Source organism: Cydia splendana, chromosome 1 (assembly GCF_910591565.1).
Source record: "Cydia splendana chromosome 1, ilCydSple1.2, whole genome shotgun sequence".
Lineage (NCBI taxonomy): Eukaryota > Metazoa > Arthropoda > Insecta > Lepidoptera > Tortricidae > Cydia > Cydia splendana.
Genome location: NC_085960.1, coordinates 5,833,632 through 6,933,905, shown reverse-complemented (window position 1 = coordinate 6,933,905; position 1,100,274 = coordinate 5,833,632). Strand labels below are relative to the sequence as shown.

Here is a 1,100,274-nt window from a genome sequence, read left to right as displayed (position 1 = left end):
ACGAAACACTGACAAACATTCAAACAACCTGACAACTTGACCAATTGCATTTTCCCATTCCGTATTCTGACACAGCTGCTAAAGTCAACGCGGCTAGCGAGCGGCTCCGCTGTTTGACTATTCCGCTCTTTGATTGAACCGGGCGCCATTTTGACTGAATGAATGACTTGTTGACATGGTTCTGTTCATTCAGTAGGCCGCATGACACCAAAGAGGGTTAGGTATTGAATTGGTTACGTTTTCTTTTGACTACTAGAACTCCATCTCCACGATGGCTAATATATAGGGTCAGTTGTTCTACATTGAAACAATCGGACACAGTGTAACTTTGCGATATCTCGGAAACTAGGTGTTACCAGCTAGTGCCGTCTGTCAAGCAAGGACAGGCTCAGGGACCCCCAGCACCTCCCCAAAACACGAGCGCGCCTCGGAGAAGGAGCACGCTGCTACGAGCATTATTGTGAATTCGTGCAACAAAAGTAAATTTTTTCATTTAAGTTTCGCAATTTTTTACCAAGATATAGACTCGAGTTTGGCGTTTTTTAAGTTTTTGTTATGTTCTATGTGTATTAAAGTTTATTTGGAGCTAGATATTTTTATATTTCTTTCACTCTTTGGTGCAGTTTTTATTAATTGATTAAAAAAACACCCCCTAGTCTCACAATGAAACATTTTTATGTAGTATACAATGAAACATGATGTTCACTGAACACCAGTACCAGCACACAATGAAACAAACTCATTATTTTTTTAAATAATTAAAACCTATGTGCTAAATTTGTGAAACTAAAATACCATGAAAATTGGTAATAATTTGTCTATCATATGACAAAATATAAGATACTTAACTTTAGGAATGGCTGAGATAGGATGGCTTATATGTTGAATGTTTCATTGATGGCAAGGTTAAGGACACATGTCTTACATTGAAACAGTCGTATATAAACACTATGTTGCAAGAAAGTGTATGAAATCAAGCATGGAGATGCTCAAAACCCTCCCGCGTCTACCTAGTTGGCAATCATGCTCCGTGGACATAAAAGGCGCCTTTTTCGCAGCATGCCGTACATGCCGACCAGATTTTCGATTCACAATGAAACTCAGGTGTGTGTACAATGAAACAAGTCTTTCGCTTTTAGATATTTCAGCAATCTTATAATGATTCCATATGTCGAAAACCTTTTAAATAACTAATTTCAGCCTACCACTAATTTCTCCTTTCCTTTCTCATTAATTGAGTGAAAGCATATATGTATTAATGTCACTTATTTATTACACCGTTTCAATGTTTATTAACGATGTTTCATGGTAGACTATAATTATTACATTTGTTTCACTGTAAAAATCAGAGTGTTTCATTGAAAACATGCACAAGTACACAATGAAACAAAACTCATTTTTCAAAAAAAGGCTTATAACACAGGAACTGTTACAGATAAGTAGAAACCAAGAATGCCATATGATAGCCAACGAAATTGTTTATCTTCATACGAAATGTCATACTCATAACTTTAAAAACACCAGAGATAGAAAGGCTTGAACTTTTAGTGTTTCATTGATCAACAAGTTACCCTAACCTTATTAAGGTGCTGTGGATTCAGCCAGCATACTTAGTTTTTGTGATCTAAGTAGTACTTAGGGCTTTTTTAGATCACAATGTGGTTGCAAAAAATATGAAGCCATTCTCTAGTAACTTCATCGATTCGAAACCTGATTAAAAAACTTTCGCTCGATTAAAAAAAAATAACGAAGATAAGTCTTTTAAAAATTAACACTTTGTAACCATTTTAGCTATTAACATGAAAATAGTTTCTAAAAATGCGTAATTTTATTTTCGATCGAATTCGTCGTTTATTTGTTAAAACTAACTTACAATGATTATGATAACCGCGATCCCAAGCACGCACGGCCGTCCGCACAGCGCTCAGTGAGCTGCGTTCGGAGGACCTGAACTCACGGTGCCTTAATAAGAATTCAGATAAAGAAGAACAAATTAGGTAAGTTCTAAAACAAAACATAATTTTACGCAATATAGTGTGGAAAGATATGTCGGGCCCTGGAGCGAAACTACCTTAAAAATCCTTAAGTTGGCTCATTTTACTTAAAGGAGACATTCCTTTATTTTTAAAAAGAAACAAAACTGCATTCAAAGATTTTTTTAAATTCGCTTGTCTCGACCGGAAATCGAACCGAGTAAAACATCCAAAAAGTAAACACTAGCAATTTTTTTCTACTGATACAGTTAATGTTAATGATAACATTTCTCCAAGAAACATTAGGTCTTACACTCGTCTATCGTAAAAAATATCCATAAAACCGAATATTTAGTACTCAAGAATATTTGTAGACAAGCAAAATTGAAGAAAAAAAAGGAAAATCTTTGAATGCAGTTTTATTTCTTTAAAAAAAAAGGAATGTCTCCTTTAAGTAAAATGAGCTAACTTAAGGATTTAAGGTAGTTTCCCTCCAGGGCCCGACTTATTTTTCCACCCTGTATTTATTTTATCAGTACTAGGGAGAGTACAGCGATATTGGCGATATTGGTGACATCGAAAACCAACGCTTGAAACGTGTTACATTTTGCTGAGCCCCATCCGCAGTATAATAGTCGATTGTCCTGGTAAATCCAATACGTGGCTGACGTTGTCGTTCCTAGCGGATACCAGCGTGAAATATCATTACATAAAGTTATATATTACCAGTCGAACCGGAAGATGACTTCAATTTCCGCATCGGGATAGATTTGTACATGAAATTGGCTCCGTATAAACTTGACGTTCTGTTTATTCTGAATATGCATATATGTACCTACTACATAGTAGTAGATGTAGTAGCATGAGTTTGTTTTGTTGTTCACTCAAATCAGAAAGAGGTTTTCCTGGAATTTGACAACAGTTAATTTTCTTTTTTAAGGTCTTTTATTTTTGTCCGGTGCTTTCAAACCAGGAAAGGGTGTCCGCCAGGGATGCATTCTATCACCGCTTCTTTTCAACATCTACGGCGAATATATAATGCGAAGAGCCCTAGAGGACTGGGAGGGAGGCATCTCAATAGGTGGTCACAAGATCAGCAACCTTCGCTATGCAGACGACACAACATTGTTTGCTTCTTCAGAACAGGAACTAGCCGAATTGTTTAGGAGGGTAGAGCGTGAAAGCAAAATGGTAGGGCTCTCGGTTAACAAATCGAAGACCAAAATCATGGTCATTGATCGAGCTGGATTGCTTGTACGGACTGGTGAACTGTCAGACCTCGAATGTGTACAAGAGTTTGTCTACCTGGGCTCACTCATCAGCAATGAGGGCGGCTGTGAGAAAGAAATTCGAAGACGCGCACAGATGGCAAAAGGCGCCATGAGCAAATTGAACAAAATTTGGCGGAACAGAAAAGTCTCCAATGACACCAAGATGAGACTTGTGCGGTCTTTAGTGTTTTCAATTTTTCTCTACGGCTCGGAGTCATGGTCAATACGGGCAATAGACAGGAAAAGAATTGAGGCATTTGAGATGTGGTGTTGGAGGAGAATGTTGCGCATACCGTGGACAGCAAAACGAACCAACAAATCCATTCTCAACCAACTCAGGATCAAATCCAGACTATCCACAATCTGTTACCAACGAGTCCTGGGCTATTTTGGACATATTGCTCGAAGGCAGCCAGATAACCTGGAGAAACTGGTTGTTTGTGGAAAAGTGGATGGCAAGAGGCCGAGAGGACGGTCACCCACCCGTTGGTCCGATCAAGTAAGGAACATTACAGGACTTACTGTCACTACTGCCCTTAGACAAGCCGAAGACAGGGTGAAATGGAAGCAGCTCGTCGAGGCCTCGGTGAAGGCATTTCAAGACAGGCACGACCTTCAGTAATGAAGAATACGAAGAAGAAGAAGATTTTTATTTTATTCGCATTTAAAATAATTATGAAACAATGTCTGACGAACATTTTTTTTCATTATATTTATTATGAATTCTATTACTTAATGCAATATTCGTACCTACTTACCCTCGTACGTACTGGTCATTGTTCACTGTCGCTTAGGTTGGCAGAAGGGCACCCGATATCATAAATATAGATGGGATGGCATCAGTTGAATTGATGCATCAAAAACTCAAAATGTAAGGTCTTCAGGGATCCTTGACACCAATTTATTATCCCGCATTGTAAGGTTCAAATGGTTAAGAGGATTTCTTCGGGGGACGTTTCAAATGTAGAATGAGGTCCCTGCCAAAGTTTTCTGATTTCTTCTGACAGGTTAGGTGCGCTAACTTTCAGGAAAGCTGTACGCTCATTATAGTACCAACGTGTTACAAAAAAAAATTAAAGGAACCTATTCTAAAATCTGACATGGCATTCACAAGTGTTTACATTGTGTGAAGGTTGAGGGATATCAAGATCAACGAAGGAACTAAATATCTGTTGGCTGAATTCCTAGGAGTTAGCACAATGGTCACGGAGCGAGTGTTGAGCGCAAAGAGCACTAATTAAATAGCAACGACATGACGGCTGGAGGCGACAGCTGGGAACCGGGAGCTGTTACTTCTTGGTTTAGCAAAATGTACCTACTATTTTTATTCACCTTATAGAGTTAGCAGCGATTTTGATAGCCCACGCCGTGCAAGTTATGACGTTTAAAATAACACTTGCACTGCGTGGGCTATCAAAATCGCGGCAGACTTTTCTTGGTCTAACTCTACCTCATTATTGAACTATCATCATTATACAGGATATGTGTGATGTGTGTGTGTGAGTAAATGAGGGACTTACCTAAAGATAGCGTTTACTATGGTGTCGAGACTAAGAGCTACGTACCTAGCTAATTTGACTATTATGGCGCCTACTGATTCATCCTTCTCCTAGTGATAAATGTTACATTTTACCCGATCTCCATAGCCAAATAGTTACTAGATATAAAAAAAAATCCTCAGTCAGGTCGTCGATTTTTATGTTTTACTTATAATTACAACCTTAACGAGAAATCACCATTTAAATTACCTATGGCTAGATATTAATAACATGTTTTAGTTATACTAGGGTTTTGTTTCTTGGAAATATTATCATAAAATATGTCTGCGGTCTAATTGCCGCGACCCATACAAAATGTATGAAAGGAGTCCTGGCAATTAGACGAAACCGCAGACATCTTCTCTCAGAGAATAACCCAAATAAGTTCGATCGACGTCTATGGCACATAGCACGTTTGGAGAACGTAAATTTGAAGAAATTATAATGAATACAGCTCCTGTACCTAACTTAAGCCAGTTGTGTGCAAGTTCGAGCAAGTCGCAGCCGGAAATATGCTTACTTGAACACTACGCTTGATTCAGCTTTCAATTCGATCTTATATTGGATAAATTGGTTCATTTTAGGTCTCAGAAATCACTTATTATATTGCATGGCACAGCTCCAAAATTGCATGGCCACTTTACAAATGAATTTATTCATATTGTGTCAATGCAATTTTGCATCCAGCTGTACTTACCTATATATGATGTACATCCAAACATTGTAATCATACATAACTGTGGGAGTAGGTAAATGTGTATCATGTAGGGTAACTTGTTGATCAATGAAACACCAAAAGTTCAAACCTTCCTATCTCTGGTGTTTTTAAAGTTATAAGTGTGATATTTCGTATGAAGATAAACAATTTAGTTGACTATCGTATGGCATTCTTGGTTTCTACTTATCTTTAACAGTTTTTGTATTATGAACCTTTTTAGGGTTCCGTACCCAAAGGGTAAAACGGGACCCTATTACTAAGACTCCGCTGTCCGTCCGTCCGTCCGTCCGTCCGTCTGTCACCAGGCTGTATCTCACGAACCGTGATAGCTAGACAGTTGAAATTTTCATAGATGATGTATTTCTGTTGCCGTTATAACAACAAATACTAAAAACTGAATAAAACAAAGATTTAAGTGGGGCTCCCATACAACAAACGTGATTTTTGACCGAAGTTAAGCAACGTCGGGCGGGGTCAGTACTTGGATGGGTGACCGTTTTTATAGATAATGGTACGGACCCTTCGTGTGCGAGTCCGACTCGCACTTGGCCGCTTTTTTTTTAATGAGTTTTGTTTCTTTGTGTAATTGTGCATGTTTTCAATGAAACACTCTAATTTTTACAGTGAAACAGATGTAATAATTTTAGTCTACCATGAAACATCGTTAATAAACATTGAAACGGTGTTATAAATAAGTGACATTAATACATATATGCTTTCAATCAATTAATGAGAAAGGAAAGGAGAAAATAGTGGTAGGCTGAAATTGGTTATTTAAAAGGTTTAAATTACTATAAGATTGCTGAAATATTATAAAAGCGAAAGATTTGTTTCATTGTACACAACTTGAGTTTCATTGTGAATCGAAAATCTGGTCGGCACGTACGGCATGCTGCGAGAAAGGCACACCTTTTATGTCCACGGAGCATGATTGCCAACTAGGTGGACGCGGGAGGGTTTTGAGCATCTCCATGCTTGATATCATACACTTTCTGGCAACATAGTGTTTTATAAACGACTGTTTCAATGTTAGACAAGTGACCTATAAACTTGCCATCAATGAAACATTCAACATATAAACCATCCTATCTCAGCCGTTTCTAAAGTTAAGTATCTTATATTTTGCCATATGATAGACAAATTAATATCATTTTTCATGGTGTTTTACTTTCACAATTTTCGCACATATTCTTTAATTATTAAAAAAATAATGAGTTTGTTTCATTGTGTACTGGTAAATGGTGTTCAGTTAACATCATGTTTCATTAAAAATGAGACCTGTTTCATTGTATACTACATACAAATGTTTCATTGTGAGACAAGGGGGTGTTCTTTTACAACAATTTAAAAAAACTGCACCAAAGAGTTAAGGAAATTTAAAAATATTTAGTTCCATATAAATTTAATACACATAGAGCACAACAAAAAATCTAATAACGCCAAACTCGATTCTATATCTAGGTTAAAAATTGCGAAACATAAATGAAAAAATTAACTTTTGCTGCACGAAGTCACAATAACGCTCGTAGCAACGTGCTCCTTCTCCTCGCGTATTGGTGAGGTGCTGGGGCTCCCTGAGCCTGCCCTTGCTTGACAGACGGCACTAGCTGGTAACACCTAGTTTCCTAGATATCGCAAAGTTACACTGTGTCCGATTGTTTCAATGTAGAACAACTGACCCTATATGTGTATAATAATGATACAGTGTAGGTACCTATTGATGAATATTGGAGCGAATGACCACATGCAATTTTTTAAAATTAATAATATGGTAAATGATACCTAATGTAATAGGGTAGAGAGGTAGCAAAATAGTATTACGAGGGGTTACACACCAACGTTGCTCAACTCAACTTGTGAATCAAATAACTATCGTATTTACGTGCCGGACATCTTGTCTCTAAATTAAGCTGACATCTATGGTTTAATTTCGAGACACATAAATACAAATAAAGACCTATCTAGAAAAATATTTACGTGTGTAATGGTGTGCACAACGAACGTGTGTAAGTTAATAGTAACAAAAAACCTACACTAGCCTGCAATGTAATACGAGCCCCGATGCAAATTAGTTCGTCTAGTTCCACACAACAATTTTGTTTATTCTAATAAATTTTACACATGAACATAAAATGACCCAGTAATGGGAACCATAATTAAATAGTAGGTAATGTTTACTTAATCTAGTTTATATTGATCGTATAATAAAATTGCATGAGACTTTTATTGCTGAAAAAAAAAACTTTTCAAAACGTTGTCCAAATCAAATTGTCCTCTCCTACGGCACAGCTGCATGTATGGGCTCGAAACAAAATTGACAGTACATTGTCAGAGCCGTCTTGCTTTCCCTAGTAATAGCCCTTTTCATATCTGTTATATTCCTACCCGTAAAATAAAAAATCGATATTTTTTTTCTTTCTATACAAACGGTATTTCTTGTAAGTATTTGGATTTAGTTATAGTAGAATATTACCATATACAATTAAAACACATTGTATAAGCATTAAATATTAGTGATTTTTAAACTAGAACATTATTTTTGTACAAACGCGAGAACCTCAAAAAATGGTCTGACTAGACGAAAACATATGCATCGGAGCTCGTATGCTATGGTGTTAAATAATTCAACAATCCTTTTCTGTATTATTACCTAAAAAACCTAAGTAACCTTAGTCGAAGGCTCTGAAATGGCTCCGAAAAAAGCACAGTAGGTACCTATTTCCACGTTACTTTCGTACTCACCCACGCAAGTATTATTCAACCTCCATTTCTCCCCTCCTTTCCATTTTACTACGGCGAATCCAAAAGAATAAAGTTGTTATTTACCTACGCCCGTTGTACTGGATGTAAATAAAAGCAGCTGGATACTCTAAGGAGTACTACTACAGTCGGAAACTGTATGTTTATAGATTTACGTGATTTGCATTTAGATTTAAAGAGGGCGTGCGTAAAAATGTACCTAAGATTTAGGTTAGTGTGGACTGTGGATGTATACCCAGCTGCATGTGCTTACCCACTTTATGAATGAATTCCTTTCATAGTGTGTCCATGCAGTTTTGTAGCTCGCTGTACTTTGTCCGGACAGTGACTAGATGATAGTAAAGTACATGTGGTAAATTCGTTTCGACATATACAGTCATTGTCTGAGTTACATAACCTCTAGCGTCTCACCATAGGTACAGCAAAAATTGGCAGTCAAAATTAAATCGATGATATTAGAAAATAGAATAGACTTTGTTTTGTTTTAAATCAAACAAATTAAAGTAAAAGCAACTTTGTTCCATTAACAGTGATTTATATTTCATTGCAAGCAATTAGGACTAAGTAGAAAGGTAGGACACTAGAGAATACCGAGAATTCGTTCAAAGTAAGTAATTATCACGTCACGTTATGTTCTAACACGTCAAAGGATGAATTCGTTTAAAATTTAGATTTTACATAACATTATGTCCCATCAAAAATTCTACTTATATTAAATGAGTTTATTAAAACACCATGCTTATAACGAACACCTCCAAAATTTAGGCACTTTATAACTTTTACAAGTGTTCGATGTAATGACTACTCCCGTATGCATAGTGTAAGCGTGTTGAAGTTTGCGGCCGAAAAAATAACTAGTTTCAAAGTTATTTTTCATATTTTAGGTACCAACTTAAAATATTAAGAAGTTTGTAAAGTGGTATCCAGAATATTTATTCGGAATTAATTTTTATAGCGCTCCTGATGATTTTATGTCGCAGTCTTACACATTGTAGACAAAAGTGTCATTCAGCGCAGACGTCGTAGTACTAGGACAATTTTTAGGGTTCCGTACCCAAAGGGTAAAACGGGACCCTATTACTAAGACTCCGCTGTCCGTCCGTCCGTCCGTCTGTCACCAGGCTGTATCTCGTGATCTGTGATAGCTAGACAGCTGAAATTTTCACAGATGATGTATTTCTGTTGCCGCTATAACAACAAATAAAATAAAGATTTAAGTGGGGCTCCCATACAACAAACGTGATTTTTGACCGAAGTTAAGCAACGTCGGGCGGGGTCAGTATTTGGATGGGTGACCGTTTTTATAGATACTGGTACGGAACCCTTCGTGTGCGAGTCCGACTCGCACTTGGCCGGTTTTTTTTATTTTTGTCTTAATCCCAATGGGACAGAAAATATACCTATGTAATTTTTCGGTAAGTTACGATAATATCTATCCAGTCTATCCACCAAATTTAGTCACAATCTGACGAAAAAGGAAATCGCCAATAAGTAAATAAAAAAAATACCCACGAATGTACGAACATTCACACGTTGCGGCAACTATAATCGCGGGCCCTGAATGCCCTGATAAGAAATGTCTACGTGACGCCTGGATAATATGTTTATGCCACAAATTAGTTTGCCAGTGATAGATTCAAATAATTATACTTTGAAGTTTATAGGTATCGGTCTCTCTGATGTTAATATGTTAGTTCGCTTAATTAACTTACTTTGTAAGTCAATTTGGTAATCATGTCTAACGGAGCGTTATAATGTGGTTAACTTAACAAATTCTGCGTAATGGATATTACATGTCTCCTTAAGGCTAAAATGTGTAAGACGACAGGTCGTGTATTTTCAATGGTGGAGCGAGTACGGTCGAGTCGAAACCGAGAGATTTTAGTGAATATATGTACGTGTACGAGTAGCTTATCGGCTGGCCAACGGTAAACTTTTGCTGTACAGTTTATAATACAAACATTTATACATAGACATGTTAATAAGTAGGTACCTATACCTACTTATCAGTGGCGGCGCGTCAAACATTATTCATAGGCAAGCCGGGGCTAATTTGGTTTACATATTTCCTTTACAACTCTGCTCAAACGTCCAAAAACAGGCAAGCCGGTGGGAATCGGCTTTTATGGACGCGCCGCCACTGCTACTTATTAACATGTTACACATTCACAGTGTAGAACTGAGAAAAATCTATACTTAGGGGAGAGTGGCGTAATCACGGACATTGGTTAATTCCGGACTAGTGTCCGGGGTATCTAACGTCGCACACTCCTCCGCACCTCGCTAATCGACGGAGGGCCTATCGCGAACCACGTTGGACGTGTTGCCCCTTTGTCGCACTTGTAAATTGGTACGTAAGTGTGACAGGGAGGCAACACGTCGAACGTGGTTCGCGGTAGGCCCTCTGGTTCGGACGCTTCGGACATATTTATTCTTTAGTGAGTGGACAGTTGTTTAGTCGGCAGGCCGCGCAGGCGTGCGAAGTGAAGATTTTTAAAGATTTTGGTGCTGGGCCAGTAAATAAGCCATGAGACGTTCAATGTTTGCCGTAAAGATATTGTCGCCACACACGGTCTGTCACTTTCTCGAGTCGTATTGGGACTAGGTAGCATAAATAGTATAGGTACAACATTGCATTCGCTACGAATCTGTGCAAGAAATGCAATGTTTTCGCACTCACAGCTAAGGAAGCAATGCTCAGAAGCCAACCAACCCAGCAATCCTTTATACAACGTGTGTGAAATAAAATTCTGTTTATATTTCGCTGCAGTCAAGACGTTTGCGTCCTCGATACACACACACGTCCCACGAGGGAACAAAACAATCTCACTGAATTTAAGGAGGTTTCTTCACTGAGATGTCGAAGACAGTTAAAATTGGGGGACATAAATTGTTTCATAGAAAGCCATTATTATTGTTTTGTTTTTACAGCCGTCATTAGAAATTTTGGGTTTTGAGTAGTTAAAAGGTTATGGTTAAAAAGTCTCAAATGGTCGTTTGAGATTGAATTCTTTATAAGGACTTCGCAATATTTGTAGCTATACTTATACAAAAGTCTTTTTAATTTAGTAATTTTTTTAACTAACCTACGGTTAATGTTGTTGGTTTTTTTACGCCACTACATGACTACCTATCGTATACGAGCCCTAGATATACTGATATTATCATTACAAAGATGCCAGCATAAGTTTCAGTTTAATCTCAAGTTACAAACGGTACAAGAATACGGTCGGTAATAATTTGCAAATCAAAATGAATGTAGTAGTTACATATGCATGTGCTGTTAGCCACTGTATTCTTATAGAAATAGCGTCGACAAAAGCGTAGCGACTACGGCTTTTAAGTTCTTTTTGATTTGAAGTATCTCTAAATGTTTAAGCAAACACTAAACTAGTGCCAGCTCAGCCATAATATGATCTAGGTTCTAATAAGGGGCGGGCATTAAAAGTTATTACGGGTTTGCTGGGCTTTGTATAGGGTTATAAGGAAACTTAGTCCGGGGAGAAATTATTCGACAATTGCTTTATAAACTTTTGAGCAAAGTCTACACTAGTGCGTATTTACTATCCTCTCAACTTGCATATTTTTTTAACGCAGTTGAGATTATTTATAAACGTGTAGGTACCTACAGAGACAAAATTACAATTTATCAAAGGTATTTTAAGCCTAAGTCTGTCCGTATAAAATATTTGTTCGCGTGATGGTTTGCATGGCTGGTCTGAACAATAGAACGAGTTTTACCTATTGTTAGAATAAAATAGCTTTCTTTCACATTTTGTTTGCGAGGACACGTATAGTCACTAAGTACATTACATTCAGGGTGTTAAAATATGTTTTTACTCAGTAGTTATAATTATGAGGGACCTGCAAACCGCCATTCGTAGTCTACTTATACAGGAAAATTTCATTCACATTGAGATTGTTATTGTGGAAAAGATAGTGTTATTGTTTCTAGTAGCAGTGCATTCCGCTCTGCTTATTGTGCGCTGGCATAAACGTGCGGACATGTTATGTACCTATATCATAATTTTGAATAACATATTAACTCATATTTATAGACGGGTCTAACGCGAAATTTATTCAATTACCTTTATTTACCGACGTTTCGACACAGGTTTCACTGGTCGTGGTCGCGGCTAACTGATGTCCCAGCAAAATGTCAAAACAGAAGAGAGAGACAGAAACGGACGAAAATGCAAATGAAAAGCAATGTGTATAAAAAATGTCTTGACCAAGTTACCACACGTAACTTCCGTAATCGAATATAACACGTGTTTCAACCATTATTCCTCGAAAATTAACTTAATATAATTTTACGCTTGCCAGCACGAACATCCTTCGAATACCTACTAGTAAAAGTTTCATCAGCAGTTTTCTGACTTTACGATAACGTACTTAATAAATGTACTTACCTTTGCCATTACCATGAGATTAAACGATTTGTATAGATAAATTGTACAGGGCCCCTGCCCCTAGCTTAGCGGTCACCTAAGAAACTAAAATTTTACATTCGTACCTACCATGAGTCACATACGATACGTTTTTACTATACATGCTAACGTTAACTCGATTACCATAAAGATCTACCGTAAAGACCCAGTAAGCAAGTTAGTACCCATCTAAATTGAGATAACTAAAAGTATGAATTCATTACTTCAATCGAGTTTGAGTCCTACTTATATAATACGAGTATAAACGTAAAAAGAAATAGAACTTTGTAAAAAGCCGGACATTTTTATGAACATATTTGTGAAGTCAGACTCAAAGTACAGTCCCAACCAGAAGAAAGCATACAACTTAGCACAACTTACATGTAGCATGTGTCCCTAGATAATAGGAAAACTTGTCAAGTGGGTATTTTCATTATCAAGATTAACATTTTCAGACTATTTCAATGCCATGAATGTTCTTAGGTCGCAAACCATGGCTTTTCTTGACTTAAAATACGTATTTAGCTGAAAGATGCAAGGAAACTATACCATAGAGAAATATAGTAATGCTCAACAACATAGACTTTCCGGTCGGTGCTAGATCTATGGTCACTTGACAGTACTACTACTGCTACTTAGCAGTCCTGATAATTCCGCTACTCGATCCTAGATGTCGACTATGAAATAATTAGTCTTTTTGGTACCAAAACCGATGTATGGAGTGAGCAATCTATGTATTTTTTTCTCTATGACTATAGTGATTATTAATCGTTGCGGTACTGTAATAATTCTACCGTGACAAATTAAGGATCTTGGAAACTATTTCAAATTTATAACAAGGTTAGAGAAACTTCAACAATATAATGGGTTTTCCATTGAATTGGAACATTGTTGAGAAATAATGCAATAAGCTAATTCAATGTTAGAACGTCGAGGGAAAATAATCATTGCAATCAGAACGTAATTTCACATAAATCTAATTATGTTAGTTGCTTTGTTTGAAGTTTTGTTATATTGCATTAAATTATCCTTTAGTAACTGCAATTGCCCGTGTATCTCTCCTAGTACACGATTTGCGGCGTTTGAGGTGAGGACCCTATTTAGTGACTAATTCTTGATATATGGGCCCCATTTTACAAAAAGGTCTACTTTGCGGGGACGTGACACGTATGTCAGCTACCTTAATGACCTGGCGAAATCTGTATTATATAGGTACCATTGAATTTAAATATCGGCTTCTTAGTTTATCAGAAGTGTTAACCCTTATCTTGGCATTGTAACACCCGTGATACATGGAACTTTAAAAAATCTAGCAGGTTCACTTTATTACCAAACAAAATAATTCTTTCATCAATATGTCGAGCTACCCTCCTTTTTTATAGAAAAAAATAAGAGACATAGAGAGTGTTGTTGTAAATTAATTAGTAATAATCAACATGGAGCCACGGAAACAACAGATTTCGGTTCGCACTGGAAGTTTTGCATTTATTTCTTAGATTAGTATATATTTTTCCATAATCTACATTTTGATGCATTTACTATCTGTTAGTGCATAAATATTTACAATGCATTCGAATTTAAAAACATTTAATACACAGAATTTTACATGAAACTGTTATGTATTATATTTGATACATTGCCAAGAACTCAGAAATGTACATATTGAAAGGATTGTATTACATTTAATACATTGCCAAGTTGTCGTCAAAATAGTTTTACATGTTTTTATATTTTTTTTTATATTTGTGGGGTTACAAAACATGTTTCAAGTATTTTATATTAGTTGTCGTATTATTTAGTTATTGAACTTTGTTTTTTTAAAGTACTAGATGTTATTTAAGTGTATATTCGCACGCCGTAGCATTATTGCTACGCCGTAGCCCGTAGCACGGAAAAATATGTGTATGGCAAAAAATGCCCCCAAAGTAAAAAAAAATATTTATTTTGACTTTTAATTATTTGTTTACTTTTCATATTTTACTCAACTTTTTGCTGACAACTTTTTTGAAACTTTACGGGATCAAATTTCCCGGCCATGTGATCAGGTATTCGTAGATATAATTTATTTTTACAGGTGTAATAGTCATCTGATGCTTTAGATTGCGTTTAATTAGCAATAAATGATAATTTCAGTTGCATTACATGTTTTATTTTTATTAAAATCCACATTTTTCTTCTAAAAAGTAGGTAACTATTTTGTCGAGGGATTGGCATTGTATCAAATATGATACATATGATTTTCCGAAACTGGAAAATCCTGGATTTTTTCCCTTATTTTTTAACAGTCCAGTATGCTCAATAGGTGACGAATAACTAAAAAACTGTTTATATTTAACATATTTTGAGCCTTGCCAAGATAAGGGTTAACCGCTAACCCGCTAACCCCCCTTCCACTCCTTATTAATTTCTCCAAGATCAAATTCTACATAGTTAAATAAACAATGAATAAGAATAAAATGAAGAAAAAATATTTCAAATCAGTAAGGAATGTAAGGATAAGATTAATAGTGTACTAACTCTAAAAACCCGGGTCCTTGATACCTAAACTTTTAAGTGTCTTTACAAATCAAACCTAAAAATGCTTTAGGTACCTACTACAAATAATGTTAGATTAGATCTTGGATCCAATTCAACTTTAACAGAAGGCGAGACGATCAATGTTACGGTAAAACATTAGATCATATGTACCACACCTCGAATTTCAGAATATTACGGTATGTTTAAACATTATAAAAGTCCTTGTAGGTTTATTTTCGTAATCAGAGCCGCAAACATTTTATTCAAATTGTCACCGAAACGTTCATTAACGCGCGACGCAATGACTGACATGTGTTGATTTAAAATATGGTAAACACAATTTAATTAAAACTTTTCAGTTGGTTCATTTCCAAAATGAATGGAGTGCAATTGGTTTGAGCTCTTAACTCTGTAATTGAACGTAAAGTGATTAGAAACGGTTTTTGTTTATTGGTGCGTTCGAGCTTCTTGTTAATTTTGTTTGTTTAAATTCAATTTGATCTCGAATTTCGTGCTGTTGGTAGATCAGGAATAACGTCATTCCGGAAAACAATTAGAGAGTTGCTTGTTGCTTGAATACGATCTCTCCTCAAACCCTCGCGATGGTCTAGATATTTATTTATACGATCTCTGGTCATTGGGTCGTGTTTTAGCAGAGCACTACCGAATGTCGTGTTGTGTATTTTCCACCACTTAACTTCAAAATAATTTTATTTTTCAATATTTTAATTGATGAAATTGTTAAGAGAATAAAAAAGGCGTAATATACTAAGTAACGGTTTAAGATGAAGCCGAAGGCGAAAATTAAAAGAAGACGCCTCTAGCATTTTTTGATTAATTTTATTGCATATAGAGTTAGACCAACAAAAGTCTGCAGCGATTTTGATAGCCCGCGCAGTGCAAATGTTTTTGTTTGACGTTTAAAATAACACTTGCACTGTGTGGACTATCAAAATCGCTGCAGACTTTTCTTGATCTAACTCTACTATACTTTTTCTATGAATTCAAAATGAAAGCAAGAATGAATTGTAGAACATCTTTAAAATGAATAAGTAGGCGGAGCTCAAGACAAAGTAGGAGAATAAAGTTTACTGACAACTTCGTGCACGAGTTACTCTCCGAATGAAGATGGATGGGGCACGAATGCTAAGTAATCTACGAAAGTATTTCTTTTAGTTAAATTATGTATAGATTCACAAGGCAATCAATTAGGCGAATGAACCACGTTACTACTTAATGAGGAAGTGATTGACAACAAATTAAATTGATTAAATTTGATTGTGTCAGTGCCGCGGTGTCACTGGTAGCAGTGCGCCGAACGACATATCAATCGTTCCACACACCGACAGCTCCGGCCCGATTCGAATATTAAGATACTTTAATTAATAGATCTAGAAACGATATGGATTAGATGTGTCAGTGTCAAAAGTGACGTTTTTGTTTGAATAAACGTCACATTTGACACTGACATATCTAGTCCATATTGATTCTAGATCTATTAATTGACGTATCTTAAAGTTCGAATCGGATCGCTCCTCTTTGTTTTGTATTGAACGTGTTTTTAACAAACTGATGAGCATGCGTTGTTAAATTTGTCTCTCTGCTCGGAGCAGATCGCAGGGTCAGTGCGTAGATGGCCTCACTGGGTGCGTAGCCAACATGCAATCGTTATCGCTCCGTAGCGAACGGACCGCAACGTCACTGTCGCACTATAGTATTTTCCAAACAGGAAACGCTGATAGAGTCGGACCAAGAAAAGTCTGCAGCGGATTTGATAACCCACACAGTGCAAGTGTTATTTATACGTCATAATTTCATTGAAGTTTGACGTTTAAAATAACACTTGCACTGCGTCTGCGTGGGCTATTAAATCCGCTGCAGACTTTTCTTGGTCTGACTCTAGCTGTCATGTGAATACAATTTTGCGAGATTTGGCGTTTGTAGGTTATAAACTGTATGGAGATGACATCTAGCAGCGTACCCTTCCTGTTTGAAAAATACTATAGTGGGGAAGATTGGCACGAGGGCTACACGCAGTTAAAAGTTATTGATCACTTAGGTACGATGCGGAATTCCAAAATGTCAATAGCAAAAGTGAGAATAGTGACGATGTCTGCTTCGTATTTATGACACTATTTATCGACACCCATTCTACACTCTACACCCATTCTACACTCTGTACCAAACTACATACAAGTAAAAATGGAGTGTACGAAGTGATGCACTAAATTGAATCTTTCGTTCAGTAATATGCCAGAGGCATGTCGTTAACGCCAGCAGCCCGATAAACTCCTCCAGGATATTGAACAAACAGAGAGTATGCAGAGCGTTTATAGACAATTTACTGGGTGTCTTTGACAACTTAGCTAACAGACAATATCACACAAATAGCTCACCGGTAAAGTAGTTTTACTATTTTAGTCTTGTTGCAGCCAAATATAAGCACTATCGTTTTTTGTAGTGAGTGATGTGTTAAGATTGGTGGCGAGTAAAATCGACAGCTCACGTGGATGTGTTTACTTTATTCCATGAGCTGTAATTGACAACATTTCATTTTTTCACGTATTTTTTTTTCACTTATCGCGATTTTCTAAGAAATAAAGGAGAGTAAAAAATTACATTTGTTTTTCTCATTTCTATCTATCTTATTATTCTTATTACACCCAGGAAGCCCATTTACTGAAATAGTTTTGGATTTAGCCCACTTTACAAATGTTGACTGTATGTAAAATAAATTATTTCACACCATGCATGAAATAAAGCACCAAAACATTAATTGAGAAACGTAGGCAGCAGTTATTAGAACAATTTCTATTTTATAAATAATCTAGAATTAATGAGTAAGTAGGTAACTTGACCGTTATTTGCTAGTTGTTCATATAAATTCCATTGGGAAATTGTTTTGAGAGTTCGAAAAAAAAAGCTGATTTGACTAGTAGTCAAATATTATATTATCTTCAAAATTATTAGTATTACATTCATGGAGTGCATATTTGTCATTCCTTTCTGTATTGTGTATATCAATATATTACGGGTAATGTTAGAAGGTTGATTAAACTTAAGTTTACCCGGATATAACTAGTATTACCCAAGCCTTTTGGGTAAAGTCCGAAAATTTAATTAAATAGTAATACTGTTCGCTAAGTAGGCTATGTCAAACGAGTTGGGAACGCTGCTGGTATATGCGTAATTTCTCGTTTGCGAACAGTTTGAAAACGTAAACACGCTTTATTATTCATTCCAAATGAGCGTCGTTAATTCAGAATTGTGAACAGATATATCATTTTACATGTATTTCGTACCTACTAAGTAGTTAAACGCGTGATTTCGTACTGGATTTTTATATAATTATTATTTTTGTATATACAACACTGAACCATGTGCAGCATAAGATAGCAGTAGGGTGAAAAATTAGTTAATATTTTGACATTAGTCTGTCAAAATGTTGGAAGTTCCTCACTCCAAAAAAGTATTCTTGAATTAGACCCTGTGAACCCGACCAATTTCTTAAAACGCTGAAATAAACTTTTGTATTCTACCTCTAATATGATATATAATTACTTTTTACGAAGTTTAAACTATCTCGTTAGAAAAAAAATATTTTAACTCCATTTTAACTCCCTTAAGGGATGTTTTCTCAGAGACGCTGAAATAGTTTTTCTTCTTTTCAAATTATGATCTGCAAAGAAGTTTCAAGTCCCTCGCTTTAAAATAAATATTCGGTCCTGATACAAATCTTCAACCCCTTTTCCCCACCTAAGGGAATGAATTTTCAAAAATACTAAAATCACTTTTCTTTTATTTTAGTAAAATATTTATTTATACCTATAACAAATATAAAAAGTAATATTATAGAAATTTACAGACTAGGGTCGATTGGTACTTTTTAGTAAAATACCATTTTACGAAGTTTCAAGTTCCTAGCTTAAAATAAAACTTATTATCCATACAAAAAATCACATTTTAACCTCCTTAGGTGTGTTTTTTTTTTCTAAATGGCTTCTTATTTCTTGTACACATTATAAACGTAACCAGATGTGTAAATTTCATCTATTAAGCTTTTGTATTTTCAGTTTTGCTTTTAGTCAGAATATAGGTACGCATTTATAATATATTTATATGTTTATCGATGTATGTAATAATATTGTATCAGTGTGTGTGTGTAGGTATAATATTGTACACTTTATTGTTGAAATTCATTGTCGAAACAAGTTTTTACTTCTGACTGTGTGTTTATTTGTTCTATCAACAATTGCTAACTGTCAATATGGGGATGATTCTAACGAACCCGAAACCGATTTATTTAGTTGCGTTGTTTTATTTACTACAGGATCCCTTCCGCCTACATGATTACACCATGTTGATACCATAACCAAAGATAATTTGAAATAGAGAAATATTGTCAAAGTGAATTATGTAGCCAGTACATTTACTGCCATCTTTCGACACAAATGATTAACACTTTTAGAATGCTATTTGACTTGGATCCTTATTTTTTCACTGATATGTGTTAAATTTGTTAAATGTCATAAAGTATCGCCATCTACTCGAGGGTACGCCAAAGATATAGCGCCAACGCTCAAAAAGATGACATTTAACAAATTGAACACATATCAATGCAAAAAATAGGATCCAAGTCAAATGGCACTCTAAAAGTGTTAATCATTTGTGTCGAAAGATGGCAGTAAATGTACTGGCTACATAATTTACTTTGACATTATATTCCTCTAGTCTAAATTCTCTTTGACATAACAAAGGTAGGTAATAGGTAGGTACCGTTATAACGCACGTATTCTTATAGGTTACATGTTATAAAATTACTTAGGTTACTTAGATTTCCTCATATACTTATAAGTACCTCATATTGTAAGATTTAGAAAAAACTAAATTAATTTAATTCAGTTAATATTACACGGAAAAGTTCTGGTTAATATAATAAACTGCCGTATTCGAACTTCAAGATATTCACAAGAGACGACACGTACTAGATCCATTCTACATACGTTATAGTTTAGATAAATATTAGTCCTCTTTTGCACCGCAATTCGGGCAACCAATGTCACTTTTACGTTAGATAGAGTAAGATATCTATTAGATGTGAATTGGATCTCTAAGTCATATCCTGTGGAAATCGTTCAAGAGTATCTACAGAATCGCGCAAATATCAAATTTGACAGGTTAGATCTTAAACATATCGTTATCGTATCTTGGTGATGTCTAAAAAATGTCTATTTCAAAATCCGAATCGGGCCCAATGTCAAAAATATAGTCGCATAATTTTCTATTAAATATTAGGTCGAATACCTTTTTCTCATAGAAGTCTGTTCAAAAGTAACATATCGGTTACAAGATACGTATTTATGTAAATTCTGTCGTTCCTGAGCCCGCCCTCAAGTACCTAGACCTCAATAAAATGGCCGCACCCTACTAACGTCGAGGCAGAACGAATGGGTTTTTTCGTTGGTCAGTGTGCTTTTTGTAGCCACGAAGAAAATGTTCAGGGTTCATTTACCACCGGTTCGGTCATAAATGCCGTACACAGCACACATGGAACATCGTTTGAACACAACAGCGTTTGGGGTAAAACTAAGAACGATTTTTGTTTTAAGTTTAAGATAAATAGTTTTTTTTTATGTGATAGTCAGCAAACGAGCAGACGAGCCGCCTGATGGGAGGCGGTCATCGTCACCCATGGACATAAGCAACATCGCAGGAGCCACTTAACTTGTACTTCGGCGTTTCTCTTAAAATATTATTAGTTGGTCGTTTATGACTTTCCATATTATTAGAAACATCAGCAGATGAATGCTAAGTAACATTAGTCTTTTTTTAACCTTTGAATAAGTTGTATTTCTAGCTACTATAATAAAGATTTATACATATATAATAATAATAAATAAATAATTAGGATACTTCAGAGCGAGCCGTAGGTACTAAATGGTCAGTTAATATTGATTTTTGAAGATATTTTATAAATTTAATTGCTCCAATAATTACATTTCTTGGCGCAACTTGCCCACGACAAGCCTACCTACATAATTGCAAAAATATGTAATGTTGTCAATAAGTTTTTATGTACCTACTTATAACTACCCTGTATATATTTTAACCATCAATTGCCGAGTAATTGAATGGAAGGCATCATTTCTAGTAGCTAATAATGGTATACCTACTAAACTTTGTTACCCCTGGTCCCATCTGCCCCAGAACCCTGTTTAATACACTTATATTATGTAATATTGTGATTAGGGCTTGCAAATATTCGAAACTTTCAGGTATTCGAATATTCGACTTTTTCTGACGACATATTCGAATATTCGAATAATTATTCGAATATTATAAAAAATAAGAAAAAGAACGAGAAATCGGTTTATTATCGTTTTATTCAAAAGCTTATTTCACATATTGCTAAAACTAATGATATTTTGCAGAAATCCACTTAATTGACTAGATTTTATCATCCTACTATGAGATGCCCACATTTATAAAAACAAGTAAAACGCCAAAATAAGACGTATTCAATATTTCTAGATAAAACTTTTATTATAAATGCGCCGTTGAGTGAAATAATATAACTTGAATCATCTAAACCAAACCTAGGTATGTAAGAAATTTTTTTTAGTAGGTAATTATTTTCTGATTTAAATTAACTTGTAGTCACTCAGAGGCCTTAATTAATGGTCGGCTTAATTATATCATATTGGAATATTTAAGGGAAAAAGTTAGTTGACTACTGGATTATTTGTCAGCTAAAGGTGCATAGTTAGATTACCTAGTTGGGCACTTGGGCAGGTTTGGTATGATCAAATTTGAGAATTGCGATAAGTGCGGGCAAGGTTTAGTCTTAATAAACAGAATGACCCTTTAACTTAAAACTTATGCACCGTAATAGTTGGGCACTTGGGCAGGTTTGGTATGATCAAATTTGAGAATTGCGATAAGTGCGGGCAAGGTTTAGTCTTAATAAACAGAATGACCCTTTAACTTAAAACTTATGCACCGTAAAAATAACATACTTTTTGATTTCGTTTTCTTTCAAATTGAGTTAGGTTTCACTGTATTCACGAAGTCTATCGAGAGGAATACAGTAAAAATATTATTTCCTTCGTATTTGGGTACCTATACCATTACTCATTCACTGTAAATACCCGGAAAACACACAGAAACTGTAACTGCAGCGGATTAAATAGATTTTTTATAGTAATAAAAAATATTCGAATATTCGAAACCTGAGCGGCCGAATATTCGAATATCAAAACAGGCCGAATATTCGACAAATTCGAATATTCGAATATTCGAATTGCAAGCCCTAATTGTGATATTAGTTAGGCCCGTGTCTAATATCACGATAACTTGCATAATGTGCTGATAAGGCCTCAATCGTGCCTTAATTGCCAATAACTGGTTCACCCCCGTGTACATATGTCCCCTTTTAGTCAAAGAGATCGCTTCAAAAAAATAATATTTGTAAATAATTACGAGTTTTACCAGAATCTAGGTCTAAATTATAGCTACCTATGTATAAGAGCTGTGCAATAAAATCACACATTTTACACAACTCTTATTTTGTGACTACCTACCTAAACAATACTTATAAACTAAATAAAGATTAAATAACAGGCTTGAAAAGTATACTTTCATTCTTCATTCTTTTCCATTTATTTTCTTCTTCATTTATTCCACTAGAGCGTCGCTTTTCTCGCTATTCTTATTTTTATACATAAATATTCTGCGATTTTTTAAATATTATTACTTATTCGTTGTCATGTCATGTCAGACACCGATAACAATTTTTTAATATTTTCTCACGTACTTACTTATTCAAATATCATTAGGTAAGCGACGACTACTGCAACATGTTTGTCATTCATTATCACTCATGGTGTACAGTGTACACTGTACACTATAGGTATGTACCTATAATAGATGGACACGTGTTTTGAATCAATCCACAAAATATTGTAAATAGTGCAAATACCTAAAAATAAGTAGTAGAACTTAAGTAAGTAATTGAGTTAATTAATTCTAAACTCTGAAAATATCTAGGATCAATGAAACACTAAAAGTTCAAACCTTCCTATCTCTGGTGTTTTTAAAGTTATGCATGTAATATTTCGTATGAAGATAAACAATTTAGTTGGCTATCGTATGGCCTTCTTGGTTTCTACTTATCTTTAACAGTTTTTGTATTATGAAAAAAAAAAATCAAAATTACACAAGCACAAGCACAAGTACACAATGAAACAAAACCCTTTTTAAAAAAAATGGGTTTTGTTTCATTATGTACTTGTGCATGTTTTCAGTGAAACACTCTAATTTTTACAGTGAAACAGATGTAGTAATTTTAGTCTACCATGAAACATCGTTAATAAACATTGAAGCGGTGTTATAAATAAGTGACATTAATACATATATGCTTCAATCAATTAATGAGAAAGGAAAGGAGAAAACAGTGGTAGGCTGAAATTGGTTATTTAAAAGGTTTCCGACATATGAAATGATAATAAGATTGCTGATATATATAAAAGCGAAAGACTTGTTTCATTGTATACAACTTGAGTTTCATTGTGAATCGAGAATATGGTCGACACGAACGGCATGCTGCGAGAAAGGCACGCCTTTTATGTCCACGAGCATGATTGCCAACTAGGTGGACGCGGGAGGGTTTTGAGCACATGCATGCTTGATATCATACGCTTTTTGGCAACATCGTGTTTTATGAACGACTGTTTCAGTGTTCGACAAGTGACCTATAACCTTGTCATCAATGAAACATTCAACATATAAACCATCCTATCTCAGCCGTTTCTAAATTTAAGTATCTTATATTTTGCCATATGATATGTAGACAAATTACTATCAATTTTCACGGTGTTTTACTTTCACAAATTTCGCACATATTCTTTAATTATTTAAAAAAATAATGAGTTTGTTTCATTGTGTACTGGTAAATGGTGTTCAGTTAACATCATGTTTCATTAAAAATGAGACCTGTTTCATTGTATACTACATACAAATGTTTCATTGTGAGACAAGGGGGTGTTTTTAAAACAATTTAAAAAAACTGCACCAGAGAGTGAACCAAATTTAAAAATAATTAGCTCCAAATAAACTTTAATACACATAGAACACCATAAAAAAATTAAATATCGCCAAAGTCGATTCTATATCTTGGTTAAAAATTTGCGAAACATAAATGAAAAAAAAAAAATACTTTTGCCGCACGAATTCACAATAACACTCGTAGCAACGTACCTACTCCTTCTCCGAGGCGCGCTCGAGTAGTGGTGAGGTGCTGGGGGTCCCTAAGCCTGCCCTTGCTTGACAGACGGCACTAGTTGGTAACTCTTAGTTTCCGAGATACCGCAAAGTTTCACTGTGTCCGTTTGTTTCAATGTAGAACAACTGACCCTACATAGTTATGTCATAGTTATGAATTATGATTTTTACGTAGTCTTATTTATGATACTAGCTCTTGGAGTATACTTAGCAGCCTTACGGCACTACAGGCCATTATCACGTATTATTAATTGACATTGGTTGCCGCCGCATGCATTATGTTGTCGAATGATGCACTAACCAATGTTAACGGCGACTTGGAAGCTATTACCAAGGAAATACACAGTGTGACGAAATTTGCGATGAGCGAATACTAAAACTAAGAATCCGATTCTGGTAATTATTTCTTATTCTGAAACTGTTATGAATTCGATTTTTTAGCTGTTAACGGTGACGTTTCTGAATGATGTTGACAGCTAAAAGATCAATTTCATAACAAGGAATTACGAAATCGGGCTACAGGATACATTTTTGTTACGCCGTAACGCATGTCAAGTGTATTATTATCACCGTGCCGAAGACAACGGTGTGTCAATGCACTGAAACGGTTAACACGATTAATGCTCAAAGCGGATGGTTAAATAAACGAATATTTATTTTAGTAATTTTGCTAATAAGAATAAAGAAAATTGTTATAATTGACGCCACCAATCCCACCATTCATCCGCATTCCATTTACAGATAAGGTAAACGTAGGTACTGGTACTTGACGCGGTCCCAGTACATAGTCATCTTGAAACTTAAGTCATTGTCAATAGAGGTGACAGCAAGGTGTCATCTATTGGGCATTAGCATGTCGAGCACTAGTACGTTTACCTTACTGTAATGAAATAAATTTGATGAGGCCAACAAAATCTCACTATCAAGCGCTGGAACATTGAATTTTTAAAGTCTAAATTAATAATAGTGTAATTGGCCTGAATTAGCATCAGCTTATCGTTAGGAATATTAATAATGTTAATGACTAATTAGTGGTATACATGAACGAACTAACTGCATTTAATAGTGTTCCCAATGTACCGTAAATGTAATGTAAATGTGTTTTGAGGTTTGTTATTTACCATCGTGGCATTGTTAGATTGACAAAGTGACGATAATCACATTGAAATGTTCGCCGACAGTCAAAAGTTTTGGGGTTAGTCTTGACTACAAATTAACCCCTTATCCATAAAACTTAGAAACCTTTTGTTAAATTGTCTTGTTTTGTTTCGTTTCTTAATCACAAATACAAATGTCAAAATGACAGATAGATACAGGGGCAAACGATTATCAACGGCTTGAAACGTGTATGAATAAAGACAACCAATGGCTAAGATTTCGCTGATAGGATATCCTACTGATCAAAACCTAAATGGCAGTTTCGGCACTTAGTTTTGAATGATGCCCTCCTTAACCTGCTTTTAGATAATGCATGTAGCTAGTTTTTGGGGAAGTAGAATACGGATATCAAGTTATTAGCTATGCTTATACTTTAACTAAAGTTGAAAATGTACCAGCTACAGTCATGTGTATACAACTTGGAAGTACATGCATGCAAAGACGCAAATTGCATGCAAATTTAACACGCAAATGTATTCACTGCATGTCAGTCACTTCTACATAACGTTTACTTAGTATTGAAGCTATTTATCTCTTTCAATTTAAATTTTCATTTAATTTCAATTGTATAGCGTTACCCTGCATACCACAGCAATATAATACTCGTTGATTCGGTCATTGTCAGCCGTATATTTCATGCTAGGGATGCATCAGGGGGAGGGGATACTCGTAGGACGCTAGTGTGCATAAAGCACCATACTCAAAGGTATTATAAGGTATACTCTATACTATATTCATTTTATGCTGGCTATAATTTGTTTGTGTTCCCCATACATTAAAACATAACTTGACAGAATCACGTAGTAGTATAAAATAGCTTAAATAAAATATATCACTAGCCAAAGCATTTGACAAGCAAAACTTTAAACAGAAGAGTTATTGAGGTAAAACATTATTAAAACCAGCAACCGTAATTAACACATAAGTTCGTCATTTAAGGGTATTCTCATTCAAACCAATGAATCTGTTCCATTATAAATTTACAACAATGTCGTTTCACTTTCAATGTCGGCGACCCGAGGTAAAACTTCTGTTCCCGGGAGTAATGTCTTATAAGAGATTAACAAAGTTTCCTAGCGTAGGTAACTTAGTTTTAGTTTAGAGTCAATAAAACTCTGATTGTTAATAACCTTTATTTAACTTGGGTCTTAGGTTAGGGTTTTACAATGTGAGTATAAAAGTACAATATAAAAACACAAAATATTACAAAAATTTATAAACACATTATAAAAAACCTAACCTATTAGGGTGCCGCCGGCAGCGGGGCAAGGCTTAAGTACTTACAAGAACTTTTATTTCAGTAGTTATTTAGCGAGTTACTGCCGTATTCGAACTTCAAGATATTCACAAGAGACGACACGTACTAGATCCATTCTAGATTTCTAGATACGTTATAGTTTAGATATCAACTAGTTCTCTTTTGCAGCGCAATTCGGGCAACCAATGTCACTTTTACGTTAGATAGAGTAAGATATCTATTAGATGTGAATTGGATCTCTAAGTCATATCCTGTGGAAATCGTTCAACCGTATCTCCAGAATCGCGCAAATGTCAAATTTGACAGGTTAGATCTTAAACATATCGTTATCGTATCTTGGTGATGTCTATTTCAAAATCCGAATCGGGCCCTTAGTAACGGTTTGTATTTGTACATGGTTCGACTAGTTAGTGGGCGATTATCGTCAAAATGTTCTGGGGTCCTAGCCAAGATGACAATCGAATGCGCTACGACAACGTAACGCTTTCTCTTTCTCTATCACTTTTCTATATTGGTGCGATAGAGAGACAGCATTTCGGTGCCGTAGCTTCTTCGTTGGACTCTATCGCTTTTTTGATTATTATTAAAGTTAGGAGCGAAAAACGAAGGCTACGAAACCTAAAATCTCCTAACTCTAGTAATAATGAAAAAAGCAGGGAAAAAATCAACTAAGGGGCATCTATGGGTAATATACATCAAATTGCCTAAAAATAATTCCTACAAATGTAATTATACTCGTATCTAGAGAGGAAAATGGGGACTAAATATGCTACGTTCGTATGGAGAAGCGGTATCGGTAGTCCCCTTTCGTCTTAACCCCTTGGGGTTCAATGTCCTACTACTAGTAGAAATCACCTCAAATGAATTTAAATCTGAATTAAATGGAACAGAGTTGCTTTTGTTTTGTTTCGTTCGATTTTAAAACAAAACAAATTATGCTCTATTTTCTAATACCATTGGTTCAAATTCCTTGCCAATTTTCCTTGTACGGTGGGCCGCTATAGGTTAACTAAGTAAAGAGACTGAAAACTCATTTCAAAGTGAATAAAGTTATTTGCTAAGGTGAAAACTCCTTATTCCATTCGAGTTCTATAAAACATCTTTTATATTTTTCTTAGTAGAAACAAAAACCTTTTAAAGCGAGTTTCTCCAGATTAAATGCAAAGCTAAAACGTTTTGTCGTGTGTGTGTGTGTGTGTGTGTGTGTCGAATTTATTTTTACTTTGACTTCAGCCGATTTTTAGGGTTCCGTACCTCAAAAGGAAAAAATGGAACCCTTATAGGATCACTCGTGCGTCTGTCTGTCTGTCTGTCCGTCTGTCACAGCCTATTTTCTCCGGAACTACTGGACCAATTAAGTTGAAATTTGGTACACATATGTAAGTTTGTGACCCAAAGACGGACATGTAACGTAAACAAATGAATTTTAACCATGGGGGCCACTTTTGGGGGTAAATGAGAAAATTAAAAAATAAAGTTTTTCAAACTATATCATGTTACATATCAAATGAAAGAGCTCAATGTGAGAATCTCAAATATATTTTTTTTATAATTTTATAATAAACAGTTTAGAAGTAATTCAAGAAAATAGGCAAAAAATGACCATTCCCCCCCCTTATCTCCGAAACTAATGGGTCTAAAATTTTGAAAAAAATACATAAAATAGATCTTTACCTATAGATGACAGGAAAACCTATTAGAAATATGTAGTCAAGCGTGAGTCGGACTAATTGCTTAGTTTTTGATCCGACCCCTACGGGTTTTTTATTTAGCATTAGAAATAAGATAAACAATCTTGGTGTGTCTTTTAATTGAAAAACACATTTTAAAAATAAGTTACGGCAAATATGTAACAATTACGAATCTAATACGATCATTTACATTCTTATACTTTCATGAGTAATAGTTACTCATTTAAAAAAAAAAACGTTTTTTAATTAAAAGACATGTCAAGATCCCTTATCTTCTTTCAAGTTCTTTCTAATGCTAACTGTCAGTTCCTTATTATTGTTTACGATGCTACGAACTGATAGATACAGAGGCACGCCGGCGGGGCGAGGGGAGGGGGTATCGATGTCACAAAACCAGTCTCCGCGCGGCTCAATCGCGCGGTCGGCTCCCTTCGTTGCATACGTCTCCCGTACGCCATTTAATTGTCATTGTTTTCGCAATTTCTTTCGTTGAACTCGTGCCGTCGTTCCTCGTTCGTTTCGTTTCGTTTTCGTACAAAAAAAAAGGAATAGATAATCGTCGTCGAAAATGTCGTCTGTTCAGGGATTGTATGATTATTATACCTTTTATCGCTCGGTTTCAGCCCACAAATTCAAGAATATACTACAAGGCAGAACACCACAATAGATAACATATTTTGTAATTTCCCACTACAATCCGGTACTATACATACTTTTTTCAGTTACCATAATCAAATTTGGGTTATATTCAAAAAACCTTTGTAACTTAGTTATAAATATTTACAAAATTCATTAATAAAAATTCAAAATTCGAATTTCATAAAATATTTTTCAAGGCAAGTTATGCTTGTAAAAACGAGGTGGTACTCAATTCTTCTAATCGTTTTTTTTGCGTAATGGTACGGAACCCTTCGTGCGCGAGTCCGACTCGCACTTGGCCGGTTTTTTTTTACTATTAGAGTGCGTACCTATAACATCATTTACCTACTTATAGATAAACATGTCTTAAAAAAATATCTCGAGGTAGGGGATAAAATATTCAAGCAATCCAAGTGTCGGTATTGACATACCTACTTACGAGTAGGTATAACTAGTATGTAATAAGATGTATGAACAGTCCGCTGCAGAGATAACTTACCCCCCTCCCCCTTGAATAGACATTTATTTGCAGACTGTATATTATACTTTTACTTACGTAAATCCCTTTTGATTTATTGGTACTTAGTTAGGTACCTCAACACGGTACGCATGAGGATTTTGTTGATTTTATTTTTAACCCTTCAATGAGGTATCCACTACGGATACGTTGTATGCTAATATTTTGTTTGTAAACAAAGTAGGTACCTAGGTAATTTACATTGAACTAATTACTGTGAGAGAAACCCCTAGATTGCTTTTGCTAATAAAGTAACCCGATAGTTTAGATCACAGAATAAGGATACAAAGAATATATGTTTACTACTCGACTATTTCTAGTATGTACCTAAGTAATATCTACATGTTTAGCTAAGTATCTATAGTTTTAAAATTGCTCTCTGCATTATATTTAGTGAAATGTGAGTCATATATGATTTTGGAGATTTCTGTCAGTTTTTCTAAACAGCTTAATTATAAAAATAACTATTTTACGGGTTTAAATTCCATGAAAGTAGCCCATTTTCTTTAATGTAATGTTTTTTTTTCAAATATATTTTCCCCGCTGCGCGAAATATCGAGTTGCTGACGCGTACGTAGGTACAGTCGCCAGCGCTCGCGGTGTTCCAACTAAGAAAAAATTGCCTTACTACCTGCAAGGCGTTCAAACGAGTATCGCCCTAATGATGGAACACCGCGATGTACGCGGGCGATTGTACCTACCTAAATCCATCTGTGACGTATCCTTGATTATTGGAATCTTCAAATGTACTGGAAGGATTTTAATGATTTAGGCAGCAGTCGATTTATCAGAACCATAATAGTATAATACTCGTAAAAATGAAACATCTCATACAAAAATTTTTTTTCATAAATATCCCAAATTAAAGTTTAGTCGAATAACTTTTGGGAACAAAAGTAACTTTCAAATTATTAAATTACATGTAAGTAGCCGTATAGGTACCAATAGAAAAAAGTGAGGGAGTCTCAATTTATAAACGTTATAAATTTGACATAAACATTAACATTGCCATACTTTTTCATTGCAAATGACACGCAGAGTTAGCTTGGTCCAACTCTAAAGGGTGTTATTGTACAATGGCGTGCGGCGGTAGCATGGTCGCATTTTTATCGCTTATCACCATGCCTGTCACTTTCTAACTAGTATATAAGTGCGAAAGTGACGGGCATAGTGACAGGCGATAACAATGGAACCATGCTGCGCCCGCTGGTAGCTGCCTAAAGTTGCAAACTATGTCAGAGACTGAGTGAACCTTCTGTAGTTATCTGTTCTACTGTTGTGGTTTCATAAAGTGGCCAGCGCAGGAAAAATGAGGCTGGCGTAAATAAAGAGAAAACTTCAGGTTAAACTGCGGCTTAAACAGATTAAATAATTACAATTTCTTAGCAAAATAAAGTACTTATTGTTGAACTTGCCAAGACAAACCTGAATACTTATAAAATATAGAAAATTAAATTGAAATATTAATTAATTGAAAATGGAGGGAGAAAAAAGTTCATTTTTTCGTTGAATTAAGTAAGTACCAACTATATTTAATAATGGCTTTTAGTCATGCGAAATCCGTTTGTTAAAGAAAAATGTTTTTTTTTTTCGTTTCGTTTTGGGTAAACTGCTACATTGTATTGTACTTCACCTCAATCAAAGACATATGTAACTTCGTATAAGATGAATAAAGTCTAAGGAAAAAACGTGCCTCGGAAATCAAGAAAAAGTCATTCTCGGATAGATGGCGCACCTTTAGCCTATGCTCGGCTAGATGGCGTGACGACACCGTTTCATAATTAACAATTTTAACACATAGATATCAGTGAATGAACATGGGTCAAAATGATATAAAAATAATAAAATTATTTATCCATATATATACATTTTTTTGATAATTTTATACGTTTTCATTTTGAGTTTTAGTCGTATGTCGATAGATGGCAGTAAATTTACTGTGACTACAAAATTTACTTTGACAGGACCCCTCTATACTATCTATTCTCTTCGCCTCAATCAATACCTCAATGTGCGTCAATGTCAACGCGCATATTATCTTATTTTAAGGCAAAAGTGATGAATATTCCACAAAAATAGATACAAAAGATTTGTACTTATCAGTGCCGATTGGGTACATTATTCTAACAACCTTTTGCTTTATTATTTATTACCACTTCGCTTATCTAAACCACTTTATACAACAAGTCTATTTTATAGAAATAATATTCAATGCCTCTTCAAGGTGGCCTCGTTAACTATCGAGGTCGACCTGGATTTTACTAACCAGTGAACTGTAATGCAATTAGGTGTCCGATAATTACTTTATTGGCGGAACTCGGATTCCGGTCACGTGCTGAGGAATGGCGAAATTACTCGCGGGAATCCGGGGAATTCCCGCCGAAGGTTCTGAGGTAACAGGGCGAAAGGGGCAGAAGTTAAAGTTTGAGAATCTTCTCTGCGTAGTAGTTGATTAGTAGTTTAACCGCTCATGTGACAATTTCATTAAAATAAATGTTATGATTTAAAAAGCGCTACGATTTTTCAGAATCTCCACTGCACCACCAAATGGCTAACCTGTACATCGATTTGCGGTTCTTCTATGAAATTGGGGTCGTACGGCTACCGCTAGTATATTAATGACGATATTTTGTCCTAATTTTAGGCAACGCAGTATGAATGAACGCTTGCAACCCCAGTGGTAGTTAAAGATCACAAGCGCGCCCTTTATCGGTCACCACATTTAAAAAAAGTCTCCCACCAGGTGAACCTCAATACCGTGTCTACTGTTGCCCTTTGTACTGTATTAGGTACGTCGTCCTAGCAGCACTTATTACAGCCTCATTGTGATCTTTATTTCGCGCTACGGCGGGCAACTTCGCTGCCAGGAACGCTAGGCGGCTGGGTAATGACCTTTTTGTTACAAATTAATGCCCTGAAAGTGCTGTAGTGGATATAATTGAGGTGTGCCCTTGAGACAAGGAGAGGGATATACCTTTAATTATATTTTATGAAAACTTTGTCAGTTATTTGAGTTAAGGTCAACCAAGCCTGGAATTAATCCTGTTTACTGAGATGTATCTTATGCGTTGCGTTAGTTGTAGGTATAGTGAAGTCTTGTGATATACATTTGACGGTGTTAAGTCTCTTAACACTTACCTAAGTTATACACTGAAATTTCGCGATTTCGGGTTTGGTCCCATAGTAAAAGTTGCTCAGTATAATCCCAAAACCTCCCTGGCAACGGGAATGCAGTTATTTTTTGGCCAACGTGTATATCTTACGAGTTAACTTAACCCTAAGCTGGCGCTTTTGAGTATCCCCGCGCCCCGTATTTGCGACCCCAAAAGCCATTTGCACGTAGCATCATATCTTCGAGGTGCTCTAATGTTCGCACATGCGTTAGTATACATATATAATAAATATGTTGATATTTATCGGCACGTCTCTTACTACGGTATAAGCTATAGACAATGATGGCGATAAACCTGTTGTACATTAATTACAGTTTCAATCTTACAGGAAGAATAAATTAATTATATATGCAGTGAATGAAAATGAACAATTTCAATATAAATCGTTTCGTTATACTGAAGTAGGTATCCTAATTGACAAACCTCCTAAGACCTTGCATACATTGTACATATTTCGAACTGTTATTGTGTAACTAAGGGTTCCAATATTTAATTACACAAACGGGTCTACCGCGATATAATTTCATTGTTTTTACCTTTAATTCCGACGTTTCAGCTGAGTTGCACCAGCTGTGGTCACGGAAAGACTGACGTCCCAACAAATGTCAACGGAGATATTAATAAAACACCACTAAACTACCCGAAATTAGTTTATAAAAATGTTCGGGGTAGACAAAGAAATTGCAGCTACCCGTTAAAGTTTAATGTTTATTGTCCACGGCACGACACGCAACACTCACAGTATCCGTACACTGGTCCGAAGATATATCCGCTGGTTTCAACATTTGAATCACTGGTCCCCAAGTAGACGATAATTTGTACCCGTCCTCACGATTGAAATTTTTAGGGTGTTTTTTAATTTCAATCGCCTCTCTCACGATCCCCCGTTTGTGTAATTAAATATGTGTACAAAACGCGAGAGTTTAAAGTGTTATAAGGGTTCCAAATTGAAAAACAAAACAATTGTTTCTGGGTCTCAGTATTATTAACAAGTCGTAGATAGGTAACCTAAAATAGTGCCGGGCTGGGGAACCATTAAGTCTGACAAAGCTGCTATTGTACCGATATAGATCTTAGCCTCCTTCGATTTAGATAGACAGGTGCTTCTGGAAATAGTTTCCGTCCTCAAATGAAAATCTGCCTTATTGACACACATTAAAATTAAATAAACATCAATTTATCTATACACATTACATATATCATAGCGTAAAGATAAACTGTTTTGTTACAACACATTTCTTATATGTGAAAAAGCGTATTTATATAAGTGTAGTATATTGCGTAATAATAACGTCGATATTTAAAAAAACAAAAAAAAAGATTTGTCCTCATTTCTTGTATCAGTCGAGATAAAGTTTATTGAGTGTGTGATCAAAATGCAGGAATGGCGGTCGTAACATGTGGTTCCCGAACAGATCATAGAGAGCTTATTATGTGAGTGTAGATAAAGTAGTATATTATGTAACTGTACACAATTAGACATTAAAACACTCGTGTGATGTTTTATGAAACTCGCTTTTCGGTATAAACCCAGACTCGTTTTTAATGCCTTTCATTATGTAACAGTCATATAAACTACCTACTAGTAAATAAATACAGCAGACCTGCAAGAAACCCTCTCCTCACTTCGGTAGTAAAAAGTTGTTTCAATTTTAAACTTCCAACGAGATGTTTAAGAAACAAGTAGTACCTTCGTGGGGTTTACGTTTACTGGCTTGATAACGAGCCGAGCCACTCTTCTTTACAGCCCCGCGCTTTCAACTTAACACCGAATTACTCAAAACACACAAGGTTTAATGAAAGGTGAGGGAGGAATAGATCTAGGAGCTTTCTTCAACATTTTGCTGCGGGTTTTGTTGTATATTATTTATGTGGCTTATAACAATGTAGACGAATTTTCACCCAGCTATAATCTCTTCTAACCAAATATGGTACCTATTTAGGGTGAAATTTTATTCACCAACCATACTCTGCGTAGTGAATTTATATCTATATCGCGAAAATAAAATCTAATACCTTTAACCGAGCAATTGTTGTTTATCTATACATATAATAAAGCTGAAGACGGTCGAAAGTCTGTACATGGAAGATATTTGAAAAAAAGTTGGCTGGGGATACTTAGAATCGATAACAGAACACGTTCCAAAAGTTTTTAGAATTTTTGTCTGTTTGTCTGTTTATCTGTTTATCTGTTTGTCTGTTTATTTGAACGCGCATCACGTGAAAACGGCTGAACGGATTTTGATGAAAACTTTACTAATCTGTCGAGAAAATCCCCGGACAGGTTATAGGCTATAAAAATTCAACCCCTAAAAGGGGGGGTAGCCACAACACTCGATTGACTTAAGTTTGCCGCTGAATCTTATGGCGCTACTTAGGAAGGAGGGGCAAACTTTTTTCAAATATGTGCTACCACTATTGAGTACCCTGGTAAACTAACAGATGGAGCTGAATTTAATACGTTGTGACATGAATAAGCCACCATTGAAAGATTTTGCCAAATTAACTCTAAGTTTAGAAGACACGGATATCAACAAAAATAATTGAATAATTATGTTGATTTAATAAATTAATAATATATCGAAAAATGTTCGCGCTCGCTTCGCTCGCGTTTTCAATAACTTTCTAAGATATGGCCACTGCAGCAGCATTACTCTGTTGCAACGTTGCTGCTGCAGCACTGTCAATTTTCGTGATAAAATGATGTGACTGACTTCCATACTAAAAGTAAAAATGTACAACTGTCTAACTGTCTATCAAATTGGGTTTTTATTTCGAAAAATTTTCGCGCTCGCTTCGCTCGCGTTTTCTATTACTTTCTAAGATATGGCGACTGCAGCAGCATTACTCTGTTGCAACGTAACTGCTGTAGCACTGTCAATTTTCGTGATAAAATGATGTGACTGATTTCCATACTAAAAGTAAAATGTACAACTGTCTATCAAATTGCGTTTTTATATCGAAAAAATTTCGCGCTCGCTTCGCTCGCGTTTGTAATCACTTTCTAATATATGGCGACTGCAGCAGCATTACTCTGTTGCAACGTTACTGCTGCAGCACTGTTAATTTCCGGATAAAATGATGTGACTGATTTCCATACTAAAAGTAAAAATGTACAACTGTCTATCAAATTGCGTTTTTATATCTAAAAATTTTCGCGCTCGCTTCGCTTACTTTTTCAATAACTTTCTAAGATATGGCGACTGCAGCAGCATTACTCTGTTGCAACGTTATTGCTGTAGTACTGTCAATTTTCGTGATAAAATAATGTGACTGATTTCCATACTAAAAGTAAAAATGTACAACTGTCTATCAAATTGCGTTTTTATATCGAAAAATTTTGCGCTCGCTACGCTCGCGTTTTTAATCACTTTCTAATATATAGCGACTGCAGCAGCATTACTCTGTTGCAACGTTACTGCTGCAGCACTGTCAATTTTCGTGATAAAATGATGTGACTGATTTCTATACTAAAAAAATGTACAACTGTCTATCAAATTGCCTATTTATACTGAAAAAATTGCGTTTTTATATCGAAAAATTTTCGCGCTCGTTTCGCTCGCGTTTTCAATTACATTTTAAGATGTGATAAAGGTGACATTCGGGTGGCGACTGCAGCAGCATTAGGTACTCTGTTGCAACGTTCCTGCTGCGGCACTGTCAATTGTCGTGATAAAATGATGTGATTAATTTCCATTCTCAGCTGTAATGCGGCAATGAACGTCACTCAATTTACCAAAAAAATTCAATGTGATCTTGATGACCCTAGGGAGAGGGGGCATGGTCTAGAAATGCTTAGGGCATCAAAATATCTTAATCCGGCACTGGTCGTTTGCGGAGTCAAATGATTTGGGACTCGCATTTTATACGCATTACCATGCATTCCCGAAAACAATCGAATCATTCCCGAAAGTCTCGCAACGCATTGAGGTTACAAGGGGCACGTGTCTTCCTCAGGAGTCTGAAGAAGACCACGGTGAGTGGCGGTCTAGCCACAGGCAGCCCGCTTCGCTTTCGCTCGCGCGCGTATACCTTACGGCTTACTGTATCGTCCGATATACACCTACTACCTACTCTGTCGTTTAAATCACGTGTAAAATTTGAATAAGGGCGAAAAAACTATTGACTTTGGAGTGTAGGTAGTTTTATTTAGTGGTGAATATTTTATCTGGACTACAGTCCTCTAGCATATCCATCTGTCAACTTTACCTCCTTCAAGTTCCGCCTCCAGGGGAGAGGGAGAGAAATTAGGATTAGAAATTAGCCGCTTACTGACACAGACCGAATTCCACGCGGGCGGAGCCGCGGGCACAGCTAGTTATATATATTTCAGGCATCTCACGGAAACGGCTCTAACGATTTCGATGAAATTTGCTATATGGAGGTTTTCGGGGGCGATAAATCGATCGAGCTAGGTCTTATCTCTAGGAAAAGGCGCATTTTTGAGTTTTTATATGTTTTCCGAGCAAAGCTCGGTCTCCCAGATAACAGCGATTTCCGGCTGATGTGATGCCGCTGGTTTCTATTGGACAGTCAATCTGAAACTCTTTGAAACATTTTATTATGTAGGTAATAAATCTACTCTTATAGTTTGTTGATTTAATACAAATTCAGTCAAACCAATTGTGAGTCCTAAAACTTGAGACTTACCTGCTCGTTGAGTACCTTTTTCCCCTCATTTTTCTAGCCCATTTGTTTCTTTAATAAATTGGAATTCTCCGAGACTTTTAAGCTGATAAAATCTGAAGAGCTAAAATGTTTCTCGGAAGATAACGATCATTAAACTAACATTTATCTTCTCGGCTATGACTTGAAGTAGACTTGGTGCCTAATTTGTAGCTCTTTGGCACGAAAATCGCATTTGATATAATTTGCGCAACGTCGTGGAAAGACCAGCTGATGGGTACATTCTGCTTGTTCATATTTGCATGATTATACCAATATATATATGTAATATATATCGCTTAGTGGTAGTACTTGCATTCTTATCCCCAGTTAAGTATAATTCATATTTGAAAAGCAACTTTTAGAAACACCTTCATGTGCTTCTTTGTTCGATATGTTAACGTTGCAATATAAAACCGAAATCAATTCCTCTATATAAGCTGTTTACAATATTTAAACAAACCCCTGCTCAACTTTAAATTCTTTTAAACTAGGAGTGATCTCGTACCGCTACGCTAAGTATGTATTTAACCTACATATTTACAAAGGTGCTGTTGCAATGCTTGCTTCCACTAGGTAAACATAAAAGGAAAAGGAACACCTTTTTATTCTAAGTGACTGTATGGTTGCTGATTGTGTTTAGTCTGTAAAAAATATGTATGGGTTTTGTGTTTGACTACGAGATATAAATACTACGCAAAGTAATCTATAACGAAGTATTAGTTAGGTTATTCAAGATTTTCACATTAGGGTGGTATTCCACCTATCCAATTTCTTTGTCCAATGTGTATTGCGTCTCACATTTTGCTTAATGAGAGAGTGAGTCGCAATGCCATTGAACATAGAAATTGGACAGGTGGTATACTACCCTAAGCTGCGTCGTTTTCATTAGATTCTTCAAGATAAATCGTTAATGGCATTTTAAGCTTAGTTTTTGTCGCCCCTGCCTATGAAGATGGTGGTGCTTGGTTCTAATCCCGGCTTAACGGCTAACGGCTTTTATAATCTCAGGTACGGTTGTTTAACGTATTTAACTATTTTAAATACATTAAACAAACTGTAATAGCGGCGCCTGGTACCTATCACCAGCAAATGCCTTTTTTGATCTTAGTTACTCGTAGCTTAGATTTAGCTTTATATCCCGGTTATATTAAATTGTTTTATAAAACTGTTGTCGTTGTGTCATAACGATATAACAAAGTCTTACTCATACTTATTAACAGACAAACCAACAAACTCATTTTAAACTTCATTACTACAGCATCTACAAAGTAACGGCGCTTAATCTTTTATAACGGAGGAGATAAATCCCCCACCGTTACTAGGCGTGAGAAAAACCCATTTCTATAAGAGCTGTAATTAACGAAACTTTGTTAGGGTAATGCGAGCTTCCACTTAATAAGCGTATACTTAATTGAATTTTAGGGGTATAGCATAAGTTAATTCATTTGGAAATGTAAAGGTGCGTTCAGATATGGTTCAGATTTAAGGAATACGCCACGCGCGCGTTGCGTACTCACCGTGTGCGTGCAATACGTGGTAACTTCGATCATAAATTTGCGTGCGCAGTTCTTGCAACGTTCCAAAGTATTCGTATAGAAACAAAGATTGCCAAATACCTACCTACTATTAATTTTCTGATTTCACTGTGTTACTATTTTTCGACTATTAGGTATGATTGTTATTAGTCTTATTACCCACATAGTAGCTGGATCAATGTAGTAATTATACAACGTACTTATAGTATGTATACTGGGATGCAATTGTTCTCGAGAAATAGACAGGCTGTGACGTACTTAGCAGGTATAGTACGACAAAAAATTGTATAAATATTATTGGGGGAGCCATTTCCTATGTAACTGTTACATTTTTGACGCAAAATGCTTAAACATGGTAACAATTTAGTATGGCAATTTTTTAGTTCCATTTTATTTATTTTCTACTAATTTATGTTGCACGATGAACCGTATTTCATATTTTGTAACACCATAAGATAAAGGTGTCTATAAGTCAAGTAACTACTTTGCCACTTATCTTATTACAAACGTTGGGCAACCAAGGGTCACGTCACCTGTCATTTTCCTGAGTCAAATTGGGCTCCTGTTCTGTTTCCTAGTGACATTGCCTGTTTTCCCTAATACGTACATTTCTCTAACGTTGTAATCTGATAATCCATCAGTCCCACGTGGAAACGTTGAAGTTAATTTTGGGTAAGCTTTTACTAAAACGTTCGCATAATATTACGTACATTACGTAGGTACATACCTGCTAAAAGAATCAATTTAATTTGCTTTGAGCTACTAGCTTGGAGGGTTAAGTAATGTTGTGGCGAAATTTGCAATTTACAAATAGATGCCTAGGAGCGAAGCTAAATATGAAATTAACAGACCGCAATCACATTTCCAGTTTAATTTAATTGAATGGGTAGGTACTGTAATTATGATAGTTTGTCACTAGATATTACGGCATTGTAGTAAGTACTATGTAAAAAGTGGATTTACATTATACAAATAAAATTATGTGGTTTAGAAAATTAATTGAAAATATTATAGAACTATATATTCAAGTAATTTTCTGTGTCTACACACACACACGTATTGAGTCTCAAAAGATGAGTGAATTCGAAGATTCATTAACAAAATCTACGATTACATACTATTTATACCAAGTGCGAGCGGAAAGTACCAAAATTGAAATAACATAATTATTCCTTCTCAATAAATACCAACTAAAAAATCTATAAAGACTTGTAAAATTGGTAACCCTTGATATCATGTAGTTATCATTGTGCTTGACGACAGTTTCATATCATTGGAAACTCTTCTTTTCACAGCCCATTTAACAAGACCTTTCAACATGAAGGAACTCTCGATTTTGCGCTTTTTTGGTCGATTAGGCTGAAAACAAGTGAACATTTGTCATTTTTTCCGGCACAAAAGAAACTCTAAATCACCCTATTCACAAATGATTTGGCAACTCCAGATATAATACGTAACTGGTTTACATTTTTTTTTATTTTATTTTGTTTATTCCTCTTCTAGGATTCTCCATAGGCCCTTGAGACGTAACCCTTTTAAGTACCTAAGTATTTTGTAGTTCTTTGTGTTTTGTAGTACTTTTTTATGTGTATGTATTATTATATTGCTACGACGGATTATTTGTACAATTACTTCATCTGCCCAAATACAAGTTAATACGACGAAACATTTTTCCTGTTTCCATATTAGAAAAATTGGTGTAATATGGAATTAAGTAGGTAAAACTAAAAAGTATAGTTATAGGTACCCACTCTACCACCATAGTTACTGCCAGTATTTGTATCATAAACACAATAACACGGTATAGATACCTACTGTTAGTAGCTTTTAAACCCGTACCCTATGTCCGATTTGTGAGGATGGGAATGATTATTCCACACGGATACCTAATACCTAACGGGATTGAAAGGTTCCATTATCGTTGGTGATTGTGTTAGATGGAGCGGTGGACCACGCTCGATGCACTAATGAGCAGTGTTTGATGATCTTTTTATGTATTCTGAATTAGGAAAAACACTTCTTATTGTTGAATAACTATTACTTATTTCGCTATTGAGTGACTGAGAAAACTACTTATTTTAATGAGGTATGTGTTTTTTTTTCAATAATTTAGACTACATTTGTATTTTTAAACTTTAAAACATGCTTAGTATTATCATCGCGGAGGTGACGTGAAAAATAGTATATTACTCCTAACAGGAAAACTATTTTGTATCTCCAGCAAGGAGTATTCGCAACGCGAAGAATTCTGGTTTTTGAACTTTTACTCTACGGATCTTTTACTGGAATTTAAATGAAAGCAAACAACAACTACGCCTTGCATATCAAATAGCCACTATAGCTTTAGTACATAATAATAAATAATATTATTATAGAGAGAACCGAATAAACAAAAACTATAGGAGTGTTGGTTGTGTAAAATTTTGTATAAAACAGTGTTACCACAACACATATTAGTCGACTTTATGAAGACCCGTATAAGACTTTACTATCTGGTTTACGAGTAATAGCGAAGGTCTTTGACCAGAACACATTTACCCCCCGCGGAACTCAAACTCGTGACCGTGAGTAACGCCGTCGTTCTCCGTTTTACGCCAAAGTTCTGAACTATAACCCCGTCTGCCCCACTTTGGTTAAATTAAACTTGCTTGGCCAGTGATGAGAGAAGTGTTGTACTTATTTTACTGTGAAGCTTGACTGTTTTTTTAATAAGCTGAATGTTCTGTTTAACTAGTAGAGATTTAAAACACGATTAACTGTGCTATCTTCATGCTTACAGAAAATCCACGATGTAAGATTTGATTCAATTAATTATTATTGATTCTTCAATCACAGACTGGTGAAACATAACCGAAATAATTATTTGGATGTTGGTTGGATATATTAATTGGATTGTAGGTATTTGTGAGTCATTGTTTTCGTCAGATTTCGATAAAATTTGGTGGATATATATGTATAGAGTTCCCTATTCTGTACATAATAAGCGCATTTTCAACGTAATACCTTTTTTTGGGACATACTATGTCACAAAAAATCATCCACTGAGTTACGGAAACGTGGCGTATCGGAAAATTACATAGATATTTTTTGCCCCAAAATGGGAATTCGGATTTAGTCCACCCATTCAAATCAAACCAGCCAAATTTTATCCTAATCTATATAACGAAAAAGAATAATAATCATCATCATAACTTAAGAGCTTTGCTCTTGTCGGTGGAGTAATCGCTAATCATTTCTTTTTTTGTGCCAGTCTTTTAATTTCCTCATACGACGCATTGTTTTTTATTTGGCTGAGATAAGTAATTCTAGGTCTCCCTTCTTCTCTTATCTTTTCAATCCTGCCTTCCAGGATGTTTAGGAAAAAGTTATCATGCCGTATTAAGGTGTCCTAACATCATGCCTCTCCTATTTCTTATTGCATTTAAAAAGCATCGCTTTTCTCCTATCATACTCAGGACCTCTTCATTCGTCTACCTTTCAGAAAAAAAAATCGACAGCAAAATAAAAGTCGGCTCAAATATAAAATATACTACGAAATAAAAAATAACCAGAAAAAGAGATCTCGTTAGTGTTGTTTTCCCAGCTCTGCCTCCAACCGAGTTGGAAACTCGGCGCTAACTGACACCTCTGTCATATTGAATTAACGCGACTTTACTTTTCGTTACGGTTGTAAAATTTAATAACAAACTTGGTTTACAGTTCTCGAAACTGTGTTAACATAACTGTAAGTTCCTTATCGTTCGCAAAAAAGTTAAAATGTGGGACCAGTACTCTCAACTTTCTTTAATGAAATGGAAAGTAATAAATAGCTACTTAACTGTCAATCTAACTCAACATACCTAATATACCTATATAATATTTATATACATATTTGTATACATTTATGCATGAGAAATTGTAATTTGAACTCGTACATGTGGTTATATAATTATTCTAAGTATGTTATCATCTTCCTGGACTTGACTTGGTTTTTATCAACTAATTCTAAGAATTGGCGTAGGCACTAGTTTTTACGAAAGCGCCTGCCATCTGACCCAACGCGAGGCAAAACTAGGGATTAGTCCGGTTTCCACACGATGTTTTCCTTCACCGTAAAGCGACTGGTCAATATCATATGATATCGTACATACCCAAGTAACACACAAGCAGGATAATAGAGTAAAATTATCATCTTATTCAAATTAAGATTGCATAAATTTTGTGTATAAGCGGTGGAAATTACTAAATTCGGAATAAGAAAATATGTGGGCCTAGTGGGGCCTAAACGCTGAATAAATTTTGCATAGTATCGGTTTTGCATATTAAAGCTAATACTTATTTCTTACACAGTTAGTCAGACATTATTCAGCTTAAATCATTTGTGGTTACTAAAAGCTGCATAATAGCAGCATTAGCAGCAATTAGCTGTATATATTTTGTGTCGTGAGATATTAAGCAGACAATATTAAGAAAAATGTGATAGTGGCTACTAAATGTTGAAAAGAAGCGTCGGTGAAGACTTTCAACTGTATAAAAGCGGTTGCAGTTTCTGTTTTAATGCTAGTTTTTGAATAAAGGTGGACGCTATTACTGGAAGCTGTAATGAAATCCACATATTATTTGTTATTCAGTAGCTGCATATATGGGTTAGTTATGGCTTTTATAGACATAACGTCTGAATAATAAATACTAAAACAACACTTATACTTAAGTTATAGCGATTTTAGTACACATATACTATCTTTTCTTGCTAAAAGCTGCAAAATGAACGCAATGAGCAGCGCTATTCAAACTACTGCTTAGTATCAACAAATGCGCGGTGGAGAGGGTTCCGTAGCTTTATAAGTTTATACACGGTCAACAGTGCTACTTGAGCCTGTTTGCTTTGAGCTTGAGCGTGTTTTTATTTTATTTTGAACGCATTTTGCGTATTTATTCTTTAATCCAACCATTATTTAAAAAATCGAGGTTTAGTTTTCTTAACAATTCCCTTCGATTGGTTATTTTACACAAGATGCATTGTCGTTTTAATGACGTAAAACAATTGCTAGCTACCATCGTAAACACTGTTAACTGACCATTTGCATACCTTACTGCAACGAGATAAAGTTTACCAATGGCCATTTAAGGTTGTTGCTAGTTTGCAAACAAGGTGGCAAATGCTAGTTATTGATATTGTTGCATTAAAAACTTGTAGACTGGACTGGGTATGTGAAAAATAAAATAATCACCCCCATTAAAATATTGCGAAATCGGTTCTCCTGTCGATTTTGAACGGACTGTTTTTAGGTTTCAAGTGGGTCTACTCATACCCATCCAACACTATATTCGTACTCATACCTAAACAATACTGCCCATACCAAACTATACTTGTACCCGTGATACCCGCTACTAATATACCCGCACCTTCGCACCTATACCATATTCATATTCATACCATACTCGTAACCACACCATACTCATACTATACACATCTTCGTACTCACTTCGTACATCTTTGCGTATACCTTTACCTACTACATATTTCTCGGAACTGATAACGGAAAAAATAACTGTGTAGTCTGCCGTGCCCCCAGATTTATCATATAACTTAAATATTATATCGCGTTTATAATATTAGTAGGAAGTAGGATTGAATATTGCCCGTGTTACATACCTATAATGTTTCTCATCAAACTAGTGAGGATCTATGTGGTTTTTACCATTTGTGTATAGAACCCTAATATGCTTTAATATTGCGAAAACAATTACTATTATACTGATGTTATTCAAAACTTGTTGTTCTAAAACCATTATTATCTAACATGTAGCTTAGTAACGCGAATAATGTGAATGCCTATTCAGAAATTTAGCACATAATAGCTGTGGCAGCAGCTTATATTCAGCACAGTCGGACGCCATTACGGTTGCTCATATTCTAACCTCTAAAATTAAATAGAAATTTAAAATGAACTGAAAAACCCATTTATATTCATTTATAACACTAGTTTTATCGTAGAATAACTTGTTAAAGTACATTTTCTATCACTAAAACATCTAAACACCGCAAAAAAATTACAAATTTAAAAGTGGAGTACTACATTTTCTATATTTACTTTCTAAACAGTGCATTATTTACGCGGCGCTTTAAAATTTTAAATAAAATGTATATATATATTAACAGTAAAGGCGCATGCGCAATGAAATTGATGTTATGTAAACATCAAATCAATATATGGGTAATGTCCTCCTTATTTTGTATTCACTTCAGACACTACACTTTGACACGAGTTCACAAATTAAAATGGAAGACAAATCATACACAAATAGCTGAATATATTTTCTGTAACAATGCACTTTTGAACCAAAAGCTGCATAACGTGTGACTAACTGAGTCATTCTATACAAAGCTGGATAACTTTGGTTTAAAAGCGGTATAGAAGCTTTTGACAGCCTCTATACAAGTGTTATTCAGCGATTCAATGTGTGGGCACACACTTATACAGCTACTAGCTGTGCCCGCGGCTCCGCCCGCGTGGAATTCGGTCTGTGTCAGTAAGCAGCTAATTTCTAATCCTAATTTCTCTCCCTCCCCTGGAGGCGGAACTTGAAGTAAAGTTGACAGATGGATATGCTGGAGGATTGTAGTCTAGATAAAATATTTTACAGTTACCACTAAATAAAACTACACTCCAAAATCAATAGTTTTTTTCGCCCTTATTAAAATTTTACACGTGATTTAAACGACAGAGTAGTAGGTCTACCTATATCGGACGATACAGTAAAGTCGCGCGAGCGAAAGCGAAGCGGCCTGCCTGGCTAGAGCGCCACTCACCGTGGTCTTCTTCAGACTCCTGAGGAAGACCACGTGCCCCTTGTAACCTCAATGCGTTGCGAGACTTTCGCGAATGCGTATAAAATGCGAGTCCCAAATCGTTTGACTCCGCAAACGACCAGTGCCAGATTAAGATATTTTGATGCCCTAAGCATTTCTAGACCATGGTGCCCCCTCTCCCTAGGGTCATCAAGATTACATTGAATTTTTTTGGTAAATTGACGTTCATTGCCGCATTACAGCTGAGAATGGAAATCAGTCACATCATTTTATCACGAAAATTGACAATGCCGCAGCAGTAACTTTGCAACAGAGTACCTCTAATGCTGCTGCAGTCACCACCCGAATGTTACCTTTATCATATCGTAGAATGTTATAGAAAACGCGAGCGAAGCGAGCGCGAAAATTTTTCGATAAAAAAACGAAATTTGATAGACAGTTGTACATTTTTACTTTTAGTATGGAAATCAGTTACATAATTTTATCACGAAAATTGACAGTGCTGCAGCAGTAACGTAGCAACGGAGTAATGCTGCTGCAGTCGCCACCCGAATGTCACCTTTGTCATATAATAGAAAGTTATTGAAAACGCGAGCGAAGCGAGCGCGAAAATTTTTCGATATAAAAAAACGCAATTTGATAGACAGTTTTACATTTTTACTTTTAGTATGGAAATCAGTCACATCATTTTATCACGAAAATTGACAGTGCTGCAGCAGTAACGTTGCAACAGAATAATGCTGCTGCAGTCGCCACCCGAAAGTCACCTTTATCATATCTTAGGAAGTTATTGAAAACGCGGGCGAAGCGAGCGCGAAAATTTTTCGATATAAAAAACGCATTTTGATAGACAGTTGTACATTTTTACTTTTAGTATGGAAATCAGTCACAACATTTTATCACGAAAATTGACAGTGCTGCAGCAGTAACGTTGCAACAGAATAATGCTGCTGCAGTCGCCACCTGAATGTCACCTTTATCATATCTTAGGAAGTTATTGAAAACGCGAGCGAAGCGAGCGCGATAATTTTTCGATATAAAAAACGCAATTTGATAGACAGTTGTACATTTTTACTTTTAGTATGGAAATCAGTTACATAATTTTATCACGAAAATTGACAGTGCTGTAGGAGTAACGTAGTGAAACGTAAGGCTGCTGCAGTCGCCACCCGAATGTCACCTTTGTCATACAATAGAAAGTTATTGAAAACGCGAGCGAAGCGAGCGCGAAATTTTTCGATATAAAAACGCAATTTCATAGACAGTTGTACATTTTTGCTTTTAGTATGGAAATCAGTTACATCATTTTATCACGAAAATTGACAGTGCTGCAGCAGTAACGTTGCAACAGAATAATGCTGCTGCAGTCGCCACCTGAATGTCACCTTTATCATATGTTAGGAAGTTATTAAAACGCGAGCGAAGCGAGCGCGAAAATAGTTCGATATAAAAAACGCAAAGACAGTTGTACATTTTTACTTTTAGTATGGAAATCAGTCACACCATTTTATCACGAAAATTGACAGTGCTGCAGCAGTAAATTTTCAACAGAGTAATGCTGCTGCAGTCGCCACCCGAATTTCACCTTTATCATACCTTAGAAAGCTACTGAAAACGCGAGCGAAGCGAGCGCGAAAATTTTTCGATATAATAACCACGCTTTGATAGACAGTTGTACATTTTTACTTTTAGTCCCATCCAGGCGCGAATCCAGGATTTCATACAGAGAAGGGATGGGACAGTTTTTTATCAGCCTAGCTTCGCATAGGGCTCGATATTTAAGGGTCTTTTTTTGCCTACGGTTTTGGTGCTCCCTAGACGTGGTGCCGTAAGCAAGTGCTTATTTTGCTTAAAAGGGTTAATGACAAAGGTCAATGTTTTTTTTTTTAAGTACCCACCTTCGTGGCCGGCGATACGTATGAATATGGATTTGATATGGATGCGATATAATTACGATTAGGTATATTCATGACGGAGAAAATTAATAATTTTAAATAATTATGCAATTATACGCGTGTTGATATGTGTGTTTATTTTACCACTACGTAACTATGTAAACTCATTTTTAGTTTTCTTGATTACTTAATGTTTACTCATTTCCCCAAAAGATGGCACTGTGCAATGAGTGGCAATTAATTTACTGTCGTTTAATTTTGTTGTATTATTAAATCAACATAATTATTCAATTAAATTTGCTGATATCCATACCCCCTCTTCTAAACTTAGAGTTAATTTGGCAAAATCCTTCCTCGGTGGCTTATTCATGTCAACACGTATTAAATTCAGCGCCATCTGTTAGCTTACCAGGGTACTCTGTAGTGGTAGCACATATTTGAAAAAAGTTTGCCCCTCCTTCCTAAGTAGCGCCATAAGATTCAGGGGCAAACTTAAGTCAATCGAGTTTTGTGGCTACCCCCCCCTTTTAGGGGTTGAATTTTTATAGCCTATAACCTGGCCGGGGATGTTCTTGACAGATTAGTAAAGTTTGCATCAAAATCCGTTCAGCCGTTTTCACGTGATGCGCGTTCAAATAAACAGACAAACAGATAAACAGATAAACAGATAAACAGACAAACAGACAAAAATTCTAAAAACTGTTGGAACGTGTTCTGTTATCGATTCTAAGTATTCCCAGACAACTTTTTTTCGAATATCTTCCATGTACAGACTTTCGACCGTCTTCAGCTTTATTATATGTATAGATTACATTACTGTTATTCAGTAATAAGCGGCGTGGGCTAGCCCACTTTGCGCCCAAACCTTCTGTATAACGTCTGTATAAGCGCTTATACAGACGTTATACAGCTACCTTATTCAGCATACAGTACGGAATGCTCTATTATTCAAACAATATTCAGCTACTTTTGTGTTACTTGGGTAAGTTCCGAAAACTTACGGACTCACTCATTTCTACGGACATCCTCACCACTAGGCTACCAACACTCAATTGTTATTCTATGCATAGATACCAATTTATCAATATCAGCCTAAAGGGGAAAAGTCTATTTTTTTCCACAACGACCGGTTGCACGCTGCCCACATGTAAAGGTTAAAATTCGCAATACGCCAAGATAAATGAAGGACCAAAGAATACCCTAGCTAGACTAAACAGTATATAAATAAAGGCCAGTTTGTTAATTACGAAATTAAATCTTCGACTCATTCTCCAAAAAATAATTTATGTAAGGGGTGTTATAAACGATTCCACTAAATTAACTCTATTCATTTTACGAAGTCGGTTATATTTTCATAAGGCAGTTGCGAATTATTCATAGTCTATGTTAATGAGTGAATACAGTAAAACAAATACCTATCTGAAAGGTAAACGTAGAAAATTCAACACTGTGTTTGATGAATTTTTGGGGAACACATCCGTAACGAAAGTACCAAAAAAAGAATTTATATATGTACAAATAAAACAGACGCATCTGCGGCATATATTGACTCCTACTGTTATTTTTGCTAAAAGCCGAGGCAAAAATATGTACCTATCCGTAGTTACACGCTACATTTTATACGAGAAATAATAAAGTAGGCATTTAAGAATATTGTGTATCGTATAAGGTAACTCACTAGCTCTGCAGGATTCAAGAATTGGGTAGGTTCTTAAGCTCAACGACAAATTAATTTTAGCAATTTTAGGTAGGTATTATACAATTTTCCATTTAATGTTAGGTATTACGAGGCAAACCTAAATTGTTTTCTAATAACGTCAGAACATCACTTGAATTGTTCATCAGAACAGGCCTTAGAGCATTTAGTAACTGGAGACGCCTTGGCTGTCATTTTCTGTACAAAACAGTCTGCCGATTTTTGCGGAGGAGGGGCACGTCAAATGTATGGCTATTTGTACATGATTTGTACGTAACGTACAAATAGCCATGTCAGATAAACGTCAGTCCATACAAAAGTTTGCGCAACTGTGCAAGGTTATTGGCAGAGGGGTAAGCTCTTAATGGCGACTCCGGTTATTAAATGCTCTAAGGAATAGGCTGACATTTATAATACGGGAGGCTCCTCGGGGAGGATTCATATAATTGCGTGAGGGATTAGATTCATCTCAAAAGCGCCGCCTTTCTCACCGATATCTGATCAAATTACTCATCCTGAGTTAAGAATAATTTTACATGAAAAGGAAAGCGGTTACTTAGCTAGTATTACAAAAGGCATAATTCACCGATGTACAGTTGACATTGTGGGCGATGGTACCTTGAATTATAGAAACATGAAGAAATAAATAAGAATAGATAAATTAGGTGTCTGTAGACCCTTAGTAGGTCCTAAACGAATAAAAATATTAACTAATATTTTTATGGGATTAAAGAAACAAAAATTGCATGTTAAAGTGCATGTTCAAATATTTTGGAGCACCTTAGCCGCTTCGACATATCTGATGATAACTGTAAGCCAAGTGTACTCTCAAAGATATCCTCATAGCCACCCAACGCCCTCTCTATTGGAATGGATCTGTCATCAACTCATCACGAGCAGGATTATTGTAGCCAATAAGCTTGACATCGTGCTGACAGACCGATTGCAAGCAAAAAAATGTCGACTGAAATGCTAATAACATTCGATACATTTTTGCGATTTTTTCATTTCACAAATTGTGGACTAAAGTGCTTTTAAGATAAATTGCGATCAATATGACATGGCAATTACGAAGCAGATGACAAAACAAAATTGATGGATTGTGATAGATGCGGCCAATTGAAACCATAAACTGTCCTGCCACGTGGCTACTTGCCAACAAAAGTATTACGAATGTTTAAGGCATAATTAATCGGCTTCGAAAAAAAGGATGAAGTTTTCAATTTAGTTAAAATATCTGGGAGACCGAGCTTTGCTCGGAAAACATAAAATAACTCAAAAATGCGCGTTTTCCCAGAGATAAGACCTAGCTAGATCGATTTATCGTCCCCAAAAACCCCCATATAGCAAATTTCATCGAAAACGTTAGAGCCGTTTCCGAGATCCCCGAAATATATATACATATAAATAAATAAATAAACAGGAATTGCTCGTTTATAGTATTAGATAGATTAGATAGATAGATAGATATTTTAATATTTGACGTATCTTAAAGTTCGAATCGGGCTGTATATATCCAGTTTTGACGAAGAAATCTATAAAAACATATGTATAATAATTACCTACTATAACAGTACATTCCGCAGCTAGAAATGTCTCAGATCACACATTAGTCGCACGAGCCGAAATTGAATCAATAAATCAAACAGTTAGTAAGAGAGCACATTAGATTTTCTTTTCTGCCTCTCTTGTACAATATTTTTCACATGCAACCACAGACAAGACATCCTCCAGACTGAGCATAGTAACTCTACCCCCTCTGCCACAATATACGGTAGTTTTACTACATTTTCGAGTCGAAAGTGTCTTTGTGTGACGTCCGTGTCTTTGAACGGACCAATCACGGCACGGGACCTCGCTCACCTCGTCCCCCGCACCCCCGTATTTTTGACAGCATCGGTATCATGAAATAAATTGCTCTAAACTCCGTCTAGACGATTCCTAGTCTATGCATGCAACCTACGGCTTATCTTGGTCGCTGCAAGACAAATGGTGAATGTAAAAGATAAGTTAGTGAAGGTACTAAGGAACATAATATAATACCTACAGCTTGAGGTTGATGATTTCAAATGTCATCGAATTAAGGATGACTCACGTTAGACCGGGCCGTGTCCGGGCCGGAGCTTCCGGCGCTTACTTTTCAACGACCTGACAGGCCATCACGTGATGCTTTCCATAGAAAACGATGCGCCGGAAGCTCCGGTCCGGATACGGCCCGGTCTAATGTGAGTCATCCTTTAGGTCGAAGTTGAGGTACTGAAATTTCAGTTCTTTACTTGTACCATATGTACTTTTCCTTATTTGTCAATATAGTGTACCCTTTTCCATTGAATCTGTTGAACAACAAGCCTTTTGTCATGCATATCAGAAACTGTCGGGCTGTTGGCTAAACTATAAAATGTGTCAGGGCGCCGTCCCTTGTCCGACAGTTTGTAACAGTGCTGCGAGATCATAAATCACTTGTAGGGTTTTACAGTTGTTGTGTTATATCAACGTGCTTCTGTAAGAGAGCGTGAAACTGTAAATTTTCATGAAAAAAAGGCTTTTCAAATCATACACACATGGTTCTCTATTGTTTACCATAAAGTTTTAATGTTTTAAAGTCATAATGTATTGTTTGTCCGCATTTTCGTTAGTTATAATTTGGTTTTTCTCAGAAACGCGTAACTTTTCAGGATTGCCATAAAACAAACCTGACCTTACCTATCTATAGGATAACCTTACGAAAATCCTGAAAAGTTAACGATTTCAGAATTATCACTAACTGAATTCACTGTCTAAATTATAAACTGACAATCATTACATTATGACTTTCAATAATTATGTCAAACAAAGGGATATATTCAGTTATTTTTAATTTCTTTTTTTGCTTTGTGAATTTAAAATAGTTAATTTGCTGCACACAGTGCTAGCGAATTCCACGAAAGGCTAGAGTTGCGTACTCACCGTGTGCGTGCAATACGTGGTAACTTCGATCATCAATTTTCGCATAGAAACAAAGATTGCCAAATACCTACCTACTATTAATTTTCTGATTTCACTGTGTTACTATTTTTCGACTATTAGGTATGATTGTTATTAGTCTTATTACCCACATAGTAGCTGGATCAATGTAGTATTTAATTATACAACGTACTTATAGTATGTATACTGGGATGCAATTGTTCTCGAGAAATAGACAGACTGTGACGTAGCTATAGTGCGACAAGAACTTAGTAGAAAATTATTAAGGGCGCCACATTCCTACGTAACTGTCACATTTTGACGTAAAATGCTTAAAAACATGGCCACAATTTAGTATGGTAATTTGTTAGTTCCATTTTATTTAATTTCTACTATGTTTTGTTGTACTATACACCATATTTCATATTTTGTAACACCATAAAGGTCTCTAAGTCAAGTAACTACTTTGCCACTTATCTTATTACAAACGTTGGGCTACCAAGGCCACCAAGGGTCACGTCACCTGTCATTTTCCCGAGTCGAATTGGGCTCCTGTTCTATTTCCTAGTGACATTGCCTGTTTTCCCTAATACGTACATTTCTCTAGCGTTGTAATCTGATAATCCATCAGTTCCACGTGGAAACGTTGAAGTTAATTTTGGGTAAGCTTTTACTAAAACTTACTCATAATAATATTACATACATTACGTAGGTACATACTAAAAGAATCAATTTAATTTGCTTTGAGCTACTAGCTTGGAGGGTTAAGTGATGTTGTGGCGAAATTTGCAATGTACAAATAGATGCCTAGGAGCGAAGCTAAATATGAAATTAACAGACCGTAATCAGTAATCACATTTCCAGTTTAATTGAATAGGTAGGTACTGTAATTAAGATAATTTGTCATTAGATATTACGGCATTGTAGTAAGTAGGTACTATGTAAAAAGTGGATTTACATTATACAAATAAAATTATGTGGTTTACAATCTTAATTGAAAATATTATAGAACTATATATTCAAGTAATTTACTGTGTCTACACACACACACACACACACACACACACACACACACACACACACACAAGTATTGAGTCTCAAAAGATGAGTGAATTCGAAGATTTACTAACAAAATCTACTATTACATACTACATATTTATAGGTACCAAGTGTGAGCGGAAAGTACCAAAATTGAAATAAAATATTCCTTCTCAATAAATACCAACTAAAAAAATCAAAAAGACTTTGTAAAATTGGTAACCCTTGATATCATGTCGTTATCATTGTGCTTGACGACAGTTTCATATCATTGAAAACTCTTCTTCTCACAGCCCATTTAAGAGCGCTCTTACAAGAAAAGTCGAAATAATGCAAAATTGATGATACTAGTCGACGAAATTCAGGACTTTGCGCTCATTATTAGAAACAATGAGTACTTGTTCCAGTAAAAGCGTCTTCTTATCTTTATAAATATCGTTGTAAATATTAGAAAAAGGACTTATTAAATTAGTAATGATTTTTTTTCTGATGGTCGTTTCCGAAAAACCCCGTGAAGCACTGAATGGCGAGCTCTTATTTGGAAATGTTGAGAATTTTACTCTGCTAAACCTGGCTATTTTGTATTACTAATACCCTGTACTTTAGGCATATCAAACTATATTTTTCCTACATACCTTTGAGAAAGAGAAAATCAAAGTAAAACGAACTCGATTTTCTCTCCGAAACAAGTGTCAATTCCTACGAAAATCTACTTAATATCGAAGTCATTTTCATACTCAAGCAATCTGCAACGTTTGCTTATACTGTTGGTATACATTAGTGTTTATGAAATTCTACTATAATTTTTTGGCAATTTTTTGAAAACTACTCTATATTACCGATGACGCGCGCTGCGCCAGCTCAGTGCCGCGGCAGAGCTTGTAGAGGCAGGACGTGTGTCGGTCGGCTCCGCACATTTTCAACGGCGACGACGAGGTTTTTTATCATTGTGTGCGGCGGGCGCCGTGTAAAACGCTATACTGTGTGCGTGTAAACCGCAACGAGAGACTTTGATCCTAGCACCGTTTTTATAGTATTATAATTTATAATGGTACAGTTTAATAAACTACCGGACAGGATTAAAAATATTTGAAACGACCTGACATTCTATATGTATTTATTTGACTCAAGATAGTACTCAGGGTCTGATGATGGAGCCGGAAGGTGGTCACCGGTACCAATCAACCATGCAACTAAACCACTTCGTGTTTAGGCTCGTTTTATTCATCTCAACAAGATCTTTGACACAAGATAGTACTCAGGGTCTGATGATGGAGCCGGAAGGTGGTCACCGGTACCAATCAACCATGCAACTAAACCACTTCGTGTTTGGGCTCGTTTGATTCGGCTCAACAAGATCTTTGACTTAAGATAGTACTCAGGGTCTGATGATGGAGCCGGAAGGTGGTCACCAGTACCAATCAACAATGCAACTAAACCACTTCGTGTTTAGGCTCGTTTTATTCGTCTCAACAAGATCTTTGACTTAAGATAGTACTCAGGGTCTGATGATGGAGCCGGAAGGTGGTCACCGGTACCAATCAACCATGCAACTAAACCACTTCGTGTTTGGGCTCGTTTGATTCGTCTCAACAAGATCTTTGGCACAAGATAATACTCAGGGTCTGATGATGGAGCCGGAAGGTGGTCCCCGGTACCAATCAACCATGCAACTAAACCACTTCGTGTTTAGGCTCATTTGATTCGTCTCAACAAGATCTTTGACACAAGATAGTACTCAGGGTCTGATGATGGAGCCGGCAGGTGGTCACCGGTACCAATCAACCATGCCACTAAACCACTTCGTGTTTAGGCTCGTTTTATTCGTTTCTACAAGATCTTTGACACAAGATAGTACTCAGGGTCTGATGTTGGAGCCGGAAGGTGGTCACCGGTACCAATCAACCATGCAACTAAACCACTTCGTGTTTAGGCTCGTTTGATTCGTCTCAACAAGACCTTGGACACAAGATAGTACTCAGGATCTGATGATGGAGCTGGAAGGTGGCCACGGGTACCACTCTACCGTGTAACTGAACCACTTCGTGTTTGGGCTCGTTTGATTTGTCGCAACAAGATCTTTGACACAAGGTAGTACTGAGGGTCTGATGATGGATCCGGAAGGTGGTGACCGGTACCAATCAACCATGCAACTAAACCACTTCGTGTTTGGCTTCGTTCGATTCGTCGCAACAAGATCTTTGACACAAGTTAGTACTCAGGGTCTGATGATGGAGCTGGAAGGTGGTCACCGGTACCAATCAACCATGCAACTAAACCATTTCGTGTTTAGGCTCGTTTTATTCGTTTCAACAAGATCTTTGACACAAGGTAGTACTGAGGGTCTGATGATGGATCCGGAAGGTGGTCACCGGTACCAATCAACCATGCAACTAAACCACTTCGTGTTTGGCTTCGTTCGATTCGTCGCAACAAGATCTTTGACACAAGTTAGTACTCAGGGTCTGATGATGGAGCTGGACTGTGGCCACGGGTACCAGTCTACCATGTAACTGAACCACTTCGTGTTTGGGCTCGTTTGATTCGTCGCAATAAGATGTTTGACACAAGATACTACTCAGGGTCTGATGATGGAGCTGATGATGACAGACAGGTACCCGTCGCCACCTTCGCGCTCCATCATCAGACCCTGAGTACTACCTTGTGTCAAAGATCTTGTTGAGATGAATAAAACGTGCCTAAACACGAAATGGTTTAGTTGCATGGTTGATTGGTACCGGTGACCACCTTCCGGCTCCAACATCAGACCCTGAGTACTATCTTGTGTCAAAGATCTTGTTGAAACGAATAAAACGAGCCTAAACACGAAATGGTTTAGTTGCATGGTTGATTGGTACCGGTGACCACCTTCCAGCTCCATCATCAGACTCTGAGTATCACCTAGTGTCAAAGATCTTGTTGAGACGAATCAAACGATCCTAAACACGATGTGGTTTAGTTGCATGGTTGATTGGTAATGGTACCTTCCAGCTCCATCATCAGACCCTGAGTACTGTCTTGTGTCAAAGATCTTGTTGAGACGAATCAAACGAGCCCAAACACGAAGTTGTTTAGTTACATGATAGACTGGTACCCGTGGCCACCTTCAAGCTCCATCATCAGACCCTGTGTATCTTCAGTGTCAAAGATCTTGTTGAGACGAATCAAACGAGCCTAATCATGTTACTACATGGTTGATTGGTATCCGTGACCACCTTAATCATCATCAGATCCTCAGTACCAGTTCGTTTTTAAACCCTCGTTGATACAAACTTTACAACCTATAGGTACCAAATGCAATGACGAAACATGTAAATAAGCGAGTAGGTACCTATAATTTCTTTCGAGTAATATACCTTCATAAGTACAAGTATGGGGCTATTCATAAATTACGTCGTTTCAAATGGGAGGAGTGGGGGGGTCTGGACATCGGATGATGGTAACATGACGTAGGAGGAAACAGATTCATCCGAAGCTTGATTTTTGGATGATTTGAGGGGTGGGGGGGGTCAAAAATCGTCAAAAATAGATGACGTAATTTATGAACAGCCCCTATGTACATTTGCACTGCATTTAGTATTTTCGTTCTTACCAAATAACAGTTTTAGAACTTTAAAAGTTAAGTACAGTTAGTGTTGTTATGGTTGATTTCAATATGCTTCGCGAAGGATCAAGAATGTTTAATCCATCATCGTAGTGCGAGTGTGGTAGAAGGGATCGGCGTACTGAGCTCGCACGGCCTGCCGCAGCGCGTAAAATACCTAAACTCGCTCAACGCCGAAATGTAATAGCGCTCTTAACAAGACCTTTCAACATGAAGGAACTCTCGATTTTGCGCTTTTTTGGTCGATTAGGCTGAAAACAAGTGAACATTTGTCATTTTTCCGGCACAAAAGAAACTCTAAATCACCCTATTCACAAATGATTTGCCAACTCCAGATATAATACGTAACTGGTTTACATTTTTTTGGATTTTATTTTGTTTATTCCTCTTCTAGGATTCTCCATAGGCCCTTGAGACGTAACCCTTTTAAGTAAGTACCTAAGCATTTTGTAGTTCTTTGTGTTTTGTAGTACTTTTTTATGTGTATGTATTATTATATTGCTACGACGGATTATTTGTACAATTACTTCATCTGCCCAAATACAAGTTAATACGACGAAACATTTTTCCTGTTTCCATATTAGAAAAATTGGTGTAATATGGAATTAAGTAGGTAAAACTAAAAAGTATAGTTATAGGTACCCACTCTACCACCATAGTTACTGCCAGTATTTGTATCATAAACACAATAACACGGTATAGCTACCTACTGTTAGTAGCTTTTAAACCCGTACCCTATGTCCGGTTTGTGAGGACGGGAATGATTATTCCACACGGATACCTAATACCTAACGGGATTGAAAGGTTCCATTATCGTTGGTGATTGTGTTAGATGGAGCGGTGGACCACGCTCGATGCACTAATGAGCAGTGTTTGATGATCTTTTTATGTATTCTGAATTAGGAAAAACACTTCTTATTGTTGAATAACTATTACTTATTTCGCTATTGAGTGACTGAGAAAACTACTTATTGTAATGAGGTATGTGTTTTTTTTTTCCAATAATTTAGACTACATTTGTATTTTTAAACTTTAAAACATGCTTAGTATTATCATCGCGGAGGTGACGTGAAAAATTGTATATTACTCCTAACAGGAAAACTATTTTGTGTCTCCAGCAAGGAGTATTCGCAACGCGAAGAATTCTGGTTTTTGAACTTTTACTCTACGGATCTTTTACTGGAATTTAAATGAAAGCAAACAACAACTACGCCTTGCATATCAAATAGCCACTATAGCTTTAGTACATAATAATAAATAATATTATTATAGAGAGAACCGAATAAACAAAAACTATAGGAGTGTTGGTTGTGTAAAATTTTGTATAAAACAGTGTTACCACAACACATATTAGTCGACTTTATGAAGACCCGTATAAGACTTTACTATCTGGTTTACGAGTAATAGCGAAGGTCTTTGACCAGAACACATTTACCCCCCGCGGGACTCAAACTCGTGACCGTGAGTAACGCCGTCGTTCTCCGTTTTACGCCAAAGTTCTGAACTATAACCCCGTCTGCCCCACTTTGGTTAAATTAAACTTGCTTGGCCAGTGATGAGAGAAGTGTTGTACTTATTTTACTGTGAAGCTTGACTGTTTTTTTAACAAGCTGAATGTTCTGTTTAACTAGTAGAGATTTAAAACACAATTAACTGTGTTAACTGTGCTAACTGTGCTAACTGTGCTATCTTCATGCTTACAGAAAATCCACGATGTAAGATTTGATTCAATTAATTATTACGGATTCTTCAATCACAGACTGATGAAACCTAACCTATATAATTATTTGGATGTTTTATGAGCTATCTAAGTTCTTCAGTGAATAAATTTCACACCTTTTTAAATGAACATATGCTGAAGCTATACATACATACAATTTTATTATAATAGTCACTATCCTGTTACTGAAGTCTAAACGGGCCGATTTTTGTTTTGTTTTCGATTGTTTTCGTCAGATTTCGATAAAATTTGGTAGATATATCTATAGTTCCCTATTCTGTACATAAATAAGCGCAAATCCAACATAGTTATGTCCTAAAAATCATCCGCTGAGTTACGAAAACGTGTAATATTTCGTTACTCAAGGGAAAATTACATAGATTATTTTTGTCCCAAATAGGGATTTTGGGTTTATTTCACTCAGAATCAGCTCATCAAATCAGCCAAATTTTATCCAAATCTATATAACGAAAAAAAATAAAAGTCGGCTCAAATATACATAGGTATTGTACCTACTACGGAATAAAAAATAACCAGAAAAAGAGATCTCGTTAGTGTTGTTTTCCCAGCTCTGCCTCCAACCGAGTTGGAAACTCGGCGCTAACTGACACCTCTGTCATATTGAATTAACGCGACTTTACTTTTCGTTACGGTTGTAAAATTTAATAACAAACTTGGTTTACAGTTCTCGAAACTGTGTTAACATAACTGTAAGTTCCTTATCGTTCGCAAAAAAGTTAAAATGTGGGACCTCAACTTTCTTTAATGAAATGGAAAGTAATAAATAGCTACTTAACTGTCAATCTAACTCAACATACCTAATATACCTATATAATATTTATATACATATTTGTATACATTTATGTATGAGAAATTGTAATTTGAACACGTACAGTGTGGTTGTATAATTATTCTAAGTATGTTATCATCTTCCTGGAGTTGACTCGGTTTTTATCAACTAATTTTAAGAATCGGCGTAGGCACTAGTATTTACGAAAGCGCCTGCCATCTGACCTCCCAACGCGAGGCAAAACTAGGGATTAGTCCGGTTACCACACTATGTTTTCCTTCACCGTAAAGCGACTGGTCAATATCATATGATATCGTACATAAGTTCCGAAAGCCTACGGACTCACTCATTTCTACGGACATCCTCACCACTAGGCTACCAACACTCAATTGTTATTCTATGCATAGATACCAATTTATCAATATCAGCCTAAAGGGGAAAAGTCTATTTTTTTCCACAACGACCGGTTGCACGCTGCCCACATGCAAAGGTTAAAACTCGCAATACGCCAAGATAAATGAAGGACCAAAGAATACCCTAGCTAGACTAAACAGTACATAATAAAGGCCAGTTTGTTAATTACGAAATTAAATCTTCGACTCATTCTCCAAAAAATAATTTATGTAAGGGGTGTTATAAACGTTTCCACTAAATTAACTCTTTATTCATTTTACGAAGTCGGTTATATTTTCATAAGGCAGTTGCGAATTATTCATAGTCTATGTTAATGAGTGAATACAGTAAAACAAATACCTATGTATCTGAAAGGTAAACGTAGAAAATTCAACACTGTGTTTGATGCATTTTTGGGGAACACATCCGGAACAAAAGTACCAAAAAAAGAATTTATATACCTATGTACAAATAAAACAGACGCATCTGCGGCATATATTGACTCCTACTGTTATTTTTGGTAAAAGCCGAGGCAAAAATATGTACCTATCCGTAGTTACACGCTACATTTTATACGAGAAATAATAAAGTAGGCATTTAAGAATATTGTGTATCGTATAAGGCAAGTACCTAACTCACTAGCTCTGCAGGATTTCAAAAATTGGGTAGGTTCCTAAGCTCAACGACAAATTAATTTTAGCAATTTTAGGTAGGTATTACACAATTTTCCATTTAATGTTAGGTATTACGAGGCAAACCTAAATTGTTTTCTAATAACGTCAGGAACATCACTTGAATTGTTCATCAGAATAGGCCTTAGAGCATTTAGTAACTGGAGACGCCTTGGCTGTGACGCTAACAGTCTGCCGGTTTTTGCGTCAAATGTATGGCTATTTGTACATGATTTGTACGTAACGTACAAATAGCCATATCAAATAAACGTCAGTACATACAAAAGTTTGCACAATTGTGCAAGGTTTTTGGCAGAGTGGTAAGCTCTTAATGGCGACTCTGGTTATTAAATGCTCTAAGGAATAGGCTGACATTTATAATAAGGGAGGCTCCTTGGGGAGGATTCATATAATTGCGTGAGGGATTAGATTCATCTCAAAAGCGCCGCCTTTCTTACCGATATCTGATCAAATTAATCATCCCGAGTTAAGGATAATTTTACATGAAAAGGAAAGCGGTTACTTAGCTAGTATTACAAAAGGCATAAGGTTAACCGATGTACAGTTGACAGTGTGGGTGATGGTACCTTAATTTATAGAAACATGAAGAAATAAATAAGAATAGAAAATAAGGTTTGTGTTATGGGTCCTAGACAACGAATAAAAATATTAACTAATATTTTTATGGGATTAAAGAAACAAAAAGTGCATGTTCAAATATTTTTGAGCACCTTGGCCGCGTCGACATATCTGATAGTCATCATCATAGTAAGTCGAGTGTACTCTCAAAGATATTCTCATAGCCACCCAAGGCCCTCTCTATTGGAATCGATCTGTCATCAACTCATCACGAGCAGGATTATTGTAGCCAATAAGCTTGACATCGTGCTGACAGACCGATTGCACGCACAAAAATGTCGACTGAATTGCTAATAAAATTTGATCAATTTTTGCGAATTTTTCATTTCACAAATTGTGGATTAAAGTGCTTTTAAGATAAATTGCGATCAATATGACATGGCAATTACGTAGCAGATGACAAAACAAAATTGATGGATTGTGATGGATGGGGCCAATTGAAACCATAAACTGTCCTGATGCCACTTGGCTACTTGCCAAAAAAGTATTACTACAACTACAAAAAAAAAGATGTTCTAAATTTAGTTAAATTTTTATAATAATTGATTGCATATCTTAATCAAAATTCAGTTTTGACGAAGGAATCTATAAGAATTACCTACCCATACCTTAAATTACAACAGTACATTCCGCAGCACTATATAGTAAGGAAAAGTACATACCATAGGTACTTTTCCTTATTTGTCAATATAGTGTACCCTTTTCCATTGAATCTGTTGAACAACAACCCTTTTGTCATGCATATCAGAAACTGTCGGGCTGTTGGCTAAACTATAAAATGTGTCAGGGCGCCGTCCCTTGTCCGACAGTTTGTAACAGTGCTGCGAGATCATAAATCACTTGTAGGGTTTTACAATTGTTGTGTTATATCAACGTGCTTCTGTAAGAGAGCGTGAAACTGTAAATATTCATGAAAAAAAGGCTTTTCAAATCATACACTTCCACATGGGTCTCTATTGTTTACCATAAAGTTTTAATGTTTTAAAGTCATAATGTATTGTTTGTCCGTATTTTCGTTAGTTATAATTTGGTTTTTCTCAGAAACGCGTAACTTTTCAGGATTGCCATAAAACAAACCTGACCTAACCTATCTATAGGATCGTCGTCGTAAATTTAAGAGTTACGGCGCGATTCGGGAAATGAATTAGAGATTAACTAGATACGATATAGTAAAGATATGAGACGTCCCACGGGAAAAGGTACCTTATGGCGGTTGGCGCTTACACTATTATTAACGCCGCTCCAATATTATTGCGGCGCTATGCGACGTAAGCGCCAGCCGCCATAAGGTACCTTTTTCCGTGGAACGTCACATATCTTCACTATTTCATATCTAATGAATCTCTAATTCATTTCCCGAATCGCGGCACCGGCCGCCATAAGGTACCTTTTGCAGTGGAACGTCACATATCTTTACTATTTCATATCTAGTGAGTCTCTAATTCATTTCCCGAATCGAGCCGTTAGACTCTTGTCGGTGTAGCTCTCTCCATTTGACTCTGTCTATAGGATAACCTTACGAAAATCATGAAAAGTTAACGGTTTCGGAATTATGACTAATGATAAACTGACAATCATTACATTATGACTTTCAATAATTATGTCATTTATGTCAAACAAAGGGATCCGCTTCCACATACATATATGTACCTAATCGCTTATTTTTAATTTATTTTTTGCTTTGTGAATTTAAAATAGTTAATTTGCTGCACACAGTGCTAGCGAATTCCACGAAAGGCTAGAGTTAAAAGCCAAATCAAACTAATACTACGTTTGAAACACGACCCTCACCTTCTTACCCCTGGGAAACAAACATGTTCACGCGTTAGTTACTAGAATTAACCGTCGAACCCCTAATTACGTCACATTTGAAACGTTGTAGTAATACGTGTCACCTAATAACAGGGTTTCATTATCTTTAACGAGTCGTGGCCAGCCAGCGGCGGCAGGCTTATTCCCTCATCAACGCTTTTATTGTCGCCATGCCCTTACGAAGGGCTAGCATGTGTGGAAATGTGAGAAATTACGTAGAATTATATAATTTCTACACGTTTTTACTGTATGGTTAGGGAATTTCATGTCTGTATAATTTCGTATCCTGTCACAGTGTCGGCTATAGGTATCTGTCTCATTATATCTAATATGAGATCTCTATCGGCCTTCATATTGATTTTACAGCTGCAGCGTTGACGAGGGCGGTGTCATTGTCAATCTCCTAGGGGTATAATGAAAATGAAACGAAAAGTTTATTAGGTTTAATAGGTTAAACATTATAACTACAATTTTAAAGCAATTGTATTTAGATCCTCTTTGTTAGTCAGACCTGTAATCAGGAGTAGGTACCGTATTTCTTAATGTAGGTACATTATATATTTTTATTTAATCATAATGGTATGGCATATTCATTCTGATCGCGACTGTAATGGTACAATTACATCAACGCAATTTAATATCGGTTCTTTTACTCACAACTATGTATATAATTATGTACCTATTTCCGCCTAGTTACAATGTTTTACAAGAGGAGACGCAGTGAGCCATGCTAGCCGGTCTAATATAATTTTTCGCAATGTTCCCGCCAGATGTTATTGGCCATGAAAGAATCATGCGGTTATGTTATTCGTTGTTTAATACGTGCAAGTGCTTTATTAAACCAGTGTTTATGGACTCTGCCGGTTATTTGATCATCTACCTTTGTTTACTTAACCACAGGTATAATAAATGTATTTAATATACGTGTTCTCAAATAAAAATATAATGTATAAGGGATTATGACACATCGCGCAGCCTATACCCCATAACCTGTAACGGTTGTAACCCGTATTTATATATGTCCTCTGGTGGCTGGTAGCAGCAGCAGGCAGCAATATAGAGTAGAGACCCTACGCATAGCCCCTATAGAAGCCCTACGGTTGCCGTAAATTTAGGTTACTTATCTCGCTGAACGACAATGTCTATGTTCTGAGCCAGAACTGTACTTAAAGTAACTGCGCCAAAGAAGGCCCATCGTTATTTTAATTTTTAATTTTTCTTAGCTTTAAATTAACTTGCAGTTTTATCTATGACACTAGCGAACATGGACGTAAAATTTGAACCCATACACACTTGTATAAAGTACGAAATTTTGAAAGTAGGCAAGCTTAAGAACCGGGCCTTGTTTTGGCGCAGGTACCTTAGCCTTAAGCCGCAAACTACTTCGATCCTTGCATTTAAGTACCCACATATATTATGGTTGCGCCATTTGCGTGTGTGATATTAAGGAAAGAATTGCGAAAACGGCAATTTGTCTTACCAGCTATTAAGTAACCGGGAGATCATTAGATTACTTAATGTATTGTTAGGTTTACGCGCGCGTTTTAAAATATATTATTTTTACAGCTTAGAAAAAAATAAGTGGAAAAAAATCACTCCTGTCAATTAATTTAGTATGGCTTGGCACATCGTTACTAGTGAATTTCCAATATGACTTAGAATAGAACTTAGAACTCACTGAAGTTCCGCTATCGCTACCGAGAGTTCGGCTACCGACCCGTTTAAGAAGTGTAAAACTCTTACAGTCGAATCGCTAAGCGCCTCCCTAAGGCGTATATGGTGGAAATATTCGCTGTCCTCGGGTGAAGTCTCAGTAGCTCAGTTGGCAGCGCGATGAGTGATCCACTGCCCGATTCGAAATTTATGATAGGTACGTCAATTAATAGATCTAGAAACGATATAGATTAGATGTGTCAGTGTCAAAAGTGACGTTTTTGTTTGAAGAAACGTCACATTTGACACTGACATCTAAACCATATCGTTTCTAGATCTATGAATTGACGTATCTTAAAGTTCGAATCGGGGCGCCAGTGTGTTCAAGCCTCTCCTGAGACAATAAATTTTTCCATTACATTGCATTACATATACAAAATTAATATTGTTTTTCGAATTAAAGTCAAAAATACCTATAAGATAAATTAGTATAAATCTAAACCCCAGATACTGAAATTACAGTGAGAGTGCGGCGATTTCACTACCCAATTTGCCTGGTTTTAAAAATTTAAAATAGGTACGGTACTAAAGTGATAGTAAAATCAGGTAGTAAATTGACCAACTGGACTGTCATTTTAGTATTTTAAATATGAGAAACCGAGCTTATATCATAAAAATATTTCGACGCAAACGTTTCAAGCGTATTACCTATATCGTAAAACTTTTATGCATTTTTATGTAATATGTAATACAATTCTGAGTATTTTGAAAACATGGCCGTTACTTGATATTTACAATTTGCAATAAAATAGGTAGTTGTCTATTTTTCTATTAAAAAAAAATGTTTTTTTTGGATTTATTATGAATAATTATGTTTAGTCCCATTTGCAGGTTTTTGTACATACCATTATTTTTGTTTATTTGTTAGTTTTATTTATAGTGCTCTTTAAAAACGAATAATAACCTGTTGACAAGCACAGTGCGTTGGTAGGGAGGTACCTAAAGTTATATACGGAAACAGCAGTTATAATGTTTGTCAGATTCCAGCACGGAGTCAAAGAGCAAATTGATTTATTCCCCCCGAATTAGGGTTACCAGACGTCAGGAATTTTAGCCGTTTGTCAGGAATGCGGCCGGAATACGAAAATGTCAGGAATGTTAGTCAATTAACAGACTTTTTTTTATTATGTACCTAGAAAGGTACATTATTCAAATTTTTATATAAACTATTTATATTTTATAAAGAAGAGGCTAAACAACCCCCCCCCCCCCCAACCTCCCCCCACCCCGTCGCTGATATGAGCGCCAGGAAAAAAAATCGCAAATCACAAATTCCAACGAATCTTACTCCGAATACTCTTCGCGACATTATTCCACACATCTCAGTCAATTGATCTGGTATATATTCCTAAGAAGTGAAGACGTCCGACCATTTGCTTTTTAATTAATTATTTGATTGATTTGAGCGCTCCTCAAACTCCCCATTATTTGTTGGTTGTGCTTTATTTCCGTTAATTTGTGTGTACTGTTTTACAAAATGTTATGTTTCAATTTGTCGTTATGGTTACTATTGAAGTGGCGATCCTTTGTCGAGTGAAATAATTATTATTGGTAATGAAATGAGTTAAATGAAATGATTAATAAAGTATAAATTTTCGCTTAATCACCAACTTTGTTTGGGCTCTGCACGTGCTGAGTTGTGGGAAGAATAAAAACGTACTAAAATTACTGAGTTTATTTCAAGTCTTAAGGGAATAAAGACTGGGCTTATGTTGGCTTTACATTATTAACTAGTGTCACACACAACACATCTTTTTCGCTATCTGGACATATATGGCACTTTAGTTTATTAACTAACATTATTATGTAAAACATGGAAGATATTTCGATTAGTTTAAATTATCCCACAGTCTAAATTGCCCCCTGCACTCGTACTCTCAGTTACTTAAACCATCATATTTTTGTTTGATTTTGCACAGAAAGTAATTTCACCTATTAACAAAAAAACAATCTTGTTTTAAAAAACGACTGGATAATATTACTTATATCAGAAACAAGTGAACTGATATCAAACTATTCCGCCATTCTGCTTTGTTGCGATACTTATTTTATTTTCATACCGGGAAGTTATGCTTCCCTTAAAAGCTTTTCTGAAGTATCCGGCAGCATACAGTAGTAAAAGTTATTTGAAATGGTAAATTGTTGGGGTTGCAGGTTGGAAACGAGCGCGGCGTTCAGATTTATAACACGTTATAGTTTTGATATTGATATGATACGATCGATTGCGCTTAAACAGGTAGATATTGGTGCGCTATGATACCTACGAACGCTCGCGCTTCAATATTGGTGCGCCTGAAATGCGTTGAGATGAGAGTCGTGTCATAAGTTGTCGCGCCAGGAATTACCTACTGCAAGTCTTTCAAGGTTGTGTCATAACAATAGCAAAACATTACCAAAATCCAAAATATAAATACGCTTTGGAGGCTACCACCCCACACTTCATTCTGGGATAAAAAAAGTATCATACATCTTATTGTCTTTTATCTAAATCCGATCATCCGTTTTTGCGTGATAGAGAATCAATGATTTATTCTTTCGTATCATTAATGGGATTAAACCAATATAATTTTTTCATTCAAATATTTATTACAGTTACCTACTGATTTTTATTTAGTTTTTGTCTTCTCCTGATTTCTATAAAAACAAATAACCAATGCTACATAATACTATAAGCATATCTAGGTATCTGGCTTTGAAAGAAGTTCACATCGTAAAAAACCAATACCTACGAAAATATACTCCATCAATCTTGTGTCGTTCCAGAAAAAAATACACACACAAAAATACCTGTGATTCGATTAGGCGTTCGTAAAACGTGACGTAAAAAGCTAGCTTTCTTTTGGCACAGTAAAAGTTTCCGTCGTTAAATTCTTTTACCACAGAACTTGGCGGATTTTTCCGACGAACGTAATGATACCTACTTCAGCCGTCTTAATCACGCATTTGGTTGACGGCTCTAGAGGGCCTTAATTTCTTGTTGCTATTTACAAACAACATTGGAGTCCCTAAAGGACTGTAAGTAGGTATATCTTGATGACGCCATCGTAATAACGCCATCGTAATAACGCCTTTAGATGTAAGGTAAAAATAAATTAGGTAATTGAACTAAGTTACCTATATTGACTTTTTTTTTACTATTAGCACGGTTTCTCTTAAGACTTGATATGTGTAGTTACTTATATAAATAGCCCTAAACTCGACATAAACAAAAGTTTTCTTTATCATGCTAATATGACAAAAACACATACGAGATCACCCGACTGCGGCCACGAAAAATAGGAGGGTTATATGAGTTTGACCTCTATGTATTTATTCTCCTTTAGGGTCCGCTGCACTTAGGGAAGGTTGGCAAGAAGCTCCGCAATTTCTTGTATATTCTCGACAAGGTGATCATCAACGATCTCTTTCGCTTTTTCTATACAACATTCATAAATACAAAAATGTTAATTTTACAATATCTAACAGTGAAATCTACTGTAGATGTTTAGTTTAGATTGCGGGATTTAGTTTTTCCATCCACCGCGACCATCTCCGCAATCTAGGCACCCGATAGAAAATTTAATTGCTATTGCAAAAAGTAAAACGGTCCATAAATAAAATAGTGCCTCCATCGTTAAGTCAGGTTAATACTTATGTTCCGACTTTCGAGCCAATACAGATAGCGAGCCCTAGGGACGTGTTGTTAATATGTCATGATTATCTTCACGGTTCATTAAGCTTAATACTCGCATAAAGTGTTTCCGTACAGTAATGGGCATGAAAAACGTCCACCTTAACGAGGAAATACATGCAACAAGAAGAGGCTTCAATTATTTTAGCTGATACATGCTACTTATGCATAGTAACAACTAGCGACCCGCCCCGGCTTCGCACGGGTTAACAAATTATAAACCATCCTCAAGAATCACTCTATTGATAGATGAAAACCGCATGAAAATCCGTTCCGTTTTGAGCTTATCGCGACATTCAAACAAACACACAAACAAACAGACGCGGCGGCGGAGTTTGTTTTATAAGGTGTAGTGATATTAAATTGATTTTTTACAGAATTTGTTTAAATAACCGCGACCAGTTTAATATTGGCACGCGTTGTGCATATAAAATAAATAAATTCCAAATGTGTAGCTACTTTGTAACGGTAAACTAAAGTAGTTTAAATAGCTTAATTTACCTCTAGTAATAAATATATTTATATACCTAAGTAAGTACATATCTAATTAATTATTTTTGTTATATACATAGGTTCTGTTATTATAAAACTTTTAATGAAAGTAAAGAAATATATTGATTCTTTCAGTTTATTATATAAGTAGGGCTAACATAATCTATTTAGCAAATAATATATCCGCGCTGGCCAAAAAGCCAGCATCATGCTGTGGCTGGGACCATATCGTGACTTCGTTCATGTCTTGTTTTTAGTTGTGTTTTGTTTAGTGGCTATTAAACTGCGCTTCCTACTGTCATTTCCAGCGTAGGTATTATCAACCGCCAACGCATGTTGCATTAGAGTTAACTGCCTTACTAAACGGCTTTTAATTATTACGATAAGCTCCCGTTAATTAACTGAAGCTATAATTCACTAAAGGGTCCGGTGTTTATCATCACATTTTTAGGTAATTCTGCGGTGTAATCTTCTTTCAAGAGGGTTAAAACATGGTAATGAGAACGTTTTGCGAGTTTCTGTGTTAATTATAAAGAATTAGGTGTTAAATTGCATCTGTGGCTTAAGGCAGATTTAAAGTAATTACCTACTGTTTCTATTTACTTATGTACGAATATTTTCAATAAATTAAAACCAGTAAATTAAAGCGTATTTATTCCCAGATGTTACTAACAACCACCAAGCCGTTTTTTTAATGTTTGAACTGTTACCTAATGATCTATGTTGAAATTCGCATTGGTAATGGTCTGTCGTTGGCAAAAATAAGCCAGACATATTTTTAAATACTTACCAATTTTCGTGTTAATTTGTATACTTATACAAATTATTTCAGTTCTTTGGAATCAAATAAAATATCTTATTTACGAAAACTGTGGAAATGTAACCAAATAGTGTGCCGAAATAAATAATAACACAAATTAAAATATTTTCATAGAAAGTAATTTAATTTGTTCTTAATCAACCTTGTCGTTAAACAATAAATATTTAACACAATTATATCGAATTTTCAAATTCATAAACGGTACGAAATAGGCATGGCAAGCATGTGCACAGTATTGGACTCTTTTTAGTGTTCCGTGCAAAACTTTGTTCACGGAACACTATAAATTGTTTATTCTTGACTTGCCGCAAAATGTCGTATTTTATGTGTTCTCAGCTTTAACGTAATACCTACTGTTTCGATAGAAATAGCCTTTCTAGAAAAGTTTCTTGTTTAAAACGTTCGCGGACAAACACTGGTACATTAAAATAAAAATTGCATTGTAATTGTAACTACTTACTTACGGCGGATAGTATAACTCTTATGAAACTCTTAATTACTTATCCCACCTTGAAATATAAGGTACAGGAATATTAAAATATTACTACCTAATGTTTTAACATGTTTTATTGGCATTTAGATCGATGCATTGCAACATCACCCTGTTTTGGTATTTTATGGTACCTAATTGTTGTCTAACCCCCTTATTTATAAAACTTTACGGGCCTGATTTAGTTAAATTATGTTTTATCCCTTTCTTATAAGTACATAAGTCAAAATGACAGATAAAGACAAACGATTATTAGCTAATTGAGGGGGCAAACGGCGCCAAACGCAATCTTGACTTGAGCCCTGCCATACAGGATACCGATTTGTCAAGCAGGACAAATGTATGTTTATTATTTTACTATACATTCCAGTGCCTTAGTGGTTTAGAGGTGACAAGGTGGCATTCATTGAATTCGCGCCAGACAGAAGGTCAGAGAACTACTCATGCAAATTCAAATAGCCCTTAGGGAAATTTATCGACTGAGTCGGTCTTTCAGTTAGGTTAAATGAGTTTTATGTTCCAAAATGTAGTTAAGTACCTAATATCAAAATTTGAAACCGTGGCAATACTTATAAAAGCTTAAATTGTCAAAAGTTTCAGTGTCAATGTTAGAGTCTGTGCGGAAAGAGAAGAGTTGTAGAACGTATTGGATCCCATACATTTCACGACCCTTAATTCTCTTTCCGCACGGACTTTATATTCCTAGCAACATTGATGACAATGATGACCGTCGCCTAAAATAGGGATGAATATTTCCATAATAAAAATAGATATTTTTTTACACGAAAAATGTCACAATCATTCATTATTCATTTGTATGGCTCATTTACTAGAGTTTATAACGTTTATCAGGAAAAAAAAACTCTCATTGCTATCTATTGTAGTTACAAAAAATACCTAGTAGGTGTTAGTTGATATCATGTAAACAACCCTTATTTTCGAGTGTAGTTATTTTTGGTAAGTAGGGAGAAGTGATCATTCACATTTTTATCTCGACGGCTCAGCTTTCCTTCCGTGATATCTTTGAAGAGGTTTTGGTTCAGAGTTATCGCCATTAGGAGTTTATAAAAACGGAGAATTAAAATCTTTTGTTTACAAAGTAAAATATTTCAGGCGTATGAGGCGTATGAAATGTGTATGACGTATTAATTTGTAGCTTAGTTATAATTTTGGGTAACGTAAGTCAATAAAGAAAATCCATCATTACCGATCTTTTTACCCGACTTCTCTAATACTTGTTGTTAATACCTAATATTCAAATTTACAAATATCATTCTGTTGTCTGTATGTGTTCAAATTGGCGTGTTACTCGTACGTGAAATGATTCGTCTAGACCTAGACCATAAATATGAATAATGCCTCGGACTGAATCGAAAGTATGAACCTCATACGTAACTGGTGACCGGAGAGCTGGCGGCTGCCTCGCACAACGTATCAGCATTGCGACACAGCGAGGAAATGCAGCCAGCATCCTTGGTACAATGCCTCAAGACAAGAACCTATTTTAGATTTAAGCTAGTTATTAATTTCATTCATTCATATCTTGTATGTAAATAAATGACTTTATACTATCTGGTTATACGTTATACAATAATATCTATAAATGCATTTGCAACATTTTCGAACGAAAAAATTACAGACGACGAGTTTACTAAGCTCTTTATTATTATTTCAGCATTTTCATTTCGTTCTAAGCCACGTGGCTGTAGTGTCTCGTTTCAAATCGGTTTGAAAAAGGGTTGTAATTACGTTGGGCTGGGATTGTTTCTCTTTTGTGCCCGTTCTAATCTAACTGTGTAATTGTTTCAATAAAACAGAACGCCTGAAACGATTATTCTTTTAGCATTGCAAAAGTAAATTGTAAATGATTTAATAAAAAAATTACGATTTTAACTGTAACGAGAATACTTCACGTAAAATATTTGATTCAATCGTACGCTTTGTTATTTTTAAGTACTAGGACGGTGGTAAAAGCAAGTGTAAGTGGATACCGTAGCATTTGGACATTTGCAACACTGATTAAAGTTATAAGAGGTTTCACTCCGTTCAAAGGTTAAACTAAAGGACCAACGCAGGGCGCTTACTGGCAATCCAGTGAATCCTTGAGAGCTCATACTCATACCTACTCATCATACTCCTCGCGTTGTCCTGCTTATTTCCACGGCTAATGGGAGACAATTCCAAGCATACTATAATAGGCGTGGCTTCTGAAGGTAAGGTTAGGATAGTTCCGTACTACTATTTAATTTACGGGCAGTTTACGCGGCCCCTTCTGCCCTAATCATATTTGACGTTTAGAGACATTTGCACATTTAGTTTAAATGTTTATATAAGTAAGTAGAATAGTAGATGTGTATTGTTAATTTTAGTGTTATTTTCGTTTTTGTATTTTAATTTTATTAATTACTTTCAGTAATGATTGTAATTTTTATCATAGTCTGTTCGGAAAGAGAAGAGTCGTGGAATGTATCGGCCCATACATTCCACGACTCTTCTCTTTCCGCACAGACTCTTTACATAATAATGAAAGAAGTGTGCCTTACGAATTTTATAGTATGAAATTTGACGACACTGACAAGGGTTTTGTCATGTTAATAAGCTATTAAAAACAGTGTTGAATCATCTACTGAAAATTCACCATCTCGCTTGTCTCACCTTCATACTTTTAGTTGGAAATTCGTAACGGGCCACGTCGCACATTTTAATTATTTCCCTACTCGGCACCTCACAAGCTTCTTTTTTGCAAACTACTTCTTTTAGTACAGTCTCATCCAAAAAAAGAAATAATATACGTACAAGAATTTGAGATAAATTTAAAATTATCTCAAATCAAAAAGGTCCATATGTTTATTATAAGGCAAGTTCTTGTACGTATTTTACTATTTATTTACTCAGTTTTATTGAAAACGATCGTAAATGTCAATGTCAAGTATTTCGACTGGACACATAATGTGCAGTACATTGCTAGCTCCATTAATTTTGTTAGGAAATAACAGAAAATTTATTTTTCATTTTCATTAATTGAAAGTATTTGGACTGAATACCTGATTAGTTAAAGGGTGTAGGTATATTTTAATTTTTTGCTCTTATTAGGGGCCACAGCCTGTATACATCATACTAGCACAAGCTTTAATCATGTAAACAGAAGTGAGTGCATCTTGAAATATTGAGTTTTTTTTTACACTTCGTTTCGGCAATCTGAGATTGTGGTTCAATAACATAAACTCATTCCACAGTCAGTGTTTGCGGAATGAAATCCTTTTGAAAAGGAACCCTGCGCGATCACTATGGTCAATACAATAAAGTATGAATTGAAAACTGACGGAAACTAGTATTTTTGTGTTGGCTACTTACTGATACGGTTTACCTTATGAATCTTATGATATAAGAAAATGAGCGTGGTGAAAACTTCAATATTATGTTTTGATTTGGCTTCAACTGTACTTCTAGAACATTTTTGCCACTTCAATTAAGCAGCCCGTAAAATGTTGGTTTCCGGGCCCGGAGCCGGTCTGCGTGCTTGCTAATGTTGTTTGTTTGCTTGCCGGCCGTTAATTAACTCCGAGCGGAAGCCATCCAGTAGTCCCCGCAAACTAATTTTGGAACGATAGAACAGACGACCAAAAACTCTTTGATTTCCTATTTCCTTTATATTTATTGGTAAAAAGCTGGAAACATACACGTGTCGATAATTGACTGCGTAGCCAACATGACGATCGTTAACATTAATTCATTCTTTTAAAATTATGGCTTCAGTCCAGTATCAAGATATTAGGAGCAAAGTCATACGACTAAAATTGTTCGGTTAGTACAAGACAGTGTACGGTGGTTTTATTAGCTCTTGTAAAGCGATAGCTGGACTTTACAAGTAGCACGTGGACTACCGGCCCTTGACTCCAAAATGGTGGTTAAACGCGTTTCAAGATTAATTCTCCAAACAGCTATCGATAATATATTACACTTTAAACAATATTAATGAGCAAAAACAAAGGAATTAATCACGACGCGTGACTATTAAGATGGCGCTCGAACCGGAAGCGCCAATCGTTAACGCTCCGTAGCGAATGGGACGCAACTGTCACTGTCGCACTAATAAGGAAAAGTGATAGAGAGATATACTACGCAATGCCACGGAGCGTTAACGATTCGCTCGTTGGCTAAGCACCATAAGATAGGAAATTTCTGAAGTGTTCTCGGATGCCGCAGCGTGGGATGACAAACAACAAGAAGATGCCTTATGATAATATATTATTAAGTTTAGCTTTATTTTACAAGTTTCTAATATTAGGGTCAAACAGATCACTGTGTTATGTCTTTCCTGTAGACATACACAAGAGTTAAGTGCTATAAAGGTTAATTTTCTTATTTAACCCTTATCCACGTGAAAAGGTCCTCCTTTTATTTAAAGAACTATGATAAAATCATTACTTACATGCCCACAAGCTGTTAACTATTGCCCACAGGAGAGAAAACTAGCGTGTTATCGCGAACAGTACATTTTTCTCTCCTGTGGGCAATAGTTAACAGCTTGTGGGCATGTAAGTAATGATTTTATCATAGTTCTCTAAATAAAAGGAGGACCTTTTCACGTGGATAAGGGTTAAATAAGAAAATTAACCTTTATAGCCCTTAACTCTTGTGTATGTCTACAGGAAAGACATAACACACTGATCTGTTTGACCCATTAACAGCCTCCAGAGTTTTGTTGGTAATAACCCTTTCTTATAAAGTATAAAAAATAGTAAATCAGGATATTAAATGTACCTACTAATATTGTACACTTACTGATCATACTAAATAAGTATTGTGTAAGTTTTCTGTATCTACCTACAGTCCTACACCTATCATTAAACAATTGTACTTTAATATTATTTACCTTGGGCTAAGGTTTCGTATTTATCATAACAAAATCTAAGTGTATCAAACATCCATAAAAAATGGCACGCCTACATGATTTTTCAATGCGTTTTTACTTAGCAGAAAATTGGAGAATCTGTGGGAATGGTTTTGGATTAGTTAACAAATATTATAATGTAACAAAAACAACTGACTTTTAGGTCGTAAATCACCTCTCTGCTATTATACTCAGGCTGCTATTTGATCTCCCCCACATCAGCATCACCACTGATGCCGTATATGTACATATACCTACCTCTATTATATTACGTGCGAAACATGCCAGAATATTTGAAAACGTAACTCCTATCAGACCCGTATACCTATACAACAGAAGTTTTAAGGACTACGCATTGCTGCGTTTCGTACTTTTTTATTGACTCTGCGCCGTGTTTCGTGGTTTCCCTTTTTTGTTCCGACAACCTGTTAGGATTTCGAGTACAAACTGCTGTTGACTTTTGTTTTGTGCCATTAGCAGTGTTTGCTCTCGGGTGCCACAGAACTTTGTATGGTAATCGTTATCAGGCCGCATAGGTATACATGGGTCTTAAACCTAATTAACCTTCTGAATAAACCCAACCAGACGTTGCAATAGAGACGAGTATTATTTACGTCTTATATTATATACATGTCTGATCAGGTATTCTGTAATAAATTCCTAAAATACAGTTTCAGTTCCTACTAATCTCTTGCGGCTATTCAGTTTTCCGTAAAATATAAATGTCAGTTAGGTGAGAAAATTTCAGTTAGGACCTGAATTTCTAAAAAATGGGGTACTTAAATGATTAGGCGGCAACTCCATGCCCTTACGCTGAAGTTCGCAACTATTTACGCCTAATTTTTGACACATCGCTCTCAGCATAGGCCGTTCACTATAAATATTAGGTCCATTACTCACGTCACATGCTCCTATGACGTGCTATGAATTTATATAAGAGCCAACAGATGGCCCTGTTACACTGATTTATGCGGCAGTTTTGTTTTTGTAAATAGAAAGCAAACAAAGGTTTATGGGGAGAAAGTTTATTTGAAGGGTTGGCTTAAGTTACTTGATTTGGGAGATAATAAATCTCTGAGTAGGTCCGTTTTCCACCTATTTTGTATATGGTACTTTTTTAACTGGAGTGTGTAGAATTTAATACAACTGTTATTTGAATGAAAAATAAGTAAATGACTACTTCGGTAAAATATTTTAGGTCTACAAAGACAGTAGCATTGAGAAGCAAAAGAGACTGCATCAGCGCTTACGAAGTACTTTCAATATTTTTTGTTCGGCAATTTAATCAATTTTTCATACGTAGCCAGCCACCCTTTTCAATCTCATGTCTCCGTTGTGACTCTTCGAATACCCTTTCGCACGCTCCTCAACTGAAAATAGTTATTCCAGTTCGGAAACTAGATTCAATCGAGCGGTAAATCGATACTCCCAACTCTAGCCTGCCTCGATTAAAGACGACACACTGTCAGCCCTTGTGTCCAGTGATAATGAAAACAAGTGAAGATGCAACAACGATAAAATTATATATCACTTTTTAAATTTATTGCATTGTTTCTTACAATGTATTCTTCTTCCAGTGCCATCTCCTACCGGAGGTCGGCTATCATGAGGGCTACATGGACTTTAGACACAACCGCGCGGAATAATTATATTGTCAGGTATCATGAAATATTAGAAACAAATTAAATTAATTTCTTGAGATTATATTAATTTGTGGTATTTCAAGTAGAACACTACTATATAAATTACAAACCGAAATGTAAATAAATATGTCATATACGAAGAAAAAATTACCAAAGCCTTCAGTGCCCAGGGCTGGAACCTAAGCACCTGCCGCGATAGTAGAGGACGCTGGTTAATTTCCAGCCCCAGCCATTCATATAACAATAAAATACAACTATCATTGTACAATACAGTACTAGTTAGTCGCATTGTGTTGTGGCATGGCATTGTCGTTTCAACTTAACAACATGTTCAGTACCAGTGCGAGCTACGCGCTATACGAGCGTAGCGGATAACATTGGAAAATCCGTAGGTATCCATCGGTGTCAGTGACACCGCTGTGCTGGCACCATTCCTGGTCTTTACGAAAAAATATATAATTCAATGCGTGTAACTTAATAATTTACATGTAATTATAAAATCCGCAAAACTTCCCAGCAATATGTCAGCGTAAGTCAAAGGCTCGCAAATTAGCGTCACGTGTGCACGGCAATTTTGCTCCGTGTTATTTATCGGAGCAGCCTGTAGATGAGGGACAGGTTATATAAGTACGTAAAACTACGGATTGGAATGGTAACCAAGGGGGGCTTAATGGATAGTGAACGGATTATCGAGGTTTAACAACTTCAAATTGAAATTGTCCTCGGGTTAGGTAATGGCGGTTGGTAATCTCACTAATCTCTAAGGCTTAACTGGAATTATGGGCAATTACCTATCATCAGCTATGGTCGTAATGATACGATAGTTTGGAGGTCCTGAAGAATCAATCAGTACGGTTACCATCAGTTTGTCACTGACATAAACGCCGTCGAGAACGTAATTTACTTTCTATACATCTCGCTCGCACTCGCATATTAGTGCAAACGGGATGTATAGAAAGTAAATTACGTTCTCGACGGCGTTTATGTCAGTGACAAACTGATGGTAACCGTACAGGAGTACGGGTCGGTTTCGTTATGCTATGGTTAAATACTATAGCTTAGGCAAATAGATTAACGGCCAGGTACTAATATAGCGTTAAGGGGCCCACAGATTACCAGTTCGCCGGACGATATAAGCCTGTCAGTTGTTCGGAGCTGTCAAATTTTGCGTTTAACTGATGACAGGCTGATGTCGTCCGGTGAACTATCACTATCAGTGGGCCCTGGCTACGCCATTGTGATTATTTCATACATTTTTATAATTAATTATAAGCTTATTCTTAATTTATCATACACACCACTCGAACGCACCTTTTATATATTTCATACCTGGCAATATCCTTTCCTAACCCCCCCGCTCCCCTCACCTCCAACCGCCAGTGCAAAATAAAATCTCATCGCGGGCGCGTCCAAAAAGTTTGCATTCATCTAATTAAACTCAAAATCAAGTAGAAAGTACTTTAAAGAAGATCAGTGACGTCACGTGTAATCCTGTGCTTGTGAACTCATCGAAGTATCGTGTTTGTGCCGAAATACGAACTCAAAATTGGAGTTGGCGGTCTACGTGCTATCGAGGTTTGTCCCTGCTACTCCAAGTGTTGGTCCTTATCGATCCTGATCCTTCCTATATATATAAATATTTCATTATTTCATACATATTTACAGTAATCATACACTCAAAAATAAAATTTATACGTATATTTGTTAAAATCACTCAACGTGCTACCATACTTTAATTGGTGCGCATCACGCTTATTTCATCTTATTTCGCAACTAGTTATCATTAAATACCAGTTATTTCACTCATTCTTTAAGATTCAAAGCATATTTTTGGTAAATCGCGCATATTTCACGTAGTCAATTGTAAAATTTGTTCGCCGCTTGCACCATTTATACTTACCTACCTACCCGCCATCTTACATTTTATACTCACCGCGCACAAAATATTTTATAACTTCACGCAAATTACGCATACGCATATTATTAATTGACTTATTACCAATATGGGGGGAGGCAATAAATCAAAAGATGGTTCAAGCGACGATGACGTTATGATTACTTTTTTGGAACACAAAAAACAATTTCTGTTTCAAATAATTCAAGAGGTCTATAACTTAAGCTTGAAGGTTTCCGACGATGTCACACGCACACAATTCTTAGCTAGGGCTCAATCCGCTGATAAAACGCGTTCAGATTATATGGAAACAGTAGATAAACTTATGATTGAACAACTCAAAGAAAATCCTGAGGCTCAGCCGAGTTATAGTATTTTAAATACATTTGACGAGTTATATTGTTACATTAAACAAAAGGAAATTACACTGAGGCAAGAGCTTGAGGACCAAAAGAAAAATAATAATTTTAACACTAAGTTGCCCCCGCTTCAACTCATAGGTTTTGATGGTAATCCTACTAAGTGGCCAGTATTCTATGAAAATTTCCGCAGTGTCATACACACTAATACTCGCTTAACCAATGCTGAAAAGGTCCAGTACCTAATAGGATGTCTCTCCGGCAAAGCACTTAATGTTTGTTCCGGAATAACCGCTACCTCTGAAAACTATGACATCATATGGCAAGCTCTTCTAGCAAAATACCATGATACTAGGGTACAGGCTTCCGTCTATCTAGACCAGATGTTACAACAAAAGACTGGACAGTCAGTCGATAATATACTCGATAACTTTTGTTCCGCTGAAGCAGCATTGCAGCGCTTGAAAATTGATAACTTATCAGATTTTATGATAACTCATATTGCCCTAAGCAAATTGGACAAAACTATGATCGACCTGTTCGAACAGGCTCATAGACACATAGAAATTCCTAAATTTTGTGATTTAAAGAAATTTCTAACTGAACAAAGTAAACTCCAAGTACTCCACACGCCATCTCGCTCTCAAACTCAAACTTATAATAATAATACTCGCGCTCAGATCACTAACAAAGCCGCACCGCAAATTAATAAAATAAAAACATTCTGTACTCAAGTAACCGTTCCACAACCTCAGACTTCCAGCAAGTCTAACAGCTCTGACAGTGTCACTCAACCGCGATCATGCAAAGTGTGCAATTCTCAACTCTCTCACCCTCTATTCAAATGCGAATATTTCCTAAAACAAAATACTCAAACGCGCAACGACATAGTTCGTCAACACACATTTTGCATAAACTGTTTAGGTTTTCATCATATTAATACATGTAAATCAACAAACCGGTGTTCGATTTGCAATAAGAAACATCATTCTTTATTACACTACGAAACCCATTCGAATACAACGCATTCCCCGCGATCAGCTGATTCAGCAAATGATAATAATAACAACAACTCAGCTGGCGCGCGCGCTTCCACAGCGCCGCTCCCAAGCACTAGCTCCTCGAATATTCCGTCTCTGTCTCACCCGCCGCGTCAGCCGCGCTCGCCTACGACGAGTGCCGCTCGCACGCACGGCGGTCAGACAAGCGCTCAGGTGAATAACGACAACATCGCGTTATCAGTTACCATTCCTGCTCGAAATTTAAACAGTGACACGTTAGTTCTATGCCCGACCGCGTCTGTTAACGTTTATAATAACAATGAAACGCATCGCCTACGCGTATTTTTGGATTCTGGGGCGGCTACTAATTTCATAACGAAGGCTTGTTGTGAACGCTTAAATTTAAAAATTATTCCCGCACCCGCTATTATTAATGGCATAGGAAAAATTAAAGACCGCACGTTTGGAATAACGCAACTTACAATACACTCTCGATTCGACTCACGCTGTTCCTATACCGTTTGCTGCCGCGTTATGGATGAGATTACGGACATTTTACCTAGCGCCGAGCTAGAAACCACGCAATTAGATCACCTTCAAGGTTTGCCGATGGCCGATGACGAATATTACTTACCGGGTGAAATAGATTGTCTGATAGGTAATGAATTGTTCCCCACGTTACTCGGACCAGGTAAAGTGACCTCGCCGACCTCCTCGGTTGTAAGTATCGAAACTACGCTCGGATACATCGCCGGAGGAAGGGCGCAATGTTTTCCTAATTCGCTCAAAAATGAAACTCGCTCATTAAACGCTCATAATTTGGAAAAGACTTTCTTTTGCCAAACTGAAGACTTCTGTCTCGATCAGTTAACGCAACGCTTTTGGGAAATTGAAAATGTCCCAGAAAAAACCCATTTTAGTCCAGATGACGAAGCATGTGAAAAACAATTTCAGTCAACTTACACGCGCGATGACGACGGTACCTACACCGTTGCTCTTCCTTTCAAACACTCGCCTACTGAATTAGGATCCTCTTATTCCGCAGCGAAGCACCGCTTATTAAATTTAGAAAAGAAACTCGACTCAACTGGATTACGGTCAGATTATAACGCAACTATTCAAACTTACATAGATCAAGGTTATTTAACAAAGGTCCCAAATGATTTTCAAACCACTGATTCTTATTACATACCGCATAGAGCCGTTTACCGTCCAGACAAAGAAACTTCAAAGACGCGTATCGTACTGAACGCTGGTTGTAAAACCACCTCAGGAAAATCCCTTAATGATTTACTATATGTAGGCCCAGTCCTACAGAATAATATTTTCGAATTGCTGTTAAATCTCCGCATGTTTTCAATCGCAATATCCGCAGATATCGAGAAAATGTATTTTCAAGTGAAACTTTCTCCTGATCATCACTCATTCCAAAGAATTTTATTCAGATTTGACACTAACTCACCGATTGAAATATATCAATTTAATAGGGTCTGTTTCGGTGTTTCCAGTTCACCCTATTTAGCATTGCGTGTCGTGCGACAACTTGCCGCAGATAGCCGCGATTCGTACCCGCTCGCCGCTTACGAAGCCGAAAATCATATGTACGTTGACGATTATGTTAGTTCCGTTGATAACGTAGATACGGCAGAAAAAATATATAAGGAGATGACCGCTATGTTCAAATCGGGAGGTTTCAATTTAGTTAAATGGATTTCAAATGATAATCAACTCATGTCGCGCGTCCCATCCGCACTAAAAAGCCCTCTCGCTGTCAAATTTGATGACGATCCCAACGCTGACACTAAAATCGTAGGTATGCAGTGGCAGCCTACTGACGATAACTTTCATTTCAAAACAAACATAGATTTTCCAGAGACTTGTACTAAACGCTCGATTCTATCTGTCACCGCGCGCTTGTTCGACCCGCTAGGTTTAATTAGCCCGGTTGTAGCTTACATGAAACTACTCATTCAAGAATGTTTTAAACTTCAACTTGATTGGGATGATGAAGTGCCCGACTTCATTGTCTCCAAATGGAAACAATTCCACCAGGAACTTCCGCACTTATCACAAATTAAAATACCGCGCCATATTGGCATCACATCCACAAACAGAATCACTTTAATAGGGTTCGCCGACGCTAGTCAGCAGTGCTATGGAGCTGCGATCTATATACGCGTAGACTCAGATGAAAATTCAACCGCGCATTCAGTAGAATTACTCACCGCTAAATCCAAAGTTTCCAATCCTAATAAAACCCTCGCTCGCTTAGAACTCTGCGCCGCCGTGTTACTCGCAAAATTAATAAATTCAGTTCGCGACGTCCTAAGTAAACGATGCACTATAAATAAGGTATACGCTTTTTCAGACGCCACTGTAACGCTCACATGGATTCATTCACCCGCTTATAAATTTTACACATTTGTAGCTAATCGTATAGCTCAAATAAATGAGTACTTACCCGCTTCCCACTGGTTCCACGTTCGTGGTGTAGAGAACCCGGCAGATATTGTTTCGCGGCCTGTAACGCCAACAGGATTAGTAAATAACTCACTCTGGTTCCACGGCCCGCAATGGCTGTCCGCTCCGATTAGTACCTGGCCTGTAAAGGAATTTAAAATAAATAATAATACACAGGAAGATTTACAAGAAATTAAAATTACATCGCTTCCCGCGCAAACTGTATGTACGGATGTACCTACTCACCCAATTCACGACCTCGCTGTAAGATGTTCGACGTGGACTAAATTAATTCGCTCACTCGTATACGCATTTCGTTTTTCAAAATTACTTAACTCTCAAGGTTCCATAACTCCAAATGACTTAGAATATGCAGAATACCGCGTACTACGCTACGAACAAGCAACACATTTCTCTCGCGAGTTTGATGCTATTAAAAATAACAAACTAATTCCTAGTAAATCAGTTCTTAAACTGCACCCATTTATTGACGACCAAGGTCTCCTAAGAGTAGGAGGTAGACTCACTCATTCTCAGTTAGGTTTTGATCAAAAACATCAAATACTATTGTCCGCAAAAAGTAGAATAGTATCGCTTTTAGTAGATTATTATCACTCGTCGAACCTGCATACCGGTCCCGCTTTAGTACTAGCATTAATTAGACAAAAATATTGGATTTTATCTGCTCGAAATTTAATTCGTCAAAGAGTACACAAATGCAACTCCTGTTTCAAACTTAAACCGTTGTCTACACAACCACCGATGGGTGACCTCCCCGCCATCCGCGTCTCTCAAGTAAAAGCATTTGTACACACGGCTGTCGATTACGGCGGACCGTTTTATATTACTCATATACGCCGTCGCGGAGTTAAAAGCCACAAGGCTTATATCTGTCTGTTTGTTTGTTTAACAACCAAAGCCATCCATTTGGAATTGGTCTCCGATCTGAGCACGGACTTATTTCTTGCCGCTTTTAAACGTTTCATTTCACGCAGAGGTCCTGTTTCAATTTTATATAGTGACGGAGGTACAAATTTCATTGGTGCGAAAAATAAATTAAACGAAATTTATCCACTTATACAGTCCACTGATTATAATAACTATTTGAGCAGTTATCTTGCTCAACATAAAATTCAATTTCAACACAGTCCACCTTATGGTCCGAACTTTAACGGTTTGAGCGAAACTAATGTCAAGTCAGTCAAAACTCACTTATATAAAGTTATAGGTAATCAAATTTTAACCTATGAAGAATTTAATTCAGTTTTGGTCCAAATTGAAGGGCTACTAAACAGTCGTCCGATTTGCGTCCTATCATCGGATCCTTCTGATCCGACCGCGTTATCTCCAAGTCATTTCTTAAATATTACTCCACTTAAATTTTTACCCGCGGAAAAAGTTGATATTAATATTCCAAATCACATGTTAACTCGCTATCAGCTTCTAAATAGAATTGTTCAGAGTTATTGGAACCGTTTCAGCATGGAATATCTCACTTCCCTTCAACAACGCGATAAATGGAATTCACCTTCCAAACCTGTGAGTGTGGGAACAGTTGTTGTCATTAAAGATGATAACGCTCATCCTATGTTCTGGCCTCTCGCCGTTGTCTCAGAGGTTTTCCCAGGAAAAGATAATGTAATTCGCGTCGCTAAAGTAACTACTTCGTCAGGAACTTATGTCCGTCCTGTAACTCGGCTCTGCCCGTTACCTACGCAATAATTAAATTTAACATAGTATTAAAAAAAAAAAAAAAAAAAAACTTAGTATTCGTTTCTATATTAACATTCATTTACTCTTAACGCAATGTAGAGGAAACCTCTAGGCGCCCCGAAGTTGGCTACGCCATTGTGATTATTTCATACATTTTTATAATTAATTATAAGCTTATTCTTAATTTATCATACACACCACTCGAACGCACCTTTTATATATTTCATACCTGGCAATATCCTTTCCTAACCCCCCCGCTCCCCTCACCTCCAACCGCCAGTGCAAAATAAAATCTCATCGCGGGCGCGTCCAAAAAGTTTGCATTCATCTAATTAAACTCAAAATCAAGTAGAAAGTACTTTAAAGAAGATCAGTGACGTCACGTGTAATCCTGTGCTTGTGAACTCATCGAAGTATCGTGTTTGTGCCGAAATACGAACTCAAAATTGGAGTTGGCGGTCTACGTGCTATCGAGGTTTGTCCCTGCTACTCCAGGCCCCTTTAGTAATTTTTGTTTACAAAAAAAATATTTTTGTTTTTCTTGCTAACTTTATAGTAATAATGTACATATATCGAATAGACTACTCAATAGGATGATTTATTGAGGTAATTATCATTAAGATGAGCGGTCGGTTCGATGTATTAGTACCTACAAACTTAGCAAGAAAAACAGCAAATATCTAAGTGCTTTAAAAAAATGTAGTCCTTAAGGTAGTTTACCGTTTTTTTGGTTTAACAATTATTAATGAAAACAATTTTAACGTTTCCGACACTACATTTGCAACCAATTCCATATTACATTGGCCAGGTGGTCTCAAGTTACATTGTTTGGGGTTGTCATAGAAACGCCAACCACAATTCCCCTGACCGGCATTCGCCTCACCTACACAGACAACACATAACACGACAGTTCTGCGACCTTATTCGCTAACCTGCAATTAAAACGACATTGAAAATGTGTTGCGTGTAGGTACTTGTTTTGAACGCGCTATGTCGCCGGTCGTCCTGAATCCTGCAGGCATATTATGGATGGCTTTATCCACGTGATAAAATAACTGTGACTTTTTAACACCGCGGGGTAGAAAGTGACGGACACCGTTTTATCACGCTGTCATGTAGACAAAAACGACCATCATATCCGTACTGATAACAGTGATAACCTGCCGGCCTAGCCAAGTGACAATCACTTGCGCTTCGCCATCGAATCGCTTTGTGTCTCTCTATCACTCTTCCATATTAGTGTGACAGACGGCGCGATTCGGGAAATGAATAAGAGATTAACTAGATACGATATAGTAAAGATATGTGACGTCCCAGGGGTAAAGATACCTTATGGGGGTTGGCGCTTACGGTATTATTAACGCCGCTCCAATATTATTGCGGCGCTATGCGACGTAAGCACCAGCCGCCTTAAGGTACCTTTTTCCGTGGAACGTCACATATCTTCACTATTTCATATCTAGTGAGTCTCTAATTCATTTCCCGAATCGAGCCGAGAGTCAGTTGCGTTTCGTTCGCTACGTACCGTTAGCGATTGGCATGATGTCTACGGGCTACGGGGCCTGATCACCTTGCCATAAAGGCGCTGGCTAGTTTTTGTATTTACTAGTATACTGTTTCTATTTGCAAATGTGTACATATTATACACGTATTTTAATATGATTGCAATACGAATTAACAAATACAATTCTAGTATTTCCTTAGATGTGTGCAACTGTGCCCTACGTGATATAAACGTCAAATAATTACTATGAATCTATGACGTTTATAATGGCACGTACACACTTTGTCACGTCAAAGTCGAGTTAAAGTCCATTCCAATAGAACTTGCTAACTTTGTCAACAAAGCACGTAACTTTGTTTTGTCACTGTTTCTCCTTGAATTTTCACATAATCTCATCAAACACCATTGAAACACATACACTATACACTATTAAAGCGGTCGTTACCGTAAAATACAACAATATATAACTGTATCTTGGATATTTCATTAAAAGTTTAAAATGGTTTCATAAGTTAGGTTATTAGGCCCTGATGTAATGACGTTTTTGTTTCTTTTACATTCTACAATTGTCTATGATGGGTAGTGTTGTGACTAAAGTTGGTGATATACTCGTAAAGCCGCTACACACTACGCGACTCACGGTCTGTACCTGCCAACGCGGTTATATACACTACGCGGTAGTTTGACAATTTTAAATTTCAATAAATATGTAAACTCAGATTAATTGTTTTAATTCCTTTTTTTTAAATAACCTTTTCCATTCTTTCGCACCATTTTTAAACTACGGAAAATTATAACTGGTTGTTTTGGACTGTTCATAAATAAAAATCTACCCTACATTTGACAAAATAATGACTGTTGAATGATTGACGGTTTCAATATTATTTTACTCGTTCACTGTTTTTCTTGGCATGTACGCGTATCTTACTTCTTTGTTATTCAATTTTCTAACGACTTGGCCTGATTTACGGATTTTGTTTTGCATTAATGTGATCTGGATATTATTTAACTTTGAAACGACGACTTATTGCTACCTTACACGGATTCTGATATTGCTTATTATTGCCGGCAACGAAAAAATGAGTGGATTATGGATGCGACGCACCAAGTTCGTGATGCAGTGCAATAGTGTGTTACGGCCTTAAGTAAAGGACTAAGTAAGACTCTTGCCCATCACTAGCAAATTCATCATTCAGAGACAATTTCAATATGGCGGTTTGTTTACATACTTTGCAAGTTCTATTGGAATGGACTTTAGCTAAGATGGACATTATAGTAAAATAAATAAATATTTAAGAAGGGATTAGGTATTTTACACATTTCAGCTTAGCCCCAAACTAAGCACAGCTTTATACTGTACTGCTTGTTATTTCTTTCAGCGGCCAGGGGCCCGTTTCACAAAAGCTTATAACTTGTAATACAAGTAGAAGTCCCTGTCTAACAAAAGCTGTCAAAAAGTGACATCCGCTTGTATTACAAGCATTTGAGAAACGGTCCCCAGATCCAAACATTTTAGCTATGTCAGAATAAGGCCTCTACTACAACAGATGCCTAAGCTAAAAGGAAAGCGGCAGAGCTACACCCATAACCGCATGAGCGATTCAAACATCGACCAATCATTACTGTTAAGCCCCAGGTGCCGTAAGTGCACTTTCTCGTATGGCCTCAGCTCGTCCCAGGGAGTGCACGTAGCGCCTCGTTGGTATAAAAATGGGGGCGGTCCGCATAGAATTGGATCTGGTGCGGCTATAAAGAGGGCTCAGCTTAGGGATGCCTCATTTGGTTTAAGGGTGTTTGCTCCGTGGAGAGTTAAAACTAGATATACACCTACGTTTTATAGAAGATAAGAGTTAGACCAAGATAACTCTGCAGCGATTTTGATAGCACAGACAGCACAAGTGCTATTATAAACGTAATGACGTGTAAATTAACAGTTGTACAGTCTGTGCTATCAAAATCGCTGCAGAGTTATCTTGGTCTATTATTATTATTGGGGGTGTTGTGGGCTTTTGAGTGCCACGTCGACCAAGCAGTGATCTTTTAAAGCCTTTTAAACGGCATTTTAAAGTTCATCACTAATGCCCGTTGAATCCAGGAAATTCCAGATTCTTTGGGCCGTAATGCTCTGTACCTCATCATAGGGTTGCAATACGTGGTCTAACTCTAGTAACCACTTATCAATTCACCGATCTGTCATGCGATATATATAAGGTGGAATACATTTTATTGTGGTATTTTTTTTAATTTAAACGAGAATAAAGTAGGACGTAAAAATCCATGATGCCTATATCTATACATATAATCCCCTTCCACTCTCCCCATCATTTCATAAATTTCTTCGACGTGTTCATTTAACTACTTTTTATTCACTATTGACAGGCTAGAACTTTACAACTGACGTCATCGCGATGTTTTCCTTCAGGCAATAAAAAGAAAACGTAAATCGTAACGTAAACTAAACGTTAAACCGGTCTTCGATCCTTGATGACCCTATAAGCCGAATTGAGATGTTAAAAGCGGATTTTTACGAAGCGTGAGTGACAGCCCTAGCTAATGGCCGGTGAACGCAGGCCCACGTCTGGCTCGTTATGGCCGCGTCTGCCGGACTCGCTACGTGCTCCATACTGCACGTACCACCATTTTGATACTCTACGTGTGTCTCCGGTTTGTTTTGATGACCCTATTGTGGTTTACACTGTAGGGGTGAGAGATTTTAAAGGCATATGAGACGTGAAGGCCAAGGGATCACATTAAGATGTACCGTAGTCTGGGGTCACTGGAAGAAAAAATAAATTGCTTTATAAGACTGTACTTTGTTGTAAATATTACTGACGTATATTACCTAGGTACAAGGATTATTTCTAAGTAAAACTGATCCTTCTTAACCCTTTACCTACGGGTGTCAACCAGAGTTGCCAGTAAGGCAACACCGCTGCAGTACGGGTGTCAACTATAGTTGATCGAAGTAATGGTCGTGTTCAACATTTTTTTAAAACAAAACGAGACCTTGTGACTTGGTAATAGCGGTCACATTATGCACTGTGATTAGTATAGATACAAAGAAAAAAATATCATAATATTTCGGTAGATGGCTCTGACATAAACATAATTTTAAAATTACCGCTTTTTTGCTGGCAACTGGAGTTGACACCCGTACTGCAGAGGTGCTAATAATTGAATTCAATATGGCGGACAATAGTGTTGTTTTCAAATTTCATCGACTTGTTGTCGATATGAGAGTACGGCGTGGGAGTGTTTGGAGTGTTATTTTCAGTGTTTTTCTACCGTTTTTGGTTAAAATATTGGTATTTAACATGTTATGAAATCATTATTAGGTACTATTGTACCTAATAATAATTTCACCACAATCATAAGTTGTTAAATTTCAGTTTTACATTTACTAGGTTATCGATATATCGACAAATGCGTCGATAGACGCACATCACTATTTTCCATAAGTGGCAAATTGTTTTAGTGCAACGTTTTTTGTGATTGATTTTTATGCATTATTTTCATAATTATCGTTATTTAAGTGTTTATTTGTGTTAAGTATACTATAAACTAATGTTCTTAAACGTAAACTTGTGAAATCCGCGAGTAGTAACTTAAAAATCTTCAATCTCTTAGTGACCGGTATATTGCCTGATAGCAGAAAAAATAGTGAATATTATTACTCCAAGTGATTATTTATTGATTAAACATATTATACTTATTGTGTGTGTGAAGTTTCAAGTGTGTAGCTGTAATACTTCAAAAGTTACAAGTAAGTGAAATTATGCCTAACCGCTGACTCTCGCCAAAACATGCCCGTATTGGGCGGTGACGGAGCGATTCAATAGCCCGTAGGTAAAGGGTTAAGCAGAGAAAATTATTCATTTTTTTCCTCCAATGGTATCTAAGTAAGATTTTTCCTGTCTGTAACTTTCTTGTAAAAGGGTTTTACATATTATAATATAGTATATATAATAATAATATAGCCTTTATTTCTCTTTTAAGTACATATTCGAACGAGCGAGCGAAGCGAAGTGAAGTTCTTACATTCGACTTTGAACACACGGCTGGCTAGGGGCATGTCCCGGCATTTCGATGTTTTTAACCTGAACTATCAGAGGATATAGTTTGATACTCGATAATTTAAGTAAAAATGTTCTAATTTAAATGAAATTGGGTGAACGTATAGTTGAGGGCATTATATTTTAGTCATTAAATTTTGAGCTGGCTCGAACAAGAGGTTATTGAGCTAGAAGAGCTGAAAGTGCTAAAAAGCTATTTGTGAGGGGTCTTGCTATTCTGGTCATTTTAATTGCAAGAAAGTATGATCGAGTTTGGTATCAAATGAAAGTGCTCGGTTTACACATTTATTATTTTAGGTTGTATTGTAGGAACAATTGCGTCATAAGTCAGAAACGCGCATGTGACACCCTTAATATATAAACATCCTTAGACTACGAAAACAGCTTAGCGTTACTTGTTAGTCCCCATAGACTACGGTAGCTAAAATCGAGAAAAAACTGTTTAAAAATTGACTTTAGCAAGGAGCAAGTACCAGGGCCTCATGAGTTTCGAGAAGGTGTCGTTGACCAACCCGCCGTGGGGCGCAGGGCGCGGCGGCCGGGGCGCGTAACAGTATGAAAGGTATCACGGCTATATACTCGCGTATCTTAGCTGTATACTTTTGGTTTGGTTTGTTCTACTAGTTTAAAGACTTTAAAGTATTATTTTTGTTGACTTGTAGAAAAAGTATTGTATCCAATAGTGATGTAGACAAGCTTTTTAGTCTCGTGACTACTTGGGCAACTCAGCAAGCTTCGTCGCCTGAACACGGTGCTCGACTGAAGAGCTCACTATTGTATCGCGATTGTATGAAATACTATTTTTTATATGAAGATTTTTTTTAAATGATGAAAATTTTGGAATCCATGATGGCGGCCATGCAGTATGTCATAAAAGTCATCATGGATGTCGGCTTATAGGTTTTAGGGGACCCCGATTTCGAAAATGATGACCATGTTGGAATCCAAAATGGCGGCCATGCAGTATGTCATAAAAGTCGTCATGGATGTCGGCTTATAGGTTTTGGGAGGTACAGATTTCGAAAATGATGACCATTTTGGATTCCAAGATGGCGGCCATGCACTATGTCATAAAAGTCGTCATGGATGTCGTTTTATAGGTTTTAGGGGGCGCAGATTTCGAAAATGACGACCATTTTAGAATCCAAAATGGCGGCCATGCAGTATGTCTTAATAGTCGTCATGGATGTCGTTTTACAGGTTTTAGGGGGCGCAGATTTCGAAAATGATGACCATTTTGGAATCCAAGATGGCGGCCACGCAAAATGTCATAAAATTCGTCATTGATGTCGTTTTATAGGTTTTAGTGGGCGCAGATTTCGAAAATGATGACCATTTTGGAATCCAAAATGGCGGCCATGCTGTATGTCATAAAATTCGTCATGCAATCGTTTTATAGGTCATCGTCCTCGTTTTCGAAATCTGCACACCTGTTTCAAATAAGGTATAGATGCATCCTAGTAAGTCAACAACATCTATATCTACTATCGAAATGTACTTTTGATAGTAGTAGTACGAAATGTAATCTGAAAGGAATCAAGTAATGCATTCCTGTAATGAGGAATCGACATTGATTCCAATTACTAGTAATTGTAATATTTGAAAAAAATATTCCTGATTCCTCAAATGGAATTGCACTTAGTAATTCGGTATTGTTAGATTACAAAGTAATCTGGGAATCGGTAATCAGATTGCAAAGTAATTTCAAGTAATCGTGGAATTAGGAATCAATTACGAAATGACCATCTCTAAGACTAAGTAGCACTGCATTCAATTGATCTGGCGAACCGCGAGTTCTCAGTTCGGGGCGAACTACTAGTTACATTAAAAATATATTTAATCATTTTAATTTTATTTGTTATATTTTTATTGAGGTGCCCAGTGTCGGGCAAAGGCCTCCTCCAGCTCCTTCCAGACTGTCTTGTCCTTAGCTTTGCGGGTCCAAGCATGTTCAGCCACTTTGACAATATCGTCGACCCACCTTTGCTTCGGGCGGTGAGCTGCTCGCTTGTTTTCAAGTGGGCGCCAATGTAAAATCTTCTCACTCCATCTATTGTCGGTTGTTCTTACTATATGGCCCGCCCATCTCCATTTTAGCCTACATGCAAGTTCGGCAGCATCTGTTACTTTTGTTATTTTTCTAATATCACAGTTTCTTTTTCTGTCACGTTTTTTAATATTAAGCATACTTCTTTCTGTTGCTTTTACATATTATATGCACGTGCAAGTTATGTGTGCACGCGTGCAATCCAAAATAACAACCTTATAAATATTTACGCCTTAACAAATCAAAGTAACTTTAATTACAGACGAAAGTCGCTATCAGAATACCAAGTTTACAGACTAGTTGTGCAACGTGGGGGGTAAGTGAAATATTGTACAAGAGTCTATATATTCACGACAGCCGCAGCTGCGGCTATAGAATATTGTTACTCGGGTCTTTAAGCCTGCGCGTAACAATATTCTTACCCCCGGAGTTACACACAATGTTTTTCATCACACTTGCGAAGAAAAAACTAAATTTTAAGGGAAATTTGTAAGTTAATCAAATTAAATATGTTTTAAGCATAAACAATAAAACAAAATTATACCGTCAGTATTTTCAAAGTAAAAGTCATTTATACCTACTTAGTTCGTATAAATTAGTGACACATTAAAAACAGCTATAACTCACGAGTAAGTTATAGATTTTTTTTCAGAAAACTATAACTCCCGCGTGAACAATATAGGCCTTTGTCCTTCAGTACACCTGCATGAAATAAGATCTTTTTCAAACAAAAATGATGAATGATGAAGTAATTAAATTCTTAAGATTCACCTTCAGTATAATCTAAAGTCGTCGCTACACATTGTTTAGCTTCCACGTTACTTCCATTAAAGTCCTGCCTCAAGTTAGTACGTGGTACCAAATGTACCAACTCGTACAAACTTATCTAGTTTTACTTAGTGTAGATAAATAGCGGCTCCCAGGTATGCCAAGTCATAGACTAGGAATTCTCTAGACGGAGCTTAGAGCAATTATTTCATGAAATCGATGCTGCCAAAAATACAGGGGTGCGGGGGACGAGGTGAGCGAGTCCCGTGCCGTGATTGGTCCGTTCAAAGACACTTGGGCGTCACACAAAGACACTTGACTCGAAAATGGAGTAAAACTACCGTATATTTGTGGCAGACGGGGTAGCGCTACTATGCTCAGTCTGGAGGATTCCTAGTCTATGTGCCAAGTTAAAATAGGTTAGTAGTTTGCTTTGACAAAAGATCCTAGGTAGGGAAGATAGAAAATAATGGGTGCGTTTGCTGTTACTCGTAGTTGAAATAATGATCAAACTGTAAATTGTACATACAATCTCGACGGATCGATTGAATAACTTCAGCGCCACATTTAACATACGTAATACTAATAGCTATAGTAGAAAGTTTTCTCTTGCTGTGCCTTATCATCGTTTGTATGTTGTAGACCCTATTTTTCTGGACATAAATGTTTAGAAGTTTTGTTTTTATTTCAAACTTAACTAACTCTGGATGCACATATCGGACCCTTCCCCCTTCCCCTACCCTATATAAAGATTGAATTGAAGGTCGTATAGATCCGGAAATATCGCAAGCGACAGTTCATTCCAAAGTTTAGTTTGATAACTTTGATAAGTCAACGTAGATACTAAATTCGTCCTGTTTCACAATATATTGTAAGTAAACTCGTAGTTTAATAGTCACATGGTTATATTTAACCCTTATCTTGGCATTGTAACACCCGTGATACATGGAACTTTAAAAAATCTAACAGGTTCACTTTATTACCTAACAAAATAATTCTGCCATCAATATGTCGAGCTACCCTCCTTTCTTATAGAAAAAAATAATGGACACAAGTGTCATTGTAAATTAATTAGTAATAATCAACATGGCGCCACGGAAACAACAGATTTCAGTTCGCACTGAAAGTTTTGCATTTATTTCTTAGTTTAGTATATATTTTTCCATAATCTATATTCTGATGCATTTACTATCTGTTAGTGCATAAATATTTACAATGCGTTCGAATTAGTGATGTACCGACTATTGATTTGGCCGACTAGTCGGCTAGTCGGCCAGATCATTAGTTTCGTATAAGTTCAGGTGAAAAACAATAGTTTTGCTCCTTTGGTTGCGCTAGTCATCATATTAGCTTGGCTAAAAGGTGTTCTCTACAGGTTCAAGACCTATCACAAGAATCCTCCTTCAATTTCTGTCTTTAGTTCTTTGATTTTACGATCCTGAGCAGACCATCAGTACAGCTTGTAGGAGGTATTTCCAAGGCTCTATTTCCCGTACGTAGTGGCCAGTTAAGAACCTATCCCCTGTGGTCAGCACGAGCAACGTGCCCTGTCTAAATCTCTAAATTTTGCAATAACATTAATAGTTCCTCATGGCTCTACCATAAAAAAGAAACAAAAACTGAATAATAATTTAAAAAATAACTGTCAAACTTGCACATGAAATTACACCAGAATCAGTTGAGATCGACCTGTAGAGGAAAACACCAGCCCACCAACATACGATAACGATCAAACGGTCAATTATTTATATGAACAAAAGTTTTCGTATGCATCCTGAATAGGTATTTTAGTAAAATAAACATAAAACATATGTGAAAGAATCACTAATAAAGTGCCGACTAATCGGCCTTTTTTGCCGACTAGTCGCCGACTAATCTCCGACTACAAATGTGGCCGGATAGTCAGCTTTCCCGACTAGTCGGCGACTAGTCGGTACATCCCTAGTTCGAATTTAAAAACATTTAATACACAGAACCTTACATGAAACTGTTATGTATTATATTTGATACATTGCCAAGAACTCAGAAATGTACATATCGAAAGGATTGTATTACATTTAATAAATTGCTAAGTTGTCGTCAAAATAGTTTTAAATGTTTAAAAAAAATATATTTGTGGGGTTACAAAACATGTTTCAAGTATTTAATATTAGTTGTCGTATTATTTAGTTATTGAACTTTGTTTTTTTTTTAAGTACTAGATGTTATTTAATTGTATATTCGTACGCTGTGGCATTATTGCTACGCCGTAGCCCGTAGCACAGAAAAATGTGTGTGGCAAAAAATGCCCCCAAAGTAAAAAAAAAGTATTTTTTTTTTACTTTTAATTATTTGTTTACTTTTCATATTTTACTCAACTTTTTGCTGACGACTTTTTTGAAACTTTACGGGATCAAGTTTTCCGCCCTTATTGACTTAGCAATAAAGTCCAAATTCTGCCATACAAACTGCCAGCCTTGCCGGTGCGCCCCCGACTGGCACTCTCCCGATCGGCGTGCCCCGCACCTCCGACCGGCTCAAGAACAATTTTCTTTAGTCTTGAATAAATACGTTAAAATAACCTAAAATATTTGATTTTTTGTATATTTTCCTCGCAATCGAAGTGAAAAGCAGAGTGTACAACAAGGGCATAAATGTCCATTTTTACCCTCGTCTACTATTTTGGTCTTCGCTTCGCTCAGACCAAAAAATTGCCTCGGGTAGAAGTGGGTCACTTTATGCCCTTGTTGTACAATCTACTATTATACAGGTGTAATAGTCATCTGATGCTTTAGATTGCATTTTATTAGCAATTAATGATGATTTCTGTCGCATTACATGTTTTATTTTTATTAAAATCCACATTTTTCTTCTAAAAAGTAGGTAACTATTTTGTCGAGGGATTGGCATTGTATCAAATATGATACATATGATTTTCCGAAACTGGAAGATTTTTTCACTTATTTTTTAATAGTCTAGTATGCTCAATAGGTGACGAAAACCTAAAAAAAAAATTATATTTAACATATTTTGAGCCTTGCCAAGATAAGGGTTAACCAGCGAACCAGAGGGTCTACCGCGAACAAAGTTCGACGTGTTACATCTCTCGTACATTGTCGCGCTTGTACATTTGTACGTAAGTGTGACAGGGAGGCAACGCTTCGAACGCGTGGTTCGCGGTAGGCCCTACTCAGGTCAAGCAGCGAAGAATTTTCGACAAAGTTGTGACACAAAAAAATTGGAACGTGCGGAAAACGTAGGTTCCGTTCATTATGTCAAACAGGCTCGATTTTATCATGTGCTGGGAACTTTGAGCCAGACTTTTTTATTACATTGGCAACACTGACCTAGTTACTATAAATCAGCACTTTCTTCCGTTTCCGCAGGATATCCGGCTATCAGAACGAAGGCCGCCGGTAATCCCTGCTTGTATAGTAGGTATCCAATATGGTTACATAGATACGGACTATATGTATAGACTTAGGACATTTTTAGGAATCCTAGGAGTCTGAATTTGAAAATATCAAATCTTAGCACTTAAAAGCACCTAAATAACAATATACCCCCTTATTCATAAACGTCTGCTAAAGTTGACAAGCCGATAATAATCGTTTGTCCCTTTCCATCATACATATACGTCGGAAAGGGACAAACGATTATTATCGGCTTGTCAACTTTAGTAGACGTTTATGAATAAGGGGGATAATGTTTTGTTGAATTTAATATTTTTTTCCTTATTGACAGCCGCCTAAAGTGGTTCAGCCAACAGAGTTTAAAAAAAATACTAGCACTTTTTTAAAAATCATAATACTGTTGGCATAAAAAATTAATAGCAATAGGTATTAGCAATCTTCAGGCCTTTCTCTAGAAACTTCGTCGATTCGAAACCTGATTTCATGACTTTCACTCGATAGAAAACAATCACAAACATAGGTATACAGGATGGAAAAATCGAGTGTCACATGGATGGCAACTACCTTAAATATTGTAAATAGCACATTTTGTGTAAAGGAGACTTTCCTTTGTTTTTAAAAACAATAAATTCTGTATTTAAGGATTTATGAAAAATCGCTTGCCTCAGTCGGGACCCGAACCGGTCAAATGTGACAAAAAATAACGTGCCGTATTTTATGATGCAGATTGAAAGGGTTACTGATAAGTTTCATTTTTCTCTAAATAACATATACAATCAGAATAACGGTAGGCCATGAAAACTAACAATTACCTTTTAAATTTGATTTTTTGTCACATTTGACCGGTTCGAGTCCCGACTGAGGCAAGCGATTTTTCATAAATCCTTAAATGTGAATTTATTGTTTTTAAAAACAAAGGAAAGTCTCCAAAATGTGGTATTTACAATATTTAAGGTAGTTGCCATCCATGTGGCACTCGATTTTTCCACCCTGTATAACGCGCCGGTTTTAAAATTTGTAACAGTTTTTGCGCAAGAGCTAAAAATATGAAATAGCTTCTAAAATTGCGCATTTTTATTTTTCATAGAATCATTGATTACTTTCATTCGTAACCTCGATAAAATCGTCGACGTTTTGTTAATCAGTTACTAATGACACTTTTAATTGGTTACCTTTGTAAAAAGTATTTCCTTATTTTGTAATAAAAAAGTCAGCAGTCATAAAGTCATAAGGAGAATAATTAATTATGTGACTATCATTCTTTTGAATAATTTATGTTTTGCACGTTTTAAGTTTCCTATTGATACTATTTTCTGGTTATCTTTTTTATTGTAAAAAAAATCCAAGTGCTTTCTAAAATATAAAAGTAATTTCTTAATAATAGTACAAATAAATGTAACTAACTACACAGGCAAGTAATTTTCCAAAGTACATATAATAAATATTTCTGTAATTTTTTGGGCTTTAGATGTAGATTTTTTAAAACACAATTATATTGCACACTTGTATTTTAATTCGTTTTAATAAAAGGCTCAAATATATATCTTTAAATTGTAAATTAATTGTAAATAGGCATGATTTATTCAGATAATAATGTAACATTCAGTCACAATTGCATTATTATTTATAAATAAATGAAAATGAAATGAAATGCAACTTCCATGAACAAGTCCAGTCTGAGCGCTTTTAAATATAGCTAGGGCATTTTACTCCCTACTTAACTCCTGTCTTGCGCTAATTTAAAGCCTTTCATTACCACGTTTAATGGTGAAGAGCTAAAGTTTAATTTGAACTAACGGCAACGATGAAACCGAAATGGAAGCCCCCGACTTACCAATTTTCTTGGCCAACGCCTGAACTTTACTTCCCACCAGCTGATACAAATTTTGCAAATGTTTCCCTCAGGTACACTTGCCTCCGTTGCTCATATTGCTGCAGATTAAAATTATAATAAAATGTTGTAGCCCATTTCAAGAACGTAGGAAACTAAGTTTACGATGACCTGGATTTTTTGTGGGGTTTGTGTATGTGAAATAGTTGGAAGTTCAATTTTCAGAAAGTTTTCCAGTTTCAAATCTCTAGTAATCAGAAGCCCTATTTGACCAGAACTTTGACCGAAGGTTACGTAGCTACAATATTGCTACTTATGCAACAAATAACCACCTAAGGGAAAACCCTATCCTTATTAAATTCTTAAAGTCTTATAATATCGCGAATTTATTTTATTACCTTTATTTACCGACGTTTCGACACGTTTCACTGGTCGTAGTCGCGGCTAACTGATGTCCTAGCAAAATACCCTTCATATAAATTTCATGCACTTTTCGTCGGTTAGTTGCACAAATTTCTGTTTTGACATTTCTTAGAAAATTGTGCTACAATTCCTAATGCATTCTTATAGCAAATAAACCAAATCGAATAAATATAATTATGTAGTGTTGATATTCTAGGCACTGAATAATAGGAGTCAGTAGTCGTAATGTAGGGTAAGATAGATCGGTGAATTAATAAGTTGTTACTAGAGTTACATGGTCGTATTGCAACCCTACGAGACAGAGCATTACGGCCCAAGGAATCTGGAATTTCCTGGCATTAGTAGTGAACTTTAAAGGGCCGTCACAATAGATCACCGCTTGGTCGACGTGGCACTCAAAGATCCACAACACCCCAATTATAATAAAAATTATAATAATGTAGGCTAACAGAAGTGATCGTATAAATAGCAACTGATTGATTGTGTAGATGTTTACGCGTCTTTATTGTTACTTCTTCGAGTTGCAACAACCATGCACGGAGTACAGCAAAAGCCATTGTACAGGTGAACGGAGAGTGCGTTACCGCATTGCAGTTTCCGATACATCGCCATTGGGAATACGGGGCATTAAATCAGCTCGGACTTAACACGGTCGCCGTTAATGCGATGGGCATGCAAATGAAAGTTCAATCCTCATTCGGAGGCGATTTCGGGGACAATGGAAAACAAACACAAATGTGGGGTATTGTCTGGAATGACCGTTAAAATCGTGCTGCTACATAAAAAGCTTTGATCAAAATATTTTTTTCATAATACTTTATTTTTACAGTTCCCATATTTTTAAGTCACTTATCACACGCTTAATATATTTAATGCAACACCTAAAAATATAAATAAAAATTAGACTCAGACGTTGTCAGAAAGAGAAACTTGTAAGAAATAATTCAAATAAGTCAGTTGGCTAATTAAGGATATTCATATTCTAGCTAAGAACTTTTAGCCCTGCCTACGTAGATGCTAAAATTTTCCGAATAAGGCTCATGTTAGGGACATGAATGTGTGAGTCTCTAGCGAAATGATTCAAAATGTTTCGCTATCTAATATTGGAAGCTTGTCATAACCGTCTGAGTCGGTGACAAATTACGTGGCCGGATAAAGCTGCAACCACACTGTCGCGGTTAAAATATTTTAACAGTATTTTACTTTATTTTTGTAGACATCAACATCTGTGGGGAATATGCTATTGCTTCAGCGGTATTAGGCAGCAGTATGCATGGTATGTATGTTAGAGCTAGGATTCCTTAGGAGCACTACTCGTTGTAACAGGAGGGCTGAGGTCTTCGGTGTCGAAAGGAAACTACGTTGTAAATCAGTAATATTTATCGTTTATTTATTACTTTATGCAGTACACTCTTTAATCTATCAACACTTCACTATTTTGGTAATATTAGTAGCACAATCGCACAGGTAATAAGAATAATACGCTTTTTAGAACACTTTTGTTAGCATGGACTCTTAAGGTCTTACTAAGGCTGCTCAGATAATAATCGTCACTTTAATGAGGTGCAAGGCCTTTTATTAGACCATCGCCCGTCCAATCTCGACCACTTCCACCTGTTCGTCAGGTGAGGTGGGCTGACCGGTAGTGACGTCACAATTGTTTAATCATTTTAACTAAAGTCAAATTGGCAAGTTCAATCACACTACTTTTTATAAATGAACACAAGTAAATAAAAAAACCGGGCAAGTGCGAGTCGGACTCGCGCACGAAGGGTTCCGTACCATAATGCAAAAAAAAAAAACGAAAAAAAGAAGCAAAAAAAAAGACGGTCACCCATCCAAGTACTGACCACTCCCGACGTTGCTTAACTTTGGTCAAAAATCACGTTTGTTGTATGCGAGCCCCAATTAAATCTTTATTTTATTCTGTTTTTAGTATTTGTTGTTATAGCGGCAACAGAAATACATCATCTGTGAAAATTTCAACTGTCTAGCTATCACGGTTCGTGAGATACAGCCTGGTGACAGACGGACGGACGGACGGACGGACGGACAGCGAAGTCTTAGTAATAGGGTCCCGTTTTACCCTTTGGGTACGGAACCCTAAAAATGCGGTATTATTACTCTTATTTTTGGAAAGCCGCTAACATGTATATACATATTTTTATTTAGTAAAAATGTGTATGTAAGGGTTCAACTTTGCAACTCTAAAGAGTAGAGTTATATTTAGTACCTACCTATTGAGATAATATTTGTGCTGCAAATATCACAATATTTGTTTAAATATTATGTCTGTTGTTTGTTATATTTTCGTATCCTATGAGAATCTTAAGTCTTCAATTGTTAATTAATTATGTTTAGGGATATGTTTCAGATTAAAGTATTGTTTGTAATTTTGCATTTATCATTATTTTAATGGTTTGGTTTTAAATATCATAGATGCAAAAACGAAAGAAGCGTAGGTAATAACAAATGAAAAAAAAAAAAATAGGTTGGCATTTCGATGACACTGCCCATTCCATAATTATTATGATTGCACTATGACTAAGCATCTATAGTCGTTATTTAGAATCGTGTTTGTACCTTTCGCTCGTTGAAATAAGGTACAGAAATTGACAGAAATGACAACTTGACTTTCCAGTCACTTAAACAATGAATCAGAATTAAATGATTACAAAACATTTAATGTAAACTTGGCGGCAATGAGTCACTAGACTTTACCCAAGCCAAGCCAAGCTCCTAAGCTCTGACTTAACCAACCCCGTCGGTTTAAAAACTATGACTTGGCCGTTTTTAGGGTTCCGTACCCAAAGGGTAAAACGGGACCCTATTACTAAGACTTCGCTGTCCGTCCGTCCGTCCGTCCGTCCGTCCGTCCGTCCGTCCGTCTGTCACCAGGCTGTATCTCACGAACCGTGATAGCTAGACAGTTGAAATTTTCACAGATGATGTATTTCTGTTGCCGCTATAACAACAAATACTAAAAACAGAATAAAATAAAGATTTAAATGGGGCTCCCATACAACAAACGTGATTTTTGACCAAAGTTAAGCAACGTCGGGAGTGGTCAGTACTTGGATGGGTTACCGTTTTTTTTTTTGCTTTTTTTTGTTTTTTTTTTATATGGTACGGAACCCTTCGTGCGCGAGTCCGACTCGCACTTGCCCGATTTTTTTTATTTGCCAATAAACTACTTTTTAAATAAAGCTACACAAGTGCCTCAAAATTACATATATTGAATGTTATTACTATTTAATGACCTATATTTAGGGACCGTGCGCGTTGGAGGGTCTGCCATCTTGTGGCCTGAATCGGAAACATATGTGCACATGTACATTGCCAAAGCACGTGCTACCATCTACCGTTCTCGTCGGTACGTTTCCTTGTACATAGTAGGTTCTGCCATCTTGTGGGCTACATCGGAAGCATAAACGACACATTTACGCCTCGCGCCAAAACTCTGGCGGTCTCCTATGCTGCCCCCTAATAGTTCATGCAAGGGGCCTATAGTGAATTTTGCAACATTCTGTATTGTACCTAATCTAACTTAACCTTTCAAACCAGTATTTAGGTTAAACGATTTCTTTACAACGTTGCAAAAAGTTAGGTCCATACGTGACAAACATACGTAGAAGTTAATCCTGGAATGGCACAGGCCGGCACTTTATAGCTAAGCGCGGGGTCGTAACTTGAAATCAGACTCCAATACAATATGCATAGCATCCTCGCTTGAACAGATTTACTCTTCGATTTATGCTACCCTAGTCTCGCGCTAGAAGAAATCCCTAAGGGTTTTAAAAACGTAAGGTTACAGACGAGATAACACATATACGCCTGGGTATAATTATTTGTTATTATGCACTTTATACAAAAAAAACATTTTGTTTCGTCAATCGCAAGTTTTATTGGAAAAAAATACTTTTTTATGATTCTTGCTAACAATTAACGTAAGAAACGAAAACATTTCTCATTACACATAAACATTTTATTTCATTGTTTTACAATACGAGTACCTATCGCCACATTGCCGAGAAGAACCTTTATTCCATCCAGGGAAATATACCTACATTACAGTGATGACTCTTTCTTTAAATTTTAAATTTAAAGCCAACCTGAAGTCGTCAAATGGAAAATCCGACATACTACGATTCAAGATCCCATATTTATGCAAACTAAGAAGCTTTTCTGCCACCTACTGCGATGCAATATTGAAATATCGGAACTATGCGAGGCGGGAAGTTTTATTTTTCAGTGGAATTCGGCAATTTTAACGTACATTGGAAACAGATTTGCCATCTATGTTTCATACTTTTTTGTTAGCTTTCTACTCGCCGTGGCTTGTCGAATGCCAGCACAATTGTAGTAGGTTTTGTTTTTGACTTTTTGTCTTGAAATCACGTCTGTTGTTTATTTCAAAGGGAAATTCTGTTACAAGTCTATTGTTCAATAACAAAGTTCTGTGGAATGTTTGCTGCGGTTGGCTGTGTTGATAAGCTGCCGTTTATTTTTAACTTCATCAAAAAAGCATAAGGTTAACGTACTGGTGCTCGACGCGGTCCCAGTACATGTCATTTTGAAACTTAAGTCATTGTCAATAGAGGTGACAGCAAGGTGTCATCTATTGGGTATTAGCATGTCGAGCACTAGTACGTTTACCTTATTTTTGTATTTAAAATAATTATAGGTAATGTAATTTCTCTTACAAAGCATGTGACTAACGTTCAAAAATATCACCCTTTTTTGACAACTGAGTACCTAAGCGGATTGTATATTCCTAGCACATTTACAGAAACAGGTAGTCCAGTTGGGAAAATTATCTACTTTTTTCTGGTTTTTATGACTTAAATCATAAATGGGACAAACTTTCGACAACTTATATTGAAATTATAGTTAGAACACCTCAGTCAGTAGGTACTTTCTTTATATTTTATTTTTTACTTTCTGACAAAATCTACTAGTTAGTGATAATTAGAGTAGGTATTTATGTAGGCTGTAGGATTGTAGACCGTAACATAATTTACCTTATCTAATTATTGCGAAAATATAATATTATACTTATTAGCAACCAACAAGTTTATTTTAGATAAGTAGTCACATAACTTCCTAGTTTGAGAGACGCAAAAACGGTTAATTCGTTTCTAACGAGAGTTGGTACAAGTATCATTTGCGCGGTTCAATGAACAAGATCTGGGAGAATGCTCCTTATTGCTACGAGTGATAAACACTCCTAATGTTTGATAAATTTAAGCAGAGATAATAATATAGCCCGGTATCCAGTCCATCCAACATTTACATCAATAGCCTATGACCTTAGTTCCCATCGCAGCACAAAAATGCTGCACTGCAATAGTCTTTGCACCTGACGGGGACCATCTCCCATATCGTAGTTTCGCTCGGGGATGGTTGCTTTTAGATTAAATTGTCTTAAAGGGCTTCGGCCCCACGCACGCCTCCCAAAAGTCCGGGTCCCGAGATGTGGAAAGAACAAATAATAATAATAATAATATTTCTTTACGGAGTAATGTTTACTTAAATAGAAGAAGATACTCTGTGTCTGATATTATGTAATATTACCTATTTTTAAATCCGGTGCTACGTGCTACGAACGAGCCGCTCGAGGAAAGTACGAACTAAGCCGATTGTAGTTTCTACAGATATACGAGTAGGTTGCAGGTAGTTTGCACCGTGAGCGAGAGTGTGTCGAATTGATAACCTTCACTTTTTATTAGTCGGGTAAAAATAAAAAAGCCACGTGAGGTCTGCATACCTACCTACTTTTATTGAAACATACATAAATTGGAATCTTCAGTATGGTAGAGAAACGACAGTCATGTGTTGTATGTGTTCACTATACTTACCACATATTTGTACCTATTTTAAAAATTAAATATAATATAAATATTCCACTATTTATTTATTATTATTTATTAAGTTACTAGTAAAGAATGCATGCAGTACAAAAACCCTAAGATGTACAAAATGTATATTGGATTTGTTACGTCTACGTGATTTAGAGTTAAAGCTTATAAAAATGAAATGGGGTGAATATAGTCTCCAAACCAATCTAGCGAAAACATTGGGCGTGAAATAAAGTGCATGAATAAAAGTAAAATGTAACGCACACAAAATATATCCCCACAGATAAAGACATTGTGTCGTACTCGTCACCGTTCCGAAATATTTCAAAACTAAATGTAAGTATAATAAATAATGTTACCGTAAAAAATAGTTTTTAGTGAAAACGTGTTTTACCTAGAACACCTATGTACCTACATAGTTTAGTTTTCCTGATCGCCTCAGTGAATAAGTGTGTACTGTTACTACTACTACTCAAATTGTAAGAACAAAAGTTTAGTGTTTTTTTTTGTATTATTCACTCAAAATCCCTAGGTCCTAAAAACGAAGGCTCTACAACGATATACGCCGTAAAACCGATATCCGTAATTCGACCGCAAGCAGCAGCGATTGCAAAAAGCTAAAAGTCGATTAAACTCATTTAAACTATTCTAGTGAAAAAGAATTCAAAGTTGGCAGAAACAAAGAATTTGCAAAGTGAAATAAAACTAGCCTGTGCAGGAAGTTGCCCTGATTATCGACTGACTGCAATAAGGAAATAAAGTATATTAGGTTATTATATTAGTATACTATGTTTATTTGTTTAAAGTACGTATATTTTTGTCAATTTAGAATATTTTTGAATGCCTCTGTTTATAGTTTTAGGTTTCAGTACCTATCTCAAGTATCTGACTGCTGTACGTACAGTGCCATTTACTTCAGATTCATTACTATTGCAATTTTTATTACGTTATAGCTGCTCTATGTGAGTACCTTCATGTTGTTATAATGAATTTAAATCTTTCTGTTTGTCCTGATGTTTTACTGATAAGTAGAGAATGCCTTCTGTCATTTTTTTTTTAATAAATGGAAAATCATATATTTATTTACATACAATATATATACAGTGGTACTACTAAACGAAATTAATAACTAGCTTAAATCTAAAATAGGCCCTTGAGGCATTGTACCAAGGATGCTGGCTGCATTTCCTCGCTGTATCGCAATGCTGATACGTTGTGCGAGGTAGCCGCCAGCTCTTCGGTCACCAGTTACGTCAACCAGACGCTTCGCGATTTCTGCGAACAACTTATGCGCGCTGGGACCCCATGGACCTAGAGTTTCAACACCAAATGGTACAAAATGGTACTCTCTACCGAGGCTCTTATATTTGTTACGTTTTAGAATTTCGGCGCTTTCCGCCGCTCCGCCCGCTTCTGTCATTACATTAAATACACCTTTTTCATATCTAGTACCTAATATTTCGTACTATTCATTGGCCTTGATAAACATCAATAAATATTTACACAGATATAAACAGTTATTTTTTGGTTTAGTACGGTTCTCTGTTAAATTGAGTGACCGTCTGTCATTTGCAATTATTCTAAAACTTAGTGGTCATTAACAGGTGTTCCCCTCTGTCGAAAATAGGCGGCCAATGGTCAACCACATGTATGGACTGACGTTTATCTGACATGGCTATGTTTACGTTACGTATACATTTGATGTGCCCCTCCCCCGCAAAAAACGGCAGACTATTTTGTACCGAAAATTATAGACATGGCGTCTCCGTTGGTTATATCCTCTAAGTTCTAAACACAAAAAATATGAGTCGCTTGCTCAACTCATACAAATCCTTGATCGGTATTCCGCGCACGAGTCCCGTAACTCGAGTCAGCATGAAAGCAATTAGCCCGGGAAATAGTTTTTCCTGCCCAAGAACTGATTCCACTCACGACCCACCTTAGGGAAATAACAAAGTTTAGCCGTGCTTGTTATGGGAACTTGTATTAACCACTTATTGCATGACATTACGTGTAGTATACAGGGTGGCTAAAAAAGGGTAAGTAATATAAGACATAAGAAGTATAAGAACTTATACTATAATATTCATATTGTATACGCTCATATTGTATACGTTTGTTTTGTATACCGTTCAAGGTGTATAACGAACGTTAGATATAACATCAAAATATATATTTTTGTTAAGTATAACGTTATTTAAGTATAATATCATTGTATATAACGATCATTATGTATAACGATCATAATATCTCAGATTTATAATGTATATTACTCAATACATCTAAAAAGAAAATGCATAATGCTCGTATAGAATAACCTAACCCAACCTACTATTCTGGAAGCCATTTGTTTTCTGTAGGGGTCGCAGTTCTAACCTAACCTAACCTATTTTTCTGGCAACAGTTTGTTTTTTGTAGGGGTCGCAGTTCTAACCTAACCTAACCTATTTTTCTGGCAACAGTTTGTTTTCTGTAGGGGTCGCGGTTCTAACCTAACCTAACCTATTTTTCTGGCAGCAGTTTGTTTTCTGTAGGGGTCGCAGTTCTAACCTAACTTAACCTACTTTTCTGGCAGCAGTTTGTTTTCTGTAGGGGTCGCAGTTCTAACCTAACCTAACCTACTTTTCTGGCAGCAGTTTGTTTTCTGTAGGGGTCGCAGTTCAAACCTAACCTAACCTATTTTTCTCGCAACAGTTTGTTTTATGTAGGGGTCGCAGTTCGAACCTAACCTAACCTACTTTTCTGGAAGCAGTTTGTTTTCTGTAGGGGTCGCAGTTCTAACCTAACCTAACCTACTTTTCTGGCAGCAGTTTGTTTTCTGTAGAGGTCGCTGTTCTAACCTAACCTAACCTACTTTTCTGGCAACAGCTTGTTTTGGTATAGGGGTAGCAGTTATAACCTATTTAGTATATCATACGCTATTATATTTTATAATCATTATACTAAAAGATAGTATATACTATGATCTATATACGTAATGTATGTTATATAAACTGAATTTATAGTATTTGAGTGTTATATAACAAAGCATTATACAAAATGAGTATTATGTTAATTCACCGTTATTCCTTATAAAAATATTGATTTTAATGTTATAGCAAACGTTCATTATATCTTGTGAACTTTATATATGAAATTATATATTATGTAGTTATATCTCGTGGGACGCACCCGCTAAAAAATAACTGCATTCCCGTTGCCAGGGAGGTTTTGGGATTATACTGAGCAAACCTCTAATGTTTGAATAAGTATCTCCGAATCGAGTCAGTCAGCCCAGCCCATGACAATCGACACAAGCGCTTAATTTCAGAATTAACCGCATCAAAAACCCTATCAAAACTGTTAATTCATCTGGTGATTTTCTATAACCATAAGCTTAATTTAGTAATGAGATTAACTTCATTCAAAATAAACAGAATCAGATGTCAACCCAAACAAACGATTAATTGGCGATGGGATTAATCCACATGAATGACTTACTTAATTTTAAACAGGGGGTTTCCGGTCCCTAGCCCATGCCCATTTAGTAACTGGCTCTGGGAATTGGGTACAGCTCAGTGAACAACATCATTTCGGCATGACCCAATCAATTCTGGCGTTGACTGACCTACAAAAAGGTTCGTTACGGATATTATTAACTGCGATATTTTCACAGTGTGACTGAATCCGATAAGTTTGATTTATCCATTTTTGTGCTCTCTTATTGTAGTGAAAAGAACAATTATGACTTGAAAAAAAAAATTACTGATTTTCATTTTCAGTTGACGATGATTGTCTTTTGAGTTATCGTTTATGCTATTGGCATTTAATGATATACCTCTTAGTAAGATCATTTTTAAGGCAAAATACTTAGGAACTGAATATCATTATAAAAAACTTTTTTTAGGCGTCTGTTTGCTTCTAAAAAAATATTGCAGGTTAAATTTGACATAACTCTTGTGACAACGCATTATGCATCAAGCTATTTAAAATGAAGACAAAGGGGTATCAGAAACTGCAATAAATCATCATAAATTCATCGAGTAACGCGTATAATGACGACGACCGGTCTGGCCTAGTGGGTAGTGACCCTGCCTGTGAAGCCGATGGTCCTGGGTTCGAATCCCAGTAAGGGCATCTATTTGTGTGATGACACAGATATTTGTTCCTGAGTCATGGTTGTTTTCTATGTATTTAAGTATTTATATATTATATATATCGTTGTCTGAGTACCCACAACACAAGCCTTCTTGAGCTTACTGGGGGATTTGGTCAATCTGTGTAAGAATGTCCTATAATATTTATTTATTTATTTAATGGGGTGTGAAAGTGTACTACAAAAAGATAATATACTTGTTCTGTCTTTCATTTATTGTCTACGTTTTTATTTGTCTCCGGCAGCACTATTTTCTTTCTTTGGGTTCGGAAAAAAATAAACCAATCCGGCAACACCTGCAATAATACAATAAAATTACAGTTGGTTCCCAAAGGTTTTAGATTAAATGTAACAGCGTATATATTCGGGCAGTGGTGTCACGAGGAAAACAAATAACGTAAAATAGATAACTGAACTTTCAGTATTAAACAGGGCGTTTTTTGAACAACTAGCCATATTTGGCCTAGAAAACGTCGACATCCACTCGACCAAAATGTATGAAACGGCCAACAATTTTTTTGTGATTTCAGAGTTGGTCTCATAGAAAAAGTTGTTCAGTATGGCCTATATAATCACCTCGCACAATATGGCTAGTTGTCCAAAAAACACCCTGTATCATATCATATCATATTTATTTATTGCAACCATGGTATTTCTATAGATATTACAATGTCTGGGTAGTTCCACATGGACCCTGTGAGGGCATAGCAATATTACATGCTTAGGATCTAATCTTAAATCTATGTGTATAATATGAAAGTAAGTCAAGTTTTTATATGAAAGTCGAATTGAATCAGTTAATTGTCAGTATGTGTATTCAATACAAATAGGCAACGAATTAATTATTAAGTGATGTCAAGTTAATGAGTATAAAAATAATGAGAATGTAGATTTAATGCAGTAAAAGTGGATTAATATTTAAATGCAATATGTCAACAAATTGATTCAATTTAAACTAGTAAGGTTTGTAAGTATACAGATAATGTCCGAATTTAAAATTAGTGCACAAAATTAGTGGTGTTGCTAAAGAGACTGGTCAGTAAAAAAATCTTCTAAATTGTAGTAGCATTTGTCAATCAAATAAGTTTTAAGTCTAGTCAAAAAGGTTTTGTTACATTTTTCTGCTTTTATACTGTCATCTATTCTGTTGTACACTTTTATGGCCATGGCGTACGGGCTTGAGCTGTATAATTTTAATTTAAAGCCTGTTATTGCTACCAGGTTATTATTAAATCGGGATTCATATCGTCGCGGTTGATCTTCGATACAGGTAAATAGGTTTGCATATAGCTGATTTAAGTACCTACATATACAGTGGAACCTGGATAATTGCAATCTCAAGGGACCGGCCATTTTTTGTCAATTAACCAGGTATTTCATTTAAGCAGGTCGTGTCAATTAACGAGGTTCAAAACATCGTTGTGTCAATTATAGAGGTTTTCATTAATACAGGTTGCGTTCTGACAAATTTCTTTTATGGAGGTGCAAATAACCATTGAAAGTAGATTTACACGCTTACGTTCTGGGTTTCTGGTCTATATATTGCTTCTGTCTATACTTGCACTTTTAAACTACATTAATTACTACTTTATTTTCTTATTATTTCGGTTTAAAAAATTCCCTTGAATTGTAGAAGAAAGTTTTATTAATAGAATGTAAAAAGCATACTTTGTTTTTGATTTAATCAAAACTATTTCACCTACTACAGGCTGTGATAGATACCCAATAAATACATTGAATTCTGGATGAAGATATAAATAAAATTATCATTGCTATTAAAATATTGTTTCTGCTGTCTACAACTACCTTATTTCAATTACAGAGGTAGGTAATAAGTAAGACTCGTTTCAATAATAGAGGCAAAAATAAGAGCAATAATAACGGTTTTTTTAGCACAGTGTCAATTATAGAGGTCTTAGTTGCGATGTGGTCAATTACAGAGGCAAAATTACGAAAAGCACTAAAATCCAAATTGCAATTATAGAGGTTCCAAATTTTCAATTATAGAGGCCTTTTGGTCTCAAGGGACCGGGACCGGACTTTTGGTTGCAATTATTGAGGTTTTCCATTTATCCAGGTGCCAATTAACCAGGTTTCACTGTATATAATTATAATTAACATTTATAATGAATTAGTAGGTAAAAACATATAAAAAATTATAGAGAACAATAAGCTGAATTCTATTAGTAAAATATTGAATTATTTTAAATAATAGAAAGATCAATTTAATTAATAAAATTATTTTTAATAAAACATTTCAATAAATAATAACGGATGTCTATAAAAATGGACCCTCTGTAACTTAGTTAATTGTCTATATTCTGTATTTTTTAAGGAAGTTACAAAGGGGACAACCCGCTTTTTTAACACATTGAGTGACGGGAACCCACTTTGTTCGTAGTCGCTTTCCACTACAAAGCGGGAAAATGCGCGAATCGGCTACACGTGTAGCGCTACGAAAACGTTGACAGTGAATGGGTTGGTTTGGATTGTTTCCCGTTCGCTAATGAAGTGAAAATGAAATGGTTTTAATTTTCATTAAAGGTCAAATATTATTTGTAATTCTGTACGAGTAACTCAGAAAACTAGAGTTATTTAATGTGAAATTAAATGTGGTAATTAAAAATATTGAAATTTTATTTAATTACATATCAAAGGTTGAAATTTATGTAGCGTAGGAAATTTTATAGTTCTTTTATATAATGAACATGTTAAAAAGAGTACTTACATAGTGTTATAATGGATAACATCATGAACGGAAACATACAGCCTTCTTCTAACATCACAGGGAATAAAACGCTTCCCACTAGAGATCCTACTCTTCCCAACATTATTATCAATGCCAACGCCAGTGCCCTGTGAATACAAAACAATATGAGACAATGAGTCATGGTCCTATAAAAGGTCAGTTTTATATTAGAGTAATTGTTTTTATGTATCGTGTGTTCGTGTCATCCACGATGACGCGCGGATTTGTCAAATCTAACCTTTAATGACATGACAATACGAGTCAAGGCACGCGGCTTACACACACGGCTTACGGCACACGATCTAAATATACGATTCTAACCAATCCGCTGGAACCAAAGCGCACCTTACTACAACCAAAAGAAGAAGCTTGTATAGTGATTCCGATGCATGTCTATAATTTGGCTTATACGTACCTTACAGTAGTAGGAACCGATCTCATAAGCACAGAATTTTGTAGACTCAATGCACATTGCATCAATGCACACGCGGCAGCTAGCAGTATGCCAATTGATATTGAGGAACTCGTCCAGTATAGTGCAGATGAGCACGTAGCACAGGCTATGAATAACACGAACATTAGGAGCTTCTGGCCAATGAAATCCACCAGAGCTGTGCTGATGAGGATTAGAGCCAGAGATAGAATTCCAAGGATTATCCCGTTGATGTACGTATCAGCACCTGCGGGGTGCTGTGGAAAAAAAGATGACAATTCTTAAACAAATATTTAACAAAAGTAGACGCCACGTCAAATTTATGAAAACTTTATTTATTAAATGACCAAAAGAAAACCTTAAAAACAATCCAATTTTTATGTAAGATATTCGAAACGCATGCTTCGTCCCAGACAAACCAATGATTATATCCACCACGCTGCCCTCCTAACGAAAAGTGCAATAACTCGAGTTTTGGGTCAAGTTGAGTTATATACATATTCGCGTTGAGCATAACGAGTTCTATATTTTCTTCTTAGACAGTTTTAAGGTATCTGTAACGTAAACATGATTTTTATTAATCAAAACTGCAATATCTGAGGCAATGACTTGTGATTTACTTATAAAGAACGACATAACTGTAGTTATCGCTCTTATGCTTAGTAAAATTGTGATAACAAATGTTAGTCCAATAACTAATCAATAATCATAAACGCAATAAGTGAAGTTGTTACACTTATGTTTAGCATTGTCGAAATTTTAAAGATAAGTTTATTTAATAACAAGGCAATACAACTAAGTTATTGCATTTATGTTTAGGACGATGGGGCACAGACAGTATAGTTTTACCAATAAAGGTGCAATATGATGGCAAGTTGTCGCATTTATGAGTAGTAAAATGTTCACTGCGGGCGAAGGGTACGGAATAAATTTCCATTTTGTGCCATGAGCATCCATCAGTCGCCATTTTTTGTTAGATTTTTTTACCGAATAATATAATTGCAATAGTGAGACATGAAAAACTAGTATTATTTACCAGAAGTAATAGAAAAAATAAATGTTTATTTTTTTATTACTTGTGTTATTGTAATGTTATGTCATATAATCTTTAATAGAAAAAAACCGACTTCTCAAAATAGTTTGAAATGCCATATATACATTATTGGCTGGTATTTAACTGATATAGTAATCCACTTCGTCACCTTTTTCTCGTAGCATGTTTCGTTTCTGTAAGGGTCGCAGTTCTAACCTAACCTTACCCACTTTTCTAGTAGCACTTCGTTTCTCTAAGGGTCGCAGTTCTATCTTAACCTAACCCACAAAATCGAAATCGCCAAACTATGCATCGTTGAAGAGTTCTGTTCTAATCATCATCAGCAGTTCCACTTCATCAAATGCGACAGTTTTTAATGTAAACACTTGATTTTCTGTTGAAAATACAAAAATCTCTATACGTATGCCTTTAAGATTTGGGGAGTTCCCTCGACCTCATGGATCCCATGTTCAGAACTCGAGCTTGACATAAATGTGGCTTAAAAACTTAACTTGCTTAATAAACATAACGAAGAGGATAAATCACCACACGTGAACTATGCGTCGTTGAAGAGTTCTGTTCTGATCATCATCAGCAGTTCCACTTCATCAAATGCGACAGTTTTCAAATGAAAATACTTGATTTTCTGATGAAAATACAAAAAATCTCTATACGCATGCCTTTAAGATTTGAGGAGTTCCCTCGATTCCTCGTGGAACCCATCATCAGAACTCGAGCCTGACAAAAATATGGCTTAAAAACTTAACTTGCTTAACAAACATAACGAAGAGGACCAATCGTCAAACGTGAACTATGCGTCGTTGAGGAGTTCTGATCTGTATGTAGTTTTGTGTTTTACCCAACTTTCTTTTCTATCAATATACCATCTATCCCATCCTCGTCGCCAGATGATACATATGGAACCGGGAGCGATAGCAAGTAAAACGACCGTTTGCATTGACGACTGATTTATTACTGACTTGTAGGTACATCACAAAACTACATACAGATCAAGTTCCCTTCTGATCATCATCAGCAGTTCCACTTCATCAAATGTCACTTTTCTTAATGTATATGCTTGATTTGAGGAGTTCCCTCAATTCCTCATGGATCCCATCATCAGAACTGGGGTTTGACAAACACGGGACCAATCTGTACGCATATACATCCAATTAAAAAAAGAATTTTCAAAATCGGTCCTGTAATAACGGAGGTATGGAGTAAAAAACATAAAAAATAAAAATAAAAAAACATACAACCGAATTGATAACCTCCTCCTTTTAGATTTGGAAGTCGGTTAAAAATACACTTTTGCAACAACCATAATAGAAAAAAAAATTAAACACATCGTCTTACTAATTAAAACTGCAATAAGTAAACTACTTATTGTACTTAAGATTCAAGCATACAGTACAGCAGCATACTATAATTGCTTAAAATAATCGTAATATCTTGATTTACTTACGATAAGTGCGATAAGTAGACTACTTATTGCAGTTATGGCTTGTAATTATATCATGTCTGTATTGGACCATCCTAAGCATAAGTGCGTTTGCTCATTTTTTATAGTATAAATAAATAAATAAATAATTATTAGGTACGTACAAATAAACTCAAAAATATTATCTATTTTTTGGTCAAAGTTTCAAGTCAATAGGATGTGTAATATTGGAGATATCAACTAAACAAATTTAAAATCTTTTACCGCGTTTTTCTCGAAAGTAGCTTGACTCTAGTTATTGCACTTTTCGTTAGGAGGGCAGCACGGGCTTCGTCATTTTCAAATAATAATTTAAGATAAATAAAATAACCGTCACGAATCGTAACTGGCTCAAATGTCGCCATCACACTTGCAGCGTTACCGCGCTGAATGGCTAATGAGATCTGTTGGACCCGAACCGAAGGTCGTAACCCCTATATATATCATTTATGTGATAATTATTATTTATTAATGTGCAATTTTACAAAAATCTACTTACAGGTACACAGATATCTGATATGCTATTGTTCGCCGCAGCCAGCGACACATTGGTAGCCAGCTCGCTCGTGTAGCCGTCGATCATGACGCAGAAACGGTCAGTTTCGCCGCCATGTTTGCTCTGGTGATTTTCTATAATTGTGGAAATTTGAGGGAACCAAAGCCTTAGCGCGGAATACCTGTACACGAAAAATTTAAGGTGTAAAAACTGAAGTCTTTAATAAATTCCGGGCGTAATTTTATGATAGTTTTTAAACTTACGCAAATAAATTTACAAATGTCGAGGTCGCAAATAACATAAGTATATAGATTAACGGTCTCATGAATAACTCCTTTGATTGAAATAACGCGTTGGTCAGTTGTTTCTTTATGCTGATGTTTTCTGGAGTATAGTGTACGCCAGAAGCGTTAAACGATGTTATCTGTAAAACGCGAATATTTATTTTTATGGGTACAAATAGGCAGACAGAAATAGAAGGCTTGAAAGGGTTCCGTTATTAGGATTCCGTCATTAACCAGTGCTCATTTTATATTTTTCCTATATTTTTGATTGTTTTTATACGTACGGCAGTAATCTATAAGACTCGAGTAAAATCCAGTGTTATATCTACTATATCAACGATATCAACTGATATCGTTGATTTATACGTGTTGCTAAAATTCTGATAGTTATCATTCAAAAGCAAAAATGTAGTACCTAAATACTGCTGAGTGCGGATCTAAATAGGTTTTCTTATGGGACTGTATAATTTGTCACTTAATAACAATTGAAGGGATGTTTACAAAAACAACATAACTGACTACACTGGTTGACACCTGAAACGGTTAACAATGTTCTTAAAAAAGTGTCAACCGCTCTAAGCAGTTATGTTGTTTTTTGTAAACATCCCTTCAATTATTACGTATTTCATAAAACGCGTAAGAAGTGTAAAAATACTTACGGGAAAAGAGTCTTTTGGCTGTCCACTATTTTCGTGATATATTCTTTTGATGACTTCCAGAGCTTCTGACTCTTTACCTAGTGTAAGAAGAAATTTGGGGCTTTCTGGCAAATGAATATAGAATAACATTGCTATTAAACTCGTGATAGCGGTTGAGTAAAGATACATATTCCATGGGTGGAATTCTGAAAAAAAAACATAAAAATGTGAGTACAAAGTACATTTGTTTACTATTTGAGATTTTCAATTCACCACCCATTTTTGCCTTGGAAAAGTGTGTGTGTATGTGTGCCTGCTTACGAGAGTGCGCGTGGAGTGCGTGCGTGCGTGCATTAATGCGTGCGTGCATTAATGCGTGCGTGCGTGTATGCGTGCGTCCGTGCATGTGTGTTTGTGTTTGTTACAAAATCATTGAACATGTCTTACCAAGGTATCCTTTAATGATGATAAAGTCCCATGGTTTCGTTAGTATTCCCCAGGCTACTAATGCGCAAAGGATGAGCGATGAGGACATAAAAGAAGAGTACACCAATAATACTCTGTCTCTTACGCCTTTGTGGGTGAACTCTGTCACCATGACGGCTGTTGCGCTGAATGTGAAGCTTAAACTAGAAGATTATAAAGAATAGTGAGAAACAGTCGAACACGAAAAAACAAACGGCCCACCGCGAAAAACAAAAATCTAAATTTAGTTTTTCCCGGTAGGCCCTCTGAGAACACAAGGACGGACGTACGTAAACCTGCAATAATATGTTACTCTTCGAAGGCCGCAAGAATATGTGCCACATCTTATTAAAATTTGTAGAGCCATAAGAGTTTGTCACATATTTTTACAGCCTTCGGAGAGTGACATATTATTGCAGGTGACTGTACCTATTCAGAACTCTATAATTATTTTATCAAATTGTCTTACGTAAGTACCTACAAGGAGTGGTATTTGAAAATCAGAAATTAGTCTTCATTTTATTTTATTTTAACATTCCTCGCAATGCATCTCGTGCACACCAATAGGTACCTTTATGTTGCATACTTGCGTACCTATGTATACTTTCAACATGTGCACGTTTTTAGGGTTCCGTACCCAAAGGGTAAAACGGGACCCTATTACTAAGACTTCGCTGTCCGTCCGTCCGTCCGTCCGTCCGTCCGTCCGTCCGTCCGTCCGTCCGTCCGTCCGTCTGTCACCAGGCTGTATCTCACGAACCGTGATAGCTAGACAGTTGAAATTTTCACAGATGATGTATTTCTGTTGCCGCTATAACAACAAATACTAAAAACACAATAAAATAAAGATTTAAATGGGGCTCCCATACAACAAACGTGATTTTTGACCAAAGTTAAGCAACGTCGGGAGTGGTCAGTATTTGGATGGGTGACCGTTTTTTTTTTTGCTTCTTTTTTTGTTTTTTTTTTTGCATTATGGTACGGAACCCTTCGTGCGCGAGTCCGACTCGCACTTGCCCGATTTTTAACTATACTAACTATATACTAATTTATTTAATGATGAGTATCTGTCTTTTATTTAAACAATTATTATGAATAACTGCCAGTTAACGTCAAAACTAGAGATAAGCTAAACTATCATTACTTTTGCACCGTTATTGCGGTCATTAGTCTAATGAGATATTTAGATAAAAGACGTAGTTATACCAAAGCAGTAGAATCCTTTGGAAGCGATCTGATTTATAACTAATAAATATTTAATATCTGGGAGACCGAGCTTTGCTCGGAAAACATATAATTACACAAAAATGCGCATTTTCCCAGAAATAAGACCTAGGCCCCGAAAACCCCTATATAGTTTTCGGGGCCGATAAATCGATCTAGCTAGGTTTGAAGGTTGAAGTTTGAAGAGTAAAATCGATGCTTGAATTCTTAAGCACTAAGTCACAGGGACATATTTTAAAGCTATATTAGTATTATTAAAGACACTAAAATAGACGGTCAGTACTCACAATATGCCATCCAGAAGTTTCCCAAGCAATAACATCCAGTATGATTGACTCGTGCCCTCGAGAAGCGCGCATGCCAAAATCCCGGCGTGCCCCCAAACTAGAAACATCTTTCGTCCGAGTGCGTCCGTTACAAACCCGGTAAACGGGCCTGCCACTACTTGCCCTGGAAATAGTACACGTATATAATATAAATACAAATCTCCTTTATCATAAGAGTATGTAAAATTAGTAATATTTATTATGTAAGGACTCCTTAATAAATTAGAGTCACAAAAACTCGCCGCGAAAAGTCACCTCCATGAGATCAAGTTAGGCTCTCAATTTAAAAAGACATTTTTAAATAACACAAAATTTGGAATTAACATTTAAAAGATCTTATGATTGGTATTACTTTTGCTGCTAATTCGATTTGTACTTACAAAGAGTAGCAAGAGAAGCGAGAAGAACATATATTTGTGATAAAAACACAAATAAATTCCCTAACTGCGATTCGAACCAGCAGGTGTCCGGTGTTTTAATCTTCATGGATAACAAAAAAGGAGCATATTTATTATTACAAGGCACTTACCAAAAAATGGCATGGCATTCAATAACCCCTTCTGCATTATACTCATATTAAGATCACATTCTGCACTGGAGAGGATATAAGAAGATGTCGTGGTCACACTTGTGTAGGAGAACACAGCCATGAGAGTCGCGAACATTAGTTTGTAGTTGAAATAGCCAAATTTGCTATACTCCAGGGCTTCTTCCAATATCTGCATGGGCGTTTTCGTGGCTTCATTTTCTGGAATTAAATATCATAAATATATAAGTACCTAGACTCACTCACCGAATGAAAAGTCAAATTGTCTTGTAAAATTAGTCTTCCTACAATCCTTATTATTATTTTGTCAAGGGCCAACTATGTGTCGTGCTAAATTGCGGGGAGGGCAATGAAATGGTCTATTCGCATCTTGGAAACTACAAAAAAAATTTAGGCTGTATCAGGGACACAGCCGCAATTGTTTATGTAAAACGTGTCCTGGGCAGCCACGGAGAAGACCGAAGTTGCGTGCTTCCTGTCAATTCCCTAAGTATATATTATCTTAAATGCGAAGGACGAGCTCCTCGTAGGTCCAAAGGGACGAAGCGTCCAGGAGAGGCGCCCCTACACTCGAGCTGTGGTAGCTTATTGCTCAAACACCGAACAATAGTACAAGTGACTAAATGCGAAGGCCGAAGGCCAAGCTCCGCGTAGAGCCGAAGGCCTGGAGCGTCTGACAAGTGCGCGTTTCCCGCAACTTCCCCAAGTATCTTAATTGTGAAGGCCAAAGGCCGAGCTACGGAAGGTTAGCGATCAAACACAGAATAATAGTAGGTACAATTTTAGCTCTAAATGTCGATTTTAGCGCAAAATTAGCCCCATTTATACTCATTCGTTCATTGAATATTAAATCATAATATACGTAATCAAATGTATGTACACATACGTTTTGTTAACTATATGCGATCCTTATCAACATTAAAACCAACACGTATTACCTACCTAAGACAATGCATGCAATCACTGTACTAAGTGTACTGCCTAGGTGAGATATTGCACCGTGAATACTGTTATGTCAGCTTCTAAGACTTCTGCAAAATCATAGATACTTAGTAGGTAGGTACAGTCAGCAGCAGAAGTTGCTAGGCGGGCTAGGTGTTCAAAATGATCTTGACGTGACTTTATTGTTAAGAGAATAAGAGGGTGTCAAGGTAATTTTGAACACCTCGCCCGCTTAGCAACTTCTGCTGCTGACTGTACGAGTCAAGTACCAAGGTATTTTGGTCCAATAGAAATGTGTTACGACACATCAGATCTCTATTGGACCCAAAACAGCCCCTCAAATAATCATTATTGATAACCGTGTCCCTTAATTTTTGTGATAGGTAGTTAAATAGTGTAGGTGTTATTTTCATTTAATTGAGATATTTAAAGTTTCATTGCTTTCATGGGCCATGATTAAACATGTTCGTAAATATGGCTTTATTGTAATAGGTAATTTAACACAAAAACTACAAAAAATTACAAAAAATCGAATCTCTAGGTTTTTATAATTGAATATCCTGTGCTAGTGTAGGCACATGTCACTCACCTTTATTATTAATCTCAATGTCTCCTTTCATAATTTACCAATGCAAATTTATAACTGCAATCACAAACTTAAGCACTAGTTACACTGAGTAAACAAAGTTATTTTATTAAATTCTAGTTCTCGAAGTTCGCTTATTAGTCTTATTACGCTAAATATTATTTCACACATTACTTCGTTAGTAAACGGAAAAAGTGTCTTCCGTACGGTTCTCGTCGTGTAGTTTTGTATCATTTTATCACAACACCTTAATTACAATTAAATCATATGTAAACACAGTTGTATGTTTCTACAAATATTGTTCCCGTGATAATAAGTATAGTTCGTCATAGATATACATACCTACTATACATATAAATAGGTTACCCTATTGTTAAAGATGTAACATTTAATTATTTAATATAGTCCGTTTCGATAATGGAACTTATATTTTCGATTTTACTTTGTCAAAGTTTATACGTATTTTTTATACCATATTTTATATTTAGGTAGGTACCTACCTAAATATAAAATATGCTCATAAAATACCAAAATCATATATGGCACTTTTTTATATGAATCTGCAACTCATAAAGAACTTCATCTAGAGTTAGACCAAGAAAAGTCTGCAGCGATTTTGATAGCATACGCAGTGCAAGTGTTATTTAATACGTCATAATTTCATAAAATAACACTTGCACTGCGTATGCTGTCAAAATCGCTGCAGACTTTTCTTGGTCTAGCTCTACATATATTATACTTAGTGATAATTAAACATGTACATATAACATTATTTACCGATTTCCAAACTAATAACGATAAAAGGTGACGTTTAAACGGCGCAGCACTAGTGAAGTGATACGTCAACAATCTTGACGAAATTACGATAGGCGTGCCCGAAAAAGTTTACACGTTACAAGGAATTGCGCAATCCATACTAATCCCTTACTAATATTAATTAGTAATGCGAAAGTACCTCTGTCTGTCCGTCTGTTACTTCTCCATGCTTAAATCACTGAAATGATTTTGTATGGAGATAGTTTGAGGACCCGGAAAGGACATAAGTACGACATTTTTTAGGGTTCCGTACCCAAAGGGTAAAACGGGACCCTATTACTAAGACTTCGCTGTCCGTCCGTCTGTCTGTCACCAGGCTGTATCTCACGAACCGTGATAGCTAGACAGTTGAAATTTTCACAGATGATGTATTTCTGTTGCCGCTATAACAACAAATACTAAAAACAGAATAAAATAAAGATTTAAATGGGGCTCCCATACAACAAACGTGATTTTTGACCAAAGTTAAGCAACGTCGGGAGTGGTCAGTACTTGGATGGGTGACCGTTTTTTTTTTGCTTTTTTTTTCGTTTTTTTTTTGCATTATGGTACGGAACCCTTCGTGCGCGAGTCCGACTCGCACTTGCCCGGTTTTTTATTAATCAACATATAAACATCATCCTTCCATGCTGTCGAAATCGCGGACAGATAGCTAGTTTAATTATAACTCGTACTGTACCCCGTGTATTTTATATATGTGTGTATTTAGGTACTACTTACCCTAAAACCGCAAAAGTACACAGTCATCCAAACATAACACGTTATCGTTATGAGAGGAAACTTGTCTTCTTGAGAATCAGAGTATCACAGTGATAGTGACTATAGGCACAAAATCAAGAGATAAGTGACGTCTTTATGCATAGTCATGCTCATTTACAAAAGTCCTTCTTTCTTATTTGTCAAATATTTATAAACGGAAAAGTATTAATGTATACAACTCCCATACACTCAGAAATCCGACCATAATTTATAAATATTTGGTCTAATGTAAATTTAACGAAAGTAACTAAATATTTTTATAAACTGGCTTTTGATTTTTTTATTTGGAATTATAAAATGATAATTTATGATTAGGTACTAAGTCTAAAGGTTACATTTTAATTGTGACAGCAACGGCGTTACTATACTGCGACGGTGTGGGTGCAACGTCGTAGCTGCGGCGAATGGGCATATTATTAGGTATCATAGTCAATTTTCTTGATAACCTCGTAAGGCCCACGGTCCTACCGATAGTACTAATTGCTTCAATGTAGTTTATACAATTTTCAATTGAAACAGAGTTGCATTTATTTTGTTTCGATGGATTTTAAACAAAATAAATTCAACCATATTTCCTTCGCTATTGATTTCAAATTCAAAGAGCATTTTTTTGTTTGGTGGAGCTTTAGAGGAAAAATGAGCTGTTGTTACCGCATTGCTGTCGCAATTGGAACGTTCAACTCCTCCGCTCATTGACATAGACTGTTTCCTGCGGGCTCAGCACGGTTCCATTTTTATCGACTATCACTATGCGCGTCCCTTTCGCACTTACATACTTGTTAGAACGTGACAGGCATGGTGACAAGGGATAAAAACGCGACCGTGCTAAGCCGCCTGATCGTGCAATGCTGTTGTATAGCTATGCATGTATTAACAACCCGAATATGCTTAATTATATCTATTTTGTATTGTATTGTTATCTTTACGACTACTTTACAACGCACTGTTACGCTAAACGAGTAACATACAGTTTTTATCGGTTATTTACATTATTTATTTTTATAATAATGACTACTTTCGCTTGTTGTTAGAGTCCCTACAACGTAGAACATGCGCAGGTAAATATAATATTTGGTCCATGATATACTCGTAGTTACAATACAAACATCAGCTGCTAGTGTATAGAATATTATGCTTATTAGTCTACCTATAATAAGATTTTTTTTACCAAGAAAAAATAATGAGCACATGTTTTTTTTCATATCGGCGATAGCAAAACATGTGCTTATTTATTTTATGTTCTCAAATATACTAAATAGCAATTTACAGAAATTAGAGGCTTGTCACTTTTCAGTAAGTACTTTAGAGGACGATTCCTCCCAAGAGGTTGACATTGGCATATAATAAATAATAGTACTAGGTACAGAAGGCTCACTCTCTAACAAAACGCGTCTGTTACGATCAGGACAGATATGGCCGCTAGGCGCCGCGGCTTATGGCTAGGCACCAAAATTGGTGTGGAACGGATGTACTTTTAGCTACCTGTAGCAAAGCGACGAAATCACGGAGTGAGCCACGCCTGACATTGGGCAGCTAAAAAAATAGGTGTCTGATATTTTAGACTACTCGCTTATAGGTATATGAAAATAATTCAAATCAGAGCCGGACCTTTCCTTGTAAGTGGCTATGTGAACAAAATAATATGTAATTAGATTTAGGGTAGGTACTAATGGTCAGTTATACTTGGTCAAGCAAATCTTGTCAGTAGAAAAAGGCGCGAAATTCAAATTTTCTATGGGACGATAACCCTTCGCGCCTACATTTTTTTAAATTTGCCGCCTTTTTCTACTGACAAGATTTGCTTGACCATCTATATATTATATGTGATAACGAGTTGAAGCAATCTAAAAATAGTTTGGGTGACCCAATATGTCACTAAAACAAGTTTTTAAATATCATAGTTCTGAACCCAGCACTTAGCATAGGTATAATATTACTTACTAGCTGAGGTACCCGGCTTCGCTCAGGGAGCTGACATGAGAATTGTGTGATGGTTGTAATAAAAGGATAAACTTCAAAATATATTTAGGTTTTTTTTTCTAAGTGCAATACTTATACCTACTTCTATGTACATTTTTTTATTTCCAACTCGAGAGCAACCTACGCATAGTTGACCGTGAGAAAAGCATAGGGAATATTATAATAACTGGAAGTGTTTGTCGAAAATCTCCTGAGAGTATGATGAAGGCTTCGAATAGTCTACAATGTTCTAGAATATTCCACAACATTTGAGTGTGTTCTGGAACACTCCACAATGATCTGGAATACTCCACAATGATCTGGAATACTCCACAATGATCTGGGATCCTGGATTCTAGGCTATATTTACGAATATTTGATAACATTCCGGAATATTCTGGAATGTTTATCCGGAATATTCTCGAACATTCGAACAGCACAACTGTCTTGCTTTAAATATATACCCTTACCAATAGGTAGCTCCAACCTTATAAAAAAGGTTTCGAATGGTCCAGAATATTCCACATTTGAAAGTGTCCCGGAATGTTCCACAATGATCTAGAAAGTTCTCGAATACTCGAAAACATTCCAGAATGTTCTGTAGCTCCACCCATATAAAAAAGGCTTCGATGGGCCACAATATTCCAGAATATTCCAGAACATTCGGGAGTGTTCTGGAATATTCCACAATGATCTGGGACGTTCTCAAATATTCCACAACATTCCAGAATGTTCTAATATGTTGTGGAATGCTCTAGAATACTCTCAAATGGTCTGGACTGTTCCAAAAATGTCTAGCCTCCGAGACGGCATCGAATGTTCCAGAATATTCCACAATATTCGAAAGTGTTCTGATATGCTGTGGAATGCTCTCGAATACTCTCGAATGTTCTAGAAATATCTAGCCTCCGAGACCCGAGACACCTCACCAGGTACAAATTTTTGTAGGTATATATTTCACGATCTATTCTGAACTTTCCTTCATTAAGTTAAGGTTAAAAATTCAAAAACAAAAACAACTGCTTCTGGGTCTCACAGGGCGAAACTTTCAGCCCTTATATCTTCAAAAGCACACCCTTCAGGTAAAAACGGTAAACTTCTTCATGGACGGGAGATAGAGGGCTACCACCCCAAATAGCTTCCTTGATCGTATCGGAACTCATTTCTGAGTTTTAGCGGCACGCACATGGTACACTTTCTTTTATTATATATATTGATATTGATTTAGGTACCTATTAGTTTAACTTTCTTATTTCTGGTGAAGTATAAGTCAAACCTATTGTAAGTCTTATTAATTTTACCTATTAAATCATTATTGTAATTGTACAATAATGATTAATTAATACTTTGATATTGATCTAAGATAAATAATTTGATAAATATAAAAATGAGAGTTCGGGAAAACAGTTTGATATAGTATACATACACTCGTAGGTACAATACATAAATCAGATTTTTTAAAATTTAAAATACATAATAAACCTGTGGAATAAAGAAATGAAAAAATAATAAAATATTGCAATTATAAATGATTACTGTTTTTCACTTAAACTTTCTTAGAATAATGTGTTAATTAATCTTAGTTATAATTTACCTGGCATCCTTTTATTCCATCTAAAATATACACAAACAATCTTAAAAACGTCTTTGAACTATAACTATCGTATTATGTTTATCTATAGTAAAATAAGTATTTCTTTTCCAATAATAGTAAGTTTTGCACTGTTTATTTTATAAAAACATAGTTCAATAGATTAATAAGGAGCTTTAAACGGTTTGAACGATATAACTATAGCAAAGCTGAGAGAGGACTGAAGATGCGTACGATTCGTAAACATTCTTGCGTGCATAGTTTCAATTGAGAATGTTCATTAATAGTAATAATTGAAACGTTCTTGACATTGGTTCAAATGAGGGTTCTGCGTCCTTACAAACTATTAGTTCTAATGTTTTTGTTTTTAAACAAGTTTTTTATGCAAGTAGTAGGATAACCCTGAGGTTTGAGATATTTTTAAATTTAAGAATATTGTGCCTTCGCCCACACTGTTAACTGTACATCGGTGGACCATATGCCCTTTGTAATAAGGTCCACCGATGTACAGTTAGAAGTGTTACTGTTTGTGCGTTGATTACGTCAAAGCTTGCATTTGTCTTCTAAATCAGACTGGACTGGCACCTAATATTAATATTTAGTTCTCTTGCTTGACAATCTTTACTTACCAATTTTCTCTGTCAATCGGTGTAAATAATACCAAAAAAAGTTACATATGTCTTTGATAATACGTTGTTATAAAGGAAATCCGTCCGTCACCGAAAATTTGCAAATATGAAGCTCCTCATAAACAGCTTTCTCGCATCGATGTAGACAAAAAGGGATTTAAAGTTGTACCCCCAACTTGCATTTTAGATTTTGGAATTTCTATATTTTTTCCACTCATAATCACGAGCTCTTTCGATCCTAATACGAGAAAAAAAGTGTCCCCAAAATTTCATACAATTTTTTTTTGTCCGTTTTGTTACGGTCATAGAAGTTTGTATTACAAACTGTAACCGTAACGGACCAATAATTGTGAAGACACTTTTTTTTCTCAATAAAAATGGAAAAAGCTCGTGATTCTGAGTAGAAATAATATAAAAATTCCCAATTCCAACACAAACATTTTTGGCACAACTTTAAATAGAAATACCCATTTGCATGAGTCTGCGTGAAACTGTCGACCCCGTTAATCCTGTTTTGCGGATATCCACACTGAATAAGGCATTTCACGTGTCATTAGGAAACAAATCAAATTATACACTCGAGAAAACTAGACCCATACCGCCATAGGGTGGCCGTCGGCCACTGGCCGAATGGCTGAGGCATCTGCCGCGAACGCAGAGGGCACTGATTTGATCCCAGGCCTTTGCACTTTTCATTTATAGTTCATTGGACGTGTCGTTTGATTTACCCCACCATGGTCAAGAATATGGTGGAGTATGATCGCCAGAAAACTTCCTGAATACACGCTAAAAATGCACTGTATTAGCTGTGGTTGCCATGTCCTTGTCTCCGCGAAAGTTTGAGAAAAATATTTATGTGATGAGCAACCCTACCAAGGGCGCAAAATTTTGATAGGTATTTTTTTTGAAGTGAAAACTTCTTTAGCGGCGCTGAGCACTTTTTGAGGTGGGGAAAAAATGATAAACTCGGGATAGCGTAACGCGTCACGCGTAAGGCGTCTCTCCTCTCTTTCTACCGCACGGCGAAAATGTATGCCTGAGCCTGCTGTTTCATGTAGGCGGCGCAGGGCGCTTGCGTGACTTATGTCATGTGTGACGGACAATGTTATTCACCAAAGAACTTTGTCATAACGTATCTTAGTGTCAAGTATTTAAAACTGGACTTTTATATTAAGCAATAAAGCTCAATGTTCTAATCTTGTACGGGCTGAAATACGAGGATCTCACAGTTACATTCTAACTTTATATCACTCCAATATAATTCAATAATTCAATAAAGTCTCATCTTGATGAAATCGCTAATAAAAGTGAACTCTAGTACTGGTGAATAAAACTCAAAATATCATGACCAAATATATTTAGATGCGAGGTCTGCAAGGTAACCTTACAATTTCTATTCGAATTTTAAACAATTAACGCTACAAATTTAAGCTCACTGGCCAGCAATTTCGGAACTAAAGTTTTTCAATAGAAAGGAGGATGGGTCAATTATACACAGTGCTGCAAACATTTTGGACTAGTTATTGAGTTTTCACTTCTGTCGGCACTCCCGGAGTGCAACCCGTTGTTTTTTTAGCTTTAGTTATCTTAATTGTAGTTAATTTTAGTTTTATATTCATTGTGTATTATAGATAGATGCCTACATTCTTTGTGTATAATAATATTCCTAATGTGGCATAAACAGGATCCGAAGGCGAAACGTGCCAAAACCAGCTGTACGACCCCAGAACCGCCTGCTCTGATGATGTATTTGTAATTAGTAGATACCAAACCGACTCACCATGTGATAGACGTACTTACAATCAGTAGCAATCAGGTTGCAATATCGTATAGTAACGGGTAAAAATATCACCACATATTTTTACAAATAAGAGATCAATATCATACGAGCATTGCGTTCAAAATTATCTGCTAGCTTTACAGAGAGGTTAAATGCTCATAACTTAAAGCAGATGGCGCTGACATAAAAATCTAAATGGAAGAAAAAACTTGGCTTCTACTGCAATTTATCTTTATGACTTTTTCGAAATCGGTGTAAAGTTGTAAACAATGATGAACTATATAATTAGTTCGACCTGGTTGTTGATTGATAGATAACTTCTTCTTCTTTAATTAAGAACAACTCTTGTTATTTGTTTTACTGTGAAATACAAATTAATTAAATAAATAATCGTATTTTTTGCAACCTGCTCTTAATTAAAATACCTTGAAAAATTATGTCAGTGTTTGTTCAGTCTCTCGTATAATTAAGTACCTATCAAACATTTATTTCAATTCACGCATGAATATTTTTCATGAATAAAGTCAGCACCGTTGATTACTTTACATTGAAATCTGATTGGCATAGTGTTTGCCGACGTGGGGTAAAATTACCGTAGCTGGTGAATCAACAACTCGTTGATTAGCCAAATACTCGTCTAATTGGGCACGGGTTTACACAGACATATAAATAAATAGTTTCCATTTGATTTTTTTTACTCTGCGGATTTAGGCTACGTATAATGCAATAGCATACAAGAAGTAAATATAGGGACGAGGTGTTCAAAATTGTATTAAGAGAACAAGAGCGTGTAATCAGGTTTTATTAGTGTCGTCTAGTACCCACAACACATTCAACACAAGCCTTATTGAGCTTACTGTGGGACTAGGTCGATCTGTGTAAAATTGGCCTATAATATATAAAAAAAAATAAAAAAAATAAAATATCTTTATTTCAGAACATTAAAAAAAAATTCCATACAATATTGTTAGTATCATATCATTACAGCTACATGTTAGTAAGTACATTAAAATTAATCATTAACATTATAGGTACATACAGGCAAAGATACAGGTAAATAATTGACACAATGTTTTGACAATTGACAATGAGATCAAGATTTATAAATACATTAAAATTAATTGAAATCATTAATATATAATAAAATAAATAAGTAAAATAAAATTGACTAGAATTGAAAGGATGTCACAATATTGTTATTCAAATAAATATATATATATTTTATTAGTGTAGGTAAAACCAGTCCCAGGTATATATGATAATGTTTCTAATAGCTTCATGTAATTTAAGGTTTATTTTAGAATATCGCGCGTCGTTGTATTGGATTAAGTATCTAGTTTTATTTATCTCAATACTTTACCATTCATTGTACCATTTTCGGTATTTAAGTAAGTATTCAATAAAGAGGCAGTCGTGCGACCTTTAAGAAAATGGTTTCTGAGAGAGAGTGTATAGCCCAAAAGTAATAACCACCGTGCATAAAACGAATCGGAAAGGGGCTGATAGTTATGATTTGTATGTGTGTCATTACATTGACATAACTCCAATACCGACGGAAATTATTTAAATAATCTTCATTACTTGCCATCATTCTTCATGACGATCCCTACACTATCACTAAAAATGTCATTCCTTCAAAGTAGGTCATGCCATTCCTTCAAAGTAGGTAATGTCATTCATTATTCATGATAGTGTCCGGCCCATATATGTGTAGGTACCATAATTGAAACTCACAGTTTATCAGCAGTCACTACATTAAGATGGCGTTTGCAATAGAAATATCGAGAATTAAAAAAAAAAAAACAAAAAAAAACAAGGTAAGTAAATACCTATTTTTCTTAGTACAGTCGCCATTAGATAGTTCAGATATCGGATATTTGTGAACACTGTAACTTTTTTAAATGTTTTTCGATTTAATATTTCACGTTATTCACATGACCATGTTACCTAAAGCACTACCACCAGTTTTAACATTGACATATTCACTCACGTTTAAGTAACTTACTTTCTATGCATCTCGCTCGTACTCGCATATTAGTGCAAGCGAGATGTATAGAAAGTAATTTACGTAGACGCGAGTTAATCTGTCAATGTCAAAACTGGTGGTAGCCGTACTAGATATAACAAAAAAATAGTAAGTACCTACTACCACAGAATAAATAATAGTACTAGGTACAGAAGGTTCACTACGCAAAACTACTACTACAAAACGCATCTATTACGACCAATATGACCGCTAGGTGGCGCAAGCGCGAGCAGACGTCCGTTCCGTAGCGGTGCGCGGCAACTACTACTGCTAGACACCAAAACTGGGGTGGGCCGCATGTACTATGTACTTGTAGCGAAACGACGAAATCGCGGAGTGAGCCACGCCTGGAACTACCACTACACTACATTCAATACCACTAATAGGTAGGTACACGAAAACAAAACTAACGAGACAGAATAGAGGGCTTGAAAGGGTTCTGTTATTAGGGTTCCGTCATTAACCAGGGCTCGTTATATGTTTTCCCAATTTCGGGCCGTATTCGGAGCTAACGGAGCGAGTTTCGATTTGTTCGACAACTATATTTTACAAAACGGATTGAGAGGCTCTGAAAGGAAGTGTTTCCATTTACAGGGGGAAATTACGAAAACGTGACATAACTTTTGGGTCACAGAAAAAGGTAACATGTAGTTGCCAATAACTGTTGGAAGTTGGACTTTGAAGATAATGGGTGATAGAATTATGATATTTGTTTATATAGACAAGTTATCATTAGTCTAGAGTCAAATTTGGGACCTGTATACCTAATCCTCAATAATTTCAACCAAAATGCCACTATAATTGAAATTACGGAACATCTTTCAATCAAATTCAGATTTGGGATTTCAATCATCCAGGTTTCAATTTAGTTATACTATATAGAAATACTTTTATAATAGACATCGAATACATCCATAACTATTTGTGTTAAACATTCAAATAAATGCCCTTACCAGGATTCGATCATGGGACCTCCTGCTTCGCAGTTCACTACGGACTTTCCCTTTAGCACTAGGTGGATTTAAGTAGGCAATCACGATGCAAATTATCCATATGGCGTATATTATCTGACATAAGTATAATACCTACTGGTCGGAGTCAAATTAGGTTAAGAATTACCTTAAAACAAGTAGGTACTCTTGAAACCAGAGTTGTCGAATGCAAATTTAAAGTTATGCTTTAGCATTATCAAAGCCCTGCTTTCATTGCGCTTGCAGAATTCTATTATCCAAACTTAATAAAAGCACAGCGCCTAAAATTGGTTTAGATTTTGCACGACGCTTTCAATGATAATATGGAAGTGCTAGCACGGATTATATAATAGAATAGTGGAAATAAATAGAGTGAATGGAAAAAAACAGTTTAAATTTTAAAATTATCCTATTAAACCTTTATTAACTCGTATAATATGGCAAGAGAAAGGTAGATTAAAAGCTCAAACACTGGTGCATGTATCTTAGTTTTACTTTGCGCATGTTGCGTGAGCTACTTGCTCGAATAGCATGCTCAAGCCGTATGCACCAATAATGCATACTCTTCAAGATACATTAAATTCTTGTACTTACATCGTGAATTTAACTAGCGTTTCCAACTCAATTAAATTAGTTTGCTCATTTTGACTATAGTCTGTCAAGCAATGTCCGTCAATAGAATAGCGGCAAATTTAAAAATGTAGGCGCGCAAAGGATACTTAATTGATCCATAGAAAATTTGAATGGCTATTTATTTATTTAAACTTGTTTGCACAAAATATGTACAACAATGTACAAATGGCGGACTTAATGCCAAATGGCATTCTCTACCATTCAACCATAGGGCCAAACAGAGACCTACAATTGGTGCAGAAAGAGTAATATATTGAGTGAATTAAAAAAAAAGCAAACTATACTTATAAACTACGTAAGCAGTGGCTTTACAGTTGTTATAAAATAATTATGTAATTCCTATATTTAGTATAAAATGATTTTTCAGCTATTTTTAATGTTATGTCGTCTCGTTTTACTTGAGATCGACAATGTTTTGATGTTGTTGTTGCAACTAACTACCAATCTATGTTACACCTGCATTCAAATATTCGTTAACGTGTTTAAGGATGATGTTCCGCTCCCATACAAGTTTGGCCCAACACTCGCTAAATATGGGTGGTATATTGTTAGGCTCCAAACATGAAATGAAAGTCCCGATAGTTATTAGAAATTCACGGACACTTCAGAGAACATTATAAAAGCGGAATTTCTCTACAATTTTGAGGTTAGGAATTCTGCCTTGTATCGGGCCATGTTAAATATTATTATGCCTTATTACAAGGAAATAAGGTGCCGTAAATAGTGTAAACATATCAATGATATTGGACGTTTAAAGGCTGTCAAGGAACAAAAATCGAATGAGTTGTTGGTATTTGGTTAATATATTTTTTTTAAATAAAATAATATATTTAATACGACTTCCTTAAATTAATGAGACATAGCATGGGAACCGGAATAGACTATAACAGCTAGAGCTGTTTTATAGTAAAAATTGTTATAGCATCAAATGTAAAACCAATCACTTAAGTAAACAAGACCCGAGAGAGTGGGTATATTAAGTAAGAGTTGAGGGCGGCGCGCCAACAAACTGGTTACTCCAGTTTGGCGCATTTATTGTATATATGTATCATTGTAATTGTTTATATGAATAAATGAATTAATAATTAATAATTAATAAACATATTTACTTCAATTCCAGAGAGAGAAGAAATACAGTAACAATCGCAGGATTGTTATAATAAATTCGATAAGTAACTCATTCCAAAAAAGAATGTTTCGAAACCAAGTGTTTGCCTAAAAGGCGCATAATAATAAACTTAATTTATTTCAAAGAAGTTAGAATCCCTATTTTGTAGGTTTATCATATAGGTAATTTGTAAAAAAAAGATAGATATATATTATTTTTCCCTTTATTTTAATGTATTTTTAAGTTTTAACCTATTTCCGTGTTATTCATGCCCTGATATCAAATATGGTTTTATTAAAAAAGTTAATCAATTTTAAAGAAGTAAAAAACGACTTCAATGGGGAATGCCGGTGAAAGCTAATTGTAAATTGGTGCTCTTATAGAATTCATACAATACCTACAGTATTATCAAAATAAATAAATATGTAATAATTAATATGAAAACACAATCCATAGCGACTATTCCTTCCATATTCGTTCGCTATTCACTTTTGACGTAAGTCATTTGGGTATGTTACAATTAAAGTCATAGGAATAAAAAGTTTTTACTGTATCGCAGTTCTTTTTGCAATTTTGATACTTAGTGCTTAAAACAGTATGTCGTTATTGGTATGAATGTGTTTCTTCGAAGTGAGCGTTATTAGCATCAACAGAAACATCGTAGAAAAGTATTTTGCTGCCATACTTTTTTGTTTGGCTCTGGACGTCCATTTATGAAATGTCATTGATTCTATGTAATGGCGTGGGATATGTTGATTTGGTTTAATTACTCTTTATTTTATTTTCTTTACTAAGAAGTGTCCGTTGGAATCTAATATACAGGGTGATTCATGAGACGTGAGCACGACTAATCCTGCACACTCAGTAACTGATAATTGATCGATCACCGTCGTATTTAGGGGAAACAACCACACTTTTTCCTATTTTTTAACATTTTGGTGAGGGCAAATTTAATCCTCTACAATCATGGTCACCCTACAAGACCTAATTAATAAGCATAAAACCTCTTTAATTTTTGATTACGAAGAAAATAAACTGTCAAACTTGAGTGAGATACGAGTTTTCAAAAGTAACCAGACCGCGATGACAGTGACATTCAATTTGACACAGAATATCGGTAGTTTAGTATTCTAATTTTAGGGTGACCACGCATGTCGTAAATAAATTAATAACTTTTTTTTTTCAACGTGACTAGAAAATTAACGTTAACCTCACTAATACTGATACGAAAGTGTTGCTTATAATCTACGAAATGCGCAGTATTAGTCCTGCTCACGTCTCCTGAATCACCCTGTATGTATGAGATTGTAAGAAATATGATTAAATTTATCGTATATATAGCATATCGACTCGTAGGCCAAATTCGGCATGATCCTTTAGCATAGGTATTTGTTCTAAAAACCATATGTCTGCAGTAGTCACGGCAAATAAGGTGTTGTAGTATACAGATCCTTATGAGAGACAGCACACCGCTTGCGTGACGTGTGCGTGTGCGGCTCCAATATTTTAGTGCACTCGCACGTGCACGTCACGCACACGCAGCCGGGGTGCTCTGGCTTTAAATGTTGAAATCTCAAACATATGCGCCTGCAGAGTTAATCTGAGCAACACGACGAAGCGCACGAGTACGTAGGTACAGTCGACGTCAAAGATATGTTTACATATTTTGCCTTATTACAAAGGAAGTAAGGTTCAAAAGTGTATGTTTACACTTCTAAAATGTATCTTTGACGTCAGCTGTACCTACTATTCATTCCTTGTGAAGTTGCCATATTATACGAGTTAATAACTAAATAATTTGTACCTATACTGGCATTGAATAGCTAACGTACCGTTTGTGTGTTGTATCTGCGACATTGAAACGTCTTATCTTTGGAAGATTGCCAGGCCAGCTTGTTTAGGAAAAGATGAGCAAACAAAACGATTGCGATGTTAGAATTGACATTTAAATTGCTACTTAAGAATATACTAAAGCGGTCTGAAAAACATTAAGCAGGATGGGTATTCCACAACCGAAAACGTCTAAAATCCGGCAAAAACCTAGGAAATATATTCTCGCAATAAACTATTGAGGAAAAAATACTTATTAAGTTACACATTAGGTACTTTAATATATAAAATTACCGTTTAAGAGACCCTGTCAACATCAAAAATATATATGCTAAAATGCCAAATGTAAATGTGAAGTAAAGTTTTTGACTGATTTGTTGGCACATTAACCGCAATCGGCCGTAGCGCTACATCGAAGCCAATTCGTCTTGGGTTTCCCGATATGTAGCGGAAACTCTTCGTAGAGGTAAAACGACGTCTCGTGATTAGCTCTGAATGGGTTAACTTATATTTGTTTGCCTACAGTGTATAAGTATTGTACACATCAGCAATAACGCTATATCCGAGCACCACTATGTCACTCCCTGGCCCATAAATCTTTAATAAATAAATACTCCAATTCGTTTATCTGTCGTTGAAGCATAAAAATGGTAAACGTAACTATTTATAAGAAACTATTACAGTTTTAGTTGTGGGGTATACCTAATACTAATTAGCAGTGATGTGTAGTGCAAATAAACCAGGCAAATGGCAGATTTTATTTAAGTTTATATGACAATTTTTAATGTCCGACTAACATACATACCTTTAAAGTACATGAACAACTCATTAAACGATTGCAATACAAATATAAAGGTTTCATCTACTGCCAGCACTTGATTGTGGTCCCTCAAAATAGGCGCAACCAGGCAATTATTAGTTAGTTTGTATTCTAGAATTTCTACATCCATATTTCACAATGTATGAAAGGTATACTAGGGGTTTTATATTTTGTTTTCAGGCAAATAAACAGGCGCATAATTGGCTTGTCGTAATTAGATAATTATTTGAGCCTAATATAGAATTTCAGAGTGTTGAGTCGTCTTGAAATAATTAAATTTTCCATCTTTTTAAAAACCACTTACGCACATTATCTGTATTACCAACCGGCATTAAATACTCGTACAATAATTAAGTAAGGAAAAAGAAAATAGGTACACAACCTATACCTACTATAATAAAGGTTAAAGAATAATAGTGTTATTTTTTAATTAGAAAGGCAAAATTACGAAAACAATTTCAACATCGCTACTGATCCTTAAGGAAACACTCTAGGGATTGCTAAAAAAGTTAAAATTTAATGGAAATTTCTAAATTGATTCTCCGGAACAACAAGTCTCGCATAATTTGCTTCGAGAGTAAAAGAAAACGTGTAATCACATTTATTTACTATAAAAAAAGCTGCCTTTTTTTGGGGCGGTAATAAAAACAATTGTTTAAAACCGAATGGCGGCAGAAAAGTTAGATTTACATTTTACTCTAATAGCGAATTCCAAAGAAATTAGAGTTAAACGAGTTTTTGTTTCGAAGTCGAAACTGCGTAACGTACGTAACAAATGGAATAGAATGATTCAAGATGGCATCTGGCTTGTTTCGAAGCAAATTGACTCTGCACTCGCGGCGTCAGATATGTATAATAAATCGTAAAAGGATCTCAAAAGAAGGGTATTTTGTAATATGAACATCTCTGAGTAGGTAAGTTTAGCTGCTACTGAAATACATTTCTGTTATGGCTCCAGTTTTATTTTATTTTTTCGCTCCGTTCGCTTCTTTGCCGAGATTATTTATTCTATAGTAATCTATCTATACATATAATAAAGCTGAAGACGGTCGAAAGTCTGTACATGGAAGATATTTGAAAAAAAGAACACGTTCCAAAAGTTTTTAGAATTTTTGTCTGTTTATCTGTTTATTTGAACGCGCATCACGTGAAAACGGCTGAACGGATTTTGATGAAAACTTTACTAATCTGTCGAGAAAATCCCCGGCCAGGTTATAGGCTATAAAAATTCAACCCCTAAAAGGGGGGGTAGCCACAACACACGATTAACTTAAGTTTGCCCCTGAATCTTATGGCGCTACTTAGGAAGGAGGGGCAAAGTTTTTTCAAATATGTACTACCACTATTGAGTACCCTGGTAAACTAACCGATGGCGCTGAATTTAATGCTTTGTGACATGAATAAACCACCGAGGAAAGATTTTGCCAAATTAACTCTGTTTAGAACAGGGGGTACGGATATCAACAAAAATAATAATAATACAACAAAATTAAACGACAGTAAATTAATTGCCCCTCATTGTACAGTCTTTTGGGGAACTGAGTAAACATTAATTAATAAAGAAAACTAAAAATGAGTTTACATAGTTACATAGTGGTAAAATAATCACACATAATTATCAACACGCGTATAATTGCATAATTATTTAAAATTATTAATTTTCTCCATCATGAATTAGGTATACCTAATCGTAATCATATTGCACCCATATCAAATCCATATTCATACAAGGTGGGTACTTTGAAAAAAAAAACATTGACCTCTATCATTTGCAGCGCCGGATTAACCATTTTAGGCAAAATAAGCACTTGCTTAGGGCACCAAGTCTAGGTGGCACCAAAACCGTAGGCAAAAAAAACGCAGAGGCTGCATCAGCATTGCAGTCGTCGTGGTGTAGGTACCTACATGAAACTTTTATACGTGTACAGAACCCATCTAATAACGTCCCATCCCTTCTCTGTATGAAATCCTGGATTCGCGCCTGGTTGGGACTAAAAGTAAAAATGTACAACTGTCTATCAAACTGCGTTTATTATATCGAAAAATTTTCGCGCTCGCTTCGCTCGCGTTTACAATAACATTATTAAATATGATAAAAGTGACATTCGGGTGGCGACTGCAGCAGAATTACTCTGTTGTAACGTTACTGCTGCAGTACTGTCAATTTTCGTGATAAAATGATGTGACTGATTTCCATACTATAAGTAGAAATGTATAACTGTCTATCAAATTGCGTTTTTATATCGAAAAATTTTCACGCTCGCTTCGCTCGCGTTTTCAATAACTTTCTAAAATATGGCGACTGCAGCAGCATTACTCTGTTGCAACGTTACTGCTGCAGTACTGTCAATTTTCGTGATAAAATGATGTGACTGATTTCCATACTAAAAGTAGAAATGTACAACTGTCTATGAAATTGCGTTTTTATATCGAAATATTTTCGCGCTCGCTTCGCTCGCATTTTCAATCACTTTCTAAGGTATGGCTACTGTAGCAGCATTACTCTGTTGCAACGTTACTGCTGCAGCACTGTCAATTTTCGTGATAAAATGATGTTACTGATTTCTATACTAAAAGTAAAAAAGTACAACTGTCTATCAAATTGCGTTATTATATCGAAAAATTTTCGCGCTCGCTTCGCTCGCGTTTTCAATAACTTTCTAAGGTATGGCGACTGCAGCCGCATTACTCTGTTGCAACGTTACTGCTGCAGCACTGTCAATTTTCGTGATAAAATGATGTGACTAATATCCATTCTCAGCTGTAATGCGGCAATTAACGTCACTCAACTAACCAAAAAAATTCAATGTAATCTCGATGACCCTAGGGAGAGGGGGCACCATGGTCTAGAAATGCTTAGGGCATCAAAACGGCACTGGTCGTTTGCGGAGTCAAACGATTTGGGACTCGCATTTAATACGCATTACCATGCCTTCCAGAAAAAAATCCAATCATTCGCGAAAGTCTCGCAACGCATTGAGGTTACAAGGGGGACGTGGTCTTCCTCAGGAGTCTGAAGAAGACCACAGTGAGTGGCGCTCTAGCCAGGCAGGCCGCTTCGCTTTCGCTCGCGCGCGTATACCTTACTGTATCGTCCGATATACATCTACTACTCTGTCGTTTAAATCACGTGTAAAATTTGAATAAGGGCGAAAAAAAACTATTGATTTTGGAGTGTAGTTTTATTTAGTGGTACCTAATTGTAAAATATTTTATCTGGACTGCAGTCCTCTAGCATATCCATCTGTCAACTTTACTTCAAGTTCCGCCTCCAGGGGAGAGGGAGAGAAATTAGGATTAGTAATTAGCCGCTTTCTGACACAGACCGAATTCCACGCGAGCGGAGCCGCGGGCACAGCTAGTTATACATACATACTTACGATGATGTAGTTCAGGTAAAACAAAAATAAATTGAATATTAACCCGGTGCCATGTGTAATTTCAGCGTGACGTACCTATAGGTATGTACATACAATACAGTGGCGACATATGGATGTCACGTAAACGTCGGGAGCGTGTTAGGTATATTAAGGCCACGAGGGAAATACTATGAGCAAACCAGAGTCATTGCGCTGGCTGATTAGCATCCTGCCTGTGATGACAGCACCGTTGCAACGTTGTATCATGAATACGATACGGAGGCTTTGCTTTATGCATTTGCTACTACAGTAATTATAAACCCCTAAAATATTACGAGTGCCTGTTGTGGAATTAATTGGAAAAAAAAAATACAAATATAAGAGTACCAGTGGTGGGAAACTGCCCGGCTTTGAAAAAGACTTGCTTTTTTGAAAAATGTATTGACTTGTTTACACGTAAAAATTCTGACTTTTCACGTAAAATAAATAAATGTACTGAACTCGTTTATAATTTTCCGTAAATATCAGGTGTCTGTTTAAAAACCTAGCCATTTCTTCATAAAAGCTAATACTTATCCCCTGCATCTACCTAAAAGTTTTGTTTCCACTCCTACAATTCGAATTAGTAATAGCTAACGATAGAGGACCTTAAGAGCTACCGATTTGACTCCCATGTATGTTCAGCGATGTATATCGTTAGAGCCTACCCCAAGTACTTCTGCGGGCTCAGCACGGTTCCATTTTTATCGACTATCACTAAGCGCGTCCCTTTCGCACTTACATACTTGTTAGAACGTGACAGGCATGGTGACAAGAGATAAAAACGCGACCGTGCTAAGCCGCCTGTTCATATAAAATTTACACGCTGTAGGTACTTAAATATGTTTTCCTAAGACACGAAAGTAAGGATGCCATTTGCTTTGTACAAACGTATATTTTTAATATATAAGTAGTGTAAGAGGTGAGCCACATCACTCTAATGCGTATGAAACGAACCTAAATTAGTCTTTTTGCCATATTAAATGAGCAGTAAAGCACTTAAATATTACACATTTTTTTTAATAACGGTGCTCAGAATTTTTAAATTACTTTGAGACATAATGACAAAAATTCTCATCAAGATGGAATTACTCCGGTCAAGTGCCATTAGAATATTAAAGCGTCCCTAAAAAATCTGGTCTGGTTTTATGACCACTACGTTATCGATGGGAGTGGACTTTCCTTCATTTCTCTCTAGAGGGTTTTAAAAACATCAGGAAAGATTTGGTGTGTGTCGTTATCGGCGTTATAACCGGCGCATTTGGGGTTTCGTACCCACAAAGGATGCCAATATGAAACTATTAGTATACAGGGTGATTCAGGAGTCGTGAGCAAGACTAACACTGCGCATTTCGTAAATTATAAGCTACTCCTTCGTATCAGTATTAGTGCGGTTAACGTTAATTTTCTAGTCTTGTTAAAAAAAAAGTTATTAATTTATTTACGACATGCATGGTCACCCTAAAATTAGAATACTGAACTAGGTACCTGTGTCAAATTGAATGTCATCAGCATCACTGTCATCACGGTCTGGTTACTTTTGAAAACTCGTATCTCACTCAAGTTTGACAGTTTATTTTCTTCGTAATCAAAATGCTGTCATTACGGCTAAAGAGGTTTTATGTTTATTAATTAGGTCTTGTAGGGTGACCATGATTGTAGAGAATTAAACTTGCCCTCACCAAAAAGTTAAAAAATAGGAAAATGTGTGGTTGTTTCACCTAAATACGACGGTGATCGATCAATTATCAGTCACTGATGTGCAGGATTAGTCCTGCTCAGGTCTCATGAATCAGCCTGTCGGCTCGATTCGGGAAATGCATTAGAGACTCACTAGATATGAAATAGTGAAGATTATCTTTACTATATCGCATCTAGTTAATCTCTAATTCATTTCCCGAATCGCGCCGTGTATATTATGTTGATTGGAAATGGGGTTGATTGAAATTCTTCCAGTATCTAATAACTAGGTTAGTCTTACAGTGCTAAAATAGTAAAAGATCAAATGCCCTGTACATTAAAAAAAATCGTAGCTGCAGTAGTAATGGGCAACTTACTTATCTGGCTCCTACCATTCGTTAAGGAGCCTTATTTCTCATTCAGTCCAAGCGGGGTCTTGTGAAAGTTAGAGCCACGGCTGAATTTCAAGTAGTCCGTTATTGCCGAGGTCAAAAATTATGATAATATCAGCGCTAGCTTGTTTGAAAAGAATTTTTTTTTGTCGCGAGTTCGTAGGTAGGTACTTATTTTTTTGGGGTAAATTAAATCCTATTGTGGTACGAGGAAGACGTGCTCGCGATGGGAAATAGCTATGAATTCTCATGGTAGTGATTTTTTTAGAATTTTTCCCCAGCAAATGTTCAATGGCATATACAGGATGAAATTTTAATCACCAGCCATACTCTGGGTATAGTGACTTTAAAGGTCATACTGAACAAGTTTTATTATGGGATCAATGCCGAAACCGCAAAAAATTGGGCTGTTTCATATATTCCGGCTGTGCCGCTGATTTCTATATAATAGGCCATAGGATTAAAATTTCATTGGTAGTTCTTTGTCAAGCTATATCTCTCATAAAGCCATGCTCATCGTTCCAAAGAGATTACTTATGACATGAATGGATGTTTCTCCTTTTTATCAGGTTACATATAAATAATTAGAACATTTTAATATTTATAGACATACATAGGTAAATTATATTTATGTACTATAGATATAGTTGTCAAGCGGACCCCAGGCTCTCATGAGCCGTGGCAAAATGCCGGGATAACGCAAGGAAGAAGAAGAAGAAGATACTTTCACTAACAGAAACAAACTCATCTCACCAGTCATAAACATACACATATAGTTAAAATTTATGACGTTTTACAAATCGTCAGTTAACAGTAAATTAAAAAAAAAACTGACATTGTATAGTATTTAAAATAAATACACACTGAAATTCACGCGATCACCCTTAAAAGGGTTTCAGACAAAGAGCTTGTAAAATAAACTATAAAAGCTTATAACATGTTACAAACAAATTCAATACAGCATAATGATGAATGACAGTGCCGAAACGGCTGAGTTGAATGGATAAAATGTAACAAAGAACCAGCATAATGGGTCAAAAGGCTTCGTTAAAAGGCTTTCGGGGCCTTTTTGTTGCAGAGGTACCCGTTTTTAGGTTCAATAAAATAAGATTACTAAGAGTCAAAGTAATCGCAAAGCAGCAGGAAAATAGATGAAAAATGAAAGAACAACAAAGGACGGTATGGAACAAAAGTATGAATGGTTGCTATGGGTACGTTTGTATTTATTAAATTCAATATTTTTTTAATTGATTTTCTCGCACAACCGTAAACGAGTTACAATTAATCATTTCTCGCTTCAGTCCTGAAGCTTTGCAACGCGAAACGAATTTTAAATTCCAATTTGAATCATACCGTATGGGTTTAAAGAAAAACTTAAATTGGTATTGTAATAGAATTGTGTAGCAACTATAAAATTATTATAAACGCTTTGAATCGAAAAATATATTTAAGGCTTGTAAAATATTTGATTGGAAAATAAAATTCAAGCCTTTTAAATCTTTTTTTATTAATAAATAAGAGAGTCCCCTTTACTCAAAAAGTATGTAGGTACCTACATTTGATTCAAACTAAACTTTGCTATGAATAGCAGGTACTTATACGTGAATTGGCACATTGGTTTCATAAGATATGATGCTCTCGAAAACTGTGCGAAGTAGAAGAAGAACATGTACAGGCGTATTCGAATTTTAGTTATTCGAACTGTTTCCGATATGATACTGATCTATCAAGTATCAAAAGTGACGTTTTTGGTAATAAAAAAATCATTTTTGACACTGGCATATCAAATCCATAATCGTATCTAGACGTAGTATTTGACGTATCTTAAAGTTCAAATCGGGCCGATAGCATCCTTCTGCACGAATTCACTGCTCGAGCCTGCACTTACCCATCTGTAAATGCCCTAGGGTTTGATTTACCGGCGTCTAGTCACTATATACCGGCAAATTAACTAGGAGCTTTGGCCGGCAATTATTATGATATATTTTTATTTATTTAAGGTTACTCTTTAGTTAATATAAGAATTGCAAAAAAAGAGGCATTCTGTATTTTCTATAGGTAGCTTTAATTATGACATTATTGAAATACATTTCATTAAACTGCGATAACCACTATGTTACAGGAGGTCTTGCTTGGTGGCCGTGCGATAAGTGGCGTGGCTCTCATAAATTGTAGCCGAGTCTCGTAATGGTCTGTGGTGAGGACATTATTGATGCTGATAATATATAAATTAATGGTGTGTATATGCGTAGAACTATGTAATATTTTTTTATATAACATGAATTTGATCGTAAATGAAATATAATTTTAACTTATCAGCGAAATTTGTCATGAGAAAGTATTGCTTACTACATTTTCATTTAATGCTATTTATGCCTATTTCTTTTGTTAAGAGTATCATCAATCGTTCTTGTATAGGTAGGTAGTGTAGGTACTCATTTACTACAGTAATTTTCTCAGTCCAGATTTGTCTTAAGGCTTTTTGTCACCCGTAATGTGCTTGGGGGCATCCACAATTCCACACAAGTCATGAAGATAACAATTTAGCATATTACTTTGGTACCCAATCCAAAGAAATCGATCGACGCATCGAAAACGCCTGGAAGAGCTTCTGGGCGCATAGCCAACTGTACCCTCCCCACTTATATATATATAAATACCCCCTTAATAAATACATATAATAAACCCCCCCTTAATAATTACCCCTATAATTTGGCCTTGTCGTGATCGTCTAGCTAGCAGTTAGGACCCCCTCGAAGTGAACCGCGGAAACCTAGATTCTTTAATGAGTAAAGCTAAATTTTGGACTCTGTTTTTAGATATTATTACCTACCTAGATTTTAATTAAAGAATATTTAATATACTTACTAAAATAATTTATGACGTAGCTAAGAAATAGAATGAAACCTTTTTATTTAATTATAAGAATAGAAAATACTACTAGTTTTATGGCGTAATGTAAGTGTCATCAAAAGAACCAAAACAAGAATGATATTGAAGATATGCAGCGTATATATGATAATTGATAATATAAATATAAAAATATTTGTTGATAAAATCCTGCTACGCCTATTAAGTCCCCGGGATAACATAGAAGTAGCACTCCTGAGGTAAGCTCATTTACTCCCTAGGATTTTAAGGATAATTACAGTTAACTATCAACTTCTAAGCGATGAGTGACTTATTCACACGTGCTACTCCGTATGCCCGATGCAAGTCTGGGAACTCTTAGTCCGATTACAAAATCAATCGAAACACCTAGCCTACCATTTTAGCCGGAAGGGCTATGACCAACACTTCGTAAGATAAGCGCACCTAGATGATGATGAAAAGAAGTGTCAAAGTATCCATCAGTCATCAAAATTACTAATCTTTTTTACATTCAAAAGCTAAGGATACGAATCCTTTCATCCCATTTCCCAGAACTAAGAGTATAAACAGTAAATCTGATTTTTAGAGGTATAAACGAAGTACTAAGTTTATTTGTTAAAAATTAAACTTTATAAGACTAAGAATATCAAGACGAGTAGATATATTTAGCTCGAAACATCCTCTGGATTACTTCTGCCTGCCAAAGGGTCCCTAAAACAATCCTTTCTTCGATTTTCTATCTCAGAAAAGTCTGTGTTCCTAAACCCAGCTTGATATTAAAGAATTTGTTTTGTAAATACCTTAGAAACCTGATTACAATACCCAGTACTTCATTTCTACTCCAGAAGACCAGAATTGTGATAGATAAAATTGAAATATTACCTTTTTACCCAGATAAATTAAAATATTAGGAGATTTTGACGATTAACCACCTTACCGCATGAATTAAAATAATGATACCATATATGAAGTCCTTAAAAGGAGAAATATATACCAACCTAACAGAAACCCCATATTTAGTGTGTGATTCTACCCTATTCCTAAACGTAGGCCCTAATCTAGTATATTCAAAGCATAGTTCGTTCTTACCATCGACCTAATGCTTTGTAATATACACAAGTGTTGTCCCTACAAGAAGCTGTAATCGTTCGGCAGGCGAAACCGATAAGGCAACCTACAGACCGGTGTTTTTGACCCCCCTTCCTACGCCCGCGGGCTAAGAGGTAGGAACTAGGCCGCCCTATTCCGTGTATATAATCGCTCGATACCCTTAGCACACACCCGCACCAATCACAAGAGAAACTCTGCCACGACCTAAACTGTGAGATATGATATCAATCACGACAGAGTCCCGCCCTGCAACCAGCACAAGCACGTACCAATGCACCGAAATAGATAAATATATTTAAGCGGGGACCTAGCCTCAATTACTGCCGACTTCAGTGGGCCCAGATTACTCCGGATGACGCACACGTGACGTCCCCACATCCATCTAAACAGCTGGACTTTGAGACCAGTGAGATGCTCATCCCTTGTGCAAGTATAAAAGGGAATGCCAAGCTCTCTCACACTTGGAGCAAAAGACTCCTAACCATCCAATCCTTTGACACCGTTAGGCGGAGTGAATGCTTAGCTGGACAAACTGTCAGTCCAAACAATGATCTGGCTTTAAAAATAGCAAAAAGACTCTTTAGGAAGGTATGAGAATATCTAAGTTTACTTTTACAAAAAGAACCCCACGCAAAATAAAACAAACCATGAAATTCCCTTAAACACTGTCACTCTGAATCCACGCTTTGTAACGGTATCGTTCCCCAAAGCTGAATCCAGAAACACAATGTAGAAAACTTCACGACAAAAGAAACACAGGTACAGGCAAGCAAAGAATCTCCACTTAGTCTAAGTTCAGCGTTACGACAATATTGTCCCCGTAAAACCAAACACAGACACAAATTCCAAGTTTAAATTCACTAGGATAATTCCAGGTAAACCCAAACACAGAAAAAGTAGCAGAGAAACTCCACCCACCAGCGCTATGTACGCCCAAAGCCAGGGACATTGCTAGCCAAAGATTAGAGAATGAAGCAGTCCGTAAGCCATGGTATAATAATATACTCCGCCTGGTACTCCATTCCCGTCTTTTCTAGGTCACCTAACTGACACGGGCCTACGTCATCATGCGACAGCGCTATATGATAATATGCGATAGCGCTATATATAGCGGCCATGTTGTTGTGACGTAGGCCCGTGTCACTCTGGGAATGGAAGACCATGTTTTATTAGACTATGTCCGTAAGCAAGGCCCGCTCAGCCTTATATAATATCCAAATGGCGACAAACGTTTCAACGCTTCAAGAAGAAGAGTCATATATCCCCGTTTGTTTACTATTCGAAAGTGCTTATTCCCTGCATATTAATACTCATAATCGTTTAATGTTAGCAAGGTGGAGGCTATCAATGCAGTCATAATAAAAATAGCGACATGATCCTCTTAGAAGTAAAGATCTTAAATCCTTGTTTGTTTACTAAGTCATATGTCCCACTCATTAAGGCTCATAATCTGCCGAACCCAACGGAACCATACCCGAACAATACGATCATAAAACTGGCGACAGTATTCGAAATTCAAATATTTAAATCCTATTCTGTTTACATAAGCCTTATGTCCTACACTTTAACGTTCATAATCTATTAATGCTGATGAAGCTATTTTTCAACGATACCTACGCACACTAAAGCAACCAAAAGTATGTTTGAGTTAACATCTTTCCCTTTATGATTCCAAATATTGCGTCCGTATTTCATGTTTATTTTTATAATAATGTATTAAACATATAATAGAAGTTAATTATTTAATCATTGTAACCTTTTATCTACCTCACGCTTTTTGAATTTTGCGGTTTAAAACGATATCAGAACGTCACCGCGCTAACACCTGTCAATGTCAACGACCTCTCCTACTGTCAAATGTTTTCGTAAACAAATCCTTGTTATTATTTTGTTTTTACTAAGTTAATTAGCAATTAATTTAATCGTGGATACATATGATAAAGACTAGACTATGAAATCAAGTGCTTCGAGGTACCATTATCAGAAATTCAATGAAAATCAAGAACGTAAACACATGCCTGGCAAGGAAGCTCCCGGAAGCTTTCCTTCACCGCTAAAATGTAAGTTTTATATTGATAAATGAGCTTAATATTACGTAATAGGCATATGGCCAGTTACACAACCTGCTAATCGTTAACACGCCGTAGCGTATCATAGTCATCTCACTCTATCACTCTTCCCCACCAGTGCGACAGTGACAGTAGCATTTCGTTTGCCACGGAACATTAACGATTGCACGCTGGCTACGCACCCTGGTCCGTTAAGGCGCTAATGAAGGGTGACCTTCCACTGGCACTAACTCATTCTCGTCGTCACAAACTCGTCGACACAAATGTGTCGTGCGTATACTAACCTGCGGCGCCTAAACTTCATCAACGTCATTAACGGGAGCCCAGAATTCCAGACTCAAAAATATACTAGGTACATACTTGGAGTCCGCAGAACCGATCGGGTTAGAAACATCGAACTGCGCTCCGAAACTGGTATTGTAGATGTGGAGGCCGCCAAGCTCAAGTGGGATTGGGCGGGACATCAGACAAGACGCTCCATCTGGCTTGTTTAGACGTGACTGGCTTTCAATCTGGCTTGTTTAGACCGTCCAAATAACGTGCAGTGTTAAGTCAGACCTATTTGATATTTGATTTGATATTTATTGAAATCAAATTTTACAGCATTACAGTTAACACCAATGCACTGTAAAATTAAGTATTAAGTAATAATAAAGCGATTAATAAGCTACCTATTGCATGTTTGATTCGCAAAAACGTAAAAAATCTTTAATAAGTTTATGAGTTTGGTCGGCAAACAAGTCGCAGTCAGGTGCAAACGATAAAAGCGGCCATGCTTGCGGTTCTCACATATAATTGACAACCGATGCTTCGGGGGTAACTTGTTGTATAATAGATAGGGGGCGTGCATGAACTATAGGGGGTAGCATAGGAGCCGTCAGGTTTTTGGCGCGAGGCGTAAATGTGACGTTTATGCTTCCGATGTAGCCCACAAGATGGCAGAACCTGCTATGCACAAGGAAACGTACCTACGAGAACGGTAGATGGTAGCACTTGCTTTGGCAATGTACATGTGCACATATGTTTCCGGTTCAGGCCACAAGATGGCAGGCCATACGCGCACGGTCCTTATAAATTTGTAAGAATTGCAGTCAATATCCATATGATAGTCCAATGACTATCGTATGCCGTGCGCGTTGGAGGGCCAGGCCATCTTGACAACAATTTGTCAACATCATAATAATTATAAAATATTTTGATTACATTTTAATAAGAGGACATGCAAAATTATTCTTTTTACCTAACTAAAGCTGTATTTAGTTAGCATAGGTATAAATGTATTTTTGAATTACTTTTATCTTTTCAAGGACATATTTAATGTTGTTTGGTAAATTAGGTTATTTATATTTCAGAAATGCATCAATTTAATAATAATGTGCTGATTAAATAGCATTTGCTTGCACATTAATATCACACATGCTTTTAATAGTGAAACATTAACCACACGTACAATGAAATTTATCGTATCGATAGCCACAATTTGTTCAGTATACTATTACCTGCTATTACTAATAGCACTTATAAATAATTTCAATAATTTTATTCAAATGACAAAATTAAATTTTTGAATGGCTATTCCAATTTATTCGCTGAAAGTGGCTTCGGTAAAAAATGGTGTAGCTACGAACGCTAAAACATTATTTTCAAATTGAGATGAAGTTTTTATGCAGTTAAAAGTAAATCAATAAGTGTGCATAATTATACATATACAAAATTGACAAAGTAAGTAGGTATTTATTTATTTGATTCCATTTAAAATAATTATGTAAATTAGAAAAATGGTGGTTGCTATGTTAGATCTCTTAGGTCCCTGGGATGTTTAAAACTATGTCTTTATATATTATATTGCCAATAATTTTGATAAGATTTTTACCATGTTTCATTGTACTTTAAACTTTAATTTTGTTAATAAATCTTTTTTACTCTACACTTCGTTTTTTTGCATAAGAAGGCTAAACAAACTTGACGTGTCTTCAATATAAAGATACAAAAAAGGGAAAGATCAAATATATTTGTAACATTTTAATAAAGACGAAATCAATTTGACTTTTTCATTCTCGAACATAATAAAGTAAGAATTAAAATTTTATAACAGACCCTGTTCGCAAACAACAAACACATGTGATATTAATAAAGACAGTCCACATTCATTTCTTCAGTGAAATGCAATAAAGCGGCTAGGTACTTTGCATTCACAGACCTCTTCAAGTTGGGCACAAAGCATGACTTGGATGAGAAATGGGGAAACAACATTAAATTTTCATAACGAGCGTTTTGTGACTTGTTTGTTTAATGTTTACTCTTCAGGCCGTTTTATTCACCTATTCTTTTATTAATGGACTTAAAGCTTACCTAAAATTCTCGGCAACATAATAATATGTTATTAGTTAATAGCAGTAATATTGTACTCGAATAAATAAAACTTCTTAATTCATATTTTTAACTAGGCTTTAAGCAATTATGATCAACGACGCAGCAGCAGGTAAGGTTTGTTTCAAGCTTTCAAATTATGTACAAGTAGACCATAGGTATATTGTGTATATATATACAGGGTGTAATCGTTTATATGCGATTATTCCGTAAATATATCAAATGTCAAAAAAATATTGTTTAAGCGAGTTCCGAACGCGCCGAGTTCTTCAAATTTAGGCTCAAAAGACTCGAGTTCGTAACACTATTAAAAGCGGTCATGTTCTCGTAAATATGTAGCAAATAAACGTCATACTATATTTTATGCGCAGCAGCTGAACCAATCTTTTACCTGAATCAACAACCGCGGAGCCGCGGGAAAATCCTTCTGTTATCATAACCTAGATCTGAATAAGTTTCGGGTTTGTAATAATATTGGCTTTACTGTTCCGTTCGACAGTTGTTATGGTAATCAGGACTCCAACGTTGTTAGCTTGTCTCGGTACTGCACAAAATACATGGTACATCATCACAGTCAATACAGTCGTTCGACGAAAGGTGGGGGGGGGGGGGGGGGTCGCGTGCACCCGAGCTGCATACATCGCTGTCATCGCATTGTTAGTAGCTCGGTACACGTCAAAGGCCGTCGGACCACTGATACTTTTTACACTGGGACATCATGAGGAGGGTAAAACTGCGAGCGAGTGTTTAGGCACCTTAGATTTGACATAATTTCTAAAATATTAGGTAAGGTACTTCGTTCTCACATTTTTATGATTTTTAGAAATGTAGGTATTGGTTGTGTTCGCTTTCAACCTCTAGGTACAAATGTACTGTGTCGTATTTACGAATCGCTAAGTTTCCAATTTCCATAGGACCTCTATGAAAATAGAGTAGAGGACAAGTTAAAAAGTCAGATGAAAAAACCGTGCGCTAGAAAATCATTCCCCGAAATGTTTGGAATATCGCCAGTCGCTTTTCCGACGGTCTGTTCATCAAATTATGAGTTTCCGCAACTACCTACGTAGACCTTTATAAAACAAACTAGATCGGGGAACGTTGTTGAAATATTTACCTCAGTTTCAGTTTATTCACTTGGTTTTGCTTAGAAAGTTGTAAAAATGTAAACGTCGTATCTAATTTAATTTATGATTTTAATTATAGCGTTTATTATCAGTACTTGCGAGTCTGAATGATTTTATTGATAAAATAAAAAAAGAAAAACTAACTGGCCCTTGAGGCGTATTCTGATTCAGTAAGAGGTTATGAATGATATTACAATCATAATTTGCCCCCGGGTGTCTTCAATCAGAAACGTCACTTGTCACACTAGCCACTAGCTGATCATATCAAAATCAAATTCATAACCTTTTTTTAGAATCAAATGAAAATACGCCTCCTACACATTGAGTTTAAGGCTCATTATAAAGGTTTCGAGAGGTTTCTGTGTGGGGTGGCAATTCTAACCTAACCTAAACCTACTTTAAAAGCCGTTCGTTTCTGTGTGGGGTCGCAGTTCTAACCTAACCGAAACCTACTTTGAAAGCCGTTTGTTTCTGTGTGGGGTCACAGTTCTAACCTAACCTAAACCTACTTTGAAAGCCGCTTGTTTCTGTGTGGGGTCGCAGTTCTAACCTAACCTAAACCTACTTTGAAAGCCGTTCGTTTCTGTGTGGGGTCTCAATTCTAACCTAACCTAAACTTACTTTAAAAGCCGTTCGTTTCTGTGTGGGGTCGCAGTTCTAACCTAACATAAACCTACTTTGAAAGCCGTTCGTTTCTGTATGGGGTTCTAACTTAACCTAAACCTACTTTAAAAGCCGTTCGTTTCTGTGTGGGGTCGCAGTTATAACCTAACCTAAACCGACTTTAATAGCCGTTCGTTTCTGTGTGGGGTCGCAGTTATAACCTAACCTAAACCGACTTTGATAGCCGTTCGTTTCTGTGTGGGGTCGCAGTTCTAACCTAACCTAAATCTAAAATTCTTACAACAGAAAAATGTATAAATGTGTAGTACGACATATAACGTAGAACAAATGAATTGCAATGTTTAGTAGTTGTGCCAATTAAAATAATTTAAAAACGAATTAGCGATCAAGTAATATTCGTTGAATAGTATTTCTACGCAGTAAGACAAATTGAAATAAATAGTATATGAAACAAATTAACGCCAAACAATATTACTAGTACTAACGTTTCGATGAATCGTTGTCGATGAAATAATATTCGATGAAAAGTTTGTCGGCAAAACAAGGGTACACCGTTTCGAGAAGTATTTGATAGACATGCAAAAGAGAGAAAGTACAATCGGCAATAAAAGTGTGTATCAAAAATATTTTAGACGGTTACTTTTTTTATTTATGAAGCCGTCAACAAAGAAAATCACATACACTTTTTGCAACAACATAGTACGAGTTGATACGTAACGTATTCGAGCTCATGTATTTTTTTTGTTCGTGTTGTTGATTGCACGGCTGTAATCTACAATATTGCACTTGTTTAAAAAAACAATATCCATCCCAAATTGGTTAACGCGGCTTCTGATTAGAATCGAATTGCTATCCAGAAGCGAGTATAGATCGGCGCTTGCGGTTTTCGGATAAATTATGGGTGTAATTGCCAAGGAAATGGCTAACAGTCTGTGCTAATTGGCCCATTAACACTTTGGGCCAAATTACGATCTCCTTGAGTGTTGTAATGTGGCCTAGTTTACGCTCAAGTCCCAACGACGTGGTTGTCAGGGCTTAGCCAAGTGATCTATCATTCTTCAGAATGTAAAACCTATAATACCTATTTGTAGATAGTTTATTCACGTACCTAATTGTAAATTACTAGGAAATTTTTCTTATTAAAATCGATTATATCATAAAAAATAATAATAATTCATGTCTGGCTTTTGGCACCATATATATCTAAGGAAGCAAATTAGAAAAGTAAGAAAAAGGATATAAGATTTATTTATTTATTTAGAATTACAATAACTGTTTTTTGCACCTCAAACAATAAAAAACACTGGTACGAAAAATAGCTGGGTTAAGGATGACTCACACTAGACCGGGCCGGGGCCGGGCCGGAGCTCCCGGCGCTTCGTCTTCTATGGAAAGCACCACATGATCACCGATCAGCTGTCATAGAAAATGACATGTTGGATGCCTCGGCCCGGGCACGGCCCGGTGTAGCGTGAGTCATCCTTTACACATAAGTAGGTACATGTTTTAAACATTATAAACTATTGTGACTGCAAATATCTTTAAAGCAATTTATTATACTAATAATCCAGTAACTTTGTCGAATTTTGTAACCTGGCTCTTTTGCGTCAAATCCGGTAGTTCTGATTTTTTGCAGACTTATTTATGATGTTGGCCCAATGAATAATACAAGTTTGTGACTTCGAGCGCCGAACGCAACTTTGTCAAATATCGAAAAACCCGCGTAAATTTCGGTTTTCTTTTAGATTTGGGCGATTATAACCCTAAAGGATTAGTCCACTTTAAAAACGTCCTGAGAAGGCACTATCAAAAACTAGGCACTATCAAAAACCAGAACTACCGGATTTAACGCAAACGCGAAATGTATAAAATGACTGTATTAAAAGTCAATTGCATTATTTTTAGGATTTTCAGCCTTCAAGTTTGCTACAAGCACTAGCGGAAAGCGCTTAAAGTTATGGTCGGGCTTACTCTCGGCTTGGAATGCTTTATGTAATGACCTTTGACCAATGTCTTGTTTATGGTCACGCATTCATGTTTAATGGTCTGTAATAATAAATGATAAGCAGTGAACCAGGGTTTCCAGTACAATATATACTGTCACTTTGTAATATATTTTGAGCGTACTTAAACCTACAACACACTGTTAAATAATTTAGGCATACCGTAAAGTGAAACTGCTCCAAAATACGATATTTAATTTAAATTTTAAAATTATTATATAGTGATAAGTATGTTGATAAGATAATACTTGATATATATGCCGATTTTAAGGAGACCATTACTACTATCATAATATATCGTGTTGTAACACTTAAATGAGATTGTGATATACCTATGTAGTTTTCACGTGTAGGTAAATACCTACTGTTGGAGCCCAATTACAAAGTGGAGATCAAAATGCGCACATTTTACAATAGAGATAATTAACGTCACAGCGATAAAGGTGACATTCGGAACTACACAGCAGAATTACTATTGAAACACAACTAATGCAGAGTTGACGCCGGCGTCTCTGTCAATCCCCTTGATAAAAGGAGTGACGGATTGAACGTTTAGCAGCGGTAAACGTAACACAGCAACGCAATGTATCAACGAAATCGACAGTGACATCGCTCGCTTCAACGCTGCAGCAGTAGGTAACGTTGCAACAGTAAATCAGCTGCAGGTGTAAATTGTGTATACACCATGTTTTATCTGAACTCCGTTAATTTCAAGTCTAGGTACATTCTTGAGCGCAAATTGAGTTAGATTCTCAAAGACACAGGTAAATATTCTAATTAACTTCGTCTAGAAGATTAGCGATAGTTATTTTTATCTAAAAAGGCCTTTCCGAAAGTGTACACATAGGTAGGTACCTTAGATTGTCCGTATCGTCTAACATACCACAATTAATTTTTGCACCTATCGGTGCCTAGCTATGCGCCGAATTTAAAAGGTAAAAAACGCAACATGTATAGGAATAGACTTTGAATAAAGAAATCAGAATTTTCTTCGTTTAAACTCTATCACACACATGCCTACCTACATACACACACAGCCTACTTATAGACCATCCAAATAACAATAAAATGACAAACCTAATCAAAGTTCTAGAAAACCAGTACAGAAAGGTAAGGTAATCTACTTATTACGTGCCTCGCATTCCGAAAGCTAAAGTGATACACAATACCTACAATGAATAATTATTCAGTTTGTGTCACGTCAAGCGGCCTTTCAAAAAATTATAATCACACCGTTAATATGTCGGGTGTACGGTACAGGCCTTCTTTTACACAGAAGGTAATTTCACACCCACATTCATTCATAAAAAAATTGTCATTACTTGTACCTACCTATGTACGTAAATATTATGCCTAAATGATTCGCGCGATAGTCTACATATATTTTTTCAATTTGAAAAAGTTTTATTGAAAACTCCTATCACCATTCAGGCTGCCGCGGTTAACCCCAATTTGATAAGCGAAACGGTATGCATATATGCGCCTCTGACGTTATTAGCATTTAGATTATTTCATCAAGGAAACAACAGCTTAGACCGGTCGATGAGCGGTTATGATCGGTCCCTCACAGGGCCTTCTATTTGGCAGGCGTAGGCATTTACCTACCCATACATATCGCACGATATCGCTTTCAGCGCTGTAGTCTGCCCACTGTTCAGTGACCTGGTGGATCATAGATGGAAGGATGAAGTGAAGCCTTTGCCCTGTAGGTACTGGCACACTTAACTAGACATAGGTATTTAAGAGTCACAGGAACCTAGCCGCCGCCATACAATCGTAGTTACGCTCTCATTTTAAAATGACATTTTGGCGTTGCATGAAATTTGACATGACATTCAAGTAACATTATACCGGGTGTGGCCTATAATACGAGCAAAAAATTTAACTGTAGGCTGTACTCCTCATACTGACCAACATTTGTTCAGCAACTTTTAAAAATAACTTGTGGTTTGATTTTTAATACACTTTAAAGTTTATTCTAAGACGCAATGTATTGCGAATTTTGTTATGTTTAAGGCGTGACAAGCAACGTCAATCATAATGATATGGCGTGGCGATGGCGTCCATTGAAGATAATATGTATTTATTTTATATGAAAAATAGGGAGTCTAAATACTTCATTATTTTTAAAAGTTGTTGAACAAAAGTGTCACCGTTAGAGGAGTACAATCTATGTTTTAATTATTTGCCCGGTATAAGTATCCATGTCTGTTACCGTGCCGCAAATACGCATTTCTGAAAAACAAGTTACAAATTTGTGGCACTGGCGATCGAGACTTTTGGGCCTTGGTCGTCAGACACCAAAACCTTAATAAAGGATATTTCCCGAAAATTTGTTGGGGTGTCTGGCGACCTACGAGCAGGGTCATATTTTGCCCGAAGGTTCAGCTTAACTATACATCGGGGAAATGCGGCCAGTGTCCTGAGGACCAGGGATGTTGCGGATGCAGATTTTTTGACATCCGCGGATGCGGATGCGGATATTTAAAGCCTCACATCCGCGGATGCGCATGCGGATGCGGATGTCAAGATTTGGTATACTTAAAAAACGCCAAATATTACATTTTTAGTAATTTTTATTTAAAAAAAAACGAAACGTTTAGTATTTGAGCAAGAATATAGATGCGTTTAATTTAATAAACAGTAACTTTGCCGACTTTTCGGGATCTAGCCGATTTCGTTATATATAATGACGAAATTACCTAGCACTTATGGCGCCGCTAAGACGTTCCTGTTACCGACTTGGTCGACATCCGCATCCGCATGAGCTCCGTATCAGATGCGGATGTTGAAAATAATGCGGATGTTCCGCGGATGCGGATGCGAATATTCGCAATATCCCTGCTGGGGAATATGCCCCAGGCGACATTATACCTAGGGTTCGTCGAAAATTGATTAAGTACCTATGTAAATACTGTAAATATATATTGTAAGTAGAAAATTAAATAACATCAATTTACTGTCTGTTATCTAGTAGTTTTCATTGCTAGAAATTGTAATATTAAAGAAATTAAAACGAGTAGAAGTTTTAAATACAAAACTTGTCGGGATCCGTTAGAGTGACTCCTAATAGTCAATTGTACCAGCCAACATGAAGAAGTAACGCAAAGCCTCTCACCATGCTAAGAAAGACTTCCGAAACTTTTGGAAACAGACCAACAAACTTAACCCCAGACCGTGTATCCCTCTCAATGTCGATGGTCTTAGTGAGCCCACTGACGTGGCTAATATGTTTAGGGACAGTTTTTTAGCTAAGCCGCTAAATTGTGTTTCTAATGTTCCTCAGGCAAGGGCAAGTGTCGCCGGTGGGGCAGGGACACCCATGAAGTTTGAAGCGTCAGAGATCGCTTCAGTCATACGAAATATGACTAGAGGTAAATCTCCTGGCCATGACGGTATTAGTGTGGAGCATTTTAAGCATGCCGGGGTGCACCTGCCGCGCGTATTGGCGATGTTTTACACCCTGGCTCTGCGTCACTCGTATTTGCCTGAGGAGTGTATGAAAACAGTGGTTGTACCAATAATCAAGAACAAAACAGGGGACCCGTCTGACAAGGCTAATTATAGACCCATATCATTAGCGACTACGGTAGCCAAGGTGTTGGACAGTTTGCTTGATCGACAATTGTGTAAATACCTTAAGCTGCACGATGCCCAGTTTGGTTTCCGAGCAGGGTTATCGACTGAAACAGCAATTCTTTGTCTCAAGCACACTGTCCGATACTACACCGATAGGAAAACGCCAGTTTACGCTTGTTTTCTTGACCTATCAAAAGCTTTTGATATGGTGTCTTACGACCTTCTTTGGCATAAGCTTCGTACAGAGACAGACGTACCGGAGGATGTAATAGGTGTTTTTGATTATTGGTATAACAACCAAACAAATGTTGTCAAGTGGGGCAATGCCTTTTCTGATGAGTACAGGTTGAGGTGCGGGGTGAGGCAGGGGGGGTTAACCTCGCCGCGTCTCTTCAACTTGTACATCAATGCGCTCATAGAGGATCTCAGCAGTACCAGAGTTGGTTGTGCAATTGCCGGGGAAATGGTTAACAATATTAGTTACGCGGATGACATGGTGCTGCTGGTGCCCTCTGTATGTGCAATCAGAAAACTTTTAAGTAAGTGCGAGAGGTATGCTGTGACTCACGGACTTAGGTACAATGTGGCTAAAAGTGAGGTTGTTGTTTTCCAGCCACGTGAGCACAAGGTGGATAGGGTACCGGAAATCTCGCTGTACGGAATACCTCTGAATAGGACCAAGAATTTTAAGTACCTGGGTCATTGGGTCACGGAGTACCTCTCGGATGATCTAGACGTTGAGAGGGAGCGCAGGGCGTTGGCTGTCCGGGGTAACATGGTGGCTCGCAGGTTTGCTCGGTGTACAAGGGAAGTTAAGATAACTCTGTTTAAGGCATATTGCCAATCCTTTTACACTTGCAGCCTGTGGGTCAACTATACTCAGAGGGCAGTCAGCGCCTTGCGCGTTCAATACAATAACATATTTAGGATGCTGTTGGGTCTTCCTAAGTTCTGTAGTGCTTCGGGTATGTTTGCGGATACGCGAGTAGATGGTTTTCATGCCATAATGCGAAAACGAACCGCCTCCCTTATGCGCCGCGTACGTGAGAGCTCCAACAGCATCCTAAGCCTGGTGGCTAATAGGCTAGATTGTCCTATAGCAAGGCACTGGGATAGTCTCCATGTTCCCACATTATCCTAACTTAAGAATATATATTTTTTTTTTTGTGTCTTGACATTTTAATTAAACTTGACTGCGCATGACTTTATTTTTTTTTAAATTAAATCTCATATTTAAATTTTATTATTTTATTATATTTTATTATTGCTTATCAATTTTATTTATTTTTTATCAATTATCAAATGCTCAGTTAATTTATTTTTAATGTCTAGTCATTGATCTCTATATTATATACCAATTTTTATTGATTTTAGTTTTTTAAGTTTTGACATTTTAATTGAATTGGACTGCGCATATATTTACAGTGTTTAACCTTAATTTTTAATTTTTATTTTATAGTTTTAAATTTTAATCTTTTAATAATCAATGAATTTTATTATTACCTATCAATTAATGCCAAGTTATTTTATCAGTTATCATATGCTAAGTTTAATTTGATTGTAATGTCTAGTCATGAATCTTTAATGTTATACCTATACCTAATTTTTATATTTTTAATTTTATCTTAAATGTATACTATGGATCGATGTTGTCTGGAATAAATGATTTATTATTATTATTATTATTAAAGCAAAAGCATTAAATTACTTTCCACTCCTCCTCCTCCTGTGGATAAAATACAACATCATTGTTTTAGGGCTCTGTATACCAAAAGGATATGTAGGTACAAAAGGAACCCTTATGGTGCGACTCTGTCTATCCGTCTGTCACATTGCTAAATATCTCGTTTATTTCTATATCATTGTTTACATGATATTTGGTTGAATAATAAAACAAATTGTTACAAAAAAATATAGAACTGAAAGAAGTATATTTTTGTCGCATGATTCCCAAGTAAATTAAATAGGTACTGAGAAATAAATAAAAACCCTTAAAATTAAAAGTGATACTGATACATGTAATTTTTTTTTACTTACATTATAAAATTGTACAACGGAACTTAATCGAGACTAACTAAACTTAAATACGTGTAAAAATCGTGAAAGCTTAAATATATTTTTTTTAGTTTAGCCATTCAAATTTTTGCTCCAGTCAGGCACCTGCATCAACAAAGAATGGCAGTTTCGGCAGAAAAATGCAGGGCAGTAAAACACTCGGGCGACAGTGATTTACAGTGCTTTGATAGTCAACGAAAATACAAACGGGCCGGCAAAAGTGCAAATTTACACAAACCTGGATTAAAAACAAATTGAAATCTTTAGAAAACCTCCTGATCACTTATGTACTAATACAATTCATCTATCTATACATATAATAAAGCTGAAGACGGTCGAAAGTCTGTACATGGAAGATATTTGAAAAAATGTTGGCTGGGGATACTTAGAATGGATAACAGAACACGTTCCAAAAGTTTTTAGAATTTTTGTCTGTTTGTCTGTTTATCTGTTTATCTGTTTGTCTGTTTATTTGAACGCGCATCACGTGAAAACGGCTGAACGGATTTTGATGAAAACTTTACTAATCTGTCGAGAAAATTCCCGGCCAGGTTATAGCCACAACACTCGGTTGACTTAAGTTTGCCCCTGAATCTTATGGCGCTACTTAGGAAGGAGGGGCAAACTTTTTTCAAATATGTGCTATCACTCTTGAGTACCCTGGTAAACTAACAGATGGCGCTGAATTTAATACGTTGTGACATGAATAAGCCACCGAGGAAAGATTTTGCCAAATTAACTCTAAGTTTAGAAAAGGGGGTACGGATATCAACAAAAATAATTGAACAAGTATTTTGATTTAATAAATTAATAATACAAGAAAATTAAACGACAGTAAATTAATTGCCCCTCATTGCACAGTGCCATCTTTTGGGGAACTGAGTAAACATAATCAAGAAAACTAAAAATGAGTTTACATAATTACGTACTGGTAAAATAAACACACATATCAACACGCGTATAATTGCATAATTATTTAAAATTATCTCCGTCATGAATTATACCTAATCGTAATTATATCCCACCCATATCAAATCCATATTCATACGTAGGTATCGCCTCCTTTATGCACTTAATAATGGCCACGAAGGTGGGTACTTTAAAAAAAAAACATTGACCTCTGTCATTTGCAGTGCCGGATTAACCCTTTTAGAGTTTTAAGCAAAATAAGCACTTGCTTGGGGCACCACGTCTAGGGGGCACCGAAACCGTAGGCAAAAAAACGCGCAGGCTGCATCAGTATTGCAGTCGTCGTGGAGTAGGTACCTACATGAAACTTTTATACGTGTAAAAGTACCCATCTAATCACGAAGGGTCGTAGGGATCAAGTAAGAGAGTGAGGGTACGTAAGAACATCTCCAACGTAAGCTTTCGATTTGACCATACGCGGAGGCCCTTAAAGTCATGGAAAAAAATTATGCTTTCGGGCTTGCGGCCAGCCGATTTTTTCGACATAGGGTACCGATTTTATAGCGAATTTTGCTCTCTTGCACGCCAGATTTGTCGGCCAAGCCGAGTTGCTCCTTAGCCGCGATCCTGAGACCTAACTGTCAAAGTGTTATAAGGGGCCCCGTGAAAGCCGAAAACTAAAAGCATCCAATCAAGTAGCGCTTTCGAGAGAAGCCAAAGAGCGAGCAGTAGAAGAGTCGTGATTACATGCATCTTAGATTCGACTTCAAGCCACTCTTGCAGTTCGGCGTAAGGTCTTATGCGAGGTCTTCTGCCTTATGGAAAAGTTGATCTTCTGCCTTAATTACACTTGGGCGTGGATCCAAATCCAAGCTTTCCTCTTTCGCAGCTGGGCCTTTTGCCTTGCTCACACTTCACATTCACTTGGTCAATTCCAAGCTCTGCTTTCTTGCATCTTTTCTGTATGAGAACAACCTCGCTGAGACCCTTAAATATCGAGCCCTATGCGAAGCTAGGCTGATAGAAAACCGTCCCATCCCTTCTCTGTATGAAATCCTGGATTCGCGCCTGGTTGGGACTAAAAGTAAAAATGTACAACTGTGTATTAAATTGCGTTTTTTATATCGAAAAATTTTCGCGCTCGCTTCGCTCGCGTTTACAATCACGTTATAACTTATGATAAAGGTGACATTCGGTTGGCGACTGCGGCAGCATTTCTCCGTTGTAACGTTACTGATGCAGCACTGTCAATTTTCGTGATAAAATTATGTGACTGATTTCCATACTAAAAGTAGAAATGTAAAACTGTCTATCAAATTGCGTTATTATATCGAAAAATTTTCGCGCTCGCTTCGCTAGCGTTTTCAATAACTTTCTAAGATGTGGCGACTGCAGCAGCATTACTCTGTTGCAACGTTACTGCTGCAGCACTGTCAATTTTCCTGTTAAAATTATGTGACTGATTTCCATACAAAAAGAATAAATGTACAACTGTCTATCAAATTGCGTTTTTATATCGAACAATTTTCGCGCTCGCTTCGCTCGCGTTTTCAATCACTTTCTCAGATATGGCGACTGCAGCAGCATTACTCTGTTGCAACGTTATTGCTGCAGCACTGTCAATTTTCGTGATAAAATTATGTGACAAATTTCCATACTAAAAGAAAAAATTTACAACTGTCTATCAAATTGCGTTTTTATATCGAAAATTTTTCGCGCTCGCTTCGCTCGCGTTTTCAATAACTTTTTAAGATATGGCGACTGCAGCAGTATTACTCTGTTGCAACGTTACTGCTGCAGCACTGTCAACTTTCGTGATAAAATTATGTGACTGATTTCCATTCTCAGCTGTAATGCGGCAATGCGTTCGTCACTCAACTTACCAAAATCAATGTAATCTCGATGACCCTAGGGAGAGGGGATACCATGGTCTAGAAATGCTTAGGGCATCAAAATATCTTAATCCGGCACTGGTCGTTTGCGGAGTCAAACGATTTGGGACTCGCATTTACCATGCCTTCCCGAAAAAAATCGAATCATTCACGAAAGTCTCTCAACGCATTGAGGTTACAAGGGGCACGTAGTCTTCCTTCAGGAGTCTGAAGAAGACCACGGTGAGTGGGTGGCGCTCTAGCCAGGCAGGCCGCTTCGCTTTCGCTCGCGCGCATATACCTTACTACTCTGTCGTTTAAATCACGTGTAAAATTTGAATAAAGGCGAAAAAACTATTGATTTTGGAGTGTAGTTTTATTTATTGGTACCTAATTGTAAAATATTTTATCTGGACTACAGTCCTACAGCATATCCATCTGTCAACTTTACTTCAAGTTCCGCCTCTATGGGTGAGGGGAGAAATTAGGATTAGAAATTAGCCGCTTACTGACACAGACCGAATTCCACGCGGGCGGAGCCGCGGGCACAGCTAGTAAGGTATAAAGTGACGGCACCCAATAAGGTCTGGATTCCCCTCTGGGTTGGAAGGTCAGATGGTAGCTTTCGTAAAAATTAGTGCCTACGCCAATTCTTAAAGCCGGGACAAAGCGAGGAAGATGATGATTACGTTTTGCTATTCATACTTAAATAATGTAGGCGTAATAATTAACTATTTCACCTGCTAATCAAACTGGTCCATTGCCCTGCGTACCGGGGTTAACCGGTTAAACCTAGAGTTACCATGGTTACCAATACAATTTGACACTGGGTTAACGGTTTAACCCCGGGTTAGAGGGATGGTGCAAGTCGCGCTATAAGTATAGGTATACAAAACTTACGTAATTTTTTTTCATAATATATTTCAAGTAAACTAACTGATCTAGCTTTTTAATCTAATTAGGAAATTCAGGGGATTTTGAATCATGAATAACGGGCACCTTGAAGTACTTTTGGGTTTTTTATTTTATTTTCTTTATTGGGGAAAAAAACAGATACAGGCCAAATAATATTTACAGGCAAATTCAAAAAATTAGGTATAGCCTACATCCTAAGACAATTCCCACTAGGAGGTACGACAATAGTTTTTTGGGTACAACAATAGGGTTTTTGACAAAGTACAGTACCTACCTACCTGAGTATTAGGTACCCAGGTAGGTACTGTACTAACGTAGGTACCTAAATACTTATTATGAAACTTAAGTAGAATTAAAGGCGTTGCACATTTTTGACAAGCCTCAGAGGACAGGCAATGAAGAGGATAACATCGTTATTTTTCTCTTAAACATATAAACAAATCGTGCGTAACGCGTCGCATCGCATCGTGTCATCTTACTCACCATCTACCAAGTAAATACGACCATGACACGGTGTATGAGAAATAAGGCTCAAAATAGCATCAGCAAAACGAATCTTATCTAAATCGCTTTAAGGAACCATAATTTACGTGGTAGATCTTCCTTAGCAAAATATATATCTTTGGCTTAAGTATCAAACTGTCGTATAGCGTATTGAGCCCTTTATTTACACACGTAAATAATACTATTTGAATAACGAATTTACGATTTGACATCATAATTTATGGGTTTATTTAATCAAGGGATTTAATACCTTCTGTTTTGTTTTAACTTAAGCTGCAGCCTTTACTTGCTTCACTTTACAATTTGGTATCTAATTCCTTATTTTTGAATTTGTATTATTATCATTGAGTTGAGAAATTCTTTAACAACTGGTTGAGTAAAACACAAAACTGGAAGGTTAAAGAGAGGGACGTCTTTTTCTCTGTAGTGAAATAAGTACCTCCTTAATTTTAGGCATCACCAAAATCATGTATACACCTAGATTTGACTGTAGAAAGACAGTTAAAACTATATTACACCAAAGCACTAATTGAAAGCTGGTATTTACTGATAAATTCCAGTTAAACATTAATAAACCTAATTTTAGCTTTTAAAAACGCGTTTTCACTGATCCGATCGGAATACTTAGTTGTATTACATTTTCACAGTAAGTAACATAAAATATATAAAGAATAGATTTAGATATTTATTCTCATTATATAAAATTACAATATAAATTATCCTAAACTATAAAATACTATATTTTACGTATTAAGCAAAATAAATAATTCTACTTTTAAGAATCTCTACTATAGTTGACAAATAGGATACGTACTATTCGGACCGTATCTTACAAAGTTTTGTTTTTACAGAAAAAAGTTGTCGATTGAAGTGTCAGTTGATGTTCGTTATTTCCATATTATTTTACTGAAATTTATTACGTTTTGATTTTGTTTCTGATTGCTGTAATTAAACTTAATTGTTAGTATATCTTAAGAAAACATGAGTGAATAGGTAAGTCACGAAGAAGGATGACATTTTTCAGATTGTCTAAGAGCGCTCTTACAAGAAAAGTCGAAATAATGCAAAATTGATGATACTAGTCGACGAAATTCAGGACTTTGCGCTCATTATTAGAAACAATGAGTACTTGTTCCAGTAAAAGCGTCTTCTTATCTTTATAAATATCGTTGTAAATATTAGAAAAAGGACTTATTAAATTAGTAATGATTTCTTTTCTGATGGTCGTTTCCGAAAAACCCCGTGAAGCACTGAATGGCGAGCTCTTATTTGGAAATGTTGAGAATTTTACTCTGCTAAACCTGGCTATTTTGTATTACTAATACCCTGTACTTTAGGCATATCAAACTATATTTTTCCTACATACCTTTGAGAAAGAGAAAATCAAAATAAAACGAACTCGATTTTCTCTCCGAAACAAGTGTCAATTCCTACGAAAATCTACTTAATATCGAAGTCATTTTCATACTCAAGCAATCTGCAACGTTTGCTTATACTGTTGGTATACATTAGTGTTTATGAAATTCTACTATAATTTTTTGGCAATTTTTTGAAAACTACTCTATATTACCGATGACGCGCGCTGCGCCAGCTCAGTGCCGCGGCAGAGCTTGTAGAGGCAGGACGTGTGTCGGTCGGCTCCGCACATTTTCAACGGCGACGACGAGGTTTTTTATCATTGTGTGCGGCGGGCGCCGTGTAAAACGCTATACTGTGTGCGTGTAAACCGCAACGAGAGACTTTGATCCTAGCACTGTTTTTATAGTATTATAATTTATAATGGTACAGTTTAATAAACTACCGGACAGGATCAAAAATATTTGAAACGACCTGACATTCTATATATATTTATTTGACTCAAGATAGTACTCAGGGTCTGATGATGGAGCCGGAAGGTGGTCACCGGTACCAATCAACCATGCAACTAAACCACTTCGTGTTTAGGCTCGTTTTATTCATCTCAACAAGATCTTTGACACAAGATAGTACTCAGGGTCTGATGATGGAGCCGGAAGGTGGTCACCGGTACCAATCAACCATGCAACTAAACCACTTCGTGTTTGGGCTTGTTTGATTCGGCTCAACAAGATCTTTGACTTAAGATAGTACTCAGGGTCTGATGATGGAGCCGGAAGGTGGTCACCAGTACCAATCAACAATGCAACTAAATCACTTCGTGTTTAGGCTCGTTTTATTCGTCTCAACAAGATCTTTGACTTAAGATAGTACTCAGGGTCTGATGATGGAGCTGGAAGGTGGTCACCGGTACCAATCAACAATGCAACTAAACCACTTCGTGTTTGGGCTCGTTTGATTCGTCTCAACAAGATCTTTGGCACAAGATAATACTCAGGGTCTGATGATGGAGCCGGAAGGTGGTCACCGGTACCAATCAACCATGCAACTAAACCACTTCGTGTTTCGGCTCGTTTGATTCGTCTCAACAAGATCTTTGACACAAGATAGTACTCAGGGTCTGATGATGGAGCCGGCAGGTGGTCACCGGTACCAATCAACCATGCCACTAAACCACTTCGTGTTTAGGCTCGTTTTATTCGTTTCTATAAGATCTTTGACACAAGATAGTACTCAGGGTCTGATGTTGGAGCCGGAAGGTGGTCACCGGTACTAATCAACCATGCAACTAAACCACTTCGTGTTTAGGCTCGTTTGATTCGTCTCAACAAGACCTTGGACACAAGATAGTACTCAGGGTCTGATGATGGAGCTGGACTGTGGCCACGGGTACCAGTCTACCATGTAACTGAACCACTTCGTGTTTGGGCTCGTTTAATTTGTCGCAACAAGATCTTTGACACAAGGTAGTACTGAGGGTATGATGATGGATCCGGAAGGTGGTCACCGGTACCAATCAACCATGCAACTACACCACTTCGTGTTTGGCTTCGTTCGATTCGTCGCAACAAGATCTTTGACACAAGTTAGTACTCAGGGTCTGGTGATGGAGCTGGACTGTGGCCACGGGTACCAGTCTACCATGTAACTGAACCACTTCGTGTTTGGGCTCGTTTGATTCGTCGCAATAAGATGTTTGACACAAGATACTACTCAGGGTCTGATGATGGAGCTGATGATGATAGACAGGTACCCGTCGCCACCTTCGCGCTCCATCATCAGACCCTGAGTACTACCTTGTGTCAAAGATCTTGTTGAGTTGAATAAAACGTGCCTAAACACGAAGTGGTTTAGTTGCATGGTTGATTGGTACCGGTGACCACCTTCCGGCTCCAACATCAGACCCTGAGTACTATCTTGTGTCAAAGATCTTATAGAAACGAATAAAACGAGCCTAAACACGAAGTGGTTTAGTGGCATGGTTGATCGGTACCGGTGACCACCTACCGGCTCCATCATCAGACCCTGAGTACTATCTTGTGTCAAAGATCTTGTTGAGACGAATCAAACGAGCCTAAACACGAAGTGGTTTAGTTGCATGGTTGATTGGTACCGGTGACCACCTTCCGGCTCCATCATCAGACCCTGAGTATTATCTTGTGCCAAAGATCTTGTTGAGACGAATCAAACGAGCCCAAACACGAAGTTGTTTAGTTACATGATAGACTGGTACCCGTGGCCACCTTCCAGCTCCATCATCAGACCCTGTGTATCTTCAGTGTCAAAGATCTTGTTGAGACGAATCAAACGAGCCTAATCATGTTACTACATGGTTGATTGGTATCCGTGACCACCTTAATCATCATCAGATCCTCAGTACCAGTTCGTTTTTAAACCCTCGTTGATACAAACTTTACAACCTATAGGTACCAAATGCAATGACGAAACATGTAAATAAGCGAGTAGGTACCTATAATTTCTTTCGAGTAATATACCTTCATAAGTACGAGTATGGGGCTATTCATAAATTACGTCGTTTCAAATGGGAGGAGTGGGGGGGGGGGTCTGGACATCGGATGATGGTAACATGACGTAGGAGGAAACAGATTCATCCGAAGCTTGATTTTTGGATGATTTGAGGGGTGGGGGGGGTCAAAAATCGACGTAATTTATGAACAGCCCCTATGTACATTTGCACTGCATTTAGTATTTTCGTACTTACCAAATAACAGTTTTAGAACTTTAAAAGTTAAGTACAGTTAGTGTTGTTATGGTTGATTTCAATATGCTTCGCGAAGGATCAAGAATGTTTAATCCATCATTGTAGTGCGAGTGTGGTAGAAGGGATCGGCATACTGAGCTCGCACGGCCTGCCGCAGCGCGTAAAATACCTAAACTCGCTCAACGCCGAAATGTAATAGCGCTCTAATATGTTCTCACTGCTGCGGTGAACGGTTGTGTGTACTACACGAGATCAAAGTTATTTACATCTCCTGCGCTTTTGAGTCCCTTACTACGCTCAAGATTATAAATTAGATACACACATATAATATAAAATTCATAGTCATATCAGGATTATGAAGCGATATAGAACCGAATCCGAAGGTGCGTGAACAGCTGGCTTTAGTTAACTTAATTTTATGCGGTACCCTAAAAAGCCATCGCAAGTCGATTTACATAACAAACCAGCGGTAACTATCAGGATCGCATAACAAAGGGAGAGGATCGAACAGCTTTGCGTACCGATATTATTGTGGAAATTGTTCAGAGCCATGAGTTTTGCCTGCGCGTACCCTATTAGAGAGTTTCGGGGGCGTTTGCTCACAGATTTATTGTGAAACTCTATCTCAAACTTGCTCAGGCGACAATAATTTATCTGATTTTTCATGTCGCGTGGGCAGCCATGTGCCCTAAAAGCAAATGCCAAATAAATAATATAGATCACTGAGATCAGAATTGATGTTTTTTTATAAACTAATCTTTTGAAATAAGCGGTAATGTATTACGCTCGCTCAACGAAAGACGGTAAGCGAAATGTAGCTGCGTGCTTTTAAGAGAACCTAGCAAATCTAGTGAAATCAAAATTGCGCTCTCATCTTAAATAAATTTGACATATATCTATGTCTGATAAGGTAAACGTACTGGTGCTCGACGCGGTGCCAGTACATGTCATTTTGAAACTTAAGTCATTGTCAATAGAAGTGACAGCAAGGTGTCATCTATTGGGCATTACCATGTCGAGCACTAGTACGTTTACCTTACTAAATAGTTTTCGTAGCTACAATTTGTAATCATCATCATCATCATCATCATTTCAGCCTATACTGCCGTCCTAGTCTAAAAGGCAGTTTTTCGACAAAAGCTAGTTTCGAGATAATCGCAAAAAACCAACCCAAACATCTTTCTTGAATTTCTACGAAACGGAAAAACTTTTTCCATTTTTTCTTTTTGTATGTGGTAGGTATATATATGTACTTATTTTAGGTATTTATAGTATGTTTCTAAACAGCTCAGTTTTTTTTAATTTTATCAAAAACACTTTAGATTAGTATTAAGCTTAAAAATGTGTAGGTCGTACTAGTCAAGAAGGCGGTAAACATGCGTTATACGGCGTTCTAACTTAGTTACGAAGTAGAAACTAGGTAAAAACGCCGTATATGTCACATGCTGCCTTTTTGCTTAGTAACAATGAATAATTCCCAATTGAAATCCTAAGTTAAAAGACCTTATAGCAGCTATATATATTCGGCCTTTTTGGTTAGTATACTAGGAAAAATTAAGATGTTGTCCAGATTTTCGACTAGCGTGCTAGTGTAAAAAAACGTATACCACCAAAAACACCGAATATACGGTTTTATAGATTAGTATTTATGGAAGAAATGGGAATAAAAAATAGACACGTAGTTTAAATGTTTATTTATATACGAACAAAAAACGCCATACTACTAGGCTATTATTAAAAAAACGAGATCCAGCGATTACTTTTTGGATTATAATCTTAATTACCATACAAAATTAACACATAACTTGGGTTATTCCCACTAGTTACCATCAAGTTGTTACCAGTGGTAACTAATGGGATTTGTTTCCCAGTAGTTACCACTGGTAAATGGTGGGATTTTTTCCCCAGTAGTTACTACAATTTTGTTAGGGTTCAATAAAGCCTCTATTTTTATAGTATTCTACTTATACTGTTTTTATTACTATTTAACTATAACAACTTGATGGTAACTAGTGGGAATAACCCGATTTATATGTTAATTTTGTATGGTAATTAAGATTATAATCCAAAAAGTAATCGCTGGACCTCGTTTTTTTAATAAAAGCTTAGTAGTATAGTGTTTTTGTTCATATAATAAAAGACATTTAAATTGTACTGTAAAAAAATGTTGGTGGTAACTACTAGGGAAAAAATCCCACCATTTACCAGTGGTAACTACTGGAAAAAAACTTCCCAGTAATTACCACAAAACTGAGTTGGTGGTAGCTACTGGGAAGAAAGGTGGGAAATAAATTCCCTGTAGTTACCACTGGTAACAACTTGGTGGTAGATACCTAACTGGTGGGAATAACCCCATAATATGTACAAATTTTTAATGTGTACAGTCTTTCTGATTCTATTTGTATCACAGGCTAGATTTACTCGACTCTACTAATGACTTCTAATGAGCATGAGCAAAGAAACTTAAAAGAGTCCGCAATAAGCTCAGCCGAATTATTACTTCCCATAAAAACGGAGATTCGTACTCATTTTAAAACAACGTGTTGGATTGTAATAAATTGCACATACAATAACATAAGGTATATCTATACCAGTTCCTAATTAGTTTATATTCCAACAAAACTAATGAAATAGAGGAAAAATAAGTTTTGTATGAAAAACTTATATTCGCTGTATTTTTTTTATTATGGTATCTGAAGCTACACATTAATTACAGCCATAGATATACCTTATCCTTTAGTGAGTACAAAGTTTTAGAGAAATCTACCTAATCGTTTTAAAATGAGAGCGTAACTACGTTTGTATGGAGATCCCAGCTTGCTGCTGACTTAAATCTTAGCAACCATCTATCTTTGTAGGTGACCAGTTTTCGCATACACGTAACTCACAATAATACATAATGTTTTACCGAATTCGTGGCATCTCTAATAGTTATTTTAGTTTGTTATCAATAGGCATCGAATCATCGAGAGTTTCATCGCACGGTAAGACGTTAGCGAGTTGTGTAGTCTACATTAGCAATAAAATTAAACTCGTATTAATTCCTGCACATACTCTGTCATTTATTTAATTCTAAAACGCATTTTAGCGGTTGTACCTAATTAAAAATCAGATCCAAATTTTAATAAAATTATTTTTTTAGATTACAAACTCATAGATTTTACTATTTTAACATACAACTATTACCTAATACACAAACATACCAACTTATTTTAAGATACATATTGTTTTTTTATAAAACCCACTTAGGTATTTAATGGCCTAATATATATATAACTCTCAGTTGGTTTTTGGATGGACCCAGGTTCCATACAAAGATGCCCATGGTCCTTTGTCCTGGTTATCTAAATACTTAGGCGGAAAATGTTATTTTGTCCATAAGAATTCTCATTAAATTTCCCTTTAAAACATTTTTCAATAAGATTTAAACTCTTCGTAATGTCAAATACCTACTTGGCTTATAGGGAATTAAACCCGATACAATTAGCTCTAATATAAATTTGATTTTATTTCAATAAAAGCAGTCAAACCGTCGAATGAAAAAATAAAACATAAACAACGTTTGTTGTAGAAAAGTACGTATGAACAATTTCATCATCACAAACTACGCTAGAAAGACGTATTTGCTGTCGAGCGTAAGTATTTACGAGGCAATTTTAAAGTATATACCTTGATAAAAATGATAATACTCGAAGGTACTGATTGTAAACACTACATATTATTGATAACATATGATGGTAATGCAATAATAAAGTATTTTTCTTACTTTGGCGTTCGGTCAATATTTCGCGCGCAAAATGCCACCTCCGCTCGCATACCGGCAGCCACAAGCCTGCGCTTGCGGCTGACGGCTTTTACTTAGCATAAGGGTGTCTTTCGGCGCGCGGGGAGCATGACGAAGGTTGGAGCATATACTGCGTTATAGACTAGTTAGACGCACTTTCAACCATTATAAAAGTTTGTTTGCGTTTAATACGACGTCCATACAAAATAAGAAGAACGTATAACATTTGTACGTTTCTAAGGACTATTATGGTGACGTAAAAAGGTTAAGTGATACTAGGCTTAAATGACGTATGAGACATTGAAACAAAAAAAAAATACTATACGATTTTTTAGACTAGTATCAGATCTAAAATTTTGCTAAAGATCCTAATCTTAAAGCGCGTATAGCATCTTTTACGTATTTTTAGCCTAGTTTTTGGCTTATACGTTATTTTAGGCTAGACGTGGTGGATAAGATTTTACGCAAACCAGAGCGTAAAAAAACGTATAGCTGCATATACGTTGTTTTAGCCTGGCTTTGTCAAATAGTCGCTTTTTAGACTAGGAACGCTTAGACAATTAGTGCAAATACGGTCTTTTTACGATATTTTTCTCGAAAACTAAGCCACTTATCGGAAAACGGGCCAAAGTGGTTGATGCATCTCAATCTCTACATTACGAATATCACAAAAAGTCAATTTTGGCAAAATGTCGAAAAACTGCCTTTTAGCTTAGGAGGGCAGTATATACGTCCCACTGCTGGGCACAGGCCTCCTCTCATGCGCGAGAGGGCTTGGGCTATAGTCCCCACGCTAGCCCAATGCGGATTGGGGACTTCACATACACCTTTGAATTTCTTCGCAGATGTATGCAGGTTTCCTCACGATGTTTTCCTTCACCGAAAAGCTAGTGGTAAATATTAAATGATATTTCGTACATAAGTTCCGAAAAACTCATTGGTACGAGCCAGGATTTGAACCCGCGACCTCCGGATTGAAAGTCGGACGTCATATCCACTCGGCCACCACCGCTCCATTGTAATACAAAGAAATTACTATTGTACTATTCCGCAGGGGCCTTTTTTTAGATTTAATATAGATTTATGTAGTCTTATTAAAATTTTAGTTTAGTTTTTAATTATAGTATTATTAATGACGTACCTTTACTTAATAAAAATGCATTCAAATTTAAAGTAGAAGTTGTACATACAAAACGTCTAATCGCTCTATTTTCTTTACCGGACTGTCCTTAGGTAATATTGTAGGTAAGTATGTACCTAGTTTTCGTTTAAAAGGTTTCCTTGCAACTAAGTTCAGGTTTCCTATTTCAAATCTTGCGTCTTGGGGATAGTCGATAACAATGTAGGTCAGTTGAAATCTTTTAACCGGGTATTTTCAAAATGGTGTTCGATTACAGTAGTTCAGAAAGGCTCAGAAGAAAAGACAGAGGGTTTATTTTACTGGAAGAACGAGTTTTAAAGTGGACAATGTACGTGTATTTTATATTTTATATTTAAAACTACGAGGCACCTTTCCAGAATATTGGTAGGTATTGTACGTTTATGAAGATAAAGAAGACAAAAGAGTACGATATTCATCGCCCAACATTGTAATATATTGTTATGCATCCAGCTATCATTCATTTATTATTTTATTTATTTATTAATAGCTCTGGTGGTTCACAATAGGTTTTTTATTATTAATAATACAGCACGTCCACCGTTAACACTGTAAGGGCACTGCATTGTATGTACTACCTACAATATTTTTAACTACCTACTTATCCATGCATCAGACTGTATGTGTGTGGCACAGTTAAATTAAGTAAGTAACTTATATTTCAATAAACACTAGATATTTAGTACTGTAACATAATTCAATGACAAACTGTTTTGAGTAACGTATTTCAAATAAAAAAAAATCTTCTTTGTGCTGATATGTACTATTTGTTATTTTTTTTATTCTAGCAACTAAGTATACATCAGTCGTGTGGTTTGCTTTAAAAAATCGCCTTCACCAATACGATTAAGTCTTCTTCTGAGTTGAAAATAAATAAAACATTAAAAAGAGGGAACAAACGACACAGCATTTCCCCTGACACTTGACGGGACCGTATTAGAGTGAAATGAAACCGGGAGAGTAAAAAAATAAATTTGAAACAGTAAACTGAGCAGTTACTGCCGACATTAAAAGAAAGTGGGACGAAAAATATTATTTCAAGGCTACAAAGTATTTTCTTACTTTTCTCATAAAGACAATTTTTAATGATGTTGAATAATGTCAGTTTAATAATTTTTCCTATACCTACACATAATATCGAATTGAGTGGAGTAATGCGTATATTAAAATACAGAGAAAATTAGTTGTAAAATAATTGGTAAATTGAATCTCTTTCCCATAAATTTTCCTACGATCGACACAAAACTTGTGATTCCTCCCTCATATACTTATTACAACTTTTTTATTAATTTTTTCTTTTGATTTGATTTTTAATTCCCCGCACATTTCCTCGCTATAATCTTACCCATTTGAATACCTAATTAAGGTAGTTAATAATTAAGTAGTAGATGTAATGTTTGAAGATTATAGCATCATAGGAGATCAAACGTTAACGCCAAGGAAAAAAAAAATCAAAACAGCAATGGAAAAGTTGTATACATTTTACAACTTATTTTCTGGCGTTAACACAATTAGAAGATATCACTAGGCTAGGTAGCTTGTTCCTACAAAATTTTGGTCAAGCTTCACTAATCATAATATTATTATTTTAATTATATCAATAAGCTTTATAACTTTCACCTTTTGTAGTTCATAATTAATTTTGTCTAAGTTTAGTCATCAATTGCTCACTATCTCATTCAATTTCTCTTTCGCTTTCTAAAATCAAGCTACTCTTTTTAATGAATATTGCTCGAATTTCAAATACTTTTTAAAAGGTCCGCACTCTAATTATTTCTGAAGAGAAAATCTCTAGTGTCGTTTTAGTTTTTACAGTACTCGTAGAAAAATCTAGATATTGGCGTTGGTAATAGAAAAGTTCTGCTTCGCACAGATTTGTAATAGTTATTATGGCGCGTCTTTGGGGCTCTACCTATTCATTAACGAAAGAAAAGAACAATTACATTTAAGTGTTCCTAGAAAATTTGTTCGAATGTTTTTCTTGCTGGTTCTATCTATTTAATTTATAGGTTCTATGCTACCTACGTTACTGACGAGTACCTAATATTTTGGGTTATTATGTTGAATATAAGCTGTCGGTGTTTGCAGACAACTTTGAAGAAGCCGATAAAGCTGCATAGACAGAATTGAGTTAGTGAACTTCCCTATAGCTTACGAGAAGCTGTGCCCTAACAGGTCCGGAGGCTAACAGAGCGTTGCCCGTGTTCGTATCCTATATATTGTTCGCGAGTTTTGTTTGGGGATAAATTGATATGTTCTTTAAGACGCTGTGAATAGACAATTAGGTACCTTAAAAAAGAGAATTACTTAAATGGTTTGATAATACAAGAAAAGTCTAGTCGTTGTCTCTGTATTCAATACACGATTAGGTGAAAAATTGTTCGTTAGAAAATAGTAGCGAAGATACGTCTTAGTACAATATTTTTAAACAGTTTTATGACTTGAACTAAAACCCGTCATAGGTGGACGAACCCATATCGAAGCTGCGATTGTTGAATAGTACACATTAATATGCATTTTGGTATTCATTGTACAAAGTGCATGCCCTTCACTCCAGTACAAAAAAGTCTGTGCAGAGGCTCGCATCGTATATCTGTCCCAATTTAATTTCTATACTGATGAAATCAACCAAACTTGTACCTACCTAATAAAATAAATATCTTATTTTTCAAAAGCGTAAAAATTACTCTGCATCAAAATACATGCGAGAACAAAAATGAAACAGGAAGAATCGTCGGAAATTGTTATCTATCGTTCGAATGGAATTTTATAACTCAATCAGGGAGATAAAGAAACAATCACCCGTTTTTCAAACATTCATTCGTTTCTTTTCTTCATTCTTAACGAGGAAAAAAGTTTTTATGGGCAAAATTGTTTGCGGATCGCATACAATAACAACTAACTCGACTTCTGGTTTATACTTTTCTTTTGTATAACAAGTTGAAAATCATTTGAGAAATGAGCTATGATTTGACGAATCAAATAATAATATATTTGTGTACCTAAGTAATAATTAGGAAATGTATGTTTTCTGTTACTAGTCTACTAACTACTATTTACGTGAACCTTTGCTTAAACCGCTGTGAAAATAGCCCTTATTAACTATTTACACCTCTAACCTCTGTGTAAGAGGAGGTACAAACCAGCGATTAATAAAGTACCTAAGAAAATATCCTATCGTATCCTACCCTATGCCTGCTGCTGCTACTATGTCTTAATGTTGAAAATTCAATTTACATACTTATGAATGAAAACAACTCTTTGAAAAAAAAGAACCTTAATACCGACTTTCTAAATATTACTTTTACTCCTGCAAAAAGCGTTCCGTTTTTTCACTTTCTCTGCGACGCTAAAATATTTAACCCTCCCGAGGTTTACCCTCGTCCAAATGTCTCGGGATTTCACGCTTTGGTTTTTTCATGCCCAGGGCTAAGCTGGGTACACGGAACTATTAGTAGTAGTTGAAAGATGTTTAAAAAGATAATGGTCTAGTTAATCTGATTTTTGTTATTTATTTATTTAGTCACTAACCTAAAAATGCTATTATTACGAATAACAGCAAAATTATGCGATAGTGTTGCTATAGCTCACTATAGTGTTGAGTAGATATTTAACTTTGTTCCTTAGAGAAGTTTGCCTGCTATGGGGCGACATATTCGTTCAATCGAAAAAGCCCCTTAATAAAGAAAAAAAAAGTTTGCCTTCATGGAAATACTGTATTTTGACATTTTGAATACTTTTTTAATATCCAATGTCTCTTGTTTCATTGACCATTCTCATGTTCTTTGTGTCATTGATTTCTAAAGCATAAACGGAATACACCCGAAGGGTGACAAACAGAGTCGTCTAAATCTGCCTTACTATAAAATAATGTTGGATCGTGTAAGATTATTTGACAGAATCATATTCATTTTCTCGTAGTATAATGTTTGTGACACTTAGTAAGTTTAGATATTTGGTAAAATGTGATGTATCGATAGCGTGTATCCTGCATTAACCTTTTAACTGCCATATAATTTTTCACCAAGCGTGCTCGTGTCGCCGGCGGTACGAAGTTACACGAAGTTTTGTCTTATTTATCAGACCGCGGCGAAATGAGCCCGATTTTGTTTGTCTTTTAAATTATATCAGTCTACGGCGGTTAAAAGGTTAATACATAAGTGTAATAACGGGGACGTTCTTCCAGGAGCACTACCTGGGTCAGAACGGAACGGTTTATGAAATTACTGGTTCTAGAAGAATTCGCGAACAGAAGCTAGTACTTTATTACAATAAACTAATATTATTCTTACATTACTTAATTGGTTCTGTTCCTCAATTCAGGTCGGTTAATCTTGTAGGCTTAGATGGATCTTAGTAAGGTATTCATTACTTATAGTGAAAGGCTAAGGCAGAACGATCAAGATTAATAGAGATAAAGGATTCTGGGTACGATAATTGACAATAATATTATTATACAACTGAATTACCTACAGAATAACGTACGTATTCAAACGTTGGTAAATGAACCATCGAATAACTGGGAAGTGATAAATTGAAAAAAAATTAATTAATTAAAAATTAAAAAACACGACTGCGAAAAAGCGAACTGAAAAGACAAAAATAATTTTTAGTTGTGTTAGTTACTCAACTTAATGAATGTAAAAAAATATTAGAATATGAGTGTTTAGTGAAGGTTATAAACAACAAACGCAAAAATTTTATGCTCATTTAGGATCGTGACTGTGCCTGTGTATTTTATTTCAATTGCAGTCGGGGACCTTTTAAATGGGAAAATGTCAATACATCAAGGTCCCCGACTGCAATTGAAATAAAATACACAGGCACAGTCACGATCCTAAATGAGCATAAAACTTTTGCGTTTGTTTTTTATAACCTTCACTAAACACTCATATTCTAATAATTTTTTACATTCATTAAGTTGAGTAACTAACACAACTAAAAATTATTTTTGTCTTTTCAGTTCGCTTTTTCGCAGTCGTGTTTTTTAATTTTTAATTAATTAATTTTATTTTATACTTTTTAGATTTTTTTTATTTTATACTTTTTAGAATTTTTTTATTTTATACTTTTTAGAATTTTTTTATTTTATACTTTTTAGAATTTTTACATTCATTAAGTTGAGTAACTAACACAACTAAAAAATATTTTTATCTTTTCAGTTCGCTTTTTTGGCAGTCGTGTTTTTTATTTTTTTATTTATTTAATTAATTTTGGGGTCATGATTTCTTTACTAACCATTTGAAGTCACTTTATATTACTTTTGGGAGGGCGTCCTCAGTACAGAAAGGCACGCAGAGCGCCGCATATATCGGGCTACGCCCGACTCCTTTGGAACGCGTACAGTGCGTCACGAACGTCGGGCTACGCCCGACGCTTTCAGTAAGAGGGCACTGAAGGCGTCTTGGTAAGCGTACAGCGTGTCACGTACGTGGGCCTACGCCCGACACTTAGTATGAGAGAGTCGAAGGTGCCTGGCTTTGGACCGAGTGCAGCGCGCCACGTATGTCGGGCTACATCCGACTCTTTTACTATTAGGGCGCCGAAGGCGCCCGGCTTTAGAACGCGTACAACGTGCCTCGTACACGCCCGACGCTTTGAGTAAGAGGGCGCCGAAGGCGCCCGGCTTTGGTAAGTGTACACCGTGTCACGTAAGTCGGGCAAGCCCGACACTTTTAGTATGAGAATGTTGAAGGCGACTGGCTTTGGACCGCGTGCAGCGCGCCACGGCCGGCTTTGGTAATCATACAGCGTGTCACGCTACGCCCGATACTTTTAATATGAGAGAGTCGAAGGCGCCTGGCCTACGCCCGACACTTTTAGTATGAGAAAGTAGAAGTCGCCTGGCTTTGGACCGCGCACAGCGCGCCACGTACGTCGGGCTACGCCCGACTCTTTTAGTATGAGGGCGCCGAAGGCGCCCGGCTTTGGAACGCGTACAACGCGCCACGTACGTCGGGCTACGGTCGACGCTTTGAGTATGAGGGCACCGAAGGCGCCCGGCTTTGGTAAGTGGTGTCACGTACGTGTGGCTACGCCTGACCCTTTTAGTGTGGGGGCGCCTTTGGCGCCTGGCTTTGGACCAAGTGCATATACTTGGACAAGTTGCAGGAAGCGCACATCTTCCTTAAACTCTGATCCGTAGGCCCTACGTGGAGCTCACCCTTCGGCTTTAAAAAAATGTCATCATCATAAATGTTAAAATTAAATCAAACCTCCTTCTTTCTTTCCCCTGCCCTTATCCCACGTTATGTGGGGTCGGCACAACATGTTTTTCTCTTCCATTCTCCTCTGTCTTTCGTCTCCTCAGCACTCACTCCTTTCTTTCTCATATCCTCTTTCACACAATCCATCTATCGTTTTTTGGGTCTACCGTACGCTCTCCGTCCATCAACATTCATCCCTAACATTATTTTGCCTATATGGCATTCATCCCTCCTCATTACATGCCCATACCACGCTAACCTAGTACTCCTCATTTTCTCCGTTACTGGAGCTACTTTCAAACTTCCTCTTATATAGGTCATGAAATTTTGAAATTGAACAACATTTGAAAATTAAATCAAACCATACGGTTATAATGATACTTTCACGATTTGTTCTGCCAAAGTCGGTGCAGAGTTAGCTTAGACGGACTCTGCGTCGTATCGATTAATAAATAGAAGTTATATTTTAAACTTTTCGATTCCATAAGCGCAATTACGAACATGTTTTAAAAACTGTGAGTAGTATGTACCTAATATACATAAAATAATTATATTTTTTTATGATCAGCGGTCAAACCCTTTCCTTTTATTTTAATAAGTACCTATCCCATTCAATAATAATATTTGGTTTTATGAGATTAGCTTCTCTTAACATATTTTGTCAATTCTTACTTTCTCAAAATGAAACTTAAACCCACATGTTGCATATATATTATCAATCGGCTTTCAAAGCCCTTCATTTTGATACCCTACTCAATAGGTTTGCACGATATTTTTTTCTAAAGGTTGCGTAATATGACGTATTAAGTCCGCCATATTGTTTTTATAATGACGTCACATAGCCTATGTTACCCGGGATGACGTAAGGATTCTAATGATGTATCATACGTCTAAATCGGTTAAGGCATTCAGAAGTTAAGGTGGAATAAAGAAACTCACATACATACAAACATGAACGCTGAAAACAATACACTCTTTTTGTTTGGGCAGTCGTGTAATAAAAGAAATATACGCTAGTACGGGACTGTCCTTATGACGGAATGGGCCACATTTACCTTATAGGGCAATTTTACACAGATGGACCTTAGTCCTACAGTAAGCTCCATAAGGCTTGCGTTGTGGATATACTCTTTATTGGAATGATTGATATCCATGCCAAATTGCAGCTTTCTAGCACTACCACGGAGCAAAGCCGAGGACGGACAAACAGATAGCCGGACATGATAACACTATAAGGGTTCCTAGTTGACTACGGAACCCTAAAAATGAAACATAAAATCACCGTCTCGTGGTCGGAACTTTACTCTGTGGACTACCTATATACACTTTACATCTACAGTAAATAATTTCTTCACTTAGCGAGTACAGTCACCAATAAGATCGAGTCAGATATTTTTGCGGCCTTCGTTGTGTACCATATTATTGCAGATGACTGTACATATGTACATATACGAGTATAAGATTTCATTCTTCAGTTTAACTCTTTTTATATAGTCTCATATACTCTATTGACACGTATGTCAATAGGTATTTTCAATGATTAGACAAGTTACATAGGTAAAGTAAGCCTAGGTCTACGACGTACATGATCATGATTTCATAACAATCACACTTTGATTGGAATAAAACACCCCGCAACATTTACACGGATTTAAACTTCCCATATAAATGGAACCGCAATTGAGGCTGGGTTATTAAGCTGAACTTACACCGTGCGCAATCATTTCCGAATTTCCTGGCTCGTCCTGCGTGCCAATTACGGCTTTGCTAATTCAGTTACTATTCCGAGAACCTATCTGATTGAACCTACCAGACACAGACACTTGTTGGATAGATAAAGTACAAAGGTAAAGATTTATGTTAGGTACAGAATAAACCAACAACTGATCTACATTAGATCTAGATCTGATAACTTTCTTGGCTACAACAATTGAATTTTTTTGTGATTTACTTTTTTGACGGGATCGGATATAAAATTAGTAACAACTTACTTAAAGACATTAGTTTAATTAAAACGATATTACGGTTTTAACTTTTTAGTAAGGAACTCTTACCTTGTCTATTTAATAAAACGTGAAGAAAAATAATAAAGGATTCAAATACCTCGTATTGGTATATTTGGTTGGTATACAATATACAGGGTGACCTTAGCCAATGGACAAATCCCACGTAGGGTTACTTCTCAGAAATGCTCTTACGGTAATATTTTTTTAATTATAACAAAAGATAAAAAAGTAAATTATCAAACAAAAGTTATTTCCAATAATCGACAACAAAAAGAAACACACTGTATACATTGGCAGTGCTTTTGACAATTTGTTTGAAAAAGTGCGGCAATGATGACATTTGTCACAAGTCAGAATGTTATTAATGTCATAAATAAAAAAGATAATCAAAAAGGTCGAAGAAGGTTTCATACTATTTATAAAAAATCGTAATTTGTGAATTTCTTCGTAACCGCTACAGCGATTGTTATGCTACTTTGTATACTGATTCTAAATACCCTAATGCATGTGTACATTTCGGCTTTGTCCAATGGCTAGGGACACCCTGTATATAATTAGTACATTACTTTTTAGAACAAAATGGCTATTTTCATAGGTTTTACAACGAACTTTTTTTTTTAATGAAATGGTTTTGAGCTTATTCTACGATTTAACTCACGTATTTTTATTCATTCGCGACATGGTTATAAGTATTAAAACAGCCATTACTTTCTAAAAATAACAAACGACTTTCTGTTAACGAGTGAACACTTAAAAGTATAAAAATACATGGTATTAAGTATACTTACCCTTTAAAAATGTTTATTTCAGCGTGACTCGACGTGAGCTACATGGCAACACAAATTGCTAATGTCATTCGTTACGCAACACGGGATTCTTTTTGAGAGTGTAATAAAGTTGTTCTGGCAACGAGAACGTGCTTAACGATACTGCCAGTAAACGAATTAAGTACTATAGTTTGTATCCTTACGTATTTAAAAAGAGTAAACAAAATCTACCCTCAAATGCCTTCAAGCCAGTTGAGGTTAGATGAATACTGTACACGATTAAATAATGTAGGTTAAAGTCAGGTCGTTCAGTGACAGATCCAGGTGGTTTTGTATTTGGTTGGTTAATCAATAAATGTTATAACACTTATAACTACCCGAAACTGTACAAATTATTTGATTACTTTCATTTAAGTACCTAAAGATACAGAGTATAGCTAAAATAATTCTAATACATTTTATTGTTTTCTTCACTCAGGCGTCAATTGTTCATTGAGAGTAATTTTAAAGAATATATACTGTGTGTTTGCGTTATTTATGAAAGGCCCACCTCGTGAGCCTTTCCCGGAGATTCGTGAGATGCTTGAAATATGAACACGTAGTACTTCTCGACAGGTTTTTAATCAGTGTTATCACTATTATCAGTAACGTTTACAAAATGCTTCTCTCTTAGCGATACAAGATGCTTGACAGACAAAAATATAATTGCCACAGATAACATATATACGTTTTACGCGCCAAAAGTGATGTTTCGGCGGCCTTAAGCGAACTGTCATTATTAATATAACCTAATGTTGGTACACCGTATTAATCATACAATTTATTAACAAATAGAAGAAATAATATCAAGGTGTTTCATTGTCAAGTCTGGAATAATACAGAATGAAATGAGTCCAGGAAATATAAACGCTAACATTTATCAAATACATATTAGATTTCAGGTCCAGCTATTAGCATTACCAGGCTAGCTTACTGACGCCATAATTTTATAATTATAGTAATTGTCAGCAAAGTAATGTCTTTACCTATACATAAAAATGCTATGTAGCTATGTATGTAGGTAGGTACTTCAACTTGGTATTATACAGCTTTGGAAAATGGATCAAATTTTACTGATATTATTTGATTCCGATTTGATTACAGACAAGGAGACAACTCATGGGTGATGCTGAATAAAAGCTTGGGGAAATCATAATTTCCATTGAAACGTTATGTACCTATCATCGAAATATTATGTCACCAGAATAAAACGAAATATAAATCAATATATTCTTGTAACGGGGAACCGGTGGACGAGGGTAGAGGTCGTGGGCTCTGGGGTGACACAATCGGGCTTGCATATCGGACGCGGTAAATAAGTTTTAAATGTACATAGTTTTAATAAAGCAAGGTCTTTGCTTCTTAAATGAATATGCACGTTTTTTATGCAAATGTTTTCGTTAATAAAATGAACAGTCCATAATAACTTAATTTACTTAGATTATTTTGAATTTTCTGTGTTTTATGTTTTTAATTTTATTAATGTAAATCACTTACCTAATTTCGATATCATAAAAGTGGAGCTATACAATATTATTTAATTACTTGACAAATCATAGTAAATTGATTGTATTTTGAAACTATTTATGGAAATAATTATAAGTCTGTTTAGGATTACTTCTTGTGAACATACAGGAATATCTGACGCTTTACTAGTACGTTTGACGAGCGAGTAAGGAAAATCTATTGGAGTTCGCTAAGGCACACTTGCACCATCCCACTAACACAACGTTAAGCGGTTAAACCGTCAACCCATTGTGAAATTGTACTGGTAACCATGGCAACTCCAGGTTTAATCGGTTAACTCCGGGTTAGTGGAATGGTGCAAGAATCCCTAAGATGTACTCGTCCAGAGGAATAAAATGGATGTACCTAGGAGGTTTTACGAGTTAGGCCCAGCTTAAAACGATCCTAAATTTCTACAATTTTATAAACGTTTTTTTGATGTAACGTGGCAACCCTATAAATAAGCCAGAGCGGATGTTTGAAGAAGACTCGAGATGAATACGAATGATGTGCTTACAGCGGTGTCACAGAATAGTAACGAAAGGGCTAGTTGTTTCGTTACGACACTCAGCGCCACTTGCACCATCCCACTAACCCGGGGTTAGCCGGTTAAACCGTTAACCTAGTATCAAATTGTACTGGTAACCATGGTAAATCCAGGTTCAACCGGTTAACCGGGTTAGTGGGATGGTGCAAGTGGCCCTCAAGGTTGCATTTTGATAGGGTGTAGACATAAATAAAACACGAAATTTGATTTAAATTTTGATTCCGAAGGCACTGTATACGAATCACGTTAATGACTATCAAATTAATTCTTATTTCTATTTTTAGGGCTCTGTATCCGCAGACAGACAAAACGAAACCCTATTACTCCTATCATTCTGTACTGGCCGGTTTCGACCACTCTCTCTGTACTAAGCCTCGGTTGTTCATCTCTAAATATGATACATTATATCTGCGTCTCTTTACAAGACTTGTATTCGTCCAATAATGACATACTCAAGTGTGGTATTCTCACACGTGGGTAGATATATCAAGTCCCAAGCCGCTTCCGGTCGTTTAAAGTCGTTTACTCCGTAGGGCGACTCTGGTGCCCCGTGGTACAGTCGAGTCAAAGATTATGTTTACACTTTTGCACCTTACACCTTCGCAATAAGGCGAAAAATGTAAAGATATCTTTGACGTCGACTGTTCGAACCTCAGTTTGCACCGTGACTCGAGGCTTAACTCCTTGTACGGTTACTTTAAACTTGATAACGCGCGGCGTTACTTTGATAACGCTCCCCACCATAGAAATCCGTTAGTAAGGAAGGCTGCGAACTATGTTAAAAACGGTTAAGCACATAAACATCACACACTCAGTAGTAGTAGCAGTAAAACATTTTATTGTTAAAAAAATACATATCATTAGTACAAAGGCGAACTCAGCGTGATATTAAAGAAAAAAATATTGCATAACAATACCCAAAAAACGTCACAAAATTATTAAATAAATATTATAGGACAATTTTACGCATATCCTAGTCCCATAGTAAGCTCAATAAGGCTTATTACATTACATAAATATCACTATATACTACTTACATTAACATGTAATGAGTTACCTCCATAAATCCCTTTGATCAACATCTCTGCTTAATTAGTAGATTGTTAACCAAGGTATGAAATGATGCGAGATAAACACTCTACTTTTCATTTCAAATAAGTACGAGGAAAGTAAAATGCATGTGTTTTTTAAAAACATGACTAAGTATAAATTTTTATAGTATTTTTTTTGGTACTTTCAATTAACAATTTAGGCAAAAGTATCGTTATTTATGGAATGGGGAGTCAAATTCATTTATACCCAAATTTCAATTGCTTATCGTAAAAATAATAATAAAATCGTACTTGGAACCTAAAATGCTCTAGTGCAGAAACGTATCATTTTCTGCACACCTTTTAGAACAACAATGACCCCCTTTCAGAGCATAAGAAATGAAAAAAATATTTTATGGGCGTTTTTATTCAGTGTCTCTTCTGTTTCTTTATCTTTGATAGGCTACAACTGACTGATATTAGGGTTATAAATCTTACAACATTATTTTTCAGTGCACACGAAGCTTCATTACATTTTTATTATTAGGGATGAAGTAAAATGAAAATCTAGTACCCATGTTCGTAATACGTATGTGCTGGATTAGGTATATGTTTTATATGGTAAAATGAATTTCAGGCCTATTCGGATTTCGAGATAATCACAAGATCTAGAGACGATTTAGAGATCAACTAGATCTACATTAGATATCGACTAGATGTGACTTGGATATCTAAGTCATAACTTGTCGAAATTGCCGTTTATCACTTACAAACCCATGTTGAGTGTTAACTTGTAACTACGTTGTAGAAACATAGGGACCTAATTACTTTTTTCTTTTTTTTATAATGACTAGGTACCTATGTTTTACCTTTTCGACGCCGTCACGCTGTCACTCAGACGCCACGTCACTGAAGTGTCAAAACTGAAGTTGAACTTTATCCATATTTACGTAAGTCTATGTTGCTCTGTGGTCTGTGACGGATTAATCCGTCTTCGGCGTTGGACCGGCGGTTCGCATATATCCGTATATCCTCAGGAGGTAGTACTATTTTTTTCTCCGACATTTAATGACCATTTCTGTGTAGGCCCATAATAGTTAGGTACGTCTGAGTGTGTAGTATATAAGCTACTGTAGAAACCCGCTTTAACCGACTTTATATATTTTATAAGGTTAACTAAAAAAAAGCTTTTTTGTGTTATGTGTATCGTCTAGTCAAAACTAGTTTTCCCCGAGGCACTTTGCGAAAACTTGGTTTGACTAAAAAAACCCACTAAAGCTAACTAAACTATGTAGTTATCACTGAGATCTTACGGAAAACTAGTTTTAACTAGCGAAAACGTCTTTTCACGAAATATTAAGGGTTTTTACGGTAGGTAACATGTATAACAATTTTATCAAGTAGTAATCCATAATATGATACAACATTTTAATATGATTGTTAGGTCAGCGTTCATTGTTTAAAATCAATAACAATAACAAATATGCATCAACATATTTGATATTCGCAGTCACGCGTGTTGCGGTGGCCAAATTTTACGTAAGAGTTATTTCAAACGCATTCATGCGAAAAATTTAATATGTGAAATCGCACGGAAACAAATTGGAGTTCCGGTGGGTAAACTTTTGATATTAGATTTAATTTTAGGAGATCAAAATGTAAACACTAATATCTGGCCCAACGCTCCAGTTATGAAAATAGCGCTGCCGAGATTAGGTTATCCATTTGAGACAAGCTATCCCACCATTTACCGTGGATGGATGCATTCCGAACTTCTCTTATTAAACGTCGGACAGTATAAATGACTTCTTCATGGATCTACTCGTAGTCTACTGTAGTAGTTATGCCGTACATAATTATGCTCTTTTCACTTACAGTTCTGTGTCTTAGTCTTGTTATTTGTTGTTATATAAATATTTGTATCCATCCCTCATTTTCGTTTGACCATGGATTACCATCTTTATGTAATGAACTTATCTCTATTATTTTTTTATTTAATAATTATGTACATAGTATTTTCTTTCCATTCTTTATCTTTAATGAAAATAATTTTACTTATTTATGTAAATTAAATTGAAACTTAATTAACTTTAAAGCAATTTGTGTTTATTAAAAGTCGTTAGATTATCGGCAGAGTTCCCTATTACGTCTTAGTAAATATTTCAAAAAATACTTATCACATTTCGGGCCTCTTTGTTTTAGCTCTGAAAGAAAATCTGTTCAATAAAATGTGTTACTGCATTGCAACTGTTTGCAATGATTTTAACCCAAATACAATAATCTCTCTTTAAAACAATACCACTGTGAATATTACTGATATTCAGACGGTAACTTTATTCCTGTTGGGTTGTACCTATAATTAACGTTGCACGTTTATCATTTGTTTTAAAATATTACATCGAATATATTATCAAAAGATAATGAAGCCCCAATAGTCACATCATTAATAACGTAAACAGGACGTTAATATAGTTGTTGTGTTTACTGAATCTGGTAGATTAACTTTGGCATAAATAATTATGACTTACAGTGTTCATATTATGAAATTGTAAGTATGATATTCATAATAAAATATGGACGAAACGAGATTATATTTAAAAAAAAGTAAACGAGTTAAGTACATAAAAGTTATTCATTTTTTCCTCATTTGTTTAAGTAAAAAGTAAGTCATATTTGATTTCAGTAAAGTTTTATTTTCACTTTTGTTTGTAAAACAATCGTTTTGTTTTCTAATGGACGTGTACAGTCCAGCGAACTGCAGAGAAAACTGACTCGTGAATATAATCTTGTTTGCAGGGGGGGTCAGTTATCCTGCAGAATACTGTACTAGAAAATAGACGGGTACTGGTCCTCTGTCGGTCACTGGCGCCACTATTTTATTATGTTTTCTTTTAAGTTGTGAAGTTGTAAAATATGTTTGATATCAATATTTAATAACCATTAATCCAAAAAACTACGTACCCACAAATAGTTTTTTGTGGGTTTAGCATTGGACTCGATAAAATGTAGGTAAATATGCGTAAATGATGTATGTACTTATCGCTTTCCCCTCGAACGTGCTGATTCTCCCGCGTTTCCGTCGATAAGCGAGTGATAAATGTACGCCAGTTCCGAACTTGTACAAGCCGACACCCACGGCTTACTTCTGATGATGCGATAAGCGATAAGTTGCCAACTTAGTTGCTAACCTTCGAAGCACGGGGATTAAAGGTGAGATTAGTCTTTTATTTAAAACGCAAGTTTGAGAAATTTGCTTTGGGTATATTAAGGACCGTATCGTTTATTATGGATACAGATAAAACCTGGTCTAACTGTTGACGTGTGTACTATTTTGTATTACTATGTTCTTAAGGTATAATCTGGGCATATTTTTAAGCCATATCTGATATAAGAAGGTTTTACATTTATTTTATTTTAGGGACTTTATGATGATTTTAATACAGTCTAGCAAATATAATTTGAACAAGCCTATCGAGCTTAATTTGAGACTATTTCACCGATTCCTTGGTACGATTTAAAGAAACAAAAGGTTAATATGCTGCCAAAATATGCCATCTAAGTGTCCTTTTCATGATTGCTCAATTGAACATCCACAGAATAAATGTGGTGAATTTTTATTTTTACATGAAAACGACTTTTTATGCAACATTTTTATTCCCGTCAATTTCTGACGCAAGCGAAATGAGGAAAACAGCTAAAAGAATCTACCGAAATCCAAAGCCTAACGGACATTCATGGCATTGAACCATGGCTAGAGCAGGTCGATAGAAACGCTCCATGATGGTTATATTGTATACCAAAGTCGGGGTTTTCGTAAGTAACATGCCATATTGTCTAAAAGGCCACCATGCACAGATCCAAAACTTTTTTTCCAACTAGTTAAAAGAAATGATTAGACTATGCTCAGATGTTTCGCGTTACGAATTATATGTAATTGCTGTTTACATAGTAGAATTTTATTGTGTAATATCTCGTCTTGTTCGCAAACCGCAAATTTTCTTCTAGTATTTGTCCAAAATCGTTGTAGGTACTCGGGAGGATTAGGTAAATATTGTCCAAACCATATGCTTTACGTGATCTCCCAGGACGAAATGTTACTTATTATTAAAGCACTAATTTAACTATATGTGTAATTTTTAAATAAAAATATAATACCAGAAAAAACGGCTAAGTAAAGTTGTACCCATAATAAACGATACGGTCGTTACTATTGCTTTCACCACTTTGCGACACACAGATATATCTCTCTATTCATCTTACTCGAAACGCGCTTGCACGTCATTAGTCTACAAAGTCATTTATTTCAGGCATTCATTCTGTACGTGTAATTACTCTAGTACGTGTTTGTGAGATATTTTCCAAAATAAGTTTAACATACTTGCCAGGATTTGGTTAGCGGAAATCAAAGAAATAATAATCATAGTGCATGAAGGATTCAATTTTTTCTTGCGCTGGTATCTTCCTGGGGCTGAGATATAGATCAGACAGAACCGTGGTTTTAGACATTCATAAGTGCATTGGTATTACCTATGCTTTCTTTCACTTACAATTATCATTTTCTGATGTCAGATTTCGTATTATGCATGTACTTACACTCAAAAGCGCGATTAATGAGATGAGAGTATGGTGCAATATTCCAAAGAGTATGAAAAATGATAATTGGCTTGGCCAATGTAATACCCAAACTGTCTGTTGTTGTTTTGTACTAAAATGACAGTGGGATTAGACAGATTGGCCAATCGAATCGAAGTGTCATATTAGTGTTAAGTATATAAAACACAGTTAATGTACTTATATTGTAACATTTTTATTTCTAGTCACTGCAAGGGTTGGATATTTCTACACGACCGTCGACGTCCTTGAAAATCGGCGACTGGTGCCTTATGTAATCTTGCAACAGATCGTAGTCCACTCCTATTACTTCAACGTCAAAGCGGTTCTCAGAAATCATCTGAAAGTTACAAACAATATTAGTCATTTTGGTGGCCGGAATGTTAAAATTTCCTTTGATAAGATAATAACTAATAAATACAAGCACAATTATTTATACTGGAATATCTTCGTATCTTCATACTTTACTAATACTGAAGTCATTTTAGTACTCAAATCATCATGATTTAAAAACTGCAAAAAAGAAGACTTTCTATTCTAAGTTGCGGTAGTAAGACAAATAGGTACATAAAACATAAAAAAGACTAAGCACGCTAAGATACGAAATCATATCTGACTAGAAATATTTTATGCCACACAATAACAAAAACAATATATACAGTGTAACATAGATACAGAGCGAAATCTGCGTATAGCCTATTTACAGCACAAAACTTACTGTGAAATTCCCTCCACCTGCCCCTATAAAGTCGGAGGTGATAACCCTGTAATAGTTTCCCGGGACTAAAGGCTCATATCTAGGGACGGCACAATCTATACAGCGGACGGACGCGCTGACAAGTCGACTGCCCTTGGGCCGGGACCCATCAAACACTGTTTGAATGCCTGCGGAATAATTGTCGGATAACAGACAAAATATAGAAGAATCTGTTTATGGAACTACACAAATATGCCATAATTATTTAGTTTCATCTATTTTTATTTATCATAGGTACCTATTATGTGCATTCGTTTTATCTAGCGAATGTAAAAATCATGGAAAACTAGCGTCAAACAAAATATCCGCTTGAAACTGAGAAATACCTAATTTAAATAGGTACACATGGTTTTCTTTGTCGGTTACTGATGCCACGTTAAGATTTTTTACACGACTGCCCAAACAAAAAGAGTGTATTGTTTTCAGCGTTCATGTTTGTATGTATGTGAGTTTCTTTATTCCACGTTAACTTCTGAATGCCTTAACCGATTTAGACGTATGATACATCATTAGAATCCTTACGTCATCCCGGGTAACATAGGCTATGTGACGTCATTATAAAAACAATATGGCGGACTTAATACGTCATATTACGCAACCTTTAGAAAAAAATATCGTGCAAACCTATTGAGTAGGGTATCAAAATGAAGGGCTTTGAAAGCCGATTGATAATATATATGCAACATGTGGGTTTAAGTTTCATTTTGAGAAAGTAAGAATTGACAAAATATGTTAAGAGAAGCTAATCTCATAAAACCAAATATTATTATTGAATGGGATAGGTACTTATTAAAATAAAAGGAAAGGGTTTGACCGCTGATCATAAAAAAATATAATTATATTATGTATATTAGCTACATACTACTCACAGTTTTTAAAACATGTTCGTAATTGCGCTTATGGAATCGAAAAGTTTAAAATATAACTTCTATTTATTAATCGATACGATGCAGAGTCCGTCTAAGCTAACTCTGCACCGACTTTGGCAGAACAAATCGTGAAAGTATCATTATAACCGTATGGTTTGATTTAATTTTCAAATGTTGTTCAATTTCAAAATTTCATGAGTACCTATATAAGAGGAAGTTTGAAAGTAGCTCCAGTAACGGAGAAAATGAGGAGTACTAGGTTAGCGTGGTATGGGCATGTAATGAGGAGGGATGAATGCCATATAGGCAAAATAATGTTAGGGATGAATGTTGATGGACGGAGAGCGTATGATAGACCCAAAAAACGATAGATGGATTGTGTGAAAGAGGATATGAGAAAGAAAGGAGTGAGTGCTGAGGAGACGAAAGACAGAGGAGAATGGAAGAGAAAAACATGTTGTGCCGACCCCACATAACGTGGGATAAGGGCAGGGGAAAGAAAGAAGGAGGTTTGATTTAATTTTAACATTTATGATGATGACATTTTTTTAAAGCCGAAGGGTGAGCTCCACGTACGTGGCGCGCTGTGCGCGGTCCAAAGCCAGGCGACTTCTACTTTCTCATACTAAAAGTGTCGGGCGTAGGCCAGGCGCCTTCGACTCTCTCATATTAAAAGTATCGGGCGTAGCGTGACACGCTGTATGATTACCAAAGCCGGCCTCATACTCAAAGCGTCGGGCGTAGCCCGACGTACGTGGCGCGCTGCACGCGGTCCAAAGCCAGTCGCCTTCAACATTCTCATACTAAAAGTGTCGGGCTTGCCCGACTTACGTGACACGGTGTACACTTACCAAAGCCGGGCGCCTTCGGCGCCCTCTTACTCAAAGCGTCGGGCGTGTACGAGGCACGTTGTACGCGTTCTAAAGCCGGGCGCCTTCGGCGCCCTAATAGTAAAAGAGTCGGATGTAGCCCGACGTACGTGACGCGCTGCACTCGGTCCAAAGCCAGGCACCTTCGACTCTCTCATACTAAATGTCGGGCATAGCCCGACGTACGTGACACGCTGTACGCTTACCAAAGCCGGGCGCCTTCAGCGCCCTCTTACTCAAAGCGTCGGGCGTGTACGAGGCGCGTTGTACGCGTTCTAAAGCCGGGCGCCTTCGACGCCCTAATAGTAAAAGAGTCGGATGTAGCCCGACGTACGTGGCGCGCTGCACTCGATCCAAAGCCAGGCGCCTTCGACTCTCTCATACTAAGTGTCGGGCGTAGGCCCACGTACGTGACACGCTGTACGCTTACCAAGACGCCTTCAGTGCCCTCTTACTGAAAGCGTCGGGCGTAGCCCGACGTTCGTGACGCACTGTACGCGTTCCAAAGGAGTCGGGCGTAGCCCGATATATGCGGCGCTCTGCGTGCCTTTCTGTACTGAGGACGCCCTCCCAAAAGTAATATAAAGTGACTTCAAATGACCCCAAAATTAATTAAATAAATTAAAAATTAAAAAACACGACTGCGAAAAAGCGAACTGAAAAGATAAAAATATTTTTTAGTTGTGTTAGTTACTTACTCAACTTAATGAATGTAAAAATTCTAAAAAGTATAAAATAAAAAAATTCTAAAAAGTATAAAATAAAATAAATTAATTAAAAATTAAAAAACACGACTGCGAAAAAGTGAACTGAAAAGACAAAAATAATTTTTAGTTGTGTTAGTTACTTAACTTAATGAATGTAAAAAATTATTAGAATATGAGTGTTTAGTGAAGGTTATAAACAACAAACGCAAAAGTTTTATGCTCATTTAGGATCGTGACTGTGCCTGTGTATTTTATTTCAATTGCAGTCGGGGACCTTGATGTATTGACATTTTCCCATTTAAAAGGTCCCCGACTGCAATTGAAATAAAATACACAGGCACAGTCACGATCCTAAATGAGCATAAAACTTTTGCGTTTGTTGTTTATAACCTTCACTAAACACTCATATTATAATAATTTTTTACATTCATTAAGTTAAGTAACTAACACAACTAAAAATTATTTTTGTCTTTTCAGTTCACTTTTTCGCAGTCGTGTTTTTTAATTTTTAATTAATTTATTTTATTTTATTTGTTTCAAAAGTTAAGTTTATTTTGGTTACCTACCTCATCTCCGAAAATTATAAACCCGATTATTAAAATACCGAAATTTTCATTTGACTGAACGCGTTTTTCCTATAAACCGTTGAATTTTTAGATGGGTCACCAATCTAACCTAACCTAACACAATGGTTTCTACACGATGCATCTTTCAAAAGTTTGGAAAATTTTGCGGTTTTTGTAAAAAATGCGTTCAGTCAAATGAAACATCGAGCAAACATATTTCGAAGTTGAGATATGTTACCGTTTATTTTCATGTTAATAATGGGATACCAAGTTACTAAAGTTGACCAAGTCCGTTTGTCGCAACAGTATTTTATGTAATCAAGCCTCCGAATGAAATAATTCCATTGTATCGTTCGTTCAATAAGGCACCTAATGGTTATTTAACACATTCAATGCAAGCGATTCGCTAAGCGGTTCTATGGTCGTAGACGCATTTTCCCGTGTTATCGGCAGTGGCACAGAAAAAAAAGTATAAAAAGAATTCATTACATATAATAAAATCGTTCTGATCAAAAGAAATCAAAATAATAGGTACTATGACGTGAAAATTAATCCCATATTTTTTTCAAAGTTCGTTGATGAATGATTTCAAATGATAAATCATCAAATATGAAAATACGCTATATAAAGTCACATATACTAAAATATGTGTTTCATAATGCGACGACTCTGTTGAACTGTCTTTATATTTTCGTAAGTAGGGCAAAGTACTCTACTTATTGGGTATGGCGTTCCATATTAGGAAAACAATTTTATGCAAAGCGTTCCAGACACAGTATTAGAAATATATTAAAGAACGAATATTGGAAATGATGCTGAAGGTAGAATATTATATTATTTATTATAAACCGGTAGGAGAACTTCTTTATCTAAAATTCATTATTTGTTTTATGAGGAGGACGATTATGACTTTGCTCATATATTTAGGGTAGTTTGATACTCTTCTCAAATAAACGCATATCTGTATGTTAATACCATTATTTATCTCATAATCCATTGAATGCAGATACCTTTAGTATTAATATGAATATTGTTAAAATGTGGAATCGCTTATTGTTGTATATATTGTTTTCTATGTTAATACCAATATTTACCTCTTAATACATTGCACAGAACATACATTTAGTATTAATTTGAATATTGTTAAAATGTGGAATCGCTTATTTTTGTATATATTTTTTCAGTTTAGCGTAAAGAAGGCGAAAAAATTCACGATAAATAGGTAAAGCAACTAATATATTTATTGTTTGTTTGAAACAGGTTTCACTACTTTTGCATTAACGATCTTCATACAAATTTACCCGATTTTATTGTACGCGAGTGTATACATACATATAAAGACGTAACGATCGTTTCGCCCGAGCGTTAGTAGTAGGTTGTTGTTATATCCACCGCAATATACTGATATCAATTATTTGCACCTGTCAGTTTAAGCCAAAGCTTGTAAACTGCTTAATAACATAATCCTACGCTAATAAAAGCCAATATCAATAACACTATTAAACCCAAATCAACACCACAAAGCCAAGCAATATACATGCACAATAACACTCAATAGGGCTGTCACTCACAGAGAATCCATCGCCTCCATCACCAATGAAGCTTTGAGAGATAATTGTGTAATTCTTGTCTAATCTTAGAGGCTCGTAGATTGGGACGCTGCAGTCTATGCAACGAACGCTCGCTGTGACAACCCTGCTGCCAACCGGCTTGGAACCGTCGAAGACTGTACGGAGCCCTGAAGATAGTTTAATAGCAAGCTATTAGCAGTATTTCGTTAAGACGAAAGACAGTTATACATACTTATGCTCCAAAAATCCCTAGGTTTCTAAATAGGCTAAAAACAGCGATTATGCGTAGGATTAGGTTTTGGCAGTAGAATAGAGGTGAATGATTAAATACAAATATACCTAGTATTAAGTATTAACATAGTGAATGAAATGCGTGAAAGTGACTATACACGTTAGTGGATAGCGTTGGTTGCCTACATATTTAGAGATAAGTAACTTAACTGACAAACTTAACTTATCTTACAAACAAAGAAAACGCGAGCTAACTAATCTCCGGCTTGCCTACTTAATAGGTATGTTCGACGCGCCGCCATTAAAATTTAGTAAGCTTTATCGAATTATGACATGTAAAAAAACTGGCATTTTTTTGTGTAGTTCCATGACAGAATTCACAATATAATATTTATTTGTAAGGTAAACGTACTAGTGCTCGACATGCTAATGCCCAGTAGATGACACCTTGCTGTCACCTCTATTGACAATGACTTAAGTTTCAAGATGACATGTCTGGGACCGCGTCGAGCACCAGTACTTTTACCTTATAGTAATCTCCTTGCTACAACAAAAATTATTTCTAATGTACATTGTATCTATGTATATGCTTTATTGTGCGGTATCAAAAATGGGAGGGTTGGCTCATCATGTCGCCATCACGCCCCATATGCCAGCCAAAATATATTCCTAGTATTTGATACGCATTAGGCACATTTATATAAAGTGGTACCTGAAACTTGAAGCATCCTTGCCCCATTATAAGGATCATTGGCGACTGAAAACTCTAGCATTTCCATAATATGATCGCCTCTTAACTGGAAAACTTCCACGTTGTTCTCAAACGGAGTCGATAGAAGCATAGCTTCGAATGTTATTGCTGTAATAAGAAAATATTAATAAATTATTTGAAAATATCATCATTGGCCTTTGCGTCTATTGAAGACGATTTTCGGTGTAACATAAATTACACCGCCTGGGGCAGAATTAACCCAGCACCTACATTACCCTCTCGGCTTCACTGTCTTATCCCACAGGAAAGGCGAGACGATACGTGTGGAGACAGGTCTGCTGCAGGAATCTGCCGCTTATTTGCCGTGTGGTGGCCGGCTTTAGAAAAAAGAAGCTGATTTGACTAGTAGGAAAGTAGCCAATTCTTAAACATAAAATAAGTAAAATAACTTATTTTGTGCTGCTCTCGTTGTCGTCGGTTGAGAATACGTTTGTGCCATATCCATTTTTGCCAAAATCATTTTTTTAATGATTCCTAAAATAACAAAAAATTTGCTATTAATTGTCAGTAATCGGTTTTTGAAAAAAACTATTTTTGGAAAATGTTGTGCCATATCCGCATTTTGCTATTGGATAATTACACTCTTTTAACAGAAAATTATCCAAAACGTTTGTGTCATAATATATCATACATTGTACGTTTAACATTTACTCATCAAAGACGGATATGGCAATATTATAAATGCTTATATTTTATGATTACCACTATATTTACAATATTTGTATGGTACTATAAATAGTAAACATATGTGCCTAAATGATAAATAAGTTTAATATTTCCTAAATGTAAAACTTTTAGAAAAATATTTTTTTTTTGCTTCTTTTCGCTCTCCTGTAAACCAATGTAAGTGGCGGATGGCACAAACGTATTCTCACCCGACGTTGTACAATCTGATACCTATTTGATGTTTATTCAGCCCACACTCATCGTTATACTCGTACAATATTTTGTAAAACACTTACTTCCTGGCTCAATGTCCACTCGTATGCCGCCTTGGTTGATGACGCAGAAATGTGCGTAATTCCAGTTACCCGTGTTGGCTAATGGCAAGGCCTGAAATACAAGCATTACGATAATGAAATAATAATACATTTAAAATAAAATTAAATAAAAGACAACGGTAATAAGAAAGGATTTTCTTTAAATTGTACACGTTCCTAAAGTATAAGATGGCAAGTAATTTTTGTCTTTGTTCTACTTTAAAAAATTCAAGAAACCCGCTGCCTGTAAAACAACAGATTTTGCCCCTGAATTATTTAAAGTACTCACAGCATGCATAAAGGCGTCACAGATAAAACTGCCCAGGTTGCACTCGCCGCAAGCACAGCTGGCACCAAGATGGACCATGGATGATCCCACTTCTTGTCGGGCCAACTCATCTACCTGGGGGAGATAATATGCTATTTTTTCCAAAACATCCGGTGCTGAAAATAAAACATTATAGTTATTAAAGCTTTGTATTTTGAGCCATTTGAAACAAAAATCAGTAGGTACCATTCCCACAAAATGTGACGATGTGTATTTTTTTCTGTGTGGTGGATTGGTGCTTATTTTGTTTTAAAGCTAAAAACAACGAGTGGTAAGGACCTACCTTGCACTATTTCATTTCCCAGGTAGTGCGGATTGCCTTCCCAATTGAGAAGATTCCCAGCGTCGTCAAAGAACAATTTGATTTCTCCCAAATACTGAGTGTGCGCCGCTGCTTGTACTATCAACACCTTTAAAACAAAAAAAAAACTACGGGTTGAACTCCGGGAGTGCCGACCGAAGTGAAAACTCAATAACTAGTCCAAAATGTTTGCAGCATTATGTATAATTGACCCATCCTCCTTTCTATTGAAAAACTTTAGTTCCGAAATTGCTGGCCAGTGAACTTAAATTTGTAGCGTTATAATTGTTTCAAATTCGAATAGAAATTGTAAAGTTACCTTGCAGACCTCGCATCTAAATATATTTGGTCATGATATTTTGAGTTTTATTCACCAGTACTAGAGTTCACTTTTATTAGCGATTTCATCAAGATGAGACATTATTGAATTATATTGGAGTGATATAAAGTTAGAATGTAACTGTCAGATCCTCGTATTTCAGCCCGTACAAGATTAGAACATTGAGCTTTATTGCTTAATATAAAAGTCCAGTTTTAAATAATTGACCTGATTATGATACCTTATGACTAAAGTTCTTTGGTGAATAACATTGTCCGTCACACATGACATAAGTCACGCAAGCGCCCTGTGCCGCCTACATGAAACAGCAGGCTCAGGCATACATTTTCGCCGTGCGGTAGAAAGAGAGGAGAGACGCCTTACGCGTTACCTACGCGTTACGCTGTCTCGAGTTTATCATTTTTTCCCCACCTCAAAAAGTGCTCAGCGCCGCTAAAGAAGCTTCACTTCAAAAAAAAACGTTATTCAAACAAAAAAATAGATGGCGACAAGTAGTAATTTTTTCTATTTTGTCTAACGTAGTATCCTCAACGCGTAATATATCCTTAGTTTGGCACAACTATTAGACGATGTTATGCAATAGTACTTTTTTACAATATACCAGATATTGTTTTGGGTACGTGACGCCTGCTTGCCATATTGATTATTTTATTAAACCATTATGATACTACTACACATACAAAAAGATACGATTAAGTACATTTTTCTAAAGCTGGCTAATTAATAAAGTTTTTACAGTGCCAAGGTCTTTGCCCGTTTTTCTATACGAACCTGCCTGGTCCCCTGTTCGACCACCACAGGATAAGGTCCTTCGGGGACGAAGGCGCTATTTTCCGGAGGATCTTCGTTGTACAATAACGTGTGACTGTGGCCACCAACGATGATGTCTATGTATGGACCACCGTGGAGTGCTATTTCTCTGAAACCAATTGTAATTTTATTTGATTTCACTTCATCTTTTTTTTTCGCCTATTAGCGTGTCCCACTGCTGGGCAAAGGTCCCTCTTTCCCGCCACTTGGCTCTGTCTAATGCACACTACATGTATAGCTGGTCAAGCAGATCTTGTCAGTAGAAAAACGCGGCAAATTTGAAAAATGTAGGCGCGAAAGGATATCGTCCCATAGAAAATTTGAATTTCGCGCCTTTTTTTACTGACAGGATTTGCTTGACCAGCTATATTTCATACTTCACTCCATCTATTTAATAATAATTACAATGTAAATTAGGCTTTGTCAATGTACAGGATTTATAATGATCGTCAATATTTTAATAATTATTTCTATAACTATCCGAATTTACAAATAAACTTATTCTCTAAACCACAATGCTATTATCCGGAACACATAGTGCTCTAGAAAAATAATGACAAACCAATATAACATAAACTCTCGCGTTTTGTACACATATTTAATTACACAAACGGGTCTACCGCGATATAATTTCATTGTTTTGTGTTGTTTTTGTTTTAAAACAATGAAATTATATCGCGGTAGACCTGTTTGTGTAGTTAAATAATGATAAACCAAGTCAAATCTTTTAAGTTTAAGCTATTATTAATTATGGTTATCACAGTATGGTAACCGCCTCAGTTTAGGCACGGCATTTAAGCACAATGAACGTATAATGTTCTTGACATATAATATATCAACCGAGTTTAATAAATTGAATCTACATTATGACACAAGGGGATAAAACTATGATACATGCTACGGGACATTCACAATAGTAAATCCACTAAAGCTTCTTTGTTATTAACTTAGGTGTTAAGGGGATTTAGACCGCTGAGCCTCTATCTAGGGTTTTGCAGCCGTAACCTGTTTTTGTTCTCTCCACTAATTCCTCGCATTTCCATCCTGCTGCAAGCTGGATGAAATAGCTGTACTCGTAGCGTGTGGACATAATTTCCATTTTTATCAATGGTCGTAGTAGTAATACGTAGGTAACTCATACTCATATATTTTATTGCGTTTCATGTGTACAGAGTTAATTACCAGTATAGTTAATTAAAATTTCTTAAGTTATCCGAATTGTAGGAAGCGCTCTTTAGTAACATTTGTACATTTTTGAAAAATTAACTTAGGTACCTAAATAGCGTGCAGAAAGTTAGTGTTATTTTTTCTGCTCAGCACAATCACTATTACAATTCAGCTATGACATTGCTACTTATCACAAAAGTAGCCAACTGTGACTTTCACAAGCGTAATGACGCCCTTTAAAAGACAAATAGGTCTAACATGCTCTTGATGATAGCTATATATTTGCGGATATGTTATATGTGCTCGTACATAGTCGCCTACTTTTCACTAACACGTAATGTTTTTGTCTCGTTGTTCAAAGTTTTAAATAGTTTGTTTAAATGCATCTTGTTTGTTAAATTGGTCAGAGGGAAACATAATTATTTATAGGTAGATGTTGTCAAATAAATATGACAAAAAATCTTTATGTGATCTGAGACCAAGACTCGTTCAAATAATAAACAAACGGGTATTAGTTACTTCGTTGCCTTAAATGAGCCGCCCAAAACACGGCCTAAACAAACGATCCTGGCCTCTTCAACATTACGGATTCGGAGCCTGTTGTATTTTACAATGGAGCGAAAAGGCTCCGGTAAATTAAAACAAAACACAAATAGGTCTAACTGAGGTTTATGTTCTAAATTGATGTTAAAGTATAATTAACTCATAATACTTTTGGGTTCATTTCTGAGTAACCAAAATTTCGTCATTAAGTAGGTATCTACGCAAAAGGGTTTTGAGATAAGGTTTTGTAAAATATAAATATAGACACTTGAAGTCTTGTATTACATACTACAACAAAATTAAGATGCCCAAATGCAAAAACTCTCAGCTGGTCCCGGGCCGATATTATTAGGTAGGTATTTACATATTTAAAAAAATCCAATTATAGTATTTTTCAAATTGGAAGGGTATATTAAGTGGTATGGAGACGACATCTATCATCGTAGAGTACCTTCCAGTTTGAAAAATACTATAATTGGATTTTTTTAACGATGATGCATGTCATCTCCATACAACTTATAACCTAAAAATGCCAAATGTCGCAAAATTGTAATGAGCTGACATCTATCATAGTACATTTCCAGTTTGAAAAATACTAAAACATTACTTACCTGTCAATTTCTATGCCACAATGCGACAGCACTACGATAATGTCAATGCCCTGTTCGTGCAGATTCTCAGCCTCTTGTCTGACTACCTCGACTTCGTCTGTAAAACGCAGCCTTCCGGTAGAAGCAAGAACCTAAGAAAAGTAAAGTTATGAAAGAGGCACTAGTTATTGATGTTACTTGATAAACACACGGAGGCGGCGATATTTGTAGCTAGCCGTAATTTGGAAGTGCGAACATAAAGTGTGAAACATAGACATAACGTAGGTAATGGTAGATTTAGGTAAACATACTGTCATAAATCCTTTTTACAAGCTTTTAAATATTTAACTTGCCCTATTAGTACCAAATTTTTTTATTTTTTTTATATACAAATATCATTTATTTACATACAATATATATACAGTGGTACTACTAAACGAAATTAATAACAAGCTTAAATCTAAAATAGGCCCTTGAGGCATTGTACCAAGGATGCTGGCGGCATTTCCTCGCTGTATCGCAATGCTGATACGTTGTGCGAGGTAGCCGCCAGCTCTTCGGTCACCAGTTACGTCAACCAGACGCTTCGCGATTTCTGCGTACAACTTATGCGTGCTGGGACCCCATGGACCTAGAGTTTCAACTCCAAATGGTACAAAATGGTACTCTCTACCGAGGCTCTTATATTTGTTACGTTTTAGAATTTCGGCGCTTTCCGCCGCTCCGCCCGCTTTTACAGTAGTCCGTTGGAGGTGGGACGGTGCCAGTGTGTCTACGCAGGTAGCATCCCACACCAACATTCGTCCCAAGCTCCAAGGAACTAAGGACACTCCATCGGGCCTCTTGCCATCATCTCTGATAATGCCAGTCGGCTCAAGAAGAGCAGGCACATTGATGGTGGCAAGAGACCGACGGACTATGTCATTAAGCGACGCATGTCTCGAAAAACGGCCTGCACTTTTTTGACAAGATAATCCGTGGTGTCCCAGTCGGTCCACGTCCGTGCCACAAGAGCATATGTGTGGCGTACACACCGAAACCCCGAGTCGCAAACCAGTCGCCAGTCTATAAGGGAGGCCGGATCCAAGAAAGACCTAATTGTGTTTGGAGTTTTTAGAATTGTCTCGATGAGTAGGTATCGTCTTGGGTCGTCCCATTCGTTTTTCGTCAAGTTCTTAAATTAGTCCTATTCTGCTTTCATCACACATTCTACATTGAAAGCCACCGACGATTGTGACGAATAGTTTAGTACCTACAAAAAGTACCTAAAAGTAGTAAAAGTACCTACAGTCAGCGATAAATGCTTGTACCTAAAAATGACATTTCTGCCAAAATCTTATTACGTATTAGCTTCGAAATATGTACAGACCGTATTCATTATTAACCGCCTGCATCTGATTCATTAACACGATCCACCATACGTAAACAGATTTACCCGTTTTAAACATGAATTTTACTTAATGTGTATACACTGTTTAATTTTATTATGTTTGGCGAACTTGATAAGAAACGGGTCGTCTGTTCACATCATTTATAAACAGCGTAGCTACCCATGTAGTTATAATGAACGTGAAGTATAAAATGTCAGTGAAATTACAGTGCAGTTTTAATAAAAAATAACTGGTTATTTTAAGCATATTATTTAAATAATATTATAAGCCAAATGTTCGAGAATCAGGATTATTAAGCATTTGGCTTGATGTTTTTGTTGCACAAGTTTTTTTTTTCGATATTTTTTTAAGTAGGTATAGAGTAATGTTTGTTTTGGGAAAGCGCATTTTTTTGACCATACAAGACAACAGTGTCGACCCAAGGTACTAGTAGATAGGTATATATGTTTATGTATTAGGTAGGTATATTTCGTGTTGAAACCATATCTAAGCCTGTTGTTACCTAGTCTTAAGCTTGTATTTCGCTTTTTGTATTTTTTTAACTTTATGGTGCAATAATAGTACATTACTACAGAGGCTGGGAAGTAAGGGGTTGCCGGCCGAATGCATATAGACGGATAGTTATGAGGCCAACAACCCCTTTTCACGCCGAGGTATGTATAGTGCTTTTCTTAAACATGCAATGAAATAATAATAAAAATTGATGATGATGATAAATAATCTATTCAATAATGAAATGTAAATAGGTACAGAAATTAACAAACTTATAACTAGGTAAATATAAAAATTAAGGGTATTATATCGATACCTTTAGGCGTTTATAATGTATATATATGGTATATAATTAATTTTCGCCAAAATGTCCTTTACGCCAATTGAACCCAAAGGTATCGAAACTATCGAATGCTATTAGGCCATAGGTACCCGGCTAAATGTACCTAGCACGCTGCTGGCGTTTCCTCTTTGCACGGCTAGCGAAATACGCTGGATTTAAAATGCGCCGGACCTGGGGTCGCCGCTTTTCTCTCGTAGGCGTTGACCTAACTTTCTAATGAATTTTTTAGCATCAGCACACCAAGGCCCGCTGGTTTCAATAGCTACTGGTACGAAATCAAAGGTCATGATGATTGTTTCACGTCCTAATGTGATAGGTTATTCAGTGCGTGGGGTTCATAAGGGGAACGAAAATTTTATTATTTTTGCGCTACGACGCACGGTTTAAGAGTGTATGCATTATAAAGTTTTTTTAGTTTTTTTTTAGTTTTTATATTTATTATTAATTAGGGGTTTCTTACAGAGGAACGAACAATTTATTATTTTTGCGCTACGACGCATGGTTTAGGAGATACAGCCCTATAAATTTATTTTTTGCTTTTTTTTCTTTTTTTCTTTTCTTGTGTTTTTTTTTAATTTAGTAAGGGATTTCCTAAAGGGGAACGAAAATTTGATTATTTTTGCGCTACGAGGTACGGTTTAGGAGATACAGCATTATAAAGTTTTTTTTGTAATTTTTTTTCATTTTTGTATTTTTTTTTTAATTTTAATTAGGGGTTTCTTACAGAGGAACGAACATTTTATTATTTTGCGCTGCGACGCACGGTTTATGAGATACAGCCCTATAAATATTTTTCGTGTTTTTTTTCTTTTTTTGTGTTTTAAATATTACTTAGGGGTTTCATGAAAGGGAACGACTATTTTGCGCTACGACGTACGGTTTAGGAGATACAGCCCTATAAAGCTATAAACCATAAAGCATAAACTGCCTATAGTTTTTTAATAAAGGTATTAGTAAGGTAAGTTAAAAGCGGTGCGATAGTGTGTTACCACTTTAATGGCTGAATGCCACGATGGTGTGTCACAAATATCTGTGATGTGGAAATTAAAAAAAAATTACTTCCCGGCCTAGGCCTTTAATTTTGTATGAAATTCCTTTACAGTTCTCTGGAGTTGCTTCGCCCTAAACGTGATACTTCGAAGCCTTTCATTGCATGTTTGAGAAAAGGATATTTACTTACTTACTAAGATATCTGATGAGATTTAATTAAAAGTTTTAATAATTCATTGTTTTTGAATTAATTAAACTTTTAATTTATGCTAACAATAATGAATCAACGATCACTGAAAATATATTTCGTAATGTTTGTCTTTTATTAAACTTAAATCCTCCCAACTATGTTCCAAAAACTCTGAACAATCATCATCATCATCATCATTAACTTAAGAGTTATTCTCTTGTCGGTGGAGCATCTTTTGGCTAGGTAACATATGAAATTAATTTATCTTATACGATTACAACTACTTACATTAGTAGAAGCTATTATGACGCCAATGATCCCAATTCTTCTTCCATTCTTTTCCACAATTATACTGGGCTGGTACAAACCCTGTATTGAAGGCTCATCGTCATCAATGATATTAGCGGTAACCATCGGTGCTTCTAAATGTTGCAAGTAGGGCACTACTCCTTCTATGCCATTGTCAAATTCATGGTTACCTAGTACCTAGAAATAACAATTCATCGTATTCAGAGCTTTGAAATAATTGGTTTGTTTATTTGTTTGATAAATATGAGGAGAAACCCTATGATAACTGGAATTACTTAAAACAATACGGTTATTGCACAACGACAGTTATTTGATAACGAAAATTCATGTGCATTCAGGGATCGGATAGGTAGGTACCGGTATTTTTTGTACGGAACGGGAACGAATTCTTTGTTAATTACTTATTCCATTTCTAATTGGGCAAACTATAATACGAAGTCGTTACCTAAAAATAAAAACATAACTCTGTCCTACATTTGGAGTATATAATTCGAATTATATGGTTATTTCGATGTTTTTGCAAAAAACCGGTTCCGATCCCTGCGTGCATTAATTATTGTTTTATTGTGTTGTAAATGTTGCAAGAGATACTTACATGCGCGTCATGATGGAACATATTCATAAAATCTTGTGTTACATTCCATCTCAATATATTGTACCAAATAGTACCCTGGAAGCTGTCACCAGCGTTCAGGACCAGGGAATGAGGTTCCCTTTCCAAGCCATCGCGTACTGCCGTTGTAAGGCGCGCGAAACCTCCAATGCATGGAGCTGCTTCCGAGTTACAGACTGTCCCCCACGGACTTGTTTCTACAAATCTGGTTAAAAAGTTTTGTTTTATGATTAGCATATACATTGTCTAACTTATTTATCAACTGCAACTATGTACGGTTGTAATGTCGGTTTATTCACTATATAATATGTTTCTGTAAGGCTAAGATGGTCGGCTCTTTATCATTTGTCACCATGGCTGTCACGTTCTAACAAATATGTAAGTGCGAAAGTGGCGCATGGCATGACAGGTGATAAAAATGCGACCATGATACCGCTTCTGTACGGATATGATGGTCGTTCTTGTCTACGTGACAGCGTGATAAAACGGTGTCCGTCACTTTCTATCCCATGGTGTTAAAAAGTGACAGTTATTTTATCACGTGGATAAAGATGGATAAAGCCATCCATAATACGCAGGCTGGCATGGTAATGTAGTTATTGACTGTCTTTATTAAATCCAAAATTGCAAAAATGCGTTTTACTATGCATTTTATATAATTATATTATGCTACCTGAGCTCACCACATTAAATTTGAAGCAAACTCACCTTGCATGGAAGTCATTGTAATGTAATATGTTTAGCTCGTAAGTCCCCTGTCCACTGACCAGTAAATAACACGCACTTAAAATTAATAAATACATTTTAAAATAATACTATGAGGTTTTAGACAGGCACACGCATTGCAGCAACCACGACAAATATAAAGATTATTAAACAATATATATTACAATATTCTGATTAGATATTACGTTTTAAAGATAATTTTCACCGAGATAACACATTATAATAGTGCTAAATAAGGTAGATAAAACAGATATAATTTAAGTGCTTACGTTCTGGTTAATCACGCTCTGACTCGCTGCCATCCCAAGAGCAGCGAGACCTTTTGACTTGGCTCCAAAAAACCGACCGCAACCGGGGAACATCGAGACAAGACAAAGTAAGTTTTCATATAATTTGTAAAATGCATTTGCAATTTTGGATTTAATAAAGACAATAAATACCTACATTACCATGCCAGGTAATATATGGGGCATTATCTATGAAAAGGGACCTTATTTTCGATGGCGCTTACGCCGCACAACGTCGCGCGGCATTGTATTTATATCGGAGCATCGTTAATAATGGCGTAAGCGCCATCGACAATAAGGTCCCTTTTCAAATATAACGTCACATATTATATCTATACATATACCTACATATATAATAAAGCTGAAGAGGGTCGAAAGTCTGTATATGGAAGATATTTGAAAAAAAGTGGCTGGGGATACTTAGAATCGATAACAGAACACGTTCCAACAGTTTTTAGAATTTTGTCTGTTTGTCTGTTTATCTGTTTATCTGTTTGTCTGTTTATTTGACCGCGCATCACGTGAAAACGGCTGAACGGATTTTGATGAAATCTTTACCAATCTGGCGAGAAAATCCCCCGCCAGGTTATAGGCTATAAACCTATATTCAACCCCTAAAAGGGGGGGGGGGGTAGCCACAACACTCGATTGACTTAAGTTTGCCCCTGAATCTTATGGCGCTACTTAGGAAAGAGGGGCAAACTTTTTTCAAATATGTGCTGCCACTATAGAGTACCGTGGTAAACTAACCGATGGCGCTGAATTTGATACATTGTGACATGAATTAGCCACTTAGGAAGGATTTTGTCAAATTAACTCTAAGTTTAGAAGAGAGGGTACGGATATCAACAAATTTCATTGAATAATTGCGTTGATTTAATAATACAACAAAATTAAACGACAATAAATTAATTGCCACACATTGCACAGTGCCATCTTTTGGGGAACTGAGTAAACATTAAGTAGGTAATCAAGAAAACTAGAAATGAGTTTACATATATACGTAGTGGTAAAATAAACACACATAATTATCAACACGAGTATAATTGCATTATTAATTTTCTCCGTCATGAATTATACCTAATCGTAATTATTATATCGCATCCATATCAAATCCATATTTATACGTATATTAAGCACTTAATAATGGCCTCGAAAATGGGTACTTTGAAAACAAAACATTGACCTCTGTCATTTGCAGTGCCGGATTAACCCTTTTAAGCAAAATAATCACTTGCTTTGGGCATCACGTCTAGGGGGCGCCAAAACCGTAGGCAAAAAAACGCGCAGGCTGCATCACCATTGCAGTCGTCGTGAAGTACCTAATTATTTTACCAATAAAGATCTGTATCTGTATCTGTATCTGTAGTAGGTACCTACATGAAACTTTTATACGTGTACAAGTACCCATCTAATAACGAAGGGTCGTAGGGATCAAGTAAGAGAGTGAGGGTACGTAAAGAACATCTCCAACGTAGGCTTTCGATTTGACCTTACGCGGAGGCCCTTAAAGTCATGGAAAAAAAATCTTGCTTTCGGGCTTGCGGCCAGTCGATTTTTTCGACCTATAACCTATACCTATAACCTATACCTATACCTATACCTATATCGGTAACCTATGTTACCGATTTTATAGCGAATTTTGCTCTCTTACACGCCAGATTTGTCGGCCAAGCCGAGTTGCTCCTTAGCCGCGATCCTGAGACCTAACTGTCTAGGTGTTAATTGTGTTATAAGGGGCCCCGTGAAAGCCGAAAACTAAAAGCATCCTATCAAGTAGCGCTTTTGATTGAAGCCAAAGAACGAGCAGTAGAAGAGTCGTGATTACATGCATAGATTCGATTTCAAGCCACTCTTTTGCAGTTCGGCGTTAGGTCTTATGCGAGGCCTTCTGCCTTACGGCAAAGTTGATCTTCTGCCTTAATTACACTTGGGCGTGGATCCAAATCCAAGCTTTCCTCTTTCGCAGCTGGGCCTTCTGCCTTGCTCACACTTCGCCAATTCAATTCACTTGGTCAATTCCAAGCTCTGCTTTCTTGCATCTTTTCTGTATGAAAACAACCTCGCTGAGACCCTTAAATAACGAGCCCTATGCGAAGCTAGGCTGTTAAAAAACTGTCCCATCCCTTCTCTGTATGAAATCCAGGATTCGCGCCTGATTGGGACTAAAAGTAAAAATGTACAACTGTCTATCAATTTGCGTTTTATATATCGAAAAATTTTCGCGCTCGCTTCGCTCGCGTTTTCAATTACTTTCTAAGGTATGATAAAGGTGACTTTCGGGTGGTGACTGCAGTAGCATTACTCTGTTGCAACGTTACTGCTGCAGCACTGTCAATTTTCATGATAAACTGATGTGACTGATTTCCATACTAAAAGTTAAAATGTACAACTGTCTATCAAATTGCATTTTTATATCGAAAAGTCTGTAACCCGGAAGCAGCTCCATGTATTGGAGGTTTCGCGCGCCTTACAACGGCGGTACGCGATCGCTTGGAAAGGGAACCTCATTCCCTGGTCCTGAACGCTGGTGACAGCTTTCAGGGTACTATTTGGTACAAGAGCTGTCTGAGGGCCTACCGCGAACCACGTTCGACTTGTTGCCTCTCTGTTGCACTTGTAAATTTGTACGTAAGTGTGGCAGGGAGGCAACACGTCGTAGCTGGTGGCTGCGTCGAATCAATTCGTGTATACCTAAACACTTTAGCAATTGATTTGATGTGTATAAAACTACACAGATAAAGTTAACGATAAAATAATAGGTGGGTTTAATTAAATAATTTATTACAATGTAATTTCGTATGCTATGTTGTGACTTTTATTATATTTATAAACAGATACTTTATAATACCTATTAGTAGATATTTACCCTTTAGAATGAACAAAAAAGTCATACCTATAAATTTATACAGTTTGCTATACATTGTAAAGTGATAGTTCAGTTAAAAGTTGTTTTCATCAAACGAGCGTAAAGCCCTTTTGTCATCGCCGTTAGACTTCCATTCGTTTTGTTTGAATCAGGGAAATGAATTGCAAGTATAAAGCGACCTGGGTCTTCTGTTTCAATAAGGCTAAATTGGATTGACATCGTACCCTGTATACGAGTTCAATCCCATTGAGCCTATCTTTGAATATTATATATAGGACAACCTTAGTCAAATCAATTTAACCCCGCAGTAAACTCAATAAGGCTGGTGTTGTAATACTTACATAGAAAACATCCATAATTCAGGAACAAATATTTGTGATGAACACGCAAATAAATGCCCTTTCCAGGATTCGAATCCGTTTCAGAATTCGAAAGATTCGAGAAGGATTCGAAGAATTCGAATCAGGGTTATACAACGCACATATTAATAGTTATACATGTGTCGATTTAAAAAAATCCCTTCGGTCGTGTTTTAAAAGTCGCCACTCGTTGCAGGTTTCCTATTAATCGCACTTGTATCGTACAACGTTTTACAGTACAAATGGCCCTTTAAATTTTCGACGTAGTTACGTAATGTGCTTATTATAGCACAGGGTGTCGTAATGGAGCACCAGATGTACTGTAAAGTAGGTATACTTATTGAACGGCCTCCTGGCCATTAAATAAATGTACCTACTATATCGAATAATGATAAATGAATAATAATGTTTCTAATAAGCTTTATATTTACCAGTCACTTTCGTTAATAACTCCCAGGCCATTTTAGAGTTAGGGCCAATACAGATGGACTGCAACCCGACTGCAATTTGTATGGGAACTGCACGCCGACTGCACGCCAACCGCAACGTCGGCGTGCAGTTCCCATACAAGTTGCAGTCCGTCTGTACCGCCTCTTACACAATAGCAAGTATGTATGTTTGATTTAACAATTCGTTGTTCAGCAAGTTTGTGATGTGATTGATTGAATTTGATTGCTAAGTTGCTTTGCCTAGTGTTGAATTACATTAGCATAAGCTTCGTACGAGCATTACAATGATTGATTGCTTCATGTGGAAGCTAACTAAAGTCAGAATAATTTTAATTAACACTTTTGTGTAGGTAATAAAGTTAAAGATCAATTATTAAATGTAGTCACATTACTGATTACGAGACTATTTTTAAGTGAGCAGGTAAAGGAAATAAGTAGCTGTGAGTCATGGGTGTTTTATTATGCATTTAAGTATTTGTATATTAAATAATATATATCGTTGTCTGAGTAACCTAAATATACCAAACGAGTTTACTTTCGAGCTTAGTCAATTTGTGTAAGGATTTTGTATAATTTTATTATTTTCTAGAAAGTGGTCCACTGCTGGGTAAGTGGGTAGGCTCCCACTTAGACTTCCAATCTTCCGATTAAGTGCAGTATCCGCCCAGTTCCTGATAATTGCGTCCAGGTCGACCCGCCATCTCATCTTAGGCCGACCACCCCTGCGTTTGCGTTGTGCCACCCACTGGCTAGTTTAGCCCACCTCTGTGGGTGCATACGTCGTACATGGCCAAGTATTTATTTGTTTAAAATTTATTTTATTTATTTGACTTTTTAGCTAAAGATGTCAATACTGACATAAAAGGACGAGCATGAATACGAATTGTTGTAAGTAGAATTGAAGGAAAGGTAAACTAAAATAAGTTATTAGTAATCGGTACGTATTTGAATCGTAGCGCGTAAAAGTGACGCGATATCATGTCTATGTACCTATTAGGTATCTTTTTAAGTCGGTACCTAGTAATTACTTAATTCATTATTTACGTTCATTTTCTGAATTGTTTCTAGCTGTACTGCATCACCGCCAACGTAACTTTATTGTTGAACAATTAATGCAAAATGGCAGTAGGATGGTTAAAAACGTGTAACCAGGCAAGAAATAGTAGTTATATGAAAGCTAATTAAAACCAAAATATTACTTTGCTAATCCGCGAAAAGATAACGTGCTAGTCAATCAGTGCTAACCCGTTATACTTACTTGCGTATTTTTACATGCAATTAATATTCCCACCCTCCCACCGCAAAAATAAATACCCAAATAAATATAACAAACCACCACCAAAAGAATAATCCTCGACACGTGTTTCGTCTCTCTACGAGGCATCCTCAGGAGTTGTTGACGGTCTGACGCCCGGCAACGGAATAACCTGTCTAGAATGGTCGGCCATATTTATACCTTGACCGCTCCCCCTACTGTGCAAGTGTGAGTGAGATGGAAAAATTCGTAATAACGGCGATGACGCAACATTCACACATTCATTCATTTACGAATTTTTCCATCTCACTCACACTTGCACAGTTGACTACACGTGTATACGTGTAGTCAACTTACCTATTTAATCTACGTACATGTAATACAATAATATATATCCTAATTTCAACAAATACATTTTAACTTCTTTCAAAACAACTCAAAGATGTTACTTTCAAAACAACTCAAAGACTTTTAAAGGGAGCTATGATCTTTGAAATCTAAATGGGACTTTTCTCGCTCAATTTTCGTTCGGTAGGTATAAAAGTAAACGAAGACAAACTGCATACATTACTCTGTATCCATGAATGGATAAAAGCCATTTTCTATTGTGTCACAGTGGGCTGTTAAGGTACAAAGGCAAAACCGGAATCGTTGTTACTGGAAACGGCTGAATACAAAACACTTCCGAGTTGTAAAACGTCTGGTAACTGGGTGGTTCTTTTTACCCGTTTGATAGAGTATATTTTTAGTGCGCCAGCGATTAATAAAATTGTCAATTATTTAAAAAATCTGTTCGAGTACAAACAATGAATGCATTTGTTATATGAAAATGAAAATGAAAATGAAAATATTTATTTCAGACACCAAGTATCCATATTTTTGTCTACAAAACGAAGTATTAGTAGTATTAGTAGGTAACAAAGAAATATAAAAACTATACAGATAAACTCTAATGTTAGTGTTAGTAAAACATATAATGCTCATTGGACCGAACATGCATTGTCATCCAGTGAGTTATAAGAGGGCTGTCGACCCTTTCCGCAATCACCTTCAGGAGTGTGTTGGTGCTGCCCCGCACGCGTTGCCACAGGGACGCCACCCTTTTGCGCAGCACTGCGTGGAAGCCGTCTGTGCTCCACTCGGCGAACATCCCCGACGCGCTGCATCGCCAGGGCAGCCCCAACAAACCCCTGAAGGCGTTGTTGTACTGGACACGCAGAGCACTAAACGTTTTTTTGGTGTAGTTGCTCCACAGGTTGCACGTGTACAGGTTTTGGCAGTATGTTTTGAATAGTGTAATTTTGACCTCACGGGAACAACGTGCAAACCTGCGTGACAACATGTTACCCCTAACCGATAGTGCTCTGCGTTCCCTTTCAACGTCTTCATCATCTTTGAGAGTGTCTGTGACCCAATGGCCCAAATATTTAAATTTTGTAACAGTCTGAAGAGGAGAACCGTCTAGACTAATAGGTGGTATGGAATATGTTTTAGTACCAGATTTAAAGACTAAGATCTCACTCTTCTTGACATTATATTTGAGCCCGTGGGCCACAACATATCTCTCACATATATCCAACAGTATTTTTAAAGCGTTTATTGAGGGGCTCAGCAGCACCATATCGTCGGCATAGCTAATATTATTAACAAAACAGCCGTCCACCGAACAACCTACACCAGCACTGCTGAGCTCCTCAATCAACCCATTAACATAGAGATTAAAAAGTGTGGGTGACGTTAACCCTCCCTGTCTCACACCACACTTCATTTTATAAGGGTCTGAGTATCCCCCCGCCCATCTCACAATATTTATTTGATGGTCATACCAAAACTCAAACATATTTATTACCTCATCTGGTAAACTAGTCCCATTGCGTAACTTGTGCCATAACAACTTGTAAGATACTAGGTCAAATGCCTTCGACAAGTCCAAAAAACATGCAAAAACTGGCGTGTTCCGCTTAGTGTAATATTGAACAGTATGCTTAAGACATAGTATAGCCGATTCAGTTGAAAGTCCGGGTCGAAAACCGAACTGGGCGTCATGTAGGTTAATATGTCTATTCAGATACGTGTTAAGCACACTGTCCAATACCTTCGCCAGTATAGTTGCCAACGAGATTGGTCTATAGTTGGACCTGTCGGAGGCATCACCAGTCTTATTTTTTATAACGGGGACCACAATGGTCTTCATGAGGTCTTCAGGTAAATAGTTATGGCGAATACAAAATGTGTAGAACATCGCAAGAACCCTGGGAAGATGAGCACCCGCATGTTGCAGATGCTCGATGCTAAGACCATCGTGTCCGGGTGACTTACCTTTCGTCATTTGTCGTACAACCTTGGATATTTCCGCTGGTGTAATTCTGATTAAGGTACCATCCACACTAGTCCCAGCACCGAGCACCGGCAGCCGCCCATCCACCTTCAGAGGTTCCACTTTGAACTGATTCCTAAAGAGATCTGCGATATCACTCGGCGCACTAACATTGTCAACACTTACTGGAAGGCTCACTTTAGGGTTCATCCTGTTTGTCGATTTCCAAAACTGTACAAAGTTTTTAGATTTATGATGTGAGGCAATAATATCCATCTTAATCTGGTCTTTCTTATTTTGACAAAACTTAAGTTTAGCTTTGAAAAGTTTTCTAGAACGGCACATCTCTTCATACAGCCGGCCTGACTTAGGCTTACCGGACCTGCACCATTCCTGAAAACATACTCTCGCCCTCTGGTGAGCCCCCCTGACATGTTTATTCCAGCCTGTGATACGACCTGCTCTGTGATGTCTTTTATTATAACTGGCAGCTGAAGCCTCTTTAAGTATCACTATAATAGACTCATACATGTTATTTATTATTATCCTATGATCAGCATTATTACAAACATTATCACAACATTGTTCTAGCTCCTTAGGAAAATCAATATATTTTAATTTACCGTTACACATGTTTCGATACTCGTTTATCTGAGGCAGGCTAAAAGGGTCGCAATTATAAAAGTTTGTTGAATAGATTTGTGCATTTTGTACTTAGCATCCATATGCTGGACATTTGGATGTTTGTTACTTACGTTACTATACCGTGAACCATCTCGTCAAGAGGTGAAAAGGGTAAAGTAGTAAGTCCGGAAGAAGCTACTAAGAGTAAGGGAAAGATAGCCCATTTCATGGTTTCAACGTGGATATAGTCACGGAACGGACATATATTATTATCATTATTTGTAAAGCAGGCAGGCAGTTGAAACAACTGACAAAGCCTGTATCCAGAGTCATCAACGGAGTTTACAGTGTTGGGTAGAATTTGCATTGTGCTTGTCTAATTTATTCTTAAACTCATTGACACTTTGGGCCGTTAGTACGTCCTCTGGGAGTTTGTTCCAAGCTTTGACCACTCTGTTGTTAAAGAAGTGTCTATGAGGATTATTGTAGGACCTGCGAGATACCAGCTTAATACTGATGACCTCTCAGACGGTTGTTATTGTTGCGTTCTAGCATCTTATGGAAATCTTTGAGATCATAGTGTTGGGTTAGTATTTTGTATGTCTCGATCAAATCTCCACGTTCTCTGCCCTCCTTCAAGGTTGTGAGCTTTAGGAAGTGTAGTCTTTCTTCATAGGACATGGTTTTGAGTTTCTTCGGTATTTTGGTGAAACTACGTTGAACCTTCTCCAACATGTCAATATCCTTGATATAGAAAAATTTCTTGTCGTTAAAATTCATATTCTCATTTCCGAATTCATGTCCCCTGTACATTCAAATAATGATAAGCATCCGTATTTCCAGCACAAATATTTTCCGCGGCCCGCGAATAATCCCACTCGGAGAAGTTGAGAGCCGTTCTTAAGATTCTTCAGCCGTGTTCACACAGTCAATAGAGGTTCAACTTTTCCTGTTATCGGCTCCTTGCGCCCTCGCGCTGTTAGTGGGAAACTTGGCATTTTACATTAGTTTACATTGTTCTTGTTTAAAATTAGTGGAGCTGACATAGATCGGAGGTAGGAAAGTACTATAAAACTGCTAGAATAAGACTTTTGATTTCTTGTGATTAATAACTACAGAACAGGGGTCCGTTTCTCAAAAGCTTGTAACTTGTAATACAAGTGGAAGTTCCTTTCTAACAAAAGTTACTTATCAAAAAGTGACATCCGCTTTTGAGAAACGGGCCCCAGAACTAGTATGATTCTTCCTGTGTCGTAATAGTTCGTTTATGACGTCAAGTGTCTGTTGAACATATATTTATTTGCGAAACAATTTTCTACTTATTTGTAAAATCTTTCTAAAATATTCAACCTGCACTACAGAGATTCCCACGTGAATATTCGATGTGAAGATTCCCACGTATTCGATTTGATAAGTAAATAAGAGTAAAATATTATCGCCAGATGCTAGGAAAAGAAAATGCGATTAATATTTATAACGAAGGTACAAGGAAGATAAACAACGTAACGGACGTATACTATACATTGTAACTTAAAATGGAAGTATGTTAAAAAAGCATGCTGGTGATAATAAAAAACAGAGTGTGCACTAAATATATCCCGGCACAAATAAACATTAATAATGGTTTGAAAGGTGTGCACTTACTGCTCCGCTGCAATCTTTTACGAGTAGTTTCCGGAAAATGTGTTAAGGCTCTGGTGCTTACTTTGCTTTTATTACTACCTTTTTATAAACTTGACATGATGTCTATATGGTCATTTCTCAAAAAGTTGGCACCGCCAGGTTAAAATTTATGTTTTTCAAAAATTTTGCAGTTTCGCATTTTTTTTTATTGGGATCGTTAAAAGGCAACTTAAACTATTAGAAAATGTGGAAGGGAAGCAATTCCTTCAATTAGTTTAGAAGATATAGGCGTTTGAAATTCAGGTGAATGATATCAAGGACAGGTGAAAGATATTTTGTCTCCAGGTTATCGATAGTAGAAGCAGGTTATCGAGAAATAAGTACAAATTCCAATGAAAATATTGACAGGTTATTGAGAGGCGTCATTAACCTGTGTCCGTTGCCGTTAACCTGGTTTCTTGTCATCATTCACCTGAAATGAGTGTCATCCACCTGTTCACCACATCATTTTCAATGCCTTCTAAAAATAATCGAAAAATGTGTCATTTTCTATAAAAAGGACCTTATTGTCCACTTGGAAGAGCAGTAACCAAGATAAAGCTGATGCTGAATCCTCGCAGTACCTAGTGGAACTCAGGTTTAGGGCAACACAGACACACGCTGTTTTGGTCATCCAACACGTCTTGATGAGCACTTGGAAGAGCAGTACCCAAGATAGAGCTGATGCTGAACCCTCGCAGTACCTACTGGAACTCAGGTTTGATGCAACATAGACACACGCTGTTCTGGTCATTCGACACGTTTTGATGAGGATTTGGGAGGGCAGTACCCAAGATAGAGCTGATGCTGTACCCTCGCAGCACCTAGTGGAACTCAGCTTTGGTGCAACATAGACACACGCTGTTTTGGTCATCCAACACGTCTTGATGAGCACTTGGAAAAGTGGTACCCAAGATAGAGCTGATGCTGAACCCTCGCAGTACCTACTGGAACTCATGAGTCAGGTTTGATGCAACATAGACACACGCTGTTTTGGTCATTCGACACGTCTTGATAAGGACTTGGGAGGGCAGTACCCAAGATAGAGCTGATGCTGAACCCTCGCAGCACCTAGTGGAACTCAGGTTTGGTGCAACATAGACACACGCTGTTTTGGTCATCCAACACGTCTTGATGAGCACTTGGAAGAGCAGTACCCAAGATAGAGCTGATGCTGAACCCTCGCAGTACCTACTGGAACTCAGGTTTGATGCAACATAGACATACGCTGTTTTGGTCATTCGACACGTCTTGATGAGGACTTGGGAGGGCAGTACCCAAGATAGAGCTGATGCTGAACCCTCGCAGCACCTAGTGGAACTCAGGTTTGGTGCAACATAGACACACACTGTTTTGGTCATCCAACACGTCTTGATGAGCACTTGGAAAAGTGGTACCCAAGATAGAGCTGATGCTGAACCCTCGCAGTACCTAGTGGAACTCAGGTTTGGTGCAACATATAGACACACGCTGTTTTGGTCATTCGACACGTCTTGATGAGCACTTGGGAGGGCAGTACCCAAGATAGAGCTGATGCTGAACCCTCGCAGCACCTAGTGGAACTCAGGTTTGGTGCAACATAGACACACGCTCTTTTGGTCATCCAACACGTCTTGATGAGCACTTGGAAGAGCAGTACCCAAGATAGAGCTGATGCTGAACCCTCGCAGTACCTACTGGAACTCAGGTTTGATGCAACATAGACATACGCTGTTTTGGTCATTCGACACGTCTTGATGAGGACTTGGGAGGGCAGTACCCAAGATAGAGCTGATGCTGAACCCTCGCAGCACCTAGTGGAACTCAGGTTTGGTGCAACATAGACACACACTGTTTTGGTCATCCAACACATCTTGATGAGCACTTGGAAAAGTGGTACCCAAGATAGAGCTGATGCTGAACCCTCGCAGTACCTACTGGAACTCAGGTTTGATGCAACATAGACACACGCTGTTTTGGTCATTCGACACGTTTTGATGAGGATTTGGGAGGGCAGTACCCAAGATAGAGCTGATGCTGAACCCTCGCAGCACCTAGTGGAACTCAGCTTTGGTGCAACATAGACACACGCTGGTTTGGTCATCCAACACGTCTTGATGAGCACTTGGAAAAGTGGTACCCAAGATAGAGCTGATGCTGAACCCTCGCAGTACCTACTGGAACTCAGGTTTGATGCAACATAGACACACGCTGTTTTGCCATTCGACACGTCTTGATGAAGACTTGGGAGGGCAGTACCCAAGATAGAAAAAATAACAATAATTAACAATAATTTGTATGTAAAGAAAGGTACCTTGTGGTTAAGTTATGATGTATCAGGATGATCAGTATGCTATACAATTCTCTACCAATCTTTAGCTCTTTTTGGGAATTTTCCATCACTCCGCCATAAGGTACCTTTTCTGATAAACTTTGAGACGTCATTACTAGGCTTATATAACTCATAATTATAATCTTTAATAGAAAAAAACCGATTTCTCAACCGAACCGGGTCAAGGTCCCGGTCCGGGTCCGAGTCAGAGTCCGAGTCCGGATCCGGGTCCAACACCAGGTCCAGGATCAGGTCCAGGTCTAGGTCCTGATCCAAGTCCAGGTCCGGGTTCAGGTTCAGATAAGAGCCGGGATCCAGGTCCAGGTCCGACTCCGGGTTTGAGTCTAGGTCCGGGTCCGAGTCACAGTCCGGGTCCGAGTCCGGGCCAGAGTCTGGGTCCGGATCCCAGCCCCAGTCCCAATCCAAGTCGAAATCTAAATCACCAAACGTGTACTATGCGTCGTTGAAGAGTTCTGTTCTGATCATCATCAGCAGTTCCACTTCATCAAATGCGACAGTTTTTAATGAAAATGCTTGATTTTCTGATAAAAATCCAAAAGTCATTATACGCATGCCTTTAAGATTTGAGGAGTTCCCTCGATTCCTCATGGATCCCATCATCAGAACTCGAGATTGACAAAAATATGGCTTAAAAACTTATCTTGCTTAACAAACATAACGAAGAGGACAAATCGCCATACGTGAACTATGCGTCGTTGAAGAGTTCCGTTCTGATCTTCATCAGCAGTTCCACTTCATCAAATGTCACTTTTGTGAATGTATATGCTTGATTTGTAAATAAAAACACAAAAATCACTATATGTATGCCTTTAAGATTTGAGGAGTTCCCTCAATTCTTCATGGATCCCATCATCAGAACTGGATTTTGACAAAACCGGGACCAATCTGTATGCATATACATACAATCAAAAAAAGAATTTTCAAAATCGGTCAGGTAAAGAAACGTTAAGCATTGAGGTTTCAGATTATCATCATCATTCGCTTGCCCTTGCCCCATTCATTTGGGGTCGACGCAGCATGTCTTTTTCTTTTCATCCATACCTCTCTCTCTCGCCCGTCATCTCATCACACAATAAACAAAATGACCTTTTTACAAAACATTTTAATAAATGTCTAAAACTAAAAACCCTCATAAGGTACATTTTCCCGTGGGGCGTCACAAATCTACTTACTACATTAGTGTAACAAATTTTTTTTCATAAAAAGCCCCAGGGAGGAAAATGGGGTCTACGTTTGTATGGAGAAACAGTTGTCCACTAACGACTTAATAAACATAATCACTGTTTGAGTATATGTAACGCAAATTTTAAATAGTTATCGTTCACCTGTCATATGGCAGGTGAATGACGCTTCATTCACCTGCCAGTGCATCATTCACCTGACTTTTTTGGGCAGGTTAACGAGACTTAAGACAAAAGTACACAAATTTGAATAATATGCAGCTTTAACCGACAGGATAGTTTTGATTCCTAAATTAACACACAAAAGCGATATAACCGCTATATAATTATATAGTTACGAGTATTAGTTGTGGTATCAGTGACATTAACCTGCCGCAAAATCTCATCCACCTGGCAGTTTTAGCCAGGTGGACGATATGCAGTTGATGGGGAAAATGGCAGTTATATCGTGAATACACAAAATGTATTAGCTTGATGAACTCCATACTTAGGAATATAAAACTAAACTATTGATTACGTTACATATCTTAATAGTAATGCGATAGGTTACACAATTAGCAAGATATCGACGCCAGGATAAAGAGTACTTACCCATTACAAACTCCAATTTCCGATACTTTGTCGTTTGTGTTTTATTTGCGAAGCACAATAACCACGTCTTCGTCCTACCAGATGATAGCTGATGAGTGACGGCTTCGGCTCGTGCGGAGTGAGACGGGATAGGTACGGTGGGGGGTATACAATCGTCGTGAACGTGACGCGCCAGGTGAATGTTAAGAATTGCCTTGGACAAACTTTGAAGCGGAATAACTTAAAATATAAGTATAATATTGTTATGCGATAGTAATACTTTAGTAGTTAAGGATATATGTCAATAAAATACGGTAATGACGTTAAATTAAGTTAATAATTTGTGTGGTTTTCATAGCTCGGAACATCAGTACCTCGCGTTGGGACACGGCAGGTTAACGGATAAACGTAGTTACAATATTTTTTTTCGTAATCAATTTTTATTAAATTTTTTTCAAAGTATTAGGCCTCTGTGTAAAAAGTCTCTCTAAATATGGGTTAAAATTGTATATATAAAAATTATACATAATTAAAAAAAAGTTCTAACATAAACCTATTTACAGGTGGCGGTGCCAACTTTTTGAGAAATGACCATATCTCTTATGACAAGCACTTTGTCAGTAGAAAAAGGCGACAAATTATAAACATGGGCGCGCATCGATCCCCCAAACAAATTTTTAAATATCGCCTCTTTGTATACTGACAAAGCTGGCTTGGCAGAGTACATTGTGAATATGTTATTTTCCACTACTGAATTTAAATTTAATAACAAACATCGAGGTAATGCGTTTATAATGGTCTGATAAGATATATATTAATTTTAAATCAAATTTTTATCAACCCAAACTCGTCAAGTTATTCAGCAACAACAATAAGTACCACCTCTACAACTTTTAATAATTTGGTGGCAACTAATTAAACAAATCTAAATGTAGAAAGCTAATTTACAAATCAACAGCGGGTACATTAAAATGCTCCTATTATTCCAAAGTAACTATCCGACATTAATTTAGTTTAAGAGGAGCTGCCTCTTAACTCAGTGGAAGCTCATTGAATTTCATTGTGATTTGTGGTCAATATCAGTAACCGACAGTAACCGCGCAACGTGGCGTCAGACATCCCGTAAACTGCTACAGAGTTGAGCAATCTAAGAGATTGCACTGTTCTTACTATGTAATAATAAATGAAAAAACTTTTATGAAAACAGCCGTATCTGCTATGACCTGTGAGTAATTATTTCTTAAGAAAACTTAGGTCCTAACTCCTAACTAGAACTCAGTTACGAAACGTTAATTCAATTAAAGGTAGGGTAAAAAATGGTGCGAACTTTCTTTCATCCTTCCGGTTGCTCCTTTCGTTTTATCTAGAAATAGTTTTTAAGTTAACAGTCGGGCATAAAATGGGATTTTTAGTGCGCATATTTTTTCTTAGATCTATTTTATCGTATGAAATCCTTGTAGAAACTTTAATTCAAGATTTTTTTTAATGTAATAAACATAAACATTTTTACTCGTAAATGAGGTTCACAATTGTATTTGTGTACATGTCTGTGTAGGTAACTTTTCAATCAACATTTAAATCTCTGGGGATTTCGCCGTTCCGCCAGAAAAGTTCCAAACAGAAAGCCATTCTTAAAATAAATCGCATACCTAGTACCTAGGCACGGTTAAGAATTCACCACCAAGCTTTGTTAGCACAATACGAAACAATTTAGATTCTTACTCATAGGAAACTAGTCTATTGCAGAAAACATAGGTGCCTCTGTCCGAAAATGTTCGAAACTGTTATGCATTGTTATGGATACTTAAACGAGTAGGTACCATATACATACATACAATTGTAACTTTTTAATAACGGTTCAAACGACGAAATTTGTTTCCACGTTTCTCGAGTGCAACAATATATATTATTATGTTGGCTCCAGTTTCATCTTGTTTATCTGTTTTAATGTTAATTAATTAAATTATACACCTTGTAGCTGGGATCATTTATCTCTTGATTGTTGAGTGTCTTAAAAACTCATTTCCATTCGAGTCCGTGTCAACAGTCCTCGTGTTTAACAAGATAAGAAACAAATTGTATCGAACTGAAACGAAACTGTAATACAATATGCTCGCAAACTCGAACAAAACTACTTCGAGACAGTCGACTTGAAAGAAAGTCTTCAATTGGCACAAAATAAAATTGTCTTCGTTTGAAACGAAATGGTCATAAAAAGGGAAGTCAATCGGTTGTAAGAGGTTTGTTCAAGGAGTATGTTGATGTAGGTGTTAATAAATGTATTAACATATATACTATATTTATATAGGGTAAGGGTAAATGAAAACTATGTACTTAGAAGTATAAAACAGTTCCTTTTTATATCTCGATAAGCAAAGCAGAGCCTTAACTATTAATTGACGATAGGACCTGGAATTCTTAAACAATAAATACCTATGCTATATTTTAAGTAAGTACTTAGTCGCGAGCGGGAGCTAGTACCTATTTATAATGATTGATTCAGATTATGCAGACGTGTCCTCAAATATTATAGGGACTAAAATACCTTGGTTGACATGACGTATCACAAATTATACACCTGCTTGCTCGAAAGTTACAATTATCTAACAGTTAAAGTAACACCTCTGAAGTTGCAGGTGCCCATAGGCTACGGAGACTGCTTACCATCAGTCGGACCGTACGCTTTTATGCCACCGACGTAGTATAAAAAAATGGATGCCAATTTGTATTGAATTAATGTTTCTGAATAAGCCCGTTCTGCCATACCACCTGCATAATTCATGGCGCGACAATACCGCGTTAAATAATTCACGCGGCTTGACCGCTTCCGATCCAGTATTCAGCCCTAACAGCTTTCAAATTGTTTTGGTTCGTTATATTTGATTGCATTTGAATTGTGAAATACAACAATAGAACGTTCACAAATAAAATAGGTTTTCATGTATTTGCGTCAAACTGAAAAATAAATTTGGAAATTTCTGGCTCCTCAATTAGCAGGCCAATATTAACATACACTGACATCAGAACGATATCTGAATGATGTCATTTAGTTATCGTGCGTTTTGCTCGCACTAATACGTGTATCACTATCGGCCTCATCTCAAAACTCAAAGTCGCTCAACGAGTTATGGAGAGGGCTATGCTCGGAGTTTCTCTACGTGATCGAATCAGAAATGAGGAGATCCGTAGACGAACTAAAGTCACCGACATAGCCCACCGGATTAGCAAGCTGAAGTGGCAATGGGCAGGCCACATTGCACGCAGAGAAGATGGCCGATGGGGTGGAAAAGTGCTCGAGTACAGTCCACCCACAAGATGGACAGACGATCTTGTTAAGGTCGCCGGAAGACGCTGGATGCGGGTCGCTTCCAACCGGCACGTATGGAGGTCCAAGGGGGAGGCCTATGTTCAGCAGTGGACGTCTTATGGCTGAGATGATGATGATGATGAATACGTGTACGGACAAGTACGAGCAAAATGCACGGAAACTGAATTATCATTTTAAGGCCTGAGTCTGTGCGGAAACGGAAGAGTCGTGGAAATTATGGGGCCCAATACATTCCACGACTCTTCTCTTTCCGCACAGACTCTAAAGCCGACCACTGACTAACAGTCCGCCGGACGATATTGGCCGGTCAGTTGTTCGGAACTGTCAAATTTTTGTGCTAACTGACAGGCCGATATCGTCCGGCGGCCTGTTAGTCAGTGGTCGGCTTAAGGTTACGAGTACTCATTTAGCACATTTCATTATATTATTCAAGATAATCATAATGTACAAGATTTACAATATGATTGTACTTACATAAATGTTACTCTGTTATCAATTTTCTCTAACATAAATATGATATGTATATGTATAAAGTTAGAATATTATCATGTACTCTTATGTTGTACTGTGGTTTCAGTATTACATTGAATGGTTTCAAGACATGTTTACTTTTAAAACCAGATTCGTTATATTTGATGTCGATGCACGAATACGAATATTATAAAAAAAATAATGAAGATCAAGCAGCGTATGTTTTAACCACTATCTATGGTTGTAACCTTTTGTATACAAGATACTCGTATCCTTATAAAAAAATATATAATTTGGGCTTTTTCAGAAATAGTTATTAAAAACCTGATTCTTTCACATCTGGACGTTCTTGGGCTCATTCTACTCAGAATCGACAGCATTCTCCATCCCACCATTAAAAAAAGATGTCCCAAAATGTCCATTCCATTACGTCACGTTTTAGTATGAAAAAATGTGTCACTTGTATGTGCGTGACGTAGTGGAATGTACTATTTTCATACAAATTTTTAGGACATTTTATTTTATCATCAGAATTGAATATGCTAGTGATTCTGAGTTGAAAGAACCCAAAAACACCGGGATCTGTGAGAATCGGGTTTTCCATATTTATTTCTGAAAACGCCCATTTACACATAATTTTCGCAATAGGTATTTAAGGCCTTTTAAGTTGAACTGAACGTGAACGGATGTTGAAATTTCATTTGAAGTCATCTTAACAACATTAAATTGGCGAAGCGTGGCTTTTCTATTACGCAATATGTTTGAAGGTTTTTTTTAGAACATTACTTATTTTATTTTTAGGTATATAAAGTACATTAATTTTTTTTTGGTTTAAAATAGGTACTCCGAAATGATGACAGGCTTATTTTACAGTAGGTACCTATGTATTACGATGTACCTCCTGGAGCTATTGCCTATAGTTTATTACTAGTTGGTTGGACTTACGTACAAAAAAATTACTTATTAAAAAAAAGTTATGAGCCAGACCGCGTGTCTACGACGCGACGCCGCAGAACGGCGCCAGACCATGGAAAATCACGGTGCCGCATACTCACGGATGTTGCTACCCGGCGTGGTAAATATGATTTTCAGTATAATCCTAAGAGTCTATACCCATTTTCCCGCAGAACTGTAAAAACATAACAACCAATAAAAACGTCTTCCATATCTTTACGTTCGTTGTAAACCGAACTCGTAAATACTGCAGTGAAAATAAAAACCGATTGCTCTCGGTGTGAAACTGACTATTCTATGGAGGTTACTAAATAAAAAAATGTCGTAAGCGCCATTCTCTGTACAGTTAGCGATTGTAGTAAAGATCGGGGCCTGTACAGTGGGACACGGCGTGTCAATGGCGGCAAGGAGTTGGCGTGGAAATAATAATAAACACTCACGGTTCTGCATATGAAGCTGTGTATTTCTCAGAATACCATACATTCATGTTTGTCAGGCAGGTTAGACGACACACGATAACTATTTAACTATTAATTAGAATTTAAAATACGAGGATAGCAAAAACACAGCAGCCATTACGTTAGCCGTCAAGGAAAGAGAACGGAACAGTATTCGGTGTTGCCAGAGTTGAGAATATAATTTCCAACACTTCCCCTTATTCTCAACAATAGCAACATTCATATACATAAAATAACTATGTTTTAACACATATATATGAAGTTACATGCCATAAAAAATTCTACAATACATATTTCTAACACAATATGTATCTATTCTTATATTCACAGAAACATTTTACATGTCAAATATAAAAATAATTAAAATATTGTTTGCAGGCAAAACTAACCATTAACATTATCATTTCAATAAAATATTACAATAACTCATGCTTATCATTTAAATTTAAACCTTTCATAAACGTGTAATGTTTAGTTGTACATAATGGTTTAGTAAATATGTCGGCTGTCATGTTGTTTGTAGGCAGATATTTTACAGTTATACAATGCTTTAGAATCAGATCTTTTACGAAATGATATCGAATATCGATATGCTTAGTGCGTTTATGTGAATACTCCTTTGCCAACAACAATTTTTGAGCGCTTTGATTATCATTAAAGATAACTGGATCATAATGTTTATCAATAATTACACACAGGAAATTCTTAATAAAACACAACTCTTTCGCTACATCACTAATGGCTAAGTATTCAGCCTCTGTACTGCTTAAGGCCACACAACGCTGCTTCCTAGATTCCCAGCTTACACAATTCATGCCTAACTTTACTACAAAGCCTGTGTATGATTTTCTATCACATAAGTCGTTAGCCCAGTCAGCGTCAGTATAGGCTGTTATATCTAAGCCCTTACTTTTATAAAAACATAGACCTACATCTATAGTTCCTGCCAGGTATCTTAGAACACGCTTTGCAGCCATCCAGTGACTTTTATCAAAGTTACATAAAAATTGACTTAGCTGACTACAGCTGAATGTAATATCAGGCCTTGTACACACTGAAAGATACATAAGGCAGCCGACCAATTGCCTGTATTTGTAAACATCATCATCTAGTGGTTCCGTGTCTGATTTTAATTTACAGTTTGGTACTAAAGGTGTGGAAACAGTTTTACATTGCAACATATTAAATTTATTAAGCAATTTGCGAATATATTCCTTTTGATCTAATATTAATACATTTTTATCTCTAGTGACTCGCATTCCCAAACAGCTGGTTAATGAACCTAAATGTTTTACATTAAAATTTTGCTGTAACAAATTATATAATGCTTTTGTATCACATGTAGAAAAAATGTAAAAATCATCCACATAGAGAGCTATGATGGTAAGATCCCTATCACACTTTCGCACGTAAACACAAGGTTCATTTTTGCTCTGTATGTAACCATTTTTAGAGAGCAAATCATGCACTTTCAGGTTCCACATGCGACTGGCTTGTTTTAGCCCATATATGCTCTTTCGCAATAAACAAACCTTTTGTTCATCAGACACAAAACCCTTTGGTTGCTCCATATAGATCCTCTCATTCAGGTCGCCATTCAGAAATGCCGTGGTGACATCGATATGCTCTATGGACATATCATATTCATGAGCCAATGAGAATAGAATACGCATCGTTGAATGACGCACTACGGGAGAGAATGTATCTATATAATCTATACCTTCTTTTTGTGTAAAGCCGCGAGCAACTAAGCGCGCTTTATATCTATCAAAATTACCTGATGTGTCATGTTTAAGTTTATAAACCCACTTGCACTTAATGACATTTGCGTCAGTGGGTCTATCTACTAATTGCCACACATTGTTCTCAATCAATGAATTATATTCAATTTCCATTGACTTTTTCCATTCGTGAGCGTTACATGATGCTACCGCCTCTTCGTAGGTTTGAGGTTCATCTAATATAGAGCTGGCAAACATACCCATTTCGTAGTCACCATACCTAGTTGGTGGTTTACCACGAGTGGCACGAACGGGGCGGCTGCTGACAGTTACAGGTTCCGCTGAACTAGTCGCGCCTTCCCCTTGAACTGCAGTGTCTCCTGCGGGCATAGGCTCCGAAAGCAGCTCCGCATTGGGTGACCACTGCTCAGCAGAGGAGTCTTCCTCGCCGTTGCTCTCCTTGCCAGACTCAGCATCTGTAAATTCATACGAAAAATTATGAGGATTGTTCTGTGCATCATCATTTGTATCAGACAATTCATTTATGTTTTGACTAGAATTTTCATTTAATTGACTAGAATCTAAATCATTATTTGAATATTGTTCAATGTTTATTTCATTATTAGTTCCATTCAATTCATCATAATATTGCACGGAAGGAATTATCAAGTAATCATTAACATTATTATTATTTTGTTCATTTTTAAAATTCTTATAAAACTTATTTTCTAAAAAGTCTACATTCCTTGACAAAATAGCCTTAGTGGGATTTGATGGCTCAATAAGTCTGTATCCCTTTGTAGTCTCTGAATAGCCAACAAAAATACACATTTTTGACTTAGCTGACAACTTACTAGTGCGAGTAGGCTCCGGCATCAAAGAAAATGCTATGCAACCAAACACTCGAAGGTGTCCAAGATCAACGCTGTGTCCGGACCAGACCTCCTCCGGCAACTGTCCTGCCAACGCCCTAGTAGGGCTGCGATTCTTGAGGTAAATTGCTGTCATAACAGCCTCACCCCAAAATCGATTGCAGAGACCTGCCTGTAAAAGCATGCACCTTGCCTTCTCCAAAATCACCCTATTCTGGCGTTCAGATACACCATTCTGGGGAGCACAGTAAGGTACTGTCAGTTGGTGAAGTATGCCCTCCTTTGCTAAGAACTCCTTAAAAGCTGCATTGCAATACTCACCACCATTATCAGAGCGCAAACACTTAATCTGCAAACCAGTCTGCTTTTCAACTACATTTTTAAAATTAACAAAACAAGACATTACCTCAGATTTCCTTTTCATTAAGTATCCAAAGGTTTTTCTCGAGTAGTCATCAGTAAGTGTCAAGAGGTAACGCGCACCACCCCAGCTGTCGTCACTCATCGGGCCGCAGACGTCTGAATGCACCAGCTCGAGAAGCTTGCTTGCACGCCTCGCTCCATCCTTAGGGTAAGCCTTGGCCACCGGCTTCCCCTTAAGACACGCGACGCACTGCTGTATGCTGTCATCGCTCATCTGAAAAGAGACACCACGTGCAGCACTCTCTCTCACCATACGCATTCCATTCAAACCAAGATGTCCTAAACGCGAATGCCACAAAGATGCTTTCTTTGCATCTGACACAGCTAACTTTGCAGTCTGTGATCCCTGCACTTCATGCAGAGTAGCCATCGACTGCTCCTTTGCACAAATACCTCGTAACCGGTACACACCCTTACACAAATCAGCTGACATAACAGGTTTGCCCTCTAAAGTGCATTTATCATAAATAAAACAGCCATCACTTTTAAACACCACTACCAAACCCTTTTCACACATCTTACTTACAGACAGCAAATTTTGAGATAGATGAGGCACATACATTACATTCTTAATAACTCTATCAGAATTTTCAAGTCTTACATGTACATCTCCGATACCACAGCTCTCTAATTTTGAAGACCTGTCAGCACAGTTAATATTTGTTTTAGAGTCCTTTAAATTATCAAAAAAATTATTATTATTAACCATGTGAGATGTTGTACCACTGTCCACAATAAAGTCCACTGAAGCCGCTTCCGCTGAAGCCATGAATGCAGAAACCTCTTCTTGAAGATAGAGAGTCTTTTCTTCTTTTTCCTTCTTATTTTGCCTTTTTAGTTTGAAGCATTTTGACTTAGTGTGTCCTGGTCTGTGGCAATAGTGGCACACAATCTTCCTTTTATAATTGCTGACAGCAAAAGCGCTATTCCCATTTCCATTAATGTCAGCGCTAACTCGCCGGAAGTCCTCTTGTAGTAGCCTGGTTCGAACTATTTCTGATGTTAAAGAGTTTGAGATTGAAGCAGTTCCTAAGGCGGAAACTAGAGTATCGTAATCCTGCGGGAGCCCTGCAAGGAGAATCTCCGCTATCTCCCCGTCTTCAATCGTTTTTCCAATGTCTGCCAATTGGGAAACCAATGTAAATACAGTATCTATATAAGCTGTCATGCTGGAGCACTGTCCCAATTCTATTCTATGTAACCGGCGAAGCAAGCTCACACGCCTGAACAAGCCTTTATCTTCAAAGACAGAACTGAGCTTCTCCCAAGCTTCTTTTGCTGTGTTAATTCCATGCAGTAATTGAAAGAGTGTGGGTTTTAGGCTTAAAGATATTCTAGCTAAGGCACGCTGTATTTTAACTGGATCGTTGTCATCACCCGTGACAGATGGCCAAAGTCCTTCCAAAATTAAAGCATTTTTGCACATAAATTTCCATGACGAGAAATTTCCAAGGCCATTCAATTTCTCAATTAGTATTCCGCCGCTGAAGCTCGAAGTCGAAGGGTTAGCAAGAGCGTTCTCCATTTTATGCGGCGACAAACACGATTGAGGTTATGCCAAGCACGTTGCAGTAAGGTTATGTAAATGAATGTTAGTGTCAAATTTCAAGTTATTTTCCAGCCAACCGCTTATAGCTTTCTGCTTTCAAGTCTACGCCAATAATCTGAGCCCATAAACTGTAGTAAAGATCGGGGCCTGTACAGTGGGACACGGCGTGTCAATGGCGGCAAGGAGTTGGCGTGGAAATAATAATAAACACTCACGGTTCTGCATATGAAGCTGTGTATTTCTCAGAATACCATACATTCATGTTTGTCAGGCAGGTTAGACGACACACGATAACTATTTAACTATTAATTAGAATTTAAAATACGAGGATAGCAAAAACACAGCAGCCATTACGTTAGCCGTCAAGGAAAGAGAACGGAACAGTATTCGGTGTTGCCAGAGTTGAGAATATAATTTCCAACAGCGATAGCTCGGTAGTCGGTAGTAGAGAAAAACTTATCAAAAGTATCAGCCTCCGTTTAATAGTTTCATCATAATAATGCTAAAATTCGCGCAAAAGTGTCTGCCACAATCTTGTTTTACAAAATGTATCTCTTTTTGTAAACCCAAAAAAGAATGGTATACACGTCAACCGTGTAATAGTCTTATCCATTACTATATGTATAATGTGTACTCAGATTCGTATGTTTGATTCTTAACCTTATTTAGTTTAAAGTCATGCATCTTATTCCTTTTCAGAATGGATAATGCTGATAATGCAATTGCAAATCCTCAAATTCTTTGGACACATCACTCGTAACGAGGACTCCATGGAACGCTTGGTGGTGCAAGGGAGAGTCGAAGGCAAAAGATCTCGTGGCACGATGGACAGACCTCATTAAGTCCATCACAGGAAATTCAGTCAACGATTGCTCCTACTCCACCGAAAACAGAGCCACATGGCGACGGATATGTCTAAATATTATAAAATTATACAAAGCCGAATCGCATTACGACCTTTCATCCTTCGTGCCCACTTTCGTGCCTCAATGAGAGGTTTAAAGCTCTTAATGGGTCGTAAAGTTGCCATTTGAAATTATAGGCTCGTACGGTGCAATAAAAGTATTCAATGGATCCTACAACAAATGCAGCTGTTACAAGTAAACGATGGCAATAGTCTGCAATAGTAAACTGTGATAAAGTCAAGTTTAAAGCCAACAGTTTATTAAAGTAATGTAGCAGTGCTAAAAGCCACACCACAAATAAATTGAATATGGGTATCATCATCATCATAATCATAGGCCTTTCAGTCTATTGGTGACTATACAAACAGTGTCAGGCAGGGCGACAACGTTTTTCATGGCTGTATAAGCCAATACGGGAGCGGCAACCACGACCGCAAAACTGGCAGGTGTAGTGTGCCCGTGGCGAACAGATGTCGGGCTGATGACGCTTCGCTCGCTTACTTGCGAGTGCTTAATATGGGTATAAAACTGGAAAAATAAAAGACTTGGTAGCGTAGTGGTAAGGCGTGCAAACCGTAGATCGTTGATTCGAATCCTATCCCTTTGCGAACGCACTGCCAGAAGGCAATCGTTTTCGTACAAGCTGTCATAAACATACTTGGAATTAGGTTGCCAAAGGATAACTGAGCTCCCTTTTAAAGTCGCGGTAAAAAAGCGAGACGATGACAAAAGCGAGACAACGCGAGAAAGGTGACATCAGGGGTATTCGGTTTAAAGATCTTTATTTTCTCAAAAGAATAACAATAATTCACTTACTTGAGAAAAGAAAACAACATGCATAATTTAGCTATGATACTTAATCTATGCTTAATCTAAGCTAGTGAGCGTAAACATTAATGCAATCACAAAACCATAAAAGTTACAATTTGCCGGTAGGATTATAAAAGCATACAAAACAAGTATAAAGGTAAACACGATCGCTGCACTGTGTGATGCGTCATGCGAGCGTAGTAGATAAGTTTTACACGGATATAAAGAGTTTGGAAGTGTCTTAATAAGTGCGTACGTACATTGACTTTTGCAGAGTTAAATTAACTAGTAAGTTGAGTAGTTTTATATTGTATGTGTATTTTATTGAACAGTTAATGAATGGTACATGATTATTGTGAACAGTTATATGATGGTTTATGTCAAATATTTGTTACCCGTAATTTTATTTTATAGTGTTTTTATTTTATTTTATTTGTTTTTAATTTTTATACGTATACTGATTTTTTTTTTGTTTGTTATTTACTTTATTTATACGTAGGTAATCTAATGTAAGTGTATAGGTATATATATATATACTGGGTGTGGCCTGTAACATGAGCAAATAATTAAAACATAGACTCTACTCCTCAAACGGTGACACTTTTGTTCAACAACTTTTAAAAATTATGAAGTATTTTGACTCCCTATTTTTCATACAAAATAAATATTATCTTCAATGGACGCCATCGCCGCGCCATATCATTGTGATTGACGTTGCTTGTCACGCCTTAAACATAACAAAATTCGCAATACATTGCGTCTTAGAATAAACTTTAAAGTGTATTAAAAATCAAACCACAAGTTATTTTTAAAAGTCGCTGAACAAATGTTGGTCAGTATGAGGAGTACAGCCTACAGTTTAATTTTTTGCTCATATTACAGGCCACACCCGGTATATATATATATAATTATATAAGTTAAAAGTATATTCATGGACGGCTTGAGAGATATTGTTTTAATAATCTTTTAAATGTGCGCAACGATTTGGCGTCTTTGATGTCATTTGGGAGTTTATTGTATAAGTTGGCTCCCTCGTATAATATGCATTTTTTGCCATAATTGGTACGCGGGGGGCGTAAAATAAGGTTATTAGCGTTCCTGAGTTTAATTCTTTGAATTTGTTGCTTTTTCGTAAAAGAGATTTGTATATGAAGGTCATTTGATAGTATTTTTCTTATAAGAATGCAAGTGTAATATACGTAGGCATGGTTAATGGTCATTATTTTGGTGTCTTTGTAAATTTTAACTGTTGGCGTACGGAAGTTGTAGTTAAATAAGACTTTGATCAGTTTATTTTGAGCTCGCTGTAGACAGTACAAGTTAGTGGGAGGGGCGGTGCCCCATATCTCAATTAGATATTCAATATGTGGCTTCACGAGTGTGTTATATATTGTGTATCGGACACGCTTTGGAAGGCATCGTACTATACCCTTGAGTGAACCAGTTAAGGAAGTTATTTTATTTTTTATTTTGTCAATTTGCGGTTACCACGTTAATTTTTTGTCCAGTATGAGACCCAGGTACTTTTCCTGGTCAACTTTATTAATAGGCTGATTGTTTACTATTAGGGGCGAGTTACTCGGAAGTTTTTTGTTTTTTGGCGCAAATATTATGTAATTCGTTTTGCTAATATTGATGGTTAAGAGATTATTTTGAAACCACTTATTGAGTAGATTTAGGTCACTTTGAGCATCGGCTATTATGTCATGAATAGAGTGGCCGTAGTAAAACAGGCTAGTGTCGTCTGCATACAGGGTAGTGTCGCCTTTTAGACCTATTTTGCTGATGTTATTAATATATACTAAGAAGAGCAAAGGACCCAAAATAGAGCCTTGAGGGACACCAAAAGTGACATTGCGCGGACTACTTTTATGTTCACCTATTTTGACTATTTGCTTGCGATTTTCAAGGTAAGACTCAAACATTCTAAGAACTTACCGCCCAAACCAGCTTCCCTTAACTTATCCAGAAGGACCTGATGGCTGATAGTGTCGAAAGCCTTCTTTAGGTCGATAAACACCCCCACCGCAATCTTTTTTTGGTCAATACTGACTTTTATTTTGGTCACAAGATCTATGGTGGCGGTTAAGGTGTTTGATTGTGCCCTAAAACCATATTGCTTCGGGTAAAGGAAGTTTATCGACCCAAGATGACCTTCGAGACGTTTGTGTAACAAAGTTTCAAGGATCTTTGAGAGTACCGGTAGAACTGATATTGGGCGGTAGTTTCCCGGATCTGATTTTGTGGAAGATTTGTAAATTGGAGTTACTTTTGCGAGCTTTAGACTATCAGGGAAGTAACCTTGTTTCAAACATTCATTTAAACACTCAGTTAATTTTCCAACTATAAGGGACTTAACACATTTTATAGATTTCACTGTTATTCCATCTAAGCCGGAGCTGGTATTTGAGTCTAAATTGTTTATGATAGTTGTGATTTCTTGATCTGTGGCAGGCATGAATTCTGTAAACTTGGCATGTGACCCTATTGTAGAATTTTTAAAGTGTGATGTAGAAGGGATTTTGCTGGCTAATGTGGCACCAATATTAGAAAAGTATTCATTAAAGCATTCGCAGATCTTTTTTGGGTCAGTTATAGTTCCAGTCTCAGTTACTAATTTAGGAGGTATTCGCATTTCTTCAGTTTTATTCCTGGCCAGGGCGTTTATAAGTTTCCACATTTTGTTCGGATTTGTGCTGCAGTCGGCGAATGCTTTCTGGTAGTAGCTGCTTTTTGTTCTTTGTATATGTTCGGTAACTTGATTTCGATGTTTTATAAACAATCCTTTTTTTTCTTCGTTTCCTGGATGTTTCTTGAGGTCGTGCCATAGGATGTTTCGTTTGTTTATTATATCAATTATCTCTTTGTTTATCCAGTCTTGCTTTGGTGGATTTTGGTATTTGAATTTAGTGACTTTACTGCTGTTGATGCATGATATCAGCTTTTCTTCTAGGAGTCGATATTCTGAGTCTGCGTCGAAATTGATGTTTTGTGCTAATTGATAGAGTGTTTCATAATTTATTGCCTCATATTTGGTTTTTTCAATTAGCGGGGGTTGATATTTTTTTATTTCCAGATAAATTTGCTTGTGATCTGCCATTGCTGAGTCTACTAGTGCTAGATGAAAGAAGTTTTCTGTTAGATTTGTGCATACGTGGTCTATAATTGTTTTTGTATTAGCAGTTTCTCGCGTGGAGTACTCTTCGTCTACTCGATTTAGTATTTTGTAGCCATTTTCACTGATAATCTGCTTGTAGTCGCCAGTTACTCGATCACTGCTAAGGATGTTAATATTAAAACCTCCGAATATGATGGCTCTTCTTGACTTGCTTAGCTGCTCCGAGTACGTATCTAGGAATGCTTTCAGATGTACGTTCTCGGGTTTCCTGTAAATAGCACCGACGTCCAGTGCATACTTGTCAAGGTGTATATATAAGTAGTGAGTACCATTCATATTGAGACTTCTGATTTGACTATGTTTCAGACTGTTATGAGCCAGTATGGAAACACCACCACCTCGCATGTCTGTTCTATAATTACTGTAGTGCGTGTATCCTGGTATTTGAATTCTGTCTAATTCGTCATCTGATTTTATCCACGTTTCAGTTAAAATAATGACATGAATGGTGCTCTGGATGGCCTTGATAGTACACTTAAGTTCATCTAGTTTCCCAGGTTTAATTATGCTTCTTACGTTAGCATATAGGAAGTTTAGTGTTTTTTTGCCCGTTGTTAAATTTTGGTAGGTATTGGTAAGTTGATACGTGTCTTCTCTGAGATTGTCTGGGCTTTCTAGTTTTTTGCCGGTAATTCAACTATTTTGGGAGTGCCTTTAAAATATTTTATAGTAAGGTTCAACTCACCGTTTGCGGTCCTAACTTCTATTTCTTTTTTCAGGTTGCTTATATAGTTCTGCTGCTGAGGAGTTCTATCGGTGTATATGCTGATTGTTTCATCTACTTTATTTTTCTGATTGCTAAGAATAATTTTGGCATGCTCTTTAGAACAGAGACGTACTTTTAACATTCTGCTTTTATCGGCTTTTGGTTTTCCCAACCGCTGGGTTTGTAGAGGGGCAGGGCATGAAGGTGATATATTCCTTAATATTTTTAGAGCTTCGTCCAAGTCGTGCGCCAGTCTCTCTTCATATGTAAGGTGATCTGATTCTGGGATTCCTTGTATTATAATGTTGCATGCTCTTACTTCACGTTCTTGTATTTCTGCTATTAGGTGCTCAGATGAGATATTGCTAGAAGCCCCGTTGTTGTTTGATGCTTTCTTAAGTTCACATACTTCAGTCTCTATTGTGTTAATACTTATCTCTGTCTCCGTACTTTTTTGAATCATATTATTTATTTGGAGTTTGATTCCGTCCTATTCTAATTTAAGTTTATCCATCGTGGACTTGATATTTTTGACCTCCCCTTTAATAGTGGTTATGTCATCGGAAATTTTTTTGATAGATTCTCCTTGTCTTTCGCCCATCGTTGTTGAATTCTTCATAAGCACCATCATTTCAGACATCTGTTTCCGGAGCTCAGACATTTCAGTTAATATTTCATTGCTATTATCACAATATTTTCTTTTATTGTTGCGAAATGTTATCCTTTGGTTTTCAGTCTCTGGAGATAGGTCCGATGCGATAGTTAGAATCGGTTGCGAGCCACCGAGGCCACTTCTAGTAGGCGAGTGCTCATTAGACATTGTTGATCTTTGTAAATTGCTCGAGTGCGTACGTAATTGTTTCTATGCAATGGAAGTAATTGCAATGAGCGAGACCAAAATTATGTATCCGTCTCGTTTACCCGAGGGGGTGAAGAGCCGTTACCGCAGCACCGAAAAAACCGCTTCGGAAGTATTTGGCGTAAGAACTCTCACGTTGTTCACTCAAATTTAACACTTATTATAACAAGTGATACTGATTACAGTTCTATAATAATGATTTAAAATTTTAAATATGATTTTGCGACACGTCCGTTCTTATTGCTCGCTAGTCGCGGAATCTTATTAATTAATTAAAATAGCGCCTTATTACTTTTTAACACTAATCGAGACACACGGCATTGTTTACGCGAAAGCCCGAACAAAAAGCCGTGAGATACAGCAGTGTCTATATTTACACAAACCCTTTAGAGGCACTTTTTTGACCACCGTAACTTTTTTCAATATAGCTATAATAATTTTGCTAAAAGGACATCTGGGTAACACTGATATAAACTATCACGATTGTTACACATTATTTACGAAAACATAACTTAATCGAAACGTCGGCAATAATTTTAAAATCATACCCCATTAGGTCCCGTTTTCGTAAATATCATTTCTGGAGTCTAACCTTCTGCTTCACGCCCGAAATGCTGAGCCTAGCAATAGCACCCTTTAAGACCGGATTCATTAAGCCACACGTCTGAGACAGTCCGTGACGTAAATCCGATTATGTTCACGTTTGCTACGGGGTTAACGTGTTGATGGCACAGATAACATAGCATAACAGAATATACAACACTGAACTCCTCCCCGAATCGTCAACTTTCCGTTTTCCAAGACCGATTCTTGTCTCATTATTAATTACGAACACGGGACTTATTTTGTGTAAGTATAATTAAGTTTTAAAATTGCCTTCGTCCTAATTACCTTCCTCCTCCGAGAGTCTTTTTCAGAGACTACGGGAACAATGCCGTCCTCGAAACGTCGGAGGTAATTATAAAACTTAATTATTTATGCTCAATTATGTCATATATTCGGAATTAATAATGTGTAAAAATCGTATAAGTTCGATTTAGAACACTCCTTTCGGTCGTGTTTTAAAATTCGCCACTCGTTGCAAATTACCTATATTTCGCACTTGTATCGTAAATAACTATTTTAATTTACTTGTGTATTATATAGAATAGTGTTTCAGGATAATATGATATTGGTGATTAAATATGACTTTATTTAAATGATTGTACTCAATTGTTATAGTTGTCGCATGTATATTTCAGATTTAATTAATCCAGATTAAGACTGTATACCAAATAATCAAACAAGAAGAGGTGAACGGCTGAGTGGAACTCACTTCCTGCAAATCTATTCCTACCCCACTAAAGTAAGGACGCAAAAGAATTTCGTACATTGACCGGCGTGTTCCTGTCTCTGTCGCACGCTGGCATCATGGGCGAGACAGCAAAATAATTACGCGAGTAAGATCGCGATAGGACCAGACGGGTCAATGCACAAATTTCTACGTGCCTGTCGTCCTTGCTTTTTAACTTGGATCTTTTTAAATCGAGAGTGAATTAGCTCTCACCTAAAAGCGCTCCTTCTAATAATCATAAAAAAGTATTTATCCTAAGAATAAGCTTAATGTGTTCATTGTACCCAATAAACCGGTCAGCCGGGAGTGAAGCATTAAATTGCAAAAAGGGTCGGCCTCTAGTTATTGTGGTGCAAATCACCTGCGGACGGGCATCGCGTTACGCGTCCCGTGTTAGAATATTGTTTGCTATATATTAAATCAGCTGGTTTGCTTGCTGAATAGGAATGATATTGTTTTGTTTGTTCGAAATTAATAGTCGATCAATGAACCTATATTGTCAGGGTTAAACACATAAAATAGCTGTCATAGACTTTTTCTAGAAAAATAGTTTTTTGCAGAAAATGGTTCCAAAAGAAAATATTAAATAGGTACTAACCGTCAACGAGTTTTTTTATTTATGCGTAACATTTACATTCTTGAAACATTCTTAATAAGAAGAAGAAATATATTCTGTAAAATGAAGCGACATAATTTATCCATATAGGAACACTATATGACTGAAATGACCCGATTTGCAGTAAGTTGAAATTTGAGCATTTCTCTCTAGGGTAGTTACTATATGCCCCAATGCAATCACCGTAATTCTAGTCCCCGTCAGCTGAGCGGCGAGCGTCCCTCAACCTGATTTATGATCTTGGGCCTCATTCCCCTGACCTTTATTTACCCGAGGATTTTGCTCCCCAACGAGCCCTCAAATTTGACTGAGTGCATATTTCAGTAAGTGATACTTCTGAGGCGCCTAAGATTCATTTACATATGTTAAAGCCTGATGAGTCTTATATATAATACAGAGTTAATGAGAGGATTACTAAAATCAAAGTAAGATTGGGCTAGTTTAATGTTTAATTAAAACTTATTGAAGATAATTACATGAAATAAAGCCCGAATTACCTAAACATGCACTAAACGTTTAGCCATACAATTTAGAGTGACATTGACAAGAAAATTGTAATAATCATAACCAAATTTAAAGTTTAATATCTAACACTGATGATCACGAGGAGTTTGTGACACTTTATACTTTACTTATATTTATCAGTTCTAGAGTCTGTTCGGAAAGAGAAGAGTCGTGAAATGTATTGGAGCCCCATAGGGAGACAGAGGTGAGTTGTGACAGATGAGAGTTGTGACATTGTCGATTTTTTGGAATCTAATAACTGTTAGCGAGCTCGCAACAGTGTGCGTTTGTTAGCTCGTAACTTGAACTAACAAACGCGCGCTATTGCGACCTAGTTTTTAGTTAATGGATTCCAAAAGATCGACTATGTCACAACTCACCTCTGTCAAAACTCACCTCGGTCTCCCTACATTCCACGACTCTTCTCTTTCCGCACGGACTCTAAATTAAGGTGGCTGCACCTTTAATTAATCAATAATGTGAGTCGCTAGTTCACATTTTCTAAAAATAGAATGTTTGAGCTACCGTGATATTATAATCTTAAAATAAATGGTGAAATAAATGAAATACTATTGAATTGAAATTGAGCATGAATAATTCAAAAGCATTATATGTATCAACTGAAAAAATCAGCATGCACCAATTACCCTTTCACGCCCGGTAAACAATACATTGTAAAAAGTCATATCATCCTCATTAATATATTTGGACTTAAGGGCCCGATTCGGATTTTGAAATAGACATCGATTAGACATCTTGTAGACATCACCAAGATACGATAACGATATGTTTAATCTAACCTGTCAAATTTGACATTTGCGCGATTCTGGAGATACTGCTGAACGATTTCCACAGGATATGACTTAGAGATCCAATTCACATCTAATAGATATCTTACTCTATCTAACGTAAAAGTGACATTGGTTGCCCGAATTGCGCTGCAAAAGAGAACTAGTTGATATCTAAACTATAACGTATCTAGTACGTGTCATCTCGTGTGAATATCTTGAAGTTCGAATACGGCAGTATGTCTCATTTCTCATAAGTAACGGGATCAAGCGGGCTTGAACCTGACCTGCTTACGCGCATACCTACATGTAGGTAATTGTATACAGTACTTCTCGGTATACAGCGCGGAAAAAAAACGCTAAGTGAATTTTAAAATATGAGTTTTCGTTTCCATTTTAAAGTTAAAACTAGTTAAATAATTTTTCTGTTCTTTATTATTATGAAAGATACGCACTTGGCAGGTTTTTATGAAAATCTGAATTTTTATTCTTAAAAAGAAAAGCATTTAGTAAAAATGATTTTACCTTTACCGAGAGCATTTTTTTTAAACATGCAATAGTAAACTTTTCAGGATTTAGGCTCATTTCGTACTGTAACTTTTGTTATTTATAGTAGACGCAAATCAAACTGACTATAGTTCGTTTTTTTAGCAGTAGTAAAAGGCAAACAATCTTGATGTGCCTTTTAATTGAAAAATACGTTTTAAAACTAAGTCACAGCAAATATGTAACAATTATATAATGAATCTAATACAATAATTTTATATTCTTCTGCTTTCATAAGTAATAGTAACTGATTTTAAAAAGCGTTTTTCAATTAATAGACCGCTCCGGGTTTTTCCTGATGCAAAGGTTGTCCATCGCAGTCCAACGCGGCAACGCAGCGAGCGTGATGGGCACCTTTGCGCCGGGAGCAGCCCGGGACGGGCTTCAGTAGGCAATTTATTTTATACTTATTTAGTTTATATTTATATTTAAGTTTAGTTTTTAATTAGTTTTATGTTTAGTGTATGTATTATTTATTATTAAATTATTTTTCGTTCTATTTAATAATTAATAGGTAGGTACACCGTGATAAAAATCTAAAGTGGTTAAAATATTGGTTTCCCTAAAAAGAAGAATTAATAGACATGTAAAGATCGCATACCTTCTTTCTAATGCTAAAAAAAAACGTACTATAATAAACTGATCACTCACACTCGCGGGGTCGTAGGTAGGGTGGGTACAGTCAACGGTAAAAAAATGGGTGTAGACAACTTACTCAAAAATATGTCCCATAGTTCTTAATTCACTGACATAAGAGTTATGGGACATATTTTTGAAATGATTTGTACACCCATACTTTTACCGTTGACTGTACAAGGTTTTATAATTATTGTTGACGTTATTTTTCTTTGTACAATCATAAGTTTTTAACTTACTTACAAATTCTAAGGAGCTCAAACTCAAGTTATTGTTGATTTCGAAGGAAGTTAGGTACTTTGGCCACCCTCGGTCTCCATTATGAAGTTACGTGGGTATGTTAAATTTGTGCTCAATTGGAAACTGGAATGTGGGTCAAATTAAATTGAACTTACGAGTATATATTAGATTTGATTACAAACACAAATAGACACCGACAGATGAAAATAATAACAAGCATGTTTAATAAACGATAATCCAGCGGCGGTATCATGGTCGCATTTTTATCACTTGTCATGTCATGCGTCACCTTCGCACTTACATACTTGTTAGAACGTGACAGGCATGACGACAGATGATAAAAAATCGACCATCTTACCCCTACTGACTGAAATCCTTCTATTTTATGTAGGTCAATAATTCCAGCTGCAATAGGGTAGGTACCTAATAATGGTCTTGCTCCTGATTTTACCTATCCTAACGGGATCGTGAACATTTTGTATTGGACAGATTAGTACTAGTTGAAACAAAATCAGCATCATAAGAAGCAAAATGTACCTCCGTAAATCACGCTGGTTAAGAAAGTTAACGATGTTTAAATGGGCACGTACAGATCTACGACAAAATACGAAAAAAAAAATGGACTCTAAATAGGTACCTTTATTGTAAAAATGTACATAATGCTTGTAATTTTAGCTCAGTCCAGGCGTAATCACGCCAATTTAGTCAGCCTGTATAGTTATACAGGCTTGCATGTAAAGTTTTACATGCATTTAAAAGCAATACAAATGACAAAAGTCAACTCATTCTGATTGCGCCTGGCATTTATTAAAGTACGATATTTTTCACCTCACTGATTCTGCTCTACTAAGGTGAGTTCGGAAAAAATTTGGACGTTTTTAGGTGAGTTGAGATGATGTTGGTTTTTCTTTTCTCAGCTTGTGGATAAGGTACGAATATGATTCAAGTACAGAATTGATAATAATGAAATTCTCTATATAATTAAATTTTATTATCTTTTTAGACGTCATAGTAACCGTGTAATGAGTGTTTAAATATAGGAAACAAAATAAAATGACTGCATTATTTTTTTACCTGGTGGTGTAAGAACGGACGGGCCTATAATTTCGGCCCTATTGCCGGTACCAGCAGAGAGTTTACTATTGCAAAATAACCGGTTTTACCCACTGATTAATATAATATATAGAAGAATTGGCCTAGCAGTGTCTAATTCGGGCTATCATATCCGACCCGATTTTTATTTTTTTTTGCATTTTTTGCACCATGCGCTCAATATTCAAGAAATTATGATTCTCAAACTTTAGATGTGGGGTCAATGAACCCGTGTAGGGTCAATGAACCACGTGGGTTCATTGACACCATAAGCGCGGTAGGTGGAAAAAAGGTGATAAAAGAGGATTTAAGGATAAAATAATCTGAAAGTGGAGGAATGAATACGACCATTTTTAATCAGTTTGCGTTTTTATTATTTATAAAGATAGAAACATATATATTTGTTTAAGTATCATAAGATCAATTAAGTATGTGGCGTTACTTAGTTAAGTGTAGCGATCAATACAAGATGATTTGGGAGCTTTATTGTGATTTAATATCTACTATTAATCACATTTACCTAATACCTAATTTAATCAGAAATAGTGGTAGCACGAATAAAGTTTGAGCATCCCTGAAAGTTTAAGATCGGATAATTAACATCCGATCTTTAACCACTTCGAATAAGACCGGATCTCGGCCTACAGGCATCGTATCAAAATTCCAAATATACAGATTTGTCACAAATTTGATAAAAAGAACATGCAATCTGCAAAAGAAAGAAATAACGCTTCAACTTGCCAGTTATTCAAGAAAATCTGGGGAAGGATATTTAGGGACAAAAAATTAAATCTCATTTTTTGGACGTTTGCACTTAACCGCATATATCTCGCGACTTGCTAGTCGGAGCGACAAGTGCAGCCTTAGGGGGGTGCGGGACAAAATAGCGCATTGCATCACCTTGCCAGCCCAGCATTAAAAAAAAGCCCCGCAACAGGCGGAAATTTGAATCATACGATCTTACCCGATGTCCGATCGTAGTCGAACTCACCTTACTCTCATACTAAAATAATTCGTCAAAGTAATAACTAATAATTCAAATTAGTGATTAACGTGAAACAGTAATCAAACATTTTGTTCCTTTGCTCTATCAACTGTGTGTTCTAATTGAAGTGATGGCTCCGACACCACAAGAACTCCCGAACGATCTCGGTGAGGCGCCGCGCGAGCGCAGCGAGGGCCTAGATGGAAACCGAGTAGTGATCTCCGGCGTGTCGGGTACCTATCCGCAATCACATCACATCATGGAGCTCTCCGATATTCTCTACAACAAGGTAAGTCCCTTTTCTTTATCATAAACGAACACTACCTCAACGTCCATAGCAAAACAAAAATGGACGATCATTTTATGGCTCCTCTACACCATTGGCAATGCTGGGCAATTATTACAGTTGATCCCGATCGTGTGGTGGACTTAATGGCGTACAGTGGCCCATGATTGGCGATGATGGAGAATAATCGCCATTCTGTCGGTTTTTTGGGCAAACATCACATGACTCATGGGCCACTGTAGACCATTAAGCCCTCCACACGATCGGGATAACCTGCAATTGCCCATCATGACCAAAGGCGTAGAGGAGCCTGTATGGATCTTCTTCTAAATAAGTTTAGCCACTTTTTTTTTGTTAGATTCAGAAATAAAATATTTAATAATATTAAATTTAACATTACTTAGAATAGTCTGTATGTCAGCAGCCTGAAGAAATATTATTGAAATCTGATTCTTATTTAGGTGAACCCTGCCGAGGAAAAGAAACCTCGATGGAACTACAACCACCCAGAAGTTCCACAGCACGTGGGCTTGATCCCCGATCTGGACACGTTCGACGCTCAGTTTTTCAGAGTACATTATCACCTCGGGGTAAACTTGGATCCGATGTGCCGAAAAATTCTTGAACATGCTTACCAAGCTATTTACGATGCAGGTAGGTTTTGAAACTAAGAGAGGATGGAATGGATGAACAAAATCATACACACAAGTATAGTCTAACTACAGTATTGCCACTTTTTAATTTCTACTCGTTTTTGTCAAACTGTAGTTATGGAGATAACAATTTTTTGTTGTAGTAGATATATAATTATTTTCCATCGTATTTTCTCGGAAACTTTCGTTTTTATCATGCTACTTCAGTCAACCTACGTCTTATTACGTGAGCGATTTAGACGCGAAGCGGCGCGGCGCGGCGCGATGCGACGGCCTTGTCCGACTAGGGAGCGTCAGAATGCACTCCACGATCGCCATGGCCGCACGCAGACACGATTTATTAGAAAATTCGTATTTAAATTATGAGTTATGTTATGAGTATTATCAAACTGCACTCGGGACTTAATCGCGTATTTAAGTTTTAAAATTTACCTCCGACGTTTCGAGGACGGCGTAGTCCCCGTGGTCTCGGAGAATATCGTTAGTGTTGTGTGTCGGCAGAGTAACATCCCTAGTGCGCAAAACGTTCAAACTGATAAACAAGACCAAGTGCGGGTAGTTCGAAAAACCGCGCGGCTAGAAGATGTTGATGTCAACTTGAGCCAGTCTTCTCCGAGACCACGGGGACAACGCCGTCCTCGAAACGTCGGAGGTAAATTTTAAAACTTAAATACGCGATTAAGTCCCGAGTGCAGTTTGATAATGTTTAATAATCGTGAAAGTTTAAATCAATGTTATGAGTAAACTATGTCTTTTTTATGCAAGTAAATGCAGCGTTCTTCGTTGTCTACTCCCACTGCCACTGCCACTGCCCCTGCCCATGCCCCTGCCCCTGCCACTGCCACTGCCACTGCCACTGCCACATCCCCTGCCCCTGCCCCTGCCCCTGCCCCTGCCCCTGCCCCTGCCCCTGCCCCTGCCCCTGCCCCTGCCCCTGCCCCTGCCCCTGCCCCTGCCCCTGGCAGGGGCCGCCATAAGGTACCTTTCGCAGTGGAACGTCACATATCTTTACTATTTCATATCTAGTGAGTCTCTAATTCATTTCCCGAATCGAGCCGTAAGACGCTGCCTTTTTGAACCGAGACTAACTGAAATAGCAAAACACGTTCGCGAATACGGTTCCGGAAAAATACGATGGAAAATAATTATGCACTGCAACTGTATGTAGATCCACAACTGAATATCTAAACAGAGTTGGTAATCAATTACTTTGTGTTTAATTAATTCGAAGAGAAGGCATGCACTTCATTAATAGTAGGTACTTTACCTAAACTGAAATCAATACAGTTATTGCTGATACTGAATAAGTTTGAAACTATTTTCCTTAAATTATATTTGTCATTGTGTCTGAATACTGATGACGATAATTAAGCCAAACTTCCGAGTATTATTAGTTGAAATTAATATTCAGTATTATTTTAACAGGAGTAAACCCCAGTCAGTTGTCCGGGAAGAAAGTTGGTGTTTATATCGGAAGTTGCTTATCTGAAACTGAGAAAGCTTTGTTTTATAATATAGTTTTTGCAGGCAGGACTGGCTTTAGTATAGCAGGGTAAGTTTACTATGTTTTGTACTATGAACGATATGAACAATAAAACTACGAGACACACTGTCCGATTTGAACTCTAAGATACGTCAAATATTACGGCTAGATACGATATGTGTTAAAGAGTGGTTCTCAAAATAGTGGCTTAACCTGTCATCGAGTTTTTGAATTGAATGTATGTTTATTTGCTCTTTTTCATATGAAACAAAAATGTATCTAGATAAACTAAAACAATGTTTATCGAGGCCAAGACATTATTTTTATTTAAATTTAATACTTATAATTATAAAAAATAAAGAGTAGCACTTTTCACTGTAACCTGTCTTGTCCAAAAGCATCGCTCTTCCAGTTTTAGTTGTTTAGATTTTATAAGCACCAATTTATGTAAATAAAATTCATGCTATATAATAACATAAACAATACCTTTTAAAATGTGCATTGCACAGGCCTTATATATATTTTTTTACAACAATATTCACGCACGAAGTTTGTCCAAGGATATTTTCACTGTAACCTGTACATGCACGGTATTGCATCTGACTCATACACAGAAAAAAATATTTAGGTCATAACTATGCCAAAATATTAGGTAGGTATCAAGCTAACCACCGTAGGGTACCATCATGACCCAAGTGTCGTAGTTTCGTAGAGACAAGTGGTTAAAGGCAGGAATCTGGGGTTTGTAACGGAAAGTTAACTTTAACTTGTCTCGATTATTTTACGAATTTGGTATGGGGCCTAATGTAATAATATCATTTTAATATTGTATAAAGGTTTATTCATCTATGCTAAAGGTGAGACATTCGTATTATTATCCGTTCAAGAGAAAAAATAAAAAAGAATGTATTTTTCACTGTAACCTGCTTAACTTTAACCTGTGTTCAATGTATAGGTTATTGTAAGTCTTGAAAATAACTTCTTCATTTTCCGTTTCCTTTTGAAAATTTGGGGTACTTGAAGTAGTAAAACATATTTTTCATTCTTAAAAGTAAAAAAAATAGGTACTTACAAAATTTTTATGTTTCATGAACTTTAACCTGTCGATGCCACTTTCTTGAGAATCACTCTAAAAGTAACGTATCATCAAACAAAAACATCACTTTTCACACTGACATACCTATCTACTCCATAACGTATCTAGCCGGTAATATGTGACGTATCTTAAAGTTCGAATCGGGCCGCCAATGTCCTATCGTACCTACTATTATATTGTATGTAATCTTTCAAAAAACGACGAACTGAAATCCGTAGGTGCACGTAAAGGCATACCCACTAAAGACTTGTAAAAAGCCACCAGTGGCCACAACACTGGATTCTTCTTAGTCCGGCTGGTTCGAAGTTTTGACACGTTAGCCGTCGAGTAAAAACTGTGTAAACAGAAACAAGAGGTATTTATTACCTGTTTACAATATTCATAAATCCAAATTCAGATGCAGCAAGACAATGTTCGCCAACCGGGTGTCGTACTGGCTGAACGCAAAGGGGCCCTCGCTGGCTATCGACGGCGGGTGCTGTAGCTCAGCAGTGGCTCTAGAGCAAGCTTACCAGGCGTTGACGCGAGGCGATTGCGAAGCAGCCGTCGTTGGAGGCTGCAACTTGTGCATGCACCCGCAGACTTCCATACACTTCAGCAGGTAAAATATAATTACGGATCTGCTACATATTATTAACCTCTCGTGTGCCGTGATTATTTTTTTCTAATATTTTCCTCGTACGCGGATCCGCGCTCCCGGCATACGACAGCTTAATGCTCTCTGGCTTAATAAAACAATAGGTATGTGGAAAGAAATTATGAAAAGGCGGATCATAGAATCACATATTCAATATGAACAAGATACGTTTTTATTGTAAATGTAATACTTTTTTAAATACCGTAAAATGGGGTGAGTAGGGATAACGAGGGCAGTTGGGTTATGAATGGGGTGAGGAGGGATAGTAGGGGGGTGAGATGGTATTTTTAGACCAAAGTTCACATTCTTACGTAAATACTTTATTCTCTTGAGGAGTTCAGCTGTTGTAATATTGACTTGTGTCAATTCTAGCAAATTGTCCCATCTCACTCAATTCCTATCCCCCTAACCCCGACTACGGGGTGAGCTAGGATTTCCTACTATTTTGTGTTCATCGTTGAATCTATGAAATCAAACGACAGATTATCATTGAAAAACTAAACTTCATACTACCGGAACACTTTTCAAATAATTGTATATAAATCAACGTGCCACATATAAAAATAAACTATTATTGAGGTTTGAACTTCGGATTTGTCTCAACTCACCCCATTATACGGGACCTACTTATAAATATTACAGAAATATAACATTATGTAAGGATGGACGAACAAAATCCTACGATCAAGCAGCTGATGGATGCGTGAAATCTGAAGCTATTTGCGTGCTTTTCTTACAAAAAGCTAAGGATGCTTTCAGGTAAACCATATCGATTTACGATGCTTTTGTTATATGGTAGGTACCTACGTTACATTACGCTCGATGTCAAACCAAAACATTTGTATTTTAGAATTTATGCCGATGTTGTTTTTGTAAAAACAGCGTATGCATCTGTTGAAAGCACTGGCAGTTTTAAGCGGAAACCTGAAGAAATGACGACATTTCTAGATAAGTTCTATGAAGAAATAAAAGTGTCGCCAAGGGATGTAGAATTTGTTGAAGGTTTTGGAGCAGGTAATGTAGCACTTGTCCGGGACTTTTTATGTAACGTATACATAATTATATAATTATGTCTTTTAAGTCAAACTAATAGGATATTGTGCAATAAGGGAGGTATGGATAAAATTGTTAACGAATTTACGTTTCGAATTCCCGTGTTTTGCTGTTGCAACTTTAACTTTTTAAATCATAAGCATAAGAAGTTATAAGCAGTGTGATGAAAAATGATTTCTTTGTGTTTTAGCCGATTTTGAAACTGACAAGACAGAACTGGATGCGATAGATAAAGTTTTTTGTCGAAGTCGCCGCGAGCCGCTGTACGTTGGCAGTATCATGTCCAATGTGGGCTATTGCGACTCCGCCACGGGTATAATGGGAGTAACCAAGGTTTCGGTTTCTTTTATTTTGTTGATATCTAAATAATTTAAATAGAGATTCAAGTACAGAATAACCTATTTTTTTTTCAATAAATTTCATAGTATTACAATAGTAGTACCTACTTTTTCGTACGACAGTTTTCGAGTCGGAAAAAGCGAATGGTAAATAAAAAATTACTTTTCAAGAAAGTCCTCGGCACTAATAGGTGGGGTTCAAAATAAAAATAGTTGAATGCTTTACTGATTTAGGCTAGTTACCAGCGGTTGATACCCATCGCCATGTTTAATGTATTTTCCACAATGTACTTAGGTAGGTACTGATACTTCGTTAGCAAAGCAGCTTATTCCTGGATTGAATAAGTATCATTAGGTGATCTTGCTGACCCTCAGGTGCTTCTGGGGTACCACACGGGACGGTTGGCGGGTAACCTGCACTGCGAGCGACCCCGCGATGACGTGGAGGCGTTGCGAGAAGGCCGCATCAAAATCTTGACCGACCATAAGCCGACTGCAAGGACCTATGTTGCAATCAACGGTTTGTCTTTGACCGGTGTCAATTCTCACATACTTTTACATGGATATTCCAAGCCTAAGGTACTTGTACTGTACAAATGATTTCTTATGCATTTATTGGTCATGTTTGCAAAATTGGTTACTTAATCTTGTGCAATAATTCGGTTTTGTTTTATTTAGGATTTGACAAAATATCACAGCGATATTCCACGATTGGTCTTAATTTCGGGTCGAACGGATTCAGCTGTGCAAAATATGATCAATAATTTAAAATCAAGACCTATAGACGCTGAGGAGTTAGCTTTGATTCAAAATATCCACTCTTACAAAATAAATGGCCATCTTGGTAGAGGATATACCATTTTAGGCAAGTGTATACTTTTCTTTTAGACTGTTAATAATGGTGGAAGAACGAGGCAATAATAGGGATAAGGAGGATAACGTATTTCAAATTGTTAGAAAATCCTCAAACCAAACATAAATAAATAATCATTTTGTAGGAACAGACAATGAATCGAAAACCACGAGCCTGGTTGAAAAGGCAGAGTATTTCGACGGCGCTGAACGGCCGCTATGGTTCGTGTACAGCGGCATGGGCTCACAGTGGGCTGGCATGGGAACACAACTAATGCGCTTACCAATATTTGCTGCTGCCATAGAACGGTATTTGATATTTTATTATGAAATAAGTATGTATTATGCAATCAACTCACAGTTATTAGTCGTCGAAGTTTCAAATGTTTTTCACACTTATTTTTATCTTTCTACAAGAAGACCCTACTCCTAGATAAAATTTGAATTTGCTACTTACAGTTGCAATAAATATCACAGCACCTATTTCCTATAGTTAGAGTACCTTTATACTGACGCAATCTGCGGGACTATGATGAACATTTAAAAATATCATTTTTAAGGTTTAACCACCTGTTGGATGTGTTTAGGTACTAATATACCTATAATAATAAAAGTCCTGTTTGCCGTGTCCGACTATGGCGACTCCTCCAAATGTTTTTAATTAGGAACACTATATAAGTACTTAAGTATAACCAGTAAGTAAAAGCAGGGATCACGTCAACTAAACTTTAAGAATTTAAAACCTAATATTTATGATTCGTTTATCAAATAGTTGTCGACGAGTATTGGAACCAAGAGGCATCGATATTATCCATATCATAACGTCGCCCGACAAAACGATTTACGACAATATTCTACATTCGTTCGTTGGAATTGCTGCTGTCCAGATTGGTTTGACCGATATCCTCTTACAAATGGGTTTGGTCCCGGATAAAATTATAGGTAACGTGTCAGTATAATTTATAATTTCGTCATTAATTTACGACTGCTCATGATTGATGACATGACAGATTTATTTTTTGCAACTTACACCTAGGAACTTAAAGTGATTGAATTTTTATCAAATTGTTTTTAACTATTCCCCAGGACACAGCGTAGGTGAGCTGGGGTGCGCGTACGCTGATGGCTGCCTTACGGCCGAGGAGATGATCTTGTCAGCGTACAGCCGCGGGCTTGTCTCTGTGGAAACCCCCTTTATATACGGCTCCATGGCTGCCGTTGGCATAGGGTTTACAGAAGTGCGTATATTATTATGACAACAAATGTATTTGGCTATACGTCCTTAACGTGTAATCACCTGCACGTTTTGACTTTGAGTACCTAAATATTATGATAGAAAACTTAAATTTTTGCCACTACCATTGCATTTCTGGTAAATATAAAAACTACATGTCCTCATCAGGTGTCTAAGATGTGTCCACCGGAGATAGAAGTAGCCTGCCACAATGCGGCTGATTCCAGTACCATTTCAGGCCCGGCAGAAATTATGGGTCAATTTGTTGCTCAGTTGACCACTAACGGGATTTTCGCAAAGGAAGTTCCATGCTCTAATATAGCATACCATTCACGATATATCGCCGAAGCAGGTGACTAATAATATTTTTTTCTGAAAATTAATCAAATGAACGTAACTGAGTTAGAGTCTGAACCCCACTTTGCACGGTCTGAACCCTGGGCGGTTTGTTCTGAACTTACGCTAGATCCAAAGTCGTCCTAAATTTTTGTTTCTACAAACTTGCCATTAATATTTAAGGCAACGTCAGGGCAACCGACGGGACGTCGATCATTAATGCTTATTAGAAAACATCAATTTAATTAGATTATTAACTATTTGTTGTTTCAGGGCCTGGACTCCTAAAATACTTGAAAGAAGTAATTAAAACTCCCAAACTTCGCAGTGAGCGTTGGGTATCAACTTCTGTACCACAGGACAGATGGAACGAAGAGACGGCCAAGTATTCTTCGGCCGAGTACCATACTAATAATCTTCTGGTAATTTGGATTAATTATGCCAAAATATAATTTGCCAAATCTGTAATTATAGAATTATCATCAAATCAGTTGAAAAAAGGGTAATTGATGGATATTGGGCCTCTGGATCTCAAGAAAGTAAGATACATTTTGTGTTTTGATGTTGCAGAATTCAGTGCTTTTTGAGGAAACTGCGCGACTGATTCCAAAGAACGCGGTGCTGGTGGAAGTGGCACCACACGGACTACTGCAGGCTATTCTTAAGCGCGCGATGCCCACCTGTGCGCATGTGCCGTTAACGCGCCGTGGGCACCCTGATAATTCTCGCTTCCTACTTGAAGCTATTGGACAGTGAGTGTGACACAACACACAAAGTTATTTTTTAATTTAATTCTATAGGTTATGTTATTTAACTGTTTTGTTTTGCAGGTTGTTCATGGAAGGATATTATCCAGATATACGTCCTTTATACCCAAAAGTCGAATTTCCTGTCTCAACTGGGACCCCTCATCTGTCACACTTAGTGGAATGGGCTCATCAACAAAAATGGTAAATATTTAAAATATAAAATAGTTATAACAAAACCAGTAAGTAGTTTGTAATCACATTGTCATTCTGATGCTACCACATATACCTATATAAAACTGTAACCGGGAGGTATGAAAAGCCGTTGCACACAATAACTTTTGGCAGCAATAAATACTTACAGCAACGCGTTTCGAGAATTATACAAATGGATTACTTTTAGAGACATCGGAATGGAACTGCGCTTTATAAAGCGCTGCAGTAAGACTAAAACCACGTATTTAAACGCGGATCATGAGTAGGTACATGCTGTGTTGCTACATAAAGTGACAATTTACGGTGTTCACAAAATTAACCATTTTCAACTTACATTCGACAGGCATTTGGCGTTATATGCAAATCCCGAAAGAAAATCTGCTTCAACATGCACTTTCAAGATAACTCTACACGATGCTGAATATGCTTACTTACGAGGTCACCAAATAGGAGGTAGGTATGCCTAAAAAATCTAAGTAGGTACATAACGTGATCGGTGCGAGCATGCTGGAGTGTTAGTGGATAAGTAACACGACAGCACCAGTAACCGTTGGAACAGATTTGTTATTAAATGGAAACTATTTCGGCCGATTAATCCAGGTCATAGTGAAGATCAAGAACAATGGCGTGCTGTGGGAAATGTAGATTATTGGTTGTAATATCTAACTATGTTTCTAGGTAAGACGTTGTTCCCATTTTCTTCCGCATTGGTGTGCGCATGGGACACGGTCGCAATGGTTGCGCGAGCGCCGCGGCGGGGAAATCCTGTGGAGTTCCGAGACGTGGAGTTGTATTCGCAGCCAACTCTGCATGACTTGCGCCTGCTACGGCTTACTGTGGCATTGCACCGCGGGAATGGACGGTTTGAGGTTATTTTTCATATTTCTTTTAATCCTATTACTTGTAGGAGTCATAAAGATTTATAGTTTCCTTTGACTACTTTCGCTGTATTGTTCTGCTTGCCTGTAACAAAAAAATCCACATTCAAGGGTCAAAGTTGGGCTCCACCATAAAATTACCACCTTTTATTTGGAATTCTGGTCCAAAATATAGTTCAGAACGAGTAAGTACGTGCCTACCTATTCAATTATGGCTTATAAAATAGGTACTAACATACAAATCGATCTTTTTAGATCGATGATGGAATCACAAAAGTAGCTTCAGGTTTTATAGTTTTGAAGAACACTGTTACGTCAGAGAGTACTGAATACGAAGAATTAAAGGAAGACGTGTTAAAGACGGAGGAAATATATCAAATTTTAAATGAAAGGGGCTACATGTACCGGTATGTATCATAAAATTTCACCAACAAAATATCATTCAACTTCTATTTAATACTTAGTTGAAGGTAGGTACCTCTCTGACTCACCTAACGACAATCAGTTCGAAAATTCGATTTTTGAGTGACTTGATAAAAATCGGTGTGTTTGATGTAGAGTTATTCGACCGCCCTGCAAACAAATTTCTGTGCAGGGGGGTCTGTTACTTCTGCAGTGACTGTACTTGCATGTAAAAATAGCAGTATCTTCATCGGCATAATGCCAACCAACAGGGATGAATTCCAAGCCATACGTGAAGTGAACGGGTCATATTCTGCGGGTCGCGTATCATGGACTGGTCGCTGGGAGCCATTATTAGATGCTCTGCTGCAGATCAACATAATCCGTCAGCCATACGACTACGTCTCGCGGCCTGCTTTCATCAGAGCCATCACAATCAACACAGATTTGCACACGAAATTAATACAAATGAATAAGGATTTGAAATTCAAAGTGTGCGCGGTACAGGACCATACCAGGTAAAACATAACAAACAAATATATAAAAATACACAAAAATGTATAGATTAACCTATTTACGTCTTAGAAGCGTTAAAATGCACGATGAAAAACGTAAGATTGGTATGCTTTAATAATGGAAGCCAATTTCAGAAAAATAATCCACTGACGATAATTCTGTTTTACTTCTTTCGTTTCTCTAAAGCACTTACTCTAAAAAAATATCTAGGGGCTGATAAATATACTTACAGGTGCGGTGGTGTTACATTGAAAGGTATCAAATTTCGTCATATTGCTAAACCAGACGCCGGTTCTTTTGTGTTCGACACATCCAAGTTTGACAATAGATATCAAGCTCAAAATGTTTTCAATGTAAGTTATTTAATATAAGTAGGTAAGTACATACTTATAAAAAAATAGTTTTTAAATAACACATCGTTTTATATTATATTTTTATTTATTCAGGATAAAAGTGGATATAACAGTCAAGATGAGAAAATGTTACAGAGCATGAGAGTTGGTGACCTAAACTCTTTACACTGGGTGACAGCCCCGGCATCCGAAAGTAATGGGATCTCGGTAAAGGTAGGGTTTGGTACCCAATGTTGGGCGTTGGCTTTGATTTTTTTTCCTTTATGCTTGAATTCATACCTTATTCATTACGGTACGGATAATTATTATCTGACATCAAAATATATTAATGTATTCGGATACATTAATATATTTAAGCGACTTTTTCAAAACAGAATTTTTATGAAAATTTCTTACACATTACCTACAGGTGCATTTCGCTGGACTGAACGTTTGCGACATATTGATAGCGAATGAACCATTTGTTAATAAACAAACAAATTGCGAAGGTTATTATGGAATGGATTTTAGTGGAATATTACAAAAGTAAGTTTTAATCATGGATCCGCTGGATGTAAATTTTCAATACGAGTATGTCTTATCTTTTAAGTTTGTTTCCATATTATCTCTAATTTTCACTAGATTTCTCTTAATATTAATTTTTCTGAGGATATATATTTACCTCTATTTAGATAATATAAAACTTATATTTTAAAATAATTTCTTTTGAATTAAACCCTTGATTGATTACCAGTTTTTGTTGCAAATACTTTGAGCAATTAGTTCTTTAACTGACAAAGTGTAGTGTGTGACAAGTTTTATATTTTTACGTAAGTACCTACTTGCGCCGTCGAGATATTTCTAGCTGACCTGATCTTGGACTTGTAGCGGGTCTCGTGTGATGGGCCTTTTGCGCGGTGGCTCGGCTCGCTCGCATGTGCGCGCGCGCCCCGAGTTGTTGTGGCCGGTGCCTGCGCATTGGACACTCGAGGACGCTGCCACTGTACCGTTACCCTTCGCGCACGCACTTTACTGCCTTGTGAGTCTCCTCATATTCGTTAGTGACTACTTAATCCCAATGCCCAAAAAATGGCTCAAAGACACTCTGGTTTTTATGATAGCGACTACCATCTGATATCAAGTTCAGAGGAGAATCTACGCCTTGTTAGTGTTAGTTCGGTGTACCTACTCACGATGTTTTCACGACAAATTTATACTTATTTGGTATGTACTTATATCCATTCCAAGAAACTTATTAACCTGAGCCAGTAGTTGAAGCTACGAGGCTAACTGCTTTACCACCCGTTCAAACGCTTTACAGTTGTAGTGTATAGTGTATAATTGTTTTTCATCGTATTTTCTCGGAAACGTTTGTATTTATTTGTCATGCTACTTCAGTCAACCGTACTTTTTGTACCGAGAGTGACTGAAATATCAAGACACGTTCGTACGTTTCCGTGAAAATATGATGGAAAATTATTATGCGCTACTTCTGTATCCTATTATTACTATTGTATTAATGTTGGAGTTAATTGAAAAATTGTGCACTGGGAATCGTACCTAAGGCCGGTAATTAGTGTTTTTTTTTTCATCCAAATATGGCTTACGAGTCGGCGTGTGAACCCTGAGCTATAGACATTATGCCTTAGTCGTTGACTTTAATATTTCGTTTCTAAACAGTCTGCTTAACAATTCAGGCCATCAAAACGGAGCTGCTGCCCCGCATGAAGGTCCTTGTGAGCGGTGGCGCTGGCGCAACAGGACAGGCCATTATTGCAATGGCGCTTTATTTGGACTGTCGCGTATTTGTGGTCGTTGGTGATGCTGCTAAGAAAACATTCTTAATGAAAATGTTTCCTAAATTGGATGGTGGGTATAAAGTTGTTTCATTAAGTTTTTAAATTTCTGATAACTTGACATAATAAAAAACCGGACAAGTACGAGTCGGATTCGCCCACCAAGGGTTCCGTACTTTTTAGTATTTGTTGTCGTAGCGGCAACAGAAATACATCATCTGTGAAAATTTCAACTGTCTAGCTATCACGGTTCGTGAGATACAGCCCGGTGAGTTGGTGACAGACAGACAGAAGGACAGTGGAGTCTTAGTAATGGGGTCCCGTTTTTATAAATAGACCATTTTGATTTTTAGCTGAAGATATAATCTGTTGTCGAGACGATGCGTTCATGAATCGTGTGCTAGCTGCCACTGACGGACGGGGCTGCGAATATGCTATATGCGGTAGAGGTGATCACAAAGATGTGAGTTTGTCTTAAATACCTATAGTAATTTTAAACTGCCCGCAAAATAAGCACGTAAAAGTGTGTAAATAAATGAATTTTCGTTTACATAATAAACTATCGCCGTAGCTAGTTATTGAGCAAATAAAATGTATTAAATAATATAATAATAATGTAATTTATTTTCTTTATTCATTTCTCATCTTATGTAATTTATTTAATTAATAGGACTTCGTATTCTTACGCATTGTTTTTCCTTCAGGCCTATCTTCGATGCTGTACTGATTTTGGGTACACATTGGATATTCATCAACTAAAAAATAATGAAATGTATTCGTTCAAAATGGGTGCATTGACCAAAGAAAGATCTTACATTCGTATAGACTTTTCCAGTCTTTTTCTGCATAACGACATCGAAACTTTCAAGGTACCTACTATATAATACATATTTACTATGTACAAATACATATTTCAGTACATCATACGGTTCATAAACATCTATACAAGCCAAAGTTTCAAAAATATATTTACACTACCTTATTGTCAGTGGCTTAGAGGCGTGTTAATATATTGGAACGTTGGCTTCAAAACATGTCTGTAAACTAGACTGTGCATATTAATTAGATCAATACTAATTTAAACGATTAATTTTGTTTTAGGAAGTTTAGTGAAATCCTAATTTAAATTTCAACACAGAAGCTGCAACAGTTGATGGCGGAGGGTATCAGCGGAGGCTGGGTGCGTCCGCTGTCACGTGTTGTGTACGCGCCCTCCGACGCTACGCGCGCTTTTCGCTTGCTCGCGCGGAGCGGACACCGCGGTCGCGTTATGCTGCGCGTCCACGACTCGCCGACATCACTCGCGGAGCCCAGGTTCATAAATACGAAATTAATGGTTAATCTATATTATCTTTAGTCAACACAAGTTTGTGTATTACTACATAGACAATAATAAAATCATTTGTAGTTTTGTTAACTAAATTTGGTTATCGGGAGTTAACATACAAAACAAGGTTTTAAAGGGTCGGCATCGTGCACATAGTAACACCCCCTGGAGTTGCAGGCGTCCATAGCTTTACCCTTACCATCAAGCGGGCCGGGACGTATATAGGCACTAAACGACGCGGATTTTCCGAGCAGAAAAACGTTTTTTTACTGGAAAAATGTTACATCTCTCTATTTGGCTGGTCTACGTAACTTTGAAACCGGCCAAGCACCGAATATTTTTATATAATTGGCTAAAATTAATTCATTATCGATAAACTTACTTTAGTTATAGTTTAATGGTCTTTAATTGCAAATCGTCAATAAATGTTTTGCAGACTAACATGCTCAAAAGCACACTGCCAGCTGGTGATAGGCGACTCGCCGGGGCTCACCATGTGCCTTGCCTCGCGGCTGGTGCAACGAGGCGCACGCACGCTCCATCTGCAGCTCGCCCATACTGGACCACGTCTCAGTAGACAACTGCTGTACGTATTACCGACACAAGCTCTGGTACAAATTATTCTAGCAGCACTTAATCCAAGGAAATTCATAACTGTTATAAATTTGAAGTATCATTGAAGATATTCAATAATAAATCCATGACAATGTAAGGGCACACATACGAGTGATTCACTAGTCGGTCCATAAGAACTGACCAGTTACTAAGGATCCAAGGTTCCAAATAATTACATTACCGTAAAATGGGGGTGAGTAGGGATTACGGGGGCAGTTGAATGAAACGACAGCTTATCATAGAAAAACTAAAGTTCAGTATGAACACTCACCGGAACACTTTTCAAGTAAGTACATTATATAAATCAACGTGCCACATATAAAAATAAACTTTTATTGAGGTTTGAACTTCGGATTTGTCCCAACTCATCCCATTTTACGGTACTAAACTATCTTAGAAAGCTTGGTAGTAACTAATACCATTATTTTGTTGACAGATCCTGGCAAAAATTGGGCGTAAATGCTATAACGACCTCGTTAGACCTCGCGCAGAACGACTGCGCGTCAAACCTGCTGAAACTAAGTTCAGGCCTGGGTCCAGTTGAGGGCATATTTGTAGTGATGGCGGAACAACAGACTGGTCAGACACAAGCCCTCTATAAGTCCCTTTTGGCTAATTTGGATGCAGAGACTAGAAAAGTGTGCCCCTCTATCAAGTAAGGTTTTTAAATATAAAATTTACAATATAGGTGCCTCTTATAATACCTATATAAGAGTGTGAATTTCATTAAATATTTCACAACTGTGCAGGTACTTCGCAGTGATTGGTGTCAATACCTCTGTAGGAGAAAGTATTTGTGTCTCAAGGGCAGCATATCAGTTACCGGCAATGATGCTTTCCATATCATTGGATGATACAAAGGTACAATCGGATTAAAAATATATACTTTTACTTTTTTATTTCATTATAGAAAATAAATACTTTGTTCATTAAATCTATTAACTTAAGAACGGGTCACTCATGTATTTTAAGTCGATAAACGCTCATTAAATCTATTAATAACGGGTCACTCACGTATTTTAAGTCGATAAACTCACGTCTGTCTCACGGAAGACCTGACGGAACTCAACGACCTGACGGGACGGAAGATCTATCTGTGTCTCACGGAAGTTTTGTTATTAAAAAGACTTTGTTATACTTATCACATTACGTCTTGCAGGTTGAAGGTATTTTGCCAACGAGTTACGGTGTCATTGTTAATGCAATAGAGGAGGGTTTGCAGACAATGCAACCTGTGATCTTTGCTCAGCATCCCTCTGATAGCAAAGGTTCTCTTACATACCAAATAGAAAAAATAGCTGGTGAGTTTGAAACAAAGCAATCTACTATAACATCAATATTCAATATTCTACACCAAATAAAACAAATTTGCAATTTGAATTACGCTGTCAGATTTTAATAACCACTTTTATCGTTGTTGATATATTGACGATAAGCTGACTTCTGTCACTTGCTTTTATTCGACATCTTAAAATAGAAACACCAACTTACATTTAATCTTTTTTTATTACAATATTTAACTTAGTTACTAGGTACACAACTTACTTCAATCTGCACAATCGCCAGCCAAAAGAGGCCATCTCATCGTAATCCAGGCTATTTATGCCTTTATCCCTACCACCTCCGGAAATATCAGTGTTACCAGAATGCATGCAAAGTACCCTAATACTTACAGAGATGTGAGAGATGCCTTAAAAATGTCAATGATATTTCCGAAAATGTTGGGATAATGCTTAATTTAAAGATACTTAAACCAATAAACCTAACACTCGTCCATTCTGACAACGTGTACGACTCGGACACGCATCAGGTGATAACCTAACACTCGGTTTTAACCCTCTAGTGCATAGCAAAAAAAAAACGTATATGTGTATATTTAGACTTTAATAACTTTCAATAAAACTAAGCATATGGCCTTGTATGCACTAGAGGCTTAAGTACAATATGTCTGTTTAGAAACGTAATAAAGTAAATAATAAATGCAACACTTCTGGACCCAATATTATTACGATAAATACAGACTGTCGGTTATTTGCTTAGTTATAACAAATAAAGTCAATGAGATACGGAAAAAAAATACAAAAACTAAGTCGATGGGTACCTAGGTACAGTGCTATTAATCAATTAAGGTATTATGACACTAACAAACAAAGGTTGAATTTACTTTTATATGCTCTTCTTGAGTACTTATATGAAATAAAAATAAAAGTTATTTTGCGTGGGTACTTTTGTGCTCTAAAGTAATGGTCTTATCATTCGATAGAATTTACAGAAAGAGTAACCTTGAAAAATATAATTATGAAACTAACCTTTTACACCATACAGGTCAATAGTATTAGTTAATTTTCCATTTATATTTTAGGGGAATAACTTCAAAATTCTAATTGTATAAGTACTGTACACTCTGTTATAATATAATTAGAACCCTTCTTAACCCAAATAGAATAGCATTTTTTTATGTAAACTAAATTCATCCAAATCCAATAAGTATATAAGAAAATGTAATAAAGTAATAATAATAATTCATATTTGAAATAACTTAATGAGGGGAAAAACATAATTAAAACTCCTCAATTAATACCCCAGCGGGTTTAAAATTTATTAATCTTGCAGAATTAATATGAATTATTGACAATATCATATCTCTAGTTAATACTTAACGATCAAGACGCGAACCAATCGATTCTCGCTCCTGACGCTTGTAGTCTCTGCCAAAACGTGAACCAATCATCTTCTCACGCCTGGCATCGGTTGTTAATTGTCAAGCGACGAACCCAATCAATTGTCGTGCTTGACCTGAAATGTAAAACAAGGTATTTCTGTAGTGAATGAAGCTAAATCGGTCTAGAAGAATTTAATTAATTATGTCATCTAAACAACCTACGGATCATAATCAATTTCATGAGTACTATCACTTGTGTCTTCCTCACCATCGCTTCCATTAAGATTTAATGCAGCAATGTGAATCCAGGGCTGCATTCGATTGGTGTCAACCTATACCGATCATTGCCTAACACTTTAGCAACACGTAAAGGACCGATATATGAGGGCAGGAGTTTTTTGCTTTTTCCGTCATTTTGAAAAGAGGTTTTGGTAATTTTTACTAAATCACCTTCTCTATAAACGCGTGCAGGCATTTTATTTGCATCGTAATACTTTTTTTGTTTCTCCTGCTCCTCATCTATCTTGTCCTTGACTTCATCCCTTAATGAGGCTAGATCCACAAGTTCACGAGTGTTGTTAGTAATTTCATTAAGACTGGGATTTATTTCGCTATTCATGGACGTACCGAACATAACTTCAGCGGGTGTCCTACCAGTAGTCTTCTGTACGGTATTGTTAAGACCCCACTGAATTTTCCCTAGCTGATTATCCCATTCCCTCTCGTGTTGCTGTAGATTCTGCGCTGTCAAGGAATTCAGAATAGTACGATTATATCTTTCTACTTGCCCATTTGATCTTGGGCTAGCAACAGCGTTTAAAATGTGATTTATACCTTTGGCAGCGCAAAATCTTTTGAACACGTGTGAAGTGAAACAACTGCCACGATCACTAATTAGGCGGTCAGGTATTCGAAAAGTAGTAAAAATGTCCTCTAAAACTCGAATCACGTTTATTGTCTTTGTGTTCCTAACGGGCCTGATGAATACAAATTTAGTAAAGGAGTCTACTACCACTAACAAATATGCATTGCCCCTTTTAGATTTCACGAAAGGCCCAAGGTGGTCGATGTGAAGAGTGTGAAAGGGAACTTCTACTTTGGGTATGGGGTGTAAAAGACCTTCGCGCGAAGTGGAAGTTTTTTTTGCATACGCGCACTCGAGGCAAGCATTTACATATTTTTTTACAAATCTTGACATTTTGGCGAACCAATAATTTTTTTTGATCCGCTCGAGAGTCTTTTCCACCCCAAAATGACCAATGTTGTCGTGGTTTAGTCTACATATCTGCCACCTTGCGCCCTTCGGAACCACCCATCGAATATCGTTCTTGTCACCACCTAAACATCTATATAGCTTATTATCGCGTAATACGTAATTGTCCTTAATATACTGTAGACCATCTGCGTCCAAGTCCTTACTCAAAATGTCACGAATCCTACACAATTCAGAGTCTCCTAACTGCAAAGTGAGCAGCCAATCCTCGTTACTTATGGACAAAACTGAAGATGCTTCAACAAGATTTTGCTCAACTGGCGTATCAACCTCTGCCGGATTCCGAGATAAAGCGTCAACATGTGCCATTTTAGTTCCTGGCCTGTACTCAATAGAACAGTTATACTCCTGCAAGGATAACCACCATCGAGCTATACGTGGTATAAGATCACGTTTTAAAAACGTCGAACGCAAAGCGCTGCAATCGGTAACGATTTTGAAATTTAAGCCCAAACAAATAAACCCTAAACTTTTGCAAACTTGAGATGACAGCCAACGTTTCTAATTCGTACGAATGAAAATTCTTTTCCTCCGGAGAAGTCTGTCTACTATAATAAGCCACAGGGCGGAAAGATTCATTATCTGATGAACGTTGCAACAAGATTCCTCCTATTCCTATTTTGCTAGCGTCCGTATGTAGTTCAGTCTCAGCTGTTGGATTGTAAATTCCTAATATCGGCCTAGCTTCCAAGTAAGTTTTTAACTTAACAAACGCTTCTTCTTGAGCATCGGACCACTCCCAAGGAATATCTTTTTTTAACAATTTATTAAGGGGATGAGCAATTGTAGCAAAACCTTGAATGAATTTTCTGAAATAGCTAACTAGCCCGAGAAACTGGCGCATGCCGTGAATATTTGAGGGCCGAGGGAAATTACGCACACTTAATATTTTATTCTGACCTGGTCTAAAACCTGCCCCGCTAATCTCATAACCGAGGTAATCAATCTTATCTTGCAGAAAGACACATTTTGCCAAGTTTAAAGTTAAATTAGCCTTCTGGAACATACACAAAACTTCTTCTAACCTGGAGAGACATTCATCAGAGTCCTTTCCGAAAATCAAAACATCATCTAGATATACGGTAGCTTTGCTGAACCGAGCTGATCCAAGAATTTTATTCATCATGCGCTGAAATACGGCCGGCGCATTGGCCAGGCCAAAAGCCATACGATTAAATTCGTATTTTCCATCTGGAGTTACGAATGACGTAAGATGTTTACTCGGTTCAGCAATTGGCACCTGATAGTATCCAGATGCTAGATCTAAAGTGATGAAACAAGTTTGACCCGACAACCTAGCGATCTCGTCCTCAATAACTGGCATGGGGCATCTTTCCTTAACGGTTATTGCATTTAGCATTCTATAGTCAATACATAACCTGAGATTACCATCTTTTTTTTTTACTAGTATAATTGGGCTGGAATATTCTGACACCGACTCCCTAACGATTCCTGCTTCCAACATTTCATCAACCATTTGACGTACAGTTTCACGTTCATGATGTGACAAACGATACGGGCGATATACAACAGGTTTTTGACTATTTAATTCTATATTCATATGTGTCACGTTAGTGCAACCAATTTCTTTAAGTGTAGAAGCGAAACAGTGCTTAAACCGATCAAGCAAGCTATATAGTTTTTGTTTGTCACCTTCAGGAACATGTTCGCCTATGTTAACTTTGCTTCTATCTATGGAGTTAAAACGAGCAAGATCACTTTCATCCAAGCCTTCGACAACTCTATTGACAACGCTAACCCGTTCGCCTCTGCTAATGATTGTACCCTCTAATATAAGAACGGGGTCCGTAATACATGGCGTCAAAGTCACACTAAGCTGCCCTTTCTTGACTGTGTACACGCCGCCACAGGTCAAGTACTGTTGATTCGGCCTTCCAATAACCTTACTGTTTAACAAGAGTCTACCGCTAAAATTTGGATCAGTCTGTGCTTTTACTGTTGCAGCACCAAACAACTGCACTGTGGTACGTAGTTTGACCTTCAACAAGTTATCGTCATCTATTTCCGAACTAGCAAATGGAATTTCATTACTAATATCGACAAATTGCAGATTATGAGAGTCCTTTACTGCAAGAATGTGTGGCTGCTCAGTGTATGTATGACCAACTAACAGCGCCTTATCCAAAAAGTTATCTCCAACTACCTTACACTTGACCTCAGCCTCATCTCAACTACCAAATTTCCTATAGATGTAACACAACCTTCACCATACCCTATCATCATAGAAGGGACACCATCATGTGACAAGCCAAGATTTGACGCGATAGATTCCTTGATGAGAGTTACCTCACTACCAAAATCTACAAAAGCAGGGAGAAGCGCTCCGGCGACTATAACGTCCTTACAAAATTTAGCATTTAAATTAGTATTTTTAATTAATCGTACCTTCTTAGAATCTTCACCTTTAACAACCACGTTATCTGAAACGGTTTTGCAATCTTCAGTCTTGTGACCCAATTTATAACATTTATTACATTTAAGGATTGGTTTTGGACATTGCATGTAGGGATGGCCCTTTTCCTTGCAATTGAAACATGTAACGCCTGTTCCCGAAGCCGGTTTTGTGTTTACCTTGGAATTATTAAACGTATTACCGACATTTACATGTTTCTGTCTTCCAAAACCAATCTTATCAAAATGTCCCGAATTCTTGTGGCTCATTAAGAATTGTAACAACTGGTCGGGGTGAGAACAGCGCAACGCCAGCGCACTGGATCTAGTCGTCCTATCACTGATCCCATGTATGATGCAATCTACAGCATGCTTCCCGCTAATATCACATTGGTTAAGTAAAGCTAATTTCTCATAATAGTACACTTCAATCTCTTCATTAAATTTACTCTTCCTTTTAAGCATATCATCTAACATTTGGCCATAGTTCTGTTCGAAGGGAAATGCTTCAATTAATTTAGTCTGCCACTCTTTCCAAGTAAACAATATTGAATTCAGTCCTTCGTACCAAACTTTGGCCAATCCCTTTAATTTCTGCATTGCAAAATGAATCGTCATCCTTTCGTTCCAACCATAAACATCAGCACACTCGTTAACCTTTTTAATCCAAGTGTCAATTCTTTGTGTTTTAGATGAGGGATCAAAATCAGGAATAATATTCTTATGATCTATTGTTTTATAACTGGAGTCAGTAGATGCTGATGGCTGGCTCTGAGGTTGTTGACGTTTCAAGTTATTAATAATATTAATGACGTTATCAAGAGTAAAAGTAGGGCTACGTGACCTTGGGTTTCGGATGTCCGGGGTGTCCTCTCGTCGTCGTCGGCTGCAGTGGCTGCCCTCAGGACTGCGGTGGCTGCCTTCAGGACTGCGGTGGCTGCGCTTCCTGCTGTGGCGACTGCTCTCGTGTGAGCGGCGGTTGCGCTCCCTGCTGTGGCGGCCGCTATCAGGTGCGCAAGGACTGCGCTCCCTGCTTCGGTGTCCGCTCTCGGGTGCGCAACGATTGCGCTCGCGGCTTCGGTGGCTGCCCTCGGGTGCGCAACGACTGCGCCCCCTACTCGGACGGCTGCTGTCAGGAGCGCGATGTCTTCGCCCCCTGCTCCAACGGCTACCATCGGGCGCGCAACGACTGCGCTCCCTACCGCGGCGGCGACAGCCCGTCGGTGTGCGGCAGCTGTGTCCCCTGCTGCGGCGGCCGTTTTCGTGAGCGTCGCGGTTGCGCTCTCGGCTGTGGCGCCCAGCCACTGGATTCAGACATGGACTCCGGCTTCGACTTCTTGCTTGCTCCACGTCATCACGAGTAGGCGTTACAAGCCTGCGATGATTATCGTCAAGACTTTCGCTTTCTCTTGGTTTGCTCATTGTAGATACCTCGGGGACACACAATAATAAAAAATGTTAAGCAAACTTCAAATTAATTAATCATAATTAATAAGGGAAAGTAAAAACAAGCACCTATATCATAAATGATTCAAGAGTAGAAAATATTTCGAAAAGAAGGTAGTCAAACAAAACCTTTATCAGTTAAATATTAAAATGATAATATATGCGTAAGTATGCGTTGCCTACTTAACGATTATTGATATAGTAGACAGACACACTCTCTAATTCTTTGTTACTAATATTGCAACTTGAATCTCGTTTGCCATAAGATTTCATAAATAACGATTATTCAGATGCCGGTTACGTAACGAAAGGGTTTAAATGATCATAACGGTTTAATAAAAGAAAAAGAAAAATAACACAAAGGTTCATATAAAAAGTAACAAAGGACTGAGAGGGTATGAACACAAAAATTCCTTTGTGATCACGCTAGTAGCTACTTCAAATAGCAACCGATGTCAACATCACTATTCTTTTTCAATAATTCTTAGGCTATTAGCTGCATTATCTTAACCAGCTCGTTAGGAATTATATGGTGCAGTCAACCCACAACGTCATTGCACAGCAACAAAAAGAATGTGTCAATAGATGAAATAAGTAGAATAATTTGGCGTTTACTTACGTTCGTGTGCCACTTCTGAGATAAAATAGAAACACCAACTTACATTTAATCTTTTTTTATTACAATATTTAACTTAGTTACTAGGTACACAACTTACTTCAATCTGCACAATCGCCAGCCAAAAGAGGCCATCTCATCGTAATCCAGGCTATTTATGCCTTTATCCCTACCACCTCCGGAAATATCAGTGTTACCAGAATGCATGCAAAGTACCCTAATACTTACAGAGATGTGAGAGATGCCTTAAAAATGTCAATGATATTTCCGAAAATGTTGGGATAATGCTTAATTTAAAGATACTTAAACCAATAAACCTAACAATCTAATTATATAGATAACCCAACGGATTTGCTCACTGAATTGCCAAGACTTTTATTTTATGCCAGCTAATAGTATACAAGTAATAGGTACATAAACATTTAATTTAATCTTACTTCGTTCAAAACTTTTAAATTACCTACACTATTGTTCCTAACTAAATATCTAAACACACCCTATGATTTCCAGGTATCACCATATCAGAAAATACTCCAAATAGCCAAACGTTGCAAGATTTTGGCTTAACTGCAGATAAAATTCAAGCCCTTAGGGTATTTTTAGACAACCAGAATATAACAATCACTGAAAATGAAGTGCAAATGTTAACTATAGAACAGTATGTACAACACATGAAATTTTCATTTTATAATTCATTTATTACCTATTCAATAAAATGTTGATTTTCTGTTTTAAGATTACGGGAAATTGATGCCATGTCACAAGAAACAGATTACGCGCCTGTCCGCGGCTTAAGTGCTTTCTTTCCCTTCGCTGATTCTGATGAACTCTTAGCCACGATTGACACAGTGGTAATGCCCACACTTACACAAGGAAGCGATATGGTTTGTAGATAAACTATTAACATACTAGTAGCAATCATAAATTTCCTTTTAAGACTTTCGCTTTTTGTTTCTTAGTACATCTTAGTAAAAAAAAAAAACAAATCAACACTAAATTTACGGCCCAAATCAACTGGAAGTGTCTACTTTCAAAATAAAATAATTTTCAGAGAGATGACGAGTTCAACGCTTCCGAAGCGTGCCTGTACATAGTGCCGGGACTGCTAGGTCTACACCAGCGGTACCGCGAGCTATGTGAACGCTTGCAGCTAGCCGCGGTCGTGCTGCAACCCGGACTTGACCATCCCGATGAAACTCTCCAGGAGATGACGGCTAGATATGTCACGGTATGTGGTTACCGTACCGTGGTTACCAGTTACGTGCAGATTAACATCATAATTAAGCAAAGTTATTATTATAGAACATAAGTTTTTATTATTCTTAATTATCTACAAAATTAGATGACACATAAACACGGGAGTAAGGTAAACGTACTAGTGCTCGATATGCTAATGCCCAATAGATGACACCTTGCTGTCACCTCTATTGAGAATGACTTAAGTTTCAAGACGACATGTACTGACCCGCGTCGAGCACTAGTACATTTACCTTATCACTTGCTAATGTAGCGTGGGTATTTTACAGATGTTTCTAAAGAAAAGAGGTGGGACCAATAAATTCTACTTATTGGGTCACGAGATAGGTGTACTGTCAGTTCTCGAGATGGCCGCCAAATTGGAAGATCACGGTAATTTCTTTTTTTCCTGTAGTCTACGTTAGTTACTCTAGGGTTCAAACCATAAATGTTAGTATCAAACAATAGTAGATTGTTAACCAAGGGATGGAATGATGCCTTTCACCCGAGTTAAACACTCTACTTTTCATTTCGAATACGAGGAAAGTAAAATGCATGTGTTTTTTTTTAAACATGACTAAGTATACATTTTTATAGTATTTTTTGAGGGTACTTTCAATTAACAATTTAGGCAAAAGTATCGTTATTTATGGAATGGGAGTCAAATATCACAATGGAAATTGCATAACAAATCCATTTATACCCAAATTTCAATTGCTTATCTTAATGAAAATAATTAAATCGTACTTGGAAGTTGGAACCTAAAATGCTCTAGTGCAGAAACGTATCATTTTCTGCACACCTTTTAGAACAACAATGACCCTCTTTCAGAGCATGAGAAATGAAAAACATTTTGTATGTATCACAGGTATGACGGGCACGGTGTTCTGCCTGGGCGGCGGGCCGGAGCAATTTTTAGACGAGCTGGAGCGGCAGCTACTTGTGGCGTGTGCTGGCGCAATCGACTCGCAGTCGGTTCTCCAACAAGCAGTTGCCCGTCACATGTGTGCGCTCATGGGCGTCGCGTCAGCTCAGTTGGATGCCGCGCTACGTGAAGCGCCAACATGGCAACAGAAGGTAGACGTGAGCGTGCGCGCGTTACGAGGGCACGTAGCTCACTCAACGCAGTATGCGCGCTTGCTTATAGAGGCAGCGTATGCACGAGTGATGCAGGCGTTGCGGTACAAACGGCCATCACCACGCGCACTTGAATCCCGCATTGTAGTCCTGCGCTCACCCACGCCTGTTGTCAGCCCGCTCGAACTTCAGCGCTACTCGCGCATGCCTCTCATTGTGCACGACCTGCGCTCGCCGCCCGCACATGCAACCAACGACTTACGTGCCGCTGCCATCATCAACCGCTATCTCGACGAGGAAACAAAGCAATGCTTTGCTAGCAAAACGCTCTGCCATACCTACTTGATGAATCCTGAATCGTTTATTGGTATTGGTGACTTTGAGGAAGATAGCGAGATAAACATCTAGAAATACTTAGTATTTTGAACGTAACTTAGGATCTTGATATATTTATCCATTTTATCTAGGATCCATTTTACGTTAGGTACGTACATTACAATTAGTATTTACCCAACGAAATAAGGTGATTAGATTGCATTAACCTTAACAGTGCCTACAATATACTTATAATATTTGGTATCATTGAATATTATTATTATGTGTGTTTTTGTTCTTGTTGTCTATAATAAATAGTTTTATTTGCATTCCTTTGAATAAAACTAAAAAAAAAACCTTATAGTTATTTTAGCCATTTTTTAACCTAATATACCTACTGACGGTATTCAGACGTGTCTTGACTAGGTACAATATAAGATTTATAAGCTAGTCGCCTAATCACATCTACAACCCTGGAAAAATATCCTTTTGACACAAGTTAAAAGATGAAATGAAATGCCCGTATATACGTACCTATTAAAACTCTATAGGTACGCTACAAATTTACCGTTTACATAAGCAGCAAAAATAAACAAAACAAAATAAAACCCGTCTTCGTACATTCATAATATTACCCACAATAATTTATACCTCAAAACCCCTGACAAATGTCTCACACGGAATGCTAAGCCGCCGAAACAACTGCTCGCAAAATACACATATGACACCAAATGTTACATCTACATCCGAAATTCCTTTCATAAATCTGGACTCCAGAGTGCATTTGGCAAAAGTAGTAACAATTAATCTGGTCAAAATTGCCGTGTGGGCTATCCTCTTGGATAGGCGCCAATATAAGCCGCTGCAGCATTTTCTAAACTCGGCAAGGTTGCTGCATACATATGGGACGATATAGTGGAATAGCACCACTTAACGAGTACGAGGATTCCCGGAAACTATAAATACTGGATGCCACATGTTTGTAAGTATGCATAAGTGTAAAGGGTTCTTTCCGTGATGTTGCTCCTATAACAAATGTTTTATTACTTTACTATGATATTTAACTTTTATACTTTCGGAAATATTAACTTCGCGCTTTGTTTATTCACCTAGTATACATTGTATAAGTACAACTGTTGAAATGAAAACTTCTACACAAATGTAGTAGCTAAGATGGCTTACAGCTATTAGTTATCTGCTATAGACAGGTTATAGAAACTTATCACTTCGCCTTCCTGAGCAAATAGTAAGTACCAAATATTTTGGTTAATTATCAGCTGCGAGTACCTAAATGAGTGAATTACAAACAATTTGTACATAGTTAAGCACCTGTAATTAGTCTAAAGTTAATTGATTCCATTTTAAGTTAAGACTAATCACAGCTTCTTAACTGTGCTTAATTACGTAATTTTTTTTTGCAATTCACTCAAATGTTAATTTGCTATCATAAAAGAACATCCAATTAAATTAACCAAATGGTTGCCACAACAAAATAAAGTTTTCTTCACACGCTACATAGTAGAACTGATTCATTAGAAAACGGGACCATTCCCAAACCTCACAAAGTTGCCTAAAACCTACTAACAACTTTAACCCCGGATAGTTAAAGCCGTAATTAATTAAATTTATTACTAGTGCTTCGATTACATCCAAATGATATTGTTCTCCAGTTGTGACAAGTTAATTCTAACCGCACGCAGACCCTTGTCCGGGAGACAAACTGCGGGTTCCGTACTGACCCTCCTAAATCTCCATGTTCGTTCGAGAACTACCGTTCTGATTGTAAAGGTAGGTACATTTTGAATAGTAATTTTCAAAACTTACTATTATGCCTGCGTTTGAATTTCGACGTTAGCTACACGGAATAAGGTGTCTTTTTTGGATTTGCTAAGAAGAAAGATGTGAGGTAAAGAAACCTAATACTCAATTTCAATATGAACAGATTGCTTTGCTTTCATGGGTATAACTATAAAGAAAGGGACAAACACATTAGAGATGTGATATATCGTTATGTCCTCAGATAAAGTAGGCTTGTTTTTTTAAATTATATAAACCTAAATACACCGAATTCGAAAAAGTCACAATATAAGAATCTAAATATATACCATATGTAAATATATCGAGAAAATCCTGCTCCCACAGTTAGGTACGTCGAGTATAAATGTCTAAACTAGGTTTTCCAGCATCTTGCATCTGGGCTCGGCGACGAAACGCTGAGATACATGACTAGACTTCGAGACAGTGTACATATGAGGCTAGCACGTGAGCACGTGACTCGTACGGGAGACAGCCTGCCGTATTCGAACTTCAAGATGTTCACAAGAGACGACACGTACTAGATCCATTCTAGATACGTTATAGTATAGATATCAACAAGGTCTCTTTTGCAGCGCAATTCGGGCAACCAATGTCACTTTTACGTTAGATAGAGTAAGATATCTATTTGATGTGAATTGGATCTCTAAGTCATATCCTGTGGAAATCGTTCAACAGTATCTCCAGAATCGCGCAAATGTCAAATTTGACTGGTTAGATCTTAAACATATCGTTATCGTATCTTGGTGATGTCTAAAAGATGTCTAATAGATGTCTATTTCAAAATCCGAATCGGGCCCAGCGTTCACCTTCACAGGCACAGTTAAACGGAATCCAAAGGACAATCTTGATACGGTTTTCACAAAAAAAACTTTTTCCTTTTGCGTAAGTTGGCTATAAATTAAAATATCTATGTAGTATGTACATAGTATTTTATTACCGTGAATATAACGGAAACTGGAAAGACTAGTTGACAACATTATAAATTCAATACCTACTGGTGTAGATAAGTATATTTGTAAATGTTATTGCGGGCGTAAATATATATTTTTAGCCCTAAATAGGATATAACATTGCCGAGTTCATTCAAATAAACAAAAATAATGACCAACAATTTAACAAAAGTGTAAATTTAGTCAAATAAATGCGATAGGTGAACATTTGAACAATGTATTTGTGACTACAGTTTCAATAATTGCAGCATCTTTGTTGGCAGTTACATATATGTATTAGGTATGTTAATTCAGCCTTATCCCAAAAAAGCCAGCGGGCTACCCAATTTCGCAACAAAAGGCAATCGCAAAAAGTTAACTAGAATCTTCCATAAATGACTTCAAACCTTTGTATGTAACACATGTTTTCAATTGCGCTCCGCAAAACCCAGATATAAAGTGGCTCATACTTGCCTTATCCCAGACTCGGCAAAACAGAACAACCTCAAGTACGCTCATAACTAATAGTTTGTTACTTGCACACTGCTTACGATTCAAGCTATGTCCGCCCCTTTTTGCTGTTTTAAGCATTTTTACGGACTCTCCTCTCTCCTCACATTCCCACGTATTGTGTTTATCTTTTATATTGCTTGAGCTTGAAACTAGAACGATGACAAGTTGACAACGAAGGTTTTAAATACTGTTTAGGTCATTTTCGGATACAAATGAAACATTTTAAAAGATTATATTAGTCACTGTGGAATAAATACCTTTGTGTTATACAATACATAAGTACCTATTTTATAAGGACTATAAGTATACTATTCAAATGATAACACTGATTAAAATTATTATAAATAATTTAGTTGGCTTAAAAATATTTTATATCTAGTAATGTAAACATTTTAATTTCACTCTTATATGCCATATCTATTTTATATTTGCTTCACGAACATTTATATTGCAAAATAATTAGTTAATTATTGGTTAAAAGAAAATAAAATGTTATGTGTGTGCGTGTATGTGCGCTGGCTGGCCTTAACTAACATTATTTTGGCAGACCAAATTTATGTATCGCTTACCAAGATTAGAATAGGTACGATTGATTAATCCGTAATAGGTACTAAATACTATATTTTCTAAAATGCCTCACCTGAATTGATCATGTCTCAGTTATGTAGTAATGAATAGATAATAAAGGTAGGTATATAAGCCAGTTTTAAATATTGATGTTGTTCATTCTTCACTCACTGAGTTTAACCTATAATTAACAGGCCTCGATTAAACCGCCTGCGAGTGAATTGCAAAAAATTTGTACATAGTTAAGCAGCTGTAATTCGTCTAAAGTTAATTGATTCCATTGTGTTAGTTAAGCCATTTCTATTTAAGTTAGTTGCATGTAGGGTTTGCAATCCGGATCCGAAATGTATGAAATTATCCGGATCTGGATCCGGATCCGCGGATCTTCCCATACATTTCGGATCCGTCGTGCAAACCCTAGTTGCATGAAAGTGTGTTAGCGTATGCTATAGACTTTTATGTGTACGAATTAAGTACAAAAAAAATACAATACAATACAATTTACATAGTTAATTTTCGTAACACAAATGAATCAATTAAGTTAAGACTAATCACAGCTTCTTAACTGCGCTTAATTACGTACAATTTTTTTGCAATTCATTTAAAATGAAGAATAAGTTACTCGGTGGCTATGTAATCTGCGAAAATCCGGCATATTTCCTGACGCCAAACCGGAACTATCTGGGTTAAACCGGCGAATAAAAGTCACAGCCAGAAAGCGTTTTGCAGCGGTAAGCTTAGAAGTGAGCTTTTGACGTTCCGTCGCAATGTTATCAATTGATTATTATATTTATTTATCTAAACAAAAGTACCTATCTGGAAATATTTTTATTGACATAGGTAAAATACCAGTACTCGAGGTACTGGCTGGTACTACGGTTGGCTCGGGTACCAATACCCGAGCCAACCGCTTGAGGACATTCCAAAAATAGCTGGGCCCTTACACAAGATCAGTATAGATGAGGTTACGTTAGCGGTTAGCAGGATGAAGAACCATAAGGCAGTGGGCCCTGACAGCATTCCCGCAGATCTCTGGAAAATGCTGGGACCTGTTGCAATAGAATGGCTAACAAAACTCTTTAATGCAATCCTAATCTCCAATAAAATCCCCGAGTCATGGCGATGTAGCTATATAGTACCATGTACCATACTATAAAAACAAAGGCAACGTTAGTGACTGCGAAAATTACAGGGGTATCAAGCTCACATCCCATACACTCAAAATCTGGGAACGCATCCTCAATAATCGCCTTAGCCGACTGATATCCATATCTGAAAATCAATACGGTTTCACTCCAGGAAGATCCACGACTGATGCGATACAATCTGTAAGAATTCTCATGGAAAAGCAGCGTGCTAGCAAACAGGACCTTCACATCGTGTTCATAGACCTCGAGAAGGCTTTTGACAGAATACCGCGTAGATTAGTATGGCAAGCTATGAGGGCACAAGAAATACCAGAATACTACATCTGTCTGGTAAAAGATATGTACGACCGCATCAGTACACAAGTGAGAAGTGTGGATAGTGTTAGTAAGCCATTTGAGGTCAGAGTTGGAGTGCATCAGGGCTCGGCTCTAAGTCCACTCCTATTCAACCTGTCAATGGACTACCTCACCAAGCACGTCCAATCAGCCCTCCCATGGTGCTTATTATATGCTGACGATATAGTTATAGCCGATAAATGCGGAAAGAACCTGCAGAACACCTTGAAGGACTGGAAACAAGCGCTAGAGAATAATGGTCTCCGCATTAGCAGAAACAAAACAGAGTACCTGGATTGCAAATTCCAAAATGGACCATCATCTGATATAGCCATTTCAATTGACGGACAGCCATTACCGAAAGTACATCAATTTAAGTATCTGGGATCGATGCTAAGCTCTGATGCCAACATCGATGCGGACGCTACCCCTAGAACAAATGCAGCCTGGCTAAAATGGAGAACCCTTACAGGTGTGTTGTGTGATGCCAAAATGCCGATCCGGCTGAAGGCCAAAGTCTACAAAACGGCAGTAAGACTAGCCATGATGTATGGTAGCGAGTGCTGGGCCGTCAAAAAGCAGCATGAACAAAAGATGCACACGACTGAAATGAGAATGCTAAGGTGGGCAGCCGGAGTAACAAGATTGGACAGAGTGCGGAATGAATATATCCGAGGTTCTTTTAAAGTTGCTCCCATAGTGGATAAGATGGTGGAAAGTCGCATGCGATGGTACGGTCATGTAATGCGACAGGACGAAAACAACGCTGTAAAGAAGGCCCTGGCTATCCCGGATAAAAAGAGAGGTAGAGGGCGACCGCCCGCCACGTGGTGGACAACCGTTGCTAACGATCTAAAACGAGCTCAACTGGACAAGCAGACAACCCAAGACCGACTGTCTTGGCGCCGTAAAACGAGGAGGGCCGACCGCAAATAAAGGGATAGGGCATGGCAGAAGAAGAAGAAGAAGAAGGCATAGGTAAAATACCTACCTTAAAAATATTTTATCTTTTAATGAAATGAAATGAAATGAAAATCTTTATTTCAGGCAACTAATGGCCCATACATAAATACCTTAAAACTAGCATACATATTATATAAAAATATATTTTATAACTAAACTTTAAAAAACTAAACACCACATATCACATTATGGCTGCGATGCATTACGCAACCCCGCAGTGTCAGGGAGCCGGCCGCGGAACCGCCGAAACTTGACACCCTTCGGCCAAAACTCCTCCTTGGTGAAGGTCGCTAGATGGTCAGTCGGAACGCTCACCACAAACGAATTAAAATTCGCATTGTGTCGAGATTCCAACTTTGCGACCCTCAGGATGAATCCGGTCTTCGTTTTCACATACTTTACGATGTCATCGACCTTCGTAAGGTAATGTAGACGGGACACATATAGCAGCGTCGACGGTGTTGCAGGACGCAGCATATGGTTCGCTCCAGTCGGTGCGGTACCACACTGATTCTGACGAGCCGGTTTTCTTCTCTTCTCCACCTTCTTGAAACCGTCCTCGTCACATCGCGACTCCCTTAGAGTCGGCTGTGATTGGTCCTTGTGAACAGGATCACGAAGGCTCTGCACCCCTTTCTTCGGCCGCTGCTTAGGCTTGGACACAGCAGGCGGCTTAGCGGCAGTACTAGCGTAGGAACGTTTCGGGGTTAACGTACTCTCGCGTGACGTGCGCGTCTCCGGTGACATAGACGGGCGGGCGGCGGGGCGCGGGTCGGCTGTCGCCTGCTCAGCAATTGCCGACGCATCCAAATTCGCGGGTTCAAAACCGCCGATGGACACATTCTGCGCAACGTGACACACGGATATGTTAGAGGTATCTGACCTACATTCCGAATGTGCGCTACGTAATAACGCCAATTCGGAACGTAGCTCACTGATGGTATTATTAGATACCTCTAACTTAGCCTGTACTTCTGCCAGACTCGTCTTCAGGAATGTTATGTCCTTCAGCAGCCTGGTGACGTCGACGTGATCAAAGGTAACCGGCGGTAACCGGTCTAGCCGCTTCGCAACGAAGGCAGGCACGTCGTCTGGATCGGTCTCCTTGAACAGTTTTATTATGTCCTGGAGACTCTTCACGCCACCATCCCTCCGACGGGATGGCATCTGGTCAGTTTTGCCGAGCGTCTGGAAGAGCAGCGCCTTGCCACTGCAAATGTCGTCTTCACTGAAACTTGATTTGCAGATCTGCCTGATGCTGACTTCATCCATGGTGTCTACGGCGTTCTGTACAAACGCCAGTAATTCATTCGCTATGAGTTGTTGCGAACTCATCGCGAAAAGTACGGGGCAGCGACTTAAGTCACGCCGATCACGAATAAATATTTTATTCGATATTATGCAGTGAAGCGCGTCCGATTCCAAGCGCGCATCACACTTTTAATGTAAACAATAACGTAAACATTTTAATTTAACACTTAAATGCCATACCTATTTTATATTTGCTTCACGAACATGTGAATTGCAAAATAATTAGGTAATTATTGGTTTCAGGAAATAAAATGTTATGTGATTGGACTGATAGGTAATAATAAAGGGCGTGCATCTGCGCCGGTCATAAAATTATTTTGGCTGACCAAATGTTAACGCTTACCAAAATTAGAATACGATTGATATATTCTGATTTCTGACCCGTAGCCAACGTGCCAATCGTTAACGCTCCGTAGCGTATCATAGTCATCTCTCTCTATAACTCTTCCACACTAGTGTAGGTAATGTATTAACTTGATAAGTTGATATTATAAAGAAAAAAATGTATAACTGCAAATAGATTATAAAGAAAAAAACCGGCCAAGTACGAGTTGGACTCGCGTTCCAAGGGTTCCGTACATTACACTATTTTTAACATTTTATTTTTTATGTGAAGCGTGAGTGAAATATAGACCTGCGCAAACCGGTGGAGCGCAGCGCAGATCACCGAGGAGGATTTAAACCGCGCAGCGCACACCGACGAGGTAAAATCCCCCGCGATACCGCGAGCGCCCGCCAATCCGTCGCTGGCGGCCGGCGCACCAAGGAGCACTTCGGCGCAGGCCGGGGGATGCCGCGACATGTACTCTATCAAAAGGGATTAGTGACTAGTGTGCACAAGTTCTCCCCCGTCGTCCCGGCGCTACCCCGGCGCACTCGGGAGGCCTCGGCGCATACCGGGGGATGCCGCCGCCTACCGTCGCAGTATCCTCTAACATGCTCCTCGATGCCGCGGAGTAAATAGATTCTTAAAATATAAAATGAGCTCTTTAATTTGATATGTATGTAACACGATATAGTTAGAGAAACTTTATTTAAAAAAAATCATTTACGCCACAAATGTGCTTAAAATTGCTTAAAATTGGCACTTGCTTGAAATTTATTTGTTTACGTTAACATAAAACGCGGTTATGAAAACGTAACAATGTCAAATATTGTTACAATAATGATAACAATTACTACGTTTACATTATGAACATCCTTTACACACAAAGCTTCGTAACTGGTCTGTGGTGCATACTAATTTCTTGAATAGTGCTCTGATTAACTCTGTGGTCTAAACTATGAGCGGTTGTAAATATTTACCACTTAATATTTGCACTACATTAAGCTAGGCGGAAACATAAAATTGTGCGCCCTAACTGTAGCTTCCTGGTTTTTATTAAAGAAACAAAATGCAACCTTTTGATTAAGGCCTGCTTGATCACACGCCTCCCGCGGCCGGCGCGGGCGACTTTAAAGGGATCCCCCACGCCAATGACGCAGCAACGCAGGACGCGTTGCGCCGCTTCCCTTTGCAAGTGTGACCTCAGATTACCCCATATTCTCTTTACTTACAATACAATGAAATCTCGCGTAAAAACGTTAGGGTTTTCCGTCAAGACAAACATCTGACGAAGCTAATAAATACGTAAACAACTAGACACTTTAGCACCTGGATTATGTGGGTTTTAGCTCGTAAATAACAAGTTCTTATTATTATTCGATTCTTAGTATTTCTATTCAGTGCTACGTCAAGTCAAACTATGAGTGTTAATTTTTAAGTCAATGACAAACGTGAGAGTTGAATGAATTCCTTCAATCTGAATGTTTTCTAATGTTTTTTGTAGCTTATCATATTAACAGCAACAACGGCTTTAAGCAATATAGTATCCCATATTTACTTCAAAGTTCATTGTCTTCGAGATATTTGGCATCAAAGTTGAACAATTTTAGGCCAAAAAACTGGTTTTCTGGCCATAACTTTTGTGTTAATTAGTTTTAAATTAAAACCCTAGACGAGTTTTCAGAGAAGTCAAAGACGAACCCAAATATGTAGATTTCGATCCTTCAGATGCTTCACAGCAATCTACTTATGAAAATAGTGTTTTTCTAGACAATGTTTAAAAAAAAATCTAAAAATATATAAGTACCTATTCATTTCATTCAAAATCCGGTAGACAAAAATGGAGATAAAAGATTGAAGAATCGATAGCCGTTTGACTTAATATATGCAGGGATCGTTAATTTTCCAGCAATTATGGTGCAGCATAGTAAAAATAAAGGATCTTCTTCAATTTTTTTCTAGGGAGAGGATTGGTTAAGGTTAATATTACGGTTATTAACCCTAATTATTTATTTCCACCTAGAGTAGGGCATACAGATGCTTTTAACCAACAATGCTGCACCAAAATTGCTGGAAAATTAACGATCACTGCTTATTTATATGTCCTCAAGCATTTTTTTACAAGCTTTTATTTAACTTGCCGTTAGTATGTATGCTAATTTGTTAGTGTGGGTCAAATCTTGGAAGCTAAATTTGACCCACTTCCCGATTTCCGATTGAACTGAAATTTTGCATACATATGTAAATCGGATGATAATGCAATATTATGATGGAGCTGATCTGATGATGGAGACAGAAGGTGGCCATGGTAACTCTGTGATAAAACAACGCGAACTTATTGTGTACGGGGTGGTTAGAATTGTCTTGATGAGTATTAGTTGCCTGTGGTAAGAAAAATACAGTCAGCGATAAAATCAAATAACTTATTTTGAAATCCTTCGTTTTTACTTAATAAACCTGCCCATTTACCTCATTCGCTTACATCTTATAACCTTTTATAAGTATTATCCTAGAACCACGAACGAAGATGTTACACGGCAGCCGAAGAACAATTTTGCTCTAGTATAAAGTTAAGAATTGTACTTTTCTTTGCAGAAAAGCAAGTAGAGAGGTGTGATACTGATAAAGAATTCAGCGCTAAAATTTTTATTACATTAAATATTGTACTTATTTTATGTTTTGTTATGTTTATTGCTATCCGGCCTAGCCAAGGTTACAATCGCTATCGCTTCGACAACGAAACGCTTTGTGTCTCTCTATCACTCTTCCATATTAGTACGACAGTGACAGTTGCGTTTCGATCGCTATGGAGCGTAAGCGATTGGCATTTTGGCTATGCGGCCAGGTGTACTTATTACTGATGATGTACCTACGATGTTCATTGTTCAGACTAAGCGTTCTTTTGGTTTGGTTTTCCATTATATTAGAAAATGTAGAAATATGACAAAATAAGATCAACTAATTTTACTAATTGATAAAAACATTTTCAAAAATCTAACGAATTCCAGGCGTCAAATGGTTACATTTCTTCTCGAGCGTATAGCGTTAATTTAGCGAGCGACCTTTTGTACTAAACGTGCTACGTTCTACATATAAGTGCAAAGTGTAAAGGGTTTACACAAACAAATAACCCTTTATTTAGGGCGACTTGTTAAGCCCAAACACATGTCAGCCCTTAAGTACCTGTCAGCAATGTTTTTGTTGTACTCGCATCACTGCACAACTCTTAAAGATAGACACCGTAGCGTCGTTACATCTCTCGCATCGAGTAATGATCCCTATGACATTTCCTTCACGTTTCATTTGGTTGGTCTTAATTTTAAAAAACAATGTTTGTTTATTTGTAAAAAAACTAATAACAAATGCTCTCGTCTCTGCCTCGTAAAATAAGCATTGTTCATAGGTTTTATTACTTTTTAAATCTAGTTAGGCATCGAAATCTGTGGTTGTTCGGGCCCACCGTACCGTAGGTATACGTTCCTTGCCGCATGGTGTTGGAAAGTAATTAAATGTTCTCGGGTGAGCCAGTGTACTAAGACCTCGAGACATGGGATATATAATTACTATGCTGTATTAAACATACTGGTTCAACTAAGCCTTCGACCAGGCTGTGTTTGAGGAACGGTTGGAATTACACCCACAATGGGTACATAGTTGAATAGGAAATTTAACAGGACAATTCCGACGTGCATCTCTGGAAACGACGCTGCTACCTTAGTCAGTCCAGTGTTGGCCGAAAGTTAATGCGAATTGAAAATGTTGGCCATTAACCATTATAAATTGAACCTTAAACCGTAACGAACGATTACAGTTTACGATTCAATTTATAATGGTTAATGGCCAGCATTTTCAATTTGCATTAACTTTCGGCCAACACTGAGTCAGTCTTAGTTGGCTCATGTCTATATTATACATCTATAATGCTATTCTAGCGTATATCCGCGGAACAACACCGACTTAATGACGTAGTCAGTTAATACCTATAGTTTGCAGTGTTCCAAACACACTAATGAACCCGCTGCCAAAAAGCCGCTCCCATACAATAGAAGTTACCCTCTCATTTTAAAACGACGTAACTACTGAAATTACAGGAAAACTTTGCATTTAACATTTATGTAACGTATATCTATGCTTGGTATTAATTTTCGTTGCTAGAAATTGTAATAAAACAAGTGCGAGTCGGACTCGCCCATGAAGGGTTCCGTAGCAGCAAGTAACATAATAAAATTGCGGTTTACGATTTATGACGTATTAAAAATAATACTACTTACTAGATCTCGTTCAAACCAATTTTCGGTGGAAGTTTGCATGGTAATGTACATCATAATATTATATTTTTTAATCATTTATTTACATACAATATATATACAGTGGTACTACTAAACTAAATTAATAACTAGCTTAAATCTAAAATAGGCCCTTGAGGCATTGTACTTTGGATAATATTATATTAAAAATTTTACTTAATTAAAAATCTTCATAGAGACGTTAAAAAGGTTTTTTTTTTTAATGAATGATGATGATAACACATTTATTACGTTAAATAATACAATTTTAAGCTTATTTCAATACAGTTGTGTGGTAGCAAGAAGAGAAATCTAATCTTCAAGGATGGGTATTCCACAGCCGTCTTCAGATCCAAATCTTTCTATCCTTCTTCTCGTTCCTCTAATTCTTAGAGAGACAGCTCTGATGATTGATATTTGTATTTTGACTTTGATCCAGTTGATTATTTGTGAGTATGGTTTCGACCATTTTTCATGGAGCTTAAGGGATGTTCTTTTTATGAAGGATTCATATTCCGTTCCAACAGCGCCATCACAGGAGACCACAAGAGGAGTGAATGAGGCTCTGAAATCTTCTGCAGCCAGGTCGTATTTGCGATGTTTTTCGCGAGCGTGTATTTGGGCAATCGTGGGCCATGTGAGTAGATACTTGTACATATTTTATTTAGTTTTATCATTCTCTTATTTTAGAAGTTACAGGAGGGGACACACATTTTACCACTTTGGAAGTGTCTCTCGCGCAAACTATTCAGTTTAGAAAAAAATGATATTAGAAACCTCAATATCATTTTTAAAGACCTATCCATAGATACCCCACACGTATGGGTTTGATGAAAAAAAAAATTGTTGAGTTTCAGTTCTAAATATGTATTGTTTTTTTTCTATTTTTGTGTGAAAATCTTAATGCTGTTCAAAGCATATTATACATCTACTTACCAAGTTTCAACAGTATAGTTCTTGTAGTTTCGGAAAAAAGTGGCTGTGACATACACGGACAGACAGACAGACAGACAGACAGACACGACGAATCCATAAGGGTTCCGTTTTTTGCCATTTGGCTACGGAATCCTAAAAACCGCCCACGTGCGAATCGGACTCGAGCAGGAAGGGTTCCGTACCATAACCCAAAAAACGACATAAAATCACGTTTGTTGTATGGGAGACCCACTAAAATATTTATTTTAATTTGTTTTTAGTATTTGTTGTTATAGCGGGAACAGAAATACATCATCTGTGAAAATTTCAACTGTCTAGCTATCACGGCTCATGAGTTACAGCCTGGTGACAGACATACAGACGGACGGACCGACGGACAGCGGAGTCTTAGTAATAGGGTCCCGTTTTTACACTTTGGGTACGGAACCCTAAAAATAAATAAATGTTACCACAGAATAAATAATAGTATTACATAGGTACAGAAGACTCACTCTCTAACAAAACGCGTCTGTTACGATCAGCACAGATATGGCCGCTAGGTGGCGACAGCGCCACGCGCGGCTTATGGCTTTCCCCAAAATTAGGGCGGAACGGATGTACTTTTAGCTACCTGTAGCAAAGCGACGAAATCGCGGAGTGAGCCACGCCTGATGTTACTTGAATGTTTATGTCAAATTTCATGTTATTTCAAAATGTCGTTTTAGTATGAGAGCGTAACTTAAATGTATGGCGGCGGCTAAGTTCGTGTGCCTCTTAAAATATAGGGTACCTTACCTACTGATAAATGCAACGAAAGCGGCTCCTACTATTCTTTATCCAAATTGATTAGGAAAGTGTAGTTACATTACCTAATTATACTGCTCTTTATATATTTTTCTTCTCAAGTTAGGTATTTTATACTATGAATATAAAAGTAAAATATTAAAACACAAAACAATAAAAAAAAAAACATATAAGTAAACACATTATAAAACCCTAACCTAGAGTGCCGCCAGCAGCGGGACAAGGCCCAAGCTGCCGGTGGTCAGGGCTGCAGAGAGGGGAACCGGCGGACTATCCGCGCCGTGTCTAAGATCACCGCCTTCTGCATCTGACCCTTGATCCAACCACCTAGCGAGAGTTAGGTATACTGTATTATTATTATCACAATTTTATCTCTGTCGTTGCTTGGGAGCTAAAAGTTTATGAATATGTACTCTCGTTGGACCAAAACAAATTCCGGCTCTTAATTTTATGCATTAATATTTTTACGTAGGTATAAGTATTTTTATTTCTTTCCCAAAATTATAGAAGTAAGGTTGGAGCCAATACATATCTGTATACTAAGTAGGTACGTGGAACCAATTAGTATTTGGTTCTGAACTCACATGTCTGAACCAAAATAATTTTTCAAATTGTCTGCATTACAAAATGTAGGACCTGGCGGCCGGTTTTTTGAATTATGAGCGCTCGATTTCGTCACTCGAAAAAATGTGGAAAACGGCAAATCTTGTGGTATTGATCACTCGGTATCAATTCTATTAGTAGAATTCAAATCCCTAGTAGAGCGCTCAAAATTCAAAAGTCGGGCCCCTACTAGTAAATCTAATGAACTTTTCTACAACTAAGCGTGAAAGATAAGATAAGCTTTCCTAGGATAACATAAAGAGTTCTGATAACTCCGAGCATATTTCCCTGGCCGTCTTAATTTCCTCGAGGGACGCTCGTGAAGCGACGGAAGCATATTTTTCATTTAACTGCTAAGCCCGCATCTTATTTTTACTGCTCCATATGTAGCATGGCGAGTAAAAAGTTTACCGTGGAATAAATTATACAATTTTTTGGTTTGCTGAAAAATGCGGTGGTATAAAAGAGTATAATATTATACATTTTTTTGGTTTGCAGAAAAATGCGGTGGTATAAAAGAGTGTAACGCAATATGTAGAGATAAGCAAAAATTCACAGATTTCGTGCCTCACATGACTATCGAGCACATTGGAAATGAATCTACGGAATTCGAAAAAATATTGTCGCTGAGCGACGAGAAAGTCTGGATAAGGAAAAAGTTACAAAATAAAACTACAACGTTGAATGATAATTATTTTATTCTTAGATTAACACAAGTATCCTGGACATAACGCATGTGAACAAACAAATTGCAAAATTTCCACACGCGTATCAAAGTTTGAATAATTGTCGCCGTGGCGCATAAGTATAGGTACATATTTCATTTTTCGATTAATAAGCAGGATATATTAATGTTCAAAGTACAAGAAAATTATTACACGGCAAATCCGTAGTCAACTCGAGAAGTGGTAGCCACATCGCCGTTATCGTCACTCGAGTCTTGATCGGCAGCGGCCCATTTGCTGCAAGATATGAAATTTTCTTGACAGCAGTTTGACGCGACGAGAGATGACCATAACAGCGTTTGTCTATGTTGCACCAAACCTGAGTTCCAATAGGTACTACCAGGGTTCAGCATCAGCTATCTTCGGTAATGCTCTACCATGTGATCATCATGACGAATCGGATGTCCAAAACAGCGCGTGCCTACGTTGCACCAAACCTGAGTTCCGCTAGGTACAACCAGGGTTCAGCATCAGCTCTATCTTGGGTACTACTCTCCTAAGTGCTCATCAAGACGAGTCGGATGACCAAAACAGCGTGTGCCTATGTTGCAACAAACCTGAGTTCCTTTAGGTACAGCCAGGGTTCAGCATCAGCTCTATCTTGGGTACTACTCTCCTAAGTGCTCATCGAGACGAGTCCGATGACCAAAACAGCATGTGCTTATGTTGTATTAAACCCGAGCTCCACTAGGTACTGCCAGGGTTCAGCATCAGCTATCTGCTAGCAGCCGCCAGCAACATGCTGTGGAAAGACCATTTCGTGGCACTTTTTCTTTTTTATGTTTCTCTGTATAAGTTTTTATTTTGTGTTTGTGCTCACGAATAAAATTATTTCTATTTCTACCTCTACCTCTACCTCTACCTCTACCTCTACCTCTACCTCTACCTCTACCTCTACCTCTACCTCTACCTCTACCTCTACCTCTACCTCTACCTCTACCTCTACCTCTACCTCTACCTCTACCTCTACCTCTACCTCTACCTCTACCTCTACCTCTACCTCTACCTCTACCTCTACCTCTACCTCTACCTCTACCTCTACCTCTACCTCTACCTCTACCTCTACCTCTACCTCTACCTCTACCTCTACCTCTACCTCTACCTCTACCTCTACCTCTACCTCTACCTCTACCTCTACCTCTACCTCTACCTCTACCTCTACCTCTACCTCTACCTCTACCTCTACCTCTACCTCTACCTCTACCTCTACCTCTACCTCTACCTCTACCTCTACCTCTACCTCTACCTCTACCTCTACCTCTACCTCTACCTCTACCTCTACCTCTACCTCTACCTCTACCTCTACCTCTACCTCTACCTCTACCTCTACCTCTACCTCTACCTCTACCTCTACCTCTACCTCTACCTCTACCTCTACCTCTACCTCTACCTCTACCTCTACCTCTACCTCTACCTCTACCTCTACCTCTACCTCTACCTCTACCTCTACCTCTACCTCTACCTCTACCTCTACCTCTACCTCTACCTCTACCTCTACCTCTACCTCTACCTCTACCTCTACCTCTACCTCTACCTCTACCTCTACCTCTACCTCTACCTCTACCTCTACCTCTACCTCTACCTCTACCTCTACCTCTACCTCTACCTCTACCTCTACCTCTACCTCTACCTCTACCTCTACCTCTACCTCTACCTCTACCTCTACCTCTACCTCTACCTCTACCTCTACCTCTACCTCTACCTCTACCTCTACCTCTACCTCTACCTCTACCTCTACCTCTACCTCTACCTCTACCTCTACCTCTACCTCTACCTCTACCTCTACCTCTACCTCTACCTCTACCTCTACCTCTACCTCTACCTCTACCTCTACCTCTACCTCTACCTCTACCTCTACCTCTACCTCTACCTCTACCTCTACCTCTACCTCTACCTCTACCTCTACCTCTACCTCTACCTCTACCTCTACCTCTACCTCTACCTCTACCTCTACCTCTACCTCTACCTCTACCTCTACCTCTACCTCTACCTCTACCTCTACCTCTACCTCTACCTCTACCTCTACCTCTACCTCTACCTCTACCTCTACCTCTACCTCTACCTCTACCTCTACCTCTACCTCTACCTCTACCTCTACCTCTACCTCTACCTCTACCTCTACCTCTACCTCTACCTCTACCTCTACCTCTACCTCTACCTCTACCTCTACCTCTACCTCTACCTCTACCTCTACCTCTACCTCTACCTCTACCTCTACCTCTACCTCTACCTCTACCTCTACCTCTACCTCTACCTCTACCTCTACCTCTACCTCTACCTCTACCTCTACCTCTACCTCTACCTCTACCTCTACCTCTACCTCTACCTCTACCTCTACCTCTACCTCTACCTCTACCTCTACCTCTACCTCTACCTCTACCTCTACCTCTACCTCTACCTCTACCTCTACCTCTACCTCTACCTCTACCTCTACCTCTACCTCTACCTCTACCTCTACCTCACCCATGTAGGCCTAGCAACAAGCTCTTATGAATCGTAATTAATCTTAATCTAATTATCAGAGCAATTTATTGATGTTAGTATTATTCCATAATAAAATTGGATTATTATACATATCAAATTTAACACTAAAAATTTCACAAAAGGATCGTCAAACATTAAAAAGATTGTATAAAAAAATACTAGTCTAGAATTTCATCGGAATATCCATTTCCTCATCAATAATCAAATATACCTAATAAATAAATAATCATTTCGAATAACAATTAATCCCACGTTGTAATATCATTCATGTAGTCTTGTGTGGTATAATAAGCTTTAGAAATAAGTTTACGCTTTACAGAATTCTTAAATTTATTAATAGATAATTCAGTAATATGGTTTGGAAGTTTATTATAAAATCTTACACAATTACCCATGAATGATTTTTTAATTTTATGGAGCCGAGTGAAGGGCACTGCGAGCTTATGTTTATTTCTAGTATTAATATTATGAATTTCACAATTTTTCCTAAAATTTACAATATTTTTATGTACATACAGAATATTCTCATAAATGTATTGACAGTGCACTGTCATTATGTCAATTTCCTTAAATTTATCTCTAAGTGAGTCTCTATGGTTCATTTTGTATATTGCTCGAATAGCCCTCTTCTGCAGAACAAAAATGGTATTTATCTCTGAAGCACCGCCCCACAGTAAAATACCATATGCCATAATGCTATGGAAGTAACTAAAATATACTAATCGAGCTGTTTTCACATCAGTTAACTGACGGATTTTGCTCACTGCAAAAGCTGCAGAGCTCAGTCTATTCGAAAGAGTAGCAATATGGGGACCCCACTGGAGTTTAGAATCTAAAGTTATACCAAGAAAAACTGTACTATCAACTAATTCCAATTCCTCATCCTTCACAATGACACTTGTTTGCACATGCCTTACGTTACTACTAGTGACAAACTTAATACATTTAGTCTTTTTCTCATTTAACAGTAAATTATTAACATTGAACCAATTTACTACTTTTGAAATAGCATTGTTTACATCATTGTTTGTTTGTTTGTTTGTTTGTTTGAAATAACCAAGTTTCCAATACATGTTAAAAATACCGTTATTTTTAGGTTTTCATCAATAGATTCACTCCACCATGGCAACTTGTTAAGACCAAGAGCATATTTCAGCTTACAAGAGAAAATTCATAAGTTTCTATGAAAAATACCGACGATTTTCTTCAGGATGTCATCATCAGATTATGAAAATTAAATGATGTCAATGAGTCTGAAATCTGAATGTGAATTCTTTAAACAAAAATAATAATTTTCAAATTAATCCACCGGCTACCATCCATCGGCTAGCCTTCGTGAAATTAAGATTTCCATAGTTAAAAAAATACTTTGACAAAATATCCTTCAGAGCTTTAAGTCGTTTAATTAAAGAAGCAATGAAATCTATTAAAAGAAATTAAATCCTATCAACTCCAGACATTCTATTCAATAAAAAAGAGAATAACACTATTCAGGACTCCAAATAGGCAGAATCAGAATAAATTTTATTCAACACCATGCTAGGCTCGCTCACAGTCTTCCTTACTATTTATAAACGTCCACAAATCCCCGGCTAAGTCGGCATAAACTTTTTACAGCAGCTTAAATAATAGTGGGTTTGGGCACAGAATAAATAATGGTACTAGGTTCCTAGTTTGGGCTGAATACTGCTTTTTTGCTATTAGGTTAAATTACACGAAAGGGGCATATTAAACCTAAGCTAATTTATTGCGTGCAAAACATGTCTAGGGCAAAAAATGGTCGGCTCCTTATCATTTGTCACCATGCCTGTCACGTTCTAACAAATATGTAAGTGTGAAAGTGACGCATGACATAACAGGTGATAAAAATGCGACCATGATATCGATTCTGAAAGTAATTTTTTGTCATATCATTCATGCAACTGACGACAGGGGAAACCAAATGAAGCAAGTCATATTTGTAATGCATTTCCGCAATGAAATTATTTCCAAGAAGCAATTTAAGATCGTATTTCGTTAGATTTATGAAATTTCATTTGATTTAAAGTAAGCATGGCATCGGAATCCTAGAGCAGCTGTAGCTGTAGCTGACTGCTGACAGCTATTTCGATTCCTACTAAATAAAATGGTAAATTTTGTTAAATATCAAATGGTGAATATGGAATAAGAAAATCTTGTTTGAAATGTATTTTAATAGTATATCGTAATTGACTAATATGAAATCTTTTTAACAGTATGTTTTACTAACTACACAACTTCGATGTTAACATCATTTTCTATAATCATCCGTAAAAGAAATACGAAACCAATTAAATTTGTAATAGGTACCAGTTGCAGACAGTCGAATAAGAATTTAACGTACCTCATTAAAAAAATAATTGAAGCCTATTATAGCTCTATTGTAAATGAAATCGTGTGAATACTTAAAGAGATTTTGTTATTAAAATTGTAACAGAGCCGAATAATTTTCAAATAGCAATCTCTGAAAGTAAATAACAATCAAATAAAATTTACCTCTTATAATGTATTAAAAGTTTTTAAATTTTATGTGGAATTATTGAAGAACTATTGAGGTTACATATGTAATAAATGTAATTTATGTTAAGCGTTACTATTTTTACCATTTTTACATTTAAGTGAATGTTTAAGTTAAACGGCTATCTAGTCAAGTCGGTTATAAGTTATAACTCTGGCTATACAAGTGGAGCTACTGAGTTAGAATCCAGGGTTCATAGTCAACATGCCAATCTTTTATGCTCCGTAGCGAACAAAATGCAACTGTCACTGTCGCACTAATATGGAAGAGTGATAGAGAAACACAAAGCGTTTCGTTATCGTAGCGCAAACGATTGTCACCATGGCTAGGCACCCTGGTAAGAAAATATGTATTTATTGGTATTACTACCCTAAGTACTAGTACTAGGACTAGGTCGACTTCTGTGTTTAACATTATAGTAAAGTTAAGTGTTTAAAAAAATACAAAAGTTAATAGTTATCTATTGCTTGTTTTCACACACCTAAAATTCATTTGTGGATTTTTGCCTCTATATAATTGCGCTTTATGGACAAATCAACAAACATAAATCAAACCCCAAAAAATAATTTACCCTGCAATTTGTAAACCGTCGAAACCTAACCTCTATTCAAAATCCCTCTTTTCCAATCCTGATTATTTATATGCAAAGAAGGGCTGGAACGATACGGGGTAAATCCATGATATTATCTTCTCTTTTAACCTCTGGCAAAAGGGCTATAACTTATACGCACCGGACGGGTTGCTCCGACATTTAACTGTTTTGGTTCGGCCAAAGCGTAACATAATAAATTATTTGACCAATTGCCCATATGAAGATTGGGTATCTTTTTCATCTTAAATATATATTATGTTATGTTATTGCGAGCTCTAAGGTTCACTCGCCTCGTTTTGATATTGTTTTGTTTAAGATTTCAGCCATAATTTTATTGAATGCAAATGCTCCTCTGTGCTGTGCAAATAACCAAAGCTGCGTAGGTACCTATGTGGTTTGCTGTATCATGACATGAGTACCTTTTTGCGACGCGAAGTGTATAGTCGTATAGTTTAAAATGTCGGGATCCACTTGAGAGATTACCTGCCGATGAATGGCACTGTTATCTTTTGTTAGACCAAACCACTAATTACCTGTGCAAATTGAAATGCAATAACAACAAAAGATTTTAAACAGATAACATATTTACTGCTTGAAGAATAGAGTTAAATTACAATAGTAGGTGCTCGATAAAGGACCACAAAAGCCTTATTGAACTTTTAGTTAAAACTGGGTTAATAAAATAATATAAAATAATACAAAAATAATGTATGATCAATTTTTCACAAAATATTTACCAAATGTTTTTTCATGTAAATATGTGCCTAACTTAAAACATCTACTTACATATTTAGTTCAGACTATCCTTCATTCAAACGCCTTCGCCTTAGAAACTCATGTCGGCGGAAGAATTGCACCTTTTCAATCAATTCAAGCCTAATCCACAGATGACGTATTGAGATCATCTGTACGGTCAAGAATACGAGTATCAAGGAAAAAGGAAAAAATATAATAAAAGGATAGTAACGAAATAAATGATGAATCGTATCTGTGTTAGTAAGCAAAGGTTTATTTGGTAACCCATTATATACCTAAGGTAGTTCAATACATATTAGGTATTAAGCATATAAACCCAATTCCCGTATATTACACTACTTTAAGGGTTCCGTACCTTATAAGGATAAAATAGAAACCCTCATAGGATCACTTGTGTGTCTTACTTATTTTGTAAATGTCTCAATTACAAAATAATATAGTCAAAATCTAATTTTATTGTAGAGCTAGGACCTAACCAACATATAACAAAATGAATTAAGTGTCCCTAGGTGTACCGGAGTAATATGCATAAACGCCAAGGCCACTCCTGACTAACAAAGTTTAAACATTAATCTATTAACAACAATCATTATACCACAACTGAGCTTATTAAATTACTCCCCTAATATCGTAATAGCAGCGGGTTAAGTTAGGAATTGCTGCGTCACATCAACATAGTTTGGAGTTGATTATATTTCGGAGGTTCGGTGCTGGCCTGGCCTGAATCTCGTGTACAACGTTCCAGTAATGGGCCAGCTACTGGCTCGGAATATTAATTCAGGCGTTTGGGGAGTTCGGCTCTTATTTTATTATTTATACAGGTCAATGGCTAGCAATACGGGTAGATAAAATATTTTAAGATTTAGTTAACATTCTTTATTCACGTTTTGTTATTTTGTCTTGTTTATTTAATCTAGAGATCATCAAAACTATCCAGAACGTTATCTAGTCACACCTTATAAAACAAACAGCCGTATTCGAACAATGAGATACGTCAAATACTAGATATTGAAACGATATGGATTGGATATGTCAGTGTCAAACAAGTGTCAAAATTGTCGTTTCTTCAAACAAAAACGTCACTTTTACACTAGTTTGACACTGACATATCTAATCCATATCGTTTCAATATCTAGTATTTGACGTATCTCATTGTTCGAATACGGCTGCAAGTCCCCGCCGCGTCTGTATGTGTGCAGGTATGTTTGCGATAAATGCGGATTTTCATGCGGTTTTCACGTATCAATATATTAATTTTTGAGAAAGGTAAGGTGTATAATTTTTCGAGGTTTTGTGTAACTCGTACGAAGCCGGAGCGGGTCGCTAGTGAACGATAATATACATCAGCAATAACAAAAACTACGTAGGTTTGCAACCTTTATAGTCTTCTTTGACGATAGAGTGACTGGCAATATATTTATTTTGAATTTAGAACAGGCTTTCGCTGCCAGATGGAAAGGATATGTGGGTCGGCATTCTAGAAGAGGCAGCCATCTGTAGGGGATAGTGAGGTAATCATGGACAATAAGTAATTCCAGACGCTAGAATATCTGACGTCGTACACCCCTCCGCGCCCCGCTAATTGACTGGTTCTGATGCTTCGGGCATCTCTAGTGAGTGGACATTAAATTTGTTTTGTCGGCAGGCCGCGCTGGTGTACGAAGTTTAGATTTTTTAAAGATTTTTATGGTTGTTCTTATTTTTTTGCACTAAATATTTATTTATATAGACAATAACGGTAATGTTGATTTGGCTAAGGATTGTTACAATATTGGTACTGCCGACTTTATGACGTCACAGTACTCACAGTTACTACCCCCACCATTTTCGCGCTTGCATCTTAGGTATATTTATGTTCAGGATATTATACTGAATGCATTGCTACAAAATAATTTGAACTTACTCAAAATGCTTAATTTGTATTTATTTTATCTTCAAAAGTCTGCAAAATGAAGTCTTTTTCAGATAAGATCGTTCGCCGAGGCATTTCGCCGCCCGCGCCCAGCCCAGGCACTAATCTCCAGACAACATCTATCAACCTCGAATTGAGGTTGTAATCCTCAGATACGGGTTGTATTTTGGTGATATTCAAAATGACACTCGGATTTAGATCTAAATCTATATAAATACCTATTTTATTTCTTGTTGTTTGTTTATTTTGCTAATTAAATAAATAACTTATCAAATTAAGTACGTAATTTAATGGTATTTTGGCATATGTTTAATCTTTATTGTGTTAATTAGCTAAGTGCACAAATGAAACTCCCCGTAGGTACCTGTCGGTTTTGGCTCACAAATAGTCATACGACAATTAATATTAATTATTATTCCATGACAGACGTATATAATAATATTAATGAAATTCGGCCTTACTAATCTCATATATACAGCAAAGCAAAAAAACTTCGATGGTATATTACTTATAGAATACATTTTTTTTAATGAAAGTGTCTTTAAAGCTTAATATAAATTTAGCTTGTATTTATTTCATTTTATCGTATGGCATACTTTACATGTCACTGCAGTATAAAATTAAAATAATAATCTTGTATATTGACTCGTTTAGTGTAGCAATCACTTTTAAACGTTGTGTATATCATAGACAAAAATATATTTATGTATCGCCGATATTTTTTTTACTGTGCTTTTATCATGACGAAGACATTAGATTAGACGTCCAGCAATTACTATCTATGCAAAATTAAAATGAATGAAATATGATTCAATAGGTACTTAAGACTTCGTTTGAGCGATGTTTTATTTTAAGATTTCTTGTTCAGTATCAGAAAAAAGTGAAATCTTTTCATCCAGAAGGCTTCAAATTTATCTAAAAAGATATTATCCTAAAAATGTTGTCTGAAGAAAAAGAAATGAATAAAAGTGTCGAGTTTTGCCTTCTTACATAATTCAATTGGACCCTCTTCAAGCTGGGAACTTGTTATGTCTTGTTTTAAGCACTTTTAGTAGGTTTTTAGGAAACCTATGTGTGCTAATGACACGTTGAAAGTGGTCATATGTTCGTTAGGATTGAGACTTGAATAGAATTTTAAATTATTTAGGTAGTTTATTCCGCCGCCGCTACTTTTTTCTACACCACGCAACAACATTTATTTAATTTTGAGTGAAATGCTGAAAACTGTTGAATTCTACTTTTCACCATTGCAGCAATATTACTTCAACCTTATTTTAACAAAGTTTTATACATAAATACTTAATGGTTAATTTGTAATATCGATCAACCAATCTTTGTTGTGTGATCTATTTATAATATTAACAATAATTAAATTATCGAATTAAACTTTCGTCTTGTTTGTTAGTCCTTTGCTTTCACCCAATACCCTAGTTCATTTTAGATTCAATGAACTCTCAATAGTTCTTACACCTTGGCGGGTGCTGATGCCTCTGCGTCACAGAAAACCGCCTTAGTCTGTGCTCTGCGTGCATCCCATGACACGGGCAGGCCAGGATCCTCTCGGTGTCCCCTTACCTTTTATTAAAGTATCAAAAGGGCTTCTACTTATTTTATATTAAAGGAAAAATAGAAAAAATCGACGCTTACGGCAGGACTTGCATCCGCGACCGATTGCAGAGGTGCACCATCTGACACTAACTTTTCTAGTACGCTCGCAGACGTATCTGCTTGATCAAAAAATTGGGGCTTCTACTTGTTGGCTTCAGCTCCGCTCACGCCTCCCATGCCGGTTAAAGGATGACTCACGTTAGACCCGGCCGACGCCGGCCGTGTCCGAGCCGGAGCTTCCGGCGCTTACTTTTCTATGACATGACAGGCGATCACGTGATGCTTTCCATAGAAAACGATGCGCCGGAAGCTCCGGTCCGGACACGGCCCGGTCTAACGTGAGTCATCCTTAAGGCATACAATAAAATAGTATGTACTATAATACACAGACTTCACAAAAAATCGAATAAAATTGTTTTAAAAACTGTTGTGTTGGAAATCATATCTTTTTCAATTCCCAGACGTAATATCCATGAATGCCATGTTTTTCGAAAGTACTTTTCATGTCCTCTATATGGGTAACTTTTGTCTGTTCATACATAATCATAAACTCTTGTCGTGTATCAATTGTAGACGTTATTGGTAGAAAATTTATTTTTGTTCTAAAAATAAAATACCGTTTCAAATGTTGATTTAAAAGATTTAACGGCGCGTAAGTTAGGTTTCTGTGAAAATTTCACAGAATGATCAAATAAATTTAATCAAACACGTCCTAATTGAATCTGACATATGCTTCCGAGATTGAAACAGTGTTGGATTAATGGGCTTAAATTAAAACATCGATGTAGCATTAGGCAAATTGATGGCTCGTGCGATAAGCCCTGACGTTTTGACGGCCTATTCCTGGATTAGTTATGTCGTAATGTGATTAGGTTGCTATAAACTGGAATATATATATTATATGCGTAATAAATAGAATTAACTTAAACGATCAAGATAAAATGGATAGCCTTGACCGTGGTCGTAATTACCTACTTAAATTTTACATTCAAAATCAAAGATGATGTTAGGTAACATTGCGCATAAAATGATATTTTGTGAAATTACTCTTATGATAAATACAATAATTACATAACAGATATAATATAGTAAAAATGTGTTAAAAGGCTAACTTATTAAGGGATCTCTTCCAGCTAACCAAATAATTTTAGCATTACTTGCATTGTTAACCACAAAGTTCTTTAATGAATCTCAATTTTAAAACAGCAACTGAAGCATTTTACGATGCACTCCTCACAAGCCACTTGCACACGGCGCTCTTCCATAACACCGTGTTTCTTTGAGCTATGAAACCAGAATGTAACAGCTGCTAGCGTGCTATCCAATTTCATACGACATTGCTTCCGATGTGCAGCTTTAAAATTTAAAATGAACGGTCAAGTATAATAATGTTTAGAAGTATGAAACAGAAGCAAATTCTATAACAAAATTCCCTTGCTTCTTAAATATTTCTTATATTTTAAAGAAAATTACAAAAACTTATTAAATAATAAGAATTCTTTCCATGGTATAACAACAATGTAGTTGTGTGGGCGACAACGCGTATTGCTGCCTTCGTGTTAGGTACCTAAGGTTCCTTAATCTACCAATGGAGCGTCCGCTGAAGTTCGAGAAGTTTCATGATACATCCTCCGACTTGACCAGCTGTGAAGAACGTAGTCACCATGGTCATAAAATACTCATGCTAGCTCTCGGTCAATTCTAGTTAGCTAGTTGTCTAATTTATACGTAATCCTAATATAACCACCATAAGCCGATTCCGGGTTTAATAATGTCATACGAATTTCAATGAGTATCGGCTTATTAACTCGATACAAATGGCAACTGCGATAATTTAACACTGGTTTTAACATTGAAGCTGGGGTTTAATTGGCATTTAGGCGACATGTGACCGCTACGTTCCACACGACCTTTTTATAATTTATCCGAACTAAGAAAAGCGAAAATAAATATTTGATTGGCTCGAGACGAAATTGAATTGACTTAAAAAATAAATCTTGGACTATGTTTAAAGATTACCTAGTTTCAAAAACCTCAAAATTTTAGGTAGTTAAGAAATCATAGTTTTTTGCACATACCTACTTACTTTATCTGTTGGTAAAAAACTAATGAAACCAACTACATATACCTACGTATAGACCCAAAATAGTCTTCTATTTATCCGAATAGGTCCCGTTCAATTTTCCAGCAATATATATCCTCGAATAAAAACAACACTGTTTTTCAAATAGCCGGAACACTTTTGCAGTTCCCATTTTTCACTTTCATGTGACGAGATTTACCATCGACGTGGTCTAAAATAAGAAAAAAAATATTCAAATGTCCGAATTCTCGAAAAGGGTTTGTCCCTAACAAACTCTAGTTCTGGCCGGCTGGGCAACAGTTGCGGAGTGGCTGCAATGTTGCGTAAAATTGCGCTGTGTCATTCACAACGTCTATCAAATGCATCGCATCAAGCCAACCACTATAAAATGTGATTCAGTTCCTTGTTGCTGTTATGAACCTCGAGGTCAAATAATACCAGGAACTCTAAGGAAGAGACAAATAGTATTTTTGAGTAACGCAGTTGCACTCGACCTCGATCTATGTATAAACTGGATAAAACTGTCAGCCGGGTTCGATAAAGCTTTTATTACGTTTTTATAGAAATAGAAAGTATCAGAAAATATAAAAGTAAAAGAGTAATTTACGGCACAAATAATACCATTGAGAAAAAAATACACAAAACAACTTATTTCCAGAAGAAGTTTAAAATGTTGTAAGTACTACTGGAATCAAAGTAGAATAGAATAGAACATCTGCCTGCTGCTGTCTAATACGTTCGATTAACTAGCGCACCGCACACGTACAAACATTAAATTATTTCATGCAACTAAAAAGACCAAAGATTTTTGACCAGAAGTATACCATGTTTACAGTGTATACTTTGTTTATTTGTTTATTTTATTTTACAATTAGCACTAACAGTTAAACCTTACGTACTAATCGGTGTTGTGTTACTTATGTCTAGCATGCAGACAGGTACTTACTTAATTAAGATGGATTAAATTACAATATATTACATGGGAGATAAAATTATTTAGGTACAATTGCAATAAAAAAATTACCATAAATTAAATAAATTACTAATACTAGTGTAGGTACAGCGCTATTTGCGCGATTTAACCTTTGTCAGACCGACGAACAGTGTCGCACCATAAGGGTTCCTTTTACCTTTTTGGTACGGAACCCTAAAAACAACAATAACGGCACCTACATAATATCGAACAAAGTTATATAAATAAATAATCCTTATTTTCAAAACTAGCAGATATTCTTCATTAGTAGTTGTGTAATATTTTCTACCTTTCAGCGCTTTTATTTCTAAGAAAGCTCATCGCGTGGGTCTCTTAGGTACTTTGTCCATCTTTCTTATTAACGTCAGTTGCATGAAAGAAAGTTTCTTTAGCTCGTATACCGTTAGTTTGTAATTTTCTTCGTAAAGAAGGTTTTTCTATTACCACAACATGTACTATGGAGTCGAAGTTAATAAGCTATGTAGTTGTTCCTTTGTGCCTGGATATTCTTAGAAAATTGTAATAGCATGTACACATTGCACACGGTAGAAGAGATGGATAAGGTTTTTGTGGGTTTTTGTTTTTGACGTTATTTATTTATTCGGTTTGTATAGCATGTGCATGGGTACATACTTGAGATCCGTCTTACAGTATCGTGTAAATGACAATGTAATGTGGAAATAGATGCTGTAATTTACTGAACAAAAAATGATTAGGCCCTCCTGTGGCTGAGGCCGGAATCGAACCGGCGTCATCAGCTTACGCGGCTAACGCCCTGGACCTCTAGGCCACCCGGCAACGGCGGCACCCGGGCCAAATTAGGCGCCTTTAACCAACTTTTAAGGATAGGAAATACGTGCTTGCACCTAGTATATGAATCTATATAAAATGCTACTAAATGTATTGTATTGTTTTGTTTTGTATTATATAATCATGAACAACGCAAAAAATATATCTTTTCATGACAATAGAATCACAATTGGACATGAAAAATCAAACTTGAAAGAAAAGCAAATAATGAGTTTGCCAAATTGAAAATATGGAATGTCTACTTATTCGAATTTACTCACACATGCAGGAGGGGCTTTAGAAAAGCTTTTACCAATAAATAGGTGTACCATTTTCTTCTCTATCTAAAAATAAGGCATCACAACATAGGTAATAGGTATGTGTTTTTTACCATTTTATATACTTAAGTTTTACTACTTAGAAACCAATAAAACTTCCTCTTACATAATGCTGCAAAGCAATCGCTCAGCATGAATACAAGTCCATTACTGGTCTTAACTGCCTGTCGACAGGCTTTAGCTATTAGCAAAAATAATTCCAAGAAAAAATAAGGCTAATAAATTGGCAACGTCGGGAATGAAATGAAATCTATTTTAAATATAAATAAGTAGATATTTACAGCCAGTACAACATCGTAACATTGCGAAGTCCGTTTAAGTACCATAAAGATTCGATACGGTAGGTGTCGCTAGGGCCTCCCTGAGGCTCATATGGTGGAAATATTCGCTATTCTCGGGTTTGGTCTAGCTTAGTTTGCAGAGTATGGTGATGACTAGTGATCCAGTGTCGCGGGTTCTAGCCCCGCCTAAGACGTTGAATTGTTCCACTTTTAATTTATTTCTAAGCTTAATATCATCGTTTGCAGACGTATCTGATTAATACAAGAACATTATTTATCTCTCCCCAAGTGTTTGTATAGTACATACATAGTTATTGTTACTCTGTGGCTGACATGTTGCTGTCATATTTTTAGTTATATCCCGGTTTATTTTATGTATGTTTATGTATGTCTATTTGTAGTACGTATATGTGTATGTTTATTCAATGTGTGATTGTGTGTGTGAACGTAGGCTCCATAATGTTTTTGCAACACCTACTTTTTCGATTATTTCTCTGTTTCAACTACCCAAAGGTTGTCTGGAAGAGATCGCGCTTTAGCGATAAGACCGCCTGTTGTCTGCCTCTACATTTAACCAATTGTTCTTTTCTTTTGTATCTTTTTACTGAGGTGTGCCAATAAAGAGTATTCTATCTATCTATCTAATACAAAATTAATAAATATTCTGTTACTTTCCAGTTTCCTAGGAACATAACATGCCTCTGTTTTTGTCCATATAAAAATTGCTGAACTGACTCAATCCCCTATTTCTGTATATGAATTCCGGGATAAAATGTAAAGTTTATAAACTGTCAGTTGCCAAATAACATTCAAATCCGTTCAACCTCTAATGCTTAAAATAAACTATTCCAGTAAATAATCAAATCATTATTACTCTGAATTAACTTAAATAAAATTTAAAAATATGGAAATCAAAATTAAGTTATTATAAAATGAGAATATTTGAATAATTATATTTAAAATCCATCAGCAACAAATACACAGCATCATTTGGTTAAAAGCTATCTAAGAATCGTCGCTTGTTTTTATTTCATGTACTTTACAGAAAACCTAAATTGAGTCGATGTACTCTTAATTAGGAACCAAATGGGAACATCCATTGTATGAGCACAAAGTAGGTAACAAGCGCACAAACAACCTTGCATCCTAAATTTCAACATATGAATATAACATTGAGCAGTGGATTTATATCTACTAATATCACTCGATCACAAACCAAGTGGTAAGTGTATTTTACTGTTTGCATTCCAAAAAAAATGGTCAATAATAATTTTCTGTCAGCAGAACCCTAAAACTCCAAATTTTGCACTAAATTCCCAAAGTACAAAGTAGAAAGCCCTTCTTGTTCAGTGCTTTTCATTTTAAAATGTTCTGGGCACGCTTTTACGCTAAAAGTCTGAAAGGTTTCGATCGAGCCAAACGTTTCACGAACAGTCAAAACCAGTCTTAGAAACAAGTAAACTGGAAAATGTTGTAGGTAATGTACTTCGTTGTCTTTCGAAAAAAAAAAACATTACTTAGCAATCATCATTCAACCAGTTTGTCGAAGACATAAGTTCCAGAATAAGGCTTAATTTATCTTTTAGCCCCTCCCTGCCTACTAATATGCCCTATATCCATGTCAGGCCATTTGTTAACTGCCGTCAACAGCCACAGAAAGGAAAAGTCTTTGCTTTAATCATTCAGATGCGGTATTTTTGAAATAGTACATTATACAAAATTGTTAACGAGCGTATAATTGAAACCAACGCCGCAATTTATGGAACTTAAGCACACCTACAACCTCATTTGTAGTTAATACAATTGAACTTTGTGTAATTAAAGAATTATTGGGATTATTTATTTTACATGTGGACCACGGTAAGTACATTTATTTTTTTTAAACTTACATTGGTAGTTACTACTACAAAATACAAATCTAGGTAAGCAAAATATGTGTCATAATAGATATTCCACTCAGAGTAAGTGATCAGCCTTTTACAAATTTACAATAAAAAAACACACTTTTACAAATCTACAATAGTAAATCCCATTTCAAATCAATCAACAGAAGAACGTTGCCCCATTTGCCAATATCCGACTCAATTTCCTAGCGACGCAGTGCAGCGTCGTCTTACGCACGAGTCTCAGAAGGTATCATTCATTCTGACAGATCTCGGGTTCAATCTAAACGTAAGATATTTTTCAAGTGGCACCTTTGGTGTACAGCTCCGCTGCCTTCATAACAAGGTTGTCAATTCGTGTCACGACCTTCTTTTTCCCTTATCAAAAAAGTCTGCCATTTCTAACTTTGAACAATGTTGGATGCCAAAACTGCGATACGCGCCGTACAGAAGAAAAGATCCAAGTATAAGGTAATAAACAACGTAATTAACGAACTAATGTGCCATTGAATAATTTTACGGTTTAGACTCACTTGTTTTTAGTCACTCGCGCGACATGTTTCGGAGAGCCTATAGGTCTCCCGGTCCGGGTCCGGGTCTAGGTAGGCCGTCGTGAACGCTGCTCGCACTGTTAGTGCTTGAGAAAGGAGACCTAGGCTCTCCGAAACATGTCGCGCGAGTGACTAAAAACAAGTGAGTCTAAACCGCAAAATTATTCAATGTTAGTATGTCTCACAACAGTTTAAATTTGAACTAATGTGGCAGTGAAATGCACCGAGAGATAGTGAGGCCCGGCCTGTTGTAAGGTAAGTGGGTGGCGCTTACGAGTTACGAGGGACAACTCACATGACCCTTGCCTCGGTTCATGTTTTTTATTAGTTATTTGTAGTTTTAATGTAGGTATACATATTTTACATTAATATATATCTATACACTTACTGGAATTTCTTAACAAAAGTTAAAAGTTTAAAAATTCATAACTCAAAAAATCTACGAAAAATCGGCTAACATACACATGGTATATTCTAATAGCTCACGACGTGAGGAATGTACAAAAAAAATTTGGACGTCGAGGTTTGGACCAACCTGGCCCTGTAGGTATATCAATGCGTAGGTACCACTACTGACTGATTATTGATTTCAGTTTTATTTACATGCCAGATTTTAGAGGAAAACTGCATTTATTTTACGGAATAGTTTAATACTTTTTCCAGATTCATGTTTTCACTGCAGGAAAAGTTCCCGTTTTATTTCGTGATTCTGTTTATGCCATCGTAATCTAGAGATTATTATGATTAATAAGACGCGTTTCAATCCAAAACGCCCTACTTTGTTCTGAATCGACGATCTCCTTTTGAGCAAATAAAGCAATGGCCTAATATTTGAACTATAAGCCTGGTAATGCTGCAATAAACACATTGAAAGCTGCATGTGTTTATGCAGTGTAGAATGCAAACAGGGAGTGCAGAATCGTGGTTCTAGCTGTGGCTTAATTAGTGCCAGCCTCGTATATACAGAGCTGCCAACTTAATTGTCACATCTAACATGCAATACTAGGCTTAAAGTCAAAGGCGTAAGAACTTTAAATTATAAACGATAAGTTGGCGGACTTCACAGGTCTACCTATAACGTTTAATACGATATGTGCAGGACAGCCTTACCATTTCAGCACTGGAGTCGTGCGGTGGGAACGACGAATAGGAGTTGTGCCCGACACTTGGTTTGGTCAAGATGAGTTATCTTGCTCTCCTTAGATTTCAACGTCGTAAATGTACAAAAGTTGCAACTGAACAGAAATGTTATCCAAACTAAATATTTTTTCGAATAGAAAGTACAAAATACAATTCAAATATACCTTGAATTTTCGAATATTGAAGTGCTGCGTTATATCTACTTTATTATTTTGTGTGTACCTACAGCACTGTATTTATGTTCAAATGGATTCGTAACAAATTCCTTTGAACGGAAATTAAACTGTGACACACCATGACGCTGCCGATCAACCGCCTTTATTTTCGTTAAAATGGATATATATATTTCAGTATAAATTGTAGTACTTTTTATTATTTCTATATATTTAAAAGTAGGTACTCCCATTAGAGTGAATTAGAATGCAGTAGAGTGACTAAATTTAAAGGTGAAGGTGGTAATGCCTATTTAAGGCGACGGTAGCGGTGGGTAAAATTTCAGATTCTGTCAATTTACCCCATTTCACACACAAGCGCACTTCACGCACACTACCTCACTTTACTGGGACAGGTCAGTGACCCATCATGTTTTTTTTAAGATTGGACTTTTAGTTTAGTATTGACCACTAGCCTCCTTGAGGGTAAAAGCGTTCCATTGAAAGACGAAAGAGAAACAATGCATTTAATCTTGCTTTCCTTGTCTGTTCATGTCACACGTGACGTACTTACCTATTTAATTAATTTGATTGTTGACTGTTTTACTACCTAATATTGCTTTGTCGAGATACGCGTTTTGTACAATTAAAGCGAATAAAACTAGATGTCATTATTCAGATGTAAAATGTTATTTACTACTCTATACGGTTTTTCATAAGGTGCAAAATCCATTCAATAGGAATTTAAATAAATAAAGTTTCAGCAGGGTGGCAATTCCATTTTGGCGGATAAAGCGAAACAGAATAGTTCTATCGAACCTGCTTACAAATTTTCACGAGAATCAGTTGAGAAATGTGATCTGCAAAGGAGAACATACGAAAGCATTTTTGCCCAAGCTGAAACGGAGACCTTTGCTAATGCTCGGCCAATGATGGTTTAGGTACACCTATAAAAAATGGTTGTCCCTGCTGTAATTTTAATATCTTTATATTTCAACGGTATAGTTTTGCCTTCAAAGATAATCGGTATCGCTAAACAATAGCGGTACCTTACTACTTATACGTTCACGAAATCGGTATCTGCATAACTTGATTGTTAGTAAACTAACCTGAAAAATAATCTCAAAATCACCGAAACATTTATGTACAGTCACCTGCAATAATATGTTACGTCATTAGCGCCAACTTTGCCTCCAGGGAAACTTTGCCCAAAACGACAATTTTAAACAAATTCGTTAATGTAGAAAAAATTATAATAGTTATGGCCACCCTGCTATTTTTAGTAGAAAATAGGTTATATTTCTGACAAAACTATATACCAAACTTGTGCATAACTTGACTTGGGAATTTAGAGTTTGAGCGAGTTGTCTAATATAGGGTATATTTCGGCGGGCAAAAAATTGATAAATAATGAATGCAAGTAGAAAAAATTGAGAACCCTTTGACAAATATTTCCGGGTTTGAGTTATAACACATGAAGCATAGATTATGTCTATTGAGATTTAAACTAAAAAGGCCTAAATACACAAAAGTTTTAGCGGTGGGCAAAGTAATCCGGTAATTTGGCATCTATACCAACATTGCCCACCACCAAAAACGGATTAGGGTTGTCACTTTCATCTAATTTACCCAACTTCGCAAGTAAAAGAAGGTTATGTTTGTACACTAAAATAAGTTTTAAATATATACTGTATTTAATTTGTCTTATTATCCTTTATTTAGATGTTTTATCCCGTTAACGAATGAAAAACACAACAAAAATCATATTTTTGGCCATTAAACTATGGTAACAGATTTTCTCAAAAGTGACAACCCTAGCCTTTGTAAAATGCTTAGGCGAGCATTATTTGGAAATGGGCAAAAACGGGTAGGCAACATTGCCCAGCAAATTTATTTTAAAGTTTTTACACTTATCGCTAAGTTATTAACAGGGAATGGTAGGATTGCCCAAAACCTTTAAGTGATCCTTAGACATCATCATCATACGAGCTGTATTTGAATACCAAATTGACGTGGGCAATGTTGGCGAAAACCCCGGATATCTTTGCCCGCCCTCTAAAACGCAAAAAAATGAGTAAAAAGACGATAAAAAATATTTTTTCTTTCAAATAAACTGATGCGTTTGATCACAATGGACGTGCTGAGCAAAAAAAGTCATATGATGTGATGTTTTTTGAGAAATTCGTTTTAAAAAATAAGCGGGCAAAGTTGGTGATAATGACGGTACCTACTCTTCGAAGGCCGCAAAAATATGTGACATGGTCTTATGGTTCTACAAATAAGATCGTGTCAGATATTTTTGCGGCCTTCGTTGTGTAACATAAATTGCAGGCGACTGTACATTTGGAATAATTATTTTATTTAGTTTCAACAAAAGTTTCAAGTTTAGTACGAAAATACTTCAGATATGCAATATGCACAAAATGTAGACCTAATCGAAATAAAACATTGCTTTTTATAGGTAATTTATAAAACATTCGATACATAGGTATACATAACAATAACTAGAACGCTATTGGCCTGTAAGCTTCATCTCGGTCTCCAAAGCCGCAAAAACTCGCTAGTACTTAGTGCTGGTCTAGCCGTTATTTTTTCTTGAAGATTTTCAGAGAACAGCACGTACACGCATTATACATATAGACGGAACGAACCGCATAATCATTATCATTTATTCGTCGCAATCCATGGTATTACAGATCTAGGTACAAGACTTTCAGGTATTACTTATACGAATTACATAACTCTTTCTGTTAATAGGCATTATTTTAAGATAAAAGTTCTATAATATAATACAAGATTACAATAGGCCTGTTGCAAGTAACAAAGAATCATGGAAATAATGGTTTCAACGAAACATATATGTTAATATGATTCTAAAAAATGGCCCAATCTCAGTATAAACTGAAGGATTATTAAAATATTCAATAAAATAAAAGTGCAAAATTCTCCAATCGGCCATTTTTACTGAAACGCCAATCAGAAACGTTCCAAACAGTGACGTCATCAATCCATAACATATTTCTTAGAGCAACATAGACAACCTCATTGACCGAAATCTATACGTGGGCACCAAAGAGTTCGAAAGGTGCAAAAAAAATGTTATTTCGCCACTAAACATTTATTACGTCAAAAAAATATTATTACACGATATAAAGTAGATATCTATTTGTTATTATTTAAATAAAATGCTAAATAATACGATATTTCAACAACAAACTTTTTTAATTATTTGGCTGAATGGAACTATCATTGCCATGTTGGCTGTCGTAACTAGAAAAAATGAAAAATGAAAAAGTAAAACCGGCGTTCGGTGATTTTCACTCAAAATTTACATGTATCTAAATAATTCATCTTAAACTGCAACCGTGTGAGAGTTTTTGTGTAAAATGAGTTATTGTGATAAATTTTTGTAATGTATTTATTATCCCTAATCGTAATATATGGTGCTGAATTAACAATATCATTCGGATTCAAGGGAAATTCGTAACTGTAAGTATGTAAACAATATCTACCACCCTACCACCAACTAAATGATGACGTCACAAATGGCATGCGAGGCGTTTTCGCGCGAAGTTTAAACTAGCTATAATAAAATGCAATTATCTATGTTAAATCTTATGAGTATAACTGAAATATAGTGTTTTTCGGAACTAATACAAGTGTACCGACGATAATAAAAGGGTTTTCAAAATTTGTCATCAGGCCTATTGTCATCAAAATTCATTGACGTACATAAGTCAAATACGTTTTTAAACTGACGCAAAATGATACCAGCATAATAAAAATTGATCCCAATCAGTAAAGATGAGTCTTTAAACTTTTTTCATTTTAAGCGAGTTTTGAAGGAACATAATACTTAAATTCGACTGTAATCGTATTGTTTTAAGATAGTTTACTGCGGTTTTCAACCATTATAACAGCAAATCAAATTTAAATGAGACGCGAGCTGATATTTATGTACCCTATTTTTTGAAATACAATTTATCTACTGGTATACTTTCTCGTGTGCGTATATGATTACATGATCAAACGAACTTACCTGAAGTGAAGTTCGATCATAATTATCCTGTCTTCGCCGAAGAGATTTAATCATTTACTATGTAGTAGCCTATGCTACGCGCAAACCCAATCGCACAAGTTTTAGCGTAGAGAGAGAGAAAAAACACGTTCCTTTCTCCCTCTACTATTCCACCCGGCGAATCCAACTGTCAACGTCATTCTTTTTAGAGCACGAAGAAGTAACAAGATATAACAACATTGATAATCAGGGAAAAAATGTACGGATTGCGACCGTCCTGGGTAGGGTGGGTAGTTAAATCTCTTCGGCGAAGACAGGATAATTATGATCGAACTTCACTTCAGGTAAGTTCGTTTGATCATGTAATTATCCTGTCTTCGTCCTTCGAGATTTAATCATTTACTATGTAGATGTTTAGAGAAAAATCAATGTTGTTAAATTAAATAAATAAATAAAAATTAACAATTATCATTTATTTATTTGTTCGTAAAGACCAACTTATAACAAATCAACATATTATATTATTCCACAATAATAATTATCAACTTATGATATTCTGACAAATAAACTTCTACTACATTAATTATGGCTCTACTGTAATAATGAAGGATCAAGTAGGCTTGTTTCTGAATTAATTATAGGCCTATTATAAAAATTCGCAAAGACAGATGATCGCTCAGTCCAACCAGCTGACTTTCGAATGACATCGACACTTAGACCAGCGCGCGAGGCAGCCGAGGTTGATGCGTGCCTCGTGCTGTGAGCGGTAAAAATGGAAGTGTCGATACCACTCTCTGTGAGGGTCTGCTTTATCCAACGCCCTAGACTTTGCGATGAAGCTGACCTGTATGGTTTCTTATAGGTTAGAATAAGGTGCTCCTCGGTATTTGATCGTAAAGATGATGTTACTAAGGCGTACTTTTGTAAAGTCGAAGCTGGGCAAATACCAGGTCGAGAGTGGAAAAAAGGTAAATTTAAAATTGGCTGAGCTCTGCCAATTGATGAGGTTTTAATTAAGTTAGTAATAGTAATAACGATTCGATCTTCAAAGACTTTTATATTTGACATTTTTATAAAGGATAACGTTTGCATTCTCTGCCCCGTTGCGAGAGCTAGCAACATGACTAACTTTTTAGACAATTGCTCTAAATTAATTGCATCGTTATCCATGTTTTCTAAGTAATTCAGAACCACGTTAACATCCCATGTACAAGCATACCGTGGAAATGATGGTTTTAACCGAACGATCCCTTTGAAAAAACGTTTTAAACTTAAATCATCACTTATCTTATTTGAAGATATTAAAGAAATAGCCGACCGATGATTGTTTAGCATGCCATACGACGACCCCCTTTGAAAACAATTCGTAAGAAATTCTAATAGAGATGATATTTTGAAATCATAAAAATCTACATTACTCTGAGAACAGAATTCCCACCACAACTTAAGGCTCGTCGTATACTGAATTCTAGTCTTCTTTGAAATTGAATTAATCATGACCTCTAATGCCGTTTCAGGTACACATTGTCTACGGAACCCTTCCCGGATAACACACACGCTACCAGGGAAAGATGACGGTGTAGCGGGTGTGTTGATCTGAAAGGAGAAGAAAGGAGATATTTACTAGGTGGAAATATTATAGTTTCTTTGATACATAGAGACATGTAGAATGGGTACCACGGCTGAGATGGCCATTGTGGGACAACCACAATACCTGTTGCCTTGTCTGAAACGAGCTTTTTCAAGGTTTTTTAAAATCAAGGCAAATGGAGGGAATGCGTAAAAATAAAATTGGGACCAATCAATTGTAAAAGCATCTATGTTATATGTCTGTTGTCCATCATATAATATAGCCTCATTCTGCTCGGTATGTTCTGAAATCCGGGCGAAAAAGTAAATAAATAAATACTCGTAGGCCGAATGAATACATTGGCCTTTATTCGAAGAATATCACAAATATATAGCGTATTTCCAATGAATGCAATGAAAATACTGAAATTTTATAAAACATGTAGCGACATGTAACGGTTTTTTGGAAAAAAAATGGGAAATGTCATCCGAAGAATACAACGGACGTAAATAGCGTATTTCCGATGAATACAACGGGAATACTTGGTTTTTATGAAATACTCGCCCGATGAATGAAACGGGTTTTAAAGAAACAAAAGATATCAGCTATAAATTGCGTATTTCCGATGAATGCAACGAAAATACTTTACTATGGAAAATTCAAATCACCTTCGTTTTGTACATCTTGTTGATTTGGAGGTACATTTTCTGATTCTTCAACGCGTCGCTTACGCTTTGCTTCAAGTTTTTGTTCATACATTTTTAGTTTTCTCATCCATCTTTCTTCTTGAGACTCACCATGAGGTCGCTTCGACATGATTTCCTAGATTTTATTCTATGATTTTTTTGCACTTGTGCGAAAGCCGCGCGCGCACGGACAAGAATGACGTTGACAGTTGGATTCGCCGGGTGGAATAGTAGAGGGAGAAAGGAACGTGTTTTTTCTCTCTCTCTACGCTAAAACTTGTGCGATTGGGTTTGCGCGTAGCATAGGCTACTACATAGTAAATGATTAAATCTCGAAGGACGAAGACAGGATAATTTAATGTCAATATAATTGTCAAAAGCAAGAAAATCAAGCTGTCATTTTAATTTGAAGAAGTACACGTGTGCTCCGGTGTAGCCCCAACGGGCATCTGACTTGAAGAAGAATTTTGAGTGATGTCGTCAATGTATGGAAATTGTTCGAAAGTTTACATTTGAGATTGAATTTCTGTGTTGTCTTTGTGAGTAAAAATATAAATCGATAATAAATTGGTAGCTGAATTATCTAGCTTTCAGAATCATACAATAATTCAATTAATGTCAAAGACAAAATTGTTTTGCTTCTGTCTCAAACGGAACTCCATATTTTGATTTTTTGATACTTTTAGTGTCGATTTGTAGAGAATAACAGCAAATTAAAAATACAATGGCATGAAGAATCGGTACACGGTTTCTTCGTGAACAAATTTACGTGTAATTTAATGCAATTATTAAACATTTATTGAACAAATTATGGTTACAAAGTGAGGTCTAAATCGAAAACGTCATATACCGGCCCCTTAAGTAGTTTACGAATGGGATAAATAGTAAATAAGGCAAAACATGCATAAACATTGCAAAATTGAATCGATAAAAACGGTCTCTAGAAATACTCCAGTAATTTGGTAGTTCGTCCTGTCAATATAACTTTCAAAGTCAAAGACTAGCAAAACTCACGCTATTCAGTACTTTCAAGACTTAAATATCAAGATCCAATTAAGGGTTAATTAGAAAATATTGGAGTTCCCGCCGCTAGCTAATTTACTGCGTCAAACGTGGCGGTGACTCGATCGAGGGGATCGGGGAGCTTATAGATTTCTAAATGTAGTCTAAAGTTCAACGGCTAATTGCCTACAATGTAAACAGAACTTTTTTAAATTAACTAGCGATCCGCCCTGGCTTCGCACGAGTTAACAAATAAGACACCTTAACCTTCCTCAAGTATCACTCTATTGATAGGTGAAAACCGCATGAAAATCCGTTCAATAGTTTTTGAGTTTATCGCAAACATACAAACAAACAAACACACAAACAGACAGACGCAGCGGGGGACTGTTTTATAAGTGTAGTGATTATGGGATATAACAATTGAATTGGAGTATATAGGTAACTTCACTTGTAAGTAAATAAGTAAGCTGATCGGTCACAGAACTAGAATGTGGGAATGAGAATGATGAGATAGGAACTGTTCGAGGGCTACTACTAGACACCCCGAGTTTGGATTCAAATGATTAGTACCTATTACGAGTTCAAAGATCTTTGGCGGTGTTCTTACAGTAACAATACTTATTTTTAAAATGCCATTTTTGGCAAAAACTTAATTATAACAAGTTATCTATGAAATATACTTACTTACTTACTTACTGCCGTGGCGCAGCGACCCGAAGTGGATCTTGGCCTCTGACACTAAGGAACGCCATGCTTTTCTGTCTAGCGCCGTTTCTGTCCAATCGAAAGCACCGAGCTCGTTCAGATCTTTCACGACCTCATCGCTCCAGCGATACCCAGGACGCCCAACTGGAACTGCATCTATGAAATATAATTTATTTTTATTTATACAGGAACAAATATTCACTATAAACAAAGAAATAAATGGCCTTACCGGGATTCGAATTCAGGACCTCTAGCTTTCCCAGGCAGACTACCCAGGAGGTCTTCTAACTACAGTTAATTACGGGATACTTACCTGCATTTCAATACCTACTTTAATGATTGTATTAAAGTATTCACGCAACACGCACATATTATTATTTCTTAGTATACGAATAATAAATATTATTGGAGGCTACTGTAACGTTTAAATTTATACCAGTTAAAACAGAAATACCATGAATCAGCGGACAATACGTTTTGGTCGTTTTGAACAAAGTTTTCCAAATGATGTCGCCTGAGGCCCGGTTCATGCATAACAGAGCAGTGCATTATCATACAAACCATTCGGATAGTAAACTATCATTGTCGCATGTACGAAAACGAACAATATTTCACCGAGACCTGGTTAATTCATATTACCCACCTGGTAAGAGGTAGCGGCGCGGCGGATAACAAACTTTGTTTTACACTGATTTAAACTTTCACGATTATTACTCATTATTATTTACTGAAACGGGTAGGTATAATTGAGTTTTTAAATTCCCTCCGATGTTTCTGGTCTCGTAGAAGACTGGCTAACGGCTCGGCCACGACATTGAGCGACTTGCGACGGCGGCAGCGACAACCATAGGTGGGAACAAAAGGTCCGATCGCTGTGTCTCGCTCAAACCTATGGTTATCGCTGCCGCTGTCGCAAGTCGCTCAATGTCGTGGCCGAGCCGTATGTCGACGTCAACATCTTCTAGCGGCGCAAGTTTTTTTCGAATTACCTACCAAAAAGGTTTCTAGATTCCGCGTAATTTCTTCGTGAACTTTTTTTTCGTCATGATTTAAAACGCATAGTCGATTATGATGTCATTGCCACTAGTAATTAACAGATATGACAAAACAAACATTTCCGTTATTGACATAAATTCATATAATGTGATTCGTAAGTGATTAATTTAATATTCGTTACTATAAGGAATTACATTAACTATAAGGAATTTATTGAATAATGAATGGAATTTGCAATTCATGATTAAATGGTTTTATGCAATTAAATACATGTTTAATGTTAACTGCAATTTGCGCCTTTTGAAGGTATCTGCCGTGCAATACTTAAACAACAGTAAGTGCAAAAAGTGAGTTTCGAGAAAAACGCAAAAAACCCTTTCAAACCGTTTTTTTTTGGTGGTCTGGATGATTATTTACAAATGCTTGAATGTCAAAATATAGCATGGAATACATGAAATACGAATACGTGAACACTTTTTTATTTTAACAATTATTGAATAAATTATTGCTATTTTTTAAAATTTTACAGTTTTACTGTACCCTCGGAAAGAAGTAAAAACACAATAAATGCAGAATAAAGTGCAGTAAAAAAGCGGATTACTGTAAACAACCCTCGTACACTAATAGCTACTTGAATAAATTGCAAGCTAAAGTACAGTATTCATAACTATTTACTGTATTTTACTTAGTATATATATTGATTTAGTTCTTCGAGATACCAACACGTCGTGGTACAAATAAGGTATGTTTATAAAAATACACGAATGTATATTTAATAAAATCACATCAATCATAAAAAAAATAAGTATCTCTTACTATGAAGTTGGAATTAGTAGTAGTAACCCGTAGAGTACCTATCATAAAAATCAGACTTTTTCTACGGCACTCAATCTTTATAACCAATTCCTAAAGATTAAATATAATCTAACTTGTGACTATGTCACATACAAATTCAATAAAAATGAGATCTTTATCTTCTCGTCTACATGCTGTAGTCTTACCACGAAGTTGACACTGACGTGATACTGACATATTCGCTAGCCTGTGCATAACTTTCTAACAATACATCTCGTTCATACCTGCGATGTTGTATAGAAAGTAAGTTACGCAGACGTTAGCGAATATGTCAGTGTCAAAGTCGTGGTAAGGCTACTGAATAAAAATACTAGTAATAAAAAGCTTTCAGATACATTTATACAAGAATATCCATTATTACAAAAAAAAAATTGAACGACTCTGTTCCAATTGAATATGATTTAAATTTCATCGAGCTGAATAAGTGTTATAGGTAGGGCCTTGGGCCTTAAGAGGATAGGGGATTATTAAGGACCGTGTTTGACAACTTGTAGGACGATCGACAGCACCGCATTTTATCAATGGTATCGATATTATTTAACTTTTGTCTTACAATGTGGTTAATCTATCTAAATGAAACGACACTTGAAAGCTAGTTAAATCTCTTAGGTCTCAGGCAGTAAATACATTTGAAAATAGCGAAACGACAGTTTAAATCACAGTAAGTGAACTTAGTTTACTGCATTTTAATTAGTAATTATGCTGCAAAATCAATAACATTTCAAACACAGTACAAATATTTTAGAACATTTATATTGTACTGCATTTTAAACAGTTTTTGGATTTTAAACACCACCTGGTGGAACGATGATGTCAAACAAATAATATCAGCAAAACGCCGAAGAACGCGGAAGACCGAACGCGGAAGGAAGACCGCGATAAATACAAAGTTTTTTAGCCAGTATTACTGAAAACCAGTTTGGTTTCACAGCTGGGAGGTCTACGACGGAAGCCATACAAACCATTAGAATCCTGATGGAGAAATGCCGGACTAACAGAGAGAACCTATACCTCACTTTCATAGACCTGGAAAAGGCATTTGACAGAGTCCCTCGGAAACTGGTGTGGCAGGCAAGCTATGCGAGCTCAAAACATACCTGAAACCTATGTCTCGCTAGTACGAGACATGTACCACAGCGTAACCACACAGATTAAGAGTCCAGCTGGTATAACCGCCCCATTCCAGGTTAAAGTTGGCGTCCATCAGGGTTCGGCATTGAGTCCTTTGCTATTCAATTTGAGCATGGATTACATCACCAGAAGCCTTCAAGCACAAATACCTTGGTGTATGCTGTATGCGGACGATATCGTGCTTATAGCGAAAACGGCGGCTGAACTACAGAAAACTTTGGACATTTGGCTCAGGGAACTGGAGAGGCACGGGTTGCGAATCAGCCGTACAAAAACCGAATATATGGAGTGTGACCTGGGTGGAACGGAACAGCTTTGCTGCAACATAAACATTGAAAATACCGCAATACCCAGAGTCACTCGCTTCAAGTATCTCGGGTCGGGCCTGACAACGGATGCACGAGTTGATGAAGATGTAAGCCATAGGATCAACACAGCCTGGATGAAATGGCGATCATTATCTGGAGTACTTTGCGATACCAGAATGCCCATTAAAACAAAAGGCAAAATCTATAAAACTGCCGTAAGACCGGTCATGTTGTATGGTTCGGAGTGCTGGACTGCACTTAAGAAGCACGAACAACAAGTGCATACGGCAGAGATGAAGATGCTGAGATCTCGAGATGCTCAGGTGGGGTAACACGCTTGGATAAAATCCGAAATGAATACGTCAGAGGACCCTTTAAGGTAGCCCCAATAATTGACAAGCTGAAAGAAGGGAGACTCCGCTGGTATGGCCACGTAATGAGAAGGGAGGAGAGCTACTCTGTAAAGACTGTGCCCAACATCAAATCACAGCCCAGGGGAAGAGGCCGACCACCAGCCACGTGGTGGTTGACCACCACGTCAGTCAGTTGACTGTCGAGAGGGATCTTAAGGCCCAAGACATTTCGCCAATGACAACCCGGGACAGATGGTCCTGGCGCCGCTGCACAAGGAGGCCCGACCCTAGATGAACTGGGAATATGGGCAAGGACAAGAGAAGAGCATTTTAAACAGTTTTTGGCGTAAGTATTAACTTCTCTTTACTTGTTAATATAGGATTAACGTGAGACATTTACTGTATTTTAATCAGTAAAGTCTCAAAATTCACAGCCGACAACTTTATTAATGCAGTTTAGTTAGTTTTACCTCAATAATTTACTGAATTCTTCTGATTTACTGTACATGGATGCCACGATTTTTATATGTTCCCATTTTCATAATCGCACGTGGACTATATACATGTGTGCGTCTTGACATGGTGGTCCAAGATCAAGAAAAAACAAAAAATCGCAAAAGTAGCACTTACTGTTGTTTAAGTACTGCACGGCAGTTATGGATGCATGGCCCGACATGCTGGCTGGCTTTTGCTATTCATCAAAGTACGTTCTACTCTTTGCATTAAATTCAGATTCAGGAAATATAACGAAAAAAATGTTCGCCATCAAACATTAAAAATTATGCAATTCTTTTTCATATAAATAAAACATTAAAAACAAATAGAAACGGTTGTACAAAGCAGAATTATTCATTATCTCTGTAATTTCACAAGGACTGAAATTAATTAACAAGAAATCAAATAATAAGTTAATTCAAATTTAAACGGCGGCCCGATCCCAAGCTCGCTCTTATCGCTCAGGCGGGATAGACTACCTGCCCCTCTTTAATTAATAAAGTTAGAAAAAGACGGGTAGGTCTATCTCGCGGGCGAGATACTGTCGCGCCAATCACGTGCTAGGCCTACAGATATTCAAACAACTAGGTAAATTAAACTGTCAAACACTGTTAACTGAAAACAAATTTAAGTTTGAGACAAAATAAACGTAACAGAAGTTCCGTATTTAGCGTGGGCTTCAGATCTTGAACTTGTTAAAACTTGTTACGTCGATACTTTATTTGCGCCTGGCTTTATTAGTATTGACTTTATCTCACTGAATGCAATGTTAATGGACTCCGAGGGAACTGGGTTTGTTTACGAAATGGGAATTTTATCCAAGAATAGACGTTACACGATGTAAATTTAAATTAAGAATTCAGTCGTTAGCGAATTCTAATACGTACTGGCTGTGTAGAGTGCGCAGCCAACATGCCAGTCGTTTACGCTCTGTACTCCGTAGCGAACGAAATGCAACTGTCATTGCCGCACTAATATGGAAGAGTTATAGAGAGATACGAAGCGTTTCGTTGTCGAAGCGCAATCGATTGTTCTCTTGGCTAGTCACCCAGTTTGGGTACAATTAATTATGTCAAGGAGTTGCCAATCTAGTATCTTCAATACCATCACTGATCGATCATTCGAATACAATTCAGTCAAATCAAGTTAGCCCGATTGGTCCTAGCAGTTACGGTCACTCGGCAGCGTGCAATTTTCGAGTCACCCTATAATTTTAACTTAAAGCTACATTGTCACTCGACGCAAGGCCAATTGGGTTGCGTTGCGTCTCAGGAATCGCAAATTCACTTTACTCCTAGTATTGTAACTTTGAGTACGACTTAAGGATGGCTCACGCTAGACCTGGCCAGGGCCGGGCTGGAGCTTCCGGCGCTTCGTTTTCTATGGAAAACACCACTTGATCACCGATCAGCCGTCATAGAAAATGACATGTCGGACGCCTCGGCTAGGGCCCGGCCCGGTCTAGCGTGAGTGATCCTGCTGGGGATGATGGCTGTTGGCTTTGACTATTGTGCAAGGTTAGGTTAGGTTAGATTAGGTAGGTAGGTGATACTGAACAACATTTTCTATGGAACCAACCCCGAAATTCCAAAAAAAAATTAGCCTTCCCATAGAAAACGTCGACATCTACTCGACCAAAATGTATGAAACGACCAAAAAATTTTTTGTGATTTCGAAGTTGCTCCAGAAAAAGTTGTTCAGTATGGCCTACCTAATCACCTCGCACAATATGGCTAGTTGTTCAAAAATGTGTGTACCGCTAAACGAAAACATATCACAATCCTAATTAACCAACCAGGTTCAAAACAGTTGAGCGAAACGTAGCAAATCGCTGCGATAGTTATGTTCGATTTGCAGCCCATGTAATCCTTACGAATTGCTGACTCACCCTGTAATTTCAGTTCAGAACTGCATTGTCATCCGATGCAGTGAATTAAACTGCGTCTCAGGACTCGCTAATTTACTTCACATAGCGTGCGCAGAGCTTGTAGGTGAAAGTTAACTATTTAATTATAAACTTACTATTGCTCTCAATTAGTGGTTACAATAGTAAGTTATCTCGTTTCATTTTCAATTATTCATTTATGAAAATTATGATTAAAATATTATAGATTTACATCGAGTGACTGGTTTAAAGTAGGTAAATGGACTATTAATTATTTATCTAGTCTATCGAGATTTCGCTTAACAATTTTCAATTAGGTGTCAACTGAAGCTCATCCAATATAACACGCCTTTTATACCGGGTGTGGCCTGTAATACGAGCAAAAAATTAAACTGTAGGATGTACTCCTCATACTGACCAACATTTCTTCAGCAACTTTTAATAATAACTTGTGGTTTGATTTTTAATACACTTTAAAGTTTATTCTAAGACGCAATGTATTGCGAATTTTGTCATGTTTAAGGCGTGACAAGCAACGTCAATCACAACGATATGACGTGGCGATGGCGTCCATTGAAGGTAATATTTATTTTGTATGAAAAATAGGGAGTCTACATACTTCATAATTTTTAAAAGTTGTTGAACAAAAGTGTCACCGTTTGGGGAGTACAATCTATGTTTTAATTATTTGCTTGTGTTACAGGCCACACCCGGTATAGGTAGGGGCATTTCTATTTAAAGTTGTACTTACTCCCAATTGCATTTTGGAATTTTTGTATTATTTCCACTCAGAATCATGAGCTCTTTCGATCCTAATACGAGAAAAAAGTGTCCCCAAAATTACCTAATATTACCTACCTATTAAAACCTATTAAAACTTATTCCAGTTATCTGAAATCTTACATCGCTAAAAAAACGTTCCGAAGATTATTCTGGTCAGATATTTGTAATAATACAATTAAAAATCTTACTACATACTTATCTGTTAGAATTCTATTTTATTAAACAATCCATCCTATTTTATAAATACAATTGGTATTATCAAAGATAAAACAAATGGCATGAAACTTGTTAACGAAACTGCCATGGAAACGATTATCTCATATTGAGACATCGACACCGCGATGTCTATTTTATCCTCATCCATTTCGGACTTGACCGTCTATCACACTGGTCAGCGATTTCTTTTAGATTTACATCAAAAATATTTACTAATTTTTTGTAACTCTGATCGAGTTTTAAAGCTTATTTAACCATCTCAGGAAAATAATGAAATTAGGTTACTTGCTTTTATACGTAAATAAAATTAGTAAGTATATAATATGCTACTGAAATCCATTCTGAGAGCCATATGTCCCTGATGCGGAATAACAGGATATCATCATATTTCATATTTCTTTATTTCGTAAATGCACGGATACATTACACGTCAAAACATTTTAAAGATAAGATTAGCTCTTATTATTAATTACATTTTCCATCATTGATAATGGGCAAAATGAAAACATTCAAATCGTACAATGTCAGATTAAATAGAATAATAAATAATAATAAATTTAAAGTAGGTAAATTAAAATTAAAATTAAATGTCACAGAATTCACGAATATCATAAAATGCATTATTAATTAACCATTTCTTTAATTTCCTGTAAAATGAGTTATTATTTTCTACGTTTTGTATCTCATTTGGGATGGCATTGTAGATTTTCGGACCTATTACATAGCTGGTTTTGGTGGACTTGGTCAGTCTGCATTTGGTTGTAGGCGTTGTAGCCAGTTTGCCCCTTTGTCTGTCTCTCAAACATCGCAGATTGTCGGGCCTTAATGGGAAGTGACCAATGTTAGTCACCATCATCATTATTATCATCATAATATACTACGACTTTTTAAATCTTAAATAATAAACAAGGTATAGTGATCGGGTAACTAATAAGAAAATAGAAAAACTTATATGATCATTTGATCAATTTACGTTATTAGATGAAACTTTTTTTTAAACTAGATGAGACATTTCAACACTTAAGCCTTAATACTACCATCAACGAAAAAGGGTTAGTTAAGTTGATACAAGGTATATTTTGACTAAGCTAATATACACAGTATCAAAAAACCTACCCACATTGTTCTTACGTAATAAATTAGTACCTACCCTAGCAAACTAACTAAGTTTTTAATAGTACAACAACAAGTTCGATACAAGTGCGAAAAGTAGAAAATTCGCACGTGTATTGTACAACGTTTTACAGTAGGTACGTAATAAATGGCCATTTAAGAAAGGGCAAATCGCCTAGCGTGGTACGGGCATGTGATGCGGAGGGATGAAAGTCATGTGACGAGAAAGGTACTACGAATGAATGTGGAAGGAAGTACGAGGTAAGGAAAACCGAGGAAAAGGTGGATGGACTGTGTGAGAGATGATATGAAACGAACGCAAGTAAATGATGAGATGACAGGTGACAGAGAGGTGTGGAAGAGAAAGACATGCTGCGCCGACCCCAAGTGAATGGGAAAAGGGCAAGAGAATGATGATGATATGGCCATTTAAATTTTTGACATCGGCACGACGTATTGTCCTTAATCCCGCCATAGGGCGGTAAACCAGCACCATATGTACTGTAAAGTATATTACGTACCTATCTGTGCCGTGTGATACGAAGTCGGTGTAAATGTTTCTGGAAATATGAGGCTCGCGAGGCTATTCGTCATAAACACAAGACACGACGCCAATGTGATTGCTAGTATTTGAACGTATAGGGAATATTAGGCGAAACTCTGCGTAGGGGGTGCTACTACCACAATCCATCAGAATCTGGGGGTCTACCGCGGAACAAGAAAATCGAAATTTTGTTATAACCTCTCTATCACTCTTGCATATTCGAGCGATAAAGAGGCAGATAACTAAATTTCGATTTTCGCGTTTCTCGGTAGGCCCTTGTTAACAAACCGCCTTGATGCATCAATGTCATATTTTATTGTCTGTGAAAACTTGTCAGAAAACAGTTTAATTAAGGCACAGTATGTATAAGTTAGTCTACTTACTCTATGGTTTACTAGCTAGCTTAGTGCTGCACTCTGGCGGCACAACATTGCAGTAATACCCCCTATTAGAATTAGATTTTTTCCATCTATACTTATTTTTAATAGATGTATTTCTAAATATTATAATAACTATACTATATTATATTATGGTGATAAAAATTGTAAACGTTTCGAAATAATAACATTAATCAATGTATTTTATTCATTACGTCGGTTCAAACCAAATGGGTTCTTTATTGACGCAACAAAAAAAATCCTGAACAAATTGCTGTTATCAAAGCCAGTCAGTTTTTAATTCTGTATGGGAAAATCATTACGAATACAAATATTTTCTTTAACAGATTACGGATCGCCGATCAACAAATTCAAACAGAGTTAAAAGTTCCTTTTTTTCACGCATTTTTTCCCTCCTGACATCAAAACAACATGTTCGATATGCTGGTCTTATTAAAACATTGGACGTCCGTCCTAAGCAAACAAGAGATTTGCTTAATAAAACTGGAATCCTCTGCGCACGTTGTGTTTTTAGAGTTCCGTCAGAATAAAAGCCTCGTTAAGAAAGTTTTATGTTGCGCATAACTTTAAAATTGTGCTATGGTATGGAATTATAATTACGATAAAAGTTCAACGCATGTTTTTGTTATTACGTTTTCCTGTTTTTTTCGTTGATCAGGTACATAATGCAAGACTTTTTTCTGATTACATAAATTAAGAAGTCGAAGTTGCATTTATATATTAAATCTATTTCTAAAAATAGGTTAATTTTAAGGTGCAGATAAAAGTATACATTATACGCCATTGAGTATCCGCAGGATCTGACGGAATAACCCTTGTTCATGTAGCGGATTTTTTTACCTTTTATACTGGCACACGCTTAATATAAAATATAACCTAAATTTTAACATTTGAATGTCATAAAAAAATATTTTATACACGATATTAGCATTTGTTAAAAAAAAGAACGAAGGAGTCAGTAATTCTCCGTTATACAATACTTTAAAATTGAATGTTGACTACTGTACCGACTAGGTATTGTAGTAAGATTTTTAGGCTATTTATAGATTTCATTTCATTTCATTTATTCATGCTAAATAACAATGAGGTGGTACCTACCTGCTTGTTTAGGTTAACTAATTTGCATTTTTTCCTTATTAACTAAAATATCGGAATCGAAACCCAGAGCTACAATATAACCGATTATGAAAGCCACGAGTCATCCAAATTATAATTAAAATTGAAACCTATTGGGATTTTGAGCGCGACAGTACGTGAACAATTTAATGATTTTTCCAATGGCTGTTAAGATATTCCTCCGTTGGTGGAGCAGTATTGGCTTGACGTATAAACCTTTATCCGAAGTTTAGAACAATCACGGTACGTAGGATGTATTTTATAGAAAAATGTGTGTGTTGGAAACCGTTGGTAAGTAGTGGGGAGTTCGTGTCATTCTGGTTTCGCAGAACCCAAGTAAAAATAACTAACTTTTTATTCGTTCGTCGTAAATCGTTGGGAAAAACATTTGGTTTTACAGCGAGTTTCTGAGCGAAAGCGTTTGAACATTTGATGCCCTCTCAACAAGGCAAACATGCTTTATAGAGTCGTTTGGAAATATAAAAAAAACGCCTTTGATAGAGTTTCAGGGCTTTATTTCGTTTAGAAGCTAATTACATCAGTGTTGTTATAAACGATTTTTTATTATTGAGGACAAAGCTTTTGTAAGGTTTATGAAAATATACATAGTATGAGTACAATTGTCCAACCTGAAAAACTATAAGAATATGCAAAAATGTTTTCAATGTCGATTGTTATTTTGGTAAAAAATAGGTTGTCATATTCAAATATTTTAACTATTTTCGTTTTGTATTTGCAAATATTATTATTATTATTCAGAGCCCACTGTGTCCCACGGCTGGACAAAGGCCTCCCTCGTCTTCCACTCGTCTCTGTTTAGTGCTATATCTGGCCAGCCTCTCAAGAAGGAGTCCAAGTTATCCCTCCATAGCCGACGAGGCCTGCCGGCTCTCCGGTTTTATTTGCAAATCATTTCCAAATAAGTATAAAGTGTATTCAGGTAATTTCGAATCACTTCCGAATGTCGGGTGATTCTGAAGATGGACTCTGATAATAAAAGAGTTACGAGTATGGTTATTTTCAGAAACTAGCACTTAAGTTTTAAGCAATAAAAACATATTTCTTTTTTTTTATAAATCCCAATCAAAAGATACTGTAAGGTCACCCCATACTTACATCAACCCCTTACTTAGATCACTAGGTACTTTAAGGAACTATCTATCATAGAGATTATCATTCGACGCAAGAACTATATTAAAATCTAATTCGATTATGTTTATATTTTCGGCTAAAAGCTAAATTGCGTTATTGGTGAAAAAAGTAGTTATTGGTAATAAATGATTCTCTATATCAAATGAAATATGTAATAAACGAATAGAAATTAATCGAAAACTTGACGAGGCTTTCACATTTATTTTAACGGATCTTTAAACGACATTTTGATTTCCACGAAAAATCAAGGCTCGCTAAAGTCGAGACTTTCCCCAGTAGGGTTGCCACGTCGGTTATAACTTAAATTGAGCAAGTGAGCGTGGATGAAAATTTACATTTTCATTGAACTTTGTAACTAAAGCGCTGTGAAATTGGTATAATGACGTTGTGATGTTACCGTGTCAGTATGAAACAAATATTTTAAGGACGCTGTGTATGTGTATTAACTATAACTATAAGAGCTATTATTAAATAATCGACAATTTGAAAAACATATTATAACAACCAACTATCATTATCTATTAGCTCCGATCAGTCCTTGTAAGTTTCTGAAGGTCAATTCTCATTTATATGCTTTTTTGATGGTACATGGGTCTATACAAAGAAATACCGTATTTTTAAGGCGTATTTATAAAGATTTAGTTTTGAAGTAAAATACAAAAAATTGTCAGATATAAAAAAACACCTCAGACTGGGATGTCAGACTCTTCAGCATGAAAAACAGATGGTTAATGGATTCGGTCAAATTGTGTTTTTTGAAAAACAAATTATAGCCAGCATTCAATGAATGTAGTATGATACCTTTGGGTATGAGCTTTACGCACACTAGTGTCCCATCTCTTCCCCCTGACGCAACCCCCCCTTTTAGCATGAAATATGTCCCGGATGACGTTAATATAATTTTAATTTGTTTGTCTTCCCCATACATTAGAACACAACTTGACCGAATCAAATGTGTAAACCCTAAATTACTTGAAAGTAGACCCAACGTCATCTGTCAGGCTCTATAAACGTTCTTGAGACGTCTGGAGTGGCGGGGACTGAGAAAAATCTGCGCAAATAGGTAAAGTGCGTTGACTATTGGTGAGAAGTTAGTTACCTACTGCTTTTAAGCTAGTGAGTATTTTGTCTTGAAGTCTTCTGGAAATCGATTTTCGCTCATATCATCTCAGATATGAGTATATTTGGTATCTTTGCATTCAGAATGATATCCTGAACACAAATATACGAGATTACAAACGCGAAAATGGTGGGGGTAGTATCTGTGATTTCATTAAGTAGGCGGTACAAAGAAAAAAAAATATTTTTCATTTGAAGATACCATGTGGGTGTCAAATGAAAGGGACACAGTTTATGAGTAGATTACAAATATATAACATAATAGAACATTTTCACTCCTTGATCTAACCTATTGAAATGACATTTTATAAAGTATATTTTTAGTCTAAAATTAGACCTAAGGACTTTACTTCACAAGGAAGTAGAAAAAAAGTAACATGTGTATGCTTATGAGAAACACGCTCACAGACTTACAGTATATTTAAGCAAAACACACGAAAGCAGGAGTGTCAAAGGAAATGCGCAAAAAGAAATTATTCTAACTTGCAAATTGGATCCGAGTCAGTTTTACTTAGACGAGGCACGTAAACCACAAAAGAGCTGAAAAAAGAATTACCTACCTATCCTTGGAATCCTTAGAATTTCAATATGACTTCTCTATTTACATGCGAGTAACGGCGGCCGCTGCTGACACCGACTTAGGATGGGTATAATAGAATGCAAAATAGTTTTCTTTCAACAACGCATAGTCTGCATACAATAATATTGTGTAGGTACATACATACACAAAATAGTGAAGTAGCGATGTCTATAGATGAGATGATTAGAGCAGGCAATATTGCTGGCATTGGCAACGGCGCTGTTTTCTACATACTCATGTCGTTCGATTCGCAATCAGACTAACCGATTTCATTATTTATAATACATAGGTATTTAATAATGTAAATCAAATATTGATTTTATAATAGAACTAGCCGTTTTATGTTTACTTACTATTACTATCTTTGGAATAAATAAAACAAGACTATGATTTCTTCCAATTTAAGGGACCCACTGATTAACAGTCCGCCGGACGGTATCGGTCTGTCAGTTAGAACAAAATTTTGACAGTTCCGAACAACTGACAGGCCGATACCGTCCGGCGGACTGTTAATCAGTGGGCCCCTGGGAATCTTTGGCTTAAAACAAATCCAACATTTTCATTGAAGAATAATGGCTGCTATTTAACTGATCATCAGATATAGTTAGTAAAATTTAACACCAAAAAAATCAATTTTACCACCCTAAAATAATCAATGATCACCAAAATGATACCTCCATTTTAATGCGACACCAAACTAATCATTATTAACCCAAAAATAGTAAATGATTACCAAATTTCAAACCCCATTTTAATGTGAAGTGATAACCAAATTTTTACATCTTGCTATCCTATTAAAGAAAATGACACCAAACTAATCATTATTAACCCAAAAATAGTAAATGATTACCAAATTTCAAACCCCATTTTAATGTGAAATTATAACCAAATTTTTAAATCTTGCTATCCTATTAAAGCAAATGACTCCAAAATAATCATTACAAACCCAAAAATAGTAAATGACCACCAAAATTGTAACCACATTTTAATTAAAAATGTGCAAGTATTTAATATACCGTTATCCTATTAAATTAATTAATCCACTTCGCCACCTTTTTCTAGTAAGATTTCGTTTCTGTAAGAGTCGCAGTGCTAACCTAACCCACTTATCTGAATGCAGTTCAAACCTAACCTAACGTACAGATTTCTTTATTTAGGGTACCAAAGTATTTTTTGGTGGTCATTTTATTTGTAGCCAAGAATAATTGAGATTGGTAATATATAACTATGCTTTGGTAATTGAAAATTTGAATTAAGTTTATCCTCGGGGTTTATCTGATAAAGCGTTACATTTTATCCATGTAAAACTAGTCAAAAATATTTCTGATTATGTTATTTTACTTTTTTTTTGCATAGTTTTTCACGCAACCTCTTTTTTCTGTTTTTTTTTTATTTAGGTCCAGTTCCCGTAAAGTTTACGCCCGGAATCTATCTATATATCCTGTTTTATGCGCATAACCTGTCAGTTAATTCTGTTTATGGTACCAGTTCGTTGTGACTGGCGGTCACAACAAACAGAACGCAATCCCCAGACACTAGCGGGTTATGTGCAATCCGTCCGGGGCTTTTTGTTCCCGGCTAAATGTCGCTGGGTTACTGTATGCACGCAGATTGAATTAGGTCCGTTCTCGATTCACGCTCGAGCGAGTATCAGGCATTATGGTTGATTTATTTTATTTCATCCTTATGTTAACTCCACTTTATAATACTGGTCTGATACTGCCGAGCGCGTGTATTGGAAAAGTTGAAAGTGATCAAAAAGGTTTCATAATAAGTAGTAAGGTAGGTCTTAGAAAATATTTTGGCTTTGAAGTGAAGAAAACTGAGGCAACATTAGTTTGGTGCTTTTGGTTTTGGCAAAGAGAATAGATAGTATAGAGGGGTCCTGTCATTGTCAATTTTGTAGTCACGGTACATTTACTGCCATCTATCGACACACGATTAAAACTTAAAATAAAATTGAAAATGTATAAAATAATCAAAATATGTTTACGGATAAATGATTCTTATTTTTTATTGTTCCTTACTGACCCATGTTCTTTCACTGATATGTGTTAAAATTGTTAAATACCAAACGGTGTCGTTAACGCCATCTAGCCGAGAATAGGCCAAAGGTAATGGCGCCATCTATTCGAGAATGACTTTTCCTTGGCCGTCCGAGGCACGTTTTTTTCTTAGACTTTATTTATCTTATACGGAGTTATATATATCTCTGGTTTTGGTAATGTTTCTTGACATCATCATTATACAGTCAGCGTCAACTAGACAGTAACAGTGGCTGAAAATATCGTAGAAAACCATTATTTTCATAAAAATAGAGATGTGTTCCGACATATTTGGTCCCTTTTGCCAAGCACTAACAGGGAAAAAGAGAGAATTGTTCTGTCTTATGGAGAATTAGATTACATTCCTTTGGCGTAGGTTACATTATTGTAAAGCTACTTTCGAGGTAGGTCATATAACGGCTTCTCAAGTTGAGTCTGTGCGGAAAGAGAAGAGTCGTGGAATGTATTCGGCTCTATACATCTTCTCCGCGACTCTTCTCTTTCCGAACAGACTCTAAATATATTATTATGATTTATGTCTAAATTTGCCAAGTACGTCACAATGGCCAAAAATCTATTGTATTTCAAACCATAGAGTGACCGTTACTACAATCTTGCAGAGATTTGCGAAATTACTTGTGCGTGAAATCATAATCTAGCGCGAGAACGAATTGAATAACCAAGTGTTTTATTAAGTATATTAATTGTGTTTACTGAAAATGTAATACTATTTACCTAGGTACCACAACTTATTTATATTTACTGAAACATAGAGATTCCAAGAAGAAATATAATTATATTTACCTAGCTTCTTCGTTGTCTTTTATAGAAGTATCACCAATACCAATGTCGACAGCCGATCTAAACACAACCTTTCTTCTGAAAGCTACCTAACCCATTTAAAATTAACTCCACTGCGGGCATAATCAGCGTACTTCCATACTAGCCTACACTATTAACTACCTACCTCTTACCTACCTACGGTCATCCTGTACCCAGTTTCAATAATAAATGTATCCACCTTTTTAAAGTTTTAAAATTTCTTTAAAGAAATAGGTGCAGGATTAAGAGCCTGCGAGTTACTGATAGTGCAGCTTAGCTCGCGTTTGGATGGAAAGCAACCGACCTCAAAATTAAACTACGTGCTTTCCTGCATTTACTATTTAGTAGAAGCTTGAAAGAAAAATAAACGAAATCGTTGTTGATTTTTTCCGTTCTGTTTTTTTTTGTTATTGCTTCTTTTACAATTATATTCATTTAATTGTGACCCGGAATATCTCTGGCTCCTTTTACCCTTCCGTTCCACTTGTATTCTATTTCACCCTCAATTGAATTTGATTGATTTATTCCAGTTGCTAGTTAATTGCTTGCTTGTTCATTCATGTGATCGTTCTGTTGGTCATGTTCTCATCTTGGATATCTATGGATATTTTGACACAGGAAAATAATTACCAAATAGAATAATTTATTATTCTTTGTTACTAATAGGATTCTCTGAGTCAAATGCTAATATTGTCACATCTTGTCTGGACGAAAAATAAAAATATGAATAAATCTGTTTTTGTAGAGAGCGACGTGGGCGTATCAATTTAAAAATACGTGGGCCATACTGAAAGTTTCTGGATTCTGATATATGAGAAAACTTATTTTTTCTCAGTGGCCAGTCCAGGAATTTTCAGTATGCCCTAAGTAGCAGATTGGACTCTTCAGTCTTTACAATGACATTCAATGATAAACTTACAGTTATTTTTATTCAAGACCGTTATTACTTCATTGCGCAATAGTCTGCGTAGGTACAATGTAATAATACTGGTTTTGATAATAATACTGAGTACATTGCGCATATAATTTTCTTTTTTGGATAGTTTAACGCTAAATCGGAAGACTACTGAAGATGCCTGCATCGGAAAAGTATAGGGATGGTTTGGTTCGCGCAGCGCAGTACCAATATTGAATAACAATTAACTTTTAGCCAGAGGTTAATAGAATCGTCGGGAGCGTGGCTCGCCGGGAATGCGTCCGTTCCGACAGGAGCGTTGGAATGGCACGCGGGCCCACGCGTCCTTATTATACCGGTATACGGGCAGCGGCGGTAAAACTCTCTTTGAGAAGATGAACATGTTGTGTACTTACTTTTAGAGTTCGAATTTATATAAAAATCCATCTTTATTTCACGTTTCAATAGCAAGCGCAGAATTATAATGCTTTCCATAAAGATACATTGAATGCTTATAGAAATTGCATATTAGGTATTAAGTATGACTTTGAGGAATTTATGTATATTTAACCCTTAAGCAGGTTGTGTATCTATAAGTACCACATAGCAAAAGATTTTTTTTTGGCGAGCTGAGTAAATACAACGACCGCAAAATGTCATTGCCGTAAAGTCTATTAAGTGGGTTATATCGGAACGTAAAAAAATGACAGGTGTCAAAACAAATTTCTTTGAAAATTAGTTGTCTACCTAGTTCAAATCGACAACAAATGGCAGTTTTTGTACGTTTCTCCCGCTGTATAAGTTCGCTACACCGAAAAAAAGTACTGTAAGTATTTTGTTTTGTATTTTTATGGTAGATTATTAGATAATGTATGTGTAGTAAGTCATAACTTACCTTAGTTATTGTTTTCTGATAAAATATTCGATCTAAAAGTTTGTGGTTCGTATGAACCCTCTGCCCGTCTGGGGCACGTTCGAGTGGTTTATAAGTGGCCTCTGCCCTGCAGGGAGTTTAGATGACATTTAAGGGTAAGATTCATTACTATGAATGAACCCTCATAGTACAAAAATAATATATTTTCCTTTGGTTTTTAAATTAAATATTTATTCAACGGTCAATCTTACGAGCCACGACATCCATGCGAGCCAAGAAAGTGCTGGCAGTTAGTGCATTTTGTGACGCAAGTGTAAATGTGATGTGCACATGACTTGCCCTTAAAACTACTCTGTATGGCTAACAAGGCAGTGGCCATATAAGGACCACGTAGCACCATTGGTCACGAGCAGTGGGCATATAAAACCCACCGGGTTTTTTTATTGAATTAGGGGTAATAAAAAAAAACAAGAAATTATTTTAAGCTATTTATCTTTACTCTATTTTCATTTTAAGCTATTACCTACCCGAATCAGTAATCAAAAGTAAAAAATTCGTCAGGCCTGTTTAAGGGTTAAATCGATTAACTAAAGTATTTTAATGTGTTTTATATAATTATAAAAACTACTACGTAGCAATATAAGTAGGTACTTAACATGCCCACAGATCAACAACATTAGAGTATACGAATAAATGTAAAATAGGTACCTACTACGATATAAAATTATGGCTATTAAGTGGTATGTGACCGTAATAATGTTGTAAAATTAGTTTTGCATGCTATGTAGGTACACTTAGGTTTAAAAATATGGTGGCATTCAACCGTCTTAATTATATAAGACGATGACCTTGTGACATATTTGTGATATGTTGAGTGCTCCTATATTACATTTCTAAACATTTTTGTGCCATAAATTACATTGAACCACGCGATAAGAGCGTCGCTAGCGTTTCAAGCAATCTAGTTTGTAATAAATCTTTCCTTACACTTGAATTCCATTGTTTCTAAGCTGCGAAGATAGATACAACAATACGGGAATTAGATTCTTTGTTTATTGTGCTCCCGTCTGGTAAGTTAGTGGTTGGATATACACAACGAGACCCAAGTTTGGAGTTTAATTAGAAAAAAAGATAGTATAATAAAGGCATACCTACTGTGCTCCACTTCGTTTAATATATAAAAACTAGGTTTATGTACATAGGTATGTTGAGGATTTTATTGAAAATATACGAAAAACACTAAAACTTCAAAGTAAACTAAGTAAATATTTCAAAAAAGATAGATAAGGAAAGTCAAGATTTAAGTTCTGGGCAGCACTGTTTCCAATTTAAGATATACGAGTAAACCGCGATAAACAGGCCAATTATCTTTACTCGCGCCGCAGCCTCACGTTCGCAATAAACGGCCCAAGTTCTTTAGTTTAAGCCAAATTGCGTTCAGGTACCCAATGTTGTTGCGGAGCGGAACTTATCTACATTTTAAAGTAACCCAAGCATATTGTACGGCGAGCGAAACAGGTTGAGCAAGTGCCGCGGTCGCATCAATTACGTGGGGCAAACAAAGTTTATCCAAGGGTGGATCAAACTTATTCTCGGGGCTGTACAGTGTACACGACCGCTTAATTAATTGGCGAAGTTACTGTCGTTTTAGTATCGATGTGCATTTAGGAAATTGAACTGAATGCAGTTTTACGGAAATGTGTGAATTAGTATTTTGTTAGAACCAACGAACCAGAATTCAACTATTATTCAACTATAGTATTCTGACTAGAACTCAAAAATTATCACACGTGAATTGTGCCACGAGCGAGTCAACTGGACAGAGTGCATGTTGACAACGTGAAATACCTATTTGATGCCGCGAGGTTCGACATATAATTTTATTTTAACCAATCAAAAATTTTAGTGACCAATCACAACGTTTTTTTAACAGCGGGAAATTGTGTATTCGGTAATATTAATGGCTCCGGGCCGGGTATATTTATGGAGAAGAGATAACTTTCAGTGATATGTGTCAGATAAGTCTCAGTCATATGGATCGTTTTTCGAAGTCAAAAATTATAAATAAGTATATTATATTCCGTATCTGGCAAAACATATTATTATGTAAATGTTGCACTGCAAGTAATCCAGTGCATAAATCATGTTGTTTGTCATGTTAGGACACAATAATCTAGCACGCTGAGAGATTATCATTTTACAAATTATATAAGTAAAACGAAACATAAAGGAAGTAACACAAACACTCGTTTATTTTCATAATAATTAAAATAACTTTATTCGAAAATACGGTAATAAACTGAATAATAAGTATTTTAAACTTTTCGAAGAACAACTTACTTATCGTCAAAGTCTCAATTGATTTAACTTAAGGCCAACAGCTAAATAAATTAAACTTTTTGACCACGACGAAAATGTTGACAACCCTTTCAGCTTTGCTTTACTTGTTAGTCATTTAATTAATAACTTAGTTAACATCGAATTAGCTCTACAGCTATACACAAATATCGCAATTAATTATCGCGTGTATAACGGGGACCGCTCTGAGGAATAGGGTATTTGACTACTAGTCAAATCAGTTACTTTTTCGAACTGTCAAAACGATTTTGCTACTATGGAATTTATATGAAACAATAGCATGTGACGTTTCAATAAATTACCTAGGTACTCTTTAAAGTTTTATACGGGTTTTAAAATAGAAATTGTGTCTAGAACTAACTGCTGTCTTCGTATCTCTATTAATCTTCTGGTGCTTTAATTCATGCATGGTGTAAAATAATTTATTTTATATACAGTCAAATACCCTATTGTTTGGATAAATCCCTGTCGTGTCGCTTCTTTCCGCCATCGTTCGACGCGACATTTCCATCTTCGCCACTTAGATGGTTAGCTATCGTCAACTGTGCGTTTCTCCAGAAAATTCCTTAAAACTGTAGATTGAACTGTCACCCGGTATTCAAGAAAAAAGCATACTCGCATCTTAAATGCCGGTAACGCACTTGCAACCATTGGTTCTGGTGTTACAGATGTTTATGGGTGGTGGTCATTATTTACCATATGAAGGCGTGCACGTTTAGATATTAATGTGCATGTAGTCAAATGTAGTGTGCATATATATTCGATAGCGGGTGTATAATGAAATTCGCGCATTAAGCACACTTCGCACGCCTGGAGCTCCTAAATATCTTCAAAGATCTTAGGTACCTACTCTAAATGACGTGCTAACGAACAATAATCCGTTTTGCCCAAGAGTATTTAATACATGTAGGTACACAATTAACTGTTTGTATTAAAATACCACATGGACAAAGAAGCATAGATAGTTGTCAGAAATATTCAAGTACGTAGTTTCATTCTTTAACATATGTAGGGATTTGAATGTCCTACGTATTATTGATTACAAAATTATAACTTTGGTACTAACATATTCAGGTTGTTCATAATAAATAGACTGTTTCTAATCCATTTATCATTGTAAAATATATCAGACTTCTTCTACATCAGCCACCATAAAGCGATTAAATAATTATGAACTTTTTCGTATAACTGTGCCCACTTGGATGTCCCGCGGTGTCTTAGTTATGTATGATTCAGACAGACCAGGCCGCTCCGGATTGGCAGTCGACGCATCGCAATTGCAGCCATTGCATGATCACCCGGCGGCGGTAACCGGACGGTTTTAGCAAATTGCTTGAAGTTGACATTTGGATTGTGATCGCCCGTGATCGCAGCAATGACGTTCGGATATCAACTGCGGCTGTTTAGGTACCACACTGTTAAGTGTACATCGGTGGACCTTATGCATTTTATAATAAGGTCCACTGATGTACAGGTAGGAGTGTAGCTGTTTGTACTGTTGCGGCGTCATTGTTGACGCCGCTGTATCAAAAGCTTGAAAATTGGCATTGTAGTAGCATCCGCTGCGGCTCCACATTTCTTCAACAAAAAACGTCACTTTTGACACTGACTATATCATATGTATCATATTGCAAACAGATCTAATAAATAAAACTAGAAATGGCCTGTTACTCAGTGTGAATTGTCATATAAAAGAGAGTTGTTAGTGTTTTATTTTCTGCCTTGGGTAAACGCAGCAGCTGGCTTCAACATGAGAAACAGCTTTCTTCATCGCATTTCTTATTTCACACTAACGCAAACAGAGAACCAATAACATTACCAAGTTAAACGCTGCCAAGGCTCGACTAAAATGAAACTGCGTGGAATGGTGAAAAAATTCGTTCCTAATATCGTATTCGGATGTTAGGAAGGGCTAGAGATGAATACGAATGATGTGCTTATTCTTAGGCAGATGATATTGCAGGATATCATTCTAGATATTCGCTTTCTATGCTTATGGTAATCTTTTATTGAATGGTGTTTACTGTTCGTAGTGCATTATTGAGAAGTCGTTTTTAAATCTCTTTATTTTCTCTTAGCGTACATTTTTGTATCCAAATAACAAATATATTTTTGCAATCTTATATTGCTGTAAGTTAATTTTCTCACATTCTAGAAGCTGTGTTAGCAATCTAGATCCGACGCTTTAGGATAAATGGAACAAATCAATCATTCAGGCTGCTTTGCCACCAGTCGTTTTATAGTGCGCAAATTGAACAAACTTATCTACGAAATTATATATCGCTTGTTACTCGGAGTAATTAACAATGGAGCCGCCATTGACAGGCGTTCCCCTCTGTCGAAAATAGGCGGCCAATGGTCAACCACATGTCAACCATATGTATGGACTGACGTTTATCTGACATGACGTACCTGTACATTTGATGTGCCCCTCCCCCGCAAAAAACGGGAGACTATTTTGTACCGAAAATTTTACACATGGCGTCTCCGTTGGTTATATCCTCTAAGGCTTGTTACGTAAACGTGGCGCTGCGTAGCTCTGGTAGAAAAGCAGCTTAAGAATATTAAAAATTTCACCCACTAAATAATTAATATTCTTATTCTACTTACCTAGTAACATTTGTGAAATATTCTTGATTAAGTACCTATCGTAATATATTGAAAGATCATATTTTATGCTGCATAAAAGGCCCAGAAAACCAAATGATAGCAAGAAAATATCATCTATAAACAAAAAACCGGACAAGTGCGAGTCGGACTCGCCCACCAAGGGTTCCGTACTGTTTAGTAGTTGTTGTTATAGCGGCAACAGAAATACATCATCTGAGAAAATTTCAACTGTCTAGCTATCACGGTTCATGAGATACAGCCTGGTGACAGACGGACGGACGGACGGACGGCGGAGTCTTAGTAATAGAGTCCCGTTTTTTACACGACTGCCCAAACAAAAAGAGTGTATTGTTTTCAGCGTTCATGTTTGTATGTATGTGAGTTTCTTTATTCCACCTTAACTTCTGAATGCCTTAACCGATTTAGACGTATGATACATCATTAGAATCCTTACGTCATCCCGGGTAACATAGGCTATGTGACGTCATTATAACAACAATATGGCGGACTTAATACGTCATATTACGCAACCTTTAGAAAAAAAAATCGTGCAAATCTATAGAGTAGGGTATCAAAATGAAGGGCTTTGAAAGCCGATTGATAATATATATGCAACATGTGGGTTTAAGTTTCATTTTGAGAAAGTAAGAATTGACAAAATATGTTAAGAGAAGCTAATCTCATAAAACCAAATATTATTATTGAATGGGATAGGTACTTATTAAAATAAAAGGAAAGGGTTTGACCGCTGATCATAAAAAAATATAATTATATTACGTATATTAGGTACATACTACTCACAGTTTTTAAAACATGTTCGTAATTGCGCTTATGGAATCGAAAAGTTTAAAATATAACTTCTATTTATTAATCGATACGATGCAGAGTCCGTCTAAGCTAACTCTGCACCGACTTTGGCAGAACAAATCGTGAAAGTATCATTATAACCGTATGGTTTGATTTAATTTTCAAATGTTCAATTTCAAAATTTCATGAGTACCTATATAAGAGGAAGTCTGAAAGTAGCTCCAGTAACGGAGAAAATGAGGAGTACTAGGTTAGCGTGGTATGGGCATGTAATGAGGAGGGATGAATGCCATATAGGCAAAATAATGTTAGGGATGAATGTTGATGGACGGAGAGCGTATGGTAGACCCAAAAAACGATAGATGGATTGTGTGAAAGAGGATATGAGAAAGAAAGGAGTGAGTGCTGAGGAGACGAAAGACAGAGGAGAATGGAAGAGAAAAACATGTTGTGCCGACCCCACATAACGTGGGATAAGGGCAGGGGAAAGAAAGAAGGAGGTTTGATTTAATTTTAACATTTATGTTATGATGATGACATTTTTTTAAAGCCGAAGGGTGAGCTCCACGTAGGGCCTACGGCTCAGAGCTTAAGAAAGATGTGCGCTTCCTGCAACTTGTCCAAGTATATGCACTTGGTACAAAGCCAGGCGCCAAAGGCGCCCCCACACTAAAAGGGTCAGGCGTAGCCACACGTACGTGACACCACTTACCAAAGCCGGGCGCCTTCGGTGCCCTCATACTCAAAGCGTCGACCGTAGCCCGACGTACGTGGCGCGTTGTACGCGTTCCAAAGCCGGGCGCCTTCGGCGCCCTCATACTAAAAGAGTCGGGCGTAGCCCGACGTACGTGGCGCGCTGTGCGCGGTCCAAAGCCAGGCGACTTCTACTTTCTCATACTAAAAGTGTCGGGCGTAGGCCAGGCGCCTTCGACTCTCTCATATTAAAAGTATCGGGCGTAGCGTGACACGCTGTATGATTACCAAAGCCGGCCTCATACTCAAAGCGTCGGGCGTAGCCCGACGTACGTGGCGCACTGCACGCGGTCCAAAGCCAGTCGCCTTCAACATTCTCATACTAAAAGTGTCGGGCTTGCCCGACTTACGTGACACGGTATACACTTACCAAAGCCGGGCGCCTTCGGCGCCCTCTTACTCAAAGCGTCGGGCGTGTACGAGGCACGTTGTACGCGTTCTAAAGCCGGGCGCCTTCGGCGCCCTAATAGTAAAAGGGTCGGATGTAGCCCGACGTACGTGGCGCGCTGCACTCGGTCCAAAGCCAGGCGCCTTCGACTCTCTCATACTAAGTGTCGGGCGTAGGCCCACGTACGTGACACGCTGTACGCTTACCAAGACACCTTCAGTGCCCTCTTACTGAAAGCGTCGGGCGTGACGCACTGTACGCGTTCCAAAGGAGTCGGGCGTAGCCCGATATATGCGGCGCTCTGCGTGCCTTTCTGTTCTGAGGACGCCCTCCCAAAAGTAATATAAAGTGACTTCAAATGGTTAGTAAAGAAATCATGACCCCAAAATTAATTAAATAAATTAAAAATTAAAAAACACGACTGCGAAAAAGCGAACTGAAAAGATAAAAATATTTTTTAGTTGTGTTAGTTACTCAACTTAATGAATGTAAAAATTCTAAAAAGTATAAAATAAAAAAAATCTAAAAAGTATAAAATAAAATTAATTAATTAAAAATTAAAAAACACGACTGCGAAAAAGCGAACTGAAAAGCCAAAAATAATTTTTAGTTGTGTTAGTTACTCAACTTAATGAATGTAAAAAAATATTAGAATATGAGTGTTTAGTGAAGGTTATAAACAACAAACGCAAAAGTTTTATGCTCATTTAGGATCGTGACTGTGCCTGTGTATTTTATTTCAATTGCAGTCGGGGACCTTTTAAATGGGAAAATGTCAATACATCAAGGTCCCCGACTGCAATTGAAATAAAATACACAGGCACAGTCACGATCCTAAATGAGCATAAAACTTTTGCGTTTGTTGTTTATAACCTTCACTAAACACTCATATTCTAATATTTTTTAGTAAGAGTAGGGGCATTAAATTGCTCGTTGTTTATGGAGTTAGAAAAACATATTACTGTTCACGACTTAAATGTCATCCTGTATACTTCAAAATACTTAAAGCATCTTTTTTTAATCGTTTAGTAATAATTAATGGATTAGTAATCATACATTTTTCTTGTCGTGTTATGTTGACCAGTGTCAATATCTTAAGGTTCCATGAATTACGGTTTCATGGTCACGCCACCGATGCGTGAAATTAGAGGCCGGTACTTTATACCAACCATAGTCTAATAAAACATGGTCTTCCATTCCCAGAGTGACACGGGCCTACGTCACAACAACATGGCCGCTATATATAGCGCTATCGCATATTATCATATAGCGCTGTCGCATGATGACGTAGGCCCGTGTCAGTTAGGTGACCTAGAAAAGACGGGAATGGAGTACCAGGCGGAGTATATTATTATACCATGATACCAACCGCCTAACCAAAACAACCTAGTTAGGTATTTATTTACAAAATACTGATATAGGGTTATAAGGTGTTCTCACGTTGTTTTGAAATATACCTAATCAAATATGTACATACCTACTAACTGCTAATTCGGGCATCAACTTAATATGGGTGCTGAACACGATATCGATACTGCTTTTAATTTCTAAGGAGGAGCCAAATTGTAAGCATAAATTAATATCGGCAAACCAACACAGTCGAGGTAATTTTCCCGGTAGTACCTACTCGGTACACTTCCAGATATACTTATAGGAAAAATCGGTAACTTCGGGAATTTCCTATAAGAAGTGATTTACAATAAAATATGTTATTTATAATTGTTAATAATGCGGATGTTTTGGTTTAACGCGCGGATAATCAATATTCCATTTTTCCAAATACGGCTGCTAAAACAGAAAAGAGTGAATTTGATTATGATGTAAATTGTATTAGCAAGTTCTTGTTAGGTAACATTTTTGACTATTTAATTTATGTTTATATTAAAGGCAAAATTGAAAAATTCACCGCTTCCGGCAAGACTTCCGCACCAATTTATCATTTTATATTAAAATATACTTTTTCCATATTTCTTTTATCATAATTTTTGTTTTAGTTAACGCTCTCAGACGTATCTGCTTCACAAAATAAAATTTAATTTATTATTTTAAATTTTCATGAAATACGGCAAATTGGCTGCTATACTTTAGGCTGCCACAGATATATTTAAAAATAGTATAATATTAACAGAAGTAAAAAAAGCTTTAATCTGCCCTGCCTGTGAAGCCGATTGTCCTGGGTTCGAATCCCGGTAAGGGCATTTATTTGTGTGATGAACACAGATATTTGTTCCTGAGTCAAGTATTTATAAATATGTATATATTATATATATCGTTGTCTAAGTACCCACAACACAAGCCTTATTGAGCTTACTGTGGGACTTAGTCAATTTGTGTAATAATGTCCTATAATATTTATATATTATATTAATTTGAATCGGTAAACATATGAACCGGTATGAACCGGTTGAATTGGTATGCAACGTTGGAAGCACAATAGCAGACGCTCTTAATGAAATGAGAGATTTAATTTCAGAAACAATGACGTGCTACCACGAGTAAAAGGTCCAACGTTTATCTTATTCTTCACCTCTATTCTGCCACGTTAGGGCAGATATACAATAACACAATTGAAAACTCAATCAATTTTTTACCTTATCCTATGAAGACAAGGTACATAATACCTACAATGGTTTTATTTTTGCTGCAGATATATTAAATACGGTATCGATATTGCGCTTAGAACAGTCACCCCTTGTCAAAATCGAGAGGCCACAATCCAGAATCAAGTGTCTGGCAATCCACACGCTATAAAAGAGAAAATCGATTCTGCTTCGTCGCGCCGGTTATTTATCTCAATGTAGGAGTTATTGTATCGGATACTTAGCGTTCGATTTTCTTCCATGTCTTCAAGCGATTTTTTATCTTATATAACAGCTCTACCGAAAAAATAATAATAAGAGCCACCACACACTAGCGTCTTTTGAGCGTCGGCGTCTAGTCAGCTCTATGGAAAATGGAGTCGCTGCGCAGTTGCGCCAACGTTGCGTCGAGCAGCAGCCATAGAATTAACTAGATGCCGACGCTCGGGTGACGCTAGTGTGGAGTGGCCCTTAACTGCAATAACTACAAATTGAATTTTACTAACCAGTAAGTATTTTAGAAAATTTGTAAATAGTTGTGACATTTAATTTTATAGAGCATTCTTATTTGGGTCCAGATTTAACCTTAATACATCAGTACATCACCAAATCACGCTCCAGAATGGACTGAAGTAGATAATTTTGATATCGAATTCGCTCAACTAACAGAATTTCCTTTCTACGCATACATATTCTACTGGGAATAGGAGTTACGACATTATTACCGTGATTAATGGTTATGCACTGGGGAAAAAAGGATTTATACTGGCTCGGTTCAACCCATTCTGTACTTACTCGTATGTTTTGTTCTAAAGTTTTATTTTGGTGTTTTTATTTCGCAGACGTGTTTTTGTTTACCTATTTAAATTATGTTCACTGTACGCGTTTTTCAATCAAGTATTTACCAAGTACGACAAACTTGACGTAAGCCTGCCTTACTTACTTAACTACTAAAAACTAACTTACTGCCAAAAATTATAAACATCTGAAAAATATATTTCCACAGCTCTACCTTCACCCTCATCTTGAATTTGGATATCGACGGACGAACTTGGCGAAGACCTTTACTAAACCCCCACGTTTACAATTCAACCATATTTCAAGCGGTTAAAGTTGAAATTCACCTCAGAAATTGAACGAGGATACGTCTTTTTAAGAGTTACTTTTCGTAGCGTAAAAACCTCAGAAATTGAGGTAATAAAATTTCATGGTGTATTACATTTTACTGTTATTATAGTTTACTTTTTGCACTTGTTTGAAGTACTCTTTGTGTACCTAAATATTGTAGTAGTCTTTTTGTGTTAAGTTGCTGAAATGTTCCTCTTAAAGAAGTCGCTCGTCATTAAGCGATCGTTACTTTGATGTCGGATATTTTCAGCCGTCGCGAACTTGTCAATTTTCCAACCGCGACCCAAAATCTACAGTACGTTAGTTAAATTTGACGATCTTATTATAAAATACAGTGAAACCTGGATAACTGGGACTTCAAGGGTCCTGCAAATTTGTCTCACTTAAAGAGGTATCCCACTTACCCAGTGTCTCAGATAGCCAGGTACAAAAAAATATCTATCTCATTTACAGACGGTACCACTAATACAGGTGAGAACATATAGACTGGTTATATTTTTCATAAAATCGATTTCGACTGGCAAAGCACAGGTATTACTTTTTGGCAACCGGGTTTTTTAACCTAATTAAACCCCGCTGAATCCGAATGTGCCGGTTGCTTGATCGAAATCTTGATCGGAAGTGAGATATTTGACATTAAAGGTCCCTTTTTTTAGTTTTTCGTATATAACTCTTAAACGGTGGCGCATAGCAAAAAATGTTCTATTACATAAGTAATCTGCATAAAATTGCCTACAAGAAAGATTCAGTACAATTTTTCACTAGGATCAATATTCAAAGAGATATTAACGCGGGAAATTTAATTATAATCATGTCTAAGGTCCCTTTTTTAAGTTTTTCGTAAATAACTCATAAACGGTGGCCAATATTAAAAAATATTGTTAAACGATAATAACACAAAATTTTGTACAAAAAAGATTGTGTACACTTTTCGCAGGGATCAATATTTAAAAAGATAATAAAAATGGAAAGTTAATTATAATAAATTCCAAGTTTCCTTGTTTTTATTTATTCGTTAATAATTTGAAAAGTATGACTCATAGCAAAAAAATCTTATACTTAAAAAATAAACATAAAATTTTCTACAAGAAACATGTAGAACACTTTTCGCTAGGATCAATATTTAAAAAGACAAAGCAGCAGGTAAGTTAATTATAATCAATTATAAAGTCCCTTTTTAGTTTTTTGTAACTAACTCGTAAACGGTGTCCCATATCAAAATAGGTTTTTAAGAATAGATTATCTACATAAATTTTCCTCCGAAAAACATCTGGAACACTTTTCTCTAGGATCAATATTTAAAGCGATATTAAAGGAAGACAATTAATTACATAGTTACAATCAGTTCACAGGTCACTTTTTTTTAGTTCTTCGTAAATTGACGACCGGTCTGGTCTAGTGGATAGTGACCCTGTCTGCTAAGCCGATGGTCCTGGGTTCGAATCCCAGTAAGGGCATTTATTTGTGTGATGAACACTAATATTTGTTCCTGAGTCATGGTTGTTTTCTGTGTATATAAGTATGTATTTATCTATACAAGTATGTATATCGTCGCCTAGTACCCATAGTACAAGCTTTGCTTAGTTTGGGGCTAGGTTTGATCTGTGTAAGATGTCCCCTAATATTTATTTATTTATATTTTATAAATAACTCGTAAAAGGTGGTCCGTTTCAAAACAAATTATACGTAAATATTGAACATAAAATTGTCCACAAAAAAGGTTCTGTATACTTTTTCGCTACGATCAATATTTAATGAGATGTGACTATTTTCTTAAATGACTTCTAAAATATTTATTTTAATATTTCCAAAAAAATATATTTTAGATTTAAAAAATGAGCTTTTTCATTTAATATATAACACGATATAGTTTAAAATTCATTTGTTTACGTAAGATGTCCGTCTTTGTGTCACGTATGTACATATGTGTACCAAATTTCAACTTAATTGGTCCAGTACTTTTGGAGAAAATGGGCTGTGACAGACGGACAGACAGACAGACGCACGAGTGATCCTATAAGGGTTCTGGTTTTTCTTTTTGAGGAACGGAACCCTAAAAACTAAAAATAAGTGACATGTGAATTGATTGTAATGAACTTTCTTCCTTTAATATCGTTTCAAATATTGATCCTAGAGAAAAGTGTTTAATATGTTTTTCGTAGAAAATTTTATGCCGATTATTTATTTACAAGAACATTAAGAACTTATTTTGCTATGAGCCTTATTTTACGAGTCATTTACGAAAACCTAAAAATAGGGACCTGGAATTTGATTATAATTAACATACCCCCTTTAATACCTCTTTAAATATTGATCTTGCGAAAAAGTGTACAGAATCTTTTTTGTGGACAAATTTATGTTTAATATTTATGTATAATATTGTTTTGCAACGGGCCACCGTTTACGAGTTATTTACGAAAAACTAAAATAAAGTGACCTGTGAACTCATTGTAATTAACTTACTTCCTTTAATATCGCTTTAAATATTGATCCTAGAGAAAAGTGTTCAAGATGTTTTTTGGAGGAAATTTTATGTAGATAATTTATTCTTAAAAACCTATTTTGCTATGGGACACCGTTTACGAGTTATTTACAAAAAACTAAAAAGGGACTTTAAAATTGATTATAATTAACTTACCCGCTGCTTTGTCTTTTTAAATATTGATCCTAGCGAAAAGTGTTGTACATATTTCTTGTGGACAATTTTATGTTTATTATATATGTATAAGATTTTTTTGCTATGAGTCATACTTTTCAAATTATTAACGAAACATTTAAAAACAAGGAACCTTAGAATTTATTATAATTAACTTTACCTCTTTATTATCTTTTTAAATATTGATCCCTGCGAAAAGTATACTCAACCTTTTTTGTTCAAAATTTTGTGTAGATTATTAACGTTTAACAACATTTTTTGACATTGGCCACCGTTTATGCGTTATTTACGAAAAACTAAAAAAAGGGACCATACAAGTGATTATAATTAAATTTCCCGCGTTAATATCTCTTTGAATATTGATCCTAGCGAAAAATTGTACTGAATCTTTCTTGTAGGCAATTTTATGCAGATTACTTATGTAATAGAATATTTTTTGCTATGCGCCACCGTTTAAGAGTTATATACGAAAAACTAAAAAAAGGGACCTTTAATGTAAAATATCCCACTTCCGGTCAAGATTTCGATCGAGCAACCGGCAAATTCGGATTCAGCGGGGTCTAATTATGTTAATTAATTAATTATGTAAAAAACCCGGTTGCTTAAAAGTAATACGATTTGTCAGTCGCATCAAGAAGGAGAGCGATTTGGATTTTTTTTGTCTAGTCTAATACGTTATTTCAGTTATAGAGGTGTAAGTATTAAATAAAATAAAGTATTTTGTAAACATGATGCATGAGTTCTAGACTGCTTCAAAGTATTGAGACTGAATTATATATGTATGTACCTATTACACGCAGCGTATTGTAATTTCAGTTCGGGGCTTCATACCTTCATAGCCGTACTTTGACCCTTCAAAGAATCCTTCCTTGATGAAGAAAACCTCAATAGGGCGGGTATTTTCCCAGTACATTGAACTGGATTTTAATTAAAAATAGGATGTATAAACAAACCGGCTTTAAGTGAATTAATTATTATTGGGTAGAGCACTGATGAATGGTGTAAATATACGGAAAAAACCGGGCAAGTGCGAGTCGGACTCGCGCACGAAGGGTTTCGTACCATAATGATAAAACGGCAAAAAAGAAAACGGTCACCCATCCAAGTACTGACCCCGCCCGACGTTGCTTAACTTCGGTCAAAAATCACGTTTGTTGTATGGGAGCCCCACTTAAATCTTTATTTTATTCTGTTTTTAGTATTTGTTGTTATAGCGGCAACAGAAATACATCATCTGTGAAAATTTCAACTGTCTAGCTATCACGGTTCGTGAGATACAGCCTGGTGACAGACGGACGGACGGATGGACGGACGGACAGCGGAGTCTTAGTAATAGGGTCCCGTTTTACCCTTTGGGTACGGAACCCTAAAAATTAAATTCTTATGCTGAAAAACGGAAGTTGTTTTTAGAAGGTATATTATATTCGTTAGGAGCCTAAGGTACTTTGGATCAAAGGAACGTCTAAATAATTTATTTTTTAATGAAAATTAAGAATTTCGTGGTAATAAAAATACGGGTCTCGTCAAACTTCACGTTCTTTTGACCCAGATGTTGAGTAGCACTCAAAAATTTTAATTCTTGTCAATAATACAATTATGAGTCTTACTGAGTGTAACTACTTTATTTAAAATAAATAGTTAATAGGTATAGCATACGTGTCTGAATAAACTACTACAGACAGTAAACACTTCAGAACTCCACACATATCTACATAGAGCTGACGAGCATTTTAGTTTTGAACTCAAATCAAAGTAAAGTTCCCAGTTCAAACACGAATTCTTGAAGGCCGACACCTTGCTTCAGGAAATGCTTTGTACATGTTCCTTCACCGAAACCCTTATTCTGCCCTCCTAAGCTAAAAGGCCGTATTTTCAAAGAAAACTATAATGCAAATACAGCTTTTTATCTTAAGAGGGCAGTATTAGACAGGGTTGAATAAAAATAAAAACTAGCGTACTAATTTACTCAAGCCCACGCAAAACCTTCATTAGTGCTAAACTCGCATTACAAAACATAGAATAAGGAATAATTCTAGCATTTCCTCATTTTGAATGAATGTTTTTTGTTATAACCGAAGTGTTGCGGGCGGACTAATTATGATTGCGTTCTTAACGAACTTTTGTAAGTGATTTCTCGCTGTGCTAATTGTGAACGCAGCTTTTGTTTCTTTTAATCTGCAACATATTTTGGTGTAGCTACGAGTTTTTCAGCAACTACAAGCGCTGCCGTTTAAAATAATATCGTATTTATGTGAATAAATACAAACATATTGAAATTATACTTTATTAGGTGCATGATTCAAACTTATCATGAATTATTAGTATTTATTACATTGCATTGATGATGATCATCTGCATCACGTTTAGTCATAAAACGTGCACTCTTCACCTTCGTCCTTGTTCTTCGTTGGATAAAGGTTTCTTCAAGTCTCCAGAAAGATGGGTGAGATGCATTAGCAACAAATAATATAAATTAATAACAAATAAAAAAAAAAACTTTTTCACACTGTCCTTACTCCAACGCCAGCTGAATAAACGCAGTTGAATAATGTAAGACTGCCGCCAGACTAAGAATAAATTAAATCAAGGAAATATAGCCGTAATAAAGTACTGAAGTGAAAATGGGACGACAGCCTAGTCATGCCTAAAAGATGATAATTAATGTCGTGAAATTAAACTTTTTGCGCTGTCATGTTGAAACAAGACGTGACAAGCTACGCAGATTAGCACAGCTTAGAGGTTTCTATTACATTTTGCGAATTATTTGACCTAAGTATATTAATGCTAAAAAGATGTATAGGTACCTAAAGGAATATGTAAGTATTTTCTTACATCAACATACCTACCACCCAAAAGCACATTCGTACCTACCTACCCCCTTATTCATAAACGTTTACTAAAGTTGACAAGCCGATAATAATAGTTTGTCCCTATCCGACGTATTGGTATGATGGAAAGGGACAAACGATTATTATCGGCTTGTCAACTTTAGTAAACGTTTATGAATAAGGGGGCTAGTATTTAACAGTCGGCTCACACAGGTGACTGAAATTAACTTTAAGTTGTATAATTAGATTTCAACTACAGATTAAAACTAAAATAAACCAATACTATTGTGATCCTTCTAAGTGTAAGGCCTGAGTGGACGCTCGAGTTGGGCGTGCAGCGGGGCGGGGCGTGCGGCGTGCATGTTAAACAAATGCAAACGTATAGGAGCGGCCTTAGTGGACGCTGCTCAAATCACTTGTGAGCCCGACGCCACGCTGCACGCCCCGCCGAACGCTCCGCTCCGAGCGTCCACTCAGGCCTTACACTAAGGCCCAAGGTCCTACATATAGTACTTATTCAGTTCCATGCAATTTAAATCATATTCAATTGGAACAGAGTCGCATTTATTTTGATTCGTTCAATTTTCAAATAAAACCAAAATCAACTATATTCCCTGCACTAAAGGATCAAATTTCAGTGGCAAATTCTGGATTTTTAGGATCATTCTATAGAGGTGCTATATGCGTGCCTCCGTGAGGGACAAAACATACTTACGCAATGCGACACTATGATTGGTCGAATTTATTTGTTGCCCACCATAATTTTTTGGAAACAAAATAATACTGACTAGCAATAACAATAAAATGTTTTGGCACTTTCAACTAACAAGAGACATTTTTAAGACATATGAGTGATATTTCAAAGACACTTACCGTTATAATATAAACGCATTAAGAGTGACTACGCTGTTTTTAAATAAGGTGCGACAAAGTAGAGGAGATTATAAGTCTGTCCACGGGTCGCTGTAAGCTGCCAAAAATATTTTTCAAATTTCAACAAAGCCGGAGTTATACCGTCTTTGTCTATGATACCGGATAAAACCATCGATTAGCGCTTTATGATTCTACGAGTACACGGATCTTAAACCCATTTAAAACAAAATACCTAATCAGTTTGTATTTGTAAAGCAATGTTTGTTACTCGGGTGATAAGTTATCTTTTTATTTTATTTAAGCAGTTGCTTTTAATTATATCACAAACAATTGTTTTGAAATGTTAGATTTAGTTTAGTTTTCTTCTGTGGACTCCTTCTGTGTAAAAAACCTCATCCAGCTTCCATCTGATTTTGTCTAGTGCTGCGCTTTGAACTATTTCGTCCTGCCAGGTGAATGGAAAACCCTTTAGCTACGGAGGTACTTCTGCGGAAATGGCGCTGGATAGAATATGTTTTACGAAGGCTAAACAACCACCTATCCAAGTAACGGCTGACTTGGGCAATTCCCGGAAAAAGAGGGCAAGGTCGCCCACGTACCTACAACCTGGAGGTGTACAGTGGAAAAGAAGGCTGCACCAGTTAGCCTCGGCTGGGCGGAGCTGGAAGAGAATATAGGTACCAGTCAAGCGCGAGTTCATTTAACTTTCGCATCGAGTTTCTTATCTTGTGCAACTAGTTATTAAACACGAACAATTTTTGACCAGTACGGATATGAATATGATGGTCAAAAAACAACGGGTTGCACTCAGGGAGTGCCGGCAGAAGAGAAAACTCAATGACTAGTGCAAAATGCACTACGTATAATTGAGGTTAACGCCATCTAGCGTTATTTCGTCGCATTACTTGAAAACCCTAAGCACATCACTGTTAGTACTCATATTAATACCAGTTAGAGCGAAAGTCACTAGATGGCATTTAAATCAATAAAGAAAAACTCAATGACATTACATGTAACAGGTCCGTCTTACGGTCACGTGATCGTCTTACGGTGACGTAATCTCACGCGAGATTAACATTTTTTCCCCACCTCAAAAATTGCACAGCGCCGCTAAAGAAGTTTTCACTTCAAAAATACCATTTCGTTATAATTCCGACGTTTTTTTCATTTTGACGGTATAAGCCCGTTAAAAGTTTAAAGGAAAAAAGTTGGCATCTTACGTAGACCTTATCTCGTTGCTATAAGGTTTACGAAATGTCACTTAACTGCCTCGAACATCGTGCTAATGACTGCTGCCGATCGGATAGAATAAGGGTCAGGTTATTTTTCCTGCACTTACTTATGTTTTACTTGGTCAGTGATAACAATTTCACAGTATATATATAGAGGTAGAGGTATTTGAAATTGATATCGTGATACGTATACATCCCGAGATATTTAGCGATCTATCTGAGATGGACAAAATTGCACCATAAGGCTTCTTGTTTACCTTTTTTGTACGGGAATCCTAATTATATATTTCATGTAGGTACAATCAATTACCAATACTATTCATTCGCTTAGCACCTTGGCATATAAACTTCTATGCAGGGGGGAGGGGTCACTTTTCTCTGCATGTGATGTAAATGATTTCAGCTCAATATGTTTTGTTGATACATATAATAAGTATTTCAACTTAAGTAAACCACCTCGCCAATACGAGTAGCTGTATAGAAACGTGAAAACAATTATTATAATTAGGGCACCGACTGTTACGTGGTTAACAATATAAGTATTGCACATGTTTGAACAGTTTGTGATATTTCAAATATTATTCAAAAGAAATAGGCCTCATGAAGTCATCACAATCGAAGCCATATTAAATGGCATTCAATTTTCCAAGACCGTAGGAGGAGGTGTTTCTCAAATGTAGTCAATTGTTAATTAATACTAAAATGTTAAATCAACATTTAAAAATTCTGTTGTTACTTGTGCTCGTGTTTATTTCAAAATTTTCCAAAGCTTCAAGGATATTTTGCTACCAGCCGGTTCCGTTTGATAGCCACCAGACAGTCTTCCAAGTATTGACCGATGCTTTAGCGCAAGAAGGACACGAGTTAGTAATACTTACAACTCGACCACGGGAAAAGCCATCGACAAATATTTTAGAAATTGACGTTCATGAAATTTCACACTCTGGTTTGGAAAAACACTACGCTGAAGCCGCAAGACATCGCAACACCTTTGGTTTTCCAGACCAATTGGAGTTAATGAAATTTGCTAGAGACTATATGGACCCAGTGTATGACCTTCAGCTTGAACACCCGCAAATGCAAGCGCTTATTAAGGATAAAACTCAGAAATTTGACTTAATATTAGTTGAAGCAAATACACCAGCAGGCATTGTACTGCGAGCGAGATTCAAAGCGCCAGTTCTGCTAGTTAGCACTATGACAGTCACCTCTGACATCTTCCATCTTGTAGGAGCTGATACCAATCATTTATTTTATCCCGATTTTTTGATTGCACCAGTATGGGATTTGTCATTTGGGCAAAAGTTGTGTTCTTTTTACAATTTGGTACGAATAAAATTTACAGATCTAAAATTGGACAATTACGGAATTAAATTTTTAAAGAGACACTTAGGTCAGGAAGCTCCGTCGATGGAAGAATTGGAAAAAGACGTAGAAATGTTATTTTTGAATGCATATCGATATTGGGATAATAATCGTCCAGCCCCAATTGGATCTGTGCTATATATGGGCGGATTCCATTTGAAACCTCCTAACAGTTTGCCTGAGCATATTAAAACTTTCGTGGATGAATCCAAGCACGGTGTCGTGGTAATGAGCTTTGGGTCTAAATTTAAATTATCAACATTGCCCAAGCGTATTTTGCGTATCATAATCAACGTATACTCCACGCTTCCGTATGACTTTATTTGGAAATGGGATACTGATAAATGGCCAGACAAACCCCATAACATTAAAATCGTAAAAAAATTACCGCAAAACGAATTATTGCGTAAGTGTTTTCAACATTTTATAATGCCTCTGTTTGTGAAATTTTGCTAGAGTTCGTCTAAGCTAACACTGCGCCGTTTCTGAGAGAAAGTTTAAAACTGTAATAAACATCATAGTTCATATAATCAGACATAATCAGACATAGACATAGACATATAATCAGAAAATTCAAAACTTAACATGTCACATAATAAGTACCAAATCATACGAATTAAGATACAAATTAATTAATTAATGCCTGTTTGGTTGTGAGCCATTTCTTTTAATTTAATGTAGAATGTAAGGTCATTATCAATATTTTTAATAATGTCGGTTACTTTATTATATTTAGGTACAATACATCTGGTGCTACATTACGACACCAGCACGGTTCCATTTTTATCCACTATCACTATACGCGTCCCTTTCGCACTTACATACTTGTTAGAACGTGACAGGCATGGTGACAAGGGATAAAAACGCGACCGTGCTAAGCCGCCAGGTGCTAATAATAAGCACATTACGTAACTACGTCGAAAATTTTAAGGGCCATATGTATAATACTGTAGGCGTACCGTAGGCCATATGTACTGATATAATTGAAGACTGATCAAATACCTATAAGTATTCATGTTTCAGATCATCCTAAAGTTAGAGCACTAGTAACACACGGTGGCTTGCTGTCGACGCATGAGGCGATAGCCGCAAGAGTTCCCCTCGTCGGCCTGCCGTTGTTCTCGAATCATTGGCAAAACGCTTGGCAGTATGAAAAACTTGGGATTGGCATTTGTTTAGACATCGATCATTTGAATGAAAATAAGCTTAGAAACGCTGTCGTAGCTGTAGTCGAGGAGAAAAAGTGAGTAAATATGTAATATATACTTATCTAAAACTATCCAAAATATCTGTTTTGTATTACCCACGACATAAACCGTCACTCTATAAAACCGCGTTTTAAGAATGTGTAGGGAGCTCACCTATTAGATCTTACAGTTTTAAGCAGTTTTCTTGTGACAGTCACGATCTAGGTTATGCAAAGAATGTCACTGACCATTTCCTTGCTATTATTGCGACATTGCTGTCGAGATTAGAATGTTAGAGTTAGATCAAGAAAAGTCTGCAGCGAATTTGACAGCCCACGCAGTGCAAATGTTATTTATACTTCATAATTTCATAGTAGTTTGACGTTTAAAATAACACTTGCACTGCGTAGGCTATCAAATTCGCTGCAGACTTTTCTTGGTCTAACTCTGCTAATTTTATCTAAAATATTGATATCGCCTGAATGTACGCTGTGTATATATTATCTGTGTTTTTTGGCTGGGTGATATTTATTTATTGGTGGGTTCAGCGAACCTATAAACTTATACCTATGTACCGTATGTTGACCAGGTTTCGAGAAAACATCGGCCGAGTGTCCCGTATCGTATCAGACAGCCGCGAGAAAGCGCTGCAGACGGCTACGCGTTGGGTGCTCCGGATGACTACCCCGCGCGGGCCGCGCTATTTACGGTCACCCCTTGCTGACACGACTTTCGCCAGTTATTATATGCTCGACGTTGTACTTATAGCAACATTTTTTGTTCTCGTAGTTGGTATTGCAATTGTTTATGCTGTAAAAAGCTTATTTATGTTGCTCAAATAAATTAATAAATATGTAGTCAACACACCAAAGTTGAAATGTTTCGCAGGTGTGTTTTGTAGGTTGCTATTTACGGTCTAGAATTGCTTTTTTAATAATAACTAAAATTTTTCAAAAGTTTCCATGTATGCTTAGTATATTATAAAATGTATTAAAATACAATATAACTAATGTTAACGTGTACCACTATTTTGAAATTACCTACTCATTTACTTATATAAAATGTGTAAAACGTTAACATGGAGGCAATGTATGTTTATTTTCTCTTATAATTATATACGCTGCTCGCAGTGCTCGTAAATATTCACAACTGCAGCAAATTAAAAATACCTGTGTCCTGAGAATTTAATTATCGTCAACAAATAGTTGCAATTATTAATTTAACGGTAGGTAAATAATATTGTTAAACTTCTTAATCACCTTTGGGGAAATCTTATTAAAATTTTACCTTATTTCATTTAATATTTATACAGTTTGAAGTCTTTTCATAATTTTCCCGTCACTTACAGTAGACGTCCTAAACGCTAAGTACCTACTGAAGCTACTGGTTTGTTTTCTCGGCTCACTGAACTTGGAAGTTTAGCTAAGCTTTGAAATGGTTTAACAGTTGTGGAATGGTTTCCTCGATGACTTTCCTCATTGGACATTTTACTTAGTTGTTCAATCGTCCTCCTAAAATATAAAATAATTATTTATTAATTAAAAAAATACTTAACGTGAAAGATCAAAGTAAATAAATCTTGGAAAGCAAGACGGAACGTTGCGTAAGAAGTCCTCTAAATATAAATCTTCTAATTGAGTACCTGCCTACCTATTTGCTGATGCTATTTTTCTTTATGGTTATTCATACTTTATTTTGTATAGATTTACTCCCTTATTCATAACACTTTACGGTCCTGATTTAGTTAAATTATGCTTTATCCCTTTCTCACAAATACATAAGTCATACCTAATGACAGATAAGGACAAACGATTATTAGCTAATTGAGGTTTGTAGCGCGTATATGAATAAGGGGGTTAGTTTGCACAAGCAAAAGAGCAATTATCAGTTGAAGAAAAACTTATTTATGTAATAAATAAAATCACCCATAACTCAGGAACAAATACCTATTTGTGATAAGTACTTAAAAAATGCCCTTACCGGGATTAGAACTTAGCTTTGTAGGTAGAATCACTACCGACTAGGCTACATAGGCCGATATTGAATCATAATTATTAATAATTTATAATTTTTTGTACCACTCTCCAAAACCTCGCACTTAGATGGACTAAACTTGACTTCAGCATCACCACGCTAAGAACAAAAAAAAGAAAGTGTATGCACGGGTTTTTTAATCGTGGTAGCAAAAGGCACTCTGCCAACTTACGTTGGTAAATTGGTGATTGAATATTCTGAACATGATCGTAAGGACAGGGCTATAGCAATCAGCGTGCTGTGTGATTAGATTATCTGTGGTTGCTGCGCATAATGAACGATATAATTCTCTACTGACTGCATGTCCTACTTGAGCGTTTCTTTTATTTTTTGCCATTTTTATATATTGTGATCTTTATTGCCGCCACTTTTGTGTTATTTCTAGTCAGGATCGCGAGCCCTTTTCATCCTTATAGGAGAAAAAAAGTGTCCTAAAATTTCCATACATTTCTCTAACTTTTCTTTTTGTTACCGCCATTCAAAGTATATGGGGAAATGGTAACACAATAGGAAAAAACTCTAGGACCTTTTTTATCCCATTAGGATGGAAAGAGCTCGTGATTCTGAGAAGAAATAACACAAGAGTGGCAAAAAAGGTCACAATATATAAAAATGGCAAAAAATAAAAGAAACGCTCACTTGGCAAAGATTTTTGGTATAAATAGTAATATTACATTTACTATTCTTATAAGTGTAGGTAATCTATGACCAACATTTTGATAGAGACCAAATCTACGTGAGGAGTGTTTTTTATTTTATACATTTATTTATTTATTAAAAATGTATGTGAAAATGGGAACCAGGTTTTGTGTTAAGGACCATTACCTGGTTGTCGACTTTACCGACAAAATGAACGGGTGCCAAGTTCTGTAGATAATAAGTTAAGTAAATAACTTGGAATAATATCTATGTATATGTAAATACTTTATTGTACATAATTAAGACAGGTGGAAATTACAGTAATAAAAAATATGCAATGTTCAAAAGCGAAAGCGAATGAAATAAAGGAATGAAGCTCAACTTGAGTGTGGGATCAGGAGATACAACTCTTGTCTTTCAGTTTTTGTAGGATTCTAAATCGTATTGTTTATTTTTAAATTGGTTTATATGAAGTGAAAAAGTACTAGTGAGAAGTAAATTAATTAAAACATTCTTCATCGATGCTTTTTACTAGGCTCATGTAAAATCACCCAAACAAAATTGTATACAACGTGCTAGTGCCCTAGGCAGTTATGATATCGCTGATGGTTTATGAATAATAAATTGGGACACAATATGTATTGAGGTACCTGCGCTGTGTAAGTTGGGAGTATGTACACTCGCAACATGTTTGTTTAAGCCCGGAGACAGCTCGTCAGGTGGAGTAACATCGGACTTGATAATCTCGTCTGTGCTTAAGTCAAGTTTAAGTTTAAAATATATAAGCGTGTTATATGTTTAAGTTAAACACATACTTTAGGTACAGAATAATTAACAGCTCCGAGACAACGGGGACAACGCCGTCTTCGAAACGTCGGAGGTAAATCTAAAAACTTAAATACGCGATTAAGTCCCGTTGTACAATTTAATAATTAACGGCTTGTAATTTAATATTATATCCAGATACCCTAGAATTTTACCCGAAACAGACTTTTTATACAAACGAGACGTGAATGTAGGTAAGTAAAAGCTGTATAGGTATGTATGACCCGTATTACTTACAGTATTTTTTAGTTTAAATTTAAATAAGCTTACTTATACGCGGCTTACTGCTGGGACTACAAAGGAAAGTTGAGGGTTGAAAGATCATTCATACCATTAAAATTCTTAGTGCATAAATATATTCAGGTTTCCTCACAATGATTTCCTTCACTGAAGATCAATCGGATGTTAAATTTAACACAATATGATTCCTGCTCAGCTCAACCAACGCAACGCTTCTTCGAAAATATAAATAGATTAATATTACGCTCGTGTTCTTTAAATTTAGTAGACACGTGTTTCGGCGAAACACTCAAAAGTCACTTAATATTGTTTCATTTACCGTCAAATATTTTTACAATGTTGTTCAATTTCGATGATCTATTTTTGTCAAAGGAAGGTGCTTCAAGGATGAGCCTAATAAATCAATTTAAGGATGACTCACGCTAGACCGTGCCGGGGCCGGGCCGGAGCTTCGTTTTCTATGGAAAGCACCACGTGATCACCGATCAGCCGTCACAGTATAGTGAGTCATCCTTTAGTCCAGGTAAAATCAATGGAGCTGCTCAAGGTACTAGTGATAGATATTATTTTATACTCATTTACATAGCAATTTAGATATGTTCTATAGGTTTTTTTATGGTCTCATTTGTTCCCGGAAAGCACCAATTGATAAAGAGAAAGCAGGACAAAATTAAGCAAAGTTGACCTCGTACTTTTTGATAGATCACATTTTCTACATTATACTACAGTTTTCCAACTTACATCATATCTAGATTTTACTAAGCTTTGACATTTTAAAACTATGACCGATGAGGGCGGATGGGCATACAAAGAGATGTTTTTAGGGTTCCGTACCTCAAAAGGAAAAAACTTATAGGATCACTCGTGCGCCTGTCCGTCTGTCTGTCTGTCCGACCATTCCCCTCCTTTATCTCCGAAACTACTGGGTCTAATATTTTGAAAACACACACAAAATAGTTCATTACCTATTATAGATGACAGGAAAACCTATTAGAAATGTGCAGTCAAGCGTTAGTCAGACTTAATTACTTAGCTTTTGATCCAACCCTTTTACAGACCACACAAAAAACACATTGACTCATTGATTGATTCACGTTCCACATAAAAAAATACATTGTTAAAAATTGAGTAATGTACGGAACCCTTGGAACGCGAGTCCGACTCGCACTTGACCGGATTTTAAGTTTAAACTTGTTTTAATCCTGAACATTTTCCTTGTTCTACTACAAAGATTTAATAAGGGTTTACTTTGAAACATATTTCTTCATCAACTGAAGAGGGACAAAACAACAGTTATTTAAATACTGTCTGCCTAAATGCCTAACAAGTTAGAGTGCCGTGGGGACCGCTCGACCGATCAGCGAGACTTAGCGAGGCCACTACGGTTTTCAGACTGCGGCTTGTTTCGCACGCGATGGATGCGAGTTCTTAGTCGGACCAGTATTAACAGACCATCGATATTTGTGAGAAATATACGTAAACAGGGTCTGATTCTAACTGGTTCGCCACGAGCACAACTTGGTTGGACTCGGCAATGGACCGAATGACACCTCAGACCGTTTTGCGGATTCACGAATGGCAGTAAATGTGAAATGTTCTCAATTTTACCTCGGGTGCGAGCAAAAAAGATTACCTCTGTAACTCGAAGCCGTAGAGGCTGAAGCTGAAGAGGGTGAAGCTGTAGAGGAACAAAAACCTCTACCTAGTACTTACCTCCATATTAAGTCTATATACCTCGTTATCACGAATTTTTTGGCGTTTTACTTGGGAATCGTGTTATCGAAGTTCCACTGTAATATAAAAAATCCAAAATCAAAAATGCAAGTAAAGGGAAAAATATGAAATCTATTAAAAATATATATTGGTTACAGTACGTAACTCTCGGTGGGCGAGCCCGACTAGTCGACTCGTAATTGTCTGGTTTTATTTTTCAGTAGTTAATATGGTTCCGTTTATAATTCTTTCGGTCATTATTCGCTTGCCCTTATCTCATTCACTTGAGGTCGGCGCAGCATGTCTTTTTCTTCTATACTTCTCTGTCGCCCGTCCCGTCATCTCAACATTCACTTGAGTCGATTCATAATTTATCATCTCTCATAGAGTCCATCCATCTTTTTTCCTCGATTGGTTTATCTTTCTTTTGATACAAAACCTTATTAAGTAGTAATCAAAATAAATAAGTATAATAAGTAAAAAAAAAGAGGTACCGTAGAATACTTACTTTGATCAATTTCAAAATTAATATGACATGTATTTATCTCCCCCAATATGGAATCTAAATATAAATTTAAAAAATGACAATATCGGTTTTTGCTTCTCTATCGATTTCACCAACAATATTTTTGTTTATGTTTCCGTTGAAAAAAAATTCTAAAGTGGTGATCAACTTTAAACTTACTTTGGGGTTACTTGGATAACCCCCCCTTTTTTTCGACGTAATTCGATAGTAACCCCTATAGAGAGTAAAGCTTCAGAACATTACAAAAAAAACCGTTCGCAGGTTTAGGATTTATAAAGATTTTCTTGCCTTTGGGGTTACTTTGACAAAGAGAAAAAAGGTTATTTCAGAAAAAAACAACTTTATTGCAAAACAGTCTCATATTTTACATATTTAAGGTAAGAAGCATAGTTGAACAATATAAACCTATGAAAATTTATTAACAATACGATGATGTACGGATGCTTGGTGTAGCGACGGCCTGCCTTCGACCACTTCTTTCACAGCCCGGTTTAAAACATTTTCAGAGTAGTTCCTATATCCTCAGGCATTATTCTAAAACAATAATACAAAAATCAGTTAAAAAACCTTCAATATCTAAATATTAAAAAAAAAACTATATGTCGTCGGTCGTCATTGATCAGTAATCAAAGTAAACCTTTATAGGCGATCAATGACACCCCATGCCACAAAAACCGAGAAGCTAAAATGGCCGCCATGACTAAGATTTGCAACAAGAATCGATGTTATAGGCCGATACATGCCTGATGCAATGGATTACATCAAATTTATGTATTTACTATATAGAACATTGTACATTAGAAGTTATACAGGTTATTAAAAGTAGACAAAACTGATACTTGTATATTTATTTTTTTTTCCCATTGATCGACGTGCTTGATCCCACGGACACAAATCACAAAGTGACGTTCAATCTTGCCAACCGTAAAAAAAAACAACCAAAGGGTGTGTTCAGAAAGCATAATATTCGAGTTTGAACATGAAGTGAAGTTTTTATCAAAGTAAACCCAGGATTCAAGGTAACCCCATTCCACGGTAGTAAACTTTACAAGGTTTGTTTTTTGTTTTGTTGCTATAACTTTTGCTATTATGGATTTTATCGCCCTAAATCGAATGTCGTACAATACAACAATAAACTTTTATTGCAGCAATTTGATGCCACCATTTTGCGAAAAAAAAAAAAGGCCAAAATGTTTTAAGATGGAGAAAAGTTCGTTTGACGTGAATTACACTTTTTAATAAATTTTATAAGAGCATTTTTTGTAATAATATAAGATAGTTTTACCTACTCTGTTACTACAATCAAAAATATATAGTTCAATTTACGAGTATATATTGGTAGATCTATATTTTTTAGACGATTTTTTACTTTATTTCTACTGACAAATTAATTTACCATCAGTCAGTCTTAAGACAAAACGCTTCTAAACACATTCGACGTGAACTGTCAGCGTTTCACCCGCCTTAAAACAACTCAAACTGTAAGCTCCAGTTTGTTGTTCCAAATATAAAATTTACACATTACCCAGAACCTGAGTGTTGGCGGAAACCAGAACAATTTGTACGTCACGCGCGTTACTGGGAAGCCAATAAAACACTGTTAAACTCGACGAAAAGTTAGCTTGGCTCTCACGAGTCGCGGCAACATAATTGCTACCTACATAATTCAGTATAGATTGGTATAGAATCTATACCAATCTATACTGAATTATGTCATTTTACATCTATGCTATAGATGATAAGTATGATAATGTATTTTGATTTGAGGATTTTTTTTAAAGATAGTAGATAGTGTAATCTATTTTCATCAAAATTATTCATAAGAATGTTATCAATGTTACCTCACGAATCTATGTAAGTAGGTACTCTATGTTACTCTAGTTGCCGCTGGTAATTATAGGTATATATCTGATAATGTTCTCAAGTATGAATAGACTTCCCACTTGTTTCGCAGTTCACTTACTAACGAACAACGAAAGTTTAATAATTGGTCATTTATTACAACGGTTAATTTTAATATTTCTAGTAGGTATACAGAGTTTCAAACCCAGACATAAAAAATAACCTCTGATCTTTTGACAGATTTAGAGTCCTGCTGATTCTCGGTCGTATTATTAAGGTTTATCCAAAAATCATATGCAATTATTGCTTTTTCTAAAATCGGCCTCGTAAATGCTATGGAACAAATTTCAGTACCTCAGTTCTCAGGACAAGTTTCAGATGTTTTTATGGCCACATTTGGATGAAACACTCAGTATTTATTTTATGCTATTGTTTACTTCTGACAATTGCAGAATTTTATTATTTTGCATAATATGGTCATTTTCGGCAATAAAGTGACTTTCATAGTTATAATGAATACTTTTAGTTAGTATTTTAGTTGAGAGTTCAACTGGGAATAAGAATAATTTAAACGGAAAATGTGACTTTACCTATTAATTGATTGTTATAAAGTCTCGCTTCTTTAAATGATTGAACTCTCAGAGCATAGTTCATATATCTGTGATTGAACTAGTTATAGTTTGAATTATGAAGTTCAGAGAATATCTAGTGCATAGTACTTACTGTAGTATGATGTAAATATTTTACCTTGCCGTTCATGCCTTGAGGTATAAAGTAACCTTTGAAGTAATTTAAGAATGGGAGCGGTTTTCGATACATATCTTGTAATTAACTTGTCATGACTCACAGTTTTGTTGTACCTATAAATTGCCGTATTGATTTTAAGGCACGTTGGCAAAAATCATAATGCGGCATGAGATTTTTGTTGATTCTTAATGATTACTTAATAGGTTTACGAAGATTCTTAGAAATTAAGATAGGGACCAGCTCAATACACATATGTATTACAATTTCCTTTTTTTAGTAATTTGAAGAGGTAACAAGAAAAGTTCTAATAACACTGTCGCAAATTTTCTCGTACTTAAATCACATTTATATTGCACTGTGTAATCAAATGATGTTAATTTTCCACTATTTTGCTACATAAATTAACTGCTCCCAACAGAATTGGACCGTCGCCAGAATGAACTGTGGGCTTAAAAATGGTTAACGTTCGGCGTACTTGACTATGAAGCAATTTTGGCCAATTGAGGCGTGCCGCGTTTACTTATTGAGTTGGAAGTATTTGGAGGGAAGAAGCCGGGTTTGATGAGGTTTTCCGGTGCAGGTTGACCTGCCAATTTTTGAGTTGACACAGTCTTATTACGTTATAACAAGGATGCTTGCTATATCATAAATAAATAATAGCGTGGTGTACCTAATTATAGTGACCGGTAAAATCTACTACTCTTTATGATAACATGTTTGCTGTTAAGTTAGTATGAGAAGGCAAATATCAAATATCAAATATCTTTATTTTGCATAAAATATGGTACAAAAGATGGATTAGCAATTAAGAAGCACATGCATACTTCACCAGCAACTGGCATGCAAAACACAAACCCTAGATATGCTACATCTATTAATAATGCTAATAAATCTAATATTATACATATCCCTACTTATAATTACAATGTCAAAACAGATGTCATACTTAATCTAATTACAATGTCAGTATCTAATCATATTTGAAGAAGTCGAAAAATTCATCAATTGAGTAAAAACATTCCTGTATCAACCAACTCTTAAGTTTACGCTTAAAAAGACTAAGTGGACTTTGAGATCATCTTGGAGACAGTTATAAATTTTTATTGCCATACAATAAGCGCTCTTTCCATATAATACTGTCTTTTTAGCAGGTATGACGAGACGATTAGGGTATCTCGTATTAAACTGACAAATGTCCTTATATCTAGTAAAAAGTTCAGGATGCACTCTAACAAATAAACAGATTTCATATAAATACATACATGGCACAGTCAGAAGTTTCATATTTCTAAATAGAGGTCTGCATGAGGTCAATATGTCTACATTACAAATAGCTCTGATGCACTGTTTCTGTGCTAGCAGTGCTTGGTTTGCGTGACTAGAATTTCCCCAAACAAGAATCCCATATCTGAGTACAGAGCAAACATAGCCGTGATACGCCTGTATTGCAGTCTCTTTACTGCTAATTTTCGTCAATCTCCACAAGGCAAATGCAAACGAGTTTACTTTACTACATACTTTATTAATATGCTCATTCCAAGACAAACTATCATCGACACATATACCTAAAAAGTTAGTCTGATTGGACTCTGTTACAATTTGATCTAAAGAAGTAACTGTGAGAGGTTGTTTGACAGCATTCCTATTTACAAACTGGATGAATGTTGTCTTTTGCAAATTGACATGTAAATTATTCTGGTTTAACCAGGTTACAATGTTTTGGATTGTATCATTAATGTCATTGTTATATGTCTTAGGGTCACGACAGGGGATGACGACAGACAGGTCATCTGCGAAAAGAGTACATTTGAACGTCGTTACATTTGGTAAATCGTTCATGTACAGTAGGAAAAGTAAGGGTCCTAAAATACTCCCCTGAGGTACTCCCAACACTGTTAAGTTTAGTCGACGATTGATAAGTAGTTACTGTTTTGGCAGAATTAATTTGCGAAATCTCCACAAACTGAGTCCTGGCATGCAAGTAATCTCTGAGCCAATCATTGACGACTCCGCGCATACCGTAGAGTTCACATTTGGCTAACAAGGTTTTGTGACAGACAAAATCAAAAGCCCGGCTCATGTCAAAAAAGAGAGCAGTTACTGGCAGACTCTGGTTCATGTAACTCAAAATATTATTTGTTAAAGTGTACGCAGCTAAAGAGGTCGATTTTCCTTTCTGGAAACCAAATTGCTCAGCTTTGATTAAATTAAACTTGTTTAAAAATGAAGTTATGCGTCCATGAAATACCTTCTCGAATATCTTTGAGAAAACTGGAATAAGTGCGATTGGTCTAAAGTTTTCTACACTTTCCTTGCTACCTTTTTTAAATAATGGCTTGATTAAGGCTCTCTTTAGGGTTGTAGGAAAGACTCCACTTATAAAAGACATGTTTACCAGGTAACTAAGTACTTCGACGATTTCCTTTTTACATATTTTTAATACCTTGGTCTGGATTTCATCATAACCAGCTGAGTTCGTTGGTTTAAGCCCATTAATTATTTTACTAATCTCGTTTTTATCAGTTGGGATCAAAAACATATTCGCGTTATTTGCTTTTACTAGTAATTTGGCAGATGTAGGCGTATTGCCAGCGCTTGAATTAGTTAAATTTATGTAAAAGTCGTTAAAAGCATTCGCAATATCAGCGGGATTAGATATAATGTTATTGTTAATGACTAATTTATCAATGTAAGCATCACATGATTGAGTTTTAGTAGCGTTTTTAATTACATCCCAAGTTGCTCTACATATGTTTTTCGATCGAGAAACATATTTTGCGTTTGCACATCTTTGAGCTTGGTGTATGCAACGTTTAAGAATCTTTGAATAATTATTAAACTTCTGTTTTGCATTTAAATAACCAGCTTGACCCCTTGGTTTTTTGTAATAATTAAAACGCAACTGCCTCTTGGTTTTTACAGATTTTTTGATACCTATTGTAAACCAATCACAAGAATTAGGCTTATTTGAGGTTTTTACTTTTAAGATGGGAAAGCATAAATTATAAAAAAGGGTAAATGTATCATGAAGGGTAAATGTGTTTGAATGCCACCGACACGTTACTTTCAGCATAAACTTCAGACCAGGATAAGCTAGCGATACAGTCACATAATTTTTTTAGATTTTCTGGACTATAATCTCTCTTAAAATGGTAATACCAAAGAAGTGGTTTATCTATGTTGCTAATTGGAAACATTAAACTTTGTGCAGTTTCGTGGTCGGACAAACCCAATTTGAGAATTTCACTTTCAGATTCAGGGATATTTGACATTATTTGATCGAGGCATGCTTCTCTGCACTGCGCGTGGGGTTATTTATGTGTAATATAAAATTATTATTTGAAGCAATTCTTGTGAGCTCATTCGAATTTTCTGTGACTTTAAGTATGTCGATGTTGAAGTCTCCAGCGATTACTATCTTATATTTTGTTTTATGTTTTAGCTTGCTTATCAGACTTTCTAGTTTCTGTAGGAAGTTAGTTGCGCTCGTTGATGGCGTTCTGTAAACACAAATAACGATACATTTCATCGAGATTATCTCTACACCACAACACTCAAAAATATAGTCTTCGGAAATTTCATCTAAGAAGGTAAGTTTCCGGGTTTGAAAGTGGTTTGCACAGAATATGCATGCACCTCCTCTTTTTTGATGTGATCTAGAGTACGATGTTGCCAGCCGATATCCACTCATACTTGATGGCATTCTGTGACATCAAGATAATTCCTCGTTTTAATGAGTTTTTGTTAGTTTTTTTATAATTTCAAGCGCAAAATATATTGACCTTGTTTCTTAAATGTATTTTCATAAATTTAATATCATAGCTATGAAACAATTTCATTTCATTATTATTTAATTTTCTTAGATTAGTAAGACTTAATTTTCAACCTTATCTTCTCTTTACATCTTAAGAATTGGAAAAAAGCCGTATCCCGCTTGTCACGTTGTTGAGAAACAAAAAAGTTCGTCGTTACTGAGTTGCGTGATAAAAATCTCAGGTATTTCTTACAAGTCTCACGAACGGCGGTTATCGCTTCAGCTCGAAAAGTTTTTCAATTACATTAATCACATTAATCGGGAAAAATGAGGTAATAATTATTTTTCTTTTTTCTTTATATATTTTAACTTGACGTCAAGCATGAGTGGCGTCGCCTAGTGAGTGAAAATACGGTTTCCCCATTGTTATGATACGACCTTACCATAACTCACATTGCTTATCTTGCGCACAAATAAGTACCTAGTACCTATACCTAAGTACTAAATAATATAAGAACTATAACAGTGTTTAAAATAAGAATACCCCGAATAATCGTAGAGTTTGTCTTTAAATGCCACTTGAAAAGCAGTTACTTATAAAAAACGTCAATTTAAACTTAGACACATTGAAAATTCAAGCCCACTTTGTCTTGAATCAAATAACACAACGTTACGTTATTATCTAAAGAGGTTCTCGTATAACAGCACCAGAGCACGTATATTTAAACGTGTTTGTCTTCGTGTTAAGTGGTTAACATCTAATGAAGAACATTTGAGATAAAGGACTCTTTGGTAATGTTGAATTTTTATTTATTATAAATTTGTTTCTTTTAAAGATAAGAATATTTTTTCTAACAAAGGTAGTCTGTATTTGAGGTGATTAAAAATGTCAATCAGTAAATGGATAGCCGTAGAAATGAGCACGAAGTTCACAATTAGTTATTTTATGCGATAAAACTTTGAAATAAAAGAATAAACGTTATTGATGAGATGATTTAATTAATTTACCATATAAAGTGTCCGTTTAAAATCTAGAAGCATACTTCTGCGGAGTAGCTTTTAAACTAATGCTAAAATAGTGAAGCGTAAACTAAGCGAAGCGCTTCCAAAGCACTAACTATAAGCTCTATGTAATCTATCTGTAGCTAAGCCGACTAGATACTTTAGTTTTTTTTTGCAATAAAATCAATAGGTTTAAAGTCTATGCCAATTCATGAGCCTAGGAAGTCGATTAATGCCTAGTTTACTTTAATGTGCAACCGGGAAAATTATAATAAGAAGGAACAGGATAAAGGTTGTCAAGAATCTATGCAATCTTTTAAATACCTTTTAAAACTTGCACTTGATGGGGCTGCATTGACGTGGCTGACTATTTCTAGTTATCAAGAAAAAAAAAAGGAATGCAAAGAAAAGTAGAATTCTTTTGAATCAAGTAAAGTAGACTTATGCATAATTCAAGATGGAAACTAGTTTCCATGAGATATTGCATTTAGACTCTGAGTGATATTCACAAGTCTGGATTTTCTTTTGAATGAATAATTATTTTTACAATCTCTCTAGATTTTATCTTCTTCCTTAGCGAGAATGTGATTGGTATGAATTTGTAGAATAAACCCGGAACTGATAAAAATATTATGAAGACATTACGATATAAGTAGGTATCATATTATCATATCTATTAATATACCTACAGTACAGAGAGGTAACGTAGCCAGCGTTATGGAATCAATGCCGCAGGCGGAGCTTTCGGATGGGGTGTTCTTTTTAATAACTTCGGTAGAAATTTTTGTATATCTATAGTTCTTCTTTTTATATTTTTACTCTTCTGCTAGCTCTAATTTAGTTTTAATTCGTGTTTTATGTGTTAATAAAAGACTTTTCCAAATAATATACATAAGCTATTAAGTTACTGCACTACCACTTTATTAAATACACTATTGAATTGCACTACCAGTTTATTTTTAACTTAATTAGGATTACCTACCGAATGAAAGGCTTAATAAAGAATATTATAAATAATTAAAAATAAAGTTTTAACAAATTCATATTAAATAATTCTGACTGTTTCAGGCGTAAAATCGGCTCTATTTTACCCGGCATTAACATTTTTAATGATACTTATTTGCTAATTTTATGTTAGGTATATTTAAACAACCGGTTACACATGTTGTGAAATATAGTATTTCAATTTTATTTACTTTAAAATTATGCATTTTGAATTCGAGTACATTTCTGAGAATAACCTTACCATAAACCTTACCCATTCGCGCATTTAATGAGACCTTTATCTCACTAATATGCCAGTACGAGCGAGATACATAAAAAGTACGTTACGTTCACGCTAGCGTTTATGTCCGTGCCAAACTAGTGGTAGGTGTACTGATGATTGTAATCAAATGGAAATTGCCTTATAGAGTAAACTAAACGCATAACCGTTTGTACCTATTTCCTCATTCCTTAACACCCTGTCACTCAAAGGATTCCGCGGTGTTTGTTCCGCGATCCGCCATTACTTAAGAAGGATTTAGATATGGTTTTGCGGAGTTTTGTTACTGAATCTTGAAATAATTGCAATTTGGTTATAATGGCAGATTGAATAGGTATCTTTTCAGGTAAATGGGGTTAAAAACAGTATTTTATGTGACGTTGAATAAATGTAAATAATGATCATTTCAAATTTCCATCAGAGAAGGGTATAATACCATTTTATCAGGCTATCAAATGCTCCTTATGGACATGAAGCAAAAGGGTTCTCTGGTGGAAAGCCACATTATATTTAATAAATATTTTTATAAACATTTATCTTAATTATATTAACAATTTAACGAATATAAGAAATGTCGGATTTATTGTCAAACTGCATTCTCCTCAAGATAAAACACGGGCAATGGTGTAAAATGAACGATTACTTTGTGTATAAGATACTCTCAACCGTCTCAATACGCAGTTTTTATTGCAATCGCTTTAATTAAGTCCAAGCAATTCGGCAGAGCATCTGAATTTCAAATAAGTCGTTTAATAAAACGCTTGTTTTCTGCCGGAACGAACAAAGGGGAAGCGTTGAAACTGACGATGGCTATAAATCTTTTCTGAATTGAAATGTAACAGTCAGTTTCAAATTTAATTGTTCTGTTTTAGCGGCGAGAAATGAATATGCGGATGGGTGCGAGGATGTGAATAATTTATTAATTGTGCGATGATTTGTCATGGAATATAAATCGTTTCTTCAAATTGATACGTTCAAATTCTGTCTTCTTCCTCGCGTTATCCCATTTTTGCCACGGCGCGTGGAAGCCTGGGGTCCGCTTGACAACTAATCCCAAGAATTGGCGTAGGCACTAGTTTTTACGGAAGCATCTGCCCTCTTCCAACCCAGAGGGTTAAACTAGGCCTTATCGGAATTAGTCCAGTTTCTTCATGATGTTTTCCTTCACCAAAAATCGAATGATAAATATCAAATAATATTTCGTACATAAGTTCCGAAAAACTCATTAAACTACTCTCTCGAGCTCTTTACCGCCTATTATAGATTTTCATATCTGACACGCGCTGACTGAATGCAATTGCTTAAATTGAAATCAAATGTTTTGCAGCACATTTTTTTTCAGTAAATTATCATTCACATGTGAAGATATCGCACCCCTTCTCGTATTTACACATGCTCATATTACGTTTGCTACGTGGATATTTCGTCGGCGAAGTGGCTTTATGTAGCTACTTCTCTCTCAACCTCATATCGTTTTCATGTTATTTAAATTTAAATTCTATATTCAAAGTAACTAGGTATAAGAGTACCTATAGGTATTTTACAATCAATCGGCCAATGAGATAAGATGGTTACACACTAAACATTTTAAATTGCACGTTAAACTGTCCAGATGATGTAGTAGTAGTAGTAGTAATCACTTTATTGTACACAACACAGGTTTACAAAAATAAATTACAGTAATGGAAGTACAAAGGCGAACTTATCCCTATAAGGGATCTCTTCCAGCTAACCTTCGATTAGATGAGAGGAAAACTCCAGTCAGATGATGATGGTGATGATGTGATGTGATTTTAAAAGTCAGCAAAAATAGAAATAACGTGTCAGCGAGTTAAAAAAAATTTTGTGAAGAGCATTCAAATGAATTCTCACTTCATATTGGATGTTTTAATTTCGTAAAGTTACGGTTTTAAGACGATGACAAAAATAAGATTGAGCATGTCGGCGTTAACGAATATTAAAAACGTTTAAGTGTTCAGTTTCTATAATAACTCTTGTACTTTTGTCATGCCCGTCTGTCTATCCGAATATCGTAGCCATTTTACTCAGTAAGTAAACTATAAGACTATATAAATTTGTAACGTGCCCCAAAAAAGGGCTAGAACATTTAGAAGAACAGCAAAACAGTGAATTTGAATGTAATAAACGCAGTCGTGTAAACGCTTTGTGTTTATGTTTACTTATTTAAAATAGTCTTGCAAGCTTGCTCAGCACTATCAAACAAAAGATAAGACTCATTTGTAATTCTAATTCGAGTCTGGTTGATCTGAATCAAATCTGAATGCGTCAATCTAATATTTATCTTGTAAGCCTCACTTTATTTCTACTCGTAGGCTACTGTTACGCAATTGAAATAGGCAGGGGTCGGAAACCGGTATTTGGTCCATACAAAAATACCGGTATTATATAGTTCTTTTCCGTTCTTTAGTTTATTATTTCATTTTTAATGGGACAATCTGATAATACAAAGTTGTTACCTAAATACATGATTCAGTCCTACCTAAAGAGCGTGAAATAATGCAAAATATTGGGCTATTTCGGGGTTTTAGTAAAATACCGGTTCCGAGCCCTGGAAAGGTACTTAATTGAGATTTTTAGCTTGAATTTTTGATTTTATGCAAATCAAATAAACCTTCTAACCTACTTACAAACTTACTTATTTTACTGTTTAATTGGCTACAGTTTTCTTTGATAAAAATAGAGTTCACATTGCCTAGACGTTTGAAATAAGCATTTAAATAAAATAAACTTTCGAGGAAATTGAAATTGTTATTCTGTTAGGAATATTATTTTACCCATTTAAATAAAGTGTTTGCCTTTGATGTAAAGGCAACCCGAATAGTGGCGTAGTATATTTAATTATTTAAATATCAAACCAACGTATACTCTTTGATATTTGAGTAATATTTAACGCTAAAATCTATTTTCCCAATATATTATAAAGGTTTTCAAATAAGAGGTCAATTTGGTCAATATTGGTTAAGTATAGAAATACATTATACAATATGAAAAATACTCTAATACGTATTAAGTACCTACAGTTAGCAACAGGCAAGTGAACGGAGGAGCAAACGGAGGTTTAGAAATAGAAAATAGTCATTGATTGTATAACATTTGTAAAGTCAAAGAACAGTCGTGCCGCGAGTTTGACAGCTAAAGATGGCGCTGTACGGTGCCATGTATTTAGTGGGAACTGAATCGGCAAATGTTGCCTTTAAATAACCTGAGATACCATTTTGATGTACGAAGCCCTATAGCGCCATTTACACTTTTTACATCTAGTAATATATAATTATACTTACTTACTACTTACTGCTGTGGCGCAACGACCCGAAGTGGATCTTGGCCTCCGGCACTAAAGACCGCCATGCTACTCAGCTCTGTCCAAAGCCGTTTCTGTCCAGTCGACGGCGCCGAGTTCGCTAAGGTCTTTCTGCACTTCCTCTCTCCAGCGGTACCTAGCGCGTCCAGACGGCGTTCGGCCACTTGGTACAAATAATAAGTAGTAATTATATATTTTCTTTGAACTTGAGATATTATTAATACATTTTTGGTAATATTGTACGATAGTCATGAATATTCTCCGAGTAGGTGTAGGTACGTACATACTGAACTCTAATAAAAACGGCGGTGCTTTTTCATATGAAACAATTCAATATGAGTGGTATACATACTCGTACAGATTATTGAATTAGAAATTTATTGATAAATTAATAAAATCAAGCATTATTTAGCGGAAAACCATTATTCATTAATTAAACTTATATTATTGGTTTGTTAATTTGCGTTTTTATTTAAAAAGTGCTAACCCGTTATATTTACTTGCGTACATTTGCATGCAATTCATTAACACCTCCCACCGCGAAAATAAATAAACCAATCACCTCCAAAAGTATAAGTAATACTCACCACGTGTTTAGTCTCTCTACAAGGCATCATCAGGATATGCTGGAAATGTTGTCAGTGCTAGTCCTTAGTATTATATGTGTATATTGATATATTGAAAAATTAAAATCCAGTATTTAGTGCTTACACATTTATTATAAAAATCTTATCATTATTACAATATAATACGTCTAACAATTATAATTTTATTCACTATTTATGCTAAATCAACAGTCAACCAAAGCACCGATCCATATTATTTATATAAACTTTGTTTACAATACATAATATGAATATTATTATAATTTCGACTTTGAAGACTGATAAATATACACATATAGAATAGAATAAGAGTTAACACAAAAACAATTTCAATGCCATTAGGCAATAAATATGTATTGTATACTAACAGTTACCACAATATGGACTTCAGTACTATGTACTAAGTAAATACATAATCATTGTATAAACTGTATAACGTATGAATGTGTTAGTAAAAATAGACGATAAAACTTTGTTCCGTGCGATTAATAAAGGGATCGTTTTCATCTAATATTTCATACAGTTCCAAAAAAATTGGTATAGTTCTTTATAATTTTAAAATGTCCAACTTCTACTGTTGTTGAATTTCATATAAAATTTCGGCACTATTATAGGTAGGTACTTTGAAAAAATCTCGTATCTCACAATGCTACTCAAAGTTGAAAGGCAGTAACTCTGTAGGCGTCCCATACATACATAGATAGTACGAGTTTTTTCCAAAGTTGTGCCGATTTATGATTATGGTTGAACGTTTGTTGTCGATAAGATAAAAATATCCATTTTCTGGACGGATATCATGGTCGCATTTGTATCACTTATCATGTCATGCGTCACTTTCGCACTTTCATACTTGTTAGAAAAAGGCGACCATATTAGCCTTGCTGGTATCATGTTTATTGATGTGATACAATAATAATGATTTTGACGTTTTGGTTGTTTTGTAGTCTGTGCGGAAAGAGGAGAGTCGTGGAATGTATGAGAACCGAGTACATTCTATGCGTCTTCTCTTTCCGAACAGACTCTATAAGGGGACGCTGTAAGATTTAAAAACACAAAATATCATTTTACCTACATAGTTACCAATCTAGTTAATTTTTTAATTAATAGCTAAAATGCATAAACCTGTATTTATGGTCATATTTTTTATACCACGTACACACAAGCATACGGCCCGCCTGATGTTAAGCAGTCATCGTAGGCTATAAATGCCTGCAACTCCCGATGTTATAGCTGTTTATGTAGATGAAAACGATCTTAGTAATATGATTTAAGTTCAAAATTAAATTTTACTTATTTACAAGTGATGTGCAATGTGACAGGAGTCAGTATACATTTTAATGTTATATATTTGTTCCACTATGTTAAAATTTCTTATAAATATTCTTTGGCATGGTTATGATATTTATAATAAATGTGCTGTAAAATCAATTTTAACAAATAATAGCCCAGTTTAGATAAATGAATCGTTTAGACAGTATAAAGATATGCTTATAAATTTCTTTAGAAAATTAATAAGTTTACATTTATTATTATAGAGTGCATTGAATGATATGAAGTCAAGATATTTTAATAGGTACGTAGGTATCTATGATATGTTTAACACTATGAACAACAGGCAGAGTACACTACTTCAAAAAAAAATACGGATAGATTTATATCGACGTTACGAACATTATTAATATTATGAACTTATTTTTAAATTTAATTATCGTGCGGCTTAGTCATTTCGTACATAAAAGAAAAGGAAAGTGCTTTATATTTAAAATATTAACCATTTTATTTTGCGTCTTGAGATTTATCTTTATGAAATGAAATCGTAACGTCGGCTACTTTACGAATATTTATACTTGTATGTATATTTGTGTAATATTTGATACTGTACATTATGTACACTCTCACTAATGGTCCTTACTGTTTAATATACAAGACCCTCGGACGGTATTTCTGCTCCATTTTAAGATCTTCATACATTCACTTTCACAAACGCTGACTTAAATAAGATCTTCAAAAGACAAAGAATGAAATATTTAACAGTTTATTTCATCATTCATGAAGTCAAAAGAATAACATAATCTTAAATAAGTAGTTTATATTTCTAGAAATGTTATTTTTTGCTTGAAAAGCAATGAGTATTAAATGAGTATAAGAGAATCAATAAAAATAATTACAATGACAATCAAAAACATATAGTTTATATAAAGTTTTACTTTCATTATTTCGTAATATTCGGCTCAAATTCCTTTTAAAATTCTACAAAACTAGCATTTTTTAATCATTTAAAGGAAATTATATGTTTTGATGATGAAGTAAGCAGCAAGATGTGCGAATAATTTTGCCGTAGAATAAATATATAGGTAAGTAACTGAAGTTATCTGGTTAATTAAAAACCTTATGTTGCGTTTTCTGTAGACTTATTAAACCGTGAAACCTCATGAAACTCATTTGAACATATTTTTCTAAACGTTTCCACAAATCTTGCAACACAATTTTATTTTTATTTTTACAAGAACATGAATTCGAGGACTATAATTTAGCTCGCTCCAAATCATCGCAAGATTCAAGTTTCAAGAACCTGTTTGAATAATTTAAGTAAGCGTTACGAAGTTTAGCGGCTAAGAAAGGTCACGGTCGCAGAGTAAGATTTATGTTTTCAATTCCCAGCCTCATGACTGTACTCAAGTTAAATTTGATACAAATTTTGAACAGAATAATATATTCTCAAATTACTACATTAAAACTAAAACGCACCGTCGTACAATATTGTAATAACATGTCAACTCGAATGATTTTAAAACACAGAACCGATCACTAGCGAACTAAGCTGTCCAAGTAGGTCACCTGTCTTCGTAGCGCATGACAAGTACAAGCAGCATCGATAATAATAGGCTCGTGTAGCTGGATTTAGTCTTCACGCCGCTTTGTAGCTCGGCCAAGCTGGAACCTGTGAGAGAAAACAACTTTGTAAACACTAGACTTATATCGACCGAGATATGAACCGTGATTACGTTTTGTATTGTTTTCGAGTTGTTGCGAGCGTGTAAAGGATATCACGATTCATATCCCGGTCGATATAAGTCTAGTCATCTAGTGAATCTAACTGTGAATCATTCAAAACTGTTAACTTTGTAAACATTCATACCAAATACAGTATATGGGAATTTTATCACCTAAGCTTTTGTTTATTTATATTATATCGCATATTACGTTCATAGCATGAAATATCTGTCATTAACCTATTTAGGTATGTACTTACCTATGACAGAGATCTTACCATACCATTACTGACTTATTTTTTACCATTTAGGTAAATTTAATGGAGTAAGTAATAAGAAATCCACCCTCAAAGGGCTTCTTAAGCCAATTGAGGGTAGATGAAAACATTACATGATCAAATAATGTAGGTTAAAGTCAGGTCGTTCAGTAAACAGATCCAGGTGGTTTTGTATTTGGTTGGTTAATCAATAAATGTTATAACTACCCGAAAATGTACAAATTATTTGTTTACTTTTATTTAAGTACCTAGAGTTACAGAGTGTAGTTTTATCATTTGACATCTAATAGTTGTCAAGCAAAACCAAATACGTATAAGTTATAATATTGAATGAATTTAATCCCTAAACGTGGTTTTGCGATATGTCGTGCTACAATAACACAAAAGCACTGTTACGCTATTGTTTGCTACTATAACCTATAGTATACTTAATTTGACATTGTTGAGGTGTAAATGGTTATATTCGTTTTTACACGACTGCCCAAATAATGAGTGTATTGTTGCTGTATAGTTAATAAAAAACAGAACATAACGTTTAACAAAACGCACTTTGAGAGGAAGTATCGTGATAAGTCAACATAAGTACATATGTAATGATTTCTTTAAAATTAGTATCACGCCACGGCGTACCGTGGCGTGACGTGCAATGTATAAAATCACAACATGACGTCGTAACGTCATGTTGTGATTTTATACATTGCACGTCCTAGATTTTCACATCACGAAACCGCATCACGACATTGTATCGTGTCACTGTATTTTGCCCTTACCGTCTTAAATTACTGAAAACTGTTTCCTTTACACAATAAAAAAAACTTTTTAATTAAAATGGAAGGCCCATATATAAGTAATTTTCATTTCCAGTTATGTCTTTATAAAATAAAATATAATGGGACCCTGTTATTGTTACCTTAAACAACCATAATAAAGCTAACATTCCTCCTCCTCCTCAGTCGTTCACTCTTGACAGAGTGGTCGACTGGTCGTGGTTGTATGATGAGACGTATCTATCGCTATAAGCTAACATTAACCTCTGCCAAAAACAGGAAAAGCAGACTTAAACTTCACTTTTCAGCGTTTGAGATAGGCACTAAGCTCGCGCTTTAACAGGGCTTTATCTGCCTTAAAACTGTCTAAAGTGTCTAGGATCCCGGCGTTTAACGGTGTTGCAGTAACTGTAGCTTAGTGTTAATGCTGGCTTAATTCTTAGTCAGGCTTCTTAGAACCTAATAAAGGATCGGTATCGAATATCACTTTTTATAGCAAGCACGTTAGTATTAGATTTTAATAATAGCGGCTTGGTTAACTACAAAATCGACCCATTTTTTTTACTGAGAAATGTAAGAAAAGCCTTGAGACTACTTTTTTAACCTTTTTTTAAGATACTAAGCTTGCGCTGTTTGCCTGTCCATTCGTCTGTCTGTTTGTAAACATATAAATCTCAACTCAACCTGTGACTATAACGAAAAATATGGGTAGATATACAGGGTGTCCCATAAGTGACACGTCACAGTGACACTGGAGATAGACCAGGCCAAGAGGACCCAAACCAACTTAACATGACCCCAGTAAAAGTGGCACGGTTTTCGAGTTATTGCTAAATTAAGGTTTTTCATGAATCTTGACCGTTTTTAACATTGTTAGTGCCAGTGTGCAGTCGGAAAGCCCTCGAAGTTAATTTTTTTATGTGTACGGCATCATTAATAGTTAATTAAGATAACAGAATAGGTATTTTATCGATAAACAATGTAAAATGCAAAAAAGTACGGGTTTAATCTTGAATTAAATTCACGGCGAAACATTAATTTAGACTTTGACCACCTGTCGTGAAAAAAAATTACTAGAAAAGTAATGAGCAAATAACGTCAAACTATTGAGCGTGTTATGCAGATTCAAAAATGGTATGACACATGTAGCTTACTGTAATAAAATAGGAATTATTATCATCTTTCGAAAGCCTCATAAAAAATAAGTTAAAACTAGGAAATCAGCAATCCGTTGCTACTTAGTAAAAATAACGATTTATGTTAAGATATCTAATTCTGGATACAGAAATAAAAAAACGCCTATTCAGTATTTGCCGAATGCCTAAAACAAAGAGATGGAAAATTGTTATCTCCCTTTTAAAGGATATCATTGAGTGATAAAGGTTCAAAGAAAATAAAATACTGCAGGTTGAAGTTTAATCAATTTATTAAAGTAATTTTATTTTACGATAGGTGCTCGAATTATTTTTCCCCGGCTCGTATGCACGCTTGGCACCATATCTTCAAAAACTTCAAGTTAATTTTCTTAAATAAATTTCGGATATGTTTCGTGCTGCCTCGAACATGCCGCCGTAGTTACTCTTGGGACGTTATTGGCTTGGAGTAAAAATTATCTTGTAAGTATCCCCAATAAAAAAAATCTAATGGGTTTAGGTCCGGGGAACGTTAGGCCATGCCACTGGTCGGGCGATCCATCTTCTTGGAGCTGGAACCACAGCAAGATCCCAGCACACTAAGCTCACGATGTCCGCGACCACCTCACACAGAAATTCCCAGATGGATCAGCCGATTGGGACCAGTGGCATGGCCGCCGCGTTACCCGGACCTAAACTCATTAGATATTTTTTCATTGGGGCTTGTTAAAATGCTTAAAAGATAAAGTTGTCTCCAAGCCAATAAGGTCCCAAGAGGAACTACGGCGGCGTATGTTCGAGGCAGCACGAAACATTATCCAAAATTTATTTAAGAAAATTAACTTGAAGTTTGAGAAGACGGTGCCAAGCGTGCATACGAGCCGGGGAAAAACAATTCAAGCACCTATTGTAAAATAAAATTACTTTAATAAATTGATTAAACTTCAACCTGCAGTATTTTATTTTCTTTGAACCTTTATCAACTCAATGATATCCTTAAAAAGGGAAATAATAATTTTCCATCTCTTTCTTTTAGGCATTCGGCAAATACTGAATAGGCGTTTTTTTATTTCTGTATACAGAATTAGATCATCATCATCATCATCATCATCTCAGCCATAAGACGTCCACTGCTGAACATAGGCCTCCCCCTTGGACCTCCATACGTGCCGGTTGGAAGCGACCCGCATCCAGCGTCTTCCGGCGACGTTAACAAGATCGTCTGTCCATCTTGTGGGTGGACGTCCTACGCTGCGCTTGCTAGTCCGTGGTCTCCACTCGAGCACTTTTCGACCCCATCGGCCATCTTCTCTGCGTGCAATGTGGCCTGCCCATTGCCACTTCAGCTTGCTAATCCGGTGGGCTATGTCGGTGACTTTAGTTCGTCTACGGATCTCCTCATTTCTGATTCGATCACGTAGAGAAACTCCGAGCATAGCCCTCTCCATAGCTCGTTGAGCGACTTTGAGTTTTGAGATGAGGCCGATAGTGAAAGACCACGTTTCGGAGCCGTAAGTCATCACTGGTAACACACATTGATTAAAGACTTTCGTCTTGAGGCACTGAGGTATGTCGGACGAAAAGACATTACGTAGTTTCCCGAACGCTGCCCAACCGAGTTGGATTCGGCGGTTGACCTCTTTCTCGAAGTTGGACCTACCTAATTGGACTACTTGTCCTAGGTAGATGTACGAGTCAACAACTTCGAGTACCGAGTTCCCAATAGAGACTGGGATGGGCACAACATTGGCATTTGACATAAGTTTCGTCTTGTCCATGTTCATTTTCAAGCCCACCCGTTGTGAAACTCGGTTGAGGTCATCGAGCATCATGCTGAGTTCCTCCATCGACTTTGCCATGACTACGATATCGTCGGCAAACCGAAGGTGAGTGATGTATTCGCCGTTGATGTTGATGCCAAGTCCTTCCCATTCCAGGAGCTTGAAGGCGTCTTCCATTACGGCAGTAAACAGTTTCGGAGAGATAACGTCTCCCTGCCTTACGCCTCTTCGCAATGGAATCGCCCTCGTGCTCTGCTCCTGTACTCGGACCGACATGGTGGCGTTACTATACAAACACTTCAACACTTCGATGTACCGATAGTCAATATGGCATCGCTGAAGAGACTCAAGCACCGCCCATGTTGCCACCGAATCGAAGGCTTTCTCATAGTCCACAAACGCTAAGCATAATGGCAAGTTATACTCTTCGGTCTTCTGTATAACTTGCCGCAGCGTATGGATGTGGTCTATGGTACTATAGCCTTTTCGGAAACCGGCTTGTTCGGGAGGCTGGAAGTCATCAAGTCTGTGTTCGAGACGGTTCGTGATGACCTTTGAAAACAGCTTATAGACATGGCTCAGAAGCGTAATGGGTCTGTAGTTCTTCAATTACAAGAAGTACAGAATTAGATATCTTAACATAAATCGCTAATTTTACTAAGTACCTAGCAACGGGTTGCTGATTTTCTAGTATTAAATTAATTTTTATGAGGCTTTCGAAAGATGATAATAATTCCTATTTTATTACAGGAAGGTACATGTGTCATAACATTTTTGAATCTGCATAACATGCTCAATAGCTTGACGTTATTTGCTCATTACTTTTCTAGTAATTTTTTTTCACGACAGGTTTTTCATGTGGTCAAAGTCGAAATTAATGTTTCGCCGTGAATTTAATTCAAGATTAAACCCGTACTTTTTTTTGCATGTTACAAAAATTAACTTCGAGACCTTTCCGAGTGCACACTAGCACTAACAATGTCTAAAACGGTCAAAATTCATGAAAAACCTTAATTTGGCAATAACTCGAAAACCGTGCCACTTTTACTGGGGTCATGTTAAGTTGGTTTGGGTCCTCTTGGCCTGGTCTACCTCCAGTGTCACTGTGACGTGTCACTTATGGGACACCCTGTATATAGTACTGGTAATAAACGTTTTAAATCTTTTGTTAATGTTACAGAATGATTCGAGGACTAAGTGCACTGCACACTTCGCGCAACACATGCTAGATGCTAAAGTAAATTTCAAAATTGTAGGGCATAGAGATATCAAATTTATAAGATTGCTAAATATTTAAATCCAGAACTGCCAGCTTTGAAGGCTTTTTATTCAACAAATCATTTTTTTAAACTGGATAGTCAGATTGGTTCGGCGGTTTGAGCGTGAAGAGGTACAATAGACAGACAGACAGGTAGACAGTTACTTTCGCATTTATAATTTACTTATATTAGTGCGGATTTACCATGAGTTTATTTTATTCCTAGAGATTATACAAAAAGTTCTGCCACTAAGATGTATCTGCGCTACATATCTTACTGTCTAAGCAGTACCTACGCACAGAAGTACAGATAAAATATATTACGTACCTTGTAGAACATGTACTCTAGCAACTGCTTTCATTCGAAGGGGGGAATGTAGCGAGCAGGTGTAGTTGCCAGCGTCGTCGACTTTCAACCTTGCTACCTGGGAATAAAGCATATAATAAGTAACGGTAGTTAAAGTTAAGTTAAATATATTTGTCAAAATAAAGCAAAAATAAGGCTAAACTTTGTAAGGTACATTATGGACCTAAGTACTCAATGATGATACCACTCAAAATAAAGTTTTAGGCTTTATTCCTAGTACAGATTGATTGTCAGTCTCAGTCATATAAACAGTTCTTTTCTTTAGTCGTTGAGATGGTAGCACAAAAAAACATGAGACACATGATGAAGCACAAAGTAGCGAAGGTCTATCGCTAGCTTTTTTTTGGGAACCATTATTCGGCGGTGTAGTAAATAAAAGAGCGACGGAGCTACATTTTGTCACTTAAAAAGGCAGAAATGAGAATTCTTAAGTTCCATGGAAATGTCGTAACTGAAATTTTAATAAGGGTCAACGCAATCCTAAGATTTTTCTTTCAGATGTAAATTTTTATTGGCTTCAATCATTGAGTTATTATTATAACTTCATATAGAGACGCTATACCAAACAATCAGGGCGTGAACCACGCAACCAAATCGTCGTAAGCGCCGTGAAATTAATTGCACATACGCGTTTAGGTCGCGAGATTCACGCTCCGCTTCTATAGCCTTCCATAGCTTGTTGTCGGCCGACAACAAATCATGGCGCAAAATACTGGTTCTCTATGCCGGTTCGGTATAATACGAGTATGTACTTCGTAATTAATAACTATAGTTCAATGGCTTCAATGACAGTAAGCAGTAAGTTTCTGAAATCGCCAATATAATAATAAAGAAACTTGAAAGATAATGACCTACGTTGTAAAGCTTCGCATATTGAAATGAGTTTATTTTATTATATCCTGAAAACCGTCTTCTAACTCTATGGTATCATTTTCACGTGTACTTTCGAAAGTTCCATATACATTACCACCACACGTAGCATATTTAAGTGCCCACTTAATGCGAGGCAAATACATTACAGTAATTTACAGAATACAGGTAAAAGAACAGGGTTTTACTGGTAAAGAGCTGAAATAAAGCGAGAAAGCAAATTATTATAGAGTAAAAGTGGTCTTGTGCTTTGTGTCAAATTAATAATTAGATGTTTCAATTAACCATCAGTTATGCGTATAAATAAGTACCTATTTTTTTAGATAAAAAGTTACACGATCTTCATGTGACCTGCTTTTCTACTATTGTAGGTATGTAATTATGAAACATAATAAAATGAATGTGATAATATATGAGTAAAACAAAAATCTTTTTATAATAAAGCAACAAAGGCGAACATTGTAAACACATTCCTATTTGAGTAAGTCTGTGTTTATTTAACAACCCCTATATTTGCGTTTTTTAAGCGTCTAGGAATGTTTTGCTGATTATCTGAACATGTTATTATGGTGCGGCTAGAATATTAATTTTAATGAAATTATTAACTGTATCTATTTGAAGTAAAAAGGGATGAACACGTTTTTCGTATAATGTATTACAGTGAAACTTGGTTAAGTGGGACCTGGATAAGTGGGAAACCTCTATAGCTGGGACTCATGGTGCGGTCCCGGCACTTTGGCGCTGAATTACTTCTGTTAGTAAGAAAAAAAAGAGCTCTATAACTGAGATTAGTTGTTTCGATTTTATAGTCAACTTTGCCTATATTACTGAGACAGAGAGTGTATTTTACCTCTTTTACTGATACTATATTTGAAAAATTACATTTGTGTCATTGTTTTTTTTAGAATGTCATAGGAATTGACCTCTGTATCTGAGATAACGTCAATCTATGACCTCTAACTTGGACTTTATTGAAGACCAAGAATACTTTAGTCTAACCGAAAATTCCGCATTCTTCAAGTTTTATTTAGTTAGTTTGAGTACGTACTTAAATCTATCGAAACAAAAAACAAAAAATTTATTAAGACGTTTCTAAGACGCAATGAAGTCCGTTTTAAATTAAATTTAACAAAATCCATCCTTTGTAGAAGTAGAAGAATTTAAAGTTAATTCGAGTAAAAATTTGAACAGACTTAAAAAACTATTTAAGGACAAGGATTATTTTACCTTTATTTATTGTTGATGATTACAATTCATACATAATGTTGACAAAATACCTTATTTACCACCTCTATAACTAAAATAACCTCTTTTTTCACCTCTATTAATGAAACACTCTATAAATTAGGCAGAAATTTATCTATACCTGGCTAACTGAGACCCTGTGTAAGTGAATACCTCTTTAAGTGAGACAAATTTGCTCGTCCCTTGAGATCCCACTTATCCAGGTTTCACTGTATTTAAAATTTCGAGGCTTTGACATTCAATACATGTATAAATTTAATAAAACCTGGACAGTATGTGCACTTAGATTATTCGACCGTAATTAAATTATGGAAACACTCACCATTCGTATTAACAACATAACATAACATGAGATATTACGTATTGTCGAATTGAATTGAACCCATATATATAGGTATACGCTGGATGCGGGTCGCTTCCAACCGGTACGTATGGAGGTCCAAGGGGAGGCCTATGTTCAGCAGTGGACGTCTTATGGCTGAGATGATGATGATGATGATATAGGTATGTAAGGGATATTTAATACTATTTATATAAATAATTCACACTGTAATATAAATTATCCTAATGTGTCATCAACTTATCATTTATCGACTACGCTCTTCAAAAGGCACTCTACCGAAAAGGCAACTTATGGTTATCACACGGAAAGTATCTTACAAATTGTTGTTTCCATCTGACTATGAAAGCATGCAGACCTAATTGTGTTGTCTTATAAAAGGTATAACCACTCAAGTGCCTGAAAAATATTTTCCTTAAGTCCGACACCGTAAGGTCCAAAATACTAACGGTGAGTGTTTCTATAATGTAATTGCGGATTCTCTCACCTTAATGCTTAATGATAATGGGGCCGATAGCGCCGGAAAAACAAGAATACGTTTTAGTCGGGTATTTTTTTGGGAATGAGATGAGTGTGAATTGTTCTTCGTGCGATACAGCAGAAACATTGATACATTATTACCTTTTCCTTTTAAGTATTTTAAGAGTTCAACCAAATTTTCCTGTAATATCCAATTCTGATATAACCCAGAGAGTAGGCAGCCTCAAGCATTAGTAGACGGGTAACATTTTGAATGGTGACTAGTATGAATAATATTGTAGCTCGTCCTTCCCACAAAATCAGCTAAAGGTCACGATAAACCGTGGATTTAATGGGGAAGAAACACTAGCCCGTATAATGTGAATTCAACTAACTCTCGTAGAAATCAGTAAAGCTAAGAACCAGCTTTCAGAAAAATGCTGATCTGAAGAAAACTCCAAAATAACGTCGGAATGATAACGATTTTCAGCAAAGATCGACTATAGAAAGATTGGCATTATTCAATTATAAAATATACTGTACAAATTCCATTATCCCAGTTTGCACAAAGCAAATATTTATCGAAGATATTAGATGGATGTTCTGAAAGTTAAATGTTTGTGTTTGCTTACAGAAAGTTGGCCCTAACTCTATTGAACCGATTCGAACTTTAAGATACGTCAATTAATAGATCTAGAAACGATATAATAGATATGGTCGGACCGGATCGATACAGCGATTTAGAGCACGATGCTTGTTTTTGTATTAATTAATCTTAATTGTAAAAAGTCGTTATGTTGTATCTTCTTGCTGTGTAACTTTTTTCTTATTTAACTAACTGTTTACTGTATGTTATTTCTGTCTTTTTTCTTCTTGTCTGTTACCTTCCGTGATTCTTCTCACTTGATGGTCTCATCGGAAGATCAGCGCTGGAAGCCACCAGCAACATGCTGAGATGGGGCCATTTCGTGGCACTTTAATCTTATTTTGTGTTTTCTTTTATACTATGTACTGTTCCGATTGTTTGTGCTTACGAATAAATCTATTCTATTCTATTCTATTCTATTCTATTCTATTCTATTCTATTCTATTCTATTCTATTCTATATGGATTAGATATGTCAGTGTCAAATGTGACGTTTCTTCAAACAAAAACGTCACTTTTAACACTGACACATCTAATCCATATCGTTTCTAGAACTATTGCCGTTTTGGCTACGGAACCCTAAAAATGCTTAAACACTATTTCGCATTAAAAATATTAAGACACCTTTATTTATTTTTACGGATGTTTCAAGGGTGTTCAACGTGTAAATCTAGTCTATTTATATTTAAAAAGTGTTTCTTGCAAATTTATGAAGGCACTCAATCCACGCCTCTAAGGTTTCCTAGCATTAGCGGTTAGTGCCGGCTCTTAACAAGTGATACTCGTAATTTAGCTCGTGACACCCGCTACTACCTATTCTAAGGACCCATTCACAGGCACAAGAGGCAACCCGACTTGCTTTTATGACAGCATCTATGTTAGGAGTTGCTTAAACAACAGGCCTCTGCTGTGCAAAATTTTATAATGCTTTGCGCTTGTCGAGTGACAATCGGGTTTTACACATTTTAGATAAAGGTTACTTCTGTAGAAAAAGCATCAAAAGTTACGATTGTGGTACATACACATTATCCTTGTAAGACCCAGGGCAATTTTGGCGCTTTTGAATTTGGAACTTTGTTTTATTTCTATATGAGTTCAAAACTCGAATTTAACTTGTACTTGTACAAGTACACGGGGACTTACGAGGATAAACCTATATTTCAAAAACTGTAACCCCTTACGGGTGCAGTTCAAATATTAGCTTTTTATTCTCTTAACTTTGCGATATCTCCAGAAAAAACGCGACTGAGTTAAGCATACAATAAAATGTATGTCCCGATCATTTTTCTAGTGATATTATAGTTTACATTTACAAGAACAACACGCAACATGTTAAGAAGACGATAGCAATTGCACGCTTGCCAGTTGAGGTTATTCATGTTGACCCTATCATGTTCAAGTGTAATCTATTACACTTATTGAAGCTCTAGCTTGCATCATAGCACTACTGTGTGCTATTTGGTGCGATACATGTGAAAATGGCATAAAACTTATTTACATAACCAAGTAGAGCGAAACGGGGTGGAGCGCCATCATGACGTCACGTTTACGGCCAATTCATTAATGTTCATAAAAATATTACTGATATTACTTGTATTAATTAACTTGCTCATAAAAAAAGAAGCCACTGCTGGAAAACTCCGGTTTTCATTTAGAATTGCTTTTTTATAGAGTTCACATTGAAACTGATGAACTTTATCTCACAAATGTACAATGATGAACTTGTAAAAATATTTAAGTACTCTTCCTCTGAAACTTGCAAAAGAGCGCTATGAGCAATTGAAAGCGCTTTAATGATGCAGCATCCCATAATCTATTTGTTCAATAAATATTGCTGCTACAATGTCTCGCAAATCTCTTGTCAGAATATTACTTTCTGTATACAAGTCAGCTGTTTTGTATTTATTCAACAACTTTGAAGATTCTGCGATGACAACGTAATAAATTTCAATTTCAAATTCTTGGAATCATTTTTTTTAAAGAACACTAAATAATAATATTTAGTTTAATAATAGCACTGAACTACTTTACTTGATGCAGTGTTTGTGAATGTACCTTTACTTCGCTGAGCTATGGTTACAGTATTATTCACTCAAGAGCTGAAACGAAACTCGCATAAACCGGTCCGGTAAATGGGAGCTAATTAGCTGTTACCTAGGTATGACACATAACTTTTACACTAAAAGTAGATTCAAAGGCTTCTAGTGCACTAAAAGCTACTCATATTTACTCTGGTACAATTTTGGGAGCCGTAAAATAGTAGGAAAGGTTTTTGATTTTAATTAAGATACTTAAAAAATAACTACTTGCCAGTCCTTCTTACGAATTGCCAGTTTGTAAACGGGCTGATTAAAGAAATAAAGATGGTCAAGCAAATCTTGTCAGTAGAAAAAGGCGCGAAATTCAAATTTTCTATGAGACGATATCCCTTCGCGCCTAGATTTTTCCAATTTGCCGCCTTTTGCTACTGACAAGATCTGCTTGACCAACTTTAAATACTTATAAGTATTACCGACGCTGTTTTTTTCTTCTAGAATTTTAATGCGTTACGTTACAGATGACTTTATAATTGCCAAACTTGTCTGTAAATAATGTGCTATTCATTAAGTCTAGGAAATGTCGGAATATAACCAAAACTTTATTCTAAACTATACATCTAAATAATAACAAAAACACTGGTACAGTCAGCAGCAGAAGTTGGTAAGCGGTCCAGGTGTTCATAACGATCTTGACGCGAGTTCATTGTTAAGAGAATAAGAGCGTGTCAAGGTAATTTTGAACACCTCGCCCGCTCAGCAACTTCTGCTGCTGACTGTACTTTGGCACGCAAACCAATGTCGCATCTCAAAAGCATGTTAACTTTTTTCTTCAAGGTTCGGAAATTGTTTCCGAATGCATTCAGGCAAATGTAATTCAACAACTGTTACCCATGAACAACTTAATCATTTAAAGCTTTGTTTGAACGCATCACGTCATTGTGTGCGTAAATCGCGTATGTAGATAATCGAATTTCGTTTAATTGGGTAGGTAAGGTAGCTAGCATTTAGCGTAAGTGGTGAGCGGTAAATGATGTTACGTTTTAAAGTAATAATTGGGTGTAAATAATATGAAAATATAGAAATCGGGGAAAGCACTTATAACCAGTATTTAAAAATACGTAATTTAGGCACACTGCGTCACATATTGATATTTATACGTACACCGCACGGAAGTGCATACTAAATATAATACGTTTTTATAATTTCGCAGAATTAATCACGAGATTTTTCCAGGTAAGTAATATAAGCGGAATAAAAATTAAATAACACAATATTTTCAATATTTATATGTAGCTAAATTGAAATCATTTTGAATACGCTAGTGATTAGATTCATTTTATCCAAATTCATTTTCCAATTAAAGCTAATAGGATAATCAAAAATTCATTATCAACGTCATAAAGTTAATAAGCAGTCAATGGACGAGGGTCGAATGTATTAACGGATAATTGAAAACCGTTTAGAAGCGATTTAATGACTCACTAAAATGTATTAACGATGTTTATTAAAATAACGATGTTATTAGGCAACCTCATGTAGCTAAGTACTTAGCCAAAATGCCAATCGTATACGCTCCTTAGTGAACGAAACGCAACTGTCACTGTCGCACTAGGAAGAGTGATAGAGAGTTACAAACCATTTCGTTGTAGTAGCGCATACGATTGTCACCTCGACTAGGCACCCTGAAATGTTAAAAATCTCGACTGAATGTGTCAGTCTGAATTTACTTTATAGAGGTCCAGCCTGTTCACGAAAAGTCCCAGTAATCGATTTTCGCTAATGTCGTCTCTGAAATGGGTATATTTGGTATCAGTGCATTCAGTATGATGCCCTAAACACAAATACGAGATGATAAGCGCGAAAGGTATATAGTTGCTGTGACGTCATAAAATCGGAAGTTATTGAAATTACTGAAATCATTATTGAAACGGGCGCTTTAGCTTGCCGCTTCAAAACTAAACAAGAAACAAGGTTTTGGTGCCCCGTCATTAAATTTACCTATTGAATTATAACGAATAACTGACAATACATCATTAAAATATAATCTGTAGCTACAAACTTAACTAGGTACATAACTAGGAAAAAAAAAACATAATTAAATAACTAACCTACAAAACTTAAAAACTAAATCTAAAAATATTTAAAACTAACCTTAAAATAAATAATAAATCATAGTGGGAATTGTCTCAGGATGTAGGTTGCACCTACTAATGTATAAATCTATGTCCTCTTTTGTATTATATATCTGCCTACGTCTGTTTTTTTCCCCAATAAAGAAAATAAGAAAATAAAAATAAAATAAAATAAAATTTTAAATAAATAACTTGTATGTTACTCATATAAACCTCTTTTAAAAAAATACTAAAGTGGCCTTTTTTATTTTTGCCGCATATTCATTTAGCTTTGCAGTCTTCGAGCAACACCGGCTTCCGACACATCGGAAGGGAGGGGCCCAAGCGATATCTCACCGTACAAATCTTTCTGCCATTTTTCGCGGGGGGAAAGGTGCACACAGTCGCACTTCTCACACACTTACATACAAAATCCAATCTGTAATGACGACACAAATACATAGAAAATGACACACGTCAAAGACAAATCTTGCAAACCTCGATCTCTTTTTGTGTACGGACGAGTGACAAGTGTCACAACACGCACACTGACACATTTTCGTTGAAGTATGTTATTGTATTCTGAGAGATGAGAAGTCGGATTTGTTGCTCGACCGATCCGCAATTTGTACTGAGCGAGCAAAATCGATAAATCCAACAATTACATGAGACTAAAATATAATAATTGTGTTTGAATGTAATTAAACGTATGATATGTAAAAAACAATATTACATGTGAAATGTAACACTTTCTTTTTGTAAATTTTATGTCCCCGACCTCTTTTTATAACAAAAAACCGAGAAAACAGGCATTTTTGTGCAGCAGTGTTCACGCGCGCGTCTGGACTCGGTCTAGTGAAAAATCCAAGTGCAACTAGTTTTATTACCCGCGCTAGATTAGATTGACGCGCTAATCTTGTACCTCGGCAGAGGGGAAATAGTGCGAATGCCGCCTCCCTTCCGTGTTGCTCGAAGTTTGCAGTGGTGCACTGCTGACATTAATCTTACTTAACGGGATTTAACATTAATACAGAGTCCAGTTGAACTTACAAAGACACATAAATTCGTCAATATCTCTATTATATTCAATTTGTATAATAAGAGATTATGATTTGAATTAGTTGAAGCATCCGAAGTGAATTACGAAGGAAACTCCTACTTATAAATTATAAATAAGACGATTCATAAGGTAGAAAGTACTGCGGTAGATTCCTAGAGTTAGACCAAGAATAGTCTCCAGAGATTTTGAGAGTCCACGCAGTGCAAGTGTTATTTTAAACGTCAAACTTCTATGTAATTATGGCGTATGAATATATATCTATATTTTTTATGTAACTCCCTACTGTCTCCTCCATAAATTTTATATTGTTTACGTCGAAATAAATCTTGTTCTATTGCATATAAAAAATAACACTTGCACTGCGTGGGCTATAAAAATTGCTGCAAAGTTTTCTTGGTCTAACTCTAATAGTCATGTGCCAAATCGTGAACTGCGTCATTGTCTGGTTATTTAAAAAAAAATCACAGATTTCGTGCCTCACACGACTATCGAGCATATTGGAAATTAATCTAAGGTAATTCGAAAAAATATTGTCGCTGAGCGACGAGAAATTCTGGATAAGGAAAAAGTTACAAAATAAAACTACAACGTTGAATGATAATTATTTTATTTTTAGATTAACACAAGTATCCTGGACATAACGCATGTGAACAAACAAATTGCAAAATTTCCACACGCGTATCGAAGTTTGAATAATTGTCGCCGTGGCGCATAAGTATAGGTACATATTTCATTTTTCGATTAATAAGCAGGATATATTAATGTTCAAAGTACAAGAAAATTATTACACGGCAAATCCGTAGTCAACTCGAGAAGTGGTAGCCACATCGCCGTTATCGTCACTCGAGTCTTGATCGGCAGCGGCCCATTTGCTGCAAGATATGAAATTTTCTTGACAGCAGTTTGACGCGACGAGAGATGACCACAACAGCGTTTGTCTATGTTGCACCAAACCAGAGTTCCAATAGGTACTACCAGGGTTCAGCATCAGCTATCTTGGGTAATGCTCTACCATGTGATCATCATGACGAATCGGATGTCCAAAACAGCGCGTGCCTATGTTGCACCAAACCTGAGTTCCGCTAGGTACAACCAGGGTTCAGCATCAGCTCTATCTTGGGTACTACTCTCCTAAGTGCTCATCAAGACGAGTCGGATGACCAAAACAGCGTGTGCCTATGTTGCAACAAACCTGAGTTCCTTTAGGCACAGCCAGGGTTCAGCATCAGCTCTATCTTGGGTACTACTCTCCTAAGTGCTCATCGAGACGAGTCCGATGACTAAAACAGCGTGTGCTTATGTTGTATTAAACTCAAGCTCCACTAGGTACTGCCAGGGTTCAGCATCAGCTATCTGCTAGCAGCCGCCAGCAACATGCTGAGGTGAGCACTTTTTCTTTTTTATGTTTCTCTGTATAAGTTTTTATTTTATGTTTGTGCTCACGAATAAAATTATTTCTATTTCTATCTCTACCTCTACCTCTACTTCTACCTCTGCCTCTGCCTCTGCCTCTGCCTCTGCCTCTGCCTCTGCCTCTGCCTCTGCCTCTGCCTCTGCCTCTGCCCCTGCCCCTGCCCCTGCCCCTGCCCCTGCGCCTGCGCCTGCCCCTGCCCCTGCCCCTGCCCCTGCCCCTGCCCCTGCCCCTGCCCCTGCCCCTGCCCCTGCCCCTACCCCTAAGAATGCATAGATTGTCGAATAGTGCGTTATCTACGCCCGTCTCAAACAGGATAGATAGAGTTAGACCAAGAAAAATCTGCAGCGATTTTGATAGCCCACGCAGTGCAAGTGTTATTCTGCCGTCATAATCCCGATAATTCACAACAAACACCGATAACGAACTCTGCGAAACATGAAGTCATAAATGTCATGTGAAATATGTCGTTCTGACTTTTTGACTATTTTAAGGTTAGGCTACAGGGCAAACCCTTAACCCGATCGTCTTTGTTTTAGGCTCAAATTGTAGCTGACCAAATTGTCCAGAGCCGTTTTTCTCAAATTTTTGATATCATTCTTCGTTTCCAAATTATCGAGCCCAAAATCAAAAATTCGGAAAAAAAATAATTTTATTTTCACTATTTCGACCATAACTTTTTTCGTTTTTGACTTTCTCGAATAATTATTTTTGCACCTAACAGCTCTCATGATTATGCGTCTTTTGAGCCTATTTTTTAATATCATATCTTCACAACTTTCCGAGATATAAGGGGATCGCACTTTTTCGTGAAATCGGACCCTATACTGGAGCGAACGAAAAGACATTTCCAATGTCAAAACTCAGGAATAAATTAGAAATCTTACGTGGTAGATTTATGTAAGTAAATAAAAAGTGGAAAACGAGAGATTAATTACCTGTAAATGACTAGTCATAGTCAGATGGTCGGTCTCGACCAACACTCCCCCCCTTATTTCATCAAGTGGGACCGTGCTGTTGCCTCTGTACCACTGCAGCGTCGGAGCTGCCTCGCGGGAGTGGAGATGCAACACGGCGCATTTAAGGGAGAGTGTCTCTCCCGTCTCTAGGAAGGCCTCTTTGCTCATGGTGATTTCTGGCGCTGCAACAAAATACGAGTTGATTAGTGTCCATGTCTTAAAACAAAAGACAATAAAAATGCTGTAATTAGTATATCAAAAAAATCAATTATATTTATTTGGTATCTAGGTGGATTTATACAATACTTTGTGGTGGATACCTCCTGTTAAGTATAGCAATACTTGTGTTAGGAGGCACCGCTCCTTCCAAACGGAGTGTTTCAGGTTTAATACCAGATACTTACATATTATTTTAGTTGTTATTTTTAAAATAACTATGACTATACCTATAGCTAATTTATATAAGTTTTATTATTATAGTATTTTTTTACAAATCAATTTCCCAGATTCATAATAAATTATACATACAGGGAAATATATTGTTAAAGTTAGTTTTTTATAATCACAAATTCATATTTAAAATTTTTAATTTATAATTACAATCAAGATTCATTCGTGGGTATACTTTATCCTAATACAATTTTACTCACTCTAGTTTTAACTAGGGTGTAAGTTTGTGTGTGTGTCTCTCTCGGTATGTGTGTGTGTTTGTGTGTGTGTTTATGTTTATCATTTAAGGCATTAAGCCTTAAGAAGCGATTCAGTCTTATCATAGGTAAGTGTCAGTAACCATTCTGTGATTTTTCTTTTACAATTTATCCGTTGCATTGGATAGATGTTGAGAGCTTTGTTAATTTTATTATACATCTGTGATGATATTGCATTGAATTGTCTTTTTGCAAATAAATATTTTGTTGGCCATTTAGGGGCTACTGCGTGACTTCGCCTACGATTTAATAGGGATGGATTAAAGTTTAGTGTCTTATGCAGTTTTAGTAGGTACAGTGAGAAGCACATATAATTTCCTCATGCTCATAATCACTCTTTTTATATAAATCACTAGTTGGATATTTTCTAGCGAGTTTATACATGACCTTAGCAAAGCAAAGACCTCTGTCCTCTCTCAACCTGCAAGAATTTTGTTTTTGTAGATCCACCCCAGGCGACAATACAATAGCTCATCACTGACTGCGCAAGTGCATTGTATTAGGTAATTGTTCCAGCAATTTTTTGTCGGCTACATGCCTAAGGATTTTAAATATCCATATAAGTTTTCTTATGCGGTTGTTTATGTACTCAATATGTGGATGCCAGCTCAGTCGCTGGTCTAATATGACCCCGAGGTATTTAATGGATGCCACTTTTGTAAGTTGAGTACATTCACAAGAAGAAGAATCTACATTTTCGTTACAGATCTTCTTCTTCGTCGTAACCTCATGACTGAGGGTCGTGACCGCCATAAGTTGCGTTTTCTTGGATCGCTCTCCAACCTGGCCGATCTTCTGCCTTCCGCATAGAGCCCTGGAACTTGACGCGTGTGACTGCCTCAATGGCATCAAACCAGCGTGTGGGTATTCTGCCTCTGCCTCTTCTGCCCTCAACCTGGCCACCGATCATCAACTTCTCTAAACTGTCGGGTTCCCGCCGGGCCAAGTGCCCAAAGAACCCGAGGATTCTCCTGAGACAGACAGTAGATAGACGGGTTTTTATGTTGAGCTCGTTCAGAATAGACACGTTGGTGCGATGCGCTGTCCATGAGATGCCCAACATTTTGCGCCAGCACCACATTTCGAACGCGTCTATTCTTGCCCTTGTGCGAGCTTTTAGGGTCCAAGTTTCCGCTGCATAGAGAAATATGGAGAAAACGAGAGTGCGCATGAGGCGTATTTTTGTGTTGCGCTTGATGTTTCTGTTTTTCCATATTTTCCCCAGCCGGTTGACAGCTGATTTGACCATTTGCCCACGCCTTATCACTTCCTTATCGCAGTCCCCGTTATTACAAACTAGTGACCCCAGGTACACAAATTCCTGCACCGTATCCAGGTCACGCAGTTCGTAAGTCCTCCGCATCTGGTCCGCTCGGTCCACAAACATAAGTTTGGTCTTGCTCCTATTGATGAGAAGTCCATATTCTGCGCTGACATCCTCGATCCTGCGCAATAACTCCGAGAGTTCGGCTTCATTGGTGCCAATAATGGTGGTGTCATCGGCAAACCGAAGGTTGCTTATTAATTGGCCGCCAACCCTTACACCTCTCTTCCAGCCGTCCAGTACACGGCGCATTATATGTTCTCCGACCAGATTAAAAAGCTGAGGGGAGAGTATGCAGCCTTGCCTGACGCCTCTTTCTGTTTTGAAGGGATGGGAAATGTCGTCATCTAACCGCACTCTAGTGCTACCGTTCAAATAGAGGTTCTGCACAAGGAATACTAGGTGTTCTGGTATACCCATTTCCTTCATTACTCCGAACATTTTGTGCCAGCTGATGCAGTCGAAGGCTTTTGCGTAGTCGATGAAGCAGAGTACCATCGGTACATTCAATTCTCTGCATTTCTCTGTGAGCTGCCTAATGTTCAAGATTTGCTCACGCGTCCCTTTGCACTTAACAAACCCGGCCTGTTCTTTCGCGATTTGTTTTTGAATGAAGTGCTCCAGTCGTTTGTTGATAATGCTGAGCAAAACCTTGCCTGCATGAGAAATGAGCGAAATGGTCCTATAGTTTTCACATTTAAGGGTGGAACCTTTCTTGTGCAGAGGAATTATGATCGATTCCGTCCAATCGTCTGGCCAGCTACCCGTCCTCCAGACTTTAAGGCAAACGTTGTGGAGAATTTTTATGCCATCAGTACCTAAATGCTTGATCATTTGTGCGGTAAGACCATCACCACCACAAGCTTTCAGCTTTAGCTTCGCAATTGCAGCTTCCACTTCGCACATTAGGATATCTGGTTCTTTAACTGTATAATCAAGCCTGTTAATGTGTGCCTCTTCCACATTTGAACTGTAAAGCTTTTGGCAGTAGTTCCTCCATCTTACCAGAACACGCTCCTTTTCAACGACGGGTTTGCCACTCTCATCTCCGATGGACCATGTCTTCGGTTTGTATTCCTTGGCGAGTAATTTGACTTTCTGGAACAAGTCCTTAGCATGAGCTGCATTCGAATGCTTTTCAATATCGTCACATATTGAGTCGATATACTTGCTTCTGTCTTGTCTACATAAACGCTGAACGCAGGCGTTGAGCTGAGCATATTCCACTAGTTCTTCCTCTGTAGACAGGCCTTGCAACTTCAATGCTTTCCTTTCTTCGACAGCGTTCCAGGTACTGTCAGTCATCCACTCTGCCTTGGCACCAGTACTTGCAGGAAATTGTTTGGCTGCATCAAGAGCAACGGCTTTCAATGACTCCCAGGTAGCGTTTGTGCACAAACGGGATTTGACCAGATCTTCGTAGGGTTCCTCAGCGCCCGTCGGTAACTTTATGACCCTCGTGGCTTTTTGATACCTTATCACTTTTAATCTGATCCTGAAGGTAGCAACCAACAGCTGATGGTCGCTGCCGCAGTCAGCTCCAGGACGTGTTTTTGTGGATAGAATAGACGATCTCCACCTTCTACCTACCAAAACATAATCTATTTGGTTACGATGCCCTGTAGGAGATTGCCAGGTATAGAGACGTCGCGGATGTTGCTCAAACCACGAGTTCATGATGGTTAGCCCATATTCGGCACAGAAGTCGAGCAATCTCTCGCCCCGCTCGTTCCGTGAACCTAGGCCATAGCTCCCTACAACTTCTCTGAGGTGTTCATCGTGACGAGTGCTTCCGATTTTTGCGTTAAAATCACCAAGGATGATGGTTGTCTCCTTACTCGGGACGTCCTGGTATAGCCTTTCTAGGTCACTATAAAACTGGCTTATGCTCTCCTCTGACGAAGTTGATGTAGGCGCATATACCTGCATCAGCACAATCGGGTTAGGGTGCGCCGCAAGTTTCAGGGTAGCAATTCTGTCACTGAAGGCATTGTACCCTAGCACCTTATTACGCAACTGCCTAGAAATTACGAAGCCCACGCCGCTGAAACTGTTGTCCTGACTACCGGCATTGATCCTGAGCATGCCACTCTGTGATATGCAATGGCCACTCTCCTTTATATGCGTCTCACTTAGGCCCAACACGTCCAATCCATATCTAGTCATTTCCTGTTCTATTATCTCTATCTTTCCAGTCATCTGCATGCCACGCACATTCCAGGTCCCTATCTTGAGAGCATTTTCTTTGGTAGTGAGTCGACTTGTGTGTGGTGGTATCTGTCCAGCAGTAGCCCAATTTCTGCAAGGAGCCTGCGGACGAACTCGCTTGCAGCCGGTAGCCAATTTCACACCAGGAGACCCGGAACCGCCCTGGCGCCGGGCGTCAGCCGGGTCGCATGACCAGTCGTTATTTATCACATTAGCTCTACTCATGGTGGTTTTCTTGGGATTTTAGATGCGGTCGTTTCCCGTTCCGTTCTGCCCCAGACATTTTAGAGGGTATTTGAACCTCAAGGTCGCTGAAGCCTCTTCTGGCCAGTTGCCTGGCGAGGTGAATGGTTATACCGCCATTTGCTCGGTCGCCAGAGCCTCGTCTGTTATCTAGCAGGGGGCACCGCGATGGCTGGGAACCATCGCCATCGGCTATTCATAACGAACCACCGATGCGAGCAGGAGAGGTTGACAGTAGTAGTAGTCGTTACAGATATGCATTTTTAATTTAAGATCTGGTTTTGTTTGGGTATTTTGGTATTTCGCGAAACATTAATGTGAGGAGGTTTTCTTTAAGCCAGGAGGAAACCAGCCTGAGGCCTTTTTCAGCGTACTCAAAGACCGACTGCCAAGTTTTTGCTTTAAAAACCAATACTGTGTCATCTGCATAGGAGTAAACGCACCCATTGTCAATTTTGATATTTGTGAGGTCATTTATATCACGGTCACGTATATGGCAAAATAAATACATGTGTTTAATGAAAACCTAAGTACCTAATGTTGTCCCCGGAATATATTTCTGTTAAATTCACTGCCTCTGTTATAGACACCACCAACAACAGTTGTTGACGGAAATGAAAAAGTACCTTTTTTCAATAGGTTTTAAATAAATGCCTGTGAGTTTGTTCCGAAGGTATTGTAAGTACTACACGCTATAGCCGAATTGTTTTCGAATACGTTTGTGCCAAGATATTTTCTAGTAACAAGATATTTTCGGCACATAAAACACACATATTCACTTTTTTCCATTATTTGTGTAAAATTGTGTCAGAACTATGTTGTGTGCCCCAAAATGAAGGAAGTAATTTAACGCTTCGTCAAAACCGCTGCAATCTCATGTTCATTATACTGCTTAATGAATTCTTCGTAATACCCTTGTACCTACCTACATATACTTGGAAGTATGAAAGCCAATACTAACTACGCATTTAATATTACATACATGATCGGTATACAATTTTGTGCCCATTTTTTTAAATTCTCATGCGTTATTTACCTATAATAGAATGGTATTTAATGTATTATGATTATAGTGACGCGAATTGTATTTGACTATTTATTTCTTATTTTATTTTTCTATTTTTTATTTCTTTGTTGACTTTTATCTTTATTTATCAAATGACATTTATATTAGAATAAGCTTGATGTGATGACATTTTTTTTTCTTTATGTATAATTTTTTTATTGAATGTATTGAATTTTTAAATGTTTTAATGTTAATAATGTAATTAATGTGTAAGTGTTTTGGTCCAGCACTGTAAACTTGCATGTGGTTTTAAATAAATGAAATGAAATGAAAAATGAAATAAGCTGACTGAAAAATTTTATTTCCAAAACAGTGTAACTAACGAATTTACATATTAAAATACTCAAAATATCTACCGTTGGCAAAAATGTTGAATGAATGTAGTTTTATTGTTGCGTTTTCATAATGAATAGGCCTGTCAATATACAGAATGATGGTCATACAAGTTTAGTTTTTAACAATCCAATGTAAGCTTTACGTAACACAAAATAAATCCACATACGAATTTCCGGCTTTGAACAAGTAATTAACAAAGATTATCAACAAATGTCCATTTTATTGATCAGGGTCCGACAGAAACTAATGCATTGCAATACGGAACATTTCCTCTCTATTTGGATTAAACTACACCCAAATCCATTTATGTAACTAGGTTAAACTGTTCGCTTTTATTAGGGACTCAATTAATACTCATTAAAGTAATCACCCTTGATTCTTATTTCGTTAAAAGTAAGAAAATTACTTAGTGAATGTTTTGCTGGTGGCATAGGTATCATTAGTTTTTAACAATCAGGTGGTGGCGATAATCTTACATAGTAATACATACTGTTTTGTTTTACAAACGCCTTTGTCTGTGTTAATTGCCAAAAATAAACGAGTCTAGTTTGAGTAATAGTGTATTCTTATTATTAAGTTCGTAATGTATCGATATTATGAAGGTCCATTGTTTGATAAAAATGGATACATATTCACCAAAAAAGTTTTTGTTCTGACAGTCGTTAAAAAGCGGCTTTATGTGAAGGTTTTTATAGAAAATTTGTGTTTTCTACAGGGTGATCAATCCAAATGGGTCAGTATGGAGAAGTCAGAAACTATAAGAGATAGCGAAATCTGTTCTTAGGAACCATGGCTTCGATTTTAGATTTAATAATAATTCAATTTTTTTTTAATCTATCATACATAACCGGGATTCCAACCTGGTCAATATTCTTGTTGTTTGTTTGTATGGCAACTTTTAAACGATGCGTGATAGGTGGGGGGTGCTCGACCAAATATCATAGAGGGCCCCGAGACAAAACAAACTACATTAAAAAAAATTCAAAATGGCCGACTTTTTTTAATTTTTTTCAAGTTGGTCCGAGCGCGCTGAGATTTGGCATGCGGTGAGCCTGGGGGCCCAAGATTACCATGTCAAAAAAAATTTTGGAAAAATCCAAAATGGCGGCGGACACGGGCAAAGTCAAATTTCCAAGTAGGTTAAGCGAGCCCGAAGGGCGAGTTTCAGGCCGGGAGGCCGAAGACCGACCCCGGCGGAGGGCCGAAGGCCCGGAGCCTCCACCCCGACTCCCAAAACGCAATTCCCAATAGGAAAAGTGTTGGGTCGTGTTTAAGCTCCAACTTCCCCCTTTCGTGTGACGCTTCGGGCCTTCGGCCCTACGCGGAGCTCGGCCTTCGTTTACTCGGCTTCGGCCTCGCGTGTCGGGAGTCGGGGTGGAGGCTCCGGGCCTTCGGCCCTCCGCCGGGGTCGGCCTACGGCCTCCCGGCCTGAAGTTCGCCCTTCGGGCTCGCTTAACCTACTTGGAAATTTAACTTTGCCCGTGTCCGCCGCCATTTTGGATTTTTCCAAAAAAATTTTTTGACATGGTAATTTTGGGCCCCCGGGCTCGCCACATGCCAAATCTCAGCGCGCTCGGACCAACTTGAAAAAATTAAAAAAAAATTCGGCCATTTTGATTTTTTTTAATGTAGTTTGTTTTGTCTCGGGGCCCTCTATGATATTTGGTCGAGCACCCCCCACATATCACGCATCGTTTAAAAGTTGCCATACAAACAAACAACAAGAATATTGACCAGGTTCGAATCCCGGTTATGTATGATAGATTTCAAAAAAAATTGAATGCCATTATTATTAAATCTAAAATCGAAGCCATGGTTCCTAAGAACAGATTTCGCTATCTCTCATAGTTTCCGACTTCTCCATACTGACCCATTTGGATTGATCACCCTGTATACTAAGAGAATTCTGGTTGTAATCTGATCATCTGGCTCCGTCGAAATTTCTTGAATAAATTGTTTTCCCTATGGATGTAAAAGTCCATAGCAAAACTTTGTTTAGCATCAGTCACAATGGCACAAAGGCTCAGCGCAAAAGGTTCGACCCGAAACGTCCTAAGTTTTGGTTCTCCTTTTTACACGCGCCATAACTAAGTGAAGTTTCTTTCACAACAAAAAATAAAGTTTGTATATAGTCCAGAAATAAATAGTAACTTAAACATTAAGCTCATGAAAAACAATATTATGGTTATACCTAATTAATGAGTGTGTGATCTAATATTAATAAAGTGTGTTCATTATTTGAACATAATTTGAAACAAGAATATTGTAAAACAAATGTCCATTATTTTAAACACCCAAATGTTTTCGGAAAAATTTAATAAAAGCACTTAAGAAGAAAATAAAACGTAAAAGGTCCCTATAATGATTCTCTGCTTGAGTTACAAAGGCTATTAGAGAGACCCTAGGGAGCTTGGAAAACAATTCTTGCAAGTCTAATACATATTGGTACAGACATCGATAAACATTGGGAACACAAAACCCCGAAGGACTCTATGTACCTACTAGGGTACGCCTCATTTCCCTATCATATGAGTTTTGTAAAAGAATATGTTAAAGGCGTATTTCTTTTTCCAATTTTAGTTAAAAAAATATTTGATTTTAGAAATTGGATTGTTAAACACTTATTGTTACCTAGGTTACGTAAGCGATTAATGGCGCAATATAGAAGGCTCTGCATTTTGGCGTAATAATTTGATGAACTACCGACAAAACACAATATTAAAGTTAACATCAAATATAATACGGACACCCATAATATTACAACATATATTATATTACCTACAACGCTCCGTGGTTATTATAGGAATAAGAATGTGTTGCGAGAAATTTTATCAACTAGGCTGTCTTTGTCCATTTTACTTTTTTTTAAGCGGTGGATGCGATATAAATGACAGACAATTCGATCAATCTTTCGTTTCGACATAAAAATATAAGGAAACGTTCCAAATAATCCGGATATTATCATCTTTCAGGTTATTGGCATGAAAAGCGGTTTACCTATAAGGTAATGGAATTATCTTATTTGATAATAATAGGGCCCTATTTCATGGTTCATACTGTGTAATTTCCTTCTTACTGCTACATTGACACAGCCAAATTAATTTCTTTCCTACGTAGCAAGAGTAAATTATTCACAGACTTGCTATATCGTCATCTCGTCCTCCATACCAGTCAATCTTGTCTAATAGCGTATCCAAAAATTGTATAAACTTAAGGATGACCCACGTTAGACCGGGCCGTGTCCGAGCCCTAGCTTCCGGCGCATCGTTTTCTATGGAAAGCATCACGTGATCACCTGTCATGTGATAGAAAAGTATGCTCCGGAAGCTCCGGACAGGACAGGGCCCGGTCTAACGTGAGTCGTCCTTTATACTTACGATGAACAGTCAGGCGCACTCGCCTCAACATCGGCGGGTGCGTGGACACGTGGCAGCAGTAGGTCCCAGAGTCTTGCACTTTTGCGTCAGAAAGAGCCAGCTTCCAGTTGTCACCAGCCAGATCCACTCTGTACCTGACAAGAAAAATAGGTGGTTTAGATTTCAAATTAAAAATAAAACTACAAAAACACACAAATAAAAATTAAAACCTCAGTAAAAATCCCACTCTGCGTCGTCACGCTCGCCGCGTTACCGCGTTGATTTCGTCGCTTTCCACCAAGAATTACCCGAAATAGCGATGATTTCAAATCAGTTTTAAATATTTTAATATTATAACAATCGAGGGAAAGGTAGAAAACAAATAGCAACAGGTATATAGTAAGGTAAGAAATAATTTGCATGACTTATTAAAATCTGAATGTATGCTCACCCAACTATTGTAACACCACAATTGTACTAAATTTAAAGCAAAAAAAATACTATTACGATGACTGCTATTAGCATTATAAATTCCATGAAATGTAGGTATGCGGCGGTGCCTAATTTTTCAAAGCTGAATAGCGAAATTACAGGTTGGAATTGATTTCTCTATTTGCAGAAATCGCGAAGTGTCTGGTTGACTAACTGGTGATCGAAGAGCTGGCAGCTTCCTCGCACAACGTATCAGCATTGCGATACAACGAGGAAATGCCGCCAGCATCCTTGGTACAAAGCTTCAAGGGCCTATTTTAGATTTAAGCTAGTTATTAATTTAGTTTAGTACCTATGTGTACCTATTCTATGTAGTACCTCTGTATATAAGGTGCTAACAAATTAGTCACGGATATTTTAAGAGATACTACATTACATTAAAACAATTAACTTTTAACTGTAATTAAGGAACTTTTGTATATAATTTTTTTGTTTTCATTTACCGAACAAAAAAAAAAATTATAATTAATTTTTAAAGTAATCACCCCTATTATGTACTTGTCAAGATGTTTAACACTGTCTGTCATGTCACGTCACGTCAAGTTTAATAGGGTTCTAGAATGTCTAAAGAGGTCTCATTTAATTATCTTATTAACAGGGTGTTTTAACGTAGCAAATTTGTTTCCTAGTTTTCTCCAAAAAAACATAAAAAAACCAATGATGTTTCATACTTAAATGTACTCCGAGAACCGAGTACTATCAGCTGTAAAAATATCCGTGACTAATTTGTTAGCACCCTAAATTTAATCCCTTACTTACTTTTACAAAATAATATTTTATTAATCATATAACTATGCCAAGTAAGTAAATAAATACTTTTCCTTTTGTAAGTATATTACAACTGTACGCCCACGTACGATTTTCCTCGCTATGCCCCAATAACTTTCATTTATATTACGTATTATTATTACCACGTTGATCGCTTAAGCTGTGGTAACCCAATATCTGGACCTCACCACAAATCTAATACCTCGTAAATTGACGAGGGTCAAAAATTCGCGAAGGTTGGCATTAAACGTGCTGACGTGTAGGCTCGTTGGAATTACGGAAATAACATCATTTATTATTGAGTGTTCTTAAAATAATCCTCTTAGGCACCTACTATGCTGACATGTGGTTTCTTCAAGGAGTGTGTAAGTACAGAGAGCTGCAAAATTGCATGGACACGTTATGAATTAATTAATTTATAAAGTGGCCATGCAATTTTACGGCGGGTGAATATTATGTGAAAAATATTTTTATGCTTTAATCTATTGTATAAGCTTAGAGTATATTTTTCAATACAATACAAGGTGATACAATATTGTATCAAATATCAGTAAAATATAACACATTAGAAGAATTTATACTTGAAATGTAAATAGAGCCAGAATAACATTACATCATATATATTCTATCCATTTATCATATTCTACAAAGGGCAACCATATTATTACTTGCCATATTCTTCTCTTAAAATTATGTAAACCTAAAATGGCAACATAATTATCGCCACATTGGTCATTTTCTTGCAAAATTTCGTGCTATTTGCATAATGAAGGGTAATTAGCACACCACTAACTGTCGCTATTAAAGCGCTAGATGCCCATGTGAAAAATGATTTTCTTTAGAGACACAAAATGAGATGCACATTCAATTTCACGTATTTCACAGTTTATTTTTGTAATAGTAATTTCAATTTTATGAAATGAGTCAATAAATTAACTGAAACGAAAATGATTGGATCATTATTTCTGTTTTTTATAATTGCTATAATTGATATACTTAAACTCGTTTGTTCATTGAAAAGTATGTTTGAAGATCGATCGAAATAATTGTGTAGTTTCACCTTATTTCTGCCTCGAAAAATATAATACAATCATTATTTCTGCTTTTTTATAATTGCTATATTTCATATACTTAAACGCGTTTGTTCATTGAAAGGTATGTTTGAAGATCGATCGAAATAATTGTGCAGTTTCACCTTATTTCTGCCTCGAAAAATATAATAAAACTGAATTAAGAATCTTCTCCTCTTGAGTTCAAGTCACGAAATTCGGGAGAGGCGTGTGCTAAAATGATCATCGCTCCTTAAATAAATAATAAGTTTTTCTCTTCCTTTTTATTCTACCTCAATTAAAAATCTTGGCAAACGATGCGGCAGGGACCGTCTTGGTTTTCTAATTAGGACATTTGCTTTCCAAAAGGTTATTTCGTTACCCTTATTTCTATTGGGTTGGTGCCAAAAAGATTACCGACTTTCGTAATCCTATTATGACTCTCCATTATGTTTCTGTTTTCTATTTAGTAAGTTTTTTTCCATGTTAAGAGAATCAAGAACACCTTTAACTTTAAGAAAGTCAGGTATGAGTTTAATTGAGAATTGATTCACACTTAGTATCTATATAATCAAATTCATACAAAACTCGTAGGAAACAGGCGATTAATTTAATATGCAACGAGATCATTAACACGACTTAAAGTGTGTTTTGTGCGCAATATCCACAACCTAAACATATGTGACGTTCCACGGGAAAAGGTACCTTATGAGGGTTTCTAGTTTCGGAGATATTAAATGTTTTGTAAAGAGGTGAAAAAATGCTCAATTTTTTTTTATTGTGTGATCTGAAACCTTAATGCGTAACGTTTGTTTACCTGTTTTTATTTTTGTTATAAGTTAGTTATAAGCCTAGTAATGTCGTCTCAGAGTTTAGTAGAAAAGGTACCTTATGGAAAAAAGATTGAAAATTCCCAAAAAAACTAGTCAATACGGGAAAAGAAGTTTGGTAGAGAACTGTATTAGCATTCTGCAAAACTAATTTGATAATTTCAGTTCTGGTTGGGGCGCCATCACAAATCCAAGTAGACTGCTATTATACCAAAGTTACTCTCGTCAAGTCTTTCTTAACTAGAATAATCTTCATTTGGTTTGGTCGCATGCAGTAAATCAGCCATTGGTTTGCTGAAAAATGCCAATACCCGACGCATTACCTTATGGAATATCTGAGGTCATTGAACCTCAATGCCGCTTATCTTTAGTGTCCGACCGAAGGTTCGGTTTCGGTTTCGGTTTCGGCCAGTTTCGGCCAAAAAATCATGTTTCGGCTGTAGTTTCGGTTTCGGCCAAAAAACGGCCGAACCTTTCGGCCGGGCCGAAACTTACGAAATGGTACTTCGGACAAAGACCAAAAGTTGGGGAATAAGTAGGACAACAATATTAATACTTACATATATGAATACTGATTAATGTATATGTACAGAAATTAATTGGTTTATTATAAAACACAATTCCAGTAATGAGGGCGCCACTGGACGGACGACGCAGTCTTAAGAGGCTGTCAATACCTATAACGCGCACACTGGCTAATTGTATCGGAGTGAATGAGATAGCACTGTCGCATGTTACTGGGCCCTGGGCAAGAGAATAATAAGAAAACTCATCATCTTCCTCGCGTAATCCCGGAATTTTTGCCGAGCCGTGGCAATGGGAATGGGAACCTGGGGTCCAATAGACAACTAATCCCAAGAATTGGTGTAGGCACTAGTTGTTACGAAAGAGACTGCCATTAGACTGACCTTCTAACCCAAAGAGTAAACTAGGCCTTATCGGGACTAGTCCGGCTTTCTCACGATGTTTTTCCTTCACCGAAAAGCAAATAGTAATCAAATATCAAATTCCATGTCTTTTTCGCTCTTATTCACTCACTTATTCAGTCATTTTCCTATCTACCTCTAATGGCAAATTTTAAGCGAGGCTAAAGGCTACGCTCAACTAGTGCCGCAAAGTTGATTTTCTCAATAGTTAATATTTTGCGAGGCTGAACAGCTGACTATTGATTAAAACGAAGAAAAATCCCTTAAAAATGTTCCCAGTACAGTTTTTCATACGAATACGCGACCTTAGCCTCACCTCACTTTTTACCTCAATTTACCATTGGTTTGTGTTAATTGTGTTCCACGTGTCCTCTACTTCAGCTTATCCTTTGGCCTCGCTGAGCCTTGCTCGGCCTGCGATCTCGCTTTTTAATACAATGGACATTGGTTGGAGTATGTGCTCAACTACTTATCCTGAAACCTGAAGCACGGCTTTGACTTCGCATGAAAGTTCGCCTCACTGGGGCACTTCGGACTTTTAGGCCCAGATGAAGATCGGTACCCGGCCTTGCGATATTGTTCACAAAAAATTTCGCGCTCGCTGCGCTCGCGTTTTTGGTTGCTTTTATGGTTGATCCTACATGTTAGCTTGACTGGTGAATGAATAGAGTTAGCCCAATAAAATTCTGCAATGATTTTGATACCATACGCAGTGCAACTAGTGCAAATGTTATTTATACGTCATAATTTCATAGAAGTTTTGACGTTTAAAATAACACTTGCATTGCGTGTGTTATCAAAATCGTTGCAGAATTATCTTGGTCTAACTCAAGTAATTTTCTTACAAAACTGCTTAATTAACATCAATCTCAAGGACATTTGGGTATTGACAGCCCCATAATATGTGTGTAAAAGCGGTTTTATGTCATTTTTTCAACGATTTAAAGAAGTCTAGAAAAGTTTCGGTTTCGGTTTCGGCCGAAACTAGAGCCAAAGCCGAACATTCGGTTTCGGTTTCGGTTTCGGCCAAAAAACATGTTTCGGTCGGACACTACTTATCTTCAATAGCAACCGAAATATATTATTGATAAGAAATAGACGATTTATACCATCTTAACCCCAAAATATTATTAGTTTATCGTAACTGTTCCATCATCATCATGCCTCATCATGTAACTTGACCACAAGGTACCTTTTCATTACATACAAATTATTGGTCTTTTTTAAGATTATTATGACGAAGAACTAATTAAATTGGGGGCAGTTTAATGTAAATTAATATTTTCTATTCATAAAAGATAAACTATAATATGATTGATATTTTGTAGTGATGTATTATTAGATTTATTTCCATAAGGTACCTTTTCGTAAATGTATGGAGCAAATACTGTTATTGTTATGTAAGTTTAAAATGGCATAAGGGGTTAAATATAGTATTTAGTTGGGGTTTTAGGATTTATTTCATTTGAATGACAGAATTTCTTTCATATGTGCTCAGAAAAATTGATTGTGTGTCACATTAAAAGTAAAAATAATCAATTTTGTGATTTTATATGAAAAAGTCAGAAAATACATTTTCACCTCTAAATCGGTATTGTTTTTTGCTTAAACTGTCTGTCAGTGTCGTTTTCTAATAGATAAAATTTAAATCTTGAGAGCTCATTGCAATCAATCGTGAAAATGAAATAAAACTTTATTTTCAAGAGATTGGTTAGTATACACATAAATCAGTCGATATCAAAAGTTTCTATTTGCATTACAGAACAAGTCGCAATATTTTTTTAATCTCAGATATATAAGGCATTATTACTTGTAGTCAACTATGTAACTTACTTCAGGAACATAGTTTTTTAGGCGGCTAAACTTAAAACTTCTCTATCGTAAAGTTGCTCATTTCACAACATTATTTTCAAAAAATCATATCTCTGTAACTACGCAACCTAGAAGGTTGATCTTTTGTGTTATCGATAGCTTATTTATTGTAGATTACTGGGGTATGCATAACTCCATACCCGCCATAAGGTACCTTTGACCGTGGGACGTCACATATTTTTAATTCAGTATAGCCCTTCTCATATTCTCCTGTCGATCTGAACGTGACGTATTTTATTTGAAGAAGAGGCTTTTATCTATCTGACTTGAATGTTTGATTGCATTTGATCATATGCGTCTATCATTTCATGCTTTGTTTTAGAAATGAAATATTTGCATTTCATTCCTCAGTATGTATTTAGTAGTAGTAGTAGTAGTAAAATACTTTATTGTACAAAAAGAAACATAAAACATGAAAGAGCACACATCATTAGTACAAAGGCGAACTTACCCCTTTCCTTTTTTCTTATTCCTCTACTAGTTTCTGTTGCTGTTTTCTATCTGTATGGTTTATTTATTGAGGTGTGCAATAAAGAGTATTTGTATTTTATTGGATTGTATGTATGTATAACAAACTTGAAGCAGCGACCGACGCAACGCAAAAATTAACCACGAAGTTAGAGAAGAGACACACCAGTAACAAGATTGAAATAATATTGTAGATATTTATGCTCAGTAAAGGGATATTTTAGAAGGAATACACATACATTGAATTTAAACTATGTTAGTAGGTACCTTGGATCTGCAGTATGCGTGTCTAAGTCTAGTGTAAGCAGCTCCAAGTTCTCATCATCAGAAACTCGCAGCCACGATACCTGGAACAATTAAGTTTGTTTATTTGTTTGCTTAAACTTCGTCTAGTTCGAAGTTGATCAGCTATCAGTTGATATTTTGAGATTATACATATGTATAAATAGGAATATAATTAAAAACGGAAGCAGTTCAACATCATTGGCTCTTGTTAGGTTGAAGATGTGAGTGGGTGTTAGGTATATTACTAAAGCAAAATCTTGAGAAAGATTTATGTAAAAAATTGTAACAGAATTGATAGGTACGACTATATTGTTACACGAAAAAATTACTGATAACTACAATATCTATACTTGTAACACTAAAAATAACGAAATGTGTCCTGTTTTTGTAAATAACTATGTACAAAGATGTCGCATAAATAAGTACCTATGTCTTGCCTTCTTGTTTTCAATAACATAATTTGGATTAAATTGAGGCATTTTGGCTATAGTAAAACTGACATAAAACTAGTCAAAATTTAATAAAGAATACTCTTTCCGAGATAGCTAGGCCAATTCGAATGTACACTGGCGACAAAATTATAATCTGAATGATGTTTAGATTTTATTTAGATGTCAGTGTAAGTCCGAATTGACCTCAAACGGCGCAATTCGGGAAATGAATTAGCGATTCACTAGATATGAAATAGTAAAGATATGTGATGTTCCACGGAAAAAGGTACCTTACGGCGGCTGGCGCTTACGCTATTATTAACGCTGCTCCAATATTCAGCCGGGGCAATGGTACCTTTTGCCGTGGAACGTCACATATCTTTACTATTTCATATCTAGTGAATCTCTAATTCATTTCCCTAATCGCGCCGTCTGGATCGTAATTATCTTCTCAGACAAACTTGCCAAGATATGGTTAAAATAACACGCTCTTCAACTCACGTTAAAAAGGAATTATTATTTAATATTATATATTAGATATTACACTCAATAACAAAGAAACCGGGTTTCATTCTACAGTAATTCTATATAAAATAACCCGTCCTCGTTGTACATAAGCAAAGCGTCGCAATGTTTTATGCTCGCATAGCTTTATATCACGTGAAGGACAAAAACATTACCTGTTTTTATTCAGAATAAATGTGGCGTTCCCACAGAAGTATGTTACGTAATGTTAGAATGAATTTAATTTACATATTGTTTCCGTAACATACAACATATTGAAGCACGTACCTCGATTAGTGTAAATGCATTCTACTCGCGACCGTCCCGTTTATCACTAAAGCACATTTGGTTAATGTTGATCACATGAATTAAGCAGCACAGATCATTAATGAACTATCCATCCGAGGTATGTTTGTTTACACGGATGCGCTAAATTATTGTAATCATTATCGTCGAATTAATTATCTATACATATACACGATGTTTGGTTGAGTTACATACTCAATTCTAAATGTGTAATGGGTACCGTAAAATGGGGTGAGTAGGGTTCGTGGGGAGAGTTGGGTTATGAATGGGGAGAGAAGGATTGAAAGGGGGGTGAGATGGATTTTTAAGGCTACTGCTACAAAAATAATGTATTCCAATTTAAAATGGAGCTATAGTAATACTCATAATAAAAAAAAAACGATCCAACAATCTTCCAAAATCACCTTTGTATGAAAAGCCAACTCACCCCAAATACGAGGGACTACGGGGTGAGGTAGGTTTTCCTGTTTATCGTCAAAGTTATGAAATGGAACTACCCAAAATAAAATAAAAACTAAAATACAAACGTCCGGAACACTTAAGGTGACAGTGCATTTTCAACGACAGCTGCACTACTGTTCATTTTACTATGGAAATTGACAATGACACCGACGCGTTCAGTACCAGTAGTGCAGCTGCGGTCAGAAATGGAATGTTACCATTATCATATACACCATTCAGTTTGCATATGTAAAAATAAAATGTTATCGAGGTTTGAATGTCAGTTTTGCGCCTACTCACCCCATTTTGCGGTACCTTGCTTATTAAGGAAAAAGAGATAAAACTGATGAAATTAATAAAGTTTCTATTAGAAGGAGTGGGGGCTGCAAATAGAAAACTTTTAAATTTAACATTGTAGCCAATAGTCACAAGAGAGGTTATCGGCATACGTATGTAACCTTTGAATGTCAAATCCATTTTCCCCCAAACAATCAAGCCATATCTAAGTGTTAGCTACACGTTGCTATAATAGATAGGTAGCAATTTTGTTTTAGTTATTCTGGAGGCAATTGTACGAGTAGTGTTGATTGATAGAAGAAGCGTTTATGTTTTTATTAGTGTGTATGGTCAAAATTATCTAGGTATTTGCTAAAATTAAAGATCGTGCAAAAATTCGAATACCTCTAGAAAATGTAACGTGACGCTTAATTACAATTTAACACTATGCTTGATCTATTTAAAACTTACCAGGTATAAGAGTCAGAAACTTGAGGCCCTTTCAGTGGAATCATTCCAAAAATATACTTGATTAACTCGGCTCAGTTGTGTGTAAGTGTGAGTAAGTGAAAACCCTTGTATCACCAACTACCAGTATTTAACTTGTAGTAGAGTTGTTGATGGACTAAGTTATGACATTCTATCACTTTTCGCGAGTACTAAGTTTGTATCTTCCAATAATTTAATTTCCACGGTTCCAAGCTTCAGCGGTTTTGGACTTCTCATTATGATCACTTTGTCAACAAAAACTAAGGTTTTTTAAGTTTACTGACATTTGATAATTAATAATATTTATCCACGTAGTTAATAATATAGGTACTTAGTCCATCGCTTTCACCCCATAACCAAGTTTATTTTAGATCCCATCGACTCTGAATAGTCCTTACACCCTAGCGGGTGCTGCCTCTGCGTGCGTCCCATGACACGGGCAAGGGCAGCATCCGCTCGGTGTACCCCTTACATTTCATTAAAGTGTCAAAAGGGTCTCTACGTGTTGGTTTCGGCTCCGCGCATGCCTCCCAAAGGTCCGGAACACCATTGTTCCGTGATGGAAAAGACATAGGTACTTATAAGATAGTGGTTAAGTGACCCTTTTACTAAATATTTAATACTGCAGTGGATTTTAGTTAAAATTCTCCAGTTGTATGGAGTTATGTAGGTAGGTACTATACTTTGTGCTACTACGTGTGTTGTATGAACAATCAAACATACCCTTTTATCTCTTAGAGCGGTTACGCGACAATCGAATACGACAGTCGCACCCGTATCGGCATCTAGTGTATCGTCTGACGTCACGTCGCCTTCAAACGACGGGGCGCGGAATCTGGAACAAACGTACATACAAATATTTATATACGGTTACTAGTAAAATGTTATATTTCAGCGTATGTGCCCGGGGATAGAGCTCGGTATGTCGTTGTTAGAAAACGGCTGATTTCTGACCTCACCACAGCAGGACATAGGTATCTAAGTAAGTGAAATTTAGCTACTTAATTTCTAATAAGAATATAAAACTTTAAATATCGCCTAAGCAGGGTTACAAAATAACTGCATTTTATGTTAAGAAATCTCTAAGAATTGTCTCAAAAAGAAAATACTCAAATGATTTCGAAACTGCTATTTCTCTCTGATCTACATACTAAAAATGTCCAATAACTGGATCGACACAAAATCTACTTAATCAACCAACCTGCTTACAATTTTTTTTTCACTAGTAGTTGAGAATTGTAACCTGTAGAGTAATCCAGACATATACCTACCAGCATTTTTGCCTAAGCCCACACGGAGACCTACGCTATCGCTCGATCAACTAGGTCTCCTTACCTTGCTATTTACTTAATTACCGTAAACTCAGGATGACTCAGGTAACTTTAGTCCACAACTTACAACTATGGTCCAAATTCAAGTTGTAGTAAAATATGTAAATTATTTTTCAAATTATGACGAGTGTCTAATACCTATAGAAAAATCATTAGTGTATCTAAGCTCCAAAAAAAATGTAACGTGTAAGTACAAATAAAAAAGGCTTGTTAATATTCGACGTTAAAAACTGGACCATAGTTTTATGATGTATAATAGGACTATAGTTACCTGAGTTTACGGTGGTTTATTAGAATTATTTGCATTTTGTATGCTCTTATTTAGGTAGCCTTAGAGTAAAAAAATATTACTTGACAAAGAAAAATTACCTACCGTGAATTCTGAACAGCGCCAGATGTATAAAACTCATTTTCGTTCTTAACAAGACAATTTACGAGAGCTCGCTTTTGATATTTATCTACCGAATTTGTGTAAACTGAAAATGGGTGGCACTGTTTTTATTAAGAATATCTGCGGAAATTTACTTAAATTTTAAGGCATTCGATCAAATATAGAAATTGTGCTGAAAGATTCTACTCAAGAAAGTAGTCATTTATAAGTCTGCTTTGAATAATCTTGAAACGTTGAAACGAATTCCAGTAAATTACATGTTGAATTTGTATCCCTCAACCACACCGTCTACACCCATATTCATTATGTGTTTAGTAGGTACCTAAACGATGCTTTGGTCAGGCATTAGACATTTAGATGTCGAATTCTAGATAATTATTGTACCTGCCAAGGACAAATCAAGGCAACAAGCTCTAGTAAATATATGAAAGCGAATAACGCTTTATACCGAATAATTTTGCTTATGATGAAAACGTTCCCGGTGTCAATTTATACATGTAAAGCCCTTGTAAAGCCTTATTTACTAGATTGCTCATGAATATCCTGACGTAGCCTTGAAGCCTAAACTAACGCTGCCCGGTGTCGTCTTTAAATTTAATCACTTAATAAACTTACTTAATAAACTGTCGGTTATTATTATTACTTTGATACAAATTTGGTTTTGCGAAATGCGAAATGAATGCTCATCAGAAAAAATAGTAGAAGCCGCTGTCACCGAATACGACAAGGAGGATTCTTAACTGAAATAAATATCGGGTGTGTAATGCTTAATATAATTATAAAAAAAAATATCATACATTTGTTATAACGCCATTTTATATATTAATTTATGTTATAATGTAATTTATATTATACGTTTCCTTTGTTATATTGTGATTTCATCTAAACTGTCATTGCTATAATGCCTATTGTAATATAACGTTTAAATGTTTATAATGACATTTGTTATATTATATTATTGTATAACGTAATATTACATACAATTTTATCAAGTATAAATACATATATTGTATAACATTTATTGTCATATTTTATTTAATAATAAGATAATAACGTAAAGTTTCACATATTTTTTATAACTAGTACGCAGGCCTACTTCTTTTACTAGCTATTTTATTCTAGGGAGGACGCAGTCTAACCTAACCTAACCTAACCAATTTTTCGATTCTGCGGGGCCCGCAGTTCAAACCTAACCTAAACCACTTTTTTGCTAGGCATTTTATTCTAAGGAGGGTCAAAGTTCTAACCTAACCTAACCCTTCTTTTGCTGGGTAGTTATTCGTTTGTGCGGAGTCGCAGTTCCAACCTAACCTAACCCATTTATGTCATGCAACTATTATGCCACACAAATAATTATGTGATGTCACTTGTTATAATAAATAATATGCTTTAGAGTATGTATATGTAATAATTATGGCAATGTATATTAACCCTTAAACAGGCCTGACGGATTTTTTACTTTTGATTACTGATTCGGGTAGGTAATAGCTTAAAATGAAAAGTAATTTCTTGATTTTTTTTTATTACCCGTAATTCAATAAAAACCCCGGTGGTTTTTATATGCCCACTGCTCGTGACCAATGGTGCTACGTGGTCCTTATATGGCCACTGCCTTGTTAGCCATACAGAGTAGTTTTAAGGGCAAGTCATGTGCACATCACATTTACACTTGCGCCACAAAATACACTAACTGCCAGCACTTTCTTGGCTCGCATGGATGTCGTGGCTCGTAAGGTTGACCGTTGAATAAATATTTAATTCAAAAACCAAAGGAAAATATACTACTTTTGTACTATGAGGGTTCATTCATAGTAATTAATATTAGCCTTAAATGTCATGTAAACTCCCTGCAGGGCAGAGGCCACTTATAAACCACTCGAACGTGCCCCAGACGGGCAGAGGGTTCATACGAACCACAAACTTTTAGATCGAATATTTTATCAGAAAACAATAACTAAGGTAAGTTATGACTTATCTAATAATCTACCATAAAAATACAAAACAAAATACTTACAGTACTTTTTTTCGGCGTAGCGAACTTATACAGCGGGAGAAACGTACAAAAACTGCCCTTTGTTGTCGATTTGAACTTGACAACGAAATTTTCAAAGAAATTTGTTTTGACACCTGTCATTTTTTTACGTTCCGATATAACCCACTTAATAGACTTTACGGTAATGATATTTTGCGGTCGTTGTATTTACTCAGCTCGCCAAAAAAAAATTATTTGCTATGTGGTACCTACTTATAGATACACAACCTGTTTAAGGGTTAGACCAAGTGTAAATATACCTTATAACCATTATACCAATTATAACATTATGTATACCGTTAATTAGGTATTACGGTAGTATGCCATTTATTACGTTATTCAAAATAACGATATAACAAACTATAATATATGAAAAGTAATTATAACAAATGTAATGCACCCATAAATATAATATACCAAGAAAAAGTGACCAAGGCCTCCAGTGCCCTACTTAAAAAAAATTTTTGAATATTTTCTGAAAATAATTTAATTTGTTCCAATACTTCTAATAGTGAGAATTGTTAAGTTACGTACTATATCTAAATAAACTACATTTATTATTAGTTTAAATATATGTTACTAGTTAAAATATATGTAAATTATTAATATTTTAAAAGTAATGTCATATATGTTAACAAAATATGTCATTTATTGTCATTTCTATTGAATTCCACTTTATACAGTGACACTCAATTAATCACTAACACCTATAAAAAAGACGTGTGTATTATCCAAACGTATTTTTGTCGCCTACCTACTAATAAACTCGTTCACCCTTAGAGGATATAACCAATTGTTAATTACTCCGAGCGTTCACCTGAACTGTAGGCCTACCGCGAAGCACGTTCGACGTGTTGCCTCCCTGCTACACATACTTACGAATTTACAAGTGCGACAAAGACGCAACGCGTCGAACGTCGTTCGCGGTAGGCCCTCTGCGTTGAACTGTCGCCCGAGGTATTTCAGGACCGATACGACCTTCAAACTTTTAAGGATAGAGCGAACTTCCATATTAAATGTCGGCAATGCACTTGCAACCCCTCTGGACTTGCAGGTATCCACGGGCGACGGTAACTACTTACCATCAGGCGATTCGTCTGATCATTTACCTCCTACATCATAAAAAATCTACCGTCAGACGTTTTATTGCCAACGTTTTATTGTGAACATTATTTTTGTGCAAAGATAATTAAAAAGTAGATTGTTAACCAAGGGATTAAAGGCCTGCGCAAACCGGCGGAGCGCAGCGCAGATCACTTTAAAATTATCAATGTATTTTCTTCCGTATTTCAATTACCTTCAGGTATAAATTTAATTGCTTTGAGACCGACCTCGGAGCATCACGGAAGTTTGTTACTCCGCGGCATCGAGGAGCACGTTAGAGGATACCGCGGCGGTAGGCGCCGGCATGCCGCGGCATCCCCCGGTATGCGCCGAGGCCTCCCGAGTGCGTCGGGGTAGCGCCGGGACGACGGAGGAGAACTCGTGCACACTAGTAACTAATCCCTTTTGATAGAGTACACGCGGCGGCATGCCGCAGCATCCCTCGGCCTGCGCCGAAGTGCTCCCTGGTGCGCCGGCCGCCAGCGCCGGGCTGGCGGGCGCTCGCGGTATCGCGGGGGGTTTTACCTCGCCGGTGTGCGCTGCGCGGCGTAAATCTTCCTCGGTGATCTGCGCTGCGCTCCGCCGGTTTGCGCAGGCCTTCAGGCACAAATTTCAGTCGAGATAAGTAGTTTGGCGCTCGAACGCAGTTAAACACTCCACTTTAAAAAAGAACTTTTAAGCGATATCAGCAAGCCTTGTTATTTAAGACATCCCAGGGATGAAAGTAAAATCTTTACTGAAAATTAAAACATAGTCTCGCTTGTGCCATGTTAATTTTCCGCTCTAATCCTCTCGTAGCTGTTTTTCTTATTTAGCCTAAATGTTTTTTAAGACGAAAAACGCTATAAAAATATATTACGTCTATTTCGCTAAGGCACTAGAAATAAATGGGGTCCAATGACGCAAACAAAATAAATGTTGAAATTACAAAAAAATATAAGTCTTATTCCGCTTGTAATACTTCGAACAGTAGGAAACCCCTAATCAAAAGCAATTCACTCAATTACTCGTATTGTTTTTATACCGTTATTGACAATAACTATTTCTTTTCTTTTAGGTACTAGATATTATTAGGGTTCCGTACCCAAAGGGTAAAAACGGGACCCTATTACTAAGACTCCGCTGTCCGTTTGTTCGTCTGTTCGTCCGTCCGTCTGTCTGCCACCAGGTTATAACTCATGAACCGTGATAGCTAGACAGTTGAAATTTTCAAAGATGATGTATTTCTGTTGCCGCTATAACAACAAATACTAATAACAAAATAAAATAAATATTTAAGTGGGGCTCCCATACAACAAACGTGATTTTTTTGCCGTTTTTTGCGTAATGGTACGGAACCCTTCGTGCGCGAGTCCGACTCGCACTTGGCTGGTTTTTTCCCCATAACCTGAGCTTGAGACTCCGTTAAATTGCTTATGACGTGTATTTTATTCTATTGTTAAGAGGGAAACATAGCAATATCAGCAAGTGTGTTTTCCTGTTGAAAGGAAACCATCTCCTATTTAATGGTGAAACATGATATTGTGTGCTTTTACCTCATGCCAGAAATTTCAACTTCATCTTGATGACTCACTTGTTGAGAAAGGAATCTGTTGTGGGTAATTTACCCGTAACAGATTCCTTTTAAGCCTAATAAGAATAAATAAAACGAACACATTTATTTTTTCTGTACGTCTCTGTACAGATATGGCGCATAATTGTTTTCCTTCGTATTTTCTCGGAAACGTTCGTATTTGTCATGCTACTTCAGTCAACCTTGAGTCAGTACTTTTTGTACCGAGACTAACTGAAATAGCAAAACACGTTCGTACGTTTCCGTGAAAATATGAAAGAAAATAATTATGCACTACATCTGTATTGTCTCTCTGCATTTCTAGTCTCTATAAAAGCCATTTTTAGCACAGTGTACATCAATCATCTGTATACCAAGAACGATAAATATGTAGGTATCTCAATGAATTTTAAAATGGAAAACCCTGAAAATGCGCAGTGCTTTCCTTTTGGTACTCACAAAAGTCAGAATACTAACACGCACGTGTAATACAAAGGGCTTGTTTTTCACAAAGGGAAAAAGTGTGACTGAAACGAGAGCCGTTTCATTCAAACTGGTAACTTGTAGACGTGCGCCGAGTACAAATCAACGGAGGTTGTTACACCGCCACCGTTTAAGATGCCATGGTTGTAAAAAGAAAGAAAATTTAATAAAAAGAAAGTAAGCCCCCATTCGCACGACAGCTTTTTCAACGCGCGTTAAAAAAGCGTTTGAATGACACAAATGGATACGTGTGTATTTATTCACACGACAGCGGTGGCGCTTTTTATCAAGCGTTGTTGGATTTTCGACTTTAAGCCTTGGACGTTAAGTCGAAATTAGAGTGCGGACAGATTCAAGCGCTTTTTTAACGCGCGTTGAAAAAGCTGTCGTGCGAATGGGGGCTAAATGTTTTCCGGCCAATCATTGTCTATGGAAATATAGTTTTTAAAAGTATAATGTGATAGACCACACCTTTGTTTCATATTTGTCTATTGCAAAACTTATCTATAGTTTGTCAAAGGACTGTCTCATTTCAATCATAGACAGAGAGAATCATACTTCATCATCTTTGTCTTACACTAGTACTAGCACCCAAAAGAAAAGGATGAGTACCTATAGTTTTCCTGGTTTTTACTGACTGACAAATTGGTTTGACCAACTATAGTAACCTATGTATTAGTAGGGATAGATGCAAACAAACTTTTGTTATCCAAACAACAAACAATTTTTACCAACGAAGGGTTAAAATTATTGCATATTTTACTAGTTTAATTTGTTAAACATAGTTTATTTGTTTTCTTTAATGCTTTGTGGTTTTACACCTAGTGAATTTGTATTTGTAGGTACCAATTTTCACACCGCACAATCAGAACCAACATTTAAAGAAACAAAAAAGGAACTGACTTGAAATAATAAAATTCGTAACGAAATTAATTTAGTAATGCTTCAAGCTGGCTTCAAGTCATACGGCCCGATTCGAACAATGCTTCTAAGAAGTCACAGCGATACGATACTGATCTGTCAGTGTCAAAAGTGACGTTTTTTGCTTGAAAAAAAGCGGCCAAGTGCGAGTCGGACTCGCCCATGAAGGGTTCCGTAAATTGCGGTTTACGATTTATGACGTATTAAAAAAAACTACTTACTAGATCTTGTTCAAACCAATTTTCGGTGGAAGTTTGCATGGTAATGTACCTACATCATATATTTTTGTTAGTTTTATCATTCTCTTATTTTAGAAGTTATTCAGTTTAGAAAAAAAAATGATAACCTCAATATCATTTTTGAAGACCTATCCATAGATACCATATATCCATATACACGTATGGTTTTATGAAAAAAAAATTTTGAGTTTCAGTTTTAAGTACTTATGGTGAAAATCTTAATGCGGTTCAACAGTATAGTTCTTATAGTTTCGGTAAAAGTGGCTGTGACATACGGACGGACGGACAGACAGACAGACAGACATGACGAATCCATAAGGGTTCCGCTTTTTGCCATTTGGCTACGGAACCCTAAAAATGTCACTTTTGACACTGATAGATCGGTATCGTATCGCTGTGACTTCTTAGAACCATTGTTCGAATCGGGCCGATATAATTACATAGCGGTGTAACTGAAGCCTGGCGCTTGCCTTGAAAAAGATGTTCATTGGACCTGAAAATGAGATAACGTAGGCCGCTAGTTAATTAACCGAAATTAGTTCTCTGTTTAAACTACGCCAGCCTGAAGGCTTCATTTGCCAAGGTTTGTTTTCATATAATATAACCAATCGTCTGTTAGAAATGTAGGATTTCTTGTATTTATAATAAAAATTGGCCAAACCAACGTTTGCTCTGCTTGTATTAAATGTAAATACATTATTGGTATTTTGTGCTAGTCGAGGCGAGGAGAAAAATACTTAAACTTGTACAGAAAAATATTTAAAAAGATGGAGGCACAGGTTTGATTCGTTAGAACCCGAGCACACGAAAAAGTGAAACTGATTATTTTATATTCCTCAATTAAGGATGCCTCACGTTAGAACGGTCCGGGGCCGGTCCGAGGCTACCGACTCTTTGTTCTCTATGACGGTACTTTCTATAGAAAATTGTCGGACGCCCCGGCCCGGACACGGACCGTTCTAGCGCGAGTCATGTAATCCTCCTAATGTCCCTGTGTGAGACACAAGATTATTTATGTACCTACTGTCATATGTTATACACGTAGGTACCAAATAATACGTGTTAATGTGCACCAAATATCAAATAATAAAGAAGCATATTAAATACTAATTAACCCAACAAAGCGGTGGTGGCCGAGTGGATATGATGTCCGACTTTCGATCCGGAGGTCGCGGGTTCAAATCCTGGCTCGTACCAATGAGTTTTTCGGAACTTATGTACGAAATATCATTTGATATTTACCACTAGCTTTTCGGTGAAGGAAAACATCGTGAGGAAACCTGCATACATCTGCGAATAAATTCAAAGGTGTATGTGTAGTCCCCAATCCGCATTGGGCTAGCGTGGGGACTATAGCCCAAGCCGTCCCGCGCATGAGAGGAGGCCTGTCCCAGCAGTGGGACGTATATAGGCTGAAATTATTATTATTATTTTATAACCCAACAAATAAAAATATACTCATTTCTTGTGTTCAAAACAGGTCGACAAACTTTTTGCTTTCTCATCATTAATTTGGGATGAGCAGCTGCTATCAACTTTACTGCGAACTTTGGAATAGTTTTTGACTGTTTTCGTACAGCTCTCATAGTTTGGTAGCAAATATTAAGCAGGGGATAGAAATAGTTGCTAAGTTTTAATTGTAAGTGCGAAATGGCTTTGTAAAAGTTTGTTTTTGCTATTTGTCAAATATCTAAAGTTGATGTGTTATGGTGCATTCTGAAACAATTTGCGAAAATCTGCAGCGATTTTTAAAGCACAGACGTGCAAGTGTTATTTAAACGTCATATGTAATTTGGTAGGTAGAGATCTCTGCTACAATTGAAAACAGAAGGGGACACATGTTGGGGCACCTGATACGTCACGATACTTACATAAAGTCTATAATTGAAGGCAGAATAGAAAAACAGAGAAGCAGAGGAAGACCGAAACGTGCGTATTTGGATCAGGCCAAAGAGAAAATCAACGTAGTGACGTATCAGAAGCTCAAAACAGTGGCAGAGAGAAGAACGGAATGGCGATTAACCGACAAGAGCCAGGCTCTTAAGAATAATGATGATGATGATGTAATTTTATAAAAGTTTGACGTTTTGACGTTGTTTTTAACCGAAGACAATAATAATGTCACGTTTAAAAATAATCGCTTCGAAGTCTAAAATAATGGGTCGTTTGATAAGAAGGTGAAATTCGGCCGAGTTTGCTTGCGACTTAAATCATTAATAATAAATTGAAGTTGTTACTTAAGTACCTACTTCATTTGCGAACACTGCGATTCGATGCATATTTTAAGAATATCGTTATCTTTTAAACAGAATTTATTTCATAGAAGTGTTTCATAAAACCGTTTACTGCAGGCCTATAAAGATTTACAGTAAAGGTAAACGCCATTTGGAAGCCTGGTCTGTAAAGTTGATGGCTGTAATAAAATGATGCGAAATGATAGAATTTACATTATGTGACGGAGCGTTAAAGTTTGATTTAATTATTGAAAATTTTGGCTGTCAACTGTTTTGATAAATAAAAACTATAACCTAAAACCTAATCCATTATTATTTCGCTATTCCAAACGCTATCACAGACGAAGATGATAAAATTTTATATTAATAGCAGTAGGGAGTACTTTTCGTCGACTCGTCGGTAAGCTTGGGTGCCGCGCGGTAACAGAGCAGATGGCTTCCTACCTTCAGCCACTTCAGGTGGGTTTCGGGACACCTCTGGGTTACGAAGTGGCGATACATGCAGTGCGTAGTTTTGCATTGACGTAGACCCAGAAAATGCAGGTAGCGTGGTAGTCAAACTGGACCTAAAAAACGCCTTTAACTCTGTTGAAAGGTACGCTTTATTAAACGAGGTAAGGGAGTATACTCCAATTCTCTACCCCTTCCTCTACCAGGTCTATCACCTACCGTCCAACTTGTTCTATGGTTCTAGTCGCATTATGTCTCAAGTGGGTGCTCAACAAGGAGATCCGTTGGGCCCCCTCACTTTTAGCATCTCAATACATAAAGCATATCGCTGAACTTAAGTCCCTACTCAATATCTGGTACCTCCATGATGGGACCATTGGAGGAAAACTAGAAGAGGTAAAGCGAGACTTGCTTATTTTGCTTTCGCGTCTCAAGGATTTGGGTCTAGAAGTAAATGCGTCCAAATGCGAGATTTTCACTTGCGGGTCGGAGTCATCTTCTTTCCTCCCCTCCTTCTCATCGATATTACCTGGGCTTAAGGAACTTAGCTCCAACTCCTTCAACTTACTCGGAGCCCCTATATTTCAATCTGCAGTTCCCGAGGCTCTGCACACGCAAAGAGCTCCTCCTGCTTGCCGGCGAACGCCTCAAGGACATCGATCCGCATGTAGCTTTGGTTCTCTTGCAAAAATGTTTTGCCGCGCCTAAGGTAACTTATCTTCTGCGTACGGCCCCTGTGTGGTTATTTCCCGACGACATCGGTTGCTTCGATGCCGCTATAAAGTTAACAATAGAATCCAATAGAATAGTAAACATCTCGATGAACGAAAACCAGTGGACACAAGCAGCCCTTCCAGTCCGTCACGGTGGCCTTGGTTTGCGTCGTATTCAGGATGTGCGCCTGCCGGCCTTTTTGGCGTCGGCCCATGGGGTGGCAGACCTTGTTGCTAATATTTTACCTAAAAATGGCGACAGGGTGTGCATTCCTTATGTGGCGGACGCCCTTAAGGCTTGGTCGTGTACCAATCAGGGAGCGACTGTGCCAGAGAACCCCAAAATACAGCGTGCGTGGGACGACACCCGCTCTAAAGCCACGATTGATAACCTCATTGCGAATGCAGCGGGAGTAGACCGTGCGAGGCTTCTGGCAGTGTGACAACCAGAATCAGGGGCATGGCTGCACGCGTTGCCTTCGCCCCAATTGGGCACCTTACTCGACGGCAACTAGTTGCGCGTGGCCGTTGCTCTCCGCCTGGACTGCGATGTTTGCCAACCACATTTATGCATCTGCGGTTCCATGGTGGGTGCTGACGGTCACCACGCACTGAGTTGTCGCCGATGTACAGGTAGGCGTCCGCTTCACCATGCCCTAAATAATACGATCCAGCGAGCCCTTAGGTCGGCTGGTGTCCCATCAGTGCTTGAACCACCAGGCCTCAGTCCTACCGACGGTAAACGGCCTGATGGTCTGACTTTGGTACCATGGGAAAGGGGACGGTGTTTGGTATGGGACGATACGTGCGTTAGTACCTTCGCCGCCTCCCACATCAGCCGTACCTCTCGCGTGGCCGGAGCAGCAGCCGAAACTCAAGCGGATCTAAAGCGTCAAAAATATGCCCCTCTCTCCCCTGGCTACATAGTCATCCCTTTCGCCGTAGAAACGGCGGGTTGCTGGTCAGCCGACGCAAAACGCTTCACTCGCGATTAGGGACGTCGACTCAGACAGAAAGGGGAGGGCCCGGGCTCCGAGTCCGAGAGATTTGTTTTAATAAATAAATAAACAACAGAAGAAAGGAGGAAAAGGCGGGTCATTCTTCAACAGGTACAACTGTCAACCTTCTGTCTGTCACTTTGCACAGCGATATTTTTGGCTTATTTTTCAAATTATACATGGCTCTAGATGCCTAAAACTGCTTTTATTTTATCAAAAAACACCAGATTACTGTGCAATAGTGTGGGCAGGCCCAGTACTGAACAAATAATAACATATCTTTTTGTTTCAGACGTTGTGGTCTTGCACGGCTACGTCGTGTCGCCCTGACGGCCGATGTCAACGTCTACAACGAACTATATATTGTATTTCTAGTGAATCTTGTTATTTTATCTTTAAGTTTTTTGTGCGTTAATTACTGCTGTGTAGTTCCGGTAAGTGGATGCATGCCGCAACTCAATCAGGCGATGGCACGCCATATCCAAATTTTAATTGTGTACAATGCGATAACTCTTTTAAAACGCAGAGAGGCCTCAATATTCATATTTCCAAAAAACACCGTCTTTGTATCAGCCAAAATGACGCCGGTCTAAATTTAGGCCCATCCCTTTTGACCACCCCCCTTTCTGACCATCCAAATTCTATCCCTTTCCATTTACACCTTAGCGAACTTAAAAATAATGTGCCCGTTATTAAAAGAGTTCCGCGCGGCGCCAGGATCACAGTCGCTAAACACCTTTCAGGCCTACTTACAAAATGTGTGGAAAATAATCAAATTGATGATTGGCATAATCTTTTCCTTTTCTCATTCAAAACCCTTCATGCCAAGAAGGATAAGACAATTTCTTTAACACAAAAAATCAAAAACAATTGCGTTTCGAATACAACTCCACACATTTCTCGACCTTCTGGATGTAGCTCATCCACTTTCAATAGAACTAAATTAATTGAAAGCAAAATTAGCGACGGCGATCTTAAAGGTGCCGCTCGTCTTCTTTTCACAAACGACGTGCTATCGCCAGATACTCCCGATACCCTCTCGGCCTTACGATCTAAACATCCCCCGGCTCCTTCAGTACCACACTCGTTTGCCCCACCTACAGCTGACCTGGCCTGCCTCCAAATCGAAGGCAAAGACGTTATTGACGCCATATTTTCTTTCAAAGCCGGTTCGGCGGCCGGCCTGGATGGGATCTCGCCCCAACATTTGAAAGATCTTATTTCTCATTCCGTGGGCGACGCAGGTGAGCAGCTTGTCTGTTCCCTTACTAAATTAATAAATTTTATGTTTTCAGGCAAAATTAACACTAATATCGTCCCGATTCTATACGGGGCAAACCTGATCGCCCTAACCAAAAAGGACGGAGGGGTGAGACCCATTGCGGTGGGGTCAACTTTACGACGTCTGGCTTCAAAAATTGCGGTTAGACACATTAGATCAAAATTACAATCCCTTTTTGAACCAATACAGCTAGGTTTCGGCACGAAAGGTGGGTGCGAGGCAGCCGTCCATGCCCTAAGGACCTACCTTTCACTCGATGATTGCGAAATTGTTGTCAAAATTGACGTTAAAAATGCTTTTAATTCGGTTAGTAGAGACACCTTGCTGACAGAAGTTAAGGACAAAATTCCGGAACTATACAATTACCTTTTCTTTTGCTATTCAGACTCATCTAAATTAATGTACAAGTCACATGAATTATCTTCCGAGGTTGGCTGTCAGCAGGGTGACCCTCTCGGGCCAGCAATTTTTAGTTTGGCTATAAATCCAATTATCAAAAATTTAAAATCAAAATTCAATGTGTGGTACTTAGATGACGGAACCCTAGGAGGTGACGTGAGTACTGTACTCTCTGATTTGTCTTTTATTAAGAGTAGTTTCGAAAATATTGGTTTAGAGCTGAATTTCAGCAAATGCGAACTCTTTATTCAAAAATCTTCTTGTACTTTGACCAACTTACAACCCAAATTTGACGATCTGACTCCCAATATCAAATCAGTAGACAAGTATTCTCTTTGCCTCCTGGGTTCTCCTATATTCGAAGAATCTTTTCCCGATTATATTTCTAACTCCATAACTAAATTCAAAAGTCACACGGATCGCTTACTCGAAATTAGCCCTCATTATGCTCTTGTGATTCTTAAATTCTGCCTTTTTGTCCCTAAATTTACGTATGTGCTCCGCTGTTGTCCTTTCTGGAAACATCAAAATTTATTGTCGCCCATAGATGATTTGATCAAAATTAGTTTAGAGACGATTCTAAACATTCAGCTAAGTGAGCCTTCCTGGTCTCAAGCGTCCCTCCCCATTCGGTTTGGAGGTTTAGGAATTCGCAAAATTTCCAGTGTGGCTTCCCCAGCCTTTTTGGCGTCCACTCATAGCACGTCTGGTCTCATAGGAAATATCTTAAGGGCTTTGCCCACAAACTGTGAGATTGCGGGCTTTGAGGACGCCAAAAATGCTTTTAAAATTGCTTGCCCAGGCAAACAATTTCCAGACAACCCAAATTCACAAAGGAGTTGGGATAATGTTTACTGTGATTTAACTTACAATACTCTCCTAAACAACTGTACAGGTCCAGACCGCGCGAGGCTTTTGGCGGTCGGAGCCCGGGAAGCCGGTTACTGGCTACATGCCCATCCTTCGCCCAATACTGGTACTTTCTTGGATCCGGCCTCCCTTAGACTGGCGACTGGTTTGCGACTCGGGGTTTCGGTGTGTACGCCACACATATGCTCTTGTGGCACGGACGTGGACCGACTGGGACACCACGGATTATCTTGTCAAAAAAGTGCAGGCCGTTTTTCGAGACATGCGTCGCTTAATGACATAGTCCGTCGGTCTCTTGCCACCATCAATGTGCCTGCTCTTCTTGAGCCGACTGGCATTATCAGAGATGATGGCAAGAGGCCCGATGGAGTGTCCTTAGTTCCTTGGAGCTTGGGACGGATGTTAGTGTGGGATGCTACCTGCGTAGACACACTGGCACCGTCCCACCTCCAACGGACTACTGTAAAAGCGGGCGGAGCGGCAGAAAGCGCCGAAATTCTAAAACGTAACAAATATAAGAGCCTCGGTAGAGAGTACCATTTTGTACCATTTGGTGTTGAAACTCTAGGTCCATGGGGTCCCAGCGCGCATAAGTTGTTCGCAGAAATCGCGAAGCGTCTGGTTGACGTAACTGGTGACCGAAGAGCTGGCGGCTACCTCGCACAACGTATCAGCATTGCGATACAGCGAGGAAATGCCGCCAGCATCCTTGGTACAATGCCTCAAGGGCCTATTTTAGATTTAAGCTAGTTATTAATTTCGTTTAGTAGTACCACTGTATATATATTGTATGTAAATAAATGTTTTAAATTTAATAAATATTAATATTAAAAAAAACATCTTGCACTTCGTTCTGAGTTTTAGTTAAACACTCGTGGGGACACTATGAAGCTGGCATTGACGATTGACGAGTATACAGAAAACTCTATAAAAATCATAAATAAAAAAACAAATAGAGTAGTAATTCTTACTACTTATCAGTGCAATACTTAAACCACTTTTATATCTTACCGAGATATCATAATTATACTCACTTGTCATGGAAGTGCTTGTTGTTGGTCGCATATGAGTCGAAGATGTAGTTTAGCATGGGCGAGTCCGCTTTCCCTTGCTTCATCTGTTGACGCCTGGGCTTCGACGTGGCCAGTCTCACGCCACTTCGGAACATAGTCGGAGGAGTCATGGTGGCTTTTGTTGCAGTAGTTGAGGGATCCGTGTCAGACTCTGGAACAAAAGCAGAGTTAAGTAAGGTTTGACGGACTCTGAGTTGAAATTGTATGAGGAAGTCTTAATACAGTAGAACCCGCTTAATATGATCACGTTTAATACGTTTTCCCGCATAATACGCCATTTTATGCCGGTCACTGAAACTTTAGGCTTGTTTTCATAATTTTTTTCACGGTTAATACGACTCGCGTCTCGCTTAATACGCCATTTAAAATTCCCGTTACGCACCATCTGCACGTTTATGTTATTGACATAATCATATTAGTACGGTCGTATTGTTATGCAACAGCAAGGTACCTTAGGTTTTTTGTTTTGTCTAATATCTTTTGTCGGGTCCTTATCGGCGTGAGAATGCTATGCCATCTGCTTATGGACCACGGAGTGCAAGCTATTGCTCCCAGATTTTTATTTGCAGTTAGTTACTCCACGACTTTCTAGTTGAGCCTATCGTTTGTGTTCCTAGATTATTTAACCGCGTGTGAACTTATACTTACCTATACTTAGATATCATGCGCTCATTATCATCGCTGCTGCGGTGTTTGTTCTTGAAATAATAATAGCTTTAAAACGATTTCCTGTTTAAGATGCTTTTTTGCTAGGTCCCCGCAGAATCGTCTTAAGCGGGTTCTACTGGTCATTGCTGACGTATATACCATGCCAACGTAAAGTTTAATTGAGCTACCAAATTAGATTAAACCCTAAAGAGTTTAATAATCAAAATCCGTGACCGTGCGCGGTCTATAAACATTTGTGGTTATGAAAACAATTTATTTAATTAATAAAATTATATCGATGGTTAAATCACATCTCCATTAAAATTCACTTCATTGTTCGATGAATTTTCGACCCCGGAAAACTATTTTAATTTTAAACCATTATTAAATTATTAATGGCATGAAAATATTCTAAAATAAAACAAAGGGCAGCAGTGGGCCTATTATAGGCCCGAGATAGTATACCTACTTAAGAGCTCTTTGGGTCACTGCATCTTAGTACATAAACGTTCTGTAAGAGGTAGAGTCGGTAACCTAACATGAATAAATATCTATTTACTTAGCTGTATAGAAATACAGCTAAGTAGTATGACGACGAGGGTACTTAAGATGGAGCACTTCCTGTACCTACATGGAATTTTAAGCTGTTCTTTTATATATTCTAGACACTAAATTTCGATGGGCCAATTTACTCAACCACCCTGATTTTGAACCAATTTTATACAAAAATAAGACAGTGGAAAGCGAGCAGCGGCGCGTTTGGTGTAGCATCGAGCGTCACTGAGGCTACTAGCATATATGTTTGCGGACGCCGTGCCCGACGCACGATCAGCTGGTCACGGTCCGGTACGGCGTCCTAAGCCTCTACCATCAGTTTTAACATTGACATAACGCTCACGTCTACGTAATTTACTTTCTGTACATCTCGCTTGCACTATTGCTCGCATATGCGAGTACGAGCGAGATGCATAGAAAGTAAGTTACGTAAACGTGAGCGTTATGTCAATGTCAAAACTGGTGGTAGCCGTACTAATAGGCCCTACTAAGTTTGAAAAACACATCAAATACCTGTGGCGTTAGTTGGTGGTGCGATGGCCCTGGTGAGTACCGCCGCCATTAGCAGTAAGATGCGGTGCATGCCGCCGCATCCTACCCGCAGAGCAGGCGCCCTGTAACAACACAGCCGTTGTAAATAAATACATGAGAAAATGCAGCCTAATTAACATTTCATCTGATACCAAAATAATGCATGCACTGTAAACCAGCAATCTCGTAATCGGCCCTTCCCATAAACTATAAATCACAGGAAGACTAACTTATTTAGCAGATTTCTGTAAAGTTAGAGCAAGTTAGCAAAGTTAGTGTGATAGGAACCTACCGTTCGCGTCAAACCTATGTTGTACAATGAGTTAAGAACTTAGCTCATATCGTGTTTCATAGAAAATTTGCATGATAAATTTAGTACCGTCAGTTTGCCTGCAAGTCATGCGAAATTATAGCTAGGAACACAAATCAGGCAATAGTTTCAAAGTTGCTGATAGTGCAGAGTTCGATTTGGTTTCAAACAGTAGCTACCTAAGAAAATTTATGAGATTTTACAACTCGATAGTAATTTTCCATGAACATTAATCGTTTTTCTATGACACACTTTTGGCCATGGGACTTTGCATTCGAAAATTGTGTCAATATAGTTACCCAGGACCCGAATAACCCGACCAATTTGAAGTATATACAGTGTGTTTGACAAGAGCGTGATCAGTGTACATGTATATTTTAAGGATGTAGCACAGAAAAAAAACTACTAGCTGAATAGAATGTTCTTTTGCCTACAATGCTTCGTAAAAAATAATAAAAATCTTTTGACAGTTTCCCACCTAAACTTCAATAAAAAAAAGAATGTCGCTTACGATTCACGTTATTATGAGGCAATGTTCTTCTGTACGTACCCACCCGTAAGGGCTCAAAATGTCACGAAACCAAGCTGATTGCATATAAATAAATCGAAGGCGTTTGTAATTAAGTGGGTGAAGTATTATATGGAGTATAAAAATGTTTACGATTTACCAGAACACGGGAAAAAATAAAAAAAGACCTCCTCCACATAGGATTTAAAACGGGTCTTGCAAATGTTTTCAAAAAAATCACTTCTATCATTGCGTTCTGGGCCTTCTGGGCAAGAAAACTAAGGAAAAAAGGTTTGAAGATATCTCTAGACACAATCAGAAGGCGTTTGAATGAAAATGGTTTAAAATATCGCAATACAAGTTTTACCGGTCACGCTCTTATCGTACATATAGTGTACTTATTCTGATACATACCGAGTCGTGTGTTAAAAAAAGTTAAGTATGTAAAGTGTATAAACTAACCCCCTTATTCATAAAAATTAGCAACCTCTTACAAACTTTTGTATTTTTTTTCTCTTTCAATAAAGCGAAATGTCAAAATGACGGATAGGGACAAACGATTATCAAAGATTTGTTAGATTTGACAGACGTTTATGATGAACGCCATAGTAGTTAGAGCGCTAGGATGTTCAGTTTTTGATCGTCTGTCATCATGCCTGTCACGTTCTTACAAGTATGTAAGTGCAAAAGTGACGAATGACATGACAAGGGATAAAAATGCGACCATGATACCGCCCACAGGAGATGTTAGGTATTTTTTGTTTTCCAAAATAAACATTTGCAGTATAGTTTACTTTTAGAAATGTAGCAATGTTAGCTTAGTGTAAAATTTGATAACGTCAATATTTTCGAGTTCCCAGCAATTTGACGGTTCCGCTTGCATATTTTTTACTTTTCTCGGAATAAGCTTGCAGCGAATATTAAACAAATACCGACAATTTTAATTTAGATTCAATTTAGTGCAGTTAATTATAACGTCTGCTTCATGAAAATTAAACTTATTTGTTTGTATCATTTAAAATACAGCCCGTAAATACCAATATTAAGATTCGTTCGATGAGAGATGCTCAACAAATTATGTTAATTTGAAACTAACAAAAACAAAAACTCTAGATCGTGAAAACCGTGTTCATTTCTATGCTTGACTTAAGTGAAGCCTAAAATTGAGGACATATATCTGTACCGGCTGTACCTAAATAAACATTCCCCGAATCCTTTCGTATATATACGTACTTCTGGTATGATTTTAGTAAAGCCATTTTGTTTATATAAACAAAAATGAAGAGGGATTGCATATGGCAGTTTGTTTTGTAATTCAAAGTGATTTTCTGAGTAGATTTTAACTTTTCTTTAAACTAACAGACTGATTATTTAGTTATCGTGCATATCGCGCGCCAATGATACATGTACGGACAGGTACAAGCGTAGTGCACGATATCTGAATGACATCAGTTAGATAGGTATCAGTCTGATATCAGTGTACATTATTACGTTCGAATTGGCCTGTATCATAAGTGCATAAGAAGTTTCATGTTAGAGAAGGGTGCTGGTACTAATATTCCAGATTGCTACATGGACGGATATGGTCGAATAACTTTCATCGAAATTACTAAAATAAACACGAAAATGACTTTTAGGGCATCATGTATGTAGTACTTGCAAGTATAAAAGTTCCCTATTAAAAACTGACACTATTATACTCTGTATCTTTAGGTATTTAAGTAAAAGTAAACAAAATCTACCCCCAAATTGCTCGTTAAGCAAGCTGAGCGTAAATGAAAACATTACACGATTAAATAATGTAAATTAAAGTCAGGTCGTTCAGTGACTGATCCAGGCAGTTTTGTAATTGGTCGGTTAACCAATAAATGTTATAACTACCCAAAAATGTACAAATTATTTGTTTACTTTTATTTAAATACCTAAAGATACAGACATAGAGAAAAACTAACGCCCACGCGAATGCCAACATCTTATTTTTTCAGTGGACAATGAAAGGGGTGAATCAAAAACTCCGTGAAAAATGGGACAGTTGTTGGAGTGGAAGCAACACGTGATGGCACTAGCAGGCTCGCGTTGTTCAACGACCCATGAACACAGCTGTTAGGACGGGACTGGATATGCGAAGAAACAAAAGGACTACTTGTTACATTTCTGCGTTTGAATTCTAACGTACAACTACAAATGCAACGTAAAAAGTTAAGGAAAGTCTTTTCAAAAAGGCTTATTTCTCTATGAACACCATACAAAAATAAGTCCTTTTGAAAAGACACTCAGTTGGCCCTTTGGATCGTTACGCTACACAAAGGTTATCTGGCAAAGACTGCTTGTTGGCGTTGAGACCATTTAATTGGCTATCAGCTATAGTTTATTGCTAGTTTTGTAACTTGTTTAGGATTCATTCCTAAAAAGGATAGATTCATAGAATCTCTCACTCATATAATTTGTTCTTTGTTCATAAAAATCTGCTGCGGCCTGTATCATTGATACCCAAAAGTAAGTCCATCAAAAGGAAAGGAAAACTGCCATTAGATGTTATTTACATTTTTTTTAAAGTTGGTTGTGCAAATTTCCGACTTAAGTTACAGAAAAAAAGATGTAAAAAATAATTTTAATTATTGATGTCATATTCAATGTGGCAAAATAAAATTGATTGAGTATTTTTCGAATGATAATATGGAAGATTTAAGATTTAAGATTATCTTTTAATTTAAACCTTTTTACATAATATAAAGATTGTGTGACTCAGGAGTTATTGAAGAGGCCCTTTTATTACTTGACTAAATTTCGGTGTTCTTATGGTTTACGAATGTCAAGCATTAGGAAGCTTTTTTTTAATCTAAGGCGCCCATTGCCGTAAATGAAGAAGACGTTGGTTTGAACCCTAGTCATGGGCACTGGATACATTCGTCAGTTAGCAATTTATATTAGTAATTCTACTTTAATAACAAAAATCTAAATATAAAAAAAATGTTCCAAGTTCTAGGTCGTATACTAGACCAAACTAAATAGACTGAGAATATTTTGGTAAACATAGTCTCTGGATAAATTTGATCCTTGATGCGAACTAATAAATATATTTGTCTGGCAACATTTTCCTCATTAGTGAGCAAACTTGCAATAATTACACAGATTCAGATACTTAAATTACTGTGTTTTAGTTGCAAACTTAAAAATATGCAAATTAGCAAGTGCGATGCTCCAGAAATGCTCTATTTTATGAGCTAATTAAAATACAGCTGCTTCAAACTAATTTGAAAGTTAGTGATAGTCTCAGTAGCAAAATGGGAAAACGCGCACAATATTAATAATAATGAAAAGTTGTAACATTGAGTTAATTTTAATTCTCCTTAGGGCCAGTTGCACCAACCACATGGCCCGATTTTAACTTTAAGATTAAGATACGTCAGTTAATATATCTAGAAACAATACGGATTAGATAAGTCGGTGGCAAATGTGACGTTACTTCAAACAAAAACGTCACTTTGACACTGACACATCTAATCCATATCGTTTCTAAATCTATTAATTGACGTATCTTAAAGTTCGAATCGGGCAGTATGTATACGGGCTGATTAACGTCAATCGGCAGTGAACTATGTAACTTCCCATACAATAAAATTTAGCGCACTTTTTAACGGTGACAGATGGTTTAGTGCAACCGACCCTTATTCATAGTCCTCTTATGATTTTTTTTGGCTGCTATTTAACTGATCACCAGATTTAGTAAAATTTAATACCAAAAAAATATATTTTACCACCCTAAAATAATAAATGATCACCAAAATTAGAAAACCATTTTAATGTGAAATGATTACCAATTTTATTACATTTTACTATCCTATTAAAGGAAATGACACCAAACTAATCATTATTAACCCAAAAATAGTAAATGATTACCAAATTTCAAACCCAATTTTAATGTGAAATGATAACCAAATTTTTACATCTTGCTGTCCTATAAAAGAAAATGACACCAAAATAATCATTGTAAACCCAAAAATAGTAAATGACCACCAAAATTAGAACTCCATTTTAATGTAAAATTATAACAAAATTTTTAAATCTTGCTATCCTATTAAAGCAAATTACTCCAAAATAATCATTGTAAACCCAAAAATAGTAAATGACCACCAAAATTGTAACCACATCTTAATTAAAAATGTGCAAATATTTAATATATCGTTATCCTATTAAATTAATTAATCCACTTCGTCACCTTTTTCTAGCATTTTATTTCTGTAACAGTCGCAGTTCTAACCTTACCTAACCCACTTTTCTTGTAGCATTTCGTTACTGTAAGGGTCGCAGTTCAAATCTAGCCTAACCCACTTTTCTAGTAGCATTTATTTTCTGCAAGGGTCGCAGTTCAGACCTAACCTAACCCACTTTTCTAGTAGCATTTTGTTTCTGTATGAGTCGCAGTTCAAACCTAACCTAACCCACTTTTCTAGTAGCATTTCTTTTCTGTAAGGGTCGCAGTTCAAACCTAACCTAACCCACTTTTCTAGTAGCATTTCTTTTCTGTAAGGGTCGCAGTTCAAACCTAACCTAACCCACTTTTCTAGTAGCATTTCTTTTCTGTATGGGTCGCAGTTCAAACCTAACCTAACCCACTTTTCTAGTAGCATTTCTTTTCGGTAAGGGTCGCAGTTCAAACCTAACCTAACCCACTTTTCTAGTAGCATTTCTTTTCAGTAAGGGTCGCAGTTCAAACCTAACATAACTTACTTTTCTAGTAGCATTTCTTTTCTGTAAGGGTCGCAGTTCAAACCTAACTTAACCCACTTTTCTAGTAGCATTTCGTTTCTGTAAGGGTCGCAGTTCAAACCTAACCCACTTTTCTAGTAGCATTTCGTTTCTGTATGGGCCGCAGTTCAAATCTAACCTAACCCACTTTTCTAGTAGCATTTCGTTTCTGTATGGGTCGCAGTTGAAACCTAACCTAACCTACTTTTCTAGTAGAATTTCGGTTTTGTGAGGATCGCAGTTCTAACCTAACCTAACCCACTTTTATAGTAGCATTTCGTTTCTGTAAAGGTCGCAGTTCAAACCTAACCTAACTTACTTTTCTAGTACCATTTCGTTTCTGTAAGGGTCGCAGTGCTAACCTAACCCACTTAACTGATAGCAGTTCAAACTGATAGCAGTTTAACCTACTTTTCTAGTAGCATAACGAAATGCTACTAGAAAAGTAGGTTAGGTTAGTTAGGTATGCGGTGCGGGGTACGGGGCGGTGAGCGGGAGGGGCTAGTAATTTTGGCATCAGTTTACTTTATTTGGTAATATGTATACATTTTTTGGTAATCATAGTGGTTTATTTAGGTGAACATATCGCATTAATTTGGTCTTCAAGATTTGGTGATCCATTAATGATTTTTGGTGATCATTCAATATATTTGGTATTTGAATACAATTTGAAGTGCAGTCGTAGTTAAAACGGTGGTACTTTTGTATTTTTAGGTTTTATTTTTTTGGTATTCAGTAATCTTTTTTGGTAAGCATGATTTTTTTATTTAGGGTACCTAAGTATTTTTTGGTGGTCATTATATTTGTAGCCTTTTTTTTTTCATAAAACTTTACGGGCCTGATTTTGTTAAATAATGTTTTATCCCTTTCTTACGAATACATAAGTCAAAATGACAGATAAGGACCAACGATTATTAGCTAGTTGAGGTTTGTAGAGCGTTTATGAATAAGCGGGTAAAACTATTGCTAAGATAATTCAGATATATACAGGGTGATTCATGAGACGTGAGCAGGACTAATCCTGCATACTCAGTAACTGATAATTGATCGATCACCGTCCTATTTAGGTGAAACAACCACACTTTTTCCTATTTTTTTACTTTTTGGTGAGGGCAAATTTACAATCTCTACAATCATGGTCACCCTACAAGACCTAATTAATAAACATAAAACCTCTTTAACCGTAATGACAGCATTTTGATTATGAAGAAAATAAACTGTCAAACTTGAGTGAGATACGAGTTTTCAAAAGTAACCAGACCATAATGACAGTGATGACATCCAATTTGATACAGAATATCGGTAGTTTAGTATTCTAATTTTAGGGTGACCATGCATGTCGTAAAATAAATTATTAACTTTTTTTTTCAACACGACTAGAAAATTAACGTTAACCTCACTAATACTGATACGAAACAGATGCTTATAATTTACGAAATGCGCATCGTTAGTCCTGCTTACGTCTGCTGAATCACCCTGTATAATACTTAAAACTCTTGAAATATAAATATACATCGCCAACTGAGATATACCGTCAGCTACGAATGCAGAAGACGATGGTCCCTTTTCAGCCTCGGGCACTGAAGGCCCCGGTCACTCCCTGTCATTGATATTAATATTTGTCTACGGAATAAGGCCCTCAGAAAAATGAAAGACTTTTACTGTACGGTACTGTACTTTTTTTAACGGAAGCAAGAATCTCTCACCCTCGTGGGAAACTTTTTAAATTTATTATTAAAGGTAAACAAAAAGCTTGGTCTAACCTCGGAAAGCCATTTTATATTATATAATTTGTCATTTTGTCCTTAAGAGAAAAGAAGGCAGTAATTTTGTAGCTATGAACAAAGTAGCCCATTTGGAAATTCACAAAACTACATACAAATTAACGTGAATAATTAAAAAAGGTTGCCATTAAGTTCATTTGCCCCAATTTCGGAGGTGATGCGTAGTCACGTCATCGCCATAGGTGCGGCTCCCTGAGGTGATTAGCTAAATGTGTTTGTAATTCGTATTTAATTAGAAGGTTGGTTTCAAGTTCGTGAATTGCACATTTTATTCCAATTCATTGTCACCTTATCATATTCTGTCGACAATTTGCTTAATTGTATTATGTTGATATTTAATTGTATTTGAGTTAATACCGTTACCCAACCTTAGTTGTACGTAAATGGTTTACATTTAATTATTTTCAGTAACTAAAAATATAGTTCGTGTTTAGAATTAAAATGTAAGTGTTGCCGTGTTATATTATTGCTTGCGTTTGTGAAAACAAAAGTGAAACGTTTAGCAAAAAGATAATTTTATTATTTTACTTACCTATTTGATATTCAAAGATTCTATTTAAATCGTTAAACTTTAGTTTTATAATTTATTCCTTCATATAGAACTTTCGTATTCGGGATGATAAATAATAGGGCATGACGGCATAGCGTAAACTTCAACTCGTCTGACAAATAACTCCCTAGAGGACGGAGCCATCAACGTGGTATGTTCCGCTCTAGACTTTAATATTTTTTTCGAAGATAGATTTTAATATATTGCACAATAAAGTTTTCAAAATAATAGGTGTAATGTAATCAGTATTGGTATTTATGTAACATTTACAGTATATCTGGTGCTACATTACGACACCAGGTGCTATATAATAAGCACATTACGTAACTACGTCGATTATTTTAAAGAGATAGCTGTAAAACGTTGTACGATACACGAACTTGTATCGTAAATAACTATTATAATTTAGAGTTATATTGATCTACTATTTATACCACACGTTAAGCATATTCTAAATGGATTATACAAATAAGTATACTTATAAATAAATTCCGCAGCTGTCAACAATCTTCAGGTGAACAAGTCTGCCGTCGTTGCTACATTTACAAACCACAAAAATGAGAAAACTACGTGAGAAAAAGCCTAGCTCAATTTTAAATGAGACGATTTTAAGATCTCAACTTCGTAAAAAATTGTAAATGCAAGCCTCAACAAATAAATACAAACCGGTTGTTGTGAGTGTTGGTTAGGTTAAGTTTATACTCTGTATCTGTAGGTACTAAAATAAAAGTAAACAAATAGTTTGTACATTTTCGGGTAGTTATAACATTTGTTGATTAACCAACCAAATACAAAACCACCTGGATCTGTCACTGAACGACCTGATTTTAACCTACATTATTTGATCATGTAATGTTTTCATCTACCCGCAACTGGCTTAAAAAGCTATTTGAGGGTAGATTTTGTTTACTCTTTTTTAAATACCTAAAGACACAGACTATAGGTTTACGACGTGTAGATTTTACAGTTTAAATCGATATCTCATGTTAATTTCCGGCACCGTGTGGTATTCAAAGTTCTAAGTCCTTTATATATATACGGCAAGTTCGCCTGACAATGCTACGGTAGACAGGAACGTGCCGCCAAAGTCTGCGGGGTGCAATGAAAACCGACATGTTAGCTAATGGCTTTACTGCAAGACGTAACACACAACTGAGAGTTCACTTTGATAATTAGTTGTAGGCAGTGGTGTTTTCAGTTTTTGTTTGAATATTTTGATATTTCTAACGTAACGTTAATGTATGCCTATTGGATTTGCATAGCACAGTTTGCAATTTAATGCTGAATTAATATACAGATTCGCTATCATATTTTTAGGATTGTTTATCTTAGCCAAAAAACTAAAATCCTAAATAAAAAGAAATGTAATATTTAAGTTCAAATGGTACGAACTGGAAAATAGTATTATCATATTTGACGACCGGTCGCGGTCTGGCCTAGTGGGTAGTGACCCTGCCTGTGAAGCCGATGGTCCTGGGTTCGAATCCCAGTAAGGGCATTTATTTGTGTGATGACACAGATATTTGTTCTTGAGTTATGGTTGTTTTCTATGTATTTAAGTATTTATATATTAATATGTATGTCGAATACCGATGGTCTCAAAGGGCGGTGGGCGCGTGGGGTAGTACGATAATGTATTACTTCACAGCTAAACCAGTATGCTACCATTGCTACCAGTGCATGAAATAAACATTAGGACTCGTTAACCATACTAGTGCCTACCATATTTTAGTACTAAATAAAAAAAAAGAACTAATCGCTATTAGGAGGTTAGCTGATTAAAAATTGAAAATAAAAAGATCACATGAAACCGTTTAAATGTTTATTCAATTCAAACTAGGCCGGCTCCAACCGTACATATCTGACCTGAGAAGATTTAGCCCTATATGGGACCGGCAACAAACTCAGAGGGACAAATCTTTTCAAAACAAGTTAAAACAACACATAACACATCATTTCTTTATTTCACAAAAGTAAGCTTCTAATGAAACATAAGAAATCAAAATAACACTTGAAATAAAACACTTAGCTAAATGGTTAAAGAACGCGGGATTCTATAAGCTATCAGAATAATCCTTCAGGTATAAACCTTCAGGAACGTAGCGAGTTAGGCACGAGGTTGGCTAACGAGTACGTCCGATCTCTAGCGCGGTCCGATCCAGAAGAACTACCAGCGGCGGAGCCTCTCCGCTCCCGCCTCAGTCAAGTTGGCAAACCTGCTCGACCAGTCTACCAACATACCGACAAAAACGCCAACTCGTGCCTACGCTCACTCGAGAGAAACCTCTCGACGTTCCAAAGCCTTCTACCTGTCATCTCAGTTCAACAACACGCCAATAGATGGCGTTACTCTCTACGCAACTTTATTTCAACAATGCGCCAATAGACGGAGTTACTCTCTACACACCTTTATTTATTTTGTTACAACCAAATAATACGTAGCTCAACATTGCTAATCGATTTTATACAGGCGTCTAAAATAATGAACTATAACGCTGCAATACGTCTTTCTGGTGTCAGGGTCCGACACGGCCGTCCTGCGCTACACACGTCCTCGTCTGTGGGTGTATGCATTTGATTCTGTAACAAAATACTCAGCACAGTATCTCATCGCTCGGTCATTCCTGACCCACAATTTGGGTCTCTCTCAAATTACTATTAAAATCAAACTTCAATCCAACCAGAAAAAATAATTGTTCAAAATTACTTTAACAATCCTCAATTCTCTAGTCAAAAATAGTCCATCGAGCAACGACTAAATAAAAATAATCAGTAATCATCGCCGCTATCCAGCGGATACACTCCATTAATCATCGCCTCCATCTGGCGGATACTCTTAAATTTATGTGAAAACAGAACAATCTCAAACATCAAAAACACAAATCACAACAGCTCTAACTCATTGCTCGACAGTATCACTACTATTGTCATCAATATCAATTTACGGGGAAATCATCTGGCATTAAAAAAAATATTTTGGTCAAATGTGATAATAATCATTGTAGGACATCTTAAAATAAATAGCACTCTGACTTAATAATGCCAATTTTACTCATATGAACACAGTACATCAACGGGAATTCATTTTTAACAAAACAACACCAGTCCTTCGGTGCATTGCCAGTCCTTCGGCAGATACCAGACCCTCGTCAGAAGTAACCATCTCAGCCGCGTAAGTGCTACTCCTCGCAAAGAGCATTCTGCACATAAAAAGCAGACCACGTGCACCTCTTACATGCTCTGGCACTTCTGATGCGGTCACTAAATAATACCCAGTCCATCTAAAGCAAAACATTAGTGCCCAGTCCATCGGGCGTGCCTTCAGTCCATCGAAAGCAAAACAGTAGTGCCCAGTCCATCGGGCTTGCCTTCAGTCCATCGAAAGCAAAACAGTAGTGCCCAGTCCACCGGGTTTGCCTTCAGTCCATCGAAAGCAAAACAGTAGTGCCCAGTCCATCGGGCTTGCCTTCAGTCCATCGAAAGCAAAACAGTAGTGCCCAGTCCATCGGGCTTGCCTTCAGTCCATCGAAAGCAAAACAGTGGTGCCCAGTCCATCGGGCTTGCCTTCAGTCCATCGAAAGCATGACAGTATTGCCCAGTCCATCGGGCGTACTTTCAGTCCTTCGAAAGTACAAGCTTTCAGTCCGTCGAAAGCAAAAACAATGTTAAGAGTGAATTCCAAAAAAGAAAATAAAAAAAAAGCGTTACAATCATGTAACTTAGAATCACTGACACTATCAGCGTCAACTGATCGACTGAAACTGAATATTACTGATCAAATCACTAAAGATCGCTTTCTACTTTAGCTTTTAACAACAGAAACTCGCTCAACACTTCTATACAGAAGTAAACATCTCAAAATAATCCCAACGATATGGGAACTGCTCACCAGATTAATAAAGCATGATGCACGCGTCCCAGTCTAAGGTGGTGGTGAAGTCCAACCCAAGCACTAAGGCTGATGCTTTTCGCCTTGCAGTTGCCGTTGCTGCGGCAGATGGCGAGATGCACGATGTAGTTTAACATAGCTGGCTGTTACTGAAATCATCATTAGCACGGCATCAGGTTTATCATGTAAGCAGGATAAACTCAAAGGTTTATTAAATGCAATGTAGCAGACACAAAAAAACATGTTTCCAATGTATACGGTACTTCAAAAATCTCAGAATAAAATTTAAACTTCAATGAGTGCGTTTTATTTCATTCTATGAACAAACAAACATGTGTTCCAAAAATAGTAACACGGTAAAATGGGCCAATACGAAAAGTGACAGTTAATTAGTTACGTTAGACTGTTATGCTTCGCCATTACACTGAAAATAAAATTCACTAATAAACAATTGGAACGAAACCTGTCCTTTTATTTCCAAATCTCCAGAACAGACGATACTGCACAGCTGCTTCTGTGTTACAGGTGTGATGGCGTCTGTAAGTTGTCCCTGCTCAGGTTGCAGCACACTGTAACATTAATTTTCATATGCGTAGCTCATGCTTTCATAGTATGCACGATTTGTGATCTATCACGGCATTACGGGCAATAATTTGTAGCAATTTTACTAATTACTAAACGTTACAGGGTAACGTAAAGTAAGTAAGTAGTATTACATAATCCTATGCATTGGCAAATCAGCAGGATCAATTTCTAACGGTGCATTGTATTTTCATAAAAAAAAAATATTTTTTGAGGGTAGATGCACAAGTGAGCGATGAAATAATATCACGTCGTGATAGCTAATACTTGGTTGTAATTAAGAACATGGATTTCACTTCAAAATAATTCAAGATCACTTAGATTTAAATGGATTATAAAAATTAATTGTATCTTTATAAAAAATCAATTATTGAGGGTACATTCACAAGTGAGCGATGAAATAATATCACGTTGTAATAGCTAATACTCAGTTTTAATTAACAGTATGGATTTCAAATCAAAATAACTCAAGATCGCTTCGATTTAAATGGATTACAAAAATTAATTACAAAGAAACGTAACGATCCCAGAGATGACGTCACGTCACAACCGTTATGCTAGACTGCCTCAATCATAATTCACAATTTCACAATAATTCTCACCAAATAACATAATGAATTGCACTCACCTTTCAATGAAGGTTAGACACGTGAGCTTACCATTACCACGTGTCCAGATTATGGAATGGAGGTCACCAAAACACACGGAAATACACCACGCTCCCAGGTGGCTGTGTAAGCAATACATGAAACTCTGCATCGATCCCACTTCTGATGTCGAATACCGATGGTCTCAAAGGGCGGTGGGCGCGTGGGGAAGTACGATAATGTATTACTTCACAGCTAAACCAGTATGCTACCATTGCTACCAGTGCATGAAATAAACATTAGGACTCGTTAACCATACTAGTGCCTACCATATTTTAGTACTAAATAAAAAAAAAGAACTAATCGCTATTAGGAGGTTAGCTGATTAAAAATTGAAAATAAAAAGATCACATGAAACCGTTTAAATGTTTATTCAATTCAAACTAGGCCGGCTCCAACCGTACATATCTGACCTGAGAAGATTTAGCCCTATATGGGACCGGCAACAAACTCAGAGGGACAAATCTTTTCAAAACAAGTTAAAACAACACATAACACATCATTTCTTTATTTCACAAAAGTAAGCTTCTAATGAAACATAAGAAATCAAAATAACACTTGAAATAAAACACTTAGCTAAATGGTTAAAGAACGCGGGATTCTATAAGCTATCAGAATAATCCTTCAGGTATAAACCTTCAGGAACGTAGCGAGTTAGGCACGAGGTTGGCTAACGAGTACGTCCGATCTCTAGCGCGGTCCGATCCAGAAGAACTACCAGCGGCGGAGCCTCTCCGCTCCCGCCTCAGTCAAGTTGGCAAACCTGCTCGACCAGTCTACCAACATACCGACAAAAACGCCAACTCGTGCCTACGCTCACTCGAGAGAAACTTCTCGACGTTCCAAAGCCTTCTACCTGTCATCTCAGTTCAACAACACGCCAATAGATGGCGTTACTCTCTACGCAACTTTATTTCAACAATGCGCCAATAGACGGAGTTACTCTCTAAACACCTTTATTTATTTTGTTACAACCAAATAATACGTAGCTCAACATTGCTAATCGATTTTATACAGGCGTCTAAAATAATGAACTATAACGCTGCAATACGTCTTTCTGGTGTCAGGGTCCGACATGTATATCATTGTCTGAGTACCCACAACACACGCCTTCTTGAGCTTACTGTGGCACTTAGTCAATCGGTGTAAGAATGTCCTATAATATTCATTTTTAGGGTTCCGTAACTCAAAACGAAAAAACGGAACCCTTATAGGATCACTCGTGCGTCTGTCTGTCCGTCTGTCCGTCTGTCACAGCCTATTTGCTCCAAAACTACTGGACCAATTAAGTTGAAATTTGGTACACATATGGAAGTCTGTGACCCAAAGACGGACATGTAATAAAAACAAATGAATTTTAAGCATAGGGGGCTCTTTTAGGGGGAATATGAGAAAATTAAAAAACATAGTTTTGCAAACCATATCGTGTTACATATTAAATGAAAGGGCTTATTGTGAGGATCTCAAATATATTTTTTTTATAATTTTATATGAAATAGTTTAGAAGTTATTTAAGAAAATAGGCAAAAAATGACCATTCCCCCCCCTTAACTCCGATACTACTGGGTCAAAAATTTTGAAAAATTTACACATAATAGTTCTTTGCCTCTAGATGACAGGAAAACCTATTTGAAATCTAGAGTCAAGCGTGAGTCGGACTTAAGAAAAAAAAACGCGGTTGGGCTGTTTTAGGGACACATCAGCCGTAATGGTTTACGTGAAACTCGGTGTGGACAGCTTTTGCGAAGGCCGAAGGCCCGAAGCATCCCCCAGTAGCTTTTTGAAACGCACGGCCGAAGGCCGAGTTGCGGGAGGTTAGTGTTCAAACACAGAACAATTATAGTACAAGTGTCTGAATACGAAGGTCGAAGGCCCGGAGTCTCCGACATGTGCATGCTTCCTGCAAAGGAGATCGTCGATTTTGTTCTATCTTTTGTTAAGAGATTGGGCCCGATACCTATAGATTACTGGAAAAACGTATAAGAAGTCTGCAATTAAGTGTGAGCCGGACTTAAGAATAAGAATTGCGGATAAGCTCTATCAGGGCCACAACCGCAACTGATTTACGTGAAACGTGGTGTGGACAGCTAGTGCGAAGGTCGAAGGCCGAGCTCTGCGTTGGGCCGAAGGCCTGAAGCATCCAAGAGAGGTGCGCCTCCACGCAAGGTCGAAGGATGAGCTTTAGGAGGTTAGTGCTCAAACAGAACAAATAATTGGTTTAAGTACGAGTGGCTAAATGAGAAGGCTGAACTGCCGTATATCAGAGGGTCTACCGCGAACACCGAAGTTCGCAAATTGCGGGGATTTCTCTTTTACTCTAATGAAACCGTAATTAGAGTGACAGAGTGAGATGCCAGCAATTTGCGAACTAAGAACAAAATTAAAGATAGCCAGCCGTGTGTGGAAAAATTGAATGAAGAGTTGAATGTACTTATGAACTTCGCTTTGCTCGCTCGTTCGAAAATGTGTGCAGTACGGAACCCTTGGGATGCGAGTTCGACTCGCACTTGACCGGTTTTTTATTTATTTATATTAAATAATTTAACTAGTTTACATTACTTCCATACCATATGTAGTTGATATACAAAATATACTGATGGGTCATATTTTAGAAAAATGTCACATATACGGATTATACAACGACGATTCTGGTTGGTCTCTTTATCTTATTTTAGTATTATTTTTCTTATTGAGGAGTAAAAAAAACATCCAGCCCGTGAGGGTGCAGCGTAAAATTAGCTTTAAAATTCCTTAACTTTGCGAATTTACCTACAGGAAAGACGCGAACCCTTATGACCCTTGTAGTGCCACAATAATTGATGCGCCTTATAAAATTTTCTTTTACCAGAAACAGACAAGCGACGCCTAAAGTTTGCACTTAATTTAAATGTAGTTGACATTTCATCTGCTCACGGGTTATTGGCCGGTTCGGTGCTTGTAACCGAGTTAACTCCTATGGGAAGTACCCAACCCTTTTAACTTTATTTATCAGAAATGGAACGAACCCTTTGGGGCGAGTTTGCTTTGCATGACGGCTTCCAACAATTCAAGAGGAATGTTGACGTTTGCCGCTTCCTTTTGTTTTTTAGCCTGTGCAATAACAATGAAACTGACGAAGCGAAATGTATTTTTAAGTTTGAGTACATTCTCATAGAGACCGACTAGAAATCGCATACAAATCACTAATTTTTATTCGTTATGTTCTTTCCTCTAACAGTGTGATGAAATAAATAAAAATTCTAAGTAATGAGCAGCAGTATAAAATGTTAAAGTTTGTATATATTTGAATGTTTGTACCTGTTTCACTCAAAAACGGCGGAAAATAAACAGACTTCTATTCAACTCGGCACAGAAAAAATGTATGATCTTCTAGATCAAAATAATGTCAAAGTAATTACGAATGTGCTACTTTGTATTCGAAGTCCGTAGCCAAGTTATGAAGGAACCTTGGACGAGTTCCCAGAATCCCTCCCTCCTATCAAAGCCTCCATTAGGGGTCAGCATGGCTTAGAGTCGACCTCTAATAATAACAATTATAGTACATAAATACTTGTAATACCAGCCTAATGATATAAAACGTCGATGTCGTCGATTTAAAATTTAATACGTAGAACAATATTTAATTTAATACATTTGGCACTGACTGATCAGTATCTAATTAGAAACAGATCTAATAACTAACCCCCTTATTCATAAAACTTTACGGACGTGATTTAGTTACATTTTGTTTTATCCCTTTCTTACAAATACATATTGTTCGTTTTTTTAGCATTAGAAGTAAGGTAAACAATCTTAATGTGTCTTTTAATTGAAAAACACATTTAAAAAAAAAGTTACGGTAAATATGTAACAATTATGAATCTAATAACATCATTTATATTCTTCCGCTTTCATAAGTAATAGATACTGATTTTTAAAAAGCGTTTTTCAGTTAAAAGACATGTCAAGATCGCTTACCTTCCTTGAAGTTCTTTCTAATGCTAAAAAAACGAACTATAAGTCAAAATGACAGATAAGGACAACGATTATTAGCTAATTGAGGTTTGTAGCGCGTTTATGAATAATTAAGGGGGTAAAACTCTAATTGGCTTGTAAGAATAAAACCGGCGGCCTTCATTGTATTTCGTGTCGAGTACCTAACTAAATTAATTAATAAATACCTTAACAACCAACAATTTTCGACATAGTTATAGACAAAACAATTTAATTGACAGGTAATTATGGCGGCACAACACTGATTACTTGATTGCTTTTTACTTACGTATTAATAAACCTGTACATCACTATCACTACACCTTATAAAACAAAGTCCCCCGCCGCGTCTGTCTGTTTGTGTGTTTGTATGTTTGTTCGCGATGAACTCAAAAATTACTGAACGGATTTTCATGCGGTTGTCACTTATCAATAGAGTGATTCTTGAGGAAGGTTTAGGTGTATAATTTTAACCCGTGCGTAGCCGGGGTGGGTCGCTAGGTACCTACTAATTTGGTACTCTATTTATAAAATAAACTACTAATCGAAACAATAATTGATGTTTTGTACTACTCCTTCAAATTTTATCAATATTACTAGTCTATAACAGTGGCAAAGGCAATGATCACTGTCATGTATGTAGATTGTAGATACACCTACAAATTGTATTTTAATGGCCTGCTTAGTGTAGGTAGGTATCTTAATGTCTAATACTTATTTCTATTAATAGCGTTTTTTTTTTCAATGTTTTCTAAATGAATGTATGTTTTCGCTCAAATTAACACGCCTTTGCTCTGCATGTGTTATAAAAATCCCTGTTATATGTACTAATTATATACCTACTAGCTGACCCGGTGAACTTCGTTTCACCTAGAGTCGGTCCATAAAAAGTCTGCAGCGGATTTGATAGCCCACGCAGTGCAAGTGTCATTTATACGTCATAATTTCATAGAAGTTTGACGTTTAAAATAACACTTGCACTGCGTGGGCTATCAAATCCGCTGCAGACTATTCTTGGTCTGACTCTAGGTACATGTATGCATTTGTTTGTTTTTGCACTTTAAATACGGATTATACAATCATTGTATTACAGGCATTATATCAACAAATACGTATACGTACCTAAATATCTGTTGTGGGTCAAACAGATCACTGTGTTATGTCTTTCCTGTAGACATACACGAGAGTTAAGGGCTATAAAGGCTAATTTTCTTATTTAACCCTTATCCACGTGAAAAGGTCCTCCTTTTATTTAAAGAACTATGATAAAATCATTACTTACATGCCCACAAGCTGTTAACTATTGCCCACAGGAGAGAAAACTAGTGTGTTATCGCGAACAGTACATTTTTCTCTCCTGTGGGCAATAGTTAACAGCTTGTGGGCATGTAAGCAATGATTTTATCATAGTTCTCTAAATAAAAGGAGGACCTTTTCATGTGGATAAGGGTTAAATAAGAAAATTAGCCTTTATAGCCCTTAACTCTCGTGTATGTCTACAGGAAAGACATAACACAGTGATCTGTTTGACCCTTGTATCGGTTCACTATTATATGACTTGTACGAAACAGGCAACATTATACTAAAATATGTCAATGTCTTGCATTCAAATAAGCTTGTGGAATATAACGCGAAGTTTTCAAATTATCATTACACACATCTTTGATTCCAAAATAATCATCATTTTCGAATTCTGCACTCCCTGAAACCTATAAAACGACACCCATGACGACTTTCATGACAAAGTGCACGGCAGACATCTTGGATTCCAAAATAGTCATTATTTACGAAACCGGTACTCCCCAAAACCTATAAAACGACACCCATGACGACTTTTATGACAAAGTGCACGGCAGACATCTTGGATTCCAAAATAGTCATTATTTTCGAAACCGGTACTCCCTAAAACCTACAAAACGACACCCATGATGACTTTTATGACAAAGTGCACGGCATCATTTTCGAATTCTGCAGTCCTTAAAACCTATAAAACGACATCCATGACGACTTTTATGTCAAAGTGCAAGGCAGACATCTTGGATTCCAAAAGAGTCATTATTTTCGAAACCGGCACTCCCTAAAACCTATAAAACTACACCCATGACGACTTTTATGACAAAGTGCACGGCAGACATCTTGAATTCCAAAACAGTCATCATTTTCGAATTCTGCACTCCCTAAAACCTATAAAACGACATCCATGACGACTTTTATGTCAAAGTGCAAGGCAGACATCTTGGATTCCAAAAGAGTCATTATTTTCGAAACCGGCACTCCCTAAAACCTATAAAACTACACCCATGACGACTTTTATGACAAAGTGCACGGCAGACATCTCGGATTCCAAAATAGTCATTATTTTCGAAACCGGCACTCTCGAAAACCTAAAACGACACCCATGATGACTTTTATGACAAAGTGCACGGCAGACATCTTGGATTCCAAAACAGTCATCATTTTCGAATTCTGCAGTCTCTAAAACCTATAAAACGACATCCATGATGACTTTAATGTCAAAGTGCACGACATACATCTTGGATTCCAAAACAGTCATCATTTTCGAAACCGGCGCTCCCTAAAACCTATAAAACTACACCCATGACGACTTTTATGACAAAGTGCACGGCAGACATCTCGGATTCCAAAATAGTCATTATTTTCGAAACCGGCACTCCCTAATATCTATAAAACGACACCCATGATGACTTTTATATCAAACTGCACGTCAGACATATTTGGATTCCAAAACAGTCGTCATTTTCGAATTCTGCACTCCCTAAAACCTACAAAACGACATCCATGACGACTTTTGAGATCAAGTGCACGGTAGACATCTCGGATTCCAAAATAGTCATTATTTTCGAAACCGGCACTCCCTAAAACCTATAAAACGACACCCATGATGACTTATATGACAAAGTGCACGGCAGACATCTTGGATTCCAAAACAGTCATCATTTACAAAACCGGCACTCCCTGAAACCTATAAAACGACATCCATGACGACTTTTATGACAAAGCGCACGGTCGACATCTTGGATTCTAAAACAGTTATCATTTTCGAAACCGGCAATCCCTAAAACCTATAAAACGACACCCATGATGACTGTTATGACAAAGTGTTTGGCTCCCATCTTTTTTTTTTACGTACAAAAATGACCCCCTGTCAACATTCAATCGAGATTTAATCGAAAATTTAGTCGATTAATATTCAGATTAATTCAATTTCAATCATATGTTAGGTCGACTAAATTAATCGCGAATAATTTAATCGAAGATTAAATTTGACGATTAACTATTTTATTCGATTAATTAGTCGAATAAAAAGTTATTCGATTAATACTCATCTGTGGTCAAGTCATTACATTTCCGTAAGTTGATGAAAATCGACTAAAAAAAACGATACATTTAAAACAAAAACTAAATGACAATAAAATTAAATTCGATGTGAAAAAAAGGTTATTTAATAATACAAAGTTGCAAAAATCGGCATTAAAATCGATTCGACTAATTCGTTTATAATCGCTACATTTGACAAACGTAAACGTGATGTAACCTTATGGTTAGCCTCATCACTATAGTGCATGCATAAATATAAATATGTCAATCCGTTGTCATTACTGTCACTATTTTACAATTTTAAAATCTCAAATACGGCGTAATCCTAATATTGCGGATATATCTTGTCGGTTCGAAACCCTTTTTTTAAATACGTTATTTAATTTGAGGTAAGAGTTTACCGTATCGACGGGATGAACATCAAATGTTTGACAGGTAAGATACCTATGAACATTTTGTATGGGAATGATTTTTCTTACATTATTTTGTTTTCGTCAATTTTTTCAATGGTTTTAACAGTTATTCTGCTATTCTGGGCCGAGACTAATCCAACAAATCAAAAAACATGAAAATCGGTCCAGCCGTTCTCGGGTTATGGGTGCTGGAACAAACACGACTTTGTTTTATATATATAGAAGATATAATTTTACTGACAAGATCTGCTTGACCATTACCTTTTCTAATTTTCGTACATTTTCGTACGTAATTCGTAACTACCTTTTCAAAATCAAAAAATCAAAAATATACTTTATTCATGTAGGCCTAGCAACAAGCTCTTATGAATCGTAATTAATCTTAATCTAATTATCAGAGCAATTTATTGATGTTAATATTATTCCATAATAAAATTGGATTATTATACATATCAAATTTAACACTAAGAATTTCACAAAAGGATCGTCAAACATTAAAAAGATTGTATAAAAAAATACTAGTCTAGAATTTCTAGAATAAAATCTAAATGTCAAAAAAAAAAGCATAAGTAACAAAAGAAGTAGATCTGCTTGACCATATATATATATGCATATAAATGAGTAAATGATTATCTTTCTTATCGGGTCTATCACGCCCTCTTTGCAGGTTGTCGGTCACATTATAACCAATTTATATTCTACCTCGAAACTAGTAGTAATATGTCAGTGACACCTGAGTGCGTGGCAAAGTGTGATATGAAGCCATACACACCCTACCTCGCCCTTTTAATGGAATTTAACTTCACGTCTGAATACAAATATGTATAGGTAGATCTGAGCTTATAGCTGTGGTATTCTGCTTAAATATTACTTTTTTATATTTTGTTGCCTTTGAACAATCTTAAACAAATAAATAAAACATGCTGAAATCAAAAACTTAAAAAGAAATTGATACGTAAGTAAGCTTTAAAAACGAAAACTTTTAAAACGATTCCAAATGAAAACAGCTGGCACAATCAATATAAAAATTAAATTCATATTATGGTGGGTACTCTTAGGTTTAAACACTGTTCAACTAAATTAATGGCTGGCAATCTCTAAAAAATAGTTGACAAAAGTCCTTGAAAGCTATAGGTAATTAAAACACTTGAATTTTTAATGACTGTTTAAATAGAAATGTCCGTTATCTTTGCTATCCATAACTACAGATAAACTTAGGAGAGAATTGTAAGATATCAAATCTTATTTAAGTCCAATAAGTTTCCACGGAACTCGGAACTGACAGCGCTGCACTGATTCAGTGCCGGTACTAGTATCAGATATCGGTACCAATAGCTTGGACGTTATTTGAAATAGGTATCCAAATAACTAGTGGCTCTGTGAGCTGTAGACCTCGCGAGCAGAGCTTTAAATAACATGGTGCTAAGAGCTTTAAATATAGTAAATTAAAAAAAAAACAATACGAAATTTATGTGTAAAAAAATACAAAAAGTTATAATATCCCAGCATACAATTACTGGGGATCGAACCCAGACCCACTGTGCAAAAAGAAAAAGCGACCGTTTACAAACTGAGCCAAATAGTTCTTAGATGGGATGACGAAATTTAGCTACTCCTTCTCAAATTAAAATTAGTTAAAATTAAATATCTCAATACCTCCGAAACCAGCGAAATAAATTTTCTGAATTTTTGGCCATTTAATCTATAAACATATCTCAAAAAGAAAACACTCGTATGGTACCGATACCACTATTTGTTTAGGCGCGAGCTATCACGACTCCGCCATTTAAAAAAAATTATTCAGACATAGAATCCAGTCACAAAATTTCACGAGATTCGGTTAAGAATTGCGACCTGTAGAGGAGAACATCCGGACATACAAAAGCAAAATGCTCCAGTCGAAACGTAGACCTTCGCTACGCTCCGGTCAATTATATTGCGCTGTAATAATTTATATAATAGGTAGGTACCTTACTTTAAGGGGATCCCATGCCCCAATGACCTTCGATCTGAATCCTTTAGTTTTCTAATGTTTTTAGCTTATCATATTAACAAAAACGGCTTTAAACAATATAGTATCCCATATTTACTTCAAAGTTCATTGTCTTCGAGATATTTAGCATCAAAGTTGAACAATTTTAGGCCAAAAAACTGGTTTTCTGGCCATAACTTGTTTGTTAATTACCTACTTAGTTTAAAACAAAAACCCTAGCTAGACACGTTTTTAGAGACGTCAAAGACGAACCCAAATATGTAGATTTCATATAATTATGTTAGATCTTTCACAGCATCGAGATTCGAGATACGAAAAAAAATTTATTTTGGACAATGTTTAAAAAATCATAAAAAATAAGTATTCATTTCGCTCAAAATCCGGTAGACAAGAATGGAGATAAAAGATTGAAGAACCGATAGCCGTTTGCCTTATAATTCTATCTGAAGATGGCCTTTTAAGGGGCTACCCGAGATTTTCATCAATTTTTGACAAGTTTTGAATCGTATCTCCTAAAGTAGGAGATACGATTGATGAAAATCTCGGGTAGCCCCTTAAAAGGCCATTTGACAAGGTATTGAGTGACATAGAATTGTAAATCGATGGTATTAACCTCTTGCATGTGTATGTTATGGATCCCGACCGAATGTTACAGTAATCTTTTTGAGATTTTTTTTTCTGCTCTATTACAGCACAACCGAGGTTTAAATGATTTTTGACCCATGATTTTTGCCCACCACAGGAAGTGCTGGTGGCCTAGCGGTAAAAGCATGCGACTTTCAATCCGGAGGTCGCGGGTTCAAACCCCGGCTCGTACCAATGAGTTTTCGGAACTTATGTACAAAATATTTATTTGCCAGTCGCTTTTCGGTGAAGGAAAATATCGTGAGGAAACCGGACTAATCCCAATAACGCCTAGTTTCCCCTCTGGGTTGGAAGGTCAGATGGCAGTCGCTTTCGTAAAAACTAGTGCCTACGTCAAATCATGGGATTAGTTGTCAAGCGGACCCCACAGGCATGAGCCGTGGCAAAATGCCGGGATAACGCAAGGAAGAAGAAGAAGAAGTAGATCTTTGCCCACCACACATTTATGAAAGATTAAATAAATTTATTCTGATATTGTTTCTCTGAAAGATATTTAATTTAAAAACGTAAACTGGCTGTGTTTAATCTTCATTCCTGGAAATACTTAATCTGAGATAAGTGTGTGTAAAGTAAATGCTATATTAATATAAACGGTATATAAACTTACTGGACGGCAAGTACATGTTTAGGAGCTACAGAATAAATACTTGATTCAAGTTTTATGTAAACAAAATACCCTCACATTGTTACTATATTGCTTTTGTAAAATGTTTAATAGAAAGTATCTTACTTTTTTATATATATTATTTTACTATGAAAATAAATTTAATTATAATATTACAATGTTAAAACTAAAGTTAAACCTAGAAATAAAATCACAAACTATAAAATATACTTACCTACAAAAACCAAACCAATTACAAAGAGAGTAACTGCCGTATTCGAACTTCAAGATATGTATTCACAAGAGACCACACGTACTAGATCCATTCTAGATACGTTATAGTTTAGATTTCAACTAGTTCTCTTTTGCAGCTCAATTCGGGCAACCAGTGTCACTTTTACGTCAGATAGTGTTAGATATCTATTAGATGTGAATTGGATCTCTAAGTCATATCTTGTGGAAATCGTTCAAGAGTATCTCCAGAATCGCATAAATGTCAAATTTGACAGGTTAGATCTTAAACATATCGTTATCGCATCTTGGTGACGTCTAAAATATATCTAGTAGATGTCTATTTCAAAATCCGAATCGGGCCCTAAGTATCTTACTATGTTTATAACATTTAAACGTGATTTAAGTACAAAATTGACTTATTTTTTTTTTCATTTTCAAATGGAAGGCAAGGTCGTTACCTACTTATTACGAATATCAAAGGTGCTTTTTTCCTAATTAAAAGTTTAATATAATGCCAAACATGCCAAACACATTATAAAGAAACTAAGTTTAACAATGAAAGTAAGATTTTTTAACGTGATTCCCATAATATTTTCATAATCAAATCGGAACACTCGGGAATAGGGTCGTTATTAATTCAAGTCGAATAATGCAACTTTGCTCCGGGTTACTTTTAAGTGCAAAGTTGAGAACGTGTTTAGAATGTTACCCGGTAATTTAATAGTTTTACTTGTAACTTTATATGACTGCTCTTGAGAGGAAAGGGGACGACCGTTTCTTCATACAAACGTAGTCCTCTCTGGATATTAACATTTTAAAATATACCTACTTTTGCACAATTTGATGTACATTACCATAGCTGTCTCTTAGTTTGATTTTTTTTCGATTTTATAATTATTATAATCAATCTAATCAATAGTCCTCGTTATTCTGAGTCTAAATAACCCAAGAATAATTAGTTTAAAAAAAAGTAGGTACCTACACTTATTTCTGAAACCCCTAATATGTAAGCAGATGCAACGGATAACATCCCCAATATTTGAATAATAGTAATTTTCCTAAAATGCGTTTATTACTGCCCACGAGACCCGGGGCTGGATTCAGATTTTAATTTCTTGCTATGAAGCGGATAAAGAAATGATCTGTCAGCTGTTAACAGTGACATTTCCGACCAGCCGGGCTAGCACATGATTGGCGAGACAGTATCTCGCCGCGAGATAGGCTACCCGTCCCTCTTTAATTAATACAGTTAGAAAAGACGGGTAGTTTATCTCGCGGCGAGATACTGTCGCGCCAATCATGTGCTTGGTACGGATATGATGGTTGTTCTTGTCCACGTCACAGCGTGATAAAACGGTGTCCGTCACTTTATATCCCGCGGTGTTAAAAAGTGACAGTTATTTTATCAAGTGTATGAAACTATCCATAATACGCCTGCAGAACGTCTTAATCGTTCTCCCGGTTCACAATTAATTCAGACGATCAATCAAACGCCGCAATGTAATGAAAATCGCATGCAAGTATTCTCAGTATTCTCACTATCTAAATGGGGCTTCACATTACATAGAATATTAAGAGGAAAGGGGACGGCCGCTACTCCATACAAACGAGTCACTACTTTCCTCTCTGGATATTGACATAATGGAAAATATTGTACATAATTTTATGTCTACCATAGCTATGCCTCTACTTTTAAATTTTTTCGAATCTTTAATTATTGTAAAAATTTGGTGCGATAAACAGAATTTTTAAATAGGTACTCGTAACTCTTATATAATAATAATAAAAAAAAACCTAGGGGCATAGCTGTGGTTGATATACAACAAATTGTGTCAAAATATTTTCAATTATGTTAATATCCAGAGGTGAAAATGAGGGCTACGTTTGTATGAAAAGGCGATTTCGCGTGGGTCCTCCACTCGTCTTAAGTTGATCAGTTTAAAACTGTGTCTTCTTGCACAAGTTGGATAAAAATGCGCTGGCACTTTTCCATCTAATCTCGTTCGTACGGCCCAGGTGTGCTCTCATTGTAAGTTTACAATGGCCCCGTAAGTTTACGGTTTCGTAACTTAAACAGGTTTGCTGGTTGCAACTAAGTGAGAGAAATAAATGGTCCCAGCCAAAGTGGAACAGCATTCTACTGACCTCATTTGTTTATTTTTTATAGATACATAACATAACGGCTGATTTAGGCGGCGCGCGAACACGCATGCGATTTTAGTTACATTGCGGACTGTTGGTTACGTGCAATTCAATCGACTGATCAAAAACCGCAATGTAATGAAACTAGCATGCGAGTTCTCGCATGGTCTAAATGAGCCCTTATTGTTAGGTGCCACATATTATAAATATCGCTTTATCGGAGCCTTATCAAAGAGGCTGGTGGATGTGACTGGGGACCGTAGGGCTGGCAGCTTTCTCGCACAACGCATTAGTATTGCAATTCAGCGGGGTAATGCTGCCAGCATCTACAGCACCTTGCCGAGGGGTGATTTTAATTGTATTTCAGGTTTAGGGATGTTTTAGTTTTATAAATTTAGAATAGTGTATGTTCATATTATTATTTATTTTGTTTAATGTAATTTTAATTTAATTATATCGCTTTAACTATTTTAGTATCATTATGTTTCACCGTCTTCTCATATCTCATTCGATGCTTTTACTTATGTTATGCAGGTATAGGTACCATCTTCATCTATGCTAAATCTATCAAACTTATTAGCATAAAATTTAAGTACCTAAGTTCGCCCGTTTTCGAACTGTGTAACATTGTTACTTAACATCGGCGATCATGAAGTAAATTGCATATAACAAAGTTCATTTGGCTTGTTGGAGGTTAAGACCGGTATTATTTTGGGCTACCGGTTATTATCTAAAGTTATTTACTTGTGAAGTAATTACATCAATTTAATTTACCTATGAGTAATGTGTTTAGTATCAGACTAAACATTTTGCAATTCAATTAAGATTTCAATTACATTTACCAAAGTTTAAGTGATGTGGATTTCTTATTCCGTCTACTTTAGTGAGCCATTGTTTTATTAATTTGGGAGCTACGATGCCACAGACAGACACATATACTTACAAAAAATAAACTCATAACATCCCTCTTTTTAAGGGTTCCATACCCAAAGGGTAAAAACGGGACCCTATTACTAAGAATCCACTGTCCGTCTGTCCGCCTGTCTGTCACCAGGCTGTATCTCATGAACCGTGATAGCTAGGCAGTTGAAATTTTCACAGATGATGTATTTCTGTTGCTGCTATAACATTAAATACTAAAAACAGAATATAATAAAGATTTAAGTGGGGCTCCCAGCTCCCATACAACTAACGTGATTTTTTTTGCCGTTTTTTGCGTAGGGGGTACGGAATCCTTCGTGCGCGAGTCCGACTCGCACTTGGCCGGTTTTTAAGTCGATGCTAAAAAGTTGACAAATAAATAGGTTCATTAAATAAACTTCCAACTTCAAACTACAAAGTTTTTAATACACAGGCACTTTAAACTAACCTTAAATAACCACTTAACAAGTCTTAATTATTATTCCAGACAGCCTTAATAGCTTAAAAGTTAAATATTGACGGTTATACTTTAACTATCTTTTAATTGTTCGTTGTTGCCGGTCTGGCGCTGGCGTGGCTTCAGACCTTTAATGTCAATTTCATAATTATTGATTTTAGTTACATAAAGTTATTTTAGATAGGTATTGGTTTTATAGAACTAGCTGGCCTACGTTGTTCAATCTCATAAATTGCTAAATGATATTACGAGAGTAAAATTTGTAGTTCGATATTAGCTTACTTGGTAAATAGTATGTAAATTATATTATAGTACTTCAGCGTTCAGACACCGAAATTTTACGCAAAAAATAAATAAACATAAAATTGCAATAAATACCAAAATCTTTATTTTATTTATTATTGACTAATTAATACGGTGTAACATTCCAAAGTAGCTTTTTTAATGCAATAAAACATAAAAATCCAAGTTTTTTATTTTATGTTCCATGACTTAATGACTTTCTATTTATCTAAAGGTCATTACACACTTATAGGCACATTTTATCGATATACATAGTCTATCGAGTTAGGGAATGGTCGGACAGACAGACAGACGCACGAGTGATCCTATAAGGGTTCCGTTCTTTCCCTTTGAGGTACGAAACCCTAAAAAGAAGGGGAAAAGACAGCTACAGCGGTGCAGCTCGCGGTCCATTTCTACCTACCCTGTATATACCTATGTAGACGGTAAACTCTGTTGTGTAAATATAGTATACGCCGTGTATGTGTGTCGTAGAATATCTTACGTCACTTAGTTATCACTGTTATTTTACGGATTCATTATATTTTGATGTTTCGAAAAATATTTCTTGTAGAAATAAAATAGATAATGACGAGTGCACTTACTTTTTAAGTGTGGATTGGACTGGATTTTATTTTTAAGGGTTTTAATGTAGTAAGTAATTTAAAATGAAGAAAACCCTAAGTCAATTCGGTGCAAATGGTGCAATCTCGTGGATAAAAAAAAGAAAAGACCATAAGCTTTCGTCCAAGTATTAATGATTATTTATTGTGTAGGTATTATTCCTGTTTTAAATAGAAGTTTCTACTTTCCATATTTAAAGTGTTTTTAACAAATCTGCATAACTTAATTCTTAAAACTATTCAAGCTTTGCATTAAAAAGTCTGGCTATTAAAAACCCGTTTTTCTATTTAAAAGGTAATAACGTTGCCTGTCTAAAGTTTTTTTTACCATCATGCTTCTCTTTTTAAATAAACTTTTTTAATTACCTTTTTTGTATAATTGATAAACACAGTTGAAGCTTTAGCTTTACCTTTATGTAAAATAACATGCCTCGAGCCCCGAATACATATTTACAGTAGGCACTGTTAAATCGAACCATGAAGCTCTATATATTGAGGAGCAAAATACCTGAATTATTTCCTTTCTATAGGTAGGTACCCAAAATCAAGTATTATCCGCGTCAGTATAATGAATAAAGGGATACTTTTCAAAGCCCCTCAAAAGATGTTTTTCCATGTCAATGGACCATCCATCATAGAAGTTGTTTCGGTTCGAACTTCGCGATAAAGGAGCGAATTATGGCCGTTTATAAATAAGTTGTATAAAAGACATTAAGGACACTTTTATAAATGCGGGAACGCCAACATGTACGAGTAGGTACTTACTTAAATCTTCTAAGAAGTATTAAGTATAAACTTTATCTAAAGAAAATTAGCTTGATGTGCTCATTTAAAAACACATAGTACTTATATTGAGAAACGTGGTAGGTACAGCAAGCAAAATCAGATTAATATTGAAATTTCACCAGTCATACAAAGTTTTTCAGCAATCAAAAATTGGGACGTACTTAGGTACGTACGAGTAATGGAGAATTGTGCGTATATTCAGGCCATCACCTATAAATATGTTCCGCAGTAATACAGCTATTTTTTATATTATAAACACAAATATGAACCCAAATCAAACTAACACCTTACCTAACTTTTCGATATTTTATGGCAGTATCGACATTTTTATAGCAATATACAGATATTTTTAAGACACTGACGACGTTTGTATGACATATTTCCGTCATTGTATGGCAGTATCGAAACTTTATGCCACAATGTTGACATTTATATGCCACATTCGAAATTTGTGTGGTCAAAGTAGCCGCAGAAATGTCGACAAACATTTTTGACATTTCGACGGCATATAATCACGTATTTGCAATTGACATTTCATTTCGAATAAAACGTCGTTTCAACTGATACTAGAAATGAGGTCAAATAAAATTCCTTTGATTTTGAGAGGTATTCGAAATTTAAATGTTATTATTAAATCGCCATTGACGTCATTATAACGCAATATTACGATTTTCATAGATAAGAAATATTTTGAAAACCGTTCATTTTTGCTGGCCAGTATTTGCAGTTTTGAATGCGTTGTTTAATGATCGAGTGTTTATGATATGTGTGTAGATAAATGAAACTTAATTATGAAAACCTCTGGTTAATATAATCGTTTAGCCGACTGCCAAATTGGAGCCCACCCAAATAGTGTCGTAATAAAGGCAGAGGAAGTTGGTTCCAGCGGGATTGAACGCGCGATCCTCGCCGGGCCGCTTGGCAATGATAGCAGTTTAGTGGAAGCCCCTTATTACTAAGTTAAGACAGTCGGCTGAAGTTGCTAAGCGGACTTAGGGCTCAAAAGTATCTGCGCATGTAGTCCGCACAGTGCTCGAATGATCTATAATGTGTGGTATCGTGTAGCTAAGTAGGTCATTTTAGCTCTTCTTTTACTTTGCATATTTATATTATATATCTTATATATTATGATGATGATGATATATTATATAATTTATAGTATATTGTCAGCCAGCACAAGTCTTCCCCTCAAGGTTTTACGTAATGAATTAATGATCAAAAAGCTAGTCCAATGTAAAATGAGGACAAGCTTGCTTTTATTTTATGTACAATTGGACTTCATATCTAAATGGCTAACATTATCTATTAATATTTAATTTACATGACATTTGTTTTTAATATTCGCTTTATAAATACCTATATACCTACAGTGTGTAAATCCAATACGGGCAATAAATCAAACCAGGCATGGAATTTACCCGTGGAATCATGAATTAAAAAGTTTTCTGAAGTTATACTTAATTATGACCACGTAATTTTTTTTTATGCAGACTTTAAAGTCTGAAACCTCGCTCGTCTAGATAAAACATAGTTTAATTTTAATTAATTTTATTGTATTCTCAAAATAAAATCCTGAATATTGTGTACGAACACTATGAGCATAATAAATGTGATACTATAGATATATCTAAAGACAAAAGGAGTTCAAATGATAACACCATATATGGGTGCATGTGTCTGATTGAGTTGTAGATATGTGCCACCGTGCACCGTAGCATTGAAACTACCAAATTGATTTCGATAAACTAGTAGGCAATTGATTCGTCCTGTGGTCCGAAAGGAGAAGGTTTCATATAGGTACTAAATAAAAACTATCGCTGGTTTTTGTTGTGATTTCTGTACTTATGCTTTGAGAAAGCAACATCGGCACAAATAACTAGAAAACTAAGCGATATAGGGTAATTGCGTCAGTTTACCGTCCGGTGTCAGTTTCCGTCCACTTGACGGATTAGCAAATAATACATTTCATTTATAATTTACTACTTGCGAATTTTTTTTTTTATGTATTAGATATTAAGTATTGCAATAAGTCCAAATTTGTGCAGCAATTAAGGTTTATATTTAAATTTCGTCAAGTCGACGACAACTAAGCCGGACAAAAACTAGCGCAATGACCCTATTTTTAATAGTGGTAAAAGAGATAATGAAAACATGTTTAAATTAATTTGGTATCAAAAAATGTTACAAAGAATGTTAATTACAACGTTTAAAGGAATAGCCGAATTTATTACAGTTCTAAATTAAAAATATTTTTACTATGGCAAAAAAATTAACATTACTTAATATTGAACTAATTAGATATTCACCTATACCAGGAAACGCCTCCTCGCGGTCCCCGCGGAAATTTGAACAAAACTGTCATCCATATTCGACACTTGTAAAATATGTTTATAATAATATTATGATTTTGTCACCAGTCAAAAACTTCACAACACTCAACTTTATTCGATCACCTTCGCTAGTCTGTAGGGACCGACGCGTATTTCATATCTGAAAGTTTCTGGAAAAAAATCGCCTCTACACTCTAATCATCCGCTCAGCTCGAGGGCTGAAGCGCTACTGACTGAAGTTGGCACGTCCCATCCTGTGCGAGTTTGTAACACACCTCGTCCTTAAAGCTGAAGATGTGTACCGGTTTTATATATAATGGGAAGCTTTAGGATGAAAATAATCAGGAATGGATTACACGCCTGATTATTTTTAAGGATTGTTGGTACATAACTAGTAGTTCGCCCCGAACTGAGAACTCGCGGTTAACCAACAATTATATAGCGATTGACTTTGTTGCACCTACTTAAGTACTCGTATAGTGCGACATAAAATAATAGAAAATAAATGAGGGCGCCACATTCTACGTAACTGTCACATTTTTGACGTAAAATGCTTACACATGGCAACAATTTAGTATGGACATTTTTGAGTTCCATTTTATTTAATTTATACTATTTTATGTCGCTCTATAGGCGGCAATGGATATAAGATCGCGTGGATTTATTGCAAGGTCTGTGGAGCCCTTAACTGATAGATTTAAGCAAAGAGTAGTATGTATAATATAGATTGCCGAGCCGATCTTGTCAGTAGAAAAAATGTAGGCGCGAAGGGATATGGTCTCATAGAAAATTTGAGTTTCGCGCTTTTTTTTACTGACAAGATTTGCTTTTTTGCATCAATTTTGAAGCGCCATTTACAAGTTTAGCGTTAAGTAATATAGATGGCGCTATTTTTCGAATAAAGGGCTTCGTATACGGCTGTCCCTCCCCTGGATTTAAGTCACCACCATAGAGATTTAAATAAACTGTATCTGTGCTAAGCCGTAATATTTCCTGTCAAATGTCAAATACATATACTTATTATGTTTATTCTATTTTATTTTTATCTTGCTAATTATTTCAAAATGGTAAATTTAAAAACGATATTATAAAAGTGTAAGTCGAGCACTTTCATTCGATACTAAACTCGACCATGTTTCTTGTAAAAAAAATGACCATAATAGCAAGACCTCTCACAAACAGCTTTTTGGCCTTCTAAGCTCTTCTAGCTCGATAACCCCTTGATCGGGCCTGCTCATAATTTAATGACTAAAATATAATGCCCTCGACTACACGTTTACCCAATTTCATTAGAACAAATTTACTTAAGTTGTTGAGTATCAAACTATCTTCTGACAGTTCAGCTTAAAAACATCGAAATGCCGGGACGTGCCGCTAGCCAGCCGCGTGTTCAAAGTCGAATGTAAGAACTTCGCTTCGCTTCACTCGCTCGTTTCTATTAATATATGTAGTGTGATATTTATTATAAACTAGACATAGGCACCATACATACAATGGATGACTCACGATAAACCGGGCCGGAGCTTCCGGCGCATCGTTTTCTATGGAAAGTATCACGTGATCACCTGTCATGTCATAGAAAAGTAAGCGCCGGAAGGTTGCGGCTCGGTCTAACATGATTACAGAGATCGGACAGATTGGCGTCATTGCTCGCAATAATGTGGACATGGCTCCAAATTTGATTAAATAATTAATCATTTAATTATTTTTTTACCTGAGATTTAATTTTGTTCCCTAGTCAATAAATAGCACTTAAATAATTTAAATATATTTTTGATATAAAAAATGAGTACCTACAGAAAATTTTAAAAATATGCTGATTATTTTCTTTAATAAATTTACATTATAAGAAATCTTTGTGTTATTTATTGATTAGGAATCAAAATTAAACCTCAGGTAAGAAATTAATTAAATTACTAATTATTTAATCAATTTTGGAGTCATGTCTACATTATTGCGAGCAATGACGCAAATTTGTCCGATCTTTACATGAATCATCCTTTATTGTATTTTCTGTAAGATGAGCCATTGTTGTTGTTGAGCTGCGTTCAAGTTACTGTTGCGTTTACGAAGATAGCTGTTAGACCGTAACTTGTTTAACGCCCACTTACTTATAACAAAAATCCCAAAATGATCTGTGCTGAGTGTAAGAGGAAAATCGAGCGGGGGGAATTATTGAGTTGTTCCCTCTGTCAAACATCCTATCACTTCGCATGCTTTAACTTTACGACAGCGTTTGTTAGAGAACATGGCAATGAACTGAAAAACAACTGGAAATGTCCCCCGTGCGCAGCTACTGCCCGCAGACCTCGTGATGACAACACACCCGTGTCTCCAGCATGGTTGAGACCACCGCCGATAAATGACGCAAATATGTCCTTAGATGACAGTAGTGCCTCCTGCCTAGGCGAAACCAGTTTAGAGAACTTGTCAACAATATTAACCAGTCACAATAAGAATAATCAGATAAATAACCGAGATAGTCTAGCACCTAATATAACTGATCAACACGGTGTATCTGGAACCAGACCACAAATAAATTTCCTTTCTGAAACCATCCTCACCGAACTAAGAAGCTTTCGCTCTGACATCACCTCAAAGCTTGAACAGCATGATCAAAAGTTTACTATCCTCTTTGATAATATAAAAACAAACGTTAATGATTTATACCAAAAATATAACGCTCTAAAAACGGATATTGATGTCATTAGAGAAGATACTATTTACACTAAAGCCCAGGCAGACAGCATACTGCATACAACTACTAGCCATACACAAAGTATTGAAGACACCCATGGAAAGATCGCGCACTTGGATAATGAGATAGCAGTGCTAAAGGACCGCATGAGCAAGCTGGAAACTAAGCATTCATGTTCCTACTCAAATATTGTAAAATCCAAGGGCAATATTGTCAACATCGTGTCACCAGATGGCCCCGACAACCCTACTCCAGTAATCCAGGAATCTTCTTTAATACCTCATGAAAACCATGAGCATGACGCTAAAGACAGCGTTAAACCCGCCAGCAAGTCTAAAACTCAAGTAATAGAATCTATCGAAATGAAGAAGCATAATCGCAGTTACCATCGTCGCTCTGTAATCCGTGCTACAGGAGATGTGGACTCCGACCTGAAAATCATGGAACCCTTGAAACACATACATGCCTGGAACTTCCATCCAGATACAACCGAGCAGAATGTCTTGGCGTACCTGAATAAAAAGCGACCTTGTAACTCTTACAGCGTTAAGAAGCCTGACCAGTTGCATACTCGTCATACCTGCTTCATAGTATCTGTGCCACATGCAGACTTTGATTTTTTCATGACTCCGGATAATTGGCCTAAAGACACTATAATACAAGAATGGTATGCGCATAAGCCGAAAAAAACCAGTCGCAGGACAACGTTTTTTCGTTCCGAAAATACCAAAACCACGGAAAGTTAATTTGTTTTATCAAAACGTAAGAGGCTTAAAAGGCAAACTATCTGTTGTCAAAAATACGCTTATCACATTCCACAGTGACATAATTGCACTGACAGAATCAAGGCTGGATGATACAGTCCACGACTCTGAACTGTTTCCTCCTGACTACACTGTGCTGCGAACCGATCGCCCCGGGCGCGGCGGCGGAGGCGTGTTGTTAGCCGCGCGCTCGCCCTTTAAGCTCCAGCCGCTGGATTGTGGCGCGGAACCGGAAGATGAAATCGTTTGTGCTCGAGTTATGATAAATCACCTTCGTTTCATTGTCTGTGTAGTCTATCTTGCACCCAACATTCAACAATCTCGGTACTACTCTGTATTTAACTGTTTAGAACGTGTTACCTCTGAACATTCTTTACCAATAATCATTCTGGGCGATTTTAATTTGCACTCTACTACACCTGTCACACGTAAGGATTTTGAGCTACTATTAACATATTGTAATTTATGCCAAAATAATAGTGTTTTAAATAGCCTAGATCGCCTGTTAGATCTTGTCCTGACTAATCAAGCTGTAAAAGAAGTGTCGGTTACGGAAGCTGTCGCTGGACTTGTATCCTCGGAGAAACACCATTTACCTCTTGATGTAACCATATTATGCAGCACTTTATTTACGACCAGCTCAAATAGTGATAATACCGATGCGTCGAGCTTGCAGCGCAATTATAGAAAAGCAAACTTTCCCCTGCTCTATTATAGGTTATCTAACACTGATTGGTCCCCATTGACTACTTGTACTACCGTTGATGAATGTGTTAAAAGTTTTTACTTAATATTGGATGCAATAATTTCAGAATGTGTCCCACTAAAAAAGATCGCAAAAAATAGAAAAACCTACCCCGATTGGTTCACTAGTGAACTAATCCAACTAAATCAATTAAAAAACCAACACCACAAAATTTATAAACAAACAGGAAACCAGCTCCATTACGCATTCTTTTCATACTACAGGAAGCTAGTATTGTCCAAGTCTGAAGAATGTTAGAAATCGTTTCTTGAAGCCCTCCAATCAAATATAGTAAAGGACCCATCCTCATTCTGGTCATTTGTTAAACGAAATAGGATGTCTAACCAACCAGCAACTTTTGTAAACTTGTCCCCTAAAGAAGTTGCCGATTCATTTGCCGACTTTTTCAGAAATGTCTATCTACAGACACCTCCGACCCTAGATATATCTGTCGCACAAGCGTCCGCAACTGCACGCGGTATCCAAGAAACCCATCGCCATGTAACTATTGATAACATTAGTGAGGATGATGTCCGTAAAGCAATAGCACGCTTACGCTCTAAACACACTCAAGGTCCTGATGAGATTCCTCAGTATATAGTCAAGGACTGTCGAGAAGTATTCGTGCAGCCTTTACGAGTAATTCTTAACCTTGCCCTAGACTCGAAGACATTTCCCTCGGCCTGGAAAATAACAAAAGTACTGCCGATACACAAGACTGGTTCAAAAACGGACATTCAAAACTACAGGCCAATTGCGGTGTTATCCATATTCGGGAAAATTTTTGAAAGTATCCTCTGCTCACACATAAATCGGCATCTCAAAGGCTGGTTCTGTGATGAGCAGCATGGGTTCTTATCAAAGCGTTCGACCTCATCGAACCTTATAAACGCAACAACCATAATTGCCAATAGCCTAGATAATAAAAAACAGGTCGATGTTGCCTATTTTGACTATCGAAAAGCCTTTGACACAGTAAATAACGACATACTACTTGGGAAAATGGCTTTAGCTGGTTTTTCCTGTCAGCTCTTATCCTTCTTAGCCTCTTACTTATCAGGGAGGCAACAGTATGTGCAATATGGCCAATCTAGGTCAAATCTGTACCCAGTACACTCAGGAATTGGTCAAGGTAGTAACCTGGGTCCTCTCCTTTTTCTGGTCTTAGTTAATGACCTGCCAGCAAATATTAGGCATTCCACTTGCTTAATGTTTGCTGATGACCTAAAATTAGTCAAACCGGTTGGAGACCACGACGATTGTCTAAAGTTGCAACAAGACATTGACAGTGTCTGTGCTTGGAGTGTCCAAAACAAATTGTCTCTAAACGTAGGGAAATGTTCGGTCATGTCATACACCCGTGCTCGACATCCTCAAAAATGTTATTACAGGATCGGAAATAATTCTCTGCAGCAAGTTGCATCAGTTCGTGATCTTGGCACAATATTCGATCAACAGCTCACATTCAATGACCACATTGTCAGCGCCTGTAAGGTTGCAAGAAAATGCCTAGGTTTCGTAATCCGCCAATCAAAATCTTTCAGTACACAGAATGCACTTAGAATACTGTACAACGCGTATGTACGAAGCCGACTTGAGACGAATGCGATAATTTGGAGTCCCCATGAACAACACTACACACTTATGTTGGAGAGGGTCCAGAAATCGTTCATTCGTCATCTATATAATAAAACTTATGGTTACTATCCATACATGTACCCTAGTCTATATATTCTCGGAATGGTTAACTACACCACCCTCGAGGCCAGAAGAAATGTGGCACTCGTAAGATATTTTTATCTCCTAATCCGTGGCCAAATACATAACCCTCAGTTGCTAGCACTTGTACCGTTTCGAGTACCTGTCCACAGCAGTATTCAGCTGCGCCCTCGTCGCCGCGCGCTGTTTGCAGTCCCGGCGGCGCGGACCCGGACATTATCCCACTCACCGCTGCACCACGCATTGTCTCTCCTGAACGATATATTGGACAGCGACAGCGAACTTGACATATTCCAATGCACGGAACCTAGTTTTTTGTCAGTTAGTAGCCGATACCTGGAGTCAATAGCGACGCCGAGCTCAATTAATGTATAGTTAGCACTTAAGTAAAATCTTACTCTCAATGTTTATATAATGTCACTCCTTTTAACATGTGTAGCTTGACTGTAAATGTTAATTTAAGGAATAAATAAATAATAATAATAATAAAAAAAAAAATTGTTTTGGCATTATTAATTTGATACCTAGTATGAATAGTCATAGTCGAAATTCGACTAACACCCAAACCTATAGAGGTTTGGGTGTTAGTCGAATTTCGTCGTATCTAACGGACAAACTCATAAAACACCGCAATCTTTTGCTGAATTGGAACCACATACATACTTAGGTACATCTTTTTGTTTTATTAAGTTTTGTGTAAAAAGCACTTATTTGGATAATAACGATATATTTGCTAGAGTAAAATAACATAAACATAACATATAATTTATTATTTAACCTATAATTATGAATATAATCAGCCTAAACAGAGGGGCTACCGCGAAAACCGAAATTCGCAAATTGCGGGGATCTTACTCTTTTACTCCAATGAAGGCGTAATTAGAGTGACAGAGAAAAATGCCCGCAATTGACGATTTTCGGTATTGGCGGTAGCCCTACTGTCCCGATGCAAAGATCCGCGTTATATGTTTGCCGAATTTCTGTGTTGCATCTCAAATCCGAAACGAATCTAATTAAGATACAAATTTTCAAATATTAAAAGTGGCATAATCTCTGGTCTAGTCTAGAGTATTGAAAAAAATTTAAACCTACTTTGTATAGACATGTTATGACATGACACAGCCAACCTTGTTGTTTCAGTTCGCTCTTCATATTAGGTACATTAATCTCATGATTCTATTCATAAGACGCATCAACTATATTATATAGCAACTTAATTATTCGCACTAATGATAATTGAAGGCAATACGTACATGTATAGGTGAAACAATCTTCATTACAATCATTACTACTGATGGAATTAAGATTGAGCTGGCTTTTGAAATGATGATTAACACGAGGCCTATATAGTGTTATATTACATACATATGAAATTAAACCCCAACCCGCATTGGGCGAGCGTGGGGACTATTGATCTAAGAGGTTCCGTAGCTAGGGAAATAGGGTTGCAATTTATAGAGCAACGAAATCCCTCTAGTTAGTGTGCCATACTATGTATCATTATTAATTAATCCGGGCTCCTGGCAGCTGATCAGCGGTGGGTATGACAGTGGTTGGGCAACAAAAGGGGTTGTAAAAACAATTGAAGGTGTGCAATTTATAGAGGGGACCGAAAACGGGACCTTATAGTAATAAGGTCCCGTTTTCACCCTTTGGGTAACGAAATACGATAACATTTGGCCCAGTAAATGAGATGACTTGGCACTTTTTCGCGCATCTTGGACGTCACCTGGCACTACTTTTCCCCTAATTAAAACGCCTGGCAATGTTATATTCGAATTAAATACATAATTAGCTATTATATCACACCAAACTCAGAGCTATATAAATTGTGCACCTTCAATTTATTTGACACCTCTCACACCCACCGCTGAACAGCTGCCAGGCGCCCGAATTAATTAATAATGATAGTACGGCACACAAACTAGAGGGATTTCGTTGCTCTATAAATTGAAAACCTATTTCTGTAGCTAGCTCTCCGTCTATATAGCCCAAACCCTCTCGTGCTTGAGAGGAGGCCTGTGCCCAGCAGTGGGACGTATATAGGCACAATTATTTATTTTTATCTTATGAAATTACCAGTAATGTAGTAACTACTTAAAATAATCGAAATAATTGACCGAGCGTTAGCGAAGGTCTACGTTTCACCTTGGACATAAATGACTACGTATGTCCGGATGTTTTCCTCTGCAGGTCGTATTCCTCAACCGATTCTCGTATTTTTTTTTTGTAAGGTAAATACCTTATTCCAATCTAAAAGTAATAAGTTGATAATTCTTTGTCTAATTTTATTACTTGAAGTCAGTCAGGTGTTGAAAGCCTTGGTTTATAATTCCATGAACGTGAACCTTCTGTTATCCCAGCTGTGGGTCGAGGTGAGTTGTGACCGCCCAATATACTGAAAGGGCTATTTTACAGATCGATATTATATTTTTTTAACCGACTTCAATTTCACAGAAGGAGGAGGTTCTGTATTCGGTTGTGGCTATTTTTTTCTATGTACGTTCACCGATTACTCCGACATCCGTAGTCCGATTTGAGTAATTCTTTTTTTGTTTGAAAGGAGCTACCTCCAAGTTGGTCCCATATTAATTTGGTTCTGTTCTGATGATGGGATCCGTGAGGAATTGAGGGAACTCCTCAATTTTTAAAGGCACATGCATGGTGATTTGGGTGTTTTCTTAAGCAACTCGAGCATTTTCTTCCAAAAACCACCAATTTGATGAAGTGGACCTGATGATGATGATTGTTCTGATGATAATGATGATGATTTTTTAAATGTAGTATGTTCAGCGATTACTCCGGCACCTGTGATCCGATTTGAGTAATTCTTTTTTTGTTTGTCCTCCAAGGTGTTTGCGTATTATTTTTGGTTCTGGTCTGAAGATGGAATCCATGAGGAATTGAGGGTACTCCTCAATTTTTAAAGGGACGTGTAAAGTGATTTCGGTGTTTTCTAAAGTAACTCGAGCATTTGCTTCCGAAACCCACCAATTTGATGTAGTGCAACTGTAGCCTTACCATGAGTTTGACACTACCCCCGATCAGTAGCCTTACCACGAGTTTGATATTGACATATTCGCTAACGTCTTCGTAACTTACTTTTTATGCACCTCGCTCGCACTAATATGTTAGTACGAGCGAGATGCATAGAAAGTAAGTTGCGCACAGGCTAGCGAATATATCAATGTCAAACTCGTGGTAAGCTGGTAAGGCTATTGATCGGGGGTTAGGGTTAGGAGTTAAGGGGCCAGGGATTAAGGGGTTCCCCAATGCGTTAAAACTAAAAATGGATAAATAAAAACTTTTTACAAAAAAAAGAAAACCGACTTCAAAAAGCATGAAATAAATGATTATCCTTTTTTAAGTCTATGCGTCACCAACTGATATGTTTGAATTCGGTGCCAAGCCAAGTAGTAACAATAGGTACCAGTCAAAAATAATCAGCTTTATGGCTATAAGTCCCATTAGAACTGTACTAATAACTATTATAAAAGTGTAAGTAATTCTGTCTGCCTCTTTGTTGCCTTTTCATGGCTAAACAACTGAACCGCTTTAGGTAATATTTGGCAAGAAGGTAAATTCCTTGAATTATTTTATATTTTGAAATGTAGTCCTCTGGATAAGGGACGGGAAATAACTCAGTCCCAATCCCACACTTGCGTGCTATAGACTGTTCGAGCATTAGTAAGAAATGCTCTTTAAAAAATACGACGGCAAAATGCATTGGATTTACACTAATGTGCCGACAAACATGGTACGGACTGTGCCAAGAAGGTTTGATCGTGTGTTCTGAGGTGTGTTCTTAGGTACAGTCGTCGTCAATGATATGTTTACACTTTTGCACCTTACTCCTTTTTAATAAGGCGAAAAGTGTAAACATATTTTTAACGTTGTCTGTATCTACAGAAAGTTTGTCGTCGTGTAAGGCAATCGAACGTAGGTACATCCTTATCGAATCATTCGAATCGCACCAAAATCATGGTTTGCTTCAAAATTTGGCTTGGCACCGACTTCAAACATATCAGTTGGTAACGCATAGACTTAAAAAGGGATAATCATTTCTTTCATGCTTTTTGAAGTCAGTTTTCTTTTTTTTGTAAAAAGTTTTTATTATTATTTCTTTCTCTTTCTGATCTGCACCAATGTGTGTGTGTATTTTGTGCAGTAAAGTTTAAATAATAAATAAATAAATAAATATATACTCCTATTAATTATTAGGTAATCATTTTTTTGTGGCAGTACGAGTATATAGTCTTTAAAAATAATATAAAAAAAAACAACAAATGTAGGCTTAGAAATAGGTAGTAGTAAATATAAGATTGTAATTAAAATATTTATTTGCATATAGCTCAATTACAATGTCCAAATAGGGTGTAGCTTAATGTAATGCCAATCGAAATTCAACTGACGCCGAAGAGAATGTCTGTCAACCGATTCTAATTTATCAATTTCATACTTATAGTTTTGATATTGTTAGGAATCTAATGACCTTGACACGGCCCGAAGTATGCGCATCAAAAAGTGGGAGCGAAATGACTCTATAACGCGCGCGCGGTAACCAAACAGTGTGAGCGTTTTTCAATGTCGTATCAAAACAAGATCAAAACCTTGACATTTTTTTAAATCTGAATCGGCCTCAATGTTGAGAATATGATGCGAGATGTCATATCAATATTCCGTCCGCGTCAATCGCCGGCGGGCCCGTGGAGTTATCAGCCTATTTGTTTGAGTAAACATCTTTTGGCCGCATGAAATATTACATTCCTGTACAATATACATACCTACATTATTATGGTCGAGTTTGGGCCATCGTGAAATAAACCTCGTTTTATTGTAAGTAAACGGTATATATTATATTAAAATTAGTAAACTTCATATACTGAAAAAATATCAGTTTATGTTTATTGTCTATGTTTGTGTGTTAACTTTTAATTATTTTTAATCCGAAATTGAATGTCAGCTGATCTCATGTGATTGGTAGTTATTAAATATGAGTTCATAATATCGAGTTCTAAAAGTAATTATATGAACTATCTATACTATAGCTTACGTATAATATTAAGGAACTTTTACACACCTATATGTACTCTATTAATAACTTCAATATTAGCCCTGAAATGAAAATACTCAAGATCATAACGGGATGCCTAAAAAAATATCGATATACCAAAGAAAATAGTTCCCGAGCGAATGAGAATTTACGAGCCACATCGGACCAATATCTAAGTTTAACCTTTAAAATCTCTTATCATTTAATGGTTTTCTTGCAAGCATAACTTCCATGACTTACACCATAGAGTTCAAATTCCAACACAAAACCTATGAGTGATAAGAAATCGTAAAAGTAAAGACGCCGATATGGGAAAAAGGCGCCTCTACCCTACTTTACATAAATAGGCCTTCGTAATTCTCTTTGAATTTGAAGACCCGATATATCCCACTGGATCACACTGATCAGGTTTAAGGGTTGAAATATTCATCTTTATCAAGGTTTGTGGTGAGTGACAGCTGTTTCTCTTAGTTTAGTTGTAACCCATATACAACATTCCTTACTGATTAGCTTACTACATAGAACATTTCTACTGACCCAGAATACCATTTCTACCCAGAATACTCTAGGCGCATAAGGTCAGTAGAAATGTTGTGAGTCTTGAGATATTGCCTATGTTTATGTGCTTCAAACGCATTGAGAGAATGGATGAAGATCGGAACGTGAAAAGAGCATACCTGGCCCATCCAGCAGGAAGACGTCCTATCGGACGCCCTAGATATCGCTGGTGCGACATGGTGGAGGCGCACCTGCGCGAACTTCGACTCAACAATGGCGAGAGGTCGCACAGGACCGAGAAAAGTGGCGCTGTTTTGTGTCGGAGGCCAAGCCTCATTTTCGGTGGCTGAGCCAACGGAGTAAGTAAGTAAGTAAACGCAACATTGTATGAAATAGGTAAATTACTTTAGCCGTTTTCCTTAGCTAAAGAACAGAGAGTGGTTTATTAACCTATTTATAAACACGACGCGAACGTGAAATCTATCAAGTTCCAATTACCTCATACTATTTACCTGCACGCTAAACTACCGCTTGTTCATAGGGCGAATTCCCGCTGTGATTATACAGTCGCCATCAGATATATCGGAGCGGCCAAGGTGTTCACAATATCTGAACACGCGCTCTAACGCCCTGACAATAGAGGCGTGTTCCGATATTTGTGAGCACCTTGGCCGCTCCGATATATCTGATGGCGACTGTACACTGTATGTAGGTACAGTCAGCAGCAGAAGTTCCTAAGTGGGCAATGTGTTCAAAATTACCTTGCCACGCTCTTAATCTCTTAACAATAAAATCGCTTCAGCAACTTCTGCTGCTGACTGTAGCTAACATTTTCTGATACCTCCGTATCACTTTCAGGAAACCTTATAGAGAATCTCGCGCTTTGTTATAGAGATTCGTAGCGAACGAGAGAGATATCATTACTAATATTATGGGGTCTCGGGGATCCTAATTTGCGCAACGCAATATTCTGTAGGTACTTAACATTTATTAAAGTAAGAATTTTTTTTTATGTTATATTAGGCAAACGAGCAGATGGATCGCCTGATGGTAAGCGATTACCGCCGCCCATGGACACCCGCAATTGTCCCTTGCCCGCCCTTGTCATTTTTGCCAAACACGCAGGTAGGAAAAAAAATATAACGAGCATTTGTCGTAGACCGGTCGACATGTGTCTCAAAATCATATGCCCCAATAGGCAGTTTGGTCTATGGGTTAGTACAATATTGTTCAAATTGTACATTAAATAAACATTAATATTCTTAGTTTACTGTTACAAAAATTTTGTCTGTACCTACATACATATACCATCTTCAAAACTACATGTGTATATTTATAAAAATACATCATTGCATTCATTTTAAGCGTGTTTAATTGCGCTAGTTTTAATCCCCCCGGTTGCTCTTTGTCGGGTTGGTTTTATGAAAACAACTGATAACCGTAAATCCGGGCATAGTCCTCCACAGCACGGACTCGACGGGCAGTATGTGAATCTGTACACGTACGAATGACAGCGCCCGTTTCATGATTTTATTTACTTTTAATCTAGTGGAACGGCCGGCCTAGCCAAAGTTACAATCGCTATCGCTTCGACAACGAAAAGCATTATGTCTCTCTATCACTCTTCCATATTAGTGTGACAGTGACAGTTGCGTTTCGATCGCTACGGAGCGTAAGCGATTGGCATCTTGGCTACGCGGTCTGGTTTAGGAAATCCTCGAACGCCGTTGTTGAGATTTATTGGTTGTTGTAGAGGTTATCAACGGGAAATTATAGAGAAGAAAATAAACTAAAATTAACCAGTTGCATCACATCTTGCTAACTTTTTAACATTAAATTTTAGTCTGAAAATTTCCATTGAAATTTTTAATACTGTTAAAATAAATAGGGGAATATTTTACATTTACAGGTTGTAATTTGTATTTAATCAAAAGACCCATTTTATGATTATCAGCGAGGAAATTAATGATTTTATTGAAATAGAAAGTGGTTAACCGCTTAATTTTGTTTAAGCACGTATTCATTTTAGAGCATGCAAATCATTCAGCCACACAAAATGGGAAATCAAATTTAAATAAATGATTACAGTCAAAGATAATTATTAAGAATTATAATTATTGAGAATTAATGAATGAGTGAATTCAAAGATTATAGAAAATATTTGAATTTTACTCAAACAGAATAATTTAATTGACTTGCTTTCATCAATTTATCAAAGACAGTACTTAAATACTAATACCAAATTCTGTCATGAACATGAGTCCACATCAGTGGACTTTGCGAAATATTAAGTAAAATTGCTTTAATGGATCACCAGCCAACCGATTGTTTTTGACAAGGCATCAAAGGCAATCGCAGAACACAGCGGGGTCACCAATGATCTATGGGATAGTCGAACGTTATAGATGTCTTTTTTAATCAAACAAATACTATGATGAGGTACATTGAACTTTATTTCATTGATAACATATATTTTGAAGTCAAGTGCATTTAAGCCTTCATTCTCAAATTGTATAGTTACAGTATTAGACACTCGTAGGTGTGTTTACACACTATTTCATTCAGTCACCAATGTGTGAGTATAGGTACGACGAGGACAGGTAACATGCATAGGTACCTATTCAATCGCTAATATTGGTGGTTGTTAGCATAATAAGGGTTCCAGGGTTCAAGGCTCATAATTTCTTTTGTTTGGCTGAACTATCATTTTTCATAAAGATGTATAGACACTGATTGTACTATGATTAATAATAGTTTTGACGATGTCGGTGTTAGATTCTATGATATATGTATTAGGTGTCTGTGATACCTACTCGTTATTTAAAAATGACGAGCGAGAAAATAGACTGTCTATTTTGCTTTACAGTATGGTCACATACAAATCATAATACTCAGAATGTGTTGAAAATTTATTGTAGGTAAAAGTAATATGAGTACTTAAGCAGGTACTTGTATTATTCTTGAAGATGTTATTTGTTATGCATTCTCTTAACTCGCTCGCAATCTATAAATAAATCATAAATCATAAATCATATATTTATTTGTAAACATAGGTTTTTACAGATATAATTGTACACTTAAAAAGAGTATCACTATGTTTAGCCATTAGGCATACAAATATTTTCCAGATGGTGCATGCATATTTACAAACTTAATCTATAAAAATAAAATATAATTTAGTAATTTACATTCCTACATATACCTATATAATTAATATTCTGTATCAGACAAATATTCTCCGATCGAGTAGTATGCTTTCCTAACACAAAATTTAAACAGACTCTTTTAAAAAACTCACCTAGCAACCGAATAACACGTACTTCCTAAAATAAATTTTCTGGAAAATAAAATATTTCAATATTTTCGATCTACTAATCTTGTAATACAGTAAAAGTACAATTTTATTCATCGACATCGTTCTGCCGTTATTATTTTCTCTATGGAGACCGCGCAGGCCGCAGGCCGAGCCAAGGAGGAGCGCCGTTCCACGGCCGGCTGACATGACAAGATGTCAATGAAAATATCAACAAACATGTTTATGTGAAATTCTTTCAATCTTTTTAAAATGTTGGACACAGATGCTTTTTTCGTAACTGATGAGTGCCCGGTTTGGAGTAACCAGAGCCGGACGCCGATATATGCGATATAAGTAATAATTCGAGTGTTGTTCTTCCTGACGCCGCAGTTCAAAGTACTTGGAATCTAGTCTCTGTGCTCGCGTGTGCTCTTATAGTTATTTTATATCTTTTTTACTTTATTTGTATTAATTAAGTAGTTTTAGAGTAATTATTGAATGTCCCTATCCGCATCCAATGTTGTCGTCCCTACTACGTCGTTGGATATAGATGTACGGTGCCCACAATGTCCCCAACCCCGTTATTTCAAAGGCTCAAAAGGCTTGAATATCCACATCACCAAAAAACATAAACCCCAGGTCTCATGTTCGGCTCCCGTAATATCGGTTCCCCCATCAACACCAGTTTTACAGCCACGATCCCCACCTTCCGACCCACCTTTTTGGCAAACTCTTAGTAACCTCAAAAATACCCTCCCTATTGTTAAACGCATACCCAGAGGCGCTCGCGTCGCAGTTACGAAACGCCTCGCTGAAACGGTAAAAAATACAGTGAGCGAAAATTCAAAACATGCCTGGGAAGAACTTTTGACGTTTTCATTCAAAGTTCTTCACGTTAATGCCAATAATCAGGCGCATATGTCCCTTACCACAAAAATTAAAGCAAACTGCCGTCATGATTCTCCTATGCATCACATTAACAACATACATCAACAATATACTAACAGTCAAAACATGTCTAAAATAATAGAGAGCAAGGTAGCCGATGGTGACATTAGGGGAGCCGCTCGCATCATATTCTCCAACGACGTAATAGCACCTAACAGTACAGACACGCTTTCAGCACTATCTAATAAGCATCCATCTCCAGCAGCCAGCTCCGTCCTGCCCGACGCTCCCCAATTAAGTGACATTCCGCTTAAGGCTACAGCAGAAGACGTCCTAGGAGCCGTCATGTCGTTCCCGAATGGATCGGCTGGCGGCCTAGATGGTCTCACACCGCAACACCTAAAGGATGTTTTAAGTAGTGAATGCAATGGAACGCGTGACGAGCTCCTTGTACAGTTAACGTCACTCGTTAACCTTATGCTTACAGGAAAAGTACCCGAGGACGTTATCGACATCCTGTACGGCGCAAACCTATGCGCCCTTCAAAAAAAAGACGGCGGTATCCGACCAATCGCTGTTGGATGCACTTTTCGCCGCCTCACTGCGAAAATAGCCTGCCGTGCCATTCTCGAAAAATTAGGCCGAGAATTTAGCCCTTTTCAACTCGGTTTTGGATCCAAAAGCGGTTGTGAAGCCGCCGTCCACGCCGTGCGTACTTACGTAGAACGTCGGGCCGGCGAGGTGCTGTTGAAGGTGGATGTAACTAACGCTTTCAACTCCGTGGACCGAGGCGCCCTGCTGACCCAAATCAAGGAAAAAATCCCGGAAACCTACAATTTCCTATGGCAATGTTACAGCTCACCTACGAAACTTTTATATAAATCAAACCTTTTGGCCTCCTCCGTTGGTTGTCAGCAGGGTGATCCTTTAGGCCCAGCCATTTTCAGTCTCGCCATCCATTCTATCATAAAAAATCTAAATTCTAAATTAAATATCTGGTACCTGGACGACGGAACCCTTGGAGGTGAAGCCGATACTGTTTTAGACGATTTAAAAAAACTAACATCAGAGTTAAAATCAATCGGCCTAACTCTGAACTTTTCGAAATGCGAACTTTTTATTTTGAACCCTTCCTCCGATTGCAAAATTATAGAGGACAGCTTTGCTATGATAGCCCCCGGAATCAAAATTATTAGTGACAATCAGCTTCACCTTCTTGGTTGCCCTATTTTAGATCAATCTTTCGACGAATATGTCAATGCCAAAATCCAAAATTTTAATTCTGTTTCGGAACGCCTACTAAAAATTAATATGCATACCGCCTTTTCCATCATTCGATATTGCCTGTTCGTACCCAAATTTACTTATGTTCTCCGCTGTAGTCACCTTTGGAAGCATCCCACCCTACTTTTAAAACTTGACTCCTTAATTCAGGATACTCTGTCATCTGTTCTCAACATACGTTTTGAAGAAAGGTCCTGGACCCAGGCCTCTCTGCCTATTCGGCACGGTGGCCTGGGTATCCGCAAAATTTCCAGTGTGTCGCTGCCTGCCTTCTTGTCCTCGGTGCATAGTGCTCAAAACCTGATTGGAGGCATTTTATCTCGCTCTCTCGGGGCCATAGAGGCAGCACATTGCACCGAGGCCAAGAATGTTTGGTCACTAACCTGCAGCAACACGGACCCGCCTGCCAATCCATGCTCGCAGAGGCAATGGGACGAGCCGCTCTGCCGTCTAGTACGGAATAATCTCGTTGATACGTCAACTAGTACGGCAGACCGAGCTCGTCTTCTTGCCACTGCGGAGTGGGAGTCGGGTCTGTGGCTACAAGCCCTACCCTCTCCATCCATAGGGACCCTATTGGACAACACCACCTTCAGACTGGCGACTTGTTTGCGCATAGGGACTTTAACAAACGTCCCCCATCACTGCCGTTGTGGTGCCATGGTGGACAAATTTGGACATCATGGGCTTTCCTGCGGCAGAAGCGCCGGACGCATACCCAGACACGCCAGCATCAACGACGTCATCCGAAGGGCCTTTGTCAGCGTCAAAGTCCCGGCCATACTCGAGCCCGTCGGTTTGGCTAGGGACGATGGCAAGAGGCCCGACGGTATGACGTTGGTGCCTTGGAAGATGGGACGGCCTCTAGTCTGGGATGCCACATGTGTTGACACCCTCGCGCCGTCCCACCTTCCGGGCACCAGCAGAGATGCTGGTCATGCCGCGTCCATGGCAGAAGACCTCAAACGCCGCAAATATGCCACCCTTGGCAGTAGTTATATTTTTGAGGCGTTTGGGGTCGAAACGCTGGGGCCGTGGGGGCCAAGCGCGCGCCGTATATACAGGGCCTTAGCGGAGCGCCTTATAGATGCCGCAGGGGACCAGAGGGCTGGCCTGTATTTTGCTCAACGCGTTAGTATTGCCATACAACGTGGCAATGCGGCCAGCCTTCTGGGCACACTGCCCATCGGCAGTGACTTGGGGGACGTTTTTTATTTATAGGCGTTTTATTTTAAGTTTTTTTAGTTTAGAGATAGTTTGTATTATTATTTTTAAGCTAATTTAATGTTTTATATTTATTTAATAGTGTTGTAATAAATCTTTTCCATTTAGTGATATCATCTGGCAGTTTGTTATAGAGTTTAGGGGCCATGCCGAAAATACTTTTGGCCATAAAAGCCGTTTTTATTGATTTTATATAAATTTTGTTGCAACGACGTGCACTATTGGTAACAGAAATTGGCTAATATTATTTTTAACATATACCGCTACTTCGTAAATATACAGGCAAGGTAATGTGAGTATGTTGAGCCTAATGAAATTTGGTTTGCTGGTTTCGGTTTGTGGAACCCGACACACTGATCGTAGACATTTTTTCTGTGCCTTGAAGGCCATATCTCGGTCTGTGGAGTTTCCCCAGAATATTAAGCCATATCTCAAAGTTGAGGTAACATAGGATTGATAGGCGGTTAATACTGCTGTTTCATTGACAGTTTTAGCCAGATTATATAGAGCAAAGGAAAATTTATTAAGTTTTTTACATATAATGTCAATCTGATCTTTCCAAGTCAATTTATTATCTAAACTTAATCTCTTAAACTCTTTGTTTGAAGCTCATAATTTTGGTTTTGTTTAAGTTTATGCGCAAATTATTCTTATTCAGCCAGTCAATTACGTTCTCTAAAGTTTTATTTATGGTAACTTCTAAAGCTAGCGGGTCATTTCCAGTAAATATAATCGTGCTATCGTCAGCGAAAAGAATCATAGAATGTTGCGTTATCTGTGGTAAATCATTTATGTATATTAGAAAAAGCAATGGGCCTAGTACGCTGCCTTGAGGCACTCCGTATTTAATTTCTTTATGCTTCGATGAGACACATATTTCAGTTTTCGATTTAGTACAGATTTTGTTGATTCTGACTATTTACTTTCGTCCAGTTAAATAAGATTTTATGAGATCGTGAACGTTCCCGCGTAACGTTCTACTTACAGATAGAAATGCAATACGACACCTTTGCAAATATTTATGCTTTGGTACTATTATATAATTATAGTCCGACAATGGCGACCTTTTACAAATTCCTCTGAGGAGCACGTATATGGGTCGCAAAACCGAACTTTGTATTTAGTATTCGGGGGGTCAAAAGAAGAAAATTCATTTAAATTCCAACAACAAACTATTGAATGATATTTTATTCGTTTTTGGTTAATTTGTTTTTCAAATGTTAATTTTATTTTTGTATACCTACCTACTTAGTAGGTACTTTCGACTATTAACAGAATTACTAATGATAATTCGTCATTAAAATGAAATTGTAATTTTATTTTTCGAACTGAAAAAAAAGTCTATCAAAGTACGCACTTTAAAATCAAACGACCAGCTAGTTATTCCAGGACGGCAAAAACTCAATTTAGTCTCTGGGATATAACCGCGAAAATGAAGTTCGCAAATTGCGGGCATCTCACTGTCACTCTAATTACGCCTTCATTGGAGTAAAAGAGAAAGATCCCCGCATATTGCGAATTTCGGTTTTCGCGGTAGCCCTGTTCTAAACCACCGGCGATAGTTTAAATTTGAATCACGTGCACCGTGGTCGCATGTCTTGTTATCTTAACTCTAGTTGGTTCGACGTAAACTTGTTATAACTTTAACGTTTAACACACGTTTCTGTATGTAACATAGGACAAGTAAATAATTAGCTAGTACCAACTTCTAGATAAGATTTTAATGATGATAATGTAAAATAGTCATTCCAAAGAACTTTAATAAAAAGCAATAATAAACATTTTAAAGAGTTTAGATTCAAAATTCAAATTAAAAATGTTGTGCCAAAGTACCTGCAGTCCTCGAGCCCAGCGGTCTGGCCAGGGATGACGGCAAGAGGCCCGACGGAATGACACTGGTGCCTTGGAGCATGGGTCGGCCGCTAGTTTAGGACGCTACTTGTGTTGATACCCTGGCACCGTCCCATGTTCCGAGCACCAAAGATTCTGCTGGCGCTGCGGCTTCCTCAGCCGAAAGCCTCAAGCGCCGCAAATATTCCGCTCTGGGAAGCAGCTACATATTTGCGGCGTTTGGTGTTGAAACTTTGGGGCCATGGGGGCCAAGTGCGCGTCGACTGTACAAAGACTTGTCGTCGCGCCTAATAGAGGCTTCTGGTGACCAGAGGGCTGGCCACTATTTCGCCCAGCGTATTAGTATAGCCATACAGCAGGGAAATACGGCCAGCCAGAAGGGCACCTTGCCCATTGACGGCGATCTAGGCCAAATTTTTACACGACTGCCCAAACAAAAAGAGTGTTACACGACTGCCCAAACAAAAAGAGTGTATTGTTTTCAGCGTTCATGTTTGTATGTATGTGAGTTTCTTTATTCCACCTTAACTTCTGAATGCCTTAACCGATTTAGACGTATGATACATCATTAGAATCCTTACGTCATCCCGGGTAACATAGGCTATGTGACGTCATTATAAAAACAATATGGCGGACTTACTACGTCATATTACGCAACCTTTAGAAAAAAATATCGTGCAAACCTATTGAGTAGGGTATCAAAATAAAGGGCTTTGAAAGCCGATTGATAATATATATGCAACATGTGGGTTTAAGTTTCATTTTGAGAAAGTAAGAATTGACAAAATATGTTAAGAGAAGCTAATCTCATAAAACCAAATATTATTATTGAATGGGATAGGTACTTATTAAAATAAGAGGAAAGGGTTTGACCGCTGATCATAAAAAAATATAATAATGTATATTAGGTATATTAGGTACATACTACTCACAGTTTTTAAAACATGTTCGTAATTGCGCTTATGGAATCGAAAAGTTTAAAATATAACTTCTATTTATTAATCGATACGATGCAGAGTCCGTCTAAGCTAACTCTGCACCGACTTTGGCAGAACAAATCGTGAAAGTATCATTATAACCGTATGGTTTGATTTAATTTTCAAATGTTGTTCAATTTAAAAATTTCATGAGTACCTATATAAGAGGAAGTTTGAAAGTAGCTCCAGTAACGAAGAAAATGAGGAGTCCTAGGTTAGCGTGGTTTGGGCATGTAATGAGGAGGGATGAATGCCATATAGGCAAAATAATGTTAGGGATGAATGTTGATGGACGGAGAGCGTATGGTAGACCCAAAAAACGATAGATGGATTGTGTGAAAGAGGATATGAGAAAGAAAGGAGTGAGTGCTGAGGAGATGAAAGACAGAGGAGAATGGAAGAGAAAAACATGTTGTGCCGACCCCACATAACGTGGGATAAGGACAGGGGAAAGAAAGAAGGAGGTTTGATTTAATTTTAACATTTATGATGATGACATTTTTTTAAAGCCGAAGGGTGAGCTCCACGTAGGGCCTACGGCTCAGAGCTTAAGAAAGATGTGCACTTCCTGCAACTTGTCCAAGTATATGCACTTGGTCCAAAGCCAGGCGCCAATGGCGCCCCCACACTAAAAGGGTCAGGCGTAGCCACACGTACGTGACACCACTTACCAAAGCCGGGCGCCTTCGGTGCCCTCATACTCAAAGCGTCGACCGTAGCCCGACGTACGTGGCGCGCTGTGCGCGGTCCAAAGCCAGGCGACTTCTACTTTCTCATACTAAAAGTGTCGGGCGTAGGCCAGGCGCCTTCGACTCTCTCATATTAAAAGTATCGGGCGTAGCGTGACACGCTGTATGATTACCAAAGCCGGCCTCATACTCAAAGCGTCGGGCGTAGCCCGACGTACGTGGCGCGCTGCACGCGGTCCAAAGCCAGTCGCCTTCAACATTCTCATACTAAAAGTGTCGGGCTTGCCCGACTTACGTGACACGGTGTACACTTACCAAAGCCGGGCGCCTTCGGCGCCCTCTTACTCAAAGCGTCGGGCGTGTACGAGGCACGTTGTACGCGTTCTAAAGCCGGGCGCCTTCGGCGCCCTAATAGTAAAAGAGTCGGATGTAGCCCGACGTACGTGACGCGCTGCACTCGGTCCAAAGCCAGGCACCTTCGACTCTCTCATACTAAATGTCGGGCATAGCCCGACGTACGTGACACGCTGTACGCTTACCAAAGCCGGGCGCCTTTGGCGCCCTCTTACTCAAAGCGTCGGGCGTGTACGAGGCGCGTTGTACGCGTTCTAAAGCCGGGCGCCTTCGGCGCCCTAATAGTAAAAGAGTCGGATGTAGCCCGACGTACGTGGCGCGCTGCACTCGGTCCAAAGCCAGGCGCCTTCGACTCTCTCATACTAAGTGTCGGGCGTAGGCCCACGTACGTGACACGGTGTACGCTTACCAAGACGCCTTCAAAGCCCTCTTACTGAAAGCGTCGGGCGTAGCCCGACGTTCGTGATGCACTGTACGCGTTCCAAAGGAGTCGGGCGTAGCCCGATATATGCGGCGCTCTGCGTGCCTTTCTGTACTGAGGACGCCCTCCCAAAAGTAATATAAAGTGACTTCAAATGGTTAGTAAAGAAATCATGACCCCAAAATTAATTAAATAAATTAAAAATTAAAAAACACGACTGCGAAAAAGCGAACTGAAAAGATAAAAATATTTTTTAGTTGTGTTAGTTACTCAACTTAATGAATGTAAAAATTCTAAAAAGTATAAAATAAAAATATTCTAAAAAGTATAAAATAAAATTAATTAATTAAAAATTAAAAAACACGACTGCAAAAAAGCGAACTGAAAAGACAAAAATAATTTTTAGTTGTGTTAGTTACTCAACTTAATGAATGTAAAAAAATATTAGAATATGAGTGTTTAGTGAAGGTTATAAACAACAAACGCAAAAGTTTTATGCTCATTTAGGATCGTGACTGTGCCTGTGTATTTTATTTCAATTGCAGTCGGGGACCTTTTAAATGGGAAAATGACAATACATCAAGGTCCCCGACTGCAATTGAAATAAAATACACAGGCACAGTCACGATCCTAAATGAGCATAAAACTTTTGCGTTTGTTGTTTATAACCTTCACTAAACACTCATATTCTAATATTTTTTTACTTTATTAAGTTGAGTAACTAACACAACTAAAAATTATTTTTGTCTTTTCAGTTCGCTTTTTCGCAGTCGTGTTTTTTAATTTTTAATTAATTAATTTTTATCTCTAGGTTTTTAAGTTGTATTATGTTTGTTTATTTCTTTCTTTGTTTTTATCAATAACATTTATTCCAACTATTGAGATACCATTTATCCAATAGTTGACTACCTACATATAGATATACAGAAATTTCAATAAAAGCAGTACAGTGATCCCCACACTAGGCTCAGCCTGTAACGTAGTGTATCTTAGAGAAATACCGAATACTGATGTTGCGGCTATTATATCATCGTAACTAATACATATATCTATTCTCCTGGGCATACCTGACATTGAGGCTTATTTTCTGATTGAAGAAATCCATATAAAGAGGTTGATTTCTGTTTAACATTTATGCTCACAGGTTGTGAACTAATTAACGCTGGAGAAATAACTTTTATTTTTAAATTTGTAAGACCCAAAATATTGTCCATGCACTCGATTTTAAACAACAAAGTGACGAATTAGGGGTATGATAAAAAATCATCTGTCGATCTAATTTTTCAACACTTGACATCATTCCATTACAAGGGTAATGGAGGGATGTCAAGTTTTTTTCCAAATTGGCCTTCTACAAGGGTAGGAGGCCAATTTGGAAGAAAACTCGAAGAAATCATTTATTGCCACAAAATATGGTGCGAGTTACAAAACGTACAAAAATAATATCAATTAGAAAGATATAAGGTATAGTCATCGTTACCTTATTAAGGCTTTGGCAAATGTTATCAATCCAAAAGTGGTTTACCTCACATAACAACGTGTGTTAAGCAAATTGCCATTCGTGTAATGTGACTGCTACGTTGGTAATTAACGGAAATAAACATTTAACTGAAGGCCTTAATCAAAATGTTTGTCATCAGAAATGAAGACAAACCACGGAATTAAATATTTTCTCGTCTAATTTAAGATATTGAGTTTAATTTGTAATTAAGGATTGCTATTATTTTCATAATGTCAAGGCCGTTCAAAATATTAGATATTGAAGTTTTACTACCTATGTATATATTTACTAACTACGGATTTTTCATAAATGTTGCCTCTTATGTTTCGTGGTTCATCAAAATTCAAATAAAAATAATATGACGGGTTAATTTTTCCTTATTTTTTTTTTCAAAAAATTATATAAGTACATTTTCTTCCAATTTAAATCATAAATTAAATTACAACAATCTCGATCGTTTAATATTTTAAAAATATATACACGGGTGCGCATTTAATTACTTTGTTTACAAAACTAATTGAATACTAGAATCCAATACGTGTTTTATTTAGAAATTCCAGCGAATTTAGTCCCATGTGGGCATCATAATTAACGCACAAAGTGAACGTTGCATCAGCGCCTGAAGTCTGCAGCTACCGGATAAACAAGCCTAGTCAGGTGTCTAGTCAGGTGTTATTAATCTCGCCTTTAATCAAGCTCTGCTGCAATCAACTTCATTATTTCACTCCAACTTTGATAGTGTGGCCCAAGTTATGGTCTTCGTTTTTAATAAACGCCGCACCTACCTACTGTGACTATTGGTTCCAGTGAGATTCGAGGGAGCCAGTGTGTTAAAATATGTAGCGTCCCACATTATTATTTATTTATGTTTGGATGTCAATAGGTATTGTAATTTGTGATGAATTGTATACATATTGTATTCTTTTTAGGGTTCCGTACCTCAAAAGGAAAAAACGGAACCCTTATAGGATCACTCGTGCGTCTGTCTGTCTGTCTGTCCGTCTGTCACAGCCGATTTTCTCCGGAACTACTGGACCAATCAAGTTGAAATTTGGTACACATATGTAAGTTTGTGACCCAAATACGAACATGTAACGTAAACAAATGAATTTTAAACATGGGAGCCACTTTTGGGGGGTAAATGAAAAAATGAAAAAATTTAATTTTTCAAACTATATCATGTTACATATTAAATGAAAGAGCTTATTGTAAGGATCTCAAATATATATTTTTTATAATTTTCGAATAAACAGTTTAGAAGTTATTCAAGAAAATAGGCAAAAAATGACCATTCCCCCCCCCCCCCCCCCTTATCTCCGAAACTACTAAGTCTTAATTTTTTTTTTAAATACATAAAATAGGTCTATACCTATAGATGACAGGAAAACCTATTAGAAATGTACAGTCAAGCGTGAGTCGGACTTAATTACAGTTTTTGATCCGACCCCTACGGATTTTTTAAAGAGATTTCACTCACGTTTCACATAAAAAATACATTGTTTACAGTGCCGGATTACTTAGAGTAGTAGTTTTCTTAGAGTAATTGGTGATAATTTTCTGATAAGATAATCATTTTAAATATTTAACGGTCTTACCTACTTACGAGTAATTGTAAGGTCAAATTAAAAATAATGTTTAAAAAAATATGTTAAATTGGGAGCTAGCTCAAAGTTTTTTGTACTCGTCGACTTTAATGGTTCAATTAATAAAGACTTTGTAACCAATACGCAAAACAAGCACGTGCTTACGGCACCACGTTCAGGGGGGGGCACCAAAATGCCAGGTTGAAAAAGGTGAACAAATTTTAAAATTAGGGACAGACACATCGTTTTTACCACACGATTTTTTTAGCTGTCCAAAAGCTAATTTGCAAAAATAATGGCGCGTAATTCTTTGGGAAACAATCGGTCGCAGTAGAAGAGTCGTGATTACATGCATAGATTCGATTTCAACCCACTCTTTTGCGGTTCGGCGTTAGGTCTTATGCGAGGCCTTCTGCCTTACGGCAAAGTTGATCTTCTGCCTTAATTACACTTGGGCGTGGATCCAAATCCAAGCTTTCCTCTTTCGCAGCTGGGCCTACTGCCTTTCTCACACTTCGCCAATTCAATTCCAAGCTCTCTGCTTTCTTGCATATTTTATGCATGAAAACAACCTCGCTGAGACCCTTAAATATCGAGCCCTATGCGAAGCTAGGCTGATAGAAAACTGTCTCATCCCTTCTCTGTATGAAATCCTGGATTCGCGCCTGGTTGGGACTATAACTAAAATTGCGTTTTTATATCGAAAAATTTTCGCGCTCGCTTCGCTCGCGTTTTCAATAACTTTATAAGGTATGATAAAGGTGACATTCGGGTGGCGACTGCAGCAACATTACTCTGTTGCAACGTTACTGCTGCAGTATTGTCAACTTCCGTGATAAAATGATGTGACTGATTTCCATACTAAAAGTAAAAATGTACAACTGTCTATCATATTGCGTTTTTATATCGAAAAATTTCCGCGCTCGCTTCGCTCGCGTTTCTATTACTTTCTAAGCTATGATAAAGGTGACATTCGGGTGGCGACTGCAACAGCATTAGGTACTCTGTTGCAACATTACTGCTGCGGCACTGTCAATTTTCGTGATAAAATGATGTGACTGATTTCCATTCTCAGCTGTAACGCGGCAATGAACTTCTCTCAATTTATTCTTTATATTTTCTGTGTAAGTTAGCACTGGTTTGGTATTATTACTGTTATACTGTTTAACTTGTTTGAAATAAATAAAAAATAAATTAGCACCCTTCCCAAACTGCACAGAACCAGGGACATGCCGTTGACTATGACTATGACCCGTGTAATATCGTCCACACTGCTAACAGACGATTCCTAAACCTTATTTCTAAGGCATAAGGTCCATCAATGGTCTCTACCATGTTGCTGTTAAGAGTCTGTGCGGAAAGAGAAGAGTCGTGAAATGTATGGGGTCCAATACATTCTACCACTCTTCTATTTCCGCACAGACTCTAGTAGCGAGTCTTACCAACCTCCATGGTGCACGTGCTAACTTGGCTAACGCTATTGCCGCGGCTAGCGCGCGTCTTTTGTTTATGGGTAATATTTTTTCACTTTGAACTAGTGTTGTCAATTGGTAATGAAGTAATGAATGAATATGATATTGATAATTTTAGATTGGGTTATGTAAAAAGTTAAATCATTGTACAATATATGTTTCCGTATGTTTTAATTATTGTATGTTGTGTGTATGTAACTGTGTGTGTTAGTGAATTTTATTCATCGAAAGGCGACTGGTTCGCGCACATCTTGTATATACGTAATAAAAAGAAAAATACCTTTGAATTTTAGTCTGGAGGATGGATAAACCGCATAAGTAGGTAAGCCAAACAAAGTACTATTTCCTCAGAAGCCTAAGATATCTGTGTAGGAGCACAGTGACGAAGAAAACTTTGTAATGGCTTTAGCCATGTTTTGTTTTATTAGACAAGTTTGTTTTACAACGGTCGTGATTAAGAGCATGTTCACTTTGTTGTTTCGGTTCTTTATATTTAGAGGTGTTATACAGCCCTTAATAGCCGGAATTAAAATTAAAATATTGTTCTTGGTTATAGCACTATTGGTGTAGAATCTGTGAGGAAAGAGAAGAGTCGTGAAATGTATGGGGCCCAATCCACCTAATTATTCGAACTAAATAAAAAATAAGTTCAAAAACTAAAACCCGACTACTGCAAATGGCGCTCTAAAAAGTATGAAACAAGATAGAATTCTTAATTGAAATTATCATACAGGAAAATTTTTAAGAGTTATAATTTTTTTATATATTTACAGAGATTCAGAGAATAGCCGTGGTCGTATGCCACTTTACCTTAAAGTTTATAATCGTGGCATACGTCCACGGCGATCCTTTGAATATCTCTGTAAATATATTTAAAAAAAAAATAACTCTTGTAATTTTCCTGTATGATAGGTTTTGAACTTATTTTTTATTTAATTAATTTTGGGGTCAGGATTTCGTTACTTACTAATAATATTTGAAGTCACTTTATATTACTTTTGCGAGGGCGTCCTCAGTACAGAAATGCACGCAGAGCGCCGCATATATCGGGCTACGTCCGACAACCTTTGGCATGAAGGCGCCTGGCTTTGGAACGCGTACATCGTGCCTCGTACGTCGGGCTACGCCCGACTCTTTTAGTATGAGGGCGCCGAAGGCACCCGGCTTTGGACCGCGTGGAGCGCGCCACGTACGTTGGGCTACGCCCGACTCTTTTAGTACGAGGGCGCCGAAGGCGCCCGGCTTTGGAACGCGTACATCGTGCCTCGTACGTCGGGCTACGCTCGACTCTTTTAGTATGAGGGCGCCGAAGGCGCCCGGCTTTGGTACGCGTAAAGCGAACCTCGTACGTCGGGCGTAGCCCGACTCTTTTAGTATGAGGGCGCCGAAGGCGCCCAGCTTTGGAACGCGTACATCGTGCCTCGTACGTCGGGCGTAGCCCGACTCTTTTAGTATGAGGGCGCCGAAGGCGCCCGGCTTTGGAACGCGTACAGCGCGCCACGTACATCGGGCTACGCCTGACGGCCTGACCCTTTTAGTGTCTTCTTTTGGGCTGAGTCCGGTGCGTCACATAGGTACGTTTCAGTATGGTTCGCCTGACCACTGCGAATTTTACGAGGTGAATATACTAAGCAACTTTTACCATGGGACCAAACCCGATCTCGTAAAAAAAATTGCTGATCTAGACTTTGCAGGTCATTAAAAAACACCATGTATATAGCGGCCAAACAAATTTCTTTTGAAAAATCCTTCTTGTATCGCCGTAGTCGCGTAACACGCGGATAGATAGAATCCAGAGTGATTGTAGATTCGTAGTTCGAATTACCTACCAGATAAATTAATGTTTTATCGGGTGAATGCAAGCAAAGCCGGGTGCAAAAGCTAACAATATGTATATATTTGAAATGTGCTAATTGAGCTCTTTCAAATCATATACAACACGTCATCATTATTAATTTTTATTTTTTTGGTTCGTGACTTTATGACCTCTAAAGTGCGCCGTGTTCATATCAGGGACCGGAACCGGTTACCTTAACCGGGGTTTTTCATAGGGTTATTTTAGAAGTGGTTATAAAAACCCCTACCATAACGGTAACCGTATGATAAGGTAACACTTTGATTCGGTAACCGTATCAGATCGAGTTAACCTCGGTTACCGGTAACCGAAATAAAAACCCAGTCGATTCAGTTACCTCATAATAAGGTTTTGAACCAGTTCAAACGATTGTAATCTTTACGCACACTTAAATTGAACTTATTATTGAATAACCTTGGTTGGCATGGGCGGTCTATTAAGTCTCCAGCACAAACACGTTTTTTTGTCGGTAACTTCGCTTATTGTCAATTTAAACAATATTGTACTTTGAGTCCTTAAGCTAAAATTGAAAACATTATTGAGCGATTACAGTATTATTTTGGAGCGACAGCCGCAGCGCGGCCATTCCTTTGTTTATCTTTATACCTGTGTGTGTTCTTATTGTTTTTGTTCATTTCGGAGCAATTCTAGTTTGGAATTTTTAGAAAAGGGCTTGCTGCAAGTATACACCATCCTATCCTAGCAATATCTGCTATTATTTAGTTATATTTTTAATGCTACTTAGATATTATTTTTCAATTTTCGGGTTCAAACTTGGTATGTACCTACATATTAAAGACTGATTTAAGGAAAAATTTTAACCTAACTAGTAATTTTACTGGTAGGTATAGTTTATCTTTAGATAGAGTGATTAAAAAAAACACTTTGTGATAAAGATACATGCGTTAGCGGATTGTGGTAGTGTGGTAGATATTTAACCATTGTTGACAAATGACATAATAGTTATTATGAGCTTATTTTATAATGAGCAATTACTTTTAAACGTTTTCAGATGCGGTGAGTTGTGTCAGCTAAAAGTCGTAATTTACCTTGTTTTGCTTAATGCAGCGAGCAGAAAAAAAAAATATATATTATCTATAGCTATTTTAATACTTCAAATCTTTCATTAATACCAGAATTCATTATATTTATTAAGTATCTGTAACATTGGTAGGTGAAATAATTTTGATTAAATTAAATAGATACATACTTAGTAAGCAGTGTTGGGCATTCAAGAATAAAATCATTAATTGAATAAGAATTCCTAAGAATAAAATCATGTTGATTTTATACCCGTCAAAATTATTCAAATAAAAAAATTAATAAGAATAATCTCATTCTTAATCAAGTAAATGTAATTATGATTTTATATTCTTAATAATATTCCTGGATTAAAACGTAGTCTGGGTGCCGTATAGATAGAAGTAAATAATAATAGTTTCTTGTCTAATTTATAGCTAATTTTATTCAATACAATCTTAAGAATTTAATTTACTGCCGCATAGTCTTTGTATTGGTCGATACCGGTATTGCTTTTAATGTGATAACTAAATCATCAGGTACAATTCAGCTGATCTGATCGGATGGTGGATAGCGAAACACTTCAATGGCTCACTGTGCCTAATTTAATGTAAAAAATAAAATACCGGCCAAGTGCGAGTCGGACTCGCGCAGGAAGGGTTCTGTACCATTACGCAAAAAACAGCAAAGAAATCATGTTTGTTGTATGGGAGCCCAACTTATATATTTTTAACATTCTGTTTTTAGTATTTGTTGTAATAGCGGCAACAGCAATACATAATCTGTGAAAATGTCAACTGCCTAGCTATCACGGTTCATGAGATACAGCCTAGTGACAGGCAGACGGACAGCCGAGTCTTAGTAATAGGATCCCGTTTTTACCCTTCGGGTACGGAACCCTAAAAAAGATGTTTTTAAAGGTATGATAAGGAATAGCTCGATATGGTGTATTCCTATTTCTCTCCGCCGGGCACAGATGGGAATAGGCACATATATATGTCCCCACCTCATGTATCGCGGCGGTCACGTTGGGCAGGAACAAATGGGGAAAGTATTCATGTTTTTTTCTGTTTTCGAATTATGTTTAGTATGTAGTTTCAGTGTCCGAGTTACTACCGAGACTCATTGTGTTTTTAAAAGTTCAGCTGATATTTAAAATTTGCATTCATTATTAGACGGAAATGAATAGATATTAATATCGTTTGACACACCGCCTACCACACGTGTTTAGCAAATGCTGACAAAAAATTCACCACGCCACGACTTAATCTTATTGTTATTGCCAATGAGTAATAAATGACGGTCTCAAGTGGAAACACGCCAAATAATACAATACAATTCATGCTGCGATCTGCGACTTTCTGCAAATCTAGTGATAAGCGTAGGACTATTTTCTTACCTGCTGTAATTTGCTATCTCATTCACTTTCCGTAGGTGTGAAAGAGATAGCATACGCAAGACCTCAAGGCCAGGGGCGTATTTTGAAATTTGGCGCCCCGGGCCAATACGTTTCGCCGCCCCAGAAGTCAAGGAAGAAAAACAAAATGCAATCCGCCAGGGGCGGCATATACCGCCCCTGGGGGTTGGCGCCCCGGGCCATGGCCCGGATGGCCCTAGGCTAAATACGCACCTGCTCAAGGCTGATAAGAATAATAAACAAAATACATACTTAATTGGCAAAGGAATATACATTGAACCATCATAATTATAATTTCGCAGTTTACTTTATATGTAGTTTCATTATCAAATTATCATCGCCACAAAATAAACAAAATAAACAAAATAAACAAAATGAACAAAATGAACAAAATGAACAAAATGAACAAAATGAACAAAATGAACAAAATGAACAAAATGAACAAAATGAACAAAATGAACAAAATGAACAAAATGAACAAAATGAACAAAATGAACAAAATGAACAAAATGAACAAAATGAACAAAATGAACAAAATGAACAAAATGAACAAAATGAACAAAATGAACAAAATGAACAAAATGAACAAAATGAACAAAATGAACAAAATGAACAAAATGAACAAAATGAACAAAATGAACAAAATGAACAAAATGAACAAAATGAACAAAATGAACAAAATGAACAAAATGAACAAAATGAACAAAATGAACAAAATGAACAAAATGAACAAAATGAACAAAATGAACAAAATGAACAAAATGAACAAAATGAACAAAATGAACAAAATGAACAAAATGAACAAAATGAACAAAATGAACAAAATGAACGAAATGAACGAAATGAACGAAATGAACGAAATGAACGAAATGAACAAAATGAACAAAATGAACAAAATGAACAAAATGAACAAAATGAACAAAATGAACAAAATGAACAAAATGAACAAAATGAACAAAATGAACAAAATGAACAAAATGAACAAAATGAACAAAATGAACAAAATGAACAAAATGAACAAAATGAACAAAATGAACAAAATGAACAAAATGAACAAAATGAACAAAATGAACAAAATGAACAAATGAACAAAATGAACAAAATGAACAAAATGAACAAAATGAACAAAATGAACAAAATGAACAAAATGAACAAAATGAACAAAATGAACAAAATGAACAAAATGAACAAATGAACAAAATGAACAAAATGAACAAAATGAACAAAATGAACAAAATGAACAAATGAACAAAATGAACAAATGAACAAAATGAACAAAATGAACAAAATGAACAAAATGAACAAAATGAACAAAATGAACAAAATGAACAAAATGAACAAAATGAACAAAATGAACAAAATGAACAAAATGAACAAAATGAACAAAATGAACAAAATGAACAAAATGAACAAAATGAACAAAATGAACAAAATGAACAAAATGAACAAAATGAACAAAATGAACAAAATGAACAAAATGAACAAAATGAACAAAATAAACAAAATGAACAAAATAAACAAAATGAACAAAATATACAAAATAAACAAAATAAACAAAATAAACAAAATAAACAAAATAAACAAAATAAACAATATAATTAAAATAAATAAATAAATAATATAAATAACATTAATAAAATGAATATTATTAATAAAATAAACTACATTAATAAAATAAATATCATTAATAAAATAAATGAATTATAGTAAATAAATAAACAAAAAAGTTAAAACAAAATTAAGAAAATTAACAATTAATAAAAGTTAACAATTAATAAATTCACTATTTTTTTTAGTATTTTACTGACGGCACATCACTAAATACGGATGTAGCAAACCTATAAGCAACCGATAATAAAGGTTACCATAACTGAATAAAAACCTGTTAAAAACCCCTAACAAAAACCCTATCGCGATTGGGTTTTGAGATTAACTCGGTTAAAGGTTAAGGTTACCGTTTCAATAAGCTTACCATTACAATCAGGTAACAGTATGATAGGGTTACCGAATGATACGGTAACCGAATCGATTGGGTTACCGAATGGATAGGATTAAGCGTAAAGAGGGGTTTTCCGGTCCTTGGTTCATATTTTTGTGACGTCATATAGCCTATAACCAGCGGACGATTAAGGCGATTCGAATGACATATCGTTTGTCAAATTTCAATAAGTACTTTAGAAGTTATGAGGGAACAGATGAACATACATACATACATACATACATACATACATACATACATACATACATACATACATACATACATACATACATACATACATACATACATACCCACATACATACCGGTCAAAATCATAACCCTCCTTTTGCGTTGCCGTAGTCGGGTAATTAGTTAGGTATATCGCTTTTTTGTTTCACGTTATGGTTTCTTAATCTATCTAATTTTTTTCGCAACCTCTAGTGTAAGTACGTGGTTAAAGCTTGTTAGGACCTTTAAAATTGACGTTTTTGGGTTATCTGAGACGTGCTCTTCGTCGTATTATTCAGCCAAGTGGTTGTGATTTTACTGATGAAGTGATGAATTATACTGGACGCCAGTGCTAATCCAGCTTTATCCCAGTTTATTACTTAACTCATACTCATTTGCGTTTAAAATGATAAAGGAATATTTATCTATTAAAGTTAATACATCACGGCTTATTTAGTAAGCCGAGATAGTAGTAAGTTTCAACTTTTAAGTCTTATGACTTAATCCGCTTTTACCCCGACACGGGATGGTAAACGCTGGTAAGACGTTAAGCTGATACGCGCTAGTAAGTAAGAGGGGTAAGGCGAGACCGAAAATACTAAATAATTCAAAGTGTCATTGTATTAGGATTGAAATGGTCATTACGATACCTCCTTAGTATACTGAGTCAAGTGCAAAAACAGGACTTTGCCGGAGAGCGGTTCAAAGGTAGAACGGAACGTAACTTATGTGTTAAAGTAATTCCATAAATAGTTGGATTTGTTCCGGCGAAATATCTTAGATTATGTCAGTTTATGATATAAGAGTATATACTCCAGTATACGCTTTTGACATTGGAAATGTCTTTTCGTTCGCTCCAGTATAGGCTCCGATTTCACGAAAAAGTGCGATCCCCTTATATCTCGGAAAGTTGTGAAGATATGATATTAAAAAATAGGCTCAAAAGACGCATAATCACGAGAGCTGTAAGGTGCAAAAATAATTATTCGAGAAAGTCAAAAACAAAAAAAGTTATGGTCGAAAGAGTGAAAATAAAATTAAATTTTTTCCGAATTTTTGATTTTGGTGCTCGATAATTTGGAAACGAAGAATGATATCAAAAATTTGAGAAAAACGGCTCTGGACAATTTAGTCAGCTACAATTTGAACCTAAAACAAAGACGATCGGGTTAAGGGTTTGCCCTGTAGCCTAACCTTTAAATAGTCAAAAAGTCAGAACGACATTTTTCACATGACATTTATGACTTCATGTTTCGCAGAGTTCGTTATCGGTGTTTCGGCGAGGCGATCTCATCTCATCTCATCTCATCTCATCTCATCTCATCTCATCTCATCTCATCTCATCTCATCTCATCTCATCTCATCTCATCTCATCTCATCTCATCTCATCTCATCTCATCTCATCTCATCTCATCTCATCTCATCTCATCTCATCTCATCTCATCTCATCTCATCTCATCTCATCTCATCTCATCTCATCTCATCTCATCTCATCTCATCTCATCTCATCTCATCTCATCTCATCTCATCTCATCTCATCTCATCTCATCTCATCTTATCTTATCTTATCTTATCGTATCTTATCTTAGAGATATTAACTATCTAGAATCATAGACACTAACTAAAACAAACTATGTTACTCGTAGTTTATCATTCTGTAAAGAGACGAAGGAACAGTTTCGAAATCAGCGGCATCCCTAGGTTTAAGTAAATTCACTGTACGTGTTTCCTTAATGAAATTAACGAAATGAAATTATGTCTTTGCATCCCGAAGTTGAACACGCCCAAGTAATACCGTATAATAAGACCTTAGACTGAGCCATTTGATATAACACTTACGAAGTTTTATGTTACCATTATTGTTTGTGTTCGTTTTTAGCACATATTGTTGCCGACCTACTTTAGAATTTTAATGTTTTTTACCTTTTTAAAAGTCACCTTCTAATTTTCGATGCCAGTCGTGTTATCGGTAATCTTTTCTATACATTATTATAGCCAACTGACTTTTGGGAGCGTATCGGCGCGATTCGGGAAATGAATTAGAGATTAACTAGATACGATATAGTAAAGATAGTGTCGTCCCACGGGTAAAGGTACCTTATGGCGGTTGGCGCTTACGCTATTATTAACGCCGCTCCAATATTATTGCGACGTAAGCGCCGGCCGCCATAAGGTACCCTTTTCCGTGGAACGTCACATATCTTCACTATTTCATATCTAGTGAATCTCTAATTTATTTCCCGAATCGCGGCGCCAGCCGCCATAAGGTACCATTTGCAGTGGAACGTCACATATCTTTACAATTTCATATCTAGTGAGTCTCTAATTCATTTCCCAAATCGAGCCGTATGATAAATATCACGGGCAGTTAAATTTGAATCTTTGGTGTAGGAAATAAGGATAAACCTACTAACTTAGAAAAAAATTCACAGATTTCGTGCCTCACACGACTATCGAGCACATTGGAAATGAATCTACGGAATTCGAAAAAATATTGTCGCTGAGCGACGAGAAAATCTAAGATAAGATAAGATAAGATAAGATAAGATAAGATAAGATAAGATAAGATAAGATAAGATAAGATAAGATAAGATAAGATAAGATAAGATAAGATAAGATAAGATAAGATAAGATAAGATAAGATAAGATAAGATAAGATAAGATAAGATAAGATAAGATAAGATAAGATAAGATAAGATAAGATAAGATAAGATAAGATTTCTTTATTGTCAAAGCTGTGTTGGTACATAGGTCTTATAAATATTACAGAAGTCCATCAGCTTGCCCATTTCGGGCGTACAATTATAAACTAACCTAATGCATGCAACAAAAAACAAAAAAAAACAATAACAATAACATAACATCATAACTATTAATTGTCTATGTACATAAAATATTCATTTAAATTATATAAACTTTTTGTTAACAGCCATTTCTTGAGCTGGTTTTTAAAACTGATCCCCTCTTGGGCCTTAATATATTCAGGCAAGTGATTAAATATTTTTATTCCTGAGCCATCTAAATGTGTTTAGGGGTTGACTCAAATCTGTAAATACGTCCTACTGTTAAAACAGGCGAATTGGTGACATTCAATTTAGATTTCTGAATATATAATATATTCAGCTATTCTATTGTTTTTCTTCTCTTCGAGTAACGTCTTGTTGCGAGCCGTGTTTAAAGCTAAAGCCCCTGCTACACGGCAGCCGACAAGCCTACTAACCGTCTGACCTTGGTCTGTCCTTGGTGTGTGGGTCCGTTTGAGTTGTCTGGCTAGACGGTGGCAAACCACAGTGTGTTCAGAACTTGCGGACGGACAACACGTATTGCAAGCGCACAAAATGGCCCCTAACCTTTCAGAAAGTTGGCGTGGCATTAGTACCTACTCAGTGGCGTATGGCCCTAAGGGCGGCGTATGCCACCCCTGGCGGATTGCATTTTGTTTTTCTTCCTTCACTTCTGGGGCAGCAAAACTTATTGGTCGCGGCGCCAAATTTCATAACCTACCTACTCATACTAGTGCAATGACAAAAAAATAAGTTTATGGCAAAAAAAATATTTTTGGTACAAGCTTTTATCGCTGACTGTACTTTTCTTTCCAGAGGCAACTAATACTCGTCGAGACAATTCTAAAAACCCCAAACACAATTAGGTCGCGTTGTTCTATCACAGGGTTCCTATGGCCACCTCCTGTCTCCATCATCAGATCAGCTCTATGGTACCATAATAATACATTGTCACCCGACTTATATCGTCACTTGTAATATGAATTAATGTAACCGCCAAAATTACGAAATTGAGTTAAGTATACAGTTCGACTGCGAATTTGATTATCTGTCGATTACTGCTATTAAAATTTCGATACCTTGAAAAAAAAGTCGATTACGTTAACCAAAATCAGACCATTTTTTTAATTTTAGCGACTTTGAATTAATGTATGACACATTTTTTATAAATTACTTACTATAGGGTAATGTAACGACGAGTTTTTTTAGTTTCGCATTGACTAGTATGAGGTACTGTCCAAAGTTGAAAAATTTAATTAATGTAAGAGTCATCTGTTTATAGATATGACTCTTACGTTACTCATTTTGACTCTTACGCTAAATTGATTTACCTAGATCAGACAAGTTTCAAACTTTAAAACGAGATTACATACTTCTATTGTAAAAAAAACCCAAGCTACAACAAGGCTTCGGCGGAGAACATTTATATTTCAATGTAGCTTCTAGCAAGTTTTTTTCATGATTGAAACAAAAATGAAACTAAAATTATAGTTTATCTTAACTTTAATTATTAATTTAAGAGACTAATGAGTACATAAATCACCTCGAAGAAAAAAAAGCATGCTACAAACCAGCTGAAATACATCGTAATATGTTATATGTATAACGATAACTCGACAGTGATGGCTAGTTTCGATCTTCAGAAAGTTCTGAATACCCCACATGGCCAGAGTATGCTGCTATACTACAGCAGAAAGTATGCTGTTTACAATTTAACTGTGTATGAATCCAATACACAGAATGTATTCTGTTGCGAAATTGGGACCTGTTTATATAAATATCTCCTTGACGTTGTCAAAAACGGAACAAAATATGTAATTATTTATTGAGATTCTTGCTGGGGTCAAAATAAAAACAAAGTAATGCTGACCGTATTGAAATACTTTCTAGAGAACGCAAAAAATGTACAATCAGTGCAATTAAACTATCTCCTACCGGGGCACACATATATGCCGGTGGATTCGATGCGTAGTGTTATAGAACGTGAGGTTCGAAAACTCAGTGTGTGGAGCCCAGTACAATGGCCTACTTTCATGCTTACAGCACGCAAGACACCACGGCCTTATGTTGTAAATACCCAAGGTAGATATACCACGCAGACTTCATAAACAGGGAGATTATAGCCGATCAAGTATTTACTTCAAAAACGACTTCAAATCCAAATTTTAGACTCATAGACATCAGAATCGCAACAATAAAAAAAAAAAAACTTTAATGAATTTTGCTAATTAAGTACACAATGAAGGACGACGGTGATACTTTCAAAATAACATTGGATCTAGGGACAGCAAAAATAGGAAAAGGAAAGAGGAGGAAGGGAAAAGGTCAATCCAATGCACGGGTCGTAACGAATAATGCATTGAGTGGTGCTCTGCAAAACCTTTATGAACAGGGATTGCCAATTTCCACAAGAAAATACAAGGACCTAAAAAAACTCTGTGACGACGAGGTCATACCGAAACAATGTGTACAAGATTATTTACAGCTGCCTTTATGTCGACAAAATTGATTATTTGGACGACATAATACAAGATAAAGATCCAACTAATAATGTTGAAAAAACAGACCAAAGGGGGGAAATTGATGAATGTGACGAAAAAATAATACAAAGGGAAACATAAAAAAGGGAAGGGATAAGAAAGCGAAGAAAGGGGAAGCTGAAGATGCAGCAAAAGCATCAGATGCTGTAAAAAAGAGGAAAGGAAAAGCAAAGCAAGGAAAAGGAGTAAAGAGAAGTAGAAAGTAGGAAAGTAAAATTAAGTGTTTTTGCTGATCTCATAAATTTTATTGGTTTGTAAGGATTAATTCTATTTTCTTTTAAAATTACAGAACATTAAAGAGATTTAATATGTTTAATTTGTTTTAAGACAGAGGTTTCAATTATTAAAACTGTTTCGTACTTAAAAACCAGTTTTATTCATTTCATGACTTACCAAACCGAAGAAACTATTATACTTTAGACCTTATTACTAGAGAATAAGTTTGAAAATGCTATAATTAGTTTCTTGTAACGTAACTCCAAATTTTGAAAACTGTGTCACTTACGTTAATTATTCGTATCTTTCCGTGACATACCATAAACAGTTCTTAATTTTTTTTACTAAACCCTAATGTAACTCCTATTATTAAAAAAAAAAATAACGTAAACGCCATGCTATTTTCTAAACTGTAGTAGCAGCCTTTTTAATACCTCATTTAGTTTAAAGATCTCACAATATCAAAATAATTGCTATAAACACGATTTCAATAACATTTGTACATAAAAAGTTACACCACTTTTTCTAATTTGCATATTAGTTTTTGGCTTCTGCCGAAAAATCGTCATTTGGCGGTTACGTTAATTCATATTACAAGTGACGATATATGTATGCAAATTTTCAGCTCCATCGGAAACTAGAAAGTGGGTCTAATTTAACTTGCAAGATTTGACCCGTACAAACATATTTACATACTTACGATTAGGTATATTGCAAGTTAATAAAAAGTTTGTAAAAAAAGAAAAGGCTATATGAATGAAACGTTGGCTCAAAAAACGGCATTTGTTGAGTCATTTCAACTTAATGAATTCGCTGGACTACGCTACGGGGACATATATAACTTTCTGAGAATGAAGAGGAAAGTATTTGATAAATTATTAGAAATGCTACTGAGTACCCATGGCATGTCTATAAAGCCCCTGCTACACGGCAGCCGACAAGCCCCCAAACCGCGTGGCCTTGGTATGTCCCGGACCGTGTAGACAGTTGTTACCAACAAAATTTCGTTTGACCTCCGGACGCCCTTGGCATGCGAGCGCGCGCCAGCGACCGCGGTCTGAGAGGTCGGTCCGGAACCGTGTAGCCGCCCGACGCCGACCGCACTAGGCCATTTCGCTTGAAGGACGCGCCGTGTGCGCTCGTGTGGTTAATAGCCATGCCATGGGTACTCAGTAGCATTTCTAATAATTCATCAAATACTTTCCTCTTCATTCTCAGAAAGTTATGTATGTCCCCGTAGCGTAGTCCAGCGAATTCATTAAGTTGAAATGACTCAACAAATGCCTTTTTTTGAGCCAGCGTCATATACCCTTTTCTTTTTTTACAAACTTTTTATTAACTTGCAATATACCTAATGTAAGTATGTAAACATGTTTTTACGGGTCAAATCTTGCAAGTTAAATTAGACCCACATTCTAGTGTCCGATGGAGCTGAAAATTTGCATACATATATAAGTCGGGTGACAATGCATTATTATGGTACCATAGAGCTGATCTGATGATGGAGACAGGAGGTGGCCATAGGAACCCTGTGATAGAACAACGCGACCTAATTGTGTTTGGGGTTTTTAGAATTGTCTCGACGAGTATTAGATGCCTCTGGAAAGAAAAGTACAGTCAGCGATAAAAGCTTGTACCAAATATGATTTTTTTGCCAAAAACTTATTTTTTTGTCATTGCACTAGTATGAGTAGGTAGGTTAATATGAAATTTGGCGCCCCGGCCAATAAGTTTTGCCGCCCCAGAAGTGAAGGAAGAAAAACAAAATGCAATCCGCCAGGGGTGGCATACGCCGCCCTTAGGGCCATACGCCACTGAGTAGGTACTAATGCCACGCCAACTTTCTGAAAGGTTAGGGGCCATTTTGTGCGCTTGCAATACGTGTTGTCCGTCCGCGAGTTCTGAACACACTGTGGTTTGCCACCGTCTAGCCAGACAACTCAGACGGACCCACACACCAAGGACAGACCAAGGTCAGACGGTTAGTAGGCTTGTCGGCTGCCGTGTAGCAGGGGCTTTAACCACACGAGCGCACACGGCGCGTCCTTCAAGCGAAATGGCCTAGTGCGGTCGGCGTCGGGCGGCTACACGGTTCCGGACCGACCGCTCAGACCGCGGTCGTTGGCGCGCGCTCGCATGCCAAGGGCGTCCGGAGGTCAAACGAAATTTTGTTGGTAACAACTGTCTACACGGTCCGGGACAGACCAAGGCCACGCGGTTTGGGGGCTTGTCGGCTGCCGTGTAGCAGGGGCTTAAATATTCCGGTTTGGCAGCAGGCCTTACCTACAGCTTGGCTACCAATACTAGTTAAATCAAAACTTTTATACGAACGGATTTGAACGAACAAATCGAATAAACATTGCTGGGCAACAAATTCTTTCACGTCCAACACGCTTGTCGGGAACTAAATGTATTGCCTTTCGTAGACAAGCTAGTTAAAGTTAACAAAAGGAATTGCATTTCGCATTTTATGACCTTAATTTTCTCATCGACAGTTAGGTTAAATAATTAGTATTGAAGCCAAAATTGGTGATCACAGATAATATAACTAGTTTTAAACACAGTTTGTAATAATTAGGAATTTTTAAATATTATATGAATCGAAAAATAAAATTTCAAAGCAAATTCGCTATTTTAAGATATAACCAAAAAAAGTCCTATAAGTACTTTAAAACCGCATTATTTTATTTTCTACCTGTGCCCTGAGTCGCAGTGACACCGACAAAAAAATTAGCCGAACTAATTGAGTAGGTAATTCAAAACATAACTGAATTAAACTAAAGTATTAAAGACATACATTTTGCTCAATATCCTAAAACCGGTTCTGTAACATGTGACACATAGTTCACAAGTCCCAATTTATTTGTAAGTAGTAATAAAATATTATCATAAACTTTTATTTCAGTAGACTTTCCACGTGGAATGATTTGTCTTTTCCTCTTCCATCCCTAGGGATGGATTCCCAAAAAATCCTCTTTTGTATAGTTATATGTAAACAAATACAACAGAGCTTTTATTGGGCCCAGTCTAGTTTTGCTCTTAGCCAGATATTTTCCCATAAAATGTCTTACCTACAAGTAGCCATATTCGAACTTTAAGATACGTCAAATAATAGATATAGAAAAGATCGGATATGTCAGTGTCAAACAAGTGTCAAAAGTGACGTTTTTGTTTGTAGAAACCTCACTTTTGACACTTGTTTGACACGGACATATCGTTTCCATATCTATTATTTGACTTATCTTAAAGTTCGAATATGGCTGAAGTAATAAACTTGTCAAAGTCGCACCCCTAGTTACCCGGTTTCGGGCGAGCCACACTTGGCCCGCTAACGAGTCTCACATTCACTCGTATTCAAATAAACTTTTTATGGTGAATTTTTGTCGTGTTTAGGGACCCTGGCAAGCGTTGAGGAATTTTGGCTTGAATGCAATTGGGCTGTTGATTTATATGCCTTTAACGAAGTCCGCGGGTTTCTTTCAGTGCAGGTTTCGTTAAAGCCTTCTTACGAATTTAGGGAGCGTTAACCTTAAATAAGTTATGTAGTTCATACATATTATCTCATTCAAAAGTGTACACCTAATTCTGTAGGAATCTAATTGTAGAAATTATTATTAAAAACTAAAGTAATACTATCAATTTCAGCTCTTGGTTCTTTGCTGTTCATTTTTAAAGTCAGAAAGATTGTAAAATGTATGTGAGCATAAGTACTTATTATAAAATTAATATAGTATATAAATACTTACATGAATTAAAAGACAAGTAGGTATATAAGTTAATTTGTTTACATACTTAATTTATATAAAAAATAAAGTAATACTATATATTTCGGCTCCTGGTTATTTGTTGATCATTTTCAAAGTCAGAAGTGTTATACAATTATTAAAGTATAAAATATATTAAATTAATAAAGTAGGTACCTACTTACATTAATTATAAGATAAGCGATAAACGTGTACGCTAACTTATTTATACAATAAAACTACTGTAAGAACTAAAAATTAATAAAACTAAAATATATCTACAAACTTGGGCCCCGTTGGTATGGTGCCGAGGATACTTGCAGCATTTTTCCGCTGTATTGCGATACTAAACGTTGCGCAATAGGTGTCAGTTCTTCGGTCCAGAACTTAAGCCGACCAGTCTTTTCCCTAGCTCTTAGAAAAGTTGTACCTCAAATGGCATAGAAATGTACTCGGAGCCGAGACCCCCTATATATTTGGAATTTAAGCTTTCCAGCTGCTTTAGCCGCCGCACCTCTTGATTACTAGTTCCTTTGAGGTGGGAAGGATCTTCATTACAATTCATTATGTCCTTACAAGATCAGTGAGTTCTTTCAACATGCCATTTTTGTATTTATAATTTCCTAAATATTCAAACGATATTAATAAGTTTATGCCTACATATTTGGTTGTATTAAATGGGTATATTTGATCCGCTAGCTTTGTGTCTTTCGTCGTGGGACCGTCTTCACGTTCAATCCGACATTTTTCTTAATATTAAAATGTTCTTCAACTGTTTTTTCTTCTTGCACACTTGCGCCCCAAATGTTTTGTTGCGCCCATGTCCCAAAAGTTTTCCCCGAACGAGATATGTGTAGGTGTATGCTGATAATGGCGTGAATGAAGGAGATGACATTTTTTTCGCCTACAAAAGAAACGCTTTCGCTTTCGGTTACAAGTTCTTTTCAATAGTTTTTATAAACACATTATTATTTGAATAAATAATTGATTTATCTAGACTGCGTTCAAGAATAATTTTAGCAATATCTTACGGTATTTAGGAGGAACTTAGGAGGAACAACCTGTAAATCTGTAGTATTTCTTGATATATCTAAGTCTGCGATCATATATAACCATGGATACCGCCTTTAGGAACATTACCGTTCAAATTCTCGGGCCAAATTAGCACACATACACAATTACGCCTACATTCAAATAAGACGACGCGTTTACAGACCCTGTAATCAAAGCTCGTAAACAAAATAAGAGTCATCTTTATTACACTAATGGTACATAGCTAAGTGTAGATGAAATGCATATAATGTCAATAACTACCAATCAGCGACATTAATCCGCTAATAACCTTCTTGCTGTACGTACTGGCCGCTGAGAGTTCGCGGTTCATATTTGATTAGAATATGACTTGGACAGGGATAGGTTTATGCCATACAGTGAAGAACCAGTCAAATAATTCACGTATAATAATTTAATGCAGATTAAAAGATAACTAGTTAAAATGTTGTTATGACATGACAGACTAACTCAACATAAGTAAATATATCATTGTTGTATAAATGTATTCCACTATAATAAGTATTTTGTATATTTTATTATCAATCTGCATGGCAGTGCGAAGTCACGTTCAGGTATAGTCTGTCCGTTTTTTAGGGTTCCGTACCCAAAGGGTAAAACGGGACCCTATTACTAAGACTTCGCTGTCCGTCCGTCCGTCCGTCCGTCCGTCCGTCCGTCCGTCCGTCCGTCTGTCACCAGGCTGTATCTCACGAACCGTGATAGCTAGACAGTTGAAATTTTCACAGATGATGTATTTCTGTTGCCGCTATAACAACAAATACTAAAAACAGAATAAAATAAAGATTTAAATGGGGCTCCCATACAACAAACGTGATTTTTGACCAAAGTTAAGCAACGTCGGGAGTGGTCAGTACTTGGATGGGTGACCTTTTTTTTTTTTGCTTTTTTTTTGTTTTTTTTTTATATGGTACGGAACCCTTCGTGCGCGAGTCCGACTCGCACTTGCCCGATTTTCTAAGATCAAGTACGCCATAGTAAATGTATGGCGAACTTGATCTTAGAAATCGGACTGGCTATACAGTCTGCAAAATTTACATGGGTACACGAATCGGGTCAAAAATATTTGAACAGGCGGAGTCACAATAAATCCCCACTTTCAGTTCAGAATATTTTATATGTATCTCGGTCAAGCAAGTTTGTCAGTAGAAAAAGGAGCAAAATTAAAATTTTGTATAGGACCACAGCCGTTCGCGCGCTTACATTTTCTAAATTTGCCGCTCTTATAATGTTTTGAACTTTCGCGTTTTGAACACATATTAACTCACATTATACGAAACGAAACTGATTTACGTCGGTAAATCAAGGTAATTGAATATAATTCGCGTTAGACCCGTCTATAATGTGAGTTAATATGTTTGCCGCTCTTTTCTACTGACGGAAATGGCTTGAGAGAGAACCTACATATATGTGACAGTAGAGGGTGGATTCAAATGATCAACATTTTCAGATAATGTGTGTATTTGTTAAATTAATTCAGTGAAAGCATGATAGGAAAAATGTATCTACATATAGGAGACCGGGTATGATTATCTCACGGGTATATCTCATATCTCATGAATATCTCATGAATAGAACATATTTTAGATATCTTGCCAGGCATCCACTCAATTTCATGTCTCTCTAATTGGACAGCTTTTTTCCATAGTTCTCTGCGAATAGCATCTTGTGGGAATCTGAATGGAAAGTAATGTAAAATGACAATACCAAATTTGATTATTAATTTGAAATAACTAGGTAGTTTTTTTATAGCTCCATCTCATGAAATAAAAAAGGAAAATTCAAATCTGTAAGAAGGAATTTATTACTACATTAATAATTATATAGAAAATACCTAAACCAAACACAAGTTAATAAAATAGTCGACTTCATTTAGCATAACACCATCCCTATTATCCTCGCAATTTAAAAAGTCGTATGTTGTTATGAAAGTCGTATGCAGTTGTTACGTTTTAGCTTAGCACGGTAGTATTGAAAACAAATCGTCATGTTTTTTCCAAATTCTACTGAAGTTATCTGTTTACTACAAGTGAAAAGTGATTCCACTGTCCTTGGTATGAACTAAAATAACTTCTGCACCACTTCACGACACATTAATATATTTTTAATTACAAATAAACGTTGTTTTTATAAATCAATTTAGCCATTTGTCACTGACTGTCATCTCGGTGGTACTGAGATTGCCAATCGAGCAGTTTGTAAGTACCGCCTATCGCGGGGTAGTTTGCGTTGGGTCATAATTGAGCGGACAGAATACTTCCATGTATAGCATTTCGCTGATCTAAGTAGATTCTTTTTGAAAGAATAAAGAAAATAAAAAGTCTTATGTATCCTCTTCGTAAAGTTATTTATGTTACTTGTAGGTTAATTCCGCTTAATCTTTGTTATTCATAAGATATGGTAAATACTTACTCCTGTTCAAGTATAGTTAAAGAAAAAAAAATCTCCCTAAAGTATGCTAATCGTAAAAACGTACACGGGTTCTGTACGAGTCGAAGAATACAGAGTGAAGACTTGTTTGTATTCATAAAATGAAACAAAGCAAATTTCGTTAATCACTTCTTTGGGACTAGAAAGACCATATACTCCCATATTTTTATGTTCAGCTTATCTTGTGAAATGTTTATGCAAAGACGTTGATAAATGAGTGATTCTCAAAATAGTGGCATCTACAGGTTAAAGTTTTTTTCAGTTTTAAGAATGAAAAATATTTCATAATACTTCAAGTAACCCAAATTTCAAAAAGTTGAAGTTTTGTGATACAGGTTAAAGTTACACTACACAGGTTAGGACGCGAAATGAAGCAGGTTAAAGTGAATTTTAATATAAAATAATATATATCAAATTGAAAGAGTCTAAAATCATGTCCTGCATTTCCTGTGTGAACATCCAGACGGCCAGCACGAGCTGACGTTATTATGCTAGTGAAAGCGGACATATATAGACTGAAAGGTCTTGTACATATATGTATCGAGTCAGAAGTCACAATCACCTGTCAAGATTTAAAATAACCTGTACATTGATCACAGGTTAAAGTTAAGCAGGTTACAGTGAAAAATACATTATTTTATATGTTACCTCTTAAACGGATAATAATACGAATGTCTCACTTTTAGCATAGATGAATATATCTTCATACAAAATTAAAATAATATGATTACATTACGCCCCATGCCAATTTCGTAAATAATCGAGACAAGTTAAAGTTAACATTTTGTTACAAACTCCAGATTCCTGCCTTTAATCACTTGTCTCTCCGAAACTACGACACTTGGGTCATAATGGTTCCCTACGGTGGTTAGCTTGATAGTTAGCTAATATTTTGTCACAGTTATGATCTAAATATAATTTTGTGTGCGTGAGTGTGATGCGATACCGCGGATGTACAGGTTACAGTGAAAATATCCTTGGACAAACTTCGTGCGTGCATATTGTTGTACAAAAATTATCTATAAGACCCGTGTAACGTATCTACATTTTAAAAGATATTGTGTATGTTATTATATAGCATGATATTTTATTAACTTTAATTGGTGCTTATAAAATCTAAAGAAATAAAACTGGAAGAGCGATGCATTTGGACAAGACAGGTTACAGTGAAAAGTGGTACTCTTTATTTTTTTTTTCAATATACGTAAGTATTAAATAAAAATAAAAATAATGACTTGGCCTCGATAAACATTGTTTTTGTCTATCTATAAACATTTTTGTTTCATATGAAAAAGAGCAAATGAGCATACATTCAATTCAAAAACTCGATGACAGGTTAAGATGCCATATTTTGAGAATCACTCAAATATGCTTCACAAGAAAAATGTCTTGAAAGAGATTTAAGTCAGTGTCATTTTAATGGAAGATTTAAAACCATTGATGATTTCATCTCGAATATCTACATTTTGCTTTACCTTACCCATTTGTGAGCAATTTATTCATTTGAAGTTAGCAAAAACGTTAAGAGCGCTCTTACAAGAAAAGTCGAAATAATGCAAAATTGATGATACTAGTCGACGAAATTCAGGACTTTGCGCTCATTATTAGAAACAATGAGTACTTGTTCCAGTAAAAGCGTCTTCTTATCTTTATAAATATCGTTGTAAATATTAGAAAAAGGACTTATTAAATTAGTAATGATTTTTTTTCTGATGGTCGTTTCCGAAAAACCCCGTGAAGCACTGAATGGCGAGCTCTTATTTGGAAATGTTGAGAATTTTACTCTGCTAAACCTGGCTATTTTGTATTACTAATACCCTGTACTTTAGGCATATCAAACTATATTTTTCCTACATACCTTTGAGAAAGAGAAAATCAAAGTAAAACGAACTCGATTTTCTCTCCGAAACAAGTGTCAATTCCTACGAAAATCTACTTAATATCGAAGTCATTTTCATACTCAAGCAATCTGCAACGTTTGCTTATACTGTTGGTATACATTAGTGTTTATGAAATTCTACTATAATTTTTTGGCAATTTTTTGAAAACTACTCTATATTACCGATGACGCGCGCTGCGCCAGCTCAGTGCCGCGGCAGAGCTTGTAGAGGCAGGATGTGTGTCGGTCGACTCCGCACATTTTCAACGGCGACGACGAGGTTTTTTATCATTGTGTGCGGCGGGCGCCGTGTAAAACGCTATACTGTGTGCGTGTAAACCGCAACGAGAGACTTTGATCCTAGCACTGTTTTTATAGTATTATAATTTATAATGGTACAGTTTAATAAACTACCGGACAGGATTAAAAATATTTGAAACGACCTGACATTCTATATGTATTTATTTGACTCAAGATAGTACTCAGGGTCTGATGATGGAGCCGGAAGGATGGTCACCGGTACCAATCAACCATGCAACTAAACCACTTCGTGTTTAGGCTCGTTTTATTCATCTCAACAAGATCTTTGACACAAGATAGTACTCAGGGTCTGATGATGGAGCCGGAAGGTGGTCACCGGTACCAATCAACCATGCAACTAAACCACTTCGTGTTTGGGCTCGTTTGATTCGTCTCAACAAGATCTTTGGCACAAGATAATACTCAGGGTCTGATGATGGAGCCGGAAGGTGGTCACCGGTACCAATCAACCATGCAACTAAACCACTTCGTGTTTAGGCTCGTTTGATTCGTCTCACAAGATCTTTGACACAAGATAGTACTCAGGGTCTGATGATGGAGCCGGCAGGTGGTCACCGGTACCAATCAACCATGCCACTAAACCACTTCGTGTTTAGGCTCGTTTTATTCGTTTCTATAAGATCTTTGACACAAGATAGTACTCAGGGTCTGATGTTAAAGCCGGAAGGTGGTCACCGGTACCAATCAACCATGCAACTACACCACTTCGTGTTTAGGCTCGTTTGATTCGTCTCAACAAGACCTTAGACACAAGATAGTACTCAGGATCTGATGATGGAGCTGGAAGGTGGCCACGGGTAACAGTCTACCATGTAACTGAACCACTTCGTGTTTGGGCTCGTTTGATTTGTCGCAACAAGATCTTTGACACAAGGTAGTACTGAGGGTCTGATGATGGATCCGGAAGGTGGTGACCGGTACCAATCAACCATGCAACTAAACTACTTCGTGTTTGGCTTCGTTCGATTCGTCGCAACAAAATCTTTGACACAAGTTAGTACTCAGGGTCTGATGATGGAGCTGGACTGTGGCCACGGGTACCAGTCTACCATGTAACTGAACCACTTCGTGTTTGGGCTCGTTTGATTCCTCGCAATAAGATGTTTGAGACAAGATACTACTCAGGGTCTGATGATGATTGACAGGTACCCGTCGCCACCTTCGCGCTCCATCATCAGACCCTGAGTACTACCTTGTGTCAAAGATCTTGTTGAGATGAATAAAACGTGCCTAAACACGAATAATTAATTATTTTTATAAGTTCAAGGGTCCACTGAAAATCAGCGTCGTTGCACTGAGTGCTCCGACATATGCTGAGTGGTATCCTCTTTGAAACAAACAATTACATTAACCTACGTTATATGTTTGTCTGTATAAATTTTAAGATGTGTTGTTTCAAATAAATTATTTTCTATTCTATTCTATTCTATAAATGGTTTAGTTGCATGGTTGATTGGTACCGGTGACCACCTTCCGGCTCCAACATCAGACCCTGAGTACTATCTTGTGTCAAAGATCTTGTTGAGACGAATCAAACGATCCTAAACACGATGTTGTTTAGTTGCATGGTTGATTGGTAATGGTACCTTCCAGCTCCATCATCAGACCCTGAGTACTGTCTTGTGTCAAAGATCTTGTTGAGACGAATCAAACGAGCCTAAACACGAAGTTGTTTAGTTACATGATAGACTGGTACCCGTGGCCACCTTCCAGCTCCATCATCAGACCCTGTGTATCTTCAGTGTCAAAGATCTTGTTGAGACGAATCAAACGAGCCTAATCATGTTACTACATGGTTGATTGGTATCCGTGACCACCTTAATCATCATCAGATCCTCAGTACCAGTTCGTTTTTAAACCCTCGTTGATACAAACTTTACAACCTATAGGTACCAAATGCAATGACGAAACATGTAAATAAGCGAGTAGGTACCTATAATTTCTTTCGAGTAATATACCTTCATAAGTACGAGTATGGGGCTATTCATAAATTACGTCGTTTCAAATGGGAGGAGTGGGGGGGGGGGGGGTCTGGACATCGGATGATGGTAACATGACGTAGGAGGAAACAGATTCATCCGAAGCTTGATTTTTGGATGATTTGAGGGGTGGGGGGGGGGGGTCAAAAATCGTCAAAAATAGATGACGTAATTTATGAACAGCCCCTATGTACATTTGCACTGCATTTAGTATTTTCGTACTTACCAAATAACAGTTTTAGAACTTTAAAAGTTAAGTACAGTTAGTGTTGTTATGGTTGATTTCAATATGCTTCGCGAAGGATCAAGAATGTTTAATCCATCATTGTAGTGCGAGTGTGGTAGAAGGGATCGGCGTACTGAGCTCGCACGGCCTGCCGCAGCGCGTAAAATACCTAAACTCGCTCAACGCCGAAATGTAATAGCGCTCTTAACCAATCCGTCGTACCCTGATACTTACTTCAAATTTCTGTTGGCAGCACTGGAACAATTGTAAACAGCCTGTAGCAGCCTCATTAATATTAACTCCGTCGCCGACTCTCATATCTTATTCATTCAAGCGGAACACGCTTTATCTTAAAGGGTCTTGTCAGTAACGTATGTCAAGTTGAGGATCTTCACATTTGTTAATGTACAACTTGACATGCGATGGTGGATAGACTAATTTGGAAATGTCTTGTTGTATGGCAAATTATATGTAAACAATGAATTTTAATGATGAGTCAATTAATAGTATTAAAATTTGTATAGCTTTAATGGTCATACTAAGAACTACGAACGTACAGCTTGGCAAAAAAGAATAGAAATTAAAAAGTGGCAACACTGTAGTGTCGTCCCTTTCAAAACAATATATACCGCATGTGGCCTGTAACATGAGCAAAAAATTAAACTGTAGGCTGTACTCCTCATACTGACCAACATTTGTTCAGCGACTTTTAAAAATAACTTGTGGTTTGATTTTTTTTACACTTTAAAGTTTATTCTAAGACGCAATGTATTGCAAATTTTGTTATGTTTAAGGCGTGACAAGCAACGTCAATCACAATAATATGGCGTGGCGATGGCGTCCATTGAAGATAATATTTAATTTGTATGCAAAATAGGGAGTCTAAATACTTCATAATTTTTAAAAGTTGTTGAACAAAAGTGTCACCGTTTGAGGAGTACAATCTATGTTTTAATTCTTTGCTCGTGTTACAGGCCACACCGTGTATGAGAAAACGGGACGACATTACAGTGTTGCCACTTTTTAATTTCTACTCTTTTTTGCCAAGCTGTACCTGCTCGATATATAGATGTTTCTTTGAAACAATATTAAAGGTTCTTGTTATCACATCTGATACTTCTGGTGAATAGAAGAATTAAATGGTTAGTTAGGATTTTATTGTGTAATAATAATAAAAAATCCACCACAGAATTTTCAACTGCTGAAATATAATGCAGATGATTTATATGTATATTTAAATGACAGTTCCTCGGTAATTCAATAAAACAACATAGATTTTACAATAACTTAACTTTAATGCTTGATACAATACTTATTCATTATTTTTTCCTGAATGTTTTAGTTAGAATAGAATAATAGAATAATATTTGTACTTGTACCACTGTTTATCTTTCATGCAACATAGATGCATGTAAACAGCTCACATAAACAATTATATTTTACTACGAATTCTCACACGTGTAACTATAGTGCTAATCTATATCGGGTGGAACAGAACGATGGATTTTTACACAAACGGGGAATTGTTTAGGCTACTTTATTTTTTACTTATAAATCATGTTAATATTTGTAATCGTTTTTGATATACAGTTTGTTAAACATAAGTGCAAAAATCTGTATGTTTCAACCCTAGCAAGTAGATCGTATTGAATTACATGACATGACATGTGCCAATTTAAAATGTAAATAACTTTGTAGGGTTGTCACTGACATAAAAATATTACATTTTAATGAGTTTGTTTTACTTTGTAATCCAGCTTTACGATTATAAATAATAACTCGATTGTAGATCACTTAGATAACACTATCTGCCCGATTCGAACTTTAAGATACGTCAAATATTACGTCTAGATACGATATGGATTAGATATGTCAGTGTCAAAAGTGACGTTTTTGTTTGAAGAAACGTCATATTTGAGAGTGACATATCTAATCCATATCGTATTTAGCCGTAATATTTGACGTATCCTAAAGTTCGAATCGGGCCGTATATCCTTTCAGCTCAGTCCCTAGAAATGTTCCACTCTGTATAATGTAATGTATTATATTACGTTATTTTAACATGAGAAACAGACAACGTGTCGTAAATCCTTAGATAAGTATTTACCTAGATTGAATAATGCACATTGAGTAAGATTTCCTGCGGAAACTGATATTTTTCTACAAATATGTAGGTACCTTTAATTGAATACCCATAATATGCTCTGGAAACAACCAAACCTTTTCCTTTATTCTAAGTATTTACCTACTTGTTAACCGACTTCAAGATTTCAAAAGAGGAGGTTCTCAATTCGGTTGTATGGTTTTTTTATTTATATACTTTTGTCTCAGATTTACATTGCAATAATTCAAATTTAAGCCAATTTGCTCTTCAGTATCTGACTGAAAAGATTCAATCCAGGTTCGTTTTCGTTTTTATAGATTTCCAGTTCGGAGCAACGCTTAATCCATTCGGCCAGTTTTGGAAATCTGAAATTTTATAAAAGAGTAAAGCCAAAATGTATTTATCTGCTTGACTACTGATCTAAAAGATATATAAAAAGCATGTTACTTGAATTTACTTTGTTGCTTTTTGTTTCTATAAAACCGATTTCATAATACCTTGCCATACAATTAAAGGTGTAAATACATGGAATTAAGAATACAACGGGGAAAAGCTCCCTCCGTCCTTGGCACCACGTGAAAGGAGCCCAATTTTAAATTGAAACTTGTTTTATTTTATAACCAATTACTTTAATGCACTTATTTTTCCTACCGATAAACATTTGAGAAAAATAAATGTAATGTTTAAATGAAACGTGAATTGGCTGTTGTTACACGGCTCAAGAGCAAAATATTATTGTCAATATAATAAAAAAATTGTAGTATTCGCACCAGGATTATTTAGGATTATTTAGCAACTTAGCAAAACCGAAAACTAAATTTGAAATACTTACAAATTTTCGTCTATAGGTAAAATCTCGTTCGCGGTGCTGATAGTGGCGACACAGCAGATGTCTGCTACTGACACGTCGTCACCGGCCAACCACTCCCCTGTGATGAACTTTTCGGTGAACTCATAGCCGTTTTGGATTTTTTGTAGCACTTCAGGCTGGAATGCTTTGTCGTTTCCGAAAATAACTGGGCCCTAAAAATAACAGAATATATCAGTATAATATCAGGTGAACTTTTCGGTTCGGGCTGGTAGCGAAAAACAATCACGTACAAGTTATATACCACTGTTGGCTCTAAAATTAATTTAGTTAGTTAAATTATTGGTCGTAATTTATGTGAAGAAATATTGTATGAACATTTAGATTAATATACTTAATTTATTTTAACTTTACATAATAATATGAAAAATCTTGAGAATAATAAGAAAAAAATACAACTGTTAGTATAAAGCAACAGCTCACCTAACCATTGGCAAAACTTATCTCGTTACAATGAGCTTTACGAGCTATCGATGATAGTAGCTAGTAGCTACATACACTAAGGTCAATGTGTGGAAGACCGTCTACAAGATCTTTCGTCGCTTTTTACTCTTGCGATTACACACATACTCCACTTACAGAAGGTCGGTAGAGCAGAAGGAGTGAAGCTCTTCCGTTGTGACTGTCTGAGCGACGAACGTTAGGTATACAAATACGAGAGTTCTTGCCCTTGACGGTCTTCCCACCAAAACATTTTATTATTGACGGTCTTCGCCACATTGACCTTAATTATGTGAATCAAAATAATATTTGGATTTTGCTACTCACTACTGCTTCACGTACTGGTGGGAACAGAATGCTACTATCAAAGTGCATTCTTTGATCGATCAGGGCTCGTTTCTTTGGATCCGATGGGTACAGAGAGTCGTTGTCAGCGTACATGTTTATGAGATAGGTCGCAATCGCATGACTGAATAAAAAAAAATGTGTTTTTGAATATTCTGAGACGAATATCACAACTAACATACCTACTAAAATATTTTTTAATTATCAAATTGATTTTGTGCAGGGTATATATTCCATTGACTTTTCTGATTAACAGTTACTTACCTCAATTTAAAATGGAAAAATTACTGTCTTGGGTGAGGACTTGAACTCACGGCCTCTGGATTACTTGGGTTTGAATAATTTTTAAATTCATTCTAAGCTTAATAGCATCGTTCGCAAAAGTTTCTGATTGCTAAAAATGTAATAGTTACCTATCCCAAATAACGAAGTCATCATCCACCAATGTTGGTATCGTGTGTTGTGGATTTATCTGCAAATATAAAAATATCACAACAATGTTATAAAAATATAAAAATCATCGTATTCATTTAATCGATGATTTTGATAATAATGCTCGAGGGTTATTTTTAAAGGGAATACATATAAACTTGCAAGCTTAATACCTTGATATAATCTTCTTGGAGATGATCGCCTTGTAGCAAATTGACGTCAACATATTCCACATCAGGTAGGTTGATGGCTGCTATCACCATCTTCACTGCTCGTACCGGCGGACTGGCGTCTAACTTGTACAGAGTGAGCACCATCTTGGCCGCAACTGTAAAGTAACTTTACAAATAGTAGGCTTTAAGAGCCCACCAACGTGCACACTAGCGCCACTGCAAAATAATCGTGATTATTTAAATTTAACGACAGGTATTTAAAAAAATTGCCAAGTGCGAGTCGGACTCGCACACGAAGGGTTCCGTACCATTATCTATAAAAACGGTCACCCATCCAAGTACTGATTCCGCCCGACGTTGCTTAACTTCGATCAAAAATCACGTTTGTTGTATGGGAGCCCCACTTAAATCTTTATTTTATTCCGTTTTTAATATTTGTTGTTATAGCGGCAACAGAAATACATCATCTGTGAAAATTTCAACTGTCTCGCTATCACGGTTCGTGAGATACAGCCTGGTGACAGACGGACGGACGGACGGACGGACGGACGGACAGCGGAGTCTTAGTAATAGGGTCCCGTTTTACCCTTTGGGTACGGAACCCTAAAAAGGGGGCCGCTACGTATTGTATTGCGTCCAAAGTTAAAACGGTCTTTTTTGTTTTGAGTTCCTAGATCGACGAATCCAGTAACATCTTCATGTTAGTTTGATGTATTCAAAAGGTACTTAAATACACAACACAGTACGTAGCGGCCCCCTTTATTAAGAGCGCTCTTACAAGAAAACCGAAATAACGCAAAATTGATGATACTAGTCGACGAAATTCAGGACTTTGTGCTCATTATTAGAAACAATGAGTACTTGTTTCAGTAAAAGCGTCTTCTTATCTTTTTAAATATCGTTGTAAATATTAGAAAAAGGACTTATTAAATTAGTAATGATTTTTTTTCTGATGGTCGTTTCCGAAAAACCCCGTGAAGCACTGAATGGCAAGCTCTTATTTGGAAATGTTGAGAAGTTTACTCTGCTAAACCTGGCTATTTTGTATTACTAATACCCTGTACTTTAGGCATATCAAACGATATTTTTCCTACACACCTTTGAGAAAGAGAAAATCAAAGTAAAACGAACTCAATTTTCTCTCCGAAACAAGTGTCAATTCCTACGAAAATCTACTTAATATCGAAGTCATTTTCATACTCAAGCAATCTGCAACGTTTGCTTATACTGTTGGTATACATTAGTGTTTATGAAATTCTATTATAATTTTTTGGCAATTTTTTGAAAACTACTCTATATTACCGATGACGCGCGCTGCGCCAGCTCAGTGCCGCGGCAGAGCTTGTAGAGGTAGGACGTGTGTCGGTCGGCTCCGCACATTTTCAACGGCGACAACGAGATTTTTTATCATTGTGTGCGGCGGGCGCCGTGTAAAACGCTATACTGTGTGCGTGTAAACCGCAACGAGAGACTTTGATCCTGGCACTGTTTTTATAGTATTATAATTTATAATGGTACAGTTTAATAAACTACCGGACAGGATTAAAAATATTTGAAACGACCTGACATTCTATATGTATTAATTTTGACTCAAGATAGTACTCAGGGTCTGATGATGGAGCCGGAAGGTGGTCACCGGTACCAATCAACCATGCAACTAAACCACTTCGTGTTTGGGCTCGTTTGATTCGTCTCAACAAGATCTTTGACACAAGATAGTACTCAAGGTCTAATGATGGAGCCGGAATGTGGTCACGGGTACCAGTCTACCATGTAACTGAACCACTTCGTGTTTGGGCTCGTTTGATTCGTCTCAACAAGATCTTTGACACAAGATAGTACTCAGGTTCTGATGATGGAGCTCGAAGGTGGCGACGGGTACCAGTCTATCACGTAACTGAACCACTTCGTGTTTGGGCTACGTGTTTGGGCTTCGTGTTTGGGCATCGTGTTTGGGCTTCGTGTTTGGTGTATCACCTAGTGTCAAAGATCTTGTTGAGACGAATCAAACGAGCCTAAACACGATGTGGTTTAGTTGCATGGTTGATTGGTAATGGTGACCACCTTCCAGCTCCATCATCAGACCCTGAGTACTGTCTTGTGTCAAAGATCTTGTTGAGACGAATCAAACGAGCCCAAACACGAAGTTGTTTAGTTACACGATAGACTGGTACCCGTGGCCACCTTCCAGCTCCATCATCAGACCCTGTGTATCTTCAGTGTCAAAGATCTTGTTGAGACGAATCAAACGAGCCCAAACACGAAGTGGTTTAGTTACATGATAGACTGGTACCCGTGGCCACCTTCCAGCTCCATCATCAGACCCTGTGTATCTTCAGTGTCAAAGATCTTGTTGAGACGAATCAAACGAGCCTAATCATGTTACTACATGGTTGATTGGTATCCGTGACCACCTTAATCATCATCATTATCATCAGATCCTCAATACTAGTTCGTTTTTAAACCCTCGTTGATACAAACTTTACAACCTATAGGTACCAAATGCTATGACGAAACATGTAAATAAGCGAGTACCTATAATTTATTTCGAGTAATACTTATACCTTCATAAGTACGAGTATGGGGCTATTCATAAATTACGTCGTTTCAAATGGAAGGAGGGGGGGGGGGGGGGGTCTGGACATCGAATGATGGTAGTATGACGTAGGAGGAAACAGAGTCATCCGAAGCATGATTTTTGGATGATTTGAGGGGTGGGGGGGTCAAAAATCGTCAAAAATATATGAAAAATTAATTTATGAACACTGCACACACTTACATTTGCACTGCATTTAGTATTTTCGTACTTACCAAATAACAGTTTTAGGACTTTAAAAGTTAAGCACAGTTAGTGTTGTTATGGTTGATTTCAATATGCTTCGCGAAGGATCAAGAATGTTTAATCCATCATTGTAGTGCGAGTGTGGTAGAAGGGATCGGCATACTGAGCTCGCACGGCCTGCCGCAGCGCGTAAAATACCTAAACTCGCTCAACGCCGAAATGTAATAGCGCTCTTAAATACTTGTCGTTAAATTTAAGTAATCACGATTATTTAGCAGTGGCGCTAGTGTGCACGTTGATGGGCTCTAAATTTTATATCGTCGTGGCCTTGTTATTCGGATGACTGCAGGAGTGTTGCGCAGCTTTGGCGCGTGCGATATCACTGGCAGTGTCCTTGATAAAATGGGAGCCACAGCAACAGCAACAGACGTATGAAAATTTTAAGATAAAAATAAATAAATATTTTTAATAAACTTACACAAATCGACCGAGACTAGTTGTGGGTACTAGTGCAACCATCACCTATTATAAAAGATAAGGCAGATAACGATATGGGATAAAAGATAATGTACAGATAATTAGGTTAAAACCATGATTACACAGTAAAATGTTCTTGTTATGATTGGTGTTTTATAGGTGAATTGAGTTTAAAGTATAATATTTTCTTTTTTATTTGTTGTTTGTGAAGGTACTTAGTTTGTGCTTAGATTTATTTTTAGATTAACTTATTAGATTATGTATGTAATATGCCTGAGCTATAGATCAAGTTACTGTGCGTTATAGAATCATATCAGTTTTATAGACTACAGCTTAAGTATCAATAAAGCATTGCTTATGTACGCACCTAAAACAATACTTTAAGTAGGTCTTTATACCTTAACTTAAATCAACAGCAAACGTAAACAATAAATAATATTAAGAAATAAATCGAATTTGATAAGGTTACAAAGCAACATTATCATAATTATATTAATTTATATTATATATTAAAGAATATTCCGATTTGAAATTTTCACAATTTACATTCCTTTCATACATATTCTTTGGTATTTTGATACCTAAATTACATAAATTGCAAATTTTAGTAATGATTATTGCAACAATATACAGAATATACTACGAGTAAGAACAAATTAAATTACTTTCTATGAAAATATTTCCAAAACAAAATTCAGAAGGCTATAATTTGCACGTTTCGCATCGTTGCGTTGGTAGTGTAGTTTAGTGCTTTGTGGAGTTTTAGGATCTTGAGGGCACGTTGCGTACAAATTGGTACCATTTTAACTTTGTCGAGACAACTAGAGTCCATTATAACTTTGAGTTTCTTGATTACACTGAAAACTGAGGATGCTCTCGTCTAAAATGCCCTCTGGAGCTAATGGCATTATATATTCAATACAAATATTTAACTTGTTTAGAACATGGTGTTATTAGGTTCTGTTTTAATAACTCAATTGTATTTTCATGTAATAATGGCACCGATTCTCAAATTCGACCCTGCACTAACAACAAGATAAGAACCTTAAGGCTTTAAATCCGTCAATTTCCATTTTTGTATCGTGCAATAATGCTTAAACAAATAAATTCTTGTAGACGCTTGAAAGTATTCAAATGTAGGTAAGTATTAGCTTATTTGGCTGCTATGATTACCTTGTAACGTGTTGAGTAACAAATGAGGATAATGTTCAGTGTTCACCCATTAACTATAGGTATTATCATTGATGCATTGGCGATCAATATATGTTTCTGCTATCAGTTGTTTGTATTTGCGTAGATATGGCTATTTGATGGGATTACTTATTTATCAGTTATTAGGTCGTATCCCTGCATTTTTATTAAATACTTACACAAATTTGTATATAAACGAACAACATTACATTACATAAATTAATTCGGTTAAGTATGACATACCTAGGAGTGATCACTAACACATTATAAAATAAAGTCCCCTGCCGCGTCTGTCTGTTTGTGTGTATGTATGTTCGGGATAAACTCAAAAACGACTGAACGGATTTTAATGCGGTTTTCACATATCAATAAAGTGATTCTTAAGGTTTTGGTGTATATATGTTAAGGTTTACCCGCACGATGCTGGGGCGGGTCGCTAGTTAAAAATATATTTAATACATATTAGAACAGCAAGTGATAGGTATACAAAAAAAATGTATATGTACTTACATGTATTTAAGTTAGCGTTAGCTCCACGCTCTTGCAGACGAGCGTCTTGCACTAAGTCGATTTGTTGTATGAACTAGTATATCTTGTTTGGCCAGTTATAAATTCCCACTACTGATAATAAAATTATGGATATGGTATTATATCATTATGTCAAATATTATTATCGTCTAACTAATCATTTCAATGTTACAGTTTACAGAGATAACTTACGCCGCGTTTTTGGAAAAAAATAATATTAGGTAACTAAAAATTGACGATTATGTATAAGTCATTTTATTCATGTACCTATTCAAACTTTATTGCACAAACTACAAAAATGCAATTCTCTACCAGTATATTTAAAGCATGTAAAATTGTGCAAAGAGGTAAGTAAAATAATATTAATTTGAAACCATTGCAAACGGTAAACACGTAATAAATAAACTATGTACATAGTATATATAAAATATATAGGTACCTACATATACAAATACTAGCATACCAATAATTATTGTTTGATAGGTACATATACCTGTAATATGTAATAATAATATAAAATAATTGCCATTTTATTCAAACAAATTGTTTCATTTTAAAACCTACTTCTTCAAACTTTTTTGTGAAAGTAATGGACGTTTAATATATGGTAAGTTTAAACTAAGTCGATGTAGTGATACCATATCCATGCTCCATAGTGGCTCTTGTACATTTGATTCGGTGTGGTCATAGTTACACATTACTATTATTGACATATCCAACACGAGGTCAGTTTTATAGCGGCCGCATATCACATGCATTTTACAATTATCCATTAGCCTTATGGGCAGGTGTCGAAGAAAACAAATAACACTTATGTGTATACCAGGTGATACATTGCTGCTTACTTGAATAATTGAATAAACACGCCTATTCTAGAATTAAAAAAAAAATAGGTATCGCGTGAGATCGATACAGAATTTCAATGTAAAAATGGGTGTTTGAGAAAATGAAATTTCGATAAATCGGTTATTGATAAGTACGTCATAGATTAATAAATAAAACATGTAACTTCTATTTGCTTCTTCTTCTTCTTTTCGTGTCGAGGTTCCTTTTTTAACATCTACTTGATGTAAATTATTGAGAAATTTCAAGAATGCAAAACATTTACAAATCGGTACATAATTTCCTTAATACATATAAACACGAAAACATTAGTTGACAACGCTAAAATAATAGAAAACTATCAATCAAAGAAGATCTCAGATTTTTTAATTTAGCGGTAGCTAGAGTTAGACCAAGAAAAGTCTGCAGAAATTTTGATAGCCCATCACGCAGTGCAAGTGTTATTTTAAACGTTAATCTTCTATGAAATTATGACGTATAAATAACACGTGCACTGTGTGGGCTATCAAAATCGCTGCAGACTTTTCTTGGTCTGACTCTATCTTGCATGCTATAATTGAAAGTTTATACCGAGCCCTAGGTGCGCATGACAATGGATCCGATTCGCACGTCGCTCCAATGTTTGAGCGAGATAACGCTATGCGCGTATTACCTACAGCGACATCCCGCTCGCACATCGGAGCTACGTTTGAATCGCAGTCCAGTGAGCTAAGCGCCATAGACTTTGCCCTAGCCCGGTTTTTTTATTATACGACGGTTTTGTCAACTTCGAGAATAGGCAGATTTAGACATTTTATTATTGACATCAGCATAAAGAAGCTGTATAAATAACTGTCCTAGTTAATTACTGGTTTTATTTCTCCTTCCCTATTTTCACTGGGACCTTAATTGTCTTTGAAGTCTAGAATTGCAAAACTCAAAACTCCAAAACTCTGAGTGCCAAAGTAATTAGTTATGTCACGAACAACTGAGTCGTTCGTTGTTGGAAACTATTAGCTTTTTTAACTCAACGCTAATTGTTGGACGGGAAATATTAACTGCTGCGTTTTATCATAGGGTTTTAATGAATAATCAGGGAATGCTTATAATAATCGCCAATAAAATTGGAATATATCTTTAAATATTTAATAGAAGCGAGTTTAATTTAAATTTTAAATGATGTTATACATAAACGTTTGACTAATCTAACAAACCGCTGATAATCGTTGGTCCCAATCCTTCACTTTGACATTTCTATTTATTACAGAGTAAATTTAACAGAGGTTTGTAAGAGGTTGCTGAATTTTATGAATAAATTATCATAATATTCACAATGTCCCGTCGATTCCTAATAACATTATTGGTAATTTTTCTCCCAATTTTAAGAATAGATACTTATTTAAGTAAGTAGACAAGTTTACTTAAAAAAGGTCTTCTTCATAGTCAGAAGTTATCATACCTACTTAACATTTAAATTTGTCAATTAACATTCGTTAATTTTATTGCACTAAAATCAAAGAATTTGAAACTAAACTTGAAATTATATTCCATCAAAGGCGCAACGAATCATCATATCGCATTGAATTTGTTACATATTATTTCACTTCAAATCCTCCGGTATTTATGGCAATATTTGATTTATGAACCTATTGCTTTTTACCCTTTTTTTCAGAAAGCACTTTAAAATTGGTGGCCGTTTATAACTTTCATCAAAAACGAGTTAATCCAGTTTGGGCCGAGGCTGGCGCTCAAAAGTAATAAATTTTACTTTTAATCTGATATAGTATAGTGGCCAATGGCTCGTACTGAAACCGAATACCTTTTATGGACGGAAATATCAGGAGCAAGCAGAAATAAAATAAAGGTTTTTTATTGGATTATTCCGGTTTAAATGGATGGTGTGACGAAGTATTCATTTTATTAGGAAGCAAGGTTTTGACAACATAAAACCAAAATGAAAGGCATAAAACAGTATCGTCAATATCTATACTTATTTCAAAACTGGTCAATATTATTATGATTGAAGTCTATCGTAGTCACAGTTAGCCATCTGCAAGTCATACTATTTAAAAGTATAATCCAGCCACTACACACACAGGATAGTAGCGATACTAATAAATCCACTACATGACGCTAGATGTCGACTACGAAATTATCCGCGTTTTGATAAGAAAACTGTACGGTTACCATCAGTTTGTCACTGACATAAACACCGTCGAGAACGTAATTTACTTTCTATACATCCCGTTTGCACTAATATGCGAGTGCGAGCGAGATGTATAGAAAGTAAATTACGTTCTCGACGGCGTTTATGTCAGTGATAAACTGATGGTAACCGTACTACATCCCGTTTGCACTAATATGCGAGTGCGAGCGAGATGTATAGAAAGTAAATTACGTTCTCGACGGCGTTTATGTCAGTGATAAACTGATGGTAACCGTACTGATGTACGAAGTGAGCACTCTCTCCTTTCTTATTTCTCTATGGTGTCACTAATAGTGTTTTATTTGTGGTTGGTAGGTATTATTTGAAGTGCAAAATCGATTAGAAAATTTTGCCTTTTTTAAATTAAACTATTATTATGACGGATTCCTTTAGGTTGCTCATTTACGAAGCTCATTTCATACTAATACTTGACATTTGTCTCTTTAGTCTAGACGTTCTAAATTAATCTAATTACATCCAATAACTAAACTATGCAGCACTTGTTCTTTAATAAAAATTAAAGTCCATATTTTAATTGCTTCAGGTATTTCAATAAAGAGCTTAGATTTTTTGTAAAAAAAAAACCATAAATTATTGAAACGAAGACGAATTGAGGAAATTAACAGTATAAAAATAGAATGCCGTTAATTTGCACGTACACTCAGTAACTGTTAGTGGGTCGTTTACCTTGGTATGGAAGTGAAACAACTACATTATTAATATTTTTTTCTATTTCGTAAATAAAGGATTCTTCCTCTACAATCATGGTCACCCTACAACGCCTTATTAACTATTAACGATTAAACCTCTTTAACCGTTATTACATCACGTTGATTATGAAAAACGAATTGATACACTTGAGTGAGATACAGTTTTTCATAAGCAACCCGACTGTAATAATTAACATTCAATTTGACAGTAAAAAAATTTGTGACTTGAAGTATAAAGGAAAGAGTATCGGTATTTAACGAAAGTAATCTATTTGTTAGGTGACTATGCAATATGCATAGCCTGAAAATTTTACGGTTTATCCTACTCACGTCTCTTGAATCATCCTGTATATTTTCACCACGCATTGATAATAATATTAGTCAGTTAAGAAAAAAAAAAACGATTTATTGTCCAAAACATCAAGAAGTTTTTGTTTACATAAATGCCACCGATATGTAATGACAACAGAACAGATCACCGTAACAAACGTTCCCTAACGATTTTGTGAAATGATTGTTACCAAAGTAAATTTGATACCTATTTCGATGTTTGTAATTTGATACCTACCGATTTTCTCCGCAGAGTATGTGATAGGTTAAAAGTTTACATATTATTTTTGATTGCACAGTATTTTAAGGAAACTTACCTTTTATATAAACTCAACTGTACTACCACGTTCTCTAAACGCCATCTCTGAAAAGGCCTTTACAGCTCATTGTCTAGTTGTACCATTCTTTATATACCTACACTGTAATAAATAATTGTATTGCCCTCTGTGTGAAAATTTATCTAATTGTAAGCATTTTGAGGAAGGTCCTTAAACCCTGCCATCTATTGAGATGTGTAGGAATTTGAAACGCAGCTTTTCACAAAACGCCACTCACCAAAAGAGGTCGTGTTTTACATTGTTTAGTTTATACTACTCGCCAATAGATGGCGATAATAAACTAGATTTTTTCGCGTGACAAACGTTTTGCTTGGTTTTGCTCAAACTAGGCTCTGGTTTCTAATTACAGTAATTGGGGTAGGAGCCATTTAATTACATAATAGAGTAATTTTACTGCCTGGCATTATTACACCAGCCACTAACCCTGCTTGCTTAAATCGGAAACGGGTGTTACACAGGAAAAGGAACATTTTAATGATTATTTGTTGTCTACTAATGTTTGATATTAAGATGAAAGGGGAGGAAATCACGTGACCGCTTCTCCATACAAACGTAGTACCCATTTTCCTCTCTGGATATAAACATTATAGAAAATATTTTCATGCAATTTGATGTATAATCAACACAGCTATGCAGTGCGCCCTTTCGTTTTTTTTTCAATGACATATTATAAGAGTAAGGAACTTTTGAAAAAAGATGGAATTTGTTTTCCGCTCCTAACTCTTATAATAATTTAAAAAATGACAAACGAAGGGCCATACATAGCAATGGTTAATATGGGTACAATAAATTGTGTAAAATATTTTCTGTAGTGTCAATATATGGAGGAGAAAAAAAAATTCGTCAATTTTTTGCTCCATTTGTTTACGTTTTCAATATACATACAACCTTTTATGACCGTATCAAAAAGGACAAACAAAAAATGTATGACATTTTTGGAAAACTTTTTTTCTATTATCATGGTCGAAAGAGCTCGTGATACTGAGTGGAAATAATATAAAAATTCCATACTTAATCTAAAATGCAAGTTGAGCGTATAACTTTAAATAGAAATGGTATATAAAAGAAGGCCCACTTCCATAGTAAATTCCACCTCCCTTTTCTCCAAGGGATGATTTCGGTGATAAAAACTATCTTATGTAAGTTTCGGGACCCACTATCTCCGTACTAAATTATATCGATTTAGTACGGAGATAGTAGTTTAAGAGTGAAGAGGTATTAGATAAAGTTACTATCGCATTTATAACATTAGTAGGAAAGTAGGGATTCACCTAACAAACAATGATAAGCAACAGCAAAAATGTATTTCACTGCTGCTTTAAAGTTAAATACTACTTCAAGTACCTATACAAGTCGCTGGCTCAATATTACAGGGTTCTATGTTTCACTTTTATTTTATCGAACTGAAATTTGAACATTCTCATAGTGACATTAAGTCTAATTTCAACTATCTTGAAAATGTAACATAGAACCCTGTAATATTGGGCTAGCGAAGTATACATATGTATAATATGTCATATCATATCGTTTGATAATTGATAACAAAGGATGGTGAAAAGTTCTTAGGTGTCTGGTCAAAAACATTCCTTATTGATTAGGGGAGTTAGGTCGGGGAACGGCATGGGAAAGATAACACTCCACACGGGCGGGAGTAAATTTACGCCACGTGTGTGACAAGCTGATGAAAATATTTATATTTATGGCTTTCTATGCATTAGAAATAGGATTTTTCATGAATACCCGGATAAACGCGGCGAGTTTTTGCTTATCACTTTTATCGCGGCAGGAAAAACTTCGTTAAATATAAATTACGTGTGTAAAATATTGTATTTTTCAACAACATTTTGAACATTATCGCTCAGAATTTTTATATCCTGACAATTTTTTTATTTTTTTCGATAATAGCAAAGTTCACGAGCGCTTAATCCGAACACCGTTCAGAAGCTAAGTAGATTTTTCATTTTAATAATCAATGTTGGCTTAGTAACTAGGTAATCGTAATGATTAGCATTTTTTTTTCATTGCCAGTATTTCTGGTATCGTACAGTCAGCATCAAAAGTTACGGATCAGACTACACGTCAAAAGTATTTGCCATTTTTTAAACAGCTTAAAAAAGATATTAATGTAAGTATGTATCTATAAGTTTTTACCTTTTATAATATAATTAAAAACCTAGTGCAGAGCAAAGTAGGCACATTTTACGATTTTTACGGTAATCTAAATAGTACATTTCGATGCTAGTGCGGAAGGTATGTCATTACTTCACGAGTACCGAGATATCTTGCCACGAGCCGCAGGCGAGTGGGAAGACTCGGGACGAGTGAAGAATGACATTTCCGCACGTGTATCGAACGACGTTTGTTAATACAGTTGCGAAAAAATAAGTAAAACATTGTTAATCGTACACTAAACAAAAGTGGTAACAGTGACAGCTCGCTTAGACGTCGTCTTTAAGTATATTATATCTATGGGCGTTTGGCAGCTATTCCGTTCCATTCAGACACCTTATTAAGAACGGAATTTTCAATATTCAATATTAAAAAATAAACGTGTTATAATGATGAAGAGGTAAGTATTAAAATATGAAATATGTATATTTTTCATATTCTTACATTAACAGTAGGTTTTTATGCTGATTACGACGTTTAAAGGAAAGTAATATTAACACTCATCAATAAGTAGTCGTGAATTGGAACAAGTATAAATTTAAAAAAATTGGAAAAGTAAAAAGCACTAGTTCGACATAACCAACTTTCCGCACGCTAAACAGCTACGTAAAGTAGCACTTTGTGAGCAACTGTATTAAAAAAGTATTTTACTTAGATTTGATTTAATATTTTACTTAGACTTGAAGTTTAACACATATTTATTGGGTAATGTAAATTATAATCATAAAGCCGGTTATAATTGACCCCAATAAATATGTACTTAAAAAGGTTTTTTTAATCCAAAGTATTGTTATTATTCGAACCCCAAAAATGTCTGCTCTCATAACAGCATAGCAGCCAATTTTCCGGACCATATGAGGGTATATCGAGCATGCATGCAGTGTAACAATAACATTCAGTGCGTATTATGGGACTTATAAACGATACATTTCTTAGCAAGAAAGATATATAAGTACAGAATTTATTACCCACCTAGACTTGTAGTACTTAGAATTTATGACATTAAAATTATAACAATATGTAGAGAAGGCGAATATGGCAGAGGCTTTATGATAACGGGGTTCATACAAATCTGATAATTATCTTCCGAGACTCGTAATGCTATTTTGGAACTGACATTCCACTCTGCATTAAACTTTGATGGTCCACGATTTACCTGTTCCAATAAAGCAAGAAGTTTATGTTTACTTACTCCAAGTGTAAGTCCCATATGAAGTTCTAAAAGTATTCTACCGCTTTGTACTCGTATACCTACCTAATGGATATGTAAATATTTGTGACGTTCCACGGAAAAGGTACCTTATGGCGGCTGACTCTTGCGTAAGCGCCAACTGCCGTAAGGTACCTTTACCCGTGGGACGTCACTTTTAATTGTTTTGCTACTGTTTTGGAATAAGTAGTACTTCTGATAAGTTTAATAGGTACCTACTCGCTCGATAATCACTGAAATCGAGCTTTATGGCCTCAAGGCTTAAGGACGCGAGTCCCGACTGTAGCGCTGGCCTTGTACTTCGTTGTTCAAACACTTGTTTACAACAAACACTTAACTCAAACGAACAGTCCCTAGCAACATGATAATATCATACCCGAACTTGACTTGAAGTTCGGGTTTTCTTCCGTAATTCGATAAGGCTACGTAATTTGGGTAAGTATAATCCCGCTGATTTAAAGTGAAATGCATTACCTACAGATGTATATACTATATAGTCTACTTTAATAGAATAAACTAAAAATAGCCCCATTTTAAATTTAGGATTTTTAACTCCAAAAATGTCCTGTCAGGTAAACTTACAATTTGTGTAGTTCCATAAATATAAAACTCGTTACAATCTGTCTTTCTTTACATCCCTTATTACATTGGTCGACGTGGACACTAGACGCCTAACAGAATCCCATTGTTCTTTCTATTGTGTCTTATAAGTACCAATCCTTACCTACTAATAATACCTTATCTATAGACCTATACCTTTTGAGGATTTAATTTTAGGATTTCAAATTAATTTATTTACTTATATAGTTAGTCATACTTTTGAACTAAGTAAATGTGTTTACTCATCCATAAAATAAATAATAACGCCTGCTGCTCTGCCACAGCGCCACCATAATGAAAAACAATTAATTAATTAATTATACAGTGAAATGATGTAAGTACGTGGAAAGTACCCTTATGTACGTATAATTTTTATGGCTGTACCTATACTAGAGCACGAAATAGCATACTCTGCAGCGGGGCCACTTAGTCCTAATAAATATAAATGATGTGAGCTATTTTTTTTCTTATTTTATACATTTGGCAAAAAAATTTTTTTGGTTATAGTTGGCTTGTTTAAAGGTAAATACTAAACTCCCTTGTGTTTCTAATTATATAGTGTAAAGTATAAGTGAGCAATATATTTTTTGTGTAAGTATTTTCGTCTTCTGATAATTTTATATCGTCATTTTATATGAAAAGGGAACAATATTGAACATTAGGTACTTTTATTATATCCTGAAAAAATAACTCGTGTAACTGTAGGTCATTTTGAGAGCATTATAATTTTCATAGTATAAAATTTGAATAGAATATATTTATAATTATAATACCTGACCTTTGTATCTAAAAAATAACTCTGGAATTCAAAAGGTGGGCCCGCGTCTTATGTTATAAGTAGTATAGAGTGTAATGAGAAATTTAATTAATCTAGCAAGCAGACACCGTCAGAGGAAATTGCTCGTTAAAAGTTTGCCTAGCGATTGTTATGGCGAAGAATTGTGTATATAAAGCCACACTTATATGTATGCCTGTTATAAGTGTGCACTTTGTGTTGATAGGTAGGTACGAGTAAGATGATAAAATATCCTTCTTTTCGTTCCCTTCTCGTATTGCAGGTTTCTGCCCAAACCTATTGGGTTTGGAGTGGAATTCTACCAGGATTGAATAGAGTAAAACATTATTTGTGCAGACAGAAAAACGATATATATTCATTTGTTCAACTTACACTGACAAAATAGAAAACCACAGACAAAACAAAATAGTCGCCAGCTCATGGCATAAGGTTTACAATCTGTTTGGTTTATATGTTCTAACAGATTCCAAATGTACCTACATATAACATTCTATTTTTAAAAGTATTTAATGTTAACTACCTATATTATCAACCCAATTTCTTGATTACTAACATGTAAACAAACAATAAATATAATGCAAAGTAAATACTTACCCGAAATTCGGTAAGCAAGAATTGCGGTTTCTTTATATAAAAGTTGGCTTTTTCTTTCATTACTCATTACTAAGTAACAGACTCCATTTTTCTAAGGGATTTGTAATTGGGTTCTTAAAATAGAAGGAAATTGTACCGTCTCAATTCTAGCAAGCGAAAACAGGTTACGGTGGCCGCTTGCCATCAGATAGATTGCATTTTTTATTTTATTATATATACAAACAAAATAAATAATAAACAAGTCATTTGTTCTTATTCTCATTTTAAATAACTTTAGACTAAATGATATGTACTACTCCTATCTAATGGCCAAACCATGGGAGTATGGCATTCGAGCGACTAATAAAATAATATAAGAAGGAAATAATCGTGGCAAAAGCAAAACAAAAAGTCAAAACATCTTTGCGCTGCGATGTCAAGGGTGTGATCGCTTTTCGTTTAATTAAATATGTCAGCGGGATAAGGGTCGGGGAAGCTAAAATGTACAGAACATTGGTATCTTTTTCGACTTAAAGGATGGTCGATGGCGATAATGGGGATATATTTCTTTAGAGATAACATTTACTAGCAGTAAGAAGAAAAGCCCTGGTAAACTTAATTTTGTTTACAGGCTAATCTTTCTGCGAGCAAACAAAATGGGTGCTGTTATTATAATTATGAACTGTGCATGTATTCGATGTTAGCAAGTAAGGATAACCGGAGGTAATATGCCTAAGCGCTACTTGCACCATCCCACTAACCCAGGGTTAACCGGTTAAACCTGGAGTTACCATGGTTACCAGTACAATTTGACACTGGGTTAACGGTTTAACCCTTAACCCCGGGTTAGTGGGATGGTGAAAGTGGCGCTAAGTGACTTAAGTTTTTACACAGTTTAATCTATAGGTACTTTGTCACGCAGTGTCCTCCCAATTTCCGCAGCCTAAATAAGCATCTTGTAATGTGTGAGTGTGATTTAAATAATAATAAGTTTTTGGCAAAAATTTCATTTTTGGTAAGTACAAGCTTTTATCGCTGACTGTACTTTTCTTACGACAGACAACTAATACTCATCGAGACAATTCTAAAAACCCCTAACACAATTAGGTTGCGTTGTTTCATCACGGAGTTCCTATGGCCACCTCCTGCCTCCATCATCAGATCAGTTCGACAGTACCATATTATTGTATTGTCATCAGAACTACATACAGCTGCCAATTTTCATGACGCTACGATCCTTAGAAGATGGTTAAATTAGTTACCTTAGATTCCATTACACATGTTAGTTACATACAGGTCGACCTAATAAAAGCTTGTTAAAATCGAATACTAATTGTATTAAAGACAGACGAAAGGTTTGGCCTAGTGGATAGTGACCCTGCCTGTGAAGCCGATGGTCCTGGGTTCGAATCCCGGTAAGGGCATTGGGTTTAATTTGTAATGAATACAAATATTTGTTCATGAGTCATGGGTGTTTTCTATGCATATAAGTATGTAGGTATTTATCTATATAAGTATGCACACGTATATCGTCGCCCAGCAGTCATAGTACAAGCTTTGCTTAGTTTGGGGCTAGGTTGATATGTGTAAGATGTCCCCTAATATTTATTTATTTATTTAAATAAAAAACTTTTTCCAAATTTCAAAATTTAATATCACTATAAATATCTGGAAGCAGATTGAATAGTTTTAATCACATAAAATGTTTTACACACTACGAGTATGTAATATGATTATGTATTGAGTATCCGTTTTAGCGCCCACTCATTGTCGGTGCTGAGCGAACAAATAAGCGGCTTATTCGCATATTTAGCCCAGTAATTAAAGGTCTGAAGTGGGAGTCGGGTGTTAACATAATTTGTTTTGAAGTGAACATTCTGTTGTGTGTTTGGAACTTGATTTGAATAGGATTTATGAACAGCTTGTTAATTATATAGGTTCTTATGTTACAATTATTTTGTACTGCTTTAATCAAGCTATTGTTCATTTCAATATGTGGAATTTAAAAAAGCTACTATGGATCAGTCGGGAGTTTTTTGTAGGTAAGCAAAAATCAATCGAAAATCATTTATGACTTTGTCAATAAAATAAATCCATTTTCCTCTCATTTTCGGGTCACAGACCTTCAGCGTCACGGACAAACAAACCACAATTAGCCCGACAAGTGATTCATCTCCTCAGAGATGTCGAATCATACACTTATAAACGACCTATTAAACACTTTACAGTACGAGTTACCTATGAGACCTTCCATTTTCGGGTCACAGACCTCCAGCGTCACGGACAAACAAACCACAATTAGCCCAAGAAGTAATTCATCTCCTCAGAGATGTCGAATCACTTATAAACTACCTATTAAACACTTTACAGTACGAGTTACCTATGAGACCTCCCATTTTCGGGTCACAGACCTCCAGCGTCACGGGCAAACAAACCACAATTAGCCCGACAAAGTGATTCATCTCCTCAGAGATGTCGAATCACTTATAAACTACCTATTAAACACTTTACAGTACGAGTTACCTATGAGACCTCCCATTTTCGGGTCACAGACCTCCAGCGTCACGGGCAAACAAACCACAATTAGCCCGACAAAGTGATTCATCTCCTCAGAGATGTCAAATCATCGCTCGACACCCGTCGGGGGTTCTAATTGAGCGGAGCACTCTACGTTCCCTCTCCGTATATTGAAAGGATTCAACTTACCTACTATCGTGAAATATATACTCTGTCAAGCAATTTCCGTCAGTAGAAAAGACCGGCAAATTTAAAACATGTAGGCACGAAGGGTTATCGTCCCATGGAAAATTTGAATTTCGCGCTTTTGTCTACTGACAAATTTATTCGACCGGCTATATCATAATATAATATTTATTTAGATAAAACAAAATTTGATTTGGGTAAATGAGGCTGTCACAATACCTACATGTCGTCTTAAAAAAGTCATTATCAATAGAGGTCGATTAGAATGGAAACTTCTAGACTATAATTTAATCTTAGTAGTCATTTTGTACGTGTTCCGTACAAAATTACATACACACAGACGGGTAAATAAAATAATTATTCTACATGTGTATGTCTTGTACAGTTAGATACTCTTTTCTATTAAAATTTGTACATTCGCTTTTAAAACGAAATTTATTTAGAATTCGTTAATAACATCAAACGAGCTCAAAGGGAAAGGTAGGTAAGGTGTATTCGGGTATTACCGAATGTCGGATAATTCCGAAATTCAGATGAAAATCACCCTTAATTCCATCATAATAAAAGTCGCTTTTCGGAATTATCTGACAGTTTTCGACATTCGGAATTACCCGAGTAAACCTTAGTAGTTTTAAATTAAATGGGTATTGGATTTTGGCATGGTTGCCGATTTGGATCGTTTTAGGATAGATACGATATTTTTTAATCATCGGGCAAGGTGGACTAACCACTAACGATGTACCCTGAGCCTGAGCCGATGTACCTACCTGTTTTTATTATTTGTATTTTAATGTTTCTATTATTAGGCGTATTTTTTTTATATTTCTGCTCTTAATCTAAGTAATAATAATCTAAAATTGGACATTTCATTTCACAATAGTGTACGAGATGTCTATAAAAAGTAAGTAAATATTTAAAACAAATGTAAAAGTTTCAATATCTTGCATTGTTGGACACTATTGTTGGAATTGAATATTTAAATAAAATAAATCATTTATCAAACCGTAGTTTTAAAATCATTTGATCACTATTAAAATAGGTAGCTAAAAACAGTTTTATCTTTGAGGTCCAGAAAATTTTGGCAGGAATGACCCATATTCCAATTTTTTTACATGTTTGATCTGATCCGATGAATAAGGAAAAAAAAACAATTACATACTTACAAAAAAGCTAAGCATTAAACAATGTCGAAAGGTATAGAGTTACGATAGGTAACTCTATAGATACCTTTCGACATTGATGGAAAATTGCCCGAATTCAATCATTTTCACGTCTGTTTGAATGAAGTAATTAATTTCGCTGCAAAGAGATCCCTCTGATAAGATCGTGTTTGTCTTCAAACAAGATTGGTTACCTACTAATTAATGTTAGGTAGCTTTAGAGGATAGAATTATCATTTTAATTACGTTGTGCCTTGGGAATCAACACGCAATGGTTTGGCAACATGGGCCATGGCTGCCGTTGTTCGCCGATATTTCTATACATTCAGCAATATACGTCGTAATAGAGTCTGTGCGGAAAGAGAAGAGTCGTGGAATGTATGAGGCCCAATACATTCCACGACTTCTCTTTCCGAACAGACATACCAATATTACCAATGCATACAACCTAAGCGGAGTCTTTTGGGCCCATTTGAACGTACACTGATATCAGAATGAGGAATGTATGAATGAATGAATGAATGAATGATGCTTTTATTTGAAACACACACACACACACAACAACATTAAAATAGGCTATAGCTAGGTAATTTTGAAGTTACAGAAAAGGATAACACTCGCAGCATGTGTCGCAGCACGTGAGTAGTGTTACGACCCTGATTACGAGCGAAATGCATGATAATTGATAACTCAATGACATCGTTCAGATGTCATTCTGATGTCATTGGTACGTTGGAATTAGAGATGAAAATGGCGAAAGATTCATGTTGTTTCTTTCGAAACTTTGTATCTTTCCTATAAAATACATGTAACTTTCGAAAAAAACAAAACTGACGTTTGTCTGACAAATACAATCATACACGTATAATACCTGTTTTATACTGTGTATTTTACATGTATATTTAATAATGACTTGTCTTGTCATGGCTTTGACGCAAAATTGACTTCACGTTCATGTCACATGTCACATAGAGCATAGATTAAGGATTCCAATTTATAAGTATTTCGTCATAATTGATAATTTCAACCTCTTTAGTTAACCGATATCGAAATATAGTCTGAGCGGAATGAAAAGTCACCTGTTTGTATAAGAGCCAATACGTTCCAAGTCACTATTCATAATATAATCAGGGGTGCGAAACTCCTGACTTCGGTCAAACTCGGCTCCGCTCGGCTCAGCATTGCTCCGAGCAATTATTAGGGTTGGCACCACTTGACTTCCTTTTGCGTGCACGACCACAGATAAGATAATCACTTGATTTTTGACAACCCTAAATAGCCGAAAGGGATAGTGCCATATATTAGAAAGGGACAGCATGATTCGACCCTGAACCGCTGTCAAACTTCGTTTTTGTAGGAAGTTTCCTTTCTGTACGGTAGTACTATTAATTATTCTGTGATATAATATAATAATGCGAAAAATACAATGTATTTTACACGTAAAAAACTTAAACTTGCGATTCAATCGAAGATCCGCAAGGAAAGATACTGTATTTTATTGAAAAATACAGGGGCCTTTGAAAGATACATGTATCTTTCATGTAATTTTCATCGCTAGTTGGAATTGGCCTGATTGGCCTGCAAGAGATTTGGGACAACCATTAATGTATTATTTCACTCCCGCTCACCTTTCAGAGTCAACTCGGCAGTTTTCAAGCATGTCACTAACACCTCAAAGATCATGTCAACATATTCTACCACCGGGAACAAGTAAATAGGAGAAAAGTGGAAAGACACAATGCCGCCTTTCTTACATAAACATATTGTTGAATCTTTTAACACTCCTACCTGTGATTTGATTATCTTAAAGAGGAGCTCTAATGCGTCAACATGCGTGGCTTGTAATGTTCAATCAAGTCATCAAAAATCCATTATTTTATGTCTGGCGAAAGATTGAAATTCGTATGTTTGCTGACTACTCGTCGCTGATTCTCTTAACTTAAAGGTGACAATCCATTTCCAACGACAGCAGCACTATCTTTCATTTCACTATGGAAATTGACAATAACACCGAAGCGTTCGTACCCGTAGTGCAGCTGCGGTCAGAAATGGAATGTTACCCTAAGAGGAAAGTGCTAGGTACTGACAAAAGCCACTTTTTTCATACAATCCATTTCGGGAGAAACTGTTTCCACTAACTAAATCTTAACATATCACTTTGACTTTGATGTCGATCGCTTCAACATAATATATTCTAGGGTTTTAGGTCTCGCTTTAAAAATAAATAAAAATTGTTTTGCAAATTTTGAAAAAAAAAAGAAATCCTATAAACCTAGAAGTGGAAAAACTTTTTCTCTTTTTGTATGGACGGTCACGTGCTTTCCCTCTTAAGATCAAATTATAAACGTTTTTCGTTTATTTGAATAACATTTACCCGGCTTTTATATTTTTTAAAAAACAGTACCGCACGGTAAGTCATTTGCGTCATAGGAACGCCGGTACCTCATTCACTAAAACGCTAAAACCAAACACTGAACCTTGAGTAATTGTGACACGCGCAAAGATTGCTAAAAGTGCTAAGATAGGTAATTCTTCCTATCCCGAATTGGGTAAAATGTCACAAAGCCACAACGACTGAAGTAAAACTATCCGGCCATTTGTTCCAAAAGTTTTCCAATATCATTCAAAGGAAACCCTTTTCACGATAAAGTCTACTGAAAAAGGAAAGTGTAAGATTTCAAATTGCTATCATGGGGAATATCTAGGTATGTTTGAAATTCGAAGATATTGAAAAAGTTTTAATGCATTCCGTCATGTCACCACCAGCCTCGAGCATGTCGGGTAATGAATTTTTTATGTTGTATATCGGGAAATGAAGAGGACATAGCCAAACTATATGTATAAGGTTCCTTGTTGACTATCGGCCTGATTCAAACTTTAATTAAGATACGTAAAAATTTGCTAATGATAGGATATGTCAGTGTCAAAAGTGAAGTTTTTGTTTGAAGAAACGTCACTTTTAGCAATTTTTTGACGTAGGTATCTTAAAGTTTGAATTAGGGGGTATGACCCTAAAATATAATATAATTATATATTTGCCTAATATACCTGTTTAACTTTCGTATATATACATCACATACCTACCCAGATAAAGGCTTGGGAGAACAGGCGGCTTAGCACGGTCGCGTTTTTATCCCTTGTCACCATGCCTGTCACGTTCTAACAAGTACGTAAGTGCGAAAGGGACGCGCATAGTGATAGACGATAAAAATGGAACCGTGCTGCGCCCACAGCACTATTAGAATATACTATGTATGTATATGTACACGACGAATTTTAATCGGTGATCAGTACGATGGTCGTTCTTGTCGACGTGACAGCGTAATAAAACGGAGTCCGTCACTTTTAATCCTGTGGTGTTAAAAAGTGACGGTTATTTTATAACGTGGATAAAGCCATCCATAATACGCCTGCTGGAGTTGAAAAATATTAATTACCAACCTAATTAGAATTATGTAAATATGCGAGATCTCATGCAATTTACTCCACCGTCAAATTAATTACAGTTAATGACATCCTTAAAATTAATAACCACCAGGGCAGTAAGTGTACGTCAAGTGCCATCGCTTTGGCGGGGAATTTGACAATGACAAATTGACAGCTTATTGTTATAAGGCTTTAGTTTTTTTATGGCTGTTACTTTGCAAAAAGGTTTTTAAACTTTTTATTTAGACTAAACCATTGGTAGGGAGACAATAAATTTCAATTAAAAATTAATATCAACTTTAAAATTAGGTATGATAAAAAAATAACTTAAAATTGTGTTAGAGCTACATATATATACATAAAAAGAACATCCCTTAAGCTCCATGAAAAATGGTCGAAACCATACTCACAAATAATCAACTGGATCAAAGTCAAAATACAAATATCAATCATCAGAGCTGTCTCTCTAAGAATTAGAGGAACGAGAAGAAGGATAGAAAGATTTGGATCTGAAGACGGCTGTGGAATACCCATCCTTGAAGATTAGATTTCTCTTCTTGCTACCACACAACTGTATTGAAATAAGCTTAAAATTGTATTATTTAACGTAATAAATGTGTTATCATCATTATAAACAAAGTGTGTCTTATGTAATAAAGAATTTTTGAATTTAAAAAAAAAAAAAAAAAAAAAACATATATATGATTGCCATTGATGACTGAATTTTTCTAAATTGGTTCCTGATCACCGATTAAATTTCATCGTGTATATAGGGTGACCTTAGCCATTTTGGACAAACCCTGAAATCCCACGTAGGGTTACTTCTGAGAAATACTCTAACGGTAATATTTTTTGAATAAGATCAAAAGATAAAAAAATACATTATCAATCAAAAGTTATTTCCAATAATCGACAACAAAAAGAAACATATTATATTGGCAGTGCTATTGACAATTTGTTTGAAAATGTGCGGCAATAATGACATTTGTCAAAAGTCAGAATCTTACTAATGTCATAAATAAAAACGATAATCAAAACGGTCGAAGAAGGTTTCATAAGTACTCTTTATTACCTCAGGAGCTACTAACACATCCAGGTTGCGCCAAAGTAAAAAAATCGTAATTTGTTAATTTCTTCGTAACCGCTACACCGATTGTTATGATACTTTGTATACTGGTTCTTAATACCCTAATGCATAATTATGTACATTTCGGCTTTGTCCAATGGCTAGGGACAGGGACACCCTGTATAATATAATGATGTATTGACGTTGATGCATATTTTTATATTTTCCTTATTTTTTGTGGATTATATAAGACACTGTGATTCCAAATGGAATGTGTTAGCGATGAAAGAAAAATCTTTTGAAAATTGATTGAATACGTTGATGCTGTACCTCCCATTACCTACACCTCTTTCATCTTCCGTTCCGATACAGATTGAAAATAAACATAAATCCTTGCGTGTATTTTTCACAATAATGAATAAGTAAATTCTTAATTTATTTTTATTTGTAAACATCAATGTTTACTGCTGTGCTAAGGGTGCCTTCAAATTTTTTATTAAATGTCAATACTTACGTTACAATATGGATATAATACCGAAGGCTCTCGACTGACAGCAGATGACGGCCAACAGGCCACCGGCCGGCTATCTGATAATGTGTGTGTAAATTGGCCTGCAGGCCACGGACTGTCCGGCAGATATCTGTCGACGCTGACCGGAATCGACGAGCCGTAGTTCGAATAGCCGTCAGTCCAAAATCTGAAGTAGAACTGTTAATGTGTGGCCTTTTGCGATCAACTGACAGGCTGATATCGTCCGGCGAACTGTCAATTTGTAGGGACCTGTCAAAATTATATCAGACTATTGCCGGCGGACGGCCGTACGGTGGGAAACTGACGACTCGTCTGTAGTCGCAGAGGTGGCAGCAGACCATTGCCGGCCGGCAATAATTGCTTATGTTTGTGGACGTTATTGGTCTAGGACGGCAGGCCGCCCGATAAGGCCAGAGACTGCAGGCGGACTGGTAATCAGTGGGCCCCTTAAGTCCGAAAGTAATCCGTAACAAAACTTGTTGAGGTATAGGGTGACTGCTATAGTTACTAGACCCTACAAAGTAATTGTCCATTAAGGCAGAAAGAAACTAGGCAAAAGAAGTATTATTGTTAAGAGTGGCCAATGACTATAGCACTCTCCCTAGGTACGTTCAATATCTTCTTACATTTGAAAGTATATTTGTGTTAATAGTTGTTTATTTATGCGCATAAATCTATTGTGTTAAAATACTCAAGCCAGTCCTGATCCAACTAAAAAAAAACTGGTCAAGTGCGAGTCGGACTCGCGTTTGAAGGGTTCCGTACTTCACACAATTTTTAACAATTTTTTTTGTACGTGAAACGTGAGTGAAACGTTTTGAAAAACCCGAATGGGTCAGATCATAAACCAGATGTAACATGAAGTGTTATGGCGCGGTCGCCTATATCTCTTCAACTATGCGAAGTAGCTTGGATGGGAAGATTAAATGCCGAACAGTAGTACAAGTGTCCAAATGCGAAGACTGAAGGCCGAGCTCCGCGTAGAGCTGAAAGCTTGGAGCATCCGACCGGGATCGCGCTTCCCACAACTTCAACAAGTCTTTTAAAAGCGAAGGCCGAAGAGAGATAATACCTATAGTGCTTAAACACGTAACAATAGTACAAGTAGGGGAGGTAGGGGACCATTGGGCAGTCGGGAGGCTCGGGCAACCTCTCGTAAATCAGGACGATTTACAAGGGGGTGCCTGAGCCTCCCGACTGCCCAATGGTCCCCTACCTAATCAATCAACAAGTACCATTGCGGCTGTGTGCCAGATACAGCCTAGTCACATTTTTTGTCTCAGTATGACTCACGCTTGAACCTAAAGGTACGCCTCTTCGGGACGCTTCGGGCCTTCGGCCTTATGCGGATATCGGCCTAGGGCCTTCGCAATAGCTGTCTACACCACGTTTCACTCAAACCATTGCGGCAGTGTCCCTAAAAAAGCCTTACCGCATTTTCGTTTTTAAATCAGACTCACGCTTGTCTGTAGATTTCTAATAGGTTTTCCTGACATCTTTCGGTAAAGAACTATTTTGTCTATTTTTTTCAAAAATTTTGACCCATAACTTTCGGAGATAGAGAGAGAGGGGGAATGGTCATTTTGTGTCTATTTTCTTGAATAACTTTTAAACTGTTTATCCTAAGACTATAAAAAAATATATTTGAGATTCTCATAATGAGCCCTTTCGTTTGATATATTACACGATATAGTTTGCAAAACTTTGTTTTTAAATTTTCTCATTTAACCCCCAAAAGTAACCCCTATGTTTAAAATTCATTTGTTGACGTTACATGTCCGTCTTTGGGTCACAGACTTACATAAGTGTACCAAATTTCAACTTAATTCGTCCAGTAGTTTCGGAGCAAATAGACTTTGTGACTTCAACATTCTTTTGAGTTAGCTCCCAAAAGATGAATAACATGCACGGCAACTCTTCTTCTCTTCTGTTTTTCGTAGGTAATTACACGCACATAACTAATCCATACATACATACTCACATACATACACAAATACCTTCACACAAACACTTTCACTTACTTATAACTTACTAAGACCTTTTTAACCGACTTAAGCCTTTTTGTACTCAGTTGGATTAGTCATTTAATAAAAATTCTTAGTTATAATTTTAATGTACTAGATTTAATAATGTATTTGGCTTAGATCCCCACGTCACAGGCTAAGCCTAGTGTGGGGATCACTGTACTTCACCTATATAACATCCAAGCTATGAAATAAATGTTTTGATTTTTTTTTTTAACTTAAATACCTAAAGATACAGAGTATAGTTATGAACGTCTATTGTTATTATCACAACCAATGACTCTAACGTAACCATACCCTTCAACTATGAGTCTTCCATTTACCCTTGCAACTATCTCATTAATGAAACCCTGTTTAGGTAACGGCGAGGGATAATGATAATGACTCGACGGGTGAATTATCGTGGCATTAATCGTATTACTTGATACGGAGACCTATAAAACGAGGAAGGGTATGATTGGAGAGCTTACTCACGCTGTAATAGATAAAATTATTCTTGATAATTTTGTCTTTATATTAGTGAAGAAGAAAAATTGCGAAATGTGAGAGGTCGATTTATTTTTATAACTGTATTACATAGTACCTACCAATGTATTGGGAAAAGTAATGTTTTGCTTTTGCTCGAATTGGCGGGGGCACTGCCGTGCCCCCAGATAAGTAAGTAGGTATTCTTAGTGGAGCTGCTTAAAAGAAAACACTGAAGCACCCGGTAAAGTACTCATATTATAACCCACCTGGGGCCTATTACATACAAAATTTAAATTAAATTGACATTTTTATTTTAAATTTTATTTTACATAGAAAATCACTAATAGTATTATTTAGCTTGTATTTTATTATGCAATCCGGCCCTGACCTTATTCATTATTCTTCCGGTTTTTCTTCGTTATTTGTATATGTACTTAGTTACAATTTTTGACAACCAAACCCAATATAAATTAAAAACTTCTTAACCTCTAGCCGCCCAGAGGCCTATAAAAAGGTCTGTCATTCCATTCTAATTTGAATCTTTATTTTGACAAATCAAAATTGCAATTGTCTTGGCAAGTTTTGATGTCTGGGCGGCATGCGGTGAAAGGCATGTTTTGAAAAGAGCTGATTTTATAGCACCCCTGCCGTTAGAATGCCCATAACTTTATTTCCTATTCTTAAAAGGTGTAATAAAACCGTTCTCTTTGGTAGCCGTTAATTAAATTCGACCTTTAGTAATGAGATATTAGGACTGTATTTTGTTTGTCGACAATAAAGGGTTAAGCGTAGCAGTTAGGAGCTTCTTGGCCTTCAAACGAGAGGCTCTAGAGAGTGCCGCGTCAGCTAGAACAAAGTCTAAAGAAATGCTTGGATGTTAATGTGAAACACTCCTTTTACTAGGCGCCGTGCCAGACTAAAGATTTATCTAGATTTTACATTCAATTTTCTTGGCTCTTAGCGGAGTTCAGGGGCGATGTTACTTTAGCATGCCAATATATTTGTCATGTTTTATTAGGTTCTTTGTTTTTTAATTGTTTGGCTGTACTCGATTGTCCATCAAGAAGATAAAAGCAACGTATATGTAATTATTATCGCTTAAGTGAGTTATATACAAAAACTATTGAAGCCAATGAATAATTCTAAAAGTTTTACTTAGAAATGAATTTTACATGATGATCCAACATTGTTTGAAAATATAAAAATTAATGTCTCACCTTTACAAAATTCGAAATAATTTGGCAACTATTTTTTTTATCTGATTCTTATAGGGTTAAGTACTTTAACTTTGCTACTAAGCGAAGAGCATTATCAAGTATATCAATAAAAAAAAAAACAAATTTTAATGGTAGGAATGTCTACTACTGCCTATAAAACCCTTTCTTATTAGAAGGGGATTTCTTATATTTTATGCCTTAGCTTAGACAAAGATTAAGCCATATGGGGTTGAAATTTTACCAACTTTGCTTATTATATTATAATTATTTAATAATTCCATATATACCTTGCTTTTGTTTTTGGCTATAGCTCGCATACACCTAAAATATTTTCCCTTGAAACCAGGTTCTAAATAGTTTAGCCCAGTCACTGTAACAATAATCCTCTTAATTTAGATGAGCGCATACAGCTTGCCGGGGTCTGCTCTTTCCACGCGAGTGCGTTGCGATCCATTATTCATGTGGGCTAAATAGCCCACAAATATGCCATAAATAAGGAGCCTTAAAATAATCCCTTCATCTGGATCTTTACTAATAATGAGGACCTCTTTTAACTATTTTCGAAAATAGTATCTGAAACGTGGACATTTTCAACCTCTTGAAATAGGCGAATTTTAAAAAGTTAAAACTTAAAAATGGATATATACTGAAATCAGTTAGGTCAGTACCTATACGAAAAGAGGCGGTGATTTTTTATATAAGTAAATTGCAATGAGATTGCGAAATAGTATTGTAACGAAAACAACAACCACATTTTATAAGTCAAATTGAAATTTTCATCAATTCTAGAGTGGCTTAAACTTTCCAGTTTGACGTTGAAATGCTCGTTCCATCCGCGTTCAGGTGAAAAAGTTAGTAAAAATCTATAGCGTAAAATTTTACAAAGTCATTCGTTCTAGTTAAAGCATAATTATTTTTTGACAGCGCTGCCGCTTTCCAGTTCCAGGAAAAAAATTTCAGACACAAGAAAGTTGTTTATTTTTTAACAAGGGTCGATGTCAAGTCAGCATTAATTAATTGCATAATAAATTCCGACTTGTTTACGGGGAAAACACGCCTTCGTTTGATCCATTGCGATTATAATATTTTTCTCAATGCGTGTCTTCTTTGATTTTACTTACTTACTTAAGTGTTTAAATATATTAGTTCTTTATCCAAAACAAACTGAAGCAGCTCTCCTTTCCTTTTCCTTTCCTCTAATATTTTTGATGAAAGGGTGCTCTTCGCACTCAGGGAGCAAATTAAATTCTTTGTGAAGTAAAAACCAAATCAAACTTTTTTTATTAAAACAGTGATATTGAAAAAGTTATGAGGTTTTTTCAAACATTTGATTTATATCCAAGTTAGTGGATTACTTGTGAAATTTGTGGGTCGTATTCATACTTTTGACTTGTTTCAAAAGCTATTATCTATACTGGTGTCAGGCAAAATCGTATTTTTTTGACCACATTTTATTTTTTATTTCAAGTAAATTATTTTTTATGGTAATTATTTTATAGATTTTTGTGGTAAATTGAATAAGATGTAAAATGCTTTCGATCATGCGAGCCACGAGCCTTTACTGTTCCAAATTATTAACGCAAATATATTTAAATATAAATATGTATTTTTGATATAGGTACATAGAGGAAAAAGGAAAAATATAAGGATGTGTGTCCTATGAATTTTTATAGGTATACTTGGATCTAAGTGAATATGTTTTTTAAGGCGGCTTTTTTTAAAGATTTAATGAACGAGGAACACAAGACACTACTTAGTTCATTTCCTGTTATTTTCTTTACTCGGTTACTTATATTTTAAGATGTTTATGTATAGTAAATAAACACTGCATGTTAAAATGTATAAATAAATCAGTGTAAAACTAAAAAAAATTAACTAAAAGGTATTTAAATAAGGTATTTAAATTAAAATTAGAGTAATATTAATTTAAATACCTTCATTGACGTTATCCATTGTAATTGAATTATTTACTTTACAACGAAAATTATACAATATGAACGGTGTTTGGTTATTTAAGTATAGTGTAGGTTTTTTCACCTGGCATTGGCGAAGTTCACAACACACATCAACACTTCGACACATCGGCACTTATTTCATGTTTTTGTCGTACTGCGAGACTTTGAATAAGGCCATTGGCAATATCTCGTGTAAGTAATTAGAAAATAACTACTTTGAAAAAAGTGCTAAATTCCTATGTTGGAATTTCTCATTCTGGTAACATTTTTCTTTCGTTAAAAGCTAAGGTTTTCAAATTATCTTTAAATAGCACAGATTTTTGGGCCTTTGCGGTAATTGTGTCGCGCCTACATCCCTTAATAATTCGTGTGGGACAGCGGCACTGTATGTCAACACCAGCCTTCCATTTCAGTTGTTGTGTTTATGCAGAGGCTGAAATTACAATTTTTGACTTTGTCCACATTTATTTAATCGGTGTCCGTAATCTGGTGTGATTTGGTAATTTGTATGAATGTAGGGTCAGTTGTTCTACATTGAAACAATCGGACACAGTGTAACTTTGCGATATCTCGGAAACTAGGTGTTACCAGCTAGTGCCGTCTGTCAAGCAAGAGCAGGCTCAGGGACCCCCAGCACATCACCAATACGCGAGCACGCCTCGGAGAAGGAGCACGTTGCTACGAGCGTTATTGTGAAATCGTGCAGCAAAAGTAATTTTTTTTATTTATGTTTCGCAATTTTTAAACAAGATATAAAATCGAGTTTGGCGTTAATTATTTTTTTTGTTGTGTTCTATGTGTATTAAAGTTTATTTGGAACTAAATATTTTTAAATTTCGTTTACTCTTTGTGCAGTTTTATTAAATTGTTTTAAAAAACACCCCCTTGTCTCACAATTAAACATTTGTATGTAGTATACAATGAAACAGGTCTCATGTTTAATGAAACATGGTGTTAACTGAACACCATTTACCAGTACACAATGAAACAAACTCATAATTTTTTTAATAATTAAAGAATATGTGAGAAATATGTAAAAGTGAACGCACCATGAAAATTGATATTAATTTGTCTATCATATGGCAAAATATAAGATACTTAACTTTAGAAACGGCTGAGATAGGATGGTTTATATGTTGAATGTTTCATTGATGGCAAGTTTATAGGTCACTTGTCTAACATTGAAACAGTCGTTTATAAAACACTATGTTACCAGAAAGTGTATGATATCAAGCATGGAGATGCTCAAAACCCTCCCGCGTCCTCCTAGTTGGCAATCATGCTCCGTGGACATAAAAGGTATACCTTTCTCGCAGCATACCGTATGTGCCGACCAGATTCTCGATTTCAATGAAACTCAAGTGTGTACAATAAAACAAGTCTTTCGCTTTTATATATTTCAGCAATCTTATAATAATTTAATACGTCAGAAACCTTTTAAATAACCAATTTCAGCCTACCACTATTTTATCCTTTCCTTTCTCATTAATTGATTGTAAGCATACCTATATGTAATAATGTCACTTATTTATAACACCGTTTCAATGTTTATTAACGATGTTTCATGGTAGACTAAAATGATTACATCTGTTTCACTGTAAAAATTAGAGTGTTTCATTGAAAACATGCACAAGTACACAAAGAAACAAAACTCATATTTTTTTAAAAGGTTCATAATACAAAAACTATTAAAGATAAGTAGAAAGGAAGGTTGAACTTTTGGTGTTTCATTGATCAACAAGTTACCCTACATATTAGGCATTATTACATAATTTATAACTAAATTCAAAAACTTTTGATGTACATCCTAACTTTAGGTAAACCTCAATAGGTTCGTTTTAAAAAAGTCAAGGCATTTTTCTGACTGTTTACAATAAACAGACAGAAAAATGCCTTGACTTTTTTCCAGTTTACAGACTGATGCGCAGCGAGCTATATTGTTTACAAAATCACGCCCTCACAAGTTCTCAACAGAATGATAACAGTATCAGGAAAGTCGAAGCAGCCGTTCCATTATCTCTTAACAAAGTTTTAACAGGCAATTTGCCGAACCCATGTCAAGTTCGCAAAATCACCAATAAAGGCACCTTCGACTGACTTTTCTCGCCCTTGCGAGGCAAATAAATAATAATGTACTTTGTTTTTAATTGCTACTTTACTTTATTCGGGTGAATTGCAATGAAAACATGCCAAGCATAAGAGGGGGCTGATTTTTGAATTTCGATCGCTCGATTTCGACAATCGAAAATCCGTGGAAAACGGCGAAATGCAAATTTTTAAAACACTAGCGATATAAATTTGGAATCTAGTAGTATTGACCACTCGTTTTCAATTCTATTTAGTAGAATTTAAAGGCTGGAAATTTTTTGGTAAGCATGATTTTTTCATTTAGGGTTCCAAAGTATTTTTTGGTGGTCATTATATTTGTAGCCGAATTTAAATGCCTAGTAGTGGAGATATTCTTGAACGAAATACATGAAATCGAGTGGTCTAAATTCAAAACACGGGCTCATGATTAACTTAATTCATCATTATTGTATCGTAACACGAAAACGAATTTACTCACTTAGCATGCATTGGTCTGCATGCATGGATAGTTACTAAAAAGCCAGGAAAGAGGCCTGATTATGTGAATACTTAGCCAAGTTTCGAGCAATTCAAATGGTATCGGCTATTGTTCCTCCTCGTACTTCTCTTCCGTGAATCGTATTCATCATGGCCGAGGGTCGTTACCTCCACAAATTACTTTAATTTAAAACTCAAGACAATTATACATATCCGGTTTGCAAGAAACATAAAAAAAAACTATTTAATTCGATAAAAAGTGCTTAAGTCTATTTTACATATGTGTGCAAAATCTCTAGTATGAGATTATGTGCGCGGTCACTAAACTCGCGTTTTGTTGCTATATACGTAACTAATAGATTGAGTAATTTAAACTATAAATATCTAAAAATACCTTTCTATTAAACAACATTCGATCTCAAGTTAAGATGGAAAGAAATAATACGATTGTTCCAAAATAGGTACATGACAAGTAGCTTACACTAAAACTAAAATAAAAACAAGAAACTGAAAAGGCCCCTTAAATAGCTGGGGGGACATAAATTGAGTTTTATGAGGAGTTAATAACCTTGTTAGAAACTTTTCTATCGGCACTGTGTATCTTTCAGATTAAGGCTATTCAATATACCTGGACGGCGTTTCGTTATTTCGTTAAGATTACAATGATTGGCCAAATATAAAAAAAAACTTAAGTTTACGCGATTCGTTTAAAATTATAAGTGAATATCGTGTTAGTTAATACAACATACAATGATTGGGTAATTATACCTATATAATATAGTCTTTCTGTTCTAGACTAAAAGAAAATATTATGTTATAAATTAGGTACCTACATATATGTATATCACTTTTACTAGATACCTCTAGGGTATGCAATTCCCACTTACTAAAGTCTCTCAATAAAAAAAGTAATTCCGACCTTTTCAACTTTCGTTAAACGTCCCTGCCGGACCTTGTATCATGCATTTCTAATGCCTCATTAACCCCTCAAACAACTCCCCTTAAGTGCTTTTCATGTGAAATTCAAGGCGGTTAATTTGCAAGGCAGTTAGGGTTTCACACAACACAATTCAACTGTAATTAAGGAATTCCTGCGAGTGGTTAGTTAGTTGGTGGTGGTTATTCAGATCATAAATATCAAGATTTATCTAATTTTGAAAGTAATAGTATCAATATAAGTACTTGAATATATTAGGCATTTAGGTACTTTTTCATGTGCTTTGCAGATTTACAATAGAGATACTACTTATAACGTAACTACAAAATATTTTTTAGGTTTCATTGGGACCTACTTAATACAGAACATATATCTTTGTGTATTACCTACTATATTTCTGTTGTCGATCAACCGAATACGCTAGTAGCTTAAAGTTCGAGTCGGTCTTAACTATTTTGTGCATTTTAAAATATTCAACATTTCTATTAACATTACACTCCTCATAATAGCTCAAAATAGTATAAAACACAATGTTTCTCAACCTTACTTCGCATTTGCGTTAAAGTATTATTCTGTAAAGGACAATGGTAATGGTGTCTGTCCAGAAAATCATTTCATTAGCTAAAAGACTCGAGGATCCGAAACACCCTTTATTAGGTCCAAATTTGAAAGGGCTTTATGTTTACGGCCTGTGGCAATGTGGAAGCAAATTTCGTAATACATGTTTCAATGTCATTCACTTTTGCGCTTTTCTGTTTGTGATTAGTGAACTAATGGAACTTTGGATCATAAGGCATAATTATTTGGAAGCATTACAGAATCTTTCATTAACAGCATTGGGAATGGTTTGTAGTTTTAAAGCCGTGTCTTTCATTATGTGGCAATCCGATTGGAAAAAGTTGGTAGAAGGTATTTCAGCCGAAGAAATCTCGCATCCGGAAAACTTGAGTGATGCGTGTATAAAATTGAAGCAAAACTATACAAACTACGTAAGAATTGTGACATATTTGTATTGGAATCTTGTAGTTTCTACTAACATTACTATGATTTCGGCGCCGTTTCTAAAATATTCTACAAGTTCAGAATACCGTGAGCAGATAAGTAATGGAACGAAGCCATTGCCGCAAATTTTCAGCTCGTGGTTTCCATTTGATAAAACAACAATGCCCGGCTATTCTCTAGCAATCTTCATTCACATACTAATTAATATCCATGGAGGGGGGGTCATTGCGCTTTATGATTCAAATGCAGTGGCTGTTATGGTATTCATCAGAGGCCAACTGGCAATGTTAAGGGAAAAATGCAAACACATCTTTGATGACTACGATTTGGTTAATGAAGAAATAATATTGGGAAGGATCAAGGAATGTCATAGGCATCATAATTTTATATTGAGGTACTTAATATAAGTAATAGTATATATATTTTTAAACACATTCTTACTTATCTTAAAATAAGGCTCCCGACAAACAAATTAAAAGAAAAAGTCTTGCTTTTCGGATACTGAAGGGTAATTTTTCTTGCAAATAACAGGCGATAAAAAATCAAACTATGTGCTAAATTTCAGGCACAGCTCGTTGTTCAACTCTTTGTTATCGCCGGTGATGTTCCTGTACGTTCTCGTTTGCTCCGGCATGATTTGCTGCGGCGTCATACAGTTTACTTCGGTGAGTAAAAACAAAAAAAAATATCTCTAAAATTTAATAAACGGTGGATAATTTTATGTTCTTATACTTTTGACATTAAAAAAAACGGCGGAAAAATTAACAGAGGTTTGCTAAGTTTTATGAATAAGGGGATATTCAAGGACTGAAGCATGGTCTAATAAAACATGGTCTTCTATTCCCAGAGTGACACAGGCCTACGTCACAATAACATGGCCGCTATATATAGCGCTATCACATATTATCATATAGCGCTGTCGCATGATGACGTAGGTTTGTGTCAGTTAGGTGACCTAGAAAAGACGGGAATAGAGTACCAGGCGGAGCATATTATTATACCATGGACTGAAAGACTAGAATTAGACCAAAACAAGTCTGAAATGATTTTGATAGCACACGCAGTGCAAATGTTATGAAATTATAACGTATAAATAACGTTTTACAAATCGTTGCCGACTTTTGTTAGTCTAACTTTAACTGCGTGCTGGTATGCAATACCCGACTTTTGGCAACTCAGGATACATATTTGCCTTTACATATGACGAAACTTGATCTTTTTTTCAAAATATATAACTTTTAATAAATTCGCCTGTTAAACTAGTATGCTTTGTATTCAGGAAAAAGCAACAGCGGCGCAAAAAGTCTGGGTGCTGCAATACACTACGGCTCTCGTGTCCCAGCTCTTCTTGTACTGCTGGCATAGCAATGAAGTGGTTGTTGAGGTGAGATGTATTATTATTTTTGAAGTAACGCTTTTATTAGGTTTCTGTACCTCAAAAATATAAAAACGGAACGTTCCCTTATCTCTATAATTATTTATATTTTACAGAACCCTTATAGGATCACTTTGTCCTATAAGGGATCTGTAAAATTTATACTAATACCGAGCTGCCAAAAAATACAAAAACGTAAAATTAAATACTGGATGAATAATGTAAAATCCAGGCCGTAGTGTTATGGTCCCGGGCTATCTGCCGGGAACCCTCTTGTTGCGGCGAGGAAAGACAAATAAAAATGAATTTTAGGTGCCCGAAATTGAGCACTTTACCTACTCTAAATTATTCAAATTGTAATGGAATCTACTATTAAATAACAAGAGTCAACTGTACAAAATAATTAGAAATACGGCAGTACAACCTAGCTAAGAAGAGCGCAGATAAGAATTATTTTTAGTTACTTTAATAAAATTACGAATTTTCGTGATATCATTTTTATATTTTCGGCGTAAGGTTTATACTGTATAAATGTATAATCTCATACATGCTTCACTTTAAGCTTTGACACGCTGTATACAATTGAAAAGGGTGACGGTATATATTATATAGTTGGAAACTTTAATAAATTTTATATCTTTTAACGTTTTCCGATAATCCTACGTGCTCATTGTAACATAAACATAATTATACGAGGTACAAAACTTCGCTACTGCTACATTCTTTATCTTTTTATGATCACAGCAATCAGGGGATGAATTGCGTAAATGGTATCTAATGTCCTTTTTCCGCCAAATTATCATAAGCATAACGGCGTGATTCGGGAAATGATTTAGAGATACACTAGATATGAAATATAAAGTTATGTGACATTCCAAGGCAAAAGGTACCTTATGGCGGCTAGCGGTTACGCTATTACTAACGCCGCTCCAATATTCAGCCGGGGCAATGGTACCTTTTGCCGTGGAACGTCACATAGCTTTACTATTTCATATCTAGTGAATATCTAAATCATTTCCCGAATCGCACCGTAAGGCATACATCAAGACATTTTTTGCATTGAACAGTGTCAACATGTGGATGGCGGCGTGTACGAAAGCGAGTGGTGGAAGGGGGATGCACGCATACGCAAGCAGCTGGCGATGCTCGGCGGGAAACTCACGCACACTGTCATTTTTAGCGCCGGACCCTTTGCCACACTCTGTGTGCCTACCTTCATTGATGTACGTTTTAAATACTTAAATGAAATTATTTATCTCCTTTATTTAACTTGACTCTTAGGTTAGGATTTTACAATGTGAGTATAAAAATACAATATAAAAACACTTACAAAACATTACAAAAAATATATAAACACATTATAAAAAACCTAACCTAGGGTGGCGCCGGCAGCGGGGCTCGGGCCAAGCTGCCGGACTGCCGGTGGTCAGGGCCGCAGAGTGAGGAAGTTGAGGAACCGACGTACTAGTTATACACGCCGTGTCCAAAATTACCGCGCCTTCTGCATTTTGATTTATTATTATTAAAAATACATTTAAAATAATTCTAAAAGATTTCTACAAATGTTTAATACTTAAAGAAACTATTACTTATAGAAAATAAAACCTTACTTACATTGAATAACCATTTTTCTTTTCAGGTAATTAAGGGCTCTTACAGTTTCTTCACGCTTCTTACGCAAATGCAAGAATAACTGTGGCGCTACGTTACATTTACGTTTGTTTACAGTCGGCGTCATAGATATAAGTACCTACTTACACTTTTGCACCCTACTTATTTGTATTATGTAAGGCGAAATATGTCAACATAATCTTTAACGTCGACTGAGCTCACATTAATTCCATTTGAGAAAAGATAATAAAAAACACAATCTCACCACCCTTGTCTACCTTTACCCATCGATATCGTTCGTCGAAGTCCCTAATATGATAAAATATGTTTTTGCACTTGTATCGTAATGTAGACTAGTTCCTTTCATTTCGAGAAACAATAGGTACTTTGATAATTACATATTTGATATCAATCAAATAAAAAAAAATCATACAAATTGATATATCGAGACAAGAAAAATTACACGTTCGAATGAAACACATCACATGTTTCGTAAATATTTTCCTAAGGTGACGCAATGTACCATTTATAATAACATGTGTCCGTCCCTCTACGTTAAGTAAATTATAGGTTGAACTCACTACAAAAGGTACAAAAAAAAATTTATGATTGTAAAATTTTTCGCTTTTTTCACATAACATAGGTATGTACGTTCGTTGTTAATGATGGCGTTAAATTTCAATGAAAATGTTTAATATTAACCTGAGGAAAGTTCATTTTAAATCGGGTCACGTTTGCTGTGCTGAAATATGAAATAATAATATACATATTACCTATAATATTATTTTTTTTATTTTTCCAAGCAAAGTCGTATGATTTGTGAAGTGTTAAGAAATAGTAAAGAAAATGATGATCACCAATTATTTCTATTCCCTAAGTAAATTGAAGCCAATCCGAAAAAAACGTTCAACTACATCACACGACAAGACGTGAGGGAAATGTTGAAAAAATATGTGGCCAGATTTGAAGATCCAAATCATCCGTTGCTCGGGCCCACGCTCTGGGGTCTTCAGAGCTGGGGCATGTGGCAACCAAACAGTGGGCTTAGTCGTATCATTTACAATTTGATTCATCTTGCCGCTTTACTATTTTTAGTGAGCGTATACTTCGAACTTTGGTTTATCAGGGCAAACCCGGAACTAGCCTTGAAGAATCTTTCTTACACAATGCTCACCACGGTTGTCGTCGCAAAAGCAGGCACATTTGTTGTTTGGCAGACATATTGGCAAGATGTTATTCAGTTTGTGTCAACACTGGAAAGAAACCAACTAGAGAAAAAAGACAAGATGACTTGCACAATTATTAAAGGTTATACGAAGTACTCCAGGAACGTAACTTGTTTTTATTGGATTCTCGTTACAGTTACGGTGTTTACGGTGATATTGGCGCCTGTAGGAGAATTTTTGTCTTCTTCGGAGCAACGCGAACTAATGTTGAATGGAACTATTCCTTTCCCGGAAATAATGAGCTCTTGGGTACCTTTCGATAAAACAAGGGGTTTTGGCTACTGGTTTCAGATAGTGGAACATTCTGCCATTTGTTTATATGGAGGTGGGATCATTGCGAATTACGATGCTAACACGGTGGCTCTAATGTCATTTTTCTGTGGACAGCTTGAGCTTTTGGTAGCAAACAGTAAGAAATTGTTCAGTGAAGATGGTAATCCTGTCAGTTATTCAGAATCGATGGAGAGGATAAAACAATGTCATATGCATCATCTGTCATTGATTAAGTAACGTATATTGCTTTTCTTCCATTTTATATTCTTTAGTAAGTTATATATATAGGAGGATAAAAATTTATTAATGAAGGAAAATTAACAAAAAATACCATCTCCGTTACCTGCGGGCTCAGCACGGTTCCATTTTTATCGACTATCACTATGCGCGTCCCTTTCGCACTTACATACTTGTTAGAACGTGACAGGTATGGTGACAAGGGATAAAAACGCGACCGTGCTAAGCCGCCTGCATAAGAAAATTTATATTCGTTTCACATAACAGATTATCATAAATATTATTACAGAAAAAATATAATCACACATCTTAACTAATTGAATATTTATTTTTCACCTCAGCAGCTCGAACAAGGGTACTTTGCTTCTTAAAAACAGTGAGCAAAATGCGATTTTGCTCACTGAGTCATTTTGTCTCACTCAGTGAGCAAAATCGCATTTTGCTCACTGAAGGTCTCACTCAGTGAGCAAAATGCGATTTTGCTCACTGAGTGAGACAAAATGACATTCAAGTGACCTTTATAGTCATTTCAACATGCGGGGTCTAATACAAGTTCGATATACTTGGGTTCTATTATCTCTGTCCCTCTAGGTATGTTCTCACTGCTTAGGGTGAAAAATTTTGTGTACTACACGAGATCAAAGTTATTTACATCTCGTGCGCTTTTGAATCCCTTACTACGCTCAAGATTCTAAATTAGATTCACTCGCTACGCTCGTGAATCTATTATAGAATCTTTCGCTTGCACGGGACTCAAAATAAGCACTCGAAGAAATATCAAACTTTGATCTCTTGTTGTACAAATAACTATAGAAATACAATTATTATATGCAAGGACATCTAAATAAAAACGTACCTACATTAAGAACATAATCCTTAACAGCTATTACATCACTTCAAAGTTACCTGCATGCCTGCATTCAAAATAGGAAAGTATAAAACGGAAATGGGATGATAATAAAATATAAGTAACTATTATGTACTAACTTGGTACTAACCTATTTTCCTTTAAGCATGTCATTTTTCTAGGTACTCAAAAATCTTCAATTCTGTGCTATCGCCTGTGATGTTTTTATACGTAGTCATTTGTTCACTAATGATTTGCGCCAGTGCGATTCTCTTGACAAACGTAAGTACCTCAAGCAATTAAATAACATAATGTTATATTGTGTGGTTAAATTATTTAAATGAATGTAAGAGTAACACTAGCAAAAAACGTAAATTGTATAGTATTTTATGCAATGAAATAGTATTATCTTCCATAAAATTTAATGCCTTTGGATGTTTAACGAGCAGGATGTGTTACAACGTAGGAGTAGCGGAATGTAGATAATTTTAATATAGAATGAAAACGGCGTTTTATAATATGTTCAATTAATAGTAGGTACCTACCTACCTTCCGCTACTCCTACGTTGTACGTAATATCTGACATAAATATTTGTATAGGTTTAGTTCTCTATAAATGTTTATTCAAGGTGAAATAATGTGAAAATTAATAACTTTACAGTTTCTGATTTTTTGTTGATCGTCTTTCAAACGGTGCGGGTTTTATGCTTGAAAAACAAATATTTTTCAAAATATTTTAAATATTACGCTTGTAATATAATTATTAATACCGCCCCGGTGTTTGCAGGGGACGGCAACAACTATGCAGCGGATGTGGGTAGCAGAATACCTGGCAGCACTCATCGCGCAACTATTTTTATATTGCTGGCATAGCAACCAAGTATATTTTATGGTGAGCCTTCATCCGTTGTAAGCGTTCGCGTAGCTATAATATTTATTTGCATAGGTATATATTTCTCGCTCATTATGTTTTGAGAGATATGAAGTTGCTTGCTTATATTTAGGGCCCGGAATTTTGCGTGTTATTAATATATCAATGTATATTATCACTCTATTACTCTATCAATCTGATTAACTTATTTAAATAAAATAACACTGGCGAGCAAATACCTACTTAGCTTATCGACTCGTAATAAAATATAAAGGTTTTCTTAATTATACTGATTTCAATAAAGCACATGAAGTAGATATAATTTTCCGATATTTCGAACTTTTTTCATCATCGACTGTTGCAAAGAGTAAGTACCTATGTATCATCAGAAAGTTTGAGGTAATATTTAATAAAGACGCAAATAAAAAAATCTCGATTTATCGATACCATCGATAAACAGTGGTGTTCTGTCCCTAAGACTTGTCAAAATCCGCACCCAAAATTCCGGGCCCTACTTATTTTAATCTTGAATACACGAAATATCGAAAAACATAATATTGGCTTTCATTCCCATTTACGTTTTCAATCTCAAGTACTTATAGTAGATAATCCAAAAGTGCCTGTGTTGTATTGTACCACACAACTACAAGAATATGAAGTTCCTTATTAGGTAGGTACAAGATGAAAAGTCAGTCAGAAAATGTTTGACATCGGTGTAAGTAAATGTTATCCCGATTTTTTTTCAGAGCCTAAGCGTAGATAGAGGCATATATGAGAGCGAATGGTGGCGATGTGGGGTCGGCTTGCGTCGCTGCGTCGTGCTGCTGGGCGGCCAGCTCCGGAAGACCATCATATTCCAAGCTGGTCCTTTCACAAATCTCACTATTGCTACTTTTGTTGCGGTACGAGGCTTACTAACTATAATTGGCGTCCTGTGTCTACTATAATTTCGTAACTATGTCGAAAAGTTATAGGGCCATATATTATGTACTATAAATCGTTGTACGATACATGTGCGAATAGGTAATTCGCAACTCGTGTCGATTTAAAACACTCCCTTCGGTCGCGTTTTAATTTATCCCCACTCGTTGGGAATTTCCTATTTTTCGCACTTGTATCGTAATGTACTATTATGTGGATGTGAATATGGAATAGCGTAATATTTTTTACATTTAATATGCTATAATTAAATATTATTAAATTAAATATTATAGGGACATTCTTACACAAATTGACTAAGTCCCACGGTAAGCTCAAGAAAGCTTGTGTTGTGGGTACTCAGACAACGATATATATAATATATAAATACGTAAATACATAGAAAACAACCATGACTCAGGAACAAATATCTGTATCATCATACAAATAAATGCCCTTACCAGGATTCGAACCCGGGACCATCGGCTTCATAGGCAGGGTCACTACCCACTAGGCCAGACCGGTCGTCAATAATGTATTCTATTGATTTCAGATTCTCAGAGGATCGTACAGCTATTACACGTTGTTGAGTAAAAATGAAGATTAGATTCATAAAGCACCGTAGATGAACAAAGCAAAATAGAAGAAATAGAGATTAGAAAAAATAGAATGAGATATACAACAAATAGAAGAAGTAATAATATAGATACATGAATACAAAAGTACTATAATTTTTTTTTTCATTTCTTCACTTACCTGCCTTTAAACACTTGGAAGCTATTGCAATTATGTTCCAATGTTGTTGTTGAAGGACTTCTGTGCAAAAGCTCATATATTTATGAAGTATAGTTATTGAAGATCCAAATGTGTCGAAAACCAATTGTAGCCTAATCTAGTCGCAGCGTAATTTATTGCCTTAGAAGTTCACAATAGGTGTATCATTGTTAAAAATATCATGAACATGATTTGAAACGATCCGAATAAGTAACTAAAGAAGAATGATCAAATATTGTGTATAAATAGTCCACGATATATTTAAGTAATCACAGCAAACAAATCGTGTGTTAAACATGAATACCGCAGAGAAATTAGTAGCACTTCAGATGGATAGTTTAGAAATAACAGAATAGACCCACGTTATAAATAGTCTCCAAAGGAAAGAGTAGACGTATAAGGACGTAAATTACACGAATGGCTTATGAATAAACAATTTTAAAAGAATATTTGGAATGTAAAGGTTTGTATTTAGTACCACGTTTTTAATAATTTAATGACTACCTATTATGTTATTTATTAATTTGCTATTTTATAGTTATAGCTAAATTAATTTAGTTGTAGTTTTAGATTTAAGAAATATTGCGTGCTGGACTGCTGGACCTCGGCAAATTGTGATGGACTGATTGTATATGCTAACACCTTTTGTACTCACTTTCATGCAATAAAAAATTATGAATTAAGGTAGATTGGAATTTTAGACTATACTTCAAACGAATTTTAAAAAAGATCACCAAAAATTGATGACGACCGTTTCCAAAGAATTACTTAATTCTAAAATATAAATTAATTTGCATTGTACCTGCTTAGGTACAATGCAAATTAATATATTTTTCGGAAGATTTATACGACACATTTGAACACTTGTTAAGTACACTTACACCTACAATGATGCCATCATAATAAAGATGTGCGAACAACTTAAATATCATGAGAATGACACACATAACCTGTTATACATCAATAGTCATAATTCAGATGACCAACATATTCTGCTAGAGGGATATAGGGATTTAGGGAGGCTATTAGACTAGCGTTGGATTGATACTGAAAGCTTCCTTGAAAGCCATCGACTAAATTAATCGTTAAGGAAAGCTCTCGTCTCTTATGGAGGATGTGATGAAGTTATCGGTTGCAAGCCGCATCTTTTGCGCTGTTATTTTCAATATTGTTTGATTAAATATTTATTTTGATTGACTGAAGCATTAGCGAATGTCTCCGTTTTTACTCGGGCATTTTGCTTTCGTATGTCCGGATTCTCCTCGACCGGTCGCAATTCTTAACCAATTCTCGTGAAATTTTGTGACTAGATTCTATGATTAAATCGATTTTTTATATCTAGTTTTTGGGAAAAAAAATTTAATGCGGAAATTGGCATAAAGGGTTTAAGTTCCAATAGCATCTATGGCCCTATATCATTAAACCAGCATTAAACGTAACGGGAATAAACGTCATGTCATCATTCGTCATATTAATTTCGTTTAGTTATGAAAACAATTAACCCTGCTTGCTCGCTAACACCTAATTAACATCAAAGTGAAACCTAAGTGTATACATATTTTCAGGCGAGTTATAAGAGCTCTTATTAAGCTCTTATATAATTCGAACTGTATCAACAAGCTTACAATCCAAACAAGTTTGAAAACGTAGGTTAAAAAATATAAAATTTATCTATTAAATAATATTATCTACTTCAAATAATTAAACAACACATTTTCAAAATAAAAATATTTTTTTTATTGTAAATTACAATACATTATATTATATTATTACGTAAGTTTATTTATTTCACAATGAGAAATCCATATTTTCTGTTCAGCTACGCAGGCTTCGTCAAGTACTACAAAGTAGGCACTACATTGTTTAAGTTACATTACGGGGTCACATGTTATAACAGTGTAATAGTACATTACATACCTAGGGAGGTAAATTCGTAAATGCTCCAGATCGCAGGGGTGTTTGTGGCCCGAACCGAAGGTGAGGGCCATAAATATGCGATCTGGGGCTTTTACAATTACCGCCCGTGGTTTGTATAACATTTTACGTCTTGCCTTGGCCAGGAAGTGAGATTTTCTTCCCGTCCCGTGGGAAGAAAATCCCACTTACGGGCCAAGGGTGACGTAAAGTAAATTAATACTTTGATTGGAAAAAATTAAAATCGTAGAAAAGAAACAAAAAAGTAATCCGAGACTCAACGAGTCCATAAAATACTGACCTTATCACGTAAACGGCCATCTTAATTGCATCAAAGATAAGTCGCAAAATCACAATCTTATCCGGAATTCACGCTTGATCCCGCCCTAACTGGATTGGGCTGGATTTATCCTATTCTCGACATTATGATTCACTAGTAAAATGACTTATATCATAATAAACACAAGTACTGAGTAGGTCACGCTCTAGTTCGACATATGCTGTTTGTTTTACGATTTATTATTTGAAACTGAATTCATTTTTGGTCGCTTATGACATTGTTTATATGAAGAGTCTCACTGTTAAATCCGACCGCAAATACGTGACGTGGAATACATGTGAGTTGGCGTTTTGTTTGTGTCAATTTAACATTGTTTGGCCGTTCGAAATCTTAGACGGCTAAATTTAACCTTGTAACCGCTTAGAATTTTTCATCGGAGTTGCTCGTGTCGCCGCCGGTACAAAGTTACACGAAGTTTTGTCTTATTTATGAAACTGCGACGAAATGAGCTGGATATTATATGTCTTAGTATATTATAAGTCAGAGATAACAATTTCACCCTGTATATCAGTGTACGGCGATAATGAGGATAAGGGTTGCACTAGCTAGAAACACGCTTCAAATATTCCGAACCCACAAATTAAAAAAATATCTATAGGTAGGTAAGCAGCGATTAGAAAACAGAGAACGTAGATTCTAATTACGTTTAAAGTTTAAATACAATTACAATACAGTTGATTTGCTAGTAGATTTTTATTTGTAAATAAATATTTTGCCTACCTACTCTAAGTTTTTACAAGGTGTAAAAAAATATTGAGGATCCGTTTTAGGGTATATTCGGTATCGTGCTCTGATTAGGAAAAAGTAGAAGAAAAATTTTATGTCACGAAAAATATTTTGCCTTTGGATGGAGGGTCTGATAAGTTTCATGTCTTTGTTTATCACAGTTATTTGTTCTTGAGTTATGGATATTTACTATTCACTTAAGTATTTATTTATTTATATAGGTATATAAGAGTATATCTGTTATTTATTTATGGTCATACTTATTGGGGCTAGGCTCTAATCAATTAAAATATGAGAATTCTATACTGCATTTTTATTTAACTTCCATCTTCAAGTTACATCATTGCGCATTGATAGAGGCGTCACACGGCGGAACTTTAATACAACTAAAATAACGTTTACGGAGTAACCTACATAAGTCTACAGAGACAGGTAGTTAGTTACCTTTTAATTTATACTCCAATACTCCCACTTAAATGAATAAGGCTAACTTCTGCCATAACCACTACCAATACATAAAACATACTAAAACAAAACAAATCAGAACTTAAAATAATATCTGATCCCGAATGCAATTAAATTTGGTATAGCATATAGCACCCACAACACAAACCTTTATAGACCCACTGTGGGACTAGGCCGATTTGTGTAAGATTGACCCAAACTATTTATTTTATTTAGGTATTTATATTTATTACAATAAACTCTATACTTTTCTACTTATAAAATAATCCCTACAAATTAGATCTAAATTTATGTTTTTAAGAGCAAACCCATTACTTAATGGAAACCCATCTCGTTTTATACTAAGGTGTATGGCCATCATCCTCAATTTATGAGTCTTACCTCCTATAAATATGTATCAAATAGGATATACATTTTTATGAGATACTTAAGTGAATTTCTACCTTTGGAAGGTTACTCAAATTCTAAGTTAAGTTCTTATCGAAAATGTATTACTGTATAATAACCAAAATTAAATTTTCATCCTATTTGTTAATGTAAAACGATAATTTTTCTTAGACCAAAGTTATTTACAAAACGAGATCTGCATGGAATAGGTATGGGTTTAGGTGAATAAAGGGTAGTAGACAAATAAAATCTTAAATGGTAAGAATTCAAAAATAAAACGCACTATCACTACATATTAAAAAACAAAGTCCACCGCCACGTCTGTCTGTCTATCTGTATGTTTGCGATAAATTCAAAAACTACTGTACGAATTTTCATGCCGTTTTTACCTATCGATAGAGTGATTCTTGAGGATGGTTTAGGGTGTATTTGTTAAGGTTTTGTGTAACCCGTGCGAAGCCGGTCGCTAGTATTTACTAAAAGAAGAAATAACTTAATTGCTGTTTCAAATGCTCCTCGCAATACGTGGTTTGCATGTTTTAATTATTATTTGTTATATAAAAATCATTAGGTATTTCTTAGTTACAAGTAATGAGTAGGTAGGTACATACTAATTGTGTAATTTAATACTTACTTATAATGTAATGAAATACAAATTACAATTGAATTACACACGTATCCCACAAGAAATTGTAAATAGTTATATTTTTATACACTCATGTTGACTTTTCTAACAACTTTCAATGTACATTCTAAATGCTTAATTAAAAAATAAAATCAACATTTCATTGAGACCAAAGGCTATTAGACAATTCACTCACGGGCACAATATGGGTTTGATTAACAACTCCCTGAATATACGAGAAGATTTAAAGAGGGTCTCTTCCCGTATTAAACTATTCAAATATGGGATTGGGCGAAGTTTGATAGCTACCATCCCATTCCCAGATTAACTCCCATTTTTAGTACCTACACTATGCCGATGTGCTTTGCTCAGATAACGGAGAATTGTTTTTTTTTTCTTTATTGTTCAAATTTGGCACCGTAGGAAACATTCAGAAAGCGGATGCCAAGTTTCGAATTTAGGTCATCGAGCAAAATTACTTTTTTAAGTACCTCATAAAGTGTAACTGATAATCGTAGACAACATAATAATTCTTTAGTGTCCATTTATTGAAGTTTATATCGCTCGGATGCTTTAACTTTCCTTAGACCGCTATTGAACTTTTCCTAGATCCTTTTTGAATAATGTTACAAAATGGAGAACACGTACGTAATGAACAATAATTTTGCCTGTTTCCAACCTTTGACACAGAAAGCCGGCGTTTGGTCAACAAAGTTTAAATATGATTGCGATTTACATAACAAGCTAAATTTTGTGTAAAACAAATGCCAAAGTAACAAATAGCACGGTAATTGCTGAGAAATTTCAGTATTAAGAGTTGACTGAAACTTAATTTTATTCCATTTACAACTTGTCACTCCCTACTCCTACTTAAATAACTAACCGTAATATAAATACTCCCTTTACCCCTAAAATATGGCCATGTAATCGTCTAGTTAATAGTTAGGACCCCTTGAAGTGAACCGCGGAAACCTCAAATTCTGTAATGAAGTAACAACTGAATTTTGGACTCTGATTTTATTTATTATTACCTACCTACATTTTAAGAACAGATATTTATGGTAATAAAATAATTATTTATGAAAGTAAGAAATAATTTAAAGGAAATCGAATTACAGAAATAGAAAATTCTTCAGAATTTATTAGTGTAATGTAAATGAAGTTATAAATTAGAAATATTTTTAGTTTCTTTTTGAAAAACACGCCCGTATTGAAGTTTTTTTACGTTTGTTAGTAACAAATATATTATTTAAGACATCCGGAATTTAGAGTATTAATCATTATAATATTTTTATTTCTTACGATTTTTGACCGAAGCGAAGCGAAGGTCTACGTTTTGACCCGGGCGTTTTGCTTTTGTATGTCCGGATGTTCTCCTCTACAGGTCGCAATTCTTAACCGATTCTCGTGAAATTTTGTAACCGAATTCTATGATTCGATCAAATTTTTTTGTCGAGCCGGTTTTTGAAATTGTTTCAAAATGAAAGAGTTGTGATAGCTCGCGCTTAAAGAAATAGTCGTATCGGTATCATAAGAGTGTATTCCTTTTGAGACATGTTTACAGATTAAATGGCCAAAAATTCAGAAATTTTATTTTGCTGGTTTTGGAGGTATTAAGATATTTAGTTTTTACTTGAGAATGAGTAGCTAAATTTCGTCACCGTAAGTAAGAACCATCATGGCGTGTTTTGCAAACGTTCGCTTTTTTGTTTGCACAGAAGGTCTGGGTTCGATCCCCAGTAATTATATGCTGGGATATAACATTTTGTATTTTTTTTGCACTTTTCGTATTGTTTTTTTTTAACTATATTTTCATTGTGCCCAATAAGATATGCTCGCGAGGTCTACAGCTCACAGAGCCACTAGTTAGATTTTATGTTTCAAAATTGTACTACGGCATCAGCGTAACGGAATGACAAGATGTCAATACCAATTGTTGTTGATTATTTCCTGAAGGTTTATTTTGTTTATTTCTAAGTTAAAATAAATATTAATCAAACAAGGACGCATGTGATAAGTAATAATTCATGGATTTAAGTGCTTCAAGTTTCAATTGTTAGAATATTCGATGGAATCATGAATGAAATATGCGACTGAAGAGGACTTTAGTACTACAAGGTATTTCTTTCTATTTCCTGTGTCCTGTAATGAAAAGTGAGGCTAATACAAGGCAATATGCATACGACTAGTCACAAACTTTGCTTATCTTTTTATTATTCTTGATGATTATGTCATTCGAGTAAATACTCTTAATAAGTTACAATGACTTTTTTTCTATGAATAGATTACAATGAATATGAAGTCAACATATGCACACAAAATATTTTATTCGCTCATGTAGTTAAATATTTACCAATTAGGTAGATATTATTATCTTTGTTCTCTCCCCTACCTACATTTTTTCAGCACTGAAATAAATGGCTTAGTATTATTATTTAAAAAATATATTAATAGGTAATAATTACTCAAAAAAACTGTTAGTTAAAGACAAAAAAATCTTAAATTTTTTATTTCAGGTACTTAAAAGTAATTAAGGGCTCTTACAGTTTTCTCACGCTTCTTACGCAAATGCAAGAATAACTGCGGTGCTATATTTCATTAATCTTTGTGTACCTACTCACATTACTTACGTCCATTTGTGAAAAGAAAATAAAAAACACAATCTTACCACCCTCTTCTTGTAATTTCTTTTCATCTTCCATTATCGTTCGTAGAAGACCCTAAAATGATAAAAGATTTTTCCTTTCCTTTTAATACCTCGTAACAGTGAAATAAGGCTCTTTGGTAATTACATATATTTGATATCAATCATTGGAAAAAATATTTGCGATAAATTGATATATCGAGACATGAAAAATTGCACGTTTGAATAAAATACATGTTTCGTATTTGTTTTCCAAAGGTGACGCAATGTATCATTTAAAATGGCATATGTCCATCCTTCCAAGTTAAGTAAATGATAGGTTGAAATCGCTACAAAAAACATGTAAATAGATTTCGCTGTTTGTAAATTTTTGGCATTACTTTTATAGAACTTATGTCCATATTTTGTCAACATTGGCCTATTTAAAAAAAAAGTTTAATAATAGCTAGAGGAAAGTACATTTAAATTTATATTCGTGTCAAATTTCATGATGCCGAAAGAACATATTACGTTTAATATTTTTCTAAGCAAAGTCGTATGATGTTTGAAGTGTTAAGAAATCGTCAAGAATATTTAATGAATACGAATTATTTATATTCCCTAAGTAAAATGAAGTCAATCTGAAAAAACAGTTCAACTAAATCACACGGCAAGACGTGAGGGAAATGTTAAAAAAATATGTGGCCAGATTGGAAGACCCAAATCATCCGCTGCTCGGGCCCACGCTCTGGGGTCTTCAGAGCTGGGGCATGTGGCAACCAAACAGTGGCCTGAGTCGTATCATTTACAATTTGATTCATCTTGCCGCTATACTATTTGTAGTGAGTCAATACGTCGAACTTTGGTTTATCAGAGCAGACCTGGAATTAGCCTTGAGGAATCTCTCTGTCACAATGCTCAGCTCGGTTTGCGTAGTGAAAGCAGGCACATTTGTTGTTTGGCAGACATATTGGCAAGATATTATTCAGTTTGTGTCAACACTGGAAAAAAGCCAACTAGAGAAAAAAGACAAGACGACTTGCACAATTATTGAAGGTTATACGAAGTACTCCAGGAACGTAACTTGTTTTTATTGGGGTCTCGTGACAGCTACGGTGTTTACGGTGATATTGGCGCCTTTAGGAGTTTTTTTGTCATCTTCAGAGCAACGCGAACTAATGTTCAATGGAACTATTCCTTTCCCGGAAATAATGAGCTCTTGGGTACCTTTTGATAAAACAAGGGGTTTTGGCTACTGGTTTCAGATAGTGGAACATTCTGTCATTTGTTTCTACGGAGGTGGGATCGTTGCAAATTACGATGCTAACACGGTGGCTCTAATGTCGTTTTTTTGTGGACAGCTTGAGCTTTTGGTAGCAAACAGTAAGAAATTGTTCAGTGAAGACAGTAAACTTGTCAGTTATTCAGAAGCGATGGAAAGAATAAAACAATGCCATATGCATCATATATCATTGATTAAGTAACGTTTTGCATTTTCTTTTAATAATAATATTATATTATACTTTTTGTCCTTAACTTAGTTTTTAGAAATAAATATGTCAAATTTTTAGGTACTCAAAAATCTTAAACTCTCTGCTATCGCCTGTTATGTTTTTATACGTCGTCATTTGTTCACTAATGATTTGCGCCAATGCGATTCTCTTGACAAAAGTAAGTACCTACCTCAAGTAATTAAATAATATTTATTGTTGTAAAGTATGGTTAAATTATTTAAACGAATGTAATAATGATAATATCGAAAAACGCAAATTTTTGTGTCATTTATATAAACTTAAAACTATTATTGTCGTAAAGATACACATTTCCTTTAAGAAACTTTTTAACTGAAACTTAATCAATATGAAATAAAACATCGTTAAATATTAATTTATCATATGATATACATATAGTCCGTTTTTTTTTAGAATAGATAATATATTTCACAACCACAAAATAAATGTAGTGTTAACTTTTTGCCTCCAAAATTAAATCTGAGTAACTAATGCACTCTGAATTAGAGTGTTGGTTACATATTATTGTATCGCAATATTTAATATCATAGGAACCCTAACATTTCGGAAGAAAAAGTTAATTACCACTACTTTTGAGGTTAGAATAATTCTTCTTCAACCTAGCGTTTTCCCGGCCTAGCGCCTTTCTAATCTTTAAAAAACGGGGTATAGATGGGGGTGGATGGGGGATAATGGTGGGGGGTTTACATTCTAAGCACTTATAAAAAAGCCATCAACTAGTAGCTTTCACGACTTTTCAGTCACTCGCAGAGAGGGAAAAAACATTTTTTGTTTATTGAGCAATTTCAAAAGTGATCATAATTAATTTACCCTCTTTAATTCTATATCGCCGTTAACTCATTCATTATTTCTAAAAACGAAATACCTGCAGTCAAAAGTTAGTAACAATTTGAAAAAAATATCTAGGTTCGTTTCAAAATTGTACTTATCAAAATAAGAAAATACCTAATATTATTTTCCATAAAATGCATTTCGACGATCAACAAGCAGGATCTGTAATATTATAAAGTAGCGAAGAAGAAGTAGCGAAAGCAAGATAATTTAAATTATCGGAATATTAATTTAAATTGAGAATGAAAACCGCAGAGAAATTTCAGTTTACAAATAATTTACTTATTTATCTATAGTGAAATTGGAAGCGTACGGAGGTTTATTGTATGTTTATAAGTATCTATACATTATAATAATTATATAATTTTATTATATATTATACTAGCATAGGTATGATTCTCTATAAATTCTCCTCAACGGGAAAATGAATAACTTTACAGTTTCTGATTTTTTTTGGTCACTTCCAAACTGTGTAGGCAGGTATATATTATTGTATATGCTGGGATAACAAATACCGTAAAATATGTTTGCTATGCTCCTCACTGTGTAATTGTGCTCCAAGAGTTTTATGTTTATGAAAACTATATCACAACCTCATTTAAGTGTTATGACATAATAATAGTGATGGTCTACTTACAATCAGCATAATATACAGGATGATTCATGAGACGTGAGCAGGACTTATCCTGCATACTCAGTAACTGATAATTGATCGATCACCGTCGTATTTAGGTGAAACAACCACACTTTTTTATATTTTTTAACTTTTTGGTGAGGGCAAATTTCTTTCTCTACAATCATGGTCACTACAAGACCTAATTAATAAACATAAAACCTCTTTAACCGTAATGACAGCATTTTGATTACGAAGAAAATAAACTGTCAAACTTGAGTGAGAATTCAAAAGTAACCAGAGTGATGACAGTGATGACGTTCAATTTGACACAGAATATCGATAGTTTAGTATTCTAATTGTAGGGTGACCATGCATGTCTTAAATCAATTAAAAACTTTTTTTTTAACACGACTAGAAAATTAACGGTAACCTCACTAATATTGATACGAAACAGTTGCTTATAATTTACGAAATGCGCAGTGTAAGTCCTGCTCACGTCTCCTGAATCATCCTGTATATATCATATAACAGGACAATATTATATTATAAATTTAATTTAAATTTTGGAGCCATGTAGGCACATTTAATGGTATTTTAAAAATGCCTTAAATTTCACACCTGTAATAAAATTCTCAAACCGCCCCGGTGTTTGCAGGAGGGGACGACAACTATGCAGCGGATTTGGGTAGCAGAATACCTGGCAGCACTCATTGCGCAACTATTTTTATATTGCTGGCATAGCAACCAAGTATATTTTATGGTGAGTGAGAGGTTTTGTCCATTGTAGGCTCTCGCGTAGCTAAAGTATTTGCATATACATTACCTCGCTTATTACGTTTTGCGAGATATTGAGTTAAGTTGCTTGCTTGTTTTAATATTGAATACACCGAATACACTAGGCAGACCGAGGTGAGTTGTGACAGATGAGAGTTGTGACATTGTCGATTTTTTGGAATCTAATAACTGTTAGCGAGCTCGCAACAGTGTGCGTTTGTTAGCTCGTAACTTGAACTAACAAACGCGCGCTATTGCGACCTAGTTTTTAGTTAATAGATTCCAAAAAATCGACGATGTCACAACTCTCCTCTGTCACAACTCACCTCGGTCTCCCTAAATATCGTAAAACATATCATAGGTATTAATTCCCACTGACGTTTTCAATCCTAAGTGGTAATCCAATGAGTGTATTGTATTTGTAGACAACGACTAGAAAATCAACTAAGTACCTTATAAGTTTTAACGCTTGGAACAATCTTTTAAACAAAATATATGGGTGTCATATAGGACAGAATAAAAAGGGGGTCAAATCTTTATCTGCCTAAGACGGAATAAACCAGCGTTTTCAGCATTTGCTGCTAACGCTAAGCCTCCACGATAAATACTACAACGGAGGCAATAGTCTCATGTGCAATCTTGAAAGATTAACCATCTCTGTCATTACTCTGAAGCAACATCTACTTATAAAATGCTTTTGCTTTTCTATCATCATTTGAGTTGCTGTACAAGATAGAATATGATTAAATGATTTCGTTTTAGAAAATGTATGATATTGGTGTAAGTAAATATTATCCCGATTTTTTTTCAGAGCGAAAGCGTAGATAGTGGCATATATGAGAGCGAATGGTGGCGATGTGGGGTCGGCTTGCGGCGGTGCGTCGTGCTGCTGGGCGGCCAGCTGCGGAAGACCATCATATTCCAAGCTGGTCCTTTCACAGATCTCACTGTTGCTACTTTTGTTGCGGTACGAGGCTTACTAATTTAGTCAATTGTGTAATGTGGAGGGCAAGAGGAATGTCGCAAACAGTATTATGATGTGCAAGGGGAGCCATGGACGATTGAACAATTGAACATGTCTCTTATTTATAGGTTGCGTGGTTTAAGAAAATTTAGGCACAGTCATTATTACCCGACTGTGTCAGAAGGAGGGTAATGTTTTTCGAGCGTATGTATGTAGGTATATCCATTGATTTGGCACGCCCTACAGCCCACAGCTGGACCCGGCTGGACAGTTTTTGACATATGAGGTGTCGTTGAACGGTGTGGCGGGGATAAATAATACATTTTTACCTACTGGCATAGAAAGATCTACTAAAACTAGATTTGTCACCGCATTAGTTTAGTAAATTATACATTACTCAGTCGAACTTTATATAGGTATTGTGATACTTTTTTCCCTTTCAGTACCTACTGCTTAATATTTTCTACATTTGATATGCTAAATTATACTGATTTCAGATTCTCAAAGGATCATACAGTTACTACACATTGTTGAGCAACAATGAAGGTTAGATTTATAAAGCACCGTAGATGAACAAAGCAAAATAGAAAAAATAGAATGAGAGATAGAATACATAGAAGAATTAATAATAAAAAGAGAAATAGAAAATGCTATATTTTTATTTTATTATTTACTTCACTTAAACCTACCCTTTAAAAACTAAGAAGCTGTAAAATTATTTTCCAATTATGAGAAATATTTGCAATAAGTAGGTATATGAGAAATTAATACTATAGATAGTTATAAATATGTATTATTTGCCATGCAATTCGCTTTTAAGAAACATAAATTGAATTAGTAGTTATATTTAAACAGAAAAAAATACCATCACTTCTTGTTGCACTAGGCAGTAAAAATTCTGGCGAGGTTGCGGAAGAGTACTTCGGCGTTCCTGGGACCTCGCCATATAGCAGCGAGGTGGCAACAGAGGGGTTTTAGTGGGTAAACCTGGGGCCTCATTAGCCCACAACAGGGAGTCCCACATAACCATCCCGGCCCGTCCCCGCGCCGGGTGGTATGCGTAAAGCATTTCCCCTCTTAAAAAAAAAAAAAAAAAAAGGCAGTAAAAATTACTGATTCGCGGGTCACTGTAATGGTCACGTTTTCATTTTTTATATAACGATTAATTTTCTATAAAAATAATAATGAAATTTTTCTTTCATGTAAATAGATATGTAGGTACTAGACGGTCCCGCAGCTCCGTTCGCATAAATGAAATAAAGAGTTTGTCTTATGTTTAGTTAAATACCGACATTATTATGTATCCCTGCCAGGGTTTATAACTGTGATAAGGATTTCTTATTTGTCAAGTAGGTAGCCGTTATTTGGATAACTTAATTCGAAAATTTCTTATAACGTACGTAGGTATTTATTTAAAACTTGTTTTAACATAAAATTATTACTTATTGTTGTAAGCCTAGTTGCAAAAACTTTCATTAGATTACTTATTTTCCGCTTTAAGCCACGAATATGGACGACCACCACCCATAAATCGCCTTTTCATACAAACGTAGGTAGTCATCATTTCCCTTTCTGGATCTTAACATTACTACGGCTAAGGTGACGCAACGATCAAAAGGACTCACCTGGCCTCTAATACCAGATCACGTCATGTTTCTTGCGATCTTGCGATAGCTCTCGCCATCGGGCGTCTCCCATTCTATAACTTTGTATTTTTGGCTCATCTCGGCAGCCCTTTCCCTGGACGAATGACAATGTTTGCCGAGCCATGAAAATCAATCTGAATAATAATAACTCATAAAGAAATTTAAAACAATAAAATACAAATTATTAACACGATAATCATACGATAATATTAATTTGATTGATATGTCATAAATGGCATAATTCACTCGTATGGGCTATGGACTAAGGTTGAGGTTGACAGCACTTTTTATTTTACTTCGAGTAAAAAAAGGCCAAAATCACTGCATACCAACATAACAAACATAATTTTGGTTATTTGAAGTTCGAAACGAAACCAACCGAGAGTTTCCGAAAATAGCCGATAGTCGTAAAATGAAGAATGTTATGAAAATTTCTTTTGCTTATTGTAAATTAAATACGCATCGAAAGCGATAGTTTTTATCCTCTAGTTATATTCTCATACTTAGATAATAGATTAGAACAGTTTTTTCTTATCATACGTGCCGTATTTGAGAAACGTGTCAAAAACTTTTTTAGAAATTTGTAAGGCGCCATCTCGCGTTCTTCAGGCGTTCAAGTCGTAAAGCATGGAGGGTGTTAAACAATCTTTCTGGAAGACTGTCATCGTCGCGTTCCCTACCTGCAATCCATCCAAATCAGATAGCAAACCGGTTAGTCTCTGTGTCCAGAGCAAAAGGAGACAAGTTGGAGACAAAAAAGGTGAAGAAAAAGTGGCATCAGCTGAAGGCCGACCATAAATCTGACCCCGACCTGTCAAAACCCTTCACAGCGGAGGAAGTAAAAGTAGCTATCAAAGGTCTTCAGCCTGGAAAAGCAGCAGGAGTCGATGAAATTTACAACGAATTTCTCATAAATCTTGGCTCACATGCTATAAAGTGGTTATCTTTATTTTTCTCCGAAATTCTGAAGTCCAATAAACTGCCTAGGTTATTCACAGAATCCAAAGTGATCGCTTTACTAAAGCCAGGAAAGAATGACGATGATCCCTCTAACTATCGCCCTATAGCTCTACTGTGTAATGTTTATAAACTTCTGGAAAGAGTCTTGCTGAAACGAATATCGCCGCTCATAGACAAACTTATTCCAGTGGAGCAAGCGGGTTTCAGATGCGGGCGCAGCTGTACAGATCAAGTCCTAGCATTAACCACTCATATAGAGACGGGATACCAAAATGGACTTAAATCTGGGGCAGTCTTCATCGACCTAACGGCAGCGTACGATACGGTATGGAGAGAGGGACTGCTCTACAAACTTTTAGTGGCAGTTCCCAACTTGGAAATCGTTCAACTTATATCAAGCATGCTTTCTCAACGACGGTTCCGCATTCACCTGGGTTCCAAGGTCAGCAACGTGAAGAAGCTGAACAACGGGCTGCCACAGGGCTCTGTACTAGCCCCTACCTTATTCAATCTGTACATCCACGACCTGCCTCCCACCCTGGCTCGCAAATTTATATACGCCGACGATATTTGCCTTGTCACGCAGAATAAGACTTTTAATAACCTGGAGCGGACATTAACGCAGGACATGGTTACACTAGCAAGGTATTTCAAAGCATGGCGCCTCACACCTAGCACAAATAAGACCGAAACATGCTGTTTCCACCTACACAACCAACTGGCAAACCGCGAGCTCAAAGTTTCCCTCAACGGTTCGACCCTGAGACACAATTCTACCCCAAAATATCTCGGTGTCATCCTTGACCGCTCTCTAACCTTCAAAGAACATCTCACGTGTACTGGACGCAAACTGCAAACGCGCAACAATATAATTCACAAATTAACTGGAACATCCTGGGGTGCAAATGCCAACACTCTGCGTACATCTGCCTTATCGCTGGTGTATTCCTCGGCTGAGTATTGCGCGCCGGTCTGGATGGGCAGTGTTCACACCAACAAAGTCGACACGGAGCTAAATAAAACTATGCGACTCATATCCGGCACACTGCGATCTACCCCATGCCACTGGCTACCAGTTCTTTGTGGGATCCTGCCACCTGATCTGCGAAGGAAAGATGCGCTTATGAAAGAGTCTCGCAAAATTAGGGAAAATCCAAACTTACCAATACACAGCGAATTCACGCACCCGGTAAATAGTCGCCTGAAGTCCAGGAACCCCCCCTACAGTATAGCGTCAACTCTTTCACAAGGAGACTACAACGCTAACCGGGAGTGGACGCAACTATGGACTACTACAATGGTTGGAAAGTTTGGATCGGGGATTATCCCGGGTAAGAAAATAGATGGGTTTGATCTGCCGAGGCGGACATGGTGTAACCTCAATAGATTGCGCACCGGCCACGGTCGCTGTGCCCTATATAAGTACCGTTGCGGCTGGGTGGAGTCTCCTGCCTGTCACTGTGGTGCCGAGGAACAGAGTATCCGACATATTTTCCAAGAGTGCCCATCTACTCGGTATACTGGAGGCCCCCCGGAAGACCTGATAAAACTGAACGACGAAGCTATCAAGTGGATTAATTCTCTGGAGTTAGATTTATGATTTCTCTGTATCTGTAAATATAATATGATGCCATACGATTAAATAAAAAAATAAAATAAAAAGTAATATAAGTCGTATTATTCTTATACCTACGCTACGGCGATTCCACAATGTATCTATAATGGTAGTTTAGGAAAAACAAAGGGTTTTTATTGGCTGCATGTCCAATTTGGTAAGGAAATAGTATGTGGGAGAGAGGAATCTGGTTAACTTTTGGTTTGTTACGGAATCGGTAGGTAGGTACTTTCCCTCGTTTTGAAAAAAAAATGCAAAATTAGTGAACAATGTACTTTAACAGTCCCTAAAAGATTTGGAGGGCAAATAAGTAATCGTTAAGAAAGCATTAAGCAACCTAAAGACACTGCTAGGTTTCATGGAGGAGCTGGCGTGGCTAGAGTAGTGCTACCTCGTTTTTACGCAAAATAGGCACAATGGTTGCCGATTTGCGGAAAATGCCTAGTACAACTACCTAACTAATTAACTAAGTAATCGTTTTTTGTAGCCAGAAATACATGTTTCACTGTAAAAATAAGGCATATTTTCGCAACACATGCACAAGTTCTAAAGATATACAATACAACTATTTTATTTTCTAATAACTTCCAGAATTTCATTTAACGTTAGGTTCTAAAAAGGTTTTTTTTTCGGGCTTCAAGCTAATTTGCTCTTTTTCTTATTTACAATCAATTTTATCAATCGCGTCTTATTTAGTTATTTGTTTTTAAGACAACATATAATACAATACAACACACACAGATACAAGATAACAGAACACAGACTACACACAGATACACAACACAGATAGAAGAATATACAATATTCATTAATTTAAGGACACCATTCGTAGCGCAAAAGCAAGAAGTACAGTCCGTTACCTAATTCTCAGAATGACCTTCGTTTTTCGGGTAAAATCGGACGTAATCGCGAAATAGAAAATGACAGTGCCTTACTAATTTAGTTAGGTACAATCTAACACCCAAAGAGTGAAGTCGTCTTTTCAGCCTTAAACTATTTAGAGTAGTTAATACCACCATAACTAGTAGGTAAATATTTACTTTCATACATAAAAATGTATAATTTTACCATATTAATTGAAATACGTGACTGGTATTATCAACTCTATATAATTTACGCCAGAAGTAAATGACGGTGTGACGTTCTGTTTTCAAATTACTTACCTCCGGACGAATTTCAAATTCTGTTTCTAGTTTATTTAGATTATGACAAAAAGTCATTTCGCAATAACGTGGCTCTTCTGCGTCAAATCCGGTAGTTCTGATTTTGACATTGGAAATGTCTTTTCGTTCGCTCCAGTATACGGTCCGATTTCACGAAAAAGTGCGATCGCCTTATATCTCGGAAAGTTGTGAAGATATGATATTAAAAAAATAGGCTCAAAAGATGCATAATCACGAGAGCTGTAAGGGGCAAAAATAATTATTCGAGAAAGTCAAAAACAAAAAAAGTTATGGTCGAAATAGTGAAAATAAAATTCAATTTTTTCCGAATTTTTGATTTTGGTGCTCGATAATTTGGAAACGAAGAATGATATCAAAAATTTGAGAAAAACGGCTCTGGACAATTTAGTCAGCTACAATTTGAGCCTAAAACAAAGACGATCGGGTTAAGGGTTTGCCCTGTAGCCTAACCTTAAAATAGTCAAAAAGTCAGTACGACATTTTTCACAGGACATTCATATGACTTCATGTTTCGCAGAGTTCGTTATCGGTGTTTGTTATGAATTATCGGGATAATGACGGCAGAATAACACTTGCACTGCGTGGGCTTTCAACATCGCTGCAGATTTTTCTTGGTCTAACTCTATCTATCCTGTTTGAGACGGCGTAGATAACGCACTATTCGACAATCTATGCATTCTTGTGGTGGTGGAAATAGAAATAGAGATAGAGGCAGAGGTAGAGGTAGAGGTAGAGGGAGAGGGAGAGGGAGAGGGAGAGGGAGAGGGAGAGGGAGAGGGAGAGGGAGAGGGAGAGGGAGAGGGAGAGGGAGAGGGAGAGGGAGAGGGAGAGGGAGAGGGAGAGGGAGAGGGAGAGGGAGAGGGAGAGGGAGAGGGAGAGGGAGAGGGAGAGGGAGAGGGAGAGGGAGAGGGAGAGGGAGAGGGAGAGGGAGAGGGAGAGGGAGAGGGAGAGGGAGAGGGAGAGGGAGAGGGAGAGGGAGAGGGAGAGGGAGAGGGAGAGGGAGAGGGAGAGGGAGAGGGAGAGGGAGAGGGAGAGGGAGAGGGAGAGGGAGAGGGAGAGGGAGAGGGAGAGGGAGAGGGAGAGGGAGAGGGAGAGGGAGAGGGAGAGGGAGAGGGAGAGGGAGAGGGAGAGGGAGAGGGAGAGGGAGAGGGAGAGGGAGAGGGAGAGGGAGAGGGAGAGGGAGAGGGAGAGGGAGAGGGAGAGGGAGAGGGAGAGGGAGAGGGAGAGGGAGAGGGAGAGGGAGAGGGAGAGGGAGAGGGAGAGGGAGAGGGAGAGGGAGAGGGAGAGGGAGAGGGAGAGGGAGAGGGAGAGGGAGAGGGAGAGGGAGAGGGAGAGGGAGAGGGAGAGGGAGAGGGAGAGGGAGAGGGAGAGGGAGAGGGAGAGGGAGAGGGAGAGGGAGAGGGAGAGGGAGAGGGAGAGGGAGAGGGAGAGGGAGAGGGAGAGGGAGAGGGAGAGGGAGAGGGAGAGGGAACACATATAGACAAACGCTGTTATGGTCATCTCTCGTCGCGTCAAACTGCTGTCAAGAAAATTTCATATCTTGCAGCAAATGGGCCGCTGCCGATCTTCGGCTTCGACTTCTCGAGTTGACTACGGATTTGCCGTGTAATAATTTTCTTGTACTTTGAACATTAATATATCCTGCTTATTAATCGAAAAATGAAATATGTACCTATACTTATGCGCCACGGCGACAATTATTCAAACTTGGATACGCGTGTGGAAATTTTACAATTTGTTTGTTCACATGCGTTATGTCCAGGATACTTGTGTTAGTCTAAGAATAAAATAATTATCATTCAACGTTGTAGTTTTATTTTGTAACTTTTTCCTTATCCAGACTTTCTCGTCGCTCAGCTACAATATTTTTTCGAATTCCGTAGATTCATTTCCAATGTGCTCGATAGTCGTGTGAGGCACGAAATCTGTGAATTTTTTGCAGACCTATTTATGATGTTGGCCCAATTAGTAATCCAAGTTTGTGACCTTAAGCGCCGAACGCAACTTTGTCAAAAAACAAAAAACCTGCGAAAATTACGGTTTTTGTTTAGTTTTTGGCGATTCTAACCCTAAAGGACTAGTTTTTGATAGTACCTTCCTTAGACGTTCTTAAAGAAGACTAAATTTGCTACAATACGAGATTAGAACTCTCTATAGATTGAATAGTTTCCGAGATAAAGGCTTTCAAAATTTAGATTTTTTTGAAATTGAGCTCGTAAGCTAAGTGAGTGCAGTGAGTATGCACTTTTTACTCAGGCGATGCCGCTTGGCACGATTGTTCCTAAGGTCAAACAAAGCTGATTTGGCCCAGTAGCTATGAGATCGTACCGTGCATACCCCTCAAAAAGGGAGGGGAAAGGTCGGATTCCCACACTGAGAGAAAAATCATCACCAGGAATTAAAAAACAGTTCTGTACTGGGGGAAAAAATGAAGTTTAGTAATAATTATGGAAGTTTCACTATTTCTGTAAAGTTTATTTATTTCTTCAAACAGCTCAGTAATCCTAAATCTAATTTCAACAAACAGATAATATCCCATACAACCATTTCCAGTCGCCGTTACGACGCGGTGTTGACACATCTTGTGTCGACACCGTCTGTTTCGGTCACAATTCCAGTCGCAGAGTCGTCGCCGTGTCGACACAGTTACCAGAAATGGGGAAGGGTCGACACATGACACAAAGTGACATAAAGTGTGGTCGCCGTGTGCACACATTGTTTCGGGTTTGCGACTACTTTATGCCAAAATCATTCGTTCATTCGTTCATTTTGTTCCTGTCAAATGGAAACTGTCAGATGGAAAAATACTTAAATAAAAATAAGTGACATTAATACGCCATCTCTAAAACGGATTACAAGACGTAATTATATATTGTTTGCATTTATATTACAATATGACTTAAATTATTATGGGGAATTAAACTGCTCGAGTGATTTGATAAACTAAGTGTAATATAATCAACGCGCCACCACATTGTTTTAGTTTAGCCGGAAATGAAATTGTTTACTTCTCAGTGCCTGTGTTCATAACTATATTATTTGAAGCATTTTTAGTACTTCGATGCGTATACTATACTTAAATAACAGAAATAACGCTTTACATACTACCAAACTTGTTAATTATGATGTATAGCGCGGGCGGCCGGGACCCCGCACACTCAACACTTTGTATTTGCAACCGGTCGAGCCGCGCGAGATGAATGGAATTATACGTCACCTAAAAAACAAAAGTAGTTACGGCATCGACGAATTACCGCCTAAACTAATAAAGAGCTGCGCTGACGAATTGACACTGCCTTATTATATGCTGGTTAATCAATCCTTTTTTGATGGAATATTCCCCGATCAACTAAAAACATCCATTATAAAACCAATCCACAAAAAGGGCCCTAAGACCGATCCTAATAACTACCGGCCGATTGCTTTATTACCTGCTTCCTCAAAAATCTTTGAATTAGCCATGTGTAAACGCCTAAACTCATTCTGCGAAAAGTACAACATTTTTAACGATAGTCAGAACGGTTTTCGCAGGAACCGATCGACTGTACTAGCCGTCTATAAATATATGCAGGAAGTATATAATATTTTAAACGAAAAAAAGTATGCAATTGGTATTCTTTTAGATATGTCGAAGGCTTACGATAGGGTGCAATATAAAATACTGCTTGACAAACTACATGAAATAGGAATTAGGGGTACCGCGCACAAATGGCTTACATCATATTTAGATAACCGAAAACAATATGTCGAGATACAACACAATGACAATAAAACAGGTATGATCAACTACGTAAGATCGGAGGTTCAAGTAGTCGAACACTCAATTCCCCAAGGAAGCTGTATCGGCTGTTTATTATTTTTAATTTATATAAACAATCTCCCAATGATCCTGAATGACTTGTGCGTACTTTTTGCGGATGATATTTCTGTGTTAATGTCATGCAAAAATGATCAAAACCTCCAAAGCGACATTCATAATACATTGACCAAACTAACAGACTGGCTCACTGACCACAACTTAGACATAAATTTTACAAAAACGAAAATTATACAATTCAGGCCTTACCAAAAAGACGCATTAGATATAAATATATCATTCAATGTACAAACCCTAGAATGTGTAGACGCTTTTACCCTTCTTGGAATAGATATAGATTCTCATATCAACTGGAAATCACATCTAAATAAAATAAAAAATAAAATGTCTAGTTTTATATATGTCATTAGAGAACTAAAAAAATCTACTAACTTTCAATGCGCTTTGACTGCCTACTACGCCTATGCTTCTTCATGGCTCAATTATGGGATAATTCATTGGGGAAACAGTACTGACATAAACGATATATTTGTTCTCCAAAAACAGTGCGTACGAATACTAGCCAACACTACATACTCCGACAATTGCAGACCCTACTTTATTAAATACAAAATTTTGACGTTGACATCAATTTACATTTTAGAAATCTGCAAGTTCGTCAGGAAATACCCGGAATTCTTCCCAAAAATTGCCGACCGTCCTCGACGTTTTGAAAGTAGATTTAAGAATAACCTGGCGCCACCCATAAGTTCTGTACTAAAGCTACATAAATCAAGCCCAAACATGATGGCAATAAAAATTTACAATAAAATCAGCGACAACCTTAAATTGCAAACATCAGACACGCTATTCAATAAGCAGTTGAAGGACTTCTTAATCAATAAATGCTATTATAATCTGAATGACTTTTTGGAAGATGAAATGTAATTATTATGTAGTTTTTAGTATACTTATTAGACATGACTCAATTTTGAATTTTAATAATTAGTTTTAAATTAACATTATATACCAATTGACATTTTTGACATAAACTGTAAGCACCTAACATTTTTTTAAGCATGAATATTTAATTTTATTATTTTTAGTGACATATAATTTGATCATTTGCTATTGACGTTAGTAAAAATTATATAATGTTTACAACTATTTATTAATTTAAAATGAAATAAGATATTGTTAATGGTACCTACATACATACAAACCCAATCCTTAGATTTAAGAATATTGCCGTGCCCTACCAGGGCCCATGTGAAACATCTTTGTATTACCTATGTAACACCTGTGTACTTACCATGGATGCAATAAATATATGATATGATGATATGATATGATATGATAAATATGGTTTAAGGCTGAGAAATATTGCAGTCACAAAGTAGTTGCAATGTTTCGACTTTGTGTCGACTCTGTGTTGACACATGACACGCGCTGTCAAAAGTAATAACAAAGTTACTGGTATGTTACTGGATTTGCAAAATGGCTCCTTGTGTTGATTTGTTTTCAGATATTCTCAAAGTGTAAAAATGCCGTGGTCAGAGATGGGCATTAATCGATTAACTGTTTATTCGACTAATTAATGGAATAAAAAAAGTTAATTCTCAAATTTTAATCGCGATTAGTTTAGTCGACCTAACATAGATTGAAATTGAATTAATCTGAATATTAATCGAATAAATTATCGATTAAATCACGATTGAAAGTTGACAGGGGGCCATTTTTGTACGTAAAACTAATAGAAATGTCTTGCATGCAGATGGTAGCAAAACACTTTGTCATAAAAGTCGAGATGGGTGTCGATATTTAGGTTTTAGGGAGTGCCGATTTCGAAAATAATGATCATTTTGGAATCCGAAATGGCGGCCATGCACTGTGTCATAAAAGTCGTCATGGATGTCGTTTTATACGTTTTAGGGGGCCCCAATTTTGAAAATGATGACCATTTCGGAATCCAAAATGGCGGCCATGCACTATGTCATAAAAGTCGTCATGGGTGTCGTTTTATAGGTTTTGGGGGGCGCAGATTTAGAAAATGATAACCATTTTGGATTCCAAAATGGCGGCCATGCACTATGTCATAAAAGTCGTCATGGGTGTCGTTTTATAGGTTTTAGAGGGCGCAGATTTCGAAAATGATGACCATTTTGGATTCCAAGATGGCGGCCATGCACTATGTCATAAAAGTCGTCATGTATGTCGTTTTATAGGTTTTAGGGGGCCCCGCTTTCGAAAATGATGACCATTTTGGAATCCAAAATGGCGGCCATGCACTATGTCATAAAAGTCGTCATGGGTGTCGTTTTATAGGTTTTGGGGGGCGCAGATTTCGAAAATGATAACATTTTCAATTTAAAAATGGCGGCAATGCACTATGTCATAAAAGTCGTCATGGATATCGTTTTATAGGTTTTAGGGGGCGCAGATTTCGAAAATGATGACTATTTTGGATTCCAAGATGGCGGCCATGCACTATGTCATAAAAGTCGTCATGGATGTCGTTTTATAGGTTTCTGGGGGCGCAGATTTCGATAATGATGACTATTTTGGATTCCACTTTTATGACAAAATACGTAGCCGCCATCTTGGATTATAAAATGATCATCGTTTTCGAATTCTGCACTCCCTAAAACCTATAAATCGACATCCGTGACGACGCAAGTTATCTTTATTTTCAGATCTAACAAATTGCTACAGAATACAAAGGACAAAAAAGAAGCGAGGAGGTAATGAAACAAGCAAAAATACAGATGATTCCTCGACGCAATTGGGTGATTCTTAAATTGTGTCCAGATTTTTTTTGTCATAAAAGTTTATATTTTTCACATATTACTCTCACAAGTTCCGTGACATTTCGACCTTGTAATTTTTTAAGTAAATGTTTTTGTTTATCTATGCGGATCTCACTAGAATAATATAATCAAGGTATGTTTATATTTGATGAATGAAATAGTAACGCAAAAAAATATATATTTGTGTGTTATATTCCTAAGACTTTTATTTTACCTTTTCCTTCTACACAAGTTTGGCCAAGTAATAAGAATTTAGGGCTCTCAATTTTATTTTGACTTCTACAACTTTAAAGCTACGAGGCCATGTTTGGTATCGTTTTCGTATAAATTCGCAGTACCAAATTTAGTTAAGGTATCACATTGACACCATTCCGAAGTAAAGACATATAAACTTATTAAAATACTTTCTTTTAAACTCCTCTTCACGCTTAAACTGCTGAACAGTTTTAATTTAAATTTGGTACACATATATTTTGAGTCCCGAGACAGGATATAATAAGTTATCTCAAAAATCATCCTTTAAAGGTGTGAAATGAGGTGTAGGGGGGAATTCAGAATTGACTTCTTAAAGAATACTGTTTAAGTTTAGGTTTGAAGTCATGTTTTTTCATCATTTTTAACTAAATCAAAGATGTAGACCATCCCAAATTTCATATAAATCGGTTCAGCGGTTATAGATTTCCCGTACAAATTTCCACGCCACTTTTCACACCTTCAAAAGATGATTTTGGTTATAAGATCTATCCTATGTCCTGTTCCGGGACGCAAACTATTTCTATACCAAATTTCAACGAAATCGGTTCAGCGGTTAAGCGTCAAGAAGAGTTTCAAAAAAACCGGCCAAGTGCGAGTCGGACTCGCGTATTAAGGGTTCCGTACATTAAGTCCGACTCGCGCTTGACTGCACATTTCTAATAGGTTTTCCTGTCATCTATATGTAAAGAACTATTTTGTGTATTCAGACGGACATACATACAGACGCACGAGTGATCCTATAAGGGTTCCGTTTTTTCCTTTTGAGGTACGGAACCCTAAAAAGATTTATTTTTATTTTGTGGAATGGTGTCAATGTGATATCTTAAATGGATTCAGCACCCCAGATTTATACGAAAACGATACCAAACACGGCCTAGCACCTTCACTGATATAGATAAGTATATCAAAATAAAATTGAGAGCCCTAAATAAACTTTCAAGAGCGGATATCTCAAAAACTATTCAACATATCGAAAAAATTGACGGAATAAACTTGTAACAAATTAAATAAACTTTCATTTTGTATAAGTGGCCATGTCGCTGAGATGCATAGTTTCCGAGATATAATCGAAAAACGGGAAAATGGGAGCTTCAAAGCCCCCTCTCTCCCCCCCGCTCAAGGGCTACGGCCGGGGACTTTTGATATGTTCACCTCCTAACTTGTCAAACCGAGTTACGGAGTCAAAAATTGTGTTCCGAGCATTTCCCTCTACAACTTTTGGAGCATTCGCTGCCTGACCTAAGTAGCTTATTGAATTTCTTTAAAAACTTTTCTGTAAAAGGTTGACGGGTGTTGGGTGTTTATATGGTTTCGGTCGATTATTATCATTTGCATTGCCCATGATGACTTACTAGAATTACGAGCACACGAGACACTAATAGTAGTTTGACAAACCTTGGTTTTCAAGAGGTATTTTATATTGACATTTGCTGTCACAAATTTGCTGTCAGATTTAGTCGCAAACCGCACGCAAAGTGCACACAAATGTGTCGACACCTTGTTACGGAAAAGTGTAGACACGGCGACGACACTTTGTTTCGAAACAATTCTAGACACATTGTGTGGACTCTGTTACGACACATCTGACATTTAGTTACCACTTTGTGATTCTGCGACTGGAATGGTTATATGGGTAGAAATTGCAAGAACTAATAGAAATTGCAAAAGTCAATTTGTTCCTATTAGTTGACTATCCTTGTCCCCGGATTAAGTTTTTTTTTGTAATTCTAAGTGTGTTTTTGTTATACTTTTCTCTCAGTGCAGGTCACTGCAGTCTGCACTCACTGCACTCACTTAGCTTACGAGCTCAATTTCAAAAAAATCTAAATTTTGAAAGCCTTTATCTCGGAAACTATTCAATCTACAGAGACAGTTCTAATCTCGTTGTAGCAAATTTAGTCTTCTTTAAAAACGTCTAAGGAAGGTACTATCAAAAACTAGTCCTTTAGGGTTAGAATCACCCAAAACTAAACAAAAACCGAAATTTTCGCGGGTTTTTCGATTTTTGACAAAGTTGCGTTCGGCGCTCGAGGTCACCAACTTGGATTATTTATTGGACAACATCATAAATAAGTCTGCAAAAAATCAGAACTACCGGATTTGACGCAAACGCTAAATGTATAATTTTACTGTATTAATAGTCATCCTCCGAGTATTAAGCATACCTAATGTCATTAAATTAGGGCTTATTTTACATTGAGACAATAGGTATCCTTAACTTTATGCAGTAAGTTTAAAACTTTTTGTGAGTTAATAAGAAAGCAGAACAGCAGTATCACCTTCGCGTGTTACCGCCGATACCCTATGTACATCTTTCTAAAATGCGATGGTCATTCTGAGAGTTAACGGACTGTAAGTCAAGCATCACTGCAAGGCAAAATCGCGAACGTCATTTCACTAAATGTTTCACCAGCGACATCGAGTTGCAAGCCGTTGGAGTGAGCTGAGGCGAAGCTAAAGTGCTGCTGAGGAATGTGTGGCCTGGGCACACGAGTCTTCATTTCTGCATTTCTAGGGTGACTTGGACCGGTAACAGGAATGTGCAAGTTGTGTGCAAGGGGGTATGGCCGCGCTTACCTCAAACGCAGGTCACAGTTACGAAATACTTTCATTAGTGTTCTAATGAAATAACTAGATATTGATAGTAAAAAACAAAAGTATGTGGCTACAATCAAATTACCTATCAATTATGTTGTTATATTGTCTTAGTAAAACGCTGAAGAGGCAAAACTTAAAACAATATTCCTTTGATTTATGGGAGATCGTATCGTGATCGTAGGCGTTAAGTATACTTTATCTCTGGACTTATCCTATAAATATAAAGAAAGAATCTAATAATTCTGTGTAACCCAATAAACATTCTTTACCTATACCCGTTTTATTGCGGTCGTTTTCTTTCCTTCCTGTGGATATATTTTTCTGCTTAATACTTCCTGCGAGGTTATAGGGAAATAACAAGTTGAGTGCTGACTCCACAAGTCCACATACTTATGGTCACCCTTCCTTAATATCCTTATTACAATTTTATGGGATGTATATTAAAACTTATTATTCTCTTTATTTATTTCTCATCTTAAGTTAGGTTATTTTATAATATGAATATAAAAGTAAAATATAAAAACACTTACAAAACAATAAAAATTAATATAAACACATTATAAAAAACCTAACCTAGGGTGCCGCCAGCAGCGGGGCAAGGCCCAAGCTACCGGTGGTCAGGGCTGCAGAGAGAGGAACCGGCGGACTATCCGCGCCGTGTCCAAGATCACCGCCTTCTGCATCTGACCCTTGATCCAACCACCTAGCGAGAGTCTCTCAAGGTGTTGGTCGAGACTCTTCGCTATTAGATAGGGCTTGCATTCCGGAATTCCGGAATTTCGAAATTCCGGAATCTCGGGCCAATTTTCCGATATTACAATTCCGGAATTGATACCACTGAATATCGAAAATTCCGGAATTGGATTTAAGTACTTTTTTTAGGTTTTAATACGTTTATTATTGAAAATTGTTAAGAAATTACATTATACTGTGTTGTTAGTCGTTATTACGTGCCTCTTAGTCATTCAATGGACTATAGTATTACATAATAATAGAGTAGGTATATATTTTACTGTTCCGTTTGCTAAACCAGTGCGAGTGCGACGTGCGATATTATAGGCTCATAATAATAAAAAAATAAATGATTTTGGACACGGCGCGGATAGTCCACCGCACCTGTTCCGCTCTCTATAGCCCTTACCACCGGCAGCTTGGGGGCCTTGCCCTGTTGCCGGCGGCACTCTAGGTTAGGTTTTTTATAATGTGTTCATATGTATTTTTTTTCGTTTTTTATGTGTTTTTATATGCATATTTTAAAAACCTAAACAGAGAGTTTAAACGAATAAAAAAATAAATAATAATAAAGCAAAGCGATTTACTTGCTTAGAATAGTCAGAATAGGCTGAATCCTACATAAGCGAATTTTTAGAATTGAAATTAAACCTATTAGGTTAGGAAGAGTAGGAAGCTATTATATTTAACTGATTTGCTAGCAACTATAGTTTCCCCACATAAATACCCCGTATCATAGAAGTGAATAAAAGTAACCATTTTAATGAGGTGTTAAAATAAGAGGTGAAAAAAAAACGCAAGTACTTCAAATTAAATTTCTCTTAAACAATACTAACTTTAATAAACGTAAAGTATCAGAATTTTACATTTTTTGTTGTTTTTTAATAAAAAATGGAATTAAAATATGATAAACCCTAATTCCGGAACCAGTTCCGGAATTCCGGAATTGGAAGCCAATATCGAAAATCAGTTCCGGAATTGGAAACCATCCGATATTGCAAGCCCTACTATTAGACCGTTTACTGTAACGACTATCGGGACAATGATCGTCGAATCAACATCCCACATGGCGGTTATCTCATGAGCCAAGTCTAGGTACTTACTGGACTTGTCCTTCTCGGCCTTGACGAGATTGTCATCATGGGGGATGGTGATGTCAACGAGCACGGCCCGACGTTGCGATCGATCTATTATCACAATATCAGGCTTATTGGCTACAATAGTCCTGTCAGTGATGATAGATCGATCCCAATAGAGCGTGGCACGACCATTCTCGAGAAGAGGCGCAGGTAAGTACTTGTAGTACGGTACTTCGCGGTCTACAAGGTCATATAGAAGAGCAAGTTGCTGGTGGATAATCCTGGCTACGAGATTATGTCTGTGCAAGTACTCGCCGTTAGCAAGATGGGAGCAACCGGAAATAATATGCCTGAGCGACTCTCCGGGACGGCGGCATGCCCGACAGATGTCGACCGTACCGTCCTTCAGGATATATTTCCGATAGTTGTTCGTCATCATCACTTCGTCCGCAATTGCACAGGCAAAACCCTCGGTTTCTCCGAAGAGGTCCCCGAATCGTAACCAGTTCACCGACGCGAGCAGGTCCACATCGGGTCCCGTGAGGGCCTTGTAGAACCGCCCGTGTAGCACCTTACTCTCCCATGCCGCCTTGCGATCCGCAGTACTTAGTACCACAGGTTTGCGCCAGTTCTCGTTTGCCAAGGAAAGCGGCGTGAGGTTCCTATCTACTGCCACCACATCACAATGCATCCCACACTCGTTGTTAAGGAAATAGTTCCTGAGATTGTACACCTCGTGGTTGTGGAGATCCTTGGCGTTTAGGAAGCCTCGGCCTCCACACTTCCGTGGGATGTACAATCTCAAAACTTAGTATTATTACATATTTATAACATTATGGAAACCAATCCTCCGTACATACAGCCGCATCCTTATCAAATCGCACCAAGGTCATGGTACCATCACCCACACTGTTAACTGTACATCGGTGGACCTTATGTCTTTAGTAATAAGATCCACCGATGTACAGTACACCGACTTTCAAACAATAAAAGAAGAATTACTGAAATCGGACCACGGGTTTCGGGGCCCGATTCGGATTTTGAAATAGACATCTATTAGACATCTTTTAGACATCACCAAGATACGATAACGATATGTTTAAGATCTAACCTGTCAAATTTGACATTTGCGCGATTCTGGAGATACTGTTGAACGATTTCCACAGGATATGACTTAGAGATCCAATTCACATCTAATATTAGATATCTTACTCTATCTAACGTAAAAGTGACATTGGTTGCCCGAATTGCGCTGCAAAAGAGAAGTTGATATCTAAACTATAACGTATCTAGAATAGATCTAGTACGTGTCGTCTCTTGTGAATATCTTGAAGTTCGAATACGGCAGTATGAATAATCGGTGAACATAGGTATATAAAAAATAATAGCCACAACTGAATACCTACAGAACTGCTTCTTAGAATTAAAGTCGTTTAAAAGTGAAGACCATCTAACCCTTATACGTATACGTAAAATACCGAATTTTCCTTTAACTCTTTCAAGTTGATTAAAGTTCACGAACGGAATAATTTAGGATGTCACTATAAAGAGTAATACCTCTATAAATCTCCGAACAAAATGCGATTACTTTAATGGAATGTCGACCTTAAGCTTTTTGCATGTTATCTTGGATATAAGAACATCTAACTGAGTCTAATCTTCGATATCTTCTAAATAATTCGTGTAGGTTTATCTTATCATACAAAGTAGAGGTAAAATACTCTTAGGACTAATAGGTCTATTTTATCAAACCCTCGACGGGATATATTATAACAGAGTAACTAAAATATAGTTTAGATTTATTTTCTTTACGATTAATATTGGTGCCTTTTCAACTATTTCATAATAATAAATTGTAGTAGGTAATTCTGAAATGTTCTCTTTTTTTGCAGGAAAACTTTGAAATAAATTCTTCAAACTCAGAATAAATAAAACTTAATATTTTTGCTGAAATGGCAGGATTCTTGGCATAATCCTACTTTACGGCGCGCGGCGTCACAAAGTTTATCGCCAGGCCACGAATTGCGCGTGAACATTAAAATTATAAATTATAATTTTGCATAATTAACATTTCGCCTAGTAAATTAAACATTCAATCAACTTGGTCTTAATCTTCCAGTTTATTTGAGTATCTCCACGATTTGCATTTTGACTACTTAATGCGTTTGACCAATTAGCAAACGGAGTAAGATATCTAATGACTAAGTTCAAATTGTAAGTGATGTAGTTAACTGAATTGAGAGAAGGTTAATAAAGAAATAAAATAGGTCAAGGTAGGTACGAATTACAGGTAAAACGTTTGCTCCACACCCCATTAGGGCTACACGTATACTTGGTCGAGATCGAGCTCAATTTGCGTTTGAACTTCTCGTGGAACCTCCAATTGACACGTTCGAACGCCAAAACGGAATATAGGTACTCGTGTTGGCAGTTAAAGGATAATGTTGACAGAAAAACGTCACTGGTTTTTCTGCACGAATTGATGCGAGGATGAGATTTGGAAACGTGTCATCCTTCTTTGTTACCTACTTCTTGTTGTGCTAATCCTTGTAAGTACTTATAGGTTGAATACCGGGTTCCCTGAAACTTTGGTGAACGAGAGAAGAATGATGAAACATGAGGTTTTTGCTAATCGCGTACTTACTGTTTAGAGCTTTTAAAATAATGTTTTTTTTTTAATAATAACCTGTTTTTGGTTACAACTTACATAATTACTCTTTTCCTGTAGGTACTTTTTCCTTGTATTTCTCACATTACTTACATAGTAACTTCAAGTAAGTATAGATAGAAACTTTGTAGTGAAAACCAATAAATAAGAAAACAAGTTTGTTCTTCCATCACCATTGATTTAGAACTACATAAGTAGGTACTTTCTCCAATTTAATCAAACTACTGTTAAATACTCGCACTTTGTCGCGTACTCTAACTTTTGCCAATGACTATTCGTGGAGTTGTGCGACTTGTGCGTTTAATTTTATCTAAAGGTTTAGATAAAGCAATGAATGACGAGTGAATGATGGAGATGTGGGTAATCTAATCAGTTGTCTATTCCAATAATTAAAGCTGCCAGACACAAAGAGCACACTTACGGCGAGTACATATTTGGCAGTTTGCTTTTTTTTTGTGTGCTCGGTGTACCCCTTTCATCTCATTAAAGCGTCAAAAGGGCTTCTACGTGATAGCACAGAATAAATAATAGTACTAGGTACAGAAGACTCACTCCCTAACAAAACGCGTCTGTTACGATCAGCACAGATATGGCCGCTAGGTGGCGACATATGCTTTCCCCAAAATTGGGGCCGAACGGGTGTACTTTTAGCTACCTGTAGCAAAGCGACGAAATCGTGGAGTGAGCCACGCCTCGTGATAAGTAGCTTCGGTTCCATGCACGCCTCTCAAATGTTCGGAGCACCATTGTTCCGTAATAGGTATATAGGTAAAGGAATATTTCAGTATATTGTATAACAGTTTAGACGAAATTAAGAAATATGTATGGTTCTAGCTAGCATTGCTGCTCTGTGTTTTAGTGTTTGTTTTATTAATATTTTAATAATTAATATTTGGTCTTCGCAACGCAATTTCTTAGAGATGATCATGATCAAAGAAGTTCAACCTGGTATAAAGTTGGGCATTTGTTTTGATTCCGCTCAATTTACTTTTGTTACACTTCGTTAAGTTTGTTTTACTTGGAACTTAAGTAAAGTTTCGTATTAAATGGACCTAATACTGATTTAATATGTAAGAAACTTAACGTTGAATATTTTAGCGTTTTCTTATATATTCGCATCATACCTATGAAGCTTCTGCCTGCGACTTCATCTGCACGGAGTAACGATAATAATTGATAAAACTATCCTATGTCCTTTCCCGTGCTTCAAACTATCTCCATAGCAAATTTCATCTTAATCGGTTCAGCGATTTAAGCGTAAAGAGGTAACAGATAGACAGACAGGATACTTTCATATTTATGCCGGCTGTACAGATTCGTCAAGAGCCCTCTCGCCGAGAATCGGCACCGCCGTCAACAATTTTGCAGGTTTTATTTACATACTAGTAGCGGTAAAGAAAATAGACATTATAGTATGGTCAGTATGGTGTACCTAACCCATGAATTTTACATAAAGACAATGTAACTCTGACATGATGAATTTTAACATCAGAACATTCAAGTATAAATAAAGAAAAGTAAATAAATCAGTTGCCCTAATAATTATCCTCAAGTCTTACCCCATAGCAATGTTAATTTAATGAGTCGTATGATATTCCATCACTTGTATTTTGTTCTGCGGGTTGTTTGGTAATATTTAATTGGTAACTTTATGAAAAGTCTGTGAAACTCAATAGTTTAAATTGGAGGGTTGCTGTAATTTAAGCCTTTCAATGTAAAGCAATTTAGTTGTTTTTGGGGGTGTCTGCTGTATTAATTTCTCCATTCAAATAATGTAAATTTCAATGAGGCTTTCGAGAAAATAACGTCACGTTCACGTACGTTATTAAAGGCTGCTAAGTGATAACGGAGTAAATAATTATATTTGGCATTTAATGTAGGTATTTCCAATGTGATAAAATTGAAACAAAAAAATCTTTCTCACTCTTTATATTTGCTATAACGTTTTTAAAACATTGAGGGTTTAATTTTTACTTTGTCTACATTTACTATTAATAATTACTTGTTTTCAGAATACCTTTTGCTAAGATCACAACGACGTTACATTTAATACTATAATATTTACAATAAATAAATTCTTAAGTATATTTACAGCCTAATGTCAACACTGTGAAAATAAATACATTTTTAAGTACTGCTACGATGGCTCGACAATTCATCGGCCAATGAAAATAAATGACATTTCGATGTTAATTTTCAAGATATATAGTCTGTCAAGCAAATTATGTCAGTAGCAATGTACAGCAAAGTGAAGTAGGGCAACACTCAAAGAGCAGCGCTAAGAAAAGCAGCAATGTACATCGAACCAAAACAATTGTCATGTAATTATCATAACCTCACATTTTACAAATATTTACTATTAACGAGCTGGATTGTACATTGTAGGCACCTTGACTTTAATTTAAGTTCATGTACAATCTTATTTAATATATTGGTACCTATTTAATGGTGACAGCAGTTCTCTTGAAATAGCAACGATTCAGAATGTAAACAAACAAGATGGCTGTCATTAACGATCCACATTCCACAGATAAAACACAGATGACAGGCGATTTTGGAATTATTTGAAAACAGTGTTGCAATCCCGCAATTTTTCAAATTTGCCGCCTTTTGCTACTGACAAGATTTGTTTGGCCAAGTATAGAATTAAAAAGTATCACACCCATTGGCAGGATAGTCTTACAAATCATGTAAAGGAATGTAAGAGACGACGATAACTGAGCACACTTCAACAATAGAGATACTATGACTACCGACATTTAAAACATTGAATAGTCACACTTACATTTTCAAAATCTCTCTTAGAAATTGCCATATTATTAACTACATAATATATTCATGATAGCTTTAAACGTTGGAATCATTTGGTGTATCTGATTTAGACAGTAAAGGAACACTACTATAATCTTTTAAGCAATGATTACTCTTCCTGGAGCCGTTGTCAAAAGAACTTGCTTGCGGTAACTTGGGTATCCAGTTATTATTACCTATTTTATTCGAATTATGATTTCCTATGGAGTTCATTTGGCAGTCCTTCAGTTTAACTTTGGGTTGGCCGCTTTGACTGACCGAATTGTGATTTAAAGAGTTGACGTTAAGTGATATTGAATTAGAAACGCTGAGTTTATCCGTTTCCTCGGCGGATGTCACACCATTGGCGACCGGTTCGGTAGGGTCTGACTGCTGTCTTTGTATTTTGAGATTTTGTAACAGTGGCTGCGCTTCTTTTTCTAGTTTAATGAAGTCGTTGTTTCTTTGCTGAAATATGCCGGAACCCCGCCTGCTGGATGACCTGGATCCATCAAGTCTTTGTCGGAAGGGAGTTAGATGTGAAATAGATCCTCCACTTTCAGTGGATTGAGTTTGAAGTTTTGGCAACGACGGTTTTTCTTTAGGCGGTGCGTTCGGATCGACTATCTCTCCCAACAACCAATATGTGACTAGACTTCCTTTTCCCTGTAACAAGCATATAAAAATATTAGAATTACATAAAGATAATTGTGGATGTCTGAGGAGAGCAGGCACCAAAGCTTGTCTTAGTTTATTTAGAAGGATGTTTAATTTGTTTGACAATAAACTTGAGTGACTTTCCCAGTTTAAAAATAGAGATTTATAAAGTTACAAAAATACGAAATGTATCTTTAAATGCCACTTTATCTTTATTTAATCTGCCAGCGCCGTGAGAGCAAGCCCCAAGATCATTACTGATACCTAATTATGTAAATCAGTACGGTTTGTTTGTGCTCAGAACAAATAGGCACACATTCCGTATGGAATTTAATGATGCCCTCGTTTTCAAAAGTATTCCTCTCAGTCGAGTCAAGCGGAGTCAGATTTTCTTTAGTAAACCGACAAAATGAAAAAGCCTTTTTAATAGCAGACGTGCCCAGTTTCATTCAGGGTATATTATGCAGGCTTTAATTAATTATTTTACCTCTTGCAGCCCAGCAAGTACGATAAGGAAAATTTATATGTCTTTAGGGATAGGTGAGCTATGCGACTGCACATAAATCTTAAATTTATTATAAGCATTGCGATACAGCGAGGAAATGCCGCCTGCATCCTTGGTACAATGCTTCAAGGGCCTATTTTAGATCTAAATCTAAAATAGGCCCTTGAGGCATTGTACCAAGGATGCTAGTTTTTAGTTTCGTTTAGTAATAGCACTGTATATATCTTGTTTGTAAATAAATGATTTAATAAAATATTATAAGCATGAATTCCTCTTTTGAGATTTAACTATATATTACACCACCTAAGCAAAAGTGCTGGCGAAAAGCTATGTTGGCGTAATACAATTATTTTCACTCAGACACAATTTATCTAAGCAATTATTTAATTTGTTATTTATGTGGTCGTGATCTCAAAGAGAAGGGTGATATTTTCACAATACTATAATACTGAAGTTTACCCGAGTTATTTAATTAAAAACGTTTATTTCCTTGTCCCAAACACTAATATTTCTTCTTACATTACTTGTAAATTGCAGAACGAATTTCCAATTATATTTTAAATCTATTCCAGAGTTGAAAAAGGATTTCTTGTACGATAAGGAAACAGAAATGATTAGATCAGTGAAACAGTCCAGAAAGTTGCCTGAATTAAGTGGCAGTAGGCAGAGCCTAACTCATTAGAACCAATGGCCACTGGAACAAAATATCAAATCAATTTACTGACCGATCGTTTCTATTAGCGATAATGTTTGTACGGCTGATATGATACTGATTGATGATACACTCATTTTGAAATCATTTGTGTCCCATAAATTTGGTAAAATTAAATATCTCTTATACATATCAGTTTTGAATGATTCACGGTTAGTTTCATTAGACTTACTTATATCAACCGGGATATGAACCGTGACTACCTTTTGTTACATGCATCTTGTTCACGAGTAACCCAGTTACCCGTTACCCGTGAACAAGATGCATGTAACTGTGTCGAAATATCGGGAGCTCGGGAACAATACAAAAGGTAATCACGGTTCATATCCCGGTCGATATAAATCTCTTATACACGAAAAGAAAACATGTTTAGGATTTTCTTTCTGTACCTTCATAGCAACCTCTCCTCTCAGCTCCAGCTGGAATGTCCCGAAGGTGTCCAATAGAGCCTTAGTCGTCGGCGAGACGTGGATCCGGAGGGCCTCGCCGTTGGACTCCATTCGGGAGGCCGTGTTCACCGTGTCTCCGAAGAGGCAGTAGCGAGGCATCTTGAGACCTACCACGCCGGCGACGCAGGGGCCTGATGGAATACATTGTCTTATTTAGAAAAGATACCGTGAGGTTTCCAGTGGTTGTAGCATGGTCGCATTTTTATCGCCTGTCACGTTCGAACAAGTAAGTGCGAAAGTGACATGTGATAAAAATCCTACCATGCTACAGCCGCTGGATAGCTGGTAAAATGAAAGAATGAAAAATAAAATAAAATGTTTATAATAAAACCACTACCTAATTTATCGGAAGCGGTGCCCATAATAAAATCAGGGGCTTAAAAAGGGTGTGGGCGGCGAGTGGTGGTTTATGGCTGTCGGCTCTCTAGCAAATTTTATACTTTTCAGCTAGAGAAGTGAAAATTAAGAATTTTTTTCACAAGTCTTTACTCAACGAACTAGGTAAAACTATAGGTACCTAGAAAAAGCCTGACTAGAGCTTAAAAATGTCCTCACGGCTATTGTGCCGCGAGCGGCTCAACTTTACAGCGCGCAGTTTGACAACAACAAATCCTAACATATTATTTTATTCTAGCCAGTCCAAACTTTTATTGACCAATCTTAACTATTTTAAGGCGGGTAACTGAGTATTAGTAAATATTCAAAGTTACGGCGGGGTATATTTAATCAATGGAGAATGGATGGATAACTAAAGTGTCACAGTCAGTTATAGTTATCTGGGCTGTTTTCCGAAGCCAAAGGCAAAAATGTACTGTACTTCCACTACATTCCTTCGCTGTCTTTACTTACAATGAACAGATTTATACAATTGTATTCCAGAGTGGCATAATTTATTTATATTTGATAACGTTTATTAACAATGCATAATATATTTTTTTAAAGACGATGTGAGTCTTCAATAGTTACAACTACCTACCTTAATCAAATAGAAATGATTTTGATAGCGTTATTTCCCTTTAACTATAGTTCGTTTTTTTTAGCATTAGAAAGAACTTCGCAGAAGTAAGCTTGTGGTTCCAAATGCGGCACTTTTAGCGGTAATAATTTGAAGTAAATTATATGTATTGACCATGCTACATTAGATAATTCAATAATTATTAACAATTAAAGAGCCTGATAAAAAACTGCACGCTTGCTTCTGTGGAGTTTTTTCTAATGCTAAAAAAAACGAACTATAATCTAGCGTTTGAAAGAGATACACTATTAAATACCCACTCAAGCTGTCAAGTGTGCGCAAAAAGCGTTCAATCATCACTTGACAGGTGACGAGCCTACAGGTGGCAGCATAATTAGGTTTCCGAAAGCGATGAGGGCTATGCAGCTTAATTTAGTAACTTGGGTAAATTTAATATTAGAATAGATAGATGTGGCTAAAACTACCTTTAGTTGAAATGGAACACGTAAGACACATAAAGCTTTTCATGTTATTATATCAGTGCAGCTATAATTTGATATTACTGTCAGAATCCGCAACAATGTCAGTAAGTAAATGAGGTCATAAAGCTCCATTGCATGCGGATGTAATGTGACAGTCATGTAGAGGTCATAATTCGGGTCGGCACGTGCCTCGTAATATTTGATTACGGCGCGGGATTCGGAGCCTTATGGACTCGACCCTCTTTGCTTTCAACGTTATTGAATAAAAAAACTGATGAGTCGAGTCAAATCTGTGAATTCTATTAGTTTATTATGGCATTTTTTTTTATCACAACTGAATAAAAGAGCTGATCAATTATATCAATAAATACTCAAGCCCTAAACTAAAATGTTACCATTCGTTGAATACCACCAATAATTCCTTCCTTATGACTGTGAACACTAAATAACGATCAAACGCGTTTTAAAAGATATTGTTAAAATACCGAAGGGACACTAGTCCCTTCGGTATTTTAAATGCTAATTTCACCACCCTTTGGTAGTAATAGGTTTGAAAACTTCGTATTCCTGCGGCAACAAACGCAATTAAGGACTTTCCTCACCAAAATTATATTTGAAATTCGGAAACAAAAATGAATATTCTACTTTTTAAATAAGTTGGTCTCTAAGGTAATAAAGTGAAAATTAGAGTGGCAGTTTTTATTTATATCTGAATAAAATATAGGTTGGATCCATTATATAATTGCTCGTTCCAGTTTCCTGTTTAAGATGAAATACGCCATTATTTAGCGTTGTTTTGATTTTTACTTTGTTGCTTTCTTTTAAAAGAAAAATACTTAATATTTATTAAACACAAATTATCAGTTTAAGCTTTTTGGTAGTCATACAATACTCCGGGTATCATTGATAAATGGAACCACGGCCGGACTTTTTCATTTGATGGTTTTGACATCATTTGCAGTGGATCCCAACGTGTGTACCTACTGGTGCGACGAGATCAAATTTAAGTTACTGCTATTGACATAGATATGGACTGGCTTTACGGGCAATAATAATGAAGCATGACAGGGGCCAGTACAGCGGTGTGACACCGCTACAACGCGATTGGTTGATGAGTTCGCATCACGCGCGCGATTGGTTTATGAGTTCGCATCACGCGCGCTATTAGTCGCAACTAGTTGCGTTAAGAACGTACGATCGGCTGGAATTAAACTAGGACTGGAAAAAAAATAGTACCATTTTTAGTGCCCGTAAGTCCCGTCCATAGATATATACGTTAATGGTTGCTGCCGTTTTATGATAATGACTCTCCGTTTGTACAAGCCTGATACGTATCATGTTCTTAAAGTAAAATAAAGTAGGTATTAGTACTAACGCACATATAGTATACGTACCTATAGCGCTAAGATTTGTCAATGTCAAACCTGTACACCTGATATAGACACACTGTATAATTTCACCGGACTTAAAAAGGTTACCTAACCTGTACCAATGTAACATAAAGTATCAGTTATGGTGTTTTATATTTACCGTGAATATGATCCGATCAAATCTCTTATTGCAAATCGTGATGCTAATCTTCGTTTTAGAAAAATTCGTACGTTATGTTATTGAAATTCCATTACCTACGTTCTTATAACGCCGGATGCCGACGCCTCAGGTTTTAATAACCATCGACGACGCTTCCAAGAATTTGTCTACGCATAAAGAATGTTAAATCCAAATGAAATTGTGAGGTAAAACAATAAACTATAATATATAAAGCTAGATTTACAAAAAAAAAACTACATTTGTCATTCAAAAAATGTGGTCACAGTACTTCATCCCAAATGCAATCTTCTGTACAAATTTATTTTAAAGTGAAACAACAAATTTTACCAATAAATAAATAAATCAATCAATATAAAATAAAATTAAAAACTACATAAAGCTACAACTAACTACAAACATAAACTAAAATTATAAATAAAAAACTGGCTCCAGCTCTGTGCCTGTGGGCAGGGTGCCAAGAAGGCTGGCGGCATTGCCGCGCTGGACGGCAATACCAATGCGTTGCGCAAGGTAGGAGCCAGCCCTCTTGTCACCCGTCGCCTCCACGAGGCGCTTCGCCAGCTCGGAGAATATGCCGTGGGCGCCAGGTCCCCACGGCCCAAGGGTTTCCACCCCAAACGGCTCAAACATTCAGCCAGAATCAATGGCTGCATATTTGCGCCGCTTGAGGTGTTCAGCCGCGTTGGCGGCCGCACCAGCTCTGTTTGATGTTCCTGAAAGATGGGACGGCGCAAGGGTGTCCACGCATGTGGCATCCCAAACTAAAGGCCGTCCAATCTTCCAGGGAACGAGGGTCATGCCGTCCGGTCTTTTCCCATCATCGCGGGCCAAACCAGAACCAGAACCGCCGGCACCCCAGCAGTGACAAGAGCTCGGCGGAGGATGTCATTTAGGCTCGCGTGTCGTGAGAGACGGCCGACACTCCTCGCACAGGATAGGCCGTGGAAACCAAAACGCGTCACGTTTGCACCGCACTGGCACAGATGAGGAGCCACACAAGCCACCCCCAAGCGCAAACACAAAGAAATCCTAAAGGTGTTCGTAGAGAGAAGTGTGCCTAGGTTCTTTGATGGCAGGGCCTGCAACCATGCGCCGGATTCCCATCTCGTCGCAGCAAGGAGACGAGCGCGCTCTGTGGTGCTGGTAGACGTTTCGTACAGATTATCCCGTACCAGCAGACAGAGCGGCTCGTCCCATTGGTGTTGCGAATGGCGAGTAATGGGCAAGTCCGTGTTAGGGCAGGCCGTTTTCCAGCTGTCGATGGCCTCCGGCAGGAAAGGGACGTCCAAATTTATTAGGGGGTCAGTTTTAAGGATTTTTCGGAACAGTTTTTCAATGTTATGCGCTGAAGAAAGAAAAGCCGGAAGAGCAACAGCAGAAGTTTGTCGTCAAAACTACATATATTTCATATAAAGATAACTTCTCTCTGTGAAAAATATTAAAAGGGTTTTATTTTAATTTTTTATCAGCCTTGTTATTTATCAGATCAAATTTGGCATTTTTTACCTTATTTTAACATTTAAATAAATGTAACACACTGTATATTCACCTTTTGTGGCAACACGTTTGTTAAGTAGAATACAATTATAGGTTACAGTTTTAGAAATAAATCAAAGCCTTTGAAATGTTTATCAGACGTATTTACATTGATACATCTAATAAAATATATATAAACGTCATGATCAATACGAGTATTTCAATACATATTTAAATTGCACTCAAAAAATTAATCTCAGAAATATTTTAGAAATTCTTAGAGAATGCTTTACTAAATAAAAAACCCAGATTACGATCTTTTCTGCTCAATACACATTCTAAAATTTAAAAGAAAATTACAAACTGAAAGCAATTTGTCATTCGAATCACAAGGTAGCAGAATTTATTTCAGGGCTCATTTCATTTGGCAAAAATATGTATGTTTATTCATACCACCCACTTTGCTGGGTAATGAGGCGGGCTGAAATATACTTCACGAATGTAAATAAGGGATGAGATCGCGCGAATACAAGGGAGGCGTTCCGATAGCCTGCAGAGCGTTGCGCTCAGATGAAACAATTTAAGAGCACTTACCGATGCTCATAGTCGTTAACGATCGGAATCATATTACACTGGCTTGTGAATAAGCTGGACTCGCTACGCTAGTCCTCATGGAACTGACGAGAACACGCAGCCAGGTTCCCTTTTGTGTGAGACATATTTCTCGGATTCGTCTAGTTATTTGCTGACATGGTTTATTGCTGGATACGTGACGTTCACACGGCGATGTCATAGAGGATTGATCCGTTTTTTGCATGCATTTTGATACGACATTTTTGGGATCGCTAACACCAATGATTTTATGACGCTGACGCGCCATTTTTGCAGAAAATTTAGAATAAAAATCCATTAAACTGTGCTGCACAGTAATGTTTTGCCATCCACTTTATTTGAATTTCACCACTTTATTGATTGTGTTGTGTCTGGTGAATAGTAATAACACTCATAATGGTTGTAGTTAGGAACCAAGGCTAAAATGGTAACTACTTAGGAAGTTCACTGAAGCAAATGTTCCGTGAAGAGATGAAATTACTTTGAAAAAAAAACTCGTCTGTCAATTAAAAGAAAAATGTAATAGATGCATTCAGAGTTACTGCCTTTCAACTTTTACTAGCAGTGTGAGATACGAGATTTATTCAAAGTAGTGCCGATATAGGTTTTAATGATTTGTTCAGTTGCTCTAATAAAATACTTACCAGAGTGCAATCCTATCCTTAGCTTCAACTGGTCGTGCGGTCTGTGTCTGATGCGGAACCGGCGAACGGCATTGAGCAGGGCCAGGGCCATCCGGGCCACCTCGCATGCGTGCCGCGTGCCATTGCGCTCGGGCAGGCCCGACACCACCATATAAGCGTCGCCTATGGTCTCCACCTATCAAAAAAAAATTACAAGTGTTACACTTGGGTACATTTATAGAGATTTGTTTTTGTTGGTTAACATTCGTCGCTCAATGCAACATGCACGGTGTATTGAATCTTCATTATTGATGTAGTGTAATTATTTGATTAGGTATTACTTAAGAATAAATTATATATAACAAAGTGACAAAATAATAAATAGGAACTTTTCTATTTTCATTCGCAAAGACATCGTATAATCTCGACATGATAATACGACAAGTCGGAAGATATTATTGAAAGTACAGCTACAAAGTTTAACCAATAACCACAGCTATAAGGAAAAAATAGGGAAAAGCCGCGGATGCAGCTATTACTTAGGATTTTTTTATTTGAATACCGCTTGAATGATATACCGTCCGGCGAACGGCTGTATGTGAATTTACAGCCGTAAGCTTCTGGTTACATCGCAGAGAGCTTAGTGGACAACGAAACCATGATTTAGTTAAAAACATACATACATACTTTTAGTACACGTAGTTTTGTCACGAACACGAGATTAAAAGGGGTTATTGCTCATGGTGTATTTTTTTCTGCAATTAAAAACTTACAAAAATAAAATACATTTTATACATTTTCAAAAGCGAAAATTCCAACTTGTATCTATAAAAGCGGGATTCCAGCAGTGTGCGGCATCGGCATGCTCTGTGCGGCACAAGCATATTCAGTACAAAAATACTTGTGTTGCACAGTGCCGCACCCTGGTGGAATCCCGCCTTAATGATCTCTTATTACTAAGATGATGTGGCGTATATTGACGTCTTTGTTGAATGAGTGATATGATTTATTAGAAAGGGTAGAATTGGTAAGTCAGATATAGATAGGTACATCAAAGGTTTTTGTTACCTACTAAGTTATCTATAAATAGTTATTTGTACAACAAGAGATCAAAGTTTGATATTTCTTCGAGTGCTTATTTTGAGTCCCGCGCAAGCGAAAGATTAGCTCGCTACGCTCGTGAATCTAATTTAGAATCTTGAGCGTAGTAAGGGACTCAAAAGCGCACGAGATGTAAATAACTTTGATCCCGTGTAGTACACACAACTTTTCACCAGAGCAGTGAGAACATACCTATTAGACAACTTCAAAAATGGAATCTTTCTTCGTCACTTACCTATGCACGCATTAAATTTAATTACCGCAATCAAACACAAAAACAAAACGTAATATAAATTTCAGTAAAATAATACATAAATATCGAACATCAACTGACACTTCAATCGACAACTTCTTTTTGTAAAAAAAACTTTGTAAGATACGGTCCGAATTGCGGATACGTACTATTTGTCAACTATAGTAGAGGTTCTTAAAAGTAGAATAATTTATTTTACATGAAATACTGCAACATGGCGTTTTTCGTTTAGTTTTTATCACAAAGAAAAATTACAAAAATAAATCATATCTATAAACTGTGTCCAGTCCTAAACTCCACTGGGAGATGTAAACTTTTAATTAAAGAGAAAACAAGTTACTTTAATGAGCTCGAGGTTTGAAAAGTTTAGACTCTAACTCTGTCGCATGTCGCACAGACGTAGATATGACCGATTTAGGCGGCCAAAAGTCGATTTTGCAAAAATCTACATATTGATAAAAAAATACCACGTGGAGGTAGTCTATAGACCCAGGCATATTATATGACCCTTCCCACTCCTTATCATCAAACCTGAACCGCATAACAGGCAGTCGAACTCTGACTATCGCTCAGCGCGCAAGTTTCTGTTCTCGACGCTCCAAAATATTGCAAGTTTTCCCAAGTGTTTAATTGGTTTTTCTGACGTTTTCATAAAGTTTTTTTGATGGATTCCAGTTATTCAGGTAAGAATTTATATATCTCAATAATTTTATATTACATTTTTGACATTTATCATATATTTTGAGCTCGTTAAATATGACCCTTCACAAAATGTTGTTTTTTCATAGATTTTGATTTTCAATGGTATTTTTGTTATACTTCAGGGTGCGTCCCTGTCTTGTATTGTATATGCCTGAACAGATTACTTAGTCGTCTTTATGGTGTCTCAGAAATTAGCCGCCACTAGCCGCCCCTATGTGGTCTTAGAGGCTTTCAAAGATAACCTATGAAAAAAAAATATTTTCGCACATTTAAAAAAAAATTGTTAATTTAGTTTTATCTTTTTACAGGTGAACCCAGTGCTTCGGGGAGAAAAGTATTTGCTCGAAAATATAATTTTGAGCAAATACAAGAGCAAAATTTGCCAAGTTTAAGTGAAAAGTGCGATTATTATGAAAATTATCTTGTGCTTACCTACGGAACATCGGAAGAGCTCAAAAAATATATAAAACATGAATTTTCTTATGTGAAATCACAAATAAAACAAAGGTGGTTGAAAGCAAACAAAACAATAGATAAGTTTTTAAAATTGAATGAGTCTTGGTTGGAAGAAACTTTTGAGATTCCAGTGGCATCCTCTAACACGTCAGGACGACCGTGTAAATCCTTTGGGGAATTAAGTGAGCGAAGCAAGAGAAGGAAAACCGAAAAAATTCGAGCTGCCCTACCTGATGAAATTATTGTTCATGCAGCACAATCGGTTCTTCAAACTATGATCTTTTATATTTACTAGCACATTCTGGAGTATTAGTAATATCCTTAAGCACTTTTGAGGCATCTCTTTTGCCACTAGTTTGAAGAACCGATTGTGCTGCATGAACAATAATTTCATCAGGTAGGGCAGCTCGAATTTTTTCGGTTTTCCTTTAACGAGCTTAACTTTAAATTTAACGAGCTCAAAATATATGATAAATGTCAAAAATGTAATATAAAATTATTGAGATACATAAATTCTTACCTGAATCCATCCTGAATCCTGAATCCATCAAAAAAACTTTATGAAAACGTCAGAAAAACCAATTAAACACTTGGGAAAACTTGCAATATTTTGGAGCGTCGAGAACAGAAACTTGCGCGCTGAGCGATAGTCAGAGTTCGACTGCCTGTTATGCGGTTCAGGTTTGATGATAAGGAGTGGGGAGGGTCATATAATATGCCTGGGTCTATAGACTACCTCCACGTGGTATTTTTTTATCAATATGTTGATTTTTGCAAAATCGACTTTCGGCCGCCTAAATCGGTCATACTCGTATCTACGTCTGTGTGTCGTCTAAGCAGGGTTAGAGGGTTTATCTTAATGTAACTTTAAAAAGTAATACCTATTACTTTTTAAGATTATAAAAATTCTTAGGCCTTCCTAACTCCCTGAATTTTTCCTGTTGACTTGTTAAGTTGTAATATTATTTACACCACATATGGTGCTACTTTACCGCCCTAGTGCGGTAATTAGCACAATACGTGCCTATATCGAACATTTAAAGGGCATATGTACTGTAAAACGTTGTACAATACACGTGCGAAAAGGTAATTTGCAACTCGTGTCGATTTAAAACACTCCCTTCGGTCGTGTTTTAATTTATCGCCACTCGTTGCTAATTTCCTACTTTGCGCACTTATATCGTAATGTACTATTACTCGTATATAATCGTTTGCCAAGATTGAGTTTTTCTCATAATTTTATTGTACTCGTATACTCTGTTCCATGTATTTGTGGGGTGCCAAATCCCACAATTGCTCCGAACGTCACGCGCCCAATATTTCGCCTAAAGGTGGCCACTGACGAGCCTTCCAACAGTCCAAATAGCGTGGCTGCTAAGGATACGACACCCAAAGCTCAATATAGAATTATATAGGTACCACTGTAAAAATGAAATTGTATAAAAATTAGTCTTGTAAATTTATATATATATATATATATATATATATATTTTCTTCGCCTATTTGTGTGTCCCACTGCTGGACAAAGGCCTCCCCTCTCCCTTTCCAATCGTCCCTATGCTGAACAGGATCCCGCCAATCCCGCTGGAACGCATCCAAGTCATCCCGCCATCTTTCTCGGTCTGCCTCTGCCAATTTAAATTTATATACTCGTAAATATAAAAACTCGTACCTTATAAACGTCATAATTCTCCACAATGCTGTCGAAGCAAGTGTACAGGTCGTTGAGTAAGTCGACGACTTCCATCGGCGTGGACGAAGCGGACAGCGCGGTGAAGCCCACGATGTCGGAGAAGTAGATAGTTACTTGCTCGAATGTCTCCGCGACGACTGACAGGCCATTTATTAGTTGGGATGCTACTGACCTGTGAACAAAAAATTGTTAAACAGGTAAGACTACCTACCCACGCAATACTACGCATTTAGTCTTAGGGTTCCCCCACATATGTCGACGCGAAATCGGCAAAATCCGATAGATAAAAAGCTTTATATCTACGCAATAAGAGTGAAAAAGTTGTCGTTCGGCTCAGCTCGCATCGGCCGGCGCCTGTCGACGCGTCGACGGCTTTTTCGCTCTTATTGCGCGGACATAAAGGTTTTCCTATCGGCTTTTGCCGAATGCGCGTCGATATATCTGGGGAGAGCCTTAGTCTGAGAGCAAGGTTGTAACCATGATTTAGTTTAATATATGTCGTGGCCAGATCTTAGGATTGATAATTTCATGTTGTGGCATTTCATAGGTTCGATTGGCCACGTAAAAAACAGAAACCTAACCATATTCATGAAGTGATAAATTCCTACATGGCGATTCATGAAATGGTCATAATCTATGATCTGGCCACGACATATACATACAATTAGTGCATAACGCATATAATTCGAAGAAAATTAAACGAACATTTCTGGTGGTAGGTAATTAAATTCATAGAACTACCAATGGTTATCGGGCTCTACGCGTTAATTTGTTTTACTTATTGTACCAATTCTTAGTCCCAGTCACGTGTCTGTAACATGGCTCGCTAACATAACTTATACTTACTTTGGTAACAACTGATATAAAAGTTCTTCGCACTTCTTCTTTTCTTCCAAATAATCCTGTGTTCTTTCACTAACTAATGTTTCTAAATTATTAGCGTACTGTTCCATACGGGACAGCAGATTATCCAATATATTACTACTTTCTTGGGATCTGTAACAAATTATAACATGTTAATAATATTGTCATTTGTTTTGGAAAAGAAGATGAAGAAAAATTTATAAATTATGTAAGTAGGTGCATATTAGTTATTGCGTAAGGAAGTTAATTAAGTGTAGCACATGCAGCTGTGACTAAATTAAATGCACAAGGGTTGACTTTCACAATTAATTTAGAAGATTGTTAATAGGTAACGCCAGGCATCAAAGTGATGTCTTAAAGTGATATTCGAATGTCGACTGCAGCAGCATTACTGTTGCAACGTTACCGCTGGCGTTGACAAAGATGGAGTTACGGTTAAACTTGATAAAATGAGTGACGGATTGAAAGTTGTAATCCCGCCAATAATGCGGCAGCAAAAACAACGTAATTTATCAAGGATAGACATGTACAATTGTATATTTAATATATGTAACACACTTGATCGAGGTACAATTTGAAATTATCTTGAAATTAAGTCCACAAAAGTATTGATCTGAGCCAATATATGTGTTCACTCAGGATTATGTTTGTCTAATGTGACAGCACCATTACATTGTAAGAGGATTGTTATGAAATACTCTTAATTACGTTTGCTTTGATTTGATCATGGCAATAATAATATAATATGACTCAATATACGATATCTCAAATGTACCATTCAGATTATAAGAGCCTTATCTATTCAATAAGAAGTAACGGCCCGATTCGAACTTTAAGATAGGTACGTCAAATATTACGTGTAGTACGATATGGATTAGATATGTCAGTGTCAAAAGTGACGTTTTTGTTTGAAGAAACGTGAAATATTTTATACAGATATTTAATGACATTGAAAAACTGGTACAGTCAACTGTAAAAATATGGGTGTAGCCAACTTATTCAAAAATATGTCCCATAGTTCTTAATTCGCTGATATAAGAGCTATGGGACATATTTTTGAGATGATTTGTGCACCCATATTTTTACAGTTGACTTGTTGAACAAACAAAAATATTTTTTTCACTTCTCATGCTCAAAAAGTACACCTTTATGTCGTGCGTAGACGACATAAAATCGCATTTTATGCTCTAGAGCATAAAAGTAAAATTTTCTTCTAAGACTAAGGTAATCGGTCTCAACAGCCAAACAGTTAAAACATATTGCACAATTTTACTGAGCAATAAAATTGTGTAGATGACAAAACTTGTTAAGTATATTATTTTATTTTTGCTACAATTTATTAGAAATCCGTATTTTCTGTCATTAAATTTAGTAAATCACATAAAATAAGATACGATTGTCGTTCAAAAATGCTCCGAAATGTTTGACTTGGCAGAAAACCAAGCGTCTGAAACTCTGATCACATGTTGAAAATTAAAATAAAAAAATTAAAAAGTTAGTTGACGGGAATTGGTTATGTATTATGTTCTTTCGCTTTACGACCATTTCGTGGTGTAAATTGCCGTGAAAAATATCATTATTTTCCTCGCAATCGAAGTGAAAAGCAGAGTGTACAACAAGGGCATAAATGTCCATTTTTACCTTCGTCTACTATTTTGGTCTTCGCTTCGCTCAGACCAAAAAATTGCCTCGGGTAAAAATGGGTCACTTTATGCCCTTGTTGTACAATCTACTATTTAAAGAAAGCCATAGCTAGCGTAAAATACAATGAACAAAACAGTATAACTTTAGATTAGTAAGATGAAAGCAGACACACACCCATTAGATGAAGTTACATGTACATAAACATTACTTGTTGAGGCGACGGACGGCGCCCTTCAGGTGCGCGAACACGGGGCGCTCGTTGGGATCCTCGGCCCAGCACCGGCGCATGAGGTCGTGGGCGTCGTCGATGTCGCACGAGCGGTGGTGGGATGTGTTCGGCCGGAGGCCTGTGGCTTTTACGGCCTCGATTATGTCTGGAGATTGATGGTGGCATTAGAAATTAAATTAACATACCTGTCTAGAATTTTTAATATTACCTGTGTTGGTAAAAATTGTCTGATACTGGTCATGGTTCTAGATAGGATTAAAGGAAAGAATAAAAAAATATAATAAAGACAACAGAAAATAGAAGAGGAGTACTAATTGGACATCTGATACAACACGACCTGTTCCTTAAGTACATCATAGAAGGAAAAATAGAGAGAAAGTGAAGAAGAGTACAAAGACCGTGAAAAAAATATTTCAACCAATTAAAAGAAAAGGTTCAGGTCGTGTCATACCAGAAGGTTAAGGTATTGGCAGAAGACCGGTCGAATTGGAGATTACTCCACCGACGAGAGCACAGAGCTCTTAAATATACTTTTAGTGAACTTATTGTATTTGATATTATGACATTGACTTTAATTTAGCTTTATACGAAGTATTACTAACCTACGAGTATTCTATCAATAATAATTTTAATGATGTCTAATAACAAACTCTTTTATCTCAGTTTGCTATTGAATTACGATTTAATCAAAGAAGGCTCGTAGCTAAAAGCAATGTAATTTTCTTGACTACTATACTTGACTACTATTAATTACGCTCTGTATCTACAAATTATATGCAATTATGGACGTATGACCACTTTGATTTTAACTCGCTAGATAGCTTTGCAATAGTAGCAGAAAGATCTAGAAACAAAAAGCCTACAGAGTAGTATACTGATTGTACTTGTGGCTGAAAGTTATTCAGATACAAAATCAGATATAAAAATATTTTTGCAATGCAATCATATTGAATTCTAAATGACAGTTTACCTTTCGGACCCATTTCTATACCGGGTCCCAGCCAAAATGCGCCCTGTCGGTTTACTATTTCGTGCATGATGATTGCGAACGAGTATATGTCTCCTTTCTGTGTCCCTTCGGGGGGTGGATCTTCCATGCGTAGCAGTTCTGGAGCCGTCCACAACATTCCTAAGAAAAAAATAATTTTATTAACACCTAGAGAATTTCAACTAAATGGCTGATTGTAATAAGCTGGTTAGGTTATTATACCTTATCTTGGTAAATTAAAAAAAAACGAGAGTAGAGCCTCCGTTGCACCTAAATAGAGCGAAAAAATCGCTCTTCGATAAAAAGGGTGTGTAAGAAAAATGTTTTACCTCTTTTCTAATACTACATTAGAATAATAAAACTAAAAATATGTCAGTAAAAAGAAATATCGACAATATCAACATTAACACATTTGAAACATGTTAAATTGAAAATATTATTTGCATAATAAGTTCAAAAATTATCATAATTTCTTACGGGTCCAATAGCTATGAGCCGACGGATCTTTTTCGGTGGTACGAAGAGCGTGTAGACCAAAATCGGTGATCTTCAGGACAAAGCGGGAGTCAACGACGCAGTTGCTGGATTTGAGGTTGCCGTGGGACCTGATGTCGGTCCCGTGGAGAAAGTGCATGCCCTGCCATGTTAAAATCAGTTTGTTGAAGTTTTTTTATAAATTAACTCCAGCTAAGAATTTATTAATTATGAGATTTGAGTTGTATACTACAAAATAACAAAAATCTTAAGTGGTTTATAAATACTGATCCAAAAGAATTCATATTTCAATGACGTTTTTTAATTCAAAGCTCTAAAAATTCTTTCAATTATTTCGCTAGTTAAAAATAAATGTCTTACCCGAACGATGTCATGCATTAAGCTGACTTTGAACATCCAATCCAATTTGATCGTGTCATTCTCCAAAATGTCCTGCAAGGATCCTTTGGGGCAATATTCGGTCAGCAGACAACAATGGGGAGGATCCACGCACGCACCGTAGAATCTTGCTAAATGATCATGTTCCAAATCCTTCATTTTTTTCAATTCGAGTAGCAACGGTCTTGTTAAGTCTATGCGCTGCTTATCGACTTTTTTAAGCGCCACCCTACAGCTTTTATACAGCCCGCAAGGAGTGTAGATCTGTCGGTCGCCGGCCAATGACGTCGCCTCGTCTGAGTACGCCGTCTGCGAATAAAACGTTTCATAGCTTTACTTATTGTGTACTTAAGTCTTAATCTGTTTTAAGCTTGTTTATAGGACTTACTACAATGAAAATAATTTAGGTACTAATTTGCGTTAAATCTGGATTAAATAAAAATGATAAATACAGATAGTTAAAAGTAATTCGTACGAGTTTGGACGATAAAAATGAACATAAAAGAAATCACGATAGCTTTATTCTGTTAACGTCAAATACCAAGAACATCGCTTTATCATGAAACCGAACGCAGACTTTCTGCTACGAATAACATGGCTATAGAAAATATATTTACCCGTGTTTCTCATTTATTAAATTCTCTTTTTATCTGAGAAGTTTCGCAAACAATAAATCCGATTTCTTATTAAAGTAGGTAGAAATAAAGCAATAACAAAGGTTCTCCGATTTTTTTTATTAAGAAATTATTTATCCGAAGATAAAAAATACTGTTGAATTATTAGTCTTCTTGTTCAAGTAATGAACAACGTTTAACAAGTTTTTTGACAATTTTCGAGCCGTGTTCTACATTTGCACTACAGATAGAATTATAAGACAAACGGCTATTGCTATTATTATTTTTTTCGATACCTACTCGATTGCTGGTGAAGGATCTTACATATACGTAATACCTATTTGGGTTTGTCTTTTACGTATCTTAAAACTGGTCGGAGATTTTAATTTTAAACTAATTAACACAAAAGTTATGGCCTAAAAAACCAGTTTTTTGGCCTAAAATTGTTCAACTTTGATGCCAAATATCTCGAAGACAATGAACTTTGAAGTTGATATGGCATAATATATTGCTTAAAGTCGTTGCGCTGTTAATATGATAAGCTACAAAAAACATTAGAAAACTAAGGCAAGGGAAACTTAAAGAACTCTCCAGAAATTAATAAAAATTTAACAGAGAAAAAATAAACAGAAGTTCTAATTAGCCAGTAATAAGCAAGTTTGTACAGGTAAGGGCAATGTTTTTTACAAGCCCGCCTCTGAGGTCGGACTTTAAAGGTAACGTTTCAAGAAGTAGGTAGCGTATTTAATCGGATAATGTCAAAAGTAACAAGTTAGAATTCAAAAGAAAGACATTTCATTAACGGACAAAGTATATCTACAATATTTTTACAGTTTTGAGCTTCGGTTGAATTGTATGTAGGTACTTAGAAAAGGTAAAAGCGGACCCCAGGCTCCCATGAGCCGTGGCAAAATGCCGGGATAACGCGAGGAAGAAGAAGGAGACTTAGAAAAGGTAAGCGCTCTTCTATAATTATTTGACTTTCTAGCTGTATTGAAAAAAAAAAACATAACTATAAAAAAACATTAGGTAGGTACATTAGATACATATAGAAAGCCGAATCTATGAGCATTTTCTTATTCGTAAGTTACGAATCGTAACAAATATTACTACACTTTCGCATTCACACAATGAAAAGCTTCGAGTGAAATCATTCGTGAAAATCATACCCTAAATGTATATACCTACTCGTATTCATGAGAATTCTGCCCACGCACTTTGTCTGCCTACACGACAAAACAACATCTGGAGTGGAAAATTGAAACCGCCTAATTTGAGAGTACGATACCTACGTGGACGTTATACCGATTTTTAGCCGACTGACGAAGAAGAGAGGGAAGTGTTTCTTCCGATAGTAGTTTGACCAAGGAATAAAACGACGTGGATTTAAGTGCCGGATTCATATACATATTATCAATCTTATAAGTTATAAAATCACATAGTTTTACAAATAGTTTAACAATTGTTATCAATATACATATATTGTTTTCGGTGGTTTGTAAAGGCGGACGAGGGCACAAGCCTTGAAGATCGATTTTGATGTATGTTGGGTTTAAATATAATATTATCGGCCAATATCTTTTTATTTTTAATTGTTAGTTTTAGGAAAAACATGGACATTTTATCAGCAGGCTCTGCAGCTCTATTCGCTTGATAGGACTTTAACATATTGATTAAGTTGTGGGTGTCCTATGGTATATACGTAATAGATGAATATAATGCTACATACAATCATTCGGAAAGCCAATTATTCCTTTATCTTTAGGCACTTGTTAAATTATATGAGTCCCATTATTTTCTTATGAACTATGGCAATCGTTAGATTGCTAAATTAGAAAGCTTAACATTTAAATTGCCTGTTTTCTGAATTTAGTTTTAAAATTACATTTTGGTAATTGCAAATGAGGATTATTTATGTTTGGCAATTTATATGAAATATCTGTTTATATTCATTATTTAGGTATTGGAGAGATTTAAACCTTTGAATTTTAAATATTGCGAGTTACATAAGTTATTATATTTATTTCAAAAACTCAGTATATTTACCTACTGTAGCTTTTGATTTATTTACGTTCTTTGATTCTGATGATGTTAAGAATCTTGCAAAATTATCGTGTGTAGTCTGTGTATAAAGTTAATTCCTTTCTCGACATGCAAATTCCAATAATCCCTTTTCTTGTCAATATTAGATGTTCCAAACTTAAGTACCTACTTAAGTTCCTACCTACACACGTTCATTGAACATGTATATGCAACATTGTTCAATACACATATATACTCAAAATTTTTACACTCCATTATTCTCAGATGCCGTCGGATGAAAGTAAAAAGCTAGACTCACCCCACTGCTGTACCTTCGTGCCAGCGAGTGCATGCTCCCGCGCAGCCTCGCCCCCGGCTGCAGCACATCGCTCCAGTTCACACGCCACGTCATCATGGCGATCTCGGCTTCCAACTTGTAGTGTCTGTTCAATAAATAAACTATTCATACCAAAGTATACTCTCAATGAGGGTTTCCGCGATCGAGATTTTCACTACATGACAGCACTGTGGCGAGAGGTCTAGCTGTCATAATCCACCAATCAAGTTTAATCATGTTTTTTTTTGGTGGATTTTGACAGCAGCTGTCAAAAAGACCTCTCGTCACGGTGCTGCCATCTAGTGAAAATATCGATTGCGGAAACCCTCATTGTTCTAATTTTGTTCATTCTTTTAAACAGCTCACAACACAAGCTGATATGTAATATTATTTCACAAAGAAAAAATAAACCGTAGCTGTATATTTCAAAACAATATTTCATCGTAAACAAAGGCCGAGCTTGCTTCCATTTTATTACCTAAATATTTTATCGTAAAATGTATTTCCTACCCGCATAATATATCATTCCGTAATAAAAAGGAGACCACACGAAATTTGCGCTTTGGGAAAAAGACAATATACACCACAATATACTGATTCTTTGGGCTCATTTTACTCGTTTTGTACCTACTTATCAAGTTGTAGTTGTGTATGTCAAAGGATAAAGCGCTGTTGTTAGATTTCATGAAAATATCTACAAATTTTCAAGCTTCCGATTTTTATATTCTTATCGGCTATATCGCAACAATCATGTCGATTTAAAAATAATATCACCATCACATGTTATCTCTTTTCATCCGCCACTTTTAGGACTCAAATTGACATTTGAAAATTTATACGCTAAGTATAAGTACCTGTAGATAAATACTGACAGGATGGCCAGTATCACCACCACTGAACTGAGAACGATACTGAGAATGGCGTATACGGGTAGCGCTGTAACAAAACAATGATTTAGTTATCGACAGTTTTAAGCTTCATACATTTTACATTATATATAACAATTTTATAGTAATATGATGACAACCTTACTCTATTTACAGGTATTTACTACATATTTGTGCAAACACAAAAGGTGCAGTTTGAAATAAAAAATAATAATGGATAAATTCACCACGTCGAGCATAAAAATTTTAAAATTTGCGACTTTTATTATTTAGGTTAGGTTAGGTTTAGGTTCGGAATACCTGTCTGATCGTGATCACCCTAATCTAGCCTATTTACTGAGCTTACGAAGCTTACTCGACTCTCATCGAATTTTTCCATCCATTTATTTCATTAATTAATGGAAAATTTATATACCCATTATTAGGTACCTACCCATTTATATTACCTAACACACACACGTCGTAAAAGGCCAATTAGGCCCGACTCATCGATACTACGCACTGCCGAAGAGGTCCTTCTTAATAATGTACGAATTCGTTAAGGAAAAGTCTTCCCCGGACTCAGTAAATCCACGTTCATTGATTATTTGACCAATTTACTGAATGGAACCCGGAAGTCGCGAATTTTTAATGTAAATAATGGCGGAAAATGAAAGGGACATAATAAAATTATTTAGGTGTACGTTCAAATCAAGCTAAAATAATAAATATGTTTATAAAACAGAAGATCACGGTACCTTTCTTAAAGGAACTTATGTTTATGGCTAAATTGTCCGGTACTTTTTCTTGCCACATCTAATATAAAAATGATGAAAATGTATCGGAAAACTGCCATAACCCACGGAGCACTACAGTTCACTTGCATATTTATTTCGAATGTTTTAAAAGTTTCGAGGACTTTTTGTCTTGCGCCTATTTCCAACCTACCCAAACGCACCTTATATAGAGTAACTAGAGATATCAGACATCTAGTAAATGCATGAAAGACTTCTCAAAAAGCATTCTGATTCCGATTCTCAAAATGAGATTCCAGTAACGAAGCAAGAATCAAATTCGATTTATTACCGTCTCGGTCCACGCTTGATCAATTCCGTTTAATCTTTACGCCCCTTGGGTTGGATTGGATATGAATTGGTCTGGAAATGCTAAAGGGGCCCACTGATTAACAGTCCGCCGGACGGTATCGGCCTGTCAGTTAGAACAAAATTTTGACAGTTCCGAACAACTGACAGGTCGATACCGTCCGGCGGACTGCTAATCAGTGGGCCCCTTAAGAAATTTCTAAATGTGATTTGTTTCATGTGATGGTAGTTAGGGAATCGCTCTTCGATTGGAACGCTTTGTTGGATCAGTTTTAGATTTTACCGGCCGACCGACTACAACCGTACTGGTTCTTTACTTTTTTTGTTATTCAGTTCGCATTAAGATATCACAGAATATAATTAAAAGAAAACATTACCGAGAAGGTTGGAGGGTAAGAACGCTACGCGAGTCTTTCGCACTTAAAGCAAAGAGCATCAGTATAATCCGCTAATAAACAGTCAGGACCACACCAACTAGATGGCCTCTCGAGGCTTTCCTTCATGGGCAGGCATGGGTTCTCAGCCATTTATTCTCGACACAAATGGAAGGTTTCATGTATTATGTCCCTAATTACAACGGCTGGCTTATCTTGATGTACATACGACAGAAATGAGCTTAAAATAAAATTAACCAACACGATGGATAAACGCTGAAATAAGAAACATCACGAGTATTTAACATACAAATAAAAATAAATGGTTTTGCGGTAGGTTTGGACCTGGCGTAATGTGGTTCTTTAATTATTTTTGCGGTTTTACGAGTAAGAAGGTAGGTCGAACGGTGTTGCTTTTTTATATCTTCGCTTAAGTAAATTGTTTATAAGCTAAAAGAAAAACATTTGCTTAAGCAGCATTCTGTTTTCATTACATTTTCAAAAGAATGAAAGTACAATCTCCCTTACAATATTTTAGTCTCCCCGGTACAGTCAACTGTAAAAATATGGGTGTAGCCAACTTATTCAAAAATATGTCCCATAGTTCTTAATTCGCAGACATAAGAGCTATGGGACATATTTTTGAGAAGATATGTGCACTCATATTTTTACAGTTGACTGTACAATGTTGCATCACACCGTACTATTAAATGTAGATCAGCTATATCAGGAAAATATAATAAATTAACATCCCTGCAGCGACCGCACAATATATCATCAGGCAAAACAAAACTCCAAAAGCCTTAAATTTCTAAAAACAAAGTATCGATCTTTGTGGTCTTTTAAAGGCGAGCATTTCAAATTCCTTACACTTGTCAGGGCACAGCGAGCCATCGAAGCCGCAAACGGGGGTGTCCCGGGGCGGATCTGTGCTCCCACCCGCCCAGTGTATAGGCCGGTCTGGGTGGAACTGCAAAGACTTGTTCGCCGCCACATAGGTCGCCACCACCTGAGGAGTCAAGCAATTACATTAAGGGTTTTCACATATTACGAGTTTTGGGAGCAATAATGTGGTTCATGTGTGAGAAGGGTACCATTTATAAACAACTAAGAGATCGTTTTTCGGATCCGATAATTTATAGGATCATATTATCCGACCCTGCCTTTTAACTCTAACGGTTGATCAACTAGTTGAGCCGTGATTTTCTAGAAGATTTAGACAGGGATAAAAGAAAATATATTGATTCTGGACTCTGAAATTATTACTGTAGTTTTAATTTCCTGGTAAATAAGTTGATGCTGGTATGCCTTAGCCTTAGTAGGTAAGCGTTGCAGAAGCGATAGTGTTGCTAAAGTATGATGTGCTTCTGGCTTAGTAAATGTTACATCAAAATTACTTATATATCCAAATTTTAAGGAAACTTGTTTTTCTTTAGTAGGTATCCCAAAATGAAATGTTAAACATTCATAATTATAAGGTAAGTATCTCGGCTTTATGAACGTACAAATAGAAAAGATAATTTTTGAAAAAGTATTTATTTGTTAACTGCATAGAAAATTTACTGCTCGCTCACACCTAGCCTGGTAAATGATATATGCACAGGAAAAAAATAAGCGAAATGTTAAAGAAGGCTGGAGAAAAAAAAATTAAAATTTTGGCAAATATTATTATGTTTATTAGACGACATGTTTTTGCAATATCTATACTATAATACGAGGGGCAAACTGAAAGTGTTTAGAATAGAAAAAGCTGAAGTAATTAGGACGTTACTCTTTATTCTAATGCGTGCTTTATCTCTTTCTGACCACGCGTACAAATTTTCATTAGGATAGGATTACCCTGAAGCGCACACAGCTCATTCTTCCAATGCCTTTTTTGTATGGCGATTGACACAAAATAATTTAAGCAAGTTTTTTTTAACAGTGTCATATGAATACTGAGGGATATCAAAAACTACTGATATACAATTTTTTGCAGTATTTTTATTAACCGCACAACTGTGCGATGTAAACTTTTGACGTCACTCTTGAATGACATGCTTCTCTATGATCATCCGTTGAATAAATACAAAAGCGATTAAATCTGTAATTTAAAAAATAAACAGACGTACAAGAACTAGGCTTCATTATGAAACTATAACTGAAGCCTACTGTAACTCTGTTGTTGGCTGAGCCCACAATGAAAATCGTTATAAATAGTAATACGAAAAAATTCTTAGGTCGAAATTGGAATAACGCTCGACGTACAATTTCCAAACTGCCATCAATCCTGAAACACAGATAACGACCAAATTGCATATACCTCAAAAAAAGTATAAAGAGTTATATTTTCATAAATAATATGCCTCTTTTTGTTATATGACCTCTAAGTAGCCTTTTCTAAGAACTTTCAGAGTTGCCTACGTATAAATACTACTATATGATGATTGATTGATTATCGTGTATACCATGAACAACTTCTTTTAATTTAAGTTACCTGTGATCATATGATTTATAATGATTATTGTACGAGTATAAGGCATAGTTCTTACTCTTACGCCTGAAAGCCAATCTTATTTGTTGTTTTATTTTAGGTATGAATGTGACTATGTACATAAACTGAACCTAAATCTTTTGATGTTATTTGACGAGGGTTTGTCGTCTGCCGCTTTCAATTAGTTTATAGCCCCCACGCCTGCTACAAGTCGGGGAGATTATGTACCTATACTATTTATATAACAAATCAATAAAAGCAATATTAGCACTATTTATTGATATACTATTTTTGTCGGATAATATGGCGAAAAAAACACGTTGAGATTGGGTCGACCGTCCAGTGAAATCAGTAGGACAACAATATGAATATACTGATTTATTAGAAAACAAGTTATCAAGAACCGCTAATGAGAGATCATGAAAACGTCATTTGTAACTTCATACTATTTGTTGTTGGTATTTTAAATGTTTCCATATTTAATTTATGATTAATTCGTGGTTCGTTACATTTGCATAAAAGCGATTGGGGATAAATGTGCGGTACACAATGCTCTTATTACACGATAATTAAATGAATGAACGCTATGTGGTTATGAAAATAATGAAATCTTTTACTACTGCAAATTAAAATCAAGTAATCCCCGTCTGCGGAATAAAAAGAGATATAAATATAAATTGTCATCTACTAGTGTTTTATTAGGTTAATAAATACGTTCGCTGCGGCATCTAGATTAAGAGGAAAGTGAACGAAACGTTAGTCCCCATTTTCCTCTCTGGATATTGAAACTATGGAAAATTATAAGATTTAAGAGCAAAAACCAAATTCCATACATTTTTTTAAAAGCTCCTAGCTCTTATAAGCGGTATAGCGGTCAAAATACAACAAATTGTATAAAAGTATTTCCTATAATGTCAATACCCGGGAAAGAATAATATTATGGGGACTACATTTGTATGGAGAAGCGGTAGTCCGCTATCGTCTAAACTGCGAAATTACACAAACTTGTGCGGGGATTAAGAGCCAACAGGAGTGGTCATTCCTCCATACAAACGTAGTCCTCGTTTTCCTCCGTGGTTTTTGAAGCTAGAGCAATGATTTTTTCAACACAGATTAATATTGTCAATATCTGTGTCCAGGGACAGGAACCGGTTACCTTAACCGGGGTTTTTCATAGGGTTATTTTAGAGGTGTTTATAAAAACCCCTACCATAACGGTAACCGCTTAATAAGGTAACACTTTGATTCGGTAACCGTATCAGATCGAGTTAACCTCTGTTACCGGTAACCGAAATAAAAACCCAGTCTATTCAGTTACCTCATTATGAGGTTTTTGACCAGTTCAAACGATTGTAATCTTTACGCACACTTAAATTCAACTTATTATTGAATAACCGAGGTTGGCATGGGCGGTCTATGAAGCCTCCAGCACAAACAAGTTTTTTTGCCTTTCCTTTGTTTATCTTTATACCTACTTGTGTGGTGTGTTCTTATTATAAATATTATAATATTATAACTAAAATAATTAAAATAAATAAATTAAATAAATTAAATAAATTAAATAAATAAAATAAATAAAATAAATAAAATAAATAAAATAAATAAAATAAATAAAATAAATAAAATAAATAAAATAAATAAAATAAATAAAATAAATAAAATAAATAAAATAAATAAAATAAATAAAATAAATAAAATAAATAAAATAAATAAAATAAATAAAATAAATAAAATAAATAAAATAAATAAAATAAATAAAATAAATAAAATAAATAAAATAAATAAAATAAATAAAATAAATAAAATAAATAAAATAAATAAAATAAATAAAATAAATAAAATAAATAAAATAAATAAAATAAATAAAATAAATAAAATAAATAAAATAAATAAAATAAATAAAATAAATAAAATAAATAAAATAAATAAAATAAATAAAATAAATAAAATAAATAAAATAAATAAAATAAATAAAATAAATAAAATAAATAAAATAAATAAAATAAATAAAATAAATAAAATAAATAAAATAAATAAAATAAATAAAATAAATAAAATAAATAAAATAAATAAAATAAATAAAATAAATAAAATAAATAAAATAAATAAAATAAATAAAATAAATAAAATAAATAAAATAAATAAAATAAATAAAATAAATAAAATAAATAAAATAAATAAAATAAATAAAATAAATAAAATAAATAAAATAAATAAAATAAATAAAATAAATAAAATAAATAAAATAAATAAAATAAATAAAATAAATAAAATAAATAAAATAAATAAAATAAATAAAATAAATAAAATAAATAAAATAAATAAAATAAATAAAATAAATAAAATAAATAAAATAAATAAAATAAATAAAATAAATAAAATAAATAAAATAAATAAAATAAATAAAATAAATAAAATAAATAAAATAAATAAAATAAATAAAATAAATAAAATAAATAAAATAAATAAAATAAATAAAATAAATAAAATAAATAAAATAAATAAAATAAACAAATTTTTTAGTATTTTTTTAGTTCTGACGGCACATCACCTAAAACTACTTTAATGTAGCAAACCAGTAAGCAACCGATAATAAAGGTTACCATAACTGTATGAAAACCTGTTAAAAACCCTTAACAAAAACCCTATCGCGATGGGGTTTTGAGATTAACTCGGTTAAAGGTTAGGGTTACCGTTTCAATAAGGTTACCATTACAATCAGGTAACAGTATGATAGGGTTACCGAATGATACGGTAACCGAATCGATTGGGTTACCGAATTGATAGGATTAAGCGTAAAGAGGGGTTTTCCGGTCCTTGTCTGTGTCAGACCGTTTTGCTTTTTTTGATATTTTTGTTTTTTAAGGCGCTAGAGCCCTTCAAAAACGGCCAAAATGGCCTAATAGACCACGCCGCAATGAGAGGCGTGGTATTCAAAACTGATATCAATTAGCCAAAAAAGCAAAACGGTCCGACACAGATAATTTCATAATCATTTAGATTTCCAAATTTGGTTACGATTGGTTAAGTTTTGGGGGAGGAAAAAGAGGACTACGAAACCTCGATTTTTGTCATTTTTACGCAGGATTTTTCGCCTCAGCTGCAGTTGTCCCTATCGCACTAATTTTAGGGGCGGAGTCAAGTTTCTAAATACGTACACAGCCAGAAAAGTGATGGGCAATAGTCGACATTTAATGTCGATAATCTAGTGATGTAAGAAGTTATCGATAAACCGTCTTGTGTGAAAATATCTAGATCCTAAGATGCAAGGGGTTTTGGGTTGAGAGTAGGGAACACATTTTTGTAGTTATGATATACAATCTATTATGAACTTTTTGATTCTAATATTTCAAATTAGAAATCAAAATCAAAAATATTTTATTGCATGGTTAAAATGGGTTAACAAAATTTTTAGGTACCTACAGGCACGCTTCGTAATTGTCGAGCAATTTAGGGTCCTAGCTGAATTGGTTGTTCCATACTTACTCGTGCTCTATGGAATGTCCAATTTAGCTAGAACCCTAAATGGCTCAACAACCACGGAGCGTGACAGTACAAATGATTCATGTTCTGTATATCCTGCCCTACAATGGCGTTAATATTTGGTTGTCATGTCTATACTTCGTTTTTAAGCATTATTGAAAAAAAATATAGTAAATACTAATATTAACCACTAAGTACATAACTATTACAAAAAAAGCTAAATAATTATACGATTGCATGCTTAAAAAAGACACGTCACCTTCACTCTAATGCTAAACAAACGAAGAATAAGAACTAACAGCGATAAGACCGCCTGTTGCTACCTTTATCTACATTGTAAATCGGTTTTAGGGTGCCGTACCCAAAGGCTAAAACACGGGACCCTATCCGTCCGTCCGTCCGTCTGTCACCAGGCTGTATCTCACGAACCGCGATAGCTAGACAGTTGAAATTTTCACAGATGATTTATTTCTGTTGCCGCTATAACAACAAATACTAAAAACAGGATAAAATAAAAAAATTAGTGGGGCCTCCCATACAACAAACGTGATTTTTGACCGAAGTTAAGCAACGTCGGGCGGGGTCAGTACTTGGATGGGTGACCGTTTTTATAAATAATGGTACGGAACCCTTCGTGTGCGAGTCCGACTTGCACTTCGCCGGTTTTTTTTAAATTTGTTTTTATGTTTGTGGTGTAATAAAGAATATTTTAGAGTCAGACCAAGAAAAGTCTACAGCAATTTTGATAGCACACGCAGTGCAAGTGTTATTTATATGTCATAATTTCATAGAAGCGACGTTTGAAATAATACTTGCACTGCGTGTTCTATCAAATACGCTATAGATTTTTCTTGGCCTAACTCTACTTTAAATTACAAAGTAAGGCCTAAATTATAAAATAAGGCCCATCAATGTTTTTTTTTTGTGTTTATTAAACTTGATATTTTGTCTATAGTATTAGCGGACATGGCCTCAAAATTTAAACCCGCTTAAGAATCGGGCCTTATTTCGTGCATTATATACAATACTACCCATTTTTGTGTAGTCATTATTTATACTATAGAAGCATTGTTTGAGTAGCCAATTATTTAAACAGTATTTTTTTAAAGGGCAACGGTGGCAATATTTTAAGGTCTGGATAATAAGATACAGATCTTAATAAGGATATCAATGTAAGTGAATGTTACCATGACTACCAAACAAACAAATGTGATAGAATTTGCCAGCTGGCATTGTAACATTCAGACAGTTACCTATGTACCTAATCTGAAATATGAATAAATTAGTAATATTTTAAACAGAAAAGTAAACCGAATTTTGGCATTTTGCTGGACACAATCACAATAGTAATTTGTTTTACAAGAGGGCAAAGTTTATCGCCACCGGTTGATGCATTTGCAGCACCAATGGTAGAAAATGCAAGCTCATCATCAACTGCATAATCGACTTTTGATATGACTATTGAATCCGAGCTTTTTGATCATGAATCATGATAAAACAACATTTTAGAAGGTCGCAGAATAGTGGATTTAAAATATTTATTTTCTGTGATCTCAAATATCAGGCACGATCATACAAATTGTACATTTGCTGATCTTGCCTTTGTCATTGAAAGACGTAAGGGTTTACACAGAGAATATATATTTAAGTGTAATATGTGCAAAAAAAAGGAAACGATACACTCTGAAGACCCACAAAGAAAATGTTAGTAAATACTGCTCCTCCCCATGGTTACTTGGTTCCTTATTCAACCTACCTGAAATTAAACGAGTAGGTTAGTAAATTATATCATTTTACATAATAAAGTTAAATGTTTAGGTATCTCAATCACTTACTCACTGGTGGACATGGACGCAAAATTTTTGCCCATCTACTTATACTATCTTATAAAAAATGAAATTTTGAAAGTTAGCACGCTTAAAGTTCGTTTTTTTTGCATTAAGGTAACAGATTTTGACATGTCTTATTAAAAATTACCATTGAAAAATAAGTCATAGCAAATATGTTAGAATTATAAATCATATTAATCATATTAATGAGCAAGAGCACCCTAAACCGGCGAGCGTGTATGAGGAATGTTATGAATGTGAAGGAAGCGAAAGTGGTATGTCAGGATCGTAGCAAGTGGAAATCCGTGGTCTCTGCCTACCCCTCCGGGAAATAGGCGTGATTGTATGTATGTATGTATGTATGTATTAATCATATACTTTTTTATATTCTTTTGCTTTCATAAGTAATATAAACTAATTTTTGAAAGCGTTTTTCAATAATTATTAATAAAAAGACACGTCATGATTGTTTACCTTCTTTCTAATGCTAAAAAATAACGAACTATAATAACCGGGCCTTATTTGGTACAGAACCTTGATTTGATAGGTACATCGGATATTCTGGGCCCCTGAGTTTGTTACGTAAAGGACAAAATGGTGACATGTGGTTAGAGCTGATACTGTTAAACTAGTGGTTCTGTGCGCTAAGTATAAAAAATAAGCTTCAGCGAACTCATTAAGCCTAGAAAAAACCCTACACCCTACTGCCACTTAAGTCAGTCTTGAGTCTGAATCAATTTCCGTAGTAGTACTACTACTACTAAGGTACTAGGAGGTAATAAGGCCTATAGTAGGTATAATAAGGCCTACCTGAAAAATAATGTTCTTACAACAGTGTAACCGTGTTAGTTATTTGAGTAACATATATGTAAAGTGATACAATTAAAAGCTAACAGCAAACCAGTACATAAATTATATCTTTTGTACTTCTTATGAATTACACTCTTATAAAGGTTTCGGCTAATTACGCTTAATTACTTGAATAAAGGTAGATGAATTGCGTGCGGTCCAATAGGTAACCACAACTCACGGAGTCCAAAACAATAAGCTGATCAGCAAAGTCAAGTAAACAAAGCCAAGTCACAGTAGTAGAAAGATTATCGAGTTCCGTAAACGTAAGCCGGGTCAAAAAATTCAATCGCAACACAGTAAGTAATAAGTGAACGCCTCGTGGCAGTAACGCACGAAAAATAACATTGCAAATTGTCGGCAATGAGGCGCGCGCGGGTGCAAGCGTACGCATCTGTGTGCGTGCATTACACACACAAATACAGTCTCTCACGCCCCGTCAGAGCGACGGGTATATTCAGCTTGAAATCTCAAAATTGACTTTTAGCTCAGCTCCCGTTTCGTCTTAATTGAATCAAAGGTTAATGTTAGTTTATTACTTGTGGTATATTCAGAAATCTTCTCAAATTAGGTATTTAATTAAATACAGAAAGAGCACCAGTAGCTTTACATTTAAGTAATTTAATACCACAGGCACTGTTACGCGCACTTAAAATAATTAATTATCCGTCTATCTGTTTGTCAGCTGGCTCTGTCTCAAGAACCGTTATAGGTAGACAGTTGAAAATTTCTATTGTCCCTACAAAAAGAAAAAGAAAGTCAAGGAAACCCCATACCATAAACTTATTTTTATGTAATTTGCATCTGTATAACGGTTAAACATACACACCACAATAAAAACTAGTCAAGCGATAATGGTTCGACTCACACATGATCGGTTTTTATTTTAGCTAACATTGTAACATTTAAACCCAATAAGTTGAGCAAGTCAGTACGTAAACAATTTGCCGATAATTCATTTAATAAAAGTAGAACTACACATTGTTCAAAGAACGTAATCTAGTATGTCGTAAACAATGATTTACCTGCTTTCTTTGTCGTCTTTTGAGCAATAAATTGGATTATGCATGCAATGCATCATAAAACAAGCAATTTTCTTCCCCCGTATTTTATTTCAGCGCTCTCTGGGGAATCTCATTAAAGGCTGAACTTTACATACTGCGCTTTATAAACCACACCACGAGTACTCCTTAGTACAATGTTTGCCATTATGTTAGGTTCCCAGTTTTGTATATCTTGTCTTGTTCAAGATTGAGTCCACAGTTCTATGTTGTCTTAGCAGTCATGAGTTTATAGTGATTATGTTATGATTTGAATACTGCTCAGCAGTTTAATAGAGTGTCTACAGTCTACTGTCTACGAAAACTACGAATCTAACATAGAGGTTAAACTTTATGTTAGATTCGTAGTTATGGTATGTATTTTCCAAATTAAAATAATTAATCATCATTAGACAAAGGACTCGGAGTATAACAAGGAAGGATAAAAATTGATTTTTATATTAAATAAACTAATCAGTTTTTATCTAAGATATAAACTGGTAAATTATGTTCGCGTAAGCTATATTTAAATGCGTGCGAAATAAACACAACAAGATATATGTTATAATAATACAATAACATTTATTCCTATACCTTAATAATTGTTGTTAGAGTCTGGCTAGCCAAAAATTGTTGACAGATATTTCGTTGTTGTATCACCAATTATCTATGATTTAAAAAAAAGCTAAAAGTCAGTTGTCAATTTATGTCAGTCATTCAAATTGTTTGCGGTTTATAAGGGGTTTATTTTAAATAATATTAATAATGTCTATACTGAGTGAGGTTCGCAAACTATTATTTAAGCTCGTAAATAATTACGACAATGTGCGAAGTCGATGTGTAGCGTTGTATAACTTGTACATATAACGAAAAACTGCAATGTTTACAACTCCTAAACACATGTAAACAAATTAGGAGGTTGGTGCTTTATAAATATTTTGATACTTAGCATTTAGGATATTTGGCATAGTACTACTTATTTATACTACATTTCATTTTTCGCCTTGTTACAATGGTATATGGTGAGAAAATGTTAACATATGTGTTTATCCTTGACTGTACTTTACATAGTGGTGGTAGAAATTATGTGAGCTGACTTTGAGTGCACGTCAACGTATATTTAACTTATATCCTTAGGTACCTTACGTGTGCACAGAAAATCAAAAATATTTTCTAATATCTAAACTATAATTCCTACTACACAAAGTGTGACCAGCCCAAGATTTTTTGAATTTCCCGCCAAACATTTGTGTAATATTTCAGTAGCCAGACTCTATACCTACATACTATGGAAACGATTGTCTCCAGGAATTGAAACTTTTTTTTAAGTCACCTTTAACTCTCTGAAGTATGTTAAATTTCTCTCGTGTCTAGGTTTATTTATCTCTGGTTATCTGGCTTAAAGTTGCTTTTAATTGACTGTAATTTTCAATGGAACAACCCTGTTCGCCGTGTACCTAACTAAAATTACAGTATATACTTAATAAAGCACGTTCGGGTAATTTGCATGCCTCTTCGGAGTAATACAATCCCAGAGTAAGGTTACAAGTACGAAAACAGAGATGGGATTTTGCGCCGCTTCATTTATCTTGTCAAAAAGCAAATCACGCACTAATTACCTCCCCTTACCCTACATTGTAGCAGTTCCAATACAATTCAGGGCATGGAGCTTAGGTATGAAAAATTGTCGAGATAATACAGGCTCATAATGAAGCCGATAAGAATATTTGAGGCCCCGAGGGCGTTTAAAGTCAGACCGAGCATTATCAGGGCAAATGGATCGAGCGTTAGGCGTGCGAGACCCTCTGTGGTCTGATGAAAAGGATTTGGCGAAATCGTCTTTGCGTAATATTTTTTTGTAGAAAACGTCCGCCGAATGTAAAGAAACTGACGAGTCGCTTTCATTTTCAAATATTACATGTTTAATAAAAAGTATACCCTCTCTTGACAACACAATTAAATAACTTGGAAATGCTAACGTTAGCCCGCAATATTACTTAAATGTAGAGATGCGCATAATCGTTCACTGAGTTGAAAAGAGTGATTCATATCTTTCGCTCGCGGTGATATATATCACTCATTTAGCTCATTTAGCTCATTTCGCTCAGTAGATCTGTAGATTAAATAGTGAGTAGAGAGAGATGTCAATCAATCAGATTGATTGAATTGTTTGGTTTGATTTGTATTACCTACGCACTTGATCGTTAAAAAATATGCATTATTAGTGTTATATAAGCTATACTATACATACATTTACTACAATATACATATTAAGCAGATTTTCCTTCATACTTGGACAGGCTTAGGACTGTCAATCTAGATTTTTTAGGTTAATAATAAAACGAGGGAAAAACAAAGTTTCTCCTAAACGTACCTCATATTAAACATAAACCCCTCTAATCTAGATTGGCAATTATGATGAAAATCTGATACTATATAGTGTACATTTCATAAAAATATTAGACTATCATTACATTAATTACACTACCTAAGCCCGTCAATTAAATCTTAAACTAAAATTGGTCAACAAACGACAGCCGTAGTCTGCTCTCTCGACATCCAACAGTACTCTGTACATAAAAGTGCGTAAATGGGATGGTTATATAATACGCACAGCCATAAGTGCGACGAAGAAAGCAAATCACACGGTACGGATCCCGCCATGTTTTCCCGGCACCCTCCGAATTCATCCGAAACGCTCCGAAACCGTCACTCCGCATCGTCTCACTCGTTTGGCTGGGCCCGCTCATTCGATCATGAGTGGGAAAGAGCGAGCAAGTAACACCGATATAAAAGAGTTACTGAGCGAAATGAGCTAGTCAAATCTGTACTGAGTTGAAGAGTGAGCTAGTTCAATCAAAAGATACAGTTCATTTGAATCACTCGCTCGCGAACGACACATGTCTACTTAAATGCTAAAAAGCATAAATTTGGTTCGTTATTGTGCACTAACAGTTTAAAACCAAGACAGTTTCTTAAACTGTGTTAATTTTTTTGTAAGTAGGTAAACACTAATTAGATGTAAGAAATGAAAGAGTATTACAGTTAATTGATCCGAAGGAACTATCTTCACAAATCACAGCCGCATTTATTCCTCACAGCTCTAATCTAAGAGATTTCTTACAGCCTAGTACGAATAAATGACGTAGGCCAGACTTACAAGAAACGAACTGTTTGTACTACCATAAATATAACATTGAGATTAATGATCCAAAAAAGAGCAGCCACTGTGAGAAGAGATAATACTGTCTGGTAAAAGGCTACTAGTTTAGGATTGAATTGATTTAGGTACATATTAACAAAGACTGTAATATAGTAAAAAATGTATTAGAGCGCAGCTCGATGAAGTAACACATGACTTGTAGATAATTTTGATAAGAAAATTAAGGTGATATAGGTATATTAGGTATTCACAGTTCGATTAGCAGCATATGTTGATATTTACATTTAAGTTACCCGCCCCGTGTAAGGCCCTTATTTATATTATGCTTATTATTTCGCGTTTAATTAATAATATGGATTTTCGCAAAATAACGCCTGATTCTAATTTTTTTTTCACTCGTTTTCTTCGCAAAATCGTTTAATATAAACCATTAAGAAACAAACACTGACCTGGGCATACCTTAACCCTTAAACAGGCCTGACGCATTTTTTACTTTTGATTACTGATTCGGGTAGGTAATAGCTTAAAAAGAAAAGTAATTTCTTGATTTTTTTTATTAAGTACCCCTAATTCAATAAAAAAACCCGGTGGTTTTTATATGCCCACTGCTCGTGAGCAATGGTGCTACGTGGTCCTTATATGGCCTCTGCCTTGTTAGCCATACAGAGTAGTTTTAAGGACAAGTCATGTGCACATCACATTTACACTTGCGTCACAAAATGCACTAACTGCCAACACTTTCTTGGCTCGCATGGATGTCGTGGCTCGTAAGATTGACCGTTGAATAAATATTTAATTTAAAAACCAAAGGAAAATATATTACTTTTGTACTATGAGGGTTCATTCATAGTAATGAATCTTACCCTTAAATGTCATGTAAACTCCCTGCAGGGCAGAGGCCACTTATAAACCACTCGAACGTGCCCCAGACGGGCAGAGGTTTCATATGAACCACAAACTTTTAGATCAAATATTTTATCAGAAAACAATAACTAAGGTAAGTTATGACTTACTACACATACATTATCTAATAATCTACCATAAAAATACAAAACAAAATACTTACAGTACTTTTTTTGGGCGTAGCGAACTTATACAGCGGGAGAAACGTACAAAAACTGCCATTTTTTTGTCGATTTGAACTTGACAACTAAATTTTTAAAGAAATTTGTTTTGACACCTGTCATTTTTTTACGTTCCGATATCACCCTTTACGGCAATGACATTTTGCGGTCGTTGTATTTACTCAGCTCGCCAAAAAAAATCATTTGCTATGTGATGATCAGTACTTATAGATACACAACCTGTTTAAGGGTTAAGGTTTAGTTCTTAAGTTCCCCTCCGTCATTGGCCTTCGCTTGATCCCTACTAAATACGATATCCTGTAAAAATACCTGTCTGACATTTGTAATATTGACTCACCTGGAACTTGCTGGTATTGGGATCCATGTCCAGAAGTGAGTAGGAAGCGACACGGTCGCCATTGCTGTCTATTATAACCTCGCCAGTTATACCTAGAATAGTAATACTAATTAGAAGAATATTTAAATTCTGTCTGCCACATTATGGGCATTATACTATACTAATACTGCCATATAAATAATTTAGCATAATAACTAAAAAACACCAGCACCAAAAAAATCCTGACTGATCATCAAGACGATTCATCATGTTTTTTGTTGAAAAGTTGTTTTAAAGTTTAAAAATCTCTTGTACCGAAACATAAAGGTCGTCTATATTTATAACACAAATTACAACATTTGCATTTTATTTTAATTTGTCGAAATCTGGCACCTCCAAGCGAAGCCCAACTTTAGCAAAGAAAAACTTTTTCAATAAACATTAAGAATAATTGCCTGTTACACGGATACCTGTTGAACTTTTAATTGCAGAAATAAGATTTAATTTGTCTGTTCTTGTTAAACATACTTTGCCAAACATTAATGTGCTGTATTTACCTACTATTTGCTTAATTCTTGGTAGAAACTTTTTAAATTACTTATTTGACTTACTTAGTTACTTTATAGGTCATATTGTAAAAGTTTTATTATGGGATCAATGCCAAAATCACGAAAAAAACTTGGCTGTTTCATACATTCCGGCTGATGTGATGCCGCTGATTTCTATGGGACAGCCAAATTTTTTTTCGTATTCTCGGCATTGGTCCCATAATAAAAGTATGATCTATAGTCAATTTTGTTTATAAATTATTAAATATTTTATTAGGTTACTGTTGTTACTAACATAAATTATAAGCAATAATTTAATAAAGAAATTTTAATTTTTAATTTAATTTATAAGCACATGTAGTGTGACATATAAGTCACAAAAGTATGACCTATAAGTCACTACGCAGAGTATGGCTGGTGGTTAAATTTCACCCTGTCTAATTACCTTGAAAACTCCTATTCCACATATTATTAATGACAGCCTTCCCGTCCAGTCGTCCCCTAGGCTCAGGGGACTGTCTCAAGGTGTCGTTCAATGCCAAGGCGTACAGCAGCACAGCATCGTAAAATGCGGCGACGAATGTGGACACCACCTCGTCTTTGCCAAAAGTGTAGTTGTATTTTTTCGCTGCTAGTTCTTTCACCTGTTGATTAAAGAGGTTAGATACAGTTTATGACACAAAAAATTCCAAGATCTGTATTTGAACGTGTGTTTTAGTATTTATCGAGCCTAGACAAGTGACAATCTTTTATAGAAAACGCCAAGCGAAACTTTTATAGTGTATGGAAATGATCACTTGACTTTTCTTTCGCATATATTATGTAGTCCTGGTATATTTCTACTTCCTATTTACATCTGTCGATAAATTATTGTCATATTATTTTGTTACAGTCTCAGGTGCCTACATATATATTTTTTCCTAGCACCCGTTGGGTGTTGATGCTTATATTAACATACCTGATCCGAAAATTCTAAATACTCTTCTTTCTCAGGAGCTGGACTGGTGACGGTGAGCACGGCGCTGTACGCACGCCGCGCGCGCTCGTTGCGCTCATCCGTGTCTCCTTCCACCTTCCACGGCTGCTTAGACGAGGCTGATGCTAAACTGATGGAAAAGAAAACAAAATATGACATCGGTTGTGGTTTGGACTTAATACTTTGTAATTAGGCACCGACTACTGGATTTCAATTCTTACAAATGTACTCGTAATTAAGTTTAAATAAAGGATATTATTGCCCATTTAATAAATAAATAGTTTAAACATAATTAAATACAATTAAATTAAATATTATTGAATACCACTTTTTACTAACAAAGTAAGGTCAATGTGGCTAATTCCGTCATAGGGGCTATTTCGTCCACGAGCGTATATTTCTTTGATTTTCATGCAATCGTAGGAAAAAAAAACCATTTGCTTTTGATTGATGAAACTAAAAACAATCGCTTCGCTGCTTTGTCAACGAAATTATCAATACTAATTTTAATTTTTAACAAGCAGAAACGTCTGCGAACGATGCTATTAAGCTTAGAATAAATTTAAAAGTGGAAAAATTACTGTCTTGGGTGTCTTGGGTCTGTTTGGGGTTGGGTGGTTTTAAATTTATTCTAAGCTGAAATTATCAATGTTGGTCGTTGTTCGAGAAAAACGCTAGTGGACGGAATAGGCCCTATGACGAAATTAGCCACATTGACCTTAATTAAATACCACTTTTTACTAACAAATATTAGGTACTGTGAATATAATTAGCTCTGTTGATTTTTATTTGTTCCTGTAAATGATACCTAAGTAATTTATATTTAGCAGGCCTGAGCGTCTTCCTGCTACTATTAAGAGAATATTGTCACAGTAATATTGTAAGGAGCTTCCTGTATCGTATTTATGTTTGCCAGGATAATTTATTATACGTCTATTATTAACAAAAGCAGAGATAGCAAATTGCAAAGAAAGAAGTGAATGGACAAAATATACGCCTGTGCCATTTGATTTTATATGTAGGTAAGTACGAGTATACCTATGTTTCAAGAGCACTTGAGCGGAAATCTAATTTTGTTCCAAGTTCGTATCAATTATATTTATAACTCTTCACTACTTGGGAAAGACATCTTACAAGTATTTTTTGCAATAAATCTCGTAAAATATGTACGCATAAAAATAACAAAAATAATGTCTGGTTCAAGGATCTAAGTAAGTTATTAATAGGTATTCTCTTTATTTATTTTTCGTCTTAAGTTAGGTTTGATATAATATGAATATAAAAGTAAAATATAAAAACACTTACAAAACAATAAAAAATACATATAAACACATTATAAAAAACCTAACCTAGGGTGCCGCCGGCAGCGGGGCTTGGCCCAAGCTGCCGGTGGTCAGGGCCGCAGAGTGAGGAACCGACGTACTATACGCGCCGTGTCCAAAATTACCGCCTTCTGCATCTGACCCTTGATCCAACCACCCAGCGAGAGTCTCTCTAGGTGTTGGTCGAGACTCTTTGCTATGAGACCGTTCGCTGACACGACTATCGGAACAATGATCGTCGAGTCAACATCCCACATGGCGGTAATCTCATGAGCTAAGTCTAGGTACTTGCTGGACTTGTCCTTCTCGGCCTTCACGAGATTCTCATCATGGGGGATGGTGACGTCGGCGAGCACGGCCCGGCGCTGCGATCGGTCTATCAGCACGATGTCAGGCTTATTGGCAACAATAGTCCTGTCAGTGATGATAGACCGATCCCAATAGAGCGTGGCACGACCATTTTCGAGAACTGGGGCAGGTGAGTACTTGTAGTACGGCACTTCACGGTCCACAAGGCCGTATAGAAGAGCAAGCTGCTGGTGAATAATTCTGGCTACGAGATTATGTCTGTGCAAGTACTCGCCGTTAGCAAGATGAGAACAACCGGAGATAATATGCCTGAGTGACTCTCCGGGACGGCGGCATGCCCGACAAATGTCGACCGTACCGTCCTTCAGGATATATCTCCGGTAGTTATTCGTCATGATAACTTCGTCCGCAATTGCACAGGCAAAACCCTCGGTTTCTCCGAAGAGGTCCCCGAATCGTAGCCAGTTCACCGACGCAGGTAGGTCTACATCGGGCCCCATGAGGGCCTTGTAGAACCGCCCGTGTGGGTAGGTATTATTGTTTTGACATCTCACAGATATTATGAGAAGTTTCGTAATATTGCGGTTTATCTTATATTTACATATATTGATGATACGGGATTTTTTAGAAGAACCACTGTTTGTTGATTCGATATTTTTGCAAACTTCATAACACACCTGATAGTAATTAGTTATGAACAACTACGAACAGAACTTTAGGCAAAGTCCTGCAGTCTGGAATTTATGTCTCGTGTCATTAAAAGCTTAATGTTACTATGTAGTTGTTATATCCATACTTAAGAGATAGTTCCAGATTCGCTGAGAAAGTGGTTCGACTGAAATGTTTTATTGATATACTGTGTTTGCTCGGATTAGGTTCATTTACATCTGCACAACGATTAGATTCTAAATATTATGTATTTAAGCGATAATAGCAGAGAATATTTAAGAATACGCTGTTGCGTGAACTATATCACGCAATATTTAGCTTTTTTACTTTAAAATCTGTTAAAATTAAATGGGTCTTGGAACGAAAGCAGGTAAATATCGTAGGTAGTTTAATTACGGGCCACATCCCAGAGGAAATCAATGGAGGTATCAGCGGGAGTTGCGCGCGAAGTAATTCAATATGAATTTCATAGTGACGCAAGTTTCAAACGTCTTCTACTTAAGCGAATATAGCGACATGATGTGCTTTGTATGCATTTAATTATATCCCATGTGAATTTTGTATTTTTTTAATCCCTTATAATTTTAATTCGGTAGTTACCTTATTCAAGGGTTAAGACTTAATTGCTTAAGGGAAAAGTGTGGACTGAATGTAGCTGTAGTGACAAAAATTGAGAAAGGTATGTTGAGATGGTTTGGACACGTAGAAAGAATGAGTGAAAGAAAGCTAACAAAGAGAGTGTATAAGGGAGAAGTGGAAGTGGGAGTTGGAAAGGGTAGACCTCGGCGGACTTTCTCTGATCAGATTGGGGAAATTCTGAAGAAAGGCCAGGTCAAGAGCACCCTAAACCGGCGAGCGTGTATAAGGAATGTTATGAAAGTGAAGGAAGCAAAAGAGGTATAACAGGATCGTAGCAAGTGGAAATCCGTGGTCTCTGCCTACCCCTCCGAAAAATAGGCGTGATTATATGTATGTATGTAAGTATGTATAAGAATTAATTGCACAAAACAAACATAATCAACACTAAATACACAGGCAGGTTACATTTACTATTCTAAGTTTTCGAGTACGATCAATACAGAATTTGCTGTGGGAACAGTACCTAATGATTATCAAAATTCATAAAAAATAATAACAGGTTCGTTATATGTAATATTGATTTGAATTAATGACAACACAGAGTCAAACAACACGTTTATAATCGACATTTGCTGTACCTTTTATTTAATACTTACCAGCACCAGAAGTGCCGATAAAATACCGAGAGCCAAATGTAATTAATTAATTAAAAATTAAAAAACACGACTGCGAAAAAGCGAACTGAAAAGACAAAAATAATTTTTAGTTGTGTTAGTTACTTAACTTAATGAATGTAAAAAAATATTAGAATATGAGTGTTTAGTGAAGGTTATAAACAACAAACGCAAAAGTTTTATGCTCATTTAGGATCGTGACTGTGCCTGTGTATTTTATTTCAATTGCAGACAGAATCGGGGACCTTTTAAATGGGAAAATGTCAACACATCAAGGTCCCCGAGGTCATCCTAAATGAGCATAAAACTTTTGCGTTTGTTGTTTATAACCTTCACTAAACACTCATATTCTAATATTTTTTTACATTCATTAAGTTGAGTAACTAACACAACTAAAAATTATTTTTGTCTTTTCAGTTCGCTTTTTCGCAGTCATGTTTTTTAATTTTTAATTAATTAATTTTATTTTATACTTTTTAGATTTTTTTTATTTTATACTTTTTAGAATTTTTACATTCATTAAGTTGAGTAACTAACACAACTAAAAAATATTTTTATCTTTTCAGTTCGCTTTTTCGCAGTCGTGTTTTTTAATTTTTAATTTATTTAATTAATTTTGGGGTCATGATTTCTTTACTAACCATTTGAAGTCACTTTATATTACTTTTGGGAGGGCGTCCTCAGAACAGAAAGGCACGCAGAGCGCCGCATATATCGGGCTACGCCCGACTCCTTTGGAACGCGTACAGTGCGTCACGAACGTCGGGCTACGCCCGACGCTTTCAGTAAGAGGGCACTGAAGGTGTCTTGGTAAGCGTACAGCGTGTCACGTACGTGGGCCTACGCCCGACACTTAGTATGAGAGAGTCGAAGGCGCCTGGCTTTGGACCGAGTGCAGCGCGCCACGTACGTCGGGCTACATCCGACCCTTTTACTATTAGGGCGCCGAAGGCGCCCGGCTTTGGTAAGCGTACAGCGTGTCACGTACGTCGGGCTATGCCCGGCATTTAGTATGAGAGAGTCGAAGGTGCCTGGCTTTGGACCGCGTGCAGCGCGCCACGTACGTCGGGCTACGCCCGACGCTTTGAGTATGAGGCCGGCTTTGGTAATCATACAGCGTGTCACGCTACGCCCGATACTTTTAATATGAGAGAGTCGAAGGCGCCTGGCCTACGCCCGACACTTTTAGTATGAGAAAGTAGAAGTCGCCTGGCTTTGGACCGCGCACAGCGCGCCACGTACGTCGGGCTACGCCCGACTCTTTTAGTATGAGGGCGCCGAAGGCGACCGGCTTTGGAACGCGTACAACGCGCCACGTACGTCGGGCTACGGTCGACGCTTTGAGTATGAGGGCACCGAAGGCGCCCGGCTTTGGTAAGTGGTGTCACGTACGTGTGGCTACGCCTGACCCTTTTAGTGTGGGGGCGCCTTTGGCGCCTAGCTTTGTACCAAGTGCATATACTTGGACAAGTTGCAGGAAGCGCACATCTTTCTTAAGCTCTGAGCCGTAGGCCCTACGTGGAGCTCACCCTTCGGCTTTAAAAAAATGTCATCATCATAAATGTTAAAATTAAATCAAACCTCCTTCTTTCTTTCCCCTGCCCTTATCCCACGTTATGTGGGGTCGGCACAACATGTTTTTCTCTTCCATTCTCCTCTGTCTTTCGTCTCCTCAGCACTCACTCCTTTCTTTCTCATATCCTCTTTCACACAATCCATCTATCGTTTTTTGGGTCTACCATACGCTCTCCGTCCATCAACATTCATCCCTAACATTATTTTGCCTATATGGCATTCATCCCTCCTCATTACATGCCCATACCACGCTAGCCTAGTACTCCTCATTTTCTCCGTTACTGGAGCTACTTTCAGACTTCCTCTTATATAGGTACTCATGAAATTTTGAAATTGAACAACATTTGAAAATTAAATCAAACCATACGGTTATAATGATACTTTCACGATTTGTTCTGCCAAAGTCGGTGCAGAGTTAGCTTAGACGGACTCTGCATCGTATCGATTAATAAATAGAAGTTATATTTTAAACTTTTCGATTCCATAAGCGCAATTACGAACATGTTTTAAAAACTGTGAGTAGTATGTACCTAATATACGTAATATAATTATATTTTTTTATGATCAGCGGTCAAACCCTTTCCTTTTATTTTAATAAGTACCTATCCCATTCAATAATAATATTTGGTTTTATGAGATTAGCTTCTCTTAACATATTTTGTCAATTCTTACTTTCTCAAAATGAAACTTAAACCCACATGTTGCATATATATTATCAATCGGCTTTCAAAGCCCTTCATTTTGATACCCTACTCTATAGATTTGCACGATATTTTTTTCTAAAGGTTATGTTACCCGGCCTACATAGCCTATGTTACCCGGGATGACGTAAGGATTCTAATGATGTATCATACGTCTAAATCGGTTAAGGCATTCAGAAGTTAAGGTGGAATAAAGAAACTCACATACATACAAACATGAACGCTGAAAACAATACACTCTTTTTGTTTGGGCAGTCGTGTAAAAAGGCTAAAAGTTTTCCCAGTATGAGAATGACGGCTGGCTTGATTGATAGTAGTAGTTTTGAAGAACCATTCACAAAAGTAACATCAATCAAATAATTACTTATTCAACTTGAGTCCGAATGCTTAACACTACTAACTACTTCAGAAATTAATTAACATCGAAAGTACTTACCTAGTTAAAATTTTATTAGGTATATTGTGTCGTTTTCCTTAAGTTATTAATATCAGAATAATGATATAGTACAATAGATGCCCTTAAGGATACAAAAAGAATCAAAACTCTTAGTTAAATATTTACTCATGTCATATTATTATGATTTTAAATATTGATTTTGAACAAAACTATTTTTTGTCACCTTTTTTTCAATGCTCTTGGAAATCGTAAACGAAAATGTGGTACCTTTACATTGAAAACGACACGTAGATGACAAAAAGAACAAATTCACTCTCATACAAAAGCCATGCCATACTGTGAAGTGTAAGTTTCTTTCTTAATTGATAAAAGGCTCGGCCAAAACCCGTTAGGCCCACTTGCACCACCCCACTAACCCGGGGTTAAGCGGTTAAACCGTTAACCTAGTGTCAAATTGTACTAGTAACCATGGCGACTCCAGGTTTCACCGGTTAACCCCGGGTTAGTGGAATGGTCCAAGTGGGCCTTACAAGAATAGATGAACGAATAATGATGGTAATAGAAGTAAAATTTAACAATGTAATGAAAGTAACGATGACGGTATTTTATAACGACGATGGTAATAATAAGATAAGATAATAAGCCGATATACAATTATACATCGCACACATACTTGGAAAACAGCTCGATGTTGAAGAAGACGTATTCGCCCGAGGACACCATGTTCAGCTCGTCTGCTGCCAGCATGATCTCGCGCACCGTGCCGGGGTTCGCGCACAACACCACAACTGGAACAAACACGAGACATTAATAAAGCTTCTTATCATATTTAACCTTGCCTACAGATGCGCAGGTAGTTAAAATTTCCAAAAAATTTAAATAGTGTTCAGACCTCAGGATGCTGACATCCTGAGGTCTGAAAACTTTTTAAATTTTTTGATTTTTTTACTGAGTATTAACCCTTTTCCAGGCATAGTACGATTTATCGACCACATACGCGCCACTAGAATTTCAACTTTAGCATTCCGATTTAAGATTCAAATTAGATTGCACTTTCGGGAATCTTGAGTTGTCTTCAAATGAATCATCAAAGCTGGATTAATTGGAATATATATGGATTTTTCGAGAAAACCTTGTAGATTGGGGCCTGGAAAAGGGTTAAAGGAAACTTCTATTTGGGAAATAGAAAATTTAGATTCCCATACAAAATTTTACAAGTTTCTAAAATTATTATAATTAAGTATGTGGAAATTTCGCAGTTTTCCGACGGCACATCAGTTCAGTGCTAGTCGCTTGGCCTTTAGTCCTATTTAAAAGTACTTGTGAAGAACCTCAACACTTGTTTCATAAAATAATGTATGTATAACACGGATCGTCCAAATTAAACACGGATCATCATTGCTACTACCTATTCAAAAAAATGTAACATGTATCAGAAAACTTAACTAAACGCTTATTAGTTAAGTAATTATTAAAAAATATATCTTAATATTAAGATATATTTTTTAACGTAACTGGATATCTAAAGGCGTCATATTTTAGACATTAGGTAAACTGGGATACAATAACACCCTTTATTTATTTTATGAAATATTGTAAGATTGATTCACGAAGTAGGTACATGTACTTGACTTAAAGTCTATTAAGTAACCTTAATATATTAAAAAAACGTGCATATAAATATACAATTGCTCATAAGAGAATAAAAAAAACATAATATAACATTTATCACCACTACTTAAATGAGTTTTGCCTCATTAAGGACGCAAGAAAAGCTGCAGCGGACAGGGATTACGAAGTGCAACGGGAGCCAAGGATCAGAACAAACAAACTGAAGTTCCAAGAGTAGGTAACTTAATTAGTAAGAGTAAAATGTTCCTGTTTGGTAATAGTTGTGCAGTTTTCGTCTTTTAATTAAGATTTTTTTGGCTCAACAATGTCTCATAAGTTGACATTAACTATGTTAATCTTATTAAATTTATATAACCACATTTACTAGCTGACAAAATATAGAAATCCGGAATTTCCAGTAAATACCTACCCACTTACTCATTTAACATATACTTACTAAATAATAGAATCCCGACTCTCGCTAATTAATAACACAGTGGTCCCTTTATTCAACACTTAGATAATGTATTCTCTCCACAATAAAACCATTGTGCTCAACACAAATCATTGATTACTTCGCATGGACTGCACATGCCATTATGGAACATAATATGAGTAGTTATTTACCTTACTCTTGCCAACTGCAATACAAAGCTTTATTTACACTACAGGAATCCATCTTTATTTCGGGACCCACATACACATTACACAAAATAAATGCAATATATGGTCGAGATGTGCGAGTACAACTTGGCCTATATAATAAGTGCAGTGCAGATGGCCCCAACCAAACCCGGAAAGAGAAGAGTCGTAGAATGTATTGGATCCCATACATTTCACGAGTCTTCTCTTTCCGCACGGATTCTATGGCTGTTCCGCTTTCTTAGCACCGGTCAAAATTAAAAGCTCACGGGCCGTATTTTGGAGACTCCTGACATTGCGTAAGTGATCTGCGTTGTGAGTGCTCAAAGCAAAAGCGATATTTACGCATTCGGTCTGCATCTGTCGCGTCGCTAGCTCATTCATCAAGCAAGAGTTGACTAACTAATCAGTTGTTTGACGGGAAGCGGGTAGCTCTTGTGAAAACGTCAGTAACGCAGTTGTGCGGACAATACATTGTACTGATGGGTTTTAAATCCATGGTTAAGACGGGAAGGTAAAAAAAATACTATATTTTTGTAACACTGCAAACGAAAAAAACCTGAGGCACGAAAAACAAACGAAGAAAATAACATTTTCCATCAATTTAAATTAAAATATAAGGAATATACATAATGGACGACATCTAGCATTGATAAATGATCTTGAAACTATCAAACAAAGACCTTTAAACAAAAGTCTGTCAATCGAATTTGAGTATAATACAGTGATTAATATCATTACATTATACTCAATCCGATTATGTAGAATTTTGTTTGAGTCTTAGATAATCACTGTTTTTATTTTGATATTGGTGTCGTTGCAGAAATTTGAAAGAGGTCTTCTATAAATAAAACTTAAAATTTATCTTTGGGTTTATTACTTATATAAGAACCCAATTTTAGGTGACGACCGATAAAAATGTTTTATCTTAGTGTAAGAAATTATTTCAAATGTCCCGTATCATTATAAATATTATAATATTTAACTCTCTAAACTATATTTCTACATTTAAAAAAGCCAAACATTAAATACAAATTATTTACTTCACAGAGTATTTTTTAGAACACAAAAACTACAAGAGCAGAATAAAGTTAGCTGCGCCTTGCAGTAACTGGGGCTGGAAAGATTTTATTATTAGAACGGCATTTTTATTTTATTAGAACGGCAGAGAGATCGCTTTTATATCAAAAGTAAAAAAAGGTAACTTCCTATATTCCTTTGTCGTATTTTATCTTCAACTTTTAAAGGATTTTAGCAGCGCACAGTGACATTAATACTACTAGACGTTTTGTATGTAACATTTACAATACAATGGCAATAACTTTTTACACTCCGAAGAAACTTGTAAAAATTCTGAGTTCCTAAGGTTTCTGATTTTGCACAAGAAAATTATTGCATGAAATTTTCGGTTAAACGATCCAAAATGTTGACATATAAAGTTGTTATATGACTAAAAATGATTATGAATATTTGTTATTTTTGCGATTCTAAAACACGATGTAATAAAGTTAGCCTAACGATTTACATTATACTTACATTGTCTTAATAATTAGTTTCAGTAAATATACATATACTTAATAACACTATCAATTTTCTTATTTTTAAAATATCGGCGGGGGGCACCTCACTTAAACGAAAACATTACAAATAGACTTTAAGGAGATTATGAGAGCTTTTTATTTAAAGAATGTCACGTTGCAACGCACTTGCTGGTTATTTCTAAATACAATAGTTCAACTCAAAATAGAACTCTTAATGACCACAAAAAACCAAAGAAAATGAATATTCAGCATTACCTACCGCTCTCTGCAGGGGATGTCAAACGCTTTGTAATACACTTATGTCGCTCCGTTTTACACAGCCGATCCCTTTGTTATCCAGCGTTAATGACTTCCGATAATCAGTATGCATCGCTGCGTTGTCGTATCAAACATGAATACATAAGACATGGGTGTGACATCCCCTCGTCCCCATTTGAGTATCCGTTGAGTCCAAGTTGAGCTTAGACTAATAAGGATATATGACGCATTTATAAAATGTTTCATCTTTTCAAATATCTTCGTTTAACAACAAAGTGTTATATAAAGTTATACAAATTATATGACTGCTGCGTGGGCGCAGCCGTAGGGTTTAGTTTAATTTAAAATGTATGGTCCTACTTATTTCAATGAGTACGAGTTGTTTATAAAAAAGATCGTATTATACCTAACACCAAGTGTGCAAATTACATATGCTCATTGCATAATTGCAATGTTAGGTATATAAATGCTCGAACTGTAGATGGATTGATGGGATATCAGTGCAGAATTAATTTCACAGAGTGCTTAAAACATGAGTAAATACCTACATAGTTAAAAATCGCACTAGCACCTTTCTTGCAGTTTAGGTAAAGAAAAACGGCAAACGCCTGAAGTCAGTCGAACGTGGAGTTAATTACGTAAGATCGTGAAAAGAGCAAAGCAGCGCAGTATCCGTTTTATAAAAACTGGATTGCCTGTAGTTGACATTAACTAGTACCTATATGTGATGATTTTACGTTTTCTTGTAAAAATTAACATTTACGTAGACTACCGGTAAGTACTAACTTGTGCGATATAATAAATCGTATAGGTATTATTAAATTCTACACACGGCGATTAAATAAATGGACAAAGTCATCTTGAATTCTTCGATTTTTTTATAAGTTAGGAACGTAGCTATTGCGGACTTTTTATTCATTCATTCATAAATGCATTAAATTATTATTATGTTATACGTAAGAACCTGTGAGCTAGTTAGTTCAACACTATGAACAAAAATGATCAGTTATAGTTATACATATGCACAATATGCATCGGCATGCAGCGGTCGATTCAGCCACATGCCACATCCGCGTGCAGAGACGTCTGATTTACTACAAAGGACTTTGAGGAACACCGCAGTAATCATTAGCTCGTAATGAATTCAACTGCAGAGGTTTGTGGTTATTCTGATGTTATTGAATTGACTTACCCAATAGGTATTGAATAAGTCGTAGGTATACAATGTGTTTTCCAAATGGATTATACTAATTTCCTTGATTTTCATTGGCAATTGCATGCTGTAAGCTTCACTAAAAACAAAGTCATTCAAACTGCACTAGTGTCAGTTCAACGACCTTAAGCGCCACTATGGTGCAAGTGCCACTAACCCGGGGTTAACCGGTTAAACCTGGAGTTACCACGGGTACCAGTAGGTACAATTTGACAGTGAGTTTTAGGGCCACTTGCACCATCCCACTAACCCAGGATTAACCGGTTAAACCGCAGTGATAAATTGTACTGGTAACCATGGTAAATCCAGGTTTAGCCGGTTTACCTGGGTTAGTGATTAGTACAAGTGCCCCTTTAACCGCTTAACTTCGGGTGAGTGGAATGGAGCAAGTGACCCTAACTTAAAATGAATGAAGTATATCAGCATCAAAAATAGCGGATCAGACTAAGGGTCGGTTGTACCAAACCGTCTGTCACCGTTAAAGCGTTCGCTAAATTTTATTGTATGGGATGTTTTATAGATCTCTGCTACATAACGTTATCAGTCTGTTAACTGTAGTTGGTGCAACTGGGCCTAAGCGAAAAAAAGTATTAGCATTCTTTAACACCTTAACAGAAAGAGATATGGCTATTAGAGAATTAGACTGTGAAAGATTAATAATTTTGAAAGCGAGCTGCACAGATTTAGTTGTAATGGGAAAACGAACGAACTGTCATTGTATGTATAGTAGCGGATGAACGTTGTTTCATCCGCTACTATACAATGACAGTAAGGCTAGGTTCACACGGCGACTATACGATTCGATATTTTCTCGCATACGGTTTTACCGTATACGAGACGACCATTCACACGGCACGAGGTCCATTCGGTGTTTTAACGTATGTGACGTCACAACTACCCGCCCGTGCGCGTCTCGTATTTGTAAAAAAACCGGTCCAGTGCGAGTCGGACTCGCGTTCCAAGAGTTCCGTACATAAGTCCAACTCACGCTTTACTGCACATTTCTAATAGGTTTTCCTGTCATCTATAGGTAAAGTACTATTTAGTGTATTTTTTCGAAATTTTAGGCCCTGTAGTTTCAGAGATAAAGGGGGGGGAATGGTCGGACACAGACAGACAGACGCACAAGTGATCCTATAAGGGTTCCGTTTTTTCCTTTTGAGGTACGGAACCCTAAAAACCAGTTAGTGTGCACCAACCCTAGCAGATAAAGTACAAGTGCTGCTCATGAGGTCATGAGTTTTCTCTCAATTTTACTCTGGTTGTCAAGAAACGTCTTAAAAGCAAAACTTTTCGTGGAATTGGTGTCACGTACACGCTACGTTGTAACTGCATCTTACCTACTACTGTTTTTTGAAAAAGGAATACTATTGTTCTAATTCCGTGAAGGAAGTTTCTTATAGTTTTATAGTCGTATCATCGAGAGCGTGGAATTGCATATGTAGTAGTATTGTGTGTTTACAGGCATTCTATATTTGAATTTTCTATTTTCTTGTACTATCAGCATACAACCACTACAAATGCAATTCCATCTTCTCGATAATTCAACTATACTTTGTTACATTTCGTTGTAGTAAAAAGTTCAAGCAAACTGAAGTGAGTTTATGTTGCAAAAGTTTGTGTTTGGAATAACTAAGTCATTATGAACAATTGAACAGTTTTTCTTTTTGTATATTTGAGTAATTGATTCGAGTTAATCGGCCCTCGCTGGATACGAGCGACCGTTTGCTCTTTGTTTCAGTAAGAGCTGTATTTCGTTACGTTACCGTTAATATGAAAATTCATTTTGTACAAAATCAGCTGTGGAATGGAGTATCGAAACATATCTTTGTAAATTAGTTAGATATGTTGTTGTAATTACCTGAATAAATAAATAAACTTTCGAAGCCTTACTTTTTAGTGTTCCGTACAAAACTTTGTTCACGGAACACTTAATGGGATCACTTCGGTCTTGCAAATTTGTTAAATGCGTTTTTCTCAGAGACCGTTTGACGTAGATTAGAAAATATAGTAATACGGTGAAGAATCGAAGTTCTGTTCTACACATGCATAACAACACACACACGTGTTATACATGGTGTGTCTGACCATGGGGCTTTAAATCCAGGGCTTGATTTTACTCGCTAAACTGAGCTACTTTTACTATGGGACCAACCCTAAAATCGGGGAAAATTTTTTGGCTTTTCCATAGAAAACGTCGACGTCTGATCAGCCAGAATGTATGAAAAAGTAAAAAAAAATTCGGGATTTCGGGGTTGGTGCCATAGTAAAAGCAGCTCAGTTTAGCGAGTAGAATCGAGCCCTGGATTTAAAGCCCCATGGTCAGACACACACTGTATAACAACGCTAACGATGTTAATGTCTATTATCTTCAACATCCACCGCTTTTGGGTCATTCTCGCATTTCGTGCAAATCGGTATTATTTGCAATTTACCAAAAATGTGATGGTGTTTTCGAATATCTGATAATGCAAGGTTGCAACATAGGACCTAAAGTATATTGGCCCGCCATGAACAATTCTAAAAAAGGTGGTTATTTTCTTTATATTTACAATTAACCCCCATTATTTTCATTCCTCTCTGCATGTAACGCGTGAAGTTAAACTTTGACCTCCATTTGAACCTTAAGATACTAAAAATAGAAAACTTGTTGTTGGTTCAGTAAACAAATAATTTAGTTATGTTTTATATCCTATAATATTATACGCTAAGAAATTAACAATAAAACTATACAGCCTTATAAGTGATGGTCCAAGCAATTTCTTCATTACCGACGCGAGAAATGGATTAGCTACATTTTGCTATATAGCAAGGGTATATAGCACTTCCCGCGGATACAACACATTGTTCGTCAGTCAGTTGGCCGCGTGCTACTACAGCGATCGTCCGTATGTTGCTTTTGACGACAATACCTACGTTCTCTCGTGTCGGGAAGGAGTGTGGTTCAGATAAATCTTCATCGCCATCTAGTGATTTATACAGTAAGTACCAATTGTACATTATTAAAATTATACCTAATTGATGTGTTTTAGGGTTGCCTTTCGTGTGGCTTATTCTGCGAAATCAAGGTCTGATATCAACCGACCTAGGCGACGAAAACTTCCAAAACTTCATTCATATCTGTTTCATTCATTTCTTTTCCTTCCAATTTTGCCAGGGAAGGTAATGAACGAATTTAGAAGGTAATGATAATGTATTTGAGGCAGTGCATTTAATGGAAAGAGGGTTAAGTTATTATAAATAGAATGTTGGTATAAGCATTTAAAACTGTATGTAATAATATATAGGGGAGCCCAACTGGTGATTTTTTGGATTTAACTAGAGCGCAGTAGATTAACATAATCTGCCGCTCTACATATAATACCAGACCGCACTCAAGGACTGTGCTGAGAAATTTGACACGTTACTAAGAGACTAAGTGAGTTGGAATCATCTGATACCTGTCGACGATAAGGTAGAGAACGGGGCAAATGTTTGGAATAAAGGGCAGAAACTACAGAAACATAAACACAGGCCGATAAGCAATAATAGTGCCTCCGCCGTCAAAAGCGACAATTCCCAATCCGTGCGTGATAAATCTCAGAAAACTGATACCAGCAGTAAAAAGCGGTGTAAAATCCCTCTCAGGGCGGTGGACCATCGCAAGTTCATCGATCTGTGGAATATAGCTTGAGGATCGGAGGACATATCTGCTGTTATTCATGGTGCACTGTCGATGAACTTAAGTTCAAACTCCAAGACTTTCAAAATAGTAGTACCCTCGACAATGGTATGAATCCTGTTTATTTCCAACTATGTAGCCCGATAATCGTGGTTATTTCGTAAATCCAACGTCAATGGGAGTCAGACAAAAACCAACCAGTAATACTTAGTTCGGAATCCTGATTTGAAACCTTCACTGGATCTAATTTACCAAAATGTAAGGGGTCTTAACACCAAAGTAAGTTTTTCGGGCTTCTATGCTGTTGGTCCAGACTACTTAGGTACCTGCATAAGGGGTCTTAACACCAAAGTAAGTTTTTCGGGCTTCTATGCTGTTGGTCCAGACTACTTAGGTACCTGCATATATCTTAAAGGGGTGTTTAGAGCATTTGAATGGTCCAATACACTCCATACTTAATCTGGTACCTACTCTCCACAAGTACATATCCTCACCATTGGAAGATTTCCCGGGTAAGACCGATCCCAAAGTCAAGGTATTCTTTTCTTTCAGCTTTAGCAAAGCTGTTTGAGTCCATACTCCCATGGCACGTTGTCGAAACAAGTGAAACCATTATTCCTGTGCCACACTCAGCATGGTTTCAGAGCGAAACGGTCTGTGAAAACTAACTTGACCTTGGGTGACACCATCTCAGAGCATCTGGATATGGGTACCCTGATAGACGTCCTGTATTATGATTTCCGAAAAGCCTTCAACCATGTGGGTAACGATGTATTCCTACACAAACTAGACGCTATTGGGTTCAATCCACATTTGCTTAACATTTTTGACAGTTATCTGCGTGATCAACCGCAGTACGCAACGACCAGCATAGCCACTTCGTCAAGATTCAATCTTGGGGCCTTTCCTATTTGGAATAATGGTCAATGACCTGCCCTCGGTTATCCATAACGCTCCTTGTCTACTCTACGCCGACGATCTTAAATTGGTATATTGAGTTGAGAAGGAGGAGGATTGTAAGTTGCTGCAGGAGGATGTTTCATCTCTGTTCCAATGGAGTCGGGACTCTGGAACAAACTGACTTTCAATGCGGCTAAGTGTCAAGTGTGTAGTTTTAATCAAGCCCTATTTCCTACACATGCTCAATTTTTTCTTGGACCTGAGCCAATAGACTCTTGTAATAACAAGAGTCGTCTCAGTAAAGGATCTTGCGGTCATATTCGATACGCGGCTAACATTTCACGACCATATCAAAGCACTTGGTACTGTAGCTTCAGAAGATTAGGCTTTGTCACTCGCAACGTCAGAGAATTCCATGACCCTTGCCCCATAAAAGTTTTTTACAATGTTCTGGTCAGAAGCAAGTCGGAGGCGTCAGCATTAGCTTGGATCCCTTACGAGTCAACGTACATTCTACTATTGGAAAAGGTCCAAAAGAATTTCCTTAGGATGTATTACCAAAAAATATTTATTTTAGGAACTCTGGGCTTCATTTCTTTGGAGGTGAGGCACAACTAAAGCCTACTACTTTTAGCTTGTTGGGCTTTTCGTGGAGACTCTGGCTGCCTTGAACTAGTAGAGAGACTTGTAAGACTTTTTGTACCGGACATTAGAAATATAACCCTTAGGCTTCTCCCGGTGCATCTCCTGTTGACTCATGAGTGCTTGAGATTTTGCGAGTTTATGGAGCTACGGTGGATGGATTGGCAGTCGAGTGTATTTGGATGTTAATTTTAAATTAAAGTATGTAGTTTCTCAGTGTGTTGGTGACAAGACTGATGTAGTGCTGTGTAATCATTAAATAAATAAACAATACGAAATACGTCTTCAATCACGTAAATTGTGCTTGACAATCGCTACAAGCTAGGTGGTAAATCATAAGTCGCGATTGTCAAGCCGGAGTATTTGTTAAGTCGGATTGATCGTCTGCACAGCGCTTAAGACACGTGATTATAATGTTGTTCATTATATTAATGGTGTTAATTTTCGTTAACTAAAGTTTTTTTATTGCGATTTCATAAGTTTGTTTCATTACCCTCCACTGATAAAATTACCATCCATGCCCATTTCATTACCAGCGCGTAGTTCATTACCACCAGTCTTATTAAATGAAAAGGAATAAGGTTACGAAGGTGCCTTTAGCATAAAAGTGTCAATAAATGAATCCATAATGCATGAAAACCCAAAAATTTACCATTTAAAAGAAAATTTACAAATCGAGAGAATATCACCGATTTGCACGAAATGAGAGAACGACCCTTTTACGCAAACCGTAACGTAATAACCGGGAGTAAAATTGCCCTTATCGTCGACAAAAAACTAAATTGGTTCAAAATTGATTAGGGTTGAAAGAAGCACCCAGTATAGGTACTATAGGTGCCCTTGATATTTCTCCATCCGTCAAACATCTGTCTTTCAGCAAAATGTACCTAATAGCTCATGAAAGTATGAAAGTATAAAAAACAAATCATGATATGTCAGCGACTTTTTGTCACATTAATGATTTTCCAAAATTTATCTACCTATTTAACTATCGCGCTTCTATTTTGGTTTCTTGTTAGTTCAACCGTGTGCGCAGGAATATTTTTGATTACATAGTTCAAATATATTAATATGAAATAAAACGATGTAATCGGATTATATTGCCCGTCACGATACGATCACCCTATGACCACGAACGCTGTGGTTCGAAACGTCGGGATATATTTTAAATTCATTATGCGCGATATAGGTAATCCGATTACATAGTTTTATTTTCATGAGTAACTCTCACGGTAACCGAAGACACTATTAATTCAAATATGTACCTACGTCATTTGCGCTTATATGGAAGTACTTAAACAAGAACAAATCAATTTTATTAGATTTTTCCGAAAATAAAAGTACGTAAGTGAAGTTAAATAGAACACATTTCGAACTTTGAACCTGAGCTGATTGGCATTATGAGATTAGAGTCGCCTACGTGCTTAAGGGCAAATCCGGGGGATGTTAGGATTAAGTAATTGATTTCATTTCAACAGTATAACAAAACTTTTGCTTTTACCGCAGAATGTATTAATTGAGTTTTGCAAGTGATAAGAATTAAACATACGGCTCGATTCGGGAAATGAATTAGAGATTAACTAGATACGATATAGTAAAGATATGTGACGTTCCATGGCAAAAGGTACCTCATGGCGACTGGCGCCACGATTCGGGAAATTAATTAGAGATTCACTAGATATGTAATAGTAAAGATAATATCTTTACTACCTATATCTTATCTAGTTAATCTCTAATTCATTTCCCGAATCGCGCCGATAAAGTCAATGCATAATGTTAAGGTCAATGTGGGGAAGACTCGCATATAAAATTTATTGCTGGGAAAAACGTCATAGGGCAACTCTCGTATTTGTATACATACGTACGTAGCTCAGTTATTAAAAAGGTTATTAAAAAAAATATTATATAACGGCCTTAACCGGTCAACTAATTAATCGAATTTGGGTAGTTTAAAATAATAGAAATGGGTACTAAAATTAATAGTTTGGCAACAAAAACGGAGCCCTAAAATATATCAATATGAGTTGTATTTTAATGCTGTTACAGCTTTTGTTTATTTTTAGGCAGGTACCAAATATTTATTTGGCAACTGAATTATTATATTGGCGACTATTTATGAAGCACATTTTAAAAAGAAAACGGCTATCTATTAATTTAAAGATGAAGTTCTTTTAAAATATTTTGTTTGGTCACTACACGGTCAACCTAACACGCTCCTCCTCGCTTCGCTCGTCGTCGCACCTATCTTTTGACTCTGGCAGAACACAGTGGTAACTATTGAAATTAGTAATTAAAAATTTAAAGACTTAATGGTATAATGGCCATTAGGTGTTTCATGATTAGGAATTTCGACTATAAGTATAGCAAGTATAGTAGGGTTTGGGATTGGTAAATAAATTTGTGGTGTTTTGTGGATTAGGAAATTTGTCAATTTAAAGTACTAGGTATGCATATGTTTAAATTTAAATGATTTAAAAATGCAGTATTTAAATCTTATGTATATATTAGGTATCTTAGGTATTCTGTATATGTACAAAATATATAAACAACCAAATTTTATGATCGCTTTACAATATTAGTTGCCAACTTATTATTTTAGTCGCCAACCTATCAATTCAAGTTCCCTATATTTTTTTGTTAAAAAAGCGGTGGTAGCCGAGTGGATATGACGTCCGACTTTCAATCCGGAGGTCGCGGGTTCAAATCCTGGCTCGTACCAATGAGTTTTTCGGAACTTATGTACGAAATATCATTTGATATTTACCACTAGCTTTTCGGTGAAGGAAAACATCGTGAGGAAACCTGCATACATCTGCGAAGACTTTCAAAGGTGTATGTGAAGTCCCCAATCCGCATTGGGCTAGCGTGGGGACTATAGCCCAAGCCCTCTCGCGCATGAGAGGAGGCCTGTGCCCAGCAGTGGGACGTATATAGGCTGAAATGATGAATGATGAATGATGATATTTTTTTGGGAGGCCTGATTTTGCTGCCAGTTTTTTAATAATATGATGCTTAAATTTGAGGCTAATATAAATTTATTGGTGCTAAAATATTAATGCACAGCCAAATTATATTATTATATGCCCAGTGAAAGTTCCTGTTTAAAATTTTAGTTGCCCGGTTAATAATAAGCCTATTAAAAACACCAGCCAAGTGCAAGTCGGATTCCCGCACGAAGGGTTCCGTACCATTACGCAAAAAACGCCAAAAAAATCACGTTTGTTGTATGCGAGCCCCACTTAAATATTTATTTTATTCTGTTTTTAGTATTTGTTGTTATAGCGGCAACAGAAAATACATTATCTGTGAAAATTTCAACTGCCTAGCTATTACGGTTCATGAGATACAGCCTGGTGACAGACAGATGGACAGCGGAGTCTTAGTAATAGGGTCCCGTTTTTACCCTTTTTGTACGGAATCCTAAAAAGGAACACCTTCATACCTTCTGCTCAGCCGATCTTCTGTAAGTGGAGTTTATTGACAAACGCAAGAGTTAAAAGCGACGAAAGAGCCTGTAGACGATCTTCCCTTTTAGACGGTCTTTCTTTTCCACATTGACCTTATAGGTAGATACAACACAAATTCCCAAGAGTATTATTTGAATAAATACCTATGAATAAAACAAGGATCACTCTCTTACCTTTTAGAATAATCTAGGCCTTTTTTTCTACAAAAAAGGACTACTATAAATGTTAATTTACAATTTAAATGCAACACTGATTATATTATGCCCACACAAATTGATACTTTACAAAATACGAATTAAACGAAATCGGATTAACGACCTCCCAAAATGAAATCCGATTTATTCAGTTGTGAAAATTAACGGGCGTAAATGGGATCGACAGGTAGGTATTTTTTAACGCAAACATACCTACTTATTAAGAGATTGGGAGGCTGCGTTGTTTCGTTAATTAATGACCAAATTTAACAACATAAACGGGTAGGTAAATAAACAGACAAAATTCATCGTTAAGATAACGGGTTTAAAATCAGCCCGTGTGTAAACAGATATACTTAGCGGATTTTAAAGCCGTTATATTAATCCGAAGTTACTTCGGAGTTTTTAGTTTGTATAAAGATCTGCTTTCCTGCTTGCTAGGTTTGTAAGTGTAGCTTGACGTTTGGATGTCAACTGTAGCTGAATTAAGGTGACAGTCCATTTCCAACGACAGCTGCACTACCGTTCATTTTACTATGGACATTGACAATAACACCGACGCGTTCAGTACTAAGTAGTAGTGCAGCTGCGGTCGGAAATGGAATGTTACCATTACTGTTGCGGCGTTGTTGGCGCCCCTGCATCTGTCAATTTCTTTGATAAAATGAGTCGCATCATTACTGCCACGATTATGACATGACGTCCATTCTGCCGCAACAATGACGCCACAACAGTAATGCAGTTTTAGTTGACATTCGAATGTCACCTTAAGTTTTACTTTATCCAGTCACCTACGAGTATTTTAAGCGCTCAAATCCATACTGTATACGTTTGTAGTACGTACCTAAATCCTAAATGTGATGCTAAAACGCGTGAATGCCTTGCTATGATTGCATTAAACATTGTTGTTATTACATCAAGCAAATTAATATTCAACTCACAATGACACGCCAATCACATAAAACTAACATAAACTAATCCTCTGTTTTGCATATCAAACGCGTTGCTGCAGAAATATGCAACGCATTAATATGCAAGTGGAGGTACTGTTGAATTAGATCAAGTTGTATCTCGGAGTGGAACAGGAAGTCGGTGTATTTGCATAATCTTTCAATAGTGCAGCTAATGTTTAGAATAACAACTGCATTTTGTAGCGGCAAGGGGATTTAGCTTGCAAGATTGCTCGTAATCCGTTAGGTATAGGGACGGCACAGCCAGACATAGGGTAACCTACTCTATGTTTGGTTACATTATACACAGAGTTTATGACAAATATACACCATGAAAACAAGAGGAGGGAATTGGGTATAGCTACCGATATAAGGGCAAGTTACCAAATGCAAGTGAAATGATTCAATTTCGATTATCTCTTTATAGAAAGACAAACTTGGATACTTGGTTGGCACATTTTTATAATCCATGCAAGGTCATACGTGACTCTTCATCCGCCATGGATGACCCAGCATGGTGACCTTCATTTAACTCTCAAACATCGAACGGACTATTTGCACGTTAATTCACCGTATCACCAATTAAGTGGTTGTATACACGGTAGCTAAAAAATAACTGCATTCCCGTTGCCAGGGAGGTTTTCGGATTATACTGAGCAACTTTTACTATGAAACCAACCCCGAAATCGCGAAAACAAATTTACCCTGCCATAGAAAATGGACCAGCCAAAATGTATGAAAAAGCGAATTTTTTTTCTCGATATCGGGGTTGGTCCCATAGTAAAAGTTTCTCAGTATAATCCCAAAACCTCCCTGGTAACAGGAATGCAGTTATTTTTTAGTCAACCTGTATACACGACCTAGGGGTAATGCAATCGGATGGACTTTGTAGCAGGCAGCCTCAATTCATCTTACTGTTTCAGCCCCGAGCTTGTGGTTCGTAGTATTACCTCTCTGTCGCTCTTGTAAATTCGTACGTAAGTGTGACAGGGAGGCAACACGTCGAACGTGGTTCGCGGTAAGCCCTCTGTTTGAACGAGATTACGTACGACGGAGTGATACATCGGTCAGCAGTAAATTAATTCCTACGTCGTTCATTTTATTTCTAGTTAAAGATTATGTAGTTTATGTTTAGTCAGCTTTAGAGATAGTTGTCACCGTTCTGCAAACAGACGTATACTTATATAGTTTTGGTAAATTATATCCACAGCTGTAGAATACGTTTAGCTTCACACAAAACAATATAAAATCGTCGCAATATAACTCATAGGTGGATACTAGAGGTAGACGAAATTATGATTCATTTTGAGGAGTCTAATCCTTTGGGGGCATTAAGTATTAACCCCTTGAGGTTCAATGTCCTTATATGTACTAGTACAAATTACCTCCAACGAAATTTGAATCCTAGCTAAATAATACCATTGACTCCAATTTGATTGCCAATTTTCTTTGTACGGGGGCCCCTAGAGGCGAAACCTTTTACTTTGGCGTAAGTATCCTGTAAGCCTATAGCTCAATGGCCCAAACCGCTTGACGAATTTTGATTCACGTGATGTCCTTCATATCACCTTCATATCATCAGCCTATCTAATGGTATTTATTACGCATTTTTGCAACCAATCGTTTAGGTACATCTACAAGTTTAGCTGCTTGTAAAAAATTACAACGGCTAGTGTTCTCGGCAATGTCAATTATGTAGTTGTTGGTCGCATTCTTTTTTATATATGTACATGCATGTAATACACACAGCACAGGACACACACATCCCACACATTCGCACAGGATAGGAACGAATGGCGAAATCTAGTGTCGGAGGCCAAGATCCACTTCGGGTCGCTGAGCCAGCAAAGTAAGTAAGTAAGTAAGTACATGCATATAATGGCAAGGAGGTAGTCAAAATCAAACTGTCCTTAAATTAGATTGACCTAAGTATTATGTGCTAGTGCGCAAACTAAGCCAGCGCCAGCATTATCTCTAAATTATCTTTAAATTGTGGTCAGCCACTAATTTAAGTTTAAGTTTAACTTTGTGTGGAGTTTACATTGTCTATGGATATAAAACCATAAAGTACAATGACTAAAATAAGTGAGGTGAACGTACTATCTTACACGTGCGCGCGTGCTATCGGCGTTTTTATTAGCGTTTCTTTTTTTTTATACTTCGCTCGCTTGAAATTAATGAACTCGTTTCTAATTCGGTACTATTTTACACTTAAGTTCCTTATATCTTGGAATATGGTTTTCACATTTACAAATTTGCTTTACCAACACATTTGCCGATTACCCAATTGGTTATTCATGAGGCATCCCTACGTATCTCATTCGCAGGTGTATAAACATCAAAATACATAGCTATGCCTCTGCTCATACGATGTTACAACTAAAACAAAACAATTGAACAAGCTAACAAATTCCATTAATGTACAAATTTGCTCAAAGCCAAGAAACCTCGAGAGACGAACCACCATCAAAACGCGCACGTTTGTCGATCTCATAGCGGCAACATTAGCATATAAATTCGATCATATAGCTGCTGGTTAAGCCTGATTTCCTGTAACACCTATAATGTACCGTCTTACTTCCTAGAAGAAGCTTCCTGCACAAAAATACTACAAAATAAGACGCCCAGCACGATATATTGGCCCCATCCCCACAAGAATACAAACCTTTACAGCATGAATGGTAAATAATTAATTACAAAGTTTACAAACGGTCAGAAAATTAGACATGCTTGCTACCAATTAGATACCAAAACAAAACTGCCATTTTTCACGAATATGATGATTTACAAGAATTAAATAAAATGAGAATGTTATGTACAAGAACATGTTTCTTTCGTCGGAATATTTTGTCATTTTAGTAGTCCTGGTGGTTTCCCATAATACAAATAAGTATACTAACACAAGTTAATAACATCACTACAACGACATAAAGAACACAGATTAGAAATACAGAACCCTGTTTATTGGAAACGAAAAAAAAAACACCGAAGTAAAGCAATTCTGGAACACGTGCCATTGCATGTACCTACGGGATTCAAATAACAACTTTGGCTCCGATACTCTCAATATAAAGGCTCAAAATACTGTTTTGCAACTGTAATAGGCAATTACTGAGTCTGGTCAGACTATCAATATTTATTACATTATTAATATGTATAATGTACCTATTTAAATAGGATACGCTGTTGACAAGCGGAGGCGTCGGTACACATAGAATTTTGTATAATAATTAAGTACTACCTACAATACATACATTGCTTGTAATGCTTACACTTGATACATACAATTAAGACACACACAGTAACAAGAAAATGTTGTTGAAAATGTAAACATTTTTATAGAAAATATTTAAAACAGTTTATTACTCATATTATGATTATAGCTTCTCTTCTTACAGCGGAAGAGCAAGGTCCCGTTTTAACAGATTATAACCGGTCATATAAAAAGTTTGAATACTGAGCCTGGCCTCCCGCGAACCACGTTCGACGTGTTGTCTCTCTGTTGCACTTGTAAATTCGTACGTAAGTGTGACAGGGAGGCAACACATCGATCGTGGTTCGCGGTAGGCCCTCTGATTCCGTAGGCGGATTGCATTTTCCGTTATTCTTACATTTATTCACACCTGTACTGGTTTTACGAGTTTTATGACGCTTAAAGTAGTCCGCGGTTTTATAAGGCATTTATTTTGATTCCAATTAAATAGCCATATTGGTATCCGTCCGTCCGTGTTGGACCGTCAGGTCATTGAGGTAAAAACCGGCCAAGTGCGAGTCGGACTCGCCCATGAAGGGTTCCGTAACAGCAAGTAACATAATAAAATTGCGGTTTACGATTTATGACGTATTAAAAAAAACTACTTACTAGATCTCGTTCAAACCAATTATCGGTGGAAGTTTGCATGGTAATGTACATCATATATTTTTTTTAGTTTTATCATTCTCTTATTTTAGAAGTTACAGGGGGGGACACACATTTTACCACTTTGGAACTGTCTCTCGCGCAAACTATACAGTTTAGAAAAAAAATATATTAGAAACCTCAATATCAATTTTGAAGACCTATCCATAGATACCCTACACGTATGGGTTTGATGAAAAAAAATTTTGAGTTTCAGTTCTAAGTATTTTTCTGTGAAAATCTTAATGCGGTTCACAGAATACATCTACTTACCAAGTTTCAACAGTATAGTTTCGGAATAAAGTGGCTGTGACATACACGGACAGACGGACAGACATGACCAATCCATAAGGGTTCCGTTTTTTGCCATTTGGCTACGGAACCCTAAAAATGATTAAAGTACTTACGTATACCTACATTTCAATGTAGGTATGTAGCTATTTTAAACTGTTAAATACTTAACTAATCTTACGACTTGTATAGGTAGGTATCATGTGTGAGTCATTTTTTTTACTTATTTTTTCAGATTTAGGCGTGTTTATGTTATTTTTTCTCAGAATCACATCGATACGTACACACTTAGTCATTTCCGCTCAAAATCACGAGCTCTTTCGACCCGGATAGGAGAAAAAAGTGTCTCCTATTAGGATCGAAAGAGCTTGTGATTCTTAGTAGAAATAACTGAGTGTGTACGTGTACGTATTAACGTATACAAAATGTAGGGTTCAGTAGAAACGTACGGATCAAACGAAGGTCAAAGACAGAGGTCTTTAAGAGCTATCGATTTGACCCCTATGTTCATGTTCAACGAAAAATAATGCTTTCGGAGTAATCATAAAATGTGTCTCCATACCATCAGAACAGTTTTCAGGTAAATATACGTATGTAGTATCAATATTTGACTTACATTCATAACACGTAGAAATAATCAAATTACAAAAGTTACTTAGCAGTGTCAGCACGGATAACCAAGAGGGATTTCCGACACCATTAATTTTCGCTGAACACATGGGAGTCAAGTCGGTAGCTCCTTAGGTCCTCTCTCATTGGCCTTCGTTTGCTGCAGCCATATTGGATACCACGTCTTGTAAGGCAAATTCTACAAAATGAATTACAGCCTGAAAGCTTTAGGTATGCAAGATATTTCGCGCTAAACACTTATAGCGTTATCCATAAACGCGTTACTGGCCTGAATTAGCTATGAATTTTTATCTGTCATTTTGTCTTTTGTATTTGTAAGAAAGGGACAAAACACAATTTAACTAAATCAGGCACGTAAAGTTTTATGAATAAATGTCTATCTATGGGTGAATCAACATTTTTTGTGTTCAACATCACATCACGCTCCCTGTCCCTGATCGATAATACAAATTTATATAAAAGTATGAGTTCTTTTAGTATTCCGCTATGTTCCTATTAATATTATCTAACATTTTATCACAAAACATTTCATTTTGTTTACAATTTACCCGTTCTTTATTGGTTGTCCAAAAGACCAAAAGTTTTCATTTTTAACAAGCAGAAACGTCTGCGAACGATGCTATTAATGCAGATGCAGATGGCAGAGCGCTGGAGTATCAATCCAGAGGCCGTGAGTTCAAGTCTCACCCAAGACAGTAATTTTTCCACTTTTAAATTTATTCTAAGCTAAGACCAAAAGTTGGTTTTCCATAGTAAGACAGATTGTCCCCTTGCAACAGTGCACCATAAAACTTTGTATCATGAAAAAAATACTGTTGTGGAATTGTTAGTTAAACACATGTCATAATCATTTTTATGGATAAGTATCATCAATAAAACATACCGATTTGTTATATTTGCATGTAACGGTTTATGAATTTCTGGCGTTTAAATTTTGTCCCTTGAATTATCCACACCATGCAGGTCAACTGGATAACCATACATAAATATAGATAACGTAGCAAGATACTTGACGACAAGTTCAAATTTCTGATAAGTAGATAGGCCTACCCGCCATTTTGATTACACGAACCTCGAGGCGTCAGTCGGTCCAGTACTGTTGGAGAGTGTGGGTGGCTTTATTATATGTCCATCGGACCACTAGCACAAATCGTCGGTGGGAATAAAAAAATCGCTATGTTTTTTTACGATTTTTTGATTTTGGCATATTTGAATTCCTTTTTCAATTTCCCGTCGTCCCACATAAATATTTTTGTTATATCTTTATTAGTTTTGAAAATAATAATTCCGCTATGTGAACACAGAACAACATTTGTACAAAAAAAATAGCTATGTGATGTTTTAGCACATAACGAAATTAAAAGCCTTGTTTTCCGTCGAGGGTGATGGCGATAATGTTGCACATGGCGATTTATTGTAGAATGGATTACCAGACATTGACCCTAAAATCCGCTATGTATAATTTCTCGTGCTACGTTACTTTGGCAACAAATCGCTATGTGTAAACTCACACGACGATTTTTAAGTGAACCAAATTTAAGTCGCTATGTAGCAAAATTTTGGTTAAATAATTAATATTGTAAAAAATTACGAAAAAAAACCTTTTTATTTTCTTCATGAGTATCATGTAAAAATGATTGATATATTAGGAAAAAAATACAGGTGCACTAAATGTATTACAAACAGGAAAATCAACAGTTATTTTTGTCTCCTGAAAAGTAGCTTAAAAACACAAGGCGATTTTTTTATTCGCACCGACGAAATGCATAAATACTTAACATTATTACAATAAATTGTATTGTACCAGATACTATATTACATATATTTTACCGTAAGGGTGAAATAAACAGGAAAAATCTTTAGTATTTATTATACGGCTCAAATATTTAGATAAGTCCCTCGGACAACTAGTCACTTGGACAAAGGAAGTAGTTGTCCGTAGGACATTTTGGTTGTCCCTTGGACAAAAACAATGTGATAAGATTTTTATAGGGTCAGAAACAAATTCAATAAAGTATCAGAAAGCACTAACAGACATAATGTAGGTGCCTTCTGATATTTTATTAAATTTGTTTCATTTAGTACCCTTTTAAGATTTCTTATTAATATTTCCTTTGGACAACCAGATATGTCTATGGGACAACTAAGTTGTCCCTAAATTGAAAAACACATATCATTATTTTTTTCTTTTTAAATTCAAGAGCAGTTCATATTTTTTTAAAGATACAATAACACAATATAAAACAAATTAGCAGGAGCAAATTTCTTACATTACTATTAACTATTTAGCATTTTAATTTAAAAAATCCGATTATATGAAAGTAAAGTTGTCCAGGGGACAATTTTTAGGGATATATTGTGATATTTCGTGAGTATATGCCATATATAAAAATAAAAAAATATACTGCATTGTTTAATTAATGTAAGTAAAATAATTGTTTAAACAATAATTGATGTCTAGTTTGTTTAATAATATAATACTTTTGGATAGTGGTCCAGGGGACAGGATAGATTTGGGCTGGTGATTTTTATTCGTCAAATTCACTAAATTCTTAAAGAAACAGCTTTGCTTTATACAGAAAATTATAAACTGAAATAAATGTCATATACTAAGAAAAAGTGACCAAGTAATAAAAAGTAATTTAATTAATAGTAATATAGTAATTTAATAGTATAGTAATTTAATTTGTTCGAATACTTCATAGTATTGATTGGCAGCGCCATCTCTCTCGCTAGCTCGGTATCATCATGAGAATGATCCAGATAGAAGGTTCGAACCATACTGTTCTACCTTAGAGATGGCCAGGGGGCGCCACAAGCCTTCAGTAGGAAGTGCATATACTTGGAAAAATTTGTCTAATGTCGCTGTGGCCCGGTGGCCGAGTGGTTCAGGCACCTGCCGCGATAGCAGAGGACGCTGGTTCGATTCCAGCCTGGGGCACTGGAGGCCTTGGTCACTTTTTCTTAGTATATGACATTTATTTCAGTTTATAATTTATATAGTAGTGTTTCTACTTGATAAAAACAAATTAAAATATTTTCTGAATAATAATTTAATTTGTTCGAATACTTCATAGTAAGAGAAAATTGTCTTTATAATAAAGTATATAAATATGGACAATAAGAAAAAGAAATAAAAATACATAATTTCATCATGTGGACATTTAAAAGTTGATTCACCCCCTATACCCTATTGAAATACTTACTATACGTAGTGTAACTATGCTTGTTATAAGCTTATAACCCTTCGAGTGGCATTGTCCTCCTCGAGGTCTCTACGGTAAGTGGCGGTGGCCGCGAGACGGACAGACATAACAAGCCCGTTGAGTGGCGCAGCCATTTTGGAAAAATATACGTCTAGTGGCGGGGCCTCAACGGGTGATCATCGCGAATTTGGCGCGTGTTAGAAATAAGACCGTTTCCCAAAAAAAAATGAATGAATGATATATATAAACTATATATCACTGAATTCAGCATAAAATGGGTTATTTGATTGTATATCAATGAATTCTATTCTATTTATGTGAATTATGCTAGACTTGTTCTAATCTCATATTACCAATTTTTTTCTACTTTCATGTAAAAATACGTATAATTACGAAATAAAACAATTGATTGTAGAAAAAGCAGTCTTTATGACAAAACAATACATTTAACACGATTCACACAGTTTATTTCACTTTTTATCAGCGCGTATTCCGTTTGATTGTTCACGGCTCGACGACGGTCGGCGCGTAATGGGCGAGGTGGGGCAGGAACATCACGTCATTTCTAACAAACTTTGTTTTACGCGGGAATGCGACCGTTAGGGAATACCATCCTTGTTTATTGACGAATGCATTTTGCAAGAGTGAGCAAGCAAGGCATAGTTTTAACGGTTTTATTTTAGGCGCGAAATGTAGCGTCGCACAGATGCCGCGAGACGGTCTCTGCCAATTACGGGCTTGTTATGACCGAACCTTCTCGCGGCCTCTGCCACGCAGAGGCATATTTAAAAAAATGGCCGCGCCATTTCTCCTACCGTTCAACCGGAGGTGCTGCCACCCGAAGGGATAAGTCGTACATAATTATAAGCTACTTTACACATACCACGTGTACCGGCGTCGTATTGTGCGCTTTACGCGTTTCTAATAAAAATATGTCATTTAATATTGTATAAAGTGCAGGGGAGCAATTTCGACTGCGGGATAATTTCAACTATTCGAAATATCTTCCATGTTTTACATTATTAACTAGAATACCATATATATATGTCCAGATAGCGAAAAAGATGTGTAGTGTGTGACTCTAGTTAATAATGTAAAACATGGAAGATAAAAATTTGACGACCGGTCTGGCCTACTGGGTAGTGACCTTTCCTATGAAGCCGATGGTCCCGGGTTCGAATCCTGGTAAGGGCATTTATTTGTATGATGATACAGATATTTGTTCCTGAGTCATTTCATTTCATTTATTTAAAACCACATGCAAGTTTACAGTGCTGGACCAAAACACTTACACATTAATTACATTATTAACATTAAAACATTTAAAAATTCAATACATTCAATAAAAAAATTATACATAAAGAAAAAAAAATGTCATCACATCAAGCTTATTCTAATATAAATGTCATTTGATAAATAAAGATAAAAGTCAACAAAGAAATAAAAAATAGAAAAATAAAATAAGAAATAAATAGTCAAATACAATTCGCGTCACTATAATCATAATACATTAAATACCATTCTATGTAGAGCAATTGTTAAGATACAGCGCCACCCCAACTAGCAAATCTATGTGCTATAAAAGTTGAGAGCACGTTTTTATTTTCGCTTTTTGGTGCTATAAACGGTGTAAAAACAGTCGAGTAAAAGTCCTGTAAGCGTTTACTCAACGCGAAAAGGCGCACTTATACAGACTAAAAGTGTTATAAAAATCGAGTAAGCGCTGTATAAGAAGCAAATCGATGCTGTAAGAGTTGAGTAAAAGTGGATAAAAGCACTTCTAGTGTTTTAATAGTAACGATAGTGCTTTTACTCGACTATTTGTTCTATAAACATTAGCAATTTACTATTACTCAGTAAAAGTGTTCTATAAAAGCAGCCGCGCTGCTTTTTCTCAGCAAAAATGTTTCGTAAAGGTAGCCGGATTGCTTTTACTCGGCATTTTAAATGTGTAAGAGTGCAGTAAATGCTTTTATTCAACTAATATGTGCTAAAAACGATCTCAGGTAAGCGATTATATTTCAATTATTTGATTAAGTTTGAGGCCTAATCGTCTTCGCGTGTCTAATAAAACAAAAAGGTACTTAAGTATTTTTCACTGCTGTCATCCATGACATTTATTTTTACCGTGATTGTGTACATAAGTTTTTACTGTCTGTAAGTACACGTAATACAGTAAAACCCAGCGCGAAAAATACTTTATTGATAAAACCAAAGGCACTGGTTCATATATATTCATGGGCCGCCTATTTTCTTAAATTTCAATAAAAAAATATTAATAAAAATAAGTAAAAATTTGCTTACACGATCTAGTTTCTGTTATATCTCATTAATTCGACTATAAGTCGAGTAACTGCGTTTACTGCTACACTTATAGCACATGATGTCGCCATGTTTATGGATTTATAGTCCGATGGCCGACTGCATGAAACCCTACCTGATAAAAAAATTGAAAAATCCTACTCTGTAGGGGTAGCTGACTTTTAGCAGCTTCAACTGCTCTTGGTCGGCCGTGGCTTAACTTGGCAAATTTTGCGCAAATGGCAAAAAAGTGGTACAAATATTCATCAAAAAAACAAAAGTGGTCAGCTACATCCTGTGTTGGCAGGTTCCTGTGTCCGACCGAATTTGTGGTACCAAGTGAGCTACAATTTACCTCATCGAAAAATAGAATGTCACTTGTATGGTAGGATAGCTGCCATTGACTTTTTTTTTAATGCGGACGGACTGAAAACGCTGTCAGGCTAAGGTGAGGCCGACCAAGACATATGTCAACAAATTTAATGTAGGTATTACAATCAGTTGTTTTGATTCTATTTTTCGATGAGGTAAATTGTAGCTGTCACGTGGTACCACAAATTCGGTCGGACACAAGAACCTGCCAACACAGGATGTAGCTGACCAGTTTTGTTTTGCTGTCCTCAAAGGCAGCTATCCTACCATGCAAGTTTCATTCTATTATACGATGAGTTTTTTTTTTATGAATTTTTGTGCCACTATTTTGCCATTAGCGCAAAATTTTCCAAATTAAGCCGCGGCCGACCAAGAACAGTTGATGCTACTAAAAGTCAGCTACCCCTACAGAGTAGGATTATTCTATTTTTTTGTCAGGTAGGGTTTCATGCAGTTGGCCACCGGACTATATTGAAACGTCGACATGGCTGACTTGTGCTGTTAATGTAGTTCAAAACTCTTTAAAAGTACTCTAAGCTGAATACATTTTGAATAAAACCTGTAAATACACTTCAGCTCCTATAACAGCGGTTTGAACCCCATTACCCGAATTATGATATAAGCGCGCTGTTACAGCAGCATTGTTGCCAAATAGTTATTTGATTGCTTTTAATAGGCTTTTATAGCAACAGACAAACTTTTCCAATAAAAAAATAATTATCAAAATCGAACACCTCTGTAAAAAGTTATGCGTGGTCATACATAAAAAAAGAAAAAAAAAAAAAAATATATACGCGTCGACTTGAGAACCTCCTCCGTTTTTTTTTTCGTCGGTTGAAAATACTGATATCAAGACGATTCACCTAATAATAAATGCGAGTATGGCGCAATTATGGATTACTGCCGTTTTTACTCAGGCTGGATCACGAGGCAAACCCACGTGTTAATCGTTGCCAATGGTGACTGTGGGGCCGATTCGAACTCATTCATTTTATCCTCTACCCGCCCATACGTCAAACGTTGCCAAGCAAAATGAAACTTTGATTTAGTCAACACAAAGTTCAAATTAGAATGGAACAGGAGACCTTTTTATAGGTCTCTGGGCGGCTAGAGGGTTTATCTCATTTTGATAGGATGATAGGATGTAGCTGACCAGTTTTGTTTTGCTGTCCTCAAAGGCAGCTATCCTACCATGCAAGTTTCATTCTATTATACGATGAGTTTTTTTTTTATGAATTTTTGTGCCACTATTTTGCCATTAGCGCAAAATTTTCCAAATTAAGCCGCGGCCGACCAAGAACAGTTGATGCTACTAAAAGTCAGCTACCCCTACAGAGTAGGATTATTCTATTTTTTTGTCAGGTAGGGTTTCATGCAGTTGGCCACCGGACTATATTGAAACGTCGACATGGCTGACTTGTGCTGTTAATGTAGTTCAAAACTCTTTAAAAGTACTCTAAGCTGAATACATTTTGAATAAAACCTGTAAATACACTTCAGCTCCTATAACAGCGGTTTGAACCCCATTACCCGAATTATGATATAAGCGCGCTGTTACAGCAGCATTGTTGCCAAATAGTTATTTGATTGCTTTTAATAGGCTTTTATAGCAACAGAGAAGAGAGTTGAGTAACAGTTGTATTAAAGCGCCTTATTCAGACAATTAGCTAATCTATAGCTGTTATATGATTTTAATAGAACAATTATGCTGAATAAAAGTGATTTAGTAGCGCTAACTCAGCATTTATTAAAAGGTGGAATAAAAGTGCTAAAAGATAGTGCTATAAACGTTTATACGACATGATTATAGCACTAATTAGCGATAATTGCTAAATAGTCGAGTTAACCGCTATTATACGATATATTGGTGCTTCAACAACAGTAACTCGGCTGTTATACGATTACAGGCTGAGTAAATCAATTCTTATACGACTATTTTGCTAGTTGGGACAAGCCTCACAAACGTCCCTATACTGTCAGCGAATACGTCGACCTCCGGGAGGTGCTGGCCCATGTCATTAAGAAGCGCACACGCCCGGCGCGTCGGCGCGTTGTCAGTGCGGCGAGTACGCGCCACGCTTCGCGCGAACAGCGGCGGCCGGCGACGCGGCGCGACAGCCTGTCCCGAGCCGTCCCGAGCGCTCCGAGCCGGCACCGCTAGCCCTACCCGCTCTAACACCGCCGAACCACTAACTCTACCATTGAGTAGTTTATAGTAGTGGATCAACGTCAGCGTCTTTCTCCTGAACTCTAGCGTATCCAGCCCTACCATCCCTGATACGAATAGCGACGGATACAGATATGGGTAGTATCCGTACTGACGTTTATACAAAAACCTAGCGTATTTGCGCTGTATTTTTTCTACCACAGTGGTGTACTTCGATTCGTGCGGACTCCATATTATGGCTCCAAATTCTAACCTACTCCGAACAAACGCATTGTACAGCATGATTGCGACTCTGACATTCGAAAATTGATATGCTACTCTCATTATAAATCCGAGCATTTTACTTGCATTTTGGCATGTCATAGTCACGTGCTGTCTGAAGTCCAGTTGTCTGTCTAGTGACAGTCCCAGATCTCGAATCTCAGTTACACGTTCCATCTGATCGCCGCTTAAAGTATATGTAGCATAGATCGGCGTCCGGGCTCTGGTAAAAGTAATAACTTTACATTTTGCTGCATTAAAATATAATTTATTTTCTTCACTCCACCTTACCACTGCATCTATATCTTTTTGGAGTGCTACACAATCGGGCATGGTTGTTTTATATGTATTTAAGTATTTATATATTATATATATCGTTGTCTGAGTACCCACAACACAAGCCTTCTTGAGCTTACCACGGGGCTTAGTCAATTTGTGTAAAAAATGTCCTCTAATATTTATTTATTATTTATTTATAAGATATTTTGATTAGTTGAAATTATCCCGCAGACGAAATTGCCCCCCTGCTCCTTATCTCATTGCACCGTGCATTTAAATCTCATTGCACCGTGAATTTTAATCTCATTGCACCGTGCATTTAAATCTCATTGCACCGTGCATTTAAATCTCATTGCACCGTGCATTTAAATCTCATTTCACCGTGCATTTAAATCTCATTGCACCGTGCATTTAAATCTCATTGCACCGTGCATTTAAATCTCATTGCACCGTGCATTTAAATCTCATTGCACCGTGCATTTAAAACTCATTGCACCGTGCATTTAAATATCATTGCACCGTGCATTTAAATCTCATTGCACCGTGCATTTAAATATCATTGCACCGTGCATTTAATTCTCATTGGCACTGGCAGCCTCGGTAACAACGTTACAATTAAATTGTGATCCCTGTTAAAGGCCACTTTGTTAAATTAAACACGGCCTGAGCAAATACTCTGGAACCGTCGGCCTAAGCTGATTATAGCTGTGGCCGTACTGTGAACGAGAAAATTTTAACTTTCAGAATATAACTACATGTAAATATTTAATTCCACAAACGGGTCTACCGCGATATAATTTCATTGGGACGTCAGTCTTTCCGTGACCACAGCTGGTGCAACTCAGCTGAAACGTCGGAATTAAAGGTAAAAACAATGAAATTATATCGCGGTAGACCCGTTTGTGTAATTAAATATGTGTACAAAACGCGAGAGTTTCAAGTGTTATACAACTACATGTACTTTAGTAGTGATTTAATACTAGTTATAAACGTGTATTTGGCTTAACACCTCGCATATTACTTAAATGCTCATAAAAAATATTGGCCGTATTGGGATCCGAACTGTTTGTGGGTTTAATATGAAAATCTTTTTTAGACAGAAATGACCGAAACATGGCTGATATATAAACATCACATAAGTAGATTCGATTATTAATACGATAGTTTTATATTTATTTATCTAAAACATAGAAGCAACAATGTAATTCAACAGTATGAAGCACCTTTACCCTCAGAAATTAAAGGTTAAATTCATTAGCATAAGTCGCAGCAATACGCTCAGCCAGATAAACTTTATTTAAAGTAATTATTTGCATACCTACACAGTTTAATAATAACTCGAAGTTTTAAAACGTTTATAATTTGAAGAGACATACCTACTAACAGCAGTAACAATGTGACGAGAAAAACAATTACATATTATAAAAATGTTGTTTTTTCTGCATTTCTGTCAATAAAAAAATTCGATCATACGAATGTAAAGTGATTGTAAAAAAAAGTTAAAAATAATCTTGTAACCGTCGTAAACCAGATCTAAAAATAGCAAAAGAAAATAGTTCACCAAGTGATGTGTTAGCACATTCGTTGAGTAAAAGCATTAGTATTGGCCGATGTCCAATAATAATCCATCATGTATGTGTAATTTTAACTAGCTTGTTCCACGACAGTGAAAAAGAATGATTGTTTATTTACTTTCTCCTGTAAGGAGTATATGGTCTGTATACATACCGGCGTAATAATGACAGTGCCTGTCTCTTTCAATCATCTTTCAATCAAGGTGTTAAACAGTAACGCTCATTTTATCACAAAGATAACGCCATTCATCATTCCAGTGATCTTAACTGACCTAAATAAAACTGCCAAGGCAACTAATTAAAATAAAACTGCCAACGGATGCGGAAAGTTGATTTCAACACAAATCTAAAGACGCCACAAGTGAAACATTATTATTTCAGAACAGAGTTTATTTCATATCAGCTTTACGTAAATATTTACTTACTTCTAGTGCTCAAAGCCAGCTTCTGCAGAAGCTGTTTTATTTTCGTCGAAGTCGTGTTGGTCTCGTCGAATGGCAGGTTCCGGATGTCTGCGCCTGACCTTTTCTGCAGTATAGCGAACACCGGACTCAGAGTAAGGAAGCACTGGCTATTTCCGTGGCCAGAGGATGGATCGTTGTTATGATATAACATGCCAACGCGGTGCCAGTTAAACACCTGAAACAAGAGGATACTTATTTTAATTATGGTGTTAATAACTTTGCTGTAATAATTGAATAGGTATTAACTAGAAGTTGAAAGTTGAGTGCTGTTTGTTACTTAACACTTTCAATTTAGATTTTAATTCAGTTTGATAACAATTAAGCCAAGTTGAAAGTGGTCATGCAAAATGAAATAATTTCTAAGAAATGATTTAATGCCTCCACATTCTACATGTAAAACAACTCAGTGTAGATAATCTTAATGCATTCATAATCAACTTAAATTAAAATAGAAATGTATAAAAAGTGGATAATATCCACTGAATATAAATTTCAGTTACTAGTAAGGACACAGACAATAAAGCCAATACAGACCGTCAGGAAAGCCCATTTAATTTTGAAAATAGGCAACATAAATCGATGTAATATATGTTTGTTTTACATAACGTTCTCAGTTTGAATACGATCTGCAAACGGGGTATAATTAGATCGGCTTTCGTGATTTATTTATTGTATTCAAGTCCCTAAGGTACAAAATAGATAAATTTAATTAACACTTATATTTAACAACATTGCTTAAATATAGTTTCTATCTGTTAGAAGTAGGTAACTAAATTTGATAACTGAAATTAAAAAGCAAGAAACACATAGGTAGACGTATATTATTATCATTTTTCTCAATCATGCGTGGAAATATCGTCGTTACGTTCGTTTATTATTAGGTATTAACTATTGAATCTTACAAGAAAACCTACCAAATAATCGTTCATTGAAAACCACAGTGTCATTATACAAAATAATTTGTGATTGAAAATTCTTTCAAAAATCTAACGTCACAATATATGATAGGTTCTTAATTTTGTGTAGTACCACTATGTTTCTCAAGGAGAGCTATAGTCTGACAAGGATTTGTAGAAAATAAATGAGGGCGCCACTTCCTACATAACTTAACTGCTACATTTTTGACGTAAAATGCTTAAACATGGCAACAATATAGTATTGAAATTTTTTAATTCCATTTTATTCAATTTCTACTATTTTATGTCGCACTATATATCAGGATCATTTTGATATTGTCGACACTGATGCGTAGTTTCTCAGTGTGAGGAACGATTTTATTTGACGAAATATCTACATAAATCTTTCATTCATTTGACTAAAAGGGTCAAGAGAGATAAACAAACATAACCCATTAGAATGGGCCCAATTTCTACGGCGTCGCCGTGAGACGTGATGTGCCTAACTGAGGAAAACTGATAAAGATCTATGCTTAATGGTCATGAAAACTTATTAAGAGTGACACATTTAAGCCATCCCTACGTTTTACTTTTATACTTTTGTGGAATTTTCTGTTAAATGTGGCTTTTATCATAAAATCAGTCCATGGTGTAGCATATTTTTATTTAATACAAATGACCGATAAAAATTATCACAAACACATTCACAAGATAGGGCATAAATAAAATACCTAACATAGAAAAGATCTTAAATTGATGGTTCGAATATACAGGGTGATTCATGAAACGTGAGCAGGACTAATCCTGCACACTCAGTAACTGATAATTGATCGATCACCGTCGTATTTAGGTGAAACAACCACACTATTTCCATTTTTTTATCTTTTTGGTGAGGGCAAATTTAATTCTCTACAATCATGGTCACCCTACAAGACCTAATTAATAAACATAAAACCTCTTTAAATAATGGCAGCATTTTGATTACGAAGAAAATTAAATGTCAAACTTGAGTGAGATATGAGTTTTCAAAAGTAACCAGACCGTGATGACATTCAATTTGACTCAGAATATCGGCAGTTTAGTATTCTAATTTTAGGGTAACCATACATGTCGTAAATAAATTAATAACTTTTTTTTTCAACACGACTAGAAAATTAACGTTAACCTCACTAATACTGATACGAAACAGTTGCTTATAATTTACCAAATGCGCAGTGTTAGTCCTGCTCACGTCTCCTGAATCACCTGTATATATATCAAGGAGTTGAAAAATGAGTCTTGGAATAAAACCAAGGAATTCCCGATCTTTCTGCCAGATATTTAATGAGCAACGTCCGATTACGGATTATAACAAAAGTTTACTAAGCATTTCATTCACAAGCCAATGATAGACAATCGCAAAAATACAAGGCTAAAGGCGAATTTCTGAAAGAAGAATATAATTAATATGACAATTCAAAATATCTATTTCATAATTATATTTTTCTGGACTATCCATGAAACCAGAATGTCTACGATATTAAAGGGCATTTTGTTATTCAGTTATATGAAAACCACATTATTAATTACTGACTGGTAACAATAAAAAAAAGTAATTTAAATTATTAAACTAATTATATAAGTTGACATTGGACTTTAGGCATGAAATTTTGTATGAATCGGTGCATTTTAAGAGCAATTTAATCCAAAAACAGTCTCAAGGTTACGTATTGTGATATAATACGGATAAAAATATTCACATCAAACATGACGCTTGACTTGAATAGCATAATTAACCGAGTAATTTTCTCCAAAAACGGCAAGGTTACCAAACAAATCACAATGTGACTTATGCTAACATGTGCGCAGTTTGAATATTAATATTAAGAAAAACTGTGAACAGGTAAGTTTTGAATTTTGTAAACTTCCAAAACCTCGTCTCTGCTGTATTGGAGTGGCAGATATGGAAATAGAAAATATGAAAAATGTCACTAAACAGTCTGAAGATGAAATACTAATTGGTGTTCTAAAAGTGGCGGTCTTCTAAAAATGGTCAGCCAAAAGTTAAGAAATAATTTATTGACGTTCAGGTAATTAAAAATTCCGGACAAAATGCGAATTAACTAGTTACTGATTTGGGTAGTTTGCGACTGTATAATATTAAACAGATAAATCCAATTTAGCGTAAAACAATAGGTATAGTTCCCAATTGTACTATTAAACAAGTAATGTCAGAAAACTTACCAATGGCAATATCCGAACCTGTGGCGATTGGCCAAATCGAATGCCAATGCGGAGAGAAAATTTGCCAACTGTAAATTTGCTCTGTAGCACTATAGATAAACGCAGTTTCTTATTTTTGACGTATTTATGTTAAATAATTAGAATGAATCTGTTTTTTTTTTTTAATTTGTTTGTCTTAAATACAATTTTATATTTATGACGACGTTTTAATATGGGTATGAAAATAAAGAATGACAGTTGAAAAATAGTAGTCTGAATTACAATTGAACAATTTTGTACATCATTGAAATCTCAAGCGTATATTAAAATAAAAACCGGGCAAGCGCGAGTCGGACTCGCGCACGAAGGGTTCCGTACCATAATGCAAAAAAAAACAAAAAAAAAAGCAAAAAAAAAAACGGTCACCCATCCAAATGCTGACCACTCCCGACGTTGCTTAACTTTGGTCAAAAATCACGTTTGTTGTATGGGAGCCCCATTTAAATCTTTATTTTATTCTGTTTTTAGTATTTGTTGTTATAGCGGCAACAGAAATACATCATCTGTGAAAATTTCAACTGTCTAGCTATCACGGTTCGTGAGATACAGCCTGGTGACAGACGGACGGACGGACGGACGGACGGACGGACGGACGGACAGCGAAGTCTTAGTAATAGGGTCCCGTTTTACCCTTTGGGTACGGAACCCTAAAAAACATAGGATAGTATATTATGTATTTATGTACGTACAATTTGTTCTCGTTTGTATCTTCTGGGGAATGTACCCAAGTTATTCAAGTGATTCAAATTCACTCGAAAAACAGTGATTTCTTTCCTTCAAGCATAATATGTATAGATCACAGTATTTAATTGAAATTGTTTTTGTTTATATCGTTCGGTGGTCGAGTGTGATCCATTCAAGAATAAAAAATCTGATTTGATTTATAAATAACAATCCGATTCCTTGAGGATTCCTTTGTTAACATAATATTTTCTCATGGAGTCCCATTTAGCTTCAATCTCAGTTCAGTGACTCTGTTAATATATTATGTGTACGGCCGAAAATGGGTAGACATGTCGTAAAACATGTCGGATCACGTATTATTACGGGCGACGATTCTTTGCCTTTTAGGCTGTATTCCATGGCAATGGACTTTTATTTATTTAAGCTTCATTGCACATAAAAAATGTACAAAAGGCGAACTTCGTTGCAGACTTATCTTAGTCTAACTCTAGCTACGCATAAACACGTTTTCAATGGTCTTAAATGTATATATATTGTACTTTAAACCTTTTTATCCAAAACCGTTTAAATAAGGCGTTTAATTTGGTGGCAATTGATCTGTGTCACGCTCCGCACCATAATTATTATACCCATAAGTTTGTAAAAGCTCAAGGTTGAAGAAATAATTTAGTTAAAAATGTTGCTTTAAGAATAAAGGAAGTTTAACTTAAACATAACAGATTTTAAAGTTATAAAAAGAATAATCTATTTACTTAATTATGAAACCCAAACAATTACCGTTCTAGAATTGTAATTTAACATTCTTCGCCAATTTAAATCAAGTCACGTAAAACGATTGAATTATAATAGAATTCCAAAATGTTAGAGTAAGATTTGCATAAAAATAAGTCTTACAACATTTACACAAGCAAACGAACAGATAAATAACACTTATAATACGATTAACAACATGAAAGCATTCTATTCTATTAAAATTTTCATCTGTTGGAAAGGCATTTTTAAACTTTTCAGTATTAATTCGAACATACTTTACTAATATTTAGTGGCTGATTGATTTTATATGATAACCTTTCGCACAAATGGAAATTTATCAAATAAGTGCATAAATTCACAGAAAATAAATTTGTGTTGTGATAGGTCGCCGCCCAATAAAACAAACCATAAATAAAAAACTTTCTCATCTAGCAAAGAAAAATCGAGAACAATTACATAACACCAGTAGACTTTAAATTTACCTCAAAAATTTCGCTGATGGCGATACTGGCCTGAGTATAGCTGCCCATCATTCTGGTTAGCGTCATGTAGTAGCTAGTTTTGTGGATGAATGAGTCAGCCATAGCCCCCGCAGTCAGCACTGGTATGCCCCAGGCCCCGGCGTACCTCGCAACGGGTGCTATTACGTACTCACATCCTGGCCCGATGAAGGCATCTGTAATATTTATTATAACTGTCTTATCTAACGTCTATCATATAAAATGCGAATTCAGCTATTAATTAGAATTGCGATCGAATTCAGCTATTAATTAGAATTGCGATTCAATTATTAAGTGTTCAAATACAAAATGCATTATCCAATAAAACTTACCTGCAGAACCATTTACATAAAATTCGAAAGCAGCCAGTGGTCCTTCTATAGAAGAGCATCTTGTGTCTCGGTAGTCGACTAGAATCTTCCATCCTGGTAGAGGGCCATCAGGTTTCGTAACAGCGGGAATGGCGATTTCGAGAATTGGTAAAACTTTGGCCAATGAGAATTCCAGCAAGGGATTTGTTGGCAAGAGAACTCCTAGTTTGAGTATTTTCTCGCTGAACTGATTCATGTCAGGTCTTAATTTAAAGTTTATTTCCTTCACATAGAAGGGGTTTGATACTAAATCATGCGGGTGACCAATTACGTAAGTATCGTTTCCAGTGATTTTCGTATCTTCGTGTTTATGACTATAGGAATCGTAACGTTTATTGACTTCATCAGAGCTAGAGTAAGTTTCTTTGTCTTCGTAATCAGAGATCGATGCTCGTTTGTGGTGATTTTTACCATACAATTTATTCTCATATCTATGTCCATGCCAATATTTTGATGACCCTTTGTTGTGCAAATGCATTCCACGTATTTTCCTTTCCTCTCTCAAAGCTTTATCACCAACACTTACATCACACTTAATAACAACATTCGTTATACACAAATATAAAACAAGAAGACCTAACAAATTTGGAAATTCTATTTTCATTGCCTTACTTCTTGCTGTTCTTTTAGTCTCGTGTGTTTGAACATCGTCCATAATTTTGTAAGGTTCTTTAATTTCATAGTTCGTTTTATCTCTCTCATTTTGGTGTCTTCTTTTGAAATTAGTCTTATTTTCATGTCGTGGTTTGCTCCTCAGTGCCTTTGCACAGTTTATTGGGAGTATCGCATCCACGATCTCATTTAACATTTTATTTCGTATTTATCTCATTTTTTTTACTTCACCAACACATCACTGTGAAGAGATATTATCGTTGTTTACATAAATATGATACGAATGCGATTAGTATGCGATAGAATTTTAATTGATATTACATATAATTGTAACGAATTACCATTAGTTTTGCAATCATACATTATAAATAATACCATTGCGAGTTATTACCTACATTGCATCGCTGATACAAAAAATTGATAAATTTTAAAAATTTTCGGAAATCAATTATGACGTTTTTATTTTCCGTACTTAGCGCAAAGGAAAGGTTTAGTTAAATTTCTAATCTATATAAATTAAAGGCTAAGAAGTAATATTCATATTATAACTACTGAATACACCACTCATTCCCTAAGCTGTGAAAACAAAAAATCAACTGAGTCTACAATGTATTTTGCTCCTTACCGAAAATAATTACTTACCTACCTATTTTTGATAAGATTTCCTAAAATATCGATAGTATATTGTGTATGCGGATCGGTTCTTATTTATTTCCAATATCTAAGCTTTTATAAATAGTAATAATCTAACTTAATGCTTTGCAAAGTCCTCTTAGATATTGTGGTACTTACTTGTAACTGTAATTTGAAACATATTACCTATTATCATATTATGAAAAATAATAAATAAATAATTTAATAATATTATGTTTTAATCCGTACAAAGTAGATGGAAAAAAAACAATTACTGAGAAAAAAAATGTATTGACTAAAAATTTAAATAAGGACATCCTTCTACCAAACTTGGCACCAATCATCAAGGATTCTACTCACAGATCACCCGTCTTTTAATATGGGCTCCCAAATTACTTTACGCATCCAGCATAGACAATATTAAAAATGTGTTAACAAAGGAAATTCAACCTTGTATTTCATAAAATAAGGTTTAAAGGGCAGATGAACCGATGTTTTAATTGAGTGAATTTGAAATTCTGACCAAAAACTTCAAATTACAATTGGGTGGGGCCTTCTTTGTCAAATCATGTTAGATTACTTTGGTGTCAATTCATGCAAATGATCTTTGTAGATTTATTTAAGTTCATTTATATCTAGTAATTGGAGTTACCAGAATCGAGTTATAAGTAGGTACAGTCAACTGTAAAAATATGGGTGCACAAATCATCTCAAAATTATGTCCCATAGCTCTTATGTCAGCGTATTAAGAACTATGGGATATATTTTTGAATAAGTTCGCTACACCCATATTTTTACAGTTGACTGTACATGGTGTTTTTTTAAAGTGGCGTAAAAATAAAACAAAAATCAAACCAAAAGTTGGGTTGATATAGGTACAACAAACTGTGTCAAAATATGTTTAATAATGTTAAGGAAAATGAGGACTACGTTTGTATAAAAGGGCGCGGCCGCGGTATATCCTCTTAATAATAAAAAGTAATCGCTGAGTTCCCTCAAGCATAAAATTGCTCATTTTCAGAAATAATTTTCATATTTTGAGTTTTTGTGCAAAAGTTATTATAATTTTTATAATGTTCATTTTAGACCTATGTTCATGTCTTTTTGTATCGAGCCAAAGTCAAAAACTCAGGATTTAATTCGCCGAAGTCCCTAGAACAAGGCCTCAAGATTGCTAATAGAATTTTTGGCAATCGCATTTATTTGTAATCTGAAAAAGCGCTACGACTTTTAAAAAACTCCGTTATCTTAGCCTACTGCACCTTAATATCGTTATTATCGTCGTTCGTAAGATATATTAGCAGAGTTTTTGTTTGTATAATGGTTTGCAATTGAGTAGATATTATGACTATATTACATTTTTCAATACCGCTATAATAAAAAACACAACATTTGCAAATCAGTTCTCAGAATAATATGCGAAATACGCTTAACATATTTTATGAAGGCTTTATTAACGTTAAATACGTAATAACATAATGTTTATTAGTTAACTGCATGTGATGTAAATTTATTAGTTTAACCAAGCAGTGTGGCCAACTAAATGATCTTTCATCTGCGTTAACTCGTAAAATACTGTGATGTAATAAAACTGTACTCAATAAGCTTAATACCAGAGGTATGTTATTTTAATGGCTGACGAGGACAGTAGTTAACGGGATGTGATGAATTAATATCAATGTGTTTACTTACTATTTTACGTGACGATTTATACTACTCATACATATCGTATGAAATTCGCAAAAAATCTTCCACCCCCATTTTCAACATTAGCAAGTAAACAACATCTGGAGAAAATATGTCTCAAATTTCAAGGTCCTTCCTTCAACAGTTTAGGCTGTGCGTTTTCGGCCAGTACTTTAACAGAATTGTTTTACATACTCGTGGTATATTCCTACTCATTGATGATATTTTTGAGTACTTACCTACAGTTATTTTTCGCATTACAATTACGCAGCATGTTGACTTCAAAACCTCCTTTTTGGCGACAAATTAAATTTTAATTTGTTCGATTGGCTACATTGATCATTACATTCAATAAGGTAATTCAAAAATCTTTAAAAACATGATTGTTTTACAGGTGAATCACCTTTACTAAGGAAAATTATGTAGTTGCATACGCTTAGTGAGTTGACAACCAGATAACGTTATTTCTGTTTATAAATTCACGTAATGCACCCGTATAAAGCGCTCAATGATTCAGGCATCTAAATAAAAATGTATTGGAAGCAAGAGCGTAAACAAGAACTGCGACCAGTAAGTACCTAAGTGTTAAGTTTCCAGCAACTCTTTCATACTCAATAGTAAAATGTACGGTGTGGAAATAGAAATAAAGTTCAGGTTTGGAATTTAAAAAGAAACGGGAAGCTGTCGATTGGAAAGTTAGTACTCATAGTGTTGGTCTTTCAGTTCGCCCATTGCCGTTTATATTGATCGCAATATAGAAAGAACTTTGTTTTTTTATAAACATTCCCTTTCTTAAACCAACATTTAAATTGATAATTCTAAATTCTATAATATGATATGACAAACCGGCAGCTACAGGTGAATTATTTCAAGTCTATGATTCACTGTTTTTAACATATTTCATTTTCACAAGCCGAAAACACAACATAATTATAACATGATTTTTGTAATACCTAATTATTATAATGATATTTTTCACTTATATTTTTTGTTTTGTGGCTTCATCAGCTTCGGGCATCATGCTACGCTTCATTTAAATCTCCTGTGGGGACAATTCGTACTAAACTGCGATTTTAAAGGATTATGTATTTAGTGCATGGTATTTAAGGCAAAAAAAATATTTATAACTTTTTTGGTAAGTAACTCCACAATTTCTTTACGTTTGTTCTTTTTACTAGCATAATACCATTATATCATTGATCAACGGTGTGGCTTAAGGTCGTTAGAAAATAAATTTTGACACCAATATCAATATTACAATTATGGGAGGTGTAATGGTGAGGGACAATAAACAATACCGTGCTAAGCAAAAAAAAATTATCTTCGTAAATGACCGTCATAAATCTTATCATGGCCAACCCCACTAAGACAACACAATATCCAATTATCAATCCTTAAATAGCATTCATCATCATTATATTTGAAGTTATTCCATTATGATCCTATTTTGACATTTCCGGCGTACCTTTTGCGACCGTAGCAGTCCAATAATTCGATGATTTAGTTTTAATGTCCTACTCGTATTTATAGTTCATTGTTTGTTTTTTGTCCGTCGGGTGACAAGCAAAACTCACTAAAAATTAAAGTAACAATGCACTTTATTACACTTATAACACGGTTTATTGTCCAATAATTTCAATGATGTTAGTTAGTGACTTTTGCTTGTCACCCGACGATATTATATACAGGACCAACAAAGTTTACTAACCAAACATTAACATTACCCTATCTTATGTTATGATCATAATGATACTCCTAACATTCATGTAATTTGCATACACAGAACTAGAATTTAGTAATTGACTAGAGATGTAGGTAACCTAACCATAATTAAAACTTAAATAACATTAAAAATATTAAGAACGGGTCACTCACGTATAAATACGTGACTGACCCGTTCTTTATAGGTATATTTAATATGGCTGTGTCTCACGGAAGTTTTGTTATTATCATAACATTATGTAATATTCAGACTAATGGTAAGTGTTAATAAACTGTCTGTCTTAAATACCTTTATTAAATTCCAAATATTCCAATAGTAAATTTATTTAAATCCTGTTTCAATACTTTGCAAGTCCTAAATAATCTTTATACGCCCAGTCGCCTATTGCAACATTTTTTTTATATCTTGAGTTAAACGTGAAGTAAGTACTTGAATTATACGTACGTACGGAAATCAGTTCGTGGTTAGAAATCTATTTTTGTCACAATTATGCACATAATTTGGACCGCGGATCGCTCGACACTGAATGTCGTTACGGTTGTTAGAATGGAGTGATCCGAGCGTTCATGGAAACTGGCGACATGTGTCATAGCATAGATACCAATATACTATTCAACTGTACAGGTAATGCTACCCATTTTGTACTTTGCCACAGTGTCAATAGTGTGAGGTCTCTAGCCACCTTCATATTGATTGTCACTGTGACAAGGTACGAAATGGGTCAGAAATTAAATTCTTTGACTGTACCCACTATCGTTTCTATGCTTAGTTATATTATTCCGATATTTTTTACGTCACTGAAAAACTTATTTAGGTACTTGTTTAGCGTATTTTCACAGAACAAATACCAAATTAAAACTGGTTTTATAGTATTTTTAAACACCTTAAATAAAACGCCAAATCTCACAAAATTGTATTGAGATGACATCTGTCCGCGACCGTAACCTCTACTCTTTAAAAAATACTAATACATTGACTATGATGCGAGTGATTGAACTGACCATAGTCTAATAAAACATGGTCTTCTCTTCCCAGAGTGACACAGGCCTACGTCACAATAACATGGCCGCTATATACAGCGCTATCGCATATTATCATATAGCGCTGTCGCATGATGACGTAGGCTTGTGTCAGTTAGGTGACCTAGAAAAGGCGGGAAGAGAGTACCAGGCGGAGTATTATACCATGGAACTGACTTACTTTAGGGGATAAGTATTTAATCTCGTTAGAGAAATAAATAAGATTAATGCGTATATCACACACGTGAACGTTCATTTTTTTTTTCTTTTTCCTGTTTATTGTTGCAGTGCATTAAGGTATATAACTATTTATGTTTATGTATTCTTCAGACATACTCTAGAAATAATATATTATCGCGAAAAAATTAAGGATGATCCAGATTTAGTTAGTAGCACTTTTTAATCCACATACACTTCAACAAAAAAATATATGTAATGTTTTATTGACTTTAATTTTGTTTGCATACAAGCCACGTGTAATTGCAGTCACGTCTAAATAATCAGGTCCGCAAAAACAGTAACTTTTTGTCGTATCGTTCCGATCGCGCACACCATGAGTCAGGTCGTGACTTCATACGCCTCCGCGTCTAAAAATAGCTTACCTTCAAACTTCGGGTATTTTTATAACAAGTTTTTGGCTGCTGCTTAGACTCTTAGACCTCAGTGTGCAAAGATTCATGCATGTCGCTATTTTAGTCATAATACATTAAAATGCTAATCGATTACACTGAAATGGTTTTCTAATGTTGTGTTCTTAAATAGATATTTATATTTAGTTCTATTTGAGCCAAGCAATTGGTTTGTCTAGAATGCAATGAAAACAAAGTATAATTATTTAAATATAGGTACAAAATAAAATCTATAAATTACCATGTAGACGAGAATTGTTTAAACGTTTGAACTAAATTATATTGAAAAATGCTAGCTTAGTATGCCAATTTTAATATAATTTATTTAACTGGAAACTTATTCTGATTGTAATAACAGGTTATGAATTTGATCTGGATTTGATATGGATGTGATATGATAGCTGTCAAAAGTAATATTTCTTCAACCAGACCTGCGAGCATGAGTTGCGATCTCGCGTCGCGCCTGAGAACGCAACTCATGCTAGCCCGAGCCTGTCTGAATATCTAGACAAACACAACCAAGCCATCGCCAAGACAAATATTTTTTTTACCCGACTAACACAGAATATATACGTATGCTTATATATTCTATTCTAATTTAAGTTAAACTCCTTGTCGGTGCAGTTTGTTTAACTTTTTCTTCTTAAGGGGCCCACTGATTAACAGTCTGCCGGACGGTATCGGGCTGTCAGTTAGAACAAAATTTTGAAAGTTCCGAACAACTGACAGGCCGATACCGTCCGGCGGACTGTTAATCAGTGGGCCCCTTCAGAAATGCCATTTTTGACGGCTGACGACAGGTCATATCAAAAACAAATCCAGATCAAATTCATAATTAGAATAAGCCTCCTATGGTATTTATAATCTTGAACCCGCTGCGCTGCTTACTTCTTTGTTTGTTACGCTTACGCTTTGCTACGATTAATACCACAAATGCATTATTAATTTTGTTGTTTTGTTTTTTTGACGTTCTCACAAATTATAGGTAGGATTCATGTGAAAGATTCATTACGAATGCTCATTGGATAGAATTAGAATCATTTGTTGTGTGATCAGATAATTATGTTTATATACATTTTAAACAGTTTCGTTATTCGAGTTTTGTTTTATGTTTTTGATGCGGGTAAGTAAGTATTACTATTGACGATGTAGTGATTGCGATAAAATGAAATAATATGAAAATTGGAATGAAACGAAAGAATGACAATATTATTCACATCTCTCTTACCTATAGTGCCTGGCCCTCATTTAGGTACAAGTGTTTTATTTGTGTGTGTTTTTATAAATACGGATATAAGAATCTTAACACGTTCACTGCGGCAAGCCAAAACCTTTACCCAAAATATAGTGCGTTACGAGGCCTAATCCGCCCCATAGTGGTTTGCACCTTGGTGCATTACGGGTATAAAAGTGCCCCGTACACCCAAGTCTGTTAAAACTGCTATAAATTCCTGAAATATTTTATTGTATAATTTTTTTTCTGACAAATTTAAAGAGTATGAAATTACCCTCGTCATGTTCCCTTCGCACGTAGATACGATAAAAACATATGTAATTATAGAGAAATGAAAAGACGGGGTATTTACTCCCCGTATCGCACTAAAATTGAAAAACTACGGGGCTTAGCAAACCCCTTAGCACATACTTTATTTATGTCGATAAATTGATAGTGATGGGAAATAAAGCAAACGATATTTTAGCGCTTACTATAATATTAATAATTAGACATTGTTTTCCAGGTTGAAACCTAAAGTTTTAATATTAAAAACGTCACTTTCGGACATGTCTGGAACTGACTGGTGTAAAAAATGATTACTGAGCAGCCGTCAACAATACATCACATTCAGTGATATGATATCTTGTGAAGTATATTACTTGTTCTAAATTATACCAATTGTTAACTACATTGTTTTTGCAATAACACCATTCTAGCATGCGTCCCTTCCCAAACGCATTATTTTTAATTTGTCGATAAGAAGTCTTGCAATGCTGACTGCACTAGTGACTTTGTGGTCATAACCCCGTACGGGCCAGCTGAAATCTATACGGGGTTCACTGGAACTCGTATCGCACTAGAAAGCGAAATTAGTTCCCTGGTCGGTACGGGGTTCCTGAGACCTCGTATACTTTGAATATACCACTTGGTTATACTTTTGACAAGAAACTCAAATGTATATTTGTCTTTATCATAGTCATAAAAATATCCAAGATACAGCTTCCGCACCAGCGAGTTTTTAGTCTCCGCACCGAATGATGACATCGTACGGGGTTCAAAAGCCCCCGTAACGCAGTGAACGTGACTTATTAACATTCAAACGGACAAACCATCGAAAGGCACGGAGATATTTCATACCTACCAAACTGCTGTGTTATTTTGAATCAGAAAGAACAGCGCAGAAGTAAACACCAGGTCCTAAATCAGGCACTTTATGCGGTAAAATGTTGCAGCGAACCATGTGTAATAATCGTACTACATACTTGTAAAGATTGTTTCATTATTATACTGCATAACGTACCTAATAAAAGTCGTCATGCTTACTTCTCTGTGAAGTTGTCTTAAACGCTAAAAAAACAAGTAGGTATAGGTATTGCTAATGATTAATTGACAACAGGTTGCTTAGCCAAGATGCCAATCGTTTACGCCGTAGTGGACGATACGCTAATGTTTATCTGTCGCACTAATGTGGAAGAGTGATAGAGAGAGATTACCGTTTCGTTCGCTACGACGCAAACGATTGGCATCTTGGCTAGGCTCTCTAGTCTAAAACTAATTCGTTATTAGTGCCACCGCTTAGCTAAATAAGTGTCAGCGAGACGATAATTAGATTGTATCTTAATGGAATTGCTCATCGTGCAATAAATTTTAATGTTCAAACGACTGTAAGAACAAAATGAAAGTACATTATATTAAAATATTACACATAATTTCATAAAACTAACAACACAGTGATTATGTCATGTCTATCCAATGTGGGGTTTTAGCTTGCTTACTATAAACTATTTTTTTTAGGAAATTGTATGATAAAACTTTTGTCCGAAGTAGGTAATTATAATGCTATTCGTACAGATAATCGAGATATGAGCTAAAATATGAATATGTTAAAGGTACCTTCAACCCCCCCCCCCCCCCCCCTACATCCTCAGCACACCCCCTACCCTCGAGGACTTTTAGTATGTTTATCTGGACACCACAAGGTATACCTGTACCAATTTTCCAAACTACACGAATTATTTCAGCTGATTTTTCTAATTTGCTTGGGCTAATAGTAAAACACATTACTACAGCCTGGAGTCAATATGTCTCAAGGTACTCGCACACATTTGGTTTTATTAGCTGAGTAAGCTGTGCAAGAACAAGACGTGTCTATCTAATATCAATACACCAAACTTTGATCAGAGAATTCAGCTTCTGGGACGCATTATTTAGACCACAGGAACTTTTTTCGACGGCCCCTTTAACTAGCGCTGCGTTCGTGACAAAGAAACTAGTAGCCGATTCCAATTTTAAGATCATACATTGTATTGCGTATGTTAAGATACGACCTTGACACGACTTGTGGGCATCAACAAGTGCAATAGAATTAATCTTATTAAATAAACTAGCAACCCGCCCCGGCTTCGCACGGGTTCACAAATTATACACCTAAACCTTCCTCAAATATCACTCTACTGATTGGTGAAAACTGCATGAAAATCCGTTCATTAGTTTTAGAGTTTATCGCGAACAAACACACAAACACACCAATAGACGCAGCGAGGGACTTTGTTTTATAAGGTGTAGTGATAATAATATCAAAACCATGACAGATTTAAAAATCCTAAATACCGCACATGCTATTAATTTTCTATTTATTTATATTCTCTGTTTCTGGCAATATTTTTGCAAGCAATCCAATATAAATTATTATTTTTTGATATAATAAAAGTATTATTATACTTATTCCGAATAATTAAAATTAAACTGAAGTTTTAATTGCAACATTATAAATTAACGCTTTAAAATTATCTGTACAATTAATTTATCGAGTAATTAAAACAGATTTTTTAGATACTTATAATGAATTGCTTTTCGAAAAATTCAGCTAAATCGCTTACCAAGTTTCAGTTTGAAACTCGTTCACGAACCTTTTTAATGAATTATTTTGCCATTCCAAAAAGTCTAAGTAGCAAAACAGTGCTGAAGTTATTAAGTTGAAAGTTTTAAAAGCCCTTATCTTTTTAATTACTTCCATCGTTTTATCAAGTTTAGATTTAAAATAATCTAAAAAATACTTTAAGTAATATATGTAAATACCTACATAATCTTTTTGTTGAATTGTGAGTCCAAAAGAAACATAGACCTAAATAAATAAAAACTCTATATTTAATGCAAAAGCTAGTTGAAATATTAAATTTTACTTATTTTGCATAAGTTATCGTCATTAAGTCTGTCATTAAGAACACTTTAAACACGAAATATATAAAATATGCAGAATACAACGTGAAACCAGTTTTACTAAAATATATTTTGATACCAGTAAGCAGCAATTTCTTAGTATTATAATAAAGTAGGTATCCGTTTGAGAACCGTTTGTGTTTTGAGTAATAAAATGTTTAAGGCGGAAAAAACATTTCATTGTGTAGGTATTCTATATTCATACTCGTATATCTAAACACACATGTATTTTCTCAACAACACGTGTATCAACTTTTTTTGGTGTTATTCTGTCCCGTCAGGCGACAATAATAGCATTGTTTGTTTGAATAAATCGTCGGGTGACAAGCAAAACTCACTAAGTACTATCAAAAAATTAAAGCAACAATGCACTTTATTACACTTGTAACACGGTTTATTGTCCAATAATTTCAATGATGTTAGTTAGTGACTTTTGCTTATCACCCGACGAAATGTTGTTATACTATGTTCTATTAATAGCTAAGTACATGACATTATGGAAAGAACTTACAACTGCCATAAAATGCAGGTAGGTACTAGGTATGTTTGGTTATGTTCTCTCTTCTTCTCCGTCGAATTACTCTTGACAGAGCAGTCGTGGTCACGTTGAACGACGAACGATTCTACGCCAGTTCTCCCTGGCAGATGCTTCTCTGGCACATGTGTTAAGTGGGGTGTTGGTAAGGGCTTTTATCTGATCCGTCCAACGCATTGGGGAACGTCCTCTTGACCTACAGCTATTGACCCGTCCCTGGACAACAAGTCTCTCCATGGCCTGCTCTCCACGTCGCGTCACATGTCCGAAGTATCTGAGGATACGCGCTCTGACCGTAGCTGAGAGCCTCTCTTTCACCTTAAGTTCTTCAAGTATGGAGACGTTTGTACGGTGTTGTGTCCAAGATACTCGCAGCATTCGTCTCCAACACCACATTTCGAGTGCGTCGATTCTTTGTCTCTCGCTCCTTTACTGTCCATGTCTCAGCACCATACAGTAATATAGGGAATACGAGAGACCGCACTAATTGGACTTTGGTGGCTTTGGTGATATTTCTGTCCTGCCATATCCTCTTCAACTTCTCCATGGCAGATCTTGTAATAGCAATTCGTCTTTTAATTTCATCCGCAGAGCCTCCAGAATTAGTTACATTAGTTGGTTATGTTAAATACCATAAAACTAGACTTGTAAGCGACCCATGGCAACTGTCAGAAAAAGTTGATTTACCCTATTACAAAACTGTTCATAAGGTGCAGCGGTACAATTTCGACTGCGGGATAATTTCAACTAATCTAAATATCTTCCATGTTTTACATTATTAACTAGAGTGCCATATATGTCCAGATAGCGAAAAATATGTGTTGTGTGTGACTCTAGTTAATAATGTAAAACATGGAAGATATTTCGTTTAGTTGAAATTATCCCGTAGTCGAAATTGGCCCGCTGCACCTTATATATTATTTGAAAGTCAATAACTTTAATGTTCAATTGTTTGCGATAAGTGTTTGTATATAATATGAATTACGATTGTTTTATAAAGGCCAAACGGGCGTGTAAAATATTCTGTAAAAAATTGCTATAAATGCGTACGAGAATATGAATTGTGTTCAGACAAATGAATGCAAGGGTTAAAGGTGATCCCCATGATAAGCGTGATAACTTATCCCATACGTGAGCCGAACCCTCACGGGTTACGGTATTTGTTCCATATTTAAAATATTTTGTCGTTTATTTACGTACTTATCTTACTATTTGATGAGTCTAGAGCAGAAACCGGGCAAGTGCGAGTCGGACTCGCGCACGAAGGGTTCCGTACCATAATGCAAAAAACGGCAAAAAAAAAAACGGTCACCCATCCAAGTACTGACCCCGCCCGACGTTGCTTAACTTCGGTCAAAAATCACATTTGTTGTATGGGAGCCCCACTTAAATCTTTATTTTATTCTGTTTTTAGTATTTGTTGTTATAGCGGCAACAGAAATACATCATCTGTGAAAATTTCAACTGCTAGCTATCACGGTTCGTGAGATACAGCCTGGTGATAGACGGACGGACGGACAGCGGAGTCTTAGTAATAGGGTCCCGTTTTACCTTTGGGTATGGAACCCTAAAAAGTAATACCCTGAATTATTATTTTCTTAATTTTTTTATATGTTAACCCCCTTATTCATAAACGCGCTAGAAATCTCAATTAGCTAAGAATCGTTTGTCCTTATTTGTCATTTTGACTTATGTATTTGTAAGAAAAGGATAAAATATAATTTAACTGAACCAGGCGGCGTAGCACGGTCGCGTTTTTATCCCTTGTCACCATGCCTGTCACGTTCTAACAAGTATGTAAGTGCGAAAGGGACGCGCATAGTGATAGACGATAAAAATGGAACCGTGCTGCGCCCACTGGCCCGTAGTGTTTTATGAATAAGTGGGTGAATATTTTATATATTATTACATAATACAAAAAATACTATTTTTTACGTATCCGAGATTTTATTTCAAAATTAATTAATTGTTTTATTATAGACTTTAAGACAGCCACAAGTTTGTTCGCTCTTCGAAACGAAGAAACTTTGTAGAGCTAAGTAAATAAGGAATGAAAGAACGCGGATATTGGCCAGAAGCAATATCGTGTCTGACCTCTCATAAAACTCTCATGTTTTAAAACTAAGCTATAAAACTTAACACACCGGTCAACTATAACGGTTTTCCTTGTAGGCAAACCACAAGTATAAAAAATATATGATTTAGCTTCCTTACTATACAATCTAGAGTCGATTTTTATTACCTCGATTTATACTCGAGTAAAGCTAAATGAAAGAGATATGTTTTAGGTTAACAGTCGACTTCATTTATCCATCCAGGCATCCTGTCCGTAGTGAGGAATAGGCTAGACTATCCTTTTCAGAAGCACTGGATGCAGCTTCACTTGAAGCTGAGGCGCTCTAACATTATTTAGAATGCCTATCCAGTCTAGAATATAATTTAATTTTATGTTGTGTTAACTTTGTTGATTTTTGTTCAATTTAAAAACATAACCATCCTTCCTTCTCCTTTGTTTTTGAAAATCTAACCTAAAAAAATTATCTTAGGGCACCCGGGCCGCAAAATCAATTTTATTCCGTCTAATGTAGCTTTGCATTTGCACCCACTTGAACAGAACAAAGGGAGTGTCATGATAAAACCAATGCATGTATTCTACAGTGCATATGGTGCTACTTTACGGCTCTAGTGCCATAATTAGCACATTACGTAACTATTAGGTATGTCGAAAATTTAAAGGGCCATATGTACTGTAAAACGTCGTACGATACACGTGCGAATAGGTAATTCGCAACTCGTGTCGATTTATAACACTCCCTTCGGTCGTGTTTTAATTTATCGCCACTCGTTTCAAATATCCTATTTTTCGCACTTGTGTCGTAATGTAGGTACTATTATCACCATAGTCGTCGTAAGGGATTATTCGCAGACGGTCTAGAACGCAAAATGACTAATGTAATATTTTGCCTATATCACTTTTAGTCTACATCGCGAACGGTCCAGAACGCAGAATGCCTACATCATTTTCGTCGTTTTATCTTTACGTTAGCGACGATGTCGACGGAGCCCCGCTCTCGCGGGGGCCTCCTATTCTGTGCTGTTTGGCCTTCGGTCATTTGAAGATAACTAACGAACCTAACCTACCCTAGTGATATAAAAAAGTGGCTATTTTGCGTTCTAGACCGTCCACGACTATACCGTCGTAAGGTACATGGAAAAGTTTTTCTAGTATCTGGCTAATGCGTTCGATTACGAGTGCAATATCATTAATAATACATAATGATGTTAATCCCACATTATCTAAGTTACTGACATCGTGATCTAAACATAAGCTCAATAAAAATAAATGACCGTAGTAGCGCGTGCAAAGATCATTCTGCAGATTGACACCCAGCGCTGATAAACCCTACTAATATTAAAAATGCGAAATTAACTGTCTGTCTGTCTGTTACCTCTTCACACTTAAACCCCTTACCCGATTTAAATAGATGAAATTTGGTATGTAGGTTCATTTTTATCAATCATTTTCATCATTCTACGTAGACGAAACTTCGGGCAAAAACTAGTTTTTTTTTTCATAATTGGACTTGGTTAGTTAGTTTTTTCTCTTGGTTTTGATGTTATCACATACAATTTCGAGCTTCTAACTCTTATTATAATTAAAAAATCAAAGGGGCATAGCTAATAGCTATAGTTAATAAACATAAAATTGTGTAAAAATTGATTTATGTATAATGTTAATATTGAGAAATGAAAATGACGACTTCGGTCGGCCACTAATCCTATTAAATCAAAAATGGATTTTTAGCATGAATGATTGGCGATAAATTAAAAGCTATCTAGTAAATTGTTATAGTCAACAAGTAATAAGAAATTTTAATCACCTTGATTACTTACACTAATTACCTATGTTCATTAAATGAGAACACGTGAAATTAAAATTAAGATACATACCCACATAATCTTTAAATATTTTTATTTTATTTAAAATGGCCCTAGGTCATTATCAACTTTTAAAGCTGACCATGGTTGTAAATGAACTACGCATGACATTTTACACCTCCAAAACTGTATCCAAGGTTGTAAATTATACTAACTTCCATCAAACTGTCCGCGCAATATCCAGAAGCCAGACATACGTGACGTGTGTTGCGCACATACCAAAAGATTACTTTTTAGCTGAAGTGATGTTAATTCCGATCGCCTCGCAAGAGCGCTAGACATAAACGAACGAATGAACCAGCGTCTCTGACTACGCACACTTGTAACAAACCTCGAGGTTACATTACACCGTTTTACCAAAAAGCTCAAATTGTCCGAGCTCGCGCAACCAATGAGAATGCAACAGGCCAGTTTATTAGAGCCATTCCTACGGCTGCCGCTTTATTGTAATTGTTTTGGATCTGTACCGGACCACTTTTATGGGACTACTTCACTAATTTTCTTTGGTTTAGGTATCATTCGTGATAAAACCAACCTATCTGAAAAATGCATTAGGAATGTTTAGCGGTGCTAGTGTGATGAGCTACGAATGTATACCTAATAATGTGCTGATTGTATTGGTATTTTTAGTCGGGAATTACAAATTTAACGTAAAATAATGGAAAATTAGTTCAGATTGCATTTAAAATTATTCCAAAGGTTTACGATAAGAGAGATTTCAAATGTGGAGATGTTAAAAATAAGTTGCGTGAAATTTTGGCACTTGCCTAATGACAGATGAATAAAATAAAACAATTATATACATAGTATTAACTGTACCTACGAACGTGATTATGATAATGTTCTACCATAAAAGGGTTTAGTGAAGCCGAATAATTTCATTTTTTCCCCGCCGTAGCAATTTTCCTCTCTAACAGTTTCACTACAATATCCCAACTTAGGCAAACTTTGCCGACAGCTGTTGCCGGGTTGGTACGAGACAAAAGTTTCGGCACAAAACAGAAAGCTTCAATAGTTTGACTGTAACAACATCTAAGATTTACAACATCTCCCAACAAAGTTATCACTGTTTTATCTCCTATTCCTTTTACCTTCCAATTATACGATACCATTAGACAAGTACCTATTTAAAAACATGGTAGGTATTAAAAAAAAAGGGTACAGTCTAATGAAATTCTAAGAACAATGTTTTTGCAGTTGCATGTGTATTTTGTCAAATGTTTAAAATGACCTTCCGTCTTCCGTCACGCAGCAGAAATGACAAGGTAAGATCATTTGATTATAATTAAATACTACAAAAATATTGAATAACGATACAAAATTGTAATAAGTAACTAAAAACTGTAATCACTTACAAATAAATAACAATTGTCTGTTTTAAAAGTTGCGGAAGATAGTCTAGAACCAGATCAAGATTTGCTTGCAGCAGTTGTATCATAATTAAACTTATTTAGACTTTCAACAACGCACGGTTAAAATCGTTATCAACGCGATAATACGCCTGCTGGTGTCACAATACTTCTAATTTAGAATAACTTGAACAAAAGCAAAAGGCATCAATCACGACACCAACGTTTATCCCTCGTCCAATGCCATATTGTCTAAAGCCCAATCGGAGGATAGTGGCCGAACCTGGGTAGCTGACGTCCTTTCTGAGAACGTCACGATCCTGGCCATCAATCGTCATAAATCGATGTCACTTGATGTTTCCGATTCATCCGGGTCAGGTTTGCTCAGTATTACGAGGAACACGTAATATATTCATGATTTACAGGATACCTCTTTTATGCTTTTGTTCTGTCGTTTAACTTATTAATTATTAAGTATGTCGAAACAAAAAACAAAGTGACGAATAGGTTAGTTTTAAGTGGTAAGTTTTAATTTAATTGAATTTTATTTAATATTTATACTACCTATGTAGTTTTACTATAAAGAGTTGGAACTAGGTGACCAGAGAGAGAGATTTACTGATTACAAATTGTCATTAGTAAATCTCTCTGTAAACAATTCGCCATAAATTACGGGTCAAACTATCAAATATTGACCCGATTAACTTATCGACCCAGAAATGGACAGAAAATTGTCAGTGTCGGGTGTCAGTTGTCACCATGGGTTGAAATATGTCCCTGATTGTAACAATTTTCTGAAAACCTAGTTGAAAACCTAATCTTGGCAATAGATTGAGCAAGGGGAAGGGGAACCTGGGCTCCTTTTTTTAAGAAAAATTACACATATTTCCCATCGATAAACGATAAACGTTTGTTAAACTAACAGTGAGTAGATATACTATAAGCTTATTATTGTGGACCTACTGGAACTAAACTGTAAAGGAAGGAAGTACAGCCCAAACTTGGTATCATAACGGATCGGCTCGCCTTGCGATTAATTAGAATCCACCTCCGGGCTGTGATCGAGGAAAATAACAATGTTCTTCTTACGAAAACATCTCTGGATGTCCAAGTAACTTTTTAAATAACAATTCCTAAAGGAGCACTTCGTTTTTTAAAAGTCTTTCGATGATATGAAAATAAAAGTTTAAGCTAATACCTACTAGAAACGGTACAAAAATGCTTTTGAGGGTATCTTTTTTTAATTTGCAAATGTATGTTTGCTACGCAAATATATTATATTTGATTATATTTCATAAAAAATACATACTAAATCTCATCATCGTTTCCCTTCAACATTACCAAATTGTAATTTATGTTATAGCAAGTATATTCCTAGCTTATCCTTAATAGAATTATACCTACGATATGTATTCGATTCGTGACCTTAGTAAGCAAACATACGAATGCAATAACAATATTTTTACTAGATCAAATGTGTTTAGTGTTTTAATGTTTTAAAAATAATTAAAAAATTGCAATGGTAACTTGAAACTTACCTAGCTTCTCCAGTTTAGCACATCTTTCAATATTTTTTGTCCCAAACTCTGATACCTAAAGCCGGTCAAAACACAACTGAAGATAGCTTCAAGTAGCTAACCGTTTCGTCAGTAGCTACACTGCGGGCTCTTATCGCCCGCGGACTGCTACACCAGCTTACCCTACGAGTCTTATTACCACGATATCCTATTATCCTAGGTACAGTCAGTATAGCAGTAGTGGCTAAGCAGGTTGAAGAAGGCTTACACGCGTTCTTATTCTCTTAGTCATTGACCTTGCGTTAAGTTCATATTGAATGCCACTTAGAAAAAGCTGCTGCTGAATGTTCATAATCAAACGATATACGGAAGCTTAACTTCCCATTTCTCAAAGGCACATATGTACCATATCATTATCTAGTAGGATACTGAACCTTATAATAAAATATTTTCTGTTGAAGATCTGGAATATGTGCCTATAAATGTCTGTTTGTTTTGATCTATCAGTTGGATAAACAAATGCGCTTTGTTTAGAATAAAAACAGTAAAGTTTTTATCGATTTTGATCTTTCAGCCTTCAATCAAATAGTTAACATAACTTATCGATGGCATTAAAATTAAATATGAAGTGTGGTTACAAAATTGCGTATAAAGCGTCGTAAGAAATTAAACTTTAGTGTTTTGTTTGTATTTACTAATGTTTTCCATTTTTACTTAATAAATATCCAAAATTAAAATTGGATGAAATCTAAAAAACATACGGGAAAATTCCAAAGTACCGACACACCCTAAATACATAATTCACAAAAACCGAACCAAACGGAGGTAAATACCTTCACAAATCGCCGGATCCAATCAACCCTAAACATGAGGGTTGAATTGGAAACCTCGACGGTTATTTCCCTTCGCACATGCCAATATCCGACCACCTTGTCTTAGGATTAATGGGTTTATGTGTCAAAGGGCATATTCATAATATTTTCGTGAAATCTCGTGATTGACGATTTGTGAATTGTGATGTCGGTATTAACCTGTGAGGGTATGCCACGAAAATCTAAGGTGAGTCACGAATTAATTGCGTAAGTTTTTTTTTACGATGCAAGGAAATTTATTATACCTAGGTATAAAAAAAATTGCTGATTCTCGTTACTTTTACAGTGGCAAAAACGTAACTGGCCCTAAATAGCAACTTAACCTTATAATTTAACACTGTCCCTTTTTCATTTATACGTATTCGTACTTGGTTTAACGTACTGAACGAACGTATGTATGTATTGACAAAATTAAATAAAAGTTTGAATTACACAACCCGGCACTTTTTTAAAGGCTTGTTAAATTTGTACATTTTCAGTCTTTCTGCATTTATTTTTGTTTATTTCCTATCAATAAAGCGATACTTAATCTTTATCTTTTTTAATTTTCTATATAATACTAAACGATATTTTTAAACTTAATTTTACGAATTTATGTCAGATCAGATCTGGTTTGTATATAATTTATAGGTACCATACACCATTTCGTAACTACTTTGGTTAAAAATATTTATTATGGTTATCTTTTACTTGAACTCTATAAGACAATAGATTGATAATTTAATTTTGATTATGATTATATCCTAATATAACGTGGCTTGCGTACCTTTATTTCGTTTCGTTTCGGCAGTTTCAGTTACTGTAGCAATGGCTCCTTAACTAATACAATTTGCTGCGCCAAAGGCTAAGTTAATGCTATTTCAACTTACTGGCTTTCTCGTACGCTTTATATTTTAACTTCGGTAGTCTGAAAGCTAATGACATAAAAAGTTAGGTTGTGTCAATAACAAGGAGAATATGAGAAGTAGGGTTAGGGGTGGAAATGTATAGAATTTTTTTAAGAGTTATGTAATTAGTAAATATTTAAGATGAAATTTGATTTCGTGTCGTCATGAATTTGCGCTTATTGGGACGGCATGGAGAATAAATAGAGTCGCAACCGAGAAAGATTCGACATTTGGCTCAAATAAATACCTATCTACTAATTCAAAATATTTATTAACTACTTGTAAGGTTATTGCCTAACACTTATTTAGTCGCAAATACAAATAGTATTTCAAATTATGGTACATGTTTTATCTATTATAAATAAACCCCTGCCCGCATTTTCGCGGACGTGGAATGAAGATGATCAATTATAAAAACTATCATTTGTCTTTTCCCGGGGTCTCAAACTACATATCTCCATACCAAATGTCATCTAAATCGGTTCAGCAGACATATAGAAAGAATTACTTTCGCATTAATAATATTAGTAAGGATTAAAACCAGTCGCTTTCGTAAAAACTAGTGCCTACGTCAAATCATGGGATTAGTTGTCAAGCGGACCCCAGGCTCCCAGGATCCGTGGCAAAATGCCGGGATAACGCGAGGAAGAAGAAGTAAGGATTAAAACCAAAACATTACTTTGCTAACCCGCGAAAATATAACATGCTAGTCAATAGTGCTAACCCGTTATACTTACTTGCGTATTTTTTACATGCAATTAATGTTCCCACCGCAAAAATAAATATGCAAATAATTATGTATAACAAACCACAATACTCGACACGTATGCCTCTCTACGAGGCATCCTTACTTTACTTTTTTGTATATTTAGTAGGGATGTTAAATTTTATAGATAAATATACCTACCTAAAACTAGTATATAGGTATGTATGGAATAGTGATATAAACTGGAAAACTAAATTACGCCACATATCTTACGTGACATGTGTTTCAGCGCATGATATTAAATGAAACTTGAGCTTAATATATTCCACGGCCATAATGCACCGGAAAATTCGCTGCAACTGTGTGGCCTCTTGCATGAACTTAACAAATTTGCATAGCACTGGTTTTCTTCTAGTTCACGGTGCATGAAACTTTCGCGAATATAAATTATTCTCGTAACAATGCAAAATTTTAAAAGCTAGGGCTTTTGTTTGATTTGCAAAAACTTAGTTTAAAATGAATTATTTGCCGTCGCGTAGGTGTTATGATACTGCCATGAGCTTTGCGATTTCAACTTTACTGGAATTAAACTCGTTTTATAGGTATTTACTTCTTCCATTTTCAGGCACGAGTTAAAACGATGCGATTACGTTATTGTCGCGCTTCCATTTTTAAACCTTATACAAAATTCCTACAAATAAACGGAATTACTTTATTTAAAAAGTATCCATTTGAGCTGTTTTAATTCTTTAGCTAGCTTTGCTCTCGTTGTGAAGGAGGATGAATGAAGATTAAATTCATTTTGTTCAACAAAGCTAATTTTAGAGCTACCCGAAACGGGGTCGCAGGATCTCAACTAGAGAACTAAGCTAAACGTACGAGAATACGTGTCGTTGTAGTATTTTATTCCCTTTTACAATCCAGCTTAAGTTTTGGAACAAGAAAACTAATAATTTTCCAAATTTCGATGAAACTGAAAAGTTTAACACATCGCGCTCTAAAACTTCGAGGTGTCATAAACGTGGAATTTCAATTTCAAATAGTTTTAAAGTTTCCAACGCTGTGACAGGTTATTTTGCACGGGTCACTTTTCGCTTTATTATATGCAAAGGGACAAAGATACATTTATGGTAGCTGGAATATATGTAGGTATTACATTAAAATAGTTTATTTTTGGAGCAGCGTTACTCCAATTCAATCCAATTTTACGCTACAGTGTCAAATAGTAATTTCATTAGTTAAAAATAATGTTAATCACTACACCTTATAAAACAAAGTACCCCGCCGCGTCCGTCTGTTTGTGTAGGTACTGAACGGATTTTCATGCGGTTTTCATCTACCAATAGAGTGATTTTTGAGGAAGGTTTAGGTGTATAATTTGCTAACCCGTGCGAAGTCGGGGTGGGTCGCTAGTCAGTCATAAAGCAGACAGGTCTACAATAAATACGTACGTTTCGTCTGGGACGGGCATGCATAATGTTTTTCTGTGTTTTCTCGATGTTTTCTACCCCGCCCCAATTACTAAAATACCTATACAAAAAGTGTACGCAGTGACCTTGTTTCTTGTTGCATATCGTCAGATGACAACCAGAAGTCACTGATTACTAAAAAATAATTATACAAAAATCAACATTATTTAGTTATAAATACGGTTCACTATGGCTATGAACTTGTGATGGTAATTAGTGAGTTTTGGTTGTCACCTGACGATATGCAGTGATCTTGTTCCGTAAGAAGTTTTTCCGGGACGTTTCAATATACCTACTTGACGAAATGGAAACAGTTGTTATAATAGGAGGAAAGTCAACGAACCCTCGTGCGTCGTTATTGTTCCGCTGTTGTTTCGATTTGAATCTCGTTGCAATTTCTCTTACATCTGTGTCAATCTTCGAATGCCTTTAGTACATTGCAAATTATTTGTAAACAGTGGACATTTACACGTGATACTCAGTTCACTCATTCACTCCATGGTAAAATAGGCACAATGTCATCTCTTTTTTGTTTTTTGGCAAACCTATTATACCTAAACTTCTGATTGTACCTATCTCTTATAAGTTTTATGAAACAACCTGTAATACCTGTATCATTATTCTACTTGTAAACAATTACATTGTTTAGTACCACGACCAACCAACTCTCTTCATATATGTACTTTTTTCCTTGTTTCAATTTAAATAAACTTGTTGTTGTTTTATCTTCAAAGATAATTTAAAAAAATTAAGTGCCTTTTACAAAAAGTTTACAATAACATTTAGTTTTAATCATGCGATTGCAAGCCATATGTCATGTTTGTACATGGCTAAATAAACGTACAGGTAATATTTTTTTATAAAATAATAAGACTGAGGTATTTATGTAAATCATATCTTTGACACCGACTGTGTACAGTCAGCGTCGTATAGTAGTTCGTATAGTTCAAATAGTTCGGTACACCATATTATGTATATGGCGTACCGAACTATTTGAATACTTTGGATGCTATATACCTACTATATGACGCTGACTGTACCTCCCGGGTACGGGAGATGAGTATTTCTGTAAGATCTTTTCACATTATGTTTTCTGTAAGTGAGTGTACGTAGATACATTAAGCACCACACGCCTAAAATTAATGTATACTAACTCATACAAAGTTTCGCTTCAACTTGGTATTTTTTTAAATATATGTATAGCGCTTAACATACTGCAGTTTCAATATCGTCAGGTGACAAGCAAAACTCACTAATTACCACCACAAATTTATAGCCATAGTGAACCATAAGGTTGATTTTTGTTTAATTATTGTTTAGTAATTAGTCATTGTCACCTGACGATATAATTGTTCATAATACCTTTGTACAAATTATTGGCAAAGTAGATATCTATAATTTACCTTTATTTGTTACTAAATTTTAAATTTCAAATCCCCTGGGATTATATATGATTGAATATTCATTTACTCTCTTTTAGCCAAGACCATAGTAAACACAATCATAACACACGTAAAACATAGGTGCTTTATGCGTTATAAAGTAGGTATTATGACATTACAATAGTATAACAATACAATTGTAATGTCATCATTCCTTAGGTATACATTTCATTACGGAAGGTGACATTGCACAACAGACATATAAAAACAAAACTGACAATAACAATTTATCTCAGGTCGCATAATTATAAGTAATATAAGCTATTTTTTCTCCTTCTTCCTCGCGTTATCCCGGGATTTTGCCACGGCTCAAGGAAGCCTGGGGTTCGCTTGACAACTAATCCCATGATTTAACCATCTGACCTTCCAACCCAGAGGGGAAACTAGGCTTTATTGGGATTAGTTCGGTTTCCTTCACCGAAAAGCAACTGGTAAATATTATATCAATGATATTTCGTAAATACATAAGTTCCGAAAACTCATTGGTACAAGCTAATTTACTTATAAGCTAATAATGTTATTAAAATGGTACTTCGATATTCTACAATAATGTGACCTGTTCAATATATTAAACGTAGATTTTTTTCTTACTCTGTTTTTATCGTACCTACTGTTTTCTTTGTTTGTAATCAAATTCATTATTATTAATTACGGAATGTTAATTTATGCTTTCGTTACATATTTTTAGCCGATTTGCAAGACCGAAGTGATCCCATAAGAGCTCCGTAAACAAAGTAAAAATCACACGGTTCCACTAATATCCTCAGAAACTCGACTATTAATCATCGTAACATAATATTTACGGCCCGTGCTTTGTTTGCAAACCTGTCCGCCTTAAAATAGATCACATTGTCTAACCGATGTAAATATCTTAAAATAGAGACATGTAATGTATACATATTGTAACGCCAATGTCAGCCTCGAGACAATCTGTCTGGCTTAGCGCTTGAATGGAATAAAAAACCGGGCAAGTGCGAGTTGGACTCGCGCACGAAGGGTTCCGTACCATAATGCAAAAAACGGCAAAAAATAAACGGTCACCCATCCAAGTACTGACCCCACCCGACGTTGCTTAACTTCGGTCAAAAATCACGTTTGTTGTATGGGAGCCCCACTTAAATCTTTATTTTATTCTGTTTTTAGTATTTGTTGTTATAGCGGCAACAGAAATACATCATCTGTGAAAATTTCAACTGCCTAGCTATCACGGTTCATGAGATACAGCCTGGTGACAGACGGACGGACGGACGGACGGACAGCGGAGTCTTAGTAATAGGGTCCCGTTTTTACCCTTTGGGTACGGAACCCTAAAAACGTTCTAGACGGCTCCTGTGTCTGCTGAACGCCGTTATTATGATGTTAATGCTTTGCCTTCATCTAGTAAGTTATGTCTCATTTTAACGCCGACGCATCCTACAATACCGCCAAATTACTTACTTAAACGAGCACATAATATTTTAGTAGTGGCTCTGCCTATAATCCTGGTAGTACTGGGTTTGTATTCATTAAGGGCATTTATATGTAGTATACCTATGTAATATGTATAGTGAGAACCAATATGTGTTATGGACTTATGGAATGGGGTATGGTATCTTGTCCTAACAATGGTGATAATGCGACACGAGACAGCTTTATCTCTGTATCTGTTAGTTTATACCCCGTACTAACCCGTCGCTAAAAAGCCGCTCCCATACAAAAGAATAAGAATAAGAATAAGAATAAGAATGATTTATTGCAGTACTGTGTACATTAAATTTTGTGGATGGTAATCATGATACAATTAGTTTCAACAGTTACCCATTTCGGGTATGCAATACTTAAATAACTTATGAACTAAACTTAAATAACATTGCAAAGATAATTACATACCAATTAATGCTCAAAATATTCTTTCAGACTATAAAATGTTTTATCTAATAGCCAGTTTTTCAACCTTACCCTGAATCGGTTGTCTTCAAGTGCCTTAATATCAGCTGGAAGGTGATTAAATACTCGAATAGCTGTTACAAAAGTGCTCTTTTTGTATATAGACGTGTTTGTTTTTGGTAGTATAATGTTATATTTATATTGGGTCCTAGCATTGCACTTAGTTGAAGAGTGAGCTGTAAAATAATTAGGCTGTTTTTTTACAAATAAGCATACTTCTAGGATGTAGATTCCGGTCAGTGTAAGGAAGCGTTTCTCTCGGAAAACGTCTCGAAGTGAGTCTCTAAAATTCATGCGATATATTATTTTTAGGCATCTTTTTTGCAGGATGAATGTTTTATTCACATCCACAGAATTACCCCAGAAAATAACTCCGTAGGTTAATAGAGGATACACGTTACCATAGTAGGCACTAATTACTATATTTTCAGAGCAATTTTCTGATAGTATGGATAGTGCGTAACAGTTTTTAGATATTTTTTTGTTTATTTGTTCGATGTGAGCCTTCCAATTTAAATGAGAATCAACGTGTACACCTAGAAATTTTATACTGCTTACTTCCTCTATAGTGGTTCCTGATTCCGATATACTTAGACAGACAGGAGAGGTCCCATAGTTCCTAAACTGAATAAGCTTGGTTTTATTTAGGTTTAATTTAAGATTTAATTGGTTAAGCCAATTTATAATTTTCGTGAGAGCTACATTTATATCCCTTTGAAAAGTAATATTCGAACGATCACAAGAGAAAAATATGGTGGCGTCGTCGGCAAACAGAACACACAATTTGTCCGCTATAGTGGGAAAGTCATTTAAATAAATAAGGAATAGAAGCGGCCCAAGTACGCTTCCTTGCGGTACGCCAACAACTACTTCCTCATAACATGACAACAATTGCTCTATAGTTTTATTTTGCTTGTTGTATCTATCCAATTGTAGAGCCTGCTTTCTACCACACAAGTAACTCTGGAATAATTTTAGGGCATTTCCCCTAATGCCAATATGCTCTAGCTGTTGTAACATTATGTCATGTACAACACAATCGAACGCTTTTGACATATCAAGCATTAAGGCAACGCAGGCGTTTCCAGAATTTATTTGCTCCCATATATTTTTAAATATTGAAAAGATGGCTAATGTTGTTGATTTTCCTTTTTGAAAACCGAACTGTGATTGGTTTAATATATCATTCTTTAATAGGAACCGTGTCAGACGTTCATGTATGACCTTTTCAAATATCTTACTGAACGTTGGTAATAAAGCTATTGGCCTAAAGTTTCCCATTTCGGTTTTTGCGCCCTGCTTGTGCAATGGTTTTATAATAGCTTTTTTTAAGTCATCCGGGTAACATCCAGTTTCGAGCGTTAAGTTTATTATGTACACGAGAGGTTCAACTATATAATGTATACATGCTTTTACAATTTGTGTTGGTACTTCATCGTATCCTGAACTTTTTTTATTTTTTAAGCTATTTACAACCTTTTTAATTTCAAGACAATCAACAGGAGTCAAGAAAATACTGTTACAAATCCGTTTGGACGCAGATTTATAGTTATTTAATTGAAAAGTATCGATCTTATTTAGATTTACGTAGTATTTGTTAAAAATATTTACTATTTCGTTTGAATTTGTATAAGTTATCCCGTTTTCAACTATCTTGTCAATTGAATCTGGAATAGAATTATATGAACTTGTCGTCTGTTTAATTAGACCCCAGGTTGCTTTGGGTTTATTTGCACTACTTTTTACAAATTCATCATTGGATATTATTTTAGATGCTTTTATAACTTTTTTTAGTAACTTGCAGTAATTTAAATAGCTATTTAAATGTTTAGTACCCATTTTCTTTTTTTGTGTTGACCAATGTATTTGACGTTTATGCTTACAGGATTGTAGTATACCTTTAGTTTTCCAATTTGGCCTTTTTTTGTACGACATTTTTATTCTTTGCCGTGGGACACAAAGTTCGAAAATCATGCTGAAATTGTCAATGAAAACTTTGTATGCCTCATTTGCATCTGTTTTCAAATACGTCTGCAAAGCTAACCATAGCTATGTATTTCATAAAAACATCCAGATAATAGTCTATTTTACGTTTCCTCACATACCAAAACTTCTCACCAAAACTAAAACTTGTAGGTATTTCTATTATTTGTCCCGTATGATCTGAGATACCCAAATTCATAATTTTAGAAGTATATTGATGTAAATTGGTTAATATGTTGTCAATGCAAGTTTTTGACCCAGGAGTTATTCTAGTTGGTTCATTAATCGTACATATTAGATTAAAATTACCTAGAGCCGTTACAAATGTTTGTTTTGCCTTATCGTCGCTGAGGATATTTATGTTAAAATCGCCGGCAATAACTAATTTCCTTTTTAAGGTCCGAGATCTCAGTACTAATTTTCCCAAGAGTAGTTCAAAGTTGCTCATAAAGATGTCGAGGTCACTATCAGGTGTTCTATATACACACACAACAATGATGTTAAGTTCTGGTATTAAAATTCCACAAACTTCAAAATGTGATTCCATTGCCATATTTGAAATCCATTGTAGGTTAATGCAGTTTAAGTTTGTTTTCGTATAAATACATACACCTCCTCGAGTCTTACGAGTTCGACAGTAATTTGCTGCTATTGTATAATTTTCAAGTTGTAGAATAGATACCTCATTAGACTTCAAGAACGTTTCTGAGAAACAGAAAACATCGACATTATTTGCGTCTGCTAAAATTTCTAACTGACCAATTTTTGATTTTAGGCCTTGAACATTTTGGTGAAATACGTTTAACATTGAGACCTTTGATTTATCATTTAAATAATTTTTCTTTTTAGGATTTTCTGTTTGATGTAATGGTGAGATACAAATCCTATATTCATCTATATTAGGGACGAAAACATTTTTTGCTTGTTGGTGTGGAGCTGAGTTGGTTTGCGCCTTGACGTTTTTGTATAATAGGAAAGTAGAACGGTATTGTTCCCTTTTGCTCACATGGTGTGGGTGTAGGCTTATGAGATTTTTCACCCTTAACTTTTCCTATAGCCGAAAAATAATACGGTATTGTACCCTTTCGTTTATACGTTGGATTGGCTATTGCGTGTGGCATAGGATATTGCTTTAAGGCTGCTGCCGCCGAGCTTTTTGTAACAGGTCTATTTCGATTGAACATAGGCAGATACATATTGTTATAATCTATTGAGTCTACATGCAGGTTAATTGCACTACAAAGTCTTTTCAAATATTGCTTCTTATTTAGTGTTTGTGCATGAGTAACTTGTAAAAATTTACAATGACTGGTGTAATTACATAACATTTTAAGCATTTCATTAAGTTTCAGCTCATTCAAATGATTGTTTTTGTTAATATTTAGTAAAATTACATTTGTTTCCTCTAAGTGTTTTAGTGCTGCACTAATTTCGTAGCTAAATTTAATTTGATTATTATCGTTCTCGCCAACACATAGTATTACATAGTCTGAAGTGGTTAAATCTAAGTCATAACACATTTTTAGTAGTTCACAGGAGTCCGCATTTGGTTTTGTGAACGCGGATATATTGTATTGTTTACACTTTTCTACTTGTCTTGAAAGAGTCAGTTGTGACGCCAAAAGATGTTACGCTCTCGTTTTAAAATGATATTCTCAAATAACATCAAATTCGACATGAACATTTCGATTGTATGGCGGCAGCAAGTACGTGTGACTGTTTACAACGGCTTGATCTTCAAATATTAAGTACTTTTCATGTAGGTACTTATATTAAAATGTGAGATATTTTATTATAAGCATATTTGCCTAAATAAATTAGTATAAATAATACACACAATATGATAATTCTCGCATAAAACATGTATCTAATTATAAACACACGTAACTAGTTACAAAAAATGGCGTATTGCTAGCCTATGTAGTACGAGATCCGACTAAGTATAGCATGCACTTCTCATGTTATCGTATTTGTAATAATTAATATTTACCCCATCATGACGGTCCTTAGAAAATATCACATTTAGTTCCATGTGATTATATTCTTAGAGATGACGTTTTACACAAGGTGTTTATAAAAATAACAGGAAAATATACGAAATTAAATATGAACGGAACTTTAAGTATGTCAACATTAAGATGTAATTTAAAATAGCACTTGAGATATTTTTTTTATACAAGAATATCGATTAGGTATGTCTAATATGTAGAGTTTCAGTTTATACATTAGTATACCTAAACTGAAACTCTTTACATAGGTAGTCCTATGAAATCATATTTAATACTTCGGGATCTCGAATCGTAACTACGGATTTTTTACTGGACTGAATTGCTCGGTCATTGCCCTTTGCCGAATTAATACTAAGATGATAAATGTAAACTTTTAATATTACTTTGATGGAGATTAAGACGTAGGATTACGAGGGGTGGCCCGAAAGTTTTTAACTGCACTCGCTCTACTCATGCGATTAGAATATTAATATTTACTTATACCATTATTGTGTGGGATCTTTCAGTACTCGACTGCCCTAAGCAGAAAACAAGTAGGTATCTCAGTTTTGACAAATTTTTGAGGAGAGCAAAAACACGTAATTTGTCCGTTTTTTTAGGTATTTTGTCTAAAATGTACCATCTGTATATACCATTTTGTTAAGGGCGATAAAATTAAGCTCATACAGAGCTTTACACCACTTATTAAAGTGGTGTAAAATCATTTTTAGAAAACGTTTATGTTTTTTTGTTACTTCGACATGTCGAAGCTTAACGTAGGTACGGTTAATAAAATAAAATTATAAGCAGTATTTGTTCATAAAAATATTAGATCTTTTAAGTGCTGCTAATAGGGTATTTGACTGTACCTACTTAAAAAGAAATTATTTTACACCATGCAAGAAATAAAGCACCAGAAGATTAATAGAGCAACGTAGATAGGAGTTATTTTTAGACACAATTTCTATTTTAAAACCCGTATAAAACTATAAAGCGTAGGTAGGTAATTTGATTGTGACGTCACATGCTAGTGTTTCATATAAATTCCATAGTAGCAAAATCGTTTTGACTGTTCGAAAAAAGAAAGTGATTTGACTAGTAGTCAAATACCCTATTGCGAATCTGTGAGGTTTTTTTTGTGCAAATTCTTTTGATTAAGTAAATGAGTATAATTAAAATTTAATTGGTGTCGACCATAAATCATATAAAAAGTATACATGTAAGATATAAAAAAAATGTCAGGAGCTGTTTTTAAAAGACGTAGAATTCGCATTAGTATCTCGTTATTTCCTTAGCAACGTATGTCACGCTCTAATGCAATAACATCACCTCTGAAACATAACGACGATCAAACGGAGCCGCCGTGACGTGCCTTTTGCGGAAGTGAACCAAATAATCTAATAATAATTGGAACGAGAATATTGCCAATATCCATTGTTAATCTTGTTTTACGACCGACAGATGGGCCTGAAAGGTAATCAAAGGTGGACTTGATTTTCAGTAAGACCCTCATCACGAACTTCTTGTTTTCAGGATGCTGATAAGTAATAATAATAATGTGTAACATTAATTTTGCAATAAGATGTCAACTCAAAAAATTGACGCTTTAAGTTGACATTTTATTGCGGGATTAATATGGGATGAAATATTTTTTCTAAACAGCATTCAATATACTCGTAGAACTTTTTTTTTATGATTTAATACGGGACCTATAGGTACATATATTTTGCAAGACAAAATGCCATTGAAGTTTTAATCTCCAATTTAAACCAATATGTAAAGTAAAGTTGATAAAGCATCACTTATTAGGATAGGATTGCGTGGATAACCGAACAGTTAACCAAAGTAATAATATTAAGTATATTTAAATTAAAAGAGAAACGTACAACTTCTTAACAATCTAAGAATTGAAACGTTATGCTCTTTATCACGTTAGCGCTGATGACTGAGAGTATAGTTATTATGCTAATCGCCCCATTCTAGACGGGAAAATAAATTTTGAGACAAGAACCAGATATGTCTCAACTAATATATCTTATGCCTTAGACCAAGATAATCTCACTAACGGTTCACGAATGTGAAATTCTCAAAATGCAAGACTGAATATTGTGACAAGAATTTTTATACGTGGTTATTTAATACAAGAAAGTAGTTCTTAGATCAAGATATTATTTTGATCTAAGAACATTTTATTTCTTGTCCGAAGCCATTTTCGAGTTTCGTTATATAAAAATTCGAACGAACCTTAAATTTTTTTATTGTGCATGCTTGTCGTATCCATATTATTATTTTCCCACTACTTTTCTAATTACTATAGGTAATTCCATTATATCAAAATGGTATAATGGGATTCAATATGGAAAGTTCGATCTGCAAGGCAGCAGCTCTCCTATGCAGTCGCAGGCGCGGATTAAGGATATTACCATCCGGGAAGCTGCCGCCAGGGAACGCTGTTCAACCCTATTACGGTCGCAAATTAAATTCTGACATCTCGTATCTCGTTTAGCCGCACGAGAAATTTTGATCTTAGCCAGTGCCATTAAAGTAGGATTTACAATGAATTGTGAAGCGCTAAATAAACTCGAGAAATTATATCTTTAATCTGCTCCTAGCCGCAGATTACTAGCAATTTATATATATAATTTCGTCTGCCGAGCTTTGACGGCGTTAGGAAATGCCTAAAACGAAGGCTAGCTATAGTTACAAAACAGATAATGTATATCAAATGTTATACAATTTGATACAAAGTAAAAAGTTAGAGATGTTTTAAAAATAACTTAGTCGGGATACTCGGGATTTAAAGTACAAGTTAAGTCACTAAGGTCTATTTTGATAGTAATTTCGTGTGATTAATTTATTGCTTTAACCAGAAATATATACCTCCCTCTCTCTGTAAAATTAAAACAATTTTTAATGTACAAGTTAAGTATACATTTTAAGAAAGGTCAGCGGTATTAAGTAATCTTTTCATATTAATTCCTCAAATTATAAATTAAATGAGAGTTTTGTTTAAATGTTACTAATTTAATATCCTGTGTTTCACCAAAGAAGATTTAAATCGACTCATCCTTTATTTTGTTAAACCAAAATTCGTCACTCTATTTTAGTGCACCTACTTATGGTACGTGTAGGTATATAGTATATCAATATAAATTATTCCTCTTCTAACAACTATCATAGATTTATCACCGTCAAAATATGCTAATGATTTATGAATGCAAACTATGTAATAAAAAGTCAAAGTCGCACATCATGAGTTCCTAAATTAAACTACTTGTCGCCTAAACGAAGTCAACGACCGTCATTTGTCATTTCGTCAGTCTCGTAGAAAGTCTTGGTTATTAATGGTCCTGGGAAGTCTGTCTTCGCTATTTTGAGGACAGATTAAGAACGACGAGTAAAAAGTTATATTTCTTTGAAAGTTTACGGTCAAACAGACCTTATTACATAACGAATATGGTTTAATTTCAAAGATATGGCGAAATGGGAATAGACGCTTTGAATTAATTAATAAATAAGTAATATCTCCTTTAATTTCATTTATAATACTCGAACTTTTAATGTTCTAGGTAGATATAGGTAGAGACCTATTGTCACAAACACAAATCAATAGAATTTCATCTGTATAATTATTATTATGTCATATTGTGTAATATTGAAATACCTATTTAATACATATATTTATTATTTGATTTGCTTCCATACGACGTACTTAAGCTTAAAATCCCTTAAAATCTTAGACAATAACATTAATAACTTTGAGAGCAACAGTATATCAATTTCGTTGATCGTCAGAGTGTAAGAGGACCAAAAGCATTGTATACACTTAGGTATATACTTAGGTATATGTCCCTACTAAAATTAGCGAGCACAGTCTACCGACTGGATAATCCGATCAGCATTTAATTACGCTGCGCAATGAAGAAGATTTTTTTATCGATATCGACATACTGAGCGCTATTCTTCCTACTGGCGACAGAGCGTTACTTTTTATGTTTAAATGTAATAGTTACTAGTATTATTTTACAACCTTTTTAATACACTACCCTGCACAAAAGCAGCTATACAATGATAAACATGAATACTGCCGATGCCGTTCTGCGAAAATCACTTTTTATGAACTGCTTGAAAATACCTACTGTTATTTTTATTTAACAAGGAATACGAAACATCGATGTGTAACGCATATAGATTACAATTATTACAAACACTAAGCAAGTTAATGCTAATTTTATTTTATAAATAACATTAACATGCTGTTTAGCATGCGTCTTGTACCTACATAATTTTAAACACTAATAAGTTTTGTTTCAAATTATTAACATTATCTTAAATGTCCTTGTATATTGTTGAAGACCAGATCGTTCAGGTTACTGAACCTTGAGCACGAATAAACTTAATTCTTATTACGTTACAACTGTTACACGCGTTGTCTGTTGCCTAAATTTGTATACATTTTCTTACTGAAGTTAGGTTAAAAAGTCAGTTACGTATATGTGATGGTATGGTATGGACTATTATAAACTATTGTATAAGTAAGATCTTATCGATATCGTGTTTTAAATTCTGCAATATATTTATTTAAAGAATTGACTGACGATTAAATCTGCAATAACCGACCTATTTAATCATATCTTTTATCGATATCAATGCTATCCCTATTTGTATACATCAGTCGCTGACTTTTACAAGCTCGTGTATCAATACGTTCAGTATTGTTTTGAAAAGATATGACTGGATTAATATTATGTTCTAGGCCAATGAATATGTTGATATTATTATGTTTTTGTCTGCTCGCAGGTACAATTATTTAAGTCGTCTAATGTAAAAATGCTTATTAGCTACTCTCAACTTCATTCTTGCCATTTTAACCCCACCGTAAACGATTCATCTTAAAAATGCATTTAAACTTTCCAATCGGCTAGATCATGTTAGCTAAATAGTTAATGAAAAATAACCAATTTATCAAAAAGTATTTTAAGACTTTTTAAAGGACTTTTCGTACTGGACATGACAGCATTGTTTCTCGGGATTCCGTTTTTCCCATTCGCCAGCGAATCTAAAAATTTCATCATCTTTATGATCTACACTGCCATTTCTTTGTGTCATATTACGATCCCTTAGACACCCGATATCGCTAGTGTAGTGATAAAGTGGCCGTCGGTAGTCTCTCGTGCCTCGCTACTAAAACGCACAATTCGTTAGTAATAAAACCCGAGACGCCGGGCGCGCGGAAATCGCCGCACGCGTGGAGGCACTCCTTCAATGGCTACTTGAGAACGCTACATGCACAAGAAACTTGACACACAGTAACTCGACTTAGATTTCTGATACAGTAAGTAGATTATATATTGTCTTCGGTTACCGTAAATGTTATCATGAAAATAAATAGTATTTTATGCAACCGTTGTTTAAGAGGGGTCAAAAAAGGCGAGTGGCGTGAGTAACAATTTGAGGCGAAGCCGAAAATTGTTAATAAAGACGCCACGAGTATTTTTTGACTCAGTTAAACAACGTTGCTTACAATACTTTTTCTACGACCAAGCACTTACTTTGAAATAAAATTGAAAATTTAACAAATCTTTTTAATTCAAGTAGTAGCAAAAATGGAGGGTACGGGTGGAAAAAGAATGAATGATTGAATGAAATTTAAAAAAAAACATGTCTATAGTTCACTTATTTGTCAGAGATGACATTTAAAATAAGGTTGGCAACACTGTATTTCATTCAATATTTTTTAAGTGGTCATTACACGAAGTATCGTAAAATTGCCAAAAAGATACTGCGTGTATGCGCAAATTCTTTTTTGGGGAATAGACTAAAGACTTGTCTTGATAACTATAAGGTAGGGTTTTAAAGGTGTGTGCACGACCCTTTAAATGACAAATAAAAGTACGGGAGTAGAAAAACTATTTAAACGAATGTCTCCCGTTGACCACGAGCGCTTTAAAGGGTTCGTAGCGTCGCTCGGAATGTATTTTAAATTCCAGCGCGATATAATTCGTTAAAATAGTTTTATTATATACAGTAACTAGTATTTTTGTTTTGAGCTCAATTTCTCCGATCAGGCGATCGCCAATTACCAATGAAAGTCTAGAGGAAACGTTTAAACCTACGTTTTACCAGTTGTACAAACAGCACCACTCCTAACTGTACATCGGTGGACCTTATTATAAAATAACATAATGTCCACCGATGTACATTAACAGTCTGGGCGATGTCATACTAGGTGTACTAAAGCGTAACGCTAATAGAAAAGTAAAAAAGTAAATTATTTATGGCAATGGATTAAAATGGCGTCTATTTTCATCTATTACGCTTTTGTGACATTAGCAGCAGGAAGCGTTTCGTTTGAGATTCCCTGTACTTTCCCTGTACAATAATTGGTTCTTGACCCGGACTCCACACGCTACTGATATGGAACAGTCTATGCTATTCAGTCGGTAAACTCGGTTATGCAAATAGAAAAGCGCTGTTCTATTTCCTTGCCCTTGAAACATAAACCGAATTTGGATCGGTTTACCTACCTACGTAAACGTTGAGTTTCGTGCCACCTTTGTACAAATGTATATTAACTATCTACTTCACTAGTCAATTAACAAGTTTAAAGTAAAATGCGTTTAGTTGGTGGAAATTGTCAGAAAACCTACAAAATTTACTAAAATGAAAATATTTAGAACAGACAGTCACAATTGGCGCGCTTTTTTATAGGGTGTTTCATGCATCCTTGTTCAGTGTTGTCATATTTGTGTCGGAGACCGCACATGCACCATTTGTGACTCCTAATACGTGAGTTAAGTGTAGGTAATCTAATTTCTATGCCAATTGTCATCATCAATATGCACAAATACCTAGCCATTTAAAGTCTTACCCCCTTATTCATAAACGTTTACTAAAGTTGACAAGCCAATAATAATCGTTTGTCCCTTTCTATCATACTAATACGTCGGAAAGGGACAAACGATTATTATCGGCTTGTCAACTTTAGTAAACGTTTATGAATAAAGGGGTTAATGTTTAATTGTGTACCAAGACTTACTTCTGATTATTACTTTTATATTTGAAGCAACCCTAACCCAGCTAAAAGGAACAACCGCTTACATACTAAGCCATAAAGGTTAAGTGACTTCTCTACTTGTTGGGATAATAGCCGCTATATTCGATAAAAATTGATGACGTGCAAAGCGCAGATTGTGACGTTCCGACTCTCCCCCTCGAGTCAGTCCTTCGAAACATACTATGGAAGGTAGAGCTAAGCACTACAAAGACGTATCGTTTTATTGGGTTTCTTTACAATTTACTTTTTATCTGTAGAATAGTACAGGTACAGTCATCGCCAGACATCGTAAATTTTATAGCATTTTTGGTGTAGTGGATTGGGGATTGGTATAGATAATTCCAACTGAAATTGTAAATTAAGATTAATATTAACGTAATTAACGCTAATTATTAGGGTTGAAATTGTAAATTTTATAAAATGTACGATGTCTGGTCATCGCAATGTAAACATATGAAACTCTTAGCATCCTTAGAATATGGAATTCCTAATATTTATGTAGGTATCTACATTGTTTTATTTTTGTGAGTAAATCCGTTTATACGTCATTCGTTATACGTATTTGAGTCTTCTTTAAATTCGAGACTTATATTAAGTATCCTATTAAATTAATGGTTAAAATGAGATTAAATGACATGAACTTTGGGCATCATAATCATGCAAATTGCGGGACTTGATCTTGCGTGTTGGTGAACATAACGTAAGGGATGCATACAAATGAGCAGGCTAGGGGTTAAGTTCGAGGACTTACATTCATTCATTCACATATTATGGTACTTACTGTACCTACCTACATATTAAGGTACGGCGACTATACGATTCGATATTTTCTCGCATACGGTTTTACCGTACGAGTCGACCGTTCACAGTTCACACAGCGTGAGGTCCATTCGGTTTCTCACGTATTTTTTTTTTCGTGTAAGGCATTATCGCGGCATTAATAGCGACAAAAACTGAATTGCTTACTTACACGTGAAAAGTATAAAAAATTATGGCAACCATTACGATGTTACAGTAATTTATTTGAACGAAATATTATTAAACCAATTTAGTAAGGTAAGTATACGTAGGTACTAAAACGTGACGTGACCATAAATAAATAAGATGCAGACTGACTCCATAAAATCTTGTTCTATTCTGCATATCTACTTACTATATATAATTATATACAGGGTGTCCCTAGCCATTGGACAAAGCCGAAATGTACATATTTACAACCAGTATACAAAGTATCACAACAAACGGTGTAGCGGTTACGAAGAAATAAACAAATTACGATTTTTTTACTTTGGACCAACCTGTATGTGTTAGTAGCTCCTGAGGTAATAAATAGTATGAAACCTTCTTCAACCATTTTGACTATCTTTTCTATTTATGACATTAATAAGATTCTGAATTTTCAAACAAATTGTCAAAAGCACTGCCAATGATTAATACAGTATGTTTCTTTTTGTGGTCGATTATTGGAAATAACTTTTGTTTGATAATTTATTTTTTTATCTTTTGTTCTAATTAAAAAAATATTACCGTTAGAGCATTTCTGGGAAGTAACCCTACGTGGAATTTCAGGGTTTGTCCAATGGCTAAGGTCACCCTGTATAAAAAATAAATTTCAAAGTAGAACGAGTAAAATAAAGTAGGTTATACCGACAACTTTCAATATGAAAGATTTATTGAGATCAATGGAAACTACTATTTATAACAAAAACAAGCTTGACAAAATAAGACTTACCCACATTAAGGACTTTCGCAGTCTTTCTCTGACCTTAATTAATTGTATTTTAGGGTTCCGTTACCGAAGAATGACAATCGGAACCCTATAACTAAGCTTACACTATCCATCCCTACGTCTGTTTGACATGGTGTTCTTTGATCCATTAATTATACATTGAAGCACGATATTTACCTAAAAAATTGTGACATTTTTGACGTTCGGCAGTTAGTTTCAAAGCTTTAACTAAACCACGTGGAAATATATGTGCACATGGCGAGCATTCTATTGGCGCAAAATCATAATATCGTATTCATAACTAGTGAGGCTATCACAAAGACCGCTCAATAACAGTCTAGCCTAGAATTGAATCCATTAAAGCCCTGCATTGAAATTCAACCCGAAACTTCCATTACAGTCTAGTCACAAAGGGAACAAAGGTACAATACCATGTATCGAGTATCGATGAAAGTGCTTATGATAGAACTGCCTTGTGTCTCGTTAGGAGGCGGTGATGTGAGAAAGAGATTGCTCAATAATGGCAATTCTATATTGTAAAGGTCTCCCCAGATATATCGACGCGCATTCGGCAAAATCCGATAGGAAAAAGTCAAAAAGCTTTATGTCCGTTATAAGAGCGAAAAAGCCGTCGACGCGTCGGCAGGCGCCGGCCGATGCGAGCCGAGCCGATCGACGACTTTTTCGGTCTTACTGCGCAGACATAAAGCTTTTTCCATTCGATTTTGCCGATTCTGCGTCGATATATGTGGGGGAACCCTAATGTGGCCATCAAGGGTGAAAGAGATTTTTTTTGGTACGAGCAAAAAGCAGTTTGGTTTAGCTGGACATAACTGTGCCTTTAATAAAAAATAGGTAGGTAGTTACTTTTTACAACCCTCTCCGTATTCCTTATTTTTCACATTAAAACAAATAATTGATGAAACGAAAATTAGATTCAAATAAACTGCAATCATGGCATCACCGCTTCATCAACATCTAATTTTGGATTTTGCTGCGCTACTAAAGAGTATAAATTTGCATAATTTTATTGAAGTCTTAAAGCCGTTACCTAAAAGTATTATGATAGAGATTATCTTCGTTTGAGTAAGCTTTCGTTTGATCCGTTTGTTTACTACTGCTTTTACGGCCAACCTGAAATTCACTGAATTAAAATGGATTTTACGCGTTAACTTAGCTTTTATTTATGAGTCTTAAAATTTACCTATTGCCCTTTTGGGTCAAGGTACAATTTCAGTACACTACATTTATGCGGACGGAATGGAGACAATCGAGAATTACTCGTAAATTAAAATATACTTATTGCTAATTTAATATTATACACACACACCTCTTTTATTAAATTTATTATGTCATTGGGCTTTTTCCTACGTAAGATGGTCTCAATTTTTTTTATTACGTGTTACGTTTTTTTCTTTGATGGACAATATAAAGATCATTGCGTATAAATAAAAAAAAACTGGCGTGGTTACATAAAAATGGATTACTAAGTACTTTAACCATACTTTTTCCGGGACGACATGTCGGAAGTAATCAAATCAGTTTAATTAATGTTTTGTTATGACCCATTATAAACAGTAATAAATTAAAATAATCTCAAACAAATGATATTTTACCACATTTTTTTGATTATTGAAAATAATTGCTTCGAAACTCTAATAGGTCAATACGACAAAACTTGTCTCCTCTTCTCATTTTGACAATGAAGCTAAAAATCATTATGAAAAATAAATAAAGGGATATATTATGGTTGCTTTTTTTTTCGTTTTGAGCGCGTACTAATGGAACCTATGTCTTTTTTGAATTATTACTTAGTAAACTGGCCACCTTAATTAATGGACATATTAATGCCGTTTAAGCTTTTCGTATCATATTACGTACGTAACTTTTCAATTTGTATTATTATGGCAGGTGTTTTTATTTTTTAATTCATTTTGCAGTGAATTTTAGTTAATTCAGTATTCATATAGGCCTAAATGTACTCCACGTCAAAATAATGAATGAAATCGTTATGCCTACGGTTTATATAATTAACAGAACCGGTTTAAAACCCAAGCCACCGTGAAGTTCATGCAATTACAAGAAATGTTGAATACTCTCTTACAATGCTTGTCTTAATAATAATAATTAAGCCATTTATTCCGAACGATATAAATTACACTTGTTTTTTTTTTTTTTTAATATACCCCTCAATTCGGTGTGCCGTAAGGCATAGGCCTCCTCCAACTGTCTCCATTGGGCTCTGTCTGCAGCAACGCTCATCCAGTATGGCCCCAGAGTCAGACGAATGTCATCTTTCCATCTTGTGATTGGATGTGCTTGCTTTATATATAGAGTAACCTGTTTGCTCCATTTTTCTATTGGGCAGCGTAGCATGTGGCCTGTCCATCCCCACTTTAGATGGTCAATGCGAGCAAGTATGTCGGTAATCTTTGTTTTCTTTCTTATTTCTGAGTTTCTGAGTTTCTGAGTTGCTTGTCTTAATGGTAATTAATCTTGTCAAGATCCATGTCTTTTTTTGCACTTTTGAATTTGCAGTCTTTTACTTTATAAGAGTCAAACGACCCGATTCCAACTTTATGATACGTCAATTAATAGATCTAGATTCTTCAAACAAAAACGTCACTTTTGACACTGACACATCTAATCCATCTAATTTCTAGACCTATTAATAGACGTATCTTAAAATTCGAATCGGGCAGACAGTTAAAGAATTAATATTAAAAGCTTTGCCTGATGAGTGATGGTATTCCAATAAAGATGTTTAATGTTCAGATTATTCGCAATAAAATTGTTTATTGCCTACTAATCAATATACCTGATTTACAAGCGTGTTTTTCTCTTTATTTTAGCAATAAGCCGGCTATAAAAAAATGCATAACTGTAGGATTACATCGTAAAGCTCAAAGAACCTACGGTACTTTACATAGCTTTTTAGAAAAACCTTTTATGATTTATAGTTTTCGGTAATAAAACCAATTTTACCGCAAACAAAATCTCTCTCCAGAAACAAAATGCAAAAAAATTGCTAGCTAATATAGAATTAAACAGTAAAAGTAAATTAAATGATACGGTTACCTACAAAATTTGCACAAATCTATTTTTAACGTTATTTGGTTCTCAGTGACAACAATAAACTTAAGAACAATGAAAAAACCCGTCCATTGTGTTAAGATTATGCATTGTCTTTGAAAACCCATTTTCTACTATTTATTCAAATTGCAGCTTGAACTTCGCTTCGCAAGCCGAAATGGAGCTGCATTTGTCATCGTGTCAAGAACATTTTCCATGAATAGTATTAAATTAAACTCCTTGGGGAATATCTCGACAATAGCGAAAACTCTCGCTACTGCTCGCGTAAGGTTTTGTTGTTGATACAATGAAAATGAAACGAAATCTTTAATATCATTTAACTCTTCGCAAAGCTTTAAGCACTTACCAACACGAGATTATTGCCTTTTAAGCTATATTACCTATAATTTTAAGAAGTAGGTACTTATATTATAATATCGAACCCTAGATGAACATGTATAATAAAATGATTCGAGGATGAAACTATATAGGGAGTATTACTGCAATGTTCTGCCGCCAGAGTGCAGCACTAGCACCCATCGTAAACCATAGAGTAACTTCAGTAACTTATACACACTGTGCCTTAAACAGAACTGCTTTTGACAAGATTTCACAGACAATGAAATATGACATTGATACATCAAGGCGGTTTGTTTCGAAACTCAGGTATCTGCCTCTTTATCGCTCGAATATGCACAGCAAGAGCGATAGAGAGGTTAGATAACAAAATTTCGACACTCTCGTTTGCGGTAGACCCTCAGATTGTGAGTAATTGTAGTAGTGGCGGCCCCTACGCAGAGTTTCGCGTAATATTCCCTGTTATGAACTGTATTGAAAATCGATTATTCAGTATCAAACGAGGAGTTTATGTTTAGATATACTGCAGATAAGCTAACCTTATCATAATTTAAACAAACGCCGCGTTTACGTTTTATCGGTAACAAAAAATAGCAAAAAGCTGATAGGATCTGCCAAACGGAACCCAAACTAACTACATTATACAGTTAAATCAAAATGGAGGTTTGTTCTAAATAAATTTTTCATGTGAAGCAATTACACACCATATCATGTACCTGTTTACGTATAACAGCGGATTTTATAAAATTTTATCATGGAACATAAATCATACAAAATTATAAGTATATTGCTTGACAGCACTTCTGTAATCGTGAAAATGTACGTTTTAGTTAACTAGAATACCTACTTGTTAACTCTAAAATGGAATCATGGTTCCTTTGAATTGGTTTTCTATACTTATCTCTCAGTTTCGGATTTCCAGTATTAGAATAAGTATCATTATGTAGCATTTAAAACTGTCAATTATTGTACAGAATGATTTTTTTTAACAAAACAGCAATTTATACTAAGTTTACCCTTAGTACAACTTAGTACAACACACAACTGCTTAATATTAACTTCATTCAGTTATGAGTTGTTAAATAAAGTTCCTTAATTAACACATAAAATACGCGCGATAAGACTGCTAATATAGCAATAAGATGGCAAAGATGGCACGGAAGATATAAGTACTTAGTATGGTTCTTTATCCTACATATTTTGATACTTGAGTCTCTTGCGACGCGAGCAGTTATCTACAGGGCGGCTCTTGACTAAATCCGCAATAAACATAGCCCACACTATACTCAGCAAAGTAAACGGGATCAATAAAATATATCCAGTTACCTAGGTACTTATAATGATCCTAACGATTTAAATTGTGCTTTTGATATTAAAATTACAATCTACAAGTTTAATGGCATAGTTATTAAATTATAGGTAATTATCATCATTTATTTGGTAGTCTCATTCCATAAAAGTATTAGATTTCTGCCGCGGCTTGCGCTGCAATCATTTGCTCTAACCCCAAAATGGAGCTTGCATTTATTATTCCACGCCTTCCAGACATAAACTTGATATAATACTGGCCGATATAGGTACTGTATAGTGGCACCTGATTCGATTTAATAAATAAATAACATCTATTGACAATACCGTTGCCAATAAACAAGTTCAACAACCAAGCACCATTAATAATCGGAAGAAAAAATAAACAAGTTCTAAGCTCAGTTATTTTTCGTTCACGTAGGTAATTTATCGTGAGCGATGACACTGGCGCCGCCTCTTAGATGTTCGTGTCATGCGTAGTCCTAGGTGGGAATACATGAAGAGGTCGAAGGCTGTCTAAGAACATTTACGTAAAAAAGCTATTTGTAAGAAGTAAATGGAACAAATACCCAGTATTTGTTAGGAATAAAATATGTTGAATAGGTATATACGTTTTATTATTTATTAAAACGAGTCTTAATGATAGGTATATCTATAAATTAGCTTAAGTTACCTCTTGCGTTTCGAAGATGAAAATGAAAGTTCCAATCAGTGTTTTAGAAACACCTTACTACATTCTAAACAAAAAAGACATAATTTGGGGTCGGATGTTTTAATTGAGTTTCCAGGGATATCATTAATTTACGCACTTGTATTAGGTATAAAAAAAACCGTTTGATGCCATTATAGCGATTCTTGCATTTTCATCTACTAAGCAAGCATTTATGGAACACCGCATCGATAAATATGTAGGAATAGTTATTATACTTGTCCATGAATTAGTCCAAAGAAACTATTTGTAATTTATAAAAAAAAAAAACATTTTATAAGGTTTACATTTGAATTACTAACGTCGTGTTTCTGAACATAGGTACTCGAGTGTATCAAAATAATCATGATTATTATTTTGATCTGCCTGTTAGGCCATGACATGTACTTATTGCAAGTAAGTGTTATGTAATCGGGCGACGTAACAATGCACTTCATTATTTTGTTCGACATAATTTTACTATTGTAATGCCTGCTAAAGATATCCGCTTCCTTTCAATCAAACAATACAACAACAATAAGTAGGTTCATATCAAAACAATATTTCGGTAAATACTAAATCACGATCTCAGCTCATTGTAAATTTGTATTTATAGGTGCACTGCACCTTTTGTATTGTAACTTTTAATGAGTAAGAATACAATTGTTATTCGTCGTTAAAATAAACTTCTATTGTTATTTCCTGGAAAATACAGATATTAATGACTTGTCACGCTTTCCAGTCGAAATGTCAGTAAATGAGCCAACTGCTGAATACTAATTATCAGAAAATAGAATAATGCTACTTTGTTATTCAAATTATACTTTATTTTAAATATATAATGTACTTTTGTACTAAGAAGAAACGTATGTAAACGATGCCATAAAGCTTAGTTCGAGTCTTGCCCGAAACAGTGAATTTTTCCATTTTTAATTTATTTGTAAGCTTTATATAATTATAACACTTTAAACTCTCGCGTTTTGTACACATATTTAATTACACAAACGGGTCTAACGCGACACTTCAACGGGTAGCTGCAATTTCTTTGTCTACCCCGAACATTTTTATAAACTATTTCGGGTAGTTCAGTGTTGTTTTATTTATATCCCCGTTGACATTTGCTGGGACGTCAGTCTTTCCGTGACCACAGCTGGCACAACTCAGCTGAAACATCGGATTTAAGGTAAAACAATGAAATTATATCGCGGTAGACCCGTTTGTGTAATTAAGCTTTATATAATTTACGTTTCATATTTCGCATACAATATAATTTACGATCTCTTGTTTTACTTGAACAAAGGGCACGTGACTAACTACTAATGTTTGACACGTGCTAGTTGAAAAATTAAACAAGTATGAAACAATCAAAGCAAGACCTGATAGGCTTTATGTCATAGACGAGGATCACTGGTAGGCTCTAGGTTGTAACACTAAGGTTTACAAATAGTCCGTTGACAATGTGACGATGGTTAATACCATCGTTTTGGTTGACCCTAAGGCGGTGACCTACAGTCAAACTTCGTTATTGATGTTGCAATTCATTGAAAATAAAGTTTGGCAAATCTATCTATCACAGGGAACACTAACTTCGCTACCGGCCCCCGATTTCGCTTGAACAATATTTATTATAAGTTATTGTAGGATAACGATTTAATGCTAGTTAAGGCGAAGTTATGCACTAAAGGCAAATTTGGGGTACATATTTATGCCAAGTCTTATTTTCAATGAACTGAATAACGGGGTGTACCAATAATATACCGATGCGATTACGCTACTGACAACATACCTAAGTATTTCTGAATGGCCTACTTGCAACTGTGGGCTACCAGCAAAAAAATAAGAAGCTTCTTATGTTAAAGCTAGATTTATAGAAATTATAAGTCAAAGGCATCTAGGTACTTATAATTACAATAGACTGCTAGATAAGCATATAACAGCAAGCTTTTTGGAGCAAGTGAAAGAAAAAGTAGTGGTCGTGTCGTATCAAAAAGTCAAAGAGCTGGCGCAAGATAGGGAAAGCTGGAAAATACTCCACCGACAAGAGATTAACTCTTAAGTTAATGATGAGGATGATGAAGCATATAACCGGGTAAATGAACTCGTATGTCTATTTTTCATCTTAAGTTATAACGACACTACATTACACACTCAAAGCACTCTACTCGGAGAACAATCAAATTCGTAAGAAAACACTCATTTCGCATCCCATTTCTGTGATGATGTTGACTGTAATGCTACCCCAGACTAAGCGTAATGCGACAGACATTTGGTATGCTATATTTAACCTTAGTGCCTTAAGTTTAGGTCTACTTTATGATATCACACTTGGTTCGTATTAGAGTGTAAATGTTTGTGAAGGACGAGACGGATCCGATACTGCCTTAAGCGTAGGTATGTATGTACTATGTATTGCCAAGAAAAGTTCGTATTTTAAAATGCGTGATTATTTCAAAGTGGCACACATTTTAGACTGAGGTTTTGTAAAAGTTTAAGTTTAGTTTTCGACATAATCATGCCATTATTTACTGGACAACCTGTATGTATAAATCTGCAACAAAGAATGCAAAGCAGCGAAAATTATTGACTGACGATGAGGAAAAGACGGTAACTAATGTTTTAAGCTGGGGCCCTGCCACCCAAAAGGCTTGACGGATTACAACAATTAAACTAGTCAGAATCTGCTTATTTCTCTTAACTTTACTTGTGTTAACTACCCAAAACAATTATCAGAATAGCAGTAGCAGACTTCAATGAGTTGTCTTTGTTTATGTTCCCTTAATCAAACAAATTCCATAAAAAGTTACTAATTTAGTTGAACATTGCCAATTGCAAAAAAAATTTAAACAGTGTGTGTGCCGACGGCGACCAATACGCCAACGCATTAGCATCCTCTGAAACTCACAAACGATGTTTGTGGAGGAGGTTATACTTAGAAAAGAGGCTTAATTTACAAACGATGTAGGTATGGTCTGCATGGGGACCTCAACAGGCTTCAGAGAGCTATTGGCAAATTGAAAGCGTAGGGGTGACACGTGCTGATTGAGGTATATTTGATAGGTACCTAGTTACATGTATTTGTCGACTGTTGAGCAATGTACATATTTACAAGAAGTTTTTGGTAAAGAAATTCGGTGCCCTGTCCCGCTTGGTTAAACTTTTTTGATTTTGCTAGTTTGCTGCTTATCATTTTTGCCAGGTATGTATATATTTTTAGTTACTAAAGACTCACCAAGAAAGTGAGATTTATGTATCTACGCTTTTGCGAAAGTTGTCTACATTAATTACCTCCGTCGACTTTTGTAACGGCTTATGACATGGCAACTAAAGTCACTTTTGCGAAATGTCTTCTTCTTCCTCGCGTTATCCCGGCATTTTGCCACGGCTCATTAGAGCCTGGGGTCCGCTTGACAACTAATCCCATGATTTGACGTAGGCACTAGTTTTTACGAAAGCGACTGCCATCTGACCTTCCAACCCAGAGGGGAAACTAGGCCTTATTGGGATTAGTCCGGTTTCCTCACGATGTTTTCCTTCACCGAAAAGCGACTGGCAAATAGGAAATAATATTTCGTACATAAGTTCCGAAAAACTCATTGGTACGAGCCGGGGTTTGATACATTTCACTTTTGCGAAATGTATCACCATAAAAAGAAATGTCTCCAGAACTCGAAATTTGCGCACAACATTTGCGTAACGAGATGATAAGCAATACTGTGGAATTACTACGCCCTTTGACGTAGACAAATTGAAGACGCATGACGTCAATAACCTTAGTGTTCAGTCGTTAGCGTACAGTATCTAAGGTGCTTAAAAATATCTTAGCATGCATTTTAATATAACAAAACTATCTAGGTTCATTTGAATAAAAACTAGTGTCCGACCGAAGGTTCGGTTTCGGTTTCGGTTTCGGCCAGTTTCGGCCAAAAAATCATGTTTCGGCTGTAGTTTCGGTTTCGGCCAAAAAACGGCCGAACCTTTCGGCCGGGCCGAAACTTACGAAATGGTGCTTCGGACAAAGACCAAAAGTTGGGGAATAAGTAGGACAACAATATTAATACATATCTACATATACTGATTCATGTATAGGTACAGAAATTAACTGGTTTATTATAAAACACAATTCCACTAATGAGAGCGCCACTGGACGGTCGACGCAGTCTTAAGAGGCTGTCAATACTTATAACGCGCACACTGTCTAATTGTATCGGAGTGAATGAGATAGCACTGTCGCACGTAGCCGTTGGCCGAGTATCAGCTCGGCCCGAGTCGAACGATGTCTTTTTCGCTCTTATTCAGTCATTTTTCTATCTACCTCTAATAGCAAAATTTAAGCGAGGCTAAAGGCTACGCTCAACTAGGGCCGCAAAGTTGATTTTCTCAATAGTTAATATTTTGCGAAGCTGAACAGCTGACTATTGATTAAAACGAAGAAAAAACCCTTAAAAGTGTCCCCAGTACAGTTTTTCATACGAATGCTCGACCTTAGCCTCACTTTTTACCTCAATTTACCATTGGTTTGTGCTCCACATGTCCTCTACTTCAGCTTAGCCTTTGGCCTCGCTGCGCCATGCTCGGCCTGCGGTCTCGCTTTTTAATACAATGGACATTGGTTGGAGTCTGTCCTTAACTACTTATCCTGAAGCCTGAAGCACGGCTTTGACTTCGCATGAAAGTTCGCCTCACTGGGGCACTTCGGACTTTTAGGCCCAGGTGTAGATCGGTACCCGGCCTTGCGATATTGTTAATAAAAAAATTCGCGCTCGCTACGCTCGCGTTTTTGGTTGCTTTTTTGGTTGACCCTGTATCTACATGTTAGCTTGACTGGTGAATGAATAGAGTTAGACCAAGAAGATTCTGCAATGATTTTGATAGCATACGCAGTGCTACTAGTGCAAATGTTATTTATACGTCATGATTTCATAGAAGTTTTCACGTTTAAAGTAACATTTGCACTGCATGTCTTATCAAAATCGTTGCAGAATTATCTTGGTCTAACTCTAGTAATTTTCTTAAAAAACTGCATAAGTAACATCAATTTCAAGGACATTGGGTGTTGACAGCCCCATAATATGTGTGTAAAAGCGGTTTTATGACATTTTTTCAACGATTTTAACAAGTCTACAAAAGTTTCGGTTTCGGTTTCGGTTTCGGCCGAAACTAGAGCCAAAGCCGAACATTCGGTTTCGGTTTCGGTTTCGGCAAAAAAACATGTTTCGGTCGGACACTAATAAAAACATACCAATTTTCATACTTAAATGTTTTTGCTCAGTAGATTGTCTTGGTTATTAGGTTTAAATTTCTAAAGATTATGACTTAGAAGGTAGCTTTTTAGGGTTCCGTACCCAAAGGGTAAAACGGGACCCTATTACTAAGACTTCGCTGTCCGTCCGTCCGTCCGTCCGTCCGTCCGTCCGTCTGTCACCAGGCTGTATCTCACGAACCGTGATAGCTAGACAGTTGAAATTTTCACAGATGATAGATTTCTGTTGCCGCTATAACAACAAATACTAAAAACAGAATAAAATAAAGATTTAAATGGGGCTCCCATACAACAAACGTGATTTTTGACCAAAGTTAAGCAACGTCGGGAGTGGTCAGTACTTGGATGGGTGACCGTTTTTTTTTTGCTTTTTTTTTTGTTTTTTTTTTATATGGTACGGAACCCTTCGTGCGCGAGTCCGACTCGCACTTGCCCGATTTTTTAAGATTGACTGACTTCCAGATTGATTACACGAATATTGTAGGTACTCTCTGGTGACATCTTGAATTGAAAAATTTGTTCGATGAAGCATCATTTTTAGGTACAATTATTTTGCCAGATCGAACCGATTATTATTACACAAGATACATTAAATCTTGTTATTTTCATTACCATTTAGGTACATATTATACCTACACTTATACCTTTTAGTTTCTACTAGATATTGTAATATGATACTAAGTCGCTACTTCGAGTAGGTACATTAAATAGGTACGATTAAGAAAATAACATTATTATTTACGAGTGATAGGATGTCAAATCAACTCATGTTAATTGAAGGGACCTATCAAATTTCATAGGTACTTATTTATTCCTTATTCATCTTCATAGGTAAACATTAATTTTCCACAACAAACTGCTGATCACTGTTAAACATGGCATAAATGTCGCATGTTTGTATAAGTTATGCGTTTGTTTACTAATAACGAAAACAAATGCAGTGCGAATACTCTGTAGCGTCTTGTTTCAAAGTATAACGTTTCTATGATGACACGTCGTTAACATGTCTTGACTTTGATTGAGAACAGACTGGCACTCATAACTTGCTAACTAACCTTGCGAACGGTTATATTTTATCCGAGATATGCGATAACCCACGGAATAGCTCAACTAGCTGCGGAGAGAGGAAATTACTGTGGCCGCCGAACTATTATTAGCTGACTTCCTGACATTATGTTACTAAAACTGGTCAGGTATAACGTGTGCGTCAAAATGAACAAGTGCACGTGTTATCCGAACATCGAACCGACGAGTATTGTTCTACATGGCGGCACGACAATGCAACTCGTCATGTTTCACGGGCCATACATTTTGACACAGACTTTCAATCCAGAGGTCGCGGGTTTAAACCCCGGCTCGTACCAATAAGATTTTCAGAACTTATGTACGATATATCATTTGATATTTACCAGTCGCTTTTCGGTGAAGGAAAACATCGCGAGGAAACCGGACTAATCCCAATACAGCCGAGTTTACCCTCTGGGTTGAAAGGTCAGATGGCAGTCGCTTTCGTAAAAACTAGTGCCTACGCCAATTCTGGGGATTCGTTGTCAAGCGGACCCCAGGCTCCCATGAGTCGTGGCAAAATGCCGGGACAACGCGAGGAAGATGAAGACATTTTGACACACGAGCGTTACTTTTATTTTTTGCCATTTTTATATATTGTGACCTTTTTGCTACTTTTATGTTATTTCTAGTCAGGATCGCGAGCCCTTTTCATCCTTATAGGAGAAAAAAGTGTCCTAAAATTTCCATACATTTTTCAAACTTTCCTTTTTGTTACCGCTATACAAAGTATATGCGGAAACGGTAACACAACAGGAAAAAAACTCGGACATTTTTTTATCCCTATAGGATCGAAAGAGCTTGTAATTCTGAGTGAGTCAAATATCACAAAAGTGGCAAAAAAGGTCACAATATATAAAAATGACAAAAAATAAACGAAACACTCACACAGATCCACGCAACACGACAATGATAGCATTGTTTTTTCTTCATACTTGTTTGTAAACATTATATTTTTTAAATTCGATGATTTTATTTATGACAGACTTATAGTATGTTACTTACGAAGGAGAAATATTTTTTTTTATATCACTAAGTCATACGAACCAATTACTTTTTTATTAATACGGTGGATAAAAAAATCTACATGCCGCAATGTGTAAAAAGGTTACTAACCTTTGATCAAGTTTCACATTAAGTATCTCTAATCAAAGACATTAATTATTTTGTTATTTACTACATAACTAACCTAAATCTAAAGTTAAAGATCAAGATCGTAGATACCTACGTATAAAATACCAATAATATATATTTGTTAATAAAAATATTATAAGACATCTTTACACAAAGGCCATAGTCGGTTTCCCACAGTAAGTTGGTCCTTAAGTTAATTTGATTCGGGTTTTTTTTTGTGAGTACCTCTTATGGTGAAGGATATTTTTGCTGAGTATCAACATCCTACTAGTGACAGTTTTTGACTTATGATTTTTTAATTTGTTTTTCTTTAATGTATTGTTTATCGGGATGTACGAGTATTCAAGCGATTTGCTTATTTTTTTCTAAATAGTGTTCTTTACTTAGGTATGCATCTATACTCAAAACACGAATACCAGTTGTCATATAAAAAAAAGTAAAACAAATAAAACATTTTTTTATGTCGTGGTGAAGTAGTGACACCTCAATTTTTTTTTTCTAGTCGTAGGCCAGACATTGGCTGCTATGCTAATGACAACTTAATGTTTGTATACTACATTGAAAAACACCGATTGAGTACAGAACTTGACCACACACATTCACACATTGCTAATTTTTGACTTGAAGTACCGTTTGGAAAATTTTGATATTTAGGCAAGTAGTAGGCCAATGTCTGGCCAACAACTAGAAAAAAAATTAATAGTGTCACTACTTCACCACGACATAAATTTTTTTTTTATTTTTTTAAACTTTTTTTTTTGTTTTTTTTTTATATGACAACTGGTATTCGTTTTTTGAGTTTAGATGCATACCTAAGTAAAGAACACTATTTAAAAAAATGAAGCAAATCGCTTGAATACATCCCGATAAACAATACATTAAAGAAAAAAATTTTAAAAATCATAAGTCAAAAACTGTCACTAGTAGGATGTTGATACTCAACAAAAATATCCTTCACCATAAGAGGTACTCACAAAAAAAACCCGAATCAAATTGGTTTAAGGGCCAACTTACTATGGAAAACCGACTATGGCCTTTATTAGGTATCTAAGCCCCAGAAGTTCCTATACTCAGAATACGATATTATTTTATACAATATACAAATAAATAAATAAATAAAATATAGGCAAAAGAACCTAGTTTCTAGTTTAACTTCATTTTATTAACATAGATTATACACACGCATTTTGTACAGTGAATTTAAATAATTTAAATATTAAAACGTCTAGTCTAGTTTTGCTAGGTCAAAGAACCATTTTTACGTCAGCCCATTTACGTCGTCAGCACAGATAAGGTAAAAGATAAATAAAGATAAGAAACGCTGTTTTACACTTTAATTTACGGCGTGTCTATATAATAAAGTCAAATTGGATAGCTTCTCCAGTTTTCATTGAGTAGGCAGTATCTCCACCATTTTATTACGTCTCAGCAGTATAATACTGCACGTAGATACAATGTCAATGTGTCACTGTTCTCCCATTACCATAATGCTAGGTTATCAGTGATTTAACGTGCACATTGTGATTATAGTACGCCAAGTGCAAGGCGAATTCATACTTCCTTATTAGATTTGCAATATGAGAATTTTATACTGGCAACTCAACTTCCTACAGCAATTTAAATGTAAAACCTTTTTATAACTTCGGTAATGCTATGTAATATGGTCACGTTCTTTAGGTTATTAAATTTTAGGTTATTATAGTGAAAAGCTAGTGAAATGTAGTTTTGGGGGTAAGAGGACAATTTCTAAAATTTTTTTATACAATATTATTATAGACCTAGATGGAGTCACCTGCATAACATATCATATTATTAAATAGGAAAGAATATTTCGCACAACAATACGATTTGTGTCACATCACATAATATTTTGTACAGCCTAATGTACCCGGTATTCTAAAGGACCTATAGTTTTAACTCAATATATACATTTATTTTTAATAATATAATTACTTATGATACCAACGTAGCTTTATTTGACGTTAATATGCACATTGTAATATGCCTACTTGATTAAACTAACTTACTTTATTTTTAAAACGGGGAAACGAATCGCCTCGTTTTAAAGATAGGAGACGAATTACCAACGCCTATGGACACCTTTATCGCCAGAGTCCAACCCAAGTGCGTTTTCACGTATAAGATTGAAGTACGCCCTTTTCTTGAAGGTTTGAAGGTCGTATCGGTCATGCCGAATCTTGACCTATACCCTTTCCAGCACTATTGTTTACGGAGTATATTATGATGTACTTTTTTCATGTAAATGGCTTTATGAATGACAGTTATGTACGCAGTATTATGTAACTGTCGATAACGTTTCAAGGACAGCGATAAAGAGTTATGCGTTAAAGCGAACTAGCTGACTTCGAAGATTGATAGAGCTGGCTTGGAATATATTCAAGGGTGAATTCCTTGGTAAGGACGCCAGCACATAAATGTTTTATTGAAAACATAAGAAACGCTTTACTGAATAATACCTACATTAAAATGTTAAAGTTTAGTAGTTAGAGTAACAAACAAACGCCCAAAAACTGTCCCATAAATTGTTTTTGTCAAGCGTCGACAAATTTTAGGCAATACCTACTTATATCTTGCTGAAATAGATGTTAAATTCGTACATATGAAGCTAACTATTATTTTTTTAATTGTCAAAAACATCACCTGATAGTTTTGTATTGAATGTTTGCTTGGTTACAAAAAAAGATATATCAATGCCTAAAGTCCAGTTAGAACAAAAATTTGACAGTTCCGAACAACTGACCGGCCGATATCGTCCGGCGGACTGCAAACTGCAAACAGATCATGTATCAAGGTAATTTTTGTCGGTTTTACCAGTCGAGTCTTTTTAACGTTTATTATTTGCGAATTTGTAAATTTCACAAGACATGCCTGCTCGTCAAAAAGAGTGTGGTTAGCCAGCATTCCAGCCAATTACAGATTTTTTTAACCAAATTGTCGGCTGCCAGCATGGCTGCGCCTAATGACTTGAGTTTTTAATACAAATAAAGCTTGAGTACCTACCTACCTATTTAATCGGATGATCCGATTCGGATCAGATATTTCTATAAAACACCAGGGTTTATGCAGACAATTCTGCATGTACGTAATTAAATACGATCTTATTAATTGTATGGTTTGAAGCACAACGCTACATGTACAGTCACCAGCATAAATATATTACTATGGGCAGCCGTGCAAAAATATCTGATCCTCCATTTGGGGCATAAGTATATGACGACACTACGTCGGTAAAAATATGTGATGATTTGTGGTCGGCAAAAACATTGTTACTCTGTATCCGCATAAATATCTGATCGGGTCGCTTAAAAATATTTGATTACTCATAAAAATTAAAATTATGTGATTACTTTCACCTGGCATAAATATCTGATACACTATGAAAGCAATATCTACATCTGATGGCAGATGGACCGCCTATATATCTGACACGTTGGAAAAGCAAAAATATCTTATTGTTGTTATCAACCTGCAAAAATGAACCATACCCGTTTGATATAGAGCCGTAAATTGTATGAAGTTATTTGACAATTCACGAAAACAGTGCAGACTTGTCATTGCATATGTCTGTCTCACATTTTATTCTATCATCAATTTGACGGAATAAAATGGTTTGTAGCATTGAAATAAAAGCTTTGTTGCATACAAGATTATGATCGTGTCATTCACAGACGCGCAAATTTGTCAAATGTAACTTTTAATGCCGTGACAGTATGAACCAAGGAACGCGTCTTCTGACTGAATGACATGATCTATATGGTATGTAAGCCAACTTTAAATATTTTCCCTCTACGTTTCGAGCTAGGGAAAATAACCATTTGTTAATCGCTTTATTGCCGCTCGTAGGACAGCTGCCGCACAACTGCATTCAATAAAACACGGCAGATATTTATCAATTTTATTTTCACTTTCTTACCAATAAAATCTTAAAATAAATTGTCTTGAACTTAAACTCCTATCCTCTGCTTTAATAGAATACGTGAAATGAACTCTAATATCTAGTATGCCCACCCTCGGCATTGATAACATCAGTCAGCCTGTCTCGCATGGACATAACCATGGTGTAGCAATGATTCAAGCCCCGCAGAGATTCCCATATGTCAAAACAGTGCCGAGTTAAAGTTGCCTTCGTTCTGGCTTGTGTGGGTCCCAGTGCTGTGTCATTATGGCCCACAAGTTTTCAATGACATTTAGATCTGGACTTTTAGGTGGGAAGTCTAACAACGCAATTTTCTCTTGTTCGTTAATCCAATGGCGAACAATACGGCTGTTGTGAAAAGAACAGTTATCCTGGATCACGTATACAGGATTGACGTTTGGATAAGTAATATGCAACGAGGGCAATAGCACATCGTTGAGGATTTCAGTATAATCTCGGCTGTTTAATCGACCAGTTACTTGGCACAGTTCTCCTGGCCCTGCAGACGACATCCATCCCCAAACTCCGCATGAAATACGACCCGATCTTCTATTTTCCATAACGTTTAATTCGTCATAACGGGTATTATTCAATCTCCACAATGACACTCGACCATCCATGCTTGACTGAAACACTTTTTCATCTACAAACGCGACGTTTCTAAAATCAAAGTTTAAATATTGATTCGCAAAATCGAGTCGGAGGTCCTTATGTCTTCTTTGCAGCACGGGTTTTCGTGCAGGGACTCGATTTCTTAAGCCAGCCGCTTTCAATCTTCGACGAACACTATCGCGGGATATACCATAGTCATTTGCGACTTCGAGCGTTGAAGTTATAGGATTTTCTTGATATAAGCGAACAATATTTTGATCTTGAATGGCTGTTGTTTTACGGGGACGACCTATCTTTTATGATGGTCGACATTGCCTTCTGATTCCCATCGCGTAATCCATAACTTAACGGTATTTCTCTAAAAAAAAAAACAAATATTAAGAATATATTATTAAGTAATAACACTATTCATGAAGTCGGAATTAAGTAATTAAATATAAAATAACTTACAGAAACTCCTAACACATCCATTATTTCATGAATGGGTTTATTTTCCTCGTGCATGGAAACAATTCTATGTTTCAAATGGTCGTCGACTCGATAAGTCGCCATGATATTTATTTCTGTGCCTAACTGTTGTGATTATCCCCAAGGAGTAAATTAATAGGCAACTATCCCTACGAAATAATAATAAAGTCGATTTTATGTAATGTGACATATTCAAGTTGACTTATTTATTATTCTTTTTAATGCCATGTAAGAAGGAGGCTTATTATATACTTACTATACTCTTTGGGTTTATTACACATCTCCTATCAAGTCTTCTGATACATGATTTTTAAATAAGTCACAATTTAACTGTGCTAATAAAAAAATGTGAGACAGACATATGCAATGACAAGTCTGCACTGTTTTCGTGGATTGTCAAATAACTTCATACAATTTACGGCTCTATATCAAACGGGTATGGTCCATGTTTGCAGGTTGATAACAACAATAACATATTTTTGCTTTTCCAACGTGTCAGATATATAGGCGGTCCATCTGCCATCAGATGTAGATATTGCTTTCATAGTGTATCAGATATTTATGCCAGGTGAGAGTAATCACATAATTTTAATTTTTATGAGTAATCAAATATTTTTAAGCGACCCGATCAGATATTTATGCGGATACAGAGTAACAATGTTTTTGCCGGCCACAAATCATCACATATTTTTACCGAGGTAGTGTCGTCATATACTTATGCCTCAAATGGAGGATCAGATATTTTTGCACGGCTACCCATAGTAATATATTTATGCTGGTGACTGTACCTGGTATTAAAGTGAGATACCGAACAATGACATAATTATCAGACATATTATTATCTTTCATCGTCTACAAACTTACATCAATGATTCATTCGTATTGTGTGATTCTATTCACGGAGCACCTGGAATAGGTGTTTTGCGTCAAGTATTTGCAGAATTCAGTTTGAGAAACCATGAAACAATTGTTTACGTAACGAGACTCATAAAATCTATGAGTGTTTACCGTAAACTGTCCTCGTGCGTAGAATACTTGATTTAACTGTGACTAGAAATAGATTCGATAAGCCATTTAACAAATCCAATGAGTATGGGCCCGATTCGGATTTTGAAATAGACATCTATTAGATATCTTTTACACATCACCATTCACCAAGATACGATAACGATATGTTTAAGATCTAACCTGTCAAATATGACATTTGCGCGATTCTGGAGATACTCTTGAACGTTTTCCTCAGGATATGACTTAGAGATCCAATTCACATCTAATAGATATCTTACGCTATCTAACGTAAAAGTGACATTGGTTGCCCGAATTGCGCTGCAAAAGAGAACTAGTTGATATCTAACCTATAACGTATCTAGAATGGATCTAGTACGTGTCGTCTCTTGTGAATATCTTGAAGTTCGAATACGGCAGTATCTCTACGAAGTAAGCATACAGTAAAGATTGGATGCATGAAATAAATTCGATAAGCCATTTAAAAAATCCAAAGAGTATCTCTACGAAGTAGGCATACCGACAGTAAAGATGGGGTGCATGTCAAAACGTTTTAATATCTATATTTGATTACGACATATTGACAATTATATTAAATATAAATAATTATAATATAGTAGATGTCGATACGGGTAATTTCAATTTCTCGGGTTACATTGATAACGGGCCAATAAAGAAAGGGCAAATACATGACTAATTGCCAGAAGAGCGTAAGAATGTAAGATAATAACGGACTTAATAATAAGAAACTATTATTCTAATATTTTGAGATATCATTTATTTTTAGGCCTTTGAAATGTCACTTCAGTGTTAAAAAAATTGACTGTATTTATTGATAGTGACGCGTTAAGATTACTTTGCCATACCTATCACTATCACTACACCTTATAAAACAAAGTCTTCCGCCGCGTCCGTCTGTTTGTGTGTTTGTATGTTCGCGATAAACTCAAAAACTACTGAACGGATTTTCATGCGGTTCTCACCTATCAATTGCTCTTTTTGAGGAAGATTTATGTGTATAATTTGTTAACCCTTGCGAAGCCGGGGCGGGTCGCTAGTACTATGTAAAACCGAGGACTTTTGTTGATTGCATTGAAGTCTTTCATCGTCGTGGGCAAAACATCCGTTGCCCACCCACTGGTTTATCCTCGGGTTATTAAAAATCAACAGTTTATCTCATAGGCACATGTTTAATTAAAAACGGGTTAAGTGTCCATGTGCATGATATCTAGTGTTTAATTACGCTTTAAAGAGCAGGGAGAGAGATTTTTATTATTCAGATTATTAATTTCTGATCACAGTGATCACCCAATAAAAAAGAGACCATTATTTTATAGTCTTTCCATGTTAGGAATATTATAAAACAAAAGAGTACTTTTCGATGCAAGTGCGAAAAGTAGGAAATTCGCAACGAGTGGCGATAAATTAAAACACGACCGAAGGAAGGAATAACCTAGTCACAAGTGTATCGTACAAATTTTTACAGTACAATCTTATGGCCCTTTAAATTTTCGACATAGGCAAGCATAGTGATAATTCCCGCTCTAGTGCGGTAATGTAGCAACATATGTACCAGGTACCTACTGTAAAATAAGTATATTAAAAACTTGTCACGCAACATGTCTAACATTAGTTAAATGTTGAGTAGACTATCATAGACAAGACCTGAATATTTGTCTAATAATAGAATTTAATTGCACTTACGATTCGCGCATACCTACTGGTGTTTATTTATATAGTTGCAACTTGCAATGTAGCAACGTTGTTAAAAATATTCGTGGTTTTGTGAAAACAGTTGAATCATATTCAAAAGCAATGGATTTTTACTATCTTTATATAATTATTTATTTATATATTTTATTTTATTTATTCAGAACACATACAGTCATACATGATACATAAGTCAGAACTAATATCAAGTATAATATAATATGTATGTGTCTATCAAATCTTGTAACTTTTATTTGATACACTTCTCGTTGACTCACTTAATTCCATAACTCTGATGACAATTCATTCAATCATTCGCTGACATGAAGCTGATCTGATGATGAAGTCAAACGGAACTTATTGATGGAAAATAGAAACATATTGAATTTAAGCTATTTAAGCAGGTCTTGATAATACTTGATACACATGTAAAGGAGAGGAAGTACATTCAGCAATAAAAGTAGGTATGTATCAGTTATTTTCTGTGACCTGTGACAAAACATTGTTTTTTATATGCATATTATAATAAAACTTCCTGAAGGACACCTGGCCTATTTATTTTTTGTTTGTAATTAGTACGTCTTTCTATTAACTAGCTATTTATTTGTAATTTCTTGCTTAAAATTTGACATAATTACTTAATAAAGTAGGAAAGTAAAGCTGGTCTTATTATGGAGAAAGTAACCAAAAAACTTTTATAAAACATCGTTACCCCATCGATTTAGGGCACTTTTGAACTGTCACGATGAACAGACAATGGTGACGTAAAGAACAGACAATGGAAGATTCCTTAATCATCATCTTCCTAACATCGGCATTGCCACGGCCACGGCTCAGCCCTAATCAAATACCCAATCTATCTGGTTTTGTACGGAAATGACAGTTAATTATGCAGATTCTGCAGTATATAGTCCTATCTAAAACGTATTTAGTGTCATTAATCCTCAATATAATGTTTTATGTACAACGATTGTATATAGGTACCTATTATATATAAGGATAAGGGATAAGGTTGTAAATAAGGAAACTTTGAAGTGGATGGCACTTAACAAAGACGAAATTAACTCGAGGGTTCGTGCCTAAATATTAGTTAATAGCTACATGTACTTGCGTTAATTTAATATACATAGGTACATCACTCACTAAACTATATTGATTTTCTAAACCTAAATCAATATAGTTTAGGGTAGAGAGAAATTTTAAAGTACCCAGTTGATGGTTTTAGTGTTTCTAGTACATAGAAAGCTAAATTTTGACTTTCACAACTTTTGATTTCCCTGAAAATGATCCCTTTTTATCTTTGAGCACGTCACGGCCATAAAATACGTTGAATAAATCAAGAAGAAAATAATCATTATAGTTTAATGAAGTAATGTATCAATCAAGTATAAATAATTTCGACAAACGTGACATTTTTGGACTGAGCACTTGATTCGAGTAAGTCTTTTAATTAACAAGGCTCACTTTTACCACAAAAGTACAAATAAGCGCCTGATATTGCTCTTTGAGGGACTATAATACAATTATGTATTGGAGTGACAGTGTTAATACTCAATTCCATTTGTAATTTCAACGTCTTAAATTATTCTAATAACATTTGACATCATACTTTATTACAATTTAAGTACAATATTATGTATATGCATAATAATGTGAAAGATTTGATGTTGATGTTAGTTGTTAGATGTTAGGCATCAACAAATCAACCTCAGCTTGTCTTGTGTAATCAGTAAAACCGCTAAAATCTGCGAAAAGTATTATTTTTGTTTCTGTTCTTTAACGAAAATCATTAAGTATAATTGGCTGTGAAACAATTATTTACCAAAAAAAACAATTCTAACTATTTTATCTTCCTTGCCATTGTGTCAACAGTACTGAATAACATAGAACTTTGTCGAAACTCATTAATTCTAAATAAGTAATTATAATATAACCAAACTTGCCGGGCCAAAGACAAAAAAGATAGTAATTATAATAATCACGACTCGCTCAATATTCATCGGCTGTCCCTTTACATGCATGTGGTAGACTGTAGTAGTCACTGATATGCAGCCAAGTGAGATGATGCCAATATTTTCTGTTTAACACTAGATCTTAATTTATTCATTGACAAAAAATATTTGATTTGTTGTTTTTGAAGTTATGTCACGCAAAGCAGTATAATAAAATTAATTAATTAAAAATTAAAAAACACGACTGCGAAAAAGCGAACTGAAAAGACAAAAATAATTTTTAGTTGTGTTAGTTACTCAACTTAATGAATGTAAAAAATTATTAGAATATGAGTGTTTAGTGAAGGTTATAAACAACAAACGCAAAAGTTTTATGCTCATTTAGGATCGTGACTGTGCCTGTGTATTTTATTTCAATTGCAGTCGGGGACCTTTTAAATGGGAAAATGTCAATACATCAAGGTCCCCGACTGCAATTGAAATAAAATACACAGGCACAGTCACGATCCTAAATGAGCATAAAACTTTTGCGTTTGTTGTTTATAACCTTCACTAAACACTCATATTCTAATAATTTTTTACATTCATTAAGTTGAGTAACTAACACAACTAAAAATTATTTTTGTCTTTTCAGTTCGCTTTTTCGCAGTCGTGTTTTTTAATTTTTAATTAATTAATTTTATTTTATACTTTTTAGATTTTTTTTATTTTATACTTTTTAGAATTTTTTTATTTTATACTTTTTAGAATTTTTACATTCATTAAGTTGAGTAACTAACACAACTAAAAAATATTTTTATCTTTTCAGTTCGCTTTTTCGCAGTCGTGTTTTTTAATTTTTAATTTATTTAATTAATTTTGGGGTCATGATTTCTTTACTAACCATTTGAAGTCACTTTATATTACTTTTGCGAGGGCGTCCTCAGTACAGAAAGGCACGCAGAGCGCCGCATATATCGGGCTACGCCCGACTCCTTTGGAACGCGTACTGTGCGTCACGAACGTCGGGCTACGCCCGACGCTTTCAGTAAGAGGGCACTGAAGGCGTCTTGGTAAGCGTACAGCGTGTCACGTACGTGGGCCTACGCCCGACACTTAGTATGAGAGAGTCGAAGGCGCCTGGCTTTGGACCGAGTGCAGCGCGCCACGTACGTCGGGCTACATCCGACTCTTTTACTATTAGGGCGCCGAAGGCGCCCGGCTTTAGAACGCGTACAACGCGCCTCGTACACGCCCGACGCTTTGAGTAAGAGGGCGCCGAAGGCGCCCCGCTTTGGTAAGCGTACAGCGTGTCACGTACGTCGGGCTATGCCCGACATTTAGTATGAGAGAGTCGAAGGTGCCTGGCTTTGGACCGAGTGCAGCGCGTCACGTACGTCGGGCTACATCCGACTCTTTTACTATTAGGGCGCCGAAGGCGCCCGGCTTTAGAACGCGTACAACATGCCTCGTACATGCCCGACGCTTTGAGTAAGAGGGCGCCGAAGGCGCCCGGCTTTGGTAAGTGTACACCGTGTCACGTAAGTCGGGCAAGCCCGACACTTTTAGTATGAGAATGTTGAAGGCGACTGGCTTTGGACCGCGTGCAGCGCGCCACGTACGTCGGGCTACGCCCGACGCTTTCAGTATGAGGCCGGCTTTGGTAATCATACAGCGTGTCACGCTGCGCCCGATACTTTTAATATGAGAGAGTCGAAGGCGCCTGGCCTACGCCCGACACTTTTAGTATGAGAAAGTAGAAGTCGCCCGGCTTTGGAACGCGTACAACGCGCCACGTACGTCGGGCTACGGTCGACGCTTTGAGTATGAGGGCACCGAAGGCGCCCGGCTTTGGTAAGTGGTGTCACGTACGTGTGGCTACGCCTGACCCTTTTAGTGTGGGGGCGCCTTTGGCGCCTGGCTTTGGACCAAGTGCATATACTTGGACAAGTTGCAGGAAGCGCACATCTTTCTTAAGCTCTGAGCCGTAGGCCCTACGTGGAGCTCACCCTTCGGCTTTAAAAAAATGTCATCATCATAAATGTTAAAATTAAATCAAACCCTTCTTTCTTTCCCCTGCCCTTATCCCACGTTATGTGGGGTCGGCACAACATGTTTTTCTCTTCCATTCTCCTCTGTCTTTCGTCTCCTCAGCACTCACTCCTTTCTTTCTCATATCCTCTTTCACACAATCCATCTATCGTTTTTTGGGTCTACCATACGCTCTCCGTCCCTAACATTATTTAGCCTATATGGCATTCATCCCTCCTCATTACATGCCCATACCTCGCTAACCTAGTACTCCTCATTTTCTCCGTTACTGGAGCTACTTTCAAACTTCCTCTTATATAGGTACTCATGAAATTTTGAAATTGAACAACATTTGAAAATTAAATCAAACCATACGGTTATAATAATACTTTCACGATTTGTTCTGCCAAAGTCGGTGCAGAGTTAGCTTCGACGGACTCTGCATCGTATCGATTAATAAATAGAAGTTATATTTTAAACTTTTCGATTCCATAAGCGCAATTACGAACATGTTTTAAAAACTGTGAGTAGTATGTACCTAATATACATAATATAATTATATTTTTTTATGATCAGCGGTCAAACCCTTTCCTTTTATTTTAATAAGTACCTATCCCATTCAATAATAATATTTGGTTTTATGAGATTAGCTTCTCTTAACATATTTTGTCAATTCTTACTTTCTCAAAATGAAACTTAAACCCACATGTTGCATATATATTATCAATCGGCTTTCAAAGCCCTTCATTTTGATACCCTACTCAATAGGTTTGCACGATATTTTTTTCTAAAGGTTGCGTAATATGACGTATTAAGTCCGCCATATTGTTTTTATAATGACGTCACATAGCCTATGTTACCCGGGATGACGTAAGGATTCTAATGATGTATCATACGTCTAAATCGGTTAAGGCATTCAGAAGTTAAGGTGGAATAAAGAAACTCACATACATACAAACATGAACGCTGAAAACAATACACTCTTTTTGTTTGGGCAGTCGTGTAAAAATAGATTGTTTACACCTAAACTTATTTGGTTCTGATGATTTTGTGCATTTTCTAATATCATAAGTCAGACATATATTTTTATTTCTATTATTAAGTCAAATAAACAATCAAAATATATCTTATCTTACCGACGTGAGTACCTAGGGGAATTATTTTACAAGATTATTATTCAATTAACATTAGAACAATGGTTGTTGTATTCGTTTATTTTTGTAACATGAACGTGCCTCAAGGGTGATCAGATGTTTGTTAGTGAACATATTATGAAAGGTGAACAAATTATACCTACTCGGAATATGTCAATGTTTTTAGGTGCCTAAATAAACCAAAAATACATAGGAAAATAAGAAAAAATAATCATCCCATCTAGGTTTGTTTTGTTCATGTTTAACGTTAAACGTTATATATTTTATTAAAAAACATTCAATTAATACCCACGTCCGTTTAGTTTTTGAAGTCGGTTAAAATATGATTTATGTTACGGACTAAAGAAAGTCTCGCTGGATGGTAAGAATTAGAAGGATATAATTTCTTACTTAAATCTTTATAAAATATATAATAAAAGCAAAACCAACACTTCGCTCAATGACAAAAAACTATTAATAGTCGAGGACTGTTTGCCCTATTCGTCTTATTTAATTACGCAAATATTTTAAAAATTTAAGAAAATTTCAATTATACCAACGACACTTTTTTCATAATACTTACATCGAAATATACAGAAGCATTTTATTAGCTGCCTAAATATTATCATAAAGGCATATCAAAAATCCAATCAAGTGCAAATTAAATCACAATTTATGATAGTTATTTGCATGAATGCATGCCAATGATAGGAAAATTACTGTCATTTTTACCTAAATAACAAACTCGGTGCTAAAAATACGGATAGGAAATGTTCAGAGTGAGAATTTGCAATTCTACCAGCATTGTTTTTAATTGTTTAATTTTACTTATAACGTAAATATTTTAGTTGTAAATTAACGATCACTCAAGACGCGTTTTCCTATTGACAGTTTAATTGACTAGTTTCTGGTAGTGCTATCCATCAAACACTTAGATGTACCTCTACTGTAGTTAGATGAAAACGATGTTATATACTTTTTCCTCAGTAATAATCACTATAAAACGTTACCACGTAGCGTTAAATTTACCAAGGCAGGTACTTATTTTATACCTGCTTACACATAAAACATGGAACCTACCAAAAAATACAATTGTTATTTTAAAGTTATACTTGAAGTATAAATTTAAATTCTTTTGTAAGTTGTAATTTGCATGTGCGGCGTCACCACCAGCCATGTTAGCACAGCTGTTTACCACAAATAGTATGTAAACACGGCCCTCGCATTCGTATCATATTTTTTTCAAACAACCAATTACACTTATATTCTAATTAATCAACAAACCAAACTGCGCGATTTTTCACTTTTTAACCGTCACTTTTTGGCACTATCACTTATTCCACTTTTGGAAATCACAAGCCTTTATTTATAACACAACTTATTTCGAGTGTTTTTCCTAGATTCACGTAGTTTTCCGCGACTTTGGTTATCGTGTTTTGTTTCCCGCGCAAAACGGCAAACGACGCGTATACCCCCACCAGTAGCGCGAAGGAGACTGGCGATGGCAGCCGAGAAAATGGTAAATGGTAACCCTGAGCACACAACTAGCGATATTGTACGGACGATGTCAAAAATAAGTAATTTTTTTTCGCCTTATTGCAGTAAAAAACTGTTAACATGTTATAGACGTGGATTGTAACGCGTTAGTCTTTTATTTGTATGTATTTCGTTGCAACTCGGGTTAGGTTAAAGATGGATGAAGTGTTTATGTTTTAATCTCATACAATCCATTAATTACTAGAAAGGCAACAAGTTGACAGTAATTAGGTAGGTAATTCATTTCTCAATATTTAAATATTCATCATGCCTGATACTTAATAAGTACATACATATTTATTACGGGTCCATTTGTAAGAGCTGGCTCCAATTTCACCACGGTGACAGGTGCGACAATTGTAAAACATCACTGTTGCTGACGTCACAGGCATCCATGGGCTACGGTTACCGCTTACCATCGGGCGGGCCGTATTCCTGTTTGCCACCATCATTGTTTTATTAAAAAAAACTTTATTATATCGGAAATGCATTAATGTTGATGGTGCCATTGTGAGTGATCCGTTACAAATAGCTAATCGATTCAATGACTTTCTCATAGACTCTACTAATGTACAAAACTGCAGTGCCCTTAATCGTAAAGATATTGTCTCAAAAATTCAAAGCATAAGTAATAGTTTATTCTTAATGCCATGTACAGAAGACGAAATTATAAAGATAATTAAGTCACTGAATAACACGAACTCTGTGGGATTTGATCAAATAGCAACTAAAATATTAAAAGAATGTGCTGAGGAATTAGCTTCTGTCCTTACCCACCTTATTAACTTGTCATTTTTACAGGGTACCTTTCCTGAACGCCTAAAAAACTCCGTAGTAAAACCCCTACATAAGAAGGGAGATAAACAACACCTACCCAATTATCGTCCTATAACTTTGGTGCCCATTCTCTCTAAAGCATTCGAGAAAGCTTTTATGAACAGGGTTTCGCAATTTTTAACTAAGCATAATATTATTGCCAAAGAACAAAATGGTTTTCAAAAGCAAAAGTCAACTGCACACGCTGCCTTCTCTCTTATTCGGGACATTACACAATATATTGATAAAAAGATCACAGTTGTAGCGACGTTTTTCGATATGTGCAAGGCTTTTGACTTTGTGAACCATACAATATTGCTCCGTAAATGTGAATGCTATGGAATAAGAGGCAATGCTCTAAAATGGATCGAGAGTTACCTAAACAATAGAGTACAGTGTGTCGAACTAGATAAAATCAACGAAAATAACGAAATTGCAGTTTATCGGTCAACATATAGACAAAATAAAAGTGGAGTCCCACAAGGGAGCGTGCTGGGGCCCCTCTTATTCCTTATCTATATTAACGATCTTCCTAAAGAGATATCTTATCCGATGTCCCTCTTTGCTGACGACATAGCTGTTATCATACCAGACGAAGACAAGACAAACTCATATGAGGATAAAATAAATGACACCATAAAATCTATTGACATGTGGTTAAATAAAAATAATTTAAAAGCCAATGTCTCAAAAACCTGTTACATTCAATTCCATAACTACAAAACACAAAAAGTAGACCTTAAGATATTATGTCAATGTGAAGAAATACAACGAGTAGATGAAACGAAATTTCTAGGAATTACATTAGACCAACACTGTTCTTGGAAAGCGCACATAAAAGTTGTATGTGATAAACTCGGAAAATTTGTTTTTGCTCTTAAACAAGTGAGGTTGGTCGCAGGAGAAAAGACAGCACTGCTCGCATATCACGGCTATGTAACATCAGTCTTAAAATATGGTATTCTTATATGGGGCAATTCAACAGATTTTATTAAAACTTTTCTTATACAGAAAAAATGTGTAAGAGCAGTATGTGGCTACGGACCCAGGGACTCCTGTAAACCCTTATTCCAAAAACTAGGACTGCTTACACTAACTGGCCTATACATTTTTGAATTAGCATGTTATGTACGGAAAGAGCTCTCATCATATACAACACTAAATCGCAATCAACGACTTAGGCAAAAAGATGAGAGTAAATTGCTAATGCCATCATGCTCAACTGATTTATTTAAAAATAACTGTTACGGCATGAGCATCACTGTATATAATAAGTTACCAGAAGAATTGCGTAAACTGCACGACACATTATTTATGACAAAATTAAAGAAATGGCTGATAAATAAATGTTTTTATACAATAAAAGAATTTTTGGACGAATGATGTAAGTAGGTATTATAATTTGATTAATGAATTTGGACATTTAAATATTTATAATGTGTAATTTATGTAAAATGGTGATAAAATGTATATTCAATTTAATTTATAGTTGTAATGGAAAATGGATGTAAAGTAAATAATTGATTGTTAATGTACATAATGTAAATAGTTTAATTTTAAGATCAATATTTGCATGCTGCCCTTGGCTAAACATGTGATACTGCCTACTTATACCAATTATGTCAACTTATGTACCATGTTTAAGCAAATAAATCATTATCTTATCTTATCTTATCTAAAAAAATAGATATTTCTCTTGCTATGTTTATGACAATTGTCACAAGAAACACTACAATTGTCACGAAATTCCGACATATAACTCATTACCTGTCAGAAACTTCGCAAAAGAAATATCTGTTTTTTTCCGATATAATAAAGTTTTTTTTAAATAATACAATGATGGTGGCAAACAGGAATACGGCCCGCCCGATGGTAAGTGGTAACCGTAGCCCATGGATGCCTGTGACGTCAGCAACAGTGATTTTACAATTGTCGCACCTGTCACCGTGGTGAAATTGGGGCCTGGTGGTGGTATTTTTGTGCATTAAATTATTCGTAATTATGTATTAATGGCACCCAAACAAGTCGTTGTAACTATTTAAAAAAAATGGTATCTGGAATCATCTAAAAAAAAGCGCTGGTGGCCTAGCGGTAAAAGCGTGCGATCTGGAGGTCGCGGGATCCAACCCTGGCTCGTACCAATGAGTTTTTCGGAACTTATGTACAGTCAACGGTAAAAATATGGGTGTAGACAACTTACTCAAAAATAAGAGTTATGGGACATATTTTTGAGATGATTTGTACACCCATATTTTTACCGTTGACTGAACGAAATGTCATTTGATATTTAACAGTCGCTTTTCGGTGAAGAAAAACATCGTGAGGAAACCGGACTAATCCCAATAAGGCCTAGTTTACCCTCTGGGTTGGAATGTCAGATGGCCGTCGCTTTCGTAAAAACGCCATGTATGCCAATTCTTGGAATTAGTTGTCAAGCGGACCCCAGGCTCCCATGAGCTGTGGCAAAAATGCTGGGACAACGCGAGGAAGAAGAAGGTATCTGGAATCATCTAACTAGCCATTAAAATGAATGCCATAGATCAGCGGTCGGCAACCTTTTTTTCCGTAGTTTTAGTAGCGTAGTTAACGATGAGTAAGTTGACGCGGGCCGCACTTTGTTAATATTTATGACTTTATCAAACATTGTCGTTTCTCAATATTACATAGCCAGAGAGGCTCGCAGGCCGCAAGTGACAGTTTCACGAGCCGCATGCGGCCCGCGGGCCGCAGGTTGCCGACCGCCGCCATAGATAATATCGTTTATTTTGTAAGTAAAAAGGTTTATTTCTAATATTCAGAAAACTTACACTTTTCCTTTGTGCTATACTTATAGAAAACCTCGTATCCAAGGAACTCGTACACTGTTATTATTATGATGAATCATGACATGACAAATGACTAGGCATCTATCTATTGTTTACATACATAGTCATATATTACTACAGTAGTATGTAAATATATATTGTGCTTAATAACACTTAACCATTCGCACCATGATAAATAACATAATAAAATTAAACCTACATTATTTGTAATCTGAAAACAGAAAATATTTAAAAGGAAACAAATGGATGTCTAACTATAATTATGCGATATATTTCATTTGGATAAATAATGTAGGTACTTAACTTTATGCTGACTTTAGCTCTAAAATTATATTTTAACGTATACAATTCAGTCGTAATAATATAAAAAGCCGTGGTTTTATAAAACCTGTATCCTCGTAAAGACAGTGTACAAAAATAATTTCGGCATTTACAACACACAACCTTTCCGCAACCGGTTCTTAAGAAGACGCGTCAAAATAAAAAAGGCTAAAATTAGACTTGACAACGTTCAAGCGATTATTTTACACCACTTTTAGAACATTTTTGAAGTCTGACAGACTTAACATGACTAAAGAAATACGACGGCTATGTGCGAAGTACATGTGGGGAAGCAAATTTCGTGGGTCATCATTATCATACGTAGTAACTAGTTACCTACTATCAACTCTCAAATAGCTAACTAATGTGTCCGGACGGTGTTTTCAGTTATATTATGTAGAGAAGTGGCAGCGTCAGATTTAAACAAAACATACAATCCCAAGTATTCAAACTATGTAATTACCGCCTACGCCTAAAGCTATCTCAAAATCTCAGTCAGCTATGAGTTATGAACGTATATCTTAGGATACATATATTAATAAATAGCTCAACTATTGACAGAAAATACAAATACAAACATTGTAAATAGTTATAATAGATTATAGTTATAGTTAATATAGATTAAGTAAACAAATATTGTACGCCTGACAGCCAAATATATAGTGAGTCCACTAAAATACATATTATGTAATCCACCTTTCTGTAACACCTATACCTAATTATGCAATAAAATATTATCGTACTTATATTATCTAAAACAATAAATACGGCAATTTTAAGTTTTAATTGTATTTTCTATTCCACATCCAGTCTAGAAACTTAAGGTGGATAGTATATTCATCATTTCAGCCTATATACGTCCCACTGCTGGGCACAGGCCTCCTTTCATGCGCGAGAGGGCTTGGGCTATAGTCCCCACGCTTGCCCAATGCGTAAATAATATATTAATGTTATCAAAACTGTGACTAGAACAAGGAAACATGTCAGTAGGTAAACTGCAGTTATGGTTGCAAAAGCAAACATCTATTCCAAGGCCATCCCGGTTGTTTTAATGTTTGTGATTGAGTTGTTTTCGAACTCGTAAAAACAACCAAACGACTGAAATCAAATTGCGACCTAGATTTAACCCACTTTAGACCCCACTTAACACTAGAAAGAGTTTCTACTAATAATTTGACTAGTTTTTCTATGGTTATAAAAAACAAAACTTTATTTAATACCTAAACAATCCTACACGTATTTTATCAGGAGCAGTTAAGACAAAAAAGTCAAAGCACCAGCATAGGACAGTTACAGGTACATTATAATATATTTTGATGAAAATATATATTTTTTTACTAACCGGATTTCTTGTTGGTCACAAAAAAGGACAAAATCCATCCATCCAGGTCCATCCAGGGGTTGTGAGTTCAAGTTTCACCCAAGACAGTAATTTTTCCACTTTTAAATTTATTATAAGCTTAATAGCATCGTTCGCAGACGTTTCTGCTTGTTAAAAAAAATAAAAATATTGTTAGTATTAAGTACCTACCCAGAAACAAGTTTCAAAGAAAACTGTCTAGCCTACGTTACGTATTAGGGGAAAATTATCCAAAATTGCGCTTGTTAAGACTTGTAAACTTTTCGTTTAAGACATGTTTGAAATACCGAGGTGCTTGCGTCGAAAATTTGTTCAAGAACACAATATTCTTTATCGCTGTACCTTCGCATAACTTCTGAACTTCTCAAATACCTTCTAAAGGAATAAGGTCCTATGCTTTTACGTTTTCCATGTGGTAGGGGAGCATTTTTCTTCTAATGATAACCGAGAATTTTGTGAATTCTGAACGAAGTTCGCAAAACGCGTAAATCTAAATGCAAGAGCGTGATCCTGAAGTTATGACGCCAATATTTTTATTGTAGCAGATAATTTACTTCAACATCTTGTTATTCAACGTTGAAGATTCATAATATTTGACAAATAGATTTCATTAATTTGAAATCTATTGCGTGGATTGACTTGACAATAAATTAATAAAATAGATTTCATATTATTGTTGTAGATTAAGCGTCATAAAATAGGACAAAAAACTATCAAAATATCTAGGATCTATTTAAACTAGGCAACTTTTTATAGAGATACGAGTAAAGTCAGTCAGCTAGATTTATTTATTTATTTATTTTATTTTATTGATAAAAATGTTTACATGACATAACAGTTAAACCAATGCGTCACGAAACTTAGACTAAAAACAATAACAATACTTATAAAAGCAACAATTAATTATTTTAACAACAACAATAATAGCACATTACATTATATACTAGGTACATGAAGCACACTGAGTTATCTTTAGTTTTATAAGGCGCTGCGCTTAAGTAGTTAGGGTACTGCCGCTTATCTAGATCTAGAAGATCATTGGGAGAAAATCATAAATAGATATATAACGTGACATAACCAATAATCGTAGAAACGCTGGATATTTAAATATAAACACTACCATTATAACTTGAAACTGCCGGTCTTTGTAACTTCATCTACAAGTCACAATTTTGTGCAAGCAATGTGACTGCTTAGCCAGCGTTCCCCGAGATCCCTCGAGGTGAAATTCGCTCGTTTGAATGAACTAACTATCTGCACCGTCAGACTGTTAACTGCTGGTTAAGTCTGGAGATAGGATCAGCAATTAGTTCTAAATGCTCTTTTATAACTGCCATTCAACGGTTGCAGTGTGATTTTCTAAGACAAATTACAGAGAACGCTTTTGTGTATTTTGTATTTCGCTCCCGCTATGGTTATTAATTTGACTAAACAGGATTAAAAATACATAATAAAAAATCAAAGCAAGTTAACAACGTCACATAAAAATACAAAAGTATTATTTCACTTTATAGACTAACCCCTCTTGTTCGTAAAAAAAATTTCATATAAGCTTCTATTACCTACTTATTGGGTTAAAGTGTTTTATCTTAGGCTTGTATTTGATTTTTGTGTTAAATCCTACATACAAGACTCCTGATAAATAAGGACTGTAAAAGTTGCGAAACATCGTATAAAAAGTATTAAAGGATTACGTAAATAAGCCCATGGGATCACGATCGCAGTATTACGAGCGGCGAGGGTCGTCGCGAATATTTTTTAAACCCTATCGAGCTAAACAAAGACTAGAGAATGCTTGAGAAAAACAATAGCCCACGTAGGTGAAGGTTGAATAATCAAAAAGGGTATATACAATATGGAAATCTTCGGAAGATACATTCTGAGCTTTTATTTAATAGTAATGGGGTATTGGCAGGCGTGGCTCACTCCGCGATTTCGTTGCTTTGCTACAGGTAGCTAAAAGTACATCCGTTCGGCCCCAATTTTGGGGTTTGCCATAAGCCGCGCGTGGTGCTGTCGCCACCTAGCGGCCATATCTGTGCTGATCGTAACAGACACGTTTTGTTAGAGAGTGAGTCTTCTGTACCTAGTACTATTATTTATTCTGTGGTATTGGGAGATCATTTTAGACATATAACATAACAATTTGACCGAATTGATCACAGAAAACTATATTATTAATTTGAAAACCGGCCTTATGGCTCTTAGATACTATTCCTTATAGGCCCTGCTTGAATAGCTAACCTCTCATAGAAAAAATGCATCATTTATAAATGTCCATTCCTTTACGTAAGTACCTAACATTCCTTGGTGAAAGGTATTTTTTTCCTGATGAAAACAAACCTACACAAGCATTTCATTTCAATTTCAACAAGTCTGACATAGGAAATTACCGTCCTATCAGCCTTGTCTCCCATCTATACAAGATATTTCTCAAATTAATAGAAAATCGGATCTCGGGAACACTCGACCGTCATCAACCGCCCGAACAGGCTGGGTTCCGCCCAGGCCTCTCCACCGCCGACCACCTACAAGCCCTTAATCAGATAATTGAAAAATGTCAAGAATACAATATTCCAGTCTACATCGCATTCGTCGATTACTCTAAAGCGTTTGATAGTCTTCATCACGATTCCATTTTCACAGCTTTACGCAGTCAAGATATAGATCCTAGCTACATCCAGCTTATAACCGCCATTTACCGAAATAGTACAGCCGCCATAAAACTGCAGTCTTCTGGTCCACCCTTCAATATTCAAAAAGGAGTCAAACAAGGAGATCCGTTGTCGCCGAAACTGTTTACCAGCACACTAGAACAAGTCTTCCGGAAGCTCGTCCCGAGTTGGGGTGATAGGGGCCTTGTCGTCGGAAATAGAAGACTAACTAATCTTCGATTCGCCGACGACATTGTTCTATTCTCCTCGACTGCTTCCGAGCTACGATCAATGCTTCAAGACCTCAGCAATGCAAGCCTCGAGGTTGGACTTCGGATGAACATGTCGAAGACCAAGCTAATGACAAATAGCAGCACCCCACGTAGGATTGAGATAAACGGAGAATCGGTTGCATATGTCCAGGAGTACATTTACTTGGGCCAACTAGTTTCCTTCCAGGCGCGACAAGAGAAGGAAGTCGAAAGACGGACTGAAAACGCCTGGAGGAGCTATTGGTCCATCAAACATCTGATGAAAGGCGATCTCCCCCTGTCACTTAAGCGGAGACTCATGGACATATGCATACTTCCAATTCTCACCTACGGTGCACAAACTTGGTCCTTGACGGCGTATCAGAGGTCCAAACTAGGGGTTTGCCAGCGAGCTATGGAGCGCAGCATATTAGGTGTGAAATTAATGGATCGTATCCGGAACACCACGCTGCGCTCCAGAACAAAAATAGTCGACGTAGCTCGGAAAGCGGCCAAGCTAAAGTGGGACTGGGCTGGTCATGTCTGCCGAATGCCGAGTGAGCTGTGGGCCAAGATCGCCACAAAGTGGCAGCCCAGCTCAAAACGAGGAATTGGCAGACCACGTCGGCGATGGCGAGACGAGTTAGACTCCTTTTTAAGGGAATGGCCAGAGACTGCACAGGATCGAGAAGACTGGAAAAAGTGGGGGGAGGCCTTTGCCCAGCAGTGGGACATTATAGGCTCCCAATAATAATAATAATAATAATGTGGGAAAAGTGCTTAGGGCGGTCATTGAAACGTGGTTTTATTACGCGATTATAATATGCCCTTGCTCAATAACATATACCCTGGAGTCAAACACCTTTCTATGGCAAACATTTGAATGTTATTTTTTATTGGTAGGCCCATCGTATTTTTATCGGGATATAATATCTACAGCCATATATAGATTTAATTACATAGAGAGTAACTGACGATTACGAGCGTGTGCATGCGTACATTGAGTTGAGTTAAATTACCGAATAATTTACGTTACAAATAAAAGTTGTTTTTATTTTCAAGCAAAGTTCCTTTCGTTTCGTTCCTATTTCGAAAATATGATTGAACTACATTTCAATATATTTTTGATACAGCTGTCAGTCACTAAATATCTGATTATGAATATACGGCTCTAAATGAAAAAACTCCACTAAGCCTAGTCAAAAAGTATTCAGACAGAGAATTTGACAATGACCTCTATTATTCTCCCGACGATTATTTGAAACCACGTAGTTGTGAACGGCAAATAATGACTAGAAAAATGCTTACTGGATGTTTTAGCGGCAACGAATCAGAAATCGATTTACATGGCTCAAACTCTATATTTTTGATTTGAAAAGTCATAGCGGTTTTTTAGACCACAATACAGTGGCTAAAATTTTAATTAGCAATCTTGAGGCCTTTCTCTTCAGCGATTCAAATCCTCAGTTTTTGACTTTCGCTCGATAGAAAAAAATCACGAACATGCACTTAAAAAAAAATCTTTACACAAAAACAAAAAATTAGAAAATAAGTAATTTCTAAAAATGAGCAATATTATGCTTGAGGGAACTCAGCGATATTTTTTTATATTATTTAAACAAAATAATTCAATTCAATAACATGATATCCACGGTCCCGAGCACGCACATCCATCTTGCTCACACTTACGCTCAGTGAGAGAGTTTGAATTTAAAGGTGCATCCACACCGCCAGTTAAATTTTGTGGAACATGAGGAACACTGTGCAACAGTAAGTAACTGGGTAAGTTAACTGAAGTGTGGATGCACCTTTAGAGTGTTTTTAGTAGAGTTGAAAAATTATCGGCCTTCCAGAAACAATGTTCTTTGAAATATACCTAACTTCAAACAACTTTGGTAACAAACGAGTGACGTGATGCTCGGTACAAGGGTCGCGTTTTATTCCCATGCGAGATAAGATGAATTGGCTTGTTACATTACGGTGGACAGACTCGATTCTGTTAAACCTTATTTCAGGAAAAGGGTAGAATTTGCATACTATTAAACCCATTTGTGTTGCTTTAAGCTGGAGGCAGGTTGACTTATAATTAACTTGTTTCAGTGGCAGGCAGTGTCTTTGGGCGGAAAACGTGTTTAGTCACGGATATACTCACAAAAACCAATCTTATTCCTTCATTAACTACTAACATAACTCCTACCAGTAACTATACTGTGCAATTATTAGCTACATAAGTACTTAAATTACCAATATCATTCGCTGGCTAACATAGATTGTATTTATTTATGCTCATAATGCTACTTGCTCTCGTATACCTTCAAAATGCCATTCGAGGGTTTGGTTTAGTTACACACAAGGTATTAAAATATCGACACGGATAAATTGCGAAAAATATGTAGGTACCTACCCGCTACCTTAATGTACAGGCAATAAGGTTGTGTATACATATTTTGGCACTTTGCCTGTGTCGATATTTAAATCCATGACTCTAAACACAACTAATCATCGCTGATTTCGTAGATAACATTTTAGAACAAACGAAAATTATACAACCATATTTTTATTAATCATTGTCAATATCATAGCGGATGGTGCTGGGCCTAAAATACGGCGTTGCGTGAACAAGAGATTTCCTTTGGCAGGATTGGTCCTTAGGACCCAAGGATGGATTTAAGAAGTGGAGCCACCGAGATTTTTGATGTAAATTTTTAGGGGGGGGGGGTCTCAACTTGATCTTGATATCTATATCATTTAAGCTACTAGGCCAAGTTTGGTATCGTTTTCGTATAAATCGGGGATGCCGAATTCATTTCTGATATCATAATGACACCATTCAGAAGTAAAAACACATAAAATATGAAAAAATACTTTTTTTTTTAATTCCTCTTCACGCTTAAACCGCTAAACTAATGTAGTTAAAATTTGGTACAGAGATAGTTTGAGTTCCAGGGAATAACATAGCCTACTTTAAATCTCAAAAATCATCCTTTAAGGGTGTGAAAAGGGAGGTGGAAATTTGTATGGGGTATATAATAATATATATTTGTATGTATGTATTCAATAACCGCTGAACCGATTTAGATAAAATTTGGTATAGAGATATTTTGAGTCCCGGGGAAGAACATAGGATAGTTTTTATTTAAAAAAAATCTCTTTTAAGTGAAAAGGAAGGTGTAAGATTTTATGGGGAATCAATAACGGCTGAACCGATTTAGATGAAATCTATGTCTACATCTTTGATTTACTTGAAAATGATACTAAACTTGACATAGAACCTAAACTTAAACAATTATTAACATCAGACCCCCCCCCCCCCCCCCCCCACCTGCATCAAAAATCTGGGTGGCTCCACTTCTTAAATCCATCCTTGGTTCCTAAGGACCAATCCTGCCAAAGGAAATCTCTTGTTCATGCAACGCCGTGGTTGACCTTTTCATGCTCACAGCACACTCAACTATCACAGTTATGTCACGACATAAGTCTGGACTGACTGAATATTAACAAAAAAAATATCACATTTGTTACTCCCACACGCGCCAAAAAAGTTGAAAGGCCTCGCGCTACGTCTAGCAGACATTTTCACGACAATTAGGTTGAGTAATAGGCAACTCAAAAGATTAGGCCTATTTTTTATCTCGGGGGGGTGTGAATTGCGTCAGCGTTCTGCGTGCTTGAGTTTAAGTGATAAACGGAACGCAGGGGTGCTATGTATGCTTGCGTTGCCCTACGGTCTGATTCGAACTTTAAGATACGTCAACAATTTGCGTAAGATTCGAAAATGTCGTATCTTAAGAAGCGACGATGCTTTTAAAGATCCGTGTAACTGAAGAGAAGGCTTAAAGAACTTATCATTCGCTTTTTTACACTTAGGTACCTATATATTGTCACACCAAAGAAATGATTCGTTTTTAACAATACTTCTACTAGCCACAGTATAGTGGTACGTAGATAGGAAAATATGTTTAAACTTACTGTATGAAATATATTGAAATAAAGACCATTTTAGGATAACTAAAAACTTAACATTTGTGGCCCACAACTGAAATATATTATTTAAAGCAACCTGGAGTAGGTTGCTTTAAATAATATTTGACCAATTATCAAGATCCAACATTGTTTGGAAGAAACCAAAAGTTTTTTTTTTTCTATCTAACAGTCTGTCTACTTTTAATGCAAATGGAAGTTGATTAAGTTGGTTATAATAATTATACATCTTGGTACCATATTGTGCCTATGGTCTATAAAAATGTAAATATTGGTATGTGTACCTACATAATATTATCAAAACAAACTTTAAACCTTAAACGCTACTCAAACGTTATTAACAAAGTTTCCCTTTGAAATGAAATTAATTAGTACCTACCTACATTCAAGTATTACGGTACACTAACGTTTTCATTAGTCGACGTGAGTATACGTAGCATGCATAGATATTAAGGGAATAATTGACTTTAAAACATCTAATATTCATAAAATCTACTATTTATGCCTATTCACCTAACTCAAGTACCTACTTATTTTTTTTATTGATAATGGGAAACAAACAGCGAAAAATAACACAAAATATAATTACAATTAAATATTTACATAAGCCAAAACAGTTTCCACTAATTAAATTAGCTCATTATGGTTGCTCAGACAAGACTTGTTTATACAATTCAATTCAATTTCATTCAAGAAACCAAAATATAAATGTGACTTGCATTCATTTAATTTTACAATAGTTAACTATAAAAAAAATCAATAAGGTTTTAGTTTTTGCTCCATTATCTGTAGATAAGAGTAATATATTATTTATTTTATTCATTCGCCCTTAATTGCAGAAACAAACTTTTGTACTGACCGAATGAAAAACAGGTCAACATGAGAGTATTTATCATTGTAATTATTAAAAAAAAATTATATATAATTATACCTATGATACCTATATTATTTTATTTTTAGTTGTTTAAGTGAACACTTGTATTTGTATTCATAACGGCAAAACACAGCTGGACACACATAAAAATAATACACTTATTATGTATAATTGGTACCTACATCTGTACAGTATACCTCTGTACCTATGTTTGAGAAATAAATAATTTTGAATTTTCGAATTTAATACCTACTACATTTAGAATAAATACGAGTATTACTATAATTTTATTTATTTAAGTACGTACATACCATATCGTTGCCTGTAATGCCTATAGTCTGTATCTTTAGGTATTTAAAAAAGAGTAAACAAAATCTACCCTCAAATGGCTTCTTAAGCCAGTTGAGGGTAGATGAAAACATTACATGATCAAATAATATAGGTTAAAGTCAGGTCGTTCAGTGACAGATCCAGGTGATTTTGTATTTGGTTGGGTAATCAATAAATGTTAGAACTACCCGAAAATGTACAAATTATTTGTTTACTTTTATTTAAGCATAGTCTAATAAAACATGGTCTTCCATTCCCAGAGTGACACGGGCCTACGTCACAACAACATGGCCGCTATATATAGCGCTATCGCATATTATCATATAGCGCTGTCGCATGATGACGTAGGCCCGTGTCAGTTAGGTGACCTAGAAAAGACGGGAATGGAGTACCAGGCGGAGTATATTATTATACCATGTATTTAAGTACCTAAAGATACAGAGTATAGTAGTTACCCGTAGTAGCTTTGCTAGGTAGACTAGATTTATCTGAGTAAGATTTGTTCCCAATATATATTTCATTTATATTTTAAATATAATTTCTATACAACTATTTAATTGTATATCTCTAGCACTGTAAACGGTTTCCCCAATCCGTTTTCGCCCACCGACCTAATTGGTTGGCCAGAATGTGGATTGTATCCACGGGATACCAATTATGACTGGGAGGTTAGCCTGATGACTGAACTTATGCTTACAAGGTCTTTTGACATTCATCATCATTAATTTATACCTCGTTATAGGCAGGCCCATAAGCACGTTAACAAAAAAAAATGAGAGATATTTTTTTACTTACACATCTTACACAAAATGCGATTAATATATACAACATATGGCCATTGGCCAACCTGTATTATCTAGATATAATTTGCCAAAATTGTTTCTCGAATTAATTTTGAGGCTGGTCCTGAGGATAGTGCCAGCCAAATGAAATAACCAAAAGCGGTAATCGTACAGTCGCCTGCAATAATATTTTACACAACGAAGGCCGCAAAAATATCTGACACGATCTTATTTGTAGAGCCATAAGAGCGTGTCACATATTTTTGCGGCCTTCGAAGAGTAACATATTATTGCAGGTGACTGTACTTTAAAAATTAATCCTTTCGAAGTTATCCCAATGCCCACCTATTATACGTAGGCCATACTGAAACTTTCTGGATTCTGATATATGAGACGACTTATATTTTTTCTAAGAGGCCCGTTCCAGGAATTTGTAAGTTTCTGGATTCTGATATATGAGATGATTTATTTTTACAGCCCCTAAGTATTGACAGGATAGATAAAACATGCTGGTAAAGTCCTTAACTAGTGATTAATGTAAAGGGTGGGGTAGTGTTTCTCATGTCGTTGCCCGGCGGGAAATCTGAGCCAGGTAAGCCCTTGAACTTCGTGACGTCAATGAATTGAAGCTTTAGGTACCATCGTCTACTTTGTTAACTGACAATTCTTATACCTTATTGCAAAGGCATAAGGTCCAACTTAAGTCTTTACCTTAAAAAGGGGCGTAAGGTCCTGACTTTAGAAGTGGACAATTAGTATTCGCCACTTTCCCGAATGAAGGTTGAGGGAGGCGATGGCTGAGATACGCGTCATACTCGTGAACGGGTGCTGTTTGTGGAGACTGGTCTGTTTAAGCTAACACAAGCTATTATACTTAGTAACTTTATTTTTATTAATTAATTACAGTGAGACGCCTCATTCTGCTCTCGTATGTTTCTTTTCTCTTAATGAATGTATTAATTATACAGGATATTGACTCTTGGAGACCCTATACATCTCTAAGGATAACTTGATAAACTATATAATCTTATAGTTCTGACACCTAGAGACATTTATACCTCTAAATATTATAGTTTTTTTTTTGTATTTTGTATCTGTATTTTTTATGTAATTCGACATTAAGAGACCATATACATCTCTTAGTAATTGTAATACGTTAGATTGAATTCTTAGTTTTATTTTATAAAATTGTTGATGTTATTATTTTTGCATGTATGTAAATTCAATGATGACGTGTAAAAGTGCCCTTGTGGCCTATTTGCTGAATAAATGTTGATGTTTGATGTTGATGTTTGATGTTTAGTAGTTTGTGCTACAAGGGATCAAAATTATATATTTCCGTCAAGGGCGTACATTGAATCCTGAATGAAGCGATGGATTCTACAATAGAATCCCGAACATAATGAGGGATTCTAAAGTAGAATCCTGAGCGTAATGAGGGATTCAAGTGTTAACGCCCAAGACGAAATAATTTTGATACCGTGTGATACATACTGCTTTTCACATCAACTATGAGGAAATTGTTATGTTCCAAAATATGTATTATTTGACCAAAAACAATAGTATGCAAGAAAGAAAAAATCGTGTCCTAGAACAGAAAAGTACAACTTTGATCCCACCTAGCAGGGAAGAAAAGTGCCACTTTGAACCCTCCTAGCGGGGAAGAAAAAGCCCTTTTTCGAATAAGTTATGTGAAATAGTACATTGTGCAACGTGGGGGGTAAGCGAGATTTTGTAAACGAGGTCTATAACTGCCGACAGCCGCAGGCTGTCGGGAGTTAAAGACTCGAGTTTACAATATGCTTGCTTACCCCCGAAGTTACACACAATGTTTTTCATCACACTTGCGAAGAAAACACTAAATTTTAAGCGAAGTAATTCTTAAATACGGTGACATTTCAAACATTCGTCCGCCATATTGTCTTGTTTTGGCAGGTTAGGATTCGAAGGCACAGACCCACCCGGATTCAGCCATAATCGAAAATTGTGTAAAATAGTATTTTATACAATCGTGATATAATAGAGAGTTTTTCAGTCGAGTACCGTGTTTAGGCAACGAAGCTTGCTGAGTTGCCTAAGTAAGGTACGAGATTGAAAAGCTTGATTATATCACTATTGTATACAATACTTTTTCTACTAGTCAACAAAAATAATACTTTAAACTAGTAGAATCATACAAACAAACCAAACCAAAAGTATACAGCTAAGATGCGCGAACAGCTGTGATACCTTCATACTGGTACGCGACCCGGCCGCCGCGCCCCGCGCCCTACAGCGAGCTGGTAACGACACCTTCTCGTAACTCATGAGGCCCTGGTACTTGCTCCGCGCTAAATTCAATTTTTAGACAGTTGTTTTCTCGATTTTGGCCACCGTAGCCTATGGAGACTAACAAGCAACACTAAGTGGTTTTCGTAGTCTATGGATGTTGCTATATTAAGGGTGTCACATGCGCGTTTCTGACGTATGAACCAATTGTTTCTACTATACAACCTAAAATAATTAATTTGAGCTATGGTTTTGTTTCGTCCTCTTGATCGCGGCGAGCTGTGATTGGTCAATTTCATTATAGTTGACTAAACTGTATCGATATGAATATGATAGTTGAGTTGGGAGCCCATATATTAAAAATACCCAATTGCAGTTTGGTATAAGAAATCTTAATTCAAGAATTACAGTCGACTAGTAGAAAAAATAATTTTCACCTCAGCAGCTCGAACAAGGGTACTTTGCTTCTTAAAAATAGTGAGCAAAATGCGATTTTGCTCACTGAGTGAGACAAAATGACATTCAAGTGACCTTTATAGTCAAATGTCATTTCAACATGCGGGGTCTAATACAAGTTCGAAATACTTGGGTTCTATTATCTCTGTCCCTTTCACACTGTTAGCAAAAAGAAACAGACGAAAAAAAGTTCAAACGACATTCAACGGTATATTGACTGTTTATAATAGACCCCCGAAAAACTTCAGAACGCATCGTTCCAAACCACGTACGAGCTCCGTACGAGTATGAATTCTAAATAATTATTTAATTAAAATAAAGTTTAAGATTTGATAAAAATACTATATTTTAGGTATTTTATTGTACAATTAAAATAATGAACTCAAAAAATACACAGATTATCACGCAAAATTAATTATTTTACTTTTAAGAATTTCTACTATAGTTGACAAATAGTACGTATCCGCAATTCGGACCGTATCTTACAAAGTTCTTTTTTTACAAAAAAAAGTTGTTGGTTGAAGTGTCAGTTGATGTTTCTTTATTTCCATATTATTTTACTGAAATTTATTATTACGTTTTGTTTTTGTGTTAGATTGCGGTAATTAAACTTAATTGTTTGTATATCTTAAGAAAACATGAGTGCATAGGTATTAAGAAACGAAGAAGGATTACATTTTTCAAGTTGTCTAATAGGTATGTTCTCACTGCTAAGGTGTGAAAAATTTTGTGTACTACACGAGATCAAAGTTATTTACATCTCGTGCGCTTTTGAGTCCCTTACTACGCTCAAGATTCTAAATTAGATTCACTCGCTACGCTCGTGAATCCATTATAGAATCTTTCGCTTGCACGGGACTCAAAATAAGCACTCGCAGAAATATCAAACTTTGATCTCTTGTTGTACAAATAACTATTAAACGGCTGGTAAATTAATCACATTAAATATTTTTAAACATACACATAAATAATAATTTATAAACGTCAGTATTTTCAATGTAAAACTCATTTAAAACTACTTTTTTCGTATAAATTAGTGACATAATTAAAAAAAAGCCATAACTCACTCGTGAGTTATAGCTTTTTTTTCAGAATCTATAACTCCCGCGGGAACAATATAGGCCTTTGTCCTTCAGTACACCAGCATGAAATAAGATCTTTTTCGAGCAAGTGTGATGAAAAAGATTATGGCGCGCCGCGCGAAACTTGCGACGAAAGAAATGGCTAACGCGCGGGTTTTTTACGTTTATCTCAATTACTCTGAAAATAAACATTTGTTTAAATTTTTGTTCGTCAGATCCGCCGGTAATCAGTTAATTTATAATAAAATTATACTGCTATGGTAGGCAGGGTATCGATATAGGGTGTATTCGGGTAATACCGAATGTCGGATAATTCCGAAATTCAGATGAAAATCACCCTTAATTCCATCATAATAAAAGTCTCTTTTCGGAATTATCCGACAGTTTTCGACATTCGGAATTACCCGAGTAAACTTACAACTAAAAATAAATGAAAATTAGATATGTTTTCTTGATTTTTTCTATCGAGCTAACTTTAACTTTTTAAGGTTTTGGTCTGCCCTTTCATATATAGTCTAGTTTCTGGGTGCATTTTTTCATGGCATTTGGCTTTGTTAATAAGTTTTTGGCAAAAATTTCATTTTTGGTACAAGCTTTTGTAGCTGACTGTACTTTTCTTACGACAGACAACTAATACTTATCGAGACAATTCTAAAAACCCCTAACACAATTAGGTTGCGTTGTTTCATCACAGAGTTCCTATGGCCACCTCCTGTCTCCATCATCAGATCAGCTCGATGGTACCATAATATTGCATTGTCATGCGATTTATACATGCATGCAAAATTTCAGCTCAATCGAAAACCGGGAAGTGGATCAAATTTAACTTGCAAGATTCGATTACACACAGATAGACAGACAGACAGACAACGGTCAGGTGAAACTAAATAAAAGCTTGTAAAATAATATAAAAAACTACAATTTTCCGTTAGCTAACTCTTAACACTTACGGTGCCGGGCGCCCTGTTTCCAGTACAAAATGAACACACATACGTGTTCCTGGCAGTGAATGTGTTAATGCCTACCTAGCTAATATTGCACTCCGAATGTAGATGACCGTCTGTAGACAACGATGAGGTGCATGACCTTTTTAGTAGGTACTGACGTCGAAAAGTAAAAATAAACGTCTATGGGCCCGATTCGGATTTTGAAATAGACATCTATTAGACATCTTTTAGACATTACCAAGATACGATAACGATATGTTTAAGATCTAACCTGTCAAATTTGACATTTGCGCGATTCTGGAGATACTGTTGAACGATTTCCACAGGATATGACTTAGAGATCCAATTCACATCTAATAGATATCTTACTCTATCTAACGTAAAAGTGACATTGGTTGCCCGAATTGCGCTGCAAAAGAGAACTAGTTGATATCTAAACTATAACGTATCTAGAATGGATCTAGTACGTGTCGTCTCTTGTGAATACCTATCTTGAAGTTCGAATACGGCAGTATGTTAGACGGACGCATACCGAGTTGGCCCCGTACCTGAATACATAAATCTTATTTTTATAATATGAACAGTGAGTCAATCACTGCCTCAAATGATCGAAGTGAATGATAGAACTTAAGGTTAAACTGTTTAACTAACTGCTTCTAAAGATACCTACATACTTTGCTTGCTACTTGCTAGGGAAAGGGAATATAGCCGATGGGAGCAAATAGCATTTTTTACGAGCCAAGAAATGTAAAACTCATATCTCAATATTCAAATTCTAATATTCATTTATTCGTTTTTTTGGGCATAGGAATGCTATTAAATCAAAGTATACGAGTATAAATTTAAAAATAAGGAAATAAGCATTTAATAATTAACTCGTATTCGTAGTTCATTAGCCGCAGAGTGTCAGAGGCTTCTATTTTAATCCGGAAAATTTGCCGAGGACACGAGAGACGTACAAAATTATATCTCATTCTCATTTTCGATACAATACAGAGTTTTAGAACTGTAAGTTAGCACTTTGCAATTAGAATCATCCCGGCCTGATGTAGCCACAATGAAAGCGTTCTGGGACAATGGATACCTTTTGTTGCTGCGAAATGGATCTCACAGGACTCGTTACATTTAAGCGGTGGGCTAAGCCCTCGTGCTAGCAAACAGTAATTGTGTTATAAGTTTATATTACTGTGAAATCCTGCTATTCCCAAACAGTTATGTGACTATTAAACACTATTTTTATGATCACTAAATATTATGGTTATCGTTTTGTGGCACTTTGTGGCCGTAGGGTCATTATCATCGATTAATAAGTAGGTACATTTGGCCGACTGAGTCAACACACACAACAGAATTCTGTTTTAGGTTCATGATTATTTATTATTAGGGATGCAACGAATAGTATTTTACTAATACTAATAGTGCTTCCTGAATTGAACAAATATTTAGCGATATATAATCAATTGTTAAGGTTTACGATAAACAGTCAAACACGTAGGTACCAACGAGTAATAAAACTTTGTGAGATTTAAAAAGTTTTTTGAACTTTAATTTATTGCGCGAGAATATCCTCTAGCCGCCCAGAGGCCTATTAAAAGGTCTCCCGTTCCATTCCAATTTGAATCTTTATTTTGACAAATCAAAATTGAATTTGACTTGGCACGTTTTGACGTCTGGGCGGCTAGAGGTGTAAACATCAGCATGCACAGTCAGCATCAAAACATCAGACTACGTGTCAAAAGTATCTACCATTCTCTAATAGTTTAACAAAAATTATATGCCCCTGTATGTAGAACAATTAGACTGTGACAAATACTTTAAATATGTGAATCGTGAACTGTAGAGATATACGAGTATAATATAAGACTGTTTGTTGACTACATAAATAAAAAATAAAAATTAAAAAAAATATTTATATCTTTTTTGAAAAGAATTCCGTTACTATTGACGCTAACTGTACCTAATTATTAATCATTTATATTTATTTATTTTTTATATTTGAGATAATATTTGTTTCCGAAAAAATCTTCAGCGATGTTACGTGAAATATTCCACACCTAGTTTCCATGACGTAACCATGAGTATGTTTTTATAATGTTGATTGAAATTTGTTTGGATTGATGGCATCCAATTATAAGGCGATTATGCATACCGTGTCACACTTACGTAGACAAATCGAGAGGGTTCGGGACGGGTCTTTAAAATTAATTCCGAGCAGGAAACCGGGACACAACGAAGTTAATAAGTGCTTAACGCTGTATAACGAGCTCTTTGGGGCCTTTCAGACTTCCTATCTTCGTGTGTCGACGAATTATAAATTAAGGTTGCAGGGAAGTACCGTGAATCTGAGGACAGGTGACATTCAATATGGCTGAGTTCAGAATAAAATTAATTATAAATATTTAATATACTCTGTATTTCTCTAAGATTCCCACGATACAGGCTGAGCCTAGTTTAATAGGGATCACTGTACTGCTTTTATTGAAATTTCTGCGTTTCTTGAAATACATTTATTTTGAATTTGAATTTGAAAATATAACTGTGACTCACGTATTTTAAATCGACAATTGATCGATATTAGCCGCAGATTTGCCGGGGCAGAGGCAGACCGAAAAGAGATGACGGGATGACCTTGACCTTAACCAAACAGTGATGAGTGGCCGAAGAAAGGGGAGGTCTTTGTCCAACAGTGCGACACAAAATAGGCTATTGAAAAAAAAATATCGACATGTTTCGCATCATAATGAAAAGCTTCAACGCGTTGGCGAATATTTGCATGAAGTGACCCTCTAACCCTCAAAATATATCGACTATGCACTAAATCAGAGGCGCGACAGCGTCACTATATATTTTTTGGTAAACTTTATCTCGTGGCAATAAGGTTTAAGAATGTTCACAAAAATGTGTCCATGATGGTAGTGCCATGATAAAAACCCCAATAATCAATAAATCAAAGGTGCTGGTACAAATTGTAGCTTGACATAAATATTTCAGAGATGCACTGTTCGCACAACAATCGCTAAAATGAAATGTTGGCCTATAACGACCCTCAAAACTACACCGTGCGTGCGCTTCGCCGAATTTGCACAATAACATTGACGTTTTATCCAAACGTTGTGACAACGAAATGACAAACAGAATACCCAATGGTGGACCCTTTCGTTTTGAGTTTTGTAATTAGCCCCTGTTTTTAAGAATGTCACCTCTGCAGCCTTAAAAATAATGGTAGCGGAGCCCAAGAGAGGATTTTTGTGTTTACTCGAGCGCGTCAGATTAAGATATGAATGATATCTTGCTACCCCGTGTAGTCTACCTTTACCCCTTTTAGCCATCTATGTTGAGCCCTTGGTTGGTCCGGTTGGTGGGGAGTTCAACAAATTGTGGATTTGGTCATATTAGTCCAAATTAACGCTATAATTGTGCTATCACTACATCTGATAATTATTTGCACGCATTTCCTTAATCTGACGTCAAACTCGTGTTCGTCAGATTAAGAAAATAAGTGTTATATTAAGTTATATAAAAAATATTGCATTAAAGTGAACAAAAACGACCAAACCTACAAACTGCTATAACGATTTATTAACCCTCCACCAACCTCCCGAAAAAAAAAAACATTGTAGACGCTTTCCGGCTCGCTGGAAAAAAATATATAACTTTTTTTTCTTCTTATCATCTAATATTTCGATTCCAATCCAATAGGTCTGTACGACGCTCGAGTAAATCCCGATTTAGCATCGTGGGCTCCCCTACTATAAGGGCCAATCATTGGAAGAGGCCGACTTACTCCGATATTAACTGGTTATGTAGGTACTTGTGGCCAACTCGTGTCGTAGTAAAAAAACTCTCATTTAATTCGAATAGCTTACTTTCCATTACTAATAAGTAATTATAAATACGTACAGTCACCTGCAATAATTTGTTACGTAGGCCGCACAAACAACGTAGGCCGCAAAAATATCTGACACGGTCTTATTTGTAGAGCCATAAGAGCGTGTCGCTTATTTTTGTGGCCTTCGAAGAGTGACATATTATTGCAGGTTACTGTACTAATGATAATGACAATAGAAAAACTTGATATTGCGTTGGGTTCGCGTCCTGAGGGTTATTTACCATCACACCGTGTTTTACCGGTATTTATTATTATTTAATGTGACATGACGTAGATAAACACTAGCCTATGTTTTTCCCCTCGCCTCAAACTATCACAATGCCAAATTTCATCTACTTAGGATACTAGGGACACTTTGGGATATAGGTACTACTCAATAAATCGCTGGCCCAATATTACAGGGTTCTATGTCACATTTTCAAGATAGTTGAAATTCCACTTAATGTCACTATGACAATGTTCAAATTTCAGTTCGATAAAAGTGAAACATAGAACCCTGTAATATTGGGCCAGCGAAATATCAACACGTGTTTGTCTCATTTAACATGGCCTTACTCGTAAACATGACACGCCATTATCGTTTTACCCATTTTTCCCTGCCATTGTAAAGTAACTTTTGCGGACTAGTTCTATAATCAAGAAGTAAATAAATCAGAACTTGGTCAAAGCATTGTATGATTTTTCGTTAAGATGTTATATATTTACTCGTGTGTTACATAAATAATTTATGTACTATTGAATATAATTTATTTATTTATTTACCTATGAGTAGATATTTTTATTTACACTACCGACTGACTTTTTCTACTTAGAATCGTGGAATCTTTGGGTCAGTATGAATAATATTTTTTTGCAGGTGTTCTATTGATTAAAAAACTTAAGTACCTATCAATGTATCTAGGTATATAAAGTAACAATTTAAGTAAGCTAAATAGATAAATTTAAACTTAAATTTGCACCATGAATCATTTGGACAAAAGGAGCACGCATTAAAATCTTGATCTTACCGTGGCCATAAAACAAAACCGGCTAAGTGCCTACTCGTAGTTTAGACGCCACGGTGAAAAACTCCATAGCAAAATGTATAATTATTATGTTTAAATGTGTTAGCGGTCAAATCTAACTCGTGGCAAAATAATTTTGCCTAGGACAGTCCTGTTTCGCTATAGAGAAACCTTAGAGTACCTCTCAACTCCATACATGAGTTTTAATACTAAGTAAGTTGAGTGGGGGGTATGGTATAACGTATTATTAAACTTTAAACCGCCGTAGACTGATTTATAAGACAGAAAATCGGGCTCATTTTGCTGCTGTCTGGTAATAAGACAAAACTTCGTGTAACTTCGTATACCACCGGCAACACGAGCACGCTCGATGGAAAATTCTATGGCGGTTAAAAGGTTAATAAGTTTGAAACTTATATAAGCTTTTTATGTATGTAAGGAGTGAGCACTCTATCTCTTTATGGTTTCGCCTAGTGGAAAAATAAAACGACCTCAACAACGAAACACAAGTCTTCTATCAACTAAGGCTGTAAAATGGAATGACAACGAGCAGGAATTTAAAACGAGAAACGTGTATCTTTATGAGCAATAAAAAACAAATAAAAATGATATTTATCAAAGATACTACTTAACTCATGTTTACTAGGCGGGTCACGTTTTGAATTACCGGCTAGACGGAATGAAAATCTCAGTCCGGGGCAATCTATATGTATATAGGCATTTGGATACATATTGAATGTAGAATTAGGATTCTAATGTAGACAAGGTTTTGTTTTACTTTGGACCTTTTAAATTTAAAATAAATGATATCATCATTTGTCATTAGTAGGTATAATTTAACCCATACTCATTACTCAATATTTTACGTGTGTTGCCAGTAAATTGACTTTTTAGTCGTAAATAGTTTCTTAACCAAAGTTTTTAGTTGCTGTCAAATAAATTGTAAATTCATATTTACTTGCAAAACTGTTATAAGACGAAACTACTTTATAATTAAATTAAAAACTAAACTAATCTAAATTAAAATACATCTAAATAAGGCCCCCGCGGCATTGTGCCAAAGATGCTGGCAGCATTCCCTCGCTAAATAGCAATACTAATGCGCTGCGAGAAAAAGCTGCCAGCTCTCTGGTCACCGGTAGTATCGACGAGCTTTTTGCACAGTTCTTTAAAAAGAACATGTGCGCTTCCCGCGGACCCCACGGCACCAATATAATAGAACATGAAATATCTATTAATTTTTATTATTTCTCTTGACTCCAAATACCAAGTTATATTTCCCGCTTTCAGTCATTTCGTGAGCTTCGACTAGTTTCTGGTTTACGTGAACAATAAATTGATTTATTCGAAAACCCCGAAATTTACGGAAGCCCATATATCAATTGAGACCCGTTATGTTGCGTTGCAACTGTGCGTTGAGCGTTGCATGATTGACTTCAATAACGGAAAACGTTAACAAAGATACAATGATACGTAAGATGTAATGTAAGTACCTAATACAAATTACACATTTTGTGGATCGAATACATTTTCTTGCTAACAAAAATATTTTATACGATAAGTATTCATCCAATTCAAAACTACTGGAGCGGAGCACATAAACGTCACAGTCTATCGAAAACTCTCGGAAAAATATAAAACGTTCGGTCTTTTAACGCACCATCTTTTATACTTTACCAAAGCTATTGAACTAGTCCAGGCACGTTCTACAGATATGTAAAGAGAATTTAATATTTAATCATATCGTCTCAGACTCCTAGTGGCTCCACCACGAATGAATGAAAGGGAAAGGTAGAAAGAACCTTTGTTTCTTTCAGAGCCTTAGCTGCATTTCGGAGTAAAGATTCATTTTTCGTACTATCAATGAAACGAATGAAGCGAGACGAAGTGAAGAGGTTTTTGAAATGAAACGTGAGGGCAATATTTTAAGTGCATGTGCCATGACATTTCGCAGTTATTTGAATTGCACTTAGATAGATTTGTTCAAACTCGGCATAAAAAATATAAAACTAATATAATGACTGTTATAACTTTGAGAAGTTTAGAGAGAGATTTTGGTTGAAAAAAATAGGGTATAGGCTCAGTTTTCTATATTTTTAACTGCCTAATCAGGTGTCTTTCTCAACAGTTTTTCGTCACAAAGTAAATGTTTGGTCGAAAATACGTACCGAAAATAGCATGGACAGTTGATTAGGGGCAGACAGATTGTGTTCAGTTTAAGTATCGGGAAAGGTCTAACGTCAACGCTGGTATTCTCATCTAATACGTAGCACTGGCCTCAGACCAACTGGTGTATGTATGACCTGCGAATGCTCATAGTTGTTATAGACTTCGAGATCGGGTTTAAACTGGTGAGGTTGAGCGCTTTGAGGAATTATGGACCAGACCGGTAAATAAATATTGAAAGCCAGTCAATACAGACGATTTGGTTGGATCCACCCACGTCTAGCAAACTGGCACTGATAGGAAATGTGTATTACTTTTTAATATGTGTACTAAATGTACTAACTTAAAAAAAAAACTCTGGCGGAACAGACGGGGTACCTTATCTGCTACTTCTGTTTCAGAGAGTTATTCCTTTTCCTTTTGATTGTGGTAACCAATAAACGTGCCGCAGCAAGCATAACAACCGCAAGTAACATTAAATTGTTTACTAAATTCAAAAACGTTAAAATTTTCCCAAACTTAACATTGAAGAAAATAGTTGTTCATCTTCAGACAAATCCGTTCGCACGACCTATGAAACCGTCGTGATTGTGTAAAACCAGAAACTAATTTAGAACGTGACAAATCAAACTTGCTGACGAAGCTTTCACACCGCTGTCAGCCTTACCTACCTATATGTACGTCGTACTATCCCCCATTTCCCACCCATCCGGACCGAGTCGGAGCGCATCTTACTATAATGAAATGAATTTGAAACTCCTTTACATTTATCGCACACTTTAATAGAAAAACGATCATTCCAAATTTATCAGTGACATGAATGACCTTTATTTTTCATAGATTGTTGATATTAGTTACTTTGCCTGTCCTGCGTCTAATTTCGGATCCCTTTGTTTGATTAAATTATTGAAAGTCATAATGTACCTAATGATTGTCAGATTATCATTACGAGTAGTCATAAATGTCATAATTCTGAAACCGTTAACTTTTCAGAATTTTCGAGAGGTTATTCTATAGATAGGTTAGGTTAAGTTAGGTTTGTTTTATGGCAATCCTAAAAAGTTAAGCGTTTCTGAGAAAAACCACATTATGACTAACTAAAATGCGGACAAACAATACATTTAAAAATTTATGGGAAACAATAGAGACCCGTCTAATTTAAATAGGTAGATTTTGTTTTCTCGTATAAATAAAATTATTTTCAACGGCTTACGTCATCCGTCACTACCACGCATTATCATTATCAAAAAGTGTATATGCTGTATCATGATCATGTCAAAGCACGTGCCATAAATACAGCTTTATTTTGCCTGCCGGGGTTGGATATTACGACAGTCAAATTATTATAAATTGCATGGAGCGCTTTTACCACGATAGACGTGCTGTCAGGCATATTATTGCTCTGAAGAAGCTTTGATCAACAGTTCATTTAAACATGGTTGTCATTACATGCCGCACTGAGTGTTGCCACAAACTTGATATTACTGACGAAACTTAAAAGCGTTGCTTTATGCTATGGAGAAGGAAACATTTTAACTTTTAACAGTGATCTTTCCAGTAAACACTAATAAATTTAATATTCTGTGGCGCTATAAAGCGTGCGCGTGCTTAAAAGCATTATTATTCAGAAAACTATTTCACGAACACAAACAACGGGATCAGCTCAAAGTTGAAGAAACTTTATTAAAATTTAGAAACACCCCAGATGCTTTGTCAACACTACCCCCTTCAAAGTTGATAAAAGAGTGGGTAATATAGCTGGGCACTTGAGCCAGATAAAAGCAGATGAAAAGCCTAGATTGAGGTCACCTTTCCATACTTGTTATGACGCTAGTGTAAATGGTAATGTGATATCAGCAAAGTTAGGGTGAGACGTGAAATGGCAAGCCGGAGACAGAAATAGATGTAGGAATAATGCCTACAGTATTGTTGTTTTTGGCTTAAGATGCAATGCATAGACAAAGCGGTGGAGCGACGCGCCGCAGAACACGACGATGGGGCTATTTCTTACTCTTATGTAAACGAGTAAATATGTAAGTATCTTAAGTTATGTGAAGAACTGCGTTGAGTATCGCATTAAGTACTTACAGAGCGAATAATAAACGAGACCAAGCAGACAGGTCTATAAAACATTTTATATATGCATTGCATTATGCATGGTCAAGTATTAAAAAAGAAAATAACTTTGAAAAAATAATAACGAGTAAAGTTTAGTCACAGAGTTACTACTTTTTAAATTAGGTACTATCTACATGGCAAATTAATCAAAAGTATAAACTCCATACAACGTAACCGTTTCTACCGTGCTAAGCAAGACCGTCTTAAACTATGTGGGGCCTTTGGGCACATAAGAATTTGGGGCCCTTTTGGATAGTAAAGAAAGCAAATTAAACTAAGTACATAATATTTTTCTACTATGATCTTCTACTTATTATGGGTAATCAAATATACTGTTATAATATACTGTCTGTCCTTCGGGGCCCCCTGAGGATGGGGGCCCTGGGCACGAGCCCCGTGTACCCTTATAGTATTGCCAAAACCTTTATGGATTGGTAATATGTGGTTAGTAGCATAGTATCGCAATAAACTTGATAAACAATATTTTAGTCCCAAACCAACGTAAACTTGTAAGTATACATGTGTGTTAAATTTGATAAGAACTTTGCGAGTCTTAGCGTAGCAATAAATACTAAAGAAGGGTAAGCAGCCGATAAAGTTGCTCTTAGTGTAATAAGGCTTTTCTCCGGGTAGGATGGAGAAACAAGCTTAGAATACTCTTAGATAAGACTAGGGGCAGGGACATACTCGTAATAATGTTATTTATCTACTCTTTTCGCCGGAAAAGAAAAAAATAGAATATTTACTTAGCAAAACATCGTAAGATTCTACTTACTGTGTTTTTTTTTTAATTTTGAATATGGAAATAGAAAAAAAATATGTTGCATATATGTACGGCCACAGACTAATTGTTGAGCCACTTAGGGTTTACTTTACATTGAAGATGTCATACTTAGTCAAAGCGTTAGTATTTTCAAAAAGAATAGATAGTATAGAGGGGTCCTGTCATTGTCAATTTTGTAGTCACGATACATTTACTGCCATCTATCGACACACGATTAAAACTTAAAATAAAATTGAAAATGTATAAAATAATCAAAATATGTTTACAGATAAATGATTCTTAATTTTTATTGTTCCATACTGACCCATGTTCCTTCACTGATATGTGTTAAAACTGTTAAATACCAAGCGGTGTCGTTAACGCCATCTAGCTGAGAATAGGCCAAAGGTAATGGCGCCATCTATTCGAGAATGACTTTTTCTTGGCCGTCCGAGGCACGTTTTTTTCTTAGACTTTATTTATCTTATACGGAGTTATATGTATCTCTGGTATTTTCAACCAAATTAGCTAGAACCCTAAATGACTCAACACTTAAAATCCGTGACTGTACGTAGATACATAAGATACATCATACAGGGACGAAATCTACTTAATCCCAAACATACAACTCGACTTATTATTTATGACACGGGTCGGATACATATTCACGTAATCATGATAGATCAAATCCACGTATGAAAAATGGGAGACCCCTTAAAATCTACTTCCGAATATGAAGGAACCTTTACCTTTATCACTTATACTCGTGGTACCTGAAAAAGGGTCCATTCATAAACGTAAGTGTGAGTAAGATTTACGACCAGCCGCTAGGTACTTCATTGAGGGGGCGTGTTAACAAAACATTTGGCTTTTTTCCAACGCGCTCGGCTTTATCTGCGATCGTTTCCTCATTAACTTTTATTCATTATTAATCGTACCAGACACTATTATGTGGTAATCAGTCATTTGGAAATATTATCTCAGAGGCCTATTGTTGTTTTCCTTCTTGTGTTTATAACCACAAGCTTTATGATATGTTATGTTGTTATGAGAGAATCAGAGTGACGTTTTAATAGGGTTTGTGTTTAATACTTGACTATTTTGTACACAATAACAGGTATAATAGGTATATACCCAGCGGGATTATTAAATAACTGACAGCGGCATCGGCCGACTGCGAGGCCCATTCAAACTTACATTTAGACATCAAGATGATGTCTTTTGTTATCAATTCGCCTGGAATACACGCGTGAATGATAATGATAAGTGAATGGTATCATATAGATATCACTACATACTTTCATCATTAAATTTGATAGATTTAACTCCCCTATACCTTTTTAAAAACTTAAGCCAAAGTAGGATTTCCGTATACAATTTATGCATAAGTTGCGTATATGTAGTTTTATAATCATCCTTTATAATCTTTAATTTTGTTACGTTAGGAGATTTTCTTTGCCTACATACTACTTCATTTTTTTCGCTATTAAGACCAATTCTCTCGAAAAACTATTCATTAAAATTGGTTCAGTCGTTTTGTACCTAGTTATCAGGGGAAATAAAGACGGGCTTTTTTTGCCGGGTCAAATACACAACCCTCCATATTCGGGTAAAAATGTTGTAACAAATAAAACTAAAATAAAAAGTTTGGAACATATAGAGGTCTGGAAATACCTACTCTTTCCAATAAAAGGTTGCATTTATTGCTAGGATGCTGACTTCTACAATGGAACTATGAATCTAGAAAATAGTCTCCGAGTTCTACAAGTATGATGGCACTCAAAGGCAAAATTTCATTGCAATCTCTTGCGTTCTGTCAGAGCATCTTCCGTGTCTTTTTAGAATAGGTATTTTTAGACTACGTAAGTAACGTCTTTGCAAGTTCTAAGTAACAAAGTGAATGCAAATTAATGCGGTACCTACATTTTGTTTTTAGTTGGTGAGCGCGACACAAATGAATTGAATTAAGTACTTGCCATGTTAATAGAATGAAGAACTTGGGTCGATAGAAAACATGTCTTTTACAAGGGTATATCAGCTTTGAGAGGCTGTTATAATACCTATGTTAGTAATTTAAGACATCGATTCGACTTGTTTTGAGCATATCGCATATCGCAAGAAATATTCATTTTATCAGACAAGTTAGTAGAATTATACGCATAAGGTTTCAATCAGAAAATTTAAATTTATAACCATTGTAAATGTCCATAGATGAACATAAGTAATTGCTGTGTTTGATCCAGGCACGTACTTAAAGTGTCATTCTATGGAACTTGCTAACTATGTAAACAAACCGCCTTATTGAATGAAATTGTCAATGAATGATTTATTTATTTATTTATTATTATTAATTATTAATATCACAAGAACGGTTACAGTACCTATACCAATTACACTTGCTACTACTTATACAATTATATCAATAGAATTTTTAAAAATTAACCACATCATAACATCATTAAAAATGATACAATTATAACAATAAAATCTCACATTACAAGTTTTCCATTCATCACCTATTATATCACATATCACACGTTCATTCACTCTCACTATAAGCGAGGCACCTAGACATTAGTTTAGGCCACTTATCCATGAAAATATCCACTTGTGGATTCGTGCGCAGGAGCCCGTTGAGTGAGTTGATCATGTCGCACAGCGGCGAGTTACTAGTGACTTTTGTTTACATAAGTAGTTAGCAAGTTCCATAGAATGACACTTTAATCCATCCATGATAAACATTGAAATGTTATGGTATTTGTTTCACACAATATAAAAACAAATTTTAAAACGTGCCATAATATTAAATAATTCGTCTAGTAAGGCCGCGCTTTTAGGCTCTGTGTCTGTGCTATCTTTACTTGGCTTATACACTATAAAAAGGTTACCCGTTTATTAGCTAAATGACACACTCTTCAACCATGCATAACAACTGTTTGGTTTATTAAAACAACCAATTCAATGCACTTTATTGCGCGAGAATCAGTTTTCCATGTAACTTACGTGGTTATGCTTGGTGGGGCAGAATATTTTAGTTGAAAGACGTAAAATTGCTAGTGGAATATCACGATTATATTGCATGTCTAGCAGGAATATTATCCTTTTATAACTTAGTGTAGTACGAATACGTAAGCTACCCTATGAATCCTCCAAATGAAGGAGGCGGAACCTCTAAACTAAAGGATCCATTAAATGTGAACCAGCGAGTAATGAATATTGCAGGCGAAAGCAACACGCGAGTAAATTAGCATTAATTAATTAGAGTTGGTTTCAAATGAAAATTTACCAGTTAATTGTTTATTATTTTATAACAGGATGGGTAAAATAAATGTTTTTACCTATCATCAATTGTGGAAGCATCTATTTTAATAGTAACTACATGCCAACTGCATTGAAACAGTCCATAAAAATTACAATACGAAGACCAAGTTATTCATTGAAATTTTTAAACATAGATGAAAGACAGGTAGGCATGTAATCTTGATCATATTGTTAATATATATAATCAAATCAATATGTTTAATTTGTTGGTTTCAAAGTGGAGTTACATGATATCGAATATTATGTTTGCTTTTAGTCCAGACTTATATGTGTAACTTGTAAACTTTGCGTAACTTGTTAAACCGCTTAACCTAGAATCCTAGACAAATATATTACGAAATTACGTAGGTAGGCATAATGAAGTCTCTTCGCTAAGAATAGTTAATATTAACGTACATTGCGTACCTAAATTCGGTTAAGTGACTTGTGAGGAAATACCAGCTGAGCCCTTTCCCAGATTTGAGAATTTTAGGTATATATCATAAGGACAACTGCAGGTTAGGCGAAAAACCCTGCGTAAATAGGTAACTCAGAAATCAAGGTTTCGTTCTCGACATTTTCCTCCTCCAAAACTTAACCAATCCTTATACACGATAATTTGGGAACGTTATGACAAAAAAATTATCTGTGTCTGACCGTTTTGATTCTTGTCTTTATTGTTGCCAATAATTTGTATGCCAGGCGTCTGTTTACGGCGCATTTTCTTGACCGTTTTTAGCGTTGTTTGAACTAATTTAGTTCTTATAAAACCATATATAATTTACAAAAACCAAAAACAAAAAAAAAATACAGACACAGGTAGTGGTAGGTTTTTAAAAAGCGTTTTTCAATTAAAAGACACGTCGAGATCGCGTAGTCTGTTTCTAATGCTAAAAAAACTGAAAAAAACGAACTATAATACCAGACATAGATAATTATAATGTTACTTGAATGTGCCTGTAGATTATCATGTTATTTCAGAATGTCGTTTTATAATGATTGTCCATTAGGTACAAGCGGCGGCTTTTTGGCGACGGGTTCGTGCGACCCATATATGTAAGTAAATGAAAGTTAGCAGTAGTAGTAAACACTTTATTGCACAAAACAAGTACATAACACAGAGAGAATACAGTAAATGTAAATTTAATTAGTACTTTATATTTTTGCGATTATTTCTGTTTACGTCTAAGATTTAACCAGGTCAAAAAAATTACCCTTCCATAGAAAATGGACCAGCCTAAATGTATGATTTTTTTTCGCGATTTAGGTGTTGGTCCCATAGTAAAAGTTGCTCAGTATAATCCCAAAATCTTCCTGGCAACGGGAAGGCAGTAATTTTTTAGCTACTCTGTATACATGACCCTTTTAAGGGTTCTGTTGTGGAACAAGGCTTGTAACTTAGCGTTACTCCGCCATCTGTCGATGGGTTGTGTGTAGGTAGTTTAGCGCCGGCGATGGTCGTAACTTAAATAATTGCCTTTGTCTCGGGTGTCTGGCCTTTTGGAGGTTGTTTGTTAGTTAAGGACAGGACATTAAGGCGGTCTTCACATTGGATGCGAATTCGCACGTAGCAAATCGCAATAACAGTGAGGGATAAAGGCACTGTCCGGGACACCTGTGAACTCACGCGAGTCTTGCGACATTTTTACTTGACTACTTGATTCAGAACAGTCTAAACTAAAAAAAACTAACTAGCTAACTATTTTGGCTATATCCAAAGAATCTTAGAACAGATAATCTATATAAATATTTTACTATTCGTTTGTTTACTTGGGTTCAATTCCTGTTTTGGTTATATTCACAGTTGGGTTTTTGTTAATCTAGATCTTAGTAAAAATAATAATATGAATGTATTATAAGAAACAACCAGTCTATTTAAGTCAAATAGTCAGGGTAGACATGAGTCTACAACCATAATTTGGACCTCCGGTAAGCCAAGAAATATGCAAAGCTATGTGAACTGCCAAATTTAAGCTAACAATGTAGTTTAGTAATAACAAAACGGTCTGAGGTCAGTAGGTATAGGTATACCTAGTTCCAAACTTGGCTAACTTTCAAATAAGTTCCATTGCTGTATCTTCGAAAGTGGGGTAATTTAAAAATGACTAATATCTATAAAACCAGAAGCAATTCAACATAAGTGCTTCTAATTTAGTATATAATTCCCATTTTCCCCCGCTTCCAAAGTTACCCTAATGCATCTTACCATTACCTTTTATGTCTCAATGAACTTAAAAAAACTATATTTTAACATTTATGTTTTCGGTAGGAGATGTATATTATTTATACACTATTTTATTTTATGACACCCAAGATGAATAAGCTCCATTAAGAATTTCACAAGATGTGAGCGATATTGATAGTCCTTTATTGTTCCCTCGGTGTCGGCAATAAAGCTGTGACGTAAACCCCTATAAAAGATTTGAAAAGAAAACGTATCTTTTACGGATTTAATTTCGTACACGTTACGTTTCCAATAAAACCCTACAGGCCTACGAAGAAACCTTCTGGTCTTTAAATAATTAGATGTAAGGTTGCTTTTTGTATGATATTTCGGCAAATAAGTTATCCATTACATAAGTATTTTTCTCGGTATACAATTTGTTAAGAAATCTATTTTATGAGTACTAAAAACATTTTTGTGATCAAGAACTTAGTTGGGATCTATCTATATTTTATGGCCTAAAAATATTTATCTCTTTACCTGAAAATCATATTCCAGGGTTATCTTACTTCTATAATATACAAACTTGGTAGACGAGATTATTTTAGCAACTTTATTTTCAGTTTCATAACTAAGTTAGTCAACGAGGTGAAACCCGTATACAGGGTGGTCCAAACCTTAACATCCAAATATTTTTTTTTATTCCTTACGTCGTGGGGTATCAGAATATACCCCATGTATGTTAGCCGATTTCTCGTAGTTTTCGAGTTTTTTTTTATTTTAACTTTTGTTAAGAAATTCCGGGGTGATGCAATTAATTTATTTATAAAAAAGGATGAACTTTTTTGAATGTTTCTTGTAACATAATCCTTGACAAACTGCGCAGTTGCAAAAAAAATTGAGTTGGATTTTTTTTTTAAAAACCTCAATGTTTGGACCACCCTATATAAGGTGACCGTCTAGAAGCTCTTTTGTCGCTTCTAACTCCTACGTTTTTACTCATACTCTATCAAAAGGTACGTAGATCAGAAGGAGCGAAGCTTTTCCCTTCTAACTACATATATCTGAGCGACGTGCGTATACAAACAAATGTACGAGAGAGGAGAACCTTCTCGCAATAGGACAATATTTATTTTTAATAGCCTATATTCAGTCCCTATGCTGGACAAAGGGGAGGCCTGTCTCGTAATATTCTATTAATATAGGTAAGTATCATGTTAGTAAAATATTTGTAGTCTTAATATCTGTAAGAAAGAAAAAGATTTAATAATTCTTTGCTAACTTATTTTTGTGCCACCCCATATGTAAGTATACGTAACACATTCTCTTTTTTTTTCAAAGGTAAATGGCGACTGAAAGAAGCTCGGCTCGGGCTGACCTTAAGGAACCGTAATTCCGCCCTTCATTACTTTTTGCTTATATGGTCCTATTCATATTTGAACTATGGCGTTCTATTTATCAATATTTTCCTATAAGACCCTCGCAATATGTTTCATAAGAAGTCCGCGTATTGGTGGTGAATGGGCAGAAAATCATTAGAGTGCTTTTAATTTATTAGAGTGCACTTCATATATTTTAGTCGTGTAGATATAAAAAAATAAAAGATGCTAGGCTAAATAAATACTCAAATATTCTTCACGCGACCCGACTATCAAACTATTAAAAGTCCTGAAGACTTGCGAGTCTTTACACCTTGTAGCTAACTTGTAGCTAAAGCTAATTCACAACACAACTATTAATGACTAATTACCTAATTTTTGTACAATTTTATAACGTCATTTATGCAGCATTTTATACAGGGCGAATTGTTACATCTGACCATACTCTGAGTGATGAATATATAGGTCATACTGAACTACATCACCATGAAGCTATAAGATTCGACGAAATGTATGAGACAGCAGTTTTTTCTTGCGTTTTCGGGATTGGCCCCATTGTAAAAGGTGTTCAGTATGACCTACAGGTATGCACCTCTTCGAGTAAGACATAACAAAATCACTCTGTATACATGCAGGCAGAAGTAGCGTTTAAATAATTGCCTCTAAATTTCATAAATTCTGCACCCCACCCTGAACAAAGGCTCAAGTGCGCATTCATTTCACGCCTGCCTCGTAATGTTTTTCTTTGTCTCGGATAATAAATATGACAATAATTCCCGAACGCCTTTTACGGTGTTACAAAAGGTAACTCGGAAAGCCGACGGAACGATGTGACTGAGAATTTCTGAATAACGAAACGCGGCAAATCCACTTACCTACCTGCCAACAATTTTTATTTTACTTGCTTCCTATTTTGCTACTTCTGTGTGATTTTTATTATATTTCATGTAAAAGCATCGTAATGTCAATGCGGCTAAATCCGTCTGTCGGAAAATCTATATACAAGCACGAGCAAATCCATACCAACAGTATTTACACTTATTAACTCACATTTATAGACGGGTCTAACGCGACGTGAGTTAATATGTGTTCAAAACGCGAAAGTCTAAAATATAGTATTTACACTATTGTCAAGTTCATTGATAAGTAGCGATTACTTTTAGTTCCAGCAGTCAAAGGCATCTGGTGTTCTGGAGATGTAGATTGAAAAAAAAACGCTCGTATACGGAATTTTCCGCAAACGGATTTGGCATCGCATCTTAATCAAAATATATCTAGACAAACACAACCAAGCCATCGCCAAGACAAACAATTTTTTTACCCAACTAACTCAGAATATATACGTATGCTTATATATTCTATTCTAATTTAATTGTTTAAGTTTTTCTTCTTAGGGCCGGTTTCACCAAACCGTCTGTCAACGTCTGTAGATCGTTCAGTTCTTTATGATAAGATGACAGCAGAGCAGCTCTCCCCGCATGTTTAACGTTGCCTTGCATTGTGCCTGGTCAAATCCACCCTTTTACTATTTCCTTCACCTCATGATACAACTTTGATTATCCTTTTCGATACTTCATCTAGGTAACTTTTTTCCTAGTCGGAAATGATAAATAATATTTACCAATTGAGAAGAAAATCGGCACATTTATATTTCATTCTGGCCGACTTCCTAGTACTTATTCCAAAAATAAGATATATCTCAAACTATATTTTTGCCAATAAATATTAGGCAGCAGATATAACACATTAACTTTACACATTTAGCTTTTGCATCAAATCCGGTAGTTCTGATTTTTTGCAGACTTGTTTAAAATGATGTTGGCTCAATGAATAATCCATGTCCATAATCCACCCAAATTTAATCAAGCAAGTATATATTGCACTATGTCAATCGATACTAACTTATTGCATTTCTTCCTGGGGTGGCACAGCGAAAACAACACTCCTAACCCTAGAAAGAGCCCAGAGAGCCTTACTAAAGGTAGCTACCTCCCGGCCCTTCTTATACCCTACTGACCTCCTTTATAAATCATGTGAAGTACTAACAGTTCGTCAATTATATATATTAAGCACAACACTAAAGCAGCACGCCAGAACTCCTTTCAACTCTGAATATGTATCCATGTATCCAAACAGTACAAAGAAAACACATTTTTTCATCTAGATTTTTTGTCTTTTTAGGTCCATTTTTGTACAACAGGCTAAATGCAATACTAGACTTATACCCACTAAGCTATGCTTGTTGTAAGAATACTCTACGACGCGCCCTTCAAAAAATGACGTACGATGATACAGAGAATAGGTTCTCTAATAGTCGTAAAATTATTACCTAATACTGTTCTGTGATTTTTAATACTTAAGAACCTACTTGTTTGTTAAGGTGATTACAGTTATTTTGTGTAATAAATATAGTTCATAATTAAGTGAATAATTAAAAATAAATAAATTTAATATTGTCCTTCGCTGCCTGAAACACAGGGAATCCTAGTTCAGGCATCTGTAAAACACGTGTCTCTATGTAAATTCTTAGTATTTAAGAACAACCATTGTACTATACTTTTTTCAATAAATTATTTGTATTTGTATTTGCATGTTTGAGACCTCCAGCGCTGAACGTAACTTTGTCAAAAATCGAAAAAACCGCGAATATTTCGGATTTTTTTTTACTTGAGTGAGTATAACCCTAAAGGACTAGTTTTTGATGTACCTTTTGTAAGACATTTTTAAAGTAGACTAAATTTGCTACAATACGAGACTAGAATTGTCTGTGTAGATCTAATAGTTTCAGAGATAAACCTTTCAAAATTTATAATTTTGAACTTGAATTCGTAGGCTACGTGAGTGCAGTGAGTAAGCACTTTTGTCTCAGGCGATGCCGCTTGGCATAATTGTTCCTAAGGTCAAACAATGCTGATTTGGCCCGGTATCCACGAGATCGTATCGTTCGTACCCCCCAAAAGGAGGGGAAAGGGTTGGCTCCCCGGATCCAATCTATACTATAGTTCTTCCTGCTCTTGTATGTACTAGATGTATCTCTAACAAAATGTTCCTACTACAAATCACACTTGTCAATGGTCCTCTACCAATACAAATAGGTAGGTACCACACGTAACTGTTTGCACGCCAAACCCATGAATCTATCGTTACCACCAGTCGTTTAGCCGCGACCGTAACGGGCAGAAGTAATGTACTGAAACACGTTAACTACCGAACTAGCTTAGTTTTATTACCATCCCGCTCACTCGGTCGAATGCGGTCTTAAAAGATACGTAGAAGGCAAAAATTAAAGGAATAACTTTAAAAAGTATCTGTTTATACCCTGTCTAAAACATATTTGACTATCTCTAACTCTTATTAAGTTATTACTCTTTTAGGTAACTTAAGCATAATAAATATTATTATGTATGATAGATAATTTGAGTAAATCAGAGTTAGGTGTATTCAGGTAACTTCGGCAATTGGGTAATCCCGCAAATAATTTCAAAAACTCATATAACGATGCAATAATAGTCCCTTTTCGAAATTATCCGCCACTTTTTGTGTTTTTTTCCTTTCGGAATTACCCGAATACATCTTAGCCGTATTTCGGTTTTCCTTATGACGCTAATTTGTAAAGAAAATTGATTAGTTTTAGCAGCCCGGATAATAATTTGCCCCGAAACAATCTCTAAAATAGATTCTAGAATATTCGTCCAAGACCAAATGTAAAGAAACTATAGAGAAAGGTCTGCTTGAGTCCCGCAGCAAAAACTATCTAGGGAATTATTTGCCAACACCGCCAACTTTAACGTCTATTTGGCAAGTTTATGAATTTTATGATTCAACTTTTTGTACCTTTGTTGTGTCTGAAATGTAAGTAACTGAAAAACGAGAGAGTTCTTATAGATGACGAAGCTCAATTTATTATCGAACATTATTTATGGCATGTTTATGCCTGAACCTTATACTTCGAGTTACATACACATAAATAAAATTGAGGATTGGGAAGTAGTTAGCATTCGACAATCGAAAACTAACAAACCGTGGATATTAGGTTAGTAACCCACAAAAAACGCCGCGCTTTTTATGAAATATAAGTACTTACCGGCGGCATGTATGGTAAGTATATTTCATTTGAACTAAAATATGTAATATATATGAACAATCACTAACGATATTTCGCAAAGAAGATTCGTAAGTCACACGCGAACTCGCACGTTTTATCTTGAGCCGGGCAGCTGGGACAGCAATAACCGCTAGACGGCCACTAGACGCAAAAAAAAAACATATAAAATATCCCCTTTCAATCAGAAACTCGGTATCAACACAAAACCTCCGACCGTTGCTAACATAAGTGCTCCTTCACATGGGATTCAGAAAAGTACGTGCAACTACAGTATCCTAACTTCATAATAAACTTGATGTTCTCTCGATGCCCTATATAGTTTGGTTAGTTAATTCGGTCACGTTATAATGTATGGGGCAGACAAACAAATTATAGCCAGCATTCAATGAATGTAGTATGATACCTTTGGGTATGGTGCTGTACGCACACTATTGTCCCATCCCCTCCCCCTGACCTGACGCAACTGTAAATACAAGCATAAATATTTTATCAAATTTACGGGGATCGGTACCTACTACATATTCTGCCACAGGATGACAAAGGAAACTTAAAAGACTTTAGAGCCCATATGGCAATTATAAAAAGAAAGTACTTAGTCAATAAACTGAATTCAGGAATACTGCTGTGTCTAAAAGAACCTTTCTAAATGTCTTGTTTACTCCAGTAAAACTTGGTAACTTAGAATTTATGTCACACGTGTTACAATTTAACGCTTAACTTGGAAATCCCAGTCGTTTCTAAGCGGCCCCGGAGAATAAGTAGATTATTAAGTGGATTGTCATGTTTGTTAAGAATTAAGTCGAGCACTTGAATTGTACAAAGTTCATGTTATTGTAGGAACCTAATATAAATATCGATTTCATAGTATTGTTGTAATTAAGTTGCTAGTCGCATTTCTCAACCGCTTATCGTGAAATTTGGTGAGTAGGCTCGATAATTATACCTAGGTACCTATACTTTTTTGTGGATTCACTTTTTCGACAAGTGTATTTAAAATATTTTACGTTCTTTATTTAATAATAAATGAACTTTTCACGTAAATCTTACTCGTGAAATAAACTACATACGAAAATCTTGTATTTTAAACACTGTGGCAAAAAAATATCCCAAAAACCGAAGCGCAAGCTAAATACCTGTGCAAGCAACTATTTGAACTATTTATAACAACTTTCAATCTGCCAAATAAGATTTAGGTACTATACGTCTTACGAGCAAATTCTGAATAGGTACCTAATTCTCATAAAACTAGGTAGAAAGTTATTGTCAATATTAAAATACGAGCCTATGTGAAACGGTTTAAAAATACTTACAGGAAAAATTACGAGTCCTATGGTAAACCATAGACGTTTATAATTAAATGTAACGAAGAAAAATTACTTAGACCTAGCTGCTATTATAAATATATAAAATATAAACCATATGACGTTAAATAACATCTTGTTTATGATATTTTAATCCCATAGTGCTTTGTGTAGAAGAGCATTGAAAATAGTCATACTTATACTTTAAGTTCGAGGAAACCTGGAAAGCACACGTGCCAAGTGCATAAAACCAAACGTGCGATAAAACCGTACCCACTCAAATCAGAACCTCACTCCACACCGAAACTCACTCCCGAAGTCGTTCCCTATGCTCTGAAGTAACAAGTCCTCGTGACTCTGAGAGGGCTGCAATTCTCGACCGTACACGTTGATGCCCTCTAGCGTCATGAACATGTGAATATTGTTCGCTAATAAATAGCCTCCTGTGTCCCCGACTTGCGATTGGTACGCTGGTGTATCGTACAGGAGCATCACTCGGTCCCATCCAAATCTGTTAAAAGATAATTTTGTTTTGAGGTAGCCAGCGCTCTCTGTTGGCGAGTAGGTAGTTAAAGTCTCCTGGTTTTGTTATGTTTGATAACAGCGCCATCTCGTGTGAGATAGCGGTACTATCACAGGCTTCACCTTAGTACTTTGGTGTGTGTACTGATGAACAGAACGCTTTTTAAGCCTAAAAAATAAATCTTATTTCTAATTATTATTATAATTTTGTGTGGTAAATAAAACATGTACCTTAATATCACCGATCCGATGTCCAAAAAAAGGAAAAATACCTATAACTAGACTTACTTGTATACTGGTAGTTGAGATACGTTTTCAGATTCTCCGTGTAATTTCGGCCGGCGTCCGATGTTGTATCCCAAGGAGTGTAAATAATGTCTTCTTTCTTCAAGTAGTTTGCTAAGCTCTTCATCATGAGGTGGCAGGTGGACATGCCGGCGACGTTGACTTGCGCCTCGGGCTCGATGATGAGCAGCAGTTGTTTCCAGTCAAAACTAGATGGCGTGCAAATAAAATGTGTCAGTGCTGGGCCACTCTAGTGCGAAAAACCGTGAAGGAGTGCAAAGGGCGAAAGTATCCTAATTTTAAAGCCTAAACAACATTAGTTTTGAATATTTTTTGTAGGTACAGCTACGTTTTATCAAATGGGGGACCATGATGTTTTTTTACCTAAAAACTGTACCTAGGCACACCTGGATTCGCTGTTGAATAACCTAGGTAGGCACTTAGGTGGTACTGGAGTGTTAGGATAGACACCTGATAATTAAAAATAAATTTCTCTTATTACCAGAGCTCGGACAGGGTGAGACGTGAGCTATCTAATCTACTAATACCTTTGAACGAGCAATTCTTGTTTAAATTTATTTTCGTGTTGTTACTATTTTTATTCTGCATGTACAATTATTACATTTATAAAGACGTAACACTAAAGATAGTGCGTGGTTAAAATTTTAGGTACCTATTATGAGACAGTTTGGAGACAGTGTCACTTTGATCTTTGGGCCTGTCAACAAAAGGCATTTTTGAATTTTGGTAATTATGAAACTAATGCATTTTCACTTTCAGTCTTAATAATAATTCGGTATTTGAAGTTATTGTTCATTTTACCAACTATACAATTTGGATATCGGATGTAATGTGTAAATGTTATTATGACATTTTATTGTATTGAAAATAAGTCATATTGGGCATTTTGGAACAAAGACAATTTGAGATTTAGTAAAATAAGTAAATGGGCATTATGATATTTGGCTGTAACGAACTGGAATCAAATAGCTCACCCTTTCCGAGCTCTGCTCATTATAATTTTGACCGCAGCAGTGTAACTGGCTGTGATATCCTTGATACCTATTAAAACACTTTAATTTTCATTTCAGAGTACATAAAAAAAGTGATCACTTCCGGTTAAATAGATATTCTACTGACTAAATTGTTTGCCAGACTATATATCTCATAGTCTCATTATCATCAAGTCGGAATACGATAAATAATCTAATAATTTCGAGGGAGCTCTTCAGATATTATAGGCAGACCTATAGTGATTTCGGTATTTTTGAACCTTTAGTGATATCGGAAAGCATCATTAATAGAGAGAAATAAACGTTAAGCACATTGTGTGGAATGTGTGCTGGTTACGGCGTCTTGGTAAAGTTATGGGCTGTTAGACAGAGAGTATGTAGCATTTGTATCGATTTACCTCCCTACTTTTATCCCTCTGATATCCAATATTGACATCTATGACAGATAATGACAGATTATGATTTATTGATTTACGAGGCAAGCCTCGGAGGCAAGCACTTTACAAGAATTTTCACTGTACGCACATGTTTGTTTCCTTACAACGCGTACCTAAGTATTTAGGTATAGTCTGTCGATTTGTAACTGGCCCCGAGCCGCTAATCCTTTGTTTATTGTTAATTAAAACCGCACGTGTAAAAAAAGGGTCGTGTAATTCTCTACGGTTACTGAGTGCTGGCGAGTCGAACCAGTCTAAAATATGTCATCCAGATGCGTAACAAAGGCGCGTTATCGGAGAGCGCACCTACACTGGTTTTTTGAGCGTTGGACTAGCCCACGCTCAGATGCCAATTAGAATAATTAAGACCCTTTTTGCAGGTAAGTAGCACGTGCGGTTTTACAACAATACACAAAGGATTAGCAGTTCGGGGCCAGCTACAAATCGACAGACTATAGGCACAGTCGAAAGCTTTAAGAGTCCTTACTCCTACAGACGAGCGTATTTTGCAAAATGCTTCCTTTTTCATTTAAGATTACGACGTAACTATTAGTATTTATTCAAAAACTGATAACGTACTTAAATAATCATTTCTTAAACTAGGGGCTGAAAACGTTCAAATTTTCATTTTCTCTTTTTGAACCTAAAATAAATGAGTTTTCTTAGGAGTCTTTTTCAAATTTTGCAGTGAGAAGGGTCGTTTCGGTTCTCAATTTTGCAGTAAACAAGAATCATTTGGTACATGAATGATTACAATTCAACTCACCATATCTTGTACGAGGGGCTGACATGCTTGAAAATCGAAGATTCATTTAAAAAAATTGATAAAAAACCTTCCGAGTTTTCTTCATTTTTTTGGTGAAAACAGGGTTACATTACATTTTTTTATCGCAAATTGGACTTATATTTTGCCCCAAAAATAATATTTTATCAAATTGTAACTTTATGTCTACTCATAAAAAAAAAATCATAACTATAGGACCTACCTAGCCGTAAATCTATATTTTTTTAAAGACGTATAAATCACGCTGCACCGACACCGCGCGCTCAGTCTCCGCCGAGTGCGCTTAGGGGACGGACCTGTGCTCGACCGTCAGGCGTTCGTTGCTTTCGTAACCATTGAGAGAGTTCCGAGAAGTGCTGTATACTATGATTAGAAAATCTTGATCCAAGGGTGTACATTTTTTACACCATATTTAATTTTAACAACCGACTCTCGCTTATGTGATAGATTTTCAGTGTTACTTGAATTCTGGTTAGGGTTTGCATTTTTATTATACCCGGACGACCTGGATGATGTCCAGGTTCTCATGATGGAGTCAGGAATGGTCACCGAACTCCTAATCTACTCATCATAACTCCATCGTGTTTGGGCTCAATAGATTTTCCTTGACGAACACCATCGATCTAGATGAAGTCCAGGTTCTCATGATGGAGTCAGGAGTTGGTCACCAGAACTCCTAATCTACTCATTAACACTCCATCGTGTTTGGGTTCAAATGATTTGCCCTGACGAGCACCATCTATCTAGATAAGGTCCAGGGTCATGAGACCCTTCTGGTGACCAACTTCTGACTCCATCATGAGATGGTCACCAGAAGTCCTAATTTACTCATCATAAGTCCATCGTGTTTGGGCTCAATCGATTTGCCTCGACGAGCACCATCTATCTAGATGAGGTCCAGGGTCATGAGACCCTTCTAGTGACCAACTCCTGACTCCATCATGAGATGGTCACCAGATGTTCTAATCTACTCATAATAACTCCATCGTGTTTGGGCTCAATAGATTTGCCCCGACGAGCACCATCGATCTAGATGAAGTCCAGGTTCTCATGATGGAGTCAGTAATGGTCACCGAACTCCTAATCTACTCATCATAACTCCATCCTGTTTGGGCTCAATAGATTTTCCTTGACGAACACCATCGATCTAGATGAGGTCCAGGTTCTCATGATGGAGTCAGGAGTTGGTCACCAGAACTCCTAATCTACTCATTATCACTCCATCGTGTTTGGGCTCAATCGATTTGCCTCGACGAGCACCATCTATCTAGATGAGGTCCAGGGTCATGAGACCCTTCTGGTGACCAGCTCCTGACTCCATCATGAGATGGTCACCAGATGTTCTAATCTACTCATCATAACTCCATCGTGTTTGGGCTCAATAGATTTGCCCCGACGAGCACCATTGATCTAGATGAAGTCCAGGTTCTCATGATGGAGTCAGGAGTTGGTCACCAGAAATCCTAATCTACTCATTATCACTCTATCGTGATTGGGCTCATTAGATTTGCCCTGACGAGCACCATCTATCTAGATGAGGTCCAGAGTCATGAGACTCTTCTGGTGACCAACTCCTGACTCCATTACGAGATGGGGTCAGGAGTTGGTCCCCAGAAGTCCTAATCTATTCATCATAACTCCATCGTGTTTGGGATCAATAGATTTGCCCCGACAAGCACCATCGATCTAGAATCTAGATGAAGTCCAGGTTTTCATGATGGAGTCAGGAGTTGGTCACCAGAACTCCTAATCTACTCATCATAACTCCGTCGTGTTTGGGCTCAATAGATTTTCCTTGACGAGCACTATCGATCTAGATGCGGTTGATAGATTATTAATATTATTTTATTTTACATACATACTTACAAATAAAGCTTCATTTGCTTCCCACAAGGATCAAGTAAACCTTATAAATCAACTTCGTTCTAAATAAAAACCGGCCAAGTGCGAGTCGGACTCGCACACGAAGGGTTCCGTACCATTATCTATAAAAACGGTCACCCATCCAAGTACTGACCCCGCCCGAGCCCGACGTTGCTTAACTTCTATCAAAAATCACGTTTACAACAGTATGGGAGCCCCACTTAAATCTTTATTTTATTCTGTTTTAGTATTTGTTGTTATAGCGGCAACAGAAATACATCATCTGTGAAAATTTCAACTGTCTAGCTATCTCGATTCGTGAGATACAGCCTGGTGATTGACGGACGGACGGACGGACGGACAGCGGAGTCTTAGTAATAGGGTCCCGTTTTACCCTTTGGGTACGGAACCCTAAAAACGGAGATACTTCTGTTTTAGACATAAAATCGAACTTCAGAGAGTTCAGTAGTTGTTACTTGCAGGTACTCTCGAATTTATTGTCATTATACAGGGTGGCCATAAAATAAGTGCTTTTCCGCTGCTGGCAAGAAAATGGTTGCTGGAAAAAAAATTACCCTCCCATAGAAAATGGACTAGACAAAATGTATGAAACAGCCAAATTTTTTTTTCGCGATTTCGGGGTTGGTCCCATCGCGGTTCGCGGTTGCTTAGTTCAGTATAATCCCTAAACCTCCCTGGCAACGGGAATGCACTTATTTTTGGCCACCCTGTATATATTATTATTTAATATAACCTTATCTTTAAAACATTTAATTATTCAACTTCCTTGGTGAACTGACTTGAATAAGTTACTTGACTTCGTGGATGAACTTGTCACAATAATTCCATGACATACAGAGGTAAACAATCATTATTTTTTACTCGTCGTTGGTTATATATTATCTCATCACATATACTCTATTGACTACTACCATGCTTATAAAATAAAATACAGAGTGCCAATATAACGTTAAAATAAATTTACTTGCAAATTAAATTGAAAAGTATCAAAATTATTCTTGTCTGCGTTGAAACGCGCTTAGCTTTGCCGGCGCTCGCGTACCGAGCGCTAACGCCATCTATCGAGTGTTATTTCGCAAAATCGGTGAACGCTCTAAGGAATAAGGGCTCTTAATTTATGACCCATTTTGTACCTTGTCACAGTGACAATTGTATGAGGTCTCTAGCGACTTTCATATTGATTGTCACTGTGACAAAGTACGAAATGGGTCATAAATTAATACATTCGTAATAACTAAAGCAAGCGCTTAATGATTTAGCGTGAACCCGTTCGAGCGACTTCAATATATTAGGAGGTTAAATCTTACAGGTTTTTTGTGGACTACGTGAACCTCATAGCACATCCCAACTAATATTATAAATGCGAAAGTAAATCTGCCTGTCTGTTAACTCTTCATGCTTAAACCGATTTACATTAAAATTTCGTATGTAGATAGTTTAAGACCCGAAATGATATAATTTTTGTCAATCATCATCATTTCACGCAGATGTGGGCTAGCGGCCGCTATGAAGCTCAAAACTGTTCACGTATTTTCGTTTGTAGTCGGCCCCTTCACAGTCGTGAAATGTTTATATAAATAATAATAATAATAATAAATAGGCGTAGGGATGTGACGACCCCATCGCCCGCTGGTTTTACCAGTGCAATCAGTCAACGCAGGGCAGCTTGTGGCGAGCTGTTGGGGATTAGCGACCTCACGTACCCGAGTGCTCCTGGAGAGTTCTGTTACCCGCAAGGAGGGTGGGTGGGACAGGATTCTCTGCCTCTGGCTTGCCTTAGCCGGCCGGCCAGAGTGGAGTCGTTAGAGCTATAAGCTCCAGGGGTGGAAGTGAAATATGCATAAGACGCGAGTTGGCACAGTGGCTGATAACAGCCACTGGGTAGAAAGCGGCGCACACCTCTCGACACCCCTGAGCCGCTCACACCGGTGTTGCCCTTGAGCCATCCTAGATGTCGCTTTTTGTGGGGGCCCATCTTGTGAGGGCGAGTCACCGTCTGCCGGAAATAAAATTGCATACCGTTTTATTAGGCAGGCGTCCGGTTTTTTACCCCATAGCTCAGTTCTTAGTCCATCGCTTTCACCCAATAACCTAGTTCATTTTAGATTCCATCAACTCTCAATAGTCCTTACACCCTGGCGGGTGCTGCCTCTGCGTGCGTCCCATGACACGGGCAAGGGCAGCCTCCGCTCGGTGTACCCCTTACATTTCATTAAAGTGTCAAAAGGGCCTCTACGTGTTGGCTTCGGCTCCGCGCACGCCTCCCAAAGGTCCGGAACACCATTGTTCCGTGATGGGAAAGACATACAAATAATAATAAATATTATAGGACATTTTTACACAAATTGACTAAGCCCCACAGTAAGCTCAAGAAGGCTTGTGTTGTGGGTACTCAGACAACGATATATATAATATATAAATACTTAAATACATAGAAAACAACCATGACTCAGGAACAAATATCTGTATCATCATACAAATAAATGCCCTTACCAGGATTCGAACCCGGGACCATCGGCTTCATAGGCAGGGTCACTACCCACCAGGCCAGACCGGTCGTCAATATACGCGATGGCTTCTCTTTTGCGCATTTCAATTATTTTTAAGCCACAGAATAAATAATAGTACTACCGTACATACAGAGAGAACACTTCCTACAAAACCGAAGTTTGACAGCGATTCACGATTTTCTAATGTATGGCACTATCCCTTTCGGCTATTTATGATTGTCAAAATTATCTTATCTGTGGTCGTGTATGCAAAGGGACGTCATGTTATTTATGTCAACCCTAATAATTGCTGAACGGAGCCGAGAACGCCCTATGAATCAAACCAAAAATCACGAGCACTGACTATATTTGGCAGTGACAGTCCGTCATTTGTATATTCATGAATTGTAAATTAGGGGCTCCTATTATTTGGCATGAGTGGCACTTGAACAGAATGCGCGCCACTCCACCGAACGATAAGGGTGATAAGCTAAAAGCAGATCATATGTGGTCACACTGGAATTCATGCGTTTATGTCGTGGTGTTCACGCTTATTTAGTTTATTAATAGTGTTGGCACCAACGTACTATAAAGTTAGATGGGTTAAAAGAAACATTGGGGCAAGAGAAATACTTGTAGGGAAACCTCATACTGTTTCTCTAGTGCCGAGCAAAATACACTATGTTTTTCTAACCCCACATCACCTTACTATTTTTAAAACACGATTGTACGCTGACAGGTGGAGATGTGGAGGAGTATCACCTGATGTGGTGGAGGCATGGAGATGCATACAATTTATAACTTAAAACGCCAAATCTCACAAAATTGTATTGAATCGACATCGGTCAGCTATACGCTGTTTGAAAAATACTATATAATTAGCTTGAACACCACTTTCAAGTTTGAACTGGCTGGCTGCGAAATCTCTGACCAATAAACTTTCCTTAACAATGGAGCAAGCCAGAAAGATTAATAGATAAATGAAGCACCTGGGACCCTAGCCAAGATGACAATCGCTGATAGAAAACGCCAATCGGAGCTTAAATAATGTATGGAAATAGTCACGCGATTTTCATCTGTCATCCCAAAACAATGTTTCTTTTCATTTGGCGTTTGTCGATGTACGATTGTCATCTTGGCTAGTCCCCCTGTTCCAATGTTATTAAAAGTATAATCACCAAACTCGTTGTTTAATTAGTTACCCCCATTTTTTACAACGATGTTATCTTCCAGCCCTCAGGTGGCTCAACTTCATAAAAAGTTTTCAAAAGATTCAAGTTTCACAATTTTCTCAATTATGAGAACAACTTTTATTTGAATTTTTAGCCGTTTTTCAATTTTATTGCCGTGCTTATTGGGATTTCATTCTAAGCGGCGTATTTAATCGACATTGTTTTAGCGTGGAATTAAATACTTAAGCTAAATTGTGTTAAGGATTGTTATTCATTATTCGGAAATTCCTTTTGCGAAACAGCTTTGCTAATAAATTTTTAATTTATTCAGCAAAGATTCCTTAGTTTTGTTTTATTTTAGCAAAGGTCTACTACTAATTTCTGGTACAATATATGTAGGTGATACAGAAAGAAAATTTATTCCCCTACTTACGTGTAGGTAAGACAGTAGGCAAAGCTCGAATTTGCACTTTAAAACTTTAATAGAATTTTCATACGTTCTATAAGCTTTACATTTTTTAATTATTTGTTGTTTATTGCCTTTCCAAGTTGGAATGGGTTTATACGAGTTACTGCCACTTGCACCATCTCTCTAGCCCGGGGTTAACCGGTTAAACCGTTAACCCAGTGTCAAAGTGTACTGGTAACCATGGTAACTCCAGGTTTAACCGGTTAACCCCGGGTTAGTGAATGGCGCAAGTGGCCATTACAAGCTTTTAAAATTTTGTAATCAATTTGTATTTCGATTCTAACTCCTATAATAATAAAGACATCGGATAGTTAATGCCTATATCCACGAAAATGGGACTATGTTGGTATGAAACAGCGGCTCCAATACCTCTTAATATCAAATTTTATACTCCACTAATAGCTTTCGTGGGTAACTTGTGTCCTATTATATCCACTCGTCAAGTGAATAAAGCTTCTTCAAGTTCTGAACATTTTGTTTTGTTTCTTCACAACGCCGTAGTATGTACGCACTTCCATTATCAAAGCAAATAAGACTATGCCATTATTTATTTGACTTCCTTTTTAGGGGTTTTACCCTTTCTTTCCGAAGCAATTTCAAAGGAAGGGTTTTGTTTTAAGTAGTATAGGTATGTAGGTATGTACAGTCAGAATACTATTCGCTTAGCAAACTTCTATGCAGGGGAGTCACTTTTTTCTGCAGCTGACTGCACCTAACTTTGCTTCTATTGTGTATTCATAAGATAAAAGATAAGATATAAAGAGTAGCTCGCTAACCACTAAGCGCCACTTGCACCATCCCACTAACACGAGGTTAACCGGTTTAACCGTTAACCCAGTATCAATATGTACTGGTAACCATGGTAACTCTAGGTTTAACCGGTTAGTGGAATGGTGCATGTGGCGCTAAGCCGATTTGAAATTAAATGTCAATTGCAAGCAGTGTGATCAATGCCGCAATGGCGGTCATGTTATCCGGTTCCTGTTTAAGAGTTTATTATAGGTAAGTATCATCATCATCATATCCTCATCATCATCATCATCATCATTATAGGTATGTGTGCAGATGAGGCAGTGTAGGTAACTGTGCATATTCTGGGATTTAATACTCGTGTGATGCTATTATGAAACTCGCTTTTAATAAGTAGTAATTAATGCAGGTACTTAATTATATTATTGCCTCTAATGCCTTGTTACCATTAAATAATGCGTGCATATATACTTTATTGTACTCACATAGAAATAAAACACGAGAAACACAGCTACAACACAGTAAGTAGGGTCAGTTGTTCTACATTGAAACAATCGGACACAGTGTAACTTTGCGATATCTCGGAAACTAGGTGTTACCAGCTAGTGCCGTCTGTCAAGCAAGGGCAGGCTCAGGGACCCCCAGCACCTCCCCAAAACACGAGCGTGCCTCGGAGAAGGAGCACGCTGCTACGAGCATTATTGTGAATTCGTGCAACAAAAGTAAATTTTTTCATTTAAGTTTCGCAATTTTTTACCACGATATAGACTCGAGTTTGGCGTTTTTTCGTACGGCGTGGCGTTTGGCCTACTTTCCAGCTTGGTTTTAGACCATTTATTGCCACATTTCCGAACAGTTATTTGTTTGTTAGTTGTAACAGATATTTGTTCCTGAGTCATGGTTGTTTTCTATGTATTTATATATTATATATATTGTTGTCTGAGTACCCACAACACAAGCCTTTATTAGAGCTTACCGTGGGGCTTAGTCAATTTGTGTAAAAATGTCCTATATGTGTAATCTAATGTAATATTTATGTATTTATTTATTTATATTGTTGTTTGTTGTTGTTTCAACGAATTATAGAATCAAAATACCAATCTAGTTTGTCTATAATTATTTTCAGAACAGCAAGGTCTTTTAGGACATCAATTGTTACACATTGTGTTGTGTGTAGAAATGAAAAACTATTGTATTTTTCAGAACTCTATGACGATTACGATTTTGTAATTTAAAAAACTGACTAAGTAAAATATTCGTATCAAAAAATGCGGAAACTAATATCATGAAAAACAACATATACCGTAAAATGGGGTGAGTAGGGATTGCGAGGAGAGTCTGGTGATGAATGGGGAGAGAAGGAATCACGGGGGGGTGAGATGGTTTTTAAAGGCTACTGCTACCTAAATAATGTCTATTACAAATGGAGCTATAGTAATATTCATAATAAAAAATCGATACAACAACGATCAAAATCACCTTTTGTATGAAATCCCATCACACCCCAACTACGAGGGACCACGGGGTGAGGAGGGATTTTGTGTTTATCGTTAAAGTTTGAAATGGAACTAGCTAAAATCATAAAAAAACTAAAAAACAAACGGCCGGAACATTTATTAATAAAATTAAGTTAGCATAAAATGTAAAAATAAAATGTTATCGAGGTTTGAATGTCAGTTTTGTCCCTACGTACCCCATTTTACGGTACTCCATTATTCTATTAATTTGGGAGGACACCCGCAGGCGCCTGCATTATCCCCATTATCGTGGCACAGTTCACTGTGGGAACATTCAAGCCAGCGAAATTAAAAATGGATTTGTTATCGTTTCACTATGTACCTACGTGCGCCGAGGGAAAGAAAAGAATACCATGTATGTACCTGTTGTCGATTCTCGATTCGTACGCCTTTTTCAATCAAGACCGCTTTATTTTTATCCCACATGTTTTATTAAGAAATTTATTTAAATTTTACTGCCTTGTACCATTTTTACTAGTCCCGTGCCTTCTATCTATAACTTATCATCATCATTGGCCTTCGAGTCTATTACAGACTATATAAGCAGTGTCAGGTCAGCAGTGAGCGGCAAACACGACCACAGCCTGGTAGGTGTAATGTGCCCGTGGCGAACAGGTGTCGGGCTGATGACGCTTGGCTCGTTTACTTGCGAGTGCTTTAAACCAAGCGTCGTCGTGAATTTTACGCCCGTCAAATACCAGTTTGCGCCACTTGACTCTGTCCTCGGCAAGTTTTTCCCATTTGTGAACCGGGATGTTGAAGGCGTGCATGTCTCGCATGGCGCAGTCTTTATGTCGTAACATAACTTATACTGTTATGGTAATGATGACTGATGTAATAGTGTACGTGAATCCCGTGAATAAAACATTACTCTCTAGATTAGTCTAGATAGATAAAACTTTACACCATTATATCACTTTTTTTAAACGCCAAATAAAAAGGAAACTATTATAATCATTAGGTGCTGTTATAGAGAAATAAGAAAGCTTACTTAGGCAAGTATTTAAATAACCACTCGATTTTTTCTCTCAAAAACATTTTTTTGCATCTATATAATGTTCTAAATTTTGAAAGATTATTAAACGATATGATCTATTTAAAAAACTTAGAGAAAACCATGCAGTGACAAACATTAAATATACATAGTTACATCACATCGATTGTTAACGATTCTTACCTCTACCTCTACCTCTACCTCTACCTCTACCTCTACCTCTACCTCTACCTCTACCTCTACCTCTACCTCTACCTCTACCTCTACCTCTACCTCTACCTCTACCTCTACCTCTACCTCTACCTCTACCTCTACCTCTACCTCTACCTCTACCTCTACCTCTACCTCTACCTCTACCTCTACCTCTACCTCTACCTCTACCTCTACCTCTACCTCTACCTCTACCTCTACCTCTACCTCTACCTCTACCTCTACCTCTACCTCTACCTCTACCTCTACCTCTACCTCTACCTCTACCTCTACCTCTACCTCTACCTCTACCTCTACCTCTACCTCTACCTCTACCTCTACCTCTACCTCTACCTCTACCTCTACCTCTACCTCTACCTCTACCTCTACCTCTACCTCTACCTCTACCTCTACCTCTACCTCTACCTCTACCTCTACCTCTACCTCTACCTCTACCTCTACCTCTACCTCTACCTCTACCTCTACCTCTACCTCTACCTCTACCTCTACCTCTACCTCTACCTCTACCTCTACCTCTACCTCTACCTCTACCGGATAGTGACATACTATCCGGCCGGATACCGGATAGTAACATTGCTTGATTTCGGAGTAAACAAAATTGGATTTAAGAAACAGTCACGGTCATAATCGTACTCGTTTATTATTATAAAACAAATTGAACATTCCACTGACTTGCACGCGCACTCATTTCAAACCTAGAAATGAGTGGGCGCCAACATTCACTAGGAAACAGGTCAAATTAAAATTAAAAATAAATTAAATATCAAAACCTGCACAATGCGCACCTGAAATACCGAAATGTAGGTATAGTTCTGCCGGCCGAATATTCGGCGGCCGGATACCGGATATTCGGCCGATGGGCAGGCCGGATATGCGGTATCCGGTATCCGGCCAAACAACTATCCGTTGCATCTCTAATCTCTATTTCTATTTCCACCACCACAAGAATGCATAGATTGTCGAATAGTGCGTTCTGACTTATTGACTATTTTAAGCTTAGGCTACAGGGCAGACCCTTAACCCGATCGTCTTTGTTTTAGGCTCAAATTGTAGCTGACTAAATTGTCCAGAGCTGTTTTTCTCAAATTTTTGATATCATTCTTCGTTTCCAAATTATCGAGCACCAAAATCAAAAATTCGGAAAAAATTGAATTTTATTTTCACTATTTCGACCATAACTTTTTTTGTTTTTGACTTTCTCGAATAATTATTTTTGCACCTTACAGCTCTCGTGATCATGCGTCTTTTGAGCCTATTTTTTAATATCATATCTTCACAACTTTCCGAGATATAAGGGGATCGCACTTTTTCGTGAAATCGGACCCTATACTGGAGCGAACGAAAACACATTTCCAATGTCAAAAATTAGACCTAGCAGTTCGGAGATAAAGGGGGATGGTCATTTTTTGGCTATTAAATAACTTTGGCATTAAATAACTTCGAAATTATTTAAGTTAAGATTACAAAAAAAAATATTTCGAATTTTCAAAATGAGCTCTTTCACGTTGAGCTTTTTTATGTAACACGATATACATATAACGAATGTTAAATGTAACTATAAATGCTACAATAATAAAATTGGATAACGTTTTATTTGACAGGCGTCAGGTTTTTCATCCAATAAACCATAGTACAGTCATTATATCCAAAAAACCGACCCTACCCGTGAATAATTAGTTCTTGGATTTTTTTTTCGTAGGTCCCTCGGGGGGGTCACTGGGAGTGTAAATTCAAAAAGTAGGCTTTATCAGGCTCCTGCGTATATTCGAAAAATGATTTTTTTCCAAAAAAACGGGTTTTCTTCAATAACTCGGCTATTTTTGATTTTACAGTAAAACCGTAAGGACAAAAATTGTAGGAAATTTGATTCTCTACAAGTTAGTCCAGTCATTATATCCAAAAAAACCGACCCTTCCCGTGAATAATCAGTTCTTGGATTTTTTTTTCGTACGTCCCTCGGGGGAATCACTGGGAGTGTAAATTCAAAAAGTAGACTGAATCAGAGTCCTGTGTATATTCGAAAAACGGTTTTTCTTGAATAACTCGGTCATTTTTGATTTTACAATAAAACCGTGAGGACAAAAATTTTAGAAAATTTGATTCTCTACAAGTTTGGTCCTCACAATTTTTCTTCTAGGATCGATAGTTTGGAAATAAAATTTGAAAAAAGCAACTAATTCAAAATATTTTCAACATCTCGTTTATTTTCAACTTTACGACATAAATGAAGAGGACTAAACTTGTAGAGAATCAAATTCTGAACAATTTTGGTTCTCACCTTTTTTCCCCCAAAATCGATATTTTAGAAATTAAACCTGAAAAACGCGACAAATTCAAAATATTATCACTATCTCCTATGTTCCACGCTTTACGGCATAAATGAAGGGAAACAAAGTTGTAGAGAATCAAATTCTGAACAATTTTTGTTCGAACTTTTTTTGCACCAAAACGATATTTTTAGAATAGGACCTAAAAAAGCGACAAATTCGAAATATTATCATTATCTCGTTTATTTTCAACTTTACGGCATAAATGAAGAGAAACAAACTTGTAGAGAATCAAATTTTCTAAAATTTTTGTCCTCACGGTTTTACTGTAAAATCAAAAATGACCGAGTTACTCAAGAAAAACCGTTTTTCGAATATACACAGGACCCTGATTCAGTCTACTTTTTGAATTTACACTCCCAGTGATTCCCCCGAGGGACGTACGAAAAAAAAATCCAAGAACTGATTATTCACGGGAAGGGTCGGTTTTTTGGATATAATGACTGGACTAACTTGTAGAGAATCAAATTTCCTACAATTTTTGTCCTTACGGTTTTACTGTAAAATCAAAAATGGCCGAGTTGTTGAAGAAAAACCGCTTTTAAAAAAAAAACCGTTTTTCGAATATGTGGTATTATCTATGAAAAGGGACCTTATTGTCGATGGCGCTTACGACACTAACATCGATGAGCACTAAACGTAGTAGTTTAAAATTGGTGATTCTGGCCCATTTTAGTTATTTTGATTTCCAATTTAGCAATTAACCCATTCATGGCCACGAACCGCTGAGCGTACACAATACGCCGGGCCACCATACAAACCGTTTTTAGCTAAAACGTATGACTCAGCTTATGGGTCTCGAGCCTGGCGCGCACGGTAAATAAATCGCCGCTTATGAAGCCGGCCAGTTGAACAGCATTATGCAACATTTTTACTAACCACCGTTTTTCTGTGCCTATCAAAAAAAAACTAATTACTTATTGCAGTTTGGTTAGGCGGGTTCAAATTCCGGTAATCCATAGCCATGGTCACAAAATACGAAATCACAACAGCACAGGAGGAGTATAAAGTCGCCCACGAATAAATCGTGACTAAATAATATTTATTTCCCATGTTACTGATGTTACTCCAAAATACATCTCTAATAGGGGGGATGGGATGAATCACTTCTTGAACTCTTGTGACAAATACGTCAAATACCACATGAAAAATAATACCGCCGCCGCCGCTCGGATGCATTCCTTGTTTATTGTCCAAGTGTGTCCGATAAGCTTACACCTAGTCGGTCATTTATCTTTGTTTTGGTAAACGCCATTATATTAGTGGCAATAGAGAACTTAAAATGTATTATAGTACTTACTTTCTAATCTGCCATAGAAACCACGATGTTTTAAAGAACTTGTAAATATTTGTCACAAACTATTTGTAATACAATACATATTAGTTAGTGATGACTGTTTCAACCGCCTTGTTTTATATTGAAACGAAAAAAAATGAACCTTAACATCATTGTTAGTAGGTAATTGCCTAAGATACAATACAACGATCACCAAATATTATGACATAAAAGTACAGTGGGAGAAAATCCTAGTTGCCTTGCCCCTTATACAAAACAAAATATTATTATACTACGGTTTGGTTCCTACAAAATGTGGCTTACCATCATCCAAACAGTAATCGGTTGTAAAATGGTACAATATCAAATAGCTTCAACATGAAATAAGCTTTAAAACAAGCCAATAAAGTTTATTTTAGCCTGCTACGGAAACATTAGTAGTTTTTACAAGTAGCGCCAGGCCACGGTGACCCATACCTTGAGCCATGTCAATAACTTCTGAAATATATATATTTTTTGTATTTTATAAAAATGGATTTTTCTGTTTGCTTGCATCGCATATGTATCTAGAATTTCAGTATATTTACTATATTGCACTGATAGTAAACCAAACATGAATATTCTAGACCCTGTTTTCATTAAAAAATACGTGTTTATAATTTTTTAACCTAATATACCTTGTAGAAATGGTTGTTAGCTTATATGATACTTACGTTATTACATCAAATTACGTTTCGTTTAAGTTTAAATCAGAATTTATTCAAGACTCACATGTGAGTCACTGGCCCTGCGGAACTGTTTCAGCATGACCCATACGCTGAGTCGCTGGCCCTGAATGGGTTAAGTTTCTTTGATTACCACCACCATATTTACAGACTTTTACAAGGATTTCATGCATTATTTTCTAGTATGTATAAGTCCTTGAACTACGTTATTGCTTGTCAGAAACACGACGGCTCATTATTTTCTCGATAGAATCTTAAGTTGAAAACATGCCTAACACTGTCTTTATTTCCTTATGTTAGAAGTACTAGGACGAAAATGTATATGAAACTTACTTCAGTCGATAGCTTTTAAGTAAATCTTCATTATTGCTTGTCCTTTTATCGATACGTTAATTTTTTCATTCATCATTTGATGAATTCAACATTTTGCCTACTAAATTACACCCTACGCGGCAATACCTTGCGCCTATTCCTCACGCCAGTACGCCCGTGACCACTGTCAGCGTCGGACCTGTGCTAGTTTAGCGGACGTTTCATAAAATGGGTAATCACAGTATAAATATGCAAATATGTTATACACACAATGTTTTTCAACATACTTACGAAGAAAAGCAAAATAATTCTTAAATACGGTGACATTTCAGACATTCGTCCGTCATATTGTCATTTTATAACAAGTTGGGCAGCAAAGGCACACACCCATCTAACCAATCCGGAATTCAGTCACGATTGATAAATTGTGTAAACATATTTTAAAAGGCTATAAAATTAATCAAATTGAATAATTTAGACTGGTCACATTTTTGTAAAAATCGATTTCTACTGGCAAAACATATTACTTTTTGGCAACCGGGTTTTTTAACCTAATTAGACCCCGCTGAATCCGAATTTGCCGGTTGCTTGATCGAATTCTTGACTGGAAGTGAGATATGTGATATTAAAGGTCCCTTTTTTTAGTTTTTCGTAAATAACTCGTAAACGGTGGCCAATATAAAAAAAATGAACTAATAATCTACACAAAATTTTCAATAAAAAAGATTCAGTACATTTTTAGCAGGGATCAATATTTAAAAAGATAATAAAGAGGGAAAGTTAATTATAATAAATTCTAAGGTTCCTTGTTTTTATTTTTTCGTTAATAATTTGAAAAGTATGACTCATAGCAAAAACAAACATCAAACATCAAACATCAACATTTATTAAGCAAATAGGCCACAAGGGCACTTTTACACGTCATCATTGAATTTACATAATTACAAGCAAAAATAATAACATCAACAATTTTATAAAATAAAACTAACAATTCAATCTAACGTATTACAAATCTTACACATAAATCATCATCATCATCATCATCTCAGCCATAAGACGTCCACTGCTGAACATAGGCCTCCCCCTTGGACCTCCATACGTGCCGGTTGGAAGCGACCCGCATCCAGCGTCTTCCGGCGACCTTAACAAGATCGTCTGTCCATCTTGTGGGTGGACGTCCTACGCTGCGCTTGCTAGTCCGTGGTCTCTACTCGAGCACATTTCGACCCCATCGGCCATCTTCTCTGCGTGCAATGTGGCCTGCCCATTGCCACTTCAGCTTGCTAATCCGGTGGGCTATGTCGGTGACTTTAGTTCGTCTACGGATCTCTTAATTTCTGATTCGATCACGTAGAGAAACTCCGAGCATAGCCCTCTCCATAGCTAGTTGAGCGACTTTGAGTTTTGAGATGAGGCCGGTAGTGAAAGACCACGTTTCGGAGCCGTAAGTCATCACTGGTAACACACATTGATTGAAGACTTTCGTCTTGAGGCACTGAGGTATGTCGGACGAAAAGACATTACGTAGTTTCCCGAACGCTGCCCAACCGAGTTGGATTCGGCGGTTGACCTCTTTCTCGAAGTTGGACCTACCTAATTGGACTACTTGTCCTAGGTAGATGTACGAGTCAACAACTTCGAGTACCGAGTTCCCAACAGAGACTGGGATGGGCACAACATTGGCATTTGACATAAGTTTCGTCTTGTCCATGTTCATTTTCAAGCCCACCCGTTGTGAAACTCGGTTGAGGTCATCGAGCATCATGCTGAGTTCCTCCATCGACTTTGCCATGACTACGATATCGTCGGCAAACCGAAGGTGAGTGATGTATTCGCCGTTGATGTTGATGCCAAGTCCTTCCCATTCCAGGAGCTTGAAGGCGTCTTCCATTACGGCAGTAAACAGTTTCGGAGAGATAACGTCTCCCTGCCTTACGCCTCTTTGCAATGGAATCGCCCTCGTGCTCTGCTCCTGTACTCGGACCGACATGGTGGCGTTATTATACAAACACTTCAACACTTCGATGTACCGATAGTCAATATGGCATCGCTGAAGAGACAAGCACCGCCCATGTTTCCACCGAATCGAAGGCTTTCTCATAGTCCACAAACGCTAAGCATAATGGCAAGTTATACTCTTCGGTCTTCTGTATAACTTGCAGCAGCGTATGGATGTGGTCTATGGTACTATAGCCTTTTCGGAAACCGGCTTGTTCGGGAGGCTGGAAGTCATCAAGTCTGTGTTCGAGACGGTTCGTGATGACCCTTGAAAACAGCTTATAGACATGGCTCAGAAGCGTGATGGGTCTGTAGTTCTTCAATAGGTTGTTATCACCTTTTTTGAAGAACAACACCACCTCGCCTCTATTCCATGTTTCAGGCGTGATGCCCTCGGACAAGGCGGAATTAAAGAGCTTCTGGAGGACTTTAAGTACCGGTGTTCCACCCGCTCTCAGAAGCTCTGAAGTGATTTCGTCTTTGCCCGGCGCCTTGTTGTTCTTAAGCTGCTTCAGGGCCATCCTAATCTCGTACAGACTGATGTCCGGGATATCTTCGGTATAATGTCGGGACAGCTTGGCTCTTGGACCTCCTACCAAGCTGTCAACGGGCTTTGCGATCGAAGTGTATAACTGTCCATAGAACCTCTCGATCTCACCTAAAACCTCCGCTTTGCTCGACGCTATGCTGCCATCTTCCCGTTTCAGCTTTGTCAGCTGGCTTTGCCCAATAGACCCTTGCTTTGCTTGCGTTGCTTTGTCCTTTGCGAACACTTTGGAGCCTTGGTTTCGCTCAATAGTCTCTTTAATACGGTTAGTATTAAAGAGACGCAGATCATGTCGCAAGGACTTAGATATACGTCTATTGAGCTGCCTATATGACTCCGCGTCATCGAGAGACTGCAACTGTAGCGAGCGTCGTTCAGCCATGAGGTTTAAGGTTTGCTCGGTCAATTTCTGAGGTCTATCTTTACGGCGGGGTCTAAAAAACTTAGACCCTACTGTGTGGACAGTTTCCACTAGCCCGTCGTTGATTTCGTCCACTGAAGCCAAGTTCTCTAGGCAAGCAAAGCGGTTAGAGAGCTCGAGTTGAAAGCTTTCGGGGTTTTGAACATGGGCTCGAGTAGGTCGGAGCGTAGACTTCATCAGGCTGGACCTTTCAAGTTTAATATTGATATTCAGTGTGCCTCTTACGATTCGGTGATCACTACCGGTCTTTACCCTGTTGATCACACATAAATAATAAACATAAAATTTCCTACAAGAAACATGTAGAACACTTTTCGCTAGGATCAATATTTAAAAAGACAAAGCAGCCGGTAAGTTAATTACAATCAATTTTAAAGTCCCTTTTTAGTTTTTTGTAAATAACTCTTAAACGGTGTCCCATAGCAAAATAGGTTTTATGAATAAATAATCTACATAAAATTTCCTGCAAAAAACATCTGAACACTTTTCTCTAGGATCAATATTTAAAACGATATTAAAGGAAGAAAGTTCATTACAATCAATTCACATGTCACTTTTTTTAGTTTTTAGGGTCCCGTACCTCAAAAGGAAAAAACGGAACCCTTATAGGATCACTCGTGCGACTGTCTGTCTGTCTGTCCGTCTGTCACAGCCCATTTTCTTCAAAAGTACTGGACCAATTAAGTTGAAATTTGGTACACACATGTAAATTCGTGACCCAAAGACGGACATCTTACGTAAACAAATGAATTTTAAACATGGAGGCCACTTTTTAGCCAAGGGGGGTTAGTTAACATTAAGAACCTATTTTGCTATGGGCCACCGTTTACGAGTCATTTACGAAAAACTTAAAATAGGGACCTGGAAATTGATTATAATTAACTTACCCCCTTTAATACCTCATTAAATATTGATCGTAGCGAAAAAGTGTACAAAACCTTTTTTGTGGACAATTTTATGTTCAATATTTACGTATAATATTTTTTACAACTGCCCCCGTTGCAACCGTTTACGAGTTATTTACGAAAAAAAGCGACCTGTGAACTGAATGTGATTAACTTTCTTCCTTTAATATCGTTTTAAATATGGATCCTAGAGAAAAGTGTTCAGATGTTTTTTGCAGAAAATTTTATGGAGATTATTTATTCATAAAAACCTATTGTGCTATGGGACACCGTTTACGAGTTATTTACAAAAAACTAAAAAGGGACTTTAAAATTGATTATAATTGACTTACCGGACGCTTTGTCTTTTTAAATATTGATCCTAGCGAAAAGTGTTCTACATGTTTCTTGTAGGAAATTTTATGTTTATTATTTGTGTAAAATTTGTTTTTGCTATGAGTCATACTTTTCAAATTATTAACGAAAAAATAAAAACAAGGAACCTTAGAATTTATTATAATTAACTTTCCCTCTTTATTATCTTTTTAAATATTGATCCCTGCTAAAAATGTACTAAATCTTTTTTTATTGAAAATGTTGTGTCGATTATTAACGTTTAACATTTTTTTTATATTGGCCACCGTTTACGAGTTATTTACGAAAAACTAAAAAAAAGAGACCTTCAAAAATTGATTATAATTAACTTTCCCGCCTTAATATCTCTTTGAATATTGATCCTAGCGAACAATTGTACGGAATCTTTCTTGTAGGCAATTTTATGCAGATTACTTATGTTTAAGAAAATTTTTGCTATGCGCCACCGTTTAAGAGTTATTTACGAAAAACTAAAAAAAAGGGACCTTTAATATCAACTATCTCACTTCCAGTCAAGAATTCGATCAATCAACCGGCAATTTCGGATTCAGCGGGGTCTAATTAGGTTAAAAAACCCGGTTGCCCGGTTAATATGTTTTGCCAGTCGAAATCGATTTTTACAAAAACATGATCAGTCAAGTATACACTCATATTGTATACATATAATTAATAATTATTTAGGTACACTCACCGACCTCACCGTCTTACCTACCATTTTTAGGGTTCCCTACCCAAAGGGTAAAACGGAACCCTATTAGTAAGACTCCGCTGTCCGTCCGTTCGTCCGTCCGTCTGTCAGCAGGCTGTATCTCACGAACCGTGATAGCTAGACAGTTGAAATTTTCACAGATGATGTATTTCTGTTGCCGCTATAACAACAAATACTAAAAAGTACGGAACCCTCGGTGGGCTCAGTGGGCGAGTCCGACTCGCGCTTGTCCGGTTTTTAATTTCATTAAGTACTCATCAAAATTCGAATTTACTAATAAATCTTTTTCAATATTAATTGCCGAACTAAAAATCCCGGAACTGACGATTCAGAATACCGATGTCGTCAGAATAAGGACGTAGACGTGCTGCACGGGAATGGTGCGGTGCGCCGCGCGGGGCGCCCGCCTGCCCGTTCTACCACTCGTCTGCTTCACCCCCTTGAAAACGTAAAACTCGAGTATAAGAGCGCCTTAAATATTCTATACACTTTTTCGCTAGGATCAATCTTCTTCTCCTTCAACCTAGCGTTTTAGCTAAGCGTCCGGTCTTCAGCATCCTCTGGTGTGAGTAGATTTTAAGTAGATTACTTATGTATCAGAACATTTTTTGGTACAGGCCACCGTTTACGAGTTATTTACAAAAAATATTAACAATTGATCATATTTAACTTTTTACCTTAAATATTTTTTTAAATACTGATCCTAGCGAAAAAGTGTATAGAATATTTAATGTAGACAATTTTACGCAGATTACTTATGTATCAGAACATTTTTGCTACAGGTCACCGTTTACGAGTTATTTATAAAAAACTACAAAGGGACCTTTAAACCCGATGACTGATAAGTTCATCAGCGTCACATAACATAAATTGACCTCCGCATTGGATAGACAGCAACATTGAATGTTCCAGTAATCAAAGAAACTTAATTGCTAAATTGGAAATCAAAATAACTAAACTGGGCCAGAATCCCCAATTTTAAACTACTACGTTTTGTGCTCATCGATGTTAGTGTCGTAAGCGCCATCGACAATAAGGTCCCTTTTCATAGATAATACCACATATACGCAGGAGCCTGATTCAGCCTACTTTTTGAATTTACACTCCCAGTGACCCCCCCGAGGGACCTACGAAAAAAAAATCCAAGAACTAATTATTCACGGGTCAAAATCTATAATGACTGTACTACCAGCAATCCATAATTTTTACTGACACGCCTATTCGAATTTTAGTAATTCGATTTGTTTTAGATATGATTGATTTGTCAGCGTCAAAATGACATTTCTTCAACCAAAAACGTCACGTTTGTCAATAACAGATCAGTATCATATAGGAAACCGATCGAATAGGCACCTAACTAAAATTCGAATACGAGTACTTATGCCTGTTGTTAGATTCCATTTTTAACTCTCAATCGTCCATGCCCTCCGGCGGGTGCTGCATCTGCGTTTTTAAGACGAAACGGGAGCTGAGCTAAAAGTCAATTTTGAGATTTCAAGCTGAATATACCCGTCGCTCTGACGGGGCGTGAGAGACTGTATTTGTGTGTGTAATGCACGCACACAGATGCGTACGCTTGCACCCGCGCGCGCCTCATTGCCGACAATTTGCAATGTTATTTTTCGTGCGTTACTGCCACGAGGCGTTCACTTATTACTTACTGTGTTGCGATTGAATTTTTTGACCCGGCTTACGTTTACGGAACTCGATAATCTTTCTACTACTGTGACTTGGCTTTGTTTACTTGACTTTGCTGATCAGCTTATTGTTTTGGACTCCGTGAGTTGTGGTTACCTATTGGACCGCACGCAATTCATCTACCTTTATTCAAGTAATTAAGCGTAATTAGCCGAAACCTTTATAAGAGTGTAATTCATAAGAAGTACATAAGATATAATTTATGTACTGGTTTGCTGTTAGCTTTTAATTGTATCACTTTACATATATGTTACTCAAATAACTAACACGGTTACACTGTTGTAAGAACATTATTTTTCAGGTAGGCCTTATTATACCTACTATAGGCCTTATTACCTCCTAGTACCTTAGTAGTAGTAGTACTACTACGGAAATTGATTCAAAGACTCAAGACTGACTTAAGTGGCAGTAGGGTGTAGGGTTTTTTCTAGGCTTAATGAGTTCGCTGAAGCTTATTTTTTATACTTAGCGCACAGAACCACTAGTTTAACAGTATCAGCTCTAACCACATGTCACCATTTTGTCCTTTACGTAACAAACTCAGGGGCCCAGAATATCCGATGTACCTATCAAATCAAGGTTCTGTACCAAATAACCGGGGTTATTATAGTTCGTTATTTTTTAGCATTAGAAAGAAGGTAAACAATCATGACGTGTCTTTTTATTAATAATTATTGAAAAACGCTTTCAAAAATTAGTTTATATTACTTATGAAAGCAAAAGAATATAAAAAAGTATATGATTAATACATACATACATACATACATACAATCACGCCTATTTCCCGGAGGGGTAGGCAGAGACCACGGATTTCCACTTGCTACGATCCTGACATACCACTTTCGCTTCCTTCACATTCATAACATTCCTCATACACGCTCGCCGGTTTAGGGTGCTCTTGCTCATTAATATGATTAATATGATTTATAATTCTAACATATTTGCTATGACTTATTTTTCAATGGTAATTTTTAATAAGACATGTCAAAATCTGTTACCTTAATGCAAAAAAAACGAACTTTAAGCGTGCTAACTTTCAAAATTTCATTTTTTATAAGATAGTATAAGTAGATGGGCAAAAATTTTGCGTCCATGTCCACCAGTGAGTAAGTGATTGAGATACCTAAACACTTAACTTTATAATGTAAAATGATATAATTTACTAAGCTACTCGTTTAATTTCAGGTAGGTTGAATAAGGAACCAAGTAACCATGGGGAGGAGCAGTATTTACTAACATTTTCTTTTTGGGTCTTCAGAGTGTATCGTTTCCTTTTTTTTGCACATATTACACTTAAATATATATTCTCTGTGTAAACCCTTACGTCTTTCAATGACAAAGGCAAGATCAGCAAATGTACAATTTGTATGATCGTGCCTGATATTTGAGATCACAGAAAATAAATATTTTAAATCCACTATTCTGCGACCTTCTAAAATTTTGTTTATCATGATTCATGATCAAAAAGCTCGGATTCAATAGTCATATAAAACGTCGATTATGCAGTTGATGATGAGCTTGCATTTTCTACCATTGGTGCTGCAAATGCATCAACCGGTGGCGATAAACTTTGCCCGCTTGTAAAACAAATTACTATTGTGATTGTGTCCAGCAAAAGGCCAAAATTCGGTTTACTTTCCTGTTTAAAATATTACTAATTTATTCATATTTCAGATTAGGTACATAGGTAACTGTCTGAATGTTACAATGCCAGCTGGCAATTTCTATCACATTTGTTTGTTTGGTAGTCATGGTAACATTCACTTACATTGATATCCTTATTAAGATCTGTATCTTATTATCCAGACCTTAAAATATTGCCACCGTTGCCCTTTAAAAAAATACTGTTTAAATAATTGGCTACTCAAACAATGCTTCTATAGTATAAATAATGACTACACAAAAATGGGTAGTATTGTATATAATGCACGAAATAAGGCCCGATTCTTAAGCGGGTTTAAATTTTGAGACCGAAGAGAGAAATATCAAGTTTAATAAACACAAAAAAAAAACATTGATGGGCCTTATTTTATAATTTAGGCCTTACTTTGTAATTTAAAGTAGAGTTAGGCCAAGAAAAATCTATAGCGATTTTGATAGAACACGCAGTGCAAGTATTATTTCAAACGTCGCTTCTATGAAATTATGACATATAAATAACACTTGCACTGCGTGTGCTATCAAAATTGCTGTAGACTTTTCTTGGTCTGACTCTAAAATATTCTTTATTACACCACAAACATAAAAACAAATTAAAAAAAAACCGGCGAATTGCAAGTCGGACTCGCACACGAAGGGTTCCGTACCATTATTTATAAAAACGGTCACCCATCCAAGTACTGACCCCGCCCGACGTTGCTTAACTTCGGTCAAAAATCACGTTTGTTGTATGGGAGGCCCCACTAAAATTTTTATTTTATCCTGTTTTTAGTATTTGTTGTTATAGCGGCAACAGAAATAAATCATCTGTGAAAATTTCAATTGTCTAGCTATCACGGTTCGTGAGATACAGCCTGGTGACAGACGGACGGACGGACAGCGGAATCTTAGTAATAGGGTCCCGTGTTTTACCCTTTGGGTACGGAACCCTAAAACCGATTTACAATGTAGATAAAGGTAGCAACAGGCGGTCTTATCGCTGTTAGTTCTTATTCTTCGTTTGTTTAGCATTAGAGTGAAGGTGACGTGTCTTTTTTAAGCATGCAATCGTATAATTATTTAGCTTTTTTTGTAATAGTTATGTACTTAGTGGTTAATATTAGTATTTACTATTTTTTTTTTCAATAATGCTTAAAAACGAAGTATAGACATGACAACCAAATATTAACGCCATTGTAGGGCAGGATATACAGAACATGAATCATTTGTACTGTCACGCTCTGTGATTGTTGAGCCATTTAGGGTTCTAGCTAAATTGGACATTCCATAGAGCACGAGTAAGTATGGAACAACCAATTCAGCTAGGACCCTAAATTGCTCGACAATTACGAAGCGTGCCTGTAGGTACCTAAAAATTTTGTTAACCCATTTTAACCATGCAATAAAATATTTTTGATTTTGATTTCTAATTTGAAATATTAGAATCAAAAAGTTCATAATAGATTGTATATCATAACTACAAAAATGTGTTCCCTACTCTCAACCCAAAACCCCTTGTATCTTAGGATCTAGATATTTTCACACAAGACGGTTTATCGATAACTTCTTACATCACTAGATTATCGACATTAAATGTCGACTATTGCCCATCACTTTTCTGGCTGTGTACGTATTTAGAAACTTGACTCCGCCCCTAAAATTAGTGCGATAGGGACAACTGCAGCTGAGGCGAAAAATCCTGCGTAAAAATGACAAAAATCGAGGTTTCGTAGTCCTCTTTTTCCTCCCCCAAAACTTAACCAATCGTAACCAAATTTGGAAATCTAAATGATTATGAAATTATCTGTGTCGGACCGTTTTGCTTTTTTGGCTAATTGATATCAGTTTTGAATACCACGCCTCTCATTGCGGCATAGTCTATTAGGCCATTTTGGCCGTTTTTGAATGGCTCTAGCGCCTTAAAAAACAAAAATATCAAAAAAAGCAAAACGGTCCGACACAGATATTGACAATATTAATCTGTGTTGAAAAAATCATTGCTCTAGCTTCAAAAACCACGGAGGAAAACGAGGACTACGTTTGTATGGAGGAATGACCACTCCTGTTGGCTCTTAAGGTTCCGTATCAAAAGGGTAAAAACGGGACCCTATTACTAAGACTCCACTGTTCGTCTGTCTGTCACCGGGCTGTATCTCATGAACCGTTATAGCTAGAGAGTTGAAATTTTCACAGATGTTGTATGTCTGTTGCCGCTATAATAAGAAGTACTAAAAAGTACGGAACCCTTGGTGGGCGAGTCCGACTCGCACTTGTCTGGTCTTTTACATTTCCGTATTAATTATAAGAAAATGACATAACTCTTTTTGTTTTTTGTGTTTAAGAATGGCTTTAATTTAAACATTTAATAATTAAGTTAGGTGTAAAGATTTGTACACAACTGTTAGTAATCGAATTGATAATATTTTGACTAACACCCATTCATTTTTAGCATTTTTTTTCGTTAAATATACATCATCAATCAACATACTTTAGCAAGGACATCATACTGAATAAATATTGTTACACCCCTAAAATAAACCATTTCCATCGCAACCTGTTCAAAGAAGCGACACGAAACGACGACATTACAATATTATATGAATTATTTACACAATGTTAGAAATTTACAATAGCTGTAAATATTTGATGTCGGCGAAATAATGGGACCGTTAAATATTTTATTGTTTCTTTGATATTCTGTCTTGTATTCCCTGTAGAAGCAGATATATATTAAATATGCCACTTAGGTAGACATTGACATGTAAAGGACTTAATTTATGGGGGAAATTATTGTTACATTTTGGATGCCTATGCACTTAATTTAATAAATACTTGTGTTATCAATATGAATGCCGTTGTAATGTAATTATTAAAAGTGTAAGGATCATTATTTATTAATAGCTTATAAAGATCATTGTTACTTTTATTTATGATTAGCTTATAAAAGAGTATCAATTGACTCATACTTGTCACTGGTTCCCGCCATGTTGAATTGTTATAAAAGGGCGGGTACACAAGTGACAAGTTGCCAGTTCGAGTACGAACAAGTTATAGTGAAGACGTCTTAAATATTTTATTTTAAATTGGTCGTGATTATGTTTGTAACAAATGAATAAAGTTAAAATATTGGTTTTTATTATTGCGTTTTCATCATCAACCCGGTAATAACCTAACAATAGGTAGTGGGAACATGCCGACTAACTTACACTCACATTAAAATCTGATAATATAATTTCATTGGTATTTACATAACTTTATTTATCAACTTAAAATTTAATAAATACTGAAACAATACATAGAAACATCTTAAATAATTACGAAAGTAACTATTCGTCAAACCCGTTCTTTATCGCTTCCGTTGCAAAAGTGCCCATAACACTCACGGCATTACCCCGCTGGATGGCTATGGACAGCCTCTGCACCAGAAACGATTCGGAGCGGGGATCCTCTCCCTTTTGCCTGAGTCGACGGCCTATGTTACGCACAAATTGTTTCACGTAGCACCCCAGCAGCCCGCCGTTTCCACCGCAAAAGGGACGAAAATATAACCCGAGCCCAAGGGAACATACTTTTGGCGCTTCACCGCCGCCTGAGACTCGGCCGCCGCTCCGGCCGCGCGTGCCGTGCGACTGATATGAGAGGCGGCGAAGGTGCTGACGCACGTAGCGTCCCAGACCAGGCACCGCCCTCTCTCCCACGACACTAAGGTTAGGCCATCAGGCCGCTTGCCGTCCGTGCGACTTAGACCCGGAGGCTCAAGCACGGATGGTAAATTTAATTATCATACATTTTAATGAAGTTGTTGAGCGTTTATAGCTATTTCTAATTAAATCACTTACAGCATAGTTACAGGAACTTCATTAAAAATTACTAACTTAGTTTACGAACCTATCATGAACTTCAAAGTTAGGAAACACGTTGCCTAATACAGCCGCCCAAAGCGTGTATGGATAGGAGTATATTTAATCTAAAATAAACATTGAGTAAGATATCGTAACATGGTAACAATGAACAGGATATGTCTATGGAATTAAAACTGTAGTAATGTTTCAATGAATAAGGTAAACGTACTGGTGCTCGACGCGGTCCCAGTACATGTCATATTGAAACGTAAGTCATTGTCAATAGAGGTGACAGCAAGGTGTCATCTATTGGGCATTAGCAAGTCGAGCAATAGTACGTTTACCTTACTGGTTGTGAAATTCTGCCAATGATAGTGACGATAGGACCATTTGGGTGAGAGTAGATTGTTGCTACGCCACGAATGCTACGTCGCGGCGTAGTGCCGCTACAAGGTAAGTTTTTGAACTGTATCCCGGTTTGACGGGTGCAATTTGGTTTGACGTTTGATATGCAAGGAAAAGTGAAACTTACTATAGTGAAACCTCGTGAGCACGAATCATCGTACGCCAAAAACTGCGTGTTAACGAAGTTTCGTCTTATAGAGGGCATCGACTTAGGGTCGGTTGCACCAAACTGTTCGTATCGTTAAAGAGTTCGCTAAATTTTTATGTATGGAAAGTTTCATAGTAAAGCGCCGGGGCGCGCCGGCTGACGTTGATCAGTCTGTCAAATGTGGTTGGTGCAACTGGCCCTTAGAGAGGTTCTTATTAGGTAATTGTTCGTCTTAAGACCCAATAGGTTCGTGTCCTTCTCTCACTCTCACTGAGCGTAAGCGTGAGCGAGATGGATGTGCGTGCTCGGGACTGCAGATATCATGTTTTTGAATTTTAATTACAAGAAGTTACAAGTTACGGACGGCACATTGCCCGTAGAACCGATGGCCGTTGGGGCGGAAAGGTTCTCGAGTGGCGACCACGTACCGGAAGGCGCAGCGTGGGTAGACCCCCACAAGGTGGACTGACGACCTGGTTAAGGTCGCAGGAGTCCGCTGCATGCGGGTGGCGCAAGACCGGTCATTGTGGCACTCTTTCGGGGAGGCCTATGTACAGCAGTGGACGTCCTCTGGCTGATATGATGATGATGATGATGATGATGACAAGTTACGGCCCGGCTTACTCTCAATGAATATCAGGGGACAGTTTTAGTATAAATGGACCTAGATCCAAAGTAAGCTCTATATGTTATGTGTATCCAAACATATGTTTGGATACATATAACCTAACCTAAACTAACCTCTCCTTAGGGGACGGATTACAAATAATAAAGTCTACCCTATGTCCAATTGTCCATCTCAAAGTTTATCTAAATTCTCAAGGAAGCTAAGTCGTAAAAAGGTAACTGCCAGACAGAAAAAAGAGCTCTTACGCATTTATTATACTGTAGTTTGTCTTGTACAATGGATACCTTAAACGCTGAAGCAGAATTAAATATTGTGCCGCGTTTTTCGCCGTTTATGTAATATTCCATATAATTTTGAATAACAAATTTTATATTTTTCGAAAGTGATCACTTTTTACTATCATCGGTCACAAATGCCTTATCTCAGATATCCATATATTTATTTATTAAATAATAGATGAATATGTACTGATATTGGAATGCCTTAAAACTAGTTAGTTTGTTTGTAGGTTCAATTAACTTAGCTCAAACCACTAAGCCAACCAGTTCTCAGAATTATCTAAATTGCGATTCCGAAGGGACCTGAGCAATTATACAGACCCTTAAGCTCCTTTAAGCTTTAAACCCAATTAATCTCGTTTATTCAGACCTCGTGGAGGTATTTGCGCTATACCTATAATGTAGTTTAAACGCGTTACTGGACGAACTATCTATTTATTTAGAGAATCACTACATTCAATTGATGGCTTCTCATGGTGTTGCTGTGTACTGTAATATTAATTTAGGTTGTAAACTATACATTTATTTAGATTCCACTCATTTGTAGAGTTTTAGCAATTATAGGTACCTATTTTACTCCCTACCTGGCTAGAATATTTTATTATTATAGCAAGGAATATAAGGTTACATCGCCGCAGTCTCCTTTGGGAAATGTCGGAGTCAAACTAAGCTAAAATAAATACTCACTTTTGGTTGCTGCGGAGATCCTCATCCTCAAATTATCGTTTCGGATATGCAATATTCTTTTCGGTTGCGAATGATGATAGAGAAGCATTCAATAAAATTTGCAATCAATACTCACTGGCTCCAGGTGTGGATCAAACAGGTCTATATCCTTGAAGCCGCAAATTGCTGCAGTCTTGCCTTCGTTCGCCAAAGTCGAAGTAAAAGCATTAAGAAGTCAACAAAATGGCAATTGATACTTACTGCCTCATAACGTCGATCAGAAAAAAGGCTGTCATCAAAGCTCCAGAACACACGAGCATTACCTACTCTGAACTGCAGTTCTGCTTAGGTTATATAGGGGTTTTAGTTGTCCAGTGGCCGATTTCCGATTTCAAACTCAAGTAATTTTCGAACGCTAAGTGAAAGGGACACGCGGAGGGTGTTTTAGTTTTGTGCGTGTTGCGAATTGATTAGTGACCAGCTGGATCGCAAGATAGATCGACATTTAGATAGGTAATATGATTTACAAAAAATTCAATCCGCACATCCATCTTCTTTTCGTAGAAATAAATAGTTTTGGTTTATATGTTTTAGTTAATTTAAATCATTTTTTTAAATCGCAAATCTGCCGCTGGACCCCGACAAGAGGTTTCAAAAGCACTTACAGGAAGCAAGAGTAAGAAGGTAAGCAAATACTCACTGCCTCATAACGTCGATCAGAAAGAAGGCTATGTCCTTAAAGCCGACAGTTCCCGCACGCACTAGCATGTAGTACTCCGAGCTACAGTTTTGCTTGGGCTCGCTGAAGTCAAAGGAGAATCCGCCAGTGGTGAGCATGGGCGTGCCCGTGCTGCCGAGGAACTTGGCGATGCGGGCCACGGCGGCTGTTGACAAAGGAAAACCTTTAGAGCACCCATTGTCATTATTAATAATAAAATATAATCCAAACTATTTACCAACCGACAGATAAGTACTTATATTCAACCACATGAATAGGCAAATTAAAATATATGTATACGTATTTCTACAAAATAAATGGTAAAGTATTATAACTATTTAACTTTAAACGTTTGGTAGGGTCATTGCGTCAGTTAACCGTCCAGTGCCTGTTTCCGTCCACTTGCCGTAGTTGCCACAAAGAATTCTGTATAATTTGAATATATGCATTCATATTAGGTGTGCAGTGGTCTAAAATAAATCGTAGAGAAAATATTATTCTCGATAAAAAAGACACAAGAATATCTCAGCTTGCTAACCAACTTATGCAAAGTTAGGCTTTCACAATCAAGTTATTAACCGTAATCCGCGTAATCCACCGTGTGAAGTTTTGGCTAATCCGAGGCGCGGGCAACCTAGCACGCCTCGTGTTCGTTGATTATACACAGCGTGATTTGCTAAACATTCCGTTTGACGAACGCCCAATATGATATGCTGTTATATAGGTACATGATGATTAAAAAAACCTTCGCCAAATTAAAAGAATTGTGCGGCTTTTTACATTTACCGTTATCGGTAGGTACACGAAACGCCAATGTATTAATAAATCCCGACCATAAAATCATAAGAATCTTATACCTGTAAACGAGCAATTCTTGTATATCTATTTATATTTCGGGGATCTCGGAAACGGCTCTAACGATTTTATCTGGGCGTTTTCGGGGGCGAAAATTCTAGCTTGGTCTTATCTCTGGCAAAACGCGCATTTCCGAGTTTTTATATGTTTTCCTAGCAAAGCTCGGTATCCCAGATATTATCTTGATTAACTAAAGTTAATCGTGTCGTTGTCTGACTTGTACCTACTTAGGTAAAAACGCAAAGGGTATTTTTATTTATTATGCGATGATTACGCGCGATGTAAACTGGCAGGTGCACATTTTATCTGTAGTTCCATTGAATGATGTTTCGATCCTAACGACATCATTATGGAGATTATATCACACAGATATTTCTGTCCATTGGTGTTTTGCGCATTGGAAATAAATAACAAAACATGTTATTCTTCGCTTGTGTATAGGTTACGAAAAAATTACAATCTTTACTGTTGTTATCTTAGATATCATGTTAGGAGAGATGTCATCCAGAGTTAGGAAGATCATAAGGCACCATCATATCATCGGTTAACACTTGACATATTTACAAAAAATACCATTATATAATTTATGTAACAACTTAAAATACAATTTTTAATAAATATATTTTCATGACGTGTCTAAGTATAGCTTTTGGAATGTTGCTATTATCCTCCTTCCTTAGAGAAATACACCTCTCACCTTTTATCCAAAAACACCGAAAATAAATTCCTGGGATAAATATTTCAGAGAATTGTTACCATTATCCTTGCTCCCATTTGCCCATCATATGAACACATAATACCTACAAATCACCAAAATGTCACTGACTTCCTGAAACATACGTTTCAATCAATGTTTCTTTTATGAAAGCATCTTCCATCATCTTTTCCATTTGATTTCACATCAGCAATTTCAATAACAGCGACCCGCCCCGGATTCACATGGGTTAGCAAATTATACACTTTAACCTTCCTCAAGAATCACTCTTAAGATAAGTGAACGAACATACATACACATCAACTGACAGACGTGGCGGGGGACTTTGTTTTATAAGGTGTAGTGATGAATAGTTGTTCAAGCACCAGCTTCGCTCAGCATCAAGCCAACATTATTATTACGATAACCAAAATGTTACTTTACACTCGAAATAAATGCTTTTTTTCAGCAATTAATAAAATTGTCATTTTTTGTTTTATTAATATAAGTAAGTACTTAAGTAGTACCTAAATAAAAGGGGTCCCTAATTTACAAAAAAAATATTTGACCCTGGCTTTGATCGTAAAGATGGGACAATTTGCAACAAACTCAGTCATTCACCTTGAAATCATCTTCGAGTATTATAGGACCGCCGTCTGGTCGATATCTCATATTAATACAGTTTACTGGTTTATCTAAGATAAAACTAATCGCTATTCCAAGACCGTCACATCTCAGGCATCGATAATGTATCACTGGGATTAATGGTAAGACTGTATATTGAGAACAATCCCCTTTTTATTAGTTGCCGTTTTTCAAAGTCAAAACAACTTTGGGTTTTGGGTATACTTCGCTTAGTACGTATTTAGGCCATTTGTGAACCTCTTTCCAAGAGACTGTATAGGTATTTATCTCTTCAAAGTGTTTAATTTAAATGTAAAATGGAGTTAGACCAAGATAACTATGCAACGATTTTGATAGAACACAGTGTGCAAGTGTTATTTACGAGTACGTCATAAATTCATAATTTCATAGAAGTTTGACTAGACTAGGGCTAGGCTTGTGAGAGCTGCAACACTAGCCTTTCCTCACCATACTCCGCTCTTCCACCAAATGTGTAGAACAACCGGGTGATTGCGCTTTGACGGACTAATAGTCACCCCACACTAGCGTCTCCCGAGCGTCGGTAGCCAACTCTATGGCTGCTGCTCGACGCAGCGTCGGCGTAACTGCGCAGCGACGCCATTTTCCAGTGCGCTGACTAGACGCCGACGACGCTCAAAGGATGCTAGTGTGAGGCCCGGGCACGGCCCAGTCTAGCGTGAGTCATCCTTTATGAATGCGTAAACGCTGAGTTTCTGTAATTATATATTTTCCAAACGAATACAATCACTGGGCCCCAGAGATGGGCCAAATTATATCCAAAGTTAGAATAAACAGAACCGCATTGAATCTCTACGGTCAACAGAACACGTCGGAAAGTAAAGTTAGACCCGGACCTCCAAGGGTCTGAATTCGTCGCGAGTTTTATTTACTTAGGTGGTTTTCGATCTCATCCCATAGGCAGGCGTGGCTCACTCCGCGATTTCGTCGCTTTGCTACAGGTAGCTAAACGTACATTATTTATTCTGTGCTATAGGGAATCTACCCCATACTATTATACTACAAAAGGCGCCAATGTAATTTTTAGTCGGTTCGAATCCCCGGCGAGACAAACGATTTAAAAAAAAAAGTTTTAATGCAGTGTTGTTTCTTTTTTTAAATAAAATAATGTTTAAATACAATGCGCTAAGGGTAGGGCATGCAGTACCGGTTCCGGTACCAAGAATTTCATTTCCCGGTTCTGGGCATGGCTGGAACCGGGATTCCCGGTTCTTCCCGGTTCTCAAGGCATATTAAGATTATACTTAAGAAATTGTTTGTGTTAGTGTACAATCTTTATGAATGACTTATTTTCATATAAATTATTACATACGTATCGATAAATGACTTATTTTATCAAAAAATCTAGCGTTCCAACCTATTTTACGAAACCAACCTGCACACGGCCCTCTACAGTTTGAGACTTTGCCTATGCTCGCTCACATTTTTGTAAATCTTCCGCTACGCCCCTTTGGAAATTCCCAATACCTAATCACTACAAGTCAATATTATTGCACGCGCTTTCATCGCAAAACCTTGGCTATAGGCTAGAGCCACCAGCCCTGCGAATCGCTGGTTTACCTCCGCCTGATGGGCATGGCATTACGAGCTACACGGGAGGCCCCGTAGTCGATGCACTCAGCACTATGACGGCACGGCATATAGAAATTAAAAAATCAACCCGACAACGGATTTTTTTCATATAAAACCAACTTCCTAGAAAGAAAGATGAATATTCGAATATACCTAATATCCTACTTACCCGAGCCAAAACGTAATATCGATTGGAATACCTACTTTACCAGGTTAATTTGTCGGGTTATTTGGGTCCCCCGTTTCATAGCAACATTATTAAATGTGATTTAATGTCCCGAGCTAAAGTACTAGTGTTAAAATGGGAATAGGGTTCTTTCGACACAATGAAATTCCCGGGAATTCCCGGGAATTTGAGAACCGGGAATTCCCGGGAGCATGCCCTAGCTATTTAAGTCGAAGTTTTTAGGCACTTTCCCTCCAGGGCCCATTAATTTTTTCCACACTGTATAATAACGTAAGAAATAAATAGTAACACCGAATATTAACATTATTAAGTAAAGCTACTCGATTATAGTGTAGGTAGCAAAAGTCAAACAAAGTTAGATTACTTTTAAAGCTCATGGCATTTTGTATACTTAAGTCAAAGCCAGCAAATCACGTGGTGACAGAATTTACGGCGCAATCGGAGAGTCAATAAGCCTTGCACCCTCTTAAGCGTGTTCACATCGGATAGGCTAAGAGTTGATGTTTGAATTTAGTACGTGCCATCTACTCACATATATTAAAGGCACAGAGCAACAGCCAAAAGAAATTATGAGCACGTTTGCGCCAAACAAGGCCAACACCATGCTGGCTGGCAACCCCACATTGCGTTTTGGCATTTTTTTTTATAATGAGTAGGTACATAATTCTCTTCTCGGTCGAATTACTCTTGGAAGAGAAGTCGTGGTCACGTCGAACGACCAACGATTCTACGCCAGTTCTCCCTGGCAGATGCTTCTCTGGCACATGTAATATGCTAGAAATAATTACTTGTTATGTTAATTTGGTCAGGTTATCATCGGCCGCTAACTTTGGCCGCTAACTTCACACCGGTTATTTATATTAAGTCATTGTTAACGTTTTTGTTCTGCTTTGTGTGTCTATTTATTAAAGCCCTTGCTACACGGTCGCCGACAAGCCTTCAGACCGTCTAACCTTGGTCTGACCTTGGACTGTGGGTCCGTCTGAGTTGTCTGGCTAGACGGTGGCAGACCACAGTGTGTTCAGAACTCGCGGACGGACAACACGTATTGCAAGCGCACAAAATGGCGCCTAACCTTTCAGAAAGTTGGCGTAGCATTAGTACCTACTCAGTGGCGTATGGCCCTAAGGGCGGCGTATGCCGCCCCTAGCGGATTGGATTTTGGGGCGGCAAAACTTATTGGCCGGGGCGCCAAATTTCATAAATCATAACCTACTCATACTAGTGTAATGACAAATAAATAAGTTTTAGGCATATATTTCATTTTTGGTACAAGCTTTTATCGCTGACTTACTTTTCTTTCCACGGGCAACTAATACTCGTCGAGACAATTCTAAAAACCCCCAAACACAATTAGGTCGCGTTGTTCTATCACAGGGTTCCTATGGCCACCTCCTGTCTCCATCATCAGATCAGCTCTATAGTACCATAATAATGCATTGTCACTTGACTTATATAAATATGTATGCAAATTTTCAGCTCCATCGGAAACTGGAAAGTGGGTCTAATATAACTTGCAAGATTTGACCCGTACCTAGTGAGTATTATATTCTTTGACCCGTACAAACATAGTTACATACCTACTTACATTAGGTACATTGCAAGCTTGTAAAAAAAGAAAAGGGTATGGATGAAACGCTGGCTCAAAAAACGGCATTTGTTGAGTCATTTCAACTCAATGAATTTGCTGGACTACGCTACGGGGACATACATAACTTTCTGAGAATGAAGAGGAAAGTATTTGATGAATTATTAGAAATGCTACTGAGTACCCATGGCATGGCTAATCACACGAGCGCACACGGCGCGTCCTCCAAGTGAAATGGCCTAGTGCGGTCGGCGACGGGCGGCTACACGGTCCCGGACCGGCCGCTCAGACCGCGGTCGCTGGCGCGCGCTCGCATGCCAAGGGCGTCCGGAGGTCAAACGAAATTTTGTAGGAAACAACTGTCTACACGGTCCGGGACGGACCAAGGCCACGCGGTCTGAAGGCATTTTGGCGACCGTGTAGCAAGGGCTTAAAGCCCCTGCTACACGGCAGCCGACAAGCCTACTAACCGTCTGACCTAGGTCTGTCCTTGGTGTGTGGGTCCGTCTGAGTTGTCTGGCTAGACGGTGGCAAACCACAGTGTGTTCAGAACTCGCGGACAGACAACACGTATTGCAAGCGCACAAAATGGCCCCTAACCTTTCAGAAAGTTGGCGTGGCATTAGTACCTACTCAGTGGCGAATGGCCCTAAGGGCGGCGTATGCCACCCCTGGCGGATTGCATTTTGTTTTTCTTCCTTCACTTCTGGGGCGGCAAAACTTATTGGCCGGGGCGCCAAATTTCATAACCTACCTACTCATATATACTAGTGCAATGACAAAAAAATAAGTTTTTGGCAAAAAAAGAATATTTGGTACAAGCTTTTATCGCTGACTGTACTTTTCTTTCCAGAGGCATCTAATACTCGTCGAGACAATTCTAAAAACCCCAAACACAATTAGGTCGCGTTGTTCTATCACAGGGTTCCTATGGCCACCTCCTGTTTCCATCATCAGATCAGCTCTATGGTACCATAATAATGCATTGTCACCCGACTTATATACGTATGCAAATTTTCAGCTCCATCGGAAACTAGAAAGTGGGTCTAATTTAACTTGCAAGATTTGACCCATAAAAACATATTTACATACTTACATTAGGTACGAGTATATTGCAAGTTAATAAAAAGTTTGTAAAAAAAGAAAAGGGTATATGAATGAAACGCTGGCTCAAAAAACGGCATTTGTTGAGTCATTTCAACTTAATGAATTCGCTGGACTCTACGCTACGGGGACATACATAACTTTCTGAGAATGAAGAGGAAAGTATTTGATGAATTATTAGAAATGCTACTGAGTACCCATGGCATGGCTATTAACCACACGAGCGCACACGGCGCGTCCTTCAAGCGAAATGGCCTAGTGCGGTCGGCGTCGGGCGGCTACACGGTTCTGGACCGACCGCTCAGACCGCGGTCGCTGGCGCGCGCTCGCATGCCAAGGGCGTCCGGAGGTCAAACGAAATTTTGTTGGTAACAACTGTCTACACGGTCCGGGACAGACCAAGGCCACGCGGTTTGGGGGCTTGTCGGCTGCCGTGTAGCAGGGGCTTAAGTCAGTAGTGTGTAGATAATTTGGCGAATCGTCCAACTTGACCACATCGAAAGATACTACTGTTAACTTGCTACACCTGCGGGCGCAGCACGGTTCCATTTTTATCGACTATCACTATGTACGTCCCTTTCGCACTTACATACTTGTTAGAACGTGACAGGCATGGTGACAAGGGATAAAAACGCGACCGTGCTACGCCGCCTGCTTTTATTATATTATGTCATGTCGTTTGTGTCGACTGTAAAATAAATAATTAAAATTATGAATATTTGCGAAAAGTGCCATGCATCGTCACTGTCATACATTTAAATATCTACAACGATGTAGAAGCCGGGAATATATCACTAGCTCTTAGCGCGAATAGGTGTTACCTACCTTGTTTACTAACCGAAAGTGTTACGTAAAGCGTAAACAACAGGCTTCGATGGAGATTTGTGGGCTTGCCTCCGACGAGCGCCAGTTAATTTATTGTACCTGTACAATATGCTAATACCTACCGCTTTTGTCTTCTTGCCGCCTTGTGTTTTCCTTAGTCTAATTTGGGTTGTTAATTGTAAAACAATAATTTTAAACGCTAGGTAATTTATTTATTGGGTTTTCTACTGTTTGTTGTGTATTGTTTTAAAAATGTCAAAGCTTCAATATAATTAAGCTTTAATGTTAAGTTAAAGAGTGTAAGTAAAGCAAAAAGTAGTAAAAAAAAACAACTGGTTGCACTCCGGGAGTGCCGGCAGAAGTGAAAACTCAATGACATTGTAAAAGTTGTTCGATCAGGTCACGTGTCCGTCTTACATCTTACGAATCTTACGGTCACGTGACCTGTCGCAAGTTAAACATTTTTTCCCTATCAAAAAAAGTGCACAGCGCCGCTAAAGAAGTTTTCACTTGAAAATACATTTTTGTCAGGTTGGCAACTGATTGTGGGTTGGCCTTCTACCCCGTTTCTCGCTAAGAGAAAGAGATGCGATATGAGAGTCCCACATAACCCCCGGCGTCTTCCTAGGCACATGGGGTATGCGTAACAGCATTACCACATCGTTATAAAAAAAAACAACGGGTTGCACTCCGGGAATGCCGGCAGAAGTGAAAACTCAATGACTAGTGCAAAATGTCTGCAGCACTATAATGTATAATTGAGGTTAACGCCATCTAGCGTTATTTCGTCGCATTACTTGAAACCCCTAAGCACATCACTGTTAGTACTCGAGTTATATTAGTACCAGTTAGATCATTGGCATTTAAATCAATAAAGAAAAACTCAATGACATTGTAACAGTTTTTCGATCAGGTCACGTGCCCGTCTTACGTCTTACGGTCACGTGACACCTGTTACGAGTTTAACATTTTTTCCCCATCACAAAAAGTGCACAGCGCCGCTAAAGAAGTTTTCATTTCAAAAAGTTGTCAAATTGACAATGCTCGCCATATTAGAGAGTACCACCTTCTGTATGTATCCCAATCCAGACACCTCACGATCGTTACTTAGGGCATTCAATGAGACTCTGATATGAAAACTTTGACTGAAATAAAAACCTCGTGAAAGCCAAGTAAGGCACGGCTCCTACTCCCAAGAATAGGTACAAGTACTAGTTTTACGAAAGCGACTGCCATCTAATCATTCAACCCAAAAGAGAACTAGGCCTTATTGAGATTAGTCACTATCGATATCGACACAGAATAAATAATAGTACTAGGTACAGAAGAACTCACTCTCTAACAAAACGCGTCTGTTACGATCAGCACAGACATGGCCGCTAGGTGGCGACAGCGCCACGTGCGGCTTATGGCTTTCCCCAAAATTGGTGTGGAACGGATGTACTTTTAGCTACCTGTAGCAAATGGACGAAATCGCGGAGTGAGCTACGCCTGCTATCGGTACCTAAAATAAATAACCGCCCGTACTCCAACCGGGCGGTTACCTCGTGAGCCAAGTCTAGGGACTTAAGGGCCTTGCCCGTCTCGGCTTTCACGAGGTTTTCCCCGAGAGATAAATCTATCAACACGTCTATCTCATTGAATACATTAATAGCTCTGTTCATTATGATAGATTGGTCCCAATAGAGCGAAACACGACTATTTATTAAAGAAAATCATTCTATAGAAGCTATTCTTAATCTTAAAATTCTTATTCTACGAATATCCCTATGATCTAAATGTTGTCCACTTTTACTAGGTAAGCCGCTGGCACCCGCTGGACTGCATAAAATGTTAACCTCCTTAGCACGCAGGGAGCGTACAATTTTTTATACATATTCCAAAATCTATTTAAACTTTTATTGTGTAATTAAGGGTTCCAATTTCAAAAACAAAACAATTGCTTCTGGGTCTCAGTGGGTTAAGAAAACGCTATTGCAGCTAGTATCTACCTACCAGTAAGTGTTTTTATCGGCAGGGGTTACTAAAACAATTTCACCCACAGAAAATATGCGTCAGCGAAGACGATTATTTCGGTTTTATATCCCTTAATGGTGATATTATGGTTGTAATAAAACATTATTAAACTATGCGGGACTACTGGTTTTGCCATAAAAGTGCTACAGGCAATATTTTTACGTCGGTGGAGATGGCATTTCCTTATTACATAGCTGGATCATTGTATTAGTAGGTATTCCATACTAATAAATAAACATACTTTTCATATTTTACTTTTTTTATTACGTGGCATCTAAGAGCGATATAACGATAAAACCATGAAATTAATTTTAGGTTTTAACTTAGTAAGTACGTGATTTTATTAACACGCGCGACATGTTTCATAGAGGATTAATTCGTTCACAGTGGGTGTTGCGTAGCCTTTAATACGATTGGCAAAACAAGGTTACAAAATTTAGTATTATTCGTTTAGCAACGAAATAAGTCACCCATGAACCAAATAATACGTACGTATTACATTTGTATTGGCACAAATTCAAATATATTTCGCAGTATTTAATTAACTCCGAGATCATTTCATCGAAGCAATACAAAAGCGTATACACTCGCGTGCAAAAGTATTGCATCACTTTGGATTTTTTCGTCCGCACCCAATATCTTTGTAATTCTATACCCGATTCTGAAAATTTTGGTATCAACTGAAAGCTTATAATCGGCTTCCCTTTATCTTGCATAATATCGATTGTCCGAAATACACTTCGCATAGCAGCTTTCGCAGAAACATTTTTAACCGAATGATACATTTGCATAATTGTATAATTAGCATAACTGTCATGTCGCATAACATTCATTTGGCCGAATTTTGAATAGCAGAATACTAATATCGTCGATTTTACATACGCAGAATTGTATGTAGCATAAATTACGTTTCACCGAATTTCTTATGGCATATTGCTCATATTGCAGACTTGAATTTCGCAGAATGTTATGCAGCAGAATAAAAGTTCTGCTGAAATTGTTACCGCATAATAGTCATGTCGCTGACTGAACCTACACAAAAGGAATTGCTGCCAGAACTATAGGTTAGGTTAGGTTAGAACTGCGACCCCTACATAAAAGGAATTGCTGCCAGAACTATAGGTTAGGTTAGGTTAGAACTGCGACCCCTACATAAAAGGAATTGCTGCCAGAACTATAGGTTAGGTTAGGTTAGAACTGCGACCCCTACACAAAAGAAATTGTTTCCAGAACTGTAGGTTAAGTTAGGTTAGAACTGCGACCCCTACATAAAAGGAATTGCTGCCAGAACTATAGGTTAGGTTAGGTTAGAACTGCCACCCCTACACAAAAGGTTCTGCTTCCAGAAGTGTAGGTTAGGTTAGGTTAGAACTGCGACCCCTACACACAAGGACAGCTTCCAGAACTGTAGGTTAGGTTAGGTTAGAACTGCGACCCCTACTCAAAAGAAACTGCTTCCAGAACTGTAGGTTAGGTTAGGTTACAACTGCGACTCCTACACAAAAAGAACTGCTTCCAGAACTGTAGGTTAGGTTAGGTTAGAACTGCGACCCCTACACTAAAGGAATTGCTGCCAGAAGTGTAGGTTAGGTTAGGTTAGAACTGCGACCCCTACTCAATAGGAACTGTTGGAGAAGGTGTTCATTGGTGGAGTAGGATACGGAAATATTATTCTCATCAACACTATGCCAATGAATTATTCTGCCTAAGGAAATTGTGCGAAAAGACAGTATGCCAAGTAAATATTATGCGACGCAATTTTTGGCAAAACAATTATTCGATTATAGGATTATTCTTCAAATTGACATTATGCCATTGTATTATTCAGCTTTACAAAATTGTGCGAAACAACAGTATGCCATGAAACTTATGCAAAATATAATTCTGCGAAATGATGATTCTGCCAAGGGTTGCTATGCGAAAGTAAAATATGACAATAAATTTTATGCAACATATTAGTAATCCCTTATAATCTAACGCAGTGTTTTTCAAACTTTATGGTGTCACGGCCCTTTATGACCACAAAATTTTTTTCGCGACCCCCCAAACCCCGTTTCTACGTTTTTCTATCTATGTAAAAAGAATCTGCAGACTGCACATGTGCGGAAAGAAAAGAGTCGTGGAATGTATGTGATCCCATACATTCTACGGCTCTTTTCTTTCCGCACAGACTCTAACAAATTTGGAACCACAGACCATTATTTGGAACTCACCTTTCTGTCATTCACTCAGTTACATATGCGTTTTAGGACGCACTCTACATATATTTATTTTTAAAGGATGGTATTTTTTTTATCATGGGAGCAATAATCCGTATATAAACGACTTACATATTATTATAGTTCGTTTTTTTTAGCATTAGAAAGAACTTCAAAGAAGGTAAGCGATCTTGACATGTCTTTTAATTGAAAAACGCTTTTTAAAAATCAGTAACTATTACTTATGTGGCAATGGGCAGGCCACATTGCACGCAGAGAAGATGGCCGATGGGGTCGAAAAGTGCTCGAGTGGAGACCACGGACTAGCAAGCGCAGCGTAGGACGTCCACCCACAAGATGGACATACGATCTTCCCATACAACCATTTCTAGTCGCCGTTACGACGCGGTGTTGACACATCTTGTGTCGACACCGTCTGTTTCGGTCACAATTCCAGTCGCAGAGTCGTCGCCGTGTCGACACAGTTACCAGAAATGGGGAAGGGTCGACACATGACACAAAGTGACATAAAGTGTGGTCGCCGTGTGCACACATTGTTTCGGGTTTGCGACTACTTTATGCCAAAATCATTCGTTCATTCGTTCATTTTGTTCCTGTCAAATGGAAACTGTCAGATGGAAAAATGCTTAAATAAAAATAAGTGACATTAATACGCCATCTCTAAAACGGATTACAAGACGTAATTATATATTGTTTGCATTTATATTACAATAGGACTTAAATTATTATGGGGAATTAAACTGCTCGAGTGATTTGATAAACTAAGTGTAATATAATCAACGCGCCACCACATTGTTTTAGTTTAGCCGGAAATGAAATTGTTTACTTCTCAGTGCCTGTGTTCATAACTATATTATTTGATGCATTTTTAGTACTTCGATGCGTATACTATACTTAAATAACAGAAATAACGCTTTACATACTACGAAACTTGTTAATTATGATGTATAAATATGGTTTAAGGCTGAGAAATATTGCAGTCACAAAGTAGTCGCAATGTTTCGACTTTGTGTCGACTCTGTGTTGACACATGACACGTGCTGTCAAAAGTAATAACAAAGTTACTGGATTTGCAAAATGGCTCCTTGTGTTCATTCGTTTTCAGATATTCTCAAAGTGTAAGAGCCATGCCGTGGAATAAAAAAAAGTTAATCCTCATATTTTAATCGCGATTAATTTAGTCGACCTAACATAGATTGAAATTGCATTAATCTGAATATTAATCGAATAAATTATCGATTAAATCTCGATTGAAAGTTGACATGGGGACATTTTTGTACGTAAATGGAATAGGATTTGCATGTAAATATTTCCCACCTTTTCGGGGCGGGGACAAATGGGAACACACAATTTTTGGATGTATTCCCATTTATTCCCGCAGGGAACAGATGGAATAGGATTTGAGAGTAAATATTTCCCATTTTTTCCCCCCTTATCGGGCTGGGGACAAATGGGAACACACAATTTTCGGATGTAATCCCATTTATCATTTATCCTCGCAGGGAACAGATGGAATAAGATTTGCATGTAAATATTTCCCATTTTTTCCACCTTATCGGGGTGGGGACAAATGGGAACACACAATTTTCAGTGGTATTCCCATTTATCCCCGTAGGGAACAGATGGAATAGGATTTGCATGTAAATATTTCCCAATTTTCCCACCTTTTCGGGGTGGGGACAAATGGGAACATACAATTTTCAGATGTAATCCCATTTATCCACGCAGGGAACAGATGGAATAGTATTTGCATGTAAATATTTCCCATTTTTTCCCACCTTATCGGGGTGGGGACAAATGGGAACACACAATTTTCGGATGTAATCCCATTTATCCTCGCAGGGAACAGATGGAATAGGATTTGCATGTAAATATTTCCCATTTTTTCCACCTTATCAGGGTGGGGACAAATGGGAACACAATTTTCGGATGTATTCCCATTTATCTCCGTAGGGAACAGATGGAATAGGATTTGCATGTAAATATTTCCCATTTTTTCCACCTTATCGGGGTGGGGACAAATGGGAACACACAATTTTCGGATGTATTCCCATTTATCCCCGTAGGGAACAGATGGAATAGGATTTGCATGTAAATATTTCCCAATTTTCCCACCTTTTCCGGGTGGGGACAAATGGGAACATACAATTTTCAGATGTAATCCCATTTATCCACGCAGGGAACAGATGGAATAGTATTTGCATGTAAATATTTCCCATTTTTTCCCACCTTTTCGGGGTGGGGACAAATGGGAACACACAATTTTCAGATGTAATCCCATTTATCCCCGTAGGGAACAGATGGAATAGTATTTGCATGTAAATATTTCCCATTTTTTCCCACCTTATCGGGGTGAGGACAAATGGGAACACACAATTTTCGGATGTATTCCCATTTATCCCCATAGGGAACAGATGGAATAGGATTTGCATGTAAATATTTCCCAATTTTCCCACCTTTTCGGGGTGGGGACAAATGGGAACACACAATTTTCAGATGTAATCCCATTTATCCCCGCAGGGAACAGATGGAATAGTATTTGCATGTAAATATTTCCCATTTTTTCCCACCTTATCGGGGTGGGGACAAATGGGAACACACAATTTTCGGATGTAATCCCATTTATCCTTTATCCTCGCAGGGAACAGATGGAATAAGATTTGCATGTAAATATTTCCCATTTTTTCCACCTTATCGGGGTGGGGACAAATGGGAACACACAATTTTCAGATGTATTCCCATTTATCCCCGTAGGGAATAGATGAAATAGGATTTGCATGTAAATATTTCCCAATTTTCCCACCTTTTCGGGGTGGGGACAAATGGGAACAGACAATTTTCAGATGTAATCCCATTTATCTCCGCAGGGAACAGGTGGACTAGGATTTGCATGTAAATATTTCCCATTTTTTCCCACCTTATCGGGGTGGGGACAAATGGGAACACACAATTTTCAGATGTAATCCCATTTATCCTCGCAGGGAACAGGTGGACTAGGATTTGCATGTAAATATTTCCCATTTTTTCCACCTTATCGGGGTGGGGACAAATGGGAACACACAATTTTCGGATGTATTCCCATTTATCTCCGTAGGGAACAGATGGAATAGGATTTGCATGTAAATATTTCCCTTTTTTTCCCACCTTATCGGGATGGGGACAAATGGGAACACACAATTTTCAGATGTACTCCCTGGCGTGACAATGTGACGTAACGTGACAGGTGCGACATTTCGACAAGTCTCATTGTTGCTGACGTCACAGGCATCCATGGGCTACGGTTATCGCTTACCATCGGGCGGGCCGTATTCCTGTTTGTCACCATCATTGTATTATTTTTAAAAACTTTATTATATCGGCAAAAACAGGTATTTCTTTTACGATGTTTATGATGATAATGATGGAAATTGTCACAAGATTTCAAAGAACTTTCGGTAATTCTTAAGTTCTGTGTCGGAATTTCGTGACAATTGTCGTATTTCTTGTAACAAATGTCATTAGCTTCGCAAAATAAGTACGTACTTATTAACTGGCGATATAGTGGAGTTTTTTTTTAATTAACATGTTGGTGGCAAACAACCACACCGCCCGTCTGATGGTAAGCGATTACCGTAGCCCATGGAGGCCTGTGACTTCAATTACAGTGATGTAGACAATAGGGAATATTAGGCAAAGCTCTGTGTAGGTGGCACTAGTAGTACACATACAGTAAACAAACATGCGTCACTACGTCACTCACATATCGCCTATCGTGAAACACGACAATCGAGGGTTCGGTTTCTGCCTCTCTATCACTCTCGCATATTCGAGCGATAAAGAGGCGGATAACTAAATTTCGATTTTCGCGTTTACCGGTAGGCACTTGTTAACAAACCGCCTTGATGCATCAATGTCATATTTTATTGTCTTTGAAAACTTGTCAAAAAACAGTTTAAGGCACAGTATGTATAAGTTAGTCTATGAATTTACTGAGTCGGTAGTGCTGCACTCTGGCGGCAGAACATTGCAGTAATATACCCTATTGTTGGACCTGTCACGTCCTAAAACCTATAAAACAATATTCATGACGACTTTTATGACAACATGCGTAGCCGCCAACTTGGATTATAAAATGGTCATCATTTTCGAATTCTGCACTCCCTAAAACCTATAAATCGACATCCGTGACGACGCAAGTTATCTTTATTTTCAGATCTAACCAATTGCTACAGAATACAAAGGACAAAAAAAGAAGCAAGGAGGTAATGAAACAAGCAAAAATACTGATGATTCCTCGACGCAATTGGATGATTCTTAAATTGTGTCCAGATTTTCTTGTCATAAAAGTTTTTATTTTTCACATATAACTCACACAAGCTCCGTGTCATTTCGACCTAGTAATTTTTTTAATGTTTTTGTTTATATATGCGTATCTCACTAGAATAATATAATCAAGGTATGTTTATGTTTGATGGTTGAAATAGTAACTCTAAAAATTATATTTGTGTCTTATATTCCTGCCGAAGACTTTTATTTTTCCTTTTCCTTCTACACAAGTTAGGCCAAGTAATAAGAATTTAGGGCTCTCAATTTTATCTTGACTTCTACATCAGTAAAGCTACGAGGCCATGTTTGGTATCGTTTTCGTATAAATTCACAGTACCAAATTTAGTTATGGTACCACATTGACACCATTCTGAAGTAAAAACATATAAACTTATTAAAATACTTTCTTTTAAACTCCTCTTCACGCTTAAACTGCTGAACAGTTTTAATTTAAAGGTACACATATATTTTGAGTCCCGAGACAGGACATAATAAGTTATCTCAAAAATCATCCTTTAAAGGTGTGAAATGTGGTGCAGGGGGGAATTCAGAATTGAATTCTTGAAGTTAATACTTACTGTTTAAGTTTAGGTTTGAAGTCATGTTTTTTATCATTTTCAACTAAATCAAAGATGTAGAATTGTAGACCATCCCAAATTTCATATAAATCGGTTCAGCGGTTATTGATTGTCCGTACAAATTTTCACGCCACTTTTCACACCTTCAAAAGATGATTTTGGTTATAAGATCTATCCTATGTCCTGTTCCGGGACGCAAACTATTTCTATACCAAATTTCAACGAAATCGGTTCAGCGGTTAAGCGTCAAGAGGAGTTTAAAAAATACCGGCCAAGTGCGAGCCGGACTCGCGTATTAAGGGTTCCGTACATTAAGTCCGCCTCGCGCTTGGCTGCACATTTCTAATAGGTTTTCCTGTCATCTTAATAATCGTGATAGGTAAAGGACTATTTTGTGTATTTTTTTCAAAATTTAAGACCTAGTAGTTTCGGAGATAAAGGGGGGGGGGGAATGGTCATTTTTTGGGTATAAAATCAATTTGTTTACGTTATATGCCCGTCTTTGGGTCCCTAATTTACATATATGTACCAAATTTCAACTTAATTGGTCCAGTAGTTTCCGAGAAAATAGCACAAAACAGATAGGTACATAAATCAATCTACATACAAACCGCGCTCGAGCAACGCACACATAGACACTGCTCACGGACACGATATCTCGGACCGGTTGGGACCACTGCGAGCGCGAGTGCCATCCGCTTCAGACACGCGTCTGTGAACTTTTTGTGCAATAATGGAGAAACAAAAAAAAGTTTACGATAACTGTTCAATGGACGGTTGTTTAAATTCAACAATAAACGGTGAATTGTCGTTTTTTAAGCTACCAGTTTGAAGCAATGACGCAATGACATTAAAATTAAAATAATTTAGTTATTATTAATTGAGAAATAGTTTATTAAAGCAAAACAGTATTAACAAAATAAATAAACTAAGTATTAAAATTAAAACTAAACTATGTACACAATGTACACATATTTACAAATAAAAAATGGGAGCTAGCTCGGCGTTATTATTAATTTATATTTCCATTCTTCCCATTTCATCTTCAGCAATAAATCAAACGACTAGATACGAGATACGATACGATAGATACGAGTGCCACTACCACAAGTTTTTTGTGCATAAGCCATAGTTGTCAACCCTAGAGCGACCGCCGAGCGTAGGTATGAAAAGTGAAGTACATACATGTGATTGACTTCTGTACCTATCTGTTTTGTGAAAATAGGCTGTGACAGACGGACAGACATACAGACGCACGAGTGATCCTATAAGGGTTCCATTTTTTCCTTTTGAGGTACGGAACCCTAAAAAAATTGTTTTTAAATTTTGTGGAACACGGCCTAGCACCTTCACTGATGTAGAGATCAAGATAAAATTGAGAGCCCTAAATAAAGTTTCAACAGCGGATATCTCAAAAACTATTCAATATATGGAAAAAATTGACGAAATAAACTTGTAACAAATTAAATTAACTTTCATTTTCTATAAGTGGCCATGTCGCTACGATGCATAGTTTCCGAGATATAATCGAAAAACCGGAAAATGGGACCTTCAAAGCCCCCTTTCTCCCCCCCGCTCAAAGGCTACGGCCGAGGACTTTTGATATGTTCACCTCCTAACTTGTCCAAACCAAGTTAAGGAGCCAAAAATTGTGTTCCGAGCATTTCCCTCTACAACTTTATTGAGCATTCGTTGCCTGACCTAGTAGCGTATTGCATTTCTTTAAAAACTTTTCTGTAAAAGGTTGACGGGTGTTGGGTGTTTATAATTATGGTTTTGGTCGATTTTTATCATTCGCATCGCCCATGATGACTTACTAGACTTACGAACACACGAGACACTAATAGTAGTTTGACAAACCTTGGTTTTCAAGAGGTATTTTATATTGACATTTGCTGTCACAAATTTGCTGTCAGATTTAGTCGCAAACCGCAAGCAAAGTGCACACAAATGTGTCGACACCTTGTTACGGAAAAGTGTAGACACGGCGACGACACTTTGTTTCGAAACAATTCTAGACACATTGTGTGGACTCTGTTACGACACATCTGACATTTAGTTACCACTTTGATGATTCTGCGACTGGAATGGTTATATGGGTTGTTAAGGTCGCCGGAAGACGCTGGATGCGGGTCGCTTCCAACCGGCACGTATGGAGGTCCAAGGGGGAGGCCTATGTTCAGCAGTGGACGTCTTATGGCTGAGATGATGATGATGATTACTTATGAAAGCAGAAGAACATAAATGATCATATTAGATGCATAATTTGTTTTATTGATATGTACGTTAACGACCATTAAATTTTAAAGGATTTGATTATTTGTAAGTTAAATAAAATGAAATCTGCTTTCCATGAGTTTCTTTCAAAGCTGAGCTTCGCGACCCCCTTGGACAAGTGCCGCGACCCACCGACTGGGGGTCGCGACCCACAGTTTGAAAAACACTCATCTAACGCATTATAAAAATGGTAAATTCATTGAAATTTTGAATCTGAAGACTTAAAAAAATCAGAAAACTGAAAGTAGTCGCATAATGCTCCAAAAATAAATCAGGAAAGTTGGGAATAAAAGTCATTTTTTTAATACAACATAAATTATTATTATTAAATTAATACTTGGTATTGCCACCCATAGCCCTCCTTACACAAATCAAGCGGTTTTTCATAGACCTAATTAATTTTTTAATGTGATGATGAGGCATAGCGTCCCACTCCTCCAGCAAGGCGGCCTTCAGCTCCTCAACATTGACCAGGGCAAGATTCCGCTTCCGAACCCTCCTTTTCAGGTAGTCCCACACGTGTTTAATGGGGTTAAGGTCTGGGCTTATCGCTGACCAGTCCATGGTGTCGATGCCCACTTCGAGAAAGTAGGCTGCGGTGGCCCTAGCGGTATGACACGGGGCATTATCCTGCATTAGGATGAACCCCTCATCAAAAATACCGGCATAAGGAACAACATGTTCCTCCAGGATACCAGTGATGTACTTGGCAGCGGTCAATCCACTGTCACGGCCCCCGCCAGGCACGAAAACCAGCTCTGTGCTCGCTGTCCAACCGTCGTAGAAAATGCCGCCCCAGAACTTTACGGATCCACCGCCATAGGCGACCCTTTCGGAGAAGAAACATGGAGCGAACCGTTCTTCTGGCCTTCTGTGGACTCTTCCTCTTCGGTCACATCCATTCAAGCACATTCTGCACTCGTTCAAGAAGAGAACTGGGGGTCATTGCTCAATGGTCGATTATATATTACGATTTTCAGCAAACTCTCTTTAGGCTGTACGGTGTCGCGCCAGCAATCTGGGCCCCGCTGCGAGCCTCCTGGGTGTCAAGTTCGCTTTCTCAAGTCTTCTTCTTATTGTTCACTCACTCGCAGTCACTCCTCGTACCTCACGCAGACGCTGCTGGATGGCAATGCTTGTCTGGTGTCGATCTCGGGGAGATATTGTGACAAATTCATATTCATATTCAATTCTTTATTGCAGATAACAGATGATCCATATTAAATTAAAATAATTAAAATTACGTACACAATAATAAAACAATAAATAGGTACACTTAAAAATGATTAAAATAATAAAATTAAAAATTAAAGATTAAAGTATTCAGTCTTACACAAAAAATAAAAGGTACATTTTGGAATTACAAACACAAAATAAATAATAATAATAGTTAAAATTCAGTCAATTATTTACATGCAAACTATTCCAGTGTCTCGCTATGGGGGAGTCCAAACAGCTAGCGATCACACTCAGAATGCCGTTGTTACTCCCACGCACACGGCGCATGATGGAGGCGACCCGCTTTCGAACAATGGCATGGAAGCCGTCTACTCGCATTTCCGCAAACATGCCCGATGCGCTGCAGCACCTGGGCAGTCCCAACAGCATCTTGAGCGTATTATTATATTGCACCCTTAAGGCACTGACTGCCCGCTGAGTATAGTTCACCCACAGGCAGCACGAATAAAAAGACTGGCAAAACGCCTTAAACAAAGTAATTTTAACTTCATTACTGCATCGCGCAAACCTGCGGGCCAACATATTCCCCCGAACAGCCAGCGCCCTACGCTCCCTCTCAATGTCCAGGTCATCCGAGAGACACTCCGTGACCCAGTGACCCAAGTACTTAAATTTAGCGGTTCTTTTTAGTGGTACTCCATTCAACATAATATTCGGGACCCTATCCACTTTAAAACCGCGCGACTGAAATACGAGTACCTCACTCTTCGTCGTGTCGTACTTAAGTCCATGAGCCACCGCGTACCTCTCACATTTGCCAAGCAGCCTACTAACTGCACACGCAGAGGGCCCCAACAGCACCATATCGTCGGCATAGCTAATATTGTTCACCATTTTACCTGCCACACAACAGCCAACCCTGGTGCTGCTGAGATCCCCTATCAAGGCGTTCACATACAGATTGAAGAGTCGAGGAGATGATAATCCACCCTGCCTCACTCCACACTTCAAACTGTACTCCTCCGATAATGCATCTGCCCATCTTACGACATTCACCTGGTTCTTGTACCAATAATCAAAAATACCGATCACTTCATCTGGCAGGTTTGTTTCTGATCTTAGTTTATGCCACAGAAGCTCATAGGACACCATATCAAAAGCTTTAGATAAGTCCAAGAAACACGCGTATACTGGAGTTTTTCTCTCAGTATAGTACCGGACAGTATGCTTGAGACTTAAAATAGCTGCATCAGTCGACAGCCCAGGCTGAAAACCAAACTGAGCATCATGCAATTTAACATATTTACTAAGCTGTCAATCAAGCAGACCGTCCAGTACCTTGGCAATGGTAGTAGCTAGTGATATGGGCCTATAGTTGGAACTATCCGAATAGTCACCGGTTTTATTTTTGATTATTGGCACCACCACCGTTTTCATACACTCGTCCGGTAAGTAAGAGTGCCGTATACACAACGTATAAAACATGGACAATACGCGCGGCAGATGTACACCGGCATGTTTAAGGTGCTCAATACTTATGCTATCGTGACCCGGTGATCTCCCCTTCGACATACTACGTATGACAGAGGCGACCTCACCAGCTGAAAAGGTAATAAGTGGGCCCGACGTGCACCTCAAACCTGTCCGAACGGTAGGAGACGTGATATGCAGTGGTTCAACTTTAAAGCTATCTTTAAACATATTAGCTATTTCCACCGGCCCACTGATACCATTAACATTGAGCGGGGCGCGCGGCTTAGGGTTGAGGCTATTAGTCTGCTTCCAGAAATTGCGGAAGTCCTTTTTAGCGTGTTGCTCTGCCAGAATATCCATCCTTATCTGTTCGGCATTGTCCTGGCACCACTTCAGCCTTGATTTAAATATACGCTTTGACTCCACCATGCGAGCGTAAAAAGGCCCACAAGACGGTTTCCCATACATCAACCAACACTGAAAATGGTGCCTGGCATCCCTATGAGCCAGAACAAAGAAGCGGTCGTCCCTCTCTGATGTACACTTTCTGCGGCCGCTTCTTGGTCTTGAAGTAAAGGATCCAGTCCCCTGGAACATCTGGTAAACTCAGCAAAGTATAGATTGGCTTCAATTCAGCTCGGCAGCTACTGAACGTTGGCTACGCCCTGTTTGCAGGGGCTGGACGATTTGGCGGACTTCAGCTTCAGTGATTTCTTTTTTTCCAGGTCATATTCACGGAATAATATGCGGAGATATGTAACGATCAACTTCTGATAAGTGACTGATAACAACCCCTTCTCTACCCCCCGGTTTATAGGGGTCAAGGGTAGCGCAACTCGTGCGCGTGATAACGTGAAACCGCTCACAAATCGGGAAAAAGTCGATAATTTGAAAAATACTGGGCCGGTTTCCATGTTTTTTTACTTTTCATAAAGCTAAAACTTCAAGAAACATGATCACATTAAAATAATTTAGCGAAATTAACCAGTTTACAAATATATTGGGTACAGTTGAAAAAATGCAAAGTGATGCAATACTTTTGCACGCGAGCGTATATTACAGCCTTTGTTAAATGTACTCTAAGCCATTGCGGATTCGCCGAAACATGCCATTGCACAAATTTCTGTAGTCTATAGATATTGGCAGCAGTAGCTTGTTATTTTATTATATGTACATCTTGCAATATTTTATGCAGGGTAACGATGTATAAAGTACAACTTAAAATAAATGAAAATTACACATGTTTTCGCGATTTTTTTTTTCGAGCCAACTTTAAGCTTTTAAGATTTTGGTCAGAGCCTGCCCTTGGAAATATAGTCTAGTTTCCGTGTGACTTTATTCATGGCATTGATCTTGATTGAAACGTGTTAAAATACTTAAAATAACCTTATAACTACAATTTTTCGTTAGGCCACTCCTATGAAAAGCCCTTACAATCCACTATACCTACATATGAAATAACTCCTTAACGGAACTGACATTGCTTGGGCGTCGTGGGATTCACATGATTGATTTGCAAAGGCAGGAAAATATCCGTGATTGAATGATTTGCACTTGTTTCATGTGTATATTCAGAGTGCTCGAAGAACCGATAGCTATTAGGGTAAAAAAATAAAGGGTCTCTAGTGGTTCTACGTAAGCAAATATACAGAGTTTTTTAAATCCATGACTATATACGATTACCCGATTACCCGCACTGCGGCCAGCAGGCGTAAGTATTATGGATGGCTTTATCCACGTGATAAAATAACTGTCACTTTTTAACACCGCGAGATAGACAGTGACGGATACCATTTTATCACGCTGTCACGTAGACAAGAACGACAATCATATCCGTACAGAGGGCCTAGCCAAGATGACAACCGTACAACGACAAACACCAAACGAAAAGAAAAAATGTATTGGGATGACTGATAAGTAAAATCATTACATTATGTATGTAGTATCTATCCCCAACAACGAACCAACAACCAGTGATGTGATAAAATCGCGAGAGCACGCATGCACCCGGCATTAGGACAGCGTATAAGCGGTGGTCGTGGAGATCCTTAGGAAAGACCTTCGCTTACCTTAGGACGTTATTTTACTGACATTACGCAAACGTAGTCGCCAGCAAAAGCCAGTAGGTACTTAAGCTAATAAAGTACGCGAATCAACAATATGTATCCGGAATCCTAAATGTCAGGTCCGAAAAAACACCACAATTAATTTCGACGCCACCGAACACGGCCTTTCATTTATTTACACAGGCTGGATCCTTAAATCTCTTTTGGATAAATCGACATCATTCGAGGTTAAAACCGGACTGAAAGCCAGTGTTTTATTATGTAATCACCCCCATATTGGACGAGGAACTAATTATGTAGTAGTATAGGTATAATATTGTTTTTATAGGCGTCGACTTTAATGGTTGAATTAAGACTTCGTATATCAACCTGTAATCGCATACTTTTCACTATGGGCTCACGACTTTTGTTTTGTTTTCCAATTTTTACGCAGCTATTCTTATTGTGAATTCAATGGTTACCTATGTCTTGGTAACATTATTATTTTAATATGTTTACCTTTTGCCAACCCCGATGTTCGATGAATTTCAACATGGCCACACAAGCTATAAGGCTTCGTCACTCAGTCGCATTTTCCGGGCGGGGCGTGAGCGGGGCGAGCCGCTTTGCACTCTCACGCCCCGCCTGGACAACGCGCCTGTGTGACGGAACCTTTATTGAGCTTAACGTTGGACAGTCAGTTTGTGTATTAATGTCCTATAATATTTATTTATTTATAATTTTATTGATGGCGGGGTTTTATAATCCCACTTACCTAGTGCGAAGTCACAAGAAGGCCCGAAGAAGACGTGCGCGCAGTCATTGTAGGCGTCTATAGCCTCGATGACCGCGTAGGCGGAGTCGCAGTCCTCCACATCATAGCTCATGTACTCGAACTGCACCCAGTCCGGAAACGCCTGCTTGACGACCTCTTGCTGTAGCGCTAGCTCAATAGCGGGCTCCACCTGAAAACAGGTACTATAATATAGTAGTAGAAGTTGTGGTTGAATAAAGATTTTATCTATCTATCTATCTATCTAGTAGCCATAGTCTAATAAAACATGGTCTTCTCTTCCCAGAGTGACACAAGCCTACGTCACAATAACATTGCCACTTTGTATAGCGCTATTGCATACTATTATCAATATTATATAGCGCTGTCGCATGATGACGTAGGCTTGTGTCAGTCACGTCGGAAGACAGTACCAGGTGGAGTATATTTATTACACCATGGTAGTAGCAAAAGAGAAATAAGTAAGGATAGAGTGCTCACCTCATACGTTAGTTTTCTTACCAAAACGCTTATTATTTTCGTAGTCGACATCTAGCGTCAAGTAGCGAATTTATCACTACTGCTACTTGACAATAGATATCACGAGTGACGCGACTGATGAAAAGTGTATTTCTTAACAATTTACAACTAATATTACAAGCAGAAGGAGTTGAAAGTAGAGTTCCGGTTAATCCGGTTATAATAAAAACTGAAAATTATTGAGCATTAGACTTTTCGTTCGTCGCGACATCTATTACCAAGTACTGTACTGTACTGATAAATCCGCTACTTGACGCTAGATGTCGACTACGAAAATGAAAGGCGTTTTGGTAAGAAAACTGATGTATGGAGTGAGCACTCTATGTTTACCTATTTCTCTGTGGTAGTAGCGAGGTCGTAAGTCATAAAAAACTGAACAAATGAGCGAAACCTGCAATTTCTCATCGCAATAAGAAATACTGCTTTATAATTATAGTAAACACCTTAACTGTTCTTTGAATGAGGTGTTTTAAGTATTAGTTGGTATTAGGTAGGACTAACGTGAATATGTTTTAGACAAAAATTTAATTTTTGGTTCAAGCTTTTATCGCTGACTATACTTTTCTTTCCACAGGCAACTAATACTTATCGAGACGATTCTAACAATCCCAAACACAATTAAGTTGCGTTGTTTTAACACAGAGTTCCTATGACCACCTGTCTCCATCATCAGGTCAGCTCGAAGCTGCCATATTATTACATATATAAATATGCAAATTTTCAGCTTCATCACAAATCGGGAAATAGGTCAAATTTAGCTTCCAAGATTTGACCCACACTAACACACTAACTAACTAACATACTAACTAACAGGGCAAGTTAAATAAAAACTTGTTTAAATGGCAACTTCTTGAATCTTCATTCATTCAGTATAATAAAGTTTGGATTAGAGTTAAGGCCTGGTATACTTAGGTACTACCAAAGCCAACTAAAGTATGACTCACGCTAAACGGGGCCAGGCCCGGACCGATGCGTCCGACATGTCATTTTCTATGACGGCCGATCGGTGATCACGTGGCGCTTTCCATAGAAAACGAAGCGCTGAAGTCCCGGCCCGGTCTAGCGTGAGTCCAGGCCTAGTATAAGTAGGTACTACTAAAGCCGATTAAAGCAATCATCACCTACTCACCATAGTCAACGAAGCATAATAAGACGTGTTCCGCGGCAGCAACAAAGCTGCCCTAACAACGCAGTTTCCGTTATCATCACAAAGGTTCTCACACGACCTCTCGTTCGGCTCTCCCCCTCTACAATTACTGGCTCCAACACCACACGACACACACAACAGCACCAGCACTGTATACCACGCCATGTTAAACTCCCGTATCATTAAGATCAATCACTGAAGCACTTCGCTTATCACATTTTTATGCACTTTCGATATCACCGTTTCGTTCGGCATCTGAAACAAAATAGAATGTTTGTGAACATTTTTATTGAGTAACTGTACCTAAAGTGTCATTCTATGGAACTTGCTAACTATGTAAACAAAAGTCACTAGTAAATTCGTCATTCTTTGACAATTTCAATATGGCGGTTTGTTTACATAGTTAGCAAGTTCCATAGAATGACACTTTATGTATATTGGTTTTCCTCTTGTAGTTAGGTTGATACCAACAAAATAAGGCTGAAAGACGACATCGACGTTTGTACGATATTTAGTGGGCTTGAATTTGGCAAAAGCTGAACTCACATAGCGCTTCACATCGCTTTTAGCTGACATTCGTATGACTACCGCAGCGTCCGCAGCTGCACCATCACCATCCAAACGTCACCTTTACAGTTTACGGTCTAGGCAAATAAAACCTAGGCATTTTAGTTATTCAACCAAATTCTTAAGGGGCCCACTGATTAACAGTCCGCCGGACGGTATCGGCCTGCCTGCTAGAACAAAATTTTGACAGTTCCGAACAACTGACAGGTCGATACCGTCCGGCGGACTGTTAATCATTGGGCCCCTTTAGGATTATTTTTATTGTTGGTTTAGTTTCGATAGTAATACTGTTCCTCATAAATATTTGTCTCAGGAGTCGTATTTTTTAATATAGGTAGGTAACTATTTTCATATAAGTACCTACCCACAAGACACGCTTGAATGATTACTATTATTGTCCTTAGTGGCACTTGCACCATCTCACTAACCCGGGGTTAACCGGTTAAACCGTTAACCCAGTGTCAAATTGTACTGGTAACCATAACAACTACAGGTGTAACCAGTTAACCCCGGGTTAGTGGGATGGTGCAAGTGGCCCTTATAATATTTAACATTTTTGTCTTAACTAACATTTTTCTTTCACCTCTATGTATTCGCTAAATTACTATTATTGTCCTTATAATATTTAACATTAGGCAAAAAGAATAGATAGTATAGAGGGGTCCTGTCATTGTAAATTTTGTAGTCACTGTAAATTTACTGCCATCTATCGACACACGACTAAAACTCAAAATTACAACGTATAAAGTTATCAAAAAATGTATATATATGGATAAATTATTTTTTTATTTTTATATCATTTTGATCCATGTTCATTCACTGATATCTATGTGTTAAAATTATTAAATATTTAACGGTGTCGTCACGCCATCTAGCCGAGGATAGGCTAAAGGTGTGTGCGCCATCTATTCGAGAATGACTTTTACTTGAATTCCGAGGCACGTTTTTTCCTAAGACTTTATTCGTCTTATACGAAGTTACATATGTCTTTGCATTAGGTAATGTCTAATTTATCATTTTTCTTCCACTTGTAAATATTCGCTGATACCAAGACTGCAGCTTTACGTACAGCCAATGTTGATTTAGTATATTTTTGGCACCGATACATTCCAAGGGATAAACTACGTCCATCAGCTCGTTGACGGACGGACGGACATTACACATGTGCTATCACGTTTAGATTAGTTGGTGAAAAATACACACGTGGGCGGTTGAAGACTAAGTATCAATTACGTAGTATATCTTTATAAGCGTTATAGGTAGGTACGTTATATTTCATTAGACATTCCTTAGGTACAAGTACGTCTACCATCAGTTTTGACATTGACATATACGCTCACGTCTACGTATGTTACTTTCTATGCACCTCGCTCGTACTCGCATATTAGTGCAAGCGAGATGTACAGAAAGTAAATTACGTAGACGTGAGCGTTATGTCAATGTTAAAACTGATGGTAGACGTAAAGGAGCATTCCACGAATTGTTTACCGTTGTCTCGTACAAATACGAATTTTCTGAATATTTGCAGGTATATGAGTTTCTTTTTATTACGTGACAACTAAGGTTAAAAAAATGCTTATAAATAAAAATGATCATCATCGAAAACACAGAAAAAATAATTCTGATACATGAAATAATATGTGGACAGCTCATGGTATGCTTCACAATAGCTGTATTCACAACTGTGGCGGCACCAGATATTCAGATAACCTGCGAAAAGCGACTTAAGGTGACGTCGGTGTTATAATTTTAACTTAACGTTTACTACCCTCGTCACATCCGTTGCCGGAATCTTCGCAATAGTAATATCCGCTAACGTCAACGACCTATTGTATCCTTTACCGTAATAACGGCCTCCTAGCTTATTTCGTAGTGACCCTGCCTACGAAATAGGAGTCACCGGGTGGAATCCTGGTAAGGCCATTTATTTATATATTTGTCACAGGTATTTCTTCCTGAGTTATGTTGGATTGTATAGATGTTTTCTATCTGTTTAAGTATTTATTTATAAATATCGTTGTCTAGTAGCCACAAAACAAGCCTCAGTGAGCTTATTGTGTGATCGAATTGGTCGATTTGAGTAGGATTTTCCCAAAATTTAATTTATTTAATTTGTTTATTTACCGTGGCTCGATTACATTTATAAACTCCAAGAAATGCATATGCACATACACGGAATAATAATAATTTTTAAAACTAGTGACCCGGCCCGCCCTGGCTTCGCACAGGTTACACAAAACCTTAACAAATTATTAGTGATGTACCGACTATTGATTTGGCCGACTAGCCGACTAGCCGACTAATCGGCGCTCGAATGGCCGATTAGTCGGCCGACTAGTCGGCTAGTCGGCCAGATCATTAGTTTCGTATAAGTTCAGGTGAAAAACAATAGTTTTGCTCCTTTGGTTGCGCTATTCATCATAATTTAGCTTGGCTAAAAGGTGTTCTCTACAGGTTCAAAGACCTATCACAAGAATCCTCGTTCAATTTCTGTCTTTAGTTCTTTTATTTTGCGATCCTGAGCAGACCGCCAATACAGCTTGTAGGAGGTATTTCCAAGGCTCTATTTCCCGTACGTAGTCGCCAGTTAAGAACCTATCCCCTGTGGTCAGCGTCTTTACGAGCAACGTGCCCTGACTGTCTCTAAATTTTGCAATAACATTAGTAGTTCCTCATGGCTCCACCATTAAAAAAAACAAAAACTGAATAATAATAAAAAAACTATCGAACTTGATTATGAAATTACACGAGAATCAGTTGAGATCGACCTGTAGAGGAAAACACCAGCCCACCAACATACGATAACGATCAAACGGTCAATTATATGAACAAAAGTTTTCGTATGCACCCTGAATAGGTATTTTAGTAAAATAAACATAAAACATATGGTAAATATTGACAGTTGATTTCTTTTTTTTCTGTTTTTCTTTCACTAATAAAGTGCCGACTAATCGACCATTTTTGCCGACTAGTCGCCGACTAATCGCCGACTACAAATGTGGCCGGATAGTCGGCTTTCCCGACTAGTCGGCGACTAGTCGGTACATCCCTACAAATTATACATCTAAACCTTCCTTAAGAATAACTAAATATAAATAGATGCACACCGCATGAAAATCCGTTCAGTACTTTTTGAGTTTATCGCGAACATATACAAACAAACGCGACGGGGTTTGTTTTATAAGGTGGAGTGATATCTGAGTGTGTACTGCCGTCGCGTCGCTGGATGACTAACATTTTTTTAAATAAATAAATGAAGTTCAATATAACAAATGAACACAATTTAAATTTAAACTAAGTTACTCAACATAATCAAAGACGAATCATACATAATGCATAATTAAGTCGAACATAGTTAAGGTAAAGGGCCCCTGTTTCGGCAGGTTAAGGCTCATGAGAGTGAGTTGAGAGTTTGTATATTTTTTTAAATATTACTAAGCATATCATTACCTTGAAAGCTTTTGAATAAGTTATATTAGTTCTTTGTTGATAATTTAATGTATAAACTGTAGGGTTTTAGTTGAAACTTTATTTTATATGAATTTTGTCGTGAACCTCTTATTTGGCTCCCATTTCGTGATACAAATTTAGGTCAGCTCCTAAGTTCGTGAATTCGTGTCCCCTGTTTCGGCATAAAGTTTTCTTAGAGTAATTGGTGATAATTTGCTGATAATCATTTAAGTATATTTAACGGTCTTACCTACTTACGAATAATTGTATGGTCAAATTAAAAATAATATAAAAAAAAAAATTGAGAGCTAGCTTAAAGTTATTTGTACTCGTCGTCTTTAATGCTTGAATTAAGACTTTGTAAACCATATGGGTACTTTAATACGTGATTAAGAGCCAAACTATTTAAATAATTAAATAAAAATTAAAATTAAAATAAATTAAAAAATAAAAATTATTTACAAAAAATAATTTACTATCTTATACGTTAAATATAAACATATACAAAAATAAATCAAATAAATTGAATAATAAATAAAATTGTGCTAGTAGTTAATATGAGAATATACGTGGAATATACCTTAAAATTTTTAACTCGGGTCACATTCAAACTCGTTTTATGAGAATTCTAGTGAAAAAAACATATACCGAATTTCGCTCATACGAAACTTCATGAAATACATTAATTGTTTACTAATTTATTTTTTTAATTATCTTCGTTGTTATATTTAAAAACAAGCACTCAAAATGTATCTAGAAAATCCTTGATTCGTTAGTGGCACGAAATAGGAGACACACGAAAAATAAAATGACCGCTATTTCGTGAGTCGATTTATTGCAATTTTAAGTTATTTCTATGCATATATTCAATCTTTTTTCTTATCAAATCAATTACTAAGGAACCCACAGAAACACTCCCAAAAACTTTTATTCGAATGGGTTTAGCTTTTCCTTCCTATAAGCTTAACAAGTGAGAGCGCGCACCTTACGCCTAAAAAAAGTGCACGCATACAACACAGCTGTTCGCGGCCCTCTGACAGTTTCGACCGTCGTATTAATCTCAGTTTAATTACTAAAATATTGGTTATTACTTTATTGAAGAGATTAAATAATACAGATTTTTTTCATATGTATAATTAGAATAAAAAATAATTGAATTCCTTATTATTTGCGCCAGAAACAAAACTAACGAAATAACGTACTAACACGAACTTGGGGCCGTTTACCTTATCCCACGACATTCTACATTCATAAGTATAAATCGAAGGCTAAGTAAAATAATGATTCGATAAATATAGAAACCACAGTAAATGAAAATGTCGACAAAAATAAGGAAAAGATAAACTATTAACGTTGGAAGTTCTGTTCTCCCGATAACGACAGGAAAGGGAAGAATAACGAAATACACGTCAATGCGCGTAATAGACACATCTGGGATATTATTTCCATTGCTTAGTAAAAAGCACTATAACAGGGTATTTTACTTTATTCTACAAGAACTGTCATTAGATTATATTGTCATTTATTAGTGTTTTATGTACTGTAACGTATATATGTATCTCAATAAATAACGCCAGGCAATAGCGGCTACTGTTTTTAATCGTTGTTTGACTTTCTACCACCTTTCCACAGACACAGAATAATAAATCTTTGGAGAAATATAGGTAAGTATTATATGATAAAACAAAAATATGTTGATATTTCCATATTGGCATATACTCGTAATATACCTACTTACTGACTTCCTCCGATTTCCAACTATAATAATTAAATGCAAAGTTTTGGATATGTTCATAAAAAATAACAATTACAACTAATTTAGGATTGGGTTGGCGAGTAGATCCCAGATTCCGCAAGTAATCCTTGACAAATGCCGGAAAATGTAAAAAGTAAGGATAACGGAAATGTAGGAAAATAATGATAAAAATACCCTTTGAATACCCATATTATTTAGCCACGATTTCAAGTTCACGCTTAAATACTATAGTTAGTAAGAGGCGAACGTTAGCGTGCTTCAATATATTAAATTCTTAGTTCTTGCCTACGGTCGATAGAAGCTCATCTCGTGTCTATCTCTAAGGGAAAAATAATGAGTTACAGATGGATCTATCCCATAGTGTTGCCGGAAATTCACACAAAGCCCTTTAGAACACCAGTTGAGTGGGGTTATTTTGATAGAACTACCATTAATATTAAGAAAAACGGGAAGTGCGGACCACACTTTAATGTAGAGTTCCGTATTTTCGTACGATAATAAAAGGCAAAGGCGTTTTCGCGGCACATACGTAGTCTTAATAAAAACCCTTTTTTTATCATGATTTCGATTAAAACGATTTTTGTGGAAACTTGGAAGGTGTTTGCTTATTTTCTTAGTGGCACATTATTTTGGACTTTCGGTGCGATTATCTCCAAAAGTATTCGCAAAATCAAACACGCTCGTCGCACCCGTCTATTTTTATTAAAAACCTTTCGAATGACGTGCCACACCTTGTTTTATACTGTTTTTGTTCGTCTTCCGTAAGTTGCTGTCTATTGTTGATTACCCCTAGGGTTTGCACGACGGATCTGAAATGTATGGGAATATCCGCGGATCCGGATCCAGATCCGGATAATTTCATACATTTCGGATCCGGATTGCAAACCCTAATTACCCCTAATAAGGGCATTAATTTCGGTTAGTCGCATCGCAATAGTCTCTACGAGAATTCCTCACATTAAGTTACCGAGTGGAAATCGAAAGTGAGAAAAATACCCTGCCGGCCCAGCCAAGGTTACAATCGCTATCGCTTCGACAACGAAAAGCTTTATGTCTCTCTATCACTCTTCCTTATTAGTGCGACAGTGACAGTTGCGTTTCGATCGGAAGCGTAAGCGATTGGCATCTTGGCTACGAAAAGAAAAGTAATGATGGTGGATTAAAGAAGTTTACATTTTGTATAGGTACTAATTATTGTAGATAACTAACTCGGACCTTTATAATATGTAATAGGTACTTACACTTGCATTCATAATATATTTATTTTTCCCTTAATACACGTATCGAAAATTACTTTATATTAGCAACAATAAACCCTACATATGCCAAAGATCGAAAAAACCATTTATAAGTACAAAAATAACCCGTGAATGATAGACGACAGTACCCGGTCAAGGTTAGCTATTACTGTTTTTATTGTACAGCTCAAAAGCAAAATGAAATAAGTAACGTATACAAATAAAACTATTTTAAGACCTGTCGGAATTTGATGATATATCTTTATAGATCGTAAACTTAAATTATTAAACAGGAGTGTACAGATTTATTGTAATGAGCTTTAATATCTCCATTAGAGCGGTTGAAAGATGGGTTGAAGTGTTTCATATGTAACTAATAGAAATGAAAAAACATAAGAATCAACGCTGCTGTTGTCAAGCTATTTTTAAAGCAGTACATCCGTTTAGCGCGGACATTTAGAATAGAATAGTTTATTCGTAAACACACAGACAATAGACATACAAGGATAAAACATAGTGAAAAATAAAGTGTCACGAAATGGCCCCATCTCAGCATGGTACTGGCGACTTCCAGCGCTGATCTTCCGATGAGACCATCAAGTGAGAAATAATCACGGAAGGTAACAGACAAAAAAAAGAAACATAAAGGAAAGAAACATAAAATAAAAATTTACAAGGTCTACTCTGGAATATAAGGCTAAATTAGATAAGTATGTGTCATTGTCTTTCAATGTTAACAATTGGAGCATTCCATGAAATTGTCTACCGTTTGTGCCGTACAAACGCAAATTTTCTGAAGATATGTAGGTATTAGAGTTACTTTTTCTGTGACAAAAGGTCCTGAAATATGCACAGAAATGACGGCTTTAAACGCCATAAAAAAAGTTGTAGTACATGAAATTAAAAGCGTTTGAACGGGACAGCCCGTGGAATGCTCCAATTATAGGTAGGTACCTACAACCTACATACCTGCACGATGGTTGGTTTTGACCTGTGCTTTTGTTTTTTTTTTATTAAAGCCTCTACTTTGCATTGTTGTAATTTCGTAATGGGTCAAGTTAAGCTGTTCTGGTTAGTTTAATTTGTCTGGCAAATGTTGCCTTTGTAATGCCATTAGGTAGAAAACTTTGCTACAAAGTAAAATCTAGATGAAGTCCAATTTTTCTGCAAATTTCATACAGCATTAAAAACCTCGGCAGCGTCTGTAAGATTTTACTAATTGGATTAAGTTATTATTCGGCTTCGTCTGCTAGATTTGAGGTCGTCCTTGATTGCCAGCATTTTTAGGGTTCCGTACCCAGAGGGTAAAACGGGACCCTATTACTAAGACTTCGCTGTCCGTCCGTCCGTCCGTCCGTCCGTCCGTCCGTCCGTCCGTCCGTCCGTCTGTCACCAGGCTGTATCTCACGAACCGTGATAGCTAGACAGTTGAAATTTTCACAGATGATGTATTTCTGTTGCCGCTATAACAACAAATACTAAAAACAGAATAAAATAAAGATTTAAATGGGGCTCCCATACAACAAACGTGATTTTTGACCAAAGTTAAGCAACGTCGGGAGTGGTCAGTACTTGGATGGGTGACCGTTTTTTTTTTTGCTTTTTTTTTTGTTTTTTTTTTTATATGGTACGGAACCCTTCGTGCGCGAGTCCGACTCGCACTTGCCCGATTTTTTCCTTGGTAACGGTAACGGAATTTTATTGCCGTATCATTTCAAATTTAAGCTAATTGAATCCTACAAAGCTCAATTTATTGTTTAGATTGTTTTTTTTAAATAAACAATTAAAAAACAAATACAACTAAAGAATACATAACACTAGATTATAAACGGGTAGATAGATACAAAACTCTTAGGTACCTACCTAGTTCCAAAACTTCAGATAGCATTACCCGAACCTCGGTCATCTTAACAACATTAAAATCAAGAATAGTGTTTGCTATCAGATAGCGACATTACTTATCTAAAGATACGGAACTAACTCCTATTTTTTTGCAAATCAAAGATCAAAGCTTAAGTCTAAGCCAAGAATGTAAACTGTCTTTACGTCAAATTCCTACCGCTTTGTTTACAACTATCGTCCATTAAAAACGTAATGGCTCTATTTTTAAACAAAGTTTATGTTTACTAACAATACAACGTATCGTGTGAGATTCCTGTTGTTATATCTCGAATTTATTAAGAAGCTTTTTGAACACACTATTTACAGTATTTTTTAACCGACTTCAATTTCATAGAAGGAGGAGGTTCTGTATTCGGTTGTGGCTATTTTTTTTTTCTATGTACGTTCACCGATTACTCCGACATCCGTAGTCCGATTTGAGTAATTCTTTTTTGTTTGAAAAAAGGAGCTACCTCCGAGTTGGTTCCATTTTACCAATTTGATGAATAACCACCAATTTGATGAAGTAGACCTGATGATGATGATTATTTTGATGATAATGATGATGATTTCTGTAAATGTAAGTATGTTCAGCGATTACTCCGGCACTTGTGATCCGATTTGAGTAGTTCTTTTTTTGTTTGGAAGAAGTTACCTCCAAGGTGTTTCCGTATTATTTTTGGTTCTGGTCTGATGATGGAATCCATGAGGAATTGAGGGAACTCCTCAATTTTTAAAGGCACGTGTTAAGTGATTTCGGGGTTTTCTAAAGTAACTCGAGCATTTGCTTCCGAAAATCACCAATTTGATGTACTGCAACTGTAGCCTTACCACGAGTTTGACATTGACATATTCGCTAACGTCTTATGCATCTAAATGTAACTTTTTATGCATCTCGCTCACACTAAGGTAAGTACGAGCGAGATGCATAGGAAGTAAGTTACACACATGCTAGCGAATATATCAATGTTAAACTCGTGGTAAGCTGGTAAGGCTACTGATCGGGGGTTAGGGTTAGGAGTTAAGGGGTCAGGGATTAAGGGGTCGGGGAATGGCGGTTGAAGGGTTGCTGGTTCAGGATCGAGGGGTTCCTGGATCAGGGGTTGATCTGCTGTGAGGTTGAGTGATCGGGGGGCTGAGGGATTGGGTCACGGACGGGAGGATGGATTTAGTAACAGGAATTGTAATTTCCCAGACGGACTCGAGAAAATTCCTGATTACATATTTACTAAAGTAATAGGTACACGAATTTAGTGTTAAACATGATCTTGTTTTTCATTCATGCGTCGCGCTCTTAACAATGCGTTAAAACTAAAAATGGTAAAATAAAAACTTTTTACAAAATCATTTTTTTTCTTCAAACATATCAGTTGGTAACGCATAGACATAAAAAAGGATAATATTTATATTTATATTTCATCCTTTTTGAAGTCGGTTTCTTTTTTTTTGTAAAAAGTTTTTATTAAACTGTGTCTTTGTGAAATAATTGTAGGTATATTAACGAATAAAGTCAAATACTTACGTTGTTATTTTCCTAATAATGGTAAATTAAGGAGCGAGAATAAAAACAAAAAATGAAATATTTAGGAAATATAATTCATGCCGTAATACTGAGACTGAGACTAATTCCACTAATGAGTACAAATTGGGATAAATCTAAAGCTTAAATTCGTTAATGGGGTGTTGTTTTCTTTGAAACTAAACTATAACTTCCTTTTCCAGAAGTAAAAGACGAGGATCATGTAAAATCGCTTAATCTTCGTCTCGTCAACGTTTGAGTATTGTTACAAGACTACAATCTTTCATACTTTACGGCTTTTATCTTTTACTTGGCAAATTTACCGTTGATTGAAATCCGTATTTAAGATTCTGTTTACTTATTTTGTTGTGCAGAATGTTGTTGATTTGCTTAATTTATATTGACACAAAACCTTTTTATATTATAAATGCCAAAGTAACTCTGTCTGTATGTTTGTTACCTCTTTACGTTAGCCACTGAACCAATTTAGTTTAAGGCCCGAGAAAGGATATAAATAAATTTTATCAATCAGCATCATTATCCCACGCAGACGAAGTCGCGAGCAAGAGCTAGTCAACTTTTGTATTAACCTTCGAAGACCAAATGTACTTTCTTTTAAGGCGACAGAGATGTAGTCATAAGGCTCAAGGTCAAGGTCATCTGATAAAACCAGACCTCATTTCAGAGCCTGAAAATTTAATTAAAAACCTGGCCAAGAATGTGTCGGACTATGCTCAGTGTTGGGTTCTGCAGTCACACTATAGGTGACCTTAAACAGGAGTTATTAGCGCATATTATGTACTTACTGACATAAAATACTTATAAATTACTCGCATCGCCTAAGAAAAACATTCTTAGAAGTAAATAAATAAATCTTATATTCTATGCTATGAGGATTAGTTGTTTCAAACAACTATTCCAAAGTACACCTAATACTAGGTACTTACTTAGACTACAAATTCTGCATTGAACACATTATGTATGCGCTTTATGTCTCCCGTGGGATAATGTGTTAGTGCATAACTTTAAATTGAAGTTGCCTCTTGCTTCCTTGTTCAAGGTATTCTACGTTGCATGTGAATCTAAAGGTACCACTGGGATTCAGACTAATGGTAACATTCCATTTCTAACCGCAGCTGCACTACCGGTACTGAACGTGTCGCTGTCATTGTCAATTTCCATAGTAAAATTGACAGTAGTGCAGCTATCGTTGGTAATGGAATGTTACCCTAAACCAGCATAACTGCTGCATTATTGCGGCGCAACATTGTTGCCGACTGCATTGCTGCCGCAATTCCAAAAATCCGTGCATTGTCATCGATTTTGACATTCGCGGCAGCACTTACCGCAGGAACAGTCAAAAAGGTAATTTTATCAAAGCATTTACACAAAAGTTGACGTTTTCTGCACTTATTCAGTCAGCAGCAGTACTATTAGAGTCTGTTCGAGAAGAGAAGAGTCATAGAATGTATTAGTTCCCATAGATTCCACGACTCTTCTCTTTTTTTTTTTTTTTTTTTTCATTTATTAAAGTTCTAAACAATTAAATGAATCGCAGAGTTTCATGTTTCTTAACTGCTAAGCCAAAAATGGCTTGTTTACAGCTAGAGTTCGGACTAAATGCACTACATAGGTATGTTATGAAATTGTACACATGTTACATTAAAGTTACGTTTTATAAAATATATTCATAATTCCTAGATGATAACAGGTATTTTTTTACATCTTTAGTTGATTCAGGATTGGTTAGGTATAAATCTTGTAAATGTTTCGGAAGGGTGTTTAATATTTTTGGAAGCAAATAATAGTTGGTTCTCATGCCGTAGACACTTCTTTACGCACAGACTCTAGTTTTGCAGCGTGACATTACTACCGACTTCATTTTACCTCAAATATCAATATCAATGTTGAAGCCCGATTTCCTGACATTAGCGGCAGCAATGTCGCGCTGCAGTACTGCAGCAGTAACGCTGGTGCAGTCTATATCCGAACGGCACCTTAAAAGTTGTCACACATGGAAACTGAGTTAATGTAGAGATAAACCTGCGATCACGCCGTAATTTAGCTATTGTAGGAGTTATAGGTCTGTTGAAAAATCCCCTCCAATCTTCTTACTATTCTTTTTATCATCGCACAGACGAGCTCCGTATGTAGTAAAATTATGATGGAGCGAAAGTTCATTTTATTCGATGCTTCTAAATGCGTTTATGAAAATTGCCTAGGAAACTGTTATACTTACGTACATGTACTGAACGCACGGTCTTCTGTTTCATATCTGTTTTATATACCAGAAACCTAAAAAGTTAAGATGTTTTAGTTTTCTTTAGGTTCTGACTGTAAAACTTCAACAGCCGGACAATAAATGATATGACGTCACTAGAATCTACAATCTCCTACAAGTCCTCGAAATATGGTCCAACTTCTCATTATTGCTCGTCGTAAAATGCACCCAAAGTAACAATTTAATGGAATCTATGCTGTTAGTACCTCTACCTACATAAAGAGAGAACTGCAATCGTATATTTTGTGGTCGTGCGTACATTTCGGTCGCTTCCAATTTACGACTCGTCGATTACATATGTACGTGTAAACATGGTAAAAACCGGCCACACTTATCAGATCTATACGAAAGCAAATTGATACGATTTATCTAATACAACTAAGCGTGCGTCGCATAAGGTTTTCTTATATAATAAATTATCTTGCAAGTTTATTTACTTGTTTAGGTAAGTTGTCTTCACAGTTTTCAATCATTTTTCTACCATTTTTACGAAAGTAGGTACGGTTCGAAAATAATATTTGGGGAATAACCGAACTTTGACAAAAATTATACTTACTTATATTATGTTAGAGTTAAAGGACGTATATAGGCTGAATAAAATTATTATTATATAGTTAATTAGATAATACGTGAAGGAGTGTAGATAAGCAGCGGGGAACGGGTTGAAATGTCCGAAAAAATAAATTAATACATATAAAAAATAATTTGGCATTTTTTGCTTCTTTTTATGCTTTTTTGCCGTAAACCTAGAACACATTTCCACCAACACAAGTCGGTGCCGCCGGCATCGTATCATAACCAACTTGGTTAAACTGTAGGTAATATGGGAGCCCAGACAAGTAACATGGGGTTACACTAAAACGTTTATTAATTAGGTGCCTAACCCAATAGTTAGACAGCTATCAAGATTGTCAAAAGCAGGCATAACATTAACAATCCGAAAACTAAACATATTAAACCTCTCGTCATGACCACTTTGGATCCAAAAAAATTTAGAATTTTTTACTTTTCCTGAGTACATTTGAATGGAGGGAAAACAAGTTTCACCAGGAATAACCTAATCAGATTGATGCTTCTGCTTCATTTGAAATTCCATCGAACATCAGTACGGCTACCACCAGTTTTGACATTGACATAACGCTCACGTTTACGTAACTTACTTTCTATGCATCTCGCTCGTACTCGCATATGCGAGCAATAGTGCAAGCGAGATGTACAGAAAGTAAATTACGTAGACGTGAGCGTTATGTCAATGTTAAAACTGATGGTAGAGGCTCAGTTTAAAAATCTTTGACAATTTTCGTTTCGTCCCGGTTCGCTTACGTATAATTGGCACTAAGTTGTCTAAAACAACCAGCAAAGTTATCTAAATCTACCTTGTTTATATAGGTATCATAATTTACGAGTATAATACAAATGTAACCTAAATTGCTTCTATAGTATGTAAGATTTTGACATTGGAAATGTCTTTTCGTTCGCTCCAGTATACGGTCCCATTTCACGAAAAAGTGCGATCCCCTTATATCTCGGAAAGTTGTGAAGATATGATATTAAAAAATAGGCTCAAAAGACGCATAATCACGAGAGCTGTAAGGTGCAAAAATAATTATTCGAGAAAGTCAAAAACAAAAAAGTTATGGTCGAAATAGTGAAAATAAAATTCAATTTTTTCCGAATTTTTGATTTTGGTGCTCGATAATTTGGAAACGAAGAATGATATCAAAAATTTGAGAAAAACGGCTCTGGACAATTTAGTCAGCTACAATTTGAGCCTAAAACAAAGACGATCGGGTTAAGGGTTTGCCTGTAGGGAGAGCGAGAGCGAGAGCGAGAGCGAGAGCGAGAGCGAGAGCGAGAGCGAGAGGGAGAGCGAGAGCGAGAGCGAGAGCGAGAGCGAGAGCGAGAGCGAGAGCGAGAGCGAGAGGGAGAGCGAGAGGGAGAGGGAGAGGGAGAGGGAGAGGGAGAGGGAGAGGGAGAGGGAGAGGGAGAGGGAGAGGGAGAGGGAGAGGGAGAGGGAGAGGGAGAGGGAGAGGGAGAGGGAGAGGGAGAGGGAGAGGGAGAGGGAGAGGGAGAGGGAGAGGGAGAGGGAGAGGGAGAGGGAGAGGGAGAGGGAGAGGGAGAGGGAGAGGGAGAGGGAGAGGGAGAGGGAGAGGGAGAGGGAGAGGGAGAGGGAGAGGGAGAGGGAGAGGGAGAGGGAGAGGGAGAGGGAGAGGGAGAGGGAGAGGGAGAGGGAGAGGGAGAGGGAGAGGGAGAGGGAGAGGGAGAGGGAGAGGGAGAGGGAGAGGGAGAGGGAGAGGGAGAGGGAGAGGGAGAGGGAGAGGGAGAGGGAGAGGGAGAGGGAGAGGGAGAGGGAGAGGGAGAGGGAGAGGGAGAGGGAGAGGGAGAGGGAGAGGGAGAGGGAGAGGGAGAGGGAGAGGGAGAGGGAGAGGGAGAGGGAGAGGGAGAGGGAGAGGGAGAGGGAGAGGGAGAGGGAGAGGGAGAGGGAGAGGGAGAGGGAGAGGGAGAGGGAGAGGGAGAGGGAGAGGGAGAGGGAGAGGGAGAGGGAGAGGGAGAGGGAGAGGGAGAGGGAGAGGGAGAGGGAGAGGGAGAGGGAGAGGGAGAGGGAGAGGGAGAGGGAGAGGGAGAGGGAGAGGGAGAGGGAGAGGGAGAGGGAGAGGGAGAGGGAGAGGGAGAGGGAGAGGGAGAGGGAGAGGGAGAGGGAGAGGGAGAGGGAGAGGGAGAGGGAGAGGGAGAGGGAGAGGGAGAGGGAGAGGGAGAGGGAGAGGGAGAGGGAGAGGGAGAGGGAGAGGGAGAGGGAGAGGGAGAGGGAGAGGGAGAGGGAGAGGGAGAGGGAGAGGGAGAGGGAGAGGGAGAGGGAGAGGGAGAGGGAGAGGGAGAGGGAGAAACACAAAATAAAAACTTATACAGAGAAACATAAAAAAGAAAAAGTGCCACGAAATGGTCTCACCTCAGCATGTTGCTGGCGGCTGCTAGCAGATAGCTGATGCTGAACCCTGGCAGTACCTAGTGGAGCTCGGGTTTAATACAACATAAGCACACGCTGTTTTGGTCATCGGACTCGTCTCGATGAGCACTTAGGACAGTAGTACCCAAGATAGAGCTGATGCTGAACCCTGGTTGTACCTAGCGGAACTCAGGTTTGGTGCAACATAGGCACACGCTGTTTTGGACACCCGATTCGTCATGATGAGCACATGGTAGAGCATTACCCAAGATAGCTGATGCTGAACCCTGGTAGTACCTATTGGAACTCAGGTTTGGTGCAACATAGACAAACGCTGTTATGGTCATCTCTCGTCGCGTCAAACTGCTGTCAAGAAAATTTCATATCTTGCAGCAAATGGGCCGCTGCCGATCACCACTTCTCGAGTTGACTACGGATTTGCCGTGTAATAATTTTCTTGTACTTTGAACATTAATATATCCTGCTTATTAATCGAAAAATTAAATATGTACCTACCTATACTTATGCGTCACGGCGACAATTATTCAAACTTGCGGGTTCAGCACGGTTCCATTTTTATCGACTATCACTATGCGCGTCCCTTTCGCACTTACATACTTGTTAGAACGTGACAGGCATGGTGACAAGGGATAAAAACGCGACCGTGCTAAGCCTGTTTGGATACGCGTGTGAAAATTTTGCAATTTGTTTGTTCACATGCGTTATGTCCAGGATACTTGTGTTAGTCTAAGAATAAAATAATTATCATTCAACGTTGTAGTTTTATTTTGTAACATCAAACATCAAACATCAACATTTATTCAGCAAATAGGCCACAAGGGCACTTTTACACGTCATCATTGAATTTACATATAAGCAAAAATAATAACATCAACAATTTTATAAAATAAAACTAACAATTCAATCTAACGTATTACAATTACTAAGAGATGTATATGGTCTCTTAATGTCGAATTACATAAAAAATACAGATACAAAACACAAAAAAAAAATCTATAATATTTAGAGGTGTAAATGTCTCTAGGTGTCAGAACTATAAGATTATATAGTTTATCAAGTTATCCTTAGAGATGTATAGGGTCTCCAAGAGTCAATATCCTGTATAATTAATACATTCATTAAGAGAAAAGAAACATACGAGAGCAGAATGAGGCGTCTCACTGTAATTAATTAATAAAAATAAAGTTACTAAGTATAATAGCTTGTGTTAGCTTAAACAGACCAGTCTCCACAAACAGCACCCGTTCACGAGTATGACGCGTATCTCAGCCATCGCCTCCCTCAACCTTCATTCGGGAAAGTGGCGACCCGATCAACGACGCCACCGTAAGTAAAGACTTTTAAGCGAGCATGACATGTTCAAGCTTCCGGCCTATAATAATATTAAAATAGTAATAACATGTAACAGTAAGACACGGCATTTTGTGCTCGTATGTTACATAAAAAGACAGTATAGCTTCACATAATTACTAGCCTAAGTTGACTTAGAGATGTAAAGGTCTCTAAGTGTCAGAAACATTAAAAATATTACTTAACTTATTCCTTATCCAGACTTTCTCGTCGCTCAGCGACAATATTTTTTCGAATTCCGTAGATTCATTTCCAATGTGCTCGATAGTCGTGTGAGGCACGAAATCTGTGAATTTTTTATGAATTACGATTTAATAGCAGTACGAGTAGGTATTAAAGAAAAAGCTTTGTACGATTATTTAAAAATTAATGTACCAAATGAAAATTATGCGTCACAAGATAGATATAGATATATCAACGAAATTGAAGTGTATTACATACAATTTTCGTCACATATAAGGGTTTCAAGAACTTCTGATTGGGGCGCTCTAGGGCAATAAACGTGCCAAATTTCATGTGAGACACGTCCCCGTACGAAGGAGATTCTACCGGATGAATAGTTCTCATATTTTCAGGCGATAATGGAAAGACGAACTGAAGAATAAAATCATAACCGGGAGCCGGGTTACTCGAGCGTCGTAGAGACCTATTGGAATCGAAAGATTATATGATAGGAAGAAAAAAGGTTATAGAGTATTCTATCTATACTTGGTCAAGCAGATCTTGTCAGTAGAAATAAAAGCCGGCCAAGTGCGAGTCGGACTCGCAAACGAAGGGTTCCGTAACCATTATCTATAAACACGGTCACCCATCCAAGTACTGACCCCGCCCGACGTTGCTTAACTTCGGTCAAAAATCACGTTTGTTGTATGGGAGCCCCACTTAAATCTTTATTTTATTCTGTTTTTAGTATTTGTTGTTATAGCGGCAACAGAAATACATCATCTGTGAAAATTTCAACTGTAGTAAGTAGTAAGGTAAGGTAAGGTAGACTCCACGGGATAGTAAGATATGACTCAGAATATCTTAATCTGACGCGTTTGAATAACTACAAAAATCCCCTCTTGGGCTCCCCAACCATTAGTCTTGTTTACGCCTAACAAGTGCTAAGAGAGCCTGACTCAGCTTAACAATTGTTATTATAGCATTAGCAACACGTTGAATTATTACATATAGGAACACTCATGTGTGAAAACGGAAGCATATAGCGACTGCAAAAGTTATTGGCCACTACATAGTAATTAGTGTCCGACCGAAGGTTCGGTTTCGGTTTCGGCCAGTTTCGGCCAAAAAATCATGTTTCGGCTGTAGTTTCGGTTTCGGCCAAAAAACGGCCGAACCTTTCGGCCGGGCCGAAACTTACGAAATGGTACTTCAAATCAGACAAAGACCAAAAGTTGGGCAATAAGTAGGCTACGCTCAACTAGTGCCGGGAAGTTGATTTTCTCAATAGTTAATATTTTTCGAGGCTGAACAGCCGACTATTGATTAAAACGAAGAAAAAACCCTTAAAAGTGTCCCCAGTACAGTTTTTCATACGAGTGCTCGACCTTAGCTTCACTTTTTACCTCGATTTACCATTTTTTTGTGTTCCACATGTCCTCTACTTCAGCTTAGCCTTTGGCCTCGCTGAGCCATGCTCGGCCTGCGGTCTCGCTTTTTAATACAATGGACATTGGTTGGAGTCTGTGCTCAACTACTTATCCTGAAGCCTGAAACACGGCTTTGACTTCGCATGAAAATTCGCCTCACAGACGCACTTCGGACTTTTTTTAGGCCCAGGTTAAGATCGGTACCCGGCCTTTCAATATTGTCAACAAAAAATTTCGCGCTCGCTACGCTCGCGTTTTTGGTTCATTCTTGGTTGACCCTGTATCTACATGTTAGCATACGCAGTGTAACTGGTGCAAATGTTATTTATACGTCATAATTACATAGAAGTTTTGTCGTTTCAAATAACACTTGCACTGCGTGTGTTATCAAAATCGTTGCAGAATTATCTTGGTCTAACTCTAGTAAGTTTCTTAAAAAACTGCTTAAGTATCATCAATTTCAAGGACATTGGATGTTGACAACCCCATAATATGTGTGTAAAAGCGGTTTTAGGACTTTTTTCAACGATTTTAACAAGTCTACAAAAGTTTCGGTTTCAGTTTCGGTTTCGGCCGAAACTAGAAACAAAGCCGAACATTCGGTTTCGGTTTCGGTTTCGGCAAAAAAACATGTTTCGGTCGGACACTAATAGTAATTGGCATTTCCTAACAAATTAGAAAAATACAAGCCAATTGAAACCTTTCTTTCTAATTACTATATACCTACTGGCCAACTGTAGCAGTCACCCTACCTACTTTGTAATCTTTTCATTACAGGTTACATTTAGAAATAACTTTTTTTGCGTAGCAGTTTATACATTTAGGATACTTTTTCTGATCAGGTGAATTATTCTGTAAATGAAAGGCGGATAATTTAAATAAAGGGGAATACTTACGGGAACACTACTGGGCCTGAAGTTTACCTAATTATTTTTAAGTTGTCGTAGTCGTGGACAAAAACTATGTATTCATTTTACCCTAGAAAGTTCCGAATTTCTTGGAATTCTGTGTTTCATTATCAGATTTTAGTTAATAAGTATGAACATAAAATCATATTCATATTCAAATTTCAAGCTCAAATTTCAAGCTAAATTTGTAAGTCGTAAAGCGAATACTGTTTATAGTTTAAAGGTAGCTGCTCAGTATAGTCTGTCCGCTTTTCTAAGATCAAGTACGCCATAGTAAATCCATGGCGAAACTTGATTTTAGGAATCGCACAGGCTATATTACGAAATCTAATATTTCAATAACCATTCACTAAATTCGAAAGAAACAAACACAGGTATAGAGTTAATAATCCTAAAGAGAGCCTTTTATTTCTTTTGAGAATAAATACTGACCGAACGGTGAATAGGATTATCTGTTTGTAATACAGTGAAACCTGGATAAGTGAGACTTCAAGGGACGAGCAGATTTGTCTCACTTAAAGAGGTATTCCACTTACCCAGGCTCTCAGTTAGCCAGGTACAAATAAATTTCTGTCTCATTTACAGAGGGTCCCATTAATAGAGGTGAGAATAGAGGATATATCTCAGTTGTAGAGGTGGTTAATAAGGTATTTTGTAATTATCTTTAAATGTTTAGGTAAAATAAGCCTTGTCCCTAAATATATTTTTTTTAGTCTGTTTCAATATTTTTTTGAATTTAGTTTGAATGATTTTCCAAAGGATAGATTTTTTCAATTAAATTTGATACGGACTTCATTGCGTCTTAGAAATGTATTAAATGAAAATTTGTTTATTCTTGTTACTTATCAAGATTTCAGCTTTCGTTTCGATACTTCTAACTACATAAAGTAACTAAATGAAACTTGAAGTCGTTTAGTCACAATTTTATTAAGCAAATGCGGAATTTGTGGATAGACTAAGGGTTAGTAAGAATACGGAAATAGATCAATAAAGTCCAAGTTAGAGAGGTCATAGATTGACGTTATCTCAAATACAGAGGTCATTCGTATAAAATTCTAAAAAAAATTCTAAAATGTAATCTTATAAATATAGTCTCAGTAAAAGAGGTAAAATACACTCTCTGTCTCAATTATAGAGGTAAATGTGACTATAAAATCACAACAACTAATCCCAGTTATAGAGGGTCGTTTTATCTCACTAACAGAGGTAATTCAGTGCTAAAGTGTCGGGACCGCACCATGAGTCCCAGCTATAGCGGTTTCTCACTTATCCAGGTCCCACTTAACCAGGTTTCACTGTAATACCTAAATTGTAAATATGTTTGAAATACATAGATGTCGTATACCTTCTAAAGAAGAGTCTTCTTTTATTGTAACTGGCATGTTATCTTTTGTATGAGACATGTATGTCAGTTAAATATCTATTATGTTTTAAACTATTATTTTTGAGGTTTAGTCATTTATCAATAGGAGACCGAGGTGAGTTGTGACAGAGGAGAGTTGTGATATTGTCGATTTTTTGGAATCTATTAACTATAAACTAGGTCGTAATAGCGCGCGTTTGTTAGTTCAAGTTGCGAAGCTCACTAACAGTTATTAGATTCCAAAAAATCGACAATTTCACAACTCTCCTCTGTCACATACAACTCTCCTCTGTCACAACAGTAACTCACCTCGGTCTCCCCTACCTACTGATATTGTATTTATAAAAAGATTTACGGATAATTGATGTGATTACTATTTTTATTCATAATCATATCAAAGATTACATCGCGATAGTAAAGACTAATAAAATCATTAAAATCAGTGTAGATGGATCTGACAATGACGGTCGGTGAATTTACCGTCATTAGGTACCTACTTTGTAATCTTGCACTTTTAAAGGACAACCATGATCTTATCAACAGTTTATTTACTTATTTTTGACGCCCGGTCTGGTCTAGTGGATAATGACCCTGTCTGCTAAGCCGATGGTCCTGGGTTCGAATCCCAGTAAGGGCATTTATTTGTGTGATGAACACTAATATTTGTTCCTGAGTCATGGTTGTTTTCTATGTATATAAGTATGTATTTATCTATACAAGTATGTATATCGTCGCCTAGTACCCATAGTACAAGCTTTGCTTAGTTTGGGGCTAGGTTTGATCTGTGTAAGATGTCCCCTAATATTTATTTATTTATATCTTTCATTTATATCAATCTCTAGTTAAAATATAATAATATGTTAATTATTACTTCAATGAAAACAACATTTTATACAAAGATTACAAGTACGATTGTAAGTGAAAGATATTGGGGTCTTAATGAGTGTGACATAACGTAACATAAATATGTGCACAGCCTAATAACTAGTTTCGGGCGGCTTGAATTACAAAGTAAATTGCGGGTAGGAGGCCGCCATATTGCACATGTAATTAGTAATATTAATATATCCGATGGAAAATATTGGGTGGTTCAAGTACGCCGCATGCCAAGTCAGCTTCGGGCCTTGATAGCCTGACACTATGGATTGTGCTAAAAATTATTTATAGTTCGTTTTTTTTAGCATTAGAAATAAGGTAAACAATCTTGATGTGTCTTTTAATTGAAAAACACATTTTAAAAATAAGTTACGGCAAATATGTAACCATTATGAATTTAATACGATAATTTATATTCTTCTGCTTTCATGAGTATTAGTTATTGATTTTTATAAAGCGTTTTTCAATTAAAAGTCATGTCAAGATCGCTTACCTTCTTTCAAGTTCTTTCTAATGCTAAAAAAAACGAACTATAGACACACTATAAAATCGTGATAGGTCACTTGTCTTTGTGCTTTACGTTGTCACAATAATAATAACCTCACTATGTTTTGACTTCGGATCCACGCATGCCATACGTAGGACACCACAATCTTACATGATTGCGGGGAAGACTTACAAATAATAACTGTGGAAAAAATATATAGCAAGCTTTAGAATAACATTTATATATTTATCCTCATAATATAAAATTATATCATATCATATCATATCATATCATTTATTCAGTAATAGTCATACATTGTCATTTATATATACACTTCACTTAATGAACTAAGGATAATATAGAATTAACTAAAAAATTACAATGTAAATGATTATCGTAAACTAATCTACAAGAATTTATATTCTGATCGTCAATTTTATTTACATTACAGCATTGAATAAATAAAATTACGCGGTAATAAAGGTAAGTGATCCTCAAAAGCAAAACATAACATCACCAACCACATGTGCTATATTACCGCGTAGGTAAGTAATTTATTAAATGTTGTAATGTAGCGTAAATGTTGGGCACCCATATATTTACGGTTGCAATCAAGAGTATTCAAGAGTTCGCAACCTTTACAGCCTTTTTTAATCTGTGACTGGTTAGTCACGATATTTAAATTTAGAATATCAGCCTGCTGTCAAATAGAACGCGGTGCGGAATTGGCATTCGTTTAGAGGCAGCCATCGTGTGTAGATGTTTATGTAAATTATATTCTAGCTGAGAATATATATCTCAAAAAGTGATAATTGCTGTTTTACCCATTCCCACAGCGTCCTCCCAATAGGCCGTCCCCTTTACATGGTGGAGGTGCGGGGCCGTCCCCTTTACAGTATTTACACAGAAATTGGCAAGAATAACACAGCAAAATAAAGTCCCAGTAGACTTAACCAACGATGGCGTAAATTTATATTAACAGTAGGTACCTATAAATTATCTTGCAAGTGTTAGTTGCTAGACTTGGAGTAGCAGAAAGTGAAAAGATGTATATTAAAATTATCCGAGTTTTACTTGTTTTTATTTAACGCGAAACTTAACAAAAAGTGTTGTTTTTTAGGGTTTCGTAGTCACTTAGAAACCCTTATAGTTTCGCCATGTCTGTCTGTCTGTCTATCCGAGGGTTTGCTCCGTGATCGTTAGTGCTAGAAAGCTCCAATTTGGCATGGATACATAAATCATGCATTGCGACAGAACGGTAAAATAAAAAGTAAGTAGGTATAGAATATTTTTTTAGGGTACCTCCCATACAAAAAGTTTTTTTTTTATGTTTTTTTGCTTTGTTCCAATAGTGTGGGGTATCGTTGGATAGGTCGTTCAAAACGAATAAGGGTTTTCTATAACCATTTTTTGATATAGTTAATATTTTCGGAAATATGCGCTCCAATAGAAAAAAAATATGCCCCCCCCCCCCTCTAACTTTTGAACCACGGGTCCAAAAAATATGAAAAAAATCGTGAAAGAAGAGCTTAATAAATACTTTCAAGGAAAACTACAGCAAACATGATTGGTCTAGTAGTTTTTGACTTATTGCAAAAAATCTTCTTTTCTTTGTAAAAAGACGTAAGTACAAAGCGCTGCAAAGGTACTCCGTTATGATACTTAGTAATAGCCCCTATAGCTATTTTGAATGGTAACTACGAAACCCTACACTGAGCATGACCCGACATGTTCTTGGCCGATTATTTATTAATATGTAAAAGTACTTCAAGAACAATAATTACCTATTACTTATGTGGTAATGTTTATTTATGTTTATTTTAGTACCACGTATGTACGCAGCTTTCCTAGTGCCACTAAAGCTCGGTTTTCCTAGGACAGCGGTGCCGTCATATAGCGGCCGTCTCCATACAAAATAATACGGCTAAATATGGATATTGTAGTATTTTGTATGGAGACGGCCGCTATATGACGGCACCGCTATCCTAGGAAACCAGAGCTTAAGACAATAATGCATTTAACTTATTCCGCATCAGGAGATATGCTAATTCTGGTTCAACACTAAAACTTTGCAACATAACGTGAAGCTACTTAACTTTCAGTAAAGTTATGGCAGAGCATGTTCAATGCAGCTCTCCTTGCAATTAGCTTTAATCTTCTTAGAAATGGGAAGAGAAAATAACTTGCATTGAAGTTACACTGTCAGTACTTATTACTAGCTCGTGGAATTCTCATTTCATTCTACTCATATTATTTTATACCAGTTTTAATTTTATTGTTTTGTAGCATTATTTAACTCTACATTCGTTTATTTATTTAATGTGTGCTAACTCGGGGCATGAATACTAAAGTCATGTTTATAATTTACTTTTATTATCTTAAGAGGCTCGATATCAGACGTTAAATCGAATCTATATGTAGTACCTAATAGAGGATTTTCAATGAGCACATCTTATATAAAATATCCCTAGAACGTGCTCCGAGTTAGCACACGTATGACAATTGGAATAAAATTAAAATTATGATATAAATTCCTGTTTAAATAATAAAATAAGATAAAACTTGGAACAGAAAGATCAAAAATAATAGATTCTAAGTACCTACTTTACTCATTGCATATGGATTAGGTCTACTTTGTAGGAGAGTGAGCAAGTAATGAGTGAAAGGGTTTGAGAACAGGAAGGTTCGGTTTCCTGGGAAACATGAGCCTGCACCCAAGCGTTATTCTTTTTTCTTCCAGCGTTAAGTAGGGACTTGACAAAAGCCCATCCATCTTAGTTTAGTTAAGGGCCTTTTAGTGCAGGCCGCTGTAAGAACCTTTGGCCTTAAGGTAGGAATAATTTTGTGATAATGTTTAAATACAGGGTGGCTAAAAAATAAGTGCATTCCCGTTGATAGGGAGGTTTTGGGATTATACTGAGCAACTTTTACTATGGGACCAACCTCGAAATCGCGAAAAAAAATTTGGCTGTTTCATATTAGGTAAGTTACATTACCTACATTTTAGCTGGTCTATTTTCTATGGGAGGGTAAAATTTTTTTCCCGATTTCGGGGTTGGTCTCATAGTAAAAGTTGCTCAGTATAATCCCAAAACCTCCCTGGCAACGGGAATGCACTTATTTTTAGCCACTCTGTATATCTCTCGTCTAATGATTAATAAATATATATATTTTTTAAGTTTTTATCAGAGTAGATTTTAATATTTTCAATTGAACGTAGTTTGTAATTTTTTATTGTAGTTTATTAAAAATAAATAAAATATTGAAAGTTTTTAGCCAAAGTAAATTTATAATTCATGCAATAATAACACGAATTATCTAACGCATTTTATCGTAAATAAATTAAATAATAAAACAACAACATAACTGTCTTTGTTAGTAACCACCTAAACCAGTTTAATTGTGCTCGAATAAATCTCGTCCAAATGCAAGTCAAAGCCAGTAGACAATAAAATAAATAAGATTTTCTTAGTTTTGTTGAAGAGTGGACTGTTTCTTAGAATCCAAGTTAACATCGTTTGCCGTCTCTCGAGTCAGATACAAGATTCAAATTAACTCAATGCTTCTAAATTTATTCAGTCAAATATAAAACTTTAAAAAGAGACTGTTTTTTTATTATAGAAGATTTAACAGACAAATGACGATTACTTTCCAATCTTAGCGTAAATATTTTTTTTATAGAAAGTTCTCATTTCTCACCGGAACTGACGATTTAGATTAATCCAAAGGTAATCACTCACGAAGCTCAAAAAGAACTTTCATAAAAGATAAGATAATAAATCTATTCAAATGTCAATAGTGTGCGGCCAGAGTTTAATTATCTGTCATCGCCATGGTTTTGAGCGTCGTCCTATGAATTTAGCGATAGACAATTATTAAAAAAACCGTACAAGTGCGAGTCGGACTCGCCCACCGAGGGTTCCGTACTTTTTAGTATTTATTGTTATAGCGGCAACAGGAATGAATACATCATCTGTAAAAATTTCAACTGCCTAGCTATCACGGTTCATGAGATACAGCCTGGTGACAGACGGACAGACGGACGGACGGACGGACGGACAGACGGACGGACGGACGGACGGAAAGACGGACGGACAGCGCAGTCTTAGTAATAGGGTCCCGTTTTTACCCTTTGGGTACGGAACCCTAAAAATGTGTGTGTAGGTGCGGGAGAAGTGACGTGTCAGTATTTAATATTAATCGTCGTAGTGGCTATTGTATTATCACTACAAAAAAACATATCATAAAAAAAACAAGCAAAAAGGAGTAAGTACCTTTGCAGCACCTGCGCCTATTTCCTAAGAATGGAAGACTTTTTGTAAGAGCACAAAAAAGGCTTAATCGATCATGTTCGTGCGCTTTTCATTGAAAGCATTTACCCTAACTATACTAAGCCTTACTTTCATGGTTTAATTGATATTTTTGGATCCATGGTTCAAAAAACGTTATTTGGTAATCCGTGTTCGTTTTGAATGACCTATCCAACAACACCCCACACCATAGGGTTAGAAAGAAAATAAAAATATCCCCACTTTAGATACGTGTAGGAGAGTAGCCATTTTTTTCTAGTCCTTCTAGTCTAGCACTAACGATCAGTGAGCTATGTCGCGGACAAATATTATTACGAGACAGCGCGGACAGACAGACCAACGGGCATGGCAAAACTATAAGTTGACTACCAAACCCTGAAAAGAATCATATATTTTTTTAACTGACCTCAAGATTTTCTCAAGTCCGTCATTTCATGACCGATTTTAACAATTCCTCTTTTTGATTGTAAGTATAGTATGTAGGTACGTGGACCCCTAAGTTATTATTTTTGTTTTCTGTAACTCATACAAATTTCACCAAATTACCTACCACTGTTATTGAGTCTTATATTTTCTACTTTTGGCTTTTATTGACCAGTTTTCCAATATACGATATAAAGCATAAGCCAAGGAGAAAATCCTGCGCTAACAAGCCAAGTATTCAACTTTGTACACATTTTCTCTAGAAAAGTTCACATCGACATGTGCTTAAGTCGGGAAACTTGAAGAGTTAGATGACTGTCTGGCTCCATTTCAATTTAATCTAACATCTTTAGAATACAATAAATAAAGACTTCCACTTGGCTCTCTAAAACTTATTTTAACATTATAAATATTTACATTCTTATAATAAAAAAAACCGGACAAGTGCGAGTCGGACTCGCCCACCGATGGTTCCGTACTTTTTAGTATTTGTTGTTATAGCGGCAACAGAAATACATCATCTGTGAAAATTTCAACTGTCTATCACGGTTCGTGAGATACAGCCTGGTGACAGACGGACGGACGGACGGACAGCGGAGTCTTAGTAATAGGGTCCCGTTTTACCCTTTGGGTACGGAACCCTAAAAAGAATAGAATGAGTAACCATTATAATTTATTGTTGTAATCATGGTAAGTATTACAAGATGTTCAATCTTATAATAGTTATACATAATTATGTCTCAATGCGTCTAGTTTGCAATACTATTTTAGTACGATAGGGGCACCATAATGTTAATATATTATTATGTTTGTAATAATATTTTGTTTCAAACACTACCACGGTATTTCTTGTAATTGGATTTAGTTATTGTAGAACGCGGCTGGCAAGAGCTGGATCAGAGTTGCCGCAAATCGTGCTCAATGGCGTGCAATAGTGTCACGTAAATATTCCTAGCCCGGCTGTGGGCTTTCCCTGAGGAAACTCACGGACAATTAAAGTTACTAAATTAAATAAAAACTAAATCTTACCAAAAGCTCAAGCAGGTGCTAAACCTATTTCCATCAACTATTCAGGGCAATAAAGGACATGAATGAAAGTTAGTTTTTGTGACACATCATTTATTACTAATTCGAACACGGGCAGTTACTCTACATGTAAATCATTAAGCTAGCATAAGCACCTTATTTTAATAATGTCAGACGACAGAGCTGGGTCGTGCCAGAAATGGTTCTAAAATGATTTACAAGCAGACCTATCTAAATTTGTTAGTCCCTAAATTATCATTTGCCATCACATATGATTCTACTAAATTCTTTAACTTTAAATTTGGAAATGCTTCTAGGACGGAAGGAAAGCGTACACCAACCTCATAACAATGTTCCACCAGTTCAAGCCCGACGTGTGATCCTCCGCTGTGCCGGAGCTGATTTGCTGCAGCGGGAATCTGACCCGACACCGCAGAGCAACACCAAAGGACTAAGGTCTCAGTTTGAAGGTGACGTCACCTCCATCCAGCAGAAGAGCGAAATTCTTATGGCGAACTGCTCACCAGACACAGTTGAAGTTTTAGGAATATGGACAGACTTCCATACTCTGATATGCGAAACGATTTCACATACGTAGTAACATAAAAACGAAAAACCCCAATCAGCTGAAAGAAACAATTCAAGATTAATAACTAGAAGCATGTGCTCTGCTAACCTAAGAGACATTATATGATCTAAGTTTCTCACCAGCTGGAAATTCCTAGAGTGGACTCATCTCACAGCTCTGATATTCCCTCCCACCAACATTGTTTTACCAGCAGACTGGAAACAAAGCGAAATGGTCAAACAAAGGTTCAACAAGGAGTTGCACCCGAGGACATCTATATATTATCATATTCTACTTACTGTTTGTGGCAAAATAACAACAGCATGAGCTCCCTAGCTCATGGATGCAGCGGCTACTGCATAACCAAGCCTCTGATCGATGCTACCAGAGCATGATGTACTTCGCTTCACTGTTCTATGTATAAAAGATGCCCATCCAGGGCGAAAACCAGCCAGGAAATGATCTCAAACCATTCTGTCCCTGGGATGACACAATCAAAATAACAGTAACTAATGAAATTCATGGAATAATTTTATATGCAAGTATAACCCAAAGAAATAAATCATATTCAATTATTTGAATATATTTCAACCTATTTTGTATTTATAAATTAAGTTTTTGATTTAAATATTTATTAATATTATTCCATAAATTTAGGATTTAATTTGAAGTAGCAACACCATCAGCTTCAATTTGTTTCCTATTGGCTGAATGCCCGTCATGTATATTGTTGCTACATCAAAGACTTCCTTGCCATAGAACAAAACTACACTATATTCGAGACAATCCTAAAAACGTTAAACTGAACTAACCATACAAAGTGCCGTGTCACAATACCCCTCTCCCCGCTGTTGCGTTTTACCAAGGGTAAAACGCTCGCTGTCCTCAGCGACTATCTAAATCTAAATCATGTGTCACAAGAAACGAAAAAAAAAACAAACAGAACAACCTCAACCATACTTAGTATGGGAGAACCCAAACAAAACCACCACCGAAGTGATTGTCGCAGGAACGAGATCCCTATCCAACAGAAAAGCCAAAGTAAACCACACAACTCCACATACCAAAACCAATAAACTAATAAATTTTGAATTTTCTATCTCGAACCCACACAACCTAAATACAAAAAAAATGTGGTATCCGCACAGCCGGAAAAATCCACATCGCAATATCCAACTATCCAGTAAACCATCCCTTGGTTCTACCAGCACAACTTTATCCAGTTGCGCTGGCAAAACCAAACCAACTGCCAGGACCGATGTTCAGCATACTCAAAATATTTCTCCGCTAGACCGGGCAAAATTAAAATCAAACAATTCCTACTACTAAGTTTACTAATATAAACTAGAGTAGCTAAATAACGAAATTTGCATTCCAAACTAAATTCAAAGTATCCAAAATTACTAACCGCTAGTTAGCTAAATTATAATTATGTGTTATGTGCCTGAGAACGTGTGCTGAGAGAAAAAATAAACGGACTACATAACCACCCCGAAAAACAACGTCCGCGGTATGCAGTGCGCGCCCTGCGATACCTCACAAAATAAAGCCTCTCCTTCGCACACCAAAAAAACAACGCCAATCCACACATGCACGGCATCCGCCACGTGTTGGCTAAAACCATCAGCACCATAACACCCAAATTTCTGCGTGACCTCGCACGACAGGAAAAAATAATCCCACATTAAAGACAACGCTCTTGACGTTAATTGAGCTATGGTTGCGCCGCTCCATACATTCATCCCTTTCAGTTCGTAGCATCCTTCCACGTTCATACTGTGTGGTGAAACAGTTATACCTGTTCGCCACGTCTCTGACAATTGGTGATTAAATATGACTTTGCAATATTTAACACTGTTGCTAAACTACAACCACAAAAACCTGTATGAGCTCTATTGTTCAGTCAACGGTGGCGGCGCGGCGAGCAGTACCCTGTACGCGGGCCGCACGTCCACCGTTCACCCTGTTCAGTCAACGATGGTGGCGCGGCGAGCAGTACCCTGTACGCGAGCCGCACGTCCACCGTTCACCAAACCAGAAGCTGCTACCTTCCCTTTCAGGTCTTTAATGTGCCATGATCCTATACAGTGACCATCTTCCGTCTCTAACTCGTAGACTAAAGGCGACAACACTGCCTTTACTCTACACTTAACATATTTCGGGGCGAGTTTCGCCATCCTGAAATTTTGTGCGTCACTCTGCACATAATTACGTTTCCATACTAAATCGCCTACTGCAAATTGTTCTGGACGTCTTCTCAAATTATAATTCCTAGCATTTGTTTCGTGTGCTCTCAATAAACGTAACCTAACCTGATGAAAAATATCCTTTAAAATCCCGAAATTACCCGCATATTCCTCCCTAGGTACACCTGGCTCGTAGTCCCTATCTGTGTCCTTATAAAACGACCCATTGATAACTGGCTCTCTAGCATGAACTAAAAAGAAAGGAGACTCATTTGTGGTTTCATTCACTGCACTGTTTATTGCAAACTGAATTTGGTGCAATTTTTCGTCCCAAGTCCTATGGTTCTCCTTTACGTACGAAGCTACAGCTGTCATGACCGTTTTATTGTATCGCTCAACCAGGTTTACCTGTGGAGTATATCGAGGTCCGTAAAAAACTTTAGGTACGTTATAACGCTTCATTAACTGTCTAAATTCCGATCCCGTAAACTGGACTCCGTTATCAGTAATTACGGTTTCGGGTACACCGTGCTTCAAAATGACATGGTGCTCAAAAGTCTTCGCCACCAACGCGCTGGTTGCGCGGCGAAGCGGAAAAAGAAGCGTATACTTTGAAAAGCAACACGTAACCACAAACAAAAACGTAAATCCTGCACGAGAGCGCGGAAGGGGACCTACCAAATCAATACTTAACGCTAACATCGGTCGATCACATACTTTTGGCTGTCCCATTAGACCTGGAGTCGCTTTCTGTGAATGCTTATAGGCTGCACAGGTATCGCAAGCCTTCACGAAATCGACAACGTCTTTGTACATCCCTGGCCAATAGTATGTCAACGACAACCGCCTATGAGTTTTAAATACTCCAAAATGTGCCGCGGTTGGTTCGCAATGATTCGCGTGTAAAACAGCGTTCCTATCACCCTTGCGCACTACCTCTTTCCAATCAAACTCTCGCAAAAGATTATACTTGTTTTTACTCAACCGGTACAATTTCCCTCCCCTAATACTATAGTTTGGGAAATTGGCCGGCAAAGTTTCACAACCTTTAAACGTCCTGTCATACCATTCGTCAGTCACGTCGTTAGGATTCACTTGGTCCACGGCGTCAACCTTCATGAGCCTGGACAGCGCATCAGGTACGACATTGTCGGAGCCCTTCCTGTGCTCAATATCAAAATCAAATTGAGACAGTCTGCAACCCCAACGTGCCAACCTGCCCGATGGATTTTCCAGGTTCATGAACCACTTTAGTGACGCGTGATCCGTAATCACCTTAAACCGACGCGAGCCTAAATATGCTTGGAACTTCTCAACCGAAAACAAAACCGCAAGAGCCTCTCTTTCCGTCGCGCTGTAATTCCGTTCACACTTGTTCAGAGAACGACTAACGTACGCAATAGGATGCTCCTGGCCATCAATAGTCTGTGAGAGCATGCCACCTACGCCATATGAAGATGCATCAGCGTGTACCGAGAACACTTTGCTAAAGTCTGGAACCGCCAGAATCGGAGCTGTCACTAATGCATTCTTCAAGGTGTTGAAAGCGTTATCGGCCTCAACAGACCATTGAAAAGCCGGGGCGTTCTTCCCCTTTGAAGTTAATTTATTTAAAGGCGCTGCTATACTTGCGAAGTTCCTTATAAACCGACGGTGCCAAGAGCACATGCCCAAAAACGTCTTTACTTCACGAGAAGTCGTGGGTATGGGAAAGTTCAAAACGGCTGAAACCTTCTCTGGGTCAGTTCTTAAACCTAATTCATCAACGACATGACCCAAGTACTTAATGGACTGTCTAAAGAACTTTGACTTGCCGAAATTTATCGTTAAATTAGCCATTTTCAACTTTTCCAACACACGGTTCAAAAGAAGCAGATGTGTCTGAAAATCTGACGAACATATGACAATATCGCCCCACGTTGGGCGCCAGATTGTCACGTAAATATTCCTAGCCCGGCTGTGGGCTTTCCCTGAGGAAACTCACGGACAATTAAAGTTACTAAATTAAATAAAAACTAAATCTTACCAAAAGCTCAAGCAGGTGCTAAACCTATTTCCATCAACTATTCAGGGCAATAAAGGACATGAATGAAAGTTAGTTTTTGTGACACATCATTTATTACTAATTCGAACACGGGCAGTTACTCTACATGTAAATCATTAAGCTAGCATAAGCACCTTATTTTAATAATGTCAGACGACAGAGCTGGGTCGTGCCAGAAATGGTTCTAAAATGATTTACAAGCAGACCTATCTAAATTTGTTAGTCCCTAAATTATCATTTGCCATCACATATGATTCTACTAAATTCTTTAACTTTAAATTTGGAAATGCTTCTAGGACGGAAGGAAAGCGTACACCAACCTCATAACAATGTTCCACCAGTTCAAGCCCGACGTGTGATCCTCCGCTGTGCCGGAGCTGATTTGCTGCAGCGGGAATCTGACCCGACACCGCAGAGCAACACCAAAGGACTAAGGTCTCAGTTTGAAGGTGACGTCACCTCCATCCAGCAGAAGAGCGAAATTCTTATGGCGAACTGCTCACCAGACACAGTTGAAGTTTTAGGAATATGGACAGACTTCCATACTCTGATATGCGAAACGATTTCACATACGTAGTAACATAAAAACGAAAAACCCCAATCAGCTGAAAGAAACAATTCAAGATTAATAACTAGAAGCATGTGCTCTGCTAACCTAAGAGACATTATATGATCTAAGTTTCTCACCAGCTGGAAATTCCTAGAGTGGACTCATCTCACAGCTCTGATATTCCCTCCCACCAACATTGTTTTACCAGCAGACTGGAAACAAAGCGAAATGGTCAAACAAAGGTTCAACAAGGAGTTGCACCCGAGGACATCTATATATTATCATATTCTACTTACTGTTTGTGGCAAAATAACAACAGCATGAGCTCCCTAGCTCATGGATGCAGCGGCTACTGCATAACCAAGCCTCTGATCGATGCTACCAGAGCATGATGTACTTCGCTTCACTGTTCTATGTATAAAAGATGCCCATCCAGGGCGAAAACCAGCCAGGAAATGATCTCAAACCATTCTGTCCCTGGGATGACACAATCAAAATAACAGTAACTAATGAAATTCATGGAATAATTTTATATGCAAGTATAACCCAAAGAAATAAATCATATTCAATTATTTGAATATATTTCAACCTATTTTGTATTTATAAATTAAGTTTTTGATTTAAATATTTATTAATATTATTCCATAAATTTAGGATTTAATTTGAAGTAGCAACACCATCAGCTTCAATTTGTTTCCTATTGGCTGAATGCCCGTCATGTATATTGTTGCTACATCAAAGACTTCCTTGCCATAGAACAAAACTACACTATATTCGAGACAATCCTAAAAACGTTAAACTGAACTAACCATACAAAGTGCCGTGTCACAATAGGAGAGGCCTATGTCCAGCAGTGGACGAGAGTAGGCTAATGATGATGATAATGATGATGATGATTGTAGAATATTACCATATAAAATTAAGCTACATTCGTATAAGCATTAAATATTAGTGATTTTTAAACTAAAAGCACTAAAACATTTTTTTTGCACAAACGCGAGAACCTCAAAAAAGAGTCTGACTAGACGAAAACATGTATCGGGGCTCGTATACCCGATGATAAATTCCTAGCTAGACGTAGCGTAAAAACGTTATTAGCGTTATACGTTATCCGTGTGACGTTATTCGTTGCAAAGAAGGATTTTATGCGGCAGTAGAGATAAACCGGCAATAGTGTACTGTTCCCCATCCGTAGTTACAATAAAACAAACCGCAAAACCAATTTCGAGAAACTAAAGTGATGTCAAAAGGGCTGTGGTTTTCGTTTCAATAATGTTTTCCATTCGCAGAGAGCCTACCCAATGTTCCTCGTAATAATATTTGTCTTATCTCGTCCCACGGGCCTCGGGGTAAATGCTTATGTTTCAACTATCATGTAGGTACTTATTGTCAACTTTCACTATGATTGGAATCCCTGTGATTCTACAGGATGGCCCAACATGTAATACATATTATTATAGGACCCACTAACGTGTTTTTGGCCCGTTCTGTATTTTATTTATGTTTGATATATTTCCAAGATGTTAATGTTTACATTTGTGACACACGTACAATAATATTGGATCTAACTTAAATCACATATTTACAAATGGACAAAAAAGATAGCAAGGGGGCGTGGAATACCTTACCAATGACAGAAATCCCATATTCTGCGCTACTTGAGAATTCAAACTATAAGGATATAATGTATCAAAGAAAGTTAAAGGTCCTGCATTAAATATAAATATTCTAGTTTGAATAACAATACTGACGAGTTGACGACACCTGATATCGAAGGTGCAGTACGGGTATTATCTTTTCAATGAATCATATCAATGAAAGTGATTGTGTGCCACCGTGGCAAGTCCAGATAAGCTAAATATAGCCCCATGGTTATCGTGTCAATCTCGAGTGTATCGCCACCGACCACATGACTGGACCGTCATTCCTAATGCTTACACAAACCATTATAAGTTTAACCTCGATATCTATACCAATTACATGAAATGTAGTTATAACAGTTGGACTGGTTTGTGAGGAGCCGCTTGACCATGCATGAGAATTATAGCGCTGATAGTGATACCAATTGACAGCCGTGACGCGGTACTTCAAACTACTAGATTTCTAAATACGTTTCTAGCTGCAAATACGAAGACAAAAGAATGATGGGTGATAATATTTTAGAATACACGTCGATGTTATTTCTATTAAGCGTTATTCAATTTTTATTGACTTAAGTACTTACGCTACTAGATAATGCTTCTAGCATGGTCCATACAATAAAAATCTAATAGGTAAACAATAAAAAATCACCTGCTTAGTGGCACGAGTAAAAACATTATGGCTACAACGTGGGTGCGAGTACAAGAAAGTAAAATAAACTAAAGTTGAAAACTTGTACAGTCTCTAGGTTCCAAGATCCAAAGTTCAAGCATTATTTAATAAAGTTATCAACCGGCCAGCTGGCTACATTAAGCCCTGTACAGCTACATATTACAACTAATAAGTGTCCAAACTTGAAATATCCATCATCTCGATTCTACTTTGTTTTGCTTGCCCAAACTTACTTAAATAAAATATGTAATAGCTGTTTAATAATTCAAAAAGCAGGCGTTTTAAATACACAAATTAAGATTCAGAGAAACGTGACAATACTATTAATAACTTTTTTAACATACAATTATAGGCTATTTTAGATTTTGCAATCTTTGCCTCTCAATATACATGCAAAAGCGTCTAAAAGACGGTTTATTCCCTTCAGGGAGTTAAATTTTCTGTACACCTCAAGCTTTGCGAGTTTAGACCTTAATTATATATGCATAAAGAAGTAATTAAAGAGCTTTTGTATAATTTGTTCAGAGCATCAAAGCTTACGCGGCACCTAAATTTCACCCTCGGCGGCGTGCGAGTAATTCTGCGACCCGTTCACGGTAGGTACAGTCAACTGTAAAAATATGGGTGCACAAATCATCTCAAAAATATGTCCCATAGCTCTTATGTCAGCGAATTAAGAACTATGGGACATATTTTTGAGTAAGTTGTCTACACCCATATTTTACAGTTGACTGTAGGATGGTGCAAGATCTACTGACGAGAAAAGATTACCTCGGTTATTAAACTGTTTTCTGGTTGGTGCTCGGTTTTATTAAGGTCTAGTTGGTAGACAGTATATAATCATTATCTTCTTAACAGGAAAGTATGTATAAAAACCGGCCAAGTGCGAGTCGGACTCGCGCACGAAGGGTTCCGTACTATTAAGCAAAAAACGGCAAAAAAATCACGTTTGTTGTATGGAAGCCCTACTTAAATATTTATTTTATTTTGTTTTTAGAATTTGTTGTTATAGCGGCAATATAAATACATCAACTGTGAAAATTTCAACAGACAGACGGACGGACAGTGGAGTATTAGTAATAGGGTCCCGTTTTTACTCTTTGGGTACGGAACCCTAAAAATCGGGTGTATAAGACATACAGACAGACGCAGCGGGGGAGGTGTATATAAAGGTGCACAACAATGCTGCATTCTCTAAGGGAATGAGATGTAGCGATATCGTACCTGGGTGCGTGACAAAGACAAGACGCCAATCGCTAACGCTCAACGCAACTGTCTCTGTCGCACTAACATGGAAGAGTAATAGAGAGAGATACTTAACTACGCTATACTAAGGAGCGTGAACGATTGGCATTTTGTACACGCGCCCAGCCAGCGTATATGGATAGCTTTATCCACGTGATAAAATAACTGTCACTTTTTAACACCGTGGGATAAAAAGTGACGGATACCGTTTTATCACGCTGTCACGTAGACAAGAACGACCATCATATCCGTACTTTTTACTATAATAATTATGACCTAGGTGTCTGTAAGCTCGATGGATCATATCATAAGCACGTAATTTATTTCTCTGAACCGGCGTGAAAGACCCAACTAGTGTGAATAGGGCTTAACACGTCTTATGAGGGATGATGTCAAAGTTGAACAACCCTACACTGCGACCACTCTAAGTTTACACCAACTTGGCGCTCTTGGAAGTGACAATGAACCATACTGTGACAGTGACAGTGAATAAATAAATGTTTAGGGACAATGTTATACAGATCGACCTAGCCCCGAGCTAAGCAAAGCTTGTACTGTGGTTACTTATATTGATAATACATACATAGATAACATCCATAACTCAGGAACAAATATACAATATTATAAATTTATAAACACACGAATAAATGCTCTTATAGGGATTTGAACCCGGGACCTCCTGCTTCGTAGGCAATGTCATTACCGACTAGGCTACGAGGCCGTTTGGCGGAAAACTCTAATCACTTAGGTACGTAGACTTATTTCTCAAAAACTTTAAATATGTACTTGAAAAAAAATCCAAAACTCTAGTTAAATATCTAAATTAAGCGGTACTGGTACACTGACATCATTATTCCAGACGCCAGCTGTCGCTGTCGCTGCCATGGTCCAATTCCTGCGTATATCACTTCTGTTAATGCCTAATCTGACATCTGTCAAAATATGAAATATGTCCCTTCTAGCACACGATAGCGTTTGCCAGTTTGTCACGTAGCACATAAATCCCCCGGGGTAACATAATCCGGCAATTAGTTAGGCCGCGCTAAAATGTCGGGCGGCCTGTAATGCCCAAGAGATTGTGAATTTGCATCCCTATACTCTCCAAGAATTGAAGCCTGTTATTGCATACAGTCTTATTTTTCTCGTGCAAAGCGAGTATTTTACAGTATTTTTGTGAGAATGAGAGAATTTAATACATAAAATAATGAAATATTTCACGATATTTTTCGGGTACTTCGTAATTCGCTGTAATTAACTTCTGATTTTTTTAAGCCAACTGAAGGAGTATTTGCGTGCTGGTATATTTCTGTGCACCCTAACCGACTAGGCGGATTTTGACATGAAATCTTGTTTAAATCGTCTTAAGAGCACAGTATTCAATTGAATTATAATAGCATTTTTGTAATAGATGTAATTCAGTAATATATTGCTCCCACACTACCAGTTATATAATATAACGTTATAATATACATATAATTTATTTATTATTAATTTCGTTTAGTAGTACCACTGTATATATATTGTATGTAAATAAATGGTTTTAAAAATAAAAATATACATATAACATCGTGTGACAAGGAAAACATTGATGATTGATTGATAGCGTTATATTAAGTTGTCCCTGTCACACAATATTATGTAGCGTTATATTATATAACTGCCAGTGTAAGATCACTAAAACAAGATATAAAATATACTCAATCCGTAAAATAAACACAAAATTAGTGTTGCTGCATAAATAAAAATAAATACAACTAAAAAAGTTTTTTTCTCAAAAGTCTCCTCATCATCTCCGTCGGTCCGTGTTAAATAATACATTGGTCGCTCTCTAACCTAAATTAGACCCTGTTGCTCGCTCCACAATTGATAATTAACATTCTGTATTTCGCAAAAAACACTGTTAGTTATATTACTAAATAATCTTCAGTTTATGTTAAAATGGAAAAACATTTTTAAAATTTTATAAATTTTTAACTCCAGATTTTATTCCGACTCACTCTTGTTTTTAATCCGGTCGCTTGTTAGGTACAAAAATGCGCAATGTTTCACATGTCCAATTCGCTTATCCAAATAATTTAGATACTTAACTGTAATTAAGAGAGGACATAGCTTTTCAATTTCAAATAAGCCTGATTACTCATCAGTTATAGACATCCCACCAAAAACATAAATGTAAAAAAGGCGAGCCAAGTTCAATACAAAAATTATGCTTGGCTGTGGGCTTCGCCGCAAAAAGAATGGAGATGTAAATGAGTGCCAAGTTCTATGCAAAATCCAAATATGTATTTATAGGAACAAAATAACGTTATGATACTTATAACAATTGCTGTTATTTAAAAAAAATGTGAGATCTTAAAGTAGGTTAGATTTGACTTGGCCAGTTTTCATTACATACATCAGTCATTTTATAAAGTTAATTCTGATAAAAACTGGCCAAGTCAAATCTAACCTACTTTAAGATCTCACATTTTTTTTTAAAAACAGCAATTGTTATAAGTAGGTATCATAACGTTATTTTGTTCCTATAAATACATATTTGGATTTTGCATAGAACTTGGCACTCATTTATATCTAGATACAATTAAAACACATAAGATACCAACATACATTCAGTTTACCTATTTATTTGTACGTATGTTTTAAAGAGGAAAAAGCACTTAGGCTACATTAGCCCCAAGGGCGCAGCGCAGGTCAAGTAACGTAAGAGAGTTTAATGCCAAAGAAAACTGCAGTTTTTCAAGAGCAGCTCGAATGACGCGCTGGAGACTAGCGGAATAGCGGAGATGCTTAGCTAACGCGCTTTTAGAGAAAGAGCTTTTGCGCAAATAGGGTTGGATTTTGTAACAAAAAATATAATTAAATTGGAAAAAAATACAGTAAACACTGGGCAAAGTAGAAGTCAAAATAATTAATATAAAGCATTGCTGAAACTAAAAACAATCGCGGCTTTGTCGAGTAAATTACCAGTTGTGTATTGTTTTAAAAAAAAAACGCTTGTTGACGGAATTTTTCAATGACGGAAATGGCCGCATTGACCTTAGGTGGTTAGATGACCACCAGGACGAAGAGTTAAAAAGATTCTGCATCTGCGTTTTGTCAGTCGTCAGTCATCACCTAAATTGAAAATAAAAAGTGTACTTAAGTATGATGCAAGTCACTTTTTTTATACATTTTGATATGTATGTACCTATTTCTTAAGTAGCTAGGAGATACATCGACATACTTACCGGAAAACCTTTAAGAACATTTCAAACAATTATTTCTAAAATATTCCTGAATAAATTTTCAAGATTCTCGGTTGATGTATTCGTGAATTAATGAATAACATCATTTTGGGGCAAATTGTTCCGGCGTGCCTACTGAGGGGTATGACACGATAAACGACGTTATTTTAAATTTTGTATATTAAATAAATATTTTTGCTTCCTGGAAATCCTATTGTGAATTCATGTATATTCTTTTCCTTTAATGCTAGTATAATATAAGTGTAATTTTTCCTTATTTTCTCAGGCCTCAGAATTAACAGAATATATATATCAACATAATGTACCTATACATACAATAATTACAAAATTTTAAAAAATCGCATTTTTTAACAAAGTTTGGAGGAAAGTAGGCACATTTTACTGTATGCGTATTTTCACCACCCACCCCAATAAAATTTCCGTCGCATAAGTGGTGAAATCGGCACCGTAAAGGGAGCGTGTGAGGACTACATAATTTACAGGAGTGTCTCTCGTTCGATGCATTATTAAAGACCACGCATTCGACGGAATACAAAATACTTGTAAGCCATTTCCATTACCAAATTTTTCGTTCGACTCACAAGTCTTGCAAAGATATTATGATTCACAAGAATTCATATTGAGTACCTCTGTAAGAAAATTTCTTCTTCTTCATTTAATGCTCTATGCAGATAATACCACCTTATTTGGAACTAGTCAGAATGGAAGAATCACTTCATAGAAAGGAACGCTTGAGCCTTAATTTTGGGTCAAAAACTTACTAGAACCGTTACACACAGCTGCAAAAGTGCATACCCACTTTACTTGTTGTACCCATGAATAATAAAATAATTATACGGCTACCAACATCTGTTGACCTTAACTCTGCTTTAGGCAAAGAAATTACTAAGCCCTCTTGCACCATTCCACTATCCCGGGGTTAAGCGGTTAAACCGTTAACCCAGTGTCAAATTGTACTGGTAATCATGGCAACTCCACGTTTAAGCGGTAAACCCCGGGTTGGTGGAATGGTGCTAGTGGCGCTAAAGGAGTAATTTATCAAACAAGCTTATTTCCTCCTAAATCGCAAACAGAATAGCTAACAACACAGACGATTCATTTTTGTTTAGCGATGGGATTCTTATTCCATTTATTATAACATTTCCAAGATATCCGATATTTATGAGCTCCAGGGATTCAAACTCCAATTTCCGAAGTGTCAGATGCAGAAAATTGAGATAGATGCAATGTGAAAATTTGAATACTAAAAAAGCATAAAAGTATGTATGCACTTTCAATACCTGAGCGCGGTGCCACTCGTCTGCTAAAAGTGGATTTACTGCATGGCTCACACTGCATAAATATGTTACTCTTCGAAGGCCGCAAAAATATGTGACACGCTCTTATGGCTCTACAAATAAGATCTTGTCAGATATTTTTGCTGCCTTCGTTGTGTAACATATTATTACAGGTGACCGTACCTATCGGAAACCGTACTTCGTTGGAAGTAGATTCAGTTCATGGTTTTTTTTGGGAATACATTTTCACGCTGGGTGACATAATAAGCTATTTAAAATTAATTAATATTTACTCTGCACTTAGGTACTTAATCTTTCTGGTTTAGCCCTCTAGTTGACTGATAAAGAACTACAGAATTCTTAAAGGCTTAAGTTCTCCTGATCTAAACTTTGCACTTTTTACAAAATTTAAACTTCCGTGAGGCCTAAACATACATACAGGGTGATTCAGGAGACGTGAGCAGGACTAATACTGCGCATTTCGTAAATTAGAAGCAACTGTTTCGTATCAGTATTAGTGTGGTTAACGTTAATTTTCTAGTCGTGTTGAAAAAAAAGGTTATTAATTTATTTACGACATGCATGGTCACCCTAAAATTAGAATACTTAACTACCGATATTTTGTGTCAAATTGAATGTCATCACTGTCATCACGGTCTGGTTACTTTTGAAAACTCGTATCTCACTCAAGTTTGACAGTCTATTTTCTTCGTAATCAGAATGCTGTCATTACGGTTAAAGGGGTTTTATGTTTATTAATTAGGTTTCGTAGGGTGACCATGATTGTAGAGAATTAAATTTGCCCTCACCAAAAAGTTAAAAAATAGGAAAAAGTGTGTTTGTTTCACCTAAATACGACGGTGATTGATCAATTATCAGTTACTGAGTGTGCAGGATTAGTCCCGCTCACGTCTCATGAATCATCCTGTATATTCATAAACGTACCTAATTGTATAGTAACAATATACATAAACGCAATATTTCACCGACGAAATTGCAGTTTCTTTGTTTTCGATGTATTGCCATTTTGTTAGAAGCGTTTCGTCAGTAAAGTGCGGGTGCCAGACTTTGACCATCATTTGTGACTTTCGTATTGCTTTAAGACAATGGGTCATATACAGACATTTGATCCTCAAAACAAACCTGATCGATTTATACCATTCATAAAAAAATGTCAAATACCCTATTGTACTGGTAACTCCAAGTTTAACCGGTTACCCGGGCTAGTAGAATGGTGCAAGTGGCGCTAAGAGGATCGTGAAGGTCGTGTCAAAACCAGTTAACCGTAACAAGTTGTTAAACCTCAATCAGGTTAATGTTACGCTACCTTGGTGCACGTTTATCAGAAACGAGATCGTCCCTGGTTAGACGTAGTACCTTGCAAGTTGAACAAACGATGAACAATGCAAGAGTAATCCGACTGGATAGTTTTCCGCTTCTGTCGGATATGTGGACGATAATAACAACTACGTGTTTCATTTGATAAGCGTTCAATACACTCAAGAGCAGAGACAACTAGTACATTCAGTAGGAAAATTATACAGGAAAAAGGCGTAGGTGAGCGTAAGGCGAGGCGTAGGTGTGGTTGTGGCGTGAACGACAAGCTGTCAAGAATCAGGCACAACGCCCAATAGGGATGTTTCCTGTACTTAAAATAAATTACCTAATTCACACCGTGCACGAAATAAAGCACCAGATAATTATTACAAAAATATAGATAGCAGTTAATCATTTCTATTTAATACATCGGATTGAAATATAAAAAGTAGGTAAGTTGACCATGACGTAACTATACTCGTTTTCATAAAAAATCCATATTATCAAATCGTTTTATAGTTCTATATAAAAAAATATGACAATCGTTGATAAAAAACGCCAATTGAAATTTAAATAATGTATGGAAATAGCACGTGACTTTTCGTAGCATCTGTCATCCTGATACTTTTTAAATGTTAGTTTGGCGGTTGTTGATTTATGAAAAACTTGTTAACTTGGCTAGGCACGCCGGGCTCGAAGTTTTAGTGCCAATGACGTCAATTTCTTCCAAGATTTCGCTGAACATGGGGGTAGAATTGGTAGTAGGTACTAAAGGCCCTCATCATTGGCCTTCCACTGACCCATACTGAACGCGATACCTAGCGGTTGCTTTGTGCGTAACATTAAGTTACACATTTATATATGTAACGTTATCTATGAAAAGGGACCTTATCGTCGATGTCGCTTACGCCATTATTATCGATGCTCCGATGTAAATACAATGCCTCGCGACGCTGTGCGGCGTAAGCGCCATCGACAATAAGGTCCCTTTTCATAGATAATGACCCATATCTGTCTAACGGGGAGTTATATATACAGCGTGTATTTTAGATACGACCACGTAATCAATCAAAGGGTAGTCAATTTAGTTCATGTTGAATTATATAACTAAATTTAGTTAAATATATAGAATATGAGCAATCTATCACAATAAATAATCATTTGGGAATAATAAAAAAATACAAGTTTCAAAAAAAATGGTACCATTCGATTCCTTACATTTTATTAAAAAAAAATTGTATAGTAACAATATACATAAACGCAATTAATACAGTAAAATTATACATTTTGCGTTTGCGTCAAATCCGGTAGTTCTGATTTTTTGCAGGCTTGTTTATGATGTTGGCCCAGTGAATAATCCAAGTTTGTGACCTCGAGCGCCGAACGCAACTTTGTCAAAAATCTAATAAACCGCAATTTTTTTAGATTTGGGCGATTATAACCCTGAAGTACTAGTTTTTGATAGTAACTTCCTATGGCGTTTTTAAAGTAGACTAAATTTGCTACAATAAGGCACTAGAATTGTCTCTGTACATCTAATATTTTCCGAGATAAAGCCTTTCAAAATTTTATAATTTTACATCAGTTCTTAGGTGTTATATAAGGGTTAGGCAGGTAATTTATATGAAATTCATCACCGCCACGTTCTACAAAATATTTATTTTCCTTAAAAATATTTTTTTTTTTTCAAAATAGGCACTCATACATTTTTTTATGGAAAATAAATATTTTGTAGAAAAAATCAGAACTACCGGATTTGACGCAAAAGAGCCAGGTTACAAAATTCGACAAAGTTACTGGATTGAATATTTCACCGACGAAATTGCAGTTTCTTTGTTTTCGATGTATTGCCATTTAATATTTGTTAGAAGCGTTTCGTCAGTAAAGTGCGGGTGCCAGACTTTGACCATCATTTGTGACTTTCGTATTGCTTTAACACAATGGGTCCTATACAGACATTTGATCCTCAAAACAAACCTGATCGATTTATACCATTCATAAAAAAATGTCAAATACCCTATTGTACCGGTAACTCCAAATTTAACCGGTTACCCGGGCTAGTAGAATGGTGCAAGTGGCGCTAAGAGGATCGTGAAGGTCGTGTCAAAACCAGTTAACCGTAACAAGTTGTTAAACCTCAATCAGGTTAATGTTACGCTACGTTGGTGCACGTTTATCAGAAACGAGATCGTCCCTGGTTAGACGTAGTACCGTGCAAGTTGAACAAACGATGAACAATGCAAGAGTAATCCGACTGGATAGTTTTCCGCTTCTGTCGGATAAGTGGACGATAATAACAACTACGTGTTTCATTTGATAAGCGTTCAATACACTCAAGAGCAGAGACAACTAGTACATTCAGTAGGAAAATTATACAGGAAAAAGGCGTAGGTGAGCGTAAGGCGAGGCGTAGTGTGGTTGTAGCTTGAACGACAAGCTGTCAAGAATCAGGCACAACGCCCAATAGGGATGTTTCCTCTACTTAAAATAAATAATTTCACACCGTGCACGAAATAAAGCACCTGATAATTATTACAAAAATATAGATAGCAGTTAATCACGATTTCTATTTAATACATCGGATTGAAATATAAAAAGTAGGTAAGTTGACCATGACGTAACTATACTCGTTTTCATAAAAAAATCCATATTATCAAATCGTTTTATAGTTCTAAATAAAAAAATATGACAATCGTTGATAAAAAACGCCAATTGAAATTTAAATAATGTATGGAAATAGCACGTGACTTTTCGTAGCATCTGTCATCCTGATACTTTTTAAATGTTAGTTTGGCGGTTGTTGATTTATGAAAAACTTATTAGCTTAGCTAGGCACGCCGGGCTCGAAGTTTTAGTGCCAATGACGTCAATTTCTTCCAAGATTTCGCTGAACATGGGGGTAGAATTGGTAAGTAGGTACTAAAGGCCCTCATCATTGGCCTTCCACTGACCCATACTGAACGCGATACCTAGCGGTTGCTTTGCGCGTAACATTAAGTTACACATTTATATATTTAACGTTATCTATGAAAAGGGACCTTATCGTCGAAGGCGCTTACGCCATTATTATCGATGCTCCGATGTAAATACAATGCCTCGCGACGCTGTGCGGCGTAAGCGCCATCGACAATAAGGTCCCTTTTCATAGATAATGACCCATATCTGTCTAACGGGGAGTTATATATACAGCGTGTATTTTAGATACGACCACGTAATCAATCAAAGGGTAGTCAATTTAGTTCATGTTGAATTATATAACTAAATTTAGTTAAATATATAGAATATGAGCAATCTATCACAATAAATAATCATTTGGGAATAATAAAAAAATACAAGTTTCAAAAAAAATGGTACCATTCGATTCCTTACATTTTATTAAAAAAAAATTGTATAGTAACAATATACATAAACGCAATTAATACAGTAAAATTATACATTTTGCGTTTGCGTCAAATCCGGTAGTTCTGATTTTTTGCAGGCTTGTTTATGATGTTGGCCCAGTGAATAATCCAAGTTTGTGACCTCGAGCGCCGAACGCAACTTTGTCAAAAATCTAATAAACCGCAATTTTTTTAGATTTGGGCGATTATAACCCTGAAGTACTAGTTTTTGATAGTAACTTCCTATGGCGTTTTTAAAGTAGACTAAATTTGCTACAATAAGGCACTAGAATTGTCTCTGTACATCTAATATTTTCCGAGATAAAGCCTTTCAAAATTTTATAATTTTACATCAGTTCTTAGGTGTTATATAAGGGTTAGGCAGGTAATTTATATGAAATTCATCACCGCCACGTTCTACAAAATATTTATTTTCCTTAAAAATATTTTTTTTTTTTCAAAATAGGCACTCATACATTTTTTTATGGAAAATAAATATTTTGTAGAAAAAATCAGAACTACCGGATTTGACGCAAAAGAGCCAGGTTACAAAATTCGACAAAGTTACTGGATTGAATATTTCACCGACGAAATTGCAGTTTCTTTGTTTTCGATGTATTGCCATTTAATATTTGTTAGAAGCGTTTCGTCAGTAAAGTGCGGGTGCCAGACTTTGACCATCATTTGTGACTTTCGTATTGCTTTAACACAATGGGTCCTATACAGACATTTGATCCTCAAAACAAACCTGATCGATTTATACCATTCATAAAAAAATGTCAAATACCCTATTGTACCGGTAACTCCAAATTTAACCGGTTACCCGGGCTAGTAGAATGGTGCAAGTGGCGCTAAGAGGATCGTGAAGGTCGTGTCAAAACCAGTTAACCGTAACAAGTTGTTAAACCTCAATCAGGTTAATGTTACGCTACGTTGGTGCACGTTTATCAGAAACGAGATCGTCCCTGGTTAGACGTAGTACCGTGCAAGTTGAACAAACGATGAACAATGCAAGAGTAATCCGACTGGATAGTTTTCCGCTTCTGTCGGATAAGTGGACGATAATAACAACTACGTGTTTCATTTGATAAGCGTTCAATACACTCAAGAGCAGAGACAACTAGTACATTCAGTAGGAAAATTATACAGGAAAAAGGCGTAGGTGAGCGTAAGGCGAGGCGTAGTGTGGTTGTAGCTTGAACGACAAGCTGTCAAGAATCAGGCACAACGCCCAATAGGGATGTTTCCTCTACTTAAAATAAATAATTTCACACCGTGCACGAAATAAAGCACCTGATAATTATTACAAAAATATAGATAGCAGTTAATCACGATTTCTATTTAATACATCGGATTGAAATATAAAAAGTAGGTAAGTTGACCATGACGTAACTATACTCGTTTTCATAAAAAAATCCATATTATCAAATCGTTTTATAGTTCTAAATAAAAAAATATGACAATCGTTGATAAAAAACGCCAATTGAAATTTAAATAATGTATGGAAATAGCACGTGACTTTTCGTAGCATCTGTCATCCTGATACTTTTTAAATGTTAGTTTGGCGGTTGTTGATTTATGAAAAACTTATTAGCTTAGCTAGGCACGCCGGGCTCGAAGTTTTAGTGCCAATGACGTCAATTTCTTCCAAGATTTCGCTGAACATGGGGGTAGAATTGGTAAGTAGGTACTAAAGGCCCTCATCATTGGCCTTCCACTGACCCATACTGAACGCGATACCTAGCGGTTGCTTTGCGCGTAACATTAAGTTACACATTTATATATTTAACGTTATCTATGAAAAGGGACCTTATCGTCGAAGGCGCTTACGCCATTATTATCGATGCTCCGATGTAAATACAATGCCTCGCGACGCTGTGCGGCGTAAGCGCCATCGACAATAAGGTCCCTTTTCATAGATAATGACCCATATCTGTCTAACGGGGAGTTATATATACAGCGTGTATTTTAGATACGACCACGTAATCAATCAAAGGGTAGTCAATTTAGGCTTTAATGAATACACAATCATTAATTTTATAAAAAATGAAGGGCTTTTATTTTTCCGTATATAATAAATTAATAATCCAGCAAGCAATGTATAACTATTTATTTGTGTTAACTCAAAACGTCACATTAATGATGCGACGTCACAACTGTGACAAGTGATCACGATGTAGGTACGAAATACATTGCCACTCGAAAAATTATCAAAAAATAATTTTCTGTCGAGGTTAGAGTCTGTTCGGAAAGAGAAGAGTCGTGGAATGCATGGGGCCCAATACACATAGACACACACTCTAAGACTAAATTCAATTTTTTTTTCAGAATCATTTCATACCACTAAAACCTACGCCTCGTTTAAGTTTGTGGTTATATCACTAGTAGTTCGCCCCGAACTGAGAACTCGCGGTTTGCCAAAAAATATATAGAGCGATTGTCCGATTGACTTTGTTGCACCTACTTATTCGTATAGTTCGACATAAATAGAAGAAAATAATTTTCAAGAAAATAAAACCGACTTCTATGGGGCCCGGTGAAAGATTATTGTACATAGATGGTGCACTATGTAGAAAAGGAGGTAAAACCACCCACTTTTCTAGTAGGTAGCATTTCGTTTCTGTAAGGGTCGCAGTTTTAGCCTCACGAACCCACTTCTCTGATAGCAGTTCGGTTCTGTGAGGTTTGCAGTTCGAACCTAACCAAAACCACTTTTCTAGTAGCATTTCGTTTCTGTAAGGCTCGCAGTTCTAACCTAACCTAACCCACTTTTTTTCAGTTCTGTAATAAGGATCGCAGTTCAAACCTAACCTAACCCACTTAACGGCGCGTGCGGTGCGGTGTACGGGGGTTTGAGCGGGTGGGGCTAGTAAGTTTGGCATCATTGTACTTTATACCTATATTTTATGGTAGGTAATCATAGTGGTTTATTTAGCTTAGGTATCAGTGGTTTTCCGGGTCAAGGTCCGAGTCCGGGTCCGAGTCCGGGTCCGGGTCCGGGTCCGGGTCCAGTTCCGGGTCCAGGACCAGGTCCAGGTCGAGGTCCAGGTCTAGGTCTTGGTCCAGGTCAAAGTCCGGGTCCAGGTCCGGATTCAGGTCCAGATAAGAGCCCGGATCCGGGTCAGGTCTGGCTCCAGGGCCAGCTCCATCAAAATCGAAATTGCCAAACGTGTAGTCATTGAAGAGTTCTGTTCTGATCATCATCAGCAGTTCCACTCCATCAAATGCGACAGTTTTTAATGTAAATTCTTGATTATCTGATGAAAATACACAAATCTCTATACGCATATGCCTTTAAGATTTGAGGAGGTCCCTCGATTCCTCATGGAAACATAACGAAGAGGACAAATCGCCAAACGTGAACTATGCGTCGTTGAAGAGTTCCGTTCTGATCATTATCAGCAGTTCCACTTCATCAAATGCGACAGTTTTTAATGAAAATACTTGATTTTCTGATGAAAATACAAAAATCTCTATACGCATGCCTTTAAGATTTGAGGAGTTCCCTCGATTCCTCGTGGATCCCATCATCAGAACTCGAGCTTGACAAAAATGTGGCTTAAAAACTTAACTTTCTTACCAAACATAACGAAGAGGACAAATCGCCAAACGTGAACTATGCTTCATTGAAGAGTTCCGTTCTGATCATCGTCAGCAATTCCACTTCATCAAATGTCACTTTTTTTAATGTATATGCTTGATTTGTTGATAAAACACATAAATCACTATATGTATGCCTTTAAGATTTGAGGAGTTCCCTCGATTCCTCATGGATCCCATCATCAGAACTGGGTTTTGACAAAAACGGGACCAATTTATGCATATACATCATATATATAAAATCGAAAAACCAGAACGGGATAAAAAACGAGCGAAGAAGCGAGATGGCGCCTTACAAATTTCTAAAAAAGTTTTTGACACGTTTCTCAAATACGACGCACGTATGATAAGAAAAAACTGTTTCAATCTATTATCTAAATATGGGAATAGAACTAGAGCATAAAAACTATCGCTTTCGATACGTATTTAATTTACAATAAGCAAAAGAAATTTTCATAACAATCTTTATTTTACGACGATCGGCCGTTTCTCGGCAACTCTCGGTTAGTTTCGTTTCGGTGGTGCCACAGACTAGACCAAATTATTCGTAAGTTAAAGTAACCTAAATTATGTTTGTCATGTTGGTATACAGTTATTTCGGCGTTTTTTTACACAAAGTAAAATAAATAGTGCTGTCAACCTCAACCTTAGTCTATAGCCTAATATACGAGTAACTTATGCCACATATGACTTATCATTATCAATCAAAATAATATTATCATATTATTAATAATTTGTATTTTGTTGTTTTAAATTTCTTTTTAAGTTATATTATTCAGATTGACTTTCACGGCTTCGGCAAACATTGCTATTCGTCCGCGGAACGGGCTGCCGAGATGGGCCAAAAATACAAAGTTGATAGTAAGTTATAAAGTAGGTAGATAAAGTACATGTTCAGATATTTTTGAGCGACCTGATGAAAATAAGCAAAAGTACAGTCAGCAGTCAGCCAAATATCTTAATATAACTTTGTTGCCATAGAAATAAGGATATGTTCCGATATAGTGGCGCAATATTGAGAGACCAAAGCTAGCCGCTTTAGTGGCTTGAACACTTAGAGAGAATGGGAGAGGATCGTGCCGTGAAGAGAGCGTACTTGGGACAACAAAATGGGACACGCCCGAGTGGAAGTCCTAGGTACCGCTGAAACGACGTAGTTGCTCAAGACCTGCTCAACCTCAACCATGGCGTTGGCGACTGGCGAGAGCTATCGCAAGACCGAGAAACATGGCGTATCTGGTGTCGGAGGCCAGGACTCACTTTGGGTCGTTGCGTCACCATAGCCGTAGTAAGTAATGTTAATATCCAGAAAGGGAAATGGGGACTATCTACGTTTGTATGTACTACCTTAAGGCGGAAATTAATCTAATGAACGTTTTTGCAACTAGGCTTATAAAAATAAATAGTAATTTTATGTTGAAACAAGTTTTAATTAAATACCTACGTAGGTAGATGAAAAAATACAATATTGCCTTTTATCAAATCACATAATTTTTTGAGAAATTTGCGAATTAAGTTATCCAAATAACGGCTACAAATAAGAAATCCCTATCACAGTTTTATACTTAAACCCTGGCAGGGTCGAATACATAATAATGTCGGTATTTAACTAGACATAAGACAAACTTTTTATATCATTTACGCGAGCGGAGCTGCGGGCCCGTCTAGTACAATCATAAAAAAAATCGGTCCAGTAATAACGGAGATATGGAGTAACAAACATAAAAAAAGTCACAATCGAATCTCCTCCTTTTGAGATTTGGAAGTCAGTTAATAAATTTTGACGTAAAATGCTTACACAATACATGGCAACAATTTATAGTCTGTCAAGCCATTTCTGTAAGTAGAAATAAGCGGCTAAAAGCGAAGGGTTATCGTCCCATAGAAAATTTGGATATCGCGCCTTTTTCTACTGACAAACTTGTTTGACCGACTATAATATGGAAAATTTAGAGTTCCATTTTATTTAATTTCTACTATTTTATGTCCCACTATAGGCGGCAATGGATCAAAAATCGCGTGGATATATTACAAGGTCTGTGGAACCCTTAACTGATACTATATCTGTGGTAAGCCGAAATATTTCCTGTCAAATGTCAAATACCTATATTATGTTTATTTTTATCTTGCTAATTGTTTCAAAATTGTAAATTTAAAAACGATATTATAAAAGTGCAAGCCGAGCACTTTCATTTGATACCAAACTCGACCATACTTTCTTGCAAAAAGATGACCAGGATAGCAAGACCCCTCACAAATAGCTTTTTAGCCTTCTAAGCTCTTTTAGCTCAGTAACCCCTTGATCGAGCCTGCTCATAATTTAATGACTAAAATATAATGCCCTCAACTACACGTTTACCCAATTTCATTTAAATTAGAACAAATTTACTTAAGTTCTTGAGTATCAAACTATCCTCTGATAGTTCAGCTTAAAAACATCGAAATACCGGGACGTGCCCCTAGCCAGCCGCGTGTCCCTGGTCGAATGTAAGAACTTCGTTCACTTCGCTCGCTCGTTCGAAAAATGCACGCAGTATAAGTAAATCCGCAACTCCTTTTAAATAAATAATTTATTCAGGCGAAATAAACCCTATTTGTACATTTTTTTCTTCTGCCAAACTGCAGGACAGTGTGTTGGCTCCACTTCTTTATGTAAGAACTTCTTTGCACCGTGGCAATGCAGGTGTTAAAGCTAGTATGGCGTGTCTGATTTCTAAGATCAAGTTCGCCATACACGGACTGACAAACAGCTTATAATATAAGCCGAATCGAGACTCAGGGCTCTACGAGAACTTGCCACTTCCTACTATTATATAACTAGGTAAGTATACAGGGGACTAAAGCGAAATCCTTAATTCGAATTTTCTGTATGTCCGTCCCTAAAACCCTTTGATTATTGGAGAGTCTATAATGGAACCTCCTCATCTTACCCCTTATCCGGCATGTAAAAGGAACCCGGATTTCGGTCCCAAGATTAAATATAGGAACGAAGTTTTTCTAAGAAAACTTATAAACTAGGCCTTATTTGGATTACACTGGTTTCCTCCTGATTTTTTTCTTCGTTGAAGAAATAGTAGCACTAGTAGCAGATCACAAAAAACTGTCAACGCTTGTTGGCAGTTACCTACTATAAAAAGCTCGTATCTCATAATGTCATGTAATGTTATGTCTCGTAATGTTTGCAGTACATTGCTGCTCGGTAAATTTTCAAAAATTAATTAAGTACGTCATAATTAAGTGTAACTAAAAAACTTCTTAATTAATGATTAAACTGATAAATTATATATCTGGTTTAATTTATCGCCCGTATTGGATTTACACACTGTATATAATTCTACGAAAAAAAAATTGTGAGTGCTATTGCTTACCAAACACAGCTCCCACTTTACTTGAAATTCTGTGGGAAGTTACCAAACATTACATGATGAATGGGAAAAAGAACTTTTACGTAAGTCGACTTTAATCCCAAGAGGGCTACAAGTTCACTAAGTAAAAGCAAAAAAACGGAAAAGAACGTGTCGTCGAAATAAATTCCACGATATTAAAACGACGAAGACGTGTATAGTGTGAATCAAACGATCTGATCTAGTTTACTCAAAGAGTCTCAAGAATACAATACCATTGAGTGGTAAACCACAAATTAGGATAATCACCTCGTAGTAAAAGCAGATTATAACCGCCTTAAAATGTTAGTATAGATTAACGACTCTATTTCTTTAAACAATAGACTACAAAATACACTAACTAAATAATGGCTAACCTAACTTTTTTTGCATTTAACAACCATCGACACTCAAAAAGAATGCACTCAGTAGAAAACCAGCTATGAGATTCCATAAAATTTCATTATATTATCGGCTCTATAGTCTTATCATAAGGATAAAAATGCTTTGAAGGTAAGAATAACACTTCACACGTTTTGCATTTAGAGATAATAGATGTGCCGCCAGGGTCGTACTCGCATTGTTGCAATTGATAAGCACGCGTGGTTTATCTATTTACGTCGGAATGTTATTTAGTGGTAATTTTTTCTGACCTATACCTAACTACAATTGTAATAAAAGAGCGAGCGAGACACCAATAAATAAAAAAATAACTTGCCCGTTATCAAATTGTGGGACACATTATGATATGATTGTAGTTTTAAATCTTAGTGTCTAACTGGCTTTCGCTCGTTCAGTACATGTGTTCTTATTCAATTCCTACTGATCTTGTACGCAACTTGTCTAAGTTTTACCGGACATTCCCTGCTTTCGATTGGATTTTGTACCTTGTGATATTAACGACCCTGGCTACGTTTTACTGGACTTGATAATAATTATGTGGCGACCGTGGGTCAATGCGAGTGCAAGTGGACATTAACTAATATGTATAATAATTATACATTTTTATCTTTCTACATATTTTATTTAACACCAGAATACGTCCCTGTCGTGGCTAAGGTGCATGTGACTTTCCAAAAGATTGAATATGATATTATCTTTTTAGACCATTTTAACCCCATTCAACAAGAAATAAGGTTTCGAATTCAATATACATGCAATGTACTTCTAACTTATTTTGTAAGTAAATTGGTTGGCGCCTACTAGAACAAAAGCAGATAATAGGATTGTAATAGAACAATGCCATTGTTAGTACAGGTAAGTGAACAAGATCAGTTCAAAAATTTTTATCTATACTTAACTGTAACTATTATTATATTATGTATATTGTAGAGCACAGTGCAGCAAATTTAGTACTACTTTTTACTTATTAGTCTTATTACTATCCTGATAGGAATAAACTACTTTTGAATGGCGCGCCTCTAACCATAGATCTAAACTTTTAGGCACTATACACATATATACACAGTGGCTAAAAAATAACTTTAGCCACCCTATATATGTGAACACGGGAAAAGTACCGACTTTTGTTGTGATTATGAGCGTAAGTGCTTTAAAGGGGCAAGTAGTTTAGAAATAATATATCTCTAACGTGTGGCTTATAATTATAATACGTACTTAATGTATTTTTTTACTATTTTCTGTACTAGAGTCTGGCTTGCCAAAAATTGTTGACAGATATTTCGTTGTTGTATCACCAATTGTCTATGATTTAAAAAAAAGCTAAGTCAGTTGTCAATTTATGTCATTCATTCAAATTGTTTGCGGTTTATAAGGGGTTTATTTTAAATAATATTAATAATGTCTCTGAGTGTGGTTCGCAAACTATTATTTTAAGCTCGTAAATAATTACGACAATGTGCGAAGTCGACTTGTAGCATTGTATAACGAAAAACTGCAATGTTTACAACTCCTAAACAAATGTAAACAAATTAGGAGGTTGGTGCTCTATAAATATTTTGATACTTAGCATTTAGCATATTTGGCATAGTACCTACTTATGTATTTTTTTGGTGATGGATTAATATTCCGTTATTATCGGGCTAGGTCTTATTTACACTACATTTCATTTTTCGCCTTGTTACAATGGTATAGCAATGGCAATGGTATATGGTGAGAAAGTGTTAACATATGTGTTTATCGTTGACTGTACTTTACATAGTGGTAGAAATTATGTGAGCTGACTTTGAGTGCAGTCAACGTATATTTAACTTATATCCTTAGGTACCTTACGTGTGCACAGAAAATCAAAAATATTTTCTAGTATCAAAACTATAATTCCTACTACACAAAGTGTGACCAGCCCAAGATTTTTTGAATTTCCCGCCAAACATTTGTGTAATATTTCAGTAGCCAGACTCTAACGACTTCACGGCAAAAGTCACAAAGGAAAGTTATAAGCAGACTAAAGATCAGACAATGAATACGAATTCATCTCAGGCAAACCTCTAAATTTAAATTACGATCAAGTTGAGGAGTACCTAAAGTAAATCTTATAGCGCGGATGTAAACAACTCCCTAAGAGACGTTAAAAATAGAAAAAAAAGCTGATTATCCGTTAGGGCTAAACATGCCGATAATATTGGCATCTCTCCCAGCTAGAGTAGAAACTTAATTATCCGGGTATATGGGCCGGTCGTCCGGTAACTCGCCTTCGGGCTTCCGGGGCTATTATCTATTTTTCTTTTTATATTTCAAACGCACAATATTTTCTTTTACCACACTCTCGTAAATGTTCTCTTTATTATTCAACAACTGTAAGAAAGTTGGAATTTTCCCACAAAAGTGAAAAGTAATTTGATGCAAATTTTGAGTTAGCTGGTGGAATTGACTTTTAGCGTTGTAGCGTTTTTTTAAGCACTTAGTATGATTTGATTTGGAAATATTTCATAGTAAGTTAAGTCTTTTCCTCGCGATGCGATGTGGTGACAATGTTGCCAATAACAACACCTTGCCCCCTTGTAAAACAAATAAGTCAAATAATTATTGTGTGTTAAAAAACCGGCTAAGTGCGAGTCGGACTCGCGCACGAAGGGTTCCGTACCATTACGCATGAAACGACAAAAAAATCACGTTTGTTGTATGGGAGCCCCACTTAAATATTTATTTTTAGTATTTGTTGTTATAGCGGCAACAGAAATACATCATCTGTGAAAATTTCAACCGTCTAGCTAGCACGGTTCTCGAGTTACAGCCTGGTGACAGACAGACAGACAGCGGAGTCTTAGTAATAGGATCCCGTTTTTACCCTTTGGGTACGGAACCCGAAAAAGAATTAATAGATAAAATGAAACGCAAACAAAATATAAGCAGATACTTACGTAGAGGTATTTATCTAATCAACTATTTATGCTTATAGCATCATGGAAAGATGAGTCTCTGAGATTAATTTTGTATTTTTTACTAGTCCAAGATACTTAAAGGGTTTTTATCATTTATAAGCCATAACAAAATAAAATAATAAATAAATATTGGGGACATCTTACACAGATCGACCTAGCCCCAAACTAAGCATAGCTTTGTACTATGGGTACTAGGTGTCGATATAAACATACTTATATAGATAAATACATACTTATATACATAGAAAACACACATGACTCTGGAACAAATATCTGTGTTCATCACACAAATAAATGCCCTTACCAGGATTCGAACCCAGGACCATCGGCTTCGCAGACAGGGTCACTACCCACTAGGCCAGACCGGTCGTCTAAATTCCCCCTTCCTTCATAAAATGCCGCCGATATACTAGTATTTTGGGCCCTGTCACCCCGTATTTAAAGATCTATAATATCATGTGGTGGTGTATATAATATCAGGTGACAATCGATTCCGGTACGACACCGAAACGCTTTGTGTCTCTCTATCACTCTTCCTTATTAGCGCGACAGTGACCGTTGCGTTTCGTTCGCTACGGAGCGTAAACGATTGGCATGTTGGCTACGTACCCTGATCTTCCAGTTCCATGACTTGAGACAAACGGGACTCATGATATAGATCATAGTAGCATGTGTGGGGAGGAGCAAGAGACAATGTTATACAAGTATACATATTGTGCGAATATCGCGCCTTCATCAGACAGGATGAATTACTTTGGTGCGGTGCGGCTACCTTGAGCCAAAATATTTTAAACCAACGAACCTTAAATAAAAAATATGCAACGATTGCGAATTTCATGTAAGTAGTTGCCTATTTTGTAGCATGGTACACAACTAAGTTTGTAAATCAGCAGGCTATAAATAACTGCATTCCCGGTGTAATTTTTTAGCCACCTTGTAGATGACTTTATCTACGCTATAAAATAAGTGTCACTTTTTAACACCACGCCATTCAAAGAGACGGATACTGTCATCGTCAGGCTGTCACGTAGACAAAATAAGATTATCACACATCCATAATTCGATACATGTAAATGATGGACCAAGTTCCTTTGTAGCTGTGTGGGTTCGTAGGTGGGTGTATGTAGGTGCTACGGAAAGTGAAAACGGAGCCTCTCTACTCTGCTATCATAGGTGTAATACAGTATTTAAAGGCATGTTCAGCCCAGTCACCCATGTCAGGGCTGCGGTAGACATAGTCCATGTTTATTTTAGGATCGCCGCCGCCATCGAAAGTGACAAAGAGTATCTACTAGGTATATACGTATTATACGTATATATACGAGTAGGCGCTATAACGATAACGGGGAAATTGCATAAAAGATCCCAATGAGTCAAAATGTAACCGTAAACCCCATACTAATAACGGGGATATTTTTAAAATAGCACGCAAAATGAAATATCTATATCTAGACGCCAAACCAGTGATCTAATTGATCACATTTAAATAGCTCAGAGTTAAAACATTTTAAAACGAACCTTTAATGTTTATTTATGCATGAGCATGACTCGAAAATCATACAAAAAAAACTGCGAAAATTCACCAAAGAGAATTTGTAAATGACACAGCAATTTTATGGTTCAGTAAATATTTTGAATTGGAAGACGGAAAATGATGCTGGAAAAGTTATGGCTGTTTTTGATTGATTCCCTTTAATATGGGTTGGATTGGATTCGTTGGATTGTCATAATCATTGTAAGTTAATTATACTTACAGCTGTTATACATAAGGAGATATTTCTAGTAGACCAAATATTACTATACCAAAAAATATCCAAACGCCGTACATAAGTTTAAGCAAAAGAAAAATCGCAACACGACAAAAAAATCCTATTTATTTATTATATAAATTTGTCGCTGTGATTGATATAATCTAACTATATAATACACTGCCCACTTTTAACTTCTACTTTATATTTACTTTTATTAGTTGTAGTAAGTAAATACTTGTGGTTATAGTAGCAATTATTTGAAAAGATAAAAAAATATAAATCGTATCGTTAATCGCATTACGGTTCCACAACCCATTGACACCCGACAGACACAGAGGCTTAGTAAAAAGGGTAAGAGGCATGGAACCCTGACAAACAATGAAGGTGACATTGGTGCCAAACATAATTTATTAATTCGTTTTTGAGTGTATAATAATTAATATTATTATTGAAACAAGCCCTATTGTTACTCTTTTGACTTTAATTAGTGGTAAGACTAGATTTTTACACCGATATTAACAGTGTAAAAACGCTAGATATCATTTCGAATCGAAAACAATACAAAAAAGCCCTGCGCGTAGCTTGCCTTAAAATATACAAACGTTAAATTTAATGAAACATTTTTTATGAAATGTGCTATTTACAGATTATACAATCAACTAAACATATAATTATTTTCAGATGCCGGATTTAAAACTCAACCAGCGTACTTCTTGAAGGAAACAAATGGGAAACATGTCTGTTTGCCGAGAGAAAAGAATGAATGTCAGATAAATTGGATCATTTAGACAAGCGTTTATTAAATTCTGGTGTCAAATAGCAGTCGTGTCGGAATTACTAATCATGAAATATAATTTAATTAACCCCCGAGTGAAGATTTTAATTCAAGCACGTCTTGAGTAACAATCACCTAAAAACGTCTCCCATATATTCAATTGTAACGACTTGATGGTGAGCATCCTTTGATTAAAGGGTCGAACACATTTTAAAAACAGATCACTTCTGTGGACAATACAATAAAAGTTAACGACTCTGTACATAAATATCCCGTGTTTCTTATTTGAGTCTCAATTACTGAAAAAATGTGTCCCGCCTGAAAAGGTGCCGCGTAAAAATTTACTTTAGATTTCCCTTGCGATGTCTACAGCGGGCTCAGCACGATTCCATTTTTATCGCCTATCGCTATGCGCGTCCCTTTCGCACTTACATACTCGTTAGAACGTGACAGGCATGGTGACAAGCGATAAAAAAACCGGGCAGGTGCGAGTCGGACTCGCGCACGAAGGGTTCCGTACCATAATACCTACAAAAAACGGCAAAAAAAAACGGTCACCCATCCAAGTACTGACCCCGCCCGACGTTGCTTAACTTAGGTCAATAATCACGTTTGTTGTATGGGAGCCCCACTTAAATCTTTATTTTATTCTGTTTTTAGTATTGGTTGTTATAGCGGCAACAGAAATACATCATCTGTGAAAATTTCAACTGTCTAGCTATCACGGTTCGTGAGATACAGCCTGGTGACAGACGGACGGACGGACGGACGGACGGACGGACAGCGGAGTCTTACTAATAGGGTCCCGTTTTACCCTTTGGGTACGGAACCCTAAAAACGCGACCGTGCTACGGGGGCAGAAAAGACGCGAAATAGTCCGAACAGCGAACACCTTGTAAAAAAAGGTCATTTTGTGGACGATACAATAAAAGTTAACGACTCTGGTACATAATATCCCGTTTTTCTTATTTGAGTCTCAAGCACTGAAAAAATGTATCCCGCTTATAAGTGCTGCGTAAAAATTTGCTTTAGATTCCCTTAACTTTGCGATGTCTACAGGAGAGACGCGAACGAGTTTACTATAAAATGTGTATGACCCATATGGAAGAACCTCTGATTATATCGCATCGCACTGACTCTCTTTTACTCAATTCAAATTAAGAAAGAAAATAATCTCTGCTTTTTGCAATCAAGATATTCATTTAACACTTACTTATTTATTGAAACAACGAATTATCGATATTATTCCAACTGGGTAGTTAATTTAATCGGACTATAACATTATTTTAGTCGTGTTTCAATCTCCATATTGTTAGAGATTTATAAATTTATGAAATTAAAAACATTTTTGTACCTATTTTCCAAGTTCATAATTATTTAAATACAAAGCTTAAATAAATTATCAAGAAACTTAAGTAGAAAATAATATTAACTCACATTTATAGACGGGTTTAACGCGAAATTTATTCAATTACCTTTATTTACCGACGTTTCGACACAGGTTTCACTGGTCGTGGTATAAATGTGTTCAAAACGCGAAAGTTTTAAATATTATATTAGAAAATAATATTTGCATGAAAAACGCGATGTGATAATTCGCTACTATAAAAATTTGATTTTGTGAAAATCATCTAATAAATCCCATAAACTACCTTTTAATTAAGGTAAAATAACCGCAACATTGCCATTGCTAATTAGGGTTGTCCGTGATAAAACAAAAGCTTTAATCGCCAGTGTTTTCTTTCTTATTTAAAACAAATGCTTGCTATACAAAGGCTTTCATTTTTCCGACATGTGGTCTTTCTTTTCCGATATGGTTGCCTAAATACCTAGTTTTAGATTACAACAACTACCTACTTATTAATGTTTTTTTAGAAAATCAAGAATAAATAAAAATAGGATGAAGCCGACCCTAACTTATTCTATCCCGAATAGTACATATTTTCGGAAATATTAAGTTTGAAAGTAATTAATTAAATACTTGTATGTCCTAATGTAATGGGCCAGAGACATAAGCTGATAGAAGACACCCACCCACTTATTTTGAACATCGACAGATGATAATTGATAAGCAAAACTCACTAATTGCAAAAAAATAACCTTATTTTGTCACTAGCACGGTTCACTTGTGATAGTAATTAGGTAGTAAGTTTTGGTTGTCACCTGACGATGCAACCTGTAAATAGTCATTGTCCAACGGTATATAATAATAGTTCTCAAACACGAGCTATGTATATACTCGTACAAGTTTGGTATCTGACAGAAACAAATTGCATTGTCTATCTACATGCAATGCTACTTAACAATGGCAAGTTAATAAATACGGTGTCGGAATAATCTACTAACCCAGTATCCTTACCAGGGATTGGATACCGGTATTTTTTATATGGGAACGAAAACGGTATTTTTTCGTTCTTTGTTGATTATTTCATTTCTAATTGGCCAATCTAATAACACGAAGACATTATACCTAAAAACACAATTAAGTCCTATATTTCGAGTATAAAATAATTCGGTAAATATGGTTATTTCGAAGTTTTTGCAAAAAACCGGTTTCGATCCCTGATCCTTACTTCCATTAACAGGACCACAGGTCTTGTTTTCCAGCCCAAGTAATGAAATGACCCATAGATTGATTGAGGAGTACGGTCGGTGCCCCAACTTAAGTACCCACGTCGCCATACTACATAATTGTATAGAAAAGTGGATACTTATGTTAGAGAACCGACTGTACATTATGAATTATAATTTCGGTGTGTTTAAAAACACATTTCTTTTACTAAAATAAAAACGCAAATTTCATTAAAATAAAACTTGTGCATTCAACGTACCGATATAAAATCCTGGCACAGTCAAACAATGTCACTAAACACAGCACTGAAAGTAAATTTACAACGCTTTTAAACGTTCCCGAACTTTTGCAAACGCGAAATGCGACCACGAAATAGCGCAGCGCTAGCGTCCACCCCCAAGCGCGCTCAGAGACGAACTGAAAACAAAAACAATTCAAGCTTTTCACCACCCGAATTCCACAAAAACTTTTTTTCGTATAAAAGGCTGCAGCTAAACACGGTATGCCACAGGGCTCACTTAACACATCTGTCAACCGAAAAAGGAAAATTTGACACGCCGTGCGTCGTTATCTATACCGATATGATAAGATAGTCGCTATTGAATTAAATTAAATAAGTTCATATTAGTTTGCGATAATCTTTTATTACTTTTTATCACTATTGGAGTGGATATGAAATTCGTAAATTGACCATCGTGATTTTGTTTACTTTTTGTGAATCATTTTATTGGTACCTAAGTGATCAATTGGATTTTTATATGACATCACGATGTCACGATCAATTATCATGTTGTTAATACTCATATCAAATATACTTGAGCAATGTTAAATAAATAAAATGTAGGTATCCCAAGCGATTACATGCGACCTATTTCACCGATTGATTAGCACTGATTGTTCGTATTTGCGAATGTAACAAAGCTGTTCTTTTATCACTTGTTTATCGTCTCTCATTTCTTTGTTTCCAAGAATATAAACAAAGCTCACAGACATCTCGTAGACATCAGTACGGTTACCATCAGTTTATCACTGACATAAACGCCGTCGAGAACGTAATTTACTTTCTATACATCTCGCTCGCACTCGCATATTAGTGCAAACGGGATGTATAGAAAGTAAATTACGTTCTCGACGGCGTTTATGTCAGTGACAAACTGATGGTAACCGTACTGATCTGCAAAATTTAATCACAAGTAGGGAGTTCTTATATCGATAAACTCAACTATCGATATTTTTCCCATATATTAGTGATCACTCCAAGTGCGTATATTTTTGTAAGTAGGAATTATTTTCGAGACGATGATAAAGTTAACGCAAAGCATATTTTAAATACCACCTAGGTTATGGATTTCAAGTATTTGAAACTTCCTCTTTTTAAAATTTAAAAATGAACTAAGCAAAAAAGAATTACAAAGAAAATTGGAGAGATTATATACTATACTATACTAAAATAAGCGGTGGTGGCCGAGTGGATATGACGTCCGACTTTCAATCCGGAGGTCGCGGGTTCCAATCCTGGCTCGTACCAATGAGTTTTTCGGAACTTATGTACGAAATATCATTTGATATTTACCACTTGCTTTTCGGTGAAGGAAAACATCGTGAGGAAACCTGCATACATCCGCGAAGAAATTCAAAGGTGTATGTGAAGTCCCCAATCCGCATTGGGCCAGCGTGGGGACTATAGCCCAAGCCCTCTTGCGAGTGAGAGGAGGCCTGTGCCCAGCAGTGGGACGTATATAGGATTAATTATTATTATATATTAATTATTTACTATACTAGTTCATGGGAAAAGCATCGATAGTTGACTTTATCGATTTAGGAACTCCTATAACTATGCTACAGGCTACGACGAAGCGTTACGAACGTAGCTAAGCTGATCACGATCAGAGTAAGGGCCCGATTCGGATTTTGAAGTAGACATCTATTAGATATCTTTTAGACATCACCAAGATACGATAACGATATGTTTAGATCTAACCTGTCAAATTTTACATTTGCGCGATTCTGGAGATAATCTTGAACGATTTCCACAGGATATGACTTAGAGATCCAATTCACATCTAATAGATATCTTACTCTATCTAACGTAAAAGTGACATTGGTTGCCCGAATTGCGCTGCAAAAGAGAACTAGTTGATATCTAAACTATAACGTATCTAGAATGGATCTAGTACGTGTCGTCTCTTGTGAATATCTTGAAGTTCGAATACGGCAGTAAGTGTTTAAGATTTTCGCTACGATGTAAAAATTCTACTACGCGCTACGGCATAGGCGGTTATCACACTTGTTGCGATTCGCACGTCGCTCCGATGTTTGAGCGAAACAACGCTATGCTCGTATTATAGCGACATCCCGCTCGCACATTGGAGCGACATGCCGCCTAACTGCATTTAGCGTTGTAGAGCATCCATGAGGCAGTTACAATACAATACAAATACTCTTTATTGCACTGCACATCTCAATAAAAGAAAACAATACAAAAAAGAAAACAGGAACACAGGCAGAGGTAAACAACAGGCGGTCTTATCGCTAAAAAGCAAAAGCAGCAAAAAAGAAAAATAAAAGCAGTTATTTGGCCAAATTCCAAAAAATGTTATTACGCGAGTGTCGCTCGAGAATCATTCCCCTAATAAATACACGCGCGCTGAATACATGTAATTATTTGTATTTCTACCACCAAGTCGTTGTATGAAATAATATCTTTATCTTGATATAACTGATCCAGGAGTGATCGATTATCTCCGTAGGGAGGAGCAGCGTAACGACGTAGGGTTAGGTGGAGTGGAATAAACGTTAGGTATAGCTATGATAAATGGCAGTGTGTTGGTGGCTCAGATGGCAGAGCGCTGGAGTATCGATCCAGATGCCGTGAGTTCAAGTCTAATCTAAGACAGTAATTATTCCACTTTTAAATTTATTCTAAGCTTAATACTTTTACCACATTACACCTCCCCCGAAAGTTTCTATCGGGGTGGCAGAAGAAAAAAATTAAACGCAGCAACATGCGTTTATGTTACAGTAACCCATTGTGTTACTGTTAAACACTGAAAATAGCTAATTGCCATATTACGAGCTGTTAATATATAATCCCACCAAAAACATTCTGTAAAAAACTAGCCAAGTCTCGATGGAGCTGCTTGTTTATCTCTAAAAAGTAATGAAATCTAGACAAAGTCGTACCAAGTCTAAGGTTCCTTACTGCGATTTCTTTATTATTATAGTTAATGTTGTGTGACTTGGCCGTTGAAGGGTACACAAGGGTACAAAACCAGGTGCTCCATGACACCATTGCACCAATCTGTCGCCAGAACCGCTACCCATTGACGATGGAAAATTGCCACTTGGAAAACGTTGATCAATAACCAGTCAATTGTAGGCTTGATAAAGCTGCGTATTTCAATAATACTTGAGCCTGAAACAAACACTACTTTTTGAAGCGTCAAATCGACCATCGATCTAACATAAAATAGACGTACAGACGGACTTCTATCAATGATTAGAAGTCCGTCTGTACTGGAAATATTTTTTTATACTGTATGTTTGGTGTCATGGAGCACCTGGTTTTGTACCCTTGTGTACCCTTCAACGGCCAAGTCACACAACATTAACTATAATAATAAAGAAATCGCAGTAAGGAACCTTAGACTTGGTACGACTTTGTCTAGATTTCATTACTTTTTAGAGATAAACAAGCAGCTCCATCGAGACTTGGCTAGTTTTTTACAGAATGTTTTTGGTGGGATTTCACTTCTTTTTGTAGAAACGTGGGCATATTGATTTATTTTATTAGATTTTCTTATTTGACATATTTTTTTTCTTTTTAGGAGTAGTTTTTTTATTACCATATCTCTAAAGGCTCCGTCACACATGAGCGTTTTCAAAGCGCGGCGTGAGCGGGGCACGATGCGAGCGTGACGCGAGCGCGTGGCGCTCGCGATCTGCGCCTGGACGCAGCGGCCCGCCGGCGCGCTGCGCGCGCGACCCGCTTTGATCACGCCCGCGCAGTCACACAGAACACAGCGCGTGTTGCGAGCGGTCACTCGATTACTGAGCGTTGGACGTTGGAAAGCATGATCATGGACGTTGAATAGTTTCACGAGCGTTTTGTAGCCTGCAGCAGTATATTGCGACAATACTGCCGACTGCATTACTGCAGCAAATGTCAAATACGATGATGCTGACCGAATTTTTGATATTTACCTTAGTAATTCAGTCGGCAGTAGTGCATGCTGCAATCCTGCTGCAGTATAGCTGCCGACTGCATTACTGCCAAAAATGTCAAAGTAGATGTATTTTTAACCGCCTTAAAATAAAGGTTCTCAGTTTGACCCGTATGTATGTTTGTTCGCGATTATCTCGCGTTTGGCTGAACCGAATTTGATGCGATTTTCAGAAAAGTGTTTGTTACATTCTGGTAAAGGTTTTAGTATACATAGATCTGAGCTGATGCTGAACCCTGGTTGTACCTAGTGGAACTCAGGTTTGGTGCAACATAAGCCCACGCTATTTTGGTCATCCGTCACATCTTGATGAGCACTTGGGAGAGCAGTACCTTAGACAGAGCTGATGCTGAACCCTGGCAGTACCTAGTGGAACTCAGGTTTGGTACAACATAAGCCCACGCTATTTTGGTCATCCGTCACATCTTGATGAGCACTTGGGAGAGCAGTACCCAAGATAGAGCTGATGCTGAACCCTGGCTGTACCTAGTGGAACTCAGGTTTGGTGCAACATAGGCACACTTTGTTTTGGTTAACCGACTTGTCGTCGTGTGTCTGTTGCAGAGTTCCACTAGGCGGTCATCAAGATGTAACGGATGACCAAAATAGCGTGGGGCTATGTTGCACCAAACCTAAGTTCCACTAGGTACAGCTAGCGTTCAGCATCAGCTCTATTTCAGGTACTGCTCTCCCAAGTGCTCATCAAGATGTGACGGATGACCAAAATAGCGTGGGCCTATGTTGCACCAAACCTGAGTTCCAGTAGGTACAGCCAGGGTTCAGCATCAGCTCTATCTTGGGTACTGCGTTCCCAAGTGCTCATCAAGATGTAACGGATGACCAAAATAGCGTGGGCCTATGTTGCACCAAACCTGAGTTCCACTAGGTACAGCCAGGGTTCAGCATCAGCTCCATCTTGGGTACTGCTCTCCCAAGTGCTCATCAAGATGTGACGGATGACCAAAATAGCGTGGGCGTATGTTGCACCAAACCTGAGTTCCACTAGGTACAGCCGGGGTTCAGCATCAGCTCCATCTTGGGTACTACTCTCCCAAAGGCTCATCAAGGCGTGTCGGATGACCAAAACAGTGTGTGCATATGTTGCACCAAGCCTGAGTTCCATTAGGTACAGCCAGGGTTCAGCATCAGCTCCATCTTGGGTACTGCGTTCCCAAGTGCTCATCAAGATGTAACGGATGACCAAAATAGCGTGGGCCTATGTTGCACCAAACCTGAGTTCCACTAGGTACAGCCAGGGTTCAGCATCAGCTCTATCTTGGGTACTGCTCTCCCAAGTGCTCATCAAGATGTGACGGATGACCAAAATAGCGTGGGCGTATGTTGCACCAAACCTGAGTTCCACTAGGTACAGCCGGGGTTCAGCATCAGCTCCATCTTGGGTACTACTCTCCCAAAGGCTCATCAAGGCGTGTCGGATGACCAAAACAGTGTGTGCATATGTTGCACCAAGCCTGAGTTCCATTAGGTACAGCCAGGGTTCAGCATCAGCTCCATCTTGGGTACTACTTTCCCAAAGGCTCATCAAGGCGTGTCGGATGACCAAAACAGTGTGTACATATGTTGCACCAAGCAAAACGCCTATGCCTGACGGAGCCTTAATACAGCTGAGACCAGCTGAGGGTTCTTCATCAGATACTTTAGACCTTCGATTTTTGACATCAAATGAAGCGGCCCACCAATTTGAATATTTTTTGTAAAGGCGGTATGTCGATCTCCAATAGTTTGGTTGGGCTCTTGTGTTTTCTAATCAGGGTCACCAGGTACTCCAGATCTTCGATTATCCTAGTTTTTATAGTTTTCCCTTTATGTGGCCATTAAACCCTAACTCTGTACCAAATTTCAGCTCTCTGAGTTTATGGGAAGTACTAGTTCTATTCTGATGATCATAAGTGAGTGAGTGTGTGTCATAAATGCGAAACTTTGCTTTCGCTTAACTTCGGAACTAAATGACCTACAGACTTGAAATTTTGGATTTTAAGTATGTGATTATAGCTTACTGGATGACGAAAATTTCTGCGTTCTGGTCTTATCCAGAGGTTCTCAAATAGGGACCTGAAAATGCGGCGAAATGGTTCCAGTAAAGGATGGTACGGCCGTGTTTGCTTCGCGCTCGACTTGGCGGGGGCACTGCCGTGCCCCCCGATTAAAAAAATATTTAATAAAACTACTTTCAATCCTTTATTTAGGTATTTATTTGTATTTCTGATTATTTCTTAATTGAAAGTCCCTGTATTTGTAAGTATTCCATGTAGACTTGTAGAGAATCAACCTTTGATGTTGTATTCTTAAAAGATAATTTCATTGTTCTTCTACTCTTGGAAACAACGAATTGAGCAGTTCGATGAACTTTTAGTTCTTTTTAGTAGGCCAGTTCAACATAAAGACTATCAATCTATTGATCAAAACGTGTTTCTCATGTTTTGTAGATTACGGAACATAAACGATATCTTCGTCCTGCAAATTTTGGCAGATCTTCATTGAACATGATAACCAGAGATCGGACAAATGGGCGTCATTGCTCGCAATAATGTGGACATGGCTCCAAATTTGATTAAATAATTAATCATTTAATTATTTTTTTTACCTGAGATTTAATTTTGTTCCCTAGTCAATAAATAGCACTTAAATAATTTAAATATATTTTTGATATAAAAAATGAGTACCTACAGAAAATTTTAAAAACATGCTGATTATTTTCTTTAATAAATTTACATTATAAGAAATCTTTGTGTTATTTATTGATTAGGAATCAAAATTAAACCTCAGGTAAGAAATTAATTAAATGATTAATTATTTAATCAATTTTGGAGTCATGTCTACATTATTGCGAGCAATGTCGCAAATTTGTCCGATCTCTGATGATAACAAAGAGTTATTGATTATAATAGAGAGGTAATGTCTAATAAAAAACGTGCCCGCCTAGATTGACAGTCGAAACAGATAGCGCGTCATATATTTTTTGGTCACAGAATTGTCATACGTCAACCTACGACCATCAAAATAACCGCATAATGTACGGAGCCGTACAACGCTATCTCGTTCTGGCGTCGAAGCACAAAATTGTCATAGACATGACACATCTTACCCAATCCATTTGATAAAAGTAAAGGCCTCATGATGCGCCCTAGAAGGCTTTATGGTATTAGGAGAAGGAATGATTACCTATTTATAGGGCTTTGAGACGTCCCTAAGTGGCGCCTTCTTGACATTGACGTTCTTTATATTAAGCTGTCTTTCATCTTGGCAAAACGGAGTAGCATGCAGGTGGAATTCAAATTGCTTTTCTCTATAAACCATCTTGTTTAACATTTTTAGTGAAACGGTGGAGCAAGCAATTTATTTCTTCATTCCGTACTTCGTACTTCGACAATGTTATTCATGTGCATGCACGTCTGTCAAGTGACTTGAAACTTATTTGCAGTCTGTGCGCTAAATAATAGTAAATAATAGTACTACAGTATGTACTGTAATACTATTATATATAATAATAATAGTACTAAAGGAAACTTCCTACAAACCGAAGTTTGAGAGCGGTTCAGGGTCGAATCATGCTGTCCCTTTCTAATAAATGGCACTATCCCTTTCGGCTATTTAGGGTTGTCAAAATTCAAGCCATTATCTTATCTGTGGTCGTGCACGCAAAGGGATGTCAAATTGTGTCAACCCTAATAATTGCTCGGAGCAATGCTGAGCCGAACGGAGCCGGGTTTTGCCTGAAGGGAGGAGTTTCGCACCCCTGGTTCTGCACCGTTGCAATATACATAACTAAGTAGTATTGTCATTAACAGTGCACCGCGTAGTAGAAAAGTCTAATCTTACATCGAAACATGCTAAACGAAAAAAAAAAATCGGGATGACAGATGCTACGAATGGTCACGTGACTATTTCCATACATTATTTGAAATATTTCCTATTTCCATACATTATTAATGTTTAATCTCTTAAGCGTCTCGAATCTTTAGGTTTGGCCATAGGTAAATACTATTAAATAAAATCTTGGCTAAGCCCTCTGATCATGTGGGCGACTTGATATTGTTTTTTTTTAATATTAGACGATTAAGTTTATCGTGCGATAAGGTGTCTCTGTGATATAATACATATATACTTTAAGGGGCCCACTGATTAACAGTCCGCCGGACGGTATCAGCCTGTCAGTTAGAACAAAATTTTGACAGTTCCGAACAACTGACAGGCCGATACCGTCCGGCGGACTGTTAATCAGTGGGCCCCTTAAGATATCAGAGAACCTCCCAACTATGGTTCAAATAAAGTCTAATATAGCTCATTGATTTATTGTATAAGTAGTTTAAACAAATGCTGCAAAACTATAAGAGTATAATAATTAAATATATTATATTTATATTTATTGTAAACGTTTTTCCTACATTTGATATATAAATACGCACCCATACCATCTCTTCTAGACTACTTATATTTGGAATGTTTTACGGTACCTACTCAATTAAAATAAATAAAGCCAAACAGCAATTACTCATACGAGTAGGTAATATTCTACCCGACAACGTACACGTACAATAACCTTATATTACACATGGGAATAATATATCCATGCAATGCATGCATGCATGCAAACGTTTGAAAGGATTTCCCAATGTACCAACAGCATCACTCCTAACTGTACATCGGTGGAACTTATTACAAAAGGCATTAAGTCCACCGATGTACAGTACCTACAGTTAACAGTGTGGGCGATCGATGGTACCACGGGCTATTTTCCTGCCAGATCACAGAAAATACGCCACATTGGTATTACTTCCGGGTTCTTTTTTTTATTAACTGTAATGTGAATGCACGTACAATTAGGGCTACATGCGCGTTCCAGGGTTAGTCAACTAACCATATACAGGGTTAAACTGTAGGTACTGTATAATAAACGGTTAACTCCGAGTTGGCTAACCCTGGAACGCACAAGTGGCCGTTACTGATTTTGTTATGGTTTATTTTATTTTCCCTTCTCACATATTATGAACCAATAATGAGTTTTTAACAGTAAATAGGTTCTGCAAGACTAAAGTGGTGTGAATCAAATTATATTCTAGTTTTTTCTTAACTTACTTTATATTATTATACTTAAAACATTCACATTCAGCGACCCGCTAGGCGGGTTCTCTGTTGGTACTGTTGGTAGGCGTTTTTCGCTAGGTACATACGTGTTATCGGCTGCGCTCGTAGCGCGTAGTTCGCGCTGGCACTGAATGTGTTAATGTGTATTTTTTATAGCCTATTTTGTGTCATTTTGTTGAGTAAAGGCCTCCCCTTTCCTCCGCCAACCATCACGTGGTGCATGCTTTTACCCTGCCAGTTGAATCGCTACAAAATGGGTCAAGGTCGTCCTCTCTTTTTTGTTCTACATTCAAAATAAAGCCAAATAGGTACACAAGGACCGTGTTAATGAAACACCTAGTGCTAAAGCCAAATAGAACTAATGGATGTGTGTTCTCGTCACACGACTTAGTCGCGCAATACGACATGTGAGCTTAATGTTGTCATTTCGCTCGAGAGAAATTGTGTAGCCGAGGTAAACCAACGCTAGCAAGCTCAGTATAAAATCTTGTAAAACATATAGGTTAAAAAGGGGCCAAGCCCAACAAAACAACAAAAAATGAGAGCTGAGATGAGGGTTTGGACGTATATTTTTCAGTTTGGGAATGTTCTACAATATATCAAACATATAACGCAGGACGTGCAATTTTTCAACGGTTCTTACTTAATGACTGGTAGCTTCGAGTTGCTGCTAAATGTAAAAATAAATTTTGTAAGAAAAATGGTAGAATGACTAAGTACCTACCTATAAATTGCGAATTGCGACCGAGGTACAAAAAATCCTACAAATAGACCAGTACCTACTTATTATTTACATATTACTTACTGATTATCATTATTAAAATTAAGTACATTTTTTTAAACAAGTTACACTTTACCCGATAGGTAGTAGATAAAATATCTGACTATAAAGAAATAACCCGAATAACTACGTTTTACCATGTTTTTGAGATGGTAAATAGTACATGTAAATAATGCATAGGTACATTTTTTGGTGGTATTCAATATCAGATACTATTATGGACCAAAACGTAATTTTAGTTAGGTAAGTAGTTAACATTGTGTAAACGACGCATTAGATTGGCATCTCATATTATTTATTCTTCTAACTTATGCCAGCACATGACCGCTAGTAGGTATAAGCACACAATGAAGTGGTGGTAAAGCCATTAAAACTTATCGCAATGCCAATGATATACGCTTTGAAAATGTAGTTTATTTCTTCTCTCCGAACTTGGCCAGTTACACTACCGCATGTGTAAGTGCACAAGAACGCAGCGAGAACACCTGTGTTACGTACCGCAATAATGCATCGCGTTGCACGCTGAGAAATTAATGTAGTGTGCCTGACGTCTTGTCTTATTGTTTACTTATTTCACCACACCTGCTCGTAAACTCACATTATTAAGCTTTCTAGGTATTTATTTACTCAGTAAATTAAATATATGGCTAACATACAGGGTGTAATCAGAAAGCCTCCTTTCATACAATATATATTAAAATTTTATGAAAAAATAAGTAATTTTCAGGTATTTACGTAGGTCTGTAATAATCACCAAATGACTTTTTTTAACACCTTGTAGTGACAAGTTTCATGTATATCTAATTCATTTTTCGTTAAAATTTCGACCATATAATTATTTAGTATCATACCAATCTAGAATAGGTAATGTGTGAATTCTTAAAAAAAAACACCTACATACCTATAGACAATTTAAGTATATATTTTTGGAAGTTTTATAATAGATTCTAAATGACCTGCGGCACTTACAGCTCAGGCAATATTCTTTGATGAAACTTTACAGACAATCGACTTACCTATTCGACTTAACTCTTATTCTCTGAACAATTTTATCGATGGACGCAAATGCTTGGTTCAAAAGCTCCAAACTAAAAATGGTAGCAATTTTCAAATGGATTTCTCCAATCATCATATCCCATCCCAGTCTAGCTATACGATCATAATCTTACGTTGCAATATTTTATTCCCTCGGTTTTCCGTAATATCGTGGGGATGTCACAAGGTTGGCGATTTTAGATACCCACCTACCATAAACCGAATACCATCATCGTCACTGTTAGCCAAGCGGTAGCTAATAACAAATTTAACAAGACGAGTAAAGATTGTAAAGAACGCGAGTGACGAATACTGAATAGTTAATAGGCACAAAATTAGAAAACCTAGTGCAAATGTCATTCAAAAGCGTGACGGACGTACGCGTTTGCGTTGTCTCATTTTGTATGGGATTTTGAACAGCGCGTCAAGCAGGCGTTTTGGAAACTCAAAATGTTATACAAAATGAGTCTTAACGCAAACGCGTAAGGCACGTCACGCTATTGAATGAAATTTACACTAGGGTTAAGAAATAAACGAAATAGGTACGAATGAGATGAACGGCTCCGGCTCCTACTAGTAATGATAGTCGTAGTTTCTTGTGCCTTATGTAAACAATGTCACAGTAATGAGATCCCATAAACATAAACCGCCCATCTATTCGCGAGATATTGACATTTCTCGATACATAGACGCAAATGAAGCAATCCTGCGATTATTTTTTAAATTGAGAAAAACGCAAAAATCATTTATATTCATACAATATTATGTACCTACTCGTATTCAACTTGTATTATTGGAATACGTAGTTAGGTGTTCTTACGATAGGTATATAAATAAATAACTATATTCACCAGTCGCTTTTTGATATCATAAGAAAATCAGATTAGGCCTAGTTAATACTCAGGGTTGAACGGTCAAATGACAGTGCTTGCGCCAGTTAGTTAGGTCAGCCCAAATCTCCCTTCGTGCGAGAAGGTACGATGACGCGCCGCACACGATAGGGGAGGCGTTCAATGGGTTAATGGGACTCACGTCATTTTAGGTAGGTGCCTAATAGTGTAGTAAATAAAGGTAGTCCCGCAGTAATTCCTCAGCCAGAAAAAACTTTACAGTATGATAACGTATCAATAAATAAAAAGTATTCTATAAATTTCCAAAGAATAATAATAATAGGATTTAAGTAAATACCTAAAGTCTTAAATCGTTAATATTTTTTCACGGAAAAATGCTCCGTTTAAACTTTCTTCTCCGGACATATTCATGTAACGTATTGCAACAATATATGAAATATCAAAAAATTTATCCCCGCAGAAATACCAATGTTAACAAAATATATTTTTTGGCGTGGCTTGGACCGGAAAATTGCTCAGTCTAATTTTTTCACTGGAATGCCATTTTATTGCCGATTTATACCTACAAATTGAAAATCTAAAAAAGTTACCATGTAACTATCCTTTTTTCAGAAATTGCCTTTTTACTCGCAGTGGAAAATTTCTCTATCCATTTTATTTATTGAATTAGGTTCACAGTTTTCTTTCCATTCAACTATAAAAAATATCTAAAAAAATAACGAGCTTATTAAAAACTAAACATATCGGGAGCAGTGTATAGGGAGCGGGGTGTACAAGGGATGATATTTCTTTTGGATATTTTGGATTTAAGTATATACGTGACTATTTAGTATATATTTAAAAAGAAATCAGGCTGAGAAATTTTTCACTCCCAGTTTTTAATAGTTCTCAAATACATAAACTTGGGTATGCATTCTTTTTTGGATTTTCTTACCCACTACGCCAAATTATATTCTAAGATCATATAAGAAGGAAAAAAAGGCAGAGCAATTTTCCGATGAAAATGAGCGTCAAAAAAGGAATTATCATAAAAAAAATATTCTCATGTTTGACAAAAGTTTTAGATTTTTTTCTAATATCACATACTGATACAAATAACTTATTTGGTAAAATAATTTTGGACGGAGGAATTACTCGGTTCAATATATAAACAGATTTGTATTTTTACGCATAAATACCTAACTTAGGAGTGTTTTTATTTTTTATATTTATATGTTAGTTTCGGCTCATACTAAACAATAACCAAGCAAAATTTCATCGACTGAGAAATTAATGCATGGGTCTCCATACAACAACTTGCTTCATTTACTACACTATAACTTAAAAAATCTTGCAGGATTCTTATTAAGTAAATTATAAATTAAAGCCTTTTTTACCGGGCTTAACGCTGTGATCACATTAGAAGTTACGTGACCCGTGTAAACGACATATGTTTATTATTTACCTACGGGAGTTAATTCATACGAAGTTAAATTTAAACTGACTTAGGCCCACTTGCACCATCTCAATAACCCGGGCTTAGGCGGTTAAACCGTTAACCCAGTGTCAAATTGTACTGGTAACCATGGTGACTCCAGGTTTAACCGGTTAACCCCAGGCGGCTTAGCACGGTCGCGTTTTTATCCCTTTCACCATGCCTGTCACGTTCTAACAAGTATGTAAGTGCGAAAGGGACGCGCATAGTGATAGTCGATAAAAATGGAACCGTGCTGAGCCCGCAGGTTAGTGAAATGGTGCAAGTGGGCCTTATAATTATTCAACTCTGCGAATTTGTAATGAAGGTTTCTTTGACTCATTAGGGTTCCGTACCCAAAGGGTAAAACGGGACCCTATTACTAAGACTCCGCTGTCCGTCCGTCCGTCCGTCTGTCCCAGGCTGTATCTCACGAACCGTGATAGCTAGACAATTGAACACAGATGATGTATTTCTGTTGCCGCTATAACAACAAATACTAAAAACAGAATAAAATAAAGATTTAAGTGGGGCTCCCATACAAGAAACGTGATTTTTGACCGAAGTTAAGCAACGTCGGGCGGGGTCAGTACTTGGATGGGTGACCGTTTTTTTTTGCCGTTTTTTGCATTATGGTACGGAACCCTTCGTACGCGAGTCCGACTCGCACTTGCCCGGTTTTTTTTTATTTATGATTTTCTTATACTTTGGTTACGTTACGATTTATTCGACGTGGAACTGTCAAGAAAATATGTAGCACTAGAAATGCCATATCTAGATAGTGCGAATATGAATAGGAAATCTTGTGAGGTCAACGGGAATAAATGCAACTTTGGGGTTATTGCGTCTATTTCGTTATTGCTCGAATACGCTTGGTAGGATAGCCCCTGTGTTACGTTTTATTTTCCAAGTAGCGCAGGCTTTATCGACAACGGGAGCTCTTGTAATTCTTCTTTTAAAGAACGTAAATAAATGCAATAGCCCTATAATTGCAATGAACCCGGTCGATCTTAGGACAAATTAGAACAATTCGGCAATGAAATAACTTACCGCTGGTATTTTTGGATGTATGACGCTTTGTCTGGATATCTCCGTTTCTGCCAATGCATTCCCCCATCGTCGGGCCAGCGAAAAGATACTGATAATTACCGCGTAATCTTAAAAAACATAGATAATTGTACATTCTGCAATCAGGTAATAAAATATGGTAGTAATTATGATGATTTAATCTAGGTACAATTAGGTTGTAGCAGCCACATGCTCTGAGGCTACAAGGTACAAGCCTAGGTACTCTTTTAAAAATAGATGTTGACCGTGTATAAGTTCAAACTGAAAATATCTTGGTCGGTATCACTTCACTACTTAAAATAAAACCTCTTAAAGGCATTTAGATAGACATTAATAATGTTATTTATTCCACATAGTGGTTAGGTCAAGGTTTAGGTATGTACCTATCACTATCACCTAAGCTTACTTTGTTTTGTCCTTCCACCTTCTGACGGGACATAAGAGTCCCAATAAAATGTACGCAAAACAGCCTTTCCACTCCATTAAAGGCAACGTAGTTTGCATCGCATTTTAAAGAATATTTTCAGTTTCTAAGGGCTCGTTGTCACGCCAGTTACGAGTATATGACATTGACGCTCCAAAAATGTATCATAGGGTAATAACTGGCCATTATTCCGCAACCAAAGCAATTTAGATCTCTAAAGAGGTTTTATTCTATATCTAATTTTAGTGCCGTTCAATTCAGATAGCCTTCAAGAGCTTACCCCTCTGCCGAAAACCTTGCACAATTGTGCAAACTTTTGTATGGACTGACGTTTATCTGACGTGGCTATTTGTACGAAATTAGCCATACATTTGACGTGCCCCTCCCCCGCAAAAATCGGCAGACTGTTTTGCACAGAGAATGACAGACAATGCGTCTCCAGTTACTAAATGCTCAGAATGGCTTTATTTTTCCTTTTCCGTGCTAACAGTTCTGTTATCATTTTACAATCTCATATTTAGCTACCATGTCATCAACGCACACGCCGCCTACCCTCATTTGCGGGCACATTGTCGGTAATCAAACTGATGGCGCGGCCACTGTGGCCACCTCTCCCCCAGCCACTTACGGTATACAAATAAGACCGTAAAAGGGGAAAGGCGGCCACTAATTATTACTGTTTGTGTGGTGTGGGGTGTAAGAGTAACAGAATGCTTGGCATACATACCTTCATCTCCCATGAAGGATTCTTTATCCTCGCTCTCTCTGATCCACTTCTCTTGGGCCAGAGGAGCCTCAGTCTGCTTCGCTTTACTTTATGGTGGCTGGTTGTTTGACCCCGAGATCTGTGGGTTTAATTGCTCATGAATATGGTATTCTCATACAACCATCACCTTCTATACATATAACTTATCTCTACAACAAAAGAGAACCATCTTACAAAGCCTTATGAAGGTTCTAAGGACCCCCCCCGCGGGGGGTCCGCCGACACATGGTCGGATAACCCGGACGCCTAACATCCGAGCCGAGGCAACTGCCGCACATCGACACGCCTCTAGCCGTGCAGCCGAAACCGCCACGGCTCTCGCACACTGGGGCGCATCTAGTCTACCCAGGTGGAGATGAAGGTTCTAAGGACCCCCCCCCCGCGGGGGGTCCGCCGACACTTGGTCGGATAACCCGGACGCCTAACATCCGAGCCGAGGCAACTGCCGCACATCGACACGCCTCTAGCCGTGCAGCCGAAACCGCCACGGCTCTCGCACACTGGGGCGCATCTAGTCTACCCAGGTGGAGATGAAGCCTGGGGCACTTCTAGTCATACCCGGACAGAGAAACCTAGTTTGCCTTACCTAAGATGATCTCAGGAATAGCTTCCACGGCAGATCCCGCGGCAAGCTAACCTCATATGAACTTACTGCTCTTGGATAAAGGGGATAATTGCATAGAGAAACCATACCACCACTGTGAGCACCAAGTAACATAAGATACTTAGCTTTAGACGACTCAGGACAGCTGTGGGCTTCCTCACTGTATATTACACTTTTATGCACTCACACGCTTCGCGCCATACTGGTTTTTACCTTACAACTTGCCACGTTGGAATAACTTACCACAGTTCCACTCAGAGGGCGCTGTTCAGTGTTGCCGCTAGGAAATTTGTATTGTGACATTAGATATTCGTGCTTGTCACGACACACCCCGCCTCAGGCAGCAACACGGCGACTAGATTGCTGGTCCATTCCTTGATCTTCTCAAGGGCTCTGAGAGCTGCCGCTCTCTTAGGTCTTGCTTCGTCGTGTTGTTCTTCTGGCGCAACTTCCTCTAGGTGGTGTGACTCGGGAACAGTGTGGTCGTAAAACTCGAGGTCGACGACCGCGAGTGGTTCTGGTTCGGACATAGACTTAGGCTTAGGCTCGTTTAACTCACTAGATATAGACTCAACTGTTTGTTTAGAGGAACACGGTTCCTCTTCTGGCGAGGCATGAGGCTGTACTTCTTCTGGTTGATCTCTTACTTCTTGAGTGGATATTTGCGCAGGTGGAGGCTCAGTAACGTCCTTAAGGGATTCCATCGTCACGTCATCCTTGTCTGGTGGACGTTGAAGATCAGGAATCTGCACCGGTTCTTCTACACTTTCTTCATAAGATGATGTTTGTTTACACTGTTCTTCTCCATCTTCGATCTCTAACGGGTAGAGATGTGCGATAGATCTTGTATACTCTGTATCTCCTACTCGTACCGTGGCGACCCTACATAAACCGTCGGCGCCTTCCTTTAAAGATACTATTTTCCCAACTTTCCAATTTATCCTGTTCTTCGTGTCACCTTTAATCTGCACGATTTGACCTATCTGAGGTGCTAACTTTGATGTTACTCTAGGTTCTTTAGGATGGTGGGAATATCTTTCTCTCAAATTTAGGAGATACCTGTTCTCAAACATCTCTTTAAATTCTCGTAGAATTATCCGTGCTTTCTTCCAACCTTTAATTAAATTGTCCTTAGTCACCGTCCCTTGCGACGTCGTAGGATCCTTATCTGAAGTTTCCATAATGATACACTTTCCCATAGTAAGAAAGTCTGAAGGTTTTAGTACATGATCCGGCTCTGAATCTACGTAAGTTAAGGGTCTTGTGTTAAGAACTGCTTCTATTTCTTTCACCGCTGTTACTAGCTGAGTGTCATTCAACAAATGTTTCTGTAATGTTTTCTTCATACAGTTTTTAACCAAACCAACTAATCTCTCATAGAATCCTCCATGCCATGGTGCTAACTGTGGTATAAATTTCCATCTTATCTCTTTCTCTACGCAGTATGGGTTCTGAAGAATCTCTGAGAGTAACTTGTAGTGAGCCGCATTATCAGACGTTATTAAGGTAGGTACACCTCTTGCTGAAATCATTCTACGTAAGGCCATTAAACCTTCTTCCGCAGTTAGGTCCTTTACAACTTCTAAGTGAATGGCTCTTACGGCTAAGCATGTGTAGAGGCTAATCCACCTTTTACAATTGCCATTCCCATTGTTGACTAGAAGTGGTCCCAGATAGTCGGTACCAACGTATGTGAATGGTGAGCTATAATTGACCCTCTCTTTCGGTAACGCAGGAGTTTCTGGTAGTTTATATGGCCCTCCGTCATGCTTCATACATTCGGAGCACTTCTTCAAAATCTTTTGAACTTGGCTTCTTCCTTGTGGTATCCAGTAAGTTTCCCTTATCTTGTCTAACGTGTGACTTACTCCAACATGCTTATTTTCTTGATGAGTCTTCATTATAATTTCGTTGGTGAAATCTGAATCTTTTGGTATAAGTATAGGGTAGCGTTTATCGAATGTCCAGTCTGCGTGTTTCATACGACCTTTACACCTTAGTAACTCATCTATGTCTTTAAATATGCCTAAATTCAAACTTAAACTAGTTACCTTTCCTTCTACCTCTAGAGGAAAGTATTCAGCTTGAATTTCTTTCAATTTTAGTAACTTATCTGGCATTTGATCATTGTCATGACTCGCTACTTCCCTTTCAGTTATACTGTCCTCCGTTTCCATCGGACTAACGTTGTGTATATCCGGATCAACTATTTCCATCAGTTCTTCGTCTTCTTGGATCCCAAGACCCTCCCCAATCAAGAGAGAACTGGTTGGTCCACCGCCTGAAGTTGTTGGCCACGTCTTCGGATCTTGAACTATAAATTGTGGACCACTCAGCCATTTCTCCCTGTCCTCTCTCGAGCAGGTGGGTCTGGTGCCGACGTCAGCTGGATTTAGCTCTGTTGGAAGGTATCTGATCTCCAGATCTTTATTTGTTTTGATCTCTTCTATCCGCCTGGCAACGAAGGGTGGCAATAGCTTGTCAGATTTGCACCATTCTATGACGATCTGGCTGTCAGTCCATAAGACTTGTCTTACTATCTTCTGCTGGAGAAACTTAAGAACGAATTTTATCAATCTACTGCCAATCAGTACTCCTAAAAGTTCAAGACGAGGTATCTTGAGACTCTCCTGGTCCTTTATTGGTATCAGACGAGATTTACCAATAATGAAGCTTTTCTCCGAGCCGTAAACTAAAAAGACTGATGCTGCATAAGCCTGTAGAGAGGCATCGGTGAAACAGTGTAGTTGGTAGCCTTTTCCCACTGGTGTCTTCATGTAGCATCTGTCCACCGACACCTTCCTAATGGCTTCTAAATTCTGTCGGATCTTGTTCCATTCTTCCGTTAGTTCGCTCGATAATGGTGAGTCCCATGACACTCCAGCTTTCCAAAGCTCTTTTAAAAATAGTTTAGATGATAGGGTATAGGGTACTGCATAACCACATGGATCGTAGATTGATGCGATAGTCTTCAGTATTCCTCTCTTTGTGACAGCTTCTTCTTGTAAGTTAGGTTTCAACTGAAGAGTATCCTTTTTTATGTCCCATTCTAAGCCAAGTACCTTTACTTTATCTTCTTTACATGTATCAGAGACTTTCTTCATAAATTCTTTAGAATTTGAACTCCAATCCCTGAGTGACATTGAAATATCTTGAAAAGATCCCTTTAGATTTCTGTAGAGTTTCATCGCCTCATCTGTAGTGTCAGTACCCGAAACAAAGTTATCCACATATATGTCGTTTGCTTTCTGTCTGACTTGCTGATCTTCTGCGTTGGACAGGTGGTGCTTAATAGTCGCATTAAGCAAAAACGGTGATGAAATGACGCCAAATGGAACTCTACAAAACCTAAGGTATAGTAGGTTGTCTTGAGATACAGGTTTAGAGGTATCTTTGAGCCACAAGAATCTGGTTACATCACGATCCTTCTCGTGTAATGCCATCTGTAAAAACGCCTTTTCAATATCCGAGGTTAAACCTATCCTATGAGTTCTAAATTTTATAAGTAAGCCCGTGAGGTCTTCTAGCATGAGTGGTCCTCTGTACAAACATTCGTTCAGACTCTTGGTGTCCTTGATACTCTTAGAGCTAGCATCATAAACTATTCTCATAGGTTTTCCTCGATGACGTACTCCATGGAAAGGTAGGTAGTGAATGACGTTACCTGTTGATGTTCTTGAAGAGGGTACAACTTCTATTATACCCTTATCTAATTGTTGTTTAAACGTATCGCTGTATGCTACCAACGTATCTTGATCCATACGCTTCAATAAGCTTGATAAACGACCAAAAACCATTCCAAAATTATTAGGTAAATCCGGTGGATAAGTTATCCAAGGCCAGCTTACCGTGTATCGATTATTTAATTTTAAAGTTGTATCATTAAAATATTTGATGGCTTCTTCTTCTCTAGTTGCTCTTGGGGAATCACTAATACCTATGCATTCTAGTTCCCAAAGGCTCTTTATGTCTCCATTACAAAGAGGTGGATCTGGCTGATGAAGCTTCGTTTCAATGCAAGTCTGAGTGTAAGTCACTACGTACGACTCGTCTCTAAGCTGTGGTTCTGCTCTACCACTAATTATCCAACCAAGTGCAGAGTCGATTAGAAACAAATTGCTATCCAGTTGTACCCTTTTCTCGTAAGTTATGTTGCAGTAATATTCGTTTCCAACCAAGATCTGTACAGGTCCGCTCAGCGACCCGTCGTCCGCTAGTGTATATGACTCCGGTAAGTTCTTCATCTTGACATTAGGTATATAACCTCTGGAGATATGCTCTACGCAGTTAGCCTGTATTACTATGTTCTTGTTTGTTCTAGATAGTAGATGAAGAGTGACTATTGGGCTATGTATCTCTCTGGGAGGATCGTCGCCGAAGGTGAATACTACTAGATGACTCTCTTCTTCGACGGGAAGCTTTAGTTCCTTTGCAGTCCGGAATGTTACATAAGAGCGTTGGGAACCTGGATCTAAGAGAAGTCTATATTTAAATAGTTTGTTCTTATTATCTAGGGGGCTTGCATAAACTGTTGCCGTTTGGAGTGCAGTGATTCCCTCTTCTAGAACAGTCAGGATTGTTTCTTCTCCGTTGTATCCTTCTGAAAATTTGAAGGACATAATGCTCGATTATGCAGTACTTCACTATGGCAGCGAGCGCATTTTTTCTTACTCTTACAGTCTTTTGCCAAGTGATTCCGCTTGAAACAGATGAAGCATCGTCCTTCAAGTCGTTTCTTCCTTTCGGCTAAAGTAGATGCTTCAGGGCAGCTATCGTTATAATGGCCCCCTTTGCAAAATATACAATCCAATCCCTTCCTGACCTCTTGAGGACTTCGCTGAGTTTCTGTCTGATCCTTGCTTGAAGTTGAAGCTTGGTTTGGTCTGTTGCCTCTATTGCTATTTTTCTTGAAACCCTTAAACTTCTTCTGTACAGGTCGCTTATCGAAGTCTCTCTGCTGGTTTTGTTTACTCTGTTTACTGTGATGTAGTTGGGACTGACTTGCGTATCTCGCGCGTTTCGCATTCACATGAAGAATCCCGACCGTACTAGCTTCTGAGTCCAGAGGGCGTTTCCTACTCGATATCCTCTCCGCATCCTCCTTGGCAGTGATTATTTTGTCCATTTGGCTTCTCAGTTCTTGAATGGAATCATCCTTAACTTTAAGTTTTATCTCATATACTAGATCAGAAGGAAACTTCTCTAGTAGCATGAAGCGCAGGTGATTATGATTAATGTTCTCACCTAGTGATTCTAAAATCTTAAGGTTCCTTTCAATCTCGTTGAAAGTCCTTCTGCAATCATCCGCATTGCCTTTGGCCATCTTAATTTTATATAATGTGGCATAATGCGCATCTATGAGATGTGAAGTTTTCCCGAACCTTTCTTTCAGTATTGAAACCGCAATAGCATAGTTGGTGCTAGTAGTCGCTAGACCGTCAATGGCTTTTTTGGCATCTCCCTTGACTGAAGTCTTAAGATATGAAAGCTTGTCCACTTCCGGCAGGTTCCTTGCATCGATGTTGCTTCTGAAGGCATCCCAAAATTCATACCACGCCAGTACATCCCCATTATACACCGGCAGCTGAAGCTTAGGAAGTCTGCACGAGGAGTTCGCTTCAGTCAGCTTCTCTGATGGTTTGCTTGATGTAGATATTTGGTCGATCTTCACCTTAAGTTCCGCTAAAGTCTCTTCTGCTTGAAGTTGAAGTCCACTTATCAAGTAGATTTCATCCGATGCGGGTGTCGAAGCCAGCCTAAAGTACTCCGTCAGATCTCCGTTAAGTCTTTTCAGTGATGCTTCTAATTTACCGTAGGTAATCTGAGCTTGCACTAAATTTTCTAAATTAACAGTAACCGGAATTACTTCTAAGTCTGTTGTGAGTTTGTCATTAATGAGCCTAAGCCTTGCTAAAAGAATGTCGTCCATTCTGGTATTTGTCTAGACCGTAGTCTTGTCTAAGCCTGTAACGCACAGAAACAAACCCGTTTAACTTTAATTCTCTAATAATTTGAACGGTCACACCAATAAAATAATTTAATATTTTAGGTTAATTAACCTTTAATAACTCCACTTATTATTTATTTTAATAATCTCAAAGTATTTAAATTTAAATCCAACTAAAGTTCTCTAAAATCCATTTAAATTTGAAACTAAAGTAAGAAAGTTGAATTCCTTTTAATTTAAATTAATTAAACCCATTGAATTAATTATTAACCGATGTCTCTTTTATTTGAAGTTATTATGAAAGGAAGTAAAATAATAAATTTATGGTAGGCAACATAACATACACACTGACATACAAATGTGTAATCTTTGTTTATCATTTATTTATAAATTACACCAGCCTAAGCCATGTCAAAATCAGCAAGTGACGTTGACGTTTATACACTGATACCACAATACAAAATCTTCTGTCACTAACTTAAGCTCACTCGCAGCTTGATGAAAGTTAACGTTTTTATTTTATTCATTTGTTTGGTTTATTTATTTATTAACCTTTTATTTAGACTTCACTTGTTTGATAGTTAATTATTTAAAAATTATTTAGTTTTATTTCACTCATTTGTTTGTTTAATTATTGGAACACTTCAACGAAACACTTATTTAATAAATCTAAAAACACATAAATGTCACCACAATATCCTGTAAAGAAGATGTTAGCTTATATATATACACAGCACAATTGCTATTTTTATAAACTGCAAACCCAATCAGAAAGGAAGCCAGTTGTATTTCTAAACTTCCAACAAGATGCATGATAAAATAAAAATATACCTATTTATATATCTTAAGAACCCTAGAAAATGTTCAAAAAGGTCTTTTATAACTTGTAAAAATATTAAAATCCGCCATGTACATCCGCTGCTCTAGAAGATTCTACTACGACTCTAAACTAAACCACACTAATACGAACCGTATTGGCATAATAATAGGGTCTATTTTCCTTTACCATATTTCACCTCGTCAATTCTAGAAAGTTAAAATATTTTAATAAAAGAACGTAATAGACCCGTATTTCCATTGTGATTCGCATAAATATCGAAAGAAACTTCGCTAAATTAGATGATTTTCCTTGTTTGGTTGGACGTCCAAAGTTAGTCCAAACTAAATAATCATGGCTGCCGTCCCACGCCGAAGCAAATGACGATCGCATTTTCTTGTTTTATTTAAGAATTCAGTCGTATTGCTGTAAAGTAGATGCTTAAAAACTTACCGAGAAATAGTCTTGTCCTGGTATTAAACAGTCTTATCCGGGGTTTTCGTCAATTCCGATGAAAATTTTTGTCTCGTCCGGTGTGGTTGACGGAGGCGAGTTCACTGTACCTATGAACGTAAATGAAGACATTTTTGATGATCCTACTTATTTACACGCTAAACACTTCGTCGGTGCACTTTATATTACAATATTTGTCTAAATTACCTGTGTAATTTAAGGAACCTTCCTGGGGAACTCGCAACTGTTCGGTGACCTTCCGCCAACAATTTAAAATGGTGGGACGAGTACTGTACAACTTTCAATGTTGCCAAAGTCAACATAAATTCCCCCAAAATTTCTATAAACTTTAAAACGAATTTCGGACTCTTATCGGTAATTTTCGCAATATTTATGTTTATTCCTTATAAATAGCCATACACTTGAATTTTTAAAACTAAATTTATAATTCTAAAGTAAAAAGAAAACATGCGAGGTAAATTATAGAGTGTATAAAAACCGTCTTTACTACGCGCATATTTCCTATAAGATACTTATTAGGTTATTACGACTAGTATTTCTCTTCTTATTATATTCCTATAAATCAGCCAATCTTTCAACATGTTAACAGTTAATATGTCACAAAATTAAATAGATTACCTACTTATATCTAGAAACAGCTTGTTATAACTTAATTATCCAACCGTCTAATTGGAAAATCAGTTCTCGCATAAATTTTCCAAGTCGAATCCGTTTAGTAACCGATGTCTTCATCTTCTTTAGTTATCTTGATAATCCCGACAATCCGTACTCTTCCGTTGATTTTGTGGGTAATCTTCTTAGTGTAGCAACACCTACTCTCATCTTGCCGCCATTACTAGACACCTTGCGTAGCCTATTCTTGCTATTATGTTGGTAACTCGAAGACACTATTACACAATGGTATTTCTCTTAATAATAAATTAATAAATATCATACTTAATAGATACAGACAAATGCTGCAATATTTTTTACTTTTATCTCTCAATATTCTTCTTGATAATTTACAACTATACTCTAATTGTAAAATAAATCATAAATACAACCTCGACGGAAACGTAGTTGTCCTGTTTCCGGTCACCATATGCAATTTCTTCAAGTTGGTACTCCGTACATTCCGTACAGTTGATATTCCGCTTGTTACGCAAAATAAAAATATGACTTATTTACTCAAATTATCTTCAATTAATAAATACAAATGCCAGCCTCTTTATTTAAACGAGCCTAAATGAATGCCGAACCAGACTTCGTAAGAAAACACTTCAAACATATATTCGTAAAAAAGGATATCTCGCAGCTTCTGATACCAGTAGCGCCATCTATGATTTCTGTTAGTAAAGATGTCTGATTATATTGAAATGTATGCCTTGCATTCTTTATTTATATTATAAGCCTTAATTCCTTATCTACTGGATCCCAGCATTAACCACCATTGTGGCCACCTCTCCCCCAGCCACTTACGGTATACAAATAAGACCGTAAAAGGGGAAAGGCGGCCACTAATTATTATTGTTTGTGTGGTGTGGGGTGTAAGAGTAACAGAATGCTTGGCATACATACCTTCATCTCCCATGAAGGATTCTTTATCCTCGCTCTCTCTGATCCACTTCTCTTGGGCCAGAGGAGCCTCAGTCTGCTTCGCTTTACTTTATGGTGGCTGGTTGTTTGACCCCGAGATCTGTGGGTTTAATTGCTCATGAATATGGTATTCTCATACAACCATCACCTTCTATACATATAACTTATCTCTACAACAAAAGAGAACCATCTTACAAAGCCTTATGAAGGTTCTAAGGACCCCCCCCGCGGGGGGTCCGCCGACACATGGTCGGATAACCCGGACGCCTAACATCCGAGCCGAGGCAACTGCCGCACATCGACACGCCTCTAGCCGTGCAGCCGAAACCGCCACGGCTCTCGCACACTGGGGCGCATCTAGTCTACCCAGGTGGAGATGAAGGTTCTAAGGACCCCCCCCGCGGGGGGTCCGCCGACACTTGGTCGGATAACCCGGACGCCTAACATCCGAGCCGAGGCAACTGCCGCACATCGACACGCCTCTAGCCGTGCAGCCGAAACCGCCACGGCTCTCGCACACTGGGGCGCATCTAGTCTACCCAGGTGGAGATGAAGCCTGGGGCACTTCTAGTCATACCCAGACAGAGAAACCTAGTTTGCCTTACCTAAGATGGTCTCAGGAATAGCTTCCACGGCAGATCCCGCGGCAAGCTAACCTCATATGAACTTACTGCTCTTGGATAAAGGGGATCATTGCATAGAGAAACCATACCACCACTGTGAGCACCAAGTAACATAAGATACTTAGCTTTAGACGACTCAGGACAGCTGTGGGCTTCCTCACTGTATATTACACTTTTATGCACTCACACGCTTCGCGCCATACTGGTTTTTACCTTACAACTTGCCACGTTGGAATAACTTACCACAGTTCCACTCAGAGGGCGCTGTTCAGTGTTGCCGCTAGGAAATTTGTATTGTGACATTAGATATTCGTGCTTGTCACGACAGCCACTAGCCTTCTCGCTAACACGCCAAAAATTGCCCTTCCAATGTTCGCCCGGGGCATAAAGGATCAAGGGACAAAAGGGTCCAACTCCTTCCTATAACTATAATGAGTCCCTCAAGTAAGGAATACAAGTAAATTACCAAGGGTCTAATCTCTTTGGCCTCGCTAAATAAGTGATTGAATGCAAATTGCACATTAGGGTTTACTTAGCTCCCGCTTATGTATAGGTAATTAATTTGTACGGGGATGGTATATTTCAATTCATATTTTATTCAGATCTTACTGTTATTTAGCAATCTACTGTAGTTGGTCTTGTAAAGGAGAAACAAGAATACTTTGCTCATAAAAATATCGTGTAAAAAACATAAATTTCAGCATCTCTCAGATTATTTAGTGATCGTTATTATGGAACTAGGGTAATTACACGTACCTACATACCAGGGGCCATACGATGATGTCCTTATTACGATTCTGTTTAGGACCTAAACTGAATTGCTAAAGGACGAACCTATATAAGTCGTATAACTCCGTCCCTTAGCAATTCAGTTTAGGTCCTAAACAGAATCGCAATAAAGACATCATGGTAAAGCCCCTGTGAATTATGTATCACAAATCTCAGCTAACAATAAGTTGTTTACAAGTTTACAACCTACGTACAAACATACAATCGAAAGACGTATAGTCGACAGCCCAATCAAGGCCACTTGAGTGGGAAATCAGTGTGTTCTAAAAAGATGTCTAAATATGTCTAGTCTGGACCGATAGAATGTTCAAATAACGTATCTAATAAATACCTTCGTAATTTTAAGAACAATAAAGAAGATCAATAAAATAATAAAGTATACACCTAAATCATGCATGTACATGTAACATGGTTGCCTTTATATTTTGGTATTATAAACATTTTTTAACAAAGACTATTGATTTTCTAATGACAGATAAAAACAAAATTCGGCCGTAGCCAACATTTTTTTAACTAAGAACTACCGCAGGAAAACTCACTTTCACGTAAAAAAACCGCATCGAAATCGGCCTATCCGTTGGAGAGCTACGATGCCACAGACAGACAGATACCGACAGATTGGCGTCAAACATATAAGAGCCACCCCACTCTATGGCTGCTGCACGACGTAATGTTGGTGCAACTGCGCAGCGTCGCCATTTTCCATGGCGCTGACTAGACGACGACGCTCAAAAGGCGCTAGTGATGCCACCCCTAATACCCCTCTTTTTGCGTCGGGGGTTAAAAATAGTCATCGCGATAAAATTAGGTTAAATCAAATGTTAGGCATCTATTTACAAAGGTCGTTTTGCTTACTATTTTTAGGGGCCCGGATTACATACTTACCCAACGCACCCTACAGAAACATCACAATCTCATGCTAACGATAATAGTGTTGTTTACAAACAGGGCACGCTCTCTTATTAAGGCGTTACACGCGAGATGTCTGAAACTCTAATCTCATACCAAGCAACCAACGTAGCACACACATTATTTTTCAACACATCAAACGACATAATCATACATACACTCAACAAACTCCAAATTAGTTGATGAAAATGCAAAGTATTTTCGGAAATGGTTATTTTAAATACATAGGTACTTACTTACATATTAGGTACATATTCATTTAAATAAATGCTTTTAAAAACAAAATAGGTTTGAGAAAGCTATTTTTCAAGCGCGCATAAGTTGTTCGCAGAAATCGCGAAGCGTCTGGTTGACGTAACTGGTGACCGAAGAGCTGGCGGCTACCTCGCACAACGTATCAGCATTGCGATTCAGCGAGGAAATGCCGCCAGCATCCTTGGTACAATGCCTCAAGGGCCTATTTTAGATTTAAGCTAGTTATTAATTTAGTTTAGTAGTACCACTGTATATATTGTATGTAAATAAATGATTAAAAATTTTTCAAAGAATAATATTGTTATTTTTTATTTACTGTAATAGAACTTATTCGTTCTTATTAGTATTATTTTAGCGGGCGTTCGACTTTAAATAGGTAATTACTTATCTAGACTTAATAAAGTTATCAAAAGTACTTTTATTGTGACAACTAATTATAAATAGACTAAATATGGTCTGCCTAAAAAATGATATATAGCTGGTCAAACAACTTTGTCAGTAGAAAAAGGCGCGAAATTCAAATTTTCTATGGGACGATTATGCGACTTATGTAAAAAGTAATGAAATAAACGCATTTGTATTTTTATTTACGATTACCCCAGGCGCCTACATTTTAAAAATTTGCCGCCTTTTTCTACTGACGGAAATGGCTTGACAGACTATATTGAATCGAACCCCAAATATTCATAATTTATACACGACACGATATTTAATACACGACTTTTAACATAATACAACAATAACATAAATTTTGCCCTTTCATGTATGTTTAATCATTTAATGTTTACTTTTCCTTTTTCCCCAACAGGGTCAGAACTCGGAAGCACCCTCCCTTATGATAATATTTTTCGATTGTAGATACATGTGTATTTTGTGTATGTGTATTTTAATTGTATATGATCAACCTTTAGCAAAGTATAAGTAATTAATTAATTAATTATGTAACGGTATCATCATCGCTCGTCTCACTCGTTTCTCGTTTATTTCTTATTTCGTATCATTCTGTATTCGTCACTCGTTCTTTATTCGTCGTGTTCGTTTTTTATCATTATCTGTGAATGATACGATATAAGAAATAAACGAATGAAACGAGCCATACTGATACCAAATATTCCACATAAAAAGAAAAAAAAAAGTTTTAAAAGTTCCGAGCTGGATATTCCCTTAAGAAATAAGTACCTATACAATAGTTTTCTAAATGTAAATAGTTTACGAAAACTATGCTCTAGGCGGCAGGATTCTTTTTTGCAAAAGAAAACGAAATAAAAATGCCTAAACGCAGATTGGGTAAAATGAGTTGCATAAAGTCATAGACAAGTTTAATTGAAAATGATAATTTATTATAAAATAATAACTAAATCAACAATGGCAATTGTGTTAATAAAGTTCACTTTACATTAATAATAAAACAATATTGTATTATATTTTCAAGAATTTTGCTACATAATTACAAATAATATAATAACTATACATTTATTACCTAGTGTAGGAAAATTTCATGCGACCGCAAAAACGTATTTTAGGAGAATTCATTAAAATTGTGTTGTTAATTTTTAATCTCTATGGCACATGTTAAGTCTATGTTAATATTTAACAAAATTGTTACTATACTGTGAATTTGATATTCGTGTAAAAGCTGTGGCTGCCATTTGGCTGTGATTACTGATTACATCTCCATATTTCTCTCTACAATATATACTTACATGATATGTGACTAAAAGATAATCGGCCCGATTCGAACTTTAAGATACCGTAAACTCGGATTACTTTGACACAATGGAGGGTAACTTTGACCCACATGAAAACCTCATTTAAAAGGCTTTAATAAAAAACAAAAAAACGGCACAGGTTAGCTAAAACCAACCTCATGGCATATTTCCATAATTATAGTGTCATAATATAACCTGGACCGAGTAAATCTCAATGCCCTAAGTCACCCTCCAGGGCTAAAGTAACCCTACTTTACGGTACGTCAAATATTACGTCTAGATGTCTAGATACGATATGGATTAAATATATGTCAGTGTCAAGTAACGTTTTTGTTTGAAGTCACTTTTGACACTGACATACCTATATCTAATACATAATCGTATCTATAGACCAACCGCTTAACTCAGTCCTCGCCTGCGCGGTACGGGGGCGACGGGGCGTGACGACTAAGGGTGCCGGGGAAGGTGCGGGCGCCGTACGTACCGTGCAGGCGAGGACTCAGTTAAGCTGTCGGTCTATAGACGTAATATCGGGCCGAATATATTATTATGTAACACCGCCTGACAAGGCACTGCACTTTTTCAATAAAATCATCGTGACTTCAAAACGTACGATCGAATATCGAATTGGCACTTTCTGGTTAATTATATACAACTTAGCTATAGTATTTTTCACTTAGTTTGGGTATGGTGACACCTGTCATTTCAATGTGAAAAATACTTTCGTGTAGCTTATCAACAAACTGCAAAGCATATACAAAGAGCATGAACAAAATTATTAACCCCTTAACGAACATTTAGTTACATATTTGTCGTCATAAGAGAAAAAAGACGCATTTGTTATTAAACGGTTACCCGCCGCTTATAAATTAGTTCAATAGACTATGTGTAAAATGACGGTTTTTTACACAAAATACAGCATTTAATTATAGGTCTCAAAATTGACTTACACATGCGGCAGGCAATTTACTTACACGCGGGATGCGCGAAATATAACAAAAAAAAATTGTTCAATTTATGGATTTAATGATAAACTAAACTGAGTAAAAATAGGTATCAAAGATAGCAATCAAAACGTTAAAACTGCTTTATTCCAAACAAATTAAAGCAAGCAAAAATATTTTAATTAAGGTACCTACACAAAAAGTTACAGACTGCGTAATAATATCTACGAAAAACTTTTCAAATTTCCTTACAATTTATGAATAACTTGTTTATCAAAAATACTCGCTTTTATACTCTTTATTACATAATTGAAGGATTCAGGCGGATTCTATTTTTATATTTAATTTGCTACCTAAGTACGCTGAGGGCCACTTTTTATTAAACTCGATAAGTAGAATTGGAAATTACAATTAATTTTAATCGGTAATGGAGCTTCTAAAATTAAGTCAAATCAAATATGGGTGAACAATTTCGGCATAAAACCTGTTTTTACATGGCCGAACTATGATTATATCTCCTAGTGTGTTGTACTAACACAAAATCGATGGCTAAAAGACGAAACCATTTTCAAGCTTTAATCAAAACGTGTAGGTAGTCTATACGTCTGATGAAAGGCGAGGAAATTAGTTTCCCACGAATCCGCTGGAATCTGTTTTCCGATACAACGCATATCTCAATTATCCTTCGACGCTGGACAGTATCCAACTTTAATGATAAATCCAAGAATCGGATCATGTTCTCTAACTTTCAAATCCGCAACTTGTCATGAAATGTATAAATTACTTGTTATTACGACTACTGCTGGGAAATATCCTGGTATCTCTTCAGCGTGACTACGTTTAGCTGTGTGATACCTTGCCAATACTATACTACACTTCTCTTTTTTTAATACTATGTGGAAAACAAGTATACCACCCGCCTGCTGGTAGGTAAGCGGTCACCGTAGCCTATGGACGCTTGCTATTCCAGGGCTGATACATCCAGGTTAGGGGTGTCCTGGAAGGTCTTAGTTTAAACCAGTTTTCGATACAATGGGTTCTATCGTCAACAGAATCCAGGATTAGTATGTTCAATGACGCATCTCTTGCAGTATTTCTTCACTGCCCGGTACCCCCTGAGCGTGACCGGCGTGTCTTGGATGTTGAGCTGCGTGAGACCGCGGCAGTAGTACGCTACTGCCTCGAGTCCGTCATCTCCGATCAGCTCGCAGCCGCGGAGGGCCAGCTTCTTCAGGTTGGGACAGCATCGGGCGAGGATCTGTGGAAAAGTGTTGATTTTATTGAATTGGCCACACAATAAATGGCCAAGTGCCAGTTGGAGGAGTTAGCACATTTTTTCACACTGTTTTTTTTTACAAAGATTCACACTTCAAGAAAACAAAAACAAAAAAAACACGTATTTTGAATGGTGTTTTGTCTACCTACTACGGTTATTTAGATACAGATGGACAGACGGACATAAGAGGATTAGTAATAGAATTTCAGTTGTATGGAACTAAAATAATCATGATGTGCAAAATCCCCTAGCTTTGAAAATGTACCTAAATGCAATATGTATGATAGGACTCTTAAATTGAATACGATAGGTATTATTTTTGCTTGCAAAAGTGATCGACAAAATAGGCGAATTCTAGGAAGATTGTGTGATTGATCGTGCTTTCTATGAATGATGGATTCGGAAAATTTGGAATTGTACGTTATATGGAAGTATTTTTTTCGTGTGCAACGGATACCTACGTATTATCTTCTAGCATTAGAAAATTGAAGTTTTTGGCCTAACTAGGATTCAGATTGATTAATTTTAACTATTCAGATTGAGATTATCAAATTTAATATTTGATAGAAAACCGCAAGTAAGTATGTTGAACAGAATAGAAATTCAAATTAAAAGCAAATAGCAACATTACTTCGATTCAAAATAGAATTGTTTAATGTTACACTGGAAATTGGAACCATCTAAAACCGTTATACTATCCGACGTGTAAGTCGCAATGTAATAAAATCTACTTCTATTTCAAAAAAAAAAAAAAAATTTTCACCTTAACCTATCACCTTTTCGACTCACAAATCACTCAATATTTTCTACCGCCATATTTATACATATTTAGAAAGCAAATATAGATACACCCTTGGTCCTCCTTAGGTGTACATCACCGAATATACGAATTACCAAGAGAGGTGCAAGCACATTGCACAAGCAATTTATGTATTAGCCGTATAGATACGTCCAATGCATATCACTGCAGCTATTCAAAGCCAGCGGGCCGTCAGCGTCCCTGCTGTCCCGAGCTTGAAATAAGTAGTTTTGTTGTAAAATCAACAATATTTTGTAGGTACTAACTATAGTCTATCTATTCCATTCAAAATTTACAACGAAGTAAAAAAAACAAGTAACACGGTCCTATAATATAATTCCATAGATACAATTTTGTACCTACCTGATTGGTCAAATGGCCAGGACACGTGGTTTTGTTAGTTTACATGATTTTAAGGTTAGACTAGGTATCGGAATTACTTTGTGATTATCGCTACGATACCGTCATACTGCGCAAAGCCAATAGATATGCAGTAAAATTCGTGTTTTAGATACTCGTAGTGGCGAATTTCTGAAGGGTCATCTACTTGTCTTAACAATAAAACCGTAATAGTCCAATAAAACAAAATACCCCATAATTAATACTGAGTGGGCTAAATAGACCAAAGTAAGATAGTGTCATTATAAACGTCATATTATAATATAAATTTGACATTAATGATGAAATTACCAAAATTAGTCATTGCAAGTGGCATGAAGAGTTAGCTTGGTCCGACTCTAGCGCACTAACTATTTATAGCTGCTATCACTAGAATCATAGAATATAGATCTGCGTCAGTAACTATAGTTCGTTTTTTTTAGCATTAGAAAAAAGGTAAACAATCTTGACGTGTCTATTTATCGAAAAACACTTGAAAAATAAATCACGGCACATATGTAACAAAAGCGTTTTTAATTAAAAGACACGTCAAGATCGCGTTAGGTTTTCCTAATGCTAAAAAGACGAACTAAGTATATATACTTACGATGTCCTAGTTCTCATTATTAACAAGATGCAAATAAGCAATATGTCCAACGCATACGTGTGGAATACATCAAGACTACTATTCAGAGCCAGTGGGTAGGCAATCCCTAAGGTGTCAGTGTCGAGCTTATACAACATCTATTCTGATACCTATGTAGGTAGATTACTAGCTAGAAATAAGTTTTGCGCTCCCTGCGGTATTACCAGCTAGTTACAACTTTAGGAAATACCTCCTACAAGCTGTACTGACAGTCTGCTCAAGATCGCAAAATAAAAGAACTAAAGACAGAAATTGAACGATAATTCTTGTGATAGGTCTTTGAACCTGTAGAGAACACCTTTTAGCCAAGCTAAATTATCATGAATAGCGCAACCAAAGAAGCAAAACTATTGTTTTTCACCTGAACTTATACGGAACTAATGATCTGGCCGACTAGCCGACTAGTCGGCCGACTAATCGGCCATTCGAGCGCCGATTAGTCGGCTAGTCGGCTAGTCGGCCAAATCAATAGTCGGTACATCACTAGTATTTAGTTAATCCAAAGTTAATCTAAATACTTGCATTCTATTACCTTTATATTAAAATACCAGGTGTACCCAATTATTAATTAAAAATATACTTATAATATTTTAATCACCGGTAGCCGAGTAGTAATAAGTAGGTACCGCTTCTAAATTAGAGGTCTATTCGAACCCTGGCTCGCACTAATGAGGTTCTCGGACCTTAAGTACCAAATATAACTTGAAATTAACCAGTATTATTTATTTTAATTGACACAAATCCATCTAGTCCCACAGTAAGCTCAATAAAGCTTGTGTTGTAGGTACTAGGCGACAATACAATTAGGTACAGGTATAAAATAATAACAATACCTATATAGAATATATCCATAAGTCAGGAACAAATATCCGTGACAAACACACAAAGAAATGTCCTGACCGGGATTCAAATCCGGGACCTCCAGTTTTTGACCAGACGATTTTTGACCCCCCCCCCCCACCCCTAAAATCATCCAAAAATCATGCTTCGAATGGCCCCGTTTCCTCCTACGTCATGCTACCATCATTCGATGTCCAGACCCCCCCCCCTGATTTGAAATGACGTAATTTATGAATAGCCCCTAGGCAGGGTCACTACCGACTAGGCTAGGAGGCCGTTAAAAGTAGGTCATCTCTGAGGTTTCCTGCATACGAGTATATTTGTGCAAAGTCCCAGCATGACTAGCCCAAAATCTCCTGTGATGTGCCTACCTCTGCTGTATGTGTGATGTGCGTAGTTTTACCTAGATATTTACAGTGGCTCTATCGGTGTCGATACCCGTATATTTGCATATGACAATTGACCGGGTTTCATTGTGGAAATCCCGCTCAGGGATTGTACGTAGTCGAACGTATTTGAATTCGATTTACAACCAAGAATGTATCCCTGATACAAAATGGAAGGCCAAGTCAATAGCAGCCAACACAAAACATACGTTCAGTATGCGACACAAAGGGGAATAACTAGGTTACATGTTTGACTGTTGGGACCTCCGTATGGCAGGATATCACTTTGTTGCCACTATTTTTGTCATATTTCTTGTAAGACTACCGCTTGACATTATTGTTAATTAGTGTTTTGTCTTTTACTACATGATTCCAAATATAACAAATGATGAAGGCAGAATTTTGCAGATTCATAAACGCGCAACACATATAGTGCATAATTGTTTTCCATCGTACTTTCTCGGAAACGTTCGTATTTGTCATGCTACTTCAGTCAACCTCAGTACTTTTTGTACCGAGACCACGAGACTGACTGAAATAGCAAGACACGTTCGTACGTTTCCGCGAAAATACGATGGAAAAAATATGCACTAGAAGTACTATAACTTGTACAAGCTTCAAATAGCTATTTTTGTTAATCCTGTGTTCTAATCTGTCATTTTGACATTATTATAAATATAAAAATTATGTACACGGCTAACAAAATATAATACGGATGAAAACTAAACTAAACTAATTGTAAGTTTGACTTATGTATTTATAAGAAAGGGCATAAAACATACAATAACTAGAAAAGGATTGTAATATTACAAGCTTTTATTTAGTTTCACCTGACCGTTGTCTGTCTGTGTGTGTGTGTGTGTAATCAAATCTTGCAAGTTAAATTTGATCCACTTCCCGGTTTCCGACCGGAGGTGGCCATAGGAACTCTGTGATAAAACAACGAAACCTAATTGTGTTTGGGGTTTTTAGAATTGTCTCGATGAGTATTAGTTGCCTCTGGAAAAAAAAGTACAGTCGGCGATAAAAGCTTGTACCAAAAATGAAATTTTTGTCAAAAACTTATTTTATAAATAAGGGGGCAAACTTTTGCACCCTTTTTGAATTATACAAAACCATTAAAATACAGGCAAGATAAAGGATTTAATCATCCCACCTGTTAAACTGAAGGCATATCCAATGTAATGAAAATGCTTTAAAATTAATGAGTAAAACGTAATCAAAGGAATGAGGCTAAAGTTATTACACGCCGGAAAGAAACGGGACTTCAAAAAGCTTCAACGCAAACAACAAAGGTTTTCATACCCTAATCAAGTTATTTACACAAGATTTTAATACAACATTCATAATTAGAACTGTCAAATGCGGCAGTGCCAAAGGTGCGCTGAATTTCGTAAACTCATTTCTATCAAGAAATTTTCTCCCAACGCCTCTTAAATCCCTTTCGGGGCTTAATAGAAGGTTAAAATCCTTAAGTAAAAATGCGTTCTCTGATTGTTAAAAGTCAACATTTTTGCGTCAAATCAACAGCCGTAATTATCTACCAGCAAGGCTAATATGGTCGCCTTTTTATCATCTGTCACCATGCCTGTCACGTTCTAACAAGTGTAACTGCGAAAGTGACGCATGACATGACAAGTGATAAAAATGCGATCATGATATCCGTCCTGGTCTGTGAGATATTTTTTTAATAAAAGGTCAGAAATAATGTTCTGGATTCGAAAAGTAATTGATTTATCTTTGTTTTGACTGTATAGGTACTCGTTAGTGTATAATGATATATCAGCAATAACGGAACTACCTATACAGTATACACATAGGGTGGCCCAATAATACTTTGTCAAAGATTTTTTACTGTGCATATTGTTGATAATTTTAACAAATTTTGCGTATTGTGTATAAAAAGGAGAATATTGTGAAGAGAATACGTTTGCAATAATTGTGGTTTTCCGCCATGGAACGGTCCTTATGCTTCATGGGCAATAAGGCCCATGCTATCAGAATTTATTTTGGAATTTCGGATAAAAATGACCTCTTATTGCACTTGAAGCATAAGGACCCTTCTTGTGATGGAAAGCCACAATTTTCGTAAAAGACATACGAGTACATGTAAGAAAAATATTTCTAAAAATGCTTTGTTAACGTATTTTTCTGCCACCCTGTATCTACTATTGATACTCGGCACGAGTGGAAATAATATTGAAGTGAGCTTTAATTATAATATTTATCGGGGCTCATAAAAGTTAAATGATGCGACTATCTAATGACGTCATTTCCAGCTACTATCAGTGATGATATAGCTTGGATTTGATTAAAAATCCTATTTGTTTGTTGTCCATTTACTTATATATTCATACGACTTAAACAGAGTATAAATAACAGTTACAGCTACCTTTATCATTAGAATGTATATTTTAACCAACACCATTATTTTTGAATAATTAAGCCCAGTCAGCTGGATAGAAGAAGCCGCCTTATAATTTGTAAATGTATTGTAAAAACTTTTTGCTCAGTTTTTAATTTAACTGGAGTTATGTCTCACTGGTTCTCGAATCATATTCATATTCATATTTTATTGATAAAGATAATTACAGGTATAAAATAAAATTACATTTCTCTAAATGTAAACATAATCAATTCAATTTAAACTTAACAACAAATCAAAGCATACCCAATAAAGCAAAACAGAAATACATATTATGTCATGTCAATCATAATTATAAATTTAAAAAACTAAAATAATTCCATGTTTCGTTAAATAATTTTCTATAGTTAGATTAAGGCTTTCTAATAAAATAATCCATATTAAAATAACTGAATTAAAAATAAAATTTTCCAGTGATAGTAATGTCCCATTAAAACAGTGAATTAGACTTTTACATTGTGTGTATGGATCAATGACACCCTGTCGAAGAATTCGTCGATAGTGTAGCATGCCATCTCCAGTAACATTTTTTTAATATTATTAGTAAATGTGACATCACTAGTGACATCTCTGATTTCAGCAGGTAACGTGTTGAACAGTCTGACCCCTAAAACTCCAAGGAATTTCTTAGCTTTAACGGTAGTATGGGCTGGCACCAGAATGAGACTTCCACCGCGCGTGTTTCTACCTGACTGCTGTTCACACACTGAGAGAAAAACCAACAAAAATACACTTATAATTACAAAAATAAAACTTAATCCGGGGACAAGGAGAGTCAACTAATAGGAACAAATTGACTTTTGCAATTTCTATTAGTAGGATATACAACTTCTATATTTGTAATTTGAAGTATGCTAGAGTAATATCAGAAACTATGAAATTGTAATCAGAAGTATGCATTTGTGATACCCGCAACTGCTGGTTTTGTTATTCCGAGAGGTGCTTTAGCAATATCGGAGGTGATGACGTCATGGGTGAAAACTAACCGTTTTGTAATTCTAAGAGTGCTTTAGCAATATCGGAGGCGATGACGTCACAGGTTTTACTAAACTGTACTGCGATTCCAAGCTAGCTGTTGTTATTCTAGAGATAATGACATCACAGGCAAAAACTAAACTGTTTGCAATTCCACCGCCCCTAGCACAGGTGCGCCGCGAGAGCATGTCGCGCGCGTGGTAGCTACCCGTCTCTATTTCTGTCTGTATGAATAAAAAAGCAATTGGTAGTATATCTCTGTGCTAAAGAGGCACTATAAAAGCCTGTCGAGATATTCTACCCATTCCTTTCTTATTCATACAGTCAAAAAGAGACTAGTAGTTATTACGCGCGCAACATGCTCTCGCCTCGCACCTGTGCTAGGGAGGTTGGAATTGCAAACAGTTTAGATTTACCTATGATGTCACTATCACTAGAATAACAACAGCTAGCTCGAAATAGCAGAACAATATATTCCTGTAGACACCAACTACACAGTAGGTCGAGGGTTAATATGTTCATGGCGCACAATATATATATCCTAAATTTATTATTGAACTTAAGTATAATTTAAACAAAGAAGACACGAGACACGCCCGCCCGACATCCGACACAGTACTAACTCTAACCAAATGAACGTAACAATTCAGTTGTTTAAATAACGAATGTTAGTGATTTTAGTAAAATGTTCTAACCTCATTTAGCAATTGCAGTCAAAATAAATGTAAACACAACAATTTTGTTTTGTATGAATCAAAACGTTCGTTGTGTTGGTATTACAAAACTCGTTTGGTGATTGGTACAACAATGAACATAAACACAACAAATCTATCTACTAAATACCAGTAAACTTTGTAATGTCGCTATAGTAACAACTGAATTGTTATTTTAAATGGGGTAATGTTATTCCCGCGAACTCGTTTTTTAAATATTACAAAACTATGTAATTGAGACATTTACTAACATCATAACTTGAAATCACAGATGCTTTTTCCAAAAATCGAAATCTTAATTCGTAAAATTCGGAGAACTTTAGTAGTGATGAAAATGGATTGTAACAAATACTGAACTTTGTTTAATGCTCCATTTACTAAAGTCTGTTTGTTGAAATTAGATTTTGGATTACTGAGCTGTTTGTAGAAATAAATAAATTATACAGAAACAGTGAAACTTCCATAATTATTACTAAAACTTCATTTTTTCCCCCAGTACAGAACTGTTTTTTAATTCCTGGTGATGATTTTTCTCTCAGTGCAGGTTTTATAAGAGCTTAGATTGCTTCTTACGGTTCAGGCGGAGTATGTCACTTTCTTAGGACGTCACATTCTGAGGACGTCACATTCTGAGTTCGTCACTTTCTGAGTACGTCACTTTCTGAGAACGCCACTTTCTGAGGACGTCACTTTCTGAGTTCGTCACTTTCTGAGTACGTCACTTTCTGTAACGCCACTTTCTGAGTACGTCACTTTCTGAGTACGTCACTTTCTGAGAACGCCACTTTCTAAGTACGTCACTTTCTGAGGACGTCACTTTCTGAGAACGCCACTTTCTGAGGACGTCACTTTCTGAGTACGTCGCGTTTTTTAGCATAGATACGATTTAACAGTATAATATACCTGCACGAAAAATGTATACTGCCAGCAACCAGATTAGCTGTTCGACATACGGTCGCTTTTATATCCTACATACCAATACCAATCTCTGTTTGCCTTACGCCTGACTGGTAGAGAATTCCATTTGGCAAAACGTCCTATGTTTCGTGCAATAAAGTGATAAATAGAGAAATAAATAATAAAAAAACAATCTAATTATGTTTAAATCATTATTTAATTCAGAATACTTAGAAACTACAAGCACCAAAACATTTAGCCACAGATTGGAGTTAGGCCGGCAACAGCTTCGATTCAATACACATAAATGTTTCGCACAGTAGGAACCATGATTTTATCATTCGCCGCTGTGATTAGCTGGTGAAGGTATCATGGCAAGCTCGCTGACACCAGTAGAAGGTCATTCCCACATATTTCCATTTAAACGAACTGCCGCTCCTTTCGTGACAACATATTCTTCAACATACCGCGTCTTCTGTCATGTCTCCATAAACTCACGTCTTTTTTTCTGATGATAGTGTAAATTTTGGATATCTGCGTATAAAAATCAGCTCTTGCAGTTTTGGTTCAGACAATATTTCTTCTCGTGTCACCTGTGGAGAATAGGCGTCAAAGGATTTTTTCTTCATATCGGCAACGGCATATTCAGAATATATGTTCAGCCATCAATCACTTCTGCGTATGGAGTGATCCATACTCTCATAGTTCTCATGTTCTGCATATATTTAATGTAATTTATTTGTTTGTTTTCTTCCTATATAGGTTACACGATGAATTTTTAAATTAATATTACATTGTACTTTTAGCCTGACAATAAAAATCTATCATGTCGCCGATTTGATATCGCTGATTTTTTTTCTATTTAAAATCCGAAACTACAAAAAGGTTATAAAGTTTGTCAAAGGACTGTCTCATTTCAAACATAGACAGAGATAAACATACTATCTTTGTCTTACACTAGTACTAGCACCCAAAAGAAAAGGATGAGTGTAGTTTTTATTGTTCTTATTTAATGACAAATTTGTTTGACCACTTACAGTCCGTTAACTCTCAGAATGAACTTCGTTTTTCGGGTAAAATCGGACGTATTCGCGTAATAGAAAATGACAGCGTCGTACTGATTTAGTTGCAACTTGCAATCCAACACTCAAAACTATACAGGGTGGTCTATACCACGACGTCCAAATTTTTTTTAGATTCCTCAATTCAATTATAGAATATGTTAGCCGGTTTTTCGTAGCTTTCGAGTTATGAATTTTTGAACTTTTAACTTTTGTTAAGAAATTCCGGGCCGAACCAATTAATTTATTTAAAAAAACTATTGAACTTTTTTGAATGTTTCTTTTTATAACATAATCCTTTACAAACGACGCAGTTGCTTAAAAAAATCAGCATCCTCACTTGGCTGCGAGTTGGAAAAAAAGACAAAAGTCAAAGTTTTACGTTCAAGCAGGTCAAGTTTAGATTTTACCTAATTAAAAAAAAACATGCGAGTTCAACGACTTTTGGTTATTTTAGAAACTGCTAGTCCCTAAGTTTTTTTTAAAGGTAAAAAAAAGTGACAATAGTCATAATTTGACAGAGTCACCGCTCAAAGGAATCGAGGTGGAAAGTTCCCAAATTAGTAATCTGATAGCACACGTAGTGAAGAATCAAAAAAAAAAAACAACGGGTTGCACTCCGGGAGTGCCGGCAGAAGTGAAAACTCAATGACATTGTAACAGTTTTTCGATCAGGTCACGTGTCCGTCTTACGTCTTACGAATCTTACGGTCACGTGACCTGTCGCGAGTTTAACATTTTTTCCCCATCACAAAAAGTGCACAGCACCGTTAAAGAAGTTTTCACTTAAAAATTTTGGACATCGAGGTTTGTACCAACCTGTATAGAGTAGGTAAATATTTATATTCATATTAAAATATGTGACTTTTAAGTACTGTAAAATTATTTACAAATTAAATTTAAAATTTTTGTTTTAATTTACTTTTTTATGTTAAAGTAAATTTTAATTAAAACTAGAGATTAAATAAAAACAAACACAAACTATAAAAAATATACTTAGGTACCTACAAAAAAATATGCCTGTTATTATTACCACTCTGTATAATTTCAGCGAGAAGTAGTAAATGACGGTGTGACGTTCTGCTTTCAAATTCTGATTCTATTTTATTTAGATTATGACAAAAAGTCAAATCGCAATATAGTCATCAACCAAATATTAAGCATAACGTCATTAAATTAGGGCTTGTTTTACATTGAGACAATAGGGTATCCCTAACTTTTTGCGAGTGAGTAAGAAAGCAGAACAACAGTATCACCTTCGCGTGCTACCGCCGATACCCGATGTATCTTTCTAAAATCCGAAGGTCATTCTGAGAGTTATGGAGAGATTTATATCTACGGACTGTAGATAATATGTTGCGCAAGTTCGACCCGCGACTTCATCTGCTTGGAAATATGATGATGATGATGATATCGTACCTATGCTAAAAAACGTGACGTACTCAGAAAGTGACGTCCTCAGAAAGTGGCGCTCTCAGAAAGTGACGTCCTCAGAAAGTGACGTACTCAGAAAGTGGCGTTCTCAGAAAGTGACGTACTCAGAAAGTGACGTACTCAGAAAGTGGCGTTCTCAGAAAGTGACGTACTCAGAAAGTGGCGTTCTCAGAAAGTGACGTACTCAGAAAGTGACGAACTCAGAAAGTGACGTACTCAGAAAGTGACGAACTCAGAAAGTGACGTCCTCAGAAAGTGGCGTTCTCATAAAGTGACGTACTCAGAAAGTGACGAACTCAGAATTTGACGTCCTCAGAATGTGACGTCCTAAGAAAGTGACATACTCCGCCTGAACCCTTCTTACGTACTTACACGCTTCCAAGATGTAAACACTAGGTAATGTAAGAATCATATGCTTAATAAATAAGTCGTGTGCTGAGTGGTCGTAGGGTTTCCTCGCGATTATTCGTATTGCCCGCTTTTGAAGCTTAAATACTCGCTCATCACGATCAGCCGCTGTCATGACAGACACCGTAAATCAGTATAGAGTGAAAGTACCCGTATATGCCTTATTGCTTATGCCTTTTTTATATTGTCATCTGAAAGAGTTGGAACCAGTCTGGATAGTGCAAAGGCTGCTGAAGATAGTTTGTCGCACATTAAGTCTATGTGAGTTGACCATGTTAGACCAGAGTCGATCATGTAGCCTAGATATTTTGTTTGGTCGACTTGGGGTATTGAGGAGTTATTAAGACTAATTTCTAATGACGTGGGGGACTTTCGTAGTTGGAAATGGATTAAGTTGATTTTCTCCACGTTTAATAGCATCCCGTTCGCACTGTTATATACATGTATAATTATTTTGCTTACCAGGTAAAACTAGAATGTAGGTGAAGCATTGACAGCAATATTACTGTATAAAAATTCGAATAACAGTAAAAACATGGTCACTCGTAATTTACTCTTTAACATAGATCTAGTAATATCCTAAATCTTTTAGTGTGTAAGTTTGTGCAGTGTATTTTGGGTTCAATAAACTGTTTGGGTTGTATTCAAGAGTTTTCTTCGAAATTCCAACGGAGGCTGCCCTATAACAAATTGGTGGCAGCGGTGGGATGACATAAGAGACTGTCAGGTCCCGTCATTCCGAACTCAAAGGACAGCTTCCAGATCAACGGTTAGTCTCAGCACTGTCGCTGAGCCCGCATCGCAACCCCGGATCGACGATCAGCCTCGGCAACCCAGCCGAGCCCGCATTCGGAACACAAACAACATATCTACCCCGCTCGCACTGCTCCAGGTCGACGATCAGTCTAGTGACTCTGTTGGATTCACTAGCCCGCACCTATCCCATCTTGGACACCTGCACGTTTCGAGACAACGTGACACCTCTACTACCTACGTATTTCGCCGTGTGCAACCTCAATACGACGCATCGTGTGGCCGGTCATCAACCCGTTGTTACCTAGTATGTTTCTGCGGATCAGCATTCTGTGAGTTTAATTCAATTATTCGTGAAAGTACCTAATTCCTTCTATTTCTAAACTAAACGTGCATTCCAGTGATTATTTTACAATTTCTATGGACAATTAGTTACTATTTTTACTTTTAGTATAATAATTAGTTCTATCTTAACATTTACTGATGTTCTGAACGGCATAATTAATGAGTAATCTTAAAATAGAGGCCATAACCGAGGAATCTGACGAATATCAATCGGGTACTGAGCATACAGATCCGAATACTTCCGCGCCTGAATTAAAAATTAATCAAACTTCTCCGAAGCTCCAAAAACCCAAAATGAGTGACAAAATTACCCTATCTTTCTTAACTAAATTCATTAAACCCTACAACGGAGATCGCGAGTCCCTACCGGCATTCTTGACAAATTGCGAAAATGCTATAAGCTTAGCCAGTTCAGAACAGCAGAATGTTCTATGTAAATTTATTTTGTCACAACTCGAAGGTAAGGCCCAATTGGTTTGCTGCCTGAAGACCTTCAAAACATGGGCTGAAATTAAACAATTTCTCAAAACAACATTCGGTGAAAAGAAACATTCTACGCATCTTCTTCTAGAGCTTCAAAATTGTAAACAAAATATTTCGGAATCAGTAACGGAATATTCACTACGCATAGAATCGTGCTTGACTCGAATTCTAGCCGATATACAATACTCTTGCACGGATGCCACGGAACTTCCAGGACGCATAGCTGCCATGGAAGATCTCGCTCTTAACACATTCCTACTCGGGTTAAATCCCAAATTTTCATCTATAGTTAGGTGTCACAACCCCTCAAATCTTAACGATGGAATTTCATTTGCAGTTGAGGAAGAAAAAATATTTAATCTCAAGCGCACTAATACTAAGGCGGTCAAAATATGTGATGTTTGCCACAAATCAGGGCACTCATCATCCGAGTGTTTCCGTGCTAGAAAGGAGCGAAATTCCTTCCATGTCCAACCTCAGCAACTCCCTCCAAATTCAACCGATCAGCCTTCTACTAGTTCACAGACTCAATCTCATTTTCAATTTTCAAACAAACCAAAAATTTGCGCCTATTGCAAGAATATAGGTCATCACATTAGCGAATGTCGCAAAAGACAATATAATAATAACCTTCGTTTAAACAACTCAGCCGATTCACCCGAAACAGCTGACTCGCGGCCTCAGATTTCCAGTGTAAGTTCACGTAACAGTCAAGTAAACACATACTCATGCGAAACTTGTTCTGATCATTTAAACTAAATACGATTCCGGTTTCGTGTCTACCGGAATCGCGTATTTCTCATGACACGATCACTGTCTCTCACGCCGGTTTCCGGCATCGAAAACGTTTGCCACGCATTCAAAGCCTCACTGAATCTTATACTAACTCTCCCACTGTATCTTGTACTAAGACCCTCACTGAATCTTATGCTAACTCTCCCACTGTATCTTGTACTAAATCCCTCACTGAATCTTATACTAACTCTCCCACTGTATCTTGTACCAAGCCTCTCACTGAATCTTATACTAACTCTCCCACTGTATCTTGTACTAAACCTCTCACTGAATCTTATACCAAATCTCTCACTGAGTCTTATAATAACCTCCCCACTACATCTTGTACCAAATCCCTCGCTATTTCTTGTACTAATCCTTCCACTGAACCTTGCCATAAAGTGGTCAAAACGGACTCTCATTCTTATCAAGAATTTAATGCACCCCATGATCCAGTTAATCAGGAACACCCTACCAATTCTTTCACTGATCCGTGTGCAGAAACGGTTACCAGGGCATACGCTGATGTTGTCTCCAATTCCAAATCCTGTAAAGAAGAGCTTACAGCGAAATCCATTCCTCCTCAACCCTTGCCATCGTCTGAAAATAAATTAGAAACAAATAGTAGTAGCCGTTCTATTCCCTGCTATGAAATTAAGTCATTAAAGGAAAAAATATCACTACCACATTCTTATTTAAATACTCCCTACTCCAATAAACCTCTCTGCTTCCTGTTGGACACAGGATCTAGTGTAAGTATTGTTAAATACTCCAGTTTGGAACAGAAACCTCCACTCTCGTCTAAAATTATTAAACTGAACGGTATTAACGACTCTGACTCATACTGTGAGACTCTAGGTTCCCTACAATTAGGACTCTGTCTAACAAATCAAACAATTCGCTACGAATTTCACGCTATTAAAGACGAGGTCAATCTCAAATACGACGGTATCATAGGTAACGATTTTTTCAAAATCTACGACGCAAATATAGATTACAAAACCGATTCTATTTCATTAAATGGTCAGCAATTACACATTTATTTTAGTCAGCCTTCTTACATAATTCCTGCTAGATCGGAGAGTGTAATTGAATGCGGTATTTCCAACTCCGTCTCAGAATTAAATGGGAGAAATGAAGGATTAGTATTAGACCATAAGTTTTGTGAGGGGGTGTATTTAGCCAACTGCGTAGTCGCCATAAAACAGAATAAACGTGTTAATGTATCTATTTTAAATACCACTGATTCCCCGGTCGAGATAAAGGACCTTAAGGTAAAGATTACTCCAATCGACTACTCCGTCTTTGTAGAAAACTCCGCTGAATCTGTCATGAACCTAAATCATGCACCGTCAACGTCAACTAACCGCGTCCAACGTGTATTAGATCTCATTCGTCACACACATCTAAATTCTGAAGAAAAGAAATCTTTGCTTGATTGCTGCAGTAGATACGCTGACATTTTTTATCTCGAAGGAGACCCTTTGACTCATACTAACGCCCTACAACACTCAATAAATACAGGCAACGCCCCGCCAATTAATGCTAAGTCTTACAGATTCCCCGAATGTCACCGTCAAGAAGTTGATAAACAAATCAAGAAAATGCTTGACCAAAATATAATTCAACCTTCCATATCCCCCTGGAGTGCACCAGTCTGGATTGTACCAAAAAAGGCTGATGCATCAGGCCAAAAAAAATGGCGTTTGGTTATCGATTACAGGCGCCTTAATGACGTCACAACAACTGAAATCTATCCAATACCCCTCATAACCGACATCTTAGATCAACTAGGCAATTCTAAATATTTCTCAACTTTGGACCTGGTGTCTGGATTTCATCAAATTAAAATGGACCCCTCTGACTCAGCTAAAACTGGTTTTACTGTTCTTAATCCTAATGGAATTTCAGGCCACTTCGAGTTTTTAAGAATGCCGTTTGGCCTGAAAAATGCACCTTCCACTTTCCAGCGTCTCATGAATCTAGCCCTTTCAGGTCTACAAGGCCTACATTGTTATATATACTTAGATGACTGCATAATATACTCCCATGATCTTGAAAGTCACGTCAAAAAATTGCAACTTATATTTGATAGATTTCGTGAATTTAATTTAAAGCTCCAACCTGACAAATGTGAATTTCTACGTCGCGAAGTGACTTATTTAGGTCACGTAATCACTGACAAAGGCGTGCATCCTAATCCCGACAAAGTAAAAGCCGTCACTGAGTTCCCAGTCCCACGTAATTCTAAAGAAATCAAATCATTCCTTGGCCTAGCAGGTTACTACCGCAGATTCATAGATGGCTTTTCCAAAATAACAAAACCCCTTACCTCTCTCTTAAAGAAAGACGCCGTATTCAATTGGTCCTCTGAACAAGATTTGGCTTTCAACAACCTGAAAGAAAAACTTACCTCGGCACCTCTACTTCAGTACCCCGATTTCTCCAAATCTTTCGTTGTGACTTCAGATGCTAGTAACAGTGCCCTTGGGGCTGTACTCTCTCAAGGTCCCATAGGACGAGATCTCCCAATCGCCTACGCGTCTCGTACTATGAATAAAGCCGAATGTAACTACTCCACCACAGAAAAAGAGCTTTTAGGCATTATCTTCGCTGTAAAATGTTTCCGTCCTTATTTGTATGGTAATAAGTTCCAAATTGTCACCGATCATCGCCCACTAACTTGGCTTTTCAAAGTAAAGGACCCTGGCAGTAGACTTATCCGATGGAGATTAAAATTGGAGGAATACGACTATGAAGTCGTTTATAAACCAGGAAAACTTAATTCTAATGCCGACGCTCTTTCCAGAATCCCAATTCATGCCCTAACTCGCAGCCAGAGCAGAAATCAAAATCTAATTCCTGATACTACAGTCCAATGTCCTTATGAACAATTCATGAAATCCCAGTCTAACAAATCCACTGAAAGGTATAATACAAACATAATAGAACATTCCGAAACCTTAGTCAAAACTAAATTGAACTCAATCGCATGCCCTACTTCTCTTGATTTTGACTCTTCTATGCCTTATATCGACGAAATATTATCTGAAATCCCAAATCAAGAAGACCTCCAAAATACTGAACGTCAACCTGACTCCGTCCTACCATTCCTCAGTAGTAATAAAATGTATTACTTCCTATTCACTAAAGTCCATCACTATGACGAGACAAATTATAAAACTATTTTTAATTTGCTACAATCACTACGACATATCATATTACAAAACAACCCGACACTCACAGACTTGGCGGTGTCGGACTTTACGGAGCCATTTACAAACATTTCTTATGCTAAAATCTATAATATGATTGCATATGTTTTTCACAATACTAACATAACTATACACATTTACAGAAACAAAATAATCTATCCTACACCTGCAGAAATTCCTCAAATCCTTAAAGAAAACCACAACTCCACAATCGCTGGACACCCCGGAATCAATAGAATGTTTAATCGGATTAAGGCTTCTTACTATTGGAAAACAATGCGCAAAGATATCGAAAACTATGTTAAGTCATGCAAGCTATGCCAAATCAATAAACCCTTAAGAGCGCTCTTACAAGAAAAGTCGAAATAATGCAAAATTGATGATACTAGTCGACGAAATTCAGGACTTTGCGCTCATTATTAGAAACAATGAGTACTTGTTCCAGTAAAAGCGTCTTCTTATCTTTATAAATATCGTTGTAAATATTAGAAAAAGGACTTATTAAATTAGTAATGATTTTTTTTCTGATGGTCGTTTCCGAAAAACCCCGTGAAGCACTGAATGGCGAGCTCTTATTTGGAAATGTTGAGAATTTTACTCTGCTAAACCTGGCTATTTTGTGTTACTAATACCCTGTACTTTAGGCATATCAAACTATATTTTTCCTACATACCTTTGAGAAAGAGAAAATCAAAGTAAAACGAACTCGATTTTCTCTCCGAAACAAGTGTCAATTCCTACGAAAATCTACTTAATATCGAAGTCATTTTCATACTCAAGCAATCTGCAACGTTTGCTTATGCTGTTGGTATACATTAGTGTTTATGAAATTCTACTATAATTTTTTGGCAATTTTTTGAAAACTACTCTATATTACCGATGACGCGCGCTGCGCCAGCTCAGTGCCGCGGCAGAGCTTGTAGAGGCAGGACGTGTGTCGGTCGGCTCCGCACATTTTCAACGGCGACGACGAGGTTTTTTATCATTGTGTGCGGCGGGCGCCGTGTAAAACGCTATACTGTGTGCATGTAAACCGCAACGAGAGACTTTGATCCTAGCACTGTTTTTATAGTATTATAATTTATAATGGTACAGTTTAATAAACTACCGGACAGGATTAAAAATATTTGAAACGACCTGACATTCTATATGTATTTATTTGACTCAAGATAGTACTCAGGGTCTGATGATGGAGCCGGAAGGTGGTCACCGGTACCAATCAACCATGCAACTAAACCACTTCGTGTTTAGGCTCGTTTTATTCATCTCAACAAGATCTTTGACACAAGATAGTACTCAGGGCAATAAACGATTTCAATTTCAATTTCAGGGTCTGATGATGGAGCCGGAAGGTGGTCACCGGTACCAATCAACCATGCAACTAAACCACTTCGTGTTTGGGCTCGTTTGATTCGGCTCAACAAGATCTTTGACTTAAGATAGTACTCAGGGTCTGATGATGGAGCCGGAAGGTGGTCACCAGTACCAATCAACAATGCAACTAAACCACTTCGTGTTTAGGCTCGTTTTATTCGTCTCAACAAGATCTTTGACTTAAGATAGTACTCAGGGTCTGATGATGGAGCCGGAAGGTGGTCACCGGTACCAATCAACCATGCAACTAAACCACTTCGTGTTTGGGCTCGTTTGATTCGTCTCAACAAGATCTTTGGCACAAGATAATACTCTGGGTCTGATGATGGAGCCGGAAGGTGGTCACCGGTACCAATCAACCATGCAACTAAACCACTTCGTGTTTAGGCTCGTTTGATTCGTCTCAACAAGATCTTTGACACAAGATAGTACTCAGGGTCTGATGATGGAGCCGGCAGGTGGTCACCGGTACCAATCAACCATGCCACTAAACCACTTCGTGTTTAGGCTCGTTTTATTCGTTTCTATAAGATCTTTGACACAAGATAGTACTCAGGGTCTGATGTTGGAGCCGGAAGGTGGTCACCGGTACCAATCAACCATGCAACTAAACCACTTCGTGTTTAGGCTCGTTTGATTCGTCTCAACAAGACCTTGGACACAAGATAGTACTCAGGATCTGATGATGGAGCTGGAAGGTGGCCACGGGTACCAGTCTACCATGTAACTGAACCACTTCGTGTTTGGGCTCGTTTGATTTGTCGCAACAAGATCTTTGACACAAGGTAGTACTGAGGGTCTGATGATGGATCCGGAAGGTGGTGACCGGTACCAATCAACCATGCAACTAAACCACTTCGTGTTTGGCTTCGTTCGATTCGTCGCAACAAGATCTTTGACACAAGTTAGTACTCAGGGTCTGATGACGGAGCTGGACTGTGGCCACGGGTACCAGTCTACCATGTAACTGAACCACTTCGTGTTTGGGCTCGTTTGATTTGTCGCAACAAGATCTTTGACACAAGGTAGTACTGAGGGTATGATGATGGATCCGGAAGGTGGTCACCGGTACCAATCAACCATGCAACTACACCACTTCGTGTTTGGCTTCGTTCGATTCGTCGCAACAAGATCTTTGACACAAGTTAGTACTCAGGGTCTGATGATGGAGCTGGACTGTGGCCACGGGTACCCGTCTACCATGTAACTGAACCACTTCGTGTTTGGGCTCGTTTGATTCGTCGCAATAAGATGTTTGACACAAGATACTACTCAGGGTCTGATGATGGAGCTGATGATGATAGACAGGTACCCGTCGCCACCTTCGCGCTCCATTATCAGACCCTGAGTACTACCTTGTATCAAAGATCTTGTTGAGATGAATAAAACGTGCCTAAACACGAAGTGGTTTAGTTGCATGATTGATTGGTACCGGTGACCACCTTCCGGCTCCAACATCAGACCCTGAGTACTATCTTGTGTCAAAGATCTTATAGAAACGAATAAAACGAGCCTAAACACGAAGTGGTTTAGTGGCATGGTTGATTGGTACCGGTGACCACCTGCCGGCTCCATCATCAAACCCTGAGTACTATCTTGTGTCAAAGATCTTGTTGAGACGAATCAAACGAGCCTAAACACGAAGTGGTTTAGTTGCATGGTTGATTGGTACCGGTGACCACCTTCCGGCTCCATCATCAGACCCTGAGTATTATCTTGTGCCAAAGATCTTGTTGAGACGAATCAAACGAGCCCAAACACGAAGTTGTTTAGTTACATGATAGACTGGTACCCGTGGCCACCTTCCAGCTCCATCATCAGACCCTGTGTATCTTCAGTGTCAAATATCTTGTTGAGACGAATCAAACGAGCCTAATCATGTTACTACTTGGTTGATTGGTATCCGTGACCACCTTAATCATCATCAGATCCTCAGTACCAGTTCGTTTTTAAACCCTCGTTGATACAAACTTTACAACCTATAGGTACCAAATGCAATGACGAAACATGTAAATAAGCGAGTAGGTACCTATAATTTCTTTCGAGTAATATACCTTCATAAGTACGAGTATGGGGCTATTCATAAATTACGTCGTTTCAAATGGGAGGAGTGGGGGGGGGGGTCTGGACATCGGATGATGGTAACATGACGTAGGAGGAAACAGATTCATCCGAAGCTTGATTTTTGGATGATTTGAGGGGTGGGGGGGGTCAAAAATAGATGACGTAATTTATGAACAGCCCCTATGTACATTTGCACTGCATTTAGTATTTTCGTACTTACCAAATAACAGTTTTAGAACTTTAAAAGTTAAGTACAGTTAGTGTTGTTATGGTTGATTTCAATATGCTTCGCGAAGGATCAAGAATGTTTAATCCATCATTGTAGTGCGAGTGTGGTAGAAGGGATCGGCATACTGAGCTCGCACGGCCTGCCGCAGCGCGTAAAATACCTAAACTCGCTCAACGCCGAAATGTAATAGCGCTCTTAAGGAAATGTAATGTAGCTCCAATGGTAATAACATCCTCTAGCACCAAACCATTTGAACGACTAGCTCTAGATATAGTCGGCACCCTTCCAGAAGCTGGTGTTCAAAAATTTAGGTATATCCTGACTCTCCAAGATGACCTTACCAAATTCTCATGCGCATACCCACAGGTCACCGCCACGAGCGAGGAAGTTGCTCGTAATTTAGTTCACTTCATGGCTCTATTTGGAATCCCAAAAATGATCCTTACTGATCTTGGCACGTGTTTTACCTCAGAATTATTTAAACAAATAACCAATATTTTTAAAATAAAGCCCTTATTTTCCACCCCTTATCACCCAATGACGAATGGTGCCCTTGAACGCAGCCATTCGACCTTGAAGGAATATTTAAAATCATTTGTGAATGAAAACCATTCCGATTGGCACAGCTATCTATTTACGGCTATCCTTTGTTATAATACTACCCCACACAGTACCACTCAATACACTCCATATGAACTTCTGTATGGCCACAAACCTCATATTCCTAATTCCCTATACGAAACTAGTGACAGTCTCACTTACGACGAATATATCCGAGCCCTACAGTACCGTATGCGATGTAGTCGAGAAAAGGCCCTCGAATATATTCTTAAAAGTAAAGAAACCTCTAAGCAATACTACGACTCACCCTCTCGTGTAATTTCATACAAGGTTGGCGACCTTGTATATCTAAAACAACACCACAGGCTTCGAAAAGCCTTATCTCCTATTTGGAAAGGGCCGTACAAAATAGCTCAAGTTCATAATAAAAATAACGTTACTCTCTGCATTAACCGCCGCCATACTAAATATCACGTAAATGAGATAAAGCCTGCCCATCCCTAAATACAACCTAATTCCCTTTCAAAACCCTCCTGCATAGATGTTTTCAACTCAACCATTTCTATATTAATTATAATGGAATAAAAATAAACTCACTAGAACACATGACTCAGGCCTTATCTCAAGTTACAAAAGTAAATTAATAAATTTATAACAACTAACCTACATGTCGCGTGACAACCACCTTGTAAATGTAATTGAGAGCTCATCATTACTCACGATCTCCAATTACTTAGATCATGTTTTAAATGCTATTTTATTGACTAAAACCATCCTTATCGTTATATCACGAATTAACTACATTATACCTACTTTATTAAATAACCTAAACACTTGCACTACAGTGAATAGTGAATATTCCATCTGTCCTCTTTTAACTACCTATTTATTCCAGAATCATTAACCCATGTTGCGAAACTCGTCTTTTCACCGAAATTTCAAATCTGTACCAAAAGAGTGTAACCCCAAATGTATTTCTTGTGATGTCGATATTTGGCATGTACTTACTAAATAATATTAAATGGATTTTTGTTTAATCAAAACCTTGTCATTTTACTGTAAAATGTAATGACGATATCAAAGACTATTCTGTGTCGGCTATAGAAATTCCTAAACTTATTAGCTGCTCAAGTGTAACACTTAACTTAGTATTACTTTTAACATAATTTACTTAGTTGTCAATCAAGCACTTCTGCTGAACATAACTAGCTTTAGTATAGAATAAGATTAACTATAAGTACTTATAAAAGTTTTTGAAATGTATATTAATTAACCACTTTCCATTAAGTAAGTCTTTTATATGTAATTTTCTCACTCAGCTTCATCTATTCAAGATAAAGCCTCGTCTTATCGGGGGGCCTGTTATATACATGTATAATTATTTTGCTTACCAGGTAAAACTAAAATGTAGGTGAAGCATTGACAGCAATATTACTGTATAAAAATTCGAATAACAGTAAAAACATGGTCACTCGTAATTTACTCTTTAACATAGATCTAGTAATATCCTAAATCTTTTAGTGTGTAAGTTTGTGCAGTGTATTTTGGGTTCAATAAACTGTTTGGGTTGTATTCAAGAGTTTTCTTCGAAATTCCAACGGAGGCTGCCCTATAACAGCACGAAACCAGTTTGATATTTGGGTCATAACATGAGTCAGCTTAAGTGTGAGGTCTTTCGTATTATTATCACTGACTATGATGCAAGTATCATCCGCGTAAGTTACATACTCAGCATCAGAGCTAGCAACCGTAATGTCGTTTACAAGCAACAGGAACAAGTAATTCCCAATCGTGGAACCCTGGGGCACGGCGCATTCGCCTGTGGGATCCAGACTAGATCTGGAGTTCAAGACGTGAGTGCGCTGCGTTCGGTTATTTAAGAATGACGCAATTAACTTGTGAAAGTTACCCCCTATTCCATAGCACCACATTTTTTGTAAGAGGAGCTGGTGATCAACCATCTCGAAGGCGCGCGACAGGTCGCAGAAGATGGCCGCGACCTGTACGGTTACCATCAGTTTGTCACTGACATAAACGCCGTCGAGAACGTAATTTACTTTCTATACATCCCGTTTGCACTAATATGCGAGTGCGAGCGAGATGTATAGAAAGTAAATTACGTTCTCGACGGCGTTTATGTCAGTGACAAACTGATGGTAACCGTACTGCCGCCCGCCATCGAGGTGGACGAGCGGGTTAAGTATATGCATTTCGCCTTTTCCTTTATAGATAGGTTGAATCTTAATGATTTTGAGAGGCTCAGGGTACACTCCTACAAAGACGCAATCATTCAACAACTTCAGTAGTCTAGAGTAGTTAGCGTAGAGTAGCATAGTAGATCTACCTGTCGACGATTTAACATCGGGGTCTGATTGGAGCTTGCGCTGGTTACTTATTTCATTTACGCGAGTAAAAACTAGTACCATGTTTACCTGTAAACCAGCCTCTGACACGTCAGTGGCCCCGAGGTCTAGGGCTCGTAACCTGGAGCATCCTCTAGCCACGGCTTAGACGCCATCATCTCCCAGCGCGCCGCAGCCGCGCGCGATCAGATACCGCAGCTTGTAGCATCGACGGGCTAGTATCTGTATAGTATGTTTACCTGTAAACCAGCCTCTGACACGTCAGTGGCCCCGAGGTCTAGGGCTCGTAACCTGGAGCATCCTCTAGCCACGGCTTCGACGCCATCATCTCCCAGCGCGCCGCAGCCGCGCGCGTTCAGATACCGCAGCTTGTGGCATCGACGGGCTAGTATCTGTATAGTATGTTTACCTGTAAACCAGCCTCCGACACGTCAGTGGCCCCGAGGTCCAAGGCTCGTAACCTGGAGCATCCTCTAGCCACGGCTTCGACGCCATCATCTCCCAGCGCGCCGCAGCCGCGCGCGTTCAGATACCGCAGCTTGTAGCATCGACGGGCTAATGTCCGTACTCCGGAGTCTGACACCTGGGGAATAAACGTTTTGATGGATCGAGTATAAAGCCTGACCAGGAATATATGATCACGCGCCATGTTGCGGAATGTCACTGGAACTAATGTTTTCATACTATACTGAACTGTCACCATATACAATGAGAATAACAGCGCCCTCTTGACAATGATCATATACTATTTATTTACTGGTCAGGTTTTACATACATTTGTGAGTCAATTATGAAAAGATACTTACGCTCTAAGATAAATAATACGCCGCGAGATGGTTGAATTGTCGACAACAAGGCGTTTGTTCATAATAGACATCGTAGTTTGTGGTAAGTATGCGAATTAAAAGTTTGGATTAGAGCTTGAAAAACTACAGGTAAATTAAAAAAAGTAAGGTATAAAATAAAATCTTGGAAAATTTTAGAAATCTAAAATAGTTCTGGCTATTTTTAGCGTAATGTGGGAGCAAACTCATTTTCATCTGGATCCAAGGAACTACCTAAAGTATTTTAGACCTAGAACTTATTAAACTATATCCAATTAAATTTATTAAAAGCTATATGAAATGCCATACCAAAACGATTCAAAAGTTCAAGTTCTTGAATAATGAACAAATTGTAAGCTTCAATAAAAAAGTGGTTTGTAAACGTGTTCCCTCTAATTTTCATTTGCATTGAACAAGGTAAATAATTTGTATCCACAAAGAATTTAATCTAGGAAAAGTTTATTAAGTCACGCCACTAAAATGATTACACACATTTCTACAATAGGTAGTAAAAATGTTTTTTATTTCATTGTAAAATTATATTTTATTACTAAATTAATTATTCTCTAGATTAAAATGTATAAACGGAATTTTAAAGACACACTTGCACGTTTATCTTCACACGTCATTGCTCTAATGCTCGCACAACTTCCCCGGAACACCGTTTACTTTATTAACGCAGACGTCATTTATTTCCAGTCGAGATATTCGTTCATATATCTCGCATACCATTTAGGTACCTAACGTGTCGTTACCGGTGAGTCCTCGGTGTGGCAGAAACAATTGATACTCGCTGGATGATGGGACACATTAATTTAATGGATACCTTCTATTACGCACAGTAATATTTGGTAATATTAATCAACATAATGGCCCCTCTGGCATTTATGGAATATTTGCGCGCTCAAAGAGCTCTACATTATATAAGGGAAACGTTTAAAAAAAAAAGATTTTTCCAGATAACTAAAGCAGAACGCAAATGTTTCATTACACCCTGAAAAAGCTGAAGTGGTATGACTGGCTTAGCCAGACATGCTGCCTGCAGCTCAGGAACCTTAACCCAGAAGCCTCCGTAGATGTAGTAGTGGGGATTCTTTTTGGCCCAATTTAGCTTCGAAGATTCGAGAGATGAGAAAGCCGCGTTGAAAGTGTACTAATAGGCTTTAGGTATCTCTATATCCATACCCTGAACGACCGTGAGCGTTGGGAGGTACTTGCTTGAAAATGTCATCTTGGCGTTCCACTGTCTAAGGCAACGTCAAAAAATTTAAAAATAACCGTCTCACTACTTAAGACGTAAAACGTGGTGTGAACTATACCGTGGTACCTTACCTGAGTACACTTAGCCACGGAAAGGTAGCGCAGCGCCGGGCCGAGTTTCGCCAACTCGTAGAGCCCGAAATCCGTGACGCCCGTACAGTCGGACACGCTGAGCTCTTTGAGCGCACAATACGAAGGGATCCACCGTACACCTCCATCTGAAATAATCGTAATTTTAGTTGGATACGCCCAATAAATATTCGATGTTAGTCAAAAATATATATATAGAAACCACGATACCCTACTTAGATATTTTATGATAAATTGCATTCAACAATTTCAAATTTGAAAAGTTTCTTTGCCTTTAATTGCAGAATTCCAAAACAATTTACCGTATATAATCAAACGAGAGTTCCTTCATAAAGCCGTAACAAAGTTTCAAATCGATTATACTGAAATTCTGCATAATATGCATCTAGTTTAAAATTCGCTTGGGCTCCGACAAAGGTTTCAACTCAAATAATGTAGAACATTTCGTCCACAGATCACTGCATCCAGCTCGCACAGAGAGACTGAGGTATTTCCCGATGAGAAAGTAAGAAAATATGGGCCCCACCGAACACTCTTACGATTCCTTTTTTTTATTGAATATTTGAGTTAGATTCCTTTTTAGAGGAATGGCCAGAGACTGCACAGGATCGGGAAGTCTGGAAAAAGTGGGGGGAGGCCTTTGCCCAGCAGTGGGACATTATAGGCTCCCAATAACAATAATATTTGACCACTAGGTATCTGTTTATTATGATAATATCAAGATACTAATACTTACGTTATTCTAAGTAAAATGTAATTAATGGATAACTGTTATTGGCCATCTGATATGTAACCATTCATATGTAAAACTTTTATTTACGGATGTTGTTGTCCTAAATATCAATAAAAAATACTCTCGCGTCATTTGGGCACTAATAATTTGAGTTGCTTATTAGGGATGTACCGACTAGTCGACTAGCCGACTATCCGGCCACATTTATTTTGTAATCGGCGATTAGTCGGCGACTAGTCGGCCGATTAGTCGGCACTTTATTAGTGAAAGAAAAACAGAAAAAAAAATCAACAGTCAATATTTACCATATGTTTTATGTCTATTTTACTAAAATACCTATTCAGGGTGCAAACAAAAACTTTTGTTCTTATAATTGACCGTTTGATCGTTATCGTATGTTGGTGGGCTGGTGTTTTCCTCTACAGGTCGATCTCAACTGATTCTCTTTTTTTAAATGGTGGAGCCATGGGGAACTGTTAAGGTTATTGCTAAATTTAGAGACTTAGACAGGGCACGTTGTTCGTAAAGACGCTGACCACAAGGGATAGGTTCTTAACTGGCGACTACGTACGGAAAATAGATCCTTGGAAATACCTCCTACAAGCTGTACTGACGGTCTGCTCAGGATCGCAAATAAAAGAAAGACAGAAATTGAACGAGGATTCTTGTGATAGGTCTTTGAACCTGTAGAGAACACCTTTTAGCCAAGCTAATATGATGAATAACGCAACCAAAGGAGCAAAACTATTGTTTTTCACCTGAACTATATCACCATATACACTTCTTTAAATCGTATAAAACTGTGAATAAGTATTATGTACCTACTATTGTGTGCCTTTATAGGTTGTTATGAACTGGCCTTTTAAATTGTAACACCTTATTATGTACATGACAATGCAATATTGAATAAATTACTAAATGACTAAACTTATACGAAACTAATGATCTGGCCGACTAGCCGACTAGTCGGCCGACTAATCGGCCATTCGAGCGCCGATTAGTCGGCTAGTCGTCTAGTCGGCTAAATCAATAGTCGATACATCACTAATGCTTATCTACTTATTGCGTAATAACTTCCAAAGAACTTCCAGTCGATCGAACTTGAAGTGACATTGCCAGTTGAATTGATGGAAGACCGAACCGAAAACTTCACAAATCCACCTGTGCGCACAAGTCAATACATCTTAAATTATTTCACGCGTGCTAAAGTTATATACGTAGACGAAACTGAGAATATTATGCCTAAATCCCCATTTATATGGCGCCAGAACTTGCAGGCAATATAGGATATATTGTTAACGACAGAGTACAATGAATTCAGTCGATCAATATTAGGAAAACTGCATGCAAGTTCTTGATCCGTCTAAAACGTTATCTATGGTTTCCTCGGACGAGAGAGTTCGGAAACTGAAATTCATTATTGTTTTGTACAGTGAAATATTAACAGGCTACATATTGTAGACAGATCAAAGAGTTTTTCGCTTTACTCGAGTCTATTAATAATGTCAAATAAATGGAAAAAAAACCAGCAAAGGACGTGTTGAAACGAAATGAAAAAGCCATAGGCGACACTTAAATTTTTGGGTAAAACTAATGGTTCGACACAATTTTCGTGGAAAATATTTATTAAGCTATTTTTTTTATTAGCCTACTTTGGTGTCCCAATGCTGGGCAAAAGCCTCCCCTCGTTTTCTCAACTCGACCCTATTAAGCTATTTTTTCTAATATTTTCAAAATGTTTGTGGTTAGTGATTATTTTCAAAAGTATTCACTTAATCAAATAACAAAAGAAAAATGGCTTCCTTTTTTGCAATTTTGGCAACGGAACCCTAAAACTGTGTTTTTACAAAATATTGTTTATTGGAACGTCAATAAAACGATCAAAGAAGCATGAATGACGAAGTCTATTTAAAGCTTCTCGGTAATTCAATATTAAACGTGGATCACTCAAGCGTTGGAGCTCTGTAATGAAATGTGCCTCTTTTAGATATCCTTGATTCGCTGTCAAACACCGGTTTTGTTTGACAGTGAGAATTACGAAGAAATAACGAAGTACCTATCTATTCTGAGGGCTTACCGCGAAAACCGAAATTCGCAAATTGCGAGGATATTTTTCTTTTACGCCAATGAAGGCGTAAATGGAGTGACGGAGAAAGATGCCCGCAATTTGCGAACTTCGATTTTCGCGGTTATAGCCCTGTGCGTAAATATCGTCGAAACTGCGAAACAACACGGAAACCCTCACGTGATAAACACTCCCCTGATTTATATCTCACAGTGACTTATGTTTTGCGATCAGAAACACGTAAGGGTTAGTGGTATGAAGGAGCCAAGTATTGAAAGAGGCATTCGCATTACCTATTTTGGAAGTATCAGAGAAAATTATGTATTGAAATGTTTGTAGGTGGCGGGAAATCAGTTTTACCACTAAAAAAACAAAAGCTCGTGGTCATTTCTCAAAAAGTTGGCACCGCCACCTGTAAATAGGTTTATGTTAGAACTTTTTTTTCATTATGTATAATTTTTATATATAAAATTTTAACACATATTTAGAGAGACTTTTTACACAGAGGCCTAATACTTTGAAAAAGATTTAATAAAAACTACGTTTATCCGTTAACCTGCCGTGTCCCAACGCGAGGTACTGATGTTCCGAGCTATGAAAACCACACAAATTATTAACTTAATTTAACGTCATTACCGTATTTTATTAACATATATCCTTAACTTTTAAAGTATTACTATCGCATAACAATATTATACTTATATTTTAAGTTATTCGGCTTCAAAGTTTGTCCAAGGCAATTCTTAACATTCACCTGGCGCGTCACGTTCACGACGATTGTATAACCCCCACCGCACCTATCACTCCGCACGAGCCGAAGCCGTCACTCATCAGCTATCACCTGGTAGGACGAAGACGTGGTTATTGTGCTTCGCAAATAAAACACAAACGACAAAGTATAGGAAATTGGAGTTTGTAATGGGTAAGTACTCTTTATCCTGGCGTCGATATCTTCCTAATTGTGTAACCTATCGCATTACTATTAAGATATGTAACGTAATCAATAGTTTAGTTTTATATTTCTAAGTATGGAGTTCATCAAGCTAATACATTTTGTATATTCACGATATAACTGCCATTTTCCCCATCACCTGCATATCGTCCACCTGGCTAAAACTGCCAGGTGGATGAGATTTTGCGGCAGGTTAATGTCACTGATACCACAACTAATACTCGTAACTATATAATTATATAGCGGTTATATCGCTTTTGTGTGTAAATTTAGGAATAAAAACTATCCTGTCGGTTAAAGCTGCATATTATTCAAATTTGTGTACTTTTGTCTTAAGTCTCGTTAACCTGTCCAAAAAAGTCAGGAGAATGATGCACTGATGCACTGGCAGGTGAATGAAGCCTCATTCACCTGCCATGTGACAGGTGAACGATAACTATTTAAAATCCACGTTACATATACTCAAACACTGATTATGTTTATTAAGTCGTTAGTGGACAACTGTTTCTCCATAGAAACGTAGACCCCATTTTCCTCCCTGGGTTTTTTATAAAAAAAAAATTTTGTTACACTAATTTCGTAAGTATATTTGTGACGTCCCACGGGAAAAGGTACCTTATGAGGGTTTTTAGTTTTAGACATTTATTAAAATGTTTTGTAAAAAGGTGAAACCATGCTCATTTTGTTTATTGTGTGATGAGATGACGGGCGAGAGAGAGAGGTATGGGTGAAAAGAAAAAGACATGCTGCGTCGACCCCAAATGAATGGGGCAAGGGCAAGCGAATTATGATGATAATCTGAAACCTCAATGCTTAACGTTTGTTTACCTGACCTATTTTGAAAATTCTTTTTTTGATTGTATGTATATGCATACAGATTGGTCCCGTTTTTGTCAAAACGCAGTTCTGATGATGGGATCCATGAAGAATCGAGGGAAATCCTCAAATCTTAAAGGCATACATATAGTGATTTTTGTGTTTTTATTTACAAATCAAGCATATACATTCACAAAAGTGACATTTGATGAAGTGGAACTGCTGATGAAGATCAGAACGGAACTCTTCAACGACGCATAGTTCACGTTTGGCGATTTGGCAATTTCTCTATCTAGGGTACCTACTGCTCTCCCAGCACGTGTTGGATGACCATAACAGCGTATGCCTATGATGAACCAAGTCTATTCCACTCGTACTACGAGGGTTCAGCATCAGCTCTATCTTGGGTACTGCACTCCCAAGTGTTCGTTAAGACGCGTTGGATGACCAAAACAGCGTGTGCCTATGTTGCACTAAACCTTAGTTCCACTAGGTACTGCGAGGGTTCATCATCAGCTCTATCTTGGGTTCTGCTCCTCCAAGTGCTCATCAAGACGTGTCGGATGACCAAAACAGCGTGTGTCTATGTTGCACCAAACCTGAGTTCCACTAGGTACTGCGAGGGTTCAGCATGAGCTCTATCTTAGGTATGGGTACTGCTCTCCCGAGTGCTCATCAAGACGTGTCGAATGACCAAAACAACATGTGTATATGTTGCATCAAACCTGAGTTCCAGTAGGTACTGCGAGGGTTCATCATCAGCTCTATCTTGGGTACTGCTCTCCCAAGTGCTCATCAAGACGTGTTGGATGGCCAAAACAGCGTGTGTCTATGTTGCACCAAACCCGGGTTCCACTAGGTGCTGCGAGGGTTCAGTATCAGCTTTATCTTGGGTACTGCCCTCCCAAGTCCTCATCAAGACGTGTCGAATGACCAAAACAGCGTGTGTCTATGTTGCATCAAACCTGAGTTCCAGTAGGTACTGCGAGGGTTCAGCATCAGCTCTATCTTGGGTACTGCTCTCCCAAGTGCTCATCAAGACGTGTCGAATGACCGAAACAGCGTGTGTCTATGTTGCACCAAACCTAAGTTCCACTAGGTACTGCGAGGGTTCAGCATCAGCTCTATCTTGGGTACCACTTTTCCAAGTGCTCATCAAGACGTGTTGGATGACCAAAACAGCGTGTGTCTATGTTGCACCATACCTGAGTTCCACTAGGTGCTGCGAGGGTTCATCATCAGCTCTATCTTGGGTTCTGCTCCTCCAAGTGCTCATCAAGACGTGTCGGATGACCAAAACAGCGTGTGTCTATGTTGCACCAAACCTGAGTTCCACTAGGTACTGCGAGGGTTCAGCATCAGCTCTATCTTAGGTATGGGTACTGCTCTCCCGAGTGCTCATCAAGACGTGTCGAATGACCAAAACAACATGTGTATATGTTGCATCAAACCTGAGTTCCAGTAGGTACTGCGAGGGTTCATCATCAGCTCTATCTTGGGTACTGCTCTCCCAAGTGCTCATCAAGACGTGTTGGATGGCCAAAACAGCGTGTGTCTATGTTGCATCAAACCTGAGTTCCAGTAGGTACTGCGAGGGTTCAGCATCAGCTCTATCTTGGGTACTGCTCTTCCAAGTGCTCATCAAGACGTGTCGAATGACCGAAACAGCGTGTGTCTATGTTGCACCAAACCTAAGTTCCACTAGGTACTGCGAGGGTTCAGCATCAGCTCTATCTTGGGTACCACTTTTCCAAGTGCTCATCAAGACGTGTTGGATGACCAAAACAGCGTGTGTCTATGTTGCACCATACCTGAGTTCCACTAGGTGCTGCGAGGGTTCAGCATCAGCTCTATCTTGGGTACTGCCCTCCCAAGTCCTCATCAAGACGTGTCGAATGACCAAAACAGCGTGTGTCTATGTTGCATCAAACCTGAGTTCCAGTAGGTACTGCGAGGGTTCAGCATCAGCTCTATCTTGGGTATTGCTCTTCCAAGTGCTCATCAAGACGTGTTGGATGACCAAAACAGCGTGTGTGTGTTGCCCCAAACCTGAGTTCCACTAGGTACTGCGAGGATTCAGCATCAGCTTTATCTTGGGTACTGCTCTTCCAAGTGATCATCAAGACGTGTTGGATGACCAAAACAGCGTGTGCCTATGTTGCACCAAACCTGAGTTCCACTAGGTACTGCGAGGATTCAGCATCAGCTCTATCTTGGGTACTGCTCTTCCAAGTGATCATCAAGACGTGTTGAATGACCAAAACAGCGTGTGCCTATGTTACACCAAACCTGAGTTCCACTAGGTACTGCGATGGTCCATCATCAGCTCTATCTTGAGTTCTGCTCTCCCAAGTGCTCACCAAGACGAGTTGGATGACCAAAACTGCATGTGCCTATGTTGCACCAAACCTGAGTTCCACTAGGTACTGCCAGGGTGAATAGACAGCAAGATTGAATGTTTACTTATTCACAGAAACTTGTTGTTAAATTGGGAATCGAATCGAAGGTGAGGTGGGTCAGAATCCAAAATTTTATTCATCGTAGTGGACAATAAGGTCCCTTTTTATAGAAAATGACACATTTTTCGATTATTTTTAGAAGACATTTAGAAGATGTGGTGGACAGGTGGATGACACTCATTTCAGGTGAATGATGACAAGAAACCAGGTTAACGGCAACGGACACAGGTTAATGACGCCTCTCGATAACCTGTCAATATTTTCATTGGAATTTGTACTTATTTCTCGATAACCTGCTTCTACTATCGATAACCTGGAGACAAAATATCTTTCACCTGTCCTTGATATCATTCACCTGAATTTCAAACGCCTATATCTTCTAAACTAATTGAAGGAATTGCTTCCCTTCCACATTTTCTAATAGTTTAAGTTGCCTTTTAACGATCCCAATAAAAAAAATGCGAAAATGCAAAATTTTTGAAAAACATAAATTTTAACCTGGCGGTGCCAACTTTTTGAGAAACGACCTCGTACAAATTTCGTCCCAAAAGTACAAAATTTGGGGATAATTTAGACGACGTGCGAACTTTTATGTTACATCCAATTCAGCCGACCGATCAAATACGGCAATGTAAATAAACTCGCATGCGAGTTCTCTTACCGCCACCGTCTAAAATGAGTCCTTATGCAACTTGCTGGCTGTCAAAACCTGGCTCCTTCATGCCACTTCTCCCCCACATATCTCGCAATTACATTTTATGGCCAAACCTTCAAACACTTCAACTTAATAAATTCTCACATAAAACCTTCTTCAGCAAAACATCATGGAAATATATTGTTATGGTAGCATTTCAACTAATGAATTCCAGACAACAGCAATTACTATAATGACTATATCAATTCCAGGAAATAGGGAGCGGAATGTACTACTGATACACGTCCTTGTGGCTGGTTGGTTTTGGTTTTGTAAACAATTTAGAAAATATCAGTGTGCTCATCAAAAACTCTGGCCGGTAGCTGTAGATACAATTATCAAATTAGGGGAGAAATCTTAGTTTAGTAAATCTAGAAACTAAAATCAAATTAGGGATAAATAGGTATTGGGTAGCTAAAGTTAACTAAGCTTTTAGACCTAACGTTATTTCTTAATTTCAATTTATTCATTTTACCTACAACTCCTGTAAGTCAGTTTTCTTCCCTCAGTAGGTACCTACTGTCTGTTTCCCTCAGTAGGTACCTAGTCGGTCCATAAATTCTGTCACAAAGGTTTTTACTAAAAATGTTATAGATATATTTCCCTTATTATTCACATACATACATGGTTTAAAAGCTTATTTTATGATACATTACTTACTATATAATTCAACGTAATTTATTGTCTCAGTTTTGCATAATTTTATATAATATTTGAAAAAAATCATGATAAAAACACCCCAAAAATACGCGCCCTGTTCAAGGTATTTTGATCCATATTTATTAATTTATATTTTTTTAATGGTTGAATCTTACATAAAATAAAAGCTAGGTCTTTAAAATTTATTTAGATATATTACAAGTGTATTGGACTGGTAAAATTACTACTGTATACGTTTTACCAAATGTACTCGTTGTATGGCAATCAAAAATAAGCGTGTTACTGTAAAAATGTCCCAAGTTGAAAGGGTATTTGCACAGAATAAATAATAGTACTAGGTACAGAAGACTCACTCTCTAACAAAACGCGTTTGTTACGATCAGCACAGATATGGCCGCTAGGTGGCGACAGCGCCACGCGTACTGTACTTTTAGCTACCTGCAAAGCGACGAAATCGCGGAGTGACGAGCTGGTATTAGTAGAAAATTGCAGACTGGTCGGATAACTAAATACTAGTGACAAAATAAAGTTCTAATAAAGTTGGTTCATACAAATAAAGAAATTAAATTATTTAATGAATTTTTACTCCCTTTTGTGACGTATAATTTTTCACAATCCTGCCGCGTGTTCGCGTCTAACGACAATCACGATGTAACCAGGAATAAATTAAAGTCACTATATAAGTTTTAAATTAATTACAATACGTTTTGATCAGTAATAAACAAGCTTTCAAATCATGAGTATATTATTTTATTAAAACATTCGTATTACATTTTATCAGCCAATACCTTTGTGACAGGACTTATGGACCGACTAGGTACAGTCAAGCACTTTAAAACATAAATACCACCTTACTATACGAAATACGCTTGACAGCTCGTGTCACTAAAGCTCCATTTTATTTGTTTTCTACGTGGTATGACATGGAAATGCAATAAAGTGCGGCCGCCGAGTGCGAAGAATTTCTTGCATTTTTTCGTGTGGTCTAGATCAAATATAAAGGTATTATAACGTCGCTAGGGTTTGCAATCCGGATCCGAAATGTATGAAATTATCCGGATCTGGATCCGGATCCGCGAATATTCCCATACATTTCGGATCCGTCGTGCAAACCCTAACCGTCGCGTATGCACAAAAATGTTATTACTGTAATAAATAAATATGCAAGGTGCCAAAAACTATGTACATTAAATGTGTGGAATAGCATTATAATTATAATTAGCAATAGGTGAATAAAAAATTAAGTACATAACAAAGTTTTTCATTGTGTGGTATCGAAATTGCACAACCTTCATGTTTTTTTCGTGATACCTGACAAAGAGATACTTAGATGTACTAGGATCTAAGGAAACGGTCGTGTCCAGAATGCACGCAAGCTAGCATCAGTCACAGCTACAGTCGTTCAGATATATTACAGATTTATGTACATATTTAACCTAAATTTTACATTACAGTACAAAAGGCGGAATTCCTTCCAGCCATATCCACTCCAGTTAATCTAAGAATTTTACCTGTGACAAGGGTACATCTTCGTAGGTACAGGTACTGGAGCGAAGGACATGTATGCAACAACGCACATAGGCCAGCGTCGGTGACTGCTCCACAATCCGTGAGGTCTATGTACTCCACCGGTGGCCGGCGCGTCGCTAGCCGGCCCTCCAGCCATGCCCACTCCGGCCAGTCCACGGATGGGCAGCCTGTAAGCAACCATGAATTCTTGAGATAAGGTTACAGCTCTTTCCACACAAAATGAAGGGTAAAAGGATACATATCTTTTTTAGGGTTCCGTACCCAAAGGGTAAAAACGGGACCCTATTACTAAGACTTCTGTCCGTCTGTCTGTCCGTCCGTCTGTCTGTATGTCTGTCACCAGGCTGTATCTTATGAATCGTGATAGCTAGGCAGTTGAAATTTTCAAAGATGTTGTATTTCTGTTGCCGCTATAACAACAAATACTAAAAACAGAATAAAATAAATATTTTAGTGGGGCTCCCATGCAACAAACGTGATTTTTTTGCCGTTTTTTGCGTAATGGTACGGAACTCTTCGTGCGCCAGTCCGATTCGCATCTCGGCCGGTTTTTATTTTATTTAAATAAGGAGACGATCTCATATCTTCCGCACGTCAAATAGGAAATATATGGTGGATTTGTAGAACGGATGTAATCATACAAAGGTTACATGTGAGGTTCTTACTTGTGACTGACCACGAAATAAAATACCACGGAAAACGGAAGTTCTTTACGAGGGAAGTACTTAGCGTTGGCACTTGGCGTTTAGAATAAAGCAGTAAAGAACCAGAAGTCATAAAAACGATTCATGGCGCCATAAACGTATGCAATAACAAAGGGGACATTATCGTAATCTGGAGCGCTGTTAAAATGCTTTTTCAATATGTCGCATTTTGTGCAAAACATTGGTGACGTGTACATTCGCCATGACTACGCGGTTATAAGGTGTTTACTTCTTGTGTTCGGGTGCTCATCAATATTTTAGTAAACCTGACAAAGCGGTCGTGATTTTTAGTTTTTTCAGAAAACTACGAAATATATATTATGTACTTTTTGTGTACACATTTTGCCTCATTTTCTAGCTATTTTCTCTTATTTCACCTTTGTATAACATGTGACGTAAAAAAGAAATGCGATTGCGAGCTTTATTAACACTACTCATAGCAACATCGATATTTTTGCAGGCCAGAAAGTTGGATTCGAACAGAACATAAAACATTGAGAAGTACATAAAATATTTAACATCGAGTGCTTTGAAAGTAAGTAAAGTAGTGCTCTAAAAGATTTTAGTCTTCGCAGCCGTTCTCTCTGAATAAATAAACCTTTAAAACTCAGTTAACTTCAAACGATTATTCCCATCAGAATAACGACCCGTTTGCACGCCTAGATTTCCGTAACGAAAATTTCCGTAAGTCCAATGGCAATATTTAAATGGATTATTAATGTTAATATTATATCTGATCTCTATCTTACAAATTATATACATTTGTATTTATATTTTTATTTACAAGCGTATATGTATGTATTATCCCCCAAGTCACTCAGACCTGTCTTGTACTCGTAACAATTAAATTGACAGTGTCTTCTTTTATGATTCGACATCAAAAGTCAAGTTTTAAAATTTACCTACCTGCCTACCTACTAATTTACCTATTCATGATATTTTCACACTGTAAAATTACTGTGCAATTTAAAAAATAATGGCTAAAGCTCGGAGCGAAATGTGAAAATGTATTAACCAATTTTCACCAGAAACGGGACATTATGTTCCACTTAGAACAAATGCTTAAGTAGGTAATTTCAAGTCGCAAAGAAGTGGTATTCATTTTCATAACGCTAATTTGAACAGAAAAGTTTGTTATGTTCCTCGGACTCGGAGTTATCACGACCCACTATTTTAAAATTTTTTGTCATAGTATTAAGTCTAGGAGAATCGCTGAAGTTCAAAGTATTTAAATGATTGTATGTACTTGTGATTACTCTGTATGTATGTTGCATTGTATTGTAAAAAAGGTAAAACCGAAATCGGTACCTACTTTGATATTTAGTTTTGAAGGTAAATTTGTGAAAAATGTTGTTTCTATATTAGGTATTTATAAAATAGCGCCGATATAGTACATTGTGTATTAAGGGCGGGAAATAAGAAATTACGAACGAGTGTCAATTTTAAGCCCGACGCGAAGCGAGGGCTTAAAATGTTCACGAGTTCGGAATTTCTTTACCGCCCGTGGCACACACAATGTTTTTCATCACACTTGTAAGGAAAAAAAGGAGAATTAATAAAAACAAACTTCTGTATAAAACACTTTTCCGCCCTAGGGCGAAAATTTCAATTTCCCGCCCGCAAGCCCTACGTGTAAATAAGTGTTTTTCATCACACTTGCTCGGAAAAGATTTTTTCCGCCCTAGGGCGAAAAATTCAATTTCCCGCCCGCAAGCCCTACGTGTAAATACATCTTTTCCGAGCAAGTGTGATGAAAAAATTAATATATCGCCGTATTTCATATTTTACAGTCAGCAGCAGAAGTTGCTAAGCGGGCGAGGTGTTCAAACCTTGACACGCTCTTATTCTCTTAACAATAAAGTCGCGTCAAGATCATTTTGAACACATGCATGTCCCGCTTAGCAACTTCTGCTGCTGACTGTACATGTAGGTATTAACTACTTCAAATGTTATCCCTTCTAATAGCATGTCATTAGTGACGTCCCCCTCCCTCCGTCTGTCAGCCAGTCTGTCTATAATTTGGCTCTGGGTGGAATTCATCGCAAAAAATTTCACCATACAAAAAAAAAAAATTTTTTATTGTTTAATTTAACACGATTCTAGCTGGGTAAAGTAATAGGGGGCTGTATATTGAGGATATTTATGGAATTTATACAATCATTTGTGGCTTATATTTGAAGTTATCGCTTTCGGAAAATAAAAACGCAAGATGGTGATGACAATCATGGTATGGTAATGACTCTTTTATAGACGGTAATGACACTGCATGTACGGTAATGACGATTTGGGAACTAATTTATATATGTATTAAAAACGTATTAAAAAAACAAAAACTTTTTTTAATTGTAAGGCTTTAGAACTTTAATAAACATTACAAATAACATGTTTTTGAACATAAGACTAGCTACATAAATTATTTTTAGAAAATTATAAAAAATACAATTTATTCATATAAATAAATATATAACAAGTATTTTTATTGTATCATTTTAAATAATTTATTTTCCGAAATAGGCAGTTTACTCGTATGTATTCATTTATTTTTTTGGGTATTTTTCAATGTTAAATCATATTAACAATATTGTACTCTTATTATCAGTTTAAACCCGCATCTTCTTTTATCTACTGCATAACTTGGTATTTATATCATATTATAAAATTGCTGGCTTACCAGTGAGCTTAATTTTTATGATATATTACTTTTTTTGATAATTTGATTCATTGCATAAGTTTGTATTTTTGTTGTTTTATAAATTAACTTTAAAAATAGCTATAATGATTTAAATCCATATATATGTTGTTTAATAGCTAAACATTAATATATAATCAGTGTTTTATAAGTTGCAAGACCCCTACTTGTAATGCATGTCATAAATTACAAAATGTTAGGTATTGGGTCCGGTGACTACCCAATGGTATAATTATTAATTGCTGTAATTATATACATCAATTAATATAATATTATCAAAAAACATAAGGCCATCACGATAGTGAGCCAGTACCGTAGCCTATGGTCGCTTAAAACTTAATATATGTTGCTTGTTTAAATACTTTGTTTTAACACGACTAACATGCAATTACACACTCTAAGTTGCACGATTTACATTATTAGATAATAAAAAATAAACATTTGTATGTTTTAAGTTCTAAGTGACCTAAATTTTGCCTACTTCAGTCAAAATGTTATTTAATAAAACCAGGCAAGTGCGAGTCGGACTCGCGCACGAAGGGTTCCGTACCATAATGCAAAAAAAAAAGAAAAAAAAAGCAAACAAAAAACGGTCACCCATCCAAGTACTGACCACTCCCGACGTTGCTTAACTTTGGTCAAAAATCACGTTTGTTGTATGGGAGCCCCATTTAAATCTTTATTTTATTCTGTTTTTAGTATTTGTTGTTATAGCGGCAACAGAAATACATCATCTGTGAAAATTTCAACTGTCTAGCTATCACGGTTCGTGAGATACAGCCTGGTGACAGACGGACGGACGGACGGACGGACGGACGGACAGTGAAGTCTTAGTAATAGGGTCCCGTTTTACCCTTTGGGTACGGAACCCTAAAAACTAACCATCCTCTAGTGTGAAAGAAATAGTCATATCTTCTTCTACATTTATTCTACATTTATAAGGTAGACATTATATAGTGTTAGAAGACATAGAGAACGTTTTTCAAACATACAGCTTAATTTCATAATGAATTATAGCAAAATAACTAGAAAAGTTTCTGAGAATCGTCATCACCATACACATGAAATCATCACCGGTCGTCATTTTTTCCCGGTGATGATGGGTATGGTGTTGACGATTTGAGAGTTTCTTGTTTTTATTTCTAGAATACGAATAATAGTAGTTAATGTCTATGCTACACAATAAACTTCATGTAGTTTGCCATTCATTTCAATAATTATTTCTAATATATCATTTGTAACTTTTTTAAACCAAAGCATAACGGTGATGATGCTCTGTTGTGACAAACTACGTTTTACATATTTGTTCGTAATATTTCTCACGATTCAATGATGTGACTTTATAGTGAAATCATTTTTGGCATTCTATATTAAAGTGAAAAATAGGGCAAGGACCTTTAGCGGTATTTCGTTGTTCATACACGGAGATAAGCTCACATTGACATTACTATGACGGTGTTGACGAATAGTCGTGACAAAACTTTAAATATTTTTAAATGTACTTTCTCGGTGAAGGAATTATTGCATATTTTTTCATGTGTTAAACAACAACATGGAAAAGATATAAGTAAAAGAAAAATCGCAATCGTACGATAGGTATGCTATAATTTTCACTGCAAACAAAAAGGTTCAGATTTTTCCGGTAGACGGTGATGACTTTAGACACATAAAACATTTTATATAAAAAAAACTATTAAGTTATTGGAGATGGTAATTGAAGGAACATGAAGATAATAGTTCTTAAAAATATATAAAAAAGTTGCAACTCGCACAACCTACTATTTTTTTTTTATAAAGACCGAACCATAAGTTTTCGCAGGATTTTGAAATCCACCCCTCTACGACATTTCAAACAAAGTCAAAAAGCATATTAGGTACGTTTAGAAAACAAATAAACAAAAATGCAGTTATTCCATTGTTTCCTGATTTGATTGCATTCTCCTGTTATCGACTCAGCATACTAGTACTAATATTTGTACTGCGACAAATTAGACGGATGCTATTACATACCTATTATACGCTAATATGCCTGTCACGTCCCTCCAAGTGGTAACCAAGGTTCATACTAAGGTACCCGTTTATACAGCAATTATGGTCAGCAGAATAAATATAAAGGGATGCTCCTGAGTGTCCTGTTCTGTAATGACTGAGTACTTTACTTAAGTACACGAGTAGGTAGTGTGTAGGCAATTACCTTGCCAACGCACTGCCACTTGCACGTATCACTAATATTTCTCAAGTATGTAGACTATTGGTCTCGCTACGCTTATCGTCAATGTTTTTTTAGTTATGATAGTGAGCAATATTTCAACGCATAATAAATTTTGGAAACTTAAACATCGATACAGAGAAGAGACCTTACGTCAAAGAATTTACCACAAGTGCAAAGGATTTCTTTCGTGTAACAAACAATCGCACATTGATGACAAATATACGCTATTTGAATTCCTTTAGTCGAGATGGATATTCATTTATCGTGTCTGATACTCTATCAAACAGGAAATATTTACAGCTTTACTTATGCCTCTCCCAATGATCAACACGAACTAGAAATTCAAGCCGCGAAATTAAGATTACTACCACAATATCTCTTCATTTCAACAGAGAGTAAAGAAAGATTTACCGGTAAGGTCAATATGCCTCAAGTCCACCAGGTCGGTGATGAGCGGCGCCAGTGCGCGCGCATCCATACTACTTGAGCCGGTTACCGCTAAATGCGTTAGATTTCTGAACGTAGCAGCCAGGAGCTGTGCGCCTGCTGCTGTCACCTGTAATAGGATATAATTAAATGAAGATACCCACAAAATAACTAAACAAAGAAAAAGAGAAGAATTGCTAAGTTTTACTGGAGTTATTTTAGACTCTATGCCTTGTTTAAATTGTATTGATTTCAACTATATAACTGTGTTACTTAATTAACTTGCTGTGCTCTTTGAGACATTCATATGAGCATCTATTTGATTCAGTCAGCGTTTCTCACGTTTTTAACCTAAATTTGAGAACAGCTGGCTTTCAACTTCTATAAACGCATACTAGCCACACTCCCCAAGGCCCAACCGTCGCGCCCGTATATCCCGGCCCGGCGGTTCTGATCTTCGCCACCCTTTAGGCCTGGCGGTCAGGCATGACATCATTCACCGGGTATTCGACTAACCACAGAATTCTTCGCCCGCCACTCCCTGACTCCATTGACGCAAGGCCCCGCCCTCGCCCCGGCACAGCGAGCCGCCACCTCCAACGGCCCGGCCGCTCTGATCTTCTTCCAAACCTCGGGCCTGGCGGTCAGGCGCGAGATCAGCCGCGCCCAGCGCCGACACACGCGCGACATGCGGCAGAGGTCTGATACCTGAAATGTCATTGGTGTTTGTTGTATAATAAGTCATATGATAAACTCATAAACTGTAGTTGATTGGTATTTGTACAAAGAACGGAACAATATTTAAGATTTTAAGCAGTTAAAATCTGCCAAAATCTAGATTCGAAAGCGTAGTAATCATAAAACTAACACACTATTTTAAACTGAAAAGAGAATGAAAAGTAAATCTTGGCAGTTTGGTAAACATTTGTTTATTCATATACCTCGTATAATACATATATGTATTAAGTATACGAGTATGTTGCTAAAGTAAGATTGTAATAAAGATTTTTATATTTCTATATCAACATTATCAACTGCAATATCACGTAGTAAACAAAAGATACAAATATTGACGCCGGTTCTATTTAGATAACTTTGAAGCATCATAAAAGCGTATCAATATCAATATTTACAGAAATACGCAGGACTTTACAATTTATTTTCTTCTTTTTGCTGACCCCAGGTCACACAGTTGTATTTTAGTAGGTTTACTGGTAGAGGATACCTTTTCGAAAAAATCCTCTTTTTGTAGGTACGTTAAGGTCTTTTGCAAACATTTTAAAGAAATAAATAGACTCTCTACAATATAATATATGCAGGTAACTAATCTACTATTGCCTTCCACCGCTACACCTTCTGCTCCCTAGGGAGTCTAAGGTTTACTACACTAGATCCAGTAGGTATCTCTACGATCTGCTAGGATAGGATAGTCCTGGTCTAACCTTAGCCCGTTGGGGGCCGGTAGCTAGATATGGAGTTATTTCAAACCCCACCTCTAAATGTGACAGTATCTTCAACCAAATGACACTGAGGGTGATATCCCTTCTTCTCCTTGGCAGTACACAGACTGCTAGGATACCACAGCCCTGATCTAAAGTCGGTTAGAGTCAGTAGCTATAAACAAAGCTGTTTCAAAACTGACCTCTAAATGCGAAAGTATCTTCAACCAAATAGCATCACTGAGGGTGTTATCCCTTCTTCTCCTTGGTGGTCCACAGTCAGCTAACGTGTGATAGCCCTGGTCCAAGCTCAGTTCGCTCAGATCGGCGGCGAGCGACAGAGCTGGCTCGGGAGGCGGCGGGGGCCGCCGGCGCGCGCCGCCGCACACGCCGGGCCCGGAACAGCTGGACATCGTGAGACCCTGGAAATAAATGAGGAGATTTAGTCTAACGTTTCTTATATCAGCTACTATACGTATGAGTTATGAGTAACATAAATATTAATAACTGGAAATGCAGTGACTAATGCTCGAGACGAGGTATGATATGGCATGGCCATTTCGCGACACTTTCCTCTGCTATTTTAGTTAGGATTAGGATTTATTTATACATATTTGTGCATTTCGTAAAGCATATATGATATTCTAAAACAAGTTACTCTAGATCCCAGTGTTAGTAAAAAAAAACCGTGTTTGTTTTAATAATAATACGAGATTCGGAAACCAAATTCCTACTCTTCTCTCTATTAGTGAAGTTTCTTTGTAACGGGATTAAAATACATCCAGTTGGGTATTCAATTTCTCGGTCGAAATTAATCAAAAAACAATCGAAAGGACAAACTATTAGAAAGCTAATTAAAACCTAATTGAATCCTAAAAAAGATTACTTAAAGTAAGACAAATTCTTAGGAGTGGGAGTTATTTACATCAACAGAGGCGATGTGCGTGTAAAAACAGTTTTGATTTCAATTTTATCGGTGAGCGCTAACACTTACATCAGTATTTTTATTAAAAGTAGGAATGTAGGTTCCATTCGTTAATTACTTTGAGGTATGCAACTAAACCATTTACTGTTATTTAAAGCAAGTCCAACTTAACGTTATTTTAACCATTAACTTTTTCAATTACCCTCCAGTTTCCTTCGTTAATTTTACTAGACTATTAGTAATGGACTATGTTAGTGCTTCTTTTAACGACCGGCGAGTCACTAATCCGATTATCGATCGAGCGCTTCACGTGGAACAAACCAGTAGAAAAGATACCCCATATATCAGTTACATCTAAGTAATCGCAGGTCACAGATATCTTGGTTCATCAGAGGTGAAGGAAATGCAAGGGTAGCTCATGCACGTCCGGACCTTTAGCGCCAAAGGAAAGCGGTGAAAACCTGGCTTAGGCGCAGTTCTAGAAAGTACTTACGACCTTGTCTATCAACATTCATGCCATAGCTTAATTAACCGTATACTTTAGTTACGGACAATCCCAAGATTAGTGTATTATTGAAATGCGTGAATAATTAACTTTAATGAACCAAGAAAGGCAGTATTAGCGGTATTGAAATGACCTCTTGAGTTTATTATGTGATACCTAATTGTGCTAAATATTCTTCATTGTTTAATTTTGGTTTAAAGTAGTGAATAGAATCAGGCGTTACTTTGCGGAAATCCATACTGTAGGGATGAATTTATAGTTTATCCCAAATATATTTTAATTACTCGCGGACAGAGCGACCGATTTTATTATTAGATAATATTCAGTTGCATGAGCTCTGTTCTGTGTAAATAATCCTAGAGCAGCTGTAAGCGCTGCGCGCCGTGCTTGACAGTCTAACGATCGACCCTCGGCTGCAGCGCTGACAGCGATGTATTGCGCCCGACTCCCGCAGGCGCAGTGAGCCCTTAGAGACGAACTTTGTTATCGTGGCTGTCATACTAAGTCGTTTTTTCCCGTTAAATTTGTATTTCTGAATAATTGTTTGGCTTTCGCTCTCACTCCTTCTATTTTATATAGATGTGTATTGTGTGCCGTTACGGACAATAAATCGGTGTGCGAAAACGAACGTTTGGTGCTTATTATTTGCCCCTGCATCCGCACCCGCTTACCACGCCTAGCACAACTCTACCTTCCACATCTACACTGGTGACTCGTCACGTTTCTGCACCACTTGGGACATACAGACTTCCCAGAGCAAGGTTCATGCATGTACATATAGACCTCATAGGCCCCTTGCCAGTATCTCAAGGATTTAAATACTGCCTCACAGCCGTCGATCGATATACACGTTGGCCTGAGGTGGTACCGCTGCAAGAGATCACAGCAGAAGCCGTAGCCAGAGGACTTCTACATGGCTGGATATCACGGTTCGGCTGCCCCAACGACATCGTAACTGATCGTGGCAGACAGTTCGAGAGCTGCCTCTTCAAGCATCTGTCTGAGCTAGCCGGCTTCCAGCATCGTCGCACAACGGCCTACCATCCGGCCTGTAATGGCCTCGTGGAGCGTTTTCATAGACAGTTGAAAGCCGCTATTACCTGTCACGCAACTAGCAACTGGGTAGACACATTACCCTTGGTCCTGCTTGGTATACGTAGCGCGTACAAGGAGGATCTCAACGCTTCGACTGCTGAGCTCGTATACGGGGAGCCACTGAGATTGCCAGGAGAGCTATTGCACGCCCAGGCGGCCGATGACACCATTGATGTGACTGATTATGTCGCACGCCTGCGTAAGTTTGCCCATGATCTCACTCCAGTGCCAGCGTCACGCCATACAAGCAATAGACGAGTGTTCATATATAAGGACCTCAAAACTGCCAGTCACGTGCTGCTCAGAGACGATGCGAGCCATCCACCTCTGCAGCCTGCGTATACTGGTCCGTACGAAGTGCTCGAAAGAAGTGATAAAGTGTTTAAGTTGCGTGTGAACGGCAAAAGTGTAACAGTGTCTATAGATCGCATTAAACCTGCATACATACTGGCCGATGAGCCGAGTGTACCTATTACTGTTCCACCTGTTCAACCTACTCCAGAGACTGAAAATACGGCGAAAAAGACTAGGTCAGGACGTACAGTGCGTATCCCAGATTATTATTATTAAGTTATTTTTATTTTTCTATCGCCCTTGACGGTCTCTGGAGGGGGGTGATGTAGGGATGAATTTATGGTTTATCCCAAATATATTTTAATTACTCGCGGACAGAGCGACCGATTTTATTATTAGATAATATTCAGTTGTATGAGCTCTGTTCTGTGTAAATAATCCTAGAGCAGCTGTAAGCGCTGCGCGCCGTGCTTGACAGTCTAACGATCGACCCTCGGCTGCAGCGCTGACAGCGATGTATTGCGCCCGACTCCCGCAGGCGCAGTGAGCCCTTAGAGACGAACTTTGTTATCGTGGCTGTCATACTAAGTCGTTTTTTCCCGTTAAATTTGTATTTCTGAATAATTGTTTGGCTTTCGCTCTCACTCCTTCTATTTTATATAGATGTGTATTGTGTGCCGTTACGGACAATAAATCGGTGTGCGAAAACGAACGTTTGGTGCTTATTATTTGCCCCTGCATCCGCACCCGCTTACCACGCCTAGCACAACTCTACCTTCCACATCTACAATACTAATTAAAACCAAAATATTATTTTGCTAATCCGCGAAAAGATAACGTGCTAGTCAATCAGTGCTAACCCGTTATACTTACTTGCGAATTTTTACATGCAATTAATATTCCCACCCTCCCACCGCAAAAATAAATACGCAAATAAATATAACAAACCACCACCAAAAGAATAAACCTCGACACGTGTTTCGCCTCTCTACGAGGCATCCTCAGGAGTTGTTGACGGTCTGACGCCCGGCAACGGAATGACCTGTCTAGAATGGTCGGCCATATTTATACCTTGACCACTCCCCCTACCGTGCAAGTGTGAGTGAGATGGAAAAATTCGTAATAACGGCGATGACGCAACATTCAATTGTTCGTTAAGAATCATGCCCCTATTGTTGTACCTAATTATTTCCAGTTGTTCCAGAACACCCAAACGCAATCCCTTTTCGCAAACATGTAAAATATCAAAAGAATGATTCTCAGATAAAGTGTGACCTGTATCTAATAAGTGCTTTGCAAAATTGGACTTCTCTGGATGGTTATGTCTATATGACGCAACATGCTCTTTATACCTAGTAGTGAAACTACGGCCCGTTTGCCCCACATACACTTTATTGCAATCGTCACAGGTAAGCTTATAAACTCCAGACTTTTTCCCATTCTCGATCTTATCTTTGCCATTGCAAAGCTTTGAGTGCAAAGTATTATTTGTCTTAAAGGCCACAGGAATGTCGTTAGACTTCAAAATTTTGTAAATTGCATCAGACAACTTGCCAACATAAGTTATGCTCGCTTTATATTTTTTAATCGGTTCAGAGGATCGTGCCGCATACAACATAGTGTTGACCATACTATTCCGCTTTTTCCTGATGATACCATCCACAACAGACTTATCGTAACCATTCGAAACTGCTAAGTGATAAATATTATTTAATTCAATCTGATAGTGTTCATCAGAAAGAGGCACAGTCAACATTCTATGCACATAACAATGAAAAGCAGCCAACTTATGCTGCCACGGATGCGTGGAAGAAGCCGGGATAACTGTATCGGTATGTGTAGGCTTACGGTAAATTTTGAACTGATGCCTGTTGTTTACTTTAGTGATTGTTAAATCTAGAAAATTCAATGAGTGGTCTTGCTCTAGTTCATTTTTAAACTTAATTTTTGGATGCTTACCATTAATTTCAGCAATAAATGCATCCAGCAGGCCCATACTACCCGTCCAACAAATAATCAAATCATCCACGTATCTAAAATAGTATAATATATTATTGTTGCCCACAATATGCTGGTTCTCAAAATGGTCCATAAAAATATCAGCCATTAAAGGACTTAGTGGTGAACCCATAGCCAAACCATCACTTTGCAAATAATACTGTCCCCCAAATCTGAAATAATTTTGTTTCATACAAATCGCTGTTAGATCTATCAATTCATCTACTTCCCCTGGATGTAAACGTTGCCTTTCAAAAAGACCCTTAATAATCTCCAAAGTCTCTCCATATGGCACATTTGTAAACAAACTGTCTACATCCAATGAAAGAAGAACAGCATTATCTGGTATGTTAATGTCCTGGATCTTTTCTATTAACTGCAAGCTATTTTTCAAGCAATATTTCGGCTTGAACTGGGACTTATCTCTTATAATGGAATTCAACCTTTTTGCCAGATTATAAGTTGGCGCACCCAAATATGAGACCACTGGACGAACTGGGATATTATCCTTATGAATTTTGGGAAGTCCATAAAGAATAGGAGCTCGTGGATTCATAGGCACAACCATACTCTTCTGATGTTCGGTTTCAAAAACAAACGAAGAATTCTTAACTGCTTGTCTAAGATCTTTCTGGAAACCTGGAGTTGGGTCTCTTTGCAATCTCGAAAATCCGTCACCTTGAATAAGGTCTAGTACTTTCTGATTATACTGTCCCTTCTCCATAATCACAATGCAGTTGCCTTTATCTGCCTTTGAAACCACCAAATCACTGTCTTGCACTTTCTGTTGTATAGATCTTAGCAGCAAAACATCAGAATCAACACACGCACTCTGTGCTGGACTAGTACTCTTGATAACATTAGCCACCATGTTCTTTGTATCTACATCACCACGGCCCCGCACTATTGCAACCTCAGAATCCACTGCCAAATTTTCTAATGTTCTATGAGTAATTTTTGTCTGGAAATTATACTTCAAACCTTTATCTAAAAGCCCAATTTCATTTTCTGAGAACTCCACATTAGTTAAATTCTTGACTCGAGGATGGAAAACATGGTGAGTTGTTACTTGCACATCCCTTCTCCTTAAAAATGAACCAGAACTCGACTCTGTTAACCTATGCAATTTGTTAAGCTGGGTAGTATACATCTGGTGTGCAAGTTCAGAAGCAAAGTATCTCGCCTTCTGGTCCAGAATATCGAATTCGAGATTATGCAACTTAAATGAAAGTTCTGAATATAACACCTTAAGATGCAATTTCAAATTATCCCTTATATGGTTGAACGAAGAATCTCGCCACTGGTTTTCAGTAAGGGATAATTTGAAATTGCATCTTAAGGTGTTATATTCAGAACTTTCATTTAAGTTGCATAATCTCGAATTCGATATTCTGGACCAGAAGGCGAGATACTTTGCTTCTGAACTTGCACACCAGATGTATACTACCCAGCTTAACAAATTGCATAGGTTAACAGAGTCGAGTTCTGGTTCATTTTTAAGGAGAAGGGATGTGCAAGTATTAATGGTAAGCATCCAAAAATTAAGTTTAAAAAGGAACTAGAGCAAGACAACTCATTGAATTTTCTAGATTTAACAATCACTAAAGTAAACAACAGGCATCAGTTCAAAATTTACCGTAAGCCTACACATACCGATACAGTTATCCCGGCTTCTTCCACGCATCCGTGGCAGCATAAGTTGGCTGCTTTTCATTGTTATGTGCATAGAATGTTGACTGTGCCTCTTTCTGATGAACACTATCAGATTGAATTAAATAATATTTATCACTTAGCAGTTTCGAATGGTTACGATAAGTCTGTTGTGGATGGTATCATCAGGAAAAAGCGGAATAGTATGGTCAACACTATGTTGTATGCGGCACGATCCTCTGAACCGATTAAAAAATATAAAGCGAGCATAACTTATGTTGGCAAGTTGTCTGATGCAATTTACAAAATTTTGAAGTCTAACGACATTCCTGTGGCCTTTAAGACAAATAATACTTTGCACTCAAAGCTTTGCAATGGCAAAGATAAGATCGAGAATGGGAAAAAGTCTGGAGTTTATAAGCTTACCTGTGACGATTGCAATAAAGTGTATGTGGGGCAAACGGGCCGTAGTTTCACTACTAGGTATAAAGAGCATGTTGCGTCATATAGACATAACCATCCAGAGAAGTCCAATTTTGCAAAGCACTTATTAGATACAGGTCACACTTTATCTGAGAATCATTCTTTTGATATTTTACATGTTTGCGAAAAGGGATTGCGTTTGGGTGTTCTGGAACAACTGGAAATAATTAGGTACAACAATAGGGGCATGATTCTTAACGAACAATTGAATGTTGCGTCATCGCCGTTATTACGAATTTTTCCATCTCACTCACACTTGCACGGTAGGGGGAGTGGTCAAGGTATAAATATGGCCGACCATTCTAGACAGGTCATTCCGTTGCCGGGCGTCAGACCGTCAACAACTCCTGAGGATGCCTCGTAGAGAGGCGAAACACGTGTCGAGGTTTATTCTTTTGGTGGTGGTTTGTTATATTTATTTGCGTATTTATTTTTGCGGTGGGAGGGTGGGAATATTAATTGCATGTAAAAATACGCAAGTAAGTATAACGGGTTAGCACTGATTGACTAGCACGTTATCTTTTCGCGGATTAGCAAAATAATATTTTGGTTTTAATTGGTTTAAAGTGCTTTTATTGAACACGATACAATAGGAGAATACAATAAAATGAAACAAGAAATAATAGGTACCTAATTGAGTTTTCTAAAGTACCAACAGCGCAACTAAAATGCTATATCCAACCCATAGAAAATACGTATCTAATCTGATATATTGAGTTTCATACGAGTGGGATTCTGCTTTTAGCTGGTTTTTTACACGACTGCCCAAACAAAAAGAGTGTATTGTTTTCAGCGTTCATGTTTGTATGTATGTGAGTTTCTTTATTCCACCTTAACTTCTGAATGCCTTAACCGATTTAGACGTATGATACATCATTAGAATCCTTATGTCATCCCGGGTAACATAGGCTATGTGACGTCATTATAAAAACAATATGGCGGACTTAATACGTCATATTACGCAACCTTTAGAAAAAAATATCGTGCAAACCTATTGAGTAGGGTATCAAAATGAAGGGCTTTGAAAGCCGATTGATAATATATATGCAACATGTGGGTTTAAGTTTCATTTTGAGAAAGTAAGAATTGACAAAATATGTTAAGAGAAGCTAATCTCATAAAACCAAATATTATTATTGAATGGGATAGGTACTTATTAAAATAAAAGGAAAGGGTTTGACCGCTGATCATAAAAAAATATAATTATTTTATGTATATTAGGTACATACTACTCACAGTTTATAAAACATGTTCGTAATTGCGCTTATGGAATCGAAAAGTTTAAAATATAACTTCTATTTATTAATCGATACGACGCAGAGTCCGTCTAAGCTAACTCTGCACCGACTTTGGCAGAACAAATCGTGAAAGTATCATTATAACCGTATGGTTTGATTTAATTTTCAAATGTTGTTCAATTTCAAAATTTCATGAGTACCTATATAAGAGGAAGTTTGAAAGTAGCTCCAGTAACGGAGAAAATGAGGAGTACTAGGTTAGCGTGGTATGGGCATGTAATGAGGAGGGATGAATGCCATATAGGCAAAATAATGTTAGGGATGAATGTTGATGGACGGAGAGCGTATGGTAGACCCAAAAAACGATAGATGGATTGTGTGAAAGAGGATATGAGAAAGAAAGGAGTGAGTGCTGAGGAGACGAAAGACAGAGGAGAATGGAAGAGAAAACATGTTGTGCCGACCCCACATAACGTGGGATAAGGGCAGGGGAAAGAAAGAAGGAGGTTTGATTTAATTTTAACATTTATGATGATGACATTTTTTTAAAGCCGAAGGGTGAGCTCCACGTAGAGCCTACGGCTCAGAGTTTAAGAAAGATGTGCGCTTCCTGCAACTTGTCCAAGTATATGCACTTGGTCCAAAGCCAGGCGCCAAAGGCGCCTCCACACTAAAAGGGTCAGGCGTAGCCACACGTACGTGACACCACTTACCAAAGCCGGGCGCCTTCGGTGCCCTCATACTCAAAGCGTCGACCGTAGCCCGACGTACGTGGCGCGTCGTACGCGTTCCAAAGCCGGGCGCCTTCGGCGCCCTCATACTAAAAGAGTCGGGCGTAGCCCGACGTACGTGGCGCGCTGTGCGCGGTCCAAAGCCAGGCGACTTCTACTTTCTCATACTAAAAGTGTCGGGCGTAGGCCAGGCGCCTTCGACTCTCTCATATTAAAAGTATCGGGCGTAGCGTGACACGCTGTATGATTACCAAAGCCGGCCTCATACTCAAAGCGTCGGGCGTAGCCCGACGTACGTGGCGCGCTGCACGCGGTCCAAAGCCAGTCGCCTTCAACATTCTCATACTAAAAGTGTCGGGCTTGCCCGACTTACGTGACACGGTGTACACTTACCAAAGCCGGGCGCCTTCGGCGCCCTCTTACTCAAAGCGTCGGGCGTGTACGAGGCACGTTGTACGCGTTCTAAAGCCGGGCGCCTTCGGCGCCCTAATAGTAAAAGAGTCGGATGTAGCCCGACGTACGTGACGCGCTGCACTCGGTCCAAAGCCAGGCACCTTCGACTCTCTCATACTAAATGTCGGGCATAGCCCGACGTACGTGACACGCTGTACGCTTACCAAAGCCGGGCGCCTTCGGCGCCCTCTTACTCAAAGCGTCGGGCGTGTACGAGGCGCGTTGTACGCGTTCTAAAGCCGGGCGCCTTCGGCGCCCTAATAGTAAAAGAGTCGGATGTAGCCCGACGTACGTGGCGCGCTGCACTCGGTCCAAAGCCAGGCACCTTCGACTCTCTCATACTAAGTGTCGGGCGTAGGCCCACGTACGTGACACGCTGTACGCTTACCAAGACGCCTTCAGTGCCCTCTTACTGAAAGCGTCGGGCGTAGCCCGACGTTCGTGACGCACTGTACGCGTTCCAAAGGAGTCGGGCGTAGCCCGATATATGCGGCGCTCTGCGTGCCTTTCTGTACTGAGGACGCCCTCCCAAAAGTAATATAAAGTGACTTCAAATGGTTAGTAAAGAAATCATGACCCCAAAATTAATTAAATAAATAAAAAAATAAAAAACACGACTGCGAAAAAGCGAACTGAAAAGATAAAAATATTTTTTAGTTGTGTTAGTTACTCAACTTAATGAATGTAAAAATTCTAAAAAGTATAAAATATAAAAATTCTAAAAAGTATAAAATAAAAAAATTCTAAAAAGTATAAAATAAAATTAATTAATTAAAAATTAAAAAACACGACTGCGAAAAAGCGAACTGAAAAGACAAAAATAATTTTTAGTTGTGTTAGTTACTCAACTTAATGAATGTAAAAAAATATTAGAATATGAGTGTTTAGTGAAGGTTATAAACAACAAACGCAAAAGTTTTATGCTCATTTAGGATCGTGACTGTGCCTGTGTATTTTATTTCAATTGCAGTCGGGGACCTTGATGTATTGACATTTTCCCATTTAAAAGGTCCCCGACTGCAATTGAAATAAAATACACAGGCACAGTCACGATCCTAAATGAGCATAAAACTTTTGCGTTTGTTGTTTATAACCTTCACTAAACACTCATATTCTAATAATTTTTTACATTCATTAAGTTGAGTAACTAACACAACTAAAAATTATTTTTGTCTTTTCAGTTCGCTTTTTCGCAGTCGTGTTTTTTAATTTTTAATTAATTAATTTTATTACTAGATGTTAGTGGTACTTACATCGTAGTTTGCAGTTTGATGGACGCAGTCACCGGTGGGTCAAACAGATCACTGTGTTATGTCTTTCCTGTAGACATACACAAGAGTTAAGGGCTATAAAGGTTAATTTTATCCCACAGGAGAGAAAAATGTGCTGTTCGCGATAACACACTAGTTTTCTCTCCTGTGGGCAACAGCTTGTGGGCATGTAAGCCATGATTTTATCATAGTTCTCTAAATAAAAGGAGGACCTTTTCACGTGGATAAGGGTTAAATAAGAAAATTAAACTTTATAGCCCTTAACTCTTGTGTATGTCTACAGGAAAGACATAACACAGTGATCTGTTTGACCCCGGTAAAACTTTTGTCTGACGGACGTACAGGGAATAACTGTGAGGATCCAATCGAATAGTACGATATTTTTAGGTGCACTCTGGCCTTTTTGAAAGCTAACACTGTTTTGGAGGGCACGTTACGCTGTTAACCAGTAGTCGTCATCTGCGTTGTCCCGGGTTCGCAGGAGCCTGGGGTCCGCTTGGCAACTAATTCCAAGAATCACGTGGGCTACTAGTTCTTACCAAATCGACTGCCATTGGACCTTCCAACCCAGAGGGGAAACTAGGTCTTATTAGGACTGCAATCATGACTATTGATCCGTTTTTAAACACTTTTATTTAGCTTGACCCCGTATATCCAAACTATATCTCTATATATATATATAAATATGTGTGCTTCAAATATTGTAACTTAAATTTGAACCACTTCCCGATGTCTGATTTAGTTGAAATTTGGAGTAATTCCGATTACATATGCTAACATAGAGCTGATCTGATGATGCAGTCGGAAGGTAGCAAATGGAACTCTTCGATGGAAAAACACAAAACACATCCAGTTTAGGTTCATTAAAAAGGTCTACAGAAGTTATTGATAGACATGCAAATGAGAAGAAGTATAGTCAGCAATTTTTATTGCGCACACACTTTTGTGTGTCACAATTTTCTTTTACAGTAACTTGTTTTAACTAATTTTCTTAGTAGCTAATATTTTATATATTAATTCTTGAGGATATTCCAACAAAGGTAAGTTTTAAATAACTGTTCAATAAAACTTGTAGACAAAGAAAATACATTAACATATAATAACTAGGTCCACATAATTATTAATCGAAAGTGTCGAACGAATTTCCTAAAGAGAATAAACACGAGATATAAATTGCGCAAGTTTTTCAACAGGCTCATGTTTATAGAGGACTATAATTGCGGGTCCCGTAGCATCGCTGACCTTATTCTACCATTAAACCTCACAATGGACGTATAAATCAAACTAGTTTGTCATTCGACATGTCGCGTCTGTGACGGTGCTTACAATATACAGTATTTTAACTTTAAGCGTAGGTTTAGTTCTTTTTTTTTATTCGGGATGCTTACTGCCTAATATACATAGGTGAATATACTTATATACTAGATGCAAATTACAAGCTTCCACGTATATACTTAATAAAGACATGTTTGTGGAGTTTAAGCTTCATAAAGTTGATATGTAGGTATATATTATTTGTTTTTTCGGCACCGTTCTATCGAGACCCAGGGTTTTAACTAACGTGGTAATAATAATAATAAAATACTTACATAAACAGTATGCCTAGGTAGATACGCATTTGTACAGACCCAACCATTATATATAGTACCTACTTATACCTATTTAAAGACACGCTTACTCAACTCGTTCTTACTAATTATAGGAGATATATTCATAAACGGGAAATATGATACCAATGTATTTCAATATCAGTACATCTCCCTCGCACACATATTGCAATGAGCTGCACAAAAATATCAATTCTAAGCTGTTGAATTATGGAAATTCATACTTTATACTAAAGATGATAATTTCATAAAATACATGCCTGCAAACGACTTTTAACTCTATAAATCTGGAAAACATTGTAAGATTCTGAATAATCCCTCAGGTTTTATAATATCTATTTTCGTTCCGCATAATACCGAATGAACTAGAACACTAACTTGTAAAACTCCATGATGTCTGCATAAACCGATACCTTCGCTCGCTTTACGAGCTTGAAATACGGCTCATTATAATTTAACTGTGCTTCTGTCATACGATACGTATAATATTGGACACCTACAATAAGCGAATAACACGTTTAAAGCTTTAGAAATAAGGTTGCAGTTGAAAAAGGTTTTGAAGCATGTATTTAGATTCGCAGCTGGTCTAACTGGATTCCTGAGGTTTTTGCAGGTTCTTGTAATGTATATACTTACAACACGTCTTGTATGATAGGCTGTCAATGATGACATTACTTGCTTACTAATTTAATTGTTCCATAGATAGACCAATGATACTTTAGGGCTACGGAACTGAAATGGCAATAACCGAATTATTTGATGTACTTTCGTCATATCTGACTATCCATCGGTCTATCCGCGTGTATATCGCAACCATTTTACCATACCTATCCAAAATTAAGAATCTGATAGGTTATTTATTTTATAGCCCGGTAATTTATTTTGTACACATATTTAAATGGGGGCCTTTTTTAACTGCAATATAAGAGTATCAATTCAAAAACTTGATAATATTTTTGCAAATAATCGCTACAAAGGACGCAAATAACGAAATAAAGGATGACTCACGTTAGACCGGGCCGTGTCCGGGCCGGAGCTTCCGGAGCTTACTTTTCTATGACATGACAGGCGACCACGTGATGCTTTCCATAGAAAACGATGCGCCGGAAGCTCCGGCCCGGACACGGCCCGGTCTAATGTGAGTCGTCCTTAAGTCAACAGGCAACCAGGCACTAGACGGCTACGAGTATTAGTGATCAATATTTATTAGCATAAACTCAGTATACTTACACTAAAGTTTAAAATATATACCTACTTACCAAAACCTATTACACTGTCTAAAAGTTTTAAGTCGATAACTTTTTAATAACTCAAAATATACATATTTTTATATGACGTTATCGCTATGTAGAATGTTCAAACTTGCATAGTTAGTTCATATTTGCGAGCTGAATTTGCCTGCAACTATTATCACCTACTCAATTGCATTAAAGCAAAAATCATTCGACCTCTGAATTACGCCATAGACATACCAATATGTTACCGTAATCTTCTCATCTTTCCTAGACGATTCGATTTTGAAGCTATTTTCCATACTAAACCAGCATTTAAAATGCAGCTTGAAATCGACTAAGTACCTACATTCCATTGTGCGCCCGCCCACTCTATCGCCGGCGCCTTGATATTGCACGCCGATAACCACGGTTATATTCAATACATTTTAATTACACCTTGTGATATTGTCGCGTATATTGATACTGAAGTCAGCTACTTAAGTCAGGTGTAGCTTCTATTTGTTTGCTTTATACGTATTGCTTTCATAAGTTTAGAACTTTAGACTAAACATTATCACTTCTGCAGAATTTCTGGTTACTACATATCAGTGGCAAACGCCCAAACACTGGAATTCCGAATTTATTGCCTAAAATGACGAAGGTTATTCTTCTGGATTTGGGAAAAATAATCCCTGCTCCGGCAAAGCTACAAAATTAAATTTATCTTCTGTAAAACCACCATTTTTGTAAAAAAATTTAGGCACCTCGACTTTTTCCTATTAGGATTGCTAAAATATGTCAGCCACAGTTTAACTAGTCTCATTTCACGTCATGATAAAAAATAATGTGCAAATAAGATTTAACCAATGTAACGAGCGTATATTTAAACGACTTGAATAGGTCCCCAGATATGTGCGTGGCAGGAATCAAGGACTATATTACCTGTTGACGAGATATAGCTCCACTTCGTAGATCTCTAGCCGGAGTTGGTAATCAAAAGCCTTTGCTCTTCACAGCTTCTCTCAATATTTAGGCTGTTCTAACTATTTGGTAAGAATGAAAAAAAAACCGGCCAAGTGCGCGACGGACCATAATACATGTACTTTCATATTAATACAAGCCATTCAGACAGAAGAGCGAATCTTCGATGAAATGAGTTTTTGGAAAAATTCATTATTGGCTGATTGAATAATCTTTATGCCAATGCCATTTTGGCTACGGAACTTTCGCTTACCTGTGTTCTGTAAGCGGTTGGAATATCTATCGCTTCGCAATTGAGACATATAAATCTACTGTGATCCTCTCCTTCATTACCAGACTAAATTGGATCGTGCATTTTTCTGGCTTACCCACCGAACAGCGAACCTATTGTGTTCATTCTTTATGACGGCAATAATATGCGAGCAAATTGAAATGTAATAATAATAACCGACTGACAGAACACATGTTTACTAAGTAAACATGAATACAATGTAGTGTCATAACTAATTATATAGGAAATTAAATAATCTCCCACCATTATCAGTCCGCACAATGATGCAATTACGCCTTTTACGGAATTCGTTAACGTAAGAGCAGGTTCCTTGAGAAAATGCTATTACAAAAAGATCACTATGATTTTTCTATGGAAATTGTTTACGCAAAACTAGTTCATCCTGCGGCCATGCTAGCGGTTCTTTATATCTTAGCTTGAAATCTTAGATTCCAGTTTGACTAGATCTTTTATAATTATTTTTATAAATTACAGGTTACTTTCATTGCCGGTCTAAGCGAACGCAAAGTCTTGTCAACAGCTTATAATTTAGGGATATTTTACAAAATTCCCTGTGATTCATGACGAGAAAGACTTATATTTAAGATACTTCGGATAAATAAAATATAGAATTATTAGTGACGGCGAAGAGGAGTTTTACATTTCATTAAACTTCTAAGAACATAACAGAAACTGTTAAATCTCGCCTTACCATTTTCCTTACCATTTAAACGGGTAATCTTTATTTTTCTGCTACTGACGTTGAATTATTTATTTTATTTTGCTCTTGTTTCGTTTTACTGTCTCGTTAATTTAAGTGCTACTTTTACACTAAACGACTCTTAATTTTCCATTATTCTGTATAAATATCTGCTATAAAATGTACCCAGTAGCACAGAATAACATCTAACGAAATGTTATACCGGGTGTGGCCTGTAACACGAGCAAAGAATTTTAACATAGATTGTACTCCTCAAACCGTGACACTTTTGTTCAACAACTTTTAAAAATTATGAAGTATTTTGACTTCCTATTTTTCATACAAAATAAATATTATCTTCAATGGACGCCATCGCCACGCCATATCATTGTGATTGCCGTTGCTTGTCACGCCTTAAACATAACAAAATTCGCAATACATTGCGTCTTAGAAATAACTTTAAAGTGTATTAAAAATCAAACCATTTTTAAAATTCGCTGAACAAATGTTGGTCAGTATGAGGAGTACAGCCTACAGTTTAATTTTTTGCTCATGTTACAGGCCACACCCGGTATAGGTCTTGAGTGTTTTAAGATGACAATAGCTGTAGAGAATAATGCCGTATGGCATAAAGTCCGCCTTTTGTACTGTAAGGTTTTCTTCTGTGCATTAAAGGTTAAATAAAATAAATCACTATACACCTTATAAAACAAAGTCTCCCGCCGCGTCTGTCTCTCTGTGTGTCTGTTTGTATGTTCGCGATAAACTCAAAAACTACTGATCGCATTTTCATGCGGTTTTCACCTATCAATAGAGTGATTCCTGAGGAAGGTTTAGATGTATAATATGTTAACCCGTGCGAAGCCGGGGCGGGTCGCTAGAAAAGAAATAATACTTTCGATGGCTGAAATAATTTCAGTTCTGTCCGTGTAAACTCAATACCTATCATGTCCATGGAATCTCAAATGGACTTCAATCAAGCCTGAGATTCGGGGCCCGAGCCTTCGATCGTTGAAGCGACGTATGAGAATTCCCTTTCAGCCGTAAACCGTCAGCCTTGTGGACATAGGTTGTAAACGGGGACCGGGGTCGAGGGCGGAGGTAAAGTGGCCAAGAGTACATTATCGTAAAGAGGTGAGAGCGTTATGGCCTATCCCGCGAAGTGGTCTGCATTATCAGCGAGGTACATATGTGAAAATTCGAAAATTATGCTGAATTGACAGTTTGGGGATGCTATAAAATGCAAAAATAAAAAAGTATTGACTTTAGATTGAAGTGAAAATTACTTCTTTGATGTTATAAATAACAAACCACTATTCGTCAGGTCACAAACGAAATCACTAATTCAGATATTGGTAGCAAGCTTCACAAAATTTCAATGAATAAACTAGGTTTCCACATGTTGCCTATTTTCTCAATTCCCATTTCTATCAGGTTTGAGTACCCGACTTTACCGTACAAATATTCCACAAAAGTGTAGGGCTAGAAAAAGGTTTTACAGCTACGTACCTACGAATAGTAAGAATATAGTTTTTTTTTTGTGACTAGAGAGTCGCACTAAAATGGATATAAAACCCAAGTGCAAAACGGAGAATTTGTTTTTTTCTGAAACTGAACTTTTACAGCCATATATTCATAAAAAAATTGAGCCTCGCTGAAGCCTAGTCAGAAATTATGTAGGTCAAAAGGTCAAAGGTCAAAAAATATCGTGATATAATTGTCACTAACTTATAAGTGGCACGTAATGGACACATATCATTAGCCATATGTTTAGTCCCAGAATGGTTAAATTCCTTCATGTAATACATGACATTACTTGTCAGGCCGTCACACGTAAGACATGTGCACTACATTCATAACCATAAAGCACTCAAACTCGACGTGGCACCTCCTCGACATGGCCAATAAAATCAATTGCGTTATCAAACTGCTGTCATATCGGACTGGCTGGGATTGGCTACATTCTTGATCTAGTTACGAAAAGCTGTCCACATCGTGCCTACACTCTAAATTAGGATCCATAAGAGATCAAGTGACAGTTACGTATGTTTACCAAAGTGGCAACAGCTCCTTATTGCTAAGTTTTTCTCATCCCGACTTACATATATAAACGAAGAAATAGTTGAGCTTACAAAAACTGATTATAATACAGACTAATCGGCAGTGTTGGGCAAAATGTAATCTAACTACTGATTACTTACTACAACTACATTTTGTAGTTAGTAATCGTGATTATTGATTACAAGAAGTAACCGTTAAAAGTAGTTAACATTTTTGATTACTAACTACTAATTGTAGCTGCAATCACGGTTGCGTGATTACTTTTTCTAACTACTTATCTATCAGAGAATTCAGCAGAGATTGGCATTTCGTAATTGATTCCTAATAGGTTTCAGGGAGTGCAGATTTCAAAAATGATGACCATTTTTTAATCCAAGATGGCGGCCATGCACTTTGCATAAAAGTTGTCATGGATATTGTTTTAAAGGTTTTCTTCGGAAATGCAGAATTCGAAAATAATGGCAGTTTTGGAATCCAAGATGTCTGCCGTGCACTTTGACATAAAAGTCGTCATGGGTGTCGTTTCATAGGTTTCAGGGAGTGCCGGTTTCGAAAATGATGACAGTTTTGGAATCCAACATGTCTGCCGTGCACTTTGACATAAAAGTCGTCATGGGTGTCGTTTTATAGGTTCCAGGGAGTGCCGGTTTCGAAAATGATGACAGTTTTCGAATCCAACATGTCTGCCGTGCACTTTGACATAAAAGTCATCATGGGTGTCGTTTTATAGGTTTCAGGGAGTGCCGGTTTCGAAAATGATGACAGTTTTGGAATCCAACATGTCTGCCGTGCACTTTGACATAAAAGTCATCATGGGTGTCATTTTATAGGTTTTAGGGAGTGCCGGTTTCGAAAATGATGACAGTTTTGGAATCCAACATGTCTGCCGTGCACTTTGACATAAAAGTCGTCATGGGTGTCGTTTTATAGGTTCCAGGGAGTGCCGGTTTCGAAAATGATGACAGTTTTGGAATCCAACATGTCTGCCGTGCACTTTGACATAAAAGTCATCATGGGTGTCATTTTATAGGTTTTAGGGAGTACCGGTTTCGAAAATGATGACAGTTTTGGAATCCAACATGTCTGCCGTGCACTTTGACATAAAAGTCGTCATGGGTGTCGTTTTATAGGTTCCAGGAAGTGCCGGTTTCGAAAATGATGACAGTTTTGGAATCCAACATGTCTGCCGTGCACTTTGACATAAAAGTCGTCATGGGTGTCGTTTTATAGGTTCCAGGGAGTGCCGGTTTCGAAAATGATGACAGTTTTGGAATCCAACATGTCTGCCGTGCACTTTGACATAAAAGTCGTCATGGGTATCGTTTTATAGGTTTCAGGGAGTGCAGAAATCAAAAATTATGACAGTTTTGGAATCCAACATGTCTGCCGTGCACTTTGACATAAAAGTCGTCATGGGTGTCGTTTTATAGGTTGGATTCCAAAACTGTCATCATTTTCGAATTCTGCACTCCATGAAACCTATAAAACGACATCCATGACGACTTTTATGTCAAAGTGCACGGCAGACATGTTGGATTCCAAAACTGTCATCATTTTCGATTTCTGCACTCCCTGAAACCTACAAAACGACACCCATGACGACTTTTATGTCAAAGTGCACGGCGGCCATGTTGGATTCCAAAACTGTCATCAATTTCGAAACCGGCACTCCCTGAAACCTATGAAACGACACCCATGATGACTTTTATGTCAAAGTGCACGGCAGACATCTTGGATTCCAAAATAGTCATCATGTTCAAAGCCGGCACTCTTTAAAACCTATAAAACCACATCCATGATGACTTTTGTGACATGTTGCAAAATCAAAAATACTCCTTATTTTACAGTCATAATACAGTTTCACACAGAAAGTGTCTTTATGTCAAAGACAAGAAAGATCAAAATGATTTTTACATGGATGTATTAAAGTAGTCAGTAGTTATAACTACTGGGTTACAGTAATCAAATTAACGACTACTTTATGTAACCTGATTATTGTTGTTAGGTTACATGTAGTTATGACTACTTGTAGTTAACTACCAGCCGTATTCGTATACGGCTGTACTTTTAGTCGTAATAAGTAGTTAAGGGGCCCACTGATTAACAGTCCGCCGGACGGCATCGGCCTGTCAGTTGTTCGGAACTGTCAAAATTTTGTTCTAACTGACAGGCCGATACCGTCCGGCGGACAGTAAGCCCCTTAAGATTACAAATAGTAGTTAACTGCGCCCAACACTGCTAATCGGACAAGACATTATTTTGCCTACCGAACATAATTAAGCAACAGAAAATCGGACCTTTTATTTTGTTGCGTTGCCCTTTTTTATAAGCTTAAGTAACAAATATAACATTTTAAACTCTCGCGTTTTGTACACATAAGTATTTAAGTAATAAATACCTACTTGAAAAACGTATTTAAATGACAAAATGTCGTTCTGTAAAAAAATGTGAAATTATCACTTGTAAGAACTCTATAGTGTTTAAATTGTCTGTTTAACATACCAGACATACATTTTAGCACAAAATTACGAATGCTCGAGTCTTTCGTGTTCTGCATTTACGGTATTATAGAAAAGATATGTAGATTAATTAATTCTATAAATTAGACCATATGGGAAATCGCGAAGTAAGAAACTGGTTTGCTAATGACTCAGTCAGACTTCGCGATGTCTTTATTGGGCTCTACGATGTCCAATACGATCTATACGAGTAGCTAAGCATTTAGTGAATGCAGTCATTTCCTTATTTATACGTGTACACAGGATGGGCTTGATCGCAATTATTTTTATGGAGAAAATCGTCTATAGAAATAAAATATAAAACTATAAAATATTTATTTTATGAAGAGCTGTAGGTACCTACTTAATCTGTGTTTTATTTAATAGATTAGACGCCCTAGGCGGTGCTAATTGTTAGCATTTTTTTAATTTTACTTCGTGCAAAACTTTGTCCACGGAGCACTTCGGCCGTAAAAATGCTTAAATGCGTTTTTTGCAGATGCCGATATCGTTAATTAATTACTGCAAAATCATTGCACAAAATTCAAATTAGTGTTACAATAGATCTATTAAAGCTTAATTACTCCAATATAAAATTAGAGAAAAACTGTTTTATATAAGTAAGTTCAATTTTGAATGAATAAAACTTGCGTTTAGAATTCGAAATGGAAATTTTAATCATTTTAACTAGGTATTTTCATACATTTAGTTACGTATTCTAGAGCAATACTTCATGTAAGCTACGAAGGGCTTCCGTTGCTAGGGTTCGAAGCCGTGATCGAATTATGAGCCTACTAAACCGTCTAGTCATTCCGTTTGATGTCTGAAGTTAGATTTAATTTTACATGTTAGGTACCCGTAGTTACCCTATTAGCGTTAGTGGTAATTTCCGTTGATAAGATAAGATAAAAGATAAAAAATAGTTTATTCAAGTAGGCATATTACAATACAATGCGCTTATGAACGTCAAATAAACCTTTACCGGCTCCAACCGTACACCTCTGCCTCTGCTCTTGTATATGCGGATCTTGGTTTCAACTTAATTGAATGAGCGGTATACAAGTATATTATATTAGTCGAAATATAAATTGAAAATAGGTCGACAACTCTTAACTAATTTAGTTATTACTCCGTAATTAATGTAGGTGTAAGTTACACTTAAATGTTGTATTTACAACGGTAGTAAAGTACCAATGTGTTACCTAGATACATATTTCAATAATTATATACTCCCCAAAAATATTAGGTTATAATTATAAGTACCTAAGTATATCAATGCTCAGTAATTTTGTAAGAGCTTAACTTCTTAAACATTCTCAACATAATAAAACAATTACCAATGGCCAATTCCCAGCCTTTTATAGTAGCTGAACGTGTGGAACCGCATATATCAAATCATCGGCTTCATCTTTTATAACATGGTCATTTTACTCTTTAGTACCTAAAACATAAACTTTTTAGAAAAAAATACTTGACTTCTTACAAAGTAATCTCTGAAATCCATCCTTATTGGTATAACGGAGTATAAAATACAATAGGTACCTAACCTAAGACCCCGTTTACAACGTAACCATGTTTGGTAGCCAATATCGGCCTAATCACTAGCACCCGGGGCGGCGCGCGACCTCCTTGAGGCTTTAGAAAGGACCGTAAATATTTTGACATGTTTACGAGTATATAAGACCATGTACACATAATAATATGCTTGAGAGCCCTCCTGCCGGGAGCGTTATAGCCATTCGGGTTTGATAATGCATACTTTTTATGAAAGTAGCGTTTGTTTTTGTAGGTAAGAAATAAAGCTATTCGTAACTGTAACTCAATAGGTTTATACCTAAAGTGAGTGTTCAATGAGAACTATCCACGGGAATACATTCCACGACTCTTCTCTTTCCGAACAGACGAAACATACCTACATAAGTAATAGTAATAGTAATGGAATTGTGAATATGATGATGATGATTGATAAAAAGTTTCCTATGTCCTTCCTCGGGCCTCAAGCCACCTCAAATCCAAATTTCATCAAAATCGGTTCAGCGGTTTAAGCGTGAAGAAGTAATAGACAGAAATACATACAGATCGAGTGACTTTCGCATTTGTAATATTAGTAGGGCTAAATGTTTAATAAATCACCTTGACAAGAATCTAAAGTAGAAATAACCCAGACTAATTACATACATAACTATATATAGACATAGGTACCAATCTAACGACACTCAACCTTAGTTAAGACCCGACCAATTAATTCGCCGCCAAAATGCAGCTTATCGTAAACGTCATCAACCAAATTTTGAGCGCATGAAGATAGAAACTTATAAGTGGAGATTACATAAATTAACGGTAAAAACTCTTTTATCATAATATTCATATTATCTAAGATCATTTTTTTACATTCTTAAGCACACAATGTTTTGACACTCTTCATTAATTAACAAGTCAAGATTTATTTAAATGTTTGAAAACTTTTCTTTCAAAGAATTTACGTCAGTGACAGGCCATCGCTTTTAGACGCAGTTTCGTAACTTTAATCCTACTAATCAATATTAGTAATATTACGCTCATAATCATAAATCAATATCCAACATAACATAAGACAAACCCGTCTCTATCACTATTTCTTTAAAGTGTGTATTTGAATACCATTTATGACACACTAAATATTTACAATTGTTGACTGGCGACACCTAGGCGCCGTTTCCAACGATCAAGGTATACTTAAAGGCATGGAATTCGGTCCTAAACTAAGCAAGCCTACATAAGTTGGCTAGATTCCGTGAGCTTCAATAGACGGGCACAGGAACACTAGACCTCAATGTCACCGCTCTAAATTCCTTTCGTATCTATTGTTTTTGAACTTGATGTAGGCAGGTTTATGTTTACATACCTGCATATACAGTTATTAGGGTCTGACTAGGCCTAACCAAACTTAGCAATGTAGAGCAAATCAGCTTAGTTGGATGTGGCTGGATACAACCGAGCGCTGATCGTCGCTAGTACAATTAAGAATATGTATTCTCATATATTTGCCCATGCCGTATATAGCCAAAAATAGCGTTTAAGCGCCAATCAATACGCTGAATTTTTTTTTTGTGTGATTACTGTAATGAACATTCATTTGTATAACAAAACGGCTAAGAGTGATGATTTACTAATTTTAATACTTTATTTTTCTCAACAGAAAAAATGCCAAGATGTAACTTTAAAAATGCTCCATCTTCTTGAATACACCGCCTCCAAACGTCTTTGCTACATTTTATATTCGGTACAAATAAATTAAATTATATTTTAAGTATATTTTTGGCATGTTTACGAGCTTGCAAAACTATCATCAGCTCACTGTAAACTATCAATAATGCCAAATGACTCCCAGTTGACAGACCCTCATAAACACCCAACGTTCCTTTCAACATTAAACGCATATTGATAAATGAGCGTAGCATCTGAATGCACTTTAATCAATGGCTATAATAATAGTGACTCATTTACAACCACACTATCTGACTATAAATAGGCGTTTAATCTACTCCTCAATCTGTCTCGTTCTCGCAAATGACAGTTGCAATGTAACAGAACGTTTCAGCATTTTATAGTTGGCAAGTTGTCGACCGTACTATAATCCCAGTGTTATTCAAAAACCTTACCGAGTCGATAACATACATGGACTTAATAGTAGGTATTAAGTGGACTCCCCCATTACGCGAAGTTGTTTGATAGATCTCAAGGTCTCCTAGTACCTTCTATGATCTGAGGTCTCCTAGTACTCGCTCCACTGTCTTACAAAGATCACACGAGACATTAATGTTATCATGGTCTAACCGGTAGTAGTTTAAACATTTTCAATATATATTAACCGTGGTAAGACTGTTACCTTAACAATCCTGACGCGAAACACTTTCATTTCGAGGCTTAAAGTTACTATCATATGGTCAAAAACGTAGGTCGTCCACAGCGTCAACTCACCTAAAAATCTTACTCTTACTTACTCAATCGTACTCTTATACTGATTATATTTTGTCTGATTGGTCCCATTTAAATCTCCTATATTTTTAAATCTAGAGATTATACATCTCTGCCTGTGAAATTATTTAGGTATTTTAAGATTATTATAATGTAATGTTTACCCAGGTATTGACAGTTGTATTTATAAATGTTGCTATGTAATTTTCATGTCATTGTAAATATGTTGTATTGAATCTCGGAGTTATTGACTTGTGAAAGAGCACTTGAGGGCTACTTAAATAATACAATTTTGATGTTTTTTAATTAATTAGGTGTCTTGGGTGTTTAGTTCTATTTAGCCGAGGGTAGAGAGCGGGCCTACAGGCGTACAATTGGTTCACCCGAGACTAGTATTAATACTTTTGACTAGCAAGCGCCCGCGCAGCGCAAACCCACCGCCAGGGAAACTATAAATCAATGTCCGGCTTTAACGACAATGCTCCAACATATCTACTGACTGCCTTTATGAGATGAAGTGATACAACCATTTCCAATTTAGCTCCACTATCTTATAGACAAAGGTGACGTAATTTATGAGAAATTGCATGTGAAATTCTGAGGGCCGATCGCGAACCACGTTCGACGTGTTGCCTCTCTGTCGCACTTGTAAATTCGTACGTAAGTGTGACAGGGAGGCAACACGTCTAACTTGAAGATAAAAGTCCAGCGAGCTTGTTAATTGCGAACTATTTTTCGTTTGATTGCATGAATTGTTAGAGCTTACGAGTATACGAGCTGTCTGTGTGGATAATTGCTTACAAGCAAAGAGAATTTGATATAGAGGCGGATTGTCAAAGTTATTTTTGTAGCCACAGTAAATTTACTGTCATCTTTCGCCCGCGTGCCACAACTTTTAGAACGCCATTTGGCTTAGCTCCTTGTTGCCATATGGTGCCATCTTTTCGAGCGATGGCGCCATATCTTTGGCCTATACTCGAGTAGATGGCGACACTTTTTGACATTTAACAAATTTAACACATATCAGTGAAAGATCAAGGATCAAAAACCAAATGGCGTTCTAAAAGTTTTGGCAGGCGGGCGAAAGATGGCAGTAAATTTACTGTGTCTACTAAAATTACTTTACCGCCTCTATACCAAAATTCTCTTTGTTACAAGTTAGAACTATTTCAAGTTGGCTTACCTACACGTTTATGAATTCAAGCAGTGTTCGTAATTTGTTATTCCAAAACAGTAAAAAAACCACAAATTACGATGATTAAGTTCAGCAAACTTTTATCACATTAGGTCCAAAAATAACATCAAGTCAACAACCTTAATCAAAACTTTCCTCTTCATTGCCTGAAAAATTCTAACTTCAAAAAGTCAGTATGTAGTTAAGTAAGAACCAAAATGCATTGCAATTTCTTTCGTATCACAAGACCGTTGAAACTAAAATCTAACTAGTTTGTATAAGCGCTTGCTTCCTTTTGGATCAGAACTTAGCGAAATATTTAGTGAATCGTGTTCATCCAGTCTCGAAACTTCCTAATTACTGACGTTAAGCACCGCAACAAGAGTTGTTAGTTTAATCGTATAGCAAATTCTGATTTACTCTTTATCACAGAATAAATTTACTACCGTACAGAAAGGACACTTCCTACAAACCCGAAGTTTGACAGCGGTTCAGGGTCGAATCATGCTATCCCTTTCTAATATATGGCACTATCCCTTTCGGCTATTGAGGGTTGTCAAAACTCAAGTGATTATCTTATCTGTGGTCGTGCACGCAAAAGGAAGTCAAGTGGTGCCAACCCTAATAATTGCTCGGAGCAATGCTGAGCCGAACGGAACCGAGTTCGACCGAAGTGAGGAGTGTCTCCCCACTGTCTTTATACATTTCTGGGAAACTGAAGAAGTCGCAAATATATTTCGAAAGAACTCCAAGCAGGTCGTGCGCCATGGTTTGCCGACGCCTGTCCTATTCAGTTAGACCAGGGGTCTCCAAACCCCGGCCTGCGGGCCAAATCCGGCCCTGAGTTTCTGAGGCGCAATATGGCCCTGTGGTAAAAAGGTTTGGAGACCCCTGAGTTAGACCAGGGGCCTTACCATGATGTCCTTATTGCGATTCTGTTTAGGACCAAAACTGAATGGCTAAGGGACGGAGCTATATAAGTCGCATAACTCCGTCCCTTAGCAATTCAGTTTAGGTCCTAAACAGAATCGTAATAAGGATATCATGGTAAGGCCCCAGGAGTTTGAAAACTGCGGCTAGCGAACCGCATGCGTCTCTTTAAGCCAACTTTTCCACACCGTTCTTAAACTACTGAAAATAATATATAGAACTAATTAATGATTTCTACTGCGATTGGCTCCGTAGGGGCCTAAACTGCGCAGTCTAGGTATTGCTACATACGCTAAGTTTTACCTGTGCAGTTGGCAAAACTGCGCAGGCATACCCAGGTGTATGGCCTGCTTAAGATAGATGATTGATTTTACAAGATGACAATGGCGCCACTACGTCGATCACGACAAAAGATACGGCCCATATAACTAATGCAACTTAATCCTGACGAAACATTTATTGTCTTTTGTCTAACAACGGTAAAGTTTAATCGTAATGGGTCCACACCTACCGGCAATGAGCACAAATAAAATTTTCAAATTTGTTGTATAGGTTCGGATTACAATTTCATAAATATAATCAATTAATTATTTACGAAATATGAGAACAGTGAATTAGATTTCATTAAATGCGGTATTATTAAAAATAATATTCGTACAGTTACATAATGAACTATGTATGAACATTTTTCATTACATTACATAATGTAATGAAAATTTTTCATAGTTAATTATTTGGCAATGTGAGGAGTAAAAAGAAAAAGAAGCTTTCCACCAAGACATTTAGGATGTGAGACTTGTTAGAGTAAAAACATTGGAGAGGCGTTCGTTTGAAGTTAAATTTTAGGAGTACTCTACTACCACAACGAACCAATTTACTACGAATATGAACTTTTATCACAAGTGACGGAAAGTTTTTTTATTTAGATATCGTGATGAGACCCCTTTAATCTCTAAATTGGCCATATTTCCACTGTAATTATTAATACATACTTAACTCATCTGACTAATTACTTTTTTGCCATGTAAAAAAGTTCAGTGTCGTGTCGCTCCAGCTAAACAATTCGGTCTACACAAACCCGAGCGCTTTAAGCGGAAGCAAAGTATTATTTGAAAATATACGAACCTGTTTCCAACCGAACGGCGCCTCTACAGATTTAGTGGCAGTACCGTTATATTTAACAAGTGACAGTCGGACAAGTGTTTGTTTAATATAATATATTACAAAACCGTGAGATGGTGTCGTAAAAACGGTTGGAAATATTTTTATTACTTGGAAAGGTATGGTAATATTTTGGCTGTCGTTTGAGAATTTAAATCGCCCATATGCAGTAGCTGTGACACTAGTTTGCATTAGATTACTGCCAAAGCACTAATCATAACATAAAGTCGTGAATTTTATTTATCCAATAGTTCCTTAAAATAGAAATTTATTGGCCTGTAATATAATTACGGGCCAATGAGCTACATCCAGTTAATATTTTCTTCTTGAAATGGTGCTTAGCGTATCAAATAATCAGTGAAAGTCACTCGAGATGGTCAATTGACGTCCAATAAAAATTGACTAATCGACTACAATGCTGCCAAAATTCTACAAGATTGCTGACAAATAAAATGCTTGCACTGTTTTATCAATAGTATAAAAGATACCGTCATAAACACGCGTTTCAATTAAGGTGTATTCGGGTAATACCGAATGTCGGATAATTCCGAAATTCAGATGAAAATCAACCTTAATTCCATCATAATAATAATAAAAGTCTCTTTTCGGAATTATCCGACAGTTTTCGACATTCGGAATTACCCGAGTAAACATATGAGAACAATGAGCGAAATTAAACTTTCGTGAGACACATTTTAAACTGTTTAGACGACAACGGTTTCACTCACTTGAATTTTTAGTCGTTATTGGCGACGTGTTTCGAGCACGTCGGGGGTCCTTCCTCAGGCTCCACAAACAATGAGGTTCGTAGGTACTACCAAAACGCTACATAAATATGGATAAAATGCTTCCCTTATCCAATTTGAAGTAAAATATTTAAAAAAAAACATGAAAGATCAATTATATGCAAATCTAAAAGAGGAAGCGCTTATTATGAGGAACATATTTCAAAGTAATATCATACACTTCCGTTTCAAAACAAGTGTATAATTTTGACAGGTATTAAATCAATCTCTTGTTCGACATGTATTACTATTGCTCGTTAATAAATAGTACACTAATTTGAATTAAAGCTTAGCAGTAATTATCGGGTACTATTTTAATATTTATAGAGACACGGCAAGTCTTCAAAATACAGCGTGGGAGGTTGATAGTACGCGGTCTGTGGAGCGGTAATGGAAAATAGTAGAGGTGACAACAGAAAAGTCGTCTTAGCATTGTATCAGGTAGGAACCTCCTCATATCTCTGTATTAGGAATAAAATAAAAAACATTTATTACAGACAAGATAAATTTATCATAACAACGACAACAAAAAATAAAATTAGGTACAGTCAGCAGCAGAAGTTGCTAAGCGGGCGAGGTGTTCAAAATTACCTTGACACGCTCTTATTCTCTTAACAATAAAGTCGTGTCAAGATCATTTTAAACACCTTGCCCGCTTAGCAACTTCTGCTGCTGACTGTAAGTACGTACAAGTAAAATTATAAAGATACTAGGTATATAAATATACTACCGTACCGTCTATAGTTCTATACCAACTACCGCCGATCTCCTCATTTATAATTTTATGCCCATTTTTTACCTTGTCTTAATCAGGGGTGCGAAACTCATGACTTCGGTCAAACTCGGCTCCGCTCGGCTCAGCATTGCTCCGAGCAATTATTAGGGTTGGCACCACTTGACTTCCTTTTGCGTGCACGACCACAGATAAGATAATCACTTGATTTTTGACAACCCTAAATAGCCGAAAGGGATAGTGCCATATATTAGAAAGGGACAGCATGATTCGACCCTGAACCGCTGTCAAACTTCGTCTTTGTAGGAAGTTTCCTTTCTGTACGGTAGTACTATTAATTATTCTGTGTCTTAATCACGGCTATTTTGTTTAAAGTTACTAATGCAACGTACTTACCTATAAGTAAGTAACAAAAATACTTGTATTTAAAGTCAACAGTGCCAAAGGTACGGAGAAAGGAACAGCCTTAGCTTAGTATACCTATTTTTATTTACTGGGATCCTTATAAGTAAATAAACATTAATAATTGTGCATATTTTATTTCTACCAAACCAATACTAGGTACACGCGCTAGTATTCTGATATAACTATTTGATGTATAGCGGAAAATCCTGACTGGCAATAAGTCCATAAGTAATCCATAAAAATCACAATAATACAACCAAACACAACGGTAGGCTTTCGTACAAGCGGGTCAAATGGAGACGAATGCTAGGACCTTTATTGGAACCCCAAATGTTATACGTTCCAATAAAATTATAGTTAATCCAGAATATCCAATTTTCTCAGCGAAACAAAACAAGAGCTTGTTTGAATTAAGAAGACTCAAATAATCTCCGAAACCCGAAACTATGTACAATACAATAAGCCAAAAAATATGATTTAACTCACGTAATTTTAGTCAGTCGCGCGACGTGCCGCAACCATTCGCTTAAGTTAGTATGACAACAGTTTAAATTCGATTATGTGATACATAATACACAGGGCGATGTCCATTCAATAGCTAGTAATATCCCCCGAACACAATATAGAACACAATGGTAGGCTTCCGTAAAAGCGGGTGAAATGGAGACAAATGCTAGGACCTTTATTGGAACCCCAAATGTTATACGTTCCAATAAAATAATAGTTATTAGGTAATCCAGAATATCCAACTTTCTCAGCGAAACAAAACAAGAGCTTGTTTGAAATAAGAAGACTCAAATAATCTCCGAAACTATGACAGTAAAATAAACGGAGCGGTGTCCATCCGTTAGCTAATAATATCCTCTATAATCCGTTTGATCTGCCTTCAAAGGGACACCCAGGGGCCCATTTCTCGAACGATATTAGTCTAATATTAGTAGTCTAGTTAGCAACCCATACGATTTGACAGTTTGTGGACTAATAATATTAGTCTAATACCGTTCGAGAAATGGGCCCCTGTACGTTACTATACTGATAGGTATCCGGCCCCACTCTTACTAGTCATCAAAGAGTTATTGATTTATATAAGAGACGTAAAGTGTTAGAAAAAATCGTTCCTCAAGTTTGATAATTACTAATACTACTAGATGGCGCCATATGGTGTCATATGTTTTGTGGTATAGCCTATCCGTTTACTAAGATAAATTCGCCATACATTTATTATATTATGACGTACTTGATCTTAGAAAAACGGACAGACTATAACTGAATTGACAAACGACAACATTTCACAATCAGAACAACAGCAATATGCACCGACAGCCGCACAGTACAGCAATAGCCACGTCAGTTGTCAAAATAGAGGCACGAAGTTTCCTCAGATTATTTCTCTTCTACTATAACTCTTTGCTAGTTATGTAGTAACTTATTAGCCGAACAGCAGTTCCTCGAACTGGTATATTTTTAGTTAAATAAATTAATTGATAAATTACAGGGCAGCGGATGTGGAGGCAGATGCCGGGCGCCGAAATATGTCGCGGCCGGCAGGTGATGCCGCTGAGTTAAGCCGACTCTCTCTCTACCCGGAGGTTTTCAATGAAATACACCTAGTATTTGACAGCCTAGTTCCAATAGTTGACAGATTGTTTTCACTTAGGACAGGGACCGGGGCCTTATTTGAATACAGTTACGAAGACAAATATAAACCTTAGTGATAATAGCAAGTTAAAATTTTATAGTTTAAGATTTGTTATATTTTAGTATATTAGTATAGTACCTAGTATTATAAACTGAAATAAATGAATAAATATCTATATTCCTAGTTAAAATTTAAATGTCATATCATATATTTTTTTTTGTATTTTTGTCTTCTCTGGGCTTTACGGTGTAGAAAAACATCGTTAGAAAACCGGACTAATCCTAATAATTCCTAGTTTCCCCTTTGGGTTGGAAGGTCTGATTACAGTAGCTTTCGTGAAAACTAGTGCCTACGTCAATTTTTCGGATTAGTTGTCAAGCGGACTACTACAGGCTCCCATGAACCGTGGCAAAATGCTGAGATAACGAGAGAGCGAGGCGACGAAAAAAGAGAAGATTTATGTCTAGATATATTATATTAAAAAGCGACTAAAATCATATTGGTTTAAGTATGAGTAATAAATCATTTAACTAGCTAACAAAGGTACATGTAGATAAACTCTTTTTTTTTTGACGGATATTGGCGTTATAATCACTCAAAGACTTAACAAAAATCCAGACTTGAATCCACGTCACTTGTACTTTATAAATACTAAGCGGGTGTTCGAGCATTAATTTAAGTTGAAAGCCTCTCCTTAAACGATCGATGTTCACTGGTAAATTGGTGATCGCCGTCGCTACTGGCTTTTTAATAATTAGACCGCTATATCTACGCTTGTATCGTGTAGTTTAAATTAGTCTCTTTGATGTTATCGCTGCCCGGGCTCATACACTAACTGTCACGTCGATAAGGATCTTTATAGACGACGGGCATTTACCTGATATTCCGAATGAAACAGAGTGAAATAACAATAGATTGAAAAATAACGACGTTAGGCAAGTTATGTAATACAAAATGCGTAAAATAATTGAGAGCTATAAGGATAGGTATGGGTTTTTTTTTTTTTTTTTTTCCCCTAGCCTACTTTGGTGTCCCACTGCTGGGCAAAGGCCTCCCCTCGTTTTTTCCACTCGACCCTGTCATCGGCATTTTCCCACCATTTGGGGTAGAATGCGTCCAAGTCGTCCCGCCATCTCCTTTTCGGTCTGCCTAAACTCCGGCCTGCACCGTCTATTGTGTTCCGTGGGTCCCACTCAGTAACCATTTTGGCCCACCTTTCTGGGTGCATGCGGCAGACATGTCCAGCCCAGTCCCACTTAAGCTTAGCGGTCTTGACGCCTACATCTACAACTCTAGTTCTGGAGCGTAGTTCCGTGTTTCTGATCCGATCAGTTCTGCGAACACCTAATATACTACGCTCCATCGCACGCTGGCAAACCTTGAGTTTCGATTTTAGAGCCTCAGTTAATGACCAAGTTTGTGCACCGTAGGTTAGGATGGGTAGGATGCACATGTCAAGGAGTTTGCGCTTAAGACACAAGGGAAGGTCGCCCTTCATTAGCGCTTTCATGGACCAGAAGCTCTTCCAGGCGTTCTCGATACGTCTATCGATTTCTATAGACCGCCTGTTCTCGAAGGATGCTATCTGGCCCAAGTAAACGTACTCGTCGACATATTGTATATCCTGCCCATCCACCACAATGCTATGTTTAGCTTGATTGGTCATCAACTGAGTTTTCGCTCTATTCATTGTAAGTCCAACCTCAAGGCTCGCCGTGCTGAGGTCTTGCAGCATTTGTTGCAGATGTGATGACGTATGGGAGAAGAGGACTATGTCGTCAGCAAAGCGCAGGTTTGATAACCTCTTGCCACCGACTTCAATGCCCATCGTCTCCCATGAGACCGCTAGCTTTTGAAATATCTCTTGGAGACAACTGGTGAACAATTTTGGAGATAGCGGATCGCCCTGTTTGACGCCTTTCCCTATTCTGAATACGGGGCCGGGTGCGTGCAATTTAATGCTAGCTGTGCTATTGTTGTAAATATTTCCAACGAGTTCAACATATGCCGTGTCTATACCCTGATTCTGCATGGCGGAAAATATAGCGGAGTGTTTGACGCTGTCGAATGCTTTGCTATAATCAACAAAAGCAAGGTATAGAGGGACATTGAACTCGTTGGACTTTTCTATTATTTGATTAAGGGTGTGGAGATGGTCAGTGGTGGAGAAGCTAGGTCGAAATCCGGCTTGTTCGGGTGGCTGATGTTTGTCCAGCATTGGGGCAATTCTATTTTCTATTATTTTAATAAATAATTTATATAAATGGGATATTAGACTTATGGGACGATAATTATTTATGTCTGATTTATCTCCTTTTTTATGCAGAAGTACAATATCGGAATGACAAAATTTGGAAGGGACCCTGCCAGTAAAAAGAATGGAGTTAAATAGTTTTGTTAAATGAGGTAACAAAGTCGTCTTTCCCATCTTTAGTGCTTCGGTTGTAACGCCATCTACTCCAGGGCTTTTTTGGTACTTCATGCTCTTGAGAGCGGCGTTTACTTCGGAAGCTGTTATAGGGAGTATGTTGTTTGGACTAGAGTTACCGTTTTCGGGCATTGAAAATAAAGAGTCGGAAGAGTATAAAGATTTATAAAATGTTGTAGCAATATCTGTGATTTGGTCCCTGCTACTACATTTTTTCCCATTTTCACCTCGAAGGCTGGTAATCCAAGGTCTTTCTTTATTTATACCTTGTTTTGCCGTTCGAAGAGATGTATGGGTTTTTAAAGCTATCTCGACAAGTCTCGTGTTAAAATTTCGTATATCTCGTCTTATGCTTCTTTTCACTAGTCTATCTAAAATGTTGTATAGTTTTCTGTCATGTTTAGTATCTTTCCGGTCCTCAATTAACTTTATTGTGTCTTTAGTGAGTTTGTTATTGTTTTTTCTAGTTTGTTTTATTTTACTGCTGGCCGTTTTTATACTGGTTATGATGGTATTGTATTGATTTTGTGCGTCTTTATCTAAACTTACCTCGTCGAGTATATCAAAACTATTTTTTTATTCTAAGTTAAAGAGATCATGATTTGATAGCAGTGTGTCTTTATTTAAGCGTCTTATCTTTTTTACGAAAAGCTGTTTGCGATGAAGTTTTATATTGAATTGAATTTTGGCTCGCACTGGTCTATGGTCGGAACTAAATTTGATCTTGTTTATTGTTGATATATCCTTTATTAGAAATTTATTAGAGGAGAGGACATGGTCTATTTCGTTTTTGATGAGTCCATTTGGCGAAACCCAGGTCCAACGTCGCTGTGGCCTTTTAGGAAAGAAGGTATTACTGATACTCATGCTTTGTCCAAAGGCGAATTGGATAAGACGAGCGCCACGATCGTTTCGGCTGCCAAGGCCATGTGGTCCAACTATTTCATCATTATCCAATTCGGTCCTTACTCCGACTTTAGCGTTGAAATCCCCGAGGATCATGGTCCATGTTCCTCGGTTCTCATCGCAAGCTTTGTTCAAGAGATCATAATATTCTTCTACCTCATCATCGCTGTGTGAAGATGTTGGAGCGTATGTCTGGATAAGAGTTAAGGTATGACTATCAGATATACTTAATTTTAACACAGCCACTCTATCGGAATAGCCCAAGAACTCGACAATGTTATCCTTCCACTTCTTTTTCACGAGAAAACCTACCCCGTACAGTCCGCTGGCTGTTCCGAAGTGGTAGAATACATTGTCTTCACGTTCCACGGTTTGTTCGCCCTTTCGTCGAACCTCTGATAGCCCTACAACGTCCCACTTAATATCTTTCAAGGCGTGTTCCAATTCGACGAGACGCTCTTCCTTCATCAAAGTGCGGACGTTGTAGGTTAAAACATGAAGCGTCTCGGAGTCCGTTTTTCTTGCCTGGGTTGGTAAATTAGTTTTGTGGGAAATCTCCGCCCGGGGATTCTTAGCACCCCTTCTGCCGGGCACTCGGGGCCGTATCGGGGAGTCGTACATCATAAGGGGGATTTGGACCGTAAGCCCACCACGCTGGTCCAGTGCGGGTTGGTGGGTCGCCAGAGCCTCGTTCGTTTTTCAGCAGGGTGACCGCGAGCAGGGGAGGTTGGCTTGGGGTCCTTGGGATGGAATTTGGACCCCTTACACCCTAGGTATGGGTTGTAATCCGATAATAATAAGGGACTTCTACCATGGTTTCTACCTTGGATATTAGTAGTTTAATTTCCAAATATTCAGATGACATACGAGTAAATACTCGTAGATCAAATCACAACTTAGACTAATACGTAACCAAACGAATACGAACTGTGAAGTGTTATTTTTTTTAATAGTATTTTTTTATTATTTGTAAACCTAAAATAGACACTCAAGCGTGATGCAGACTTTAAATAAAGACTCGGCAATAGAAACAAAAAGGAAAACCATGAAAATATAAATTATAGATGGTCAAGCAAATCTTGTCAGTAGAAAAAGGCGCGAAATTAAATTTTTCTATGAGTCGATATCCCTTCGCGCCTACATTTGACCAACTTTACTTCAACTCATACAATAACGCGGTAATTTCATTTACACGCCCACAAACGTAATAACGTTTTTTTTTTCTTTTTCATTCTGAATATCAGGGCAGTTATTTATTAGTGACTCAGAGATTGCTTTACCTTCTTGAATTGACGTTATTAGGAGTGCTTGAGTTGTTTCTAACAAATAAAGTGATCTTGTCTAGACTGGGCTCTTGGAAATAAATACATTTATTCTCTTTGAGCACCTAATTGTGGAATTTATTTATAAGATTATTTGAATGCTTGATTTTGTCCAAAAATACTTATAACTACGAAGAAAAGATCACTCTCTAGTGTGAGACGAATTTAATCTTATGTATGAAATCCTTTAGGTAAATCAAACAAAAGATAATTAAAGTAAATAATGCAACAGTTTATGGCAAAAATGTACTCAATCAATGTGTGTCTTTCATGCGCTCAATTTGTCATAGAATTTTACAAACTGTCAAATATGGTCAATACTGTACCACAGCCTTAACAGAATTGGAAATCCAATTTGAATTTTATATGTGAATACTGAAACAATTTAATGAGTTTCCCAATCACTGTTAGAGTCCGTCTAAGCTAACTATGCACCGATTTCAACAGAACAAAGTGAAAAGGTGTTATTATAAACGTCAAATTGTCATAGAAATTTAACATTAATGATGACAGTGTGGCAAACTTTGTCATTCCAAATGTCATGCAGAGTTGCTTGGTCCCACTCTACTTATAGCTGTTAAGGCCCCTGTACACAATGGGCCAGCGCCAGCCAGTCCAAGGGACGCAGCCATGCGGTAGAATGAGATAGGAATATCACTTGCTCCCTCTAACGAATAAATGCGTCCCCCAGACTGGCCCACGCTGGCCCATTGTGTACAGGGGCCTTTATGCGTGGTGGGGCAAACTATTGTCGTGCATACAGCCAAATTCTATTCGGAACATCGTCATCGTCTCGTCGTGTGTCGACAGACGATGTAGTATGTTCGCAAGAAGACCTGTTACATGCTGAAAGTTTTTGACTCACGCTAGACCGGGCTGAGGCCGGGCCGGTGCTTCCGGCGCTTGATTTTCTATGGAAAGCACCACGTGATCACCGATCAGCCGTCATAGAAAATGACATCGGACGCCTCGGCCCGGGCTCGGCCCGGTCTAGCGTGAGTCATCCTTCGTGCACTTCAGCTCGTTTGTGGTTCGCGCCGCGGTCGCTGCTGGAAACCCATTGCAAACGCGGACTTCTGGTCGAAGAGTGTGGTATTTCGGCGGTTCCCTGGAAATCTGCCGAATCCTACACCGGAACAGGTGACAAAATTATTTTTTTTAGCTTTTAATATGTAAGTATGTTAGGTTGTAAGTTTCATCATTTCATTAATGGGCCTTAGATGCCTTTAGATAAATAATATTAGATTTTGATTTATCGTCGTTTTCTATTTCTCAAAAATGCATATTAAACTAACAACACAGACACCTCCGCCATTTTCTAAGCCCTGTGATGTCAGTCAACCTGTCCCATACATCAAACTCAGGCGCACGATAAACTTGTGCTCTCTAAGTGGGGACGTTGATGGCGGCTTATTTATTTAAATAAATCGTGGACACTTAATACGTCTCCATTTATGGGATACCTTGCGAAACACTGTTTGAAGCTTCGGCCGTTATATTTGGATATGATAGGGAGATGTAATAAAATAATGCTGACAAAGAGTGACTACACTGAAAAAAATGATCTATCAAGCACGCATGATTTCATTAAGATCAACTGCTATATACAATGTCAACTAATGTAGGTACGTACGTAACGTACGAACAGTAAACTTTGCTTGGTTCGATAGGCTCATATTATCATATTTCAATTGTTTTAAACGATTTTTTTTTCTTCGATTCTCAGTGTAAGGGCGGTATCAGACTAGCGTTTTATACGAGCGTACGCGTACAGGTTCCGTTTCGGCTAAGAACTTATTTTATTATGTTCTGTATTAGTAACAAATTACAAGTGTAGCATTTTCAACCTTTCAGGGTATCATGACCTCGAAGTGATATATGTAACAGCATCATATTCACAATAAAACTATTTAAATACGCCAATTACTTAGCCATACATTTTGTATGGCTAATTAGCGAGACCTTTAAAACATATAAATGCATTGTAGTAGTGCCTAGTCATTCAATCGATACGATTTTGCAATATCTTGTTTGGCACAGGATTCCTATATCCCATTGAGATTTTACATCAAGCTTTTCTGCCTTATTTAGACTTAAATTCGACGTGACAAATTAATTCTGGGTTGCTCTTTCGCACTCCAGTAACATTTGAAAATCAAAGTCGTGCGTGTGAAACAATGATTTTATAAGTTTTAGTATTTCGTTGCACATTTATAGCTCTTATTCCTTTAGATTAGAGTTTATTTTCGTAATAGACACGAGCATTTACGGCATTTAGTTTAAAGGCTGGAAAACCTATGTACCTACCACTCGTATAATAAGGCGCCAGACAATTAAAGGTAGGTTAGGGCATGTCAGTTGAACCCAAATGCCATTGCTGAATTTAATCATTCCATCACTAAATTGTAATCAAGTATAAACCTTGCTTAGTTTGGGTAAGATTGTTACCAAATAAGTATTTATAAATTTGATTCGAATAACGAAGTAAAGAACATATTTCGTTTTCATATCTATAGATGGTCAAGCAAATCTTGTCAGTAGAAAAAGGCGCGAAATTCAAATTTTCTATGAGACGATATCCCTTCGCGCCTACATTTTTCAAATTTGCCGCCTTTTTCTACTGACAAAATCTGCTTGACCAACTATATTACTTACTGATCGATATAATCCGTAAATAGTTATAAACCATACCTGAAACAACAAAGCTTAAATTAGTATTCAATATTAAAAATACAAACTGAATCTCCAAACTTTGAAAGTAAATATACCTACCTTAAATATCTGTATAATTAATGAGTGAAGTCGGTAGGCGTGTAAATTTGTTTAGAATGAAGTATAATGTATCGGTACAGCGTGCCAATTCACATTGCTACCAGCCTACGAATACTTAGCAGTTATTCACATACCTTTTACAAATATCAGGGAAACCAGTATAAGTTGTACAGGGTATATTAGGCACAGAATAGATACTTCTAGATAGTGTACTCCGTAATACAAAATTCTCGCTGTCTAGCAAAATGTTTAAAGGCCCCTGTACATAATGGGCCAGCGTGGCCAGTCTGGGGGACGCATATTTTTATAAGTTGGATATATCTATATCATACTGTACTCGTAAAGTACTAAATACCCAATGATATTATAACTATAGATAGCGTTATACGCGCTCCAAGATTGAAGCACTTAACTTGTGACAATAATGTACTTTAGTCGCGCCTAGGCAAGTAAGAGATCTGCGGTCTCAGCACGGTTCCATTTTTATCGACTATCACTATGCACGTCCCTTTCGCACTTACATACTTGTTAGAACGTGACAGGCATGGTGACAAGGGATAAAAACGCGACCGTGCTAAGCCGCCTGTACGTGCTAACGAGCTCGCGCACATCACAAGAGAAAACGACAGGCATACGTTCAACAACGAGTGTAACAAAGATAAATGGTATGCGAAAATTAATCAACAAACACAAATTCATCCAGAGGTGATAAAATAAATATGGAAGTATTTTTTTGTAATCCTAATGTATGAGTATAACCTATCTATAATTTTATAATATCATTGATATTACCGTAGAATGTATAACGGATCTCGAGGTCACGCATATACTGGTGGACATGAGCCTATTGGTCGTTGAGCGATGGGAAACAGCCCTGGAACTTAATTACGCCAACCTAATGGCTGCGCCGGCGCCTTGAAGTTGAGATCAGACCGCAGCACATAGGGGTAAATTCACGATCTACGGGGCCAAAAATATTTTTGCGGGTTTTTGTATTTTTTAACGTTTTACGAAGTTGAAACAACTGTTTCATGATAAAAAAAATTTATTTATAGGGTAATTTTTTCAAAATTCTACTGATATGTAAAATTTCGACATCTGCACAAAAGAGGAACAAATTAAAAATATAGTAAAATGTGTATAATAATTTATTACTGAAATAAAATCAGTTGCCATATTAAGCTACAGTCTCTCTGCTATGATGTTTTCTTCTTCGCTTCCGGAAGAGCACTCTGGGTTCGGATCGGCAGGCAATAGCAATTCTATCGTTTCTGTCAGGAAAGTACTGTGCTTTCTTTTTTTTACTTTTCTCCTGCAGCTCAGTAAGGGGTCGGAACTCAAAAGTAAGCGATTCAAAATATCCGTGTTGCAGCTTTCTTTCGTAAACTTCCTTGCGAAATCAAGTCGATAAGATCGGAAATGCTTGTTACGCGCTTCTGCAGCTTCTTCAGTGAGCTGTCCAATGGGTAGTAACGCATTTTTTTATAATAACAGCACCATGGACTAGTATCTTATGCATCGTGGGCGTCATGGGATGCCATCCGTATAATTTGACATATAGTTCTCCTGTTTCCTTTGCGTAACTGTCGTATTTTTCAGAGTCAATTTTGTGGCAGCTTGATATCGTCTCTAAAATTACTTTTAATCTATATATCAGCTCGTAACTGATTCCAGTTATATCTGATGCTAACTTTGGATCATCAAAAAACCTTCTGCTGGTGTTTCCATCATTCGTGTTGCCGAAATTTGCCTTTGGCATATCTACAAACAACGGACTTTCAGCAACGGGAATCGCGAAAGAACCTTCTAGCCAAGAATTATTGTTTTTTATGAATCTGTCTTCTTTATACTGAGCTTTACTCCATCTAGTCTTAAATTCTGACTTGAAATAAGCAAAAATTGCTTTTAAATAATTCTATTTGCTCATTAGTGCAGCCTTCACTAGAAAAAAGTTGATCTCTTAAGGAACACAGTTTTTCTTCCAATGTAGGTAAATTTTTACTTTTGAAGAGATAAAATATGTGTTTTCTAGTCACGATCTTCATTTCTGACGTATTTGGTACATCTAAAACAAATAAACATGTCGATTAAACTCAATACAAAAAAAAGTTTATTTTTGAGTAAAATGGCGGATTATTTTTAAAATATAAAAAGTATGATTTGGCGGAAGCATGCGGAAAGTCTTTTTTTAAATTATAATAACCAAAGCAATAGACTATAACATGTCGTTAACAATTCTGCTCGATCTCACCCTATTGTATTACTTATTAACGAGTGAAGTTTTTTTTTTGCGAAAAATGACGCTCAAAAACAGTCTCTCTTTCAGAGCATTAACCTAGCCTCAAAAACAAATAAATAAAGCATATTTTTATTTTTGCTTATAAATAACTAACCTGCGGTTTCAGAATCCATGATTTTTTTCACTCTTGATCTCTTAAAAACAATAAACCACACCGTCAAAGTTTTGCTTTTCTAAGAGCGCCGAGAACAAGTAACATACACGAAGTGACACGATCAAATTCCGACTGACGTGAAACGAATTAGAAAGTGCGTACGAGGGTGGGAGGGGTTGTTATCTAGCCTCTAAAGGGTCCTCTACCGCAGGTAGCTGTTATCGCAGAGGTATTTATTGTTTTGATAAATCGACTTTTGGCCGCGTAGATCGTGAATTTACCCCTTAGTGCGCAGATTCAAGTTTAACACTACCTTATTCAATAAAACACTTTAAATACTAATTATGCAAGCTTAACTGTATTGGGGCCGATAACAGATATTATTTTATCTTACCATAATTTCAAATAGCCCTGTGTTTTCCAATATGTTGTTACAGAAATGCAAAGCTCATTATGTCAGTTAGAGTAAAGAAAAATAAAGGGTACTTATTAAGGCCTGCGCAAACCGGCGGAGCGCAGCGCAGATCACTTTAAAATTATCAATGTATTTTCTTCCCTATTTCAATTACCTTCAGGTATAAATTTAAATGATTTGAGACCGACCTCGGAGCATCACGGAGGATTGTTACTCCGCGGCATCGAGGAGCACGTTAGAGGATACCGCAGGCCTTTCGTTTAACTCTGACTTTCAACTTTTTGAATATCTACATTAAATTATAAATTGTGACTGACATTTGATTTAAATTAGGTAGGTACTAAGGTGTATGTAAGTGTGTGTGTGTGTGTGTGTGTGTGTGTGTAGGTGTGTGTGGTGGGTGTAAGGTGTATGTGAAGTCCCCAATCCGCATTGGGCTAGCGTGGGGACTATAGCCCAAGCCCTCTCGCGCATGAGAGGAGGCCTGTGCCCAGCAGTGGGACGTATATAGGCTGAAATGATGAATGATGATGAGGTAGGTACTTACTTTTCCTAAAAAAGCAGTCCAACATGGATGGAACCACTTCATGATACCTACTTCTGTAATTATTATTTTATTACTGAGTGTATACTTGCCCATTCATAAAACGTAGCAACTAGCAACCACTTACAAACTTCTGTTAAATTTTGTCTCTTTCTAAGTAACAGCCGGGCTAGCACATGATTGGCGCGACAGTATCTCGCTGCGAGATGGACTACCCGTCCCTCTTTAATTAATACAGTTAGAAAAAGACGGGTATCTCGCGGCGAGATACTGTCACGCCAATCATGCGCTTGGCCTACAGTAATGTCAAAATGACAGATAGGCACAAACAATTACACACACCGATGAAATAAATCACTACCTAGGGAGCCAAATATACAACTGGGTACAGATGTAGTGCATACTTAATTGTTTTCCATCGTTATTTTTTCGGAAACGTTCGTATTCGTCTGTCATCGTCATGCTACTTCAGTCAACCTCAGTACTTTTTGTAGCGAGAGTGACTGAAATAGCAAGACACGTTCGTAAGTTTCCGTGAAAAAACGATGGAAAATAATTATGCACTACATCTACTATGAGTTAGTTCATCGCCACCTAATGGTCATCTACCTTCTCATTTATATCAATTTAAACAAATTGAATAGTGAACGCGGTATTTAGGATAGATAAGTACCTAACACTTTAAACTCTCGCGTTTTGTATACATATTTAATTACACAAACATTGTGTAATTAAATGTGTGCGTTTGTGTTTTATTAATATCTCCGTTGACATTTGTTGGGACGTCAGTCTTTCCGTGACCACAGCTGGTGCAACTCAGCTGAAACGTCGGAATTAAAGGTAAAAACAATGAAATTATATCGCGGTAGACCCGTTTGTGTAATTAAATATAGATAAGTACCTATACTACAGGGTCACCTAGTAAGGTTATTATATATTTAATACCAGGTTTATGACACAGTATGTAATGAAGTACCTATTAGACCTTGGTGACGGCGCCAACGGCCGCCCACGCCAGTTAACTTGAATCTGCTTCGTGCCTTTCAAAAACATCATGTACCAAACAACAGATTAGCTAGAGTTAGACCAAGAAAAGTCTGCAGCGATTTTGATAGCCCATGCAGTGTAAGTGTTAATTATACGTTATAATTTCATAGAAGTTTGATGTTTAAAATAACCCTTGCACTGCGTGGGCTATCAAAATCGCTGCAGACTTTTATTACTATCCAAAGTATTGGATTTTACTTCAATGTCGGTAGAGTTAGACCAAGAAAAGTCTGCAGCGATTTTGATAGCCCATCCAGTGCAAGTGTTAATTATACGTTATAATTTCATAGAAGTTTGACGTTTAAAATAACACTTGCACTGCGTGGGCTATCAAAATCGCTGCAGACTTTTCTTGGTCTAACTCTACCGACATTGAAGTAAAATCCAATACTTTGGATAGTATAAAAAATACATGTAAGCAGCACAGAAGTAGCTAGGGCAGGTGTCCAAAATGTTCTAAACATTACTCGTTAAGGGTCACACGAACCAGCCGCCAAAAAGCCGTTCCCACACACAATCGAGACGCTGCATTTTAAAACGACATGCTTAAATTACATGAAACTTGCATGCTAAATATATCTAGCAACGAAAACTAGTACCTACCAGACCTGTTACCTGAATGTTCATGTCATATGGGGGTTTTCAGAAAAAATGCTACCAATTACTTTTTTCTATTAACCATCAACTTCTGGGTTATTTAGACTCAGAATCACGAACTGCTCGTACTAATATTGAATGAGACAAAGAAAAAAAGTGTCCCCAGTTTTTCATACAAATTTTGGGTGTCAGTTTTGTAACGGATAGTCCTCGTGATTCTGAGTAGAAATAATCCAAAAGTTGATGGATTTTCGAAAAAAGTAAATGGTACACTTTTAAGTGAAAATGCCCATATATCAGAATGTCGTTTTTAAATGAGAGTGATGAGAGCGTTATATTCGATTGTATGGCTGCTAGCCACAGGTTCGTGCGTCTCTTAAGATTCAAATCAAATTTTATTTTATTTAATACAATTATATTATGGTCCTTGATACAATCCAAAGAGCAGTATTTACCTATCAAATTAATCTCGTGTACATAATAACCTACTAAGGCAACTAGGTCGACACCAACTTAATACCAGCTGTAAATGTCATAATGTCTATGAAATAACACGTCCGCTCCAATATTCTCAACGATTATCAGTTATTCATATCGGCGCAGTTTCAATCAATTTCTATGCAAATAACGTGTCTAGGCGAAGGGTTAACATTTGTTGCAAGCGATTTGATTGTAAATGGGCCAAACTAGGCGATATTGTATAAACTTCAAGCTTGTGGAAAATACTTGTACATATTTGGCGTTTGAAAGTAGGTACACCTATGGGTAAATCACTACACGTTATAAAACAAAGTCGCGTCGCGTCTGTCTGTTTGTGTGTATGTAGTATGTTCGCTATAAACTGAAAAACTACTGAACGGATTTTCATGCGGTTTCCACCTATCAATAGAGTGGTTCTTGAGGAAGGTTTAGGTGTATAATTTGTTAAGGTTTTGTGTAACCCGTACGAAGCCGGGGCGGGTCGCTATTCTTAACCAAAAGAAAACGGCTTTTTATATTTATTGCCATAAAGAATACTGCTAAGAAATATACCCGCTGTGTTTCACTTCTGTTAATCATTTTATGGTATCATGACCACTACCTCTTTATTACCTCAAGCACTATTATAAGAATAAGTTTTATAGCGACGTTAACACAGAAAATAAATCACCAAACGTAAAATACGAGTTGCTGAGTCCCGTTGAGGTCATAGCTTTTTAGATACGCAGTAAGGTTTTTTCAAAGAAAGTACCTTTGTACTAGTATTGTATATGTTTTTAAACTGGGCAACGTGTATTTATGTTCCCTGGTCAGGTCAGGTCAAGCCAGACGCGTGTGCGTTTACCTGCATGTGCGCGTTGTAATATACAGATCCTTATGAAAGTCGGCACACCGCTGTGCGTGCACGGCTCCAACAATTAGTGCTCTGGCCTTTACGCTTGTTACTCACCATCTTTGTAATAAAAATTGGTATGTAATGATATATAGCGGAAATACATTATTCCTGAGAACCTAGCAACACTCTTAACTGTGTCCATCGGTCAACCTTACAAAAGGCATGAGGTCGACCAATGGACAGTTAGGAGTGTGGGCGATGGTACGTTATTTTATGTTATCGGTATCCTTTGGAGTTAGGATATCGGACAAGGTAAAGCCTAGATAAGTGCTCGAGTAGGGCCCTATTTACATATCAAATCCGAGCAGAATAAGATTGAGGGTTTATTTAACAGGATATAAAATAAATATCTCTGTAACATCCTACTAAGCAATAGTTATTTACGATACAAGTGCGGAAAAGAGGAAATTCGAAACGAGTGGCGATAAATTAAAACACGACCTTTTCGCATGTGTATCGTACAACGTTTTACAGTACATATCAGTAGCGGCGCGTGAGAAATTTTGCTAGGTAACCCGTAGCAAAAAAATCGGGCAAGTGCGAGTCGGACTCGCGCACGAAGGGTTCCGTACCATATAAAAAAAAAACAAAAAAAAAAGCAAAAAAAAAAAAACGGTCACCCATCCAAGTACTGACCACTCCCGACGTTGCTTAACTTTGGTCAAAAATCACGTTTGTTGTATGGGAGCCCCATTTAAATCTTTATTTTATTCTGTTTTTAGTATTTGTTGTTATAGCGGCAACAGAAATACATCATCTGTGAAAATTTCAACTGTCTAGCTATCACGGTTCGTGAGATACAGCCTGGTGACAGACGGACGGACGGACGGACGGACGGACGGACGGACGGACGGACGGACAGCGAAGTCTTAGTAATAGGGTCCCGTTTTACCCTTTGGGTACGGAACCCTAAAAAAATCACCTACCTAACCTAACATTAGGTACTTACTTCTTCTGCGCTAGATGTGACCTTGGACGCGAACCGTTGCAGTTAGTGTAGCCCCTAGTAGTATATAATATAACCTTTGCCGTACTTGTCATCACTAATTAATCTCAAAAGATAGCGTGGTAAACGTGTTGACTCATTTAGCAAACAATTTACAACACAACAATCAAAATGGGCTACGTAAAAATACCTATTCTTAAAAAACACGAACTGACCTTAAATAGACCTGCACTGCGAACAATACACAACACTTACTTACACACAAAATACTAGCAAAACTAAATTTCACTGGTTAAGTAAGTTTTAAATATCAATGTATGCACAAAAGTAACTAAATCACATATAATTTTCCAATAACCAGTGTTTGTAAAACACCGGGAATGGCGTATGAATACCGGGAAAGCTAGATCTAGAAATAGGACTTTATTTGAAGAAACCTCCGTTAATAAATAACTCAATTTGAAACTATATAAGATTCTTGGGCTCAGTAATAAAAGTTATCTGTATTTTCAAGGTTTCCACAAAATATGATATTAATAGCAGCGAAATACGATAACATTTTGCACATTAACATTCAATTAATGTTTTATATGGCAACATTAAAGAATTGTGGAAAACATTACACACTCCAATTTTAACCTTATTGCCTTGAATTATGGGTTATATTTTCAAATGAAGCAATTTCCACAAAATTGTGGAAAATTACACACTCCAATATAAACCTTATTGACTTGAATTAAGGTTTTTATTTAAAATGAAGCAAGAAAAAATTGTGGAAAACACTACACACTCCAATATAAACCTTATTACCTTACATTTAAGGTTTCTATTCAAATAAATAACTCGACGCAGGACCGAGTTATTTTTGAGCTCTTATACGCGGACTACCATAGCGGAGTTTATGCGTGTGTGCGTGAATTTTCGTATCTGTGGTGGTGGCTCATCAATGAATAGTGAAGTTTAGACTCGAGAAGCTCACTTCGCGCGCCCGCTATGATTGGTTGAAAAATCTATTACTAATCTTTTAGTACCTACTACGTAGTGTTTTCGTTATGAATAATAAGTTTGGTATATGTAGCAAGAAATGTTAGGCAAGCCGGTGCGAATCGGGTTGTATGGAGTCGCCGCCACTGGTACATATGGCCCTTTAAACTTATGACATACGCACGAAAAGTGCTTTTTACGCACTAGAGTAGAAACTATTCCCCGATTCTGGCCCCACCTCTCAGTGGTCACCGATCCTGACCCCAGGGCCGATCCACCGCCCCCGCTGAACCTAAAAAAAAAAAAAAAAAAAAAAAAAAAAAAAAAAAAAAAAAAAACGCGTTATTGTGTTACCGAGCATACTACCTGGATGGACCCTTCACCCACCGACGTCTTCATTCATGCCTTCTTTATGTGTGTATTATACTGTAGGTATTAGCGATAGGTATTTGCAATAGGTATTAGCGATAGGTATTTGCAATAGGTATTACCGATAGGTATTTGCAAAAGGTACTTATTTGCGATTCATTATCTTATTATCTTACAACCTCTTGGAGCTATTTCGATTTATAAGGAATACAGTTCTAACCTAACCTAACCTAATTAGAATTTACACAAGTAATCCGTCGGTAGCCTAAACTAACCTAAACCTTCTTTTACCAAACCTAACTTGACCAAACCTAACTAAAATCAACCTAACTTCTCATTTCAAACTAACCTGCTTTCACCTAGTCTTCGTTCAAGTTATGTTTTAACCTAAATACCTAAACTTCTTACCTATCCAAACTAGCATCCTACATATCGTATACATACTTACCTATATTGTGCATATTGTATTGTGTTATTTTATTTAGTTTTACCTATTTCTAACTCATTATTTTTGTCTGCGATAAATGCAATTCAACCTAATGTAGCCTTTTTTATTCTTAAACTATTCTATCTTCTTAAACTTAGTATGTAAGTATGTCTCATTATCTAATACTATATAGTTTATTTTTATGTTCTTTGTAACACGATAGAAAGTAAACTCGTAGCTACTTGTTTCTTTGTATTATTAAAATAATAACTAGGCGTGTGAGGCATTTCTTGTGCACTTGTTTTCATTGTTATAACAGCTTAATTGCTTTATTGATAGACGTCTATTATATTTTATGCTGACAATGGATTATTATGTGGATATAATTTGGGTTTGAGTACAGGGAGCGTCTGTTTAGATGAACTTGTTGAGACATGTTACTTTGTATGATTTAAAAAAAATAACGAGACGTGTCAACTGGTTTCAACATGATTTAGTCTAATACGTCGGCATTTCTTGTGTGTCGGTATTCATTGTTATAACAGCATAATTGCTTTATTGGTAGACATCTATTATATTTTATACTGACAATGGATTTATTGTTTCCTATTATGCTTTTGAATTTGGGTTTTAGTAAAGAGAGCGTCTGTATTAGATGAACCTGTTGAGACATGATTTGAACGATACTGTATCCTGCTCACTATCACAGTATAAAAGCCGAAGAGAAATGGCTTTGAGTAAGTATTACTGTCGTGGCAGTCCTCTGTATCAGAGCTCCTTGTATCTACTGCAGTATATAGAAATATAGTGTTAATTCAACAGTGAAGTGTTTAAGTGTTTATAGAAAGACCCAACAATGGATGTAAGTATGTCTTTTATTACCGTAACTTACTTTGTTTTGTTTTCACTTGTGTTCTTTGTGTTTTAATTATCAAGATTGTAGACAGTGTGTAAATTATTGTTTTATATTGTTTCAGTTCACTGAAAATACTTTCAAGAACTATTACTACCCGGATGATAATAAAGACGAATCAAGCGATGAAGAGGGTACGCTTGGTCTCAAAGTTAAACAAGCCATCGCAAAGAAACGTTCAGGAAACAATATCGATAGCTTCTTTGAACGACCTAAAAAGCAGTCTAAAGTTGTGAAACGGTCTTCAAATGTGAGCAAAAGTTCACCAGACGGTGTTGCAAACTTGTCATCCGGACAAGACGACGGGGCCTATGCATCACATTTGATTAAAATCGAGATATATGATATGCATAAAATCAAAAACGTCCCACCCATGGAACACTGGAAGCATGCGGACTTCAGATTGAAATATTTTGCGTTGGAAGACGATTTGGAGCTACAAAATACGCGAAATATTATTTATAACATAACAAAGCAATTAGCTTCTAAGGACAGTAGTGTGAAATATTTTATAGATAATAAGAAACAGTGATAGTTATAATTATTAATGATAGTAGTAGCTTAATGATTGTGTTAACGTATTTCTCATTTTTAAGTACATTTTCCATGTAACAGATTTTTTTGTGTCGTCTCGTTTTTTAAGTAACAAAGAATGTTAAGAAATATTTTGTAAATAATAAAATTAAAAAAAAATGTGTGGTTTAAAAGGTCTTTGTATTATATGAAAAAATAAAAAATCTTATTTAAGTACACGTATTATTTTATTTCACAAAAAATGTTTTAAACATATTCCTTAATATAAGGTCATTACATACAGAATTATCAGAAAACAAACTTAGCATATCTGTCATAGTTTTTCCATGATATTTAAAATACAAATAAACTAGACAATATTCACCACAAACTGAAGTAAAATGGTTTTGAAGAGGTTTATTGTTATAAAACCACTGTCTGGTGTTTCTTTTTAAAAATAAGTTATGGTAACCTGAAGGCTTCCGTCCGAAGGAATCAAAATATTCTCCTATACCAGTAACATCAATGTGTATGGCAACCCAGTGGGAGCCTGGTTTCGTGTCAGGGTCCAAATTACTAACAATAAAAACAGGTAGATCGACCCAAATAGGTATTTTGTTAGCAGCAAAAACATTTGATTCAAAAAGTGGGTTTAATTTCTTCATACAAAATTGAATCTCATTAGTATCCATAATTACTTAATTAATAACAATTTATGTCTTGATGATGCTGCAAACAATGACTACAACAAAATAACGTAAACGAAAGAAAACATTGTATTTATATAATTATGTTTTTCAACTATTATAATCTACAGATACATCACGGTTTTTGTTTATTTCAATAATGTTATCAAATTCTGCATACACGATACAATTAATGGTGCTAGTTAGAGCCGAATCAAAGCGTACTTCTATCCGAACACTTCCATGTCTAACAAGATTCCAGTGTGAAGTTGAACTAGCAGATAAATCAGGGGTTAAATCAAAACATAACAAACAATATCCTCCACCATAATCTGTTCTACTTATGCCATTACCTTCGTTGTGAAAATGAATACCAGTTCCAGAAAATAAGGTGTGATATGCCGCCGCTATTAAACCAGAACTAAATGACGGTTGTAATGTTTTAGAAGGAATTTCATGACCATCTACAAACAAGCTAAATGAATTCATATTATAATTTTGAAAATTAAATGGATTCAAAGCTAAATTTCCATTAAAACCTGAATTTGATACAAATCCAATAATACAGCGTTTAGGAATTTGTCCGAGAAATATATTATCCAATGTTTTACCCTGGACCCCTGTTGGTATTGTGAGAACCTTAACTTCTGCTCTCGTAATGGGGTACTTCGCAGTCGTTGTTGCCAATACTTTTTGATGGGCTAACAAAACGCTAGGATTGATTTTTGTTCTTCTAACAATGAGACTAGCATCTGTTATTTGTACTTTAAGTTTTTTATCTTGATGACAAATTAAATTAAATGATTCTTTTGATCGGACTAACTTAATACGCAATTCAACACCATTTATCAAGAATTTCTCTTGGTTAAATATATCGCCATGCAAATGTCCAATCATTTCCACTTCCTTACTCTCTTTGATAAATTCTAGTCTTTTCTGAAATCCTTTGTTGTTGGCGTCAACGGTATCCATAAAACCTGGGGTATCCTCATACCATAACCCACAAGTAAGATGGGTTTTTTTGGCTGCCGGTCCATAGTTGAGAAGATTTTCCATATAAGCACGGTAAGCATATGTATTGTTTGGGGGTGATATGAGTTTTTGATTTAAATATACATCAAGTTGGTTGAAAAGGGAATGTAGCCAGTTATTGGTGGGTCCAACTCCGGCATCTGCTTTTAATTTTGTCCCATCTTGATTCAATACTTTAGCAGTAATATGTAACATTGTGTGTGATAGATCAATGTAGTCATCTCCTGATCCAGGTACTTGAAATTCAATGGGGCCATCATCACTTAAAGATGAAATTGGTTTGTAATGAATCCAATGTCCGCTTTCAATACTTGTTTGAGTTGATGGAAGGGCAAATATATCTAATTCAGATTTTGCACATTCACATGAATGACTGTGTAGAAATGACATTATTTAACTTGAAAATATATCGTTATTTTTATTATTATTTCTACTTCCTCTTCGTCGCGATGCTTTTCGAGTAATGAGCGGTTCTCTTCTTTTATTCGACATTTTATACCCAGATCCTGACATGAGAGAATCAATTTTTTCATCAGCCTTTCTTTTTAGGTTAGCGCTCGCTTCCTTAAATCGTGATCGAATGGAACTATCCATAGGACGAGAATTTACCATATCAGTTAACAAACCAACCCCTGCCCCTAAGGTTTCTTTTCCAATGGTTTTTAAACCGCTAGATAACAAAGGGAGCACTGATCTAAATAGTCCACCCAAAAAACTGCCTATACCATGTCCTCGTTGATATGGAACTCCCTTATAGACAATACCTATCCCAGAGCCGGCTTGGTGTGAATAATAATGTTCGTAAGGACAAGAGACTGACGATCTGTTGTAAATCATTTTACTCGTTGAAAGTGTAGCTTCACGCAAGAAGATCCAAATTGAAATGGTACTCTGACACCAGTCGTTGTTCTTATATCTATTTCAATGGTATCGAACTCTCTTCGTAAAACTGGTACATAATGAGCGGGTGAGAAGATGTGAGTTTTATAAGCTCCATAAATGAACTTAGTTGGATCTAAAGGTATTATTCTGAGTAATGAAGTAATAACATCTCCGACTACTTGTGGGTGTATTATATCAGTATAAACAAATATTTGAGATGGTAAACCTAAATATAAATTTGCAGGGCTTTTTCCTAATGTATTTTGTTTTAAATTTGTTTTCGGTTTAAAACCCAATTGCAGACTTAGTATCGGAGTTGTAATGATAGATGTTATTTCTTTATTTGTTGTTGCTATTCCAACCAGTTTTGTTAATCCATCATATCGAAATTTTACGTTATTTTTTAACTGTGGGTTTTCATTAAACGCTTGAAGAAAATGATCTATATTATCATATGTAGTGGCTGGTATATGAGTTTTTATATCTACTATTTTTGTAGTTTTATCGGTGGGTGATAACACCTTTTTCTTTAAATAAATGATGTTTTCGTGCTCTTGAACATTATACATGGAACAAGGATATTGAAATTCCACCAACCCAACTACCCATTCTCCATCCAATTTAATGGTCTTTGGTAATTTAGTTAAGAAATGTGCAGTCGTGTTATCCGTGTAGTAATCTGATGAACTATTACTTAACAAAGTTAGATAAAAACTATTTTCACTCATATTTTCTTTAAGTTTGATTCAGGTATCCAAGAATTAAATTTATTAGGATAACCTTGCCACTTAACTAGTATTTCCTTTCTGCCAGCAACTCGACGCGAGCGTATTATTTTATCAATTTTATACTCGTTGGAGGGGAGGTAAGTTACCTTTTGTAATTCTTTAGAATAAAATGTACCAATGATGGGTTCACCTTCTAAATCCTTTATTGTATAAACAACTCGTGGCGATCTGTTAATAATCGAATCAATAATAAATATTTCATCACTCCAATTACTTTCATAACCTTTTTGAAACACATGCTTATATTTAGTGATTCTAACATGATCACCTACATTTAGTTTTTTAGTTTCTAATGAAATTTGCCTATCTTTTTTGCGATCATATAAATTACACCAAACAGTCATAATATTATTAGAGCTAACATCAACTGGGCGCATTTTAATGCTAGAATGATAGCTATGGTTGTAAGAATGTAGAAGATCTTGTAATATATTTGTGTAGTTATATGTATTCTTATGAGTGAAGTAACGCCACATTTTCATTTTAAGTGTTCTTTGAAACCTTTCTACTATACTTGCTTTAATGTCGGGGTTATTAGTGGTATAATAATTAATATTTTTGCTCTTAAAGTAATCTCTAACCGCCTTTGAAACAAATTCTGTACCTTTATCAGATTGGATGTGACGGGGAACAGAGTTGGCTTCAGTAAATATGCTTTCAAAACATTGTTTAACAGTTGCTGAATCCTTCTTCTTCATGGCTCTTGCAAAAGCATATTTACTGAACACATCAATAACACAAAGAATATATTTGTACCCATCATTATATTGACTATAAGTACTCATATCACTTAAATCAGCTTGCCAAAGTTCATTAAAGTTCGAGAGAATGTATTTATTTCTAGTAAATCGTCTATGAATAGGTTTATGCAGCGTGTGCGTATCTTGAGATTGTAACCATTTTTTCACTTCCTCTTTGTTCATTTGACCTTTCATTTCCTTTGATAAATTATTTAAACTGCTATAGCCAGCTGGATTAGAGACGTCATAATAGATTCTGTTAATATCTAATAAGGAGTCCATCTTTCCCACTCTATTTTCTTTCCGGATCGCTTTTGCTCCCGTGTAGCAAGAGGCGTAGAAGTGTTATTATCTTTATCTGTTGAGGCTCTCGTCTTCACAAATGTGGAGGGGGTAAAGGGTTCAATCAAAGGAGTACCATTAATAAATGCTAAATTTGTAGGATTACCTATGCATGACCTAGGAACTTCGATATCTTTTAAAAGTAAAGCAAACACTTCCCATCCAATTGGCTTAGGACGTTTAAGACATCTAACGGTGTCGCTTACCAAATCAGTAATATTACTATTTTGAATGGTTTGGTTATTTATAACAACTTCACCAGTCTGTTTCCACCAAATTTTCGGTTTACTTGAAACAATGTAATCTAACAACGTTCGAGCTTTTTTTTCATAAGATTTGGGTAATATGTTTATAATTTTTGACGGACTAATTGGCATTAGTTCTTGATTTATTTCGCCAGGTGGTGTATTAAACGATGACGGTGTGGCTGCTTCAGTTACATTATCTGTAACTGACTCATTATTTTCAATCTCCTCCTTTTTGTTCACTTTTGTTTTTATAATATCATTACTTTCGTTGATGACTTGATCTACCCCCTCCATCACGATGGGTATTCTAAACGGTTTTCGATCTGTTTCAATAAAATGTAGAAATCTTTGTAATGCTTGAGAATATAACGTCTAGTGATTGCAATCCGGATTATTCGAAGTTCAAAAATCCGGATTTCAGAGCGTTTGAAAATCCGTTTTAAAATTCGGATTTTGAAAAGAAAAAACCGGTTTTTCGGATTTTTTCCCACCAGTACTAATTTGCTCAAAATTAATGCTAATGCGAAATAAAAAGTGGTGCACATGAAGCGGTAACGCGGGAGAGCTATTGTCAGCCGGGCATTGCGCGTCGCGCACTCGCTCGCACCTGTATGCTTGCCCCGCGTCCGCTTTTTTTATTGGCGTAGCAGCTCAAGTAACAAAATTTGGTACTATAAAAGTCCTGAGAACGTTTTGGAGCGTGCTAATTAGTGTTCATGATTAGCACTATAATGGTGTTGTCTTCTTCTTTGTCGTCACACTCTTGTCAGAGTGGTCGTGGTCGTCATGTCAGGGCCGGTGGCAAGCTTCACAATCCGTCGCCATTCCTCCCGTACTGTAGCCCTTCTTGTACATTCATGGCGTGGTTCATTGAAAATGGTGTTGTAAACGTTTACAAAACCCCAGATAGGCCCTAGTTTTATCACTGATTTATTCTATAAACATTACATAAAGGCTCTCACGGTGATAAATCAGCTCTATGGTTGAAATGTAAAAGTGACGAGAAACGCTCTTTAGTACTAAAATAGTGCTGTCTGCAACGTTTATGTCGCAATTTGGAATTATAAAATTAACCAATGAAACATGTTTATAGTGCTATTTTGCACCGTAAACGATTCCAGTGATCTTTTTTATCATACTTGCGTCGTGGGTGCCTAAAATATTAAATAAGTTCATTCGCCATTGTTACTTATAGTGACATTTGTATTTAGGTAATAAAAAGGATGTACTAAAAAGCATTTGTGGACCGTTACAATGCCGGTACATTGTACATGCGAAAATAATTGTATCGATAGTATCATTATGCTGATTTCAAACTTGCCAATGCGCTCTCATAATTTTCATGTTTTAATTAAATTAAAATTAATAAAATAAGGACTTGTTCCAACTGTGGCTTCTATAGTACACATAGGCTCCAGCCGTGCCGCTAATGTGCTATTATGGCAGAAAACAGCAGCCATTTTTTAAGTTACGATTAAGGTTATTTAGCAACGTACCAGGTAACTTTTATGGTACTATATAGCACTATAGAAAAACTTTCATGACTTTTAGAGAACTCTTCTAGCCTTATAGCGATGTTAAGAGAGCTTTTAAAAAGCTAAAACGTTACGTAATGGTCGTGCAATGTCCTTTTATAGTGCAGATTGATCCTCTAATGGTGTTTACGATACTGCTACAATACTAGTACTATAAAAGGTACTTTGACGCATTATTAGTGCAAAATAGGTACATAAAAGCATCCGTAAAGTCGTCTATAGTATTAAATAGTACTATAATCGCTTTTTGCATGTCTATTACAGTGCAGCACTTTAAAGATTATTTTGTATGATCCTATAAGCGTTCTAAGAGCTAAATTATAGTACTTAAAAGGTCTTTAATCTTATAGAAACAAAACGCTTTGTTAAAAACCTTTATAGTACAAGCAGTCACAATGGTTACCATTATAGGCCTACTATATCACTGTTTGGTGATAAAATGCCTTAGTTATAGAACCTTTTGTTACTTGGGAGTGTACGTATGTATTTTGTTTTTATTGTTTTTTAAAGATTTTGTTATTGGCGTAGCAGTGTACGCATTCTGTTTTTTTATTTTTAATAAAAACAACTTAATTTGATTGTTTGTTTCACTTTGCCTTTATGCCACATATTCCTTTCTTAAAATCCGGATTGAATCCGAACTTCGGATTTCGGTCAAACCAAAATCCGTAAATCCGGATTTGAAAAATGTTTACGGATTTGCAATCGCTAATAACGTCCACTTTTCGCGATCATTCATTTTACTTTTAAGGATTTTTTGCATCTCTCCATCTAGCCGAGATGAGGAATTTTCGGGTGGACTCTCATTCCGTTTCAGCCTTTCAATAAAATCTGATTCAACTAATAACATTTTTTTTTGTGTTTTCCATTTTGTTTATGATAAAGAGTTCACTAAAGCACTTAAAACTGCACCTAAAATAATAGGTAGAAATGCACCTCCTTTTTGAACTATAACAGTTTTTCTTATTTTATGTTTCCCTTTCGAAACTAATTTTCTTAAAATATCTTTATATTTTTTTAGTTTCGTCTTTTCTTTTTTTTCTAATGGAATTTTCCCATTTAGGACGTTATAAATGCACTCACAAATAATGTTGATCTCTTCATCGTCACAAGATTTAAGTAATGCAGTACGATATTTGGGTTTAAGCAACTGCAATGCTTCAAGTAAATGTTTATATGTGTTTACTCTTGCATGCATCATGTAGAACTGACTAAAATATGGTGATTTTTATCATATTTAAACCCCTTTTTAGGTACATACACTGTGCAATGCCCATCAAACGGAAATATTTTTGTTTTAAAACGGCATATGTCATTTGTATTTTGTTTCAGGTCAATCATGAGGTAACCATGAGCCTCCTTTGTAGCATCTTTGTAGGCTTCGTCCACAAACTTTGAGTTTTCTGGGTAAACTTGTCGTGACAGGTAGCGTATTTGAGTTTTATCCCTGGGATTTTTAAAAAATACAATGTAGCTTGTATTCAATGAAATATCACGTTGACCTCTACCTTGATGAAATACGTTTTGTGTAATATAAAAAACACTTAAGTTTCTATGATGACTACCTTTCGTAAAAATGTCAACGATTCGTCCATCTGATTCTCTCATCAAATCATCTATAATAAGAAGTTTAGGTTTCTTCCCATCAAAAATTGAAAAATCTGGTATTCCTTGACTATAATTTACATTTTCCAGATTGTAGAGAGGTTGCATTTCATCATAACACCAAATAATTTCATCAAATTCAACATTACATATCTCTTTGGAGTTATTCAAAAAGTTTGTAACAAATTGCGTTTTACCACACCCACTAGGACCTGCGACAATGGTGGTGAAAGGATGATAAAAGTGAATCATTATTAAATATCGTAATCTATGTGTATGTGTGTATGTGTGTGGGTGAGTGTTGATATGTTAACGGATGGACTTTAAATGGTAATATTCAGAAAGATGATTACTATTTAAACAACTCAGATATAGTAGACAAAAAAACAAAACAAAATGATTACGTAAATTTTTTTTAATTATTTATGATCACACTTTTAACATTATTTTTTTTGTTTCATATTTACAAAAATACCTTAAAAGATACAATAAAATAAAATTCATACATTTTTTTACATGTTTACAAGTAATACCTTAAAAAATATACAATGTACAAACAATAATTTGGAATTCGAATGTTCTATGTGATTATATTACAACTTTGAAACTTTTTCATTATTGCGGTATTTTATAATGACCCCACGCTAGAGTGTCAGAAGAGTTTTCTAATAAGTACCGTTTTGTATCTTCATGCGATAATGATATTTTATTTATTTTTTGAGTGAATATTATATGTTTTATAGACTTAAATCTTAGCATTTGAGCGCGTTGCAAATTTTTATTAAATAAACACGTTTTGTAATTGTCAAGAGTAAATTTTTTTGTAACACATTTATTGACTCCTTTGGCTTTTGATAAAACACCGTATTTTTCGGTTTTCTCATCATTCTCGTCATATTTTTCAACATCTAAGGTATACATTTTAGATCTCAGACCTACAAACTCTTTTAAAATTCTACCATTATTTTCATCTTTGAAAAACCCTAATCGCTTTTTATTTATTAACGGCAAATCATATTTATTGTTAGGAGGATAGTCAGATGTATCAAAATATAAATTAAGATCTGATTTTATATCTGCGTAATAATTTTCCGTGAAAATTTGATATACTAAGCTATCAGTATCTGTATAAAGAAGCTTAAGATTGTCTGGATATTTGGTTTTCATGTAGCTGTAGTGAAAGTCATACATCAAAGTTTTCGATATATCTAATACGCAAAATCCCAGATAAATCGGTTTATTATAAAATATTTTAGTTTTATTCAATTGAACGGCCACTAAATTCTCAGAGAATATGGATAAACTATGGAACTCAGGTTTCGCTATCAAAGATTGAACCCCCTGCGTTTTTCCTCGATTTTCCCAGTGATTTAATAATTTGACATTTACGCGTTTTGCAACATTTTCCATGGTTTTACCGAACACTGAATTATTCATTAGTTTAAAGAAATCTTTTTCAAAATCGGATGATGCCTGTGATCGCATGTGGGTGTTCAAATCTATGTAACTTTTTAACCACATAGACTGCTGAAATTTAAGAATGCGATGGATTTTACTCAATTTCAAACCATTCTTCAAACACTGTTTTAGATTTCTATAATGAATGACATAATTCGTTTTTTTATTTAAATTAGGAATTAATTTTTTTTCTTTGGAATTACCCAAACAAACGTTTTCAGGACAAAATGGCAAATCTGAATGAGAGTCATGCAACTCGTTAGGGTATTCGAGATCAACTTCTAAAATTAAACCATGATCAGCGTCATCAGATATATTAAAGTCAGTATCTGTATTTACCCATTCAAATTTACCGGTAGGAAGACATTGAGACATAGCCCACCCGTAAAGGTTATTTGCATCAAAGTACATAAGAAATGACGATGGGATATTTTGATTATAATCTTCCAAAAAAATATTATTAGCCTTCGCGTATCTATTACTACATTGTGATATGCCACCTCGAATATTTTTTGATATAAAAGCTATTTTATCGATATCAGTTAGGAGTTCTAGTTTTATTTTTGTAGTTCTTAACATTGCATCCCAACTTAATCCCGGAGCAGTATAATAATGAGCGGGGTCTAATCCATACGTCTTAAGACAAAGGTTTCTAAAATTTTCAAATATATCAGTTAGTAATAGAACATCAGTTTTTAAATATAAATCAGAATAATCACCCATATTTTTGCATTGAAAATGAGACCAAACATCTTTTGCGTGATCATAATCCTCTTCTGAGATGTGACTATCAGACAAGGAACTAAAGAAATCATCTTTAGAGGGAAGAGCTGTTAAGTTTAAAGAATCGTATGATGACATGTGTTCATAGGGATAGACACCCTTTCGTAATAAGCGTTTAAAATCCTCCTCGCATGAAAAATTCAATTTTAATTCATGAAATTGTTCAGGCAACAAGTTTTTTGCCAATTTGTCAAGACTACTGGACATAAATTTAAGTGAATCGACAAATCTCAATTTAATTGTGCGATTATTTATTTGTAAGCTCTTAGAAAATGAAATGTATTTCTCTTTGTTCTCTGGAATCAGTTCAATGTCGCCTTCTGCCAAACCAAGCCCATGCACTATAAAATGACTATCATAGTTACACAAATTATGGAAAAATACAGGTACAAAATTAGGTGCCCTGTATTTTTCAGAACAAAATGTATGTGCCACTCCTTCATAAAGACCAGTATGGTAATTATAGGAAATGACTGAATCCTCGTTTAAATTTTTATCACAAATATAACATGTACTACTCTGAGCAATATGCACATTATTTGCATTAGATAAAGGCAATGGAGTTTTTACAAAAGTATTTCTCCTACAAATGGCCTTTAAGTCTTGTTCCATATACTTCATAAATTCCTGGGTGCAATTTTTGCCTTTATATGTTCTGTACACTGACAATTTATCATTATAAGAACATTTAATGTAGTATCCAAAACTATATACCTCATGTTTTTGTACATTTGTTGTTGAGGATGTAGTAGGATTAATTGTACCTGTTTGAATCGGGTTTAGAAAGGCCTCGAAATCAGCATAAATAACAAAAGGTACCCTTAATTTACGTTCATAATTATCGAAAGTAAGTATATTGGAGGAAACGTTTTCATTGAACCAGTTTTTCTTTTTATCCTGTTCTGAAGGTAAATGTGTACAAACATGGAAACAATCGTTTCTTTGATGATTCATTAAATTGTTGCGAGTTGTAAAGTTCGACAAACAACCATCACAAATATGTGCAGCATGCTGTGTATTTGATAATTGTTTAGATACTAACCTAGATAAATTTTTGATATAGCAATAATGCCCCTTACTGTCTTTGGATATGTACAATAAATTCAAGTGGGTAGCTTTTTTGCACTTTGTTAAGTGTAATGGGCCTACTACGTCATGTTTTTTACTTTTCGAATTGTATTCAAGACCAAAAACGTTTATACTTATATCATTCATTTTTTCAAATTTCTGAATATCTCCAACCTTAAGTGGGAAAGTTAAATTTCTAAAATTTAATTTATTTTTATGCGCTATATACGATTTCGCAGTGTTTGAACGATGACTTGTAGGTGGATACAAGCCTGACAATACAGCCCATCTAAAACATTCATGATCATTATTTTTTACATTAATAACTGCTTTTCTGTTCTGAATATCACGTGGTAATTCGATATAGGAAGAACCACGCAATGGATTAAATTTGTTTACATTGACATCTAGATAGTTAAATTTTACTAAACTCCATCCACTGTCTTTTCTCTCAAAGTTAAATAATTTTGTTAATATATCTTTAACAACTGACTCGAAAATATCATCTTTGTCGCTGCTAACATCAACTACATTGTTACATAATTGGAAATCAAATGTATTATTTACTTGTTTGCTCTCTTGAGTAAAATCCGCATTCAAAATAAAGTTTACTTTTAAAGCATGGTGATCAGTGAGGGAACGATCCAATAATGTAAAGATTTTCTCTTTATTTCCTAGTAAAATGGATTCGGGAGTAAATGGTTGGTGAACATTTTCATTTAATAGTATTCTGTAAGTGGCCACCCTATTCTTAAAAGCATTTTCAATTAACTGAACATTAACCCATTCAATGTCAGCCCTTAAAACATTATTTTTGTGAAGATTACTATTTAAATGATTTTTAAAATATCTTTTAGAAACAAACTTATTACACACAGAACATTCAATTTCATGATTATTATTTGTACTCACAATGACATCGGGAACTGGTTCGGATGATGTTGATGCTACAGGTTCAGCAGCTGCTGAACGGTTTTTCTTCACCAAGAATTCTTCGGTCTCCAAAACTGCAGCTGTCCTTTTTACTCCCCGTCCTATTTGAGAAGATCTATAACAATACATAATAAACATAAATATCTTAATGTCAGATAAAATAAAAATAATTACTAAAACGGTTGGTTGTATATACTAACGTAAGTCTTTTCGACACTGCTGACAATAGGCCCGCATCATCAAAACTCCATCAATCACATCTGATGACTGAGTATTCCCCTTGGAATTTTTGATATGCCCATCACATGGTGTATAATACGGTATAATATCAGAATCTTCCAGTAACGAGTGAGGTAATTTGTTTGATATATACCACATTCTTATATTTCTATGAAAATATGCTAAAATAAATTCTTTACTTAATTCCTCAATCTTATCACGAGGCAAAGTGAGACCAATATGATAGTAAGTAAACACCATTATGGAAAAGGATATCACAGTACAAGCACGGCACCAAAACCCTGAATGATATGAACTCGAGATACCCCGCTTATATAACCAGCACTCTCCCACCCCACGTTTATCCTAACAATAAGTTCTGGTCACAACAAGTTAGGAGGAACCCATCCTTTGTTAAACAGGTACTGGTTAAGAGTTATAAACATGTATGAACAGGAATACTTTTACTTACGCCTCTCGATGTAGTTGACTCACAAGACGGGCAGCCTCGCATAGATCTTCATTTTCTTCTATTTCTTCACAGAGTCTGATAAGTTCAAGATCGTAGACATCACAACTCAAAGAGTCCATTATGAAATGAGAAATCATACAGTGCTTTCTTTCATTTAAATAGTTGACTACAGGTATAAGATTTCTAAGAGTGGGGACTGTAATCTTTACAAATGAGAAGTATTAAATTAAAACTTGTTGTAATGTGATACAATAAAAATAATCTGTTACATGGAAAATGTACTTAAGGAGAGGTAAAAAATGAGAAATACGTTAACACAATCATTAAGCTACTACTATCATTAATAATTATAACTATCACTGTTTCTTATTATCTATAAAATATTTCACACTACTGTCCTTAGAAGCTAATTGCTTTGTTATGTTATAAATAATATTTCGCGTATTTTGTAGCTCCAAATCGTCTTCCAACGCAAAATATTTCAATCTGAAGTCCGCATGCTTCCAGTGTTCCATGGGTGGGACGTTTTTGATTTTATGCATATCATATATCTCGATTTTAATCAAATGTGATGCATAGGCCCCGTCGTCTTGTCCGGATGACAAGTTTGCAACACCGTCTGGTGAACTTTTGCTCACATTTGAAGACCGTTTCACAACTTTAGACTGCTTTTTAGGTCGTTCAAAGAAGCTATCGATATTGTTTCCTGAACGTTTCTTTGCGATGGCTTGTTTAACTTTGAGACCAAGCGTACCCTCTTCATCGCTTGATTCGTCTTTATTATCATCCGGGTAGTAATAGTTCTTGAAAGTATTTTCAGTGAACTGAAACAATATAAAACAATAATTTACACACTGTCTACAATCTTGATAATTAAAACACAAAGAACACAAGTGAAAACAAAACAAAGTAAGTTACGGTAATAAAAGACATACTTACATCCATTGTTGGGTCTTTCTATAAACACTTAAACACTTCACTGTTGAATTAACACTATATTTCTATATACTGCAGTAGATACAAGGAGCTCTGATACAGAGGACTGCCACGACAGTAATACTTACTCAAAGCCATTTCTCTTCGGCTTTTATACTGTGATAGTGAGCAGGATACAGTATCGTTCAAATCATGTCTCAACAGGTTCATCTAATACAGACGCTCTCTTTACTAAAACCCAAATTCAAAAGCATAATAGGAAACAATAAATCCATTGTCAGTATAAAATATAATAGATGTCTACCAATAAAGCAATTATGCTGTTATAACAATGAATACCGACACACAAGAAATGCCGACGTATTAGACTAAATCATGTTGAAACCAGTTGACACGTCTCGTTATTTTTTTAAAATCATACAAAGTAACATGTCTCAACAAGTTCATCTAAACAGACGCTCCCTGTACTCAAACCCAAATTATATCCACATAATAATCCATTGTCAGCATAAAATATAATAGACGTCTATCAATAAAGCAATTAAGCTGTTATAACAATGAAAACAAGTGCACAAGAAATGCCTCACACGCCTAGTTATTATTTTAATAATACAAAGAAACAAGTAGCTACGAGTTTACTTTCTATCGTGTTACAAAGAACATAAAAATAAACTATATAGTATTAGATAATGAGACATACTTACATACTAAGTTTAAGAAGATAGAATAGTTTAAGAATAAAAAAGGCTACATTAGGTTGAATTGCATTTATCGCAGACAAAAATAATGAGTTAGAAATAGGTAAAACTAAATAAAATAACACAATACAATATGCACAATATAGGTAAGTATGTATACGATATGTAGGATGCTAGTTTGGATAGGTAAGAAGTTTAGGTATTTAGGTTAAAACATAACTTGAACGAAGACTAGGTGAAAGCAGGTTAGTTTGAAATGAGAAGTTAGGTTGATTTTAGTTAGGTTTGGTCAAGTTAGGTTTGGTAAAAGAAGGTTTAGGTTAGTTTAGGCTACCGACGGATTACTTGTGTAAATTTTAATTAGGTTAGGTTAGGTTAGAACTGTATTCCTTATAAATCGAAATAGCTCCAAGAGGTTGTAAGATAATAAGATAATGAATCGCAAATAAGTACCTTTTGCAAATACCTATTGCAAATACCTATCGCTAATACCTATTGCAAATACCTATCGCTAATACCTACAGTATAATACACACATAAAGAAGGCATGAATGAAGACGTCGGTGGGTGAAGGGTCCATCCAGGTAGTATGCTCGGTAACACAATAACGCGCCCGAGTCGAGATCGAACAATAGAAAAGGGTCGATAAGCCTATTGTTACCGTGGTGAGCAAGGTGTATTGTTTAATTAGCGTATTTCGTAAGTACCTGAAGGAGGCGCCGGGCACTGCTGAGACCTAGCGCAATCAATTCAAATGGGGGGCTATTTGTTTTTTTTTTTTTTTTTTTTTTTTTTAGGTTCAGCGGGGGCGGTGGATCGGCCCTGGGGTCAGGATCGGTGACCACTGAGAGGTGGGGCCAGAATCGGGGAATAGTTTCTACTCACTAGTGCGGGAAAATAGGACCATATGTACTGTAAAATATAATTTCTACCTTTTTATAAATATTTCATACTTAGAGCGATTTTTTTTATAGATCGCTCCGTAAGCAGCTTTGTTACTATCAGACTACGATAAGTGTTTTTAATGTACCCATTTTCATACAAAAAATAGTTGTGCTATCGTCTCGATTTCAATTAGACGGACATCTTGGACTTGGACATAGATAAAACTAGAACTATTTCTAGACTTTTGCATATGCAACACATGTAAAACGCAACGTGCCTTGTCAATAAGATAACCACTATCTCGTTTGTCAACCAGTAATTGACTTCTAGAGTTCTAGATCGACTAACCTCCGCCCGAGACGTCGACATTAGGGCTATTCATAATCCGGATAAGAATTGTTGATGGAGTCGCCCATGTCGCCATGGCCGGATACAGCAAGGAAGGAATAGAGAAGTCGTTAAAAACTTTAAACCTATTTTCATATGATTTTCATATTCAAATTCAAAAATCCTTTCCTAATAGAGCTTTACATCATTTGAAAAATGTGTCACCCCCTTTCTTTTATTTCAAGATCCTTAGGTTTAAGGTGCGTTGTCTGTATTTATCTATACATATATAGGTATATAACGGAACTGTTTATACCAGAGTAATATAGGTGAAGCTATATTAGTGAAAGCCTCGCGTATTTTAATGAATTCCATTTGGCTTTGTTATATTATCAATTTATTTATGTAAACTTTATTGCACATCAAAAAGGTAGAACTTTGAAACTTTAAGGCACAAAAGGCGAACTTAATAAGAACATATCTAATCTATTTACCTATTATCTATTCTAAAATACGAAACAAAAAAGTATAGACAAGCCTTGTAAAAGTCATATTCCGGCGTTATCTACTTTTTATAAAAGGGTGCACAAAAAAGCAGCATGAACAAATCTGAAACTAGAAGAGGTGGATCAGCCTTTTCGTCTATGGTCATTACTTTCCATTATGTAGGAAATCAAAATATATCGTATCTTAAGATTTTCATTCGAAAAAATACCCATGTAAGTACCTAGATTCCCCTTATAGTAGCCATAAACATAGGCCACACGGGTCCTGCAACCTTAGCACATTAATTTGGTCCCATCGGACATGCCCGCTGCTCCTGGCAACTATAAAACGCATCACGATTAAAAAATATCTTGGCGTTTTGCTACAGTTTTGCCGCAGGAAAATCGTGGTATCGAGCCGGGCGGTTAAAATGCTGCCGCGCTAGGAAGCAAGTTTTTTGTAACATTACTAACGTTTTATTTCATAATGTAGAAAAGTTTTTTTTACCGCGATAGGTATTGCAGAGATTTATACTGGGAAATAATTATTGATCTTCTTAGATCATGATATTTATATTAGAAGTATGAACAAATTATATTATTTTCAGAAAATATTAATTAAGAGGACGCTGGTTCGATTATAGCCTGGGGCACTGGAGGCATTGGTCACTTTTTCTTAGTATATGACATTTATTTCAGTTTATCATGATATTTATTTTTGTATAAGTACCTCTTGACATAGTATAGGTACAAACCTAAAAACTAAACAAAATATTCCGACTAACATTGCAACTGACAGATCTTTGTAGAACGAGAACAGCACTCCGAAACCTTAGTTTTATTTGTATAACGCTAAAGACCCTAATAGCGCCACATAAAAAATCTGGGTACACTACATAATTCCGAAATATTTTATGCCGAATTTTAGAATATCGAATTATATTATTCCGATTTTTAAATGCTCGAACCATCAAAATTACGATTGTCGTAATTACCGAACGATGAAAATCACGAAGTTTTATATTTCCGAATAGCAAACCGGCGATTTTTTAAATTCCGAACCACATTATTCCGAATATAACAATTCCGATAGTGAGGAACACCGAATTTAACTTTTACGATTTTTGAAATCACGAATCCCGAATTGTCATTATTCCGAAATTTTGAATTCCGATTTGACGTGATTCATATTTTAAATATGCCAATTTTTTAAATTCCGAATGACGATATTCCGAATTTATTGTTAATAAATAAAGCTACCTACGTTTCTGCAGGGGGTAGCAGTTCTAACGTAACCTAAACCTACTTTTCTAAAAACAGTTATTTACTATAGGGGTCGCAGTTCTAACCTAACCTATACCTACTTTTCTGTAAGCAGTAAGTTTCATGGGGAGGGGGGGTCGCAGTTCTAACCTAACCTACACCTACTTTTCTAGTAGCAGTTGGTTTATGTGAATGTCGCAGTTCTAACCTAACCTAACCCACTTTTCTAGTAGCAGTTGGTTTCTGTGAAGGTCGCAGCTCTAACCTAACCCACTTTTCTAGTAGCATTTGGTTTCTGTGAAGGTCGCAGTTCTAACCTAACCTAACCCACTTTTCTAGTAGCAGTTGGTTTCTGTGACGGCCGCAGTTCTAACCTAACCTAACCCACTTTTCTAGTAGCAGTTGGCTTCTGTGAAGGTCGCAGTTCTAACCTAACCTAACCCACTTTTCTAGTAGCAGTTGGTTTCTGTGAAGGTCGCAGTTCTAACCTAACCTAACCCACTTTTCTAGTACCAGATGGTTTCTGTAAAGGTCGCAGTTCTAACCTAACCTAACCTACTTTTCTAGTAGCAGTTGGCTTCTGTGAGGGTCGCAGTTCTAACCTAACCTAACCCACTTTTCTAGTAGCAGTTAGTTTCTGTAAAGGTCGCAGTTCTAACCTAACCTAACCCACTTTTCTAGTAGCAGTTGGTTTCTGTAAAGGTCGCAGTTCTAACCTAACCTAAACCATTTTTCTAGTAGCAGTTGGTTTCTGTGAAGGTCGCAGTTCTAACCTAACTTAACCCACTTTTCTAGTAGCAGTTGGTTTCTGTAAAGGTCGCAGTTCTAACCTAACCCACTTTTCTAGAAGCAGTTGGCTTCTGTGAAGATCGCAGTTCTAACCTAACCTAACCCACTTTTCTAGCAACAGTTGGTTTTTGTACAGGTCGCAGTTCTAACCTAACCTAACCCACTTTTATAGTAGCAACTGACTTCTGTGAAGGTCACAGTTCTAACCTAACCTAACCCACATTTCTAGTAGCAGTTGGCTTCTGTAAAGGTTGCAGCTGGTTTCTGTAAAGGTAGCAGTTCTAGCATGTCCAAATCAATTTTAAAAACGGCTGACCATTTAATTCCCTTTTGAAAATCACGAATGTCATTATTCCGAGTTAACAAAAGATCGAATTTCTGAATACCGAATTATTTTATTTCCGATCGGTCAATGATTTTTCGGAATAGACAAATTCGGGAAAAATATTTTCGGATCTTTTTAAAATCGGAATTTTAAGCTTTCGTTCATATGACAATCGGATTTTAAGTATTCGGAAATAGCGCAGTCGTGTTTTTCTTCTTTCGTGGTTTTCAAAGTCGTAATTTTGATATTTCGGACGTATAAAAAATCGTGATTATGAAAATCGAGGTTATGAAAGTCGGAAAAACATATTTCGGAATATTTGGGTGTTCCCAAAAAATCTAGATTTCGTCAGGCCACATTGTCTTAGTGCCAATCTAAAGACAGCCTCGTAGCCTAAGTAGTCGGTAGTGAACCTGTCCCGATAGTGAACCTGTCCCTGTGACCATGTAAAAAAAAATACGCAAGTAAGTATAACGGGTTAGCACTGATTGACTAACACGTTATCTTTTCGCGGATTAGCATAGTAATATTTTGATATTAATTAATATGGATTTTCGCAAAGTAACGCCTGATTCTATTCATTATTTACAATAGGTATATATGTTTACTTTTGCCGTCACTGTCTATTTGATGCTGGCTGTATCTGTACTCTGCGATAGGAGCTGCAGCATTTTAAGCCCCCGCGAGATGTAGATACAGCCGGGGACCGATTAAGGGCGATCACGAGTCTCCTTTTTTGCAAAAACGGACACCGCGCTATTTATTATGACTTGTACGAATATTATCATTATCGTGTACTAACTTGCTGTATTATGTGTGACGGTAATGTTGTTCGTACATGTACATGTGAAAGTTCTAACAGAACTAGACGCATTTTTCATCTTCGGATCATTGTATATTTTTGCGGTTGATTTTCATCACCTCAGTTTAATAAATTTTAATTTCTATATTATTGCGTAGAAGTTAACTGAAGGAGATCCTTTAATGAGATAAGTTCGCCCTTAGTACACATTCCTTGTATTGTCTCTATGTTAAGTACTTGCTGTGTATTCAAGTGTTTTACTAGTAAGTACCTAACTTACTCATAGTACAAGTTTATATGCATGTCAGGGCACTCGCCTGGAGCCGACTGTACTTACGTACTGGCCGTATTAAAGTAGAATAGTACTTACAATAAGAAACGGTACCTACCCATTATACAACCGGATATCATGATGTGAACTAGTGAACTACTAATATGTTTGTAATATCAAACAAACCCGGCTTATCCGGGATATGTGGCGTACACGAAGGGAGGCCTATGCTCAGCAGTGGGCGACTGAAAACTAAATGATGATGATGATGATGATGATGATGATGATGATGATGATGATGATGATGATGATGATGATGATGATGATGATGATGATGATGATGATGATGATGATGATGATGATGATGATGATGATGATGATGATGATGATGATGATGATGATGATGATGATGATGATGATGATGAATATCAAAGATATGTGCAAATACCCAAATACCTCACCATACTTTAGTAGAGTTGGTAGGTAACATATAAGAACCAACAACCAAGTAACATTCTCACAAATAAAGATTTTATAAACAATAGCGATGGTGAAAAACTGGCGGTAACTTTGTAGTTGGTAGATGGAAAGGTGTGACCCGTGGGTCACATTCTCGCGAAATAGCCAGCGGCACTAATGCTTGAACAATACGTCAACGGGTATTAACGGTTATAACGAATAAAGGTGTCGTTTAGATGACGACAGCACCAGCGTTACTGCCGCAGTGTTGCTCGTGCAGCGTTTCAACTGCGGAAAATGTCACTGTCAATTTCGTTGTTAAACTAGAGCTAGACCAAGAAAAGTCTGCAGCGATTTTGATAGCCTACGCAGTGCAAGTGTTATTTTAAGGCTTATTATTAACCGGGCAACTAAAATATTAAGCAGGAACTTTTACTGGGCATATAATAATATAATTTGGCTGTGCATTAATATTTTAGCGCCAATAAATTTACATTAGCCTCAAATTTAAGCATCATATAACATATTATTAAAAAACTGGCAGGAAAATCAAGCCACCCTAAAAAAATGTAGGTAACTTGAATTGATAGGTTGGCCTATTATATAAAAATAATAAGTTGGCAACTAATATTGTAAAGCGGTCATAAAATTGGGTACAGAATACCTAAGATACCTATATACATAAGCTTTAAATACTCCATCTTTAAATAATTTAAACATATGCATACCTAGTTCTTTCAATTGACAGATTTCCTAATCCACAAAACACCACTAATTTATTTACCAATGGTCAGTATACCTATACTTATTATAGTCGAAATTCCTAATCATTAAACACCCAATGGCCATTATACCATAAGGTCTTTAAATTTTTAATTACTAATTTCAATAGTTATCACGGTGTTCTGCAAGAGTCAAAAGATAGGTGCGATGACGAGCGAAGCGAGGAGGAGCGTGTTAGGTTGGCCGTGTAGTGACCAAACAAAATATTTTAAAAGAACTTAATTTTTTTAATTAATAGATAGCCGTTTTCTTTTAAAATGTGCTACGTAACTGGTCTCCAATATAATAATTCAGTTGCCTAAAAATAAACAAAAGCTGTAACGGCATTAAAATGTTGTCTCATATTGATATATTTTAAGGCTCTCTTTTTGTTGCCAATCTATTAATTTTAGTACCCATTACTATTTTTTTAAACTACTCAAATTCGATTAATTAGTTGACCGGTTAAATACGTGCCTTATTTTAAACGTAAAACTTCTATGAAATGCACTTGCACTGAGTGGGCTATCAAAATCGCTGCAGACTTTTCTTGGTCTAACAGTAGAAGCTCTAATAATTCGACATATCTCTCCATGTATAGGTTAATCTGGAAGTTACTTTGTAATTAGTACATAGAAAGGCGTGACCCGTAGGTCATACTCCCGTGAAATGGCCAGCGGCAGAAATGCTTCAACAACAATACATCAACAGGTCCGTTATTATTATCAAACTACTTATAAGTCGTTATCGTAGTTAAATTGGAAACCCTCTTAGTTTTACCACGTCCTTTTATCTGCCTGTCTAAATGGGATAGCTTTATCGTCGGATGAGAATACGCTTGTGCCATACGCCACTTACATTGGTTTGCAGGAGAGCGATAAGAAGCAAAAAAAATATTTTTCCAAAAGTTTGAAGTTATTTATCATTTAGGCACATATGTTTACTATTTATAGTACCATACAAATATTTTGAATATAGTGGTACTCATAAAATAAAAGCATTTTTAATATTGCCATATCCGTTTTTGATGAGTAAATGTATGTATGACATGACACAAAAGTGTTGGATATGTCACACTTTTGTGATAATTTTCTGTTAACAGAGTGTAATTATCCTATAGTAAAATACGGATCCCACAATATGTATTATAGAAAAATAATGTTTTTCAAAAAGTGTCAATTATGGCATTTTTTTTGTTATTTTAGGAATCATTAAATTCATTAAAAAACGATTTTGCTCACAAACGGATATGGCACAAACGTATTCTCAACCGACGTTAGCTATGCCCCACAGAGCCTCTACCATCAGTTTTAACATTGATATAATGCTCACGTCTACGTAATTTACTTTCTGTACATCTCGCTTCCACTATTGCTCGCATATGCGAGTACGAGCGAGATGCATAGAAAGTAAGTTACTTAAACGTGAGCGTTATGTCAATGTCAAAACTGGTGGTAGCCGTACTGGTCGTATCGCCACAAAATAAGCTAACCCCTGAGCAATATTTTTGCAAGCGATTACCACTTAAGAAGAACTAGGTACAAAGAGCTTTGTTTTTTGGATTCTAAGTTAGGAACCCTTACAGTTATCTAGTCTGTCTGGAATTACGATAACTTTGTAGCACGGATATGTGTGACCCGCGGGTCACATTCCCGCGAGATTGCCGGCGGCTAATGCCCGAACAATACATCTGTCGAGCAATTAACGGTTACTTTACTAGCAAAGCTGAGCAGTGAACAGTGGTCACTTTCTGTAGAAAACTGCATACAGTGTAGAAAGATAAGTCAGGCCCTGGAGGGAAACTACCTTAAATACTTAAGCTGGCTCATTTTACTTAAAGGAGACATTCCTTTATTTTTATAAAGTATCAAAACTGCATTCAAAGATTTTCTAAAACTCGCTTGCCTCGCCCGGGACTCGAACCGACTAAAAATTCCAAAAAATAAAAACTCGCAATTTTATTCTACTAGTCGATACAGTTAATGTTAATGATAACATTTCTCTAAGAAACATTAGGTCTTACACTCGTCTGTCGTACAAAATATCCATAAAATCGAATATTTAGTACTCAAGATTTTTTTAGACAAGTCAAATTGAAGAAAAAAAGAAAAATACTTTGAATGCAGTTTTGTTTCTTTTTAAAAATAAAGGAATGTCTCCTTTAAGTAAAATGAGCCAGCTTAAGGATTTAAGGTAGTTTCCCTCCAGGGCCCGACTTATCTTTCCACCCTGTATAACGTCACCTGTTTTCATTGTTCTTCACACCACCAAGTAGGTACTTGGTACGATATTGTTGCGATATTTTTTCAGCCAACTATCCGAGTAATCCGAGCAAAGACTGATATAAAAACTTTTTACAAAAAAAAGCAAACCGACTTCAAAAAGGATGAAATAAAATATTATCCATTTTGAAGTCTATGCGTTACCAACTGTATGTTTGAAGTCGGTGCCAAGCCAAATTTTGAAGCATACCATGATTTTGGTGCGATTCGATAAGGATGTACCTACGTTAAATTGCCTTACACGACGACAATGAACGTACTTTCTGTAGGTACAGTCGAAGTTAAAAATATATTTACACTTTACGCCTTATTACAAAGGAGTAAGGTGCAAAAGTGTAAACATATCTTTGACGTCGATTGTATCTAAGAACACACCTCAGAACACACGATGAAACCTTCTTGGCGCAGTCTGTACCATGTTTGTCGGCACATTAGTGGAAATCCAATGCAATTCAAGAAATTTACCTTCTTGCCAAATTTCACCTAAAGCGCTTCAGTTGTTTAGCCATGAAAAGGCGACAAAGAGGCAGACAGAATTACTTACACATACACTTACTTACAATGGGATTTATAGCCATAAAGCTGATTATTTTTCACAGGTACTATTTGGCTTGGCACCGACTTTAAACATATCAGTTGGTAACGCATAGACTTCAAAAAGGATAATATTTTATTTCATCCTTTTTGAAGTCGGTTTGCTTTTTTTTGTAAAAAGTTTTTATTTTTCCATTTTTAGTTTTAACGCATTAAGAGCGCGACGCATGAATGAAAAACAAGATCATGTTTAACACTAAATTCGTGTTCCTAATATTACTTTAATAAATATGTAATCAGGAATTTTCTCGAGTCCGTCTGGGGAATTATAATTCCTGTCACTGCTACACTAAATCCATCCTCCGCCCCGCCACTGACCCAATCCCTCAACGCCCCGATCACTCAACCTCACAGCGCATCAACCCCTGATCCAGGAACCCCTCGACCCTGAACGAGCAACCCTTCAACCGCCATTCCCCGACCCCTTAATCCCTGACCCCTTAACTCCTAACCCTAACCCCCGATCAGTAGCCTTACCAGCTTACCACAAGTTTGACATTGATATATTCGCTAGCGTGTGTGTAACTTATTTTCTTTGCATCTCGCTCGTACTGGCATATTAGTGCGAGCGAGATGCATAAAAAGTAAGTTACGAAGACGTTAGCGAATATGTCAATGTCAAACTCGTGGTAAGGCTACTGATCGGGGGTAGTGTCATACTCATGGTAAGGCTACAGTCGCACTACATCAAATTGGTGGTTTTCGGAAGCAAATGCTCGAGTTACTTTAGAAAACACCGAAATCACTTTACACGTGCCTTTAAGAATTGAGGAGTTCCCTCAATTCCTCATGGATTCCATCATCAGACCAGAACCAAAAATAATACGGAAACACCTTGGAGGTAACTTCTTCCAAACAAAAAAATAATTACTCAAATCGGATCACGAGTGCCGGAGTAATCGCTGAACAACTACATTTAAAAAAATCATCATCATTATCATCATAACAATCATCATCATCAGGTCTACTTCATCAAATTGGTAGTTTTCGACAGAAAATGCTCGATTTGCTTAAGAAAACACCCAAATCACCATGCATGTGCCTTTAAAAATTGAGGAGTTCCCTCAATTCCTCATGGATCCCATCATCAGACCAGAACCAAATAAATTAATATAGGACCAACTTGGAGGTAGCTCCTTTCAAACAAAAAAAGAATTACTCAAATCGGACTACGGATGTCGGAGTAATCGGTGAACGTACATAGAAAAAAAAAAGCTACAACCGAATACAGAACCTCCTCCTTCTATGAAATTGAAGTCGGTTAAAAATAAATAAAAATTACATCATGTTATTTCCATTACATGCCCCTGTAAAATCTCTTACTGACAAATGTAAATGCAAGAGCGATTGCTTTGTGTTGACACTCTCGACCCATTTATTATGAGTACCTACCTACTTTTTTAGTTAATAAAGTATATAAAACCTTTCGATTTTAGCGCTTAATATTTAGCTGTTCCTAATATTTGGGTCAAACAGATCACTGTGTTATGTCTTTCCTGTAGACATACACAAGAGTTAAGGGCTATAAAGGTTAATTTTCTTATTTAACCCTTATCCACGTGAAAAGGTCCTCCTTTTATTTAGAGAACTATGATAAAATCATTGCTTACATGCCCACAAGCTGTTAACTATTGCCCACAGGTGAGAAAAATGTGCTGTTCGCGATAACACGCTAGTTTTCTCCCCATTTACACCGTGGGGTGCGTCCGGCGTAATGATGTCACCGCAATAGACTTAAAGCTGACCTTAATTGAACCACTTTCTCATACATTTAAACCCTTACTTTACTGCCGTCATTGCGGATTAGCACTATAACTGGCTTTTGAACGAGCCCGAGCCTGGAATATAGTCATTAAGAATTAAGTACAGATTCATTTGAAACGCGCAGTGAATCTTGCTCAAGTATTTTTACCCATTGATGAGCGTGAGATGTATAGCGAGAAATGTCAATACATTAAGAATATTAAGTACGTACATTAGCGTTTTAAGGTAGTTTAACTGAGGCGTAGAAGTACTTAGTGCCTATAATTTATCGGAAAATCGACCACTAAACATATAAAAACACTATAACGCAAAAACGTTTTAAATATCAAAACAGGTACTTGATAGTCGACAGTTGCTTTTAATTTTAATATTATAAGGTACCGCTATCGAAACTTAATAATATATGCCTAAGTAATGCCACAAGCCAGTTTATTTTTAATCACTTGTAGTACTCCTATATTTTTGAAAAATAGGAGTAAGGTACAAACACTTTATTTACTCATATAATTTTATAAAAACCCGCCTCTACCTACAAGAATACTGAATCACTTTACACAATATAAAAACAATATACAGAATTACAGACACTTTTTATATCTTTATTCTGTTAATAAGTATAAAATTTTCACCACGGAAGTTCTGGTAGATAAAATTTTATGGCCAATGACATTTTATAGACATGGTCAATAGTTTTCTCTGCGGTCGTAAAATAAAAAAATGCTCTATCTCACATTTCGGGACAGTATACGTGTATATCACTATAATCAGTATGTAGTGTTGTAATGTTCCATTAAATGCTTCCGATTTCAAATGTAGGTGTAGTTTTATAACACTCCTACAGCAATTAAAATAAATAATGAATGAACTAGCATTTTAACAAAGTGGGCGTAACAAATCTAAACGATTTAAAGATATAAGAACTTGAAATAAGAAAAGATAATAAAAAACATAAGAAAGTGTCGGAATTTCATATTGAGATTTGCTCACATCACACATCGCAAAAATTTGGCTAAGGATTGAAAAACACTTTGTATTTGTAAGTATATGAGAGTTCTGCCGCGTCTAGAATTATTAACGTTCCTTCATTATGAGGAGATGGACAACATTTTCATCTTCACCACTTAAATGGTTGGCAGCCCTGAACTGTGCGCACAGCTAAACTGTGGAATAAACTGTCGCCCGCGGTATTTGCGAACTGATACGACCTTCAAACCTTGAATGAATGAATGAATGAATGATCGTTTATTTGCCTTCAAGAGCTTAGTCTCATCTCAAAGGCCGGTAACACACCTGCAAGTCTTGCATCCCATCTGGTGCTGCAGATATTGGCAATGGTAATTGCTTGCATTATCCTTCTGCTCGTTTACTTACTAAATCATAACAAAATGGCAAAGAAATTGCAAATGTGACTTGGATTTTTAGCATATAAATACCAACAACTGAGCACTTTGGAACGTAGCATACCTCACATTTCAAAACTTTCTGACTTAGAATCCCTCGTAGTTCTTGTGCAATGACTGCTATAACATCATTTTACCGTTATTATGTTAAATGTTACGGAAGTCAACAAAAGACGGCGGTATAGTAATGAGCTTAACTTTTATGTCTAAAATAAGTGTTCAACTAGCTGTTAACAGCCGAACAAGGATGTTACCTATTACAAGCGCCATTTGATGTCCCCTTCGTTTTATTACAAATTGCATCGGATTAGATAAAAGACTGTCGAGAGTACTAATTTGAAGACACAACGGCTAAGCTTTAAAAGGGTTAGGTATTTGACCTGCACATTGTATGTATGTAAATCCTGACTAGGAATATATGAACACGCGCCATGATGCCGAATTTCACTGGAACTATATTTTTCATACTACGAACTGTCACCCTCTCACCCTATACATGAGAATAACAGCGCCCTCTTGACAGTGATCATATATTACTGGTCAGACTTTACGTCCCTGTGTCTAATGATGACTACAAACGGCTAGAACTTATCGTGCGAATGTCACAAACGTAAATAGAAGTTTCATATGTATATTTTAAAACTAATTTTAATCGTTTCTTTTAATTTATTGAGATCAAAATTTAATAAAGTAGAGTCAGACCGTGAAAAGTCTGCAGCGAATATGATAGCCCACGCAGTGCAAGTGTCATTTTAAACGTCAAACGTCTATGAAATTATGACGTATAAATAACACTTACACTGCGCGGGCCATCAAATCCGCTGCAGACTTTTCTTGGTGCGACTCTAACATCATGCGCAAAGTCAGGAGGATTTTTTGATACCTTATCAAATCGTTATAATAAAAGTCGCAAAAACAGTTGGTAATCTCCGAAAGTCCGAAAATATAACGGACTTGCCTTCTACATAATAGACGGACTTTCCAACTTATGTATATCAACACAACAACTCTTAAGCCAAATTATTTTGACATTGCATCTAACATGGCGGAAACAAAACAGTAAAATCATTTCGCAGTCGCGTTTTACTCTTCTAATCGTCCAATCCCGTTCACGATGGACATAAACTCTGGCATGACATACAACGTTATATTGCAGAATTTCAACTACGTTGGAATTTTGGAATGCCATATAACCGCACGCACACGATAGCCGCCTGTAGTCATATGACGTCAGGGTGAGTAGACAAACCAGTTAATTTTTGTGAGCGTCAGGAATGTCAGGATTGCTGGTGGATCTTAGCGAATTTAAACGAAATATTCATAAAAATATTATTTTTTATCCTAACCTTTTTTTTCTGTAACGTCAAGGAAACATATGGTTACCTAAGTAACTTATAACACAAGCCTTAGTGAGCTTTGTGGGGTTTAGTCAATTTTTGTAAGAATTTCCTATAATATTTGTTCGTTTAGGTATTCATTTAACTAATATTTCACTCCCGTCGCATATTTTTTTCAATTTTACTTGTGATACTTGTCTATGTACATATATAGTACCTATAAGTAATTTAATGGAACTGTCAAAGTACTACGAGCGTGAAGTCAAGTTTCTGCTCCATTATGTTTTCTGTGGCGGCACCATACATATTTATCACCCCGGTCGGCTTGTAATCGCGGCTCTAAAAGCTCGAGTAACCGCGAAACTGGATATCCAACACATTTACCTCCATTTACCGGACAGTTTTAGCGTCAAAGTGATTTGCGACATTTTTGCTAACATTTTTAACATGGCTAGTCTATGTGAAGTTTAATTATACGGCATCATAGAAACGAAAATGTATCATTTTGAACCTTAACTTGTAGACGATAAAGGCGATAGGTTTTGGAATATTTTATACGTTTATTGGCCTCTGTGTTAAATTATGGGTAGCTGTCGACTTTTGTTTCTGAAACGGTGGTACAGTCACCTGCAATAATATGTTACACAACGAAGGCCGCAAAAATATCTGACACGATCTTATTTGTAGAGCCATATGAGCGTGTCACATATTTTTGCGGCCTTCGAAGAGTAACATGTTATTGCAGGTGACTGTACTTAAATGCTATACAAAATACTGCTATAAAATAGATTTATACAGTATTTGCCTTTATTTGTCACTTTGACATATTTATTATCATTTAAAGGCACATTATAGTTCGGATGTGAAACCTATCTACCTACGTAAACATAGTAGGTACCTAGTGTAAACTAAATATGGTATCTTTGAATGCTTGAATAGCTAGCCATACACGTACGGATTTGCCCGCCGGATCTGCCTGAAAGATGTGTCTGACGGGCACATCCCGACCGTTGGTTTTTAGCACGGACAGCGGACAGACATCCGGCGGACAAATCTGTGTCTATTTCTCACCACACATTGACGGATGTGCCCGTCAGACACATCTTTCAGGCAGATCCGGCGGGCAAATCCGTTCGTGTATGGCTAGCTATTAAATTTAACAGGCCAATTTACACTGGCGTTCAAAAGTGCATGGAGATGTTTCATCCGTAATGTTAAGGCATTACAGTCGACATCTATCGATGCACTTTTGAACGCCACCACTGTGCATACGTACTATTCAAAGTTACGTAATTCTTCTGCTAATTACAAGTATAATTTGAGGTTTGTTACATAACATTAAAGTATTTGATATTAATTGTTCAGTATTCAGCAGACCCTGCAGGGCGATTTGAACATTATCATTTTGTCATCAAACGGTTATGGACGTGATCTGTCAGCAGTCAATTTCTGGTTAAATACCTATACGTCACTGTTGATACCTGACTAAGCTGACATATCATAGGCACCCATAACCGTATCATATCAAGAATTAACTATCTGAATAGGCCTCTTGGGCTCCGAATCTCATGAGGATGCATACATAATTACTTAGGTTGGTATTCCACCCGTCCAATTTCTTTATCCAATGTCAGTGCGTCTCGCTCTCTCATTAAAGCAAAATGTTAGTCGCAATACACATTGGACAAAGAAATTGGATAGGTGAAATAGCACCCTTAGACTAATGTCTAAGGTGTCTCTAATGAGAGAAAGAGAAAATATTCAATACTGTTCGAAGATTTACGTAAGTATAATACAATAACCAAATATAACTGATATAACATGTTAAGGTCGACCGTTGAGACCGTTAAAACATTCCGTGTGATTTTATACGTTACTGCGCCAAAGTCATAAAGATAAATAAGCGACTAATGAGCCGGAAGCACGCGTTTATGCCCCATCAAGATATTTGCCGTCACTTTCCAACATATCCAGATAACACGAAAGGTGACATAAAACAGCGTTAATCTAATAAGGAAGCGTGAGGTCGAGGGTTGAGCAGTGGCGTAGCTAGGCGTGGGCGATGGGCCGTCGCCCACGGCCTCGCACCCCAAGGGGGGCCTCGCGCGAGGCCCCTTCGGGCACAGTGAAAGATAAGGGCCTAGCAGATGCGACTTCGCCCACGGCTAGATTAGTTCACGCTACGCCACTGAGGTTGAGTTCAATTCGTACACAAACTTTGATTTCGAAGTTCTGTTTCCCCACAGTCTCCTCCTATAAAATTTTACATGTCGAAATAAGTTTCGGATATAATTATATAAACTAGCAACCCGCCCCGGCTTCGCACGGGTAAACCGTAACAAATTATACACCTAAACCTTCCTAAAGAATCATCCTATTGATGAAAACCGCACGAAAATTCGTTCAGTAGTTTCTGAGTTAATCGCGAACATACAGACAGACGCGGCACGGGACATTGTTTTGTAAGATATGTATTATGTATAAGATTAACCATTGTTGGTCTGTCTATTTTGCACAACACCTAAATCATGTTGGCCGATATAGATGCGCAAAAATACTAAAGATCTAATCAAACAAAGCCAAATTCATCTTCATCCAATTGTTAATTATAATTGTTCATCCTATATCCGTGATTAATAAGTTTAACTGTGTATACATATTTATGCCCGTGGCTAAACACGGCTTTACAATAACAATAAAATGCTTTCTTCCATTGTTTATCCATCGGCTTTGGTCGTGACTGAGCCGAATCAGCATATCGGATCTGAAGCTAAATATATAAATCACGTTAGCTAATCGCTTCTAAGATATCAATCACGGTTGAGTTAGAAACAGTGTTTTAACTACTGAAAGCAGACGAAAGAAAGCAATTAGTAAACACCAATATTACAAGTTTTTATTTAACTTGCCCTGTTAGTATATATGTTAGTTAGTGTGAGTCAAACATGGAAGCAAAATTTGACCCACTTCCCGATTTATGATTGAGCTGAAATTTTAATCGGATGACAATGCCATATATGATGACATGGAGCTGATCTGATGATGGAGACAGGAGGTGGCCATGGGATTTGTCATATTAACTTAATTTCAAGAGCTCTAGATTGAAGATACTAAACTCCTTATTCCAAAAACAGCAAAATTGTGTAATACTTTGTCTTTTTTCTTAGAAACAGCCAGGCTAGCACATGATAGGCGCGACAGTATCTCGCAGCGAGATAGACTACGCGTCCTTCTTTTATTAACATAATTAGAAAAAGACAGGTAGTCTATCTCGCCGCGACATACTGACGCGCCAATCATGTGCTAGGCCTAATGAAATGTAAAAATCACAGATAGGGACAAACAATATCAATACTCGTAGCTTGGTAGATTTGACAGGCGTTGTTGTTTATGAATAACATCACAGGTAAGTCTATTGAGTCAAGATACTGATCACAACCGATCTGTGTGAAACGATTCCTCAGTTCCCACGAGATGGCGTGAGTTGCGAAATGATGGGTGAAGACACGCGATCCCCATCGTCCGAGTATTCAGTTTACTGCTTTAGTTTGGGAATTGCCCAATTATACGTTATAGGGTGTGAACTTAAACCCAAAATGGCCCCGTTATTGCGAACATTATTGTTTTACGCCTTCAAAGTGCTTTTGCGGGGAACTTTTTATCAATACATAAAGTCGTTTCTTCTTTGTAAGTTTTATAACCTTCTGCCGATAATGTGTCCATGCATTTTTTTCACATCGGTGTAAAACGACTTTAGTCTCAATACAAGTGTGGTTCATTAATAATCTGGCTTTATTATATCATTCCTTTCCCTATCACTCCCTAAAGCCAAGCCGCCTCGCGCCTACAAGCATCCACTCTTTAGGTACCTACCTAATGGTGAGAAGATGTGAGTTCTCAGAAATATTAGGTAATCCTTTTTCGTCTTTTACGGACATTAATGGAATATTCAATGATTGAAACGATTTATAAGAAATGTTCAAACTTGTATTTATGAGGACTTATGAATCCCATATCATTCGGGCAACAAAGTCACTTAACAGGTTCACTTGCCTTTAAGTCGCACAGTTGCCTACAAGTATTTCCACGCTGTTAACTGACTAATCGTGAATCTTATTGAAACGACATAAGGCCTACATGTGATTAGTTAAGTGTTGTTCTTACTCACATGTGGCGCTAAAGCTGTGATCTCACTCCAACAGTTAGATAAAAAGAAAGATGGTCGATAACGGTACTCACGACCTTCGCTAGCTATTGCTTATGCAGCTCTAGGCATTCTTATGTCTAATCTAGTCAGTTTCACACTAAAGGTAACATTCCATTTCCAGCAGCTGCACTACTGCTCCGACACTACTGCAGCGGCCTGAACTCGTCGGTGTTATTGACAATTTCCATAGCAAAATGAATGACGATTCCGACTGCACGTAATATGATAATATGATATGATACAATCGTACATAATTCTTTGATTTTCGCCTGCACACGTCGGAAATTTCGCAGTCAAAGATTTTCTGAAGTTTAAACCGTAATAGCCTTAGACTTGCGCGCGAAATGCGAATATTTACAAAAATATCCACAGGCCTATATTTCGTTTTTTTAGCATTAGAAATAAGGTAAACAATCTTGATGTGTCTTTTAATTGAAAAACACATTAAAAAAAAGTTACGGCAAATATGTAACAATTATAATCTAATACGATCATTTATATTCTTCTGCTTTCATAAGTAATAGTTACTGATTATTAAAAAGTGTTTTTCAATTAAAAGACATGTCAAGATCGCTTACCTTCTTTCAAGTTCTTTCTAATGCTAAAAAAATTAACTATATGTGCCAATTGCAGATAGGGTTACCAGATGACAGGAATTTTCCTGACATGTCAGGAATTTTGGCCTTTTGTTAGGAATGGGGACGGAACACGAAAATGTCAGGATTTTTTTGAATTGATAGACTTTTTTATAAAGTACCTTTTTATTTACTGAAATTAATAGAAATAATAAATAAATAAAACTCAAATTAATAAAATGCGGCTATCGGCTTAATAGGGTGGCCATCGCTAACGGCTAGACGAAGGGGGGGGGGGGCGTCGTCAAAAATATGAATGTCAGGAAAAATATTCGGAAATCAGGAATTTTGTCAGGAAATTCTAAATTTGTATCTGGTAACCCTAATTGCAGAGTTGTCACATTAACAAAGTATGTACGTAGGTAATGATTTAATTATCACGCAGTGAACTATATACAAATACTCTAAGGCTACAAATATTTAATCATTTAATCATTGCAATCATGTACAACATTATAGGTATAGCGCGACATAAACTGCCCGATTCTAACTTTAAGATACGTCATTTAATAGAAACGATATGGATTAGATATGTCAGTGTCAAATGTGACGTTTCTAACAGGCGAGAACGGAAACTCAAAATCAAAGTTTACCAAACCTTTGCACATTTTGTACAATTTAACCCCACTTCCCACTAAAACCCTCAACCCCGCCTTAACCAGGGAAAGTAACTGCATATTAAGTAGCGTTTCTCCCCACATTCATTACGCTACGAATATCCACTTCAATTGATCTAAAGTTGTCCGCCATTTATCTCACATCTGACGCGTTTGTAGCACCCAGTTCTGCTAAAGCCGTGTATACACGATCTATACGACCAATACGGCCATTGAAGCTTCACAAGCTTTTAATTAAAGTGCGTGGGATGCTGTTAATCGGACTTCATCGATTCCATGTTGACACAAACTACTTTAAACAACATTTGGACTATTAGGACTCATGTGTTTATTCAAGGTTCATTGAATCTAATTGGGCTAAATTATTCTTAAAAGCAAATTTGTGTTCTTTAAAAACTATATCGATTTGATTGCCCACAATAAAATTATGACACTTAAAAAAATTTAAAAAAAGAATCTGTTTATTTCATAAAAAAAAACATGCATATCCCGTGGAGCGCCCTACACAGACACGTGTGCTGGTAACTAGTATAGGAGTTCCATACTACGGTAATTCTGGGGCGCTCCAGGGAATATTTACAAACTTAACTACTGATCTTAAATTAATTCTTTTAAAAATAGAAAAAATCTATTTTTTATGATTTGGGGTTTTCCACCATCAGCCCAGCACCCAGCACATGCACGCCTAATGACTTGAAAACCTACTTACTACTACCTAGGTACTTGAAAACAGTACAGATAGTCTTGTTAGGCTAACTTTAGGTAAAATTTGATTACAGGCAAACACCGAACAAATCGGAATGAGTTAAAGGCCGGTACAAAGTTTTGGTGTTCTTTTCTACTTTCTCCAGTGCGGGGTCTTATGCCCGTATCTACTCGATCTAATTAGGTTATAAATATCAACGGAATCATCTCAATCTATAGGTTATTTTTTTATCAGTTTGATTACTTTGATTAAGATGTTTTTGAGGAGCAACTAACTCTGTGTGTAGGTACCTACATATTCTGAATGTACATTTGCCACTATGTCGGTTAAGTATAATTAGGTATTTATGTGGCGATCACTGCACACAGCATATTCATAATGCAACTTGTAACGCATAAACCTCCCCATCGCAGTCGGAATATGTAGATAGTAAAAAAGATACCGTGAAACTCTAAATATTATAGTTGGTCAAACCAATTTGTCAGTCAGTAACAACCAGGAAAACTATATACTCATCTTCTTTTGGGTGCTAGTACTAGTGTAAGACAAAGATAGTATGATTCTCTGTGTCTATGATTGAAATGAGACAGTCCTTTGACAAACTATAAATACAATGTATGTAGTATCAAATGTCATGAGAATCAAGAGCCCATGCAAACTCCGTGAGCGCGGCTTTATAGTAGAAGAGGCTGGTCTTTTAATGAAGGTGTTTTACAATTAAAAGCGGATCAGCGTTCATTCGCTTTACTGGCATAACTAATCACTAATTGAAGGTTGTGGATACTTTCTCTCCAGATTGCTCTGGTAGCGACCAGTTGGCAAATTGACCAGCCTGTCTAATGCCAGGGTGATTTATGCGGTATTAGTATTAAGGAAAACAGTATATAATAACAATAATCTGAGCTCGCTGTATAATATAGCTGATAATTATATGGAAAAGATTTTAATGTGTTTAGCACTTTGTTAATCGTTTTTGCAATAACTTGCATCCAATCCAACAAATTATAATAAATTCCTTTATGATTTTCATGATAACAGTTAAAGACAAGTTTCATAAACATGATCCCGAATTTGTTCAGTGCATGTAGTGTTGCTCTTAAATATATAAAACATAATTATGACATGACTAACTTAACCTCTTTTCTGTGTATGATAAATATCCTGAGAAAATTTTAGTCATTTGTTAACATTTTTTTCGGGAAAGATTTTTTTCTTCACTATCGAGGTTGGAACCCACGATTTTTGACCACAACATACAATATGGAAGGTTAAACCACCATTAGTGCTAACACGCTGCACTGGTCGGTCATCGACATAAACGTCAACTTCTCTCAAATTATAATAAAACGTTAGACTACCGGATGTTCTAATATCAGCTATAAACGGTAGCCCTACTCGTTAACATAAATTCATATACGTGTATGAAGTAATTGGAGTACTGATTTACTGTAAGCTCTTGGCCTATAATTCCCGTCACGTACTCTATGAAGAGAAACCTGAAGTGAAATGTCGATTTCTAGATTAATACTTAAATACATATTTTCATTAGTGGTTGCGGACAAATTAAAGCTTAAGGTGAGGTTTCGATTGCAAGAGAAATTATCTACGTGTTCCTAATCTTAGTATTAATTGTGGAGTCGTATTTTATTGCAGATACATTTAAATGTGCGGTTACTGAAGCGTATAACACTGGAATTGCCAGGCAGCAATCACTTTGACTATGAAAACTTAATAGTCTATGGCGGCGGTCGGCAACCTGCGGCCCGCGGGCCGTATGCGGCTCGTGAAACTGTCATTTGCGGCCTGCGAGCCTCTCTGGCTATGTAATATTGAGAAACGACAATGTCTGATAAAGTCATAAATATTAACAAAGTGCGGCCCGCGTCAACTTACTCATCGTTAACTACGCTACTAAAACTACGCAAAAAAAGGTTGCCGACCGCTGGTCTATGGGATAAAATAGTAAAAGCAAATAGCGACATACTTGTAGGTACCACATGCCAAGACCTACTTTGGCCCGCGGAACAAACAATGCATCGACGAACCTCGAGCAACTAGTTCATAAGGGTCAGATCAGATATAAGTGTGCTAGAAATATGAAAAAACCGTTATTAAAAACATTTACTACGTTATTCATTTCTGACGCATACATATTAAACGACTTCGTTAGTTCAGTTATTAGCGCATTTTATCTTTCTAGCCCCATTTATGAAGCAAAACGTGTTTTATCACTCTGTCACTTTATCTGTCGATCGGAGATAAACCGACATTCTCTCCATAACAACCTATGCGTCCAGTTTTTTAGGTTTCTTGCGCCCTTTTAAAATTTCTCGCTAGAATACTGGCTATTTCTTTCCTAATGCGAAAGGAATGTTGTGTTTTTGAAATGGTAATGCTCTTACGTCTTTTTTGATGTGGTAGTTAAGGTGTCTAGACCGCCTGGCTTTAACTCTTACTTCCTGCTATTAAACGCGTCTTCTGAGCAATGTCGAGCTAAGAGCTATAAAGTCAGATAACTTGAGCAGCTAGTACCTAGTTACGTCCGTCCATTTCTTCCTGAAGGATACTGTACTTTGATTGGCAGTTGCTACCGTCACCTAAGAAAGATAGCCGTTTCAATTATCCATTTATATGGAGATATAAAGCGTTTCTATGCAAAAAGTGGTAAATATTATTGAACCAGAAAAAGAAAACTGCATGGCTGTTAATAATTGAAGTTCAAAAGCAATAGGCAAATTACAAACTCAAACCATTTTGTGTCCAAGCCAAAACCTTCCAATGCAATCTATAAATTATATAAAAAGATAAAAAATACGAACGGAGGTTACAAGCTTATAAAGTAACGCAACGCGATAAATATTATCACTTTCTGCGTATTACTTCCTCAATATGCTCGTGTCAAATGAATGAATCACTCAAACATTCGGCTTGTTGGATATTGGAACCGTATCAGATAACCCTTTCAACGAAGTCATTAATATATTTTTGCATGGTTTCTAAACATTAACACACTTTTGCCAGCGTCACTCTGCCTCGGATCGGAAGTGATAAATTGATTATTATCTATTTATGCAAATGTTGGGAACCTTACAGATGTTCCGATTTCGGTATGTGTCGTTACCGAAATATCATCTGTCATTTAGGTATCATTATAAATATTGATAGAATTGTTACAATGAATACCTACTTTGAAACCTTACACTAAGTATTTATTTACTTAAAATCTAGTTTACAGTTTCAGAAAACATCATACATTGCTGAAGATTTTGGCAGTAGTAGGATATTGATAATATTGAAACAATAAATTAAAATATCTACTTTGTACGTAAATTATTAAATGAGAAAAAACATGCCTGACAATTGTTATATTCGGAAAATAACATTTTGTTAATTAAAATTAAGTGTCAGGGTCATGATTGACTTATTCTTATCCACCGGAGATTTAAGCACACTGCTGGTACAGTCACCTGCAATAATATATTACCTACTCTTCGAAGGCCTCAAAAATATTTGACACGCTCTTATGTCTCTACAAATAAGATCGTGTCAGATATTTGTGAGGCCTTCGTTGTGTAACGTGTAACATATTAACCCTAATACTGTAAAAACGTATTTAAAGAAATATTATTTCCCCATTTAAATACAATAACGAGAAGTGAAGAGGGGAGCTGTTTGCCAACGTTTCTTTCCGACGCATTTTTACATGCAACAAAGTTAGTCTCAACTGTCAATACAGACAATACATGTTTATTGGAAGCAAAAACAGCTTTGAATACAATGATGAGAGCTCAGCCAGATGTCCGGTTGTGTTAAGTGGTACTGACGTTTATTTATTAAGCGAGACTGTTGTGTTTAACCTAATCAGGCTATTTAGAGTCTGAAATGTGCGAAACTAGTTATCCGGTGAGGGCGGTGAGAAAATAATGTTTTCTGTAGCCGTTATACTGTAGGTACTAAATGATTACAAACATTTTTAAATTGGATTATTAAACAGTGTTTATTGTTTGTGTTAATTATAATATATTGAGTTGTAGTAAGTATCAAATAGTTTAGATTTATTTAAATAAAGGAAAAACGGTTAAAAAATGTCCTCAGACGAGATTCAAACTAGCGATAGCGCCTTCTAGCCACTGAGCTACCGAATCTTATCCGATTGCAGTGAATATCGAAAAAAAAATTTTAGGGGCTTCTCAACATTTTTCAAACACAAAATACTTTTTACTTCTTAACAATAAATACTGTTCTACATGACATTAAAGCTCTCCAAAGGGCCTCTACGTGTTGGATCTATATCCTCACGCAAGCCTATCAAAAGACCGGGATTTATAGGCCCGTGAAATCTAAGGAGTACTGTTTAAACACTACGCGATAGACGCCAAAAATATGTTTACTTATAAACGTGATCGTATAAACGTAATGCAATAGGTAGGTATACATTTTTATCTAAACTGTACCATAAACAAGTTCCCTACTTGATATTCTGATGAACTGCCTAATCACGTTGAGATAACACCAAAATTAATTCAAGCGAAATAAGTTTATTATCCATTAGGGCACTTATCTTAGCATAAAGCACTGTAGGTAGGTACCTAATATTTTTTTCTCAAACATGCAATGAAATATTGATGTTATGTTCCATAAAATACTCGTAGGCTGCGAAGTATGACGTTTCAGGTTCGGCTAGGACAAAAGGTCGTTAATGGAATTTCATACACATCTTGCAGGCCTAGGCCGGCAAAGTCCTCTTTTTTAATTTTCATTTCACAGATATTTGTGACACAGCATCGTGGCATTCATCCATTTAAAAAAACTAGAGGCAGTATTTGCTTTATGGTTCATAATAACACACTGCCACTACGCCTATAAAAAAAAAACAAAAAACAATGTTTGCTATAATTTGCAGTTTTATTTGTATAAAATCAACATGAACTTAATAAATAATACATTCTATAATTTTAAATTATAAATTTAACTACACCAATAAAAACATTTAAAATATTTCATCTAAACGTTAGCGGTAAAAAGGTCTACTCAAACACGCGTAGTTATATTTTTTAAATTGTTAAGGAGGTAAAGTTGAAAAATATTAATTCTGTTTTATTGGATTTATGGTGCGTTGTTGATTTTTTGACTTTAATATGAGTTCCGACGAAATAATGAAATTAATATTAATTGTAATCGTAGGCGTTGGAATTGGCAGCGTACCTAAGCAGAATTGTGATTTTAATAACTTGCTGCCTCTGCCGCCAAGTCAAAGACGAAGTATGTATATGCTTGCTTATGACAATTTTATTATTTGAGTAACTAAGAAAAATGGCTTACAGTTTATTAGAAACAGTTTTGTGGCATATTTTAAAATATGAATGTAACTACAAATTCGTCAACACTGTGGAAATTATACTTATTTACTCCGTGCATAAAGCAACGATGTATGTGAAACATGATATCAACATGAAAGACTATGTAAACTTATGTGACGAAAACGACAGTCAGACGGATACAAGGCGAAAAAATCAAAGATACATGAAAATATACGGGTAGTAAAAATACACGACTCGTGTAAAACATACGCGTGATAATGATATAGGTACGTGTTGGTTATATTTTGGGTATAGTTTACTTTTAGTTTTTTCTATAAATAAAACTTGGGTTTCGTGGATTTTTTATTTTATTTATTTCATTGCATGTTTGAGAAAAGCACTATACATACCTCGGCGGGAAATGGGGTTGCCCGCGCTCAGACCTAACCGGCCTCGCTTCGCTCGGCCGTCTATATGTCTTCGGCCGGCAACCCCTTTCGTCCCGGCCTCTGTAGTAATGTACTATTAACTTTTTTGCTAAAATGCGATAATTGTAAGTGCCTACGTTGTTTACTCATTTCAAAATTTGCTTTTTTACCACTTGCTGAACAGATATACCTAGATATATTTAGCAAATGTTTACGTTAAGTTTATGCAATGCAATATCCATTAAAATATGTAGGAATAGGAACCAGCGAGCTAGTATGAGCAAAAAAAATGCATTTGGCAACAAATACTGGAAACGAATTTGATTTAAAGTGGATTTAACGAAACTTGGTTGTTGGATACAGTCTTAAATATTCTCAGAAGTAATAATAAGTATAGCGTCCTGTCATGGTATACGCCGTGGGCCCAAATGACCGACAAACTTCAAAAATGCTTCTTATAAAATCGTTATACAAAGTATTGACAAAACTGTACAGTTTAAATATAGTAACCTAAGTATACTTTAGTTTCAAAATTGACATGTCTAAAAATAGTTACACAATCTTGTACTGTGCCTAATTAATAGAACGTCACAGCCCACAGTAATTAATTGTTATTACCGTTCCATTTCATTTCTAATTGTTATAACAATACGTAACTAAACGTGATGTTAACTAGGAACTACCGCAAGAATCGCAAAATAGTTATTTTGTTCCAGAAAATAACGCACTTTATACTTATTAACAATTATATATTTGAGATAAGTATAACATTTTTACTCATTCCGTTTCCGTACGGAATAAGAGATTTAAGTTTGTCGGGTTATTGGAACTCACGGTGTGTATTCTGGTTTCGATAAAGGCAGTAAATAGCATTGACCTCATTTTAGCGGATGCTCATCCTTAAAGTCTGAATGTGAAAGTGAGTTAATTTTAATCCAGTTTCAGATGACCATGTTGAGGAGACGAGAGTTATGAGTTACTGGTTATTTTAGGGACACAAACCGGGATAAATATCAATATTTATGTTCACTCAGTTTGATTTAATTCATTTAGGGACAAATTCCTGCACAGACCGAATTAGACATTTTATTTGTACTAGGAGAATGACATATGTAGTTGCTTAACCCTGAAATAATATCAAGTACGCATATAAATAATTCATAATACAAAAATATACTACCTACTTAAAATTTACGCCGGTATATACATTCGGGATTAGCTTCGTAAATAAAGGTGCCCTCCGGTTGTCAACTGCAGCTGCATTACTGTTGCGGCTTCGTTGTTTCTCGTCTGTCAATTTCCGCGATAAAATTAGTGACGTTCGCCGCCGCATTACTGCCGCGATTATGATGTTAACGTCAAACAGCGGCGGCAACAACGACACCGCACTACAGTTGCCATGCGAATGTCACCTTAAGTTAAGACCATTCGGTATTACTAACTAGTCTGAACTCTGAAGCAATCGTCCCCAGAAAAATCGGTTAGTGGAATTTTGTACGAATAAAAGTGTACACCTGCTTCAGAGACAAAGTGAAGATTTTAAGAGATTATAGCGTAGGCATCCTTGATCTTAGCTTCCAAGTAATAACAATAATGGCCTAAGAAAATATGTTTTTCGAATACATTCTCAGATATAAAACCGCCCTAAAACCCCTCAGGATATGTAAAAGAGTTTGTTAAATATTTATCACTTGGAGGCTACAGGTTGCCATAACTCTTGCGTCCCACAAATTCAGACAATGTTCTTATTACCTTGAGAATAAAGTTAAATTCCCCAGACATGGGCATGTTATAGTGTTGGCTAGATACTACCCATCTTACCCCGCATTGCCTATCCGCAATACCATTGTCCGCTCTATTATTCCTATTCTTTAACGTTATGAGCCAAATATGGAGTTGCTTTGATACGTCAATAAAGCGTTGCCTTAGAACGTTCATCCTGCAGACCATTATCCATTGAGACATAGAGAAAATACAGTTGAAAACTGTTATGATCAATTGAAAACGATCAATACAATGCGTGACATGCACCTGATTATAATAAGGCAGAAATTGGAGAGAAAACACAAACGCAACGTGGGCAGAATATCGCAGAAAATGATCATGAGAAAGATGTACAATAGGGTATTATACTGTATTTAAAATAAATTATTTTACACCATGCAAGAAATAAAGCACCAGATAATTATTAGAAAAACACAGACAGGAGTTATTTTTAAACACAAGTTCTATTTAATAAATCAGATAGAAATATAAACAGTAGGTGAGTTGACCGTGACGGCACGATGTAATGTTTCATATATGTAATTTCCATTTCCATTAGCAAATCGTTTTGACAGTTCTAAAAATTTGACTAGCAGGAAAATACCCTATTTTGCTTACAGACTTTAACTAAGAAAGCTTAAGATCGCGTGTTTATTACCTTCGCCCTCGACTCTAGCACGAAAATGGTATGTCTGCAGCGACTATCGCGATTCAACATAATTAATTTAGCTTTATTTCCGACGTCTCAATACGGGTTTTGCGACAGGACCGTTTGACATGCCATTATTGTGTTCGAAATGCGAACTAGCGGGAAAACTTACTATCGGCCCGATTCGAACTTTAAGATAGGGTCAATTAATAGATCTAGAAACGATACAGATTAGATATGTCAGTGTCAGTGTCGTTTCTTCTAACAAAAACGTCACTTTTGACACTGACACATCTAATCCATATCGTTTCTAGATTTATTAATGGACGTATCTTGAAGTTCGAATCGGGCAGTATTATTTATGTATTTTTTTTACCTCTTATAATTATAATGTAGCCGACTAGGAGCAGTTTATTGTGCAACCAATTTTAGAAATGAGGATTTTAGTATTTAGGTGTTCCACTAACTAAAGGAAAATACAACGATTTGATTTGATGTTGTGGAGTTCAGGAATTCAGGGTTATCCAACTGAATATGACCAGGGATAGACCTATTAGTTACAGTAGTTACTAGTCTCTTGTTATGAACGGTTTCACCGGTACTACCACGGTCACAGCCACGGTGAACCATCTGCGATGTTTATGATTTCTATATGCTCGAGACTACGGTTGCCATTTGCTGAGGTAAGCATATCAGTAGGTACTGACATCGAGATGTAGCTGGCAGTTTAGTTAATTCACTAAAAAAGCGAGAGAAATAGAGAAAAAAGTTTTTGTCCAGAAGTGAGAAATAAATAAGCCCCGAAAAGACATTACTTTGGGCCAGATTCAGACGACGATTCAACATTCAGCAACCAACCGAATGGCAATACAGCGTTGCAACATGACACGACCTGCAGCAGTGACACTGCATCACCATCCCCAAGTAATCTTTAAAAATCCCGACAAAATTCCAAAAATAACTTTTGCAAAGGTCCCATACCAAACAACTGACTGACCATTGATTTAATTTAAGGACAGACAGCTGAGTTGGGTTTTATTATAAGAATTAGACCGACACCCGAACCGCACGTATCTTGCAGTCAGTGTTAGGTACAAAAAGTTCAAGTGGCTTTGTGTTTTCAACTGACTTACGCCCTTATCTGACTAAGACTCAGGGTATTTCAGTCTAAAGGCAGCCGTCTCGTCTACATCCTTTGTCATTTCATAACCTCGTAAGGCCCACGTAGAAGTTTGACGTTTAAAATAACACTTGCACAGTCTGGGCTAACAAAGTCGCTACAGACTTATCATGGTCTAACTCTAATAAACTCACACTGGAGTAATATTTTAGGAAAAGAATGGAACTGACTTCAAAATTCAAAGAAAGTAGGTCCTAAGTACTAAGTAATCGTAGGTACCTAAGTATATCATTTAAGATTAAGGTAGGTACTTACTTGTGTACAGTCAATATGTTACTCTTCGAAGGCCGCAAAAATATGTAACACGCACTTATAATGTCGCTACAAATACCTAAGATCGTGTCAGATATTTTTGCGGCCTACGTTGAGTAACATATTATTGCAGGTGACTGTACTCAGGCGTTTTAGAACAGGTATGCTGCTATAGCGCAGTCTACTTTAAAAAAAAAATAAGCTTTCTTTTTAAATTTATTCAAAAAAGGAGTGTACAAACCTGTACGCACATTTCAAAGGTCGGCTATGTGCATGTGACAGACATGGAGTTACAAACATCCATAAGCTGGCGTATCTGCTCACTTTTACATGGCTGTAGGCATGTATGCTTGTTTGTACACGCAACTTTCCTCTTATTTGATTGGACCACACTGGAAATACGGGAATAAGGACTTTTTGTGACAAACGTCAAAGCTCTATGGTACGGTTTTTAATTTAATTTAATTTCAGTAGATACCATTTCGTACCTTGTCAAGTTGTCACAGTGACAGTATGAGGTCTCTAGATACTTTCATATTGAATATCACTGTGACAAGGTACGAAATAATACTGTTTTTTTTTTCCTACAATAAATTGTACCTTAGAATGAACTTTATTCGTCTTCTTTAGTATTTTGATAGGTACTTAATATGTGATCAAAAATCTTGGGTTCAAATTCAAACCTAGGTAGAGCAGAAAAATCTTTCTCGAAAAAATGCAAGATGACTAAAAATTTGGTCAGAGTCATTATCATAACACAGACAAGAGATTAATTGTTATTACAGCCACTTGCACCATTCCAATAACCCGGGGTTAACCGGTTAAACCTGGAGTTGCCATGGTAACCAGTCCAATTTGACACTAACTTAACTGTTTAACCGCTTAACCCCGGGTTAGAAGGATGGTGCAAGTGGGTTTTGGAAGTAAGCCTAAAATTATCAATGATTTTCCAATATTTTTCCCATTGTAAACTCACCTATATGCTGGTCTCCTTTTTCCTTACAGATTTCACGTAGAAAGTGTCCTTCCACATCTTTCAACCCCTCGCAAACCCTGCCATAGCACTGATGTCACCACACCTAGTTAACCAGCACTTTTCACTTAACCACAAACTTAACACAACCTTAATTTAAAACTTAACACGTTGAAATTGTTACTATCAAAACTTTCATCGCACTTCACGTCACTTACACGCACTGTTCTGTTTTTTAAATTAGAACTAGGGTTGTTAATTTATAAAGTTTTGACGTGTTTTAAATCTATAAAGCGTTTGATGACCCTAAAAGTAGCTTTAGAACTGAGGCTTCGATGCAAAACGCAGCGATCGGTGCGCCCGCGCGCCTCGGTATGCGGAGCGGCTGTGTGTGTGCGTTGGTATGCACGCACACACACGAAGGCAGGTTGCACGGTTTTTGTCGATGTCCACGGGGCAAGTAGCGGCGGATGTGTGGCGTTGTAACTCGGTTTGGTTATTATTTTTAGGTTGACTTGCTGGAGCTTTTGTGGAAAAGAATTTGGGATGTAACAAATAAATAATAATTTTTGCTTAACTGTTGTTATACCTACGATGATTTGATTATTGTACTCTTAATACACTAAGTAGGTACCTACAATTTTATACATACAGCGCTCTTCTTTCTGCGGGCTCAGTACGGTTCCATTTTTATCGACTATCACTATGCGCGTCCCTTTCGCACTTACATACTTGTTAGAACGTGACAGGCATGGTGACAAGGGATAAAAACGCGACCGTGCTAAGCCGCCTGAACTCTAATTATGTAATAAAACAAACAGGCAAATAGAAAAAATGTTTAAAAAAGCTGATGACCTCTAGGTATCAACTCCCTTTCAATACTTTTCTATTTAATAAATATACAAATAAAATAAACACATAAATGGGCTGAAGCTATAGTCTGTATCTTTAGGTACTTATTTAATTAATTTCGAGTAGTAATTTATTAATTAACCAACCAAATACAAAACCGCCTGGATCAGTCACTGAACGACTTGACTTTAACCTACATTATTTGATCATGTAATGTTTTCATCTACCTACAACGGGCTTCAGGAGCCATTTGAATGTAGATTTTATTTAAATACCTGAAGATACAGAGTATAAGTATGTATAATGTGTATAATGTAATGAAATACTTTAAACTTTTCTTAAAATATATATATTTAATAAATAAAACCCTTTTAATAAAAAAAAGCTTTTGGCAAGAAAAAACACAATTAACTACCTACTATTTGGTAGAAAGAGATGCTAAAGCATAATTCCTATTAATTTTATTACAATAACCGACTTTTTTAAATTTTGATAGGTAGGTGCACGATAAATACGTAGAAAGCTTTTAAGCATAATTTCCAAGTTGCAACGCACTGCATCTCACCTAAGTTTTTCTGAAAGCTGCTGGTCGATGTCCCGCTAGCAAGACTCGAGCTTTCCGCTCTCGCTCACACGACCCACTAACCGTACAAAAGAAAGAGACAACCAGTTTTCTACAACTGCAGTTAAGATTTGCAGAACTCGAAGTGGTTTTACTGAGGAATTATTAACGATAAGAAATACGGTCGTTTAGGTAATAGCCGGTAGGTTTGAAGAGTGGTTTTGGAGGAGTAGTGTGGTGGGAAAAAATGTGTTTTTAACGCGGCCGGGTTGGCGACTGGTGGGTATCGTTTGTTACGGGGATAGTGGGCTGATTGGTCGCCGTGTAACTAGACTCAGTGAAGTCTGTCAGCTGATGTCAAAACAATAGTTTAAGCTTAAAGCTTGCAAAATAACATAAGATGAAGCAATGGATTGTGGATTTAAACCAGTACTCATGAGTTTTTCGGAACTTATGTTCGACGAGTTTCGGTACTTAAAGAAAACATAATTAGGTATAATGATGAAACCTGCGCGATTCTGGACCGAAATTCAAAACCCAATAGAAATAGGTATGTGCCCAACAGAGTAGGTTATGATGATGATGAAAATAGGAATTGGTATAATGGGACTTTCAGACGATGGGGCAAGTTTACTATATTTTTTATTGGGCTAAAATTACATATTGTTATGTCGTGTAGAGTTCTCAGATGCACAGAGATGAATTCATATACGTTAGTATTATAGTTTTTTATAGTCTGAATGTACCTATATAAAATAGTGTTATAAAAATAATATTCTCTAAATGTATAAATATTTTCCTAATAAATTGATCGATCACTCAAAGAGACAATATTGAAGTAGCCAGCTTACATAATAGTAGCCATCAGACCAATATGAGGTTGTCCCAGAGAAAAGCTGTAATTTGTTAACTGACGATTTAAATAAAAACACTCACGTTACATCATAAGAATAACTAGGCTTTTTAGAACGATAACCATACACAGTATTTTTAAATAAACTCAAAATAATAATAAGTATTTTATCAAAATACGCCAATGAGAAGGTATTAAATGTACTTCAAATTAATACCAATGTCAATCAATAGTGCAATTAGGAACACTAAGAGCTAGAATGCCTAAAATCATTTAAGTCTCATTTGTGAGAATTTTATGGGGGCAATTCAAGTGGAGGGTACCCCACCACACCACTTTTTAGCCTGGCAACTTCATTAAACTTTACTCGAAAACCACGTTGGGCGAAATCTTTTACTCTTAATCTTACTCGAAAACCGTAAAATCACAGAAGTTGTTAGTTCAGTCATGGAATTTAATTTCAGTACCTTTTCTTACCTTGTCAGAGTGACAATAGTATGAGGTCCCTAGCAACTTTCATATTGATTGTCACTGGGACAAGATACGAGATGGTACAGGGTACAGTCACCTGCAGTAATATGTTACTCTTCGAAGGCCGCAAAAATATGTGACACGCTCTTATGGTTCTACAAATAAGATCGAGTCAGATATTTTTGCGGCCTTCGTTGTGTAATATTTTATTGCAGGTGACTGTACAACATTTTGACAGTTTCTAATACTCCTTTTATTATTTGTTTTTTTTTTGGCAACTTTTATTGTTATTTAATAAGTCATCCTAATCAACAAGTAGAACAAGCAGGGTTCAGAAAGGGTTTCTCAACGGTTGACCATATCCACAGCTTAGAACAACTAATAGAAAAATTTCAAGAAAAAAAAAGGTGTCTCTATATTGCCTACATTGACTACCAGAAGGCTTTCGATACAGTATCACACAAATGGATATGGGAGACCCTAGAACGTCAAGGAGTAGAGCAACAATACATAGAAGTTATCAAAAATCTATACAGGAACAGTACCGGTAAAGTGAAGCTTGAAACCATGGGTCCGAGCTTCCCTATCAAAAGGGGAGTAAGGCAGGGAGACCCTCTGTCCCCAAAACTGTTTATAGCGATCCTGGAAACTATTTTTAGACAGCTAGATTGGAAGAACAAAGGAATATATGTAAACGGCAGCTATTTAAATCATCTTCGTTTTGCAGACGACCTGGTAATATTCGCAGAGACAAGCTCACAACTACAATATATGATTACCTCGCTACATATGGCCAGTGTGCAAGTGGGACTAGAAATGAACCTATCAAAAACTATGGTAATGACAAATGGCAAGGAGCGAACCATAACGGTAGGAAATGAGCCATTGACTTATACAAAACAATACATATACTTAGGAAAACAGATAAGTTTTAATAAAATGAACAACGACTTAGAAATTGAACGGAGAGCACAAAAGACCTGGAACAAATACTGGCAGCTAAAAGAAGTATTTAAGAGTAACATGCCGGTTAGCTTGAAGACTAAAGTCATGAATACATGCTTATTACCTTGTCTGACATACGGCTGTCAGACGTGGAGGTTTACCCAAAAAGCTATGGAAAAGTTAAGGACTTGCCAGCGCGGAATGGAGCGTAGTATGCTAAACATCAAAAAAATACAAAAGATTAACCATACAAAAATAAGACAACACACAAAGAGCATAGATGCTCTCAGCTATGCCAAAAAACTTAAATGGAGGTGGGCAGGCCATGTAGCACGTACCCAAGACAGGCGCTGGACAGTAAGGGTAACGTCATGGAAGGGACCTCTAGGAAAAAGAGGGAAAGGAAGACCCACTATGAGATGGCAAGATGACGTTACCAAAATTGCCGGGCCAAATTGGATACAAGTGGCCAAGGATCGAGATACATGGAGGGCTTTGGAGGAGGCCTTCACCTGTGAACACGGGGTTCTTGAATAACTATTTAAAACATAAATAAAATAGGTATGTAAACAATTTTTAATATGTTCAAGAAATAAAAGGCTTTTTATTTTTATTTTTTTATATTATTTAATAAGTCATTAATTTAATGCCTACAATACAAACCTATAAATAAAACATAATTAAATAACTAACCTATAAAACTTAAAAACTAAATCTAAAAATAAATAATCCTAATCTTAAAATAAATAACTACAAACTATTCCCCTGCGGAATGGTGCCGTAGATGCTGGCAGCATTTCCTCGCTGTATCGCAATACTTATTCTTTGTGCGAGGAAGCTGCCAGCTCTACTATTCACCAGTGGCGTCTGCTATTTTTTTGGATAATACCATCATGCTGAGTCGGTACCATTTCGTGGCTTATGTTAAGTTGTGTTACGTGTTGTTTTCTCATTTTATTTTGCCACTAATAAACGCTCTCTATTCTATTCTATTCTCATACCTATTCTCGTGGATCATTGATGCATGATTAGGCACTTGGCACAAATAGCAGCCGGTTCTACTTCTATGCGCATGCGACATCTCACTCGAGTATAGTTCTCAGCGGTTACATTCAACCTGTACAATGATACGTACAGTCAAACATAGTATCTAGGCGTTTCTATTCCATGATTGATAAAAAATATACTAAGAACATGTACTTATTTCCTAATAACTTATATTTCCTTTGTATAACAATTGTTAGGAACGAAAACTAGTACCAGAGATAGATATATGTTGCGAAACTATTCGCTTAGCACCCTTGCATATTTTTTATGCAGGGGTGCAAAGCGAATAGTTTGTGCTGACTGTACATAAATGTTCATGGGAAGTTTCATATAATTTAAGCATGTCGCTTGTCTGTGCGGTTTAAGAGAAATTTCCTCCCCCAAAGGTTTTCTCGAGGGGCTGTATGGGGTGGTCAAAAAAAGGGGTGTACAAGTTATAAAAGGGTCGTTATAAAGTTATAAAAACGCGTATACAACACCCCTTTTACCATCAGGAAGTCGTATGCTTGTTAGCCACCGATGGGGGGGGGGGCGCAAATTTGGTGACTGCCCCCGGCGTCATATCCTCTAGCTACGCCCCTAGTCGCTTTAAAACGAGAGCGCAACTTCTTTTGTATGGGAGCGGCTTTTTGGCGACGGGTTCGTGACCCTTATAACGCTATAGGTACAGTATACTACAATATTGTGGTAACTGTATATTGTGTTCGGTGAATTTTATAACACAAATGCACATTATGCAGGTAACTGTACAGTTTGCGACTGTTAAACCACTCATAACACCCGCATGGAACCAGCTCAGACCACAGCTTTATTATTCTTCCGTCTAACATCAAAAAGGACGTATGTGTGATAAGAAAAAAGCCTCTTACGCTCTCTCACTTTGGCTAAGGAATGGAACGACTTTGAAGTGTTAAAAAGAATATTATTAGTCATTGTCCACTTGTCACAGATAAAAAGTTTATGTATAAACCCTGATATAAGTAAATTTTAAGTATTTTTTATCTGCATAAAGACACCTGTTATTGTGATATCTGTTCTCAAAAAGCTAAAAGATGCCCCTGAGGCATTGTACCAAGGATGCTGGCGGCATTTCCTCGCTGTAGCAATGCTGATACGTTGTGCGAGGTAGCCGCCAGCTCTTCGGTCACCGTTACGTCAACCAGACGCTTCGCGATTTCTGCGAACAACTTGTGCGCGCTGGGACCCCATGGACCTAGAGTTTCAACTCCAAATGGTACTCTCTACCGAGGCTCTTATATTTATTACGTTTTAATATTGTTATTAATTTTCCTTCCTCGCTTAACAGCTCTGTAGTAGCGCTAGAAGCGAGCGCTCTTTAACCAAATTTTATTGACGACGGCTATAAAGTAAATGTTGTTACAACGCCACTTAACAATTATACAGAAACGTCAGAAATTAAATTACGCCCTCAACCACCTACGCTTTAAATCAGGGGCCCTTAGTCGCGACCACTCGATGCCGGCAGCCGTACACTTGGTTTACAACCCTTTATTCAATTTTAAGTAGGTTTTGACACTTTATAGAAAAAGAACCGGTCAAGTGCTAATTAATTTAACTTGCGCACCGAGGGTACCGTACAGTCGACGTCAAAGATATGTTTACATTTTTTGCCTTATTACAAAGGCGCAAGGTCCAAGTGTAAACAAATCTTTGTCGTCAACTGTACAAACTTTCACATTATTTCATGCAAATATAAACACCAAAATTTTTTGACTAGAAGGTAGTATCCTTGTGTACAGTGCCATATATTGGCGAATTGAATTGGCTCACTAATTTGCGCTACCTAATGTACTGTAGGTACCTATGTTAGTTTTTCAACTTTTTTTTGAAAGTAGGTGTCTAGTAGTAGTAGGTACTAGGTTCACACGCAGTCTGTTAAATTGCGAACTAAGTTCGGAAAAAAAATACCATGTTAAATGTGTAATTAAGTAAATAGGTAGGTACTTAAGTATATTTTAGATGAACCTTATATCAAAAAAAGATACCTTTATTTGTATGGGGTAGCGTCTTTATCCAGCGCTTAAACAAGCAAAACCACAGACAATATTTTAAAAAGTCATCCCACATCGAGCGATTCATCGGTAACTTTCGATAAATAATATAAATGTAGTATGAGACATTCTTTTATACCTCCATCTCTCACTGACATAAGGCAAAGCAAGAGTTAAAACGAGACGGAGATACCGATGGAAGTCCTTTATCGTCCATTCCAGGAATAACTTGCCCATAGATTAGAGAGAGATAGACGTGCGTGGAATGCAAAATTATGTTAGGTTCGATTTGTTTATTTATGTAAGGATTTATAATGTAGGTGGTAATACGTAGATATCATTTTATTTTATTGATTTGCTTATAATATTTTCAGCATAATAAGTTACGCAGAAGCAGATACTATAAGACGCTGGATGCGGGTCGCTTCCAACCGGCACGTATGGAGGTCCAAGGGTGCCTATGTTCAGCAGTGGACGTCTTATGGCTGAGATGATGATGATGATGAGATACTAATATCGGCTGTAAATGTTGGTAGCGACATAGCTTTTAGTTAGTTTTAGTTATTCTGATACAGTGTGGTCCAAACCTTGACGTCCTTAATTTTTTTTAAGGGGCCCACTGATTAACAGTCCGCCGGACGGTATCGGCCTGTCAGTTGTTCGGAACTGTCAAAATTTTGTTCTAACTGACAGGCCGATACCGTCCGGCGGACTGTTAATCGGTGGGCCCCTTAATAAAAATTCCCCATGGCCCCATGTATGTTAGCCGATTTCTCGTAGTTTCCGAGTTATGATTTTTTTAAGTTTTGTTAAGAAATTCCGGGGGGAAACAATTAATTAAAAAAAACTATTGAACTTTTTTTAATGTTCTTTTTGTAACATAATCCTTGACAAACGGCGCAGTTGCTAAAAAAATCAGCATCCTCACTTGGCTAAGTTGGAAAAAAAGATAAAATGTAAGCATAGGAGCAACAAGGCAAGGTCTTATTGGTGTGAGTGGCCAATAACTATAGCAGTCACCCTACCTAACACTATGGAAATGGACTAGAGTAGGTACCCTATTTGGCAAGAGTGTGATGGCATCGCCCGCGTTATATGAAGGTTCCTTTTCTCCGTTCCTGCGCGAGTTCCAGCTATTTTTATTAGCCTTACTCAGCTCAAAGTATGCTTTGACGTCACTAGTGATGTGATGTGGGTATTACCATTCCAAAGAATATTCCCCTTTATTTACAATTATGTGAAGATAAAAATTTAACTTTACTTTCTAATTGTTAGTTTAAGTGTCTTAGTTTAGCTGTAAACTCGTTCTGCTCTAAAACTCTAAACTACTCTAAAGTGATAAACACACACAGTGAGAATTTGATATAATTCGTAATGTAATATTTTCTATAACTTACCTCATTTTGTTTTTAGAAAAAGGGTAAACAATCTTTAAATTTTTTAAAGAAAAACACTTAAAAAATAAGTCGCAGTAAATATGTAACAATTATATAGCAAGGACATATATGTATTTACATTATTTAGGTTTCGTAAGTAACAGTTACTATTTTTTTAAAGCGTTTTTCAATAAAAAGACATGTCAAGATTGTTTACCATTTTTATAATGCTATAAAAACAAGGTATAATCTATGTATTTAAGTTCATATGCTTAGGTGGGTACTTCATATTTTTTTAGGTAGCAGAGCACACGGTACGAGAATTTCCCGAATTTCCATATATGCGTTAAACTTAACGTAAAGGAAGTGCTCCCATGAAACGGGATATTTTTTGGAATAATTCCCGGAAACGGGTACATCACTATATTCTTGACGTCACGCTGCGCGAGCGCATTGGCATCGTTAACCTAATTAAAACATTCCCTTAACTCTAACCGATTATCTGCACTTCAATCAAAAATCAACCTAAAAGTTATATGAACAGAGTATAAACTCGCACGTCTCGAATGAGGAAGACTTTGTCAACTGCATCCGAAGCTTAAGCTTTAGTGAAAATTGGACTGTAGATTGTTAATAATAAGGTTTAAATTTAAATTAGGTTTGGTGAGTTTGCGGAGATGGTTACGTGGACAATGGAAAATGAATTTTAAAAGAAATTGTGTAAAGTTTGATTTTGCATACCACTTGAAACTGTTATTTTTATTCGTAAAGACAAGCCTCTATTGTTGTTAAAAGTGGATCATACCACCATCATATGTGACGTTCTACGACGGAAGGTACCTTATGGCGGTCGGCGCTTTTGTCGCGTATTACCGGATTAGTATTGAGGCGCCGCTAATAGTGGCGTAAGCGCCGACCGCCATGAGGTACCTTTCGTCGTGGAATGTCACATATGTGGCCCGTTATGTACTACTCATATACGTTATTACGGATACATCCACTAATGTAATTATACAGTGCATACTATGCATCTAGAAAGGTTCGTATTGCAGACACTCAAATTAAATGTAATCTCTTTAAAGCGTATTTTATTACATTCAATTCGCTTTTAATTGTAGGCCCTTATCTACCCAATTAGACTAGGTCTATCACAAGCTAAAGATTTGCCAATTAAGATATTTCAGGAACTAAAATTTTATTACAAAATAGCATATAAATAGATACACGTGCAATTCCTAGACTCAGAGCTATAAAGCGGCAAATTTCTATTATTCACGAAGAATTACAAGTTTCAATATACTACCGTTCACTTCAAGATGGCAGTCGGGTAACGTTACGTGATAATACATACATAATATATATACATATGTCACAGATAAAAATCCTATTACTGTCGACAAAAAAGAATTGTGTACTTTATTTTTTAATGCATACTTTATGTAATGATTATAAAATTGAGTTGTTTAATGTCTAAAATTCCCATTTAGTCATCAAAGTTACGATTAAAATACATTTATTACAATACAATTGCGTACACTAAGTGCGTGCGCGTTTATGTCTTTTATATCGAGCGTGACGAAACGCTTCTCCCACGTGTGATAAAGACATTGTTATAAAAAGATTGTTAAATTGTAACCGAAGATGTAGAAAGGTAGATTAATTGACACCACATTTTTAAACAATCAAAAATATATAAATAATAAAGTTTTTTTTTTTTTAATAAAGTTAAATAATAAAGTTGTATTGTCAAGGCAAAATGAGCCTTTGGGATCACATTTGGGTAAGTGTGCCTAATGTGTACTTAGCCGGCAATTATCTAAAATCGCAAGTCATTTGTTGCAACGTCTAAGGTGTAAGCCTTAAAGGGGCCCACTGATTAACAGTCCGCCGGACGGTATCGGCCTGTCAGTCAGAACAAAATTTTGACAGTTCCGAATAACTGACAGGCCGATACCGTATTGATGTAAAATTGATACGTGATGAAATAAAAATGAATGCGGCTCTTTCTAGGATTGGTTCATTTCATACGTTCCAGTTGGAAATGTTGGGACCGGTCGCCATGTCTCCGTTTGTTTAGGACGGGCGATAATTAGCTCGTCGGCGGCCATCATTGCTCGTCAGGACGCTGCGTGTCGGCGACAGCCGAGTTTGTGGAAACGATAATGTTGTTACACAATGAAAAGAAACAAGTATAGTACTCACGAAACAATTAAAAAATATATAAACGAAAACGTTTATCTTATTAAACCCTGTAAAACACTAGTGTTTTCCCATTTAAAATTGTACACAAGTATACGCCATTTCAAAAACGTTTGCAGGATTAATGGAATACATCCCAGCTTTGATTGAAAGCTCATTATAACATAAGTTTAGTTGCCTACATGGTGAAATAGACAGAGCTTTGCGCCGGCGCCGACATTGTCTTATGCAACGGTTGCATAACATACCAGACTTGCAACGGGGACACTACAACAACATTGGAAACCGGGCGACAATTGTAATGTTTAGAGTTATTCGATGACGAATGGAACATAAATAATGGAACATCCCAGCTTTGATTGAAAGCTTATTATAATGTAGGTAGAGATGGTGAAATAGAATGAGCTTTTGAGCGCCAACGGCACACGTTGCAACAGCACGGACACCACTTCCTTAGATACCAGGCAACCAGTACCGTCTTTACCATAAGGGCACACGGGGCCCGTGCCCTGGGCCCCAATCCTCAGGGGGGGCCGTAGGACAGACAGTAACAGTAACGTATATTTATTTGATTACCCATAATAATGTTAGTTTAATTCGCTTTCTTTACTTTCCAAAAGGGCCCCAAATTCGTATGTGCCCAAGGGCCCCAGCATAGTTTAAGAGTGCCCTGCAGGCAACAATAAAATTACTAGAGTCTATCCGAAAAGAGAAGAGTCGTGGAATGTATTGGGCCCCATTCCGCGATTCTTCTCTTTCCGCACAGACTCTAGAAAATTTAATGTAATATCTCGTTTGTTTATGCTTAAAAATAAAATAATTATATTTTATTTAGTAGGTAGTACAACAGTCTTAACTGCCCGTCAAAGCGTCGTCAGTCGATGGACCAGGGGATAGGGCTACTACCGAAAGCCTAGGCATCCTACAGGCGGAAAGGAGGGGCATAAGTACATTGTCTAGCAGTAGATAACACAAATGACATCACGTTGCAACACTAAAATGACGTTGTGATATATCAAAACTGTTGGAGCACAATATTTTACCCAGTGGAGAGCAAAGTAGGAGCATTTTACGGAACCGAGTAAGAGACAAGATAAGATAAATCGAAAAGCTGCCCAAGGCGGTATTATGGACATGAAAACAATTGTAGATATTTCAAACAACAATCACAATAGTACCGGCACAATTAATAAGGTAAGCATTAAAAGCGGCGTTTACGAGCGTATTCTATTATTATGAAAGTGCAATTGTGCATGTTGTGAAACAGGCTGTCGAGGAATGGCCACGTGGCGACGACAATGTGCGACACACTGGCACACAGACTGGTCAATAATTATACCTATACCTAAAGCACATTATTATTGTCTAGGGCTATATAGATAATAATAATCATTAAATAGCGTTCTGAATCTCCTTTTATGGCACCTCCAATTTACGGTTTCTAATACAATGGTCAATGGACAATAGATTCTCCACCTCTCCACTTAAAAACTAAAGACAATCAATACCTACCACATAAGATTATTTAACACTCAAAAGGACAATCATCATGATGAATTCTACTATTGTTGTACCAATAAATATAAATAAATAAATAAATAAATATTGGGGACATCTTACACAGATCAACCTAGCCCCAAACTAAGCAAAGCTTGTACTATGGGTCCTAGGCGACGATATACATACTTATATAGATAAATACATACTTATATACATACATAGAAAACACCCATGACTCAGGAACAAATATTAGTGTTCATCACACAAATAAATGCCCTTACTGGGATTCGAACCCAGGACCATCGGCTTCGCAGATAGGGTCACTACCCACTAGGGCAGACCGGTCGTCAATGTGACACACTCCATGAAACCCTGGTTACTCACTAAAGGAAACGCTAGAAACCATCGTTTATACATATTATAGATACTTTATATGGCTATCAAACGATACAATACAAATTATAAGGGAAATTTAATAAATATAATACCCCAGTTTATATTATATATAGGTAGGTACTTTATATGGCTTTAAAACGATACAAATTATAATGAATATAATCATGTCACAAATAAGTGTAGCAATTAGAAATTGTATTAGAAACTGAAATCCAATATGGCATCCATTTGATCCATATTACACAACTTAGGCCCACTTGCACCATTCCACTAACCCGGGATTAAGCGGTTAAACCGTTAACCTAGTGTCAAATTGTACTGGAAACCATGGTAACGCCAGATTTAACCGGTTAACCCCGGGTTAGTGAAATGGTGCAAGTGGGCCTTATACGAATAAAACAAGATATACGATCTCGATAAACATCTAAATGATTAATCTTATAGTTTACTGCTTCAATCAAACCATGGGTCCTAGATAAGGTAGATATATTTATCACCCATAGAATAAACATCTGAGTGAAAGCAAAGTGAGCAAATCGGTCAGATGTTTATGCAAATTCAGTAGTCGCAACTACTGTTCCTATAAGTACGATATTTTATATGCAGACTAAATAACCCTACGGTTAGACATTAAGACAAAAAGTCCGTCAGTCGAATTGTACCTACTATAAGGTGATAAGAAGTAATATAAACGACATGACATCATTGAGCTGTTACAAAATAAACAATCGACTATAATTATCAGTTCGTTCCCACAGCCACAGCCGGTCTTATAATATTCATACTCGAAAAGCCACATTTCAAACAATTCTCGAAACACATAACATACTCAAATGCTCGGCATTTTGCGTATATTTTAATAATTAGTCTGTCGGATCGCTAAAACGAGCGTTTCCTTCGAAAAGTGTGTAATTGTCGTCACAATTAGTCTGTAAATTAGTCGCGGTACTGCGTGTGGCTGGGAAGCTACCGCGATCGTCGAGATACGAAGATCGTCTGTTTCCATCTCTATCACTCCCGCAATATTGGAGTGACAGAAATGTATATCGGCACACAAGTTTTTCCCTTCATTATAACTTATAGAGCATTCGTCTAAGAACCAATAGGTATTCGAAACCCGTAAACACTAATGGTGGTATTCCACCTGTCCAATTCTTTGTTCAATGTGTATTTGCGTCTCACATTTTGCTTGGTGAGAGAGTGACACGCAATGCACATTGGATCAAAAAATAAAATAAGTCATAAAGTTACTTGAAAGTTTCCTGACATATTTGCTCGATAAACCCAATATGGGTCGACGAGGTACGAAAGCATATTGGCTATATGGAATACGTGCTGTATCGCGGCTTCCAATCGGGTCAACATGACGACGTAATTAATAAACATTGTAAAACTTTGTTAATGTATGCCTGTGGTTCAGTTATAGAAGGGATCGTTCGATATAATGAAAACTTTTAATTGAGAATGTGGTGTTTTAGTCTGACTGCGAAAAACGCCGGCTCTATTGTGATTTGTAATCGAGAAGGCTGATTAAAGGATGACTCACGATAGACCGGGCCGTGTGCGACCCGGAGCTTCCGGCGCATCGTTTTCTATGGAAAGCATCAAGTGATCGCCTGTCATGTCATAGAAAAGTAAGCGCCGGAAGCTCCGGCCCGGACTCGGCCCGGTCTAACGTGAGTCGTCCTTAAATAACTTGTGACCTTCATGAGAAACATCGAACCTTGTTAGTTTTCTAGTTATTTATTCGTAGTCTCGTGGCAGTTTTATTTTTGACTTTGATAGTGCATAGTATTTCTTTTTCAAATATGATATAGGTAGGTACTCTAACCTTAAAACCGTAGCACCTAGAGGTAGAATAGGTTTATCTACTTCATGTCTATGTGTCTACATAGTACATACATACACACACATATACATACCTACATACATACACACATACATACGTACATAGTAGTTATGTACCTACTAGTGTAAGTACACAATACACAACTGATACATATAAGTTGTAAACTAAGTATACAATTAAGGATAGTATAGTTAGTGAATTCCATTAATAACCTAATCACCAAACTTTAGAAACGCTCTAAAAGTAAAAGTAATCCATAAAAATCTGACAAAAGCTTTACGCAACAAACCAAGAAGTGAACTCGATCCATTAAACCCAGTCGAAAACCACAAAAGGCTTAGAACTGTCCTGCGTCACTTATGATTGATGGTTACCCTCAATTCCACCAACCATTCCTACATCTAGCCGACATACAAACCGACCTTACTCCTTTGACTTAACGGCTACTGTAACTGTTTTTTTTATCTTTGCGGCGCAGTATGGGGTTCCCGTGGAATCTCTTTTAAAAGTTTTCGGTTATTACATGTATCTACTTACATTGTAATAAATACATACATATGTCTATTGATGCTGATCGAGATAAAGTCTTTGTATGCGCCGAAGTATTAGTTTATCTTTTTGGGAGGCATGCTTGGTAGCCTGTGCATTTGGGAAATGTCGAGATAAACATCAAAAGGATAGGTAACTGTTTTAGATGGTTCGGCTTTTTAACGGCTTCCTGGCCTAGTTGGTTCTCAAAGAGAGGCTCTCATCGACGGTCAGAGCGCGTATCCTCAGATACTTCGGACATGTGACGCGAAGTGGAGAGCAGGCCATGGAGAGACTTGTTGTCCAGGGACGGGTCAATGGCTGTAGGTCAAGAGGACGTTCCCCAATGTGTTGGACGGATCAGATAAAAGCCCTTACCAACACCCCACTTAACACATGTGCCAGAGAAGCATCTGCCAGGGAGAACTGGCGTAAAATCGTTCGTCGTTCAACGTGACCGCGACTGCTCTGCCAAGAGTAATTCGACGGAGAAGAAGAAGAGCCTAGTTGGTAGTTTGGTAGTGACCCTGCCTCCGAAGCAGGAGGTCCGAGGTCAAAAAAAGAATTGCAATTGCATTGCAATTGAAAACGCAGGAAACACCAAAAATAAGATTGGTATTGAGGTACGTGTTGAACCTAAATTGTAGTGCTGGCGGACTGTAGTTGGGTGATTTTACGGTATCGTTAACCAAATGTGTGCGAGAAAGTTACTGAATACAACATTAAGTTAATCTTGATTAAACCATGATTGTGTTGTAGATAGGTACGCCGCACACCTTTATATGGAAAATTAGGCGAAAAGACCCACCTTATACATAGTATCGTATCGAGTATACCCTAAACTGGCCCAGCATTCAAACGCCAGGGGCAATAATTAGTTACATTTACTTATACGGAACTCTATTAGAAAGTTAGAAGACCACACTGTTCGCAGAGAAATTTCACATGTTCAATAAACCATTCAATTTTGACCCGTATTAGTAATATGATAAAGTCTACAGTTAAAGCGTTGGTTTTGGCAACAATGTTGCTATGGCGCCGCGGTGGTAGCGAATACTATGTGGCTAAAAATCAGCCAAAGTCACCAGATATATTCAGTATGCCTATTATCACAAGTGATAACTCATCAAACAAACGACGGAGCCACATCAATTAGGTACAAGACCGCGTACCTATAGACAACTAGGATTCACAACACAACACGGAAACGCACGAACGTGTTATGCTATTTCAGCCAGTCTCAGTACAAAAAGTGTGAGATTGACGTATCATGACCTGCATGACAAATACGAACGTTTCCGAGAAAATACGTTGGCATAAGGATTAGAATAGAATAGAATAGAATAGAATCCCATTTATTTCAGTATAAGTACACAGTTATACAATACATACACAGAAAGAAAGAAAAAACACTTATAACTAACTTGTACACTGTAACCATACACTGAAAAAGGTGAACACTCAGCATAATGCCGGGTCCTACTGGAGTAGTACCTGACGCTGGTCTTCCGTGAACACCTGTAGGGAGCGTAGTTGGGCGCAGCTACCAGCTACAGTAGAGTTATTAAGATAAAACTATAGGTAACTAATAATTACGACAATAAATAGCGAAGCGACAATGAAGCAGTTGACATCAATACAAGTGATAGTATGACTAGCATGGCCTGGAAAGTGTTACTTATATACATAATATAAATAAATAATATATACTCATCCTTTTCTTTTGGGTGCTAGTACTAGTGTAAGACAAAGATAGTATGATTCTCTCTGTCTATGATTGAAATGAGACAGACCTTTGACAAACTATAAATAGTTACAGTATCTACCTAAAATTCGAAATTACTGCTCTTGTTGACTTTCTGTATATTTTTTATGCTTTTTTAAATGAAATTACTCTGACACTACTTTTTGCTTAGAGAGAAGATAACTTTTTAGTTTTACTTTAAAAGCTTGCAAGGAAGTTAATTGCTTGAAAGGTGGCGGGAGGTTGTTCCAGCATTTTGTGGCGGTGTACTTAAAACTGCCACGAAATGCTGCAGTTTTGTGTTTGGGGCACATGAGAAGTGTAGATATCCTTTGGCGCTGCAAAAACCGGAGTTTCTCATGCAGGTATCGAGGTGCTTGAGATTTCACAATCCCGAACAGTAGGCAAGCAAAGTGGAGAGAGCGCCTAGATTCCATGTTCATGAGATCACTTCTGTTAAGATATGGAGTTATGTGAGTTCTTGGTGGAATTATAAAACAGTAACGTGCACAGGCATTTTGGACTCTCTGAATCACTTTCTTTGTGTGAGATAAGAGGCAGGGACCTACAACTGTGTCAGCATAATTAAGTTTTGATAATATCAGTGATTCGCATAGAGTAATTCTGAGGTCTATGGATAAGTAATTCCGAACTTGGTACAGGATCTTAAGCCTATAGAAGCAGTTTTTAGCAACATCGCAAACATGATTATGGAATCTTAAGTTTTCATCCATGATCACTCCCAGATTTTTAGCTTCTGTAACTTGTTCAATATTATCATCTCTTATTTTTAATTGTGGTACAAACTCATTAATTTTTTGCCTTTGTTTATTAGTGCCTATAACCATAAATTTAGATTTTTTTGGATTTAAAACTAAGTTAATACGTAAGCACCAATCGGCTATGCGATTAATGGCGTCCACCGTAACTAAGGTTTCACTGGGTTGACATGGCAAATATACTTTGATTGTTCACTGCATATCTGTACGTACTGATTAAGGGCCAATTGTACTAACCATAATTAACGAACTGAAAATAAATTCTCCCCAAAAAATAAAATTTAGCGGCTACAGGTGTTTAGTGGTTCAGACAGTCTACATTTACGACGTACTTATGTCAGGTGTGATGACCATACCGCTCTAAAACTCTTCATCAAAGTATCATTAGGAACTATTAGGAACGAAAGTTACTACTATACAGCTTTAATAGAACTTCAAGCTGCTTAACGGCTACTTAAGAGTTTATATGTAGGTATACTTACAGGCTTTAGCTACTAGTGGTAAAAAATTTAGTGCACTAGATCCCCTTTATATCAACAGTACGGTTTAGCGCTGCAGATAAGTCATGTAATCATCATTTTTTCAGCGTTCGTGCTACTTGGACATTGCATTACTGTCCCAACCACGTCTACCTAATGAGTGAAGACCACACGGCGGTGCGGTGGCATTCCAAGCACCACTAAACGGCCGCAGTTTTTCGTACATAACGATGCGTGTAATGACACTGGCGGTTAATGATGACAGATATTATCACATGTAGCAATCGAATTGCAATCGAAGATCAAGAAGACATTACCGCCTTTTTTAAACCGAATTCGGGAAGAGAAAGGTCCATGAATCTAGTATTTTAACTGGATTTGGCATGAGTGGTGGGGATAACTCACAGAGCGGGATAGTCTTATGTGTCTTTCAGTAGGAGGAGCAGAGAAAGTGCTATCACTGTTTGTCCTTGTCACAGACTCATTTTTTTTGTTCCCCACCTTTTAAAATGGTGGGATACAAACAAGTGCGCATACGTCAACTTCTTGTGAACCATGTGAATAGTGCAAAGATTATTAGGAAAAATATTGAAATATGTGTTTTGTGTGAATGTATTTGAACTTAAGAATTCAAAAAATATGTTAAATTGCTCAATCATGTGTTGTACGAGTGACTGTCGGCAAAAACAGGACAACGTAACTTTTCACAGATAAGTACAGTATTTTACACTTTGGTCACATTATCATGCTTAGTAACAACATCCTACAATTTATATCAATACAAATCTGATTACAAAAAGTATTTATAGTAAAAATAACTCAGGTAAAAGATCATAACCTCGAAGTATTTCCTGGTAAATTAACCGACCAAATTGTGTACGCATATTGACAGTACGCCGTCACCCTTTTAATAACGTGTATTCAATTTAGTCGCATTGCTATTATTCGAGGGATACCAGCCCGTGATGCATATAATTACCCCATAATTGGGGTATTTTGTATTTTAATAACATTTTTACATATTGTAGCACAGCCCTTAGTTTCCACACAGACGTGTAGACACACCCTCATACACACGTCTGTGAACCCCCTAATCTTCATACACTCACCATTCATCACATTCACTCAACCAATCACTCAATCACCTCGCGTGCGCCATGCTGGCAGTCCGATTCCGTTTGCCTATCGAGATGCAACGCACGCGACCTTACGACAATTTTCAGTGAGTGATCCCTTCTTTAGTTATTATTCGTGTAAATCACAGGACCCCTTCTGACCATCCCCGGTTACACGTGGCGCCCAGCGTTCGGATTGTGTTACGAAATAACAATTAGACGGGAATCGCGTTCAAAATGCCACCGAAAAAAGACATGGCCGCCGCCGATTCAAACACGGGAAACGGTGCGAAGGCAAAATCTACACCTTCGACCCCGATATTGGCGACATCGGAACCATCTTTTAATTTAACGATGCCACAAGAGTACCTAACCATTTTGTTGCAACAAATGCAACAATCGCACAACGAATTGTGTGAGAAGTTAGTGACGGCAACCCAAGCCACAACGTATCAACGCGACAGACACTTCGCCGGTTGCAAACTCAGCTTTAGCGGAGCTGAAGAATCGGTCGAAGACGCCTTAGAGGTTTTTGTCGATGGCATCCAAACATACAAAGATTGTGCTAAGATATCCGATGAAAATGCATTACGCGGACTGTCATTTTTATTCACCGGACTCGCGGCAACATGGTGGAATGGCGTTCGTAAAACCGTCAAAACGTGGAACGAAGCCATTACCGACCTACAACATGCATTTGGCAAGCGAAAGGCTCCATTCCTCATATTTCGAGAAATATTCCGCGAAGAACAAAGCGATGAGAAGACAGAGATTTTCATATGTAAAATCCGTGCATTGATAGCTCAGCTGCCATATTCGTTCGAAGAAAATATTCAAATTGACATTGTCTACGGTTTACTGAACCGACGGATACGGAAGCGAGTACCCCGCGATGACGTGAAGTCGTTCAACGATTTGTTACGAAAAACTCGTTCAGCCGAAGATTCACTGGCCGAAGTGAACGAGAACGGAACGACCTCCGTGAATACGTCAAACGTCAACGCTGTCAATAGCCGAACTGTCAACCGAAATAGTGGAAATAACGACCGGAATTCTGAAAACAAAACCGCGTCTTCTGATAATAGGCAAATAAAACAGAAAACCTTTACGCGACAAAATGCTACAAGTGAAAATAAAGTGTCGAACGACGCGAATTCCAACGCGAAACCAAAATCAACTCGTTTTTGCAATTATTGCAAGTTATTCGGACATAATAAAGATAATTGCAAATGGTTGCTCGCGAAACGCTCTGATACGACGGTTACTTCTACCGATAACAGTGACAATGCGAAAAGTGAAAAGTTTTCGTGTTACGGATGTGGAAATCCAGGCGTGGTACGCGCCAACTGCCCGCGATGTAAGCAAGACGCCGGCACTTCGGGAAGCAGCGGTGGTGTTGCATTCTGCGCACTCTCGACGGAAGACCCAACTACTACGACGGAGTCTACCACACGTCCTGTCAATACGCGCGCACGCGAGACAAACACACACATTCATACACTTACATTTACACCAAGTGATTACGACCTTTTACTGGGACATCAACCCGACAGGCCGCGACCTATTCTTCCTATTACCGTCTGCGGACGCGAAGGTCGTGCAGTCGTTGACACGGGTGCGAAGAGGAGCGTTGCAGGTGAAAGTCTGTACAAATTAATGAAGAACTGCGGTGAGTCATTTACCCCTTCCACTTTGAATATTAAGTATGCTAAAGGACGTTCTGAAGTAGAAGATATACTCTCTGTAATCATTATTGTCACGTTAAAAGGAAAACCTATACCTATGAATTTTATAATTTTCCCCGAAGCTACCGATAATGAAACCTTGTTAGGCATGGATTTTATATCCAAATCAGGATTAAAGACTGATTTTGACAACCATACCTGGAGCTTCAGAGGTGAACCTGACATTCAGTATGAACTGCAATACGAAAATGAACCTGTAGCCATAGCCGCATGCAAACCTACTGAGATACCTCAGACACTTCGCAATAATGAAGGTATTACACTCAATAACGAACAACGGGACAAGTTGTCCTCACTCCTTAACCGTCACCGAGATACTTTCAATCTAGGGGGAGAACCAACCACTTATGCTGTCCATCGTATTGAGTTGATCAATAAAAATATACAACCTATCTCTGTGCCACCTTACAGATTACCAGAGCCTAAGAAAGAAGCCCTGCGAGTGGAACTCGAGAAGATGCTGAAAGATGACATCATCGAAGAGTGCGAGTCTCCATGGTCTGCCCCTGTGGTACTAGTCCCGAAGAAAGACAACACTATAAGAGTTTGCATCGACTACAGAAAATTAAATGCGGTGACCAAGCCCGATCGATACCCATTGCCAAGAGTGGATGATATTCTACACGGAACTGGCAAGTTCAAATACATATCTGCCTTAGACCTTCGCTCTGGATATTGGCAAGTACCAGTCGCAATGGAAGATCGTGATAAAACCTCATTTGTAACACCACTAGGTATGTACCGCTTTAAGCGAATGCCTATGGGACTGCGAAACTCTGGATCCACATTCCAAAGATTAATGGATAGATTTCGTTCCAACCTTCCCAATGTAACAATACTGGCCTACCTCGATGACGTCCTGATCCTCTCAGATAGTTTTGAGAAGCACCTCCAAGACATGGAAGCTGTATTTGAGAGACTCAAACTTTTCAAGCTGCGAGTGAACAGAGAAAAGAGCACCTTTACCTGTGAATCAGTGAAGTACCTCGGACACATCCTGTCAGCCGATGGAATCCAACCTGACATCGAGAAGACTAAGGCCATTAGTGAGATGAAGGAACCACATAATGATAAACATCTGAAGACCTTCATCCAGACTTGCTCCTGGTTCCGGAAATTCATACCCGACTTCGCCAAGATAGCAAGACCACTAACAATGTTACTTAAAAAGAACCAAAGCTGGATCTGGGGAGAAGATCAAGTCAAGGCATTCAAAGAGTTGAAGAAACGCCTCACATCTGCACCAATTTTACGGCAGGTTGACTATACCTTGCCTTTTATTCTAAAAGTTGATGCGAGTGGATACGCCTTAGGAGCCGTACTGCTTCAAGGCGAAGGCTATGACGAGCGACCCGTAGAATATGCGAGCAGACTACTCACAAGCGCCGAACGGAATTACTCGACCACAGAGCGTGAAGCTCTTGCTGCCATTTGGGCCCTTGACAAGTTCCGTGGGTATATCGAAGGCTCTGAAGTCACCCTCGTCACTGATCACCAACCGCTGAGATGGATCCTGACTCTAAAGACACCTACAGGACGTCTCGCACGATGGGCCCTGAAGATACAGGCCTACAATTTGAAAATTGAATATCAACCCGGAAATAAGAATGTTGTTGCCGACACCTTGAGCAGACCTGTGTGTGATGATACCACTAAGGATTCCTGTAACCTGTGCACCATCATAGTAGATATGCCACACGTGTCACCTACTGATCTACGGAACGCTCAAGCAGAAGATCCAGAAATTTGGAAGATTGCCAAAGACTTTGAAAACAACAACATAGAAGCAGCTACACGCTGGACTGAGCGCGGCTATTATATGTCACAGGGAGTGCTATATCACTTTAACCCTGACGTCGAGAGTGAAGACCCTCAGCTTGTCATACCACAGTCCATGAGGAAGGAGATTTTAAAGGAACTACATGATGCTCCTACGGCTGGACATAACGGAGTTGAAAGGACATACCAACGAGTGAGCCAAAGGTATTATTTCCCTGGTATGAAGAGATATATAACAGAATATATACGCGATTGTAATGAGTGCCAGCGTTACAAACCATCTAACTTGAAACCTGCAGGCTTACTGCAGACCCCTGTACCAGCTCAGAGATTTGAGGTACTAGCAATAGACCTATTTGGACCTTTACCTACTGGAAAGAATGATGAACGATGGATTTTTATTATAGAGGATACTGCGACTAAGTGGGTCGAGCTCTTCCCATTAGTTACAGCAACAGCAGAAGTTTGCGCCAAAACCCTGGTTGAAGAAGTTTTCCTCAGATATGGATTTCCTAGGAGAGTAATATCAGACAATGGTGTACAGTTTGTGTCCCAAGTCATGCAGAAAGTCATGCACACCCTAGGAGTAGAGCAGAACTTAACGCCTCTTTACCATCCAGAAGCAAACCCAGTAGAGAGGAAAAATAGAGACCTCAAGAGCCAACTCGCCATCATAGTTGAAGGGAACCATACTAACTGGCCGAGCGCCTTACCTGCTATACGCTTCGCCATGAATAGCGCTGTCACTAGGGCTTCCAAATACCGGACTTTTTTCAATACCGGTATTAATACCGATACTGTCTTCATTAATACCGGGATCCCGGGATCCCGGTATTGACTGTGAATCGCTTAAAATTTTTGAGTTTTATAAAAAAAGGGTCACTGTAACACCAGATATGTATATTATCTGCAATAATTATCGCCATCTGCAATAATTATCATTTCACCCTCCAGGTTGGCAATCATTTTATCCGCCTTGTTAACTTCACCAGTCACATTTTTGTTCAACCCAATAAACCAGCCAACTATATTCAAATTTGCCACCAAATATTCTTTTGCCATACAATTCCTTGCACATTTATTTCTACTTTTTGATGTAATTTTAAACTAATTATATTAATATCATATCCTGAACATCAGAATTCATCACCAAATATTTATCTAACGCATATGCACAGATCTTGTTTCAATTAAATGATCTTCTTTAATTAAATAAATATATATATATATATGTATATTATAGGACAATTTTACACAGATCGACCTACTCCCACGGTAAGCTCAATAAAGCCCCCCATTCACACTCCTACCGTGTAGGCCGCCTCGTAGTCCGCTTCGTTGGGTAGGATTGTGTATGGGGGTTGCGGACTACGAGCCGTCCTACCGTTTAGCCGTTTGTAGGACGGCTCGTAGTCCGCAACCCCCATACACAATCCTACCCAACGAGGCGGACTACGAGGCGGCCTACACGGTAGGAGTGTGAATGGGGGGTTGCGGACTACGAGCCGTCCTACCGTTTAGCCGTTTGTAGGACGGCTCGTAGTCCGCAACCCCCATACACAATCCTACCCAACAAGGCGGACTACGAGGCGGCCTACACGGTAGGAGTGTGAATGGGGGGCTTAAGGCTTGTGTTGTGGGTACTAGACGAAGAAATGGGCAAGTAATCTTCTTTATACAGCCGAATTTAATCATTTTATTGGATTTTAAACGGTATAATCGGCACATTTTCCTTGTTTTTGAAAATACCGGGATCCCGGTATTGCATTAAAAAATACCGGTATTGAAAAATGTGTTTAAACAGACGGGATCCCGGTATTTCGGGATCCCGGGATCCCGGTATTGGAAGCCCTAGCTGTCACCCAAAGCACCGCGAAATCGCCTGCTTACCTCGCCTTCGGGAGAGAGATGCGATCACCGGTAGAGAATAGACACGACCTGCGGGCAGTTATCCAAGCAGAGAACTTTATACCTCAGATAACACCCTACCTGTTGAGACTCAGCGATAATCTCGCCCGAGCTCAAGAACATAATCTTCAACAACAGGAACGCAGGAAGACCTACGCAGATCAGAAACGTAGACCCCATGAAAATTATAACATTGGGGATAAGGTCCTTTTGAAAACACACGTCCTAAGTAACCAAACAAAGGGCATAACTAGCAAATTTGCGCCCCGACGTGACGGACCGTATACTATATCAAAGATAGTCAGCCCGACTACTTATATATTAACAAACAATGGTGAAACTGTTGGTAAATATCACGTGTCAGACTTGACTACATACCATCAGAAGAGTGGTGATGAACCCGCAGAACCTATCATGCCACAAAGGAAGAGAGGTAGACCGCCGAAGCGAACACCTGCTACCCCTACTCCACCTGCAGCTGGTGAGAAGAAGAGAGGAAGACCACGCAAGAAGCAACCTGTGTGTCGGCCCATGGGCGAGGACGTCCCCATGGCCCGAAGGGGGAGCCTGTAGCACAGCCCTTAGTTTCCACACAGACGTGTAGACACACCCTCATACACACGTCTGTGAACCCCCTAATCTTCATACACTCACCATTCATCACATTCACTCAACCAATCACTCAATCACCTCGCGTGCGCCATGCTGGCAGTCCGATTCCGTTTGCCTATCGAGATGCAACGCACGCGACCTTACGACAATTTTCAGTGAGTGATCCCTTCTTTAGTTATTATTCGTGTAAATCACAGGACCCCTTCTGACCATCCCCGGTTACAATATTAATTATAAGTTATATTTATTTAAATAATATTGCTGTACAACTGGAAATATATGAACAACAAAATTGAACTGTGCTTAAATTAACATGTAAATTAAATTTAAGAATTACGGTTTAGCCATCTTTCTAGCGTTTTCAGGGGTTTTGCCACGACTCTTATTCAAAAATATGGCGCAGGCACTAATTCTTATTTTACAATAAGAGTGACACATTACTAAACGAATACTTATTTCGTTTATTATCTTCAGATTTCCACGACATGTAGCCACGCGTAATAAATGGATATCAGCTACCGGAAGGAAAAACTAGGTTTTTATGCACCGAAACCGGAACTGAAACTTCCGTCGGGTACTACTTTTTAGTGTAGTGGAGTGTATTTTGTCTTTTTAAGTATCCTTTGTTGATTGTGATTTATTGAAATTAAAATTCAGAACATATTTTATTCTACGTTTTTTTATTACTAAAAATGGTTACGTTTTTTTATTACTAAAGGCCTTTGACAGTGTCGAGCATTGGGCCGTGTTTGACGCTCGTCATCGCTGTTCAATAGATGCGCGCTATGTTGATTTGCTTCGGGAGCTGTACGGCTCGGCAACCATGCAAGTTCGTCTTCATAAGACAAGTGACCCGATTTCCATTAAAAGGGGCGTGCGACAAGGAGACACCATTTCACCCAAGCTTTTTACGGCGGTACTAGAAGACGTCATAAAAACGCTTGCATGGCACAAGACCGGTATTAATATCCATGGTGTCTTTTTGTCGCACTTGAGATTCGCCGACGATATTGTTTTGTTTGCCGAGTCCCTGGATGATCTCCAAAGCATGATTCAAGGACTATACCATGCTTCTATAAAGGTAGGTCTTAAGATGAATATGTCCAAGACCAAAGTTATGACGAACATCACTGGCTTTTCGAATCTCACCATAACGGTGGGAGCCGAAGAGCTGGAGGTGGTCGAGCAATACGTGTATCTTGGACATATTCTATCTTTCGACAAAAAACAACAGGAAAAGGAGATCTCCAGAAGAATCCAGTTGGGTTGGGCGGCATTCAACAAACTTGCGGACATCCTCAAATCTGATAACTTTCCACAATGCCTGAAAACTCGCCTCTTTAATCAATGTGTCCTGCCCACCATGACATACGGTGCCGAGACATGGAATTATAGGTATTTCATTGTTCATATGCCTATAAAGAACGGCCCATTGACATTTGATTCAACAATTTGAATACCGTCAAACTAGCTAATTGCCTCCAGGGTAATCACACCAACGTGATATCAAATATTGGGGTAATTTTTACCAATATGGTATCCCCGCGGTTGTGACGTCATCTATGTCTATCCCTTACGGGCGCACGCGGTAGGCCACGTCTAGAGAATACTACCGTCTATGGAAAGGTCCGATTAGCAAATACTGGAATGGAGTCGACTTAAGGCGAGATATACCCAACCCAGCCAACTTGTATTTATATTCAGCTATGTTTGAACTAATTCAAATCAAGCTACATTATAAATTGGTTACCTACACGATTAAGTAAGGTTTGCTAAAGATAAATGAATCGAAAGACCACAATTTTATATGGACATAATTTGAGACTAATGTCGGAAATAAATCTAGATCTGTTTCTCAAATTAACAATACTAGTAGTTCGCCCCGAACTGAGAACTCGCGTTTGGCAAATATTATATAGAGCGATTTTGTTGCACCTACTTACTCGTATAGTGCGACATAAAATAGTAGAAAATAATGGATCAAAAATCGCGTGGATTTATTGCAAGGTCTGTGGAGCCCTTAACTGATAGATTTAAGTCATCATATAGATTAAAATAAACTGTATCTGTGGTAAGCCGAAATATTTCCTGTCAAATGTCAAATACCTATATTATGTTTATTTTTATCTTGCTAATTATTTCAAAATGGTAAATTTAAAAACGATATTATAAAAGTGAAAGCCGAGTACTTTCATTTGATACCAAACTCGACCATACTTTCTTGCAAATAAAATGACCAGAATAGCAAGCCCCCTCACAAACAGCTTTTTGGCCTTCTAAGCTCTTCTAGCTCAATAACCTCTTGATCGAGCCTGCTCATAATTTAATGACTAAAATATAATGCCCTCGACTACATGTTTACCCAATTTCATTTAAATTAGAACAAATTTACTTTAGTTATTGAGTATCAAACTATATTCTGACAGTTCAGCTTAAAAACATCGAAATGCCGGGACGTGCCGCTAGCCAGCCGCGTGTTCAAAGTTGAATGTAAGAACTTCGTTCGCTTCGCTCGCTCGTTCGACAATGATATTGCTTGCGATTCTACATCTATATTTGATCTAGATTTGGTACTGATTTGACATTTCGGTACTTTTTTTACGTCTCGCTAAGTGCCGGCGCAATGCACTGAGATAGATCCGAGTAATGTCAGATTAAATAATATCAAATTTATCCATGTCTATGTCTTCCATTTTTAGTCACTAATCTTAGGTACATATGTATACAGAAAAGAATAATACCTAAGCTAGTGGTGCCGCTACACCCATACATATCTACTAATCGATATTTTCTTGACAAATCGTAGAGAAAACAGAAAGCCTCATTAAAACGATCGATTCTAGTAAAAATATGAAAGATGCCTTCGTTAGTACAGAATGGCAGAGGTCTAAGGCTAACATCACTTCACGGCATCATACAACGAGTCGACAATCTTAGAAACGGCAGCCACACAAAGACGCAGCATCAAGGCATTTGACCGAAAAAGTCAGAATTCGTGGAACCAACACTTTTGTTTTTGCCTGGAGAACCAGGAAGGTAGCGTTATTTAAAAAAAACACTAAGTACCTATACATAGTTGATAACTATAGCGCCTACAATGCAATACAATACAAATACAGTTTACAATACTCTTTATTGCATACCTCATTACAGAAACAATACAAGTAATACTCCAAACACCACAAGTCATAAAACAAGCGTAGAACTGTGAAATCTGTAAACCACTTAGCCCCAAAACTAATTGAAGAAAACCATTTGTATTGCACAGTGGCTTTGTACAGGCATGTAAAGATTGCAAAGGCAAGCCTAGCGGTCAGTTGTTGAATAAATCATTGTCCACTCTAGTCAATCTCCAGCAATACGGGTATCTGCACTTTTTAATTAAATCCCCACTATTTGAATAATTGCAAGCATTTATCCAGTCTGTAATGAATAAATTTCACTCGCAGATTACTTGACTACTAGACGAAGCAACCACGCATACACCACGCGTATGTACCTACTCATTTGGAACAAAGTAGCGTTTATAATCGTTGCGTCCCAGTCTCCCCGTTAATGACTCTTATAAATAAAATGGGCCGTTGTTGTACAAATTGGTATAGGATGGAACACGGCTGCCCTAAGCAGAAAACAAGTAACTCGAAAATTTTCAAAAACGGTTTTTTTGGATTTTCGGAATCTACAATTTCAGGCGCATCTTTCACCAAAAAAATAATTGTAAAATAATGTGTAGTTTTCAAAATATTCATGTTTTTAAAATCCGAGTATCTTTTTTTGACCCTGTATTCTACGCTAAATTCAAGTATATGTCCCATTTCTACGCTAAAGACAAGTAACTAAACAGAGATACTTGTAATTCATATAGATGACCGAGATACTTGAGTTTAGCGTAGATGTTCGTAACTGCGAATTAGTTTATTACAATGGTAAAACAAGTATCTCCCAACACAATCTGCGATTTAGGTTAGAAATTAGTTACATAGTTTATACAAAAGGTACCTTGTTTAAAGACATACATAGAAAACAAATTTGCTTAGCAAATATTCCTGTCAACGGTGAAAAGTCTGTGAAATTTAAGTTTAAAGAAAAAGTGTTGTTACAACAATTAAAATTATATGTATTGTCTATACTGTAGACTCTACAGTAATGAAAACAGAACACTAGAATACGCCAAAGAAAGAGGAAATCATAATTATGCCGTATCCGTGCCAAAGGTTTTGGAAAAAATTAGAAACAAACAACAACTGACTGTATTCAATTGACCAAAAGGGAAATATTTAATCCAGGAATAATGCCAAAATTTGAATTTTTATAAAGACACTTATTATGTGGTAAAGTGAATCATCTGAGGTCAATCTCGAGAAGTCTATTAGTAGAGTTCGACCAAGAAAAGGCTGCAGAGATGTTGAGAGCACACCAGTGCCAGTGTTATTTATGTCATAATTTCATAGAAGTTTGACGTTTAAAATAACACCTGCACTGGTGTGCTCTCAACATCTATGCAGACTTTTCTTGGTCTAACTCTACTAATAGACTTCTCGAGATTGACCTTGTGCTGTCAAAATCTCTGCAGACTTTTCTTGGTATAACTCTAGCCACTAAAGAGATCCACTAATTACTTACCATATTAATAGGTGTATGTATATCAGCAAAATTTCAGATCGATATGGTTTTATAAGAAATAGCTAAAACTGACTTGAAGGATTTAATTAGATTTTTACTTTGTTACAAGTAAAGTTAAATAGTAAATAAAGTAACTATGTACCTAAGTATGTATTTATCTATACACGTATGTAGGTATATATCGTCGCCTAGTACTCATAGTACAAACTTTGCTTAATTTGGGGCTAGGTCAACCAGTGTAAGATTGTCCCCAAATATTGATTTTTATGAACTCACCAGCTCTCACCATTCCATGCACCTGCCTCATTCCTATCAAACACGTCTGTCAAATAGGACTATAAAAAAATGCAAGTCGGACTCGCCCACCGAGCGTTCCTTACAAATTATTGTTATTGTTTTTTTTTTTCTACAAATTTATAGTTTTCAGATTATTCCCTGTACTTATAATGTAATACAATATTACTTGCCAAATCTCATAGTTCTAGGGCAACGGGACTTCTCGTTGACCTAGCTACCTACTACCCACCTACTTAGGTACCCTTTAAATTTTGAATCTCTTGAGAATGTCGAAATATACTTACGTATTTTGGCATAAACCACCGTATCTTTTTTTTACGTTAATGTAGATGTTTGATTTTTTTCTACATCTTTAAGGGAATGTAGACCTGAGTATATGGTTTTAATTTCAACTCGATAGGTACCTCCTCCACGCGTTTCCGAGACAAATGATCTTGACAGACAAATGGACGGAGGACGGACGGACAACAAAGTGATCCTATAAGGGTTCCGTTTTTTCCTTATGAGGTATGGAACCCTATAAAAGAAAAGTTCGGAAGCAGGATCCTGTAGGTACCACCCATCCACGAAGACAGAGGGTTTGTTGAAGGAATGGGTCATCGTATCACAAAATAATCTCTGAAAATAAATAAAATCGATGAAATAGGTACCAATAACCATGTGTCAGAAGGTACGAGGATGGCAACATCAATCACTAATCAAAAACAGTCTATTTTCCAATAGAAAAGAACTTTAAAATATATTAAAAAATATAATTTTTTTTCAAGCGTTTAATATCTAACAGGGATTTCGAAGTCGATAAACCTGAAAGAAATAAAAATCAGTTTTCGGTAGCTTATGTTATTAGCTTTCATTTGGTACCATATCCTTCAGAATTGCATGAAAATTGGAAAAGTTATTGAGCGGAGAGCCAAATATGTTTAGTATTTCAGAAGCTAAAGTGCTTGCTATTTCCAAGCTAAACACGAGATACTTGAATTTGTGTAGAATGGTTCGGAGATTTTCGGGGAGTAAACTACACAGAAAACATGTTATGCCTGTACAAAGTTTAATATACAAGAATAACAAAAAATAAAGTCTGTATATACTTAATTTTATAGCCTTTAACATAATGGTATAAACAGATGTTACATTTTAGACCAAATACCTAACAAAACTGACACATTACGTTTTTTTGCTCTCCTCAAAAATTTGTCAAAACTGGGTTACTTGTTTTCTGCTTAGGGCAGCGGCATATGTTACATATTAGAATAAAGAGTTTACTACTACTACTACTAATGCTGTGGCTTGTGTGTGTGGTAACTGTAGCCATTCGTACCTTTATATTTAGTCATAACTAATATCCTCCATCCACACGTCAAAACTGCCGAAACAAATGCAATTTCGATTTGTCAAAATATAGATTCAAAATAGAATGGAATTGGAGACCTTTTTAGGCCCCTGGGCGGCTGGAGGATATTTATCCTGGTGGCTAGTGGTGTGTACCTACCTACCTATCCTGGGTGTACCTATATATATTATTATTTCACGCAAAAACGGTGAAATGTTAGTTTACCTATACACACACCGTTTGCTGAGTGTAGTGGGAGTAGTGCTAAAAGTGTAGTCCTTTCCGGGCTTAGTCGCGGGTACAGGTAACCGCTTTACGATGCGGAGTCTCTAGGAGATAATCTATGATTTCACTACACCCGAGGCTCGCAAACACGTTCCTAGCTCATGCATGACAGTTTTATAGAATGTTAATGGATTTGATTAAGTATCTAAATTACACCTTATATATTATACATATGGGTTTTTATTGCTCCCATTGATTAGAACGTCGATACAATATATAGATACATGACATGACAAATGACATGGAGACAGTGCCTGAAGCACTATTTGACGTTGTTTTGACAACTTGTGATTGCCACATTTAGGAACATGGTCGCTAAGTCATATGATTCAAGAGTGCACCTGCCTACGGGCTATACGGGTATATTACGATATATGGCCTTGTTATTTACAACATTTAAAGACAAACTCGTCCGTTAACCCTTTACCAGGCGGGTTAAAAGTGAAAAAAAAAGTGTACCATTTACTTTTATTCGAAAATCCATCAACTTTTGGGTTATTTCTACTCAGAACGACGAGGACTAATATCGATTTAAAAAGAAAAAAAATATGTCCCTAAAAATGACAGTTTTGTAACACATTTTCACATACATTTTGTATGGATCGTTAAAAACTGACCCCAAAATTTGTATGAAAAACTGGGGACACTTTTATTTGTCTCATTCAATAGTACTCATGATTCTGAGTCTAAATCACCCAAAAGTTGATGGTTTTTCGAAAAAAAGTAAATGGTACCATTTTTTAAGAAAACCCCCATATATTTCCCACATACGGCACTTCAAAACATATTGTGTTCTATTTTCGATGAGTAAGACTGAGATTCAATTGTCATTTTTGAAATGTCAGCCTGGTAAAGGGTTAAGCTAACAATGTATAGATCCTAAAGAAAAAGTTGTTGAAGTAGAAAAAATTAAGGTAGAGCCAAACGTCATATTTTCACAGTTCATTTTGACATCATATTAAGTTTGTGTATAGTTAGCTTGGTTCTAGTCTACAGAATTTCCCAATAAGAGAAAGCCTCTTAGCTCCATTGAATAAGAAAACAGTTTGCTATAGTAAGTTACCTTGGGCATAAAATACCCATAAAATTAAGTGCTCAGAAAGATAAAATTTTCAGCTAGCTTCTTAAGGTAATTGCTTTTCCCGAAAATATTGCGTGGTCATATAACTTAACGACTTACCGAAACGACCGAGTTAAACGGAGTTTTTTTAAGGATTTTCTTTCATGATCTATAAAATATCCAGCTAGTGTTAAGTTGCCAGTAGCTTATTTCCTTTATAATATAAAATGGATCTCTGGTCTTTATAAAATAGATACCTATACCTAAAAGTAAAAAATAAATAAACCTATTTGAAAATTGATCCATACAATGTTGACGAGCTCCACATTACTTCGAACAACGTTTGTCGGAAGCCGGTGTTGGTCGAAGTCCACGTATTATTATTCATTTTTGATACAAAGGGGTGAGTTTAAGTTAGTAATAGGTACAGACGGTCAAGTTTGTCAGTAGAAAAACGCACGAAATATGCATTTTCTATGCGACGATAACTCTTCGCGACTACATTTTTTAAATTTGCCGCTCTTTTCTACTGACGGAAATGGCAAATGACAGAGTGTACATATATGTGTATTTATTCCACTTTACACACTTATTACTTTATTTTATAACTGTATTATTGAGCGACGCCCAATCTCCGATATCTCAATAAACCACGACTATTGAAAGAGCATTCTTAAAGACGAGAGAGCAATAATGAATCTTAATGCGTTCACATTAAGTCTAAAATTGCAACAATTTGTATGATAATTTAATACTATTTTGTTTTTGACGGGTGACATGAATTTCCCGCGACTCCCCGGGGCGCCTGCGACTGTCATTCCGACATCGAATAAAGCTATAAATCGCAGTGTAGACATGATAATCAGTATTTTAAGTTCGCTCCAACTTCAAAACATAAAAACTTATTCAGAGAATCTAAATTCAGAGAGTCTGTGGCGTCATAGCTCTCCAACGAATAGGCCGATTTCGATGGTTTTTTTTAAGTGAAAGCGAGTTTTCTTGCGGTGGTTCTTAATGTTCTTATTAGCTGTGTTTGATAGAAATTGATGCAGCAGTTTGAAGAGTATCAACTCATTTCCTAAATGATGTTAGGTATTTTTGGCATAACATGGATATCGTTAGCATGTATAGCGTGGGGTTTTTTTTAATTTTTAATTTAATAGTTATTGTCTAGTCTAGTAAATATTTAAAACAGATACCACATACTCGCATTTAACAATAAATCCAAATTGTATGTATGTGAAAATACTGTGTAGATACATAGATACAACATTACGCGCTATTATGCTGCGAATATAAATATGGCTTGATATGGCTGATAAACGAATACGGATGAATGAATACGGTATCGTTTATGGTATCAATATGCTTTACGAGGCCGGTGACAGATGGCGCTGATTGCTTTTGTGCTTGAACTTTCAGGTACGTGTTTGGATTTAATATGGCAAAGTTTAATTGAAATCGTGAAAGGTGTCGGTGGACCCAGACTAGACTATGGTATTATCTAAGCTGTGCAATGTTTATTCCCATTTGCTGTGAGTGATTTCATGCCTAAGTTCTAAGGCCCTGTTATTTTAATAATAAGTATGTGTATTTTTATTTCGTCTTGAATGACCAGTTCCAATCCAGATTTTGAAAAGTCACAATACTGTACGCGATATTTTGCTGCGAGTATAAATATGGCTGATAAACAAGCTAGCAAGACAAACGCATGGAAATAAATACGGTATCGTTTATGGTATCAATACGCTTTACGAGACCGGTGACAGATGGCGCTGATTGCTTTTGTACTATGGAATCTTCATGTTTCTGGTTGAATTTAATACGCAAAATTTAATTGAAATAACTCTAAGCTGATTTATTTCTCTATGGCAGAGTGTCCCTATGATCTTAGTAGCTTCCTTGGGTTAGATAAATGTATACGACTAAGACTTATTACTAAATCATCGCAATGCAGCTCCCGGAAACATTCATGCAAAGTTTAATATTTGCATAATATATTTAAATACAAACTACCAATATATTAATACAGCTACCAGCATATTGAAGAAACATTTTAGAAAGGTATAGTATAGGCATAGTATAATAGCAATATTATATCTCTGTATCTTTAGGTACCTACCTACTTAAATAAAAGTAAACAACAACTTGTACATTTTCGGGTGATTATAAAATTTATTGGTTAACCAACCAAATACAAAACCACCTGGATTTGTCACTGTACGACCTGACTTTAACCTACATTATTTGATCATGTAATGTTTTCGTCTACCCTCAACTGGCTTAAGAATACATTTGAGGGTAGATTTTGTTTACTCTTTTTTAAATACCTAAAGATACAGACTTTTTTTCTTGAAGGTAGGGTATAGGGGTATAGGGCCCTGAGTATATTTTTAAGATGTCACTTGGGATTGAGACCCTTGGCCTGTGGGGTCCTAATGCTCTTCAGCTTTTCAAAGAGCTTACTAAAAGACGACCTGTCTTATTTCACTGGTGACTAGAGATGGGTAACTACCCGGGTAAATACCCGAGAGCGGGTATTTACCCGGTAAATACCCGATATTTACCTACCCGCGGGTAAATACGCGGGTATTTTCGTTTTTCTTCTAAATTTGATGTGTTTAATGGTATGTGAGTATAAATAAGATTAATTTAAGTATTTTTTTATAATGTTACATAAAATGTATGTTCAAACTAATTACGAAAAGGTTGCTATGAGGTGAAGTTCGATTTTAACATATCAGTCCAATTAGAAAAATCGTGTAAAATCATTCCCTGGCTTCCGGAAATGTTTTAAAATGCTTTTAATATACATTAGAAAGATGAAAATAAAGAATACTTATGAATGATAATAAAAAAAAATTGTGCAGTATCCCAACTTGGAAAGCTTATAAGTCAAACACATTTAGTTTTAGGACAAAAATGTATATAACCTTTTTTGTAGAAAATTATGTCTACTTTAGTTTGTACATACAACACTTTTCGATATTAATGACAGATTCCAAGAAATATGAAAAAGTTCACTTTTGCCCCCCTCCCCCCAACCACACCCCCCGCCGACCGAAGTTGGAATGTGTATTATCAACGTATAAGTACGATAATTTACTCAAGTCTAAAAAAAATACTCTTATGACGGCGTTTTTTTAATATTTATCAAAATTGTACTAAAAATTCCTTAGTTACAACTGCAACTGCAACTAAACCATTTCATTTTAAATGACACACAATAATTACAGCCATTAACTCGGTTTATATCTCCACTTTAACACAAATCGACATGTGCAACAAGAAATGAATCTACCCGTCCATTTGGGTAGATACGGCTAAATACCGGGTAGATGGGTATTTACCGGGTATTTACCTGGGTGGGTAAATTGGGTAAATACCCGCGACCCATCTCTACTGGTGACCGAAGAGTTGGCGGATTTCTGGCGCATCGTTATTAAGTAATGCCTATATAAATACCTATAGTCATCCAAATTTCAACCTGTCTGTGAGTAGGTATTAGGTATCTATCGAAGCTGTTTCCGGAACTATTGGGCTCAGAACAATTTATCAAGAAAAATAAACTTATATTTATAATTAATAACTTTTTTTTCGGAATATTTTCGAAACTAATTTTTATAGTTGGTCAAGCAGATCTTGTCAGTAGAAAAAGGCGGCAAATTTGAAAAATGTAGGCGCGAAGGGATATCGTCTCATAGAAAATTTGAATTTCGCGCCTTTTTCTTACTGACAAGATTTGCTTGACTATCTATAATATTTTTATTTCTTATTTAATTATTTTTTAAAAATCTGAAAAAATGTTCATTCATTAAAAATAAATAACGGCCATTAAATAATCTAAAATTATTCTGAAATACCAAAGTGAAGCCAAGTTTGTCCTTTCTGAGTCCGAGAGGTAACTTTTGAGCGATAGTGTATTTCTGATAATCCGTGACGCAGTGAAAATTCACTGAAGCTCGAGGGACCATTTTGTAAATTTCCCTCGATGGAAATGGAAAAATGACATATAGAATTTCGGGTCTTTTGATTTCACACTCTATGACGATTCTGACGATTCGTCTATTTTCGAATATCTGCGAGAAGTCGAGACGAGCTCAACGAGCTGTCAACCGTCCGAAAGTGCCATCGGAAAGTGCACGTCGCTCCTTGAGAAACATAACGTCATTATCCAAAAAATGGTGTTTTTGAGTTAGTAACGCCATCTAGCTCATATAATCGTAACGCACGCAATACGAAGACACCTATATCGCCCTAGCCACAGATTAATAAATAGTTACCCTACGCAAAAAGAATAGATAGTATAGAGGGGTCCTGTCATTGTAAATTTTGTAGTCACTGTAAATTTACTGCCATCTATCGACACACGACTAAAACTCAAAATGAAAACGTATAAAGTTACCAAAAAATGTATATATATGGATAAATGATTTCATTATTTTTATATCATTTTGATCCATGTTCATTCACTGATATCTATGTGTTATAAATTGTTAAATATGAAACGGTGTCGTCACGCCATCTAGCCGAGGATAGGCTAAAGGTGTGTGCGGCATCTATTCGAGAATGACTTTTACTTGAATTCCGAGGCACGTTTTTTCCTTAGACTTTATTCGTCTTATACGAAGTTACATATATCTTTGCCCTACGTAACCCTAGCTCTATTAGAACCGCCAGAGGGCGCTAATGTCGTTATGGCCATGGTATAATAATATACTCCGCCTGGTACTCCATTCCGAGATTCGCGTATGACCTAACTGACACGCGCCTACGTCATCATGCTGTTTACAGCCCAAGTAACATTTTAGTCCTATAATTTTAGTTTTAATCGCTAAAAGCTTGTATAGACGTCGTATTAAGGTTTCAGAGATGACCACCTGTCGTATAAAAGCGCTTGGCAACACCTTTTTGCTCTATAAGCTTATACAGCTAATATATTCTATAAGCAATTGATGTAAAGGTTTACTTCATCATTTTATAGAGCCGTTATAGGCGTGTACTATAACAGGTTCAAATATAATCACTATAGAGCAATATTACTGTATAATAGTATTTGGAATCACTTTTATGCAACTAATTTGCGCTATTAAGGTTCCCTGCCAAGCCGCTATAGTTTTGTGTTTTAACAGTGACAAAAACCCAACTATACAACGATTTTAGGATATAGTGGCTTTAGAGATGACTGCTATAGTACATAATACTTTAGTAGTTTGCGCTATTAAGGTTCCCTGCAAGCCGCTATAGTTTTGTGTTTAAACAGTGACAAAAACCCAACTATACAACGATTATAGGATATAGTGGCTTTAGAGATCACTGCTATAGTACATAGTACTTTAGTAGTCATATGAACACTATTATAGAACTGTTTTGCTCTATAGTAGCGTTTTTGGGACATATTTATAGCGTTAAAAAGCGCTTTAGTAGTTTTTAAATCTCTATTATATCTCATCGCTGTAAACGTCACAATGACTCTTTTATATCACAAAACTGTTGTATAGTGGTTTTGTTTTTTCTTTTAAAAGACAACAGCGTTATAGCTGAGTTTTTATGTCTTTTATAAACCGAGTTAGATACATAAAGGTAGAAAACGACTACTTGTAAATGATAAATTTGATCTGTAATGGCTACTTATATCTTGCTTATATAAGTTCAGGCCTAAGCCACATAATGTGGTTCCGTACAAAATATTTTTATATTTTAATGAATTGATAAAAAAGACCCCAGTGATATTAGTGATTGTAGGTGAGATTTATCATCAATGATTTAATACAAGCATAAAATCGTGACGGTTTAGATATTTATCGACATCCATTATTAGCACATTTTTTTTACCAATCACATTGAAAAAGGAAACAACAGTAATGACTACATCTAAATTAAAAAAAAATCCTATATCTTTCTAAAGAGTTCGTAGGTGCAACTGGGTCACAGCAAAATTCTTTTGGAACCCTAATTTTAATCATGATGCCGGTGAATATTTCGTCGTAAGTTCTATAGTTAGCCTATAAAAGCGTCGGATTTACTTCTTGGCTGTATAGTAGTAACTATGGTGAATATCATAATATTTTATTAAATTATTTTATTAAAAACATAAATAAATCGAGGGGGCATTTAAAATTCCTCATTAACCTAATACTATTCTAACGGTAAAACTTCCGTCCCATATACTTTTTGCACTAAGGACCGAATTATTCGACATCTAAATGTCGCATATTAATATAACGTCTTTACTTATCGCCATTTTACTTAGTACCGTTTTTGTGAAGTAGGTAAACACACAACAGTTGATGGAAAACTTGATAGCAAATTTCGTAGTAAAGGAACTATGAATTCTACAATAGTATAAAAAAGCACTATAATAGAATTTCAAATACTACTATAGTATAAAACAAGCACTATAATGGAATCTCAAATGCTACTATAGTATAAATTAATACTATAATGGCGTTACTGACAACAAATTAGCACAAAAGTGATCATCACATCACTTTTATAGACCTAAAACGTCACGACTGACACTGCTACAGGTCTACTATATCACTGAATGGCACATAAGATGCGCCATTTCGGCTTTATACAATCTTCTTAGGTCTTTTATAGGACCTAAGGTGGTATTTGGGAAACGTTCTATCGACTACTATAGAACCACAAATTGTTACTTGGGAGGTTCTCAAACTTTGAAATGTGGGAGAATTTTAACCAACGGTGAAAATTATTTTAACGGCATTAATTTTAAGTTATTCATGTAGAATAGTACTTATTATATATTCATGTAGAATAGAACATAGTAAAATAAAACAAATCTAATGTATTAAATTAAACTTTATTTATCTATACAAGACAAACGTTTAAAAAACTAATTCACAGTTACACATTAATTACCAAGCTTACGACGTGAAAAGTTTGGAAAACACTGCGACTGCTGACACTGAGCGAGAAGGAAATAACAATTAACACGCGTTCGACAAGGATGACGGTCAGGGCATGAAGTTATCTAGATCCGAATTGTCAAATGTGCACAGCGCTATCCTGTGTTGCCAGTAGTATAAACAGAATTACCCGAAAGTCTGAAATTTCTTTCGTGAATCGGAAGATATTGCTAACGAGTAATTAAAAATGACGTGTTATTGTAAAATTTAAGCTAAAATACATATAAATGAAAATTATAAAATTATAAAGAAATATTTTAACTTATTAACCATAGGTATAATGTACCCATGTAACATGTTATGTTGAAATAAAGTGGCAATGTTATTGTGACGTAGGCCCGTGTCACTCTGGGAATGGAAGACCATGTTTTATTAGACCATGGTTATGGCGAATAGAGGGAATAGGCGCCTGCCTCATGGGAACAATGTCATTAAAAATGTGTTTTTTTGCTTAGTAACGGTTATCTATGAGATTCAATGGTAAGTACGTCAATTTTCATAAGAAATAGTGTATCTATACCAAAGATCTATACGTACTATGTCACTATGAACTTATAATATGGTGTCAAAATCAAAACTCAATTTAAAGCAATATTGTACTTTTCCCTTTAAGGACACTTGTACTTTTGCATTTTTTTACGTTTTGAGATAAGTAAAGTGACATTATACCTATAAAGACGGTTTTGCTTAAAACTCAAAGCTGCTTACTAAAAATAAAAACGTACTGTTCTTTTTAAGTGACATTGTGATTTTAAGAAGCTGACAGGAGTTTTAGCAGGTCGATCGTCATTTTCTGTGTAGTGTCAATTTGCTAGCTTAGTTTACCATAGCGACACTTGGCGTACTTAAATAAAAAATGACATTTTAGGCTTAAGCCACTACAACGGGTACAGAACGCTTCCCAAGTAACACACAAGCAGGATAATAGAGTAAAATTATCATCTTATTCAAATTAAGATTGCATAAATTTTGTGTATAAGCGGTGGAAATTACTAAATTCGGAATAAGAAAATATGTGGGCCTAGTGGGGCCTATATAGCAATAAATCCTGAATAAATTTTGCATAGTATCGGTTTTGCATATTAAAGCTGAATAATACTTATTTCTTACACAGTTAGTCAGACATTATTCAGCTTAAAGCATTTGTGGTTACTAAAAGCTGCATAATAGCAGCATTAGCAGCAATTAGCTGTATATATTCTGTGTTGTGAGATATTAAGCAGACAATATTAAAAAAATGTGATAGTGGCTACTAAATGCTGAAAAGAAGCGTCGGTGAAGACTTTCAACTGTATAAAAGCGGTTGCAGTTTCTGTTTTAATGCTAGTTTTTGAATAAAAGTGGACGCTATTACTGGAAGCTGTAATGAAATCCACATATTATTTGTTATTCAGTAGCTGCATAAATGGGTTAGTTATGGCTTTTATAGACATAACGTCTGAATAATAAATACTAAAACAACACTTATACTTAAGTTATAGCGATTTTAGTACACATATACTATCTTTTCTTGCTAAAAGCTGCAAAATGAACGCAATGAGCAGCGCTATTCAAACTACTGCTTAGTATCAACAAATGCGCGGTGGAGAGGGTTCCGTAGCTTTATAAGTTTATACACGGTCAACAGTGCTACTTGAGCCTGTTTGCTTTGAGCTTGAGCGTGTTTTTATTTTATTTTGAACGCATCTTGCGTATTTATTCTTTCATCCAACCATTATTTAAAAAATCGAGGTTTAGTTTTCTTAACAATTCTCTTCGATTGGTTATTTTACACAAGATGCATTGTCGTTTTAATGACGTAAAACAATTGCTAGCTACCATCGTAAACACTGTTAACTGACCATTTGCAGACCTTACTGCAACGAGATAAAGTTTACCAATGGCCATTTAAGGTTGTTGCTAGTTGGCAAACAAGGTGGCAAATGCTAGTTATTGATATTGTTGCATTAAAAACTTGTAGACTGGACTGGGTATGAGAAAAATTAAATAATCACCCCCATTAAAATATAGCGAAATCGATTCTCCACAATCGATCAATCGATTTTGAACAGACTGTTTTTAGGTTTCAAGTGGGTCTACTCATACCCATCCCACACTATACTCGTAAAGTCTTAAAAAACACAATAGCCTTTTTTTTTTAATTATAGCCTTTTTAAGAGCTCAAGCCTTTTTTAAGGTTAAAACCTTAAAAAGAACTTGAGCCTTATATAAACTCTTAACTTTTATGAATGCATTCATACTAGGGAATGCAAATCGGTTATTTTTTGTATGGAAATAACCGCGGTTTCGGTTAATAACCGATAATTTCCATACAAAAAATAACCGAAAATAACCGATTTGCATTCCCTAATTCATACTTAATTACTTAGATAATAGTAGGTGTGTAAAGATTTGATAGTCTACACCAGCGGTCGGCAACCTTTTAGCAGCCAAGGGCCACATAGTAGTTAAGGAAGTTGACGCGGGCCGCAATTTTGTTAATATGCGTGACTTTATCAGACTTTTATGTTTGACAATATTGCATACAAAATAGCCAGGGGTCTCACGGGCCGCAAATGCGAGGTTCGCGGGCCGCTTGTTGCCGACCGCTGGTGACGCTGGTCTACACTACACCGTATGTAGATAAGCTAAATATCCCTTTAAAGTAGTTGTAAGTACCAGTTTTTCCAGTTAAAGTTTAGCATATTATGCTTACTTTAATTGAATAGCAATCATTCAATTAAACTTTATCCAGGCGCTATATTAGTTGTATCTTAAATCCGTAATAATATACTATTTTATGGTATGGTATGGAGCGGTATGGTATGGTAAGGTATTGTCACTCTAATTACGTCTTAATGAGAGTAAAATAGAAAGATCCTCGCAATTTGCGAATTTCGGTTTTCGCGGGTGGCCCCCTGACAACACGCGTATCGTACAATGCAAAGTATTTTTTTATACGACGTCTGTGGCCAACAAAATTATACATTTTATAATTATATCAGAGAGAGAGTTAAAGAGATATCAAAAAGATTAACCGACTTCACTGGTGACCGAAGAGCTGGCAGCTTTCTCGCACAACGTATTAGCATCGCAATACAGCGGGGACATGCTGCCAGCGTCCTCGGCACCATGCCAAAGGGGCCCAATTTCTT

At 36.6% G+C, this 1,100,274-nt stretch overlaps 11 protein-coding genes and 1 long non-coding RNA gene across 20 annotated transcripts; 4 read left to right on the top strand and 8 right to left on the bottom strand.

Moving 5' to 3' along the window:
• Window positions 1-108,496: 108,496 nt before the first annotated feature.
• Window positions 108,497-124,787, bottom strand: LOC134790014 (synaptic vesicle glycoprotein 2B-like). 2 transcript variants are annotated; one of them, XM_063760766.1, is made up of 10 exons: window positions 124,631-124,787; window positions 117,957-118,175; window positions 117,389-117,551; window positions 115,860-116,041; window positions 115,434-115,618; window positions 114,754-114,914; window positions 114,494-114,671; window positions 111,464-111,738; window positions 111,028-111,155; window positions 108,497-108,595 (listed from the first exon to the last, which is right to left on the bottom strand). In XM_063760766.1, the coding sequence occupies exons 1-10, from the start codon at window positions 124,635-124,637 to the stop codon at window positions 108,528-108,530; spliced, it is 1,566 nt and encodes a 521-aa protein (XP_063616836.1). In that variant the 5' UTR covers window positions 124,638-124,787; the 3' UTR covers window positions 108,497-108,527. The 2 variants fall into 2 exon arrangements, with proteins under 2 accessions (XP_063616836.1, XP_063616829.1); XM_063760759.1 differs by lacking the exon at window positions 124,631-124,787 and adding an exon at window positions 119,506-119,663.
• A 63,020-nt stretch (window positions 124,788-187,807) lies between these two features.
• Window positions 187,808-204,211, bottom strand: LOC134789996 (apyrase-like). 3 transcript variants are annotated; one of them, XR_010144148.1, is made up of 12 exons: window positions 204,070-204,211; window positions 203,344-203,566; window positions 202,728-202,925; window positions 199,055-199,185; window positions 196,695-196,842; window positions 195,566-195,692; window positions 195,244-195,398; window positions 194,937-195,027; window positions 193,915-194,061; window positions 192,972-193,138; window positions 188,351-188,517; window positions 187,808-187,972 (listed from the first exon to the last, which is right to left on the bottom strand). XR_010144148.1 is itself a non-coding variant. In XM_063760738.1 (11 exons), the coding sequence occupies exons 1-11, from the start codon at window positions 204,162-204,164 to the stop codon at window positions 187,835-187,837; spliced, it is 1,620 nt and encodes a 539-aa protein (XP_063616808.1). In that variant the 5' UTR covers window positions 204,165-204,211; the 3' UTR covers window positions 187,808-187,834. The 3 variants fall into 3 exon arrangements, 2 of the variants coding, with proteins under 2 accessions (XP_063616808.1, XP_063616814.1); XM_063760738.1 differs by lacking the exon at window positions 188,351-188,517; XM_063760744.1 differs by lacking the exon at window positions 192,972-193,138.
• Window positions 204,212-241,075: 36,864 nt separating this feature from the next.
• LOC134790178 (fatty acid synthase-like) lies at window positions 241,076-267,099 on the top strand. The gene is made up of 37 exons (XM_063761002.1): window positions 241,076-241,255; window positions 241,714-241,906; window positions 243,331-243,457; window positions 244,882-245,085; window positions 245,764-245,880; window positions 245,972-246,135; window positions 246,365-246,507; window positions 246,888-247,091; window positions 247,191-247,377; window positions 247,511-247,673; window positions 248,137-248,306; window positions 248,451-248,602; window positions 248,767-248,950; window positions 249,208-249,356; window positions 249,505-249,686; window positions 249,765-249,884; window positions 250,240-250,349; window positions 250,575-250,765; window positions 251,030-251,181; window positions 251,449-251,694; window positions 251,925-252,045; window positions 252,139-252,258; window positions 252,455-252,570; window positions 252,913-253,063; window positions 253,722-253,893; window positions 254,174-254,283; window positions 254,525-254,689; window positions 254,959-255,134; window positions 255,584-255,733; window positions 256,199-256,417; window positions 256,512-256,623; window positions 256,922-257,063; window positions 264,682-264,829; window positions 264,908-265,055; window positions 265,223-265,399; window positions 265,698-265,800; window positions 266,276-267,099. The coding sequence occupies exons 1-37, from the start codon at window positions 241,097-241,099 to the stop codon at window positions 266,890-266,892; spliced, it is 6,264 nt and encodes a 2,087-aa protein (XP_063617072.1). The 5' UTR covers window positions 241,076-241,096; the 3' UTR covers window positions 266,893-267,099.
• A 6,081-nt stretch (window positions 267,100-273,180) lies between these two features.
• Window positions 273,181-275,186, bottom strand: LOC134798256 (uncharacterized). The gene is made up of 2 exons (XM_063770963.1): window positions 275,025-275,186; window positions 273,181-274,456 (listed from the first exon to the last, which is right to left on the bottom strand). The coding sequence occupies exons 1-2, from the start codon at window positions 275,184-275,186 to the stop codon at window positions 273,260-273,262; spliced, it is 1,359 nt and encodes a 452-aa protein (XP_063627033.1). The 3' UTR covers window positions 273,181-273,259.
• A 9,582-nt stretch (window positions 275,187-284,768) lies between these two features.
• On the top strand, window positions 284,769-773,430 carry LOC134790208 (uncharacterized). 3 transcript variants are annotated; one of them, XR_010144163.1, is made up of 2 exons: window positions 284,769-284,830; window positions 772,996-773,430. It is a non-coding gene; the product is annotated as an uncharacterized LOC134790208 (long non-coding RNA). The 3 variants fall into 3 exon arrangements; XR_010144164.1 differs by lacking the exon at window positions 284,769-284,830 and adding an exon at window positions 408,071-408,085; XR_010144165.1 differs by lacking the exon at window positions 284,769-284,830 and adding an exon at window positions 665,870-665,892.
• LOC134796661 (UDP-glucosyltransferase 2-like) lies at window positions 345,035-346,608 on the top strand. Its single transcript, XM_063768814.1, has 2 exons — window positions 345,035-345,767; window positions 346,385-346,608. Exons 1-2 carry the CDS (start codon window positions 345,035-345,037, stop codon window positions 346,606-346,608), a joined length of 957 nt encoding a protein of 318 aa, XP_063624884.1.
• Window positions 367,509-453,016, bottom strand: LOC134790094 (leucine-rich repeats and immunoglobulin-like domains protein 1). Its single transcript, XM_063760867.1, has 9 exons — window positions 452,697-453,016; window positions 420,943-421,043; window positions 419,188-419,377; window positions 403,878-403,989; window positions 400,690-400,769; window positions 394,039-394,172; window positions 384,757-384,959; window positions 373,600-373,696; window positions 367,509-368,002 (listed from the first exon to the last, which is right to left on the bottom strand). The coding sequence occupies exons 1-9, from the start codon at window positions 452,750-452,752 to the stop codon at window positions 367,896-367,898; spliced, it is 1,080 nt and encodes a 359-aa protein (XP_063616937.1). The 5' UTR covers window positions 452,753-453,016; the 3' UTR covers window positions 367,509-367,895.
• Window positions 505,470-512,814, bottom strand: LOC134790139 (glutathione S-transferase 1-like). Of its 2 annotated transcripts, none has more exons than XM_063760940.1 (6): window positions 512,746-512,807; window positions 507,786-507,951; window positions 507,594-507,652; window positions 507,163-507,304; window positions 506,359-506,549; window positions 505,470-505,891 (listed from the first exon to the last, which is right to left on the bottom strand). In XM_063760940.1, the coding sequence occupies exons 2-6, from the start codon at window positions 507,927-507,929 to the stop codon at window positions 505,777-505,779; spliced, it is 651 nt and encodes a 216-aa protein (XP_063617010.1). In that variant the 5' UTR covers window positions 507,930-507,951; window positions 512,746-512,807; the 3' UTR covers window positions 505,470-505,776. The 2 variants fall into 2 exon arrangements, with proteins under 2 accessions (XP_063617010.1, XP_063617002.1); XM_063760932.1 differs by having other exon boundaries at window positions 505,472-505,891; window positions 507,786-507,940; window positions 512,746-512,814.
• Window positions 541,021-549,599, top strand: LOC134789870 (odorant receptor 22c-like). 2 transcript variants are annotated; one of them, XM_063760543.1, is made up of 9 exons: window positions 541,021-541,966; window positions 542,138-542,237; window positions 542,852-542,956; window positions 544,015-544,170; window positions 546,076-546,290; window positions 547,324-547,423; window positions 547,929-548,033; window positions 548,759-548,914; window positions 549,484-549,599. In XM_063760543.1, the coding sequence occupies exons 1-9, from the start codon at window positions 541,155-541,157 to the stop codon at window positions 549,535-549,537; spliced, it is 1,803 nt and encodes a 600-aa protein (XP_063616613.1). In that variant the 5' UTR covers window positions 541,021-541,154; the 3' UTR covers window positions 549,538-549,599. The 2 variants fall into 2 exon arrangements, with proteins under 2 accessions (XP_063616613.1, XP_063616622.1); XM_063760552.1 differs by having other exon boundaries at window positions 541,432-541,559.
• LOC134789944 (atrial natriuretic peptide receptor 1) lies at window positions 582,756-828,687 on the bottom strand. 2 transcript variants are annotated; one of them, XM_063760684.1, is made up of 20 exons: window positions 828,410-828,687; window positions 826,744-826,933; window positions 802,371-802,554; window positions 771,078-771,283; window positions 628,434-628,548; window positions 621,517-621,664; window positions 621,004-621,202; window positions 620,032-620,123; window positions 606,643-606,781; window positions 604,284-604,365; window positions 603,412-603,535; window positions 600,439-600,765; window positions 600,061-600,220; window positions 599,566-599,724; window positions 598,575-598,740; window positions 596,705-596,854; window positions 595,838-596,030; window positions 591,675-591,849; window positions 585,895-586,085; window positions 582,756-584,297 (listed from the first exon to the last, which is right to left on the bottom strand). In XM_063760684.1, the coding sequence occupies exons 1-20, from the start codon at window positions 828,608-828,610 to the stop codon at window positions 583,689-583,691; spliced, it is 3,810 nt and encodes a 1,269-aa protein (XP_063616754.1). In that variant the 5' UTR covers window positions 828,611-828,687; the 3' UTR covers window positions 582,756-583,688. The 2 variants fall into 2 exon arrangements, with proteins under 2 accessions (XP_063616754.1, XP_063616747.1); XM_063760677.1 differs by lacking the exons at window positions 771,078-771,283; window positions 802,371-802,554; window positions 826,744-826,933; window positions 828,410-828,687 and adding exons at window positions 658,244-658,457; window positions 663,360-663,553; window positions 663,710-664,601; window positions 728,880-729,055.
• Window positions 828,688-907,037: 78,350 nt separating this feature from the next.
• LOC134796648 (uncharacterized) lies at window positions 907,038-913,983 on the bottom strand. The gene is made up of 5 exons (XM_063768790.1): window positions 913,702-913,983; window positions 913,495-913,604; window positions 910,949-912,241; window positions 907,150-910,877; window positions 907,038-907,094 (listed from the first exon to the last, which is right to left on the bottom strand). Exons 3-5 carry the CDS (start codon window positions 912,204-912,206, stop codon window positions 907,038-907,040), a joined length of 5,043 nt encoding a protein of 1,680 aa, XP_063624860.1. The 5' UTR covers window positions 912,207-912,241; window positions 913,495-913,604; window positions 913,702-913,983.
• Window positions 913,984-921,187: 7,204 nt separating this feature from the next.
• On the bottom strand, window positions 921,188-1,058,271 carry LOC134790071 (F-box/LRR-repeat protein 7). The gene is made up of 8 exons (XM_063760836.1): window positions 1,057,866-1,058,271; window positions 964,475-964,693; window positions 963,349-963,540; window positions 962,818-962,962; window positions 956,783-956,968; window positions 946,875-947,020; window positions 945,128-945,301; window positions 921,188-921,577 (listed from the first exon to the last, which is right to left on the bottom strand). The coding sequence occupies exons 2-8, from the start codon at window positions 964,682-964,684 to the stop codon at window positions 921,365-921,367; spliced, it is 1,266 nt and encodes a 421-aa protein (XP_063616906.1). The 5' UTR covers window positions 964,685-964,693; window positions 1,057,866-1,058,271; the 3' UTR covers window positions 921,188-921,364.
• Between the last annotated feature and the right edge of the window lie 42,003 nt (window positions 1,058,272-1,100,274).

Coding starts and splice junctions, on each gene's coding strand:
- LOC134790014 (XM_063760759.1), bottom strand. CDS start 119,536: ATGAAAGGAGACATTGAGATTAATAATAAAG. Junction 118,176..119,505: donor CATTGAGATTAATAATAAAG/GTGAGTGACATG, acceptor ATTTAATTCCAG/AAAATGAAGCCACGAAAACG. Junction 114,672..114,753: donor ACATTTGTAAATTTATTTGC/GTAAGTTTAAAA, acceptor TTTCGTGTACAG/GTATTCCGCGCTAAGGCTTT.
- LOC134789996 (XM_063760738.1), bottom strand. CDS start 204,164: ATGTATTTATTAATTTTAAGTGCGTGTTATTTACTGGTCAGTGGACAG. Junction 195,399..195,565: donor GGGAAATGAAATAGTGCAAG/GTAGGTCCTTAC, acceptor TTTTATTTTCAG/CACCGGATGTTTTGGAAAAA. Junction 193,139..193,914: donor AAGGATGCTTCAAGTTTCAG/GTACCACTTTAT, acceptor AACTATCTTCAG/GGCTCCGTACAGTCTTCGAC.
- LOC134790178 (XM_063761002.1), top strand. CDS start 241,097: ATGGCTCCGACACCACAAGAACTCCCGAACGATCTCGGTGAGGCGCCG. Junction 250,350..250,574: donor ACGAGGTCACCAAATAGGAG/GTAGGTATGCCT, acceptor CTATGTTTCTAG/GTAAGACGTTGTTCCCATTT. Junction 250,766..251,029: donor GCGGGAATGGACGGTTTGAG/GTTATTTTTCAT, acceptor CGATCTTTTTAG/ATCGATGATGGAATCACAAA.
- LOC134798256 (XM_063770963.1), bottom strand. CDS start 275,186: ATGTCGCGGCATCCCCCGGCCTGCGCCGAAGTGCTCCTTGGTGCGCCG. Junction 274,457..275,024: donor GCGCTGCGCTCCACCGGTTT/GCGCAGGTCTAT, acceptor TCGAATAAAATA/TTTATTCGTGATCGGCGTGA.
- LOC134796661 (XM_063768814.1), top strand. CDS start 345,035: ATGGACCCAGTGTATGACCTTCAGCTTGAACACCCGCAAATGCAAGCG. Junction 345,768..346,384: donor ACCGCAAAACGAATTATTGC/GTAAGTGTTTTC, acceptor TTCATGTTTCAG/ATCATCCTAAAGTTAGAGCA.
- LOC134790094 (XM_063760867.1), bottom strand. CDS start 452,752: ATGACAGTTTTGTTCAAATTTCCGCGGGGACCGCGAGGAGGCGTTTCC. Junction 403,990..419,187: donor AACAAGCACTTCCATGACAA/GTGAGTATAATT, acceptor CGTTTGTTCCAG/ATTCCGCGCCCCGTCGTTTG. Junction 384,960..394,038: donor AGTGCGCCTGACTGTTCATC/GTAAGTATAAAG, acceptor ATTTTGTTGCAG/CGCCAGAAATCACCATGAGC.
- LOC134790139 (XM_063760932.1), bottom strand. CDS start 507,929: ATGGTGCTCACTCTGTACAAGTTAGACGCCAGTCCGCCGGTACGAGCA. Junction 506,550..507,162: donor CACCAGTACGTGAAGCAGTA/GTGAGTAGCAAA, acceptor TGTTATTTTTAG/GGCCCAGTTATTTTCGGAAA. Junction 505,892..506,358: donor TTACCTATAGACGAAAATTT/GTAAGTATTTCA, acceptor ATAAAATTTCAG/ATTTCCAAAACTGGCCGAAT.
- LOC134789870 (XM_063760543.1), top strand. CDS start 541,155: ATGGTAATGGTGTCTGTCCAGAAAATCATTTCATTAGCTAAAAGACTC. Junction 542,957..544,014: donor GCAATGAAGTGGTTGTTGAG/GTGAGATGTATT, acceptor TGCATTGAACAG/TGTCAACATGTGGATGGCGG. Junction 548,915..549,483: donor CTATTGCTACTTTTGTTGCG/GTACGAGGCTTA, acceptor TATTGATTTCAG/ATTCTCAGAGGATCGTACAG.
- LOC134789944 (XM_063760677.1), bottom strand. CDS start 664,556: ATGTTAAATGAGATCGTGGATGCGATACTCCCAATAAACTGTGCAAAG. Junction 606,782..620,031: donor CCAATACCAGCAAGTTCCAG/GTGAGTCAATAT, acceptor TTGACTCCTCAG/GTGGTGGCGACCTATGTGGC. Junction 591,850..595,837: donor AGAATTATGACGTTTATAAG/GTACGAGTTTTT, acceptor TTTTTTTGATAG/GTGGAGACCATAGGCGACGC.
- LOC134796648 (XM_063768790.1), bottom strand. CDS start 912,206: ATGGACGACATTCTTTTAGCAAGGCTTAGGCTCATTAATGACAAACTC. Junction 910,878..910,948: donor CTTGGCAAAAGACTGTAAGA/GTAAGAAAAAAT, acceptor TCAAATTTTCAG/AAGGATACAACGGAGAAGAA. Junction 907,095..907,149: donor GTTTATGTAGGGTCGCCACG/GTACGAGTAGGA, acceptor TCTACCCGTTAG/AGATCGAAGATGGAGAAGAA.
- LOC134790071 (XM_063760836.1), bottom strand. CDS start 964,684: ATGTCCAGCTGTTCCGGGCCCGGCGTGTGCGGCGGCGCGCGCCGGCGG. Junction 962,963..963,348: donor GGCGGGCGAAGAATTCTGTG/GTTAGTCGAATA, acceptor ATCCTATTACAG/GTGACAGCAGCAGGCGCACA. Junction 921,578..945,127: donor TGTCGGAGGCTGGTTTACAG/GTAAACATACTA, acceptor ACTTTTCCACAG/ATCCTCGCCCGATGCTGTCC.